Source organism: Lutra lutra, chromosome X (genome assembly GCF_902655055.1).
Source record: "Lutra lutra chromosome X, mLutLut1.2, whole genome shotgun sequence".
In the NCBI taxonomy this organism is placed as follows: domain Eukaryota; kingdom Metazoa; phylum Chordata; class Mammalia; order Carnivora; family Mustelidae; genus Lutra; species Lutra lutra.
This window is the reverse complement of record NC_062296.1, coordinates 51,597,946-52,751,378: the sequence shown is the minus strand read 5'-3', so window position 1 is coordinate 52,751,378 and position 1,153,433 is coordinate 51,597,946. Positions and strand designations below refer to the sequence as shown.

The 1,153,433-nt window shown below is 40.1% G+C and overlaps 6 protein-coding genes and 2 pseudogenes across 17 annotated transcripts in view; 4 read left to right on the top strand and 4 right to left on the bottom strand.

The window, feature by feature from the left end:
• The window catches only part of ITIH6 (inter-alpha-trypsin inhibitor heavy chain family member 6), a 55,920-nt gene extending 21,494 nt beyond the window's left edge, over nucleotides 1-34,426 (bottom strand). Inside the window, 1 exon segment of the mRNA XM_053447824.1 lies at nucleotides 34,211-34,426. Within this exon segment, the coding sequence (XP_053303799.1) occupies nucleotides 34,211-34,426 (216 nt within the window).
• A 23,597-nt stretch (nucleotides 34,427-58,023) lies between these two features.
• LOC125092385 (hsc70-interacting protein-like) lies at nucleotides 58,024-59,397 on the top strand (annotated as a pseudogene).
• Nucleotides 59,398-76,053: 16,656 nt separating this feature from the next.
• LOC125091484 (shugoshin 1-like) lies at nucleotides 76,054-78,436 on the bottom strand (annotated as a pseudogene).
• Nucleotides 78,437-91,723: 13,287 nt separating this feature from the next.
• Nucleotides 91,724-130,331, bottom strand: LOC125091483 (uncharacterized). The gene is made up of 4 exons (XM_047715115.1): nucleotides 130,155-130,331; nucleotides 95,937-96,137; nucleotides 93,031-93,089; nucleotides 91,724-92,259 (listed from the first exon to the last, which is right to left on the bottom strand). The coding sequence occupies exons 1-4, from the start codon at nucleotides 130,329-130,331 to the stop codon at nucleotides 91,755-91,757; spliced, it is 942 nt and encodes a 313-aa protein (XP_047571071.1). The 3' UTR covers nucleotides 91,724-91,754.
• Nucleotides 130,332-191,416: 61,085 nt separating this feature from the next.
• On the bottom strand, nucleotides 191,417-750,951 carry OPHN1 (oligophrenin 1). Of its 4 annotated transcripts, XM_047715715.1 has the most exons (25): nucleotides 750,642-750,950; nucleotides 749,946-750,116; nucleotides 579,038-579,133; nucleotides 547,106-547,167; nucleotides 541,555-541,626; nucleotides 466,550-466,651; nucleotides 451,512-451,622; nucleotides 448,828-448,932; nucleotides 446,632-446,761; nucleotides 443,897-443,997; nucleotides 439,788-439,879; nucleotides 434,140-434,218; nucleotides 429,457-429,490; nucleotides 428,886-428,948; nucleotides 427,248-427,322; nucleotides 365,237-365,321; nucleotides 360,205-360,263; nucleotides 358,759-358,864; nucleotides 331,608-331,767; nucleotides 284,489-284,636; nucleotides 260,643-260,969; nucleotides 231,235-231,400; nucleotides 230,146-230,196; nucleotides 220,155-220,196; nucleotides 214,929-218,897 (listed from the first exon to the last, which is right to left on the bottom strand). In XM_047715715.1, the coding sequence occupies exons 2-24, from the start codon at nucleotides 750,097-750,099 to the stop codon at nucleotides 220,163-220,165; spliced, it is 2,412 nt and encodes an 803-aa protein (XP_047571671.1). In that variant the 5' UTR covers nucleotides 750,100-750,116; nucleotides 750,642-750,950; the 3' UTR covers nucleotides 214,929-218,897; nucleotides 220,155-220,162. The 4 variants fall into 4 exon arrangements, with proteins under 4 accessions (XP_047571673.1, XP_047571672.1, XP_047571671.1 ...); XM_047715717.1 differs by lacking the exons at nucleotides 214,929-218,897; nucleotides 220,155-220,196 and adding an exon at nucleotides 191,417-193,028; XM_047715716.1 differs by lacking the exons at nucleotides 214,929-218,897; nucleotides 220,155-220,196 and adding an exon at nucleotides 200,810-200,963.
• Nucleotides 750,952-774,071: 23,120 nt separating this feature from the next.
• YIPF6 (Yip1 domain family member 6) lies at nucleotides 774,072-815,252 on the top strand. Of its 4 annotated transcripts, none has more exons than XM_047715909.1 (7): nucleotides 774,072-774,214; nucleotides 793,699-793,827; nucleotides 795,156-795,234; nucleotides 805,130-805,172; nucleotides 808,080-808,205; nucleotides 808,833-808,990; nucleotides 811,365-815,252. In XM_047715909.1, exons 1-7 carry the CDS (start codon nucleotides 774,158-774,160, stop codon nucleotides 811,379-811,381), a joined length of 609 nt encoding a protein of 202 aa, XP_047571865.1. In that variant the 5' UTR covers nucleotides 774,072-774,157; the 3' UTR covers nucleotides 811,382-815,252. The 4 variants fall into 4 exon arrangements, with proteins under 4 accessions (XP_047571865.1, XP_047571862.1, XP_047571863.1 ...); XM_047715906.1 differs by having other exon boundaries at nucleotides 810,778-815,252; XM_047715907.1 differs by having other exon boundaries at nucleotides 774,187-774,322; nucleotides 810,778-815,252.
• A 101,199-nt stretch (nucleotides 815,253-916,451) lies between these two features.
• Nucleotides 916,452-957,078, top strand: STARD8 (StAR related lipid transfer domain containing 8). Of its 6 annotated transcripts, none has more exons than XM_047715812.1 (15): nucleotides 934,538-935,516; nucleotides 936,788-936,920; nucleotides 943,750-943,821; nucleotides 945,951-946,032; nucleotides 946,998-947,061; nucleotides 948,219-949,633; nucleotides 950,231-950,404; nucleotides 951,439-951,598; nucleotides 952,042-952,240; nucleotides 952,867-953,077; nucleotides 953,376-953,490; nucleotides 953,750-953,974; nucleotides 954,951-955,168; nucleotides 955,269-955,445; nucleotides 955,594-957,078. In XM_047715812.1, exons 5-15 carry the CDS (start codon nucleotides 947,005-947,007, stop codon nucleotides 955,709-955,711), a joined length of 3,069 nt encoding a protein of 1,022 aa, XP_047571768.1. In that variant the 5' UTR covers nucleotides 934,538-935,516; nucleotides 936,788-936,920; nucleotides 943,750-943,821; nucleotides 945,951-946,032; nucleotides 946,998-947,004; the 3' UTR covers nucleotides 955,712-957,078. The 6 variants fall into 6 exon arrangements, 5 of the variants coding, with proteins under 5 accessions (XP_047571766.1, XP_047571770.1, XP_047571768.1 ...); XM_047715811.1 differs by lacking the exons at nucleotides 934,538-935,516; nucleotides 936,788-936,920 and adding exons at nucleotides 941,097-941,736; nucleotides 942,335-943,660; XR_007124762.1 differs by lacking the exons at nucleotides 934,538-935,516; nucleotides 936,788-936,920 and adding an exon at nucleotides 916,452-916,625 and having other exon boundaries at nucleotides 954,951-955,076.
• Nucleotides 957,079-1,060,251: 103,173 nt separating this feature from the next.
• Nucleotides 1,060,252-1,072,402, top strand: EFNB1 (ephrin B1). Its single transcript, XM_047716299.1, has 5 exons — nucleotides 1,060,252-1,061,156; nucleotides 1,069,643-1,069,920; nucleotides 1,070,717-1,070,809; nucleotides 1,070,998-1,071,126; nucleotides 1,071,288-1,072,402. The coding sequence occupies exons 1-5, from the start codon at nucleotides 1,061,029-1,061,031 to the stop codon at nucleotides 1,071,698-1,071,700; spliced, it is 1,041 nt and encodes a 346-aa protein (XP_047572255.1). The 5' UTR covers nucleotides 1,060,252-1,061,028; the 3' UTR covers nucleotides 1,071,701-1,072,402.
• The last annotated feature ends 81,031 nt before the right edge of the window (nucleotides 1,072,403-1,153,433 follow it).

The following is a 1,153,433-nucleotide window of genomic DNA, read 5'->3' as shown; positions in this document are numbered from 1 at the left end:
AGATTCTTGGATTCCCCGATCATATTCTCTTCACATTCTCCCTTTCAGTGTGGGTTGCACAGGCTGCCCAGTTCTAGTTTACCACTCTCATCATCTTCAGCCCCCTTCCTTGATATGCCCCAGAAACGAACAGTTTGAAGAGTAAGTTTCTAAAATATTGCATAGTACAAGCGTTTCTGCTTTTGTGTCAATGCCCTCAGTTCTAGTCCCAGATTTGCTCCTGGCTTACCCTGTGGCTTTGGGCAAGTTCCTGTGACCCTCTTCTCAGGAACCCATCTGTAACTTAAAGGTTTTATAATGTTTCTTAACTTTTTGTGGGATCATAGACGTCTGAGAAACTGATGAAATCTGTGAATGCAGGTGGTACAATTTTACATATCATTTCAGGTGACTCATAGACCCTCTAGTCTAAGAATTCTTGCCTGATATAAGGGTTCTCTCAGCTCTCAGTTCTGTGGTTATGTGATCTGGACATAAGGGCAAGGTCTGCCTGCCACTTCCGGAAGAAACAGAGGAGGAATTCACCTTCCAAATATATCTTTTGGCCTGAGCTTTCAGTTGATTTTGGCTTTAAACCATGATGCTCTGTAGCTATGGGAGTTCTTATTTCTCCCACAAGACCTGAAACTGAGTTACAAAGACAAAGGCAAGGCGCTAGTGTCTGCTTAAAATCCAGTGCCTTGGAGGTCCCTTTCTAGGACTCCTTGGGTCCCAGCCTAAAATTAAAGGCAGTAGGAGGTGAACCTCTGGTCCAGGCAAAAAAATCACCCCAGGAAGTCTGGCTTGCATTGCTGGCTGGGAAGGATTGTCCAGACCATGCTGTCCTCTGGGGGCTGTGAATATGTATATAAACTTCGCTGGATACCCTAAGCTTTTATTTTTTTTTGTCTATTTAATTTTTAATTGAAGTAAAATATACACAAATGTACTTCTTACCCATTTTAAGTACACAATTTAGCAGTGTTCATTATATTTACATTACTGTGCAACCAGCCTCCAGATACCCTAAGCTTTAATGGCAGTTTACTGGGACAGTGACCACCTGGTACCAAACCCAAGGGAAGTCCCACAGGGTGTTTGGATTTTTTTTTTCCAGGGCTACTCCTATAAGACAATCTCAGAATGTGTTTTGTGGAGAGTAAGAGGTAGGGACAGTACTACCAGAGCATTCTGAGTTTAGGCTGAGCAAGCACTGACTTTTGATCTTGGAGACATCATTACTGACTCTAGTGAGTCCCCTCCTTTACAGTTCCTTGTAATTCTTTCCTTAGAATCCTGAAGTAGAGTTCCCCTATTATGACTCTGTCAATATATTAGGCATGAGAAAGCAGGGAGTGGTCAATAGCCAGGCCTCTAAATACGAAGACCAGGACTCCTTCCCAAGTGTCAAGACTAATCCTGTATCTTCTTTTGGGCTCAAGCCTATGTAGTGAACTGCACGTTGGGCATCATATGCCTGGATGTGCCACAGATTTTTTTCCCCAAATCACCATATCCCAACTTAACTCCTCACTTTCCTTTCTTAACCTATTTGTATCACTTAGGAGACTTTGAACTGCAGGCAACAGAAACTTAAACAAAATAGATTAAATTATGATAAAATGTATGAAAATGTATTGTTTTTAACAAATGCCCTGAAGATAGTCAGTTATGATGTTGGTCAATTCAGTAGCTCAATAATATCAAGGATTCAGGTAGTTTCCATCGGTCTGCTTTATTGTCCTCAGCATGTCAGCTACTCCTTTTATCGTCAAAAGGTAGCTACAGCAGTGCCACACATCAAGTTTTGTGCAATGATGTCCACAGACTTAAAGACAGGACAATCCATCCATTAGATCTTTTTCAGAGGGAAAAGCTTTCCTAGGAACTCCACAACAGACTTCTCACATATCATGGGTAAGAATTATATGATATGACCTATGCTTTTAGACGTTAGTATTAGGGTAAATGTTAGTAGAAGTCTGGTAGAATGTATTTGGAATGCTTCCTTCCTCTTCTATTGTTTGAAAAATTTCGAGGAGGGTAGGTATTAACTCATCTTCAAAATGTTTGGTAGAATTTACCTGTGAATCCTTCTGGTTCTGGACATTTATCTTTTGGTAGTTTTTTGATTACAATTTCAATTTTGTTACCTGTAATCAGTCTATTCATATTTTTTAATTTCTTCCTGCTTCAGTTTTGGGAAATTGAGTATTTCTAGGAATTTATTCATTTCTTCTACATTGTACAATTTGTCAGCATATAATTGTTCCTAGTAGTCTACTATGATTTTTCCCATTTTTGTGATATTAGTTTTACTTCTCTTTAATTTCTGATTTTATTTATTTGAATCCTTTCCTTTCTTTTCTTCATGAGCCTGTCTAAAGGATTATGAATTTCATTTATCTTTCCAAAGAATCAGCTCTTGGTTTCATTGATATTTTCAATTTTTTAGTGTTATGTTACTTTTAATTTTTTAAGTTTATACTTAAATTATGATTAGTTAACATAGTATGATATTAGTTTCAAGTGTACAACATGGTGATTCAACACTTCCATATAACACCCAGTGCTCATCACAGCGAGTACACTCCTTCATTTCCATTACCCATTTTACCCATCCCCATACCCACCTCCCCTCTGCTAACCATCTGATCTTGACAGTTGAGTCTGTGCCAATGTTTGCCTCTCTCTTTTTCCTCCATTTACTCATTTGTTTTGTTTCTTAAATTCCACATGAGTGAAATCACATGGTGTTTGTGTGTTTGTCTGTTTCTGAAGGATTTATTTCACTTAGCATAATACTTGAGCTCCATCCCTATTCTTGCATATGGCAAGGTACCATTCATTTTTATTGCTGAGTACCATTCATTTTTATTGCTGAGTAAGATATATATATATATATATATATATATATATATATATAGAGAGAGAGAGAGAGAGAGAGAGAGAGAGAGAGATGATATAGATATAGCACCTTTTTTTAATCCATTCATCAGTCAATGACACTGGGCTGTTTCCATAATTTGGCTATTATAGATAATGCTGTTATAAATCTTGGAGGAGCATAGATCCCTTTGATTTATTATTTTTGTATTCTTTGGGTGAATACGTAGGAAAGCAATTGATGGATCATAGGGTCATTCTATTTTTAACATTTTGAGGGACCTCTGTACTGATTTTCATAGTGGCTGCACCAGTTTGCATTCCCACCAACAGTGTGAGAGGGTTCCTTTTTCTCCACATCCTCACCAATACCTGTGTGTGTGTGTGTGTGTGTGGTGTTGTTAATTTTAGCCAATCTGACTTGTGTGAGGTGATATCTCATTGTAGTTTTGCTTTGTATTTCCCTGGTGACTGGTGATGTTAAGCATTTTTTCATGTGTCTGTAGCCCATCTATATGTCTTCTTTGGAAAAATGTCTATTCATGTCTTCTGGTCAATTTCAATTGGATAATTTGGGTTTGGGGTGTTGTGTTTTATAAGTTCTTTATATAATTTGGATAGTAACACTTTATCAGATATGTTATTTGAATGTTTAAGAGTTCCATCTTTTTATCTCTCTGTGCTGTCTGGATAATCTCTTCTGTTCTATCATCTATGACACTAATCGTCCCTTCAGGTTGTTCAGTTTGCTGCTAAACCTACCAAAGGTTTTAAATTCAATTACTATTTTTATTTTTATAAAATCTAATTAAAATTTTAAAAATTTCTTCATGAGCGAATTCTCTTACATTTTATTATAGTATTTTCAGTCTTTAAAATTAATTTATTTATTTTAGAAAGAGAGAGCACAAACAAAGGGAGAAGAGAGAATACTCAATGAGACTCCCCACTGAACACAGAGCCTGACATGGGTTCAATTCCAGGAACCTGAGTTCATAACCTGAGCCAAAATCAAGAGACGCTTAACTGACTGAGCCACCCAGTAGCCCCTCTTTAAAATTATGTTAAAACATTTATTCTCATTTTCTATAATGTGCCTGATAAATCCATTATTTAAAATCTTTTTTTTAAAGATTTTTATTTATTTATTTGACAGAGAGAGATCACAAGTAGGCAGAGAGGCAGGCAGAGAGAGAGAGGAGGAAGCAGGCTCCCTGCTGAGCAGAGAGCCCGATGAGGGGCTTGATCCCAGGACCCTGAGATCATGACCTGAGCCGAAGGCAGCGGCTTAACCCACTGAGCCACCCAGGCGCCCCCATTATTTAAAATCTTGATAACAGTAAATTTATTATTCCTGCTGATTGTATACATGGTGTCTTGTTTCCTTCTATGTTTGAGGATTTTTAAGTATGTAATTTTATTTCTCAGAAACCCATCTATGAGAATATTTTGAGCTCGTGATTGCATTTCTACTTTCATTGCATCGTTATGAGAAGAGATACTTTGTGTGATTTTAAACTTTTACAATTTACTAAAACTAGTTTTGTGGCCTAATATATGCTTGATCCTGGAGAATATTCCATGTGTACTTGAAAAACATATGTATTCATAGACTTTCTCCAGCGGACTGTTGTGTGTATGTATTTTGTATCCAATTGGTCTATAGTGCTGTTCAAGTACTCTATTCCCTTAGTAGTCTTCTGTCTGGTTCTAGCCATTATTGTATGTGAGGTATTAAAGATTCCTTTTACTCTCATAGTTTTTATTTCTCCCATGAATTCTTTCAATATTTGCTTCATACATATAAAAACTCAGATGTTTGTGCAAATACAATTATTGTGTTTTCTTGATGATATCATCCATTTGTCATCAAATAAAGTCAGTATTTATCTCTTGAAATATCTTTTTACTTCAAGCCTATTTTGTCTGATATTAGTGTACTTATCTCTGCTCTCTCTTTCCTAAAATATATTTTCCCATCTTTTCATTTACAACTTATATATACCCTTAGATCAAAAGTAGGTCTCTTATATGAAGTATATAGTTTGGCCCTGTTTTTTAAATTCATTTTATCAATTTATGTATTTTGATTAGATTTCAATCCATTTAAATTAATTACTGATTAGAATGTATTTGTTTTCACTATTTTATTATTTGTTTTCTGTAAGTCTTACAGCTTCATTGAGTCTCATTTTCTCCATACTGCTTTCCTTTGTGAATAGTTGACTTTTTTTATAGTGACAGTTTTGATTCCCTTTGTATTTCCCTTTGTGTATATTCTTAATACATTTACAATTTGATTTTCATGGAAATTACACATTGTGTCTTAAAGTGATATTTTAAACTGAAACCAACTTAACCTCAATCACATGCAAAACACTACTCTATTAATGGTCTATCCTTCCCCATATTGTTATTAATTTAACAACATATTGTATACTTCTTTTTTTTTACAGAGTCAACTACATTTTATTCTCATATTAAAAATATATATATCTTTCTCTTCTCTTGTTCCTTGCCACCTATGGGTTGTAAATGTTCTCAGACCCTTACCATAGCTCTCAGTCTCTTTATTTTCTTTTTTTTATTAACATATAATATATTATTAGCCCCAGGGGTACAGGTCTGTGAATCGACAGGTTTACACACTTCACAGCACTCACCATAGCATGTACCTTCCCCAACGTCCATAACCCAACCAACCTTTCCCTACCCCCCTCCCCCCAGCCACCCTGTTTGTTTTGTGAGATTAAGAGTCACTTATGTTTTCTCTCCCTCCCGATCCCATCTTGTTTCATTTATTCTTTTCCTACCCCCCAAACCCCCCACTTCCTGATATCAGGGAGATCATGTGAAAGTTGTCTTTCTCCGATTTACTTATTTCACTAAGCATGATACCCTCTAGTTCCATCCATGTCATAGCAAATGGCAAGATTTCATTTCTTTTGATGGCTGCATAGTATTCCATTGTGTATATATACCACTTCTTCTTTATCCATTCATCTGGTCATGGACATCTAGGTTATTTCCATAGTTTGGCTATTGTAGACATTGCTGCTATAAACATTCGGGTGCATGTGCCCCTTCGGATCACTACATTTGTATCTTTAGGGTAAATACCCAGTAGTGCAATTGCTGGGTCATAGGGTAGTTCTATTTTCAACATTTTGAGGAACCTCCATGCTGTTTTCCAGAGTGGCTGCACCAGCTTGCATTCCCACCAACAGTGTAGGAGGGTTCCCCTTTGTCCACATCCTGGCCAGCATCTGTCTTTTCCTGACTTGTTAATTTTAGCCATTCTTACTGGTGTGAGGTGATATCTCATTGTGATTTTGATTTGTATTTCCCTGATGCCGAGTGATATGGAGCACATTTTCATGTGTCTGTTGGCCATCTGGATGTCTTCTTTGTAGAAATGTCTGTTCATGTCTTCTGCCCATTTCTTGATTGGATTATTTGTTCTTTGGGTGTTGACTTTGCTAAGTTCTTTATAGATTTTGGACACTAGCCCTTTATCTGATATGTCATTTGCAAATAACTTCTCCCATTCTGTCAGTTGTCTTTTGGCTTTGTTAACTGTTTCCTTTGCTGTGCAAAAGCTTTTGATCTTGATGAAATCCCAATAATTCTTTTTTGCCCTTGCTTCCCTTGCCTTTGGTGATGTTCCTAGGAAGATGTTGCAGTGGCTGAGGTCGAAGAGGTTGCTGCCTGTGTTCTCCTCAAGGATTTTGATGGATTCATTTCTCACATTGAGGTCCTTCATCCATTTTGAGTCTATGTTCATGTGTGGTGTAAGGAAATGGTCCAGTTTCATTTTTCTGCACGTGGCTGTCCAATTTTCCCAACACCATTTATTGAAGAGGCTGTCTTTTTTCTGTGAACATTCTTCCCTGCTTTGTCGAAGATTAGTTGACCATAGAGTTGAGGGTCTATTTCTGGGCTCACTATTCTGTTCCATTGATCTATGTGTCTGTTTTTGTGCCAGTACCATATTGTCTTGAAGATGACAGCTTTGTCATAGAGCTTGAAGTCTGGAATTGTGATGCCACCAAATTTGGCTTCCTTTTTCATTATTCCTCTGGCTATTCAAGGTCTTTTCTCATTCCATATAAATTTTAGGATTATTTGTTCCATTTCTTTGAAAAAATAGATGGGATTTTGATAGGGATTGTGTTAAATACATACACTGCTTTAGGTAGCATAGACATTTTCACAGTATTTTTTCTTCCAATTCATGAGCATGGAACATTATTCCATTTCTTTGTGTCTTTCCAAATTTCTTTCATGAGCACTTTATAGTTTTCTGAGTACAGATTCTTTGCCTCTTTGGTTAGGTTTATTCCTAGGTATCTTATGGTTTTGGATGCAATTGTAAATGGGAATGACTCCTTAATTTCTCGTTCTTCTGGTTTTTTTTGGTGCAAGGAAATGCAACTGATTTCTGTGCATTGATTTTATATCCTGACACTTCACTGAATTCCTATACAAATTCTAGCATATTCGGAGTGGAGTCTTTTGGGTTTTCCACATAAAGTATATCATCTGCAAGGAGTTATACTTTGACTTCTTTGCCAATTTGGATGCCCTTAATTTCTTTTTGTTTTCTGATTGCTGAGGCTAGGACTTCTAGTACTATGTTGAATAGCAGTGGTGATAATGGACATCCCTGCTGTGTTCTTGACCTTAACAGAAAAGCACTCAGTTTTTTCTCCATTGAGGATGATATTCACTGTGGGTTTTTTTCATAGATGGCTTTGATGATATTGAGGTATGTACCTTCTATCCTTACACTTGAAGGGTTTTGTTCAGGAAAGGATACTGTACTTTGTCAAATGCTTTTCCAACATCTATTTAGAGTATCATATGGCTCTTGTTTTTTCTTTTATTAATCTATTGTATCATATTGATTGATTTGTGGATGTCAAACCAAACTTGCAGCCCTTGGATAAATGTCACTTGGTGGTGGTGAATAATCCTTTCAATGTACTGTTGGATTCTATTGGCTAGTATTTTGGTGAGAATTTTCACATCTGTGTTCATCAAGGATATTGGTCTGTAATTCTCTTTTTTGATGGGATCTTTGTCTTGTTTTGATATCAAGGTGATGCTGGCCTCATAAAATGAGTTTAGAAGTTTTCCTTCCATTTCTATTTTTTGGAACAGTTTCAGGAAAATAGGAATTAATTCTTCTTTAAATGTTTGGTAGAATTCCCCTGGGAAGCTGTCAGGCCCTGGGCTCTTGTTTGTTTGGAGATTTTTTTTTAAGATTTTTTATTTATTTATTTGTCAGAGAGAGACGGAGAGAGAGCGAACACAGGCAGACAGAATGGCAGGCAAAGGCAGAGGGAGAAGCAGGCTCCCTGACAAGCAAGGAGCCCGATGCGGTACTCAATCCCAGGACGCTGGGATCATGACCTGAGCCGAAGGCAGCTGCTTAACCAACTGAGCCACCCAGGTGTCCCTGTTTGGAGATTTTTTTTTTTTTTAAAGATTTTATTTATTTGTCAGAGAGAGAGAGGAGAGAGAGCGAGCACAGGCAGACAGAATGGCAGGCAGAGGCAGAGGGAGAAGCAGGTTCCCTGACGAGCAAGGAGCCCGATGTGGGACTCGATCCCAGGACGCTGGGATCATGACCTGAGCCGAAGGCAGCTGCTTAACCAACTGAGCCACCCAGGCGTCCCCCTGTTTGGAGATTTTTGATGACTGCTTCAATCTCCTTGCTAGTTGTGGGTCTGTTCAGGTTTTCTATTTCTTCCTGGTTCAGTTGTGGATAGTTTATATGTCTCTAGGAATGCATTCATTTCTTCCAGATTGTCAAATTTGCTGGTGTATAATTACTCATAACATGTTCTTATAATTGTTTGTATTTCTTTGATGTTGGTTGTGATCTCTCCTCTTTCATTCATGATTTTATTTGGGTCCTTTCTCTTTTCCTTTGGATAAGCCTGACCAGGGGTTTATCAATCTTATTAATTCTTTCAAAGAACCAGCTCCTAGTTTCATTGATTTGTTCTATTTTTTCTTTGGTTCCTATTTCATTGATTTCTGGTCTGATCTTTATTATTTCTCTTCTCCTACTGGGCTTAGGCTTTCTTTCTGTTCTTTCTCCAGCTCCTTTAGGTGTAGCATTAGGTTACATATTTGAGACCTTTCTTGTTTCCTGAGAAAGGCTTGTATCACTATATATTTTCTTCTCAGGAATGCCTTTGCTGTGTCCCACAGAATTTGAATCGTTGTGTTTTTATTATCATTTGTTTCCATGATTTTTTTTTCAATTCTTCTTTAATTTCCTGGTTGACCCATTCATTCTTCAGAAGGATGCTCCTTAGCTTCCATATATTTGGGTTCTTTCCAAATTTCCTCTTGTGGTTGAGTTCTGGCTTCAGAGCATTGTGGTCTGAAAATATGCAGGGAATGATCCCAATCTTTTATACAAGTTGAGACATGATTTGTGACCCAGGATGTGATCTATTCTGGAGAATGTTCCATGTGCACTAGAGAAGAATGTGTATTCTGTTGCTTTGGGATGGAATGTTCTGAATATATCTGTGATGTCCATCTGGTCCAGTGTGTCATTTAGGGCCCTTATTTCCTGATCTTTTGCTTAGATGATCTGTCCATTTCAGTGAGGGGGGGTGTTAAAGTCCCCTATTATATTATTGTCGATGTGTTTCTTTGATTTTGTTATTAATTGGTTTATATAGTTGGTTGCTCCCATATTAGGGGCATAGATATTTTAAAATTGTTAGATCTTCTTGTTGGGCAGACCCTTTGAGTATGTTATAGTGTCTTTCCTCATTTCTTCTTATAGTCTTTGGCTTAAAATCTAATTGATCTAATATAAGGATTGCCACCCCAGCATTCTTTTGATGTCAGTTAGTATAGTAAATTGTTTTCCATCCCCTCACTTTAAGTGTGGAGGTGTCCTTGCATCTAAAATGAGTTTCCTCTAGAGAGCATATTTATTTTTTTTTATCCATTCTGATACCCTGTGTCTTTTGATTGGGACTTTTCGCCCATTTACATTCAGGGCAACTACTGAGAGATATGAATTTAGTGTCATTGTATTGCCTGTAAGGTGACTGTTACTGTAGATTGTCTCCATTCCTTTCTGGTCTACTACCTTTAGGCCCTCTCTTTGGTTAGAAGACCCCTTTAAATATTTCCTGTAGGGCTGGTTAGGAGTTTGCAAATTCTTTCAGTTTTTGTTTGTCTTGGAAGCTTTTTATCTCTCCTTCTATTTTTCAGTTAGCCTAGCTGGATATAGTATTCTTGGCTGCATGATTTTCTCATTTAGTGCTCTGAATATATCATGCCCGTTCTTTCTGTCCTGCCAGGTCTCTGTGGATAAGTCTGCTGCTTATCTAATATTTTTACCATTGTGTGTTACAGACTTTGTTTCCCTGGCTGCTTTCAGGATTTTCTCTTTGTTGCTAAGACTAGTAAATTTTACTATTAGGTGACAGGGTGTGTACCTATTCTTATTGGTTTTGAGGGGGGTTCTCCTGGATTTTGATGCTTGTTCCCTTTGCCATATTAGGGAAATTCTCTACCATAATTCACTCCAATATACCTTCTACTCCCCTCTCTCTTTCTTCTTCTTCTGGAATCCCAATTATTCTAATGTTGTGTCATCTTATGGTATCATTTATCTCTCGATTTCTCCCCTCGTGGTCCAGTAGTTGTTTGTCTCTCTTTTGTTCAGCTTCTTTATTCTCTGTCATTTGGTTTTCTATAGAACTAATTCTCTCTTCTGCCTCATTTATCCTAGCAGTAAGAGCCTCCATTTTTTATTGCACCTCATTAATAGTTTTTTTTTTTTTAATTTCAGCTTGGTTAGATTTTAGTTCTTTTATTTCTCCAGAAAGGGCTTTTATTTCTCCAGACAAGGTTCCTCTAATATCTTCAATGCCTTTTCCGAGCCCAGCTAGCACCTTGAGAATCATCATTCTGAACTCTAGATCTGACATATTACTGATGTCTGTATTGATTAGGTCCCTAGCCTTTGGTAATGCCCTTTGTTCTTTTTTTTTTTTTTTTGTGGTGAGTTTTTCTGCCTTGTCATTTTAGCCAGATAAAAATATATAAAGGAGAGAATTAAAAACTAAAAGGGTGGCAAAGACCCCAGGAAAATGTGCTTTAACCAAATCAGAAGAGACCTCAAATCATGGTTGGAAGAAAGGGGGTAAAAAGAAGTTCAGAAAAAAAAATTAAAAAAAAAATAAAAAAGATAAAGAAAAAAATTAAAAAGAAAATCTATATATTAGACTGGTGAATAGAACAGAGCCACCCACTTAATTTTGGGAGTATTTTGGTCTCTTAGAGGAAACTACCTCCTCAAATTGTAAAGAATGAGAAATATAGTAAGTGCAAACATAATGAAGGGATAGAATATGACTATACAGATGAAAATTTGAAAAGAAATTCTAAAAAGGAAGTTGATAATATAAGTTGGTGGAGAAGAAAGAAAAAGAAAGTGGAGAGAATTTCTTCAGGCTGGAGACTAGAACAAAGCCCTGTGCTAGATTTAGGGTATATTTTGATCTATTACAAGAAGTTGTATCCCAAATTTTTTTAGAAGAAAAAACCCTATGTGTATACAAAAAATAAAGTTAGATACAATGAAGGATAAAATAGGACTATAATAATGAAAGTTCAAAAAGATTTTTTTTAATGAAAGGTATTGTTAAGATAAACTTGTTAAAAAAACATTAAAAGAGGAAAGAGTAAAAGTTAAAAAATAGAATAAGAAAAAAAATTTAAAAATTAATTAACTTTGCAAGACTAAAGAATCATAGAGAGAAAGCCATGAATTCCATACTTTGCTTTATTCTCCTCTGGAATTCCGCTGTTTTCCTTGATGAGTGAACTTGGTCTTGGCTGAATTTCTTGCTGATCTTCTGGGGGAGGGGCCTGTTGCAGTGATAAGTGTCTCTGTCTGAGGTGGAACTGCACCACCCTTGCCAGGGGCTGGGCTAAGTAATCTGCTCCGGTTCACTCTCAGGAGCTTTTGCTCCCTGAATGCTTTCTGTAGTGTTCTGGAGGATAGGAATGAAAATGGCAGCCTCCTAATCTCCAGCCCAGAGGAGCCAAGAGCTCGGGGACCCCACTCCTCAGTGAGCCCTCCAACAAAAGCACTCAATCACTCCCATCTCCCTGGTCTCCAGCTGTGCTCTGAGCTCACCCAGCCTGTGACCAAGCATCTCTGTCTCTGGCACATAGCCTTGCCTGGAGTCTCCAACTCCAATAGATCACTGCTCTTCCAGGGAGGTCTCCCCGGATCTGCCACTTGTGGGGTCCCTGCTCAAAGACCAATGGCCTGACTGTCAATTATATCTCAATAAAGTTGAGGGCAAAAAAGAAAAAAAAGTTCCAAAGATATTCTGAACAGTATAATGAACAAGAGTAAACAGAAAAAATAATCAGTGATCTAGAAGATAGAACAATAGACATTACCCAGCTTGAATAATAGAGAGAAAATAGACTGAAAAAATCATAAGGAAAGCCTTGAGAAATATGAGATTATAACAACAGATCTAACAATTATATCACTGGAATCTCAGAAAGGAGAGAATGTAAACCAGAGAAAATATTCGAAGAAATAATGGCTGAAATTTTCAAAAATTTGGCAAAATCATAAGATTCAAGAAGCTGAGAAAACACCAAAGAGTCCAAAGAAATGCATGCCAAGACACATCATAATAAAAAGTAAATACAAAGAAAATACTCTTGAAAGGCAGGAGAAATAACACCTTATCAAAAGGGGAAAAACAATAGAATGAGAAGAGATTTGTCATCAGAAACCACAGAAGACAGAAAGATGAGGCTTAGTATTTTTTTAAGTACTGAAAGAAAAAAATCCAAATATTTATTATACCCATTGAAATATCTTTCAGAGAAGGTGAGGAAATAAAAACATTCTCAGATCAAGGACTAAGAATTTGTCACAGAAAGATTTGAGGAAGCTCTCTGAAAAGAAATTAATAAAATTAGGATAATTGGATCAGTAAGATATAAAGAACAGAAAAATAGAGTAAGCAAAAATATGCCCAAGTACAATAAGCTTTACTTCCTTGAGTTTTTAAAATGATGTGTGACAGCAAAATTTTTACCATTATCTGATGTGATTTATAATGTATGTACGGGATTTTTAAAAAAGATTTTATTTAATTATTTGACAGAGAGAGATCGCAAGTAGGCAGAGAGGCAGGCAGAAAGAGAGGGGGAAGCAGGCTCCCCACTGAACAGAGAGCCTGATGCAGGGCTCAATCCCAGGACCCTGAGATCACGACATGAGGGGAAGGCAGAAGTTTAAACCACTGATCCACCCAGGCACCCCACATGTAAAGGATTTTTAAAAAGATTTTATTCCCTTCGGATCACTACGTTTGTATCTTTAGGGTAAATACCCAGCAGTGCAATTTCAGGGTCATAGGGTAGTTCTATTTTCAACATTTTGAGGAACCTCCATGCTGTTTTCCAGAGTGGTTGCACCAGCTTGCATTCCCACCAACAGTGTAGGAGGGTTCCCCTTTCTCCGCATCCTCGCCAGCATCTGTCATTTCCTGACTTGTTAATTTTAGCCATTCTGACTGGTGTGAGGTGATATCTCATGGTGGTTTTGATTTGTATTTCCCTGATGCCGAGTGATATGGAACACTTTTTCATGTGTCTGCTGGCCATCTGGATGTCGTCTTTGCAGAAATGTCTGTTCATGTCCTCTGCCCATTTCTTGATTGGATTCTTTGTTCTTTGGGTGTTGACTTTGCTAAGTTCTATATAGATTTTGGACACTAGCCCTTTATCTGATATGTCATTTGCAAATATCTTCTCCCATTCTGTCAGTTGTCTTTTGGCTTTGTTAACTGTTTCCTTTGCTGTGCAAAAGCTTTTGATCTTGATGAAATCCCAATAATTCTTTTTTGCCCTTGCTTCCCTTGCCTTTGGTGATGTTCCTAGGAAGATGTTGCGGTGGCTGAGGTCGAAGAGGTTGCTGCCTGTGTTCTCCTCAAGGATTTTGATGGATTCATTTCTCACATTGAGGTCCTTCATCCATTTTGAGTCTATGTTCATGTGTGGTGTAAGGAAATGGTCCAGTTTCATTTTTCTGCACGTGGCTGTCCAATTTTCCCAACACCATTTATTGAAGAGGCTGTCTTTGTTCCATTGGACATTCTTTCCTGCTTTGTCGAAGAGGAGTTGACCATAGAGTTGAGGGTCCATTTCTGGGCTCTCTATTCTGTTCCATTGATCTATGTGTCTGTTTTTGTGCCAGTACCATGCTGTCTTGATGATGACAGCTTTGTAATAGAGCTTGAAGTCCGGGGCACATGCACCCGAATGTTTATAGCAGCAATGTCTACAATAGCCAAACTATGGAAAGAACCTAGATGTCCATCTACAGACGAATGGATAAAGAAGATGTGGTATATATACACAATGGAATACTATGCAGCCATCAAAAGAAATGAAATCTTGCCATTTGCGACGACGTGGATGGAACTAGAGGGTATCATGCTTAGCGAAATAAGTCAATCGGAGAAAGACAACTATCATATGATCTCCCTGATATGAGGAAGTGGAGATGCAACATGGGGGGTTAAGGGGGTTGGAGAAGAATAAATGAAACAAGATGGGATTGGGAGGGCGACAAACCATAAGTGACTCTTAATCTCACAAAACAAACTGAGGGTTGATGGGGGGAGGGGGTTGGGAGAGGGGGGTGGGGTTATGCATATTGGGGAGGGTATGTGCTATGGTGAGTGCTGTGAAGTGTGTAAACCTGGCGATTCACAGACCTGTACCCCTGGGGATAAAAATAAATGTTTATAAAGCTGTAAAAAAAAAAAGAAAAAGAAAAAAGAAAGGATGAATACCCAAGTTTTGTAGCAACATGGACAGGACTGGAAGAGATTATGCTGAGTGAAATAAGTCAAGCAGAGAGAGTCAATTATCATATGGTTTCACTTATTTGTGGAGCATAACAAATAGCATGGAGGACAAGGGGAGATGGAAAGGAGAAGGGAGTTGAGGGAAATTGGAAGGGGAGGTGAACCATGAGAGACTATGGACTCTGAAAAACGATCTGAGAATTTTGAAGGGGTGGGGGGTGGGAGGTTGGGGGCACCAGGTGGTGGGTATTGTAGAGGGCACGGATTGCATGGAGCACTGGGTGTGGTGCAAAAATAATGAATACTGTTATGCTGAAAATATAAAAAAATTAAAAAAAAAAAAGATCAAGTCACCAAGTAATATGTGGAGCATGATTCTAATTCAGTAGAAATAAGCAAACCATTATGTATGTGCAGGTGCCTGTATATATTCATATTTGTTTAAGCAAGAGTAAAGATGAGAAAAAATTAAAAAAAAAAGATTTTATTCATTTATTTGAGATAAATAGAGATAGAGAGAAGAGTGGGAAAAGCAGGCTCCCAGCTGAGCAGGGAGCCCAACATGGGTCTTAATCAGTGTTTTAAATATATCATCCAACTTTCTTCTGGCTTGCAAGGTTTCTGATGACAAATGTGTTGGAAATCTTGCTGAGGATCCTTTGTCCATGAGAAGTCACTTTTCAGGCATTATTTATTTAAAAAAATCTCTCTGCCCATTTCCCTATCTTTCTTTATGGGACTCCCATAACATATATAGCTTCCATCTGATCCTGTCCTATAAGACTCTTTGTCTACAACCATGTTTCTTTATTCTTTGTTTCTCTACCTCAGACTTGACTAATTTAATTGTTCTATCTTTAAGGTCACTAATTTTTTCTTATCTGACTGCTCAAATCTGCTGTAACACCTCTCTAGTGAGTTTCAGTTATTTCACATGTCACTGTCTTCTGCAGCCTTCACAGCTTGAGATGGAAATTATGCCACTTTTCAGTCTGAGCTTCAAATCAGGCAAAACAGAAACATAGAAATAAGTTCTATTGCATTCTTACAGTCCAAAGAAAGAAAACTAGGAAGTGGGCTGCCTCCTCCTGAACTTACTGTGCTAAGGGAAGTGTAGGACAAAGGCAAATAAAAATGACATAAAGCTTTTTCTCATTTTAGGGGCACATGGGTGGCCAATAAGTTAAAGGCCTGCCTTCAGCTTAGGTCATGACCTGGGGGTCCTAGGATTGAGCCCCTCAGTGTGCTCCCTGCTTAGTGGGAGTCTGCTTCTCCCTCTCCCTTTGCTCATGCTCTCTCTCTCTTAAACAAATAAATTAAATTAAAAAACCCTTTTTATCATTTTGAATGTGGCTTTTTCATGATTAGGTATTTTCATGATTGTTAGAGACCTTTGACAGATTCCCATAGCTCCTATAAAGTTACTTTAAACAATCTTTAGTCAGGATTTTAATGTCTCCATAGGGGGATCAAGGGCATGAAGCTTCCTACTTAGCCATTTTGCTGATGTTACTCACATTATTCATTCTGTCCTATGAATACTGTATTTAAAAATTTCATGAATTTTCATTTAATATAATTGTTGATATATTAGGGTATAAGTTTGCATTTTATTTTTCTTCAATGTGTAATTTGTTTCTCTGTGTCCATTTTTATGTCTTCCTATGGATTACTTGGACATTTTGCAGAATTTTATTTAGATTTATTTTTATTTTTGCCTGTGTCTTTTTGTATTGCCTTTTAAGTGGTTGACTTAGACATTACATTTACATTACATTTGTATTATCAGTAATTTGTCTTGTGATTTTTCTTTGTCATTTTGCTAGAATATATTATATAGGATATATTATATATTATACTATATATTATGTTATATATTATATATATAGAAAAATAAAATATATATCTTTAGAAAAATAATATATATATATGAAAGAAAGAAAGAGAATATATATATAACCACCATCTAATGATATTGCTTTTTCCCAGTCTCATGAAGTATACAACCTTTACCTCCCTTTAAACTCCCCTGGTTTTAACACAACTGTTTAAGATATTTCCTGTACTGAGGCACCTGGGTGGCTCAGCTAGTTAAGGGTCTGCCTTTGACTCAGTTCATGATCCTGGGGTCGTAGAATTGAACCCTGCATCAGGCTCCTTGCTCAGCAGTGAGCTTGCTTCTTCCTCTCCCTCTGCCTCCTCTTCCCCTGCTTATGCTCTCTCTCGCACTCTCTTTCTCTCTCTCTCTCTCTGTCAAACAAATAAATAAAGTTTTAAAAAAAAAAGCACTGAAGAAAAAAATTAAAAAGTGTTGTTCGAGTCCCCTAACCCAAATTTTGAATGTAAACTCTAATCTTTTTTTTAAGATTTTATTTATTTATTTGACAGAGAGAGATCACAGGTAGGCAGACAGAGAGGGGAGGAATCAGGCTCCCTGAAGAGCAGAGAGCCAGATGCGGGGCTCAATCCCAGGACCCTGAGATCATGACCTGATCCGAAGGCAGAGGCTTTAACCCACTGAGCCACCCAGGTGCCCCATGAATGTAAACTCTGATCTTATACTGATCACTGTGTATTATAAAACTGTCACATCTGCTTCCACTGATCTGGAAACTCCTTGAGGGGAGTGGTTAGTACTTTATTTCTTTACCCCAGAATGTCACACAGGACTTAATCCACCATAGACACTTGGCGACTGTTTAAGATTGAATGAATAAATGAACGATGAATGAATAAGGAATGCATCAATGAAAACCATATTCTCCCTGTGCCCTAAATTTCTCAATGACAGAGTTTACAAATCCTTCTCTCATATTGTTTTGAAATGTATTTTTAAGTCTACTGTTTTGTTCATGACAATCAGTATGTTGTGTGAGAATACACTGCACTAGCTATCAGCAGAGGGGACTTGTGGTGATGGTGGGTGATGGGAATTTGGGAAAAAGTTTGCTAAGTCACCAAGATCTCAAGAGATGACATATTCTATTACATTCTTTTTCCATGGGGCATGCTCTTAAAGGTTTTTCTTGGGGGAGAGATGAAGTTTTCAGGGCCTACTGCAGCTCCTGTTTGTGGAAATCTGTCCCTGATTATGGATAAATAGGTTGAGAACTTAGCTAGAGCAGTCGTAAAAAAAAAAAAAAATGCCAGGGCTCATTATAGGTTTCTGCTGTTAGATAACCAAGGTCCCAAGAAGAATCAGGTGTGGCTGGCAAGTGCTTTGAACAAGACTAAAGAAAGGGATAGGTCCCCCTCTCTGAGAGTTACCCTTATATCCAAAAATTGCATACTCACACAAAAACAAAAACTTTCAGGATGACTAGAGCACTGGGTAATAAAGGGGAAAATATGAAGCAGAGAAAATTTACAAATCAAACTACAATATGGTTGCTGGTCTTCCACAGGCTGGGAAGGCTGTCTTTGTCACTAACTCACCATGTGAACTTGGGTAAGTCCTATTCCTTTTCTAGGCCACAGTCTCCCCATCTCTTCAATAAAGCAGTTAGACCTGATAGATGATCTTTAAGAATCCTTAAAGATATTTAAATTGTGGCATAAATAGTGGAATAAGATATCCATAAAACTTTACAAACAGGAGAGATTTCATCTCTCAGGGTTGAAAGAGAGGCTGCCCAGTGTGAAAGCAGGGAGTTGTTGAAGATGGTCCCCTTGCAGGCTCAGTATGTCCTGAATGTCTGTGTTCCCCAAGAAGGCTGGAGATAATTATGTGCTCACTCCATAGCCGTTTATCTCTGAGTGCCACCTCAAGGTGAGATTCTTGCCTTGAAGATTCTGGGAGAGGCCCTGGTTACTGAAAGTATTTCTTCCCTGGAAAGATTGGAGAGATTTTCCCAGCATGATAGGGTGATAATTTTCCACTTAAATCACATTTAATATAAACCTAACAGGAGTTTATTTGGAGAAGAATTTAGTTTCTCAAGACAACTGAAAAAAAATAAAAACTATTAGTAGTGGAAGAAAGTTCCAAACAGCTGGCTTTTTTTTTATAGCTCTTTGGAACTGAGAGGAGTGTTGCCAGAGGGGAACTCTACTCCCAAGTTCTGAGGTAAGACCTGAAAGTTTTTGTGCTTTTTTCTGGTAGTTGCAAGAGGGAGAGCATCCTTGAACTATAAGAAAACATTAGGAGAACAATAAAAATACCCCCAAAAAAACATATGAGGAGAAAACCTAGGATCTGATTTTGGAAAAAGGCTTGGGCTACATTGGATTATGACATTTAAAAACCAGATGGACCTTAAAGAGATTATCTAGATTAAAATCCTCATTTATAAGTTAACTGAAGCCCAAGGAACAGAGTCACATCCAAATTCAAGCGTATATACATACACTCACAAACACACCTGATAGTTATGGAATCATAAATGTGCAGTGTCCTCAAGCCAAACCTTTGTAAAATATATGATCAAATCTCCCTCTTGCTATAAATGGGGACCCAAAGGCCTAGAGAGGAGAAAGCAAAAACCAAGGTCACAAACTGATGGTTGGCAAGGGGAAAAGGGATAGGAGATTGGGCAAAATGGGAGAAGGGGAGTGGGATATGTAGGCTTCCAGTCATAGAATGAATAAGTCATGGAAATAAAAGGTACAGCTTAGGGAGTATAGTCAATGATATACTGTAATAACGTTGCATGGTGACAGCTGGTAGCTACACTTGTGAGTATAGAATAATGAATAGAGATATTGAATCACTATATTGTATATCTGAAACTAATGTAACAGTGTATGTTAACAATACAAAACTTTAAAAAAAGAAAAAAAATAATAGAAGCCTTCAATGCAAAGCTAAGTGGATTGGATCTTATCCTAGATGCAATGGAGAGTCAAAGAATTTTAAGAAGGGGAGTAAGAGGATTTCAGTTTTTTCTTGTTATATTTTCTTTTAAATGATAATTATGGAAGCAGTGTGAAGAATTAGCTGGAGAAAGGAGGACTAGAAACAAGGAGACCAGTTAGAACATTTTGAAGGTCAGTACTGAGTCAGTGTAAAAGATAAGAAAGATATTTAGGCAGTAGAATGAACAGAATCTGGGTAATATTTGGTTGAGGTATCTAGCAGTCAGTTTCTGCCACACTAATGCTCCCTAAGAATCATAGAATCCTTAATTTTTTACTCTATTTCCTTTAATTTAATGAGTTCAAACAGTCTTAACTATATTAAAAGAAAAATTTATTTCATGTAAATTATTCTTCCCTAAATTATATATTCAATTAATATTTTAAATTTATTTTTTAAATTTTCAACAAACTTCATTATCCAGTTGCAAAGTCAAAAAGAACATTTATTACTTGAAGCATACTTCAGAATGCACAGTTCAAATGTATATATGTAAAACATTCCATCCAAAAAAAAAGAGAATACATATTTTCCTCAAGTACACACAGAAAAATTCACTAGTTAAATAACATAAAAAGAGACAGAACAAATACTATAACTTTAAAAAAATGAAATCATATTGAGCTTATTTTCCTTTTTTTCATCTTTCAAGTTTTTATTTAAACTCCAGTTAGTTGATACACAGTGTAACATTCATTTCAGATGTAGAATCTACTGATTCATTACTTTCATATAACACCCAGTGCTCATCACAAGTGCCTTCCTTAATACCCATCACCCATTTAACTCCTATCCCATCCACCTCCCCTTCAGTAACCCTCAGTTTGTTATCTATAGTTCAGAGTCTGTTTTTCGGTTTGCCATTTATTTTTCTTCCCCCTGTATTCACGGTTTTTTTCTTAAATTCCACATATGAGTAAAATCATATGGTATTTTTTTTTCTCTGACTGACTCGTCTTGCTTATCATAATATTCTCCAGTTCCATCTGTATCATTGTAAGTGGAAAGATTTCATTCATTTTTATGGCTGAGTAATATCCCATTGCATTTATATACCACCTCTTCCTTATCTGTTCATTAGTCCATGGACACTTGGGCTCTTTCTGTAACTTAGCTATTATTGAAAATGCTGCTATAGACATCAAGGTACATGTATCCCTTTGAATCAGTATTTTTTTGTTCTTTGTATAAATACCTAGTAGGGAAATTGCTGGATTATAAGGTAGTTCTATATTTATTGTTTTGAGGAACCCTCATACTGTATTACAGAGTGACTGTACTAGCTTTTATTCCCACCAACAGTATGAGAGGGTTCCCCTTTCTGCACATTCTCACCAACACATGTTATTTCTTGTGCTGTTGAAATTAGCCATTCTGACAGGTGTGAGGTGATATCTCATTGTAGTTTTGATTTGTATTTCCCTGATGGCTAGTGATGTTGAACATTTCTCATGTGTTTCTTAGCCATTTGTATGTCTTCTTTGGAGAAGTGTCTCTTCATGTCTTCTGCCCATTTCTTGACTGAATTGTTTGTTTTTTGGTTGCTGAGTTTGAGAAGTTCTTTATAGACCTTGTATACCAGCCATTTATCCCCTTTATCCATAATGTCATTTACAAATATCTTCTCCCATTCCATGAGTTGCTTCTTAGATTGGTTGGTTGTTTCCTTTGCTGTGAAGAAGCTTTTTAACTTGATGAAGTCCCAAAAGTTCATTTTTGCTTTTGTTTTCCTTGCCTTTAAGGATGTGTCTTGAAAAAAGTCACTGTGGCTGATGTCAAAGAGATTACTGCCTATGTTCTCCTCTAGGATTTTATGGATTTGTCTCTCATATTTAGGTCTTTCATCTGTTTTGAGTTTATCTTTGTGTATGGTATAAGAGAATGGTCTAGTTTCATTCTTCTGCATGTAGCTGTCTAATTTTCCCAGCACCATTTATTGAAGAGACTGTTTCCCCCGCATTGGATATTCTTTACTGGTTTATAAAAGATTAGTTGACCATAGAGATGAGGGTCCATTTTAGGGCTCTCTGTTCTGGTCCATGTCTGTTTTTGTACCAATGCCACACTCTCTTGGTGACTTGGTGATCAAAACTTTGTAATATAGCTTGAGGTCAGACATTGTGATGTCCCCAGCTTTGCTTTTCTTTTTCAACATTCCTCTGGTTATTTGGGGTCTTTTCTGGTTCCATACAAATTTTAGGATTGTTTCTTCCAGCTCTGTGAAAATTGTCAATGGTATTTTGATAGGGATTTCATTGAAAGTGTAGATTGCTCTGAGCAGGATAGACATTTTAACAATGTTTATTCTCCCAATCCATGAGCATGGAATATTTTTCCATCTTTTTGTGTCTTCTTCAATTTCTTTCATAAGTGTTCTGTACTTCTAAAGTATAGCTCCTCTAGCTCTTTGGATTAGGTTTATTTCTGGGTTATTCCTTATGGTTTTTGGTGCTGTTATAAATGGAATCAGTTCCTTAATCTCTCTTTCTTCAGTACATTGTTAGTGTATAGAAATGCAACTGATTTCTGTGCATTGATTTTGTATTCTGCCACGTTGCTGTATGACTTCGAGTGATTTCAGGGTGGAGTCTTTTGGGTATTCCACATAAAATATCATGTCATCTGTGAAGAGAGAGAGTTTGACTTCTTCTTTGCCAACTGGAATGCCTTTTATTTCTTTTTATTTTCTGATTGCTGAGGCTAGGACTTCTAGTACTAAGGTAAACAGTAATGGTGAGAGTGGGCATCCCTGTAATTTTCCTGACCTTAAGGGGAAAGTTCCCAGTTTTTCTCCATTGAGAATGATATTGACTGTGGACTTTCATAGATTGCTTTTATTATATTGAGGTATGTTCCCTCTATTCTTATACTTTGAAGAGTTTTAATCAGGAAAGTATGTAGTGTTTGGTCAAATGCTTTTTCTACATCAGTTGAGAGGATCATATGGTTCTTGTATTTTATTAATGTGCTCTATCATGTTGCTTGATTTGTAAATGTTGAACCACATTTACATCCCAGAAATAAATCCCACCTGGTCATAGTGAATAATCTTTTAAATGCACTGTTGGATCCTATTAGCTAGAATCTTGTTGAGTATTTGAACATCCACATTCATCAGGGAGATTGGTCTGTAATCCTTGTTTTGTTGGGGTCTTTGTCTGGTTTGGGGACCAGGGTAATGCTGGCTTCATAGAACGAGTTTGGAAGTATTCCTTCCATTTCTATTTTTTGAAACAGCTTCAATAGAATAGATATAGCTCTTATTTCTTCTTTAAATGTTTGGTAGCATTGCCCTGGGAAGCCATATGATCCTGGACTCTTGTTTTTTTGGGGGGTTTGGATTACTGCTTCAATTTCCTTTTTGGTTATTGGTCTGTTCAGATTGTCTGTTTCTTCCTATTTCAGTCTTGGTAGTTTATAAGTTTCTAGGAATGCATCCATTTCTACCAGATTGCTTAATATGTTGGCATATAGTTGCTGGTAATAATTTCTTTTTTAATTTCATTTATTTATTTGTCAGAGAGACAGAGAAAGAGCACAAGCAGAGGGAGCAGCAGGCAGTGGGAGAGCAGGCTCCCTGCTAAGCTAGAAGCCCAATACAGGACTCAATCCCAGGACTCTGGGATCATGAAATGAGCCAAAGGCATATCCCAAACTGACTGAGCCACCCTGCTGGTAATAATTTCTAAAGTTTCTATTTTCTTGGTAATAGTTGTGATCTCTCCCCTTCCATTCACAATTTTATTAATCTGGGTCCTTTCTCTTTTCTTTAGGATATGTCTGGCCAGAGGTTTACTGATCTAATTAATTCTTTCAAAGTACCAGCTTCTAGTTTCATTAATCTGTTCTACTATTTTCTTGTTTCTATTTCATTGATTTCTGCTGTAATTTTTATTATTTTCTTCTCCTGTTTGGTTTAGGCTTTATTTGCTGTTCTTTCTCCAGGTCCTTTAGGTTTAAGATTAGCTTGTGCATTTGGGATTTTTCTAATTTTTTGCGAGAGGCTTGGATGGCTATGCATTTCCCTCTTAGGACTGCCTTTGAAGTATCCCACAGATTTTGAACTGGTATGTTTTCATTCTCATTACTTTCAATGAACTGTTTAAGTTCTTTAATTTCCCAGTTGACCCAATCATTCTTTAGCAATATGCTCTTTAGCTTCCAAGCATTTGAGTTCCTTCCATTTTTTTTTCTTGTGGTTGAGTCCCAGTTTCAAAGCATTGTGGTCTAAAAATATACAAGTAATAATATCAATCTTTTGGTGCTGGTTGAGACCTTATTTATGACCCAGTATGTGGTCTATTGTGGAGAAACTTCCATGTGCACTCAAGAAGAATGAATATCCTTTTGTTTTAGGATAAATGTTCTGTATATATCTACAAAGTTCACCTGGTCCAATGTGTCATTCAAAGCTCTTGTTTTGGGAAACCCGAGTAGCTCAGTCAGTTAAACAGCTCCCTTCAGCTCAAGTCATGATCTCAGGGTCCTGGGTTTGAGTCCATGTTCAGGCTCCATGTTCAGTGGGGAGACTTTTTCCTCCCTCTGCCTGCCAATCCCCCTGCTTGTGCTCTTCCTCTCTCTCTCTCTCTCTCTCTCTCTCTCTGATTAATAAATAAATGAAATCTTTAAAAAAAAATCTTGTTTCTTTGTTGATCTTCTGCCTAGATGATCTCTCCATTGCTGAGAGTGGAGTGCTAAAGTCTCCTATTATTAATGTATTATTATCCATATGTTTCTTTATTTTGGTTATGAATTGGTTTATATAATTGGGTGCTCCCATGTTGAAGGGATAGATATTTATAATTGTTAGATCTTGTTGGATAGACACTTCAAGTATGATATAGTATCCCTCTACATCTCTTTCTATGGTCTTTGTTTTAAAATCTAATTCGTCTGATATGAAGATTGCTATCCCAGCTTTCTTTTGAGGTTCATTAGTGTGGTAAATTGTTCTCCATCCCCTCACTTTGCATCTGGAGGTGTCATTAGTTTCAAAATGAATCTCTTGTAGAAAGCATATGGATTGGTCTTGTTTTTTATGTAATCTGAAACCCTGTATCTTTTGATGGGAGCATTCAGCCCATTTACATTCAGAGTAACTACTGAAAGATTAATTTAGTGCCATTGTATTCCCTGCAAAGTCCCTGTTTCTGTAGATTGTCTGTTTCTCTCTGATTTATGGGACTCTTGGGGTCTTTCTTCACTTAGAGAATCTTCCTTAATATTTCTTGTAGGACTGGCTTTGTGGTCACATATTCTTTCAGTTTCTGCCTGTGCTAGAAGCTATTTATCTCTCCATCCATTCTGAATGAGAGCCTTGCTAGATAAAGTATTTCTGGCTGCATGTTCTTCTCATTTAGTACCCCAAATATGTCTTCCCAAACCTTTCCAGCGTGCCAGGTTTCTGTGGACAGGTCTGATGTTATTCTGATGTTTCTCCCTCCATATGTAAGGAATCTCCTCTCTCTAGTTGTTTCTAGGATAGTTTCCTTGGCTGTAAGATTTGCAAGTTTCAGGATTATATGTCAGAGTGTTGATCTACTTTTTATTGATTGGGGGAGGGGTCCACTCTGCCTCTTGGACTCAAATGCTTGTTTTCTCCCCCTTATTTAGGAAGTTCTTAGCTATAATTTTCTCAAACATACCTTCTACTCCTCTCTCTCTCTCTCTCCACCCCTTGAGGGATGCCAATAATTCTGACATTGGACATTTCATGGCATCATTAATCTTTCCAAACTTTTTTTTCATGTGCCACTAACTGCCTATCTCTGTTTTCCTCAACTTCTTTCCTTTCCATCAGCTTATATTCTCAATTACTTAGTCTCTCTTCATTTCCCCTGGCTGTTAGAGTATCCATTTTAGACTATATCTCATTCATAGCATTCTTAGTTTAGCCTTTTTAGATTTAATTTCTGCCCTTAGAGATTCTATATTGTCACTAATTCTTTTTTTTTCAAGCCTGGCTTTGACTTTATGATTGCTATCCTGAATTCTATTTCTGACATCTTGCTTATATCCATATCCATTAGTTTTGTGGCACAGAACATAGTCTCTGATTCTTTCTTTGTTGAGAGTTCCTCCTCCTAGTCATTCTGTCAAGGGATGGTTGAGTTAATGCGCAGAGTCCAGAATGTCAACCATGACCCAAGCAAGATGCACCCTGGCAAAATCTGGAGTGGTCAGAAGCCACCATTGAAAAACAAAGTCAAAATGAAGCACAAGAATAAAATTAAAAAATGAAAATAGAAAAATGAAAAGGAAGAAAAGGAGGAGGTGAATGGGGACTATAATCTCTCAATGTGAACAAAGCAGGGTGTTCCAGTTGTTCCTGGGTGTATTTTGGTCTCTGTGTTAGAGTATGCCACATCCCAAAATTACAAGGAAAATAAAACCTACATATACATAAAGGTAAAATTGAGTGACAAAAGGACTAAAATGAGGCATGTATCTATAAAAAATATAACTGTGAAAAAATACAAGTTAAAAAGTGACTATGAAATATAAGTTGATACAATAAACATCTAGTTGAAATGAGGAAAAATTTAAAAAAAAAACAAAACAGAAAAAGCAAAAGAAAAAGAAAAAAGATAAAGGAGATTTTATCTGAAAAATAAACAAATCATGAGGCTTTCCCTTGGTGTTGGGATTTAAAGTCTTATGGAATCCATGGGGTTGTCATTCACCTGTTCTTCCAGCCTGTCTTCTGGGGGAGGGGCTTGTGTGCTGTGTCTCAGATAACCATGCCTGGCTGGAGTTGCCCTACCCCCTGTCAGGGGGTTGGGCTCAGTGGAAACTAGTCTTCTGTGTGGCCTTTTTTCCCTGGATGTTTCCCATGCTTCTTCAGAGGATCAGAGCAAAAATGGCTGTACCCATAATCTGGCTCAGAGCAGAAAAATCAGTCTTCTCTCTTTAATAAACCCTCTAGGACAAAGAGTCTCCACTTCTGTATGCCCAAGGGAAAACTGCAGCCTCCCATGGTGCCTGCACACTGCAACCCTCTAAAAGGTAGTCCCAGGGAACCGGGAGTGCTACTGTCCTTTGTGATTCTAAAACTGAGTGGCCACAGGCTTGTGGCTTCTGTATCATGTCTGGGTGCTGCTCTAAAGCCCTTTCCAGGCTGCTACCACCCTATGAGTTTTTATCTGGTCAGGCACAGTTTCCAGATTTTTCAAGCTGCTCAGGAAGAGTGGTTACTGACAGGCCCAGCTCTTGGTTTATGGCAATCTGACCATGTATTCACTGGGTTCACTGACCATAACCTGCTTCCTGGCTCCACTGCTGGGGCACTCTGCTGGCCCAGGAAGCACCTTATGTTCTATGACCCTTCATATCCCAAGACCACAATGCCCTATCTAGAATTCTGCCTTTTCATTTCCAGAGCCCCTTTAAGAGAGGGATGTCTCTCATTAGAGAAGATTTCTAATGGTTCTGATTTTAAGCTCCAGTGTTATATCACTTTCTAGGACCAGTTTGCAGAAGCTCTCTCCCCCTTCTGTTTATTTTCCAATATCTCCCCTCAGAGTCATGACTCTGCATGTTCTACCTTGCAAAAAGTGGTCACTTTTCTTCTTGTAGAGATCCAGATATATATTCGTACACCTCAGTCTGATTTTTTGGGTGTTCAAAATATTTAAATTCAGGGGACTACACCTCCATCATCTTGCCTCCCTCTAGCTAACTTTTCAAACACAAGGTAAGAATGGATTTATATCTTTGTTGTGCTGAGAGAACAATGAAACAAACAAAATCCATCAACTCAGTATATTATATCTAGCAAAGAAATCTGAAAATCAGAATAAACATATTTTTAACAAACAAAAAATAAGTTTGTTTCTAAAAGATCCATATAAAGGAAAATGTAAAGAATGTTCTTCCAGCATAAGTAAAATAAGCCCAGAGAGAATGTCTAAGAAACAATAAGAAATGAGAATTAAAGAAGTTATAAATATACTGATAAATCAAAATATATAATAATTTTATAAAACAACAACCACAATAACAGTGATAACAACAATATCTTGTGTGTTTAAAAGAGAGACAAATCTAACATATGTGACAAAATTCAAATATATCAGTAGTGGGCCATAAAATTATGGTGCTCTAAGGTCCTCATATCTTTCAGGTGAATGGTAAAGATAATGACTAATCTTTTTATTTTCCTTATTATCTTTTTATTTTTAATGACTAATCTTTAAAGTCAAGATTAGCTTTAAAATTCTCCAGTATAGCAATGAAAGAAATAAATATAGAGAATTTAACTTCCTAGTAGAGTGACAAAATGCAAAGAGAAACATGGATAATAACTTAAAAGAAACAACAACAAAAAAGAAACTGAAAAAAAAAAACAATTAAAAAGCATAAAATAAGATGTGGAAAATCCAAAAATATCAGTATTACAATAAAAAATGACTCAATATTCCATGTAATTAAAAAAAAACAAAGAATCTCAGATTAAATTTTAAGACTAATTACAAGATACATATATACAACATAAGGAAAAAATATATCCCAAACAAATGTTAACCAACAAGAATATTGTATAGCTATGGTCCTAGCAAACAAAAGATAAACAAAAGCATTATTGAACATAAAGATCACTTTATACTGAAAGAAGCTTCAGCTTACAGTAATGACACATCATATTTCATCAGATCAAGAGTTAGATAAATTGTAGGATACAGAGATATGTGTTAAATTAAAAGAATGTAGCTAATTATTATTGTAGACACCATCAATTATCAGATACATATTGGTTTCAGAAATGTGAAAATAAGGAAGAATTGTAAAATTTAAAATAGATGAAATAGGGTAAACTTTTTAAAATTCTATCAAAATATTTACAACAGACATTGACAAATACAAAGAATAATAAACCTATCTTGACTGTGAGTGATTTTAACTTACCTCATAATAAAATAGAACAAGGAAGTAAAATATGAGTAATAATATGAAAATTTTGATCAACATAATTGACAATTATATGCAAAAAGATATACATATCGGGGCACCTGGGTGGCTCAGTGGGTTAAAGCCTCTGCCTTTAGCTCAGGTCATGATCCCAAGGTCCTGGGATCAAGCCCCGCATGAGGCTCTCTGCTCAGCAGGGAGCCTGCTTCCTCCTCTCTCTCTCTGCCTGCCTCTCCACCTACTTGTGATCTCTGTCAAATAAATAAATAAAATCTTTAAAAACATAAAAATAAAAAAGATATACATATCAATTTATTTATACCTGCATCTATATCTACACCTATATAAAAAACAGTGTGTATATATATATATACATATATATATGTCTACCTGTATATGTGTGTGTATGTATGTTTTTACATATTTAATATATATGTGTATATATTTATACACACATCTGTAATTACATATATATACATATATAAATATGCAATATATAGATATATATAATTGCTGAGTATGCATTCTTTTCAATACCACATGGAATATTTCTTAAAAATGATCACATATTGGTAATTTTTAAAGCATTGATACCATATAAGCCATATTCTCTAGCACCAACAAACTTTAGTTAATATTTGTAATATATTTTTAAAACTATAATTCCATGTATGCTAGAAAATTCCTCATGAATTTAGAAATCAAGAAACATAATTCAGGTGCCTGGGTGGCTCAGTTGTTAAGCATCTGCCTTCAACTCAGATCATAATCCCAGGGTCCTCGGATTGAGCCCCACATCAGGATCCCTGTTCAGTGGGAACCCTACTTCTCCCTCTCCCACTACTCTTGCTCATGTTCCCTCTCTCGCTGTCTCTCTCTCTGTCAAATAAATAAATAAAATCTTTGAAAAAAAAAGAAACATAATTCTAAATAACTCATTGGTAAAAGAAGATAATAATGGATAATAGAAGATATTTAGGTTTTGATAATGATAACAGTGTTACACATAAAAATTGTGAAACATATTTAAGGAAATTGTTAGAGCAAATTTTATATCCTTAAATGCTTATATTAGAAAAAAAGGAAGGTTAAAATTTAATGAACTAACCATTCAATTTAAGAAGTTAGAAAAAGAGCAACAGAATAAAGCCAAAGTAGAAGAAAGGAAAAATTAAAGATAGTTGAAATTAATAAAATGAACTAAATACATAGATTATCAGCAAAGTCAAAGATTGTTGAAAAGACTAATATGATCAAGCTCTGGCAAGATACATAAAAGAAACAAAGAAATAATTATAGGAATGAAGAAGTGTAATAGTTACAGATGCAAAACATTAAAAGATAATAAGATAATGCGTTTATGCTAAAATTTGAAAATTTAGATGGCATGAATAAATTCTTAAAAATATACAACTTATTGAAATGGAATAAACTAGAAACAGAATATCTAAATAGTTTTATAACAATTAGAGATATTAAATCTGTTGTTTAAATTGTCCTCCCCACCCCCACCACAAATACCATAGATCAATTTTACTGGACAGTTCTAACAAACATTTGAGGAAAAATATATATAATTTGAGAACTATATTCTCATAGTATAATCAGAAATATATTTGATCCTCATCCTCTATTCCTGACACAGAGCTCCTAAAACTTGGAATTCCCTGAGTGATAGGAATATTTTTTGTTATTCATAATGAGCCCTTTTAAACACATTCAAGTTTATGCTAATAAGGTGACTTAAGGTGGGGCCCTTAGATAGCTGCAAGAGGGGCTGGTCACCAGAAACTCCTTTGGCTGCAGATCACTCAAAAGACAAGTACTCAAGAAATGAACTTTGATTGGAAAGGAACACTAGTTTTCCTCAGGAGGCTGGCCACATGGGGAAAAGGCAGACTCTTGACTAAGGCCAACTCCCAGGTTTCTGCCTGTCCCAGAGATTTTTAAATCAGTTAAGAGAGTGCTGTCGTCTATAACATTTTTTTTTAATTTTTATTTATTTATTTGACAGAGAGAGAGAGAGATCACAAGTAGACAGAGAGGCAGGCAGAGAGAAGGGAGAAGCAGGCCCCCTGCCGAGCAGAGCCCGATGTGGGGCTCGATCCCAGGACCCTGAGATCATGACCTGAGCTGAAGGCAGAGGCTTAACCCACTGAGCCACCCAGGTGCCCCTGTAACATTTTTTTTTACATCTTAATTATTTATTTGTCAGAAAGAGAGAGAGATCAGAGGAGTAGAGGAAGAAGCAGACCCTCCACTGAGCAGGGAGCCTGATGCAGGATTCAATCCCAGGATCCTGGGATCATGACTTGAGCCCAAGGTAGACACTTAACTGACTGAGCCACCCAGGCACCCTGTGACATTTCTTGATTACATGTAGACTCAATGATATCAACTACAGAGTTATCTCAATGCTCAGAGATTGTGCAAAAAGTTCTAGCTCCTTGGTGACCAGGGGAGTTGTGCAAGAAGATCTGGATCCTTGGTACCCATGGGTTGTTCAAGGGTACTCTGTTCTTTCTGGAAAGAAAGGCAAGGTCTACAGATGTGCAAAGGTAGGTCAGTAAAGTCATTTGTGTGACCTTAAAAATGAAAAACATTTTGCTAAAAGATTCCTTGGCTAATCAGAAAGCTCAGAGAGCTTCAAACAGACTTGCTGTCCTTTGTGGCCTGGGGACATTTTGGTCCTTTATTCCCAAAGGCCAGTGGTCTGCAAATCTCAAAGAAAGTAAATTAGTTCTATTACACATCAAGGACCTTTAGTCAGTCAGCAAGCAAGCAAAGAGTGTGTTAACTTTAAGTTAGCCCTTAAGACCAGCTACAGTGCTGTTATAATTTGAGGGTTTGAACTTTTGGCCCAATCCACCAATCTCCAGGAAAAGAAGAAGGAGCTGAAGATTAAGCTTTATTGAGACTCAAACAAGACTTGATGATCAGCTTTTGAACTCTTGGCCCAACCCACCAAACTCCAGGAAGAGGAGGGGATGGAGTCTAAGCTCTATAGAAACCCTTGAAGAAGATTTGATGATGAGCTTTTACATTATTGAGCACATTGAGGTTATGGGAAGATAACACACCAAAAAGGGCATGGAAGCTCTGGGTGTCTTCCCCCATGCATTGCTCGAATCACTTCTTCCATTTGGCTGCCCCTAAATTGTATCATTCATAATAAACCAGTAATAGTGAAGTGTTTTCCCTGGTTTCCATGAGTCTTTAGCAAATTATCAAACCTGAGAAGATGGGTGTGGGAACCCCAATTTGTAATCAAGTTGAATAAGAGTGTAAGTAACCTGGGGATCCACTACCTAAAACTGGCATCTGAACAGAGTGTGGTCAGTCTTGAAAGACTGAATTCTCAACTATGGGGTCTGCACTAACTCCATGTAGTTAGTATCAGAATTTATTTGACTTGTAGGACACTTGATGTCTGCAGAGAATTTGAGAATTGTTTGATGTGGAAAACCCACACATTTGGTGTCAGATGTGTTAGTGTGAGTAGAAACAACACTTTATATCTCTTTAGTCATATTAAGGGTAGGATAGCCTCAATTCCAAAACATGACAAAGAAGGTAGGAAAAATAAGTTTCAGGTAAATATTATTAATGAGTATAGATGAAAAAATTCTAAACAAAACATTTGCAAGTCAAATACAGCAAAGTGTAAGAAAAGATCATCACTATCAATTTAAATCATTCAGGAAAATAGAATTGGTTTAATATTAGACATCAATTATTATTGTTACCCACATTAATTAATTAGAGAAAAAAGTCATAACAGCATCTCAAAGAATCTAGAAACAGTTTAGTTGTAGGAAGGGCTTTTGATAAAATTCAATGCTCATTTATAAAATTTAAACAAAAGAAAACCTATCTGTAGACTAGGAATAAGAACAAATTTACACAATCTGATAAGTGGGTATAAAAATGAAAAAAAAAACCCTAGAACAAAAAACTGGTAAAATTATATATAATAGTAAAAATACTTTCCTTTTAAGATAAGGAAAAAAAAGTGTTCCAAATACTACCAATTAAATTACAGTAAATAGAAGATATCCTAGCAAGAGCAGTAAAGTAAGAAGAAATAAAAAGTCAAAGGATTAAAGGTAAAGAAAGCAGTAGTTATTTAAACACAATTGCTTGTATAAAATAAAGGTAACAATGACAAATCTTTGGAATTAATAAAAATAGTTTAGCTAAGTTGCTGGGTGCAAAATGAGTATGTGGAAGTCAATAGTATCTCTATACTCCAACAACAAGCAGTTTGAAATTTTAATTTGAAAACATACCATTTTCAAGATCATCAAAACATACATTATAAACCATGTGCTATAATAAATCTATAGGAACTACAATGTGTTAACACAGGAATAACAAGCTTTTCAATGGAAGAGAATACACATCCTGCACAACTTTTGTTAGATCTATCTCACACATATAACACATAGAAAACAGATTCATGACAGAGTAGACACTGCATATCATAGAGAGAAGGATGGACTTTTCAGTAAATAGTGCTGGGACAAATAGTTATTCATATGTAAAAATTATGAAATTTGACCTCACAAAACCCAATTCCAAGTAGATTAAAAACATAAATGAGAATTGCAAATGTATATAATTGTTGAAGACCCTATAGCAGAATAAATTTGTGGCTCTGGAGCAAAGAAGTATTTCTTAAACATGACATAGAACACATTGAAAAGTAATTCAAGATGGTGGCATAGGAAGATCCTGAACTGACCTCCTCCCATAAACACACCAAATCTACAGCTACACATGAATCAATTCCCTGTGAAAAAGACCTGAAAACTAGCAGAAAAGCTTCTCCACAACAGAGAATAAAAGGGCCACATTGAGAGAGGAGAGGAAGAATTGCATCTCACCAAAATCCGCACCACAACAGTGCAACCCACAATAAGGGGGAAATCTCACAAATACAGAGATTCTCCTGAGGAGTGAGGGGGTCATACCCCACATCGGGCACCCCCACTTTGGGGGCATACCCTGGAGAAATGAGTCCCCGAAATTTCTGGCTCTGAAAACCAACAAGACATATTTCCTAGAGACCTAAAAGGCTAGGGGGAATGGAAAGTCTGCTCTTAAAGGGCTCCCTCATGCTCGCTCACCCTGGGATTCAGCAGAGAAGTACTAGTTTGAAAAGCCCATAGGGGCATCTGGGTGGCTCAGTTAGTTCAGCATCAGACTCTTATTTTGGCTCAGGTCTGATCTCAGGATTGTGCGATCAAGTCTTGAGTCAGGCTCTGTGCTGGGTGTGGAGCCTGCTTAAGATTCTCTCCCTCTCTAAAAAGAAAGAAAGAAAGAAAGAAGGAAAGAAAGAAAGAAATAAATAAAGAAAGAAAGGAAGAAATAAAGAAAGAAACAGAAAGAAAGACAGAATAAACCAAAGCACCTAGACCATACACAAAAAAGATTCATTACCTAATCTTAAAGAATCCACCAGAGATGTGGGGCTCTGGATGGAGTTTCACCAAGGAAGAATGCATTTGCTGGTGGCAATTTTTGTTCTTGATCTACTTTGTTAGTGTCCCACAGCCAAGTTTTTTGCCCAGCCCTGATGAAATATATAAAGTCTGCAGATGTGCTCTACCCTTGTGATCCCTCACAGGCCCCCTGAAGCCAGTGGAACTGCTCCCCACCCAGGCACACCTTTAGTACTGCTGCAACTCACATGCTCACTCTGGCCCAGGGTTCCCTCGTCACCCTGCTGCAGCCAGTGGGCTTGCAACTGACCCTGGGCTCCCTTGAAGCCCTGCTGAAGCTGGCTGGGTTGGCCTGCTTCCACATGCTCCCACAACCATGCCAAAGCCAACAGGACTCTCATGCCTTGGTTACCTCCACAGTTCCACTGAAGCCAGCAGGCCTGCCTGGACCCAGGCTCCCCCATGGCCCTGCTGAAGCTTGCAGGCCTACCCTGGCCCCAAGCTCCTTGGTGTTCCTGCTGAAACTGATAGGCCTGCCCCAGCCCTGGGCTCCCAAGAGCTTATGCAGAAGCCAGCAGACTCATGTATTCCACAAAGGGAACACCACTTAAACACCTGGCTCTGAGACCAGGAGCACTTATATTGCTGAGCATCAGGGAACCAAAACAAATAGCAAAGCAGTTCTTGGAAGGCTACCCACTCCAGGGCATGACAGAGCAGACTCAAACACATCCCCAGTCATCCTGTGAAAAGGGCCTATTAACTTGTACTGGAGCTCAGCCTGAGGGTCAGATTTCAGGTTAATAATGTCTAGATGTTACAGAGGAGCTTTTAGAGAATATAGGCCAAAGGACATCTTTTTTTTTTAAATTTTTTATTATATTCTATTAGTCACCATAGAGTACCTCATTAGTTTTTGATGTAGCGTTCCAAGGTTCATTGTCGGTGTATAACGCCCAGTGCTCCATGCAATATGTGCCCTCCTTAATACCTATCACTGGGCCAACCCATCCTCCTACCTCTCTGCCCTCTAAAACCCTCAGTTTGTTTCTTGGAGTCCACAGTCTCTCCTGGTTCATTTCCCCCTAATACCTCCCCTCTTAATTTTTCCCTTCCTTCTCCTAATGTTCTCCATGCTATTCCTTATGTTCCACAAATAAGAGAAACCATATGATAATTGACTTTCTCTGCTTGACTTAGTTCACTTAGAATAAACACCTCCATTCCCATTCATGTTGATGCAAATGTTGGGTATTCACCCTTTCTGATGGCTGAGTAATATTCCATTGTGTATATGGACGACATCTTCTTTATCCATTTGTATGTTGAAGGGCATCTCAGCTATTTCCACAGTTTGTCTATTGTGGACATTGCTACTATGAACATTGGGGTGCATGTGGCTCTTCTTTTCACTGCATCAGTATCTTTGGGGTAAATACAGTAGTGCAATCACTGGATCATAGGGTAGCTCTATTTTAAATTTTTTTGAGGAACCTTCAAACTGTTTTCCAAAGTGGCTGCACCAACTTTCATTCCTACCAACAGTGTAAGAGAGTTCCTCTTTCTCCACATCCTCACCAACATTTGTTATTCTTTGCCTTGTCAATTTTTGCCATTCTAACTGGTGTAAGGTGTTATCCCAATGTGGTTTTCATTTGAAATTTCCTGATGGCTAATCATGAGGAATATTTTTTCATGTGTGGAGAAGTGTCTGTTCATGTCTTCTGACCATCTTTTGACTGGATTATTTGTTTTTTGGGTGTTGAGTTTGAAAAGTTCTTTATAGATCTTGGATATCAGCCATTTATCTGTAGTGTCATTTGAAGATACCTTCTCCCATTCTGTGGGTTGCCTCTTTGTTTTGTTGACTGTTTCCTCTGATGTGCAGAAGACTTTTAACTATTTTTCTTTTTTTTTATTAATTTTTAATTTTTTCAGCATAACAGTATTCATTATTTTTGCACCACACCCAGTGCTCCATGCAATCCGTGCCCTCTACAATACCCACCACCTGGTGCCCCCAACCTCCCACCCCCCACCCCTTTAAAATTCTCAGATCGTTTTTCAGAGTCCATAGTCTCTCATGGTTCACCTCCCGTTCCAATTACCCTCAACTCCCTTCTCCTCTCCATCTCCCCTTGTCCTCCATGCTATTTGTTATGCTCCACAAATAAGTGAAACCATATGATAATTGACTCTCTCTGCTTGACTTATTTCACTCAGCATAATCTCTTCCAGTCCTGTCCATGTTGCTACAAAACTTGGGTATTCATCCTTTCTTTTTTCTTTTTCTTTATTTTTTTTACAGCTTTATAAACATTTATTTTTATCCCCAGGGGTACAGGTCTGTGAATCGCCAGGTTTACACACTTCACAGCACTCACCATAGCACATACCCTCCCCAATATCCATAACCCCACCCCCCTCTCCCAACCCCCTCCCCCCATCAACCCTCAGTTTGTTTTGTGAGATTAAGAGTCACTTATGGTTTGTCGCCCTCCCAATCCCATCTTGTTTCATTTATTCTTCTCCTACCTCCCTTAACCCCCATGTTGCATCTCCCTCTCCCTCATATCAGGGAGATCATATGATAGTTGTCTTTCTCCGATTGACTTATTTCGCTAAGCATGATACCCTCTAGTTCCATCCACGTCGTCGCAAATGGCAAGATTTCATTTCTTTTGATGGCTGCATAGTATTCCATTGTGTATATATACCACATCTTCTTTATCCATTCGTCTGTAGATGGACATCTAGGTTCTTTCCATAGTTTGGCTATTGTAGACATTGCTGCTATAAACATTCGGGTGCACGTGCCCCTTCGGATCACTACGTTTGTATCTTTAGGGTAAATACCCAGCAGTGCAATTGCTGGGTCATAGGGTAGTTCTATTTTCAACATTTTGAGGAACCTCCATGCTGTTTTCCAGAGTGGTTGCACCAGCTTGCATTCCCACCAACAGTGTAGGAGGGTTCCCCTTTCTCCGCATCCTCGCCAGCATCTGTCATTTCCTGACTTGTTAATTTTAGCCATTCTGACTGGTGTGAGGTGATATCTCATGGTGGTTTTGATTTGTATTTCCCTGATGCCGAGTGATATGGAGCACTTTTTCATGTGTCTGTTGGCCATCTGGATGTCTTCTTTGCAGAAATGTCTGTTCATGTCCTCTGCCCATTTCTTGATTGGATTATTTGTTCTTTGGGTGTTGAGTTTGCTAAATTCTTTATAGATTTTGGACACTAGCCCTTTATCTGATATGTCATTTGCAAATATCTTCTCCCATTCTGTCAGTTGTCTTTTGGTTTTGTTAACTGTGTCCTTTGCTGTGCAAAAGCTTTTGATCTTGATAAAATCCCAAAAGTTCATTTTTGCCCTTGCTTCCCTTGCCTTTGGTGATGTTCCTAGGAAGATGTTGCTGCGGCTGACGTCGAAGAGGTTGCTGCCTGTGTTCTCCTCGAGGATTTTGATGGATTCCTTTCTCACATTGAGATCCTTCATCCATTTTGAGTCTATTTTCGTGTGTGGTGTAAGGAAATGATCCAATTTCATTTTTCTGCATGTGGCTGTCCAATTTTCCCAACACCATTTATTGAAGAGGCTGTCTTTGTTCCATTGGACATTCTTTCCTGCTTTGTCGAAGATGAGTTGACCATAGAGTTGAGGGTCCATTTCTGGGCTCTCTATTCTGTTCCATTGATCTATGTGTCTGTTTTTGTGCCAGTACCATGCTGTCTTGATGATGACAGCTTTGTAATAGAGCTTGAAGTCCGGAATTGTGATGCCACCTACTTTGGCTTTCTTTTTCAATATTCCTTTGGCTATTCGAGGTCTTTTCTGGTTCCATATAAATTTTAGGATTATTTGTTCCATTTCTTTGAAAAAAATGGATGGTACTTTGATAGGAATTGCATTAAATGTGTAGATTGCTTTAGGTAGCATAGACATTTGCACAATATTTATTCTTCCAATCCAGGAGCATGGAACATTTTTCCATTTCTTTGTGTCTTCCTCAATTTCTTTCATGAGTACTTTATAGTTTTCTGAGTATAGATTCTTAGTCTCTTTGGTTAGGTTTATTCCTAGGTATCTTATAGTTTTGGGTGCAATTGTAAATAGGATGGACTCCTTAATTTCTCTTTCTTCTGTCTTGTTGTTGGTGTAGAGAAATGCAACTGATTTCTGTGCATTGATTTTATATCCTGACACTTTACTGAATTCCTGTACAAGTTCTAGCAGTTTTGGAGTGGAGTCTTTTGGGTTTTCCACATATAGTATCATATCATCTGCAAAGAGTGATAGCTTGACTTCTTCTTTGCCGATTTGGATGCCTTTAATTTCCTTTTGTTGTCTGATTGCTGAGGCTAGGACTTCTAGTACTATGTTGAATACAGTGGTGATAACGGACATCCCTGCCGTGTTCCTGACCTTAGCGGCAAAGCTTTCAGTTTTTCTCCATTGAGAATGATATTTTCGGTGGGTTTTTCATAGATGGCTTTGATAATATTGAGGTATGTGCCCTCTATCCCTACACTTTGAAGAGTTTTGATCAGGAAGGGATGCTGTACTTTGTCAAATGCTTTTTCAGCATCTATGGAGAGTATCATATGGTTCTTGTTCTTTCTTTTATTAATGTGTTGTATCACATTGATTGATTTGCGGATGATGAACCAACCTTGCAGCCCTGGAATAAATCCCACTTGGTCGTGGTGAATAATCCTTTTAATGTACTGTTGAATCCTATTGGCTAGTATTTTGGCGAGAATTTTTGCATCTGTGTTCATCAAGGATATTGGTCTGTAGTTCTCTTTTTTGTTGGGATCCTTGTCTGGTTTTGGGATCAAGGTGATGCTGGCCTCATAAAATGAGTTTGGAAATTTTCCTTCTATTGCTATTTTTTGGAACAGTTTCAGGAGAATAGGAATTAGTTCTTCTTTAAATGTTTGGTAGAATTCCCCCGGGAAGCCGTCTGGCCCTGGGCTTTTGTTTGTTTGGAGATTTTTGATGACTGTTTCAATCTCCTTACTGGTTATGGGTCTGTTCAGGCTTTCTATTTCTTCCTGGTTCAGTTGTGGTAGTTTATATGTCTCTAGGAATGCATCCATTTCTTCCAGATTGTCAAATTTGTTGGCGTAGAGTTGCTCATAGTATGTTCTTATAATTGTCTGTATTTCTTTGGTGTTAGTTGTGATCTCTCCTCTTTCATTCATGATTTTATTTATTTGGGTCCTTTCTCTTTTCTTTTTGATAAGTCTGGCCAGGGGTTTATCAATCTTATTAATTCTTTCAAAGAACCAGCTCCTAGTTTCGTTGATTTGTTCTATTGTTTTTTTGGTTTCTATTTCATTGATTTCTGCTCTGATCTTTATGATTTCTCTTCTCCTGCTGGGTTTTGGGTTTCTTTCTTGTTCTTTCTCCAGCTCCTTTAGGTGTAGGGTTAGGTTGTGTACCTGAGACCTTTCTTGTTTCTTGAGAATGGCTTGTACCGCTATATATTTTCCTCTCAGGACTGCCTTTGTTGTATCCCACAGATTCTGAACCGTTGTGTTTTCATTATCATTTGTTTCCATAAATTTTTTCAATTCTTCTTTAATTTCCTGGTTGACCCATTCATTCTTTAGAAGGATGCTGTTTAGTCTCCATGTATTTGGGTTCTTTCCAAATTTCCTCTTGTGATTGAGTTCTAGCTTCAGAGTATTGTGGTCTGAAAATATGCAGGGAATGATCCCAATCTTTTGATACCGGTTGAGACCTGATTTAGGACCAAGAATGTGATCTATTCTGGAGAATGTTCCATGTGCACTAGAGAAGAATGTGTATTCTGTTGCTTTGGGATGAAATGTTCTGAATATATCTGTGATGTCCATCTGGTCTAGTGTGTCATTTAAGGCCTTGATTTCCTTGTTGATCTTTTGCTTGGATGATGTGTCCATTTCAGTGAGGGGAGTGTTAAAATCCCCTACTATTATTGTATTCTTGTCGATGTGTTTCTTTGATTTTGTTATTAATTGGTTTATATAGTTGGCTGCTCCCACGTTAGGGGCATAGATATTTAAAATTGTTAGATCTTCTTGTTGGACAGTTCCTTTGAGTATGATATAGTGTCCTTCCTCATCTCTTATTATAGTCTTTGGCTTAAAATCTAATTGATCTGCTATAAGGATTGCCACTCCTGCTTTCTTCTGATGTCCATTAGCATGGTAAATTCTTTTCCACCCCCTCACTTTAAACCTGGAGGTGTCTTCGGGTTAAGATGAGTTTCTTGTAGGCAACATATAGATGGTTTTTGTTTTTTTATCCATTCTGATACCCTGTGTCTTTTGATTGGGGCATTTAGCCCATTAACATTCAGGGTAAGTATTGAGAGATATGAATTTAGTGCCATTGTATTGCCTGTAAGGTGACTGTTATTGTATATTGTCTCTGTTTCTTTCTGATCTACTACTTTTAGGGTCTCTCTTTGCTTAGAGGACCCCTTCAATATTTCCTGTAGAGCTGGTTTGGTATTTGCAAATTCTTTCAGTTTTTGTTTGTCCTGGAAGCTTTTAATCTCTCCTTCTATTTTCAATGATAGCCTAGCTGGATATAGTATTCTTGGCTGCACTGTTTTTCTCATTTAGTACTCTGAATATATCATGCCAGCTCTTTCTGGCCTGCCAGGTCTCTGTGGATAAGTCTGCTGCCAATCTAATATTTTTACCATTGTACGTTACAGACTTCTTTTCCCGGGCTGCTTTCAGGATCTTCTCTTTGTCACTAAGACTTGTAAATTTTACTATTAGGTGACGGGGTGTGGACCTATTCTTATTGATTTTGAGGGGGGTTTCTGAACCTCCTGAATTTTGATGCTTGTTCCCTTTGCCATATTGGGGAAATTCTCTCCAATAATTCTCTCCAATATACCTTCTGCTCCCCTCTCTGTTTCCTCTTCTTCTGGAATCCCAATTATTCTAATGTTGTTTTGTCTTATGGTGTCACTTATCTCTCGAATTCTCCCCTCGTGGTCCAGTAGCTGTTTGTCCCTCTTTTGCTCAGCTTCTTTATTCTCTGTCATTTGGTTTTCTATATCGCTAATTCTTTCTTCTGCCTCATTTATCCTAGCAGTGAGAGCCTCCATTTTTGATTGCACCTCATTAATAGCTTTTTTGATTTCAACTTGGTTAGATTTTAGTTCTTTTATTTCTCCAGAAAGGGCTTTTATATCTCCCGAGAGGGTTGCTTTAATATCTTCCATGCCTTTTTCAAGCCCGGCTAGAACCTTGAGAATCGTCATTCTGAACTCTATATCTGACATATTACCAATGTCTGTATTGATTAGGTCCCTAGCCTTTGGTACTGCCTCTTGTTCTTTTTTTTGTTGTGAATTTTTCCGCCTTGTCATTTTGTCCAGATAAGAGTCTATGAAGGAGCAAGTAAAATACTAAAAGGGTGGCAACAACCCCAGGAAAATATGCTTTAGCCAAATCAGAAGAGATCCCAAATCGTGAGGGGGGAGAAAGGGGATATAAAGGGGTTCAAAAAGAAAAAAAAAAAAGAAACTATTTAAAAAAAGAAAGCCGATAAAGAAAAAATATAAAAAGAGGAAAAAAAAATATATATATATATTAGATAAACTATTTAAAAAACGTTAAAAAAGAAGACGGTAAAAGTTAAAAAAAATTTAGCAGAAGAAGAGAAAAAGAAAAAAAAATATTGAAAAAGAAAAAAAAATATTAAATTAACTGCAAGGCTTAAAAATCATGGGGAGAAAGCCATGAGTTCCGTGCTTTGCTTTCTTCTCCTCTGGAATTCTGCCGCTCTCCTTGGTATTGAAACAGCACTCCTCGGTAGGTGAACTTGGTCCTGGCTGGGTTTCCCATTGATCTTCTGGGGGAGGGGCCTGTTGTAGTGATTCTCAAGCATCTTTGCCCCAGGCGGAGTTGCACCGCCCTTACCCGGGGCCGCGCTGAGTAGCTGAGTAATCCGCTCGGATTTGCTTTCGGGAGCTTTTGTTCCCTGAGCACTTTCCGTAGAGTTCCGGAGGACGGGAATGAAGATGGTGGCCTCCCGGTCTCCGGCCCAGAGGAGCCGAGAGCCTGGGGCCCCACTCCTCAGTGCGCCCTCAGAGAACAGCGCCCAGTTACTCCCGTCTCCCTGGCCTCCGGCCGCGCTCCAAGCTGACCGAGCCTGCGACCGGTTCAAGGCAACCCCGAGCTGAGAGTCACTCCTCGGCTCTGTCTCTGTAGCCGGCTTCCCCGTTCTAACACCGGTAAGCTCTGCGACACTCAGACACCCCCGATCCTTCTGCGACCCTGCGGGACCTGAGGCCGCGCTGACCCCGCCTGGGCTTCACCCCAGTTAAGCCTCTGGAGCGATGTCCCTCAGCGGAACAGACTTTTAAAAGTCCTGATTTTGCTCCGTTGCTCCGCCGCTCGCCGGGAGCCGGCCCCTCCCCCCGCGGTCTATCTTCCCGTCGCTTTGGATTCACTTCTCCGCCAGTCCTACCTTTCAGATAGTGGTTGATTTTCTGTTTCTAGAATTGCTGTTCTTCTTCTCTTCAATCTCCCGTTGGATTTGTAGGTGTTTGCAATCTTTAGATAAGCTATTTAGCTGATCTCCTGCTACCCGAAGTAGTCTCAGCCTGCTACTTCTCCGCCATCTTGACTCCTCCCCTGAGAAAACTTTTATCTTGATGAAGTCCCAAAAGTTCATTATTGCTTTTGTTTTCCTTGCCTGTGGAGGTGTGTCTTGAAAGAAGTTGCTGTGGCCAATGTTGAAGTGGTTACTACTGATGTTCTCCCCTGAGATTTTCATGGATTCCTGCCTCACATTGAGGTCTTTCATCCATTTAGAGTTTATCTTTCTGTATGGTGTAAGTAAATGGTCGAGTTTCATTGTTCTGTATATAGCTGTCCAGTTTTCCCAGCACCATTTATTGAAGAGACTGTCCTTTTTCCTTTGGATACTTTTCCTACTTTGTCAAAGGTTAAACCAGACAAAGGTCCCATTAAAAAGGAGAATTTCAGACCAATATCCCTGAGGAATATGGACGCAAAATTATCAATATGACCCTAGCTAATAGGATCCAACACTACAGTAAGAGGATTATCCATCATAACCAGGTGGGATTTATCCCTGGGATGCAAGGGTGGAAGTTCAACATTCACAAATCAATCAATGTGATAGAACAAATCAATAAGAGAAGATGGAAGGACCACATAGTCCTCTCAATTGGTGCAGAAAAAAGCATTTGACAAAACAGAGCATCCTTTCCTAATCAAAACTCTTCAGCGTATAGGGGTAAAGGGAACATTCCTCAATTTCATAAAATCCATCTTTCAAAAATGAACAGCAAACATCATTCTCAATGGGGGAAAAGCTAACAGCCTTCCCTTTGAGATCAGGAATACGACAAGGATTCCCACTCTCGCCATTACTGTTCAACATAGTACTAGAAGTCCTAGCAACAGCAATCAGACAACAAAAAGAAATAAAAGGTATTCAAATTGACAAAGAAAGAGCCAAACTCTCTCTCTTCACAGATGACATGATATTTTGTGTGGAAAACTGAAAAGGTTCCACCCCTAAATTACTAGAACTCATACAGCAATTTAGCAATGTGGCAGGATACAAAATCAAAGCATAGAAACAATTGCATTCCTAAACGCTAACAGTGAAACTGTAGAAAGAGAAGTTAGAGAATCAGTTCCATTTACAGCAGCACCAAAAACCATAAGATAACTTGGAATAAACCTAACCAAAGAGCTAAAGGATCTATACTCTAGGAACTACAGAACACTCATGAAAGAAATTAAAAAAAAAAAAAAAAAACACAAAAAGATGGAAAAACCTTCCATGCTCATGGATCAGAAGAATAAACATTGTGAAAATGTCCATGCTGCCCAGAGCAATCTATACTTTCAATGCCATCTTGATAAAAATACCATTAGCATTTTTCAAAGTGCTGGAACAAACAATCCTAAAATTTGTATGGAACAAGAAAAGACCCTAAATCACCAAGGAAATGTTGAAAAACAAAACAAAGCTGGGTGCATCACCTTGACTGATTTTAAGCTACATTATAAAGCTGTGATTACCAAGACAAGATGGTACTGGCACTAAGACAGACACATAGACCAATGGAACAAAATAGAGAGCCCAGATATGGACCCTCAACTCTATAGTCAAGGGACACCTGTTTTGCATTCTCCCTAGGCCTCCCTAGAGCTTGCTGGTACCTCTCAGAAAGGAGCTTATAAACTCATCAGGAGCCCCAGTTTTTGCAACTGTTGTCTAAGGGCCACCTTTAATTTACCTGGTCTGAAGACCAGTAGTTGTTCCAAAGGACTGTATATGTATATGTTTGCATACTTTACAAGTGAGTCTGCTTGAAATCAGCCTGAAATTAGGTGCTGACTGTTATCCTTCCCTTTAGAACACTGACAATTTTTGGCAAAACCTCAACAACTGAGACTTATCAAGAATAAATCAGGTTACTGAGAAGTATGAGAGTATGAAAAATAGTGAGACCAAGGAGTAATGAGGTGCCACACTTAAGTGAAGAAGTCTTCTTGGAAGGGATCCTCCAGTCTCAGATATCATAGCAGGCTTTAGGTAGGTCAGAAACTACCTAATCAAAGTCCTTCTCAAATTCCTGACCTAGAAAATCATGAAATATAATAAAATGGTTGTTTGAAGTCACTAAGTTTCAGGGTGGCTTGTTAAGTAGCAATAGATAACCAGAGTAATATTATACCCCTTTGTCCTACATAATGGTTTTATCCTTTAACTTTATTTTTCCCAACAATAACATTATCTTTTACTTAGTATGTCAAACCATTTTTATTTTTAAATTCTCTTTTTCATCTTTTTTTAGAAAGTGCGGTTCTCATAAGCAGCATAGTTTGTGTCTTAATCCAAAATTACAGATCTCTTTTGCTTGGAGAATTTTGTTTTTTACATTTTTTAAAAGTATTTTTATTTATTTATTTGACAAAGAAAGCATGAACAAGTAAGGGGAGTGGCAGGCAGAGGGAGAGGGAGAAGCAGGTTTGAGTGGGAAGCCTGATGACATGTGGGACTTGAACCTAGGACCCCAAGATCATGACCTGAGCTGAAAGCAGACACTTAACCAACTAAGCCTCCCAGGTTCCTCATTTGTTTACATTTATGTTGATAACTGAGACTTGGTTAATACTTCTATCTTACTTAATCTTTATTGTATCTTATTGTCATTTCCTCTTGTCTGACTTTCTTTCTTTGGCTGACTCACTTTTCCTCTTACTTAACTTTTCTGGTTTTGTCAGCTTTCATTTATTCCCATCTCCCCCAGTGTTATTTTGAAAGTTCTAGTAGTTTTTTTTTAATTCTATATTGATAATGGCTTCATTTTCATGTCTCACAACATTAATTTTCTGTTACTATTAATCAATATCTAATAACCATATTTTTGCCAAGATGCTTTACCTACCCATAACCCTCCTCTCACCCATAGACTAAATTGCTCACTTAAACTTCCCTATTACCCAAGATTCGTCTTTCTCTGCATTCTGACACAAACTCCCATCAGCCACATCCTCCACCAATAGCAACAAGAGCAACAAAAATAACCACTACAGTGTTTGCAAAGAGTTTTAGACATTTTAATTCCAGGTAATCATTGTTTTCCTTATATCATTTTCATGACTCTTCTGTTTCAACAATCTTTAATTAACATTTAAATATTTTTGACAGTATAGTATCATTACTCACTTAACATTAATTATATACACACACATTACAAGATTGATTGCTAACTACTCTTTTCTTATACTTTTCATCATAAAGTTAGATTAAGAACACTTCCTCAAATATTTTGCTTAAATGGAGGAAACCAAGTGATACTGTATCTCATACTATATATGTACACATTTTTTTTCACTTTCCCCATCAGATGAATGATATTTTAGCTTATTTCAGGATTCATTGATCTTTTGCTCTTAATCATTCATATATATTATATATATATATATAATTTTACTGTCTTCTGTTTTTTTGTGTATATTAGCTAGGAAATAGATTAGGTTTCTGTAACAAAGGGAACATGCAAAGAGTTATCTAAATAAGATGTAAGTTTATTTTTCTTTCATATAAAAATCAAGGTAGGTAATCAAATGTAGGTATGTCAGTTCAACAGTGCAAGAGACCCATGCTTCTTGTATTTTATTGCTCTAACATTCTCAAAACATGGCTTACATCTCATGGTACAAATTGGAATCACCAGCATTCACTATCATATTTAAAGTCCAGGTGGCAGGAAGAAATAGAAAAGGGGAGAGCTTGTCTCTTCCCTCTAAGTATATGATTCATATTTTGTATAAATTACCTCCTATCTCCACCAAATTAGTCACAATTTAGTTTTATTGCTGTTTAACTACTAAGAAAGAAGGTTAAAATGGATATTGAAGGATTTGTAGTATTTTTTTTCAACATTCCACCCTATTGACCACCTAAATGTGTACCCTCCCCCACACATCAATATCTTCACCCCTGTCCTCAAAAGACACACTTGCATCAAGCTCAAAATATCTGAATAATGAGAAGCTATTGCCATCTTGTCTGGATGTGGTTTCCTGTAGCAGTGACCAATATACTAATAGACAAGTTATCTGTACACATACAATATACAATGGAGGAAAAGAGACAATATCCCTGCACTAAAGCACAAATGTGGAAAACAAATAAACAAACAAAAAACAGGTCCATAAAAATTATAAGATCTTATTGAGTAGAAATTGTAACAATTCTCTTACCTAATTATGAAATAATATTGGAGGGCTCATGTTTCTTTAATCTTGGACACATTCATTCCCTTGTCCATTGCCATTCTTATTGCCTGGCTTTTCTTTCTGGGAGGTTCTTCCTTTTAAGTTATCTTACAGACACCTTGAGGTTGACTTTCTTTTCCACTTCTAGAATACTGTCCCTCTTTTGGTAGCGTGGAAGATTAAATCCCATGCCAGCCCTTACTTCTGTAAATCTCAGAAGAACATGTAGCCTTAAATGTGTACTATAAGACCAGAAAGTATGCCAATTTTTTGTTGTTCCACTGCAGATAAAAAATTACAGCAGGAGATGTGCGCTGAGGCCATAACCTTCCAGGATCCTTAGAAGACAGCACTATTATTTGGACCATAAAAATCTGGAATTAATTAAATGTCCCTCAATATGCAAATGGCTAAGTTGTAGTACATCCACATTATGCATAAGGAACCATTAAATAGTATGATATCAGCCTACATGAACTAGCATATAAAAATGATTCATATACTACTAAGTAAAAATCTTAAGTTTCAGAAGCATATGTATTGTATTTTTCCACTTAGAGTAAGAAAACTATGTATCCATATATATGTTAAAAGGCATAGGAAAGTATCATAAATATACCAAAATAGTTAACACTGGTTACCCCTGGTAGGAGAAAAGAATAAGGTAGAAGTGAGGGTAGTAAAGGGAGAATATTCTATTTTTTTCTAAATATTCATATTATGGCAATATTTTAATACTGGACAAGTCAGTTTTAGTCCCTTTAATTCCTGTTGTCCTACACCCTCTCTCCTTTTTAGATAACATTTGTGAAATATTACCTAACTCTTGAAAAGGAGGCCATGGAAGAATAACACATGACAAGAGTTAGTTTTTGGGGGCGCCTGGGTGGCTCAGTGGGTTAAAGCCTCTACCTTTGGCTTGGGTCATGGTCCCAGGGTCCTGGGATCGAGCCCCGCATCGGGTTCTCTGCTCAGCAGGAAGCCTGCTTTCTCCTCTCTCTCTGTCTGCCTCTCTGCCTGCTTGTGATCTGTGTCTGTCAAATAAATAAATAAAATCTTTAAAAAAAAAAGAGTTTTTGGATTCTGATTTTCTTTTTTTCTTTCTTTTTTTTTAATTTTATTTATTTATTTAACAGACAGAGATCACAAGTAGGCAGAGAGGCAGGCAGAGAGAGAGAGAGAGAGGAGGAAGCAGGCTCCCCGCTGAGCAGAGAGCCCGATGTGGGGCTCGATCCCAGGACCCTGGGATCATGACCTGAGCCGAAGGCAGAGGCTTTAACCCACTGAGCCACCCAGGCGCCCCTGGATTCTGATTTTCAAAATATGCTTTTGAGTACTAATAGGATACATTCAATAGTTTATAGATTAGAAAGAATGAATGAAGACATAAGAGTTAGTTATCCTACTCTAGTGGTGGGAGTTATCCATCTAGAGATGGAGATAGAGAGAGGGAAATAAGAGATATAGACTGGTGATGGTCACTGAAAAAAGTGTCAACCTGATCCCTCTAAGGAATGGAGCATCAGAAACCTCCAGATGCATTTATGCAGTTGAGAAAATTATATCTTTATCTTGCTTCTCACCGTTTTCTTAAGAGGTGCATGAGAGAGTAGACTTGTTGGAATGGGGTACTTAGTACAAATGGGCCTATATTAGGCTATTGGATCTTACTTTCTGTAGGTAATTGATCCTGCTCTCTCTAAAGTGTATAACAGTAACATTGAGGTAAGGCTCAGAGGTATTATGGTCAGGCCTAGAACTCCAGTGATTTGTTCAGACCAATGAATAGACGTTGGTTGAGGTTCCACACTTTTCAGTAGAAGTCAGTTGGCACAGATGTCAATCACTATGGACTAGGTACCTCCTCCCACATGAAATGGACCACCTTATTAATTTCCTGGAACTTAAAAACCACCCAGGAAAGATGGGAGAATAGCCTTAAATTGCTTTGGACTTAACGTAAAAAAAAGAAAAATTTGATGGGATTTTAATCTAGAAAATAATGTCATCCTTTGCAACCAGAGTCTGTAGCCTATAAGAATTACTTTCAATTAAGATCACAGAGGAGTAGGGAACCCTAATATTGGTCCCTGGAATTCAGCTAGTTATCAAAATACTCTGAATACCTGCAAAATCAATCATATATAATTTTATTTTGGTTTCCTTTTATATTTTTATTTATTTATTTATTTATTTATTTATTTATTTATTTATTCTTATTTTCCAAAGACCCAGTTTGTTTTAACAAGCAGACTGAAACATACAGAATCTAGTTTTTTTGTTTTGTTCCACTTTGTTTCCTGTTTGATTTTTTAAAATTTTTTTTTCTGGTTTGTTTTTGGTTTTTATCTTGTTATTGTTGTGATTGTTGTTTATTCTCTTTCTTTATTCTATTCATTTCTTGACAAAATGACAAAATGGAGTAGTGAGTCGTACTCACTACCAGAGATTGAATCAATACAGATATAAGTAGGATGTCTGAACTACAGATTAACTAATTATAAAGATCAGGTGGGCTTGAAAAAAAGCATAGAAGATACTAGAGAATCCCTTACTGTAGAAATAAAAGAACTAAACTTCAATCAGGCCAAAATTAAAAATACTATTATTGAGATGTGGTGCCAAATAGAGGCTCTAAAAGAGAAGATAAATGAGACAGAAGTGAGAGTAAGTGATATAGAAGACAAAGTGACAGAAAATAAGGAAGCTGACAAGAAGAGAAGACAACTACTGAGTCACAAAGGGAGACTTCAACAACTCAGCCATTCCATAAAGCAAAATAATATATGGATAATTGGGGTCCCAGAAGGTGAACAGAGGGAGAGAGGAGCAGGAGGTTTATTTGAACAAATTATAGCTGAGGACTTCCCCAGTCTGGGGAAGGAAACAGGCATTCAAGTCCAGGAGGCATAGAGAATACTCCTCAAAATCAATAAAAATAGGTCAACACCTTGACATATAATAGCGAAGTTTGCAAATTTCAAAAATAAAGAGAAAATCCTGAAAAGAGCTTGGGACAAGAGGTTTTTAACCTACAAATGTAGAAACATAAGTCGGCAGCAGAACTATCCACAGTTACCTGCAGACCAGAAAGGACTGGCTTAATATAGTCGATGGGCTAGTTGGAAACAATATATAACCAATTATACTTTATCCAGTAAGGCTGTCATTCAGAATAGAAAGAAAAATAAGAAGTTTCCAGGGGAAAAAAAAAAGAATTTGTGAACACTAAATCAGCTCTGCAAGAAATCTTAAAGCGGATTCATTGAGTAGAGAGCCCAAAAGTAACAAAGACCAGAAAGAAGCAAAGGAACAGAGACAATCTACAGAAACAGTGACTTTATGGGTAATACAGTGGCACTAAATTAATATCATTTAATAATTATGTAGAATGAAAATGGACTAAATGCTCTAATCAAAAGACATAAGGTGTCAGAATGTTTTTTTAAAAAAAAGACCCATCAATACATTATTTACAAGACATTTTAGACCCTAAGTCACCTCCAGACTGAAACTGAAGGGGTAGAGTACTATTTGTCAAGGTAATAGACATCAAAAGAAAACTAGAGTAGCAATCCTTATATCAGGAAAACTAGATTTTAAACCAACAACTGTAATAAGAGATGACAAAAGATACTATATCCTATTAAAAGGGTCTGTCCAGGAAGAAGATCTAACAATTATAAATATTTATGCCCCTAACTTGGAAGCAGCCAAATACATAAACCAACTAATAACAAAATAAAGAAACTCAATGATAATACTACAAAAATGTAGAGGACTTTAGCACCCCACTCACAGCAATGGAATGATCATTAAAGTAGACTAAGAAGGAAACAAGGGCTTTGAATGACACACTGAACTAGATGGACTTCACAGGTATATTCAGATCATTTCATCCAGAAGCAATGCACAATCTTCTCGAGTGCACATGGAACATTCTCCAGAATAGATCACATACTAGGTCACAAATTAGGTTTCAATTGGTACAAAAAGATTGAGATGTTACCATGTATATTTTTAAAATAGAATGCTTTAAAATTTGAACTCAATAAAAAAAAATTGGAAGGAACACAAATACATGAACGTTAAAGAGCATCCTACTAAAGAATGAATGGGTCAAACAGGAAATTAAAGAAGAATTTTAAAAATACATGGAAGCAAATGAAAATGGAAACACAACACTTCAGAACCTTTGAGATGAAGCTAAGATGGGCCTAAGAGGGAAGTGTATAGCAATACAGGTCTTTCTCAATAAATAAGAAAAGTCTCAAATACACAACTAGCCTTACACCTAAAGGAACTAGAAAAAGAACAGAAAATAAAGCCTAAATCTAGCAAGAGAAGAGAAATAATAAAGATTAGAGCAGAAATCAATGATACAGAAATAAAAAATCAGTGGAAGAGATCAACAAAACTAGGAGGTGGTTCTTTGAATGAATTAATAAGTTCAAGAAACCCCTATCAAAAAGAAAAGAGAGAATGCCCATGAAAAAGGAGAGATGATAACCATCAGTGAAGAAATACAGATAATTATAAGAGACTATTATGAACAATTGAATGTTAACAAATCAGGCAATCTCGAAGAAATAGATGCATTCCTAACTGACACACGAAGAGATGCTCAATATCACTTACCCTGAGGGAAATACGAATCAAAACCACAACAAGATGCTACCTCACACCAGTCAGAATGGCAAAATTACCTACACAGGAAACAATGAATGTTGGTGAGAGTTCTGACAAAGAGGAACCCTCTTACAATTTTGGTAGGAATGCAAACTAGTGCAGCCACTCTGGAAAACAGTGTGGAGGTTTCTCATAAAGTTAAAAATAGAACTCCCCCATGACCCAGCAATTGTACTACCCAATGGAATAAAAAATACAGATTCAGATGGGTACAGGTACCATCATCAATATTCAAACTATGGAAAGAATGCAAATGTCCATCAACAAATTAATGTATAAAGATGTGTTGTGTCTATATATATATATGCACATACATATACATGTATATATTTGTATATACGGAATATTACTAACTATCAGAAAGAATGAAATCTTGCCATTTGCAATGATGCGGATGGAACATTCTATTCCAAATGAAATAAGTCAGTCAGAGAAATACAAATTCCATATGATTTCACTCATATGTGTAATATAAGAAACAAAGCATGAATATATGGGGAGGAAAAAAAGAGAAAGAGGGAAGCACCCCATTAGAGACACTGATAGAGAAAAAACCGAGGGTTGATGGAAGGATGTGAGTGGAGTAAGGGCTAAATAGGTGATGGATATTAAGGAGGGCACTTGTTATGGTGAGCACTGGGTATTACCATATGTAAATGATGAATCACTATATTCTACTCCAGAAAACAATATTGCACTATATGTTAAAGAAGTAGAATTCAAATAAAATTTGAAAAAAAAAATTAAAAATGAGTTAAAAAGATCAGGGTTTTTTGTTTGTCTTTTCTCCTCTGTTAATTTTTTTTGTTTCTTAAATTGCACATATGAATGAAATTATATGGCATTTTTCTTTCTCTGACTGACTTATTTCACTTAGCATTATACTCTCCAAATCCATTCATGTTGTTGCAAATGTCCGTTGATAGATGAATAAATAAAGAAGATACACACACAGAGAGACACACACAGACACACACACACTGGAATATTTTCAGTCATAAAAAATAAGATATTCTAATTTTAAAAAAATTAATTCCACAAATGAGTGAGATTATATGGTATTTGTCTTTCTTTGACTTATTTCACTTGTAATACCCTACATGTCTATCCATGTTGTCATAAATGGCAAGATTTCCTTCCTTTTAGTGGAAGAATACTATTCCACGGTATATATACTACATTTCCATTAACTTCATTTGGTAATGGACACTTGGTTTGCCTCTCTATCTTTGCTATTATAAATAAAGTTACCATGAATATGTTGGTGCATATATATTTTTGAGTCAGCATTTTCCTTCCCTTCAGAAAATAGGTAGATATAGAATTGCTGAAAATCTTTAAAAAAAAAAAAAGGTGCCTGTGTGGCTCAGTTGGTTAAGCATCTACCTTCAGCTTAGGTCATGATCCTAGGGTCCTGGGATAGATCCCTTGTGGGGCTCCTTGCTCAGTGGGGGGTCTTCTTCTCCCTCTGTCCCCCCACTCATGCTCTCTCTCTCTCACACACAGAATAAATAAATAAAATCTTTTAAAAAAATAGAAAAAAAAGAATTGCTGTAGCATATGCCAGTTCTTTTTTTTTTTTTTTATTTTTTGAGGAATCACCATACTGTTTTATATAGTGGCTGTGCTAATTAACCTTTCCTCTAATGCTGCATAAAAGGTCTGTTCTCTCCAGACTCACCAACACTTATTACTTCTTGTCTTATTGATAATAGACAGTCAAAGAGGTCTGAGGTGGTATTTCACTGTGGTCCTAATTCACAATTCCTTGATTATCAGTAATGCTGTGCAACTTTTCATGTATCTGTTGGACATCACATCTTTTTGGGAAAACTTCTGATTCTTTGCTCACACTTTAATTGGACTGGTTTTACTTTCTACTTATTTGTGTTCTTTGTTATTGAGTTGTATGTGTTCTTTATATATTTTGGATATTAACCCCAAACAGATAAATGATTTTCAGGTATTTTCCCCCATTCTGTAGATGGCCTTTGAATATTACTAGTGGGTTCCTTTGTTGTGCATAAATATTTTAGTTTTTTTTTTTTTTCAATTGAAGTACAACTAAAATATAGTGTTATAATAGTTTCAGGTGTAAACATAATGATTCAACAATTTTATACATTATTTAGTGTTCATCAGGATAAGTATACTCTTAATCCTCTTTATGTTTTACTAATTCCCCAACCCACCTCCCTTCTGGCAACCAGCAGTTTGTTCTTCATTTTTCAGTCTGGGGTTTTTGTTTGTTGCCTTTTTCCTTGTTCATTTGTTTTGTTTCTTAAGTTATGCATATGAGTGAAATAATGATTTTCTCTTTATCTGAATGACTTATTTCACTAGGCATTGTGTCCTCTGGGTCCATCCATGTTGTTGTAAATGGGAAAATCTCATTCTTTTTTATGACTAAGTACTATTTCATTATATACATATATCTGAGTATATATATTAAATATATACATAACATATTTATCCAATTATCTATGGATGAACACTAGGTTTGCTTTTTATGTTGGCTCTTATAAATACTGCTGCAATAAACATAAGGATGCAAATGTGTTTTTGAATTAGTGTTTTCATTTTCATTGTGTAAATACCAAATAGTGAAATTACTAGATCTTATACTAATTCTATTTTTAATTTTTTGAGGAAACACCATACTGTTTTCCATGATGACTGCATAAATTTGCATTTGTACCAACAGTGCCTGATCGTTACTTTTTCTCCACATCATCACCAACACATGTTATTTCTTGTCTTTTTTATTCTGGCCATTCTAGTGTGAGGTGATATCTCATTGTGGTTTTGATTTGCATTTTCCTAATGATTAGTGATGCTAAGCATCTTTTCATGTGTCTGTTTGCCATTTTTACATCTTCTTGTAAGAAAATGTCCATTTGGTTCCTTTGCCCAGTTTTTAATCAGGAAAAAGGTTTTTGGGTTCATATAGATATACTTATTTATTTTTGTTTCTATTGCCTTTGGTGTCAAATTAAAAAAAAAAATCTCCAAGACTGATGTCAAGGTTTACCTACTCCTTATGTTTTCTTCTAGGATTTTTATGGCTTTGTAAATGTAATTTTTGCATAGGGCATAAGAATCAGTCCAGTTTCATTTCTCAGCATGTAAGTTGTCTGATTTTGCAAAGTATGCAAATATATATAGTCCTGTGGGATTTGAGTATAAACCCCATTGACCACCATATCTGGTGTCGTAAAGTTGTTCCCTGGGAAGGCGGCCACAAAAATCAGGGTACAGGGTGAGTTTAGAAGTTTCTTTTCAGAAGATACCAGGGGTCTTAATTGAGGCAGAAAGGTTAATAAAAGATGGTATCTACCAGCCACTTTCCCAGGAAAGAGTCCTGCAGGAGGGACGTGGATATGCCAATCCAGTATCCTGCCTTTTAGGCCAAAGCTGCAAATTCAGAAAATAGGCATTTTTCATAGAAAGAGCAGGTGTGTATTTCAGTCTGGTATTTGTGCTGTGCCTAGGGGAAATTAGGTGGTCATGGAATGCTTCTCCATCTGTTAAACTCTGAAGGAACATGTGAGCAGAAGCCTTATTCATCAGCGAGCATGAGATCAAGGGACATCTATTGGGTGATGTACACAAAAATCAAAGTACCAGATATAAAAACAAAGGCATGTGTGCAAGTTCCCCTCCAGGTGAAAACAGAAGAGGAATTGTATAGCATACATAAATGCATACATCAAGAAAAAAAAGATCTCAAATAAACAATTTAACTTTATTCCTCAAGAACTAGAAAAAGAGGGGTGCCTGGGTGGCTCAGTGGGTTAAGCCACTGCCTTTGGCTCAGGTCATGATCTCAGGGTCCTGGGATCGAGTCCCATGTCGGGATCTCTGCTCAGCAGGGAGCCTGCTTCCCTCTCTCTTTCTCTCTCTGCCTGCCTCTCTGTCTATTTGTAATCTCTCTCTGTCAAATAAATAAATAAAATCTTTAAAAAAAAACTAGAAAAAGAAGAAATTTATCACAGAGCTAGCAGACACAAGAAAATAGTAAAGTGCAGAAGTAAATGAAATTGAAACAGAAAATTAATAAAGATCAATAGAAGTAAGAGTTGTGTTTTTTGAAAAGATAAAAAAAATTTAAAAACTTTTAGCTTGACTAAGGAAAGAGAATATGTAAACATATAAAAACAGAAAAGAAAGATGAAATTACACCTGATATCACAGAAATATAAAGAATCATAGTCACTTTGAATAATTATATACTTACAAAATAAAAAAAACCTAGAAGAAATAGATAGTTCTTAGGACATTCAACCTATCAAAAATGAGCCATGAAATTGAAACTCTGAACAGATGAATAAAATGCGAGGTATATTGAATCACTAATCATAAATTTCCCATCAGGGAAAATACCAAGGCAAAGTGGATTCCATGGTCACAAATGCACCAAAAAATAACAAAATAGCTAGGAATAAACGTAACAAAAAAGGTAAAAGACCTGTGCTCTGAAAACTGTAATATATTCGTTAAAGGAATTGAAGAAGAAACAAACTAATGAAAATGTATACCATGCTCATGGATTGGAAGAATTACTATTGTTAAAATGTCCATATTACACAAAACAATCTGATCCAATACAACCTCTGTCAAAATACCAACAACTTTTTTCATAATACTAGAACAAATAATACTAAATTTCTATGGAACCACAAATGACCCTGAATAGCCAAAGAAATCTTGAGAAAGAAAAATAAGGATGGAGATATCAATACAAGATTTCAAAATATATTACGAATGTGTATTAATCAAAACAGTATGGTAAAATTCTAAGGAAGATGGAAGAGTAGGAGGATGCTAAACTCACCGTGTCCAATGAATACAACTAGATAACACCAATGTCAGTGTAAATAACCCAGAAAATGACCCAAAGACTGGCAAAATAGACTCTCTACAGCTAAATGTAGAGAAGAGGCCACATTAGCGGGCTGGGTGCAGACTGTTAGTCTAACAGAAGACTCTACCCACCAACAAAATCTTCTCAGGTGACAGCACAGAAAAAGTGCCTAATAATTCAGTGGTATTGTGTTTCTGGCAATGGCTGGTCTGACTTAACTCAAGCACAAGGTGGCCCCAGACTGAGCTACGAAATACAGAGGGACCAAACCCTGCTCACAGGGCAAATATTACAGAAAATTGGACTAAAGTCAAAAGCTGTTCAGCTAGGGGCACCTGGGTGGCTCAGTGGGTTAAAGCCTCTGCTTTCAGCTCAGGTCATGATCCCAGGGTCCTGGGATCAAGCCCTGTGTCTGACTCTTTGCTCAGCAGGGAGTCTGCTTCCTTCCCTCTCTCTGCCTGCCTCTCTGCCTACTTGTGATCTCTGTCTGTCAAATAAATAAATCAATAAAATCTTTAAAAAAAAGCTGTTCAGCTACAAAAGCAGGGCACATGCAACACATGGGAGACATTTCTTAAGAGCCAGGATCTGGTGAACAGGGGAGAGTGCACTGCAGGGCACTATGGGAACTGTTCATCATAAAGCCACTACTCTATTGAGAGCAGGAGACACAGCTGACTCCTGTCATGCAGAAACAGACACAGAGAGTTACACAAAATGAGGAGACAGAGGACTATGTCCCAAGTAAGGAGAGCAGGGCAAAATCACAGCAAGCGACCCAAGTAAAAGGGAGATAAATAATATGCCTGATATAGAATTTAAAGTAATTGTCATGAAGATACTTACTGGACTTGAGAAAAGAGTGGAGGACCAGAGTGATACCCTAAATGAAGAGATAGAAAACAAAGAACTGATAAGAGATGAGGAACTCAATAACTGACATTAAAATACACCAGATGGAATAGATTGTAGTTTAGAGAAGAAGAGTGGATCAGCAACATGGAGGGCAGACTGATGGAAAGTAATGAAGCTGAACAAGGGAGAGAAAAAAATTTAAATGAAAATACACTTCAGAAACTCAAGGTCAACATTGAGCATAATATTTGCATTATAAGAATCTCAGAAGAAGAGAGAGAAAAGGGGAAAAAAACACATATTTAAAGAAATAATAGCTAAAAACTTCCTATATCCGGGGAAGGAAACAAGTCCAGATCCAGGAGACACAGACATCCCCCAGCAAAATCAACCAAATGAGGTCCACACCAAAAGATATAGTAATAAAAATGGCAAAACCTCATGATAAAGAGGGGATTTTGAAAGCAACACATGAAAAGAAAGCAGTTACATATAAAGGAAACCCTATAAGGGTACAACATGACTTTTCAGGAGAAACTTTAGAGCTAGAAGTTTGAATCACAATATAGTCAAAGTGCTGAAAGAAAAAAAAAAAAACTTAGAACCAAAAAGACATTATCAAGGAAGGCTACCATTCCAAATAAAAGGAGCAATAAAGAGTTTCTAAAGGAAATGTTAAAGAAATTCATGACCACCAGCACCCCTATCAGAAATGTTCAGAGGCTTATTTGGGTGGAAAGAAAAGACCGTATGCTGGGATAAGAAAAGTAGGAAGCAGCCCCTTCCACACGATCACGCTGAGCTAGTACCCACACTTGGAATCCCGTGGCAACCTCAGCCGCACCTATCGCTTGCCACTGCCTCTGGACCATGGACCCTCGCAAAGTGAGCGAGCTTCAGGCTTTCATGAAAATGTGTAAGCAGGATCCGAGTGTTCTGCACACTGAGGAAATGCGTTTCCTGTGGGAGTGGGTGGAGAGCATGGGGGGTAAAATACCACCTGCCACTCATAAAACTAAATCAGAAGACAGTATCAAGGAAGAAAAACCAGGTAGTAAGAAGGCGGAGGAAAACATAAAGACAGATGAACCATCAAGTGAGGAGAGTGATCTAGAAATTGACAATAAAGTTGTGATTGAACCAGATACCAATGCCCCTCAGGAAATGGGAGATAAAAATGTAGAGATAACCGAGGAAATGATGGATCAGGCAAATGATAAAAAAGTGGCTGCCATTGATGCCCTAAATGATGGTGAACTACAGAAAGCCATTGACTTGTTCACAGATGCCATCAAACTAAATCCTCGCTTGGCCATTCTGTATGCCAGGAGAGCCAGTATCTTCATCAAATTACAGAAGCCAAATGCTGCCATTCGAGACTGTGACAGAGCTATTGAAATAAATCCTGATTCAGCTCAGCCTTATAAGCGGCTCAGGAAAGCACATAGACTTCTGGGCCATTGGGAAGAAGCAGCACATGATCTTGCCCTTGCTTGTAAACTGGATTATGATGAAGATGCTAGTGCAATGCTGAAAGAAGTTCAACTGAGGGCCCAGAAAATTGCTGAACATTGGAGAAAATACGAGCGAAAACGTGAAGAGCGAGAGATCAAAGAAAGAATAGAAAGGGTTAAGAAGGCTCAGGAAGAACATGAGAGAGCCCAGAGGGAGGAAGAAGCCAGATGACAATCAGGAGCTCAGTATGGCTCTTTCCCAGGTGCCTTTCCTGGGCAAATGCCTGGAATGGCAGGGGGTATGCCTGGAATGGCAGGAATGCCTGGGCTCAATGAAATTCTTAGTGATTGGAAGTTCTTGCAGCCATGCAGGATCCAGAAGTTATGGTGGCCTTCCAGGATGTGGCCCAGAACCCAGCGAATATGTCAAAATATCAGAACAACCCAAAGGTTATGAATCTCATCGGTAAATTGTCAGCCAAATTTGGAGGTCAAGCATAATGCCCTTCTGACAAATAAAGCCCTTGCTGAAGGAAAAGCAACTTCGATCACCTAACGGATGTCACAATAATACAAACCAGTGTACCTCCGACCTTTTCATGAAGAAAGCTGGGGTGCTGTGAAGAGAATCCCTACCCCTTTGCTCCCCATGCAACTGAAACATTCTACAATGGTTTGCCATTAGGGTATTCATTCAGATAATGTTTTCCTACTAGGAACTACAAACTTTAAACACTTTTTAAACCTTAAAAATATTTAAAAACATATTAAAAGGGTGTGTTAGTCCCTATATTTTTATTTACTAATCATTTCAGTTTTTTTCCTTTAGATTAATTGGGCAAGGAAGATATTTCAGTGTGGAAGATTCATTGTTCAGTTATAATGAGTGAAATAAAGGTTTATTAGTGAGAAGCAAATAATACATTAAAATAGATGAAGTTTCAGTTGGAGATACTGTTTCTGAGGCATTTTGACTTGTCTTTATAAATGCTTTATTTTTAAACACAATTTATTTTGATAGAACCATTGGGACCACCAGTATTGCAGTCAGACCTGGGTAGGGACCAGAAGTGCTTGGCAGGGCAGCAGCAACCTTGCTCCTTTTATATAGTGTGCACCCTTGTGCAGATGCATTTAAATCTTACACTGTGGTGAAGGGATGATTTTTATAATGCTGCAGTAGACTTGGATTACTTAGCTGTGTTCTTGTCTGATATAGAAAATAAACATTTTGCATTATTTCCACATAGGGGACATAAGGGAATACTTTTTTTTTAAATATTTCTGTGTTTAGAGTGACCTTTCCTGGTCAGAAAATACCCATCTCTTTGTGTGCTTTCTGCTTATTTTCACGTCCCCCCTTCTACCCTCCCAGTACTCTTTGGGCTAAAGATAGTCCTTTTTCACTGGCATCATCACTATTATCATCATTCACAGCATAATTGTGCAAGTATATGTAATGCTGGGTTTAATATGTAATACGTATAGTGATTATGTAAGGTAATACCCATAACAGTTATAGTTTCTTACTTGGCCAAGCGATTGCATATTTAAATGTCAGGTTTCTGCTTTGGTGAGATCTTAACCATCTCAGAAGATGTTGGAAGGAGGGATTCCCTTTGATGTTCAGTCTTCTGAGGAAATACCTGCTACAGTTGGAGTTTATCTGACATTATTCATCTTCGTAGTTTGGAGAGCATGAGGTTTGAATTCATTGATATACATAGAGAGGAACCAAATTTCTTGATCCAATATGAATTATAAAATTGATGAGATCCATGGTTCTTCATTATGGGGTTGATGGCATTATGAGTCATTGTGTTCTTATTCAGCACTTGAATACTGCACCATATCCCCTACCTCTCCTTTTTTCCTTCCCTCTCCTCCAAGGATAAAGAAATGATGGATATTCTGTTGTACATTCAAATCTTAACATTAATTAAGACTAAGTCTAGGCACTGTACTAGGAATTGCTAGGTTTCTACCTTTCCAATTTAAAGTGCTGGTGTTCAAAAACAGTTTTCAAGGGATGAGACCCTCTATACTTTGCTTACTTGAAGAATCAGTGGTAGGAGCAGTGAAGAAAATTCCATGGAATAATTTCTGAAATAGCACATTTCTGAAGTCATAAGTAAATTGATTCAAGTTCTAACCCTTTACTGTACACAAGCAAATAGAAGTGCATCTGTTATATAAGTGAGAAAAGGCTGTATGCTAACTGAGCATGCTTTTTAAATCCTTTAAAAATACTCAGCATATAAAAAAAAGAAAAAAGAAAAGTAGGAAGCAGAAAAGCATTAAAAATAAGTATGTCTATAAAAATCAGTCAAGGGAATCATGAACTAAATAGATGTAATGTATAAGACCATATGCATAAGATATGGGGAGGAGAGGTATAAAAATGTGTTCAAACATAAGTTGCCATCCACATAATGTAGACTTATATAGGCACAATATGTTATATACAAACTTAATGGTAATCACAAATCAAAAGCCAGCTATAGATAGGCAAAATATAAAAAGAAAGTTATCCAAGTACATTGCTGAGGAAACCAGCAAACTGTGAGAAAAGAGAAAAAGAGAAGAAAGGAACAGAGAAAAACTACAAAAGCAACCATAAAATAACTAACAAGATGGCAGTAAGTACACACCTATCAATAATTATATTGAATGAAAATGGACTAAACATTCCAATCAAAAGACATAGTGTGATGGAATAGAAAAAAAAGCAAGACGCATCTATATGCTGCCTATCAGAGACACCATTTAGACATACAGACAAATACAAAATGGAAAGAAATGTATGGCAAAGCATCATGCAAATAGGTGTGAAAAGAAAGCCAGGGTAACAATACTTAGATCAATTACACTTTATAAAAAAAGATTGTAACAACAACAAAAAAAGAGGTCACTATATAATCATAAAGGAAATGATACAAAAAGATAAAACAATTGTAAATATTTATGTACCCAACATAGGAGCACATAAAAACATAAAGGAGCTGGTAACAAACATAAAGAAGTAATTGATATTAATACAATAATAGTAGGAGACTTTAACACCCCACTTACATCAACAAATAGATGATCCAAGTAGAAAATCAACAAGGAAACAGTGTCTTTGAATGACATATTGACATGATAGATCTAACAGATATGTTGAGAACATTCCATTCTAAAACAGCAGTTTCAAGTGCAAATGGAAGTGTTATCCACAATAGATCACATATTAGGTCAGAAAACAAGTCTCAACATATTGGAAAAGGTCAAAAGTCATACCATGAATTTGTTCCAACCACACAACTATGAAACTAGAAATTAACCACATGAAAAAAATCTGAAAAGAAAACAAATATACGTAAGTAAAATAATAAATGGGTCAACTAAGAAATCAAAGAGGAATTAAAAAATGTATGGAGAAAAATAAAAATGAAAACACAGTAGTTCAAAAACTTGTAATTCACCAAAAGTTGTTTTAAGAAGGAAAATTAACACTATATACATGAGGAACTATGACGGCATAGTAGGAGGACCCGAGGCTTGTCTCCTCCCTCCAACACAACTGGATACCATCAAATCATTCTGAATACCAAAGTAATTGACCTGAGGACTGACAGAGTAAACTGCACAACTAGAGGAGAGAAGAAGCCATATTCAAGAAGGTAGTAAGTGCAGAGATGTAGTTAGGGGGAGAATTTGATGGATGGTGCTGCCAAGGGGAAGGAGAAAGGTGAGAGGGAGGAGTTCACAGGCAAAGGCACAAGGAGAACATTACCCCAAAGCCACTGGCTGAGAAAACAAGAGGATTTTTCTCATGAGATTTTGCAACCAGTGGGGCTCAAAGAATAGTTTTAAGGGTAGGTGGGCTTGGCTGAAATAGAGCCCTAAAGGCACTACCTTACTCCTGGAGAAAAGGAAGACAAATTATCTGTGGGCAGACAGCATGATCTGAGGATAACCCAAATCACATAGGAAAAAGACTGTTCCTAATTCTTGGAGTACATCTGTGAGAGGTGGTGTTCACAGATGCCTCTCTTAGGACAAAAAAGCTGGTGAGAGCCATCTCCTTCTTCTGACCTTTAGCATATGTGCAGAGATACCTGCTGAGGGTAGCTAACCCCAACACAGGCGGTTTAGCCTACTTGCTCTAAATCCCACAGCCCTGCACTCTGGTGTAAATGCCCTTGTCAGTCAAATCTGCATCCATCTGAGTGTGTTGAGTCCAACCACCAGAAGACCAGTGTAGGACCCTGCCACATTATGACTCTAAAGCATGGATTTTAAAAGTCAGCAGGCTTGGCTGGGGTAGAGCCCAAAGTGCACTACACTGCTCCAGGCAAACAAGCAACTGGAACAGACAGCATGAAAATGGTGATATGAAAAATGCCTAGGACACACAAGGGGGAAATTACTTGTTCTACTGGGGGTGCAACCCCAGGAGCAGCAAGCCTGGAGGCCACTCTTTCGGGACAAAAGAACTGGTTAGAACCATTTCTCTCCCCTGTCCTTCAGTATAACCAAAGTGTCATCTGTGGGAACCAATGCAGCACCAACACTCACTACCTAACTTCCTTACACCAAGCCCTGACCCACCACATTCAGGTAGAACTGTGCTTTCTAGTCATGCTTGCCTCACTCCCAGCGTGGCATCAGTTCTCATTTAACAAACAGACCAGAACACACCTAGTTAAAACTCCCCACACTCTGGCTAAGGTCCAAACACTCTCCACTGCAGACAAGGAGAGCTTCTGCAGATGAATGGCCTGAAGGATAAGCCAGAAAAACACAGCAGCAGAATACATACAACACACACCAGAGACAGTCCCTGAAGAGCTAAGATCTGGACACTATATGAAATATTCTTTGTAAAGCCTTTCTCTCAGAAGCAACAAATATAACGACTTTGATTACACACAGAAGAAGACTGAGACTTAGACAAAATGTCAAGTGGAGGAATTAATCCCAAAATAAAGAGCAATAAAAGGCCACAGCCAGAGATCTAATCAAAACAGATATAATTAATATACCTAATAGAGATTTAAAGCAACAATCATAAAGATAATTGCTGGGCTTGAGAAAAGTATAGAAGACATAGGGAGACCCTTACCAGAGAGACAAAAGAACTAAAAAACAATCACAAGCAATACAATACAAAAATGAGCAATACAAAAATAAGCAATACAATAACAGATTCAAAACAGGTAGAAGTAATTACCACAAGAATGTAAAAAACACAGGAATGAATAAATGATATAGAAGATAGAATAATGGAAAATAATGAAGCTGAACAAAGTAGAGAATTATGGATCACGAGAATAGACGTAGGCAAATCATTGACTTCATGAAACATAATAATATTCGTATCATAGGAGTTCCAGATGAAGACAAGAGAAGATAGAAGGTTCATTTGAAGAAATAATTGCTGAAAACCTCCCTAATCTGAGGATGGAAATAGACATCCAGATCCAGGAGGCACAGAGAATTCCCATTGAAATCAACAAAAACAGGCCAATACCAAGACATATTGTAGTTAACTTTGCAAAATACACTGATAAAGAGAAAATCCTAAAAGCAGTTGAAGAAGACCCTAACTTACAAGGGAAGACTCATAAAGCTAGCTGCACAGGTTTCCACAGAATCTTGGCAAGCCAGAACAAGTGGCATGATATATTGAAAGTGCTGAATGGGAACAATCTGCAGCCAAGAATACTCTACCTAGCAAAGCTATCAATCAATCAGAATAGAAGGAGAGATTGTTTCCCAAACAAACAAAATCTAAAGGAGTTTGTGACCACTAAACTGACACTGCAAGAAATATTAAAGGAAGACTCTTTGAGTGGGAAGGAAAGACCGAAATGACAAAGACAAGAAAGAATCAGAGAAAATCTCCAGAAACAATGGCAAAACAAGTAATAAAATGGCAACAAATACATATCAATCAATAATTATTTTGAGTGTAAAAGGGTTAAATACTCTAATGAAATGACATAGGGTGTCAAACTAAATTAAGAAATAAGACCCATCTATATTCTGCCTAAAAGAGACTCATTGTACACCTAAAGACACCTGCAGATAGAAACGCACGGGATGCAGAAACACTTATAATGCAAATGGAAGTCAAAAGAAACCCAGTTTTGTTTCTTAAGTAGGCTCCACACACAGCATGGGACTTGAACTCACGACCTTGAGATCAAAAGTTGCATGCTGTATGGACAGACTAAGCCAGGGATCCCCAAACAAATTAGATTTTAAAACAAAGACTACACAAGAAGAGATAAGGAAGGGATCTATATCATCATAAAAGGGAATATCCAACAAGAATATCTAACAATTACATATATTTATGCCCCCAACATGGTAGCAACCAAATATATAAAACAATAAGAAACATAAGTGAACTCATTGATAATAATACAGTAATAATTGGGGACTTGAACACATCACTGGACACATTATCTATGCTTTCATAAATGGGCACATTATCTAAGCTGAAAATCAACACGGAAAAAGTGGAATGACACTCTGGTCCAGATGAGGATGAATCTGTCCTTAACAGACATATTCAGAACATTTCACCCCAAAGCAGCAGAATACACATTCTTTTCAAGTGCACATGGGACATCCTCCAATAGATCACATACGAGGTCACAAATCAGGCATCAAAAAGCACAAAAGAATGAGATCATACTATGCATATTTACTCACAAGAACACAATGAAACTTGAAGTACACCACAAAAAATATTTGGAAACCCCTCAAATCATTGAGGTTAAACATGTTACTAAAGAATGAGTGGGTCAACCAGGAAATCAAAGAAGAAATAAAAAATTCATAAAACAAATGAAAATGAAACCACAATCATCCAAAACATTTGGCATTTGGCAAAAGCTGTGATAAGAGGGAAGTATACAGAAATACAAGCCTAATTCAACAAGCAAGAAAAATCTCATATAAAAAAATAGCAACACCTGGGACACCTGGGTGGCTCAGTCAGTTAAGTGTCTGCCTTCAGCTCAGGTCATGATCCCAGGGTCCTGGGATCGAGCCCAACATTGGGCTCCTTGCTCAGCAGAAAACCTGCTTCTCCCTCTCCTCTGCCTGCTGCTCTGCCTACTTGTGCACTCTCTCTCTCTTTCTCTGTCAAATAAATAAATAAAATCTTAAAAAAAAAACCACACACCTAAAAGCACTAGGAAAAGAACAACAAACAAGGACTGAAGCCAGTACATAAAGGGAAATGAAAAAAAATGAGAGTAGAAATAAAGGATATAAAAATTTTAAAAATAGAAAAATCAGTGAAAGCAGGAGCTGGATCTTTGAAAAAAAATTATAACCCCTTAGCAAGACTTATTTACAAAAAAAGGGAAAGGACCAAAATACATAAAATCACAGAGAAGAGAAATAGCAACCAACACCACAGAAATACATACAATTATAAGAGAATATTATGATAATTATATGCCAACAAATAGGAGAACCTAGAAAAATGATAAATTCCTAAAAATTTATAAACTAGCAGAGTGAAACAGGAAGAAATAGAAAATTTAAACAGACTGATAACAACCAAAGAAATTGAATCAGCAATTAAAAATCTCCCAACAAATGTCCAGGTCAGAATGCTTCACACATGGATTCTACCAAACATTTAATGAAGACTTAATACTTATTCGTCTCAAATTTTAAAAAAAAGGAAATGGAAGGAAAACTTCCAAATTCATTCCATGAGGCCAGCATTACCCTAATTTCAAAATCAAAGACTCCAATAAAAAGGAGAACTATAGTCCAATATTGTTGCTAGATATGGATGCAAAAATTCTCAACATGATACAAAAAAATCAAACCCAAAAATACTTTAAAATAATCATTTACCATGATCAAGTTGGATTAGTTCCTGGATTGCAAGTGTGGTTCAATATTCACAAATCAATCAACATGATACACCATATTTATAAAAAGAGAGGATATGAACCATATGATTCGTTCAATAGATGCAGAAAAAGCATTTGATAAAGTACAACATCCATTCATGATTAGAAAATCCTCAACAAAGTATGGATGGAGGGAAAAGGGAAGTCCACTCTCATCACTATTATTTAGCATATTACTGGGAGTCCAAAGATTGTGCAAATGATTCTATTGCACAAAGAAATCTTCACATTTAATGCAATCTTTATCAAAATACCACCAGCATTTTTCCACAGAACTATAACAAACCACCCTAAAATTTACATGGAACCACAAAAGACTCAAAATAGCAAAATTAATCCTGAAAAAGAAAAACAAAGCTGAAGACATCACAATTCTGGACTTCAAGTTATATTACAAAGCTGCAATGATCAAGATAGTAGGGTACTGGCACAAAGAAAGACACATAGATGAATGGAACAGAATAGGAAACCCAGAAATAAACCCACACAATTACATGTTCCACTAATCTTCAACAAAGCAAGAAACAACATCCAGTGGAAAAAAACACAGTCTCTTTAACAAATGGTATTTGGTAAACTGGAAAGCCACATGCAGAAGAATGAAACTGGATGACTTTCTTATATTATACACAAAAATAAATTCAAAATGGATGAAAGACCAAAATGTGAGACATGAAACCATCAAATTTCTACAGGAGAACACAAGCAGCAATCTCTTTGATATTAGCTGAAGCAACTTCTTACTAGACACATCTCTGGAGGCACAGAAATGAAAACAAAAATGAACTATTGGGATTCCAACACAATGAAATCTGCACACTGAAGAAAAAAATCCACAAAACTGAAAAGCAATCTTCAGAATGGGAGAATATATTCGCAAATGACATATCTGATAAAGGCTTAGTGTCAAAAATCTATAAAGCACTTTCAAAAGTGAATACTTAACAAAAAATAATCCAGTTAAAAATGGGCAGATATAGATATAGATATTTTTCCATAGAAGACACAGAGATGGCCAACAGACACATGAAAAGATGTTCAACATCACTCATCATCAAGGAAATACAAATTGAAACTATAATGAGACATCACCTCACACTAGGCAGAATGGCTAAAATGAATGACACAAGAAACAACAGTTGTTGGTGAGGATGCAGAGAAAGGGGAATCCTCTCACACTATTGATGGGAATACAAACTGGTGCAGTCACTATGGAAAACAGTATGGAATTGAAATAAGAACTACCTTATGACCCAGAAATTTCAATGCTATGTGTTTATCCAAAGGATACAAAAATACTGATTCAAAGGGATACATGCACCCTGATGTCTATAGCAGCATTATCAATAATAATAATATTATAGAAAGAGCCCAGTGTCCATGGACTAATGAATGGATAAAGAAGAAATGATATATATGCAATAGACTGTTATTCGGCCATAAAAAGAATGAAGACTTGCCATTTGCAATGACATGGATGGAGCTAGAGAGTATTATAGTAAGTGAAATAAGTCAGTCAGAGAAAGACAAATACCATATGATTTCACTCATACATGGAATTTAAGAGACAAAACAAATGAACATGGGGGTGGGGGAAAGAGCAGCCACCTAAGAAACAGTCTTTTTTTTTAAGATTTTATTTATTAAAGAGATAGAGAGCACAAATAGGCAGAGCAGCAGGCAGAGGGAGAGGGAGAAACAGGCTCTCTGCAGAGCAGGGAGCGCAATGCAGGGCTCAATCCCAGGACCCTAGGATCATGACCTGAGCCAAAGGCAGCCACTTAACAGACTGAGCCACCCTGGCACCCAAGAAACAGATTCTTAAATATAGAGAACAAACTGATGGTTACTAGAGAGGAGGTAGATGGGGGATAAGTTAAATTGGTGATGGGTATAGCGGGGGGCACTTAGGATGAGTACTGGGTGTTGTGTGTACCTGTTGAATCACTAAATTCTATGCCTGGTATTAATATTACACTTTATGTTAGCTAACTGGAATTTAAATAAAAATTTGGAGAGATTATAGCAATACAGGCCTACCTGAAGATACAAGAAAAATCTCATAAACAACCTAACCTTACACCTAAAGGACCTAGAAAAAGAGGAATAACAACAACCAAAAAAAAAAAAAAAGAGGGAAGGAAATAATTTTTTAAAAAGAGCAGAAATAAATGATATACTAACAAAAAAACACAATAGAAAAGATCACTGAAACCAGAAGTATGTTCTTTGAAATAATCAACAAAATTGACAAACCTTGAGCAGACTCTGGGGAGAGAAGGCTCAAAGAAAATCAGAAGTGAAGGAGAAATTTAAAACTGACACCACAGAAATAAAAGGAATACAGGAGAATATTATGAAAAATTATATGCCGATGGGGCGCCTCGGTGGCTCAGTGGGTTAAAGCCTCTGCCTTCGGCCCAGGTCATGATCCCAGGGTTCTGGGATCAAGCCCCACATCGGGCTGTCTGCTCCGCAGGGAGCCTGCTTCATCTTCTCTCTCTCTCTCTCTGCCTGCCTCTCTGCCTACTTGTGATCTCTGTCTGTCAAATAAATAAATAAAATCTTTAAAAAAAAATTATATGCCGACAAATTAGATAAACTGGAAGAAAGAGATAACTTCCTAGAATCAAATAAACTCCCCAAACTGAATCAGGAATAAACAGAAAATTGAACAAATCAATTACCAAGAATGAATTTGAACCAGTAATCAAAAATTCCCAACAAATAAACTCCAGGACCACATGCCTTCACAGGTTAATTCTACCAAATATTTTAAGAAGAGTTAATATTTATTCTTCTCAAACTCATCCAAAAAAGTAGAAGGGGAAGGAAAGCTTCAAAATGTATATTCTATGAGACCATCATTACTCTGATACCAAAATCAGCTAAATATACAATGAAAGAGAAATACAGACCAATATCTCTGATAAGAATAGATGAAAAGAATCCTCAACAAAACATGAATAAACTGAATCCAACAATACATTAAAAAAATCATTCAACATGAGGCACCTGGGTGGCTCAGTCAATTAAGTGTCTGTCTTTGGTTCAGGTCATAATTCCAGGGTCCTGGGATCAAGCCTTGCATTGGGCTCTTCCTCTGCCTGCTGCTCCCCCTGCTTGTGCTTGTTCTTTCTCTCTCTTTGTCAAATAAATAAAATCTTCTAAAAAAAGTGGTTAAGTTTCATTCTTGTGCACGCTGCTGTCCAGTTTTCCTAACACTAATCACTTAAGAGACTGTCTTTATCCATTCAGATATTCTTTCCTGCTTTGTTGAAGATTAGTTGACTATACAGTTGTGCTTTCATTTCTGGTTTTTCTATTCTGTTCCATTGATCTCCAGGTCTATTTTGTGTCAGTACCATACTGTCTTGATCACTACAGCTTGTAACTTGAAGTCAGGAATTGTGATGCTTCTATCTTTGCTTTTCTTTTTCAATGTTGCTTTGCCTTTTGGGGGTCTTTTGTGGTTCCATGAAAATTTTAAGATTGTTTGTTCTAGTTCTGTGAAAAATGCTGTTGGTCTTTTGATAAGGATTGCATTAAATATGCTTGCTTTGGGTAGTATGGACACTTTAACAATATTTGTTCTAACACATGAGTATGGAATGTTTTCCAATTTCTTTGTGTCATCTTCGATTTCTTTCATCAGAATTTTATAGCTTTCAGAGTACAGGTATTTTACCACCTTTGGTTAGGTTTATTACTAGGTGTATTATGGGTTTTGCTCTAATTGTAAATTGGATTGATTCCTTGATTTCTTTTTCTGCTGCCTCATTACTGGTGTATAGAAATACAACCGATTTCTGTACACTGATTTTGTATCCTGTGACTTTATTCAGTTCATGTATCGGTTCTACCAGTATTTTGATGGACTCCTTAAGGTTTCTATATAGAATATCATGTTATTTTCATATAGTGGAAGTTTTACTTCTTTCTTGTTGATTTTGATGATTTTTATTTCTTTTTGTTGTGTAATTGCTGGGGTTTCAACTTCCAGTTCAATGTTGAATAACAGTGACAAGATTGGAATCCCTAACTTGTTCCTGACTACTGAGGAATGCTCTCACTTTTTCTCTGTTCAGGATGATATTACCTGCGGACTTTTTCATATATGGTTCAAAACCACTAGGATACAGCAAATGTGGTCCTAGCAATACAGACCTATGTTGACAAACATGAATATTCTCAATTAAACAACCTAACCTTACACTTAAAGAGCTAGAAAAATAATAACAAACAAAGCCTAATGCCAGCAGAAGGAAGGAAATATGGAAGATTAAACAGAAGGAAATTACATAGAAACAAACAAATGAACAAAAACCCAGAAAATATCAATGAAATCAGGAGCTGGATCTTTGAAAATTAGTAAAATTGGTAAAGCTCTCACAAGACTCACCAAAAAGAAAACAGGAAGGACCCAAATAAATAAAGTCATAAATGAAAGAGGAGAAATAACAACCAGCATCATAGAAGTACAAACAATTATAAGAGAATATTAGGACAAACTATATGCCAACAAATTGGACAGCCTGGAAGAAATGGATAACTTGCTAAAAACATAAATTACAAAAGTGAAATAAGAAGAAATAGAAAACTTGAACAGACCAATAACTAGCAGGGAAATTAAATCAGTAATTGAAAAAACTTCCTTGAAACAGAAGTCCAGGGCCAGAATGCTTCACACATGAATTCTACCAAACTAAAGAAGACTTAATACATATTCTCAACCTATTCCAAAAAAAAAAAAAAAAAAGGAAAGAAAAAGAAGGAAATGGAAGGAAAATTCCCAAATTCATTCTATGAGGCCAGCATTACCCTAATACCAAAACCAGATAAAGATTCCACTAAAAAAGAGAACTATAAGCCAATATCTCTGATGAACAAGTATGCAGAAATTCTAAATGAAATACTACCAAATTTAACACAACAGTATATTTAAAAAAATCATTCACCACGATCATGTCAGATCTATTCCTGCATTGCAAACGTGGTTCAATATTTGTAAATCAATAACATTAGTAAAAGAAAGTATAGGAAACATATGATTATTTTAATAGAAGCAGAAAAAGCAAAGGTCAATATTCATTCATGATAAAAATCTTTCAATAAAGTAGTTCTATGGGGAATGTATTCACCATAATAAGACCATATATGAAAACCCACAGCTTGGGCACCTGGGTGGCTCAGTGGGTTAAGCCTCTGCCTTCAGCTCAGGTCATGATCTCAGAGTCCTGGGATCAAGTCCCACATCAGGATCTCTGCTTGGCAGGGAGTCTGCTTGCTCCTCTCTCTCTCTCTCTCTCTCTCTCTCTCTCACTGCCTGCCTCTCTGCCTACTTGTGATCTCTGTCAAATAAATAAATAAAATCTTAAAAAAAAAGAAAATCCACAGTTCATACTATCCTAAAAAGGGAAAATTGATTGCATTTCTTTACAGTAATAAAGAAGGAGCAGACAAAAGTTAAGAAAATAATCCCTTTTAAAACTTCACCAAAAAAATAAAATACCTAGGAATAAGTTTAAGCAATGAGGTGAAAATCTTATACTCTGAAAAGTATAAAACACTGGGGAAAGAAGCAAATGGAAAGATAATTCAATGCTCATGGAATGAAGGAACAAATATTTTTTAAATGCACATACCACCCAAAGCAATCTACACATTTAATGCAATTTCTTTCAAAATACCAGCAACATTTTAAACAGGACTAGAACAAACAATCCTAAAGTTTCATGGAATCACAATAGACACCCAAATAGTCAAAGCAATCCTGAAAAATAAAAGGAAGACAGGAGGTATCACAATTCCAGATTTCAAGTTATACTACAAAATTGTAGTAATCAAAACAATATGGTACTGACACAAAAAAAGACACATAGGTAAAATGGAACATAATAGAAAATTCAGAAATAAACCTAAAATTACATGTCAAATTAATCTTTGACTAAGGAAGGAAAAATACTCAATGGAGAAAAGATTGTCTCTTCAACAAATGGTGTCAGAAAAACTGGACATCTTCATGCAAAAGAATGAAACTGGACCACTTTCTTATACTAAACACATAAACAAATTCAATGGATTAAAGACCTAAGTGTGAGAGCTGAAACCACAAAAAATCCTAGAAGAAAGGACACACAGTGCTTTCTCTGAGATTGGTTATAGTAACAGCTTTTAGATATGTCTCCTGAAGTGAAGGAAACCAAAGCAAAAATAAACTATTGGGATTACATGAAAATAATTTTTTTCTGCATAACAAAGGAAACAATCAATAAAGCTAAAAGACAACCTACCAAATGGAAGAAGATATTTGTAAATGACACATATAAAAATAGGTTAGTATTCAAAATATATAAAGAACTTATAAAACTCAATACCTATAAAACAAATAATCCAATTTAAAAATGGGCAGAAGACATAAGCAGTCATTTCTCCAAAGAAGACATCCAGAAGGCCAAAAGATACATGAAAAAATTTTCAACATTACTCAGCATCAGAAAAATACATATCAAAATCCAAACCACAACAGACAACATATAGATGGGTTTTGTTTTTTAATCCATTCTGATACCCTGTGTCTTTTGATTGGGGCATTTAGCCCATTAACATTCAGGGTAAGTATTGAGAAATATGAATTTAGTGCCATTGTATTGCCTGTAAGGTGACTGTTATTGTATATTGTCTCTGTTTCTTTCTGATCTACACAATGGAATACTATGCAGCCATCAAAAGAAATGAAATCTTGCCACTTGCGACGACGTGGATGGAACTAGAGGGTATCATGCTTAGTGAAATAAGTCAATCAGAGAAAGACAACTATCATATGATCTCCCTGATATGAGGGAGAGGAGATGCAACATGGGGGGTTAAGGGGGTAGGAGAAGAATAAATGTAACAAGATGGGATTGGGAGGGCGACAAACCATAAGTGACTCTTAATCTCACAAAACAAACTGAGGGTTGATGGGGGGGAGGGGAGTTAGGAGGGGGGGTGGGGTTATGGACACTGGGGAGGGTATGTGCTATGGTGAGTGCTGTGAAGTGTGTAAACCTGGCAATTCGCAGACCTGTACCCCTGGGGATAAAAATATATGTTTATAAAAAATAAAATTAAAAAAAAACACAACAGATATATCTCACAATCATCAGAATGCTTAAAATCAAAACCAGAAGAAACAACAAGTGTTGGTGAGGATTTGGAGAAAAGTGATCCCCCTTGCACTATTGGTGGGAAGGCAAACTGGTGCAGCCACTGTGGAAAACTGTAGAATTTCCCCAAAAAGTCAAAAATAGATGTACCCTATGATCCAGTAATCACACTACTGGGTATTTATTAAATAATATTATTTAATAATATTTAAATAAATATTAAAAACAAAAACAAAACACACACACATACACACAAACACATTCAAAGGGTTATATGCACCCTTATGTTTATTACAACATTATTTACTGTAGCCAAATTATGATAGCATCTCAAGTGTACATTGATAGATGAATGGATAAGGAAGATGTGAGATATATTTATATATATGTGTGTGTGTGTGTGTGTGTGTGTGTGTGTGTTAGCATTATATATATAATATATATAATGGAATAATACTGAGCCATATAAAATAATGAAATCTTACCTTTTGCAACAACATGATAGAGAGAGAGACTAAAATGCTAAGTGAAATAAGTCAGTCAGAGAAAGACAAATATCATATGATTTCACTCATACACAGAATTTAAAAACAAAACAAGTGAACAAAGTAAGAGACAAACCAAAAAACAGACTCGTAATTATTTAGAACAAACTGATGGCTACTAAGTGAAAGTGGGTTGGGAGGATGGGTGAAATAAATGAAGAAGATTAAGAGTACACTTGTCATGATGAGCACTGAGTAATGAATAGAATTGCTGAATCAATATGTTGTACTCCTGAAACTAATATGACACTGTCTGCAATTATACTGGAATTAAATTTACTGGAATTAGATTAAATACTGGAATTAAAATTATTTGTTTTTTAAAGAAAGGACAAATACCCAACTTTTGTATCAACATGAACAGGACTGGAGGAGAGTATGCTGAGTGAAGTAAGTCAAGCAGAGGGAGTCAATCATCATATGGTTTCATTTACTTGTGGAGCATCAGGAATAACATGGGGGACATTGAGTGAAGGAGAGGAGAAGTGAGTTGGGGGAAATCGGAGGGGGAGATGAGCCATGAGATACTGTGGACTCTGAGAAACAAACTGATGATTTTGGAGGGGAGGGAGGTGGAGGGTTGGGAGACCTGGTAGTGGGTATTAAGGAGGGCACAGATTGCATGGAGCACTGGGTGTGGTACATAAACAATGAATCTTGGAACACTGAAAAAAATAAAATTAAATTTAAAAAAAAGCATGGCACAGGACCAAAAATAGACACATAGATTAATAGAACAAAATGAAGAGCCCAGAAATAAATCCATGATTATATGGTTAATTGATCTATTACAAAGAAGGTAATGTTAATTCTTCTTAAATGCTTTCAAAATAATGAAGAGGAGAGAACATCTCTAAACTTATTTTTTGAGGCCAGTACTACCCTGATACCAAAGCCAGATAAGAAAGTACAAGGAGGGGTGCCTGGGTGGGTTAGTTGGTTAAGTGTCTGCCTTCAGCTCAGGTAATGATGCCAGGGTCCTGGGATTGAACCTCACATTGGGCTTCCTCGTCAGTAGAGGAGTCTGCTTCTCCCTCTCCCTGAGGCCCTGCTTGGGCGCTCTCTCTCTCACTCTCTCTCTCTCTCTCTCTCAAATGAATACATAAAATTTTTTTAAAAAGACAATACAAGGAAAAAATCTATATGATAATATACCTGATGATATAGATGCAATAATTGCCAACAAAATACCAGGAAACTGAATTCTACAGCACAAGTATCAGACATGTTGATCAAATGGGATTCATATATGGGAAGAGAGGATGGTTCAACATACACCAATTAATAAATGTGATAGATATTAATAAAATGAAAGATAAAAATCAAATTATCACAGTTTTTGCACTCTCCCTCTACCCTGCTAATGCTGGTGGGCATGATCTACCCCTGTGCTCTCCAGTTGCCCTGTCAATGTCAGCAGACCCTTAAGGTTTGTGTACTCTCTAGGTGCCCTTCCAAAAATGTTCTCCCCCTGCCCTCCCAAAATTGGTGGATATACATGAACTCTCCTGAGGCCTTGATAAAACCAGTAGGCATGACTTGCCCTTGAACTCTCCAATTAACTTACTAGAGCCAGCAGGAAAATGTGGATCACAGAGTGGACTCTGTTTTATCACTTAGCTCTGGTAGCCAAGATGGCTTGCATACCTGGGCCCCTTGGGAAGGTGACAATTGCAGAGATAATTCTTACCAGTCTACCACTCCCAGGTAATGACAAAGAAAGCAAACAAAAACATATTTATAGTCTTCCTATGAAAAAGACCCATTTATTTGTCCTGTAGTCTGAGGAGTAGGCTTTAGGTTCACCACACATATAGAGACTATGTTAGGTGCTCTCCGGGAATGTGGACTGTGGAAAAATTTGGGGTTCTATATAGGCCTCAATACAGCTCACCAGTATCTTCCAGAAAGGAGCATATACATTCAAATGCAACCTCAAATTTTGTAACTCTTGCCTAGGAGATAGCTGTAGATTACCTGGTCTAAAGAGCAGTAGGGTCTGTGGCTACAGTTCACCCAGAGGATATTAAATATTTGCATACTTTATAAACTGCAGCATGATGGCTCTCAGTCATCCTCAAACTAGGAGCTGACTGAGATGACTTGATCACTGAGAGGTCTTGGCCTATCCTCAATACCTGGAACCTATGAAGAATAAATCAGCCTTCTTATATAAACAAAAAGGTGCTATAGACAACCAAAAGTTAGAACAGTGTTAAGTGACAAGCTTCATAACTTGCACACGAACTTGGAGAGGTAGATATTTCACCTAACATACAAAAAAAAAAAAATACAGAGACAAAAATAAAGAAACAGAGGAATGTGTTCCAGATGAAAAAGCATTAAAAAAAAAACAACCTTGAGGAAAAAAAAACATAATGAAACAGAGATAAGTAATTTACCTTACAAAGAGTTCAAATTAATGGTCACAAAAAATGCCCACCAAAGGGGTAAGTGCAGTAAAAATCTTTGACAAAGAGACAGAAAATATTAAAAAGTACCAAACAGAATTCACAGAACTAGAGACTACAATAACTGAACTGAAATATACACTGGAGTTCAATAGCAGACTAGATAAAACAAAATAAAAGATCAATGAGCTAGAAGACAGGACCGTGGAACTCACCGAAACAGAAGCGGCAAGAAAAGAATGTAAAAAAGTGAAGATACCTTAAGGGACCTATGGGCCAACATCAAGTAGATCAATATTTGCATTAGAGCAGTAACAAAAGAAGAGAGAAAGAAAGGGAAAAAATTTAATTTGAAGAAATAATGACTGAAAAGTTCTCTGTCCTGGGAAAGGGAAAAAAAAAAGTCCAGATCCAGGAATTTCAGAGATTTCCAAGTGACATAAATCCAAACTCATCCACCTGATGTCACATTATAGTTAAAATCTCAAATATTGAAGAGTAAGTCTCAAATGTAGAAAGAAGAAAACAATTTGTTACACACAAGGGATCCCTCATAAGAATTTCAGCAGATTTTTCAGCACTTGATTCACAGATACTTACTTCAAATTCATTGTTGTTTTCTTCTCTGTTAGAATCCTTGCTCACTTTTTTTGTCAGAAAGGAGTGAGATGAATACCATCTTTCAAATTAAAATTGTAAGCAACACTGGAAGTGACAGTTCATTCAACTTTTTTTTGAAACAGTTTTTTTTTTAATTTTTACATTTGCTCCACTATACTTTGATACAGATTTTTATTTTCTCTATTAGCTTTGCCAGTCTCCTTTTCTTCCTTCTGCACCTCTATGCTTACTTTTAGTTTGTTCAAACTTATATTCTAAAATGTTTTCTTTTGTTTTAATAGGTCTTCCTGAGTCAGTCAACATTGGTGATAAGTTAATATGATCCTTACTTCTTTGACAAACACTTTGTTCTATGTTTTCAGGTATGTTCATGTTTACTAGTGGGTCTACACATCTAATTATTTCAGATTCAAAAGGCTGCACTGGGAAATGACTGATTTTAAAATCATCCAAGGTATTGAACTGACATAGATTGTTAAAATGTTTCTTTAAACTTTGATGGACAGATACAGTTCTAGGTAAGACATTATCAGCAGATTTATCTTCATCTGAATCTAAATCAAATCCCAGTCTATCTTGAAAAATAGGTATTTGCTCTTCTATTTGGAATGATTCTCTTTGTCCTGGAAATTGATCTTCCTAAAGAGGAACTTGTGGTATATCCTTACAAATAAATGCCCAGAGTTGTTGTCACTATTGGAGTCCATTCCAGAGGGACATATTTCCTAGTTTTGAACAGTTTCTTCTCTTTGGTGTGAAGTTTTTCTTTCAATGCATGTAGCTGACATGTGAGGTAGTAACATTCTTTCCTCAGTTGGAGGATGATATCTTGGGCTATTCTCACTTCGGATTTTTCATTTTCCAAACCTAAAACTAACATTCTGTCTTGGTAGTTTGTTTTGTTTTGTTTTGTTTTGTTTTTGCAGTCTAGAAGTGTTAGAGACTATTTGGCATAGTGCAGTTACAAAAGACTTTCGTTTGCCATCTCTGGCGAATTTTTATTCCTATTCTCTTTCATCCATTTCTTTATGTCTTCAAGACTGTATGAAAGTACTTTTTAAGGGACCTTGGCCATCTTCTGCTTGCCCAGTACTTCTGCCACAGCTGTTGTCCTCCTCCTTACATTCCAAGGTTCTGTGAGGCTGTCCAGCTGCTGTATCCCGTGTTTTGGACCATTAGAGTCTAGGTTCCATCTACTGTCCCTTATCAAAATTTCAATGACATTTTTCCACAGAAATAGCAGACAATCTTAAAATTTGCATGTATCTGATAAACATCATGAATACCCAAAACAATGTTGAGAAAGAACAAAACTGGAGGCATCACATTCTTTATTTAAAACTGTATTACAGGATATAGTAACTAAAACAGTATGGTATTGCCAAGAAACAGACACAAAAATCAATGGAAGAAATAGAAAGTTCAGAAATAAACTCACTTGAATTTTATGACAAAAAAATCTATGTATATACAATGGGGAAAGTATAATCTCTTCAGTAAATGGTGTTGGAGAAACTAGACAGCCTCATGCAAAAGAATGAAACTAGACTATTATCTTACATCATACACAATGAACTCAAATGTTTTAGACTTAAAAGGAAGACCTAAAAACATAAAACTCCTAGAATAAAATACACACAATAAGCTCCTTGACATTGGTTTTGGCAACTTGTACCTGACCTAAAAGAAAAGCAAAAAAAAACAAAACAAAACCCACAAATCCATACAAATAAACAAAAGGGATTATATCAAACTGAAAAGCTTCTGTTCAGCAAAGGAAAGCATCAAGTAAAATGATAAAGAAATCTACTGAATGATGGGGTAACAGGGTGACTTAGTGAGTTAAGCATCTGCCTCGGCTTAGGTCATGATCCCAGGATCCTGGGATTGAGCCCACATCAAGCCCCGCATAAAGCCCCACATGGGACTCCCTGCTCAGCAAGGATCCTGATTCTCCTTTTCCCTCTGCCATTTCCCCTCCTTGTGCTTTCTTGCTCTATTCTGTCAAATTAAAAATCTTTAAAGAAAAAAAAAGAAACCAACTGAATGAAAGAAAATATTTGCAAGTCATATCTGGCAAAGGATTAATGAAGATAATATATAAAGAACTCACAGAACTCAATAGCAAAAAAAAAAAAAAAAAAAAAGCTGATTGAAAAATTGTCAGAGGACCTGAATAGATTTCTTTTTTGCAAATAAGACATCTAGATGACCAACAGGGCTATGAAAAAATGTACCACATCACTAATTATCAGGGAAATGCAAATCAAATTCACAAGATACCACCTCACATCTGTTAGAATGGCTAGTATCAAAAAGACCAGAAATAATGAGTGTTGGCTAAAATGTGGAGAAAAGGGGATTCTCGTGCATTGTTGGTGGGAATTTAAATTGGTGCAACCACTATTTAAAACAATACGGAGTTTCTCCACAAAATTAAAAATGGAACTACCATCTTATCCAACAATTCTACTACTAAGCTTTTATCTGGAAAAATAAAATGAAAACACTACTTCTAAAAGATATATACACCCTTATGTTCATTGTAGTATTATTTACAATATCCAAGATTTGGAAATAACCTGAGTGTCTATCAATGGATGAATGGATAACAAAGATGTGGTATATAAATGCAATGTAATAGTATTCAGCCATTAAAAAAAATGAAATCTTGACATTTGTGACAACACTGATGGACCTTGAGGGAATTATGATAAGTGAAATAAGTCAGAGAAAAAACAAACACCATATTTCACTTATATGAGAAATCTAAAACCAAAACAAAATTCACTGATAGGACAGAACTGTGGGTGTTAGAGTGGAGAGAGCTTTGGGTTGGGTGAAATGGGTAAAGGGGGTCAAGAAGTAAAATCTTTCCAATATAAAATACATGTTATGGAGATGTAATGTACAACACAGTAACTGTAGTCAATAACATTGTAGTGCATATTTGAAAGTTGCCAATAGAGTAAATCCTAAAATTTCTCATCACAAAAAAATTAAAACTTTTTATGGTGAAAAATGATTACTAAGCTTATTGTTGTGATTATTTAGCAGTGTAGGCAGATATTGAACCATTATGTTGTGTACCTGAAACTAATATAATGTTATATTTCAATTATACTTCAATCTTTAAAAGACCTTCAGGTCAGGGTTAAAAAAAATCAAATTATCACCTATACAGAGGAAGAAAGAGCATTTGACAAAATTCCACGTGCATTCCTAATAAAACTCTCAATAAATTAAGTACAGAAGGAATGTACCTTAACACAATGAAGGCTAAATATGACAAACCCACAGCTAACATAATACTTCATGGTGAAAAGTCGAAAAATTTTCCACTTAAGAGATCAAGAACAAGATATGAGTGGCCACTCACACCACTCTAAATTATCATAGTACTGGATGTCCTAGCCAGAGCAATAAGAAAAACAAGAAACAAAAAGCATCTAAATCACAAAGGAAGAAGTAAAATTAACTTTGTTTACACATGACATGATTTATATATTGAAAATCCTAAAGATTCCACCAAAATTTTTAGATCTTATCAATAAATGCCATGAAGTTGCGGAATATAAAATCAACATTAAAAAAAATCAATAATGTTTCCATACACTAACAACAAATTATCTTAAAAAGAAATAAAGGGAACAATCCCATTTATAATAGCTTCAAAAAGAAAATTCTTTAGGAATAAATTTAACACAAGAGGTGAAAGATCTCTGCACTGAAAATTGTGACATTGGTGAAAGAATTTGAATAAGACATAAATAAAGGATATATTGTGCTCATGGCTTATAGAATTAATATTGTTAAAATATCCCTACTACCCAAAGTTATCTGCACATTGAATGCCAACCCTGTAAGATTCAAGTATTTTTTTATAAAAATAAAAGAAAACAATCCTAAAATTTATATGAAACCACAGAAGATTGTGAACAGAATATTGAGAAAGAAGAACAAAGCAGGAGGCATTATGCTTCCTGATTTTAAACTATACTATAAATCTATAGTAATCAAAACAGTATACTATTTGCATAAAATAGATACATGGAAGAGAATCAAGAGTCCACAAATAAACTCATGCACATCTGTTCAACTAATATTTGACAAAGGGTTCAAGAACATTTAATGGTGAAAAGATCTTTTTTCTTTTTTTTTTAAAGATTTTATTTATTTATTTGACAGAGAGAAATCACAAGTAGGCAAACAAGTTGGCAGGGGGAGAGCAGGGTCCCTGCTGAACAGAGAGCCCAGTGTGGGACTTGATCCCAGGACCCTGAGATCATGATCTGAGCTGAAGGCAGAGGTTTTAACCCACTGAGCCACCCAGGCACTCCAAAGATCATTTCTTCTATAAATGGTACTGGGAAAATTGTATGTTTACATGCAAAAGCATGAAACTGGACCACTATTTATGCTCACAAAAATTAACTTGAAATATGTTAAAGACTATAAGTATGACCTGAGATCATAAAATTTCTAACAACAACAACAACAACAACAATAACAACAACAAAAATAAAACCATAAGAGAACACATCTTTGACATTGGTCTTAGAAATTATTTTTGGATATGACACCTAAAGGACAAGCAATAAAAGCACAAATAATTAAGTGGGACTATGTCTAAATGAGAAAGTTTTTTAGTGAAAGCAAATAATCAGATTCAAGAAGATAGTAGTGAAGTAAGAGGTCCACAGGCCCATCTCTTCCATGAACACCACTAAATAACTCTAAACTCATCCTGAATACCCCCCAAACTCAATCTGAACACTGGCAGAACAAACTCCACAACTTAAGGGAAAAAAGAGGCCACATAGAAGGTAGGACATACAGGGACTGCTGGTGATGCAGAGGAGAGGGAGCAGTTGGGGAGAAAAAGGGCAAGAGATAGAGGATCATACTGGGGAATGCACCTGGAGAGCATTTCTCCCAAAGCAGTTGGCTTGAAAAGTGAAAGAAGCTGAATTCTCTGAGTCCTTACAACCAGCAAGGCTTAAGGCCTAGAGTTTTAAATGAGAGTGGGCTTTGCTGGTATTAGCCTGGAGGGCACTGTGCTGCTCCTGGAGAGAAGGCAGGCAAACAACCTGGGGGGAGACAGAGTGGAAACCGTGATCTGAAGAATGCCTGGGGCACAGTGGGAGGAGATTATTCAACTCTTCTCAAAGTGCTTTCCTGAAAGGCAGCATTCAGGGAAACTCCTCTCCAAGAACAAAGGAGATGGCTGGCACCATTTCCCTCCCCCACCCCTCAGCATAAACACATAGCCACCTGTGGGAAGCAGATCAGGGCTGACACAGGCTGCCTAACTTGGTAACATCAAGTCCCACACACATGTGCTCTGGTGTGACTGCCCTCTCTCAAGCTCACATCAGTTCCAGTGCTGCGGGCCACTCCTCCAGAAGACCTACACAGACCCCTGCCCAAACCACTTCCCTAAACCCTGGAGTTTTCAAGGTCAGCAGGCTTGGCTGGAATAAAATCAGGAAGGCACTGGGCTGCTCCTGGAGAGAAGGCAGGCAAAAGCCTAGAGACAAAGAGCATCGCAACAGCGATCTGAATAATGCCTGGATTTCATGGGGGTTAGAGGTAGGGGTATTATTCGCTCTTCAGGGTGTTCTTCCCTGAGTGGCAGCATTCCAGGACATGCCTCTCCAGGGAGAATGGACCTGGTCAGTACCATTCTCTCCCACTCCCCACTCCTCAGCATACACCCAGAGCCACTTGCTGATAGCAGCACAGAGCACACACTGGCTGCTTAACTTGCTTACACCAAGCCACCCACCCTGCTCTCTGGAGGAGCTGTCCTTCTCAGTCAAGCTTGCTTCAGTCCCAAATGGCAGTCCCCTCCCCTAGAACTAGCACAAAATCCAACCCACACCACATCTCCCAAACAGATCTGGAATACCTCAGTTCTAGTGGAACTAGTATCAGGTCTCATTTCACAAGCAAACCAGAGTACAGCTAGTTAAAACTGGGGGGAGGGGAGGGATGGGGTAGCTGAGTGATGAACTTGGGGGAGGGTATATGCTATGCTGAACGTTGTGAATTGTGTAAGACTGATGAGTCACAGACTTGTACCCCTGAAACAAATAATACATTGTATGTTAAAAAAACAAAAACAAACAAACAAAAACTCATCACATTCTGACCAAGGAACAAACACTGCCCTCAACAGGCAAGGAGAGCCTCTGCGAATGAGTGGCCTGAAGGGTAGAGCAGCCAAAACACAACAGCAGAGCACATGCAGCACACACCAGAGACTCTATGAAGCACCAGGTCCGGGACACTACATGGCCTCTTCTTTCTGCCCTTCAGAAGCAGAAAGCATAATTGTTTTTTCTAATACATGGTAGAAGAAGGCAGAGCCTTAGACAAAATGTGAAGAAAAGAAATTTATCCCAGATGAAAGAATAAGTTAAGACTATGGCCAGAGATCTAAGTGAAACAGATATAAGTAACGCACCTGATGGAGAATTTAAAGGAACAGTCATAAGGATATTCACTGGGCTTGAGAAGAGAATAGAAGATATCAGAAAGACCCTTACCACAGAGATTTAAAAAAAAAAGTTTAAAAAAAATCAATCAGAAGTGAAGAAAACAACAAATGAGATTGCAAACAAGTTTGATGCAATGACCAGCAGGCTGGAAGAAGCAGAGGAATGAATTAGTGATACAGAACATAAAATAGTGGAAAATAATGAAGCTGAACAAAAGAGAGAAAGAATTATGGAATACAAGAATACACTTAAGGAGCTCAGTGACTCCATCAAACATAATAACAATCATTATTATAGGAGTCCCAGGAGAAGAAAAGAGAGAAAATGGTGCAGAAAATTTATTTGAGGAAATGATAACTGAAATGTTCCCTAATCTGAGGCAGGAAACAGATAACCAGATCCAAGAAGCACAGAGAAATTCCATCAAAATCAACAAAAGCAGGCCAAAAATGAGAAATATTATAATTAAATTTGCAAAATATAGTGATAAAGAAAAAATCTTAAAAGCAGCAAGTCAAACTCACTCACTTACAAGGAAGACCCATAAGGCTAGCTGCAGATTTCACAATAGAAAATTTGCAGGCCAGAAGAGAGTGCTGAATAGAAAACATCTACAGCCTACAATGCTCTATCTGGCAAGGCTACCATTTAGAATAGAAGGAGAGATAAAGAGTTTCCCAAACAAACAAAAACTAAAAGTGTTGTTGAGCACTAAATCATCCCTGCAAGAAATATTAAAGGGAACTCTGAGCGGAAAGGAAGATCAAAAGTGATAAAGACAAGAAAAGATCAGAGCAAATCTCCAGAATCAACAACAAAACAAGTAATAAAATGGCACTAAATGCATATCTGTCAATCATTACTCTGAATACAAATGGATGAAATGCTCAAATCAAAAGACATAGGTTGTCTGAATGGATTAAAACAAAACAAAACAAAACAACAACAAAAAAAACCAAAACTCATCTATATGATGCCTACAAGAGAGTCACTTTAGACCTAAAGACATGGCAGATTGAAAGTGAGATGATGGAGAAATATTTATCATGCAAAAGGATATCAAAAGAAAGCCAAAGGGGCGCCTGGGTGGCTCAGTGGATTAAAGCCTCTGCCTTCGGCTCAGGTCATGATCCCGGGGTCCTGGGATCGAGCCCCGCATCAGGCTCTCTGCTCAGCGGGGAGCCTGCTTCCTCCTCTATCTCTGCCTGCCTCTCTGCCTCCTTGTGATTTCTGTCTGTCAAATAAATAAATAAATCTTAAAAAAAAAAAAAAAAAGAAAGCCAGAGCAGTGATACTTATTTCAGACAAACTGGACTTTAAAACAAACATTGTAACAAGAGACAAAGCAGGGCACTTTATCAGAATAAAGGAGACAATGCAACAAGAATATCTAATAAATGTAAATATTTATACCCCCAACATGGGAGCACCCAAATATATAAAACAATTAATAACAAATAAAAAAAGGAACTCACTGATAATAATACAATAATAGTAGGGGACTTGAACTTACTTACTTCAATGGACAGATTATCTAGGGAGAAAAATCAAGGAAACAATGGCTTTAAATGACACCCTGGACCAGAAGGACTTAATACATATATTCAAAACATTCCATCCTAAAGCAGCAGAATACATATAGTTTTCAAGTGCACAAGGAACCTTCTCTAGACTAGATGACATACTAGGTTGCAAATCAGGCCTCAACAAATACAAAAAGATTGAAATCACACTATGCGTCTTTTCTGACAATAATGCTATGAAACTTAAAATCAACCATTAGAAAAAATCTGGAAAGACCACAAGTACATGGAGGTTAAACAAAATGCTAACAAACACTGAATGGGTCAACCCCAGGAAATCAACTAAGTAATAAGAAATACTTGGAAAAAATGAAAATAAAACCAAAACTGTCCAAAACTTTTGGAATTCAACAAAAGCCATCCTAGGAGGGAAGGACAGAGCAATAACGGCCTGCATCAAGATGCAAGAAAAGTCACAAATGAAAAACCTAACCTTACACCTAAAGGAGCTAGAAAAAGAAAAATAAATGAAGCCTGAAGCCAAAACAGAAAAGAAGTGAAAATAAAGATTAGAGCAGAAATAAATGATTTTTAGTTCTATAAGTAAAAAACTAAAATAGAGGAACATGGGTGGCTCAGTTGTTTAAGAGTCTGACTCTTGATTTCAACTCAAGTCATGATCTCAGGGTCCTGGTATTGAGCTCCACAAGGGAAATCAGCCCTCAGTGGGGAGTCTGTTTGAGGATTATCTTTCTCCCTTTCCCTCTGCCCTCCTCCAGCATGTGTGCACACACTCTCCCTCTCAAATAATTAAATCTTAAAAAAAGGAAACTAAAATAAAAACAAAAACAAACAAACAAAAAACAATAGAAATGATCAATGAAACCAGGAGCTGGTTCTTTAAAAATTTTAAGAAAATAGATAAACCTTTTGCCAGGCTCTTTCAAAAGACAAGAGAAAGGACCCAAATAAATAAAATCACAAATGAGAAAGGAAAAATAACAAGCAAAGCCACAGAAAAAAAAAGAATTATTAAACAATATTATGAAAAACTGTATGCCAATGAATAGGCAAACCTGCAAAAAAAATGGATATATTCCTAGAAATTGGATAAAATCCTAGAAATATGTAAACTAGCAAAATTGAAACAGAAAGAAATAGAAAACTTGAACGGGCTGAAAACCAACAAAGAAATTGAACCGTTAATCTAAAAACTTACAAAAAACAAAAGTCCAGGGCCAGAATGCTTCACACATGAATTTTAACAAATATTTAAAGAAGAGATAATACTGATTTTTTGCAAACTGTTCCAAAAATAGAAAAGGAAGGAAAGCTTCCAAACTCATTCCATGAGGCCAGCATTACCCTGATATCAAAACCATATAAAGACTCCACTAAAACAGAGAACTATAAGCCAATATCCCTGATGAGTATGGATGCAAACTTTCTCAGTAAATACTTGCAAACAGAATCCAAAATATATTTTTAAAAAAATCATTCACCACAACAAAGTGGGATTTATTCCTGGGTTGCAAGTTTGGTTCAATATTCGCAAATCAATCAACATGATACACCAGATTAATACAGTTAAGGATAAGAACCATATGATGTTTTAGTAGATGCAGAAAAAGTATTTGACAAAGTGCAACAATTCATAATAAAAACCCTCAACAAAGTAGGTTTACAAGGAATGTACTTCAACGTAATAAAGGCCATATATGAAAAACTCACAGCTAATATCATCCTAAATGGGGAAAAATTAAGAGCATTTCTTCTTTAGTCGTGAACAAGACAGGCATGTCACTCTCACCACAGTTATTTAACAGTACTGGAAGTCCTAGACTTAGCAAATAGACAACAAAAAGAAATAGAAGATACCCAAATCAGCAAAGAAGAAGTAATACTTTGACATGATTTTTTTTTTTTAAGATTTTATTAATTTATTTGACAGAGAGATCACAAGTAGGCAGAGAGGCAGGCAGAGAGAGAGGAGGAAGCAGGCTCCCTGCCAAGCAGAGAGCCCAATGCGGGACTCAATCCCGGGACCCTGAGACCACGACCTGAGCTGAAGGCAAAGGCCTAAACCACTGAGCCACCCAGGCGCCCTTGACATGATATTCTATATAGAAAACCCAAAAGACTCCACAAAAAATTGCTAGAACTGATGCAGTGATTCAGTAAAGTTGAAGAAAAGAAAGTTAGCACACAGAAATCTGTTGCATTTCTGTATACAAGTAGTGAAGCAATGGAAAGAGAAATTAAGGAATCAATCCCATTTACAATTGCACTAAAAAAAGTATCATAGCTAGGAATAAACCTTACCAAAGAGGTAAAAGACTTGTATTCTGAAAGCTTTAGAAGACTGATGAGAGAAATTGAAGAGGACACAAAGAAGTGGAAACTTTCAATGCTCATGGATTACAAAGACAACTATTTTTAAAATGTCTATTCTACCCAAAGCAATCTACATATTTTATGCAATCCCTATCAAAATACTAACAGCATTTTTCACAGAGCTAGAAAAATGATGGAATTTGTATGAAACGCCAAAAGTCCCCAAATAACCAAAGCAACCTTACTTAAAAAAAGAAAAACAGAAGGAGGCATCACAATTCCTGACTTCAAGTTATTTGACAAAGCTATAGCAATCAGAACAGTGTGGTACTGGCACAAAAATAGACACATAGATTGATAGAATAGAACAGAAAACCAAGAAATGAATACAGAATCATATGGCCAGTTAATATTAAACAAAGCAGGAAAGAATATCCAATGTGAAAAAGGCAGTCTCTTCAACAATTGGTGTTGGGAAAGGTAAACAACAATATGCAGAAGAATTAAACTGGATCATTTTATTACACCATACACAAAAATAAATTCAAAACAGATAAAAGACCTAAATGTGATACAGGAATCCATCAAAATCCTAGAGGAGAACACAGGCAGTAACCTCCCTGACCTTGGCAGCAACAACTGCTAGACATGTTTCTAAAGGCAAAAATGAACTATTGGGACTTCATCTAAACAAAAGCTTCTGCACAACAAAGGAAACAATCAACAAAACTAAAAGGCAATCTATAGAATGGGAGAAGATATTTGCAAATGTTTTATCAGATAAAAGGCTAGCATCCAAAATCTATAAAGAACTTATCAAACTCAGCTCCTCCCCCAAAAAAATCCAGTCAAGAAATGGGCAGAAGCCATGAACAGATATTTCTCCAAAGAAGACATACAAATGGCCAAAAGGCACATGAAAAAATGCTTAACATCACTTGGCATCAAGGAAATAAAAATCAAAACTACAATGGGATACCACCTCATATCAGTCAGAATGACTAAAACTAACAACTCAGGAAACAACAGATGTTGGCAAGGATGCAGAGAAAGGGGAACCCTCCTACACTGTTGCTGGAAAAGGAAATTGGTGCTGGCACTCTGGAAAACAGTATGGAAGTTCCTCAAAAAGTTAAAAATTGAGCTACCTTATGACCCAGTGATTGCATTACTGCGTATTTATCCAAAGGAAACAAAAATAGTGATTCAGAGGAGCACATGCTTCCCGATGCTTATAACACCAACGTCTATAATAGCCAAACTATAAAGAGCCCAGATGTCCATTGATAGATGAATGGATAATATATAGTGGAATACTATTCAACCATTAAAAAAGTGAAATCTTGCTATTTGCAATGCAATGCAATGATGTGGTTGGAACTATAGAATATTATGCTAAGTAAAATAAGTCAATCAGAGAAAAACAAATACCATATGACTTCACTCATATGTGGAATTTAAGAAATAAAATAGATAAGGTACCTGGGTGGCTCAGTTAGTTAAGTGGTTACCTTCAGCTCAGGTCATGATCCCAGGGTCCTGGGATTGAGTCCCACATCAGGCTCCCTGTTCAGTGGGGAGTCTGTTTTTCCCTCTCTCTCTGCCTGCTGCTCCCAGTGTTTGTACTCTCTCCCTTTCTCCCTCTTTCTGTTAAATAAATAAATATTTTTTAAAAAAGAAGAAGAAACAAGGACGCCTGGGTGTCTCAGTGGGTTAAAGCCTCTGCCTTCAGCTCAAGTCATGATCTCAGGGTCCTAGGTCAAGCCCCAAATTGGGCTCTCTGCTCTGCGGGGATCCTGCTTTCCCTTCCCTCTCTGCCTGCCTCTCTGCCTACTTGTGATCTCTCTCTCTCTGTCAAATAAATAAATAAAATCTTTAAAAAAACCAAAACAGATGAACATAAGGGAAGGGATGGAAAAATAAAATAAGGTAACAACAGAGAAGAAAGCAAACCATGAGACTCTTATCTATAGGACAGAAACTGAAGGTGGCTGGAGGGGAAGTAGGTTGGGGGAATTGGGTAATTGGGTGATGGGCATTAAGGAGGGCACTTGATGTAATGGGCACTGGTGTTATGATGTATCATTAAATTCTACCCCTAAAACTAATAATACACTATATTTAACTAAATTGAATTTTTTAAAAAAGTTTTTAAAGATAAAGATAAAAAGGTGACCAAAAAAAAAGAGGAAAAAAAATCAGTGGAATTAAAAAGGGAACCTATGAAATGGGAGAAAATATTTACAAACCACATATCTGATAAGGGGTTATTTCAACAATACATAAAATATTCATGCAATTCAACAGGAAAAACAAATAATAAACAAAATCTGAGATTAACTGATTTAGAAATAGACATAGGTCCTAAGTAGTCATTTTTCCAAATAAAGTATTCAAATGGCCATCAGACATGAAAAAGCGCTATCACTAATCATGAGGGAAATGCAAATGAAAAACATAATGAGATATCACTTCACACTTACTAGAATAGCTTATGAAAAAGACAAAAGATAACACCAGCAAGGAAATGAGGAAGAGGGTACCCTTGTACACTCATACTAGGCTTGTAAATTTGTGTAGGCACCATGAAAACAGTATAGAGGGCTTTGGAAAATTAAAAATCAACTTATCATATGATCCAGCCATTCTACTTCTGGGTGTATATACAAAGAAAATTAAACCAATATCTCAAAGTGATGTCTGCATCCCTATTCTCACTGCAGCATTATTTACAATAGCCCAGTCATGAAAACCTAAGTGTTCATCAGCAGATGTACAGATAACATGGGAGATAGATAGATGATAGATAGATGATGATAAATGATAGATGCTAGATAAATAGATAGATAGATAGATAGATAGATAGATAGATAGATAGATATGGAATATTATTCAGCCAGAAGAGAAGAACCTGCCATTTATGATGACAGGAATGAATATTGAGGGTGTGATGCTAAGCAAAATGTCAGAGAAAGACAAATTCTGCATGATCTCATTTATAAGCAGAACCAGAAATACCGAACTTAGAGAAACAAAGAACAGATTGGTAGTTGCCAGCATGGATGGATGGGGTGAGAGAAATGGGTGGAGATGGTGAAAATGTATGAACATCCAGTTGTAAGAAGTTACCAGGGTGTATTGTACAACATGATGACTATAGCCAGCAATACAGTATTGTATATTTGAAAGTTTCTAAGAGAGTAGTCCTAAAAGTTCTTATCACTAGAAAAAAAATGTAACTATGTGAGGTGATAGATATTAACCAAAGTTATCATAGTAATCATTTTGCAATATATTCATATATTAAATTACTGTGGTGTATTCCTTAAACTTATATGATGCTATAGGTCAATTATATTTTAATAAAACTGGAAAAAAGAAAAAAGGATATTTATAATTCAGTACAGAATTAAAGCAGCTTTTTTTTTTTTGTTAGAAAAACTCAGCAAAATAAAATTCCGGTTTATGGTTGGACAACATTGTTTCACACATACATCAAACAGGCCAAAAAAAAATAAACAGCAACTTCATAGACAAAAAAGGAAAAAAAAAGAAACCTTTTATCTTTGGCCTTTTTAACCATCTCATACAAACCAACTACTTATAGTACAGCTAAGTACATACACAAAAAGTTACTGGAATGCTCGGAATAAGATTGTTTTTTTGTTGTTGTTTTTGCTTTTTTTACAAGGTTTTTTTTCTCCTTTGAGATTATAATGAACATGGTCACACCACAAGTAAAGTCAGAAGTAGGACAGAGAACTCTCTGAAGGCTGATTTGGTCATCCGAGATCATTAAAAATGGCTGACCCCTAACAATATGTACAAAAATATAAAATGTAAATAAAAAATACAAACAAATTTTCCTTTTTAAAGTACTTTTAAGAAAAAAAGCAGGGCCTTGGAAGTTTGGTTCTTTTTTCCTCCCCTGTTGCAAATTCACGTTGTGGTTTTGGTTGGGTGGCAGAGAGCGTGTGTCATCTGCTGGTGGCACTGCCCGCGTTGGGCAGGCGGGCGGGACTCTCTACTCGAAGGTGACCACGTTTAGATTCTGAGACAGGAAGTGGAGGGTGAATAGGTCACGGTGGCCTTTTTTGTTGTTGTTGTTAAGTTTAACTTTTCCTTTTTTGCTGTCTAGTCATCCTCATCAGTCTTCTGCTTCTTAGTGTTGACATCATCATCCTCATCATCTTCAGCTGCCCATTTGCCCGTAGCTGCCTCAGCCTCCTCATCTTCATCTCCATCCTCTTCTTCACCATCACCTTCCTCTTCTTCCTCCTCCTCCTCCCCACCTTCTTCCTCTTCTTCATCTACCTCATTGTCGGCCTCCTGCTCCCCATTTTCCTCATTAGTGTTCCCATTAGCAGGTGCGTCTCTTCCATTCTCTGCCTCCTCCACAACTTCCTTCTTCTCCTTTAAGTCCTTGGTGGTGATCTTGGAGCTGGTGTCCATGGCCACGTCTGACAAGATGGGGCACGCCGGTGATCCGATGCAGCAGATTAAAAAGAAAGCAAAGTTCGAGGACTCTGGCGAGAAAGCTACTGGAGGCGCGCGGTGGAGGTGGTTGCGGCGAAAGAAGAGCCGGACACAGGAACAATGCAAAGATGGCTTTTCAGAGCAGCCAGTGGGGCTAAGGCAGCTTTTCAAATCAATAGGAAAAGTATAGGTTACTTACAAATTGTATAACTATAATTTATCATTATTTATATTTGTATTATCACTATTTGTATATATGTATGTATTTGTGTGTGTGTGTGTGTGTGTATACACATACATACATATGGAAAACCTATATATATTTTACAACAATTGTGCAAAGCAGGCATTATCAACCCTGTTAGGTTTGAAAAATTAGGTCCATAGAGTTTAGGATTTTAGTTTGCCCTAATGTAAAGAACATGTCTATCCTATTCACTGTTGTGTCCCCATTGTCTAGAAAAGTACCTGTCATGTAGTAGTTCCCCCAAAATATTTTTGAATGACTGAATCTTACAATTGTTGGGAAAATGTATTCCATCTATGTATTAGTCTATTTTTCTTTCATAGTAAGAGAATTATGATGTTCTGTGTGTAAAAATTTTCTCATCTTTAAAGAAGATATACATTTCCCAGTCTTCAATGTAATTAGAAGTGAGCATGTGACAGAGTTCACTCATTGAAATGTAATAGAAATCTCCAGGTTGAGCTTCTAGAAAAGCTCTTAAGGTCAGGATGACTCATCTTATGTATTTCTTTTGTTCTCTGCCCTTTCCTTTCTTCTTATCTAGTACATGTATGTGATACAGGATGTAAAGTAGCTATCTTTTTGTCTTGAGAAGACATGGTTAACCATAGCCAAACTGTATAACTTTGTCATGAGAAAGAGAATGTGTTACCTCTAAACACAGGGCCAATTTTGTCTTTCTCTTACCCTCTTATTGAGCACCACTGGACAGTGAAAATTGTTAGAACCACATGTTGCAGTCCAGACTAAATAGAAGACCAGAAAAGGCTTAGATATCTCAGGGCATCATAAAGCTACCTACCTCTGGAATTCTCATGTGAGAAAAGTAAAATCCCTAATAAAAACAACTCTGTGGAGTTTTCTGTTATTCACAGGTGAAGACAATGCTTAATTTATGAAACTATGGGCAGGCCTTTTGGGGGGTGGGGGACCATAATAGCCAGGGCAAGGAATTCATTTCTTTTTTTGGGCATTTGGTAAAAATAGATTTTCCTGAAGAATGTGAAATCCCTATTTAAAAATTAGAGGGAGGAGTTACCAGGTCTAGTTGTGAAAAAAAAAAAAAAAACAATTTAATTCCTATGAGTTTACTTTCCTCTAAAATGCCTAGCAAGGAAAAGAGTACTGTGGAATTAGGAGTTCTGATCATGGTCCAGGAGTATTTGAGTCTGGGCATGTAAAATGAATTTGCATAAAGCAGTGAGTTTGTGTTCCCTTTATCCTATCAGGTCTGGCACTGGACTAGACATACACACACACACACATGCATGCACACACCATTAAATGCATAATAGTTGTAGCTTTCCTACCCTCTGCACTCTGTCCTTACTCTCTGTTCCCCCAACGTATGCCTCCTTCCTAGTCAGAAGCCCGAAGTCCTAGTACTGACTGTATCATGAAGTCCTCAGAAATTATTCAGTACTCAAGAATACAGGCTGTCCCGTGAGTGGGACAAGTAAGAGTGATGGTGATGACTGGGCTTGATCCAAAAGTCAGTATTTTAAATAAACCAAAATTAAAACCAAGTACGCTTTGAAACCATTTGTCCAAAGGGGCTCATCTCTGTCAACAAATATACAGACTGCATACTGCCACTCACAATCCCTCATTAACCTACACTCTCATGGTATACAATCATGGTACTCTCCCTCACCAAGCCCAGACAGAGCCACACAATCCTTTCCAAAACAGTATATAACACAGTCACAATTAGTTAGTTAGTACTTGCAATGTTATTCATGTTTCATTCTAGGACTAGGGAGAAAGGGAGAATGTGGGTGTAAAAGCAGGATGAATACCCTACTTTTGCATCAACATGGATGGGACTGGAGGAGATTATGCTGAGTGAAATAAGTTAAGCAGAGAAAGTCAATTATCATATGGTTTCACTTTTGAAGCATAAGAAATAACACGGAGGACATTAGGAGAATGAAAGGAAAAGTGAAGGAGGGGAAATTAGAGGGGGAGAGGGGACATGAACCATGAGAGACTGTGGACTCTGAGAAACAAACTGAGGGTTTTGGGGGGGGTAGACAATGAGGTGCTCCTTGTTGTGGGTATTAAGGAGGGCATAGAGCACTGGGTGTTGTACATAAACAATGAATCTTGGAACACTGAATCAAAAATTAATGATGTATTTTATGGTGACTAACATAACACAATAAAATTTTTAAAATTTTTAAAGAAAGGCAGTGATGTGGTAAATGAGGATCAAGACAACAGCAAAAAGATTAAAAATGGAGTGCAGAATTGTGGCTTTCAGAAATCAGCTGATACAGAGAGGGTGGATACAGAAGCTTTGTGGAGGATAACAAGGCTGAGATGGAGTCAAGGAGAAAATTGTTAGGATTGCCTGCTCAGCCTACATAGGAGTACTTCAACAGTGCTCTTTCACAAGAATCTTGTGGACACAGGCCTCTGGGGAATGCAGGCAGAGGTGAAAGTCAAATCAGAGAGATTACAGAGAGGAAAGCAAGAGAAGACTACAGGTTTCTAGAATATATTTAATCTAGTCCTAGTGTCTAGGAGTTTAAACAATCCATCCCTACCTCTTAGCCTTCCTTCACTGGACTATGACCTGTGACTTAACTATTTTAAAATATTCCTCAACATCCCTGAATTGGGTGCTGCACTATTTGGCCCTTGTTAAAAGGCTGTTTTATATGTTTGGTTCCTTCAACTTCTTTGAGGTCTATTGATGTTGGTTTCTAATTGTTTTCAACCTCTGAGGCTGATTCTGGAAAACAGAATCTGTTCAACTGCTCCTCAATTGTTCAACCCTTCTTGAAGGGACTTCAATCCCCAACACTAGCTTTTGGAAAGTCCCTCTTTTTAAGACCAGTTATTTGGAGGTCTCCAAAAGGCATCGGATTTTTTTCAGAAACTTGTTAGAAGAAACTCCTTAGGGACAGACCACCATTTTTTGTTATGGCCCAAACACATTTCACAAAATAAATAACTAAGTCTAAGATTGGGTACATGTTTTTTTTTCCCTATTTTCTCAGGGTGATCATTATACCCCTCCTGGAGCAATGGTTGCCCCCTTAGCTAAATTGGCTCGCTTTTTGTCCTTTCTTTTGTTCCAGACTCTCATGTTTATATTGTTACAAAGTTGTCTCACTGTGTTTATTGGGAGGGCCTGGGCCCTGCCTAGTTTAACAAATTCTCCTGGTCTTAGGCTCTACTAGCTCAAAATTCCAAGGGTGGTTATGCAGATTAAGCCCTATTAAATAATAATAACACATGTGTAAATAGAACAGTAAAGCTTTTAAAGCATGCGTGCTCATGATTTATTGTAATCTTTCCCTGTGAAATAAGTAGATCAGAGGTTATTATCCCCATTTTCAAAAGAAAAAAACTGTGTTCCTGAGAGGGGTTTTGATTTGTGCAAGGACGCATTGTATGACTACATAATTCCCTCTCTAATTTTCTTTCTGCTCTACCATGGGCCTCTGAATCAGGGGAGTTTACACCCACAGTGGGATCAGCCTTCTTTTAACAAGCCCCTTTTACCACGGCCAAGGAGCTGGCAGCCTTTAAACCCATCTGGTCTCCAGTGGATGAAGCTTTTAGTGATTGGTGACAAGCCACACCCTCCAGTCCACTCCATTAGGGAATGTTCTGTCTGAACTGCTGGAGACACGCAAAGATCTGTGGTATGTGAGTGTGTAGTCAAAATCTGGTTTGAATTTGCAGACTGCAAACCCCAGAACATTGGCATGGGGCTTAAAAGCATGAGAATGTTTGAGTATGCCCACACTTGAAGAAAGGGCAACATTTTCAGTGCCAGATTCCTGAAAGAAGACAGGGAATATCTATTTAAAACAGAAATGAAAGAGATAGAAGCAAGTGGGAAAGCACTTCATTGAAACCCACTTTATACCATTTTCCAGATGAGATCACACTGAGTCTCAGAAAGATGAAAGGACCCAGTAGAGGTTCTAGTATAAATTCTTGATGGTGGTGGGATTTTAACTCAGTCTGTGTGTTCTCAGACCTGATAATCTCTCCACTGTAGCACACTGTCATGCTAGGTGCCCTCAAGGAGAAGTTTATTATTCTGGTTCACTTCCTTCCTCCCCTTGAGTCAAGGTTTAGGGTGCTCAATTTTCAAATCCACAAGAGAAACTTGATGAGGAAGAAGTAGGGAGCAATGGAAAAATGACTCTGGCTTATCTTGCATGTATGATGACAAAAGAGGAGGGCTCTTCTTTCTTTTTTTTTTTATTCAGCTATCATTTATTAAGAATCTACTATATGCTAATCTATAAATCAGTGAGAAAAAAGATATCCAAGAACTCAGTGCTACTCTGTTCAACACAATATATAGGAAGCAGTTCATTTTTACAGGACCAAAATAACTCTTAGTCAACATGAATCCATCTTCACAATGCTCTTTCACAATCCCTCTCCTGGCAGCCGGTCCAGCTGGTCGGCCCAACACTGCTGTTTCCTAGCATTTCTTAACCAAGAAGGACCATCATTGCCTGTAGCTCTGTGTTCATTGATTTTTATGGTGTTTCTTCAGCTTGAAGTTATATCACTTTTTGGTTCATGTCAGAGCAGCTACTTAAAATCTTGAGAGCATTCATACTTTATATGTATCTGCTCAGATGCAGTGTTAAATGCACCCTTATCTCTAGCATATTTTAGTGTTCCAACTTTCTACAACTGTGTAAAAACATATTCCACAAACCATAGTTGGAATGCTGGCATTGCCAATTAGGCTTTAGGTAAACCAATGTTTATTACTGGATCAGAATCATCTTGAAGAGACATTTAGAGCATTCCCTTTAGAATAATTTGATACCAGGTGCCCCTATAGTGAGTTCTAAATAAACACTACTATTAAGATATGTTCAGCACAATGCCTGATGTATAGTCAAGACTCAATAAATGGTATCAAATTATTCTAAAGGGCTCCTCTTTCTAACATGCTCAAAAGCGATGCAGTTCCTGTTGGCTTTCAGACTGACTTATTTCTTTTTATTGCTTTTAAAGCATTTAAAAATTCATTAGGAGTGATTGATAATGTGCCTGACTCAGAGGGAGGGATGCAATAGGGAGAGATTTCCAATAACTTCATTTTGTAAGTGAAGTAGGAACAACCTAGTCTTGGCAAGTTTATTACCTGAGGCCTAAGCTAGAGAGCCATGAGACTGCTTGCAGCTTTAGCATATCTGGAAGATGGTGTTCTAGCTGGGTTCAGACCCTGAAAGGGCCTTCCACTTGCTTTGTGAATTCTGAGTAGTCATTGAAGTTTCTGTTACCTCAGTGGGGAAAAGTTGCTCTCTATTCTTTCAGTGCAGGGCTCTGAAGGATCAGGATTAGCTCACATGTGATTTTGCAATATAACATATATCTTTACTCTTCTTCTTAGAATTGGTGAGTATAGACATTCCAGGTGGTTGTTGTCTATTCCTGACTAGGTTTATATTCAGTTGTTTAATTACATGAGGTAGTAAAAGCGATTAGTGTGCTAGATGTCAGGACATCCAAATTCTAATCTTAGAGTGTCTTCTTTTTTGGGCATTGGTTTCCACATTAGAGCACAGAGAGATAAATTAACTAGTATCTAGGGGCCTTTCTATTTCTGACAGTCTCCTTTGGGCCTCTTCATACTCTCATACAGACTTAAGAATTTTGGGGACTCCTGGATGGCTCAGTCATTAAGCATCTACCTTTGGCTCAGGTCATGATCCCAGGGTCCTGGGATCGAGTCCCGCATCGGCCTCCCTGCTCAGTGGGGAGTTTGCTTCTCCCTCTCCCACTATCCCTGCTTATATTCCTTCTCTTGCTGTGTCTCTCTCTGTCAAGTAAATAATTTAAAAATATTACACAAGTATTGCAAGGTCACTGCTTTATATTAAGAAAATATAAACAACAAAAGAAAAAGAAAAATCAGAATTTCATTTCTTAGAGATAACTACTGTTAAAATTGAGAGATATCTACCCTTCTGAACATTTTCTATGCACCTTTATCTATGCTTATATATTGCATTTGGACTTTTTTAAAAAATAGATTCATACCATATAGACTACTCTTTTGTAATCTGCTCTTTTCAATTTACAATGAATAATGAATATTGTGCAGAGATGGAAAATTTATGCCACTCTCTTCATGTTATGGATTTGAAACATAGAAGATCTCCATTCTCTCTCCTTATACAGGTGTACGGTAGAGAGAGATTTTTTTTCCGCTTTTTGTCACAATCTCACTAATTTCTTATTTGCTCCTTCACAGTAGTTAACTCTTTAAGTTTTTATTTTAATTCCATTAATTAACATAGAGTGTTATACCAGTTTCGTGTGTATAACATAGTGATTCAACAATTCCATACAACACCCACTGCTTTTCATAAGGACACTCCTTAATCCTCATCATCTCTTTGACCCATTACCTCAACAACCTGCTTTCTGGTAACCAGCAGTTTGTTCTCTATTGTTAAGAGTCTGTTTCTTGGTTTGCCTCATTCTCTTTTTCTTTTTACCCTATGCTTCTTTGTTTTGTTAAATTCCACATATGAATGAAGTTATATGGTATTTGTCTTTCTCTGGCTGACTTATTTCACTTAGCATAATACTCTCTAGTTCCATCCGTGTTGTTGTAAATGGCAAGATTTCATCATTTTTATGGCCAAATAGTATTCCATGGAATATATATTCCATAAAATACTATATATGTGTGTGTGTATATGTATACACATACATACATACACAACACACACACACACACACATACACCATGGAATACTATTTGGCCATATGCCTTTTTTTTATCCATTCATCAATCCATGTACACATGGTGGACTATTTCCATTGCTTGGCTATTGTAAATAATGTTGCTATAAACATAGGGGTGCATGTATCCCTTTGAATTCATATTTTTGTATTCTGAGAGTAAATACCCAGTAGTGTAATTGCTGGATGATAGAAAAGTTCTATTTTTAAATTTTGAAGCACCTCCATACTGTTTTCCACAGTGGCTGCACCAGTTTACATTCCCAACAACAGTGCAAGAGGGTTCCTTTTCTCCACATTCCTTGCGAACACCCTTGTTTCTTTCTTTCTTTTTTTGTAGAAAAAAAATAATTAATTAATTAATTTTTTACTTTCCTCCAAATATTTGTGAGTTTTTCCTTTATTTTATTTTTTGATTAACATATAATGTATTACTTGTTTCAGGGGTACAGGTCTGTAACTCATCAGTCTTACACAACACCCAGTGCTCACCACAACACATACCCTTCCCAATGTGCATCACCCAGCCAATCCATTCCACCACTCCCTTTGCCAAAAGCAACCCTCAGTTTGTTTCCTAAGATTAAGAGACTCTTACAGTTTGTCTCCCTCTCTGGTTTTGTCTTTTTTCATTTTTCCTCTCTTCCCATACATTCCTCTGCCTTGTTTCTTAAAATTTGAATATCAGTGAGATCATATCATTATCTCTCTGACTGACTTAATTCACTTAGCATAATACCCTCTAGTTCCATCCACATCATTGTAAATGGCAAGATTCCATTTTTTTCATTTTAGTCCATTATGTGTGTGTATATAAGTGTGTGCATGTGTACACATACACACATACATACATCTCAACTTTTCTTTATCCATTCAATCCCATTCAATCCCAGGACTCTGGGATCATGACCTGAGCCAAAGGCAGACACTTAACTCACTGAATCACCCAGGCATCCCTGTTGGGAGTTTTTAATCACTCATTCAATTTATTTGCTGTTTATCAGTCTGCTCAATTTTACTATTTTTTTCTGTTTCAGTTTTGGTAGTTTCTAAGTTGTCCAATTTGTTACCATACAATTTTTCACCATATTCTCTTTTAATTGTTTGTATTTCTGTGGTCTTTGTTGTTATTTCTCCTTTCTGATTTGTGAATTTTATTTGAGTCCTTTCTCTTTTTTGTTGATAAATCTGAAAAAAGGTTTATAAATTTAATTGATTTTTCTAAGAATGAAATCTTGGTTTCATTTATCTGTTCTATTGTTTTGTGTCTTTTTTGTTTCTATATAATTTATATCTGCTCTAATATTTATTATTTTCTTCCTTCTGCTTGTTTTAGGCTTTATTTGTTGTTTTCTTTTTAGCTCCTTTAGGTGCAAGATTAGGTTGTTTATTTGAGATTTTCCTTGCTTCTTGAGGTAGGCTATTTAGTTATAAACTTCTTTCTTAGAACAGCTTCTGCTACATCTCAAAGATTTGGACTGTTATTGTTTCCATATACTTTTATTTTTCTTTCATTCCTCAATTGACCCATTCGTTGTTCAATAGTATGTTATTTAACCACCAGGTCTTTGGGGTCTTTCCATTTGTTTTTTTTTTTTTCTTGTGTTTGACTTTCAGTTTCATAACATTGTTGTCAGAAAAGATACATGATATACTTTCAAACTTCTTGAATTTGTTGAAGCTTGTTTTGTGGTCTAATATGTGATCCATTCTGGAGAATGTTCCATGTGGACTTGGAAAGAATGTGTATTCTACTGTTTTAGGTTGTAATCCTCTCAATACATAAGCTTAGTACATTTGGTCCAGTGTGTCATTCAAAGCTCTTGTTTCCTTGTTGATATTCTGCTCAGATGATTTGGCTTTTATGTAAGTGGGGTGTGAAAGTCCCGTACTATTATTATATTATTACTAATTAGTTTTTTTAATGTTTGCTATTAAATATTTTATGTATTTGTGTGCTCCTATGGTAGGTGCATAAATATTTACAATTCTTATAGCTTATTGTTGGATTGTCCCCTTTATATAGTGTCCCCTTTATATATAAAGTGTCTCATACATATATATATATATATATATATATATATATATATTATATAGTGTCCTTTGTTGTCTCCCGTTACAGTTGTTTCGAAGTCAATTTTGTTCAATATAAGTATTGCTATTCCAGCTTTCTTTTGACATCTATTTCCATGATAGAAGTTTCTTCATCTCCTCACTATCAATCTACAAGTGTCTTTAGGTTTATGATGAGTCTCTTGCAGGCAGGCTATAGATGGGTCTTGGTTTTTTCTTCATTCTTTCACCCTATATCTTTTATTTGGAGCATTTAGTTCATTTACATTCAAAGTAATTATTAATAAATATTTATGTATTACCATTTTATTATGTGTTTTGTGGTTGTTTCTGAAGATTTTCTCTGATACTTCCTTATCTTCCATTATTTCATGTTTTCCTGAGATTCTTTAGTGATATATTTGGATTTCTTTCTCTTTATCCTTTGCATATTTATTAGTGGTTATTCATAGATGGTTACCATTAGATTTGTATATAACCTCTTCTGCATACAACAGTCAGTATTAAGTTGATGGTTGTTTAAGTTTGAATCTATTCTTTTTCCTCTCCTCTCTAAATTTCATGTATACATTATTATGTTTTATAACATTTTTTTGTTTCCCTGGTTTATTTTTTACAGAAATATTCATTCTTACTGATTTTCTGTTTTTTAACCTTCACACAGTCACTTTTGGTCTCCCTTTCTCACAGAGTCCCCTTTAATATTTCTTGCAAGGCTTTCTCGGTGTTCATGAACTCCTTTAGTTTTTGTTTGTCTGGGAAATTCTTTATCTTCCTTTTTGTTCTGAATGATAGCCTTGTTGGATAGAATATTCCTGGCTGCAGATTTTTTACATTCAGCACTATTTTTTAAAAGATTTTATTCATTTATTTGATAGAGCACAAATTGGGGGAGGAGCAGGCAGAGGGAGAGGGAGAAGGCAGAGGGAGAGGGAGAAGCAGGCTCCCCACTGAGCAGGAAGACCAACCCAGGGCATGATCCCAGGACCCTGGGATCATGACCCGAGCCAAAGGCAGCCTCCTAACTGACTGAACCATCCAGGTGACCCTCACATTCAGCATATTGAATATATCATGCCCCTTCTTTCTGGTTTGCAGAGTTTCTGGTGAAAAATATCCTTCTAGCCTATGGGGTTTCTGTAAGTTATTGACTTCTTTTGCCTTGCTGCTTTTACATTTTTTTCCTTTGTCACTATATTTTGCCAATTTAATTACAATATGTCTTAGTGTGGGTCAACTTTTGTTCATTTTGTTGAGTTCTGATAGCCATTTATATGTCTTCATTGGAGAAGTGTCTGTTCTTTGTGCATCCTGAATCTGGATATCTGTTTCCTTCACCAGATTAGGGAAGTTTTCAGCTATTATTTCTTCAAATAAATTTTTGTCCCCTTTTCTCTCTCTTCTTTTGGTACTCTTATAATATGAATGATATATTTGATGGAGTCACCGAATTCCCTAAGTCTATTCTCATTTTACATAATTCTTTTTTCTCTCTTTTATTTAGCTTAATTACTTTCCATTACTCTGTCACCTAGGTGACTAATCTGTTCCTCTGTTTCTTCCATCCTGCTGTCCCATCATGCATGTTTCTTATTGAGTTTATTGAACACATTACCCCTGTTATGTTATTCCTTATCTCTGTGTAAAGGAGACCCATGTCTTCCACTGTTTCCTCAAATCATGTAAGTATCCTTATGATCATTGCTTTTAATCCTCTATTATGTTATGTTACTTATATCTGTTTCACTTAGATCTCTGGCCATGGCCTTGTCCTGTTCTTTCATTTGAGATAAAATCCTCTTTCTCATTTTGTTTGCCTCACTGTGTTAAGAAAGTCAGCTGTGTCTTCTGCTCTTGAATGTAATGCCTTTATGAAGAGGAGGTCCTGGAGGGCCCTGCAGGGAGGTGTTCTCTGTTCACCAGAGCCTAGCACTTCAGGAGAGTGTCCTATGTGTGTTTCTTATGCCCTGCTCTTTTGTCTGAGTCACTTTCCCTTTCAGTGTAGTCATCTACACTGACTCTCTGCCTTTTAGGGGCTGTGCTTGCTCTCTGTTGTGTTAGTGGGACTCAGGCAAGGCAGCTCTGGTGGTGAATGCCTGCTGGGGAACTTGGGAGCAGGGCAAAGGTATTAGCAAAATTTTTACCAGGCCTACAGTCCTATGCCAGAACGCTTGAAGTGCTATAGTGACTGGCGGCTATGTGCCAGGGACATGAGGCTTAGCACAGCATATGATGATGCCTGGGTTCAGTATCGCCCACTGTAGGATGCTGACTGGAGAGTGCAGGTGGACATGGTGGCTGGGCATGGTGCACATTGGGCTTTACCAGAATGTGCCAGGCCTGAGGCTAGCCATCTTGGAATGGGCCATTTCATAGAACTCGTGACTGTGATGCACTGCTAGCAAGTTAAGTAGCAAGTGTCTGTGCAATACAACCTCATGCAGATGACTCTGTATTTTTGCTGGAAGGTGGGGGAGGAATGTGAAACCTGCCAGCTCCTTCATTTTCAGAGATGTCCCCCAACATGCTCCAAAATCAATATGAACAGATTTGTCTCCCGTTTGCTCTGTGCATTGTGTAAACTGCCATTTTAATGTTGTCTCTCCACACAGGCAGCTGTCTAAGGGCAGCAACACAGCTATCAGTCACCATCCCTGCTCACCCAGCGCTGAGTTAACTGACTTTTAAAGTTCCAGGCTCCAAGTATCACTGGTTATACATACTCATGGAATTCAGTCTCTCTGGTTTGTAAAGAGATACATTATGGGGATATATTATAGGGATTAATCTCCCCCCTGTGAACTCCCTAGTGAAAAGGTCAATTTCTTTGTCCTCTCCATGTTTACAGCTTCCTCCCTCCTGAAGGCAGCCTCCCTCAGGCTTTCTGACCTTCCTAATCTTTCAGATGCAGATACTTCTCTATATTTAGTTGTGGTGTTTGTTCTTTCAGTCTTCAGATCACTCTCTTGTTTATTGACTTGAATGTAGATGATATCTAGTTGTAACCATGGAATGAGGTGAACTCAGTGTCCTCCTACCCTGCCATTCTCCCAAGCTCTTAGAGTAGTTATTAATTTGGAAAAATTTGGAATGGACATATATATCGAGGGCAAGTTTACAATAGTTAAAAAGTAACATCCTTCTTTCCTTTCATTTGCAATGCTTATGCCTCCCTCCACATTCTGGACACTATAAGGTAAGGACACTAGGTAAGAAACCCAAACTTGCCTTTCAGTTATCCTCCCAACTCTCTTTCTTCTGTCTGAAATTGATGTATATGGCATATTCTAATCTTCGTCTATAGAACTTGTTGGGTAAATGTACCCAGACCAGTTTTGCAAATTCAATAGAGTATAAAATACAGCAGTTCAGCCTCAAACCTCCACTACCTTCTCTAAACTATAGCTCTACACTGGGGTTAAAACTCTCTTGTACAAGTGAATACAATTAGTGGTTGTTTCCCATTTGAGTAGTTATCTTCTGTGTGCTTTCCATTTGCCAGAAATCTGGAGAACAAAAATGGTAAATGGTATTGTGATATTTAACAGTGGAGATCTATTTCAATAGCTATATTTCTATGTTGTCATTTAACCAGCTATAAGGTATCTCATTATAAAGATGTTTCATATTTATTTAAACAATTCCTTGTGATTGAACATATAAGCTATTTCTTTTTTCCCTGGCTATAGAATCTGTATGCTGAAAATGCTGATACAAGAAATCAAAGAAGACATATAATAAATGGAAAGAAATACAATGGTCATGGGTTCAAAGAACCAGCATAGTAAAAATGTCAATTCTCCCCCAAATTTACATAAGCTTAACATAATTCCTGTAAAAATCTCAGCAAATTCTTTTTTGTATATACAGAACAGATAATTCTAAAATGTGGATGAAAAGGCAAAGGAACTAGAGAACCTACAACAGTTTTGAAAAAGAGGTATAAAGTGGGAGGAATAACAGATATAAACTGTTCATATATAGCTGCAGTAATCAAGACTGTGGTATTAAGGGATAGACATATAATTCAATAGAAAAAGAAATAGAGAAACCAGAAATAGACCCACACAAATATGTCCAACTGATTTTTGAGGAGGGTACAAAGCAATTCAATATAAGAAGTTTAACCTTTTCAACAAATGATGCTGGAGCAATTGGATATTCATGGGAGAAAAATACGAATTTTGATATAAACTCCTTTATACAAAACTTAACTCAAAATGTATCCCAGACATTAATGTAAAACATAACACTCTAAACCTTTGAGGGAAAAAAGAACAAAATCTTTGGTGTCTGAAACTATGAAGAGTTCTTTAATTTGTTGCCAAAGCATGATCCATCAAAACCAGATTTAATTAATTGAACCTCATCAAAATTATAAAAATATTTTTCTGTAAAAGCCCATGAGAAAAGGATGAAAAGACAAATTGCAGGCTAGGGGAAAAGATTTTCAAAGCATATATCCAAGAAAAGGTATATATACATATGATATGTCACTGTGAAGAACTCTGTGGTCCCACTCCCTGGTGAAATTCCTTAATATTATTTTGAAACAACCATTTAAAAGCTCTGGAAGTTGTCCTGAAGGAAAACAGCAGATGAAGCAACAAGTATTCAAGAAAAATACGTAAAGATTAGGTAAGAAACTCAAGAGTATTTGGTATTTGAACCTAAACCACTCCCTTTCTGCTCCCAGATTAACAAGGTAAAAACTCCAAAGAGCTGCAGCCAAAAACACAGTGTTCCCTCTTCCCTCAGCTACCAGCCAGAGGCCATTCTTTCCTAGAGAAACAGGAATTCAGCATTTTTTCACATTGCCTTCGGATATTTGTGGCTGAGGTTCAATAAATGGGAAATTCAGTCTAGAGTGTTTTTTGTTTTTTGTTTTTTGTTTTCTGCCTAACCTCCACTTCTGAAAGGGTGACCTTGCCCTGGGTATGATGTGTTGAAAATACTGAGCTACGGGGTTTTTCACCCATAATTTCAGATGGTGGTTAAATACCAAGAAAAGCAAGATGAGAGGACTTCCAGCTACTGCCCAGCCTCCCCACTGTCACTGAGCATTCAGCTCCTAGAATGAAAGTGTCATTCAGAGAGATGCTTGCCATTGCCCCCACCTCCAGAGCCCTAGTTTAAACATTTTGTCTGGGTGGAGCTACAAGATATAAAAGAGATAGTTTTAATCTCTTCCCAAAGGAACTGATTTCATTTCTAAGAGCATGGAGAAGTTTAAAATGAGTTCTCTCAAAACCAGTGACATTATGGTGAAGGGAACTGATAAAAGATTTATAATGAAAATACAGCCTAAACTATAGACTGGCTAGTTTGAAGGAGAGAACTAGGGACCTATACAGGTGGGAGGAGTTCTGCTAATGTCAGAACAAATATGAAACCCTGACCACTGAAACCATTCCATAAAAGGAGTCACAATTTAATTAGATTGGTTTGCAGATGAATGTTATGCTCCACCACACTGTTGTAAATGATAGAGAAATAGGGAAGAAATTAGTGAAGCTTAGCAGCAAAGTATGGTCAGAGAGAGAGTGGGAGAGAGCCTTACTACTATTATTATCATCCCCTGGTAGCTGTGGATACACCCAAAGTTTTACCATCTAGAGAAACAACATCAGAGATTTAAGACTGTAGAGGGTTGGAGGAAAGCAGACTTCACTAAAAAAAAAGCAGCCATTCATTGAAGAAGTAAACGAGTCATTATTAAGAACCCCTCCCAGGGGTGGGAGGACTAGTATACAGAATTGCTACAATATATCTTATAAAATATCTAGTTCCCAACCAAGAAAAAAAAATCGTAAGGAATGGGGAAAAAAAAACAAGAAATTATGATCCGTAAACCTATAAGAGTGACAAGATGTAAAATTTAAGAGGAAAATATTTCAAAGTATAACTAAAAAAACATAGAAAACAAAGTATAACTAAAAAAACATACAAAACATACAAAAACACTTCAATAGAGAAGTAAAAGGAGGTATGATATCGTTGATCAAAAGATAAAAAATTAGAATTCTTTTTAAACCCAAAATTTTAAATGAATCAAATGTAAATTCTGGACTTGAAAAATACAATAACTGAATTAAAATACTTATTAGAAGTCTTTCAAGAATAGATTTATCAGTTTGGAAAAAAATTAGCAAGCAAACATAAATTAATAGAGATTATGTAAACTGCAGAACAGAGGGGGGAAAAAGAATGAAGAGAACTTAATAAAGCTTCAGAGAAATGCACAGCATAATTAAGAATGCCAAAATGCACATAATGGGAGTATCAGAAGGACAGAAAGAAGTGGAAGATATCAAATATATAATAGCCAAAACTGTTTCAAACGTATTTTTAAAATGACAACATACATGTCAAGGAAGTTCAATGAAGTCCACATAGGGTAAACTCAAAGAGATTCACTAACAGACACATCATAGTAAACAAACAAACAAAAAAGCTGAAAATAAACAAGGAGAAATGTCTTGAAAGGTGCAAGAAAAAAATTCCATTTCATTTATAAGGGAAACCCAATAAAATCAATAGCTGATGTCTAAGCAGAAATAGTGGAGGCCAGAGGCAGTAAGATAACATATTCAAAGTTCTCAAGGAAATACACTTGTCAACCAAGAATTTTGTCTCCAGCAAAGATGTTTTAAAAAAATAAGGCAAAATAAAAACTTTTCAGATACAAATTAAGAGAATCTAGACTTCTGGAAAGATGGCAGAATAGGAGGATCCTGAGCTCACCTCTACCCAAAGACACACTGAGATAATAGGTACATCAGAGAAACTAATGCTTAAATGAGGTAAAGACTACAAGAACAGACTTTTCACAGCTAATCAAAGAGAGGAGGCAACATTGAAATGGGTGAAAGGGGAAGAGACTCAGGCACCAAAGTCCCAGAGACACAAACTACAAATGGGAGGGACATCACAAGCATGCAAAAACAACAGGATCAAACCCCACAGCAGGGTACCATAGACCCTGGGGCACGTACCAGGAAGACAAGTCCCCGTATCATTTGGCTTTGAAAACCAGTGGAGGGCTTAACATTGTGAATTATTACAATCACAGAAACTACAGGTAAATTCAAATCAGCCGCCTTAGTTTGAGGAGAGCCAGAGGGCAATAAGAAATAGAATCCCCACCCTTAAAGAGCCAGCATAACAAAAACCTGGCCCTGACACTGCATAGAAAGAGTAGGTTGAAAAGCACCTAAAGTATAGTGAAGGAAATTTATTCACTAGTCTCAACATGTGCTTCAGGGGCAGGGATCTTTAGGAGACTTCACCGAAAAGAAAAGTGCTTGCAGGTGCCATGTATCTCACGCCCCAACCTGGGCCTATATAGCCAGACACTTACAGGAGCCAGTGCTAGCACTTTCCACCTATCTTCCTAGCACTTCATGCCCTGCCCCCCATATTCCTCTGAACATTCACCACATCCAACCCTTCCTATTCCATGGGCATCCCTTCAAAGTCCCTACAAAGGGAAGACAATTTCCCGTAGAAAATGTCTTAGAAAGAGAGAACAAATTTTGTGAGTTCTTGCATTGAGTGTTGCTTAAAGACTGTTTTAAAGGTCAGCAGGCTTGACTCAGGGAAAGCCTAGAGGCCACTGCACAGCTCTTGGAGAGAAGACAGGCAAAACAGTCTGCACACATATACCCTGCAAAGAGCAATCTAAAGAATGCCTGGGGCACACAGTGTAGAGGTTAATTACTGTTTCAACAGAATGTCCCAGAGAGGAAGCATTCATGGAAAGACTCTTCTGGAACAAACAAACAAAAAAAAAAACTGATCAGCACCATTTCCCTCCCCCACTCCTCAGCATAAACACAGGGCAACCTGTGGGAACCAGCACAGCACCCACCAACAACTTGCTACCTAACTTGCTTACAACAAGCCCCGATGCCCTGCATTCAGGTGTAACTGTCCTTTCCAGTCATGCTTGCCTCAATCCCAGTGTGGCAGGCCCCCTCTCCCATAAGACCAGCCCAAACCCTTGCCAACATCACATCTCTTGAACTGGGAGCTTTGCAGGGCCTCAGTTCCAGCAGCAGTGGCAAAAGGTCTCATTTTACAAACAGATAAGAGCACGCAGAGTTAAAACTAGCCACATTCAATTCAGGCCAGTGAAAAAAACACTGCCTACAACAGGCAAAGAGAGTCACTGCAGATAACTGGCCTGAAGGATAAAGCAGCCAGGACATAACAGCAGAGACCAATTGGAGTAATCCTTGAAGAACCAGGCCTGGAGGAACAGGGGACACTGCACAGCAGGACAGGATAAGACCTCTTCTTCATAATGTCTTTACCCTCAAGAACAGGAGACAGAGCTGACTTTCCTAACCCATAGTCACAGGCATGGACACTTAAATGAAATGAGAAGACAGGTGAATTTGCTCCATATTAAAAAATAGGACAAGGGCACAACCAAAGACCTAAGTGAAATAGATATCAACATGTCTGAAGAGAATTTAAAGAAATGATCATGAAAATACTCACCAGACTTGACAAAGAATAGAAAGCATCAGTGAGAACCTTAACACAGAGATAAGGAATAGCAGCACATGAGATGAAGTGCACAATAAATGAAATAAGAAACACACTTTATGCAATGAACAACAGACTGGAAGAAATAGAAAAATGAATTAATGTCCTGGAAGGCAGTAATAGAAAATAATAATTCTGAACGAAAGAGAAAAAGGAAATATACAAAATGATGATAGACTTAGGGAACTCAGAGACTAAATGCAATAACATTCATATAAAAAACCCAAAATGAAAAGAGACAAAAAAGCTTACAGAAAATTCATTTGAAGAAAGAATAGCTGAAAACTTCCCTAATCTGAGTAAGGGAATAGATATCCAGATACAACAGGCACACAGAAACCCCAACATCTACAAAATCAGGTCCACACCAATCCATATTGTAATTAACATGGTAAAATATAGTGACAAAAAATCTTGAAGGCACCAATACAAAATAAAGCAGTTACATACAAAAGAAACTCATGGCTTTTTCAGAAGAAACCTTCCAACTCAGAAGGGACTGGGATGATATATCAGCCTAGAATATCCTATCCAGCAAGGCTATCATTCAGAATAGAAGACAAGATAGTTTTTTGGACAAACAAAAGCTAAAGGAGTTCATGACCACTAAATCAGCCCTGAGAGAAATATTGAAGGGAAATCTAACCTTAAAGAACTGGAAAATCAACAACAAATTAAGCCAACCCCACACACAAGAAGGGAAATAATCAAGATTAGTGCAGAGATCAATGAGTTAGAAACTAGAGATATAGTACAACACATCAATGAAACTAGAAGATGGTTCTTTGAAAGAATCAATAAAATTGATAAATCATTGGCCAAACTAATCCAAAAGAAAAGAGAGAGTACCCAAACTAATAAAATTATTAATGAAAGGGGAGAGATCATGACTAACACCAAGGAAATAGAAACAATCATCAGAAATTATTATCAATAGTATTATGATAATAAGTTAAGCAACCTAGAAGATGCACTCCTGGAAACCCATAAAGTTCCAAGACTGAATCAGGAAGAAACTGACAACCTGAATAGACCAATATCTAGTAATGAGATTGAAGCACTGATCAAAAACCTCCCCCCCCCCAAAAAAAAAAAACAAGAGCCCAGGACCTGACGGATTTCCTGGGGAATTCTACCAAACATTCAAAGAAGAAATAATACCTATTCTTCTGAAGCTGTTTCAAAAAATAGAAACAAAAGGAAACCTTCCAGGCTCTTTCTATGAAGCCAGCATTATCCTGATCCCCAAACCAGGCAAAGAACCTACCCAAAAGGACAATTTCAGACAAATATCCCTGATGAATATGGATGCCAAGATTCTCAATAAAATCCTAGCTAATAGGATCCAACAGTACAATGAAAAGATTATCCACCATGACCAGATAGGATTTATCCCTGGGATGCAAGGGTGGTTTGACATTCACAAATCAATCAATGTGATAGACCAAATCAGTAAGAGAAGAGAGAAGAACCACATGGTCCTTTCAACTGATGCAGAAAAAGCATTTGACAAGATACAGCATCCGTTCCTGATTAAAATGGTTCAAAGTATAGGGATAGAGGAACATTCCTCAACTCCATAAAATCTATGAAAACCCACAGTAAATATCATCCTCAATGGAGAAAAGCTGACAGCCTTCCCTTTGAGAATAGGAACACGACAAGGATGCCCACTCTCGCCACTGCTGTTCAACATAGTACTAGAAGTCCTAGCAACAGCAATCAGACAACAAAAAGAAATAAAATGTATTCAAATTGGTAATAAAGAAGTAAAAATCTCTCTTTTTGCATATGACATGATACTTTATATGGAAAGCCAAAAGACTCAACCCCCAAATTACTGGAACTCATACAGCAATTCAGTAATGTGGCAGGATACAAAATCAATGCATAGAGATCAGTTGTTTTCTTATACACTAACAATGAAACTATAGAAAGAGAAATTAGAGAATCAATTCCATTTAGTAGAGCACCAAAAACCATATGATAATTGGGAATAAACTGAACCAAATAGGTAAAGGACCTATATTCTAGGAAATACAGAACACTCATGACAGAATTCAAAGAAGACAGAAAAAGATGAAAAAGCATCCCATGTACATGGATAGGAAGAATAAACATTGTTAAAATATCTATACTGCCTAGAGCAATCTATATCTTCAATGCCACCCCAATCAAAATTCCACTGACATTTTTCAAAGTGCTGGAACAAACAATCCTAAAATTTGTACGGAACCAGAAAAGACCCTGAAATGCTAAGGAAATGTTGAAAAAGAAAAACAAAACTGGGGCATCACATTGCCTGATTTCAAGCTTTACTACAAAGCTGTGATCACCAAGACAGCATGGTACTGGCACAAAAACAGACACATAGACCAGGGGAACAGAGTAGAGAGCCCAGATATGGACCCACAACTCTATGGTCAAAAAATCTTCAACAAAGCAGGAAAAAATATACAGTGGAGAAAAGACTGCCCCTTCAATAAATGGTACTGGGAAAATTGGACAGCTATGTGTAGAAGAATGAAACTTTACCATTCTCTTATACCATACACAAAGACAAACTCAAAACGGATGAAAGACCTCAACGTGAGGCAACAATCTATCAAAATGTTAGAGGAGAACAAAGGAGTAATCTCTTTGATATCGGCCACAGCAACTTCTTTTAAGACGTGTCTCCAAAGGCAAAGAAACAAAAGTGCAAACGAACTTTTGGAAAGTCATCAAGGTCAAAAGCTTCTGCACAGCAAAGGAAACAGCCAACAAAACAAGGAGGCAACTCACAGAATGGGAGAAGATATTCCTAAATGATACTGCAGACAAAGGGCTGATGACCAAGATCTATAAAGAGCTCCTCAAACTCAACACTCAAAAAACAGATAATCACATCAAAAAATGGACAGAAGACATGAATAGACACTTCTCCAAAGAAGACATACAAATGGCTAACAGGCACATGAAAAAATGTTCATCATCATTAACCATCAGGGAGATTGAAATCAAAACCACATTAAGATACCACATTACACCTTTTAGAATGGCCAAAATTAACAATACAATAAACAACAAGTGATGGAGAGGATGTGAAGAAAGGAGAACCCTCTTCCACTGTTGGTGGGAATGCAAGTTGGTGCAGCCACTTTGGAAAACAGCATGGAGATTCCTTAAGAAATTAAGAATAGAGCTACCCCATCTTCTTTATCCATTCGTCTGTTGATGGACATCTAGGTTCTTTCCATGGTTTGGCTATTGTAGACATTGCTGCTATAAACATTCGGGTGCACGTGCCCCTTCGGATCACTACGTTTGTATCTTTAGGGTAAATACCCAGCAGTGCAATTGCAGGGTCATAGGGTAGTTTTATTTTCAACATTTTGAGGAACCCCCATGCTGTTTTCCAGAGTGGTTGCACCAGCTTGCATTCCCACCAACAGTGTAGGAGGGTTCCCCTTTCTCCGCATCCTCGCCAGCATCTGTCATTTCCTGACTTGTTAATTTTAGCCATTCTGACTGGTGTGAGGTGATATCTCATTGTGGTTTTGATTTGTATTTCCCTAATGCCGAGTGATATGGAGCACTTTTTTCATGTGTCTATTGGCCATCTGGATGTCGTCTTTGCAGAAATGTCTGTTCATGTCCTCTGCCCATTTCTTGATTGGATTATCTACTATGCAGCCATCAAAAGAAATGAAATCTTGCCATTTGCGACGATGTGGATGGAACTAGACCGTATCATGCTTAGCGAAATAAGTCAATCGGAGAAAGACAACTATCATATGATCTCCCGGATATGAGGGAGAGGAGATGCAACATGGGGGGTTAAGGGGGTAGGAGAAGAATAAATGTAACAAGATGGGATTGGGAGGGAGACAAACCATAAGTGACTCTTAATCTCACAAAACAGAGGGTTGATGGGGGGAGGGGGGTTGGGAGAGGGGGGGTGGGGTTATGGATATTGGGGAGGGTATGTGCTATGGTGAGTGCTGTGAAGTGTGTAAACCTGGCGATTCGCAGACCTGTACCCCTGGGGATAAAAATATATGTTTATAAAAAATAAAATTAAAAAAAAAATTATTCTTCGCTTTAAGCCAGATACGAATGGTGCAAAAACAGTACTCGACCCTGATGTCTAAGTTAGCAGTTCCTAAGATGTGGTCTGCAGGTCCTAGCGCTAATCTCACCGTAAACCCTATTTATAATAAAAATATTTATTATTAAAAAAAAAAAGAATAGAGCTACCCTACAACCCTGCAATTGCACTACTGGGTATTTACCCCAAAGATACTGATGTAGGGAAAAGAATGGCCATCTATACCCCAATGTTTATAGCAGCAATGGCCACAATTGCCAACCTGTGGAAGGAACCAAGATGCCCTTCAACAGATGAATGGATAAAGAAGATACGGTCCATATATACAATGGAATATTATGCCTCCATCAGAAAGGACGAATACCCAACTTTTGTATCAACGTGGATGGAACTGGAAGAGATTATGCTGAGTGAAATAAGTCAAGCAGAGAGAGTCAATTATCATATGGTTTCACTTACTTGTGGAGCATAAGGAATAACATAGAAGATATTAGGAGAAGGAAAAGAAAGTGAATTGGGGGAAATCAGAGAGGAGATGAACCATGAGACTGTGGACTCTGAGAAACAAACTGAGGGTTTTGCGGGGTTAGGTGAGCCTGGTGATGGGTATTAAGGAGGGCACATATTGCATGGAGCACTGGGTGTGGTGCATAAACAATGAATCTTGGAACACTGAAAAAAATAAAACAAAATAAAAAAGATAAAGGGGACTCTGAGTGGAAAGAAAAGGTGAAAAGTGATTATGAAAATGTGGAAAAGAAAAATAAAAAGTGATATGAAGATAGGAAACACAAATGCATTGAAAATGTATTTTTCTGTATGAAATTTGTAAGGGAACTCACAAAGTGAAAGGATATAAAATATGACACCATATACTTTAACCATGGTGTTAAAAAAGTAAAGAGTTGGTTCAAATTTAAACAATCATCACCTTAATATGGACTGCTGTATACTGAATATGATATATACAAACCTGATGGTCACTGCAAAACAAAAAACATCTATAAATATGCAAAGAATAAAGAGGAAGAAATCCAAGTATATCAATAAAGAAAGTTAGCAAGCCATGAAAAAGAAAAAGACAAGAAAAGATCAGAGAAAATATTCATAACATCAAAAGAAGTAATAATATCAAAATAAATATGTATCAATAATTATTTGAATATAAATGGAACAAATGTTCCAATAAAAAGCCATTGAGAAATAGAATGGTTAAAAAAAAAAAAGAACTGTCTGCCTGCTGTCTACAAGCGACTCAATTTAGACATACAGACACCTAAAGAATGAAAATGAGGGATAGAGCAATATCTATCATGCAAAGGGATGTTGCAAGAAAGCTGGAGAAATAGAAAAAAGATGGCAGAGGTATAGGGGACCCTATTTCAACCCATCCCCTGGATTAATTTGGCTATCTACCAAACCATTCTGAACACCTGCAAAATCAGCCTAATATGTAAGAACATACATCTAGATCTCTACAAACAGAATATCTCTGACAGTCTTGAGGTATGAAGCAGGGAGCCATGATTCTGCATGAAGATATTGGAAGATAAACCAAAGGGGGAGGGAGCTGCCATAAGCTGACTCTGGGAAAGTAATATAATACAAGTGTGCAAAAGCATCCTGCACTGGGGACCGGGCACACACTCACAGACTGGTAGTTGTGGAAAGGACTTTAGTGCAGCCTGCAGTCACGATCCTGGAGCTGCAGACACGTGCACACAAACTGGGGCTGGCACAAAGGACAGAGATGTGACTGGCCCTGGGATTGACCTATAGGTGTGTTGTGGGGCACACAACAGGGGAGGCTGCCGTTTTTAGCAGTGCAGAGAGAAACAGAGACAATATGGCCTGGAGAGCTCAGTGAAGAGCAGAATGAATTTTCTTTGTTCTGAGACAGATGTTTAGATGGGGTCACTTGTGCTGTGACTCAAGGAAGAGATGTGAAAAGCTGCCAGAAAAATCCACCAAAGAAAAAGCCCCCACCCCCTTGTCACTGAATCCATACCCCCGACAAGGGGCACAGAAAGTCTGCCCAAGCAGGGCAATAGCGTTTTTCAAAGAGCTGGAACAAACAATCCTAAAATTTGTATGGAACCAGAAAAGAACACCAAATAGCCAAGGAAATTTTGAAAAAGAAAAACAAAGCTGGGGCATCATGTTGACTGATTTCAAGCTATATTACAAAGCTATGATCACCAAGATGGCATGGTACTGGCACAAAAACAGACATATCAGTGGAATAGAATAGCACAGATATGATGGTCAACTAATCTTTGACAAAGCAGGAAAAAATATCCAATGGAAAAAAGACAGCCTCTTCAATAAATGGTGCTGAGAAAACTGGACAGCTATATACAGAACAATGAACTTCGATCATTCTCTTATGCCATATACAAAGATAAACTCTAAATGGATGAAAGACCCAAATGTGAGAGGAATCCATCAAAATCATAGAGGAGAACATAGGCAATAACCTCTTTGGCATTGGTCACAGCAAATTCTTTCAAGACACGTCTCCAAAGGCAAGGGAAACAAAAGTGAAAATAAACTTTTGGGACTTCATCAAGATAAAAGTCTTCTGCACAACAAAGGAAACAGTCAACAAAACAAAGAGGCAACCCACGGAATGGGAGAAGATATTTGCAAATGACACTACAGATAAAGGGCTGATATCCAAGATCTATAAAGAACTTCTCAAACTCAACACCCAAAAAACAGATAATCATGTCAAAAAATAGGCAGAAGACATGAACAGACACTTCTCCAAAGAAGACATGCAAATGGCTAATGGATACATGAAAAAATGTTCAACATCATTAGCCATCAGGGAGATTCAAATTAAAACCACAATGAGATACCACCTTACACCAGTTAGAATGGCAAAAATTAATAAGGCAGGAAACAAAAAATGTTGGAGAGGATGTGGAGAAAGGGGAACCCTCTTACACTGTTGGTAGGAATGCAAGTTGGTGCAGTCACTTTGGAAAACAGTATCGAGGCTCCTCAAAAGGTTAAAAATAGAGCTACCCTATGACCCAGCAATTGCACTACTGGCTATTTACCCCAAGGATACAGATGTAATAAAAAGAAGAGGCACATGCACCCCAATGTTCATAGCAGCAGTGTTCACAATAGCCAAACTATAGAAAGAACCAAGATGCCCTTCAAGAGACAAATGGATAAAGAAGATGTGGTCCATATATATATAATGGAAGATTACTCTGCCATCAAAAAGGATGAATTCCCACCATTTGCACTGACATGAATGGAACTGGAGGGGATTATGCTAAGTGAAATAAGTCAAGCAGAGAAAGACAATTACATGGTTTCACTTATATATGAAACATAAGGAATAGCACAGAGGACATTAAGAGAAAGAAGGGGAAAATGGGTGGGGGGACATCACAGGGGAAGATGAACCATGAAAGACTATGGACTCTAGGAAACAAACTGAGGGTTTTAGAGGTTTGGGGGAGGGGAGAGATGTGTTAGCCCAGTGATGTGATGGGTATTAAGGGGGGCACATATTACAAGGAGCACTGGGTGTTATATGCCAACAATGAATCATACTGCATTGAAAAATTAATGATGATGTACTGTTTGGTGACTAACATAATAAAAGAAGAAAGCTGGAGTTGCACTTCTAATATTGGACAAAATATACTTTAAAACAAGGATTGTGGGGTGCCTGGGTGGCTTAGTGTATTAAGCCTCTGCCTTCAGCTCAGCTCATGATCTCAGGGTCCTGGGATGGAGCCCCACATCAGACTCTCTGCTCAACAGGGACCCTGCTTCCCCCTCTGTATGCCTGCCTCTCTACCTACTTGTGATCTCTCTCTCTGTCAAATAAATAAAATCTTAAAAAAAAATAAAACAAGGATTGTAATGAGAGACAAAGAAGGGCACTATGTAATAATTGACAAGGGAAATGGACAATGGAAAGGTACAATCCAATCTTATTGGCAAGAAGATATAACAAATTAAAATGTGTTTGCACTCAACATGGGAGCTCACTAATACATAAAACAGATAATAACAAAAATGAAGGAATGAATTGATAATAATAAAATAGTACCAAGGGTCTTTAACATCCCACTTGAATCAATGGACAGATCATCTGAACAGAAAATCAACAAGGAAAAAATCGCTTTGAATGACACACTAGATCAGATGGATTTAACAGATATAATTAGAACATTCCATCTGAAAACAGCAGAATACACATTCTGCTCAAGTTCACAGAGAACATTCTCCAGGAAAGAGCACATGTTAGGCCACAAAACAAACCTCAACAAATACAAAAATATTGGTCATACCATGCTTTTTTTTCTGAATGCAGTGTTGTGAAACTAGAATTCAAACACAATGAAAAAAAAATCTGGAAAGACTACAAATACATGGAGGTTAAAGGACATGCTAATAAAGAATGGGTAAACCAGGAAATAACAGAATAAATTAAAAAATACATGGAAACAAATGAAAATGAAAATACATTGGCTCAAAAATTTTAGGATGCAGCAAAATTTAAGAAGGAATTTTATAGCAATACAGGTCTACCTCAAGAAGCAAGAAAAATCTCAAAAAAACAATCTAACTTTACACCTACAGGGCTATAAAAAGAAGAAATAAAAGTCCAAACCGGGAGATGGAAACCATAAAAAAATGAAATATTGTCATTTGCAAGGACAGGGATGGAGTTAGAGAATATAATGCTAAGTGAAATAAGTCAGTCAGAGAAAGACAAATACCATGTGATTTCACTCACGTGGAATTTAGGAAACAAAGCAAATGTTCAAGATGGGGGAAAGAGAGAGAGAAGCCAAGAAGCAGACTCTTTAACTATTGAGAAAAAACTGTTGGTTGCCAGGGGGAAGGTGGGGGGGGTGATGGGTGAAATTGGTGATGTGGATTAATGAGGGCACATGTCATGGTGAGCACTGTGTGAATTATGGAATTGTTGACTTACTATATTGTACACCTGGAACTAATAAATACTGTATGTTAACTGTATTGGAATTAAAATTTAAAAAAATAGAGAAAAAAGGAGCACACTTATCTTGAGTACTGACTAATATATGGTATCTCCATATTGTACAACTGAAACTAATGTAACACTGTATGTTAACCACACTCAAATTAAAATTTTAACAAAGAAAAAATATCATATTACCAAGAGACTTTTAACAAGACCCAGAGTCTTATGACATAATATTCAAAATGTGCAGAATACAACCCAAAATTATTCAACATATAAAGAACTAGGAACGTGAGACTAATTCTCCAGGGACAAGACAATCAATAGATGCTGCCTACAAGATGATCCAGATGTAGGAATTATTGAACAAACATTGAAGCAACGATTTTTTAAAAGATTTTATTTATTTATTTGACAGACAGAGATCACAAGTAGGCAGAGAGGCAGGCAGAGAGAGAGGAAGGGAAGCAGACTCCCTGCTGAGCAGAGAGCCCAATGTGGGGCTCTATACCAGGACCCTGGGATCATGACCTGAGCCGAAGGCAGAAGCTTTAACCCACTGAGCCACCCAGGTGCCCCTGAAGCAACTATTATAGCCATATTTTATGAAGTACAGATGAAAACGTTGAAGTTAACAGAAAGAGAAAGATTCCCAGTGCATAAATGGAAAGTATAAAATGGAGTAAATGAAGTTTTTTTAAAGATTTTTTTCTTAAGATTTTCTTTCAAGATTTTATTTAAATTAGAGTTAGTTAACATATAGTGTATTATTGGTTTCTGGGTAGAATTTAGTGATTCATCAGTTGCATAGAACACCCAGTGCTCATTACATCATGTGCCCTCCTTAATGCCCACCACCACATTACCCCATTTCCCCACTCGTCTCCCCTCCAGCAACCCTCAGTATGTTCCCTGTAGTTCAGTGTTTCTTTCTTTTTTCTTTATTCTTCAAGACTGTATTTATTTACTTGACAGAGAGAGAGACATCACAAGTAGGCAGAGAGGCAGGCAGAGAGAGAGAGGGAAGCAGGCTCTCTGCTGAGCAGAGAGCCTGATGCGGAGCTCTATCCCGGGACTCTGAGACCATGACCTGAGCTGAAGGCAGAAGCTTAACCCACTGAGCCACCCAGGCGCCACTAGTTCAGAGCTCCTTGTGGTTTGCCCCTCTGTTTTTTTTATCTTATTTTATTTTCCCTTCCCTTCCCTTATATTCATCACTTTTGTTTCTTAAATTATGCATATGAGTGAAATCATATGGTATTCTTTTTTTAATTTTTTATTTTCAGCATAACAGTATTCATTGTTTTTGTTTTTTACTGACTGACTTATTTTGCTTAGCGTAATACACTATATATCTATATATCTATATATCTATATCTATATCTATATCTATATATATATATATATATATATATATATTTATATTTATATCTATCTATACGCTAAGCAATGTGGAACTCAATCCAAGGACCCTGGGATCATGACCTGAGCATAAGGTAGACACTTAACCAACTGAAACACCCAGGCATCCCCCTAAGTATCTTATGGTTTGGGGTATAATTGTAAAGAAACAGATTACTTGATTTCTCTTTTTGCTGCTTCATTATTGGTGTATAGAAATGCAACAGATTTCTGTGCATTAATTTTATAGCCTGTAAATTTTCTGAATTCCTGTATCAGTTTCAGCAATTTTTGGTGGAGTCTTTTAGGTTTTCTACATAGATTATCATGTATCTGCAAATAGTGAGAATTTCACTGCTTCCTTGCAGATTTGGATGCCTTTTATTTCTTTTTTGTATTCTGATTGCTGAGGCTAGGACTTTCAGTACTACATTGAACAACAGTGGTGACAGTGGACATTCCCATTGTGTTCTTAACCTTACAGAAAAAGCTTTCAGTTTTCCCCCAGTGAGGATATTAACTATGGGTCTTTTGTATATGGTCTGTATGATGTTATGTTCCTTCTATCTGTACTTTTTATGGGATTTTATCAAGAAAGGATGTTGTACTTTGTCAAATGTTTTTTCTGCATTTATTGAGAGGATCTTATGGTTCCTATCTTTTCTTTTATTAATGTGGCTTTTCACGTTGATTGAGTTGCAAATACTGAACCACCCTTGCAGCTCAGGAATGAATTCCACTTGATCATGGTAAATAATTATTTTTATGTACTGTTCCTTTCAATTTGCTAGCATCTTATTGAGTATTTTTGTATCCATGTTCAAAAGGGATATTGGCCTGTGATTGTCCTTTGTAGTGGGGTCTTTGGTTTTGATATCAAATTAAAGCTGGCCTTATAAAAATAGTTTGGAAGTTTTCTTTCCATTTCTATTGTTGGGACAACTTGAGAAGAATAGGTTTAACTCTTCTTTAAATATTTGGGAACATTCCCCTGGGGAGCCATCTGGCTCTCAACCTTTGTTTGTTGGGAGATTTTTGATTACTGATTCAATTTCTTGGCAGTTATTGATCTGTTAAAATTTTCTATTTCTCCCTCTTTCACTTTGGGTAGTTTATATGTTTCCAGGAATTTATCCATTTCTTCCAGAATGCCCAGTTTATTGACAAAATTTTCATTACATTCTCTTAAAATTGTTGTATTTCTGTGGTGTTGGTTGTGATTTCTCCTCTCTCATTAGTGATTTTATTTATTAATGTCCTTCCTCTTTTCCTTTTGGCAAGTCTGGTTTATCAATTTTGTTAATTCTTTCAGAGAACCAGCTCCTAGTTTTATTTATCTGTTCTACTGTTTTTTGTTTGTTTGTTTTTCTGCTCTAATGTTTATTATTTCCCTTATCCTGCTGGATTTAGGCTTATTTGCTGTTCTTTTTCTATATCCTTTAGGTGTAAAGTTGGTTGTGTATTGGAGAGTTTTTTTGCTTCTTGAGGAAGGTCTGTATTGCTATACACTTCCCTCTTAGGACCACATTTGCTGCATGCATCCCAAAGGTTCTGAAGTGTTGTGTTTTCATTTTCACTTGCTTCCATGTATTTTTTAAATTCTTATTTAATTTCCTGGTTGACCCATTTATTCTTTAGTAAGATATTCTTTAACCTCCATGTATTTGTGGTCCTTCCAAACATTTTATTTTGGCTGACTTCAAGTTTCATAACATTGTGGTCTAAAAATATGCATGGTAACATCTCAATCTTTTTGTTCTTATTGAGGCTTGATCTGTGAGTCAGTATGTGATCTATTCTGGAGAATATTCCATGTGTGCTCAAAAAGAATGTGTATTCTGCTGCTTTAGGATAAAATGCTCTGAATAATCTGAATTCCATCTGGTCTAGTGTGTCATTCAAAGCCCTTGTTTTCTTGCTGATCTTCTGCTTAAATGATCTGCCCATTGCTGTGAGTGTGATGTTAAAGTCCCTTACTATATTTGTATTATTATCAGTGAGTTTCTTTAAGTTCATTATTAATTGGTTTATATATTTGGGTGCTCCCAAGTTAGAGGCATAAATATTTATAATTGTTAGCTCTTCTTATTGGATAGAACCTTTATTATGATATAGTGTCCTTCCTCATGCCTTATTATAGTCTGGTTTAAAATCTAAGTTATCTGATATAAGTTTGGCTACTGCAGCTTTCTTTTGGATGTTCATTAGCATGACAAATGATTCTACACCCCCTCACTTTGAAAATTAAAGTGTCTTTGGATCTAAAATGAGTCTCTTGTAAGCAGCATATGAATGGGTCTTTTTTATTTTTATTTTATTTTATTTTATATTTATTTTATTTTTATTTTTCCATTCTGTGTCTTTTGATTGAAGCATATTGTCCTCTTCCTTTCAGAGTAATTATTGAAAGATATGAATTTAGTGTCATTGTATTACCTCTGATGTTGCTATTCTTTTTTTTAACCTTTTTTTTTCTTTTCAGCATAACAAAATTCATTGTTTTTGCACCACACCCAGTGCTCCATGCAATATGTGCCTCCTTAATACCCACCACCTGGCTCCTCCAACCTCCCACCCCCACCCCTTCAAAACTCTCAGATTGTTTTTCAGAGTCCATAGTCTCTCATGGTTCACCTCCCCTTCCAATTTCCCTCAACTCCCTTCTCCTCTCCATCTCCCCATGTCCTCCATGTTATTTGCTATGCTCCACAAATAAGTGAAACCATATGATACCTGACTCTCTCTGCTTGACTTATTTCACTCAGCATAATCTCGTCCAGTCAATGTTGTGATTCTTGTAGATTGTTTCTGTTCCTTTCTAGTCTTTGTTGCTTTTGGTCTCTCATTCCCACTCAAGTGTCCTCTTTAATATTTCTTGCAAAGCTGGTTTGGTGTTCACAAACTCCTTTGGTTTTGCTTGTTGGAAACTCTTTATCTCTCTTTCTATTCTGAATGAGACTCATGCTGGATAAAGTATTTTTGCCTGCATATTTTTTTCCCATTTAATGCATTCAGTACATCATGCCAGTCTTTTCTGGCCTGCCAGGTATCTGTGGACAGGTCTGCTGTTGGCCTTGTGGGTTAAGGACCTTTTCCTTAGTTGTTTTCAGAATTCTATCTTTACCTTTGTGCTTTGCAAGTTTCACTATGATGCATCATGGGATGGACATGTTTTTGTTGATTTTGAGGGGAGTTCTCTGTGCCTTTTGGTCTGAATGTCTGTGTCCTTCCCGAGATTAGGGAAGTTCTCAGATTTAATTTGTTCAAGTAAACTTTCTGCCCCTTTTCCCTGCTCTTCTTCTGGGACTACTATGATATGGATATTATTGTCCTTTGTGGAATCTCTGAGTTTCCTAAGTCCATATTGAAGATCTAATAGTTGTCCTTCTCTCTTCTTTTCAGGCTTATTACTTTCCATAATTTTATCTTCTATATCACATATCCTCCCTCTGCTTCTTTAATCATCATTCTTTTCATGTCCAATCTGTTTTGCATCAGTTATAACTTTTTTTTTCAATTTCAACCTGACTAGTTTTTATGTCTTTTATCTCAGCAGCAAGCGTTTCTGTGGTGTCTTCTGTGTTTTTTCTTTTTTTTCATGTCCAGCTGGTAGTCTTATGGCTATAGATCTAAATTCTTGTTAGATATATTGCTTATATCTGTTTTCAGGAAGTCCCTGGCTGTTATATCTTCCTGACCTTTCTTTTGGGGAGAATTCCCCCATCTTGAAATTTTGGCTAAGTTTCTATCTTTTGTGTATTATGAAAACTTGTTGTTTCCTGCACTTCAGAGTAATACTATATTAAAAACAGGTCATACACTGTCCATGGCCTGGCACTTCAGGAAGTGTTCATGGTGTATACTGTGTGCACTGTGCTGTTATATTTTGGCTGCTCTTTACTACTGGTCAGTCTTCCTCAGAGCTCCTCCTTGCTTGCAGTGGGGAGTGCTTGGACCTTTATCTGGGTGTGCTTTGACTTGTCTAATAAAGCCTGGGGAAAAAGGAAGAAAAGAAAAAGGAAAAAAAAGAGAGAAAAAATCCTGCTCCAAACAAAAGAAAAAAGAAAGGGAATGAAAGAAGAAAAATCAACAGACAACTGCAAAAACCAAAACCTGATTCCAAAGAAAAAGGAAAGGAAAAAAGTTGAAAAAAATAAAAGAAAAAAGAAGCTTGATTAAAAAACAAAAACAAAACAAAAATAGAGAGAGGGAAAGAGAGAGGAAAAAAAGGAAATGAAATAAACAAACAAAAAACCATAACCTTGATTTCAGAAGAGAAAGAAAGAATAAGAAAAACAAAACAAAACAAAACAAAAAACCTGGTCCTATTTCCACTGAACTGAAAAGGATGCTTTGAAGCACTGTATGATCATTAGACTTGGAGCATGTGGCATGCTGCCTGTTTTGCTCTTCTGGGAGAGAAGCCTGCTGTAGTAACTCGGAGTCAATCCTGCCCAGTTAAAAAAAAAAAAAAACACTTGCCATGCACAGGGGGGCAGAGTTTGATATAAGTGGCTCCCATCACTACTGGGAGCCACTGCATTACTCTCTCACGTCTAAACATTTTGGTAGTGGTGGTAAAATGGTGACACCCCACGCTCTTGTCCCTGGACAGAGAATCTCTCACCCCCTCCTGTTCAGGAAGCCTTCACTGAAAAACATGGACCCTCAGTGTGCCCAGCAGCCAGCTTCTCTGAGTTTTATCTTTGGCACAACTGGGATTCAAAACTCCAAATCTCCTGCATTTTATCTTTGGAATGCAGCTGGGATTCAAAACGCCAAATCTTAAAGAGCTGGTGCTGCTCAGATCTGCTCCCTCCTCCAGATTAGAAGCTTGCTGTGCTCTGACAAGTGCCCTTTGTCACAGAAAAACAGTCCCCTGCTTGTGCAGTGCACAGAATCTGTGGTATGTCTCCATGAAGAGGAGTAACAAGTTTATCCACCCTCTGCCCATGCCTTTGTCCCCTGCCTAGGAAAGATATTTTGCTGGAGCCTTCAGGATTCTTTGTCTTTGGAAAGGCAATGTACCCTCTTCCAAATATACTCTAGGAAGAGGAATTATCTTTCCCAGTGGGACCCTGGAGAACCCTACACCACTTTGTGTTTCCTTCTGGACCAGAGCACTCTTTCTCTCCAGGTGTTCACCCTACAGGTCAGCCCCAGCAAAAGTCATGCACTTCCAAGATCTCAGAACTTGAGGTCCAGTTACTGTTTGCAAACTACCTGTGCTTCTCAGTTCCTGCCCCACCTGGCTCCCTAGTCTGTGATCTGAGAGGTGTGCTTCCTGTTTGAACTCAGTGCTGCACCCCCTTAACCCCACTCTCCCTCCCTCTCTTTTCTCTCCCTGCAGAAAATTTCTCTCCCCTTAGCAGCAGGACAGCTTTTCTCTCCCCCAGTTCACTTCCATGCACCTTGTACCTGCCACACTGTTTCCTTCCAACTGTGGAGATCCTTCTTCCAACCCTCAGATCAATTTCCTGGGTGTTCCAAGTGATTTGACCTCAATACAGCTGTGTTCAAGGGACAAGGAAAGCCCAGTGTCCCCCTCGTTCTACACCATCTTAATTCCTCTTTGGAGTAAATGAAGATTTTAGAACAAAAATATATCTGTTAAAAATAATCACCAGGGATATCAGCATCATGATGGTGTACCTCATTCCTCTTTTCTTTCCCTCTTTTTAAACAACTAATTAGGCATCCATTAAAAACAAAAACTCCTCTGCACATTATATCAGGGGACTTGGAAGGTTTCCAGCCCACATGTGTATCTGAAATAAACAAACAACACCTTGGTAAGGATTGTAAATCCAAGGCAGTAGGCATACCAGACCTACCCACCCCCAATATCATGGGAGGTAGAAACCTAAAGAATGCTAATCTTAGCAGATACCTATGAACAGGAGAATTGTTTGAAGTCCATCCTGCCTGAGGAGGGATTCCAGCACACTACTGGAATAGGATAGAGACCAGTTTGAATGCAAAAGAGAGGGAAAATCTTGTCAAAGTAGCCCACTCCCTAGGATGACACTTCAAGGAGCTGGGCTTTTGGCAGCAGTAGCAGCAGTCTCTCCAGGAGAGGAGAGGGAAAGTGATAACCTTTTCCAGGAGAATGTAAAAGCAAAAGTAATGGGTAACTGCCTGCCTACTCCAGTTGTGTAGGTTGCAGCTTAAGAAAACACATTTCTCTCCAGAAGCATCTGGATTGCTGAGTGAGGACCTCAATGACTAGGGGGAAGGAGAAAAAGGAGAACTGGAAGGAAACAGTAAAAACATCAAAGGACATTAAATGAACATGTTTCTTGCTGTCTACTTCAGGACTTCAGCAGGAAGTCTGTCCATAAACTTCTGGGAGTACACCACTTGACGATGTCCTCACCAGGTCTATGGACACCACCCAAGCCCCAACTGCTAAATCTACAACTTTCTGAACTTTGCTGCCATTTCCTTGTAAGTGCTCCAGGCTGTGTCTGTGAGAGCAAGCTCTGGTAAAAACAGGGTCCTCAGATAATAGGCCAAAGTCAGTGGGCCAGGGAGAAACTACAAACTTGAGCTATTGCGCCACCTTCTGGAATATTAAAAGTGTTTCAAATAACCAGCCTATTGAATCCTGAGAACTGAAGAAGACAAAAACTTTAGTTAAGGAGGTGTCTGCTAATTTAAATATGAAAGCAGAAGCACAAACCTACAAACACCATGAAAAATCAAACAAATATTGAATTGAAAAAAGAAAACAGTAATCCTCCAACTACTGAACTCGAAGGCACAAAATATTGTGAACTGATAAAGAATTAAAAATAACCTTTGCACATAAATCCAATGAGCTATAAGAAATCTCAGAACATAATTCAATGAAGTCAAGAATGAAATTAATAAACAGAAGAAGTTCTTTACCAAAAAGATTTTAAATTATATGCATATAATTTAAAACATATAAAAGCTTGTAAAAATATAAAAATAAAAACATAAAAACTATATATAGTATATATAAGTATATAATATACATTTTATATATTTATATATTACATTATATAGAATTATTTAATATATTTTATATATTTGTATATTGTATTATATAATTATTAAATTATATATTATGTAATTTTAATTATATATTATTTGATATATTAGATATAATTTTAATTATATATAAAATTCAAGAAATGAGAAGAATGCAATAGAGTGCATCAGTAATAGAGAAGGCCACATGGAATAAGTGAACAACAGGAGGATAGTAATATAGAAATAATTCAGTTAGAAGAAAGAAGTAAGATTCTTTTAAAAGTGAAGAAAACTATGAAAGCTCAGTTTCTATCAGAAAGGAAAACATTATAATAATTGGAATTCCAGGAAGAGAAAAGAGAGAGAAAGTGGCAAAGAGTTTATTAAAAGAAATAATAACTGAGAATTTCCCAAACTTGGAGAAGAATTTGGACACATAAATACATGAAGCTAATATAACACTCTATTATTTCAATATGAAAATATTTTCTCCAAGACATAATGAATCTGTCAAAAATCAGTGATAAAGAATGTCAAAGGCAACCAGAGTAAAAAGGAAGTAACCTACAAATGAACTCCCATTAGATTATCAGCAGATTTCTCAACAGAAACTCTATAGGTCAGGAGAGAATGGAATGGCATACTCAATGGGTTGAAAGACAAAAAAGTTCCCAACCAAGAGTACTTTATCTGGCAAAGTTATCCTTCAGATATGCAGGAGAAAGACTTTCTCAGAGAAACAAAACCCGAGAGAGCTTATCAGTAGTAGACCTGACTTATAAAAAATACTAGAAGGGGTTCTTCAAGCTGAAAAGAAAATATGCTAATCAGTGGCATAAAAACATATTAAAGTACACAACACTTTAGTGAGAGAAAATACTCAATAGACATGAGAAAACTGTAACTGTATATTAGAATGGAATGTTAACCACTTAACTATAGCAGAAAAGTAGAAGGAAAAGAGTATTAAAAATAACAAGAGCTGGGTGCCTGTGTGGTTCATTCAGTTAAGTGTCTAACTCTTTGTTTTGGCTCAGGTCATGATCTCATGGGTCATGGGATCCAGCCCTGCATCAGGCTTCACACTCAATGGGGAATCTGCATAAAGATTCTCTCCTTCTGCCTCTACCCCCACTGATGCTTTCTCTCAAATAAATAAATAAATCTTTAAAAAGCAATTATGGCTACTGTAATTTGTTAACAAATACAGAGCATAAAAAGAGGTAGATTGTGGCATCAAAAAATAAAAATGGAAGAGTAAAGGCTAGAAACTATATAAAAATAAAGTTCTATCAATACAAAGTTTATTGTTCTTTTTATGATATGTTTAATGTAAGCCCTGTGCTAATGGCAAAGTAAAAATCTAGAGTAGATTGATGAAGCAAAAGGGGGGGTGGGTAGGGAGAGAGAACATACCAACACGAAAAAGCACCAATTTACAAAAATATGCAGAAATGGAAGAAAAAAGAAAAAAATGGAGATACAAAATTACTAGAAGGCAAACATAAATCCTTACATATCAATAATCACCCTAAATGTAAATGGATTGAATTCACTAATCAAAAAGCACATGATAGCAGGGAAGATTTTTTAAAAGACCCAAATGTATGCTGCATACAAGAGATTCATTTCAGCTCTAAGGAAACATATAGGTTCAAAGTGAAGGGATGGAAGAAGATATTTTAAGCAAGTGGAAGACAAAAGTGGGAATAGCTATGCTTATATCAGACAAATTAGACTTTAAGGCAAAACCAGTAACAAGAGACAAAAAAAGTCATTGTATAATAATAAAGGAACTAATACATCAAGAAGACATATGTGGAATTTTAAAAAGCAAACAAATTACTAAACAAAGGGGGGAAAAAGAGACAAAGAAAACAGACTCTTCAATACAGAGAATAAATTGATGGTTTCCAAAGAGGAGGTAGGTGGGAGAATGAGTGAAATAGATAAAGGGGACTAAGAGTACACTTATTGTGATGAGCACTGAGTAATGTATAGAATTGCTGAATAATTATATTGTATGCCTGAAATTAATATAACATTATGTCAACTATACTTCAATAAAAAGGGGAAATGTAACAATCATAAATATATATTAATACCCAACATCAGAGCACCTAAATATATTAAGCAAATACTGACAAATCTGAAGGACAAAATAAACAATAAAATAATGGTAGAGGACTATGATAGTCTACTCTCAATAATAGATCATTCAGACAGAAAATAAACAATAAAATGTTAAAATTGATGCACACTTTAGATCAACTGGACTTACTAGATATATATATAGAACATTCCATCCAACAGTAGCAGAATGAACATTTTTCTCAAGCACACACAGTATATTTTCCAGGATAGATTACATAATAGGACACAAAACAAGTCTTAAAAAATTAAGAAAATTAAAATCATATCAAATCTCTCTTCTGACACAGTGGTATGAATATTGAAATCAACAAAGATAAGACAGGTGGAAAATCTACAGGTAAATGGAAAGTAAACAACACATTTTTGAACATCCTATGAGTAAATGAGAAATCAAAAGGGAAATAAAAACATCTTAAAACAAATGAAAGTGGGGGGAGGGAGCAAGATGGCAGAGAAGTAGGAGATGCTGTTTCAATCGGTCCCCTAAAGTGAGTTAATTATCTACCAGAACACTCTGAACACCCATGAAATCAGCCTGAGATATAGGATTATACACTTCTGGATCTCTACAGGGGCAGAAGACACTAGTGGTGAGGTAAAGCGGAGTTTTGAATGATCGGACTGATATCAGAGGATAAACAGAAGGGGAAGGGAGCCACCAGAAGTGACCCTTTGGAAAGTAATACCCCAATACGAGAGTGCCCTGTGATTGGAGGCCAGCATTAACTTAGAGTCTGGTTAAAAGCACTCAAAAAGAGCAAAAGATCTTAAGGGGCAACTGGTGGAATTGGGAGTCATGGGCATGGGCTTAAGCCCACAGACCCAGGACAGCCACCGCCGGCGACCACCCATTCCAGAGAGTACAGCGAAGCCTCCAGTCTGTGGTCCCTGAGCTGCTGGTGCACCTGAGAGAGTCTGGTGTGGACAGCAGCCACAGCTCTCTAGAACCAGAGCCTTTTGCACTCTCCACACGCGCAGTGCAACTGGGGCCTGAGCCATGCTCCACACCCTCCCCTGAGAGAGATCCATGCAGGCACTAGGCCTGTGGTCTCTAGGATCTGCCATGAGTCTCAACACTCCCAACCCAGGCAGGCGTGAAAATCTCGCATGCTGTCTCTGATTGGGATCTCTCCCGTGGTTTGGACCTCCCCAGACAAAGGCCCAGGAATAGGCAGCCACCGGAAGCAGGCTCCATGGACCGATATCACTTGTGGTTTTAGTAGCACAGAGGTACAGAGACAAGCAGGAGCTTGTGCGACCCCTGGGATGATGGCTGGGGATATGCTCTGCCAGTGGGAGGTTGCAGAGGGGGAGTCTGTGTGCTCCAGACCACTTAGAGGGGAACAGATGGAGGCTTCTCTCTGAGAGGATGGTCTGGGCGCAGTTTGCTTTCCTCTAAACCTCCGAATAGTCGCCAAAAGCCAAAAAGGGAAAACAAAACAAACAAAAACAAAAACAAAAAATCCTCCAGAGAACAAAAGCCTGAAAAACAAGTTTCCTCAGAGCCTAGCCCCTAGATAGGGGGCAGGAGGACTCAACCCAAGCAAGACTACCTGAAAAACAATACAGCAGGCCCCTCCCCCAAAACACCAGCCAAAAAATGAAAGGACAACCACCACAGGGTCCCCATAAAACTGTAAAACCCAAATTTCAGGTGAAAAGAAGATATTAAGCTCCTGGTATTGCCCTAAAACCTGTATATTTCATAGATACAACTTTTATTTTGATTTGTTCCCACTAGTCTCATTCTTTTTAATTTTTTTTTAATTTTTAATTTTTAACTTAAAAAAATTTTTTTAGTGTACCAGAATTCATTGTTTATGTACCACATCCAGTGTTCCATGCAATACGTACCCTCCGTAATACCCACCACCAGGCTCACCCAACTTCCCAAACCCTGCCCCTTCAAAACAGATTGTTTTTCAGAGTCCATAGTCTCTCATGGTTTGTCTCCCCCTCCAATTTCCCCCAACTCCCTTCTCCACTCCATCTCCCCATGTTATTTGTTATGCTCCACAAATGAGTGAAACCATATGATAATGACTCTCTCTGCTTGACTTATTTCACTCAGCATAATCTCTTCCAGTCCCATCCATGTTGCTACAAAAGTTGGGTATTCATCCTTTCTGATGGAGGCATAATACTCCATAGTGTATATGGACCACATCTTCCTTATCCATTCGTCCGTTGAAGGGCGTCTTGGTTCTTTCCACGGTTTGGTGACTGTGGCCATTGCTGCTATAAACATTGGGGTACAGATGGCCCTTCTTTTCACTACATCTGTATCTTTGGGGTAAATACCCAGTGCAATTGCAGGGTCATAGGGAAGCTCTATTTTTAATTTCAAAGTGGCTGCACCACTTGCATTCCCACCAACAGTAGAAGAGTGTTCCCCTTTCTCCACATCCTCTCCAACACACATTATTTACTATTTTGTTAATTTTGGCCATTATAACTCGTATAAGGTGTTATCTCAATGTGGTTTAGGTTTGAATCTCCCTAATGGCTAGTGACAATGAACATTTTTTCATGTCTGTTAGCCATTTGTATGTCTTCATTGGAGAAGTGTCTGTTCATGTCTGCTGCCCATTTTCTGACATGATTATCTGTTTTGTGTGTGTTGAGTTTGAGGAGTTCTTTATAGATCCTGGATATCAGCCTTTTGTCTGTACTGTCATTTGCGAATCTCTTCTCCCATTCCATGGGTTGCCTCTTCATTTTGCTGACTGTTTCTTTTGCTGTGCAGAAGCTTTTGATCTTGATGAAGTCTCAAAAATTCATTTTCATTTTGTTTCCTTTGCCTTTGGAGACATATCTTGAAAGAAGTTGCTGTTGCTGTAGCTGATATTGAAGAGGTTACTGCCTATGTTCTCCTCTAGGATTCTGATGGATTCCTGTCTCACGTTGAGGTCTTTTATCCATTTCAAGTTTATCTTTGTGTATGGTGTAAGAGAATGGTCGAATTTTATTCTTCTACATATAGCTGTCCAATTTTCCAAACAGCATTTATTGACTGGATTCTCTTTTTTCCACTGTATATTTTTTTCCTGCTTTGTCGAAGATTATTTGACCATAGAGTTGAGGATTCATACCTGCGCTCTCTACTCTGATCCACTGGTCTATATGTCTGTTTTTATGTCAGTACCATACTGTCTTGGAGATCACAGCTTTGTAGCAAAGCTTGAAATCAAGCAACATGATGCCCCCAGTTTTGTTTTTTGTTTTTCAACATTTCCTTAGCAATTCGGGGTCTCTTCTGGTTCCATACAAATTTTAGGATTATTAGTTCCAGGTCTTTGAAAAATGCCAGTGGAATTTTGATTGGAATGGCATTGAAAATATAGATTGCTCTAGGCAGTATAGACATTTTAACACTGTTTATTCTAATCCATGAGCATGGAATTGTCTTTCACCTTTTTGTGTCTTTTTCAGTTTCTTTCATGAGTGTTCTGTAGTTCCTCGAGTACAGATCCTTTACCTCTTTGGTTAGGTTTATTCCCAGGTATCTTATGGTTCTTGGTGCTATAGTAAATGGAATCAATTCTCTAATTTCCCTTTCTGTATTTTCACTGTTAGTGTATAAGAAAGCAACTGATTTCTGTACATTGACTGTATCCTGCCACATTACTGAATTGCTGTATGAGTTCTAGTAGTTTGGGGGTGGAGTCTTTTGGGTTTTCCATATAAAGTATCATGTCATCTACGAAGAGAGAGAGTTTGACTTCTTCGTTGCCAATTCGGATACCTTTTATTTCTCTTTGTTGTCTGATTGCTGTTTCTAGGACTTCTAATACTATGTTGAACAAGAGTGGTGAGAGTGGGCATCATTGTCGTGTTCCTGATCTCAATGGGAAGGCTGTGAGCTTTTCCCCATTGAGGATGATATTTGCTGTGGGTTTTTCATAGATACATTTTATGAAGTTGAGGAATGTTCCCTCTGTCCCTATACTTTGAACAGTTTTAATCAGGAACGGATGCTGGATTTTGTCAAATGCTTTTTCTGCATCAATTGAGAAGACCATGTGGTTCTTCTCTCTTCTCTTATTGATTTGTGCCATCACATTGATTGATTTGCAAATGTTGAACCATCCTTGCAACCCACGGATGAATCCTACCTAGTCATGGTGGATAAACTTCTTAATGTGCTCTTGGATCCTATTAGCTAGTGTCTTCTTAAGAATCTTGGCATCCATATTCATCAGGGACATTCATCTGAAATTCTCCTTTTTGGTGGGGTCTTTGCCTGGTTTGGGGATCAGGGTAATGCTGACTTCATAAAAAGAATCTGCAAGTTTTCCTTCTGCTTATATTTTTTGAAAGAGCTTCAGGAGAGTAGGTGTTATTTCTTCTTCAAAAGTTTGGTAGAATTCCCCCGGGAATCCATCAGGCCCTGGGCTCCTGTTTTTAGGAGGCTTTTGATCACTGCTTCAATCTCGTTACTTGATATTTTTCTATTCAGGTTGTCAATTTCTTCCTGGTTCAATTTTGGGAGTTTATAGTTTTCCAGGAATGCATCCATTTCATCTAGGTTGCTTAACTTATTGGCATATAGCTGTTGGTAATAGTTTCTGATGATTGTTTCTATTTCCTTGGTGTTAGTTGTGATTTCTCCCTTTTCATTCATAATTTTATTAATCTGGGCCTTCTCTCTTTTCTTCTGGATTAGTTTGGCCAATGGTTTATCGATCTTATTCTTTTTAAAAACCAGCTTCTACTTTCCTTGATGTGTTCTACTGTATCTCTAGTTTCTATCTCATTGATCTCTGCTCTAGTCTTGATTATTTCCCTTCTTGTTAGTGGAGTTGGCTTAATTTGTTGTTCATTCTCCAGTTCTTTAACGTGTAAAGACAGCTGTCTATTCTGGATTTTTCAATTTTTTTGAGTGAGGCTTGGATGGCTATGTATTTTCCCCTTAGGACTCCCTTTGCTGTATCCCACAGGTTTTGGACTGCAGTGTCTTCATTCTCATTGGTTTCCATGAATTATCTAAGTTCTTCTTTGATTTCCTGATTGATCCAAGTATTCCTAAGCAAGGTGGTCTTTAGCTTCCAGGTGTTTGAATTCTTTCCAAACTGTTCATTGTGGTTTAGCTCCAGTTTCAAAGCATTGTGATCTGAGAATATTCAGGGAAGAAGCTCAATCTTTCAGTGTTTGTTGAGTCCTGATTTGTGACCCAGTATGTGGTCTATTCTTTAGAAGGTTCTATGTGCACTCAAGATGAATGCGTATTCTGTTGTTTTAGGGTGAAATGTTCTGTATATTTCTATGAGGTCCATCTGGTCCAATGGGTTCATTCAATGTTCTTGTTTCCTTATTGATTTTCTGCTTGGATGATCTGTCTGTTACTGAGAGTGGCATGTTAAGATCCTCTATATTAATGTATTCTTATCAATATGACTTTTTATCTTGATTAACAGTTGTCTAATGTAGTTAGCTGCTCCCATATTTGGGGTATAAATATTTATAATTGTTAAATGTTCTTGGTGGATAGTCCCTGTAAGAATGATGCAGTGTCCTTCTGTATCTCTGACTACAGTCTTTAGTTTAAAATCTAATTGGTCTGATATGAGAATCACTACCCAGCCTTTTTTTGAGGCCCATTGACATGAAAGATGCTTCTCCATCCTTTCACTTTCAGTCTGGATGTATCCTTAGGTTCAAAATGGGTCTCTTGTAGACAACATATGGGTGGGTACTGTCATTTTATCCAGACTAAAACATTGTGCCATTTTATGGGCTCATTTAGGCCATTCATGTTGAGAGTGAATATTGAGAGATACTTTTCATTGACATCATTTTACCTGTGAAGACTTTGTTTCTATAGATTGTCTCCATATATTTCTGTTCAATGATATTCTTGGGTTTTTTCCTCTTTTATAGAACCCCCCTTAATATTTCTTGCAGTGCCAGCTTGGTGGTCACATACTCTTTTAAACCTTGTTGGTCTTGGAAGCTTTTTATCTCTCCATCCATTTTGAATGTCAGCCTTGCTGGATAGATTATTCTTGGCTGCATGTTCATTTCATTCAGTGCCCTGAATATGTCTTGCCAGCCCTTTCTGGCTTGCCAGGTTTCTGTGGACTGGTCTGATGTTATTCTGATGGGCTTCCCTTTGTACGTAAGGAATCTCTTCCCTCTAGCTGTTCTCAAGAGCTCCTGTCTAAAATAATGATTCATCATTTTCACAATCAGGTGTCATGTGGACTTTCTAGATTCCATAATCTTGGGGCATGAACTTTCCACCTCTAGGACATGAACGTTGTTTCCATTCCCCAGACTGGTTAAATTTTCATGGAGAATTTGTTCAACTATATCCTCTAGTCTTCTCTCTTTCTCCTCCCCCTCAAGGATTCCAATAATTCTGAAGTTGAAATTGTTCATGGTGTCATTTATTTCCCTAATTCTGCTTTCATGACTTCTAAGCTGCTTGTTCCAGGCTTCCTCCTGATCTTTTCTCTCTATCTGTTTGTCCTCCAGATCACTAATTCTATCTTCTGCCTCAGTTACCCTAGCTTTTAGAGAATTGAGATTAGATTGGAATTCATTGAGAGCATTGTTAACATCATCCCTGGTGCCTTTCACTTCTGCCCTAATCAATTCCATTTTGTCATCAAAGCCTTTCTCCCACCTAGCTATTGCCTGGATAATTTTTCTCCTTAATTCCCTTTCTGACCTACTGTTTATGTCCATATCCAATAGCTCTGATGGAGAGGGCCCAGTCTCCGAATTATTCCTCTGTTGGGCATTCCTCCTCCTAGTCATTTTGGTGAGAGATGGCTGAATGGATGTGTAGCTGAAGGTATCAACTGTAGTTCAGGCAAGGTGCACTCTGGAATGCTTCTGAGCAATCTAGAATCCCCACCAAAAAGAAAGAAAAAAGAAAAAAAGAGTGAGAGACAGAAAAAAAAAAAAGAAAGAAAAAAAATAAAAGAGAAGACCCAGCCCGAATGGGTCCCAAAGGTACAATCTACAAAGTATACAAACAAAAACAGACAAACAAAAAGACCTACAAAAGTAGATGACAAGAAAAACAAACAAACAAATAAATAAATAAAAGAACCCAGTCAAAATGAACCCCAAGTATAAGATTTCTACTACCAGAACAAAAACAAATGCACAGAAACATTGACAGAAAAAAAAAAGATGGGAGGGTGGTTATAAATTCTCAGTGTGGGCAAGGAAAGTTATTTTGATTCTTCCTGCATATATATTGATATCTTTGTTAAAGGACTCAACTCTCTTGAGATAACAGGGGATTAAAACTGGTTTACACATAGGGGAAGCATTGACCAGGGAAGGGGTTACCTTGAAGCTTATCTCTATATAAATATTAAAAAAATAAAATAAATTTTAAAAATAGAAAAGCAAAAGAAAAACACAAGTATATGTATCAAAAAGAGTTTGGGTTAAAAGGTTATTATGGAATTTGAGGTACTGAACATCTCATTGTGATGGTAAATAGGTTAAAAATTTATATTTAAAAAAATGAAAAGAACCAGAATAGTGAGAACTAGTTAAAAATACAATTTGTATCTAGGAAGTAGTGGTGCTTGCACTCTTTTTTCATTTTTGTTTGTTTGTTTGTTTGTTTGTTTGTTTTGTTTTGTGTTGGTTTTGGGGTTTTATTGGCCGGCTTTCTGGGGGAGGGTCCTGTCACTTAGTGTTTTGTTTGTTTGTTTGTTTTATTTTGTTTCTTAATTTTTTTTTGTTTTCAGCATAACAGTATTCCTTGTTTTTGCGCCACACCCAGTGCTCCAAGCAATCCGTGCCCTCTCTAATACCCACCACCTGGCTCCCCCAACCTCCCATCCCCCGCCCCTTCAGACCCCTCAGATTGTTTTTCAGAGTCCATAGTCTCTCATGGTTCACCTCCCCTTCCAATTTTCCCAACTCCCTTCTCCTCTCTAACTCCCCTTGTCCTCCATGTTATTTGTTATGCTCCACAAATAAGTGAAACCATATGATAATTGACTCTCTCTGCTTGACTTATTTCACTCAGCATAATCTCTTCCAGTCCTGTCCATGTTGCTACAAAAGTTGGGTATTCATCCTTTCTGATGGAGGCATAATTCTCCATAGCGTATATGGACCACATCTTCCTTATCCATTCATCTGTTGAAGGGCATCTTGGTTCTTTCCACAGTTTGGCGACCGTGGCCTTTGCTGCTATAAACATTGGGGTACAGATGGCCCTTCTTTTCACTACATCTGTATCTTTGGGGTTAATACCCAGTAGTGCAATGGCAGGGTCATAGGGAAGCTCTATTTTTAATTTCTTAAGGAATCTCCACACTGTTCTCCAAAGTGCCTGTACCAACTTGCATTCCCACCAACAGTGGAAGAGGGTTCCCCTTTCTCCACATCCCCTCCAACACATGTTGTTTTCTGTCTTGCTAATTTTGGCCATTCTAACTGGTGTAATATGATATCTCAATGTGGTTTTAATTTGAATCTCCCTGATGGCTAGTGATGATGAACATTTTTTCATGTGTCTGATAGCCATTTGTATGTCTTCATTGGAGAAGTGTTTGTTCATATCTTCTGCCCATTTTTTGATATGATTATCTGTTTTGTGTGTGTTCCCTTTGAGGAGTTATTTATAGATCCTGGATATCAACCTTTTATCGGTACTGTCATTTGCAAATATCTTCTCCCATTCCGTGGGTGGCCTCTTCAATTTCTTGACTGTTTCCTTTGCTGTGCAGAAGCTTTTGATTTTGATAAAGTCCCAAAAGTTTATTTTGGCTTTTGTTTCCTTTGCCTTTGGAGTCATATCTTGAAAGAAGTTGCTGTGGCTGATATCGAAGAGGTTACTGCCTATGTTCCCCTCTAGGATTCTGATGGATTCCTATCTCACGTTGAGGTCTTTTATCCATTTTGAGTTTATTTTTGTGTACAGTGTAAGAGAATGGTCGAGTTTCATTCTTCTACATATAGCTGTCCAGTTTTCCCAGCACCATTTATTGAAGAGACTGTCTTTTTTCCACTATGAGTCCTAGTAGTTTGGGGGTGGGGTCTTTCGGGTTTTGAATATAAAGAATCATGTCATCTGGAAAGAGAGAGAGTTTGACTTCTTCATTGCCAATTTGGATAACTTTTATTTCTCTTTGTTGTCTGATTGCTGTTGCTAGGACTTCTAATACTATGTTGAACAAGAGTGGTGAGAGTGGGCATCCTTGTCGTGTTCCTGATCTCAATGGGAAGGCTGCAAGCTTTTCCCCATTGAGGATGATATTTGCTGTGGGTTTTTCATAGATAGATTTGATGAAGTTCAGGAATGTTCCCTCTATCCCTATAATTTGAAGCGTTTTAATTAGGAACAGATGCTGGATTTTGTCAAATGCTTTTTCTGCATCAGTTGAGAGGACCATGTGGTTCTTCTCTCTTTTCTTATTAATTTGTTCTATCACATTGATTGATTTGCGAATGTTGAACCATCCTTGTAGCCCAGGAATGAATCCCACCTGGTCATGGTGGATAATCTTTTTAATGTGCTGTTGGATCCTGTTTGCTAGGATCTTGTTGAGAATCTTAGCATCCATATTCATCAGGGATACTGGTCTGAAATTTTCCTTTTTGGTAGGGTCTTTCCCTGGTTTGGGGATCAGGGTAATGATGGCTTCATAGAAAGAGTCTGGAAGTTTTCCTTCTGCTTCAATTTTTTGAAACAGCTCCAGGAGAATAGGTGTTATTTCTTCTTTGAAAGTTTGGTAGAATTCCCCAGGGAATCCATCAGGTCCTGGGCTCTTGTGTTTTGGGAGGTTTTTGATCACTGCTTCAATCTCGTTACGAGATATGGTATATTTAGGTTGTTGATTTCTTCCTGGTTCAATTTTGGGAGTTAATAGTTTTCCAGGAATGCATCCATTTCATCTAGGTTGCTTAGCTTATTGGCATATAACTGTTGATAATAACTTCTGATGATTGTTTCTACTTCCTTGGTGTCAGTTGTGATCTCTCCCTTTTCATTCATAATTTTATGAATTTGGGCTTTCTTTCTTTTCTTTTGGATTAGTGTGGCCAATGCTTTATTGATCTTATTGATTATTTCAAAAAACCAGCTTCTAGTTTCATTGATACATTCTACTGTATCTCTGGTTTCTACCTCATTGATCTCAGCTCTAATCTTGATGATTTCCCTTCTTATGTGTGGAGTTGGTTTGATTTGTTGTTGATTCTCCAGTTCTTTAAGGTGTAGAGACAGCTGATGAATTCTGAATTTTTTTTAAATTTTTTTGAGGGAGGCTAGGATGGCTATGTATTTCCCCCTTAGGACCGACTTTGCTGTATCCCATAGGTTTTGGAATGACGTGTCTTCATTCTCATTCATTTCCATGAATTGTTTAATTTCTTCTTTGATCTCCTGGTTGACCCAAGCATTCTTAAGCAAGGTGGTCTTTAGCTTCCAGGTGTTTGAGTTCCTTCTGAACTTTTCCTTGTGATTGAGCTCCAGTTTCAAAGCATTGCCATCTGAGAATATGCAGGGAATAATCTCAGTCTTTTGGTATCAGTTGAGCCCTGATTTGTGACCCAGTATGTGGTCTATTCTTGAGAAGGTTCCATGTGCACTTGAGAAGAATGAGTCTTCTGTTGTTTTAGAGTGGAATGTTCTGTATGTATCTATGAGGTCCATCTGGTCCAAGGTGTCATTCAATGCTCTTGTTTCTTTATGGATTTTCTGCTTCGATGATCATCTATTTCTGAGAGAGGCATGTTAAGATCTCCTACTATTAATGTATTCATATCAATATGACTCTTTATCTTGATTAACAGTTTTCTTATGTAATTGTCTCCTCCCATATTGGGGGCATAGATATTTACAATTGTTAGATCATCTTGGTGGATAGTCCCTTTAAGAATGATGTAGTGTCGGGGCGCCTGGGTGGCTCAGTGGGTTAAAGCCTCTGCCTTCAGTTCAGGTCATGATCCCAGGGTCCTGGGATCGAGCCCCGTATCGGGCTCTCTGCTCAGCAGGGAGCCTGCTTCTCCCTCTCTCTCTGCCTGACTCTCTGCCTACTTGTGATCTGTTTGTCAAATAAATAAATAGAATCTTAAAAAAAAAGAATGATGTAGTGTCCTTCTGTATCTCTGACTACAGTCTTTAGTTTAAAATCTAATTTATCTGATATGAAAATCGCTACCCCGACCTTCTTTTGAGGCCCATTGGCATGAAAGACGCTTCTCCATCCCTGCACTTTCAGTCTGGGTGTATCTTTAGGTTCAAAATTGGTCTCTTGTAGACAACATATGAATGGGTCCTGTCGTTTCATCCAATCTGCAACCCTGTGTTGTTTTATGGGTGCATTTAGGCCATTCACATTGAGAGTGATTATTGATAGATACGTTTTTATTGACATCATGTTACCTTTGAAGTCTTTCTTTCTGTAGATTGTCTCTATATTTCTGTTCAATGCTATTCTTAGGATTTTTCCTCTTTTATAGAACCCCCCTTAATATTTCCTGCAGTGGTGGCTTGGTGGTTGCATAGTCTTTTAAGCCTTGCCGGTCTTGGAAACTCTTTATCTCTCCATCCATTTTGAATGTCAGTCTTGCTGGATAAAGTATTCTTGGCTGCATGTTCTTCTCATTTAGTGCCCTGAATATATCTTGCCATCCCTTTCTGGCTTGCCAGGTCTCTGTGGACAGGTCTGACGTTATTCTGATGGGCTTTCCTCTGTAAGTAAGGAGCCTCTTTGTCCTAGCGGCTTTCAAGAGATTATATCTACCATTATGATTCCTCAATTTGACTATCAGGTGCCTTGATGTTTTTTTTTGGAATCTATAATCTTGGGTGGAGACCGTTCGGCCTCTAGTACATGAACGCTGGGTCCATTCGTGAGATTGGGAAAATTTTCATGAAGAACTTGTTCCACTATATCTTCTAGACTTCTTTCTTTCTCCTCCCTTCATGGATTCCAATAATTCTGACGTTGGAACGTTTCATGGCATCATTTATTTCCCTGATTCTGTTTTCGTGGCTTCTAAGCTGTTTGTTCCAGGATTCCTCCTGATCCCTTCTCTCTGTTTGTCCTCCAGATCACTAATCTATCTTCTGTCTCAGTTACCCTAGCTTTGAGAGAATTTAGATTAGATTGGAACTCATTGAGAGCACTGTGAACCTCAGCCCTGGTAGCTTTTAGCTTGCCCTAACACTGTGAACATCATCTCTGGTCGCTTTCAGTTCGGCCCTAATCAATTCCGTTTGGTCATCCATGGCTTTTTCCAAACTAGCTATTGCCTGGATAATTGTTAGCCTGAATTCTCTTTCTGACATATTGTCTATGTTGATAGCTGTTAGCTCTGTTGCAGAAGGTCCATCCTCTGTATTTTTCTTCTGTTGGGCATTCCTCCTCCTAGTCATTTTGCTGAGAGATGACTAAACAGATGTAGGGGATGTATCGACCGTGGTGCAGTCAAGGTGCACCCTGGAACGCTTCTGAGCAATCAGGATTCCCCACCCAAATGAGAGAAAAAAGAAAAGAAAAAGAAAAAAAAAGAGAGAGAGAGAGAGAGAAAGGAAAGAAAGGGAAGATGAAAGAGAAGGTTCAGCCCAAATGGGCCCCAGGGTAAGATTTATGAAGTATACAAACAAAAACAGACAAACAAAAAGACTGATAAAAGTATATGACAAGAGAAACCCCCCCCATATATATATAGGCAAATAAAGGAAGAACCTCGTGAAAAAGAACCCCAAGTGTAAGATTTATATACTATCAGGACAAACACAAAAACACAGAAACACTGGTGGAAAAAAAAGTTGGGAGAGTGGTTATAAATTCTCAGTGTGGGTGAGGAAGTTGTTTTGATTCTTCCTGGATGTATCTTGATATCTTTGTTAAAGGACTCAACTTTCATAAGATAAAGGGGAATTAAAAATTGGTTTACCTATAGGGGTAGTATTGATTGGGGAAAGGGAATTACTTTGAAGTTTAATTCTATATGAATATTAGAAAAGAAAAATAAAAAAGGAATGGGGATTACTTTGAAGTTTAACTCTATATGAATATTAGAAAATAAAAATAAAAAAGGAATAAACTAGACTAAACTAAAATTAAAAAAAAAAGAAATTTAAAAAATAGAAATGCAAAAGAAAAACACAGGTGTATGTATCAAAAAGTTCAGGTTAGAAGGTTATTATGGAATTTGATGTTTTGGACATCTCACTGTGATGGTAAATAGGTTAAAAAATTATCTATATATAAAAAAAATGAGCCAGAATAGTGGGAATGAATCAAAAATAAAAGTTGTCCTATGAAGTAGTGGTGGTGGTTCTCTTGTAGTCTTTTTTTTTTTCCTGGTTGGTTTTCTGGGCAGGGGCCTGTCACGTGGGTTTTCATTCAATGATGTTCCCTGAGTTAAGTCCTCCCTCCCCCCTCAAGGGGGTGGGCTCTGAGGAAACCGGTTTTTTCAGGCTTTTGTTCTCTGGAGGTTCTTATGTTTGTTCACTTTTTTTTTTCTCTCGCCTTGACCGCTTTTGATGGTTTTTCTAGGTTTAGAGGAAAGCAAACTGCACCCTGACCTCCCTCTCAGAGAGAAGCCTCAGTTTGGCTGCAGAGCCCATATAAATTCCCTGTTGGCCTCTGGCAGAGCACGATCAGAGTTGCACTCCCTGGGGATGCAGGATCTTCTTCTTGTACCCAAAACCATGGCAACGGCGGCTGTCTGGGCAGCTCCAGACCACCAGAGAGGTTCCAAGCAGCAATCGCACACTGAGATTTTCCTGCTGGCCCGGGCTGGGAGTGCCTGGTCTTTCTGGGTCTAAGAGTGCCCAAATTGCGCGCACCTCTCTCAGGGGAGGTTGTGGGTCTCGCGCGCGCGTGTCTCAGGCTCTGAGAGCGGGGTGCAGGTCCGAAAGCACCAGGCTGGGCCTTCACTCACCTCTTTCAGGGGAGAGTTTGGGGCTCTGAAACAATGGTGCGGTTCTAAGAGCGCCAGGTCGGCCTTTGTACACCTCTCTCAGGGGAGGGTGAGGGGCGTGCAAGTCTTAGGCTCTGTAGCAGGGCTCGGCATTCTGCCATCTGGCATGGCTCCCAGCCCCTCACAGGAGCCAGACCCCACGCAATTTCGGGTGCGCTGGTGGCTCAGGGACCAAGACCTGGTTTCTCCGCCACAATCTCTCTGGCTCAGCACCAGGGGAGGCTGTCCTGGGTCCGGGGACTTAAGCCCCTGTCCCTAGCCACCCCGATTCCCACAATTTCCCCCCTGTGATCCTTTGCTCTTTTGGAGTGCTTTCAACCAGTCTCCAAGTTAATGCTGGTCCCGAGATCAGGGCACTCTCATATTAGGGGTATTACTTTCCAATCGGTCGCCTCTGGTGGCTCCCTCCCCCTTTTGTTTATCTTCTGATATCAGTCCGATGTTCCCACTCCACTTTACCTGCCCACTGGTGTCTTCTGCCCCTGTAGAGATCCAGACGTGTATAATTCTGATCTCAGGCTGATTTCATGGGTGATCGGAGTTCTTTGGTAGGTAATCAGCTCACTTTAGGGTACAGGTTGAAAAGGTGCCTCCTCCTACTTCCCCACCATCTTGTCTCCCCCCTGTCATTTAGTTTTTCACTGAGTCTTGCTACAGTTGAGTCCTCCTACCTCCAATAAGGGGCTGGGCTCTAAAGAAACTGGTTTTTCAGGCTTTTGTTCTCTGGAGGTTTTCTGGTTTGTTTGTTTTTTCTCCCCTTGGAGGCTTTTGGCAGTTCTTTGGAGGTTTAGAGGAAAGCAAACTGCACCTAGACCTCCATCTCAGAGAGAAGCCTGTTTGTTCCCCTCTGGGTGCTGGAGCACATAAATTCCCCCTCTGCCACTGGCAGGGCACGTACCCAGTCACAGTCTCTGGGGTCACAGGAACTCCCGCTTGTACCCAAAACCATGAGAAATCCTGGGCGTGGCTGTCTAGGCAGGTCCAGAGGCCAATGAGGTCCCAACCAGAGATAACACACTGAAATTTTCATGCTGGCCAGGGCTGAGAGAGTTAAGAATCTCCTGGTCCTAGAGAGTGCCTGCTAGCACCTGCACGGACCTCTTTCAGGGGAGTGTGTGGAGCACGACTCAGACCCTGGTCATGCAGCACGCACGTGTAGAGCACAAAAGGCTGTGGTTCTAGAGAGCACTGGCTAGTGTCCACACCAGACTCCCTCATGGGTGCCGCCAACCAGACGCTCTCAGGCGTGCCAGCAACTCAGGGACCAAGACCTGGCTCCTTTGCTGTGCTCTCTAGTTCTGCGCTAGAGGTGGCCATCCTGGGTCCGTGGGCCCAAGTCCCTGTCCCTAATCACCCAATTCCACCAATTTCCCCTTAAGACCTTTGCTCTTTTTGAATGCTTTCAAGCAGGCTCTAAGTTAATGCTTTTCCCCAATCACAGGGCACTCTCGTATTGGGGTATTACTTTCCAATGGGCTGCTTCTGGTGGCTCCCTCCCCCTTTTGTTGATCTTCCAATATCAGTCCAATTTCCCCACTCCGCTTTACCTGTTCGCTGGTGTTTTCTGCCCCTGTAGAAATCCAGAAGTGTACAATTCCTATCTCAGGCTGATTTCATGGGCAATCAGAGTTCTTTGGTAGGTAATCAGCTCACTTTAGGGGAACGGTTGAAACAGCGACTCCTACTTCTCCGCCATCAATTCCCCAGGCCCCCGCCAGCTCGTCCTCCCACCACACAACCGGGCCTCAGTATGTCGCCCTGTGCCTGTCTCTCCCTCTTTTTATTTATTTATTTTTTAATTTTTTAACCTATTCACCATCACAGTGAGAGGTTCAATAAAACAAATTCCATAATAACCTTTTAACTTGAACTATTTTGATACATATACCTCTGTTTAACTTTTGCTTTTCTGTTATTTTAATATACATATAGAGATGAGCTTCAAGGTAATCCTCTTTCCCCAATCAATACTACTCCTATATAGAAATCAGTTTTAATCACCCTTTATCTTTGGAACGTTGAGTCCTTTGATATCAAGATACACCCAGGAAGAATCAAAATAACCTTCCTTGCCCACACTGAGGATTTATAACCACCTTCTCATCTTCTTCTTCTGTCAGTGATTCTGTGTATTTGTTTTGTTCTGGTATTATATAAATCTTATACTTGAGGTTCATTTTGCCTGGTTTCTTTTTTTCTTGTCATTTATTTTTCTTGGTCTTTTACTTTGTCCATTTTTGTTTGTATACCTTATAAATTTTACCTTTGGGGCCCATTCTGGTTGGGCCTTTTCTTTTCTCTCTCTCTCTCTTTCTCTCTTCTTTTCCTTTTACTTTCTTTTTGGTGGACTCCCAATTGCTCAGAAGCATTCCAGAGTGCACCCTGCCTGGATCACAGTTGATGCATTCATGTACACACCCGCTCAGCTATCTCTCAACAAAATGACTAGGAGGAGGAATGCCAAACAGAGGACAAATTAAGAGACTATGCTCTCTCCATCAGAGCTATTGGATACAGACATAAACAGTATGTCAGAAAGGGAATTCAGGGTAACAATTATCCAGGCAATGACTAGGTTAGAGAAAACCATTAGTGACAACATGGAATCAATTATGGCAGAAGTGAAAGCAGCTGAGAAGAAGTTAAAAATGCTCTCAATGAGATCCAATCTAATCTAAATACTCTAACAGCAGGTAACTGAGGCAGAAGATAGAATTAGTGATTGGGAGGACAAACTGATAGAGAAAAGGGATCAGGAGGAGGCATGGAACAAAGAGCTTCGAAAACATGAAAACAGAATTAGAAAAATAAATGACACCATGACACATTCCAACATCAGAATTATTGGAATCCTTGAGGGGGAGGAGAAAGAGAGAAGACTAGAAGATATAGTTGAACAAATTCTCCATGAAAATTTTCCTAATCTGGGGAATGGAAACAGCATTCGTGTCCTAGAGGCAGAAAGGTCACCCCCCAGGATCATGGAATCTAGAAAGACCTCAAGACACCTGATTGTGAAAAAGATGAATCATAATTTTAGACAGGAGCTCTTGAGAGCAGCTAGGGGGAAGAGATTCCTTATGTACAGAGGAAGGTCCATCAGAATAATGTCAGACCAGTCCACAGAAACCTGGCAAGCCATAAAGGGCTGGAAAGATATATTTAGGGCACTAAATGAAATGAACATGCAGCCAGGAATAATTTATCCAGCAAGGCTGACATTCAAACTGGATGGAGAGTTAAAAAGCTTCCAAGACTGGCAAGGTTTAAAAGGGTAAGTGACCACCAAGCTGGCACTACAAGAAATATTAAAGGGGGGGGAGTTTATAAAAGAAGAAAAAACCCAAGAGTGATATAGAACAGAAATTAACCGAGACAATCTATAGAAACAAGGACTTCACAGGCAACATGATGTTGATAAAAACGTATCTTTCAATAATCATTCTCAACATGAGTGGTCTAAATGCTCCCATAAATTGGCACAGGGTTGCAAATTGGATAAAACGACTGGACCCATCCATATGGCTGTTTCCAAGAGACACGTTTGGAACCTAAAGATACATCCAGACTAAAAGTAAAGGGATGGAGAACCATCTTTCATGCCAATGGGCCTCAAAAGAAAGCTGGGGTAACAATTCTCTTATCAGATAAATTAGATTTTAAACTAAAGACTGCAGTGAGAGATAAAGAAGGACACTACATCCTTCTTAAAGGGTCTATCTACCAAGAAGATCTAACAATTGTAAGTAATTATGCCCCCAATATGGGGGCAGCCAACTACATAAGATAACTGTTAATCAAGATAAAGAATCATATTGTTATGAATGCATTAATACTAGGAGATCTTAACAAGCCACTCTCAGTAATAGGCAGATCATCCAAGCAGAAAATCAATAAAGAAATAAGAGTATGAATGCCGGGGTGCCTGGGTGGCTCAGTGGGTTAAAGCCTCTGCCTTTGGCTCAGGTCATGATCCCGGGGTCCTGGGATTAAGCCCCGCATCAGGCTCTCTGATCTGCTGAGCCTGCTTCCTCCTCTCTCTCTGCCTGCCTCTCTGCCTATATGTGATCTCTGTCTGTCAAAAAATAAATAAAATCTTTAAAAAAAAAGAGTATGAATGTCATATTGGACCAAATGGACGTCATAGATATATAAAGAACATTGCATTCTAAAACAACAGAACACTCATTCTTCTCAAGTGCACATGGAACGTTCTCCAGAATAGACCACATACTGGGTCACAAATTGGGACTCAACTGATACCAAAAGATTGAGATTATTCCCTGCATGTTCTCAGATCACAATGCTTTGAAACTGGATCTAAACCACAACAAACAGTTTGGAAGGAATTCAAACACCTGGAAGCTAAAGACCACCTTGCTTAATAATGTTTGGATCAACCAGGAAATCAACGAAGAACTTAAACAATTCATGGAAACCAATGAGAATGAAGACACTTCGGTCCAAAACCTATGGGATACAGCAAAGGTAGTCCTAAGGGGGAAATACATAGCCATTGAAATCTCACTCAGGACAACTGAAAAATCCAGAATAGACCAGCTGTCTTTACACATTAAAGAACTGTAGAATCAACAACAAATTAAGGCAACTCCACACACAAGAAGGGAAATAATCAAGATTAGAGCAGAGATCAATGAGAAAGAAACTAGAGATACAAGAACACATCAAGGAAAGTAGAAGCTGCCTTTTTGAAAGAATCAATAAGATTGATAAACCATTGGCCAAAGTAATCCCACAGCAAAGAGAGAGGATCCCAATTAATAAAATTATGAATGAAAGGGGAGAGATCATGACTAACACCAAGGAAATAGAAACAATCATCAGAAATTATTATCAACAGTTATATGCCAATAAGTTAAGCAACTTAGATGAAATGGATGCATTCCTGGAAAACTATAAACTTCCAAAACTGAATCAGGAAGAAATTGACAACCTGAACAGACTGATATCTAGTAACGAGATTGAAGCAGTGATCAAAAACCTCCCAAAACACAAGATCCTAGGACCTGGTGGATTTCCTGGGGAATTCTACCAAACTTTCAAAGAAGAAATAATACCTATTCTCCTGAAGCTCTTTCAAAAAATAGAAGCAGAAGGAAAACTTCCAGACTCTTTCTATGAACCCAGAATCACTCTGACCCCCAAACCAAGCAAAGACCCCACAAAAAAGGACAATTTCAGATGAATATCCCTGATGAATATGGATGCCAAGATTCTCAAGAAGATACTAGCTAATAGGATCCAACTGTACATTTAAAAGATTATCCACCCTGACGAGGTGGGATTTATCCATGGCCTGCAAGAGTGATTCAACATTTGCAAATTAATCGAAGTGATAGAACAAATCAATAAGAGAAGAGAGGGGAACCACATAGTCCTCTCAATTGGTGCAGAAAAAGCATTTGCCAAAATCCAGCATCCATTCCTGATTAAAACTCTTCAAAGTATAGGGATAAAGGGAAAATTCCTCAACTTCATAAAATGTATCTATGAAAAACCCACAGCAAATATCATCGTCAATGGGGAAAAGTTGCAGCCTTCCCGTTGAGATAAGGAACACAACAAGGATGTCCACTCTCACCACTCTTGTTCAACATAGTATTAGAAGTCCTAGAAACAGCAATCAGACAACAAAGAGAAATAAAAGGTATCCAAATTGGCAATGAAGAAGTCAAACTCTCTCTCTTCACAGATGACATGATTCTTTATATGGAAAACCCAAAAGACTCCACCCCCAAGCTACTAGAACTCATACAGCAATTCAGTAATGTGGCAAGATACAAAGTCAATGTACAGAAACCAGTTGCTTTCTTATACACTAACAATGAAAATACAGAAAGGGAAATTAGAGAATTGATTCCATTTACTATAGCACCAAGAACCATAAGATACCTGGGAATAAACCTAACCAAAGAGGTAAAGGATCTGTACTCGAGGAACTACAGAACACTCATGAAAGAAACTGAAGACAAAAAGATGGAAGACCATTCCATGCTCATGGATTAGAAGAATAAACATTGTTAAAATGTCTATACTGCCTAGAGCAATCTATACTTTCAATGCCATTCCAATCAAAATTCCACTGGCATTTTTCAAAGAGCTGGAACAAACAACCCTAAAATTTGTATGGAACCAGAAGAGACCCCGAATTGCTAAGGAAATGTTGAAAAACAAAAACAAAACTGGGGGCATAATGTTGCCTGACTTCAAACTTTACTATAAAGCTGTGATCTCCAAGACAGCATGGTACTGGCAAAAAAACAGACACATAGACCAGTAGATCAGAGTAGAGAGTGCAGATATGGACCCTCAACTCTGCGGTCAAATAATCTTTGAGAAAGCAGTAAAAAATATACAGTGGAAAAAAGTCTCTTCAATAAATGGTGCTGTGAAAATTGGGCAGCTATGTGTAGAAGAATGAAACTCGACCATTCTCTTACACCATACACAAAAAGAAACTCAAAATTGATAAAGACGTCAACGTGAGGCAGGCATCCATCAGAATCATAGAGGAGAACATAAGCCAGAGCAACTTCTTTCAAGATGTTTCCAAAGGCAAAGGAAACAAAAGTGAAAATGAATTTTTGGGACTTCATCAAGATCAAAAGCTCTGTACACCAAAGGAAACAGTCAAAAAACCAAAAAGGTAACCTATGGAATGGGAGAAGATATTTGCAAATGACAGTACAAACAAAGGGCTAATATCCAAGATCTATAAGGAACTCCTCAAACTCAACACACACAAAACATAATCACGTCCAAAAATGGGCAGAAGCTATGAACAGACACTTCTCCAATGAAGACATACAAATCGATAACAGACACATGAAAAAAAAAGGTTCATCATCATTGGTCATCAGGGAGATTCAAATCAAAACCACATTGAGATACTACATTACACCAGATAGGTTGCCAAAATTAACAAGACAGTAAACAACATGTGTTGTAGAGGATGTAGAGAAAGGGGAACACTGCTGGTGGGAATGCAAGTTGGTGCCATCACTTTTGAAAACAGTGTGGAGATTCCTTAAGAAATTAAAAATAGGGATTCCCTATGACCCTGCACTTGCACTACTGGGTATTTACCCCAAAGATACAGATGTAGTGAAAAGAAGGGCCATCTGTACCCCAATATTCATAGCAGCAACAGCCACAGTCGCCAAACTGTGGAAAGAGCCAAAATGCCCTACAACAGACAAATGGATGAAGAAGATATGGTCCATATATACAATGGAGTATTACGCCTCCATCAGAAAGGATGAATACTCCAATTTTGTATCAATTGGATGGGACTGGAAGAGATTATGCTGAGTGAAATAAGTCAAGCAGAGAGAGTCAATTATCATATGGTTTCACTTACTTGTGGAGCATAAGGAATAACATGGGGGACATGGGGAGATGGAGAGGAGAAGTGAGTTGGGGGAAATTTGAGGGGGAGACGTACCATAAGAGACTGTGGACTCTGAGAAACAAACTGAGAGTTTTGGACAGCAGGGAGTGGGGGGTTGGTTGAGCCTGGTGGTGGGTATTATGGAGGGCATGTATTGCATGGAGCACTGGGTGTGGTGAATAAACAATGGATTCTGGAACACTGAAAGGAAATTTTAAAAACCAAACATCATATCTTTACAGTTAGGAAAAAAGCAAATGAAAGTGGAAAAATAATATACCAATTATTGTGGGACACTGCAAATCAGTTCTGAAAGGAAATTTATAGCAATAAATGCACATTAAGAAATAAAAGGGAGCCTGGGAATATGACAAACTAGAGGAACCTGAGGTTCACCCCATCTCACAGATACAACTGGATAATAACCACATTAGTGTAACTAACCCAGAAAACGAACTAAAGCCTGGTGGGACAGACTCTCCACAGTTAATCTTAGACAGAAAGCCATTATCAGAAATAGTAAGAAAGTGGGGAGGTACTCAGCAACAAAACTAAACTGTGAGGCTAACCACAAATGAAGAGACACCACAGCACAGAGAAGGGAGAGGAACAGACCCACCAATCACCCCAAACATAGGGGACCTGCAGGTTAGTACCCTAACATTTGGCTTTGAAAACCAGAGGTGCTTAATGTTATGAGCTTTTTACATGGATGAGGTTTAACAGCTGGAACTGTGAGATAGCTGAGACTCTGAGATAGCTGAGGCTATAAGAAACAGTCTCAGCCTCTAAAGACCCAGCAAAACAAATAGCCCTTTTGAGATACAGCATTGAAGCAGCAGTTTGAAAAGTGCCTGGGATGTGCTGGAAGGAGATTTATTTGCTTTTTTTTCATCCAAATTTGTAGTTAAATTCTATTTATTTAATACAGTGTAATATTGGTTTCAGGAGTATAATTTAGTGATTCATCACTTACATAGAGCACCCAGTGCTCATCATAACAAGTGCCCTCCTTAATACCTATCACCTATTTAGCCCATCCCCCAGCCACCTCCCTCCATCACCTCTCAGTTTCTTCTCTAGAGTCTCTTATGGTTTGCTTCCCTCTCTTTTTTTTCCCCACTCCCATATATTCATGGTTTTGCTTCCTAAATTCCACATATGAGTGAAATCACATTGTATTTGTCTTTCTCTGACTGACATATTTTGCTTAGCATAATACTCTCTACCTCCATCCATGTTTTTGCATAGAAAAATTTCATTCTTTTGATGTCTAATACATATATATATATATAACATTATATATGATTATATATCAAATATGAGTATAATACATTAAAAATAATACATATATTTATATAATGTAAAATATATTATTAATATAATAATATTATTCTATATATATAATCACATCTTCTTTATCCATTCATCATTCAGGATCTTCCCCTGGTTCAGCTACTGTTGATAATGCTGCTATAAACATCAGGGTGGATGTATCCTTCCAATCTGTATTTTTGTATCTTTTGGGTAAATACCTAGTAGTGCAATTGTGGGATCGCTGGGTAGTTTTATTTTTAACTTATTGAGGAAACTCCATATTGTTTTCAAGAGTGGCTGCACCAGTTTCCACTCCCACCAGCAGTGCAAGAAGTTTCCCTTTTCTCTGCATTCTCACCAGTATCTGCTGCTTCCTGTGTTTTTAGTTTTAGCCATTCTGCCAGGCGTGACGTGGTATTTCATCATAGTTTTAATGTGAATTTCCCTGATGATGAGTGATGTTGAACATTTTTTCAAGGGTCTGTTAGCCATCTGGATATCTTCTTTGGAAAAATGTCTATTAATATCTTCTGCCCATTTCTAAACTGGATTTTTTTGTCATGTTGAGTTTGTTTAATTTCACTATAGATTTTGGATATTAACTATCTGATATATCATTTGCACATATCTTAGCCCATTTCATAGGAGCCTTTTAATTTTGCTATTATCTTCATTGTGCAAAGGTATTTATCTTTTTTTATATGTTTCATATTTACTAAACAAATCAGTGGATGAAAATGGAAAAAAACGCATACAGACATCAAGAAACATTTCAAGGGTGCCTGGGTAGCTCAGTCATTAAGCATCTGCCTCCAGGTCAGGTCATGATCACAGGGTACTGGGATTGAGCCCCACATTGGACTCCCTTCTCAGTGGGGAGGCTGCTTCTCCCTGCTTGTGCTCTCTCTTGCTCACTATGTCTCTCTCTGTCAAATAAATAAGCAAAATCTCTTTTTTAAAGAACTATTTCACACCAAACTAACAATTCTGCGACTCAGAAACCACCACTGCTGTTTTTATACTTTTTATTAAAAAATTACAATACAGTCAGGGCGCCTGGGTGGCTCAGTGGGTTAGACCCTCTGCCTTCGGCTCAGGTCATGATCCCAGGGTCCTGGGATCGAGCCCCACATCGGGCTCTCTGCTCAGCGGGGAGCCTGCTTCATCCTCTCTCTCTCTCTGCCTGCCTCTCTGCCTACTTGTGATCTCTGTCTGTCAAATAAATAACTAAAAATAAAATCTTTAAAAAATTTATAAAAAATTACAATACAGAAAAATAAACACCCTTAAGGAATTTATCTTGATGAAGTCCCAATAGTTCATTTTTGCTTTTCTTTCCCTTGTCTCCAGTGATGTGTCTAGTAAGAAGTTGCTGCAGCCAAGGTCAAAGAGGTTTCTGCCTGTGTTCGCTAGGATTTTGATGGTTTCCTGTCTCAAATTTTAGGTCTTTCATCTATTTTGAATTTATTTTTGTGTATGGTGTAAGGAAGAGGTCCAGTTTCATTCTTCTGCATGTTGCTGTCCAGTTTTTCCAACACTATTTGCTGAAGTGACTTTTTTCCACTAGATATTCTTTCCTGTATTGTCAAAGATTAGTTGACCATATACCCCAGACTCCATTACTGGGTTTTCTATTCTGTATCATTGATCTATGGGTCTGTTTTTGTGCCTGTACCATACTGTCTTGATGACAACAGCTTTGTAATATAGCTTGAAGTCTGGAATCATGATGCCTCCACCTTTGCGCTTCTTTTTCAGGGTTGCTTTGGTTATTTGGGTCTTTTGAGGTTCCATACAAATTTCAGGATTATTTCTTCAGCTCTGTGAAAAATGCTGGTGGTATTTTGATAGGAATTGCTTTAAATGTGTAGATTGCTTTGGGTAGTATAGACATTTTAACGATATTTGTTCTTCCAATCCATGTACATAGAATGTTTCGATTATTTGTGTCCTCTTCAATTTCTGTCATAATCACTCCATAGTTTTCAGAGTGCAGATCTTTTACCTCTTTGCTTACGCTTATTCCTAGGTAACTTATGGGTTTTGCTGAAATTGTAAATGTAATTGGTTCTTTGAATTCTCTTTCTGCTGCTTCATTGATTGGTATATAAAAATGCAACAGATTTCTGTGCATTGATTTTATTTTCTGTGAATTTTCTGAATTCTTGTATCAGTTCTAGCAATTTTTTGGTGGAATCTTTTGGGTTTTCTACATAGAGTATCATGTACTCTGCAAATACTGAAACTTTGACTTCTTCCTTGCTGATATGGATGCTTTTTATACATATTTTTATTTAGTTAGTTATTTATTTTTGTCTGATTGCTGAGGCTAAAACTTGCAGTACTATGTTCAGTAGTAATGGTAAAAGTGGACAACCCTGTCTTGTTCAGGGCTGTAGAGGAAAAATTCCCAGTGTTTACCCATTGAGGATGATAATAGTTGTGGGTGTTTCATATATGGCTTTTATGATGTTCAGGTATGTTCCATTTATACCTACTTTTTTGAGGGTTTATATCATGAATGGATGGTGTGTTCTATCAAATGCTTTTTTGCATCTATTGAGAGGATCATATGGTTCTAATCCTTTCTTTTATTAATGAAGTCTATCACATTGATTGATTTGCAAATATTGAACTACTCCTTAAGCCCAGGTATAAATCCTAATTGATTATGGTAAACAAATCTTTTTAAAAATTTATTTATTATTATTATTTTTAAATTTCTTTTCAGAGTAACAGAATTCATTGTTTATGCACCACACCCAGTGCTCCATGCAATACGTGCCCTCCATAATACCCACCACCTGGCTCCCCAACCTCCCACCACCCGCCCCTTCAAAACCCTCAGGTTGTTTTTCAGAGTCCATAGTCTCTCATGGTTCACCTCCCCTTCCAATTTCCCTCAACTCCCTTCTCCTCATATTGGGGTATTACTTTCCAATGGGTTGCTTCTGGTGGCTCCCTCCCCTTTTGTTTATCTGCTGATATCAGTCCGATGTTCCCACTCTGCCTTACCTGCCCACGGGCATCTTCTGCCCCCATAGAGATCCAGACATGTATAATTCTAATCTCAGGCTGATTTCATGGGTGATCAGAGTTCTTTGGTAGGTAGTCAGCTCACTTTAGGGTACTGGTTGAAACATCGCCTCCTCCTAGTTCTCCGCCATCTTGTCTCCCCATGGTAAATAAATCTTTTAATGTACCATTGGTTTCGATTTGCTAATAACTTGTTGAGAATTTTTGCATCCATGTCCATCAGGGATATGAGCATGTGACTCCCCTTTTTGGGGGGTCTTTGCCTAGTTTAGAATTAGGATAATGATGGCTTCATAAAATGAGGTTGGAAGTTTTCCTCCCACTTCTATATTTTGGAACTGTTTAAGAAGAATAGGTATTAACTCTTCTTTGAATGTTCAGTAAATTCCCATGGAAAGCTATCTGGCCCTGGACTTTGGTTTATTGGGAGATTTTTGATTACTGATTCAATTTCTTCGTTGGTTACTGTTCTGTTCAAGTTTTTTATTTCTTCCTGTTTCCTTTTTGGTAGTTTGTATGTTTCTACCAATTTTTCCATTTCTTCCAGATTGCCAAATTTGTTGGCATATAATTTTTCATAATATTTTCTTAAAATTGTTTCTCTTTCTGTGGAGTTGGTTGTGATCGCTCCACTTTCATTCATGATTTCATTTTTTGGGGTCCTTGCTCTTTTCTTTTTGATAAGTCTTGTTAGGGGTTTATCAATTTTTAAAATTTTTTTCAGTGAGCCAGCTCTTACTTTCATTGATTCATTCTACTGGAGTTTTTGTTTGTTTGTTTCCATATCATTTATTTCTCCTCTAATCTTTATTATTTTCTTCTTCTGCTGGCTTTAGGCTTTATTTGCTGTTCTTTTTCCAACTCTTTTATGTGTAAGATTTGGTTGTGTATATTAGACTTTTCTTGCTTCTTGAGGTAAGTCTGTATTGCAATGTGTGATCTGAGGATACCCTGGTTTGCACAAGAAGAACCAGTTCCTGTGCTTGGAGTGCATTTGGGACTGACAGCATGATATTGCATATTGCAATATTCTTATGTCTTCGGACAGCCTTTGCTGCATCCCAAAGGTTTTGGACTGTCATGTCTTCAGTTTCATTTGCTTCCATGTATTTTTTTTTTTAATTTCTTCCTTAGTTTCCTGGTTAACCCATTCATTCTTTTTTTTTTTTCTTAAGTTTTTTTTTTTTTTTTTTTCTGACAGAGAGAGAGAGATTACAAGCAGGCAGAGAGGCAGGCAGAGAGGGGTGGGGGAAGCAGGCTCCCTGCTGAGCAGAGGGCCCGATGCAGGGCTTGATCCCAGGACCCTGAGACCATGACCCAAGGCAAAGGCAGAGGCTTAACCCACAGATCCACCCCAGCACCCCTGACCCATTCATTCTTTAGTAGGATGTTCTTCAATCTCCATGTATTTGTGGTCTTTCCAAATATTTTCTTGTGGTTGACTTCAAGTTTCATTGCACTCTGTTCTGAAAATATGCATGGTATGATCTCAGTCTATTCATACCCATTGGGTACTGACTTGTGACCCAGTATGTGATCTATTCTGGAGAATGTTCCATGAGCACCTGAAAAGAATGAATATTCTATTGTTTTAGGATGAAATGATCTGTATATATCTCTTAAGTCCATCTCGTCCAGTGTGTCATTCAAAGTCATTGTTTCCTTGTTGATTTTCTGCTTAGATGATGTATCCATTGCTGTAACCAGGGTGTTATATTATTGCATTATTATCAATGTGTTTCTTTATGTTTGTTATTAGTTGTTTTATATATTTGGCTGTTTCCACGCTGGGAGCATAAATATTTACAATTGTTATATCTTGGTGGATAGACACCTTAATTATGATATATTGCCCTTCTTCATCTCTTGTTATAGTATTTGTTTTAAAATCTAGTTTATCTGGTATTATTATGGCTACTCTGGCTTTCTTTTGGTGTTTGATAGCATGATAGATGGTTCTCCATGTCCTTACTTTCAATCTTCAGATGTCTTTGGGTCTAAAATGAGTCTCTTGTAGGCAGCAAATAGATGGATCATATTTGTCTTATCCATTCTGATACCCTATGTCTTTTGATTAGAGTATTTATTTCATTTACATTCATATTGATTATTGATGGATATGAATTTAGTGTCATTGTGTTACCTGGAAAGTTGGTGTTTCTGGTGATGTTCTCTGTTCTTTTCTAGTCTTGGCTGCTTTTGGTCTTCTTTCCTCTGCTCAAAGAGTCCCCTTCCATATTTCTTGCAGGGTTGGTTTAGTGTCCATGAACTCATTTAGTTTTTACCTGGAAAATTTTATCTCTCCTTCTATACTGAATTATAGCCTTGCTGGATGAAGTATTCTTGGCTGCATAATTTTCCCATTTAGCCAGTTGAATATATGCTACCACTGTCTTCTGGCCTGCTCAATTTCTGTGGAAATCTTGTAGGCTAAGGAACTTTTTTCCCTTGCTACTTTCAGGGTTCATCCCTTGTCTGTGTAGTTTGTGAATTTGACTCTAATATGTCTTGGTGATGGCTATCTTTTGTTGAATCTAATGAAAGTCAGCTCTATTTTTTGGTCTTCAATGTCTGTTTCCTTCCCCAGTTTAGGGAAGTTTCAGGTACCAATGGTTCCCATCAGGTCTTGTGCCTCTGGAGAGGCCATGCTGCCAGTCCCAAATGCACTCCAAGCACAGGAACTGGTTCTTCCTGTGCAAACCGGGTATCCTCAGATCACACAGCCTGTCGCCAGGTCTCCACCCTCCTTCTGCATTGGAACACCAGCAAGCCCATCACACATACCCCTGGGGATGAAGCAGATTTCCAAAGCTTCAGAATTTGCACTCTACCACTTATAAAAACTTATAGTGGTCAGCCCCTCTTCCTTTCCCAGTCAATGTTTTGGGGAAGACTGTGTTTGTGTGTGTGTGTGTGTGTGTGTGTGTGTGCAATCCCCTGAGTGTGTTTTCATTCTCTCTCTCTCTCTCTCTCTCTCTCATCTCACACATACACACACTCCTCTCTGTGATCAGGGCTCCTTCCCCTGTGCAGCACCCATAGTTATTTTTATCCCCAAATCGACTCTCTGCACCTCCTACCTCTTATGAAATGACCATTTTGCAACCACTAGTTGTGCATTTTTGCTCTTTTTCAGTCCTCAGATGAATTTCTTTGGTGTTCAAAATGACTTGATATTTATCTAGCTGCGTTTGAGCGATGAAGCAAGCTTAGGGTTCCACTATTCTTCTGTTATCTTAATTACACCCTGAAGAAAAAAGCTAGATACATTTTTACTAATCTCAGGACATGTGCTGGAGGGGCAGGAACCTTTAGGAGACTTCTCCAAGAACAAAAGATCTCGTCCCCTTCCCCCACCAGTCTAGATACCTGGACACCTGCAGGAACTATTGCAAACACTTACTTCCTAGCTTGGTAACACTGTGACTCTCATCTCCACGTTCTCCTACAGATTTGTCCCATCCAACCTGCCCCATTCAGCAGGAGTCTTTCCAAAGTGGCTTCAGGTCTCAGCTTGCAAGCAGAACAGTGCATACTTTTATAATACCACACACTCAGCCACCATGTTCCCGTGGACTGTTCCATCTAGCATGCCTCACTTGGAAGGAGTCCATGCAAAGCTACACCAGACATGTATCATTCTGCAGTTGGCCCTAACAGTGGCCAGGATCACTCCAAAGTGACACTATTCCTAGGAATGGGGAAGGGTGTACAGACAACTGCATACATCAATGAATCTATAGCCCAAGCAGTAGGCTGGGATCAGGCATCTAATCTGACTGCTTGCTTCATCCACCAATGGAAACCTCACACAGGGCAGCAAAAACAGAAATCTGTAGCTTAGAATCAAAGGAACTCCAACAGACAGACTGGAGGCAGATATCTAGTCCGACTAAAGACCCCATGCATCAATGAAAGACTCAAAGGAAACAACACAGGAAGAACACACTCTTGTTGCTGTGACTACAGTATCAGTAAGTGGATGAAGGGTTTGACCCAACTCAAGTCCAAGGAGGCTGAAGACTGGCCCCTTAGCACAGTGACAAACCCCTGTCCAGAACCCAGAACAGGCGAAGAGGGCTATCCCAAATGAATGGACTTAAAGCAAACATGACTCAACCACAATAGTATAGCACATGTAGCACACATAGGGGAGACACCTTAAGTGCCAGATTCTGATAAACAGTGGACATTGCACCACAGGTCACTACAGGATCTCTTTTTCATGAGGCCACTACTTTCAATATCAGGAGATATAACTGACTTTCCAAATACATGGATTATAGACCCAGAGAATTGAACAAAATGAGAAGACCAAAGAATATGACACAAATGAAAGAACATGACAAAAATCATTGCAAAAGAGCTAAATAATAGAGACAAACAATATTTCCGATAGGGAATTCAAAGTAATGGTCATAGGATAATTTTTGGATTTGAGAAAAGAGTGAAGGATCTTAGTGAGACTTTCAACCAAGAATTTTAAAATATTAGAAAGAACCATGAGAGATAAAACTGTTATTAAAAATACACTAGCAGGAACAATACACTAGATGGAATAAGTAGTAGACTAGAGGAAGCAGAAGAATGGATTATTAATATGGAAGACAGAGTGATGGAAAGCAATCAAGCAGAATGGTAACTAGAAAAAAAAAGAATAACAAAAGAAAATTTGTTAAGGAAACTCAGCAAAACCATCAAACATAATAACATTTGCATTATAGGAATCCTAGAAGAAAAAGAGAAAAAAAAGGGGACAGAATATTTATTTGAGGAAAAAATAGCTGAAAACTTCCCTAATCTGCAAAAGGAAACAGAAATCCAGATCCAGAAGGCACAGATAGCCCCCCAAAAATCAACCCAAGGATGACCAGACCAAGGCACATAATAATGAAAATGACCAAAAGTAGAGATAAAGAGATCATTTTAAAAGCAAGAGAAAACACTTACATACAAAGGAAACCACGTAAATTATGGGGTTTCAGCTAAATTTTTTAGCAGAAATTTTGCCTGTCAGAAGAATGTGGCATGATATGTTCAAAGTGTTGAAAGGAATAAAACCCTACAACCAATAATACTCTACTCGGTAAGGAAATTATTCAAAATAGAATGAGAGACAAAAACTGTCTCATACAAACAGAAGTTAAAGGAATTCATTACTAATAAATAAGCCTTTTAAGAATTATTAAAGGGAATTCTTTGAGTGGAAAGGAAAGGCCAGCAAAGGATAACAATGCACAGCTGCATGTACAATGCACATCTGTACTCACAGATGATTATGTTTATAATCAAAATAATATATTAATCACTTATAAAACCAGTAAAAATTATAAACCACAAAAGCAGTAAAATCAATTATATCTATGAAAATCTGTGAAGGTATTGACAAAATAAAAAATATGAAGTATGACATCATATACATAAAAAGAGGGAAAAGGAGTAAAAATTCAGTGCTTTTGCAATATGTTCAAACTGAGCTATCAACTTAGGAAAGTCTGCCATAGGAACATAACAGTAACCACAAACCAAAAATATGTCATAGACAAGCAAAAGACAAAGAGGAAATAATAAAAAAAATCACTAAAGAAACCAATACACCAGAAGGGAAGAGAGCAAGAGAAGAAGGAACAGAAAAGAACCACAAAAACAATGATAGAACAAGTAACAAAATTGCAATAAGTACAAACCTATCAATAATTATTATTTTATAATTTAAATTCAATTAGCTGACATATATTGCATCATTGGTTTTTTATATAATGTTCAGGATTCATTAGTTGCATATAACACACAGTGCTCATCACATCACATGCCCTCCTTAATTCTCATCACCCAGTTTCCCGATTCCCCCACTCACCTTCCTTTCTGCAACACCTACCTTGTTGACCAGAGTCAAGAGTCTCATATGGATTGTCTCCCTCCCTGATTTCTTCCCATTCAGTTTTTACTCCCTTCCCTTATTGTCCTCTACACTATTCCTTATGTTCCACATACGAGTGAAACCATATGATAGTTGTCTTTCTCTGACTGACTCATTTCACTTAACATAATCCCCTCTAGTTTCATCCATGTCAGTGCAAGTGGTGCATATTCATCCCTTCTGATGACTAAGTAATATCCCATTGTATATAAACCACATATTCTTTATCCATTCATCTGTTGAAGGATATCTCAGCTCCTTCAACAGTTTGGCCAGTGTTGACATTGCTGTTATGAACACTGGAGTGCAGGTGCCCCTTCTTTTCACCACATCTCTATTTTTGAATAAATACCCAGTAATTCAATTGCTGGGTCATAGGGTAGCACTATTTTTAACTTTTTGAGGAACCTCCATACTGTTTTACAGAATGGCTGTACCAGCTTGTATTCCCACCAATAGTGTAGGAGGATTCCCCTTTCTCCACATCCTCACCAACATTTGTTGTTCACTGTCTTGTTAATTTTAGCCATTCTAACTGGTGTAAGGTGGTATCTCATTTTGGTTTTGATTTGCACTTCTCTGATGCCAAGTGATGTGTAGCATTTTTTTCATGTGTCTGTTAGCCATTTGTATGTCTTCTTTGGAGAAATGTTGATTCATGTCTTCTGCTCACTTCTTGACTGGATCATTTGGGGTTTTTTTAGGTGTTGCATTTGATAAGTTCTTTATAGATTTTAGATACTAGCCCTTTATCTGATATATAATTTACAAATATCTTCTCCTATTCTGTAGGTTGCTTTTTAGTTTTGTTGATTGTTTCATTTGCTGTGCAGAAGATTTCATCTTGAAGAAGTTCCAATAGCTTATTTTTCTTTTGTTTTCCTTGCTTCTGGAGATAGGTTTAGTAAGAAGTTGTAGCAGCCAAGGTCAAAGAAGTTGCTGCCTGTGTTCTCCTCTAGTATTTTGATGGATTCCTGCCTCACATTAGATCTTTCATCCATTTTGAGTTTATCTTTGTGTATGGTGTAAGAATAAGGTCCAGTTTCATTCTTCTACATGGGGCTGTCCAGTTTTCCCAGCACCATTTATTAAAGAGGATGTCTTTTTTCCATTGGATATTCCTTCCTGCTCTGTTGAAGATTCATTGACTATGGAGTTGAGGGTCCATTTCTGGGCTCTCTATTCTGTTCCATAGATCTATGTGCCTGTTTTTGTGCCAGTACCATACTATCTTGATGATCACAACTTTGTAATGTAGCTTGAAGTCAGTCATTGTGATGCCCATTGCTTTGGTTGTCCTTTTCAACCTTCCTCTGAATATTTGGGGTATTTTCTGATTCCATACAAATTTTAGGATTATTTGTTCCAGCTCTGTGAAAAATGACAATGGTATTTTGGTAGGGATTGCATTGCATGTGTAGATTGCTCTGGGAAGCACAGAATTTTTAACAATATTTATTCTTCCAATTCAGGAGCAAGGACTGTCTTTCCATCACTTTGTGTCTTCCTCAATTTATTTCACAGGTGTTCTATAGTTTTTAGATTAGAGGTCCTTCACCTCTTTTATTAGGTTAATTCCTAAGGATCTTATGGGTTTTGGTGCCATTGTAACGGAATTGATTCCTTAATTTCCTTTTTTCAGTCTCATTGTTAGTGACTATACTGGAATTTTAAAAACATTAAAAAAGAAGTGACAGAGAAGAATTAACAACCAACCATAAAGAAATACAAAGCATTATAAGAGAATGTTATGAAAAATCATATGGCAACCAACTAGGCAATCTATAAGGAATGGGAAAATTCCTAGACTCATATAACTTCCCAAAGCTGAATCAGGAAGAATTTGAAAATTTGAGCCAACCAATTACCAGCAATACATTTAATCAGTAATCAAAAATAACCATCACCACCACCATCACCACCACAACAACTCCCAACAAACAAGTCTAGAAGCATATGCCTTCACAGGTGAATTTTACCAAACATTTATAGAAGAGTTAATACCTACTATCAAACTATCCCAAAATATAGAATAAAAAGGAAAGCATCCAAATTCATTTCATGAAGCCAGGATTACCAAAACAAAATAAAGACATTACCAAAAAAAAAAAAAAAAGGAAAACCACTCACAAATATTTCTGATGAACTTAGATGCAAAATTCCTCAACAAAATATTAGCAGACAGAATGCAAAAATACATTAAAAATCATTCAGCATGGAGGAAGGGCAAGATGGCAGAGAAGTAGGAGACCCTGTTTCAACTAGTCCCCTAAAGTGAGCTAAATATCTACCAGAATACTCTGAGCACCCATAAAATCAGCCCGAGATATAAGATTATACACTTCGGGATCTCTACGGTGGCAGAAGACATCAGTGGAGAGGTAAAGCAGAGTGGGAATGCTCAGACTGATATCATAGAATAAGCAAAAGGGGGAGGAAGCCACCAGAAGCGACCCATTGGAAAGTAATACCCCAATACAAAAGTGCCATGTAGTTGGGGACCAGCATTAACTTGGAGTCTGGTGAAGGTAACCAAAAAGAGCAAAAGATCTTAAGTGGCAACTGGTGGAATCAGGCAGTCATGTGCCCAAGCCTAAGCCCATGGACCCAGGATGGCCAACACCAGTGACCATCCACACCAGAGATTGTGCAGCAGAGTCTCCAGTCCATGGTCCCTGAGCCCCCAGCTTTCAGCTGTTTGCACTACCGCTTGGCTGGGTGCACTCCCGCCCAAGCATGAGAAGGTCTGGTGTGGGTGCCAGCCAGCACTCTCTAGGTCCACAACCTTCTGTGTCTGCATGCCCTGGGTACGTGCACTTCCTGTGGGAGGTTGCAGGGTTCAGTGGAGTTTGCAGAGGAAGAATCTGTGTGTTCTGGACCACCCAGAGGGGAACAGTCTGAGGCTTCTCTCTGAGACAGAGGTCTGGGTGCAGTTTGCTTTCCACTAAACCTCTGAAAAGCTGCAAAAAGCTTCCAAAGAACAAAAACCTCCAGAGAACAAAAGGCTGAAAAACCAGTTTCCATAGAGCCCTGCCCCTTGATAGGGGGCAGGAGGACTCAACCCAAGCAAGACTGACTTGAAAAACAATAGGCAGGCCCCTCCCCCTGGAAGTCAAGCCAAAAGAAAAAGAGGGCAACCACCACAGGGTCACCATAAAACTTAAAACCCCAACATCAGGGGAAAAGAATACATTAAGCACCCAGTATTGCCCTAAAACCTGTATATTTAATAGATATACCCTTTCTTTTTTTAAATTCATTCTCATAATTCTTGTTCTTTTAATTTTTTTAACCTATTTACCATTACAACTAGAGGTTTAATACAACATATTTGATAAAAACCTTTTAACTTGACCTTTTTTCATACATATACCTGTGTTTTTCTTTTTCTTTTTTTAAATGTAAATATAGATATAAGCTTCAAGGTAATCCTTTTTCCCTAATCAGTAGTACCCCTATATATAAACCAGTTTTAATCCCCTTTATCTATGGAAAGTTGAGTCCATTAACAAAGATATGAAGATACACTCAAGAAGAACCAAAATAACCTTCCTCACCACATTGAGAATTTATAACCACCTCCCATCTTTGTCTTCTGTCAGGGTTTCTGTGTATTTGTTTTTGTTCTGATATTACATAAATCTTATCATTGGGGTTCATTTTGGGTGCATTCTTTTTTTTTCCCATCATTACTTTTGTCGGTCTTTTCATTTGTCCATTTTTGTTTATATAGCTCATAAATTGTACTTTTGTGGCTCATTCTGGCTGGGTTTTCTCTCTCTCTCTTCCTCTCTTTCTTCTTTTTTATTTCTTCTTTCTTTTTTGTGGTGACTTCCAATTGCTCAGAAACGTTCCAGGGGACACCTTGCCTGGATTGTTGTTGATATATTCAGCTATACATCCTCTCAACAACCTCTCACCAAAATGACTAGGAGGAGGAACACAAACAGAGAAAAAATTTAGAGACTGTACCCTCTCCGTCAGAACTATTGGATATGGACATAAACGGTATGTTAGAAAGGAAATTTAGGGTAATGATTTTCCTGGAAATAGCTTGGTTGGTGAAAATTGTTAGTGACAATATGAAATCTCCAAGGGCAAAAGTGAAAGCTGCCCGGGAAGAAGTTAAGAGTGCTATCAATGAGATCTAATCCAATCTAAATACTCTAACAGCTAGGGTAACCAGGTAGAACATAGAATTAGTGATCTAAAGGACAAACTGATAGAGAAAAAGTATTAAGAGGAGCCATGAAACATTCCAACATCAGAATTATTAGGATCCCTGAGGGGGAGAAGAGAGAAGACTAGAAGATATGGTTGAACAAATTCTCCATGAAAATTTAACCAGTCTGGGGAATGGGACCAGCGTTCATGTCCTAAAGGCAGAAAGAATAGCCCCCAAGATCAATGAATCTAGAGAGACCTTGAGGCACTTGATTGTGAGACTGGCAAATCATAATTTTAGACAAGAGCTTCTGAGAGCAGCTACAGGGGAGAGATTCCTTATGTACAGAGGAAGGTCCATCAGAATAACATCAGACCTGTCCACTGAAACCTGGCAAACCAGAAAGGGCTGGCAAGACATATTCAGGGCACTAAATGAAAAGAACATGCAGCCATGAATACTTTATCCAGCAAGGCTGACATTCAAAATGGATGGAGAGTTAAAGAGCTTCCAAGACTGGCAAGGTTTAAAAGGGTATGTGACCACCAAGCTGGCACTACAAGAAATATTAAAGGGGGGGAGTTTATAAAAGAAGAAAAAACCCAAGAGTGATATAGAACAGAAATTAACCGAGACAATCTATAGAAACAAGGACTTCACAGGCAACATGATGTTGATAAAAACGTATCTTTCAATAATCATTCTCAACATGAGTGGTCTAAATGCTCCCATAAATTGGCACAGGGTTGCAAATTGGATAAAACGACTGGACCCATCCATATGACTATCTCCAAGAGACACATTTGGAACCTAAAGATACATCCAGACTGAAAGTGAAGGGATGTAGAACCATCTTTCATGCCAGTGGGCCTCAAAAGAAAGCTGGGGTAACAATTCTCTTATCAGATAAATTAGATTTTAAACTAAAGACTGCAATGAGAGATAAAGAAGGACACTACATCCTTTTTTAAAGGGTCTATCTACCAAGAAGATCTAACAATTGTAAATATTTATACCCCCAATATGGGAACAGCCAACTACATAAGCCAACTATTAATCAAAATAAAAAGTCATATTGATATGAATACATTAATAATAGGGGATCTTAACATGTCACTATCAGCAATAGGCAGACATCCAAGCAGAAAATCAATAAAGAAACAAGAACTTTAAATGACACATTCCACCAGATGGACCTCATAGATATATACAGAACATTCCACCCTAAAACAACAGAATACTCATTCTTCTTGAGTGCACATGGAACTTTCTCCAGAGGAGATTACATACTGGGTCATAAATCAGGACTCAACTGATACCAAAAGATTAAGGTTATTCCCTGCATATTCTCAGACCACAATGCTTTGAAACTGGAACTCAACCACAAGAAAATTTTGGAAGGAACTCAAACACTTGGAAACTAAACACCACCCTGCTAAAGAATGTTTGGACCAACCAGGAAATCAAAGAAGAACTTAAACAACTCATGGAAACCAATGAGAATGAAGACACATTGGTCCAAAACCTATGGGACATGGCAAAGGCAGTCCTAAGGGGGAAATACATAGCCACCCAAGACTCACTCAGAACAAAGGAAAAATCCAGAATACACCAGCTCTCTTTACACCTTAAAGAACTGGAAAATCAGGGGCGCCTGGGTGGCTCAGTGGGTTAAGCCGCTGCCTTCGGCTCAGGTCATGATCTCAGGGTCCTGGGATCGAGCCCCGCATCGGGCTATCTGCTCAGCAGGGAGCCTGCTTCCTCCTCTCTCTCTGCCTGCCTCTCTGCCTGCTTGTGATCTCTCTCTGTCAAATGAATAAAAATAAAATCTTTAAAAAAAAAAAGAACGGGAAAATCAACAACAAATTACGTTAACCCCACACATAAGAAGGGAAATAATCAAGATTAGAGCAGATATCAATGACTTAGAAACTAGGGATACACTACAACACATCAACTAAAAGTTGTTTCTTTGAAAGAATCAATATGATGGAAAAAGCACTGGCCAAACTAACCCAAAAGAAAAGAGAGAGGACCCAAATTAATAAAATTATGGAAGAAAGGGAAGAGATCACAACTACCAACAAGGAAATAGAAACAATCATCAGAAATTATTATCAATAGTATTATGACAATAAGATAAGCAGCCTAGACAAAATGGATGCATTTCTGGAAACCTATAAACTTCCAAAACTGAATCAGGAAGAAACTGACAACCTGAATACACCAATATCTAGTAATGAGATTCAAACATTCAAAGAAGAAATCATACCTATTCTCCTGAAGCTCTTTCAAAAAATAGAAGCAGAAGGAAAACTCCAGACACTTTCTATGAACCCAGTATTACCCTGATCCCCAAACCAGGCAAAGACCCTACCAAAAAAGAGAATTTCAGACGAATATTCATGAGGAATATGGGTGCCAAAATTCTAAACAAGATCCTAGCTAATAGGATCCAACAGTACATTGAAAAGATTATCCACCATCATCAGGTGGAATTTATCCCTGGGATACAAGGGTAATTCAACATTCACAGATCAATGTGAGAGAACAAATCAATAAGAGAAGAGAGAAGAACCACATGGTCCTCTCAATTGATGCAGAAAAAGCTTTTGACAAGATACAGCTTCCATTCCCAATTAAAATGCTTCAAAGTATAGGGATGGGGGAACATTCCTCAACTTCATAAAACCTATCTATGAAAAACCCACAGCAAATAACATTCTCAATGGGGAAAAGCTGACAGCCTTCCCACTGACATCAGGAACATGACAATGATGCCCTCTTTCACCACTGATGTTCAACATAGTACTAGAAGTCCTAGCAACAGCAATCAGACAACAAAAATAAAAGGTATTCAAAATGGGCAAAGGTGCCTGGGTGGCTCAGTGGGTTGAGTCTCTGCCTTCGGCTCAGGTCATGGTCTCAGGGTCCTGGGATTGAGCCCCACATCAGGCTCTATGCTCAGTGGGGAGCCTGCTCCCCCCATCCCCTCCTGCCTACTTGTGATCTCTGTCAAATAAGTAAAATCTTTAAAAAGAAGAAGGAGGAGGAGGAGGAGGAAGAGGAGGAGGAAGAGGAGGAGGAAGAGAAAGAGAAGAAGGAGAAGAAGAAGAAGAAGAAGAAGAAGAAGAAGAAGAAGAAGAAGAAGTCGTCAAACTCTTCCCAGATGACATGATACTTTATAAGGAAAACCCAAAAGACTCTACCCCCAAACTAGAGAATTCATACAGCAATTCAGTAATGTGGCAGGATACAAAATCAATATACAGAAATCAGTTGCTTTCGTATACACTAACAATGAAAATATAGAAAGGGAAATTAGAGAATTGATTCCATTTACTATAGCACCAAGAACCATAAGATACCTGGGAATAAACCTAACCAAAGAGGTAAAGGATATGTACTTGAGGTATTACAGAACACAAATGAAAGAAATCGAAGAAGACACAAAAAGATGGAAAAGCATTCCACGCTCATGGATCAGAAGAATAAACGTTGTTAATACGTCTATACTGTCTATACTTAAGGAATCTCCACATTGTTATCCTAAGTGGCTGCACCAACTTGCATTCCCACCAACATTGTAAGAGGGTTCTCCTTTCTCCACCTCCTCTCCAACATTTGTTTTTTCCTGCCTTGTTAATCTTTGCCATTCTAACTGGTGTAAGATGGTATCTCATTGTGGTTTTGATTTGAATTTCCCTGATGGCTAATGATGATGAACATTTTTTCATGTGCCTGTTAGCCATTTGTGTGTCTTCATTGGAGAAGTGTCTGTTCATGTCTTCTGCCCATTTTTTGACATGATTATCTATTTTTTTGAGTGTTGAGTTTGAGGAGTTCTTTATAGATCTTGGATACCAGCCCTTTGTCTGTAGTGTCATTTGTGAATATCTTCTCCCATTCTGTGGGTTGCCTCTTTGTTTTGTTGACTGTTCCCTTTGTTGTGCAGAAGCTTTTTATCTTGACCAATTCCCAAATATTCATTTTCACTTTTGTTTCCTTTACCTTTGGAGACATGTCTTGAAAGAAGTTGGTGTGGCTGATGTTGAAGAGGTTACTGCCTATGTTCTCCTCTAGGATTTTAATAGATTCCTCAGGCCAACTTCTAATAGGGAAACTATAGCCAAACTTTCAACAAAACAAAGAGGCAACCCAAGGAATGGGACAGATGGTTCTTAAAAGTACAGACTTGCAATGAATAGTAACCAGGTCCTAGGGATCTAATTTCCAGGATAGCAAATATAGACAGCAATATTTTATTATAATCATTGAAGCTGCTAAGAAACTAGAACTTAATTATTCCAACTACTAAAAAGAAATAATAATTATGTGTTGGGTAGTGGGGTTAATTATCTCTACAATGGCAATTATATTACAATATATAAATGTAACAAATAAAAAAGTGAATCACTGGATGCGGCGATGTCATTATAAATATGACAAAGGTCAATAAAAACTATAAAATCTTTGGAACAGAGAAAAATATTAAAAATAAACTGAATATCAGAGGCCTATGCAATAATATCAGAGTGTGACAAAAAGATATTGGCACAAAAAATTTTTGAAGAAATTATATTCAAAACCTGCTCAAATATAGTAAAAGATAAAAATTTTAAATTCATAATTATATGCATACTAAATTGTATACTTTAAATATGTTCGGCGTATTGAATGTAAATTGTATCTAAATAAAGTGATTTTTCAAAAGACCTGTGAGTATTTAAACCCACATTTGAATTTCTTTACTTTTATTAAAAAATAAAATATTACACATCATTAGGAATTAGCAAATAACAATTAAAATCACATCAAGATACTATCTTGCACCTAATAGAATGGTGAAATAAATTTAAAGCAAAAATCCCATGTCCTGAGGAGAAGTAAGAGTAACTGAAAGTCTCATAGATGAAAATTGGTAGGGACATTTTGGCAAATATTTCTTTCTTATGAAATTGAATGTTCTATCACCATATGACCAAGTAATTCCATTTCCATGCATTTACCCAAGATAAGTGGAAACTTATTTTCACAAAAATAACTGTGAAGTGGATATTTATAGTAGCTTTATGTGTAATTATCAAAAAGTTGACACAATCCAAAGAACTTCAACTGATGATAATGGATAAATAAAATGGTACATTCATACAATATGATAGTACTCAACAATAAAACATGCAAAAATGTAGATTAACTTCAAATGCATTCTGTTAAACAAAAGAAGCCATGAACAAAAGACTAAATACTGTATAATTCCATTCATATAACATTCTGGACAAAGCAAAATTATAGGAATGGTTTTCAGTGATTGAAAATGGACAGAAAGTATGACTGTGGCAGTGCAAATTCTTTTAAAGATTTATTTATTTATTTGTGTGATAGAGATAACAAGTAGGCAGAGAGGCAGGCAGAGACAGGGGGAAGCCGGCTCCTTGCTGAGCAGAGAGCCTGATGCGGGGCTTGATCCCAGTGGGATCATGACCTGAGCCAAAGGCAGAGGCTTTAACCCACTGAGCCACCCAGGTGCCCCCTGCAAATTTCTTTTTATCAAAAAACTTCACAAATTGATTGTGCTGATGATTACAAGACTCATAGAACCCTATACCAAAATAGTAAATTTTAATGTATCTTTTTTTTAAAATAATAATTTAAATATAATGTTGGGAAACCCATCATAGCTAAGTCTTTACATTCATCCTTAATAAATGCTTAAAAATATTCCTAGAGATATATTTGCTGAACAAATGGTATGCACATTTTAAGATCTTTTATATGACGCTGTATTTTCCAGACAATGAACCCAACTGGAGTACCTTCCATTAAGGAGCTTCCCTGGGGTAAGAAGAGGGGAGTATTTCATCTCAGGTTCTTATTCATGCCTTGTTTCAATTTAATGAGCTGTTATTTTGATTGATAGTTCTGTTTTCAATACAAACTGTTATGCATGCAAATGATATTTATAGACATAATTTTAGACATTTAAAACTTAGTAGTTAAGAGGCCCATCTCAGAATTTAGAAACTACATAGATTCAAATCCTAGCTGTCTGACAGCCTTACATTTCCTTAACATTACCTGTCTCAGAGGATGTCAGTGTATTAATTTCACAGAAACTATCCAATAAAGAGAAATAATAATGATTATTTATAATTTTAGAATATGGGAATTAAACAGAACCTGTTTAGCAAATGTGCAGTACAAGAAGTTCTACATGCTTGCTTCTTACACTGATTCTTTCTGGACAAGTAGTCTTAAGCAATTATTTCTCAATAAGATTATTATGGCATGTGGTAGGGGACCCTAATAGCCAGTCCACACATGATAGAACCAAGAATCCTGTCAAATCTATGGGGCACCTGGGTGGCTCAGTGGGTTAAAGCCAATGCTTTCGATTCAGGTCATGATCCCAGGGTGCTGAGATGGAGCCCTGCTTTGGGCTTTCTGCTCAGCGGGGAGCCTGCCTCCCCCCCCTCTCTGCCTGCCTTTCTGCCTACTTGTGATGTCTGTCAAATAAATAAATAAAATCTTAAAAAAAAGAATCCTGTCAAATCTAAAAAAAAATTCTCCAACAGTGTTTCTTAACCTATTGAGGATAATAAAATTCTTTCTCCTGATCAAACTGCACATTTTTTCTTTTAATTTCAATTTTACTTAGTTGATATACAGTGCAATATGGATTTCTGGAGTAGAATTCAGTGATTCAGCACTTACACACAACATCCAGTACTCATCACAAGTGCCTTCTGTAATACCCATCACCCATGTAGCCCATTCCCCACCCACCTCCCTCCATCAACTCTCAATTTGTTCTGTATCATTAAGAGTCTCTTCTGTCCTGTTTCCATCTCTCCTTTTTTTTTCTTTTCCTTCCCTTACGTTCATCTGTTTTATGTCTTAAATTCCACATGAGTGAGATCGTATAGTATTTGTCTCTCTGAGTGACTTATTTCACTTAGTGTAATATACTCTAGCTCCACCTACATTGTTGCAAATGACAAGAGCTCAATTTTTGATGGCTGGTTAATATTCCATCGTATATGTATATACTGCATCTTCTTTATGTATTCATCAGTCAGTGGATATTTGGACTCTTTACGTAGTTTGGCTATTATAGATAATGATGTTATAAACATCTAGGTGCATGTACTGCTTCAAATCTGTATTTTGTATTCTTTGGGTAAATACCTAGTAGTGCAGTTGCTGGATCATAGAGTAGTTTTATTTTTAACTTTTTGAAGAACTTCTGAACTGTTGTCCAGAGTGGCTGCACCAGTTTTCATTACCACCAACAGTGCAAAAGGGTTCCCTTTTCTCTGCATCCTCACCAACACCTGTTGTTTCTTGTGTTGTTAATTTTAGCCACTCTAACAGGGTGAGATGTTATCTCATCATGGTTTTAACTTGTATTTCCCTGATGATGAATGATATTGAGCATCTTCTCATGTTCTGTAAGCCAACTGGATGTCTTCTTTGGAAAAATGTCTATTGATGTCTACAGCCCATTTCTTTTTTTTTTTTTTAAGATTTTTTTTTTTTGACAGATAGAGATCACAGGTAGGCAGCGAGGCAGGCAGAGAGAGAGAGGAGGAAGCGGGCTCCCTGCCAAGCAGAGAGCCCGATGTGGGGCTCGATCCCAGGACCCTGGGATCATGACCTGAGCTGAAGGCAGAGGCTTTAACCCACTGAGCCACCCAGGCGCCCCTACAGCCCATTTCTTAATTGAATCTTTTGCCTCATTGTTTAGGTTTATTCCAAGATATCTTATTGTTTTTGGTACAATTGCAAATGAGATCAATTTCTTGATTTCTTTTCTGCTGCTTCATCATTTGTGTATAGAAATGTAACAGACTTCTGTGTCTTGATTTTATATCCTATTACTTTGCTGATTTCATCTATTAGTTCTAGCAATTTTTTGGTGGAGTCTTTTGGGTTTTCTACATAGACTATCATGTCATCTTCAAATAGTAAAAGTAAAATTACACATTGAATATACTTTGCCAAAAAATTTAGGGAGTCTATGGACCTCCTGGAGATATCTTTGGGCCTCAAGATTTTCTGATGCAAAGGCTGTGTGAAAAGCAGAAGAACCTATGTAACAATGCCTATGTAATTCTCAGTTACAAATAAAATCAATCAGAGATTCCTTCTCACTTTGATAGTATAACCATGGCATTTAAATAAAGACCTAGGGAGAAAAGGTGTTCTTCTTTATGGAGGATCAAACAGGTATCTGAGCCATTGGAACTGTGATTATATCTTGAAAGATGCTGAGTCATTATTCTCATTCTCCCTGAGGTCACACAATTCCATCTCACCACCATGGCCTCCATATCCCCCCAAACACCTCTATATATCATGATCTCATCTTAGCTAATCCAGGTACTAATTTTCCTTGCAACTTAAAACTTCCTAACAACTTTAACATAAAAGGAGATTAAGTACTATGAAAGATACACTTGCCTTCCAAAACTTATTCTGTGGTCACATGATCATCCATGGTGATGGGCCCCACCCCTACCCTGAGGCAGCTACAGTGGTCTTTCTTTCTTTCTTTGTGTTTTTTTTTTTTTGAGATTTTATTTATTTGACACAGAGAGTGAGTACAAGCAGAGGGAATGGCAAGGAGAAGGAGAAGCAGGCTCCTGCTGAGCAGACAGCCCAAAGTGGGGCTCAATCCCAGGACCCTGGGATCATAACATGAGCTGAAGGCAGACGATTAACCAACTGAGCCACCCAGGTGCCCCTACAATAGTCTTCCTTATATTAAACTCAGATCTGTTTTATCAAGCTCCCATCCATACATTTAACTTTTTGGTTGTCTTGGACAAATTATTATTTTCAAAATAATTTTTTGTGTGTATTCCTCTAATGAGTACATTAGCTATCATTTAAATAAGCAAAACTTTCAGACCTGCCAGAGATGATAAATATGTTGCAAGACATCAGGACAGGCATTCTATAGAATTCTATAGAAGCCAAATCCCAGGTTTTGGATGTACTCAGAGAAAACCCAGGAGTCCACTGGTGGGTGAGCATGTAAGTCTTAAATTTATTTGATAGAGTTTGTGGCATGCGCTTTATGCATGATATCTTTTGGAAAAGGTCTCAGTCCTGCACCCTTCTACCCTCCTTTCTCTCCAGTGCCAGGGACAAATATCTAATAACTAAATCACTTCATTTATTCTGTAATGCCCACTTGATTTTTCATCTTCATCTAAAATCACATGCTGGTAGAGTTTAGAGGTATTCTAGTCCCAACCTCTCATGTTGCTTTTGGGAAACTGAAGTTTAGAGTGGTAAGAGTGTTTCCAAGATCACACAGATAGCCAATATATCTCTCACACCAGAGAAAATGCTTAGTCTTAGGCTTCATAGGTCCCTTTTGGCTGTGATTCTCAGAGCTCCACCTTAGACAGCCAAAGGTGAATCTCTAAAGATAAGTTATTTTTCTTCCCCATCTGTGTTTACTCTCACTCTTGTTCTCCTTGAAGTCTGTTTATTCTGTACTTAGCTTCCTTCCTTGCCCTTCAGGCAGGCCATTGCATTCCTTACTTTTATCTTTCTTTGAAGACAGCTTTTTGTCATGCATTCCTTTCTCAGCTTTCCCTACTCTGAACCACTTCCAAGCCATTTTCCTCTATGTGTGGGGCAGCAGTCCAAGAAGGAAAGGGTGGTGGTTTATCCTGGCATAAGGCAAGCCTCTGGCCAAAAAACCTTCATGAGGCATAGGGATCCTTTTGCTGAGAAGATCATAGGGACAGTCAAGACTGGGTTCTGGGGCCACTTCCTTTGATCCAAGTTAAAAATTGTGCAAATATCAGAGTATTCCAGAGTCCCCTAGTGGCTTCATCTTAGCACAGTCATCAACCTGTCATCTGCTTTAGGCCAACCCTCCTCCTGAGAAAAGGCCATCCATACCTTCTTATCCAATGTCAAGGATACAGTATACTCAGGGGTAGCCGTCAAGAGACCACTAGTTATCCCAAAGAAAATAGAAATGGAAGTGCAAATTAAGTATACCGAGAGGGAAACCTCAGGGGTTGATTGTCTTGCAAGGTTCCCTTCAATGAAGCAAATGTCATCTAAGGAATGGGAGAACTGAGTTTAGGTTTCATTTTGTTTATATTATTACTAAAGTATAATGGAATTCACATTTCCAGAGCATCTCCTATGTACCAGGTTCTGTGCCAGGCATATTACATATGATGGGAATATTCTCATTGGTGACAACACCAACTTCACAAACAGAGAGGATTGTAAAAGCCTTCTTGTTTTCCTCCCTCATCATCACCTTCCACAGAAAACCTATCAGTAAATCCTCTTATTATAGCTTTAAAATATTTTTATTCCATCTCTTTCCCTCCATACAATCATCTATGAGTCCAGGCCAGTCCACTCTCACCTCTAGACTGGACTAATGAGATACTCTCTTAATCAATCAAATTATAACTGTTCTTATGCCCCTGCAATCCTTCACACATTAGCCAAAGTGATGTTTTAAAAATGAACGTTTGATTTTATCTCATCTCTGCTTCAATACCTTTCAAATGCCCATTGGAGAAAGCCCCAAATACTTAACTTGATCCACAAAGTAAAATGTAGTTTCCCAGCTTTACCTGTCTCCACTTATAACCTTTCTATTTCCACTCCAGCCACATTAGACCTCTGGGTTCCTTCAACATGCCAAGCCTTCCTCCATCTTAAAGTTGCAAACATGATATTCTTTATAGTCTTAATATCCTCCCCTCTTTTTTTTTTTACCTAGTCAATTGCTACTTATCTTTAATATATCAATTTATGTATCATTCCTTAGGTATATCTACCCTATACTTACACCCTAGCCTCATGCTTCTCCCATTTTCACCCAGGAAACATTGGATTTTACTATAGTATAGATGCATGAGTATTTAAGAAGTACATGGTGCAAAGGAAGTGTATAGAAAATTCTTAATACTAATTAAAATTATCATTATTTGTTTATTATTTAATTTCCATCCTTTGTTATACACTTCAAGAGAGCAAAACAATGTCTTCCACATTCCATGTAGAATTAGTACAAATTCCTCCCTAAATATTTGGTATAATTTTATAGTGAAACTATGTGAACCCAAAGATTTCTTTTTTCACATACTTTTAAATTTTGGACTCAATTGTCTAGGACTCTTAACATACCTATTTATTATTGGATGTGTATTAGTAATTTGTGGATTATGAGAAATTGATTCATTAATCTAAATTGTTGATTTATATGCATAGAATTCTTTCTCATATTCCTCTTTTTTTCCCACCTTAATGACAGCAATATCTGTAGTTTTTTATGTCTTATTTCATTCCTGATACCGGTAATTTATTCCTTCTCTCTTTCTTTGTCACTTTTACTAGATGTTTCTCAGTATTATTGATGTTTTCAAATAATCACATTTTTGTTTCAATTTTTCCATTTTATATTTTATTTTTTTCTTTATGGGAGGTAGTGGATATATTTATTATTTTGATTATGACAATGGTTTCATGGATGTATATATAGGCTCAAGTTTATTCACACTGTATACATTAAATGTGCTTACTGTTTTTTTTTTTAATATCAAAAGTACCTCAATAAAGCTATTTTAAAAGTACAAGCACAGTAGGTCTATGCTGGACTTTGGAAATATTTATTTATTTATTTACCTATGATATAATGAACATTCAACATTCTGTAACTTCAAGGTGTACAACATTTTTTGGTTTGCCTCTCTCTTTTTCTCCCGTATTTGTTTTGTTTCTTAAATTCCACATATGAGTGTTTTTATTTGATACATGTGTACATTTTAATATGATTACCACTTTAGCATTAGCTAACACCTCTATCACATCATATAATTATCATCTCTTTTTTATGGTCACAGCATTTAAGATCTAGTTTCTTAGCAACTTTAAAGTATACAATATAGTACTGTATACTTAAATCACTATGCTGTGTGTTAGCTATCCAGAACTTATTCATCTTTTACTTGCGAGTTTGCACCCTTTAATCAACATCTCCCAGTTCACCCACTGTCCAGCCCCTGATAAGCACAATTTACTCTGTTTTTAAAAGTTGGCTTTTTTATATTCCACATATAGGTGATACCATAGAGTACTTGTTTTTTCTGACTTAATTAGCATAATCACCTCAATGTCCATGTAGTCACAAATGGCAGTATTTTCTCCTTTTTTTATGGTTGAATAATATTCCCTTGTACATACCACATACCACATACCACATACCACATCTTGAGGGAGGGTCCAAGGCAGCAGCATAGGAAGATCTTAAACTCAAATTCTCACATGACACTCTGAATGTATACCTACATATTAGAGCAATACCTCCTAAAGAACTGAGGGCTGATTGAAAAGCTTTGGCACAACAATGAATAGAAGGATCTCACAGAGAATGGCAGGAGAGATGGAGACAGAGTAATGATAGGAACCCCACTCCCAATGCTCTGAACTCCAATGGGTAAGAATAATACTGAGGGACTCTGAGCAGGTTTGTTTGCCCCAGGGGACAGAAAAAAGCCACAGTTTAAAGGACAATTATATCACAAATGAACTAATTCTAGAGTGTCTGCCAAAGAGTAGGAAAACACTGTAATTCCCTCCAGTGCTGGATGTGTTGGCTACTGTCATCATTTATGTTCCCCTTCCACCTTGATACCACAGAAAGGAGTAGGGTCCAGGTGTTCTAGCTGGCCTGTTGCCTCAGCAGAGCCCAGACCTCTAGTCCACACCAGTCTCGGGCACACTGGGGTACAGGAAAAAAAAACTATGGTATAAAAAGCACTAGACTAGAATTAAACTAGCCATAAAGGATCTACCAAATGGTGGGGGAACTGTTAGAAGTCTTTCCAAGATTAAAAGTGTTGACAAGCATTGTTTACATATCCCCTCCACATTTATAACACAGACAGGAGAAGGATCTGGGTTTCTGGCCAGCCTGTTGTTTCAGTGAACATCAGGACCCTAGTCCATCCCAGCCCCAGCTGTCCCCCTAAAGGGGCACCCACACCCATATCTGCCAGAGCTTTAAACATCCTGCTAAGGTGACCTCAGTGTGGTGTATACTGGGATATCTTCAGGCTGCATCTACTACAAATCCAGACATCTCACATGGTGGGTGACACAGGTACAAAGCAATTCAGTAAACTGCAGGCCTACCCTCACTGCAACTTCAGTCAATTTGCCAGGGTATCCCCTATTTGGAGCAACCCAGGACCACCTGGTCCACATCCACTTCAGCTTCAGATGTCCCTCAGGGCACTCTCATGCTCAAATGCCCTAGAAACTGCTAATCCACACTTGTGCCTTCTTAAAATTGCAACAGCAATTTCAAGTGGGTGTCCCCTGCGATAGGGTACCCTAAGACTCCCTATCTGCTACCCACTTCAAGTCCAGTCATCCAGTCAGCCAAAGAGTCCAGTCATCCCACCAGAGTGGTCACAACATAAAGTACCTAGAAAACTTCAGGAAGCATGCACTAACCTGATGAAGAGTTCAAAGTAATGATATAAAGATGGTCACCAAAGTTGAGAGAAAAGTGGACAAACTCAGACAGAATTTCAACAAATGGGTAAAAAAAATATTAAAAAGAATCAATCAAAGTTGAAGAATACAATAACTGAAAAGTAAAGGAAACCAAAAGGAATCAACATTAGATTAGAAGCTGAAGAAGAACAAATTAGCAATTTGGAAGAAAGGGTTTAGTGCACACAAGCTAAACAGCAAAAGAAAAAAAAAAGAAATAAAAAGACGATAGATTCAGGGACATCTGGGACAACATCCAACATACTAATATTTACATTTTACAGGTCTCTAAAGAGATAATAAAGACAAAGTATCAGGAATTTTATTTGAAGAAATAATAGCTGAAAATTTCTGAACCTGGAGAAGGAAACAAACATCCAGGTCCTGTAATCGAAGAGAGCCCTAAATAAGAAGAACCTAAGGAGGTCCACACCAAGAAAAGTAACATGGCAAATTTAAAAAATAGAGACTCTTAAAAGCAACAAGAGAGCAGTGACTAGTTAAGTACAAGGAAAACCCATAGTGTTATCAATTTTTCAACAGAAACTTAGAATGCCAGAAGAAAGTGTCATGATATACTCAAAACCTACAACTAGGGGCACCTGGGTGGCTTAGTTTTTGAGAAGCTGACCCTTGATTTCAGCTCAGATCATGATCTTGGGGTCCTGGTATCAAGCCCTGCATCGGGCTCCACACTCAGCAGGGAGTCTGCTTCAGGATTCTCTCTCTACCTCTGTCCCTCTTTCTGCTCATATTCTCTCTCTCTCTCTCTCAAATAAGTAAATAAATCTTAAATAATAAAACAAAAACACTCCACACAGCAAGGTTATCACCCATCAATGAAGGAGAGATAAAGAATATTTTTAAGTTTTTATTTAAATTCCAGCTACTTAACATACAGTATAATATTAGTTTCAGGAATAGAATTTAGTGATTCATCACTTACAACACCCAGTGTTCACCACAAGTGTCCTCCTTAATACCACCACCCAGTTAACCCATCCCCCACCCAACTCTCTTGAGTAACCATCAGTTTGTTTTCTCTAGTTAAGAGTCTATTTCTTGGTTTCCTTCTCTTATTTCCCCCATATTCATTTATTTTGTTTCTTAAATACCACATATGAGTAAAATCATATACTACTTTTCTTAATCTGACTAATGTATGTTGCTTAGTTTAATACTCTCTAGCTACACCCATGTCATTACAAATGGCAAGATTCCATTTTTTTTTATGGCTGGGTAATATCTGATTGCATTTATCTACCACATCGTCTTTATCCATTCATCAGTCAGTGGACATTTGGGCTCTTTCCATAATTTGGCTACTGTAGATAATGCTGCTATAAACATTGGATTGCATGGTTCCCTCTGAATCAATATTTCTATATTCTTTTGGTAAATACGTAGCAAAGCAATAACTGGGTTGTGGGTAGTTCTATTTTTAACTTTTTGAAGAACCTCCATACTATTTTCCAGAATGGCTACACCAGTTCACATTCCCACCAAGAGTGCAAGAGGGTTCCCCTTTTTCCTCACTCACCAACAGTTGCTGATTCTTGTGTTGTTGATTTTAGCCATTCTGACAGATATGAGGTGATATCTTATTGTAGTTTTGATTGGTATTTCCCTGATAATCAGTGATGCTGAGCATCTTTTCATGTGTCTGTAAGCCATCTGGTTGCCTTCTTTGGAAAAGTGTCTATTCATGTCTTCTACCCATTTTTTAACTGGATTGTTTTGATTTTGGGGTTTTGAGTTTGATAAGTTCTTTATATATTTTGGATACTAATGCTTTATCAGATATTTAATTTGCAATTACCTTCTCCCATTCTGTAGATTGTCTTTTAGTTTTCTTTGTTGTTTCCTTCACTGTGCAGAAATTTTTATATTGAAGAAGTCTCAATAGTTTATTCTTGTTTTTGTTTCCCTTGCCTCAGGAGACATATCTAATAAGAACTTGCTATGGCCAATGTCAAAGAGATTACTGCCTGTGCTCTCCTCTAAGATTTTGATGGTTTCCTTTCTCCACTTAGGTCTTTAATCCATTTCGAATTTATTTTTGTGTATGGTATAAGGAAGTAGTCCAGTTTTATTCCTCTGCATATAGTTGTCCACTTTTCCCAACATCCTTTGTTGAAGAGACTGTCTTTTTTCTCTTGGATATTATTTCCTGCTTTGTTAAAGATTAATAAAATATATAGTTGTGGATTCATTTCTGGGATTTTTATTCTGTGTCATGCATCTATGCATCTGATTTGTGCCAGTATGGTACTGTCTTGATGACTACAGCTTTGTTATATAGCTTGAAGTCTGGATTTGTGAGGCTTCTATGTCTGGTTTTCTTTCTCAACATTACTTTGGCTATTTGGATTCCCTTGTGCTTCAATAGAAATTTTAGGATTGTTTGTTCTACCTCTGTGATAAATGATGGTGGTAATTTTATAGAGATTTCACTAAATGTGCAGATTGCTTTGTGTAGTATAAACATCTTAACAATGTATGTTCTTCTAACTCTTGAGTATGGAATGTTTTTCCATTTCTTTCTGTCATCTTTAATTTTGTTCATAGATCTTTTATCTCTTTGATTAGGTTTATTCCTAGGTATGTTATTGGTTTTGGTGCAATTGTAAATTAGATCAATTCCTTGATTTCTCTTTCTGCTGCTTCATTATTGTTATAGAAATGCAACAGATTTCTGTGCGTTGATTTTTGTTTCTGGAGACTTTATTGAATTCATGTATCAGTTCTAGCAAGGTTCTGGTGCAGTCTTTCAGATTTTCTATATAGAACATCATGTCATCTGCAAGTCATGAAAGTTTCACTTCTTTCTTGCCAGTTTGCATGCCTTTTACTTGTTTTTGTTGTCTCATTGTTGTGGCTAAGACTTCCAGTACTGTTAAATAAGAGTGGTGAGGGGTGGAATCAATCCATGTCTTCTTCCAGACCATAGAGGAAAAGCTCTCAGCTTTTCACTATAGAGGATGACATTAGGTGTGGGGTTTTTATAGATAGCATTTATTATGCTGAGGTACGTTCCCTTTAACCCTATTTTGTTGAGGGCCTTTATCATGAATGAATGTTGTACTTTGCAAGTGCTTTTTCTGCATCCATTCAAAGGATCATATGATTCTTATCCTTTCTTATATTAATGTGGTGTACCGTGTTGATTGATTTGTGTATATAGAACCACCCTTGCAACACAGGAATAGATCCCAGTTGATCATGATGAACAATTCTTTTAATGTCCTATTGGCTTAGATTTGTTAGTATTTTATTGAGAATTTTTTGCATCCGTGTTCATCAGGGATATTGGCCTCGTGTGTTCTTTTTCAGTGGAATCTTCATCTGCTTATGGTATCGGGGTAATGCTGCCCTCAGAATGAATTTGAAAGTTTTCCTTCCATTTCTATTTTTTGGAATAGTTTGAGAAGAATAGGTATTAATTCTTTAAGTGTCTGATAGAATTTGTGTGTGAAGCATTCTTGTCTTAGACTTTTGTTTCTTAGGATTCTTTTGATTACAGAGTCAATCATTGCTGGTTATCAGTCTGTTAACATTTTCTATTTGTTTTTCTTTCAGTTTTGGTTTTTTACATGTTTCCAGGAAATTATTCATTACTTTCAGGCTTTCCAATTTGTTGGCATATTATTTTTCATAATATTTTTTTATACTTATATTTCTGCGGTGCTGGTTACTTTTTCTCTTCATTCATTTTTTTTTATTTCAATGCAATTAGCCAACATACAGTACATCATTAGTTTTTGATGTAGTGTTCAATGATTCATTAGTTGCATATAACATCCAGTGCTCATTACATCATGTGCCCCCTCACTTATTTTTTATTTGGGTCCTTTCTCTTTTCTTTTTGATATATTTGGCTAAAGGTTTATCAATTGTATTATTTTTTTTCAAAGAACCAGCTCCTGGTGTCATCAATCTGTTCTATTATTTATTTTAGTTTGTATATCATTTATTTCTGTGAAATCTTTGTTATTTCCTTCCTTCTCCTGGCTTTAGAGTTTGTTTGCTATTCTTTTTCTGGCTCCTTTAAGTGTATGGTTAGCTTGTTAATTTTAGATTTTTCTTGCTTCTTGAAATAGGCTTGTATTGCTATATCCTTCCATCTTAGGACTGCTTTTGATACATCCCAACACTTTGGATCATTGTATTTTCATTTCTATTTGTTTCCATGTGTTCTTTTTTTTTTTTAATTTCTTCCTTGGCTTCCTGGTTGAGACATTCATTGTTTAGTAGCATGTTATTTAACCTCCATGTATTTGTGGTCCTTCCAAAATTTTGTTGTTGTTGACTCTTACTTTAATAGTGTTCTGGTCAGAAAAGGTGCATAGTATGAGTTCAATCTTTTCACGCTTGTTGAAGCTTGTTTTGTGGCCTAATATGTCATTTTGTCAAGAGAAGTTTCCTTGCATACTTTAAAACAATATGTATTCTGCTGCTTCAGGATAGAATATTCTGAGTATATGCATTAAGTCCTTCCATTCCAAGGTGTTGTTCAAAGACGTTGTTTCCTTGTTGATTTTCTGTGTGGGTGATCTGTCCATTGATGTAAGTGGGATGTTAAAGCTCCCTACTATTATTGTTTTATCATTACCAATTAGTTCCTTTATGTTTGTTATTAATTGTTTTTACATTTTTGGGTGCTGCATGATGGGTACATAAATAATCACAATTGTTATATGTTCTTTTTGGTTTGTCCCTTTTATGATTATATAGGGTCTTTCCTTGTTTCTTGTTTTCTTTGTTTTCAAGTCTAGTTTGCTCAATATAAGTATTTCTACTCTGTCCTTTTGACATCCACTTGCATGATAAATATTTTTCCATGCCTCACCTTCAATCTGCAAGTGTATTTAGATGAATTTCTTTTAGGCAACAGGGTATTTTGGGTATTTTGTTTTCTCCACCTGACACCCTATGTCTTTTGGATGGAGTGTTTGGTTTAACTATATTTGAGGTAATTATTAATAGATATGTGTTGAGTGCAATTTTATTACTTATTTTGTTGTTGTTTCTGGAGATTTTCTCTGATCCTTTCTTGTCTTTGTCACTTTTCGTCTCTACTTCACAGTCTCTACTTTGAAGTCTCCTTCAATATTTCTTGCAGGGCTGATTTAGTGGTCACAAACTCCTTTAGGTCTTGTTTGGGAAATTCCTTACTCTCCTTCTATTTTGTATGATAGCTCACTGGATAGAGTATTCTTGGCTGTAGATTGTTCCCATTCAGCATATATCATATATCATGATAATATATAGATAGATAGATGATAGATAGATACCACATATCACCATATATCATATATACCATATATCATGAGTATATCCTGCCACTTCCATCTGGCTTGCCAAGATTTCTTGAGAAATCACCAGCTAGCCTTATGAGTTTTCCCTGGTAAGTTAAGGACTTCTTTTGCCTTGCTGCTTTTGAGAACATTTCTTTGTCACTGTATTCTACCAATTTGATCACAATATATCTTGGTGTTGGCCTACTTTTGGTGATTTTCATGGTGGTTCCTGTGCTTCCTGGATCTGGATATCTATTTTCTTCACCAGACTGGGGAAGTTTTCAACTATTATTTCTTCAAATAAATGTTCTGCTCCCCTTTCTCTATCTTCATTTTCTAGAACTCTTATAAATTGAACATTAATATATTTGATGGAGCCACTGAGTTCTCTAGGTCTATTCTCATGTACATAATTCCTCTCTTTTTCTTTTGTCCAGCTTAATTATTTCCATTTCTTATCTTCTAGGTCACTAATTCACTCCTCTGCTTCTTCTAGCCTGCTGTCCATTGCCTCAAGCCTGTTTCCAATCTTGTTTATTACATTCTTCATCGCTGATTGATTCTGTTTTTACTCTTATGTTTGTGGCAAGCATCTCACTGTTGTCTTCTATACTCTTCCTGGGTCTAGTGAGTATCTTCATGATTGCTGCTTTAAATTTTCCTTCAGGTATATTATATCTGTTTCACTTAGATTTCTGGCTGTGACCTTGTTCTGCATTTTTGTTTTTGTTTTTTCATGTGCGATAAATTCCCAGTCTCTTTTATTTTGTCTCTTTGTCTTCCATGTGTTTGCAAAGCCCGTTACGTTTTCTGCTCCTGAAAGTAATGGCCTTATGAAGAAGAGGTCGTGTAGTGTCCAGAGCATGGCACTTCAGGGAGTGTGTCTGGTATGTGCTGCATGTGCTCTGCTGTTGTTTTGGCTGTTCTATCCTTCAGTGCAGTCATCTGCAGAGGCTCTCCTTGCCTGCTGTGGGCTGTGTTTGGTCTCTGTCCTGAATGTGGCAAGTTTTACCTTGATGTACTCTGACCTGTTTGTGAAATGAGCCCTGATACCACTTACACCAGAATTGAGGCCCTTTAGAATTATCTGGCCAAGAGCTATGGTGTGGATGGGGTTTGTGCTCATCTTCTGATGAATTGGAGAATCATGCTGGGACTGAGGCAAGCCTGACTAAGAAGGGCAGTTCTTCTGTGGGGAAGGGGTATAGTATATTCCAGTTAGGCAACCAGTGGTTCTGCTCCATTGTTTCCCACAGGTGTTTTTGCACTTATACTGAGGGGCAGGGTAGGGAAATGATGTCACTCAGCTCCTTTATTCCCCATGTTGTTTTCCTGCCTTCTTTCTAGGAGCAGTGAAGCTCCTTCTGAGATTTACCTCAATCAAGCCCACTGACCCTCAATGTATCCAGGTTTTAAGCCTCACTGATTGCGAGAACTCATGAAATGAGCCCCTCTAATTTTCCAATCCAATGGTTTAGGAAATACTCTTCTGTGCTCTTCTCTCTCTGTCACCCTTTTTCATGACCAATGCTCCCTGCTCTCCACAGCAGCCACAAACCCTTTCTCCCCTATACCTCATCTCCACATCCTACCTTTTTCAATGTTGCCTCTTCTCTCCCTCTAGTTGTGGACTTTTTTCTGTCAGGCTTCAGGTTGATTTCTGGATATTTAGGATGATTTGATACTTATCTAGTTCTATTCATGGGATTAGGTGAACCTAGTGGTGTTCTACTCCACCACTGTCTTCCTCTCCTCCTTGACATCCAATTTTAAGTGAAATATGCACTTCTTTTTATTCTTTGTGTAAGTTCAGATTAAAATACTAGAAATTATATGTAAATAAATGGAGAAGGCTGTGAAAGCTGGAAAAAGAAGGAAATCAACCTTGGTACCTTGATACCCTATTGTCAATGTGGTAGTAAATTTCTCTGATTTCTTTTTGCTTCTGAATACCTTGGATTTCTTTCTGATTCATATATCCAGGACTGGGTACTGTGGAAACTGGCATCAGAAATGACAAGATTCAGATTGAAGATGAATATCAGGATGATGACAAGAAAAAGGAGGAGGAGAAGAAGAAGGAAGGAAGAAGAAGAAGAGGAAGAGGAGGAGGCGGGGGAGGACAAGAGGAGGAGGAGGAGGAGAATAAAAAGTAGCAGTAGAAGTAGTAGTAGAAGAAGAAGAAGAAGAAGGAGAAGAATCAGTTCTCTTTTTTCAAATAACCATGAAATGAGGACAGTCCCTTGTGACACAAAGCTTCTAGATGTAATATCCTACTGCAGCCAAATAATATGGAAAAACATGTGGCTTCACTTCATTTTCACCAGCAAAGTTAAGCAGGACACTTAGACATTCACCTTCACTGAGGTCTAATGAAACGTTCTTCCTCACCTCACCCTACAAAGGTGGTATAATAGGACACTGAATGGGAATCTGGACATTTGATTCCCATCTGGTGGCAACACTGTCCACAGTTTGTGTCACTAAGACTGCATGGAGAACCTTGACTGTCTCCCCTACCTAGTGATAACAAAGAGCTTCTCCCATTCCACTTGAGTGGTACCTAGTGGAGAAACAGAAATTTCACCATTCCATAATGGTAACTTCCAACCTCATCTCATTGTAAAGAAGTGTCCCATTCCATCACACAATTTCAGTGGAAGCCATGTGGGAAACAATTTTGAGATACTTTTTTTCCTTCTCAACCAGTGATTTTACTGGAGGCCTAGTGATGAGTTTAAACTTTCATAGGAAAAAGCTTAGAGCTTTTTCTTTATGATCAGGAACAAGACAGGGATGTGAACATTCACCACTCATACTCAACATAGTACTGGAAGTCCAAGCCACAGCAATCAGACAACAAAAAGAAATGAGTCATCTACTAGAACTGATAAAAGAATTCAATGAAGTCACACACACACAAAAAAGAAAAATCAATGTGGAGGTATGTTCTCTCTAAGCCTCTAAGGTTTTACTTTTGTTTGTTTGGTTTTTAACACGAATGGATGTTGTAGTGATGATGTACGTTGGAAACAGTGACCTGGAGAATTCCTGGGGCACAAATGGAAAGATTATTCCCTCTACTTGGACCATGTTCCTGAGAGGAAACATTTAACAATATTTATTCTTTCAATCCATGAGCGTGGAATTTCTTTCTATTTCTTTGTGTCTTCTTAAGTTTTATCATTAGCATTTTATGGTTTTCAGAGTACAGGTCTTTCACCACTTTGGTTAGCTTTATTCTTAGGCATCTTATTGTTTTTGGTGCAACTGTAAATGGGAATGATTCCTCCATTTCTCTTCCTGTTGTTTCATTATTGGTATACAGAAATGCAGCAAATTTCTGGACAGAAACACCTCTGGGATAGAGAAAGTCAATGAAAAAAAGCTGAGATTTTTGAAAATTGTCATATATTGGGCTCCTGGGTGGCTCAGTCAGTTGAGCATCTAACTTTTGATTTTGGCTCAGGTCATGATCTCAGAGTCATGAGATCAAATGCTGAACTGGGCTCCATCCTCAGTGGAGAGTCTGCTTATGATCCTCTTTCTCCTTCTCCCTCTGCCCCTCCCTCTCTCTCTCTCTCTTAAATAAATAAATCTCTTCAAAAGTTGACATATATCTAGAGAGACTGACAGTGAAAACAAAAGCAAATACATGATTTACCAATATCAGAAATGAAATAGGCTATCACTGTAGATGTTGGTAGATGTTGCAAGTATAATAAGGGAATACTATAAAGTAATCCACACATAAATTTGTAAGTTAGATAAAAAGGACCGATTCATTGCAAACAACAAACCACCATGACTCAAACAATATTAAATAGTTTTAGTACTATAACTATTAAATAAATTGACTTCACAATTTTAAAATTCCTGAAAAATAATCTCCAGGCCCAGATAGTTTCACTAGGGAATTCTAAGAAACATCTGAAAAAAAATTAACATCAATTCTACACAATCTTTTCCAGAAAATGTAAAAGGAGGGAACCTCCTTTTATGAGATCAATATTTCTAAAACCTCTACTCTGTTCGCCATTTCTATAACTTTACCATTTCAAGAATGTTCTATAAAGGAAAACATACAGAATGTGACATTTGGAAGTGGTTATTTCACTGAGAGTAATTCCCTGAAGGTTCACCCAAGTTGTTTTGCAGGTCAATAGTTATTTCTTTTCATTGCTGAGTAGATTTTATGGCATGAATATATCACAATATGTTTCATTTATGAAAGGATATTTGGGCTTTGAATTTTAAGGCTACTATGAACAAAGCTGGATATACCAGTTTTTATGTGTGTATAAATATTTATGTCTCTGAAATAAATATCCAGAAATACAATAGCTAGATTGTGTGGTAAGCATATGTTTTTTCTTCTAAGAACTTGAAAACTGTTTCCCAGAATGGCTGTATCATTTTACATGCCCCAAAATAAAGTATGAGAAAGCAATTCTATGAATCATCAACAACATTTGATGTATTCACTATTTTTTACTTAAACTCTTCTAATAGATGTGTAATGATATCTCCTTGTTTCTTTTTTAAAAATTAACATACAGAGTATAATTAACATAGAGTGTTATGTTAGTTTCAGATTTACAATACAATGATTCAAAAAAATCTATGCATTTTCTCAGGACTCATCAAAATAACTGTATTCTTAATCCTCTTTATCTATTTCACCTGTCCGCCAACCCTCCCCCTTCTGGAGACTACCAGTTTGTTCTCTGTATTTAAGAGCCTGGTTTTTAATTTGTCTCTTTTTTCTTTGTTCATTTATTTCTTAAATTCCACATATGAGTGAAATCATGGTATTTGCCTTTCTCTGATTGATTTATTTCACTTAGCAATTATATCCTCTAGATCCAACCACGTTGTTACAAATGACATGATTTCATTCTTTTTTATGGCTAAGTAATATTTATTACATGGTTAAGGTATATATATATGTATATATATATATTACATCTGTTTTATTCTTCCATTCTTGGACACCTGGGTTCCTTCTATATCATAACAATTGTAAATAATGCACAGTAGACATAGAGGTGAATAAATGTTTTTGAAATAGTGTTTTCATTTTCTTTCATTTCATACCCAGCAGCACAATTACAGGATCATATGGTAATTCTATTTTTAGTCTTCTGACTAATGTTCATATTGTTTTCCAGAGTGGCTTCATCAACAGTGCATGAGGGTTCCTTTATTTCTGCATCCTCTCCAACAGTTGTCACTTCTTATTTTTTTTTTTATTTTAGCCATTCTTACAAGCATAAAATTATATCTTATTGTAGTTTTCATTTGCGTTTCCCTGATGATTAGTGCTGTCAAGCATCTTTTTGTGTCTGTGGGGCATCTATATTCTTCTTTGTAAAAATGTCTATTCATGTCCTCTGCCCATTTTTAAAGTGGATTATTTTTTTCATGGTGAGTTGTATAAGTTCTTTATATATTTAAAATATTAACCCTTTATCAGATATATCTTTTGCAAATATCTTCTCCCATTCAGTGAGTTGCTTTTTTGTATTCTTGATGGTTTCCTTTACTGTGTAAAAGCTTTGCAGATTAAATTGACATTTTACTAGTGACCGGACATGATAAATATCTTTTGATATGATTACTTGCAAATTGCATTTCCTTTATAGTTAAATGTCTGTACATTTCTCTTTCTAATCGGATTGTTTCTTTTTTATTGTTGTTTTGTGTTTTTATGTAGTCTATACATGATTACCTTCTCAGATTTTCTCCCATGTCTGTTGCTTGTCTTTTCATCATTTTAACAGAGTTTTTGGCAGATTATAATGTTTTAATTTCAGTTAAGGAATTAATAACAATTTTTCATATTTTAATTTTATGGGTCATGTTATTGGTATCATACTTAAGAAAAGTTCACCAAGTCTCGTGCAACAATTATTCACTCCTATATTTTCTTTTTCAACAATTATTACAGATTTAATCACATTTAAATTGTGATTTATTTGAAAATAAAACTGGACTACTTTTTAACACCACACACAAAAATAACTCAAAATGGATTAAAGAACTAAACTTGAGAACTGAAACCATAAAAATCCTAGAAGAGAGCACGGGCAGTAATTTCTCTAACATTGGCCATAGCAACAGCTTTTTAGATATGTCTCCTGAGGCAAGGACAACAAAAGCAAAAATAAAATTATTGGGACTTCATCAAAATAAAAATCTTTTGCAGAGCAAAAGAAACAATCAACGAAACTAAAAGACAACATACAGAATGGGAGACAATGTTTGCAAATGACTTATATAACAGATTAGTATTCAGACGAGATCGGGCGCGTTCAGGGTGGTATGGCCGTAGACGACAGATTAGTATTCAAAATACATAAAGAACTTATAAAACTCAACACTCAAAAAATGAATAATCCAATTTAAAAATGGGCAGAAGACATAAACTTTTTTTCTTTCCAATAAAGACATCCAGATGTCCAACAAACACAAGAAAAGATGCTCAACATCATTCATCATCAAGGAAACATGAATCAAAACTACAATGAGATATCATGTCACACCTCTCAGAATGGCTAAAATCAACAACACAAGAAACAACAGGTGTGGGTAAGGATGTGGAGAAAGAGGAGCCCTTTTACACTGTTGATGGGAAAGCAAACTGGTGCAGCCACTCTGGAAAACAGTATGGAAGTTCCCCCAAATTTTAAAAATTAAACTGCTATCAGCAATTGAACTACTAGGTATTTACACAAGGAATACAAAAATGCTAATTCAAAGGGATACATGCACCCCAATATTTACACTAGCATTATCTACAATAGTCAAATTATAGAAGCAACCCAAGTGCCCATCAATAGATGATTAGATAAAGAAGTGGCATATACAAATACAATGAGATATTATTGAGCCACAAAAAAGAATGAAATTTCACCATTTACAACAGCATAGATGGATCTGGAGATAAGAAAGAGAATGAAAGACAAATACCATTTGGTTTTACTTATCTTTGGAATTTAAGAAACAAAACAAATGAGCAAAAGGAAAAGAAAAAAGGTGAAAACTGGGGCACCTGAGTGGCTCAGTTAGTAAAGGGTCTGTCTTCAGCTTGTCATGGTCCCAGGGTCCTGGGATTGAGCCCCACATTTTTGGGCTCCCTGCTCAGTGGGGGACCTGTTTCTCCCTCTCCCCCTGCTACTCCCTCTGCCTGTGCATGCTCTCTTTCTCTCTTTCAAATAAATAAATGAGATCTTTTTTAAAAAATGACAAGAAAAAAGAGGAAAACTAAAAAAGACTCGTTAAGAGGAAAACAAACAGTTACCAGAGGAGAGAGAGGTCAGCTGGAAGATGGGTTAAATAGTTGAAAGTGATTAAGGGTACATTTATCTTGATGAGCATTGAGTGATATATGGGATTGTTGGATCACTCTATTGTACACCTGAAACTACTATAACACTGTATATTAACTACACTGGAATAAAAATAAAATAAATATAAAAATAGAATATATTATGATTTATTTGATGAAGTTTTTTGCATATGGTGTAAGAATTAAATTGAGATACATTTTTTTGGCCTCTGGATATCCAGTTATTTCAACATAATCTATTGAACTACTATGCTTCCACCACTGAAGAGCTTTTACTTCTATACCTAAGCACTGAATTTTTGAGAGATTATAAATGCCATTACATTTTTTTATTGAAGTATAATTAACATACAATACTTTCATTGTACAATATAATGACTCACCAGTTCTACACATTTCTCAGTGCTCATCAAGACATGTGCCTCTTAATCGCCTTTTTCTATTTCACCAATCCCTCCTACCTCCCCTCTGGAAACCACCAATTGTTCTCTGTACATAAAAGTGTGTTTCTATGTCTCTTTTTTTCTTTGTTTTGGTTCTCAAATTCCACATGGTATTATATTTTAAATTTCACTTTCCTTGTGGCTATTGCAAGTGTAGAAGTATAATCAAATTTTATGCTGATCTTGTATTCTGCAACTTTGCACACTTTAGTTCTGGAGGTTTTGGTAGATTCTTGAGATTTCCTGTGGAGACCTTCATATCAACTAAAAAGTGGAACAATTTCATTTCTTTCTTAAGCTTTGTATACCTTTTTTTTATTTTATTGCTTTATAGAGCTGGATAGGAATTCCAGTTCTATGTTAAGAGTAATGAGTGCACAATCTTGCATTTTCTTTTGCCATTGAATTTGATACTAACTGTAGGTTTTGTCTTGATATTCTTTATCAAATTGAGGAAGTTCCTATTTTTTCCTAGTTTTCCAAGAGTTTTGGTGATGAATGAGTATTGAATTTTGTCAAATGGTTTTCCTCTATTAGTTGACACGGTCATGTGATTTTTCTCTTTTGTCTGATAACATGGTGAATTACACTGATTATTTCCTGTCAGAAGATTATCAATTTTACTAGATGTTTTAAGACACCAACTTTCAGCCTTGATAATTTTTTCCCATTGTTTGAAAACAAGTTTGTTTTAATTGAAGTAATTTTTTGCTTTTATCTTTATTATTTAATTTCTTTTATTTTGGGGTCTGATTTCTTTCTAGCTTTCTACTTTCTTGAGATGGATTCACAGATCATTGATTTTCAGTCTTCTTTCTTATCTATGCATTGCTTTGTTATACTTAATACATTGAATGCTATGCTTTCTTATGCATTTAATGCCCTCCAATTATGTCATTACATGTTTTGCATAACTTTTGATATGTCATATTTTTATTATCACTCAGTACAGTATAGTTTCTAATTTCCAAAATAATGTCTGTCTTGACTTATGGATTATATCAAAGTGTCCTTAATTTTTAGGGAGTTTGAGATTTTCTACTTATCTTTTTGTTATTGATTTTAAAGTAAATTTTATTATGGTCAGAAAATTTATTTTATTTCAACTCTCTGAATTTGTTGAGACTTGCTTTATGGCTCAACACAGTGTTAATTTTTGGTAAATGTTTCACATACACTTGAAAATAATGACCTTCAATGACTTGAAGGAGGGCCTGAAGAATCTTCTGTGAGGGTCATCTCCCTTGGTGGGTGAAGCTTTCCTCACAGCACTTGGGGGAAGACAGGTCTGAAATAATCACAAAATAAATGCACAATTGTAGAATCTGAAAAGTGCTATTAAGGAAGAATAAAGAATGGGATAATAGATCATAACAGAGAAATCGTCTGGCTTAGTTTGGGAGTTCAAGGCAAAATTCTAAGGTATTAACATTTAACTAGGTAGCTAGAGCTGAAAGATAAGACATTAACTCATGCAAAGAAATGGAGAGAAATTGTCCAAGTTTAAAGAAAAAGTATGTGTTAAGGCTCTGAGACAGAGAGGAGGATGATAAGTTTGAGGAAAAGAAAATAGGCCAGTATATCAGGAGGAATGTGAGCATGAAGGGAAAAATACTGTGAGATGAGCTGGAGAAGTCCTCTTGGGGGATAATGCGAGATTGTAGGGCATATTAAGAATTTGGGTGTCAAGTAAAATGGAAAAACACTTATAGTAGGGCTGTGGCATGATCTGATTTACATCTTTAAATATCACTTTGGTATTTATGTGACAAATTTATTATAAAGTGAGATGAGAGGAAATATGGAAACTAATTAGAAGGATATGAAAATAGTGAGAGATAGTGGTGGCTTAGTCCTAAGCGATGGTCATAAAGAAAAAAGTGCATAGTTTTTGGATGTATTTTGCATGTAAAATTGACAAAACTCACTGATGCATTGGAGTGGTGAATTAGAGAGGAGGCATATAAATTATGCCCAGGTCTTTTGACATGAGCAATTGCGTGATATAAAACTGAGTCCCCACCCTTAAGGAGACAACATGACAAACAATCCCATTGAGATACAGTATACAAGTAGCATTTTGAAAAGTGCCTGGAGTATACATGAAGGAGATTTATTTACTAATCTCAGAGTTTGTGCTGTGGAGGCAGGGATCACACTTGGAGATTTCTCCAAGAACAAAAGGGCTGCAGGTGTTGTTTCTCTCCCCCTCTCAGTGGCCTAGACAACTGGTGTGGGAATCAGTGAGAACAACTTCCATCTAATTTGCTAACATTGTGCACCCTGCCACCACATTCTCTTATGGATCTGCACCATCCAGACTGTCCCACCAGATAGCAATCCCTCCAAAGGAGTTCCTGTCCCCTCTCATCTTCTAAGCAGCCCCAGCAGGGAATGGTAGAACTCCAAAATCACTTCTGCCCTGGGGAGAAGGGAAGATAATAAGACACACCAGCTTGAGTGCAGTCTCAGCAGTCAAAATTCATAACTGGCAGTGTGGAGAGAGTGCTCTGACAGTCAGTATGTCTGCAGCCAGGTCAGACTGACTGGGGACAAGTCTCTGATCTGACTTTCAGATCCATCCACCAACAAAAACCTCTCAGGGGATGATGCAGAGAGAGCCTTGCAGTTAGGGACAACCACAGACCTGGCAAGCAGCATGAGGGCAGGCATTTGGTCCAACACAACTGCAAGCCCATGGAAGACCAATACAGGCCCCTTATTAGCAAAGGGACAAAATTCTGCCCACAATAGGCAAAGTAGGTCATTGTAGCCAACTGGACTGAAAGCAACTGAGACTCAGCCACAATATTTGGCCACACACAACACAAATAGGAGATACTCCTGAAGTGCCTGGTTCAGGTGAATAGGGAACATTGTGGTACAGGGCAGCACAGGACATCTTCTTCATTAGGCCACTACTCAGGAGATATAACTGAATTTCCTAAGACATAGAAGTAGAGACAGACAAAATAGAGAGACAGAGGAATATGTTCCAAATGAATGAACAGGACAAAACCACAACAGAAGAGCTAAATGAAAAAGAGGTAAACAACATGCCTGATAGATAATTCAAAGCAATTGTCATGAAGATACTGTACTTGAGAAAAGAGTGGAGGATTTCAGTGAGACCTTCAACAAAGAGAGAGAAAATATTAAAAAGAACCAATCAAAAGTGAATAATTCAATAACTGAAACAAAAAATACACTAGAGGAAATAATTGCAGATTTGAAAAGGTAGAAGGATGTGTCAGTGAGCTGGAAAACAGAGTAAGAGAAAGCAACCATGTTGAACAGAAAAGAAAAAAGAATAATAAAAAGATGATAATGGGTTAAGGGAACTCAGTGACATCATCATGCATAATAAAATCTGCATTATAGGGATCCCAGAAGACAAAGAGAGAAAAGGGGGCAGAGAATTTATGTGAATAAATAATAGCTGAAACCATATCTAATCTGGGGAAGGAAACAGACATCCATATCCAGGAGGCACAGAGATTCCCCAACACAATCAGTACAATAAGGTCCATGCCAAGATACATAATAATTAAAATTGCAAAAAGTAATGACAATGATATAATTTTAAAAGCAGCAAGACAAAAGAACATTACCTACAATGGGAAAGTCCATAAGGCTGACAGCTAATTTTTCAGCAGAAACATTCCAAGTCAGAAGTAAGTGGCATGATATATTCAAAGTACTGAAAGGGAAAAATCAACAACCGTGAATACGCTTTCCAGCAGGGCTAGCAGTCAAAATATAAGAGGAGATAAAGAGTTTGTTAAAGGAGGTTATCACCACTAAATCAGCCTCACAAGAAATGTTAAAAGGATTTTGGGGGTGGAAGGAGAAGGCTATAATCAGGAGTAAAAAAAAAAAAGAAGAAGAAGAAGAAAGGGAAAAATTACACTGGTACATACAAACAATAAATGTAGTAAATTAAACACTTATAAAACAAATACAGAATTTAAAGCACAAAAGAACTGAAATCAATTTATTTTTAAGATTTTATTTACTTATTTGAGAAAGTGAGAGAGAGAGAGCATAAGCCAGGTGGTGGTGGTGGGGACATGGGGAGAGGCAGAATCTCTGCTGAAGAGGGAGCATGATTCAGGGCTCCACCCCAGTACCCTGGGATCATGACCTGAACCGAAAACAGCCAATTAACTGACTGAGCCACCCAGGCACCCTAACACTTAAATCAATTATATCTATAAAAATTAGTCAAGGGTCTAACAAAAGAAAAATGTGTAAAGCATAACACCATACATATAAAAGGAGTAGTAAAAATATAATGCTCAAATTTAGGTGACCATCAACTTAATATAGACTGTAAGGTGTTATATACAAGTCATATATTTTGACTTGTAACCACAAGTCAAAAATATGATCACTGGGTGTTACACACAACTAATGAATCGTTGAACACTACATCAAAAACTAATGATGTACTATATGTTGGTTAACTGAACATAATAAAAATAAATAAAATAAAATCCTTAGAAACCTTAAAAACTCTGTAATGGATACACAAAATATAAAGAGAAATGTATACAAGCATATCACAAAAGAAAGCTATCATACCACAACAGAAAAGAGCAAGAGAAGTAATCGAGAAGAGCTATAAAAACAAGTAACAAAATGGTAATAAGTACCTACCAATGAGTAATTACTTTGAATGTAAACGGACAAAATAATTTGATCAAAAGACTTATGGTGACTAGATGGATAAAAAAAGAAGAACTATCTATATACTGCCTACAAGATGTTCGCTTCAGTCCTAGAAACACAGACAGATCGAAAGTGAAGGGATGGAAAAATATTTACCATGCAGATGGAAGCAAAGAAAGCTGGAGTAGCAAAATTCACATTGAAGAAAACAGACATTATTTTTTTTTTGTAGTTTCAAGTTTTTATTTAAATTCCAGTTAGTTAACGTACAATGTCTATTAATTTCAGGTGTAGAATTTAGTGATTCATCACTACCATTCAACACCCAGTGCTCATCGCAAGCACCCTCCTTAATACCACCGCCCATTTAACACATCTCCCCTGCCCATCTCCCCTCCAGAAACCCTCAGTTTGTTCCCTATAGTTAAGAGTCTGTTTTCTGTAAGTCAATCAGAGAAAGACAATTATCATGTGATCTCACTGATATGAGGAATTTGAGAAACAAGACAGAGGATCATAGGGGAAGGGAGGGAAAAATGAAACAAGATGAAACCAGAGAGGGAGACAAACCATGAGAGACTCTTAATCTCAGGAACAAACTGAGGGTTGCTGGAGTGGAGGGGGGTGGGAGGGATGGAATGGCTGGATGATGGACATTAGGGAGGGTATGTACTATGGTGAGTGCTATAAATTGTGTAAGACTGATGAATCACAGACCTGTACCCCTGAAACAAGTAATACATTATATGTTAATTTTTTAAAAAGAGTCTGTTTTCTGGCTTGCCAATATGTATTTAATTTTCCCCTATGTTCATCAGTTTTGATCTTAAATTCCACATATAAGTGGAATCATATGACATTTGTCTTTCTCCAACTGACTTATTTTACTTAACATAATACTCTCTAGATCTAATCCATGTTCTTGTAAGACTTCCTTCCTTTTTATGGCTGAATAATATTCCATTGCATGTGTATATATATATATATATAAAACTTTGTGTATATATACCAATATCTTCTTCATTCATTCATTAGTTTATGGATATTGGATATTTGGGCTCTTTCCATACTTTGGTTATTGTGGATAATGCTGCTATAAACATAAGTGTGCATGTATCCCTTAAAATCAGTGTTTTTGTATCCTTTGAGTAAATACCTAGCAGTGCAATTGCAGGACTGTAGGGCAGCTCTATTTTTAACTTTTTGAATAGCCTCCATTTCCCAGAGTGGCTGCACCAGTTTGCATTCCCACCAACAGTACAAGAGGTTTCCCCTTTACCCAAATTCTTGCCAACATCTGCTGTATCCTGTGTTGTTCATTTTAGCCATTCTGACAGGTGTGTGGTGATATCTCAATGTAGTTTTGATTTGTATTCCCCTGATGATTAATGATATTTAGCATTTTTCATATCTGTTAGCCATCTGTATGTCTTCTTTGGAAAAATATATATTCATGTTTTCTGGCCATTCCTTAACTGGATTATTTGGTTTTGGGGGTAATGGATATGAAAAGTTCTTTATAGACTTTGGATACTAACCATTTATCAGATATGTCATTTGCAAATATCTTATCCCAATTCCTATGGCTACCTTTTATTTGTATTGGTTATTTCCTTTGCTGTGCAGAAGCTTTTTATCTTGATGAAGTCCCAAATTTATTTTTGCTCTTGTTTCCCTTGAGTAACGAGACATTATCTGGTAAGAAGTTACTATGGCTGATGTCAAAGAGCTTACTTCCTGTATTCTCCCCTAGGATTTTTTTAAAAGATTTTATTTATTTATTTGATGCAGAGAGAGAGAGATCACAAGTAGGCAGAGAGGCAGGCAGAGAGAGGGGGGGAAGCAGGCTCACCGCTGAGTAGAGAGCCCGATGTGAGGCTTGATCCCAGGACCAGCAGACCATGACCCGAGCTGAAGGCAGAGGTTTAACCATCTGAGCCACCCAGGAATCCCTCTTCTCTAAGATTTTGATGGTTTCCTGTCTCATATTTAGGTCCTTCATCCATGAGTTTATTTTTGTGTATGTGATATGAAAGAGGTCCAGTTAATTTTTTTGCATGTTGCTGTCCTGTGTTCCTAATATCATTTGTTAAAGAGACTGTCTTTTTTCCTTAGATATTCTTTCCTGTTTTCTCAGAGATTAGTTGGCCATATAGTTGTGGGTCCATTTCTGGGTTTTCTGTTCTTCCCCATTGATCTGTATCTGGTTTTTTGCCAGTACCATACTGTCTTGATCGCTACAGGTTTGTAGTATATCTTGAAGTTCAGAATTATGATGCCTCCAGCTTTACTGTTCCTTTTCAAGATTGCTTTGACTAATTGAGGTCTATTGTGCTTCCTTACAAATTTTAGGATTGTTTGTTTTATCTCTGTGAGAAAGTTTGGTAGTATTTTGATGGGAATTTCATTAAATATATAGGTTATTTTTGGTAGTATAAACATTTTTAACAATATTTGCTTTTCCAATCCACAAACACGGAATGTTTTTCCATTTCTCTGTATCCTCTTCAATTTCTTTCATCAGTGTTTTATGGTTTTCAGGATACAGATTTTTACTTCTTTGGTTAGGTTTATTGCTGGGTATCTTATGGTTTGGGGGGCAGTTGTAAATGGGATCAATTCCTTGATTTCTCTTTCTGCTGCTACATTATTCGTGTATAGAAATGCAACAGAGTTCTGTACATTGATTTTGTGACTTTACTAAATCCGTGTGATTGCTGGCAGTTTTTTGTTATATATTTTGGATTTTCTACATAGAGTTTCATGTTGTCTGCAAATAGTGAAAGTTTGACTTCTTTATGATTTGAATGCCTTTTACTTCTTTTTGTTATCTGATTGTTGAGGCTAGGACGTTCAGTACTATGTTAAATAACAGTGGTGAGAGTGGACATCCCTATCTTGTTCCTGACTTTGAGGAAAACTCAGTTTTTCACCGTGGAGGATATTAGCTGTGAGTTTTTCATATATGGCCTTTATTATGTTGAGGTATGTTTCCTTTAACCCTACTTCGTTGAGGGTTTTTATCAAGAATGGATGATATACTTTGCCAAATGCTTTTTCCCCCTGTGTCTATTGAGAGAATCATATGGTTCTTATCCTTTCTTTTATTAATGTGGTTTGTCACATTGATTTCTGAATATGGAACCACCCTGGCAACCCAGGAGGAAATCCCAGCTGATTATGGTATATGATTTTAAAAAAAATTTTTTTATTTTTTCAGTGTTCCAAGATTCATTGTTTGTGTACCACACCCACTGCTCTGTGCAATACATGCCCTCCTTAATACCCACCACCAGTCTCACCCACCTCCCCACCCCCTCCCCTCTAAAACCCTCAGTTTGTTTCTCAGAGTCCACAGTCTCTCATGATTGGTCTCCCCCTCCAATTCCCTACCCTTCATTTTTCCTTCCTTCACCTAATGTCCTCCATGCTATTCCTCAATTTAAGCAAAACTATATAATAATTGACTTTCTCTGCTTGACTTATTTCACTCAGCATAATCTTCAGTCCCATCCATGTTGATGTAAAAGTTGGATATTCATCCTTTCTGATGGCTGAGTAATATTCCGTTGTATATATGGACCATATCTTCTTTATCCATTTGTCTGTTGAAGGTTGTCTTGGCTCTTACCACAGTTTGGCAATTGTGGACACTTCTGCTATGAACATTGGGGTACTACATCTGTATCTTTGGGGTCAATACCCAGTAGTGCAATTCAGGGCCATAGGATAGCTCTATTTTTAATTTCTTAAGGAATCTCCACACTGCTTTCCAAAGTAGCTGCACCAACTTGCATTCCCACCAACAGTGGAAGAAGGTTCCCCTTTCTCCACATCCTCTCCAATACTTGTTGTTTACTCTCTTGCTAATTTTGGTCACTCTAACTGGTGTAAGGTGGTTTCTCAATGTGGTTTTGATTTGAATCTCCCTGATGGCTAATGATGATGAACATTTTTTCATTTGTCTGTATCCATTTGTATGTCTTCTTTGGAGAAGTGTCTGTTCACGTCTTCTGACCATTTTTGGACGTGATTATCTATTTTTTAGGTGTTGAGTTTGAGAAGTTCTTTATAGATCTTGGATATCAGCCCTTTGTCTGCAGTGTCATTTGCAAATATCTTCTCTCATTCCATGGGTTGCCTCTTTGTTTTGTTGACTGTTTCCTTTGCTGTGCAGAAGCTTATGATTTTGATGAAGTCCCAAAAGTTCATTTTCACTTTTGTTTCCTTTGCCTTTGTTAACATGCCTTGAAAGAAGTTGCTGTGGAAAATGTCGAAGAGGTTACTGCTTATGTTCTTCTCTAGGATTTTAACAGATTCCTGCCTCACATTGAGGTCTTTTATTAATTTCTAATTTATCTTTGTGTATGGTGTAAGAGAATGGTCGAGTTTCACTCATCTATACATAGATGTCCAATTTTCCCAACACCATTTATTGAAGAGACTGTCTTCTTTCCACTGTGTATTTTTTTCCTGTTTTGTGGAAGATTATTTGATGATAGGGTTGTGGGTCCATAACAACTCTTATGTTGTGGGCTCTCTACTCTGTGAACTAGAATTTAAAAGAACAATTAAAAAGATATTAGTTGGGTTTGAAAAAAAGCATATAAAACAGTGGAGAATCCCTTACTGGAGTAATAAAAGTACTAAAATCTAATCAGACCAAAATTTTAAAATGATATTACTGAGGTGCAGTAAAAAAATGGAGGCTCTAAGTACTAGGATAAGTGAGGCAGAAGAGAAAGTGATATAGAAGACAAAATGATGGTAATAAAGAAGCTGAGAAAAAAAGAGAAAAACAAGAGGTCCTTAATCTACAGGCTGGCAGCAGACCTGTTCTCAGAGACCAGGCAGTCCTGAAAGGACCAGCATGATATATTCAATGTGCTAAATGGGAAATATATGCAGCCAAGAATTTTACCAGCTGTCATTCAGTATAGAAGGAAAGATAAAGAGTTTTCAGGACAAACAAAAAGTAAAGGAAATTGTGAACACTAAACCAGCCCTATGAGAAATATTAAAGGGATCCTTTGAGCAAAGAGAGAGCCCAAAAGTAACAAAGACCAGAAACAAAGGGAGACAGTCTATAGAAACAGAGACTGTACAGGTAATACATTGGCACTAAATTCATATCTATCAATAATCATTCTAAATGCAAATGGACTAGATACTCTAATGAAAAGACACAATATATCAGATTGGATTTAAGAAAGAAGACCCATTGATATGCTGCCTAGAAGAGATTCATTTTAGACAAAAAAATCACCCTCAGTTTGAAAGTGGATGGGGTGAAGAACTATTTATCATGCTAATAGACATCAAAGGAAAGCTGGAGTAGCAATCCATACATGAGACAACCTAAATTTTAAACCAAAAATTGTGTTAAGAAATAAAGAAGGACACCATATCATCATAAGAGGATCCAACAAGAAGATCTAACAATTGTAAATATTTATGACCCTAACTTGGGAGAAGCCAATTATTTAAGCCAATTAATAACAAAATTAAAGAAACACTTTGATAGTAGAGGACTTTAACACCCCACCCAGAGCAATGGACAGATCATCTAAGCAGATCAACAAGGAAAAAAGGGCTTTGAATGAAATACGGGACCAGATGGACTTCACAGATATATTCAGAGCATTTCATCCTAAAGCTAGAGAATACACATTCTTTTCAAGTGCCCACAAAACATTCTCCAGAATAGATCACATACTGGGTCACACATTAGGTCTCAACTAGTACCTAAAGACTGAGATTATACAATGCCTATTTTCAGACCATAACGCTTTAAAACTTGAACTCAATTATAGAAGAAAATTTGGAAGGAGCACAAATACATGGAAGTTAAAGAGAATCCTACCAAAGATTAATGGGTCAACTAGGAAATTACAGAAGAATTTAAAAAAAAATACATGGAAACAATTGAAAGTGAAAACACAACAGTTCAGAACCCTTGGGATACAGAAAAGGCAGTCCTAAGAGGGCTGTATATAGTAATACAGGCCTTCCACAAGAAGCAAAAAAGTCTAATATACACAACTGAACATTACACCTAAAAGAGCTGGGAAAAGAACAGGAAATAAAGCCTAAATCCAGCAGGAGAAGGGAAATAATAAATATTAGAGCAAAAATCAATGAATTAGAAATCAAAACAGTAGAACAGATTAATGAAACTAGAAGTTGTTTCTTTGAATGAATAATAAGATTGATAAACCCCTAGCCAGACTTATCAAAAAGAAAAGGGAAAGGAACCAAATAAATAGGATCATAAATGAAAGAGATCACAACCAACACTGAAGAAATACAATTATAAGAACATATTATGAGTAATTATGTACCAACTAATTAGGCAATCTTGAAGAAATGGATGTATTCCTAGAAACATAACCTACCAATACTGAAACAGGAAGAAATGGAAAACCTGAACAGTCCCATAACCAGCAAGGAAAGTGAATCACTGATCAAAAATCTCTGAACAAACAAGAGTCCAGGACCAGATGGCCTCCCAGCTGAATCAATACCTATTCTTCTGAAGCTGTTTCAAAAAACAGAAATGGAAGTAAAACTTCCAGTCTCATTCTATGAGGCCAGCATTAGCTTGATCCCAAAACCAGACAAACACCCCACAGAAAAGGAGAATTACAGACCAATATCCCTGATGAACATAGATGCAAAATTTCTTACTAAGATACTAGCTAATAGATCCAACAGTACATTAAAATGATAAGTTACCATGATCAAATGGAATTTGTTCCTGGGCTGCAAGGGTGGTTCCACATCTATAAATCAATGTGATACACCACATTAATAAAAGAAAAGACAAAAACCATATGATCCTTTCAGTAAATACAGAATGCTTAGAAAAAGCATTTGATAAAATACATCTTTTCTTTATTTTTAAGATTTTATTTATTTATTTGAGAAAGACAGAGAGAGAGGGAAAGCATGAACAGGGGGAGGGGCAGAGAGAGAGAGAGGTACAAACAGACTCCCTGCTGAGCAGGGAACTTGTCACAGGACTCCATCCCAGGACCCTAGGACCATGACTTGAGCTGAAGGCATATGTTTAACTGACTTAGCTTTCCAGATGCCCCCTACAGCATCCTTTCTTAATTAAAACTCTGCAATGTAGTGATAGAGGGAACATATCTAATATCATAAAAGTCATATAGGAAAAACCCACAATAGGGGTCCCTTGGTCACTCAGTGGGTTAAGCCTCTGCCTTTGGCTCAGGTCATGATCTCAGGGTCCTGGAATTGGGGCCCACATCAGGCTCCCTGCTCAGCAGGGAGTCTTCTCCCCATCCATCTCTCTTTGCCTGCATTTCTGCCTACTTGTGATATCTGTCAAATAAATAAATAAAATCTTTTTTTAAAAATCACAATGAATATTATCTTCAGTAGGGAAAAACTGAGAGCTTTTCCCCTAAGATCTGGAACATGGCAGGAATGTCCACTCTCACCACTGTTGTTCAACATAGTACTGGAAGGCCTAGCCTCAGCAGTCAGACAAAAATAAAAGGCATCTGAATCAGTAAAAAGGAAGTCAAACTTTCACTTTTCATGGAGGCATGATACTCTATGTTGAAAATTCAAAAGAGTTCACCCCCAAATTTCTAGAATTCATACAGGAATTCAGCAAAGTGGCAGGATATGAAAATTGGTGCATAGAAGTCAGTTGCATTTCTATATACTAGCAATGAGGCGGAAGAAAGAGAAATCAAGGAATTGATCCCATTTACAATTGCATCAAAAACCATAAGATACCTAGGAATAAACCTAACCAAAGAGGTAAAGGATCTATACTGGAAGAACTACAGAACACTCATGAAAGAAATTGAAGAAGACACAAAAAGAGGTAAGAGCATTCCATGCTCATGAATCAGAAGAATAAACATTGTTAAAATGTCTATACTGCCTAGAGCCATGTATACTTTCAATGCCATCCTGATCAAAATTCCACTGGCATTTTTCAAAGAGCTGGCATAATCCTAAAATTTGTAGGGAACCAGAAGAGACCCCAAATTGATAAGGAAATGTTGAAAAAAGAAAAACAAAACTGGGGGCATCATGTTACCTGATTTCAAGCTTTACTACAAAGCTGTGATCACCAAGACAGCATGGTACTGGCACAAAAACAGACACATAGACTAGTGGAACAGAATAGAGAACCCAGATATAGACCTACAACTTTATGGTCAAATAATCTTTGATAAAGCAGGAAAAAATATATGCTGGAAAAAAGTCTCTTCAATAAATGGTACTGGGAAAATTGGACAGCAATGTATAGAAGAATGAAACTTGACCATTCTCTTACACCATACACAAAGATAAACTTGAAATGGATAAAAGACCTCAACGTGAGACAGGAATCCATCAGAATCCTAGAGGAGAACATAGGCAGTAACCCCTTCGACATCAGCCACAACACCTTCTTTTAAGACGTCTCCATAGGCAAAGGAAACAAAAGAGAAAATGAACTCTTGGGACTTCATCAAGATCATAAGCTTCTGTACAGCAAAGGAAACAGTCAACAAAACAAAGAGGCAACCCACGGAATGGGAGAAGATATTTGCAAATGACACTACAGACAAAGGGCTGATATCCAAGATCTATAAAGAACTCCTCAAACTCAACACACACAAAACAGATTATCACGTCCAAAATGGGCAGAAGACATGAACAGACACTTATCCAAAGAAGACATACAAGTGGCTAACAGAAATATGAAAAAAATGTTCATCATCTTTAGCCCATCAAGGAGATTCAAATCATAACCACATTGAGAAACTACCTTACACCAGTTAGAATGACCAAAATTAACATGACAGTAACAGCAAGTGTTGGAGAGGATGTGGAGAAAGGGGAACCCTCTTCCAATGTTTGTTGGGAATGCAAGTTGGTGCAGCCACTTTGGATAACAGTGTGGAGATTCCTTAAGAAATTAAAAATAGAGGGGCGCCTGGGTGGCTCAGTGGGTTAAAGCCTCTGCCTTCAACTCAGGTCATGATCTCAGGACCCTGGGATCGAGCCCCACATTGGGCTCTCTGCTCAGCAGGGAGCCTGCTTCCTCCTCTCTCTCTCTGCCTGCCTCTCTGCCTACTTGTGATCTCTGTCTGTCAAATAAATAAAAATCTTTTAAAAAAAGAAATTAAAAATAGAGCTACCTTATGACGCTGAATTGCACTACTGGGTATTGACCCCAAAAATACAGATGTAGTGAAAAGAAGGGCTATCTGTACTCCAAAGTTCATAATAGCAATGGCCACAGTCACCAAACTGTGGAAAGAACCAAGATGCCCTTCCACAGACAAATGGATAAAGAAGATATGGTCCATATATACAATGGAGTATTAGGCCTCCATCAGAAAGGATGAATACCCAACTTTTGTATCAACATGGATGGGACTGGAAGAGATGCTGAGTGAAATAAGTCAAGCAGAGAGAGTCATTATCATATGGTTTCACTTACTTGTGGAGCATAAGGAATAATACAGAGGACATGGGGAAATGGAGAGGAGAAGTGAGTTGGGGGAAATTGGAGGGGGACACAAACCATGAGAGACTGTGGACTCTGAGAAACAAACCGAGGGTTTTAGAAGGGAGGGGAGTGGGGAGATGGGTGAGCCTGGTGGTGGGTATTAAGGAGGGCATGTATTACATGGAGCGCTGGGTGTGGTGTATAAACAATGAATCTTGGAACACTGAAAACAAAATGAAATTTTTAAAAAAAGAAAAAAAAAGAAAACAAAACATATGAAAGACCTAAATGTAAGACAGCAATCCATCAATATTCTAGAGAAGAACAGAAGCATCAACCTCTTTGACCTCAGCTGCAGCAACTTCTTGCTAGACATGTATTTGAGGGCAAGGGAAACAAAAGCAAAAATGAACATTTGGGATTTCATCAAGATAAAAACTTTTGCTCAATAAAGGAAACAGTTGACAAAACTAAAGGCCAACCTACAGAATGGGAGAAGGTATTTGCATATGTCTTATGAGAGAAAGAGGTAGTATCCAAGATCTATAAATAACTTATCTAACTCAACACCCCCCCCCAAAAAGACCCAGTCAAGAAATGGGCAGGAGACATGAAAAGACATTTCTTCAAAGAAAACATACAAATGGGCAACAGACACATGAAAAAATGCTCCACATCACTCGACATCAGGAAAACACAAATCAAGCCACAATGATACCACCTCACAGCAGTCAGAATGGCTAAAGTTAACAACTCAGGAAACAACACATGTTGGTGAGGATGTCGAAAAGGTCAACCATCTTATACTGTTGGTGGGAATGCAGACTGGTATATCCACTCTGGAAAATATTATGGAGGTTTCTCAAATAGTTAAAAATAGAAAAACCCTATGATCCAACAAATGCTCTACTAGGTATTTATCCAAGGTTACAAACTTAGTGATTTGAAGGTGCCTGTGTACCCCAGTGTTTATAGCACCAATGTCCACAATACCCAAAATATGGAAAGAGCCCAGATTTCCATTGACAGATGAATTGATAAAGAAGAGGTGATATATATATATATATATATATATATATATATATATATATATAGCCATTTGGATGGAACTAGAGGGCATTTAGTCTAAACAAAATAAGTCCACCAGAGAAAGACAAATATCAAATGATTTCATTTATATGTGGAATTTAAGAAATAAAACAGATGAACATAGGGAAAGAGAAGTAAAAATGAAAGAAGATAAAATCAAAGAAGTGGATAAAGCATAAGAGACTCTTAACTATAGGAAACAAAGTGAGGGTTGCTAGAGGGGAAGTAGGTAGGGGGGATGGAGTAACTGGGTTATGGCATTAAGGTGGACACTTCATGTAATTAGCACTGGGTGTTATATGCAACTGATGAATCACTAACTTTATCTCTGAAACTAATAATACACTATATGTTAATTAATTAATTGATTTCAAATAAAAAAGAACACAATGGAATATTAGCCAAAACAGAAATGGGATCTTGCCATTTGCAATGGCGTGGATGGAGGTAGATTATTGTGCTAAGTGAAATACATCAAAGAAAACAAATACCATGATTTCACTCATATGTGGAATTTAAGAAACAATAAATAAGCAAAAGCAGAAAGCAAGGGTGAGACAGACAGAAATGAAGAAGAAATCTTAACTATAGAGAACAAAGTGATGATTATCAGAGTGGAAGTAGGGGGCAGATGGTAAGGAGTATACTTGTTGTGATGAGTACTGGGTGATATATGGAATTGTTGAATCACTATATCATACACCTGAAACTAATATCACACTGTACGTTAACTATATTGTAGTTTAAAAAAAAGAACTTGGAAGAAAAAATAACTTGTAGAGCTTCAGTTTCTACTTATCTCAAATTAGTATAGCATTGTCTCTCCTAGAGCTATTATGAGAAATAAATGAGAAATAAAGTGTATAAGAGCATAGCAGAGGGCCTTTACCTCTTTCATTGCTTAAATCTTTCTCTTAGCTACCAGTCACCAGTGTAATGCTTTCAGGGCTTCAAAAATGTAAGTTAATACTTTAAGTTCAAAGCCCTTCTTTCCCTCTAACTTAGCTTCCATAATTCTTTTCCCTTAGAACCATGTAGGCCTTAATAGGTAGAATAATCTTCTAGTCCTTAGATTGATCTGAGGCACGCTCATTAATGCCTGAGTTGTTTCATGATTATTTCACCTTTCACCTCCTTTGCACTTCTGGGCACCTCTTCAGGGCCGCAGAATGTGTTTGTGATGGCAACATCTCACCTTTCAATCAAAGATTTGTCTACTTATTAAATTTTTCTGGTGGATGGCCATAATGTGTCTTGAGCAATGGGTATTTTTCTAATTCACATAAAGTCTCCATGTAAACTAGAAGTAGTCCTGGAGCACCTGGGTGGCTCAGTCCATTGGGGTCTGCCTTCAGCTCAGGTCATGATCCCTGGGTCCTGGATGGAGCCCCATATCAGGATCCTTGCTCAGTGGGGAGTATGCTTGAGGATTCTTTATTTCCCTCTGTGCCCCTTGCCCCCACTCATTCTCTCTCTCTCTCGCAAATAAATAGATAACATCTTTAAAAAAATAAACTAGAGGTAGTCCTGTACTTCCCTATGCCAAACTTGCTTCAGGCACTGGTTCTATACTTATTAGTTCCTCCTTGCTCCACCTCTTACAGCACCATAATGAGAAGTTTCTTTTAGAGATCAACTAGTTTGGGGGCCCTCAATGTTAAAAAGTTTTCAGTAATGAGAATATGCCATCTTTTTACAGCATCAGGATTCCCACAAGTCTCCATTCCTATCTTGGCTTCTACTATTTAATCTCTATGTGACTTTGAGCAAGTAACAATTTTTCTGGATCTCAGTCTCTTTATCTGTAAATGGGACTAAATGAGGTATTGGAGAGGCTCAAATGAGATAATGTACATACAGTGTGTGTAATGTGCCCACCAGGTGGTAGTACTGTTTTTATTTTTCATTCTTTCACCCAGTTATCACTCTAGCTATAATGCCAGATCTCCTGGAAAGGATTCAGGCTCCTTCCACTTCATGCTTGGCTCATGATAGATACTCCACAATGTTTGTTTCCTTCCCTTAGTGTCAGGGGACCCGACAACTTCATTGTGGGTCCTGTTTCAATTCCCAATGACCTGAATTCTAGAAGTACAGATTGTACAATGTCTCTGGATCTGATTCTCATAACCTATATATTTGTGGTCAGGGCTGAGCCCTTTTCTGCCTTTGTCACAGCAGGATTGTCCTGGCTCTTTAGACTCATTTCCCAACACATTTTGTGATGTCTTATTTATTACAGGAAAAATAATGTGATCTTTTCCTGGACATAAATACACCCTGGACAGCCAACCAAGGACTAATTTACAATTAAGCATGAAATAGCCAGTAGCAGGATAGGGCTTCTTTCTATCACCCCTGTAGGATTTGTCTACCCTTTTACTGAGTGCATTTGAGGAAGTACCATAAAAACAATTGTAATGGCAGTAGGATTAAAAAAAAGGTAGGAGGGAGAGTAAAAGAAAGTGAGGGAGAATGGAAAAGAGAGTTGCTCTCCAAAATATCCTAAGGGGTGCTCAAAAATGTGCAGATACCCTAGCTATATCTCCAGGAGCATAATTGTCATAGGAAGAAAAAGCATCTGTCAGACCTCAATTCATAGGACTCCTCCAGACCTGGCTGTTGGCAACTGCACAGGGCAGAGGAGTTGGAACTGTTTTTGGCATGAAACTCCTGTATGAGAACAAGTTTGGGGGGAACTGAGCCAGTTATGGGAACAACATAGGGTAGTAGTAGTGGTCAGGATGGCTAGTTACCAGGACAAAGGACATAATAGTTTCCAACCAAACAGGTTACACTGCATTGAAGAATCTAAGAGTCAAGTGGGAGATAACATTTGGGGAGATTTTGAATGACAGAGCATGATCTGCCAGCTCTGAATGGGTATAGGGAAGATTCTATTCCTGGATAGCAACTGAGGCAGCTGTGCTACCATCATCACCACCACCACCACCTCTTCTATGACTACTTCGGGTTACTACTTCTATGACTATGACTGGTTACTATTAATTGAGCATTTATTAAGGGTCAACCACAGTTATTAGGGTGAAATAACTTCCCCATGGTGAGTTAGGCATGAATATAGATAATAGTGTTTCAAATTCCTTCCATAGAATTAGAGGCCAGGGTCTGATATGCAGTGGCTAGCAAAGAAGACACAGGGAGCAATAGAGAAAATCAGCCTTTATTGTGTCCTTCTAGATCTTAGCCCCATAAGGGAGACAGAATTCTAAGTCCTGTAGGATGATAGTAAGGGTAGAGAAAAGATAAGCAACAGTTTTGACTGAGGTGGTTCATACCCTACCTACCTCATAACTTTTTTTTTAAGATTTTTATTTATTTATTTGACAGACAGGGATCACAAGTAGGCAGAGAGGCAGGCAGAGAGAGAGGGAGGCAGGCTCACCACTGAGCACAGACCCCGATGCAGGGCTCGATCCCAGGACCCTGAGATCATGACCTGAGCTGAAGGCAGAGGCTTTAACCCACTGACCCACCCAGCTGCCCCCCTACCTCATATCTTAATGGCTCTGGGAACTACAATAGGTTGGTAGCATCATGGGACCTAGATGAAAGTAGCTGAGGAAGCAGAAGCCAGAGGAGTAAGTCTAGGTCTGACAATTCTTGTTTAAATTCAGTACCCACAAGCTTGCCAAAGGCTGGGAAAGGGCCAGCATAGAGAAGATTACTGCCTAGTTTTGTTCTCCAGGACCAGGAAAGCCCTCTTTTGCAGACTTAATTTTAGGTACATTTTTTGGACATTATGAGGGCTTGGGCCTTCAGGAAATGTGCTTCACAGAGAGTCAGAAAAAGTAGTACAACTTCAACACACCTCTCATGTGGACAGAGCATTCCATCTTGACCCCATTCACAAGGACTGACAGTCTCCTGTTCTTCCAGCCTCTGAGAAAAGACTGGACACCTTTGCTTTGTGGTCCATTGGCTCCGTAAAACCCAAGAAGCCTAAATTTAGCATACTCTTTCAGAAAGTTCAGCAGTGTTCACTTGGGTTCCCAGAATTCCAGGACCCTGAGGGCAAGCTTAGAGAATCAAAGGTGCAAGGGACTTTTCAATCAATTTGGCTTCAATGTCTCCTTTCCTCTTTTCTCTGTCTGATGGAAGCCACAGAGGATTAGCCACAGAGGAATTTAACATTTCCTGGCTCTGAGAAATTGGGCAAATGACATAATCATTCTGTGCCTCAGTTTTCTCATCTATGAATAGAGTTATCACCATTACTTACCTCTTAGGAATATCAGGACAAATTCAAAATCAAAATCACATAAAGACATATTTGGCATATAGTATATGCTATATAAATGTTAGCACCTCTGGTCAAGTTATATGGGGTGTACATATCTCATCTTGGGCCTTTGGGGGAAGCTGCTTCCCCATCCTAGATAGAATGAGACCAGTTAAGGAATTGGTCACCAGCATCAAGGTGCCATCTAGGAATACCATCAGCTTCCAGAGAGCCCCCCTTGCACTCCAGCTACCACTTTCTTTGGAGTGTTGTCCAATTGTGTCTGAGTGAATTTGAGAGTTGGGAGAAGTTGAACAGCATCAAGAGTTTTCAACTGCTCATGTAAGTGGGATGAAAATGTTAATTTTTTTCATCCCCAGGATAAAGATCTTGATAATCATGTGTCTTTACGGTGAAAGGTAGGGTTTCTGTAGGTAGCTGCTTCAATGTAAAGAAAAGTTATGACCCCCAAGAATATTTTATGTTCTAATCTTTAGAACTGTAATTATATGGCAAAAGAGATGCTGAAATATGATTAAGGTTACTACTGACTTTAAAATAGGAAGACTACCCTGGATTATCTGTGTGGGCCCAATGAAATCACTCCAATAAAAGAGTAAGCCCTTAACAGAAGAGGCAAAAGAAGTTAGAGAGATGCAAAAGGGGAAGCAGAAAGATTTGACCTGCCATTGTTAGCTTGAATATGGAGAGGGGCACATGTCAAAAACAAAAAATGATGACCTCAGCCATATAACATGGAAATGATTTCTGCCAATAACCAGCAAGCTTGGAAGAAGATTCTTAGCCCCAAATGACAACCAAAGCACCAGCTGCTATCTTGATTTTAGTTCAGCGAGACCCTAAGAAGAGAATCCATCCACACTATGCTGAACTTGAGACCTACAGAAACTGTGAGAGAATAAATGAATGTTGTTATAAGCTGCTCAATTTGTAGTCATCTGTTACAGCAGCAACAGAGAACTAATACAATGCTCTGAGCCTCAATTTGTACCTCTGTCAAATGGTGCAAAATGCCTTGTCTTGTCTAACTTTGGGCTGTTATGAGTACAAAATGATGGATCTAATAGGGCTCTGTAGTTTCAAGTTATAAGACTGTTAGGATATTCTCCAACAGGGAAAAAAAAGGTCCATCTCTCTCTTTTTAAAAAGATTTTATTTATTTATTTGACAGACAGAGATCACAAGTAGGTAGAGAGGCAGGCAGAGAGAGAGGAAGGGAAGCAGGCTCCCTGCTGAGCAGAGAGCCCGATGTGGGGCTCAATCCCAGGACCCTGAGATCATGGCCTGAGCTGAAGGCAGAGACTTAACCCACCGAACCACTCAGGCACCCCCAAAAGTCCATCTCTTTTGAAGCAATTGGATTGAAGCAATTAAAAGCTTAGAGCTGAATTTCCCAGAAGTGCTGAGGGTTTGGAGAGCTGCTTCTCCTCTCCTAGAGAAGCAGTGCAGTATAGACGAAATCAGAAAACCTAGGTCCAAGTTTATTTTTAACTTGCATGTCCTTAGTCATTTTGTGTCACCTCTCTAAGCATCAATAAAATGAGGGTCATCAGCTCTGCTCACCTAAGTGATATGGTTGTGTGAGGCTTGACTGAAATAATGACTGTGAACATGTGATGAGGACAAAATACCCAGATGGAAGGTCTATAACTCCTCCCCAGCATGTGCTCTGATGCTGGAAGCAGATATGATTTGGGTAAAGTAGTCACCCAAAGAAAGTAGAGTTGAACTTTGATCACTTGTTTCTTGCCATTGTCTCTGGTATGTGGCCTTAGACATGTCCCTTCTCCTCTCTGGGTCTGTTTTCCCATATTAAGAAGTTATATTATAACCAGTTGTCTTCAGTTAATAGACATCAGAATCATTTGTAGAGATGAGTGGCAGATGGGAGAGAAGTAGAAGTCCTCTCCCTTTTATATGTCCCCTCCTACCCCAAATAAACTATCGCCTAAAAGCCCAAGTCAGAGCAGTGTACTTTATTAAATCACACAAAATAAGCCCATTTAGGATATAAGATTTGAATCCCAAGTATGTGACTTGAAGCAATTAGTTCTCAAATTTCCAAGTTTTCAAATTTAAAAATTTTCTAGCTAATTTCAAGCTGGTTAACTAGAGTCATGTCCTCCCCACTTCCTTGCAGTTCCCATTAATGTTGCTTTGTCGTGACTGAGATTTCCTCCCAGAATATTCCTTCTTATGTGAACTGAGGATGCCAAATTAGAGCCAGACAAAAACCTATAGATTTGTCCATGTTTTAATTAAATGTAATCTGTAGCAAAACCCACAGTGGAGAATAACAGAATGTCAAAACTTAAAAGGAACTTTGAGACTATCCTGTTTAAAGACACTCACATGTGGAATATAATGAATAGTGCAGAGGATCACAGGGGAGGGGAGGGAAAATTAAATAAGACGAAATCAGAGAGGGAGAGAAACCATGAGAGACTCTTAAATATTGGAAACAAACTGAGGATTGCTAGAGGGGAGGTGGTAGGAAGATGGGGTAAGTGGGCAATGGGCATTAAGGAGGGCACATGATGTGATGAACACTGGGTGTTACATGCAACTGATGAACCATTGATCTCTACATCCAAAACTAATGATGTACAATTTGAGACCTACAGAGAGGGAGGTACTTGCTGAGCATAAAGAGAGTTAGTGACAGAAGCAAATCTGGAACCCCCCCCAAGGCTTCTGAAAGGAGTTCCTTCCACTGCTGCATGTGGTCTTTCCACTGGCTTCAGTGGCCAGAGATTTGAAAAATCAAGTGATTTTCAGTCTTTTTCCTAGGCTGGTTTCACTGTTCTTTGAAGTGGAGAAACTTCATTTGCATGTCATCGAAGTACAGGGCCATGTACAAAGCACTCTAAGAAGCAGTCAGATATGGACACAATCTTTGTAAACACTCCCAACATAACCAGATTGGCCTTATCCACCATTTTTGGTCTTTGCCTCACCCAAAGTCTCCTTCCTCAACTTGCTTTTTTGTTTCAAATGCATTATATCAGCACTTCTCAAAATTTAGTGTACATAGAAATATAGATATCTTATTAAAATAAAGGTTCTGATTACAAATGTCTGTGGTGGTGCCCAAGAATCTGCTTCTAACAAGCTCCCAGGTAATGATGATGCTGAAGGGGATGATGGACCATATTTGGAGTAGCAAGACTTGTAGATGTTGTTTCCACCAGCCTCATTTCTAAGCATCTTCTCTATCTACCATCAGGATTCCTTTACTACTAAGGAGATAGTGTGATGTATTAGAAACAGTAAAGCTTCTGGAGCTTCCAATCTGAATTTTTACCAATCCTTAACTGTGTGATCTTTAGCAAAGTCATTTCACATCTCCCTGAACCACAACTTTCCTTATCTGTAAAATGGGGTTATTAACCATCATGCAGCAATATTGTGAGGCCTGAGGGAATGACAAGGGTTTGATGCAAAGTAGACTGTAGACTGAGAATCCCAGTTATAAAAAAGATTCTGTGCCTGGGTTTCCTTAGAATTGCAAAAGATGAGATGAGCAGTGCATGGTGGCTGCATCATCATGTCTAATAAGCTCAAAGCTTTTTTTCCATGAAAAAATTATAACTGGGTATATGCAACTGATAAATCACTAAATTCTACCTCTGAAACTTATGATACACTGTATGTTAACTTGAATTTAAATAAAATTTTAAAAAACTGCAGATGGACACCATCAATACCGGAGAGTCTGCATATTTTATTGAAAGTCACACGAATGGGCCCCAGGATCTCTTTCTTTTGTCTGATGTTTCCCATAAGAAGTCTTTCTAGCATCTATTAATGTCCTTGGTATCAAGTGCTTCTTTTGCCTGTGAAAATGAAGGCCTTTCTTCATCCAAAACATCTCTTCAAGCTATCTTGCTTCTTTCTGCAATTTTTAAATGCTCCAGAAGCTTTTTGGGCTTGTAGTGTGTAGTGTAGTGTAGCTATGTTAAAACTAGTATCATTGATCTCCTTTCTTTTGAGAGCAATTTTTTTTTTTTTGTCACAGAGATACATCTCCCTCTACTACTTTATTCTACTTTTTACAAAATCAAGGAACTTCTAGAAAAGGGAAGGATATTTCCCCTTGAAAACCAATTATTTTAGAAATACTAGAGTATTTCCATATGATGCTATTTTATTACTGAAGTCAGATGCTGAGTGGCTGGAAAACCTCTCCTCCTTTTTAAAGCAAAAACTTCAATAATATTTTTTTATTCTAAATCATCTCTTAAACTTTTATTTTTTGGTCACCACAGAAACCTTGTAAAGATTTGACCCCAAGACATTAAGTACCAGAGAGGCATCAATACCTTTTTTCCTTCTCAAACTGTATGTGTGGATGTCTTCAGACTCTTGGACTGAAAACACACATGCTACAACCTTAGTGAAGTACATAGACACATATAGGTACCATTTTTTTCTTTGAAAAACAGCTAAGCCAAAGACTTAGTAACTACCAACTAAAAAAATAAATCCTTCATTTCCCAAGGTAAAATTGAATGATCCTTTTAAAAACATTACCACATGGGTATACAGAAGGTGAGGAGAAAGCCCAACTTGGAAATCTCCTCCAGCCCAGTTTTTGTTCCCCTGTAAACTAGACCTGCCCTACTTCCCTTCAAATGCTTGCTTTTTAATATTTTATTAGGCAGAAAAAGTCAGAGTCATCCAGTTCCAATAATGTAGCCTCTGTGTGGCAAAGAGAAAACAGCATGGAGTACAGAGTCAGAAAGACCTGGATTTGAGTCACAGTCCTGTTATTTACTTTCTGTGAGCCCTTGAGCCAGTTACTGTAGCCTCCTGTGCTATAATTCTTTTATCTGTAAACTGAGGGAATAGCATCTACCTGCATTATTGTTGTAAGGACAAAGGAGATTATGTATATGAAGCACATAGAATTTAGTAGGTGCTTAATAAATATCATTGTCAGTTCAAGGTTTATGGTTCATCCATTGCCAGTTTCTCTAACCTGCTGGCCAACATATGCAGATAATTTCCTATACTTGTCACTCTTCAATAATCATCCCATTCCCATAGCCTCTTCTGAATGACTAGTCATCCAAGCCTGGGCCAGGCCAGTCTCATTTCCATGACAGTGTGCCTCACCACAGATTTTCTCTTCAAATTAGAGTGCAAAAGCGGGAAGTTATTGAGGTTCATTTCTGGGCATTCTTTGGGTATAGCCCAGGGCAGGGGCAGAGCTATCCAGCCACTGCTTCCTGGTCTCCAGCCATCCTGGTGGTCCCAACTTTCTAGGCCAGGCTCTTGATCTATATCCCAGGAAACACACAGTAATCTCATGGTCACATTTCTGGAACATCCATTCAACTGGGACTGCAGTGGCTTTCTCTGGTTCTCAATAATCTTTTAATATTTGTAGTGGCCATTATGATATCTCCCCCCTCCACAAGGAAACAAGAGCGAAATGATGTCTCTACCATCTTCAAATGTACTGAAACCCCACTGGCCACTGCTTCTGTGGCCAAAATCTACACACTTACTTGCTTTAATTAGTTATCTAATGGGATAGAGTAAGCAGAGGGGCCAAAACTCTGACAACAGGGATCAACAAGCACTTCCTGTGTGAGGCCAGCAGTCTCACAGCAACTTCATTTGGAGATGAGCCTCAGGTAGAATAGTGATCACTTGGCTCTCTTGCTCTTGGTTCTTATTAACTTGGACTCTGACACCAGGTAGAGCTGAGAGAGTTTTACATGGCCACCTGGGCATGTCTTTATTGGGAACAGCATCAAGTTTCCACTCAATTACTTCCACAAAGGCCTACATGTTACTAATTCACCAATGGGTGATATTGAGTTCAGTCTTAAAAGTGGCTATCATTTTTTAGTAACACTGCTTCAAAGGCATCTCAGAGTTGGTTTGGGCATGTGTGTATTCTCTCTCTTCCCCTTCCTCCGGCTCCCTCTCCTTTCTTCTCTCCTTCTCCTCCCTCCACCCATCTCTATGCTTCTCTCTCAGTTCCATAGTCAGGGTCTTGCTAGAAGGGTCCAAGTAGAAAAGCTCTTTTTCTCATACTTGGCCATATTATAATTTCACAGACTCCAAAGACGGATTATGGCCCAGAGAACATGGGAACACACGCAGTGACACTTTCCCCAGCAGCTTCCCATCAATAAACAAGAATCAGAAATATCTACTCAGATTTCTGAGTCACTGTACCAGTTGTGTTTTAGTTGCTTTCCAATGATTGAAATGGCAAATGGAACACCAGGAGCTTATGCCTGAAAGCTTTCCACTTGATAACAAATATGGGAGGCTCAAGATAGAGGGTAAAAGCCAAAAACACTCAAAATGATGACCACTAAAGCCACCAATCATAAGCTCCTCATTAGACAAGTATCGTATAATGGAAAGAAACTTGTACAGGAGCCCAGGGACCTAAGGACTTGTTTAGGCATGGCTGATAATATTCTCTGCCCCAGTTTCTTCAACAGTAAACTAGATACTTGGACTAAATAATTTTGGAAGGCCCTTCCAATAAAATACTTTATGTATTGTAAAAAGTCTTTTATCTCAAGTGCTGTGGTTCTTAACCTTTATTGGGTCACAGGCCCATCTGAAAATCAGTAGAATGTTATGGAACATCTCCCCAGAAAAGGCATATTGTCATGGAATTCTGCATACCATTTCAGAAACTTCATGGAGTTTCTGAATCCACCAACACTGGGCCAGGGGTTGCTTCTTGGAGGAGATGAAAGAGCTTATCTGCAGAAGGCAAATATGAAGCAACATGCCAGCTGCCTGGCCTCAATCCATCTTAACTATTTTTCCCAGTATTTGACCCAAAAATGGAACTTCTGCAGGACAAATATTGTCTGTCTTTTTAAAAGAACTGTTTTCAGCTTTTGTTTCTTTCTTGATTTCTTAGAAATTAAGCTGTTGGGGGAAAAATGGGAAGAAAAATAATCCAAACAGACCTAGGCTTCAACATGCAAAATATTCTTTGCAGATTTGTCCTAAGTGGTTGTATGTAAAAACAGAAAGGCCACCATCCTGAGTTCACAAGAAGAAGTTGTGGTTGGTATCACACATACTGTCTGACCCAAAAGGAGCAGACAGTTCTTGGCAATATACTACAGTGCCAGAGCTCCAACCTGGTGCCAGGGTCATTATCTTCAGTAAGAGACATGTTAAGATTCACCAATGTTTGACAAACATTCCTACACTTCTACTTCCAAGGCAAGCAATGGCCCCAACTCAAGTAGCTTTTAATTCAGGGCAAGAATTCTGAGATCAGTCTTTAGTCCCAATATTTCAGAGTTTGATGGTCTTTTGAGGAGACAGGAAATTCAGAGAAGAGTTGAAAACTAAGCTCCTTTCTTCGACTCAGGTTAGTAGATAGCTTGGTTTCTGCAGTCTGGCTTGAGGGACTTTAGCCATTCACAATCATATAGGAGCTCAATATAGACCTTCAGAGGGAACAAAGACAGAATACATAAGAGAAATAAATCTGTGTCTAAGATATGTGCCCCTTATTTTATAGCATCCTAGAGCCTGAAGTTGCAGGGCCAAGAAGGAGGTGCTCTCTTCAGTACAAAATGACTCAGCACAGAAGAGTTTGAAGAAGACCCTTCCAGAACCTGTGAAGGGTCCTCTGATGCCAAGGATTGTAAAACCTGAAAAGGAAAGAAGAGAGTAGGTAATTGGCTAGGACTGGTCAAGTACTTAACAGCCACTGAGAAGTGAGGCCTGTCTTGTTAGGTAGCTAATTATATAATTGGTAGCTAATATTCTGAGCAACAGAGGTTGGCTAGGAAAAGACCCTTAAAACTCAGACCCCCCCCCCTCAAAAAAAAAAAACCCTCAGATCCCATGAAACAGGCCTAAGATGTTGCTATAATCAGGGCTGGAAACTGTGTCCATTTGACCTCAATTCTAATCCCCCAAAAGTCTACAGAAGATGAAGCCTGACATGTTTGACTACCCACCCACAACATAGCCACTGCCTTTATGGTCCTATACTGACTCCAGATTGCTTTTCTGGGATTTCACTTCCATGAGGGATAATAAGGAAAAGCTTATTGACCCATGTACCTCTGAGGACTGTAAGTGATAGGAAGTAAAGGAAAGCTGGGGAACAAATGGAAAGCTCTTCTCCAGATACCCAGATCTTATTTATATGTATATTGGTTCATTCATGCCAGCAATCTGACAGTCAAACAATTAGAACTCCTAAGTGGAGAAAAAAAATTCTATGATCTCTGTAGCTCCTGTGACCTTAGCAAGTTAATTTATCCCCTCTGAACCTCAGTTCCTTTATTTGCTAAGTTAAAATACATATTATCCTCCTTATCCTGACATTCGATATGGATCAAATCAAATAATGGAAGTGAAAGTTCCTTACAGTTATTAAGTTTCATCAAACAATCATAAAGGACTAAGGATACAGGTTTGGGGGATAAGACTTAAATAGTGACTTGGTCTGATTCCATGATGTGGACTCATGGTACTTGCTATGATACCAAAAGAGAGGTTACTGATTTTCATATAAACCCAAAGGATGTCAGAATCACAGGTTTCCAAACTTTTAATTTTACAAATTAGGAAATTGGGGTTAAGAGAACGAAATGCACTTGCCACAAATGTCCCAGTTTAGGATTCCTAATGAATTTTATCCAAAGGCAACTTGTAAAACTACTGTAATTTGGTTGGGGGAGAAAGAAAGAAAAGAGGAAAGACTTAAAAACACAGAGAACCTCAGAATTGGAAGGCAGTAAGTTTAATGGTCACATAATTACAGGTTAATGAACTGAGACATGGAGTGTGTTCCTACCCTCTGGACCCACAAGACATTTTAGTTCTCGAAAGCTCAGATCCCACAAAGAAGGCTTACATATTACAAGGTTCTATTATCAGGAGTGGAGACTACATACCGGAGGCCTCAACTCTCATCTCCAGGAACTCTGCCTTGAGAACTGTGGGTAAAGGAGGAAAAACATTTCACTAAGTCTCTAGAAATCAGAACTGGAAAGGTGAAGCAAAGGGATGGGTGACCCTTCCAGGCCAGTGCCAGAGTCCATTTGAAAAATAGGAAGTGATTCTATCCAAATGTTTCAGAACATCTAGATCTATGCTTATAAGTTGGGTTATCTCTCTGGCAGATTTAGAAAGCCCAGTAACCGAGATACAAAGAAATCCCTCAGATGTCAGAACAATCCTTTGAGTGTTAGACTATGGAAGGCTAGTAGAGCCCAGAGAAACTGGCTCAAAGACTATATTCTGTGATTATCTGTCATAGGTAGAAGGGCAAGCTGGAAGGGCAAATGTCATGCAAAACATGAATCATACTTTGCCTTGAAGATCAAACCAGCTTTCCCCAGCCTCTTGGTGGGCTTATATCAGTACTAAATTAGCTTTGTCTGGGAAGAGCTGGAGGGAAGAGACAATCCTAAAGAATGAAGCCCTATATATTGTTGCCAGAACATCACAGAAAAGAGCTCGGCCCTGGGCTATTTCTGTGGCTTTGTTTTTCACTTCTTCCCCAAGTCTATTTATACTTACTTACTTCTTGAGTGATCTTATTCCCATTCATGGTTTAAATCACCTCTAAATGCTGGGAATCCACCAAGGGGCCACTATTCATATTGTGGTAAATGTAAATGCCCCATGAAGTTGCACTGTGGCTGTAATCAACAGTTCTACACTTAAATCTCTGTGGTTCAACCCCAACTACTATTTTAAGTTGCAGTTACCCAGTGGACATTTCCCTTTTTATTTAAGTTTCATTTAAATTCCAGTGAGTTGACATACAGTGTAATAATAGCTTCAGGGGTACAAAACACAGTAATTCGACACTTCTGCCATACTCTGTGTTCATCACAAGTGTCCTTCTTATGCCCACCACATATTTAACCAATCCCCACTCCCCTCTCCTCTGGTAAACATGTTGTTCTGTATAATTAAGAGTCTGTTTCTTGGTTTCTGTCTCTCTCCATTTTTTTCCTCTTTGCTCATTTGTTTTGCTTCATAAATTCCATTTGAGTGAAATTATACAGAATTTCTCTTGCTCTGACTAATGTATTTCCCTTAGCATAATACTCTTTACCTCCATCCAACTAGTTGCAAATGGCAAGATTTCAATCTTTTTTATAGCTGAGTAATATGCCTGTGTATGTGTGTGTGTGTGTGTGAGTGTTTATAATATGTATATATCACCTCTTCTTTATCCATTTATCAGTCAGAAGTGGGCCGTTTCCATATTTTGGCTATTGTAGATAATGTTGCTTATAAACATCAAGGTGCAGGAATCCCTATGAATTAGTATTCTTGTACTGTTACAGTAAATACCTAGCACTGCAATTGCTGGATGATAGTGAAGTTCTATTTTTACCTTTTCTTTTTTTGAATTCTAACAAAATTTCATTTAATTTTTTTATCATCTAATTTTTCCTGTGTTATGTTAGTCACCATAAGTACATCATTAGTTTTTTAAAATTATTTTTATTAACATGTAATGTATTATTTGCTCCAGGGTATTTTTACCTTTTTAATAGCAACCTGCATACTGTTTTCCAGCATGTCTGAACCAGTTTGCATTCCCACCAACAGTGCAAGAGGGTTCCCCTTTCTCCACATCTTCACCAACAACTGCTGTTTCTTGTGTTGTTGATTTAGCTATTCTGACATACGTGAGATGGTATCTCATTGTAGTTTTGATTTCCATTTCCTTGATGAGTGATGTTGAGCATATTTTCATGTGCCTGTTGGCCATCTGGATGTCTTCTTTGGAAAAATGACTATTCATGTCTTCTGCCCATTTTTTTTAAGATTTTTATTTATTTATTTGACAGAGAGAGATCACAAGTAGACGGAGAGGCAGGCAGAGAGAGAGAGAGAGGGAAGCAGGCTCCCCGCTGAGCAGAGAGCCCGATGTGGGCCTCGATCCCAGGACCCTGAGATCATGACCTGAGCTGAAGGCAGCGGCTTAACCCACTGAGCCACCCAGGCGCCCTTCTGCCCATTTTTTAACTGGATTATTTGGTTTGGGGGTGTTGAGTTTTACAAGTTCTTTATACACATTGGATACTAACCCTTAATAGGATATGTCATTTGCTAATATCTTCTCCCATTCTGTAGGTTGCCTTTCAGTTTTGTTGATTGTCTCCTTCACTGTGCAGAAGCATTTTATCTTGATGAAGTCCCCAAATTTATTTTTGCTTTTGCTTCCCTTGCCTCAGGAGACATATCTAGTAAGAAGTTGCTATGGCCAATGTCAAAGGGGTTACTGCTTGTGTTCTCCTCTAGAGTCTTAATGCTTTGCCGTATTAGGTCACTAAGGTCTTTCATCCATTTTGAATGTATTTTTGTGTATGGTGTAAGAAAGTCATCCGCTTTCGCCCTTTTGCATGTTGCTCTCCACTTCTCCCAACACCAGTTGTTGAGGAGACTGTCTTTTTCACATCAAATATTCTTTCCCGCTTTATCGAAGATTAATTGACCATATAGTTGTGATTCATTTCTGGGATTTCTATTCTGTTCCATTGATCTATGTGTCTATTTTTGTGCCAGTACCATACTGTTTTGATCACTACAGATTTGTAATATATCTTGAAGTCCAGAATTGTGGTGCTACCAGCTTGGCTTTTCTTTTTCAAGGTTACTTTGGCTATTTGGGGTCTTTTGTGGTTCCACGCAAATTTTAGGATTGTTTATTCTAGCTCTGTGAAAAATGCTGTTGTTATTTTGATAGGGATTGAATTAAACATGTAGATTGCTTTGGGTGGGCAATATAGATTTTTCACAGTATTTTTTCTTCCAATCCATGAGTGTAGGATATTTTTCCATTTCTTTGTGTCATCCTCAATTTCTTTCATCAGTGTTTTGTAGTTTTCAGAGTACAGATCTTTTACCTCTTTGGTTAGGTTTCTTCCTGGGTATCTTACAGGTTTTGGTGCAACTGTAAATGGAATAAATTCCTTGATTTCTCTTTCTTCTGCCTCATTGCTAGTGTATAGAAGTGCAACTGACTTCTGTGCATTGAATTTATATCCCGCCACTGTGCTGAATTCCTGTATGAGTTCTAGCAACTTTGGGGTGGAGCCTTTTGAGTTTTCTATATCGAGTGTCATGTCATCTGCAAATAGTGAATGTTTCACTTCTTCCTGGTGATCTGGATGCCTTTTATTTCTTTTTGCTGTATGCTTCCTGTGGCTGGGCCTTCCAGCGCTATGTTAAATAATAGTGGTGAGAATAGACATCCCTTGTCTTGTTCCTGACCATAGAGGCAAAGCTCAGTTTTTTCCCCATAGGGATGATATTAGCAATGGGTTTTTCGTAAATGGCCTTTATTACGTTGAGGTATGTTAGAGGGTCCCTCTAACCCTACTTTGTTGAGGGTTTTTATCATGAATGGATGTTGCACATTGTCACATTTTTCCCCTGCATCTATTGAAAGATCGTATGGTTCTTTTCCTTTCTTTTGCTAATGTGGCATATCATGTAGATTGATTGTTGAATAGTGAGCCACGCTTGCAGCCCAGGAATACATCCCAGTTGATCCTGGTGAATGATTCTTTTAATGTACTGTTGGATTTGGTTTGCTAGTATTTTATTGAGAATTTTTGCAACCATATTCATCAGGGATGTTGGCCTCTTGTTCTCTTGTTTAATGGAGTCTTTATCTGGTTTTGGTATCAGGGTAATGCTGGCCTCAGAGAATGAATTGAGAAGTTTTTCTTCCATTTCTATTTTTTGGAATAGGTAGTAACTGTTCTTTAAATGTTTGGTAGAATTCCCCTGGGAAGCCATCTGGCCCTGGACTTTTATTTGTTGCGAGACTTTTGATTGCTGATTCAATTTCTTTGCTGGTTTTCAGTTTGCTGAAGTGTTCTATATCTTCCCGTTTCACTTTTGGTCATTTATATGTTGGGAATATAAATGTATCTATTCAGGAATGTATCAGTTTCTTCCAGGTTGTCCACTTTGCTGGCATGTAGTTTTTCACAATATTCTAATTGCTTGCATATCCACGGTTTTGGTTATTTCTCCTTTCTCATTTGTGATTTTATTTATTTGGGTCCTTTCTCTTTTCTTTTTTGGCTAAGTATGGCTAGAGGTGTATCAACTTTATTTACTTTTTTCAAATAAACAGTTCATGCTTTCATTGATCTCTTTTATTGTTTTTTTAAGCTTCTATTTCATTTATTTTTGCTTTAGTTTTTATTATTTCCTTCTTTCCCCTGGTTTTAGGCTTTGTTTGTTGTGCTTCCTGCAGGTGCTTTGTGCTTATGCTGAGGGGTGGGCAGTGAAATGGCACCAGCCAACTCCTCTGTTCCTGGAGGTATCTCTGTGAACACTGTCTCTCAGAGATGTACTCTGAGAAAAGTGAACAGTCTCCCCTCTGTGTTCTGCAGGTGTTCTTCAGATCACTTTTTCCATGCTGTCTGTCTCTGGGTTGTTTGCCTGCCTTCTTTCCAGAAGCAGCACAGTGCCTCCAGGCCTCTAGCTCAACCAAACCCATTCTCCTTTAAAACTCCAGGTTTTAAGCCCCTCTGGGTGAAAGAATTCAGGAAAATCAACCACTCTCATTTTTCAAGCCAATGACTTTAGGGAAATGTTCTTTTTGTGCATTCCTCTGTGTGCTGGTCTCTCTCTTGCCTTTGTCTATGACTACAACGCCCTCCCCTCCACAGCACCTGGGATCCCTTTCTCCCCTAAGCCTCCTCTCTCCCCATCCTACCTTTTTCAATGTGGCCCCTTCTCTCCCTTCACTTGAGGAGTTTTTCTGACAGTCTTCATGTCTATTTCTGGGATATTTAGGATGATTTTTAGTTATCTAGTGTGTTCATTGGATGAGGCAAGCCAAGGGTCCTCCTACTCTACTACCATTTTTCTCTCAACCTGTCCTGGGCATTTCTGTCTGGATATCTCACACGGTCTTCAAAAACACTTTGTCCAAAATTGAGGAGAGCAACTTTCCCACAAAACCTGTTCTTTGATGATTAATTATTATTACCATCTACTTAATTTTCCAAGTTAGACTTTTTTCCGTCTTAATCCTTCTCCAGTGCTCCATGTTTTTTTCAGATATTATTGATTTGAGAGAGAGAAAGAGAGAGAGAGAGATATCAAGAGCACAAGTGGTATGGGAGGGAGGGGGAGATGCAGAGTCCCTCCTGAGCAGGGAGCCCAATGTGAGGCTCAATTCTGGGACCCTGGTTTCATGAGCTGAGCCAAAGGCAGATGCTTAACTGACTGAGCCACCCAGTTACCCATCAAATGCATGTGTGTATGTGTATGTGTGTGTGTGTGTGTGTACCATAATTTATTTAAATCAACTCTCATTGGCCATTTGAATTACTTCTTTTTTTATATTCTAAGCAGTCTAGCAATGAATAACCTTATAAGTTAACCTTCATGCACTTACATGATAATTTACATATATGATAATTTTCTTAGGATACATTTCTTTTTTTTAAATTTAATTTAATTTTTTTTCAGTGTTCCAACATTCAATGTTGTTCCAAGATTCAATTCACTGGGTGTGGTGCATAAACCTGCCCTCCTTAATACCCACCACCAGAGAGTCAATTATCATATGGTTTCACTTACTTGTGGAGCATGAGGAATAACATGTGAGGACTTTGGGAGTTGGAGAGAAGTGAGTTGGGGGAAATCGGAAGGGGAGAATAACCAATGCTCTATGTTTGAAAAGTCACAGGTCTCTTTGCATCTATCTCACATCTGTCCTTTTCCATTTCACTGGCAATGTCATAGGTTAGGGTCTCATCAACTGTTGTGATGATGATTAGTCTCCTAATTGATCTCTGTCTCCAGTCCTTGCTTTCCCATCTATCTTTCCCATTATTAAAAGAATGAGGTTTTTTGTTTTTGTTTTGTTTTGTTTTGCTTTTTAAAATGCAGTCATCTCTGAATATGCATTGTCATGCTTACAAGTTCCATGATTCCCTAAGGATTATAGTATAAAGACCAAATTCCTTACCTTAGTATGTCCTGTAAGGTCTTTACAATCTGGCCCAAGTCTGTCTTTCTGGCCTCACCTCCAGGTAAGCTTCCCTCTTTCCACCCCCACACTGTAGCCAAAGTGCAACACTAATCACTTACTGAACCTGTCTTGCATAAGCTGTTCTGCCTTGCTGAACCATCTTCCCCTTCTTTCTCTTTCTTGATGGACCACTTCTCATTTTCATATAAGCTCTAAGTTTTTTATTGGTTGATGAAGAGAGATGAATGAGAAAGTGACATGATTCAAATGTCAGGCTACAGTCAGGTAAAAATGGGAAGCATAAAGGTAAAATCAAAATTGAAACATATCATTATTTTCATCAGAGATGAGAGAAGAGCTTGCAAACAATGTCTGTAGATGGTACTGATATGAAGAATCTGAGGATCTTGACCAGTGTCCAGCATGTAGATGTACTGGTGTAAGTGGTGGTTACAAGATGGGACCATAGACAGAAGAGGTGTTTTTTTCCTATGTGGATATAAATGGGAGAAACCCATATGGCTTTATGGCTCATGACACACTGGAGGACAGGTGTATCCACTTCACTCTTGTCCACACTCCTGCCAAGATGGAATCTGGGGTTAAGGAACAGGATTAAATTTAGGTTCCAGAGCCCTAAATAGCAGATACGTAGAGTGGTACTCTAGCCTACAGTGCCTGGTTTGGCATTAGTCCCCTTATTTTCTGGGTTGGTCCAAGAATTCCCCGAGCAGTAGGTGACAAAGCTCAGACAGAATTTACCAATTTTCCACACTCTCAACATCAGTTTGGCTATAGTTTACCTTTTAGAAGTTGGCCTGAGGAATTTATCAAAATCCTAGAAGAGAACATAGGCAGTAACCTCTTTGACATCCGCCACAACACCTTCTTTTAAGATGTCTCCAAAAGCAAATGAAACAAAAGCAAAAATGAACTTTTTGGGACTTCGTCAAGATCATAAGCTTCTGAAGAGCAAACGAAACAGTCAACAAAACAAAGAGGCAACCCACGGAATGGGAGAAGATATTCACAAATGATGCTAGAGACAATGGGTTGATATCCAATATCTATAAAGAACTCCTCAATCTCCACACTCAAAAAACAGATAATCACATCAAAAAATGGGCAGAAGACATGAACAGACACTTCTCCAAAGACATACAAATGGATAACAGACACATGAAAAAATGGTCATCATCATTAGCCATCAGGGAGATTCAAATCAAAACCACAATGAGATACCACATTACACCAGTTAGAATGGCCAAATTTAATAAGACAGTAACCAACAAGTATTGGAGAGGATGTGGAAAAAGGGGAACCCTCTTACACTGTTGTTGGGAATGCAAGTTGGTCAGCCACTTTGGAAAACAGTGTGGAAATTCCTAAAAAAAATTAAAAATAGAGATACCCTATGACCCTGGAATTGCACTACTAACCAAAAGACCCCAAAGATCTGACCCCAAAGATACAGATGCAGTGAAAAGAAGGGCCAACTGTACCCCAATGCTCACAGCAGCAATGACCACGATCACCAAACTGTGGAAAGAGCCAAGATGCCCTTCAATAGATGAATGGATAAAGAAGATATGGTTCATATATACACTGGAGTATTACACCTCCATCAGAAAGGATGAATACCCAACTTTCGTATCAACATGGATGGGACTGGAGGAGATTATGCTGAGTGAAATAAGTCAAGCAGAGAGAGTCAATTATCATATGGTTTCACTTACTTGTGGAGCATAAGGAATAACATGGAGGACATTAGGAGAAGGAAAGGAAAAGTGAATTGGGGGAAATCGGAGGGGGAGACAAACCATGAGAGACTGTGGACACTTAAAAACAAACTGAGGGTTTTGGAAGGAAGGGCGTGGGGGGATGGGTGAGCCTGGTGGTGGGTATTAAAGAGGGCACGTATCACGGGGAGCACTGGGTGTGTTATATAAACAATGAATCTTGGAACACTGAAAGAAATAAAATTTAACTTAAAAAGAAAGAAAGAAGTTGGTCTGCCTTAAAGATTCTATTGGAGTTTGTTCATATCACTCACATATTCTCTCTCAATATGCTGGTTCCCTATCCAAGGCTTCAGATGAATTACTCATATTTTTGGTGTATTTCTACTCATTTTTAAGTCCCAACTTAGATACCAATTCCTCTAAAAGAGCCTTCTTTTTTTTTAATAAAGATTTTATTTATTTATTTGACAGAGATCACAAGAAGGCAGAGCAGCAGGCAGAGAGAGGGGGGGAAGCAGGCTCCCTACTGAGCAGAGAGCCCGATGTGGGGCTCGATCCCAGGACCCTGGGATCATGACCTGAGCCGAAGGCAGAGGCTTAACCCGCTGAGCCACCCAGGTGCCCTAAAAGAGCCTTATTATAGATATATCCAGTTCGCTCTGTTAATTCTAGTTTACTTCATTCCATTTCCTTGGAACCTATTACTTGTATGACTTATTCTAGGGAGGAAGGAAGGATTACCAGGAAATAGGAAGTGGTCCTGCTCACAGATGGGTACTATATTAAGAGTATTAAAGAGTGTCTCCATATCTCTCTTTCTTTCTTTTTTTTTTTTTTTTCCTCAAGAGGCATATTTGACTAAGCCTGATTTAAAATCATCTTTGGCACACACTTTACTGTATTGGTAAGAGAAATCTGGGAGCTTGACCCCATTTTTATCTGTTATGGTAGAATAAATAGCAAATTATTTTCAAAGGAAAATTGGACCTGGGTTAATGGCTGACTGCCAAGCACAACCAGGGTGACTTGCTGTGTGGTATCATGTCTTGGTGAGTTAGGTCTCACAGTTTTGACAAAATGATGTTAAAGTTACCCTAGCTCCACTGCTGGTAAAGGCACATTGTTATTTTAACTGACCACCTAGATTTATACTCTTATCACCCATCAGGAAGCACAATTTCAAACTCTCTAAAAAGCAACATGAAGCAAACTCACAAAAGGGTCCCTAAAAGCTAAGCAACTATTTCTTTAGGTATTTTTGTCTAAAGGGTCCCAAATGCCAGGCTTTGGACAATTTGTACCAATACTTTAGAAGTTTTGAAAACAAACTAACTGGAAGGAAGGTAGAAAAGAAGGAAATAAAACAAACAAACAAAAAAAGAGATTCCCAGGTCCCACTCTTGGAGATTCTGTTTTAGTGGGTCTAGAGTGGAAAGCAAGAACCTGTTTGTATTTTTGTTCTCTCAATTATTTCCAGGTTATTTATATCACACCACCTAATGTTTAGCTATGCTTATTCTAAGGCTGTTTAGGTTAGAGTGTTATTACGTTTATATATTCCTATTAGCTGCCCTTTTAGAATATAATAGAGTCTAAATAAGTAAATGAACAAAAAAATAAGACCTACATTGAATGTCATGCTTTTGTGCAATTTTACTTAGCATGTAAGTACTGTATGTGTGTGTGAGAGAGAGAGACAGAGAGAGAGAGAGAAGCATAAGAGAGGAAGAGATAGAAAAACATAGAGACTGAAAGATACAACAGATACAGAAGCAGGCAAAGAAAGAGAGACAGAAATACAGAAAATACAGAGATACAGAAAAAGAGTAAAACCAACAAATAGGGAGACAGAGAGACAAAGACAGAAACAGAGATATGAGTACAAAAACGCAAAGAGAGACAGAAAGAGACTGAGAATGACAAAGACACAGAGAAAGAAACAGCATGAGAGAGACAGATAGAAAAACAAACACAGAGAAACATATGTACAGAGACAAAAACAGATGTACAGGGAGAGACTAGGAAACAGAGAGACAGAACTAGGGGAGAGAAAGGGACAGAGAGACAGAGATGGAGCTGCAGAGAAACAGAAAAATAGAATGTAAGAGCAACTGTGATGCTCATGATCCATTTAGTAAAAAGTAATATGATTTCTCTTCTGTCATCTATGTGTCTTACCTTCCTGTTTTTCGGGAAGCTGTTTCAAAAAACCTGGTCCTGGAAGCCACCCTGCAAACAGAGGCCAATCAAGTCTCATGAGTTGCTCTGGATTGTGTATGAAAACCAATAGACAATGAACAAGACAAAAATTATAAACCAGACAGGCCACCAATTGAAGGGTCTTCCCTCACTTGCAAAGGACCTGGGTCTAAGGAGAAACTCAAATATCAGAATGTGAAATGACTCAAAGACCATAAGTACCCCCAAGGCTATGCCTAATGCCCTTTGCTTTCCCATGGTTCAGAGTGGCCTAAATGTGTTTTTTATTCAGGTTATTCTTTTGAGAAATAAGTGAAACAAATCCTTGGGTTCAATGTATAAATTTTTGACATTTTCATAAATATACTTAGCTACTTAATCAACATGATAGAGGCTTTGTTATTCTTATTCCCACATCTTACAGTTATGGAAAACAAGAGACACAAGAAAAAGGTATACTGGGAGGCAGTGTATGAGAGGGGTCCCAAACACTAGCTGAAGAGGGACCAGTCAGGCTAGTTGCGACCATACAAGGCTGGTCCTTGAGAGGTGCTGTGGCCCTGCATTAGCTGCTTTATACCTTGTTCCTTGGCTTCCAGTCCCACTTCAGGAAAACCTGCTGCACATTGGCTCAGTTCTTACCCTACAAGAGGCTCTCTGGAGAATCTGAGTCATTTCAGAAGACTTTTTAAAAATCATATCATTGATTTAAAAAAAAAGCCTGAAGGCACAAGTACAATGAACAAATCTGTTCATTAAATTTCTTTAAAAAACAGTAGCAATAATAAGAAAGTATGAAAAACTTCCAGAGCCAAGGGAGCATGAAAACAGAAGGTAATCTTATCACCCTACATAAATCGGGGAAGCATTAGTTAAATCTCTCACCCTTGGGTGCTGAGTGGAACAGTACAAACAGGGCTTGTCTGTGAAATTTCCTTAGACTATGAAGTGAGTGATATCCTGGGGTTGTGCACTGTGTACCCTTCAAAACCATTATGAAGATCCTGAAAGAACTCCTGGTGGCCTAAGATGAGCCTTACTCCAAGGTTTAGGAAAAACTCTACTTACACAGATGATGGGATTTCCCCTGCATTGCTAACCACAATATCTGGCTTTGGTTCTGGCTTTTGGGGAATAGTTGCCCGGCACGGAGGATCTGGAGGCCTCACTGGGGGACGAACAATGGTAGGCTTTTCTCCTGGAGGCCGCACTTTGCTGAAACTGTCAGAGTCTCCTGAAAGAGAACACATAGTTGAATGATAAGCCAAATGGAACACTATTCATGAACAAGCACCCAGTATTGGAGTTATCTGGGCTACCTCCCTTAGCACCCACTTATTTTTGGTCACTAACAACTCTGGATTTCTTTTCTTTTCTTTTGTGTGTGTGTGTGTGTGTGTGTGTGTGTGTGTGTGTGTGTGTAATTCTTCCAACAGCTTAATCCTTCAGAAAGTCTGTTTGAAACCCAGCTCTAGAACTTCAATTTTTGTGACCTAGGGTATGTCATATCAATTTGCTAAGTCTTAGTTACCTCATCTATATAATGAAGGCCAATAATACATCATGTTACAAAGATACTAAAATTTTAATTAGATACTAACATTTTTAGTATGAGCCTGGCACATAGTAGGCATTTAGTCAATTATTGATGATGAATTTGAATGTGTTAAATTCATAATTACCCAAACTCAGATCCTTTTTACTTAGATATTGACTATCACAGCAGTCCCCTAACTTGCCTCCTTGCATCTATGTCTCTGGTTTCCACGTTAGTTAATATAAAATAAATATATATAATTTTTTATGAAATGGATTTAGCAGGGGTTTTGGCATGAGAGACACTAATGCACTTGCTGGAAGCACTGTACACTGGGCTTTTTCTATCTACATAGCCATAAAAATTATATCTATATAGCCATAAAGAATTCTGGAAAAATGTTGATTAAATGTAAAATCATACATTTGAGATAGTTCATACTTGTTGATCCAGTGGTTCCAATTTGGGGAACAGGCCAAGGGAATTAACTGCCAAAAAATAGGAAAAACAATTGGCACAAATATATTCTTCTTAATAGCAGAAACTTGGGCCCAACCACAAAGCATAAGCAAATCCATTTTGTACAAATACTTAGCCAATACATATTGTACATAAACTTACAAGGCTTTGGGTCAGGTCAAAAAAATATGCATTTAAGTGGAAAAATCCATAGAAAGTACTCATGGCCTGATGAACACCAGGCGTGTGTACAACTATGCAAAGTTGTTAGCTGGGGGTGGGAGGGCAGAGACGGGAGCTAAGATGGTGGTGGAGTAGGACTCTAGACTCATTTTGTCTCTCAAACACAGCTAGATAATTATCAAATCATTCTAAATACTCCAGAAATCAACCTGAAGACTGGAAGAACAAACTCCACAACTAAGGAGAGAGGAAGCACATCAAAGAAGCTAGTAAGTGTGGACACTTGGTTTGGGGGAGAAATGGATCAGGGGTGTGGTGGAAGGAAGGAGCCATGGTCATGGAGAAAGACAAGAAAGAGAGGAGCACACAGGGGAATGCACCCCCAAAACCATTGGCTGGGAAAATGGGAACAGCTGATTTTCATGAGTTCCAACCAGGGGCGTTTAAAGACTACTGTTTTAAAGTTTGGCATGCTTGGCTGTGATAGAGCTCTGAGGGAGCTTCCTACTCTTGGAGAGAGGCAAGCCAACAACCAAGGGGGAGACGGCATGGAAATAGTGATCTGAGGAACACTTGGGGCACATAGAGGGGAGATTATTCGCTCTTCCTGGAACACCATCCTGAAAGCAGAGTTCATGGGGACGCCTCTTTGGGGACAAAGGAGTTGGCTGGTGCCTCTTTCTTCCCTGACCCTTTAACACAAACACAGATCTACCTACAGAGGGCAGCTCTGCCCTTACACTGGCTGCTTAACTTGCTTATACCAAGTCCCACCCTCCCGCCCTCTGGCACAAATGCTCTTCTCTGTCAAGCTCACCTCAATCCCAGCACAAGCAGACCAGCACAGGCCCCCGCTCACACCACATTACTAAACCCTAGAGTTTTAAAAGTCAGCAGGCTTGAAGTAATGAGCACTTGGCGTTACATACAACTGATGAATCACTAAATTCTACCTCTGAAACTAATAATATATACTATGTTAATCAAATTGAATTTAAATAAAAATTAAAAAAAACAAATAAGCACCTAATGAACTTTCATTTTCAATTTAGAAGATGCATTTGTGGTTAATATTTTGAAAAATTAACTATACTGGCCTTTTTGATTTGCCAAAATGATGGAGGGACCCGCTGGCATTTGAAAGGATAGGTCAGTATGCTGGCCAGTCTACATAAGGAAGAACTATCCCACCTGCTGATGTTCCTTGATGAGCACCTCGCCACAGGGTAATTATACATACATCGGACATAATACTGTGGTATTGCACATAGATACTTTTTTATTTTCACAATTTTCATTAATGCTATTACATATAAAATTTATCTGGAAATGAGGGAGAAACTTATGTAAATGATCTGAATTGAAGAAACTAGAGAAACCCAAATATGGAAACAGAGTTTATTCAAAAAACAATTAACTCCATTTTCTCCAGGCACTGTGCTGGGTGCCCTAGAGGGTGCAAAGATGAATAAAATATGGCTTTTGCTCTTAAAAAGAAAATAAAGTCAGCAGGCTTCATTGGGATAGAGCCTGAAGAGTACTGTGCTGCTCCTAAAGAGAAGGCAGTATACAACCCGGAGTGTGGAAACAGCAATCTGAAAAATTCCTGGGACACGCGGTGGGGAGATTATTTGCTCTTCTTGGAGTGCTTTCCTGAGAGGCAGTGTGCACAGAGGCACCCCTCCAGGGACAAGATATCTGGCACCATTCCCCCTGCCCAAGCCCCCCAGCATAAACAAAGAAAAGCCTGCAGGAAACACTACAACACCAAAACAAGCTGCTTACAACAGGTCCCACACCATTGCTCTCTGGTGGGTACTGCCCTTCTCAGTCAAGCTTGCATCAATCACAGTGTGGTGGGCCCCTTCTGTAGAAGACCAGAGAAACCCCTGCCCACACCACATCTCCTGACCAGAAAACTCTGCAGTGCTTCAGTTCTAGTGGAAGAAGTATTAGCTCTCATTTCAATAGCAGACCAGAGCACACATAGTTAAAACTTGCCATATTTGGGGAAGTACCAAACACTGCCCACTGCAGGCAAGGAGAACCTCTGAGGATGACTGGTCTGAAGGATAGAGCAGCAAGACACAATAGCAGAGCACAAGCAGCACACACCAGTGACAGTCCCTGAAGCTCCAGTCCATGGATACTGTATGACCTCTTCTTCATAAAGCCATTACTCTCAGGAGCAGGAAATATGACTGGCTTTTCTAACACAGAGAAGAAGACAGATACTTAGAAAAAAATGCAAAGACAGGGATTTATCCCAAATGAAACAACAAGATTAGGTCACAGCCAGAGATCCAAGTGAAACAGATATAAGTAACATGGCTGATGGAGAAATTAAGGTAGCAAGGATATTTGCTGGGCTTGAGAAAAGAATGGAAGACTTCAAGGAGGCCCTTACCACAGAGACAAAAGAGTTAAAAAAAAAAAAGAATCAGTCAGAAATGAAAAATGCAATAACTGAAATTGGAAACTAACTTGATGGAATGAACACTAAAAAGTGAATAAGTGATGTAGAGGACAAAATAATAGAAAATAATGAAGCTTAACAGAAGAGAAAAAGTAATTCTGGAACATGAGAATATTTTTAGTGAACTCAGTGACTCCATCAAATGTAATAACATTTGTGTTTTAGCAGTCCCAGAAGAAGAGAGAAAAGGGAGCAGAAAATTTGCTTCTGCAAATCATAGCTAAAAATTTCCTTATCTGGAGAAAGAAACAGTTATTCAGATCTGAGACACACAGAAAACTCACATCAAAATCAACAACATCAGGCCAATGATAGAATATGCTGTAATTAAATTTTCAAAATATAATGATAAAGAAAATATCTTAAAGCAGAAAGATAAAGAACTCCCTAACTTACAGGGGAGACTCATAAGGCCAGCTGCAGATTTCTCAATAGAAACATGGCAAGACAGAAGCAAGATGTATTCAAAGTACTAAATAAGAAAAATATGCAGCCAAGAATACTCTATGTGGCAGGGCTGTCATTCAGAATAGAAGGGGAGAAAAAGAGTTTCTCAGAGAAACAAAAATTAAAGGAGTTCATAACCACTAAAACATCCCTACAAGAAATATTAAAGGGGACTCTTTGAGTGGAAAGGAAAGACCAAAACTGAAAAGGACAAGAAAGGAACACAGAATATGTCCAGAAAAAAACAAATAATGAAATGGCACTAAATATGTATCTATCACTAATTACTCTGAATGTAAACAGTCTAAATGCTCCGATCAAAAGACATAAGGTGTTGAAGTGGATAAAATAATAAACCCATCAATATGCTGCCAACAAGAGATTCATTTTAGACTTAAAGACACCTGCAGATTAAAGAGAGGATGGATAATTTTTTATCTTACAAAAGGATATCAGAACGGTTCGACAAGATGGCGGGGAAGTAGGGGGAGGCGCCGTTTCAACCTGTACCCTAAAGTGAGCTGATTACCTACCAAAGAACTCCAATCACTCATGAAATCAGCCTGAGATCAGAATTATACATGTCAGGATCTCTACAGGGGCAGAAGACGCCAGTGGGCAGGTAAAGTGGAGTGGGAATGTCGGACTGATATCGGAAGATAAACAAAAAGGGGAGGGAGCCACCAGAGGCGACCAATTGGAAAGTAATACCCCTAATATGAGAGTGCCCTGCATCTGGGGACCAGCATTAACTTGGAGACTGGTTGAAAGCACTGCAAAAGAGCAAAGGATCGCAGGGGGGTGGGGGGGTGGGGGGGTAGGGAGGGTGGAATTGTGGGAATGGGGCGGCTAGGGACAGGGACTTGGGACTTAAGTCCCTCTGGCGCTGAGACAGAGAGAGTGCCGCGGAGAAACCAGGTCTTGGTCCCTGAGCTGCCAGCGCGCCCAAGAACACGTGGGGTCCGGCTCCTGTGAGGGGCTGGGAGCCTCGCCAGATGGCAGAATGACAAGACGTGCTATAGAACTAAGACAAGTGCGCCCCTCACCCTCCCCTGAGAGAGGTGTGCGAAGGCCCAGCCCAGTGCTCTTATACCCGCACCATTGTTTCAGAGCCTGAGACTGTGCTCGCGACCCACACCCTCCCCTGAGAGAGGTCGCACAAGCCCAGCTCTCTTAGACCCAGAAAGACCAGGCACTCCCAGCCCGGGCCAGCAGGAAAATCTCAGTGTGCAATCCCTGCTTGGAAACTCTCTGACAGTCTGGAGCTGCCCAGACAGCCGCCCCTGCCGTGGTTTTGGGTACAAGCAGAAGATCCTGCGTCCCCAGGGAACGCAACTCAGAACCTGCTCTGCCAGCTGCCAAGGGGGAATTTAGATGGGCTCTGCAGCACCCACAGGTGTCCAGGCTGAGGCTTCTCTCTGAGAGGGAGGTCAAGGTGCAGTTTGCTTTCCTCTAAACCTACAAAAAACATCAAAAGCGGTCAAGTCAAGAGAAAAAAAAAAGTGAACAAACATAAAAACCTCCAGAGAACAAAAGCCTGAAAAAAAACTGGTTTCCTCAGAGCCCACTCCCTTGAGGGGGGCAGGAGGACTTAACTCAGGGAACATCATTGACTGAAAACCCACGTGGCAGGCCCCTCCCCCAGAAAGCCAACCAGGAAAGAAAAAGGAAAAAAAAAAAGACTACAAGAGAACAACAACCATTACTTCATAGGACAACTTTTATTTTTAACTCGTTCCCACTATTCTGGTTCATTTTTAAATATAGATTATTTTTAACCTATTTACCATCACAGTAAGATGTCCAGTACATCAAATTCCATAATAAACTTCTAACCTGAACTTTTTGATACATACACCTGTGTTTTTCTTTTGCATTTCTATTTTTTGAATTTTTTTTCTAAACTTTAGTTTAGTCTAGTTTATTCCTTTTTTATTTTCTAATATTCATATAGAGTTAAATTTCAAGGTAATCCCCTTTCCCCAATCAATGCTACCCCTATAGGTAAACCAATTTTTAATCCCCCTTTATTGTAGGAAAGTTGAATCCTTTAAAAAAGATATCAAGATACATCCAGGAAGAATCAAATCAACCTTCCTCACCCACACTGAGAATTTATAACCACTCTCCCTTCTTTTTCTTCCACCAGTCTTTCTGTGTTTGTCCTGATAGTATATAAATCTTATACATGGGGTTCTTTTAGATGAGGTTCTTCCTTTATTTGCATATATATATTTTTTTCTCTTGTCATATACTTTTATCAGTCTTTTTGTTTGTCTGTTTTTGTTTGTATACTTCATCAATCTTACGTTGGGGCCCATTTGGGCTGAACCTTATCTTTTATCTTCCCTTTTTTCCCTGTCTCTCTCTCTCTCTTTTTTTCTTTATCTTTTCTTTTTTCTCTCATTTCGGTGGGGAACCCTGATTGCTCAAAAGCGTTCCAGGGTGCACCTTGAATGCACCACGGTCGATACATCCAGCTACATCTGTTCGGTCATCTCTCACCAAAATGACTAGGAGGAGGAATGCCCAACAGAAGAAAAATACAGAGGATGGACCTTCTGCAACAGAGCTAGCAGCTATCAACATAGACAATATGTCGGAAAGAGAATTCAGGCTAACAATTATCTAGGCAATAGCTAGGTTGGAGAAAGCCATGGATGACCAAACGGAATTGATTAGGGCAGAACTGAAAGCGACCAGGGATGATGTTCACAATGCTCTGAATGAGTTCCAATCTAATCTAAATTCTCTAAAAGCTAGGGTAACTGAGACAGAAGATAGAATTAGTGATCTGGAGGACAAATAGATAGAAAGGATCAGGAGGAAGACTGGAACAAACAGCTTAGAAGCCACGAAAACAGAATCAGGGAAATAAATGATGCCATGAAACGTTTCAACATCAGAATTATTGGAATCCATGAAAGGGAGGAGAAAGAAAGAAGTCTAGAAGATATAGTGGAACAAGTTCTTCATGAAAATTTTCCCAATCTCGCGAATGGAACCAGCGTTCATGCACTAGAGGCCGAACGATCTCCACCCAAGATTATAGATTCCAAAAAAACATAAAGGCACCTGATAGTCAAATTGAGGAATCATAATTAAGATACAATCTCTTGAAAGACACTAGGACGAAGAGGCAACTTACTTACAGAGGAAAGCCCATCAGAATAACGTCAGACCTGTCCACAGAGACCTGGCAAGCCAGAAAGGGATGGCAAGATATATTCAGGGCACTAAATGAGAAGAACATGCAGCCAAGAATACTTTATCCAGCAAGACTGACATTCAAAATGGATGGAGAGATAAAGAGTTTTCAAGACCGGCAAGGCTTAAAAGACTATGCAACCACCAAGCCACCACTGCAGGAAATATTAAGGGGGGTTCTATAAAAGAGGAAAAATCCTAAGAATAGCATTGAACAGAAATCTAGAGACAATCTACAGAAAGAAAGACTTCAAAGGTAACACGATGTCAATAAAAACGTATCTATCAATAATTACTCTCAATGTGAATGGCCTAAATGTACCCATAAAACAACACAGGGTAGCAGATTGGATAAAACGACAGGACCCATCCATACGTTGTCTACAAGAGACCCATTTTGAACCTAAAGATACACCAGACTGAAAGTGAAGGGATGGAGAAGCATCTTTCATGCCAATGGGCCTCAAAAGAAGGCTGGGGTAGCGATTCTCATATCAAATAAATTAGATTTTAAACTAAAGACCGTAGTCAGAGATACAGAAGAACACTACATCATTCTTAAAGGGACTATCCACCAAGATGATCTAACAATTGTAAATATCTATGCCTCCAATATGGGAGCAGCCAATTACATAAGAAAACTGTTAATCAAGATAAAGAGTCATATTGATATGAATACATTAATAGTAGGAGATCTTAACATGCCTCTCTCAGAAATAGACAGATCATCGAAGCAGAAAATCAATAAAGAAACAAGAGCATTGAATGACACATAGGGCCAGATGGACCTCAATAGATATATAACAGAATATTCTACCCTAAAAAAATAGAACACTCATTCTTCTCAAGTGCACATGGAACCTTCTCAAGAAGAGACCACATACTGGGTCACAAATCAGGACTCAACCAATACCAAAAGACTGAGATTATTCCCTGCATATTCTCAGATCACAATGCTTTGAAACTGGAGCTCAATCACAAGGAAAAGTTCAGAAGGAACTCAAGCACCTGGAAGCTATAGACCACCGGGCTTAAGAATGCTTAGATCAACCAGGAGATCAAAGAAAAACTGAAACAATTCATGGAAACCAATGAGAATGAAGACACTTCAGTCCCAAACTTATGGGATACAGCAAAGGCAGTCCTAAGGGGGAAATACATAGCCATCCAAACATCCCTCAAAAAAATTGAAAAATCCAGAATACACCAGCTGTCTGTACACCTTAAAGAACTGGAGAATCAACAACAAATCAAACCAACTCCACACATAAGAAGGGAAATAATCAGGATTAGAGCAGAGATCAATGAGGTAGAAACCAGAAGTTGGTTTTTTGAAAGAATCAATAAGACCAATAAACCATTGGCCACACTAATCCAAAAGAAAAGAGAGAAAGCCCAAATTCATAAAATTATGAATGAAAAGGGAGAGATCACAACTAACACCAAGGAAGTAGAAACAATCATCAGAAGTTATTATCAACAGTTATATGCCAATAAGCTAAGCAACCTAGATGAAATGGATGCATTCCTGGAAAACTGTAAACTCCCAAAATTGAACCGGGAAGAAATCGACAACCTAAATAGACCGATATCTAGTAACGAGATTGAAGCAGTGATCAAAAACCTCCCAAAAAACAAGAGCCCAGGACCTGACGGATTCCATGGGGAATTCTGCCAAACTTTCAAAGAAGAAATAACACCTCTTCTCCTGAAGCTGTTTCAAAAAATTGAAGCAGAAGGAAAACTTCCAGACTCTTTCTATGAAGCCAGCATTACCCTGATCCCCAAACCAGGCAAAGACCCTACCAAAAAGGAGAATTTCAGACCAATATCAATGATGAATATGGATGCTAAGATTCTCTTGTTAAGAGAATCTTAGCAAACAGGATCCAACAGCACATTAAAGAGATTATCCACCATGACCAGGTGGGATTCATCCCTGGGTTACAAGGATGGTTCAACATTCGCAAATCAATCAATGTGATAGAACAAATTAATAAGAGAAGAGAGAAGAACCACATGGTCCTCTCAATTGATGCAGGAAAAGCATTTCACAAAATCCAGCATCTGTTCCTAATTAAAACGCTTCAAAGTATAGGGATAGAGGGAACATTCCTGAACTTCATCAAATCTATTATGAAAGACCCACAGCAAATATCATCCTCAATGGGAAAAAGCTTGCAGCCTTCCCGTTGAGATCAGGAACACGACAAGGATGCCCACTCTCACCACTCTTGTTCAACATAGTATTAGAAGTCCTAGCAACAGCAATCAGACAACAAAGAGAAATAAAAGGTATCCAAATTGGCAATGAAGAAGTCAAACTCTCTCTCTTTGCAGATGACATGATTCTTTATATGGAAAACCCAAAAGACTCCACCCCCAAACTACTAGAACTCATACAGCAATTCAGTAACGTGGCAGGATACAAAGTCAATGTACAGAAATCAGTGGCTTTCTTATACACTAACAATGAAAATACAGAAAGGAAAATTAGAGAATCGATCCCATTTACTATAGCACCAAGAACCATAAGATACCTGGGAGTAAACCTAACCAAAGAGGTAAAGGATGTGTATGCGAGGAACTACAGAACACTCATGAAGGAAATTGAAGAAGACACAAAAAATGGAAGACCATTCCATGCTCTTGGATCAGAAGAATAAACGTTGTTAAAATGTATATACTGCCTAGAGCAATCTATACTTTTAATGCCATTCTGATCAAAATTCCACCGGTATTTTTCAAAGAGCTGGAGCAAATAATCCAAAAATCTGTATGGAACCAGAAGAGACCCTGAATCGCTAAGGAAATGTTGAAAAACAAAAATAAAACTGGGGGCATCACGTTACCTGATTTCAAGCTTTACTACAAAGCTGTGATTACCAAGACAGCATGGTACTGGCATAAAAACAGACACATAGACCAGTGGAACAGAGTAGAGAGCCCAGATATGGACCCTCAACTCTATGGTCAGTTAATCTTCGACAAAACAGGAAAAAATATGCAGCGGAAAAAAGACAGTCTCTTCAATAAATGGTGCTGGGAAAACTGGGCAGCTATATGTAGAAGAATGAAACTCGACCATTCTCTTACACCGTACACAAAGATAACTCAAAATGGATAAAAGACCTCAACGTGAGATAGGAATCCATCAGAATCCTAGAGGAGAACATAGGCAGTAACCTCTTCGATATCAGCCACAGCAACTTCTTTCAAGATATGTCTCCATCCAAGTACTAACCAGGCCCGACCCAATGGGAGAAGATATTTGCAAATGACATATCAGATAAAGGGCTAGTGTCCAAAATCTATAAAGAACTTAGCAAACTCAACATCCAAAGAACAAATAATCCAATCAAGAAATGGGCAGAGGACATGAACAGACATTTCTGCAAAGAAGACATCCAGATGGCCAACAGACACATGAAAAAGTGCTCCATATCACTCGGCATCAGGGAAATACAAATCAAAACCACCATGAGATATCACCTCACACCAGTCAGAATGGCTAAAATTAACAAGTCAGGAAATGACAGATGCTGGCGAGGATGCGGAGAAAGGGGAACCCTCCTACACTGTTGGTGGGCATGCAAGCTGGTGCAACCACTCTGGAAAACAGCATGGAGGTTCCTTAAAATGTTGAAAATAGAACTACCCTATGACCCTGCAATTGCACTGCTGGGTATTTACCCTAAAGATACAAACATAGTGATCCGAAGGGGCACATGCACCCGAATATTTATAGCAGCAATGTCTACAATAGCCAAACTATGGAAAGAACCTAGATGTCCATCTACAGACGAATGGATAAAGAAGATGTGGTATATATACACAATGGAATACTATGCAGCCATCAAAAGAAATGAAATCTTGCCATTTGCGACGACGTGGATGGAACTAGAGGGTATCATGCTTAGCGAAATAAGTCAATCGGAGAAAGACAACTATCATATGATCTCCTTGATATGAGGGAGAGGAGATGCAACATGGGGGGTCGAGGGGGTAGGAGAAGAGTAAATGAAACAAGATGGGATTGGGAGGGAGACAAACCATAAGTGACTCTTAATCTCACAAAACAAACTGAGGGTTGATGGGGGGAGGGGGTTGGGAGAGGGGGTGGGGTTATGGATATCGGGGAGGGTATGTGCTATGGTGAGTGTTGTGAAGTGTGTAAACCTGGCGATTCACAGACCTGTACCCCTGGGGATAAAAATATATGTTTATAAAGCTGTAAAAAAAAAAAAAAAAAAAGATATGTCTCCAAAGGCAAAGGAAACAAAAGCCCAAATAAACTTTTGGGACTTCATCAAGATCAAAAGCTTCTGCACAGCAAAGGAAACAGTCAAGAAAACAAAGAGGCAACCCACGGAATGAGAGAAGATATTTGCAAATGACAGTACAGACAAAAGATTGATATCCAGGATCAATAAAGAACTCGTCAAACTCAACACACACAAAACAGATAATCATATCTAAAAATGGGCAGAAGATATGAACAGACACTTCTCCAATGAGGACATACAAATGGCTATCAGACACATGAAAACATGTTCATCATCACTAGCCATCAGGGAGATTCAAATTAAAATCACATTGAGGGGGGCGCCTGGGTGGCTCAGTGGGTTAGGCCGCTGCCTTCGGCTCAGGTCATGATCTCAGGGTCCTGGGATCGAGCCCCGCATCAGGCTCTCTGCTCAGCAGGGAGCCTGCTTCCTCCTCTCTCTCTGCCTGCCTCTCTGCCTGCTTGTGATCTCTCTCTGTCAAATAAATAAATAAAATCTTTAAAAAAAATAAAATAAAATAAAATCACATTGAGATACCACCTTACACCAGTTAGAATGGCCAAAATTAGCAAGACAGGAAACAACATGCGTTGGAGGGGATGTGGAGTAAGAGGAACCCTGTTCCACTGTTGGTGGGAATGCAAGTTGGTGCAGCCTCTTTAGAGAACAGTATGGAGATTCCTCAAGAAATTATAAATAGAACTTCCCTATGACCCTGCCATTGCACTACTGGGTATTTACCCCAAAGATACAGATGTAGTGAAAAGAAGGTCCATCTGTACCCCAATGTTTATAACAGCAATGGCCACGGTCGCCAAACTGTGGAAAGAACCACGATGCCCTTCAATGGACGAATGGATAAGGAAGATGTGGTCCATATACACTATGGAGTATTATGCCTCCATCAGAAAGGATGAATACCTAACTTTTGTAGCAACATGGACGAGACTGGAAGAGATTATGCTGAGTGAAATAAGTCAAGCAGAGAGAGTCAATTATCATATGGTTTCACTTATTTGTGGAGCATAACAAATAGCATGGAGGACATGGGGAGTTAGGGGAAGGGAGTTGGGGGAAATTGGAAGGGGAGTGTTTGTGAACAATGAGAGACTATGGACTCTGAAAAACAATCTGAAGGGTTTGAAGAGGTGGGGGTGTGGGAGGTTGGGGGAACCAGGTGGTGGGTATTAGAGAGGGCACAGGCTGCATGGAGCACTGGGTGTGGTACAAAAACAATGAATACTGTTATGCTGAAAATAAATTTAAAAAATGATAAAAAAAATAAAAAGATTATCCACCATGATAAGGTAGGATTCATCCCTGGGTTGCAAGGATGGTTCAACATTCGCAAATCAATCAATGTGATAGAAATAATCAATATGAGAAGAGAGAAAAACCACATGGTCCTCTCAATTGATGCAGAAAAAGCAATTGACAAAATCCAGCATCCGTTCCTGATTAAAATGCTTCAAAGTATAGAGATAGAGGGAACATTCTTCAACTTCATAAAATCTATTTGTGAAAACCCACAGCAAATATCATCCTCAATGGGAATAAGCTGACAGCCTTCCCTTTGAGATCAGGAACATGACAAGGATGCCCACTCTTACCACTCTTGTTCAACATAGTATTAGAAGTCCTAGCAACAGCAATCAGACAACAAAGAGAAATAAAAAGTATTCAAATTGGCAATGAAGAAGTAAAACTCTTTCTCTTTGCAGATAACATGATATTTTATATGGAAAACACAAAAGATTCCACCCCCAAACTCATACAGCAATTCAGTAATGAGGCAGGATACAAAGTCAATGTACAGAAACCTGTTGCTTTCTTATACACTAACAATGAAAATACAGAGAGGGAAATTAGAGAATCAATTCCATTTACGATAGCACTAAGAACCAAAAGATACTTGGGAACAAACCTAACCAAAGAGGTACAGGATCTGTACTCAAAGAACTACAGAACACTCATGAAAGAAATTGAAGAAGACACAAAAAGAGTATTCCATGCTCACGGATTGGAAGAATAAACATTGTTAAAATGTCTATACTGCCTAGAGGAATCTATACTTTCAATGCCATTCCGATCAAAATTTCACCAGCATTTTTCAAAGAGCTGGAACAAACAATCCTAAAATTTGTATGAATCCTGAAGAGACCCTGAAATACTAAGGAAATGTTGAAAAAGAAAAAACAAGATTTGGGGCATGACGTTGCCGGAGTAGAGAGCCCAGATATGGACCCTCAATTCTATGGTCAAATAATCCAACAAAGCAGAAAAAAAAAAAATACAGTGGAGAAAAGATAGTCTCTTCAATAAATGGTGCTGTGAAAATTGGGCAGCTATGTATAGAAGAATGAAACTCAACCATTCTCTTACACTATATACAAATATAAACTCAAAATGGATAAAAGACCTCAACGTGAGACAGGAATCCATCAGAATCCTAGAGGAGAACATAGGCAGTATCCTCTTTGACATCGGCCACAACAACTTCTTTCAAGATATGTCTCCAAAGACAAAGGAATCAAAAGTGAAAAGGAACTTTTGTGACTTCATTAAGATCAAAAACTTCTGCACAGCAAAGAAGTCAATAAAACAAAGAGGCAACCCATGGAATGGGAGAAGATATTTGCAAATGACACTATAGACAAAGGGCTGATATCCAAGATCTATAAAGAACTCCTCAAACTCAACACACACAAAACAGATAATCGTGTCTAAAATAGGCAGAAGACATGAACAGACACTTCTCCAAGAAGCCATACAAATGGCTAACAGAAATATGAAAAAAATGTTCATCATCATTAGCCATCAGGGAGATTCAAATCAAAACCACATTGAGATGACACTTTATACCAGTCAGGGTGGCCAAAATCAACAAGACAGTAAACGATAATGTTGCAGTGGATGTGGAAAGATGGGAACCCTCTTACACTGTTGTTGGGAATGAAGTTGGTGCAGCTACTTTGGAAAACAGGGTAGAGATTCATTAAGAAATTAAAAGTAGGGGCAACTGGGTGGTTTAGTGGGTTAAGCCTCTGCCTTCAGCTCAGGTCATGATCTCAAGGTTCTGGAATCAAGCCCCGCATTGGGCTCTCTGCTCAGCAGGGAGCCTGCTTCTCCCTCTCTCTCTGCCTGCCTCTCTGCCTTCTTGTGATCGCTGTCTGTCAAATAAATAAATAAAATCTTAAAAAAATAAGAAATTAAAAGTAGAGCTACCCTATGAACCTGCATTTGCCCTATTTGGTATTTACCCCGAAGACACAGGTGTAGTGAAAAGAAGGTCCATCTGCACCCCAATGTTCATAGCAGCAGTGGCGACATTCGCCAAAATGTGGAAAGAGCCAAAATGCCTTACAACAAATGGATAAAGAAGATATGGTACATATATACAATGGAGATTTATGCCTCCATCAGAAAGGATGAATACCCAACTTTTGTATCAACATGGACAGGGCTGGAGTAGATTATGTTGAGTGAAATAAGTCAAGCAGAGAGAGTCAATTATCATATGGTTTTACTTACTTGTGGAGCATAAGGAATAGCATGGAAGATATTGGGAGATGGAGAGGAGAAGTGAGTTGGGGGAAACAGGAAGGGGAGAAAAACCATGAAGGACTGTGGACTCTGAGAAAGAAACTGAGGGTTTTGGAGGGGAGAGGGTAGGGGGTAAGCCTCCTGGTGGGTATTATAGAGGGCACGTATTGCATGGAGCACTGGGTGTGGTACATATAAGATGAATTTTGGAACACTGAAAAAAATTAAAGTAAATTTTTTAAAAAAGAAAATATTTGAAAAAAAACAGATCAATGAAAGCATGAACTGTTTATTTGAAAAAAGTAAATAAAGTTGATACACCTCTAGCCATACTTAGCCAAAAAAGAAAAGAGAAAGGACCCAAATAAATAAAATCACAAATGAGAAAGGAGAAATAACCAAAACCGTGGATATGCAAGCAATTAGAATATTGTGAAAAACTACATGCCAGCAAAGTGGACAACCTGGAAGAAACTGATACATTCCTGAATAGATACATTTATATTCCCAACATATAAATGACCAAAAGTGAAACGGGAAGATATAGAACACTTCAGCAAACTGAAAACCAGCAAAGAAATTGAATCAGCAATCAAAAGTCTCGCAACAAATAAAAGTCCAGGGCCAGATGGCTTCCCAGGGGAATTCTACCAAACATTTAAAGAACAGTTACTACCTATTCCAAAAAATAGAAATGGAAGAAAAACTTCTCAATTCATTCTCTGAGGCCAGCATTACCCTGATACCAAAACCAGATAAAGACTCCATTAAACAAGAGAACAAGAGGCCAACATCCCTGATGAATATGGTTGCAAAAATTCTCAATAAAATACTAGCAAACCAAATCCAACAGTACATTAAAAGAATCATTCACCAGGATCAACTGGGATGTATTCCTGGGCTGCAAGCGTGGCTCACTATTCAACAATCAATCTACATGATATGCCACATTAGCAAAAGAAAGGAAAAGAACCATACGATCTTTCAATAGATGCAGGGGAAAAATGTGACAATGTGCAACATCCATTCATGATAAAAACCCTCAACAAAGTAGGGTTAGAGGGACCCTCTAACATACCTCAACGTAATAAAGGCCATTTACGAAAAACCCATTGCTAATATCATCCCTATGGGGAAAAACTGAGCTTTGCCTCTATGGTCAGGAACAAGACAAGGGATGTCTATTCTCACCACTATTATTTAACATAGCGCTGGAAGGCCCAGCCACAGGAAGCATACAGCAAAAAGAAATAAAAGGCATCCAGATCACCAGGAAGAAGTGAAACATTCACTATTTGCAGATGACATGACACTCGATATAGAAAACTCAAAAGGCTCCACCCCAAAGTTGCTAGAACTCATACAGGAATTCAGCACAGTGGCGGGATATAAATTCAATGCACAGAAGTCAGTTGCACTTCTATACACTAGCAATGAGGCAGAAGAAAGAGAAATCAAGGAATTTATTCCATTTACAGTTGCACCAAAACCTGTAAGATACCCAGGAAGAAACCTAACCAAAGAGGTAAAAGATCTGTACTCTGAAAACTACAAAACACTGATGAAAGAAATTGAGGATGACACAAAGAAATGGAAAAATATCCTACACTCATGGATTGGAAGAAAAAATACTGTGAAAAATCTATATTGCCCACCCAAAGCAATCTACATGTTTAATTCAATCCCTATCAAAATAACAACAGCATTTTTCACAGAGCTAGAATAAACAATCCTAAAATTTGCGTGGAACCACAAAAGACCCCAAATAGCCAAAGTAACCTTGAAAAAGAAAAGCCAAGCTGGTAGCACCACAATTCTGGACTTCAAGATATATTACAAATCTGTAGTGATCAAAACAGTATGGTACTGGCACAAAAATAGACACATAGATCAATGGAACAGAATAGAAATCCCAGAAATGAATCACAACTATATGGTCAATTAATCTTCGATAAAGCGGGAAAGAATATTTGATGTGAAAAAGACAGTCTCCTCAACAACTGGTGTTGGGAGAAGTGGAGAGCAACATGCAAAAGGGCGAAAGCGGATGACTTTCTTACACCATACACAAAAATACATTCAAAATGGATGAAAGACCTTAGTGACCTAATACGGCAAAGCATTAAGACTCTAGAGGAGAACACAAGCAGTAACCCCTTTGACATTGGCCATAGCAACTTCTTACTAGATATGTCTCCTGAGGCAAGGGAAGCAAAAGCAAAAATAAATTTGGGGACTTCATCAAGATAAAATGCTTCTGCACAGTGAAGGAGACAATCAACAAAACTGAAAGGCAACCTACAGAATGGGAGAAGATATTAGCAAATGACATATCCTATTAAGGGTTAGTATCCAATGTGTATAAAGAACTTGTAAAACTCAACACCCCCAAACCAAATAATCCAGTTAAAAAATGGGCAGAAGGGCGCCTGGGTGGCTCAGTGGGTTAAGCCGCTGCCTTCAGCTCAGGTCATGATCTCAGGGTCCTGGGATCGAGGCCCACATCGGGCTCTCTGCTCAGCGGGGAGCCTGCTTCCCTCTCTCTCTCTCTCTGCCTGCCTCTCCGTCTACTTGTGATCTCTCTCTGTCAAATAAATAAATAAAAATCTTAAAAAAAATGGGCAGAAGACATGAATAGTCATTTTTCCAAAGAAGACATCCAGATGGCCAACAGGCACATGAAAATATGCTCAACATCACTCATCAAGGAAATGGAAATCAAAACTACAATGAGATACCATCTCACGTATGTCAGAATAGCTAAATCAACAACACAAGAAACAGCAGTTGTTGGTGAAGATGTGGAGAAAGGGGAACCCTCTTGCACTGTTGGTGGGAATGCAAACTGGTTCAGACATGCTGGAAAACAGTATGCAGGTTGCTATTAAAAAGGTAAAAATACCCTGGAGCAAATAATACATTACATGTTAATAAAAATAATTTTAAAAAACTAATGATGTACTTATGGTGACTAACATAACACAGGAAAAATTAGATGATAAAAAAATTAAATGAAATTTTGTTAGAATTCAAAAAAAGAAAAGGTAAAAATAGAACTTCACTATCATCCAGCAATTGCAGTGCTAGGTATTTACTGTAACAGTACAAGAATACTAATTCATAGGGATTCCTGCACCTTGATGTTTATAAGCAACATTATCTACAATAGCCAAAATATGGAAACGGCCCACTTCTGACTGATAAATGGATAAAGAAGAGGTGATATATACATATCATAAACCCATATACACACCCATCCCCCCACACACAGCAGCATATTACTCAGCTATTACAAAGAATGAAATCTTGCTATATGCAAGTACTTGAATGGAGATAGAAAGTATTATGCTAAGGGAAATACATCAGTCAGAGCAAGAAAAATACCATATAATTTCACTCATATCTGGAATTTAAGAAACAAAACAAATGATTATGAGTAGGAGAAAAAAGAGGAAAACAGGAAGCAGTCTTTTAATTTACAGAGACCAAAAGATATCTGTCAGAGGAGAGATGGGTGGGGAGATATGTTAAGTAGGTGATGGGGATTAGGTTGTGCACTTGTGACGAGGAGAGGGTTTTTTATATATATACATATATATATGTATATATATATACACACACAGTGGAATATTGTATATATTATGTATATATACACACAATGGAATATATATGTGTACATATGAATTCAATATTGTGTGTATATATATATATCTTTATATATACTCATACATATATACACAATGGAATATGACTTGACCATTATAAAGAATGAAATCTTGCTATTTTCAGTGATGTGAATGGAGCTACAGAGTACCATGGTAAGCAAAATAAATCTGTCAGAGAAAGGCAAATACCATGCTTTCACTAATATGTGGAATTTAAGAACAAAAAAAATTGATCATGGGGAAAAAAATGTGAGTTGCACACCAAGAAACAGACTCTTAACTATAGAGAACAAACTGATGGTTACCAGAGGGGAGGTAGGGAGTGGGTGGATAACTAGGTGTTGGGGATTAAGGAGTGCACTTGTGATTAGTAGAATGTCTTAAGTATTGAATCAGCAAATTGTTCACCTGAAACTAATATTACACTGTATGTTAACTAACTGGAATTTAGATAAAAACTAAAGAATAGAGTGGCGCCTGGGTGGCTCAGTGGTAAAGCCTCTGCCTTCGGCTCAGGTCATGATCTCAGGGTCCTGGGATTGAGCCCAGCATCAGGCTCTCTGCTCAGCAGGGAGCCTGCTTCCTCCCTTTCTCTCTGCCTGCCTCTCTGCCTGCTTCTGATCTGTCTGTCAAAATAATAAATAAAATCTTTAAAAAAAAAACTAAAAAATAGAGAAGAAGAATATTGTTGGTAGATTTTTCTATTTCTTGATTTTTTTTGTTTAGTATGTCTTTATATTTTCAAGTTTTCTTCTATAGAGTTTTAAGGTAAATATAAAAAAATAACTTTAATCCATGTAATATTGTTATAAGGTTTACCCTAAGTATTTTAACATTGTTTTTCTTCTTAAACGTCATACAGTAGCTATAAAATGTATAGGATGAAGTTCAAATTCCTTAATATATATTCAAGGCCCTCTATGAGCTGCTCCCAAGTTATAATCCCAGGCAGCAAATCTGGACTTTATCTTCCAGCTCTACTCTATTCAAACTGGTCTCCTAATTGCCCTGTCAAAGCAAGCCCTTGATTCTTTCTTTTTTTTTTAAGATTTTATTTATTTATTTGAGAAAGAGAGCAAGAGAGACAAAGAACATAAGCAGGCGAGAGGGCAGAGGCAGAGGGAGAAACAGACCCTGCATTGAGCTGAGAGCCCAATTCAGGACTCCACTCCAAGACTCTGGGATCATGACCTGAGCCAAAGGCACATGCTTAACTAACGGAGCCATCCAGGCTTCCTGCAAGCCCTTGATTCTTACTTCTAGGTGAGCCAGTATGGTATAGTGGAAAATACTGAAAGTTTAGAGTTGAGTAGACCTGATTTTGAGGTCTTGAGCTGCTGCTTCCAAGCTAGTGGACTCTGAGCAGTTATTTCCCCTTTTTGACCATTGATGTCTTCATTTGCAAAGTAGGTATAATAACCTCTCACCATCAGGTGATTGTAAGGACTAAATGTGCCTGTTGAGACTTCCTAGCATATAGTAGGGTTAAGTAAGTGTTAGATTCTGCTTTGCTTCCTGCCTGATATATGCCACAGCTCTCTTGTCTTATCTGTACTGTAACCATCCCTCAAAACAGCTCAGATTTCACCCTGCTGAACATTTCAGGTAACACTCATGAAGTACTTATATATTGCCTTATGGGTTTTTTTAATTCCTCCAGCTAGCCAGCCATTCTGGTGAGGGAGACAGATATGAAAAGAGACAACGATAATACAGTGTAATACCTCTAATGGAAGAATTATTTGTTTATACACATACAAATTCTGTCTCCCCATCTAGACTGTATCTTATATTTCTGAACATGCCATTCCCCCTAGCACCAGGCTAGGTACACAGAACTGGAGCTAAAAAAATGACCAAAATTATAATAGTAATCTGATTTTTCTAACACACTTTATACTGTTCAAACCACTCTTCTAGATAACTATTTGATGTTCACAATAAGCATGGGAGGGAAAAAGCAATGGGTCTTATCTTCTTCATTTCATAGAGAACAAAACTTAGGTTGAGAAAGATGATTCAAGTCACATAGTTAGGTAAGTGATAGAGTGAGGGTTGAAAGCCCTATCTCTTGTTTCTGCATCTGCTGTTTTTCCTAGTGCCTGCTGTTTTGTTATTATTGGTCATATAAAAATTATAAATGGTAAAAATAATAGTAATGGTGATAATATAACTGATAAAAATTTTTGCTATCTTTTTTTGAACACTTGCTCTGTTCTAGATATTGGGATACTATACTCAGTATTTTATGCATATATTCTCCTTAAACATGGGTCATAAACTTCCAAAGTAGAAAGTGTCCTATTCTGCAGTTGTGAAAACAGAGACACAGATAAGAAGTAACCTCATACACTGTTGGTGGGAATGCAAGTTGGTGCAGCCACTTTGGAGAACAGTGTGGAGATTCCTCAAGAAATTAAAAATAGAGCTTCCCTATGACCCTGCAATTGCACTACTGGGTATTTACCCCAAAGATACAGATGTAGTGAAAAGAAGGGCCATCTGTACCCCAATGTTTATAGCAGCAATGGCCACGGTCACCAAACTGTGGAAAAAACCAAGATGCCCTTCAATGGACAAATGGATAAGGAAGATGTGGTCCATATACACTATGGAGTATTATGGAGTATTATGCCTCCATCAGAAAGGATACCCAAGGATACCCAACTTTTGTAGCAACATGGATGGGACTGGAAGAGATTATGCTGAGTGAAATAAGTGAAATAAGTCAAGCAGAGAGAGTCAATTATCATATAGTTTCACTGATTTGTGGAGTGTAACAAATAGCATGGAGGACAAGGGGAGTTAGAGAGGAGAAGGGAATTGAGGGAAATTGGAAGGGGAGGTGAACCATGAGAGACTATGGACTCTGAAAAACAATCTGAGGGTTTTGAAGGGGTGGGGGGGGTGGGAGGTTGGGGGAACCAGGTGGTGGGTATTAGAGAGGGCACAGATTGCATGGAGCACTGGGTGTCGTGCAAAAACAATGAATACTGTTACGCTGAAAATAAATTTAAAAAAAAGAAGTAACCTCATAGGTAATTGGCAATAGATTCAGATACATCTGATTTCTGAAGTCCATGTAGTCCTAAGTACCAGTGGTTTTCAACCTTGGCTATACATTGGGAACATTACAATCATATAGTATCTGGACCCAATCCCCAGAGATCCTAGTTTAATTGATTAGGGTAATGACCTGGGTATGGATATGTTTAAAAGCTCCTCAGGTGGAATGCCTGGGTGATGCAGTTGGTTGAGCATCTAACTCTTGGTTTCAGCTCAGTATGTGATCTCTAGGTTGTGAGATCAAGCCCTCTATCGGACTCTGCACTGGGCATGTAGTCTGCATGAGGTACTCTCTCCCTCTGCCCCACCTCCCCTGCACCCTCTTTCTCTAAAATAAATAAATAAATAAATAAATAAATAACCATAAAAAACAAAAAAGTTCCCCAGGTGATGCTATGTGTAGCCAGAGTTAGGAACCACCAGGTCACATGACACTAATTTTGTCACTGCAGATCAAAATGATCAGAGCTGATAATGTTGTTCCATTTCAACTGGATAGTGGAGGGGGTGTTGGGCAGGAAGTATGTGCTGTAGTCAAAGTCAGAAAACACTTCTACCCAAACCTGGGTCCATCTTAGTGTGATTGCTCTTCTTGATAAGAGAACCAGATGATGCCTCCTTAAATATGAATCCCATTTCTTTCCAACTTACAGCCAAATCCAAATGGACATCAAACCAAGGCCTTAGAAAACAAACATTAGTCTCTTTACTGATGATTCATTACAAGTCAAACTTTGAAGTCATAGCAAAGGGGTTTCTTGGTTGAAAGACTCCAGTGTTATTCTCTCTTAACTCTAATTTGCCACAGTAAAACCACAATGAGGAGGCAGAGGTGGAAGAGTAATGTAACTGGGAGTCAAGAGAGCTAGATTCCAGTTTTAATACTAAAACTAACTTGCTGCATGACCTTGACAAGATCACATCAATACCTGTGAAATGTGGACTTGGACTGTTTCATAGATCAATGGGTTCATGATATAAGTCTATAGACCTATATCTCTCCCTGCTGACTTTTAAATGCTGTTTTGGCATACTTTAGAAGCCAGTTCTGATCATGTACTTAACCAGAATGAAGAAAATCTCTTCATAGATAGATAGATTTAGATTTAGACTACATAGTTCCCTGTTGCCTGCAGAATAAACTCAATCATTTTTAACCTGGAAGCCACTCTCCTCTTCCACTTGACTTCAACTGATCTTTGTGATTTACCTTTCCACTATTTCTCTTCACATATCCTACAGTCCACACAAACAGTATTATTTGTTGTTCCATATGCATGTTTCACAATTGATCATATTTTTCCCAGGTTCCCTTTACCCTATTCCCACATGCCTAAATTTACATCATCTATTAAGATTTAGTTTAAGTGCTCCAAGACTAAGATGCTCCAAATTCTTTTCTCTGACCCCTAAGGTGCTAATCATCTTGTACTTTGAATCATTGCTCTTTGTTTTGGTGGCTCTATGTCCCCTATTATAATGGAAGCAACCTGATGGCAAGATCCAGGTGGAATTCATCTCTGTAGTCACTAAAAGCCCAAGTAAATTGCTTTGCACATAACTGATATTCAATAAATACTGAGTAAAAAAAAAATGATGTACTTCAGTCCAATAGAAGGACAACATAAAGAGGTCTTCTTTTTTAAGTTCCCACTTGTGACATCTTTGACACATACAAAGATGATATGGCCAAACTTCAGGGCTATTCTGAAACCTAAATTGAAAGGTTTTCAATATGCTGTGTTTCTTGAGGGCTTTTGTGCCCAGTCTTAGTGATATGACATAGACTTTGCCCTCCAGGGGCTTAAAACAGAATTGGACAATGAAGTCATACATTTGGGAAATAAGTGTGAATACTGTAACTCAGCATCCACATTAAAGGGTCAAACTTGAATGTCAGAAGAAATGAGGTAAGGTAGAGTTCCCTGGAGCAGAAGGCTTCATGGAAAGAATAGGACTTGAAGTGGACCTTGAGGGATGGCTAAAAATCCTTCCTTGCCCCTTCCCTTCAACAATGGTCCTCCTCTTTCTCAGTGTTTGGCAAGGTCAGAAAAAGTTCAAGGGTGGAAAGAGTAGCTCTGAGCTCTTTGATGACATCTATGCTTGAGGCTTGAGGCTTCTCATAGGCTCCTAAATACAAAAGAGTAAACATGTACCATCTTCTATGGCTGCCATTTCCTGAGAGGTTGTTACCCATCCAGTAACATCACTTTTTGAACTTCTATTGTATTACTGTATAAATGTTTTCTATACCTAATCTTAATTTATACCCACAAAAATGTTTCCTACAATGTAGCCATTGTCCCCATTTACAGTTAATAAAATTGGCTGAAAGAAGTTAAGTTTACCTAAGATTATGTAGCTAGTATTTAGCTTCCTGTAAAAGCAAAACAACTGCTACCACTTACTGAGTACTCATTATGTGCCAAGCAAATGGATACCTTATTCCACTGTTGCAATAATCTCATGGCCATAATTATTATCTCCATTTTATAAATAATACTAAGACTTAGAGAGGTTGTGGCTTGCCAAAGGTCCCACACCTCTGAGGCAGAGCTAGGATTCAAAACCATATCTGGGAAACTCTGAAGCCTGTCAAATCTGAGACTTCACTAAGCCTTCTGAGCCTGTGATCTCTCTACCAAACTGTACATCCCCTTAATTTCCTTTTCAATTTGGTCCACAACATGACTTTTACTACAAATTTGACCTCCCTCTCCAGCCCAAACTCTTCTCTCCCTCCCCTTTCTCTGTAAAATGACCATAGCCAATCTTAGCACTTATTGATTTCTTAGTACCTCATGAGGTACTAAGAAATCACTTTAAGCAACTTTCTCCGATCTTTTCTTATATTCATCTACACCCAACCCAACAGCATGATAAGGAGTGGTTCTTTCTACTTGTACATTCTTCCAATTTTCTAGAATCAACTCTTACTTTCTAGGAAATTCTGCCATGCTCACCTGAAAGCCTCTCTACTCCTGTAGCCACTAATTACTCTTTTGGATCACTTGGGAGTTAGGCTCTAGGAAAGGCAGAGAATTAAAACCAAATGCAGCAGATTTTAAAGCATAATGAATCCAAACAACCAAAAGTGAATAATGGCCAGCACAGCCAAGTATTTCAAGAACAAGTCTGTTTCTACTACCTCTGGAGCAGATGCAAATGCTACTCATTGAAATAGTTACCATAGTGGAGAATTAATGGCCCTGTGGCTGAGCAAGGCCTTACAAGCATGCTTTCTCCAAATCCTAGAACACACCATCAGAATGACACCATCAGAATGAAGTCTTTTCTCTCTAGTCAAGGCAGAAGAATGAGCTAAGAAGTGCTCCTAAGCACATATATTATAGGTTTCCAGTGTAGTTATATCCTTCACTTTTATCTCAGAACCAAAGGCAGAGTGAAGGGCTCCCTGCCCCATACTCCAACAGGAATTTATTCTCACCCCCATCAGAACATGGGTCATACTGGATTGGGACTGGTTGCTTACATGTCAGCCTCGCCATGAACCTCTGGAGGGCAGAGACCATGCATGGCCTTTCATCTCTTTCTCTCCCATTGCATAGCACTATGCCTGAATAAATGAACAAATGCAGGTAAGTAGATATCTTCCCCACCTTATTCTCAAAAGGAAAGTCCTAAGTCCCTTTGTAGAAACTAGAGAAAAGTCCTCTTCAAAGCCAAGCCTGGTTAGAAGCAGTGATATCAAGAGAGGACAGGATATTGGCTTGTATAATTTTTCTCTCTTAACAGCTAATGCTTCTTAGAAAATATAAAGGAGAAGATAGCTAAAGCTGTTTAAGAAATAAAAATGTGATACTCAAGAAGCCAAAGTTCAAGCTCTGTCTCCCTATCTTACAACGTCAGTGACTCTGGAAAGTTGTTTCACTTCTCTAAGCCTCAGTTTTTCCTTAATGGAAAAATAAATGTGAAATGAAGAGAAAAGAAACTATCTCATAGGTTTCTCATAATTAGATATAATAGAAAAAGAGAAAGTATCCAGTTCTACGTCTGGAACAGAAAAAAGTCCTTGACAAAATTATAACAGCAAACAATTTTGATTTTATTTTAAGCCGACTGCCATAGAACAATGTAATTTAACACACGGCTTGTGTTTGCTATTTTTAATTGCTGAGGAAAAATGTAAAGAATATCAAGTCCACTCAAATGTTGGACTGATACAAGGGATAGAGATGTAAGATAAGACAGTGGCACAGTTGGATCACTAAAGCAATGAGGCCTTGCACTGGCTCTTGACATGTAGGTAAAGCTCTGAACAAAAGAGCTGAAATGGAGTGACAACTAGAAGGTGTAGAGTGGGTCAGCTCAGGTGGCAGTTCCTTCCCTCTGACTGTCATTCAGGCTGCTGGCCAGCACTTGGAGCTAACAACTACCAGTTATATGTCAGGACAGAGCTGTTTATAGCATTTTCTTAACTGATATCTGTTCTGATGCCTGGAATCTGTCAGTGGAGTGACAGCCAAAATGGGGAGGAAGGGAGGGAGAAAGAGGTGAGAAGTGAGCAAACTTCAAAGAGGCAACTACAGAGACTTATCTAGTAAGAAGTTGCTATGGCCAATGTCCAAGAGGTTTCTACCTGTGTTCTCCTCTAGGGTACTGATTGTTATAGCACCATTATAAATAGTTGCCAAATTATGGAAAGATCACAAATGTCCATTGACTGATGAATGGATAAAGAAGTCATGGTATATATATACACAATGGAATATTACTCAGTTATCAAAAAAACTGAAACCCTGCCATTTCAATGATGTGGATAGATCTAGAGCATATTAGCCTAAGTGAAATAAATCAGAGAAAGACAAGTACCATATGATTTCAGTCATATGTGGAATTTAAGAAACAAGGCAGATGAACATAGGGGGAAACAAAGAGAGAGGCAAACCATAAAAGAGACTCTCAACTATGGTTGCTGCAGGGCAGGTGTGTGGGGGGTATGGGCTAAATGTGTAATGGATATTATGGAGGGCACTTGTGATGAGCACTAGGTATTATATGTGAATGATGAATCACTAAATGCTACTCCAAAAATGAATGTTACACTGTATGTTAACTAACTAGAATTTAAATAAAATCTTGAAAAAAAAGGAGGCAGAAGTTTGGCTGATTTTCCACCAAGGCCAGAACCACTACCTCAGTTCTGTCTTCTGTAGCTAAGGCTGGAGGCATGGCGCCTTGAGAAAAACTGCATCACACTAGACTGTTGCTGACTTATTTAAGATAGAAAGCAAAACCAGGCAATGATGTGGCCCAAATTTAGATATTCTGGCTGATACTGGACAGTAAGATCAGTACTTACATTAACTGAAACTGTTACTTGCTGCCAGAAGTCTGGAGCAGGACTGTGGAGAAAGGAGAAGGGGGAATGCATCTGGAATTTAACTTCGCAGTAGATGATGGAAAGAGGGCTAAATTACTGTGTGTGCTAAACTTCTAGGATCTAGCTGACCTCAAGGCTTGGCAGCAGGCAAGACAAACTTCACTGTGATGAATATAATTTGAGTTACCCAACTCCCTAACAAATTGATGTGAAGGTCAACACATGACCTTTAATTTGAAACTGTGTATACACAGAAGTCCGGTTTTAGTTGGCTATTTTCCCGAATAGAAAAATCTTAGGAAGAGGAAGGACAGAGAAAGGGAATTAATAACATATTTTGAATATTGGTTATATGGCAGATATTTTGTTATTTCTTTTAACCTTAGCAATAGTTCTGTGGGATGAGCTATTAATCCTATTTACAGATATAGAAACCAAGGTGCACAGATCTTAAATAACTATTAATCATACAGACAGATGCATCACTGGGTCAAGCCAAAGAATTCCTAGTCAGTTACTTAGTGGAAATCTTATCAGACTCCCATAGAATAGATTTTACTGAATTGTGACCGGAGACAATGTCATCAGCCCATAATGCAACAAACCTTGAGATAAAATGCTTCTTAGAAGTATTCTCTGGCTTCAAAAATGGATGAGTTGTGTTTTTTTTTTTTTTTTGGACAACTTGCTTATTATTACCTTAAGACCATGGATTTATATGACTATTAAGTTCTTTCTCTTTTCATTTTTTCTAGGAAGTTTGGAGCCAAATCTGTGACACTGTTCTGCTAAGTGTGTAAGGCTTCACAGCAAACATTTTGTGTATTAACTTCATTCTTTCCATATCCCTACTATCCTACCTTTTTTCTCCCTCTCTTGGCTTCATTTTTTCTCACCTGCACTCTCTAGAATCTAAGGCAGAAGTCAGCAAACATTTTCTGTAAAGTATCAAATAGTTAATATTTTAGGGCTTGTAGGCAATAAGATCTCTGTTGCTACTACTTAATTCTGCTGTTTTAGTGTGAAAGTAGCTTTACACAATATGTAAATGAAGTGGTTTGCTTCTGTTGATGGGCACAGAAATTTGAATTTCATAATAATTTTCATGTGTCATGATATATTATTTTTCTTTTGATATTTTTCAGTTAAGATCATAGTTTGCTAAGTCCCGATATAAGTCTCAAGATAATAGGGACCTTGTATGTCTTATTCATTCTTATGTCCTCAATACCTAGAATGGGGCTAGACAAACAGCAAGTACTCGATAAATACTTGTTGAATAAATTATTCTTACTATTTTTAAGTTCTTATATTTTCTATATTGTGAAAGCCTTAAATCCTTTCTGGAACAAGACAGGATAAAAATCAAGGCACATTTTTAGAAGGTCATCTAGCTAGAAAGTAAAAGAGTCACAATTTGGGTCTGAGCTTTTGTGATATCAAAGTCTATATTCTGTCCATTATATCATATTATCTTCATAGAATTATGTACCACCCTCCAGATACCCTCTGGATTAGTCCCAACCTCCAAACATGAGTCTTCAATTAAATTTACCAAAGTCAGCCACATCTTGGATTTGTAATTTAGAAAGTCCAGAGTTTTGCAAAAGTTGTGCCCGTTTGTCCCTATTTTGACTAATCTGAAAAGTGAGAATGAGAAACCACCAGTTCATTCATTTCAGAGCTTCTTATATGAATTGATAGTTCTGAATTATTGGAAATAACACAGGTTTTGGTACCTGCCACACTTGGTAATACTGAGATTCCAGCTCTGTCAGTTAGTAACTGTGAACCTTTGGCAAGTCACTTAGCTCTAGGATCCTCAGTTTTCTAGTAGGAAAGAAAAAGAGTAATGTATTCTTCACAGTAAGGTTTTGAGGATCAGAAATAATTTGTCAATATCTAGTACAGTGTCAGGGACACAGTAGATATTCAATGGCAATAGCAGCAATAATAACATTGATAAAAATATTATTATCAATTTATTTTACGAACAATTAGGGCTTACCTTGTGACAGTCAAACATTGTTCTAAGTACTTGGGATAAAGAGGTAAATAAAGCAGGTCCCAAATCTCCACCCTCATTAGCTTTACACTCTAGTGATTATTGTGAATGGTTTTTATGTTCTTACCCACAATTCCAATATTAGTGACAGTAAATTGGAACTAGATTCCTATTTAATTATCTCCAACCTCAGAAAGATCTTAAGATGCAAAATAGCTGGTTTCAATTCTGATTCCAATGGAATTCCCAAGCACTTACCCTCCTTGTGGTGAGCCAGGGGCCGAGGAGCTGGTCTCTTTATGTGGAAAGAGGGGACTTTTGTGGGCACAGAGCCTGGCACAGGTCCATTGGTGGACTTTGGTATGGCCTTGGTCCCACCATCCTGCAGCCTAGACACGAGCTTCCCCACATCCACTTCAGGACAGGACTCCAACTTGCCATCTGAAACAGGCCAGTTGCTTGGAGACTTCCTCCCAGTGTCAGCTTCCCCACTCCTCTGAATAGGCAATTTGGGGTATTGTGGTAGCCTCGGGGGTTCTATACTGCTGGTGATAATACCATTGGGTGTTTGATGTTGGATTTCATCTAGGAAAAGGTGGTGCAAAGAGGGAAGATTAATGCTAACTTTATTACCATTTCATTTTTATAAATGCACATATAATATTGAAAAATTTTACACATACTCAATGGAGCTATTATTGTGGAACAAATCACTGATAACTTGCAAAATCAGTCTCTACCAACCCCAACCCATGTGGAGTCACAGATCCCATCAAATAGGGAATTCAGTACAAGATGAGAGTTTGATTTTCACCACAACTTAGGAAAACCATAATATACCAAGATGCTTTATTCAAAGGGATATGTAATTTAGCGAGAAGAAGGGCCATATGTACCCCAATGTTCATAGCAGCAATGGCCACAATTGCTAAACTGTGGAAAGAGCCAAGATGTCCTTTAACAGATGAATGGATAAAGAAGATGTGGTCCATATATACAATGGAATATGACTCAGCCATCAGAAAGGATGAATACCCAACTTTTTTATCAACATGGATGGGACTGGAGGAGATTATGCCGAGTAAAATAAGTCAAGCAGAGAAAGTCAATTATAATAGGGTTTCACTTACTTGTGGAGCATAAAGAATAACATGGAGGACATTAGGAGAAGGAAGGGAAAAATGAAGGGGGAAATAGGAGGGGTAGACAAACCATAAGAGACTGCGGACTCTGATAAACAAATTGAGGGTTTTAAAGGGGAGAAGGATAAGGGGATGGGGGAGCCAGGTGGTGGGTATTAAGGAGAACACGTATTGCATGGAGTACTGGGTGTTGTACACAAACAATGAATCTTGGAACACTGAAAAAATAAAACAAGATTATTTATAAATAAATAGATAGATGATAGACAGCTAGATACATAGATAGATGGATGGATGGGTCTTAAGAGTCCCCAAGTATAATCCTGATCTTTTTAGGAGACATCAGTCAATCCTTAACTATTTCTATTTCTCTCAAAAGTAATTTATTAAAATCTCTCAAATTTAAAATTAAACAACAGAATTTAACTTCATTCTCCACCCTCATAAAGAAACCTCCAACTAGCCACTTTATGTTCCTCCCTTAGCTTTTGTGGTCCACAATTTTCTGTGACAATAGTATCTACTTTACCATTGTTATGAGTCTTACTTAAGGCTTTGAGACTTTAATAACAGCCAAACTAACCCACACAAATACATGAAAAATTTTAAAAACTAATTTTAATTTAAAGAGATTCATAGAGTCCCTTAAAGGTGTTAATCCCTGATTGAGAACTCTTGCTGTAAGGAAACTGTCACATTTCTTCATAATAGAAAACCTAGATCAGAGTGCAGTAGTTAAAAATAGAGGTTCTCGTTAGCTAAATGAGACTTGAGAAACATGTTGAGCAGTTGTAATATATATATCTTTTTGGATCCTGATTTTTAAAAAATATGGAGAATTTGAACATTGACTAGATAGCACTCTTAGGGAATTACTGTTTGTTTTGTTTTGTTTTGTTTTCTTTCAGGTATGATGATGGTATTTTAATTTTGGTTTCAAAAAGTCCTTATCTTTTAGAGATATATACTAAAAAATTTATGGATGAAATGACATACATGATGTCTTGGTTGGGGATATGGGTAGGAATACAGATGAAATAAGAATGGGCATACGGGTGTAAATGTTGAAGCTGGGTGGTAGGCACATGGGGAGTACATTATACTTTTATTTTTTTAACTTTGGTTTATGTTTGAAACTCTCCATAGTAAAATGTTAAAAGAAATGCAGGCTTTGGAGTCAGATAGCTAGGTTTGAATCTCAGTTCTGCTTTTTATCAACTATAGGACCTTAAGCAAATTCATAATCTCTCTATACCTCATGTTTTCTCCTCAGTAAAGTGGGATTAATAATAGTAAGGTTGTAGTGAGGTTTACATGAGATGGTATAGTTATTTCAGTGCCTGGGACATAATAAACACTCTATAACTGTTAGTTATTATTTATGCTATTATGCTCTACAAGGGCAGTGAAGCAAGAGATTTTATGTGGGAAGGAAGGGCTAAGATTTGTTGCAAAGACTTTCTCCCCCAGAGAACTTTCTTCTCCTTGAGAACCTGTCACCAATCAGTGCTGCCACCGTTATAGGGATCAGGGCCAAAAGGATTCCCTCTATAGCTTCCCTACTCTGTACCAAAGTAGGTATATAGTCCTGCTTTTATTAATTCTAGCACAATTGCCATAAGAATAGAACATTCAAGCAAAAATTTACTAAAGGATCACAAATAATAGTAGGGGCATAAGCACAAAGGAACCATGTTAACTAGATCATGTGCAACTAGACATGCCTTAAGCCTGAGGTAACCTGCAAAGCTCTAGCATTTAGGAGTAACCTTAACCACATTTACCCTCTCAGAACAATGAAGTGAACAGTGACATGAATTTCTTCTCTCATGTGCCTAAATATTTTTAGGCCCAAAACCTCAGTTACATGTCTCTATTCGAATACTTTCTTCTAGTAGAAAGGCCCTAGGAAATTTTATCCCTGCTCTACTTTAGAAGACACCATAGGGGTTGGCTGTTCCCTACAGGCCATAACAGCATTGTTACCATCTCAATACATTTAGGGAAATCCAATCTCATAAAGATGATCCACATATACAGTCTCAGAGAGGTCACTACTTTCCACATGAGAAAGGATCATTTCCTGACTCAAGGAAATAGGGAATGGAATGATAGCAGCAATGGGGACTCTGAACAAGACCTTCTGCCAAGGGAAACTAATTCTAGGTTCTGGATTTTGCTGAATTATTATTGACAAAATGATAAAATGGTGAAGATAATAATGACAGTGATGGTGATGGTAACAGATACCATTATTTGAGCACTTTATCTGCGCCAAGCCCTGTTCTAAGTGCTTCACAAATATTATCTCACCATTATCTTCAAAACTGCTCTATAAAGTAGTGAACTCTTATTAGTCTCATTTTACAGATAAGGAATCTAAGACTGAGACAAGCTCAATGTCACAAAACTAATGCGGCACAGCCAGGTTTCAAAGTCTGAAGTCTGTTTCCAGAGTCCACTCTTCTTGAAGAGAGAGTTTATTCCACTATAGATAACAAGAATTTAGCATCATTCTCTTTCTTTAACCAGCCATCAATTTCCACAGGAAAACACATAGAACAGCTTCAGAAACTGCAGAAAACTGGGAATGGATCAGGACTAACAGGGAGGCCTCGCAAATAGGCAAGTAGCCAATGGGGGGCCTCTCTTCTATGTGTGGGTAAGTGGTAGGAAGAATCTTCAAGATGTAACATACTAGTGCAGCAGGAAAAAAATAACAGTTACTATAATACAAGTAGAATCATGCAAATAAGTGCTATGAGGAGGACCTGCTAATTCTGTCTGGAAGGGCTGAAGAAGATCTTGTAAAAGAGGTAACATTTGAGCTGGGCCTTGAAGTAATGCAATAGGTAGAAAAGTAGGAAAGTGAATTTCAGACAGAACAATTTGGAGGAGTGAAAGATCATGGTTCACCCACGATTATGCTGAGTGAAGTAAGTCAAGCAGAGAAAGTCAATTATCATACAGTTTCACTTACTTGTGAAACATAAGGAATAAGACAGAGGGCATTAGGAGAAGGAAAAGTGAAGTGGGGGAAATTGGAGCGGGAGACCAACCATAAGAGACTGTGGACTCCGAGAAACAAACAGGATTTTAGAGGGCAGGGGGCGGGGATGGGTGACCCTGGCGGTGAGTATTAAGTAAGGCATGAATTGCATGGAGCACTGGCTGTGGTACATAAACAGAATCTTGGGACACAAAAAATAAAATAAAAATATAAAAATATTTTAAAAATATAAAATTTTTAAAAAACATATAAAATATAAAATAAAATTTTTAATTTAAAATACTAAAAAATGTGATCAGAGCCTCAAAATCACCTAATTGGGATAATTGGAAGATGGCAGAGGAGTAGCAGGCTGAGGTGACATCAGGTAGCAGGAGATCAGCTAGATATTTTATCAAACGATTCCGAACACCTACAAATCCAACAGGAGAGCGAAGAGAAGAAGAGCAGCAATTCTAGAAACAGAAAATCGACCACTTTCTCAAAGGTAGGACCTCTGGAGAAGTGAATCCAAAGTGATGAGAAGATAGACCACGGGGGGAAGGGCTGGCTCCTGGCAAGTGGTGGAGCAATGGAGCACAAAATCAGAACTTTTAAAAGTAAGCTCCACTGAGGGACATCGCTCCAGAGGCTAAGCCGGGGTGAAACCCACACAGGAACAGCATGGTCTCAGGTCCCACGGGTTCACAGAACGATTGGCAGAGTCTGAGTGTCACAGAGCTCGCAGGTATTAGAGGGGGGAAGCCGGCTACAGAGACAGAGCCAAGGAGTGAGCTCTCAACTGGGGGGTTACCTTAAACTGTGATCCATCGCACAGTCAGACCACTGCTCTTTGAGCAGAGATCCCACAAGATCCAGGGAGACCCCCTCTGGACGAGTGCAGGGTTCTGCTGGGTTTGGAGACACCAGACAGGGCTGTGTGCCAGAGACAGAGACGCTTGGTCACAGGCCAGGTGAGCTCGGAGCATGGCCGGTGGCCAGGGAGATGGGAGTGATTGAGTGCTTTTCTTGGAGGGCGCACTAAGGAGTGGGGCCCTGAGCTCTCAGCTCCTTCAGGCCAGAGATTGGGAGGCCACCATTTTCATTCCCGTCTTCCAGAACACTACAGAAATTGTTCATGGAACAAAAACTCCCGAAAGTGAACCCCAGCAGATTACTTAGCCTGGCCCCTGGTAGGGGCGGTGCAATTCAGACTCAGACAAAGACACTTGAGAATCGCTACAACAGGCCCCAGAAGATCAGCAAGAAATCCAGCCAAGACCAAGTTCACTTACCAAGGTGAACAACAGAATCCGAGAGGAGGAGAAGGCAAAGCATGGAATTCATGGCTTTCTCCCCATGATTCTTTAGTCTTGCAAAGTTAATTTTTTTCATTTTATTTTTTCTTATGCTAAAAGTTTTCTAACTTTTACTATTTCCTTTTTTACCTTTTTTAACTAGTTTACCTTAACAATACCTTTCATGAAAAAAATCTTTTTGAGCCTTCATTATTATAGTCATATTTTATACTTCATTGTATCTAACATTATTTTTTGTATACACATAGGGATTTTTCTTCTAAAAAAATTTGGGATACACCTTCTAATAGATCAAAATGTACCCTAAATGTAGCACAGGGCTTTGCTCTAGTCTCCAGCCTGAGCAAATTCTCTCCACTTTCTTTTTCTTTATTCTCCCAACCAACTTATCTTAACAACTCATTTTTTAGAAAATTTTTTTTAAAAATTTCATCTTTATAGTCATATTCCATCTCTTCATCGTGTTTACCCTTCATGTGTGTGTGTATGTGTGTGTGTGTGTATATATACATATGTATATGTATGTGTGTGTATATATACATATATACATATACCTCCCAAAATTTTTTTTTAAAGATTTTATTTATTTATTTGACAGAGAGAGATCACAAGTAGACAGAGAGGCAGGCAGAGAGAGAGAGAGGGAAGCAGGCTTCCTGATGAGCAGAGAGCCCGATGCGGGGCTCAATCCCAGGACCCTGAGATCATGACCTGAGCCGAAGGCAGCGGCTTAACCCACTGAGCCACCCAGGCGCCCCATATACCTCCCAAAATTTTAAAGAATGAGTATATATATACATATATGTATACATGTATATGTATATGTATATGTATACATATATGTATATACATGTATATACATGTATATATGTATACATGTATACATATATGTATATATATACTCATTCTTTAAAATTTTGGGAGGTAGTTTCTTCTAAGAGACCAAAATGCTCCAAAATTAAGGGGGTGACTCTGTTCTACTCACCAGTCTAATATATATTTTTTATTTTTTATATTTTTTCTCTTTTCTCAATTTTTTTCCTGAACTTCTTTTTACCGCCTTTCTTCCCCCCACGATTTGGGGTCTCTTCTTATTTGGATAAAGCACATTTTACTGGGTATATGCCACGCTTTTAGTATTTTATTCTCTCCTTCATATATTCTTACTTGGATAAAATGACAAGACTGAAAAACTCACTACAAAAGAAAAAGAGCAAGAGGCAGTACCGAAGACTAGGGACCAAATCAATATGGACATTGGTAATATGTCAGATCTAGAGTTCATAATAACGATTCTCAAGGTGTTAGCTGGGCTCGAAAAAGGCATGGAAAATATTAGAGAATACCTGTCTGGAGAAATAAAAGCACTTTCTGGAGAAATAAAAGAACTAAAATCTAAACAAGCAGAAATCAAAAAGCCATTAATGAGGTGCAATAAAAAAATGGAGGCTCTTACAGCTAGGATAAGTGAGGCAGAAGAGAGAATTAGTGATATAGAAGACCAAATGACAGAGAATAAAGAAGCTGAACAAAAGAGAGACAAAAAACTACTAGACCACGAGGGGAGAATTCGAGAGATAACTGATACCATAAGATGAAACAACATTAGAATAATTGGGATTCCAGAAGAAGAAGAAAGAGAGGGGGGCAGAAGGTATATTGGAGCGAATTATTGTAGAGAATTTCCCTAAAATGGCAAAGGGAACAAGCATCAAAATCCAGGAGGTGCAGAGAACACCCCTCAAAATCAATAAGAATAGGTACACACCCCATCATCTAATAGTAAAATTTACGAGTCTTAGTGACAAAGAAAAAATCCTGAAAGCAGCCTGGGGAAAGAAGTCTGTAACATACAATGGTAAAAATATTAGATTGGCAGCGTACTTATCCACAGAGACCTGGCAGGCCAGAAAGAACTGGCATGATATGTTCAGAGCACTAAACAAGAAAAACATGCAGCCAAGAATACTATATCCAGCTAGGCTACTATTGAAAATAGAGGGAGAGATAAAAAGCTTCCAGGACAAACAAAAACTAAAAGAATTTGTAAACACCAAACCAGCTCTACAGGAAATATTGAAGTGGGTCCTCTAAGCAAAGAGAGAGCCTAAAAGTAGTAGACCAGAAAGGAACAGAGACAATATACAATAATAGTCACCTTACAGGCAATACAGTGGCATGAAATTCATATCTCTCAATAGTTACCCTGAATATAAATGGGCTAAATGCCCCATTCTAAGACACAGGGTATCAGAATGGAAAAAAAAGAAAAATCAATGTGCTGTCTACAAGAAACTCATTTTAGACCCGAGGACACCTCCAGATTTAAAGTGAGAGGGTGGAAAGTAATTTACCATGCTAATGGACATCAAAAGAAAGCTGGGGTGGCAATCCTTGTATCAGATCAATTAGATTTTAAGCCAAAGACTATAATAAGAGATGAGGAAGGACACTACATCATACTCAAAGGGTCTGTCCAGCAAGAAGATCTAACAATTTTAAATATCCATGCCCCTAACATGGGAGCAACCAACTATATAAACCAATTAATAACAAAATCAAAGAAACACATTGACAATAATACAATAATAGTAGGTGAGATTAACACTCCCCTCACTGAAATGGACAGATCATCCAAGCAAAAGATCAACAAGGAAATAAAGGCCTTAAATGACATACTGGACCAGATGGACATCACAGATGTATTCAGAACATTCCATCCCAAAGCAACAGAATACACATTCTTCTCTAGTGCACATGGAACATTCTCCAGAAGAGATCACATCCTGGGTCATAAATCAGGTCTCAACTGGTATCAAAAGACTGGGACCATTCCCTGTATATTTTCCGACCACAATGCTCTGAAGCTAGAACTCAATTACAAGAGGAAATTGGAAAGAACCCAAATACATGGAGACTAAAGAGCATCCTTCTAAAGAATGAAAGGGTCAACCAGGAAATTAAAGAATAATTGAAAAAATTCATGCAAACAAATGATAATGAAAACACAACAGTTCAAAATCTGCGGGCCACAGAGAAGGCAGTCCTGAGAGGAAAATACATAGTGATACAAGCCTTTGTCAAGAAACGAGAAAGGTCTCAAATACACAACCTAACCCTAAACCTAAAGGATCTGGAGGAAGTACAACAAAGAAAGTCTAAACCCAGCAGGAGAAGAGAAATAATAAAGATCAGAGCAGAAATCAATGAAATAGAAACCAAAAGAACAATAGAACAAATCAACGAAACTAGGAGCTGGTTCTTTGAAAGAATTAACAAGATTGATAAACCCCTAGTCAGACTTATCCAAAGGAAAAGAAAAAGGACCCAAATAAATAAAATTATGAATAAAAGAGGAGAGATCAAAACCAACACAGAAGAAATAGAAACAATTATATGAACATATTATGAGCAACAATACACCAGCAAATTTGACAATCTGGAAGAAATGGATGCATTCCTAGAGACGTATAAACTACCACAACTGAAGAAATAGAAATACCTAAACAGACCCATAACCAGTAAGGAGACTGAAGCAGTCATCAAAAATTTCCAAACAAACAAGAGCCCAGGGCCAGACAGCTTCCAGGGGAATTCTACCAAACATTTAAAGAAGAATTAATTCCTATTCTCCTGAAACTGTTCCAAAAAATAGAAATGGAAGGAAAACTTCCATACTCATTTTATGAGGCCAGCATTACCTTGATCCCAAAACCAGACAAAGATCCCATCAAAAAAGAGAATTACAGACCAATATCCTTGATGAACACAGATGTGAATATTCTCACCAAAATGCTAACCAATAGGATTCAACAGTACATTAAGAGGATTATTCACCACAACCAAGTGGGATTTATTCCAGGGCTGCAAGGTTGGTTCAACATCCAAAAATCAATGTAACACATTAATAAAAGAAAGAACAAGAACCATATAATACTCTCAATAGATTCTGAAAAAGCATTCGACAAAGTACAGCATCATTTCCTGATTAAAATTCTGCAAAGTGTAGGGATAGAGGCTACAAAGCTGAATATCATCAAAGCCATCTCTGAAAAACCCACCGCAAATATCATTCTCAATGGAGAAAAACTGAGAGCTTTTCCGTTAAGGTCAGGAACATGGCAGGGATGTCCATCACCACTGCTATTTAACATAGTACTAGAAGTCCTAGCCTCAGCAATCAGACAACAAAAATAAATTAGAGGCATCCAAATTGGCATAGAAGTCAAACTATCACTCTTTGCAGATAATATGATATTATATGTGGAAAACCCAAAAGACTCCACTTCAAAACTTCTAGAACTCATACAGGAATTCAGTAACATGTAAGGATGCAAAATCAATGCACAGAAATCAGTTGCATTTCATTACACTAACAACAAGACAGAAGAAAGAGAAATTAAGGAGTCAATCCCATTTACAATTGCACCCAAAACCCTGCCTAGGAATGGTTGAGATACCTAGGAATAAACCTAACCAAAGAGGCAAAGAATCTATACTCAGAAAACTATAAAGTACTTGTGAAATAAATTGAGGAAGACATAAAGAAATGGAAAAATGCTCCATGCTCATGGATTGGAAGAACAAATATTGTGAAAATGTCTTTGCAATCTACACGTTTAATGCAATCCCTATCAAAATCCCATCCATTTTTGTCAAAGAAATGGAAAAAAGAATTCTAAAATTTATATGGAACCAGAAAAGACCTTGAATAGCCAGAGGAATGTTGAAAAAGAAAGCCAATGTTGGTGGCATCACAATTCCAGACTTCAAGCTCTATTTCAAAGCTGTCATCATCAAGACAGTATGGTACTGGCACACAAACAGACACATAGATCAATGGAACAGAATAGAGAGCCCAGAAATAGACCCTCAATTCTATGGTCAACTAATCTTTGACAAAGCAGGAAAGCATGTCCAATGGAAAAGAGACAGTCTCTTCAACAAATGATGTGGGAAAATTGGACAGCCACATGCAGAAAAATGAAACTGAACCATTTCTTTACACCACACATGAAAATAGACTCAAAATGGATGAAGGACCTCAATGTGAGAAAGGAATCCATCAAAATCCTTGAGGAGAACACAGGCAGCATCCTCTTCGACCTCAGCCACAGCAACTTCTTCCTAGGAACATCACCAGAGGCAAGGGAAGCGAGGGCAAAAATGAACTATTGGGACTTCATCAAGATAAAAGCTTTTGCACAGCAAAGGATACAGTTAACAAAGCCAAAGACAACTGACAGAATGTGAGAAGATATTTGTAAACGACATATCAGATAAAGGGCTAGTATCCAAAATCTATAAAGAATTTATCAAACTCAGCACCCAAAGAACAAAGAATCCAATCAAGAAATGGGCAGAGGACATAAACAGACATTTTTGCAAAGACATCCAGATGACCAACAGACACATGAAAAAGTGCTCCACATCACTTGGCATCAGGGAAATACATATCAAAACCACAATGAGATACCACTTCACACCAGTCGGAATGGCTTAAATTCACAAATCAGGAAATGACAGATGCTGACAAGGATGCGGAGAAAGGGGAACCCTCCTACACTGTTGGTGGGAATGCAAGCTGGTGCAACCACTCTGGAAAACAGCATGGAGGTTCCTCAAAAAGTTGAAAATAGAGCTACCCTACGACCCAGTAATTACACTACTGGGTATTTACCCTAAAGATACAAGTATAGTGATCCGAAGGGGCATGTGCACCCAAATGTTTATAGCAACTGTACACAATAGCCAAACTATGGAAGGAATCTAGATGTCCATCAACAGATGAATGGATAAAGAAGATGTGGTGTACATATATACAATGGAATACTACACAGCCTTCAAAGGAAACAAAATCTTGCCATTTGCAATGACATGGATGGAACTAGAGGGTATTATGCTTAGCAAAATAAGTCAATCAGAGAAAGACAATTATCATATGATCTCTCTGATATAAGGAAGTTGAGAGACAGCATGGGGGGTTTGGGGAGTAGGAAAAGAATAAATGAAACAAGATGGGATCAGGAGGGAGACAAACCATAAGATACTCTTAATCTCACAAAACAAACTGAGGATTGCCGGGGTAGGGGGCTAGGGAGAAGGTGGTGGGGTTATGGACATTGGGGAAGGTATGTGCTATGGTGAGTGCTCTGAAGTGTGTAAACCTGGCGACTCACAGACCTGTATCCCTGGGGCTAATAAAACATTTATGTTAATAAAAAATTTTTAAAAATAAAAAATGTAAAATAAAATTTAGTGTGGTTTGAGCACAGTAACTGATTTTAGATGAAAAGTGTGCGTAGTTGGAGATGATGTTGTTAAGGTGGGTTGGGAATGTATCATTAAGGCCATGAATGCCATGTTCAGGAATATGAATTTTATCACTGGGTTAAAGAGGTTCTTTTTGGGCTGGGAAGTGGCATTATCACATGTGTTTTTAGAATATCACTTTTGGGTCATATTAAAACATAGGACTAGAGAGACTAGAGGTAGGGAGGCAAGATAGGAAACTGCTGATGAGAAGGATCTAAATTAGAATACCAGCAGCAAAGAGAGACAGAGTCAAGAGATGTTAAAGAGTGGAGTGGACATTGCTTAGATATGTGGGTGTGAAGGAGTCCATGATGTTGGTGAAAAGACTCACTGAAATACTCTATAGAGTGGAATAACAAGATTGGGAATGAAATAATGAAATGTTGCTGGTAAAGAACAGTGGTGAGTAGGATCAATGGCTTCTCAGAAGAGTGTTTAGACACTATGTAGTAGACAAATGGATTCTGGAATGAGATGGATGCAAATTGCTGCTCTGTCATTTAGAAACTATGTGGATTGAGCAAACTACTTACCCTCTCTGAGCACCCAATGACTTCACTACAAAATGGATCTCAATTTACCTATCTTAAATGGGAAGTGATAAGAATTAAAGGCGTATGGATTCACATCCACTTATGACAGCAAGAATTAAAAAGATAACAAGATATAGAAACAACCTATGTGTCTGCTAACAGATGAATGAAGAAAATATAGATATATAATCACATATATGAATATTATTCAGCCTTAAGAAAGGAGGCTATCCTGCCATTTGCAATGATATGGATAAAACCTGGAAGACATTATGCTCAGGGTAACAAGGTAGACACAGAAAGGAAAAAAAACTGCATGATCTCATTTATATGTGGAATCTTAAAAACTCAAATACACAGACTTGCATTGATTCTGTAGATAGCTTTGGATAGTATGGACATTTTAACAATATTAATCCTTCCAATACATGAACACAGAATATCTTTCCATTTATTTATGTTTTTCTCAATTTCTTTCATCGATGCTTTCTAATTTTCAGTGCACAGGTCTTCAACTTCTTGGTTAATTTTATTCCTAAATATTTTTTGATGCTATTGTAAATGGGATTTTTTAAAATTTCTTTTTCTTTCTTTCTTTCTTTTTTGATAGTTCATTGTTAGTATATAACACAATTGAATTTTGTATGTTGATTTTGTATACTGTACTTTGCTGAATTTGCTTATTAGTTCTAACAGTCTTTTGGTGGAGTCTTTAGAATTTTTTCTTTATTTTATTTAAAAAATATTTAATTTATTTATTTGAGGGAGAGAGAGAGAGAGCGAGAGAGTGAGTGCACAAGCAGGGGGAGAGGCAAAGGGAGAGAAGAAGCAGGCTCCCCACTGAGCAGGAAGCCTGACCTAGGACTCAATCCCAGGACCCTGGAATCCTGACCTGAGCTGGAAGGCAGATGCTTAACAAGTTGAGCCACCCAGGACCCCCTAGGATTTTTTCCTATATAAGAGCATACCACCTACAAACAGACAATTTTACTTCTTGCTTTCTAATTTGGACACTTTTTTTTCTTTTTCTTGACTAACTTCTCTGGCTAGGAGTACAGTACTATGCTGAATAAAAGTGGAAGCAGTGGACATCCTTGTTCTTGATCTTTCTAAGATCAAGAGCTTTCAGCTTTTCACTTTTGAGTATAATATTAGCTGTGGGTTTGTTATATATGGCCTTTATGATACCAAAGTACATTCCTTCTATATGTAATTTGTTGAGAATTGTTATCATGAAATAATATTGTTGAATATGCTTTTTCTGGATCTATTGAAAAGATCATATAATTTTTATCATTCATTCTACCAATGTGATGTGTCCCATTTATTGTTTTATTTATACTGAACCATATTTGTATCCATCCTAGGGATAAATCTCACTTGACCATGGTTCAAGATTCTTTTAATCTGCTGTTGGATTCAGTTTTCAAGTACTATGTCAAGGATTTTGGCATCTATATTCACCAGGGATACTGGCCTACAATTTTCCTGTTTTATATTGTCTTTCTTTTTTTGGTACCGAGGTAAGGCTGGCCTCATAAAATGAGATACGATTGTTCCTTCTTCTTAAAGTTTTTGGAAGGGTTTTAGAAAGATTGGTATTAATTCTTCATTAATGGCTGGTAGAATTCTCCAGTGAATACATTAGACTGTGAAGCTTTTCTTGGTTTGGAGGTTTTTGGTTGCAATCCATCTCCTTACTCATTATTGGTTTATTCAGTTTTTCTATTTATAATTCAGTCTTGAGAGCTTGTATGTTTCTAGAAATGTATCCATTTCTTCTAGGTTATCCAACTTGTTGGAATTTAATTGTTCACAGTTGTCTCTTTATGAATCTCTGAATTTCTGTTATAATGTCTCCTCTTTCATTTTTAATTTTATTTACGTCTTCTCTCTTTTTTCCCTAGTCTAAATAAATGTCAATTTTCTTTGTCTTTTTTTAAAAAAAGATTTTATTTATTTATTTGACGGAGAGAGACACAGAGAGAGAGAAGGTACACAAGTGGGGGGAGTGGAAGAGGGAGAAGCAGGCTTCCTGATGAGCAGGGAGCCCGATGTGGGGCTCGATCCCAGGACCCTGGGATCATGACCCAAGCCGAAGGCAGACACCCAAGGAGTGAGCCACCCAGATGCCCCTTCTTTGTTTTCTTAAAAAAAAACACTCAATTTCTTTTATTTTTCTATTGTTTTTCTGATCTTTATTCCCTTTATCTCTATACTGATATTTACTTTTTCTTTCTGCTAACTTTGACATTATTTTTTTTCTTTTTCAAGTTCCTTATGATGTGAAAGCTAGGTTGTTTACTTCTGATTTTTTTTCCTTAACGTAGGCATTTGACACTATAAACTTCCTTCTTAGAACAGTTTTCACTGCATAAGTTTTGGTACATTGTGTTTCCATTTTTGTTTGTCTCATGATAATTTTTTATCCCAATTTGATTTATTCTTTGACCCACTGGTTTCTTAGGAGTGCATTATTGAATTTCCAAATAGTTATAATTTTTCTATTTTTCTCCAGCTATTTATTTCCAGTTTCATACCATTGTGATCAGAAAAGTTACTTGGTATGAATTTAATCTTCTTAAATTTTTTAAGACTTATTTTGTGGCCCAACATATAATCTATCAAGGAGAATATTCTGTGGTGTTCAAAAAATGTGTATTCTATTGCTGCTGAATGGGACATATGTCTCTTAGATCCATTTGGTCTATACTGTTGTCCAAGTCAGCTATTTCCTGAATGATCAATGCATTTTTAAAAGTAGAGTAGTAAAATCCCCAACTATTATGTTATTGCTCTATTTCTCTCTTTAATTCTGCTAATATTTGCTTTACATATTTAGGTGCTTCAATGTTGGATACATATATATATTTATAATGGTTATATTCTTTGATAAATGACATAATTATTATTATATAATGACCATTTTTATCTCTTGTGACAGTTTTTGGCCTATAGACTATTTTTCCTTATATAAGTACTGTTACTCTTGCTCTTTCTTGACTACCATTTGTGTGAAATACCTTTTCTACTCATTCCCTTTCAGCCTATTTGTGTCCTTACTGCTAAAGGAAATCTCTTGTAGACAAAATATAGTTGAATCTTATTTTTTTAATCTATTCAGTTGCTCTATGTCTTTCATTGGAGAATTTAATATATTTTCACTTAAAGTAATTGTAGGCACACTTCAGATATATTGCAGATTTGGCTCCAGACCATTGAAATAAAGTGAACATTACAATTAAAGAAAGTCAAGTAAGTACTTTTGTTTCCTAGTATGTAGAGAAGTTCTGTTCATACTACACTGTATTATATTAAGTGTGTGATGACATTATGTCTAAAAAGACAATGCTTATACCTTAATTAGAAAAAATACTTTACTGAGGGGACTCTGAGTGGAAAGGAAAGACCATAAATGAGAGTATGAAAAATAAGTATACTTGTAAAAATCAGTCAAGGGATTCACAAAAGGAAGAATGTAAAATATGATACCAGATACCTAAAACATGGGGAGGAGAGGAGTAAAGGATGGATTCAAACTTAAGTGACCACCAATTTAATATGGATTGCTATATGCAGAAGGGGTTATATACAAATATAAGGTAAACATATATCAAAACCCACTAATAAATATGAAAAAATAAAAAGAAATTAATCCAAGAATATCACTAAAGAAACCCAAGGAACCATGAAAGAGAGAAAAAGAAGAAAGGACCAGAGAAAAACTATAGAAACACTCACAAAACAAATAACAAAATGGCACTAAATAGATATCTATCAATAATTACTTTGAATTGAAATGGATTAAACGTTCCAATCAAAGGACATATGCTGGCAAAATTGATAAATTTTTTTTAAAGATTTTATTTATTTATTTGATAGACAGAGATCACAAGTAGGCAGAGAGCCAGGCAGAGGGAGAGGGAGAAACAGGCTCACCGCTGAGCAGAGAGCCCGACGTGGGGCTCGATCCCAGGACCCTGGGACCATGACCTGAGCCGAAGGCAGAGGCTTTAACCCACTGAGCCACCCAGGCGCCCCAGGCAAAATGGATTAAAAAAAAACAAGACCCATCTATATGCTGCCTATAAGAAACACATTTCAAACCTAAAGACACTTGTAGATTAAAAACGAGAGGATGGAGAAATATTTATCATGCAAATGTCAAAAGAAAGCCAGAGTTGCTGTACTTCTATCAGGCAAAACAGACTTTTTATTTATTTATTTATAACAAAATCCATTTATTAGTTGGTGGACACATGGGTTGTTTCCACTTCTGGTTATTATGAATGTGAGGCTATATACATTCATATACTAGTTTTTATTGTTATTGTTGCTAGTTTGTTTTTCTTTTTAGTTTCATGGGTAGAATTTAGTGATCAATCAGTTGCATATAACACCCAGCGATCATTCCATCAAGGGCCCTCATTAATGCCCATCACCCAATTACTCCATCCCCCTATTCACTTCCCCTCCAGCAACCCTGTTTGTTTCTTATACTGAGATTCTCTTATGCTTTGCCTTGCTGTTTTTATTTTATTTTTGATTTATTTTTAGTTTTAATTATTTTATTTTATTTCATTTTCCTTCCCTTCTCCTATGTTCATTTGTTTAATTTTTTTAAATTCCACATATGAGTGAAATGATATGGATTTGTCTTTCTGTGACAAATTATGCTTAGCATAATACCTTCCAGTTCCATCCATGTCATTGCAAGTGGCAAGATTTCATTCTTTTTGATTGCTGAGTAATATTCCATTATATGTGTGTGCATATATGTGTGTATATATGTATGTATGTATGTGTGTCTATATATGTGTCTGTGTTATATATATATGTGTATATACATACGTGTGTGTGTGTGTGTGTGTATTAATCTTCTTTATTCATTCATCTGTTGATAGATATCTAGGCTTTTTCCATATTTTGGCTATTGTGGACATTGGTGTTATATAAACATTGGGGTGCATGTGCCCCTTCAAATCACTGTGTCTGTATCCTTTGGAAGAATACCTGGCAGTGCAATTGCTGGATTGTATGGTAGTTCTATTTTTAACTTTTTGAGGAACCCCAATACTGTTTTACGGAGTGGCTACACCAGTTGGCATTCCCACCAACAGTGTAAGAGAGTTCCTCTTTCTCCACATTCTCACCATTTGTTGTTTCCTGACTTATTAATTTTAGTTATTCTGACCAGCGTGAGGTGATATCTCATTGTGGTTTTGATTTGTCTTTCCCTGCTTCTGAGTTATGTTAACATTTTTCCATTTGTCTGTTAGCCATTCATATGTCTTCTTTGGAGAAATGTCTCCATATCTTTTGTCCATTTTTTTTAAATCGGATTATTTGTTTTTTTGAATGTTGAGTTGTATAAGCTTTTTATATATTTTGGATACTAACGCTTTATGTGATACATCATTTGTGAATATCTTCTCCAATTCCGTAGCTTGCCTTTTAGTTTTGTTAATTTTGTTTCCTTTGTTGTGCAAAAGCTTTTTATCTTGAAGTCCCAATAGTTCATTTTTGCTTTTGTTTCCCTTGCATCTAGAGATGTGTCTAGCAAGAAGTTGCTGTGTCTGAGGTCAAAGAGGTTGCTGCCTGTATTCTCCTCTAGGATTTTGAGGGATTCTTATCTCACATTTAGGTCTTTAATCCATTTTGAGTTTACTTTTGTGTATGGTATAATAAACTGGTCCAGTTTCATTCTTCTGTATGTGGCTGTCCAATTTTCCCAACACCATTGGTTTTCCATTGAATAGTCCCTCCTGCTTTGTTGAAGATCAGTTGATCATAGAGGTGAGGGTCCATTTCTGGGTTCTCTATTCTGTTCCACTGACCTATGTGTCTGTTTTTGTGCCAGTACCATATTGTCCTGCTGATTACAGCTTTGTAATACAGCTTGAAGTCTGGAATTGTGATGCCACAAGCTTTGGTTTTCTTTTTAAACATTCCTTTGGCTATCTGGGATATTTCCTGGTTTCATACAAATTTTAGGATTGTTTGTTTCAGCTCTGTGAAAAATGCTGGTGGCATTTTGATAGGGACTCTATTGAATGTATAGATTTGTTTGGGTAGCAGTCATTTTAACAATATTTGTCCTTCCAATTAATGAGCATGGATGATTTTTCCATTTCTTTGTGTGTTCTTCAATTTCTTTCATAAGTTTTCTATAGTTTTCAGAATAAAGACACTTTACCTTTTTGGTTAGGTTTATTTCCAGGTATCTTATAGTTTTTGGTGCATTTTAAATGGGATCGATTCCTCTATTTCTCTTTCTGCTGTGTCATTGTTAGTGTATAGATATGGAACTGACTAGTGTACACTGATTTTATAGCTTGTGACTTGGGAAAAATAGGCTTTAAAACAAAGACTGTAGCAAGAAACAAACAAGGACAGTGTATAATAATAAAGGGGAAAATCCAACAAGAAGTTATAACATTTGTAAATATTTATGCACCTAACATGGGAGTAACTAAGTATATAAGACATTTAAAAACAAAGTAAGGAAAAAATTGATAGTAACACAATAATATACAATAACACAATAATAGTAGGGGACATTCATATCACGGACAGACAATCCAATCAGAAAACCAACAATGAAATAATGGCTTTGAAGGATACAATGGACCAGATGGATTGAGCAGATATATTCAGAACACCATCCTCAAACAGCAGAATACACATTCTTTCCAAGGGCACATGGAACATTCTCCGGAATGGAACACAAATTATGCCACAAGACAAGTCTCAACAAATTAAAAAATATTGAAGTAATACCATGCATATTTTCTGACTACCACACTATGAAACCACAAATCAATGAAAAGAAAAAAATCTTTTAAGAGCACAAACACATAGAGACTAAATAACATGCTACTAAAGAATGAATGGGTCAACTAATAGATCAAAGAAGAAATTAAAAAATTACATGGCAACAAATGAAAAAGAAAACACAGCAGTCCAAAAATCAGTGGGATGCAGCAAAGGGAGTTCTAAGAGGGAAGTTTATAGCAATATATGCCAATCTCTAGGAGCAAGAAAAATTTCAAATAAACAACCTAACTTTATACATAAAGAAGCTAGAAAAAGAAGAATAAACAAAACCAAAACCTAAGGGGAAGGAAGGAAATAGTAAATATTTGAGTAGAAAAAAAAAGATACAGAAGCTTAAACACACACACACACACACACACAAACACACACACACAGCTGTAGAACTAATCAATGAAACCAGGAGCTGTGTCTTTGAAAAGATAAGCAAAATTGATAAAACTTTAGCCATACTCACCAGGAAAAAAAAGAGAAATTACTCAAATAAAATCACAAATGAGAGGGGAGAAATTGGAACCGACACCACAGAAATACAAACAAATGTAAGAAAATATTATGAGACACTATATGCCAACAAACTGGACAACCTAGAAAAAATAGGTAAATTCCTAGAAACATGTAACCTACCAAAACTGGAGCAGGAAGAAAGAGAAAACTTGAACAGACCAATAACCAGCAAAGAAATTGAATTCAGTTATCAAAAAACTCCCCAAAAACAGTTCAGGACAAGACAGCTTCATAGGCAAATTCTACCAGACATTTAAAGAAGATTTGATACCTATTCCTCTCCAGATATTACAAAAATAGAAAAGGAAGGAGAACTTCCAAATTCATTCTATGAGACCAGCATTACCCTGATACCAAGACCAGATAAAGACAGCACAAAAAAAGAATCACAATCTGACATTTCTATTAAATATAGATGCAAAAAAATCTCAACAAAATACTAGCAAATTGAATACAACAATACTTCAAAACATTCATTCACCACGATCAAGGGGAATTTATTCCAAGGATGCAAGAGTGATTCAATATTGGCAAATTAATCAATGTCATACACCACATCAATAGGGGAAAGGACAAAAACCATATGATCATTTCAATAGATCCAAAAAAGACATTTGACAAGCACCAATCCATTCATGAAAAACAAAACAAAACAAAATAAAATCTCAACAAAGTAGGTCTTGAAGGAACATACCTCAACATAAAGGTCTTACATGAATAACTCACAGTGAACACCATACTCAGTGGGGAAAACCTGAGAGCTCTCCCCCTAAGATCATGAATAAGACAAGGATATCCATTCTCACTGCTTTTTTAAAAATTTTTTTATTTAAAAAAAAACTTTATTGAGATACAATGTCCATGCAAGAAAATGTATCTACTTTAATTTTTAAAATTTTTTTATTTTTTAAATTACTTTTCAGTGTACTAGAATTCATTGTTTATGCACCACACCCAGTGCTCCATGCAATATGTGCCCTCCACAATACCCACCACCAGGCTGGCCCAACTTCCCACCCCTCCCTCTTCAAAACCCTCAGATTGTTTTTCAGAATACATAGTCTCTCATAGTTCATCTCCCCCTCCAATTTCCCTCAACTCCCTTCTCCTCTCCATCTCCCCACGTCCTCCATGTTATTTCTTATGCTCCCCAAATAAGTGAAACCATATGATAATTGACTCTCTCTGCTTGACTTATTTCACTCAGCATAATCTCTTCCAGTCCCTCAATACTTTTTTTAAAAAAGATTTAATTTATTATTTATTTGACAGAGAAAGACACAGTGAGAGAGGGAACACAGGCAGGGGGAGAGGGAGAGGGAGAAGCAGGCTCCCCACTAAGCAGGGAGTCTGATGTGGGTCTCAATCCCAGGACCCTGGGATCATGACCTGAGCTAAAGGCAGATGCTTAATGATGGAGCCACGAGGTAACCCCATTTTCACCACTTTTACTCAACATAGTAATGGAAGTCCTAGCCACAATATTCAGACAAGAAAAAGAAATAAAAGGCGAGGAAGAAGTAAAATTTCACTATTTGCAGATGCCATGCTAATATATATAGAAAAACCTGAAGACTTTACCAAAAAACTGATAAATAAATTCATAAAGTTGCAGGATACAAAATCAATGTTCAGAAAAGTCAATGCATTTCTATATAATAGTAATGATGCAGCAAAAAGAGAAATTTAAAAAACAATTCTTTTTAAAATTGCACCAAAAATAATAAAGTACCTAAGAATAAACATAGCCAAAGAGAAGAAAGACCTGTACACTGAAAACTACATAACATTAAAGAAATTAAAGATGACACAAAGAAATGGAAAGACATTCCATACTCATGGACTGGAAGAACAAATATTGTTAAAATGTCTACACAACCCAAAGCCATCTAGAGATTTAATGAAATCCCTACCAAAATACCAGTAGTATTTCTCACAGAACTGGAAAAAATAATCCTAAAATTTATACAGAACCACAAAAGACCCCAAATAGCCAAAGCGATCTTGAAAAAGAAAAATAAAACTGGCAGCAGCACAATTCCAGACTTCAAGTTATGCTACAGAGCTCTAGTAGTCAAAAGAGTATATTACTGGCACAAAAATAAGTAGATAGATCAATGGAACAGAATGGAAAACCCAGGAATAAATGCACAATTGTATGATCAATTAATCTCCAAAAAAGGAGGACAGAATATACAATGGGGAGAAGATAGTCTCTTCAACAAATGTTGCCTCTAAAACAGGGCAGTTATATGCAAAAGAATGAAAATGGACCACTTTCTTACACCATATTAAAAAAAAAAAAAACCTCGGGGCACCTGGGTGGCTCAGTGGGTTAAGCCGCTGCCTTCTGGTCAGGTCATGATCTCAGGGTCCTGGGATCGAGTCCCGCATTGGGTTCTCTGCTCAGCAGGGAGCCTGCTTCCCTCTCTCTCTCTCTCTCTCTGCCTGCCTCTCCATCTACTTGTGATCTCTGTCAATAAATAAATAAAATCTTAAAAAAAAACACAAAAAAACCCTCAAAATGGATTAAAAATCTAAATGTGAGAGCTGAAACCCTAAAAATCTTAGAAAAGAACATAAGCAGTAATTTCTCTGACATCATTTTTTCTAGGTATGTCTCCTGAGGCAAGGGAAATAAAAGCAAAAATAAACTATTGGGACTACATCAAAACAAAAGCTCCTGCACAGTGAAGGAAACAATCAACAAAACTAAAAGGCAACCTGCTGAATGGGAGAAGATATTTGCAAATGACATATCTGATTAAGGGTTAGTATCCAGGGGCGCCTGGGTGGCTCAGTGGGTTAAAGCCTCTGCCTTCAGCTCGGGTCGTGATCCCAGGGTCCTGGGATTGAGCCCCACATTGGGCTCTCTGCTCAGCAGGGAGCCTGCTTCCCCCTCTCTCTCTGCCTGCCTCTGCTTGCTTGTGATCTCTGTCAAATAAATAAATAAAATCTTTAAAAAAAAAGGGTTAGTATCCAAAATATATAAGAAACTTATACAACTCAACACCTAAAAACCAAATAATCCAATTAAAAAATGAGCAGAAGAAATGAACAGACATTTCTCCAAAGAAAACATACAGATGGCCAACAGACACATGAAAAGATGCTCAACATCACTCATCATCAGGGAAACGCAAATCAAAATTACAATGAGGTATCACCTCAAACCTGTCAGAAGGGTGAAAATTAAAAATATAAGAAACAGCAAGTATTGGTGAGGATGGTCAAAAAAAGGAAATCTGTGCACTATTGGTGGGTGTGCAAACTTGTACAGCCACTGTGGGAAACAGTATGGTGTTTCCTCAAAGAATTAAAAATAGAACTACCCTATGATCCAGCAATTACACTACTGGGTATTTATCCAAAGAATACAAAAACAATAATTCAAAGGCATACATGCACCCTTATGTTTATAGCAGCATTATTACAAGAGTAAAATTGTGGAAACAGCCCAAGTGTCCCTCAACAGATGCATGGATAAAAAAGTGTCCCTTGATAGATGAATGGATAAAGAAGATATGGTATATATGTGGAATATATATAATGCAATATTACTTATCCATAAAAAAGAATGAAATCATTTGCAATGATGTGTTTAGAGCTAGAAAGTATTATGCTAAATGAAATAAGTTACTCAGAGTAAGACAAATACCATATGATTTCACTCATATGTGGAATTTAAGAAACAAAACAATCCAGCAAAGGGGAAGAGAGAGAGAGAGAAACAAACAAACAAACAAAAAGAACAAGTAACAGACTTTTAACTATAGGGAGTAAACTGATGGTTACCAGAGGGGAGGTGGGTGCAGGAATGGATAAAATAGGTGATGGGGATTACGGAGTACATTTGTTATGATGAACACCAGGTGTTGTATGTAAGTTTTGAACCACTATATTGTATACCTGAAACTAATATAACACTTTATATTAACTATTTTGGAATAAAAAGCTTAATAAATAAAAGAATATTGCTTAAAAATGCTAAATATCATCTGAGATTCCAGCAAGTCATAATCCTTATCCTGGAGAAGGCTCTGGCCTTATTTTTGATGACTGCTGACTGATCAGGGTGATGGCTGCTGAAGGTTTGGTGAGCTGTAGCAATTTTTTAAAATTAGACAATAATGAAGTCTGCTGAATTGATTGACTTTCCCTTTTACATGCCAATTCTCTTTAACATGCAATACTGTTTGATGGCATTTTACCCACAGTAGAACTTTCAAAATTGGAGTTGATACTCTCAAACCCTGCCACTGCTTTATCAACTAACCTTATTTAATATTCAAAATCCTTTGTTGTCATTTCAACAGTCTTTACAGCATCTTCACCAGTAGATTCCATCTCAAGAAACCACTGTCTTTGCCCATCCATAATAAGCAAATCCTCATCTGTTGAAGTTTTCTCATGAGATTGCAGCAATCCAGTCACTTCTAACGCTATTAAGAAGCTAAGTACTGACCTTCACGTTCATCCAGGGAAGAAGTATAAAAAACTGTTCTTTCTCGCAGCAAGCGTTTTGAAATTGTGATTGGTTTGTGCCTTCTTGCTGTCACTCGAGGTGGAGGCACTGGGGGTGTAGAACTTTCTTCAGGTGGACCTGAATAGATCTGTAAAAGGAGAATATTTTGAGGAAACAATTAGAAAAACCGAGTTTTTGTCTCCCTAATTCTAACTGCCCATTGATGCTTACCAACATTACACCTAGGGTTTGCCATAGCAATTCTAATATGACTAAAGGAATTGGGATTTTAAAAATCACTCCAGCTACCAAGTGTTTAGAAGTCTCCTATCATGTTTAAGACACGGTACCTGGCCCTTCACAATGTGGAGGAAAGAATGCAAACAAAAACTGCACAGTCAATCCTGGATTTTCACTTATTCCCTGGAAAACCTTAGGCAAGTCACCTCCTATCTCTGAGTTTTAGATTCCTCATCTGTAACATGGGGAGAGCACAACTACCTCATACGGTGTGATAAGAATCAAGTGAAAAGGGTAGTCAAGGTACATTGTATGGGTAGGGGTTGGTTATGGGGGGTTACTAAAATGCACCCAATATTTCTGAAAGGATACCAAGGAAATTGGTTAAATCGTTTGCTTCAAGACAGGAATAAGTGGCTGAGGAAAGGATGGTGGTAACTTATTTCTTACTCCTATATCATCTTGATCTTTTAAAATTTCATACCATGGACATATTATTCAAAAAAGAAAGGGTGAGACAAACCATGGGAGACTGTGGACTCTGAGAAACAAACCGAGGGTTTTGGAGGGGATGGCTGTCGGGGTTTGGGTGAGCCTGGTAGTGGGTATTAAGGAGGGCACATATTGCATGGAGCACTGGGTGTGGTGCATAAACAATGAATTTTGGGACACTGAAATAATAAAATTTAAAAAAATAAGAAAGGGTGAAAACAAAATGTCTTATACATTGTAAAAAGTGCTGGACAAATGAGGGAGAGGGTATCATTACAAAAAATTTTTAAAGATTTTATTTATTTGACAGAGAGAGACACAGCAAGAGAGGTAACACAAGCAGGGAGAGTGAGGGAGAAGCAGGCTTCCCACTGAGCAGGGAGCCCAATGTGGGGCTCGATCCCAGGAGGCTGGGATCATGACCTGACTCAAAGGCAGACACTTAATGACTGAGCCACCCAGGCACCCCATTACAAGATTTTTTAAAGCAGGGTCCATGCCCAGCACAGAGCTCAACATGGGGCTTCAACTCATGACCCTGAGATCAAGACCCAAACCGAAATCAAGAATCAGATGCCTAACTGACTGAGCCAACCAGGCACCCCTAAATGATTACAATTTTTATATAGTGTCATATGTATTTGAAAACCTTTCTTGGCTCTGGGGGGACTGAGCTTTTGGCCAGAGTGCACATACTTTGGGAGGACACACACATGGTGAGGGAGGAAGGCAACAAATGAAATCAACCCAAATGATTAGTGCAAAAAGAAATGCCAGAGACCAATATTGTATCAGGCTGCAACGTCACAGAAATTACATGATTGGGAACACAAGGAAACCCTGTGTAAAAGCTGAGCAATGGTAGAAAACATTGCAAGCACAATCACAAGGCAATACACGTCTGAATGTCTCATGGCATAGGAGAGAGAATATGACATAGTAGCAAGCAGATAAACTTTGAGGCCATACAGTTTCAACACCAATAGTAGTAATATTCTAAATAATTACCATTTTGTGAGTATATGTTTATGCACTATAGGAGTTGTTAAGAATATCTCTTGCTGGGGCGCTTGGGTGGCTCAGTGGGTTAAAGCCTCTGCCTTCAGCTCAGGTCATGGTCCCAGGGTTCTGGGATCGAGCCCCATATCGGGCTCTGTGCTCAGTGGGGAGCCTGCTTCCCTCGGCCCCCTCTCTGCCTGCCTCCCTTCCTACTAATGATCTCTGTCAAATAAATAAAAATCTTAAAAAAAAAAAAAAAGAATATCTCTTGCTATTTATCAAACACACCACGGACTTTGTACTGAGTGTTTCATTTACCTGGAGTGCTCTTCCTCCAAATATTCATATAGCTTGCTCTCTTAATTTCAGTAGGCTATGATCAAATATACTCCTCTCAGTGAGCCCATACCTCCCTGTATGCCATGAGTCCTACTCCCCTTTTGTTTTCTCCTTAGCATTTTTTATTACTTCCCAATAAAATATATTGTAATTATTCATTTTTTTTGTTTTTGTGTCTGTCACTCTAATCTATTGTAAGCCATAGGGAAGTACATTATCATGCTCACTGTTATATCTCCAGCAACTAGAAGACCGACTGGAATTGCTGAGTCAAAAGAAAAACACATTTAAAATACTGATATAAAAGGCCAAACTGTCCTCTGAAAACACTATAATAGCTACTTCCACTTCTAGTCAAGGTAGGACTACAGGTATTAGGTTTACATTTTCTGCAACTAATAATTTAACAACTAGAAAAAATACACATGACATTGGAAATCTGATAATGAAAGACAGTGATCCATGAGAGACAGGAAAAAGAAATGAGGTGAGTCTCATGATATTCCCAGCTTATAGCATGGAGAGAGTCTGTAAGCCATAATTTATGGAGGAAAGCTCAGAGGGAGCCTATCAGTCAGCTTAAGTTGAAGACACAAGTTGCAAGTATGGAGAGGGCAAGAAAGAGAATTTTTCAGGGTAAAATATCAGAGAGAAGGTAGCTGCACAAAGAGCTCTGGAGAGCTGCAGAAGTTCTCTTTAAGACTTTAGCTGAGGTGTGATTAATACTTATGTGTGAGGAAAGAACCACACAATTGAATTAGAGGGATTGATTACCTAAGATCACACAGTGCCTAAAAGAATTCCAGCTCTCACCAGCCACAGTGGAAAATCAAATAATTAAGTGCTGTGGGTGGTGGGCACTGCAGAAGTGCATCATGCAGGCAGCTGGCCAGCTCCAGCAGCATGAAGGCTGAGTTGTGACTTGGGTGTCATCGTTCTTTTGTCTTAAAGTAGGTGTTTATCAGCTTAAAATTCCCTCTTAGAACTAACTGCTTTTGCTGCATCCCCTAAGTTTGATACACTGTTTTTCCACTGTCATTTAATTCAAAATATTTATTTCCCTTTTGATTTCTTCCTTGACCCACTGGTTATTCAAGAGTGTGTTGCTTAATTACCACATATTTGTGAATTTTCCTCTTGTTATTAATGCCTAGTTTCATAAAATTCTGGTCAGAAAAGATACTTGGTATGATTTTAATCTTCATACATTTGCTAAGGCTTGTTTTGTGACCTAGCATATGATCTATGCTTTAGAAAGTTCCATGTGCACTTGAGAAGAATGTGTATTCAGTTGCTGTTGGATGCAGTGTTCTATAAATGTCTGTTAGGTTCATTTGGTCTGAGGTATAGTTCAAGTCCAATACTTCTTTATTGATTTCCTATCTGGATGATCTATATGCATTGATGAATGTGGGGTGTTTAAGTCCCCTACTATTGTTTTTTGTTGTCTATTTCTCCCTTCAGATCTGTTAGTATTTACTTAATATATTTTTGTGCTTTAATGCTGGGTGCATATATACTTAAAATTGTTACATCTTCTTGAAAAATAGACTTATCATTATATAATGACCTTCTTTGTCTCTTGTTATAGTCTTTGGCTTAAAGTTTACCTTGTCTCACAAAAGTGTAGCTATCCCTGCTTTCTTTTTGTTTCCATTTGCACGGTATTAACTTTTTCCATCCCTTTATTTTGGGCCTATGTGTGCCCTTAAAGCTGAAGTGAGTCTCTTTTAGGCAGCATATTATTGGGTCTTATTTTTAATACAATCAGCACTCTATGCCTTTTGATTGAAATTTTTAATATACTTACATTTACATAATTATTGATAGGTAAAGATTTACTAATTATATCTTTTTTATTATTTGGATTATGCTATGTTAGTCACCATACAGTACATCATTAGTTTTTGATGTATGTTCCAAGATTCATTGTTTACATATAACACCCAGTGCTCCTTACAATACATGCCCTCCTTAATACCCATCACTGGGCCAAACAATCCCCCATCCCATCTAAAACCCTCAGTTTGCTAATAATTGTTTTCTGGCTCTTTTGTAATTCTGCTGTTCCTTTCCTCTTCTCTTGTTGTCTTTGTTCTAGTGAACTGATCATTTTCTGTGCTGGTATGTTTTGATTCCTTTATCTTTTGTGTATCTACTTTTAGTTTTTGTTTTGCAGTTACCATGAGGCTTTCATAAACAAAAATATCAATATAAAAATCTCTTTTAAGCTGAGAACAACTTATCTTTGATCATACACAAAACCTAAAACATTTTACACCTCTTCACATATTTTGATTTTGACGTCAAAATTTACCTCTTTTTTTTTAAAAGATTTTAATTATTTATTTGACAGAGAGAGATCACAAGTAGGCAGAGAGGCAGGCAGAGAGGGAGGGGGAAGCAGGCTCCCCACTGAGTGGAGAGCCCGATGCGGGGCTCCATCCCAGGACCCTGAGATCATGACCCGAGCCGAAGGCAGAGGCTTTAACCCACTGAGCCACCCAGGCACCCCGAAAATTTACTCTTTTTATATTTTGTACCTATTAACAAATTATTGTACCTAAAGTTTTTTTTAACACTTTTGTACTTTAACATTTATACTAAGGTTACAAAGTTAACATACTACCATATTACAGTATTAGAGTATTCTGAATTTGAGAATATACTTACCTTTACCAGTAGATTTTTTATTTTCATATATTTTTATATAACTAATTAGTGTCCTTTCATTTCAGCATGAAGAATTCCTTTCAGTATTTCCTGTAAGGCAGGTCTAGAGTTTATGAACTACCACAGCTTTTGTTTGTTGGCAAAGTCTTTATCTGTCCTTCATTTCTGAAAGATGACTTTTCCAGGTAAAATATTCTTGGTTGACAGTTTTATTCCTTCCACATTTTGCATATGTCAACCAACTCTCCCTTAGCCTGAAAGACATCTGTGGGAAATCTGCAAATAGCCTTATAATGTTCCCTTATAGCTTTTACTTTCTCTCTTACTGCTTTGAAAATTCTTTTCATTTTTCATTTTACATGATGTCTTGGAGAAGATTGTTTCAGGTTGAAATTTTGAAGCACTTGTTAGCTTCACAAATCTCTCCCCAGATTTGAGAAGTTCTCAGTCATTTCTTTTAATTTTAATTCCAGTTTGGCTAACATACACTGTTATATTCCTTTGAGGTGTATAATACAGTGATTCAACAATTCCATACATCACCCAGTGCCCATCAAGAGAAGTGTCTTCTTTAATTCCCATCACCTATCTCACCCATCTCCACCCACCTCCCTTCTAGTAATCATCAGTTTGCTCTCTATAGTTGAGAGTCTGTTGCTTGGTCTTTGTGTGTGTGTCTCCCTCTTTTTTCCTTTGCTCATTTGTTTCCTTCCTTAAGTTCCACATATGAGTGAAATCATGGTATTTGTTTTTTTCTGACTGACTTATTTTGCTTAGCATTATACTCCCTTGCTCCACCCTGTCATTGCAAATGGGAAGATTTTACTTTTTATGACTGAATAATATTCAATTCCATTTATATACCACATCTTCTTTATCCATTCATCTACCATTGGACACTTGGGCTACTTCCATAATTTGGCTATGGTAAATAATGCTATAAACACAGGGATGCATGTAGCCCTTTGAAGTAGTGTTTTGAATTTCTGGGTAAATTCCCATAGTGTGATTACTGGATCATAGGGTAGTTCTATTTTTAATTTTTAGAGGAACGTCCATACTGTTTTCCACAGTGGCTGCACAGGTTTTCATTCCTACCAACAGGACACATGGGTTCTTTTTTCTCCACGTCCTCACCAACACTTGCTGTTTGTGTTTTTATTTTAGTCACTCTGACAGGTGTGAGGTGATATCTCATTGTAGTTTTGATTTGCATTTCTCTGATGATTGATGTTGAGCATCTTTTTTCATGTATCTGTTGGCCATCTGGATGTCTTCTTTGGAGAAATGTCTGTTCATGTCTCTTGCCCATTTTTAATTGGATTTATTTTGTTGAGTTGTATCAGTTCTTTATATATTTTGGATATTAATCCTTAATCAGATATGTCATTAGCAAATATTGTCTCCCATTCAACAGGTTGCATTTTAGTTCTGTTGATTGTGTCCTCAGCTGTGCAAAAGTTTTTTTTTTTAATGTACTCCCAATAGTTTATTTTTCCTTTATTTTCCCTTGAAACAGGAGACATATCTAGAAAAATGTTATTATGGCCAATGTCAGAGACATTATTGCCAGTGCTCTCTTTTAGGATTTTTAGGGTTCCATGTCTCACATTTAGGTCTTTAATCCATTTTTAATTGTGTTATGTTAGTCACCGTACATCATTAGTTTTTGATGCACTGTTCCATGATTCATTATTTGCCTATGACACACAGTGTTCCATGCAAACTGTGCCCTCCTTAATACCCATCACCAGGCTCACCCATTGCTCCATTCCCCTTCCTTCTAAAACTCTCCCTTTGTTTCCCAGAGCCCATAGTCTCTTATGGTTCATCTCCCACTCCGGTTTCTCCCAAAGAAATTTTTCCCCTTCTCCTAATGTCCTCCATGCTATTCTTTATGTTCCACAAATAAGTGAAACTGTATGATATTGACTTTCTCTGTTAGACTTACTTCACTTAGCATAATCTTCTCCAGTCCCATCCAAATTGATGCAAATGTTGGGTATTCATCCTTTCTGATGGCTGAGTAATATTCCATTGTGTATATGGACCACATCTTCTTTATCAGTTCATCTGTTGAAGGGCATCTTGGCTCTTTCCACATTTGGCCTTTAATCCATTTTGAGTTTATTTTTATGCAGGGTATAAGAAAGTGGTCCAGTTTCTTTCTTTTCCATGTAGCTGACCAGTTTTGCCAATACCATTTGATGAAGAGATATTCTTTCTTTTGGATATTCAGCCATTATTTCTTTAGATAAGCTTTCTCCTATTTTTTTTTCTGGGATTTCTAGGACTTCAATAATTCACAGATCGTTTCTTTTAATGGGTCACACATTTCACATAGGCTATCTTTATTCTTTTTTGTTTTATTTTTGCTCCTCTGAATGTATGATTTTAAACGGTCTTCACTAAATCTTTCTTCTGTTTGGTCAAGTGTGATGCTGAAGCTCTCTATTGAATTCTTCAGTCACTGTTTCTTGAACTCTAGGATTTCCTTTAATGGTTTTCATTTCTTTCTTGAACTTCTCATTTTGTTCATGTATTTTTCCCCTAATTTCATTTAGTTGTCTATCTTTCTTCTCTTAACATTCACCTAATTTCTTTAAGATGATTATTCTGAATTCCTTATTGACAATTCCTGGATCTTCATTTCTTTAGGGTCAGTTATTGAAGTTTTATTAGTTTGCTTTGATGGTGTCATGTTTCCTCCATTATTCATGATCCTTGTGTCCTTGCATTTGTGTCTGTGCATTTGTCCAAGTAGGCATCTGTTCCACTTTTTGTAAACTGGCTTCAGCAGGCAGAACCCTTCAGCAGTTAGCTCATTCTGAGATTCTGATGGGCCATCGGTGGTGTCTGTGGGGTGACTTGCTGCTGGAGTTCTTGGACAGGTATATCTGGTGTGTGGGTGAGTAAATGAGCAGGCCTGATGCCCAAGGGGGTGGGCCTGGAGCTTGGATTCACTGGGGTGGGCCTGGAGCTTGAGTCTGTGGTGATGGACCTGCAATCTGAGTTTATGTGGATGGACCTAAACCTGGACCTGGGTCCATGGGGGCTCACTAGGCTCAGGAGATTACTGGGATGGTCCTGGTATCTTGGTCCACAGGAACTGGCATGATGCTGGGCGGGCCAGGAGACTGGTTTCATAGCAACTGGCCTGGAGACTAGGGCCATGGGGGCTGCCTTGCTACTAGAGTAAGCCTGGAGTCTAGGACCATGGAAGTTGACCAGTAACCTGGGGTCTTGGGGGTCAGCCTGAAGATTGGGTCTATGAGGCCTGGTCTGGTACTAAGGCAGACAAAGAACCTGGGTCCATGAGAGTTAGCCTATAGGCTGAAGCTGCAGGTGTTGGCCTAGCACTGAGGTAGACCATAAGGCTGGATCCACAGGACCCCCACATGGAGCCTGAGCCACAGGGACAATCCTGGTGTTGGAGCAGGCCAGAAGTCTGGGTCTGTGGGAGGTGGCCTAAAGGCTAGTTCTGTGGAAGCTTGCCAGTTCTGGAATCAACCAAGAGTCTGTGTGCACTGGAGCCCACCAGGAGCCTGGGGACATGGGGGTTGACTGTGAGTGGGTGGGCCAAAGCCTGGGTTTGTGGCAGCCTACCCATAGCCTGATGTCTTGGGAGCTGTCTAGGGGCATGGGATCTGGGTGATGGTGGTGAGGCTTGAGGAACTGGGTTCACAAGAACCTGCTAGGCCTGATGCTGTGGAAACTTTCTGGGGCTACAAAAGTTACTTGGGACCACAAAAGCTAGAGGACACATGGGTGGCATAGGGGACTGGGTTTTTAGGAGCCCACCAGGAGATTAGGGCCATGGAAAACACCTCAACCTGCAGGAATTGTTCTGGTCCTAGGGAGTGCCAGCTATTGGGTCCATGGTGAAGTCAGATGCTCACTTTACTTTCCTCCCATGTGTCTATCTCTCCACTGGGCTGTCAGAGATTGTAGGAGGGGTGACAGAAATAACATAACAATCTTTCCTCCTTGGTGTGTCTTTTCTTATTTCTATGCTTCACCCAGGTGTTGCTATCCCTAACCAGGATTCCTTAGTTATTGTGAAGGTATTTTTGCATATAGACAACTGTTCAAATTTATGTTTCTGGGGAAGGACTGGTGCTAGAAATTCCTATCCTGCCATTTGGCCGATGTCATTCCACAATCCCCTGGCCTCTACTTCTTCACAGCCCATTTGCTCCTCAACCTGGTCTCTGTCCATACCACTCTTGTAACTCTTTATACAATGATTACCACCAACCTTTTAACTGCCAAATCCAATGGTCCTTTTTCAATCCTTATTTTGACTTTGCTCCAGCATTTGACAGAGTTGACATTCCTGCTCTATAAATGCCTTACTCTTTACCTTTCTGAATGAACATATTTCTGCCTCTCTGAACACTGCCCAGTCTTTTTCACTGGCTCTTCCTAAATGTTGATCTTCCCCAAAATTATGTTTTCAGTCCTCTAATGATCTCATTTATCTAGACTCATTCTCTCTCTCTCTCAGCACTTTAATCCACTCTCATGGTTTGCATTATGAGTTTTCTCTAATAACTTCTATACCAGTATATCTGATTACCTGCTCAATAGATGCCATTTGGATATCTCAACTTCAATATTCTGAAAATTAAACACATTTAATTCTTTCCTTATAACTGTTTATTACTCAAAAACAATGTTAATATCCAAGATAGAAATCTGAACATCATTATCCTTGTATCCTCCCTCTCATATCCCACATCATTTAATCACCAAGTTCTATCAGTTATACTTCCTTAATCTCTCTAATATATCCTCTATGTTCACTGCCATAGTTTCATATCTCAACATGTCTCTCTAATATTACTACAATGGTATCCTGTTTTTCTGTGCCTCCTCTCACTTCTTCCTTTAATATGTCTACCAAAGTATAGATTGAGTGACCTGTATAAATTCAAAATTTAATTGTGCTCCTCCTCTGCTTAAAATATTTCAGTGACCCGGGCACTTGGGTGGCTCAGTGGGTTAAAGCCTCTGCTTTTGGCTCAGGTCATGATCCCAGGGTCCTGGGATCAAGGCCCGCATCAGGCTCTCTGCTCAGCAGGGAGCCTGCTTCCCCCCCTCTCTCTGCCTGCCTCTCTGCCTACCTGTGATCTCTGTCTGTCAAATAAATAAAATCTTTAAAAAGAATTTTTCAGTGACCCTACACTATCTTTGGCATAAATTCTAAATTCCTTAGTACACAAGGTGTTCCATAATCTGGCCACTGCCTGCACTCTCCAGTCTCATCTTCCATTATTTCTATCTTCATACTATACTACAGTCATACTGAATTATTATAGTTCTTTACATATCATGTTTTCTTACTCTTTTGTGTATACAGAATTCTCTGTGCTTATAACACCATTCTTCTTTATGGCAGAGACTGCTAATTGCTTCTTAGTGTCTATCCACTCTTCTTGCTTTTATTCATAGAAGTCACTGAGTTTTAGCTGGGTATCCATGCCTACATTTTCTAGTCTCCTTTGCAACTAGGTAAGACCATGTTACATAACATGTACTTAAGTTATAGGTAATAGAATACAAGTGAAAATTATGTATGTAAACTTCTGGTACATGTTTTTATGAAGACATTTTCTTTATTCCATTCCATCTCTTTTCCCCCTTCTCTTTGGGTGGTGAGTACCAAGAGATTGAAGCCAAGTGGTGAGGAGAGCAGAGCTGCCCCACAAATTCTGGACTGTTTACCTCTAGACTTCTCCATGAGAGAAATGAACTTTTCTTTATCTTATTTATATCACTGAATGTGTGGTCCTTTATGTTACAGGAGATTAGCTTGTATTTTAATTTATCTACTCCTCTTTAACTTTCAGGACTCAAATCAGGCATTACCCAATGTATGAAAGCTTCTCTGACTCCCAAACAGAGATATATTCCCCTTCCTTGTGCTCTCATAGCATCTGATATATATCTTCATCACAGTAGTTATTATACAATATCATGAATGTTAGCTGGTCCAAATTCTCTGTCACTATCATAAGTTTCCTAACAGTTAAGATTTTGTCTTATTCATCTTTAGAAGTAAGAGCCCTATTAGGGCACCAGACAAAAGTTAGTGACTCAATGGCAGTTTTCGGAATTAATAAATGAATCTCGGCTGCCAGGCCCCTCAAGGCCTATTAAATAATAGAGCCTATTCTCACTTATTCCATCTCCAACTGCAATTGGGCAAAGAAAGCATGTTATATAGATTACTGACAGCTTTGATTTTGTTGGGGCTTTACCACTTACTAGCTAAGCAACCTCAGGCAAGGTACTTAAACTATATGAGCCTGACACTTGAGGCTCAGTTTGCATTTTGCAAACAGTTGCAAAATTAGGATAATGATACCATCTACTTTATAGGGTTGTTGTAATGATTGAATAAGAAGATATATGTAAAGAGCATAGTTTCAACACATGAGATACTCAATAAATTAAACCTATTCTATTAGCAATCCTAAAAAGGACTTAAACCCATGTTTCCTTGGATAAGGGTGATAAGTAGCTGGGGCACAAGGGAAGTAGAGATTGGAAGAATAAGGGGTGAAGTGGTTATGTGCTAATCAAATCAGGGGATGTGAACTTGTTGGTTCCTTGAGGTCTCTGGCAGATTAAATGATTTCATTTCCTTCTTCCAGTTACACAAATTATTCACTTCTCATTTTAAAATCTCCTTCTTCACAGCCTGCTCTTCAAGGAATTACCCAGGCCCCAAGATGGATATGGGCTCACCAATGTCTAGGGTTTGTAATGAGAGCTTCCAAATTTACCTGTACAGGATGCAGGCTATAGTTCCTGTCTCCACCAAATAGACTAAGGCATTGGTTGGGAGTCTTTTGAGACCAGTTCTGCCAATGTGCCAGTAGGCAGAGCTCAGAAAAAATGCTTATTAGGCTTAAGTTCACACTCTCTCTAAGTGAGAAAAGTCTAGAAAAACAGAGAGGACGCTTCCTGCTGTGCATCCTCTCTAAAATTAAAACATGGCCTTTACAACCCTATAGTCAACATGGATTACAACATCTTCTCCAAAGCTGGCCTGCAGAGGCAAACCTTGAAGAGAGGCTTTAATGTGGAAATACTGGCAATTACTGTGGTAAGAAGAATCCACTACCTCTCTCTGTTCTGTGGGCCCTCCAAAGGTCTAAATGAGCTTTAACCTATGTGTTACTGCTATTCCCAAAGAATTGGAGTAAATGGTCCTGCTTGCTCATTCAACTCTGGCCACTTTGGCCTCTTTGCTGTTCAACATGCCAAAAAAACCTCTGCCTCAGGGCCTTTGCTGTTCAATATTCTTGGAGCAGTTCTTCCCCAAGATATCCACCATGGTTTGTACCCTTAATTTATTCACTTTTTGCCTAAAATATATTATATTATATTATATTATATTATATTAATATCATCTTCTATAAGATGACAATCCCTTACCTTGTTTTGTTTTTCTTCAGAGCACTTACCACCACCTGGCAAATATATCAAATTGTTTATCATTTGTCTTACCCAAGTAGAATATAAGATCCTTTGTTTCGTTTATAGGTATATACAATAAGAATTTAGCAAGTATTCATTTAACTAACAGATATCATTAGCTCTTCAAAAATAGAACTATAAACTACAGATTAACTAGTGACCCTCAGAAGGAAATCCTGGGAAAATCCTCATAGTTTCTCTTATGAGAGGAGAAGGGAGAGATGATGGGCCTATGATCTCTGGATTCACTTTTGGCAGCCCAGTTTTAACGAGGGGAAAACTTTTAGAGACAAAGGGAGTTAAGAAAGGCACACGAAAAGAAACCCAGTCTGCTCTACTCAATTCCCTATCAACTTCTTGAGTATCCATGAAAAGACAATCTAACCATGTTCTGAGAAAGGAATAACAGTATACCCTTTGAAGGTAGAAGAACCAAATCCTAAAGGAATGGGAAACTCATAGTGCATGGGGCTCTCCTAGGTATGGATGGGGACAAACACTAGATGCCATAGAATACAAAAATAGCTCTTCTGTATCTCATGCAATCATTTCAAAGGGGAAGTGACATCAGTGGCAGGAAAAGGCATAAATGGTGGGACTAGATGCTGACCTAGAAGACTGACTAAAAAATGGCTTTGGTAGCACAAAATTTTTTTCCAAGTTCAAGCCGTGGGTCAGAGCTGTTTTTAATGACCAACTCCTATACAGTGTTTATTACGTATCAAGCACAATTTTAAATATTCTGCATATATGAATTCATTTACTGATTTTTCACAAATTTCTTTCTCTGAACTTCCAAAGGGAATTTAGGGTTGATCAACTAGCACATTAGGGTAACCACAGAATAAATTCCTCTATCCACCCTTTTTCATAGGATTAAAAAAAGGGGAGAATAACTGACAACATAAATGGAAAGTTGAAGAAACTCACTAAAACTTGACAGGATCCCTTACTTTCCTCCACTCTGGTCACTGGAATAGCTTTTCTATAGGTGAAAAACCAAGCTGGGATTTTTAAATCTTAGACAGACTAGGTCAATTCACTAGAAAGAAAGCTAGACAGGGGATTTGAGGCCAAAGAGTTGGCTAAGAATAGTATGCATTTTCCAAGGTACCCTGATCCTAAGTAGCAGGACCATGATATGAACTCAGATGTATCTGACTTCAAAGTTAACATTTTTCTACTGTATAACATAGAAGGAAACATTTTAAGCTTAAAAAATAATTCCTTGGGTGGAAAGGGTATTGGGCAAAAGTTATTTTCCCACCCTCCAAAACTCCAGCTAGAGAACATACTGATCTGGCTTTCTGTGGACTGGTTAGGAACACTTAGTGTTTTGTAGTCTTTGATAGTGACTTCAAGAAAGATCCCAGAGGAAGCCAGAGTAGAGTCTGAGTGTAAACCAATGCTTATTTGTTTGCTGGGTATATGGTGGCACTGAATTAATGTTAGCTGAGTTGAATTCTAAAGGCCTGGTCTAAAAAACTCAATATTGAAGGAATACTATTTCACTCTGTTGGGCCCTGGGCATTGCCTAGGTTGTAATCAGAAGTCCAACTCCTGGAAATTCTTCTGAAAGCTTCTGAGAGCTAACACTGGATGATAAAATTTGTAGACCTTTGAGGAACAGCCAGAGAAGGATCTACACAGGGAAGGAGGTTCATGAACTTCTTGCCTGACAGGTCACATATTAACCCTCTTCTGGTTGCTTCTCTTCCATGTATTTAGGTGTGAAATAGAGAAGAAATTCAACATAAAACAATCATTTTTCAATTGCTAATTGTCATGAGGTGAAGATTCATTCAAACTCTCAGAAATTTTGGCAGAACTGAGCAACTATCCAAATTCTTCTCAGATGCTGCTATAGGGCTACAAATACTAGATTGTACAAAAAGCATCTTGCCTTTCTATAAATCAAAGCTACAAGACTTGGCCTTGATGAAATCCATCTTTTCACTGAGTCCCCATTTATACTCTAGCTGAGGCTGTGTCGGGCTTTCTGGTGTTTGGTTATATTAGCAAAAGCTATACTCTGAACTTCATCAGAAAAAAAGGTGGTGTTGGGGTTAAAATAATGAGCTCTTAGCATTTGGCAGAGATCACTTTAAACATCAAGCGTGTCACCAACTTTTCTTAGGGTATGCACAGAAATTTGAAAATATCATGTCTGTTTTTACCAAGAGCCAACTTTTTAAAGAGGACTGTTACCAGCTCTGTCTTTGGTCTCTTCAACACATAGTCTTTAAGGCCCATCTTGATATAATAATCTAGAATCCTATCTAGTCTTACCCATACATCACACTATGTGAAAACTAATGTCCAAATAGGGGAAGTGACTTGCCCAAGGCTACAAAGCTAGTAGGTGGTAGAACTGAGATAAGAACCCAACAATTCTAATCCTCAATCTGGTACCCTATTCCCTTAAAACACAGTACTTCCTATATAAAACAGTTTTATACTCCCACTGATTATATCTAATCGGTCTATAATCCATGTTCTGTCAGTTCATTCCCCTGTCTAGTTGACTTGGGAAGAGAATACTGAGAGAGAGAAACAATAAAGTCAAATTCTGCTAAGGATACATCCATGTACATGGCATGGTTTATGTTTTCTACTAAGAATGAGATTGCATATTTCAAATGAAATTTTCCTTTTAGATATATTTAGGATGCTTTTAGGCTGGGGAAGTGAAGTTTTTGTCACTTAACAACCAATAATTAAGAATGGTCTAGTGACAACTGAGGAAAGCCCATTTCACTACAAAGACTTAACAGATACCAAGGGAAAAGGATTATGGAAGAAGGTCATCACTAAGATAAAGTTAATTTCCTATAGTAGTATGTGGCAAATGGAGGTATTAAAATTTGGTGGGCAATACTACCCTCAAAGTACTTGATATATTTATCTCATTGAATCCTTCCAACAACAGAGTGAGGGAGATCTAATTATTAGCTCCATTTTTAAAGTAAGGGTAACTGGGCTCAGGAAGGTAGACTAGCTTGTTGAAGACCACCCAGCTAGCAAAGGAAGGAGATGGGATTCAACCTCAGGGCCATCTGGTTCCAAAGCGTTTTTCCATTCTTTCCATCATATACTTACCTTTAGTAGTATTTGGCAAGGCTAGAATTGGCCTTGGCATTTTCAGGGTTATTTTAATAAGTTTTAATCCAAGAAAGTAACAGTGATCCAGCAATCAGTTCCAAAATCTCAGAACAAAGAAAAAGTCCACCCAATTTCAATGGTCCCCGACTGATGCCAGATTTTTGAAGTTTCTATAGGCAGTACTACCAGACTGAGGAACTTCAATCTGCTTAAAGTCTAACTGCCAAAGTACACATCTGGCCCTCTAGCACACTGGCCGCAGTCTTACCATCTTATTTAGGCCCTGATTTTCAAACCTGAGAATCAGACCACTCAAAGGACAACAGGAAAGGCAAAAGTATATGGAGAACTTCTTAATTCTCAAAAATCTCTACCTCGATAATTCTCTCTCATTCTCTCTCAACAAATGCACACATGTACAACCATATGCAAGCAAACTACAAAAATACAATAAAAGGGGCGCCTGGGTGGCTCAGCGGGTTAAAGCCTCTGCCTTCGGCTCAGGTCATGATCTCAGGGTCCTGGGATGGAGCCCCACGTCAGGCTCTCTGCTCAGCAGGGAGCCTGCTTCCCTTCCTCTCTCTGCCTGCCTCTCTGCCTGCCTGTGATCTCTGTCTGTCAAATAAATAAATAAAATCTTTAAAAAAAAAAAAAAAAAGAAAAAAAATACAATAAAAACAGATACCTGACTTTGGTATTCCATAACAAATTTAGCCAGCCTCTTTAGACCTCAGTTTGCTTCAAGTAAAATGAGGGGATACCTCATAAAAGTTTCAAGGATTCAATGAGATGTTGAATGTCAACTTCTTAGCATAGTACATTGCACATAGCAAGCTCTCATTAATGCTATCATTTTTGCTGTTGCAATTATTGTTTCAGTGCCAGCTGAAGGGAGAAAATGGAAGGAGAAGGCATTTCCACCTTCTGCTGAATCTTGAATTAGGGTGACAAGAATCAAAAGTGTGACTCATGGGGAATGTTTCAGCTCTCTGAAGGTTGAAGGGTAAACCCCAGCTCACGGCTGCATTCTACACTTATCACACTATGTCATCAAGTTTGGACATGTTTATTCATTTCAAACAGGTCTTTGACTTAACTTCAAAGCTAAGACAACTAGGCTTTTGGAAAGTGTGTGAAGATCCTCTTGATTTAGCCAGAATTGAAAACTTGAAGTTATGTTTTCAAAGATTCACTATGACTAATGAACACATCTGAATTTCTCAATTAATAATTCTCTGTTCAAAGATGTTTTCCTTCAGGTTAGTTTGTTCTTAAAGGTATTTTTTCTGAAGATTCATTTGAAAATGCTTGCCAAATCTCAGCTAACTACATATTACACTGAAAATGTGTTCACATGTACAAGCTAACAAAGCATTATTTTTAATAATTTTTAGGTTAACTTTATCATTTTGGAAATGAAAGACAATGAAGTAGAGACCCGGCTTAATTAGATTCTCTTGCTCTCTCCATATGCATATATGTGTGTGTACACATATAGGTATAAATATAGTTAGACACATAGATATATATTTTAAAATATATAAAAGATAAATCTATATCTATATTTACTTATATCTTAAACCATGTATCTATCTACCTATTATTCCAGAAAGCAGAGGTGGAGGGAAACATTCATCTATTCTCTTGCTGCCCTCTGGTGGCAGACCAAAATTCACAGAAGCCACATTTCAGACAAAGAGGAGGAACAGACTAGGACTAGAAGGGTCTGTTTCCTCTGAGTTGCTAGACTGGGTGTCTAAAAAAATACATAAATCAGAGCTGTTCCTTAAAAGGGACTCTTGTTTGATTTCCAAAATCCATTATATTGCTAAAATGTTGAGTTCTTCTTGGACAAGATCCCATTTGGCCATTAGGGAACTAGGCAACAACTGAGTTCCCCCAAACTGCACAAAGAACAACCCAGCTTACTCTGGCCAATTTACAGAAAGATCTGCCCTCAGCCATATAGATCTGTAGCAAAGACTGTACTGTTTAGTTTCCTCAACCATGGCTTCTAACCATACATATTTAGAAATAAGAATAAAATCCATTTCATATATACTGATAATAGATTTTGTAATTGTCTTGAAAATAACTATTTACCCAGAACACTGCACTGAAGGCAGTAAAGCATGATTCTCTAGGATTAAAAAGCAGCCTGTCACCCAGTAAAAGGAAAAGATTGGCAATGTGGATAGAGCTCAAGGGATGTTAGAAAAGCTAAGTCAACATCAGTGATGCAAAGATAAGTACCACAACTTGCTGCTGTTGTTAACATCTCACATAAAACAGATCCACATTCTCTGAAGTCCAGCCTTATCATAACAGACCTAGATTTAAGTCGTGGCTTTGCCACGGACCACACTCAGTGCCTAATCCAAAAAAATGAAAATACTAATATCCATCATTCACAGAGTTATAATAAGGAATAAGTGAGTTTAAAAAGTACATTGCCCTGGGGCGCCTGGGTGGTTCAGTGGGTTAAAGCCTCTGCCTTCGGCTCAGGTCATAATCCCAGGGTCCTGGGATCAAGCCCCACATCGGGCCCTCTGCTCAGCAGGGAGCCTGCTTCCCCTCCTCTCTCTCTGCCTGCCTCTCTGCCTACTTGTGATCTCTGTCAATTAAATAAATAAAATCTTTAAAAAAAAAAGTACAAAGCCTGATTTCATGTTCCTTGAATACAAATCTAAATCTAAAGAGGCGAACTTGCTGGTTCCTAGCTCCAATATAATGATCTCAGCAGTAGTAAAAGGAAAATGCCAGCTTGCATAACTGAGAAGATGAGTTTACAAAGCACAAGTGAGATAGCTGGTAAGACTTTGGGCCTGGTACCAGAGTCCTTTTATAAACTAGCTGGGAAGAACTGTGGAAGTAGGTGAGAGGGGGTGGGCTAAAGTTCCAAAGAGTAGATGACTGGGAATGGAGTTGGAGAAATGCAAATTTGTTACCACTATTGCTGCATGCAAAAAGGGACTTAGTTTAAATGATGAGCCGAGACCAGAAGATCTTCAAAGTCCCTTTCCCAGTACTAATATTTAAATGGATCTATCCTATATTTTGTCTTCTGAAGTGAAATAACTTGCTGTCAAAACAAAATTGCTAAGAGCTGACCTCCCTTCTGCTGTATTTCCTGAAAGTTTCCCAAGACAAAATGTTCAAAAAACTGAAGTCAGCCTTCCTCTATCAATCCAAGTTGCCTCTGTATTTCAAGGCAGCAGCATCAGATTTGGGCCCTGACACATACTGTTCAATGAGGTGGGAAGAGAGAACTGAAGAATGATTGATGTTATTCTAGGGATCAGAGCAGAGGCAGATCTTCCCCAATCATTTACCTACCTACCAACTCGGACAACAAATAATTTAGAAAAGATGATTCAAATTGTTTTAAAAATACTTTTAAAAAGCCTTACGAATAGACTCCTTAAGTATCAATTCTTTTGATGCATTTAAATTTTATTTACAAAACCTGGACATTCTTAAAAGAAAGGCTGAAGGGAAGGAATGACAGGGAAACTTAAAACCAACGTGATTAAGCCCTTTTCTATTTAAGAGCAAGTATAAATGGAAAAAAACACATTACTGAAATTATAACATGTCAACTGAAAAATCATATTCCATTAACAGAACAACTTGGCAGGAACATATAATCCCTAATACTTGTAGAGCAGCATCAGTTCTCATATATATTATCTCTTTTAATCCTTGCAACTATTCTATGATGTTACACCTACATAAGGTCCAGAATTTCTGAAACAATCTCACCCACACATCATTTTGTTCTTTTTTAAAAAGGCAATTCAATATAAATGTATAATAAACTGAGACTTCATTTCATAGTATTTCATATGAAATACATTTATAAGTCAGGGAAGATCCTTGGTTACCATGTCTTTGTTTAGAAAACATGGTCAGAGTACATCTCTGGTATCACACAAAGGTCAGAACTTCAATCATTTAACAAATATTTACAGGTTACAAGAGTATAACAGCTTCACTTAAAAGCTGACCATTGGTTAGTAGAAATGACCTCCTATTAGATCCTGGGGATAACAGATTATCAACACTTTAATCGCTCCACAGAATACACCTTTGGTGTCTTGGCCAAAAGCATAGCAAAATCACACTAATAAACTCAGTGGGGGTTGAGGTTATTCACTAAAAAAGGACCTTCTGGTAAATTGAAATTGGCATTTTCCCTAAAAGTTATACAGAATAACAATACAAAAGCGCCTATTTTGTTAGATTAATGAAGAGAGACTGAGCACACTGCCAATCTTGTAACCACTTGTTAATTAATTATAACATTTAAAATGCAATGAATCATGCAATGAGCTTCCATGTCTCCCTACTACCTTCAAAATATAAGACCTGACCACTTAGCCAAGCATATAAGATGCATGATCTGACCACTAAATGCTAAAATTAGAAGAAAATCTCCTAATGCAACTTGTCATGGTCTATGTAGATGACTTCTCAGCAACTCTTGACTCAAAAGTTCCTTAGTCTTTTCATCACCAATGACCTTCACCTCCATTTCAGGTACCTATTTTTGTGAAAGTAACAAAGATCTTGAAGTAGTAAAGATCTGAACTCTATGGTTCCAAATTTGAGCTCCCATATTTACTTACTCTGTGACTCTAGACAAGTCACAACTGCTCTGTGCCTTGTATTTCCCTTATGTGAAATTTGGTGTAAATTTCCTAACATGTGTAAAGTGCTTCAAACAATATTTGGCATATAGTAAGGACCTTGTAAGTATCAGCTAGTATTTTTTGTCATTGCCTGAAAATTTACTTCATCTTTGATATTTAAAATACTAGCCATTTGTGGAGGCAAAGGAAACAAAAACAAAAATGAACTATTGGGACTTCATCAAGATAAAATTTCTGCACAGCAAAGGAAATAATCAACAAAACTAAAAGACAACTTACAGAATGGGAGAAGATATTTGCAAGTGACATATCTGATAAAGGGTTAATATCCAAAATCTATAAGGAACTGATCAAACTTAACATCCCCCTAAATCCAAATAATCCTGTTAAGAAATAGGCAGAGGACACGAATAGATATTTTTTCTAAAGAAGACAAATAGATGGCTAAGAAATACATGAAAAGATGCTCAATATCACTTATCATCAGAGAAATACAAATCCAAACCATGATGAGGTTTGGCTTAATGGCTAAAATGGACAACACAGGAAACAGCAGGTGTCAGTGAGGATGCACAGAAAGAGGAACCCTCTTACACTGTTGGTGGGAATGCAAATTGGTACAGCCACTCTGGAAAACAGTTTGGAGGTTTCTCAAAATGTTAAAAATAGAACTATCCTACGATGTAGCAATTGAACTACTAGGTATTTATCCAAAGGATATAAAAATACTGATTCAAAGGGGCACGCACATGCACCCTGATGTTTATAGTAGAATTATCAACAATAGCCAAATTATGGAAAGTGCACAAACGTCCATTGACTGATGAATGGATAAAGAAGATGTGGTGTACACACACACACACACACACACACACACACACACACAAACACAACAATATCACTCAGTCATAAAAAAGAATGAAATCTTTCCATTTGCAATGACATAGATGGGGCTAGAGTGCATTATACTAAACGAGATAAGTCAGAGGAAGACAAATACTATATGATTTCACTCGTGTGGAATTTAAGAAACAAAACAGATGAACATTGGATAATAGATTTAAAAAGAAGATAGGCAAGCAAACCATAAGAGATACTTAACTATAGAGAACAAACTGAGGTTTGATGGAGGGAAGAGGGTGGGTGATGGGCTACATACGTGATGGGTATTAAGGAGAGCACTTGTTGTGATGAGCACTGGATGTTATATGTAAGTGATGAATCATTGAATTCTACTCCTGAAACCAATATTACTCTATATGTTAAGCTAACTAGAATTTAAATAAAAACTTGAAATGAAAAATTAACACTAGTATCCAACTTTGATGATAACTTCTTTTTTTTTTTCTTCAAAAGTTCAGAAGTTGATTGAAAAGGAGAAGGTAACTTTTTTTAATTAACATATAATGTATTATTTGTTTCAGGGTACAGGTCTGTGATTCATCAGTCTTACATGACAACTTCTTATCCTTCTAGCAAGCTCATGCTTTCACTCTCTCTATTCCTGGTCTTTAATAATAAAACCTCTACTTCCTTGATTATTCTGCTTTCAGCCTACCAATTCCCTCAATTCCTTCCCTTCCTTCTCAGATTGGTCTAAATGGTGGAATAATAAATAACTATGTCAGCATTCTTGGTCTTTGTTCATTTTCTGCACTTCCTTAAAAACACCTGAAGGCAGCACATAATCAGTCTTTTCTAAATGTTCACACTGGCTTCTGAGCAGTGCTGGGTGGAAAAGTAAAGCCCCACCAAGGATGGCACCACTCTAGATTTATGGTGTGCAGTTTCCCTTAATAACAACCCCGTAACATGTCCTGAGTCAGCTTCTCCATTCCCTTCATAGACTGTTCTAAACCTTCTCTTACTCACTTCAAGCTTCCAGCCCTACACCCATTTTCCCTTACTCTCAGCAGATAAACTTACATTTTATTTGAGAAAATGGAGTACAGCAATCATTATCTTCTTCAGTTTTCAGACACTGCCTTCTCATGCCCCCAGTTTATAAACTCACTTGCATTTAATCTCATTTTCCCTCCTTCCTAAAAGGTCATCCAAAACAATCCTTCTTGCAGTAATCTGGAGGCCCTCTGCTCAAAGCTCCTTAGGGACCTCCCTCCATCAATTATCTTCTCTCTCACTTAGATCTTTAATCGCTTCTATCATAATAATTCTATTCACCCTGGTTTATAAACATGTACAGGTTTATCAGTTTTAAAAATATTATCTCTTGAATCAATGCCTCTTTAGCCATTGTCTTCAATTTTTCTTTCCTTTTACAACTAAGTTACTTAATGTTCATTTCCTCACCTCCCACTAAATATTTCAAAATAATTTACTATGAAATATTTCAGATAAGAGACTAAAAATATAACAAAAAACCTGTGTAGCTACCACTCATTTTAAGATTAATAATCCTCACCAACTGCAATCCCTTTCTTCTCACAGAAGTAACCACTATCCTGAAGAGAAGTTTTTAGTGATTAAAGATTAAATGGGTGTACAAGAATAATATGCACACATCTAAATTTCAACCCAGTAAAAACAATCTGCCACCCCCATCTCTCAACTAAAATAGATAGCTGTTATGGACTGAAATGTGCCCTCCCATTCATATTTTGAAGACTTTACCCCCAATGTGACTGTATTTGGAGATAGGGCCTTTAAAATATAATTAGGGTTAAACAAGGTCATAAAGGTGGAGCCCTAATCCAATATTACTGTTATCCTTATAAGATGAGGAAGAGACTCCAAGGAAACACACACACACAGATAAAATGCTACATGAGGACACAGTGAGAAGGTTACCATTTGCAAGCTAAGGAGAAAGGTCTCGGAAGAAACCACCCTGTCAGCACCTTGATTTTGGACTTCCAGCCTCAAGATGGAATTTCTGTTGTTTAAGCGACTCAGTATGTGCCATTTTGTCATTACAGCCCTAGTAAATTAATATAACCAATAAACATATGAAAAGACAACTAATCTCATTCATAATTTCAAAAATTTATTGAAATCAATGAAATATAATTATTCATTTACAATCTGGATAGCATTAAAACATTTGGTAATATCCTAGTTTATTGACAATGTGAAGAAGACTAAATAATGATGGCGTCAATATATATCAATAAAAGTGTTTTTAACTTTTTATTTTGGAGTGATTTTTAGACTTACAGGAAAATTGCAAAAATAGAACAGAGACTCTGTATAACTTCCACCCAGATTCCTCTAACATTAACATCTTATATAATCATAATGCATTTATCAAAATAAGGAAACTAATATTGACCAATATTAACTAATCACAAATTTTGTTTGAATTTTGTCAGTTTTCACATTAATGTCCTTTTTTTTTTCTGGTTTAAGATGCAGCCCAGGATCCCATGTAGCATTAGGTTATCATGTCACTTTAATCTCCTCCAGTCTGTGATAATTCCTTAATCTTTCTTTGTCTTTCATGACCATAACACTTTTCAATACTGGTATGATAGAACAATGACACTCAAGATGTTCATGTGTTAATCCCCAGATACTGTTATTATGCTATCTTACATGGCAAAAGAGACTTTGCAGATATGATTAAGGTAAGGATTTTTAGATGAGAAGATTATCTTGGATTATCTGGGTAAACCCACTATGATCACAAGGGTCCTTATAAATGGGAAGCAGGAGGGTCAGAGAGATAAGCTGATGTGATAACAGAAGAAAAGGTGAGTTAGTGAGTAAGGGAGTGAGAAAGAGAGACAAAAAGACAGAGATTAAGTTGAAGATGCTCTACTTTGAAGATGAAGGAAGGGACACAAGCCAAGGAATGCAGGAGGCCTTTAGAAGCTGGAAAGGTCTAAGAAAGAGAGATGCAGCATTGCCAACTAATTTTATACTTCTGACTTTCATACTTGTTAAGATAATACATTTGGTTTGTTTTGAGCCACAATGTTTGTCATAATATTCTACTCCAACTGTAGGAAATTAATATAAATTTTGGTACCTGGAAGTGGTGTGCTGTACACAAAATACATAAAAATTGTGTAAGTTGAAGTTTTAATAAAATTGTGCAAGTGGCTTTGTAATTGGGCAGTGATCAGCATGATAGAAAATCAACATGATAGAAAAGGCTTAGACTGCCTTCAACAAACTGTTAGAAATGTGCATATTAACAATTTTGCTAGTGAAGGCTCAGAAGGAAGTGAAGGGCACAATAGAAAAAAACTGTATATTGTCTTAGAGAACACTGAAATTGTTATAAGCAGACTATTAGTAGAATTATGGATATTAAAGATGCTGTTGCTGAGAGTTCAGAAGGAAATGAACATGTTAGTAGAAACTGGAGGAAAAGGGATTCTTGCTATACAGTGGCAGAAAACTTAGCTGAGTTGTGTCCTACAGCAAGGTGGGAAGCAGAACTTAACAGTGAACTTAGTTATTTAGCTGAAGAGATTTTCAAGCGAAGTATCAAAGATGTAGCCTGGTTTCTTCTTGCTGTTTATACTAAAACGCAAGAGCAAAGACATAGATTAAGGAAAGAACTGTTAAGCAAAAGGGGAGTAGGTCTTTTAGGACTAGATAATTTAGGAAATTCTCAGCCTGTGTAGACTGTAAAAGATTCTAAAATTGGGGTATTCACTGTCAGGAAAGCATGTTCTTGAGAGAAAGACAAAGATGTGGCTAAATAGCCTTTTGCTAGTGACTCAGAAGGATCAAAAGAGCACAGTAGTTACACAGGGGGCTCTTTAAAGAGATTATGCATATGACTCATGAATCCCCTTAATTATCTCAGTAAAAGCCAAAATTAGAGATGGTATGGCTAAGGGGATTATTTAGTAAAGACTTGTGGAGAAACTTCTTGTCTTATAGAATGAATCTAAATGACATAGTTGGGGGACCCACAAGATTTTGAGGATACTTATACCAACATAAACACTACCAGCTTGGCCTCAAGAGAGTAGATGAAATGAAAGAAGGCTCAGACCCTCAAAATTCTACAAGCAGGAAACAGTCTGATGAAACTACTCAGCTTCAAACATATGCTACTTTTCATGAAAAAGGAAGGATGACTCAGAGGGTGGAGCTGCAAGCCAGAAGGATTGAGCCACATTCACAGAGGATTATTCCAGGCCTTGAAACCTAAAAAAAAAAAATTGCCCAGCTGGATTTCAAAACCTCTTGGTATTGGTGGCTCATCGTTCCTTCCATTTTCTCCCCTTTTTATTGGGAATATCTATAACTGCTTTTTTGTATCTGTCCTACCACTATATTTTGGGAGAAAATTACTTGTTTTCTAGATTCACAGGTGGACAGATGGTAAGAAATTTCACCCTAGGATGAATTATAATAAGAGACTCACCCATATAATAGTTTAGATAATTTAGATGATGAAATTTGTGACTTTTGAGCAGATAATAATTAGATGAGGTTTTGGACTTCAGTTGATGTTATTAATCAGTTGAGACTTTGGGGGAACTTGGAATAATTTGGATATATTTTGTATATGGGATGAATGTAAAACTTTTGGGTCCAGAGGGTGAATTGTAGCAGGCAGAATAATGACCCCCCCAAAATGTCCACATCCTAATCCCCAGAACCTGTAAGTAGGTCACCTTACATGGTAAAAGTGCATACAACTGGGCAGTTATTTTGTAGGATTCAGGCAATGTGGGGTTTTATGATATTGTCTCCTGATTAGATTTAGGTTATGCATTTTTAGAGAAGATGTGATGCTGTACCCCTCCCAGTGCATCATATTAATGATACAAGATATTAATATATCTAATTACAGGTGATATCAGACTTTCCACCATAAAAATACCACTTCCCTGCTTCTCATTAATAAGTATCTTGCAGAGGGATATTTTGAAACCATGCAGATATCCTGATTCTGGCCATACTTTGGTCCACTAATTTTAGTTATCTGTTAATGGTTCTTTCCTGCAAATACTGTGCTATTTACTATAGTGATTTTCTATTTTTCTTATTCATTCTAATTTGTGATATAAAATTCTATGGTAAGAAAGAGCTGTTAATTCTCCCTCCTGTGTGTTTGTTTATATCAGTATGAAATCATATATAGTTACCTTAATCTATGGCTTATAATTCAATAATAACACTATTTTGATGCTCAAATATTCTCACTTTGACCATTGGGATCAATTTCATGGTGGCTCCTGTGTCCTTTCATCATATCCTTGTAATTACTTTTTAGCTTGTCCTTACTTTCTGACATCATAAGACATTCTAATCTCATCTTGTATTTTCCATGCTCCAGATCTGGAATCACCTATTTCTCTAAGAAGTCCTGGTTATTTTATTGGAGAATGGTATTTAGAAACCAAGATCTGGCTGTTAATGTGCTCATTGCTACTGGAGTGGCACTGCTTCTAGGCTCTCTCAGTAGACAGACATGGATACATACTTATTTGTATTTACTTCTATATCTGTGTACTTTTTAGAAAATGAGTTTACATTGATTCTTTCCATTCTAATCAAATACATGGTAATCACTGTAACTTCCCCCCTTTATTTTTAATGTCCATCTCCAGTAGTAACAATTCTAATTTTTAATATTCATAACATACATTTTGAAAAAAAAATTTATTTGTCAGAGGGAGAGAGAGTGCACAAGCAGGGAAAAATTCAGGCAGAGGCAGACAGAGAAGCAGACTCCCCGCTGAGCAGGGAGTTGAAACGGAACTTGATCCCAGGACTCTGGAATCATGACCTGAGCTGAAGGTAGGCACTTAACTGACTGAGCCACCCAGGCATCCCTATTCATAACATACTAACTTATGTAACCTTAGAATATAAGTATATTAGTTTCAGAATTCCTAGCCCATACCACCTGTGAGCAATAAATTTACCAACTAGAGTATGTGGTTTATGTACAGTTCTTTTTTTTAATCTTTTTTTTGTCTTTAGTCTTATAATACAGAGTAAAAATACTGTTTTCCAAATTACTGTTGTTAGTTCTTCTTGCCCCATCCTCTTCAATATGGCTATTACTGATTTGTAATATAAGGTTAATTTGTTACTGTGTGTACTTCACTTTAGGTTCTTCCCCCTACCTGGTTGATCTTATTTATTTAGTTATTTTTGAGTACATGAAATGTTACTATGATTCTATAAGTCAGACCAATGCAAAAAAAAAAAAAAATAAAAAGTATGCTGAAAGAGTTGCTCCTCTCTCCTCCCTACCATTGTCACTATCCCATTCTTACCAATCTTTACTCACCAGATGACTACAGGTAACTAATTCATTAGGTTCTGGTTTACCTGTCCTGTAAAATTTTACACAACGTGAAGACATATTTCTATTTTTTTCCATCTCCTTCTTTCTTATTTAAAGCACAGTATATTATAGATATACTTTAGCACTAGTCTGTTTTAGTTAAAATGTATATAATGGAAATCATCCATATGAGCATGTTGAGAATTTCTTCATTTAAAAAATTTGTATAATGGGGGCACCTGGGTGGTTCAGTGGGTTAAAGCCTCTGCCTTCAGCTCAGGTCATGATCCCAGGGTCCTGGGATCGAGTCCCGCATCGGGCTCTCTGCTCAGCAGGGAGCCTGCTTCCTCCTCTCTCTCTGCCTGCCTCTCTGCCTACTTGTGATCTCTGTCTGTCAAATAAATAAATAAAATCTTTAAAAAAATTTGTATAATGTATTTTATTAAACCAGTTATGTCCAAAATATTATTCCCACATGTAACCAATAAAAAATTTGAATTTACATTTTCTAACTTTTTATTTTGAAATATTCACAGGTTCACAGGATGCTGCAAAGACAGTACAGAGATGCTGCACATACCTCTCACCCAGTTTCCCCCATAAGATGACATTTTACATAACTACAGTATAATATCAAAACTAAAGAATATTAGCACAATGTGTATGTAGTGTTATGCCATCTTATCACATGTAACCACAATCTCAATCAAGATACTATTTCATCATCTCAAAGATCTCCCTGTATACCCTGTGTACTCACACCCACCACTCTTTGCCCCCACATCACTAAAAAATGGCAATCACTAATATGTTTTCATCTCTATAATTTTGGCATTTTGAGAATATTATACAAATGGAATTATACAGTATGTAACCTGAGATAGGCTTTTTCACTCAGCATAATGCCCTTGAGACCCATCCCAGTTGTTGTGTATACCAATAATTCATTACTTTTTATTGCTGAGTAGTATTCTATTGTATTAATTATTGCAATTTGTTTAACCATTCACCCATTGAAGGACATCTAAATTGTATCTACTTTTTGGCTATTGTTTACAAATAAAGCTGCTATTAAAATGCCTGTAGAGATTTTGTGTGGACACGTTATTTCTCTGGGATAAATGCTCAGGAGTGTAAATGATGATTTATATAGTAAGTATATGTTAGGTTTTCTTTTTAAGAACTTGCAAAACTTTATTTTAGAGTAGCTATACCACTTTATATTCCCACCAGAAGAATATGAGAGATCCAATTTCTGCATATAATAATACCAGCATTTGGTGTTATTACTATTTTTGATTGTTTTAATAGTTATGCAGTGATATCTCCTTGTGATCTAAATTAGCATTTCCCCAATGCCTCATGATCTTAAACACCTTTTCATGTGCTTATTTGTCAATCACACATCTTTTTCACATCTTGCTCATTTTCTAATTGGATTGTTTGACTTTTACTATTGACTTTTCAGAGTTCTTTATATATTCTAGATATGAGTCCTTTGTCAAATATATGGTTTGCAAATATTTTCTCTACATTGGTAGCTTGATTTTCATCTTTTTAAAAAGGTCATTCAGAGAGAAAAGTTTTTAATTTTGATGAAATCCAATTTATTGATTTCTTTAATGGTTTGTGTTTCTGTTGTCATGTCTAAAAGTTCTTCAATAAGACTCTTCAATAGATTCCAAACATTTTCTCTCATGTATCTTCTAAAAGTTTTATAGTTTTATATTTAAATGCATAATCATTTTGAGCTAATTTTTATATAATATGTGAGGTTTAGGTTGAAGTTTACTTTTGTTGCCTATAGATATGCAATTTCAACCATTTGTTGGAAAGGCTATCCTTCGTCCTTTGATATAATTTGGTACCTTTTCCAAGAACAATTTGGCTGTACTTTGTGAGGCTATTTGTGGATTCTCCATTCTTTTCCATTGATCTATGTGTTTATCCATCTGCCAATCTTACAGTGTCTTGCTTACTGCAGCAATATAGTAAGAATTAATATTAGTAATACCTCCTAATTTATTCTTTATTTTCAAAACTGCATTAGCTCTTCTAGTTCCCTTGTTTTTCTATATGTATTTTAGTATAATCTTGTCTCTATCTACGAAATATTTTTAAAGATCTTATTTATTTATTTGTCAGAGAGAGAGCACAAGCAGAGGGAGTAAGTAGCAGGCAGAGGGAGAAGCAGACTCCCCATTAAGCAAGGAGCCCGATGTGTGACTTGATCCCAGAACCCTGGGATCATGACCTAAGTCAAAGGCAGATGCTTAACCAACTCAGTCACCCAGGTGTCCTTCTATCCACAAAATATTTTGTTGAGATTTTGATCTGAATTACCTTAAATTTATATATCAGTTTAGAAAGAACATATTCATTACATTGAATCTTCCACTTCATGAGCACAAGATGTCTCTAAATTTACCTGTATTGTCCTTTACTTCTTTCATCAGCATTTTGTAATTTTCAGCATATAAATCCTGTGTTTTATTTGATGTAAAGCTACTTGTTTTACTTGTTTTTGAGAGTTTGTAAATTGTATATTTAATTCATTTTCCACATGTTCATTGCTAGTATATAAAAATTCAATTGATGGGTGCCTGAGTGGCTCAGTTGTTAAGTGTCTGCCTTCGGCTCAGGTCATGATCCCAGGGTCCTGGGATCGAGCCCCACATCAGGCTCCCTGCTTGGTGGGAAACCTGCTTTCCCTCTCCCACTCCCCCTGCTTGTGTTTCTGCTCTTGTGGTCTCTCTCTGTCAAATAAATAAATAAAATCTTTTAAAAAATAAAATAAATAAAATAAAAATGCAATTGAGCTTTGCATGTTGGCCCTGTACCCCGTAACCTTGATAAATTCCCTTATTAGTTGTAGGAGGTTTTCTTAATAGATTCTTTATGATTTTTTTATGTCAACAATCATGCCATCAGCATGTAGAGAAAGTTATATTTCTTTCATTCTGACCTGTATGTGTTTTATCTTCTTTTCTTGCCAAATTGCACAGGGTAGAATTCTATTACTATGGTGTATACAGCAGTGGTGAGATAAAGCATTCTTGTGTTATTCTCAATCTTAAAAGGAAAGCTTTCACTATCTCACCATATAGTCTGAAGTTAGCTATAGGTTTTATTTATTTATCTATTTATTTTTGTAGATGTTCTTTACCAAATTGAGATAATTATCCCCTATCCCTAATTTGCTAGGTTTTTGTTTCTTTATGAATATATGTTGATTTCTTCAAGTACTTATTCTGTAGAAATAGGTATGATCATATGATTTTGCTTCTTTAGCCTGTTAATATAGTAGTTTATATTGACTGATTTTCAAATCATGTTTGGCCACCTTACATTCCTGGAATAAATTCCACTTGAGCATAATATATATATGTATATGTATGTATGTATGTATATGTATATACATAAAATAATACAATGTTTATATAAATACCTATTTATATAAAACCTAAACCTCACATATTATATAAAAATATAAAACTTAAACTTCACATATTATATAAAAATTAGCTCAAAATGATTATACCTTTAAATGTAAACCTTTAATATATATACATATGTATCTATCTGGTAACATTTTGTATGATTCTTACCCCTAAATTATGAGGGATATTGGTCTATGGTTTTCTTTTTTTGTAATTTTTTTCTGGTTTTGGTATCGGGAGAATACTGACTTCATACAATGATTTGGAAGGGCTCCCATTCTATTTTCTAAAAGGAATGATTAGAATTAGTCTTACATTTTCTTTAAACAGTTGGTAGAATTCTCTAGTAAAACCATCTGGGCCAAAGATTTCTTCAGATGCTACTTTAATTATGAATTGGATATTCTTAATAGTTTTAGGGCTATTCAAATAATCTATTTCGTGTTGGGTGGGTTTTGGTAGTCAGTGCTTTTTAAAGAACTGGTCTGTTTCATCTTAGTTGTTAAATTTATGTACACAGAATTGTTTATATTATTCTCTTATTATCCTTTTCAGATCCACAGGGTTAATATGATACCCTCTACTTTTCCCTCTTATTGGCAGCTTATGTTTACTGTCTGGTTTTCTTTCTCAATGCTCTAAGAGGATTGTCAATTTTATTGATCTCTGGATACTTGTTCTTTGTACCCAGCTCTTTCATTGGTTTTCTCTACTATTCTGGTTTCAATTCCAGGTATTTCTATCTTATCTTTATTATTTATATTTATTATTTTCTACTTTCTACTTGCTTTGGATTTATGTTACACTTCCTTTTCTAAGTTCTTGAAGTGGGCAATTGAGATTACTGACTTCACACTTGTTTTTCTTTTCTAAAATAAGTATTTAAAATAAAATAAAATAAAATATTCAATCCTATGATTTCCCTATTCTCACTACTTTAGCTGTTTTCTGTAAAATTTTGACATGTATTTATATTGTCATTCAGTTCAGTGTAATTTCTTATTTCTCTTGAGACCTCCTTATCTACACATGAATTATTTGGAAGTGTGTTTAATATTCATGCTTTTGGAGTTTCTCATTTTGCCTTTCTTTTATTCAGCTTCATTGAATTTTAACTGACCTATAACATTGTATATGTGTAAGCTTAACGTACACAACATGTTTATTTAATAGATTTTTATATTGCAGAATGATATCACCACAACACTAGCTACCACCTCTATCCCAACACATAATTACCATCTTTCTTTTGTGTTTAGAGCATATAAATTCACTGAGGAACTTTCCAGTATACAATATAGACTATTAGCTCTAATCACCATGTTATACATTAGGTCTCCAGAACTTGCTAATTTCATAACTGGAAGTTCATACTCCTTAACCAATATCTCCCCATTTTCTCCACCTCTCATCTCCTGATAATTACCACTCTACTTTTTGTTTTCTAAATTTGGTTTTTTAGTTTCCACAAAATATGTAATATCATACAATATTTATTTTTCTCTGATTTATTTCACTTAGCATAATGCCCTGAAAGCTTATCCAGTTATCACAAACCACAGATTTTCCTTCTTTCTCATGGACACTTAGCTTACTTCCATATTTTGACTATTGGGAATAATGTTGCAATGAACAAAGGGGTACAGTCATCTCTTTGAGAACCTGTTTTCATTTCCTTTGGATATAGACCCTGAAATGGGATTTCTGGGTCATATGGTAGTTCTATTATTAATTTTCTGAGGAATATCCACACTGTTTTCCAATTTGTACTCCCACTAAAAGTGCACATGGGTTTCCTTTTCTCCACATCCTCGCCAACACTTGCTATCTCTTGTATTTTCGAAGATAGCCATTCTAAATAGTGTGAAGTGATTCTGATTATTATTTCCCTATTAATTAGTGATGTTGAACACTTTTTCATGTACCTATTGGCTACTTGTATGATTTCCTTGATAAACTGTCTGTTCAGTTCCTATGCTCTCTTTAAAATTGGGTTGTTTGGATTTTTACCATTGAGTTGAGTTCTTCATATATTTTGGATATTAACCTCTTATCAAAAATATGGTTTGCAAATATTTTCTCCAATTCTATACTTTGCCTTTTCACTTCATTGATTGTTTCTTTTATGGTGCAGAAGCTTTTTAGTTTGATGTACTCCTACTTATTTTTCCTTCTATTGCTTATGTTATTGGTGTTATATCTAGGAATTCACTATAAAGACAATGTCAAGGAGAATTTTCCCTATGTTTTCTTCTAGGATTTTTATGGTTTCAAGTCTCATATTTAAGTTTTTAATCCATTTTGAGTCAATTTTTATAAGTAGTGTAAGATAGGGTTCCAATTTCATTCTTCTGCATATGGTTATCCAGTTTTCCCAGCACCATTTATGGAAGACACTATTCTCTCCCTAATGAGTACTCTTGGTTCCCTTGTCAAATTCTACTTGACCATATATGTGAGGGTCATTTCCGAGTTCATGCTTCAGTTCCATTGGTCTATGTGTCTATTTCTTATGCCAGTACCATATAGTTTTAATTACTACAGCTTTATTTAGTTCAAAATAAGGTAGTATGATACCTCTGACTTTGTTCTTTCTCAGGATTGCTTTGGCTATTTGGGCACTTCTGTTACTCCACAAAAATTCTGGGTTTTTTTTTCCAATTTTGTGAAAAATGTTATTGGAATTTTTATAAGGATTACATTAACTCTATAGGTGGATCTGGGTAAACAGACATTTTGACAATATTAATTTTTCCAAACCATGAATGCAAGACATGTTTCTATTTGTTTGTGTCTTTTAAAATTCTTTCATTAAAGTCTTAGAGTTTACAGGATATGGATATTTCACCTCCTCATTTAAATTTATTCCTAAGCATTTTATTGTTATTTATGTTATTGCGTGTGAATGGGATGTTTCCTTTCCTTCTTTTTCACATTTCTTTTTGCTAATGTGTAGAGACACAATTGTATTCTGTATGTTGATTTTGTATCCTGCAACTTTACTAATTTTTTTTAAAGATTTTATTTATTTATTTGACAGACAGAGATCATAAGTAGGCAGAGAGGCAGGCAGAGAGAGAGGGAGGCAAGCAGGCTCCCTGCTGAGCAGAGAGCCTGATGTGGGACTCGATCCCAGGACCCTGGGATCATGACCTGAGCTGAAAGCAGAGGCTTTAATCCACTGAGCCACCCAGGCGCCCCTGCAACTTTACTAAATTTGCTGATTAGTTCTACCAGGTTTTTGGTGGAGCCTTTAGGATTTTCTAAATATAAGATCATATCACATGCAAATGAAAACAATTTTAGTTCTTTTTTTTCTTATTTGGATGCCTTTATTTTTCTTGCCTAACTGCTCTGGCTATAACTTACATTCTATGCTAAATAAGAGTGGTAAGAGTGGGCACCTTGTTCCTGATTTTAGAGAAAAGGTTTTCAGATTTTTACCATTGAGTACAGTGTTGGCTGTGGGTTTGTCATATATATCCTTTTGATTGTTCTGGGGTATGTTCCTTCTTTACCCAATTTGTTAAGCATTTTTATCATGAAATGATGTGTTTTCTCAAATGTTCTTCCTACTCCTATGGGGATTTTTTTTTTTTTAATTTTCATTCTATTAATGTGGTGTATCACATTTAATGACTTGGTTAAACCACCCTCGCATCCCAGGGATAAATCCCACTTGATCATGTAGAATGATTCTCTTACTGTACTACTGTGCTTCTGTTTTCATTTATTTCAAGATATTATTAGATTTCTCTTTTGATTTTTTTTCTTTGACCTATTCATTATTCAGGATCATGTTGCTTAATCTTCACATATTTGTGAATTTTCCAGCTTTCTTCTAGTTATTGATTTTCAGTTTCATACCATTGGGGTTGGAAAAAATGCTTGGTATAATTTCAGTCTTCTAAAATTTGCTAAGATTTGTTTTATGACCTATCATGTGATCTACTCTGGGGACTATTCTAGGTACACTTGAGAAGAATGTGCATTCTGCTGCAGTTGGAATAAATGTGCTATATATATCTGTCAGTTCCATTTGGTCTAAAATATGGTTCATGTCTGTAAGGACCTACTTAGCAAGAGGCTTTCATTAAAGTTAAGCTGTCCCTGCTCCCCTTCCCTCAGGGGATTCACTTAAAAACAAGTCCCAGAAACCAGCTCCAGGTAACAAAGCCCAGATACAAGGGTGGGTCAGGCCAGGTGGAGACATCCAATCAGTGGGGGGATGCATACTGTCTCCTTGGTTACCAAGGAGTATGGGCCCCGCCCTTTGGGAGCCTTTTGGGTGCCAATCCTAACCAAGGTATGATAGGCTAAATCAATTGTCTACTAGGGTAAATTGTAACTCAGTTGGTCACTTGGCATCACTGTGGAGTTTATTGTGTGTGTTACAATCTCATTGGTCACCTGTGTGTGGCCAGGCCCGACCGCATGGCCTTTGCCCTTAAAAGCTGGTCTGTGAAACAGAAGGGTCGCCCTCTCTTGTAAGAGGTGCGTCCCCGAACGTTCGGTTAGATTCTTGATGCTTGGCGTGATGTAAAGCTTTGCTTGATCTTCGCTTTATATCAGTCTCCTTTAATCACGGACCCCTTATTGGGGCATAACAATGTCCATTGTTTTCTTGTTGATTTTCTGTCTGGATGATCTATCTATTGTTGAAGTGGGGGTATTTAAGTCCTCTACTATTGTACTTTTCTCTATTTCTCTCTTACAGTTTTTGCTGATAGTGTTTGCTAAATATATATAGGTGCTGTCATATTGCATACACATATATTTACGATAGCTACATATTGTTGATGAATTGACCCCCTTATCATTATAGAAAGTTCATCTTTATCTTTTGTTATTATTTTTAGTTTATTCTATTTTGTCTTATGGAAGTATAGCTACCCCTGTTCTCTTTTGGTTTCCACATGTCTGGACTATTTTTTGGCCTCTTTTCACTTCAGGCCTGTATGTCCTTAAATCTAAAATAAGTCTCTTTTAGCATATCATAGGGTCCTGGTTTTTTTTAATCCATCTAGCCACTCTATGCCTCTTGATTGGAGAATTCAATCCATTAATATTTAGAGTAATTATTGATAAAATCTTACTAATATCTTATTAATTGTTCTTCGGCTATTTCTAGCTCTATTTTTTTTCATTTCTTGTTGCCCTTTTTATGGATAAATTGATTATTTTCTAAGTGGTGTGCTTTGATTCTCCTCTCTTTATCTTTTGTGATTCTACTGTAAGTTTTTTGTGATTGGTGTGAAACTTACATAAAACATTTTATATAAAACAGCCTATTTTATGCTAATAATTTAACTTGGATCTCATTCCAATACTCTATCCTTTTAGATTCTATGTATTTATTTGAGAGAGAGAGAGAAAGAGCACAAGCAGGGCAGGGGCAGAGGGAGAAGGACAAGCAGGCCCCCCACTGAACAGGGAGCAGGATGCCGGGTTTAATCCCAGGAAACCAGGATCACGACCCAGTCCACAGGCAGACACTCAACTGACTGAGCCACCCAGGCACCCCCATTTATGCCTTTTTAAATATTGCATATCTATTAATGTATTGTTGAAGCTAACTAGTTTTAAAACTTTTGTCCTTTAGCTTTTAGAAATAAGTAGCTAACACATGACCATATTATAGTATTAGGGTATTCTGAATTTGCCTATATGCTCACCTTTACCAATGTGCTACATATTTTCACATTACTAATTAGTGTATTTTTGTTACAGCTTAAAGAACTCTTCAGAATTTCTTGTAAGGCAGGTTTAGTGGTGATGAATTCCCTCAGCTTTTGTTTATTAGGTTTCACCTTCAAATCTGAAGGACAATTTTGTTAGGTAAAATATTCTTGGTAGGCAGTTTCTTTCTTTTAGCACTGTGAATATATCATCCTATTTCTCCTGAACTATAAGGTCTTTGCTGAGAAATTCAGTAATGGTCTTATGGGGGTTCCTTTTTACGAGAGAATACTTTTTTCTTGCTGCTTTAAAAATTCTCTGATCTTTAGTTTTAGACAGTTTTTTTTATAAAGATTTTTATTTATTTATTTGACAGAGAGAGATCACAAGTAGACAGAGAGGCAAGCAGAGAGAGAAAGAGAGGGAAACAGGCTCCCCGCTGAGCAGAGAGCCCGATGCGGGGTCGATCCCAGGACCCTGAGATCATGACCTGAGCCGAAGGCAGCGGCTTAACCCACTGAGCCACCCAGGCGCCCCTAGACAGTTTTATTATTGTGTCTTTGACAAGTTGTTTTGGAATAAAATTTTGTGATAACCTATTAGCTTCATGAATGTGGATGTCTAAATCTTTCCCCAGGTTTGGGAAGTTCTCTGTCATTATTCCTTTAAGCTTTCAATCCCTTTCTCCCTCTCTCTTCCTTCTGGGAGTACACTATTTTGCTGGAAGTACATTATTTTGCTTGACGTTGTCCCATAAGTCCAGTAGACTTTTTTCACTCCTTTCCATTCTTTTTTTTTTCTCCTTTTACTGGATAATTTCAATTGATCTGTCTTCTAACTCACTGATGCTTCTGTTTGCTCAAGTCTGTTTTTGAAGTTCTTTATTGAATTCTTTTGTTCAGTCATTGTATTTTTCAGATCCAAATTTGTTTCTTTTTTGTTTTCTCTTTGTTGAACTTCTCATTTTAAAAAAGATTTATTTATTTATTTTAGAGAGAGAAAACATGAGCAGGAGGGGCAGAGGGAGAGGGAGAGAGAATCTCAAGCAGAATCCATGCTGAGTCTGGAGCCTGACATGGGGTTCAATGTCACGACCCTGAGATCATGACCTGAGCTGAAACCAAGGGTTGGACACTCAACCAATTGCACCACCCAGGTGTCTCTCAACTTCTTGTTTTGTTCTTGGATTGTTTTCCTGATACTGTTACACTATTTATTTGTGTTCTCTTATAGTTTCTGGGCATCTGTATAACAATTATTTTAAATTTTTTTGTCACGGGGCACCTGGGTGGCTCAGTGGGTTAAGCCACTGCCTTCGGCTCAGGTCATGATCTCAGAGTCCTGGGATCGAGCCCCGCATCGGGCTCTCTGCTCAGCAGGGAGCCTGCTTCCTCCTCTCTCTCTGCCTGCCTCTCTGCCTGCTTGTGATCTCTCCGTCAAATAAATAAATAAAATAAAAAAAAAAATAAATTCTTTGTCAGGCAATTCCTGGATCTCCATTTCTTTGAAGCCAGTTATTGGAGGTTTACTGTATTCCTGTGGTGGAGAAATGTTTCCACATTCTTTCGATCCTTATAGCCTTGTGTAGATATCTGCTCACTGGAAGAACCAGTCACCTCTTTTAGACTTCATAGAGTTACTTTTGGAAAAGAAACCTTTCACCTATAAGTGGGGGCATGCTTAGGTGTGCTATGATCCTTAGTCTAGCGGTACAGAGTTCTAAGTGTGGGAGAACATGGTAGCACCAGGTCTAGAGGGAGTATGTTGTCTCTTTAGTTCAGGCTGCTGGGCTCCACAGGATTATCAACTGTGTGACCCTTAGTGAGCACTTCAGGGGGTCCACAGTGGATGCAAGTGTTGCTGGGTACCCAAGTGTCACCTCTGGGTCCAGCAGCTAGAGATAATGACAGATAGCAGTGGTGGCTTGACCTGGTGGTATACACACTCAGCTGTAAGATCCAGTTAAAGGTGCCTATGTATAGGCAGGGGTCATTTGCAGACATACACATAGTGTTGGGACCAGAGCAGGCAGCAAGGGCTGGGGCCATCTATGGGCTCACTGACTACTGCAGAGTTCCTGGACATCAGTGTGATCTCACATGGGTGTACATTCTACCCTCAGGCATATATACATCAGTGGAGCTTGGTGATGGGGTTCAGGCTGGGGTGTGGAGATGCACAGCTGGAGGGGCTAGCTAAAGGTAGGCATAGTAGTGTCAGCTAGTGACAGAAGGCACTGCCTGATCTGGGTCCACAAGCAGCTGTAGAGACCCTGGTTGTTGGTATGCTCACACTCTGCCCAAGGGCATGCACACTACAGTGTTACTGGTGATAAGGGTTGGGCTAAGTGCAAGCATGTGCATGGAGGGCTAGCTACCAGTGAGCATAATGGTGCTGGAGAGACCAGGCTTTTGGCATGCTCGACCATGTTTGCACATTCTTTTTTTTGAAGATTTTATTTATTTATTTGACAGAGAAAGATATAGTGAGAGAGAACAAAAGCAGGGGGAGTGGGAGAGAGAGAAGCAGGCTTCCCACTAAGCAGGGAGCCTGATGTGGGGCTCGATCCCAGGACCCTGAGACCATGACCCGAGCCAAAGGCAGATGCCCAATGAATGAGCCAGCCTGGTGCCCCATGTTTGCACATTCTTACCTCAGAAGGTATGTGCTGTGGTAGAAGCCAAAGACGGGTGTCAGACCAGTGGTATGCAGCTGCACAGCTGGATTAGACTAGCCCACAATGAGCGCACGGTGGTAGTGGTCAGCCTAGGGGACCTAGGCTGGCATTTTCCACTCATTAAGCTGCAGAGGCCCAAGCAGGCTGTAAGCATGTCTCTTGGGCTCCAGTGGGGGTGGCACAAGTCCCAGGCAGGCATTTTAAACTTGGGCATCTGCAGAGATCTTGGATGACTGCCAGTGTGGTTCCTGGGCTCCATCAAGGGTGAGGGAGTAGAGAGTAACTCAGGTGGCTGGCATTAGGGAACATGACTACCTATGGGGAGAAAGCTGGTGAAATCTACAGTGGGTTCACACTGACTGTGCTGACTGTTGGCTTTAGCAGTGATGAAATCTGCTGAGTTTGCCTGCAGAGCAGGTATCTGTGAACTGTGATCACTCCCAGTGCATGTCTGTAACAGCCTATGCTTTTCTTCCTTATTCCGAGCCAGCTATGTACATCTCAGCTTTGCTAATCTGAGTGGGGTAAAACTGAAGATGGACCTTCACATAGTGCCCTGAGAGGATGGAGAAGCTGGTTGTTCACATTATTCTTCCTTTCATGGTGAGGGGAAGATTTTCTAGCTGGGAAGTTCTTTCTTGGCACTGAACAATGACACCTTGGAGAATGGGATGATATAGGCAAATAAAGTCAGTCTTTTTTCTCTTCTAGCACAATTATTCTCAGGTTTTTTTTTTTTTCTCTTGGTTCCACTGTGTTGTTAAAACTTCCTAAATGAACTCTAGAGGTCTGTCAGAGCTATTTGTGTTCACAGACATCTATCCAATCATTGATCTTTGTGGGGAGGATGGAGAACCTGGGTTCTTCAATGTTGCCATTCTTCCCTCTAAGCCTTATGTTGCCTTTTGTTACTGATTTTTAGTTTGATTCCACTGTGGTCAGAGAAGACATTATGCATAATTCCATTTTTAAGGTCTTTTAAAGTTTGTTTTATGGCCCAGGATATGGTCTATCTTGGTATGTGTTCTGTCACCACTGAAAATAAATTTATATTTTGCTGTTGTTGGGTGGAGCATTCTATAAGTTCTGTTGGTTGATGGTGTTCTTGAATTTTTCTAAATAATTTCTGAATTTCTATTTAGATGCTCTTTCAGTTGTTGAGAGAGAGGTATTATTTTTTAAAATATTTTGAGTTTTTATTTAAATTTTAGTTAACATATAGTATAACATTAGTTTCAGGAGTAGAATTTAGTGATTCATCACGTATATACAATACCCAGTGCTCATCACAAGTGCCCTCCTTAATACCCATCAGCCATTTAGCCCAATCCCTGACTGCCTCCATCAACCTTCAGTTTGATAATGATCATTAAGTATCTCTTATGGTTTGCTTCCTGCTCTTTTTTCCTTTCCCCTATGTTCATCTGTTTTGTTTCTTAAATTCCACATATCAGTGAAATCATGTGATATTTGTCTTTCCCTGAGTGACTTATTTTCACCTGGCACAGTACATTCTAGCTCTGTCTACATTGTTACAAATGGCAAGATTTCATTCTTTATGATGGCTGAGTAATATTCCATTGTATAAATACACCACTTCTTTACCCACTCATCAGTCAATGGACATCTGGACTCTTTGGGCTCAACAATTTGGCTATTTTGATAATGCTGATATAAACATTGGGGGGCATGTGCCCCTTTGAATCTGTATTTTTTTGGGTATATATCTAGTAGTGCAATTGCTGGGTCCTAGGGTAGTTCTATGTTTAACATTTTAAAAAGATTTATTTATTCATTTGAGAGAGAGAGAGAGAGAGAGAGCATGAGAAAGAAAGAGAAGAGAGAGAGGGAGAAAGAGAGAGAGAGAAAATGAGCAGGGAGCAAGGAGCCTGATACAGGGCTCTATCCCAGGACCTCAAGATCATGACCTGAGCTGAAGGCAGAAGCTTACTGAGCCACCAATGTGCCCCTCTTTTTAACTTTTTTGAGGAATCTCCATATTGTTTTTCAGATTTGCTGTACCAGTTTGCATTCCTACCAACAGTGTAAAAAGGTTCTGAGACAGGGGTGCTAAAGTCTTTGAGTATAATTGTAAATTTTTCTATTTTTCCTTTCAGCTCCACAGATTTTTGTTTCATGTCTATGGAAGTTTTGTTGTTTATTACATAAAACATAAAGGCTTAAGATTTCTGTGTTTTCTTGACCACTTTTTATAATTCCAGTTTGACTTATCTATAGTGTTTCTGAGTGTATCTCATTGTATAGATTTTTAGTGGTAGTTTTAGGTATTACATTTTACATATATAACTCATCACAGGCTACTGGTTTCAGCATTTTACCTGTTTGCTGAAATGTACAAATCTTACCTCCTTCTAATGTTCTTTATGCTCCCCCTTTTATAATACAATTGTCTTAAACTTTTCTGTCGTATACATTGAGGATCACATCAGATCATACTGTAAATTTTGTTTTATCCCAATAAAGCTAAAACACAATTTGCTTTAACCATCAAACACAATTGGGAAACTGAAGAGGAAAAGAAAAGTATAAAATTTACCCACATATTTGCTTTTTCTATTGTTCATTTATCTTTCCCGATATTTTAAGATTCCTTCTTTCATTGTGTCTTTTTTGTTTAGAGAACTTACATTAGCCATTCTTCTAGGAGAGGTCTGCTAGCAACAATTTCTCTTAGTCTTCTGTTGTTTGGATTGAATGACTTCTGTTATTCTAAAAGATCAGTTTCTCTCCCTTGTCCTCTCCATTCTATTGTTGAGCCCATCCATTGGATTTTTAACTTTTATTTATTGCATTTTGCAGTTCTATAATTTTCACTTAGTTCTTCTTTATATCTTCTATTTATTTGCTGAATTTGTATTTCTTTTTTTTAAAGATTTTATTTATTTATTTGACAGATAGAGATCACAAGTAGGCAGAGAGGCAGGCAGAGAAAGAGAGAGGAAGAAGCAGGCTCCATGCTGAGCAGAGAGCCCAATGTGGGGCTTGATCCCAGGACCCTGGGATCATGACCTGAGCTGAAGGCAAAGGCTTTAACCCCCTGAGCCACCCAGGCACCCCTGAATCTGTACTTCTTTGCAGAAACTTTCTATTACTTTGCTGAGATTCTCTATTTTTTTTTTCAAATGTATTCCTAATGGCTCATTAAAGCATTTTTATAGTGGCTACTTTAAAATTCTCGTCAGATCATTAACATCTGTGTCATCTTGGTGTTGATTTCTATTGATGGTCTTTTCTCATTCATGTTGTGATGAATCATCTTGGTAAGATTTTGACAAATGATTTTTGACTGAGGCCTGTACAATTTGGGTACTATATGAGTCTTGATCTTACTTATCTTCTGTTATAGCAGGCCTCCTCTGACACTACCACTATAAGGTAGGAGGAGCACTGCCTCATTTCTGCCAGGATGGAGTGAAAGTCCAGGTTTTCCACTTGTCTTCCATTGACATCTCAGTGGAAGGTAAGAACTTCTTGTTATTGCTAGGCAGGTATAGGTGTTCAGACTTCTCACTACACCTCTGCTGATACCACTCTGGCTGGAGGAGGAGGGGTATCTCATTACTGCTCCCCATATGGTCTCTTCTCCACTGAAAGCATAGTGTGCTAACCTTATTACCACTGAGTGGTGGTTAAAGTCCTGTATTTCTACCAAGCCTCCTCTGATGTTACTCCAATGCCAAATAGGCATGGGTGTCCAGGTGCTTCATGTAGTCTCCACCGATACCATTGAAAGTGGAGGATGGTGTCTCATTACCACCAGGTAAGGAGGAAAGTCTGGGTCCCCACTTGGCCTGCATGGAATCAGGGGAGAAAGGCTCAGGTGATTGTTACAGCCTAGAAAAGGTAGAAATCTAGATTCTCCACTCAGCATTTGCTGGAAGGAGTGGAGGTAGGGCTGAATTTTTCTTCTGTGCTATCTTGTTGGAATAGAGAGGTTACTATCTAAAATTTTTTCTGTGTTTTAGGGCTGTTCCTTTCCAGGTCCTTTGTCTAAAGAGAGTAGGCTTTTGTTGATACCTTTTTTGACTGTACCTGTTGGTGTTCTCAGGTTGTCAGCTTCTACACTACCCAATCTGGGAGATGAGGCAAAGACAAAATCTAGGTGAGTTGTGGTCATATCATTCCTCAGGTCCTAAGGTCCCTAGCCAGTCTGGTTCACCTTCTTCCTTCCATATTTGAGAGTCTTCTTGTGTCATTTTTATATATAATGCCCAGAGATTTTAGCTGTACTAAGTAGAAGAATAATATATGCATATAAAATATGTCAAATATTTTAGTGCATGTATATGTGTATATATGTACTTTTTTCCTTCACCAAAGTGACAAGAAATTATTGAAATGAAGATTGGAATTAGGAGTTGAGCATAGGTAAAGGATAGAAATGTGTTCTATTCTTTATGGTTTGTGTTTTTTGCCATGTATATACATTGCTTTTATTTTTAAAAAATCACCAACATTTAGAGCGGTAGGTACTTTTCAGTGCTTGTCTGACATGATATGTCTTGAGAAATTGAAACTTCTGTCCTCTCTTTCCTTCCTAAGACTCTCTCATTTCCAGGGCCTGTGGCTCCCCTATCTCCTAGTTCCGTCATTGACCAATCCTTCTCAATCTGTTTTGTAATCTCTTCCATTGGCCCTTCAAACATTGGCACTTCTTAGTTTTCAATTCTTGGTTTAACATTTATTCTCTCACACAAGTATTCGTTAGGCAAAAATATTCATTCATATGTCTTAAACACCATCTCTATGCTGTTAAAGGCCAACTCTATTTCTCTATTCCTGTTTTCTTCTCTGACCTTAGATGTTGCACAGGCTGAACTCATGCTTTTTTTTTTTCCTTTCAAATCTGTCCTCCTTCATTCTTATATATCTCAGTAAATGGCAACTTCATCCTTCCAAATGCTCAGATTAAAAACCTGGAAGTTACCCATGACTCCTCTCTTCTATATTCCGCATGTGATTTGTCAGCAAATCCTGTTGGCTCTGACTTCAAAATACATTTAGAATTTGACCACTTCTTACCATCTCCACTATTACTATCCTCATCTAAAGTACAACCATTTTCTGATTGCACTGTTAAAACAGCTTCCTAATTAGTTTCCTTCCTTCTACCTTTATTTCCACACAGCATCCAGAATAGTCCTGCTAAACATAAATCAAATTGTGTTATTTCTCTTAAAAACCTCCCTTTTATCTTACTCAGATACAGTAAAATCAAAGTCCTTCCAATGGATTCTAAGGACCTATAGAATTTACTCAGCTTTCTCTATTTTCTTCCTGAATCCATCTTCTTATATTTCTTTTTTATTTGTTTGTTGAATCATTTTTAGCTTTTTTAGCTAAAAAAGACTTTTGCACTTTGAACATGATAGGCACACTTCTGCTTCAGGGATATTGTGCGTACCATTATCTCAGCCTAGAATGCTTTTCCCTCAGATTACCTGAAAAAAAAAATCACTCCTTTATTTCCTATGGATCTCTGCTCAAAATTTGTCCTTTTAGTGAGGCCTTATTGTATTTTAAAATTGCAAAACCACTTTCCAACATTTCCTATTCCTCTTCTCTGCTTTATTTTTCTTCTTAATGTTCATTACCATCTAACATACTATGTATTTTGCTTATTTTGCATATTGTTTTTCTACTTCCTTTAGAATGTAAATTCTAAAGATGAATGTAAAGGGCTGTATCTCCAGGGCCTAAAATAGTACCGGGCAAATAGAGGGTACTCAATACATATTGGTTGAATGAATATCACTCAAGTAATTAATCAATAAATGAAATTTGGGCTTTAGACCAAGAGTCAAGAAATTACAGCCCATAGGCCTGCTCCCTATTTTATAAACAGAGTTCTATTGGAATATTTATTTGTTCATATGTTGTCTATGGCTGCTTTTCCAATATAAAGGTGGAACTGAATAGTTGTGAAAGATTTCTGTGACCTGCACAGCCTAAAATACTTACCATAAATATATTCTTTGAGTAAACTTTGCTATTCCTTACTTTATTCCAGCTACTTCCTATATACTGCTTTCTCAATATCCTTCAGGAATCTGACTTCCAACTTGCAGCAAATCGAGGTTTTTTTTCCATCTTCCCCCAAACTTTCCCATTCTGTATTTCTTATATTTATGAAAGACAGCCCCATCCATCTAGTCAGCCAAGTCAGAAATCCAGAGTTCAGACATCTTCCACTCCCGCATTTTCCACTTCTAATCACTAAGTCCTGTGCTTTTCTATACCTGTTCCTCTTCCCACCACCCTGACTCAGACTACAGTTATTTATTGATCTGACAGTGGCACTACCCTCTCTCTCTGTAATCTATCCTTCACACTACAGACAAGAAAACGTCTCCTGAATGTAAGTCTATCCATCATACTATTCTACTTCTAAGCAATGCTTTCCCAACCCTGTAGGAACAATAACAAACATTCCAAACTCTTCAACTAGACAAGACAAGGTCCTTTTAGGACCTGGCCCTGTTTGCCTCCAATCACATCTCTGGCCACTGCTATTTTTATTTCATGTTCCAACAATACCAAATTTGTTGAAGTTTAAGGTCTTTGGCCTTTGTTCATGCTGGGTCATCTCCTTGAAATTTCCTTTCCCTATTTTCCTTTATTTCCATATTTAGTACTTACATAAGTCGTACTTCTCTGCAAGTACCCATCCTTGATAATCCCAAATTGTCCTCTATGCCCAATAATATCACCATTCAAAAATGACTGATCAGGCAGCACTTCATGGTGATTAAGTACTTCAACTCTGAGCCAAGCTACTTGGATTTAAACCCTGTCTCTCATACTAGCTAAGTAGCCTTGGACATGTGACTTTCACATAGTATAGGTTTATTATCATCTTCACATTTCAGCTAAAAAATGACTATCAGAGAAGTTGTTTGATGCTACACAGATAATATAGCAGAGAATGCCAGTTGTAATCCAATATATATTATCTTATTTTCTTTTAGAAAAAGAACTAAAGACTTATCTGGTCACTCGAGGGCCCCAAATGAAAACTATACTTCCTTAACTCAACCACCAGATGTGACCACTGGATTATTCTGGAATGGTATTTACATACCATTTATTTACATAAAAGTGATATACGTGATTTCCAGGTCCTGGCCTTAAAGGAAAGTGTTATATCCTTCATTTGACTTTCTTTCATCCTTCTCAACTGATATAATATAGAAGGTATTTATTTGGTCATGCAGGTGAAGCAGTACCTTAGAGATGGCAGACAACAAGAAAGAAGGAAACTGGGTTCTTGCCCCTGTCAAGTCACCATACCAGCACTGGAATACTTTACTGGACTATTCCCTAATCAAGTAATAAATGTTTCTTTTGTTGGAGCCACTGTGTTTGTATGTAGAGTCTTAGAAACCTAACCTGTATCCCACCAAATATAGGTGGTAAGTGGCAGAGCTTGGGTTTAGACTGTGTCATTAGACTCCTCCCCCTGCAGAAAAGTTTTTATTGAATTATACCTTCCTAGGATGGTACTGGCTGCTAGAAAGCTTAGAGCCAGATGAAGGGCCATCTGTAGCAAGTGCACAGGACTTGTCAATGATTATTTCTTGTCTAGCCTCATTATTGGATTCATTTTCTGTCTCTATACTTAATTTTTCTTTTTCATTTGACCTAATTAAAATGTATAGTACCTTATATTTTATATACCATATAAAATATACCACGTTATTTTTGTTTTTGAAATGAGATGAAGTTTAAAAAGAATAGGTATTTCTTTCTTTATGGTTTCATTGTACATGCAACACTTTTATATCTATCATCTTCATTTGTATATATGGCTATCTTCATATTAACCTGTTAACTCTGTAAAGGCAGGAACAATGATTTTTTTTTTCTTCTTCTATACCATTTAGCCTGGTGTCTGATAATAAAATAGTTACAGAATTGAGCAATATTTGCTAAATGAATTTCACAGTGTCAAAAATGCTATTAAATGCCATTGTGCCATAATGGAATTTCCTTCCATTACCAACTTGAGCAAGGGAGGGAGACACAACTCTAAAAGGTGGTTAGGGGAAAGTGTCACATGCTTGGAGAAGTGATGGTGAGAACAGGGAATACATACCTTGACGAAGTGCTCGATTAGAATTTCCACCACAATGTTCTGGAATTTGATGTTCATCATGGCAGCAACAGTGTCCTCCTGAGCTCTCATCAGAGTGGGCCCAAAGATAACGCCCATGTTGGAGGGGGTCATAAGATTCTCTTTGCTGTGCTCACATACACTGCCAAAAGAGAAAAAAAAATGATTAACAAAATTTTCTCCAAGAACTTCTTATAACCAAAACTCTGTTAGATGATATAGGGGGAAAGAAAAACTAAAAAGTAAGAAAAAAGGTGAGTCCAAAATATATACGAGAAGAAAATACTACAAAGAAAACAAGTAGCAAAGAATAAAAGATAGTATATTATTAGGTACCTAAGTGAGACATAGCTAACATAGCATTGTAGGAGTTAAGAGAAGGAGGGTAGGCAGCTATAGTTAGAAAGTTATTTAGAAAGACAGGAAAGAAGCAAGACAACATTCTAGGCAACAAATATAGCATGTATAAAGGATGCATAAAAAAGAACAAAACACTTAGAGAAGTACCTACAAGCTTCACCAGTCTGACTCCAGTCAGGAATCTAGACCCTCCCCCACCCCTTGTTTGAAAGTAAAAAAACTCAAAGAGCTGGAAGGGATCTTTAAAATTAGCCCTTTATCATCACAGTCCTCAATTTACAGATGAAATCACACACACACACACACACACACACACACACACACACACCCCTCAAAACAAAAACAAAACAAACAAACAAAAACCCCAGAGGTCCAAAGAAGAAAAGGGATTTCCTTGAAATCACAGTCAGTCTCATCAGAGTAGAGCCTGCAATCACCAATATTCTGATCCCTAATCACTCTCCTTGCTAAAATTCTCTGTAGGGGCTTTGTAGCACTTATAGGATAGGGCCGACTCTCTTCAAAGTTGCAATTTATAGCCTATTTTCTAACCCCAGTGTACAGGTTGGACTCCGAATCTGATCTAGGTTTGAATCCTAACAGTAACACTCAATTTTGCAACAGTATTAGTGACCTAACTTCTCTGGACTTCAGTTTTTCCGCATGCAAAAATAGTATCCACCTCAGAGGGCTGTTACATAGAGTAAATTGCTTTAGAATGGTATCCTGGAACTATTGCATTAGAAATATCTACTATTATTATTACCTCTCTAGGGGTCTCCATCTGAGGACTGCTGACCTCTGACACTCTCGATACACTATACCGCTTAGATTAGGTTTTCTGGCTATACCATGTTGTTTTATGCCACTCCTTCTGCTTAGAATGTCCTCTTCCTTCTGGATCTAAATAATGTCTATTTATCCTTTAGGTGACATCTCCTTCAGGGCTATCACAGCCTATTGTCCTCTTCTTGACTGACACCATTGGCAAGCAAATACATTACAATTTTCTGTTTCTTACCTGCCTCCCTTACCAGGTGGTAAACTTTCAAGTGCAAGTGCATGTGACTCATACAAAGCAGGTATCAGTTAATTATTTTTAATGGAACTGAGTGCCTCTACTGCTCTTTCAAATAGTACTAGAGGCAGCAAATAAAGTATAGGAAGCTGTTTGGGGGCAGAGAGGTGAGGCAGTGAGACAACCCATCTCAAACACTAATTTTCAAACCCTCCTCCCCAGGTAAATGCCCCTGAGAGACTGACCCCATCAATAGGCATGCTCTTTTTACTAAGTGGGTCATTGACTGAGACAGAATCCTTAGACAAACCCTGATGAAATCTGTTAAGCCAATGACAAAGGCTGGGTGCCATTCACATGATAATGAACAGCAACCATTCACAGGCATTTTTACTTTGGGGCTGGTGATGGGTCCCTTTAACAATTTAAATATTTCGACAATTAACCCTTATTATTTAACGACAATATTTTTGAGATGTTAAAATGGAAAAGCTACCCCATATCACCACCAAGTGGCTAAACCACTAGTAGCAAGGCAAGGACACTTGTGTAACAGCCTCCAACATGTGTGAATGCTTATCTCCTTTTGTGAACTCTGAAAGGAATGGACTTCTGATAAACGTGACAGAGCTCACTTAATACTCCCAACTCCAAAAAGGCAGAGTGTTTTATCTCTGAAGGTTACATTCACAGAAGGTAAAGCACTTAATCAAGGTCACACAGTTTGTGACTACATGGTGGTACAAGGATTCAAATTCATATTTGTTGGGTCACAAGTCTTATAGTCATCCTATTGCATCTCAGTGCTTGCTTATCTAATTCCTGTTAAGAAAACAAAATACTTACAGGGTTCCCTTTAAGCTAACGCCACATTCTATTTTTCTAAGTGAGGTTCCTGGTATCCCATTCAGGACATTATTTTTCTTCTTGTCCTTCTCACAAGATTTGGAAGGTAACCTATTTTGGAGGGAGATTTTTTTGCATTTGACATCTCTCTTTTTATTACACATTATCATTAAGAGGTATAATTCACACTCAAAAGTGTGAGATAATGAGAGAAATAAAATAAAAATAAGAGCATTGTTAGTAGTGAATTAGGTAGGAGTTTGTGATATGACTTGGCAGCAAACAGATCTTAAATTCTCTAGTCCACATGGACTAGCGACAATGGATACAACTTCTGGAACATCAAAATTTAAAACAAAAAAACGGCTATCAGAGGAGGCTGTAAAAAGCCTCCAGTTTAGAAAAATAATTTTGATTAGAGGGCTTAGATCAGAGGTCATAAACTAAAATGTGTAAAAAATAGAACTACCTTATGATCCAGCAATCCCACTTCTGGATATATACCTTGATGAGAGAAAAACTCTCTCAAGGACTGATATACAAGGGAAGCCATTTTGGATTTCTTTTTTAGCTAGCATGACTGTACACAAACATTGTTTAAATCAAAAGCCTGATTCATGGCTCAACATGTATTCATTGTACACCTACTTTGGGAATGAGCAGCCTAAAGGAAAACCATCATGTCCTTGAGATGTCAGTCAATGTTCCTACTCCCTATGATGAGGAGAAGAAAGGCAAAAGAAATGTAGATAAAATTAAATTTCGTTACAACTTGCAGCCCATTGAGAAATAACCTGAGATATGCAGAGTGTGACATTCCTCAAGGAACTCATGGCTACTTTAGTGTTGATGTTTTGCTAGAGATTAAAAGGGACTTTAGCTTGACAATAGCCAGACCTCCAGGATCCTTTAAGTTCTCTTTAACATGTGGAAATCCCTTTATTGACCTCCCTTATTCTGTCCCCCAACCTGAATGTATATAGTCAATTGCTCCACACAGTCACAGTGCAGCAATTTTACCCATGGGTCCTGCTGCATGCTTTAATAAAATCTTTCTGCACTGAAAATGTGTCAAGAATCTTTCTTGACATTTTTCTCTCAGAAATCCAACATCACCTGCATTCCTGTATGAAAAAACTTGTGATCCCTGCCTATGTGCTAATCTATAATATTTTGAGCCTTTATAAGACGTAAAAAAAGTATAGAGACCCATAAAAAATGTTCATTTTCTGGAGCACTTCCTTCCTGGTAAAGACCATGTTTCCTGGTCAGCTGTCCTAACTTGGGCTCAAATGAAACTCTCTTTCTACTTTTATTAGGGATTCTGAAAGGTTTGTTCATTTTGCATAGACAATCCAAAGGAAATGAAAGCACTATCTCAAAAAGATATGTGTAGTCCCTTTGCAGTATTATTCACTTTAGCCAATATATGGAAGCAAACTAAGTGTTCAACAATGGACAAATAGATAAATATATACATATAATAGAATGTTAGTCAGTCTTAAAAAAGAAGGAAATTCTGCCATTTGCTACAATCTGGATGAACCCAGAAACACGTTGAATGAACAAACTGGACATAAAAAAACAAATACTAAACAATTTTGCTTATATGTGGAATCCAAAATAGTCAGACTTAGAAGCAGAGAGTAGAATGGTGGTTGCCAGGAGCTGGAGGGAGGGGAAAATGGGAAGATGTTGGTCAAGAAGTACGAAGTTCCAGTTATAATAAGATGATTAAGTTCCGGAGATCTAATATATAGCAGTGCATATAGAATTAATAATACTGTATTATACTTAAAATTTGCTAAGTGGGTAAATGTTATGTGTAATCACCACAAAAAGAAGAAAATTAAATTAATTATGAAATTAGATATATTAATAGCTTTCTTGTGGCAATTATTTCACAATGTATACATAAACCAAACATTAAGTTGTATATCTTAAATATATATAATTTTTATTTGTCAATTATACCTCAATAAATACAGAAAAAATAAAAACTGAAGCAGTTCATTAAAGCTGGTTCCATCACTTATGTGATTTTTGGCTTATTTTTTTTATCCCATGTATGTATTCTCTCATCTATAAAATGAGACAGTTACTAGGTCATCTGAAGGCACTTCCAGCTCTGCCATCTAATGAATCTAAGAAAGTCCTTCTCTTGAAAGTAATGGGGGGGAGTCATACATTATGTGTCTATTGTTGGAAGAACATAAAGTGTGCTTGTCTTTCCCACAATAAACACCACCAACAACAGCACTATAAAAATACCAAAACAACACAAAACAAACCCAAAAGCAAATATCTCAAAATAACAAACAAACAAAAAAACCCTAAAATCAAATAGCTCAAAAAAAAAAAAAACCCAAAAAACAAAAAACAAAAAACTTGTATCAAGGAAGAAAAAAAGAAAAAAGAACTGGGATAAAGGCAAGCCTCTTGATCCAATAATAGCAGACATTAAAAAACAAATGATCTGTTTTCATTAAAAAATAAACTACAAGGAAAAAAAGATGTAGAAATCTATAGATTAGGAACACAGTAAAAAGATAGAAGCCCTGTAGTGCCTGGAATGGGTCAGCCAGTTAAGACTCTGACTCTTGGGGTGCCTGGGTGGCTAAATGGGTTAAAGCCTCTGCCTTCGTTTCAGGTCATGATCCCAGGGTCCTGGGGTAGAGCCCCGCATCAGGCTCTCTGCTCAGCAGGGAGTCTGTTTCCCTTCCTCTCTCTGCCTGACTCTCTGCCTACTTGTGATCTCTGTCAAATAAATAAATGAAATCTAAAAAAAAATAATCTTCTCTTGGGGGCGCCAGGATGGCTCAGTAGGTTAAAGCTTCTGCCTCCAACCCAGGATCCTAGGATGGACCCTTGCATCAGGCTCTCTGCTCAGCAGGGAGTCTGCTTCCCCCCTCTCTCTGTCTCTACCTGCCTCTCTGCCTACTTGTGATCTCTGTTTGTCAAATTAAAAAAAAAAAGTCCTTAAAAAAAAAAAGAACGTGATCTGACTCTTGGTTTCAGCTCAGGTCATGATCTCATGGATCCTGGGATAAAGCCCTGTAACAGGCCCCATGCTCAGTGGGTTGTCTATTTGAAGATTCTCTCCCTCTGACTCTTGCCTCACTCATATGCATGCATCCTTTCTCTCTCAAATAAATAAATAAATATTTTTTAAAATCCCATAGAGGCCCTATCCTATATCATATAAAGACCTGTCCTCTGTGTTCATTATCCCTCTAAGTGTTTAAGATACACACAAAAGTTTGAAAACTACTGCTATAGATCAGGGTTCACTGAATTATGGCTCTTGGGCCAAATGTAACTTGCCATCTGTTTTAGTAAATAAAATTTTATTGGAGCATAGCTCTGCCCATTTGTTCACATATTATCAATGGCTGTTTTTGTACTACAAATGTAGAAGTAAATAGTTGGGACAGAGTCTCTATAGCTCACAAAGCCTAAAATATGCACAACCTAATCATTTATGGAAAACATTTGCTGACCTCTGCTAAAGATTAAAAGAGGTTTAAAAAACATTTTAACAGATGTTATGTGTGGATATTATTTGCATCCTGATTCAAGGAAAAAAAACACATGACATGTTTGAGACTTAGAAATTTAAACAGAATATTTGATAATAAGTAATTATTACTAACTTATGTTTAGACATAATTATGTTTATGTGTACAAATAATTTTTTTTCAATATACATATTAAAATATTTATGGATAAAATAATATGATGTCTTGGATTTACTTCAAAATAATATGGGGGAGGGTAAATGGAAATATTGATGAAACAAGATTGGCCACATGTTGATAACTATTGAGGTTGGGTGATAGGCACATGAGAGGTCCATACATTGTTCCTTCTATTTCTGCATATATTTGAAATCTTGCATAATAAGAAGTTTTTTAAGGGATAAGATACTAAGAGAGGGAGAGTGAGTCAGTGTCTGTCACAAAGTGAGCAGTCTCCATTCTTGAGGATAGTGCCCTTAGGGCAGACAAGTTTGGTTTCCTCCACTGGTGTTATATTAACTCCAATTTACTTTTTTATTTTATTTTATTACCTATAATTTACTTTTTTCTTTTTTATTATTATGTTCATTATTTTTTGATGTAGTGTTCAATGATTCATTAGTTGTGTATAACACTCAGTGCTCATCACATCACGTGCCCTCCTTAATACCCATCACCCAGTTACCCCATCCGTCCACTGCCCCTGTCCCTTCTGTAACCCTCAGTTTGGTTCCTGGAGTCCAGAGTCTTTCATAGTTTGTCTCCCTCTCTGATTTCTCCCCCTTCAGTTTTCCCTCTCTTTCCCTGTGTTACTCTGTGCTATTCCTTATGTTCCACATATGAGTGAAACCATATGATAATTGTCCTTCTCTGCTTATTTCTCTTAATGTAGTCCCTTCCAGTTCCATCCATGTTAATGAAATGGTGGGTATTCATCCTTTCTGATGGCTGAGTAATATTCCACTGTATATTTGAATAAAGAAAATGTGGTTCATATCTCCAATGGAATATAATTTACATTTAAAAGCTTCAACAAAGTCGGTGTAAATGTCCTGAATTTCATCAAAGTCATCATTTGTAACCACACCAACACTTTATGGACCACTAATTAAAAAAAAATCACTCTATTGTCAAATTATTTAGTATTTTTAAAATATTTTAAATAGAAAATAAACCCAACAATGAACAAAATTTAACCAAAATGACTGCAATATGAATGGCTAGGACCAAGTTCATGAATATAAAGGTTATGATAATTAAACCAAAACTGCTCTGCTGCCTGACAACAGTAATTTTCAGAAACCATTGATACTAAGATGCATTCAAAATTCAGGTTACATCTTGAAAAAAAAGTTTCCCTTAGAATTGATAAAATTTGGGGGCACCTGGGTGGCTCAGTGGGTTAAGCCTCTGCCTTCGGCTCAGGTCATGATCTCAGGGTCTTGGGATCAAGCCCCGCATTGGGCTTTCTGCTCAGTGGGGAGCCTGCTTTCCCCCTCCTCTGCCTGCTTCTCTGCCTACTTGTGGTCTCTCTGTCAAATAAATAAATAAATAAATAAAATCTTTAAAAAAAAGAATTGATAAAATTTTATATATGTTTGTTAGCTTTCATGTATACTCTAGGATAGTTATAAATATAATATTCTAATTATAAATACATACTTACATATACTAGAAGTGATTAACCAGTATTTTAAAAACTCTAATCAGAAGGCAGAGGAGTTACTATAAGCTTCAAATAACTGGATCTTCAATCAACAGTAGTAGCTTTGTTAATTAGCATCATTGATGGTAAAGTGACTTCCCATTGCTTAGATGTGTCAAGATATATGGATTGGCTACAAATATTGTATATATACTCTCAAACTTTCACAGACAGGTTAGAAGAATAGTGCAATGGTTAATCATAACATCACTAAGGTAGACCAACAAATACGCATCTTCAGATGTGATATAGCATAAGGGACACAACATTGCTTATGATGTGTTCTGGCCAAAAAAATAGTTAAACTGAATTCATCTGTCTTTAAGTATAATCTCCACTTTATAAGAAATAAAGAAAATGGGGGAAAAAGCTGAAAAATATAACACTGAAGAAAGTAGACAAAACTAGTAAGACTCTGTAGGACAACTGGTGGATCTAGTCCTATCAACAAGCCAGTCATAAAAAAAAAAAAAAGGTCCTGCGCTAGATTTTTGAAAAATGAAAAGAATATAAAAAATAGTGTGTGTGTGACCCTATATTGAATACTAGTTTGGGCACACCACCTATAAAGGGCATTTTTGGGTAAACTAGGGAAATGTTAACATTGTATGGAAAGGTGGAACTGAAAAAAATAAGCTGCAAAACACCATAATCTCATTTTGGTAAAAAATGTGAATGCGTGTGTGTGTGTGTGTGTGTGTGTGTGTAGAAATACACACTCACAGAATGATCTGAAAGAAAATGTGCTAATTATTAATAGTAGTGATTTTGGATACTGGGAATAGAAAACTTTTACTTTTTAAATGTTTCTGTATTTTCTAATCTCTACAGTGCACATTATTGCTTCAAAAGTAACAGAAGTATTATTACAAAAATAAGACTCTAGTAAGCTTAGTAATCTACACCTAAATCAGCAGTGAAGAAATGAAACTCTCAATATTCACTGATGAGATGATACTTTATGTAGAAAACCTGAAAGACTCCACCAAAAAATTGCGGGAACTGGTCACAGGATACAAAATAATGAACAGAAATCTCTGGAATTTTATACACCAATAATGAAGCTGCAGAAAGAGAAATAAAAGTATTGATCCCATTTAAAATTATACCAAAAACCATAAGGTACTTAGGATTAAACCTCACCAAAGAGGTAAAAGATCCATACTCTGAAAATGTTCTATAACATTTATGAAAGAAACTGAAGATGGCACAAAGAAATGGAAAAACATTCCATGCTCATGGATTGGAAGAACAAAACACTGTTAAAATGTCTATGCTACCCAAAGCAATCTACACATTTAACGCAATCCCTATCAAATACCACCAGCACTTTTCACAGTGCTAGAAGAAATAATCCTAAAATTTGTATGGAACCATAAAAAGCCCCAAATAGCAAAGCAAGCTTGAAGAAAAAGAGCAAAGTTGGAGGCATCGCAATTCTGGACTTCAAGTTATATTACAAATATGTAGTGATCAAGACAGTATGGTTTTAGCACAAAAACAGACATATAGATCAGTGGTACACAAGAGAACCCAGAAATGGACCCCCAATAGAGAACCGAGAAATGGACCCCTAAAGTATATTGTCAACTAATCTTCAACAAAGCAGGAAAGAATATCTTAGAGAAAGAAGAGTCTCTTCAAGAAATGGATAGCACAACAGTGGACAGAAAGATGCAATAGAATGAAACTGGACTACTTCCTTTTACCATAGACAAAGGTAAATTCTAAATGGATGAAAGACCTAAATGTGAGACAGGAAACCATCAAAATCCTAGAAGAGAACACAGGCAGTAATCTCTTTTATAACAGCCATAGCAACTTGTTATTAGGTATGACTCTGGAGGCAAGGGAAACAAAAGAAAAAATGAACACTGGACTTCAAGGAAAAAAGCTTCTGCACAGTGAAGGGAACAACCAACAAAACTAAAAGGCAACCTTCAGAATGGGAAAAGATATTAGCAAATGACATATGGTTAGTATCTAAAATATATAAAGAACTCATCAAACTCCACACCTAAAAACCAAATAACCCAGTTAAGAAATGAGTAGAAGACATGAATGGTCATTTTTTCAAGGACATCCGGATGGCCAACAGACACATGAAAAGATGCTCAATATCACTCAGCACGAGGGCAATACAAATCTAAACTAGAATGTGATATTACTTCACGCATGTCAGAATGGCTAAAATTAACAACACAGGGAAAAGCAGGTGTTGGTGAGCATGCAAAGAAAGGATGACCTTGTTACACTGTTGGTGGGAATGCAAACTGGTGCAGTCACTCTGGAATACAGTATGGACATTCCTCAAAACTTTAACAATAGAACTACCCTACAACCCATCAATTGCATTAGTAGGTATTTACTCAAAGAATAGAAAAATATTGATCCGAAGGGATACATGGACCCCAATGTTCATAGCAGCATTATGAATAATAGCCAAATTATGGATAGAGCCCAAATGTCCATCAACTGATAATTGGATGAAGATGTGGTCCACAAATACTATGGCATATTACTCAGCCATCAAAAAGAATGAAATTTTGCCATTTGTAATGACATGGATAGAGCCAGACTGTATTATGCTAAAGGAAATAGAGTAAGACAAATACCGTATGATCCCTTTCATATGTGGAATTTAAGAAACAAAACAAATGAACATAGGGGAAAAAAAGAGAAGCAAATCAGGAAACAGACTCTTAACTGAAGAGAACAAACTGAGGGCTACTGTAGGGGAGGTGGGGGATGAGTATTAAGGAGGCCACTTGTGATGAGCACTGGTCATTGTATGGAAGAGATGAATCATTATGTTCTAGCACTGAAACTAAGATTACACTATGAACTATCTGGAAGTTAAATAAAAACTTAAAAAGAAAAAAGAAAGAAAGAACACACTGTTCTGCAAAATCACAAAATATTTTAATACCCAAGAAAATTTACAGTGTCACATTATCCAATTAGTGGTCCACCTTCAGATTTTCTCAAATGTCATGCAAAAAATTATTTTATACTTGGGTTTTTTCAAACCTAGATCCAGAGTTCATGCACTACATTTGTTTATGTTTCCTTAATCTCTTGATATAGAACAGTAAACCTACCTCTGTTTCCCAGGACAGGGAAAAGTCCAAGCTAGTTTCTTAATAGAATATCCAGGAGTCTGTATTTTTCCTATACCCTCTACTTTTTATAAACTGGAATGGTTTAATTTGATTCAGGTTAAACCTTTTTGGCAAAATTATTTAAGTTATATTGTGTACTTCTTCCCGTATCCTATCAAGAGGTACATAAGGTCAATTTGTACTATAATTAGTAATGCTAACTTTGCTCAATTAACTAAGATGGTGTTTGCAAGATAGCTTGATTATAAAGATACATTTTTTATTTGTAATTATTAAGTAATCTGTGGGTGATACAAGGGAATTATGTGAATATGTTGTTCCTGAGCAATCTTTTACCCAATGGTTTTGATGTATGCCTGAAACAGGGTACTGAGATTATAAACTACTGGTTTGTCTAATTCTATTATTCCTCCCACATGTATTAGCTGGCATTATTCTGTAAGGAAGAGCTTTCCTTATTGTACTTATCTCCAATAAATATTTATTCAGAGTTATACTCAAATACAGCACTTTTGTTTTTGATGTTTATGTTGACTCCAGATGTAATCAATGTCAGCCTTTTCAAACAGGTTGCTGTGTCCTTATGACACAACTGTATTATTACTTAAGCTCTCATTTGTTTATAAAGGTATACTTTATCCTAGACTCACCTTGTATTTTCCTTGCCTTAGACCAGTAGTCCGCCATTTCTCTAGGAAGTGAATGTTGTTTAGAAACAAAGATCTGAGCATTATGTATGTTCATTGCTTTTTTGGAGGGGTAGAATCACTTCAAGACTGGTTCAATTAATAGAAGTTTTGTTGTTTTGCTGGGGTTGTTTTTTGTTTTATTCTATTTAAATTCCAGTTAGTTAACATATATTAGTTTCAGGGTAGAATTTAGTGATTTATAACATATAACATTTATACATATAACACCCAGTGTTCATTACATCAAATGTCCTCCTTAATGCCCACCACCCAATTACTCCATCCTCCCAACCACCTCCCCTCCAGCATCCCTCAGTTTGTCTTCTATAGTTAAGAGTCTCTTATGGTTTGCCTACCTCTTTATTTTTATCTTATTTATTTTTCTTTCCCTTCCCCTATATTCATCAGTTTTGTTTCTTAAATTTCACATGAGTGAAATCATACAGTATTTGTCTTACCCTGATTGACTTAATTATATTAGCATAATACACTCTCGATCCATCGTTTTCTTTTTTAAATCATGAGTTCAGGGGCACCTGGGTGGTTCAGTTGTTAAGCATCTGCCTTCGACTCAGGTCGTGATCCCAGGGTCCTGGGATCAAGCCCCACACTGAGCACCACATCAGGCTCCCTGGTCAGTGGGGAGCCTGCTTCTCCCACTTCCCCTGCTTGTGTTCACTCTCTCGCTGTCTCTGTCAAATAAAATAAAATCTTAACAAAAGGAAAAAAATTAAAAATAAATCACTAGTTCATACTGGCTTTCTTAATTTGACTTTATCATTATAGATTTATTTATTTATTTATTTATTTATTTGACAGACAGAGATCCTTAGTAGGCAGAAAGGCAGGCAGAGAGAGAGGGGGAAGCAGGCTCCCCGCAGAGCAGAGAGCCTGATGTTGTGCTCAATGTGGGGCTTGATCCCAGGACCCTGAGATCATGACCTGAGCCGAAGGCAGAGGCTTTAACCACTGAGCCACCCAGGCGCCCCTATCATTACAGATTTTTAATATCTTACATTTTATATCCTTACCTCTTTTTCTTACAGCATAAATCTTCTCTTGTGATAATATTAATATACTCACTTTTTAACTTTTTTCTTTACCCTTGTGATACATAAATATAAAATAGTTTCAAATTTAATTACAATATTATTACTATTACTAAACCTACTGGGTGATGCTTACTACTTTTTTGTAGCTTTTCCTGTTTTTAAATATTATCTCATTAAGGAGGAGTCAGAGGACTGTGTTTAAAAATTAGTTGAAATAACTATTTTCTTTATGTGATTATGTTATCAATTTGATAAACATTTAGACTCATTTGCTTTTTAAAATATTTATTTATTATTTATTTATTTGAGAGAGAGAGCATGTGTGCACATGAGCAGGGGGATAGGCAGAGGAGAGGGAGAAGCTGACTCCCCCTGAGCAGGGAGGGATCCCACTGCGGGGCCTTATCCCAAGACCTGGAGATAAATGACTTCAACCAAAGGCAAAGGCCTAAATGACTAAACTACCCAGGTGTCCCTCATTTACTTTTTTTTTTAAATTTTTAAATTTATTTTCAGCACGACAGTATTCATTGTTTTTGTACCACAGCCAATGCTCCATGCAATCCATGCCCTCTCCAATACCCACCACCTGGTTCCCCCAACCTCCCAACCCCTGCCCCTTCAAAACCCTCAGATTGTTTTTCAGAGTCCATAGTCTCTCATGGTTCACCTCCCCTTCCAATTTCCCTCAACTCCCTTCTCCTCTCGAACTCCCCTTGTCCTCCATGCTATTTGTTATGCTCCACAAATAAGTGAAACCATATGATAATTGACTCTCTCTGCTTGACTTATTTCACTCAACATAATCTCTTCTAGTCCCGCCCATGTTGCTACAAAAGTTGGGTATTCATCCTTTCTGATGGAGGCATAATACTCCATAGTGTATATGAACCACATCTTCCTTATCCATTCGTCCATTGAAGGGCATCTTGGTTCTTTCCACAGTTTGACTACCGTGGCCATTGCTGCTATAAATATTGGGGTACAGATGGCCCTTCTTTTCACTACATCTGTATCTTTGGGGTAAATACCCAGTAGTGCAATGGCAGGGTCATAGGGAAGTTCTATTTTTAATTTCTTGAGGAATCTCCACACTGTTCTCCAAAGTGGCTACAACAACTTGCATTCCCACCAACAGTGGAAGAGGGTTCCTCTTTCTCCACATACCCTCCAACACATGTTGTTTCCTGTCTTGCTAATTTTGGCTATTCTAACTGGTGTAAGGTGGTATATCAATGTGATTTTAATTTGAATCTCCCTGATGGCTAGTGAAGATGAACATTTTTTCATGTGTCTCATAGCCATTTGTATGTCCTCATTGGAGAAGTGTCTGTTCTTATCTTCTGCCCATTTTTTGATATGATTGTCTGTTTTGTGTGTGTTGAGTTTGAGAAGTTCTTTATAGATCCTGGATATCAACCTTTTGTCTGACTATCATTTGCAAATTCCTTCTCCCATTCCGTGGGTTGCCTCTTTGTTTTCTTGACTGTTTCCTTTGCTGTGCAGAAGCTTTTGATTTTGATGAAGTCCCAAAAGTTCATCTTCGCTTTTGTTTCCTTTGCCTTTGGAGACATATCTTGAAAGAAGTTGCTGTGCCTGATATCGAAGAGGTTACTGCCTATGTTCTCCTCTAGGATTCTGATGGATTCCTGTCTCATGTTGAGGTCTTTTATCCATTTTGAGTTTATCTTTGTGTATGGTATAAGAGAATGGTCGAGTTTCATTCTTCTACATATAGCTGCCCAGTTTTCCCAGTACCATTTATTGAAGAGACTGTCTTTTTTCCGCTGCATATTTTTTCCTGTTTTGTCAAAGATTAACTGGCCATAGAGTTGAGGGTCCATATCTGGGCTCTCTACTCTGTTCCACTGGACTATGTGTCTGTTTTTATGCCAGTACCATGTTGTCTTGGTGATCACAGCTTTGTAGTAAAGCTTGAAATCAGGTAATGTGATGCCCCCAGTTTTATTTTTGTTTTTCAACATTTCCTTTGCGATTCAGGGTCTCTTCTGGTTCCATACAGATTTTTGGATTATTTGCTCCAGCTCTTTGAAAAATACCGGTGGAATTTTGATCAGAATGGCATTAAATGTATAGATTGCTCTAGGCAGTATAGACATTTTAACAACGTTTATTCTTCTGATCCAAGAGCATGGAATGGTCTTCCATCTTTTTCTGTCTTCTTCAATTTCTTTCATGAGTGTTCTGTAGTTCCTCGCATACACATCCTTTACCTCTTTGGTTAGGTTTACTCCCAGGTATCTTATGGTTCTTGGTGCTATAGTAAATGGGATCGATTCTCTAATTTCCCTTTCTGTATTTTCATTGTTAGTGTATAAGAAAGCCACTGATTTCTGTACATTGACTTTGTATCCTGTCACATTGCTGAATTGTTGTATGAGTGCTAGTAGTTTGGGGGTGGAATCTTTTGGGTTTTCCCATATAAAGAATCATGTCATCTGCGAAGAGAGAGAGTTTGACTTCTTCATTGCCAATTTGGATACCTTTTATTTCTCTTTGTTGTCTGATTGCTGTTGCTAGGACTTCTAATACTATGTTGAACAAGAGTGGTGAGAGTGGGCATCCTTGTCGTGTTCCTGATCTCAACGGGAAGGCTGCAAGCTTTTTCCAATTGAGGATGATATTTGCTGTGGGTCTTTCACAGATAGATTTTATGAAGTTCAGGAATGTTCTCTCTATCCCTATAATACTTTTAAGCATTTTAATCAGGAACGGATGCTGAATTTTGTCAAATGCTTTTTCTGCATCAATTGAGAGGACCATTTGGTTCTTCTCTCTTCTCTTATTAATTTGTTCTATCACACTGATTGATTTGTGAATGTTGAACCATCCTTGTAGCCCAGGAATGATCCCACCTGGTCATGGTGGATAATCTTTTTAATGTGCTGTTGCATCCTGTTTGCTAGAATCTTGTTGAGAATCTTAGCATCCATATTCATCAGTGATATTGGTCTGAAATTCTCCTTTTTGGTAGGATCTTTGCCTGGTTTGGGGATAAAGGTAATGCTGGCTTCATAGAAAGAGTCTGGAAGTTTTCCTTCTGCTTCAATTTTTTGAAACAGCTTCAGGAGAATAGGTGTTATTTCTTCTTTGAAAGTTTGGTAGAATTCCCCAGGGAATCCATCAGGTCCTGGGCTCTTGTTTTTTGGGAGGTTTTTGATCACTGCTTCAATCTCGTTACTAGATATCGGTCTATTCAGGTTGTCAATTTCTTCCTGGTTCAATTTTGGGAGTTTATAGTTTTCCAGGAATGCATCCATTTCATCTAGGTTGCTTATCTTATTGGCATATAACTGTTGATAATAACCTCATTTACTTTTTAATCTTCAATCTCAGGGCTTATAATCCTTGGTTGAATTTTACTTTTTGGATATATAAAATATTAGTATGGTTCAAAAGTCAAAACCATACTAGGAGGTGGGTTTAAAGGAATTTGGCTCTCACCTTTATTCCTTCTACCCTATTCACCACTACTCCCTTTAGTAATCATTTTCATTAGGTTTTATTTTTCCTTTTGGATATTTGTACCTCTTAATCTCCTTCATCCATCCCCCACCCACCTCCTCTCTTACAGATACCAGTTTGTGCTCCATATTTAAAAGTCTGTTTTGTTTGTTTTGTTTTTAGATTCCACAGTATTTGTCTTTCTCTGTCTGATTTATTTCACCCAGCATAATACTATCTCCATCCATGTTGTTGCAAATGGCAAGATTGTGTTCTTTTTATGGCCGAGTAATAGGCCATTGTGTGTGTGTGTGTGTGTGTGTCTGTATACACACACACAACATCCATTATACATATAATATATGTAGTATTTATATAAAATATCTCACATCTTCTTTATTCATCTATGGAGGGGACACTTGGATTGCTTCTCTACCTGGGCTATTGTAAATGATGCTTCAGTAAACACAGGGGTGTATATATCTTTTTGAGTCAAAATGTTTTCGTATTGTTTGGGTAAATCCAGTAATGGAATTACTGGATAATATGGTAATTCTATTTTCTTTAACTTTTTGAGGATACTCCATACTGTTTTCCACAGTGGTTGCACCAATTTACATTCCTACCAACAGTGCATGAGGGTTTCTTTCTCTCCATATCCTCAATAACACTTGTTATTTCTTGTCTTTTTGATATGAGACAGTCTGCCAAGTGATACCTGATTATGGTTTTGATTGGTCTTTCCCTGAAACTAAGTGATGTTGAGCATCTTTTCATGTGTCTGTTGGCCATCTGTATGTCTTCTTTGGAAAAAGATCTATTCATATCTTTTACACAGTTTTAAATCGGATGGTTTGGGAATTTTTGTTGTTGAGTTGTATGATTTATGTGTTTTGGATATTAACTTCATCTTCTTACATTTGATAGTTTCCCTTTTTGTTTTGTTGGTGGTTTCTTTTACTGCACTTATTAGTTTGTTTTTATAAGAGCTTTATTGAAATATATTACATATACCATACAATTCACCCTTTTAATGTTTTTTTCCCAATTGTTTTTAGTATATTCACAGAGTTGTGTAACCATCATCACTATCTAATTTCAGAGTATTTTCACTACTCCAGAAAGAAACCCCATAGTAATCACTCCCCATTCACTCCCACGTCCCCATATCCCAGTCCTAGGCAACCACTAATCTACTTTTGGTCTTTATAGATTTGTCTGTTCTGAACATTTTATATAAATGGACAGATATAATATGTTGTATTTTTTGTCTAGATTCTTTTACTTAGCATAATATTTTCAAAGTTCACCCTTATTGTAGCATGAATCAGTGCTTTCTTTTTTTTTTAAGATTTTATCTATTTATTTGAGAGAGAGAATACCAGCAAGAGAGCATAAGAGGAAGGGCAGAAAAATATGGAAAGATCCAAGATGACCTTCAAGAGACAAATGGATAAAGATGATGTGGTCCATATACACAATGGAATATTACTCAGCCATCAGGAAGGATAAAATACCCAGCTTTTGCATCAACATGGATAGGACTGGAAGAGATGATGAGTGAAATAGGTGAAACAGAGAAAGTCAATTATCATATGGTTTCACTTATCTGTGGAACATAAGGAATAGCATGGAATACATTAGAAGGAAGGGAAAAAAGAAGGGAAAGAAATTGGAGTGAGAGACTACGGACTCTGGGAAACAAACAGAGGGTTTCAGAAGGGATGGGGGTGGGGGAAATGGGTGAGTCTGGGGATGGATATTAAGGAGGACATGGATTGCATGGAGTACTGGGTGTTATATGCAAACAATGAATCATGGAACACTACATCAAAACCTAGTGACAGACTGTATGGTGACTAACATAACACAATTAAAAAAAAATAAATGCCAAAAAAAAAAAAAGAGTAAGGGAAGAGGGAGCGAGCATGAGTGGGGGGGCAGAGGGAGAGGGAGATTCAGACCCCCCACTGAGCAGTGAGCCAGAGGAGCGGCTGGATTCCAGGATACTGGGATCATGACCTGAACCAAAGGCAGATGCTTAAACGACTGAGCCACCCACGTGCCCTAGTGCTTCATTTATTTTCATCAATGAATAATATCTCATTTTATATTTATACCACCTTTTTTAAAATTTATCGTTTGGTGGTCATTTGCGTTATTTCCACATTTGGGTACCTATGAATAATTTTACAGTGGAATTTTGTGTATATGTTTTTGCATGAACATATGTTCTCATTTCTCCTTATTATATACCTAAAAGTAGAATTACTCGGTCTTGTGGTTTAACTTTTTGAGTCATTAGTTTTTTATCTTACTGCTTAATTTGAAAAAAGTAAGAAAACATGTGTTTCATATTCTTATATATTCTTATTTCCCTCTTTTTTTCTTATAGAAAGGGTAGCATACTCATATATCTTGTTTTAAACTTTGGGTTTGTTTTTGTTTTTGCTGTTGTTCTCTGTTATACATCTTGACATTTGCACTGCATTCTAAATCACTACAAAAAAAAGTTTGTAGATATTTTCTTAATTCTTTTTTGACCTTATTTTATGACTACATACAAGGACTACATTGTTTGAATATACCATTATTTATTCAACTAGTCCCCTATTGTTGGGTGCATCTGCTATTTCCAACCTTTTGCTATTAAAAAATTATGCCACAGAGGAGGAGTCAAGATGGCGGAGAAGTAGCAGGCTGAGACTACTTCAGGTAGCGGGAGATCAGCTAGATAGCTTATCTAAAGATTGCAAACACCTACAAATCCAATGGGAGATTGAAGAGAAGAAGAACAGCAACTCTAGAAACAGAAAATCAACCACTTTCTGAAAGGTAGGACTGGCGGAGAAGTGAATCCAAAGTGACGGGAAGATAGACCGCGGGGGGAGGGGCCGGCTCCTGGCAAGCAGCGGAGCAACGGAGCACAAAATCAGGACTTTTAAAAGTCAGTTCCGCTGAGGGACATTGCTCCAGAGGCTTAACTGGGGTGAAGCCCACGCAGGGTCAGCATGGCCTCAGGTCCCGCAGGGTCACAGAAGGATCGGGGGTGTCTGAGTGTCGCAGAGCTTACAGGTATTAGAACGGGGAAGCTGGCTACAGAGACAGAGCCGAGGAGTAAGCTCTAAGCTCGGGGTTATCTTGAACCGGTCGCAGGCTCGGTCAGCTTGGAGCGCGGCCGGAGGCAGGGTGACGGGAGTAATTGGGCGCTGTTCTCTGAGGGCGCATTGAGGAGTGGGGCCCCGGGCTCTCGGCTCCTCCAAGCCGGAGACCGGGAGGCCGCCATCTTCATTCCCGCCCTCCGGAACTTTACGGAAAGCACTCAGGGAACAAAAGCTCCCGAAAGCAAAATTGATCGGATTACTCAGACCGCCCCGGGTAAGGGCGGTGCAACTCCGCCTGGGGCAAAGACACTTGAGAATCACTACAACAGGCCCCTCCCCCAGAAGATCAACAAGAAACCCAGCCAGGACCAAGTTCACCTACCAAGGAGTGCAGTTTCAATACAAAGGAGAGCGGCGGAATTCCAGAGGAGGAGAAAGCAAAGCACGGAACTCATGGCTTTCTCCCCATGATTTTTTAGCCTTGCAGTTAATTTAATTTTTTTTCTTTTTCAATTTTTTTTTCTTCTGCTGCTAAATTTTTTTAACTTTTACCCTTTTCTTTTTTAACGTTTTCTAACTAGTTTATCTAATATATATATATTTTTTCCTTTGTATATTTTTCTTTATTAGTTTCCTTCTTTTAATTGTTTCTTCTTCTTTTTTTTTTCTTTTTTCTTTTTTCTTTCTGAACCTCTTCTTATCCCCTTTCTCCCCCCTCATGACTTGGGATCACTTCTGATTTGGCTAAAGCATATTTTCCTGGGGTTGTTGCCAACTTTTTAGTATTTTACTTGCTCCTTCATATACTATTATCTGGACAAAATGACAAGGCAGAAAAATTTACCACAAAAAAAAGAACAAGAGGCAGTACCAAAGGCTAGGGACCTACTCAATACAGACATTGGTAATATGTCAGATCTAGAGTTCAGAATGACGATTCTCAAGGTTCTAGCCGGGCTCGAAAAAGGCATGGAAGATATTAGAGAAACCCTCTCGGGAGATATAAAAGCCCTTTCTGGAGAAATAAAAGAACTAAAATCTAACCAAGTTGAAATCAAAAAAGCTATTAATGAGGTGCAATCAAAAATGGAGGCTCTGACTGCTAGAATAAATGAGGCAGAAGAAAGAATTAGCGATATAGAAGACCAAATGACAGAGAATAAAGAAGCTGAGCAAAAGAGGGACAAACAGCTACTGGACCACGAGGGGAGAATTCAAGAGATAAGTGACACCATGAGATGAAACAACATTAGAATAATTGGGATTCCAGAAGAAGAGGAAACAGAGAGGGGAGCAGAAGGTATATTGGAGAGAATTATTGGAGAGAATTTCCCCAATATGGCAAAGGGAACAAGCATCAAAACCAGGAGGTTCAGAGAACCCCCCTCAAGATCAATAAGAATAGGTCCACACCCCGTCACCTAATAGTAAAATTGACAAGTCTTAGTGACAAAGAGAAGATCCTGAAAGCAGCCCAGGAAAAGAAGTCTGTAACGTACAATGGTAAAAATATTAGATTGGCAGCAGACTTATCCACAGAGACCTGGCAGGCCAGAAAGAGCTGGCATGATATATTCAGAGTACTAAACGAGAAAAACATGCAGCCAAGAATACTATATCGAGCTAGGCTATCATTGAAAATAGAAGGAGAGATTAAAAGCTTCCAGGACAAACAAAAACTGAAAGAATTTGCAAATACCAAACCAGCTCTACAGGAAATATTGAAAGGGGTCCTCTAAGCAAAGACAGACCCTAAAAGTAGTAGATCAGAAATTAACAGAGACAATATACAATAACAGTCACCTTACAGGCAATACAATGGCACTAAATTCATATCTCTCAATACTTACCCTGAATGTGAATGGGCTAAATGCCCCAATCAAAAGACACAGGGTATCAGAATGGATAAAAAAACAAAACCCATCTATATGTTGCCTACAAGAAACTCATCGTAAACCCGAAGACACCTCCAGGTTTAAAGTGAGGGGGTGGAAAAGAATTTACCATGCTAATGGACATCAGAAGAAAGCAGGAGTGGCAATCCTTATATCAGATCAATTAGATTTTAAGCCAAAGACTATAAAAAGAGATGAGGAAGGACACTATATCATACTCAAAGGAACTGTCCAACAAAAAGATCTAACAATTTTAAATATCTATGCCCCTAACGTGAGAGCAGCCAACTATATAAACCAATTAATAACAAAATCAAAGAAACACATCGACAAGAATACAATAATAGTGGGGGACTTTAACAATCCCCTAACTGAAATGGACAGATCATCCAAGCAAAAGATCAACAAGGAAATAAAGGCCTTAAATGACGCACTGGACCAGATGGACATCACAGAGATATTCAGAACATTTCATCCCAAAGCAACAGAATACACATTCTTCTCTAGTGCACATGGAACATTCTCCAGAATAGATCACATTCTCGGTCCTAAATCAGGTCTCAACTGTTATCAAAAGATTGGGATCATTCCCTGCATATTTTCAGACCACAATGCTCTAAAGCTAGAACTCAATCACAAGAGGAAATTTGGAAAGAACCCAAATACATGGAGACTAAACAGCATCCTTCTAAAGAATGAATGAGTCAACCAGGAAATTAAAGAAGAATTGAAAAAATTCATGGAAACAAATGATAATGAAAACACAACGGTTCAAAATCTGTGGGACACAACAAAGGCAGTCCTGAGAGGAAAATATATAGTGGTACAAGCCTTTCTCAAGAAACAAGAAAGGTCTCAGGAACACAACCTAACCCTACACCTAAAAGAGCTGGAGAAAGGACAAGAAAGAAAGCCTAAACCCAGCAGGAGAAGAGAAATCATAAAGATCAGAGCAGAAATCAATGAAATAGAAACCAAAAAAACAATAGAACAAATCAACGAAACTAGGAGCTGGTTCTTTGAAAGAATTAATAAGATCGATAAACCCCTGGCCAGACTTATCAAAAAGAAAAGAGAAAGGACCCAAATAAATAAAATCATGAATGAAAGAGGAGATATCACAACTAACACCAAAGAAATATAGACAATTATAAGAACATACTATGAGCAACTCTATGCCAACAAATTTGACAATCTGGAAGAAATGGATGCATTCCTAGAGACATATAAACTACCACAACTGAACCAGGAAGAAACAGAAAGGCTGAACAGACCCATAACCAGTAAGGAGATTGAAACAGTCATCAAAAATCTCCAAACAAACAAAAGCCCAGGGCCAGATGGCTTCCCGGGGGAATTCTACCAAACATTTAAAGAAGAACTAATTCCTATTCTCCTGAAACTGTTCCAAAAAATAGAAATGGAAGGAAAACTTCCAAACTCATTTTATGAGGCCAGCATCACCTTGATCCCAAAACCAGACAAGGATCCCATCAAAAAAGAGAACTACAGACCAATATCCTTGATGAACACAGATGCAAAAATTCTCGCCAAAATACTAGCCAATAGGATTCAACAGTACATTAAAAGGATTATTCACCACGACCAAGTGGGATTTATTCCAGGGCTGCAAAGTTGGTTCAACATCCGCAAATCAATCAGTGTGATACAACACATTAATAAAAGAAAGAACAAGAACCATATGATACTCTCCATAGATGCTGAAAAAGCATTTGACAAAGTACAGCATCCCTTCCTGATCAAAACTCTTCAAAGTGTAGGGACAGAGGGCACATATCTCAATATTATCAAAGCCATCTATGAAAAACCCACGGCAAATATCATTCTCAATGGAGAAACACTGAAAGCTTTTCCGCTAAGGTCAGGAACACGGCAGGGATGTCCATTATCACCACTGCTATTCAACATAGTACTAGAAGCCCTAGCCTCAGCAATCAGACAACAAAAGGAAATTAAAGGCATCCAAATCGGCAAAGAAGAAGTCAAACTATCACTCTTTGCAGATGATATGATACTATATGTGGAAAACCCAAAAGACTCCACTCCAAAACTGCTAGAACTTGTACAGGAATTCAGTAAAGTGTCAGGATATAAAATCAATGCACAGAAATCAGTTGCATTTCTCTACACCAATGACAGGACAGAAGAAAGAGAAATTAAGGAGTCCATCCCATTTACAATTGCACCCAAAACTATAAGATACCTAGGAATAAACCTAACCAAAGAGACTAAGAATCTATACTCAGAAAACTATAAAGTACTCATGAAAGAAATTGAGGAAGACACAAAGAAATGGAAAAATGTTCCATGCTCCTGGATTGGAAGAATAAATATTGTGAAGATGTCTATGCTACCTAAAGCAATCTACACATTTAATGCAATTCCTATCAAAGTACCATCCATTTTTTATAAAGAAATGGAACAAATAATCCTAAAATTTATATGGAACCAGAAAAGACCTCGAATAGCCAAAGGAATATTGAAAAAGAAAGCCAAAGTTGGTGGCATCACAATTCCGGACTTCAAGCTCTATTACAAAGCTGTCATCATCAAGACAGCATGGTACTGGCACAAAAACAGACACATAGATCAATGGAACAGAATAGAGAGCCCAGAAATAGACCCTCAACTCTATGGTCAACTCATCTTCGACAAAGCAGGAAAGAATGTCCAATGGAAAAAAGACAGCCTCTTCAATAAATGATGTTGGGAAAATTGGACAGCCACATGCAGAAAAAGGAAATTGGATCATTTCCTTACACCACACACGAAAATAGACTCAAAATGGATGAAGGATCTCAATGTGAGAAAGGAATCCATCAAAATCCTTGAGGAGAACACAGGCAGCAACCTCTTCGACCTCAGCCGCAGCAACATCTTCCTAGGAACATCGCCAAATGCAAGGGAAGCAAGGGCAAAAATGAACTTTTGGGATTTTATCAAGATCAAAAGCTTTTGCACAGCAAAGGAAACAGTTACCAAAACCAAAAGACAACTGACAGAATGGGAGAAGATATTTGCAAACGACATATCAGATAAAGGGCTACTGTCCAAAATCTATAAAGAACTTAGCAAACTCAACACCCAAAGAACAAATAATCCAATCAAGAAATGGGCAGAGGACATGAACAGACATTTCTGCAAAGAAGACATCCAGATGGCCAACAGACACATGAAAAAGTGCTCCACATCACTCGGCATCAGGGAAATACAAATCAAAACCACAATGAGATATCACCTCACACCAGTCAGAATGGCTAAAATTAACAAGTCAGGAAATGACAGATGCTGGTGAGGATGCGGAGAAAGGGGAACCCTCCTACACTGTTGGTGGGAATGCAAGCTTGTGCAACCACTCTGGAAAACAGCATGGAGGTTCCTCAAAATGTTGAAAATAGAACTACCCTATGACCCAGCAATTGCATTGCTGGGTATTTACCCTAAAGATACAAACGTAGTGATCCGAAGGGGCACGTGCACCCGAATGTTTATAGCAGCAATGTCTACAATAGCCAAACTATGGAAAGAACCTAGATGTCCATCAACAGACGAATGGATAAAGAAGATGTGGTATATATACACAATGGAATACTATGCAGCCATCAAAAGAAATAAAATCTTGCCATTTGCGACGACGTGGATGGAACTAGAGGGTATCATGCTTAGCGAAATAAGTCAATCGGATAAAGACAACTATCATATGATCTCCCTGATATGAGGGAGAGGAGATGCAACATGGGGGGGTTAAGGGGGTAGAAGAGTAAATGAAACAAGATGGGATTGGGAAGGAGACAAACCATAAGTGACTCTTAATCTCACAAAACAAATTGAGGGTTGATGGGGGGAGGGGAGTTGGCGGGGGTAGGATTTGGACATTGGGGAGGGTATAGGCTATGGTGAGTGCTGTGAAGTGTGTAAACCTGGCGATTCACAAACCTGTACCCCTGGGGATAAAAATATATGTTTATAAAAAATAAAATTTAAAAATAAAATAAAATAATTAAGGAAAAATAAAATAAAAAATATATATCTATATTAAAGAAAGATAAGAAACGAAAATGGATAGAGTGGGCAAAGTTAGGATAGGCCTTCAAATACTTAATTTCTTCCTCTAATTTCCCGAGCTTCAAACCTTCTAAATATCACACATGAAAACAAATGTCTCCTCATTGTGTTATTGGGAACACACATTTCTTTTCATTATACTTCAGACGTTATTAATTACTCTGGTGCAATGTTATTAAAAACTGTTTTTGATTATCTGACTTTCCTGGGCATGTGAGTGAGCCACAATGTCAGTTTCATATTAAAAATATGTCGTTCGTGAAAACTAACTACAGAAATAAAGTATGTGTTTAATTAAGAAAAAAAATTATGCGACAGTGTTGAACCTTGTGTATATGTTGTTTGGTACTTGTGGAGGTGTGCCTTCAGAGTATATGTCTAAAAATAGAATTCCTAGACATAGGGTAAGTGAATATGCAGATTTGTTAGATCTTGTCAAATTTGCCTCCTCTAGTTATATATTGCATTATTGTCAGCAATGTAGTAGAATACCTATTTGCCCCAAAATCTCATCAATAGATCATGCATTAGGTTTCACCAATAAGTGGTATCTCAGTGCAGGTTTAATTTGCATTTTTCTCCTTTGAGAAAATGAGCAGTTTTTCATATACTTAAGGGTATTTGTTTTTCTATTTCTGTGTCTTGAATGTTTGTGTCTCTTGTCTCTTTTGTTCTAGGCTTTTTGAGGACCAAGATTCTTGAAGTAAGGTAGTAGCCAGACATTGGGTGGATGGAAGCAGGTGCTCCTCACTAACTGCTAGCAGGATAATCCTTAGCTAAGTCCTTGGCTCCTGTCACATACTAAGAATCTTAGAAAATCAGAGCAGGAATAACTATTTCAGATTAGCTAGTTCAGTCCTCTCATATTATAGATGAATAAAAGGAATCCCAGAGAGTGGGAGGGACTTTCTTTAGTTCACACAGAAAATTAGTGATAATGTGGAACTTGAACCCAATTTCTCTTTCCCCCAGGGCTACTTCAAATTAATATGTAAATGATTTATGTGTTGATTTTTGTACTTTCACTGAGATAATCACAGACAACATTTTGGGAAGAAATTGCCTTTCAATTAGCCCAAATTACAAATATTGGCAATAAATATAAAAGGCATCCTCTTGCTAATTCTGCCTTTTTATCTACATTAGTGTCTATAATGCTAATTTGTTATAGAAATATAAAAAAGAACAGAATGTCAGAGTTGCACTGAATCTTGGTGATATCTCATTATATTACAGGGAAACCTGAGATCCAGAGATGCAGAATTTATCACAGGGGGAGACCAAGAGGGCCATTTAGCCTGGAGCCTCACCTTCACTAAGGGTTTCAAGTTTAGGTATTTGAGATCTTCTCCAAATGAGGTTAAAAATGTATGATTACTGCATTTTTGTGAGTGTGATGATAGCTTTATTTTGAAAAATAGACACACATAAAATCCATTGCAATTTTTCTAAGCTTGTTGTCTCATTTCTGTACTTTTTAATATACCAGGAGAAGCCTTGAGGGTGACCTGCCCATGATTATCAAGAAAGCTAGTAACTGAACTGACACCAGAACCCAGATTTACTGACCTGTCCATAGTCAGAGTGCTTTCTGCTGCACCATACTTCTTAAGAGCAACTGGCTCTTATGAGTCAAGTAAATTCATCTTTATCCACAACATTGAATCCTCTGGCCAAAAAGCACGACCCATGCCACATAAACACACCATCTCGGAGCTCATCACCAGGCCTACTCTCTACAATATGTCTTTCCTGTCTGCCATACCCAAGCAAAAAGTTGGCCACAATCTTAATAACTCCCATTTCTTGAGAATCTCTTATGTGCTATGCACTTTATCTGTGCTCATTCAAATACACAGAAAAGTCCTGCATGTTGGGCAATACTATTTTCATTTTACAGATGACTAAACAGGCTAAGAGAGGTTATCTAAGATTATATCTAAGAGGTTAGATGATATCTAAGAGGTTATCTAAGATTATACAGGTAAATAAGTGATACAGCTGGAATTTAAAATCAAATTTATCTGACTACAAAGCCTGTGTTCAGCCCACTTTATCTGGTATTACCCTTCAACTGAGATGCATGACGACTCTGGGAGGATATATATACAAGGGCCAAGGCAAAATCACCTTCTTTATAGAGCACTCAGCCTGTCCAGGATTAAACAGTTGGCGGCTGGGATTTAAAGAACTGACAAACAGTTTCTCTGCAATGTACCCTGTGGGCCAATCCTCAAATAGAAACTCTTCCTGAAAACCCAGAAGTTACTTACTTGACCAAGTGTCTTATAAGAAGTTCCAGCATCTCTCGATTCTTTTCAGGCAGCTTATATACCAGGGAATGAATAGCTCCCAGCCGGTAATCCAGGTTGTCAGACTCTGAGAGAGAACAGAGAGAGACAGTTTTGCCTTTTAGGCAACTGGATCAAGCAAACTCTCATATATGCATGCGTACACACACACACACACAATCAGAAACAGAGAGATGAAAAGAGACCGAGAGATAAACTGGCACAATGAAACAATGGCAAAGAGACACCAAGGAAAAAAGACATTGAGACAGAGAGAGAGGGAGAAAGACAAAGAGACCAAAAGAGAGATAAAAGACAAAAAGAGAGATAATAACACAGAAATAGGTCGAGGAGTTTAAAGAGAGAGAGAGAGAGAGAGAATAGAAAGATGAGAACACAAGACTATCTCTGAGGAAGTCAAAGTTCTAGGTACAGCAGGTTTTTCCTACAGTTTCACATGTAAACTTCCACTGGAAACCCTTGCCCACCCATCTTTTTGTGGTGCTGGGAGGGGTACTGCCACCTTTGGGTTTATGTGAAAATCCCTGAGACAGTTCAGAGGTCTCAGGTCAGATCAAAGGTCCCTTGCCTCGGGGTGCCTGGGTGGCTCAGTGGGTTAAAGCCTCTGCCTTCGGCTCAGGTCAGGATCTCAGGGTCCTGAGATCGAGCCCCACATGGGGCTCTCTGCTAGGCGGGGAGCCTGCTTCCTCCTCTCTCTCTCTGCCTGCCTCTCTGCCTACTTGTGATCTGTCTCTCTAAAAAAAAAAAGGTCCCTTGCCTCAACAAAAATTCATTATGAGGTCAAGTCTTATCAGTCTTTTTCCTGTACACCACAGAGAGCACAGAATAGAAGGGCGATGTAAAGATAGGAAGGGATACTCATACAGTGGCCTCAGCCAAAATTTTTAATACTTCTTCAGCTGCCAACTTTTGGGGTGATTCTATATGCCTTATTTCCCATGCAATGTTCTACTGCACCCTCAGTTTTATCATCTAGAAAATATGATTCTAGCATTAACAGATTAGGAGTAATAATTCATAGCACAAATGAAAAGCATTCAAAAAGGCAAAGCTATGAAAAAAATCTAAAACAGCAACTATAATGAAACCATTCTGCTTCCCCCTAGTTATGTGAATTAATGCTCTTGTTCTGGCAGAAGAGGCATATTCAGTCAGTAAAGCCCTCACACCTGTAACATCCTTCATGTTAGCCAGTTTTATTCAACCTATTCAACTTACACTTATTTATGGAAAATAATATAACACTTGAGTTAGACAGCAAGCAAGAATACTCTCATTTGGTAGCAGACAAAAATCTATGGATATTTTTTCCCCTCACTTTTTCTCAAGCAGTTTTCTAGGTTTATTGCTAATGAACATTATTAAGAAGCCAAGACAACACAATTAACTAGCAACATAAATACTTACTGGCAGCAGAGACCAGCTCTTTGTGAAGTCTATAGGTCATGACAGGTTCAGAAAGATTCCTGAAATTAATGAAGACTGTAAGTTCCTTTGGGGAAGCCTTGGATTTTCAGTTCTGTGGGCAGCAAGGCTTAAAGTTTCTAATCCCTATAGCTTAGTGAGATTACATATATTTCTCTCTTCACCTGAAACTTTGTCAGAGGAATGCCACTTACTGGTAAATCAATAGAAGACCTGCAAAAGTATAAGCCAATTAGTCCTGCAGGGTCTCTAATTAGTTTCCAAAGGTGAAAGGAGTCACAAACCAGCCCTGAAAAATTCCAAAGTGGACCCAATCTGAATGCTGCTATAAAGTCCTTGCAGTTTGATAGTTCCTTAGTTTTCAAAGTACTATCATATCTGTCTTCCCATCTGATCCTTCCAATGATCCTGTGACATGGAGCAGTTATTCAAATCCCAGCTTAATGGAGGAGAAAACTGAAGTCCAACAGATTTCTTTATTTAGTTAAAAAAAAAAAAATATATATATATATATATATATATATATATATATATATATATAGGCTGAGCACCTACAGATACCTGACATTGTGCCAGATATTGGGATCCAAAGATGAGTAAGACAGACCCCCAAACCTCCAAGAGCTAATAGTCTAGTTGAGAAGAGTGCCATATACAGAATTAACAATGTAAAAGGACCAGTGTGATGATGATAATATTAGTAAATGCTTTACTGTTCTAAATGATTTGCATATATTTACTAATTTAATCCTCATGACAACACTGTAAGGTAGATATTGTTATTATATCCATTTATATAATCCATTTTATAAATGGGGAAACTGAAGTTCAGAAAAGTTAAATAAGTCATCCAAGACCACGCAAAGCCGTAAGTGGCAGAACTAGGCAGTCTTTCTTGAATCTATGCTCTTATTCACTATGTTATACGGTCTGACACTACTATTATCATAGTAATCCAGTTGAGAGGTAATAAAGACCTAAACAAAAATAGTGGCATCAAAGAAAAAAAGAAATGATAAGAATTATTTAAAAGACATTAAAGATAGAACTTCTTCAATGATTGGGTGTACTGGTAAGGGAGAGAGTCATCTGGTTTGTGAGACTGGATAGAATAGAAATGGATTCAGAAGGAAGTAGAGATGTTAAGCCAGAGGGACTTTTGGGGTAGCCAAAGGGACATGTCTATTAGGCAGATGGATAGAATACCCTACTAGATCTGAGAAGTAAATATGAAAATCATAAACCTAGGTGAGGGTTTAAAACCATGAACATAGTTGAGCAGTTAAAACCACAAGAACAGATACCACTGCTCAAGGAGAGATGACCAACTCATAGCCAAGAACTACATGAGGCCTTCCAATTATTATTTGTTCAGAATAGTGTATTAAAAAGACGAATTGTATTAGTTGTCAAAATATAAAAAAAACTGAGATACCTCACATAAAATCTGCATTTTCTACCTCTATTGAAAAATGGAAAGACCTGGCTATATTGAGCCCATATGGTTATTTGTGGAAATAAATACTATTGCTGATTATATATAAACAAAGGGATCACTATGCAAATACAGGTTCAATATGTAATGTTTTAATAGGAAAGTAGTCTGCTTCATTCATTTTTGTGGATATTTGAAATTTCCAACCCTCAATTATAGTAAAAAGAGAGGAGAATCCTGGAAAATATCAGGTAGAAAGTCCATAAAGGGAACTGCTAAAAATGGTCAAAAAAGGTATGAGGAAAGCCAAAAACAAGTGATACAGTAGAATCCAAAAGCGGAGAAAGTATCAAGGAGTCCTCATTAACAACTTCAAATGTTGCAAAGAAATCAAGTAAGGAGTAACAATTGTACATTGTGTTTAGCTCTGAGGGAATCACTAGTGACCTTGGCAAGAGCATTTGCAGTGGAGCAGAAGTGTTGGGATGGTGACTGCAGTGGGTTAAGGAGAAAACTGGGGGGTTAAGAAGTAGAGACACTGGGACACCTGGATGGCTCAGGTGGTTTAGTGTCTGCCTTTGGCTCAGGTCATGATCCCAGTGTCCTGGGATCAAGTCTAGCATTGGGCTCTTTGCACAGCGAGGAGCCTGCTTCTCCTTCTGCATGCACTCCCCATTTATATGCTATCTAACAAATAAATAAATTTTTAGTCTTAAAAAAAAGAAGTAGAGACACTGTGTGTAGATTACTTCATGTACTGATGCTTGGATAGGCATGAATTATCCCTCTTATTAGGCAATCTCATCCAAGCTCCTGCCTCCCAATTATCATATACATCGTCGATGATTCACAAAGTTTTAACTCAAGCTCAGAATTCTTCTGAGTTCATTCCCATATATTCAATTGCTCACTTAATATCTTGCCCTGATGTCATCAGACACCCACATTTGACATATCTAAAGTCCATCTTGTCATCTCCCCTGAATCTAGTCTTTTTCTTGTGTTTCTCAAATCAGCAAATTTATGGCTACCATTTGGTTATATGGGCCATAAACTTGGAAGTCATTCTTTTATCTCCATCTCTCCTATTCTCATATCTAAATTTACTCCCTAAATTTCTTGAATATGCTTATTTCTACCAATCTACACTGCTAGTTCAAGTAGAAGCATCATCTCTTTCATAGACCACAGCAATAGCCTACTAATTGGTTTCTATCTCTACCTATTTTGATACCCTCTAATCTGATCTTTATATGTTTTTTTCAAAATGCAAATCTCATCATATAACCTACTGCTTAAAATCTCTCAATTTATTCCCATTCCTTTTAAAATAAATCCAGACCCCAATTCTTATGTCCCATATGACCTTGCATGATCTGGCTCCTAACATCTCTCCCTCTCTCTCTATACTACAGTACTCCACCTATACTGGTATACCTAGTTTCTTGAAGGGATCATTCTCTCTTGTGCTTCAAGGCCTTGTGTATATCTCTGTCTGGAACTACCTCTTCTCAGCTGACTGTAAGTTATAATTCAAACATCAGTTCAAAATCCACCAGAATAAATCAGGTATTCCTATTACATGCCTTCATAACACCTTGCACCTTTTCTTCAGAGCACTTATTATGGTTTGTTATATTTGTATGATTATTTGTTTTTTACTGCTTTCCTAACTGGACTATAACTTTTTTTAAATTTAGGGACCACATCTATTCACAATTATATGCCTATTGCCTAGTATCATGCTAGGCATAGACTAGACACTCAAGAAATGTTTATTGAATGATTTAGTAAATGGCAGAATGAATTTATTCATTTATGAAAAAACACACAAGGTCAAAGAGATGTGCTTTACAGGAGTATATTTATATGCTGAGAGGAAAGAGCCAGTTGGATAAGAGAGAGTAAAGATACTAGCGAGAGAAAGGATAGTTTTAATGAATCTTAGAACACTGGAAAAATAAAATTAAATTTAAAAAAAGGAAAGGATAGTTTTAGTTTTTAGGGTACTTTCCTGGAAATGTTGGAGATAAGGGATAAGTTATGTACGTATAACACAGATGAAGAGTCCCCTTTCTGAAAATACTGAATTATTTGAGAAACCTAAAGGGTGGTAACTGGTTAATGCATATTAAAGGCCCATACATTAAGTGTTAAGGACAAATCTCTCATTGGAGGTATTGCTCATTCAGGCTTTCAGGCTTGATCTTCCCATCTTTAAAAGGGGTCACACTGCTTATTATGGGATGAGTTGGAAAAGATTTAATGTGGGGAGTTACTTAACCTATATAAATCTTTGAAAAAAATTGACTCCTTTGAAAAAGGCTAGAGACATAGAATCATTTACTCTCACTATTATCATCACCAGTCTTCTAAAAGTATGCATAGTAGATTGCTCTCTGTCTTCACTAATATTACCCAGGCAACTTCAAGAAAGCTATAGCCCCTGAGGATGGGAAACGGAAAGAAGATGCTCCAATACCAGTGACCTATATGTCAGGGATACTTAGGTTCAAATAATGTGAGCTGTGAGCATGGATAATACTTAACTGGAAAGTGGTGCCTTCCAATTTCCTCACCTGTAAAATTAGTTATGATACCACATACCTTATAGGATTATTGTAAAAAACAAAAAACAAAAAAACGATATTGTCAATGTAAGCAACTAGAACACCTTCTAAAAACAGTACATTTCTTCTTTGGCAGATGCCAGAGAAATACTCCTGGAAAGAGCATTCATGTTTATATAAAGTTCTAAGATGATACTACAGCAAAAGGTCATTTAACAGCAATATCTGGGACCCAATTTATTCTGGATTAATGATATTCAAGTATCTATCCAAGTACCTAAAGAGTACAATAATTGAAAAAAAGACATTTAGTAAATAATGTATAATACATACAATTGGACATAAAGAATAGAAAGAAATGAATGAGTATATGTCCCCTCCAAAAAATATATGCCCCAAATATTTTTACATAATACAAATTTATGACAGTGAACTAAATGATCTATATATTACCACTGTGCATCACCAAATTTTGCTGATAAGGTAAATTTTGTTTTCTTATTGCTCTCAATTCACTCAGTTCTAACATTTGTGTAATTGTATTTTCTTGTTTTTTATTTCTATTATATGGATGAATGCATAAAACATGACACATAACACATAACACAGAAACACAAATATGTTTGTACAAATGCAATTTAATGTTTCAAAATAGTTATTGTTCAACCAAGCATGTTAACAACATTGAATTGTCATAAATACTGATATTATTCATGAGCACATTGTGACATCACTCTACGCACAATGGCAAAACTTCCATTACTTTAAGGAAAAGCCATTTTTCAATAATAATTCTATTATTTTGATGCTTAATTTGCCTAAATTCCCAAATTAAAGGTTTTCTAATACATGTTCTTTTTTGATGGAAATTATTTTCACTCTTTTTTTTATAGCAAACCTATCCAAACTCCTGAGCTCCTTCAGCTATCCAACCACATAATCTCCAATCTTCACCTAGACAAATTTCACCAACTATGAAAAACAAATTCCCAAATTGTATCAGGCATACCTGAGGTAGAATTTCAAAGAGCTGGTGATTGTCTTAATGTCCCAGTCACTACTATGAAAATCAACGTCTCCTGGGCATTTAGGATCTATTTGAGGAAAAAAAAATTAAAAAGTTAATATTCTAACAGTTCTTACTTTTCACCCCTTGCCTGGGTGGCTCAGTTGGTTAAGCAACTGCATTTGGCTCAGGTCATGATCCCAGGATCAAGTTCCGCATCGGGATCCCAGCAACACGGGGAGTCTGCTTCTCCCACTGACCTTCTCCCCTCTCATGCTCGCTCTCTCTCTCTCATAAATAAATAAACAAAATCTTTAAAAAAAAAAAAAGAAAAAGAAAGTGGGGTGTCCAGGTGGCACAGTTGGTTAAGCATCAGACTCTTGGTTTCTGCTTGGGTCATGATCTCAGGGTGGTGAGACAGAGATCTGGCTTGGGCTCTGTGTTCAGTGCCTCAGAGTCTGCCTGAGAGACTCTTTCTCTCTCTCTCTCTCTCTCTGCTCCTCCCCCACCTTCTCTCTCTAAAGTAAATAAAATCTTTAAAGAAGAAAAATAAAATACATTATATTAAAGATAGTCACTCTACCCAGTTTTCAAGAGATGAAAACTTTGTACAACAACCATATCTTTGATGTCTTAAAAATTCCCTTGCATTCCATTCAGGCATGTAAGACGTTTGAAGTCATGTCTTCCAACCACACAAGGAAAAAATGTATAATAAACCAAAAATCAACTCCTCTTAGATCCATCAGAGATCTGAGGTCACACAACAAACTACTGTCCTCTAAACTGAAGAGAGAAACTGGGAGATCCAGAAAATCGAAACTTACTAGAAGAGAAACCCAGGAGCAGAAAACTCTTGGGGAACAGTACAAGGTTAGGAAAACCTAACCTACAGTTGAGTTGCTAGAGGCTCAGTGGATAAGTTTGAGAGTTAAAAATTCTAAGGGGGGCCGGTCCTGGGGTTCCTGCACACTTCTGTGAATTTTGCCTCCAGGAGCCCTATGAGATTCTCACAGTGAAGATCTAAAACAATTCACTCACGTTTCTGGGCTCTTTCTTTCTTTCTGTCTTTCTGTCTTTTTTTCAGGTATCAAGAGAGCACAAGCAGGGGGAGCAGCAGAGGGAGAGAGGAGAGAGAGAAGGAGCCTGATGTGGGGCTTCATCCCAGGACCCTGGGGTCATCACCTGAGCTGAAGGCAGATGCCTAATGACTGAGCCACCAAGATGCCCCTTCATGCTTCTTTTTAATAAAAGGATAAGAACCATACAATTCTCTCAATAGATGCTGAAAAAAGCATTGACAAAATATAGCATACTTTCTTGATAAAAACTCTGCAGTGTAGGGACAGAAGGAACATACCTCAATATCATAAAAACCATATAGGAAAAACCCACAGTGAATATCATTCTTAATGGAGAAAAACTGAGAGGTTTCCCTCTAAAGTCAGGAGCACAACAGGGATGTCCGCTCTCCCCGCTGTTGTTCAACATAGTACTAGAAGTCCTAGCTTCAGCAATCAGAAAATCAAGAGAAATAAATGGCATCCAAATCAGCAAAGAAGAAGTCAAATTCTCACTTTTCACCAGAAATAGCTATGCTGGTGGAGCTATTTCAGACCTGGATCCTGTTATATACATAGGAAAGAGGGATGTGATCTTATAAAAGGGTAGAGACTACTTTAGCAGTTTAAAGTAAATTCATCTGTGAACTATTGGTTTTCCCTGGATTCAAATTACATCAAGATTATTAATAACATTTGTAACCCTGAAGCAATAATTCTTTGTCAGCAAATTTATCCAAAGTATACATCAGAATAGACTCATCTATAAATATGTCATCACAAAAAAGGAAGAAAGTTAAATGCTCAATAATAAGGAAGTTATCTGATAAATATTGGTTCTTTTATTTACCATAATTTTATGTACCCATTAAAATATTTACAAAGTATTTCTAACCATATGTGAAATGCATATGTCATGATAATGTGGTTGGCCATCTAAGTCTAAGTCACCCTACACATCCTCCAGAAAACATGGAATGAAGAGGAAAACAGGGTTACACAAAGCCATATCCTCCACATAACAGAAACATAGAGAATACCCAAATTCCAAATCACTTGAAAATAGAAATATAAACACTAAATCCCAGGGAGCTATCACTAATATTCCTTTACCACAAACATTTGCAGAGAGCAAGCAAAATGCCATCAAAATTTCATTCGTAAGAAAATAAGAGGTCTGGAGGACTAAAATTAATCTAAAACCAGCACCAGAAAGACAAAGTCTAAACAAAGTATAAAAATACTGAAAAATAGAGCAAATCAGAGCACTTATGGAAGAGTGCTCCAAGTGATCTTCAAAAAAAGTCATGAAAAGGTATTGTTCCTAGGAAAGGAAAGGGCAAAACATAATGGAAAGACATCAGGCAAAGGGAAGTGAAGCAAAAGATAAAAATTTAGGAATGGGCAAAGATCTACCAGGAAAATGCAATCAGTATCAGACAAAGTAGATTCCAAGCCCAAAAGTACGAAATGAGACAAAGAACACTTTTTAATGCTAAAAGACATAGTCAAAATGAAAGTAAAACAGAGGGGGGGACAAGATGGCGGGGAAGTAGGAGGAGGCGCCTTTTCAACCTGTACCATAAAGTGAGCTGATTACCTACCAAAGAACTCCGATCACCCATGAAATCAGCCTGAGATCAGAATTATACACATCTGGATCTCTACAGGGGCAGAAGACGCCAGTGGGCAGGTAAAGCAGAGTGGGAAAAGTGGACTGATATTGGAAGATAAACAGAAGGGGGAGGGAGCCACCAGAGGTGACCAGTTGGAAAGTAATACCCGTAATACGAGCGAGAGTGCCCTGCATCTGGGGACCAGCATTAACTTGGAGACTGGTTGAAAGCCAGGACAGCCTCCCCTGGTACTGAGCCAGAAAGAGTGCGGTGGAGAAACCAGGTCTTGGTCCCTGAGCCACCAGCGCTCCCGAGATTGCATGGGATCTGGCCCCTGTGAGGGGATGGGAGCCACGCTGGACAGCAGAACTCGTGAGCCCTGCTACAGAGCCTGAGATGCGCGCGGCCCTCATCCTCCCCTGAGAGAGGTACAAAGGCCCAGCCAGCGCTCTTTGACACGCACCATTGTTTCAGAGCCTAAGACGCACACCCCAAATTCTCCCCTGAGAGAGGTGCAAGAAGGCCCAGCCTGGTGCTTTCGGACCTGCGCCCCATTCTCAGAGCCTGAGACCACGTGAACCACAGCCTCCCCTGAAAGAGGTGCTCACAAGCCAGGTGCTCTTAGACCCAGAAAGACCAGGCACTCCCAGCCCAGGCCAGCGGGAAAATCTCAGTATTCGATGGTTGCTTGGAACCTCTCTGGTGGTCTGGAGCTGCCCAAACAGCTGCCCCTGCTTTGGTTTTGGGTACAAGCAAAAGATCCTGCATCCCCAGGGACTGCGACTCGGAGCCTGCTCTGCGAGTGGCCAAGGGGGGATTTATATGGGCTCTGCAGCCCCCACAGAAGAACAGACTGAGGCTTCTCTCTGAGAGGGAGGTCAGGGTGCAGTTTGCTTTCCTCTAAACCTACAAAAACCATCAAAAGTGGTCAAGGAGAGAGGAAAAAAAAAAAAGGTGAACAAACATAAAAACCTCCAGAGACCAAAAGCCTGAAAAAACCGGTTTCCTCAGAGCCCACCCCCTTGAGGGGGACTGGAGGACTTAACTCAGGGAACATCATTGACTGAAAACCCACGTGGCAGGCCCCTCCCCCAGAAAACCAACCAGGAAAGAAAAAAAAAAAAGACTACAAGAGAACCACCACCACTACTTCATAGGACAACTTTTATTTTTAATTTGTTCCCACTATTCTGGCTCATTTTTTTATATAGATAATTTTTTAACCTATTTACCATCACAGCGAGCTGTCCAGTACATCAAATTCCATAATAACCTTCTAACCTAAACGTTTTGATACATACACCTGTGTTTTTCTTTTGCATTTCTATTTTTTGAATTTTTTTAAATTTTAGTTTAGTTTAGTCTAGTTTATTCTTTTTTTATTTTTATTTTCTAAGATTCATATAGAGTTAAACTTCAAAGTAATCCCCTTTCCCCAATCAATACTACCCCTATAGGTAAACCAATTTTTAATCCCCCTTTAGCCTAGGAAAGTTGAGTCCTTTAACAAAGATATCAAGATACATCCAGGAAGAATCAAAACAACCTTCCTCGCCCACAATGAGAATTTAAAACCACTCTCTCATCTTTTTCTTCCACCAGTGTTTCTGTGTTTTTGTGTTTGTCCTGATAGTATATAAATCTTACACTTGGGGTTCTTTGCCACAAGGTTCTTCCTTTATTTGCATATATTTTTTTTTCTCTTGTTATAAACTTTATCAGTCTTTTTGTTTGTATACCTCATAAATCTTACCTTGGGGCCCATTTGGGCTGAACCTTCTCTTTCATCTTCCCTTTCTTTCCTGTCTCTCTCTCTCTTTTTTTTTTTCTTTTTCTTTTCTTTTTTCCCTCATTTGGGTGCGGAATCCTGATTGCTCAGAAGTGTTCCAGGGTGCACGCAGACTGCACCACGGTCGATACAACCAGCTACATCTGTTTAGTCAACTCTCACCAAAATGACTAGGAGTAGGAATGCCCAACAGAAGAAAAATACAGACGATGGACCTTCTGCAACAGAGCTAACAGCTATCAACATAGACAATATGTTGGAAAGAGAATTCAGGCTAACAATTATCCAGGCAATAGCTAGGTTGGAGAAAGCCATGGATGACCAAACGGAATTGATTAGGGTTGAGTTGAAAACGACCAGACAGAATGTTCACAATGTTAGGGCAGAGCTAAAAGCTACCAGGGCTGAGGTTCACAATGCTCTCAATGAGTTCCAATCTAGTCTAAATTCTCTCAAAGCTAGGGTAACTGAGACAGAAGATAGAATTAGTGATCTGGAGGACAAACAGATAGAGAGAAAGGATCAAGAGGAACCCTGGAACAAACAGCTTAGAAACCATGAAAACAGAATCAGGGAAATAAATGACGCCATGAAACATTCCAATGTCAGAATTATTAGAATCCCTGAAGGGGAGGAGAAAGAAAGAAGTCTAGAAGATATAGTGGAACAAGTTCTTCATGAAAATTTTCCCAATCTTGCGAATGGACCAAGCAATCATGTACTAGAGGCCGAACAGTCTCCACCCAAGATTATAGAATCCAGAAAAACATCAAGGCACCTGATAGTCAAATTGAGGAATCATAATCCTAGGTATAATCTCTTGAAAGCTACTAGGACAAAGAGGCTCCTTACTTACAGAGGAAAGCCCATCAGAATAACGTCAGACCTGTCCACAGAGACCTGGCAAGCCAGAAAAGGATGGCAAGATATATTCAGGGCACTAAATGAGAAGAACATGCAGCCAAGAATACTTTATCCAGCAAGACTGACATTCAAAATGGATGGAGAGATAAAGAGTTCCAAGACTGGCAAGGCTTAAAAGACTATGCAACCACCAAGCCACCACTGTAGGAAATATTAAGGGGGGGTTCTATAAAAGAGGAAAAATCCTAAGAATAGCATTGAACAGAAATATAGAGACAATCTACAGAAAGAAAGACTTCAAAGGTAACACGATGTCAATAAAAACATATCTCTCAATAATCACTCTCAATGTGAATGGCCTAAATGAGCCCATAAAACAACACAGTGTTGCAGATTGGATAAAATGACAGGACCCATCCATATGTTGTCTACAAGAGATGCATTTTGAACCTAAAGATACACCCAGACTAAAAGTGAAGGGATGGAGAAGCATCTTTCATGCCAATGGGCCTCAAAAGAAGGCTGGGGTAGCGATTTTCATATCAGATAAATTAGATTTTAAACTAAAGACTGTAGTCAGAGATACAGAAGGACACTACATCATTCTTAAAGGGACTATCCACCAAGATGATCTAACAATTGTAAATATCTATGCCCCCAATATGGGAGTAGCCAATTACATAAGAAAACTGTTAATCAAGATAAAGAGTCATATTGATAGGAATACATTAATAGTACGAGGTCTTAAAACGCCTCTCTCAGAAATAGATCATCGAAGCAGAAAATCAATAAAGAAACAAGAGCATTGAATGACACATTGGACCAGATGGACCTCATAGATATATACAGAACATTCCACCCTAAAAGAACAGAAGACTCATTCTTCTCAAGTGCACACGGAACCTTCACAAGAATAGACCACATACTGGGTCACAAATCAGGACTCAACTGATACCAAAAGACTGAGATTATTCCCTGCATATTCTCAGATCACAATGCTTTGAAAATGGAGCACAATCACAAGTAAAAGTTCAGAAGGAACTCAAACACCTGGAAGCTAAAGGCCACCTTGATTAAGAATGCTTGGATCAAGCAGGAGATCAAAGAAGAACTGAAACAATTCATGGAAACCAATGAGAATAAAGACACTTCGGTCCAAAACCTATGGGATACAGCAAAGGCGGTCCTAAGGGGTAATACATAGACATCCAAGCCTCCCTTAAAAAAAATTGAAAAATTCAGAATACACCAGCTGTCTCTACACCTTAAAGAACTGGAGAATCAACAACAAATCAAACCAACTCCACACATAAGAAGGGAAATAATCAAGATTAGAGCTGAGATAAATGAGGTAGAAACCAGAGATACAGTAGAACGTATCAATGAAACTAGAAGCTGGTTTTTTGAAAGAATCACTAAGATCGATAAACCATTGGCCACACTAATCCAAAAGAAAAGAAAGAAAGCCCAAATTCATAAAATTATGAATGAAAAGGGAGAGATCACAACTAACACCAAGGAAGTAGAAACAATCATCAGAAGTTATTATCAACAGTTATATGCCAATAAGCTAAGCAACCCAGATGAAATGGATGCATTCCTGGAAAACTATAAACTCCCAAAATTGAACCAGGAAGAAATTGACAACCTGAATAGACCGATATCTAGTAATGAGATTGAAGTAGTGATCAAAAATCTCCCAAAAAACGAGAGCCCAAGACCTGATGGATTCCCTGGGGAATTCTACCAAACTTTCAAAGAAGAAATAACAACTATTCTCCTGAAGTTGTTTCAAAAAATTGAAGGAGAAGGAAAACTTCCAGACTCTTTCAATAAAGCCAGCATTACCCTGATCCCCAAACCAAGCAAAGATCCTACCAAAAACGAGAATTTCAGACCAATATCATTGATGAATACGGATGCTAAGATTCTCAACAAGATCCTAACAAACAGGATCCAACAGCACATTAAAAAGATTATCCACCATGACCAGGTGGGATTCATCCCTGGGCTACAAGGATGGTTCAACATTTGCAAATCAATCAATGTGATAGAACAAATCAATAAGAGAGGAGAGAAGAACCACATGGTCCTCTCAATTGATGCAGGAAAAGCATTTGACAAAATTCAGCATCTGTTCCTGATTAAAACGCTTCAAAGTATAGGGATAGAGGGAACATTCCTGAACTTCATAAAATCTATCTATGAAAGACCCACAGCAAATATCATCCTCAATGGGAAAAAGTTCGCAGCCTTCCCGCTGAGATCAGGAACACGACAATGATGTCCACTCTCATCACTCTTGTTCAACATAGTATTAGAAGTCCTAGCAACAGCAATCAGACAACAAAGAGAAATAAAGGTATCCAAATTGGCAATGAAGAAGCCAAACCCTCTCTCTTCGCAGATGACATGATTCTTTATATGGACAACCCAAAAGACTCCACCCCCAAACTACTAGAACTCATACAACAATTCAGTAACGTGGCAGGATACAAAGTCAAGGTACAGAAATCAGTGGCTTTCTTATACACTAACAATGAAAATACAGAAAGGGAAATTAGAGAATCGATTCCATTTACTATAGCACCAAGAACCATAAGATACCTGGGAATAAACCTAACCAAAGAGGTAAAGGATCTGTACTCGAGGAACTACAGAACACTCATGAAAGAAATTGAAGAAGACACAAAAAGATGGAAGACCATTCCATGCTCTTGGATCAGAAGAATAAACGTTGTTAAAATGTCTATACTGCCTAGAGCAATCTATACTTTTAATGCCATTCTGATCAAAATTCCACTGGTATTTTTCAAAGAGCTGGAGCAAATAATCCAAAAATCTGTATGGAACCAGAAGAGACCCCGAATCGCTAAGGAAATGTTGAAAAACAAAAATAAAACTGGGGGCATCACATTACCTGATCAAGCTTTACTACAAAGCTGTGATCACCAAGACAGCATGGTACTGGCATAACAACAGACACATAGACCAGTGGAACAGAGTAGAGAGCCTAGATATGGACCCTCAACTCTATGGCCAGTTAATCTTCGACAAAACTGGAAAAAATATACAGCAGAAAAAAGACAGTCTCTTCAATAAATGGTGCTGGGAAAACTGGGCAGCTATATGTAGAAGAATGAAACACGACCATTCTCTTACACCGTACACAAAGGTAAACTCAAAATGGATAAAAGACCTCAACATGAGACAGGAATCCATCAGAATCCTAGAGGAGAACATAGGCAGTAACCTCTTCGATATCAGGCACAGCAACTTCTTTCAAGATATGTCTCCAAAGGCAAAGGAAACAAAAGCGAAGATGAACTTCATCAAAATCAAAAGCTTCTGCACAGCAAAGGAAACAGTCACGAAAACAAAGAGGCAACCCACAGAATGGGAGAAGATATTTGCAAATGATAGTACAGACAAAAGGTTGATATCCAGGATCTATAAAGAACTCCTCAAACTCAACACACACAAAACAGACAATCATATCAAAAAATGGGCAGAAGATATGAACAGACACTTCTCCAATGAAGACATACAAATGGCTATCAGACACATGAAAAAATGTTCATCATCACTAGCCATCAGGGAGATTCAAATTAAAACCACATTGAGATATCACCTTACACCAGTTAGAATGGCCAAAATTAGCAAGACAGAAAACAACATGTGTTGGAGAGGATGTGGAGAAAGGGGAACCCTCTTCCACTGTTGGTGGGAATGCAAGTTAGTGCAGCCACTTTGGAGAACAGTATGGAGATTCCTCAAGAAATTAAAAATAGAACTTCCCTATGACCCTGCCATCGCACTACTGTGTATTTACCCCAAAGATACAGATGTAGTGAAAAGAAGGGCCATCTGTTCCCCAATGTTTATAGCAGCAATGGCCACGGTCGCCAAACTGTGGAAAGAACCAAGATGCCCTTCAATGGACGAATGGATAAGGAAGATGTGGTCCATATACACTATGGAGTATTATGCCTCCATCAGAAAGGATGAATACCCAACTTTTGTAGCAACATGGACGGGACTGGAAGAGATTATGTTGAGTGAAATAAGTCAAGCGGAGAGAGTCAATTATCATATGGTTTCACTTATTTGTGGAGCATAACAAATAGCATGGAGGACATGGGGAGTTAGGAGAAGGGAGTTGGGGGAAATTGGAAGGGGAGGTGAACAATGAGAGACTATGGACTCTGAATAACAATCTGAAGGGTTTGAAGAGGTGTGGGGGTGGGAGGTTGGGGGAACCAGGTGGTGGGTATTAGAGAGGGCACAGATTGCATGGCGCACTGGGTGTGGTACAAAAACAATGAATACTGTTGCGCTGAAAATAAATTAAAAAAATGATTTAAAAAATGAAAGTAAAACAGATGGATATCTGCACATCAAATAACATGGCAACCAACTTTATAAAGCAAAAATACAGGATTTAAAAGGAGTCAACAATAGGGACTTCCAGAGGACAAGGAGGACTCTAAACTCACCTCTCCCAAGGATACAACTAGACAAGAATTGCACAGAGCAAACAACCTAGAAAAAGACCCAGAGACTGGTAGAATAACTCCATAACTATATGCAGAGAAGAAGACACATTGAAGAGGATAAGAAAGGCAAGGATTTGGTGGGAACATAAAACCTTTCGGTCTGAATGCTGGAAGGAGGGAGCTGCAGGCTCAGGGGGGAGCAAGAAACAGACTAGCACACTGTGGAGCCTACAAAGGAAAAGAAATCCCCAGAGAATTTGGCTTTGAAAATCAGAGGGGCAGAATTTTGCAAGTGCTTATGGCCCGCTGGACTTAAAACCTGGAACTACAAAAATCAGCAGGCTCTGAGAAAGCAATAGGAAACTGCTTAGAGACAGCACAGCAAACAGCTCATGGGGATAGAGATTGGAAGCAGCAGTTTGAAAGGTACCTGGCGCTTACAGGAGGGAGAATTTGTTACTAACCTCAGAGTTCACTTGAGCAATTTCTCCAGGAACAAAGGAGCTGGCAGGTGACATTTAGCTCCCCAGTCCAAATTCACAAATGCACAGCCACATGTGGGAACTATTGCAGCACCAGCAGTCAGTACCTAACATGCTTACACCAGAGCACATGTCCCCAGCCAGACCTCCCTCAGTCCCAGTGCTACAGATTCCCTTGCCTAGAAGACACACGCAAACCTTGCCAACCCTGGATCAGTCAACCTCTCAGATAGGATGTGCAAAACTTGTTAAAACTTCACCTGCTGACCACCATGAGGTATGGAGCAGCCAGCCCCAGTCTCTGTGGCAGATGTGCATCCCCAGTGGAGGAGGGCCAGTGTGAACAGTTTTTGGCACTGTGCACCCATCAGTCCACTTGAGTTTTGTGCAGTGGCCTTGGGCAGTTCCAGGCTCCACAGTGGCTGAGTATCTCCTTTGGTGGAAGACAAGTGCCACCTAGTACAAAGTACACACTCTGAACACTACTTTCTAGAAGAATAGGTATAGCTGACTTTTCTAAAACACAGAAACTGACACAGAGAGGTAGGCAAAATGAAGAGACAGAAGGATATATCATAAATGAAGGAACAGGGCAAAACCACTGTAAGAGACCAAAGCAAAAAGGATGTAAGTAACATGCCTGATAGAGAATTTGAAATAATGATCATAAAGATACTCACTTGACTTGAGAAAAGAGTGGAGGACATCAGTGATATCCTTAATATAGAGGAAAAAAAAACAGAGATAAAAAAACAATAAATGAAATTAGGAATACAATTGATAGAATAAATAGCAGGCTGCAGAGGAATAAATTAATGACCTAGAAGACACAGTAATGTAAAGTAAATAAAGATGAACGAATAAGAGAAAAAATAATTATGCAAGATGAGAATACACATAGGGAAACTGGTCACTCTAGCAAGGATAACATTCACACTATAGGCATCCTAGAAGGAAAAGACAGAGAAAAAGGGCCAGGACAGTTATTTCAAAAAAATAATATCTGTAAATGTCCCTAATCTGGGGAAGGAAAAGGATATCCAAATCAGAAGGCACAGAGATCCACCAAAACACATAGTAATTAAAATGGAAAAAGTAGTGATGAAGAAAAAGAAAATTAAAATCAGCAAGAGAAAAGAAGATAGTTACATAAAAAGGTAAATGCATAGGGCCATGAACAGATTTTTCAACAGAAACCTTACAAGCAAGAAGAGAGTGGCAAGATATAGTCAAAGTGTTAAAAGGGAAAAATCTACAGCCAAGAATATCCAGCAAGGCTATCATTCAAAGTAGAAGGAGAGATAGAGTTTCTTAGATAAAAAAGAACTACAGAAGTTTTTGACTACTAAACCAATCTTACAAGAAATATTAAAAGGGACACTTTGAGTGGAAAGTAAAGATGAAAAGTGAGAGTATGAAAAGAAGGAAACACAAAAGCAGTAAAAATAAGTAATCCTGTAAAAAAAAAAAAGTAAAGGGAGTCACAAATTAAAAGGATGTAAAATATAACAAAATGTACCTAAAATGGGGGGGGGAGTGCAGATGAGCAAAGAGAGGTTTCAAATGTAAGTGACCATCAACTAAATATAAACTGCTATGCAGAAGATGTTATATACAAACCTAATGGTAACTATGAATCAAAAACCATTAATAGATATGTAAAAAACAAAGAGAAAGAAATCCAAGAAAACCAAGAAACCATGAAAGACAGAGTAGAAATACTTCTATCAGACTAAATAGACTTAACAAAATCTATAAAAACAGACAAAGAAGGAAATTATATAATAATAAAGGGGAAAATTCAACGAGAAGATATAACCATTGTAAGTGTTTATGCACACAATATAGGATAACCCACATACATAAAACAGATAATGAAAAACCTAAAGAACTTATAAATAGTAATACAATAATTGTAGGGGAATTTAAAACCCAATTACACCAATGGGGAGATCAGCCAAACTCTGTTTGACTTTAGGAAGGAAATAGTGGCTTTGAATGACACACTGGACCAGATAGACTTAACAGATATATTCAAAACATTCCATCCTAAAACAGCAAAATACACATTCTTTTCAAGTGCACATGAAACATTCTCCAGAATAGATGACATAAAACAGGCCTCAACAAATACAAAATGACTGAAAGCATACCATGTACCTTTCCTGACCACAACATTATGAAACTAGAAGTCAACAAGAAAATTTAGGAAAGACCACAAATACATAGAAGTTAAACAACATGCTACTAAAAAATGAATGGGTAAACCAGGAAATCAAAGAAGAAATTAGAAAATACATGGAAAAAATGAAATTGCAAAGACAACTGTCCAAAACCTTTAGGATGCAGCAAAAACAATACAGGTCTACCTCAAGAGACAAGAAAAATCTCAAATAAACAACCATGTTACACCTAAAGGAGCTAGGAAAAGAAAAACTAAACCCCAAACCAGCAGAAAGAAAGAAACTATAAAGATTATAGAAGAAATAAATAATATAGAAACTTATAAAAAAAGAACTTATCAGTGAATCAGGAGCTGAGTTTGTGAAAAGATAAATAAAATTCATAAGCCTCTGGCTAAACTCATCAAAAAAAGAAAGAGAGAGAGAGGGCCAAAATAAATAAAATTACATATGAAAGAGGAGAAATAACCAAAACCACAGAAATACAAACAATTGTAAGAAATTATTATGAAAAACTCTATTCCAACAAATTGAAAAACATAGAGGAAATGGATAAATTCCTAGAAACATTTAACCCACCAAAAGTGAAGCAAGAAGAAATAGAAAATTGAATAGATGGATACCAGCAAGGAGATCAAATCAGTAATCAAAAACAAAAAACAAAAAACAAAAAACAAAACACAAAAAAAAAACCAAAAAACAAACACCTGACAAACAAAAGTCCAAGACCAGATGACATTATAATTGAATTCTACCACACATATACCTATTCTTCTCAAACTATTCCAAAATATAGAAAAGGAAAAAAAATACTTCCAAATTCATTCTATGAGGCCAGCATTACCCTGATACAAAAATCTGAATAAAGACCAAAAAAAAAAAAAAAAAACCACAGAGAACTATAGACCAATATCCTTGATGAACATAGATGGAAAATTCCTCAACAAGATACTACAAAAAGAATCCAACAATATATTTTAAAAAATCATTCACCACGATCAAGTGGGATTTATTCCCAGGATGCAAGCGTGATTCAATATTTGCAAATCAATCAACATGATGCATCACACCAATAAGAAAAAGCATAAAACCATATAATCATTTCAATAGATGCAAAAAAAGCATTTGTCAGGGGCGCCTGGGTGGCTCAGTCATTAAGCATCTGCTTTCAGCTCAGGTCATGATCCCAAGGTCCTGGGATGGAGCCCCGCATCAGGCTTCCTGCTCTGTAGGAAGCCTGCCTCTCCCTCTCCCACTCTCCCTGCTTGTGTTCCCTCTCTCACTGTGTCTCTCTCTGTCAAATAAGTAAATAAATATTTTTTTTTAAAAAAGCATTTTCAAAGTACATCCATTCAGGATAAAAACCTTCAACAATGTAGGTTTAGAGGGAACATGCCTCAACATTAAAAAAAAGGGCATATATGAAAAACTCACAGAAAACACCACATTCAATGGAGAAAAACTAAGAGCTATTCCCTCTAAGGTCAGAAAGAAGACAAGGATGCCCACTCTCACCACTTATATTCAACATAGTACTGGAAGTCCTAGCAACAGCAATCACACAACACAAAGAAACAAAATGCATCCGAATTAGTAAGGAAGATGTAAAACTTTCATCATGTCATTGCAGATAACAAGATACTCGAGATAGAAAACCTTAAAGACTCACCAAAAAACTACTAGAAGTGGTAAAGAATTCAGTAAAGTCATAAGATACAAAATCACTGTGAAGAAATGTATAGCATTTCTATACACTAATGATGAAGCAGCAGAAAGAGAAATTAAGAGAAAAATCTCATTTACAACTACACCAAAAATTATAAGATACCTAGGAATAAACCTAACCAAAGAGGTGAAAGACCTGTCCTCTGAAAACTATAAAGTGCTGGTGAAAGAAACTGAAGATGACACAAGGAAATGGAAAGACATTCCATGTTCATAGATTGGAAGAAAAAATATTGTTAAAATAAATCTATATTTTATATTTATATATCCCTATATATTATATCTATAATATCTAATATATCTATATTATATAATAATATAATATCTATAATATATATTTATATATATTATATTTATATATATCTCTATACTACCCAAAACAATCTACACATTCGAAGAAATCCCTATCAAAATGCCAACAGCATTGTTCCCAGAGCCAGTACAAAAATCCTAAAATTTATATGGAACCAGAAAAGACTTTTGCTAGTGAAAACAATCTTGAAAAATAATGGGAAAGCTGGAGGCATCACAATTCCAGACTTCAAGTTATATTATAAAGCTGTACTAATAAAAACATTATGGTATTGGCACAAAAATAGACACACAGATCAATGTAACAGAAGAGATAACCCAAGAACAAATCCACAATTATATGGTCTTTTAATCTTCAATGAAGGAGGAAATAATATCTAATAATATAATATTATAATTATAAAATATATAATATAATATAAATATATTATATAATAATTATAATATATAATAATATATAATGGGCAAAAGACAGTCTGTTTCACAAGAAACAGCTCTCTTGGGAGAGCTGGACAGCTATATGCAAAAGAATGAAACTGGACCACTTTCTTTAGTATACACAAAAATAAATTCAAAGTGGATGAAGATGTGAGACTGAAACCATAAAAATATTAGAAGAGAGCACAGGCAGTAATCTCTCTGTATTAGTGTTTTTCCTAAATAGTCTCCTGAGACAAGGGAAATAAAATAAAAAATAAACTATTGGGATTACAATAAAATAAAAAGCTTTTGCACAGCCACAAAACAATCGCCTTAAAAGCAACTTACAGACTCGAAGAAGATATTTGCTAATGACATATCTGATAAAGAATTAGTATCCAAAATATATGCAGAACTTATAAATTTGAATATGGAAAAAACAAATAATCCGATTAGAGTTGGGTAGAAGATATGAACAGACATTTCTCCAACAAAGACATAGATGATGAACAGAAAGATGTTCAACATCATTCATCACCAGGGAAATCTAAATCAAAAGTACAATGAGATATTACTTCACATGTGTCAGAATGACGAAGAAGAAGAAGAAAAACCAAGAAGCAACAGGTATTGGCAAGGATATAGTGAAAAAGGAACTCTTGCCTTTTAGGTGGGAATGCAAACTGGTGTAGCCACTCTTGAAAACAGTATGGAGGTCCCTCAAAAAATTAAAAATAGGACTAGGTATGATCCAGTAATTGCACTATGAGGTATTTATCTCCCCCAAAAAAGCACTACTTCAAAAAGATACATGCACCCCTATGTTTATAGCAGCATTAATTACAATAGCAAAATTATGGAATCTGCCCAATTATCTACTGATGGATAAATGGATAAAGAAGATGTGGTATATATACAAAATGGAATATTATCCTGCCATAAAAAAGAATGAAATCTTGCTCTTTGAAATGATATGGGTGGAGCTAGAGTGTATAATGTTAAATGACATAAGTCAGTGGGAAAAAAGAAATACCACATTTTTTCACTTGTATGTCAAATTTAATAAGCAAAACAAATGCATAAAGGGGAAAAAGGGAGAGAGAGAGAGAGAGGGAGAGAGAGAGAGAGGGAGAGAGAGAGAGAGACAAAAAGAAACACACTGTTAAATATAGAGAACAAATTGATGGTTACCAGAGGGGAGTGGGTGGGGGTTGGGTTAAATAGGTGATGGGGATTAAGAAGCATATTTGATGAGTGCCAGGTGACATAGGTAAATGTTGAAGTACTATATTGTAAACCTGAAACTAATAATAACACTATGATAACTAACTGGGATTTAAACAAAAACTTTTTAAAAAGCAATTTTAAGAATAAAAACTGGACAAAACAAAAACATGTGGAGGCTAAACTACATGCAACTAAACAACCAATAGTTCAATAAAGAAATCAAAGAGGAAATTAAAAAATACATGTATATGGAGACAAATGAAAATAAAAACACACTGGTACAAAATCTTTGGGATACAGCAAAAGCAGCTGTAAGAGGATAATTTATATCAATACAGAACTATCTCAAGGAACAAGAAAAATCACAAATAACACTCTAACATTACCTCTAAAGGAGCTAGAAAAAGAAAAATAAACCAAAGCCCAAAGTTAGTAGATGGTAGGAAATAATAAAGATCAGAATGGAAATAAATGAAATGAGACTAATGAAACAATAGAAAAGATCAATGAAACCAAAAGCCGATTCCTGGAAAAGGGAAACCACATCAATAAACATTTATACAGACTCATCAAGAAGAAAGGAGAGAAAGCTCAAATAAATGAAATATGAAAGAAAAAACAACCAATACTATGAAATACAAATGATTATAACAAAGTACTATAAGAAATTATATGTCAAGGCACCTGGGTGGCTCAGTCGTTAAGCATCTGCCTTCAGCTCAGGTCATCATCTCAGAGTCATGGGATCCTGCCCAGCATTGGGTTCCCTGCTCTGCGGGAAGCCTGCTTCTCCCTCTCCCACTCCCTGTGCTTGTGTTCCCTCTCTCACAGTCTCTCTCTCTCTCTCTCTCTCTCTCTCTTTGTCAAATAAATAAATCTTTTAAAAAAGAAATTATATTCAAATATATGTCAAATAACTGAACAGCATAGAAAAAATGAACATATTTCTAGAAATATATAATCTTACATAATTGATTTAGGAGGAAATAGACATTTTGTTACCAATTACTAGTAACAAAATTGAATCAGTAAACAAAAAACTCCCAAAAAATAAAAGTCCAGGAGAAGATGGCATGTGAATTCTACCAAATAGTTAAGGAAGAGTTACAGAGTGCCTGGCTGGCTCATTCAGTGCAGTGCGTGACTCTTGATCTCAGAGATGTGGGTTTGAGCCCCACACTGGGTGGAGAAATTGCTTAAATCTTTTTAAAAAAGAGGGTTAATATCTATTTTCCTCAAACTATTCCAAAAAAATTAATATAAAGGAAAGCTACCAACTACATTCTATGAAACCAGCATTACCCTGATAACAAATCTAGACAAAGACACTATAAAAAAAGAAAACTAAGGGCCAATATCTCTGATGAACATAAATGAAAAAATCATTAAGAAAATATAAGCAATCCTGGGACGCCTGGGTGGCTCAGTTGGTTAAGCAGCTGCCTTCGGCTCAGGTCATGATCCCAGCGTCCTGGGATCGAGTCCCACATCGGGCTCCTTGCTTGGCGGCGAGCCTGCTTCTCCCTCTGCCTCTGCCTGCTACTCTGTCTGCCTGTGCTCACTCTCGCTTCTCTCTCTATGACAAATAAATAAATTCTAAAAAAAAAAAAAAAAGAAAATATAAGCAATCCAAATTCAACAATACTTTAACAAGATCATTCACCACAGTGTAGTGGGGTTTAATTTAGGGATGCAAGGACTAGTCAATATGTGCAAATCAATGTGGTATACCACATCAACAAAATGACAGAAAAAATCTCAATGCAATCTCTATTAAAACACCAGTGACATTTTTCACAGAAATATAACAAAAAATACTAAAATATGAGTAGAACTATTAAAAAACCCAAATAGCCAAAGCAATATTGAGAAAAGTAAAATGCTGGAGGTATTACAACCCCAGATTTCAAGATATACTACAAAGCTACAGTAATAAAAACAGTAATATTATTGGCACAAAAGCAGACATACATCAATGGAACATAACAGAGAACCCGGAAATAAACCCACACTTACACAGTCAAGTAATCTATGACAAAAGTGGCTAGAATATACACTGATGAAAAGACAATCTCTTTAATAAATGCTCTTTAATAAATAAGTGCTGAGAAAACTAGATAACTACATGCAAAAGAATGAAACTGGACCACTATTTTACACCACACACAAAAATAAACTCAAAATGCATTAAAGACCTAAACACAAGAATGCAACCATAAAACTAGCAGAATATACAGGCAGAAATCTTTTTGACATTAGCCTTAGCAACATTTTCTAGATAGGTCTTTTCAGCCAAGGTAAATAAAAGCTAAAATAAATTATTGGTACTGCAAAAAATAAAAAATAAAAAATAAACCACAACTTTTGCATAGTGAGGGAAAACATCAAGAAAATGATAATGTAACTTCCTGAGTGGGAGAGAATATTTGCAAATGCTATATATGATAATATTCAAGATATATAAAGAGTGTATGCAACTCAACACCAAAAAGCAAAACAATCACAATAAAAAATGGGCCGAGGACCTGAATAGACATTTTCCCAAAGAAAATATATCAATGACCAACACACAAGAAAAGATGCTCAATATCACTAATAATCACAGAAATTCAAATTAAAAACACAATAAGATGTCATCTTATATCTGTTAGAATAGCTAGTATCAAAAACATAAGAATAGCAATCTCACTCCAGGATATATATCCAAAAAAATTGAAATCAGTACCTCGAAGAGATATCTGTAACCCCCATGTTCACTGCAGCACTATTTACAACAGCCAATACTTGGAAATAGTCTTGTGCCTTAAGTGTTCTTCAACTGATGAATATATAGAGAATATTATTCAGCTATGAGAAAGAAGGAAATCCTGCCATTTGAGAATTTGTGACAACATGGATGGACCTTGAAGGCCTTACTCTAAGTGAGGTAAATCAGACAGAGAAGGACAAATATTTTTGATATCACTTACATGTGGAATCCAGAAAAAAAAAAAAACTGAAGTTGTTTTTCTTTTCACTTAATTTCATACAGGTTATGTATATATTTGGAACAGCATTTTGAAAGTATAAAGGGTACACTATAGTAAAGAAAGTCTCCTTCTACCCTTGGTCCCTAATTGTCCAGTTTCCAACCCAGGAAACAACAGCAGTCACCATTTTCTCTACTATCCAATTCTTTCTTTTGTTGTTGTTTAATTGAAGCATTGTTGACACATAATGTTACATTAGTTTCAAGTGTACAACATAGGGATTCAACAGGTTTATACATTATGCTCTATCTACAAGAATAGCTAACATCTGTCAGGATACAATGCTATTATAATACCACTGACTATAGGGATGCCTGGGAGGCTCAGTTAGTTAAGCGTCTGACTTCAGCTCAAGTCATGATTTTGGGGTCCTGGGATCAAGCCTCGTGCCAAGCCCTTACCTTTAGACTCTGAAATCAGTAGGGACTCTCCTTGTCTCTCTCCCTCTCTTGCTCATGCTCTACCTCAAATAAGTAAAAACCTTAAAAAAAAAACCCAAAATAATATCACTGACTACATTCATTATGCTCTAATTTTTATCCTCATGACTTATTTATTCTGTAACTGGAGGTCCATATCTCTCACTCCTCTTCACCACTTTTTGTCTATCTCCCCACACCTTTCCACTCTAGAAACCACCTTTTATTCTCTCTATTTATAGGTTTGTTTCTGCTTTTTGATTTGTTTCTTTGCTCTTTTGTTTGTTTTTTAGATTCCAAATATAAATGGAATTGTATCATATTTGTGTTTCTCTGTTGGTTTATTTTACTTAGCATAATATCCTCTAGATCCATCCATGCTGTCACAAATGGTAAAGTCTCATTTTTATGGCTGAGTAATATTCCATTGTATGTATATGCCACAAATCCTTTATCTATTTACCCATCAATGATGGGCTAATTTCGTATCTTGACTATTATAAATAATGCTGCAATAAGTATAGGGATGCATTTATCTTTTCTACCGGTGTTTTCATTTTTGGGGGGGTAAATACCCATTAAGTGAAGTAATGGATCATAGATATTTCCATTTTTAATTTTTTGAGACACCTTCATACTGTTTTCCACAGTAGTTGCACTGATTTACTTTCCAATAGTACACAAGGTTTCCCTTTTTCTCCACATCTTTACCAACTTTTGTTATCTCATGTTTATGATAAAAGCCATCCTAACAGGATTCTTAAAAAACTGAACTCATAAACATAAAGAGAATGGTGGTTTACCAGGGGCTTGGGTTGGGGGATTTGGGGAAGTGTTGCTTAAGGGTAAAATATTACAACTAGTAGATAAATAAGTTTTGGAGCCTTTATGCACACCAAGTGAGTATAGTCAACAATGCTATGTTATAAACTCTAAAGCTGCTGAGACAAATTCTTAACTCTTGTTAACAGAAAAGAAATGATAAATGTGTGAGATGATAAAGGTGTTAGCTAATGCTACTATAGTAATAATACCACAATATATAAATGTATGAAACCAACCATTGTATACCTTAAACTTATGCACTGTTATATGTCAATTGTATTTCAATTAAAAAGAAGAAAAAAGTACAAAACCTCACCATGGGCAAGGCCCCACCAAGAGAGTGCATGTTGGCTACTTGCTGTCCCAAGAGGACATGATTACAGATTTAACCATAGAACACTAAGAAAACAGGGCAGTCAGAAATCTCTATCCAAACATCAACCTTCTGAGGATCATTTTACTCAAGATAAGAAATAACAGCTTACCTTTAAACCTAGCAAGTGCCAGCTGACACATTCTCAGTGGGAACTTTCCTTGAGCTATATAATGACTATGTGTAAAGAGAAAAAACTAAACTCTGAGGCAATTCCATTGAACTTGGTATAGTTCCTTTAGAAGTTTGACAACGACAGATACAACATATTAGATCCACACACTAGGAAGAAAGCCTCAGCAGTAACTGATGAGGCCATGAAAGAGATGGATCAGCTTGAAACAGTCATCCCAAACTGTTGCCATATCTTTACAGGTTCATTGGACATACAAAATAATCGCCCAGAATATTTCCTTCCTTATGGAAAAGAAGACGGAGGAAAAAAGACTGAGGAACCTAGACACCAGAGGAACAACTGCATGATCTGACCAATGATCAGAATATGAAAAAAAGCAAAGACTGTGCCTGGGTTTTCGCATATTTCTAACCTTAGCATTTATCACCATGCTTGACACATAGAATTTATTCAATACACATTCAACAGGAGGACTTAAGATAGGCCAATATAACAGGAAACACTCATAAGGGCAGCATGAAGAATCTCTGTCATGTTGCTTTAATAGGCCAGGATAAAGCAATGTGGTAAGATCAGGGCAGAAACAAGGGACTACATGTAAACAAAATTTCTGTGTGTGGAGGTTACCAGTATGACTTTGTATACTTTCTTAAATTACTGCTACTTCAAATCTAAGATACCTTTAAATGAAATTTCTACCATTATTTTTGTATTAAGAGAAAAAAACTGTCAATTATACTATAACATACCATCATTTATTAAATAAATCTCAACTTAATAAATGCTAAAATTTGAAAAATGTGTGGTTCTTGGAATCAATAAAATATATTTATGGTTGCTGGGACTGGCTCTTTCCCAGTGTGGGTACAGCTACTCATAAAGAGGGTCAACGGCTGAGACTTATGGGAAAGAGAGGCCCTAAAAGAATCCAGAAGTGCATTCTGACCAGGAAAAGCAAAGTCAAAAGAGGGAGAGAAATTGAAGATAGTTACGATTTAATAGCAGAAAAAATGGTGTTGCTAAGAGAAAAGGAATTGGAGAGTCAAGGGCCCAGCTTGTCAGTTACAAATGAAGAGAGTTGCCTATGAATCTGAACAGTCTTTGAGATGATACCTACAATTGGACCCCTGGCAAACAGCCCTTTGGTCCTGACATTGTCCCCTGCTTCAAATGTTCCTACATGGTTTCCCAAAACTTATGAAACATCTATTCAGCTGACTGAATTATAAGAGTGACTATTCCATGTTTTATATGGTGATGACATAGGATTTAGGACACAAACAACAATATTCCAAGACATAATACCCTGGGGAATTCTTATAAGAGGGTGATGACATAGGTGTTATAAAAATGTAGATGCTAAAGGATTATTTAAAGTTTTAAGAACATACATGAAGATAAAGTATTACAATACAGTGTGATAGGGATAAGTATGTGATTAGTAGTTAAGAGGAATGAAACATTTTTTCCACATGGTTTTAATTTGAGTAAGGATGGATATTTTATTGGTAAACAGAATCATTATTTTAGAAATTTATGATATAAAATCTTGAGATAAATTACTCATTCTCTGCTTGATAATTTGCAGTGAAAAAATATAAAACTGGAGAACAATTATGGCATGGTAAAATTTTGTGAAAATTTGGACCTGGCAACCACTCTCAGTAGGATTCATCAAACATAAAGTTTTACTTTATACACATCCCTATTCCCTGCTTTTGTTTGACTTAACTTCTGGGATGTTAACAAAAGTGACTAGGACGGGACTGGAAGAGATTATGCTGAGTGAAATAAGTCAAGCAGAGAGAGTCAATTATCATATGGTTTCACTTATTTGTGGAGCATAACAAATAGCATGGAGGACAAGGGGAGATGGAGAGGAGAAGGCAGTTGAGGGAAATTGGAAGGGGAGGTGAACCATGAGAGACTATGGACTCTGAAAAACGATCTGAGAATTTTGAAGAGGTGGGGGGTGGGAGGTTGGGGGCACCAGGTGGTGGGTATTGTAGAGGGCACGGATTGCATGGAGCACTGGGTGTGGTGCAAAAATAATGAATACTGTTATGCTGAAAAAAAAAATAAAAAATTAATTTAAAAAAAAAGTGACTAGGAATTATTTATAACAATATTTAGGATATCTGGGATGTCCTATGTGTGTGAAAATTTTGCTTGTTATGATGGATTATGTTCAGTACTTGAATTGTGGCTATGCTTCTTTTTCTTTTATAAAAATCTATGATCAGATTTATTCCACAAATAATACATTGTCAAATGGAAATTACATAGCTTTAAAAACCTCGATAAGCATCAAGCACTGTTCTTGGTATATATTATCCTGCAAGGACCTTTTTGTCATGTCTAATTTCGGTTGCTCAGATTAATAGATGGACATGATTTGTGGTCTCTTACCTTCTATGTTAACCCTTATAGAATAAGACTTCTCTGTGAGTTCCTTTATTCTGGATTTAGACTTGAAAACCACTTATTTTGGTAAGGAAATGTGGGCTCCCAAAGAGGATTCTTGAGGACCCCAAGGTGCTTAGAGTAAACAAGAAAGTACTTTTTGGAATCATACCCTATCTCTGGCATATAATCAGACTATTGGGCCTCAGTAGATGCAATTTTCTTTTTATTTTTCTTCTGTAATTCAACTAACAATGACTATGGCCACTGTACCATAATGAGTGACAATTATAGAGAGTAATGAACTAAAACAACAATAAGGTAATAACAGCACAGATATAAGCATCAAATGTGAAAAAATGTTTACAGAGTCACACAAACAAGTTTCAACTAAGTAACCAAAAATTCACATTTAAATATTAAGGTTTATAAAACATATTCAACACATGAAATTGGGTGAGGTAATAAAGAGCATATTACACAGAATCTGATATATGCCTGTTGTATATGAAAAAATAAAAAAGGAAACAGGATCTCAAAAGTGAAATCATACTAAAGTAAGAAATAAAAAGGGAACTGGTATGAAACTCTAAGTTAATCAGTCACAAACCCAGAGCTTTGAGTTTTCATCTTCCACTGTGTTATCTAAAATTGCCTTCAGAATAACCCATATCTCACTAGAAACCATGTAGAACTATGCCCTCTGAAAGGAATAACATCATTCATTTTTTTTTATTCAACACATGTTTCTGAAGTAATTTTTCTGTGCCAAACACTTTCAAGGTTCTAAGAACATAGCATTAAATAAGATAAAATTTCTGTCTTCATGGAGCTCAATATACAGTTCATTTCATAACTCTTCACCAAATGAGTTCAAGGTCAATAGAAAAGAATGCCAGCCTTGATCTTGGAACAAGAAAAGCAATGGTTACAGAGCACTGTATTATTAAAAAGGCACAATACGGATCTCCAAATTGAATATAGTTCAATATCAAGCTATTTTTGGAGACAATAAGAAACATAGGAAGGACAGAGTATCTTGAAGGATATCAACAAGGAAGGCTTCTGGGAGGAGATGGGACATTGGATGGATATTAAGGAATTATCAAGGCTTTTTTTGTTTTGTTTTTTGCTTTTTGTTTTTAGAAATTATCAAGTTTTAATGTTGTGATGTGCTTACTTGTCACTGGCCTTCAAAGAGTGTTATTCCTGCTGTTAAGACCTTGCTCACTATCTTTTCTGCTTGAAACATTCCTCCCATATTGAGCCTATTCAAATCCTACCCATCTTTTAAGGTCACCTTAAATTCTTTCCTTCCTTCAACAGAATCAATAATAAAATCCTTAAAACAAGAAAAAAAAAGGGCACAATATTTGACAGGTTTTCTAGGATACTTATGGAGTAGCCGGAGGGAAGTCACATAAAAAGCTTCCATGATGAGGAGCAGTGGTTGATTAGATTATTAAGTAATTAGATATAACTGGAACAAAACCACAGAGGAAATGGAAAGCTAATATGAAAAATTCTAGAGAATAAGGTCATTAAAAAGTAATTATAATGTGTATATGTTGTCAAGAAATTATACAACGATTTTGTAAAGAGAAAGTAAGAGATGTTATATGTTGACAAAAAATAGCTTACATCTTAATTAATATTCAAATCATCTATCATAAACTGTTATTGCATTAAATGCCTCCAGACATAAATGTAGTAAATTCCAATCTGCTAACATAAAGACTCTTCATTTTCCACCATGCTAATATTCTTTAGAATTCTTGCATGTATCAACAGCAGAGGGGACAAAGTGATGACATCGGAGTCAAATTTAGCTTTAAAACATGTTTTGATTGGCTTACACAGTGATTATTATTGTAAAATATTTCAAACATACAGGCAAAAAGAGAAAAAATATAGCAAAAATTCATGTATTAATCATATCATAATACTATGCCATATATCCATCAGATCATTTTATAAGGAAATTAAATACTGTAATTAAATTGACTCACTCTGTGTACCCATCCCTCCTTCTTCAGAAATAACCACTATTGTGAATACAATGTTTATCATTCCCATGTGTATGCATGTACACTGACACACACAGACACACATACATATCCATAAAAATTATATTTTTTTGGTCTTTAAACTTTATCCAAATGTTATTAAAATGTATGAATCATTCTTTGTTTATTCAAATTATGTTTCTGATATTTATTCAAGTTGATACATTCTACTTTAGTTCAAGGGTCAAAAATTATCATCCTTGGTCCAAAATCAACCTGCTGCCTGTTTTTATAAAGGTTTATTAGAACACAGCCACTGGAACACTCTCATTAGATGACATATTGCCTATGGCTGCTTTCTCACAACAGCAGCAGAGTTAAAGTAGATAATGTGGCTCTCAACACCTCAACTCTTAACTATCTGGCCCTTTACAGAAAGAGTTTACCAACTCTTCTAAAAGTTAATTCTATTATAATTGTGTAGCATTTCATTGTGTGAATTTATAACATGCTGATAGACATTTTTATTACTTCAATTTTTTTACTGTTTAAAGCCTCGCTTGTGTGAATTTTTCTTTTCCAGTCTACCTATGTTGTCTCCTCAATGCTACAAGTCGAGATCAAACATACTGAATGTTTGTTTCATTTAGTTTCATTCTGAATAAATGTTTCATTCTGAATAAGTTTCATTCTGAAACATACTGAGCCAAAAACTGCTATGCCAAGCAAAAGGCCTTATCTGAGAAAGGCTTTCCAACACCTGAGAGTTCAAATGGTACCAAGCAGGGTATGAGGAGAAAAGAAAAATAAAATGGAACAAGCTGAAATTGCAAAGTGGTTTTGAGTCCATGATAAAAATGAAGAAAAAGGACAAGTTTAACATGATCTGAGTTATCTAAGATAGATATTTCAAAGTAGTTGTAAGGAGCTCATTTTTATTAGGAAGTAATCACTGTAACTATTAAGAACTCATATGCCAATGACAATAAAATCACAAAGGGCTATATGATATCATAAGGGAATGTGTCCAAATATCCAGGACAGACATCTACTGTGCAGAGTAATAAGCACAATCCCAAGGGCCCATAATACTTTCAGAGGTTCAAAAAATAACTTTTTTAAAGTAAAAAGAAAATATTAATATAATTCAGTCTCTATATTTGCCTTTATAACAAAACATCATAAAATAGAACTTTTAGGGGTACCTACGTGGCTCTGTTGGTTAGGCATCTGCTTTTGGCTCAGGTCATGATCCCAGGGTCCTGGCATTGGGCCCCATGCTGTAGTCTGGCTTCCCGCTCAGTGGGGAGTCTGCTTCTCCCTCTCCCTCTACACCACCCCCACTTGTGCTTTTTCTCTCAAGTCAATAAATAAAATCTTTTATAAAAAGAATTTTTAATATTTTTTATGGAAGAGTGTCCCATGAAAGCAGAAGTGCCTAGGGCCCATGAAAACCATAATGTGGCCCTGCAGATAACCTTTAAGAATTCCCAAATTCAGGAATATTATTATGAAAAATAACAAAGCCACAGTTGAGATTTGTATGCTTAAGACTCTTCTGGACTCACTTCAGTAAATAATTCCTTGCTTCTGTGGCTTCAGCCTTGAGACCCGTACCACAGAAATAATTAACTGAACCAAATAAAAAAATCACCACATATACTGACCATTTCTGGGAAAGAATCAAAATAATTATTACATCTTTGAGTGTGAGGCTCTAATGAATGTGGGAGAAACCAATTTATAATAAGTTATACCGAAGTTTGAGCCAACATGCATTAAAATAACCTCCAGGTATATTGTTCATGACAAGTTAAGATGTTACTGACCTTAAAGCTCAAAATTTACAACCAGTATGATTTTTTTATTAACATATAATATATTGTTTCAGGGGTACAGGTCTATGATTCATCAGTCTTACACAATTCATGGCACTCACCATAACACATACCCTCCCCAATGTCCATCACCCAGCCACCCTATCCCTCCCACCTCTCTCGCCTCCAGCAATCTTGTTTGTTTTTTTAATAAAAACTGTATTTATATGCAATCTGTTCCCTAAAATTGTTATAGAAAAGTGGAAATGTATACAAGAATACATCACTAAAAAATACATGCAAATGGCTACCAAGCATATGAAAAAATGCACAAATCATTAATCATTAGAGAAATGCAAATTAAAATGACAATGAGATGTCATTTCAGAAACAAAGTGATGGCGATAATTTAAAAAAGCAGAGAATTACAAGTGTTGGCAAGGATGTGGAAAATTGGAACCCTTGCACGGTGTTAGTGGGAATGTAAAACTGTCTGGCTGCTACAGGAAACAGCTCAGCTTTCTTGAAAAAGTTATAGAATTACCAAGCAACCAAGAAATTCTACTCCTAGTTATATAACCAAAAAATTGGAAACAGGTACTTAAGTACATGAACATGCATGTTTATAGCAGCAATGTTATAATAGCTAAAAGGTAAAAACATCCCAAATATCCATCAATAGAATATCATTAAGCCATAAAAAAACATGAAAAATTCATATATGCTACAACATGGATGAAACTCAAAAACATTATGCTAAGAAGCCAGACAAAAGATTACATATCATAAAATTCCATCTGCATAGAATATGTGAATATGGAATATCTAGAATAAGCAAATCTACATAGAAAAAAAATCAGATTTTTAGGTACTAGGGCAGAGGGAAGGGGGGAATGTGGAACTAGTGCTTAATGGGAATTGGGTTTCCTTTTAGAGTATTAAAAATGTTTTGGAGGGCACCTGGGTGGCTCAGTGGGTTAAGCCGCTGCCTTCGGCTCAGGTCATGATCTCAGGGTCCTGGGATCGAGTCCCGCATCGGGCTCTCTGCTCAGCAGGGAGCCTGCTTCCCTTCCTCTCTCTCTGCCTCCTCTCTACTTGTGATCTCTCTCTGTCAAATAAATAAATAAAATCTTAAAAAAAATTTTAAAAATGTTTTGGAACTAGATAAAGGCAGGTTACCCAACACTGAAAATTCACTGAATGCCACAAAACCGTTTATTTTTTTAAGATTTTATTTATTTATTTGATAGCATGATCGCAAGTAGGCTACGCAGAGAGGCAGGCAGAGATAGAGGGGGAAGCAGGCTCCCCACTGAGCAGAGAGCCTGAAGCGGGGCTCGATCCCAGGACCCTGAGATCATGACCTGAGCTGAAGGCAGAGGCTTAACCCACTGAGCCACCCAGGTGCCCCAAAACCATTTACTATAAAATGGTTTATTTTACTTAGGTGAATTTTGTGTCAATAATTAAAAGGAATGCATTAAATCACTTTGAAACGTTTAAGTCATTCTCTACATTTATCCTGAAGAGAAGGTACAAAATGTAGGGTAGAGTGGGCTACAATAGAACAAAATAACAATAAATTATAGCACAAATCTAACCAATCACTATTTTAGTAATAAAGTACAACAGCAAAGACTTGCTTAGATGAAGGAGAAAATAACAGCTTAATGTATAATAGCAGGGAGATTTATAGAAAAGGATAAAGAACTTGCAAAAGACTATCTGAGAATTTGCATTGGCATTTTTTTACTTAAGACTAAAGGAGATGAAAAGTCAATAGATTGATGACTACCCTTGGACTTGCCAGGGACTGATTTTTTAAACGGATTAACAATGATAATAAGTCATAGTTAATTGATTCTAAAATGATGAAAGAATGGCTTCAAAATAGAGCTTTTTAAGGCTATTTTATCTAAACCACCCTTTGAATGTGAAACTGCAAATTGAGGAAAATGAAGAAATAAGTCTGTATAGAAGAATGGCTATATATTTGTGAATAAAATTTCATAAGAAATAACTTAATTGACATGATAAATAATTTTATGATAAGATTTAATTATCATAATTAATATGATAAGAAATAATTTTATGATAAGAAATTGGAATTCAATATTACTCTAATAAATCTATTTATTATTAATAGACTTACTAAAATTACTTAAAATTCAAAAAATTAATCTAATACATCTATTCTACTATTATTCTAATAAGTCTAATTTAAGACTTCACACTGGTAGAACATATAAGGTAAAAATCATATATATAATGTAACAAAGGAATTGAAAACACATGAATTATATCTAAATAAGAAAATGGATTATAAGACAGCAATGTAAGACCACTATACCACCTGAGTGTAAGAATGATGGCAAGTAGCCTACAGTGTAGCTGTGGCTTCTGGATTCAAGCACCAGTTTGAGGGCAGGGGTTAGCAAACTTTTTCAATAAAGGACCAGATAGTAATTACTTTAGATTTTGCCAGCCAATATAGTTTCTATTGCAACTATTCAAAGCTGCCATTGTACAGCAAAAGCAGCTATGAATAATAAGTGAAATAATTGGTGAACCTTTACTTCAATAAAATTTCATTTATAAGAACAGGCAGTAGACCATAGTTTACTAATGTGCCCAAAAGGACAGCTAGATATATAATGTCTTTCCTGTCTCTTAATAGGTATGAGTCTGCTGTTTCATGTTGAAACCCATTCTCCATCAAACTGTAATGAAAATAAAATGATGTTTTGTAAAAAGAGACCCTAAAATCCATAGGCACTAACATTTGTACCTGTTATGATGCTGTGCAGTTTTTAGAACACCACAATGGGGAAAGCCTAATAGTAACAGGTCTTCTGAGTGAGGGTTTACCCCATCCTGCACAGGAGCAGGTGCATTACTTTATTTATAGCCATCAAGGAAATTCCATAATTGGGACACCTGGGGGCAGCTAAGAACAAAGGTAAGAGATGGGTTGCTTAATACAGGGGCATGGATTTGCAAGACTGGGTGAAGGTACACAGTACTGAGGCGTTTCTCCCAGGACAGAGGGAAAGGAGTGAGGAACATACATCCACAGAAAAACTTTGAGAAGCTTCTAGAGTCTCTAGCACACTGATTGGTGGTCTTTTCCAGTCAAAACCTATCCAAAAAGACTAGGAAGGTAGCTGTTTTTTGAAATGTGCAGAAACTAAACCAACACCACAAGGAACATTAAGAATGAAGAACTATGATACAACTAAAGGAAGTACTGGTAAGCTACCCTAAAAAAACATGGAGATCTATGGATCTCTGAAATGGAGATATATGCAAAAAAATAGTAATTCAAAATAATCACCTTAAAGAAGCTCAGTCAGTTATAAGAAAGCAAATATAGACAATTAGAGGAAATCAGGGGAAAAAATGAGAAGCTCAGCAAAGAGAAACCATAGAAAAAGAACCAAACAGAAATTTTGGAGGTTAGAAAACAATGAGTGAAATGAAAACCTCAATAGAGAGCCTCAAAAGTAAATCATATCAAGAAAAAGGAAAGAAGCAGTGATCCTGAAAACAAGTCATTTGAAGTTATCCAGTGAGAGGGGCAAAAAGGAAAAAAAAAAAAGCCTTAAGGACTTAAAGAACTCCCATCAAGTGAACCAATATACACAATATTTACCAAAAGGATGAGACAGAAAGAAAGGAACAGGAAATCTATTTAAAGAAATAATGTCTAGGGATGCCTTGGTTAAGTGTCTGTCTTAGGTTCAGGTCACTATCCCAGGGTCCTGGGATTGAGCCCCACATTGGGATCTCTCTTCAGTGGAAAGCCTGCTTTTCCCTCTCCCTCTGCATGCCACTCTATCTACTTGTGATCTTTCTCTCTCTGTGTCTGTCAAATAAATAAGTAAAATCTTTTAAAAAATAAACATTTCAAGAAAAAATGTCCAAAGAAGTCCCAAATACCAGGAGGAAAACAGACATCCAAATTCACGGGGTCCAAAATCCCCCCCAAAAGATAAACACAAGAACAAAATGAAACTCATTAAAATTAAATTGGTAAATGTTAAAGAGATACTTTTGGAAGCAGGAGGAAAAAAACAAATTTTCACATACAGATTAGCCTTCATAAGACTATGAGCAGATTTCTCAGCAGAAACCTTGTGGGCCATAAAAGGAGTAGGATGATATATTGAAAGTGCTAAAAGAAAAAAATACTGCCAAAGAAGAATATTTTACCCCATAAAACTGTGCAAAAATGAAGAAGAGATAGACTGTCCTAACAAAGAGCCCTTAACTGTGCCAACCAGGAACCCCTATTTATTTATTTTTTTAGTTTTAATTTTAATTCACTTTTTTTTTACTTCCAACATGACAAGATGGAAGAATTCACCCCAAAAGAAAGAACAGGAAGAGAGATGGTCATAGTTTTAATCAATACAGATATAAGTAAGATGTCTGAACTATAATTTAAAAGAGTAATTATAAGGATATTACCTGGGCTTGAAAAAGGAGTTAAATCTAGTCAGGCTGAAATTAAAAAGGCTATAACCTAGATGAAGCTGAATGGATGTCAGAATAATGAGGCTGGACAAAGCAGAAGAATGAATCAGTGACATGAAAGATAAAATTATGAAAAAAGATGAAACTGAAAAGAAGAGGGAAACAAAGATCATGAAGGTAGACTTAGGGAACTTAGCAACTTTTTTTTTTGAAGATTTTATTTATTTGACAGAGATAGACACAGCAAGAGAAGGAACACAAGCCGGGGGAGTGGGATATGGAGAAGCAGGATTCCCGCTGAGCAAGGAGCCTGATGCGGGACTCGATCCCAGGACCGTGGGATCATGACCTGAGCCGAAGGCAGCCACTTAATGACTGAGCCACCCAGGCACCCCAACTTAACAACTTATTAAAATGGAATAACATTCCAGTGAATTCTGGAATTCCATAAGATGAAGAGAGACATAAAGGGCCAAAAGGTTTTTTAAAGCAAATTATAGCTGAAAACTTCCCTAACCTGGGGAAGGAAAAAAAATCAGAATCCAAGAAGCACAAAGAATTCCATTAAATTTAAAAAAGGTGAGCCATTGCCAAGTTATGTAATAGTCAAATTTGCAAAATGCACAGAAAAGGAAGGAATTCTGAAAGCAACAAGGGGGAAAAGGTCCTTATCCTATAGGGAAAGACAGATCAGGTTTGCAGCAGATCTCTCCACAGAGACTTGGCAGGCCAGAAGATAATGGCAGCATATATTCAAGGTGCTGATTGAGAAAAACATTTAGTCAAGAAGACTTCATCCAGCAAGGTTGTCATTCAGAATAGAATGAGAGATAAAGAGTTTCTCAGACAAAAACAAAACAAAACAAAACAAAAACTAAAGGAATTTGTTGTGACCACTTAACCAGTCTTGAAAGAAATATTAAGAGGTATTCTTTAAGTGGGGGGGGGACCCAAAAGCAACAAAGACTATAAAAGAACAGAGAACATCACCATAAACACCAACTTTACAGGTAACACAATGGCACTAAATTCATAGCTTACAATAATCACTCAATGTAAATGGACTAAATGCTCGAATCAAAAGAAATAGGGATTGAAAAATGGATAAAAAAAAGTAAACAAGATCCATCTATAAGCTGCCTACAGGAGACAGATTTTAGACCTAAAGACACGTGCAGATTGAAAGTGAGAAGATGGAGAACCATCTATCATGTTAATGGATGTCAAAAGAAAACCAGGATAACCATATTTATATCTGACATACTAGATTTTAAAACAAATATCTGCACTTTTTAAAATAAAGGCTAACAACAAATGAAGAAGGACATTATCTCATAATTAACGGGTCTATCCATCCAGAAGATCTAACAATTGTAAATACTTATGCCTCCAACAAGGAAGCATATAAATATATAAATCAATTAATAACAAACACAAAGAAACTCCTTGATGATAATACAATAAGAGTAGGAGACTTTGACACCCTACTTACAGCAATGGACAGATCATCAAAGCAGACAATCAATAAGGAAAGAATGGCTTTGAATGATACGCTGGACCAGATGGATTTGAGGAATATATTCAGAGTACTTCATCAGAAAGCAAAACACATATTGTTTTTGAGTGCACTTGGAACATTCTCCAGAATAGATCACATGCTGAGTCACAAAACAACCATCATCAAGCACAAAAAAGTTGAGATCATAGCATGCATATTTTTAGGCCAAAGTGCTATGAAACCTGAAGTCACCTAAAAGAAAAAAAAAATATGAATAGACTATAAATATTTGGAATTTAAAAAACTTTGTACTAATGAATCAGGGGTTAAGAAATTAAAGACAAAATAAAAAAGTACATGGAACCAAATGAAAATAAGAATATGACAGTCCAAAACCTTTGTGATGCAGCAAAGGCAGTCCTAAGAGGGAAGTATATTGTAATACAGGCCTACCTCAACAGGCAAGGGAAGTCTCAAATATATATCCTAATCTTACACCTAAAGGAGCTAGAAAAGGAATAGCAAATAAAACTTAAAAGCAGAAGAAAAGGGGAAGTAGTAAATATTAGAGCAGAAATAAATGTTAACAAATTTGTTAACAAACATGCTAAAAAACAAAAACTCCCTGTACAATAGATAAACAAAACTGAGAGCTCATTCTTTGAAAGAATAACAAGCTTGATAAACCTATAGCCAGATTTATTGAAAGCAAAAGAGAAAGGACCCAAACAAAATCACGAAAGACAGAGGAGAGATCACAACAAACACCATACAAATACAACAATTATAAGAGACCATTATAAAAAAATTATATGCCAACAAAATGGGCACTCTGGAAGAAATGAACAAATTCCTAGAAACATACAACCTACCAAAATTGAAACAGGAAGAAATAGAAACCATTAACAGACCCACAACCAACAAAGAAATCTAATCAGTAATAAAAAATCTAACAACAAACAAAAGTCCAGGGCCACATGCTTTCCCAGGGAAATTCCACCAGACATTTAATGAAGAGTTATCACCTATTTTTCTCAAACTACTCCAAAAAATAGAAATGGAAGGAAAATTTCCAGACTCATTCTATGAAGTCATCATTACCTTGATTTTAAAAACAAAGACCCAACTCAAAAGAACTAACAGGCCAATATCCCCAATGAATATGGATGTAAAAAATTCTCAACAAGACACTGGCAAATCAAATCCAACAGTACATTAAAATAATTATTCACCACAATTAAGTGGGATTTATTCTTGAGTTGCAAGGCTGGTTCAATATTTGCAAATCAATCCAACATATTATACCACATTAATAAAATAATGGATGAGAACAATTTGAACCATTCAATAGAGGCAGAAAAAGCATTTGACAAAATACAGCACCCAATCTTGATAAAAACCCTCAACAATGTAGGGATAGATGGAACTTACATCAACATCATGAAGGCCATCTACAAAAAAAAAACCCACAGCTAATATCATCCTAAATGGGGAAAATTGAGAGCATTTCTTCAATAGTCAGGAATAAGACAAGAATGTCTACTCTCACCATTTCTATTTAACAGAGTACTGGAAGTCTCGGTCTCAGAATTCAGACAATAAAAAGAAATAAAAGGCATTAAAATTGGCCAAAAAAAAGTTTACTATTTGCAGATGGCATGATACTCTATACCAAAGACTTGAAAGACTCCACCAAAAAAATTGCTAGAATTGATACATGAATTCAGTGAGGATGCAGGATAAAAAAAAATATGTACAGAAATTTGTTGCATTTCCATACACCAATAATGAAGCAGCTGAAAAAGAAACCAAGAAATTAATCCCATTTACAATTGCACCCAAACCCATAAGATACCTAGGAATAAACTTAACCTAAGAGGTAAAAGACCTGTACTCTGAAAACTGTAAAACACTGATGAAAGAAATTGAATATAAAATGAAGAAAGGGTAAGATGTTACATGCTCATGGACTAGAAGAGCAAATATTGTGAAAAATCTAAATTACATAAAGTGATCTATACATTTAATGAAATCCCTATCAAAATAACAGCATTATTCACAGAGTTAGAGTAAACCATCCTAAAATTTTTATGGAGCTACAAAAGACCCCAATTAGCCAAAGTGATCTTGAAAAAGAAAAGAAGCTGGAGGTATCACAATTCCGAATTTCAAGCTATATTATGAATTTGTACACATCAAGACAGAATAATACTGGCATATAAACAGACACACAGATAAATGGAACAGAATGGAAAACACAGAAATGGACCCAAAACTATATGTCAATTAATCTTTGACAAAGCAGGAAAGGCTATCCAATGAAAAAAAGACAGACTGTTCAACAAACAGTGTTGGGAAAACTGGACAGTGACACAAAGAACAATACAACTGGACCACTTTCTTACACTATACACAAAAATAAACTCAAAATGAATGAAAGACCTAAATGTGAGATAGGAATCCATCAGAATCCTAGAGGATGACACAGGCAGCAATTTCTTTGACCTCAGCTGTAGCAACTCATTAGATGCACTGCCAGAGTCAAGGGAAACAAAAGCAAAAAATGAACTATTGGGACATCATCAAGATAAAAAGCTTTTGCACAGTGAAGGAAATAATCAACAAAACTATAAAGCAGCCTATGGAATGGGAGAAGATATTTGCAAATGACATATCTGATAATGGGTTAGTATCTAAAATCTCTAAGTAACTTATCAAACTAAACACCCAAAAAACAAATAATCCAGTTAAAAAATAGGCAGAAGACACAAATAGACACTTTTTCCAAGAAGACATCTAGATGGATAAGACATGAAAAGATGCCCAACATCATTCATCATAAGGGTAATGCAAATCAAAACCATGATGAGGTATCCCCTCACACCTGTCAGAATGGCTAAAATCAACAACACAAGAAATAACATGTGTTGACAAGGACGCAGAGAAAAGGGAACATTCTTACACTGTTGGTGGGAATGCAAACTGGTGCAGCTACTCTGGAGAACAATATGGAGATTCCTTAAAAAGTTATAAGTAGAACTACCCTACAATCAATCAATTGTACTACTAGGTATTTAACCAAGGACACAAAAATAAAATTTGAAGGGGTACATGCACCACAATATTTATAGTAGCATTATTAACAGTAGCCAAACTATGTATAGAGCCCAATGTCCATCAATTGATAAATGGATAAAGAAGAAGTGGTACATACACACAAACACACACACACACTGGAATATTAGTCATAAAAAAGAATGAAATCTTGCAATTTGCAATGATGTGGCTGGAGCTAGAGTATATTATGCTATGCAAAATACATCAGTCAGAGAAAGATTAATGCCATATGCGGACTTTAAGAAACAAACAGATGAATATATGGAAAGGTGGGAAAAGAAAAAAAAGAGAGGGAAACAAACCCTAAGAGACTCTTAATGATATAGAATAAAGTGAGGGTTGATGGAGGGTCATGGGTAAGGGAAGGGCTAGATGGGTGATGGGTATTAAAGAGGGCACTCATGATGACCACTGGGTGTAGTATGTAAGTGATGAATCACTGAATTCTACTACTGAAACCAATATTGTGCCACATGCTACAGAATCAGTATTAAAATAAAAATTAGGGGTGCCTGGGTGGCTCAGTGGGTTAAAGCCTCTGCCTTTGGCTCAGGTCATGATCCCAGGGTCCTGGGATCAAGCCCCACATCGGGCTCTCTGCTCAGCTGGGAGCTTGCTTCCTCCTCTCTCTCTGTCTGCCTCTCTGCCTACTTGTGATCTCTGTCAAGTAAATAAATAAAATCTTTAAAATTAAATTAAATTAAATTAAAATTAAAAAAATACTTCTCAGCCTCAAGAAAGAAAAAAAGAATTCCATAATACTTTATTGGTGGTATCTAACTTTTTAGTATAAAAGTTAAAAGACAAAAAAAATTAAGAATCACTTTGATTAAAAATTATTTAATTTTATTAAAATATTAATTTATTATTAATAAATATTAATAAATATTATTATATATTATATAAAATAATAAATATTATTAAATTAATATTTATGGATATATAATATAAAAAGATATCAGTTATATCAATAACAAACTGGGGTACAGAAGCAGAAGCATAAAGTTTTTCATGGATTGACTTTTATTTTTAGCTTGAAATAAACTTTTAAAACTTTAAGATGCTTTACAAAAACCTCTGGTAACTATAAAGAAAATACTTACAGATTAAAAAAGAAGAAGAAAACAAGAGTGCATGTTATGTGGTAGAGTAGGAGGATCCTGAGTTCACTTCATCCCACACAGTCACTGAGACAGGAACTACATTTCACCTAACTCTGAAAATAACCTGAAGACCAGCAGAAAAGACCTTCCACAGCTAGTTGTAAAGAGAAGGCCACACCAAAAAGGGGAGGAGGGCTGTAGAAAAGGTTGGGAACCAAATTCCCAGTATGACTAACCACAAACAGGAAGGGCATGAAAAGCACAGAGAAGGGAGGGTGTCAAACACACCAGGCATCTCCAGGTCTGGGGACCCACATCGGGAAGATAAGTCCCCAAAATGTGTGGCTTTGATAGTGGGGTTTAGTGCTGGAATGTTAGAAATCAGTGGCCTTTAACTCAAAGAGCCAGAGGGCTACAAAAACCAGACGACACCTTTAAGAAGACAGCACACTAAATAACTCTGCCTGAGACACAGCAAAGGCACATTAATTTAAAATGTACCCGGAGATAGAGTAAAATGGCAACACCCTAGGCTCCCATCTACCCACTAATACAACTAGACAATTATCAAATCATCCTAAATAACCCAGAACTTGACCTGAAGACTGACAGAACAAACTCCACAGCTTAAGACAGAAAAGAGGGCACACCAAAGAAGGTAGCAAGCACAGAAACAAGGCTTAGGGAGAAAAGGGATGACAGGTACTGTAGAAGGGAGGGAGCCATGGTCACAGAGCAGAGCAAGTGAGAGGGGAGCCCATGGGAATGCACAGGTAGAACATTTCCCCAAAGTCACTGGCTTGAACAGTGAGAGGAGATGAATTTTCTGAGTTCTTGCAACCAGTGGGGCTTAAAGCCTAGAGTTTTAAAGGACAGTGGGTTTGGCTGGTGTAAGCCTGGAGGGTATTGTATTGCTCCTGGAGTGAAGGCAGGCAAACAATCTGGGGGCAGACAGCAAAGAAACAGTGATCTAAAGAATTCTGGGCACACAGGAAGGAGATTATTCTGAGCACATCTCTGATAGGCAGTATTCACACAGATGCTTATTCTGAGACAGGGGAATGTCAGCATCATTTCCCTTCCCTTAAACTCAGCATAAACACAGAGCCACCTGTTGGAAGCAGTACAGACCAACACTAGCTGCCTAAGTAGCTTACATCAAACATCATTCCCCTTTGCTCCAGTGAAACTTCCCTTCTCAGTCATGCTTCCTTCAGTTCCAACACTATGAGGCACCACCCCCAAAAGATCAGTACAAAACTCTGCCCACAGAATGACTGCTGAGCAGAGAAAACCGATGAGGGGCTCGATCCCAGGACCCTGAGATCATGACCTGAGCTGAAGGCAGAGGCTTTAACCCACTGAGCCATCCAGGTGCCCCATGGCTTTCTTTTGACACTCATTTGTATGATGTATATTTCCCCATCCCCTCACTTTCAATCTGCAAGTGTCTTCGGGTCTGAAATGAGCCTCTTATAAGCAGCATATGCATGGGTCTTGCTTTTTCATGCACTCTGTCTCCCTTTGTCTTTTGATTGGAGCATTTGGTTTATTTATATTCAAAGCAAGTATTGATAGATATGTATTTATTGCCATTTTGTTACTTATTTCATGTATTTGTTTTTCATATCCTTTCTTCTTTCTCTTTCTTTCATAGTTTGCTGGTTTTCTTAGTGATATACTTGACTTCCTTACTCTATTTTTTGTATATTCATTCCTATTTTTTCCTTTGTGGTTACCATTCATTATATAAGTAACATCTTTTGCATACTGTAGTTTATATTAATTTTAAACTCATTCTTTACTACAGAGTTTTCCCTTTTAGCATGTTATGTACTGTAGTTTATATTAATTTTAAACTCATTCTTTACTACAGAGTTTTCCCTTTTAGCACGTTATGTACATCATGCCCCTCTCTTCTGGCTTGCAAAGTTTCTGCTGAAAAATAAGCTGAAGGTGTTATGTGGTTTTCTTTCTATGTAACTGTATTGTTTTCTCTTATAACCTTTAAAATTCTTCCTTTGTACTATTTTGCCATCATAATTACTATGTATCTTGGTGTGGACCTCCTTGGGTTGAATATTTTGAGGGATCTCTGTGCCTCCTGAACCTAGGTCTCTGTTTTCCTCCCTAGAGTCAGGAATTTTTAGCTATTATCTCTTTAAATACATTTTCTGCCTCCCTTCTTTCTCTTTTCTTTCTGAGATCCCTATAATGCAAATGTTATTATGCTTGATTTTGTCACTGATTTCTCTAAGTCCATTCTCACTATGCAGTATGTATCTATCTTCTGATTAGCTGAGATTGACTGCTTTCCATTACTCTATCCTCCAGGTCACGGATATGTTCTTCTGATTCCTGTAGCCTGCTATCTCTTCCATCTATTGTATTTTAATTTCATTTATTGAGTTCTTCATTTATGATGTTATGTTTTTAGCTCCTCATCCTATTTTTCAGTACTGTCCTCCATGCTTTTCTCAAGTTCAGTGAGTATCTTATGGTCATGTCTTTAAATTCTCTACTGGGCATAGTACTTATTTCTCCTTTTCTTTGATCTCCTGCTGTGAGTTTGTCCTGTTCTTTCATTGGGATACAATTCTCTGTCTCTTCATTTTATCTACTCTTTTTTGTTTGTTTCTTTTTGTTAGGAAAGTCAGCTATGTCTTCCGCTCTGCAGTGCAGTTCCCCTGTTCACCAGAACCTGGCACTTCATGGGATTCTCCTATGTGTTCTGCCTGTGTCCTGCTATTATGTCTAAGTCACTTTTCCTTTCACTCCAGACATTTGAACTGATTCTTTGCCTGTTGGGGGTTTTGCTTTCTCTCTCTGATGTTAGTGATACCCAGGCAAGCTGGCTCTGAGGGAGACTGAATGCAGAGGGCCTCAGACTGGCAGTATTAGCACTGAGCCCCTAATCATAGGCCAGATCCCCCATAATCCAGTGGCTGCCAGGTGCATAGTGCACAGCCACAACTCTGGCAACTTGGGGTACATGGCATCTGTGTGTTCTGAACTTTGCCCAATCTGAATTACATAGGCATGAATAATGAAAGACCTTCCTCAAAACAGATTCCAAAAATCTCATAATATGCACTCCCTTCTTTGATTTTGCTCTTCTGAGAAGATACTAAGACAGCATTTTCATGGTTGTGGCCTTCCTTACAATAGTGCAACAAACTTGGATTTGCTTGATCCATGGATTAATAGATTAGTGGCCTCATGGAATCATCAGTCGATAAAATGAAAACCTAATTAATAAAACTTATTTTAAAACATTCTGTCATTTCTCATTTTTCTTACGCTAAGGAATACAATATTAACATGATTTATTAGTTCCTGTAGCACCTGACCCCATATTAAGGTTGCCAGACAAAATATAGGATACCCAGTTTAATTTCAATTTCATATAAACAATAGTTAGGGCTTTTTTGTTTTGTCTTATTTTGTATAAGTGTATCCCAAATCTGTTTATCTAAAAGTAAAATTCTACAGGGCATCCTGTAGTTTTACTTGTCAAATTTGGCAACCTTACTCCATCTTTATCTTAGGGTCACTTTTAATTTTTCCATTTTTTAGAGGTCAATTCTCAGTATTTATCCATGGGGTACACAGATCCCATATGTAGAACATTGGGCAGAGGCTGGATGGAGGCAGTAAGGCAGGTTATTAGTCTCTGCAGGAGGCAATTAACTAACTGAGCATTTGGGTTCAAGAGTCGGATGAGCTCCCAGAATGCTGGTGAGTGCATACAGATATAGGAGAGTGGCTGCACAATGGGCACCAGAGTGAAGTAATTACAGTTTGATAAAATATTAGGACTGACATAGTAAAAATCTCTGTAGCTTCTTTCTCTAGGGTGACAGTTTCTTCACTAGGGGGGTTGCCTACGTGTGCGTAAACAATCAATATACACTGAGCGGGTCCTAATTTGACAACTCTGAGATACATGAAGGGCCCTGGGGAAACTGATTGCTTGGAAAATGGAGGCTTTGTAAACAGAAGGACTCCTATGGGAAAAGGTTAAAATAGATAAAGAGAAGTCAGGAGAGAAGAGAAAAAAAGAGGAGGGGGAGAGGAAGAGAAAAGAGTGGAAGAAGTAGAGGGACTTATAAGGAACAGAGAAGAGAAACAGTAGAATCATCTCTGGCCTTTGTGAAATCTAAGAGTTGTGAATAGTTGATATCCAAAAAGTACCTAGAGATAAAGCATCCAGCTGGGACCAAGCAACAGATAATAGACTGGTCTAAGGGGTCCTTGAAAGGACTGAGGTTTATGTTGAAAACAGAGGTCCTGTCCAAGAAGTTTGTAGACCCTTCTGCTTACATATCATTTCTAAATATTCAGGAAATTTGTGGTAAGAGTGTCTGTCACAAATTCTAGATATCCCCAGGAACTCCAGATGGAAGTGAAAGATTTCAAAGGCCCACAGTCATACCCCATTGAATTAAGATTCTAGGAATTCTTGATATGCATATATACATTATGCTCAACCAAGATTAAGCAGTAGTCCCTCTCCTTAAGACACAGTGAAACAGGACAGATAAGTCTGGAAGTAATTACATCACAGTAGAAATAAACAATAATAGAAATTGTATAAAGTACAGAACTAGTAGAGAAAAGAAAGTGATTAACTGTTTTGAGTAAGATGTGGTTTGGCTTCCATGGGTACAGAACAGAATTCTAATAGGTGAATAAAAATTGACAAGGTGGACAAATATGGAACTATGGCCAAACTGCTTGGCTTTAGAATGTACATAATTTTTTTTTCTTTTTCTGAGATGACAATTTCCCCACTAGAGGGAGACCACAATATGCTCTTTAAAAAAAATTAAGATGAATTGGGTGGGAAGAATAATCAAAACTGAACTAACTAGCCAGGTAAGAACAGCCTATAGAAAGGCTGGATGTGATCATCAGGTCAGCAAAGGAACAACAGTGAGGGACAGATGCGGGCAGTATTAAGAAAAAATGAAAAATACCTTCCAACAGAGCAAAAAAAAAAAAAAAGCTGTTATTTCCTTTTGCCAATTCTAATCTACATACTTTAAATGAAGGATAGCCTCTGATGGGGATTTAGGCATCTTTGAGAATTCTGGCTTCCCATGTGAAAATATTACTAACTTGTTAATTACTATCTGTTATTTCCAAATATATATATATATATATATATATATATATATATATATATTTTTTTTTTTTTTTTAAAGATTTTATTTATTTATTTGACAGAGAGAAATCACAAGTAGGCAGAGAGGCAGGCAGAGAGAGAGGAGGAAGCAGGCTCCCCGAGAGAGCAGAGAGCCCGATGCGGGCCTCGATCCCAGGACCTGGGATCATGACCCGAGCCGAAGGCAGCGGCTCAACCCACTGAGCCACCCAGGCGCCCCTCCAAATATATATTTTAAAGATTTTATTTATTTATTTGACAGACAGAGAGAGAGAGAGCGATAGAGCACAAGACAGCAGGAAGAGGAGAAGCATGCTCCCTGCTGAGCAGGGAGCCTGATGTGGGCTTGATCCCAAGAGCCTGGGATCATGACCTGAGTTGAAGACAGATGCTGAACCAACTGAACCATCCAGGTGCCCCTGTTTTTTCCAAATATTCATTACATGTCAGTTTAGATAACTTGGTGGTACTGATGCTATCTGTAGAGATTCACAGAAACTGTATTTTATAAAACTATATATAGTAGGAATTTTATGCAATGGTATGAAGTACAATCATGTATAGAATAGTTTCTATTTTTTGAGAAACAAATTCTCCTGGGACAGATATGTATCAAAAAATAATTTCAATACAACATGATAGGTGATAAGTACAACAAAAATGTGTTCATGATATGAAAATAGTTCAGAAGAGTAAAACATTTATTACTTTAATTCTGAGCAATAAAAATCCTTATTGTTAAATTTGTCCATTATTTATGGGTTTCATGCTTTTAGTCATGATTTATTAGTTCTCTTCTCTGTATTCTATAGAATTTTGAGTTATTAAAAATTAAGACAACAGGCCCAGAATGGAATCACACTTATGTTAAGTCCATGTTACCAAAGTGAGACTTAATTACGGTTTTGGCTCTCAAGAAAAATGGAAGTTTTAAACAATCAGGAATTACCCTTACAGCACTAGTTAGGTAATCTGCCTAATAAACTGCTGCCATCCTTTATAAAGGAAATAAGCTTGCAATAACCAACATGCTGTTTTTGGTAGTATAACATCCTTGTTCCTGCTCCTTTCTGCCCATAAAAGTATTTCATTTTGTACAGCTCCTCTGAGCTCCTTTCTATCTGCTAGACTGCATGATGTCCGATTCGAATTGATTTTTGCTCAAATACGGTTAAAGTTTTTAGTTTGCCTCACTTTATCTTGTAACGGTTCTGATGTCACAAATAGGATCTGAAGGAGAAACTGACTCCCAGGGGCTTGCTTGTTGTCCAGGAACAACAGGTAGCCACACAAGGGTACCAGTTGAGTCCCTTGAGCTTGCTGCTTTCTTGCTGCCTCTGGAGTTTGTGGGTAAGTCCTTTTTGGATCCTGGCTCTGTAGCCTTTGCATTATAAGTTTTCAGACCTTATTTGAGCATATATTTTTCTGGACTGAGTCTGATGTGGAAACCAGACTGGGTCCAGCATCAGAGACTGATTTAGAAGCCAGACTGGGTGGGGTCAGACTGAGACTGACTTAAGCTGGACTGGCTCCAATGTGAGGCCTCAGATGGATGAAATTTTATTTTAAGGATGAACAAGCACATTAACCTTACTAAAATAATCTTGCATTGCAATGACTACAATGAAGAACTTTTAACCTAAGTACGCTTTATCCTAAATAGGTCTTCTAGAGATAAATGGGCCTCCAGTCAAACAGTCACCATAAAAGTAGAGGGAAAATTATCTTTCCTCTCCTATAGTATCTGGTGACTATGATAATACCTACTGGGACACCCCACTTGCTCTAGAGTCTACAGATGTGATCCCAGAAAAATGGGCAGAAGCCAGCAAATGGTGAGAATTCTTACCAAAGTCAGCTCTCACAGATCTCTGTAGTGCCTGGTCCAGAGAGAAAGGTAAACGTTTACAGTATCCCTTCCTTCTCAAATTCAGATTTCCGGAATTAAACTTTTATAAGAATTAAATTTGGGGGAAAAAAAGGAATTAAATTTTGAACTGTGATTCATGACTTTGCTTTCAGATACTTTTGTCATGGGTTGTTGATCTTTACCGTGGACAGCCATTGCCTTCTTCTTCGTCTTGTTTTGTGTCCTAAGAGTTTGGCTTGACAATTGTCAGGTTGGGGAGTCTCCCAAATTTGGCCAGACAGAAAGGTGGTCTCTACCCCAATTACAGCTAGCTATGGCTAAACAGAAATGCAGGGCACATTTGATTTGCATCTAGGGTCCTACCAACTATTGCCTACTCTCAGGGGAATTGATTACATCCCCCCCCGCCCGGCTATTACTTTCTTTCAGTTCTGTATCATAGGAGGTAGCATCTTCTCTTTTGGGACAATTCTTACATCCAAAGGGTTGTTTAATATTGCCAAGAATATTTATTATTTGTCCCAGTTGAATCCTGACAAGATATTTGAAATGATTTTTTTTAAGATTTTATTTACTTATTTGATAGTCAGAGAAGCAGGCGCGGGGGTGGGGGAAGCAGGTTCCTTGCTGAGCAGAGAACCCAATGTGGGGCTCAATCCCAGGACCCTGGGATCATGACCTGAGCCTAAAGCAGAGGCTTTAACCCACTGAGCCACCCAGGCGCCCCTGAAATGATTTTTTTAAGGTAATTCTATGTTCAGAAGTTGCCTAAATTGGAAGTTTATATTCAGAGCCTGATAGAAAGTTTTTTTAGGCCTCCACCCCTAGGCTAAAATGAAAGATGAAAGATCTCCTTTTGTGATTGTACATTTATGAATGTCTATATATATATGTAATAGATGTGTGTTATTTTTTCTACCCTCCAGATGATATTGCAAACTTAATTTATAAACAGCTCTACTTAATTGGCTTAAAGACAAACAAGAATTTATATAAATCAAGTATACCCTCAGAAGTATAGAAACCAACCTAAATGTTTTTCAAGTTCATGAGAACTAGGATAACCATCAGTAAATAAAAGCTCATTTAAGTTTGTTGGTTTAATTAAAACAGGCATGTCTTTAAGGTTATCAGCATTAAATATACTTTTATTCTATCTAGGTTTACTGAAAGTCAAATATGCTCATGTTACCTCTCTTATAGAATTAACCAGCAAGAAACAAAACTTAATATACGGTTAGCTATGTAATATCTCATAAAATTTTCATAACTAATTCAAACATAATTGTTAAAAATAAGTAAGTTAAATAGATGTAAGTAAATGTTTATAAACAGGATTCCAGCTATGGAATCAATAAGGCATAGGCATGAACAAGGCACAACACAGGGAATATAGTCAGTGATATTGTAAGAGTGTTATATGGTGAAAGATGGTAGCTATACTTATGGTGAGCATAGGATAATGTATAGAAATGTGAAATCACTATGTTGTACATCTGAAACTAATGTAACATTGTGTGTCAACTATACTCAAAAAATTAAAAGTAGATAAATATTTTAACAATAATCATAATTTATGGTATGTTTATTTAAAGATAGTTTCCAAAATCTTTTTGGAAAGATAAAACATAAAAGTTATACTGAGGTAAATTAAATGATGGATATTCACTGAACATCTAGATCATTTCCAAATAAGAAAAAACACTGAAACATCAATTATTAAACATAGGTTTATCTACCTTTGGCTTCCCTTTATAGAGGAACAGTTATGTGTATCTATAATTAAATATATTTTGTGCCACTCTGGAAAATTCACTATGAAAGAGAATATACTTCTAGAAATTATGAAATGTACTTATAAATGTTCCAGTCTACTATTGTTTACTTCTTGGTATTTACTAGAAATCAAGGATTCTAAGGGTTAAGAATTCTAATTAATATATGTAGTTAAAACTACTAGAAATAGTAAGGGTTTTAAAAACAAGCTATTGGGGCACCTGGGTGGCTCAGTGGGTAAAGCCTCTGCCTTCAGCTCAGGTCATGGTCTCAGGGTCCTGGGATCCAGCCCCGCATCAGGCTCTCTGCTCAGCAGGGAGCCTGCTTCCCCCTCTCTCTCTGCCTGCCTCTCTGCCTACTTGTGATCTCTCTATCAAATAAAAAAATAAAATCTTTAAAAAAAATAAATAAAAACAAGCTATCATATCAATAGTATACTTATGTAAAACTAAAGCTAAAAATTTTCTTTCATATTCTAAAAGGAAAAAAAATTTCCTAGATTATTGGTCCTTTTGATAAGAATTTATGAAAGGTTTTTCTTTGCCTTTTAATAAAATAATCTACAAGGAACACAAAGATTTTGTGTCTGACCAAAATAACTTACTATACTTCACATTGTCTTGATCAGGTCTTTAAGATTAAGAAAACCCAGTCTTCTCAATATTAACAGAACTAAATTTTGTTCAGAACTATGTAACCTTCGGGGCACTTGGGTGACTCAGTCCTTAAGCATCTGCCTTTGGCTCAGGTCATGATCCTTGGCTCTGGGGATCGAGCTCCATGTCATCAGGCTACCTCCTCCGCAGGAAAGCCTGCTTCTCCCTCTCCCACTCTCCCTGCTTGTGTTCCGTCTCGCTGTCTCTCTCTCTGTCAAGTAAATAAATAAAATCTTTTTTTTTTAATAAAATCTTTTTTAAAAAAAGAACTATGTAACCTTCTGAGTTTGCCTTTACCATCTTCTATGTGACATAGAAATAATATTATTTCAAAATGATCTTTGATACCTTTTAATCAAATGCTCAAAATTTTGACACTTTCTCAAAATCAAATTCTAAATGGCATCTTTTTCACCTCAAACTAACTTTGAGATTTCTCACAGGGACCTTGAAAAATCTCGAAGGATTTGTCTCTCACCTTATAAAAGAGAAATGTTAGACTAATTAGGCTTATTTGGTATGTTAAATTACATGGGGGAATATTGTTAGATAAATGATAAACTTTCTTAGGTGATATTGTATGGATGCATGTTATCAATATAAGTGATCTAGAAATCATGTGAAATTCCTAAAAATCTGATACATCTTTGTATAATTCCATCAGTCATAATTCTAGTAATTACCATAAAATGTTATATGTCACAGAAATAGCCAAATTTTGTTGACAATTCTATTATAGTGAGCTATCATCAGTTCTTTAACCACAAACATTTGTCTTTTGCCACTTACAGACAGTTATTTACTCTGATGTCTTTGAAAATGCACTTCCTCTTTGGAAACATTCATGAAAAAAATCTGAAAATTACTCTAGAATACGGGTTTCTGATAATGTTACCATTATAAACCTGAACTGAGCAGGAATGTCCAGAACTAATGGAAAAACTGGATTTAAGTAGAACAACAATAACATGAGGATGAATGAATTAATGAAGACAATTATATTTTTTAAAGCTTTTTCTTTGAAACATTACTGGTTCCTTCATGTTTTCTTTTATCCAGATTTAATGAAATCTTTTTCTCTTAAGCTATCTATGAATTATAGGAGTTTTATAAAGTGTAACTTTTTAAACAGAATGTAACTATTTACTGATTCTCTCTACCTGGTTTCTCTAGAATTTGGAAAGTTACTGAGTTTTCTTATTTTCAAGGCAATATAGTTATTTGAATAAGTTCAGTAAGAATCTGTTCTCCTTAGACACAACTGGAAACAATGATTATGTTACCAATGCTTTGACTGGAATGTTGTATTTGAGAATATGTACAGAATCAAATATGATAAGAGACAGCTTTAAGGAACTAAGGTTGACTTTATGGACTTAATACAGCCCCTTGGAAAAATAAGCCTGGTACCTTGCTTATAGGATTCCTGGCAGCCTAACCAGTGAGTAAAGGAAGTTACTTGCTGGCAGGCCTAGGGACTTCAGAATATATTGGGGACCTCATGAAGAGAGGAATTCATCCAAATCTAAATGTATTCCAGAAGTCTGGTGGTAAGTCTTTGGATTGGTTTCTTAGCCTTGAGAGGGTTTTAAAAGTCTGCTCTAAGATTACTTATGAAAAGTTCCAGCAAAGCAGATTTAAAAAGAGCGTATATGGTCGATCATTCTTTTGCTACACTCATATAAATAATCAGGCCAGTGTAATGAGACTAGACTTATTGTGAAAACAAATTAATCTCACTGGGATTATCTTTGATAGAAGTGAGAGTGATTTCTCTAGAAAATTAGAAAAATGAGTGTTTCTCTAGAAAATTATAACACAACTCTGAAATATCTAATTCTAGTCCTATTTATTGTCATTGAGATTTTGTTATATAACTCCTACACTGGAGTAGATTTTAAATTTTGCTACTTTCCTCAATTATCCAGGCTTCAAGCTATAATTTTTCCAAACTAATATTTCCAATTTTTCTCCCATTCTTCTAGTTTGGAATCATTAAGAATAAAAAGTGTTCTTGATCCTCCTTGAAAGGGACTATGCCATGTCCCCATCACTACCCAGACAGGAGTCAAACTTCTGGAACTTGAACCTCCCAACTTATAAAAGCTCCTCCAGACTCGGAGCTGCACACTGGCTGGAGATATAAAATTACTATTGACTAGGGAGGTTCCTCCCCAGAAGTAGATAGCATCTTGAAGTGAAGAGCTCTCCCAAGGTTGTAGATCAGGATTTACATCTCCAATAGGAAGGCTTTATTCCTTTTGCCTTTCACTACTTTCTTTTTCTGTTAATACACAGGAAAATAATGCTCCTTATCTCTGGTGACTATACCTGAATCTATTACTTGAGCAATAACTGTCCAACAAATAACTGTCCTAGACTCTCTGGACAAAGTTGTTTTTGATAATAGGGTAGGCTTTGATTATCTTTCAGCTGAGTAGGCAAGTGTTTGTGCTATGGTTCATACCAAATGCAGCACGTGGATTGACTCTCCTAGGGAAGTTGAGACTTAGCTACATAAGATTACTGAACAACTCACTTGGATTAAGAAGGCAACTTCAATGGGGTCTTTCTTTGACTTTCTTTGATTCTGATTGGTTTGGGTATTGAGAACCATGGCTCCAATGTACACTCCAGACATGGGGAATTATCTTCCTTGTAATAACCATAGCAGTCTCCCTCATACATTGTATTCTCTCAAAATCTAAATGCAACCTCACAGCTGCTAATCACCAAGAAAATAACCTCCCTGAGATTAGAATGTCAGAAAAAGAGTGAAGAGAATGACCAAGTTAAAGAATGTGAACCTGATGTCATGACATATGAATACCACACAGATTCTAAAAAGAAAAAAAAAAAAACATAAAGTGAAAAACCTGTGAGCACTTCAGTGCAGGAGCTGGAAGTAGCACTAGTGCTTTAAATTTTGATCACATCTTTCAGTTAGGCTGAGGGTCTGTTAAAAAGAGGTGGACTTCTTTAAAAAAAATAAGACAAAAGGCCCAAAATGAAGTCACTTATGGTAAGCCCCACTCTGCCCAAACTGAGACTTAATTATTATTTTGTTTTTCCCAGAAAAGGAATTTTAAACCAGTCCATCAGAAATCACTTGATCAGCTCTAGTTAGATTAGGGGTCTGATAGACCCCTGTCATTCTCTAAAGGAAAGTAACCTTGGAATAAACAACCTACTTTCCCCCCTAATATAACTTCCTGTTATTGCTCCCATCTGTCTATAAAAGTCTTTCATTTTCTCTGCTTGACTTATTTCACTTAGCGCATTCCCCTCCAGTTCCATCCATGTTGATACAAGTGGTGGGTATTCATCTTTTCTGTTGACTGGGTACTATTCCATTGTATCTATGAAACACATCTTCTTTATCCATTCCTCTGTTGAAGGGTATCTCAGCTCCTTCCACAATTTGGCTATTGTGGACATTGCTGCTATGAGCACTGAGGTGCATGTGCCCCTTCTTTTCACTGTATCTGTATCGTTGGGGTAAATACCCAGTAGTGCAATTGCTGGGTCATAGGGTAGCTCTATTTTTAACTTTCTGAGGAAACTCCATATTGTTTTCCAAAATGGCTGTACAAGCTTGCATTCCCACCAACAGTGTAAGAGGGTTCCCCTTTCTCCATACCCTCATCAACATTTGTTGTTTCCAGCCATGTTAATTTTTGCCATTCTAACTGATGGAAGGTGGTATCTCAGTGTGGTTCTAATTCGCATTTCCCTGATGGCTAATGATGTTGAGCATTTTTTCATGTGTCTGTTAGTCATTTGTATGTCTTTTTGGAGAAGTGTCTGTTCATGTCTTCTGCCCACTTTTTACTGGATTATTTGTTTTTTGGGGTGTTGAGTTTGAGAAGCTTTTTTATAGCTGTGGTTTCACTCATATGTGGAACATAAAGAATAGCATGGAGGATATTAGGGAAAGGAAGGGAGACCTGAAGGGGGGAATCAGAGGGGGAAATGAACCATGAGAGACTACAGTGTGAGGGTTTCAGAGGAGTGGGGGGTTGGGAGGATGGGGTAGCCTGGTGATAGGTATTAAGGAGGGCATGTGCTGTAATGAGCACTGAGTGTTATATGCAAATAATGAATCCTGGAACACTACATCAAAAACTAATGATGTACTGTATGGTGACTAACATAACATAATAAAAAAAAAAAGTTGGAGGCGGGTTGTGAGGAGTTATTGCTTAATTGCTATACAGTTTCTGTTTGTGATAATGAAAAAGTTTTGTAAATAAATAGTGGCGATGTTTGCTCAACACTGTGAATGTAATTAATGCCACAAAACTGTATGCTTAAAAATGGCTAAAACAGCAATTTTATGCTGTATATATTCTATGACAAGAAAAAAGTTTTAAAGTAAAAAAAAACCTGTCATTTTCTACAGATCCTTGCAGCTCTTTTCTAACTGTTAGACAGAATGCTGCCCAATTTAAAAGGATTTTTCTGCAAATTAGCTCTTAAAATTTTTAATATGCCACAGTTTATGTTTTAGCAGTACATGTACCTACCATGGAATGTAAAATTGTGAGTGCAAGTATAGACTGATGAATCTGTAAAATCAATTTAGAATGTATACTCACACTACAATGGGACTTGCTGAGCATTCTTATTCTATAATTTTGCCAATTTCTAATGTTTGTTTTTATTTGAAAAAGTATGTGAAAGATTGCTAAATGTAACTGGAAATTAATTATTTGTACCATTATTAAAACTATATGAGAGTTTGCTCACCAAAAAAAGTACATGAGAAATATATGAATATGGAACGATAGCTCGATTTTGCTGTGGCTAACACTGTGTCATAAGTTTTGTGACTTTTGGGATTATCTTTACAGCACTCATTCATTCCACAAATATTTATGTCAGTCATTGTGCTGGATATTAGACTGCTAGAGATCCAAGAGAAAAAAATCTTGTGAAAAAAAAAATAGACTGGGGAATGCTACAGCATGTACTACCTACCTGAGAATTCTATAAATGCAATTTTCCCAGATGACAACTAGGTTTGATCTAGAGACTAGTCTTTCATTTTTTTTTATTTTTATTTTTTCAGCATAACAGTATTCATTATTTTTGCACCACACCCAGTGCTCCATGCAATCCGTGCCCTCTACAATACCCACCACCTGGTGCCCCCAACCTCCCACCCCCCACCCCTTCAAAATTCTCAGATCGTTATTCAGAGTCCATAGTCTCTTGACTTGACTGGTTATTTGTATTTGAAAGGGTCTCCAGTGTGAGCTAATGAGAGACATATTATGAAAGTAAATTGATAGTCTCAGTATATCAAAATAGAAGGCAAGGGATATGTGAAGAACAAGAGAAAAAAACAAAGATAAAGAGAGGTAAAGACCAGCCATAAACATTAGTGTCTATAATATAGTAGACATTCAATAAACACTGGATGAATCAATGGATGAAATGTCATTCACTCTAAGACTGGTCTAAGGAAAGTAGAAAGGGGTTCACAGGCCAAGACAGGAGGAGGCAGAAGATAAGCAATAAGATTAGGAACAAAATGAGAATCAGTGGAGTTCAGACAGAGGAAATGAAGCATCTATACTCTCTATCAGAAAAAAAAGAATATATTTACATTATCCCAAAGTTAATATATTCTTCTTATATGCTTCAGATAAATGGTACAAAATACTTTGGTTCAAGAAACAGAATGGTCCTTCAAAAGGGAACACTGTTCTCTTTTCCAATTGCCTATACTGTCAGGTGGAGATCAATAGAACCCTGGATCTGGGATATTCCAGAGTTTATTCTGAGGGGAAAATGTAGGACTATATCCATGAACTATATGGCAGCTGCTAGACTCTATGCTTCATGAGGAATGAGATTTTTGTCTGTTTTTTTTTTTTTTTTTTACTGATATACACCTACCACCTGATACAGTGCCTGGCACATAGGAAACAAGGAAAACTGTCATCTCCTAGAAGTTGCAAAAGGCAAAGGAACAGATTCTCCTTTAGAGCCTCCAGCGTGAATGCAACCCCACCAATAACCTTGATTTTAACTCCCTAAGACTGATTTGTTACAATAGCAATAGGACATTAGTGCAAAAAGTTCCCCGGTTCCTTATTCATGGTGAGATAGCAGATAGACTCTCCAGATTAGAAACCCAGCAGCAGGGAGCAAGTACAGTAAGGAGGCTACCAGATTTACATGTCAACAATTTAACTTTTTTTGTAGGTTAAGATACTTCTGACACAAATATTTCTATCCCCCTTTTCACACATTGACAAGAATGCTAGAAAAGGGCAATATGTTCATTGGGAACTAAAGGTGAATTTGATATCTGTTTTTTAGTTTTTGAGAAAACAATTGATAAAGAACAAATATTCAGACCACAAACTTTATTTCTAGCTTCAAAACTGGAGGCAAATAAATAATTTTTAAAAAGACATCATTAAATAACTATTTACCAATTATTCCAGCCTCTTGTAGTACTGGTTCAAAGCACACATGATCTGAGAATACTCAAAGTACCTATCTAGGTTACTAAGTATAATTGTGATCAATGTGCTGAACCTATATAAGTTTTTAAATACATGCACATGTGCACATGCGCACATGTACACACACCTGACCTTAGGCATAAAAATGCCTTGATATGTATTGAAAAGTAAAGTTCCCCGCTATACTTGAGTATAATAAAAGTGATTAACCTACAGAATTGCTTTACAGATAAATGCATAGAGTTCAAGTTTTACAGCTCCTAAAGTGGAGTGTGATATGGTTTTGTTTTACTCACTAGGGGTATTATTTCACTGTTACTCAAAGAGCTCATATAATTTGAAGTTGATTCTTTTTGATACATATTTATTATCTATTTGTCTAGATATATGTGAGTTTAATACTAAACTTAATTCTTCAGATGCTGAACACTTAAGTATGAGGGGTTTTTTTAAGTCTACTCTCATCTCTACTCTATTTAACTGTCTACATATGATTACATTAGGTGCTCCATTTGGTTTCTGAAAATTAAATGTATTTTCTGTTAATAGTGTAAAGATAAAAGGAGAAATTTTAAAACCTAAATAAGTAACATCTTACCAATGGTTTGTTACTTTACTCACTATATTCGTCTCTCCTCTGTTTAGCTCAGTAAATAATGATTTTCTGTAGATGGCTTCCTAGCTAGAATCAACTTCATAAAGGACACATGTCAATACATTTAGTCTCCCTGCTCTATCTCACCCCTCTGTTTCAGTCATTGTGAAATACTCTCTAAAGCACAAGATTTTAGAGTTCCAGTGAAGGAACAGTTACTGAGTACCTGCAATGTGCTAGGTACACTGGTATTGTCATGAGCATGATTATAATTATCAACATTATACTGTAAATATATGTAATTATTATAATATAAGAGGGATTATCATTAATAAGATGACAATGACTTTATAAGAGGTGGAGAAGCAGAACACTTAGATGCAGTACCAAGCTGTTTCTGAGGTAATCAGATTAGCTTCTCTGTGACTTGAGTGGTTTATGATGGATTAAGCATGAGTGAAGATGCTTCCCATCAGTTTGTTGGATATGTTAACATAAAGCATAATGCAACAATCTTGGGGGGGGGGATGTGACTAACCCAATGGTGGACTGAATGAAAAATAATTATTTATTGTGAATGTGTTTCCCCTTCCGACTGACTTAGCAGTCTGTGTTGCATTTTATTTGCCAAAAAGACAGATTTTCAGGTGGGGAAAGAATGGAAGTCTTTAGTAAACAACAGAAAAAAGCCCACAGTCATGTGTTGTAGGAAACACTATAAAGAAAGTAGTCTAAAGGTTGTTTAAGTTAAAAAACATAACTGGAAGTGTACTTTTGATGGGCATAGAGCACGAGACTTAAGGAAAAAAGAGAGGAAAACATGCTGTGCTAGTAAAAGGAGAGGAATGTTCTTCCTCCCAGAATAAATCATGATGAGTCTATACGAAGCCAAAGCAGCCAGCCCCTAATAGTGTGGGAAGAGATCAGGGAAGGGTGAAAAGAAGCAAGACAACTTTGAATCCCCAGAAGATATAATATAAAAGAAGCTTAGAAGGGAGATCACTCCACACAAAGATAAATTGTAAGTTAGCAGAAAGTCAGTCTATCCTATAGAATGTAAACCACAAAGGTAGGAAATGCTAGTGGTATATTCACTCTAATCTATACCCTTGAGCAAAATGCCTGACCCTTAGTAGATTCATTTGCTAAATGAATAAGGATCACCAAATCTAGAATTGGAATTGGGGAAAGAATCAGAGATTACCACTTTTATGCAGAAATATGTAAAACTGGCACTGTTTTATATTGTATGTATAAATATTTATATCCAGAAATTCTTGGGCTACTTTTCAGATATTCATGTAAGTAATATTTGGAGCTGGATGTTGAATAGATGCAATATGCCAACCTTCCACTTTCTATGATACATGAATCAAATCGTATTGCCATGTATGATTTGAGGGAACCATTTCAGTCCTATTGAAGCCTATAAGAGAATCAGTAGGATGCTGAGCATGGCACATGTTTCAGCTTATTATATATTAGGTAGAAGAATGTAGTGATACTAGACAGAGAATTCTAAACAGTTAATCTGAGTTCAATAATTTTTCAGAAACTAAATATTCTGGGCCATGCTCTAAGCCCTTTCCCAAATAAAAAAGTGTCCAATGGCTTATAAAATGTGCTGTAAAAGGCCAGGAATAGGACAATGTGAATCTTTAAGGCAAGAATATAAAGTGATAAAAGCAAGCAATGCTGAGGCAATAATAATGTACTCTATAATACAAAAACTCTACACTCTGCTATTACTACATGTTGTTGCATCCTCAAGTACAAATAGGGTTAGGTTGTCAGGCCTACAGGGTTATGAAAATTAAGCTATGCATCATAGAAGAGATCAAAGATATGTGCTTTACTCAAACTGCAGCTCTCCACACTCCGTTTGTTTTCTGATGCTTTATGAAAACTGAGATTATCAGATAGTTCACTATCATTCACAAAAGGAAGAACAGCAGGTTTGCAGAAAGATAAAAACAATTAAGTTTAGTTCTGGACATGTCAAATATATGTATCTGTGAAACATGTATATACAGACAGAGTCTATGACAAAGACAATTCCAATTCTGATTCCTTCAGCCTTTGGAGATTAACACCTCTGCCATGATCAGTATTGTTCATTTAACAGACTATGCTATACAGATATGATCATTCCAATGTACCATGACCTAAATATGTTTAGTAAGCACAGGTTCAGTGAGAAACTGGAGACACTGAGTTTAGAACTCAGGAGATGATATCTAGACTAGAGATTTTTGGGTGCTGTTAGCATAGAAGTGCTAGTAAAACCCTGCAGAGGGACTTTATGCCAGGCCATGTTGGAGTAACTGGCACTAGACTTGCTCTCCTGTTGTGACAATAAGAACACTGGACAAAATGTAAGTAAGAAAGAGCTATTTGTAGTCATTGAACAATGGACAGCATAGGACTATGACTCTGAAAAAAGGGGAAACAAATAAATTAAGTCCTACCATTGTCACATCTTGCTACCTAAAAGCACTTTCTGAATAGTAGCATCAGAATAAGAACTCAAAGCTGAGCATGGAAGTCTTGCTCAGGTGGAAGAGAAAAAGACTGGAGTTCAGAGAGGCTGTGGCAGCTAGAATTTGCAGGGCATTATACTAGAAAAGAGGGAGTTGTACAGAGAAAGAACAAAAAAAAATTCTGTGGGTCTCCTTGAGTCTGTCCATTGAATACTAAGCTACGAGTGGCCAAGATAAAACTCTATGAGGCTCGGGGCACCTAGGTGGCTCAGTCGGTTGAGCATCCAACTCTTCATTTTGACTCAGGTCATGATCTCAGGGTCATGGGATCAAGCCCTGCATTGGGATTTGCACTCAGTATGGAATCTGCTTGAGATTCATTCCCTCTTCTTCTGCCTCCCTCTGTTGCTCCCCTGGCTTGTGCTCTCATTCTCTCTCTCTCAAATAAATAAATAATCTTTTTTAAAAAAGTCTACGAGGTTAGCCAATGACATATCAAGGAATTTTAAGCTGAACAATTCCAAGAAGTGATGCAGAGCTGGCAGATGTTTAAGTTCCAAACAATAAGAATGAAGAGACAAAAGAAGACAGACTTCAGTAGTAGGGCTAACCTAGCCAGTAAAAGATACCTTATATTTGTCCTGACAAGCTTAAAAAGAAGCATCAAATGGATAGCTGATTTACAAATAACTACCTAAAAAACAAATTTCAATACTCTTTAATAGAAGTCAACAAAATAGACATGTAATACCCATGCTTTTCAGAATCTTATCAAAATTGCTAGACATACTCTTAAGAGGGCAGTATATACCAATGTAGACCTACTTCAAGAAGCAAGAAAAATCTCAAATACACAAACTAACCTTACACCTAAAGGAGCTAGAAAAAGAGGCATAAGTGAAGCCTAAAGCCAATAGAAGAAGGGAAATAACAAAGATTAGTGCAGAAGAAATGATGCAGAAACAAAAGAAACCAATAGAACAGAACAATGAAACCAGTAGCTGGTTCTTTGAAAAAAAAAATAATGAAATTGATAAACTCCTAGCCAGGCTTATTAAAAAGAAGAGAAAAATGACCCAAATAAATAAAAACATATATGAGAAAGAAGAAATAACAACCAATACCACAGAAAGATAATTATAAGAGAATATTATGAAAAAACATATATGCCAACAAATTGGACAACCTTGAAGAAGTAGATAAATTTCCAGAAACATATAAATTACCAGAACTGAAACAGGAAGAAATAGAAAACTTGAACAGACTGAAAACCACTAAAAAATTAAATCAGTAATAAAAAATCTCCCAACAAACAGAAGTCCAGAGCCAGATAGCTTCACAAGGAAATTCCAGCAAACATTTAAAGAAGAGTTAGGGCACCTGGGTGGCTCAGTGGGTTAAGCCGCTGCCTTTGGCTCAGGTCATGATCTCAGGGTCCTGGGATCGAGGCCCGCATCGGGCTCTCTGCTCAGCAGGGAGCCTGCTTCCCTCTCTCTCTCTCTCTCTCTCTCTGCCTGCCTCTCTGCCTACTTGTGATCTATCTCTGTCAAATAAATAAATAAATTCTTAAAAAAAATGTTTTTAAGAAGAGTTAATACCTATTCTTCTCAAACTATTCCAAAAACTAGAAGAGGAAAGAAGACTTACAAATTCATCCTTGAGGCCAGTATTTTCCTGATATCAAAAGCAGATAAAGATTCCACTTAAGGGGGCACCTGGGTGGCTCAGTAGGTTAAGCCTCTGCCTTCGGCTCAGGTCATGATCCTGGGGTCCTGGAATCGAGCCCCGCATTGGGCTCTCTGCTCAGCAGGGAGCCTGCTTCCTTTCCTCTCTCTCTGCCTGCCTCTCTGCCTGCTTGTGATCTCTCTCTGTCAAATAAATAAATAAAAATCTTTAAAAAAAAAGATTCCACTTAAAAAGAGAACTACAGGTAAATATCCTTGATGAACATGGATATAAAAATTCTCAACAAGATACTAGCAAATAGAATCTTTAACAGTACATTAAAATAATCATTTGGCATGATCAAGTGGAATTTATTCCTGGGGTGCAAGTACTTCAAAATTTGCAAATCAATCAATTGGACAGACCAGATTAATAAGAGAAAGGATAAGAACCATATGATCCTTTCAGTAGATGCAGAAAATGCATTTGACAAAGTACAATATCCACTCATGATAACAATCCTAAAAAAGGTAGGATTAGAGGAAATACCTAAGCAATGTAAAGGCCATATATGAAAAACCCACAGCTAATATAATTCTCAGTAAGGAAAACCCAAGAGCTTTTCTTCTACAGTGAGGAACAACAGGAGATGCCCACTCTCACTACTGACACTTAACATAGTACTGGAAATATTAGCCACAGCAATCAACAACAGACAACAAGAAAAAAATAAAAAAGCATCCAAATTGGCAAGAAAGAAGTCAAATGTTCACTACCTGCCAATGACATGATGCTATATTTAGAAACCCTGAAAGACTACACCAAAAACTTGCTAAAAACAATAAATGAATTCAATAAAGTTGCAGGATACGAAACCAATGTAGAGAAATCTGCTGTATTTCTATATACCAATAAGGAAGCAGCAGGAAGAGAAATCAAGGAATCGATCATTTACAATTCTACCAAAAAGCATAACATACCTAGAAATAAGCCTAACTGAAAAGGTAAATGATGTGTACCCTGAAAACTATAAAACACTGATGAAAGAAATTGAAGATGACACAAAGAAATGGAAAAAGATCCCATGCGCATGGATTGGAAGAGGAAATAATATGAAAATGTGTATAGTACCCAAAGCAGCCCCTATCAAATTACCAAAATCATTTTTCACACAGCTAGAACAAACATTCTTAAAATTTGTATGGGACCACAAACGACCCCAAATAGCCAAAGCAATCTTGAAAAAGAAAAGCAAAGCTGAAGTCATCACAATTCTGGACTTCAAATTATATTACAAAGCTGTAGTGATCAAGATAGCATGGTACTGGCACAAAAAAGGACACATAGATCAATGGAACAGAATGGAAAACTTGGAAATGTACCCACAACTGTATGGTTAGTTAATCTTCAATAAAGCAGGAAAGAATATCAATGGTGTGGGAGGCCGCAATAAGGCTTGAGACGAGGACCAAACCAGGCCCTGACTTGTGCCTCCTTTAAAGTCCGAATAACCTAACAAAAGGTTTAGGATGGGAAAAGTTGAGTAGCACTGAGAAAGGGTCCGTGCTATGTGTTGTGTGCTCGCCTACGTGACTTCCCACACACTTGCTAAACAAATGGGAACAATTGGGTTGGGGTCAAAAGTTCATTGCTGGAGGTGCCTGGGTGTCTCAGTGGGTTAAAGCCTCTGCCTTCGGCTCAGGTCATGATCTCAGGGTCCTGGGATCGAGCCCTGCATCGGGCTCTTTGCTCAGCACGGAGCCTGCTTCTTCCCTCTCTCTCTGCCTACTTCTCTGCCTACTCGTGATCTCTCTATCAAATAAATAAATAAACTATTTAAAAAAAAAAGTTCGTTGCTGATCCTTGCTGCCCTAATACTGCTCATAAATTACTTTCAGGTTAGTTGTATCAATACAGAACAATTGTACTAGCATCAGCCATTTGGCGTCACGGGGTCTGCTTATAGTTAAATGTGAAACTTATTATGGGAACTCGTGGTTGTTTAACTAGACACAGGTGTATTGCTTCTATTATCACTATATATATGGCCTTAGTGCTTTGAATAAACTTAGCACTGTTGGACATCCTCCTCAGTGCTCCTCCTGCCCCCATCTCCTTGTCTCTTAAGTTCTTTCCACCATCCTCTTACCCTCATGTTCCTGGTCGATTTGTCGCACTGGCCGTGACACAATGGGAAAAAGACTGTCTTCAAAAAATGCTACTGGAAAAACTGGTAATCTACATGCAAAATATTAAAAGCAAAAATAAACTACTGGGACTTCATCAAAATAAAAAGCTTCTGCACAGCAAAGGAAACGATCAATAAAACTAACAGCCTACGGAATGGGAGAAGATATTTGCAAATGACATATTGATAAAGCGTTAGTATCCAAAATTTATAAAGAACTTATAAAACTGAACATTTAAAAATATGGGAACACATGGCTAGACATTTTTTTCCCAGGAAGACAAACAGATGGCCAAAAGACACATGAAAAAATGCTCAATATCACTAGTCATCAGGGAAATACAAATCAGAACTATTATGAAATACCACTTCACACTAGTTGGAATGCCTAAAATTACAACACAAGAAACAACAGGTGTTGACGAGGATGTGGAAATGGGGAACCCTCTTACAGTGTTGGTGGGAAGGCAAAGTGGTGCAACCACTCTGGAAAACCATACGGAGGTTCCTCAAAAAGTTCAAAATAGAACTACCTTACGATCTAGGAACTGTGCTACTGGGTATTCACTCAAAGAATATAAAAATACTAATTCAAAGGATAAATGCACCCCAGTGTTTATAGCAGCACTTGAATATATGTCAAAATATGGAAAGAGCCCAAATGTCCATCAACTGATGAATGGATAAAGAAGATGTGGTATATACACAATGGAATATTACTTAGCTATCAAAAGGAATGAACTCTTCCCATTTGTAATGGCATGGTTGGAGCTAGAGAGTACTACACTAAGCCAAATAAGTCAGTCGGAGAAAGACAAACACCATAGGACTTCACTCATTTGTGGAATTTAAGAAGCCAAACAAGTGAGCATGGGGGGAAAAAGAGGGATAAACCAAGAATAGACTCTTAACTGTAGAGAACAAAGTGATAGCTATCAGAGGAAAGTTGGGTAGGGGTAGGTTAAATAGGTGATGGGGATTAAGCATTGCATTTGATGAGCAACTGCTGTTGTATAGAAGTATTGAATCACTATATTATACATGTGAAACTACTATCACACTGTATGTTAATGAACTGAATTTTAAATAATTTAAATAAAACTTTAAAAATTACTAGACATGTAAAAAGCGAAAAAATGTCATGCATAACCAGGTTAATATTTTTTCATTAGGAATACCTGTAGAGGAAGAAACAAAGGGTGGCAAAGAGGGAATGCTGGAAAATACCCAGCCAAGATTTAAAAGATGAGAAGAAAAAGGACCTGAAAAGAGTCACTTGAAAGTTTTAACACAAGATTTTAGAAAAATCACAAGATGCTGAATCACAGAAGTCACATAGGGAGAAAGTTTCAAAAAGGAGGGAGTAGTCAACAAGGAGATCAAGCCAGATAGACTGTGAAAACCATCCACTGTGAATACCTTCAAAACTTTAAGCAAGACAGACTGTGAGAACTATCTGCTGTGAATATCTGCTGTGATACCTTCTAAGCCTGGCAAAAGTAGTTCCAGTGGAGAGGTTGGGGTAGAAGCCCGACTGCAAAGGTTCTCAGGTGTCAATATGATGTGGTAAAGGAGAAATGCTAGTTGTTTCTATGCAAGATTGTCTCTGAGCCAGGGTAGGCAAATATGTGTATATTTTTCTTTTGAAAGTATTTCTTAAACATTCTACAACCTTTTTTAAGCAATGTCTCCTTTCTCTTTTAGTCACATTTATTTTTAATACACAATTTCCAATAAGAATTATGAAATTAAAATTGTTACCAAAAAAGGCATTCAGCAGCTTCTGAACCTGAATGTTGCTGCCCACAGTACGGTACAATCCCTCTGTCTTGATCCCTAGGGAAAGAAATTGAGGTCAGTTGTTTCCACAGATAGAGCTTTCATTTCCCTCAGGGTAGAGAAAGTAGGTACTTACATCCTAGTCAGTTCAAACAGAAAAGTGTCTCCCTACCCTCTCCAAGCTCTCCAGCCTTCCCCTGCAAGAGGGGAACAGTTTTAAAACCTCTCTCCAAATTCTTCTCTCTATACTTACATTTGGATTATACCAAAATTTCATTAATATGAACAGAAGAAAATATACTCTATAGTAAAAAGAAAAATATGCTTAGGTGGGTAGCAGTGGGTGGCTGGGAAAAGTGCTGCCATCTTGGAAGGGAGCTAGGTTTTAATTGAAATAGGAGGAAATACCAATCTCCAAGTTGCCCCGTGAGCAGTGATATAAAGGAAGAAAGTGATGGACTATGGCATATGAGAAACAGAGAGGCTTGGCTCATATACTACCTGCCTACATTCTAACAATTCTCAGAGAGAGACTAGAGAGAGTTTTTTAAGGATTTTATTTATTTATTTGAAAGAGAGAGAGAGAGATCACAAGTAGGCAGAGAGGCAGCCTGAGAGAGAGGGGGAAGCAGGTTCTCTGTTGAGCAGAGAGCCTGATTTGGGGCTCAATCCCAGGACCCTGAGATCATGACCTGAGCCAAAGGCAGAGGCTTAACCCACTGAGCCACCCAGGTGCCCCTAAACTGATATGTATTATGTTAGAAATTGAACTCTTATTTATTTGTGATGGAATGGTAAGAATACTACTTGAGGAATGTTCAGTAGTATTTTAGAATATCTTATAAGATGTTGAAAGCTCTTTCTCTTTATTTTTTTGAAATACAAGAGGCTGTACATATTTAATACATACAACTTGGTGAGTTTGGAGATAAGTGAAACCATCACCACAATCTACCCATCACATTCCCATCACCTCTAAAACTTTCCTGCAGCCCTCCTTATTCATTATTTTTTTTTGTGATAAGAGCTCTTAACATAAGATCTACCGTCTTAGCACATTTTATTTTTTTAAAGATTTTATTTATTTATTTGACAGACAGAGATCACAAGTAGGCAGAGAGGCAGGCAGAGAGAGAGGAGGAAGCAGGCTCCCTGCGGAGCAGAGAGCCCGATGTGAGGCTCGATCCCAGGACCCTGGGATCATGACCCGAGCCGAAGGCAGAGGCTTCAACCCACTGAGCCACCCAGGTGCGCCCCGTTCTTAGCACATTTTAAAGTCTGCAATATAGTATTGTTAACTACAGCTTTATGCTGTACACCATATCTCTAGGACACAATTATCTTGTATAACTTAGAACTATGTACCATTTGATTAATTAAGCTTTTTCTCTTTAAATGCAGGAAACCACAAATTATCCCAATATGCTTGGATACCACTGGCTTGAAATTTGCTGGAATTTTAGAAATTTATGTCTAGTGTTCCAGGTTTATAAATAGTCTTTATCGCTAAAATGAGTCCTGACCAACAAACAACACCATTGCTAATTTTAGGAAATTGCCCTAGAATAAATTCAGAGTGACCAAATTCAAACACCGCCAATACTCTGGTTCATTTCTTACCTTTGGTCTCAATGACATTGATGCACTTCCTAACAAACTTGAACCCCAATTCATTCAGCTCCACTGTTTGAAACAAAGGAAAACAGAGTTAGATCCTGCTATAAAAGCTTTATCTACCAAACATTTATTGATCATGCTAGGAGACTGCAGTGAGAGACTAAGGGGTATGGTTTTTCATCTCTAATACCCTTAAATAGAAATATTTTTCCCCTTAAAAGAGTTTTTTACTCTTCTAACACAAAACGATGTTACTGATCTCTTTGCATTATGTTTATTTTAGGCATGAGCAACATCAAACATGAAATGTTAGGGTAGAAATACACATAATTTCTATCATGTGTTTAGAATAAGAAAGATACAATGTTCTTCTCTATATTACTATTACTACCTATACCATAAGCTAACATAAAGTGACTTCCTTATTTCACTAAGTAGACATATTAAAAAAATAGGTATGAATTTTATTCCATACAGAGTCATCAACAAACACATTTGCATCAGTATTACAGAATATTAACTGATTAGGACAGTGAGCAGTTTATAATGTCAATAGATCATAAATTTGACTCACTTTCTTCCTGTTTTGTTATGGGGCTGTGGTAGATCTACAAAAGAAGAGAAAGAAAAAGCCATGGCTATTGTCAATCACTATAGGTAAGTGTGGCAAATAATACTAATCTCTTTCCCCAGGTAGTCCATCAAAACCATTAGTGACTCTGAAGCTTTAATAAGATGAAAAACTGGGCTAAACAGAATCTTTGCCTAGGTCCCCAGAAAACACTTGGATTAACAATCTTTGAAACAGATTCCAAGTAGCTCACTGCAGCTGAAGTTGTAGCCTACCCATCTTAGAAATTTACTTATGTAAAGCTTGGAGAATTCTTCTGATGGAGCAAAAGAGCATGCGAGAAAAGAAACAGTTTTCTAATGGATGCATGGCTAATGGGCATTGGCAGTAAAATGTAAATACTTCCAATACCAACCTCCTACCCCAAAGGCTAAGTAATGGGTGTTCTCTGTAGAAAAGCAAGTGTCCAGCTGAAAGACACCCCTGCACTGATCAAGATTTGTCCGAGTCATATTGAAGAACACACTGAGAGCTACATGAGAGACCAAAGGGGAGATCCTCGACAAAGTCTAGTCCTGGCTCCACCTCTACCACATTAGGATATCTCAGGCATGTCCTTTTCATCTCTATACTTCAAGATTTGTATGTCTAAAATGATGAGGATTGGAGCAGATGTCCCTCCAAGTCCTGATCTTGTTTGACACTTTAAACAAAGGCATGTATACCACATCTAAGATTAGTGAATTGGGGTGTTTAGTAAATCAGCAAGAATAATAATGTGAAACTGCAGGAAGTAAGCCTTCTATATGGTATTTGTTAGTCTGCTTTAACAATCTCTCCTTTTATTTATTTTTTTAAAGATTTTATTTATTTACTTGACAGACAGAGATCACAAGTAGGCAGAGAGGCAGGCAGAGAGAGAGAGGAAGGGAAGCAGGCTCCCTGCTGAGCAGAGAGCGCAATGTGGTGCTCAATCCCAGGACCCTGAGATCATGACGTGAGCTGAAGCCAGAAGCTTAACCCACTGAGCTACCCAGGTGCCCCAGCAATCTGTCCTTTTAAAAGAAAATTATCTGCATATGTGTGTATGCCCATGGACATTTCAATGAGGGAGATTTCTGTGCTGAACAGCCCTAGCTGCCACTTTTATTAACAAGCTATTTGCGGAAACACTATCAAAGGCAAGTTGTTAAGGATCAACATTTAGTGAACCCATATTCTAATGTCATTCTCCACAAAAAGCCATCTGCATCCTTCAACCTCTAAAACCTAAAGAGAGAACAAATTTAAAAGAGGGAATCAAGAATAAAATGCCCTGTTGAGCCTCCTACCATCTTCCGAGAGAAACATCAGAGGCATGCAATAGTTAAGCTCGAGGTTTCTGGGAAAGAGGGAGAGACAGTTCATGGACTACTTTCTGTATGCCAGTCCTCACAGTACCACTTCCCTCCTGCTACCTTCTTGGTTGCTATAAGTGCAGTCTGAGATCTGACCACTCCTCTTTAGTCTCCAGGGCACTGAGGAGACAGAGAAAGAAAACCCTGGGGTGTGTTTTCCCTCTTAACACATTTTTGCCTTGAATAAAACAAGAATATTAGACTATATTCAAATATTATTGAATCTCAGTAGCTTTGCACTCATTCTTCAGCCCAGTTAGAAGCACCTAAAACTAATACAGCACATTATGGTTGACAGACTTCCCATTCATTTGATTTTTCAAAGCAATTCTGTGAGTTAAGTGGAACAGAGATTATTAAACCCATTTTACTGAAGAGAAGAAAACTGAATCTCAGCTAGAATAACTTGCTTGAAGTCACACAACCACTGAACAGCACAACTAGGATCCAAATTCAGGCTTTTGGAATTCCAACACTAGGAAGGTAATATTAGTTCATATGCCACTAGAAGAAACCCACATGGAAGATACTGAAGAGAAAAAGTGCTTTTCACTCATTTCTGACTCCTCATATTGGTCATTCTACGATAGTCACTAAAACTTTTAAGGTATTGCTTGTCCTCCTGTGTAACAATGTTCTAAACAGACTGGTACATCTTGAAATACAGGATGACAGTACCATCTTCCCCACCAGCTCTACCCTTCAAGAGAATAAGCTGACTTGGGAATGTAAGATGGGGGCAGCAAAACCATTTTGAATAAAATCTTAACAAATGCTTATTCAGTTATGACGATTATTTTCCATCTTTCTATACGAATACATATTAGTTTTATAAACTGAAAAAGCTTAATTTTCTTTTTTTTTTAAATTTCTTTTCAGCGTAACAGTATTCATTGTTTTTACACCACACCCAGTGCTCCAGGCAAAACATGCCCTCCTTAATACCCACCACCTGGCTCCCCAACCTCCCACCCGCTGCCCCTTCAAAACCCTCAGATTGATTTTCAGAGTCCATAGTCTCTCATGGTTCACCTCCCCTTCCAATTTCCCTCAACTCCCTTCTCCTCTCCATCTCCCTATGTCCTCCATATTATTTGTTATGCTCCACAAATAAGTGAAACCATCTGATAATTGACTCTCTCTGTTTGACTACAAAAGTTGGGTATTCATCCTTTCTGATGGAGGCATAATACTCCATAGTGTATATGGACCACATTTTCTTTATCCATTCGTCCGTTGAAGGGCATCTTGGTTCTTTCCACGGTTTGACAACCGTGGCCATTGCTGCTATAAACATTGGGGTACAGATGGCCCTTCTTTTCACTTCATCTGTATCTTTGGGGTAAATACCCAGTATTGCAATTGCAGGGTCATAGGGAAGCTCTATTTTTAATTTCTTGAGGAATCTCCACACTGTTCTCCAAAGTGGCTGCACCAACTTGCATTCCCACCAACAGTGTAGGAGGGTTCCCCTTTCTCCACATCCTCTCCAACACACGTTGTTTCCTGTCTTGCTAATTTTGGCCATTCTAACTGGTGTAAGGTGGTACCTCAATTTGGTTTTAATTTGAATCTCCCTGATGGCTAGTGATGATGAACATTTTTTTCATGTGTCTGATAGCCATTTGTATGTCTTCATTGGAGAAGTGTCTGTTCATATCTTCTGCCCATTTTTTGATATTATCTGTTTTGTGTGTGTTGAGTTTGAGAAGTTCTTTACAGATCCTGAATATCAACCTTGTGTCTGTACTATCATTTGCAAATTCCTTTTCCCATTCCGTGGGTTGCCTCTTTGTTTTGTTGACTGTTTCCTTTGCTGTGCAGAGGATTTTGATCTTGATGAAGTCCCAAAAGTTCATCTTCGCTTTTGTTTCCTTTGCCTTTGGAGACATATCTTGAAAGAAGTTGCTGTGCCTGATATCGAAGAGGTTACTGCCTATGTTCTCCTCTAGGATTCTGATGGATTCCTGTCTCACATTGAGGTCTTTTATCCATTTTGAGTTTATCTTTGTGTACGGTGTAAGAGAATGGTTGAGTTTCATTCTTCTACATATAGCTGCCCAGTTTTCCCAGCACCATTTATTGAAGAGACTGTCTTTTTTCCACTGTATATTTTTTTCCTGCTTTGTCGAAGATTATTTGACCATTGAGTTGAGGGTCCATATCTGGGTTCTCTACTCTGTTCCACTGGTCTATGTGTCTGTTTTTATGCCAGTACCATGCTGTCTTGGTGATCACAGCTTTGTAGTAAAGCTTGAAATCAGGTAACGTGATGCCGCCAGTTTTATTTTTGTTTTTCAACATTTCCTTTGCGATTCAGGGTCTCTTCTGGTTCCATACAAATTTTAGGATTATTTGCTCCAGCTCTTTGAAAAATACCAGTGGAATTTTAGTCGGAATGGCATTAAAAGTATAGATTGCTCTAGACAGTATAGACATTTTAACAATGTTTATTCTTCTGATCCAAGAGCATGGAATGGTCTTCCATCTTTTTGTGTCTTCTTCAATTTCTTTCATGAGTGTTCTGTAGTTCTTTGAGTACAGATCCTTTACCTCTTTGGTTAGGTTTATTCCCAGGTATCTTCTGGTTCATGGTGCTATAGTAAATGGAATCAACTCTCTAATTTCCCTTTCTGTATTTTCATTGTTAGTGTATAAGAAAGCCACTGATTTCTGTACATTGACTTTGTATCCTGCCATGTTACTGAATTGGTATATGAGTTCTTGTAGTTTGGGGGTGGAGTCTTTTGGGTTACCCACTTAATTTTCTTTCTTAAGAAGAAGATCATGTGGGTGGGACATCTGAGTGGCTCAGTGGGTTAAGCATCTGCCTTCAGCTCAGGTCATGGTCCCAGCATGCTGGGATCAAGTCCCACATTAGGCTCCTTGCTCAGTGGGGAACTTGCTTCTTCCTCTACCTCTGCCTGCCACTCCCCTGCTTGTGTTCTTTCTCTCTCTCTGGCAAATAGATAAATAAAATCTTTAAAAAAAAGATCTTGTGGGCACAGCTACATAATCTAACAATATAGCAAGAAGCTCAGAAACCTGGATTTTAGGCCCCACTGTTATGCCTTTTCTGAGAAATCCCAGAGAAGTCCCTCGCCCTCTCTGGAACTCAAAATAGCTTACTTTTTAAACAAGAAATGTCAAGTCAACAATTCCTTCTAGCTCTAAAATTTTGAATCTGAGAATCTGACTATTTAATTGTCCTAGACCCAGTGAACCACTAAGGGCCCTCACACACTGTACTATGGTGCTGAGGTTTCTCTAGTATCCTGAGGCAACTTACAGGTTCTTTTCCATCCATGGCTTCCATCCATAGCCTTCTGTTAGCTTCTGAAAGGGCCTGCAAAGTGATGGTTCCTGGCCTAATGGTGGAAAAATGACAAGTTAAAAGTAGAAAACGCACTTGAGAAATTGGAGTGTTGTGATCTAGGGTCCCTCTCAGCCCTGGAAGGTATCACACTGAGCAGGCACATACAGAATTCCAATTTTTCAAAATCTCTTTTACTCAAAAAACCAATGGAACATTTAGAGAACAGTAACTTTGGGAACCCTAGGGGAGATGGTATCTTGGCAGCATCATGCCAGGATCAGGCAAGGAGATAGGAAGGTAGATGCCAAGACACTTCACCATAATACACAATTAAATTGGCTCCATTGTACTTGAGACAAACTGTGGCTTTCTCTACTTTTCTCTTTGGGAAGCCAGCAGTTTCATCTGGGCTCTAGGAGTAAGCATATTCAGCATGGGCACAACCATCCACCAAAACCAAAATAGAACAAAAACGGCTTTCCTACTTCTCCCATCTATGATGTCCAAAGAGTATTTCCAGTTGGAAAGAATTCAACAACATGCACGCTGGCTCAGCACAAGGAGGAGGCCTTCTGGCTGACTTAAGCAATCTATGACTAATAATAACAGTTATTGAATGCTCACTAGATCGGCACCAGTTTCTAATTACTTTATAGGTATTAATTCATGTAATCTACCCAGGAACCTATAAAGCAGATACTATGTAGGAATCCTTATTTTACAGAAGGGGAAACTGAGGCATTGAGTTGTTCCTTAAGTTCACACAGTAGGTAAGTATAGAACCAGGATTTAAAATTTAGGAATTCTGGTCCAACAGCCATCTTCTTTCTTAACCACTATGCTACGACACCTTTTCTGTATCGGAAATGGTCTCAACACCGTTGTTTGTTTTTTTGTTTTTTTTTTGTTTTGTTTTGTTTCTATTTACTTGTAGGCTATGTATAACCAGAGATACCCCAAGGCGGTATAATCTGTATGGTCTTTTTAAACCTTCATGACCAAGCTCAGAATTTCAGATTGACCGTATTATGCAGATATAAAGTCTCCTTGCATTCTCTGTATATCTGCATCATTATAAGAAACTCGTCCCTCTTATTCCTTCTGTTAAGATAAGACCTCTCTGAGTCATGGAATGGTGCAAACAATGACAAGAGTTCAGAGAGCCTGGAATAGTAACTGGGCCTCTATGGGCCTCAGTTTCTTTATCATAAGGGTGTGGGACCAGATGAGCCGGGAGGTCCCTTTCAGTTTTGAAACCATAGGATTCCTATTTGACTTTCCATCTTTTACTCCATTCAAGTGCATCTTAAAAAAGAAAACCTCCAAATGATCTTTAAGCCAAAATCAACTGAAAACCAGGACTTGGCTTTGGGCACTGGATTCTTTCAAGTTTACTTTTCTCTAACAAATAACCAACCTTTTGGATATATCACATGGGGCTAGAAAGTCTAGAAATCTTTGTAAAGACATCTACCCACCTGAATCCTAAAACCAGAGGAAGAACAAGGAAATGGGCAACAGACATAAAAGCAGACAGTACAGACCAGATATGACATTAAAACCATTCTGGAACTCAGCTTCCCTATCTGGGAAATGAAAAATCCAATGTGTATGTCACCTCTTAACCTTACAGAGAGCTTGAAAGAATGAATAAGTGATTATTCAAGAAGCACTGAGGAATCTTGGGTGCCACAGAAAGTCAAAGTAACAGAATAATATTTATAAGAACAGGATGACAAAGTAGAAAGAACATTGACTTCTAGTCCAGGATCTTCCACTGACTATCTTAATGACCTTAGACAAATCCTCTGTACTTCCTGAGGTCCCAGTCACTCATCCAGAACAAAAAGGCTTATATAGCATATATGCAGTACAGTGCAATGGTTAAGAGTGTGGGTTTGAAGACTAGAATTCCTGGGTTTGGATCTTGGCTCTACCATTTGCTATCCATGTTACCTAAATTGCTTCATTTCTGTCTCCTTGTCTTCTTTTGTGAAAATGGGATAAAACCACATGCCTCATGGAATTTTAGTGAGGATTAAAGGAAATTATGCGTTTCAAGGGCTGAGAATAATGTCTGGTACAGAGGCAAATGTTAGCAGTTGTTATGCTGTTGTTGTTATCGTTGCACTTCAAGCTCTATGAGTGATTTCAAATATTGGCAGAAAAGCTAATTATTTTTTTAAAGATTTTATTTATTTATTTATTTATTTATTTATTTATTTATTTATTTTATTTGACACAGAGAGAGAGAGAGCAAAAACAAGCAGGGAGAGTGGCAGGCAGAGAGAGAAGGAAAAGCAGCCTTCCTGCTAAGTGAGGAGCCCGATGTGAGGCTTGATCCCAGGACCCTGGGATCATGACCCAAGATGAAGGCAGAGGCTTAACCAACTGAGCCACCCAGGCACCATGGGAGCAAAGCCAATTAAAAAAAATACCCTCTATTCCTGAGATAGTAAAAGGGACTCAGAAAGTCCTTTGTTCTCTGTGCTGCAGTGACATGAGTATAGGTACCTAATGCCTGCTGGGAATGCTGACTTTGTTTCTTATATCAGATTTACTAGCCAGGAAAGCAGATGCCACATCCCTCAGAAAACTCCATGTCCACAGAGGTACCTCAGCACTCATTCATTAATATATTTGACCCTTCATTTCATAGCATGTTTATTTTCCTTTAAGACAATGAAACAAAATTAAAAAACAACAACAACATGGACTTTGAAGAACTATAAATGGGTGTTTGAGCTCAGCCTTGCCACTGTGTGACTTTGGGCAACTCACTTAACATATTCAAGTCTCAGTCTCCTCACTGGTAAAATAGGGGAGGGGGATTAAATGAGTCAATGTTGTTTAAGTGCCCAATATGTGGTAATTAAAATCATAGACACACCAAATCTTTAATTCTTGGGTTCTAGTCTCAGAATTCCCCAGTGTTATGGGGTGGGAAAATACATTTAAAAATAAATACATGGAGCACTGGGTATGGTACATAACAATGAATCTTGGAACACTGAAAAAATAAAATTAAAAAAAAAATAAATAAACACACACCAAATTTAGTACCTATCATGAGCCATGCATAGCACTAGATGGAAGATACGTGAAGATAAACTGGTGAACCAAGAGAGACTGCGGACTCTGAGAAACAAACTGAGGGCTTTAGAGGAGGGGGGGTGGGGAATGGGTGAGCCCAGTGATGGGTATTAAGGAGGGCATGTAGTGCATGGAGCACTGGGTGTTATATGCAAACAATGAATCATGGAACACTACATCAAAAACTAATGATGTACTGTATGAGGACTAACATAACATCATCATCATCATAATAATAAAGATAAACTATTCCCAGCACATAATCTCAGGGCCAAATTGTAACTGTTTTGAGTCTATGGGGATATTATTTGCATACAGCTTGCAAATTTAAGCTGAAGGGGAATCAGAATGAAACTGGACACAGAAAATTTTAATTTCTTTTAAGCATCTTGATGATACAGAGCGAGAGACAATAAAGGTTCATGAAAAAGAAGCCACACTCAACAGTCATTTTCTGCAGTATATAGAAGTATAGTTCAACAGCCTGAAGCTGTTGGAAAAATGAGTGACAGCTGCATGGTTACCAGTAACAATGTTTACTATCACAACCATCTTTGGTCAGGACAATCCATTTTTAACAAAGAAATCATATGGATTAACAAATAGAAATTTCAAATGGGGAAAAGGACTTTTTACTTATTACCAGACTAAAAAAAAGCCCTCATCTCTTGTATAATCTTTATAATTCCAGTCATTGATAGTTTTGTTCATATGATATTATAATTCAACCTTTAAGTGCCTTTCTAGGAATCTGACCATTTTGTTAAATTCTCTTCTACTATGCAGTACATAATACATAGAAATACTAGACAGAAATAATATATAGAAACATTTATTCACTGAATTTTGGATCAACCTCTCAACTGCATAATATGCTTTCCTCCAAAGTAACTCCAAATGTTCTCATTTTAAAATTTCAAGGTTAAATGCACCTCTGATAAAACTGCCCAGATCCAGAAAACAAAAAGAGGGTACTGGAGAGAAACAAATACAACAAAGTACAATGTTTGAAAGCCTTAGCTGAAATCAGAAAGTTATAATCCAACTATTTCCAGTTTACCTGAAAAGTAGGAGAAGTCTGTATCATGTTTGCACCAAGTGGGGGGAAAAGACTCTCCAATATCACTATCACCCTCCATCCTTTCTATCTCCCCTTAAAAGGTGTTCTAATTCACTTGTTCTTGTATGTTATATTAGGAGATAAAAGAATGAGTTTTGCTGAATGGGAGAAGATACTTGCAAATGACAAACTTGCAAATGACATAAAGCGTTAGTATCCAAAATTAGAAAGAACTCCTCAAACTCAACAACCAAAAAACAAATAATCCAGTTAAGAAATGGGCAGAAGACATGAATAGACATTTTTCCAAAGAAGATATCCAGATGGCTAACACATGAAAAGATGCTCAACATCACTCATCATCAGGGAAATACAAATGAAAACTACAATGAGATATCACCCCACACCTGTCAGAATGGCTAAAATTAACAATACAGGAAACAACATGTGTTGCCAAGGATGCAGAGAAAGGGGAACCCTCTTACACTGCTGGTGGGAATATAAAGTAGTGCAGCCACTCTGGAAAACCATATGAAATTTCCTCAAAAAGTTAAAAATAGATCTATCCTATGATCTAGCAATTATATTACTAGGTATTTACCCAAAAGATACAAAAATACTTATTTGAAGTAATACATGCACCCCAATATTTATAGCAGCATTATCAACAATAACCAAACTATGGAAAGATCCCAAGTGTCTACTGACTGATGACTGGATAAAAAAGATATGGTGTACACACACACACACTGCAATATTACCCAGCCAACATAAAAAAAAAAAGAAATCTTGCCATTTGCAACAACGTGGATCAAGCTAGAGAGTATTATGTTAAGTGAAGTAAGTCAGTCAGAGAAAGACAAATACCATATGATTTCCCTCATGTGGAATTCAAAAAACAAAACAGATGAACATGGAGGAAAAAGAGATGCAAAACAGGAAATAGACTGTTAACTCTAGAGAACAACCTGGGGTTGCTGGTGGGGAGGTTGGGGGGGGTGGGTTAAATGGGTGATGGGTATTAAGGAGGGCATTTGTGATAATGAGAACTGGATGTATATAAGTGATGAATCACTAAATTCTACTCCTGAAACTAATATCATACTATATGTTAACTAACTGGAATTTAAATATCTAAACTTGATACTACAAAAAAAATGAGTTTTGTTATGTTGTCCTTATAGTGTTGCCGAACATTGACCATTGCATATCTGATAGCAAATTAAATCCTAGGAGTGATTTATTCTGCCTAGAGCAGGTGAGGCAAAGCTGACTGAAGTTTCCAGTCAGCTCTGGGCCAGGTCTAACAGGGACCCCTGTGAACAGCAGCCAGAAGAGCCAAGACAATAATGTCATGAATAGATTTGCTCATTTTCATCATAAGAGATGACAGAGGAAAATAAAAGTTCTACTCAGGCTTAGCACCTGGTGCATGAGGACATTACCAGTTCATACTAGCACAGCTTACCTTTCATTAGTTTCTATATCAAAACAGAACCTTTTGTCGATAGACTCTGTCTTCCTCCTCACGCAGTACTTCAGGGTTAAGTCCAAAGGCCCCTGATATAAGAGAAGGATTAATAGCCAATTTGAAAAATAAAATGCACAGAAGCTTCTTCTGCCTCCTGCAGTAGCCTCAGTCAGTTGGAAGGCATCAGTCAGGGCAGCAGGAGCAATGTTTAGCCTCACCAAGAACCTTGTCCCTTCAAACAGTATTTGCAGCAGATGGTTTCTTCTTGCTCCAGTAATTAAAGTTTGAGACCAGGACAAAATGCTATGGGTAGGTCAGTACTCTTTTTTAGCATGGTAGATTAACTAGGAACTCATTATACATAATATAAGGGGAATGTAGGACAAATGGGCTGACCAAATGGCATTAGGTATACTGAATAAAATTTTCATAAAACCTGCAGGTTGGGAGTGACTTTATGCAGCCTCCCTTCCATTAAACTGCCAGATGGAGGAGGGGAGAGAAACATTTTCATTCCCCACCTCCAGACTCTTTAGGAAGACAGAAATCACAAAAGCAATCTCTCCAAAGATAGGCAGAAGTACAGAAAATGAGCAAATTTATATATTACAAAGTTCCATTTGGTATTTCATATATGCAAAACAGCGTAGCCCACCTTAGTCTTATGGGCACTTAATAAGGCCATTGAAGTCTGCTGTGTCCACAGATTAAAATTTCCCAATCCCACATTGTTCAGTTTCCCTCTATTATCTCAACAGAGACAATGTGGCATAGGAAAGAGAAGAAACACTTATCAATTACCTACTATTTGCCACACATTATGCTAGGTATCTTTAAACCAACTTTCTTCATAACAACCCTTAGAAAGAAGTGAAGCTCAGAGAGGTAAAATGGCTTACCTACTAAAGTCACCCAAGTCAGTATAGTGGAAATAGTATTAAATTAGGAAGTTTAAAATTTGGGGTTTTGTCTCAGTTACGCCATTTACTAGCTTACAACCCAGAGCAAATCATTTTCCTCTCTGAACCTTAACTTCACAATCTATTAAATGGGAAAAATGCTAACCACTTTGATGCCAGAAATTCAGAAATACTTCCCAAGTATTTCTAGTTCTGGGTCTAGGTACTATGTCATCCAAACTGGTCCATACAGTTGATCCAACTGATCAAACAATACTTTTTTATTTCATTTTTTATTATGTTCAATTAGGCAATATATAATACATCATTAGTTTTTGATATTATGTTCGACAATTCATTAATTGCATATAATACTTATTTCTTATTGGTACACTCAACTCCCTTTCAGGCCTACCCTTTTGCTGCCCCTACACTATAAAAACTCAACTCTAAATTCATCCTTCAATCTGCCTTCTTTACCCTAACACTGAGGGTATCAAGAATTACAAGTCCTTCAGGATGACAGCAACTAACAGCATCATATACTCACCCTCCCCCTTTAAACTCTCAGCTCTCTCAGATTCAGAGGCATCATAGCTCTGTCTATTACTCCAGGTTACCCCTAGCCACCCCCATCTGTTTTATGCCCCATCCATGCAGAAGTGCTCTCATTTCACACACATCATAACTCTCATGACTCCATAACTGCAAATAATGTTTCCTCCATCTGCAATGACTTTATCTATATTCTTGGCCTGGCTAAACTCATAATTGTTCTACATACTGCAGTTCAGCTTTAATTTCCTCCAAAATTCTTCCCCAATCCCATACACTGTTCACTATGTATTTTGTGCATTATATTAAAGCTTCCCATTTCCGTGCCTTATTTCCCCAATTGACTGAGAATTCAAGGGCATGGGCAGCATCTTATTTATCTTTTTATCTCTAGGATCTAGGAAAGATTAGTGCCCAAGAAATTTTTATGAACTACAGTATCATTCTTGCCATTTTTCTGATGAGGAAAATGATACTGAGCAATATTACATAATTTACTTGGGGTCAAAAAGCTACTAGGTCACAGAGATAGGATTTAAACCCAGTTGTTGAAAGTCAAAATATAGCACTCCTTCCTCTTACTACAACTGCCTGACAGGGAAATGATGGGGATCCTATAAAAGAGAATTTGGGAAGATAACCTGTAAAATGAGCAGCACAACACAAGTGGAAGTTGATAGGCTGAACTAGTAGGGAACACTGTTAAGTAACATAATCAGAAAGATCAGAAAGAGGGATCCGTCTTCAAACTGAACTACTAATACTTGACAGGCATACTGAGAAAGTAAATGAAGCGCTTGACGAAAAGTGTGTAACTCAGTGCCGGGCACACAGTAGATGTCAATAAATAGTGGATTTTATGGTGTTATTATAGTCTCACTTCCTTGTATTATTTACCTTTCTAAAACACAAACCAGGAATAGGAACTGAGAGAAATGACAAGAAGAAATCATTTCCAACTTCATTTTAGGGAAATTCAAGTTACTAATTTACCTTCCTTTCCTTCTAAATAGAGAACTAAGTTCCTCTTTCCACTCCATAAGGAATCCCATATTAAAACTGCTTAGGCTGACTTTACAATTTTACAAGCAGCCACTCAATGAAAAGGGAAGAAGGAAAGAAAAACTAAAAGGAGAGCTTGGGCTCATCTCCTAGGAGGATATGAAAGTGGGATGACTGCTTCTGTCTTGAGCTTTTCCAGTAGGTGCTTGAGCAGAAAAGAAAGGGCCTAATCAGTTTATTTTAAAGTCTGGGACTAAGAAAGAAATGTGTGTAGGAAAAGAAAAGGAAGAAACTACAGGACAGTGCTTATAAGCACTAGTCAATAAGATACATCAGCTAAGTACCGACAGAAATGGAAAAAATGCTGTGATAGAGCCCAAGATAAATTTAATGAAACCACTTGGAAGGTACTTTGGCAATTAACAGACTGGAAACTAAGAAGAGTTTTGGAGTCAGGAATGAGTTACTGGCCCATATAGAAGCATGGATGAGGGTTCTGGAAACCCCATTTGGTATACTTCATTAGAGGTGCATTCCATCTCCAATACCCATTCAAAGCCGAATGACAAAATTCTGGGTTCAAGACAAAAAAGGCAATTTTCTATAGCTTGACACCAAATCTCAGTCCTCTCTAATTTTCTGTGAACAAGTCACACAAGACAGATCTTCTAGGGAAAGCACCAGCAAAGGAGACAAAATGGCCCAATTTTTCTCCAAATTTATGCCTACCGAAATTAGGTCTTTTCACGCCACCGAGGTTCAGTGCTAACAAGTGAACCTTGTTTGACTTTGTAAACAATTTATAAAGAATAGAAATCCTTAAAAATAATGCCTTAAAATGCAGTCTAAGAGATGGTTAAAAGGGACACACTAAACTACTTTTAGAATATGAATATTCTATCAGCTTTTATCTTAATAAACCCTTGAGAGACAGAATTTCCAAAGCCTCTACAAAGATAGGCAAAAGTGAGATGACAGAATAAGTTTTTTGGCTGTGTTGTCATATATATAATATAGTATAGCATAGTACAGTAAGTATAGTAAAGTATGTAATATATAAGATTAGGTTCTTCCAGGTAAGTAACTATCTCCTTAGTGTGTTAAACTCATCTTGACATTTTAGGGGATGGGGAAGGTTTGAAGGACAGAAGAAGAAGCATTATCTGCTTAAATATATCTGAAAATTACATAGAATAGGGGGTACAGATTATTCTAACTTCAGGAAACAGACATACTTCTCTAAAATACCAAGGAATTTCGGAAAATGATATTTTAAACACTTGCTATTTAAAGGAATCCTAAGAACCCTAAGAAGTAGAGACTTCTTAAAAGCAAGTAACACTATCCTCTTGCAATTCATCCATATTCTTGCAAATTTTCTTGTACAATGTGACAAGCATTTGTAATAATTTAATAAATGATCTGAAAAAGTATAGGCATTTTCAGAAGGCTTGGCATAATTAACGGACATATTTCATTCAACTGAGTAGTAGCTGACCCAATACAAATTTGTGTCAAGAGGAACATACAAAGTCATGGCTTCACATAACCATGATGGACTTGATTCTTTGAAACTAAGTCAAGATATACTCTTTTCTAAGATACAGTCACAGATGCATTTCAAAAAATATGGCACACAAAAGAACTGACCTGTTTAGCACCTGGCTTCTGCTCCATAGGTGTCATGGTGAGCATTTTGGTCTCCTTCTCATACTGGCAATAATATTTCACCCAGGATATTCCCAAAGCCCCTACAATGATAGGCAAAAGTGAGCTGACGAACTATATCCATTTGGCTGTCTGGTCAATACACTCCTAAGATGGAAGTGGTATAGCCTGCTCTTCATAATCACAGGGCTTTAGATCTAGCTCTAATCTTCCCCTGAACTCTAACCCTGTGGGCTATCGATGCACAGCACATATAGAGATCCTAATCCTCATCAAATGCTTTCCATATCTGCTCTAGCTTACTCCAAATAACTCTTCTTGCCATGTCTCTTCTAAACGCTTCTGCTGTTCATCCTATTATATGAGTTGGAAACATCTGTAATCTTCTGCTTCTTCTTCCCTGTAACTTGTCCCTTTTGACTGGTGGTTGGGAACTGCTCATTCTTTTTCCCACATGTCTCTCCTTCAGCTGCTTCCTCTCTCCATCCCTTCTAGAATTGAATTAGTGCAGGACCCTATTGCTGAATTACTTATAATGTTTTATGATCTACTTCAAACAAAATAAAAATTCAACATTTCACTAATTAATTATGACAGTGACCTTCTCTCTGATTGCTCCCATCTCTGATCACTCCTTTCCAGTCCATTCTCTATTCTTTAGCTAGAAGGAATATTTTTTAAATACTGATGTCTATTATTTCATCTTTCTTATAAATCTTGCATGGCTTTCCCACTGTCTCTAAACTCATGTTGGCCCATAAGACCCTTCCTAATATGACATTTACCTTTCCTACTTTGTCTTTTGCCACACTCTATGGTCCTGTCTCATTGAATTACTTTCAGTTACCAAATAAACAGGTGCCAATATATTTTTAGTCCAAATTCAATACATACTTAAGAGTGAATGGGTCACTATTAATAATTACATCAGGATGGAAAGTGTATACCAGGGTTGTTCTTTGCAAACTATGACCCTGAAAATTAACTACATCCTCATACACCTTTGTGCCTGAGTAACATGCAATGGTATATACCTGAAATTCTGCCCCCCTTTTTTTGTCTATCAAACTTCCACTCATAATTCAATTCCTAATTTAAACATTGCTTCCTCAATGAAGCCCTTAGATAGATGCCCCAAATGCAGTGCTCAACACATTTCCTTATAATTCTTGATATAGTTGTCTGTTTTCCTCATCAGACTATGAGCTTCTTGAAGGTTACTAACAGACTATAATAAAATAACAAAAAATAAAAATAAAAATAATGTTGGATTTGAAAAAAAATAAGATTGGTTCATATTTTTTAAATCCTCAATGCACTACATATTGTCTGGCAAAAAGGATGTTCGGTAAACATTCAACTGAATAGCAACATCATATCCATTTGACACATTAGAAAACTGGGGCACAGAAGCACCATGTAGCTAGTTGATATTAGAGCCAAGATTAGAAAATCATTATTCCCACATCATTTATAATATAGCAGTAGTTTTCAACCAAGGGCAATTTTGCCAAAGAGATATTTGGCAATGTCTGGAGACATTTTCGGTTGTCATACCTATGGAATGCTATTAGAATAAAGTGAGGACAGGCCACAGATGCTGCTAAATATCTTATAATGTATATGACCCCCCTCTCAGAACAAAGAACTACCCAGCCCAAAATGTCAATTGCACTGAGAAATTCTGCAATGCAGAGTTGTAGAGATAAACCCAAGAGGTTAAAGAACATATGTTTGAAAACCACCAGAAGTTAATTTCTCTTAGAGAAGAAAAGATGATACTATCACTGCCTGAATGCCATGCTTTGTGAATTGCAGTAGTTTTTGTCACTGGTAACATGTAAATAGCCTCCTTTGCCTCTTCTCGGGTATAATAAGTCTGGGCAGGGCTGAAATCACAGGCTTTGGAACCATTGGGTCATAGTTCGTAAGGAAAATCAAAGAGCACACACAAGTTTTCATAAAGTAATTTAGGAAGTAGGAAGGCTTAAATCCTCTGCAATATTCGGTGAATGGAGAAGTTAATCCATGGGCCTTGGTTAGCAATGAACAACTGTCCTGCCCACTGAAAGCACAATGATTGTTGTTTAGTGCTTTAAGAGCAACCATGTATTCCTAAGGCAGTGGAAGGTATAGGGTATAGTGATAGGAGGATAGGTTTTGGCATTTCATAGAACTGAGTTTACTCAGGCTTGCTACTTGATAGTTGGGTAACTTTTTTGTTGTTGTTGTTGTTTTTAAATTATGTTCAATTTGCCAACATATCGTTGGGTAACTTTCAACTAGTGATCTTTATAAGCCTCAGTGGCCTCAAGTAAAATGGTATGATAAGTGATTTTAAAGATTAAATGAGATAGTATATTTAATGCACTTTGCACCATGCCTGGTACATAGTAGGTGTAATAAATATTATTTTTCTGCCTCCTTTCCCCTACCTCCTTTTTCCCCCCAGTCATAATCATCAGAAGGATTAAATAATTAACAATCCCCACTTTGGATCACAGAGAAAAAATCATCCCTAAGTCTTCAGAAAACAAATCCTTAACTACTACCCCTCCAATTTCTCCTTCCTTTTCTTTTTTTTCTCTGTTCCCAGACTCTTCTCCAAAGAGGTATAGCTGTCAGGGGTCTGTGAACAAATGTGAGTTTGGAGATGCCAAGTGGCAGTAGGTGCTAGCCTACTGAAACCCAGTGTGTATCCCTGTATTCCCACACACATTTCTCTTGTGTATAGAGATAGCCTTCAATGGTAGGCTGTCCTGGAAGTTTGCATGTCTGGGGAGCTTCTTTCATCCTTTTCTTAAGTTCTTCCATCTCTTCTCGGGTACTGGAGAAATGATTTCTTGTCTGTGAAGACATTATCATCATAATTATTCTCATTATCACCATGATTATTAAAAAGCACTTATTGATTATAGATCCAGTGCAGAGTTTTCTTGGTTTGCATAATATGCTACAACATAGCAAAAACAACAACAAAAATGTTGAATAGCATCGTGACTAGAAAACAATTTTACGAGATTGACAGAACCAGACTAAAAGGGAAACAGAAACATAAATAGCAATATAACCATAAAAATACATCTGGGAGACTTTATTCTAATGGGAATCACATAAGCCAATAAATAAACGTTCTTAGAATTCTAAGCACCAGACTGAACTCTGCTTTACAAGATAGGAAACTATAAAAGTTTTCAAAGGTAATATTATCATGGCAACTTCTAAGCTCTGCCTCAATTGAAGTTACTGCCTACTTGACTCTGAATCAAATTCTGGCTTATTAGGATAAAATACATGACAAGGTGCTATCTTTGAAGATATGTCAATGGAAAAGTTATGTTTTCATATTCATGAATAACAAAAACTAATGGAAGAAGAAATCTATTTAAAACTGTACAACTAAAACACAATAGCAAAACACTGCTTAAAATGTGGGTATGAAAATCACTAGAGATAGGTTCTTAATGTCCAGTCTCAAGATTGTTACATCAGTCACAAAGGTGATCTGAGCTATCTATCTTGCTAGGCCCACAATATTGATTATCTTGTGAATGAGTTCATCATATACACAGATACAAAACATTGTTATTAAACTCATACTTTTCAAGTTCTATTCGGAGGAAGATTCAAATGATTAAGCTGGTTATAGGAAGATTTTAAAAATCCATAGAAGTCAGGGGCTCTCACATTCTGGTGAAGGTGAGTACCCAGAAAGAAAGAAACAAAACAACTGTAAGTCAGGATCCTCCTAAACAACCAGGTGAAGTTTATTTCCACTAACAACCTTATTAGCAACTTTTTCATATAAAAATACTCTACAAATTTCATGTAATGTAACTAGTCCAAAGTCACTATCTCAGTGATGCCTTCTCTAACTGTGTCAGGCAGTCAAATGTTCCACTTTCTGTGCTTCCTTAAAATTTGTGGCTTGATGCTATTGAAACACTTATCACAAGGAATTATGGTGTGTTACAGTGTTTATGTCTCTTTCCTGCAAGAGACTGTATGTTCCCTGAGGACAGAAAACCTAACATACTTCATTATGGTATGTCCATGTCTGGCACAGAGTATATGTTATATCTATAGCCATTCAATGAATAGTGGGTTAAATAAACAAGTGAGAAAAAATATATATGTTATGAAGATGGGAAGGCTATGCCTATGGCTATCTATAAGAACCAGCATGGGAAAGAAGGTGAATAAAACCTTTATATATAATTTAATTCTAGTGATTAGTGAGAAAAGGAAGAGAGGGGAAAGTGGGCATTCATGTCATAAAACTCACAAGTGCCTTGACGGACCAACATGGAAGTAGCATAAAATTTGTGCTTACATGGAGGACATGGGGAGTTAGGAGAAGGGAGTTGGGGGAAATTGGAAGGGGAGGTGAACAATGAGAGACTATGGACTCTGAAAAACAATCTGAAGGGTTTGAAGAGGTGGGGGGGTGGGAGATTGGGGGAACCAGGTGGTGGGTATTGGAGAGGGCACGGATTGCATGGAGCACTGGGTGTGGTACAAAAACAATGAATACTGTTATGCTGAAAATAAATTTAAAAAATGTTAAAAAAAAGACAATAACAATAAATAATAATAACAATAAAAAAACTTGTGCTTAACCCCATAGTTGGTTCTGATCTGAGAGGGATGCAGTAAATTAGCAACATTTAATGTTTACTGGAGAGACAGAAGTGTCAGAGGGTGGAAGGGTAGGTCTGAACAACAATAAGCCTCAAAGACTGGTAAGAGTTGAAACTGGAAGAGAAAGCACACTAAAATAATTATGACCCACATTAGTATGTCCTAACAAATTGGCTAGAATGCAATAAGCTGGGATTTCAAGATCAAGGTCATTGTGGCTGAGATCCAACTGGAATGCAGGGACAGGTGAAGAAACCCACATGCAAACTCACATTCTGCAAACTGAGCTGGAGCTGCTGTTTGTATGGGAGGAAATCCTGCGTGAGCTCCACAGTCAAGTTGTTGGAAATGAAGAGACTATGAAGAAAGGCCAAAACCTAGGGAAATGTGTAAAAATAACTTCATCATCAGTACCTTCTCATTACTAAATAAAGGAAAAAGAAACTTGGAAAAGAAACTCCATATACCAAGTATAGTGTTAAAAGTAATCATGAAAACACAAGCAGGTCTACACATAGCTATTCTCTTATTAAATATTTACGTTGGACTTAGTTCCAGAAAATAAGAACTACTAACAAATGTATGCATTCAAATCCTTTCCAGATAGCATATAAAACCATTCATAGTTTGGACCATATGGAATAGACTGTGCATTTTCTCTCTATATCCTCAGAATTGGCACAGAATAGGTGATCAATATTTGTTGGGCAAATAAATAAGTGAATAAATGAGTAAAGTAGGTTCTGTACCTTAATGAAGAATGTCCTAATGCTAAAAGATTCAAATAGTATGAACCCATTTTCAAATTAAAAATATTTCAGAGGGGTTTAAGAATAAGACATAAAAGAACTAATAATTTTTGTAATGTTCCAAATATTCAAATTCATTAATAAATGCACAGAAAAACAATGAAAATATGATTTCATCTATGAAATACAAACCTTTAAACAATAATGCTCACTTCTGGCAATAGTTAAGTATAATAATAGGAAGTAGTAATAATTTCTCTATTCTTTTTAGAAAATGAGTGGATAGGTATATGTAAATATGCACACAGATACACAATATGCATATACATGTGCATATATTATAAATATATATTTATATTTACATATAAATATATATAATATATATAATATATATATAAACATATAAACAGAAACTATGTATACACAAAAACATAACAACGGTACATATATATACACATGTACATATATATATATATTTATATATAAATGTAAATGGGTTTGTGTACTACATACATTGTCATATACATAATCTGTTTCTCTTCCAAGCTTTCTCATCTCAGGAAATGACCCTACCACTTACTCAGTCAAGCCAGAAAGTAAAGAATCATCCTTGATTTCTTTTCCACTCACATCTCAATCCAAATTCTGTCAGTTTTGCCACCAAAATATATCTCTAATCCAGCCATTCTTTTCTGTTTCCACTTTCAGCACCCTAACCCAAACCAACCTCTTTTCTTGCCTAGACTGCTGTAGTAGCCTCCTAGTTGGATTCCTTGCTTCCACTGTTGGTTTCTTCCAAGCCATTCTCCACACAACAAAATCAGCTTATGTCATATCCTGATTAAAACTTATATCCATGGTTTTCCACTACACTTAGACTACTATCCAAACTCCTTACCATGGTTACAAGTCCTATGCCTTCCTATCATACATTATTTCCTGCCAGTCTCCTTTTCTATCACCTATATCTAAAGGCACTAACATTTTCATTCCTCAGGCACACCATTCTTTCCTAACTTGAGGATCATGCACATGTGTTTTTTTCTGTGTCTTTAATATTATTTCCCCATTATGCATGTGGCTGCATCCTCTCTTTCTTTAGAACTTATCTTAAGTGATACTTTCAGACTTCCTCCTTGACCACTTAATCTAAAGTAGTTGCCCATTCTTGTTATTTGTTTTAGCCCTTATTATAACTTACAATTAGTTTTATTTATATATATCCTTCTTTCCCTTCTGTCTACCCAATAAGAGTGTAGTCTTTATAAAGACAGAAACAGAGTTTGTCTTATTCACTATAAGATACCCAGTGTTTAGCACAGTGCCTGACATATAACAGAAGCTCAATTATTTTTTGTATAAATGAATAAACACTTGGTTGCACACAGATATACATATAAATGTATACATAAGGGAAGACAAATACACATTTAGATGTACATAGATATACATGTTCATGTGAAAAATATATACTTGTGTAAACAGACCTGCACACATGTGTACATACATCCACATCTAAAGTACAAAGACAGACATATATGGAGAGAGAAATATAACAAATACAGAAAATTTGGAAAGAAAATGCCAAAATATCAACAGTGATTATCTCTGTATGGGAATTTGTTATTTGTTTTTTCCTATAATTTTTTCTAGATTTTCTTTACTAAGAATTAAAATTCAACAGAGTTGTCATATCAAAGCACACCCTTTTTATAGTCAAGGAGATGTAAGTAGAAAATAAGATAGAAGTAAAAATAGTACAATAGGAAGTCATTAAGTGCAAGGGAAATGTGCTCCTAGCAAATTGACAGGCATATTATAGGCACTTCAAAAGTTTTATGAAAGCATGAGAGCAAGGAAGGGAAGACAAAAAAAAAAAAAAAAAGAAAGGGTGTCAGAGAAATCAAAGAAGGGAGAAAAGGAGAAAGGAAGCAAAAAAGAGAAGGAAAGAAAAATCATAGCTGAGGGGACAGAAAATGGGAGAGGAAAAAAAAGGCAGGGGAGGAGAGGTAAAGAAGAGATAGAAAATATTGTTAGTAAGAGAGCAAGAGCAACCCAAGCTACTGTGTTTATTTTCTTGACATTCATTATTAAGCATTAAATATCCTTCAGCATCTTTGAAATCTCAATTTTATGGTCAAAGTTCTCCATATTTACCTGGTATTTGGTAAATATTTTTAGACTATTCATCAACAGATAGAACTTACTGGCTCCACAATGTTGAACTTCTTGGACTCCTGAACTTCCTGGATTTGATAAACATAATCAAGGGAGGACTCAAAGAAATTCTGCCTCTCCTTGTCCACCTGGAGGTCTGCCTGTAAAGAAGAGTAGCAAATGTCACATAACAGCACAGTCACTTTTGCAAGTCACTGCTTATGGACTCAACAGAATGCTAGAGCTAGGGGAGAATTTAGCCACCAAGTAATGATCTTATTCTTTTATTTTAAAGACAGAGAATTGTAAACCAAGAAGTAAAAAGTGATCATTGTGAAACTTCTGGTTTCTGGTCCAACAATTAAAAATCTTGAAAGTTACCTCACCCATCCTCACAAGAAAAATGATGAACAAATTGAAAATGGATAATTCCCCTTAGAAACAACAGGGAAGTGAAGTCAGAAGGAAAACAGTTGCCTCAAATATTAGATAGACAGTTGAAAATAGAGAATCAGAGATTACCAGAGCAGAAGCACAGAAGCAGAAATCAGACTATCAGTTATTTAAGAATAATTCTCAGGGTGCTTGGGTGGCTCAGTCAGTTAAGTGTCTGACCCTTGCTTTCGGCTCAGGTCATGATCTCAGGATCATGAGACTGAGCGCCACATCCGAATCCAAGCTCAGCAGAGAGTCTGCTTGAGATTCTCTCCCTCTACTCCTCTCTGCCCCCCAAATTCACTCCCTCTTCCACTCTCTCTCAAATAAATAAATATTTTTTTAAGAAAAAAGAATACCTCTCTAAGGAAAGCCAAAGACAACAGGGAAAACAGAAAAAAAAATACCAGAGGAAACTGTGGCCTCAGAACAATAGTTAGAAAAAACAAGCATAGTCTAAGAGCAAACTAAGCCCAGCCTAACTCCTAGTAATGTAAACATAAAGCCTCATACTACAGGCCTATTTATTTCAGTTCCTTTTACCTGGAACATTATGCCTGACTTTCAACAAAATAGTACAAGGCATTCAAAAGGACAACAACAACAAGACCAAAAACCAGTTGAAAATGAAGAACAAACATCAAGGGGCACCTGGGTGGCTCAGTGAGTTGGGCCTCTGCCTTCGGCTCAGGTCTTGATCTCAGGGTCCTGGGATCAAGCCCCACATCGGGCTATCTGCTCAGCAGGCAGCCTGCTTCCCCTCTCTCTCTCTGCCTAGCTTTCTGCGTACTTGTGATCTTTCTCTCTCTCTCTGTCAAATAAAGGAGTAAAATCTTTAGAAAAAAAGAACAAACATCAAAACCAAACTTAGATAAGGTAAAGATAGTGGATAGTGGAACTATTACACCAGAAATTAAAGCAAAGGCTTTAATTGAAAAAGAGGAAAACACACAAGAACATGTGAATAATATATGTGGATATATGCAAAATTGAAGTATTAATCAAAAGGAAATGCTAGAAATCAAAAACAATAGCAGAAATAAAGAATGCCTTGAATGGGCTTATCGACAGACTAAAAAAGACTACAGAAAAAAATCAGTGAACCTGAGGTATGTTTAATAGAAACTTCAAAAACTGAAATGCAAAGAGAAAAAAGACAGAGTGAAATATTTATGAAGTGTTGGACAATTATAAAAGGTATAAGATATATAAAGGAGAAAAAAGATGGAACATAAGAAATACTTAAGGTGATGACTGAAAATTTTCCAAAATTAGACAGGTACCAAACAAAAGATTGAGAAAGCTCAGAGAACAACAGCAGTATAAATACAAAAAAAAATTCTACATGTAGTCATATCATATTCAAACAACACAAATTTAAAGACACAGAGAAAATCTTGAAGAAAGAAGAAGAAACGCCTTATCTAAAGAAGGGTAAAAATAGAATTTCTCTCAAGAGACCATGCCAAAAGAAGAGAGTAGAGTGAGATATTTTAGATACTGAAAGAAAAATCACAAATTTAGAATTTTGTATCCAGTGACATTATATTTCAAAAGTGAAGAAGAATTAAGGATTTTCTCAAACAAACAAAATTTGGAGGAATGTGTTGCTAGTAAAATTGTAACCCAAGAAATATAATAAGAACTTCTTCAAGAAGAGTGAAAACAATGTGAGAAATGCATACCAACATAAAGAAAAGAAGAGCGGGGAGGAGTAAAGATGGCAGAGAAGTAGCAGGCTGAGACAACATCAGGTAGCAGGAGATCAGCTAGATAACTTATCAGACCATTCCGAACACCCAAAAATCCAACAGTAGATCAAAGAGAAGAAGAGCAGTAATTCTAGAAACAGAAAATCTACAACTTTCTGAAAGGTAGGACTGGTGGAGAAGTGAATCCAAAGTGACAGGAAGATAGACTGTGGGGGGAATGGCCGACTCCCAGCAAGCAGCAGAGCAATGGAGCACAAAATCAGAACTTTTAAAAGTCTGCTCCACTGAGGGACATCACTCCAGAGACTAAACTGGGGTGAAGCCCACATGGGGACAGCATGGTTTCAGGTCCCACGGTGTCACAGAAGGATAGGGAGTGTCTGAGTGTCACAGAGGTCACAGGTATTAGAGCAGGGAAGCTGGCTACAGAGATGGAGCTGAGGAGTGAACTCTCAACTCAGGGATACCTTAAATTGTGATCTGTGGCAAAGGCCACTGCTCTGTAAGTGGGGACCCCACAAGATCTGGGGAGACACCCCTGGAAGAGCACAGGGATCTGCTGGGTTTGGAGATGCCAGGTGGGGCTGTGTGCCAGAGACAGAGATGCTTGATCACAGGCTGGGTGAGCTCAGAGTGCAGCCAGAGGCCAGGGAGATGGGAGTGATTGAGGACTTTTCTCCAAAGACACAATGACGAGTGGGGCCCCAAGCTCTCAACTCCTCCGGGCTGAAGACTGGGAGGCCGCCATTTTCATTCGTATCCTCTGGAACTCTACAGAAAGTGTTCAGGGAACAAAATTTCCTGAAAGCAAACCCGAGTGGATAACTTAGCCTGGCTCCTGGTAAGGGCGGTGCAATTTCACCTTGGGCAAAGGCATTTAAGAATCACTGCAACAGGCCCCTCCCCAAGAAGATCACCAAGAAATCCAGCCATGACCAAATTCACTTACCAAGGAGAACAGTGGAATTCCAGAGGAGAAAGCAAAGCATGGAATTCAAGGCTTTACACCATGATTCTTTAGCCTTACAAAGTTAATTAATTATTTTTTAATTTTATTTTTGTCTTCTACTAATTTTTTTTAACTTTTACCCTTTTCTCTTTTAACATTTTTAACTAGTTTATCTTAACAATACCTTTCAAAAAAAATCTTTTTTGGAACTTCATTATTATAGTCATATTTTATCCTTCATACTATCTAACTTTATTTTTTGTATAAACATAGGGTTTTTTCGTCTAAAAAATTTTGGGATACAACTTCTTCTAATAGGTCAAAATATAACCTAAATCTAGCACAGGGCCTTGTTCTAGTCTCCAGACCGAGGAAATTCTCTCCACTTTCTTTTTCTTTATTTTACCAAACAACTTATCAATTCCTTTTTTTGAAAAAAATTTTTTAAAAACAGTTTTTCAATTTATACTCATATTCCATCCCTTCATCGTGTTTACCATTATATATGTTTTTCATTCTTTAAAATTTTGGGAGGTAGTTTCTTCAAAAAGACCAAAATACTCCCAAAATTAAGTGGGTGACCCTGTTCTATCCACCAGTCTAATATATATACATATTTTTCTTTTTTAGATTTTTTTCTTTTTAAATTTTTTTTTCTGAACTTCTTTTTACCCCCTTACTTGCCCCGCCCCAGGATTTGGGGTCTCTTCTGATTTGGATAAAGCACATTTTATGGAGGTCTTTGCCACCCTTTTATTATTTTATTCTCTCCTTCATACATTCTTACCTGGATAAAATGACAAGACTGAAAAACTCACCACAAAAAAAAAAAAAAAAAAAAAAGAATGAGAGGCAGTACCAAAGGCCAGGGACCTAATCAATATGGACATTGATAATATGTCAGATCTAGAGTTCAGAATGATGATTCTCAAGGTGCTTGCGTGCCTCAAAAAAGGCATGGAAGATATTAGAGAAATCTGTCTGGAGAAATAAAAGCCCTTTCTGGAGAAATAAAAGAACTAAAATCTAACCAAGTTGAAATAAAAAAAGCTTTTTATGAGGTGCACTCAAAAATGGAGGATCTTATTGCTAGGATAAATGAGGCAGAAGAATCAGTGATATAGAAGACCAAATGACAAAGAATAAAGAAGCTGAACAAAAGAGAGACAAACAACTACTGAACCACAAGGAGAGAACTTGAGAAATAAGTGATACCATAAGACGAAACAATATTAGAATAACTGGGATTCCAGGAGAAGAAGAAAGAGAGAGGGGGGCAGGAGGTATATTGGAGTGAATTATTGTAGAGAATTTCCCTAAAATGGCAAAGGGAACAAGCATCAAAATCCAGGAGGCTCAGAGAGTCCCCCTCAAAATCAATAAGAATAGGTCCACAACCCATCATCTAATAGTAAAATTTACAAGATTTAGTGACAAAGAGAAAATCCGGAAAGCAGCCCAGGATATGAAGTCTTTAACATACAGTGGTAAAAATATTAGATTGGCAGCAGACTTATCCACAGAGACCTGGGAGGCCAGAAAGAACTGGCATGATATATTCAGAGCATTAAATGAGAAAAACATGCAGCCAAGAATACTATATCTAGCTAGGTTATCATTGAAAATGGAAGGAGTGATAAAAAGCTTTCTAGGACAAACAAAAACTGAAAGAGCTTGTAAACACCAAACCAGCTCTGCAAGAAATACTGAAAGGGGTCCTCTAAGCAAAGAGAGAGCCTAAAAGTAGTAGACTAGAAAGGAACAGAAAATATACAATAATAGTCACCTTACAGGCAATACAATAGCACTAAATGCATATCTCTCAATAGTTACCCTGAATGTAAATGGGCCAAATGCCCCAATCAAAAGACATAGGGTATCAGAATGGATAAAAAAACCAAACCCATCAATATGCTGTCTACAAGAAACTCATTTTAAACCCAAGGATACCTCCAGATTTAAAGTGAGAGGTGGAAAACAATTCACCATGCTAATGGACATCAAAAGAAAGCTGGGGTGCCGATCCTTATATCAGATCAATTAGATTTTAAGCCAAAGACTGTAATAAGAGATGAGGAAGGACACTATATCATACTCAAAGGGTCTGTCCAACAACAGGATCTAACAATTTTAAATAACTATGTTCATAACATGGGAGTAGGCAACTATATAAACCACATAATAACAAAATCAAAGAAACACATTGACAATAATACAGTAATAGTAGGGGACTTTAAAAAACCCTCACTGAAATGGACAGATCATCCAAGCAAAAGAGCAACGAGGAAATACAAGCCTTAAATGACACACCAGACCAGATGGACATCACAGATATATACAGAACATTCCATCCCAAAGCAACAGAATATTCATTCTTCTCTAGTGTACATGGAACATTCTCCAGAATAGATCACATCCTGGGTCACAAATCAGGTCTCAACCAGTACCAAAAGATTGGGATTATTCCCTGCATATTTTCAGACCACAATGATCAGAAGTTAGAACTCAATCACAAGAGGAAATTTGGAAAGAACCCAAATACATGGAGACTAAACAGCATCCTTCTAAGAAATGAATGAGTCAACCAGAAAATTAAAGACAAATTGAAAAATGTCATGGAAACAAATGATAATGAAAACACAATGGTTCAAATTCTGTGGGACACAGCAAAGGCAGTCCTGAGAGGAAAATACAGAGTGATAAAAACCTTTCTCAACAAACAAGAAAGGTCTCATATACACAACCTAACCCAACAACACCTAAAGGAGCTGGAGAAAGAACAACAAATAAAGCCTAAACCTAGCAGAAGACAAAAAATAAAGATCAGAGCAGAAATCAATGGAATAGAAACAACAACAACAACAACAACAACAACAAAAACAAAAACAATAGAACAAATCAACGAAACTAGGAGCTGGTTCTTTGAAAGAATTAATAAGATCGATAACCCCCTGGCCAGACTTATCAAAAAGAAAAGAGAAAGGACCCAAATAAATAAAGTCATGAATGAAAGAGGAGAGATCACAACGAACACCAAAGAAATACAGACAATTATAAGAACATACGATGAGCAACTCTACGCCAACAAATTTGAAAATCTGGAAGAAATGGATGCATTTCTAGAGACATATAAACTACCACAACTGAACCAGGAAGAAATAGAAAACCTGAACAGACCCATAACCAGTAAGGAGATTAAAGCACTCATCAAAAATCTCCCAACAAACAAGAGTCCAGGGCCAGATGGCTTCCCAGGGGTATTCTACTAAACATTTAAAGAAGAATTAATTCCAATTCTCCTGAAACTGTTCCAAAAAATAGAAATGGAAGGAAAACGTCCAAACTCATTTTATGAGGCCAACATTTACCTTCATCCCAAAACCAGACAAAGATCCCATCAAAAAAAAAATTACAGACCAATATCCTTGATGAACACAGATGCGAAAATTCTCACTAAAATATTAGCCAATAGGCTCCAACAGTATATTAAAAGGATTATTCACCACGACAAAGTGGGATTTATCCCAGAACTAGAAGGTTGGTTCAACATCAGAAAATCAATATGATACAATGCATTTATAAAGAAAGAACAAGAACTGTATGATGCTCTCAATAGATGCTGAAAGAAGTATTTGACAAATACAACATCCTTTCCTGATTAAAACTCTGCAAAGTGTAGGGATAGAGGCTACATAGCTGAATATTACCAAAGCCATCTATGAAAAACCCACCCCAAATATCATTCTCAATGGAGAAAAACTGAGAGCTTTTCCACTAAGGTCAGGAACATGGCAGGGATGTCCATTATCACCACTGCTAGAAGTACTAGCCTCAGCAATCAGACAATAAAAACAAAAAGAAATTAAAGGCATCCAAATCAGCAAAGAAGAAGTCAAATTCTCAATCTTTACAAATGATACTTTATGTGGAAAACTCCCAACATGTGCAAATGATACTTTATGTGGAAAACCCAAAAGACTCCACTCCAAAACCGCCTGAACTCATACAGGAATTCAGTAAAGTGTCAGGATATAAAATCAATGCTCAGAAATCAGTTGCATTTATATACACCAATAGCAAGACAGAAGAAAGAGAAATTAAGGAGTCAATCCCATTTACAATTGCACCCAAAACCATAAGATGCCTAGGAATAAACCTAACCAAAGAGGCAAAGAATCTGTACTCAGAAAACTATAAAGTACTCACTAAAGAAACTGAGAAAGACATAAAGAAATGGAAAAATCTTCCATGCTCATGGATTGGAAGAACAAATATTGTGAAAATATCTATGCTACCTAAAGCTATCTACACATTTAACTCAATCCCTATCAAAATACCATCAATTTTTTTCAAAGAAATGGAACAAATAATCCTAAAATTTGTATGGAACCAGAAAAGATCTCGAATAGCCAGAGGAATATTGAAAAAGAAAGCCATGTTTGTGGCATCAAAATTCCAGACTTCAAGATCTATAACAAAGCTGTCATCATCAAGACAGTATGATACTGGCACAAAAACAGACACATAGATAAATGGAACAGAATAGAGAGCCCAGAAATAGACCCTCAACTCTATGGTCAACTAATCGTCAACTGCAGGAAAGAATGTCCAATGGAAAAGAGCCAGTCTCTTCAACAAATGATGTGGGAAAATTGGACAGCCACATGCAGAAAAATGAAACTGGACCATTTCTTTACACCACACATGAAAATAGACTCAAACTGGATGAAGGACATCAATGTGAGAAAGGAATCCATCAAAATCCTTGAGAAGAACACAGGCAGCAACCTCTTCGACCTCAGCCACAGCAACTTCTTCCTAGGAACATTGCCAATGGCAAGGGAAGAAGGGCAAAGATGAACTATTGGGACTTCATCAAGATCAAAAGCTTTTGCACACAGCAAAGGTAACAGTCAACAAAATCAAAAGACAACTGACAGAATGGGAGAAGATATTTGCAAAAGACACATCAGATAAAGGGCTAGTATCCAAAATCTATAAAGAACTTATCAAACTCAACATCCAAAGAACAAATAATCCAGTAAAAAAATGGGCAGAGGACATGAACAGACATTTCTGCAAAGAAGACATCCAGATGGACAACAGACACATGAAAAAGTGCTCCATATCACTCGGCATCAGGGAAATACAAATCAAAACCACAGTGAGATACCACCTCACACCAGTTAGAATGGCTAAAATTAACAAGTCAGGAAACGACAGATGCTGATGAGGATGCAGAGAAAGGGGAACCCTCCTACACTGTTGGGAATGCAAGCTGGTGCAGCCACTCTGGAAAACAGCATGGAGGTTGCTCAAAAAGTTGAAAATAGAGCTACCCTATAACCCAGCAATTGCACTACTGGGTATTTACCCTAAAGATACAAATGTAGTGATCCAAAGGGGCACGTGCACCTGAATGTTTATAGCAGCAATGTCTACAATAGCCAAACTATGGAAAGAACCTAGATGTCCATCAACAGACGGATAGAGATGATGTGGTATATATATATACACATACATACACACACACACACACACACACACACACACACAATGGAATGCAGTCATCAAAAGAAATGAAATCTTGCTATTTGTGATGACATGGATGGAACTAGAGGGTATTATGCTTAGTGAAATAAGTCAATCAGAGACAATTATCATATGTTCTCCCTGATATGAGGAATTTGAGAGGCAACATGGGAGACCTGGGGGGTAGGAAAAGAATAAATGAAACAAGATGTGATTGGGAGGGAAACAAACCATAAGAGACTCTTAATCTCACAAAACAAACTGAGGATTGCCGGGGGTAGGGCGGTAGGGAGAGGGTGGTTGGTTTATGGACATTGGGGACAGTATGTGCTATGGTGAGTGCTGTGAAGTGTGTAAACCTGGCGATTCACATACCTGTACCCCTTGGGATAAAAATATATTATATGTTTATAAAAAATAAAATTAAAAAAAAATTAAAAAATTAAAAAAAAAATAAGAAAAACTATGTCCACTTTGTGAAACATTCAGTTAAGAGAATGAAAGACAAGCCATAGACTGGAAGAATATCTTTGCAAAACACTCATCTCATAAAGGGCTGATATATAAAATAGGCAAACAAGCAACAATATCAACAATAGCTGAATTATGAAAAAGCCCAAATGCCCATCAATTGATGAATGTATGAAGAAATGTGGGGTGTGTGTGTGTATATATATATATATCACATTTATATGTGTGTGTGTGTGTGTGTGTGTGTATATATATATATATATATATATATATATATATATATATATGTATTCTTAGCCATCAAAAAGAAGGAACTTGCCATTGGCAAGGACGTGGATGGAGCTGGAGTGTATTATGCTAAGCAAAATAAATCAGTCAAAGAAAGACAAATACTTCACAATTCCACTCATATGTAGAATCTAAGAAACAAAACAGATGAATATAGGGGGAAATAAGAGAGGGGGCAAACCAAAAACAGACTCTTAACTACAGAGAACAAACTATGGTTGCTGGAGGGGAGGTGGGCAGGGGATGGGCTAAATGAGTAATGGGTATTAAGGAGGGCACTTATGATGAGTGCTGGGTGTTATATGTAAGTGAAGAATCACTAAATTCTACTCCTGAAACCAGCATTATAATATATGTTAACTAACTAGAATTTAAATAAAAACTTTAAACAAAAACCCAAGTTAAAATTTTATTTTTACTCCTAGAAAGTTGAAATAAATATCTCTTATCTGGGGTGGGGAGGGGGGGCAGTGACAGGTGGACAGTAGTAGGATATTGTTTTAAAAAAAAGAATTTAAAAATTTACTAAAATTAAGAAATAAAAATAAATGGCTTTTAAAAAAAGCCACCTGGGTGGCTCAGTCAGTTAATCAACTGCCTTCAGCTAATGTCATGATCTTGGGGTCCTGGGATCAAGTCCCATATTGGGCTTCCCACTCAGTGGGGAGTCTGTTTCTCTCTTTTCCTCTGCCTCTCTGCTCCCTCCACCCTCACACATGAAAATAAAAAATAGAAATAAAAATAAAATAGACATCCAGCTCTTAAAATGCAATAGTAAGAAAGCAGTCCAATTAAAAAGGGTAAAATATTTGAATAGACACTTCACCAAGAGATCTGTACATGGCAAAAAAAGCATATGAAAAATGTTCAGCATCATGTCATTAGGGAAATGATTTTTTTTTTTTGGTGGGCAGCAAAGCAAAGTGTATTGAGCAATAGGGTCAAGCAATAGTACAAAGCTCCTGAAGAGGGAAGGGACCCAAGAAAATTGCCCAGGAAATGAAAATTATAATAGCAAAGAGGTAACAGTGCAGACCTATTAGAATGACTAAAATCCAAAACACAAACACCAAATGCTGGCAAAGAGAACAAGAGCAACAAGAGCTCTCACTCATTGATGATAGAAATAAAAAATGGCAGTCACTTCAAAGAAATTTTGACAGCTTCTAACAAAACTAAATTTACTCTTACCATGCAATTTAGCAATTGTGGTTTTGGATAATTGCCCAAATTATTTGAAAAATCACGTACATAAAAACCTCTTCACAAATGTTGATAGTAGCATCATTAATAACTGACAAATCTGAGGGACACCTGGGTGGCTCAGTCACTTAAGCATCTGCCTTCAGCTCAGGTCCTGATCCCAGGGTCCAGGAATCAAGCCCTGATTCAGGCTTCCTGCTCAGTGGGGCTCCTGCTTCTCCCTCTCCCTTTGCCCCACTCCCATTTGTACTCCCTCTCATGTGTGTTCTCTCTCTTTCAAATAACAATCTTAAAAAAAAATTGACAAAGTTGAGAGGAAGCCAAGATATCCTTCAATAGGTGAAAAGATTGAAAAAAAAGCCATGGTAGGGGCACCTGGGTGGCTCAGTGGGTTAAAGCCTCTGCCTTCAGCTCAGGTCATGTTCCCAGGGTCCTGGAATCAAGCCCCGAATCAGGCTCTCTGCTCAGCAGGGAGGCTGCTTCCTCCTCTCTCTCTCTCTCTCTCTCTCTCTATCTCTGCCTGCCTCTCTGACTACTTGTGATCTCTATCTGTCAAATAAATAAATAAAATCTTTTTTAAAAAAGCCATGGTAAATCCACACAATGTAATATTATTCAGCACTAAAAATAAGTGAGCTATTAAGTCATGAAAAGACACAGAAGAAACTTAAATGCATACTGCCAGATGAAAGAAGCCAATCTGAAAATGCTACATGCTGTATAATTTCAACAATAAAATATTCTTGAAAAGGCAAAAGTATGGAGACCATAAAAAGATCAATAGTTTCTAGGGGTTTGCAGGTTGGGGAAGGATGATGAAGGAATGAATAGGTGGTGCTCTCAGATATTTCTGGCAGTGACACTATTCTACATGATAGTATAATGGTGAATTCATGTCATTATACATTTGTCAAAACCCACAGAATATACAATACATTGGCTCACCAATTGTATCAATGTATCTCACTAATAAAAATGTTAATAGTAGAGAAAAGTGCATGCTGGGAATTAGGGCTATATAGGAACTCTGTACTTATGTTCAATTTTTCTGTAAACCTAAAACTGCTCTAAAAATAAAGTTTCTTATTTTGAAAAAAGTGACACAGGGTGCCCCAGATTATTTTTAGTTGAAGAAGTGCAAAGGCTACATTCTTGCTCTTTAGGAAAGTCACCAGGAACATCTACATAAAACACGAAACTTCTAGGACATTCCAGAAAGCTTTCATTGTAAAATCCTCAAAAAGAATAAATTTGGACTGTGTCCAGGGTTACAAATCCCCACGTTTGGTAACTCTCTAGAGGGACTCAAAGGACTCAACTAATAGTCATACTCATGGCTAATATTTACTTTAGTGAAAGAATATAAAGCAAAATCACCAAAGGGAAAAATATATGGGATCAAGTCTAGAGGAAGCTAGGTGAAAGCTTCCAAGAGTTCCCTTAAAACAGTCACACAGGACACAATTAATGTCTCCAGCAGCAAGTTATAACAACACGTGTGAAATTTTGTCTACCGTGGAAGCTCTTTAGACTTAGTGCCCTAAGTATTTGTTGGGGGTTGTACAGAGGCACCCACTGCTAAGCATATACCAAAATTCCAGACTCCCAGAAGAAAATAAGATGTTCAACATAAACCACATTGTTTGTATAGGCAGTCTAGGCACAGTGAGTCACTCTAACCATTTAGGGAAAATTTTATATCCTGTGTAAGAAACTGTTCACTAGCCAAGTTCCCAGATACAAGCCAAGAGCTAATCTTGTAGTCAGATTTTTCTAATCATAGTAGACTCAGGCCTATTATGTTAACTCCTTTCTGCTTAGGAACCCTAATCAAGAATAGATGCAAAAGGAAGAAAACAAAAGACCGCAGAAGGAAAATGACAGAAGACCTCAGACTATTCCACTTTATAGAAGAAAAGTAGTCCTTCACCTTTTCAATACTAACTCTATTCACCACTGAGGCTCCTGACATGATATAATTAATGGAGAGTCACCAAAGTACATATCAGGAGATAAGATTCAGCTTTGTTACAATCTCTGTAACCTTGGATAAGATGATTTCTAAGAACTTTCATAGCCATGTCAAAGACTTTACTCAATTGAGTGTCTCCTTTTATACTTGAATCTAAAATATCTCCAACTTTTACTGGACCTATTATTCAACTATCAAAGTTTTATTTTTTAAGGTTTTATTTATTTTAGAAAGAGAGAGAGAAAGAGAACTCACATGGGTGGAGAGAGGAGCAGAGAGAGAGGAAGAGAGAAATTCTTAAACAGGCTCCTTGCCCAGTGCAGAGCTCAATCCCATGACCCTAAGACCATGACGTGAGCTGAAATCAAAGTCCAGTGTTTGACTGAGCCACCCAGGCATGCTACCACTGAAAACAGTTTTAATCAGTTAATTCCTTCCCTTCCTTCTCCAGTGCCACTCGTGTGACTTAGGCTCTCTCCTCTAGATCATAGCAATAGTTTCCTAAACTGGTTTTCTTGCTTCCACTCTCTCTCAGGTCTAATTCATCTTACAACCTCAGACAGTTTAAGATTCTTAAAACAGAATTCTACTCATATTGCTTGTACTACCAAAAGCTCTCAATGATCCTCCCAGGGCCAAAAGAATTCAATACAAACTCCTGAGCCTATTACTCTATAATATGACCTCAATTGCCTGATCCTATCTTGTCTCTCACTACTCTCCAATAGCAATGAAAATTCTGGTCAAACCATATTCCAAACATACTCCATGTTTTCTATTCTTGGGACCATTCCCTCCATGTGAGAGGTCCATTTCTCCATTTCTGTCAAAGACTTTACCTTTTGTTGAATGGGCACCACTATGGTACCAAGACAAATCTCCACATCCAAATGTAAGCATTTTTTATCTTTTAACACCTTCCCACCTCTACAACGACACCGCATACACATTTTTGTTACAGTCCGTAAAAACTCTACTTTTTTAAGTATCATGTGTATTTTTTTAAGATTATTTATTTATTTACTTGACAGACAGAGATCACATGTAGGCAGAGAGGCAGGCAGAGAGAGAGGGGGAAGCAGGCTCCCTGATGAGCCCGATGTGGGGCTTGATCCCAGGACCCTGGGATCATGACCTGAGCCAAAGGCAGAGGCTTTAACCCACTGAGCCACCCAGGTGCCCCTATCATGTGTATTCTTATTTTAGCATTCCAATTAGAAGCTGCAGAAGGACAGGAAGTATGTCTCATTATCTTTGTAGTACAGTTGCACCCAGCATAGTACCTGGCATGTGGAATACACACTTGGAATAGTGGCTTAATTGAACTGAAGTCACTGAAAGCCCATTTAAAAAAAAAAAAAAAAAAAGCTAATGTTGGAATATCTCGGGAAAAATGTAGAAGATTTGCTCCTGATCTATCAAATACAGCACTAGTTTAACTTTATCCTCATGTAGATACTGGAATCAGAAACATAGAACTGAAAGGAACTCTGGAGATCACTGAGTACCACTTCTCCTTTGACAGCGAACATGAGGCCAAGAAAAAAATGTTCCGCAGTCACACCATGAAAGACAAGAAATAACAAGTGTCAGGGAAGATGTAAAGAAAAAGGAACCCTTAAGTACTGCTGGTAGGAATGTAAACTGGGGCAGCCACTGTGGAAAACAGTATGGAGGCGCCTCAAAAAATTAAAATTAGCATTACCATATGATCCAGAAATTTTACTACTGGATATTTATACAAAGAAAATAAAAACACTAATTCAAAAAGGTATATGCACCCCTATCTTTATTGCAGCATTTACAGTAACTAAGATATGGAAAAAAACTAAATATTCATTGATAGATGAATGGATAGGGAAGATGTAGATGTTAGAAAATTATGTGGGCATGAAAAATGATGAGATCTTGCTGTTTGTGACAATATGGATGGCTCTAGAAGGTATTATGTTAAGTGAAATAAGTCAAACTGGAAAGATTCATAACCATATAATTTTACTGATATGTGGAATTTAAGAAGCAATACAAACGAATAAACGAACAAAAAGCAGAATGAGACCTATAAATAGAAAAAAACTGATGGTTGCCAAAGGAAAGGGGGTGGACAAAATGTGTGAGGGGGAGTGAGAGATACAGACTTCTAGTTATGGAGTGACTAAGTCACAGGAATAAAAGGCATAGCATAAGAAATATAGTCAATAGTATTGTAATAGTGTTGTATGGTAAAATTTTATTTTCTCATACTTGCATTTTATTGGTAACATAAACACTATGTATTAAATTATTTATTCTAAGGTCCAAAAAACAAACAAACAATAACAAAAATGTCACATGGTAAATTACTGGAGGAGCTGCTTTGAGAACTCAAGGCTCCTGAGTCCCAGGCAAAAGTTTTAACTGTAAGCACTAATATTATAATGGAACCTTGCTGAGGCAGGGCAGGAGGAAAACTTTTTAATAGGAAGATCCCAATGTTACCAAGGCACAGCCAGCAAAGGAAGGTGGGAACAAGCTTTTTGAACATACCTCTTGTAACTGAGATTCTTTCTTTTTGGAAGATAGATGTAAGTGCCGATCCAGCAAGGAATAAAACCGCTCACCATCCTTTTCAAATTTTTTTTTCCGCTCCTAGATGTGGGAGAGAAAGCACACATTAAGATATCTATGTATTTGGGGGGCACCCTGCGTGGCTCAGTGGGTTAAGCCTCTGCCTTTGAGTCAGGTTATGATCTCAGGTCCTGGGATCGAGCACTGCATCGGGCTCACTGCTCAGCAGAGAGTCTGTTTCCCTTCTCTTTCTGCCTACTTGTGATCTCTCTCTCTGTCAAATAAATAAAATCTTAAAAAAAAAGATATCTATAGTTTTTAATTCACTCCACTCAGAACTGAGAATAAAGAATGCAGTGTCAGGTTTCATGTGTCAGCTTTCCAATCTCTCTAGCCTCTGGAAAGAATAAAGAAAGAGAGAATTTGCTTTTGCATTGGTCTCAGCAGTTTCACTTTCCTCAAATATAACCCTGAACCATTCCACCTACACAATTGGAAATTCCTATTAGTAGAGCTGAAGGCTCTGGGAGCTGCTGCACAGAAAATGACACTTAACATGGGCCTATACACTTGTTACTTTTTCTTCTTCCCAATATTTTTCTTGTTTTTTTTTCACATGCATTAACTACTCATTCATTTTTTTCGAAGGAGAAAGAAGGAACATAGTGATAAACTAAATATACGCCTTTAAAAGTAAGATACAATGCATTTAGACAGACTAATACTAAGTAAAACATTTCCAAGGCAATAGGAACCTTGGACTGCCCCTATAAATGATGAGTTCTTTGACACTGTTTAAGTTTTTGCTACTGCCTATTAAAAGATGCTATTAAAAATGAGGAAACAATCCTGGAAAATGTAGCTAGAGACCAAGAGTCAAAAAGCCTTACGGAAGATGGAGAACTCAGTCATCACTCTCCTTAAGTATGAAATTTAATTAAGTTCTCTGCTTCAGCACAACCGAAAGTCACACAGCTCCAAAGGAGCATTAAAAATGCTCATCTGGGGGCGCCTGGGTGGCTCAGTGGGTTAAGCCTCTGCCTTCGGCTCAGGTCATGGTCTTAGGGTCCTGGGATCGAGCCCCGCATCGGGCTCTCTGCTGGGCGGAGAGCCTGCTTCCCTTCCTCTCTCTCTCTGCCTGCCTCTCTGCCTACTTGTGATCTCTGTCTGTCAAATAACTAAATAAAATGTTTTAAAAAAATGCTCATCTGTTACACAGTAATGCTGACACTCTGCAATCCTCTTAACACCATGCTGGGAAATTCATGTAAAAAGACTGTTGTGTCATAGTAAATCCAAATTCACCGAGCACCTACAGTGTGCCAATTACTGCAAGAGACACACAGACAAAAAGAAGAAAGAAAAACAAAAAAACAAAAGGGTTGCTGGGGGGAGGGGGGTTGGGGGTGGGGTTATGGACATTGGGGAGGGTATGTGCTATGGTGAGTGCTGTGAAGTGTGTAAACCTGGCGATTCACAGACCTGTACCCCTGGGGATAAAAATATAGTATACGTTTATAAAAAATAAAATTAAAAAAAAAAAGAAAAAAAAAAAACCTCCCCCATGATTTATTTCTAGAGGCAATCTGATCCCAGGCAGAAAGCCAGGACAGAAATCAGTGACCTCTGATCTGGAAAGAAAGTGCTTTTTACCAAAGATAAAGAAGTAGAGAGGAAGCTATCATTAACTGAGGTCCACATCAGGTCAGGCAGTGAAGTAGGTACTTATAATCCATTATTTCACTTAGTCTTCAAAACCCTGAGAAATAGATGTTGTAAAAGAACTTAAGGTTCTAAAAAAGTGAACTAACTCGCCCAAGGTCACATAATATATAGATCTATTTGATTTCTTCCACATAGTCAAATAGAGCCCAGATGACTATACGAGGAATTACACTCAGGAGGCCTGTAAATAACCAAGAAACTTTGTGAATAAAACTGAAGCAGGTCTATAGCCCTAGCCAAAACTCATACCAAAACACATGAGATAGAAATTTTCACACAAAACATTGGTAAGATAAACTGTTCCTATAGCTGGTGAATTTTTCAAAGTAGCAATTCCTTGAAGAAAGCATTAGGGCCAGAAAATGTCTGCAACTTTTCTAAGAACAGATAAAGTTCTATTGGTCACTTCCTCCTCCAATTCCTTTTTTAAAATAAAAACTATGAAATGTAATTCACATATCATAAAATTCATCCTTTTAAAGTGAATAATTCAGGAGTTTTTAGTGTATTTACAAGTTGTGCAACCATCACTGCTGTCTAATTCCAGAATATTTCCAACACCTAAGATAAACCCTATACCTATTAGCAGTCATTTCCTCCCTTCTCCCAATACTCACCTCAAGAAGCCACACTTTAATTTTTGTCTCTATGGATTTGTGTATTATAGAGATTTCATATAATTCTAGCCATACAATATGTGACCATGTGTGCATCTTCTTATACTTTATAAGTATATACTTATACTTTAGCATGTTTTCAAGATTCATCCAAGTATCAGTACTTCATTCTTTTTTATGGCTGAATAATATTTGATTATATGAATATACCATGTATTCTTTATAAATTTATCAGTTGATGAACATTTGGGTTATTTCCATTTCCTCAGCAATTATGAATAATGCTGCTGTGAACATTCATGTACAAGATTTTTTGTGGTCATGTTTTCAATTCTTTTGGGCATATATACATAAGTAGTGGAACTGCTGAGTGATATGGCAACTCTGTGTTTGGCTATCTAAGAAATGCCCAAACGGTTTACCAAAGCAGGTGTATCATTTTACATTGTTAACAGCAATGAATGAGAGTTCCAATTTCTGCACATCCTCACCAACTCTTATGTGTCTTTTTGGTTACAAATAACCTAGTGGGTGTTAACTTGCATTTACTGTAGTTTGACTTCCAAATGTCTAATGATGTCTTTTCATGTGTTTATTGACCCTTTGTGTATACCTGTATACATACACACATATGTATATTCTTCAAAGAAATATTTAATTATTTTCCCCATTTATAAATTTGGTTTGTATCTTTATATTTTCAAGTTACAAGAATTTATTACATAACTCTGAATACCACCTGTAGTGTATTTTCTCCCATTCTTTGGGTTGTTTTGGTACTTTATTGGTAGTGTCCTTTGAAGCATGAACATTTTTAATTTTGTGAAGTCCAATCAGCCTATTTTCTTCAATTTCTTGTGTTTTTGGTGTTATATCTCAGAAAACGCTGCCTGATTAAAGGTCATGAAGATTTATAGCTATATTTTCTTCCAAGAACTTTATATTTTTTGGTTTTAATTTTTTAACGCAGTGTGATATAGGGCTCCAACTTCATACTTTTGCATATGGAGAGTGAGTAGTCTCAGAACCATTTGTTCTAAAGACTATTCATTCCCTATTGATTTGTTTTGGCATTCTCAGAAAATATCAATTAGCCTTAAATGTATAGGTTTATTTCTGGACTCTCAGTTCTATTTTATTAATCCATATATCTATCTTCATGTCAGCACCACACTGCCTTGATTACTGTAGCTTTGTAACAAGTTCTGAAATTAAAGACTGTGACTCTTTTTTTCAATATTTCTTTTTCTATCTAGTCTTCTGTTTGGATTTTAGGGTTACCTTATCAAGCTATGAAAAATGGCCAGCTGGAATTTTGGTAAAGATGACATTGAATCTGCAGATCAATTCTGTAACTATCCTATCTTAGCAATATGAAGTCTGACTCATGAACACAAGATGTGTTTCTATTTATCTTTCTATTTATTTAAGTCTTAGTTAATTTATACCATTATTGTTTTGTACTTTTCAATGTATATGACTTGCACTTTTTTAAATTTATACGTAAGTACTTTAATATTTTGATGCTACTGCAAGTGGGAATTTTTAAATTTAATTTTCAGATCATTTACTAATAGTGTATAGAAATACAACTTATTTTTGTATATTGATTTTGTATCCCGCAACCTTCATGAACTAATTCCAATGGGGTGTCTGTGTGTGTGTGTGTGTGTGTGTGTGTGTGTAACTTAGGATTCTATATATAAGATGACGTAATCAGCAAATAGAGACAGTTTTACTTCTTCCTGTCCAATCTTGGCTATTTATTCTGGGTAGAACCCCCAGAACAATGGAAAATAGAAGTGCCAAGAGTGGACACCCTTGATTTCTTGATTTAGAGGGAAAGATTATAGTCTTTCACTATTATGTATATGGTATTAGTAATGGGTTTTTATATTTCTCAATTAACAGGTTGAGAAAGTTCCCATCTATTCCTAGTTTGTAAAATACTTTTATCATGATAGGGTGCTGGATTTTGTCAAAAGACTTCTTTGTGCTGAGATGTTCATGTACTTTTGTCCTATAACCCATTAATATGTTATACAATATTGATTGATTTTTGTTGGATGTTAAACCAACCATGCATTCAAGGGACAAATTTCACTTGGTTATGGTATACACTTATTTTTATATGCTGCTGGATTTGGTTGGCCTGTATTTTGCTGAGAACTTTTACAACTATACAGTAGTACACCGGTATCCACAATTTTGCTTTCCACATTTCAGTTACTGAAGTCCATCAAACTCTATAAGAAGAACATCCTCTTTCTGATTTAACATCAGAAGGCCAAAAATAGCTTAAAGATATGTCACAGTGCTTATGTCATTCATGTCACTTCATCTGATCACACAGGAATTTTATCATGTCACATTATCACAAGAAGGGTAAAGAAGGGTAAATAGAGTACAAAAAGTATTTAGAGAGAAAGAGAAACCACATTCTTACAACTTTCATTATAGTATTGTTCTATTTTATTTTTAGCTGTTATTGTTAATCTCTTACTGTACCTAATTTATAAACCTTATAACTTTATAAATCTTTTATAACTTTATAAATATATTATATATATTTTTTTAAATATATATTATATATATTTTAAGTATATATATTATAAATATATATGTATGCATAGGAAAAATTATATATATATACACACACATATGCACATATATACATATATACATACATACACAAACATACAGCTTGGTACTAAAAATTTAATATCTATACATACATACATACGTACATGGCTTGGTACTATCCAAGGTTTCAGGCATCCACTTTGGGGGGGGTCTTAGAATGTATCCCTCATAGATAAGGGGGAACAACTCTATTCATGAGACATACCAGCATGTAGTTTTGATTTCTTGTTATACATTTGTTTTTGTATCAGGGTAATATTTGTCTTATAGAATGAGTTGGGAGGCATTTCCTCCTCTTCTATTTTTGGAAGAGTTTGCAAAAGATAAGTGTTAACTCTTTAAACATGAGATTGAATTCCCAGTGGGTCCAGTTAGTACAGAGTTTTTCTTTCTAAAAGTCTATTAAGATTTTCTATTTCTTCTGGAGTTCACTTACATTTAATTCCACTAATGTCAAAAATCAGTGACATCAGCCTACTATTTCCAGGACATTCCAATATCGGTTAAAAAGAACTTTCATTTCAGGGATAATTTGACTCCAAAGTCAAATATAGCAGAGGCTCTGATCAACAATCACTGTCCATCCTCAAGTTAATTGTATTAAGACAATTGTTAGACAGATGAAGAAGGAAAGGAACCCTATACATTGAGAATACAACTTTCCCAAGCAGGATGTGAGTTTCTTTATTGTATGTCAACTACCAACTCTAAATGCTAGGTTTAAATTTAACAAATTTTCTTATTTAATAGAAATTTATACCTAAAGAGAGACTGAATAGAGAAAACAGAACCAAAAAATTTGCTTGCAGCATTACACTCATAATGCCTATGTGATCACTTAAGAAGCATTCATGCTTAAGACTTTTATTACTTTTTTAAAATTCAAATTATCATCTAGTTCCATGCAGTAGGCTAAGAGAAGCAGCTATCCCCAGTCATATTTTCCTATTTCCTCTTCTCTAGAAATAACCTCTTTCTGTCTCTAAGCTAATTACCTAGTATTTACTCCCACATTTCTAATATCTCAAAATAAATTTATATTCCTATTATGAATTTTTAAGTTTTGTGCATTATCTATTAACTTCCAAAGAAAGATGAGGATTTAACTCTTTCCTCTGTCTTATCACCACCGTCTCCTTTGCTCCCAACCCAAAACCATTTCCTGATACACCCAATAAACTTTTAATGCAATTTTTCTTTGATTTATACTCAGTAATTATATTTTTATGAAAATCTAAGTATTACTTATAGCTTATATATATATTTCATTAATGTTAATTTCCTGTACAACTAGATAACTATCAAACCATCCTAAATACCCAAGAAATTGACCTAAACACAGGAAGAATAAACTCCAAAGCAAAAAATAGAGGACACATGAAAGAAGGTAGGAAGAATGGAGATGTGCTTTGGGAGAGAAACAGATCATGGCTGCTGCAGTCACAGGGAAGGGTGAGAGACACACTAGCATACAGGGGAGTTCACAAGGAAAATGAATTCCTGTAGCAATTGGCTTGGAAAACAAGAGGGTCCAAATTTCTTGAGTTCTTACAACCAGCAGGGTTAAAACCTGGAGTTTTAAAGGTAAGCAGGTTTGGCTGGGATAGAGTCCAAAGGCATTGCAGTGCTCTTGGAGAAAAGGCAGGCAAACAATCTGGTGACAAACAGCATGAAAGGAACAATCTGAAGACCCAGGGGCATAGAGTTGGGAGATTACTCACACATCTCAGAGCATGTTCCAGAGAGACAGAATTCAAGGAGAGACACCTCTGGGAACAAAGAACCTGGCCAGTGAAATTTCTATCCTCCAACACCTCCACGTAAGCACAGGGCCACATGCAGAAACCAGTGTAAATACCAACCCTTCCTACTTTACATGCTTACAAGTCTTCCATCTCCCACACTCTAGTGGAACCACCCTTTGCAGTCATCCTTGACTCAGTCCCAGTGTGGTGGGGACCCTCCCTGGGAAGAGTTGCCCACACCCCTGCTCATGCCATGTATCTCAATATGAGAGTTTTGCAGAGCCTCAGTTCTGAGAGCAGGGGGGATAGGTGTCATTTCACAATCATACCAGGGCACATCTTGTTAAAATGTACCACACTGAGCCTAAGAACTAAACACTACCCATAACAGGCAAAGAGAACCCTGACAGACAACTGACCTAAAGGATAAATCAGATAGGACAAAACAGCAGAACACATGCAGCACACACTGGGGACACTACTGAAAGTGCCAGAACCTGGGGAACAGGGGACATGACATGGCAAGACACCATAAGACCTCTTCTTCATAAGGCCATTAACCTCAAAAACAGAAGATGTAGCTGACTTTCCTAACACAGAGAAACAGGCACAGAGACATAGACAAAATGAGAAGACAGAAAATTTATCCAAAATAAATGGACAGGACAGGCCATGGCCAGAGAGCTAAGTGAAACAAATGTGAAATAAATCACATCCTTGATAATTTAAAGATCATAATAATAATAATAGTACTTGAGAAAAGAGAGGAAGACATGAGTGAGACCCTTAAATCCTGGATAAGAAATAACATAGGAGAGTTAAATGACTCAATAAATGAAATGAGAACCATGACTGACAGAAGATACAGAAGGCTGGAAGAAGCTGAGGAAAGAATTGATGACATAGAAGACAGAGTAATGGAAAGAAATTAAGCTGAACAAAAGAGAGAAAAAAGAATTGTATAAAATGAAAATAGACTTAAGGAACCGAGTGCCTCTATCGAATATAGTAATATTTATATCACAGGAGTCACAAAAGAAGAAGATGTAGAAAAGAGGGCAGAATATTTATTTGAAGAAATAATAGCTGAAAAATTCCCAAAACTGGGGAAGGAAACAGATATCCAGATCTAGGAGACACAGAGAACCTTCATCAAAATCAACAAAAACAGATTAATTGTAATTAAACTGGCAAAGTATAGTGATAAAGAAAAAAATTTAAAAACAGCAAGACAAAAGAAGTAAGTTAAAAGGAAAACCCTATAAGGCTATCAGCTGATTTTTTTAGCAGAAAATTTGAAAGCCAGAAGGAAGTGGAATAATATATTCAAAGTGCTGAATGGGAAAAATCTGAAGCTAAAAACACTATATCAGGCAAGTCTATCCTTCAGAACAGGAGAGAGAAAGCCTTTCCGAGATGAACAAAAACTGGAATTCATGATCACTAAATCAGACCTGCAAGAAATATTAAGAGAACTCTTTGAGTGGAAAGGAGAGGCCCAAACTGATGGCATAAAGGTAGGAATCACAAAAGCAAATAAAAATCATAAAAGCAAGTAAAAATCAGTAATGGAAATCACAAAATAAAAGTATGTAAAATAAGACCACACATAACTAACATGGGAAGGAGTAAAGAATGGATTCAGGGATGCCTGGGAGCTTCAGTTAAGTGTCCAGCTCTTGGTTTCAACTCAGGTCATGACCTCAGGGTTGTGGAATCAAGCCCCTCATCAGGCCTCATGGTCAGTGTGGAGTCTGCTTGGAATTCTATGCCTTTCTTTCCATATTTATCTTCCTTGTTCTCTCACTCTCTCTCAAATAAATAAATAAATAAATAAATATTTTGAAAAACAAAAAAAAAGAATGGGTTCAAACTTAAAGAGCCATCAATATACTATAGACTACTATATACAGAAGAAGTTATATACAAACTTAATGTTAACTATATATCAAAATCCACTAATAAATATGCAAGGAGTAAAGAGAAAGAAATCCAAATATGTCACTGAAGAAAACCAGCAAACCTTAAAGGAAAGACAAGAAAGGATTACAGAAAATCTTCATAAACAAGCAAAAAGCAATAAAATGGTGATAAATGCTTATCTATCAATAATTACATTGAATGTGAATGGACTAAATTCTCAAAAAAAGACACATGGTGACAGAATGAATTTAAAGAAATAGACCCATCTATGTGCTGCCAATCAAGAGACTCATTTTAGACCAAAAGAAACCAACAGAATGAAAAGTGAGGGATGGAGAAACATCTATCATGCAAATGGATGTCAAAAGAAAGCCAAAGCAGCAATAGTTATATTGGACAAGACAGACCTTTAAAACAGAGTATAGCAAGAGATGAAGGACACTATAGAATCATAAGTGGGAAAACTCAACAAGAATATATAACAATTGTAAATATTTCTACATCCAATATGGGAACATGCCAATACATAAAACTGATAATAAAAAAATATAAAGGACCTAACCGATAATAATACAATAAAGGTAGGTGATGAGAAATAAAAAATGCACTTCTCCTGATGAGCACTGGGTGATGTATGGAATTGTTAAATCACAAAATTATACATGTGAAACTAATATTACACTGTATATTAACTAACTTGAATTTAAATTAAAACTTAAACTCATTGATAATTCAAAAAAATGAAGGAAAATTATGTTATTTTACATTAGATGAAGACATCAATACCCACTTTCAATAATGGATAAAATATATAGACAGAAGAACAATAAGGAAATACAAAACAAACAATACCAGAAATTATCTATACCTAACAGACACATGTTAAACATCTCACCTAAGAAAACCAGGAAACACATACCTCTCAACTATACATAGAATATTTTCTAGGCTAGAGGAGCAAGATGTTAGAGGAGTAGGACACCTCAATAGCATTGAGTCCCAGGAGTTCAGCTAGATAGTTATCAAACCATCCTGAACACCTAAAAACCCAACAGGATATTGAAGAGAAGAAGAGAAGTGATTCTAGGAATAGAAAACTGACCGCTTTCTGGAAGGTAGGATGTGCAGAGAAGTGAATCCAAGGTGATATATGGGAAGATAAACTGCGGGGGGGAAGAGTAGGCTCTCAGCAAGTGCTAGAGCACCAGAGCACAAAATCAGAACGTTTAAAAGTCTGCTCCACTGAGGGACGTCACTAGAGACTATGCTGGAGGGTGGAGGTCTTGCAGGGACAGTGTGATCTCAGGACCCAAGGGGTCTCCAAAAGACCAGGGTGTCTGAGTATGGCAGAACTCCCAGGTATCAGAGTGGGGAAGCCAGTTGCAGAGACAGAGCCAAAGAGTTGGTTCTCAGCTCTGGGTTACCTTAAACTGTGATGCGAAGCACAGTTGGACCAATGCTCTTTGAGCAGGGACCCCACAAGTGGCAGATGCGGGGAGACCCCCCCTCCTTCCTCCTCTAGGAGGAAAGGCGTGGGAGCATGCGGTATGAATCTACAGGTTTCAGAGACTCCAAAAGGAACCATGTGCCAGAGACAGAAATGCACAGTCACAGGCTGAGTAAGCACAGAATGCATCCAGAGACCAGGGAGACAGGAATGACTAACTGCTGATCTCTGAGGACACATTGAGGACTGGGACCCTGAGTTCTCAGCTCCTCTGGGCCAGATATTGGGAGGCCGCCATCTTCATTTCTGTATTCCAAAGCTGTGTAAAGTGTTCAAGGAACAAAAGCTACTGAGAGCAAAACTGAGCAGATAACTTGGTCTGGCCCTTGGCAAGGGTGGTGCAATTCCTCCTCGGACAAAGACATTTGAGAATCACTGCAACAGGCCCCTCCCCCAAAAGATCAACAAGAACATCCAGGGAAGAACAAGTTCACCAATCAATGAAAAGTGCAAAACTTCAGAGCTATGGGAATACACCACATAGAATGCATGTGTTTCTTCCCATGATTCTTTAGTCATTCAAAGATAATTTTTATATTTTATTTTTTCTTATTCTAATTTTTTTAAATTTTTCCTCTTTCCTATTTTAACATTTATTAACTACTTTATCTTATCAATAAATTTTTAGAAGTCTTTTTCAATTTTCATTGTTATAGACATATTCTATCCCTTCATTCTATTTAACCTAAATTTTGGATACATATCGGTTTTTCTTTCTTTAAAATTTTGGGATACACTTTTGTCAAATAGATCAGAATATACCCTAAATCTAGTGAATGGCATTATTCTAGTCTCCAGCCTGATCATATTCTTTCCTCTTCTTTCTTTCTTTTTTTCAACCAACTTATCTTCTCAATTTCTATTTTAGAATCTTTTTTAATTTTCATCTTTACAGTCATATTCCATTCCTTCCGCGTCTTTACACTTGTTTATATTTATATATTCTTTCTCTTTGAAATTTTGGGAGGCAGTTTCTAAAAACAGACCAAAATATGACCCAAAATCAAGTGTGTGTGGCTCTGCTCGATTCACCAATCTAATATCCATATATATATATATATATATATATATATATATATATATATATCCATCCGTATATATACTGTGATCACAGTGTGTCACACACACACACACATATATATATACACTCATATATGTATGTATATATGTTTTTTTTTTTTTCCTAGTTTCTTCTCCCACCAGTTCTGGGTCTCTTCTGATTTGGTTACTGTATATTTTTCCAGGATTGTTGCTACCATTTGAGTATTGTGACTCTCTCATTCATCTATTCTTATCTGGATAAAATGACATGGTGGAAAAACTCACCTCAAAAAAAAAAAAAAGAGAGAGAGAGAGAGACAGTACCAACTTCTAGGGACCTAATTTATACAGACATGAGTAAAATATCAGAATCAGAGTTCAGAATGAGAATTATCTAGGTGCTAGCAGGCCTTGCAAAAAGCATGGAAGATAATAGAGAATCCATTTCTGGAGAAATAAAATCCCTTTCTAGAGAAATACAAGTACCAAAATCTAAGCAGTTGAAATTTAAAAAGCTATTAATGAGCAGCAATAAAAAATATAGGCTCTTAGTGCCAGGATAAATGAGGCAGAAGAGAGAATTAGTGATACAGAAGACCAAATGATAAAGAATACAGAAGCTGAGCAAAAAAGAGGTAAACAACTCCTGGATCACGAGGGGAAAATTTGATAGATAAGTGATACCATAAGACAAAACAGTATTAGAATAATTGGGATCCCAGAAGAAGAAGAGAGAGAGGGGCAGAACGTATACTAGAGCAAATTATAGCAGAGAACGTCCCTAATTTAAGGAAGGAAACAAGCATCAAAATCCAGGAGGTGCAGAGCACCTCCCTCAAAATAAATAAAAATAGGTCAACACTCCATCGTCTAATCGTGAAACATAAAAGTCTAAGTGACAAAGAGAAAATCCTGAAAGCAGTCTAGGAGATGAGGTCTGTAAAATACAATGGTAGAAATATTAGACTGGCAGCAGACCTATCCACAGAGACTTCACAGGCCAGAAAGAACAGGCTTGATATATTCAGAGCGCTAAACGAGAAAAATATGTGGTCAAGCATACTATATCCCAGCTAGGCTGTCATTGAAAAGAGAAGGAGAGATAAAAAGCTACCAGGACAAACAAAAACTAAAAGAATTTGCAAACATTAAAACCAGCCCCACAGGAAATATTGAAAAGAGTCATCTATGCAAAGAGAGAGCCTAAAAGTAACAGACAAGAAAGGAACAGAGACAATATACAGTAACAGTCACCTTACAGGCAATACAATGGCACTAAATTCATATCTCTCAATAGTTACCCTGAATGTAAATGGGGTAAATACCGCACTCAAAAGACACAGGGTATCAGGATGTATAAAAAAAAAAAATCCATCGATATGCTGTCTGGATGAAACTCATTTTAGACCCAAGGACACGTCCAGATTTAAAGTGAGGGGGTGGAAAAAAATTTACAATGCTAATGGATATCAAAAGAAAGCTGGGGTGGCAATCCTTACATCAAAAAAGTTAAATTTTAAGGCAAAGTCTATAATAACCAATGAGGAAGGACATATATCATACTGAAAGGGTCTGTCCAATAAGAATACCTAAGAATTTTAAATATCTACGGGAGAAGCCAATTATATAAGGCAAGTACTAACAAAATCAAAGAAAGAGATTGACAACAATAAATAATAGTAGGGGACTTTAACACCCCCCATGGACAGATCATCTAAACAAAAGATCAACAAGGTAATAAAGGCCTTAAAACACACTGGAGCAGATAGACATCACAGATATACTCAGAACATCACATGCCACAGCAACAGAATAGACATTCTTCTCTAGTACACATGGATCATTCCCCAGAATGGATCACATCCTGGGTCACAAATCAGGCTTCAACTGGTACCAAAAAACTTGTATCATTCCCTGCATATTTTCAGACCACAGTGCTTTGAAACTAGAAATCAACCACAAGAGGAAAGTTGGAAAGAACTGAAACACATGGAGGCTAATGAGCATCCTACTAAAAAATGAATGGATCAAGCAGGAAATTAAAGATGAAATGAAAAATTTCATGGTAAAAAATGAAAATGAAAACACAACTGTTAAAATCTGTGGGACACAGCAAAGGTGGTCCTGAGAGGAAAGTAGAGAGTGATACAAGCCTTTCTCAAGAAACAAAGAACCAGGACAGTCTCAAATATGCACTCTAACCCTACACCTAAAGGAAATAGACCATCAACTCTATGTTCAACTAATCTTCAACAAAGCAGAAAAGACTGTCCAATGGAAAAAAGGGTGTCCCTTCAACAAATGGTGTTGGGAAAATTGGACAGCCACAGGCAGAAAAATGAAACTGGACCATTTCCCTACACCACACACAAAAATAGACTCAAAATGGATGAAAGACCTCAATGTGAGACAGGAATCCATCAAAATCCTTGAGGAGAACACAGGCAGCAACCTCTACAACCTCAGCCACAGCAACTTCTTCCTAGAAACATCACCAAAGGCAAGGGAAGCAAGGGCAAAAATGTACTATTGGGACTTCATCAAGATCAAAAGCTTTTGCAGAGTAAAGGAAGCAGTCATCAAAACCAAAAGACAGAAGACAAACGACAGAAGGGGAGAAGATATTTGCAAATGACATATCAAGTAAAGGGCTAGTATCCAAAATCTATAAAGAACTTATCAAACTCAACACCCAGAGAACAAATAATCCAATCAAGAAATGGGCAGAAGACATCAAAAGCCATTTCTGCAAAGAAGACATCCAAATAGACAAGAGACACATGAAATAGTGCTCCACATTACACGGCATCAGGGAAATACAAATCAAAACCACAGTGAGATACCACCTCACACCAGTCAGAATGGCTAAAATTAACAAGTCAGAAAATGACAGATGTTGGCGAGGATGCAGAGAAAAGGAAACCCTTCTACACTGTTCATGGGAATGTAAGCTGGTGCAGCCACTCTGGAAAACAGTATAGAGTTTCTTCAAAAATTGAAAATAGAGCTACCTTACGACCCAGCAATCCCCCTACTCGGTACTTATGCAAAAGATACAAATGTAGTGATCCGAAGGGGCACGTGCACTCCAATGTTTATAGCAGCAATGTCCACAATAGCCAAAGTATGGAAAGAGCCTAGATGTCCATCAATAGATGAATGGATAAAGAGGATGTGGTCTGTGTGTGTATACACACACCCACACACACACACACACACACACAATGGAATACTATGCTTCTATCAAAAAAAAAAAAAAACCCAAAATCTTGCCATTTGCAATAACATGGATGGAACTAGAGGGTATTATGCTAAGTGAAGTAAGTCATTCAGAGAAAGATAATTATCATAAGATTTCTCTGATATGAGGAATTTGAGAGGCAGTGCAGGAGGTCATGTGGGGTAGGGAGGGAAGAAATGAAATAAGATGGGACTGGGGAGTAGGACAAACCATAAGAGACTTTTTAAAATTTTTAATTCTTTATTAACATGTAATGAATTATTAGCCCCAGGGGTACAGGTCTGTGAATTTCCAGGTTTACATGCTTCACGGCACTCACCATTGGACATACCTTCCCCAATGTCCATAACCCAACCACCCTCTCCTTACCAGCAACCCGCAGTTTGTTGTGTGAGATGAAGAGTCTCTTATGTTTTGTCTCCCCCCTGATACTATCTTCTTTCATTCCCCTTTCTCCACATCTTCACCAGCATCTGTCGTTTCCTGACTTGTTAATTTTAGGCATTGTGACTCGTGTGAGGTAGTATATCATTGTGGTTTTGATTTGTATTTCCCTGCTGCCAAGTGATACAGAACACTTTTTCATGTGCCTGTGGGCCATTGGGATGTCTACTTTGCAGAAATTTCTGTTCATATCCTCTGCCCATTTCTTGACTGGATTATTTGTTCTTTGGGTGTTGAGTTTGGTAAGTTCTTTGTAGATTTTGGATACTAGCCCTTTACCTGATATGTCGTTTGCAAATATCTTTTCCCATTCTGTCGGTTGTCTTTTGGTTTTGATGACTGCTTCCTTTACTCTGCAAAAGCTTTTGACCTTGATGAAGTCCCAATACTACATTTTTGCCCTTGTTTCCCTTGCCGTTGGCGATGTTTCTAGGAAGAAGTTGCTGTGGCTGAGGTTGTAGAGGTTGCTGCCTGTGTTCTCCTCAAGGATATTGATGGATTCCTGTCTCATATGGTGGTTCTTCATCCATTTGGACTCTATTTTTGTGTGTGGTGTAAGGAAATAGTCCAGTTTCACTTTTCTACATGTGGCTGTCCAATTTTCCCAAAACCAACTGATGATGAGACGGTCTTTATTCCATTGGACATTCTTTCCTGCTTTGTTGAAGATTAGTTGACCATAGAGTTGAGGATCTATTTCTGGGCTCTCTATTCTGTTCCACTGATCTATGTGTCAGTTTCTGTGCCAGTACCACACTATCGTGATGATGACAGCTTTGTAATAGATCTTGAAGTCTGAAATTGTGATGCCACAAACATGGCTTTCTTTTTCAACATTCATCTGGCTATTCGAGGTCTTTTCTGGTTCCATATAAATTTTAGTATTATTTGTTCCATTTCTTTGAAATAAAATGGATGGTATATTTTTAGGGATTGCATTAAACCTGTAGATTGCTTTAGGTAGCATAGACATTTTCACAGTATTTGTTCTTCCAATCTGTGAGCATCGATCATTTTTCCATTTCTTTGTGTTTTCCTTAATTTATTTCATGAGTACTTTATAGTTTTCTGAGTACAGATTCTTTGCCCCTTTGGTTAGGTTTATTCCTAGGTATCTTATGGTTTTGGGTGCATTTGTAAATGAGATTGACTCCTTAACTTCTCTTTCTTCTGTCTTACTCTTGATGTATAGAAAAAAAAACTGAGGGGCGCCTGGGTGGCTCAGTGGGTTAAAGCCTCTGCCTTCGGCTCAGTTCATGATCCCAGGGTTCTGGGATCGAGCCCCACATGGGGCTCTCTGCTCAGCAGTGAGCCTGCTCCCCCCGCAACCTCTGCCTGCCGCTCTGCCTACTTGTGATCTCTGTCAAATAAATAAATAAAATCCTTATTTTAAAAAAATGCAACTGGTTTCTGTGCATTGGTTTTATATCCTGACACTGTATTGAATTCTTCTAGGAGTTCTAGCAGTTTTGAAGTGGAGTCTTTTGGGTATTCCACATAAAGAATCATATCATCTGCAAAGAGTGTGAGTTTGATTTCTTTGTTGCTGATTTGGATGTCTTTAATTTCTTTTTGTTGTCTGATTGCTGAGGCTAGGACTTCTAGTACTATGTTGAATAGCAGTGGGGATCATGGACATCCCTGCCATGTTCCTGACCTCAGTGGAAAATCTCTCAGTTTTTCTCCTTTGAGAATGATATTTGTGATGGTTTTTCATAGATGGCTTTGATATTGGACTATGTACCCTCTATCCCTGCACTTTGAAGAGTTTTGATCAAGAAAGGATGCTGTACTTTGACAAATGCTTTCCCAGCATCTATTGAGAGTATCATATCGTTCTTGTTCTTTCTTTTATTAATATATTGTATCACATTGATCGATTTGTGGATGTTGAACCAACCTTGCAGCCCTGGAATAAATCTCACTTGGTCATGGTGAATATTCCTTTTAATGTACTGTTGGATCGTATTGGCTAGTATTTTGGTGAGAATTTTCACATCTGTGTTCATCAGGAATATTGGTCCGTAATTCTCTTTTTTGATGGGGTCTTTGTCTGAAGGTAAATGCTGGCCTCATAAAATGAGTTTGGAAGGTTTCCTTTCATTTTTTTTTAACAGTTTCAGGAGAATTGGAATTAATTCTTCTTTAAATGTTTGGTAGATTTCCCCTGGGAAGCCATCTGGCCCTGGGCTCTTGTTTGTTTTGAGATTTTTGATGACTGCTTCCATCTCCTTACTGTTTATGGGACTGTTCAGGTTTTCTATTTGTTCCTGGTTCAGTTTTGGTAGTGTATATGTCTCTAGGATTGCATCTATTTCTTCCAGATTGTCATATTTGTTGGCGTATATTTGCTCATAACATGTTCCTATAACAATTTATATTTCTTTGGTGTTGATTGTGATCTCTCCTCTTTCAGTCATGATTTTATTTATTTGGGTCCTTTCTCTTTTCTCTTGGATAAGTCTGGCCAGGGGTTTATCAATCTTATTAATTCTTTCAAAGAACCAGCTCCTTGTTTCATTGATTTGTTCTATTCTTTTTTTTTTCTTTCTTTCTTTTTCTTTCTATTTCATTGATTTCTGCTCTGATCTTTATTATTTCTCTTCTCCTGCTGGGTTTAGGCTTTATTTCTTATTTGTTCTCGAGTTCCTTTAGGTGTAGGGTTAGGTCATGTACTCAAGACCTTTCTTGTTTCTTGATAAAGGCTTGTATCGCTATATATTTTCCTCTCAGGGCTGCTTTTGCTGTGTCCCACAGATTTTGAACAGTTGTGTTTTCATTATAATTTTTTCCATGACATTTTTCAATTCTTCTTTAATTTCCTGGTTGACTCATTCATTCTTTAGTAGGATTCTCTTTAATTTCCATGTATTTGGGTTCTTTCCAAATTTTGTCTTGTGATTGAGTTCTAGCTTCAGAGCATTGTGGTCCTTAAATAAGCAGGGAATGATCCCAATCCTTTGGTACCAGTTGAGACCTGATTTGTGACCCAGGATGTGATCTATCCTGGAGAATGTTACATGTGCACTAGAGAAGAATGTGTATTCTGTTCCTTTGGGATGGAATGTTCTAAATATATCTGTTATGTTCATCTGGTCCAGTGTGTCATTTAAGGCCTTTATTTCCTTGTTGATCTTTTGCTTGGATGATCTGTCCATTTCAGTGAGGGGAGTGTTAAAGTCCCCTACTATTATTGTATTATTGTCAATGTATTTCTTTGATTTTGTTATTAATTGGTTTATGTAGTTGGCTGCTCCCATGTTAGGGGCATAGATAATTAAAATTGTTAGATCATCTTGTTGGACAGAAACTTTGAGTATGATAGAGTGTCCTTCCTCATCTCTTATTATAGACTTTGCTTTAAAATTTAATTGACCTGATATAAGGATTGTCACTGCAGCTTTCTTTTGATGTCCATTATCATGGTAAATTGTTTTCCACCCCCTCACTTTAAATCTGGACGTGTCCTTGGGTCTAAAATGAGTTTCTTATGGGCAGCATATTGATGGGTTTGTGGTTTTCTTTTAATCCATTCTGATACCCTGTGTTTTTTGATTGGGACATTTAGCTCATTTACATTCAGGGTAACTATTGAGAGATATGAATTTAGTGCCATTGTATTGCCTGTAAGGTGACTGTTACTGTATATTGTCTGTTCCTTTCTGGTTCCTTTCTGGTCTACTACTTTTAGGCTCTCTATTTGCTTAGCAGACCCCTTTCAATACTTCCTGTATAGCTGGTTCTGTGTTTAAAAACTCTTTTAGTTTTTGTGTGTCCTGGAAGCTTTTTATCTCTCCTTCTATTTTCAATGATAACCTAGCTGGATATAGTATTCTTGGCTACATGTTTTTTCTCATTTAATGCTCTGAATATATCATGCCAGTTCTTTCTGGCCTCCCAGGTCTCTGTGGATAAGTCTGCTGCCAATCTAATATTTTTACCATTGTATGTTACAGACTTCATATCCTGGGCTGCATTCAGTATTTTCTCTTTGTCACTAAGACTTCTAAGTTTTACTGTTAGATGATGGGTGTGGACCTATTCTTATTGATTTTGAGGGGGGCTTTCTGAGCCTCCTGGATTTTGATGCTTGTTCCCTTTGCCATTTTAGGGATATTCTCTACAATAATTCACTCCAATATACCTTCTGCCCCCCCCTTTCTTCTTCTTCTGGAATCCCAATTATTCTAATATTGTTTCGTCTTATGGTATCACTTATTTCTCAAATTCTCCCCTTGTGTTCCAGTAGTTGTTTGTCTCTCTTTTCCTCAGCTTCTTTATTCTTTGTCATTTGGTCTTCTATATCACTAATTCTCTCTTCTGCCTCATTTATCCTAGCAGTAAGAACCTACATTTTTTATTGCACCACATTAATAGCTTTTTTGATTTCAGCTTGGTTAGATTTTCTTTCTTTTATTTTTCCAGAAAGGGCTTTTATTTCTCCAGACAGGGTTTCTCTAATATCTTCCATGCCTTTTGCAAGCCCAGCTAGCACCTTGAGATTCATCATTCTGAACTCTAGATCTGACATATTATCAAGGCCCGGATTGATTAGGTCTCTAGCCTTCAGTACTGCCTCTTCTTCTTCTTTTTTTTTTTTGTGGTGGGTTTTTCTGCCTTGTCATTTTATCCAGATATGAATATATGATTGAGAGAATGAAATAATAAAAGGGTGGCAAAGACCCCAGAAAAATGTGCATTAACCAAATCAGAAGAGACCACAAATCGTGGGGGGGAGAATGGGGGTAAAAATAAGTTAATTTTTTTTAAAGTAAAAGAAAATATATATATTAGATTGGTGAATATAACAGAGCCACCCACTTGATTTGGGGAGTATTTTGATCTCTTAGAAGAAATTACCTCCCAAAATTTTAAAGAAAGAAAAACGTATTTATATATACAAAAATAAGGGTAAACATGATGAAGGGATGGAATATAACTGTAAAGATTTTTTTTTTTAATTCTAAAAAAGGAGTTGATAAGTTATTTGGCAAAAGGAGGAAAAAGAAAGTGGAGAGAATGTGCTCAGGCTGGAGACTAGAACAAACTCTGTGCTAGATTTAGGGTATATTTTGATCTATTAGAAGGAGTTGTATCCCAAAATTTTTTAGAAGAAAAACCCCTATGTGTATACAAAAGATAAAGTTAGGTACAATGAAAGATAAAATATGACTATAATAATAAAGGCTCAAGATCAATTTTTGAAGAAAGTTATTGTTAAGATAAAGTAGTTAAAATTGTTAAAAGAGGAAAGAGCAAACGTTTTTAAAAAATTAGAACAAGAAAAAAATATATAAAAATTTAACTTGACAACACTAAAGATTCATGTGGAGAAAGCCATGAATCCCATGCTTTGCTTTCCCCTCCTCTAGAATTCCACTTTTCTCCTTGATCAGTGAGCTTGGTCTTGGCTGGATTTCTTGCTGATCTTCTGGGGGAAGGGCCTGTTGCAGTGATTCTCAAGTGTCTTTATCTGAGGTGTAATTGCACTGCCTTTGCCAGGGGCCAGGCTAAGTAATCTGCTCTGGTTTGCTCTCAAGAGCTTTTGTTCCCTGAATGCTTTCCATAGATCTCTGGAGGATAGGAATGAACATGGCAGCCTCCCAATCTCTTGCCCAAAGGAGCAGAGAGCTCGGGGCCCCACTCCTCAGTGAGCCCTCAGAGAAAAACACTCAATCACCAATCACTCCTGTCTCCCTGGCCACCAGCCACGCTCCGACCTCACCTGGTCTGTGACCAAGTGTTTCTGTCTCTGGCACACAGCCCCACCGGGAGTCCAAATCCAGCAGATCCCTGCTGCTCTTCCAGGGGGATCTCCCCAGGTCTGCCACTTGTGGGGTCCCTGCACAAAGAGCAGTGGCCTGACTGTGCCACGGATCACAGTTTAAGGTAACCTTGAGCTGAGAGCTCACTTCTCTGCTCTGTCTCTGTAGCCAGCTTCCCCGCTCTAATACCTGTGACCTCTGTGACACTCAGACACCCCCGAACCTTCTGTGACCCCGTGGGATCTGAGACCATGCTGTACCCGTGAGGGTTCCACCCCTGCTTTGCCTCTGGAGCAATGTCCCTCAGCAGAGCAGACTTCTTAAAGTTCTGATTTTGTGCTTCATTGCTCCACTGCTTGCCAGAGCCAGCCCCACCCCCTGAGTTCTATCTTACCGTTGCTTTAGATTCACTTCTCCTGAGGTCCTACCTTTGAAAAAGTGGTTGATTTTCTGTTTCTAGAATTGCTTCTCTTCTTCTCTCTAATCTCCTGTTGGATTTGTAGGTATTTGGAATGGTTTCAAAACTATCTAGCTGAACTCCTGCTACCTGATGTCCTCTCATCCTGCTACTCCTCCACCATCTTGACTTCTCCTCATAAGAGACTCTTAATCTCAGGAAACAAGCTGAGAGGTTTGCTGGGGGGGAGGGATAGGATGGCTTGGTTATGGACATTGGGGACAGTATGTGCTATGGTGAGTGCTGTGAATTGTGTAAGCCTGATGATCCACAGACCTGTACCCCTGAAGGATAGAACACATTATATGTTAATAAAATGTTTAAAATATATATATCAAATAAATAAATAAATAGAATATTTTCTAGGATAGACAATATATGAGGTCAAAAACCAAGTCTGAATACATTTTGAAAACTTGAAATTACTTAACTATCTTTTCCAACCACAATGAAATAATGCTCAAACGCAATCACAGAAGGGAAAACTGGAAAATTTATGAATATGTGGAAATTAAATAATATTCTATTAAACAATCAAAGAGATAAAGAAGAAATCACAAGAGAAATTAGAAAATACTTAGAGATAAAAGAAATTACAACATATTGAATCTTATGAGATGCAACAAAGGCAATGTACAGAGGATTTATAGATGTGAATGCCTATATTAAAAAAAAAAGAAAGCGGTAAAACCAATAACTTTCATATACACCTTGAGGAATTAGAACAAGAAAAGCAAGAAAATTCAAAGCCACCAGAATGTAGAAAATAAAGATTAGAGCAAAGATAAATTAAATGGAGAAGATAAAACCAACAGATTAACAAAACCAAAAGTTGGTTCTTCAAAAAGATTTTTAAAATTGACAAGTTTTACCCAAACTAACAAAAAAAAAGAGAAAAGAGAATCAAAATCAGAGATGAAAGTAAGAACATGACTATCAACCTTCCAGAAATAAAAAAGGATTGTAAGAGAATACTATGGAAAATTGTATGTCAACAAATTAAGCAACCTAGCTGAAAATGTAGAAATTATTTAAACTGCCTCAAGGAGAAATAGAAATTTTAAACACACCTTTAAAAAGCACAGAAGATTCAATCAGTAATAACAAATCTTTCAACAAAGAAGATTCCACAGATGACTTCACTCGTGAATTTTATTTCATTCTATGTGGCCAGCATTAACTCTGATACCAAAAACAGATAAAAACATCACAAGAAAATAGCTTTCCAGGCTACCCAGAGAGGTGTCCTTATGGTAGCTTGTATTTCTGTCATAATTTAAAGGGAGATTTTCACAATTTCAGAGCCCTTGATGTCCTGAAAATGAAGGAGGAGGGCCTTAGACAAAACACTGCTTGGCCATCAAATTCCCAATGTAAAAACAGACTATTTGTGAAGAAACTATCATATATTTCATAAGAAAAAACTTTCAAGTAAATGTTTTAAGGACATATCACACACCACTGAACCAGATCCCAAGACCCCAGTTATGGGATAGCAATAGTAGACTTCATTCTGTATCATGTAAAAGCTCTTGAGCCTGACATTCAAGGCCCTCAGTCTCATCCCAATATACGTTCCAGTCTAATATCCTGCACTCCTTGTATGAACCACTCATATTCTAGCCATATCAGAGTATTCTATGTTCTTGAAATATGGCACACTTTTCAGACTGTGCTTTTGTCATGTTATTTTCTCTACTTAGAATGCTCTTTTTCTAACATCTTCTTATTGAAATTGCAAAAACTTAGCCAGCCAGTTCCTTCTACTCCCAAGAGTGGAGGCTACTTGACATGCTTAAACAGGTCTTGTTGGCTCTAGTTGCTAAGTATAGACCTACCATGGGGCAAGATACATTGACAACTGTGGCCTCATACACTGGACTCACTACTATGTCAATGTGGCTTAACCTTACTTCAACTTAATGTCTTATTTGAGACATCAGGATTTCCACCTGGTTCACCTTGCATCTCCATTGAGTCCCATACTTATTTCCTATGCCTTAGTCCCTTCATTGGTAATCAGATTCTCTAGAACAAGATCCTTTCCGTTCTGGACAACATTGATTACTCCCACTTCTCCCACACTTCTACCACTGAACTAGTCACATTTCACCCTGCTAACAGACTATCTTGACCATCTATCTCCATTTCTAAATAATGTTGACTCCTGAGCACCTGTTGCTACAGTGCTTTGACTAACACTGGCAGGACCAACACTGTTATGCTGTGGTCTCTTCCGACCCTAAGGATAAGGATGGGGTTCTGTTTTTAATGCAGGAAAGACTAATGTATGTTTCTATATAGAGGGAATAAATAAGAAAAGACAAGCGAAGAGGATAGGATACAAAGCTCATATGGAAAGACAATTGGCAGGAGAAGGGCTAAGATGCTGTCTTATAGGGGAGGGAAGAAGGTAAAGATGGATGGGGATAGAGAGAAGTTTATAGAGAGCTAGAAAATGAGTGGGGTTTTGGTTTCCTAATGGCATAGAGGAGACAAGGAACCATGGTCTTGTGATTATTATAGTTAGGTACATACTTCAGAGCTCCCTGAAGTCAAGGACTGTCTTATTCAACTATATTCCTAGAGCTTAGAATTGGAACTGGCACATAATATGTTCTCAAGGTACACTTGTTAACCTACCATGTAATGCAATAAGTCACAGATGAGTACAAAGAAAGATAATCAAATAATTTCTGAGTATCTCTAATACATCACACATTGTCTGGACATGTGAACCCCATCTAATCATCAGAGTTATCTTACAATAAACTCTATGATTGTTTTACAAATGAAGGAACCAAACTTCAGAGAAGTTAAATGGCTTGCCCAAGGCCACGATGCTTTCAGTATTGGCCACAAGTTTATACACCTTGACAGGACATACAAGATACTTTGTGAGATGATCAATGGGTATGTTGACAGCCTTTCATCTTTGCACAAGTTTTGCCCAACACCTAGCATGTTCTTTCCTCACACTCCATTCACTGGCTAACTCTACTTCATCCTTCATTATTCCATTCCTGTATCATGTTCTCCATGGTATCTTCTTTTTTTGGGGGGGGGGACACAGGGAGAGGGAGAGAGGGAATCATAAGCATGCTCCACAACCAGCATGAAGCCTGATGTGGGGCTTGATCTTACAATCCTGAGATCATGATTTGAGCTGAAATCAAGAGTTGGATGTGGGGGTGCCTGGGTGGCTCAGTGGGTTAAAGCCTCTACCTTCAGCTCAGGTCATGATCCCAGGGTCCTGGGATCGAGCCCCACATCAGGCTCTCTGCTCAGCAGGGAGCCTGCTTCTTCCACTCTCTCTCTGCCTGCCTCTCTGCCTACTTGTGATCTCTGTCAAATGAATAAATAAAATCTTTTTTAAAAAAGAGTTGGATGTGTAACCAAATGAGCCATGCAGAAACCCCTCCAAGGTGTCTTTCCTAAGCCTTCCTCCATGCCTCATATCCTGGTCTGGATTTGGGTTTTTTCCTGTGCTCCCTTAGCACAGTGTACATAGTAACAGAACTAAAGAGAGTGTACTATAATTATCTATTTGGTGGTCTAGACTGTGACATCTTTGAGAGCAAGGACTGTATTTTATTTATCTCTGTACTCCCAGAGAGAAATAAATTGCAGCATGTGTGCTGAAGAGCAGGCACTCTATAAATGCTGAGTGAGAAAGAGAATGTGAGAATAAAAAAAGAATGGGAAAATGGAAAAATAAAAGGAAGGAAAAAAGGACTTGCTATGAACAGAAATATATATATTAATATTTTAGTCATTCTAGTAGATCCAATAACAAGAAATATTGTCATTGTACCATTTTAATGTGAATATTCTATAACACAATTTACACACAGTAAAATTCTTAATGAAGAACGTTATGAGAATAAATCATCATATGAATTAAGTCCATAGGCAAATAGTTTTCCTTTTCTTCTCTAGTTTTGTTTCTTAAGTATAATTTCAACATTCCAGTCATAAAATTATTTTATCTATTCTAGCTATAAATATAGTAGCTAAGCATCTACAAATCATGAGCTCAGCTCAGAGGGAATTTTGAAGAGAAAACCAGCCTTCAAGACCCTCATAGGTCCAGCAAAGACAAGAGATGTACCCCAAAAGTCCAATGTTCCTTTCAGTTGTATAAAGAAATGCTGAGGTTAACTAATGTGGTTACAACATCTTTCACAAATAAAGAGAACTGGAGTAAATGAAGAACAAATCACTTATGGAGATTGCCGTTTTTATGTGTCCTTGTGGATTTTCTTTTCTTATTTATATATTTTTTAGTTTAGTGGATTGAAATTGACACTGAGGCAAGAGCAACTGTCCAACCAAAATTCTGAGTGTAATGTAGGCTTTGCTCTCTTCCACCATGAGAGCTTCCTATAGATGAGCAGCTAGATGAAGACCACACAAAATGCCTAGAGAACAGAACACTATGTCCAGAAAGCCAGAGTCAACAAACTTCTGTCCCAGCTAGAGGAAATTATTTCCAAACACAGATTTCCAAAGTTTTAAGATAGTGGATCTGGTTCAGGAAATCTCCCTTCTGATGTTCTGAGGAGGTTCCTTCTCTGGCCTAATGAAGCTGGGATCATTTGGGCTGCCAAGACCAGCTGTGGAGCTGACAGCTGTTGTCCTTCTCTTTCCTCCACTTGGAAGGGGATATGAGCTTATAGAACTCCTCCATCCACTTGCACCATTCCCTGGGGACCCCAGCATGCAGCACATGCAGGGCTGTGAGTTTTTTGTAGATAGTGTATTATTCTTTGTATAGAAGGATGATGCTTCTCTCTGCAGACAAGGGACTCGTATTTAGCAACATACTCAGGCCCTTCCTCACAAGGGCACCAGCAATGATTTAATAATTTCTTGCTGGGGCTTCCGAGAAAAAATAATGAACATAAATAAGTAAATTCAAAGCCATAATATAAGATTTATTCTCAATACTGCAGATAAAATTCAGATTCAGTACCAGCTTTAAGGTAAAGATAAATTACGAAAAAGGAGATGTCACAGCTCAGCAACTTTCCAGACAGCCAAGACATATGGAGTCATTGTCTTTCAGTCTCTTCCCTGAGGTTTCTTGCCTTGTGTCAAACAGAGATACCAATACCAAATCAACTTACAGTGTTGCTAAAGAATAAATCATATGGATAAATCAATCAAACTAAGGTTATAAAGTGTTAAAAAGAATACATAGAAAGACATTTTAAAAATTGATAGAATCCACTAAAATGGATCTAATGTTTCAGTCCCAAGCATATTTTATATACTGTCTCACTTAATGCTCACAACAACACTGTGAGGTAGGTATAATTATCATCTAGTTACTACAGATGAAACTGAGGCTCAGAGTGTTGAAATAATTTGTCTCATCTCACAGAACCAGTAAAAATAACAGAGATTATCTGTTTAGTTTTGGGTTCTGTGTACCTTGATACTTCCCTATGCCTTGATACTGGGTACTGCATAGTACAGTAGTTAAGGACATGGACTATGGAACCAGACTACCTGGATTCAAGTACCAGTTCTATTCCTCTCCAGTACATGACTGTGAGAGTTATGTAACCTCCCTGTGCCATATGTTTTTGTTTTTGCTTGTTTTGTTATTTATTTAATTTATTTTCCTTTTTTAATAAAAGTATAAGTAACATACAGTGTTATATTAGTTTCAGTTATATAGTACAATAATGCAACTATTCTATACACTCTTCAGTGCTCATCAAGATAAGTATACTCTTAATTCCATTTATCTACTTTACCTATCACCCTCCCACCTCCCCTCTGGCAGCCACCAGTTTGTCCGCTGTGTTTAAGAGTCTCTTTTCCTGTTTGCCTTCTTTAGTTAATTTGTTCATTTCCTTAGTTTTTAAAATTCTACATATGAATGAAATCATATGGTATTTATCTTTCTCTGATTGACTTATTTTACTTAGCATTATACCGCCCAGGCCCATGTATGTTGTTGCAAATGTTTATTTTAATCTTTAAAAGAAGAATTAATAAGTGTCACGATCTCATAGGCTAGTTTTGAGAATTAAGTAATTTAATATCTGTAGAGCACTTAGAAGAGTATCTGGCACAAAATAAACACGATATAAATGTTTAACAAATAAACAACTATACATACAGAGATGGAGTACCAAAATTACAAGAAGTCATAAATCATATCTAGCCCACTTTGCTACTTTGACAATAACTCCACTTAACACATCACATAGCAGCAGATGCCTTTCTGGAAGTTCTTTGAGGAAAGCAATGTTAACACTTTCCCTAACATACAGCATTAAATACCATTCCCCTCAGGAAGTAACCATCTCAGCTTGAACTTCAATCCCTCCCATTATGATATGTGGACTACTTCCTCTTGTTCAGTCCTTGGAAGAAATGGAAAACAGATGAGCACTGCATGGGGGGAAATAGAATCACAGTAAAACAACTTCAATTTCATGAGGAAAAGAGGAGAGCTGAAAAGTCTCTTCACACCACCCCCAATTATTTCCTTTTCTGTAGTGATGAATACAGAGGAATAAAATAGAACCCTAGGTTTTAGCCGTGGCTCTGCTTCCACCTAGCTATTTCAAATCTGGCTAATTACTTCACCCCTCTTGTTTTAGCAATTTATATTGAAAATGAAATACTTAATGAGGAGGCCTCATAAACTCTTAATGTTGAAATATCAAAAGAGAAAATGACTTTGCCAAAGTCCTACCAAGTAGGATCAAGGTTAGTACTTAAACCCAAAGATCCTGACCTCAAGGCTCTTTTTACTACATCCCTTTGTTTCCATCAAAAGATCTTTTCTAACTCTCACTTTCTGACTCTATTCCCACTAACCTTCAGATTGGTCATGGTAGATTGAATTATTGTTCCCAAATCTCACCCCTTCCCTGTGCCATTCTACTTCATCATGTGACTTTGCTGTCCTCTCCCTAGAGGCACACATTATTGTACTGCTGTACTAATGTTAGGCCATATAGCTTGTTCGGGTCAATGGAATTTATGACAAAGTAACAGTGTGAAAGTTTAGAAACTTTAAAAGAGCTCACATTTCTCTGCTTACCCACTGTGGACTTTTGCTCTCATCATGAGATTAGGCCCCAATAAAGCCAAATCTTTGAAAAACATTTGACAAAATACAGCATCTGTTCCTGATTAAAACTCTTAAAAGTACAGGGATAGAGGGAACATTCCTCAACTCCATAAAATCTATCTATGAAAAATCCACAATGGATATCATTCTCAATGGGGAAAAGCTGACAACCTTCCCTTTGACATCAGGAACACGACAAGGATGCCAACTCTCACAACTGTTGTTCAACGAAGAACTAGAATACCTAGCAACAGCAATCAGACAACAAAAAGAAAAAAAAAAGGTATTCAAATTGGCAAAGAAGAAGTCAAACTCTCTCTCTCCACAGATGACATGATACTTTATATGGAAAATCCAAAAGTCTCCACCCCAAAATACCAGAACTCATAGAGCAATTCAGTGATGTGGCAGGATACAAAATCAATGCACAGAGATCAGTTCCTTTCTTATACACTAACAATGAAAATACAGAAAGAGAAATTAGAGAATCAATTCCATTTACTATAGCACCAAGAACCATAAAATACCTGGGAATAAACCTAACCAAAGGCGTAAAGGATCTATACTTGAGGAACTACGGAACACTCATGAAAGAAACTGAGGAAGACACAAAAAGATGGATGTGGTCCATATACACTATGGAGTATTATGCCTCCATCAGAAAGAAAGAATACCCAACTTTTGTAGCAGCATGGACGGGACTGGAAGAGATTATGCTGAGTGAAATAAGTCAAGCAGAGAGAGTCAATTATCATATGGTTTCACTTATTTGTGGAGCATAACAAATAGCATGGAGGACAAGAGGAGATGGAGAGGAGAAGGGAGTTGAGGGAAATTGGAAGGGGAGGTGAACCATGAGAGACTATGGACTCTGAAAAACAACCTGAGGGTTTTGAAGGGGCAGGGGGTGGGAGGTTGGGGGAACCAGGTGGTGGGTATTAGAGAGGGCACGCATTGCAGGGAGCACTGGGTGTGGTGCAAAAACAATGAATTTTGTTACGCTGAAAAGAAATTTTAAAAAACTGTAAAAAAAAAAAGACAAAAAAAGAAAAGAAAAGAAAAAAAAAAGATGGAAAAGCATTCCATGCTCAAGGATTGGAAGAAAAAACATTGTTAAAATGTCTATGCTGCCCAGAGCAATCTATACTTTCAATGCCATCCCAATCAAAATTCCACTGGCATTTTTCAAAGAGATGGAAAAAACAATCCTAAAATTTGTGTGGATTCAGAAGAGACCCTGAATTGCTAAGGAAATGTTGAAAAAGAAAAACAAAACTGGAGGCATCATGTTACCTGATTTCAAGCTTTACTACAAAGCTGTGATCACCAAGACAGCATGGTACTGGCAAAAAACAGACACATAGACCAGTGAAACAGCGTAGAGAGCCTAGATATGTACCTGCAACTCTATGGTCAAATAATCTTCGACAAAACAGGAAGAAATACCCACTAGGAAAAAGACAGTCTATTCAATAAATGGTGCTGGGAAAATTGGACAGCCACATGCAGAAGAATGAAACTGGACCATTTCCTAACACCACACACAAAAATAGACTCAAAATGGATGAAACACCTCAATGTGAGAAAGGAATCCATCAAAATCCTTGAGGAGAACACAGGCAGCAACCTCTTTGACCTCAGCCACAGCAACTTCTAGACACATCGCCAAATGCAAGGGAAGCAAGGGCAAAAATGAACTCTTGGGACTCCATCAAGATCAAAAGCTTTTTGCACACAGCAAAGGAAACAGTCAACAAAACCAAAATACATCTGACAGAATGGGAGTAGATATTTGCAAATGATATATCAGATAAAGATCTAATATTCAAAATATACAAAGAACTTATCAAACTCAACACCCAAAGAACAAATAATTCAATCAAGAAGTGGGCAGAAGACATGAACAGACATTTCAGCAAAGAAGACATCCAGATGGCCAACAGACACATGAAAAAGTGTTCAACATCACTCAGCATCAGGGAAATACAAATCAAAACCACAGTGAGATACCACCTCACACCAGTCAGAATGGCCAAAATTAACAAGACAGTAAACAACAAGTGTTGGAGAGGATGTGGAGAAAGGGAACCCTCTTCCACTGTTGGTGGGAATGCAAGTTGGTGCAGCCACTTTGGAGAACAGTGTGGAGATTCCTTAAGAAATTAAAAATAGAGAAACCCTATAACCCTGCAATTGCACTACTGGGTATTTACTACAAATATACAGATGTAGTGAAAAGAAGGGCCATCTGTACCTCAATGTTCATAGCAGCAATGGCCACAATTATCAAATTGTGGAAAGAGCCAAGATGCCCTTCAAGAGACGAATGGATAAAGAAGATATGGTCCATATATACAATGGAATATTATACCTTCATCAGAAAGGACGAATACCCAACTTTTGCATCAACATGGGTGGGACTGGAAGAGATTATGCTGAGTGAAATAAGTCAAGCAGAGAAGGTCAATTATCATACGGTTTCACTTACTTGTGTAGCATAAGGAATAACATGGAGGACATTAGAAAAAGGAAAGGAAAAGTAAATTGGGGGAAATCAGAGGGGGTGATGACCCATGAGAGACCGTGGACTCTGAGAAACAAACTAAGGGTTTTAGAGGGGAGGGGTAGGTGATGGATGAGCCTGGTGCTGGGTACTAAGGAAGGCATGTATAACATTGAGCACTGAGTGTTATATGTACACAATGAATTTTGAAACACTATCTCAAAAACTAATGATGCATTGTATGGTGCGTAACATAACACAATAAATGTTTTTAAAAATGAATATGGGTTCTAATTCTAGCTCTCCCACTAGCAGATATTACATATAGTGTTTTCCTTTCTCTGATTTATTTCACTTAGCATAATACTCCCTATCTCCATGCATGTCATCACAAAAGGCAAGATTTCATTCTTTTTTTTTATAGCTCAGTAACATTCCACTTTATATATACACCACATCTTCTTTATCCATTTATTAGTCAATGGAAATTTGGGCTCTCTCCATAATTTGGTTATTGTTAATAATGTTGCTATAAACATTGGGGTGTATGTATCCCTTCAAATCAGTATTGTTTGTGGAAATACCTAGGACTGCAATTGCTGGATTGTAGGGTAGTTCTACTTTTAACTTTTTTAGGAACTTCCATAGTGCTTTCAAGAGTGATGAGCACTTGGTGTTATACACAGTTAATTGAGCACTACACCAAAAACTAATGATGTACTATATGTTGCCTAGTTGAATTTAAATAAATAAAAAGAAAAAGTGGTGCACCAGTTTGCATTCTCACCAACAGGGTAAGAGGTTACTTTTTTGTTCATATGCTCACCAAAGCCTGTTGTTTCCTGTGTTCCCAATTTTAGCCATTGACAGGTGTGAGAATGGTGATACCACATTGTAGTTCTGATTTGTGTTTTCATGATATTGAGTGATGATGACATCTTCTCATGTGTTTGTTAGGCATCTGTATGTCTTTCTTAGAAAAATGTCTATTCATGACTTCTGTTCACTTTTTAACTGGATTGCTTATTTTGGGGGTATTAAGTTTTTTAAGTTCTTTATAGATTTGGAAAAGACCCCTTCATCAGTTATGTCATTTGCAAATATCTTATACCATTTTGAAGACGGCTTTTAGTTTTGTTGTTTCCTTCACTGCACAGAAATTTTTATCTTGATGAAATCCCAATAGCTTATTTTTGCTTTTGTTCCCCTTGCTTCAGGAAACATATCTAATAAGAAGTTGCTATGACCAATGTCAAGAGGCTACTACCTATATTCTTTCAAGGATTTTGATGATTTCAGGTCTCACATTTTAGGGTTTTTTTTTAAGATTTTATTTATTTGACAGACAGATCACAAGTAGGCAGAGGCAGGCAGAGAGAGATAGGGGGAAGCAGACTCCCCGCTGAGCAGAGAGCCCGATGCGGGGCTCGATCCTAGGACCCTGGGATCCTGAATTAAGCAGAAGGCAGAGGCTTTAACCTACTGAGCCACCCAGGCGCCCCTCACATTTTAGGTTTTTAATGCATTTTGAATTTCTTTTTCGGAATGGTGTAAGAAAGTGGTCCAGTTTCATTCTTTTGCATGTTGCTGTCCACTTTTCCCAACACCATTTGCTAAAGACATTGCCCTTTTTCCATTGGATATGCTTTCCTTCTTTGTGGAAGATCAGTTGACCATATACTTGTGGGTGCGTTTCTGGGTTTTCTATTCAATCCCATTGATCTATGTGTCTGGGTTCCCCCCCACCCACCCAGGACCATACTCTCTTGATCACTACAGCTTTGTAGTACAACTTGAATTCTGGAATTGTAATGACACTGGTTTTGCTTTTATTTTTTTATTTTTTTTTTAAGATTTTATTTGTTTATTTGACAGAGAGATCACAAGTAGACAGAGAGGCAGGCAGAGAGAGAGAGAGAGAGAGAGAGAAGCAGGCTCCCCGCTGAGCAGAGAGCCTGATGTGGGACTCGATCCCAGGACCCTGAGATCATGACCTGAGCTGAAGGCAGCGGCTTAACCCACTGAGCCACCCAGGCGCCCCTGGTTTTGCTTTTAATTTTCAAGATTGCTATGGTGATTCGGGGTCTCTTGTGGTTCCATACAAATTTTTGGATTGTTTGCTTGAGCTCTGTGAAAAATGCTGTTGCTATTTTGACTATTTTGGACTGCATTAAATGTATAGATTACTTTGAGTAGTCTAGATATTTAACAATATTTGTTCTTCCAATCCATGGGCATAGAATGCATTTCCATTTCTTGGTCTTCTCTTCAATTAGTTTCATAAGTGTTTTATACTTTTGGGAGTACAGATCTTTTACCTCTTTAGTTAGGTTTATTACAGGCTATCTATAGTTTGTGTGTGCGTGTGTGCGTGTGTGTGTGTGTGTGTGTGCAATTGAAAATGGGAGCAATTCTTTGATTTCTATTCCTGCTGCTTCATTATTGTTGTATAGCAATGCCACCTATTTCTATACACTGATTTTGTGCCCTGTGACTTTACTATATTCATCTATCAGTTCTAGCAATTACAGTGGTGATAGTGGACATCCTTATTTTGTTCTAGGCCATAGGGGAAAAGTTCTGTTTTTCCCATTGAGGATAATATTAGCTGTAATTCTTTCTTATATGGCCTTCATGATGTTGAGGTATGTTCCCTCTATCCCTATTTTGTTGAGGATTTTATCATGAATGTATGTTGTACTTAGTAGATAATTTTTCTGCATCTATTGAGAGGATCATATGGTTCTTATCCTTTCTTTTACTAATGTGGTGTGTCATGTTAATTTGTGAATACTGAAGCATCCCTGCACCCCAGATATAAATCCCACTTGGTGGTTGTAAATGATTCTTTTAATGGACTGCTGAATTCAGTTTGCAAGTATTTTGTTGACAATTTTTGCATACATGCTCACCAGAGATATTGGTCTGTAGTTCCCTTTTTTAGTCGGGTCTGTCTGGTTTTGGAGTCAAGGTAATGCTGGCCTCATAGATTCAGTCTGAAAGTTTTCCTTCCATTTCTGTTTTTTGGAATACTGAGAGAAGAATAGGTATAAACTCTTCTTTAAATGTTTGGTAGAATTCCCCTTAGAAGCCATCTGACCCTGGACTTTTGTCTTTTGGGAGATTTTTGATTAATAGTTTATTTTCTGGTTATTGGTCTTTTCAAGTTTTCTATTTCTTCTTGTTGCAGTGTTGGTAGTTTATACATTTCTAGGAATTTACCTATTTCATTGAGGCTGGTCAATTTATTGGCACACAATTTTTCATAATATCCTCTTATACATGTTTATATTTCTGTGGTGTTGGCTGTGATCTCTCTTCTGTCATTCATGATTTTATTTGTTTGGGTCCTCTCTCTTTTCTTCTTAGTAAGTCTACCTAGGGTTTTGTCATTTTTATCAGTTTTTCCAAAGAGCTAACTTCTGGTTTAATTGATCTGTTATATTGTTGTTTTTCTCTGTATCATTTATATTGTCTCTATTATTTGCCTTCTTCTGCTGGCTTTAGGCTTCATTTGTTATTCTTTTTCTAGCTCTTTTAGGTGTAAGGTTAGGTTGTATATTGGAGATTTTTCTTGAGGTAGGCCTGTATTGCTACATACTTCCCTCTTATGATCACTTTTGATGTATCCCACAGGTTTTGGATAGTGCTATTTTCATTCTCATTTGTTTCCAGGCATTTTTAAAAATTTCTTCTTTACTTTCCTGTTTGACAAATTCCATGTTTAGTAGCATATTATTTAACCTCCATGTATTTATGGTCTTTCCTTTTTTTTTGTGGTTAATTTCACGTTTCATAGTGTTGTGGTCAGAAAATATGCATGGTATGATCTCAGTTTCTTTGTACTTGTTAAGGCCCTATTGGTGACCTAGTATGTGATCCATTCTGGTGAACGGCCCATAGGCACTTGAAAGGAATGTGTATTCTACTGCTTTAGGATGAAATGTTCTGAATATATCTGTTAAGTCCACCTGGTCCAGTGTATCATTCAAAGCCATTCTATCTTTTTTGATGTTCTGCTTAGATGATCTGTTCCTTGATGAGTGTGAGGTGTTAAAGTTCCCTACTATTATTGTATCATTATGATTGGGTTTCTTTATGTTTGATATTGTTTTACATATTTGGGTGCTCCCATGTTGGGGGCATAAATAGTTATAATTGTTAGATCCCCTTGTTGGGCAGACCCTTTGTTGATATAATGTGCTTCCTTGCCTCTTATTAGTTTTTGAATTAAAATCTAGTTTATATGATAGAAGTACTGCTCCTCTGGCTTCCTTTTGACATCCATTTGCATGACAAATGTTTCTCCATGTCCTCACTTTTAATCTGCAGGTATTGAAAATGAGTCTCTTTTGGACAGCATATAGATGGGTCTTGTTTTTTTATCCATTCAGATACCCTATGGCTTTTGACTGGAGCATTTAGTCCCTTTACATTCAGAGTAATTATGTATAGATATGAATTTAGTACCTTCTTATTGCCTTCCAGAGGTTGTCTCTGTTCCTCTCTAGTCATTTTACCAAAGACTGCCTTTTTTTTATTGTGTTATGTTAGTCACTATACATCATTAGTTTTTGATGTAGTGTTCCAAGATTCATTGTTTAACACCCACTGTTCCATGCAATACATGCCCTCCTTAATACCCACCACCAGGCTCACCCATCCCCACACCCTTCTCCCCTCTGAAGCCCTCAGTTTGTTTCCTAGAGTCCATAGTCTCTCACGGTTCATCTCCCCCTCTGATTTCTCCCCTTCACTTTTCCTTTCCTTCTCCTAATGTCCTCCATGTTATTCCTTATGTTCCACAAGTATGTGAAACCATATGATAATTGACTTTCTCTGCTTGACTTATTTCACTCAGTATAATCTCCTCCAGTCCCACCCACATTGATGTAAAAGTTGGGTATTCGTCCTTTCTGATGGCTGAGTAATATCCCATTGTATATATGGACCACATCTTCTTTATCCATTCATCTTATGAAGGGCATCTTGGCTCTTTCCACAGTTTGGCTATTGTGGCCATTGCTGCTATGAACATTGGGATACAGATGGCTCTTCTTTTCACGACATCTGTATCTTTGGGGTAAATGCCCAGATGTGCAATTGCCAGGTCATAGGGTGGTTCTATTTTTAATTTTTTGAGGAATCTCCATACTGTTTTCCAAAGTGGCTGCACCAACTTGCATGCCCACCAACAGTGGAAGAGGGTTCCTTTTCTCCAAATCCTCTCCAAAATTTGATTCCTGCCCTGTTACTTTTTGTCCTTCTACCTGGTATAAGGTGGTATCTCAATGTGGTTTTGATTTGTATCTACCTGATGGCTAATAATGATGAACAACATTTTTTTATGTGTCTGATAGCCATTTGTATGTCTTCATTGGAGAAGTGTCTGTTCATTCCTTCTGTCCATTTATTGACATGACTATATTTTTTTTAAGATTTTATTTATTTATTTGACAGAGAGAGATCACAAGTAGATGGAGAGGCAGGCAGAGAGAGAGAGAGGGAAGCAGGATCTCTGCCAAGCAGAGAACCCGATGCGGGACTAAATCCCAGGACCCTAAGATCATGACCTGAGCCGAAGGCAGCAGCTTAACCCACTGAGCCACCCAGGCGCCCGACTATCTGTTTTTTGAGTGTTGAGTTTGAGTAGTTATTTATAGATCTTGGATATCAGTGCTCTGTCTGTAGTTAAAGACTCCCCTTTAATATTTCTTGCAGGGCTGGTTTAGTGGACATGAACTCCCTTAGTTTCTATTTGTCTGGAAACACATTATCTCTCCTATTCTGAATGATAGCCTTGCTGGATAGAATACTCTTGGCAGCATATTCTTCCCAATCAGCATGTTGAATATATCATGCCACTGTCTTCTGGCCTGCCAACGTTCCATGGAAAGATCTGCTGCCAACCTTATTTGTATTCCCTGGTAAATTAGGGACTTCTTTTGTCTTCCTGCTTTTAGGGTGTTTTTTTTTTCTCATTATCTCTATATTTTGCAAATTTAACTACAGTATTTTTGGTGGCCTGGTTTTGTTGATTTTGATAGGAGTTCTCTGTTCTTCCTGGATTTCAATGTCTGTTTCCTTTCCCAGATTAGGGAAGTTTTCAGCTATAATTTCTTTTAATTACTAATCTTCTATCCCTTTTTCTCTCTTTTCTTCTTCTGGGACTCCTATGATATGAATATTATTATGTTTCACTGAATCACTGAGTTCACTAATTCTAGTTTCATGATCCAAGATTTTTGTTTCCCTCTTTTAAACGGTTTCATTATTTTCCATATTCTATTTTATATATCACTTATTTGTTCTGCTTCTTCCACCCTCGTGGTCATTACATATAGTCACTTTAAAATCTTGGTTTTATGCTCTTTTAATGCTGCAGTAAGAGAATCCCTGATGCCATCTTTGATTTTCTCAAACCAGCTAGTATCTTTATGATTGTTGCTTTAAATTCTGAATCAGGCATACTACTTATATCTGTTTCAATTAGATTTCTTGGCTGTGACCTATACTTAATCTTTCTTTTGGAATGAATCCCTCCCTATTTACATTTTGTCTAGGTTTCTTCCATATGTTAGGAAAGGCTGTTATGTTTCCTTCTCCTGAGAGTAATGGCTTTATGATGAAGAGGTCATATAATGTCCAGGGCCTGGTGCTTCAAGAAGTGTCTCTGGTGTATGTCACATGCACTCTGCTGCTCTGTTATGGCTTCTCTATCCCTCAGGACAATCTTCCACAGAGTTTGCCTTGTCTGCAGTGGGTTGTGTTTGGGCCTTGGCCAGAACGTAGCAAGTTTTAACTGGGTGTGCTCTGGTCTGCTTGTTAGGAGAGACCTGATGGTATTTCCACTAGAATTGAAGCTTTGAGGAACTCTATTGTCAGTAGATATAACGTGTTCAGGGATTTGCACTGGTCTTCTGGGGAAGGCGCCCCCTGTGCTGGTTCTTAGGCTCCCTTGTCCATGAAAAGCAGTACCAGCAAAATGCGGGGGGGGGGTTGTAATCAGGTTAGGCAGCTTGTATTGTCACTGTGTTATTTACTAACATTAGTTTATACTGCAGGGCAGGAGAGGGACATGTTGCCAACCAGCTCCTTTGTCCCAGCAGAGTGGAGTCTGGCTCACTGCTGTGAGGGAAGCCCTCTCAAAACTGCAAATGATTTCAATTCATGTGCTGTAGGTGTTTTTCAGATTTCTGTTTTCCCACTGTTTTTGGGTTGCTTGCCTACCTGGACCAGCACAGTGCACTTTGGGTTCTATTCCAGCCAGACCAGCTGATACTTAAAACTCCAAACTTTAGAGAACTGATGTGGTGGGGACATGCACTGGTCTTCTGGGAAAGGGTCTCATCACACTGGGATTGAGGCAGGTTTGATCCAGGAGGGCAATCACATCAGGGTACAGGAGCAATGGGTTTGGAGCAAACAGCACTAAAGAGGCAGTGCCCTAGTTAGCTACCCTCAGCAGGTGTCTCTGTGCCTATGCTGAGGGGCAGGAGAGGGAAATGGTGCCTGCCATGCCACCTCTCTCAGATGCACACCAGGAAGGTGGAACTGTCTTTCTCAATCCGTCTTAGGTATTCCACAGTTTGTGCCCTTTGCCCCCAGGTCACCTGCCTGCCTTTCCTACAGGAGCACTGCAGTGCCCTCAGGGCTTTAAACCATCCAAACCACAGACCTCTAAAACTCTAGTTTTTGAGGCTTGATGGTTGAAAAAATTCATGAAAATCTTCCCCACTTTCTTTCCAAGTTAATGGCTTTGGGGAAATATTTTCCTTGTGTGATCCCCTGTGCACTCCTCTCTCTCCTTGCCTCTCTCCATGACCAGGGCTCCTTCCCCTCTGCAGCACCCAAGATCTGTTTCTCCTCCAAACCACATCTCTGCCCTGGCTACCCTCCACGATGTGGTCTCTCTCCATCTGTTTGTGCAGTTCATTCTGTCAGTCCTTAGATTGATTTCTGAGGTATTCAGAATTATTTGATAGTTACCTACCTGTGTTCAAGGGATGAGACAAGCCTAGGGTCCACTTACTACTCCACCATTTAGCTTCTCCAGGAATTATTTTTTGCTTCAAGTTAACAAGAAGCCCAACTGACTCAGTCACTTTATTCCTGGCTACTTACTATTCCTCCTGAATTTCTTACTAAAGAAAATCATCATCAAAGCCCTTGGAATCTAATGTATTGACAAACCAATTTGTTAATGCAAATTAGCAGCTAAGAATTTGCAATTACCTGTGGTACAGGGCATTGGATTTTAATTTAATTTTTTTATTTATTTTTTATTTTTTTAATAAACATATTATGTATAGGGCATTGGATTTTAAACTTTCCTGATTAATAGCTAGAGCCAAAAGGCAAGAACAAAACTGTATCCAAACCATACAAGATGAATAGAATGACTTTGGAATTGGAGAGACCAGACAGACCAGAGTATAATCTTGGCTCTACTATTTGGTACCTGTGTGATGTTGGACAAGTCCTTACCCTCTCTGATCCTTGGATTCTTCATCTGTAAAATAGGGATAATAATGTCTTCACAGGTATTGTGAGAATTAAATGCCAATATAGACTGCAATGCATAGTAAGTACTGAACAAATGTTAGCTCCCCTACCTACCCCTACACACAAAATATTTTTTTATATTGAAGTACAGTTGAAACATAATGTTACATTAATTTTAGGTGTAGAACTCAGTGATTCAATGAATCTATTATATATTATGCTATGCTCACCACAAATGCGGCTAGCATCTGTCACCATACAACATTAATACAATGCCATTGATTATATTTCCTATGCTGTACACTTCATCCATATGACTGCATTCTATAAGTGGAAGCCAATCACATTCCCTATCACCCATTTTACCTCTCCTGCTACCCCCTCCCATCTGGAACAGTTTGCTCTCTGTCTATGTGGTTTTGTTTCTGGTTTCTTTATTTGTTTATATTATTTTTTAGGTTTCACATATAAGTGAAATCACATGATATTTGCCTTTCTCTGGCTAATTTCACATCACACTATATTCTAGGCTCATTGATGGCAAAAGTTCATTCTTTTTAGGGATGAGTAATATTCCATTGTATATACATACCACATCTTTATGCATTCATCTGTCAATGGACACTAACTTATGGTGACTAATACAAATTGTACTGCAATAAACATTAGAATACATATATATATATATACATATATATATGAATCAGTGTTTTTTGTTTTCTTTGGGTAAAGACCCAGTAGAGAAATTAGTTTATCATATGGTATTTCTATGTTTAATTTTTTGAGAAACCTCCATACTATTTTCCACAGTGGCTAAACCAGTTTGCCTTCCCACCAACAGTCCAGAAGGTTTGTTTTTCTACCTATCCTCACCAGCATATGTGGTTTCTTGAGCTTTTTATTTTAGTCATACTAACCGAAAGGTGATATCTTATCATACATTTATTTTGCACTTCCTTGATGACTACTGATGGTGAGCATCTTTTCACATGTCTCTTGGCCACCTGTATATTTTTTTCTGGAGAAATGTCTAAGTCTTCTGGCCATTTTTTTAATTGGATTATTTGTTTTGGGGTGCTGAGTTGTATAAGTTATTTAGGTATTTTTGGATACTGACCTTTTATCAGAGAAGGAATTTGCAAATATGTTCTCCAAATCAGTAGGATTCCTGTTAGTTTTGTTGGTTGTTTCCTTTGGTGTGAAGAAGATTTTTTGATGAAATCCAATTAGTTTACTTTTCCTTTTATTTCCCTTCCTCAAGACACATATCTAGAAAAATGTTGCGGAGTGCCTGGGTGGCTCAGTGGGTTAAAGCCTCTGCCTTTGGCTCAGGTCATGATCCCAGCATCCTGGGATCAAGCCCCGCATCGGGCTCTCTGCTCAGCAGGGAGCCTGCTTCCTCCTCCCTCTCTGCCTGCTTCTCTGCCTACTTGTCATCTCTGTCAAATAAATAAATAAAATCTTTAAAAAAAAAAAAAGAAAAAGAAAAATGTTGCTATGGCTGATTTCAGACCCATTACTGCTGTGTGCTCCTCTAGGATTGTTATGATTTCAGGTCTCACATTTAGGTCATCAATCCATTTTTGATTTATTATTCTGTATGGTATAAGAAAATGGTCCAGTTTCATTCTTGTGCATGTAGCTCACCAGTTTTCCCAACACTAGTTGTTCAAGAGACTGTCATTTATCCACTACATTTTCTTTCCTGCTATGCCAAATATTAGTTGACCATATAACTGTGCCTTCATTTCTGGGTTTTCTTTTCTGTTCCATGGATCTTTGTGTCTATGTGTGTGCCAGAACCATACTGTTTAGGTTACTACCGCTTTGTATTATAATTTTTAGTCTGTAATTGTGATACCTTCAATTTTGTGTGTCATTTTCAAGGTTGCTTTGGCTATTTGGGCTGTTTGGTGGTTGCATATAAATATTAAGATTGCTTGCTCTAGTTCTGTGAAAAAATGCTGTTGGTATTTTGCTAGGGTTTGCATTAAATATGCAGATTCCTTTTGGTAGTATAAAATTTTAACAATATTTATTCTTCTGATCCATGAGCACAGAATATTTTTCCATTTGTTTGTGTCACCTTCAGTTTCTTTAATCAATGCTTCATAGTTTTCAGAGTAGAGGGTTTTACCTCTTTGGTTAGATTTAATCCTAGGTATCTTATTGTTTTTGGTGCAATTGTAAGTGGGATTGGTTCCTTAATTTCTCTTTCTGCTGCTTCATTATCAACATATAGAAATGCAACAGATTTCTGTACATTGATTTTGTATCCTGCAAATTGACTGAGTTCATGTATTAGTTTTCATAGTTTTTTGGTGGAGTCTTTCAGGTTTTCTACACTTAGTATCATGTCAGCTGCAAATAGTGAAAGTCTGATGTCTTACTTACCCATTTGGATGCCTTTTATTTCTTTTTCCTTTCTGTTTGCTGTGTCCAGGACATCCAGTAATATGTTGAATAAATGTGATAAGAATTGACATCTTTGGGGGCACCTGGGTGGCTCAGTGGGTTAAGCCTCTGCCTTCGGGTCAGGTCATGATCTCAGGGTCCTGGGATTGAGCCCCACATCAGGCTCTCTGCTCAGAAGGGAGCCTGCTTCCCCCTCTCTCTCTGCCTGCTTCTCTGCCTACTTGTGATCTCTCTCTGTCAAATAAATAAATAAAATCTTTAAAAAAGAGAATTAACATCTTTGTCTTGTTCCTGGCCTTAGGTGAAAAGTTCTCAGTTTTCCCCATAAAGTATGATGTCAATTGTGTGTTTTTCATATATACTCTTTATGATGATGAGGCATATTGAGGGCTTTTTATCATGAATGGATGTTATATTTTATCAAATGCTTTTTTTCTGCATCTATGGAAATGATCATATGGACTTTATGCTTTCATTCATTAATGTGATTTATCACATTCATTGATTTCCAAATATTGGACCACTCTTGTATCCCAGGAATAAATCTCACTTGATTGTGGTGAATGATATTTTTAATGTATTGTTGGATTTGGCTTGCCAGTATTTTGTTGAGGATTTTTGTACCTATATTCATCAGAGAAAGTGGCTGGTAATTCTTTTATTTTTGTGGTATCTTCACCTGATTTTGGTATCAGGGTTATAGTCACATCATAGAATGAATTTGAAAGTTTTCCTTCTTCTTGTATTTTTTGGAATATTTTGAGCAGAATAGGTATTAACTCTAGAATTTGCCTGTGAGGCCATCTGGTCCTGGACTTTTGTTTCTTGGGAGTTTTATGATTACTGATTCAATTTCCTTACTGCTAATCAGCCTATTGAAATTTTCTATTTCTTCCCGTATCAGTTTTGGTAGGTTACATGTTTCCAGAAATTTATCCATTTCTTCTAGGTTGTCTAATTTGTTGGCACACAGGTTTTCATAATATTACCTTTAAATTATTTGTTATAAGTGTGTTGGTTGTAATTTTACCTCTCTCATTTGTGATTTCATTTATTTGGTCCTATTTTTTTTTTCTGATGAGTCTGTTTAGAAGTTTACCAATTCTGTTGATAATTTCAAAGAACCAGCTCTTGGTTTCTTTGACTGGATATATATGTTACATATATATGTTATATATGTTATATATGCTATTTGTTATAATAAAGTTATCAAACATTATATACATTAGTGTATAGATATATGTTGATGTGACCATCAACAATATAGACTTCTATATGCAGAAGATGTTATATATAAGCTGAATGGTAACTTCAAATCCAAAACCACTTATAGATATGTGAAGAATAAAGAGAAAAGAATCTAAGTTTACCACTAAATAAAACCAGCAAAACATTAAAGAGAAAAAGACAAGAAAAGATCCGAGAAAAATTATAAAAACAACCATATAACGAACACCAAAATGGCAATACATACATATTTATCACTATAAATGGACTAAATTTTCCAGTCAAAAGACATTCTGTGACACATTAGGTTAAAAAAATAAAAGGACCCATCCATACAGTGCCAACAAGAGACTCATTCCAAACTTAAATACACCTGCATATTAAAAGAGAGGGGATGGATAAATATTTATAATAATAGCTGTTAAAAGAAAGCTGGAGTAGCAATACCTCTATCACAAGAAATGGACTTTACAACAAAGTCTGTAAATAGAGACAAAGAAAAACACTATATAATAAAGGGATAATTCAAAAAGAAGACATAAAAATTATAAATATTTATTCATTCAACATGGGAACACTCAAATATATAAAGTAATCAATAAAAACATAAAGAAAAAATCAATAGTAATAAAATAACAGTACAGGACTTTAAAACAATACACACATCCAAACAGAAAATCAACAAGGAAAGAGTGGCTTTGAATATCACACTGAAACAGATAGATATTAACAAATATATTCAGAACATTCATTCTAAAATAGGAATACACATTTTTCTCAAGGTACACATTGAATATTCTCCAGCACAGACCACATATTAGGATGCTAAACAAGGCTCAGAATACTCAAAAAGACAAAAGTCTTACCATGCATCCTTTCTGATCACACTGCTATGAAACTTGGAATCAGCCACAAGAGAAAAGATGGAAAGAATACAAATATATGGAAGTCAAATAATATGCTACTAAACAATGAATGGGTCAACCAGAAGTCAATGAAATCAAAAAGTACATAGAAACAAATGAAAATGAAAACACAATGATCCAAAATATTTGGGATACAGCAAAAGCATTATAAGAGGGAAGTTTATAGCAATATAGGCCTACCTAAAGACTCGGGGAAAATCTCAAATAAACAATCTAACCTTATACCTAAAGGAGTTAGAAGAAGAACAAAAAAAAAAAAACCACACACACAAAACTTCAAGCTGGTGAAAAGAAGGAAATAATAAAAATTAGAGCAGAAATAAAGATATACAAACTAAAAAAGCAATAGAAAAGATCAATGAAACCAATAGCAGGATCCAAGAAAGATCAACAGAATTTGAAAATCTTGAACCAGTTTAATCAGAGAAAAAATACTTAAACAAAATCACAAATGAGAGAAGATAAATAACAACCAACACCACAGAAATGCAAACAATTTTAAGACAATATGATGAAAAATTGTGTGCAACTTATTTGTGGAGCATAACAAATAACATGGAGGACAAGGGGAGATGGAGAGGAGAAGGGAGTTGAGGGAAATTGGAAGGGGAGGTGAACCATGATAGACTATGGACTCTGAAAAACAATCTGAGGGTTTTGAAGGGGTGGCGGGGTGGGAGGTTGGGGGAACCAGGTGTTGGGTATTAGGGAGGGCATGGATTGCATGGAGCACTGGGTGTGGTGCAAAAACAATGAATACTGTTACACTGAAAAGAAATAAAAAGTTTAAAAAAACTGAAAAAAAAATTGTGTGCAAACAAATGGTACAATCTGGAAGAAATGGATAAATTACTAGAAACATATAAACTACAAAAACTGAAACAGGAAGAAATAGAAAACATGAATAAACCAATAAAGCAAAGAAATGGAATCAATAATCAAAAAACTCCCCAAAAAACAAAAGTCTCAGGCCAGATGGCTTCACAAGTGAATTCTAGCAAACTTCTAAATTAATACCTGTTTCTTTCAAACTATTCCAAACAATAGAAAAGGAAGGAAAACTTATAAATTCATTATTTGAGGCCAGCATTACCCTGATAACAAAACCAGATAAAGACTCCACAAAAAAGAGAACTATAGGCCAGTATCCCCGATGAGTATGAATGCAATAATTCCTAATAAAATACTAGCAAACTGAATCAAACAACACATTAAAAGAATCATTCACAACAATCAAGTGGAATTCATTCCAGGGGTGCAAGTGTGGTACAATAATTGTAAATGAATCAATGTGATAATTACATTACTAAAAGAAAGGATAAGAAGCTATGATCATTTCAATAGATACAGAAAAAGCATCTGACAAAGTTCAACATCCATTCATAATAAAGTCCATATGTGAAGCTCCCACAGCTAACATGGTCCCCAATCAAACAAGATAGGGATGTCTACTCTCACCACTGTTATTTCACATAGTACTAGATGTCCTAGTCACAACATTCAGAAAACAACAACAAAGTTTCCAAATCAGCAAAGAAGTAAAAATGTCCCTACTTATAGATGACATGATATTCTATATAGGAAACCCAAAAGATTCCATCAAAAACCTGCAAGAGCTGATAAAAAAAATCAGTAAAGTCACAGGATAAAAAAAACCAACAACAGAAATCTATTGCATTTCTATACACCAATAATTAAGCAATAGAAAGAGAAACTGAAGAAACAATGCCATCTTAAATTAAACCAAAAACAATAAAATACCTAGAAATAAACCTAACCAAGAAGTGAAAGACCTATACTCTGAAAACAGTGAGGAAAGAAACAAGATGACGAAAAGAAATGGGAAAACATTTCATGCTCATGGACTGTAAGAACAAATATGTTTTAAATGTCTATACTACACAAAGCAATCTACATATTTAATGCAGTCCTTACCAAAATACCAACAGCATTTTCACAAAGCTAGAACAAACAATGTTAAACTTTATATGGAACCACAAAAGACCCTGGATAGCCAAACCTTGAAAAGGAAAGGCAAAGTTGGATGTATCACAATTTCTGACTTCAAGTTATATTACAAAGCTATAGTAATCAAATCCTATGGAACTGGCTTATAAATGACACATAAATCAATAGAACAGAATAGAAAACCCAGAAATGTACCCACCACTATATGGTCAGTTAATCCCCAATGAAGCAGAAAATAATATCCAACGGAAAAAAGACAGTCTCTTCAAAAATGGTGCTGGGAAAACTCGAGAACAAGCAAAAAAACAAAAACAAAAACAAAAACAAAAAACAAAAAAACTGGACCAACTTTTTGCACCAAACACAAAAATAAATTCAAAATGGATTAAAAACATAGATGAGAGACCTGAAACCATAAAAGTCCTGGAAGAGAACACAGGCAGTAACCTCTTTGACATGGGTCATAGCAAATTCTTACTAAATATGTCTCCTAAGACAAGGGAAACAGAGATACAAATAAACTATTGGAACTTCATCAAAATAAGAAGTTTCTGCACACTAAAACTAAAAGACAACCTATGGAATGGGAGAAGATATTTGAAAATGGCATATTCGATAAAGGGTTAGCAGCCAAAATATGTAAAACTTATAAATCACCAAAAAATAAATAACTCAACCTAAAAAGGGGTAGAAAACATGAATAGACATTTCCAAAAGAAGACATCCAAATGGCTAACCGACACATGAAAAGATGCTCAACATCACTGATCATCAGGGAAATACAAATCAAAACTACAATGAGATATCACCTCACACATGTTAGAATGGCTAAAATAAACAACACAAGAAACAACAGGTGTAGACAAGGATGTAGAGAAAGGGGAAAATCGCACTCCAGGTGAGAATGCAAAGTGGTTCAGCCACTCTGGAAAACAGTATGGAAGTTCCTCAAAAAGTTAAAAATAGAACTACCCTATGATCCAAAAGGATGCAAAAATATTAATTCAAAGGGTACATGCACCCTGATGTTCATAGCAATACTACTTATAATAGCGAAATTATGGAAACAGCCAAAGTGTCCATTGATTAGTGAATGAATAAAAAATATGTGGTATACATATACCATGGGATATTATTCTGCCATAAAAAAGAATGAAATCTTGCCATTTGCAATAACATGGATGGAGCTCTAAATTATTATGTTAAGTGAAATAAGTCCATCTTAGAAAGACAAATACCATATGATTTCTTTCATATGTAGAGTTTAAGAAACAAAACAAAAAAACAAAGGGGAAAAAAGAGAGAGGGAGGAAAAGCAACAAACATACTTTTCATTATAGAGAACAAACTTGTGGTTACCAGAGGGGAACAGGGTGGGGAGGATGGGTTAAATAAGTGAGGGTTATTAAGGAGTGCATTTGCTATGATGAGCACTGTGTAGAAGTGTTGAATCATGGAAGTGTTGAATCATTTCTATACCAGAAACTAACATTCCACTGTATGTTAAATAACTGGAATTTAAATAAAAACATGAAAAAAAACTAAAACAGTGATCTTAACTATTCTCAACAGCATAAAGAAAATGGGCTAATAATGAATACACAAACAACAGAGAAATAAAAACTATAATAAATAATCAAATGGAATTCTGAAAGTGAAAAATTCCACTTTTAAACATTTACCCAATAGAAATTAAAACATACACACACAGAAACCCATATTCAAATGTTTGGAGTAGCAGTGTTTAGAATGTCTCCAAGGGGGAAAAACACAAATGCCCATTAACTGGTTAATGAATATATTCACACAATGGAATATTACTAGGCAACAAAAAGGAAGAAATTATTGATATGTAAAAAAAAATCCTGAAATATATAAAGTACTTATAAAATTTAACACCTAAGAACAAACAATCAACTTAAGAAGTGGGCAGAAGGGGTGCCTGGGTGGCTCAGTGGGTTAAAGCCTCTGCCTTCGGCTCAGGTCATGATCCCGGGGTCCTGGGATCGAGCCCCACATCGGGCTCTCTGTTCAGCAGGGAGCCTGCTTCCTCCTCTCTCTCTGCCTGCCTCTCTGCCTACTTGTGCTCTCTCTCTGTCAAATAAATAAATAAAATCTTAAAAAAAAAAAGAAGTGGGCAGAAGACATGAATAGACATTTCTCCAAAGGAGACATACAGATGGCCAAAAGACCCATGGAAAGATTTTTATCACTTACAATCAGGGAAATACAAATCAAAAGTACAGTGACATTTCACCTCACAGATGTCAAAATGGCTACAATCAGCAACACCAGGAAAAACAGGTGTTGGCTAGGATGCAGAGAAAGAGGAACCTCTTACAATTTTGATGGGAAAGCAAACTGGTGTACCCACTCTAGAAAACAGTATGGAGGCTCCTCAAAATGTTAAAAATAATCTCCCCTTGGGTCACCCAGGTGGCTCAGATGATTGGGTGTCTTCCTTCATCTCAGGTCATGATTTCCAGGTCCCGGGATCGAGCCCCATGTTGGGCTCCCAGCTCACTAGGGAGTCTGCTTCTCCCTCTCTCTCTGCCACTCCCCCTGCTTGTGCTCTATCTGTCCCTCTCTCTCTCAAATGAAGGAGTAAAATCTTTTTAAAAAATAGGGGGTAGGGGGGGTAGGTGAGTCTGGTGGTGGGTATTAAGGAAGATATGGATTTCATGGAGCACTGGGTGCTGTACATAAACAATGAATCTTGGAACACTGCATCAAAAACTAATGAGGTATTTTATCATGACTAACAACACAATAAAATTTTTAAAATACATACATACATACATATAAAAAGACTGTACGAAGAAAGTAGAAAAAAATAAAGACCTAATTCAGGGAAAATATCTCAGTTCATTTAATGAAGTAAAAAAAAAAAATATCTCAAGTAAACACCCTCTGTGTGTCCAGAGCAGTTTTCAGATAAGTTTCCATAATGCCTGCCTCTGGATTGTTAGCATGTCTTCATTCTAGGAACAGCACAGTGCCCTCTGTACTCTACCACAGCCAAGCCTCCTGACTTTAAAACTCCAGGCTTTAGGGGTGCCTAAGCATCTGACTCTTGATTTTGGCTTAGGTCATCTCAGGGTTGTGAGATCAAGCCTCATGTCAAGCCCCATGTCAGGCTCCATGCTGGAGAGAAAGCCTGGTTAAGGTTCTCTCACTCCCTCTCCCCTTGCCCCTCCTTCCACCCCTGCTCACATACAGTCTCTTTCTAAAATGAACGAACAAACAAACAAACAAATAAATAAAACAAACTCCAGGCTTTAGAGAGGTAGTGTGGGTAGGGCCCTGTGCTGGTCTTCTGGGAGAGGGGCCCGCTAAACTGGGACAGAGAGGAGCTTGACCAAGAAGGGCAGTCACACCAGAGTGCAGGGGTATGGGACTCGGTGTAAGCTAGTTAGGTAGCCTCTGAGCTGCTTCCCTCGGGTGGGTCTGTGTTTGTTCATGCTGAGGGGCAGGGAAGGGAAAAGACACCAGGTGGATTCCTTCTCCCTGGAGAGGCAGTCTCCCTGAACTTTTCCTCTCAGGGATCCACTCCAAGAACAGCAAATAATCTACTCCCTGTGTGCCCCAAGAGTTCTTCAGAACCCTCTTCCCATGCAGTCTTCCCCACAGTTCATTGCTTGCCTTCTCTCCTGGAATAGGGCAGTGCTCTCAGGGTTCAAGCCCAGCCAAGCCCACTAACCTTTAAAATTCTAGTCTTTAAGCCCTGTTGCTTGCAAGAACTCATGAAAATGAGCCCCTCTAGGGATATCTGGGTGGATCAGTCAGTTCACTATCTGCCTTCAGCTCAAGTCATGATCTTGGGGTCTTGGGATCGAGCCCTACATCAGGCTCCCTGCTCAGTGGGGAGTCTGTTTCTCCCTCTTCCTTTGCCCTTCCCTCCCCTACCCCACTCATGCTCTCTCTCTCTCTTTCTCTCAAATACATAAATGAAATCTTAAAAGAGAGAGAGAGAGAGAGAGAAGTAAAGAAAAGAAAATAGGCCACTCTTATTTTCCCAGCCAGTAGCTTTGGGGAATTGTCCTCCTTGTGCATTCCCCTCTGTGCTCCTCTCTGTTTTGCCTTTCTCCACAACCACGATTCCCTCTCCTCTGCAGCACCTGCAATCTATTCCCCCCCCCCCCGCAAAAAACCAGGTCTCTACACTTTCTGCTTCCTTCAATATGGCTGCTTCTCTCCTTTGCATTGTGAAGTTTGTTCTGTCAGTCTTCGGGTAGATTTCTGGGGTACTTAGAATGACTTGAGAGTTATCTAGCTGTGTTTGACTGAAGAGATGAGCTTAGAGTCCTCCTATTTGCCACCATCTTACCTCCAAGCTTCCAGACCCTATCTTTCTACTTGAATGACAATTAGGTTTAAAACAGATTACTATGTTAGAATTTATTTTCCATCGGAATTTTGAAAACATTGTTCAAAGTGTCCTTGAGATCTGTTCTTTCTCTCTAGAAGCTTTTAGGCCCATTCTTTGTTCTTCACGTTGTGAAATTTCACAATGTAGTTGTTGTCACTCACTGTGTTAGGCATTTGATGGACCATTTCTATCTAGATTCAATCTAGAATCTAGAAATAATACCCTTCAGAACAGCCTTCCCTTTGAGATCAGGAACATGACAAGGATGCCCACTCTCACCACTACTGTTCAACATAGTACTAGAACTACTAGCAACAGAAGTAAGACAACAAAAAGAAATAAAAGGTATTCAAATTGGCAAAGAAAAAGTCAAACTCTCTCTCTTTGAAGATGACATGATACTTTATATGGAAAACCAAAAGACTCAACCCAAAACTTACTAGAACTCATACAGCAATTCAGTAATGTGGCAGGATACAAAATCAATGCACAGAGATCAGTTGCTTTCTTATACACTAACAATAAAACTGTAGAAAGAGAAATTAGAGAATCAATTCCATTTACAATAGCACCAAAAACCATACAATAATTTGGAATAAACCGAACCAAAGAGGTAAAGGAGCTATACTCTAGGAAATACAGAACACTCATGAAAGAATTCAAAGAAGACACAAAAAGATGGAAAAGCATTCCATGCTCATAGATCAGAAGAATAAACATTGTTAAAATGTCTTTACTGCCCAGAGCAATCTATACTTCCAATGCCATCCCAATCAAAATTCCACCGGCATTTTTCGAAGAGCTGAAACAAACAATTCTAAAATTTGTATGGAACCAGAAGAGATCCCGCATTGCTAAGGAAAAGTTGAAAAACGAAAAACAAAATGGGGGGCATCATGTTGCCTGATTTCAAGCTTTACTACAAAGCTGTGATCACCAAGACAGCATGGTACTGGCACAAAAAAGACACACAGACCAGTGGAACAGAGTAGAGAGCCCAGATATGGACCCACAACTCTGCGGTCAAATAATCTTTGACAAGGCAGGAAAAAATACCCCTTGGAAAAAAGACAAGTTCTTCAATAAATGATGCTGGGAAAACTGAACAGCTACATGTAAAAAAAATGAAACTTGACCATTCTCTTACACCATACACAAAGATAAAATTGAAATGGACAAAAGACCTCAACGTGAGGCAGGAATCTGTCAAAGTCCTATAGGAGAACATAGGCATTAACCTCTTTGACATTGGCCACAGCAACTTCTTTCAAGATATGTCTCCAAAGGCAAAGGAAACAAAAGCAAAAATGAATGTTTGGGACTTCATCAAGATCAAAAGCTTCTGCACAGCAAAGGAAACAGTCAAAAAAACAAAGTGGGAACCCATGGAATGGGAGAAGATATTCGCAAATGACACTACAGACTAAGGGCTGATATCAAAGATCTATAAAGAACTCCTCAAACTCAACACACACAAAACAGATAATCACGTCAAAAAATGGGCAGAAGACATGAACAGACACTTCTCCAAAGAAGACATATAAATAGCTAACAGACACATGAAAAAATGTTCATTCTCATTAGCCATCAGGGAGATTCAAATCAAAACCACATTGAGATACCACCATACACCAGTTAGAGTGACCAAAATTAACAAGACAGTAAACAACATGTGTTGGAGAGGAGGTGGAGAAAGGGGAACCCTCTTCCACTGTTGGTGGGAATGCAAGTTGGTGCAGCCACTTTGGAAAACAGCGTGGAGATTCCTTAAGAAAGTAAAAATAGAGCTTCCCTATGATCCTGCAATCGCACTACTCAGTGTTTATCCCAAAGATACTTATGTAGTGAAAGGAAGGGCCATCTGCACCCCAATGTTCATAGCAGCAATGGCCAAGTTGCCAAACTATGGAAAGAACCATGATGCCGTTCAACGGACAAATGGATAAAGAAGATATGGCCCATATATACAATGGTGTATTATGCTTCCATCAGAAAGAATGAATACCCAACTTTTGTATCAACATGGACGGGACTGGAGGAGAGTATGCTGAGTGAAATAAGTCAAGCAGAGAGAGTGAATTATCATATGGTTTCACTTACTTGTGGAGCATAAGGAATAACATGGAGAACATTGGGAGATGGAGCAGAGAAGTGAGTTGGGGGAAATTGGAGGGGGAGATGAAGCATGAGAGATTGTGGACTCTGAGAAACAAACTGAGGGTTTTGGAGGGGACAGGGGTGGGGGTTTGGGTAAGCCTGGTGGTGGGTAGTATGGAGGGCACATATTGCATGGAGCAGTGGGTGTGATGCTTAAACAATGAATGCTGGAACACTGAAGAAATAAAATAAAATAAAATAAAATAAAAAATAAAAGAACCAAATTCTAAGAAAAAAAATTCTCTTATCTCACTGAGGATATTACATTTTTTAAAGCTTTCTTCTCCCTACAGAGTATGTATGTTCAAATCACTTTGCTGTTTGTGATTTTAGTCTCAGCCTTCCATGTGGCAGGATTCTCCCATGTATCAGGTAATTCTTGGCTGTCTGCTCACACTGAGGGTAGTCTAAACAATGAAAGGAAACTGGATATACAGGTGATGCTTATTAACTTTGAGCTTCACTTTAAGGCAATATGGGCAGGCCATCCACTGAGGAACCTTAAGTCTTTCTTTTTGGATTGGTCACATTCAGCTGTACAGTCTTCTGATGACTTCTTTGGAAGATGGAGGTTCTGAAGCTGATAGGCCAGGTCAGCTTGTGCTTGGCAGGTGTTGACCTCAATGTCATATAATTCTTTCCTTAGCCCATAATTTCCCTAGGCCTTGGCCATCTTGATCTCTCTGTAATAATACAACCTTTTGCTGCTTGGCTTTGGCCTCCCAGATCCCAGCACCTCTTTTGGCATCCACTTCCCCAATTTAAGCATCTTATTTAACATGAGCTGTTCAGGCATTCCCTGAGGAGTACAAATTGTCATTATCATCACGAATGTCCTTCAGGGTAGAGCTAACCATACTGATGCCCATGTTGACCAGGTCTGAGGAGGCCATTTTGAAAACTTGCTCCAAGAATTTCTGCCTGTCCTGGTAGATTTCCTCCATAGTCATGTGGGACATGATAGCCCTCTGGTGGCCCTCCAGAGTCTCCAATGCAATGTGGGCAACTAGAGAAGTTTATAGCAATACTTGACCTATCTCAGAAATAAGAAAATTTTCAAATAAACAATGTAACCCTATATCTAAAGGAGCTGCAAAAAGAAAAACAAACAAAACCCCAAACCAGAGAATAAAGGAAATAATGAAGATTAGGACAGAAATAAATGATATAGAAACTAAAAAAAAAAAAAAAAAAAAAAGATGAAATCAACGAAACTAGGAGCTGGTTCTTTGAAAAGATCAGTAGAAATTGATAAACCTCTACCCAGACTCATGAAAAAAGAAAGATAAGGAGAAAGGACCCAAATAAATGAAATCACAAATGAAAAAGAAGAAATAATTACCACCACCAGAGAAATAAAACAATTATAAGAGAATATTATGAAAAATTATATGCAAACAAATTGCACAACCTAGAAGAAATAAATAAATTCCAGGAAACATATAGCCAACAAAACTGAAGCAGAGAGAAATAGAAAATTTGAACAGACTGATTACCACCAATGTAATTGAATCAGTAATCAAAAACAAAAGGCAAAGACCAAAGAGGTTCAGAGGTGAATTCTAGCAAACACTTAAAGAAGAATTAATACCTATTCTTCTCAGGTACTTCCAAAAAAATAGAAGAGGAAAGAAAATGTCCACATTCATTTATGAGACCAGCAATACTCTGATACCAAAACCAGATGAAATCACCACAAAAAAGAAAACTACAAACCAGTATCTCTGTTGAACATATACACAAAAATCCTCAACAAGACACTAGTAAACAAAGCCCAACAATACAGTTTAAAATATTATACATCATAATCAATGTGATTTAATCCTGGGATGCAAGGGTGGTTCAATATTTGCAAATCAATCAATGTGATATCACATCAATAAGAGAAAGGATAAAAAATATGATTATTTCAATAGATATAAAAAAGCATTTGACAAAATACAACATCCATTATTGACTTAAAAAAATACTTCAACAAAGTAGTTCTATAGAAAACAAACCTCAAAATAATGAAGGCTGCCTAGGTGGCTCAGTGGGTTAAGCCTCTGCCTTCAGCTCGGGTCATGGTCTCCCAGTCCTGGGATCGAGTCCCGCATCGGGCTCTCTGCTGGGCAGGAAGCCTGCTTCCTCTTCCCTCTCTCTCTCTCTCTCTGCTTGCCTCTCTGCCTACTTGTGATCTCTCTCTGTCAAATAAATGAAGTCTTTAAAAAGAAAAAAAAAAGAAAAAAAATAATGAAGGCCTTATATGAAAACCCTACAGCAAACATACTCAATTGGGAAAACCTGAGCACTTTTCCCCTAAGATCAAGAACAAGACAAGGATGTCCACTCTCATCACTCTCATTCAGCATAATACTGGAAGTCCTAGCCACAGCAATTAAACAGTAAAAAGCAGTAAGAGGTATTCAAATTGATAAGGAATAAGTAAAAACATCGCTATTTGCTGATGATATGATATTATATATAGAAAACCCTGAAAATCCCACCAAAAAATACTAAAATAAATGAATTCAGTAAAGTTGCAGGATACAAAATCAATGTGCAAAAATCTGTTGCATTCCTAGACACTAATAATAAAGCAGCAGAAAGCAAAATTAAGAAAACTATCCCATTTACAACTGCACCAAAAACAGTAAGATATATAGAAATAAACTTAAAAAAAGAGGTTGAAAAAACCTATACTTTGAAACCTCTAAAACACTGATGAATGAAATTGAGGACAACACAAGGAAATGGAAAGACATTCTGTGTTCATGGGTTAAAAGAATAAATATTGTTAAAATGACTATGGACTCTGAAAAACAATCTGAGGGGTTGAAGGGGCGAGGGGTGGGAGGATGGGGGAACCAAGTGGTGGGTATTAGAGAGGGCACGGATTGCATGGAGCACTGGGTGTGGTGCAAAAACAATGAATACTGTTATGCTGAAAATTAAAAAAAAAATAAATGTCTATACTAGCCAAAACTAGGTTTAATATAACCCCTATCAAAATACCAACATAGGGTGCCTGGGTTGCTCAGCTGGTTAAGCGTCTGACTCTTAGTTTCAGCTCAGATCATGATTCTCAGGGTCATGACATGGAGGCCTGTGTTGGGTCTGAATACTCAGTTAGGAGTCTACTTCTTTGCCTCTCTCTCTGCCCCTACCCCCTCTGGGTGCTCTCCCCCCACTTTTCCTAAAATAAATAAATAAATCTTATAAAAAATGTCAACAGCATTTTTCACAGAAGCAGAGAAAACAATCCTAAAATTTGTATGTAACCACAAAGGACCCCAAACAGCAAAAGCAACCTTGAAAAAGAAGAACAAAAATGGAATTGTTACATTTCCAGACTGCAAGTTGTGTTACAGAGCTGTAGCAATCAAAACAGTATGGTACTGGCATAAAAGCAGACTCATAGATCAATGGAAAAGAAAAGAAAACCCAGAAATACACTCACAATCATATGGTCAATTAATCTTTGATAAAAGAGGTATGGATATGTAATGGGTAAAATGAAGTCTCTTCAATAATTGTGGCTGGAAAATCTGAACAGCAACATGCAAAAGAATGAAACTGGATGACTTTCTTTCAACCATATACAAAAATAAACCCAAAATGGATGAAAGACCTAAATTTGAGACCTAAAACCATAAAAGTCCCAGAAGAGAGCACAGGCAGTAATTTCTCTTACATCAGCCATATCAATGTTGTTCTAGTTATATCTCCTGAGGCAAGGGAAATAAAAGCAAAAATAAATGATTGAGACTACATCAAAATAAAAAGGTTCTGCACAGTGAAAGAAACAGTCAACAAAAGTAAAAGGCAACCTACTGAATGGGAGACGATATTTCCAAATGATACATCCAACAAAGGGTTAGTATCCAAAATATATAAAGAACTTAGACAACTGAACATCCAAGGAACAAATAATTCAATTTAAAAATTAGGCAGAAAACATGAATAAACATTTTTCCAGAAAAGACTTCATAATGTCCAACAGATACATGAAAAAATTTTCAATATCTCTCATCATCAGGGAAATGCAAATAAAAACCACAATGAGGTATCACCTTACATCTGCCAGAATGGCTAAAATGAACAACACAAGAAACAACAGGTATTGGCATGGATGTGGAGAAACAAAGGGGAACAACACTCTTGCACTCTTAGTGGAAATCCAAAGTGGTAAAGCCACTCTAGAAAACAGAATGGAGGTTCCTCAAAAAGTTAAAAATAGAACTACACTATGATTCATCAATTGTGCTACGAGGTATTTACCCAAAGAATACAAAAATACTAATTCAAAGGGATATATGCACCCTGATGTTGATAGCAGCATTATCTACAATAGCCAAATTATAGAAAGAACCCAAGTGTCCATCAACTAATGAATGGGTAAAGAAGGTGTGGTGTGCACACACCAACACCCACACACACACACAGGAATATTATTCAGCCATAAAGAGGAATGAAATCTTGCCATTTGCAAAAACAACGATGGAGCTAGAGAATATAATGTTAAGTGAAATAAGTCAGTCAGAGAAAGACAAATACCATATGATTTCACTCACTCATATGTAGAATTTAGGAAACAAAAGAAACAAGCAAATGGTAAAAGAGAGCATGAGAAAGCAAGAAACAGACTCTCAATTATAAAGAAAAAACTGATGGTTATCAGAGCGGAGGGAGTGATGTATTAAATAGGTGATGGGAAGTAAGGAGTGCACTTGTAATAGAATTGTTGAGTCACTATATTGTACACCTGAAACTAATACCACACTGTATGTTAACTATACTGGAATTAAAATGAAAAACTTAGTAAAAAAAAATTGTAACATACAATCTGAAAAATACTCTACACTATTCTCAATAAATATTCACAAACTAAATATACCTATGTAATCAGCACTCATATAAAAAGCCAAAATATCACCACCGCCTTTAAAGTTACCCTTAGGCCTAACTTTCTCACTTATACCCTCACTCTTAGGTAACCAGTATCCTGGCTTCTAACACTATCACGTATTTTTGCCTGTTTCTGAGCTTTATATAAATATGTACATACAGTAGGCAATCTTTTGTGACTAGCTTTTTTCCCCTGGACCTTATATCTGTCAAATTCAACCATGTTGTTTTATACAACAGGCCTAGTTCATTCATTCTTATTAGTGTAAAATACTGTGATTTTATCAAAATGTATTTATCCATTAAATTGTTAGTAGGCATTATTAAACTATCTTTATAAATTTTTTCATAGCAACCCCACAAAGCTGGGTTCAGAGTACATAAAATAGAAAGAGTACAATTTATGGAGTTACAACTATCCAGCTGAAACTTGTTTGTTAATAACTTTCTGTCCTTGGACAAGTTATTTGGCCATTATGGGTCTTGACTTCCTCATCTGTAGGAAGTGGATAATGATGCTTAATTGAGATAACATAGAATAAGTACCTAGTATGTGATAATTATTATTATTATTTTTTTAAGATTTTTTTTATTTATTTGTCAGAGAGAGAGGGAGAGAGAGCGAGCACAGGCAGACAGAATGGCAGGCAGAGGCAGCGGGAGAAGCAGGCTCCCCGCCGAGCAAGGAGCCCGATGTGGGACTCGATCCCAGGACGCTGGGATCATGACCTGAGCCGAAGGCAGCTGCTTAACCAACTGAGCCACCCAGGCGTCCTGTGATAATTATTATTATACAGCATATAAAGTATTTGATGTTGGCTTGAAAATTACTTACGGACTACTGTCAAACAGCTTAGCTCTTGAGCACATTAAGTACTCAACTCTCCCTGCTGATACATTATGGGGCCATTGAAACTCAAACAAGGGATGTGGGGATCTGAAATTCAAACTGTAGCTTTTCAAGGTTATTTTCTCCTGCTTCCCTTCTCTCTGTCCCACACATTTGGGATCCAAGGCAGACTAATACCCTTGGCTTCACCTACTCTATCAGGGTGCATTCTGTTCCATCTTTATTTTTTCAACATTATCTATCTCCAGAACAAGCCCTTTTCCTAAAGTTCTTTCTATGATCTCTGTTCACAGAGAAAAAATAACAGTAAGACTGGCAACCTCATACATTATTGTCAATGCCTACTTGCCTGACAACTGTTGGGTGAGAACATACTATATCATAGCTTCCACACAAGCTCCAACTCTCAAGAAAGCGGGTTAAATGCAGATTCAGATGTCTTAGGCCATTTGGCCCTTATTCTTACCAGAGAATACACAGAGGCTTGATTCAGTGACTGTTCTTTGGCAAGAGCATCCTTGAAAAAGAACTGAAAACATAATACTGTGGGCAATTCTGACAAGCCCCCAAAAATATGAATCAAAGGGTACAAATACTTTCTCTGTCATGTGTCTATGGTGGATGACTAAGTCTTTCTTCTACCATCTCCAATGGGCAGCCCAGCATTCTACACTGCAGGATGAAAGACCCATTATGAACAGAACTGGACTGAGTTTGGTTTGTCCTTCTTTGACCTTGGTGCAGGAGGTTCAGGGAAGTTGAATGGTGGTGATAAGGGGAACAGTGGTAGGAAGGGTTCTGCTAATCAAGTAATAGCTAAAATATACACATGGGAAACTACTCACAAGATTTTCATGTGCCAGGACTTTTGAGAGGTGAGAGGAATAGAAGGAGTTAACCAAATAGGAATCTAGAGTAGGTAGACAAAAAACCTCTAAGCCTAGTAGACAAGAAATTAGGAGAAAAGGGTAAAGAAAGAGATCATCCTTGATCTATCCTAGCCACCAGAAATTAATATTCATATTAATCCAATATAAGAAATGTGAAAATTCATGGACTTGCATCTGAGAAACTTGAGTTCAAATCCTGGATTTGTCACTTGCATTTCCCACTATAAAATGAGTTTCATAATAATCACTGACAGGATTTTATTAAGGCTACAGAGTAGAATAGTAATGTGATCAACCCTACCAGTGAATAGTGAAGGTGTGGCTAACAGGATTTGAGGGTTTAAAGGTAGTAAAGGAAGACAGAAGTGTCAATATCTCTGTCTTACAAAGCCACAGTCAAAAGTTGATTAAGTAAGAAACAGGGGTTAAGTATATCATTTAAAGTAACAGAGATAAGCAACAGAAGAAGTAAAAGGATGTTATAGTTACCAAAAATTTAAAGTGTTAGAATAGACAGTTGGGCTTAACAGGATGTCTAGTGGCCAGTAAAATGGTAGTCATGGCCCATTATCAAGAAACTTAGAAATCTGTATTGGCAGTACTCCAAAAACAAAGCCAAAGGAAGCCAGATCACATCAGATGGGCCCTAGACAAAGAAGGCCAGAGAGCCTGACCAAGTAAGGGAGAAAAGGCATGAAACCCTGCTCCCAAAGAAACCCCCTCCACAAATAACAAATATTCTACCCCTTAGTTAATAAATGTTAATAAAAGATAGAGACCCCAAAGTTAGCACAGCTCTTCCTTGAGCTCACCAGCTCTCAGATCTCTAGTGTATTATCACTTTAATAAACTCTTCCACTTGCACCACTCACCCACTGTGTCTGATCCATCCTTGAATTCTTTCTTGTAATGAAACAAAGAGCCTCTGGCAATAACCCAGAGATAGGCTGGGAGGAGGTGTCTGGGTCTGGGGGGGGTCTCCCCTGTCCACCCAGCAACAGAAGGGGAGGGAAAGAGAGATGTAAGCAGTGATCTCCTCTATTCCTAGCAAGACAAAATAAATAATTTCTCAAGTAGATAATGCAAACAGCAATAAAAGCATTTTTTTTATCTGAAAGTAACCACCAAAAGAATATAAATGGTTAAAAATGTGTGACTTTGAGGAGTGAGGAAAGAATGAAGACTGTTGAGGTTTTTAATAGATCTTATTGCATTATTTTATTTTACATTTTTGTGCAAGTATGTGTTGTTTTTAAGTTCAATTTTTGCAGTGGAAAAAATAAAGACTTTTTTCTCAAAACTCAAGAGCTGTAAAATTAGTCTGATTACATTGCAGATGACACACTAACATCCACCGAATTGCCTAAGTATCCTAACTACCATACAGAGACTAGAAGACATACCCTATTTAATTGGAAAAGACAGACCAATCAAGTTTTAGAATAAAGAGGTGGTTTGCAAATTTTTTAGCTAATAGAGTCCTATTCAAAAAAAACATTGCCCCAAAAGTTCACTATATAAAACAGATCCTAGAGAAACTGCTCTGGCTAAAGTAGGGAGTTAGGAGCCCTACCAGCACAATTGCCCCTGGGGAAAAAAGTCCTCTGATCGAGAGGATACCTGTGACATCATCTGGCCCATGATTCTATGCTTGGGAAGCCTACCATCTAAGGCATTTAGTAGCTATTATATAACAAAAGCTGGTATCCAAGGCATGACAGAAAGGCTAAACAGACAGAGAAACTGTTGTCTTTGTGAAATATCTCAGTTACAAAATGGCCTTTTGAGATTCTGATTACTGAAAGAGCCTGTCCACTGGGACTCAGTCAGCCAAGTTGACCTGACAACAGAGTTCATTAGTCTGCAAATGGACTCTGCAAACAGAGTAATTTGCATTACCCAGCAAAATTCCTAACCAATAGCTCAAAATTTATTATAGGAGCCAGAGGAGAAGAGTATTATTTGAATATTATACATCAATAACCACCATGCATGTCCCAACATTTTCCACAGATTTCACCCAAGACATTTATTATTTCAGTAGGTACTATCATCAGTGTCATTTGAAAAGGCTAATCCTCTTTAAACAACAAGATGAATTTATTCCAAATATGACCCCTCTTAGTTCCCAACACTCTCGGTTATTTGTCCCCAACCTTTTTTTGAACTTCCTATGACAAAAAGACATCTCCCACATCCTGCAGAGCCAGAGACACAAATCTAGTGACATGAAACCTCTCCATATACCAGTAGTCATGTGGGAAACATTCATTGCCACTATCTTTCTCTTCCTGTCTCACTCATTAACTTCTCTTCTTGTGAATTTTTAATCAGCATAAGATCATCACCAATTGGACAATTTCATGGAGAGTATTCTATTCTCTTTGTTTTATAGCCAATAAAAATGATAATGATGAGGATGATGAAGATGATGATAACAACAACAGAAAACACTAATATGTATTACACGCTAGGTGTTATTTGAATAATTTTATATGTTAACTAATTAATTCTATATCTATGTGTATATGAAATGCCTCCTTCCTGTTGATTTTGAATCCAGAGAACCTATGAAATGGCAGAAGCTTTCTACCAAAAGTAAATACTTGGACCTAAATATGAGACCTGAAACCAAAAATCTCCTAGAAGACAGTATAGACAGTAAACTCTTTAACATCAGCCAACATTTTCCTAGATATATCAACTTGGGCAAGGAAAACAAAACCAAAATTAAACTACTAGGGGAGGGAGGCAAGATGGTGGAAGAATAGGGGAACTCCTTTCATCCGGTCCCTTGAATTTAGCTAGATAACTATCAAACCATTCTGAATACCCATGAATTCAGCCCGAGATGTAAAAAAAAAATTGCTGGAATTCTACAAACAGAAAAGTGACCACTTTTGCAATGTAAGAGGTATAGAGAAGTGAACCTGAGGGGATATATGGGGAAATAAATGTTGGGGGGAGGGAGCATCTGTAAGCCAGCTACTGGAAACTGATATAGCCCCAGAGTGCCAAATTGAAACCTTTAGAAGTATGCTCCAGTGAGAAATGTCCCTTCCTTAAAGGTGCTCACGTGGTGAAGCAGGGCAGAATGCTAGCTGGGACACTGTGACTGTGGTCTCAGGAACCCAGGGGTCACAGAAAGAACAGGGGTCCCTGAGTTCGCAGAGTTCCTAAGCATTGGAATGGGGAAACTGGTTGCAGTCAGCAAGCCCAAGAGGAGGCTGTCGGCTCGGTTTGCCATAAACCCTGAACTGTGTGCAGCACTATCAGGTGACCACTTTCCCTGTGGGGCCCTGAAAGGGGCAGAGACCCAGCAACCATTCACCTTGCTCCAGGAAGGGCATCATAGGTGCATGCAGGACTGGGCGACTGCTCTCTGTGTGGGGAAACAAAAGCAAAAGTGAACTACTGGGACTTCATCAAGATAAAAAGCTTCTGCACAGCAAAGGAAATAGTCAACAAAACTAAAAGTCAACCCACGGAAAGGGAGAAGATTACTTGCAAATGACACTACAGACAAAGGGCTGGTGGATAAGGTCTATAAAGAACTTACCAAACTTAATACCCAAGAAAAACAAATAATCCAGTCAAAAAATGGGCAGAAGACATGAAGAGACACTTCTCAAAAGGAAACATACAAGTAGCCAACAGACACCTGAAAAATGTTCCACATCACTTGACATCAGGGAAATACAAATCAAAACCACAATAAAATACCACCTCATACTAGTCAGAATGCCTAAAATTAACAAGAAAGGAAACAACAAAAGTTGGTGAGGACATGGAGAAAGGGGAACCCTCTTATACTGTTGGTAGGAATGCAAGCTGGTATACACTCTGGAGAACAGTATAGAGGTTACCCAAACGTTGAAAATAGAGCTACCCTACAACCCAGCAATTGTACTACTAGGTATCTACCCCAAAGTTATAGATGTAGTAAAAAGAAGGGCCACAAGCACCTCAATGTTCATAGCAACAATGTCCATAATAGCTAAACTGTGGAAGGAGTTGAGATGCCCTTCAACAGAGGAATGGATAAAGAAGATGTGGTTCATAGATACAAAGGAATATTACTCAGCCATCAGAAAGGATGAATACCCACCATTTGCATCGACATGGATGGAACTTGGGAGTATTATGCTAAGTGAAATAAGTCAAGCAGAAAAAGAAAATTATCATATGGTTTCCCTAATATGTGGAATATAAGGAATAGGGCAGAAGACCATAGGGGAAGGAGGGAAACCTGAATAGGAAGAAATCAGAGAGGGAGATAAACCATGAGAGACTCTGGACTCTGGGAAACAAACTGAGGGTTGCAGAAGGGAGGGGCTGGGAGATGGGGTAACTGGGTGATGGACATTAAGGAGGCATGTGATCTGATGAGCACTGGGTGTTATACACAACTAATGAATCATTGAACACTACACCAAAAACTAATGTTAGCTAATTGAACTTAAGAAAAAAAGAAAAAAAAAAGAAGATGCGGAATATATATACAATGGAATATTACTCAGCCATCACCATTTACATTAATATGGATGGAACCAGAGGGTATTATGCTGAGCAAAATAAGTCAATAAGAGAAAGACAATTATGACATCGTTTCACTCATATTTGGAATGTAAGACATAGTACAGAGAATCATAGGGGAAGGGAGGGAAAACTGATGGGAAGTCATCAGAGAAGGAGACAAACCATGGGAGACTCTTAACTATTGGAAACAGGTTGACAGTTGCTGTAGAAGAGGTGGTGAGGGGATGGGGTAATTGAGTGATGAGCATTAAGGAGGACACACGTTATGATGAGAACTGGGTGTTATGCACAAATGATAAATTACTGAACACTAAAAAAAATAAAATATTGGGATGACACCAAAATAAAAAGCTTTTGCACAACAAAGGAAACTATCAACAAAATGAAAAGGCAACCTAGTGAATGAGAGAAGATATTTGCAAATGGTATATCTATAAGGAGTTATTATTCAAAATATATAGAGAACTTGTACAACTCAGTATCAACAAGCAAATATCCAGTTAAAAAATGGATAGAGGACCTAAAGGGTCATTTTTCCAAAGAAACAGTTGGCAAACAGTCACAAGAAAAGATGTTTAACTTCACTAATCATCAAGGAAATGCAAATCAAAACCAGGATGAGATACCACCTCACACCTGTCAGATGGCTAAAATCAGCAACACAGGAAATAACAAGTGTTGGCAAGGATGCAGAGGAAGAAAGGGGAACCCTCTTGTACCGCCGCTGGGAATGTAAACTGGTACAGCCACTGTGAAAAACAGTATGGAGGTTCGTCAAAACTTCAAAATTAGAAATACCATATGATCCAGTAACTCCACTGCTGGGTGTTTACTCAAAGGAAAAAAAGAGCACTAATTCAAGAATATATATGTAGCCCTATATTTACAGCAGCATTATTTACAATAACCAAGATATGAAAGCAACCCAAGTGTCCATTGATAAATGAATGGTTAAATATAGTGATATATATTACTCAGCAATAAAAACAGAATGAGATCTTGCCATTTGTGACAACACATATGGACGTAGAGGGTATTATGGGAAATAAGTCAGATAAACACAAATACCATATGATTTCACTAATATGTGCAATCTAAGAAACAAAACAAATGATCAAATGAAGAAACAAACCGGCCAAAAAAGAGACTCTTAAATACAGAGAACAAACTGGAGGTTGCCATAGAGGAGCGGGGTGGGGGAATGGGTAAAATGGATAAAGGGAATCAAGAAGTACAAACCTTCAGTTATTAAATAAATAATTCAACTGTAATTACTTTGTTTAGTTCAGTGTTACCAAATAGAAATTTAATGCAAGCCCTATCTATAACTTTTACCTTTCTAGTAATCATATTAGGAAAAGGAAATAGAAACAGGTGAAATTAATTTCAATGATATATCTCATTTTACCCACTGTATCCAAAATACCATTTGACATTTTACATTTGTCACGCTGTCTTCAAAAACATACTATATAGCACAGTAAATTCTGACTAAACAATTTCTACTACTGAATAGATGCACATTTAGTTAATTACCCTTAGAATCTCACACAGAAGATTAGATAAGAATTATTTATCCATTGTTTTTGTAGTACATATGAGAAAACTGAGGCCAAGAGAGAAGTGTTATCTCTCATAAGGACTTTTTTCCCCCTTGGGATTCTTGTGGGAAAAATAATGGCCTACATTTCATACTATTTGCATCATTTCTGCTAAAAATATTTTCCTGGAGAATTGAATTATTTATTATGAAATACTGGACATGTGAGCCTGCTTTATTAGAAAAGGTGATTCCTTGAATTGGAGCATATAAAATTGGAGTTATTTCTCAGAACATGCAGTCAGACGAAATTGGACCCTGCTGCAAAGGTTTTTTTGTTTCTTTTGCTTTATTTTTCCTCTAGACTCAGAGCTTTTGGATTACTTGGCAAATTGAAGTAGCACATCTAATTGTGGTATATGTTGTGTATGTTGCCTCTAAAAATTGAATGAGTAAATTGAAGTAGCACATCTAATTGTGGTATATGTTGTGGTGTACGTTGCCTTCTAAAAGCAGAAGAGATCAACTTAGCATTGCCCCTCTTAGCAGGCCATGTTAAGTGGATGGGTAACAAGGAATCCCCCCCTATTTTTAACTTTTTTAAAAAGTAATCTCTATGTCTAACATGGGGCTTGAAATCATGACCCCAAAATCAAGGGTCACATGATCTACCAACAGAGCCAGCCAGGTATCCCCAAGGAACCCTTTAACCATTAAAGTTTTCCATTGAGTATTACCAAGATATGTACCTGCAGTGGCTCCATCTGGACCTGCAACCTGGGATCCAGGGTGTTTCCCGCCCCCTACACACACACTTACAACCAAGAGAAATGAATTCAAATCCAAGCTCTGCAACTTCCTGATTGAATGACTTTAGACACCACACCTCACCAAATCTTAGTGTCCTCATCAGTAAAAAAAGGACAGTAAGTTCTACTTTACAAGGTTCAAATGAGAACATACATCTATATTTGTAAGGGCCTAGCAAAGCACATACCACTCGCTACCAGTTAAGTCACAGAGCCAACTAGCAGCAGTGCTGGGTGTATCAGTCTAGGCCTAATCAAAAGATAAAAACCACTATACAAAATTATTAAACTACAAACTTACTAAACTAAAAAAAATACTAACTATAATATATAAGGAAATTCTTTACAGTACCCTGAGGCTGAGGGAAGGCACCCAAGGAAGGGCAAATTTGGATGGGGCTCCAAACTCATTGGAAACAGTGTGATTTAAGCAGAGCAGTTAGCTTAAATTGGTTTGGCCTGGTGGTCTAGAGTTGCTACGTAAGTAGGAGGCAACTCTCCAGAGTGCAGGTGGGGAGCAATCAGCATCCAGTGGAGTAGGAATAGAGAGAGAATGGGAATCTTTTAGGTTACCAGCAAGCCTCATTGGAACCTCCTAAGGAGCAAGCATGCTGTATGGGGGCTGGCAGAGGAAGTAGGCAGCAGCAGCTCCCTTATAAACCTTCAGTCAGCAGGTGGGAAAGGGGAGGGAACTAGAGGGAAGCTGGGGGTTGGAGGGACAGAACAAGTGGATAGGTGTTCAGGGAGAGACCTAAATTGAGAGACCTGCAGATAAGTTATCTATTGCCAGGCCAGGCAGAGGCTTCAAAGTCACGGAGCAGCCATGTACTCTAGATGTATGGCTGGGTCAGAGACCACACCAGATAGCTCACTCCTGTACTGACCCCCACTTTGCAGCAGTTGGAAACTACAGGAGAGCCCCTTCTTCCTACAGTATCCCTCCAGCACCCTCCACTGAGAAAGTTTAGCAGCTTGATCACTGTAAAGGAGAGATGCTTAAAGGAATTCCGTCCATGTTCACTGAATAGGTACTGAGAAGTGTTGGAACTGATAGGCAATAATATGAAAACACACAAGGGTAGACCACAAGCTGCATTTTCTAGTCCTTAGTTCACTGTTCTTTCTATTACCCTAAATTTTACTACCAGGATAATTCTAGACAGTTTCTTAAAAACAACACTCACACTGAGAGTTGGTCAATCTCCTTTTAGGTGTGCAAATTGACCCTATGGTAAAGAAATAGAAAAAAAAAGGCTGAAACGGAGTCTGTTTCTTCATTGAGATAATGGATATTATACATCCTACTTCATAGGTTTGCTGGAAGAATTAAGGAAGACAACATATGTAAAATCCTCAGCACAGGCCTGGAACATAGGAAATAATAGAAATTTGTTTCCTTTCTTTCAGAGGACATGAGGTCAACATGGCAGCATATTCTTTCCTTTCTCCAAATCTCATCCAGGAGTGAAAGTAGACTGTGTGAGGATTTTCACATTATCTATCCTTCTTCATACTCTTTATTCATTGTTACTTAATAACTGTCACGTCACTTAACTATTTTCATAACACACTTCTGATTTTAAAGGTTCTTCTCTCCTTCAATTACATATATTTTCCAAATTAAGTACGTATGTTAATGAGAATCCAGATATACCAAGTAGAATCTAGAAATGCTGGGCTATCCAGATTAACTCATTTAGCCTGGATGCCACTCAAATAATGCCCAGGTCAAGATGACTGATGACATCCAGCAGTGACATCACATCCACTAATCTTGTCTTTCCACTTTCCTCTCTGAACTTGCTATGATCAATTGAAACTGCTTGTCACAATATTCCAAATAATAACCAGATGGTGTGTTCTCACTCCTTTTTAGGACCAGATGCTTAGTCAAGATGCTACATTTAGTTCTGGAAGACCATCTAGGTTATATGTTGCATAGATATTGAAGTTCACAAAATAGGTCTATACCTAGCTGAAAAGAATAAATTTGACAGTTTTCATACCTTTTTATGAGACACTGGGGAATCAGATCCATGAGTGATCAAGCTGGAAATAATCTGAAATTATCTGGCACAGTACTGTCCAGTAGAAATTTCTACAATGATGGAAATGTTCTATATCTGTGCAATCCGACATCGTACCTCTACTAGCCACATGCAGGTACCGAGCACTTGAAACGTGACTAGCATGATTGAGAAACTGAGTTGTAAATTTTATTTTATTTATATAGCTATGGGTACCATATTGGACAGTAAATATCTACACAGTATGTCTTAATGGAAAGAATGTAGGATTTGAAGATTAAAAAAAAATCCTAACGTCTAAATGCTGGCTACTGTCACTAACTATATAACTTTGGTCAGGTTTTTTTTATCTTCCCCAAATCTCAGTTGCCTCATTTGTACACTGTGGAAAATACCAGAACTTCACACAATTGCTGTGATTAGAGAATGACTGTAAAGCATGTAGCCCAGTGCTTAGCTAGCACATAGTAAGTGCCCTTTAAATTATGCCTATTATCAAGCTTCTCATTTGACAGATAGAGAAATTGAAGCTCCAAAAAGAAAAGAGACTTGTCCATAGTTGTACAGCTGGTTGGAAACACTTTATCAAAAACTAATGATGTATTGTATGGTGACTAACATAACACAATAAAAGATAAATTAAAAAAAAAAACCAGGTGAGAGGAGTCAAGATGGCGGAGAAGTAGCAGCCTGAGACTACCTCAGGTAGCAGCAGATCACCTAGATAGCTTATCTAAAGATTGCAAACACCTACAAATCCAACGGGAGATGAAGAGAAGAAGAACAGCAATTCTAGAAACAGAAAATCAACCACTTTCTGAAAGGTAGGACTGGCGGAGAAGTGAATCCAAAGCGACGGGAAAATAGACCGCGGGGGGAGGGGCTGGCTCCTGGCAAGCAGCGGAGCAATGGAGCACAAAATCGGGACTTTTAAAAGTCTGTTCCGCTGAGGGACATCACTCTAGAGGCTAAACCGGGGTGAAGCCCACGTGGGGTCAGTGTGGCCTCAGGTTCCGCGGGGTCACAGAAGGATTGGGGGTGCCTGAGTGTCACAGAGCTAGCAGGTATTAGAACGGGGAAGCCAGCTACAGAGACAAAGCAGAGGAGTGAGCTCACAGCTCGGGGTTACCTTGAACCAGTCGCAGGCTTGGTGAGCTCGGAGCGCGGCCGGAGGTCAGGCAGACGGGAGTAAATGGGCGCTGATCTCTGAGGGCGCACTGAGGAGTGGGGCCCCGAGCTCTCGGGTCCTCTGGACCGGAGACCGGGAGGCCGCCTTCTTCATTCCCGCCCTCCGGAACTCTATGGAAAGCGCTCAGGGAACAAAGCTCCCGAAAGCAAACCAAGCGGATTACTCAGCCTGGCCCCTGGTAAGGGCGGTGCAATTCCGCCTGGGGCAAAGACACTTGAGAATCATTACAAAAGGCCCCTCCCCCAGAAGATGAACAAGAAATCAAGCCAGGACCAAGTTCACCTACCAAGGAGTGCAGGTTCAACACCAAGGAGAGCAGCGGAATTCCAGAGGAGGAGAAAGCAAAGCACAGAACTCATGGCTTTCTCCCAATGATTCTTTAGTCTTGCAGTTAATGTAATTTCTTTTTTCTTTTTCAATTTTTTTCTCTCTTCTTCTGCTAATTTTTTTAACTTTTATCCTTTTCTTTTTTAACGTTTTTAACTAGTTTATCTAATATATATATATATTCTTATCTTTTTTATATTTATTCTTTATTCGTTTTCGTTTTTTGTTTCTTTTCATTTTTTTTTCTTTCTGAACCTCTTTTTATCCCCTTTCTCCCCCCTCACGATTTGGGATCTCTTCTGATTTGGTTAAGCATATTTTCCTGGGGTCTTTGCCACCCTTATAGTATTTTACTTGCTTTTTCATATACTCTTAAATGGACAAAATGATAAGGCTGAAAAATTCACGACAAAAAAAAAGAACAAGAGGCAGTACTGAAGGCTAGGGACCTAATCAATACAGACATTGGTAATATCTCGGATTTAGAGTTCAGAATGACATTTCTCAAGGTTCTAGCTGGGCTCGAGAAAAGCATGGAAGGTATTAGAGAAACCCTCTCAGGAGATATAAAAACCCTTTCTGGAGAAATAAAAGAACTAAAATCTAACCAAGTTGAAATCAAAAAGCTATTAATGAGGTGCAATCAAAAATGGAGGTTCTCACCACTAGGATAAATGAGGCAGAAGAAAGAATTAGCGATATAGAAGACCAAATGACAGAGAATAAAGAAGCTGAGCAAAAGAGGGACAAACAGCTACTGGACCATGAGGGCAGAATTCGAGAAATAAGTGACAGCATAAGACGAAACAACATTAGAATAATTGGGATTCCAGAAGAAGAAGAAAGAGAGAGGGGAGGAGAAGATATATTGGAGAGAATTATTGGAGAGAATTTCACCAACATGGCAAAGGGAACAAGCATCAAAATCCAGGAGGTGCAGAGAACCCCCCTCAAAATCAATAAGAATAGGTCCACACCCCGTCACCAAATAGTAAAATTTACAAGTCTTAGTGACAAAGAGAAATTCCTGAAAGCAGCCTGGGAAAAGAAGTCTGTAACATACAATGGTAAAAATAAGAGATTGGCAGCAGAATTATCTACAGAGACCTGGCAGGCCAGAAAGAGCTGTCATGATATATTCAAAGAGCACTAAACGAGAAAAACATGCGGCCAAGAATACTATATCCAGCTAGGCTATCATTGAAAATAGAAGGAGAGATTAAAAGCTTCAGGACAAACAAAAACTGAAAGAATTTGCAAACACCAAACCAGCTCTACAGGACATATTGAAAGGGGTCCTCTAAGCAAAGAGAGAGCCAAAAAATAGTAGAACAGAAAGGAACAGAGACAATATGCAGTAACAGTCACCTTACAGGCAATACAATGGCACTAAATTCATATCTCTCAATAGTTACCCTGAAAGTTAATGGGCTAAATGCCCCCAGTCAAAAGACACAGGGTATCAGAATGGATAAAAAACAAAACCCATCTATATGTCGCCTACAAGAAACTCATTTTAAACCCGAAGACACTTCCAGATTTAAAGTGAGGGGGTGAAAACAATTTACCATGCTAATGGACATCAGAAGAAAGCAGGGGTGGCAATCCTTATATCAGATCAATTAGATTTTAAGCCAAGGACTATAATAAGAGATGAGGAAGGACACTATATCATACTCAAAGGATCTGTCCAACAAGAAGAACTAAAAATTTTAAATATCTATGCCCCTAATGTGGGAGCAGCCAACTATATACACCAATTAATAACAAAATCAAAGAAACACATCAACAATAATACAATAATAGTGGGGAACTTTAACAGTCCCCTCACTGAAATGGATAGATCATCCAAGCAAAAGAGCAACAAGGAAATAAAAACCTTAAATGACACACTGGACCAGATGAATATCACAGGTATATTCAGAACATTTCATCCCAAAGCAACAGAATACACATTCTTCTCTAGTGCACATGGAACATTCTCCAGAATAGATCACATCCTCGGTCCTAAATCAGGTCTCAACTGGTATCAAAAGATTGGGATCATTCCCCGCATATTTTCAGACCACAATGCTCTGAAGCTAGAACTCAATCATAAGTGGAAATTTGGAAAGAACCCAAATACATGGAGACTAAACAGCACCCTTCTAAAGAATGAATGGGTCAACCAGGAAATTAAAGAAGAATTGAAAAAAATTCATGGAAACAGATGATAATGAAAACACAACAGTTCAAAATCTGTGGGACACAACAAAGGCAGTCCTGAGAGGAAAATATATAGCAGTACAAGCCTTTCTCAAGAAACAAGAAAGGTCTCAGGTACACAACCTAACACTACACCTAAAGGAGCTGGAGAAAGAACAAGAAAGAAACCCTAAACTCAGTAGGAGAAGAGAAATAATAAAGATCAGAGCAGAAATCAATGAAATAGAAACGAAAAAAAAACAATAGAACAAATCAACGAAACGAGGAGCTGGTTCTTTGAAAGAATTAATAAGATTGATAAACCCCTGGCCAGCCTTATCAAAAAGAAAAGAGAAAGGACCCAAATAAATAAAATCATGAATGAAAGAAGAGAGATCACAACTAACACCAAAAAATACAGACAATTTTAAGAACATACTATGAGCAACTCTATGCCAACAAATTTGACAATCTGGAAGAAATGGATGCATTCCTAGAGACATATAAACTACCACTACTGAACCAGGAAGAAATAGAAAACCTGAACAGACCCATAACCAGTAAGGAGATTGAAACAGTCATCAAAAATCTCCAAAAAAACAAAAGCCCGGGGCCAGATGGCTTCCTCGGGGAATTCTACCAAACATTTAAAGAAGAACTAATTCCTATTCTCCTGAAACTGTTCCAAAAAATAGAAATGGAAGGAGAACTTCCAAACTCATTTTATTAGGCCAGCATCACCTTGATCCCAAAACCAGACAAGGATCCCGTCAAAACAGAGAACTACAGACCAATATCCTTGATGAACACAGTTGCAAAAATTCTCGCCAAAATACTAGCCAATAGGATTCAACACTACATTAAAAGGATTATTCACCACAACCAAGTGGGATTTATTCCAGGGCTGCAAGGTTGGTTCAACGTCCGCAAATCAGTCAATGTGATACAACACATTAATAAAAGAAAGAACAAGAACCATGTGATACTCTCCATAGATGCTGAAAAAGCATTTGACAAAGTACAGCATCCCTTCCTGATCAAAACTCTTCAAAGTGTAGGGATAGAGGGCACATACCTCAATATTATCAAAGCCATCTATGAAAAACCCATCGCAAATATTATTCTCAATGGAGAAAAACTGAAAGCTTTTCTGCTAAGGTCAGGAACACAGCAGGGATGTCCATTATCACCACTGCTACTCAACATAGTACTAGAAGTCCTAGCCTCAGCAATCAGACAACAAAAGGAAATTAAAGGCATCCAAATTGGCAAAGAAGAAGTCAAACTATCACTCTTCGCAGATGATACGATACTATATGTGGAAAACCCAAAAGACTCCACTCCAAAACTGCTAGAACTTGGACAGGAATTCAGTAAAGTGTCAGGATATAAAATCAATGCACAGAAATCAGTTGCATTTCTCTACAACAACAACAAGACAGAAGAAAGAGAAATTAAGGAGTCCATCCCATTTACAATTGCACCCAAAACTATAAGATACCTAGGAATAAACCTAACCAAAGAGACTAAGTATCTATACACAGAAAACTATAAAGTACTCATGAAAGAAATTGAGGAAGACACAAAGAAATGGAAAAATGTTCCATGCTCCTGGATTGGAAGAATAAATATGGTGAAAATGTCTATGCTACCTAAAGCAATCTACACATTTAATGCAATCCCTTTCAAAATCCCACCATTTTTTTTCAAAGAAATGGAACAAATAATCCTACAATTTATATGGAACCAGAAAAGACCTCGAATAGCCAAAGGAATATTGAAAAAGAAAGCCAAAGTTGGTGGCATCACAATTCCGGACTTCAAGCTCTATTACAAAGCTGTCATCATCAAGACAGCATGGTACTGGCACAAAAACAGACACATAGATCAATGGAACAGAATAGAGAGCCCAGAAATCGACCCTCAACTCTATGGTCAACTCATCTTCGACAAAGCAGGAAAGAATGTCCAATGGAAAAAAGACAGCCTCTTCAATAAATGGTGTTGGGAAAATTGGACAGCCACATGCAGAAAAATGAAACTGGACCATTTCCTTATACCACACACAAAAATAGACTCAAAATGGATGTAGGACCTCAATGTGAGAAAGGAATCCATCAAAATCCATGAGGAGAACACAGACAGCAACCTCTTCGACGTCAGCTGCAACAACATCTTCCTAGGAACATCGCCAAAGGCAAGGGAAGCAAGGGCAAAAATGAACTATTGGGATTTCATCAAGATCAAAAGCTTTTGCACAGCAAAGGAAACAGTTAACAAAACCAAAAGACAACTGACAGAATGGGAGAAGATATTTGCAAATGACATATCAGATAAAGGGCTAGTGTCCAAAATCTATAAAGAACTTAGCAAACTCAACACCCAAAGAACAAAGAATCCAATCAAGAAATGGGCAGAAGACATGAACAGACATTTTTGCAAAGATATCCAGATGGCCAACAGACACATGAAAAAGTGCTCCATATCACTCGGCATCAGGGAAATACAAATCAAAAGCACAATGAGATATTACCTCACACCAGTCAGAATGGCTAAAATTAACAAGTCAGGAAATGACAGATGCTGGCGAGGATGCGGAGAAAGGGGAACCCTCCTACACTGTTGGTGGGAATGCAAGCTGGTGCAACCACTCTGGAAAACAGCATGGAGGTTCCTCAAAGTGTTGAAAATAGAACTACCTTATGACCCAGCAATTGCACTACTGGGTATTTACCCTAAAGATACAAACGTAGTGATCTGAAGGGGCACGTGCACCCGAATGTTTATAGCAGCAATGTCTACAATAGCCAAACTATGGAAAGAACCTAGATGTCCATCACCAGATGAATGGATAATGAAGATGTGGTATATATATACAATGGAATACTATGCAGCCATCAAAAGAAATGAAATCTTGCCATTTGCGACGACATGGATGGAACTAGAGGGTATCATGCTTAGCGAAATAAGTCAATCGGAGAAAGACAACTATCATATGATCTCCCTAATATGAGGAAGTGGAGATGCAACATGGGGGACTAAGGGGGTAGGAGAAGAATAAATGAAACAAGATGGGATTGGGAGGGAGACAAACCATAAGTGACTCTTAATCTCACAAAACAAACTGAGGGTTGCTTGGGGGAGGGGGGTTGAGAGAAGGGGGGTGGGGTTATGGACAATGGGGAGGGTATGTGCTATGGCGAATGCTGTGAAGTGTGTAAAGCTGGCGATTCACAGACCTGTACCCCTGAGGATAAAAATATATTATATGTTTATAAAAAATAAAAATAAATAAATAAATAAGCAATAAATAAATAAATAAATAACCAGGTGCCAATTCCAGCTTTTTTCACTTCTTTGAATAGATTATCTTATATATATGAACCCTCCTCATCCTTAAAGAGTGAAGAGTTGTAGCCCAAACTACTCAGCTATAAAAAATGTCTCATATATTTGGAGAAAATGTACCTTGGTGAAGCCTATTTGCTCCTTCCGAAAATTTTCCAGGGGTTTAATCAGCAAATCACTAGCATTGTGTACCTAGAAAGAAGAAAGAACACATAAAACAACTTTCAGTTTAGAAAGGATCAGATTCAAGTTTCCTTGTTACTAAGGCATTAGCATGTAATACATCAACCTGCAAGATGCAAACCAATTGGCGTTTTTTTTTTTCATTGTTGTTACTGTCTTTTTTCCCATATTGGTCTCTTAAAATCAAATGTTTTTTGAGAGGAAATGAGAGAAGCAACACTGGGGGCATTTCTCTGTAACTTACTAGTAGTCTGATCATTGATAAATATCTATAGCCATGTCCAGAAACAGATACAGGGGGCCTGAAGTATATGTGGAAAAGAGAAAGAGAATGGAAAATGTATGAAAATACCAATTGCACCAAGTGCAAACCATTTCATGGGAGGTAAATGAGTTAGCAATAATAGCATCAGGATAAATCTCAGGATAAATTGTTTCTGGTCCTGCCAGGGTATGTCATAAAATTAGAACATTTTCTTCAGAACTTAAGAGTATCTTATAGCATCACAGAGAGCACTGGATCAGTCCTTCAAACTACCTATATTTGCTCCAAAGCTGATAAAAACAGCCTGTCCAAGAATGAAAAATATTGACATTAATATGGTTCTAAAGATATAAAAACACCATTTGCAAACCATATCCCTTGCTCAGCAGGCAAGCAGAGATATACAAAGCTTTGTGTTCATATAAACCTCTTCAAAGATTGTATCTGTCCAAGGCAACAATATACAAATCAGCTGTATATTAATGGAGGATCTAAGAGAATACATCTAAAGGGCTGGATTTTAGGACCCATTCCATTAATTTTGATATAAGATAGGGAAATGGGGTACTGCCTTTCTTGTCAAATGAGACATAAAGTGTCAGTAAGACAAGATATAGCTTCATAAAAAAAAGTAGAACAAAAGAGTAGAAAGCCAGTTTTGACCAGTCCTATATTCTCCAGATTAAGAAGCAGTTTTTAAACTACTACCAAAATGCATGGCAAGTTGGGGCATTAGTACATATTTTTAATTTGTGTCCTGCAGGTACGTTGGGTCTCCTGTTTTTTGTCCAGGAATGAACAGAGTTCAACCAAATGGCCAAACTCTCACCTAATCAAAGCTCTACCAGAACCCCTAGTACCAAAAATAAGGATAGCAGTGATTCTCCTTGATCAAAACTAAGAGTTATTCTATTAAAAGTACTAACCCAATTGAGGAGGGCATGTGATGGGTTGAGCATTGGGTATTATACACAACTAATGAATCACTGAACATGACATCAGAAACTAATGATGTACTGTATGTTGGCTAACAGAATTTAAATTTTAAAGTACTAACCCATCTCTCTCACCCAACACAATCTACAGTTCTATGGACTGTGAGTTACATGATATCAACTTTGTGTATGTACTTGGAAACAAATTATGTCACTAGTGTCATAGATCCAGTACAGAAAGTCATTTTTCTTCTCTCCTTTTGTAAAAGCTTTAAAACATGGCCATGGAGTTTGTGACACTTCCCCTATTGAGAGGTGAGGTCTCTGTCCCCTCCACCTTTAATATGAGTGGGTTTATTACTTCTTTGAACCAATGGAGTACAGCAGAAGTGACACTATGTGACTTCTCAGACTAAGTCATAAAAGGCCAACAACTTCCACCTGATTCTCTTGTAACACTTGCTCTGGGGAGCCCTGAATCACTCTATAAGAAGTTAGACTCCCCTGAGACTACTAACCTAGAGAAGTCAAATATACACTTGCTAGTCAAAAGTCCAGCTGAGCCCAGCCTTCCAGCCATTCCACTGAGATGCCTGATAGGTGAGCAAAGCTGCTTTGGTCTCTCCACTTCAACCAGCCTCCCAGGTGTATGCCACCACATTATGCAGAAGAATTACCCAGCTATCCCCTGCCTGAATTCCTGACCCACAACATAATGAGATGAAATTAAATGGTTTGTTTAAGCCACTATATTTTGGAATACGTTGTTATGCAGCAACAGATACTTAGAAAAACATTTTCCACTTTCACAAAGGTGACACAAAAAGTGATTACCTGGGACACACTGAGGAAGTTTAGCTTTGACTACGAAGTGAACATACCATTTCTAAGGAGAATAGTATGTCTCAAACTTCCATATGGACTTTCAGCTGAGCCCTTACATACACAGGCAACCCAAGGATGGCACAGTTGCCAGTTTTTATGTTTCAAAGGGAATTTTCTTCTATAAGCAGGTGTGCCAGCCACTGCTTACGAGGGGTCCATAAAGCCACTGCTTTTTGAATGTTTGGCCCTGTCTCTGTCTAGAAAACTAGTACATGATTCACTGAAATTGGAGACCATAGTACTCCTTTGATCACATTGATTATAATATTGCTCCCAGTCTCCCACAACTCAGATACTCTGAGCATTTACTCTCTTTGACACTCATTGGTTATTATAATACTTATACCAGAACACAGAGCTAGAGATATAGGAAAAGATCACACTGAAGCTTGGCTTGTTTTTGTTTTTGTTTTTCATTTTATTTTATCCTTAAATCCCTTAGAAGTCTAGCAACTATTCAAAAAAGCACTTTTAATTAAACATGATATTTATTCCCCTTTCTGATCACTGAATCCATTCCCTAAACTCTCTAGCAGAAAAGCTCCTACCTGCTATCTCAGGGTAGAACCCCCAGCATGATAAGCGACACTCTAAACATATTAGGAAGTTTAGCTAATCAGGTTCCTATTGAATGAATCCAGTTAACACTAGATAGGCATTTAGCAGATTAGAGATGGTACTCAATCCAGCAGGTTAGGACTGTTCACAAATCTTTGATGGTTAACTAATTACCAAAAGGAGTCTTTGAGGATATACTGCTTGAAACAGTATAGTTCTCTTTAGGTCATTCTCTGCAGTCCTCAAAGACAGAACTTGCACATTGCTAAAAAGATTCCCTTCAGAGTCAGAAAAGCAAGCCAAAAGTTAATCAAATAGGAAGTCTGTTATCCAGACTTTCCAAGGCCAACTTCTGAGATGATACAATATCCCTAGGGTACTATTTAAGAACATCACAGTTGGAAAGCTCCCCTCAATTCTTTCCTCCATAAGTGCTTCCACAATTTAAGTTCATTTACAAGAATGACTAGACATTTGCAATTATTACAGGCTAGAGCTGTGAACTTCCTTCCTGTTCTAAAGCTTCTTTTGGTCTCCTCTTATAGAAAGGATAAAAAGCTGTTTAACACCTCCCAGATTATCCATGTTGGGATAAGGAGTATTTTTACCACAGTTCTAGAAAAAGGGAGAGGTGCAGTCAAGCAATGAATTCCTGGCATGTTGTGAAAGGCCCTCATTGAGCCTAACCTTTATGGCATTCCTAGAATTAAATGGGAAATGGAGAGCCAACACTCAATACATGATTGAAGAGTTGTGGGGACAAAAAGGCACGATATAATGAATGACAGAAGAAAATGAGTCAATCCTGTGGAACAGAGCCAGCAAGAAGGGTGAGAAAAACAATATCTTAAAAGATGAGTCCTACTTTAATATTTTAGAGCTTTGTAACTGGATAAATAAAAGAGATCAAGAAACAACGAGAGCTGAAGAGAAGTACAGTTAAGATTTCTAGTGGTATATGAATGAAATGTAGTTGAATGCCTTTGAGATCAACATTGGCAGTAGTCCACAAACTCTTCAGGCAGAAGAAAACATTTAGTAGAGTATAAATTAGCTACGGAGACCATCTACCAGACTCCAGAGAAACTACCCATATTGGTCTCTCATTAATATCCTTAGAAGCAAGTCTCTTAATCTAAGAAAATTCCCAAGTCAAATTTCCATGAGCAGAATCTTGGGAGTAACAAAAGTAAACTACAAACAACACTCACTGAATAAGTGTTTTTTGCTATTCATAGAACACTTTCATATTCATTATATCATTTGGAGTTCTTATAACAACCTTGGGAGGTGGGGATTATTTTCCTAATTATACATATGGAAAAAGAGAGACAATGAAATACCATAATTAATTTGAAATTAACAATTAGTGGCACTGCCATTGTAGCACCCAAGTCTCTACTTCCTCTACCTTCAAGTCCTGCCTTCAATCCCACTTCTCTAGGAGCCTAGTTGATATGATAGCGGTATTCTTGGAAGCCAGTATCACACTGTTGAAAAGGATGAGTAATGACAGATGAAAGAACTCTGGCTATTGAATAAATAGACTTAACAAAACTGAACTGCCCATAGGAAGTCATCCTATTAAGAAAGGGAAGATAGGGGACGCCTGGGTGGCTCAGTTGGTTGGATGACTGCCTTCGGCTCAGGTCATGATCCCGGAGTCCCGGGATCGAGTCCCGCATCGGGCTCTCTGCTCAGCAAGAAGCCTGCTTCCCTCTCTCTCTCTCTCTCTCTCTGCCTGCCTCTCCGTCTACTTGTGATCTCTCTCTGTCAAATAAATAAATAAAATCTTTAAAAAAAAAAAAAGAAAGAAAGGGAAGATAGAATTCTCATCGCCCTCTACAAAGTTCCATCATTACCCTCATAACCCTAATAAAAATAAATATTGACCAACTTAGATTAACTTCTACATATTAGTCCAAACAGGTCTGGGGTGGGGCCAAAGACCTGCATTTCTAACAATTTCCCAGGTGACACTGGTGCTGCTTGTCTAGGGACCACACAAAAAGTTTATTTTTTAAGCTGATAAAATAGAATTCACAAAAAATGAAATACTTAGGAATATATCTAACAAAATATGTACAAGATCTATGTAAGGAAACTACAAAACTGATGAAAGAAGTCAAAGAAGGGTTAAATAAATGGAGAGATAACCCATGTTCATAAATATGAAGACAATATTCTTAGGATGTCAGCTTATCCCAACTTGTTCTATAGATTGAATATAATCCTGATAAAAATCCCAGCAATTTATTTTGTGGGTACTGACAAACTGATTCTGAAGTTTACACATAACATTAAGTCTTACTACAAAGCTACAGTAATCAAAACAGAAGAAAGGGATTATGTGAAATCTCTCTATACTTTCCAATCAGTGTTTCTGTAAAACTAAAAGTGCTCTAAAAAATGTCTATTATTTTAAGAAACAGAATTTAAATATAAGGAAAAGTCTTCACACAGATTTAAATAAAACAATTATATGTCAAATATAAATAAAGCTTTCTATAAGCAGAGAAACAGATAAATCAATGAATAATTTAAAGAATTAAGGGCCACAATTTCTTTCTACATGTTAAATAGCTCGGTTTAATGTTCTACAAACCCCTTCTCCCTGATATGAACAGGAATGGAATTTCCACATTAATTTTTCTCTACATAATGCTAAACTCCCAGGGTAAATCTTGAAATAGAATAATCAGATCTATTTCCTAAATATCTTTATTGTTCTAAACACCCATGAGACAGAAACTGAAACAACAGACTATTAATCCAATGAATGAGGACAGAAAAATCTCCAATATCAGCCAAGACATCAGTTCAAGATCCAGTGTTAGAGACCTACCATCATCATCCTCTCATTTTCTACTTCGTTGAGCAATTCGGCAAATTCCTTGAAGGATTCAGCTAGGACAGAATAAAAATAAACCAAATTAATCAGAGTACTTGGTAGGGAAGTGGGCAGAGATCAGTGCTGCAAGGTGGACACTAGGGGAAGGCATCAAACCTAAGGCCAATAGAAGAATGTGTTCAATGCCTGTTGAATGTTTCTTTTCTTTTCTTTATCCTTCCTTCCTTCTATTTTTAATTTTTTGAGGGACCTCCATTCTATTTTCCACAGTAGCTGCACCAATTTACATTTCCACCAACAGTGTACTGCTCCTTTTTCTCCACATCCTCACCAGCATCTGTCATCTCTTTCTTTTTCATGAAAGCCATTCTAACTGAGGGACATTGTGATTTTAATTGCATTTCCCTTACGTTTAGTGATGTTAATCAAGTTTCATGTACCTCTTGTCTATTTCAATATCTTCTTTGGAAAAATATCAATTCAAATCTTTTGCCCATTTTTATTTGTTTTTTTTTATTTGTTTGTTTTGCTATTGAGTTGTCAGAGTTGTTTATATTGAGTTTGTCAGAGTTGGCTATTAACCCCTTACCAGATACATGATTTGTAAATATTTTCTCCCATTCCTTAGGTTTCCTTTTCATTTTGTTGATTTTTTTCTTTGGCTGTGCACAAGAATTTTAGTTTGATGTAATCCCTCTTGTTAATTTTTTTTTATGTTGTTGATTTTCCTTTGGTGTTATATCGAAAAAACTGTCAAGACCCTATCAAGATTTTTCCCCATGTTTTCTTCTAGGAATTTTATGGTTTCAGGTCTTACATTTAAGTCTAATCCATTTCAAGTTAACTTTTGTGAACAGTGTAAGATTAGGATCTACTATCATTCTTTCACATGTGAATATCTAGCTTTCTCAGCACTAGACTATCTTATCCCATTATATATATCTAAGATACATAGATATACAGATAAAATATTAATACACACACATACCATATCTTCTTTACCCATTCATCTATCAATGGACACTTGGGCTGCTTCCACAATTGGGCTATAGAAAATAATGCTGCTATAAACATAGAGGTGCATATAACCCTTTGAATTAATGTTTTCATATTTTAGGGGTAGATATCCAGTAGCCAATTACTGGATTGTAGGGTAGTTCTATTTTTAATTTGGGGGGGGAACCCCCATATTGTTTTCTACAGTGGTTGTACCAATCTGCATTCCCGCCAATAGTGCAAAAGGTTTCCTCTTTCTCCATACCTTCATAAACAATTTTTTCTTGTATTTTTTTATTTTAGCCATTCTGACAGGAGTGAAGTGATATTTCATTTTAGTTTTGATTTGCATTTTCATGATAATGAGTGATGTTGAGCAACTTTTCATGTGTTTGTTGGCCATATTTATATCTTCTTCGGGAAAATGTCTGTTCATGTCTTCTGACCATTTTTTATTGGATTATTTGTTCTTTGGGCATTGAGTTGTAGTAGTTTTTATATATTTTGGATATTAACCATTTATTGGCTATCCCATTTACAAATATCCTCTCACATTTGGTGGGTTGCCTTTTAGTTTTGTTGATTATTTCCTTCTTTGTGCAGAAACTTATTTTAGTGTAGTCCTGATAGTTTATTTTTGCTTTTATTTACCTTGCCTCAGGGCACATATCTAGAAAAATGTTGCTACAGCTGATGCAGAGACATTGCTGTCTGTGCTCTCTTTAATGGTTTTTATGGTTTCAGGTCTTACATTTAGGTCTTTAATCCAATTTGAGTTTGTTTTTTATGTATGGTGAAAGAAAGTAGTCCATTTTCATTCTTTTGCATGTTGCTGTCCAGTTTTCCCAAACACAATTTGTTGAAGACAGTCTTTTTTATTGTACATTCTTTCCTCTTTTGTCAAAGATTAACTGACCATATAATAATGGGTTAATTTCTGGGTTTTCTGTTCTGTTCCATTGACCTATGTTTCTATTTTTATGCCAATATCATACTGTGTTGATTACTAAAGCTTTGTAATATAAATTGAAATCTGAAATTTCAATATCTCCAGTTTTGTTTTTCTTTTCAAGATTGCTTTTTGTGATTCCATATAAATTTTAAGATTCTTTGTTCTAGCTCTGTGAAAAATGCTGTTGGTATTTTGATAAGGATTGCATTAAATCTGTAGATTGCTTTGTGTAGTATAGACATTTTAACAATATTTGTTCTTCAAACCCATCAACATGAAATGGTCTTCCATTTATTTACATTATCTTCAATTTATTTCATCAGTGTTTTATAGTTTTCATAGCATAGGTCTTTCACCTCCTTGGTTAAGTTTATTCTTTGATGTTGTATTGTTTATGGTGCAACTGTGAATGGGATCGATTCCCTCATTTCTCTTTCTCCTGTTTCATTATTAATGTACAGGAATGCAACAGATTTCTGTACATTTATTTTAAATTCTGCAGCTTTACTGAATTCATTTATCAGTTTTAGTAGTTTTTTGGTGGAGTCTTTAATGTCTTCTATATAGAGTATCATGTCATCTGAATATAGTGACATTTTTATTTCTTCCTTACCAATTTGGATGTATTTTATTTCTTTAGATTGTCTAATTGGTGTGGCTAAGACTTCAATACCACATTGAATAAAAGTGGTGAGTGATCATCCTTGTCTTCTTCCTGACCTTAAGCGGAAAGTTCTCAGTTTTTCAACAGGTATGATATTGGCTGTACAGTTTTCATATAAGGCCTTTATTATGTTGAGGTATGTTCCCTCTACACCTGTCTTGCAAAGGGATTTTATCATGAATGGATATTGTACTCTGTCAAATGCTTTTTCTATATCTATTGACATGATATAGAAATGATATCCTTTCTCCTATTGATGTGATGTATCCATTGATTGTTTTACAAATATTGAACCACATTGAATCCCACAAATAAATCCCACTTAATCATGGTGTATGATATGATTTTTTAATATATTGTTTGAATTGGTTTACTAATATTTTGTTAAGGATTTTTGCATCTATATTCATGAGAGATATTGGCCTATAATCCTCTTTTTTGTGGTATCTTTATCTGGTTTTGGTATCAGGGTGATACTGGCCTCACAGAATAAAGTTTTCCTTCCTCTTGCATTTTTTGGAATAGTTTGAGAAAAACAGGCTTTAGCTCTTCTTTAAATATTAGATAGAATTCACCTGTGAATTCTGATCCTGGCCTTTTGTTTTTGAGAGTTGTCAAATGGTTTTTCTGCATCAATTGAAATGATCATTGATTTTTACCTTTCATTCTATTAATGTAATATATAAAATTTATTGATCTGCATTTGTTGAACCATCTTTGCACCCCAGGGATAAATCCTACTTGATCCTGGTATATGCTCCTTCCAATGTGCTTCTGAATTCTGCTTTCTAATGTTTTAGTGAGAATTTTTACATCTGTATTCATCAGGAATATTGGCCTGTGGTTTTCCATGAGTTCTTTCATAGCTAGTATTTAATTTAATCTTCACAGACATCATCACCACAGACATCCTTAGGAGTAGCTAGGGTTTCACTCATTTCATAGACAAGCAAAATGATTAGGTGAGGGGCAATGGGTTTGCTGTATTTAAAAAAAAAAAAAAGGAGAGCTAAAATCTTGAGACCTGAGTTTGAATCTCTGCTCTGCTACTTAACAACCTAGAAAAATTTCTCAATTTAACCCTTCCATGCCTCAACTTCTCCATCTGTAAAATGAAGCTATTAGTAATTGTTACATCAGAGACATTATGGAGATATAATTGAATAATGAGTTGCCAACAGATTTTATAAAGGTTGAGTGTTTTTTCTTGTTTTTAGAAGCACTATGGCTGATTAAAAAGCACATTCAACATACTAGCTATGACCTTTGACAAGTTACTCAAATTCTCTGAGACCAACTTTACTTGCCTAGAAATAGTAATTCCTCACAGGGTTATTTGATGATGAAACAAGATAACATCAAGTACAGGTCCCAGAACACATGATAGTGATTCAATAAATGTTAGTTCTGTTCCTTCTTTGATTTAAGGTCGTGATACTTGACACTGGCTAAATATTAGAATCATCTGGGAAGCATAGAGACCATTGCCACTGCCCCCCCACTGAGATCATTTAAGCCCAGATTCACTTGCTAAATGTCATATAGCTTGACTGATACAATTGCAGTGGTGAACACTCAGAAGCTGAGTCAGAAAATAAAGCTTAATTACCCAAGAGTATATTCTTATATTGAAATAACACAAAAATGAATGAACAGGACAAAATAACGATAATAAAACTATGTTGTGTTGTACAGAGAGCAGTAAGACCCAGGTACTCTTTTGTTTCTTTTTTGTGTTGTTGTTATTATTATATTTAACTACCAGCCTTCTGACCTAATTTTATCAGGATTTGGTCATTAGCTCCAAAAACAAAAACAACAAGGTAAACATCTTGTTCTCTAATAACAGTATGAACTCAGATGGTCTTATCCAACTCTTCATGCAATGCTTCAAACCTTGAGGAATTATCCAGTCTATGCTAACACTCTTCCAGTGAGAGTACTGATGACCAACTTGTCTTATCATGCCAAGGACTGTCACCGTTATTAAACTGGAAGACCCTTATTCTAGGAAATCCCCCAGCCCTAGATTGCCCAGTACTGTAAGTCACCTAAATGACAGGGCTCACTTTCTCCTAAGGCAGGCCATTCCTTGCTTTCAGGATGTCTTTATTTAAATCTCTTTCCTTAATATTAAGATAAATTCCAACTCCCTGCATTCTAATTTTGTTTTTCCTCGGGTTCCTGAAGAGTTTTTGTGGGATTATAGATAAGAAGGGCATGTGACATGATAGAAACATCTATTATTAGGATGATAGATATAGAGGATTCTAGTTTAGGGGACAACTTAATGAAATTTAAAAAAAGCATGACTTAGAGAGAGAACTAGACTTGCAGCCACATTTTATCATCTTCTTGCTGTACAACTTTTGATAAGTAACTTAACTGAGTTTCAGTTGCCTCACTTGTCAAAGAGGCATAATATATCTATCTGAGAGTGTCGTTATAAAAACTAAATCAGAAGGTAAATCCAAAGTGCCAACACACAGTAGGTAATAAACCTAATCCCTTCTCCCCCCTCCCAACTTTCTACTCTTCCACTGCCAGTTCTGCCACCTACTGGCAAGGTGAGTGGACAAGTAACTTCTTCTTGGACTTCATGGTCATCACATATAAAAAGGAAGATGAGTTAAATTGTCTTTAGTGTCCCTTCAAATTCTGGTAACTATTTTTTTAAAGTTCACAACTTCTCACCAGAAACAGGAAGTATATTCTCAAATGGTATCTGAATTAAAGAAAACATACTGAAAGCTCAGAAAATAAATATATTCATATTAATATTTTTAATCAAAAAAGATTTCCCCTCCCAAGAGAACTGGACAACTAATCCAGAACTCCTAGTACCAAAGAAACTAAGTTCTAGGTCAATATAGGACACCAATGACATTCTTTTCTTCTAAGAATCAAGCTGCTCCACATACCCAGGGAGGTCATCTTTGTAAACACTGCAAATTAAAAGCTCAAGTTCAACACAGAGAAAAAAAAATAGTCTAATCAGGAAGAGTAAATAGGAAGAAAAGGGAAATGTTCTCTGACTTCTGTCCCCAAATACTGTATACTACTGTGAAAATTAATAAAGGGAAACCTAACTAAACTGAACTCAGGATGCTTTAGAAGGAAGGGCTGGAAGGGGGAGGCATACCACTCAATGTCAATTAAGGGACCAATCATCAATTACAGCCCCTAAGGGAAGATTCCCCAGAAGGAAAGAATAATCAATTACAGGCCTCAACAGGGAAAAATGTACATTGCATCTCCTACAGATATCAACTACCCCTACAACTCAGCCAAGGAGAAAGTCGTTACCCTAAACTCTTGCTTTTTTTTCCAATGGACTTTTGTAACCCCTCTTAACTTTCTCCTTCCCATAAAATAATGTTTCTTTTCTTTGTTTACTGAACTTGTCTATGGTTTTGCCATAACTTACTTGTCCTGAATTGTAATCCTCTCTTATTCCTAAATAAATCCATTTTTGCTGATAAAGTAACTGTTCTATTTCTAAGGTTAACACTACAGAAGGAGTCAGGGAGATTTTTTTTTTTCTTATTCTAGCATTTTTCCAGGCAAGATCAGTGTGCCTCTAAAAGAAATGCAATGCATGTCATATTGGAACATTTAAAGGAAAAGGTTAATTTCCTGAAACATAAATAGATAAAGCCCTTTGTTTGACAGCTTAATACACACAATAACTTTATTAGGGACATGTAATTAACCTTAAATTGAACATGAGACTATGAAGGCTCACCAAAGCTAAGCAACTTGTTCAAGGTCATGCAAGATGTAAATGACAATCTTACCTATCAAATTCTGACCTGTCTTGCTGCAAGATCTAAGGTCCTTCCACTGTCTGACTGCCCACAACTCCCCAGGTAGAGATAACTGAAGATTAGGTTACTAAATACCATCTGAAGAGATTATCAAAAAGAGATGGGGGAAGCTACTACTACCAGCAGGTAGATTTTTAAAATTCGTCAGGGTTCATCATTCATGAGGAAAAAAATGAAAAATTTGACAATATTTAGCTTTAGCTAAATGGTAACATTTTTTTGAGACATTACTTACATACCATAAAATGTACCATTTTAAAGTATCCAACTCAGTGGTTTTTAGTATATACTCAAAGTTGTGCAACCACCATCATTATATAATTTCAGATCATTTTTATCAACCCTAAAAGAAATTACAAACTCATTAGAATCACTCACCATTTCCATCTTCCCCCTACATTAGAACTAATAAATGATTTCAGTAAAGTTGCAGGATAAAGAAATTAGTTAAATTAATACACAGAAATCAGTTGTATTCTTCAATACATATAACAAAGTAGCAGAAAGAGAAATTAAGAAAACAATTTCATTTACAATTGCACCAAAAAGAATAACATACCTAGGAAAAAAATAAACCAAGGAGGTGAAAGACCTATACTCTGAAAACTGTAAGACATTGATCAGAGAAATTGAAGATGACACAAAAGATATACCATTCTTGTTCACTGGAAAAATTAATACTAATAAAATGCCTAGTCTACCCAAAACAATCTATAGATTTAATGCAACCCCTATCAAAATACCAATAATATCTTTTACAGAACTACAACAATCCTAAAATTCATATGGAACCATAAAAGACTACAAATAGACAAAGAAATCTGGAGAAAGAAGGACAAAGCTGGAGGTATCTATAGTACCCAGAACAATATAGTATGGACACAAAATAGAACATAGACCAATGGAACAGGATAGACAGGCCAGAAGTAAACCCATAATCAACTAATCTACAAGGAAGGAAGCAATAATATACAATGGGGAAATGAAGCCTTTTCAATAGTGTAGAGAAAACTGTACAGCTACATACAAAAGAAACTTTATTATACCATACACAAAAATAAACTCAAAATGAATTCAAGACCTAAATGTGAAAACTGAAACCATAAAAATACCTTAAAAACACACATAAGGGAGGGGATTGGGAGATAGTTGAGCCAGGTGGTGGGTATTAAGGAGGGCACATATTGCATGGAGCACTGGGTGTGGTGCATAAACAATGAATCTTGGAACACTGAAAAAAATAAAATTAAACTAAGATGTTAAGAAACAATAAAATGGAATGGAAAGATACAAAAAAAACCCACATAAGCATTAACCCTTAAACACCAATTTAAGCAACATAGTTATATAGATAGATAGATAGATAGATCGATCGATCTCCCCTCAGACAAGGGAAACAAAAGTAAAAAGTAACCTATTGGGAATACAACAAAATAAAAAGCTTCTGCAGAGCAAAGACAACCATCAACACAACAAAAGGCAACCTACTGAATGGGAAGAGGTATTTGCAAATGATATATTTGATAAGGGGTTTATATCCAACATATATAAAGAATCTGCACAACTCAGTATCAACAAGCAAATGGATGAAAGACTTAAATATGAGACCTGAAACCATAAAAATCCTAGAAGAAAACACAAGAAGCAATTTCTCTGACATCAGCCATAGCAACATTTTTCTAGATACATCTCCCAAGGAAAGGGAAACAAAAGCAAAAATAAACTATTTGAAAAAATCCAAAATAAAAAGCTTTTGCATAGCAAAGGAAGCCATCAACAAACAAAACAAAACAAAACAAAAAAACTATTGAATGGGAGAAGATATTTGCAAATGATATATGCAATAAGGGGTTAATATCCAAAATCTATGAAGAACTCACAACTCAGTACCATAAAAACTAATAATCTGATTTTAAAATGGGCAGATGACCTGAAGAGATATTTTTCCAAAGAAGACATACAGATGGCCAAAACAAACATGAATAGATGCTCAACATCACTAATCATCAGGGAAATACAAATGAAACCACAATGAGATATCACTTCACGCCTGTCAGAATGGCTAAAATCAAGAGACAAGAAACAACAAGTGTTGGTAAGGATGTGGAGAAAAAGGAACCCTGATGCATTGTTGGTGGGAATGTAAATTGGTTCAGCCACTATGGTAAGCTAGATGGAGGTTCTTCAATATATTAAAAATAGAAATTCCAGTAATTTCCCTACTGGGTATTTACCAAAAGAAAACAAAAACACTAATTTGAAAAGATATATGCACTCCAATGTTTATTGCAATATTATTTACAGTAGCCAAGGTGTGGAGGCAACCTAAGTGTCTGCTGTTAGGTGAATGGATAAAGAAGATGTGTAACATACACACACACACACACACACTCACACACTCACACACACAGGAATATTACTCAGCTATAAAAAAGAATGAGCTCTTGCTATTTGCAACAACATATCCACATATCTAGAGGATATAGAGGATCTATAGATGATATAGGATCATCTAGAGGATATTATGCTAAATGAACCAAGACAAAGACAAATACCATATGATTTTACTTAAATGTGCAATCTAAAAAAATAAAACAAATTAATAAGCAAAAAAGCAGAATCAGACCCATAATTAAAGAGAACAAACTACTGCCTGAGGGGATAGGGGTGAGAGTAAGGACACAATGAGTGAGGAGGAATAAGGCATGGGAATAAAGATACAGCATAGGAAATACAGTCAATGATACTGTAATAGTCTTTTATGGTAGTCATTATAATTGAGGTGAACATAGCATAACATATAGAGTTGTTGAATAACTATGTTGTAAACATGAAACCAATATAATATTTATGCCAAATATACTTCAATAACAAAATGAAAAAAAAAGAAAGAAATGGCTAGAAAAAGAAGAAAACAGACCTGCATAACCACCAGTGTCACCACCACCGCTGTCAACAATATCCCCTGCCCTCCTCACCACAAGACATAGCTTAAGAAATTGACTGAAATACTGTTGGTTTGCAAACTCCTAGGGAGCCTCCCAGGAGTATCTGAAATTGGTCCTCATAAACAGAGATTGGGGAGAGACTGAAGAAAGATTAGTAGGTGATAGTTTAATTAGGTAAAGGAAACATACATGCAATGTTTGCCTTGGCTGACAATAAGATGAGTAGATACCTGCACCCACTTACCAGATCTTAAAGGTTTTTATAGAGGTCTTAACTTGGTTCAATCACATATACTATCTAGATGGTCTGAACCACCACATCACTATCTTAAGGCTATATCCTTGTGGCAACCTTGGGGAGCAGAGAAGGAAATTTGGACAGGGGTAGGGGACATAAGCCTCCAATTGCCAGGATCCAGCTCATGGGTGCAGAGGTCACATATTCTCCATGACCTCCTCCAACAAATACTCTTCAATAATGCCTACAGGCCCCAGAGTATTAAAATGATAGTCCAGAAAAAAATAACTATCCCTAGAAAATTTCAAGGGAGAGAGAGCAAAAGGTTAAGGGAGAGGAAAGGAAAGACAATATGCTAGATGCTTCTTATGTCTTATTCATTATTACCATTTTATTAATGAGAAAACTGAGGTTTAGCAAGGTCAATACTTCCTTACACTATTATACCGTGTCATCCAAAAAGGTTTTGACTTTCCAATGAAGGCTGACAATATAGATCAAAAGGCTTAAAACTATACTCTTTTAGCCAGTAAATTCATTTCTAGGAAACCACACCTAAAAAGTAATCCTATACAGAGGAAGAAACATTGATGCCCAAAGGCATTCAACATTATTAATGATAATGAACAACTGTTAACAAATAAAATGTTCAATGATTGCAGAATGATTAAGTACATCTACTTAATGAACTATTACTATAGCCATTAAAAAGGAGCAGTACACATTTTATAAACATGACAAAATGCTTAAGGTGAAACATTATATGAAAAAAGAATACAAAAATTGTAAATAAAAAGTGTACATAAAATATGATCATAACTATATACAGAAAATTATGCTTAGACCAAAGAAAAGGAGTGGAAGGAAACACATAAAAATAATTGTAATTCATTGAGTGGAAAACATGTATCTATAAACTTTAGAATCAAGAACTGACTTTAGGGGGAGGAGTCAAGATGGCTGAGAAGTAGCAGGCTGAGACTACTTCAGGAAGCGGGAGATCAGCTAAATAGCTTATCTAAAGATTGCAAACACCTACAAATCCAACAGGAGATTGAAGAGAAGAAGAACAGCAATTCTAGAAACAGAAAATCAACCACTATCTGAAAGGTAGGACCGGCGGAGAAGTGAATCCAAAGCGACTGGAAGATAGACCGCGGGGGAGGGGCCGGCTCCCGGCGAGCGGCGGAGCAACGGAGCACAAAATCGGGACTTTTAAAAGTCTGTTCCGCTGAGGAACATCGCTCCAGAGGCTTAACCGGGGTGAAGCCCAGGCAGGGTCAGCGCGGCCTCAGGTCCCACAGGGTCACAGAAGGATCGGGGGCGTCTGAATGTCGCAGAGCTTACCAGTATTAGAACGGGGAAGCCGGCTACAGAGACAAAGCAGAGGAGTGACTCTCAGCTCGGGGTTACCTTGAACCGGTCGCAGGCTCGGTCAGCTCAGAGCGCGGCCAGAGGCCAGGGTGACGGGAGTAATTGGGTGCTGTTCTCTGAGGGCGCACTGAGGAGTGGGGCCCCGGGCTCTCGGCTCCTCCAGGCCGGAGACCAGGAGGCCGCCATCTTCATGCCGGTCTTCCAGAACTCTACAGAAAGCGCTCAGGGAACAAAAGCTCCCAAAAGCAAACCCAGCAAACTCGAGCGGATTACTCAGCCCGGCCCCGGGTAAGGGCGGTGCAACTCCGCCTGGGGCAAAGATGCTTGAGAATCACTACAACAGGCCCCTCCCCCAGAAGATCAACGAGAAACCCAGCCAGGACCAATTTCACCTAACAAGGAGTGCAGTTTCAATACCAAGGAGAGTGGCGGAATTCCAGAGGAGAAGAAAGCAAAGCACGGAACTCATGGCTTTCTCCCCAAGATTCTTTAGCCTTGCAGTTAATTTAATTTTTTTTTCAATTTTTTTCTCTTATTCTGCTAAATTTTTTTTAACTTTTACCGTTTTCTTTTTTAATATTTTTTAAATATATATATTTTTTTTCCTTTTTATATTTTTTCTTTATCGGCTTTCTTTTAATAGTTTCTTTTTTTTTTCTTTCTGAAACTCTTTTTATCCCCTTTCTCCCCCCTCACGATTTGGGATCTCTTCTGATTTGGCTAAAGCCTATTTTCCTGGGGTTGTTGCCACCCTTTTAGTATTTTACTTGCTCCTTCATATACTCTTATCTGGACAAAATGACAAGGCGGAAAAATTCACAACAAAAAAAAGAACAAGAAGCAGTACTAGGGACCTAATCAGAACAGACATTGGTAATATGTCAGATATAGAGTTCAGAATGACGATACTCAAGGTTCTAGCCGGGCTTGAAAAAGGCATGGAAGATATTAAAGCAACCCTCTCAGGAGATATAAAAGCCCTTTCTGGAGAAATAAAAACTAAAATCTAACCAAGTTGAAATCAAAAAAGCTATTAATGAGGTGCAATAAAAAATGGAGGCTCTCACCGCTAGGATAAATGAGGCAGAAGAAAGAATTAGTGATATAGAAGACCAAATGACACAGAATAAAGAAGCTGAGCAAAAGAGGGACAAACAGCTACTGGACCACGAGGGGAGAATTCGAGAGATAAGTGACACCATAAGACGAAACAACATTAGAATAATTGGGATTCCAGAAGAAGAGGAAACAGAGAGGGGAGTAGAAGGTATGTTGGAGAGAATTATTGGAGAGAATTTCCCCAATATGGCAAAGGGAACAAGCATCAAAATTCAGGAGGTTCAGAGAACCCTCCCTCAAAATCAATAAGAATAGGTCCACACCCCGTCACCTAATAGTAAAATTTACAAGTCTTAGTGACAAAGAGAAATTCCTGAAAGCAGCCTGGGAAAAGAAGTCTGTAACGTACAATGGTAAAAATATTAGATTGGCAGCAGACTTATCCACAGAGACCTGGCAGGCCAGAAAGAGCTGGCATGATATATTCAGAGTACTAAATGAGAAAAACATGCAGCCAAGAATACTATATCCAGCTAGGCTATCATTGAAAATAGAAGGAGAGATTAAAAGCTTCCAGGACAAACAAAAACTGAAAGAATTTGCAAACACCAAACCAGCTCTACAGGAAATATTGAAAGGGGTCCTCTAAGCAAAGAGAGACCCTCAAAGTAGTAGATCAGAAAGAAACAGAGACAATATACAATAACAGTCACCTTACAGGCAATACAATGGCACTAAATTCATATCTCTCAATACTTACCCTGAATGTTAATGGGCTAAATGCCCCCAATCAAAAGACACAGGGTATCAGAATGGATAAAAAAACAAAACCCATCTATATGTTGCCTACAAGAAACTCATCTTAAACACGAAGACACCTCCAGGTTTAAAGTGAGGGGGTGGAAAAGAATTTACCATGCTAATGGACATCAGAAGAAAGCAGGAGTGGCAATCCTTATATCAGATCAATTAGATTTTAAGCCAAAGACTATAATAAGATATGAGGAAGGACACTATATCATACTCAAAGGAACTGTCCAACAAGAAGATCTAACAATTTTAAATATCTATGCCCCTAACGTGGGAGCAGCCAACTATATAAACCAATTAATAACAAAATCAAAGAAACACATCGACAAGAATACAATAATAGTAGGGGATTTTAACACTCCCCTCACTGAAATGGACAGATCATCCAAGCAAAAGATCAACAAGGAAATAAAGGCCTTAAATGACACACTGGACCAGATGGACATCACAGAGATATTCAGAACATTTCATCCCAAAGCAACAGAATACACATTCTTCTCTAGTGCACATGGAACATTCTCCAGAATAGATCACATTCTTGGTCCTAAATCAGGTTTCAACCAGGTATCAAAAGATTGGGATCATTCCCTGGATATTTTCAGACCACAATGCTCTAAAGCTAGAACTCAATCACAAGAGGAAATTTGGAAAGAACCCAAATACATGGAGACTAAACAGCATCCTTCTAAAGAATGAATGGGTCAACCAGGAAATTAAAGAAGAATTGAAAAAAATTATGGAAACAATGATAATGAAAACACAACGGTTCAGAATCTGTGGGACACAACAAAGGCAGTCCTGAGAGGAGAATATATAGCGGTACAAGCCTTTCTCAAGAAACAAGAAAGGTCTCAGGTACACAACCTAACCCTACACCTAAAGGAGCTGGAGAAAGAACAAGAAAGAAACCCTAAACCCAGCAGGAGAAGAGAAATCATAAAGATTAGAGCAGAAATCAATGAAATAGAAACCAAAAAAACAATAGAACAAATCAATGAAACTAGGAGCTGGTTCTTTGAAAGAATTAATAAGATTGATAAACCCCTGGCCAGACTTATCAAAAAGAAAAGAGAAAGGACCCAAATAAATAAAATCATGAATGAAAGAGGAGAGATCACATCGAACACCAAAGAAATACAGACAATTATAAGAACATACTATGAGCAACTCTACGCCAACAAATTTGACAATCTGGAAGAAATGGATGCATCCTAGAGACATATAAACTACCACAACTGAACCAGGAAGAAATGGAAAGCCTGAACAGACCCATAACCAGTAAGGAGATTGAAATAGTTATCAAAAATCTCCAAACAAACAAAAGCCCAGAGCCAGATTGCTTCCCGGGGGAATTCTACCAAACATTTAAAGAAGAACTAATTCCTATTCTCCTGAAACTGTTCCAAAAAATAGAAATAGAAGGAAAACTTCCAAACTCATTTTATGAGGCCAGCATCACCTTGATCCCAAAACCAGACAAGGATCCCATCAAAAAAGAGAACTACAGACCAATATCCTTGATGAACATAGATGCAAAAATTCTCGCCAAAATACTAGCCAATAGGATTCAACAGTACATTAAAAGGATTATTCACCACGACCAAGTGGGATTTATTCCAGGGCTGCAAAGTTGCTTCAACATCCGCAAATCAATCAATGTGATACAACACATTAATAAAAGAAAGAACAAGAATCATGTGTTACTCTCCATAGATGCTGAAAAAGCATTTGACAAAGTACAGCATCCCTTCCTGATCAAAACTCTTCAAAGTATAGGGATAGACGGCACATATCTCAATATTATCGAAGCCATCTATGAAAAACCCACCGCAAATATCATTCTCAATGGAGAAAAACTGAAAGCTTTTCTGCTAAGGTCAGGAACACAGCAGGGATGTCCATTATCACCACTGCTACTCAACATAGTACTAGAAGTCCTAGCCTCAGCAATCAGACAACAAAAGGAAATTAAAGGCATCCAAATCGGCAAAGAAGAAGTCAAACTATCACTCTTTGCAGATGATATGATACTATATGTGGAAAACCCAAAAGACTCCACTCCAAAACTGCTAGAACTTGGACAGGAATTCAGTAAAGTGTCAGGATATAAAATCAATGCACAGAAATCAGTTGCATTTCTCCACACCAACAACAAGACAGAAGAAAGAGAAATTAAGGAGTCCATCCCATGTACAATTGCACCCAAAACTATAAGATACCTAGGAATAAACCTAACCAAAGAGACTAAGTATCTATACACAGAAAACTATAAAGTACTCATGAAAGAAATTGAGGAAGACACAAAGAAATGGAAAAATGTTCCATGCTCCTGGATTGGAAGAATAAATATGGTGAAAATGTCTATGCTACCTAAAGCAATCTACACATTTAATGCAATCCCTTTCAAAATCCCACCATTTTTTTTCAAAGAAATGGAACAAATAATCCTACAATTTATATGGAACCAGAAAAGACCTCGAATAGCCAAAGGAATATTGAAAAAGAAAGCCAAAGTTGGTGGCATCACAATTCCGGACTTCAAGCTCTATTACAAAGCTGTCATCATCAAGACAGCATGGTACTGGCACAAAAACAGACACATAGATCAATGGAACAGAATAGAGAGCCCAGAAATAGACCCTCAACTCTATGGTCAACTCATCTTCGACAAAGCAGGAAAGAATGTCCAATGGAAAAAAGACAGCCTCTTCAATAAATGATGTTGGGAAAATTGGACAGCCACATGCAGAAAAAGGAAATTGGACCATTTCCTTACACCACACACGAAAATAGACTCAATTTTAGACTCAAAATAGATGAAGGATCTCAATGTGAGAAAGGAATCCATCAAAATCCTTGAGGAGAACACAGGCAGCAACCTCTTCAACCTCAGCCGCAGCAACATCTTCCTAGGAACATCGCCAAAGGCAAGGGAAGCAAGGGCAAAAATGAACTATTGGGATTTTATCAAGATCAAAAGCTTGTGCACAGCAAAGGAAACAGTGAACAAAACCAAAAGACAACTGACAGAATGGGAGAAGATATTTGCAAATGACATATCAGATAAAGGGCTAGTGTCCAAAATCTATAAAGAACTTAGCAAACTCAACACCCAAAGAACAAATAATCCAATCTAGAAATGGGCTGAGGACATGAACAGACATTTCTGCAAAGAAGACATCCAGATGGCCAACAGACATATGAAAAAGTGCTCCATATCACTCGGCATCAGGGAAATACAAATCAAAACCACAATGAGATATCACCTCACACCAGTCAGAATGGCTAAAATTAACAAGTCAGGAAATGACAGATGCTGGCGAGGATGCGGAGAAAGGGGAACCCTCCTACACTGCTGGTGGGAATGCAAGCTGGTGCAACCACTCTGGAAAACAGCATGGAGGTTCCTCAAAATGTTGAAAATTGAACTACCCTATGACCCTGCAATTGCACTACTGGGTATTTACCCTAAAGATACAAACGTAGTGATCCGAAGGGGCACGTGCACCCGAATGTTTATAGCAGCAATGTCTACAATAGCCAAACTATGGAAAGAACCTAGATGTCCATCTACAGACGAAGGGATAAAGAAGATGTGGTATATATACACAATGGAATACTATGCAGCCATCCAAAGAAATGAAATCTTGCCATTTGCGACGACGTGGATGGAACTAGAGGGTATCATGCTTAGCGAAATCAGTCAATCGGAGAAAGACAACTATCATATGATCTCCCTGATATGAGGGAGAGGAGATGCAACATGGGGGGTTAAGGGGGTAGGAGAAGAATAAAGGTAATAAGATGGGATTGGGAGGGAGACAAACCATAAGTGACTCTTAATCTCACAAAACAAACTGAGGGTGGATGGTGGGAGGGGGGTTGGGAGAAAGGGGGTGGGGTTATGGATATTGGGGAGGGTATGTGCTATGGTGAGTGCTGTGAAGTGTGTAAACCTGGCGATTCGCAGACCTGTACCCCTGGGGATAAAAATATATGTTTAAAAAAAAATAAAATTAAAAAAAAAAAGAACTGACTTTAAATCCCACTCAAGCTACGTATTAGCTATATTAAGCTGGGCAAGTGTTTTTTTAATTTCCATTATGCTGTCTCTTAGAAATGTTCTGAAAATTAGATAACACAGGCAAAGCATTTTGCACATAGTAGCCTGTTATCGAATGATAGCTATTTGTAATCTGTCTTAACATAGAGAATTTAAATGTCAAACTTCAGATAAATGCTAAACTTTATCTGAGCCCTGGGCTCCAAGAAAGCAGCAACTGTCAAGACATGCCTCACCCTTCTGTATTCTGCAAAACAGCTAACCTGCTAAGGACCATCCTGCCTTCAAATATAAGACCCACCTTCATCTCTCTTTGTGACTCCCATAAGACTCACAGATGGTTCCCTTGTCTACTCACCCCTATAATACCCCATGTTTCCTTTCTTTGAAATATTCCTCATTAATTTTCTCCCTAATGGCAATAATCTGAATACACCACATCCTTAACTCTCCAGTGCACAGCTTTGGTGCTTTTAGTTTTATCACCTATGTTGCATAGGAAGCACTGTCAAAACAGAAAAAAAAATGCTTAGCCTTCCCTAGTTTAAATTTGTATTCACTAAGTGTTTCAATATACATGTTTCACCTATTGTATGCTGTACAGAAAGTTCCTAGAGAATTATCAATGCCCTCCTTGTCCATGATTTCTTTCTATTTATCAGAGTCCTGGTGCTGCCTTGCCTAATATTAGACAATACTATAGTGTTATCAGTTTTAACTTATTTGTTAATGTCAACTTGATTGTAACATTATTTCTATAATATGAAATTAGCATGGTCATGTTAGTGGTTTCAACTGGAGACACACATCATTTATCTATGCTACCTTATCAATATATAGATATTTAGGACCTATTCCAGATTATTAATTTTCTTTACTTGACATTCTTGATACATTCTTGGTATATTCTAACTATATGATTGCTATGTCAGCATTATTACAATATAGCTGGAGGTTTTTTTCCTTTGTAAAGATTGTATTCATACATTTTTATAAATTACATTTAATATCCACTCCCTGAAAAATAGAAATCATTATGTTCATACATATTTCGTCTAAAATCTTTCCTTAGATTGACTTTTATGTTGTTTTGAATGTCACAGAGACAACCACATGTCTTTGTTAGTTGCATTATTTTTCTTGTAATGAACTCTCATCAGATTTTTCACTTTTGAAAATGATTAGTAGTAAGCCATAGTCATTTAAATCTTTTCCTTATCTATAATTTTTATATATATTTTAAACTGATGCACCCAAGAAAACACTTGCAATGGGCTACAAGCCAGAGTACTTTACTGTTAACAAAGAATTTTCTCAGAACTCCATGGAAAAGGGATGTACCATGTACTTCCATGTACATGCTTCTGATGGCACTTTTTAAAAAATATTTTATTTATTTATTTGACAGAAAGAGAGAGATCATAAGTAGACAGAGAGGCAGGCAGAGAGAAAGGGAGAAGCAGGCTCTCTGCTGAGCAGAGAGCTCGATGCAGGGCTTGATCCCAGGATCCCGAGATCATGACCTGAGCCAAAGGCAGAGGCTTAACCCATCGAGCCACCCAGGTGCCCCTGATGGCACTTTATAAAGAACTCTGAGGTTATACAAGTGAACTGAGTCAGGATTTCTAGAACTCTAATCGAGAATTAAGTGAATTAATATGACTGTTAATGCACAATGAAATGGAGCAAAAATTAATTTCGTAGGACTAAATAAACTGATAAAGGATGACTGAGGGTTTTGTTCAGAATATTACTGACGACATAATATTCCACTTTTGGAAATATAAGGAATGCATTTCTCTTATTTCATAAGCTATGTATAAGTCATAACAATTAGTGGATTATGCTTTTATAATATGAAATGAAACATTTCTAAATAATCTCTCTTCCAAAACCTCTCCATGATTAATAAATTCACATTAAATATTCTTATTTCCAAAAATATATAATTATTTGCATAGGTTTAACAACCTGACCTCTTCATCATCAGGACAGGATTGAAAACATTGGTTATGCAACCAAGCCTTGCCTGGAACGACATATCTGAAAATGATGTTCATTAAATCAGATATATGTGACCAGGTATTTCTAAGGAGAAAAGGTTGACTTTATAAAGCCAATGAATACAAAGCCCTCTTGGGGAAACCAGGTTGATACCTGGTTACACAATCTCCAGTCTCATAAGTAGGAATGTCTCCTCCTGGCAGGCCCAAACACTTTGGGATATTTTGGGGGAGCTAGTGAAGAAAGAAATTCATCCAAATTTAGGTAATACAGATGAAATCTGGTAGACTTAATTCTTAGATCAGCTTCTTAGCCTCAAGAGGTTTTACAAATCCAATCTGAGAGTCTTTATGAAAACTTCTGGCAAAGCAAATTTAAATAGACCCATATAGCAAATTACCATCTTGGTTGCAACTATATAAATAATTAGACCAATTCTAGTAAGACCAGGTTATTTTTTGATCAAGAGTAATTTATATTAAAAAAGAGTAATTTATCTTTGGGATTAACTTTAATCAAAAGAGAAATTTGGGGTGCCTGGGTGGCTCAGTAGGTTAAGCCTCTGCCTTCAGCTCAGGTCATGATCTCGGGGTCCTGGGATCAAGCCCTGCATTGTGATCTCCGCTCAGCAGAGAGCCTGCCTCTTTGTCTGCCTCTCTGCCTACTTGTGATCTCTCTCGCTGTGTGTCAAATAAACAAATAAAATCTTTTTTAAAAAAGAGAAAGAGAAATTTTGTTTTAATGGATAACAATGCACTGTCCATAGCACACCCTTTTGGATTATCGGTTTTACCCTCTTTTTTGTCTTTGAGCTAGTTGAGCTTTTGCACCTCTTGTTAATTGTGGGTAATTTTTGAGCATGCAAATTCTATCTTCCCTGGTTGAGATTTCACTGGTTTTCTCTCCTTCTCTGTTAAAAAATTTTTTAAAAAACCCAAAAACAAAACAAAAAAACCACAGTTTTCGTACCTATCTGTATATCAGACTGGATCCTGCTATTGTGCCCAATTTGTAAATACCAAATTTTCAATCCTTTCTATTTTCTTTAATATCTAGTTATAATCCTCCAAACTAACAACTCCAATTTTTCCCCTCTCATCTGACTCAGACTCTTGAAGAACTAAAACCTGATGGTGCAGTTTCCTATAAGGATTCCACGTTGCCTTACAACTGGCCCTTTCCCCAAGATCTGAAGAAGATTTGTGAAATAAAGCCTGATAATTTGGTATAAACCTCCAAGGGCTCACCACAACAGGAGACCATGCATTGAGCTAGACTTTCCCTGGAGAAGACATTGTCTGGATTATGGAAGTCTGGTGAAATGTTCAGGTTATGTATGTCCTTATATGTAAAGGTAGCCAAGACTGTGGACAATGTCACATAGAAAACTGACACCCAGCTTGGGAACTTCAAGAAACTCCAGGAGTGGTATAACACAAGAGTTGAAAGATTTTCCCCAACTGACTTCCTAGAAACCACTGAAACTTCAGGGTTTAACTCCAAGATCTTTTCTTTAATATACACTTTGATATTAGTATTTCTCTTTTTCACTTTAGGTATCCTTCTTCTTTTACGACGCCTCATAGGAAGTGCCATCAGAAGCGGTAAGATGCTTGATGCTAAAACTGACTGACCTTTGCCACCCCTCTCAAAAAATGATCCAACCAGTTTTATAGAAAAAACATCAAGAAAAATCCTCAAGAGATTAATTCCTTTCTAATCAGGTGGTTTATGATTGCCTGTGAGTTTTCAGCAATGAATTTTACGCATGTTGATTAAACGTATGGGGGTTGGGGGGTTGGAATGACAATGTTGAACTTTATCTGAACTATCTACTTCCAGAAAGTAGTAATCAGTGGCTGATGAAATTTTCTACCTGCAAGTTTGATCTTAAGTCAATATTCTTGGTCCACAAAGGAGTTTCTTCAAAAATGTTATGATTAGAGTGGAAATGTGATTTGTAGTCTGAGATTTTACAACACTGTTTTTTCTTTCTCTAGACATAAACAACTTGCTGAAACTTAATAGTTTTCACCTTCTGGGAAAGAGGTAACAAGCCAGTTGCACTAAAGAGGACTATGCTACCAGGGTTCACCCAGTGGACAACCGGCTTAGTGATGACAAGCCTTAAACTCAGGGTTAAAATACAAGGCTCTTGGCAGAGACATGGTTTGGGGGAGAAATGGATCTCAGATGCTACAAAGGGGATGGAGACCCAAATGCGGAGAGAGGAGCACACAGGGGACCACACAAGGAAAACACTTCCCCAAAGCAACTGTCTGGGAAATCAAGAGGAACTGAGATTTTTGTGAGATTTTGCAACCAGCAGTACTCTAGAACTGGAGTTTTAGAGCTCCACAGTATGGCTGGGATAGAGCCCTGAAGGTGCTGCCCTACTCCTAGACAGACGCCAGACAGGTAACCTAGGGTCAGATGGCATGACCTGAAGATCACTTAAGACACACTGGAAGAGACTGGTCCTTCTTCTTGGAATGCATCTGTAAGAGGTGGCATTGCCTCTAGAGGAACAAAAGACCCAGCTAGCGCCATTTCACTTTCCTGCCCTTCAGCATAGGTGCAGACACACCTACTAAAGGTGCCTAACCTAGAGATTGGCTGTTTAGCATGCTTTGCTCCAAGTCCCATGCCCTCATGCTCTGGCAATGACTGCCTTTCTGGGTTAAAACTGCATCAGTCCTGGCATGGCCAGACCCTCTTCCAGAAGACCAGGACAGCTCCCCACAAACCACGTCCCCAAAGTATGAAGTCTTAAAAATCAGCTGGCTTGGCTGGGATAGAACCCAAAGTGAACTGTGCCATCCAGGCAGGAAAGCAACATGGAGACACTGTGAAAACAACAATTTGAAAAACACCGGGGACACATGAGGGAAAATAATACACTCTTTTGGGAGCATTCCCTGATAGCATTAAGCAAGGACTCCACTCTCTAGAGACAAAGGAACAGGCTGTTACCATCTCCATACCCTGCTCCTCGGCATAAATGAACTTCAAAAAACAGCACAACACCAACCCTGGCTGCCTAACCTGCATACACCAAGTCCCATCCCCCTGCACTCTGCTAGTACTGCTTTTCTCAGGAGAGTGTGTCTAAGGACCAGCACAGCAAGCTCCTTCCCAAGAAAAAAAGCACACATCCCCCAAAGCACCATGTCTACTGACCACTGAGTTCTGCAAAACTTCAGTTCTAGTGCAAAGAGCATTAGGTCTCATTTAAAAAGCAGAACAGAGCATACCTAGTTAAAATTTGCCATACTCTGGCCAAGGATCAAACACTGCCCACTGCAAACAAGGAGAACCACTGTAGAAGACTGATCTAAGGGACAGAACAGCCAAAAACACAACAGCACAATGCATACAGCACACACTAGAGACACTTCCTGAAGCACCAGGCCCTGGACATTATACAACCTCATCTTCATAAAGCCACTGCTCTGAGGAGCAAGAAAGATAACAGGATTTTCTAACACAGAGAAGAAGACAAAGACCTAAACAAAATGCAAGACAGAGGAATACATCCCAAAAGAATGAACAAAAAAACATCATGGCCAGAGATCTAATTGAAACAGATATAAGTAATATTTCTGCTGCAGAATTTAAACTAAGAGTTATAAGGATACTCTCTAGGCTTCAGTAAAAGCATGGAAGACACCAGGAAGACCCTTACTACAGAGATAAAAGGACTAAAAACAAATCAGGTCTAAATTAAAAATGCAATATCTGAGATTTGAAACTGACTAGACCATGAGGATGGAAATACCAGAGGAATGAATATGTGATATAGAAGATAAAATAATGAAGCTGAACAAAATGGAGAAAGAAGAAAGATGGATCATGGGAATGGAATTAGGGAACTAAGTGACTCCATCAAACATAATAACATTCATATCATAAGAGTCCCTCAAGAAGCAGAGAGAGAAAGAGGGCAGAAAATTTATTGAGGAAATAATAGCTGAAAACTTCCCTTATCTGGGAAAGGAAACAGACATCCAAATCCAGGAGGCACACAGAACCCTCATCAAAATCAATAAGAGCAGGCCAACACCAAGATATATTGTAGTTAAACTTGCAAAAGAAAAAAAAATTCTTGCAAAACATAGTGATGAAGAAAAATTTCTAAAAGCAGCAAGAAAAAGGAAGTCCCTAATGTACAAAGTAAGTCCACTATGTTAGCAGCAGATGTCTCCACAGAAACTTGACAAGACAGAACAGAGTGGCATGATACATTCAATGTGCTGAATGGGTAAAATCTGTGGCCAAAAATACTCTATCTAGTAGCAAGACTATCATTCAGTATAGAAGGAAAGATAAAGAATTTCCCAGACAAACAATAACTAAAGGAGTGCATGACCACTAAACCAGTCCTGCAAAAAATATTAAAGGGCACATATTGTGATAAACACTGGATGTTATATGCAACTAATGAATCATTGAACACTACGTCAAAAACTAATGATGTACTATATGCTGGCTAACAGAACGTAATAAAAAAATATTAAAGGGGATTCTTTGAGTAGGAAGGAAAGACCAAAAGCAACAAAGATTAGAATGGAACAGAGAAAATCTCCAGAAACAACAAAACAAATAATAAAATAGCACTAAGTAGTACGTATCTTCAATAATTACTCTGGATGTAAACAGACTACACTATATGGTTAACTAATCTTTGACAAAGCAGGGAAGAATATCCAATGGGAAAAAAGACAGTATCTTCAACAAATGGTGTTGGGAAACCTGGACAGCAATATGCAAAAGAATGAAACTGGACCACTTCCTTACACCATACACAAAAATAAATTCAAATTGGAAGAAAGACCTAAATATAAAACAGGAAACCATCAAAATCCTAAAGGAGAACACAACAAGCAATAACCCCTTTGACATCAGCCATAACAACTTCTTACTAGATATGTCTCCTGAGGCAAGAGAACAAAAGCAAAAATAAACTATTGGGACCTCATCAAGATAAAACACTTCTGCACAGCAAAGGAAACCATCAATAAAACTAAAAGACAACCTTCAGAATGGGAGAAGATACTTGCAAATTACATACCTGACAAATGCTTAAAAACAAATAATCCAATTAAAAATTGGGCAGAAGACATGAATAGACATTTTTCCAAAGAAGACATCCAGATGGCCAGCAGACACATGAAAAGATGCTCAAAATCACTGATCATCGGGGAAATACAAATTAAAACTACAATGAGATACCACCTCACACCTTTCAGAGTGGCTAAAATCAACAACACAGTAAACAACAGATGTTGGCAAGGATGCAGAGAAAGAGGAACCTCTTACACTGTTGGTGATAATGCAAACTGATGCACTTACTCTGGAAACAGTATGGAGGTTCACATAAATGTTAAAAATAGAAGTACCCAATGATCCAGCAATTGCACTACTAGGTATTTACCCTAAGATACAAAAATACTTATTTGAAGGGATACATGCACCCTGATGTTTATAACAGCATTATCAACAATAGTCAAATTATGATAAGAGACCAAATGTCAAGTGACTGATGAAGATGAATGGATAAAGCAGATATGAGAATATATAAATATATGTATATATACAGAGATACATACATATCTATAGTGCATATTGTGTATACATATGCATATATGTGTGTATTTTTGTGTACACACATATACACAATGTACACATATATATCTATCTTTTCACACACATATATACACATACACTCTCATACAATGGAATATTACTTGGTTCTAAAAAGAATGAAATCTTGACATTACAATGATGTGGATGCAGCTAGAGTGTGTTATGCTAAATGAAATAAGTCAGTCAGAAAAAGACAAATAGCTTATGATTTCACTCATATGTGGAATTTAAGAAACAAAGGAGATAAGCATGGGGGGAAAAGAGAGGGCAAACAAGGAAACAGACTCTTAACTGTAGAGAAGAAACTGAGAGTTGCTGGAGGGGAGGTAGGCAGAGGTATGGATTAAATAGGTGATGGATATTATGGAGGGCACTTGTGATGAGCACTGGGTGTTATAAATAAGTGGTGGATGACTTAATTTTATACCTGAAACTAATATAATACTGTATGTTAACTGGAATTTAAATAAAAACTTGAAAAGAAAAAAATATATGTATAAGGTTCTCCAGTGAGGTCCACCAGAATTTTTAGGATTAAGTCAAAACTTCTGGGAATCTGCCTAGGTCTCCTTCCTGATCTTTTCCCATCTGTGTCTTATTCCCCATAAACTTCAGGATACAATCCAAAATCTTTCATGAGGTATTCCAGGCCCCTCACTGCCTAACCCAGGCATCAACATCACGAACCCATCGACTGTATTTGGCCAATAGGTATGTTTTTCTTGGTTTGGATTATTTTTTTTTTAGTTGAGTTATGTTAGTCACCATACAATACATCATTAGTTTTTTTTTTAATTTTTATTGTTATGTTAGTCACCATAAAATACATCATTAGTTTTTGATGCAATGTTCTAAGATTCATAGATTATGTACAACACCCAGCTCTATGCAACATGTGCCCTCCTTAATACCCACCACCAGGCTCACCCATCACCCACCCCTCCCCTCCAAAACCCTCAGTTTTTTGTTTCTCAGAGTCCATAGTGTTTTTATTTGACTTAACTGCTAACAATTAATATTATGCATAAAATATCTGGGTATAATTTTCTGGAAAAAAATAAGAGATACTGACAATATAGACGTACATTTTTAGATGGCAACAATCACAGGAGCCCATTCAAGGATGCTGCTCTTAGATGTAGCATGTCTTTTTCTGTTTGTCACAAGCCCTACCTCTCATTATAAGCCACAGAGAGAGAATATCAATTGCCATCCTATATCCAGTCTGCTTTGCTCATTTTCATCACCTGCCAAGACTCATATAGCCTTTATGCAACCTCTCCAGTCTTTATCTCTGACTCCCCCTCAACTTTTTCCTGTCACATTCAGTGTCTTCCAGTTTCAAGAAAGATATAATCTTCTTACTCCTCTCAATTGTACTTTTATATATTTGTTTTCTCTGTTGTCTTTTCTTAATTCTCATTCATCCTTTAGAAATCCAACTCAGATCAGGACCAGGACAGGAGAAAGGCAAGTGAGGGTGCAAAATTTGGGAGGCACTCACAATATGGTGCCCACCTGCACTTTGCATGAACCTGAGAATAAGTGCTTTCTTAAATTTCAGCCCTAGCATCCTCACTTGCCTCACCCTAGCCTTGCATCTAACTTCAGTATCATTTCCCTGAGAAGCCTTCCTTGTTTATTCTCCCTATCTCTCTCACACACATACACATACACACACACACCAGTGTGGAAAGGGGCTACTGTGGGCCTACCTCTATCATAGTACTTATTATATTGTCTTGCAATTGTCTGTATACTCATCTGCCTCCTTTAACAGACTGAGATCCTCGAGGACAGGGAGATTGATTGTGTCTCTGAATCCCCAGTCTATGGCATTTAGTGGATACTTTCCACCTATTTACTAATGAACAAATGCATAGCAGGGTTTCTCAGAAAAGAGAAAGGAGGTTCTCTGATGCCTATGTGGAAAGCACCCATCTTTCTTGCTCCCAGTACTGCAATGATATAGGAAGTTATTTGCATATATTTCTTCCCAAAACTTAACTGAATGGAAGTTCCATGATGGCAGGATTCATAGCAGGTGCTCAATAAAAATTAGTTGAATAAATCATTTGGGCTTTCGGAGACTTTGGTTCTGGCACTACCTTCAACAATCACTAGCCAAACTCTGGACATCAGTTTCCCTATCTGTAGGATTGGCAGGAGTGGTGGTGGGAGGGTTGGTAAACAAGCTTAGTATATTCTCATTTTCTCCCTCTCTCACTGTGTATATGTGTATGTGTTTGTGCGCACACGTTCGTATTCACCTGTCTGTCTCTGCCTCTCATCAGTTTATGTAAAGTGCTTAAAACAAGATGTGGTACTTGGTAAGCACTCTGAAAGTATCAGCTTATTTTTTTCACCTGGAAATTCAATTCTTCAAGTAAATTCTTACCTGCTTCCTTTGAGCTTTGGTGGATAGGAGAAATTGAGAATCCAAGAAATAGCTTGAAAAAACCTGAAAACTGACATGGGGTTCCAAAATGCTCACTGATGTTATGATGACTGTGTAGGAATCAGAGCCCGGGGCTCCATTACAGAGATTCTGATTCATTTGATCTAAGAGAGGTCCTGAGACTCTGGATCAATAAGAGCTTCAGGTCACTCTGACACATATTAGGAATAACTAAGCTAGATACTCTCTAATGTTCTTGGAATACTAATATTTTATTTTACCTTTTCCTTCACAGTTATTCAAGAAATATAATTTCAAACTGAGATTTTCCAAAACTTAGTTTCTACCACCTTCCTGGTAACAACTATGAGATACTGAGCACCAATCATAAGTCAGACACTGAGCCTAATGATTTACATATACTCTCTGGTATATGTACTTACCTGGTTTATTTCCCACAGTCATGTGAAATAGATTACACTTCCTGCTTTACAGATGAGGAAAACAGAGGCCCAACAAGCTTGGGTAATATTGCTAAGATCCCATAGCTAAGAAATCTGAAGTATACACAAAACTACCTAAACGCCTGAGATTTCCTTTGGTTACTAAGATACAGAGGTAGAGAAAAAGCCACGCAATGCCAATTGAAGGCATAGATGTCTTGCTCTAGAGCAGGGACAAATGTCATCAGGGCGGTGAGACGCTTCCTCTCACTTGTCCCTATTACACACAGACTACTCAAGTTAGTTACTAGTGCTAATGATCAAGGGAAGGGACTCTTCAGAGAAGTCTCAGGTTTTGCTCACATCCTCTAGGAATCACTGCCATCTCTGTTAGACAACTGGTATCTACAAGGGAGTTAATGGTACTGAGTTACACATTTTGTAGCCATCGACAAAATTCATTATGAAAAGAACTGCAAGGTCCTCTTCACATAAAATATGAAATCTAAATCTCAACCCAAAATTCTATTATAACTGTACTTTTACCAATTTTTCTGGTTAAACAGAAGATCTATCCACTCTGGGCTAGTAGTGTTGACAATTAGAGGGTATGGCACACTCTCCTATCTCAGCTTCCAACACAACTGTTCTTTCCTAGCAGTGCCCTCCCAGTAGGGTCTCTAATATTTCTTCTCAAAGCCTACAAAGAGCAACACCTTAAACTGTTGGAGCACTGGTTGTTCTTCTCACTACTACCACAAATCCCAGCTCTCAAAATGGCATACTCAACAAAGATGACTATGTCAGGCCAATTAAAATCTCAAAATCTTTTTTCAGTCCCCATCAATAAAGGTCAATTCATGATTCATCATTCCTAAAGGCAATGATAAGTATGAGTTTCTGGACTTGGCAGGCAAATGGTAACTGAGTTAAAGTGTTATTGTAAAGCACACATTAAGAAGCAAATGTGTCACAGCTAGCAACTTACATGGAGCTCACAAACACCCACAAGAACGTGGCATCACTGGGGGGTGTCATTTTGTTTATTTATATTGTTTTATTTTGTTTATAAGCCATCATGCTCAAACTCACACACCTTTTTCCTAAATGGCACCGTTGACATTTATGGTAAGGTAGGTGTTGTACCCTCAGTGGGCCCGCCCCTACAGCTCCTTGGGCATTGGTCTCATCCTTTCAAATCTAGTGGGAGGCCACAGGGCCTCTAGACTCTAGGCATGTGATAGAAATGGCAGCCCTGATGATCTCTGGATTGGCTTCAGAGTCCTTATTCTCTTGTCTTTGAAAAATAGTGCATGTTCATAGCCAAATAGCTATATAGTTGGGTCTTACAGGGTCTAAGAAGTCAAAGAGTCTTCCTTCATTTTGTCCCATTTTTTTTGTTTCCTATAGTCCCAGCGGGTAGTGTTTCTGCTCATATAATCCCAATCTCTATCCCTGGCTTCTGTTGGAATAGTTGATTATATCCATGGTTCACACCCGCATTGATCTCCTTATGCAATGGTCAGTCCACCACACCCTTGGTGTTCTCCTCCAAACACACTGTCATTTTTTTGTAATATGGACAGGCAGAGAAATGTCCACACCTTGAAATTCTTGTTCCATTTTGTTTAATAATTCCATCTTTAATTCATTTTTCTCCCCCTTAGTTTTTAGTAGAAACAGGGGGAACCAAGCCATTCTTTTAACACTTTGCTTAAAAATTTCCTCAGCCAAACATTCAATTTTTTCAGTCAGAAAACACTACCTTCCACAAAACACCAGAATATAAACACAGTTCAGCCAAGTTCTTTGCCTACTTTATAACAAGGATTGCTTTTCTTCATTGTCTAATAACATGTTGTTCATGGAAACTTTCTCTATGGCTCGCCTTTTCTCTTTCTGAACTCTCACACAATTGCCTTTAAAATTCCATTCATGGCAATCTAAGCTTTTCTTAGCATGCACTTCCAAACTTTTGCAGATTCCTCCCATTACTTAATTCCAAAGCTACCTCATTTTTAGGTATCTGGTACAGCAACACCCCAACTTCTCAGTACCAATTTCTTCTGCCTTCCTAAGTTTAGGATGCTATAACAAAGTACTATAGACTGGGTGGCTTATAAACAAGAGAAATTTATCTCTCACATTTCTGGAGGTTGGAAATCTGAGAATAGGGTGTCAGCATAGTTAGGTTCTGGTGAGAGCCCTCTTCAAGGCTGCAGACTGACAACTTCTTGTGTATCTTCACATGATGGAAGGGAGGTAAAAGAGCCCTCTGGTGTCTCTTTTATGAGGACACTAATCCCATTCATGAGGGGTTCCACCTTCATGCCCTAAGTACTTCCCAAAGACTCCAGCTCTTAATACCACCATATCAGGGGTTAGAATTTCAACATATGAATTTTGGGAAGGACACAGAAACATTTGGTTTATTGCAGAGCACAAAGAAAGCAAATATTATATTAACAATGATTAAACAGTTAACATGTATTTAGGCACTGTGCACACTTGGCATTGATCATCTCATCCCTATTTCCATATGAGAAAAACTTACACTTAGAAAGGGAGTCACCTATCCAGGTTACACAGATAATAAGTTCCAAAGTAGAGTTCAAATTTGGGCTATCTGACTCTCAAGCCCATGATATTAACTTTTAAATAAGTCATGCCCTTAGACAAAAATAGATTTATAAAATTAAAATGAAGTGAATAAATAATATAAATGCAAATGTGTGCTTCATTATTTATACCACCCTATTTACTAAAAGTCATCAATCTTAGTCTCACAAAAGTACTCATTGAAGTATTATTTATAATAGTGAAAAATTGGAAATAAGCTAAATAGTTGAATACTATATAAAATATGGCTCCTATAATAAAGAGATCTGAATGCATCCATTATTTTTTTTTCATTCAGCAAACATGTATTGAGCATCTACTATATGCTAGGCACTCCTCTACATGCTGGGGAAATAGCAGTGAATAAAAACAATTCCCTTGCCCCCCCCACCATGAAACACAAAGAATTTTAAATGCTATCAGAAGATGATTATGATAAAATGTTAGGTTAAAAAGATAAAACTATGTATTTAACATGAACTAAATTGCATACACATAAAAGAGATACATGTACAAAAGAGAGCTAAAATATAATATGCCAATAGCATTCAATACATTGTTCCTGTACTGGAATATCTTACTATCATAGGTAATTTTATACTTTTATATACGATTCATATTTACTACAATGACCATTAAATAATAATACATTTTTATATTTTAATGCTGGAGTTCATAAATACAACTGCGTAACTAACTTGTTTCAGTGACATTAAAGCATTCGCAATAGTTCTGTGGTTCAGTGCTCTTGTCTAGCAAATGCTTTACATGAATTCTTTAACTTGCTGGTTACCAAACTTTTTCTTAAATGACCAGAGCAAATATTTTAGGCTTTGAAAGCCATCTAGTCTCTGCCACTTCTATTCAATTTTGTTGTACTACCACAAAATACCCTTAGACAATATTTTTCCCTTAGACAATATTTAAATGAATAAATGTAGCCGTGTTCCAACAAAACCTTATTTACCAAAAAACAGCGGCAGGCAAGATTTGGGCCAAGGGCCAGAGTTGGCCGACACCACTTTAACTTCATAGTAACTAACACAAAAACAAAGTTCTTTAACTTCCACTGTTCAATCTCTTCCTAGTAACATTCTTGATATTAATATTAACCACATATTATAGATGACAAGACTAAGGCTCAGAAAAAGGAAGTATCTGTCCAATATCACACAGCTCATAGAGTGAGTTGTTAAATTCAATTCCCAAGAGGTTATGTCAAATGTCCTGTTGTCTGAAAAGCTGGACCTATATAAATGCTACTTTTAAACATTCTAGAGTTTATTCCTCAGACGACTGTTACTCTAAATCATTTTGGAATTTTTTTCAAAAAAATCACCTTTACTTTAACCTTCATAAAAATATCTATTTTCATGTATTAGATTCTTTAAAGAAAACGTCCCCTGCAGTTGACTGAGTCAAAGACCTCAGCGGAGGCTTAAGGGATATCTTTTTTTTTTTTTTAAATCTTTTTTTTTAAAGATTTTATTTATTTATTTGTCAGAGAGAGAGAGAGAGAGAGCGAGCACAGGCAGACAGAGTGGCAGGCAGAGGCAGAGGGAGAAGCAGGCTCCCCACAGAACAAGGAGCCCAATGTGGGACTCGATCCCAGGACGCTGGGATCATGACCTGAGCCGAAGGCAGCTGCTTAACCAACTGAGCCACCCAGGCGTCATTAAGGGATATCTTTTTATTGCTTTTGTGTGAGAGGGGAATGGGACTGGAAAACAGTGTTTCTCTATCCTTCTTAAGCAGCCTCCCATGAGATTGGCACTAGACCACAGAGGATGAAGATGTCCAAGTTTCCTGTATCCAGAAACCTAGGAGACTCATGGTTTCAGAACTGCCTCAAGAGGCACAAGGCCACACGCAGCTGAAGACTTACCAATGTTAATCTCATCATCAGTCAGAGTGTCTCCAATAAAATCAAACTGGAAGGACTGAAGTGTCTGAGAAAATTTCTGAACAGCTGAAGAATAATCTGCAAAGTAAGAGAGAAGAAATTGTCAAGACTGTCCTTTAATTGATTTACTCATATCTGTTAGGGCTGATAGGACAAAAGCAAAGGGAAGTGCTCCCAGTAGTTAGCAACTTGCATTTAATCAAGTTAAACAATGAATTTTGGAACACTGAAAAAAAATAAAATAAAATTTAAAAAATAAATAATTAAAGTTTAACAAAATATTAAAACTTCAGGAGAAGATTCGAGCAACTAAAACCATTAAAGAGGAAGGAGGGCAGTTTAGTGAAGTCCTTCTTTTAAATTATGAGACATGTTTTAATCTCAATTCCTGTCCTCTCTGACTCCTTCAATCCAAAGCCCATAAGACTTAAAACTACTTAGTTTTACTCCTAAAAGAGTCTCCTTAAGCATTAATTGAACACCAATTATGGGCAATGGACTAAATGCTTTCTCACCTCTCACCAAACAAATACCCACAAACATTCTACAAAGGAAAAAGCTGAATTTTGGAGTTGTGGTACTCAAGGGCCCTAAGCTAGCCAGCAGTGTCAAAAGTAGAAGCCAGACGGTCTGTCTGTTTCTCCAGGGCCTTTTCCATGGCAACACAGGCACAACCTGGATATTTTACACATTAACCATATGGCAGCCTGGGTTAGGTTACGATCAGACAGGACAACAAATTTAATTTGTTCACACAGTATTCAGCAAGGGACCTGAACTAAGGAGGCAATTAATGAAAAACTTTAGGGTCGTAAGGCCAGACAAATGCTTTTATTTTTGGTGAATAATTTTAAATTTTATTAAATAAAAGTCTAATGAAGGTACAAAACCAAATCACATTTAGCTAGCCTTTTGACAAAATATCTCTAGTAAAATTTTTAAAATATCTCCTTCACCAAGAGGTCCAGCCAAACTCTCCAGCCTTGCTACTCTCAGTGGTTCTCAGAGCAGAATCATCATCACCTGGAAGCTTTATGGAAATATACATTCCCAGATCAAACCCCAGACTTACTAAATCACAAAATGCAGTTTCATATAATCCCTAGGGATTCATATGTCCTTTAATGTCCAAGGAGCACTGCTCTCATTAACTAAAGTAATCCATTAGACCATCTTCTAGGAAAGCTCAAAATTTTTGGGTTTTTTTGGTTCCTTTTTTTTTCTACTTCTTCTTTAACTCCATAGTTTCATCATCCTCCACCTTCACATCTATGAGATACATAGGTCTATGAGAGATTTTGCTCTCAGACCAACAGAAAGGGAGACAATACAGACAATATCTATTCCTTTCAATAAAAAGCTAACATGGTTAAGCACAAACACAATAAAACATGTTCAGACCTTTGGTTGGAACAGATTAACCTGCCTAGAATTTTATTGCCATCTTGTCTACATCCCATTTCCAGAAAAGCTTATTTTCAGTATTTAGAGCCTTGAGCCTTTGAACACATCATTGGCAAGAAGGAGGTAGAGAGAGGAGGAGGAGAAGCAGAAGAAGTAGCAGAGAGAGGAGAAGCAGGAGAAAGAGGAGAAGAAGGAGAGGAGCGCCTGGGTGGCTCAGTCGGTTAGCACAATGCCTGGTACACCGGCGTTCAATACATGGTAGCTTTCATTTTACTAATACTTAATACATTAACTAGAGACAAATAAAGGTTCAGTGACTAAAAAAAATTGTCTGACTCATGATTTCATCTCAGGTCATGATCTCATGGGCAGTGGGATTGAGCCCTGTTTCAGGTTCCAAGCTCAGCGTGGAGTCTTGAGAATTTCTCTCTCCCTCTCCCTCTGCACCTCCCCCCACTTGCTCACTCTCTTTCTCTCTCTCTCAAATAAATAAATAAATCTTTTTTTTTTTTAAAGAGAAAGAAGAGGAAGAAAGGTCTTACAAAGAATAGGGACTGCAGACTAGGTTACCATGCCTTCTCAAATTTCCACACTTTGCAGTAACATTTTCTACTTCAAATCTTGTCCACACCAATGTAAGAGGAGAATGTTTTCCTGTTTTCCATATTTCATCAGCAAAGAGAACACAAAACTGGCTCCATGGCTGGAAAATAATCACTTTTCTCTGGCCTCCTTGGCCAGCAGCAGAAAAGGACAAGCCTAGAACTCCCCCATGTGCTTTCTGTGTCACTCAAAGAAATTAAATAAATAAGAATATTCTTTATATTGCCCTTTCACAAATACCTGGATTCTTTCAATTTTTTCTTGATAAAACAAGGTATAGTTAATAACCACTCCTCTTTTAGAATTATCTGAACATCTCAGAAACCACAAATATTATGATTTTTTACAGTTATATTATTTTGTAAGTGAAGCCATGGGATAAGAAAGGAGTTGCATTAATTTCCATTTTCATTATTTGCACCAACTTCTCTTCTCCAGACCTTTGGTCTGATTGAAAACACTACTTTACATTTGCACAGAGCTTGAAAAAGTTTATGAATGACTTTCCATAAGCACTCTCATTTATTCCTCTTGAACACACAAAGGTAGGTATTACCATACTCACCTTATAAACAAACATATAAAAATCGAGACAATGCAGAGACAAATCACATTCACAAATATGAACAAGCATAAATTAGTAGCTCTTCATGGAAAGAAAGTCTCACATACTCAGCCTCTGTACTAAAAAAAGTGTCAGGAATGAACCATATATTTCAGATAAATGAGTTGGGTAACTATTGGACTCCAAAGAATCAACAGATAACATAGAAATGCTTGTTATGTATGAGGCATCTATTTCCTTATTAAAATAAAATTTACTACATCATTCTAGACCATGTAAAATCATTATTTTATCTTCCCTAATACTTCTGCATCCCTGTCCACCAAGCTTCTATTTCATAATTGTTCAAGATATCTTTGAGGATTCTCTCTACACTACCTTCTTATTCATGGGCCTTCTGTGTTTTTCCCTCACTCATTCTAGAATGTAGCTGGATAGTGTATTTTAGGCAACTGAAGTTTTCTGGGAATAAGGTAGAATAAAACAGGATTAATTATGCAGGTAATTAATGCTGTATAGAAACCAATTTACTTATCACTCTTCTTTTTTTTTTCACTCTTCTCTTCTATGGAATCATAATGGTACATACTCTTATATCTAGATTACTTTGGTCTGCACAATATCTTAGAAATTCATCTATCTGTAATTCATTATTTTTGTTGCTGAGTAGATTCCATTGGATAAATATACCATTATTCATTCATTCACCTATTTATGGACATTGTGCTGTTTCTAGTTTTTCACTATTGTGAAGAATGTTACTTTAAAAATTCATGTATAAATCTTTCTAGGACATAGATTTTTACTTATCTTGGGTAAATACATAAGGGTCCAATAAATGGGCTATAAGATTAGTTGTAAGTATATCTTAAAACATATAAGAAAATGTCAAACTGTTTTCCAAAGTCAATGTACTATTTTGTATTCTTATCAACAATATATGAGAATTTCAATTGATCCACATATTTTCCAACATCTGGTAACTTACCTTAAAATCTTTTTAGTAAAGTAATGCAGACATACAATGTTATATTAGTTTTATGTTTAAAACATAGTGATTCAATAACTCTATACATTATGCTATGCTCACAAGTATAGCTACCATCTGTCACCATATAATGCTATTAAAACGCCACTCACTATATTCCCTATGTCGTACCTTTCATCCCAGTGATTTATTCATTCCATAGCTACAAGCCTGCACCTCCCAATCTCACTCATTTTGCCCATTCCCCCACTCACCTCTAGTCTGGCAACCACCAGTTCCTTCTCTGTGTTTGTGGGTCTGTTTCTGCTCCTTTTTTCCCCACTATGAGTGAAATCATATGGTATTTGTTGTTCTCTGACATATTTCACTTAGCATAATCCTCTCTAGGTCCATCCATGTTGTCATAAATGGCAAGATTTCATTCTTTTTTATGGCTGAGTAATATTTCATTGTATGTATATACCACAGCTCCTTTATCCATTCATCCATTGATGGACACTTGGGTTCCTTCCACATCTTGCCTATTGTGAATAAAGCTACAATAAAAATCTGGTAACTGACTTTTTTAATTTAAATTTTAACCATTTTAATGGCTGTGTGGTAGTATCTCACTATAGTTTTAGTTTGCATTTTCTTGATGACTAATGGTGCTAAGTAGTTTATCATATACTTATTGGGTATTTATCTTTTTTCATGAAGGGTCTGTTAAAATTCTTGCCAGTTTTAAAACTGGATTTTTGTCTTCTTATTGTTGAGCTACTGAGGTATAAGACTTCTTTATAAATCCTGGATACAACTTTTTTCTGTAATATATATTATAAACAACAGATTATATAATATATATGACAGATTATATAATATATATGATATTCTCTAATAAACTAAAGGTTTAAGAATCTAAGGATTCTCTGTTCAAGATAAAAGATTGAATCTTGATAATACCAGTGTACTTTGTTGTGTATTAATTATAGTTAATCAGATCACTCTTTCCCCAGCTCTGCTGTTAGCACTGAAAATCAACAGCTTCACAACAATGATAGCTGTGAAAACCAACAGGCTAGCAGCCACCAGAGAGCGCAGAATGGGGTTGGAGTTTCACAAGGCTGCACTCTTACAGAACTATCACTATTTGTCCATTTTAACAGGTCCTGAAAGCTCCATTCTTAAGGCTTGTCTCTGTCCTAACCCAAAGCTCATTCTGTATAAACAGTGCTTGGGGGGGGGGGCATTTGTCAAAAATAATCACCTCAAGTTTTTAAAATTGTAGTAGCCCAAGGAAACGTAAAAGTTGGAGTTATCAAGAGGTTGACCAAAATATTTGCTTGCATATATAAATTGTGATTTATAAGAAATATATATTTGATAAATTCTGATGAATATATTTCTCATATATATTTGGTCTTCATCCACCATTTCCAGCTCACAGCTCCCAAAACCCTTGAAATTTCCTAAGTGATGACAGCCATGAAATTGCTTTTTGTTAGGTTAATGGCATGACTTTTAGACCACACCTAAAAATGGGGACTGGTTGTCAGGACAATTAACCATGTTATTAGAGCATTAGAACTCTCATTCTCACTCCCCTGACCTCTGGGGGGAGAGAGAAGCTGGAGGTTGAATCAACCACCAATGAATGATCAATCATGCCTATGTAATGAAACCTCCATAAAAACCCAAAAGGAACTTCCAGGTTAGTAAACATGTAGAGAAATGGGGAGAATGGTATGCTCAGACAGGGCATGGAAGCTCCACACCCTTCTCCCATAATATGCCTCATACATACCTTCTATATGGCTGTTCTTACGTTATATTCCTTTATAATAAAACTGTTATCTAGTAAGTAAAATATTTGAGTTCTGTGAGTCTTTCTAGAAAATTAATCAAACCTAATAAGGGCATTGTTGGAACCTCTAGTTTATAGCCAGTTGATCAGAAGAATTGGACTTGTGACAGACATCTGAAAGCAGTAGTGCAGTGTTGTACAACTGAAAACTTAATCTGTAGAATCTGGTTTCCAGGGAGATAGTGTCATAACTGAGTTGAATAGTAGGACATCTACCTGGTATTCAGAGAATTGCTTGTTAGTGTGGGGAATCCACTCCCAAAAATACATTGGAATTGGGTCCAGGAACCCAAAATGCTTCATAAAAATTTAGAGAATGACCATTTGGAGAATGACATGTGCACATGACCTATGCAAAGCAACAACCTATCCCTAAAAATCTAGAAAGACATGTGCATGTGAAGGTATGTGTGCACACCCCAGGCTGTGTCTATGTCCATGAAAGATTTGAGATGGACCCAATCACTCACTTCTATCTGAACGTAAAGCCCTGAACAAGCAGGGAGAGAATGGTAGGCAGTGTTGCAAACTGACATAACATACATCAACATAGCTCTTCACCAAAGACTAGGAAACTTGCTGCCTCAAGATATCTCATGGAATCCTTATCCAATCAGTAGGTGATCACTAAGCTAAACTACCAAAGACTTCAGCAGTTAAACACAATAAAAATATAGAATTTAATACAGAATTTGTTCAAGAAGTCAATAAACAAGGCAACAACAACAGACACATAAACCATGGGGAAAGAGAGAGGTTCTCATTTCAAGAATTGTCACATTATATAATATTAAATGCATACTTTTCAACAAGAAATTAGGAGATACACAGAAACAGGAAATTTTGGCTTATACTAAAAAAAATGTAATCAACAGAAACTGTCCATGAGGAAGCCCAAACATTGGACTTACTAGACAAAGATTTTAAATGAGCTATTTTAAATATATTCAAAGAATCAAAAGCACCATATCTAAAAACACTAAAGGAGAAAATGAGAAAAATGTCTCACCAAATACAGAATATCAATAGTGAATTGAAGAATACTTTTAAAGAATCCACTAAAAATTCTGTAGTTAAAAAACACAATAACAGACATGGAAAATTTACTACACAGCCTTAAGATTAGAATTGGGCAGACAGAAAAATCAGTGAAGCTAAATACAGGTCAACTGAGACTACCAAATCTACAGAACAGAAAGAAAAAAGAAGGAAGAAAAATCAACAGACTCTCAGAGACCTATGAGGGCACCATAAACATAACAACACACACAATGGGAATCCTAGAATAGGAAAGGGAGACGAAGAAAGAATATTTGCCACATTTGATAAAAATTAAAAATTATCTTCATTCCCAAAAAGCTCAATAAACACCTAAAGAAAGATAAACTCAGACATACACACCTAAAACTATCACAATCAACTGCTGAAAGATAGAGACAAAATCTTTTAAAAAGGCAAAAGAAAAAAACTCTTCATCAACAAGGAATCCTCAAAAAGATTACCAGCTGAATTTTTCATCAGGAATCATGAAGGATCAGACAGTAAAGTAACATACTCAAAATGCCAGGGTAGAGGGAACTATCAAGATAATGAGTAAGGGACAGGCGAGACTAGGAAGGGGAAGACAGGTAGGGAGCTACATGACTAGTATCAAAGAAATCCCAGATGTGAAGAAATGTCATAGATGAGATTAACCAGAGAGAAGGGAAGGTAACAAATCCACCACTTTTGTTCTAAATATAGACAGGATAGTCTCATGATATTTACAAATCTACCATGTTTGTTTTTACATGTTATTGACAAGATATGGTCAGTTTTCTATAAAAGACCATAAAAGCCCTCAGTGGCAACCCATTCAGGACCTCTCTCACACTACAGAGCTCCTTTTCTTTCCTTTCTATTCTCAACTTCACTTAATAAACTTTCACCTCACTTCACCCTTTTGTGTCCAGGAAGATTCATTCCTCAACTCTGTGAGACAAAAACTCTGCAACAATAATATTGTACATCTAGCAAAATTAAATTTCAAAAATGAAGATATTCCCAGATAAACAAAAACTGAATTAATTGCTAGTATATCTACCCTACACTAAATACTAAAGAGAGTCTACCAAGCTAAAATCAAAGATAAATAAACCAGGATTTGGGAATATGCTGTCAGAACAGAAAGACCCTAGGTTGGTCTAGTCCCATGAATAAAATACGATAACTATCAAATCATCTTAAATACCCAAGAAATCAACCTGAATACTAACAGAACAAACTCCACAACTAAAGGGAGAGAAAAGACCACACTGAAGAAGGTAGGAAGTGGGGAGACATGGTTTGAGGGAGAAATGGATCATGTGTGCCACAGATGAGAGGGAGCCATGGTCACAGAGAAGGGGGAGAGAGAACCACACAAGGGAACACACAAGGAGAATGTTTTCCCAAAGCCATTGATTGGGGAATAAGGGGAGGGGGGCTGAGTTTCCTGAGTTCTTATAACTAGTAGGGCTTAAAGTTTGGAGTTTTGGATGTCAGCAGGGTTGGCTGGTATGAGACTGGAGGGAACTGCACTGCTGCTGGAGTGAAGGCAGGCAAAAAAGGGGGAGGCAGACAGCCTGGAAAAAGCAATCTCAAAAATACCTGGGACACACAGAGGGGAGATTATTCATTCTACTGTGAATGTTTCCCTGAGAGACAGTGCTCACAGAGATGTTTCTGTGGGGACAAAAGAGCCGACTGGTCCCATTTCATTCCCTCTCCCCTTAGCATAAACACAGAGCCACCTGCAGGAAGCAGCACAAGGCCTACACAGGTTGCCTGACTTGATTACAACAATTTTCACCTCTATGCTCTGGCGGGACTACCCTGCTCAGTCAAGATTGCCTCAGTCCCAGCATGGCAGGACCCTCCCCACAAAGTCCAGCATAATCCCCTACCCACAACACATCCCTAAAGCATGCAGTATTAAAAGTCAGCAGTCTTGACAGAATTAGAGCCCAAAGGTCAGTGGGCTGATCCTGGTGAGAAGTAGTCAAAAAAACCTTGAGGCAGACAACATGGAAACAAAAATCTCAAAAATCTCTGGGGCACAAAGGGGAAGATGATTCACTCTTCTCAGAGTGCTTCTCTAAGAGGCAAGCCTTCAATGAGACACCTCTCCAGGAACAAAGAAGCTGGCTAGAGCCATTTCCCTTCCCCCTCCAGCATAAATGCAGAGACACCTGCAGGAAGGAGCTCAGGGCTGACACAGGTTGCCTAACTTGCTTATACCAACTCTCGGATCTCTGCACTTTGGTGGGACTGCCCTTCTCCATCAAGCTTGACCCAGTCCCAGAGTGCAGGCCATTCTCCCAGACCAGCAGAAACCCCTACCAACACCACGTCTCCTGACTAGAGTTCCAAATGCTTTAGTTCTAGATAAAGTAGGATCCACTCTTTTTGCATGAGCACACTGCAGCATACATAGTTAAAATTGCCACACTCTGGCCAAGGACTAAACACTGCCCACTGCAGGTAAGGAAAGGTTTACTAATGACTGGCCTGAAATAACAGAGCAGACAAAACATAACAACAGAGCACAGAAGCACACACTCTGAAGTGCCAAGCCCAGGACGCTACATGACCACTTCTTCATAAAGCCATTACTCTCAACAACAGGAAACAGAACAGGCTTTTCTAACACAGAGGAGAAGACAAAGACTTAGACAAAATGATAAGATGGAGGAGTTTATTGCAAATGAAAGAATAAGATGAGGTCTTGGGCAGAGTTCTAAACAAAGCAGATATAAGTAACATGACTGATAGAGAATTCAAAGCAACATTCATAAGGATACTCACTGGACTTGATAAAAGAATGGAAGGCAACTAGGAGAATTTTAACAAAGATATAAAAGTTAAAAAGGAATCAATCAGAAATGAACAATGCAATAACTGAGACCGGAAAGAAGCTTAATGCAATGAACAAAAGACTGAAAGGAGATTTATGAAACACAAGAATAGACTTAGTGATTCCATCAACTGTAATAACATTCATATTACAGTAGTCCCAGAAGAGGAAAAGAGAGAAAGAGAGGCAGAATATTTATTTGAGGAAATAATAGGTTAAAACTTCCCTAATTTAGGGAAGGAAAGAAACATCCAGATCAAGGAGGCAGAGAGAACACCCATTACAATTAACAAAAGCAGGTCAAAACCAAGACATGTTACAATTAAATATAGTAATAAAGAAAAAAAAAAACTTTTAAAAGCAGCAAGACAAAGGAAGTCCCTAACTTACAAGACAAGATGCATAAGGCTAACTGCTGCCCTAGCAACAGAAACTTGGCAAGCCAGAAGATAGTGGCATGATAAATTCAATGTGCAGGAGGAAAAAAAAATCTGTAGCCAAGAATACCTATCCAGCAAGGCTATCATTCACAACAGAAGAGTTAAAGAATTTCCCAAACAAAACCTAAAGAATTTCATGGTCACTAAACCAGCCCCCCAAGAAATATTAAAGGGGATTCCTTGAGTGGAAATGAGAAGCCAAAACTGACAAAGACAAGAAAGGATCACAGAAATCTCCATAAACAATGAAAAAACAAGTAAAGATAAAAGCACTAAATCCATATCAATAATTACTCTGAATGTAAATAGACAAAAGTTTCACTGAAAAGATATAAGGTGAGATGCCTGGGTGGCCCAGTTGGTTAAGTGGCTGCCTTCGGATCAGGTCATGATGCCAGCATCCTGGGATTGAGTCCCACATCAGGCCCTTGCTCAGAAGGGAGCCTGCTTCTCCCTCTGCCACTCTGTCTGCCTGTAGGCTCGCTCTCTCTCTCTCTCGGACAAATAAATAAATAAAATCTTTTTTAAAAAATAAAAGGTGTCAGAATGGGAAAAAAAAAAACCTATACGTGGCTTACTCATTTAAGGCCTAAAGATGCCTGCAGACTAAAAGAAAGGGGATGAAGAAACATTCATCATACAAATAGACATCAAAAGAAAGCTATTTTATCAATACATATATTGGACAAATTAGTGTTAACACAAATTGTGTTACAACAAAGACTGTAACAAGAGATAAAGGGCACTACATAGTCATAAAAGGGAAAGTCCAACAAGAAAAACTAACAATTGTAAATGTTTATGCACCCAACATGGGAGGACCCAAATATATAAAATAATAACAAACATAAAGGAATGCAATCATAATAATACAATAATAGTAGGGGACATTAACACCCCCACTTGTATCAATGGACAGATGATCTAAAGAGAACAAAAGGAAACAACTTTAAATGATGAACTGGACCACATGGATTTAACAGATATATTCAGAACATTCCAACGTAAAGCAGCAGAATATACATTCTTTTCAAGTGCCCATGGGCCATTCTCCAGAACAGATCACATATTAGTTCACAAAACAATACACAATATATATAAAAAGACTGACTCATACCATGTATTGTTTTCTGACCACAAATCTATGAAACTTAAAGTCACCCACAAACCCAATGCGGTGCTTGATCCCAGGACCCTGAGATCACAACCAGAGCTGAAATCAGATGCTTAAGTGACTGAGCCACCCAGGTGCCCTTTGCATTTTTTATTCAAAAGGGATATTGGTTTCTAGTGTTCTATTGTTGTGATGTCTTTGTCTAGTTCTGGTATCAAGATAATACTGGACTCAAAAAATGAGTCAAGCAGTGTTGTCATGTAATTTATTTTGTGAAAATTTTGGGAAGGTTTAGTATTGATTCTTTTTTAGGTGTTTTTGTAATGTTTACCAGTGAAGCCTTATTGCCCTGAGATTTTTTTGTTTGGACAATTTTTTAAATTATTAATTCATTCTCATTTCTTGTCATATGTCTGTAAACATTTTCTATTTCTTTTTGAGTTCGTTTAAGTAATTTGTGTGTTTCTAGGAATTTATCCATTTCATCTACATTGTCTAACTTATTGGTGTCTAATTGTTCATAATATTCCTCTATAATCCTTTTCTATACGTCTCATCTTTCATTCCTGATTTTAGTAATTTGAATTTTTTCCCTTTTTCTTCTTGGTCCTTGTAACTAAAAGCTTTTTAATTTTGATGATTTGGTTTCATTTCTTTTATTAATTTTCTATTATCTTGTTATTTTCTAATCCCTTTTATTATTTCATTCTTTCTGCTTCCCTTGTGTTAATAATTCCTTCTTTTTCTAGTTTCTCTTGATATAAAAGTATGTTGTTGATTTCAGATATCTCACATATTTCTGATATTTCTCCTTTTGTAACTTGAAACCATGTATCTTCCTGTATGCATTGTGTTAATTTTATTGCAGAAGTTTTGTATGTTGTATTTTTGTTTCCATTTATCTCATAGTATTTTCTAATTTATCTTGTGGTTTCTTCTTTGATCCCTTGGTTATTTAGAAGTGTGTTAAATTTCCACATATCTGTGAATTTCCAAATTCCTTCCTGTTGATTTTTTTAAGTTTTTTGTTTGTTTGTTTTTTGTCTGTTTTTTTTACTTATGTGAGAGAGAGACTATGAGAAAGAATGAGATCTTGCACAGAGAGGAAGGGGAGAGAGAGAAGCAGACTCACCACTGAACAGGTTGCCTGATGGCCAGACTCCATCCCAGGACCCTGGAATCATGATCTGAGCTGAAGGCAGATGCTTAACTGACTGAACCACCAAGCATCCTTCCTGTTGATTTCTAATTTTATTCCACTGTGGTAAGAGACCATATTTTGTAGGATTTTAATTCTGTTAAATTTTTTGAGGCCTAGCATATGTTTTCTTGAGGACATTCTTGTGCATTTGAGAAAAAGGTGTATTTTTCTGTTGTTGGGTGGAGTATTTTATAGATGTATGTTATGTCCATTGGTTTACAGTGTTGTTAATATCTTTTATTTCCTTGTTTTTTCCTACTTTTTCTATCCATCATTGAAAATGAGATATCAAAATCTCCATCTGTTATTGTTGATTTGTCTATTTCTTTCATTTCTGTCAGGTTTCTGCTTCATGTACTCATATCTCTGTTGATAGATGAATGTCTGTTTATAACTGAGATTTCTTTCTGTTGGATTGACAATTTTATCATTAGTAAATGATCTTTGTCTCTAGTCCAAATTTTTGTCTTAAGGTATATTTTGTCTTTTATTATGATAAACATTCCTTCTCTCTTTGGTTACTGATTGCATAGCATATCATTCTCCATCCTGTAACTTTCAAAGTATCCATGTCTATGATAGAAGAAAGTGTTTTATAGACAGCCTAGGGTCACTTTTTAAATCCATTCTACCACTCCCTGGCTTTGATTAGTTTTTTTTTTTACTATATTCATGTTTATTTTAATACAGACAAGGTAGGATTTACATATGACTTTAATGTTCTGTATGCCTCATATAGCTTTTGTTCCTCTGTTCTACCACTATTTCTTTCCTTTGTGTAAAGTAGCTTTTCCAGTATGCTCTTTAATTAGTTCAATTTACTATGTATTTTCAGATATTTTCTTAGTGGTTGTCCTGGGAATTACAATTAATACTTTAATGACACAATGTAGGGTAGATTAATACTAATTCCAATTGCATAAAAATCTTTTCTCCAATATAGCTGCTACCTCCCCTTTCTTTTGTATCATATTTTCATACAAATTGTACTTCATGTGTTTTAATTTGATAAATATAACTTTGTATGTATTGCTATACAGTTTCCTTCTTAACATATAGGAAGAAAAGAGTTACAAATAAAATGCATTTATTTTGTCTTCTATATGTATTTGTGTATAGTTGTAAATGGTACTGATCCCTTAATTTCTCTTTCTGGTGCTTTCTTATTGGTGTTTAGAAATGCAACAAATTTATTTTAAGATTTTACTTTTTTACCTGAGAGAGAGAGCATGAGCAGGGTTGGAGGGGCAGAAGCAGACTCCCTGCTGAGCAGGGAGCTCAATGCAGGGCTCGACTCCATAGCCCAGAAATAATGAACTGAGCCAAAGGCTGACGTTTAACTGACTGAGCTACCGAGGCACCCTAAAAGGCAACAGATTTCTGTACACTGATTTTGTATCCTGAGAGTTTATTGAATTCATGTGTCAGTTCTAGCAGTTTTTTGGTGGAGTCTTTCAGGTTTTTCACATAGAGTATTATGTCATGCACAAATAGTTAAAGTTTTACCTCTTCCTAGCTGATTTGGATGCCTTTTATTTCTTTTTGTTGTCTGATTGTTGTGGCTAGGACTTCCAGTGCTATGTTGAGTAACATTGGTGAGAGTGAATATCCCTGTCTTTTTCCTGATGATAGAGAAAAAGCTCTCAGTTGTTCCCCACCGGAGATATTAGCTGTGAGTTTTCATGTATGGCCTTTATTATGTTGTGGTATGCTCCCTCTAACCTTACTATTTTGAGGGCTTTTATCATGAACGGATGTTGTACTTTGTCTAGTTCTTTTTCTGCATGTACTGAAAGGATCATATGGTCCTTATCCTTTCTTTTATTAATGTGGTGTATCACAGTGATTGATTATTAGCAAATATTGAACCACACTTGCAACCCAGGAAAAAATCCCAATTGCTAGGGTCAATGATCCTTTTAATATATTGTTGGAGTCTGTCTGCTAGTATTTACTGAGAATTTTGCATCCCTATTCATCATGGATATTGGCTTATAGTTCTCTTTTTAGTGGAGTCTTTATCTGGTGTTAATATATGGATAATACTGACCTCACAGAATGAACTTGGACGTTTTCTTTCCTTTTTATTTTTTGGAATAGCTTGAGAGGAATAGATATTACGTATTCTTTAAATGTTTGGTAGAATTCACTGGTGAAGCCATCTTGTCCTGGACATTTTTTTTTTTTTAGGAATTTTTTATTACTGATTCAATTTTTTGCTGTTTTTTTCAAGTTTTCTATTTGTTCCTCCTTCATTTTGTTAGTTAATAAATTTGTAAGAATTTATCCATCTCTTCCAGTTTGTCCAATTTTTTGCCATATAGTTTTCTTGTGGTGTTGGTTGTTATTTATCCTCTCTCCTTTGTGCTTTTATTTATTGGGTTCTTTTTTCTTTTTGTAAGTCTGATAGACATTTATAAATTTTATTAGTTTTTTTCAAAGAACCAGCTCCTGGTTTCATTGATCTTTTCCACTGGGGTTTTCTTAGTTTCTATATCATTTATTTCTGCTTCAATCTGTATTATTTCTTTCCTTCTGCTGGCTTTAGACTTCATTTGTTGTTGTTGTTGTTTTTCATACCTCCTCTAGGTGTAAGGTTAGGTTCTTTATTTGAAATGTTTGCCTCTTGAGGTATGCATGTATTGCTATACCTTCCCATCTGAGGACTATTTTTGCTGCATTCCAAAGATTTTGGACCATTGTGTTTTCATTTTCATTTTTTCCATGTATTTTTTATTTCTTCTTTAATTTCCTGGTTGACCAATTCCTTGTTTAGTAGCATGTTGGTTAACCTCCAGGGCTTTATGATCCTTCCAAACTTTCTGGTGGTTGACTTCTAGTTTCATAGAATTGTGGTCAGAAAATATGCCAGGTATGATCTTAATCATTTTATACTTGAGGCCTGATTTGTGACCCAGTATGTGATCTATTTTGAAGAATGTACCATGTGCACTTGAAAAGTATATTCTGCTGCATTAAGATGGAATGTTCTAAATATATGTTAAGTCTATCTGGTCCAGTATGTCATTCAAAGCCATTTTTCTTTGTTGATTTTCTGCTTAAATAATCTGCCCATTGATGTAAGTGGAGTGTTAAAGTCCCCAACTATTTTTGTATCATTATCAATTATTTCTTTTATGTTTGTTATTAATTATTTTATATATTTGGGTGCTCCCATGTTGGGTATATGAGTATTTACAATTGTAATATCTCCTTGTTGAATTGTCCCTTTTATTAAGATATAGTATCCTTTTTTTCATCTATTATTTCAGTCTTTGGTTTAAAATGTAGTTTGTCCAAAATAATTATTGCTACTCTGGTTTTCCTTTGATGTCCACATGCATGATAAATTATTTTTCATCCACTCACTTTCAATATCCAGGTGTCTTTAGGTCTCAAATCAGTGTCTTGTAGGCAGAATATAGATGCACCTTTTTTTAATCCGTTCTGATATCCTGTCTTTTGATTGGTACATTTAGTCCATTTACATTCAGAGTATTTTTTTTTCTTTAATTTGACAGAGAGAGAGATATCACAAGTAGGCAGAGTGGCAGGCAGAGGGGGAGAGGGAAACAGGCTCCCTGATGATCAGAGAGACTGATGTGGGGCTTGATCCCAGGACCCTGGGACCATGACCTGAGCCACAGGCAGAGGCTTAACCCACTGAGCCACCCACCCCCAGAGTAATTATTGATAGATATGTTTTTGGTGCCATTTTATTACTTGTTTTGTCATTATTTCTCTGATTTTCTCTGATCCTTTCTTATCTTTGTAACTTTTGGTATTTCCTTTCCATTCAAAGAGTCCTCTTTAATATTTCTTGCAGGGAGAGTTTACTGATCACAAACTCCTTTAGTCTTTGTTTGTCTGGTAAACTCTTTATCTCTCCTTCTATTTTGAATGATAGCCTTGCTAGATAGAATATTCTTGGCTGCATATTTTTCCATTTAGCAAGTTGCATATGTCATGCCACTTCCTTCTGGCTTGCCAATCTTCTGTGGAGAGATGTGCAGCTAGCCTTATTTGTCTTTCCTTATAAGCCAGGGACTTATTTTGTCTTGCTGCTTTTAGGATTTTCTTCATCACTATATTTTGCTAATTTAATTGCAGTATGTTTTGGTATTGGCCTGCTTTTGATGATTTTGTTGGGAGTTCTCTGTGACTCCTAGATCTAGATATCTGTTCCCTTCCCCATATTAGGGAAGTTTTCAGCTATTATTTACTCAAATTTTCTGGGACTTTCTTTTCTGGGACTCCTATAATACAAATGTTACTATGTTTGATGTAGTCACTGATTTCCCTAAGTCTATTCTCATGTTCTGTAATTCTTTCTTTTTTTTTCAGTTTCATTATTTTCTATTATTTTGTCTTCCATATCACTTATTTGTCCTTATGCTTCTACTATTCTTGTGTTCATTACATCCAGTCTGATTTGAATCAGAATTACTGCATTTTTCATTTCATTTAACTTTTTTATCTCTGCAATAAGGGCCTTCCTGAACTCTTCTATTCTTTTCTCAAGCCCAGTGAGTATCTTTAATATTTTTGCTTTAAATTCTCCCTCCCTCCCTCTAACCTCATGGTTAGATCTCTGGTCATGATTTTATCTTGTTTCATTGGGATGAATTCCCCTATCTTGGCATTTTGTCTAAATCTCTGACATCTTCTTTGTGTTAGAAAAGCCTGTTTTGTTTCCTGCTCCTGAGATTAATGGCTTTATGAAGAAGAGGTCATATGCTGTCCAGGGCCTGGACCTTCAGGAACTGTCTCTGGTATGTGCTGCATGAACTCTGTGTTGTGTTTTGGCTGCTCTGTACTTCAGGCCAGTTATCTACCGAGGCTCTCCTTGTCTGCAGTAGGCAGTGTTTGGTCTGTGGCCAGAGTGTTATGAGTTTAACTAGGTATACTGTGGTCTGCTTATTAAATGAGACTTGATGCTACTTCCTCTAGAACTGAAGCCTTGCAGAACTCTCTAGTTGGGAGATGTTGTGTGGGCAGAAGTACTTGCTGGACTTCTGGGAGAAAGGCCCACCATGTTGGGCCTGACACAATCTTGTCCAAAAAGGGCACTACAGCAGAGTACAGAGGCCCTGGTGTAAGTGGGTCAGATAGCCAGTGTGGGTGCTGTGCTGTTTACCACATTTGGGTGGCTCTGTGTTTATGGTGAGGGGTTGGGGTGAGGAAAATGGCACTAACCAGCTCCTTTGTCCCTAGAGAGCCCTATCTGTCAATACTGCCACTCAGGGTAGCACTCCAAGAGGAGCTAGTAATCTACCCTCTGTGTGTCCCAGGCTTTTTTCACATCACTGATTCCACACTGTCTGCCTCTGTGTTGTTTTCTTTCCTTCTCTCCAGGAGCGGAAGGTTCCCTCTGGGCTCTATCCCAGCCGAGCCTGCTGACTTTTAAAACTCTAGGTTTTAGGGAATTGGTGTGGGCAGGGGCCTGCCCTCATCTTCTGGGGGAGAGTCTTGCCATGCTGGGACTGAGGGAAGTTTTACAGAGAAGTGCAGTCATGTCAGAGTGCAGGGCCACAGGACTTGGAACAAGCAGGTTAGGCAGCTAATACAGAAGCCAAGCTGCCCTTTGCAGGTGGCTCTCCATATATACTGAGGGTTGGGGGAGGAAAATGTTGCCTGCCTGGCTCCTTTATCACTGGAGATATGTCCTATGAATGCCTCCACTCAGGCAAGCGCTCCAAGAAGGGTGAATAATCTCACCACTGTGAGCCTGAGGCATTCCTCAAATCACTGTTTACTTTCAATCTACCCCTGGCTTGGTTGTCTGCCTTCTCGCCCTAAGTAGTGCAGTGCCTTAAGGTTCTATCTCAGCCAAGCCCACTGACCTTTAAAAATCTACTCTTCAAAGCCCCCCGATTGCAAAAAACTCAGAAAAATCAGCCCCTCTCATTTTCCCAGGCAATGGCTCTTATACATTCCCCTGTGTGCTCCTCTCTCTCTTGCCTTTCTCTACAACCAGCTCTCCCTCCCCTCTGCAGTACCTGCAATCCCTTTCTCCCCCAAACCATATCTCTGCACTTCCTACCTTCTTCCATGTGGTCTCTTCTCTCCTTCTAGTTGTGGGGTTTGTTCTGTCAGTCTTCAACTTGGCTTCTTGGGTTTTCAGAAATATTTGATAGTTATCTAGTTCTGTTCAAGGGACAAGAGGAGCCTAGGATCCTAGTACTATGCAGCCACCTCGGTTGCTTCTCTCCCTAAGGGTACTACTCATACCACAATAAACTGAGCAACAAAAGGGTCTGTACAGAAAACTAGAAAGGCCAATACAAGAACCATCACCCATTCTGTCCTGTACAAACATAATGATAGCTCCTCAAGGCCAAAATGTATCACTCTTTAATAGGCTCATATTTTGTTGCCTTTTTTTTAGATATGCAGGCAGGCAAAAATTATTATTTAAAAGAATTTTCCTATTTCTTATAACTACTTGCAAGTAGTAACTATCTGGGAATTCTGGTGATGGCTTCCCAAACATTGCACTTCTATTGTCTAGAAATTGTCCCACTTTTAAAAACCTTTATTCTTCCTAGTCAACTTAGAATAACACTCTTCAGCAATAATTTGGGGATCCTCTGCCTGTTCTGTTATTACCAGTCTAGCAGAGCAATGTCAGGATAATTTACAGATGCAAATAAATTTCATACTATAATGTCCAAAAAGTGTATGGTATATTTTGACTATATAATATGGAAAGAGTTTATATGCACTTAATGTAAAGCATAAGCAATTATGCTATCCTGTAAGAGTAAATCTATAACTATTCTGTAATAACTCACATCATTTCTTTTCCAGATAAGATCTGCAATTTTTTTAAATTGAGAAAATAACATTTAAACTAATAAAGTTGAAATTGTCAAAAAATGAGATTCATTTTTTACAGAACTACTAAAAATAATAAGGGTGAAATGTAGTGACTATATATGAAAAGGAAATAAGGAAAATAAAATGTATTTTGTAGATAAGGAAAGATATAAAGGACATGGTAAGGGAGTTGGCAAAGGAAAAAAGAAAGTAATTTTGTCCTACTAACATAAAATAATTGTTCCAGGAAAAAGATAGGACAAAGCCTAAATAGATATAGAAAGTTGTAAAATGTTTATGGAAAAGAAATTTGGAGAAAAGAATTATACATATGATCAAGTTAGCTAAAGACTGAATTGTTATAAGGGTTTTAAAATTGAGCCTTAATACCCATTATATACTAATGTCAAACTAAAGCTTTGTTAAAAAGACAAAGCAGCTTGGAGCATTGAGTTGCTTTTGATAAATATTGTGAATGGTATTCTTTATCTTTCAATGTAATATATTTAAAAAACAAAGATTTTGTCTTTTATCAAAATAATTTCCTGTACCACTATGTAACCCTTATATTTATCCTTGAAATCTTTTTTACTTTTTTTAAAGATTTATTTATTTATTTTTGAGAGAGAGAGCATGTGAGCATGAATGAGAGAAGCAGAAGGAAATGGAAAGACAATCTCAAGCAGAGTCCACATTGAACGAGGAGCCCAAAGTGGGGTTCAATCTCACGACTCTGAGATCACAGCTTGAACCAAAACCAAAAGTTGGATGCTTAACCAACTGTGCTACCCAGGTGCCCTTATCTTTGAGATTTTTTATTGTCACAGTGGTCAAATAGATAAATATTGTTTCATAATGATCTGTGATCCTATTTGATCAAGTGATCCAAAAATTTTTGATATTTTTAACAGGCTTCCCAAAATCAAATTCTAGTAAACTTTTTTGTATTTTTTTTAAATTTGAGTATACTTCACACACATACTACATTAGTTTCAGTTGTACATAGTAATTCAACAAGTTTATACATAATTATGCTTTGTTCACCACAAACATAGCCACCATTTGTCTCCATACAATGCTATTACAATATCATTGACTATATTCCTAATGTTGTGCCTTTTGTTCCCATGATTAATTCATTCCATAAATGGAAGCCTGTATCTATCTCTCATATGTCTTCACCCATTTTGCCCAACCCCCACCCCCATAACTCTGTGAGTTTTAGATGGTCCCTGGAACTTCTTAAAAGATTTGTCCCCTCTCTTATAAGAAATGAGATGTCACAAGAATTATGATTACCTAATATGTTAATTTACATAGGAAGCATGGTCAAAAAGTAATACTTCTTTAATGTATTTGTGTATGCATATAGTCTAAGTCTTCTAGAAATAATGTAATATTCCTAAAATCCTAATATGTCTTGGTATAAAGATAATTCTAGTTATTTTCTTGAAATGGTGTGCCACAGAAATCATCAAATCTGCTTGTCACTTGCATCATAATGAACTTGCTTCCGATCTCTAACTATCGCTATTCCTTTAAGTCTTTTGTCATTTATGGACAATTATGGTGTTAAGTACTTTATCTTCAAAGAGATTTATAATTTGACAAATATGTGAAAACATAGGTTTTGATAAATTTAAGATTGTAACACTGAAGTGGTAAGAATTTCTCAAACTCTAGTAGAAAACAGATTTCTTCAATGTTTTGTTTCCCAAATTTAAAGGACCCCTTTTTCTCCTCTCCTTTAAGCTATTTATAACTGAATGACTTGGTAAACTGTATCTTTACAACTAAGGTTGGAATTTTTATCTTTCTCTCCCTACATTATCCCTCCAGAATTCTGAAACTCTTTTAAATATTCTTATTTTCCAGGACAATGTGTGTATTTGCACAAGTTCAATAAAACCCTGTTCTCCTTGTAAGAGGATGCCCAATGCACCTAGCCATTGATTACGTGCTGAACAAGGAGGCATGTAGACATGTATTTAATAGTAATACCACCTGTTACACATGGATAAATTCCTCTGGGAAAGTAGAAATGCAATTGCATAAAGTCAGAACACAAGCACATTGGCTACACTGAATTTCACCTGAAGACCCCAGGTCTTTTAATCTATTTAACTAGTTACCTTCAGGTTTGGGCACTTGGTTTAGAATTATCATACAAATTTTACTTACCATAGTACTTTTAATTCTTTTTTATATAATTATTTTAAAACTTTGTATGTATTGCCTGTCAAATTTCTGCAAAAATAATGCACCAAATAGGATGATGGTAGCTCAGTGTTTTGAGATGATTTCCAAAGCTTATGACCTTGATAAGATATACACTTTAGATGTGAAGTACATGAATGTTCTCTCTACTACCCTTCCTTGTTAAACATGACCTCAGTGGTTTCTAATCATTATACACTAAACTGATTTCATTATGTTCTTTGTACTACTCTGTAATCTAATGATTCTTAAATGCATATCCAAAGTTATTCTTTCTGCTCTACCCAGCTCAGTCACATGCTTTTTTCCCACATGACCATGCTTGGCATTACTAAAATTCACAAAGCTGACAACCCATATGAATCTACCTTCTTACTTAGGATACCAGAACAGGATCACTAATGTTCCCTTCCAAGGTACAGGAGGGACCCAGAGCAGGTATTGAAGACCACTCTGGCAATGAGGGGACAAATGTTGACCTGTGATGTTCTACAGAGAAGATATCTCAATCAAAAGCAGGAAATGTAAATTTGTTTAAAACCTCTGAACATGAGACTTTATTTTAGGACTAAAAACTTCATCCTGCTTTTTAGAAATAGGAATGACATTGAACCTTTGAAGTGGGCAGAAGTACATGACTGAATCCAAGATGCTACACCCATATTCTTGAAAAAAAAACTTGACACTGCACATAAATTTTCCTAGTAACAGACACAAAGTACCCAAAAAACCAGTGAGTTATAAAATGTAATTATATCTTCCATAATCTTTGGAAGCAGTTTCTGTGCATTTCCTAATAACTACACAATTTAGTAATGAAGACCCTGGACTTTTACTCCTCAACAGGACACATTTGTGATGCTACCTGAATCTGTGCTCCCTGACCTGCAATTCTAAGACCCCCAAATAAATGCTTTTATTTCAGCACTTCCTCTTTTCTTGGTTGACAACAAAAAAAGAGACATAAAGTATTTTATTAGTTTCTGCTGTAGAATACAATCTGATATTTACAAATAGTATGTAATGGTCACCGCAATAATCCTTTACCATATAACACAATGCAAAGTAGTTACAACATTATTTACTACATTCCCTATGTTGTACATTACTTCCCTTTAACTATTTTATAACTGGAAGATCATATATTACATTTAGTAGTCATATCTCCCTAGGTTCCTTTTAGCTGTGACAGTTACTCAGTCTTTCCTTATATTAATGATCTTGACAATTTTCAAGAGCACTTAGTCAGGTATTTTGTAAAATATCTTCCAATCAGAATTTTCTGATACTTCTCTCGTAACCTAGGGTTAAATGTTTTGGGGAACAAAACACAAAAGTGCCATTTTTATCACATCATATCATGGACACACACTATCAACATGACTTATCATTGCTAATGTTGACACTGTCTACCTGGATGAAGCACGGTTTCTCAAGATTGTCCACACTAAAATTAGTGTTTCTTTCCTTTATTCCAAACTGTATCTTTGGAAGGAAAACACGATATACAATCCACACTCAAAGAGAGGGCAGTTATGCTCCATCTCCTTGAGTGTATAATATCTACATAAACTATTGCCCAACTGATTTTTATCTAAAGTGTAAAAACTACTGATTGAAAGGATAGCTTTTTCAGCATAAAGTGCTGGAGTCATTAAACATGGGGCATAAAAATTAACCTCAATCAAATCTTACACCCTATACAAAAATAAACTCAATATAGACCATAGCCCTAAACCTAAAACAATAAATTTTTAGAAGAAAACTTGGAGAAAATCTTTAGGTCATAGTCCTTGCTGAAGAGTTCTTAGATCTGATACTAAAAGCATGATCTATAAAAGAAATATATTTATAAATGGAATTTCATCAAAATTTAAAAATTTTACTCTGCAAAGGACACTGTTAAGAGGATGAAAAGACAAGTTATAGACTGCAGGAGAAAATATTTACAAACCACATATATCAGAAAAGCTTCATAGAATATAGAATATATAAAGAATACCCAAAATTGAAAACTAAATACAAACAATCCAATCAGAAACTGGGCAAGAGATAGAAAGAAATATTTCACTGAAAATGATATATGGATTGCAAATCAGTACAAGATATGTTATTCAACAACATTAGCTATTTGGGAAGTCCAAATTAAGGCAACAGTGAGATATTGTTATATACTTACCAAAAAGGCTAAAATAGTAACAATATCAAAAGCTGACAATGATGCAGAAAAACTGAATTTCATACACCATTGTTGCAAATGTAAAGCTGTAAGACCATTGTGAAAAACAGTTTGAAATCTACTTTAAAAACACCATAAAACCCAGCAATTGTATTTCTGGGCAGTTACCCCTTGAGATGAAAATATATGCCTGCCCCAAGTCCTTTACACAAATATTTATTGCAGCTTTATTGGTAGTCAAAACCTGAAAACAACCTAGATATTTTCACCACATGAATGGTTAAACAAACTATAATATATCCATACCAAGGAATGTTATTTGGCAATAAAAAGGGGCAAACTGTTGACACAACTTGAGAGATTTTCTAGAAAATTGTTCTGAGTAGGGAAAAAAAAACAGCCTCAATAAATCATATTCTATTTTACTCCATTTGTATAGCATTCTCAAAATGACAAAAATATGGAGATGGAAAACATATTCTTGGTTGCCAGGGGGTAAGGGTGGCGTCAGGAAGGTGTAGAAGTGCAAATACAAAGGGGTAGCACAAAGGAGCTCTTTCTGGTAATTGGCTAGTTATATATCTTGATTGACATTATAGTCACACAAATCTACAAGTGTAATGAAATACATAGGATGTTACATACACACCGTACCAATGTCAGTTTCCTGGTTTTGATATTTTATAATAGTTAAGTTAAGAAGTAGCCATTGTGATAAACTCAATGAAAAGGACAAGGAATGTTTTTGTACTTTCTTTGTAATCCCCTGTGATTCTTTTTTAAAAGATTTATTTATTTATTTATTTGAGAGAGACAGAGCAGAGGGGAGGGGCAGAGGGAAAGAAGAGTCCCAAGCAGACTCCCTGCTAAGCCCTAAGAGTTGATCACTTAACTGATTGACCTACCAAGGCACCCTAATTTCCTGTGATTCTATAATTATTTCAAAAATACGCATTTTTAAAAACTGAAAAAGCTATCCAACTACTTATTGGCCTGATAGCAAAACCAGTTTTAGCTACAATGGCTTTCTTTCTGCTCCTTGAACTTAACCAGAAACATGCAAACTTCAGGACCATTTAAAATTTCCCCCAGATATCTTCACTGAAATGTCACTTTAGAGTGAGAGCCTTCCTTGTAAATCCTTATCTAAGATTGCATATACCATACACACACACACACACACACATACACTCTATCCACATTCCTGCTTATTTTTTATCATTAGCATTTGTCAATATTTAACATACTATGATATGTAATTATCTTGTTTATGATCTGTCTTCTTCTTAGTAGAACATAAAGTTCAATGAAGGCAATTATTTTTACCTACTTTATTACTATCTCCACATTTATTAAAACAATACATGGAACACAATATGAAATTAATGAATATGTATTGAATGAGTGAATGATTAAATGTACATGGAAAGAAAATTATGGACCAAATTCATTTATGAAGATAGATGCAAAAATCCTAAACAAAATATTCATGTATAAGCAATGCATAGGAAAGTCACTGTAAGAAGGAAATCCTGCCACATACAACAACATGGGAAGACACTGAAGGCATTATGTTAAGTGAAGTAAGTCAGAGAATGACAAATACTGTATGACCTCACTTATATGGAGAATCTAAAAACAAAACAAAACAAAAAAACACCTCAGAAAAAGAGATCAAATTTTTGTTTACCAGAGGTAGGGAGTATGGAATGGGAGCCTGGGGGAATTAGATGAAGGTGGTCAAAAGATAAAAACTTCCAGTTTTAAGATAAATAAGTACCTGAGAAGCAATGTACAACACAATGGCCTAGAGTTAACAGGGCTTATACATACAAGGAAATGGATGTTATGTAAACTCACTGTGGTATTCTTTTTGTAATATAGGTAAATCGAGTCATTATGCTATCTTAAACTTATGTTTATGTTTATGTAGTGCTGTATGTCAAATATATTTCAATGAAACTGAAAAAAGTCACTAAATATCATGTTCAAATAAGGTTTATTCTAAGAATTCAAGAATAATCCAATATTTAAAAACTTATTAGTGTAATTTACCACATTTAGTCTTTTTAAAGATTTTATTTATTTATTCGACAGAGAGAGAGAGATCACAAGTTGGCAGAGAGGCTGGGGGAGGGGGGCGGGAAGCAGGCTCCCTGCTGAGCTGAGAGCCCGATGTGGCCTTGATCCCAGGACCTGAGCTGAAGGCAAAGGCTTAACCCACTGAGCCTCCCAGGCACCACAATTTACCACATTTATAAAATGAGGATACAAAAAAAGCACTTGATAGAAGTGCCACACTCATTCATATTCATTATTACCAAAAAGGGGGAAAAAAAGCAGCCTAAGATGAGAAAGAGGCATCCTTAATCTGACAATTACTATCTACTGAAACTATCAAATGCCAGATGTAACAGTGAATTTTTAGAAGCATTCCCATTAAAGTATAGACCAAATTCACCACACCTCTATAACTCTTACTGACAAACATCATATGGTAATTCCAGCCATTGCAGTTAGATAAGAAAAAGAAATATGAAGTATAAAATCTAAAAAGAAGGTCTTAAAATTAGAGGTGACATAATTTACTACTCAGTCAACCCAAGCGAACCTACAGGCAAATTGTTAGAACTAATGAGATTTATCAAAGTTCCTATATATAAAATCAACATATAAAAATTAATAGAATTCTTTTTATCAAAAATAATTAGAAAATATAGCTTAAAGGGATTTATTATAGCAATTAAAAGAATAAGCTACTTTGAAGCAAATCTAAGAAAAGAAGTGCATGAATTTTTTGTAAAACATTTTAAACAATGTCAAAAGACACAAATGTCCCCATATCAATATACCAATCACCCATTTCCATACATGGGAAAAAGTGAATTATCATAACGGGCCAATTCTTTCAATCTATAAATTCAATGCAATTTTGAAATACTTAATCATTCAACAGAAAAGTGCCAGTCCAAGAATAGTAAGGAAAGTAATGAATAACAAGTTGGTCAAACTCTCCCTACCAATAGGCTAGATATGTTATAAGATAAACCTAGATGCATTATGACCTAAATGTGAACATCAAATCTTTAAAACTTACATAAGAAAACAAAATATTTTTCTAACTTTAGTGTAACAATTTTTAAAGATACAAAATGTACAAGTAATAAAAGTATGAATATATTTAACAGTTAAAAACTTCTTTATGACAAAAGGCACCATAAACAAGATGAAAAGGGAGAGAAAGTGAACAGTGTTTGCCTTTTGCAATAGAAAAGACTAAGGAATGGGGGAAGTTTTTTGTAACATATTTAACAGAATTAACTTCTGGGATATACAAATAACACTTATAAACCAATAATAAGAACCAGCAAATCAAAAGACAAAATGGACAAATAATACAAAAATAAGCAATTCACATTGAAATACCAATGGCCAATAAACATTTTGTAAAATGCTCAATTAATAGCTTGAAAAATATAAAGTCTGGTCCAAGATGATGAGGTAGGAAGACCCTGAACTCACCAGCTCTGTGGAACACACCAAATTACACCTATATATAGAACAATTCCTCCAGAAGAACTGAGGGTCAACTGAACATCATCTGTACAACAAAAGACACAGAGAACAGCAAACAAGAACACCAAGTGAGGGGGAAACACAGTAACAAAGGGAAACCCCAACCTGATGCTGAGAATGGCAGCAGGGAGGGATAATACTAAGGAACCAGGAACAGCTTCCTCTTGCCAGCCCACAGAGAAAAGGCATCATTTAAAAGGGCAACTACTTTATCAGAGACAACACTAGAACTTTTCGACAAAAAGCAGAAGAGCTTCAGCAACCCTCTCTGAGTCAGAGAGACTGGAGATCTACACAATTTACATTCTTTCTCTAATGTAAAAAGCCCAGACCAGAACTGGGTCTAGACATCATAGCCAGAGGTTCTGGTCCACACAGTGAGCTTGATGTCTCAGTGAGAGCCAGGTCTACAAGCCCACATCAGGCCAGGGCATACTGAGGCACAGAAAAAAAAAAAAGTCACAATTTAAAAGGACCAAGGAACAGCACAAATGCTGTCTCCACTTTCACATTAAAAGCCAAGATAAAAAGAGAGTCCAGTGGATACAGTGAGCTTGTTGACTGAGTAAATTCAGAATCCACAAGCCCACAACAGCCCTGGTTATGCTGGGGCACAGAAAAAATGCTTTCTGGGTTTTTTTTCTGTTTTATTTTAATTATCTATTTAAATTTTTTTTAATTAATTAAATTTTTTTAAGAGAGAAAGAAGGCATGAGTGGGGTGGGGAGGGGCAGTGGAGAGGGAGAGAGAATCCCAAGCAGGCCCCATGCCTAGTGCAGGACTTGATCCCATGACCCTGAGATCATGACCTGAGCTGAAATCAAGAGTTGGATGCCCAACAGAGTAAGCCACCCAGGTACCCCCCTTTTTTTTTCTTTTTTATTGGCTTTCATTTTAATTCCAGTATTGTTAAAATACAGTATTATATTAGTGTCAGGTATACAATATAGTGAGTCAACAATTCTATTACATCACCCGGTGCTCATCATAAATGAACTACTTAATCCACATCACCGATTTAACACATCCCCCTTCCCACCTCCCCTCTCCTACTAGTTTGTTTTCTACAGAGTCTGCTTCTTGGTTTGTCTTTTATTTTCCTTTGGTCATTTCTTTTATTTCTTAAATCCCACATATGAGCAAAACCATGTTATTTGTCTTTCTCTTATTGACTTATTTCACTTAGTATTATACACACTAGCTCCATCCATATCCTTACAAATGGCAAGAATTCGTTCTTTGTATGACTGAATAATATTCTAGTGTGTATGTGTGTGTGTGTGTGTGTGTGTGTGTGTACATGTACATATATATCACCTCTTTTTTATCCATTCATCTCTCAATGCACAATTCCACTGCTTCCATCATTTGGCCACTATAAATAATGCTGCAATAAACATAGAAGTGAATGTACTCCTTTGGGTTTGTTTGTTTATTTTTAATTTAAATTTTAGTTAATGAGCATACAGTGCAATATGGGTTTCTGGAGTAAAATTCAGTTATTCACCAATATCCCTTTGAATTACTATTTTTGCATAACCAGTAGTGGATCAGAAGGTACTTCTATTTTTAACCTTATGAGGGTTTCCACACTGCTTCCACAATGGCTATATCAGCTTCCATTCCACCAACAGTGCATGAATGTTCCTTTTTCTCGACATTGTTGTTTTTTGTGTTCCTGAATTTAGCCATTCTGACAGGTTTGAGGTGATATCTCATTATAGTTTTGATTTGCATTTCACTGATGGTAACTGATTTTGAGCATCTTTTCATGTGCCTGTTTACCAGCCAGTTTATTCTTTGGATAAATGTCTGTTCATGTCTTTTGCCCATTTTTAATTGGATTATTTGTTTTTTGGGTGTTGATTCATACATACACCAACATATTTGGGTGTTGATTATACAATTCTTTATACATTTTGTATTTTTTAAATTTAAAATCAATTAGCCAATGTAGAGTACATCATTAGTTTTTGAGATAATGTTCAATGATTCATTAGTTGTATACAACACCCAGTGCTCATCACATCACATGCCATACTAACCCTTTATCAGATATGTCACTAGCAAATATCTTCTGCCATTCCATAGGTTGTCTTTTACTTTAATTGATTATTTCTTTTGCTGTGCAGAAGCTTTATATTTCAATATTGTCCCAAAATTTTTTGTGCTTTTATTTCCTTTTCCTCAAAAGACATATCTAGAAAAAATGTTGCTATGGCTGATGTCAGAGAAATCAATGCCTGTGCATTCTTGTAGGATTTTTATGGTTTCAGCTCTCACATTTAAGTCTTGAATCCACTTTGTTTCATTTTGTGTACAGTATAAGAAAGTGGTCTACTTTCATTGTTTTGCATGTAGCTGCCCAGTTTTCCCAACACCATTTATTCAAGAGAATATATTTTTTTTCCATTGCACTTTTTTTTCATCTTTGTCGAAGTTTAATTGGCCACATAATTGTGGGTTCATTTCTGGGTTCTCTATTCTCTTCCACTGATCTATATGTCTGTTTTTCCACCAGTACCATACTATTTTGATTACTACAACTGTGTAATATAACCTGAAGTGTGGAATTGTAATACCTCCAGTTTGGGTTTCCTTTTTCAAGATTGTTTTGACTGTTTGGGTCTTCTGTGGTTCTATACAAATTTTACGATTATTTTCTCTAGTTCAGTACGAAAAAACTATGGTTATTTTCATAGGGATTGCATTAAATCTGCAGATCGTGTTCCTCATCTGTTTCTTTTTTCATCTCTTTTTAAGGCCCTCACTTATGTCCTGTATTTTTTTTTCCTCAAGTCCACTGAGTATCTTTATGATCATTATTTTTACGTTTTTTTAATCATGGCTTAAATTCTCTGTCAGATATATTACTTTTATCCATTTCAATGAGGTCTCTTGCTATAGATTTTGTACTGTCCTTTCATTTAGAACATACCCCTCTGTCTCCTCATATTATCTACCTCTCTGTGTTTGTTTTGGTGTATTATGAAAGTCTGTTATGTCTTCTGTTCTTAAAGGTAATGGCCTTATGAAGAAGAGGTCCTGCAGTTCCCTGCAATGCAGTATCCTCTGTTTCCCAGGACCTGTCATGCCAGAAAGTGTTGACTATATATGTTGCCTATGTGCTCCTGTTGTGTCCTGGCTGTTTTCTTCTCCAATGCAGTCATCTACAGAGGCTCTTCACCTTTTATGGGAAGCATATTGTCCCAGCCAGGGTGGAGCATGTTTTAACAAGATGCACGCTGGTGTTCTTGACAAGTGAGACCTGTCACACTGACACCAGACCTGCGTCCATACAAAATAAGCAGGTCAGAAATGTGGTATTTGTAACATTTGTACTGGTCTTCTGGGAGAGTGGACCTATAGTGCTGTGGATTGAGGCAAGAGTGACTTGGAAGGGCAGATAAGCCAAAGCACATGGGGACAGGTCTTGGTAAAAACCACATAGGTAGCAAATGTCAGCATTATACTGGTTCCTGCAAGTGTCAGTGTGGTTATGTTGGGGGGCGCAGAGGGAAATGGTACCTATAAGCTCCTTTGTTCCTTGACGGGTAACCTTGCTATCCCTTTCTCTGGGACATGCTCTGAAATGAGTAAATAAGTCTCCCTCCCATATGCCCCATATGTTTTCAAACTGGTGGTTCTACACTATATATCCATGGGTTGTTACTCATGCTGTCTCTTTAAAAGTGGGAGACAAGCTCTCCCAGAGCCTAGACTACACTGATTTTTTTTAAAATTCCAAACTTTAAGTCCCACTGGTTGTAAGATCTCATGAAATTTGGCCCCTCTCCCTTTCAAAGCCAGATATGGGGCTTTGCTTTCCCCCATACAAGTTCCCTGGCATGATAGTCCATTTCTCACCCTTTTCTGGACCACTGGCTCCCTCCAACAAACAGATGGCTATTCCCAAACTGTGTCTCTGTCCTTTCTACCTTCTTTGATGTGGCCTCTTCTCTACCTTTAGCTATGGAGTTTGTTCTGCTAGTCTTCGGGTCATTTTCTATGTTATTTACTCCGATGTGAGTGTTATCTAGTTGTATGTGTGAGAAGAAGCAAGTCTAGCATCCTCCCACTCCACAGTCTTCCCCTACCTCATTCTCACATTTTCTTCTTTTTTGTTTTCTCTTTCCTTTTTGTTTTTTCTTTCCCTTTTACCCCATTTTTTCCTTTTTCTTCATATTCTTTAAAAAGACATAATTTTAAAAAACTATTGTTATATTAAAGCCTCAGCCCTAGTACTCCACCAAATAATAGTTGGGTAGGTGCTAGAACATTTTCCAGGTGGGAGGGGCCAACAGACATGGTCTACACTACCCCTCCGCTTTGAAAGCACAGACTAGTGCACAGTCTGGACACACTAACTGGCTTGCTGCCTCAGTGAATCCCCAGGCCTCTAGCCACAGTCACCCAGTGAAGGAGGTCATGGGGCAATGCACATTGGAATGCCACTGGTTAGTACTCACTACAGCCCCAGGGTTCATGCCTGGGTGACATGGATGCAAAGTACCACAAATATTCCAGGCCCACACCACTTTGGTTTCAGACAGCTTATGAGGGCAGCCTTGGTGTAGAGTGCTCCAGAATCTCTTGACTGATATCAGCCACAGATTCAATCACCCAGACAGGGCACCCCTCAGGTGGAGGGCTCTGGGAACCCTAAGCCTATATCACATTGATTTCAGCCACTTCACCAGGGTTCCCCTACGTGGAGCATCCTGGAGCACACTTGCCTGCACTGGCTTCTGCTCTAAACCAGTCAGGAGCACATCCCCCACACCCCACCACGAAAAATACCTTGGGATACTACAGCTTGTACCCATTTCAGCTTCAGCTGTCTTGACAGGGCATCCACTATGTAAAAAGCTCCATGACCCCCAGCTTCTGTCAGCCATAGCTCCACTCAACCAGGAAAAAGTCACCATACCCACACAGTCTATATATAGGACAATCATACACAAAACCATTCCTTCAAGTTTAGGAAAGGTAGCTGGTCCACCAAATCCACAGAAACAAATATAGAAAGTCAAGCAAAATGGAGAGACAGACATACTCTCCAAAAGAAGGAGCAAGAAAAAAAGCTCAGAAAAATAACTACATAAAATAGAGATATATCATATCCTTGATAAAGAATTTAAAGTAATGATCTTAAAAGATGCTCACTAGACTGGAATGAAGAGCAGAAGAATTCAGTGAGACCTTTAATAAAGAAATAAAGAATATTTAAAAAGAACCAATCAGAGTTGAAGAATATAATAACTGAAATAAAAATACACTAGAGAAAATCAATAATAGATTAGCACATTCAGACTAGATCAGCAATCTGGAAGACAGGGTAAGGGAAAGTACCCAAGTTAAACAGCAAAAAGAGACAAACTATAAAATACAAATGGGAATAGTTTGAAGGGATCACTTGCACAAGTGAACAAACATCACAATATAGGGATCTCTGAAGAAAAAAGAGTGAGAAAAGGGGATAGAAAATTTATTTAAATAAGTAATAGCTGAAAAATTCCCTAACCTAGGGAGAAAAAATAAACATCCAAGTCCAAAAAGACCAAGGAGTTCCAAACAAGATGAAGCTAAGGAAGTCCATATCACAACACAAAATAATTAAAATGTCATTTACCACATCAAGTAGAATTTAGTCCAGGGATGCAAGGATGGTTCAGTATTCACAAATCAATCAACATGATACATCACATCAACAAGGGAAAGGATAAAAACTATATGATCATCTCAATAAATGCAGAAACAGAATCTGATAAAGTACAATATACATTCATGATAAAAACTCTCAACAGAGGCGCCTGGGTGGCTCAGTGGGTTAAGCCGCTGCCTTCGGCTCAGGTCATGATCTCAGAGTCCTGGGATCGAGCCCTGCATCGGGCTCTCTGCTCAGCGGGGAGCCTGCTTCCTCCTCTCTCTCTGATTGCCTCTCTGCCTGCTTGTGATCTCTCTGTCAAATAAATAAATAAAATCTTTAAAAAAAAAAACTCTCAACAAAGCAGGTTTAGAGGGAGTATTCCTCCTCTTAATAAAGGCCATATGTGAAAAACCCACAGCTAACATCATACTCAATTGTGAAAAGCTAAGAGCTTTTCCTCTAATATCAGGAAAAAGACAAGGATGCCCACTCTTATCACTTTTATTCAACATAGTCCTGGAAGTCCTAGACACAGTAATCAGATAAGAAAAAAAAAAATTAAAGGCATTCACATTCATAAAGAAGAAGGTAAACAGGCACTATTTGCAGATGATGTTATACTAATAACAAGGAGCAAAAAGGGAAATTAAGAAAACAACATCATTTATAATTGCATCAAAAAAATTAACTAGGAATGGATTTAACCAAAGAGGCAAAAGACGTGTACTCTGAAAACTAAAATGTTGATGAAACAAATAGAAGATGACACAAACAAATGGAAAGATACTCCCTGCTTAACCAACATTGTTAAAATGTTCATACATTTTAAATGTTCATACAGCAATCTACAGATTTAATGTACTCCATATCAAAATACCAACAGCATTGTTCAAAAAACTGTAACAAATAATCCTAAAATTTCTATAGAACCATAAAAGCAATCTTAAGAAAGAAAAACAAAGCTAGAGGTATTACAATTCCAGATTTCAAGATATACTACAAAGTTGTAATCATCAAAACAGTATGGTACTGGCACAAAAAACAGACACATAAATCAATGCAACAGGATAGAGAGTCCAGAAACAAACCCATGATTATGTAGTCAATGAATCTATGACAAAGGAGACAAGAATATACAACAGGGAAAAGACAGTGTCTTCAATAGATAGTGCAGGGAAAACTGGGCTGCTACATGTAAAAGTAAAAACTGGACTCCTTTTAAACACCATACAAAAAATAAACTCAAATGAATTAAAGATCTAAATGTGACACCTGAAGCCATAAAAATATTACAAGAGAACACAAGTAGTAATTTCTCTGACATCAGCCCTGGCAACATTTTTCTAGATATGTCTGCTAAGTCAAGAGAAATAAAAGCAAAACAAAACGAAACAAAAGAAAAATACTGGGACATCATCAAAATAATTTTGCACAGGGAAGGAAACCATCAGCAAAATGAAAAGGCATTCTACCGATATGAAAAGATATTTGCAAATGATACATTCAATAATAGGGTAAATATATAAAGAACTTCTATAAATCCAAAATATATAAAGAACTTATACAACTCAACATCAACAAAAAATCTGATTTAAAAATGAGCAGAAGAGGGGTGCCTGGGTGGCTCAGTGGGTTAAAGCCTCTGCCTTCGGCTCAGGTCATGATCCCAGGGTCCTGGGATGAAGCACCGCATCGGGCTCTCTGCTCAGCAGGGAGCCTGCTTCCTCCCCTCTCTGCCTGTCTCTCTGCCAACTTGTGATCTCTGTCTGTCAAATAAATAAAATCTTTAAAAAAAAATGAGCAGAAGACCTAAATAGACATTTTGCAAAGAACACATACAGATGTTCAATAGATACATGAGAAGATGCTCAATATCACCAATAATCAGAAAATTGGAAATTAAAACCACATTGGGATATCACCTGTTTGAATGGCTGAAATCAAAGACAAGAAATAACAAGTGCTAGCAAACATGTAGAGAAGAAGGAACACCCATACACTGTCAGTGAAAATGTAAACTGGTAGAGTCACTATTGAAAACAGTGAGAAATATTAGAAATACCAAATGCCTTAATAATTCCCCTACTGGGTATTTACCCAAAGAAAACCAAAACACTAATTTGAAAAGGTATATGCACTGTTTTGTGTATTACAGCATTATATTTACAATAGCCGAGATATGGAAGCAAACTAAGCGCCCATCAATACATGAATGGATAAGGAAGATGTGATGCATATATACATAAGCACACACACATACATACCCAGAGAGGAACATTATACAGCCATAAAAAAGGTTGATATCATGCCATTTGGTACAACATGGATGGATCTAAAGGGTATCATGCTAAATGAAGTAAGTAAGACTGAGAAAACAAATACCATATGATTTCACAATTATATGTGGAATCTAAAACACAAATGAATATATAAAGAAAAAGCAGAATCAGAAGTATAACTGCAGATAATAAACTGATGCTTATCAGAGAGAAAAGGGGTGGGGGCATTGGAAAAATTGGGTGAAGGGGAGTAGGAGATACAGGCTTCCAGTTACAGAATGAACAAGTCATAGGAACAAAAGACATAACATAAGAAATATATTCAATGTTATTGTAATAGTGTTATAGGGTGATGGATGGTAGGTAGCTACATTTGTGGTGAGCTTAGGATAACACATAATAAAGTTGCATCACTGCATTATACACCTGAAACTAATGTAACACTGTGTGTCAACTATACTCAAATTTTTAAAAATAGGAAAATAAAAATCAATCAATAATGAAGATTCCATTTCAGAGTCATCAGGTTGTCAAAATTTTTCATGTACGATATCAAGCATTGAGGACATGGATAAATGGAGAATCCCATATTTATTGGTAGAAGTATAAATAAACACTTAGAAGTGTAATCTGGAAATATCTGGTAATGCCAAAAATGTTCGAAAATGTTCAGAAACTCTTGCACATTTTCCAGGAAGGCATATATGAGGATGTTTATTAGCATATTATTAGCAATAATGAAAAATTAGAAACAGCCTACAAGCCAATTAATAGAGAAATTAACATAAATATGCAGTATATTGTAGGATTGAATGTTCCTGGTTGTCACAAAGGAAATACCTTTTCCCCCCTCCCTTTTCTTAGTTTATTTCCTTGAGAAAATTTAATTGTAAAACTGCCTTCTGCCCCTTGATATGTACGTAAATTTTGTCAAAGCTAAATAAGCATTATAACCTAGGAATATTCTTCTTAGAGGCCTAAGAGCAATTTTGGAAATCTTAACATTAAGGTAGAGTAAGTCCTTATCTCCCTGTTACCCTGGAAGTTTATTCGAGGTGCCTTGCTTCAAGTTTTAATTGCCTGGTAGTCATAGAGACAAGAAAAGTTTTATTTTTTTTTCTTTTCACAAAGGCAATTTAAATGTATAACCACTTCAATTACCAGGTGAATTCTGGATGACCTATGTATATCTAATAATGCTGTCAAGTCACTAGTTGAGGACAAGTTATAGTTTAGCTTAGAACATGTACATAATGGGAGATATGACTGGGGGAGGACAAGATCCGGAGAAGTAGGAGGAGGCGCCGTTTCACCTGTCCCCTAAAGTGAGCTGATTACCTAACAAAAAACTCTGATCACCCATGAAATCAGCCTGAGATTAGAATTATACACTTCTGGATCTCTACGGGGGCAAAACATGCCAGTAGGCAGGTAAAGCAGAGTGGGAATATCAGACTGATACAGGAAGATAAACAAAAGGAGGAGGAAGCCACCAGAAGTGACCCATTGGAAAGTAATGCCCCAATACGAGGGTGCACTGAACTTGGGGACCAGCATTAACTTGGAGTCTGGTTGAAAGCACTCAAATAGAGCAAAGGATCATAGAGTGAAATTGTGGGAATCAGGCAGTTAGGGACAGGGGCGTAAGCCTGCCCACCCAGGACAGCCAAAGCTGGTGCTGAGCCAAAGAGAGTGCAGCAAAGAAGCCAGATCTTTGTCCCTGAGCCAGTGCACCTGAGAGCATCTGGGTGCTGGTGCCCGTGAGGGTGAGGGAGCCTCGCCAGCCAGCAGAACCACAGCCTTTTGCACTCTGCAGGGGCATGCGCTGTGTGACCAGAGTCCAAGTCTCGCCCTACACCCTCCCCTGAGAGAGGTGCATGCAGGTGCCAGCCGGCACTCTCTTGGACACTCCCAGCCCAGGTCAGCATGAAAATCTCAGTGTGCTCTCTCCACTTGGGACCTCTCTGGCGGTTTGTAGCTGCCCAGACAGCTGAGGCTAGGGCTAGTATTTCCCGTGGTTTTGGGTACAAGCTGGAGTTCCTGTGCCCCAGAGACCATGACTGGGAACGTGTTCTACCAGTGGCCAAGGGGGAATTTATGTGCTCTGTAGCACCCAGAGGGGAAAAGACTGATGCTTCTCTCAGAGAGGGAGGTCTGGATGCAGTTTTCCTTCCTCTAAACCTCCAAAAACCATCAAAAGCCGCCAAGGAGAGAGAAAACAAATGAACAAAAACTACCTCCAGAGAACAAAAGCCTGAAAAACCTGTTTCCTCAGAGCCCACCCCCTTGATGGGGGCAGGAGGACTTAACTCTAGGAACACCATTGCCTAAAAACTCACAGCAGTCAGACCCCACCCCCAGAAAGCCAGTCCAAAAAAAAAAAAAAAAAGACAAGAAGACAACCACCACTACTTCATAGATATAACTTTTACTTTAAATTCATTCCCACTATTGTGGTTCTTTTCATTTTTTTTTAATATATATAACTTTTTAACCTATTTACCATCACAGTGAGATGTGAGAATAATAACCTTTTGACCAGAACTTTTTGATATATATACCCGTGTTTTTCTATTACTTTTCTATTTTTTAAGTTATTTTATTTTATTTTATTTTTAATATTCATATAGAGATAAACTTCAAGGTAATCCCCTTTCCCCAATCAATTATACCTCTATAGGTAAACCAGTTTTTAATCCCCCTTTATCTCAGGTAAGTTGAATCCTTTAAGAAAGATATCAAGATACATCCAGGAGGAATCAAAATTACCTTCTTCGCCCACACTGCGAATTTATAACCACTCTCCCAACTTTTTCTTCTGTCAGTGTTTCTCTGTATTTGTTTTCGTCCTGGTAGTATATAAATCTTATACTTGGGGTTCTTTTTGATGAGGTTCTTTCGTTTTATTTATTTATTTGTTTGTTTGTTTATTTATTTCTCTTGTCATCTACTTTTGTTGGTCTTTTTGTTTGTCAGTTTTTGTTTGTATACTTCATAAATCTTACCTTGGGGTCCATTTGGGCTGGGTCTTCTCTTTTATTTTATCTTTCTTTTTTTCCTGTCTCTCTCTCTCTCTCTCTTTTTTTTTTCTTTTTTTCTTTCTTTTTGGTGGGGACTCTTGATTGCTCAGAAGCATTCCAGAGTGGACCTTGACTGCACCACAGTCTATACATCCAGCTACACATCCATTCAGCCACCTCTCACCAAAATGATTAGAAGGAGGAATGCCCAACACAAGAAAAATTCAGAGACTGTGTCTTCTGCATCAGAGCTATTGGATACGGACATAGACAGTATATCGGAAAGGGAATTAAGATTAACAATTATCCAGACAATAGCTGAGTTGGAGAAAGACTTTGATGACGAAATGGAATTGATTAGGGCAGAAGTGAAAGCCACCAGGGATGACGTTCACAATGTTCTCAATGACATCCAATCTAATCTAGATTATCTAAAAGCTAGGGTAACTGGGGCAGAAGATAAAATTAGTGATCTGGAGGACAAACAGAGAAAAAGGATCAGGAGGAAGCCTGGAACAAATAGCTTAGAAGCTACGAAAACAGAATTAGGGAAATAAATGAAACCATGAAATGTTCCAACATCAGAATTATTGGAATCCCTGAGGGGGAGGAGAAAGAAAGAAGACTAGAAGATATAGTTGGACAAATTCTCCATGAAAATTTTCCTAATCCCGCAAATGGAACAAGCCTTCGAGTCCTAGAGGCAGAAAGGTCTACCCCCAAGATAATAGAATCTAGAAAGACCTCAAGACAAGTGATAGTGAAAATGATGAATCACAATTTTAGACAGGAGCTCTTGAAAGCAGCGAGGGCAAAGAAATTACTTACATACAGAGGAAAGCCAATCAGAATAACATCAGACCTGTCCACAGAAACCTGGCAAGCCACAAAGGGCTGGCAAGATGTATTCAGGGCACTAAATGAGAAGAACATGCAGCCAAGAATACTTTATCCAGCAAGACTGATATTGAAAATTGGTGGAAAGATAAAGAGCTTTCAAGACAGGCAAGATTTAAAAGAGTATGCAACCACCAAGCAGACACTGCAGGAAATATTAAGGGGGGTCCTATAAAAGAGGAAAAATCCTAAGAATATCATTGAACAGAAATATATGGAGACAATCTATGAAAACAAAAACTTCACAGGTAACACGATGTCAATAAAAACGTACCTCTCAATAATCACTCTCAATGTGAATGGCCTAAATGCACCCATAAAACAACACAGGGTTGCAGATTGGATAAAACAACAGGCCAATCCATATGTTGTCTACAAGAGACCCATTTCGAACCTAAGGATACATCCAGATTGAAAGGGAAGGGATGGAGAAGCATTTTTCATACTAATGGGCCTCAAAAGAAAGCTGGGGTAGTGATTCTCATATCAGATAAATTAGATTTTAAATGAAAGACTGTAGTCAGAGATACAGAATGACACCACATAATTTTTAAAGGGTCTATCTACCAAGAAGATCTAATAATTGTAAATATTTATGTCCCCAATATGGGAGCAGCCAACTACATAAGAAAATTGTTAATGAAGATAAACAGTCATATTGATATGAATACATTAATAGTAGGAGATCTTAACAGGCCACTCTCAGTAATAGACAGATCATCCAAGCAGAAAATCAATAAAGAAAAAAGAGCATTGATCGACACATTGGACCAGATGGACCTCATGGATATATACAGAACATTCGACCCAAAAAAACAGAATACTCATTCTTCTCAAGTTCACATGGAACCTTCTCCAGAATAGACCACATACTGGGTCACAAATGGGAGCTCAACTGATACCAAAAGATCGAGATTATTCCCTGTATATTTTCAGATCACAATGCTTTGAAACTGGAGCTCAACCACAAGGAAAAGTTTGGAAGGAATTCAAACACCTGGAAGCTAAAGACCACCTTGCTTAATAATGCTTGGATCAACCAGGAAATCAAAGAAGAACTTAAACAATTCATGGAAACCAATGAGAATGAAGACACTTCAGTCCAAAACCTATGGGATACTGCAAAGGCAGTCCTAAGGGGGAAATACATAGGCATCCAAGTCTCCCTCAGAAAAATGAAAAAATCCAGAATATACCAGCTGTCTCTACACCTTAAAGAACTGCAGAATTGGGAGGAGTCAAGATGGCGGAGAAGTAGCAGGCTGAGACTACTTCGGGTAGTGGGAGATCAGCTAAATAGCTTATCTAAAGATTGCAAACACCTACAAATCCAACGGGAGATTGAAGAGAAGAAGAACAGCAATTCTAGAAACAGAAAATCAACCACTATCTGAAAGGTAGGACTGGCGGAGAACTGAATCCAAAGCGACGGGAAGATAGACCGTGGGGGGAGGGGCCGGCTCCCGGCGAGCGGCGGAGCAACAGAGCAAAATCAGGACTTTTAAAAGTCTGTTCCGCTGAGGGACATCACTCCAGAGGCTTAACTGGGGTGAAGCCCAGGCAGGGTCAGCGCGGCCTCAGGTCCCGCAGGGTCGCAGAAGGATCGGGGGTGTCTGCGTGTCGCAGAGCTTACCGGTATTAGAACAGGGAAGCCGGCTACAGAGACAGAGCCGAGGAGTGACTCTCAGCTCGGGGTTACCTTGAACGGGTCACAGGCTCGGACAGCTCGGAGCGCGGCCGGAGGCCAGGGTGACAGGAGTCGTTGGGTGCTGTTCTCTGAGGGCGCACTGAGGAGTGGGGCCCCGGGCTCTCGGCTCCTCTGGGCCGGAGACGGGGAGGCCGCCATCTTCATTCCTGTCCTCCGGAACTCTACGGAAAGCGCTCAGGGAACAAAAGCTCCCGAAAACGAACCCGAGCGGATGACTCAGCGCGGCCCCGGGTAAGGGCAGTGCAACTCCGCCTGGGGCAAAGATGCTTGAGAATCACTACAACAGGCCCCTCCCCCAGAAGATCAATGGGAAACCCAGCTAGGACCAAGTTCACCTACCAAGGAGTACAGTTTCAATACCAAGGAGAGCGGCAGAATTCCAGAGGAGAAGAAAGCAAAGCACGGAACTCATGGCTTCCTCCCCATGATTTTTGAGCCTTGCAGTTAATTTAATTTTTTTTTCTTTTTCAATTTTTTTTTCTTTTTCTCTTCTTCTGCTAAATTTTTTTTAACTTTTACCGTTTTCTTTTTTAACGTTTTTAAATGGTTTATCTAATATATATATTTTTTTTCCTCTTTTTATATTTTTTCTTTATTGGCTTTCTTGTTTTTAATAGTTTCTTTTTTTTTCTTTGTTTTTTCTTTGTTTTTTCTTTTTTTTTTTTTCTTTCTGAACCCCTTTTTATCCCCTTTCTCCCCCCTCACGATTCGGGATCTCTTCTGATTTGGCTAAACCATATTTTCCTGGGGTTGTTGCCACCCTTTTAGGATTTTACTTGCTCCTTCATAAACTCTTATCTGGACAAAATGACAAGGCGGAAAAATTCACAACAAAAAAAAGAACAAGAGGCAGTACCAAAGGCTAGGGACCTAATCAATACAGACATTGGTAATATGTCAGATATAGAGTTCAGAATGACGATACTCAAGGTTCTAGCCGGGCTCGAAAAAGGCATGGAAGATATTAAAGCAACCCTCTCGGGAGATATAAAAGCCCTTTCTGGAGAAATAAGAGAACTAAAATCTAACCAAGTTGAAATCAAAAAAGCTATTAATGAGGTGCAATCAAAAATGGAGGCTCTCACTGCTAGGATAAATGAGGCAGAAGAAAGAATTAGCGATATAGAAGACCAAATGACAGAGAATAAAGAAGCTGAGCAAAAGAGGGACAAACAGCTACTGGACCACGAGGGGAGAATTCGAGAGATAAGTGACACCATAAGACGAAACAACATTAGAATAATTGGGATTCCAGAAGAAGAGGAAACAGAGAGGGGAGCAGAAGGTATATTGGAGAGAATTATTGGAGAGAATTTCCCCAATATGGCAAAGGGAACAAGCATCAAAATCCAGGAGGTTCAGAGAACCCCCCTCAAAATCAATAGGAATAGATCCACACCCCGTCACCTAATAGTAAAATTTACAAGTCTTACTGACAAAGAAAAGATCCTGAAAGCAGCCCGGGAAAAGAAGTCTGTAACGTACAATGGTAAAAATATTAGATTGGCAGCAGACTTATCCACAGAGACCTGGCAGGCCAGAAAGAGCTGGCATGATATATTCAGAGTACTAAATGAGAAAAACATGCAGCCAAGAATACTATATCCAGCTAGGCTATCATTGAAAATAGATGGAGAGATTAAAAGCTTCCAGGACAAACAAAAACTGAAAGAATTTGCAAATACCAAACCAGCTCTACAGGAAATATTGAAAGGGGTCCTCTAAGCAAAGAGAGACCCTAAAAGTAGTAGATCAGAAAGAAACAGAGACAATATACAATAACAGTCACCTTACAGGCAATACAATGGCACTAAATTCATATCTCTCAATACTTACCCTGAATGTTAATGGGCTAAATGCCCCAATCAAAAGACACAGGGTATCAGAATGGATAAAAAAACAAAACCCATCTATATGTTGCCTACAAGAAACTCATCTTAAACACGAAGACACCTCCAGGTTTAAAGTGAGGGGGTGGAAAAGAATTTACCATGCTAATGGACATCAGAAGAAAGCAGGAGTGGCAATCCTTATATCAGATCAATTAGATTTTAAGCCAAAGACTATAATAAAAGATGAGGAAGGACACTATATCATACTCAAAGGAACTGTCCAACAAGAAGATCTAACAATTTTAAATTTCTATGCCCCTAACGTGGGAGCAGCCAACTATATAAACCAATTAATAACAAAATCAAAGAAACACATCGACAAGAATACAATAATAGTAGGGGATTTTAACACTCCTCTCACTGAAATGGACAGATCATCCAATCAAAAGATCAACAAGGAAATAAAGGCCTTAAATGACGCACTGGACCAGATGGACATCACAGAGATATTCAGAACATTTCATCCCAAAGCAACAGAATACACATTCTTCTCTAGTGCACATGGAACATTCTCCAGAATAGATCACATCCTCGGTCCTAAATCAAGTCTCAACCGATATCAAAAGATTGGGATCATTCCCTGCATATTTTCAGACCACAATGCTCTAAAGCTAGAACTCAATCACAAGAGGAAATTTGGAAAGAACCCAAATACATGGAGACTAAACAGCATCCTTCTAAAGAATGATTGGGTCAACCAGGAAATTAAAGAAGAATTGAAAAAATTTATGGAAACAAATGATAATGAAAACACAACGGTTCAGAATCTGTGGGATACAACAAAGGCAGTCCTGAGAGGAAAATATATAGCGGTACAAGCCTTTCTCAAGAAACAAGAAAGGTCTCAGGTACACAACCTAACCCTACACCTAAAGGAGCTGGAGAAAGAACAAGAAAGAAACCCTAAACCCAGCAGGAGAAGAGAAATCATAAAGATTAGAGCAGAAATCCATGAAATAGAAACCAAAAAAACAATAGAACAAATCAACGAAACTAGGAGCTGGTTCTTTGAAAGAATTAATAAGATTGATAAACCCCTGGCCAGACTTATCAAAAAGAAAAGAGAAAGGACCCAAATAAATAAAATCATGAATGAAAGAGGAGAGATCACATCGAACACAAAAGAAGTACAGACAATTATAAGAACATACTATGAGCAACTCTACGCCAACAAATTTGACAATCTGGAAGAAATGGATGCATTCCTAGAGACATATAAACTACCACAACTGAATCAGGAAGAAATAGAAAGCCTGAACAGACCCATAACCAGTAAGGAGATTGAAACAGTCATCAAAAATCTCCAAACAAACAAAAGCCCAGGGCCAGACGGCTTCCCGGGGGAATTCTACCAAACATTTAAAGAAGAACTAATTCCTATTCTCCTGAAACTGTTCCAAAAAATAGAAATAGAAGGAAAACTTCCAAACTCATTTTATGAGGCCAGCATCACCTTGATCCCAAAACCAGACAAGGATCCCAACAAAAAAGAGAACTACAGACCAATATCCTTGATGAACACAGATGCAAAAATTCTCGCCAAAATACTAGCCAATAGGATTCAACAGTACATTAAAAGGATTATTCACCACGACCAAGTGGGATTTATTCCACGGCTGCAAGGTTGGTTCAACATCCTCAAATCAATCAATGTGATACAACACATTAATAAAAGAAAGAACAAGAACCATATGATACTCTCCATAGATGCTGAAAAAGCATTTAACAAAGTACAGCATCCCTTCCTGATCAAAACTCTTCAAAGTGTAGGGAAAGACGGCACATACCTCAATATTACCAAAGCCATCTATGAAAAACCCACCGCAAATATTATTCTCAATGGAGAAAAACTGAAAGCTTTTCCGCTAAGATCAGGAACACGGCAGGGATGTCCGTTATCACCACTACTATTCAACATAGTACTAGAAGTCCTAGCCTCAGCAATCAGACAACAAAAGGAAATTAAAGGCATCCAAATCGGCAAAGAAGAAGTCAAACTATCACTCTTCGCAGATGATATGATACTATATGTGGAAAACGCAAAAGACTCCACTCCAAAACTGCTAGAACTTGGACAGGAATTCAGTAAAGTGTCAGGATATAAAATCAATGCACAGAAATCAGTTGCATTTCTCTACACCAACAACAAGACAGAAGAAAAGAAATTAAGGAGTCCATCCCATTTACAATTGCACCCAAAACTATAAGATACCTAGGAATAAACCTAACCAAAGAGACTAAGAATCTATACTCAGAAAACTATAAAATACTCATGAAAGAAATTGAGGAAGACACAAAGCAATGGGAAAATGTTCCATGCTCCTGGATTGGAAGAATAAATATAGTGAAAATGTCTATGCTACCTAAAGCAATCTACACATTTAATGCAATTCCTATCAAAGTACCATCCATTTTTTTCAAAGAAATGGAACAAATAATCCTAAAATTTATATGGAACCAGAAAAGACCTCGAATAGCCAAAGGAATATTGAAAAAGAAAGCCAAAGTTGGTGGCATCACAATTCCGGACTTCAAGCTCTATTACAAAGCTGTCATCATCAAGACAGCATGGTACTGGCACAAAAACAGACACATAGATCAATGGAACAGAATAGAAAGCCCAGAAATGGACCCTCAACTCTATGGTCAACTCATCTTTGACAAAGCAGGAAAGAATGTCCAATGGAAAAAAGACAGCCTCTTCAATAAATGGTGTTGGGAAAATTGGACAGCCACATGCAGAAAAATGAAATTGGATCATTTCCTTACACCACACACGAAAATAGACTCAAAATGGATGAAGGATCTCAATGTGAGAAAGGAATCCATCAAAATCCTCGAGGAGAACACAGGCAGCAACCTCTTCGACGTCAGCCGCAGCAACATCTTCCTAGGAACATCACCAAAGGCAAGGGAAGCAAGGGCAAAAATGAACTTTTGGGATTTTATCAAGATCAAAAGCTTTTGCACAGCAAAGGAAACAGTTAAAAAAACCAAAAGACAACTGACAGAATGGAGAAGATATTTGCAAATGACATATCAGATAAAGGGCTAGTGTCCAAAATCTATAAAGAACTTAGCAAACTCAACACCCAAAGAACAAATAATCCAATCAAGAAATGGGCAGAGGACATGAACAGACATTTCTGCAAAGAAGACATCCAGATGGCCAACAGACACATGAAAAAGTGCTCCATATCACTCGGCATCAGGGAAATACAAATCAAAACCACCATGAGATATCACCTCACACCAGTCAGAATGGCTAAAATTAACAAGTCAGGAAATGACAGATGCTGGCGAGGATGCGGAGAAAGGGGAACCCTCCTACACTGTTGGTGGGAATGCAAGCTGGTGCAACCACTCTGGAAAACAGCATGGAGTTTCCTCAAAATGTTGAAAATAGAACTACCCTATGACCCTGCAATTGCACTGCTGGGTATTTACCCTAAAGATACAAACGTAATGATCCGAAGGGGCACGTGCATCCGAATGTTTATAGCAGCAATGTCTACAATAGCCAAACTATGGAAAGAACCTAGATGTCCATCTACAGACGAATGGATAAAGAAGATGTGGTATATATACACAATGGAATACTATGCAGCCATCAAAAGAAATGAAATCTTGCCATTTGCGATGACGTGGATGGAACTAGAGGGTATCATGCTTAGCGAAATAAGTCAGTCGGAGAAAGACAACTATCATATGATCTCCCTGATATGAGGGAGAAGAGATGCAACATGGGGGGTTGAGGGGGTAGGAGAAGAGTAAATGAAACAAGATGGGATTGGGAGGGAGACAAACCATAAATGACTCTTAATCTCACAAAACAAACTGAGGGTTGATGGGAGGAGGGGGTTGGGAGAGGGGCGTGGGGTTATGGATATTGGGGAGGGTATGTGCTATGGTGAGTGCTGTGAAGTGTGTAAACCTGGCGATTCGCAGACCTGTACCCCTGGGGATAAAAATATATGTTTATAAAACTGTAAGAAAAAAAAAAAAAGAAAAAAGAAAGGATGAATACCCAAGTTTTGTAGCAACATGGACGGGACTGGAAGAGATTATGCTGAGTGAAATAAGTCAAGCAGAGAGAGTCAATTATCATATGGTTTCACTTATTTGTGGAGCATAACAAATAGCATGGAGGACAAGGGGAGATGGAGAGGAGAAGGGAGTTGAGGGAAATTGGAAGGGGAGGTGAACCATGAGAGACTATGGACTCTGAAAAACGATCTGAGAATTTTGAAGGGGTGGGGGGTGGGAGGTTGGGGGCACCAGGTGGTGGGTATTGTAGAGGGCACGGATTGCATGGAGCACTGGGTGTGGTGCAAAAATAATGAATACTGTTATGCTGAAAAAATTTTAAAAAAAACTAAAAAAAAATAAATTAAAAAAAAAACAGGTGGGGTTATGGACATTGGGGAGGGTATGTGATATGGTAGTGCTGTGAAGTGTGTAAAGCTGGAGATTCACAGACCTGTACCCCTGGGGCTAATAATATATTATATGTTTATAAAAAATTAAAAAATTTTAAAAAATAAACAAACAGAAGCCAAAAAAAAAAAAAGAACTGGAGAATTAACAACAAATTAATCCAACTGCACACACAAGAAAGGAAATAATCAAGATTAGAGCAGACATCAATGAGATAGAAACCAGAGATACAGTAGAACGCTTCAATGAAACTAGAAGCTGGTTTATTGAAAGAATAAATAAGATCAATAAACCATTGGCAAAACTAATCCAAAAGAAAAGAGAGAAGGCCCAAATTAATAAAATTATGAATGAAAAGGGAGAGATCACAACTAACACCAAGGAAATAGAAACAATCATCAAGAATTAGTATCAACAGTTATATGCCAATAATTTGAGCAACGTAGATGAAATGGATACATTCCTGGAAAACTACAAAATTCCAAAATTGAACCAGTAAGAAACTGACATCCTGAATAGACCAATATCTAGTAAGGAGATTGAAGCAGTGATCAAAAACCTCCCAAAAAACAAGGGCCCAGGACCTGGTGGATTCCCTGGGGAATTCTACCAAACTTTCAAAGAAGAAATAACACCTATTCTCCTGAAGCTGTTTCAAAAAATAGAAACAGAAGGAAAACTTCCAGACTCTTTCTATGAACCCAGCATTACCCTGATCCCCAAACCAGGCAAAGAACCTATACAAAAGGAAAATTTCAGACAAATATCCCTGATGAATATGCATGCCAAGATTCTCAACAAGACCCTAGCTAATAGGAGCCAACAGTACATTAAAAAGATTATCCACTATGACCAGGTGGGACTCATCCCTGGGTTGCAAGGATGATTCAACATTCACAAATCAATCGATGTGATAGAACAAATCAATAAGAGAAGAGAGAAGAACCACATGGTCTTCTCAATTGATGGAGAAAAAGCGTTTGACAAATCCAGCATCCGTTCCTGATTAAAACGCTTCAAAATATAGGGATAGAGGGAACATTCCTGAACTTCATAAAATCTATGAAAACCCACAGCGAATATCATCCTCAATGGGAAAAAGCCCATAGCCTTCCCGTTGAGATCAGGAACACGACAAGGATGCCCACACTCACCACTCTTGTTCAACATAGTATTAGAAGTCCCAGCAATGGCAATCAGAAAACGAAGGGAAATAAAAGGTATCCAAATTGGCAATGAAGAAGTCAAAGTCTCTCTTCGCAGATGACATGATACTTTATATGGAAAACCCAAAAGTCTCCACCCGCAAACTACTAGAACTCATACAGCAATTCAGCAATGTGGCAGGATACAAAGTCAATGTACAGAAATCAGTGGCTTTCTTACACACTGACAATGAAAACACAGAAAGGGAAATTAGAGAATCAATTCCATTTACAATAGCACCAAGAACCAGAAGTTACCTGGAAATAAACCTAACCAAAGAGGTAAAGGATCTGCACTCGAGGTACTACAAAACACTCATGAAGGAAATCAAAGAAGACACAAAGAGATAGAAGACCATTCCATGCTCCTGGATCGGAAGAATAAACATTGTTAAAATGTCTATACTGCCCAGAGCAATCTATACTTCAAATGCCATTCCGACCAAAATTCTACTGGTATTTTTCAAAGAGCTGGAGCAAACAATCCTAAAATTTGTATGGAATCAGAAGAGACCCCGAATTGCTAAGGAAATGTTGAAAAAGAAAAACAAAACTAAAGGCATCACGTTGCCTGATTTCAAGCTTTAATACAAAGCTGTGATCACCAAGACAGCATGGTACTGGCATAAAAACAGACATATAGACCAATGGAACAGAGTAGAGAGCCCAGATACGGACCCTCAACTCTATGGTCAAATAATCTTCAACAAAGCAGGAAAAAATATCCAGTGGAAAAGACAGTCTATTCAGTAAATGGTGCTGGGAAAATTGGACAGCTATATGTAGAAGAATGAAACTCAACCATTTTCTTACACCGTACACAAAGATAAACTCGAAATGGATAAAATACCTCAATATGAGTCAGGAATCCATCAGAATCCTAGAGGAGAACATAGGCAGTAACCTCTTTGATATCAGCCACAGCAAGATATATCCCCAAAGGCAAAGGAAACAAAAGCGAAAATGAACTTTTGGGACTTCATCAAGATCAAAAGCTTCTGCACAACAAAGGAAACAGTCAACAAAACAAAGAGGCAACCCACGGAATGGGAGAAAATATTTACAAATGACAGTACAGACGAAGGGCTGATATCCAGTATCCATAAAGAACTCCTCAAACTCAACACACACAAAACAATGAGCCTGTCAAAAAATGGGCAGAAGACATGAAGACACTTCTCCAATGAAGACATACAAATGGCTAATAGGCACATGAAAAAATGTTCATCATCACTAGACATCAGGGAGATTCAAATCAAAACCACATTGAGATACCACCTTACACCAGTTAGAATGGCCAAAATTAACAAGACAGTAAACAACACGTGTTGGAGAGGATGTGGAGAAAGGGGAACCCTCTTCCGCTGTTGGTGGGAATGCAAGTTGGTGCAGCCACTTTGGAGAACAGTGTGGAGATTCCTTAAGAAGGTAAAAATAGAGCTTCCGTATGACCCTGCAATTGCACTACTGGGTATTTATCCCAAAGATACAGGTGTAGTGAAAAGAAGGGCCATCCGTACCCCAATGTTCATAGCAGCAATGGCCACGGTCACCAAACTGTGGAAAGAACCAAGATGCCCTTCAACTGACAAATGGATAAGGAAGATGTGGTCCATATACACTATGGAGTATTATGCCTCCATCAGAAAGGATGAATACCTAACTTTTGTATCAACGTGGATGCGACTGGAGGAGATTATCCTGAGTGAAATAAGTCAAGCAGAGAAGGTCAATTATCATATGGTTTCACTTATTTGTGGAGCATAAGAAATAACAGGGAGAACATGGGGAGATGGAGAGGAGAAGGGAGTTGAGGGAAATTGGAGGGGGAGATGAACCATGAGAGACTTGGGACTCTGAAAAACAATCTGAGGGTTTTGAAGGAGCAGGGGTGGGAGGCTGGGTGAGCCTGGTGGTGGGTACTATGGAGAGCACATATTGCATGGAGCACTGGGTGTGGTGCATAAACAGTGAATTCTGGTACACTGAAAAGTAATTAAAAAAATAAAAATTAAAAAAAAGAACATATACATAATGGATTGTATCTGCTTGGCTATATAAAAAGGTAAGATTTCTTTCTCTCCTTACAATCTTAGTAGTGGATTGTCTATCATTTACATCCCAATTAGTTTAATGTTTATTCAATAATAAAACAGTTTTCTTTATTTTCTATATTTACAAAAAGGATTTCCTGTGTTAGCAGATTTTATTTTTAATTTTCCCAACATTATTCATAACAGAAGTATACTATTCAGTATTAAAAGTGGATAAATTATATATATATATAAATTACATACCTAAGCATCTTAAAGGAATAATTCTCAGTAAAAAAGTAACTTCAATGGTACATGTAGTATGATTTCACTTGTGAAAAAAATTAAATATATATATTATAAAGTTATTTATATTTATAAATATATGTTTTATAAACATATAAAACATCTCTGAGATATAGAGATAACAGACATAGATACAAACATAGAGAGAGAGTATGGCCAAGAAGGATATACACCCAATTCAGCATTGTGGTTGCCTCTGTTGAGGACTAAAGAGAGAATTAAAAGCAGACTTCATTATCTCTAATGTTTTATTTAGAAAAATAAATAAATACAAAAAGAGCAATAAAACTAACATGACAAATGTTCATCTTCAGGAAATGGATGCAACAGTGTTTATTGTATGACTCTCTGTACTTTTTAATGTGCATTAAGAATAGTACTACTACAAGTAATAGTAATAATAAAAAGAAGTATGGTTGGTTTCTTTCCCCTGTGTCTGCTATTCTCATTCCAAAGCAGGTAACTTTTTTCCCCCAGGTTTCCTACAGGCTTGTGGCAGCAACTAGCCGTTCAGTACTCACTAGCAGCTGCATAAGGGACACAGAGAAAAACTCAGAGAAAATCTGAAAACCTGGCACCCAAACAGGCACCAGCGTTTTTTTGGCTTGTTGTGACCTTTGGAAGTTGTATGGAATTCCAAGTTCAGTGAAACGCTTTCTAGTGGAATTCTACCTTTGAGATCCTTTCTTAAAGTTATCACCAACAGTAAGTATCTGGCCCATAGGCCAGAGAAAGGTTATACAGCTTGGGTATTTAATCTACCCCCCATACTGTGGGGTCCTGCTTAGTCTTAAAATTAACATCTGAAAAGCTTGTCTTTTTCAGATTTACTGAGTACTGGGCCATTCTCTGATTCCCAAGGGAAAACTCCAATTTTTCCACCACTGGCACAGCCTCTGCAAAAAACTCAGCCTTCGAGAGAACAAAGGAGACTTCGAGGCCAAAAAGGACTGAAGGAAAATCTTTATAAGCTCCCCACTTTTTCTCCTATTCTAATTGCTCATTGGTGGAAACTGTTTAAAAAGCAGAGAGCTTAAAGCCTTCAAATCATAAGAATATAGGCTGCTGCTATGCCTGTAGAGAGACCTACAGGAGGTAAAGCAAAACAGATTCTGCTGTCTGGATGTAGAAACAATAGCAGATTTTGGTGGGGGGCAAATTTCTGTCTTTAGCACAGGAAAACAAAATTCTTCAGAGACGGGCTACTCTATCAATGACTAGCTTCTACTTCTAGGTCCAGTCAAACTTAGAAAAAGGAACTAAAATGCTGCAACTTTAAGCTGACATTCTGGCCCCTGTTAATCACAATTACAGTACATATAATGTGACCAAGAAATGCATGTAAATGTGATAAAATGTAACAATATGCAGCCAGTAAGATTGGTACTTTCAAGCATATACACCTGTTTGTACACACACACACACACACACACACACATATGAAAGGGCTGTGACAAAAACAGCTGATTTTAGGTTCGTATTAACAGTGAGTACCTATCAGAATATAAATGTGTCATTAATTTGAGAACCCCCACCCCTGAGTTTTAAGAGTATCTTATCACACTCCTAAGGACCAACATTGACAGGGAAATTTTAGCTAATTCAACTGGTATTTTCTTTTTTTTTTTTAAGATTTTTTTTTTATTTATTTGACAGATCATGAGTAGGCAGAGAGGCAGGCAGAGAGAGAGAGGAGGAGGAGGCAGGCTCCCTGCTGTGAGCAGAGAGCCCGATGCAGGACTCGATCCCAGGACCCTGAGATCATGACCTGAGCTGAAGGCAGAGGCTTTAACCACTGAGCCACCCAGGTGCCCCTCAACTGGTATTTTCTAATCAGTTCCAATACAATCTAATCAGTTCTAAACTGACATTGATAGTTAATTCAATCCAAAAAGATACTGCTTCTCTAATTCTTAAAGTTCAAAAGGGAACCAGTTTCTACAGCTTGTAACAGTCACTAAATTTCACACCTAACTGCACATCTTAAACTAACAGACTAAAGTGGAAAAGACTTTTTGGGGTTTTTTGCTGCTGTTGTTTTATTTGTTTTTTGGCAAAACTGCTTATTTTAAAACAAAAAGATTGAAGTCAAAGGAGGAAACATGATTTCCTATACGTCATATAAGTAATTACTATAGGGCGCCTGGGTGGCTCAGTGGGTTAAGCCGCTGCCTTCGGCTCAGGTCATGATCTCAGGGTCCTGGGATCGAGTCCTGCATCGGGCTCTCTGCTCAGCAGGGAGCCTGCTTCCCTTCCTCTCTCTCTGCCTGCCTCTCTGCCTACTTCTGATCTCTGTCAAATAAATAAATAAAATCTTTAAAAAAAATAAGTAATTACTATAGTGTCAGAGCTAAGTATTAACATGCTCTAACTACTGATAGGACAAGACCTGATGTGCTTTTCTAGGTGATGAGGTGAGAGAATGCAACAAAATTCTCCTAGTATTTTAATAAACAGCATTCCTTCTCTAGCTCTCAATCCTGAAATTTTATATAACTGTATTTTTATGTAGTTAGATTTTGATATAGATGCATTTTGATTTAGTTGGATTTTGATGTAATTGGATTTTAAGGTTGGATTTAAGTGTTTAGTTTCTAATGCAGTTGGAAAACTAAACTGAGGGCTAAATAATTCTAACACTACTTATAAAGTGACTAGGCACTAAATGAGATAACATACAGAGTTCCTGGCCTATAACAGATGCTCAGTAAATTTTAGTTTCCTTTGTCTATAATGATGGCTTATATGTGCAAACAGGCTTAATAGTTTACAAAGGAGCTTGTTTGTCTCTGCTTAGTCTCACAACAACTATGTGAGTTATAAAGAGCAAATATTCTTCTCCTTAGAAAAAAAGATAAAAGTGGGCGCCTGGGTGGCTCAGTGGGTTAAGCCGCTGCCTTCGGCTCAGGTCATGATCTCAGGGTGCTGGGATCAAGTCCCGCATCGGGCTCTCTGCTTGGCAGGGAGCCTGCTTCTCTCTCTCTCTCTCTCTCTCTCTCTCTGCCTGCCTCTCCGTCTACTTGTGATCTCTCTCTGTCAAATAAATAAATAAAATCTTTAAAAAAAAAAAAAAAAAGATAAAAGTGTCTCAAGGGAGATGAGTCGCCCAGCAACAACCCAGGCCTGCCCAGTGAGAGCTCCAAAACTCACTGGAAGTCTTCCTACCACAAAGCCCACAATGCTCTTTCCCTATGACAGTAGTTCTCAAACTTCAAAGTGCATCAAAATCAATAGGAAAGATGAAGCCTGTTAAAACAGTCTACTGTGTCCCACCCCTACAGTTTCTGATTTAGTAGGTATGAAGTAGTAGCTGAGAATTTGCATTTCTAACATTGTGGCCAGTGATGCTAATGCTGCTGGTCTAGGGAATACACTTCGAGATCTACAGATCTATGCCATACTGACAAGTCAGGAATATGTAGTCTAACATGGGTTCAAAATCTCAGGGGTAACATCACTCTTACAGTATCACAGAATGTCAGAACCACAAGGGACCTCAGAAAACCCTAGTCCAGTGGTTATAGCTCCTGGTTTATTATTAAAATAACACAGTATGATTTTTTTAATCAACTTTCCCTGGATCCACCCTCAAAGATGATTTAAATTGCATAAGTAAGATTCATGTTCATCTTACAACAAATAAAAAATACTAAAGGACTTCTTCAGGCTGAAAGCAAATGAACACAGACAGTAATTCAAATTCACATGAAAAATTCAGATCTCTTGCAAAGTAATTATGTAATTATAAAAGAGTATAAATGCATATTTCTTGTTTGTTCTTCTGATGTAAAAAAAAAACAATTGTGTAAAACAATATGTATATAATTGCATTTTGGATTTTGTACCATAAGGAAACATATTTTATAATAAAATCACAAAGAATGAAGGTAAAGGCAAAGCTAAAATAGAGTAAGGAAATGATAAAAAATGGTAACTTAAATCCACAAAAGCAAATAAAGAGAACCAAAAACTGCACCCAAGAAGGTGAATATGACAAACTCTATAAGTGTATGCCTATTCTCCTTCTCTCAACCTCTTTAAAAGACAGAGCTTCATAAGGTGATTATTGTAGCAATCTATTATTGGGTTTTTAACAGATGTAATATGTATAATGATAATAATGATGACAGCATTTAATAGAAAAGAAAGCAGCAAAGGAATATATGAACAAAAAATGTATGAGACATTAAAACAGTAAAATGGCAGACAAAAATCCACTACATCAATAAAAACATTCCATGTAAACTGATCCAACAGCCTAATCAAAAGACTGAATGGAAACTGGATTTTAAAAAAAAGGAAAATTCAACAGTATGCCGTTTATAGAAGATACATATATTCAAGACACAAGTTAAAAGTGAAAAGATGAAAAACATAATGAGGATGCTTTAGTGGCTACATAAGCATCAGATAAAATACATTTCAGAGCAAAAAATGATACTAGAAATGATGAAGGACATTTTATAATGATAAAAAGTCCAATCCATCGGGAAGTTATAACCATTATAAACATATATGTACCTAAAAATAGAGTCCCCAAAGTATATGTAACACAAACAATGACAAAATTGAAAGGAGAAATAAACAATTCAACAATAATAGTTGGAGAATCCAATATCTTACTTTCAAAAATGGTTAGAACTAGGCAGAAAAATCAATAAGGACATACGAGACTTGGACAACGCTACAAATTAATTAGATCTAACATACCTCTATAGAACACTCCATCCAACAACAGCAGAAAACACATTCTTCTCAAGTGGGCATAGAATATTCTCTCACATAGACTACATGCTAATCCATAAAATAATCCTCAATAAATTTGAAAGAACTGAAATCATAGAGTATGTTCTATGACCACATGGAATGATACTAGAAATTACTAAAGGAAATAAAGTTGAGAAATTCACAACTATGCAGAAAATAAACATACTACTAAGTAGTAAATGGGTAAAATGAGAAATCACAAGGGAAATTAGGAAATACTTAGAGATTAATGAAAATGAATACACAACACAAAAAAACATAGGGCATGTAGCTAAAGCAGTGCTTACTTTAAAATTTATAGCTATAATTACTTATACTAAAAAAGAAGAAAGATGCCAAATCATTAACCTTTCCTCTCAAGATCCTGGAAAGAGAAGAACAAAAAAACAAAGCAAGTGTAAGCAAGGGAATATTAAAGCAACATATAAAATGAATTATGCATTATGACCAAGGGGATTGACTTCAGAAATGCATGGGTGGAGGCACCTGGGTGGCTCAGGAGGTTAAGTATCTGCCTTCAGCTCAGGTAATTATCCCAAGGTTCTGGGATCAAGCCCCACATAAGGCTCCCTATTCAGGGGAGTCTGCTTCTCCCTCTCCCTCTTCCCCTGTTCATGTTCTCTCTCTCGGGCCTACTCTCTCTTTCTCAAATAAATAAATAAAATCTTAAAAAAAGAAATGCATGGATGGTTTGACATGAAAATCAATGTCATGCATTACATCAATAGAATAAAGGAGAGTGGGGCACCTGGGTAACTCAGTTGGTTAAATGCCCAACTCTCAATTTCAGTTCAGATCATGATCTCATCAGGGTCCTAAGATAGAGCCCTGTGTTGGGTTCTGTGCTGGGCATGGAGCCTGCTTAAGATATTCTCTCTCCTTCTCTCTGTGTCCCTTGCCCACTCCCCTCTAAAAAATAGAATAAAGGAGAGAAATCATATAGTTATCTCAGTTGATAGAAATGAAGAATTTAATAAAAATCCAATAATTTTCATTAAAACACTCAACAAAGTTGGAATAGAGGAAATTTCTTCAACCTAGTTATAGAGCATCTATGAAAAACGTACAGTCCACTTCATACTTAGTAGTGATGACTGAATAATTTCCCCATAATTCAAGAATGAGACAGGATGTCCACTCTAACCAGTTCTATTCAACATTATATTGGAGATTCTAGCCAGGGAAGAGGAAGAGGAAGACGGAAAAGGAGGAGGAGGAGGAGGAGGAGGAGGAGGAGGAGGAGGAGGAGGAGGAGGAGGAGGAGGAGGAGGAGGAGAAGGAGGAGAAGAAGAAGAAGAAGAAGAAGAAGAAGAAGAAGAAGAAGAAGAAGAACTAAACTACTACTATTACTACTACTACTACTACTACTAGTAGTAGTAGTAGTAGTAGTAGTAGTAGTAGTAGTAGTAGTAGTAGTAAAAATGAAATAGAAGGTATCCAGATTGGAAAGGAAGTAGAAAAACCATATTTGAGGCACCTGGGTGGCTCAGATTGTTAAGCATCTGCGTTCGGCTCAGGTCATGATCTCCAGGTCCAGGTCTCTCCCCACTACTCATGTTCTCTCTCTCTCTCTCTCACTCTCTCTCTCTCTCAAATGAATAAATAAAATCTTTAAAAACGGGGAAAAAAGAAAAACTATATTTGTAGATGACATGATCTTAAATACAGACTATTCAAATGGAATTGGTAAAAATATCAATTAGAACTGATAAACAACTTCAGCAAAACAAATCATGTTTTTATATACTAGCAATGAACAATCCAAAAATGAAATTAAGAAAACCATTCCATTTCTAATAGTAACAGATTCTGAACCTCATTTCAATGTATGTGTATGTTACAGGGGGCAGATTTTCACACAAATAAGAATTTAATTATGATACTACCTGGAGATAGAATCAGATTCCATGGATTAAGGAATCAGTCCCACAAGACTCCCCTCCACTTCAGAGGTCAATTAGAAGTTAAGAAGTTCCCAGGATTCCCGTAGAGGGTTTAACTTGCTAGAGAAGCTCACAAGACTCAGGAAACCCATTTACTTAAGAGACTGCCAATCTATTATAAAGGATATTTTAAAATCTCATTTCTGGGAAAGATGGTGAAATAGGAAGACCCTAAGCTTACCTCATCCCATGGATACAACTAGATAGCACCCATAGCAGTGCAAATAACCCAGAAAACACCCCAAAGACTGGCAGAACAGACTCCACAGCTAAATATAAAGAAGAGATCATATCTAAGAGGGTAGAAAAGGTAGAAACCTGTGGTCTAGAGCTAAACTGGCCCAGAGGGCTGTCCAAGGGAGGGAGGGACGCCACAGGTAGCATTGAGAGAGGAGAAAAATAGACATTTACACCAGGTAATCCAGGCACAGGGAATCTGTACAGGGAAAATGAATCTCCTTAACATTTGGCTTTGAAAACCAAAAGGGCCCAATTTCACAAGTTCTTAGGATCAGCAGAGATTAACACCTAGAACTTTAAAAATCAGCAAGCAGGACCCTGAAGGAGAGGAGTGCAAAAGGAAAGTGAGTCTCCATCCTTAAAGAGACAGCGCAACAAACAGCCCTGGGGAGACAGAGCATAGAACCAGCAATTTGAAAAACACTTAGGCTATACAGGAGGGAGATTTGTTTACTAATTTCAAAGCTGTACTGGAGGGGCAGAGATCTTAGGGAGATTTCTCCAAGAACAAAAGAGCTGACAGGCACCATTTCCCTCCCACACACCCATCCTAGATGCACAACACTGCAGGGAAGAGTGAAGCACAAAAAGCACTACCTACCTACCTTGCTAACAGCATGCCCTGCCCCATATTCTCCTGTGGACACACCCTCTCCAGCCAAGCCACAGCTTCAAGTCCCCTCCACAGCAGACTTGAGCAACCCTTGCTAACAGGAGGCATTAAGCCCCATGTTCTCCTGCAGAACTACCCCCACCAATACACCATTAGCTGGAGCCCAACAAAAGCAGTGCCACAACCAACAGACACATGAAAAGATGCTCATTATCACTTATCATCAGGGAAATGGAAATCAAAATTATAATGAAATATCACTTCATACCTGTGAGAATGGCTAAAATAACCAACACAAGAAACAACAGGTGTTAGCAAGGATGTGGAGAAAAAAAGAACATTCATGCACTATTGGTAGGAATGAAAGCTGGTGCAGTCACTCTGGAAAACAGTATGGAGCTTCCTCAAGAAGTTAAAAATAGAACTGCCCTATGATCCAGGAATTGCACTACTAGGTATTTACCCAAAGAATATAAGAACACTAATTCAAAGGGATACATGCACCCCTATGTTTCTGGCAGTGTTATTTACAATTGTCAAGATATGGAAACAGCCCAAGTGTCCATCAACTGATGAATGGATAAAGATGTAGTACATATATACAATGAAATGTCATTCAGCCATAGAAAGGAATGAAATCTTGCCATTTGCAACAACATGGATGGAACTAAGAGTATAAATGCTAAGTAAAATAAGTCACTCAGAGAAAGACAAATACAATAAGATTTTACTCATATGTGAAATTTAAGAAACAAAACAAACAAGCAAAGGGAAAAAGAGAGAGAGAGAAACCAAGAAACAAGACTCTTTACTATACAGAACAAACTAATGATTACCAGAGGGGAGGTGGATTGGGGGATGAGTAAACTAGGTAATGGGGATTAAGGAATCCACTCGTCAGGATGAGCACAAGGTAACATACAGAAGTGTTGAATTACTATGTCATACCCCTGAAATTAATATAGCACGGTATGTGAACTATAACAGGAATTGAATTTTTTTTAAAAAGTGTTAGAAATGTTAACCTGTGAAGAACCTAGGTTAAGAGTATGAAGTTTATATAGAAATTCCTTGTACTATTCTAACAATTTAAAATACATTTTATGTAGTTACATTACTTTTACAATGAAAATTTTTTTTCAAAATTTGCATAAAATATATATGGATAAAATTAGACAAGAACATAGAAAATTTAAAAGCTAACCTTATGGTTAAAATATTTTTCAATATTATTACAATAATATTTTGATAGTAAATAAATACCCCTTTTAAAGAAAGCACGGAGACTATTAGCAGGGATACAAACTGCATGGCCTTGAGATACACATACTGTTATATTTGGTGGTGTTCCAGCTAAAATAAAATAACAGTGGACTCCTCTGAGCACTGAATGGTTGTTCAGAACTGATGAGTTGAGGAGAGAAAAGACAAAGAAGATAAACCTCTATTAACAGGAGAACAATAGAGTCTGATGCGAAATGAACAAGCAAAGAAACAACTGTGAAATTCAAGAGCAAACAAAGGGATCTTCAGAAATGACAAGTGCAGCAAGCCCATTAGTTTGTAGCATGAAACAATCTAATTAGGCAATAGGGAGAGAATGGGGGCCTCTCTTGGAATGCAGCAGATGGCTAGAAGGAGTGGCTGCCTCAGCAGAATGCTAAAAATGCCTTTAGAACCTAGGATATCAACACCAGAAGATTCATGAGAGGAACCAACATAACATCTGATCTTAACATAAGGGGAAACCAAGGCCCAGAGAGCAGGAGAAGGGTCTTATGTAAAGTCCACAGTAAATTTGGACAGTGCTAGGACTTAATCCCAGACCAGAACTCTTTCTACCAATACCAGCTGCTTTCCCCAAAGTATGCATGCTGAAAATGTAGCTATTTTTATGAGGGAAATCTAAAACTCCCAAACAATCACACAGTTGACCCTTGAACAACACAGGTTTGAACTGCATGGATACACGTACATATGGGTTTATTTGTTTGTTTTTCATAAATATGGTACAGTACTCTAAATGTATTAATCCTATTTTATTAATAACATTTTCTTTTCTTCAGCTTACTTTATTGTAAGAATATAGTATATAATACATAAAACATAAAATATTTGTTAGTTGATTATTTTATGTTAACAGTAAAGCTTCCAGTCAACAGTAGGCTATTAGTAAAGTTTTGGGGGATTCAAAAGTTATATGTGTTTTTTTTACTGCACAGGGGAGTGGGTCACTGCCTCTAATCCCCACATTGTTCAAGGGTCAACTGTACTCTAAATTAGGTTCATCATAAAAACAGGGCAATGTCATCTCAATTTCTCTGTAGAGAATTTCTCTAGGAAAACAATCCAATTTCTTTAGCCTGAGACAATTACTCCTGTGTATTTACAACACAGGACTAAGGCGTAGGAAGCAAATGCATTTTTGTGGGCCATTTCACATTTGTAAATATGATCATTGCTATTTGTCACAGGAAAGAAACATATACAAAGCCCATCTCCTTTATCTACCCTCTGGCTTTTGCCTACATATATCCTCTAGTGTCTTCGGTACAAATGGCAGGAGGCCTGAGCTCCTAGTAGTGTCTGCCACTTTATAGCTAAGTGATCCTAGCTCCATTTCCTTCATCAATAAAATAGGGAGCTGTACTAGATGACTTCAAAGGTCTCTCAATTCTAACATCTTATGATTCTGTGAACTCAAGTTAACACTGCTATCATCACACTTTCAAAACCTCCATATTAAACTTATATTTCCTTATGACAAAATTAGGAACTCTCCTCAGAGAAACCAGAGGGCCTTAATGGCCTAAATTCAAAATCTAGGAACTGAAGTTATAAATTATATTCCCAGCTCTAATAAATTCTCCAGGTGAGCCTGGGAGAAGTCCCAAAGCAAGGAACCATTCTACCCTGGGTCATTTAGTCAGTCAAACTAATATGCAAGAATTTTGATGAGAAAAGACCTGTGGATTTTGGAGATAAAAGGTATCTTCAACAACCAAACAACACTTGAACAGAGTAACCAATCAAGAGTATACGTTAACCTAGGAATCAGTAGACCTGGAATCAGGCTTAATGTGTCAATTACCAGTGTGTGACCTTAGTAGGAATAAGAGGCTGGGAGTAGGAAGGACACTAACATTCACTGAGTACCTATTATGTGCCAGGCACATGAGTTGATCTGAAAATGATGAGGACTATCTCCCCCAAGATGTCTTCCAGCTTAAACACCCAAATTTAATCTCCATCAGTGTTGAAAGAACAAGGTAGAAAAGCAGGTGGATTTAATCATGCAAAATGTATTTGGAATTTTTATTTTATAACAGGCTTTAAAGGAAAACAAGATTAGTGAAACAAGATTAGTGGTTGTGGTCACAGCTAACAGAATACCATATAATTAAATTTTCAGGAGGAAACTAGTAAGTATGAAAGCAGAATATGGAGAAAAGCGAGAAGATAGCAGCTGCATGAACATGCCGGGGAAGGGGGGAACAAACTAGGGGAATAATGAAACATGAGATTAAAAGGAATTAATAAAGGGAGCTTATTAAACATTTACCAAAAAATTCAAAACTATCTAAAGAACATAATTATGCTTAGAGAAAAAGACTGAAAGAAAACATGTCAAAAAAAGTGGTTATTGGGGACTGTGCATGATTCTTATTTATATCTTCTGTATTTTCCAAATTTTTTGGCAAGCATATATGGATATTACTAATATAGTGGGAAAGAGGATAAACCTCATGTAAAATGTTTACTCAGTATCTATTTTGTGTCAGGAACTACACACTAGAGCTGCAGGCACTAGAGCTACAAAGACAAGAGAGCAACTGTTTTGATCTAGGAAAGACTTCATAAAAGAGTAATGTGTAAAAAAAGAGTAATATATATTTGGCTGTGACTAAAAAATTAAAAGACATTTACCGAAGGGATGAGAAAATTCTAGGCAAAGGAAATAGCAGATAAAGATATAATGAATATGGAAAATTAGAAATATTCTAAGAACCTCTAGGAGTTGGCAAGTAGAGGTATGTTTAAGAATAGTAGGAATTAAATCTGGAAAAGTCTTATAAGTAGAAGACCAACTATGAAGAGCTTGTGTATCACACAAAGAAGTTTAAATTTTAAAATATTTGAATTTCAACCTACAAAAGCTTTTATGAAGCAAAGAATAACCAAACCATATTTACGTGGTAAAAAGAGCTTTTTAACATGCCAAGTGTTTATAAAATATAAGACAGCCTCTGCCATATTTTCTTATCTTTTACATAATATCTTGTAGTAGCTTCTTTATTTATTAGTGATTTTTATGGCATTCCCTCAACCAGATTTTAACAACACGAAAATGTCAGGGGAGGGGGAAGAAAGAGGCAAGAAATTCAGTAGCATTATTTCCTCTCTACTCACCACTGTCTATAAGTTCAGGGGTACTCTCAAAAGAAAATTACAAAATTCCTTTGTCTGTTACTAGCACTAAGTGTCTCAGAAAATAAGAAATAGCACTCATTTAAAATATTCTATCCTGTTGTTACCTTAAGCACATAAGTACGTTCTTATTAATAAAGAGCATATATTTCAAATTTGGGTTCACTAAGAAGGGTGACCATAGTCTGGCTAGTTGTAAATATGCCTCTTTCCCATTAGGCCATGTGCCACCTTTAAGCAGGCACTGTGTTTACTTCATCTCTCTATCTCCTAGGCCTAGCACAGAACTTCAGGGTAGTCTCACAGCATCCAGTGGGTATAACCCCCTTAAGAGTCTTAAACTTTGTAAAATTTCCCACAGAATATTCATCTCATTCCTAAAAGTTTTCCCTATTAAGAAGATATAGTAGTTTGTTCCTAGAAAAATCCTTAACGTTTTTTTTTAAATTATTTCATATTAATTAACTAAAGAAATTGGGGGGGGGACAAGCCCTCTCCAAAGCACATTACTGTTAGTAAGAAGTAAATTATCAGCAGAACCCACTGACTTGCTATGTACACATTTCTCATAAGTTTTAACCTCTGTGTAAAGGAATAATATCACCAGGGCTACAAATACAACATGAATATTTATGGACAAAAAGATGAGGACAAGGCCTAGAATGGAAAGAAACTTGGGTTCCATTGGGGATTTTGATGAAACTGAAACACAAAACCTTTCATAAAGTCTTTTCAATGTCAGAATTAGAGAGAGTTTTAATACAAATTAAAAGAGAAAGAGTATGTTTTAAAACTAGTTACAGGAAACAGCAGCTTCCTAGGGCACAGGAGCTTCTCAGTGCTTTGGGATAAGGAAGAAGAATTGTTGACAAAGGGAAAGAAAAGTTTCTGCATTAGAAAGACATAAAAAATCAGAGTAATGGGGAGATTAAGTGAATTTTTTAAAACACCTTTACTGAGATATATTTCATATGTCATAAAATTCACCCATTTAAAGTGTAAAAGGTAAATTTATGTTGTTTTTATATTTCCTACTTAAAACCAAACTACACTCTTTTTAGAATATTACAGCATGGTATCTTCAAATAATGTCAAAAAATGACATTTCCTTATCATTCCCCCTCTAGTGAAATCATTTGTAAGATTCCAATCTACTGTAATAATTTTCGCTGTATAACTTCTTCATTGCAATGTCCATAATTGTTTTAACATATACTCAATGTAGCTATACCACAAAGCATGCAGCAAGTCCTTTTTTCTTGCTAAGACATAATCTTGTAAAAAGTTAGCAAAATAGGCAGCCAGATCTTTCAATATTATCAATTCAACATCCCAGATCATAGTGATGAAGACTCCTCAAAATGTATGTTCAAATCCAAAAAGTTACAAAAAAGTACATTATTTCAAAGAATGGGGCTTCTGATTCAGATATACAGTTTGAAGTCACAAATATTCATACAAACTCAGTATCTATTTTGACAAAACAGCATTGTAATGATTTTAGCCATTAATAATGCCTCTGGACAAGACATTGTTGAATGGTATTTGAAAAGCCATGATGAAGTAAAAAGAACATTGGCTTTGTAGCTCAAATTCTGGCCATAGTTCTTACTGTCTTTGGGACCTTATGTAAGGTTGTCCTTATCCCTAATATTGCATACCTCTAGGCCAAATGGTCCTTCAAATGACATTGGACATATATCCTCAGCACATTATGGGGGACTAGCATAAACAACCAGACTCTTTCTCCACACACACAACTATTGAGCCCAGGAGGGTGCTCATATATGTCAGTAGCATGGAGGCTGAAGAATTTGTTGAATAGGACAGTTTCCCTACATATTAATCAGCCTGCATTTGTTCAAACTCCACTGAGCTCTTTTACTGAAAGATCCTGAAGAATTTTACATTTTACATGACTAACTAGAGAAGCTCCCTCTTGAAATGCAGAGACAAAGGGAAATCTTCCTAGCTACGTTAGATAGCCTGGTAACTACAATCTAGAGTCTGCAAGAAAATGGATTTAAGAAACCAATAGGGGAGGGGCGCCTGGGTGGCTCAGTGGGTTAAGCCTCCTGCTTTCGGCTCAGGTCATGATCTCAGAGCCCCACATCGGGCTCTCTGCTCAACAAGGAGCCTGCTTCCCCGCCCCCCGCCTCTCTGCCTACTTGTGATCACTCTGTCAAATAAATAAAAAAATAAAATCTTTAAAAAAAAGAAAAGAAACCAATAGGGAAAACTGATAGGTCAGAGACAGGGAAAAAACACAGAAGAACCTAAAATATGACATCTGTCCAATGGGGAAGATCAATGTCTGCTATGGCATGTAAACCACTAAAACCTGAATATGGTCCTGATATTTGATAATTAGTTTCTGGCTGATAAATGTGGCTTAATCTCTCTCTTTCCAAATTTATTTGGATGTAGGCTATCCATGACAGGAAGAAAGGCCCAGATGCTTTCAAGATGAAATACTTCCCTATTTCGAGGAGATGGGGAAAAAAAGTTCTTTCTTAGCTGAGCTTTGAGATGCCTGTACAAGATCAACATTCTTCTTTCTGGATCATTTCAAAGCCATGTTTTACCTCAGAGAAGTTGTTTACAGAAAGAGATACAAAATATAGCAATTTCTGGTGCTAATTTTAAATTGTACATTTCAAATGAAGACAAACCTCAATGTTAAGTCTGTTTACCTATTTACCAGATAAAAATAGACTGATCAAATGTAATGGTTAATTTTACACTTCCACGTGGCTGGGCCACAGTAGCCAGATATTCTGTCAAACATTCTTCTTGATGTTTTTGTGAAGGTGTTTTTGGATAAGATTTACATTTAAATCAATAGACTGCGTAAAGCAGACTGCCCTCCACATTGTGGGTAGGCCTCGTCCAATCAGTGGAAGGCCTGGACAGAACAAAACGTTTACCTCCCCAACCCCAGGAAAAGAAAATTTTCCAACAGATTGCCTTTGAACTTTATTTTCAATATTGGCTCTTCCTGGCTGCTACAGATTTAATGTTTTTGTCCCTCCAAAATTCATATTTTGAAACCTAATACCCAGGTGTAATGGTGTCAGGAGGTAAGACCTCTGAGGGGTGCTTAGGTCATGAGGGCAAAGCTTTCATGAATGGGATTTGTGCTCTTATAAAAGAAGTCCTAGAGAGTTCATTTGCCCCCATCTGCCACGTGAGGTTACAGCAAAAAGTTACAATCTATGAACTACAAATCAGGCCCTCCTGATTTGCCAGTACCACGGCATACTGAATCTGTCAGTACCTCGATCTTGATCTTCCCAGCCTCCAAAACTGGGAGAAACAAATTTCTATGGTTTATATGGTTCCCAGTTATAGTACTTTTGTTATATAGAGGCCCAAATGCACTAAGACACTAGTTCTACTGCAGATTGCCTTTGCACTAGAACTGCAACTCTTTCCTACATCTCCAAACTTCTGGCCTCCTCCAACAGATTTTGAATTTGGCAAACCTCCACAACTATGTGAGTCAATTCCTTAAAATAAATACCTTTCTATACATATACAAATATTATTGCTTCTGTTTCTCTGGAGAACCCTGACTAATACAGCAAAGTCTCACCTCCAAATGCAGAGATTTTAAGAACAGGCTCCACAATGTGGCTGAACCTTGAAATGTTATGCTCAGAGGAGAGAAGGGAGGGAGTGAGGGAGGGAGAGAGGGAGAAAGAGGGAGGGAGGGAGGAAGGGATTAAGTCACACTGATCAGCCAGAAACTCAAATATTCAAATGCCAGGGCAATATTCAGGTTTTACTGGTGTATATTCCACTTTTTCAGCCCCACCTTTTATCTCCTTTTTTTCTCCATTCTAATTACACAAATATTAGACATTTTGTCATAATCACAAAAGTCCCTTGGGCTCTGTTCATTATTTCATCTATTTTTTCTCTCTTATGTTCAAATTGGTGTGTTTTATTTTTCTGTCCTTAAATTCATGGATTCTTTTTTCGATCCTCTCCATTCTGTTGTTAGCTTTATCCACTGAGTTTCTAATTTCAGTAATTGTTCTATTTCAAATTTTCATTTTATTCTTTTTTCTACTGTCTATATTTTGCTAAGAATTTCTATTTCTTCATTTGTTTCAAGCATATTGACAATTGCTTATCAAAGAAATTTTAAGATCGATGTTTAACATTTAATGACTCTTGGTGTAACAGAAGATTTTTTATTATATTCTGGGCATTTAAGGTGCTCTATTATGAGATCCTTGATCTCATTAAATCTTGTGTTTTAGAGAGCCTCCTCTGACACCTCTTTGATAGGTGAAGGAAAATGGCATTATTGTCACATCCTGGGAAAATCAAGGATCTTGGCCTTCACTGACACCTAAAAGCAGAAGGGTTTCTCCTTACTGCTACATAGATGTGGGAGTTCAGGTTCCTCAGAACCTCAGTAGGGCTTCCACTGATACTACCCCCAGCTGAAAAAAGTGGTTGGGGTACTTCATTCATTTCAGTCAGGCAAGGATGGTATAGATTCCTTAGATGGTCTTTGCTGGCAGCAATGGAGGTAGTCATACAGTTTTCTGTGGTATTTGACTTGAGAATAACAGTTATGATCTAAAAAAGTTTTCTGTGTAGCTAGGCTGCTCCTAGAGGGAGAGAGAGCAGACGTTGCTTGGGTTTTTGTTTTTTACTTTTGCTTCTGCCTATTGACATTATCTGGTTACCAGCTTCTACAGGTATGAAGCTAAAAGAACACCCAGGGAATTCACCACCACGTATTTCCTCAGGTCAAGGTTTCTAGCCAGTTTGTCTACTTGTCTCTACTTATCTCTACTCATAGTCTTCTTGTAGTGTATTTGTTTTATATACAATGTCCAGGGTTCTTATTTGTACATTGCAGGAGGGATAGGAAAAGTGCATCTACTCTATATTTCCAGACAGGAATGTCCCCTACAGTGTGTTTGTGTGTGTGTGTGTGTGTGTTATATAATCTTTATATATGATAAATACTTAACATTTTCATTTTCAAGCAGGTATCTATTATAATAATCAACAAAAAAAGCCACCCTAGACTCCCATTCTAACCACCAGGTAATAGGCTCCATTTCTAACTTCTGGGCTGGTCATGAGCACCTGCTCTGGGTATAGCACAGTGCCAGAAGTTATAGTGATATAAGATGAATAAAATGTGATTCTGGCCATTGAGAAGTCTATAATACATAAGGTGGAGAAAAGCAGAGCAGAAACCACCATAATCCTGAATGAAATGAGGGCTATAAAAGAGTTTTTTTGTGGTAGTCCTTAGGAAAGGATAATAAACTTGGCTTATGGAGCTTGTAAAAGGTTTCCTGTTGGTGACCCATCTGGAGGGAGGAAGGGAACTATTGTTAACTGATTTCCTATCATGTATTAGGTACTGCCCTGGGTACTTTATATCATCTCATATCATCATCCTACCAACCCTATGTGCAAGTTGATATCACCCTATTTTACATATGAGAAAACTAAGGCTCAGTCATGAGTTCTGATCATCGGAATAAAGTTCACACAGCACAGACCTGGAGGAAACTTTATAATAGAGAGTGTTGCACTGTTGGACACAACTAAAAAATAGACCTGAAAAAAATCATTCTCAGTCAAAATCTAGTTTGATAAGATGGTGCAGATACAAGAAAGACTAATCCTGCAGATTAAAATATCTGTGACTACCAAATATAGCAGTAATTTGTTAGAATCTTGGGAGCCATTTGAAATTGTGATCAGTAACCAAGTTCACAAGATTCAAATAAGTATATCCCATAAACTACTAAATAGTTGCATAATGAAGAAATATGACATAAAATGGAATTAAAACAGTATTTAGTATCCAGGATTAGAAAGATGACCTTCATTTAAGTCCTATCAATAGCACCTTCCGGATGCGTAACTTTAGTCAATTCATAAATCTTTATAAGCCTCAGCTTCCCCATCTATAAAAAAATTAAAATGAGGATAAAAGCATCTGTCTTGTTGCTTTATGATTCTGTCATAAGAATTAAAATGACCTCCTCCATGAAAATATTTTCTATATCAATGACATCCAATAAAAGATGTGTGCATCAAATGCAAACCTGTAAATTATTTTAAATTTTCTAGTAGTCCCATTAAAAAATTAAAAGAAATAAATCAATTTTAATAATTTTATTTAACCCAATTTACCCAAAATATAAATTCAACATATAATTAATATAAAAGATGGTATTCTGTATCTATAGAGGTAAAAATGAGATGTCCTATTTTATAATACCAAGTCTTTGAAATCCAATATATATTTTACACTTATAGTACATCTCAATTCAGACTAGACACACTTCAACTATTCAATAGCCACATGTAATCAGTGCCTAGCATAATACACAAAGTAGTTCTAGACATAAAAATATGCAGACTTCCTGGGTACAAATCCCACTCTACCACTCTGCCAAAGACTGAACTGTCACTTAGTGGACTTCACTTAAACCATCTTTCAGACTGCCTTTAGACTCATCTTTAGTAAAATGTAGTACTTAAGAGCATAGATCCTGGAAATAGCCTGCCTGGGGTCCAGCTCTACCCATCACAGGCTTTTTTTTTTTTAAGATTTTATTTATTTATTTGACAGACAGAGATCACAAGTAAGCAGAGAAGCAGGCAGAAAGAGAGGAGGAAGCAGGCTTCCCACTGAGCAGAGAGCCCAATGCGGGGCTCGATCCCAGGACCCTGAGATCATGACCTGAGCCTAAGGCAGAGGCTTTAACCCACTGAGCCACCCAAGCGCCCCCCATCACAGGCTTTTTAACCTCAAAGCAAACTGTTTAACTTGTCTTGGCCTCAGTTTCCTCATCTACAAAATGAGGATAATTATACCAACCTCATAAAATTGTCTTGAGGATTAAATTAATATTATAAAAATACTTAATACAGTACCTGGAATATAACAGTGTCTACTGTGTTATTATAACTGAAATAATAATTATTACTCTTTACTCTCTAAGCCTCATAAAATAAACTACTGTAGAATGTATTTTATTCTGTTGTATGTTATTGCAAAATAAGTACAATATGCATGCTTCCAAAGTACAGGCAGAGAAAGGAAGAATAGTTTCCACTGCTTAAATCACAAGAGGCTTCTTTGAGGATGTGGTTTTTTAGTGGGGCTTTAAAGATCTGCAATATTTCAACAGCTAAAAAATGGGGAAGGCATACCAAGCAAAAAAAAAAAAAAAAAAAAAAAAAAATATATATATATATATATATATATATATATATATATAAACCAAAGAATGAATGTAAGAAAATAGACTTTCAAAGAGTAATATGTCTTCTAGATTAACAAGAGCAAGATCACATTGGGAAGTAATGAAAGAGAACACTCAGAAAAGCTAGCCAGGACAGGCCAGTCCGTGATGGTGCCAGAACACCATGCTCAGATGTCCATATTTATTGTGTACATAATAGAGTCACTGAAGGTTCTGACAAGGGATGCCTCAGGGAAAAGGTTCTCAACACTGTTTACATACTAGAATGACTTAGGAGCTTTAAAATTTCCTGTGCACTGAATGCACCCCTGACCAATTAAATCAGAATTTCTAGTTGTGGATACCAGGCATCTGTTTTATAAATCCCTTGTTATAATTTCTATTACAACTAAGGTTAAGAACTACTGCTCTCAGGGGCACCTGGGTGGCACAGTCGATTAAGTCTCTGCCTTCAGCTCAGGTCATGATCCTGGGTCCTGGGATCAAGCCCTGTGGTCAGACTCCCTGTTCAGTGGGGAGTCTGCTTCTCCCTCTCCACCTGTTCCCCCACTCCTGCTCTCTGTCTCACTCACTCTCTAGCTCAAATAAATCAATCAAATCCTTTTTTTTTTTTTAAAGAACTACTGTTCTCAGGAGGCTTATTCAAAGAGCCATCATCCTTGGCAAGGAGACTAGTTGAAGGTAAAAATAATAATAATAATAATAATAATAATATCTCTTCCAGGAAGAAGAAACACAGAAGAACTATTCTTCTCTTCCAGGAAGAAGAAAAGGATCTGCTATAAGGAAAGTTTGGTGAAAACAAGTGGTGCTCTCCACCATAAAATCTTAGTCCACAGTTAAAAGGAAAAAGGAGTCTAAAACCCATGCTACAGGTAGCCCAGAGTCAAAGGAGGACGTAACTAAGGTATATAAGTATAGAAATAAATCATCTCTCTACAAACACACACACACACACACACACACACACACATACACACACACACACAGATCCACACACAAAAACTACCATCTCCTTTGAACTTTAAAGATTTACTGAACTACAAATACATGTTAGGCAAGTTTCATTTGTGTTAGTATAATAATTATCAAGACTAGAACCATCATTTTCCTGAAAACTTATGATATATCAAGCACTAAGCTAAATGGCCTATAAGGATTTTCTACTTTACTACTCATAACTATATTGTGATAGGAGCCACTGCTAGTTCCAGTTGAAAATGTAGCTGAGAGAGGTTAAGTAACTTCCTCAAGGTCAAACAAATGTTAAGTGACAGAGCCAGGGTTTGAATCCCAGTCCATTTGGCTTCATGCTACCAAAACCTGAGTTCCTAGCCACCTTATTTTCTGTCTTACGTATTTTGTGATCTACTTTGCATTGTCAGATAAGGAAGCTGAGACAGATAGAGTGAGTAAATTGTCGCAAATCAAACAACTATTAAACAGTAGAAATGTGATTCAAATCCAAGAATACCAATCCCAAACACCCCTATGGTTAATATTCCTAGCACCACCTCATATATGTCTTCTTTTCCTATTATCCCAAAAAGGCAGATCTGGTCAGTTTGGAAAACATTTTCTCGCCTGGAAGAGCCAGTGGGGATAGGGTTTCCCTTTCTCACCAAAGGTTCTGTTTTCTACTCATCTTTGCTCTATTATTTCATTCATACTCTCTTTAGCAATGGTTACCCTGTTCAGGAATGAAAAGAACATTTTTGATGCACGCCCACCCCCAAATTTTGGACCTTTTCACATGATTGTAATTATAATTTATAATATCCAACAAGTAAGAAAATGCCAGTGCATTGCTACTTGGTTTTTTTCCCAGTGTTCCAAGATTCATTGCTCATACACCACACCCAGTGATCTATGCAATACATACCTTCCTTAATACCCATCACCAGGCTCACCTATCCCCCCACAGTCCCCAAAACCCTGTTCCTCAAAGTCCAGTCTCTCATGGTTCATCTCTTCCTCCAATTCCTCCCACTTCATTTTTTTTCCTTCCCTTCTCCTAATGTCCTCCATGTTATTCCTTATGTTCCACAAGTAAGTGAAACCATATGATAATTGACTCTCTCTACTTGACTTATTTCACTCAACATAATCTTCTCCAGTCCCATCTATGTTGATACAAAGGTTTGTTCATTCATCCTTTCTGATGGCTGAGTAATATTCCATTGTTTATAGAGACCACATTTTCTTTAGCCATCCATCTATTAAGGGCCTCTTGACTCTTTCCACACTATGGCGATTGTGGACATTGCTGCTATGAACATTGGGGTACAGATGGCCCTTCTTTGCACTACATCTGTTATCTTTGGGGTAAATACCCAGTAGTGCAATTGCAGGGTCATAGGGTAGCTCTATTTTAAATTTTTTGAGGAATCTCCACACTGTTTTCCAAAGTGGTTGCACCAACTTGCATTCCCACCAACAGTGTAAGGGGAAATTAGAGAATCGATTCCATTTACTATAGCACCAAAAACCATAAGATACCTTGGAATAAGCCTAATCAAAGAGGTAAAGGATCTATACCCATGGAACTACAGTACATTCATGAAAGAAATTGAAGAAGACACAAAAAGATAGAAAAACATTCCATTCTCATGGATCAGAAGAATAAACATTGTTAAAATGTTTTTAAAATACCACTGGTGTTTTTCAAAGTGCTGGAATAAACAATTCTAAAATTTGTATGGAACCAGAAGAGACCCCAAATCGCTAAGGAAATATTGAAAAAGAAAAAGCTGGGGGCATCACCTTGCCTGATGTCAAGCTTTACTACACAGCTGTGATCACCAAGGCAGCATGGTACTGGCATAAAAACAGACACATGGACCAGTGGAACAGAGTAGAGAGCCCAGATACGGACCTTTAACTTTATGGTCAAATAATCTGACAAAGCAGGAAAAAATATACTGTGGAAAAAAGACAGTCTCTTCAATAAATGCTCCTGGGAAAATTGGACAGCTATCTATAGAAGAATGAAACTCAACCATTCTCTTACACCATACACAAAGATAAACTCAAAATGGATGAAAGACCTCAGTGTGAAACAGGAATCCATCAAAATCCTAGAGGAGGATAGGCAGTAAGCTCTTTGACATCGGCCACAGAAAATTCTTTCAAGACACATCTCCAAAGGCAAAGGAAACAAAAGTGAAAATGAACTTTTGGGACTTGATCAGGATAAAAAGCTTCTGCAGAGCAAAGGAAACAGACAACAAAACAAAGAGGCAACCCACGGAATGGGAGAAGATATTCGCAAATGACACTACAGACAAAGGGCTGGTTTCCAAGATCTATAAAGAACTTCTCAAACTCAACACCCAAAAAACAGATAATCACATCAAAAAAATGGGCAGAAGACATGAACAGACACTTCTCCAATGAAGACATACAAATGGCTAACAGACCCATGAAAAAATGTTCATCATCATCAGCCATCAGGGAAATTCAAATCAAAACCATATTGAGATACCACTTTACACAAGTTAGAATGGCAACAATTAACAAGACAGGAAATAACAAATGTTGGAGAGGATGTGGAGAAAGGGGAACCCTCTTATTCTATTTATTATTTATATAAACTTTAAAAATAGTGTTCACACTATTATTCTACAGATAAAGTCTAGGGTACATATGGATTTGTTGATGCTTTATAACAAGCACAAGCACAAGCATCCAGTGATCTCATATCCATAGGACCTATGGCTTTTATGAAACAGAGTGACTGGAATGGAAAATGAGTAGTTTCTATTTTTTTGAGGAAGCACAAGAGATCTCACAAGGAAAATATTAGAGATTATTAAAAAGGAATCTCCCCTGAAATAAGAGCTTCCTGGAGCATATTACAGGCAGGCCCCCAAAAAAGGTACATTTACACCCATCCTAAATTCAGTAGTAATACTCATCACTTGCTAAGAATCATCTAGAAGAGAAGAAGAGCCTGATTGCCTAAGTTAAAATCTCTACTCTGAAAGGTAATAGGTTTGCGGCCGTAGCCAAGTTACTTAACTTCTCTGTTCCTCAGCTTCCTCTTCTATAAAACAACCATGATATTAGCACACTAATCTTATAGGTTTTCTAAAGTACTTGTAACAGTGCTTGGCATATAATAAGTGCTTGTACTTTACAAACTACTTGGGTATTACTATTATCATTGGATATTAGATAAATCATCACAACTCTCTTAAAACAAGTGGCTCAAGCTATAAAAAGAAAGTTTGATACAACTTCCTGGTTTCCAGTTAGGTATGTAAAAAGCGTGGAAGAAGTCACTATAATTCTCACAAGAAAAATAAGAATGAACAAACTGAAAATAATTCCTCTTATATTCTTCAGATAATTGAGGTCACAGGACAAACTGGATCCTCAAATTTGGAGACAGGTGAATACCCCCCCCCAAAAAAAATCATACCTTGGTAGAGTAGTAAGTAGTTCAGGAGTACCATCCCTCATTGGAGACAGTACCAGGGTAAGAAAATAAAATTATAATTGGTAAATTTCTGCAGGATCAGTGTGGACCATACTTGAGATTTAAAAGCTCTGTTGGGGGGCAGCCTTAGGGAGTCCCCAACAATTCTGTGAGTTTTTGCACCAGGAGCACTACCAGGTTCTCACAATGAAGATCAGAGAAAAACACCCTTACGTTTTCAGCAAGAAGAGCGGGGAAATAACCATTCTGAAATACACCTAGAGAGTTCTACTCTTCTTAACAAGACCTTAACTCAGGGGAAATTATTTTTCGAGAGTCTAATTGACTAGGGTTTTATCAAAGCCTAACCAATCTGAAGAAAGAAAAATTCCCAACTCAAGCAAAATTTAGCCTTTCACATACAGAATGAAAGTACGCAACTCCAACGACCTCTACTTTTTCATACAATGAAAGGAAAATACCAACACTAGGACCCACTAGCATTCCTCTCTAAGGTAAGAAAACTGAGAAACTCAGGAGTACCTGAGAAGGAAAGGTAAGAAAACTGAGAAACACTTGCAAAGGTCACAGCCCAGGGGCACAGGATCACTAAAACACTAAATTCTAAACATATGACTACTGAATATTTTCATCTTCCATCTTCCCCTCCCCCCAAAATTTGGCCAAACATCAAGAGGGCTTATGTATAATATGAGGAAAATACAACTGAAAGTACTGTACCTTTCAAATCTTATTTAAGAAGAAATCATTAGGGAAGCCCAAAAACAAAAAAAGAGACAAAAACAAGGACACAAAAGGAAATTTTAGCTTCTGACACCTCTAGAAATAGCTAACAGCAATACAACCCAAGTCCTATCCAGATAAACATAAAGTCTCACACTAAAGGTATATTTACCACAACTCCTTTTTTTTGTACATCATGCCTGACATTTAACAACAACAACAAAAGACAAAGCATACTTAAAGACAAAAAAATACAATTTCAAGAGACACAGCAAGCTTCAACACTAGATTCAGATGTTTCACAAATATTGTAATTATTAAATCAAGATATTTTTTTAAATATGAGTAATATGCTAAGGGCTCTAATGAAAAAAGTGGACAAAATGCAAGAATAGATGAATAATGTAAACAAAAAGATATAAACTACAGAAAGGAATCAAAAGGAAATGCTAGGAATCAAGAATAAAAATGAAGAAAGCCTTTTATGGGCTCATCAATAGATTGGAATAGACCAAGGAAAGATAAGTATGAGCTTAAAGATAAGTCAACAGAAACTTCCAAAACTGAAATGCAAAAAGGAAAAAAAAATTAAAAGACAGAATATCAAAAAATGGTAGGGCAATTAAAAACGGTGTGACATATGCATAATGAAATTACCACAAAAAGAGGAGAGAAAAGAACAAAAGAAATATTTGAAGCAATAATGACTGAGAATTTCCCCCCAATTATTTTCAGACACCAAACCACAGATCTAGCAGGCTCAATGAACACAAAGCATGGTAAATACCAAAAATTCCTACCTTCAGGTATATCATCGTCAAATGACAGAAAATCAAAATAAAGGGAGAAAAAAGAAAGAAGCCCAAGGAAAAAACACCATACTTATGGAGTAGCAAAGATAAGAATTATATCCAAATTCTCCTTTGAAACCATGTAAGCAAAAATAAAGAAAGAAAAGAAACCATGCAAGCAAGAAAACAGTGGAGTGAAATATTTATCATGCTGAAGTGAAAAAGAAAATCCACTGACCTAAAATTATGTGCAATGCAAAATTATACTTCAAAAGTAAAGGAGAGGGGTACCTGGGTGGCTCAGTGAGTTGGGATCAAACCCTGCAATGGGCTCCCTGCTTAGCAGGGAGTCTACTTCTCCCTCTTCTTCTTCCTTTGACCCTCCCCCTGCTTCTGTGTGCTCTCTCTCTCTATAATAAATAAAATATTTTTAAAAAACACATTTACTGCTAATGAAAATAGTACACACACTTTAGAATACAGTTTGACAGTTTGTCACAAAAGTAAACATAAGTTTTATCATATGATCTGGCAAATACCATCCTTGGTATTTACCCAAATGAGTTAAAAACTCATGTCTGCACAAAAGCCTGAACACATGTTTATATAGCTTTACTCATAATTGCCAAAACTTGGGAGCAACCAGTATATCATTCAGTAGGTGAATGGATAAACTATGGTATATCCAGACAATAAAATATTGCCTAGCAATTTACAAAATGCTATCAAGCCATGAAATAACAAGGAGGAATTCTAAATGCATATTGCTAAATGAAAGTAGCCAATATGGAAAGGGTCCTACCATATGATTCCAATTATACGACATTCTGAAAAAGACAAAACTATGGAGACAGCAGAAAGATCAATGGTTGCCAAGGACTCGGTAGGCAGGTGACACATCAGGATGAATAAGTGGCACACAGGGGATGTTTAGAATACAACAGCTATTCTGTATGCTACGGTAATGGTGGATATATATCATTATATATTTGTTAAAACCCAGAGCATGTACAACATAAAGAGTAAACACATATGTAAACTATGCAAGATTTTAATAAATGGGAAAGGTGGGGGCGTAATTAGGGAGCATATGAAAACTGTGTCCTTTCAGCTCAATGTTTTTATAAAATAAAATTGCTCTAAAAAGTTAACCCTAATTTAAAAAAAGATATAGTTTGAGGCAATAAAAAAAAATAAACTTGGACTGGGTAGTAGATGATATAACAAATTACCAATACTTTTTATTGAGTATAATGATCTGTACAGGTTATATATACTTAAAAAGTACTCATCAGAGATATGTACTGAAATATTTGTGGTTGTAATGACACTATTGAGATTTGTATTAAAATACTCCAGAAAAAAATAATTGTTTGTGTGTGTGTGTGTGTGTGTGTGTGTGTGTGTGTGTGCACGCGTTGGTGGCTTGTGGGGGAAGAGATGAAATAAGATTGAAGAAATGGTAAGTGATAGATACTTGAGGTTCATTATACCAGACTCTGGTTTTGGTATGCCTGAGATTTTACATAACAATTTTTTTTTAATATGTATGCACTGAAACACCAAAAGAGTTTAAAGTTTCCTTCTAGCCCTAAGGTTATTTGATTCAATAGCTTGGAAGATGTCCATCCTTATTCAATTCATGTTCTGTGTGGGAAGCTGAGTTTTCTCAATAATTAATAAAAATGCATTCTTCCTCAATCTGTAATATCCACTCATAAGAAGAGCCTGTCATGGATTATTTTTCTAGGATCTCTTGTCATGTCAGCAGCGACTTCGCTCACTGGGTGGTTTTCAGAATCTCCTGTTCCTTTAGCCCAAGGCCAATTGTCTTTGATGAGATGCTTAAGGCAGTAGTATTTCTTGTGATTTTCAACTTCCATTGGAATAATTATTTTTACATGTTTGTGTTTCAGCCAGAGCTAAAACTTCCCCCCCCCGCAACATCTACTGCAATATTTCATTTTTGTGCTATATAGTTAAAAATGGTAGAAAGACGGATTTTAAAGTAATGGCAAAGAATATTTATTCCTAATAACAATTTTTCCAATTTACACAGCCTTAATACCAAGTCTTGATAATACTAAGAAATTGCTTACAAAGAAAGAGCATGCTGAAAAAGCTGGCAGAAGACCTATGTGGCAAGTAGATGGGGACATAGTTAATGTATGAAAGCCATTACATGGTTAATGTAAGAAAACACCAACAGGAAGCAAAAATCTCATAACGTACAAGTTGACATGAAGTAATGACCATTTTGTTCATTTTCCATAAGCAGCTGTCTTTTCCTCACTCAGCATTAGGAATGGCTCTCTGCCCAATCATAGATAAGACTTTTTCCCTCATCCACAAACAAATTCACTGAAGAGAATAATGCTAGTCTAATTTTACATGAGAAAGTAATCAGATACAAGATTTGGGCTGAGATGGGAAAATGTCAGTGAACAAACTTCTCTCTGAGAAGTAGAAAAGAAAACTACCAATATCATCTACCAATCACTATACTTAGAAGTGATATCACTTCACCCTCTAAATAACTCTATGGATTAGCCATTATTTCCATTTTTGAGATTTCTAAAACTATTTGGCTCAAGGAGGTTATATAGCTGCCCAAGATCTCATGGCTAGAAAATAATAGCTGATTTTGAGTCCTATGAGCTATGCTTTTAGAAAAGACTCAACTTATCATGCTAGTTTTTAGCAAATTTATCTTTTAAAAAAATACATAAGCTACCCTACTTCCTCCTTTTCTTTTTACTTTGCTCACACCACTAACAAACATCAAACATACCTACACTGAGAGATTAGAAGGACATTATTCATAATGTGAACTGATAGCTACCTGCAATAGATAACTGGACTGGTAAATGGAACAAGAATCAGGGAAAACAGATTCCAGATTTCCTAAAAACTTAACTTCCTACATATGTGTGATCAAGTCACTTATACTTTCTGGGCCTTAGGTGCCCTATCTGCTGAAAGTGAAGGGTGAACCAGATGCTGATCACAGTGATTATGATGACATGATGACAACAATCATTACACCACCAACATATTTCATCAGTTATGAGATGTGTTCTTATTTTTAACATTTCTAAAATCAAGGTATACCTGATTATCCATGCTATGTCATATTTTACCGACTTCTTTTCTTTCCTAATGATCCATAAAATTATGGTGTGATTTTAAAAGATGGGAAACAACTATTGAGCATTTGAGCATGTGCCACACAGTGTTCTAAAAGTTTGACATGGAGCACCTGGGTGGCTCAGTGGGTTAAAGCATCTGCCTTCGGCTCAGGTCATGATCTCAGGTTCCTGGGATCAAGCCCCGCATCGGGCTCTCTGCTCACCAGGGAGCCTGCTTCCTCCTCCTCTCTCTCTCTCTGCCTGCCTCTCTGCCTACTTGTGATCTATGTCTGTCAAATAAACAAATAAAATCCTTTAAAAAAAGTTTGACATGGATTTTTTAATTTTTTATTTTTTCAGTGTAACAGTATTCATTATTTTTGCACCAAACACAGTGCTCCATGCAATCCGTGCCCTCTACAATACCCACCACCTGGATCCCCCAACCTCCCACCCCCTGCCCCTTCAAAACACTCAGATTGTTTTTCAGAAATGTATTTTTAAATTTAATTCTTATAACCATTCTCTCAGATAAGTACTTCTATTATACCAATTTTTTCTCTAGAGAAAACAGAGAAGTTGAACAACTAGTCCAAAGTTACAGAGTTAATAAGTGGCAGAGCCAGTATTCAAAAGTAGGCAATCTGGTTTAAAAAGTACATTGTCAAAATGTCTATATTGCCTAGAGCAATCTATACTTTCAATGTCATTCTGATCAAAATTCCACCAGCATTTTTCAAAGAGCTGGAAAAAAAATCCTAAAATTTGTATGGAATCATAAGAGATCCCGAATTGCTAAGGAAATGTTGAAAAAGAAAAAACTAAAGGCATCACGGTGCCTGATTTCAAGCTTTACTACACAGCTGTGATCACCAAGGCAGCATGGTACTGGCATAAAAACAGACACATAGACCAGTGGAACAGAGTAGAGAGCTCAGATACGGACCCTCAACTCTATGGTCAAATAATCTTCAACAAAGCAGGAAAAAATATCCAGTGGAAAAAAGACAGTCTCTTCAATAAATGGTGCTGGGAAAATTGGACAGCTACATGTAAAAAAATGAAACTTACCCATTCTCTTTTATTTTCTTTTTTAATTTTTTTTATTTTTTTCAGCATAACAGTATTCATTATTTTTGCACCACACCCAGTGCTCCATGCAATCCGTGCCCTCTACAATACCCACCACCTGGTGCCCCCAACCTCCCACCCCCCACCCCTTCAAAATTCTCAGATCGTTTTTCAGAGTCCATAGTCTCTCATGGTTCACCTCCCCTTCCAATTTCCCTCAACTCCCTTCTCCTCTCCATCTCCCCTTGTCCTCCATGCTATTTGTTATGCTCCACAAATAAGTGAAACCATATGATAATTGACTCTCTCTGCTTGACTTATTTCACTCAGCATAATCTCTTCCAGTCCCGTCCATGTTGCTACAAAACTTGGGGATTCATCCTTTCTTTCTTTTTTTTTTTTTTTACAACTTTATAAACATATATTTTTATCCCCAGGGGTACAGGTCTGCGAATCGCCAGGTTTACACACTTCACAACACTCACCGTAGCACATACCCTCCCCGATATCCATAACCCCACCCCCTCTCCCAACCCCCTCCCCCCATCAACCCTCAGTTTGTTTTGTGAGATTAAGAGTCACTTATGGTTTGTCTCCCTCCCAATCCCATCTTGTTTCATTTACTCTTCTCCTACTCCCTCGACCCCCCATGTTGCATCTCCTCTCCCTCATATCAGGGAGATCATATGATAGTTGTCTTTCTCCGATTGACTTATTTGGCTAAGCATGATACCCTCTAGTTCCATCCACGTCGTCGCAAATGGCAAGATTTCATTTCTTTTGATGGCTGCATAGTATTCCATTGTGTATATATACCACATCTTCTTTATCCATTCGTCTGTAGATGGACATCTAGGTTCTTTCCATAGTTTGGCTATTGTAGACATTGCTGCTATAAACATTCGGGTGCACGTGCCCCTTCGGATCACTACGTTTGTATCTTTAGGGTAAATACCCAGCAGTGCAATTGCAGGGTCATAGGGTAGTTCTATTTTCAACATTTTGAGGAACCTCCATGCTGTTTTCCAGAGTGGTTGCACCAGCTTGCATTCCCACCAACAGTGTAGGAGGGTTCCCCTTTCTCCGCATCCTCGCCAGCATCTGTCATTTCCTGACTTGTTAATTTTAGCCATTCTGACTGGTGTGAGGTGATATCTCATGGTGGTTTTGATTTGTATTTCCCTGATGCCGAGTGATATGGAGCACTTTTTCATGTGTCTGTTGGCCATCTGGATGTCTTCTTTGCAGAAATGTCTGTTCATGTCCTCTGCCCATTTCTTGATTGGATTATTTGCTCTTTGGGTGTTGAGTTTGCTAAGTTCTTTATAGATTTTGGACACTAGCCCTTTATCTGATATGTCATTTGCAAATATCTTCTCCCATTCTGTCAGTTGTCTTTTGGTTTTTTTAACTGTTTCCTTTGCTGTGCAAAAGCTTTTGATCTTGATAAAATCCCAAAAGTTCATTTTTGCCCTTGCTTCCCTTGCCTTTGGTGATGTTCCTAGGAAGATGTTGCTGCGGCTGACGTCGAAGAGGTTGCTGCCTGTGTTCTCCTCGAGGATTTTGATGGATTCCTTTCTCACATTGAGATCCTTCATCCATTTTGAGTCTATTTTCGTGTGTGGTGTAAGGAAATGATCCAATTTCATTTTTCTGCATGTGGCTATCCAATTTTCCCAACACCATTTATTGAAGAGGCTGTCTTTGTTCCATTGGACATTCTTTCCTGCTTTGTCGAAGATGAGTTGACCATAGAGTTGAGGGTCCATTTCTGGGCTCTCTATTCTGTTCCATTGATCTATGTGTCTGTTTTTGTGCCAGTACCATGCTGTCTTGATGATGACAGCTTTGTAATAGAGCTTGAAGTCCGGAATTGTGATGCCACCAACTTTGGCTTTCTTTTTCAATATTCCTTTGGCTATTCGAGGGCTTTTCTGGTTCCATATAAATTTTAGGATTATTTGTTCCATTTCTTTGAAAAAAATGGATGGTACTTTGATAGGAATTGCATTAAATGTGTAGATTGCTTTAGGTAGCATAGACATTTTCACAATATTTATTCTTCCAATCCAGGAGCGTGGAATATTTTTCCATTTCTTTGTGTCTTCCTCAATTTCTTTCATGAGTACTTTATAGTTTTCTGAGTATAGATTCTTAGTCTCTTTGGTTAGGTTTATTCCTAGGTATCTTATAGTTTTGGGTGCAATTGTAAATGGGATGGACTCCTTAATTTCTCTTTCTTCTGTCTTGTTGTTGGTGTAGAGAAATGCAACTGATTTTTGTGCATTGATTTTATATCCTGACACTTTACTGAATTCCTGTACAAGTTCTAGCAGTTTTGGAGTGGAGTCTTTTGCGTTTTCCACATAGAGTATCATATCATCTGCGAAGAGTGATAGTTTGACTTCTTCTTTGCCGATTTGGATGCCTTTAATTTCCTTTTGTTGTCTGATTGCTGAGGCTAGGACTTCTAGTACTATGTTGAATAGCAGTGGTGAGAACGGACATCCCTGCCGTGTTCCTGACCTTAGCGGAAAAGTTTTCAGTTTTTCTCCATTGAGAATGATATTTGTGGTGGGTTTTTCATAGATGGCTTTGATAATATTGAGGTATGTGCCCTCTATCCCTACACTTTGAAGAGTTTTGATCAGGAAGGGATGCTGTACTTTGTCAAATGCTTTTTCAGCATCTATGGAGAGTATCATATGGTTCTTGTTCTTTCTTTTATTAATGTGTTGTATCACATTGATTGATATGCGGATGTTGAACCAGCCTTGCAGCCCTGGAATAAATCCCACTTGGTCGTGGTGAATAATCCTTTTAATGTACTGTTGAATCCTATTGGCTAGTATTTTGGCGAGAATTTTTGCATCTGTGTTCATCAAGGATATTGGTCTGTAGTTCTCTTTTTTGTTGGGATCCTTGTCTGGTTTTGGGATCAAGGTGATGCTGGCCTCATAAAATGAGTTTGGAAGTTTTCCTTCTATTGCTATTTTTTGGAACAATTTCAGGAGAATAGGAATTAGTTCTTCTTTAAATGTTTGGTAGAATTCCCCCGGGAAGCCATCTGGCCCTGGGCTTTTGTTTGTTTGGAGATTTTTGATGACTGTTTCAATCTCCTTACTGGTTATGGGTCTGTTCAGGCTTTCTATTTCTTCCTGATTCAGTTGTGGTAGTTTATATGTCTCTAGGAATGCATCCATTTCTTCCAGATTGTCAAATTTGTTGGCGTAGAGTTGCTCATAGTATGTTCTTATAATTGTCTGTATTTCTTTGGTGTTCGTTGTGATCTCTCCTCTTTCATTCATGATTTTATTTATTTGGGTCCTCTCTCTTTTCTTTTTGATAAGTCTGGCCAGGGGTTTATCAATCTTATTAATTCTTTCAAAGAACCAGCTCCTAGTTTCGTTGATTTGTTCTATTGTTTTTTTTTGGTTTCTATTTCATTGATTTCTGCTCTGATCTTTATGATTTCTCTTCTCCTGCTGGGTTTAGGGTTTCTTTCTTGTTCTTTCTCCAGCTCCTTTAGGTGTAGGGTTAGGTTGTGTACCTGAGACCTTTCTTGTTTCTTGAGAAAGGCTTGTACCGCTATATATTTTCCTCTCAGGACTGCCTTTGTTGTGTCCCACAGATTCTGAACTGTTGTGTTTTCATTATCATTTGTTTCCATAAATTTTTTCAATTCTTCTTTGATTTCCTGGTTGACCCATTCATTCTTTAGAAGGATGCTGTTTAGTCTCCATGTATTTGGGTTCTTTCCAAATTTCCTCTTGTGATTGAGTTCTAGCTTTAGAGCATTGTGGTCTGAAAATATGCAGGGAATGATCCCAATCTTTTGATACCGGTTGAGACTTGATTTAGGACCAAGAATGTGATCTATTCTGGAGAATGTTCCATGTGCACTAGAGAAGAATGTGTATTCTGTTGCTTTGGGATGAAATGTTCTGAATATCTCTGTGATGTCCATCTGGTCCAGTGTGTCATTTAAGGCCTTGATTTCCTTGTTGATCTTTTGCTTGGATGATCTGTCCATTTCAGTGAGGGGAGTGTTAAAATCCCCTACTATTATTGTATTCTTGTCGATGTGTTTCTTTGATTTTGTTATTAATTGGTTTATATAGTTGGCTGCTCCCACGTTAGGGGCATAGATATTTAAAATTGTTAGATCTTCTTGTTGGACAGTTCCTTTGAGTATGATATAGTGTCCTTCCTCATCTCTTATTATAATCTTTGGCTTAAAATCTAATTGATCTGATATAAGGATTGCCACTCCTGCTTTCTTCTGATGTCCATTAGCATGGTAAATTCTTTTCCACCCCCTCACTTTAAACCTGGAGGTGTCTTCGGGTGTAAGATGAGTTTCTTGTAGGCAACATATAGATGGTTTTTGTTTTTTTATCCATTCTGATACCCGGTGTCTTTTGATTGGGGCATTTAGCCCATTAACATTCAGGGTAAGTATTGTGAGATATGAATTTAGTGCCATTGTATTGCCTGTAAGGTGACTGTTATTGTATATTGTCTCTGTTTCTTTCTGATCTACTACTTTGAGGGTCTCTCTTTGCTTAGAGGACCCCTTTCAATATTTCCTGTAGAGCTGGTTTGGTATTTGCAAATTCTTTCAGTTTTTGTTTGTCCTGGAAGCTTTTAATCTCTCCGTCTATTTTCAATGATAGCCTAGCTGGATATAGTATTCTTGGCTGCATGTTTTTCTCATTTAGTACTCTGAATATATCATGCCAGCTCTTTCTGGCCTGCCAGGTCTCTGTGGATAAGTCTGCTGCCAATCTAATATTTTTACCATTGTACGTTACAGACTTCTTTTCCCGGGCTGCTTTCAGGATCTTTTCTTTGTCAGTAAGACTTGTAAATTTTACTATTAGGTGACGGGGTGTGGATCTATTCCTATTGATTTTGAGGGGGGTTCTCTGAACCTCCTGGATTTTGATGCTTGTTCCCTTTGCCATATTGGGGAAATTCTCTCCAATAATTCTCTCCAATATACCTTCTGCTCCCCTCTCTGTTTCCTCTTCTTCTGGAATCCCAATTATTCTAATGTTGTTTCATCTTATGGTGTCACTTATCTCTCGAATTCTCCCCTCGTGGTCCAGTAGCTGTTTGTCCCTCTTCTGCTCAGCTTCTTTATTCTCTGTCATTTGGTCTTCTATATCGCTAATTCTTTCTTCTGCCTCATTTATCCTAGCAGTGAGAGCCTCCATTTTTGATTGCACCTCATTAATAGCTTTTTTGATTTCAACTTGGTTAGATTTTAGTTCTTTTATTTCTCCAGAAAGGGCTTTTATATCTCCCGAGAGGGTTGCTTTAATATCTTCCATGCCTTTTTCAAGCCCGGCTAGAACCTTGAGAATCATCATTCTGAACTCTATATCTGACATATTACCAATGTCTGTATTGATTAGGTCTCTAACCTTTGGTATTGCCTCTTGTTCCTTTCTTTGTTGTGAATTTTTCCGCCTTGTCATTTTGTCCAGATAAGAGTATATGAAGGAGCAAGTAAAATACTAAAAGGGTGGCAACAACCCCAGGAAAATATGCTTTAGCCAAATCAGAAGAGATCCCAAATCGTGAGGGGGGAGAAAGGGGATAAAAAGGGGTTCAGAAGAAGGAAAAAAAAAAAGAAACTATTAAAAAAAGTAAGCTGATTAAAAAAAAGGAAAGAAAATATATATATATTAGATAAACTATTTAAAAAACGTTAAAAAAAGAAAAGGGTAAAATTTTAAAAAATTTAGCAGAAGAAGAGAAAAAAAAACTGAAAAAGAAAAAAAATTAAATTAACTGCAAGGCTAAAGAATCATGGGGAGAAAGCCATGAGTTCCGTGCTTTGCTTTCTTCTCCTCTGGAATTCCGCCGTTCTCCTTGGTAGGTGAACTTGGTCCTGGCTGGGTTTCCCGTAGATCTTCTGGGGGAGGGGCCCGTTGTAGTGATTCTCAAGCGTCTTTGCACCAGGCGGAGTTGCACCGCCCTTACCCGGGGCCGCGCTGAGTCATCCGCTCGGGTTTGCTTTCGGGAGCTTTTGTTCCCTGAGCGCTTTCCGTAGAGTTCTGGAAGGCGGGAATAAAGATGGCGGCCTCCCGGTCTCCGGCCCGGAGGAGCCGAGAGCCCGGGGCCCCACTCCTCAGTGCGCCCTCAGAGAACAGCGCCCAATGACTCCCCTCACCCTGGCCTCCGGCCGCGCTCCGAGCTGACCGAGCCTGCGACCGGTTCAAGGCAACCCTGAGCTGAGAGTCACTCCTCGGCTCTGTCTCTGTAGCCGGCTTCCCCGTTCTAATACCGGTAAGCTCTGCGACACTGAGACACCCCCGATCCTTCTGCGACCCTGCGGGACCTGAGGCCGCGCTGACCCCGCCTGGGCTTCACCCCAGTTAAGCCTCTGGAGCGATGTCCCTCAGCGGAACAGACTTTTAAAAGTCCTGATTTTGTGCTCCAGACTTTTAAAAGTCCTGATTTTGTGCTCCGTTGCTCCGCCGCTCGCCGGGAGCCAGCCCCTCCCCCCGCGCTCTATCTTCCCGTCGCTTTGGATTCACTTCTCCGCCAGTCCTACCTTGCAGAAAGTGGTTGATTTTCTGTTTCTGGAATTGTTCTTCTTCTCTTCAATCTCCCGTTGGATTTGTAGGTGTTTGCAATCTTTAGATAAGCTATTTAGCTGATCTCCCGCTACCTGAAGTAGTCTCAGCCTGCTACCTCTCTGCCATCTTGACTCCTCCTCTATTTTTATATTATTTTTTTCTTCCTTTCCCTTATGTTCATCTGTTTCATTTCTTAAATTCCACATGAGTGAAATCTAATATAGTATTTGTCTTTCTCTGACTGACTGATTTTGCTTATTAGCATAATACACAGTAATTCTATCTACATCATTGCAAATGGCAAGATTTCCCTCTGCTCTTCTGACCACTCATGCTCGCTCTCTCTCTCTCTCTCTCTCTCTCTCACTGGCTCTCTCTCAAATAAATAAATGAATAAAATATTTTTTTAAGATTTTATTTATTTATTTGACAGACAGAGATCACAGGTAGGCAGAGCGGCAGGCAGAGAGAGAGAGAGAGGAGGAAGCAGGCTCCCCGCTGAGCAGAGAGCCCGATGTGGGGCTCGATCCCAGGACCCTGGGATCATGACCTGAGCCAAAGGCAGAGGCTTTAACCCACTGAGCCACCCAGGCGTCCTAAATGAATAAAATATTTTAAAAAAGAATTATCACATGACCCAGCAAATCTACTTCTAGGTGTATAACCCAAAGAATGAAAACAGGTATTCAAACAAAAACTTGTTTGCAAATGTTCATAGTAGCACAATTCACAGTAGTCAACACGTGGAAACAACCTAAATGCCTATCAACAGATGGATAAACAATGTGTGATATATATATATATCATATACACATATGAACCACAGAATATTCATTACTTGGCATAGGAAGAAATGACATAGCAATGTGTGCTACAACATGAATGAGCCTTGAAAACATTATGCTAACTGAAATAAGCCAGCTACAAATGGACAAATATTATATTATTCCATTTACATGAAATATCTAGAATAGGGAAATTCATACAGACAGTAGAATAGAGGTTAGTAGGGCTAAGGGGAGGGCTAATGGGGAGTTGTTTAATGGTTATAGAGTTTTTGTTTGGTGTTATGAAAACATTTTAAAAATGACGACAACATTATGAACATAATGCCACTGAAGTGTACATTTATGAAGGCTCGAAATCACAAATTTTATGTTATATATATCTTACCAAAACACAAAAATTCAAAAAAAGTAGGCAATCTGGCCCCAGAAACTATGCTCTTGATCATAGAGTGATAACCCAGCCCGTTCTAGTTCCAAGTCCCTGATAGCTTGCATATCTATAAAATATGAGTAATAATCCCTGCCCTACCTCTCTTGTCCTTGTTTTAAGAGTCAAATACAATAGTGTACATCACAGGGCTTTGTAAACTGCAAAGAACTGAAGTCAGGTACAATTACTATCTTGGAGGTTTACATATAAACCACCACAATAAGATGATCTTCAGTACTATGCAAAAAAAAATATTTGTTTTGCTATTTCATACAGCTCAGAGGCAATTTCAATTGCACTATCAGTTTCCAATGACACTACCCCAGGTAAAACTTCACACTTGACCAGACAGGAATCTCTGATCAGGCTTGTTGTGACTACAATTTTTCCATTTAACAGTATACTTCCTTCAAGATATCCTACATGTACTTATCAGAATAGATTAATTCATGTGGGATCTCAGACTAAAGAGCAACACAGAACAAAGAGGAAATAAAAAGCAAACAAACAAACAAACAAAAAACAAAAACACTGAAGCTTCCAGCTCTTTCTCAGGGAGACTAAGGAGAGTTTCTAGGGAGCCAACAAGGTATGCAGTCCCAAAGAGCATAGTGGGGATCAACAAAGTGGCAGTGGTATCCAGGTTTGAAATGGCTTCCAGACCAAGACCTACCACAGGCACAATCAGCTTCCTGAGAAGGCTCTTCAGGCTTTACAGCTTTATTAAGCAGTATGTTTTAGAAAGACTTCCCAGAAGGCACCTGGCACACCACCACACTATTGGCACCAAAGCAGAAATGCTCCCAGCAAAACAAGGTCTTGGACTAAATTCACTTAGAGAAGAGAGGGCAAAAGACTCCCCCACAGAACTAGTAGAGAGCATCCTGAAATAAAATGCCAAGTCCAAGAACTTTAAAAAACGCTACGAGGCCAGAACTCAATAAGAGTGCATCCCAATATTTCGCTCTATACACACTCAAAGTCCAGAACCTCATTTGCCCTTACCTATTTAGAAAAAATTTCTTGAATTCTCTCTCTCATAACATTTGACTTCATTTTTTATTTCCTGTTTTTGGCTCCACACACTCTTGACTTGTATTGAACTGGCCTTGGCCTCAGCTTCTCTTCCCAATGGGAATTGCTCTCACTCCCTCACTACAAGTACTTTCTTTTTTTTTTTAAGACTTTATTTATTTATTTGACAGATAGAGATCACAAGTAGGCAGAGAGGCAGGAGAGGCAGGCAGAGAGAGAGAGAGAGGAGGAAGCAGGCTCCCCGCTGAGCAGAGAGCCCAATGCGGGGCTCGATCCCAGAACCCTGAGATCATGACCTGAGCCGAAGGCAGAGGCTTAACCCACTGAGCCACCCAGGTGCCCCACAAGTACTTTCAATCATCATCACAATAGAACCCATCTGCCAGAACCCTACCTTAACACTGATCCATGTTCCCCAACATCCTCAGGAAGGATTAAAAGAGAAAATGTATGTTATCGAATTTATAAATCGTAAAGTAACATACCAAAATTTGAAACTCTGTAAGTAATGGTAATCGCTACTCCTAGCTGTTTACACATGCAGTCTGGAATCCTCCTTTCAATCTTAGACGTTAGGTCCTATTATTATCCCCATTTTTGAGGAAAGAAAAGTGAGGCCATGAGAGGCTAAATAAATTCCCAAGGTGTCACAGTCAAGAAGTGGCAGAGATTTTTCAACAAATGCTGTGGAGCAACTGGATATCCATAGGCAAAAACAAACAAACCACTTCAACCTAAACCTTGCACCTTATACAAAAATGAACTCAAAATAGACCACAGATATAAATGTAAAACCTAAACTTGTGATACTTCTACAAGAAACCATAAGATAAAATTTTAGTAACCTAGGGTTATGTGACATGTTCTAGGACACCATAAGCACAATACATAAAGAAGAATTAAATATATCGGGCTTCACCAAAACCAAAAACTTTTGTTCTGCTGAAGACCCTAATGAGAAAACTTTCAAAAAATTAAGCCACAGGGACACCTGGGTGGCTCAGTTGGTTAAGCAGCTGCCTTCGGCTCAGGTCATGATCCCAGCGTCCTGGGATCGAGTCCCGCATCAGGCTCCTTGCTCAGCAGGAGCCTGCTTCTCCCTCTGCCTCTGCCTGCCATTCTGTCTGCCTGTGCTCGCTCTCTCTCCCTCTCTCTCTGACAAATAAATAAAAAAAAATCTTAAAAAAAAAAACCTTTAAAAAAAATAAAAAAAAATTAAGCCACAGACTAGAAGAAAGTATTTGTAAATTACATATCTGACAAAGAACTCATATCCAGAATATATAAGTGATTTATTAAACCCAAACATAAGAAAACAAACAACCCAATAAGATAATGAGCAAAATACTTAAGCAGATACTTAGTGAAACAAAATATCAGATGGAAAATAAGCACATGGAAAGATATTCAACATCATCAACCATTAAGGAATAGCAAATTAAGGCCCAGATGAGCTATCACTACACACCTATTAGCATGGCTACAATAAAATATAGTGACAATACCAAATGCTGGCAAGGATACAGAGAAAATGGAATTATCATACATTGCTAGTGGGAATATAAATTGGTTTAACCACTCTGAAAAAGGGTTAGTCAATTTCTTATAATATTAAACATGTACAAATATGAGCCCACAGTCCCATTTCTGGGCATTTATCCTCTAGAAATGAAAACTTGCATTCACATGAAAACCTGTATGACAATGTTTAATGCAGCTATATTTGTAATCACCAAAAACTACAAATAATCCAAATGTCCGTCAACTGGAGAATGAATAAACAAACTACTACATCCATACAATGGAACACTTGGATGGATCACAAGGGCATCATGCTGAGTAAAAAAAAAGCCAGTCTCAAAAGTTCACATTCTATAGGATTCCATTAAATGAGTATTCTCGAAATGACAAAATTATAGAGATAGAAACAGATCAATGGTTGCCTGAGGTAAAAGAATTTGAAGTTGAGACCTTAGCAAAGCCTGCAGACACCTTTGAGAAATATGCCAGTAGCTATATATGCAGAGATAACAGGAATTCTTTGTTGAGTAATCACATGATGAACTGAATTTTTTTCAAGAAACTCTTATAACAAATGCTAATATTACACGTGGCTAAATCTTAGAATGTCAAGGACTTTCTGCAGGAAAATTTTTCAAAACAAGAAGGAAAGACTCCTGAAGGCATTAGACCAAATTTTATACAGCTCTGCCTCAGTACTTAGATCATAGCAGGTACTCAGGAAATATCTGTTTTCAGTAATGCTGAAATTAAAGACATCACTAGACTTCTCCCAAACTGCCTTGTCCATAAATATGCTGGGTTACTCTATTTGGTTTAGGTAAGAAAAGCTAACACTTATAGAGTACTTACTGTGTACTAAGAGTGTCAAATATATGTATATTTATTCATGTGTTTATATATATATACATATATATACATACACACATATCTATGTATATATGTATATAGTATTTATATATATACACACACACATATCTATGTATGTGTGTGTGTGTGTATATATTCATGTAATTCTCAAAACAGCCCTAGGAGTTAGAGATGATTATGGTTCTCATTTTATAGATGAGAAAAGTGGGTCACAGAGAAATTAAAGGACTTACTTCCAGGCCCCATCTCCAGGAACAGAAGGAGCTACAATGTAATCTGGATCTAGAACTACCTTCTCATAATTGTTACAAAGCCTTATTACTATATTCTATAGTCTCTCTATAATACATTCTCCAGTCACTAGGTCTTTGGTTTATGTTTAGGTTCGTTAAAGATACTTGAACATAGGACTGTTGAAAACTTTCTTAGATGACACATAGGGATCTGTATAGTTATGGTTCCTTCAGTCAGCAAGCACTTGCTTAATGCCAATTCCAGCACTAAGTACCAGGGACCCAAGGAGAGACAAAATACAATTCTGTTTTTGAGGAGCTCATTCTGGTGATGATGACTCACATGGAAGAAGTGCAATTCAGTGCAGTAACTCTGACAGTGGGAAAAATATCAGAGAAGGTTTCCTGGAGGAGAGTGATACATGAGTTGAGGATGCGAAATTAGATATTGTTACAAAAATATGGCAGGGAGGGCACCGGAGTGGCTCAGTAGGTTACGCCTCTGCCTTCAGAGTGAGTCATGATCTCGGGGTCTTGGGACTGAGCACCACATCAGGCTCTCTCATCAGCAGGGAGCCTGCTTCCCCCCTCTCTCTCTGCCTGTCTCTCTGCCTACTTGTGATCTCTGTCAAATAAATAAAATCTTAAAAAAAATACAGCAGGGAAGGGTGCTTCAGGAAGAAGGAAATGTAGCTACAAACAAATGAATGATAGAGACAGACAGAAAGACAAAGAGACAGAAAAAAGACAAAGAAATATCAGTGATAACATGGTTCAGTGTGGTGGGAAGGCTGGTTGCAAGGCAAGGCAAGGCTGCAGAAGGAGTATGGCAAGTACTGAATACACTACCTACTCCATAACAAAGTTTCTCTTCTTTCATACAGGCAGCCTTGAACAAGGAAGAAAGAAAACTTTCTGGGGTAAAACAGTATCGGTCAGTATCTAGGACCGTACCTCTTATACAGTGTCTTGTATTGATTGTACTTTGTGACTTAAAATTGTAATTTATGACTTCATTGACACAAAAAAATTAAATGCTACTATCAGAACTGTAGATGGACTGAAAAGAATGAAAATGCAATTTTCACAGGCACTGTCCATAATAACTCTTCACCTCGTACAGTATTACACAACTAATAAAATTTTTATTCATATTATGCCAAGTAATCCAGAAAACAGTTAGTTTTATATTTCTATAGAAGAGGAAACAAAGTTTAGAGAATTGAAGTGACCTAAGGTTACTGGCAGAGTCCAAACCATACGGATTCAAATCCCGTGATTTTTCCACAATACCACAGCAACTAGACTCAGAATTAACAAGCTAGACTCAGCTCTGACTTGCCCTTGACCTTCCTACCTGCCTATACTTCTCTACACCTAACTTCTCACTTCTAAATCATTTCTCTTAGGCAATCCCAAAGATAAATGCTCTGCCAAAACATAATATGAGAAGTTTGTTAACAGCTCTCTGCTATCTAAATGAAAAGTTAAAACTATAAATTTACAGCCACTACCTCCTGCATCTGACATACTCTACCCCCTACTTAATTGATCACACAATCTGATTATATAACTGATTTATTTGTCATCTACTTCCTCAAACAGAATTTAACTTTCTTTGAGGACAGGGATCTTTGTCTTCTACCTACTGTTCTACCTGAATATCTACACAAGTGCTAGTGCATAGCAATCGCTTAATAAACATCCATTAAATGAATGAATGAATGTACTCTTTTGTCTGATATGAAGGGCCCTTCACAGTCTGACTTGCACAATAGTCTCCTTCACCATCTTCCAATCTCCAACCTATCTCAAGATCCTCCTGATACGTTTCCAGGCCTTCCCAACCCTATGCCTTTGATGTTATTCCCATCTACATTTAGGTAAAGCCTACTTCTTTCTGGAAGTCTTTAATCACACCAACCCACATTAATCTCACCTTCCACTAGGCTTAACAGTATCAACTAACTGTGGCAAGCATATGGCACCTCTAAAGTGTGGTGCTACATTATAAACCAGCAACTAACTAGACTGGAAACCTCTTAAGGTCTCTGTTTCAGCTCTCTCTACATGCCACTTTGCTTCTGTACCAGTACCTGATATATAGCAAGTAATCAATAAATACTGACTTACTTCCTATTATTTTTATTTTATTTGTGTTAGTTGACACACAATGTTACATTAGTTTCACATCTACAACATGGTGATTTCACAAGTTTAAACATTTATGCTATGTTCACCACAAGTGTAACTACAACATCTCACCATACAATGTTATTACATTTATCACTGACTATATTCCTTATGCTGTGCCTTTTACTCCCATGACTTATTCATTCTATAAATGGAGGTCTCTTATCTCCCACCACTCTTCACCCATTTTGCTCATCCTCCCACCCCCCTTCTCTCTGGCAACTGTTATGTTGTGTTCACTCACCAGTTTATGATAGAACATCTCAAATCATGGTTCACATTGACAAAAAGTAGGGAAGACTGTGCTTGATCCTATCACATTACCAGTGTGACAGGGTGATGATCTGTTAAAAGATATGGAGTCAAGGAAGAGGAGAGAAAGATGGTAGCACTGCACAAGGACCCTAGGCTCACCTTATCCCATGAACACAACTACATAACTATCAAAACACCTTAAATAGCCCAGAAATCAACCTAAAGACTGGCAGAACAAACTCTCCACAAGTAAAGGTAGTGACTAGTCCACATCAAAGAAAATAGGGAGTACAAAGATAGGGGCTGGGAGAAAAAAAAGATCATGGCCACTGCAATGGGGAGGTAGCTGCAACACAGAGAAGGGTGAGAGATAGACCAGCTAACAGGAAAGCCAAACATGGGAAAAATGAATTCCCATAGCAACTGGTTTATAAGGGGAGAGGGGCTGAATTTCATGAGTTCTTGCAACCAGCAAGGCTTCAAGCCTAGAGTTTTAAAGGGCAATGGGCTCGGCACAGATACAGCCTGAAAGGCATTGTGCTACTTTGGAATGAAGGAAGGCAAACAACCCCTGAACACTGAAACAGCGATCTGAAGAACACGTCGGCACATTCTGTGGAGGGTATTTGCTCATTTTGGAGCCTGTCCCAGAGACACAGCATTCATGGAGAGATCTCTCTGGGAACAAAGAAACTGACAGATGACATTTCCCTCTGCCATCTCTGAGCATAAGCAGAGAGCAACCTATGGGAACCAGCACAGGACTGACACTGGCTACCTAGCTTGCTTACATCAAGCCCCACCCGCCCACACTGTGGTGAAACCACCCTTCCCAGTCACATTTGACATGGCAAGCCCCTCCCCCAGAAGACCAGCCCAAACCACACCTCAGATCATGTCTGCTGACCTGGGAGTTTTGCAGAGTGGCAACAGGTCTCATGTGACAAGCAGACCATAGCATACCTAATACAACTTGCCAGATTCAGGCCAGGGACCAAATACTGTCCATAGCATACAAAGAGAGCCTCTGCAGACAAGTGGCCAGAAGGATAAAGCAGCCAAGACACAAATGCAGTGCACACAGAGCACACATTGTAGACGCTCCCAGAACTGCCAAACCCTGAGGAACAGGGGACACTACATGGAACAATGAAACAAGACCGCTTCTTCATAATACCTTTACCCTCCAAAACAGGAGATATAGCTGACTTTCCCAACAAACAGAAACAGGAACAGGGAGAGACAAGAAGAGAAGACAGAGAAATCCATCCCAAATGAAAAAATAGGACAAGGTCATGACTGGAGATCTAAGCAAAACAGATATAAGTAACTTAACTAATGGAGTAATTAAAGCAATGATCATGAGGATACTCACAGGAATTAAGAAAAGAATGGAAGACATCAGAGAGACTCTTAACATGGAGATAAAAAAGAACCAATCAGAGATAAAGAGTACAAGAAAAGGAGATTAGAAACATGTTTGATGCAATGAACAGCAGGCTGGAAGCAGAAAAATGAATTATTGACCTAGAAAACAGAGTAATGAAAAGTAGCCAAGCTCAACAAAAAAGAGAAAAAAGAATTATGTAAAACAAGAATAGAGTTAGAGAACTTGGTGACTCCATTAAATATAATTAATATTCATATTATAGGAGTCCTAGAAGAATAAGACAGAGAAAAGAGGGCAAAAAATTTATTTGAAGAAATAGCTGAAAATATCCCTAATCTGGGGAAAGAAACAGATATCCAGATCCAGGAGACATGGAACACCTCTAACAATATCAACAAAACACAATAGGAAAAAATCTGTAGCCAAGAATACTGTATCCAGCAAGGCTATCATTCAAAATAAGTGAGATAAGGAGTTTTCCAGAAAAACAAAAACTAAAGGTGTTCATGAACATTATTCAAAACCTGAAAGAAATATTAAAGGGAAACTTTGTGTGAAACAGAAAAATCAAAAGTAATCAAAATGTAGTAAACACAAAAGCTGTAAAAGTGAATATTTATGTAAAAAATCACAAATAAAAAGATGTAAAATAAGACACTATACACCTAAAATGTGGGGAGGAGAGGAGCAAAGAAGGAATTCAAACTTAAAGAACTATCACCTTATTATAGACTGCTATAAGAAGATGCTATATATAAACCTCATGGTAATCACAAATCAAAAACCACTAATAAATATGCAAGGAATAAAGAGGAAGAAATGCAAATTTATCACAAATGAAAACCAGCAAACCATGGAAGAGAGAAAGGCAAAAGAGATTCAGAGAAAATCTTCAGAAACAACTAAAAAACAAGTAATAAAATAGTAACACATACATAATCTATCAATAATAACTTGCAGAGTAAATGGACTAAATGCTCCAATCAAAAGACATTAAGGGTGGCAGAATGGATAATTACAAAAAAGATCCATCTATATGTTGCCTAAAAGACAACCATTTTAGACCTAGACACCTTCAGATTGAAATTGAGGGTATGGAGAAACATCTATAATGCAAATGGATGTCAAAGAAAACCAGAATAACAATACTTATATCCAACAAAATAAACATTAAAACAAAGACTGTAGCAAGAGACAAAGGACATATACAATAATAAAGGGGACAATCCAACAAGAAGATATAACAATTGTAACAATGGTAAATATTTATGCACACCAAATGAGAGCACTGAAACACATAAAAGAGTTAATAACAAACAGATGAATAAAATCTATAATAATACAGTAGCAGTAGGGGACTTTAACTTCCCACTTACATCAATAGACCAACCATCTAAACAGAAAATAAAAGGAAACAACGACTGAATGACACACTGGAACACATAGATTTAATAGATATACTCAGAATACTCCATCCTAAAACAGCAGAATACAGTCTTTTTAAATGCACACAGATCATTCTCCAGAAGAGATCACATATTAGCCCACAAAATAAGCCTCAACAAATTCAAGAAAATGGAAGTCACACCAAGAAGCTCTTCTAACCACAATGCCATGAAACTAGAAGTCAACCACAAGAAAATTTATGGAAAGACCACAAATATATGGAGGTTAAATAACATGCTACTAAACGATGAATAGGTCAACCAGGAAATTAAAAAAAAAGAAATAAAAAAGTACATTGAAACAAATGAAAATGAAAACACAATGGCTCAAAACCATTGGGATGCAGCAAAAGTGGTTCCAAAAGGTAAGTTTCTAGCAATACAGGTCTATCTCAAGAAGTAACAATAATCTCAAATAAACAACCTAACCTTAAACCTAAAGGAACTAAAAAGAACAACAAACAAAACCTAAAACCACCAGAAGGAAGGAATAATAAATATTAGAGAAAAATTAATGATAGAGAAACTAAAAAAAAAAAAAAAAATAGAACACATAAATGAAACCAAGAGCTGGTTCTTTGAAAAAAAAATCAATAAAATTGACTAGACTGACTTATCAAGAAAAAAAAGAGAAAGGACTAAAAGAAATCACAAGTGAAAGAGGATAAATAACAACCAGCACAGCACAGAAATACACACAATTCTAAGAGAATATTATGAAAAACTCTATGGCAATAAAGTGGACAACCTAGGGGGAAAAAGGATAAATTCCTAGAAATGTATAAATTACCAAAATTGAACCAGTAAGAAATAGAAAATTTGAACAAGCCAATTATCAGCAAGAAATAGATCAACAATCAAAAACTCCCAACAAACAAAAGTCCAGGGCCAGATGGCTTCAGAGGCAAATTCTACCGAATATTTAAAGAATAATTAATACCTATTCTCCTCAAACTATTCCAAAAAATAGAAGGAAAACTTCCAAATTAATTCTGTGAGGTCAGCATTACCCTGTTAAAAAAAAAAAAAACAAACAGATAAATATACCACAAAGAAAAAAGGAACTAAAGACTAATATCTCTGATAAACACAGATGCAAAAATCCTCAACAAAATACTAGCAACCAAAATTCAATAATACATCAGGGAATCATTCACAAAAGATCAAGCAGGATTTATTCCTGGGATGCAAGATTTCAATATTCACTAATCAATCAACATGATACAATAAGAGAAAGGATATGAACCATATGAACATTTCAATAGATGCAGAAAAAGCATTTTACAAGGTATAACATCCATTCATGATAAAAACCATCCATAAAATAGGTTTAGAGAGAACAGATGTCAGCATAATAAAGGCCATCTATGAAAAGCGCACAGTGCACATCATCCTCAATGGGAAAAATTGAAAGCCATTCTCCTAAGGTCAGGATAAGGATGTCTACTCTCAATACTTCTATTCAAAATAGTACTGAAGGTCCTAGCCACAGCAATCAGACAACAAAAAGAAATAAAAGGAATCCAAATTGGTAACGAAGAAATAAAACTTTGACTATTTGCACATGACATGACACAATATATAGAAAGTGCTAAAGACTCCATGAAAAAACTGCTACAATCGATTAACAAATTCAGTTGATTTGCAGGATACAACATCAACATATAGAAATATGTTGCATTTCTATACACAAATAATGAAGCAGTAAAAGGAGAAAGTGCATAAACAATCCCATTTACAATGCAACAAAAAATAAGATACCGGGGCACCTGGGTGGCTCAGTGGGTTAAGCCTCTGCCTTCAGCTCAGGTCATGATCTCAGGATCCTGAGATCGAGCCCCGCATCAGGCTCTCTGCTCAGCGGGGAGCCTGCTTCCTCCTCTCTCTCTGCCTGCCTCTCTACCTACTTGTGATCTCTCTCTCTCTGTCAAACAAATAAATAAAGTTAAAAAAAAAATAAGATACCTAGAAACAAATCTAAAGACATGAAAGACCTATACTTTTAAAACTATAAAACAGTGAGGAAAGAAATTCAAGAGGACACAAAGAAATGGAAAAAACATTCCATGTTTCTGGATTGGAAGAACAAACACTGTTAAAATGTCTATGCTAACCAAAGCCATCTACACATTTAATGCAATTCCTATCAAAATACCCACGGCATTTTTCACAGAGCTAGAACAAACAATCCTAAAATTTGTATGGACTCACAAAAGACCCCAAATAACCAAAGCAATCTTGATAAAGAAAGGCAAGGCTGGAAGGCATCACAATTCTGGATGTCAAGTTATATTACAAAGCTGCAGTAATCAAAACAGCATCATACATGTACAAAAACAGACATATAGACCAATAGAACAGAATAGAAAATCCAGAAATAAATCCACAATTATATGGTCAGTTAATTTTCCACAAAGCAGGAAAGAATACCCAGTGGAAAAAAGAGTCTCCTGAACAAATGGTGTTGGGAAAACTGGACAGCCACATGCAAAAGAATGAAACTGAACCACTCTCTTACATGATACACAAAAATAAATTCAAAATGGATCAGAGACCTAAATATAACACCTAAAATCATAAAAATCCTATAAGAGAAAACAGGCAATAAATTCTCTTGACATTGGCTATAACAACGTTTTTCTAGATAGGTCTCCTGAGGCAAGGGAAATAAAAGCAAAAATAAACTATTGGGAGTACTTAAAAAAAAAAAGCTTCTGCACAGCACAGAACCAACAAAAACTGAAAGGCAACTTACAAAATGGGAGACGATATTTGTAAATGATATATCCAATAAAGGGCTCATATCCAAAATATATAAAAAGCTTATAAAACACAACATTCAAAAAGCAATCCACTTTAAAAAGGACAGAAGTCATAAATAGATATTTTTCCAAAAAAGACATATAGATGGCCAACAGACAGATGAAAAGATGCTCAGCATCAATCACCATCAGGGAAATGCAAATCAAAACCACAATGAGATATCACCTCACACCTGTCAGAATGGCTAAAATCAAGATCACAAGAAATAACAGGTGTTGGTGAGGATGTGGAGAAAGAGGAGTCCTCTTGCACTGCTCATGGGTATGCAAACTGCTGCAGTCACTCTGGAAAACAGTATGGAGTTTCCTCAAAAAGTTAAAAATAGAGCTATCCTACAATCCAACAATTGCACTGCTGGGTATCTACCCTAGGACCATAAAAATACCAATTCAAAGGGATAAATGTATTGATATGTTTATGGCAGCATTACTTACAATAGCCAGTTATGGAAACAGGAAAGGTGTCCATTGGTTGATGAATGGATAAAGAAGATGTGGAATATACATGCAATGGAATATTATTCAGCCATAAAAAGGAATGAAATTTTTGCCTTTTGCAATGACATGGATGGAGCTAGACAGTATAATGCCAAGCAAAATTAATCAATCAGAGAAAGAACAATAGCATATGATTTCACTCATAGGTGAAATTTAAGGTACAAAACAAATAAGCAAAGGGAAAAAAGAGATGGAGACACAGAGAGAAACAAACCAAGAACAGACTGTTAACTATAGAGAACAAACTGGTGGTTACTGGAGGAGAAGGGGGTTGGAAGATGGGTTAAATAGGCAATGGGAATTAAGGAGGCACTTGTGATGAGCACAGAGTGATGTATGGAAATATGGAATTAGCATATTGTACATCTGAACCTAATATAACACTGTATTTTTATGAACTATAATTAAAAACTTAAAAAATGTACTCTTCTCCTACCCCCTCAACCCCCCATGTTGCATCTCCTCTCCCTCATATCAGGGAGATCATATGATAGTTGTCTTTCTCCGATTGACTTATTTCACTAAGCATGATACTCTCTAGTTCCATCCACGTCGTCGCAAATGGCAAGATTTCATTTCTTTTGATGGCTGCATAGTATTCCATTGTGTATATATACCACATCTTCTTTATCCATTCGTCTGTAGATGGACATCTAGGTTCTTTCCATAGTTTGGCTATTGTAGACATTGCTGCTATAAACATTCGGGTGCACGTGCCCCTTCGGATCACTACGTTTGTATCTTTAGGGTAAATACCCAGCAGTGCAATTGCAGGGTCATAGGGTAGTTCTATTTTCAACATTTTGAGGAACCTCCATGCTGTTTTCCAGAGTGGTTGCACCAGCTTGCATTCCCACCAACAGTGTAGGAGGGTTCCCCTTTCTCCGCATCCTCGCCAGCATCTGTCATTTCCTGACTTGTTAATTTTAGCCATTCTGACTGGTGTGAGGTGATATCTCATGGTGGTTTTGATTTGTATTTCCCTGATGCCGAGTGATATGGAGCACTTTTCATGTGTCTGTTGGCCATCTGGATGTCTTCTTTGCAGAAATGTCTGTTCATGTCCTCTGCCCATTTCTAGATTGGATTATTTGTTCTTTGGGTGTTGAGTTTGCTAAGTTCTTTATAGATTTTGGACACTAGCCCTTTATCTGATATGTCATTTGCAAATATCTTCTCCCATTCTGTCAGTTGTCTTTTGGTTGGGAGGGAGACAAACCATAAGTGACTCTTAATCTCACAAAACAAACTGAGGGTTGATGGGGGGAGGGGGTTGGGAGAGGGGGTGGGGTTATGGATATTGGGGAGGGTATGTGCTATGGTGAGTGTTGTGAAGTGTGTAAACCTGGCGATTCGCAGACCTGTACCCCTGGGGATAAAAATATATGTTTATAAAGCTGTAAAAAAAAAAAAAAAAAAAGAAAGAAAGAAAGAAAGAAAAAAAAAAAACTTAAAAAATGCTATGAAGTCAAATAGTCTGCCTTTGAATCCAGGCTTCACCACTTTGATTCTGAACAAGTTTTAAAATGTCTCCATGCCTCAGTTTCCTCATTTGTAAAATGGGGATAGCATCAGTCCATACTTTATAGGGTTGTGACAAGTATTAACAAGATAATACATGCAAATATTCAGCCCAGTGCACAGAATACACTCTCAGCAAACATTAGCCATTATGACTGATATTGACCTAGGCTTAATAGTAAGCCTTTGTAATGGGTACAAGGTTTCTTTTTGGAGTGATAAAAATATTCTAAAATTGACTGTGGTAATGGTTGTACAACTATGAATGTACTAAAAACCAGTGAATGGCACAATATGAATGGGTGAACTGTAAGGCATGTTAACTATATCTCAATAAAGGTATTTTAAAAATAACCCCCAAAATAAAATGGGCCTTGGATCTATTCATTAATTGGAACAGGAGGTAGAACATAAGGGGATTTTGGCCTAAAAGCAAATTATTAACACTATCTGCCCAAAGCCTGTAGAATACACGAGGTGTACTTTCTTTTCTGATGATAGGCAAGATCTTTATAGTTGTAGCCCACCTACAAGGAGGGGTGAGGGTCACCATGCTAAGCCTAGAGACTATATTAAAAATGCTACTGAATGAAATCGGAGATAAAGGGGTAGAAAAACATCACTTCTCATCTCAGACCAACTGTAGACTGCCTAAGCCTATTTGGAAAACATTTTGGCATGATCAAAATGGAATTAAATGGGCAGTTGAAGAAAAATCCTCTAAAGGGAAGCTCAACATTGAAAACAGGGGAAAAATAAATGGAAACAATGGGCTGTCCAGAAGAGGACAAGTCCTCAGGGATCCTCCAAAAGCTCCAATGTATTCTTTCAATTCTTTCTCTTATCCATGAGAGATCTACTCACATTTAGTAACCTCAAGCAGAAACTCCATGGCAGAGAAGACAGTTCTGTTTTTATTTATTTATCTCATTGTCACTGGTTAAAAAAAAAAAAAGGCAAGACGAAGCAAGATGCTACCACTTTACCTGGGAATAAGTTCAGAATCATTTCCCCAAGCAGGAACATTTGCCGGGTACCTGATGAGTCCACACACTGACGCAGGCTAATTAAACAGAAAACGAGAAGTTTATATGTTATCTATAACTTATGGGGGAAGAGTGACTGAAGAAAAAATAAAGCAGCTGGTGATCATACCTGATTCCTAGTGAATACTATGGAGAGGAAAGGAGAGAATGGGTAGCAAATACTTCATTGCATTCAACTTAAAAAAAAAAGACCCCTTTCCAGATCCTTAAGTAATTTTCTTCACATCACCACCTCTTCCCATTTATATTATGTAAAAAATAGAGGCTCATGAGAGGTACCATTTTTTTTAAGTTGTCACACAGCAGACATGAGCTAACTTTCTTGTATAAGTAAAAACTGAAGCATATTATTCTTTAATTAAATTCCAGATTCTATAACCTTCTGAATATATGTATGCCTGAGACTACCTTCCCACGAGTCAAAACTCCCTAAAAGCACGAAAGACATCAGCCTAAAGGTAATTAAATGAGACCTTCAAAATATGTGGCAAGAAAGGACACCAGGTGAATTTCAGGGGAACTAAATTTTCATCCAGTTTTGTCAGTAGTATAACCTTTAGTAGGTCTCTCCAGTCTTCAGTCTCCCCCTCTAAAATCTAAGGACTTTAAAATACATCAGTAGTTCTCAATCTCAAGGCAGTACTATAGCTAGGGGACACTTGGAAATGTGTGGAGGTGATTTTGGTTGGCACAATGACTTAGAGAGAACTACTGGCATTTATTCCAACATAATGAAGGACAGCTAAGATACTGGACAGCTAGCAATGCCCAAAACAGACAAACACAGTGAAGAACTATCCTGTCTAAAACCTCAAGAGCATATTTATCTCCCCTTTCCAGAAATAAGTGGACAAAATAATTAGATCTTGTCAACCTCTAAAATCCTTTGCCATAGGCAAATGTAAGAAAGAATACTGCAATACTGTGTTTGTCTTATTAAGAATGAATGGTGGGGAAACTTCAATCATATTTTGCTCAGTAGGTGAGGAGAAAAGAAAAATAAACAAATTACTCTGCATTTCATGCTCTAAAACATGTCTTCAGGAACAGATCTGAATCTGGCAATGAGCCTTACAATAAAGACATATTAGACACACACACACACACAGAGAACTATTAACTGTAACCAGATGTTCCTTAACAACCCTTTGTTTAAAAAAATACAAACAATAAATTCCATTAGACTTTGTTGTTCACATTTTAAATCCAAGTGAAACTAAGGAACAAGTAAGAAAAGGGGTTGAAAAAGTGTTCATAGAACAGCAAAATGTTTACTCTGCTGGATCCACCTGTTTTAGGCCAATAAAAAACATGAGTGGCTAGTTATTAGCTGCAACCCAAGAGTCAAGGGGATGGAGTTGAAGAGGTTTTACTTATTAATGTAATTTACTATTTTTAAATCCTGCTCTGAAATTCTTCCCACAAATCTGTATGATGTGATCTGCCATATGGATCAGAAACAGTAAGCTACATTATGTCTGTTACTTACCAATCTGGTAAATCAACTGGAATAAAAATTCTAACTCCAGGGTCTTAAGCACGAGCTGTTATAAACTGATAATTAACTCACTGATACAATACCAGCAGGCAGAGGGAGAACATAAAAGCCTCTAGCAAATCAACAGAAGAAGGGCCAAGAGTCAAATAGGATCTTTTGAGAAAATAGCTTTGAGGAAAAAAAAAATAGCTTTTCTGATTTTTCTGGACACAAACTATAATAACTCCATCCATACCCATTACTCATCAAAGCCAAATTTAACCTCTTCCTGAAACCAACCAAGAGATTATAGCAAATAAATCCTTTCAAGGATGTATTCCAAAAAGGAGTTATTTTCTGTGGCAGAAAAAGCAGATCTCTATGGCAAACCCCACGTTGGCAGCAGTCTCCTAGAATACAGCCTAGAGTTCCAGAAATTTAAAAATCCTGAATCTGCGCTAGCAGTTTTTGCCACTGGCCTCGCTGGGCTGGTATCCAAACTCTAGGGTCTAATGTCTCAAAATAAGCCAAACCCAATTCTGAACAATCATCCTTATTGTTTAGTAGCGTCTTCTAATAATATTTTGCTCCCCCAAAATTCTCATCTATACTGGGGAACTAATATCTGTGTTTGTCTCTGACTAATCAGTTATTTTACTTGCCACCCACCAGTTGACTTCTAGCCAATCTATCCACAACTGTTATTAACTTTCAAAGACCAATATGGCCCTTCTTTTTTTTAAAAGATTTTATTTATTTATTTGACAGAGAGAGATCACAAGTAGACAGAGAGGCAGGCAGAGAGAGAGAGAGAGAGAGGGAAGCAGGCTCCCTGCCGAGCAGAGAGCCCGATGCGGGACTCGATCCCAGGACCCTGAGATCATGACCTGAGCCGAAGGCAGCAGCCCAACCCACTGAGCCACCCAGGCGCCCCCCAATATGGCCCTTCTAAAGGGCCAGTTATGTGGATCAGTTTTTTTTTTTTTTGAAAATTGAATAAGGAAAGGGAGAAGTAAATAATTTGTCTCCATCTAACATTTGCAAAAGGTGAAATATAAAAAAAACTCTAGCAATTTTAATGCCTAAGGAAACCAATTTTCAACTGCCAAAAATGATTCCTTCTCTCACCTCTGCTCTCACAAATCAAAGAAATAAGCATAGGGAATGAAGTTTCGTTTATGCTATCCAGCTGATAAAAATTCTAGACTCACATAAACTACCCTTATTTTATTCATTTCAAATAGGCATCTCAAATTTTTTATGTTCAAATAAAACCCTATCCTCTCTCTCACACTCACTCTTGTGTTCTCTCTCTTTCTCTCTCTCTCTCTCTCTCTCTCACACACACACACACACACACACACACACACACACACCATCCAGGTTCTCAAGCCAAGAATACTTGTGACTCATCCTTGATCTCTCTCCTTTCCTCCCTTCCCCTCCCTCTCCCTTTCCTTCTATATCTCTCAACCAATTCATTGGCAAGTAATAGTAAAAAAGAAACTGGAGCCATCATTACTTAAGTAGGCCCCATGCCCAGTGTGCAGCCCATCTTAGGGCCTGAACTCAGGACCCTAAGATCAAGACCTAAGGTGAGATCAAGAATCAGACAACCAACTGAGCCACCCACAGGCCCCAACGGCTCCATTTTCTAAACATCCTGAATCACTATGCACTTCCCACCACCTCCATCACTACTTTAGTCCAGGCCACCATCACCTCTCACCCAGATTTTTGTAATAGCATTTTAACTGATTTTCTTGCTTCCACTTTTAGTCCTATAATTCATTAAATCTAACAGAAGCTACAAGCAACTCTTAAAAATATAATACATATGATATTCTCTATCCTATTATCTTGTATTTTTTCATAGAACTAATAATTATCAAGAAATATTATATAAATAGAAAGAAAGAAAGAAAGAAAGGTAGGAAAAGGAAAAGTAAAGGAAAGGAAGGAAGGAAGAAAGAAAGAAAAAATATCTTATCATAGAGAACAAACTGATGGTTACCAGAAGGGAAGGATTAGGGGGCTGAATGAAATGGGTGACAGGGATTAAAGAGGGCACCCATCCTGATGAGCACTGGGTGATGTATGTAATTGTATTATATGCCTGAAACTAATATAACACTATATGCTAACATACTAGAATTAAAAACTTCTAAAAAATGAAATCCCTTATTTAATTATCTACTACACTTTATGTTTTTCCTCATTAAAATTCAAGCTCCATAAGAGAAAAAACTTGGTCTCTTTCACTACTGAATCTGCAACACCTAGAACATTTCATGGCATACAGGAGATGTTCAATAAATATGTGCAGAATTAATGAATGAATTATTTTTGAACCCACTTTAAGTGAGCACTTACTTCACAAAACAGTGCTAGGTGCTATGGGTGATGGAGACAAAGAAGACAGTCCCTGACCTGGAAAAGCTCATATGAGGGATAAAGACATTAAATAATTATAATACAACATCATGAATGTAACAATAAAAGTATAAATCAGAGGATCTGGAAAAATAAAACAGGGGGTCATGTGACTATACTTGCATGAGATGCAGAAAGCTTCATAGAAGAGAATAAATTTGAGGAGGAACTTGAAGAATGCAAACCTTTTCTAGACTGAGAAAATGTGCAGTGTGTATGAAAGATAAAGGGAACAATACAGGCTGAGAATGGAGTTGTAAGCAAGGATATGGGGCATAAGAATGACAACATTCAGGAAAAACTAAGTAGTTTGGTGGCTACAATGGAGGATATATGTGGGGGGGAAGCTAGGAAAGGAAGCTTGAAGAGATGGGTGGCAGTCAGACTATAAAATGAGCATGCTTTGTTAAGAAGTTTGATATTAATTCTTGTACGCAGGGAGGAGTCAAGTGCAAGTAAAGAGTGAAAAAGATTCATCCATTCAACAAATGTTTAAGTGTCTGGAGAGATTTGTTTTTAAGGAAGATAAACCAGGTAACAACAGCAAGAGTATACCAACATTTGGAATAAACTAAAGGGAGGCAGAAAATTGGAAGATGCTACCAATACTATACTGTTTTGATTACTACAGCTTTGTACTATATTTCTTTACTCTATTTCTTTAAATGTTTTTATTTTAATTCCAGTTACTTAACATACAGAGCAATATTAGTTCCAATTGTACAATATAGTGATTCAACACTTTCATACAACACCTGGTGTTCACCTCAGCTAGAGCACTCTTTAATCCCGACCACCTATTTTACTCAGCTCCTCCCTGCTACCTTCCCTCTGTAGCTGTCAGGTTATTCTCTATGGTTAAGAATCGGCTTCTTGTATTACCCCTCTCTCTATTTTCTTCCCTTTTGCTTCCTTGTTTTGTTTTTTATATTCCACTTAGATGAAATCATATGGTATTTATCTTTCTCTGACTGATTTATTTTGCTTGGTATTATACATTCTAGCTATATCCACAAATTTGCAAAAGGCAAGATTTCATACTTTCCTACAGCTGAGTGATATTCCATTATGTATATGTACACCACATCTTCCATATGAATTCATCAGTCAATGGACATTTGGGCTCTTTCCATAATTTAGCTATACTTGATAATGCTGCTATAAACATTGGGGGTGCATATTTCCCTTTGAATTAGTATTTTTGTGTGTTTTACATAAATAACTAGTAGTGCAATTGTTGGATTATAGGGTACTACTATTTTTAACTTTTTGAGGAAATCCCATGTTGTTTGCCACAGTGATTGCACCAATTTACATTCCAACCAAAAGTACAAGAGGGTTCTCTTTTCTCCACATCCTTGCCAACACCTGTTGTTCTTGTGTACTTGATTTTAGCCGTTCTGAGAGGTGTGAGCTGATACTTCATTGTAATTTGGATTTGTATTTCCCTGATAATCAGTGACGTTGAGCATCTTTTCATGTGTCTGTTAGCCATCTGTATGTCTTCTTTGGAAAAATATCTATTCCTATCTTCTGACCATTTTTAATTGGATTATTTGGTTTGGGGCTGTTGAGATTTTTATAAGCTCTTTATATATTTTGGACACTAACCCTTTATTAGATATGTCATTTGCAGATATCTTCTCTAATTCAGGAGGTTGCCCTTTAGTTATTTTGTTTCCTTCACTGTGCAGAAGGGTTTTATATTCATTAGACCCAATAGTTTATTTTTGCTTCTTTTTCCCTTGCCTCGGGAGACATATCTAGATAGAAGCTCCTACAGCCAAAACAAAACAGGTTACTGCCTATGTACTCCTCTAGATTTTTTGGTTTCTGGTCTCACATTTAGCATTCTGATCCAATTTAAATTTATTTTTTCATATGGTATAACGAAGTGATCAGTTTCACTCTTTTGCATGTTGTCCAGTTTTCCCAATACCATTTGTTGATGGGACTGTCTTTTTTCATTAGACAAGTCTTTCCTGCTTTATCAAAAATTAATTGACCTTGTGATTGTGGGTTAATTTCTGGATATTCAGTTCTATTCCATTCATCTAATGTGTTTCTTTTTCTGCCAGTAACATAATGTTTTGATTACTATAGCTTCGTAATGTAATTTGAAGTCCAGAATTGTGAGGCAACCAGCTTTGTTTCTCTCTCTCAAGGCTGCTATCCCTATTTAGGGTATTTTGTGATTCCATAAAAATTTGAGGATCATTTGTTCTAGTTCTGTGAGAAATGCTATTGATATTTTGATAGACATTCTATTAAAAGTGTGGGTTACCTCAGGTAGTATTCATTTTAAAATATTTGTTCTTCCAATCCAGGAGCATGGAATGTTTTTCCATTTCTTCATGTCATCTTGAATTTCTTTCCTCAGTGTTTTATAGTTTTCAGAGTATAGGTCTTTCACCTCTTTGGTTAAGTTTATTCCTAGCTATCTTATTGTTTTGGGTGCAACTGTAAATGGAACTGATTCCTTAATTTCTCTTTCTGCCGCTTCCTTACTGGTGTTTAGAAATGCAACAGATTTCCTTTTTTTTTTAGGATTTTTATTTATTTATTTATTTATTTGACAGATCACAAGTAGACAGAGAGGCAGGCAGAGAGAGACAGAGAGAGAGAGGAGGAAGTAGGCTCCCCACTGAGCAGAGAGCCCGAAGCAGGGCTCGATCCCAGGACCTTGAGATCATGACCTGAGCCAAAGGCAGAGGCTTTAACCCACTGAGCCACCCAGGCGCCCCATGCAACACACTTCTATAGGTTGATTTGAATCCTGCAACTTCACAGTATTTGTTTATCATTTCTAGCAGTTTTTTGGTGGTCTCAGAGTTTTATATAGAGAGTATCATGTCATCTGGAAATCATGAAAGTTTTACTTCTTCCTTGCCCATTTGGATGCCATTTATTTCTTTTTGTTATCTGACTGATGTGGCTGGAAGTTGCATTACTACATTAAATATTAGTGGGGAGAGTGAACATCCTTGTCTTGTTCCTTGACTGTGGAGGGAAAGATCTTAGTTTTCCCCCATATAAGATGATTGGTTTTTTGTAGCTGGCCTTTATTATTTTGAGGTATGATGCCTCCAAACCACCTTTGTTGAGGGATGTCATCATGAATGGATGTTGTACTTGGAACAATGTTTTTTCTGCATCTATTGAAATGATAATGTGGCTCTTATCTTTTCACTTATTGATATAACCTATCACATTGATTTATTTGCAAATACTGAACTTTCCTTGTAACCCAAGAATAAATCCCACAAGATGGTGGTAAATGATGCCTTTCCAATGTATTGTTGGATTAGGTTTGCTTTTATTCTATTCAGAAATTTTGCATCCATGTTCATCAGGTATATTGGTCAGCATTCCCCTTTTTTAGTGGAGTCTTCATCTGATTTTGATATCACATTAATGCTGGCCAGATAGAATGAATTTGGAAGTTTTCCTTCCTTTTCTAGTTTACGAATAGTTGGACAAGAATATATCTTTGGTAAAATTATATCTTTGGTAAAAAAAAATTATATCTTTGGTAAAAAATATCTTACATCTTTGGTAAAATTCATTAGTGAAGACATCTGGTCCTGGATTTTCCTTTGGTGGGAGACTGTTGCTTACTGATTCAATATTTCTTGTTGATTATCAGTCTGTTCAAGTTTTTGTTTTCTTCCTGTTTCAGTTTTGGTAGTTTATATATTTCTAGGAGTTTATCCATTTATTCAGGTTGTCCAGTTTCTTGACATACAACTTTCCATAATATTCTCATAGAATTATTTTATTTCTGTCATGTTCATTGCTATTTCACCATGCTCATTTGTGATATTATTTATTTGGGTCCTCTCTCTCTTCTTTTTGTTAAGTCTGGGAAGAGGTTTACAGGTTTTCTTAATTTTTGCAAAGAAATGCTCCTGGTTTCATTGATCTGTTCTACTGGGGTTTTTTTTTAAGTGTCTGTATCATTTATTTCTGCTTTACTATTTATTATTTGCTTCCTTTTGCTGGTGTTAGGCCTTGATTTTTCTTTTCTAGCTCCTTTAGGTATAAGGTTAGGTTGTTTACCTGAGATTTGTCTTGCTTCTTAAGGTAAGCTTGTAGTGCTGTATATGGCCCTTTTAGGACAGTTTTGTTGCATCCCTAAGTTTTGGACCACTGTGTTTTCATTGTCATTTCTTTCCATGTACTTACTTTTTTTTTAATTTCACATATTATTTCAACTCTAATTAGTTAACATAGAGTGTAACATTAGTTTCAGGAGTACAATTTAGTGATTCATCACTTACATACAACACTCAGTACTCATCAGAGCAAATGTCCTCCTTAATACCCATCTCCCATTTAACCTATCCCCCTGCACACCTCCCCTTCAGCAACCATCACTTTGTTCTCTATAGTTAAGAGTCTGTTATTTTCTTATTTTTTGTGTGTGTACAAATCATCTTTATTTTTAATTTAAATTGAATTAGACAACATATATCACCAGCTCCAGATGCAGAGCTTAGTAATCCACCAAGTACTTAAAACACCGAATGCACAACATATGGTGTGCCCTCCCTAATACCCATCATCCAATTAAACCATCCCTCCACCCACCTCCCCTCCAGCAACCCTAGTTAAAAGTCTCTTATGGTTTGTGTCCCTCTCTAATGAATTCAAATTCAGTTTTCCCTCCTCTACGATTCTCTGTACCTATTCCACATGAGTGAAACCATATAATTGTCTTTCTCTGACTGACTTATTTTACCCAGCATAATATCCTCCAGTTCTAACCAAAGCAATGTAAATGCTAAGTATTCAGCCATTCTGATGGCTGAGTAATATTCGTGTGTGTGTGTGTGTGTGTGTGTGTGTGTGTGTGTGTATGTGTATCACATCTTCCTTATCCATCCATCTGTCAATGGACATCTTGGCTCTTTTCATAATTTTAGCTATTGTGCATATTGCTGCTATAAACATTGGGATGCATGTGCCGCTTTGAATCACTACATTTAGTTCTTTGGAGTAAATACCTGTCAGCGAAATTGCTGGGTTGTAGGGTACCTCTATTTTTAACTTCTTGAGGAACCTCCATACTGTTTTCCAGAATGGCTGTAACAGTGTGCATTCCCACCAACAGTGTAAGAAGGTTCCCCTTTCTCCACATCCTCCCCAACATTTGTTGTTTCCTATCTTGTTAAATTTAGCCATTCTGACTGATGTGAAGTGGTATTTCATTGTGGTTTTGATTTGTATTTCCCTGATGCCAAGTGATATAGAGCATTTTTTCATGTGTCTGTTGGTCCTTTGTATATCTTCTTTGGAGAAATGTCTGTTCATGTTTTTTGCCCATTTCTTAACTGGATTATTTGTTTTATGGGTGTTGAGTTTGATAAGTTCTTTATAGATCTTAGATACTTGACCTTTGTCTGATATGTCATTTGCAAATATCTTCTCTCATTCTGAAGTTTGCCCTTTAGTTTTGTTGATTGTTTCATTTGTTGTGCAGAAACTTTTAAAGTCCATTTTTCCTTTTGTTTCCCTTGCCTTTGGAGACATATCTAGCAAGAACTTGCTGTGGCTGGGAACAAAGGGGTGTTGCCTTTCTTCTCCTCTAAGTTTTTAATGGATTCCTGTCTCACATATAGGTCTTTCATCCTTTTGAGTTTATCTTTGTGTATGGTATAAGACAATGGTCCAGTTTCATCCTTCTACATGTATCTGTCCAATTTTCCCAAAACCATTTATTGAAACAATCCTTTTTCCATTGGGTATTCTTTCCCACCTTAACGAAGATTAGTTGACCATAATGTTGAGGGTCCACTTCTCTATTCTGTTCCATGGGTCTACGTGTCTGTTTTTGTGTAAGTACTATGCTGTCTTGATGATTACAGCTTTGTAATATATGTCTTGGTGTTGGCCTACTTTTGTGGATTTTGATGGGGGTTCTTTGTGCCTCCTGGATCTGGATGTCTCTTTCCTTCCCCAGATTAGGGAAATTTTCAGCTATTATTTCTTCAAATATGTATTCCGCCCCCTTTTCTTTCTCTTCCTCTTCTGGGACTCCTATAACATGAATGTTACTATATTTGATGGAGTCACTGATTTCCTTAAGTCTACTCCAATGTTCCATAATTCTTTCTCTATTTTTCAGCTTATTTTTCATTATTTTATCTTTTATATTACTTATTCATTACTCTGTTCCTTCCATCCTTGGGTTCACTGAATCAGCCTGTTTTGAATCTTTGTTATTATATTTTTCATTTCTGATTGTTTTTTAACTCTTTTATCTCTGTGGTAAGGGTCTCCCTGAAGTCTTCCATTATTTTCTCAAGCCCAGTTAGTAGCCCTATGATTTTTGCTTTCAATTCTCCATCAGGCATGTTATATTTATTTCACTTAGATCTCTAGCCATGACCTTATCTTGTTTCATTTGGGATGAATTCTTCCAACTTGGCGTTTTGTCTAAGTCTCTGTCTTCTTCTGGGTGTTAGAACAGCCCATTATGTTAACTACTCCTGAAAGTAATGGCTTTATGAAGAAGAGGTCATATAGTGTCCAGGGCCTGGTGCTTCAGGGAGTGTCTCCGGAGTGCGCTGTGTGTGCTCTTCTGTTGTGTTTTGCCTATTGTATCATTCAGACCAGTCATCTGCAAAGGTACTCCTTGCCTGCGGTGAGCAGTACTTGGTGCTTGGCCAGAATGTGACTACTTTTAACCAGGTGTGCTCTGATCTACTTGTGAAATGAAACCTGACACCAACTCCACCAGAACTGAGGACCTACAGAACTCTCTGCTCCAGAGATGTGGTGTGGACAAGGGTTGGTGCTGGTCATCTGTGGCATGGCTCTGCTACACTGGGGACTAATGCAAACTGAACTGAGAAGGACAGCCCTGCCAGAGCACAGGAGAACAGAGCTTGGAGTACGCAAGTTAAGGAGCCAGTATCTACACTATGCTGCTTCCAGCAGGTGGCTCTGTGCTTATGCTGAGAAGCAGAGGAGGAAAAATGCCACCGGATAGCTCCTTTGTTTCCACAGAGGCATCTTCATGAATGCTGCCCATCAGGCATGTGCTCCAAGAACAGTGAATGATCTCCCACTATGTGACCTAGGATTTCTTCAGACTGCTGCTTCCATGGGGTCCTCTCCACAAATTATTTGCCTGACTTCTCTCCAGAAATAATGCAGTGCCCTCCAGGATCCTTCCCAGCCAAGACTGCTGATCTTCAAACCTTCAGGCTTTAAGCCCCACTGGTTCCAAGAACTCACAAAATTCAGCCCCTCATTTTCCAAGCCAATGACGTTGAGGAAATCTTTTCCCTGTGCATTCCCCTGGGTGATCCTGAGACCATGGCTCCTTTCCCTCCACAGCACCTACAATCCATTTCTTCCCTAAACCATGTCTCCGCACTTCCTATCTTGTTCTATATGGCCCCTTCTCTCCATTTAGTTGTGTTCTGTCAGTCTTCAGGTCAATCAGGTCAATTTCTAGGGTATTTCAGATGATTTCATATTCATCTAGTTTTATTTGTGGGAGGAGATGAGCCTAGGATCCTCCTTATTCTCCTGCCATCTTCCTCTCTCTGTGGTATTTCTTAAAATCTAGAATTGAGATACCTTCAGCACTCTTTTTCCTTCTCCAGATTGTTTTGCTTATTTGAGGTCTTTTGTGATTCCATACGAATTTTAGTATTATTTGCCCTAGTTCTAGTGAATAATGTTGTTGATATTTTGGCAAGGATTGCATCAAATCCATAGACTGCTTTGATAATTTGGACATTTTAATAATATATTCTTCCAATCCACTGGACAGGAAATCTTTCTATTTGTTTGTGTTGTCTTCAATTTCTTTCATCAATGCTTTACAGTTTCCCAAGCATATACTTTTTACCTCCTTAGTTTAATTTATTCCTAGGTATTTTATTCTTTTTGGTGCAATTGTAAATGGAATTTTTCTTTGTAATTCACTTCTTGCTACATTATTGTGTATAGAAATGCTACCAATTTCTGGATATTACTTTTATATTCTGCAACCTTACTGGATTCATCTTTTACTTTTAGTAGTGTCTGGTGGAGTCTTTAGGATATTCTACGTATAGTATCATGCCTTCCACAACTAGTAAAAGTTTAACTTCTTCCTTATCAGTATAGGTGCCTCATTTCTTTTTCTTCTGTGATTCCTGTGATTAGGACTTCCAGTAATATGTTGAATAAAAATATAAGTGTGAACATTTTTGTCTTGTTCACGACCTTAGGGGAACATCTCTGTTTTTCATCATGTAGTATGATATTGCCTGTGGGTTTTTCATATATTGTTGAGGTCGACTCTGAACACTTTGTTGAGAATTTTTCTTATAAATAGATATTAAATTATGTCAAATGTTTTTTTTCTCTGTTGAAATGATCATATAATTTTTTATCTTTTATTTTTTTGAAGTGGTGTATCACATTGATTGATTTGTGAATATGGAATCACCCTTTCATCCCCAGAATATATGCTACTTGATTATGATGAATGATTATTTTAACATATTCTTAAGTGCAATTTGCTAATATTTTGATCGAGTATTTTTGCCTCTATGTTCATCAGAGATGTTGGCTTGTAGTTTCCTTTTCCTTTTTTTGGTGTGGTACTGACACAAAAATAGACATAGTAATCAGTGAAACACAACAGAGACCCCAGAAATAAATCCATCATTATGTGTCAATTAATCTATGACAAAGCAGGGAAGAATACACAAGAAGAATATACAATGGGAAAAGACAGTCTCTTCAATACATGGTGCTGGGAAAACTGGGCAGCTACATGTAAAAGAATGAAATGACCCCTTTCTAACACCATACACAAAAATAAATTCCAATTGGATTAAAGATCTAAATGTAAGACCTGAAACCATAAAACCCTAGGAGAGAATACAGGCAGTAATTTCTCGGACAGAGGTCATCACTCATTTTCCCAAATATGTCTCTTAAGTCAAGAGAAACAAAAGCAAAAAGAAACTATGATTACATTGAAAGAAAAAGTTTTTGTACAATGAAGGAAACCATCAATAAAACAAAAAGGCAACATACTGAGTGGAAGAAGATATTTGCAAATGATATATCTGATAAGGGATTAATATCTAAAATATTTAAGAACTTAGGTAACTCAACATCAAACAAATAATTTACAAACAATTTACAAACAATCCAGTAAAAAAAATTGTTAGAGGAACTAAATAGACCTTCTTCCAAAGATATACACATGGCCAAAAGACACAATGAAAGATGCTCAATATCACTCATCATCAAGGAAATTGCAAATCAAAACCATGAGATATCACCTTATACCTGTCAGAATGACTAAAATAAAAAAACTAAGAAATAAAAAATTAATGCCTTTTAAACAGTAGTGATGAACAATACAAAAAGGCAATTTTTAAAAAACACAATTCTATTCACAATAGCATCAAAAAGAATAAAATACTTAGGAATAAACCTAATCAAAAAGGTGAAAGCCTTCTACAGTGAAAACTCCAAAACATCAATGAAAGAAAGAAGATACAATACAAGGAAAGACGTCCTGTACTCATAAATTGGAAGACAATATTGCTAAGATGACAATCCTACCTAAAGCAATCTACAGATTCAGTGCAAGCCCTATCAAAATCCCAACAGTATTTTTTACAGAAATACAAAACCCACCCTAAAATTCATACACAATCTCAAGGGACCATGAATGGCCAAAGCAATTTTGAAAAGGAAGAACAAAGTTAGAGAACTCATACCTTTTTATTTCAAAACTTACTACAAAGGTTCGATTTAAAAAAAAGAAAACTTATGGAGGGGTGTCTGAGCGCCTCAGTCAGTTAAGCATCTGCCTTCGGCTCAGGTCATGATCCTGGAGTCCCAGGATGGAGCTCCATGTTGAGCTCCCTGCTCAGTGGGAGGTCTGCTTCTCTCTTTCCCTCTGTCCCTCCCCCTGCTCATGCTCTCTCTCTCCAATAAATAAATAAAATCTTTTAAAAAATACCATATGGAACTGACATAAGAACAGACATATAAACCAATGCAACAGAATAGAAATCCAGAAATAAATCCTTGCATATATGGCCAATTGATTTTCAATAGGGATATCAACACCATTCAATGGGGAAAGAAGACTTTCAACATGTGGTGCTGGGTAAACTGTACACATACAAAGAATGAAGATAGCCCCTTATCTTATGATACATAGAAAAATTAACTTCACATGGGTCAAAGACTTAAATGTAAGAGGTAAATATGTAAAACTCTTAAGAGGAAAACATAGGGGAGAATCTTTATAGCATTTGATTTTGCAATGATTTCTTGGGTATGACACCAAAAGTATACATAACAAAAGAAAAAATAAACAAAAATGGACTTCATCAAAATTAAAAATGTTTATTCATTAAAAGATACTAACAGAAGATTGAAAAAACAACCCATGGAATGAAAGAAACTGTTTGCAAATCATTCATCTGTTAAGTGATTAATATCCAGAATATATAAAGAATTCTTACAACTTAACAACAAAAGACAAACAGTACAATTCAAATTGGACATGGGACTTGAAAAGTTATTTCTAAGAAAATGATATAGAAACAGACAATAATCTCATGAAATGAGTTTCAACATCACAAGCCATTTAAAGAAATGCAAATCAAAGTTGCCTGGGTGACTCAGTCAGTTGAGCATCTGCCTTTGGCTGAGGTCATGATTTCAGAGTCCCAGGATTGAGCCCAACATCTGGCTCCCTGCTCAGCGAAGTCTGCTTCTTCCTCTCCATTTGCCCTTCCCCCTGCTCCTTTTCTCTCTCCCACTCACTCTCTCAAATAAAATAAAACCTTTAAAAAAATAAAGAAATGAAAACAAAACCACAATGAAATACCACCTCATACCTATTAAGATATCAATTACTAAAAAAACAAAACAACAACAACAACAACAAAAAAAAAAAAAAAAAAAAAACACAAGCACTGTGGGGATATGGAGAAACTGGAACCCTTGTACGTTGCTGGCGGGAAAATAAAGTGATATAGCCACTGCAGTAAACAGTATGGCAGTACCACAAAAAATTAAACAGAATTACCATATGCTCCAACATTTCTTTTTTTTTTAAGATTTTATTTATTTATTTGACAGACAGAGATCACAAGTAGGCAGAGAGGCAGGCAAAGAGAGAGGGAGGAAGCAGGCTCCCTGCTGAGCAGGGAGCCCGATGTGGGGCTCGATCCCAGGACCCTGGGATCATGACCTGAGCCGAAGGCAGAGGCTTAACCCACTGAGCCATGCAGGTGCCCCTGCTCCAACATTTCTATCTCTGGGTTTATACCCAAAAGAATTGACTCAAGAAGATAACTGCACACGAACATTCATAACAGCCCTATTCACAATAGCCAAAAGGCAGAAACAACAGAGATACAAAATGTAGTAATACAAATAATGGAATATTATTCAACCTTAAAAAGAAATGGGAAAAAATGAATGAAAATCTGATACATGCTACAACATGGATAAATCTTGAAACTATCATGCTAAGTAAAATAAGCCTGACACAAAAGGACAGATACTATATAATTCCACTCTATATTAGGTACCCAGAATAAGCAAACTCATGGAAAAAAGTAAAATGATGATCGCAAGGGGCTGAGGGGATAGAGTAACAGAATTATTATTCAGTGGGTATAGGGTTTTTGTTTGATATAATGAAACTGTTCTGGAAATGTACAGTGGTGATGGTTGCATAAAATTATTAAAATGCCACTGAACTATATACTTAAGTATAGTTAAAGTGCTAAATTTTACATTGTGTATATTTTACCATAATAAAATAAAACTTCAGTGTCCCACACTTATCCTACCTAGACCAATCACATCAAAATCTCTGGAAGTAGTCTTGTCATCAGTATTTTTCAAGTATCTGGAGTTATTCCAGTGGTCAGCCAAGACTATGAATCATAGCTTTGGACTTTTTCTTCTCTTGGGACACATTCAATTATCACTTGCACATCACTGATCATGAATGCCCAACTGTGCTTTTCCCAACCCAACTGAGGTCATCTGTTCTACTCATTTCCCAGGTTGTCTCTGAATACTAATTTCTACACTAACTTAAATTACTAAGCTACTAGGGTATTGTTGCTACAACTGAATAGTACAAAAATTGCGTTTAATACTAAAGTACTTACAGATAAAATTGTCTGTCTGAAAATTGGCTTCAATGAAATCAAGGCTCAGGTGTAAGGTATCAGGTGAGGGTTACAGATTTAAAAAGATAGACAATATGTTAATAATTTATAAAGTTGCATGATGGGTACACAGGTGTTCTTTATATTCCTCTTAACTTTTGTGTATATTTAAAATTTTCCATATTAAAACTGGAAACAAATTCAATTACGGTTACAAAGAAAGTACTAATACGATCTTGGTCCTAAAAAATTATAGTAGATATACCTAATGAAATATTGAGCAGGGGCGCCTGGGTGTCTCAGTGGGTTAAAAGCCTCTGCCTTCCCCTCAGGTCATGATCCCAGGGTCCTGGGATCGAGCCCCACATCGGGCTCTCTGCTCAGCAGAGAGCCTGCTTCCCCCTCTCTCTCTGCCTGCCGCTCTGCCTGCTTGTGATCTCTGTCAAATAGATAAATAAAATCTTTTTTAAAAAAAAAGAAATATTTCTTGATTGGATTATTTGTTCTTTGGGTGTTGAGTTTGCTAAGTTCTTTATAGATTTTAGACACTAGCCCTTTATCTGATATGTCATTTGCAAATATCTTCTCCCATTCTGTCAGTTGTCTTTTGGTTTTTTTAACTGTTTCCTTTGCTGTGCAAAAGCTTTTGATCTTGATAAAATCCCAAATTTTCATTTTTGCCCTTGCTTCCCTTGCCTTTGGTGATGTTCCTAGGAAGATGTTGCTGCGGCTGACGTCGAAGAGGTTGCTGCCTGTGTTTTCCTCGAGGATTTTGATGGATTCCTTTCTCACATTGAGATCCTTCATCCATTTTGAGTTTATTTTCGTGTGTGGTGTAAGGAAATGATCCAATTTCATTTTTCTGCATGTGGCTGTCCAGTTTTCCCAACACCATTTATTGAAGAGGCTGTCTTTGTTCCATTGGACATTCTTTCCTGCTTTGTCGAAGATGAGTTGACCATAGAGTTGAGGGTCCATTTCTGGGCTCTCTATTCTGTTCCATTGATCTATGTGTCTGTTTTTGTGCCAGTACCATGCTGTCTTGATGATGACAGCTTTGTAATAGAGCTTGAAGTCCGGAATTGTGATGCCACCAACTTTGGCTTTCTTTTTCAATATTCCTTTGGCTATTCGAGGTCTTTTCTGGTTCCATATAAATTTTAGGATTCTTTGTTCCATTTCTTTGAAAAAAATGGATGGTACTTTGATAGGAATTGCATTAAATGTGTAGATTGCTTTAGGTAGCATAGACATTTTCACAATATTTATTCTTCCAATCCAGGAGCATGGAACATTTTTCCATTTCTTTGTGTCTTCCTCAATTTCTTTCATGAGTACTTTATAGTTTTCTGAGTATAGATTCTTAGTCTCTTTGGTTAGGTTTATTCCTAGGTATCTTATAGTTTTGGGTGCAATTGTAAATGGGATGGACTCCTTAATTTCTCTTTCTTCTTTCTTGTTGTTGGTGTAGAGAAAATGCAACTGGGCAGAGGACATGAACAGACATTTCTGCAAAGAAGACATCCAGATGGCCAACAGACACATGAAAAAGTGCTCCATATCACTCGGCATCAGGGAAATACAAATCAAAACCACCATGAGATATCACCTCACACCAGTCAGAATGGCTAAAATTAACAAGTCAGGAAATGACAGATGCTGGCGAGGATGCGGAGAAAGGGGAACCCTCCTACACTGTTGGTGGGAATGCAAGCTGGTGCAACCACTCTGGAAAACAGCATGGAGGTTCCTCAAAATGTTGAAAATAGAACTACCCTATGACCCAGCAATTGCACTGCTGGGTATTTACCCTAAAGATACAAACGTAGTGATCCGAAGGGGCACGTGCACCCGAATGTTTATAGCAGCAATGTCTACAATAGCCAAACTATGGAAAGAACCTAGATGTCCATCTACAGACGAATGGATAAAGAAGATGTGGTATATATACACAATGGAATACTATGCAGCCATCAAAAGAAATGAAATCTTGCCATTTGCGACGACGTGGATGGAACTAGAGGGTATCATGCTTAGCGAAATAAGTCAATCGGAGAAAGACAACTATCATATGATCTCCCTGATATGAGGGAGAGGAGATGCAACATGGGGGGTCGAGGGGGTAGGAGAAGAGTAAATGAAACAAGATGGGATTGGGAGGGAGACAAACCATAAGTGACTCTTAATCTCACAAAACAAACTGAGGGTTGATGGGGGGAGGGGGTTGGGAGAGGGGGTGGGGTTATGGATATCGGGGACGGTATGTGCTATGGTGAGTGTTGTGAAGTGTGTAAACCTGGCGATTCGCAGACCTGTACCCCTGGGGATAAAAATATATGTTTATAAAGCTGTAAAAAAAAAAAAAAAAAAAGAAAGAAAGAAAGGATGAATCCCCAAGTTTGGTAGCAACATGGACGGGACTGGAAGAGATTATGCTGAGTGAAATAAGTCAAGCAGAGAGAGTCAATTATCATATGGTTTCACTTATTTGTGGAGCATAACTAATGGCATGGAGGACAAGGGGAGATGGAGAGGAGAAGGGAGTTGAGGGAAATTGGAAGGGGAGGTGAACCATGAGAGACTATGGACTCTGAAAAACGATCTGAGAATTTTGAAGGGGTGGGGGGTGGGAGGTTGGGGGCACCAGGTGGTGGGTATTGTAGAGGGCACGGATTGCATGGAGCACTGGGTGTGGTGCAAAAATAATGAATACTGTTATGCTGAAAAAAAAAATAAAAAAATTAAAAAAAAAAAAAAAAAGAAATATTGAGCAACATGTTTAAATGACAGTAAAAATCTATAATGATATGGAAAGATGTTTATGATGTATGGTTTGGTAAAAATAAAAAAACAAGTTATCAAAATCAGCATATACAGTAAGAGCCAGTTTTTGAGCAGGCTGTAGAATGTAGTAGTTAAGAGTATTAGATCTGGGGGGTGCTTAGGTGGCTCAGTTGGTTAAGCATCTGCCTTTGGCTCAAGTCATAATCCCAGGGTCCTGCTCCCTGCTCAGCGGGGAGCCTGCTTATCCCTCTCCTTTTGCCTGCTGCTCCCCTCCTTGTACTCTCTCTCTCTCTGCCAAGAAAATAAATAATTTTTTAAAAAAGAGTATTAGATCTAGAGTCTGATAGATCTGGGTTTCTGCCACTAACAAACTGTGTGATCTTAGACAAGGGTGACAATAACAACATCTACCCCTCATGAGATTTTTATAAGGATTAAATTGAGATAATGTATGTAAAGCACTTAAGAGATAATTATTTTATTATCATCATTATTATTATCAGCTATGTATGGCAAGAGCTACTTTTGAAAAATCAAAACATTGGAAAAAAGCTTAATAGCTAAATGAAATATTAGTAAGATAAATTATGGCATATTCATTAGTTTACTAAATAAATAGTTATTAAAGGGCCACTGTAGAAAAGACATTGGAAATATAATTGTAATCAAGACACAAACAGAAGGTGGCTATGCTCACCACTATACAAAAATCAGCTGTTTCCATACACTAATAATAAATAATCTGAAAAAGAAATAAAGTAATCCCATTTACAATTATACCAAAAATAATAAAATACTTAGGAATAAATTTAACTAGAAAGATAAAAGATCTGTACACTGAAAATCATATACATTGATAAAAACTGGTGAACATACAAAACAATGGAGAGATAGCTCATGTTCATGGAATTGGGAGAATTAATATTGCTAAAATGTCCATACTACCCAAGGACATCTGGCAATGCAATCCCTATCAAAAGTCTAATGGCATTTTTACAAATACAGAAAAAGCAATCCTGGGGTGCCTGGGTGGCTCAGTGGGTTAAGCCTCTGCTTTCGGCTCAGGTCATGATCTCTGGGTCCTGGGATCGAGCCCCGCATTGGGCTTTCTGCTCAGCAGGGAGCCTGCTTCCTCCTCTCTCTCTCTCTCTCTCTCTACCTGTCTCTCAGCCTACTTGTGATCTTTGTCTGTCAAATAAATAAATAAAATCTTTTTTAAAAAAAGAAAAAGCAACCCTAAAATTCATATGAAACAATAAAAGACCAATAGCCAAAGCAATCCTGGCATAGAAGAACAAAGCTGAAGGCATCACAATACCTAATTTCAAACTTTATTACATATCTATAGTAATCAAAATAATATGGTAATGGCATAAAAACAGACACATAGACCAATGGAACAGAACTGAGAGCCCATAATCGATCCACACATGTATATGGTCAACTAATATTTGAACAAGGGAGCCAAGATCACTCAATAGGAAAACAACAGTCTCTTCAATAAGTGGTTTTGGAAAAACTGGATATATATATCAAAGGCATAAAATTGGACCCCTATCTTGAACCATTCACAGAAATCAATTCAAACTGGATTAAATACTTAAAAATAAGACCCATAACTATTAAATTACTAGAAGAAAACATAGAAGAAAAGCTTTTTCACATTTATCTTAGCAACAATTTTTGGATGTGAAACCAAAAGTACAAGCCACAAAAGCAAAATAGACAAATATAAGTGCATGAAATTAAGGAGCTTCTGCACGGCAAAGGTGACAATCAAGAGTGAAGAGACAACTGTAGAATGTGAGAAAATATTTGCAATCCATACATTTGATAAGTTAATATCCAAAATATATAAGGAATTCAAACAACTCAATAGCAAAAAAGAAAAAAAAAACGTATAATCTGATTAAAACATAGGCAAAGAACCCAAATAGACATTTTACCAAAGAAGATATAAAAATGCCCAACATTTTCATGAAAAATGTGCTCAATATCACTGATCATCAGGGCAATGTAAATGAAAACCACAATAAAATATCACCTCATAACTTTTAAGATGGCTATTATAAAAAAGAAAAACTATAAGTGTTGGCAATGATGTGGAGAAAAGGGAAACCTTGTGAGCTGTTGGTGGGAATGTAAACTGGTGGAGCCAAGATAGAAAACAGTACAGAGGTTCCTCAGAAAATTAAAAGTAGAGCTAACATAGATCTAGCATCCCACTTCTGGGGATATATTGAAAGGAAATGAAATCACTACCTAAAAGAGGTATCTGTACCCCCAGGTTTGTTGCATTCACAATAGCCAAGACATGGAAACAACCTAAGTGTTTGGATAAAGAAAATGTGGTATAAATATAAATGTGGTATGTATTCATATACTTCTATATAGAATATTAATAAATGAAATATTATTCAGCCATAAAAAAGAAGGGAATCCAGCCTTTTGCAATATGGATGAACCTTGAGGGCACTGTGCTAAGTGAAATAAGTCAGACACAGAAAGACAAAAGCTATATACTTTCATTAATCTAAAAAAGCTGAATCAAAGAGCAGAGTGGTGGTAGCCAGGTATTGGGGGTTGGAGGAAATGAGTAGATTTTGGTTAAAGGCTATGAACTTCCAGCTTTAAGATGCATAAGTTCTGAAGATACAGTGTACAGCACAGTGACTATAACAGTACTGTATTATATACTTGAAAGTTGTTAAGAATGTTGTTAAAATGTTATCACCACATACCAAAAAAAGGTAAATATATGAGGAGACAGAGGTGCTAACTAATATTGTGACAATTATTATACAATATATACATGTATCAAATCACCATTCTGGACACCTTAAATGTGTGGATATGTCAATAACATCTTAATAAAGCTGTGGAAAAAATACGTAAATGGTCCCTGCCCTTATACAACTTACAGTCTAGAAAATAAGGCAAATAAATAAACAAATGTCAATATTTTTTTTTAAGATTTTATTTATTTATTTGACAGAGAGAGATCACAAGTAGACGGAGAGGCAGGCAGAGAGAGAGAGAGAGAGGCGGGGGGGGGGGGGCGGGAAGCAGGCTCCCTGCTGAGCAGAGAGCCCGATGCGGGGCTCGATCCCAGGACCCCGAGATCATGACCTGAGCCGAAGGCAGCGGCTTAACCCACTGAGCCACCCAGGCGCCCCAACAAATGTCAATATTAAAGGTCCATTACAGTGTTCATAAAAAGAGTTAAAGCATGTGGGGAAATGCTTATTTAAAGACCTTGCATTGGTTTCCTAATGCCAATGTAACAAATTAACCACAAATTCAGTATTTTAGAAGGACATCAATTTTTCTTACGGTTCCAGAGCTCAGAAGTCCAAGAGTTCAGTCCTTCCCTTTTTCGGCTGATAAAGGGTGTGCACATTCTTTGGCTCTTAGATGCATTACACAACCTGTATAATCCAGGATTATCTCCCTATCTCACAATGCTTAATCACATCTATAAAATTTCTTTTGCTATGTGTGGCATTGTATATTCATAGGTTCTGTGGAATAGGGCTTGGATATCTATGAGAGTCCTTTATTCTGTCTACCAGAGACATAACTTTGAACTTAAAAAAATAGAAGGAAATATAGAAAAAAATATTAACAGTGTTGAGTCTGGATGGTTGGATTAAGTTTTACTCTTTTGCAATTTCTAAAAGCTCTAAAATGGGCATATGTCACCTTTTTTAAAGAGACAGTACAGACATACAAACACAAAAAGTTCAAAGGGGCATACAGTAAATTGTCTTTGTCATGCCCTTGACCCTCAGCCCCCAGGTTCCTCTCTATAGAGGCAATTATCATTAGTAGTTTCTTCTTCCAGACAGAGGATATTCAATATCCATGACAAGCTAACAAATTGTCCCTCAAAGACATTCATGTCTAAAACCCCAGAACCTGCTAATATATTACCTTACAGGCAAAAGGGACTTTGTGGATATGATTAAGGATTTTGAGATGGGGTGATTATGACCAACTGTCTGGATAGGCCCAATATAATGACAGGGATCCTTAAAAGAGAGAGGCAGGAATTAGGGCTAAAGAGGGAATGGACAGCTATGTGACAATAGAAGCAAAGACTGGAGACCTATACTTTTTTTTATTATGTTATATTGGTCAGCATACAGTACATCAGTAGTTTTTGATGTAGTGTGCCATGACTCATTGTTTACATATAACACCCAGTGCTCACTGCAATAGGGCCCTCCTTAATACCCATCACCGGGCTAACCCGTCCCCCATAATCTCCCCTCTAAAGCCCTCAGTTTGCCTCCTGGAGTTCATAGTCTCTCATGGTTCACCTCCCCCTCTGATTTTCCCCCTTCATTTTTCCCTTCCTTCTCCAAATGTCCTCCGTGCTATTCCTTATGCTCCACATATGAGTGAAAACATGTAATTGTCTTTCTCTGTTTGACTTAGGTCACTTAGCATAATCCCCTCCATTTCCTTCCATGTCGATGCAAAGGGTGGGTATTCATCCTTTCTGATGGCTGGGTACTATTCCATTGTGTATATGGACCACATCTTCTTTATCCATTCATCTGTTGAAAGGCATTTCAGCTCCTTCCACAGTTTGGCTATTGTGGACATTGCTGCTAGGAACATTGGGGTGCATGTGGCCCTTCTTTTCATTCTTTTCACTACATCTCTATCTATGGGGTAAATACCCAGTAGTGCAATTGCTGGGTTTTAAGGTAGCTCTATTTTTAACTTTCTGAGGAACTTCCATACTGTTTTCCAGAGTGGCTGCACCAACTTGCATTCCCACCAACAGTGTAAAAGTGTTCCCCTTTCTCCACATCAGTAGAGATATACATTAAAAATGGAAGGAGGCCCACAAACCAAAAAATTGAGAAGATGAAAAAGGCAAGAAAACAAATTTTCCCCTCAGAGCTTCCAAAAAGAATCAGCCCTACTCATGATTTGATTTGCCCAGTGAAACTGATTTTAGACTTAGGACCCCCAGAACTGTAAGAGAATAAAGTTGTGTTGTTTTAAACCACTAAATTTGTGGTCACTTGTTTCAGGGCAACATAGATCTACTTTATAGATGTATGGATATATTGAATATATCAGTAGAATAAACCCAAAGAATTAGAATTCCTGGGTTAAAGTATGTAGTTTTTCATTTTGATTTAAACTTCCAAACTTCCTACATGCAGGATGTACCAATCTCTACTGCAGTAATGTATAGTGTAACTCATTTGACTTTACCAGGATGCTCTTTTTCCATCAGAGGTATGAGTTTCATGCATCTTTTCCTCTTATTGTTTCCTAATTTTTTATCACATTATAGAAATACTCACCCCAAACTTAATTTTTAAATACTTCCATATTTCCTATTAGTTTTATGGTCCAATATTTTACATTTAAATCTTTACATTTAAATCTTTAAATCTTTTATCTAACTGTGGTTAACTTTGAGGTACGGATGCTACTCATTTTCCCTGCCGAGCAGAGAGCCTGATGTGAGGCTCGATCCCAGGACCCTGGGATCATGACCTGAGCTGAAGGCAGAGGCTTTAACACACTGAGCCACCCCCAGGTGCCCTGAAATGCCATCTTTATCAGATGTTAAATTTCTATCTGATTTCAATCTACTCCTAGACTTTCTAGTCTGTTTCATTGATTTGTCCATAAAGTCATGTAGCAGTACCACACGTTTTAAGTACTGTAGCTTAAAGACATCATTTTTAATCTCTTATAAAACTAATCTCCCTTAACTATTCCCCTTTTCCAAATTTCTCTGGGTTTTCATGCTTGCTTGTTTTCACATACAAATTTTACATCCAGCTTAACAACAACAACAAAAATGTATCTTTACTTGGACTAATTTATCCTACTATTTACTTAAGTCTTAAGTAAATTAATATTTTATATTATTTTTCCATTTAAGAATATGCCATGCCTTTCTATTAGTCTAAATATTCTTTAATATTCCTCAGTAATATTTATTTTTTCATTCATGTAGAACTTAAGTGTTGTTTATTAAGTCTACTTTTAGATATTTTCTTTTTTCTATAACTATTTAAATGTGGTCTTTTGGGAGACTTCTTGGAAGATGGCAGACCAGGAGGATTTGATGCTTGCCTCATCCCATGAACACACCTAGATAATAGCCACATCACTGCAACTAACCCAGAAAATGACCCAAAGACTGGCAGAATAGACTTTCTACTGTTAATCACAGAGAGGGGGCCACATCAAGAAGGATAAGGGGGAGGACATGCAGTCAAGAACCAAACTCCCAGAACTCCCAGTGATACTAACCACAAATGGGAGGGATACCAGAAGCACAGAAAAGGGAGAGGAACAGACCCCACACCAGTCACACCGGACAAGGGGTACCTGCAGTGGAGAGACAAGTCCCAACATTTGGCATTGAAAACCACTGGGGCTTAACTTCAGGAGTATTTTTTTATAATCTGTGGGACTTAAAACCCAATACTTTAAAAATCAGCAGGCTTGCGGTGCCTGGGTGGCTCAGTCATTAAGCCTCTGCCTCCAGCTCAGGTCATGATCCCAGAGTCCTGGGATAGAGCCCTGCATTGGGCTCCCTGCTCAGTGGGAGGCCTGCTTCTCCCTCTGCCCCTACCCCACTTGTGTTTCCTCTCTTCATGTCTCTCTCTGTCAAGAAAATAAATAATATCTTTTTAAAAAATAAAATAAAAATCTGCAGGCTTAGCTCTGGGAAAGCTAGAGGGTGATATGAAACAGTCCCAGCCCTTAAGGAGCTAGCATAACATACAACCCTGCTGAGATATGGCATAGAAGCAACAGTTTGAAAAGTGCCTGGGGTATACAGGAAGGAGATTCACTTACTAATCTCAGAACATGTTTAGAAGGGCAGGGATCTTTAGGACACTTCAAGAACAAAAGAACTAGCAGGTACCATTTCTTACCACCCACTCTACCAGCCTAGATAGCTGGACACTTGCAGGAATCAGCACTAACACCCATCACCTAACTTGCTAACACCCCCTGCCCCACCTCCAGGTTCTCCTGGAGATCCACCCCATCCAATTCACCACACTCAGCAAGAGTCCCTTTAAAGTGGTTCCTGCCATGTCTCATCCTGTAAGCAGCCCCAGCAGGGACTAAAATCACTCCAAAGTGCTTTAGAGAAAGGGGAAGATAACCACATACAGCAGATGAACTAGGGGCAGATATGTGATCTGACTTCTGGTCCTACCCACCAACAGAAACCTCTCAGGGCACAGCACAGAGACAGAGCCCTGTAGTTCAAGGTCACTGTGGCCCCAGCAGACAGACCAGGCACAAGCATCTGGTCTGACTGCCAGCCTCATTCACCACCAAAATTATCTTGAGGGGCAAGGCAAGAAGAGCACCCTGTAACTCAGTGCTATTATATCCAACAAATGGACTAGGAACAGACTTCAGGTTGAACTGCAAGACCCATCTACCAACAAAAGCATATCAGAATACAACACAGGGAGAGTGCCCTGCAGTTCAGTGATATTGTAGCCTCAGCAAATGGGATGAGAACAGACATCTGGTCTGACTGCTGATACTGCCCAACTATAAGCCCATGTGAGCTGCACAGGGACCAAACTCTGCCCACAATAGGCAAAGTAGGTGATTACAGCCAACTGGACTGAAGGCAAACACAGATCAGCCACAACAGGAGGGCACACACAATATACATAAGAGACAACCCTGAAGTGCCTGGTTCTGGTAAACAGAGGGCATTGCACAACAGTACACTGCAGGATCTCTTCTTCATAAGTCCACTACTTTCAATATCAAAGTATTTAGTTGATTTTCCTAATACATAAAAACAAATATAGAGAGTTGGACAAAATGAGAGGTGAAGCAATATGTCCCAAGTAAAAGAACAGCAAAACAACAGAAAAAGAACTAAATTTAATGGAGATAAGCAAATGCCTGATTAAGAATTTAAAGGAAGGGTCAGAAAGACACTCTTTAGACTTGACGAAAGAGTAGAAGATCTCAGTAAGACCTTCAACAAAGGGATAGAAATTTTTAAAAGAACCAATCAGAGATGAAGAACTCAATAACTACAATTAAAAATATATTAGAAGAATCGAGGCACCTGGGTGGATCAGTTGGTTAAGTGTCCAACTTTTGGTTTCAGCTTAGGCCTTGATCTCAGGGTCATGAGATTGAGCCCCGTGTTGGGATACATGCTCAGTGGGACATCTGCTTAAGATTCTCTCTCCCTCTCCCTCTGTCCCTCTGCCCCTCATCCCCTACTCTCTCTCTCTTTCTCTGTGTATGTGTGTGTCTCTGTCTCTCAAATAAATAAATCTTTCAAAAATATGGGGAGCCTGGGGGGCTCAGTGGGTAAAGCCTCTGCCTTTGGCTCAGGTCATGATCTCTGGGTACTGGGATTGAGCCCCACATAGGGCTCTCTGCTCAGCCGGGAGCCTGCTTCCCCCTCTCTCTCTCTGCCTGCCTCTCTGCCTACTTGTGATCTCTGTCCATCAAATAAATAAATAAAATCTTTTTAATTTTTAAAAATGTATTAGAGGGAATCAATAGATTAGAAAAAACAAGAGAATGGGTCAACAAACTGGAAGATAGTAATGGAAAGTAATAAAGTCTGAACAGCAAATGAAATAAAAAGAGTAATGAAAGATGAGAATAGGTTAGGGGAACTCAGTGACATCATCAAAGAGTAACATTCACTTACAGGTATCCTAGAAGACAAGAGAGAAAAGGGCGTAGAAAATTTATTTGAAGAAATAATAGCTGAAAACAACCTTAATCTAGCAAGGGAAACAGACACCAGAACCAGGATGTACAGAGAAACTCCAGAATAATGAACCCAAGGAGATACACCAAGACACACAATAATTAAAGTGGCAAAAAGTAGTGATACGAAGAGATGAAATCAGTCAAACAGAAAGTCAATTATCATATGGTTTCACTTACTTATGGAGCATAGGGAATAACATGGAAGACATTAGGAGAAGGAAAAGAAAAGTGAATTGGGGGAAATCGGAGGCAGAGATGAACCACAAGAGACTGTGGATTCTGAGAAACAAACAGGTTTTTGGGGTGGGGAGGTGGGAGGGATGTGAGCCTGGTGGTGGGTATTAAGGAAGGCACGTATTGCATGGAGCACTGGGTGTGGTGCATAAACAATGAGTCTTGGAGCACTGAAAAAATTAAATTAAAAAATAAATGAAGATTTTTTTTTATTTGCATGAGAGAGAACATGAGCAGGGGGAGGAGCAAAGGGAGAGGGAGAAGTAGACTCCTCGCTGAGCAGGGAGCCTGATGTGGGGCTGGATCCCAGCACCCTGGGATCATGACCTGAGCCAGAGGCAGACGCTTAACTGACTGAGCCACCTAGGCACCCTAGTGATACATATAGGATTTTAAAAGCACCCAGAAAAAAGAAAACAGTTACATAAAAGGAAAATCCCATCAGGCTATCAGCAGATTTTACAGCAGAAACTTTGCAAACCAGAATCGTGGCATGATATATATTCCAAGTCCTGGAAGGAAAAAACCTGTGACCAAGTATCATCTTTCCAGCAAGGCTATAATTTAGAAGAGAAGGTCACACAGAGTTTCCCAGATAAATAAAAGCTAAGGGAGTTTGTCACCACTGATCCAGCCTTATGAGAAACATTAAAAATAATTCTTTAAGTGGAAAGAGAAGACCATAATCAGGAGTAAGAAAATTAGGAAAGAAAAAAAATTATACATTTGCATACAAACATAATAAATGTGGCAGATTAATCACTTATAAAACCAGTACAGAGGTTAAAGCACAAAAGCAGTAAAATCAATTCTATCTATAAAAATCAATCAAGGGATTCACAAACTAAAAGGATGTAAAGTATGACATCATACACATAATAGGTGTTAGGGACTAAAAATTTAGTGCTTTGGGAATGGGTTCAAATTTAAGTGACCATCAACTTAATATAGACCACTATATGCATAAAATGTTATATAGGAACCTAATGGTAACCACGATTCAAAAATAAGCAATGGATACACTAAAATAGAGAGAAAGGAATTCAAGCATATTACTAAGGAAACCACAAGGGAAGAGAGCAAGAGAAGAAATGAACAGAGAAGAACAGCACCTATTGATAATTACTTTTAATTTAAATGGACTAAAGGCTCCAATTAAAAGAAACAAGGTGGGGGCACCTGGGTGGCTCAGTGAGTTAAAGCCTCTGCCTTTGACTCAGGTCATGATCCCAGGGTCCTGGGATCGAGCCCCGCATGGGGCTCTCTGCTCAGCAGGGAGCCGGCTTCCTCCTATCTCTCTGCCTGCTTCTCTGCCTACTTGTGATCTCTGTCTGTCAAGTAAATAAATAAAATCTTAAAAAAAAAAAGAAACAAGGTGACTGAATAGATGAAAAAGGAAGACCCATCTATATGCTGCCTACAAGAGATTCACTTCAGACCTAAATACACATGAAGACTGAAAGCGTAAAAGGATGGAAAAGTATTTACCATTCAAATGGAAGCAAGAGGAAAGCTCGGGTAGCAATACTTGTATCAGACAAAGTAGACTTCAAAACAGACTGTAACAGTGACAAAGAAGCTCGCTACATAATGATAAAGGGAATAATCCCATAAGCGAATACAACTGTAAATATTTATGCACCCAACATGGGAGCACCTAAATACCTCAAGCAACTATTCACAGACATAAAGGAAAAAATTAACGGAAATATAACAATAGTAGGAGACTTTAACACCCCACTTATATTAATGGACAGATCATCCAGACAGAAAATCCACAAGTGGCTTCAAATGAGATGGACCTAACAAATATATTCATAACATTTAATCTAAAAACAACAAAATACACATTCTTTTCAGGTGTACATGGAATATTCTCCAGAACAGGTTACATGTTAGGACACAAAACAAGCGTCAGTAAATGAAAAGATTGAAATTATTTCATGTATCCTTTCTGACCACAATGATAAGCAACTAAAAAACAATCACTAGAAAAAAATCTGGAAAGAAGACAAATACATGGAGGCTAAATAGCATGCTAATGAACAATGAATGGATCAACCAAGAAATCAAAGAGGAAATCAAAAAATACATGGAGACAACTGAAAATGAAAACACAACATTCCAAAATCTTTTGGCTACAGCAAAAGCTGTTTAAGAGGGAATATTATACTAATTCAAGCCTACCTCAAGAAGCAAGAAAAATCCAAAATAAACAACCAAACTTTAAATACAAATGAGCTAGTAAAAGAACAAACAAAGCCAAAACCTACTACAGATTTAATGCAATTGTTACCAAGTATCAACACCATTTTTCACAGAACTAGAACAAATAATACTGAAATTTGTATGGAACCACAGAAGGCCCCAAATAGCCAAAGCAATTTTGAAAAAGAAAAACAAGGCTGAGACATCACAATTTCGGACTTCAGGTTATATTACAAAGCTATAGTCATCAACACAGTATGGTACTGACACCAAAACAGACACATAGATCAACAGAACAGAATACAGAGCCCAGAAAGAAACCATGATCCTGGGGTCAATTAATCTATGACAAAGGAGCCAAGAATAAACATTGGGGAAAAGACTGTCTCTTCAATAAATGATGCTGGGAAAATGAAACAACCACAGGTTAAACAATGAAATTGGACCATCTTTTAACACCATCCACAAAAATAAACTCACAATGGATTAAAGACCTAACTGTGAAACCTAAAACCATTAAAATCCTGAAAAGAACCCAGGCAGTGATTTCCCTGACATCAGCCCTGGCAATATTTTTCTAGATACATCCCCTAAGGCGAAGGAAACAAAAGCAAAAGGAAACTATTAGGACTATAAGAAAAACAAAAAAGCTTTTGCACAGCAAAGAAAACCATCAACAAAACAAGAAAAGCAGCCTACTGAATGCAAGAAGATATTTGCAAATGATATATCTAATAAGGGGTTTATACCTAAAATATATAAAGAGTTTATGCAAGCCAAAACAAACAAACAAAAAAAACAAATAATCTTATTAAATATTGGGCAGTAGACCAGAACAGACATTTTTCCAAAGAAGACATACAGATGGCTAATAGGTACATTAAAAAGTCTTCAGCATCACACTAATCATCAGGGAAATGCAAATTAAACCACAGTGAGATATCATTTTGCATCTGTCAGAATGTCTAAAATCAAAAACACAAAAATTAATAAGTGTTGGCAAGGATGTGGGTGAAAAGCAACCCTCGTGCACTCTTGGTGGTAATGCAATTTGGTGAACCCACTGTAGAAAATAGTATGGAGAAAAAAATATGGAGATTCCTCAAATATTTAACATAGAATTACCATATAATCCAATAATTCCACTAGTGGGGAAAACCAAAACACTAATTCAAACCCCCTTATGTTTCTTGCAGCATTATTTACAATAACCAAGATACAGAATCAACCCATGTGGCTATCCATCTTTAAATGAATAATGAAGATTCATTATTCAAATGAATAATGAAGATTCATTATTCAAATGAATAATGAAGATTCATTATTCAAATGAATAATGAAGATTCCATTATATATCCAATATATGGATACATATTAGAGATATATATATGTATATATATATATATATATATACACATGCACACACACATATGAATATTATTTAGCCTTAAGATAGAATGAAATCTTGCCACTTATACCTACAGGGCACAATGCTAAGTGAAATTAAGTCATTCAGACAGAAACAAACACCATATGATTTCACTCACATGTGGAATTCAGGAAACAAAACAAATGAACGAAGAAAAGAGACAAAAAAAGTCTTTTTATTTAATTCCATAATAGTTAACATAGTGTCATTTTAGTTTCAGGTGTACAATAGAGCAATTCAACAGTTCAGTACATCACTCAGTGCTCATCACAATAAGTGATCCCCCCTAACAGATACTTGAGGATCAAGAAAACCTGGTAGTTGCCAGAGGACAGATAGGTGGGGTGATAGGTGAAAAAGACAAAGGGAATTAAGAGTATACTTACCTTGATGAGCATCGAGTAATGTATAGAATTGATAAATCACTATATTGCACACCTGAAACTAATATAACATTAGGTTAAGTTTACTGGAATTTAAAATAAAATAAAATAAAAAATAAAATAGGTCTTTTATTTCATTATATATTCTAATTGTTACTACTTTACATGAAAACAATTTCAGGGGGGCGCCTGGGTGGCTCAGTGGGTTAAAGCCTCTGCCTTTGGCTCAGGTCATGATCCCAGGGTCCTGGGATGGAGCCCTGCATCAGGGTCTTTGCTTAGCAGGGGGCCTGCTTCCCCCCGCCTTTCTCTCTACCTGCCTCTAGGCCTACTTGTGATCTCTGTCTGTCAAATAAATAAAATCTTTAAAAAAAAAAAAAACAATTTCAGGATTCCAGAGGAATCTGGGATCCTTTGAATACATAGCAAAGATTCAGATCAATAGATTACTGAGGGTGGAAGCTGGCTGTTAAGATCTTCAAACCATTCCTCCCTGAGACATAACAAGGGAGGATTTCCCTGTACAGGCAGTAAGCATCAAGAATGTGAAGGCTAGGGGCGCCTGGGTGGCTCAGTGGGTAAAAGCCTCTGCCTTCAGCTCAGGTCATGATCCCAGCGGCCTGGGATCGAGCCCCGCATTGGGCTCTCTGCTCAGCAGAGAAGCTCTGCTTCCTCCTCTCTCTCTCTCTGCCTGCCTCTCTGCCTACTTGTGATCTCTGTCAAATAAATAAATAAAATATTTTTAAAAAAAAAAGAATGTGAAGGCTAGATTAAGGAGAGCACTGGCTGTGATGAGCACCCAGTGTTGTATGGAAGTGCTGAATCACTATATTGTATGCCTAAAACTAATATTACACTGTATGTTAACCAAACTGGAATTTAAGTAAAAACTTGGAAAGAAAAAAATTAAAAACAAAAAAACAACAAAAGAATGTGAGGGCTGAGAGAATCCACATGCCTCTCCCCCATGTCTATGGCTTAAGGATTTATAGGAAGGACTACCAGGGAGTTACTAACTCTGAATGCTTGTCTTGCAGGTTGAGTCCCTGGTCAGTAGTAACTGGCTATAAGTTTACCCATCATTCCCTGCCTTCTTAAGGGAACTTGCTCCCAGAAGCACGTGATTCTATCTGGACTGTGGGGCTTGAGGAAACTGCAAATAACTGGATCCTGTTGTTAATCTTCTCCGGGTGGCTAATGAAAATTATGTCCCCATTGTGAGCAGCTCTTGCCTTGGGAGCAGTCCCAGGGCTCTTGAACAAGAGTTATGTAAACAGCCTCCAGTACAGTTCACTCAGATTTCTCTAAGCCTGTAATGGAAGTTCCATTTAGATAAATCATAGGAAAGTTAACAACTTTTTCCTCTTTTTCTTTAACCTCTAACTTAAAATTTGCTGTTAACTGGGGATCATATGCATTTGCTACAAGATTCCCAGCTAGTTTACAAAATAGGCTTTCCCACCCCTCACCTTGCCTCAGGCCTTTTATCAGTGAAGCCAATTACATTTCACTACAAACCTGCAGTTTCTCAGGTAGCTTAATCCATTTCCACACTGCGGCCTCAACACAGCCTGTTTCTTTTGGCTTTTTTTCCTCCACTAGGTTAACTTGCTAACACTTCTTAATTCCCTCAGTTGTGTGGGTTTTGTTTTTGTTTTTTGTTTTTAGCACCATCTTGCCTGTGGCACTGCTCTTGCTTGCTACTTTTTCTTCCCAAATCAGGCTATTTCCACCCTCTAACATTCATAAAAAGGTAATTTCATCATCTTGCTTAGGTTTGGGAAGTGAGTCGAAGAAAGGCTAAGAGGCCAAGCTATTCCAGACCAAAATATTAACAGGAAAATTAGCAGGTTGGGACACAAGGACTGCAAAGAAACTGGAGCTGACTTCAATCTTATGTAGCCTCCTGCCTTTTCTCTGTACCTCCATTTACTGGCTTTTATTAGCTAGTATTTTTATGAGACACTTTTATAGTTGCTCATGACTGCATCTGTATGCATTTTCCTCAAGTTATCCTCTGTCCAATAAGAGAAAGGTCCACCTAAAAATCACCCTCTTCCATAGTGCCCCAATACTTGAATGATCTTTGGAAGTTTGGGATTTGCATCTACTGCTCCATTAATTGATTTCAGCTGCTGGAATGGTTGCCAAAGATTTCAAGCCAACACATTTTTCACTTGAAATTTTCAGACCTGCTAAAATGTTCTCCAGCTCCTTCTATGTGTTCCATTCCTGCAGTGAGGATGCATTTAATGGTGAAAAGGAAGCCACACAGGGCTATCAGGCTTATAAAGAAGTCACTTGCCCTGGTCCCCTTGCCTCAAATGAGGAGCACATTTATACAGGATTGGAGAGCCAGCCCTAACCTACAGGCAGTATGCCTGGACTGTGTGTCACAAAGGCTCCTCAATATATATGTAATCTAATGCCCAATCTTCCCAAAGAACTGGTCCTCTTTAGGATCCCCCATCTCAGAGACTGGCCCCAATATCCATCTAGAAACCAGATATCTGTGATATTTCCCTCTCTCTCATTTTGCATATCTAACCCATCACCAAACCCTAAGAATCTCTCTAATATGCTTTGCTCTGTCTCCCTGCAGTCTAAGCCATCATTATTTCACATGTACCCACTACACCTACAACCTCACCAGTCTCCCCTTGTCCACTCTTGCCCATTCTGAATTCATTATTCATGGTGTAACTAGAGTAAGCTGAAAATATAAATTACATCACTTGAATCTTGCTGTTTTAAACTCTCTAATGGGTTTAGACTTTCAATCCCTACCTGCCCAACAGGCTCTGAGTGAATAGGCAACTACTCAATACCTTCTAACCACATTGCTCTTCTTTCAGAATCTTGAAGGGGAAGAAAGGAAGCCCTTTGCAACCTCAGAGTCTTCGCATGCATTGTTCCCTCTACCTGCAAAATTCTCCTAATCCCTTTGTGTGGTTGGTGCCTTCTTATCATTCAGTTCCAAATTAAATACTACCTCTTCTAAGAAGCCTTTTCTGACCTTGCTACCAAAAGAAAGTCTCCCTCTGTTAATTCTCTCAACCTTTGTGTAGTCCCATCACAATTTTTACCACAAGATTAGTCTGCTTACTGATTTTAGGCCTGCCTCTGGAATGTTAGTTCCCTGAAAGCAGAGACCATATTAGTCTTATTCATCACCCATACCAATGCCTTGTATACAAAAGGTGCTCAATAAGTACCTCTGAAGGACTTACATTCTGATTGAGCTGAACACTTCCTTATCCTTCTCCCCTGCCCTCCCTACATCCCAGATTAAGTTTTTATATTATTTTCATGAAGCCTTTACTATGTATGGTCAATATTAGTGTTGTACACCAAATATTGCTGATTCCTACCTCAAGGCAGCTGTTAGGGGTGCACTTTCCCAACTTCTCTAAAGGCAGCTTTGACTAGGTGACTTACTCTGGCCAGTGTAATCTGAGCAGAAGTGATGTGTATCATTTCAAGTAGAAGCTCTAAAAGCCATGGAGGAAACCCTCATTTTCCCCCTGCCCCAGAGATTATGAAAAGCATATATGAAACAGAGCTCCAGACACATGAAAAGATGCTCTACATCACTCATCATCAGGGAGATACAAATCAAAACCATGATGAGAGACCACTTCACACCTGTCAGAATGGCTAAATTAACAACACAGGAAACAACAGGTGTTGGCAAGGATGGCAACAGGTGTTGGCAAGGGAAACCCTCTTGCACCGTTAGTAGGAATGCCAACTGGTGCGACCATTCTCCAAACCAATATGGAGGTTCCTCAGAAAGTTAAAAATAGAACTACCCTATGATACAGCAATTGCACTACTGGGTATTTACCCAAAGAATACAAAAATACTGATTCAAAGGGATGTTTATGGCAGCATCATCAACAATAGCCAAATTATGGAAAGAGCCCTAACATCCATTGACTGATGAAAGGATAAAGATGTGGTACATAATGGAATCTTACTCAGACATCAAAAAGAATGAAATCTTGCCATTTGCAACAACATGGATGGCACTAAAGAGTATTCTGCTAAGTGAAATTAGTCAGTCAGAGAAAAGAGAAATACCTTATGATTTCACTCATATGTGGAATTTAAGAGAGAAAACAGATGACCATAGGGGAAGAGGGAAAAAAAGGAGAGGGAGGCAAACCATGAGACTTTTAACTACAGAGAACAAACTGAGGATTGCTGGACGGGAGGTGGATAGGGGATGGGCTAAATGGGTGACGGGTGTTAAGGAGGGCACTTTTTGTAATGAGCACTGGGTATTATATGTTAGTAACGAATCACTAAATTCTAAATCACTAAATTCGCCAAAACCATGTTACACTATATATTAACTGAAATTTAAATTAAAAATTGAAACAAGCAAAAAAAAAAATGGAGCTCCATCAGCCTCAGTCCATGTGTATCTATGATAAACAGGGCACCCAGACAAACTTCCATGGATATGTATCATGATAAAGAAATCAACCTTTGTTACAATAAGCCATTGATTTTTCTGTAGGTTGTTTGGTACTACAGCATGAGGTAGAACCATTCTCACTGATATATCTTATCACTGATTGATAGTATTACACTCACAGAATTTTTTAAAGTCATAATCTTCTACTCTTACACACAACATCAACCCCAGATGTGTTCATATAGCCTCTACTTCCTAGTTGACACTGGAACTTCACCATTCATGACTTTGACAAGGAAAGGTTCTTAGAGTAGGTCTCAAGCAATTGGGAGAAAAGTTGTTCTGTATACTAATCACTCTATGAATATGGCTGATTGATCATAAGAATAGCTTTCTTGAAAAGAAGCTGGAAAAACATAAACTTTAGAATAATTACAGTTACTCAATTCAACTAATAGTCACTGAATATCTTTCTATGAGCTAGCCAATGTGCTTAATGTCATGAGATATACAAAGATGAATCAGAACCAATCCCTCTCCCAGGAAAGGAGGGGAGATAATCACAAATATAGCTAACTTAATAACAAGATAGATGGCTGTAAATGCAGTATAAACAACAGGTATCAGTGGGGTAGTGCTAGTTCTAATTGAGAAGGTGGCATATGAGCCTGGCCTACAAAAATGTCAGATATACTACTGAAACAATAAAGATAACTAAAGAGAACTCTATTCAGTTTCACAAATAATAGTGGAAAGCCAGATACATGCAAAGCTCCAGGCCTCATATTATTCAGTAATATAAAGATTATTAAGAAACCACTGTTGTCTTTCAAGGACAATATCCAATGAAGCAGTAAAAATGAGCACCTAAATATCTACAATATCAAGAACCATACAAGCCTCATGAGACATAGATAGGCCCATGAAAGTTCAAATAAGGAAGAAATTACATTCAGTTGGGAGGATCTGGGAAGAAGAAGGTGAGATTTGACACAAGCCTTGTAAGATGGAAGGATTACAACAAAGATGACAGAGGCAAAAGCAAAAGAATGGCTAGGGCAAAAAGGACTAAGGTGGTACAGAGCTTGAGTACAGGTTTGGAAAATAGTGTGGAGTCCAATTTAGCTTGAAAACAATGGATACAAATGGATGTAGCAGGACATAAGGCTGGAGACGACACCTAGGTGCCTAATCTGGAAAACCTTTGTTTTTGGTCAGACCAAACATTCTTTTTTTTTTTTTTAAGGAAGTTCACAGTATGAGAAGCCACTTAATGTTTCTGAACAGGAAGTGGCATGATAGGTGCTTTGATTTGGAACAGTTCATCTGGAATCAGTATAGGATAAACTAAAGTGGGTAAAAAAAAGATAAAGAGTTGAGGACCAGTTTTTGCTCAGGCAAAAAGTTTTAAAGATTTGAAACGCACCCAGAAGAGCAAGGGAAAGGGAAAGTTAAATGCAAAAGACACTGCCAGAGATAAACCTACCAGATTTGGCCATTTAGTGGATGTGAGAGCCATGGGAGAAAAAAAAAAAAAAGAAAAGCTATCTTTGAGGTTTCAAGTCTGGCCAGCTGGCAAGCAGGGGATACCAGGAACCAAAATAAGGAAGTCAGCGGGATGTGGGAAAAATGCTTAGCTGGGTTTTGACTCAAAACAAAGACAAAGTAAATCAAATCATTAAACCCCAGGTATAAATAAATCCCGCTGCATACCTTATGTTGACAGGCCTTAAGATATATTCTGTTCAAACAGTTCAATAAGAGTTATAGGTAGTGCTACACCAAGAACTAGGAGACAAAGAAATAAGCCCTGGTAGATATTCAGATGAGTGCTTACAAGATCAGGTTTGCAACATATTTTCATAATGAAAAGGGCCAAGACAGGTCCCACATATGGCCAGCAATTTTCAGTCTTTGAAAATTTATTGAACACTATGGACTTGCTCCCTGAGAAAAACATACATTAGTACATATTCACACATTAAAATATAAAATTGTGGGAAGGGGATGTCAGATGGACCTAGAGGATATAATGCTTAGTGAAATAACTCAAACAGAGAAAGACAAATACCTTCTGATTTCAGTCAAACGTGGAATTTAAGAAATAAAACTAATGAACAAAGAAAAAAGACAAAAAAAACCCAGACTCTTCAATACAGAAAACAAACTGGTGGTTGCCAGAGGAGAGATATGTGGGAGGATGGGTGAAATAGATCAAGGGGTTGAAGAGTACACTTATTGTAATGAGCACTGAGTAACGTATAGAAGGGTTGAATCATTTACTATGTTGTACACCTAAAACTACTATAACACTATATATTAATTGTACTTCAGTAGAGATGAAAAATAAATAAAAACTGGGGGGCGTGTTCCCACAAAACTCCTAATGTAGAGTTGTAATTATATAGGAGTAGTTGAAGAAAATATTCAACAATGTTTTGATAGCCTGCCTAGAAATAACGATAGTGTCTTTAAAGACGGAACTTGAACAAGCCAGCACTAAATCATAAGCAGGTAAGATGGGAAGATGATAAAGAAACAAAGCCAAAGACAGAGAATTAAGATACAGTCCCTGCTGCCAACTGTCCCTGTGTGCTGAATAGGAAGAGGAACACAGACACCAGATGTTTCAAGTCTGCAGACTCCAGGACACTGTTTACTTAGCAATCTGTGGCAGCTTAGGGAGATTGGTTTTAGATGCTTTCACACCACTAACCTCAGAGCCCAGATACAGAACCAGTATCAAATGCCTTTCGCTTTAGCAAAAGAGAATATCCAAAATGATCCTTATGGAAAAAGAAAAAGACACCAAATAAATTAAAAACCACATTTAAAAACTCAAATCAGGGAGACACAACCTGTGGTAAGAAGCATTGCTAGAGAGAAGGGTAATGTTTTCTACAACAGAAATATAAAAATTGTATGCCTTTTATATTTTAGAAGTGCCTCTCTTCCTTACAGATGAGCAACATTTTCACATGTGTGCAAGCATGTATTATTTTTGGAAGTGTTGATGTTGAAATAATTCCTGCTTTAAATCAGCAGAAACCTAAGGGGTAGGGTTCAGTGCTCAGCAACTAAATCCAAGACTAACTGTGTCTTTCAACTCTAAAAAGAAAAATTCCCTATCTCTGACCTATTGCCACAGAGACTCACAGAGCTGTGACAGTTGGCTACTTCCTTGTGTGTGACCCCGAGCTCAAAAGCACAAGGCAAAGGAGCAGTGATGAGTCTCAACTGGGGCAGCATTCTGAACTCTAAGAAGTCAGGTACTACACCAGACATACTGTTTGATAGGTGGGACATTTCTTGAGCAAGGGGGACAGCGGTACCACACAGTCTCAGGAAAAATTCTAAAACAGAAGTACCACAGTCACATCAGAGGACCTCTGGTGGGATGGCAGAAGCAGAGAAGTAATAAAGGAGGAAATGAGATACTGAATGCAGAGTAAGATGACCTAGATTCAAGTCTCAGCTTTACCACAGGGTAACTTTGTATATTTAAGTTATTTTGCTTCCTTATCTGTTATCCAGGGCTAATGACAACAACCCTATTTCAAATAATTTGTATGAGATGCAAACAGAATCATTAAAGTAATATATATTATTTTGAAATAATAAAGTCCTACATAAAGGTACCACATTTCTTGCTCATCATCTAACCCCCAATTTCACTCATTACATTCCCTGAAATTATTTTATTTTTCTTCTATTCTGGCACAGCCACATTCCTGTAATACAACTGACATCAGACCTGTACATGACTAGGATTTCCTAGATGTCAACAGGAATGCTGGAAGTTGCCCAAGTCCTTGCCTTGTTGAAAGCAGAAGCTACTACTGAATAAGTGATCTCTATCTTCAATAGTTCTGGGTAGTAGGTGAGGTTTCACAGAGGGTACAAGCAACCTGAGGTGAGTGCAAAGGAAAGAGGGTGACTGTATTCCCATTTTTGTTCTAGCCATCATGTGACCCTTGGGGAAGTTACTTGGCACCTTTCAGTTCAATTTCTTCAGATGGTAAAATGGAAGCAATGATACCTACATGCCCTACTTACTTTCCAGAAATGTTCCAAAATGCAGAGCATAATGATGCTGACTATGTGGAAGACTTGAAAAAAAACAAAAGCTTTACAGTCTAAAGACAAGATGTAAACCCAGTGTTCTACCACTTTTATGAACAGATTGCATGCATCCTACCTTAAGCCTCAGTATCCTCATCTGCAAAATAGGAGTAACAATATGTATCTCAATGGATCACTGTGCAGTTTGTAAAATGAGACAATGCCTATAGGGAAGTCCTTTATTTATAGAGGTTGGCAACATACCAGAAAAGATAAGAACTATGTGTTCCTCTCCAGATGATGCCACAAATCTGGCATAAGAGTGCCTTGTTAAGGTCCTATACCTATAAATTACCTATACCTATAAATTAACTGTAATAATACTGAAATATCCAACTGTAAAAAATAAAAAATTATTTTATAATATAATGATCACTAAAATATTAACCTAGTAGTGTCCTATTTATTCAGCATTATTGGATAATACATCATTAAAGAAAGTTAATTTTCAATTTGAATAAGGCTTAACCCTTTAAGCACAGATTTTCTTCATTTTAACCATTATAATAGAAAGCTATCATTTAATACTTCTTTCCAAAGAGATTTTGGATGACTCAAATTCATTATCATGATACCATCATTCAAACTGAGATTGTCATATAGTCAACAAATATTCAGGTACATAGCTGTTTATCTCTCCACAAAATAGACCCAAACAAAATGTTTTGTAGACTTTATACCTGTTTTTCAGATATTTTCAGTTTCCTCCCTAACCTTAATTCAATTAAATTTGGTTACTTATTCTTCATATCAAAGTTTTGTTTCTAGACCCCCTCCTACTTCACCTTCACATCCTTAGTTTTTGCCTCTAAATTTCTGAGGGGTAGGAAACTACATGCTCTTTCAGGGAGTAGAATGTCCAGTGAAAACTACTTTAGCCATTTAAGACCATTTGGGGCCAGCCTTTAGACTCCTGGTTTTACTCTGGATATTGAGATTAGAAAACTAACCTTCAAATATATAGTGCTATTACTACAATGAGGCAGTAAGAGCAGCTTTATGCATGTTAGGTTAGTTACTCTAATTAGCACCTTCCAATGGCATATAAATAAGTCAGGAAAGCAAAATTATTTGATACACCCTATAATCTTTAATCAATCAACATTTCCCACCAGTGTATAGCACTTAATGAAAAAGTAATCTAACTTCTATAATTTCACTTGATTCTCAGAATAATTTTAAGGGGTAAACAGGGAATGTGTTCTTTTTTTTTTTTTAAAGATTTTATTTGGGGCGCCTGGGTGGCTCAGTGGGTTAAGCCGCTGCCTTCGGCTCAGGTCATGATCCCAGGTCCTGGGTTCAAGCCCCACATCGGGCTTTCTGCTCAGCAGGGAGCCTGCTTCCTCCTCTCTCTCTGCCTGCCTCTCTGCCTACTTGTGATTTCTCTCTGTCAAATAAATAAATAAAATCTTTAAAAAAAAAAGATTTTATTTATTTATTTGAGAGAGAGAATATGAGCAGGGCGTGGGGAGAGAGCAAGAGCAGGAGGTGGGGAAGAGTAGAGGGAGAAGAAGCAGACTCCCTGCTGTGCAGGCAGGGCTTGATCCCAGGATCCAGGGATCATGTCCTGACCCAAAGATAGATACTTAAACATCTGAGCCCCCTCGGCGCTCCTGGGGTAAGCCGGGCAGATGTTCTTGATTCCATCTCACATATTCTATCACACATATATAGAAACTAAGGCTCTAAAAGATAAACTGTACTTAGTATCTCGGTAGCAAAGATTTAGGACGTGACTCCTGGTTCTGAGAATGCTAGGCCAGTCTTCATGGTACTAGACCACATTGACATGAACACACCAAAGCATCTCCGTAAGTATAGCAACTCTGAAGAATATTTTATCAGCTACAATCCTGAAAGGGATGAGGTATGGACTGCTTCCAAAAATTACAAGCCCAACAAAACAGTGATTATCACTGGGCAGGCAATTATACACCTTGCAGACTAAAATCTTCTCCCTCGGCTTTAGCATTGCCCTGGAATCCTTAGGACAAGGTTCAGATTGTCATATGAGACCAGGACGTGATCCAGAAAGAGAGGACAACATGTTCACCAAGCAATTGATTTGTTTTAAAATGAAATGCTAATAGAATAATTACAATTACTTTATCTGACAAGAGGAGGGCTGATAGCTGAAAATAGAAACTGGCAGAGTCACACAAGGTAAAGAGATGTTAATATGTGGGTTTTTTTTGTTTTTGTTTTTTAGTAAATCTAAAAAACCAAAACTTAAGTAGGCATCATCTTGAAATTCCAATGAATCAGTTTAAAGAAAAATTAGAGTCATATTAAAACAGAGAAAGCCCAAAGCCAGTAGAAAGAAGGAAATGATAAAGATTAGAGCAGAAATAAATGAAAGAGACTAAAAAACAATAGAACAGATCAGTGAAACCAGGCGCTGGTTCTTTGAAAAGATGAACACAACTGATTAACGTTTAGCCAGGCTCATCAAAAAAAAAAAAAAAAAAAAAAAAGAGAGAACTCAAATAAATAAAATCAGAAATTAAGGAGAAGAAATAACAACCAATACCACAGAAACACAAAGGGTTATAAGAGAATACCATGAAAAATTACATGCCAACAAATTAGATAACCTAGAAGAAATGGGTAAATGCTTAGAAACATATAACCTTCCAAAACTGAATCAGGAAGAAATGAAGAAGTTGAACAGATGAACTACTAGCAATGAAACTGAATCAATTATCAAACACCTCCCAACAAACAAGAGTCTAAGACCACAGAGCTTCACAGGTGAATTTGACCGATCATGTCGAGAATAGTTAATTCCAATTTTTTGCAAACTATTCCAAAAAAGAGAAGAGGAAGAAAAGCTTCCAAATACATTCTATAAGGCCAGCATTACCTTCATAACAAAACCAGATAAATACACTACAAAAAGAGAAAACTATAGGTTAATACCTCTGATGGACACAGATGTAAAAAATCCTCAAAAATACTTACAAACCAAATCCAACAATGCATTAGGAAAATCATTCAACATTATCAAGTTGGATTTATTCTGGGGATACAAGGGTGGTTCCATATTCACAAAATCAGTACACATGATATACCATATTAACAAGAGAAAGGATAAAAGTCATATGATCATCCCAGTAAATGCAGAAAGAGCATTTTACAAACTACAACATCCATTCATGATAAACTCTCTCAACAAACTAGGTGTAGAGGGAACACACCTCAACATAATAAAAGACATATGAGAAAAGTCTACAGCTAACATCATACTCAATGGTGAAAAACTAAGAGCTTTACCCCTAAAAGATCAGGAATAAGACAAGGATGTCCACTCTCCCCACTTACCATTAACACAGTACTGGAAGCTCTAGCCATAGCAATCAGATAAGAAAAAGAAATAAAAAAGCACCCAAACTGGCAAGGAAGAAATAAAATTTTCACTGTTTGCAGACAAGATACTATATGTAGAAAATCCTAAAGACTCCACAAAAAAAACTACTAAAAGTAATAAATGAATCCAGAAGCGTTGCAGGATAAAAAATTAATACCCAGAAATCTGTAGCATTTCTGCACACTAATAACAAAGTAGCAGAAAGAGAAATTAAGAAAATGGTACCATTTACAACTATCCCAAAGGAAGAAAATACATAAACAAAACCTTAACCAAAGAAGTCAAATGCCTGCAATCTAAAAACAGTAAAACACTGATAAAAGAAATTGACACGACACAAACAAATGGAAAGATATCCCACACTTATGGATTAGAAGAACTGATGTTATTAAAATTTCCATAAATTGACATGACACAAACAATAATAAATAATAAATGGTGCTATGAAAACAGAACAGCTACAGGTTAAACAATGCAACTGGACCATCTTTTAACACCATCCACAAAATAAAACTCACAATGGATTAAAGGTCCAAATATGAAACCCATAACCATAAAAATCCTCAAAAAGAACCCAGGCAGTGATTTCCCTGACATCAGCCCTGGCAATATTTTTCTAGATACAGCCCTAAGGCAAAGGAAACAAAAACAAAAAGAAACTATTAGGACTACATAAAAAACAAAAAGCTTTTGCACAGCAAAGGAAAACATCAACAAAACAAAGCAAACAAACAATAAAAGCAGCCTACTGAATGCAAGAAGATATTTGCAAATGACATATCTGATAAGGGGTTAATATCCAGAACATAAAATGAATTCATACAACTCAACAGCAAACAAATAAAAAATTATTTAAAAATAGAGGATCTTGGTTAGGGCACTTAGGTGGCTCAGTCAGTTAAGCATCCAACTCTTGATTTCGGCTCAGGTCATGATCTCAGGGTCATGAGCTCGAGCCCCATGTCAGGCTCCATTCTCAACGGGGAGTCTTGCTTCAGACTCTTTCTCCCTCTCCTCATGCCCCTACCTGCCCCCCCACTCTCACTCCCTCTAAATAAATAAATAATCTAACAAATAAATAAATCTTTTATAAATATATAAATAAGAATAAGATGACATGAATAGAGATTTTTCCAAAGACCTCAGACAGCCAAGAGGCACATGAAAAAGATTCTAAACATCCCTATCCATCAAGGAAATACAAATCAAAGCCACAGTGAGAGTTCACCTTATACCTGTCAGAGTGACTATTATCAAAAAGATGAGAAATAACAAGCGTTGGCAAGGATGTGGGAAAAAAGGAATACACTGCTGGTAGAAATGTAATTTTGTACAGCCACTATGGGAAACAAATGAAGGCTCCTCAAGAAGCTAAAAACAGAACTGCCATTTTATCCAGCAATTCCATTTCTGGGTATATATCAGAAGAAAATGAAAACACTAATTCAAAAAGACATGCACCCACGTGTTCTCTGCAGCATTACAACATACATACAACATACAGACAACAGCATTACAACTCTGCAGCATACAACAGCCAATATATGGATATAATCTAAAGGTCCATCAAGGGATGAATGGATAAAGAAAATGTGGTATATATTTGTGATGGAATATTACATAGCCATAAAAAATGATGAGATCTTGCCATTTGCAGCAACGTGGCTAGACCTGGAGGGTATTATGCTAAGTGAAAGAAGTTAGTCATAGAAAAACAAATACTGTATGATTTCACTCATATGTGGAATCTAAAAAGGAAAACAAATTTTTTAAAAAGCAGAATCAGGGGCGCCTGGGTGGCTCAGTGGGTTAAGCCGCTGCCTTCGGCTCAGGTCATGATCTCGGGGTCCTGGGATCGAGCCCCGTGTCGGGCTCTCTGCTCAGCAGGGAGCCTGCTTCCTCCTCTCTCTCTGCCTGCCTCTCTGCCTGCTTGTGATCTCTCTCTGTCAAATAAATAAATAAAATCTTTAAAAAAAAAAAAGCAGAATCAGACTTACAAATATGGAGAGCAAAGTAACAGTTGCCAGAGGAGAGAAGGGAAGAGTATGGTCAAAATGGATGAAGGGGAGTGGAAGATAGAGACGTCTAGCTATGGAATGAATAAGTATGGTTATGGAAGGTACAGGATAGGGAATCTAGTCAATTATATTGTTATAACACTGTATGGTGACAAATTATAGCTACGGTTGTGATGAACACAGCATAACATATAGAGAAGCTGAATCACTATGTTGTACAACCGAAACTGATGTAACATTGTGTGTCCACTATATTTCAATTTTTTTAAAAATCTTCAAAAAGGAAAAAAAAAAGGAAGAAAAGAGCCTCTGCAGTGACTCAAAAACGGACAGGAAGCAAAGGAAGAGGAAAAGACAAAAACAGCCTGCTATCGAATGTGAAATTATACCTCTCCAACTTGTTTAGGCACTGTGTAACAGACTCTGTTTGTGTATTTCTGCTGGGGTTTCCAAATTACTTCTGTAACAATTGGGGCACAGTGAGGAGTTCAAAAAGGGGCCAGCTTTCTAGAGACTGAGGATGTCTGTATATTCAGAAAGAGGATTTCTATACACAGTTTTATTAATGTACATTAGCCCTACCCTGTGGCTCTATCAGAATAACTCACTTTAATCAATGCCATGTCCCTGAGGAATGTAGTCAGATCCAAGGATTCAAGGCTGTAGAATGAGATATACCCTTTATACTGATATTCACATATCACTGTTACCATACTTTTCTTCAAAGTCAACACCTATAAAATCCATGCCATGACACCCATCCTTCTCCATACTCTCACATAGGCCCCTTTGTTCAACCTCTTCTTTGATTATATAGACAAAAAAGGGTCCTCCCTATTTGTTGCAATTTCACAACTATGAAATTCTAGATAAAACACTGTATTTTGAATTGCCATATAACATTCTCACTGCAATTTTAACCCACTCTCCTAATTTAGGTAGGAGCTAATGACCAGCTGGTGAGGGGAAAGGAAATCCCTTTACTTTATACTGCATGATATGCATGGTGCAAGAGGGAAGAGAGACTGGAAAGGGAAGGATCCGTGAGACTAGGTCCCAGTAGGGACAAGGCCACAATTTCTGTGTTAATCCTTGCATAAGCCACTTAACTGTTCTTTGTCTCAATTTACCTGTTGTAAAATGGCTCTCATTATTCATTCAAATAGAATACTTAGAGAATCCTGAGGGCCAGGCACTATGTTAGGCATTTTGACCAGACCTAAAGTACGTTCCCTTTCTCAGTGCCAGTAAACTGTAACAAAAATACGACACCCAACAGCACTGTAAATAGCAATGCAAATCTTTCTCAAATGATTACTATAGAAAAGGAGACCAAGATCAAGCACACGGTACCTTCCTCGTGAGTGAAATTGCTTTTATATGCTATATCAGAAGGCTTTCTGATCAGTCCCTACTTTACTGTCATTGGGGCTGATAAAAAGCACTATGACTCATGTTCCTTTGTTCTCTTTGTAAAACGTATTCCTGAATTCTCAATTAATGGCCCGTATCCAAACTCCAACCAAGTTGTTGATTACTACAATCTAACTTTATTTATGGCACAAGCATTGCCACAAATATGTTTTTAAAAAATACTTAGCAGATCTTAACATTTATTAAAAGCATGTTACTTTTAAGTATCTTATTTCATTAATATACTCAATGACCAAGCTTGGTATTACAATCTCCATTTATGGTTGAGAAAACTGAGACTTTAAGAGGCTGATAGTTTGCCAAATGCCACCCAACTAATCAAAGACAAATATGGAATTTTAACCCAGGTCTATGTGCCTTGAAGGCGAATGCTGATTCCCAAAACATCAAGCTACTGTGCTAAGTCTCACTGTGTCATTCTTTGCTAATAAACTCTATTTCCTAGACAGAGAATATGTTGAAACCTAAGCTCAGTAATATAACCTCAAGCAAAAGTATATCTTTAACTACTTTAGTCCCAAGTGCCCTTTAGGTATGGCTGGAAAAAAAACAGAAGACTTAATTAAAGCCCTGGGATCCAAAAGTTATATTTTCCCTAACAAACTGGTACCCAGTGCTCCCAAAAGGACAGAAGTTAATGATGGAACACATTACTAAGGCAACAATCTAAATCCATTCCTTTTCTAGCTCTCATCTGTTTTGGTTGAGTTAGGTACCTGGAAAACAGAACTGTTGTTGACTCCATGACCTTCCAGACCTCTTCTAACACTGTAATTCTGATCGCCTTACTTATATAGGGGATCTTGTGGTTATTCTCTAAAACTAGGTTTTAGAAGCCAGACTGTTCCATTACAGTAGCAGTACCACAAGTAACATGAAATCACATCTAGCAATTGCCATGCTGTTAAAATTTATATTAAATCATACCAAAATGCCAAAATCATACCAATTAATCACAAGGAATAAATAAAAACCAGGAATGCTGAGAGGTACCTGTGTTCATAACATTCCATTTCTTTGGACCTCTGAAATGATATTTGACCAGTTGGAGAAAGCCTGACTGAGCAGCATGCCTAGTTGTGACTTTTGTGGTTCCTGTCCTGTCACCTTCATTGCTAACTACCAAGGTAACTGCTATCTGGCCCCTTTAATGAATTGGAAGTTCCCAAATCGATCAAGGTGGAGAAAAGATTCCTATTATTTTATGACAAATAATATATCAGAAATCATGCATTTCCCTTCTAGCAAAGCCATAGATTACACCTTAGGGCTTAATATACCAGTTCAAAATTCAAAATCAACAAATACATACAAACTATTCAGGGGAATAGAGACCAATGATGGTCTCTAATAGGAGGAAACAGGGGTTCATGGCCAAACACTGAAAGATGATCAATTTCTATACTGGAGAAGCAATGTGCTTCTGACTGGTCACTGGGGAAAGCAAAAGCCCTGGATGATAGTTTCTTGAGACTAAAACTGAGATTGAGTTAGGCCCTGGGCTAGGCATTAGGAATGTGTCATTAATGATGGCGGCTTTTACCCATTCAAACAAACACACAAACAAAAACACCTAGCAGCACCATATGGATTCTAAGCCTTCATTGTGTATTAGGAAGGAGGCTCTTTCTAAAACCACTTCCTTATACACCTCTCTACACAAACCCAGATGAAGCTGGACAAAAACTAAAAGGGCCAAGGAATTTTCAAAGAACTCATGTCTTACCCTAACCAACAATAGCCAAGTGTTACACAGACTATTTTAGTTACCGAGGGCTATATTGTCTCTGCCATTTTAGCACAAAAGCAGCCTTGGGCAATATATAAACAAGTGGGTATGGCTCTGTGCCAATAAAATGTAATTTACAAAAGTAGATATTATTTTTATACATAGGCGGTGGGTAAGATTTGGTCCATGAGCCATAGTATGCTGACCTTTGCTTTTATGTAAACAGAGCAAGGAGACCTCTCTGAGAAATCAAGTAATTTCTTATCCTCTCTCCCTTCAGCCCAGGACTTCTAAGAAGGAGCAAAGAGCAAAGGCAGAAGGCTAGAAGGTTTCCCTCAATCACTTATTCTTAAAGTCAGAGCCTACAAAACACTTGGAAGCATACGATGCCTGTGAGTATCCATTCCACCTATTTTTACTTGTCACCATTAGAAACCAAAAGTCTTTGCTAATCCAATAGAGAGACCAGAGTGACTTCTGACATGCCAGTCGAATGATACTTTTTTCCTTTAAACATCATGTTACTGGGGCTCCTGGGTGGCTCAGTCATTAGGCGTCTGCCTTCAGTTCAGGATGTGATCCCAGGGTCCTGGGATAGAGCCCTACATCTTTCTCCCTGCTCAGCGGGAGGCCTGCTTCTCCCTCTCCCACGCCCCCTGCTTGTGTTCCCTCCCTCGCTGTGTGTCTCTCTCTGTCAATTAAATAAATAAAATATTTTAAAAAATAAATAAACATCACATTATTAACTCTTGTCTGGTGCAGAAATTCAGACAGCACCCTGTAAGAAACATTAAAGCCACAATTGTCCAAAGCCTTCACGAACACCCAGAAGCTCCTGGAGGGCCATACTTTGGGAAAGCCAGCCCTAAAGAGGAATACTAAGTCCTTCAGGATGAGACTGCTACTGAGATAAAAGAATTCTCCCTAGAAGAAAGACCTGCCCAGCAAGTGCCTCCTTGCCCAGTGACTGGTTCAGTGCTTTAATCAGCCAGATCCTGCTGGACTTGTTAGACCTGACCAAACAACAGCAATAACTTTGGTAATCATGCCAGACACGGGTCAGGGCAAAACGGCCTGCTGCAAAGGAAATCTTTATAATGGGCTTTGCCCAGGAAACACGCCGATTATTGTCATATTACCATGGAAACAGAAACTGATTAAAGGCACGGGGGTAAGAAAGAGGCAAAGGATTGGTCCTAAATATCACCATGGCACACCCTGGGATCTTTATGAGCTCCTTTGAATGGGGGCTGCCTAACACATGGCTTGAGGGAGGGGCCCAAAGACTTTAAATCCCAATTTGGAGGGTGGCAGGCAAGTCATCAGAGCAGAAAGAGGTGGTGAGGCATACAAACAAGGCACAGTAAGGTAAGGTTTCTGAGAGAGTTTCCTATGATCCAGAAGGCAGGAGATGACAGCTGGCAATGGGCAACACAAAAGAGTGAACAGTAAGAATTTGACAGATAGCGAGATACACATAGAAACGGTGTTGGAAGGGCAGGCTCAAGGAGCAGAAGAGGTGAGGTGCCTGGGTGGCTCAGTGGGTTAAGCCTCTGCCTTCGGCTCAGGTCATGATCTCAGGGTCCTGGGATTGAGGCCCACATCGGGCTCTCTGCTCAGCAGGGAGCCTGCTTCCCCCCTCTCTCTCTGCCTACTTCTAATTTCTCTCTCTCTGTCAAATAAATAAAATCTTAAAAAAAAAAAAAAAAAAAAAGGAGCAGAAGAGGGCTGCGTACAAAGCCAGGCCAAAGCTGGGACACACATCAGGGAGAATCTGGTACCCGCCCCACCCCCTAGCAAGAGACCGTACAAGAAAGCCCAGAGACATGGATTTCCCAATCCCACCCCATAAGGCAGAACCACTGACCCCATTCTACAGAGAATCCATGGGAATACAGAATAAAATCTGAAGCCCTCAAGAGCCAGAAAATCAGGGTTTGGACCTCAATTTGCCACACATTAGCTGAATAACTCTGAGCAAATAACTTCTCTGAATTTCAACTTCCTCATCTATAAAACTGGGAGACGGTTATTTGCCCTTGGTCACTTCACCTGTATAAAGAGGAATGCTAATAATACCCTGTCTGATTAGCTCTTCCAGTTGCTGTAAAGATCAAATTGAAATCATAGGTAAAAGAGGCAAACTGAAAAATACTAAGAAAGATGTTTTATGGGGCGCCTGGGTGGCTCAGTGGGTTAAAGCCTCTGCCTTCGGCTCAGGTCATGATCCCAGGGTCCTGGGATCGAGCCCCGCATCGGGCTCTCTCCTCAGCGGGGAGCCTGCTTTCCCCTCTCTCTCTGCCTGCCTCTCTGCCTACTTGTGATCTCTGTCTCTCAAATAAAAAAATAAAAAAATAAAAAATCTTAAGAAAGATGTTTTATTTCCATTATTTTTACAAAGTGTTGTTATGTATGCTATCAGGGCAAACACACAACTCCATGTAAGGATGAAAAACTGCTTTTGAACAAGATCTGTATTAGCCTGGAAAGTCAACATTCACATAACTTGGACTAAATAATATCTGCACCACTCATGAAACCTCTAGAATAGTAAACTAAGTGGCCCTATTAAAATATCCACCTTCCTTCTTTATTAACTAATTCCCTATTCTAAGCTTCATTTTACATCCCAAATCTGTAACGAATGTTGCCCAGGGCCTCCCCCTCCCCCATCATCAGTATGAGGCATCTTCAATTCTTTTTAACCACCTGCATTGGCTTCAGAGAATTCTCCTTTAAAGACCTCTACCCTGGTCCAGACTGTCTTCTTCACAGCAGCCTTCCCAGAATGGCACACAGTTGGTTGATGATGCCAGAAACTCTACCACAAGCTCTGGGCCATCAATCCTGCCAGCTACCCACTTCTTTACAGCTCTTCTCCAGCTTCTTAATGGCTGCTTCCCTGTACACGCATTCTGGTGGCCACTCCTGTTTCTCTACAGAAGGCGACATATCTCTTCTTCACATTGGTTCTTTCTAAACTATCCATTCCTCTCAATAGCACTTAGATTCTCTATCATCATTAAAGGGAATAAAAGCAATGTGGAACAGCAAACAGATGACTCAGAGAATCTAAGGCTTAGTCCTATGACAGACTAGCAGTGGGAAAATACTTCAGCTCTCTAAGCCTTAGTTTCCTCATCTATAAAATGAAGATAAAAATATTTACCTTCCCAGATTAAGCAACATAATATATGTAAAAGTGCCTTGTAGGGGCGCCTGAGTGGCTCACTCAGTTAAATGGCTGCCTTTGGCTCAGGTCGTGATCTCAGGGTCCTGGGATCGAGCCCCGCATTGGGCTCCCAGCTCAATGAGAAGCCTGCTTCTCCCTCTCCCACTCCCCCTGCTTGTGTTCCCTCTCTCACTGTCTTTCTCTCTCTCTCTCTGTCAAATAAAAAAATAAAATCTTTTTAAAAAGTGCCTTGTATGCTATAAAGTACTCTGCAAATGTTAATTTATACCCATATCTATACTCACAGTTTAGGCCTATATCTATGTCCACATCCAGGTAATCGGTCAACCTGAGTAAGATCACATTCACAGATCTCAGTCTTGTCATTGCCCAGCACAAACTTCACCATACCTGAAACAACCCAATCTGTAGTAGAATTACTTCTTCCTCATTTATGACTGGATTCTCTAAATTCCACATATCTGGAGGAGAATTCTATTATGAGAGATTGTTCTCTTGATCTTCTGCTTCATCAAGCTAGGCAAGCACCAACTAGAAAAAGTACAGCAGTAACTTTAGCCTTCCTGAACCTTCCTTCCCCTACTCCATTCCTGCAGAACTCTGAAACGCATGGCTGTCTTCAGACCAACACTGAAGATACATTCTTGGCAAGAGGCACTAAAGAGAAAGCAAGTCTTTTCTTTCACAATCTGAATGTGATTCTGAAAAATGATCACAGGCTCAGCGAAGAGGCTGTGAAGAGTAGAGACTGTTTTGTGAGGCACGGTGATACTGCACAGAGCCCAGGAACGGGGACTGGTTACTGTGTTCCAGTTCTGATTCTCTGACCAACTGGCTCCATGATCTTGGACAAGGAACATCCCCTCTTAAATTTGCTTCCTCATCTGAAATATGAAAGAGTTAAATGTTCTCTGAAGGGCCCTTGGAACACTATGCATCCATTTCCAGCAAGATAGTGTGCATTAGTCAAAAAGAAAAGGAAATGAAGGGGCGCCTGGAGAGCTCAGTGGGTTAAAAGCCTCTGCCTTCGGCTCGGATCATGATCCCAGGGTCCGGGGATCGAGCCCCATATCAGGCTCTCCGCTCCTTGGGGAGCTTGCTTTCTCCTCTCTCTCTCTGCCTGCCTCTCTGCCTACTTGTGATCTCTCTGTCTGTCAAATAAATAAATAAAATCTTAAAAAAAAAGAAAAGGTAATGAACAGCAACTGCTTTTCACAAAGGAAAAGCAAACAAAATGCCATGAAGCCCCAGCTTTCCCTCCCCTTCCTTTCTCCTAGTGCAACCATACAATCCCTGGCAGAGCTCTTACCCAATTAGCACACTGACTACCTTCTGCTTTCCTATTTAGTGCCATAACAGAACAATCATTCCCATAAATCCTAAAACACTGGGCATGGGTATGGATTCTAGAAGACAAATCTCTCCAGACAAACCAAATACAAAGAGATATCACTATCTCCCGTGTTAAAAGCAAGAGAAATTCAGCATGGTGACAATGGTGGTAAGGACATTCTCTTTACAACTCCCTTTGGAGTTTTTTCCCCTGCTCTAAACAAAAGTTGTAAGGGGCAGCAATAAAACACCTTGATGGCTGGCTTGTTACTCATTGCCCTCCCCCCACCTAATGAATTCAGGGTGGATGAACTGGGGATTAGTCCCCAGCTGTCAACTGCCACATACATAATACATATTTTTCCAATCACACGGAAAGGCTTTTCCACGACAGCCTGGCTCTGGAAAGAGAATTGGAAGCTGAAATGTGGCCATCCTATTTCTGGGAAATCCTTAATGAAAACCTTTTGCAAAGAACTGCCTTTAAGTTCCTAATATGATACTATACTGTGGTGCCTACTGCTTGTCACTTAGAAGAAACGTCATGCTGCCTTACGATAAAAATAATATGAAGGGAGGACTTTGTCACCCTTTAATGCCACATATTTCACAATTATACACTACCCACTACAAAAAAAGCAGCTGCTTTTGCCAAAAACATCAATAAATGAGCAGAGAAAAGGGGAGGCCTCTAGAACTGCCAAACCAGCTGGTGTAGGCTCTTAGGGAAGGAAACAAAGAGGACAGGCATCACACCATCAGAAGATACAGCCATTCTTCTATGACAAAAGACAGAAAACACAATCACATCATAATTAAATTGAGGCTAGTCTGCTTAACAGGGAAACCTTTAATCCCAGCCATGATGGTAGGATGGGGGAAGGGAATGAAAGGAAATTTACTTCGGGTCCAGTTCTTTCCTGCCAACTGGGTCATTTCAAACAAAAGTACCCCCAACCCCAGTAAAAAATATCCAGGCAGTTTTAATGCAAGATACCTGCTTTAAAGTACAGTACAAAAAGAATCTTAGAATGGAAAATCTGACTCTGGTTCCCGTTTGGATGCCAACTCCAGGTCCCTGAAGGAGTCAGTTCTCTCCTTTGGCTTCCTTTTCCCTAGACATAAACTCAACAGAGTGGATATAAAGTTTTCTAAAAAAACCTTCCAGGTCTGTTATTCTATAAGAACCAAAAGAAAATGTAGGACTATATGCCAAGCACCTCTGTTTCACATGCACAATGTGGGAAAAAAATATCCTTAAGATGTAACTCATATATCATAAAACTCACTCATTAAAGTGTTCAATTAAGTGGGGTTTAGTATAGTCACAGAGTTGTACAACTATCATCACAATCTAATATTAGAAAATTTTGCAACCCCAAACAGAAATCCTTTGCCTATTAACAGTCATAATACATCCCCACCCTCTCCCCCAGCCCTAGACAACCACTAACCTGTTATACCTAGTTTGTTTAATGTTTTCAACATAATAAGGTTTTTAAAATAGCTGTATCATATCGAGACGCCTGGGTGGCTCGGTTAAGCATCTGCCTTCAGCTCAGGTCATGATCAGGTGGGGGAGGGGGAAACCCTGGGATGGAGCTCTGCATTGGGCTCCCTGCTCAGCAGGGAGCCTGCTTCTCTCTCTCCCTCTTCCCTTCCCCCAGTTCATGTTCTCATGCTCTCTCACTCGTTTTCTCTCTCCAATAAATAAATAGAAGTCTTTAAGAAAATATATCTGTATCTATTATATTTTTTTCTCTTATTCCAATTATTTGGTGTATTACCTTATTACACTGATTGATTTTCAGATGCTAAACTATCTTTGGATTCCTGAAATAAATTCCAATTGATTATGGTATATAATCCTTTTCACGTGTTGCTGGATTTGGTTTCCTAGCATTTTGTTGAGGACATTTGTGTCTATACTATTAAGGGAATTTGGTCTATAATTTTATTTTCTTGTGATATCTGGTTTTATGATCAGGCTACTACTGGCCTCAGAGAATATGTTAAGAAGTGTTCTCTCTCTTTTGAAAGAGTTTGCAAAGGATGGGTATTAATTTTTACTTAAATGTTTGGAAGAATTTACCAGTGAAACGAGCTAGGCCTGGGCTTTTCTTTGTGGATAGTATTTTGATTACTAATTCAATGTCTATACTTGTTATAGGTCTCTACAGATTTTCCATTTATTGTGAAGTCAATTTTTGGTAGTCTGTGTCTTCCTGGAAATTTGACCATCTCATCTAAATTACATAATTTATTGGCATAAAGTTATTTATAGTATTCCCTTTATTTTTTTTATTTTTTGCAGGGTTGGTAGTGTCCCCTCCTTCATTCCTGCTTTTAATAAGTCAAACCTTCTATCTTTTCTCTTTGTCAGTCTAGCTAATGATTTCTCAATGGTGTTGGTCTTTTTAAAAATCAACTTATGATTTTTTTAATTGTCTCATGGCTTCCTATTCATTATTTCATTTAATTCCACTTTATATTTATCTTTTCATGCCTTCTACTTTCTTTGGGATTAGTTTGTTCTTCTAGTAACTTAATGTGGAAGGTTAGATTACTGAATTGTGATCTTTCTTCTTTTCTAATGTAGGTGTTTAAAGCTATAAATTTTCCTCTAAGCACCAATTTTCCTGCATCCCCTAATTTCTAGCGTGTTGTGTTTTCATTTTTTTTTTTTAAATTTTTTTTTTTTTTAAGATTTTATTTATTTATTTGTCAGAGAGAGAGAGAGAGAGAGCGAGCGCGAGCACAGGCAGACAGAGTGGCAGGCAGAGGCAGAGGGAGAAGCAGGCTCCCCACAGAACAAGGAGCCCAATATGGGACTTGATCCCAGGACGCTGGGATCATGACCTGAGCCGAAGGCAGCTGCCTAACCAACTGAGCCACCCAGGCGTCCCTGTGTTTTCATTTTTATTCATTCCAAAGTATTTTCTAATTGCCATTATGATTTCTTTGGCCCAATGTGTGATGTTAATCACACATTGTGACTGTGATATTAATTTCCACATATTTGTGAACTGCCTAAATATCCTTTTGTTATTAATAATTTCATTCACCTATAGCTAGAGAATATAGTTCATGTGAATAAATATACATATGCATGTTTTGTGGCCTAGCAGAAGGTCTATCCTGAAAAATGTTCCATGTGCACTTGCGAAGAATGTGTATCTACCTTTGTCATGTAGTGTTCTACAATGTCTGAAAGAGGACTAGTTGGTTTATAGTATTGTTCAAGTCTTCTATTTCCTTGTTAATCTCTGTCTAGTTAATCTAGCCTTTATTGAAAGTAGAATACTGAAGTCTCCAACTACTATCTTCAGAGTATCTATTTCTCTCTTCAGTTCAGCCACTGTCATTTCATGTATTGTGGAGCTCTGTTGTCAGGTGCATATGTTTATAATTCTATATCTTCCTGATATATGGACTGTGTTTACCATTATAAAATATTTTTCTTTTTATGTCAAAAGTACTTTGTCTTGAAATCTATGTTGTCTGGGGGCACCTGGGTGGCTCAGTTAGTTAAGCATCTGACTTGTTTTTAGCTCAGGTCATTATCTCTGGATCCTGAGACTGGACCCCACTTCGGGTTCCACATTCAGCACAGAATCTGCTCTCCCCTCTCCCTCTGCTTGCTCTCTCTCTCTCAAGTAAATAAACAAAATCTTTTTTTTTAAAATCTATGTTGTCTGATATTAGTATTGCCACCACAACTCTCTTTGGTTACTGTTTGCTTGGAATATTTTTCCATCCTTTTATTCTCAACCATTTGTGTCTCTGAATCCAAAATGTAACTCTTTTTTTTAAGATTTTATTTATTTATTTGACAGAGAGAGCCCAAGTAGGCAGAGAGGCAGGCAGAGAGAGCAGGAGAAGCAGGCTCCCTGGTGAGCAGAGAGGCAGCAGGCTCCCTGCTGAGGAGAGCCCAATGCAGGGCTCAATCCCGGATCCTGAGATCATGACCTGAGCTGAAGGCAGAGGCTTAACCCACTGAGCCACCCATGTGCCCCCAAAATGTAACTCTTAAAGACAGTACATGTTTTAATCAATTTATCCATTTTACTAATTCCTGCCTTTCTACTGCAGTGTGTATTCCATTCACACCTAATTACAGATAGGCAGGATTTATGTTTACCATTTATTTTCTATATATCTTGTTTCCTCTCTTCCTCCATTACTACCCTCTTCCTTGTTAAATATTGTCTATTGTACTATTTTAATTCCCTTGTTTCTTTCAGTATTTTTTTTAGTTATTTTATTAGTGGCTGACCTCAGGATTACAATTACCATCTTAATTTAAAACAATCAAGTTCAGATTAATTTTAACTTAATTTAGAAAGCATATAGAAACATGGTGCCAATATAATTATTTCCTTCCCCCCATACCGCTTTGTGCTGTATTGCCATATGTATTGCATCTTTATGTATTATAAGCTCATTAACACAGCTTTGTAAATACTGCATTATGCAGTTGTCATTTAAATAGGGTAGGAAAGGGGCGCCTGGGTGGCTCAGTGGGTTAAGCCTCTGCCTTCGGCTCAGGTCATGATCCCAAGTCCTGGGTTCGAGCCCCACATCGGGCTTTCTGCTCAGCAGGGAGCCTGCTTCCTCCTCTCTCTCTGCCTGCCTCTCTGCTTACTTGTGATTTCTCTCTGTCAAATAAATAAATAAAATCTTTAAAAAAATAAATAAATAAATAGGGTAGGAAAAAAGGAGTTACTAAAAGACTGTCTTTTAGACCTTCATATATAGTTACATGTACTGATACTCTTTATATTTTGTACAGATTTGAGTTACCATTCATCATTCTTTCATTTTATCCTGAAGGATTCCCATTAGTATTTCTCATAGGGCAGATCTCCTAGTGACAAATTCTCAGTTTTTGGTTTTGTTTACCTGAGAATGTCTTAATTTTTCCCTTGTTTTTGAAGGAGGAAGGATGGTTTTCATGAATACAGAATTCTTAGTTGATATTATTTTTCTTTCAGCACTTTGAATTTCACCAGGGCTGGCTCCTGGTCTCCATGGTTCTTGGTAAGTTCACTTTTAATCTTATAAGGAACCCGGTTATTTTTCTCTTGCTTCTTTCAAGATTCTCTCTGTCTTTGGTTTCCAGCTGTTTAACTATAACATATCTAGGTATGGCTCTCCTTGAGTTTCTCCTATGTTGAGTTTTTTTGAGCTTCCTGAACCTGGAGATTAGTGTTGTTCATCAAATTTGGGAAGTTTGGGGCCATTATTTTTTCAAATATTCTTTATGCTCCTTTCAATCTATCTTCTCCTGAGACTTCCATAATGTGTATATTATTGGTGTTCCACAGTTTCCATTATGTCCCACAGTTTCTGGGGCTCTGTTCATTTTTCTTCATTTTTTTCTCTCTTTTTGCTCAGACCAGATAATCTCAATTGATTTATCTTCAAGTTCTTTGCTCTTTCTTCTGCTAGCTCAAATCTGCTACTGAATTTTTCACTTCAGCTATTTTACTTTTCAATTCCAGAATTTCTCTTGTTCTTCTTTACAATTTTTATTTCTTTGCAGTGTCTGTTAATACATTGTTCTCATGCATTCCTTTAAATCTTTAAACATGGTTTCCTTTATTTGATTATATTAGCTGAATTTAATTTTTTGTCTAAATTCCAACATTTAGGCCACATCAGGGACAGTCTCTACTGACTGCTTTTTTCCCTGCATAGAGGCCATAATTTTTTTGGCATGCCTGATTAATTTTTTTGAAAATCGGGTATTTTAAACAATATAATGTGGTACCTCTGGAAATCAGATCTTGACCCCCAGGTTTTGTTGCTATTGTTGTCCTGTTATTATTGTTGTTGCTGTTGCTTTGTTTAGTGTCTTTCTTAGATTATGTCTGTAATGCTTGTATTCCTTGTATTCCTTGCCACTGACTCTCTGCTTGGTTAGATTAGTGGCCAGCTAGTGACTTCAGATATCTTCTTAAATGACTTGAACCACTAAGACTGCCACATTTTGCCAAGGAGCTCTGTGTGTATGTTGGGACATTCCCTCAACACTCAGCCAGGTAGTTTACAACTTTGCCTCAAGTTCAAGCATAGGGGGAAAATTAGAGCCCCCAGAGGTCTTTTCTAGGCACACAAACAGCCTAGAAAAGAACATGCATGTGGCCTTCTAGATCTTCAGGAATATGTCAGAGTTTACCAAAACCTCCAGTGGGTATCTCATTTCCCCATTTCTTCCTTTCATGTTTTTGCCCAGGCTCTTGCTTGCCCTACGGGTACTGCAGTCTCAGGCAGCTGTAATGTTAAACACCCTAGGGATAGAATTTTTCCCACTGAGCTAGCCCTAAGTCAGGTGAAGTAAAGAGAAGCCCTATTAATGGGATTTTCTAGGGAGCTTTGAGAAGGTTAAATAGTGACAATACTCTGGGTATGTGAGTTCCTGAGGAGCTACAAACCCAGTCTTCCCCCCACCCCCCAGACGTTAAAAGGACTGGTTTTCACAGCTAATGTGGTTATAAGGCTGTTGGTTTTCAAGGTTACCCTGAAACTATGGAGAAGGGAAAAGGAGACAGTTTAAGTTAAAATGCCACAAACCCTGCTGCTACAAAGGTTCAACATCTTTTCATCAGTAAACACTCTTTAGATTGGTGCAAGCCTTTTGGTTAATTTCCAAAGTTCTGAAAAGTTAATTTTGACAATTTTTTCCAGTGTCCTCTTTGCGTTCACAGAGTCAATTTTCTGAGGTATTTAATCTACCATTCCCTCCAAACACAATTTTAAGGATATCTTGCCCCAGTATGCCTGGAAATTTGCCTACAATGAAACACACTCCTGAGGAAACAGAAGTTAAAAGAAGCAATGGGGTAAAGAATAAACAAACAGCTACCTGTTGTTGCTGCTAGGGTAGAGAACTGGGGAAATGGGACATCAGAGGAGGCAGAAGGTTTAGCCTTTTGTACATTTTGAATTTTGTACCATGTTCATGTTTTACCAATCAAAAAAACTGTAATATATTTATAAAAGGAGATAGTAGGTACTTCAGATTTTCCCTGAAGACTCCATGAGATGTACTATACTCTGTCTGTTTCTGAGAAAATTTCCACTCACTTGATGTGTCTATTAACTACCATTAGCCAGGACCATTAACTACCAAGTGTAGTAAGACAGGTAGCTTTGACTTAAGAACTCTTCCTTTTTCAGTTCATTCTTTTTCCTATGGGAAATTACATCCCTGTGGTCTAACTCCCTTTTCTCCCCCACAACACCCCTCCTTGTAACATCAGATAGAATATACATCATACCCTGAAATTTTCATTGCTATTCTCACAATTGTAATTAAACTATTTAAATGAGCAATCAGATGTTTTATGTTTTATGCTCCAAGATGGAGAGCCCGTAGCAGCCTTATTCACCATTATTCCCCCAATTTCCAAGATAGTACCTGACACATACAAGTGCTTAGCAAATCCATGTTGAATTAATTGAAATGCCTTTACATTGTGCAAAGCTCTAGTACTTGATGCAAGTCCAATCAAGCATCATGAGGGCTCTCTATCCCACTAGCAAAAAAAAAAAAAAAAAAAAAAATCAGCTCAAGATTTCCAGGGTACACCCCTGGAAAACCATATTTCCTTCTAGATCTTCATGGGCTTTAGAAAATTCCTATAGTAAATGATTAGAGAAACAGAAGCCAGAATAAACAAGTCTGTGGCTATGCTTTAACAAGTGAGGCTATAAAAATTAAGCTGAAAAGCAACTTTCCTTCATCACTATTTCCTTCATCACTATTAAAGCTTGGTTCACTTCTCCTCCCAAATCCCTACATCACTACTCTCCAACTATTTTAGACTTTGGAATCTGGTGTTCTGAGGGCCTTCAATGAACATGGCAATAATGCCTCCACCAAATTCTATTTGACACTGGTTAACCCCTACTGATAACAGTACCATATAACATACTCATTACATTGATCTGACTTCAGAGAGTATTTAAAATAACCCCATGTGTTCTAAGGCACTAATTAAGTATCACCAAGATAATGACAGGATATCTGCTGAGAATGTATATTACATCACCAACTCCTCCCTGCACAGCATGACACTATACCCACCCCAAAGGAATTAAAAGTTTTGGGTTCTCTCACTACAGAGCTATTCAGGACAGAATGAAAAGCCATCAGGGTGACACCTTTCAGGAAGCATTCATCAAGAAGGTAATCAGATAAGTTAGCACGATTCAAGTCATCTAGTTATGCTGGACATATCAGTTTGATTTTCCCCTTGCCTGCTCTTCCAGAGTAAAGGTGATGGGCTCTAAAGTTCATAACAGAATCAATTTAGGCTGCTTGACTATGAGCAAGACAGCTGCAGCCCAGAAAACAGAGAATGATAAAACCAGGAGGAACACTAAGGCTTACTGACCAAAACTCTAATTTTACAAATGGGAAAACTCAGGCTCACAAAGCTAAATACTTATTCAATATCATACAGCAAGCTAGTGACAGAGCAGGAACTAGCAACCAGGTTCTCTCTGTGTCAAGCTGGAGATGACTCCCCACTGAGGATATTCAAGATCAAATTTGCCTCACAAAGGGAATCAATCCATCCTTCCAGGAAAGCATTCACCATATAGGTGCCCCAGTTGCCAAAGCAAGAGGTAAACAGATACTCCAAAAGGTCACCTTAATGTAAACATCTAAAACTCTGGTCTTTAAAAGTATAAAATGTAAGTACAGAATATAAGAAAGTGCCATTTTTAAAGAATTTAAGACTAGGTTATAAAAACTATACAAATTACATGATTTCTACTTTATCAACTTCATGTACATTTTTAGAACAGAATGCATCTTTTATATTTTTATTTTTTTAATGTTGTTTATTTTTGTAAGTAGTCTGTACACCTAACATGGGGCTCAAACTCATGACCTTGAGATCAAGAACCACATGCTCTACTGACTAAGCCAGCCAGAGGCCCCTTTTTTGAATTCTTATAAAACATAAGTCTTAATTAGTCCCAGACAGCCTATGTATGTGTGACTATACATGTATATGTGTAGGCTTGGTGATATAATTATTTTTTTTCTAACATCTGCTTTATATAAACATACATAAAGTATGTTATCCTTGGTTTTTGAAAGACTAAAATTTTTGTTTAAATGTTTCTATTTAAATACTGACATGTACACTAAAATAATGTGAACATTTACGTAGGCATAAAATAAGTTCCTATAATTGGGTTAGTCATTCCTTTCCCAAATGATTAAACTACAATATGCAATACAAAAAAAAAAAAAGGCATGGAATGTTAGAGCTGAAAGTGAGCTTACAGATTTACTGCCCAACCCTACCTTTATAAAGCTATAGACCTGGGGCCCCAGCAAAATGACTTATGAAGGTCACAGATCCCATTAGTAATAGAACCATATCCAAGAATCTAATCTTCATGTCTGGGGTTTTTCCCATTATATTATCATTCTGCCTTCACTCATATGCCAACAATGCATAGTAGTGCTTCCCAGGAGAAATATCTATCTGGAGACTACCGCCTTTCATTTCCCTAGCACATTAGCATCCAAGACTCATAGACTAATAGAGTTAGATCATCTAGCTCAGGAGTTGCAACCTGATTTAAAATAGGCTGTGAGGGGCGCCTGGGTGGCTCAGTGGGTTAAAGCCTCTGCCTTCGGCTCAGGTCATGATCCCAGGGTCCTGGGATCGAGCCCCACATCGGGCTCTCTGCTCTGCGGGGAGCCTGCTTCCTCCTCTCTCTCTCTCTGCCTGCCTCTCTGCCTACTTGTGATCTCTGTCAAATAAATAAAAAATCTTTAAAAAAAATAGGCTGTGAATGTATTTTACTTAGTTAGCACATATTTTTTAAAAAAGAAGAAAGTAAAGGCCGTTTGAATGTGGTGAGGCTGCTATATTTTACCCCAATCATTCCAGCCCTATTAACCCATTTCCAACAGCTTTAAACTTTTCCATTTTCTCCTTGGCCCCTGACAGCACTTGAGGCTGTGATCCCCGACTCTGGATCAGGCATAGTTAAACAGCACACCAAAGTAAACCTAGTTGCTGGAAATGCTACCATTAGCTATTTTCATTGCCTTACCAATAAAAATCCATTTAGCTTTTTTTTAGGTTAACTAGTTGTATCAAAAGTCTGCCAACTGCTACCAGTGAGACAAACCCAATCTGTTGCCTATTATGTTTGCCTCTGTCCCTTAGCTGAAAAATTTTTTTTATATTTTTATATTTTTTATATTTTTAAACAGCTGAAAATTTCAAAAGAATATTTCATGACATGTGAAAATTAAGTGAAATTCATATTTCCATGTCAACAAATAAAGTTGTATTAGAACACAACCATTTTCATTCCATGTATATATTATCTATGATTGCTTTTTCGCAACAATGGCAGTTAAGTAATTGCCACCAAGACTGTATGGCCTGCAAAGCCTAAAACATGGCCCTTTACAGAAGAGATTTGCTGCTGACCCGTGAGCTATATCAAAGAGAATTTAGGGGCACCTGGGTGGTACAGTCCACTTAAGTGAAGGACTCTTGGTTTTAGCTCAGGTTGTGATCTCAGGATCATGAGATGGAGCCCCATGTTGGGCTCTCCGCTCAGCATGGAGTCTGCCTAAGACTGTCTCTCCTCTGCCCCTCCTCCCTCTCTCAAATAAACAAATGAATCTTTTAAAAAAGGGAATTTAAAGCTGCCAAATAACTTCTGAAAAGTCACAGATGTTTGTGTGGAATTGCTCACCTCACACATCACTATCAGATGAATCTTCCTGAAGCACAGCTCAAATCATGCTTCTCTCCTACCAAAAACATTTTTAATACTCCCTCCCTCTATCAAGAAAAATCTGACGTACTTAACAGGTCCCTGCACAGTAAGGCCTCAACCTGCCATTCCAACTTCATCTCCCCAAAATGCCCTTCCTGCGACCTATCCATTGCAGATGACTTGAATTATCTGCTGTCCCTTTACATCCTCTGGGTCATTTCTACTACATGAAATACCTCATCCTGAATATAGTGCAACACAGTAAAATAAGCAAGGCCTTCAGACTCAGGTCTGGGTTCTAAATCAGACTCTTGCCCTTATTTGTTGAGAAAGTTATTTAGCACCTCTGAACTTCAGTTTCTTCATCTGTACAATGGGAATAATCATCCTTACCTCATAAGGCTGTTATAATATTTCAATGCCTGGCAATGGGAACAGTTAAACAAGCAATAAGTATGAATTCAGACAAATTCCAATGCCACTTCCTTCTTTCCTTTTCCTTGCCCTCTCACCAAGAAATGAGCTCTCCTGCTGGTCTTCATGTGCCATGATATCCACCTGTTCCATTCTTATGGCTAGGATCCACATCCACTGATAGTGACCTCTACCCACATCTGATAGGGATAGTGATAGTGATCTTTACCTGATAATCATCTCTACCCATGTCTTTTCTCTCCTACTAGTCTAGGAACTCTCTGAGGGCAGGATCCATTGTTACAAAGACTGCCACATTTGTGACAGCCCTGAGCATGGCAGCCTGAATACAGTATGTGCACAGGCATTTCCTGAATGAATGGTATGTGTTCACTGAACTATATATAACATTTATTAGCTGTATCATGTTGCCTTGTGATATAAGCAGGAGCCACATCACTTGTTCTGAATAATTCCTAGCCTGCGTGTTTAGAAAATATTCAAACAACATCAGGGACCAAAACTGCCAACAGAAAAACAAAGGACAAACAGAAAAGCAAGCAATATGTTCACCTTTCAGAGTCACGGTATTTTTATCTTCCATTAGTTTAAGTTATAACCATCATCTTGTACTCCAACCATTATAAATAGATCACATTTAAAGGGGCGTAATCAACCACTTCCCCAAGAGAGAGACATGTTGAGTATTGTTCATAACATCATTTATCTCTGAGGACAGATAAGTAAACCTAAATGTTCAAAAGGGACCCATGTTTAACGAATAAATCATCACACAAAGTTGACTTAAACCTTATCTGGATCTCTGTACAAAATCAGACACAAACAGGATAAACGCAGAAATCCAGTTCCACCTAGGCTAACAACTTAAAAAAAAAAAAAAACTGCACCTAGTTTTTGCAACACAATGCACCAAGTTTCATTGGTCCCTAGAAACACTAGCCATTTGATTTTCTAGTCAACGGAGTAAGTTAAAGGGAAAGGTGTCAATCATTCTTTCTGACAATCAGCCTTTCATGCCAGGCTCCAAATGCCAAAATGAATCCCCACACATGAAGACAAAATTAACTGCTGAGATATGCCAATGTAGGGAGTGACATTTTCCAATAAGATGACAGTAAAAAATATGTTTCCAACGACTTCTGCTTATTCATTGCCCTTCAGAAACCTACTGAAAAACACACACTCACCATCAGATACATTATTAACCTAAAGACGCATTATCAACAACTTTCTATGTTTGACTGTTTCCATTTACAAAGCACTTTCATAATCCATTAACTCCTTTGAGTCTCACAACAACCCTGTGAGGTTGGTATAATCACCCCTATTTAACAGATGAAGTCAGCAATCTATGCCATCTTATCCCAAGATGGAAAAGCCACTTCTTCTAACTCCAGTTCCAGCCTTCTCTTTTTCCTGTTTCCTTCACACAAAGAAAAGCTTACCTTTGTTTTGCTTCCCCACTCATTCTGAAATCGCTAGCACTGTGTAAGGAAGTGGAGTGGGAGGATAAACATTACTGTGGTCAAGACAGTGGGAAACATCCCACCTTTGCTTCTACCTAATCATGTTTTTAGAATCATGCAACTTAAAGGGAAGAAATGGAGTGTGGGTTAGCTGCTGGGTTTTACTTCCTCCCTGCCCTATTTTGGCTTTCTATGTATATTCGGAAACAGAAAACCACCCTGAATATCAAGAAGCCCCATGGGCCAAAATATTTTCTTGGATCTTCCACCCATCTGCAAAGGTTTAGGCCTTAATAACTGCTGATTCTTACCAGTCTCCATTTCAGAGAAGGAAAGAGTCAGAACCACTATTTGCCCTTAGCATACAAAAATCTACTCTTCCTCAAATGTGTTATTGAACTGTTTATTGTCTCTTAAAAATCTTAATCTCTCTGTAGCTGGTCACTTTTTAGCAGTTTCAGCTTACCATACACTTCACACCCCTTTCGGGGGTTTATGAGGAGCTACATATACCAAGCAGTTTAAGTAAATTTTTTTTAAAAAATCCAAACATTCTCCCCCTTTCATTTCAATGAACCCTCAATCTGTCTAAATAGTTTTGTGTCATAACCTGCATATCTTTAACCCCTCAGTGAATTCTATTAAGTGACAACACACCCCAAAGCCCAGCCTATATGCCTCTAAGGACCAGCATTTCCAATTCCCCATCTTTCAGGTGCTGCGGAGAGTGTGCTCTTGTTTGGACCACAATACGACCAAAAAAATTAATAATCAGACTCCATCAAATGACCAGCGGGGACGTGGGCCACTTATATATTCTGACCAAAGTGGGCAGACAACACTGGCAGTGAAAGCACAGGCCTGCCAGGAGCAAATCAAAAGAGCTGCACAAAAATACCAAGCCTTTCTCCCCACTCTTCATGGACTCCATCTGCCTTAAGAAGGTCCTCACACAGGACTTAGACAGTTTTTCAGGGATAAATGCATTCAGAACAAAGTCATAAGCCGACAGGACACATTTACCAGTGACTCTGAGCAGTGATTTTCTTTTTTGAAACCATTTTGCAGCCAAGAAGAGAAAAAATTATCACTCCACCCAAACGCTAGCCTCCATTCTTCTGGGTATATATACTTTGGCGCAAAGGGCTGGCTCGCCTGCACTCTTGTTGGGAATGTTTATTATTCTTTCTCTTACTCCAAGCCTTCTGCCAACTAGCAGAAATAAAAACTCCACACAGTGAAGAAGGGGGGGTAGGGTCCCACAGCCGTCAGCTGTGACCACTGGCAAAGCCAAGCTAGATGAGGTTCCTTCAGAGCAGTGGCCCTTAAGCCTAGCCCTGAAGTACGCTCTCTGGGGACTGGGCTCCTTGTGCCAGGTACTAGGAAGGTCTTTGTTTCACCCCCAAGCAGAATTCAGTGGCATGTGAGGCCATCCAAAATTCTGAGCTTACACTGACTCTGACCAAAACCATAGCTCAGTGCCTTATTTTCTTTCTCTTTTTTTTTTTTTATTTTTTAAAATTAACATATAATGTATTATTAGCCCCAGGGGTACAGGTCTGTGAATCGCCAGGTTTACACACTTTGCAGCACTCACCACAGCCCATACCCTCCCCAATGTCCATAACCCCACCACCCTCTCCCTGTCTCCCTCCCCCTTATTTTCTTTTTAAATTTGTGTTTGTGGTATCTTTTTTAAAAAGATTTTATTTATTTATTTCACAGAGAGAGAGAGAGAGACGCAGTGAGAGAGGGAACACAAGCAGGAGGACTGGGAGAGGGAGAAGCAGGCTTCCCACTGAGCAGGGAATCCAATGCGGGGTCTATCCCAGGACTGCAGGATCACAACCTGAGCCAACTGAGCCATCCAGGCACCCCCATAGCTCAGTACCTTAAAAGAAAAAAAAAAATCTCTGGGTCGAAGGAACTTTCCTTAGAAAACAGGTTGATACAGGGAATCTTCTTTCACTACCCCAACCTTCATTCGTTAGCAACCATAGGCCAGGACAAAACCATTACTTGTTCTGCCAGCTTCGAATCTCTCTTATTTAGAAGGTGCTGGGGCAGTTCCTTGGTCAGCTTGAAAGTCTCCTTACCTTACCCAAATATATAGATAGATAGATAGATAGATAGATAGTACACATGAGTACTAAACATGTCCAACAGTACAGGCAAATTGTCCCTTCAGAACAACAATCCGCCAAGTAATGATAGTTGCAGAGCAAGAAGGTCCCTGGCACAGGTACTGATCAAGTCTTGTAAGGTCAAGTCCTTTTAAGTACAGCCACCACCTTCCACTGACCCCACTTCTGAAGTGTTCGGAAACCCACTCGCCTCAGAGAACTGAATTGGAAAGCACTTTGAAACCTCCCTTCCCCCTGTGGTGTGGAAGAGCTTAAAGGCCAGAGCCACTAGCTCATCCACCAAAGCCTTCCACTTACTTCTCATTGTGCTGATAAGCGCGTTGCCATCTTTGATCACGTCCTTAATGAATTTATTGGTTCTCTCCAGCTCCTGCTCATAACACTTGAGCCTCTCGCGGAAATCGGGGCTGTCCAGGTAGCAGTCGCTGAACTCCAGCGGGGGATGCCCCATGGTTCTGATGGCAAGGGCTGAAAGGAGCGAGGAAAGACACAAAGACCAAGAGCATCAGCGGGACAGTAGGGGGAAGGAGAAGGGGGGAACTGAGTGTGGGACCCGCCTGGGAAACTCATAGCCTCCCTCCCTTTGGAGGACAGGTACCTGTTCCTTTGAGATTCCTGGGTAGAACTGGCTGGTCTCCACCGGAAGCAGGCAGCCGGCAATTGCTTCAGGTGACACAGAGACCTAACTAATGCAGTCCGATCCTGGAGGGGTTCTGCCTAGCAAGCAGCATGCCCCCAAGGCATTGCCTCCCCAGACAGGCAGCCCAGCCTGCCTCCGGAGACCAGTGGGATCCTTCCTGAGCAACTGCAAACGTGACACTTTGGCCCGCCCAGGGTGGAGGCTGGGGTGGACGCTGGGACTGGAAGCTTCCTCTCCCCGCTCCTTGTTCCGAGCTAACTGAAGATTTCCTTTGCTGAACTCCGCGGGCAACCCTGATTGCACTATCCCCTCCCCCTTCTTAAAGCCAGAGCTCCCGCCCCGCCCTATCGAACCTTTGCGCGGATCCCCAACACTCGGGCTCCTTCTTCAACTGTCTTCCACGCACCCTGGGATTGCGTTACCAAACTGTTCTTGCTCCTGAGAGTTCTTCCTGGTCCAAGGGAGCCGGCCTGCTGTCCTGTTAGGCGTCGGAGGGGTTAAGCCCTGGCAGTAATTGAAACGTAGCCTTCCACCCTAGACAGCCGAGAGGGAAGGGGAGGGCGATATCGCTACGCACAATAGCTGCGGTAGCCTGGCGCTTCACTACGGAAACTGGGGAGCACTCAGAGCCCTAGGACTCCAGCTGGAAAGCGTGGAGGCCTGGGAGATGTAGTCTTTCCGTTTCTCGCCCCATGACTCCTCCCTGCAGTCTCCCCAACACCCCGCCAGGGCGGAGGCTCTCCAGGCAAGACTTTCCCAGCCTGCCCCAGGCTCGTTCCTCCCGCCCAGCCAAGAGAGGCAGGTGCACCGCCCTGGAGCCTAAAGAGGGAAAGTTTCCAAAACGAGCGAGAAAAACCGCGGAGGCGTCGGTTGCGGGAGGCCATCTCTCACTTCCCATTACTTGGCTGTGTTGTTGTTTTTGTTTTCCCTAACACTCTTTCCAGTCTCCCTCTGTGAGAGCAACTTCCTTTCCCCTTCCCTTGCCCATTTCTCCCTATCCTAGTGTTCTAATTCTCCTGGGCCCTCGACCTGAACAACCTCAAGGGTTGGCTCCTACCCGAGGATCGCAATGTTAGGCTCAGAACTCCCTGCCAAAGGAAGGGAGGCCATAATTAGGAGTTCACTTTTTTCTGAAAAGGACCTCAGAGCATGGTTTTTGTGATTCCACTCATCGCAGAGGTTGTTCATTAAAGCACATGATTTTCCGTGTGTAAGTGGAAAAACTAAGAACAGGATGTTATAAATTGTCTTGCGGCTTAGTTGAGAGACCTCTTGTTCATTGTCAAGGTGGGAGAACTGTGGCTACTCTTACAGTTGGATGCCTTGAGATTAAGAGCAGCTTTGCGTTGGAAAATCATGTGTACATGGGCAAAAGGATCCATTTTTATTTTGGAGAAGTGTTTAGATTACATTGCCCTGTGAAGAAAGCCAAGAAAAGCCAGAACTGAAGGGGGCTGTAAATAGAGTAATAATGGCTAAGCCACCTGTATGGGGGTCATATTTCTGCTATAAAAAAAAGTCACCACAAACTTGGTAACTTAAAACAACTTGAATTTATTGTCTTAGAGTTCTTGAAGTCAGAAATCAGAAATGTACCTCACTGAGTCAAAACTAAGATGTCAGAGGGCTGTGTTCTTTTCTGGAGGCTCAAGGGCGAGAATCCACATCCTTGCCTTTTCCAGCTTCTAAAAGCTATCCACATCCCTTGGCTCATAGCCCCCTTCCCTCATCTTCAAAGCCAGCAATGCCTAATCAAGTCTTCCTCCCACTGCCTTGCCCTGACACTGACTCTCCTGCCCTCTTTTACTTAAAAGAACCCACCAAATAACTTAGGATAATCTCCCCATCTCCAGATCCTTAACTGAATCACATTTGTGATTTTTTTTTTTTGGTCACATAAAGTAATATATTCACAGGTTCCAGGGATTAGGACATGGACATATTTCGAGGCAACATTGCTCCACTTTCCATACAACCTGTAATTCTATAAACCCATTTCACTAATACTCAATAACCCTATGAGGTTGGTATCCTTATTATGCCCATGTAAAGATACCCCACTTGAAGAGAAGTTAAATGACTTGCCCAAAGACACACAGCTAGTTAAGTGGCAGTGTTGGAACTTGAGACTAACCCAGCTGGTTCTCTAGAACCCACTGCTCTTACACACTACACTATACTGCAGTATGGTAAAGAGTCCAATGAAGAAATGCCTTCAGAAGATTAATAAGTAGCCACATCCCAGGGAAGGATTTTATTGCCTACTCATTTTATATTTATGAGAAAATGTCCAAATTGGGCTTTTAAAACACTATTGCAGGTACTAGGGAAGGTGTCCAATAAACAGGCATATGGTCTTTCATTCTAGCAAGGTTCTGTATAGCATTCATTCACTAATTTGACAAGCATTTATTGCATATCTGCTATATGCCTTGACTTATAGAGTCTATACCTGTTTTCATCACTATGAATATTACCACTGACATTATTGATGTTAGGTACACTCTTGCTTGTCTAACTTCCTATACTCAAAGTGTTTTTACAGCCATCTGTTTTATCCTTTATCTAGACAATGAGGCCAAAGTGCCTGGATCAAAATGCCCTGGATCAAATACCAGAGAAGAAAGAGGATCAAAATTAGAACTCAGTCCTCAAATAATAGCTGCATTAATTGAGCATTATCCTGGATGCTTTGCACACATTATACTTCACCCTCACAACAGCACTATAAGATTGGGATCTTCAAACTTTTATTCACATAACCCCTAGAAGAATTTTGAGAAGTTATGTACTCCCTCACATATTTTTAGGTTGACAACGAAATTTTTCATCAAGTAGTTGCAAAAGGTATAATATCCAGTATACTATACATATTGACAACTTAGAATAAAACCTTTATGTTATGCTTTTAAAGATTTTCACTGGATTCTAAATACCAGAGCAATTTGATGCCCACTATCAACATTAAACACAAAAGTGTAAACTTTCTTTTAACCTTCAGAAAATTTGCATTGTTCCTTTCTTCTCCTTGAAATCGAATATACATTGCATTCTCCCCACAGAATTGTATTCCATTATAATATATTTTTATACTTGAAAGTCTCCTATTGATCACCATATTGAATTTCTCTGTAACAAAGATTTGTCCATAAATAGAAATTGAACTATTTTTACTTCTTTGTGATCCTAGCATCCAAGTATAAAAAGTCTTCTAGATTCAGGTACAATCACAATTGTTATGCATACACAATAGATAAAAACCACATAAAACTCTTATACATTGTGATCATTACTTTTTCTCAGAACTCATAATCTTTGTAACAACACACCTCAAATAGCCATTACACAATTAGGGTAACCTGAGATCCAGCATCAAGGTCATAAAACATCCTATCAATATGAACCATGTAATAGGATTATGCTGCTATCCCTAAATTATCTTGTTCCATGGATCAAAGATTTGAGTCAATAAATGATCCAGTTTGACTGGGTAAGTCTAAGTGTGGTCATTCAGAGGTTTTTCTTTTTTAAGATTTTGTGTAAATTCCAGTTAGTTAACATACAGTATAATATTAGTTTCAGCACTTCTGTACATCACCTGTGCTCATCACAGCAAATGTCCTCCTTGATTCCCATCACCTATTTAACCCATCCCCCCACCCACCTCCCCTCTGGTAACCAACAGTTTGGTCTCTATAATTAAGAGTCCGTTTCTTAGTTTGCCTCTCTCTCTTTTATTTTTCCCTTTTACTTGGTTGGTTTGTTTCTTAAATGCCATATATGAGTGAAATCCTATGGTATTTATTATTATTAAACATAAACTTTATTGGGAATGCAACTCTTAGTGAGATGGATGGGAAAGGGGTAGCACAGGACCTTGACTTAAAGAAAATTTCTGGGCATCGATTTTTGAAATTGCACTTTGCTTAGCACCAAGGGTTTTTACACCCTGAGTCAATGTACCTTAGTAAGATTTTTGACCTTTGAAAGGTAGGCTTTCATTTTTAGAGACTTGGAAAGAGAAGGAGGAAAGGCAGAGAGAAGGTGAGAGAAGGCAAATAGTTTTGTTTTTTTTTTTAGGAAGTAGGACTAAAGAAAGTTGAGGATTTGGAAATTGGTCCCCTTTCATCTTTATTCATAATCACCGAGACCTGGAAGGAACTAAGATGTCTTTCTGTAGGTAAATGTATAAATATGCTGTGGTACATCCGTTCAATATAATATCATTTGGTGCTAATAAGAAGGGAGCCATCAAGGGCACCTGGGTGGCTCAGTTGGTTAATTAACTGCCTTTGGCTCAGGTCATGATCCTGGAGTCCCGGGCTCAAGTCCCAGATTGGGGTGCCTACTCAGCAGGAAGTCTGCTTCTCCCTCTAACCCTCTCCCCTCTCATGCTCTCTCTCTCTCCCTCTCTCTCTCAAATAAATAAATAAAATCATAGAAAAAAAAAGAAAGGAGCCATCAAGATAAGAAAAAACATGGAGGAAACTTAAATGCCTACTAGGGAAATAAACCTATCTGAAAAGGCTACCTACTGTATGATGCCAACATTATGATATTCTGGAAAAGGCAAAACTGTGAAGACAGTAAAAAGACAGGTTGTGCTGGAGGGTATGTAAAGGAGGGAGAGAAATGAATAGGTAGAGTAAAGCAGAATTTTTAGGGCAGTGAAAATATTGTATATGATGCTATGATGGTGGATACATATCATTATATATTTGTACCAAGAGTGAACACTAATGTAAACTGTGGACTTTGGATAATCATGATGTGTCAATGTAGGTTCATTAAATGTAACATTAAATGTAATATTAAATGTGCCACTCTGGTAAGAGATGTTAATAACAAGGGAAGCTATGCATGTGGGGGATGGAGGGTATATGGGAAACCTCTGTACCTCCCTCTCAATTTTGCTGTCACCTTAAAATTGATCAAAAATAAAGTTTTTAAAAAAATGTTTGGGGAGACAAATCCCATTTCCCCTATTTCTTGTATGTAAAGGTAACATCACCTCTACAGTCTTAATACAGGACAGTATCTCTCTCCTAAGTAATCTCTCTATTTTAGCTGTGATGCTGTGGGAAGAACACAGAGCTGGAACAATATTGGTAATACAGAACTGAAATATGGTCCAGCTCCACCTGTGACCTTGAGTAAGTCATGTGAACTCTCCTTGGTATAATATCTTCTTCAAAAGTTTTTCTAAGGATTAACTATAGATAATATATATGGAAGTATCTGGCATATAATAACTCCTCAATAAATGTTGGTTGAGCCCAAAGCTTTTTTCATTGTTCTTGGTCGATGGACAGCCTCAGAGGCAGAGAGAGTCAGATTGCTTACAATGATAGTTCTAGAAAAACATTGCTATTTATATAACAACACAACTTGATCCCTGTTCATTATCATTACAGGAAAACAGAAACAAAAACATGTTCAGAGAAATTTATACTTCAACTAATACAGAAACTATATCCTGATTTGTGGTCTGGTGTGCTTTCTTTAAATGTGCTTTCTTAACTTTCAGGACACTCAGAGTCTGCAGCGTAACAAGGCCAAGACTCCCTTTCAGATTTTAAGAACCAGAACTTGATATCCCCAGGAATTAACCATTTTAGTGGATTCCTCTCTGGTAGAGTTTCAGGACAGCTGTAAGTCTCCACACTGTTCAGTTCAGATCCTCCAGGATAGGAGCTTATCAACTTGATGTGTCTGTCTGTCTGTCCTTCATGTTGGAATCAGAGCCATAAACTTTTAACTCAGTGAAACAGATCAGCCTCTTATAAATTTAAAATTGCTTTCACAGGGGCGCCTGGGTGGCTCAGTGGGTTAAGCCGCTGCCTTCGGCTCAGGTCATGATCTCAGGGTCCTGGGATCGAGCCCCGCATCGGGCTCTCTGCTAGGCAGGGAGCCTGCTTCCTCCTCTCTCTCTGCCTGCCTCTCTGCCTGCTTGTGATCTCTCTCTGTCAAATAAATAAATAAAATCTTTAAAAAAAAAATAAAATTGCTTTCACAGTTTGAAAGATATAAGGAGTGGGAAAATAAAGAAACCATATATCATGATTTATAGAAAAGGCAGTATACCTCCCTGAGAAATATCAAATGAATATCCAATATTAACTTAATATGCCAACTTCTGCTTCACCTCTTCCATCTGGGACCACAGCTGGCTTCATGGCTTCATTAAAATATTTCAATACAATGCGCATTAATCATTTGCTAATCATTTGTTCTTATCCACATGTGAAAAATTGTAAATAGAAGAAGGTTTTTTTTTTTTTTTTTTTTTTTAATGCTCTGGGAACCCGGGGAAAAAAAAGTAATTTTCCAAATGACATTTTAAGCTTTAGTAACTTATGAGATGTGTTTTAAGAGAGTTTTATCCTAAAGATACAAAGTAATATTTTATAACCCTTCTGCTTTGGCACCTGGGTGGCTCAGTGGGTTAAACCTCTGCTTTCACCTCAGGTCATGATCCCAGGATCCTGGGATCGAGCCCACATCGGATTCTCTGCTCAGCGGCGAGCCTGCTTCCCCCTCTGCCTCTCTGCCTGCCTCTCTGCCTACTTGTGATCTCTGTCTGTCAAATAAACAAAATCTTTTAAAAAAATCGTAAAGGTGTTTGTCCTAAAATATTATAGTCTTTCATTCACAAAAACACAGAAAAGATAACAGAAATTAACTGGGTTGTGTCAGTAACAAGAAGAGAAACTAGAGGGGAAGTAAGAGTAAGAATTGGAGGGCTAGGGGGCAGCACAGTTTGATCACTTCTCTTATGCCAGGCACTTTACTCATGTGTTCTCATTTACTTTGCATGACAACTCCGTGAGAAAGGTTCTATTGTTAACTTCATTTTACATATGAAGAAATTAAAACTCAGAGGAGTTAAGCTACTTGGCCAAGAAATTAAATGATGTACCAGAGATTTAAATCCATGTATGAATCTGAAGCCATTTCTTTGCCATTGCCTTATAATGCCCTCCAGTCTAATAAATCAATATCTAATCTCCATTCCCTCCTGTTTATGTGCCTGTGTGTACTTAGTACCGTGACACGGAAAAAATAATTCAAGGTCATATTTTGGTCATTGCAGCAAATAATTTGAAATTATCCTAGGTTTAATATTAACGAAGTTTTTATGGTGAATTCTTTGAAGGCAGAAGCTGACAAATCTGACTCCCACGTTACATATGCCCAGCCTTCTAGATTTTCCAGACTTGAACTGCCTGGAACATAAGACAAAGTGCATATCAGCTTCCCAGCCCCACCACGTGGCTAGCCTTGCTCCCAGTTCTAGCCTAGCCTAAATCCTATACTATTGTTAGCACCATTCCCAAGTCCCAGCCTTGGCTCTGACCCCATTCCCTCCCTGTTTTGACAAGACTTGGCCTAATTTCTTTCCTTAGCCTAGGCCAAGATTTTAGCAGCTATAAGTGGCAAATGGTAGAAGGAAGGGAAAATCTTTTTCCATAGTTATCCAGATGTCCAACTCTCCACTTAACTTCCCTCCTCAAGTCTCCCCTTATGATGTTTCTTGGTGGAAAAAAAATCAATTTATAGCTTTAAAATTGTAATCTATTTAATCCATGTGATTTACCATCCACCAAAATTGTTTGTTCCTAGAATTTAGCATTTTCATCACACTTTCATATCAGCAGGACTACATCAAAACTGTCTATTGATAAAGATCTGAGGATGGTCTCATTGTGGCCATTTTCTGTGTCCATTTTGATTCCTAACTAACCACAGTTCCAAAAAAAAGAAAATCCAAACTGAGCCTATTTCAATTCTGAGAGATATTCTAAGGGAGATGAAGGCATGGCTGTTTAAATTTAAAATCCCAGAAAGGGTCTTCTGGGTGGCTCATTCTGTTAAGCACCTGACTCTTGGTTTCCTCTCAGGTCATGATCTAATGGTCATGATCTTGCTGTCATGAGATCGAGACCGGCTTAGTGCAAAGTCTGATTCAGATTCTCCTTCTGCCTCTCCCTACTCACACACATGCATGCTCTCTCTCTCTGAAATAGACAAATAAAATATTTTTAAAAAACCTCCCGGAAAGATATCAATACCCACCATTTCAGTACAGCCTACTGGCCTACCCCATTTTTTAACATCTTAGAAGGTAGTGTGATGATGGGGCACCTGGGTGGCTCAGTGGGTTAAGCCTCTGCTCTCTGCTTGGGTCATGATCTCAGGGTCCTGGGATCAAGTCCCACATCAGGCTCTCTGCTCAGCAGGGAGCCTGCTTCCCCCCCTCTCTCTGCCTGCTGTTCTGCCTACTTGTGCTCTCTCTCTCTCTGTCAAATAAATGAATAAAATCTTTTTTAAAAAGAAGGTAGTGTGACGTACTGAGGGGCCAGAAACTTTCCAACAATTTTTATAGTCTCTTACTACATAGTGGAACCTAAGTCATGTTGTTCAACTAATTTTTCTTGAACTTTGAGTCATATAAGAATCACCCAGGGTGTTTGCTGAAAATGAAGACTTTCCTGAATCCCTCTCCCAGAGTCTGACAGTATAATATGGATTCGGGTATGGGTTGAGGTCAAATGATATGGACTGAGGCGTGAAAGTTACAAGGAATAAAATAAAATGGGGGTGGGGGGAGAGGAGACTTAGGTAAGTATTTGGGAAATCTCAATTCTAAACAAGTACCAACATGTGATTTTGTTGGAGGGGGTCCACAATCCTGTCATCCAGTCATTGATATAGGGATTTATCTATTGAAAACTGGTTTAGACATGATATTCCTCAAACAACAGTGGTTTTGAATAATAACATGAGTGAAAGTTTCCACTCCTCATTTGGCAACAGTTAGATTTTCTGACATCTTATACTCTAAGCTAAAAATTAAATAAATGTGATTAAATAACAGTGGCATTTGTTTAACATTTTATATGCAGTCATTTTTACTCATATCACATAGCACATTACCTACTTCTTAACAGAATTACTAGAATAACTTGAGAAAAATAAAACAACTAAGGTATTTTCCAACAGGTTTCTGGCTCTGAGGGTGATAAGACATGAGGAAGCCTTCAGACAATCGAGGCTAGCAAGTTATTTTAGTTTCTCTTACAGTAAAACAACACAAGATAAAACATACAGTTCTTGCCAAATTTTAAATCTCTTCCTTTTTTTCATCAGTAAAACAAGTAGTAGACAAATGTAAAGATTAACATATCACTGACTGCAAATGGATATGTATTTATATAGTAAAATATTAAGATATAAAATAAAGCATTTTAATAATTCTAGAGCAATATAATTGGCCCTTTTCCCACAAATTTGCAGTAATTTTTTTCTTTTTTTTTTTAATTTTATTTTTTTATAAACATATATTTTTATCCCCAGGGGTACAGGTCTGTGAATCGCCAGGTTTACACACTTCACAGCACTCACCATAGCACATACCCTCCCCAATATCCATAACCACACACCCCCTCTCCCAACCCCCCTCCCCCCATCAACCCTCAATTTGTTTTGTGAGATTAAGAGTCACTTATTTGCAGTAATTTTATACTAGTAATTTTATAAATGGAAACATCACACCAAGAACATCAACACAGTTGTCTAAAGAAGGGAACAGTACAGTGACAATGCTCTGGCAAGGTGGCAAGGAGCCAGTACATGTCAATCACACTTTCTCTTTTTCATTGTTAAACCAACATTACCACAGGAAGGAAACTGGTTTCAGAACTTTACTAAAAATGAATTGTGGGTGAATTACATTTCAACCTTCAAAAAGCTTGATTAGACCACTAAGTTACTCTACTTTCTATCCTTTAAAAAAACATTGGATTTTAAGTTAATAATGTTAAATACTGAAAGGTAAATAAATACTAACATTTACTGTGTCCAAGGTACCTAGGAATATCATTCCCATTCCCCAGATGAGGAAACTGAAACTTAAAAAGATGAAGTAATTCAACCTAAGTCACACAACTTGGAAGTGGTTGAGCTGGGATTCAAATCTAGCTGCTGAGACCCCAGGATTTCATTCTTAATTTCTATGCTAGACTGCCTATGTGCTGGTGATATTATTTTCATCAAATTGAACAAGATTTAAAAGTTTTCTAAAAACTGATGCTGACGAGGAAAAACAGGAACCATCATAGACTGATTATGGAAATGTAAACTGGTATAAACACTTTGGAAGGCAATTTGGCAACATATATCAAAATTTAAATGCATATTCTCTTTGACCCAATAGTTTTATTTTTAGGAATTTGTGCTATATATTTCATCATGAAAGAATGCAAAGATGTGGACAAGTATGTATACTACAGCATTTTTTTGTAGTAGCCAAACAGGAAACCTCTGATATGGCCATTATAGAACTAGATATATAAATGATATACATTCATGCAGTAGGAGATTATGCACACATAAAGAACAATTTAGTACAAAAATCCACCCAAGGTATGTAAGTGAATCAAATTAGTTGAAAACTAGTTTTACTTTAGTATCTAGAGTATGACAAATTTTGTGTTTTGTATTATATATTATAATTTATAATATTTTTGAGTTGTATCTAAATAAAACTGGGACTGTGTGTGTGTGTAGATAGATAGATAGATAGATATGTATATATGTTGGATCCTGTTAGCTAGGATCTTAAGATTAGAACAGAGATCAATGAGATAGAAACTAGAGATACAGTAGAACACATCAACCAAACTAGAAGCTGGTTCTTTGAAAGAATTAATAAGATCAATAAACCACTGGCCAAACTAATCCGAAAGAAAAGAGAGAGGACCCAAATTGATAAAATTATGAATGAAAGGGGAAAGATCATGACTAACACCAAGGAAATATAAACAATCATCAGAAATTAGTATCAACAGTTTTATGCCAATAAGTTAAGCAACCTAGAAGAAATGGATGCATTCCTGGAAACCTATAAACTTCCAAGACTGAAACAGGAAGAAATTGACAATCTGAATAGACCAATATCTAGTAATAAGATTGAAGCAGTGATCAAAAACCTCCCAAAAAACAAGAGCCCAGGACCTGATGGACTCCTTGGGGAATTCTACCAAACATTCAAAGAAGAAATAATACCTATTCTTCTGAAGCTTTTTCAAAAAATAGAAACAGAAGAAAAACTTCCAGACTTTTTCTAAGAATCCAGCATTACCCTGATCTCCAATCCAGGCAAAGACCCCATCCAACAGGACAACTTCAGGCCAATATCCCTGATGAATATGGATGCCAAGATTCTCAACAAGATCCTAGCTAATAGGATCCAACAGTACATTAAAAAGATTACCCACCATGACCAGGTGGGATTTATCCCTGGGAAGCAAAGGTGGTTCCACATTTGCAAATCAATCAATGTGATAGAACAGATCAGTAAGAGAAGAGAGAAGAACCGCATGGTCCTCTCAATTGATATCAATTGATACAGAAAAAGCATTTGACAAGATACAGCATCCATTCCTGATTAAAACGCTTCAAAGTATAGGGATAGAGGGAACATTCCTCAACTTTATAATATCTATCTATGAAATACTCACAGTGGATATCATTCTCAATGGGGAAAAGCTGACAGCCTTCTCTCTGAAATCAGGAACACGACAAGGATGCTCACTCTTGCCACTGTTGTTCAACATAGTACTAGAAGTCCTAGCAACAGTAAAAGAAAGTTACTTTAAATATAAAAATCTATTCTATTAAAATAAGAAGATAGCAAAAAATACCATGCAAACGCTAACCAAAAGAAAGATGGAGTAACTCTACTAACCTCAGAGAAATTAGACTTTATAACCAGGAATACTATCAGGAATAAAGAAAGATATTACATAATGGTGAAAGTGTCAGTTCTCCAGAAGACCTAAAAATCCTAAATGTGCATGCACCTTCAAAATATATGAGGCAAAAACTGATTAATCTGAAAGGAGTGATAGATAAATTCACAAGTAAAATTGAGGACTTTAACACTCCTTTCTTAGTAATTGATAGAACAAGTAGACAGAAAATGTTAAACATAGATTACATGAACAACACAATCAGTCGACTTGACCTAACAAATATTTATAGAGCACTCCACTCAACAACAGCAGAACAGACATTCTTTCCAAGTACACTTGAAACAATCACCAACATAGACCATATTCTAAGTCATAAAACAAACATTAAATTTTAAAAGGATATAAATCATACAAAATATGTTCTCAAATTATAATGTAATTAAATAAGAGATTAATAACAAAATATCTTAAGAAATTCTCAAATATTTATAAATTAAACAACACACTTTTAAATATCTGGCACATCAAAAGGAAGAATTGGGGAAATTTAAAATATTTTGAACTAAATGAAAATGAAAATAAAACATACCATTTTTTGTAGGATGCAGCTATCACAGTGCTTAGAAAATTATAGTATTAAATTCTTATATGAGAAAGGAAAAAAGACCTTAAGTGGGTAACTTAAGTCTCTAAATTATAAAATTGGAGAAAAAAGAGCAGAAGAGAATTGAACCTAAAGCAAGCAGGATGAAGAAAATAGTATAAATTGGAGGAGAAATGAATGAAGTCAAAACTGGAAAAATAATATTGGAAATAAATAAAACCAATAGATGGTTCTTTCAAAAGATCAATACAATTGATAAACCTCCAGCAAATCTGAATAAGGAAAAAAAGACACAAAATTACCAAAATCAGAAATGAAAGAGATCTCTACTGATTGCAAAGACATTAAAAGGATAATAAGAAAATTACTACAAAGAACCCTATGCCCATAATTTAACAACTTAGATAAAAAGAACCAATTCCTTAGAAGAGATCAACCATAAAAAATCACTTAAGAAGAAATAGCCTACATAGTCTTGTAGTCCTATGTCTATTAAAGAAATTGAATTTACGTTAAAAAAAAAAAAAAAGAGACAAGGGGCGCCTGAGTGGCTCAGTGGGTTAAAGCCTCTGCCTTCAGCTCAGGTCATGATCTCAGGGTCCTGGGATTGAGCCCCGCATTGGGCTCTCTGATCAGCAGGGAGCCTGCTTCCTCCTCTCTCTCTGCCTGCCTCTCTGCCTACTTCTGATCTCTGTCAAATAAATAAATAAAATCTAAAAAAAAAAAAAACAAACAACAAAAAAAAAACTTCTATCAGCCACCAAAAAAAGAAAAAAAAATGGAAAAGAAAAGAAATCTTGGGACACCTGGGTGGCTCAATAGGTTAAGTGCCCACCTTCAGCTCAGGTCATGATTCCCCTGTCCTGGGATGGAGCCCCACGTCAGGCTTCCTGCTACTTCTCTCTCTCTCTCTGCTTCTGCTCTCTTTCTCTCACTTGCACTAGTTCTCTCTCAATTAAATAAATAAGAATCTTTTAAAAAAAATCTTTAAAAACAACTTCCAAAAAAGAAAATTCAGGCCCAAATAGTTTCACTGATGAATTCTACCAAATATTGACAAAGAAATTATACAAATTCTAAACACTTTCTTACAGTAAATAGGATATTGCACACTCCCTGTCTCATTTTATGAGTCCAACATTCCTTTAATACTAAAGCAAAGATATTAAAAGAAAACTGCAGATCAAAATCCTTTCTTCAACAAAATCTTCACAAAACACTAAGTCCAATGATATATAAAATGGATAATACAATAACACTAAGAAGGTTTCATCTTAGGATAGCAAGACTGGTTCAACATTTGAGAAATCAATCAATGTAATTCACCATTTTAACAAACTAAGTAAGAAAAGCCATATGATCATGTCATATGTATGCATTTTCTGCAATCAATATAGAAGAAGTATTGAACAAAACTCAACACCCGTTTCCAATAATAACTTTCAGCAAACCAGAAATAGACAGGAACTTTCGTAATCTAATAAAAAGCATCGGTGAAAAATCTACTCTAATGTCATATTTAATTAGTTTAAGAGCAAAGCAAGATGTACTCTCTCACCACTTCCGTTAGTGTCATACTGGAAGTCCTATCATGTACAAAAGACAAGAAAAAGAAATGAGACATTTAGATTGGAAAGGAAGAAATAAAATTGTCCTTATTCACAGATGACATGATTGTTCTCCCAGAAATCTCAATAAATCTGCAAAAATCTCCTAAAACAACTAAATGAGTTTAGCAAGATGGCAGGATAAAAATTCAATACAAATACTGGCAATGGACAGGTAGAATTTGATATTTTAAAAATACCATTTACAATAATGCTGGAAATGAAATGCTTATGTATAAATTTAACAAAAATATGTACATATTTTGCTGAAAACTACAAAATATTGATGAAAGAAATCAACGATGTAAAAAAACCCAAATATATTCTATATTCATGTGTTTGAAGTCTCAATATTGTTAAAAATGTCAGTCTTCCCCAAGTTGATGTATAGATTAACTGTAATTCCAACTGAAATCCCAACAGAATTTTTGGCAGATATAGACAACCTGTTATCAGACCAAAAATAAACAAAACAAAATAAAATCATTCCTTGATCTCATCAAAAATGTCAGTATTGAAATTATCCAGATTGTCTCAAATGGTGTTTTTTTTTTTAACCTGTTTGCTTTTTTGAATCAGGATCCAAGTAAAATTCACACACAGCAATTGACTTTTGCTCTTGCAATTTATTTTCAAAGTTGAGACCGAAGAGATGTTGAGCTTCTGAGGATACACTACAAACAGGTTGTTTGTAGATTAGAGTTTCCCTCAGTTCAGATTTTGTTGATTGCATCCCTACAGTAGCATTGAACATGTCCCTCTGCCTTCTGTATATCTTGTAAATAAGTAACTAGATCTAAGCAGGAATTGGCAAACTAGAGCCTGCAAACAAAATCCAGCCTGCAGCCTGTTTTTTTGCTGCTGCTTAAGTCAAAAATGGTTTTTGTGTGCTATGGTCTATAAGTTTGAGTCCCCTCCCTCTGATTCATATGTTGAGATTCTAACCCCAAAGGTGATGGTATTAGTAGGTGGAGTTTTGAGGAGGTTATTAGGTCATGAAGGTAGAGCCCTCATGAATAGGACTAGCAGTTTTAGGAAAGAGAACCCACAGAACCCTCTAGCTCATTCCACTATATAAGGACGTAGTGAAAATGTGCCAACTATGAACCAGAAAAAGGGCCTTGGTGCTAGTGCTTAGATCTTGCACTTCTAGAAACCAGAACTGTGAAAAATATATTTCTATTTTTTATAAGGAACCCAGTCTGTGATATTTTGTTGTAGCAGTTCAAACAGGTCAAAAACATTTACCATCTGTTCTTTTACAAATAGCATTTTTCAACCTCTGATTTAGAGAACAGATTCTCTGACTAGTTAAAATGTTTTCTTTTTTTTAAACTGGGGACCAATACTTAAATCAGAGAAAATTAACTTTAAAATGAAGACTGTAATGAAACACACACACAAATGTAGGTTTTAAAAAGGTGAAAATTTACAAAAGTCTGTAGTCTAGTTCTCTAGTTCTTGGTAGTCTAGTTCTCTGATGTCAATTTTCTGGTTTTGACATTATACTACAAGTATATAAGATGTCAGTCTGGGGTCAGAGTTACCTGGGACTTTTGTACTTTGAAATTTTCTGCAAGTCTATAATCATTTCAAGATAAAAACAAATAAATTCTTTTTTTAAAAAAATCACTTTTAGGGGTGCCTGGGGGGCTCGGTCTGTTAAGTCTCTTACTTGGGCTCAAGATGTGATCTTGGGATTCTGGGATGGAGCCCCACATCAGGCTCACAGCTCAACAGGGAGTTTTCTTCTATCTCTCCCTTTCCCCCACAAATCCCCTGCTCTTGTGCTTACTCTCTCTCTCTCAAATAAGTAGATAAATAAAATATTTCTAAAAAATCACTTTAAAAAAAGTCTGTTAGAAAACAAAGTGAAAAAGTAAACAAAAAGAATATTTTAAATTTTCCAAATATTTAAAGTTCACAATATTCATGGGATTAAAATAGGATTTGGTTGGCTTCCAAGTAAAAAAAATGATCTGTCATCCCATCACTCAAAACCACATGTTACCTACATATGTACATAAAATACATAAAATTAACAATTAAAGAAACTATAACAAGAGACAAAGAAGGGCATTACATAAAGATAAAGAGATTAATCCAACAAGAGGAACATCTGAATACATAAAGCAATTCTAATGGACATACAGAGACATGAATGATAATAAAATAATAGTAGGGCACTTTAACATTCCACTTACATCAATGGATATTGAGGTAGATAGTCAACAAATGAACAGTGTCTTTGAATGACACATTAGACCAGATGGACATAACAGATTTATATAGAACATTGTATCCAAAACTTAAGTGCACATGGAACATTCTCTAGAATAGATCATATATTAGGTGACAAAACAAGTTTCAATAAATTTAAGGGGACTGAAATTATACCGTGCATCATTTTCAACCAAAATGATATGAAACTATAAATCAATCACGAGAAAAAACTGGAAAAAACACAAACACGTGGACATTAAGCAACATGTTAATTAAATAAAAACCAATATATCAATGCAGAAATTAAAGAAGAAATTTTTAAAAATACATGGAGAAAAATGAAATGAAAACGCAAATGTTCTAAATCTTTGGAATGGGATGAAATCAGTTCTGAGAGGAAAATAGAGATTCAGGTCTACCTCAAGAAACAAGAAAAATCTCAAATAAACAATCTTATTTTCCACCAAAAGGAACTAGAAAAAGAACAAAAAAGGCCCAAGGAGAGTAGAAGGAAAGAAATAATAAAAATCAGAGCAGAAATAAATCACATAGAGTCCAAAAAAATAGAAAAAAAATCAATGAAACCAGGAGTTACTTCTTTGAAAAGATAGATAAAATTGATAAATCCTTAGGTAGACTCATCAAGAAAAAAAAGAGAAAGGACCCAAATAAATAAAATCAGAAAATTAAGAGAAGAAGTAAAAACAGACACTACAGACAAATGAAGAATTATAAAAGAATACTACAAAAAACTATTGTCCAGTATATTGGATAACCTATAATAAATGGATAAATTCCTAGAAACATGAATCAGGAAGAAATATAAAATCTGAACAGACCAATTAGTAATAACTAAACTGAATTAGTAATAAAAACACAACCAAAAACTTAAAAGTCCAGGACCAGATGGACTCACAGGTGAATGCTCCCAAACATTTAAAAAAGAGTTAATACCACATATACAACGGAATACTAAGCAGCCATCAAAAAAACCCCAAATCTTGCTATTTGCAATGACATGGATGGAACTAGAGGGTATTATGCTAAATGAAATAAGTCAATCAGAGAAAGACAATTATCATATAATCTCTCTGATATGAGGAATTTGAGAGGCAGGGCGGGGGTGTTGTGGGGGGTAGGGAGGAGATAAAAATGAAACAAGATGGGACCAGGGAGGGAGACAAACCATAAGAGACTCTTAATCTCAGGAAACAAAATGAGGGTTGCTGTGGGGTGGAGGGGAGGGGAGGGGCAGGGTGGTTGAGTGATGGACATTGGGGAGGGTATGTACTATGGTGGGTGCTGTGAATTGTGTAAGACTGATGATTCACAGACCTGTACCGCTGAAACAAATAATGCATTATATGTTAATAAAAAAAGAGTTAATACTTATTCTCAAATTATTCCAAAACAGAGAAAGGGAAGGAAATCTCCAAATACGTTTTGCAAGGTCAGCATTACCCTGATACCAAAACCAAAAAATCACAAATGGAATTTATTCTAAAGATGCAAGGATCATTCAATACCTGCAAATCAATCATTATGATACATCACATCAACAAAATGAAGGATAAAAATCATATGATCATCTCAATAAATGCAGAAAAAGTATTTGACAAAATTCAACATCTGTTCATGGGGGAAAAAAAAAAACTCAACAAAGCGGGTTTAGAGGGAAAATACCTCAATATCATAATGACCACATATGAAAAACACACAATTAACACCATATTCAATGGTGAAAAACTGAGACATTTTCCTCTAAGATATAAGATATAAGGGATATTCACTCCCAGCAATCTTATTGAACATAGTACTGGAAGTCCCAGACACAGTAATTAGACAAGAAAAAGAAATAAGTCATCCATATGGCTAAGGAAACTGTCATTATTTGCAGATGACATGATACAATAAATAGAAAACCCTAAATATTTCACCAAAAACTTATTAAAAGTAATAAATAAATTCAGTAAATTTGCAGGATACAAAACTAATACCCAGAAATTGATAGCATCTCTATGCACTTAATAATGAAGTAGCAGAAAGGGAAATTAAAACAATGCCACTCATAATGTACCAAACAGAAGAAAATAACTAGGAATAAACCTAACCAGGGAGGTGAAAGACTTATACTCGGAAAACTATAAAGCATCCATGAATGAAATTGAAGATAACACAAACAAATGAAAAGAACTCTATGCTCATGGATTGGAAGAACTACTATTGTTAAAATGTCCATCCTACCCAAGGCAATCTACAGGTTTAATGCAATCCCTACCAAAATACCAAAAATATCTTTTACAGAACTAGAATAAATAATCCTAAAATTTGTTTTTTAAGATTTTTTTTTGGACAGACAGAAATCACAAGTAGGCAGAGAGGCAGGCAGAGAAAGGATGGGGAGAGCAGGCTCCCTGCTGAGCAGAGAGCCCGACTCGGGGCTCAATCCCAGGACCCTGGGACCGTGACCTGAGCCAAAGTCAGAGGCTTAACCCACTGACCCACTAACCCACCTAGGCACCCCACAAATAATCCTAAAATTTGTATGGAACTACAAAGCAATCTTGAAAAAGAAGAACAAAGTTGGAGGTATTGTAGTCCTAGATTTCAAGATGTACTACAAAGCTATGGTAATCAAAACAGTATTGTACTGGCACAAAAATAGACACATAGGGGCGCCTGGGTGGCTCAGTGGTTAAAGCCTCTGCCTTCGGCTCAGGTCATGATCCCAGGGTCCTGGGATCGAGCCTCACATCGGGCTCTCTGTTCAGCAGGGAGCCTGCCTCCTCCTCCTCTCTCTCTCTGCCTGCCTCTCTGACTACTTGTGATCTGTCTGTCAAATAAATAAAAATCTTTAAAAAAAAATAGACACATAGATCAATGGATCAGACTAGAGAGCCCAGAAATAAACCCATGCTTAGATTTTCAATCTGCAACAAAGGAGGCAAAAATATCCAATAGGAAAACTGGACAATGACATGCAAAGAATTAAACTGGACCACTTACTTACACCATACACACAAATAAACTACAAATCATTAAAAATCTAAATGTGAGACACGAAGCCATAGAAGTCCTAGAAGAGAACACAGGAAGTAATTTCTCTAACATCAGCTGTAGCCACATTTTTCTAAGCATGTTTCCTAAGGCAAGGAAAACAAAACCAAAAATAGACTGTTGGGAATACATCAAAATAAAAGTCTTTTCACAGCAAAGGAAACCAACAAAACATAAAGGCAACCTACTGAATGGGAGAGGATATTTGCAAATGATGAATTCAATAAAGGCTTAATATTCAAAATATATAAAAATTTATTCAACTCAACACCAGAAAACCTCACAAATAATCTGATTTAAAAATGGCAGACACTTGAATAAACATTTTTGTAAAGAGGACATAGAGTTGGCCAAGAGATACATGAAAAGCTGTTTCATATCATTATTCATCAGAGAAATGCAAATTAAAACCATAATGAGATATTACCTCACACCTGTCAGAATGGCTAATATCAAAAAGACAAGTGTTGGCAAGGATATGGAAAAGAAGGAATCTTCATGCACTGTTGGTAGGAATGTAAATTAGTGCAGCCACTCTGGTAAGACTTGTGGAAGTTCCTCAATAAATTAAACATAGAAATACCATACTATCCAGTTATTGCACTACTGGGTATTTACCAAAAGCAAATGAAAACACTAATTTGAAAAGATATATGCACCTCTATGCTTATTGCAGCATTATTTAGTAGCCAAGACATTGAAGTGACCTAAGTTCTCGTTGAGATACATGTAGTGGAATGTTACACAACCATAAAAAGGATGAGTTCTTGCCCTCCAAATGGTGTTTTCATATTGAAGGTTACTTAAAGAAAGGGAAGCAAAGCTGTTCCACACTCCTTAAATTGTTTTTTCCTTTCCCATCCTTCCTCCTCCTTTCCTTATTTACAACCTCCATTTTTGAAAAAGAGATGTTGGTAAAGGGTGGGAAAAAGAAATGTGTGGTCCAGCAGACACATTTCTCTTTGCTCTGTGTGTAATTTTAATGAAAGTCTAATTGCAAAGGTTTTGTTCACTTTTGAAAAGTACACTTTTCAGATGAACTTATTCAGAACAAATATTGACCAGACATTCTACATTTTTAGTTCTTTTTGTCCACTGAGCCAAGAAATTCTCTCACAGCATTCCCATGTCCTCCTTCTTCCTAGCTACAAAAGAGGAGGACATTGCTGCTAATAAGCAAGATAGTGAAGGATCAGAAAAAGAGGCGGAAGGAATAACCAAAGGGGGTAAGGGGAGGAATACTCTTCCTTGGCTAGCTAGATACTAACACACACTACTCAGTTTACCTGCTTTGTATTCCACTCTTCAGTTTCCTTCAACCCCTTGACCTGACATTGCTGACGGAATAGTTTTGTGTCACCTTCCAACTGCCTGAGCCCAAGACTTCCTATCTCAATATTCCATCCATGTCCAATGCCTCACTGACTGTGGCTTGATTTTCTTTCACTTGAAAACAAAACATCCTAACAGATAGAGGACACTTTGTGTTTTATATACTTACGTATTTTGATTCTTTACAACAAACATATATTTCTATTTTAAGTATTAATAACTACTGTTTAGGGTGCCTGGCTGACTCAGTTGGTTAAGCAACTGCCTTCAGCTCAGGTCATGATCCTGGAGTCTGGGGATTGAGTCCCTCATCCAGCTCCCTGATCAGCAGGGAGTCTGCTTCTCCCTCTGACCCTCTCCCCTCTCATGCTCTCTCTCTCAAGTAAATAAAATCTTAAAAAAAGTAACTACCATTTAACTCATAGTCCTTAAGACTCTATAAGGCAGCTATTGTTCTTTTCTCCATTTTACAGATGCTGAGTCTGAGGCACGGAGAGGTTTAGTAACTTGACAAAAGTCAAGTAAAAAGTAAATAAGTAAATGGTGGAGTTGAGCTTCCTACCCAAGTGTTCTGGTTCCAGAGTTTGCGTTCTTATTTGCTTCACTAAGTTGCCTCTTTTTATAAATGCAAATATAAAAATAAAGAAAAAAGGAAAGCGAAAGCAAAATTCTCCCTTGGCATTCCTACTGCCGCCACCACTATTTTTCAGATGTCCATCATCTTGTGTTTAGACTAGGCATCTTCCTCTCATGCCCTGTCTCATTCTCTCAGCCCTCCATTCTGCCAGGTTGAACCGATAAGCACTTGTCTATGCTGTGCTATATCTCACTTTCTGTCGTAGGCCTGTGGAAGAGTTGTTGGATGGGTAGTTAGATAGAGATGTAATGAGGCAGAAATAGCAAAGTGTGAATTGTAGAAATCTAGGTAGTGTGTATATGGGGGCTCACTGTACTATTCTTTCAACTTTTCTGTATATTTGGATATTTTCATAGCAAAATTTGGGGGAAAGTATGAATCAACTTGAATAATATGGACAAATGTACAAGTATTAAAAATAAATTATCAAAATATTTCTTTGGTACAAAATTACAATTTGGACACATGCTAAGGGTGTGAATGTAATTTTATGGATTAAAAAATCAAATGTAAACTGGTCTATTGAAAATATCCACGATTTGGGGCACCTGGGTGGCTCAGTGGTTAAAGCCTCTGCCTTTGGCTCAGGTCATGATCCCAGGGTCCTGGGATAGAGCTGCACATCGGCTCACTGCTCAGCGGGGAGCCTGCTTCCTCCTCTCTCTCCTTGCCTGCTTCTGCCTCTCTGCCTACTTGTGATCTCTGTCTGTCAAATAAATAAATAAACTAAAAAAAAAAAAAGAATACTGAGTGTGGCAATTTTGTAAGGTATATTTGCAACTAAAAACATAAAATAATTCCTATTTTAGGAGCTTGTCCCTATGCCATCATCTTCCTCTACAACCTTTCTGAGTTTTTTCCTTCATAGCGTATTACCTCATATTTAACTTGTACCCTATTAGTTAAATGAGGAAAACTGACATTTTAGACCGAAATAATGCCTAGGTAACCTGAACACTGACTGCCTTAACAATTGTTTTCTGGTCTGTCCTCTTCTTAACCCAGCATCAAGGCCATCCTGAAACCAGTAGCAAAGAGGTCAAGAGATGAGGGTAGGTGGCGGAAGTTGGAGCTTGGGGTTAGGGAGAGATAACTAATTTTGGAGGTTGGCAAGGAAACAGAAGAGATTATCAACAGCCTCAGGAAAGCGGGAAAGGACTTGGTAACCTGATAACGAGTACCAGAAATCTGGACTGGGTGGAAGTGGGAGGGATAGAGTGGGTGGCCAAGCTGGGGCTGGGGAATTGTACATAATATTCTCTCGAGGGGAAAAAAATGTTTCAGGGACAGCCTGAGCCCCTCAGTCATTAAGCATATGCCTTTAGCTCAGGTCAAGATGACCCTGTCCTGGGATCAGCCTCACTTGGGCTCCCTGCTCAGCAGGGAGCCTGCATCTTCCTCTCGCTCTGCCCTGCTACTCCTGCTCTCTCGGTTCTACGTCAAATAAATGAAATCTTTAAAAAATGTTTCAGGAAATGTTTCATTTCTACTGTCCCAATTTTAAGATCGCTCCCATCAGTACCTGAGCAAGTATTGAAAATGTGCTGGATCTGAAGAATTATGAGAATATTTAAACAAAAGAAAACCACACAACAAGTCCCCTACACACACATACCCCACCATTTATTTGAGAATTTTGTCCCACCATATTCCACATTCTTTCTTCTTAAATTTAAGACTTGATTTCTTTCTGGATTGCCTATATAAAAACATAAAGCACTTTATTACACACCCATCCCTACCCTATTAAAAGCGGGGGAAACCTGATATTCACACCACCAAAGGACACTCAAGATATCCTGAATCCTTCTTGCATCAAAAATGACTGTATTTCCTGATCGCATTTTAACCTGGGGCCGAGGTAAAGTGGAGTGAGAAAGACCCAGAATTAGGTAGGGAAAAGAGGTTGGGACACGCCGAGTTTTTGTTTTTTGTTTTGTTTTGTTATTCCTACAATAATCATCCTCTTTTAGACATTAAACATTTTTAGTACTTGCTCCAAATCACTTAGCAATTTTAGAAGTTGTAGTGAGATTGACATTTTGGCCAACGTATACAGAGAAGCTAGCTTAGCCCCTCAAAGGGGGTGAGGGAGAAAGAGAAGTAATCTTGTATAGTTTATAAAAACGAGAAGTGGAAAAAGGCTGGTAGCGGGGGGAGTGGGGGATGAGGGGAATGCGCAAAGAATCAGACAAGCAGGAGCGACAGCAGAGGGAGCGGCTGGTCAGGAGGAGTTGATCGCTTTATTCAGGAGCACGAAACCGCGAAATTGTTCTGCGGCCGGTGGAGGCGCAGGTTTTTCCGTGAAGTGTTAGCTCTGCGGACCCGCCCTCAGAGCGACAAACGGGTGCGCGGGTGCGGTGGATTAAAAGAAAACGCAGCCGTGGAGCGATCCCAGGATCGGGGTCGAGTATGAAAAGGGGGACACGTCTAACGGGACCTGTGGTCCCTAAGAAGCGAAGCGAAGCGCGACAACTCTCCCCTCTCCAGGACACCAGGAGGACGAAGACAGCAACACGACCGCACCGGCAGCCGCTATCAGGCGCCTTTAGGTGACGCGACCGCCGCGCGATGACGCGCTGACCAGCCGTGGCCGACACGTCTCAGGTTCCGCAAAGGCCTGTGGGAGCGACCCGGGAGAAGGAGGGCCAAGATGGCGAAAGCGGCCGAGTCTTCAGGAGACCCGGGGACAACATCGCCCAGGCCCCTGGTGAGCTTGGGTTCTGAGGCAAAAGGGACTGAGGGTGAGGCAGAGTGCTCTTAAGGAAGTCGGATGATGGGCTTCCTGGCCGGAGAAGGCTGGAACTCCTTCCTCTCGGTAGGCCCGCCCTGTACCCGATGCCAGAACCAGTCTCAACATTGCACCCTTAGGGCTAACCTCTTTACCCTCCTCGTTCCTTCCACGCCTTCTTGTGAAACTCCTATTCATTTTCTTCCCCCATACTCTCAGGGCTTGTCCTCCTCCCGTACATTGTGTAAATGCCGAGCTTTAGGTGATTTCTTAATTATCTTTTTTTCTGCTGCCCTTCATGTTATCAAGTTCTGTCACTAGTTGTTGGAGTAACAGCATTCTTGGATTAATGAGACTGCTTCCCATAGGACCTTATAACTTGATTATTGATTTGTTCAATGACCTCAGTAGTCTCGATTTAATCCCTGTTCTCCGTGTTGCAGCTCCCTGCAGTGCTCTTCATAATGTTCTCTCGCTCCTGTCTCTACAGGGGGTACGAATTCCATTGCAAGTACAAGCCCAAAGCCTGGGCAAGTATTACTTAAAGACACAGGTTTTGGAGTTAAAATTACCTGGGCTAGAATCACCTGCTTTGCCTCTTATGCGAGTTAGGGCAAATCATTTCATGGGGAGTGTTTCTTCATCCATAAAATGGATATAAAAATACCTGCCGAAAAGAGTTTTTAGGAAGGTGAAATGATATAATTTAAAGTGCCAAACACAGTGTCATGAACTGAGGAGTGTAATTATTCAATGTTCTGCTCTAAAATCCCTCTTCCCAAATGGTGTTCAGTTTCTTCGCAGTTGTTTAATAAATGGTACATCCCTTTCCTCTTTTAAATTGGCAAATTAACAGCAGAGGACTGAATTGGGAGTCAGGTGAAATTGCTTCTAGTCCTGGTTCTACTTACTAGCACTATTTTTTCATCTCTTCATTCACTCAACAAATATTTATTGAGCATCTATGTTCCAGGCATTCCTTTAGGCACTGGGGATGCAGCAATGAAAGAGAGTGAGTGGGTCCAAGTTCTCATGGAACAATTGTGACCTTGAGGAAGTCACTCTCAACCCGTTTCCTCATTTGGAAAATGGGATAGTAACTCATCACAGAATTAATGAGATTACTAATGAGCTATTATACACACAGTGTATAGTGACATAGTTACAAGTGCTTAGCTGTTTTAGTTCCTGTTCCACCTCTTTTTTTTATGATGTTTTCCCCCAATTAATTTTAGTGGTTCTGGTCATTCATTACTCAATGTCCAGTCCAATTCTATTCAGTAATGTTTATTAAACTCCCACAATGCAGTGCATTATGCTAGCCTTTTTAGGGCATACAAATGGCTTGCCCTTATGGTGCCTACAGTCTACTATGACACATGTACAATGGTAAAATAAGGTAGTAAATCAGAAAGAGTTACACATAAAATATTAACAAAATTTAAAGGGAGTTGCTATTATGTCCACTTGGGGTGACAAAGCAAGCTATGCAATAGAAGTAATATTTGAGAGGGTGTCAAAGGGTGGGTAGGATTTGAAATTTCAGGTGAGCGTAAGAGCTGTCAATGATCGAGCACCTGCTGTGTGCCAGGATTGTACTAGACACCCTCAGCATTTTTTCTAAACTTCACAGCAACCATTTCACTTAGGTGGTTTTTAAACTGTGTTTTACTTGCAGATGAGGACAGGAGACTCAGGTTTGATGATTTCCCTAGGGTCTTAGAACTAGTTAATGGCCAGGCCTAAAATTTGAAACTAGGTCTGCTTCTGAAGCCCAGATTATTTCCATTAAGACTACACAACCTCTCAAGGGTGAGGGTACAGAAGTTGGGAAGTGTTAACATATTTATAGAACAACAGGTAGATCACTTTTGCTAAAGTACAGGGAAGTCTTAGGAGGTAAGCCTTAAAAAAATAAAGCTACTGAATTAGGGAGGCACTATGAAACAGTGGTTAAGAATTTGTGCACTGGGGTCAGATTATCTAAGTTTGATTCTCAGCTCTGTCATTTAACCTCTCCATGCCTCAGTTTCCCCATTTATAGAATGAAGATACAGTAATAATTAGCTCAGAGGGTTGTTAGGTGGATTAAATGAATTAAGACATGAAAAACACTTGGTAGAGTGCCTGGCATGTAATGATCATACAATAAGTGTTATTTCTTCTTCTTGACTAGTAAGCTTGGAGGTTTAATAGGCAATGAGGAACCAGTGGGAATTTTTGAGGAGGGAAGGGTTTAAAATCATGAATTTGACAACATAACTGAGGGAGAGTTACCATGAGGAATGTTTGGAATCTAGACCAGCGAAACCAGTAGTTCTAGAACAAGTGATTGCTACCTGCACTATAGCAGTGGTGGAGTCATGAGTACTGGAGACAGGAACGTTACTTGAGGGTTTGGAGTGCTAGGGAGACTGTGTCTTGGATCAGAGCTTTTTTTTTTTTTTTTTTTTTTTTTTTTTTGACACAGAGAGATCACAAGTAGGCAGAGAGCCCGATGCGGGGCTCGATCCCAGGACCCTGAGACCATGACCCGAGCCGAAGGCAGAGGCCCAACCCACTGAGCCACCCAGGTGCCCCGGATCAGAGCTTTTTGAACTATAATGTGCCTAGCAGTCATCTGGGGAATCTTGTGAAGTTGCAGATTCTAATTTGGTAGATCTGAAATGAGACCTAAGATTCTGCATTTCTGACAAGCTCCCAGGTGATACTGCTGCTGCTGCTGCTCCCATACCACATTGTGAAAAGCAAGGCTATAGACAAATGGGAGCATACTGATGTCCCTGCACAGAAATACATAAGAGGAGGATGAGGACCCCAAAAGTTCACTAATTCACTTTTGGACGTGTTTAGTTTGAGATATCGGCAGGCCATCCAATAGGCAGTTTGTCTAAAACCTGGACTTCAGGGCTCAGAAGTCAGGACTAGGTTTAATTAGGAGTCATTTGCATAGAGTTGAGAAGATAGTCTTTGGTAATGCTTATCTATTGTTTGTCTGTTTGGAGAGCAGGAAAAAGAGCTGTAATAATGGCTTTAGCCTGAGGTCTGGAAGGATGTTGGTCTCAGGTAAAGGGGCTGACTAGATAGCACACCAGCAGTCACCCCTCCCCACTTCTTGAAGCCAAGCCTCTTAGTCTGAGCTGGTTTCTTCTTGATGCCCCCCCTCCCCACTTATTGACTCTCTTCTCTAGGATTTTGGTCGGTAGTATAACCCATTTGGACCCAGCTGCTCTCTTAAGGCTACAGTCCCTGCTTTTACTGTATCTTTTTGGCCCTGCCTCTATCTGTCCCCTCATTGGTCCAAGCCAGACAGCGAAGTGTACACATGGGTTTCTGTGCACACATGTGCATACATGTGCAAGAGCCTACCTGCACAAGGAGAAGGGAAGGGACATTGGCTCCAAGTCACCTTTCATCTGCACTGAGAGGCTAATCAGAGAGCAAGGTCCACTAGCTGAGGGCCTAGAAGCCCTGTTTGTTATATGTGGGGCTTGAAGTCCACAGATCCTGGCTCAGCTCTCTGAACCGTATCACTAATTCTCCTGAAAAGAGTTACTGAGGAAATGTTGGGATGAGGGATATGATAGGATCCACATGACACTATAATGACTGCAGTGACTTAGAAAAGCAATTACCTGGAGTTAGGCCGAAGTTCACAGGATAAGGGCACAGTCTTCCTCAAGACTGCCCTTACTTCATACACCAGCCACAGGTTTGGATGTTCCCAGGACCACCCTTACTTCTGACTTACTGGCTGCAAATTCAGGGGTTCCCATGATCCCCTCGAGCTCCATACTTCACTAGAATGGTTCATAGAATTCAGGATAGTACTATGCTTAAAATTATAGTTTCATTATAGCAAAAGGATACAATCCAAACCAGCAAAAGGGGGAGATGCATATGGTGAGGCCTAGGAAGGTCCCTAACCCAAAGCTTCCTTGTCTTCTCCCTGTGGAGTCAGGACCTTGTACCCACTGATACATCAATCTGTGGCAATAGGCAGAATATTGCCAATCAGGGAAGTGCACTCATGTATCCAGAGTCTTTATTAGTGTTTCTTTCCGTAGGCTTGATTGACTAGATTATTGACTCCTCCCCTCCCTGGAGGCCAGGTTTAAGTCACTGGAGTCAAAGGTTCAACCCTCTAAACTTGTGTGTCTGTCTGGAATGGTTTGCCCCCAATCTGAGTCATCTCATTAGCATAAAGTGTCTAGGGGCCTACCATGACTCACCTGTTAGCTAAACTGTTAGGGCCCACCATGAGTAACAAAATTAGCACTATCATTTAGGAAATTCGAAGGGTTTAGAGGCTACCTTCCAGGAACAGGAGACAAAGGCCAGCCAAATTCTTCATTATACAAGTGACAGAACTGGAATTAACCCCCTAGGCATCTTGAGCTAGAGCTAAGATGTATCCAGCCCCGCTGTGAGCCTCCTACTGAGTGCTTTATGCATAGTAATACATTTCTTCCCACAACAACCCTGTGATGATACTATTCTCAGTTTTATAGATGAGGAACTGAGGTATGGAGAGGTCAAGAAACCTGCTCAGTGTCACATAGGTAGTTGGTGATAGAGCTGGATGGCTTCCTGCAGCACTCTTAACCAGTACTCTTCAAATATCATATATCGAGGGTTGACCACGGGCTAGGTGAAATGCTGCTCTTACCTAAATCTTATGATGGTGTTGTCTCCAAGTGAGGGTAGAGCCGAATTAGGCTTTGAAGCTCATTCCTTCTATACTGCTTTGCCTTCCCTAGCAGTTGCAGACAGCATGAAAACTCAGAGCACCAGTCCTGGAGCCTGAAAGGTCAGTGTCATAGTAGTGAGAGAATACAGCTTCAAAAAGAGTGATTGACATATTAAGTGCTGAAGAATATTCAGAGGGTGAAAGGATCCTTGTAACTTCTTGGTTATGAGGTCACTGTTACAGATCGGTGGGGAAAGTAAAGTTGTGGGAAGGCGAAGTGCCAAATTACAAAGGATTAAGGGAGTGGGTGAGTGCAGAGCAGTTTGATCAGGGAAGAGGAGGGGAAGGAGAGTAATTTGAGAGAATAGCAAAAACAAGAAAGTGATGTATTTAAAAATCCTATTACAGAAGCTTTTAAGTATGTAAATAAAATAAAGAGTGGTACCTTTCAAAATTCTGCTATTTTTATTTCATTTCCCCAATACATTTTTTTTTCTGGGGTATGGTTTTTTTTTTTTTTTTTTTTTTGCTTAATCTTTTTTTAAATTTTTTTTTTTAAGTTCAAGTATAATTAATGTACAGTGTTATAATAGCTTCAGGTGTACAATATAATAATTCAGCAATTCTGTACACATTTCAGTGCTCATCACAATAAATGTACTGTTAATCCCCTTTATCGTTTTCACCCATACCTCCAACCAACCCCCCATCTTGCAACCACAAGTTTGTTCTCTATGTTTAAGAGTCTGTCTGGTTTTTTGGTCTTCCCACCCCTGCTTTGTTCATTTTTTGTTTGTTTGTTTCCTAAATTCCGTGTATGAGTGAAATCATTCAGTATTTGTCTTTCTCTGACTTATTTTATTTAGCGTTACTTATCCTTTAGATCCATCCATGTTGCTGCAAATGGCAAGATCTCATTCTTTTTTATGGCTGAATGATATTCCATTGTGCATAGACACCACATCTTTATCCATTCATTTATCAAAGGACAGTTGGTATGCTTCCATATCTAGGCTATTTTAAATAAATGCTGCAGTAAACATAGTTCTCAAATTAGTGTTTTTGTTTTTTGAGTAAATACCCAGTAGTGGAATTCCTGGATCCTATGGTAATTCTATTTTTAACTTTCTGAGGAACATCCATACTGTTTTCCACTGTGGCTGCACCAGCTTGTATGCCCACCAAAAATGCACAAAGTTTCCTTTTTCTTTGGAGTATGATTTCTAACCTGTTTATTTTTAACTAATTTTATACATACAGAAAAATTGCAACAGAGAGTTCCTAGATAGCCCTGATCCCATTTCCTCCAATGTTAACATTGTACATAACCATGGTATACAGTGATCGGAATCAGTAAATTAACATTCGCACAATACTATTAACTAAATCACAGATCTTATTTGAATTATACCAGATTTTCGACTAATGTTCCAGGATCTTATCCAGGGTCTTACATTGCCTTGAGTTGTTATTTTTCCTTAGTTTCATTCAATCTTTAATGGTCTTTTTATTGTCTTTCATGATCTTTTCTTTTTTTTTTTTTTTTTTAAAGATTTTATTTATTTATTTGTCATAGAGAGAGAAGCGAGAGTGAGCACAGGCAGACAGAGTGGCAGGCAGAGGAAGAGGGAGAAGCAGGCTCCCTGCCAAGCAAGGAGCCCGATGTGGGACTCGATCCCAGGACGCCGGGATCATGACCTGAGCCGAAGGCAGCTGCTCAACCAACTGAGCCACTCAGGCGTCCCTTTCATGATCTTTTCTGAGTGTCTGTTTATTAATTTATTTGACAGAGATAATAAGAGAGGGAACACAAGCCAGGGGAGAGGAAGAGGGAGAAACAGCCTTCCCCCTGAGCAGGGAGCCTGATGCCAGCCTTGATCCTGGGACCCTGGGATTACGACCTGAGCTGAAGGCAGACACTTAATGACTGAGCCACTCAGGCACCCCTTTTCTGAGTGTTTAAAAGCAAATCCCAGACATACCACTTCACCTGTAAATATGTCAGTGTGTTTCTCTAACAGGGAAGGACGTTTTCTTTGTTATCACAATAACAAAACTCATAATTTCTCAGTATCATCTAATCTCTGCTCATCATCTCACAATTTTCTAAAAACATATGTTTTTATAGTTTGCCCAAATCCGGATCCAAACAAAGTCAACAAATTGCATTTGGATAATAAATCTCTCTTAATATATAAATGTTCTCCCGTTTTTAATGTAATTTATTTTTTTAAATTCAGTCATTTGTCTTGTAGACCTCTCCACTTTCTGTATTTGGCTGATTGTATCCTCATGGTATTTTTACTATGTTCCTCTATCCCCATATTTCCTGTAATCTCTAATAAGATACAGGGGCTGTATTGTATTCAGGTTCATTTCGGGTGGAGGAGGGGCAAGAATGAAAAAGAACTCAGATGGCCCCTAAAATTAGCAATGTTTACTTTTTAACTATTAAGAAAAGTTTCAGAGATATACAAAAGTACAATGGTAAAATATACCCTCATGTCCTAACCTTCAATACTTAATTTGTGGCCAATCTTCTTTCTTCTGTAGCCCTATTTCCCTTCTATTACTATTTTGAAGTACATATCAGGCATCATTACTTTAGTAAATATTCAACATGTTTCTCTAGAAGAAAAGGAGTCTGTTTTTTTTTTTTAAAGATTTTATTTATTTATTTGTTAGAGAGAGAGAGCATGAGCACAGGCAGACAGAGTGGTAGGCAGAGGCAGAGGGAGAAGCAGGCTCCCCGCTGAGCAAGGAGCCCGATGTGGGACTCGATCCCAGGACGCTGGGATCATGACCTGAGCCGAAGGCAGCCGCTTAACCAACTGAGCCACCCAGGCGTCCCAAGGAGTCTGTTTTTAAAGAACATAACCACAATGCCATTAGTACATCGAAAAAGTTAGTAATTCCCTAATATCAAATATCTTATCAGTGTTCAAATTTCCAGTTATCTCCTAAATGTCATATTTTTATGATTTAAAATCTGGCCCACTACCTATTTTTATAAATAAGGTTTTATTAATTGTTTATGTCTCGTCTTGGACTGCTTTCATGCTACAGCAGCAGAGTTGAGTAGTTGCCACACAATCTACATAGCTCTCAGAGCCTGAAACACTTACTTCTGAGGCCCATTATAGAAAAAGTTTTGTGGCCCTTGCTCTAGGCAATCATCTTTTAGAATAATTTAAAACAAGAAAAAAATATTTTTTATATTTATCTTCATTTTAACCATTTCTAGAGATCTTCTTTTCCTGTGTAAATCCAAGTTTCCTTCTGATATCACATTCCTGATGATCTTTCTTGAACATTTCTTGTAGTGTGTGTCTCAGCTTTTGCTTGTCTGAAAAAAGTACTTTGCCTTCGTTTTGATAGTTGTTTTTCCTGGGTTCGGAATTCTGGGTTGACATTTTTTTGTAGCATTCTAAAGGTGCTTCCATTTTTTTCTAGCATGGGTAGTTTTGGGTGAAATGTCTGTTATTTATCTTTGTTCCTCTGAATGCAGTGTCTTTTTTCCTCTGGCTGCCTTCAGGATTTTCTTTATTTTTGGTTTTCAGTAGTTTGATTGTGTCCAAGTTTGTGGATTTTTGGTTTTGTTTTGTCTTTAGGTATTTATCTTGAGTGGTGTTCTCTGGGCTTGGATCTGTCATTTGATGTGTGTCATTATTTTGGGGAAATTTTCAGTCATTATCTTTCCAAATATTTCTTCAGACACATTTTCTCTCTCTTCTCTCTCTTCTTCTGGGATTCCAATTATATATTAGTTATATATATATAACTAATATATATATATATTATTTATGTGTATATATATATATTCCAATTATATCAATATATAATTGGAATATTAAATGATTATATATATAATCATTTAATATTGACCCAGCTCTTAGATGCTTATTCTGTTTTTGGTTTTGTTTGTTTTTCTAGTTTTATTGAGATATGATTGACATAATAACACTGTGTAAGTTTCAGGTGTACAACTATGATTTGGTATATTTTTTTCTCTATAAAAATTTCTCTTTTTGTTGTAGTCTGGATAATTTTGACTGACCTATCACTGATTTTTTTCTCTGGCTGTGTTGAATCTGCAAATAAAGCTGTCAGAGGCATTCTTCATCTGTTACTATGTTCATTTATTTCTGGGATTACCATTTGACTTTTACAGTTTCCAACTCTTTGCAGAAATTCATCATCATTTGTGCATATGCCTTTTCTACTAGAGCCTTTAACATATTACTCATAGTCCTCTTAATTTTACTCTGATAATTCTAAAATCTGGGTCATCTCAGAGTCTTTCTGGTTTTATTGATAGCTGTGTCTCATCATAGTGGTTGTTTCTTCATTGTGGGGGGGTAATTTTTTTTACTGAATGCTGGCCATCATGTATAGAAGAGTAGAGACTGCCTGGAACTGGCACATCTTTTCTGCTAAGTTTTTACTGTGGGGATTAGATCAGTCTGGTCAGGGGGTGAACTGTTCTTGGGTTTTGTCCTTGCTATGGGAACCTTCAATGTGTCACCAGCTTCAAATTCTTTTTCTATTACATGGTGCTTGGGGTGGGTGCTAGATCATCCCAGTGTTTTACCTAATATTCCTGTTCTATTCTTTCTTTTTTTTTTAAGATTTTATTTATTTATTTGACAGACAGAGATCACAATTAGGCAGAGAGGCAGGCAGAGAGAGGATGCAGGCTCCCCGCCGAGCAGAGAGCCTGATGTGGGGCTCGATCCCAGGACCCTGGGATCATAACCTGAGCTGAAGGCAGAGGCTTTAACCCACTGAGCCACCCAGGCGCCCCTATTCTAAGCTTTCTATATTTTCCCTTTGCCCTTGCATAAGATACTGGTTCTTCCTCCAACCTCTAGCCCCTCCCCCAGCAGTAGACTGCTGTTTGTTTTGATTCCCTACTTATTAGCCTGGGAGGGGGGATTCCTTGCTGTCTTGGTCCAGCCTTTGTCTTAGGCAGTCCCTGTACCCCTGTGTCTCCTGAGTGGGACTTTGTCGGTGATTCTGTTTCTCCCCCAGTCGAAGGAGACTGTAGTGGTCTGGCCTCAGGCTGTTTTCCTATCCCTCCCCCAGGAGTAGAGAGATTTGTCTTTTCTCTTTCCCCAGTCCCAGTGGGTCTTCACCTGTTCCCTGGAGACAGCAGAGTTCCCCCAGTTGCTCTAAGGCTCTTGTTCTGTAGGGGAGAAGGGTCCAAGCAGGGCTCTTTGCTTTTCTCAGAATTGGCAGCTGCTCCCATCACCAAAACCTAGACCTAGTGGAAGTCTGTGGAGAAGACTCTGCAGGTGGGTGTGAAACTCCCTTGTGTCTGATACTTCCAGGGCCTCTGTGCTCTCGTACAAGTCCATGCTTGGCCTTTAGCAGTTCATTTTAACTTTTAGCAGAATTCTTAAACATCTGTGTGGTGCCTGGTGTCATTCTCTGTGTTGTGCTACAGTGTGCAAAGTAGTGCCCATGTCCTATGTTTTCCTGGAAGCACCTTTTTTTTAATTTAAATTTTTTTTATTTTTTTAAAAACATATAATGTATTATTAGCCCCAGGGGTACAGGTCGGTCAATCGCCAGGTTTACACACTTCACAGCACTCACCATATCACATACCCTCCCCAATGTCCATAACCCCACTACCCTCTCCCTACCTCCCTCCTCCTGGCCACCCTCAGTTTGTTTTGTGACATTAAGAGTCTCTTATGGTTTGTCTCCCTCCCAATCCCATCTTGTTTCACTTATTCTTTTCCTACCCTCCAGACCCCCCACGTTGCATCTCCACTTCCTCATATCAGGGAGATCATATGATAGTTGTCTTTGTTCGATTGACGTATTTTGCTAAACATAATACCCTCTAGTTCCATCCACGTTGTTGCAAATGGCAAGATTTCAGTTCTTTTGATGGCTGCATAGTATTCCACTGTGTGTGTGTGTGTGTGTGTGTGTGTGTGTGTGTGTATATATATATATACACATACATACATACATCTTCTTTATCCATTCATCTGTTGATGGACATCTCGGTACTTTCCATAGTTTGGTTATTGTGAACATTGCTGCTATAAACATTCGGGTGCACGGGACCCTTCGGATCACTACATTTGTACCTTTAGGGTAAATACCCAGTAGTGCAATTGCTGGGTCATAAGGTAGCTCTATTTTCAACTTTTTGAGGAACCTCCATGCTGTTTTCCAGAGTGGTTGCACCAGCTTGCATTCCCACCAACAGTGTAGTAGGGTTCCCCTTTCTCCGCATCCTCGCCAGCATCTGTCATTCCCTGACTTGTTAATTTTAGCCATTCTGACTGGTGTGAGGTGGTATCTCATTGTGGTTTTGATTTGTATTTCCCTGATGCTGAGTGATGGTGAGCATTTTTTCATGTGTCTGTTGGCCATCTGGATGTCTTATTTGCAGAAATGTCTGTTCATGTCCACTGCCCATTTCTTTTTTTTTTTTTTCCAAAGATTTTATTTATTTGACAGACAGAGATCACAAGTAGGCAGAGAGGCAGGCAGAGAGAGAGAGAGAGAGGAGGAAGCAGGCTCCCTGCAGAGTAGAGAGCCCGACGTGGGGCTCGATCCCAGGACGCTGGGATCATGACCTGAGCCGAAGGCAGAGGCTTTAACCCACTGAGCCACCCAGGCGCCCCCTCTGCCCATTTCTTGATTGGATTAATTGTTCTTTGGGTGTCGAGTTTGACAAGCTCTTTATAGATTTTGGATACTAGCCCTTTATCTGATATGTCATTTGCAAATATCTTCTCCCATTCTGTCAGTTGTCTTTTGGTTTTGTTAACTGTTTCTTTGCTGTGCAAAACCTTTTGATCTTGATGAAGTCCCAAGATTTCATCTTTCCCCTTGCTTCCCTTGCCTTTGGCAATGTCTCTAGGATGAAGTTGCTGCGGCTGAGGTCGAAGAGGTTGCTGCCTGTGTTCTCCTCAAGGATTTTGATGGATTCCTTTTTCACATTGAGGTCCTTCATCTATTTTGAGTCTGTTTTTGTGTGTGGTATAAGGAAGTGGTCCAATTTCATTTTTCTGCATGTGGCTGTCCAATTTTCCCAACACCATTGGTTGAAGAGACTGTCTCTTTTCCATTGGACATTCTTTCCTGCTTTGTCGAAGATTAGTTGACCATAGAGTTGAGGGTCTATTTCTGGGCTCTCTATTCTGTTCCATTGATCTATGTGTCTGTTTTTGTGCCAGTACCATGCTGTCTTGATGATGACAGCTTTGTAATAGAGCTTGAAGTCTGGAATTGTGATGTCACCAACTTTGGTTTTCTTTTTCAATATTCCTTTGGCTATTCGAGGTCTTTTCTGGTTCCATATAAATTTTAGGATTATTTGTTCCATTTCTTTGAAAAAATTGATGGTATTTTGATAGGGATTGCATTGAATGTGTAGATTGCTTTAGGTAGCATAAACATTGTCACAACATTTGTTCTTCCAATCCATGAGCATGGAACGTTTTTCCATCTCTTTGTGTCTTCCTCAATTTCTTTCATGAGTACGCTATAGTATTCTGAGTACAGATTCTTTGCCTCTTTGGTTAGGTTTATTCCTAGGTATCTTATGGTTTTGGGTGCAGTTGTAAATGGGATTGACTCCTTAATTTCTCTTTCTTCTGTCTTGCTGTTGGTGTATAGAAATGCAACTGATTTCTGTGCATTGATTTTATATCCGGACACTTTACTGAATTCCTGTATGACTTCAGGCGGTTTTGGAGTGGAGTCTTTTGGGTTTTCCACAGAAAGTATCATATCACCTGTGAAGAGTGATAATTTAATTTCTTTTTGTTGTCTGATTGCTGAGGCTAGGACTAGGATTTCTAGTACTATGTTGAATAACAGTTGTGATACTGGACATCCCTGCCATGTTCCTGACCTTAGGGGAAAAGCTCTCAGTTTTCCCCTATTGAGAATGGTATTTGTGGTGGGTTTTTCATAGATGGCTTTGATGATATTGACCTATGTACCCTCTATCCCTACACTTTGAAGAGTTTTGATCAGGAAGGGATGCTGTACTTTTTCAAATGCTTCTTCAGCATCTATGGAGAGTATCATATGGTTCTTGTTCTTTCTTTTATTAATGTATTTTATCACATTGATTGACTTGTGGCTGTTGAACCAGCCTTGCAGCCCTGGAATAAATCCCACTTGGTCGTGGTGAATAATCCTTTGAATGTACTGTTGGATCCTATTGGCTAGTATTTTGGTGAGAATTTTCGCATCTGTGTTCATCAAGGATATTGGTCTGTAATTCTCTTTTTTGATGGGATCCTTGTCTGGTTTTGGGATCAAGGTGATGCTGGCCTAATAAAATGAGTTTGGAAGTTTTCCTTCCATTTTTATTTTTTGGAACAGTTTCAGGAGAATAGGATTCTTCTTCTAAAAATTCTTCTTTAAATGGTTGGTAGCATTCCCCTGGAAGCCGTCTGGCCCTGGGCTTTTGTTTGTTTGGAGATTTTTGATGACTGTTTCAATCTCCTTGCTGGTTATGGTCTGTTCAGGTTTTCTATTTCTTGCTGGTTCAGTCGTCGTAGTTTATATGTCTCTAGCAATGCATCCGTTTCTTCCAGATTGTCAAATTTGCTGGTGTATAGTTGCTCATAATATGTTCTTATAATTGTTTGTATTTCTGTGGTGTTGGTTGTGATCTCTCCTCTTTCATTCATGATTTAATTTATTTGGGTCCTTTCTCTTTTCTTTTTGTTAAGTCTGACCAGGGGTTTATCAATCTTATTAATTCTTTCAAAGAACTAGCTCCTAGTTTCGTTGATTTGTTCTACTGTTCTCTTGGTTTCTATTTCATTGATTTCTGCTCTGATCTTTATTATTTCTCTTCTCCTGCTGGTTTAGGCTTTCTTTGCTGTTCTTTCTGCAGCTCCCTTAGGTATAGGATTAGGTTGTGTATTTGAGACTTTTCTTGTTTCTTGAGAAAGGCTTGTACCGCTATATATTTTCTTCTCCAGACTGCCTTTGCTGTGTCCCACAGATTTTGAACAGTTGTGTTTTTGTTATCATTTGTTTCCATGAATTTTTTCAATTCTTCTTTAATTTCCTGGTTGAACCATTCATTCCTTAGTAGAATGCTCTTTAGCCTCCATGTATTTGTGTTCTTTCCAAATTTCCTCTTGTGATTGAGTTCTAGCTTCAGAGCATTGTGGTCTGAAAATATGCAGGGAATGATCCCAATCTTTTGATACCAGTTGAGACCTGATTTGTGACCCAGGATGTGATCTATTCTGCAGAATATTCCATGTGCACTAGAGAACAATGTGTATTCTGTTGCTTTGGGATGGAATGTTCTGAAGATATCTGTGATGTCCATCTGGTCCAGTGTGTCATTTAAGGCCTTTATTTCCTTGTTGCTCTTTTGTTTGGATGATCTGTCCATTTCAATGAGGGGATTGTTAAAGTCCCTACTATTATTGTATTATTGTCTATGTGTTTCTTTGATTTTATTAATTGGTTTATATAGTTGGCTACTCCCATGTTACGGGCATAGATATTAAAAATTGTTAGATCTTCTTGTTGGACAGACCGTTTGAGTATGATATATTGTCTTTCCTCCTCTCTTATTATAGTCTTTGGCTTAAAGTCTAACTGATCTGATATAAGGATTGCCACCCCAGCTTTCTTTTGATGTCCATTAGCATGGTAAATTGTTTTCTACCCCCTCACTTTAAATCTGGAGGTGTCTTTGGGTCTAAAATGAGTTTCTTGTGGGCAGCATATTGATGGGTTTTTTTTTTTTTAATCCATTCTGGTACCCTGTGTCTTTTGATTGGGGCATTTTAGCCCATTTACATTCAAGGTAACTATTGAGAGGTATGAATTTATTGCCATTGTATTGCCTGTAATGTGACTGTTACTATATATTGTCTCTGTTCCTTTCTGATCTATTACTTCTAGGCTCTCTCTTTTGCTTAGAGGCCCCCTTTCAATATTTCCTGTAGAGCTGGTTTGGTGTTTGCAAATTCTTTCAGTTTTTGTTTGTCTTGGAAGCTTTTAATCTCTCCTTTTATTTTCATTTGTGGCCTAGCTGGATATAGTATTCTTGGCTCCATGTTTTTCTCATTTAGTGCTCTGAATATATCATGCCAGTTCTTTCTGGTCTGCCAGGTCTCTGTGGATAAGTCCTCTGCCAATCTAAATTTTTACCATTGTATGTTACAGACTTCTTGTCCCAGGCTGCTTTCAGGATTTTCTCTTCATCGCTAAGACTTGTAAATTTTACTATTAGATGACAGGATGTGGACCTATTCTTATTGATTTTGAGGGGTGTTCTCTGCATCTCCTGGATTTTGATGATTGTTCCCTTTGCCATATTAGGGAAATTCTCAACAATAATTCTCTCCAATATACCTTCTGCTCCCCTCTCTCTTATTCTTCTGGAATCCCAATTATTCTAATGTTGTTTCGTTTTATGGTATCACTTTTCTCTTGAATTCTTCCCTCGTGGTTCAGTCGTTGTTTGTCTCTCTTTTGCTCAGCTTCTTTATTCTCTGTCATTTGGTCTTCTATATCACTAATTCTTTCTTCTGCCTCATTTCTCCTAGCAGTAAGAGCCTTCATTTTTTAATTGAACCTCATTAATAGCTTTTTGATTTCAACTTGGTTAGATTTTAGTTCTTTTATTTCTCCAGAAAGGGCTTTTATTTCTCCAGACAGGGTTTCTCTCATATCTTCCATGCCTTTTTCGAGCCCAGCTGGAACCTTGATAATCGTCATTCTGAACTCTAGATCTGACATATTACCAATGTCCTTATTGATTAGGTCCCTAGCCATTGGTACTGCCTCTTGTTCTTTTTTTTTGTGGTGAGATTTTCCGCCTTGTCATTCTGTTCAGATAATATATGAAGGAGTAGATAAAATACTAAAAGGGTGGCAAAGACCCTATGAAAATGTGCTTTAACCGTATCAGAAGAGACCCCAAATCGTTGGGGGAAGAAAGGGGGGTAAAAAGAAGTTCAGAAAAAAAATTAAAAAAAGAAAACAAATACGAAACAATATAAAAAAGTATATATACTGGTGACTAGAACAGGGTCACTCACTTAATTTTGGGAGTATTTTGGTCTCTCAGAAGATACTATCTCTCAAAATTTTAAAAAATGAAAAATGTATATAAGGGTAAACATAATGAAGGGATGGAATATGACTATAAAGATGAGAAAAACTTTTTTTTATCTTTCTAAAAAAAGGAGTTGATAAGGTAAGTAGGTTGGGAGAATAAAGAAAAAGATAGTGGAGAGAATTTGCTCAGGCTAGAGACTAGAACAAGCCCGGTGCTAGATTTAGGGTGTATTTTGATCTATTAGAAGTTGTACCCCAAATTTTTTAGAAGAAAAAACCTTATGTGTATACAAAAAATAAAGTTAGATACAATGAAGGATAAAAGATGACTATAATAATGAAGGTTCAAAAAAAGATTATTTTTTTAATGAAATGTGTGGTTAAGATAAACTAGTTAAAAAAACATTAAAAGAGGAAAGGGTAACAGTTAATAAAATTTAGCAAAAGAAAAAAAATAAAAAAAATTAACTTTGCAAGACTAAAGAATCATGGGGAGAAAGCCATGAATTCCATGCTTTGCTTTCTCCTCCTCTGTAATTCTGCTGTTCTCCTTGGTAAGTGAACTTGGTCTTAGCTGGATTTCTTGTTGATCCTCTGGGGGAGGGGCCTGTTGTAGTGATTCTTAGGTGTCTTTGCCCAAGGCTGAATTGCACCGCCCTTACCAGGAGCCAGGCTAAGTAATCTGCTCGGGTTCGCTTTCAGGAGCTTTTGATTTTATTTATTTATTTGACAGAGATATCACAGGCAGGCAGAGAGAAGGGGGTAGCAGGCTCCCTGCTGAGCAGAGAGCCCGATGTGGGGCTCTATCCTAGGACTCTGAGACCATGACCTGAGCCGAAGGTAGAGGCTTTAACCCACTGAGCCACCCAGGCGCCCCCGCTTTCAGGAGGTTTTGTTTCCTGAATGCCTTCCGTAAAGTTCCAGAGGATGGGAATGAAAATGGCGGCCTCCCAATCTCCGGCCCGGAGGAGCCAAGAGCTCAGGGCCCCACTCCTCAGTGCATCCTCAGAGAAAAGCGTTCAATTACTCCCGTGTCCCTGTCCTCCGGCTGCACTCCGAGCTCACCCAGCCTGTGACCAAGCGTCTCTGTCCCTGGCACACAGCTCCGCCTGGAGTCTCTGAACTGCAGATCCCTGAGCTCTTCCAGGGGGGTCTCCCCGGATCTTGTGGGGACCCCACTCACAGAGCAGTGGCCTGTGCCACGGATTAGGTTCAAGATAACCCCGAGTTGAGAGCTCACTCCTCAGCTCCGTCTCTGTAGCTGACTTCCCTGCTCTAATACCTGCGAGCTCTGAGACACTTAGACATCCCCGATCCTTCTGTGACCCTGTGGGACCAGAGGCCACGCTGTCCCCGCATGGGCTTCACCCCGGTGTAACCTCTGGAGTGATGTCCCTCAGTGGAGCAGACTTTTAAAAGTCCTGATTTTGTGCTCCGTTGCTCCGCCGCTTGCCGGGAGCCGGCCCCTTCCCCCTGCAGTCTATCTTCCCGTTGCTTTGGATTCACTTCTCTGCCCATTCTACCTTTTAGAAAGTAGTCTATTTTCTGTTTCTAGAATTGTTGCTCTTCTTCTCTTCAATCTCCTCTTGGATTTGTAGGTGTTTGGAGTGATTTGATAAGCTATCTAGCTGATCTCCTGCTACCTGATGTCGTCTCAGCCTGCTACTTCTCCGCCATCTTGACTCCTCCCCTCTGGAAGCACCTTTCTTTCCTTAGATTTTATACAGGCTGCTTGGTTACCCTACAACCTCAACTCTTTGATCGGTTCAAGAAAAGTTGTGATTTTGTAGTTCATCTAACTTTTTCTCATTCTGTTGGCAGGGTGGGGGGGGATGGTATTCTTTCCAGCTCTCTACATCCTAATCACAAGTCAAATTACAGTGTTTTAAAGCCACTTGAAATAGTAGCTCTCTGTGTGGTTGTGAATATTTAATTCATCATACCATAGGTTCATTTCTTTTATTTTTCTTTCAGTTTTAAGGACTTCTTTTAAGTTTTAATTTTGTTTCATAATTATGTGAACTATTTGTATGATTTCAAGTCATATACATGGAACAACTTGTATTTGACAAAGCCTAGCCTCTTTCCCTGTCTCCTCTACCTTATTCCTCCCTTTCCTTAATAAGAGACCTCTTTTAAAAAAAATCATATGATGTACATTACACTGCATGATTTATTTCTTACACATTTCTTACATTTAAAAGATAACATTAGGGATGCCTGGGTGGCTCAGCCTATGAAGCATCTGCCTTTGGCTCAGGTCATGATCCCAGGGTCTGGCGATCAACTCCCACATCGAGCTCCTTGCTCTGCAGGGAGTTTGCTTCTTTCTCTCCTTCTGCTCCTCATGCTCTTTCTCTGTCAAATAAATAAAATCTTAAAAATAACATTCAGGTGTGAGGGTGTTTATTTGTATTTTCTCCTTTCTTAGGTAAATGGTAGCATATTTTACAAACTTTTCTCCACATTCCTTTTTTATTTAACACTCCATAAATAGTACTTTGAAGATACTCCCATTTCTTTTACAGCTGCATAGAACTCTGTTATGTCCATATCCCATACTTTATTCAAGTAGTCCTCTGTTGATGGGCATATGGGTTATTCTCGGGTTTTTGCTTTTATAAGTAGTGTTATAATAAGTACCTTTGTGTATATGTGTTTTTGTGTTTTTGCCCCTTGTCTTTAGACTCCTAAAAGTGGTATTGCTTAGTCAATGGGTGATCCATGTATAAATTTGCTAGATATTGCCAGATTCATCTTCAGTAGACTGTAGTATTATTTTGCATTCCCACCAGATGTGTGTGAATACTTCACTCCCAGAGTATGTTGTCAAACTGTTGTATTTTTGCCAGTCTTAACAGGGAAAAATGTTTATTACAAGTAGCTTTAATTTGCATTTCTTATTAAAAGTGTGTTTTAGAAGTTATTTTTCATAAGTTCTTTGAGCAACTTTATTCTTCCTAAAATTTCAGTGTACTGTCTTGTACTTCATTTACCTGCAACTGCTACCCTTTAAATATTATGCCTTTTGGGCCAAAATCCATGTGAGAAGGGATTGCTTTTATTTTCTTAGGGACTTGAAGATTTCAGAGTTTTAGTTATACTAATAAAATTTGGCATTTGAGCATAAGAGTTTATAAGCTTGCAATCTCATAATTCACTTTGCAAATGTTACTTGATCTGGTTTGCTAAGTAACCTGGTAGAAAGAGTAGCGATGAGAATTTATTTTGATATTTCCTTGTTCTTCCCAGATTCCCGTTAGGCTTCACTTCACGCTCCTTTCTAGCCAGCAGAGCCCACCAGAGCCTCCCACAGAGCAAAAGAGCTATAGAATTGTGGCTGTGTGAGGATGCGATTGCCAAAAGGTCGCTTTCAGATAGCTGTGCAATCTTGCTAGCTTGTGCCATGTGAAGGTTTCATGCTTGAAAGAAAGCAAATATTTGAGGGCAAGAAGGTGTCTATGCCATTTACTTTATAATTTTTTCCATCATGTGCCATCTCCTTCTTTAAGTTAAAAGAAAAAACCATTTGAGAATTTTAGTTGACCACATTGTGTAATGTCTGGTAAACTAAAACCTTACTTTAAAAACTGTGTAACACCCCATGAAAAGACATAGTCCCTACTCACTAGGAAATGATGTCTTTGAAAAATGCTGCAGTTGATTACAGACTTTAATTTTTTTCCCCAACTCTTCTCAGTTTGCAGGCCTTTCTGATATATCGATCTCACAAGACATCCCTGTGGAAGGAGAAATCACCATTCCTATGAGATCTCATATCCGGGAATTTGACAGCTCCACATTAAATGAATCTGTTCAGAATACCATTGTAAGTTAGCCTAGCTGAGAGAACGTCTGTTCAGTATCATGGGACTAAGTAACTATAGGACTTTTTTTGTTTGGCTCACTGATTTTCAGTACATCTTATTTACTGAAATTTAAGATTTTCCCCTAGAGAATAACTCGTACAGCCTTTTTGGAGAGCAATTTGGCTGTAATGAGTATTAAGAATCTTACAATGTTCGAATATTTTTAAGCTGGTAATTCTGCTCCACATAGGGTATATGGAATTTTAAAAAACATATTTTTCAAAATACAGAAGAACATTAATATACAAAGATGTTTATTACAGCATTCCTTATAATAAGGGTAAATTGAACAACAGAAGGGATTTCAGTTAAGTAAATTATATCTATGGGATGGAATACTAAACAACTGTTAAAAATGTATTTATAAAGAACTGTTAATTACATGAAGAAATTTCTAGGTGAAAAAATTAGGACAGAATTATCTCAACTATATTTTGACAGGTTATATTTGTATTACTGTACTCTTCCTCAAATGTCTAGATTTTTAAAAAAGTTTTATTTATTTATTTATTTGAAAGAGAGAGAGAGAGAGAGGAGATTGAACAGGGTTGGGGAGGGGGAGAGTGAGAAGGAGAAGCAGACTCCCTGCTGAACAGGGAGCCCAACAGGGGGCTTGATCCCAGGACTCTAAGATCATTACCTGAGCCACCCAGGTGCTCCTCAGCTGTCTTGATTTTTAGAAATCTTGCTTCTAGGATTCATTTACCAGTTAAATTGTGAATGTTGGAAATTAATTTGTTTTATTCTGTATAATATGGTAGTTAGGGAGCAGGCTAATTGGCCCTTAGGACTTCATCAGTTATGAACTGAAAGTCAGATGCCATGTGTTGTAGAGAAGATTTTAATAGTTACATTATTTTAGTTTCTTTTTTTTTATTTTAGTTTCTTTAAGTAACATATTAGTACAGCTGTGTTTCTCCTTTAAAGAGCTTTAAAAATCAAAACAGAACAGGTGGATGTGGTAAATTAAATGTTGGCTTAAGGAGTTAATTAACAAGTTAATAGAGCACTGGGTAGTATATAAGACTGATGAATCATTGACCTCTACCTCTGAAACCGATTATGCACTTTATATTAATTAATTGAATTAAAGTAAATTAAAAAAAGGAAAAAAGTTAGTAGAAATGCATTACCTTTCTGTTTGTTTGTATAGTGAAGGTGTAAAACTGACATTATAGTTCCCAAATTCAGTGAACCTAGGAGGTTAAAATAAATTTGAGCAAATTAAGTGAGGGGACTACTTTGTAACTTGGTCAGGACACTACAAGAAGTTGTTTATGTCTTTCAGATGCGTGATCTAAAAGCTGTTGGGAAAAAATTCATGCATGTTTTGTACCCAAGGAAAAGTAATACTTTGTTGAGAGATTGTAAGTATATAGTTTTTTGAGGATTTGCTGTTTTTCACTGTACCTTATCAAATACTTTATGTGGCTACATTGCTGTGATAAGAAAACTGGCATTTTGCAGAATGAAAAATATATAAAAGAATATGCAAGTGAACATTTTGGAAGAATTTAAACATTTAGAATTGAATTTCAGAGATTGGAAGATTTTGCCTAATGTATCATCTTCATCAATAAATATAGACAGTATATCTTTTTTTGTTTGTTTTTGTTTTTGTTTTATTAATTATTTTTATTAAAATATAATGTATTATTTGCCCCAGGGGAACAGGTCTGTGAATCATCAGGCTTGCACACTTCACAGCACACACCAAATCACATACCCTCCCTAATGTTCGTAACCCAACCACCCTCTCCATACCTCCTGCCCCCCAGCAACACTCAGTTTGTTTCATTAGATTTAGAGTCTCTTATGTTTTGTCTCCCTCCCAATCCCATCTTGTTTCGTTTTCCCTTCCCTAACCCCAAAGCCCCCCCTCCATTCTGCCTCTCAAATTCCTCATATCAGAGAGATTACATGATAATTGTCTTTCTCTGATTGACTTACTTCGCTCAGCATAATACCCTCTAACTCCATCCACATTGTTGCAAATGGCAAGATTTCATTTCTTTTGATGGCTGCATAGTATTCCATTGTGCATATATACCACATCTTTATCCATTCATCTGTTGATGGACATCTAGGTTCATTCCATAGTATGGCTATTGTGGACATTGCTGCTATGAACATTCGTGTGCACATGGCCCTTCAAAATCACTACATTTGTATCTTTAGGGCAAATACCCAGTAGTGCGATTACTGGGTCATAGGGTAGCTCTATTTCTAACTTTTTGAGGAATCTCCATGCTGTTTTCCAGAGTGGTTGCACCAGCTTGCATTCCCACTAACAATATAGGAGGGTTCCCCATTCTCCACATCCTCTCCAACATCTGTCGTTTCCTGACTTGTTAATTTAGCCATTCTTACTGGTGTGAGGTGGTATCTCATTGTGGTTTTGATTTGTATTTCCCTGATGCTGAGTGATGGTGAGCATTTTTCCATGTGTCAGTTGGCCATCTGGATGTCTGTGCAGAAATGTCTATTCATGTCCTCTGCCCATTTCTTGATTAGGTTATTTGTTCTTTGGGTGTTGAGTTTGACAAGTTCTTTTTTTTTTTAAGATTTTATTTATTTATTTGACAGAGAGAAATCACAAGTAGGCAGAGAGGCAGGCAGAGAGAGAGGAGGAAGCAGGCTCCCTGCTGAGCAGAAAGCCCGATGCGGGGCTCGAACCCAGGACCTGGGATCATGATCTGAGCCGAAGGCAGGGGCTTAACCCACTGAGCCACCCAGGCGTTTCTTGATTGGATTAATTGTTCTTTGGGTGTCGAGTTTGACAAGCTCTTTATAGATTTTGGATACTAGCCCTTTATCTGATATGTCATTTGCAAATATCTTCTCCCATTCTGTCAGTTGTCTTTTGGTTTTGTTAACTGTTTCTTTGCTGTGCAAAACCTTTTGATCTTGATGAAGTCCCAAGATTTCATCTTTCCCCTTGCTTCCCTTGCCTTTGGCAATGTCTCTAGGATGAAGTTGCTGCGGCTGAGGTCGAAGAGGTTGCTGCCTGTGTTCTCCTCAAGGATTTTGATGGATTCCTTTTTCACATTGAGGTCCTTCATCTATTTTGAGTCTGTTTTTGTGTGTGGTGTAAGGAAGTGGTCCAATTTCATTTTTCTGCATGTGGCTGTCCAATTTTCCCAACACCATTGGTTGAAGAGACTGTCTCTTTTCCATTGGACATTCTTTCCTGCTTTGTCGAAGATTAGTTGACCATAGAGTTGAGGGTCTATTTCTGGGCTCTCTATTCTGTTCCATTGATCTATGTGTCTGTTTTTGTGCCAGTACCATGCTGTCTTGATGATGACAGCTTTGTAATAGAGCTTGAAGTCTGGAATTGTGATGTCACCAACTTTGGTTTTCTTTTTCAATATTCCTTTGGCTATTCGAGGTCTTTTCTGGTTCCATATAAATTTTAGGATTATTTGTTCCATTTCTTTGAAAAAATTGATGGTATTTTGATAGGGATTGCATTGAATGTGTAGATTGCTTTAGGTAGCATAAACATTGTCACAACATTTGTTCTTCCAATCCATGAGCATGGAACGTTTTTTCCATCTCTTTGTGTCTTCCTCAATTTCTTTCATGAGTACGCTATAGTATTCTGAGTACAGATTCTTTGCCTCTTTGGTTAGGTTTATTCCTAGGTATCTTATGGTTTTGGGTGCAGTTGTAAATGGGATTGACTCCTTAATTTCTCTTTCTTCTGTCTTGCTGTTGGTGTATAGAAATGCAACTGATTTCTGTGCATTGATTTTATATCCGGACACTTTACTGAATTCCTGTATGACTTCAGGCGGTTTTGGAGTGGAGTCTTTTGGGTTTTCCACAGAAAGTATCATATCACCTGTGAAGAGTGATAATTTAATTTCTTTTTGTTGTCTGATTGCTGAGGCTAGGACTAGGATTTCTAGTACTATGTTGAATAACAGTTGTGATACTGGACATCCCTGCCATGTTCCTGACCTTAGGGGAAAAGCTCTCAGTTTTCCCCTATTGAGAATGGTATTTGTGGTGGGTTTTTCATAGATGGCTTTGATGATATTGACCTATGTACCCTCTATCCCTACACTTTGAAGAGTTTTGATCAGGAAGGGATGCTGTACTTTTTCAAATGCTTCTTCAGCATCTATGGAGAGTATCATATGGTTCTTGTTCTTTCTTTTATTAATGTATTTTATCACATTGATTGACTTGTGGCTGTTGAACCAGCCTTGCAGCCCTGGAATAAATCCCACTTGGTCGTGGTGAATAATCCTTTGAATGTACTGTTGGATCCTATTGGCTAGTATTTTGGTGAGAATTTTCGCATCTGTGTTCATCAAGGATATTGGTCTGTAATTCTCTTTTTTGATGGGATCCTTGTCTGGTTTTGGGATCAAGGTGATGCTGGCCTAATAAAATGAGTTTGGAAGTTTTCCTTCCATTTTTATTTTTTGGAACAGTTTCAGGAGAATAGGATTCTTCTTCTAAAAATTCTTCTTTAAATGGTTGGTAGCATTCCCCTGGAAGCCGTCTGGCCCTGGGCTTTTGTTTGTTTGGAGATTTTTGATGACTGTTTCAATCTCCTTGCTGGTTATGGTCTGTTCAGGTTTTCTATTTCTTGCTGGTTCAGTCGTCGTAGTTTATATGTCTCTAGCAATGCATCCGTTTCTTCCAGATTGTCAAATTTGCTGGTGTATAGTTGCTCATAATATGTTCTTATAATTGTTTGTATTTCTGTGGTGTTGGTTGTGATCTCTCCTCTTTCATTCATGATTTAATTTATTTGGGTCCTTTCTCTTTTCTTTTTGTTAAGTCTGACCAGGGGTTTATCAATCTTATTAATTCTTTCAAAGAACTAGCTCCTAGTTTCGTTGATTTGTTCTACTGTTCTCTTGGTTTCTATTTCATTGATTTCTGCTCTGATCTTTATTATTTCTCTTCTCCTGCTGGTTTAGGCTTTCTTTGCTGTTCTTTCTGCAGCTCCCTTAGGTATAGGATTAGGTTGTGTATTTGAGACTTTTCTTGTTTCTTGAGAAAGGCTTGTATCGCTATATATTTTCTTCTCCAGACTGCCTTTGCTGTGTCCCACAGATTTTGAACAGTTGTGTTTTTGTTATCATTTGTTTCCATGAATTTTTTCAATTCTTCTTTAATTTCCTGGTTGAACCATTCATTCCTTAGTAGAATGCTCTTTAGCCTCCATGTATTTGTGTTCTTTCCAAATTTCCTCTTGTGATTGAGTTCTAGCTTCAGAGCATTGTGGTCTGAAAATATGCAGGGAATGATCCCAATCTTTTGATACCAGTTGAGACCTGATTTGTGACCCAGGATGTGATCTATTCTGCAGAATATTCCATGTGCACTAGAGAACAATGTGTATTCTGTTGCTTTGGGATGGAATGTTCTGAAGATATCTGTGATGTCCATCTGGTCCAGTGTGTCATTTAAGGCCTTTATTTCCTTGTTGCTCTTTTGTTTGGATGATCTGTCCATTTCTTTGAGGGGGCTGGTAAAGTCCCCTACTCTTATTGTATCATTGTCTATGTGTTTCTTTGATTTTGTTATTAATTGGTTTATATAGTTGGCTACTCCCATGTTAGGGGCATAGATATTAAAAATTGTTAGATCTTCTTGTTGGACAGACACTTTGAGTATGATATAGTGTCCTTTCTTATTATAGTGTTTGACTTAAAGTCTTTAAATCTTTTTTTTTTTAAATCTTTAATCCTGCTTACAGGATTTTCTCTTTGTCACTAAGACTTACAAATTTTACTATTAGATGACGGGGTGTGGACCTATTCTTATTGATTTTGAGGGAGGTTCTCTGCACCTCCTGGATTTTGATACTTGTTCCCTTTCCCATACTAGGGAAATTCTCTGCAGTAATTTGCTCCAATATACCTTCTGCTCCCCCCTCTCTTTCTTCTTCTTCTGGAATCCCAATTATTCTATAATTCTTTCACTTTATGGTATCACTTATCTCTCGAATTCTCCCCTCGTGGTCCAGTAGTTGTTTGTCTCTCTTTTGCTCAGCTTCTTTATTTTCTGTCATTTGGTCTTCTATATCACTAATTCTCTCTTCTGCTTCATTCATCCTAGCAGTGGGAGCCTCCATTTTTTTATTGTACCTCATTAATAGCTTTTTTGATTTCAGCTTGGTTAGATTTTACTTCTTTTATTTCTCCCCAGAAAGGGCTTTTATTTCTCCAGGCAGGGTTTCTCTAATATCTTCCATGCCTTTTTTGAGCCCAGCTAGCACCTTGAGAATCATTGTTCTGAACTCTTGTTCTGACTTATTACCAATGTCCATATTGATTAGGTCCCTAGCCATTGGTACTGCCTCTTGTTCTTTTTTTTTTTTTGTGGTGAGTTTTTCTGCCTTGTCATTTTATCCAAATAAGAATATATGAACAAGAGAATAAAACACTAAAAGTGTGGCAGAGACCCCAGAAAAATGCATGCTAACCAAATCAGAAGAGATCCTAAAACCGGTGGGAGAAGAAAGGGGGAAAAAGATAAAAATTAAAAAATAAAAACAAATTTTATATATATATATATATATATATATATATATATATATTTTTTTTTTTTTTTTTTTTTTTTTTTAGACTGGGAATAGAACAGAGCCACCCACTTGATTTTGGTATCTTAGAAGAAACTACCTCCCAAAATTTTAAAGAAGAAAAAGTTATATATGTGTATATATATATATATTGATATATATACACAGACAAATACAAGGGTAAACACAATGAAGGGATGGCATGTGACTGTAAAGATGAAAATTAAAAAAAAATTCTACAAATGGAATTGATAAGATAAATTGTTTGGAAAAAGAATAAAAAGAGGAAGGAATGTGCTCAGGCTGGAGACTAGAACAAAGCCACGTGCTAGATTAGGGTATATTTTGATCTATTAGAAGAAATTATATCCCAAAATTTTTTAGAATATTGAAAAAACCTATGTGTATACGAAAAGTAAGGTTAAATACAGTGAAGGGATAAAAAATGACTATAATATTGAAGGTTTATAAAGATTGTTTTTAGAAAGCGATTGTTAAGATTAACTAGTTAAAAAACGCTAAAAGAAGAAAGGAGAAGTTAAAAAATAGAATAAGAAAAAAATAAAATTAAAAGAAATTAACTTTGCAAGAGGAAAGGATCATGGGGGGAAAAGCCATGAATTCTCTGTGTTGCTTTCCCCTAGCTCTGGAGTTCTGCTGTTCTCCTTGATCCTCCGGTGAGCTTGGTCTTGCCTGGATATTCTTGCTAATCTTCTGGGGGAAGAGCCTGTTGCAGTGATTCTCAAATGTCTTTGCTTGAGGTTGAATTGCACCTCCTTGCCAGGGACTGGGCTAAGTAATCTGCTCAGGTTTACTCTCGGTCACTTTTGTTCCCTGAACGCTTTCCATAGAGCTCTGGAGGATGGGGATGAAAACGGTGGCCTCCCAGTCTCCGGCCTGGAGGAGCCGAGAGCTTGGAGCCCCACTCCTCAGTGTGCCCTCAGAGATATGCAGTCAGTCACTCCTGTCTCCCTGGTCTCCGGCCGCACTCCGAGCTCACCCGGTCTGTGACCGAGCATTTCTATCTCTGGTGCACGGGCCCTTTTGGAGTCTCCAAACCCAGCAGATTCCTGCCGCGCTGCTCCTCCCAGAGCAGAAGGTAGTCTCCCCAGCTCTGCCACTTGTGTTGCCCTGCTTGAAGAGCAGTAGCCCGACTGTGTCTTGGATCATGGTTTAATGTAATCTGATCTGAAAGCTCACTCTTCGGCTCTGTCTCTGTAATTGGCTTCCCCGCTCCAATACCTGGCAGCTCTGTCACACTCAGATACCCTCAATCTTTCTGTGACCCCATGGGACCTGAGAGCACACTGTCCCATGAGGGCTCCACCCCCACTTAGCCTCTGGAGTGATTTCCGTCAGTGGAGCAGACTTCCAAAAATTCTGATTTTGTGCTCCACTGCTCCACTGCTTTCCAGGAGCTGAACCCTCCTCTCGCAGCCTATCTTCCCTGTCACATCGGATTCCCTTCTCTGCATGTCCCACCTTTCAGAAATTGGTCAATTTTCTGTTCCTAGAATTGCTGCTCTTCTTCTCTTCTATCTCCTGTTGAGTTTTTAGGTGTTCGGAATGGTTTGATACCTATCTAGCTGAACTCCTGGGATCTGATGTTGTTTCAGTCTGCTACTCCTCTGCCATCTTGCCTCTCTCTATAGACGGTATATCTCTATCTGCCACTGAAAAAAAATAGTTTTGGAATCTATAAGCACATAGGGACTTTATTCAACCTGAGCTGACAATCTCCAAGGGAAAGGCAAAATGTTTCAATATTAAATTAGAATAACAGCCAATACCCATTAAGGATTAACAAATTAATAGTATCTTTATTGACAGTTCTGTTTGCAGAACTATTAGTTAGTCTGATGACTATGTTTTTTTGACCAAGAGGTCTATCAAAACAGTTTTTGCAATAAATTATGGTCTTATTTAGAATTTATTATTAAAATCATTAGACCTTTTATATTTGCTTTCATAGTACCCTTTATCAGAAAAATTGAATCAGTTGTTTGAGAATAGTGACAATGATGTTGTACATGAGTATACCTTCTATTTGGGCAGCATTTCAGCTATAATGTAGGGATGCCAATATATGGCACATGGATGCAGCATCAGAATCTTTCTTAACATAGTACACGGTGGGTTAGAGCTGACATGATTTGGTACTACTGGTATGTTGTGGAAAGAGCATGGACAGATCTGGGTTTGAATCATGGTTCCATTACTACCTGTGTGATCTTGAATAAGACAGTTAACTTTTCTGAGGCTCAAGTTTCTTTCTCTGTTAAAGAGGAGATAATAACATATATCTGCTGGTGAGGCTTAGAGGTAATACATATCAACCACCTCGCACAGCATGTGACATTTGATAGTTGCACCATAAATGGTAACTGTTACTCTAGTGCCATGCCCTCCTACTACACACACACATCTTTTTTAATCCTTAACAACAACCCTGTGAAGAAGGAATAATTGGTCCTGTTTTACAGATGAAGAAAATGAGTCTCAGAGAAGCTAAGAGTCTGGTCAGGATGACACAGGCAGGACTAGAACCCAGTTTTCAAGTTATTTTCTTTCCATTCTACCACTACTATCCCAGGTGTAAGGATACCCTTTCAACTGCTGCTGTGGCTCAGTCCAAAACAAGTTTGCTTTAGTGACAATGCAGAACCAGTGTGTTATTTTGCTTATTAGTGATGGTGATTAGCTATGTCATGTGTTAAAGTCCATTTCCAGACCTTGTGGGGTTAGACAGATAGGCTGGCACAAAGGGTAACTCAGTCATGGCCCAAATTTGTACTTCTGCCCTACCCTGTTAGCATAGCCCTTGGCAAAGTGTCAAGGAAAAAAATCATGACTTAAAAAAACCCACAATGCTGTATCACTTCACACCCAGTAGGATGGCCATTATCAAAGAAACAGAAATAACAGTTATTGGTGAGGATGTGGAGAAATTAGAACCCTTTTGCATTGCTAATGGGAATGTGAAATGGTGCAGCTGCTGTGCAAAATGGCATGATGGTTCCTCAGAAAATTAAGTAGAATTACTGTATGGTCCAGTTATTCCACTTCTAGGTATATACCCAAAAATTGAAAGCAGGAACTCAAGCAGATATTTCTACAGCCATGTTCATAGCAGCCTTATTCACAATAGCCAAATGTGAATGGATGGATAGGCAAGTTGTGATATATACACCATGACATATACCATATACTAATGGACTATGACTCAGTTTTAAAAAGGAGTAAAATTCTGATCCATGCTGCAACATGGATGAGCTGTGAAGACACTGAGCTAAGTAAAATAAGCCAGTCACAAAAGGACATATTTTTTTTTTCACTTATAGTAGGTTCCTAGAGTAGTTGAATTGATACAAAGTAAAATGATGATTGCTGGAGGTTATGTGGGAAATAGGGTTGGAGTTTTAGCTTGGGAAGATGAAAAAGTTCTGGAGATGGATGATACAAGGTTTGTAAAACAGTGAATGTACCCAAAGCTTGTACACTTAGAAGTGACTAAAATTGCAAATTTTGTGAGATATATATATATATATATATTTTTCTTATTTTAGTAGAATATACATATATTCTACTAAATAAGTAAGAATTATTTAGTAGAATATATGTATATTCTAAAATAAGAAAATAGTTTTAATTATTACAGATTTTTATGAATTAAAAAGAACTTAAGTGTATTTTTTAAAAAGTGTATTAGTATCAGTTATACTTGAATTTACTTTTTTAGTTGATAAGTTCAAAAATTTAACAAGAAAAACAGTATTTTATCAGAGTGTTAGGATTATGATTTTTCTTTATACCTTTTCCAAACTTTCCACAGTGGTGTCAAAATTACTTATATAATGTGGGAAAAAAATGTAAGTATGTACATATGCATACTTCTTTAAAGTTATGTACGTAAGAGGTGAAAGTTAGAAATGGTATATGTATCTTTTTTCAATTTCGTTGGGGAAGGTAATTTTGCTGTAAGCTGTATGTTACTGAACTGTTGGCTGATGAATTTACCTAACAGCTATTAACTGAGAACCACTGTGCTTAGATCTGATGTTGGCAGAGCCTTTTATACTTTTCTAAAAGTTGCATGTTATTTGCTAAGTTTTGACCTTATGAAATTACCAATATAGAGTTGTTTTCTCACCTATACAAACAGCAGTTCCATACTAGTTCAGTGTAATGATTATGAAAGGGAAGCAGTGTGGCAGAGTGGAAAGAACTTTGGAGTAGGACTCAGAAGACCGAGGTTCTGGTCCCATTTCCATACCTAACTATTATATATACTTGGGGAAGTCACTTCCTTCTCAGCTTCATTTCTCATATTCTTGAGGTGAGCCTGATTATATTAATGTAGTCTCAGTTTGATGGAGTGACTTGGCTCTAGTCTTTCTGAGGATGGGGCACCGAAGTCTTTTGACCTCTGGCCCATTGGTCTTTATAGCATGTCGGAATGTGGCTTAGTAGGTGGAAGAGGGGTGATTTGTGGTCTATGAAGTTAACAAAATTAAAAGGATATATGAAGAAGGGCATTCAGAATCGGGGGGCAGGGAGGGCAGGTAGAGGGGTAGGAGAGGTTGGGTAGGCTTGGGCAGACAGAAAGAGCCTTGATGTCTGAACTCCAAGAGTGGGAGAGGTAAATAATTGGAATAAAGATAGAAGATATCATATACTTGTTTCTTAACAGTTTCTGTTTTTTTCTTGCCTTGTAGGGGATCTCTGGGGCCCTTTGATCCTTTGTGTGACACTTGCATTGTAAGTACTTATATTTCCTTCCTCTGCAATTTGAGATAGACCATACTTTCTTGTGTGGAGTTTCAAATTTGAGGGAAATTTTGAATATTTTATATAGGATTTCTATGATATATTGTACTCCTTATGATTTCAATCTAAAAAGTCAAGTAGTTTTCCAGATCAATTCAAAGAGTGATAGAATTAAAGATGTGAAAATTACGCTCCTCTCTCTTTACCAATAACTTCTTAGCCTGTTTTAGCCATTTCTCTTGAAATGACATTTGTTTACTCTCATGCACCTCCCCATCAGTAAACTAAGTGAATTAAATATTTATAGGTTTAAGTACTGTTTATTTGTAAACCTAGTTCTTCTTAAATCTTAATAATATGAATGAGAATGAGAATAAATTAGGAAGAGTAGAAGTGTTCAAGTTCAAAGCAAGATCATACTTTAAAGTGTTAGGCTTTCCATACACATTGTACGTAAAGGGAGAGGACAGGAGAGCATAGTCCCATTGGAGAGGGGAATATAACCATTGGTAGTGTGGAAAAAATACTGTGTTAGGATTCACTTCTGGGTTCTCATCCTGACTGTGCTATTACCAGAGCAATTTTGGACTACTTAGAACCAAAATGTGTATAATGATTTTTTTCCGATTTACAGAAAACTTTTAAATACCTTCTCTTTATTTTATCCTCATAGCAAGAATATTATTTTCTTTTTTTGACAAACAAGCTTAGGTTCAAAGAGATTGGGGACTGAACCGAGATCACACAATCAGTGGTAGACTTGGGATTCAACCTCAGGTTTCCTTGACTGCCCATTGTCTTCCTCTGTGATTATTTTACATCTCTTCCCACCTAACCCCTATGGGTCTCCTTTTCCATATCTATAAAAGGAGATGGCTGACTGGGGCGCCTGGGTGGCTCATGGGTTAAGCCGCTGCCTTCGGCTCAGGTCATGATCTCGGAGTCCTGGGATCAAGCCCCGCATCGGGCTCTCTGCTCTCTCCGGGAGCGTGCTTCCTCCTCTCTCTCTGCCTGCCTCTCTGCCTGCTTGTGATCTCTCTGTCAAATTAAAAAAAAAAAAAAAAAAAAAGACACTGAATGATTTTGTTTAAAAAAAAAAAAAGGAGATGGCTGAGGATCCCTTCTAGGCTTGACTTTTTATGATTCTAAATTGAACAAATTTCTTAATAGCTTCTCCGCCCATTTTTTTAAAAAGATTTTATTTATTTATTTGACAGAGAGAGAGATCACAAGTAAGCAGAGAGGCAGGCAGAGAGAGAGGGAGAAAGAGAGGGAAGCAGGCTCCCTGCTGAGCGAAAAGCCTGATGCAAGGCTCGATCCCAGGACCCTGAGATCATGACCTGAGCTGAAGGCAGAGGCTTAACCCACTGAGCCACCCAGGCACCCCTCTCAGCCCATTTTTTAATGTGAATTAAACATGTGGTAATTTAGGCAGTAATGTAGAGTGCTGTTTCTTATGCCTTTAATAACCACATCAAGGGCAATACTCCAATGCCTTGATGGACAGGTTTATATTAGAATGACTGAGCATATGCTTTTTTAGTTTTAAAAGATTTACATTAGACATTATGTAGTTTAGCCCAATTTATTTGCAGAGAGGAAAACTGGAGTCTCAAGACATCCAGTGATGTACTCTAGTTAACATACCTAATCACAAAACTTGGATCACTTTCTGGATCTCCTGCCTTCGAGGCCCGTTAATGTTTTCCCTTCATACCAGGCCAAAGCAGTAGAGATTCCAGACAACAAGTGATCAGTGCCAGCATTCCTTGCATCGGATTGCTAGGACTCAGAATGGAGTACGTACAGGTACAGAATACAGAAGCCTGCCCTGGCAAGCAGCATAGCAGGGCAAGACTTACTAAAAGAGGTTGTGAGTTTGGTGTTACTGGAAAAAAATAACATTCAGTCCAAGTGTTCTAGTCCACAATTCAAAAGTTTATGTCTGTAAAATTTTTAGACAAAGAGAAGATAGATCAGTGCCTGCTCAACTACTCCATTTTAAAGCAAAGTCTTTTAGTAATAATCTGTGTTTTGATTCAAAAAAATCAACTAGATAGGTTTATAGACTCTTTCCATTCTGAAATGTCAGAACTAGGGGTGCCTGGGTGCCTCAATCAGTTAAGTGTCTGCCTTGGGCTCAGCTTATGATCCTGGGTCCTGGCATCTAGTCCCCGGTCGTGCTCCTTGCTCAGCAGGTAGCCTGTTTCTCCCTCTCCCTCTGCCCCCACCCCAGCTCATTTTTTTTCTCTTTTGCTCTGTTCTCTCTCATATAAATAAAATCTTAAAAAATAATAAGCAAATGTTAGAACTAAAGCCTTAACTGAAGGATTACAAATGCAAATGTATCTAAGGGGTAGAGAAGTAACCTGAATGTGTACATGATTTGGTGACCTGAAGCCCCTTGTGAAGGGACCTGCTGCTATGTCAGTCAACTGCTCCCAGTTGTTGCCATGTAGGAATGTAGGCCCACTGTTAGAAATTCTTCAGGTTTTTCAAGAAAATCCAGAAATACGTATTTTTAAGTAAAACCTCCCAATTTTAAAATATTGTCACTTGAATTTAAACCCATTTTAAATCTTCTACAGACTGATAACTCCATGTCTGTGAGCCACATTTGACCCTTCAGTTTATAACCTCTGCTTAACCAAAAACGTCTTCAGTAATCCATTTACACATCCCAGCAAGGCCAGGAGTGGTGACCCATGCAGTCCTGAGGCATTTGGAATTGGAAATAAGGGAGCCTTGCCAAATATTTCTGACATCTTGCTTTCGTACAACCTATATATTATAGATCTTCAGGTGAGGTTTAGGACAGCTCCCTGATTCAAAGTTAGCTTTAACTTTACTGCTGTAAATAAAAGATGAAGCAATTCTCATGCCATTTCCTTCTCATAGAATGCTTCAAAGAAGCTCTGTAGATAGTGAAAAGGATGGAGGACCCCAGTTTGCAGAAGTGTTTGTCATTGTCTGGTTTGGTGCGGTTACCATCACCCTCAACTCAAAACTTCTTGGAGGAAACATGTGAGTATTATTAAAATGTACTTTTTGCCTTGCCTGGTAGCATATCTTAGACTTTTAAGGAAGTCTGGCTAGTTAGGTATTTAAAAAAAAATGAAAATAAATGAGGGCTAAAGAGAAATTCTCTTAAACTCACCTGACAGAGATCACTTAGTTTAACTTACTTTAAATTATCTAGGGTCTTATGATACGCTTCAGATGCTCTCTCCAGCTCCTGAAATCATGTGGAGACTTTTTTTATGTTAGAAGATTGTGTCCATTTTGTGGAGGAGATGGTCCATAGCTTCCAACAAATTCTCAACCAGGTCTTTAAACTAGAAAAGATTAAGAACCACTGTCTTAGAGGTTAAATGGGAGAAGGAAGTCTCTAGGAATTAGAGTAGATCATCTGGTACCCTAGGTGGTTGACTCTAAAGGAGTTTGAGAGGAAGGGAGAAAGAGTAGAGGGAGAGAAAAATTAAAGCCTATGCTTAATACAGAAGCCTCCTTATAGAATCCATGTTAGGGTATAGGTATTATGTATTTGAAGGAAGGTAACAATCTACGATATATAGAAATCCGTGAAATAAGCTGTATCATGATACAGATCAACTATATTTATGATCTTTAAAGATGTATGTTATTTTTTAGATCTTTTTTTCAGAGCCTCTGTGTGCTGGGTTACTGTATACTTCCCTTGACGGTGGCAATGCTGGTTTGCCGGTTGGTGCTTTTGGCCGAGCCAGGACCTATAAACTTCATGGTCCGTTTTTTTGTGGTGATCGTGATGTTTGCCTGGTCTATAGTAGGTAAGAATGTACTTATCTCTACAGTAGCAAAGCAGACAAAAACATGAGTTAGAGATGACAACCAGATGAGGTGCAGTGTAACTCCTGAGTCATATGAGAGTGATAGGATTCCTGCCAGTATCATCCACAGAACCCTCTTCTCCAAGTAGGCAATGATAGGGATGCTCTTCATCTTACCAGAGTTGGATATCTGGCCTTGTGAGATGTGGAGGGTCATATCCTTTCTTTTTTATTCTTAAATAATCGATAGGGTCAGGAAAGGAGATTACACTAGACCTAGCTCAGATTCTAGCATATAGGAGGCGTAGTTGACTTGAGAAATGACTTGGGCCTTTTCCTAACAAATTAATCATGATAAGAATAGTAGCCAGCATTTACAGATTGCTTATTCTAGGCCAAGCACTGTTGTGAGTGCTTTATATGTATTATCTCACATAACCCTCACAACTCAAATAAAAAGTAGTAGTATTAGTCCCATTTTTACATATGAGGAACAGACCCAGTGAGGTTAAAAAACTTGTCCTGGGACACATAACTAGTGAATAGGGGAATTATGTTTCAAACCCAAGCAGGTGACACACCTGTTTAGAACTGTATTATACCACCTCTCAGTATAGGTTGTTATGTGTATTATCATGTAGTACTTTTCTGCTTCAGTAGAAAATTCTGCCAAAGATTAGGAAGAGCCTATGGTGGTGGCAATGAATGCTATGTGATCATTGTTATTGCATTCCTAAAATTCTCTTAAAATTCTACCTTCAACTAGAACTGCTCACTGGCTTCTTACTTCATGGGATAGACAGACTGCCTAATATTTTTAAGTGCATTAACATACACATTTGCTCTGGAACATGGTTAAAATCCAAGAAGTAATCCAAAAATACAGTCTGAGAATGCCAGAATTAATATTATAAAGACTGTGTGTTAAGCTCGAGTGCTTTACCCATGGGAGAACCCCCTCATTCCCTCACTTAGGGTCTGATAACTTACCATACTTGTAGTTGTAAATATCTGGTGTCCAGGCTTATAGCTGTTCAGGAAGTAGAATCTTAGAAGAGAGAGAGGCTCCTATAAGCATTCCATTTTCTAATTCAGCATATAGTTCTTTGAGCACAAACTATGTGTCAGGCATTGTGCTAGGCACAGTCTCTATCCTCAGAGTTCATAACATAGTGGAGCAGCCAGACATGTAAACACTTAAGGGCAATAGGTGTCCCAGGTAGGATATGGAAGTCTGTGCAGGGTATGGTGGGGACACAGAGGATGTGTGTGGGAAGTTCTGCCTGCAATGGGAGGATATGTGATGGTTGCTCAGGAAAGATCGCCTGCAAAGGGTGATCAGATGTGTGAAAGGTTGAGTCTCATTTCCTGGGTGGACAAGAGGGATAACATCTAAAGAGCCGATAACTGAATGAGAACAATTACTCAAGAAGCACAGCAGTATGAGGTCATTTGCCATAGGAGCAACTTGCCTTAGACATTTTTCTCAGTGTATTCATCACAGGTCAGTAACTTCTCAGAAAAGGTTAGGAAGCCCCTTTTAGAAAGATTTTCATATGAAATGGTTGACAACTTTCAGAGTTTAGTATTGGAAACAAGTAGCTCTCAACTGTCTGGAAAACTATGCCGCAGAATGCGTTTTTCCCCAAAGGTCACAAATATAACTGAACTTTTTGTGTAATTCTGTGTTCCAGATTATGCCAAGCACATTAAAGTATAGTAAATGTTAGTGGTTGTGACAATCTTATTATATTAAAGATTCCATTTTGTTTTGTTTGTTTTTTTAGCCTCTACAGCTTTTCTTGCCGATAGCCAGCCTCCAAACCGCAAAGCCCTGGCCATTTATCCTGTTTTCTTGTTCTATTTTGTCATCAGTTGGATGATTCTCACATTCACTCCTCAGTAAATCAGGAAATGGAAATTAAAAACCAGTGAATTGAAAGCTCATCTGAAAGATGCAGTTCACCATGGAGCTTTCCCTCTGGCCCTCTTTTGTGTAATTTTGGAGGTATTTGGTATGTGAGGATATTAAAAGGGAGCCATAAAGCACCATCACTGCTTATAAGGAACCGATGTTTGAAAGGCTGTCCTTTGCCTCTTGATGTTATTTCTTTAAAATATGTAGTATATGCAGTATAGTGCTGCCTTAAGGCATGATAGGGTCACTGTGGTCCATTCAAGTGACAGCCAATGATTTGGGAAACACATGGATACATCCTGCAATTTGAGTGGAATTAACTGCTGTATTTTCACTTTTGAGAATACTAGTTCAGGTGCGGCTCTTAAACACATTGCCTTATGACTATTAGAATATGCCTCTCTTTTCATAAATAGGAATGGGTAGTCTATCCATTTTGTTTTATTTCTTTCTTAGGCTTAAAAAGGCAATGACAGAGGTTGGGAAGGGGCTTCATAATTGCAGAGGAGAAAACATGCATTAACCAGTATTCAGAATTTGACTGGAGAAAATTCTGCACTTGTTGCTTTCTAAAAAAGCGAAGGACAGGTAAAGAATCAGCTTCTTTAGTTGTTCTGTATGGTTCCTTTTCCACCATGCTTATTAACAGCACCTCATTGACACTCTAGTTTTTAATTTTGCTCTCTAGCTCTGAATATGCAAGCTGTTACTAGTCAATATGTAATTTTCCTGTCATTGAAGCTCTTGGTGGACCAGTGCTTGAACTTATCCAAGTGGGAGACCTCAAAAATTTAGATTGGTAGGTCCTTAATGCATATTATCATTTGGGTAGAATGAGGCATTTTGGACACAGCATAGCTCTAAGGAAGTCCTCGTTATTCTGTGTAGTCTGGGCTTTAACTAGAAAGTAAAGCTAAATCAGAAGCCTGCATTTAACCCCATGCACATGGAGGGATTTAGTGTTCTGATGGCTGGTTCACAGAACAGCTAGATGCTTAGAGCATGACGTTGGATGCCATGGTTTACAGCTGCCACTTCTTCATAGTGGTCTTAGCAGTTTTTTCATTAGATGTGCTTTTTGGGTTGGGGAATGGCAATTTATTTTCTTGGTTTTAGACTTTATTTGTAAAGCTGCTTAGCTCTTCTTTAGACAAGTACTTTTTTTTGCACATGTGCACCTACTTGTATTCTCAGCAGAGTGTCTGGAAAGGCTGATTTGAAGCTAAACAGGGTTCCTTTAGGGTAATATGAACTACTGCCATCTATAAATTGCACATTGAAGAACTCTTAATAGACAAAAGATTAGGAGTCAGGCAGAAAACATTCATTGTATATACAGTTACTTATAAAGATAGGAATTTATTCCATGGTTTTTCTTTATCATGGAATCTAAATATTTATTCATTTTTTAGTCTAAAGACTATCTACACATGGATATATAATTTTAAAAACATATTTTGTCCATTCCCAGATTAACCAAGAACACTACTAGGACAGATGGGTGTTTGGAGTTATCACTAAATTACTGAGCATTTCAAAGTTGGTCCTCTCAATCCCAGCCTTCTCCAGAGGTTTTGGTTATTATATATTTGTATTCATTTCAATTTCTCTGCTAAATTTTAAAATAAACCTGGTGAGCACAAAGCCAATTTTTCAGTCTTGAATTGGTGAAGACAATATTTTGAAACTGGTTTTGATTTTGAAATTGGTCCTTAAGTTATCATCCATTTCCATCGTCTGAAATTTCCCAACCTTTACTGACAACTTCTCTTTTCCAAAGTTATTTCATAATCTGTCCCAGTGGTTATAATGTAAAATTAAAGAAATGATCATGTTTCTCAAAAGGGAATTGCCTACCGAATTTTACTCAGGCTAAATATTTTGGTCAGAAATTTTTAAGGTTACAACAGGGGTGGCAGTTTTATGGGTAGGGAGGCGGGGAGGGGGCTATATTGGGTGTTAAGGCAGTTTGTTCTGTGTGTTAATCTCTTGCTCTTGGGTGATTTAAGGAATGGTTTCATTTGATTTAAATGAAGATAGGTAAAATGGAGATTATCTTTCTGAAAATGAATGGTCAGTTTTATGGTATAAATGATTATTTTCTTAATATATGCAAAAAAGTGCATTGCTCTCTGTGGCAGAAGACCTGCTTATCTGGAAGTTGTAACCCTCAACACAGCTTTCCCTGGTTTGCTGCAAAGGCACATGGCTAATTATAGAAAGAAAGACTAGAAGAGAAAGGGATTTTAACAAAGGAAACCCTGTTCTAGTAATTGGGAAGTTTCATGCTTTAGATGAAACTCAAGTGTGTGAGCATCATTACCAAATATACTGCATCCTTGCTGAATGTGGTGCATCACTGTCATGGGTTGTCATTTGCTGCCCCTACTTCTGAGACTGAGCCTCTGTTGTAACATTCTCTAGCAATAGGAAGGTGAAGACTGGATATAATTGCTCTTCAGATTATAAAAACTCAACTAATGCAAACATATTAGAATGTGCAGTGTAGTCTTAAATGTCAACCATTAATTGTTAAGTCTTTTGCCTCTTGGGAGTCTTATTACATGAATTGATTAGGATCTTTTTATTGTGATGGATTTTTCTGTTGTTGGGCAAGGTGGGCTTGTCACAGGACATAGGACCAGTCAGCATTTTACTGTTTACTATATTTATCTTTTTATAAAGTATCTCCCAAATGTGATTAGAAGGCTAGCAAGCCTATAGTTAAAGATTTAATTGTATACTTCTTATAATCTAACTACTTATTGTACCTGGACTTCCTGAAGATGAAAATGAAAATCTCCTGTCATTTCAAGTCCTTGGGTGACATCAAGTCATTGGAATTTATCTACATGCTATAATGATATGATCAGACATCCATTGCATGAGCTGTTTTATTCCAGAGTAAAATACTGAAATTGTTATTCTTAATTAGACTGTTAATTTCTGAGACAATTTGGATAGAGATAAATCTGTGAATGTTAATTCATGTATGTAAATTAGAAATACTTTTCTAGATTCTGTGGGCTTTTATTGAAAATAAAGAATTTCTAGGGATTTACTCAGGCCATAAGATGGCTAAGTAATAATAATGACAATAATATAACTACTAATAATGGCTAATATTTATTGGGCACTTACATTGTGCCAGGCAATATTCTATTTTTTTAAGAATTTTTATAACAGCTTTGTTGAGATATACTTTACCATAAAATTCATCCTTTTAAAGTGATGTACAATTAAGTGATTTTTTCAGTATATTCACATAATTGTGTATTATCACCACTAGCTCATTTTAGAACATTTTCATCACCTCCCAGTAAAATCCCATATCCAGTAGCATCACTTCTTTTCCCCTTCTCCCCAGCCTCTGGCAACCACCAGTCTGCTTTCTGTCTCTATTGATTTGGCCAGGCACTATTCTTAAGTGCTTTTTATGTATCTCCTCTACTCCATAACAAAAAGTGCTACAATTCTCATTTTACAAGTAGAAAATTGAGTCACAGAAAGGTTAAGTAAATTGCCCACGGTCACACAGTAAATTGATTTAAAATAGGAAAACACTAAATGGGAGCATAGTAGGACACAGTTTTGAATTGCATTGTTATGTACATGAAATGAATATACCCTTTTCCCAGGGTATGGGTATGCTCCCTGTAATTAGCCATTACACCCTACAACTGACTGGAGATAGATAACTCTCATTCTTTTTTTTTCCCCTGAGTAATAGAACACTATATTAGCATCTGAGAAAAACACAAGAGCAGTTGTACATTGGAAAGAGTTAGGTTTCCTGCCTTCCCCCACCTTCAGCTCCTTTTGTCTCCTTTCCCCCACCAGACACATGCACGCGCGCACGCTCCTCTTCTTTTTCCCAGTCTTAAGAGTCAACCAACTTCTGCCTCTTTCATTTTAATTCTCCCAGAGGGAAGATTAGTGCATCAAAATTTAACCTGTTTATTCAGGTGCTTATAGTCAGGGGATGCATCTAGTCACTTATAATACCAGTTATATTTCTAAGCCCTCGGAGAGCAGTAGTGTGAGAATAAAATTCTTTTTTAATTGGGTTAAACTAGGTGGGGGAAATAACAGAGTAAGGGCTTTGCTTTAATGAAGTCAGTGGTTCCACCTGGTAGGAAGTAACCACATGCTACTCTTGTTCACTCTGTTCTGTTTATTTCAGAGCCTTTGTGCTCTGTGCCATCACTGCTGGTAATTTCTTGGTTCTCTTCAGTACTCCATTTTAATCCTGATCTTTCCTGTAAATAATGAACCTATGGAAAGAGTAAATCTGTAAGATGATTTGTGAATGTTAAACTTGCAAATAAAAACACTGGAAAAGGAGATTTTGTACATGTCCATTCTTGAGCTGAAAGACACAGAGATATTTGCTACATACTGTTTTCAGATGTAATATATTGTCATCAGACAGTACCGAATGCTGTGTAGGATTGGACAGGCAGTAATTTTAAATCACATTTACTGAGCAAGTAATATACACCAGGCTATTATGTTAGATACTTTATAACAGTATCTCTTCTAATCACAGCAGCTTTTTAAAGTTTTGTTATTAACCTTATTTCAAAGTTTTGAAACCTGGGAATTTGGGGAGGTTAAATAAATTGTCCAGAGTCACAGTGAGTGGTGCAGCCTGGGTTCAAACTCAGGTTTTATGACTCCATAGTCTTCTATATTAGTTCCTTGCCAAATTAAAATCATACCTACCCACTTAAACTAAGCCACATCAATCAGGTAGCTTAATAATATGGTGGGAAACTGGATTTTCACCCATCTGCTGGGGACAATACTGGTTTCTGCCTTCAGTTTATGATCTACTTGGAGAAACCAAATTCCTCACCATCTGTGCACACTCATAGTTGAAATGCATTGTGATTCTTATTTTTGGTACCACATAAAACCTTAGAATGGTCAGTGAGTATAGGAGAAAGTCTTTGAAATATTGGGAGAATTTGTATCATCCAAGAGGAGAGGGGGGACATTCCAGATGGTAGGGAATATTTAAAAAGAAAGATGAGAGGTAGCAGCCAAGTCTAAAGCCATCTATCTACACATATGCAAGTGTGTCACTGTCCTGTACATATCAGAATGCTTTGTGAAAATTTTCTAGCTGCCTTTATATATTTCACTTTACAAGGCAGATAAAACTTCTAAGCTTATAGCTAAGAAAGTAGGCTCAGATAAGTGAAGTAGTATGCCTTGGGTGATAAAGCCAGTCTCAAGAACACAATTGGAAAGTTGATCTTCATGTAAATATTGATCCTTTTCTAATGATAGCTTGCATACTGAAATGAATTCAACTAACTTTGGGAAATAAAGTTGGTGGATAAGATGAGACCAAGTTATTGAGGGTAAGTATTGAAAAGTAGGAAATTGGTGAGTAGTTGTGGTAGGAATAGGGAGTACTGTGGTAGGAAATAGGATGTTTTCAAAAGTTCTGGAGCAGGGGACTATCTCAAAGAAAGTTACTTATAAAGGAATAAATGAGGACATATCGAAAAGTTGGATTGCAAGTAAGGTAGAGAGAAGAAAGGAGTGCCAATATATTTCTAACCATGGGTCTGGAAGAATGGTGTATTCCTGAGAATAGTTGGGGAGGTGCTGAGTTTGGCTATCAAAGTGGCCATATCCTAAAAACAACTGCAAATATGAGTCTTAAGTATAGTAAAAATCATAGCTAGAAATGTAAATTTGAGTCTGCAGATGTGATTCATGTTGAGAGAATGTACTGTTTCAGTCTTGTTGACAGGTATAGTTGCTAAAGGGCAGGACTGAATAAGAATCAAAGATGAGGAGGAGGGAATGAGTCTTATTTATGTGCTGTGGATTTCTACATGCTACCTTTATCTTACATGAACCTTTTGAGGTAGTTTCCTTCATTTTTAGAGGAGGAAGCAGTTTGGATTTGGTAAGCAGCAAAGGCAGAACATGAACACAGCTCTCGTCTTTACTCAAAAGCCTATGCTCTTCCTGCTGTGCTCTGCTACCCTTACAGAAAGTTTTATACTCCAACAACTAAGAATGTGTGCCTTGCACAAAGCAGGTGTTCAAGAAACATGTTGAGTTAGTTAAAAGAAAAGTAGGCAATAAATAGGTACTACATGCTGAGCGTGGAAGCATGATGAGAAGCAAGAATTGAGAAAATATATCTGGCTAGAAGAATATAGTAAATTGATTGCACTAGTGTCCCAGTGTTTTACCCCTCTCTGAATCCCTGCCCTTTGCCATGTGACTTTGGAGTTCCGCTCAATAAAAGGCAGAACCTGTTCTCTACCCCTTCTTTCTAGGTGGTCTTCGTAGCTTGCTTTGCCTAATAAAATCTGGCAAAAGTAATGGTGTGCAATTTCTGATCCAGAATACCTGAGGCTCTGTGTGTTTTTTATTTGTCTCTCATTTCATGGCCATATCGAGAGAACATGCCTGAGTTCGCCTGCTGGACATATGGAACATAGCCTAGTCATCCTAGCCATAGCTATTCTAGATTGGCCCACTACCAAATGACTGTCAGACAAATGAGTGAGCCCTCTAAGAGTAGAAGAACTTCGCAGCTGTACCCAACCTAAGTTGCCAATCTGCAGACTCAAGGACTAGGTAAATGCTTATTGTTTTAATCTATTGAATTTTGAGTGGTTTGGTATGCAGCATTATAGTGGCAATAGATAACTGGATACAAAAGCCATTCTTTAAAAATTTTTTTGATGTTTCCTGTTACTAGGAGATGGAGGCACTGAGTATTGGTTTCTTATTTGTAGAGTCATATCAGGCACAGAACATTGGAGATGAAAGGAATTTTAGAGATAATTAATTCTCTTTTCTCATTTTACAAAATGAAAAGCTGAGGGCCAGAGAGGGAAGGCTATTACCCAACACTGTTAAAAGGAGCCAGAATAAAACAGTTTTCATTTCCAGTCCATTGCTCTTTATATAACACAGTAGAGTAGCTGAAAGGGCCATAACCTAATGCCAAAAAAAAAAAAAGAAAAAGAAGAAAACCACCAATGCTTTGTCAGTGGATATGTGCATATGTAACAGTGGAAAAGGAAGAAGCTCATGAGAAATAGTGATAGGCTCCTAGTAAAAGAGTTTATTAGGGGAGTAACTACCTAAAGGAGATGAAAAGAACTGTGATTCTGAATAGAGTTGGTAGATTTAACCTTGGAGAAAATAGAGAAACCTCTTGTGAAAGGGAAGAATGGGTGATTAGATGCATGGGTGATTAAATGTTCACACACTTAACAGACTGAGCATTACATTATGCTAGATACTGAGGATTCAAAAATGCCAAGGTATTTCAGATATCAAGGTAGTGATATCATCAAGTTGGTGGCATAGATTGCTCCTAACTTTGCTCCCCCCTCACAAGAACAATAACTAACAACTATTCAAGAACAAGACACCACTGAGAGAATTGTAGAGCATAGGGGTGAGGCTGAAGCATCCCCCTGTACCACAGAGACCAACACAGGTAGAAGGGCAAAAGAAATACCTACATTTTGATGACATTGCTCCTCCCTCAGGCCAGCACAACACCATGTGGAGAGGTCTCCCCTAAGCTTCCAGTTCCTCCAGTGGGACAAGATAGCCCCGGGGGACAAGCAGCCCCTCCATCATTGTGGGTTGCTCTGCAGGAGCCCCTGCTCTGATCTCACACCCTGGGGATTGTAGGGAGATTTATGGGGCTCAACCACTCTGAGTCTGGTGCAACAACCAGCACATGGATCTTGGCTGACCAGATTCTTATCTACAATACCTGTATAATCCCACCTAGCAGTTTTGCTCACCTACAGAACCAAGTGGGAGGCACATCCTGACTAGTGAACTTGATGGGGTGCAGGTGTGCCTGATTCAGATCCTCAAATGAGTTATGCTGGCCCTAGAACCCATGTTGCCAATGCAGAGGCAAGGAGCTGAATCACAGCTCCATCCGCCATGGAGGGTCTTCCAGCCCCATCTGACCAGAAGGTCTGACAAAAATTCCTGGAAGCTGTACTGGCCCGGTGGTGCTTGAACTGAGAGACCCCCTGACCCAAGCCAGTACTGGGCAGGGAGATTAATTCATAGCCAAAGCTGAGGGTAGCTCCTCGCCTCTTCCAATCGAGACTGAGAAGTTGAGAGTAGCTTAGAGTGCCCCTACCCCCAGGCAGGTAAGGGAGCTGAGACAGCCCCACTTGCTGTGAAGTGTCTTCTGATCTCATCAGACCAGAAAAGCTGGAGACAACTCCTGGAAGCTGTGTGGCTCAGCAGCACTTGAGTCTAGAGGTAGGCAAAGCCAATCATTTTCAGAGGAAAGACAGTGGCATTGTTCAGTCAGGGGATTGGGGTATAGATTAGCTTGACTTAAGACAACAAAGAGCTTTTGCCTTTAGAGGTGCTTCTGCTATGCCAGGGCAGGGACTCTTAATTCATAGCCCTACTTACCACTGAATACAGCCCTCAGCCCATCTGACCAGGGAACCTAACCAGAGCACATAGGAAGTGGCATAGCCCATTCAACAACTCTAATTAGTAGCACTTGAAAAGAGAGCAAAACTCATGGCTTACATAGTCTGTCAAGCAAGACTAGTATCCTTGCACTGGAGTAGGAGGGCACAAGACTGTCCCACAAACACAAATAGATAGCTATCAAATCATCCTAAATACCCCACAAATTTACCTGAAGACTGACAGAATAAACTCCACAACCAAAGGGAGAAAAGAGGCCGGAACTTAAGACCTGTGGACATGGTTTAGGGGAGAAATAGATAATGGGTGCTGCAGAGGGGGTGAGCTCTGGTCACAGAAAAGGATAGAGCACACAGGGGAACACAGAAGGAGAACATTTCCCCCAAAGACTTTGGCTGGGAAAACAGAGGGGCTGAATTTCGTGAGTTCTTGCAACCAGCAGGGCTTTAAGCCAGGAGTTTTAAAGGTCAGCAGACTTGGCGGGGATAGTGCCTGGCGGGCACTGCCCTGCTCCTGGAGAGAAGGCAAACAACCCAGGGGCAGACAGCATGGAAACAGTGATCTAAGGAATCCCTGGGGCACACAGTGGTGAGATTATTTGCTCTGCTTGGAGCCTGTCCCCGTGAGGCAGCTTTCACCCAGACACCTCTTTTAAAACAAAGGAGTTGGCTGGCACCATTTCCCTCCTCCACCCCTCAGCATAAACACAGCCACCTGCTGGAAGCAGCACATTGCACACACTGGATGCCTAACTTGAATACACTAGGCCCCAAACCCCTGCTGTTTGGTGGAACTGCCCTTCTTAGGCATGCTAATCTCAGTCCCAGTGCCGTGGGCCCCTCACCCAGAAGACCAGCACAAACCTCTGCCCATACCACATCTGCAGGGCCTCAGTTCTACTAGAAGTATGGGGTCCCCTTTCATAAGCAGACCAGAGCACACATGATTAAAACTTGCCACATTCAGACCAAGGACCAAACACTGTGCACTGCAGGCAAGGACAGCCTCTACTAGCAACTGGCATGAAGGATAGAGCAGCCACAGCACACCAAGCAGAGTGCATGCAACAGACATGATGAGCAGGAAACATAAATGGCTTTCCTAACACAGAGAAAAAGGCAGAGACTTAGACAAAAGGCCAAGATGGAGGAATTTATCCCAAATGAAAGAACAAGACAAGGCCTTGGCCAGAGATCTATGCAAAACAGATACAAGTAACATGCCTGATGGATGATTTAAATCAACACTCATAAGGATACTCACTGAGCTTTAGAAAAGAATAAGGGAAAGCAGGAAGACCCTTAATAGAGATAAAAGGGTTAAAAAAGAATCAGAGATGAAGACTGCAATAAACAAGATTGGAAACACCCCTGATGCAATGCACACTAGGCTGGAAAAGGCAAGGGAATGAATTAGTGATGTAGAAGACAAAATATATGGGGCACCTGGGTGGCACAGTCGGTTGCATGTCCAATTCTTCGTTTTGGCACAGGTCATGATCTTGGGGTCGTGAGATTAGGCCCCACATTGGGCTCTGGATCAGCACAGAATCTGCTTAAGTTTCTCTCTCCCTCTCCATCTGCCCCTCCCCCTGCACTCTCTCTGTCTCAAATAAATAAATAAATAAATAAATAAATAAATAATCTATCTTAATAAGCTCGGGGTGCATTTTGGAAAACAGTATGGAGATTCCTTAAGAAATTAAAAATAGAGCTACCCTATGACCCTGCAATTGCACTACTGGGTATTTATCCCAAAGATACAGATGCAGTGAAAAGAAGAGCCATATGTACCCCAATGTTCATAGCAGCAATAGCCACAATTGCCAAACTGTGGAAAGAGCCCAGATGCCCTTCAACAGACAAATGGATAAAGAAGATATGGTTCATATATACAATGGAATATTACACCTCCATCAGAAAGGATGAATACCTAACTTTTGTATCAACATGGACAGGACTGGAGATTATGCTGAGTAAAATATGTCAAACAGAGAGAGTCAATTATCATATGGTTTCACTTACTTGTGGAGCATAAGGAATACCATGGAGGACAGGAGAAGGAAAGGAAAGTGAGTTGGGGCAAAAGTGAATTGGGAGGGGGAGACAAAGCATGAGAGACTGTGGACTTTGAGAAACAAACTGAGGGTTTTGGAGGGGAGGGAGGTGGGGGGATGGGTGAACCTGGTGGTGGGTATTAAGGAGGGAACGTTTTGCATGGAGCACTGGGTGTGGTGCATAAACAATGAATCTTGGAACACTGAAAAAACTAAAATTAAATTAAAAAAAAATAAGCTGGGGGATGCCTGGGCGGCTCAGTCAGTTAAGCCTCTGACTTGATTTTGGCTCAGGTCATGATCTCAAGGTTGTGATATCAAGCCCCACCTTGGCTCCACACTGGGGACAGAGCCTTTAGGATTCTCTCTCAATTCCTGTCCTTCGGCACCTTTCCCCCACCACTTGTGCATACTCTCTCTCTCTCTCTTAAAAAAAAAAAGGAAAGAAAAGAAAATGAAGCTGAACAAAAGAGAAAAAGAAGAATTATGAACACAGGAATAGACCTGAGGAACTCAATGACTTCATGAAATGTAACAACATTTATATTATAGGAGTCCCAGAAGAAGAAGAGAGAAAAAAGGGAACAGAAAATTTGAGGAAATAATAGCTGAAAATTTCCCAGTCTGGGGAAGGAAACAGACATTCAGATTCAAGAGGCACAGGGCACTCCCATCGAAATCAAACAAAGTAGGCCAACACCAAGACATATTATAATTAAATTTGCAAAATGTATTTATGAAGAAAAAAATCTTAAAAGCGGTAAGACAAAAGAAGTTCTTAACTTACAGACCCGTAAGTCTATCTGCAGCTCTCTAAGTAGAAACTTGGCAAACCAGAAGGGAATGGCACAGTATATTCAAAATGCTGAATGCATAAATCTGCAGCCAAGAATACTCTATCCAGCAAGGCTATCACTCAGAATAGTAGGAGAGATAAAGATTTTCCTAGACAAACAAAAACTAAAGGAATTTGTGACCACTAAACCAGCCACGGAAAAAATATTAAAGGGGATTCTTTGATTGGAAAGGAAAGAGGGACAAAGACAAGAAAGGAGCAGAGAAAATCTCCAGAAACAATGACAAAACAAGTAATAAAATGGTACTAAAAATATATCTATCCATAATTACTCTGAATGTAGGGGCACCTGGGTGGGGCAGTTGGCTAAACGTCTGACTCTTGGTTTCAGTTCAGCTTGTGGTCTCGGGGTCATGAGATTGAGACCTGCATCAGGCTCCCCACTCTGTCCAGAGTCTACCTAAGACTCCCTCTCCCTCTGCCCCAACCCTCCGTGCTCTCTCTATCAAAATGGATGGATAAGTGTTTAAAAAAATTACTCTGGATCTGAAGGGACTGGGGGAAAAAAACAGACTATCTATATTCTGCTTATAAGAGACTCATTTTACTTTATTTTTTAAAATATTTATTTATTTTAGAGAGGGAGATAGCACAAGCAGGAGGATGGACAGAGGGAGAGGGAGAGAATCTCAAACAGGCTGCCCACTGAGTGTGGAGCCCAACATGGGGCTTGATCCCACGCAAACCAAAACCATGAGTTAGATGCTCAACCAACTTAGCCACCCAAGCACCCCAAGAGACTCATTTTAGATCCACATACACCTGCATGTTGAAAGTGAGGGGATGGGGAATCATTTATCAGGAAAATGGATGTCAAAAGAAATCTGGGCTAGCAATACTTAGATTAGAAAAAATGAGACTTTAAAACAAAGACTGTAATAAGAGACAAAGAAGGGCACATGTCATAATAAAGGGGACAATCCAACAAGATATAACAAATGTAAATATGTATGCACCCAAGACGGGAGCACAAAATTGTATAAAGTAATTAATAACAATCATAAAAGAAGTCATTGACAAAAAAACAATAGTAATAGGACCTTAACTCCCCAGTTACATCAATGGATATATCATCTACGCAAAAAATCAACAAGGAAAGAATAGCTTTGAATGACACACTGGACCAGAAGGACTTAACAGATATCTTCAGAGCATTCCATCCTAAAGTAGCAGAATACACATTCTTTTCAAGTGCACATAGGACATTCTCCAGAATAGATCATATCTGGGTTACAAATCAGGCCTCAACAAATAGAAAAAGATTGAAATTATACCATGCATCCTTTCTCACCACAACACTATGAAACTGAAAGTCAACCACAAGAAAAGAATTGGAAAGACCACAAATATATGGATGTCAAACAACATGCTACTAAACAATGAGTGGCTTAAACAGGAAGTCAAATAAAAATAGGAAAATCATAGACTTTTAACTACAGATAACAAACTGGGGATTGCTGGAAGGGAAGTGGGCAGGGAGATAGGTTAAATGGGTGCTGGGTATTAAAAAGGGCACTTGTGGGGCGCCTGGGTGGCTCAGTGGGTTAAAGCCTCTGCCTTCGGCTCAGGTCATGATCCCGGGGTCCTGGGATTGAGCCCCGTATCGGGCTCTCTGCTTGGCAGGGAGCCTGCTTCCTCCTCTTTCTCTGCTTGCCTCTGCCTACTTGTGATTTCTCTCTGTCAAATAAATAAATTAAAAAAAAAAAAGGCACTTGTGATGAGCACTTGGTGTTGTATGTAAGTAATAAATCACTAAATTCTACTCCTGAAACTAACATTATGTTATATGTTAACTAACTGTAATTCAAATAAAAACTTGAAATTAAAAAAAAAATAAGAAAACACATAGACACAAATGAAAATGAAAACACAGTGGTCCAAAACTTAAGGATGTGTCAAAAGCAGTCCTAAGAGGGAAGTATACAGCACTACAGGCCTACCTAAAGAAGCAAGAAAAATCTCAAATAAACAACCTAAACTTACACCTACAGGAGCTGGAAAAAGAACAACAAACAAGGCCTAAAACCAGCAAATGGAAGACAATAATAAAGATTAAAGCAAAAAATTATGATACAGAAACTTAAAAACCAATAGAACCTATCAGTGAAACCAGGAGCTGGTTCTTTGAAAAGTTTAATAAAATTGATAAACCTTTAGTCAGACTTATCAAAAAGAAAAGAGAAAGATCACAAATTAATAAACTCACAAATGAAAGAGAAGAAATCACAGACGACACCACAGAATTCTAAGAGAATATTATGAAAGACTATATGGTAACATACTGGACAACCTGGAAGAAATGGATAAATTCCTAGAAACATATAAACTACCAAAACTGAAACAAGAAGAAATAGAAAACTTGAAAAGACAACCAGCAAAGAAATGGAAGCAGTTATCAAAACTCCCACCAAAGTAAAGTCCAGGACCAGATTGGCTTCACAGGCAAATATGTTTGGTAGAAGAATTAATGCTTATTTTCAAAGTACTCCGAAAATTAGAAAAGGAAGGAATATCTCCAAATTCATTCTATGAGTCCAGCATTACCCTGATACCAAAACCAGATAAAGACTCCACTAAAAAAGAGAACTACAGGCCAATATCCCTGATGAATATGGATGCAAAAATTCTCAATAAATACTAGTAAACCAAATTCAACAATACATTAAAAAGTTCATTCACAAAAAAAAAAAATTCATTCACTAGGATCAAGTGGGATTTATTCCTGGGGTTCAAGAGTGGTTCAATACTTTTTTTAAAAAAAGATTTTATTTATTTATTTGACAGACAGAGATCACAAGTAGGTAGAGAGGCAGGCAGAGAGAAAGGAAGGGAAGCAGGCTCCCTGCCAAGCAGAGAAACTGATGCGGGGCTCGATCCCAGGACCCTGGGATCATGACCTGAGCTGAAGGCAGAGGCTTTAACCCACTGAGCCACCCAGGCGCCCCAAGAGTGGTTCAATACTGACAAAACAATCCTTGTGACACATCATATCAGTAAGAGAAAGGATAAGAACATTATGATCATTTCAATAGACACAAAAAGCATTTGACAAAGTACAACATCCATTCATGATAAAACCCCTCAACAATGTAGGTTTAGAGGAAACATACCTCAACATAATAAAGCCCATATGTGGAAAAGCCCACAGCTAACATCATCTTTAATGTGGAAAAACTGAAGATTTCCTTTAAGTTCAGAAATAAGACAAGGATGTCCACTTTTATGACTTCTATTCAACAGAGTACAGGAAATCCTACCAACAACAATCAAGAAATGAAAGGCATCCTTTGTAATATAACTTGAAATCCAGAGTTTTGATGCCTCTCATTTTGCTTTTCTTTTTCAGAATTGCTTTGGCTATTTGGGGTCTTTTGTGGTTCCATACAAATTTTAGGATTGTTGGTTCTAGCTCTGTGAAAAATACTGGTAGCATTTTGGTGGAGATTGCATTAAATGTGTAGATGGCTTTGGGTAGTATAGACATTTTAACAATGCTCTTTGAATCCATGAACATGGAATTCTTTTCCATTTATATGTATCCTCTTCAATTTCTTTATTAAGTGTTCTATAGTGTTCAGGGTATAGGTCTTTTACTTCTTTAGTTAGATTTATTCCTAAGTATCTTACTGTTTTGGTGCAATTGCAAATGGGATTGATTCCTTGAATTCCTTTTCTGCTGCTTCATTATTAGTGTATAGAAGTGCATTGATTCTGTGACTGCTTTATTCATGTATGACTTCTAGCAATTTTTTGGAGTCTTTTGGGATTTCTACATAGAGTATCGTGTTATCTGTATATAGTGAAAGTTTGACTTCTTCTTTATTGGTTTGGATGCCTTTTATTTCTTCTTCTTGTCTGATTGCTGAGGCTAGGACTTCTAGTACTTTGTTATATCAAACTGGTGAGTGGACATCCCTGTCTTGTTCCTGACCATAAAGGAAAAGCTCTCAGTTTTTCCCCTTTGAGAATGATATCAGCTGTGGGTCTTTGTATATGGCCTTTATGATATTGAGGTATGTTCCTCTCTTCCTACTTTGTTGAAGGTTTTTATCAGAAAAGGATGCTTTATTTTGTCAAAAGCTTTTTCTGCATCTATTGACAGGATTATATGGTTCTTAGCCTTTCTTTTATTGATGTGGTGTATTGTGTTAATTGTTTTGTGAATATTGAACCACCCCTGAAGCTCAGGAATAAATCCCACTTGATCGTGGTGAATAATTCTTTTAATGTACTGTTGAATTTGATTTACTTTTTTATTGACAATTTTTGTGTCCATGTTCATCAGGGAAACTGGCCTATAATTCTCCTTTGTATTGGGGTCTTTGTCTGCTTTTGAAATCAAGGTATGCTGGTTTTATAGAATGAGTTTGAAGTATTCCTTCTATTTCTGTATTTTGGAACAGTTTTAAGAAGAAGAGGTATTAAACTCTTCTTTAAATGTCTGGCAAAATTCCCCTGGGAAGCCATCTGGTTCAGGACTTTAGTTTGTTAGGAGATTTTTTTTTCTAAGATTTTATTTATTTATTTGTCAGACAGTGAGCACAGGCAGACAGAGTGGCAGCCAGAGGCAGAGGGAGAAGCAGGCTCCCCGCCGAGCAAGGAGCCCGATGTGGGACTCGATCCCAGGACGCTGGGATCATGACCTGAGCTGAAGGCAGCCACTTAATCAACTGAGCCACCCAGGTGTCCCTGTTAGGAGATTTTTGATTACTGATTCAATTTCTTTGCTGTGAGGGGTCTGCTCAAATTTTCTATTTCTTCCTGTTTCAGTTTTGGTACTTTATAAGTTTCTAGGAATTTTCCATTTCTTCCAGGTTGCCCAATTTGTTGGCATGTAATTTTTCATAGTATTCTCTTATAATTGTTTATATTTCTGTGGTGTTGGTTGTATCTCTCCTCTTGCATTTATGATTTTATCTTTTTGGATCCTTTCTCTTTCCTTTTTGATAAGTCTGGCTTGGTGTTTATCAATTTTTTTTTCTTTTGAAGAACCAACTCTTAGTTTGACTAATCCTTTCTACAGTTTTTTTTAAATATTTTATTTATTTATTTGACAGACAGAGATCACAGGTAGGCAGAGAGGCAGGCAGAGAGAAAGAGGAGGAAGCAGGCTCCCTGCTGAGCAGAGAACCCGATGAGGGGCTTGATCCCAGGATCCTGAGATCATGACCTGAGCCGAAGGCAGAGGCTTTAACCCTCTGAGCCACCCAGGTGCCCCTCTACAGTTTTTTTTTGTTTGTTTCTATATCATTTATTTCTGCTCTAATCTTTATTCCCTTCTTCTGCTGGCTATAGGCTTTATTTGGTGTTCTTTTTTTTCAGCTCCTTTAGGTGTAAGTTTATGTTGTGTATTTGAGATTTTTCTTGCTTCTTGGGGCCTGTACTGAAATATACTTCCCTCTTAGGATTGCTTTTGCTACATCCCAAAGGTTTTGGTCTGTTGTGATTTCATTTTCATTTGCTTCCATGTATTCATAAAATTTTTCTTTAATTTCCTGGTTAGTCCATTCATTCCTTATTAGGATGTTCTTTAAGTTACATGTATTGAGGTCTTTCCAATTTTTTTCTTATGGTTGACTTCCCAGTTTCATAGTGTTGTGGTCTAAAAATGTACATGGTATAATCTTAGTCTTTTTATACTTGTTGAGGGTTGATTTGTGACCCAATATGTGATCTATTCTGAAGAATGTTTCATGTGCACTTGAGAAGAATGTATATTCTGATGATTTAGGATGTAATGTTCTGAATATATCTGTTATGGACATCCAGTCCAGTTTGTCATTCAAATCCATTGTTTCCTTATTGATTTTCTGCTTACATGATCTTTCTGTTGCTGTAAAAGTGATGTTAATTGTCCCCTACTATTATTGTATTATTATCAATGCATTTCTTTATGTTTGTTATAAACTGATTTATATATTTAAGTGCTCCCATGCTGGGGGGTATAAATATGTTCAATTGTTAGATATTCTTGATGAGTAGACCCCTTACTCATGATATAATGCCTGTCTTCATCTCTTGTTACAGACTTTATTTTTAAAGTCTAGTTTGTCTGGTATAAGTACAGCTACTCCAACTTTCTTTTGACTTACATTAGCATGATAGGTTGTTCTCCATCCCCTCACTTTCAGTCTGCAGGTGTCTTTAGGTTTCAAATGAGTGTCTTGTAGTCAGAATGTAGATGGATCTTGTTTTCTTATCCATTCTGATACCCTATGTCTTTTGGTTGGTGCATTTAGTCCATTTACATTCATAGTGACTATTGAGAGATATGAATTTAGTGCTTTTGTGTTACCTGTACAGTTGGTGTTTGTGGTAATGTTTTCTGGTCCTTTCTAGTCTTTATTGCTTTTGGCCTTTTTTTTCCCTCCACTCAAAGAGTCCCCCTTAACATTTCTTGCAGGACTGGTTTAGTGGTCACAAACTCCTTTAGTTTCTGTTTGTCTGGGAAACTCTTTATCTATCCTTCTATTTTGAATGAAAGCTATAGTTACTAGGACAGTATGGTACTGGCACAAAAACAGACACACAAATTAATGGAACAGAATACTGAACCCAGAAATGAACCCACAACTATATAGTCAACTAATCTTTTAGAAAGCAAGAAGGAATATCCAATGGGAAAAAAAATAATCTCTTCAACAAATGGTGTTGGCAAATCTGGACAGCAACATGCAAAATAATGAAACTGGATCACCTTCTTACACCATATACAAAAATAAATTCAAAGTAGATGAAGACCTAAATGTAAGATAGGAAACCGTCAAAATCCTAGAGGAGAACACAGCACAGGCAGCAAGCAAGCTCTTTGGCTTCAGCCATGACAACTTCTTGCAAGATATATCACCACAGGCAAATGGAAAAAAAATAAAAAATGAAATAATGGGACTTCATCAAGCTAAAAAGCTTCTGCACAGCAAAGGAAACAATCAACAAAACTAAAAGACAACCTACAGAATGGTAGAAGATATTTGTAAATGACGTATCTGATAAAGGGTTAGTATTAAAAATATAGAAAGAACTTATCAAACTCAACACACACACAAAAACAAATAATCCAGTTAAGAATTGGGCAGAAGATATGAATAGACGTTTTTCCAAAGAAGACATCCAGGTGGCTAACAGATGTGAATAGTTGCTCAACATCACTGACCTTCAGGGAAATACAAATGAAAACCACAATTATACCACCTCCCACATGTCAGAATGGCCAAAATTAACACAAGAAACAACATGTGTGTTGCAAAGATGCAGAGAAAGGGGAACCCTCCTACACTTTTGGTGGAAATGAAAAGTGGTGCAGCCACTCTGGAGAACAGTATGAAGTTTCCTCAAAAATTTAAAAATAGAACTAACCTACCATCCAGCAATTGTACTAGTAGGTATTTACCCAAAGGATATAAAAGTAGATTACAAAAAGGGGCGCCTGGGTGGCTCAGTGGGTTAAAGCCTCTGCCTTCGGCTCAGGTCATGATCTCAGGGTCCTGGGATTGAGCCCCGCATCGGGCTCTCTGCTCAGCAGGGAGCCTGCTTCCCTCTCTCTCTCTCTCTGCCTATCTCTCTGCCTACTTATGATCTCTGTCTGTCAAATAAATAAATAAAATCTTTAAAAAAAAAAGTAGATTACAAAAGGTACATGAATGATTATAGCAGCATTATTAACAATAACCAAACTATAGAAAGAGCTCAAATGTCCACCAACTGATGAGTGGATAAAGAAGATGTGGTGTACACACACACACACACACACACACACACACACACACACAGAGGAATATTACTCAGCCATAAAAAAGAATGAAATATTGCCATTTGAAATGACATGGATGGAGCTAGAGTATGTTATACTAAGTGAAATAAGTCAAAGAAAGATACCATATGATCTCACTCATATGTGGAATTTAAGAAAGAAAAGAGATGAACATATGGGAAGGGGGAAAGAAAAAAAAGGAGAGAGAGAGAAACGACATAAGAGATTCTTAACAATAGAGAACAAACTCAGGGTTGATGTAAGGAGGTCTGTGGGAGATCAGCTAGATGGGTGATAGGGATTAAGGAGGGCACTTGTTATGATGAGCACTGGGTGTTGTACGTAAGTGATGAATCACTGAATCCTACTCCAGAAACGAATATTGCATTGTATGTTAACTACCTCATATTTAAATTTGAAAAATAATAAAATAGTAATTTAAAAATAAATTAAAATTAAAAAAGAGAAAAATAAAGGATATCCAAAGTGGTAAGAAAGAAGTAAATCTTTCACTCTTTTCACCTGATGTCCTACTATACAGAGAAAAACCTGAAAGACTCGACCAAAAAAACCACTGGAATTGAATAAACATATTCAGTAATATCACAGGATACAAAATCAACATACAGAAATCTGTTCCATTTCTATATACAAATAATGAAGCAGCAGAAAGAGAAATTAATGAATCAATCCCATTTCTAATTGTACCCAAACAATAAGATACTTAGGAATAAACCTAACCAAAGAGGTGAAAGGCCTATACTCTGAAAACTATAAAATGCTGATGAAAGAAAATGAAGATGACACAAAGAAATGGAAAGACATTTCATGCTCTTGGATTGGAAGAACACATATCATTAAAAATGTCTGCAGTACCCAAAGCAATCTATATATTTAATGCAATACCTAGCATTTTTCAAAGAATTAGAACAAACAATCTTAAAATTAGTATGGAGCCACAAAAGAGCCCAAATAGCCAAATCTGTCTTGAAGAAAAACAAAAGTGGAACAACTCCAGACTTTAAGTTATATTACAAAACTGTAGTAACCAAAACAGTATGATACTGGCATAAAAATAGACACATAGATAAGGTAAGAGAATAGAAAACCCAGAAATAAATCCACAATTATATGGTTAGTCTACAACAAAGGAGGCAAGAATATGCAATAGGAAAAAGACTGTCTCCTCAACAAATGGTGCTGGGAAAAGTGGAAATCTGCATGCAAAAATGAAACTGGACCACTTTCTTTCACCATACAAAAAAAAAAAAAAAAGAACTCAAAATGGATTAAAGACCCAAATGTGAGACCTGAGACCATAAAAATCCCAGAGGAGCACATAGTTAGTAATTTCTCTGACATTGACCCTAGCAAAATTTTTCTAGATGTCTCCTGAGGCAGGGTTAATAAAAACAAAAATAAATTATTGGGACTACATAAAATAAAAACTTTCTGTACAACAAAAGAAACAAGTAAAACAAAGCAAAACTAAAATTCAACCTATGGAGCAGGAGAAGAAATTTTCAATTGACATATCCAATAAAAGGTTAGTATCTGAAATGTATAAAGAACTTAGGCAACACAACACTCCAAAAAACAAACAATCCAATTAAAAATGGGCAGAAGACATGAATAGACATTTCTCCAAAGAGGATATACAGATGGCCAACAGACACATGAAAAGATGCTCAACATTACTTATCATCAGGGAAATACAAATCAAAACCACAGTGAGCTATCAATTCACACCTGTCAGAATGGCTAAAATAAAAAACACAAGAAACAGCAGGTGTTGGTGATGATGTGGAGAAAGGAGAACACTCCTACAATGTTGGTGGGAATGCAAGGTGGTGCAGCTACTCTGGAGAACAGTTTGGAGGTTTGGAGGTTCCTCAAAAATTTAAAAACAGAACTACCCTATGATGCAGTAATTGCAGTACTGGGTATTTACCCCCAAAATACAAAAATACTAATTCAAAAGGATACGTGAACCCTTATGTTTATAGCAGCATCATTTGCAATGGCCACATTATGAAAGCAGCCCAAGTATCCACTGATAGATGAATGGATAAAGAAGATATGGTATTTTATATATATATATTATAATATATATAATGGAATATTATGCAGCCATACAGAATTGAAATCTTGCCATTTACCACAACATGGATGGAGCTAGAGAGCATAGTTCTAAGCAAAATAAGTCAGAGAAAGACAAATATAATTAACACTAATGTGGAATTTATGAAACAAAACAAACTTGCAATAGAAAAGAAGAGAGAGACAAACCAAGAAACAGATTCTTTTTTTTTTTTAAAGATTTTATTTATTTATTTGACAGAGAGAGATCACAAGTAGACGGAGAGGCAGGCAGAGAGAGAGAGGGAAACAGGCTTCTTGCTGAGCAGAGAGCCCGATGTGGGACTCGATCCCAGGACCCTGAGATCATGACCTGAGCCGAAGGCAGCGGCTTAACCCACTGAGCCACCCAGGCGCCCAAGAAACAGATTCTTAACTATAGAGAACAAGCTGATGTTTACCAGAGGTGAGGTGGGTGGGGGGATGGGTGAAATAGGTGGATTAAAGAGTACACTTAGTGGGGTGCATGGGGCTCAGTTGGATAAGGGACCCACTCTTGATTTTGGCTTAGGTCATGATCACAGAGTCCTGGGTCAGGCTCTGTGCTCAGCATGGGTCTGCTTGAGGATTCTCTTTCCCCCTCTGCCTCTTCCCCAACTCATGTGTGTGCTCTGTCTCTCTCTCTCTCAAATAAAAAAATCTTTAAAAAAAATAGAGTACACTTATCATGATGAGCACTGAGGAATGCATAGAATTGTTAAATCTATATTATATACCTGGAGCTAATATAATATTATATGTTAATTATACAGGAATTAAAATTTAAAAAAACTCAGTAAGAAATAAAAAATAAAAACTCACAGATACACAAAACAGATTGGTGGTTGCCAGAGTTGGGGGGTTGGGGGAGGGCCAAATGTGTGAAAGTTGTAAAAAGGTACAAAAATCCAGTTAAAAAATAAATGTCTTGAGGATGAAGAGTACAGCCTGTTGACTGTTGATAGTTAATTAATACAGTAACACATATGTGAAAGTTGCTGAGAGTAAATTCCAATGTTCCCATCACATAAAAAAACATTCAGTGAGCTTGTATTGTGATTTATGTTAACTAGACTTATTTCACAATATGTACAAATATCAAATCATTATATTGCAACCTGAGACTAATATAATTTATGTCAATCAATTATACCTCAATAAAAACATTGAAAGTTTGGGCATCATGAGAATTGTTTTGGTGAAAAAAAATAAATATTTTTTCCTAAGTATTTGTTTTTCCTAAGTATTTGTTTTTCAAGAGTTATGTAAATTGAATTGTTTTCTTAATTTAGTTTTGAGATTGAACATTACTACTATATGGAAATACAATTGATTTTGTGTATTGATCTTGTACAACCTTGCTGAACTAATTTATTAGTTCCAATAGATTTTTATGGTTTTATATGTAAAAGATCATGTTCTGTGCAACTAGAGATTGTTTAACTCTCTTTCCAAACTGTATACTTTTAATTTCTTTCTATTCCCTAATTTCTCTGATTAATACTGCTATTACAGTGTTAAATAGAAATAACAAAAGCAGGGGTACCTGGTTGGCTCACTCAGTTAAGCATCTACCTTCAGCTCAGATCAGGATCCCAGGGTACTGGGATCGAGTCCTGCATCAGGCTCCCTACTCAGTGGGGAGTTTGCTCCTCCCTCTGCCCCTCCCCTGGCTTGTGTTCTGCTCTCTGTCACTCACTCTCCCTCACTCTCTGTCTCTCTCTCAAATAAGTAAATAAAATCTAAAAAAAAAAGAAAAAAGAAAGCAATGCCAAACACAGATATCTTGTTTTTATCCTGCTTTTAGGTAGAAAATTGTCTTTCCCTTTAAGCATGATGTTATCTATAAGATTTTCAGAGATCTCCTTTATCAGATTGAGAAAGCTCCCCTCTAATAATAATTTGTTGAGGTCAAATACTTTATTTTTAAAGAAGATTATGAGGTTTTTGTTCTTTATTCTATTGCCATGGTGCCACTGATTGATTTTTACATGGTAAACCAACCTTGCATTTCTCACATAAATACCTCCTATTCATGCTTAAAAATCCTTTTTATATATTGTTAGTTTGCTAGTGTGCTGTGTTGAAGATTTCTATGTCTATATTCACAAGAGATATTGATCTGTAATTTATTTTCCTATAATGTCTTTTTCTGGCTTGGGTATCAAGGTAATAGACTGTCCTCATAGTATGAATTGGGAAGCATTCCTACATCTTTCATTTACTGGAAACATATTTTAATGATTGGTGTTAATTTCTTAATAAATATTGCATAGAACTAATCAGTGAAATCATTTTGGCCCTGGGATTTTCGTTTTTTTGTTTTTTTAAATTACTAATACAATCACTTTGCTTGTTCCAGGCCTATTCAGATTTTCTATTTCTTCTTCAGTTGTTTTTGGTAGTTTTGTGTGTTTTTAGAAATTTGTCTATTTCATATGTTATTTTTGGCATACAACTGTTTATAGCATTTCCTTATAATCCTTTTTTCCTTTAAAACTGGTGGTAAGGGGCACCTGGGTGGCTCACTGGTTAAGCCTCTGCCTTCAGCTCAGGTCATGATCTCAGGGTCCTGGGATCGAGTCCCACATCGGGCTCTCTGCTCTGCAGGGAGCCTGCTTCCTCCTCTCTCTCTCTCTCTGCTTGCCTCTCTGCCCATTTGTGATCTCTCTCTGTCAAATAAATAAAATCTTAAAAAAAAAAAAGTAAAACTGGTGGTAATATCCCCCTTTTAATTTCTAATTCTGGTAATTTCAGTTTTCTCTCCCCCCACCCCTTTTCTGCTTGGTCAAATGTATGCCAAAATTTTTGGTGTTCTCTAAGCACCATCTCTTGTTTTCTTTGATTTTCTCCATTTATTTCCCATCTGATCTTTATTATTTCTTTCCCTCTGGTTGCTAGGGGTTAGTTTGCTTTTCTATTACTTGCTTCCTAAGGTGGAAATTTAGATTAATGATTTGAATTCTTTTAAAATGTATATAGGCTTGTATCTATAAATTTCCCTCTAAGCATTGCTTTAGCTTCCTCCTATGCTGTGAACTGAATATTTGTGTTTCCCAACATGCACATATTGAAGCCTAACCCCTGATGTGATGGTGCTGGGATGTGGGGCTTTGGAGAGGTGATTAACTTACGAGGGTAAAGCGCTCCTGAACAGGACTAGTTTTCTTTTAAAACAAACCCCAGAGAAGACGTCTCACAGGTTTTGTGTTTTACGTTTTTGTTTTCATGCACATCAAAGTTTTTTTCTCATTTCTGTTATGATTTATTATTTGGCCCATTGGCTATTTAGAACTGACTTGTTTAATTTACATATATTTGTGAATTTCCCAAAGTCCTTCTGTTATTAATTACTAATTTTTTTTTGACTTATTTTTTTAAATTTTTTTTTCAGCATAACAGTATTCCTTGTTTTTGCACCACACCCAGTGCTCCATGCAATCCGTGCCCTCTCCAATACCCACCACCTGGTTCCCCCAACCTCCCACCCCCGCCGCTTCAAAACCCTCAGATTGTTTTTCAGAGACCATAGTCTCTCATGGTTCACCTCCCCTTCCAATTTCCCTCAACTCCCTTCTCCTCTCTAACTCCCCTTGTCCTCCATGCTATTTGTTACGCTCTACAAATAAGTGAAACCATATGATAATTGACTCTCTCTGCTTGACTTATTTCACTCAGCATAATCTCTTCCAGTCCCGTCCATGTTGCTACAAAAGTTGGGTATTCATCCTTTCTGATGGAGGCATAATACTTCCATAGTGTATATGGACCACATCTTCTTTATCCATTCGTCCATTGAAGGGCATCTTGGTTCTTTCCACAGTTTGGCGACCGTGGCCATTGCTGCTATAAACATTGGGGAACAGATGGCCCTTCTTTTCACTACATCTGTATCTTTGGGGTAAATACCCAGTAGTGCAATGGCAGGGTCATAGGGAAGCTCTATTTTTAATTTCTTGAGGAATCTCCACACTGTTCTCCAAAGTGGCTGTACCAACTTGCATTCCCACCAACAGTGTAAGAGGGTTCCCCTTTCTCCACATCCTCTCCAACACATGTTGTTTCCTGTCTTGCTAATTTTGGCCATTCTAACTGGTGTAAGGTGGTATCTCAATGTGGTTTTAATTTGAATCTCCCTGATGGCTAGTGATGATAAACATTTTTTCATGTGTCTGATAGCCATTTGTATGTCTTCATTGGAGAAATGTCTGTTCATATCTTCTGCCCATTTATTGATATGATTGTCTGTTTTGTGTGTGTTGAGTTTGAGGAGTTCTTTATAGATCCTGGGTATCAACCTTTTGTCTGTACTGTCATTTGCAAATATCTTCTCCCATTCCATGGGTTGCCTCTTTTTTTCTTGACTGTTTCCTTTGCTGTGCAGAAGCTTTTGATTTTGATGAAGTCCCAAAAGTTTATTTTCACTTTTGTTTCCATTGCCTTTGGAGACATATCTTGAAAGAAGTTGCTGTGGCTGATATCGAAGAGGTTACTGCCTATGTTCTCCTCTAGGATTCTGATGGATTCTTGTCTCATGTTGAGGTCTTTTATCCATTTTGAGTTTATTTTTGTGTACGGTGTAAGAGAATGGTCGAGTTTCATTCTTCTACATATAGCTGTCCAGTTTTCCCAGCACCATGTATTGAAGAGACTGTCTTTTTTCCACTGTATATTTTTTCCTGTTTTGTCGAAGATTAACTGACCATAGAGTTGAGGGTCCATATCTGGGCTCTCTACTCTGTTCCACTGGTCTATGTGTCTGTTTTTATGCCAGTACCATGGTTCTTTGGTGATCACAGCTTTGTAGTAAAGCTTGAAATCAGGTAATGTGATGCCCCCAGTTTATTTTGTTTTTCAACATTTCCTTAGCGATTCGGGGTCTCTTCTGGTTCCATACAAATTTCTGGATTATTTACTCCAGCTCTTTGAAAAACACCAGTGGAATTTTGATCAGAATGGCATTAAAAGTATAGATGGCTCTAGGCAGTATAGACATTTTAACAATGCTTCCGATCTGAGAGCATGGAATGGTCTTCCATCTTTTTGTGTCTTCAATTTCTTTCATGAGTGTTCTGTAGTTCCTCAAGTACAGATCCTTTACCTCTTTGGTTAGGCTTATTCCCAGGTATCTTATGGTTCTTGGTGCTATAGTAAATGGAATCGATTCTCTAGTTTCTGTATTTTCATTGTTAGTGTATAGAAAGCCACTGATTTCTGTACATTGACTTTGTATCCTGCCACGTTACTTAATTGCTGTATGAGTTCTAGTAGTTTGTGGGTGGAGTCTTCTGGGTTTTCCATATAAAAAATCATGTCATCTGCGAAGAGAGAGAGTTTGACTTCTTCATTGTCAATTTGGATACCTTTTATTTTTCTTCGTTGTCTGATTGCTGTTGCTAGGACTTCTAATACTATGTTGAACAAGAGTGATGAGAGTGGACATCCTTGTGTGTTCCTGATCTCAGCGGGAGGGCTGTGAGCTTTTTCCCATTGAGGATGATATTTGCTGTGGGTCTTTCATAGATAGATTTGATGAAGTTCAGGAATGTTCCCTCTATCCCTGTACTTTGAAGCGTTTTAATCAGGAACGGATGCTGGATTTTGTCAAATGCTTTTTCTGCATCAATTGAGAGGACCATGTGGTTCTTCTCTCTTCTCTTATTAATTTGTTCTATCACATTGATTGATTTGCAAATGTTGAACCATCCTTGTAGCCCAGGGATGAATCCCGCCTGGTCATGGTGCATAATCTTTTTAATGTGCTGTTGGATCCTGTTTGCTAGGATCTTGTTGAGAATCTTAGCATCCATATTCATCAGTGATATTGGTCTGAAATCTCCTTTTTTGTAGGGTCTTTGCCTGGTTTGGGGATCAGGGTAATGCTGGCTTCATAGAAAGAGTCTGGAAGTTTTCCTTCTGCTTCAATTTTTTGAAACAGCTTCAGGAGAATAGGTGTTATTTCTTCTTTGAAAGTTTGGTAGAATTCCCCAGGGAATCCATCAGGTCCTGGGCTCTTGTTTTTTGGGAGGTTTTTGATCACTGCTTCAATCTCGTTAATAGATACCGGTCTATTCAGGTTGTCACTTTCTTCCTGGTTCAATTTTGGGAGTTTATAGTTTTCCAGGAATGCATCCATTTCATCTAGATTGCTTAACTTATTGGCATATAACTGTTGATAATAACTTCTGATGATTGTTTCTACTTCCTTGGTGTTAGTTGTGATCTCTCCCTTTTTGTTCATAATATTATGAATTTGGGCTTTCTCTCTTTTCTTTTGGATTAGTGTGGCCAATGGTTTATCGATCTTACTGACTCTTTCAAAAAACCAGCTTCTAGTTTCATTGATACGTTCTACTGTATCTTTGGTTTCTACCTCATTGATCTCAGCTCTAATCTTGATTATTTCCCTTCTTATGTGTGGAGTTGGTTTGATTTGTTGTTGATTCTCCAGTTCTTTAAGGTGTAGAGACAGCTGGTGTGTTCTGGATTTTTCTATTTTTTTTGAGGGAGGCTTGGATGGCTATGTATTTCCCCCTTAGGACCGTCTTTGCTGTGTCCCATAGGTTTTGGACCAACGTGTCTTCATTCTCATTGGTTTCCATGAATTGTTTCAGTTCTTCTTTGATCTCCTGGTTGATCCAAGCATTCTTAAGCAAGGTGGTCTTTAGCTTCCAGGTGTTTAAGTTCCTTCTGAACTTTTCCTTGTGATTGAGCTCTAGTTTCAAAGCATTGTGATCTGAGAATAAGCAGGGAATGATCTCAGTCTTTTGGTATTGGTTGAGTCCTGATTTGTGACCCAGTATGTGGTCTATTCTTGAGAAGATTCCATGTGCACTTGAGAAGAATGAGCATTCTGTTGTTTTAGGGTGGAATGTTCTGTATATCTCTATGAGGTCCATCTGGTCCAATGTGTCATTCAATGCTCTTGTTTCTTTATTGATTTTCTGCTTTGATGATCTATTTCTGAGAGAGGTGTGTTAAGATCTCCTACTATTAATGTATTCATATCAATATGACTCTTTATCTTGATTAACAGTTTTCTTATGTAATTGGCTGCTCCCATATTGGGGGCATAGATATTTACAATTGTTAGATCATCTTGGTGGATAGTCCCTTTAAGAATTATGTAGTGTCCTTCTGTATCTCTGACTACAGTCTTTAGTTTAAAATCTAATTTATCTGATGTGAGAATCACTACCCCGGCCTTCTTTTGAGGCCCATTGGCATGAAAGATGCTTCTCCAACCCTTCACTTTCAGTCTGGGTGTATCTTTAGGTTCAAAATGGGTCTCTTGTAGACAACATATGGATGGGTCCTGTCATTTTATCCAATCTGCAACCCTGTGCCGTTTTATGGGAGTATTTAGGCCATTCACATTGAGAGTGATTATTGATAGATATGTTTTTATTGACATCGTGTTACCTTTGAAGTCTTTCTTTCTGTAGATTGTCTCTAGATTTCTGTTCAATGCTATTCTTAGGATTTTTCCTCTTTTATAGAACCCCCCCCCCTTAATATTTCCTGCAGTGTCGGCTTGGTGGTTGCGTATTCTTTTAAGCCTTGCCGGTCTTGGAAACTCTTTATCTCTCCATCCATTTTGAATGTCAGTCTTGCTGGATAAAGTATTCTTGGCTGCATGTTCTTCTCATTTAGTGCCCTGAATATATCTTTCCAGCCCTTTCTGGCTTGCCAGGTCTCTGTGGACAGGTCTGACGTTATTCTGATGGGCTTTCCTCTGTAAGTAAGGAGACTCTTTTCCTAGCGGCTTTCAAGAGATTATATCTACCATTATGATTCCTCAATTTGACTATCAGGTGCCTTGATGTTTTTTTGGAATCTATAATCTTGGGTGGAGACCGTTCGGCCTCTAGTACATGAACGCTGGTTCCATTCGCGAGATTGGGAAAATTTTCATGAAGAACTTGTTCCACTATATCTTCTAGACTTCTTTCTTTCTCCTCCCCTTCAGGGATTCCAATAATTCTGACGTTGGAACATTTCATGTCATCATTTATTTCCCTGATTCTGTTTTCCTGGCTTCTAAGTTGTTTGTTCCAGGCTTTCTCCTGATCATTTCTCTCTATCTGTCCTCCAGATCACTAATTCTATCTTCTGTCTCAGTTACCCTAGCTTTGAGAGAATTTAGATTAGATTGGAACTCATTGAGAGCATTATGAACCTCATCCCTGGTAGCTTTTAGCTCTGCCCTAACATTGTGAACATCCTCTCTGGTCGCTTTCAATTCGGCCCTAATCAATTCCGTTTGGTCATCCATGGCTTTCTCCAACCTAACTATTGCCTGGATAATTGTTAGCCTGAATTCTCTTTCCAACATATTGTCTATGTTGATAGCTGTTAGCTCTGTTGCAGAAGGTCCATCCTCTGTATTTTTCTTCTGTTGGGCATTTCTCCTCCTAGTCATTTTGGTGAGAGATGACTGAACAGATGTAGCTGGATGTATCGGCCGTGGTGCAGTCAAGGTGCACCCTGGAACACTTCTGAGCAAGAGGATTCCCCACCCAAATGAGAGAAAAAAGAAAAGAAAAAGAAAAAAAAAAGAGAGAGAGAGACAGGAAAGAAAGGGAGGATAAAAGAGAAGGTTCAGCCCAAATGGTCCCCAACTTAATATTTATGAAGTATACAAACAAAAACAAACAAAAAGACTGATAAAAGTATATGACAAGAGAAAAATATATATATATATATATATATAAGCAAATAACGGAAGAACCTTGTCAAAAAGAACCCCAAGTGTAAGATTTATATACTATCAGGACAAACACAAAAACACAGAAACACTGGTGGAAGAAAAAGATGGGAGAGTGGTTATAAATTCTCAGTGTGGGCGAGGAAGGTTGTTTTGATTCTTCCTGGATGTATCTTGATATCTTTGTTAAGGGACTCAACTTTCCTAAGATAAAGGGGGATTAAAAATTGGTTTACCTATAGGGGTAGTATTGATTGGGGAAAGGGGATTACTTTGAAGTTTAACTCTATATGAATCTTAGAAAATAAAAATAAAAAAGGAATAAACTAGACTAAACTAAACTAAAATAAAAAAAGAAATTTAAATAATAGAAATGCAAAAGAAAAACAGGTGTATGTATCAAAAAGTTCAGGTTAGAAGGTTGTTATGGAATTTGATGTACTGGACAGCTCACTGTGATGGTAAATAGGTTAAAAAATATCTATATAAAAAAATGAGCCAAAATAATGGGAGCAAATTAAAAATAAAATTTGTCCTATGAAGTAGTGGTGGTTGTTCTCTTGTAGATTTTTTTTTCTTTCCTGATTGGTTTTCTGGGGGAGGGGCCTGCCACGTGTGTTTTCAGTCAATGATGTTCCCTGAGTTAAGTCCTCCAGTCCCCCTCAGAGGGGTGGGCTCTGAGGAAACTGGTTTTTTCAGGCTTTTGTTCTCTGGAGGTTTTTATGTTTGTTCACTTCTATGAACCGCTTTTGATGGTTTTTGTAGGTTTAGAGGAAAGCAAACTGCACCCTGACCTCCCTCTCAGAGAGAAGCCTCAGTCTGGCTGCAGAGCCCATATAAATTCCCCCTTGGCCACTGGCAGAGCAGGTTCTGAGTCGCGGTCCCTGGGGACGCAGGATCTTCTGCTTGTACCCAAAACCACGGCAGCGGCGGCTGTCTGGGCAGTTCCAGACTGCCAGAGAGGTTCCAAGCAGCGATCGCACACTGAGATTTTCCCGCTGGCCTGGGCTGGGAGTGCCTGGTCTTTCTGGGTCTAAGAGCGCCGCACTTCCGCGCACCTCTCTGAGGGGAGGCTGTGGGTCGCGCGCACGCGTCTCAGGCTCTGAGATCGGGGCGCAGGTCCGAAAGCACCAGGCTGGACCTTCGCGCGCCTCTCTCAGGGGAGAGTTTGGGGCGCGCGTCTCAGGCTCTGAAACAATGGCGCGGGTCTAAGAGCGCAGGGTGGGCCTTTGTACACCTCTCTCAGGGGAGGATGAGGGGCGGGCGGGTCTTAGGCTCTGTAGCAGGGCTCGCGCGTTCTGCTGTCTGGTGTGGCTCCCATCCCCTCACAGGAGCAGGACCCCACGCATTCTAGGGTGCGCTGGTGGCTCAGGGACCAAGACCTGGTTTCTCCGCTGCACTCTCTCTAGCTCAGCACCAGGGGAGGCTGTCCTGGGTCCGGGGACTTAAGCCCCTGTCCCTAGCCACCCCGCTACCCCCACAATTCCCCCTCCCCCGCGATCCTTTGCTCTTTTGGAGTGCTTTCAACCAGTCTCCAAGTTAATGCTGGTCCCCAGATGCAGGTCCCCTAATTCTCGTATTAGGGGTATTACTTTCCAATCGGTCGCCTCTGGTGGCTCCCTCCCCCTTTTGTTTATCTTCCGATATCAGTCCGCCTTTCCCACTCCACTTTACCTGCCCACTGGCATCTTCTGCCCCTGTAGAGATCCAGACGTGTATAATTCTGATCTCAGGCTGATTTCCTGGGTGATCGGAGTTCTTTGGTAGGTAATCAGCTCACTTTAGGGTACAGGTTGAAAAGGTGCTTCATCCTACTTCCCCGCCATCTTGTTTCCCCAACATTAATTACTAATTTTATTGAATGCCTCATATTTAGTAGAGACAAATATTCTGATTTTGTCGTGTGGCGTTTTCTAGAAGTTATAGTTGGTCCATAGTATTGTTGAAGTCTTCTATTTCCTTGTTGATCTTCTATCTAGTTGTTCTATACATAAGTAAAAGTGGGGTACCAAAGTCTCCAATTAATATTGTTTTTCTGTTTCTTCAATTCTGTCAGTTTATGTTTCATGTATTTTGGGGCTTCATTTTTAAACACGCCTATGTTTAAAATGATGATATTTTCTTGATGGATTGATTCTTTCATCATTATTAAATATCTTTTTTTATCATTACTAACAATCTTTGTCTTATCTATTTTATCTGATATTAATATAGCCAATCCAGGTCTCTTGATTAGTGTTTGCATGGCATATCTTTTGATTGTTTTACTTTCAGCTTATTTGTGTTTTTGAATGTAAAGTATGTCTGTTATAAAGAGCACATAGTTGCATCATGTTTCTTTGTCCATTCTGCAGATCTCTGCTTTTGATTAAAGTGTTTAAACCATGTGTATTTACTGTATTAATAAGGTAGAATTTACATCTGCAATTTTGCTTTGTTCCATGTGCATTTTATGTCTTTTTTATCTAGTCCTCCATTACTGCTTTCTTTTTATGTTAAATTAGTGTTTTCAGTGTATAATTTTTAACTTCCTTGTCCTCTCCTTTACTATGCTTTTGAATTATTTTCTTACTTTTTGCCCTGGAGATTACAATTCACAACTTAATTTTAAACAATCTATTTTAGATTAATATCTACTTAATTTCAGTAGTATAGGAAAATGTTAGACTTTCATAGAATAGAGCTCCTACTCTGTTCTGCCTCTTTGATTGACTTCTGATTTCACTGTGATTCATTTCTTTTTTTTTTTAAGATTTTATTTATTTATTTGACAGAGAGAAATCACAAGTAGGCAGAGAGGCAGGCAGAGAAAGAGGAGGAAGCAGGCTCCCTGCTGAGCAGAAAGCCCGATGTGGGGCTTGAACCCAGGACCTGGGATCATGACCTGAGCCGAAGGCAGCGGCTTAACCCACTGAGCCACCCAGGCACCCCACTGTGATTCATTTTGATTGGCTTCTGATTTCACTGTGATTGTGGGTCATGTGGAGCTGAAAAGGGTATTGGTAATAGGGTAAGTTAAAATGCCACAAAATATGTTGTTGTTAGTGAGAGTCAGTCTTCTGGAATAAACACTCCTCTAAGTACTGAAGAATTCTAGTTTATGTCCAAATATCTGAAAAAAAAGTAAATTCTAGGGGCGCCTGGGTGGCTCAGTGGGTTAAGCCGCTGCCTTCGGCTCAGGTCATGATCTCAGGGTCCTGGGATCGAGCCCCGCATCGGGCTCTCTGCTCAGCAGGGAGCCTGCTTCCTCCTCTCTCTCTACCTGCCTCTCTGCCTGCTTGTGATCTCTCTCTGTCAAATAAATAAAATCTTTAAAAAAAAAAAGTAAATTCTGATCATTTCTGCTCATATTCTTATTGATTTCATGGCAGAAATAATTTCTGGTGTCCCTTACTCTGCCTTTATGGATGACATTACTCTTAGTAGCCCTGCTTTAAAAATCTTTTGTCTTGCTCTCACCACTGCACTAAGGAAAAAAGTTCAAAATCCTTAACTTTACCTTAAGGCCCACTAAGATCTGGCTCATTATTATCTTTCAGCTTCATTTCTCACTCCTTTGTACTCTATTTGCAGACAATGTTGAAATCATTTTTTCTTCCAAGTATTACATTCTCTTTTATTTATGAGCTTTTGCTCACTGAATTCCCCTCCCCCCATTTGGTGTGCTTTCTTTACCCCCTTTTCATCTGGTTAACTCCACATAGATTAATAAGTCTATTCCCCCTCTGTCTTGCCTCTGTCCACTCCATTAGCACTTAACATGTGTTGTGATTATTTTGGCAATGTCTGCTTTTCTATTAGACTATAAGCGCTGGGAGGATGTGCCTGTGTTGTTCACAATTTCAGTCACTTGGCAGATGCCCAGTAAATATTTGTGTGTGAATGAATGATATCCTTGCTATATAGTTGAGGCAACTAAAGCTCAAAAATGTTAAGTAATTTACCCAATGTCACTCATGTGGTACATAGCAGAGGTATGTTTTGAACCCGTATCTGATTTCAGAGCTAATGTTTGTTCCTCTCTGCCATTCTGCTTCTACATGGCCTCTATCAGGTGGGTTGACTGCAGGTCCTTGTGAAGTCAAATTTAACTCTCTGGGAGTAGGACAAATTCTATTCTTGCCTGGGCAAAACAGTTCTTGGTTTTTCTTAGTTCTTGGTTTTTCTCAGTGCCCCCTTTCATTGGGAAAAGTTCTGGCTGCGCAAAGCTGACAAATGACCAGCACTGAGATGAGAGCTAGCCTGCTAGCACAAGAGACTCTTACCACATCCTTTCTCTGCATCATCACACTGCTGAACAGAGTCAGATCCAGAATTGAAAGGAGAGCTAAAAAGTGTAATGGCCAAGATAATAAAGTCTGTATCCTTAGTGAGAGAGGCAGGGCATGTATAGGATGCTTTGTAAGGTAATGAAGGAAGACACAAGAAGGGAAATGTTCAATCCCCTTTGACCCCCTGCTTCTGCCATCACCATTCTCTCTATATATTACTGATGATCTAGTTTAGAATTACAATCCAGAGGTTTTTCTCCAAAATTCATATTACTGCACCCTTTTACTGATATAACATTGTTGACAATCCATTCTTTCTTGGTTGTTGATTCTTCTGTGAGCTACATGACACAGCTTCATATTAGTGAGCTTTTGTTGCATTTCTCTGCCTGTGCCTTCTCTGTATTCTTTAGGATCTTCTCTTGATGACCTTCAGAGTAATTGTTTAAAAGCACCAGTTTTGATGCTGGGTATATGTGGAAAGTGAGACTGAAGACATGGGTGTTGAGAGTCTCTATACTCTAGAAGAGCTAACTCCTTTCTGTAGGGAGTAACTCTCCATTCCTGGTTTCCAGGAGAAGGAATTTCCTAAACATTTCTCCTCTCTTCCCATAACTCTAATTGGTGAGTTTGGAAGGAGAAACCAAGCAGGTAAGTCTAGGCCCTTCCTCTCTCCTTCTAGGGAGGGTCCTGCCCACAGAGAAAGCATGCTCTCAATGGATCTCCACCATGCAATCACCTTAGCAGAATAGGCCCTGCCTTTATGGGAGGCCTGGGATGGATGGTCTAGCATTGCAGACAACTGAGTGGGTGAACTCTCTAACTCTAGGCTTCAGTGTTAGGAAACCAATTTAGCCTCATATTAAATTTCAAATTTATGGATATAAAGATGCTGTTTTGTTGTGCATATGCTTTTCTTCTTTGTCTCAATTGTCTCCTTTGTCAGTTTCTCAAATGATTCAGATATAAGGCAGAGAACACAGGTACTAGTATTTCAGTCCTATCACCCTATTACCTTCTAACAACTTATTCACTCCCACTCTTAGCAGTCAGCTAAGCAGTCTAACAACTTCTTCATTCCCATTCTAAGCAGTCAGCACTTCCAAAAAATTGGAAGATTGTTCTCTAAAGAATTGACAAACTCCAAAAAAAGTAAGTGCCTTCATTTTCTGACATTTGGGGTTTCCTAGTATATTGTCCAGCTCATCCCCCTTCATCCTAAAAGGAAGCTTGTCGATCAACAAGGCCCTCCCCCTAGCTCCTAACCAGATTTTTAAAATGCTTCTTTATTTTTATTTTTAAATTAATTCATATTTACAGAAAAGTTACAAAAATGCTAAAAAAAATTCCTGTATACTCTTCACTCACATTCCCCAAAGTGTTAACATTTTACCATATTTGCTTTGTCTTCTCCTATCTATCTACATTTACATTTATCTACCTAAAAATTTATATATATAATTTTAAACCATTTGAGAGGAAGTGACAGGCATGATTCCACTTTACTCTTAAATACTTCAGTACCAATTCCATAAGAACAAAGATATTCTCATATAACTGCAGTAGAATTATCAAAACCATGAAACTAACATTGATGTAATACTATTATCTAATCTATAAACTGTATTCAGTTCATACTGATTGATTCACTAATATATTTATAGCAGAATGAAAATAAAATTTTTTTTAAAGATTTTATTTATTTATTTGACAGAGAGATCACAAGCAGGCAGAGAGGCAGGCAGAGAGAGGAGGAAGCAGGCTCCCTGCTGAGCAGAGAGCCCGACACGGGGCTCCATCCCAGGACTCTGAGATCATGACCTGAGCCGAAGGCAGCGGCTTAACCCACTGAGCCACCCAGGCGCCCCGAAAATAAAATTTTTATTCTGATCCAAGATCTGATCCAGTCCCCCTTAATTGGGATCAGTTTCCCCCATCTTTCTTTTTCTTTCTTGACAGGCACTTAAAATTTTTGGAGCATAGAGGTCATTTATTTTGTAAAATGAATATTCCTTACCTTCAGTTTCTTGATGTTTCCTCAAGATTAAATTTGGCTTATGCATTCTTATCAAACATTTTGCAGAGGCAATGTTTTATCTTTCTCAGGTCATCATATAATCAGGTATGTAATTTCTGTCTCATTTCTGGTAATGTTTACTTTCATGTTTGTTTTAAGGTGGTGTTGGCCAAGTCTGTCCACTATTAAGTTCCTACATTTCTCTTTGTAGATAATAACTAACTTCTGGGGAGATACTTTGGGCTATGTAAATATCCTGTTTTGTATTATATCACATTTTTACCTACTAGTTTCAGCATCCATTGATGATTCTTGCCTAAAACAATCATTACTATAGTGGTTGCCAAATAACGTTTTTCTAATTCCAGCATTTCTCTTACATTTATTAGTTGGCATTCTATTATAAAGAAAAGCTTTTCCGTCTCCATTTATGCATTAATTTATATCAGCATAGGTTTGTGGATTGTCACATATTTTATGGGTTATATTTTATTACTTTTGTTATTATTTTGATATTCAAATTTGTTTGATATTCAAATTTGTTTGATATTCAAAATTGATATTCAAATATATATTTGATATATCAAATTTGATATTCAATTTTCTCAGTAGGAGCCCCCTTCAAACTGGCTCCTGTGTCCTTTTGACATGTCTCCAACATTCTTTGAGCATATCCTTACTTTTTGGCACTCCAAGATATTTCAGGCTCGTTTTGTATTTTCTTTGCTCCAGCTCTGAAACCAGGCATTTCCTCATTTTTTCAGTTTTTATTTAAATTCTGGTTAGTTATACTTCAACATCATAAAGGCCATATATGAAAGATCCACAGGTAATATCATCCTCAATGGGGAAAACTTGTGCTTTTCCTCTACAGTTAGGAACAAGACAGAGATATCCATTCTCACCATTAATACTTAACATAGTACTGGAATTCAGCCTCAGCAATCAGACATTGAAAAGAAGTAAAAGACATCCTAATCAGCAAGGAAGAAGTCAAACTTTGACTATTTGCAGACAACATGATAATTTATGTAGAAAACCCAAAAGACTCCCTAAAAATTGCTAGAACTAAATATATGAATTCAGCAAAGTCATAGGATATGAAATCAATGTACAGAAATCAGTTGCATTTCTATATGCAATAATGAAGCAACAGAATAATGAAGCAACAGAAAATGAAGCAACAATAATGAAGCAACAGAAAAAGGAATCAAGGAATTGATCCCATTTACAATTGCACCAAAACCCATAAGATATCTAGGAATAAACCTAACCAAATAGACCAATGATCTGTACTCTAAAAACTATAGAATGGTTATGAAAGAAATTGAAGAAGACACAAAGAAATGGAAAAACATTCCATGCTCATCAATTGGAAGAACATGTATTGTTAAAATGTATTTAACATTTTAATGTTTTATTTATTTATTTATTTATTTATTTATTTATTTAATTATATAAATATAATTTATTTAACATAAATGCCCAAAGCAGTCTACATATTTAATGCAATTTCTACCAAAATACCATCAGCATTTTTCACAGAGCTAGAATAAACGCCTAAAATTTGTATAGAACCACAAAAGACCCTGAATAGCCAAAGCAACTCTGAAAAAGAAAAACAAAGCTGGAGGCATCATGATTCTGGACCTCAAGCTATATTATAAAGCTGTAGTCATCAAGACAGTATGGCACTGGCACAAAAAGAGACACATATAGATCAATGGAACAGAATAGAAAATCCAAAAATGGACCCACAACTATATGGTCAACTAGTCTTCGACAAAGCAGGAAAAAATGTCCAATGGGAAAAAGATACTCTCTTCAACAAATGGTATTGGGAAAACTAGACAGTAACACACAGATGAAACTAGACCATCTTCTTAACACCATGCACAAAAATACATTCAAAATGGATTGAAGACCTAAGTGTGAGCTAGGAAACCATAAAAATCCTAGAGGAGAACACAGGCAGCAACCTTTTTGATCTCAGCAACTTCTTACTAGACACATCTCCAGCGGCAAGGGAAACAAAAGCAAAAATGAACTATTGGGACTCTACCAATGTAAAAAGTCTTCTGCATAGTAAAGGAAACAACAGAACTAAAAGGTGGCCTATAGAATGGAAGAAGATATTTGCAAATGACATATCTGATGGGTTTGTATCCAAACCCATCTGATTGGGTTTGTATCCAAAATACAGAAAGAATTTATCAAACTCAACACCCCCCAAAATCAAATAAGCCAGTTAAGAAATGGGCAGAAGATAAGAATAGACATTTTTCCAAAGAAGACATCCAGGTGGCTCACAGACACATGAACAGTTGCTCAACATCACTCATCATCAGGGAAATACAGATCAAAACCACAGTGAAATACCACCTCCCATATGTCAGAATGGCTAAAATTAACAACATAGAAAACAACAGGTGTCGAGGATGTGGAGAAGGGGGAACCCTCTTACAATGTTGGTGGGAACATGACGTGGTAGAGCCACTCTGGAGAACACTATGGAGGTTCCTCAAAAATTTAAAAATAGAACTACCCTACTATCCAGGAATAGCCTACTATTATTTACCCAAAGGATACAAAAATACAGATTCAAAAGGGGTACCTTCACTCTGACGTTTATAGCAGCATTATCAATGATAGTCAAACCATGGAAAGAGCCCAAATGTCCATCGACTGATGAATGGATAAAGATGTGGTCTATATATACAATGGAATATTACTCAGCCATCAAAAAGAATGAAATCTTGCCAATTGCAATGATGTGTATGGAGCTAGAGGTGTGTTATGCTAAGTGAAAGAAGTCAGTTAGGGAAAGACAAATACCATATGATTTCACTCATATGTGGAATTTAAGAAACAAAACAGGTGAACATATGGGATAGGGGGGAAAAGTAGGAGGGAAACAAACCATAAGAGACTCTTTTTCAAAAGATTTTATTTATTCATTTGAGAGAGAGAAAGAGCTCAAGCAGGAGGAGAGGCAGAGGGAGAGGAAGACGCAGACTTCCCGCTGAGTTGGAAGCCTGACATGGGGCTCAATCCCAGGAGTTGTAGATCATGACCAGAGCCAAAGGCAGGTGCTTAACCATCTGAGCCACCCAGGTGCCCCCAAACCAGAGAGACTCTTAATGACAGAGAACAATCTGGGAGTTTATGGAGGGATGTGTTTGGGATGGGCTAGATGGGTGATGGGTATTAAGGAAGGTACTTGTTATGATAAGCACTGGGTGTTGTATATAAGTGATGAACGACTGAACTCCACTCCTGAAACCAATATTGCAGTGTATGTTAACTAACTAGAGTTGAGATTTTTAAAAAAAATTCCAGGTAGTTAACTTACAGTGTGATATCAATTTCAGCTGTACAATATAGAGATTCAACACTTCCATACAACTATACAGTACCTGGTGTTCATCACAAGTGCACTCCTTAATGCCCATCACCTATTTCATCCATCTCCCTACCCACCTCCCTCCTGGTAACTATCAGTTTGTTCTGTATAGTTAAGAGTCTGTTTCTTCGTTTGCCTCTCTTTCTCTCTTTCTTTCCAGTTGTTCAACAGATTTTAGCCATTCTGACAGATGTGAAATGAAAACTACTACTGTAGCTTTGATTTTCCTAATGATGCATGATGTTGAGTATCATTTCATATGTCTGTTGGCCATGTGTATGTATTTTTGGAAAAAATCTATTCATGTCTTCTACTCATTTTTAATTGGATTATTTGCTTTGGGGGTGTTCAGTTTTATAAGTTCTTTCTATATATTGGATACTAATGCTTTATCATATATGTCATTTGCAATTATCTTTTCCCATTCTGTATGTTTCCTTTTAGTTTTGTGGATTGTTTCCTTTGTTGTTCAGAAGTTTTTTGTCTTGATGAAGTTCCAATAGTTTATTTTTGCTTTTGTTTCCCTTGTCTCAGGGGATATATCTAGAAAGAAGTTGCTGTGGCCAGGGTCAAAGAGGTTACTCCCTGTGCTCTTCTCCAGAATTTTTATGGTCTCACATTTAAATCTTTAATCTATTTTGAATTTATTTTTGTGTATGGTATAAAAAAGTAGTTGAGTTTCATTCCCTTGCTTGTTGTTGTCTAGTTTTTCCCAGCACCACAGAGACTCTCTTTTTCCCATTGGATATTCTTTCCTGCTTTGTTGAAGATTAATTGACCATATAGTTGTGGGTTTATTTCTGGGTTTCCAATTCTGTTCTATTGATCTAGATGTCTATTTTTGTGCCAGTACCATACTGTTTTGATCACTGCAGCTTTGTAATATAACTTGAAGTCCAGAATTGTGATACCTCCAGCTTTGCTTTTCTTTTTCAAGGTTACATTAGCTCTTCAGGTCTTTTGTGCATTTCTTCATTTTTAATGGACAATGAAATAAATACAGATGAAGCTCTCAGAAGATGGAGCTAGAATAGATGCATGTATAGACATCTATTAAAAATCCTACTGTTACTTCCAATTGCAACTTAACACCATATGGTTCATTCTAACCATCTTCCTTTCCATATTTATAACTCCCTTCTTTAATAGTGAAAATTTTGGCTCCCATTTTACATGATATATTTACTAATGTGCTGAATCCTAGAACACATATAAAGTATTTTTGGAAATAACAAATCATACCACTGTATGTCTATAGCCTGAGGATATACAGTAAAAATGCTGTGTTTAAAGTTGGTTAGGTAGTTCTTTATTTCCTTCTTCACTGGGGTTATGCTTTTTTTTGAAATGTAATTGGGTTTATTTGTTTCTGTTTGTCATTTTTTACTTTCCATTATCTTTGTTGATTTTATTTATTCCTAATGAGATTCTTAATGCCCCATAATAAAATGTGAATGGAAAATCAAGGATCCCCAGACACATAATCAATATTTCCAACAGTAAATATACAGGACAGATAAACAAAGAGATTATTCTAGAAGAAACAGTAAAAATTCAGGAAATAAAAGTGCACTTACTCTGTCTCTTCAAAGTCATTTAAAAAATGCATTTAGAATAGAAAAGCATATTAATAAGAAAGAGAGCTCCTGGAATTTAAAACTGTATTTTTAAATTCCAAAAAATCAGTAGAGGAATTGGTGGACAAGTCAAAAAAATCACCCAGAAAGGAGAAACAAAAGATAAAGATAAAGAAAACATAGGAGGGAAAAAAAGGTAAGGGCCATAAGGGAAATGATCCAAGAGACTCATTATTTAAATAAGTGGGATAGCATAAAAAAGAGGAGAGAAGGTGTAGTCAAAAAATAATCAGAGAAATAGTTTAAAAAATTTTCTCAGAGAGGCAAGGGACATGAGTCCCTAAATTAAAGGGTAGAGCGAATGTCCTCCCAAGGAATGAAAAGAAGCCCCATGCCTAACCACAGTATGACAGAATTTCAAAACATTAAGGAGAAAGAGGAGATCCTAAAAGCTTTCAGAGTATAAATCACCCACAGGTCACATGCAAAGGAATAAGAAGCAGAATAACCTTAATATTCTTATCAAAAAGTTCTGCATTCTAGAAGACAATGAAAAGAAAAAAATGGAAAAAAAATAGAAGACAATAAAGCAATACCTTGAAGTAATTATGAGAGATAATATTTCATACCAATAATTCTATACCTAGTAAAACTATACATTAAGTATGATTGTAGAATAAAAGACATATTCAGACTCCTTAAGACTCATAAAATTAAGCTCACACACTTTTTATTGGAAAATTTCTTATGATGTGCTCCACCAAATGTGTGCTCTTTCTGGTCTATAGCTATCAGACAATTCCTAATGGAGCTAAGTTGGAGCATGGGAAACCACCACTATAGGTGAGCTATAAAGAACATTTTGAACAGACAAGTCAAAAAGTCAATTTAAGATTGTGATGAAGACAAGTTATGGAATGGCTTTTTATAGAGACCTTGGTGAACAAAAGTCCCACTTGCTTTTATTGAACAAATACCATGTTACTTCCATGGAGAGATAGACTGCAGTGCTTCTCAAACTTAAGTAAGCATAGGAATCATCTGTGGATCTTGTTAAGTGCAGATTCTGATTCAAAGAATCAGAAGGGGTTGGGTCCTAAGACTCTATTTCCAACATGTCCCTAGACACTTCAAAGAACAAGTGAGTAGATAACCGCTTTGGGATCACATCCCCTGGAGATGATTACTCTTCTCTGGGGCAATGGGCTGACTGCATACTTTGTTTCTCTACTTTAATTCTAAGTCAGAGCCTGGTAGTAAAAAGAAAGAGCACAGGGCCCTACTCTGGCCAAGGAAGTGGTGGCAGAGCAGCAGCATAAAAGGACCAAGGTCATATAAGGAAATTTCCTACCCATGGAACCCTCCCCTTTCCTAATTTTTGAAGGTCCCAACCAGCTTGGGCTGAAGCAGGGAATTGAGAGGAATAAACTCATTACCATCTCACTTGCCCAGCTGGCTTGGTTAGTTCATTCGTGTCCTCATTGATTCATGAATCCATCTAACAATCAATTCACTCAATAAGCATTTACTGAGTCCCTTCTCTGTGCCAAGCCTTGTGATGAGCACATTCATTCAAAAGTGAATCGGATATAGCCTCATCCCTCAAAGGACTCACGTCTAATGGGAAAGATAGACACATTAAAAAATAGCAATTTAGTGTGATATATTTCATAATAAAACGTGAGAAAAATGAAATATATTCATGAAGGACGGGTGTTCTGGGTATAGGTTGATGGTGAGAAAGACTTCATAGAGAAAAAGGTGACACTTAAAATGGGACTTGGCGTATGAGTATTTGTCATGCAGATATGGTAGTGACTGCACTCCAGGCAGAGGAACCAACATGCACAAAGGCATATACTGGTGTATTGAGGCAACTATCAATTGCTGAATATGGTGTGTATTAGTTAGGATGCTTTCAATTGCAGCTAAGTGGATATTCAACTAAAAGTATCATGAACACAGGAACAATAATTAGTTTATTATGTCACATGACAAAAAGTCCAAAAGAAGTTGGTTCCCAGGCAGGTTCAGTGGTTCAATATTGTCAACAAGGTGCCAGAGGCTTTCTTATCCTTCTGCTTTACCATCCTTGTTTTTTCAATGTCTTCTGGATTGTAAGATGTTTATCATGTCACATGCAAGCACAACCACATCCAGTGAAGAACAAGAGGACCACTTCAATCTTCATGTGTCCCTTTATTAGGCAGGAAAACCTTTCACTGAAGCTCTCCATCAGATGTCTCTTCCAGTCCTCTGCCCTTGCTCTCTGTGCAAGGAGGCTGGGAAAGTGAGTATATTGCATTTTTAGCCTTTACAACAAGATGCTCTACCACAAGGAAGGAATGGTGGGAACAGAGCCTGAAGAAGCCAGGTTCTGAAGGCCTCATATGCCTAAGAATTTTCCATTTTCTCCTACAGACCATTTGAGATAAATTGGATCAGAAGAGTAATATAATCAAATCTGCATTTTGGAAGATAACATTGCTATATAAGTACATAGGAAGAATCTGGAATGGTAGATGTCAACTGATACTAATAATTATCTCTGAAGAGGGGAGTGGGACTGGCAGAAATGAAGGGGAATATGCACATTTTACTCTTTAGCAGTGGTCCTCAACAGGGGAAGATTTTGCCCGCAGGGGATATGTGACAATGTCTCCACTTTTTTTTGTAGTCATGGGTAGGAAAGTGCTATGGGAAATTAGTGGACAGAGGCCAAGAATGTTGGTAAACATTCTACAAGGCATGGGACAACTCCCACAACAAAGAAGAATCCAGTCCAAAATGTCGGTGGTGCCAAGGCTGAAAGACTGGTTATAGACATCTATTTATTATTTCGATTTTTTACTACAAACCTATATTCATGTAGTATTTGTGTTTTAAAGATGTTTAGGGGCAATTGAATGGTTTATTCAGTTAAGTGGTTGACTCTTGATTTCAGTTCAGGTCATGATCTCAGGGTCCTGGGATTGAGCCCTGCATCAGGCTGTGTTCAGCGTGGAGTCTCTTTGAAAATTCTCTCTTCCTCTGCCCTACCCTCTCACACTTTTTCTCAAATAAATAAATCTTTTTTTTTAAAGATTTTATTTATTTATTTTGACAGACAGAGATCACAAGTAGGCAGAGAAGCAGAGAGAGAGAGGAGGAAGCAGGCTCCCTGCTGAGCAGAGAGCCGGATGCGGGGCTCCATCCCAGGATCCCGGAATCATGACCTGAGCCGAAGGCAGAGGCTTTAACCCACTGAGCCACCCAGGCGCCCCTCAAATAAATAAATCTTTTAAAATGTTTAAAATATTATTTCATAAACCAAAATTCACAAGCATTTGTTGGAAAGCAAATGGGAAGGGTGGAAACTAGAGATGAGTAGACCAATTAGGAAGCTATTGAAATATTTAATTCAATGGTTTTTATTTTCTTTCTTTTCCCTCCCCCAATCCTCCCTCCCTCCCACACTTCTTTCCTTTCCTCCCTCTGTCTTTCTCTTTCTTTTGGCAGTTCCAACTGCCAATGCAGGTTGAAAATTCAGAGAAATTTTCCTGGACCGCAGTACATCTATCAAGGAATCAATCAATCAAGCAATCAGCACTGCTCTGGTTGAAGCAGGAATGGGGTCTAGAACCCTAGTTTTTGATGCTCTCCCTCTCCCCTCATGGTGGCTTGATATACTTCTACAGAGTACTTAGAATGCCCCCAAATAGAAGCTGAGGCCTGGCCTAGGTCAAGGGTGGTAGAGATGGAGAGGCTGAGATGATTCAAGAGTTAAATGTGTGTAGTATGTTTGTCGGACCAATCATGATAATAACTCAGATAGCTAATTACAAACTGTTACAGTTTTGTCAATAAGAAGTGGCATATTTTGGGCCACTTCTAATTTCTAATTTGCTACAAATAACTTTTACCACTTAACACTGAGGAAAGGAAAAATAAATGACAAACTAAGAGAGATATTTAACAGACAGAACTGATGAAACACAGTAATTGGATATTAGAATAAGAGAGAGAAAAAGCTTGGAGGATTCCCAGGTTTCTGGCTTGTGTTACTGAGTATATAGGGAAGCTATTCATTAAGGTGAGGAATATAGGAAAGGGCAAAATTATGAGTTCAATGTTAGATGTGTTGCATTTGAGGTGCCTGTGACAGATTCAGGCAGATGTGTTGAGTAGGCGATTAGATGTATGGGTCTGAAGCTCAGGGAGAGGTCTGACCTAAAGACAAATATTGGGAATCATCAGGAAGGAAATGGTGAAACCTTGGAATTAAGTGAGATTATACAGGAAGAGTAGAGTGATCCTAGGATAGAACTGTAGAGAAAAGCAGTAGTTAGGGAATAGGCAGAAAAAGAGGTCTCCCTAAAGGACATGGGGAAGGATGAACCAGAAGCAAAGAGGAGAATAATGAAAATGCGAGTCTTCAATGGAAGAAAAGTGTTTCAAGAAAGAGAAAGTGAAAAAAAAAGAAAGAAAAGAAAAAGAAAGAGAAAACAATAGTCAAGTTCAGTGGAGATGTCGAATTAAAAAATGAATAAAAAGTAAGTTTCCTTGGTTTCTCTCTCAAGGTCCTTTGTGAAAGATATGAAGATGAAAAACCAAAGATAGGAATACCTGAGTGGCTCAGTCATTGAGCATCTGCCTTTGGCTTGGGCCATGATCCCAGGGTCCTGGGATCGCGTGCCCCGCATTGGGCTCCCTGCTTGGCAGGAAGCCTGCTTCTCCCTCTTCTCCTGCTTGTGTTCTCTGTCTCACTGTGTCTCTCTCTATCAAATAAATAAATAAATAAAATCTTTAAAAGAAAAGAAAAGAAAAACCAAGGATAGAAAATTTTCAAGACATACTTTGTTAGAAACTGTCCCAAACAATTCAATTAAAAGTAGCATAGGCAAAAAAGTGTAATGCAGGGTTGAACAACCAAACCTCAGGAGAGGCAGGGATACAGCTGGACCTCAGGAACAACTGGAATCAAGTCTTTGCACACTGCCAAGACTTGAATCCACTGTATCTCAGTAATAAGTTTATCTCTACATATAATCTTCATTATCTCCAAATGCAGACTGGCCTTCTTCACATGGTAGCATGGCCTCTGTGCCTTGTATAACTAGAGAGTGACAATCCCTTCCCCAAGCTCCAGTTTGAAAAGCTAAAGGGTAGAATTTGCTAATCCATAATTAAGTAAGCCAGCCATCCCTAGATTCATCTCTGGGTCAATAAGCTATTATCAGGAAGTATGTTTTAGAAGGGAATGGTAGTACTGGGTATCTAAGAATATAACAGGTTCCATTAAAAAATGGAGAGTAGAACATTTCACAGAAGAGGGAAAATTGCTGAGCAGGCAAAGCAACTGAGCATGAGAGATTAGTGAGGGGTCCCTGAAGTCTTTCAGCTCCTGAGATTTCACATGCTTCCCTCTATATTTTCTTTTTTCCCAATGGAGCCAATTCTGAACACAAACATGGACACAGGAGGCCATGTGGTATCTCTTAAGCCTGATAGTCCTATCCTAATTCCTGTACCCCTTGGTCTTTATCTCCAAATGCCAAGGAAGGAGACTGAATGGCTTATATTTTTGATGTTTCCAGATCAACTCCCTCTCTTCCTGAGCTCTTCTTTCTCAGTGGGGAAGCAATCAGTCCCCATCCCCACTATGGCCCACCTACTGTAGCTTGGTCTCCTTCTCTGTGGACCTCAGCTAAGCCCAAGGAACCCACATCATCTTACCACTGTGACCCATCTCATCCTACCACTGTGACAGACGCACTCATCTTTGATGCCAAAATGACCTGACTTGCCAGACAATTAGGCCATACTGGACTGCCTAATTTCAAATTAAAGGATTCTAGAAGGAAATGTGATGGAATCTACACTTAATAGTAATGACACATTTCCATAGTATTTTCCAATTTAAAAAAAAAAATCCTCATGCATAATGGAATTGTATCCGTTTGTATACTTTAAAATCATATGTGAGTTTTACATTTGATTTAAATGTTTAACTTAATAGAAGTTCATGTTAAAGCCGAGCTGCTTTCATAAAGAGTCTCATTTTTGTGAAAATAAGTATAAATATGTTGAAAAGTACAATGCTGTCCTTGTCTCAGTTAACCTATGCCATTGCCAGCTTAGCTGTTCAGGCTAAAGATGAGTATCTCCCTCTATTTGCATGGCACTTTACAGATCTCTGATACTTTTACACCCACCATTTCGTTTGATTTTAAAAATATTTTTAGCAGGTGGACAGGACAGAAATTATTATCCAGATTTCTCATAAGGGGAAACTGAAGCATGGAGACATGCAGAGATTTGCCCAAGATTACTCAGCTATAAGGGACTGAGCTGGGATTACATCTATTGCCTCTAAGCCTAGGGCTTCTTCCCTTCCAATACAAATGTCTGTTCTGTTTCTGAGACTAGATTGATTGCAAGCTCTTTGAGGGCAGGATTGTGTCTTATTTATTTTGGGTAAACCCATATGGCTGATGCTCAAAAAATTGGTGACTGACTGATTTATCAAATGAGGCCCAGATTCACCTGCTTCTGAAAGCCGAGGGGCTTAGTGCTGGAATTTATGAGAAATTTATGAGAAAAGTAGCCTCTCCATCTATTGCTTGGCCTTGCCACCAGGGGTCAGCATCAGTGCTCCGGGGTCCAGAAACTAGGGCAGCAGGAAGGAGAGAGGAAAGACAACAGTAACCTTGAACTTCTGTTCCTAATGGCTAGTGAGGGGACTCCCATTGCCGGTGGGAAGAACCAGTCCACCACATGCACTGAGTCCTGGCCTGAGCCAGGTAGGATGTGACAGAATCCAGGGTTTTTGGCAGGGGTTGGTGAGACGTGGGCTGGAAGGTGAGGATTAGCATAGAGACATTGAGGCTCCAGTTCCAGCCCTGGTGCTTTGACCTGCTGTGTGACTTCAGGCAGACACATTTTACCCTCTGGTCCTCAGTCTCCCTATTATATGGCAGGTTAAACTAGAGTGTTAGTTCGTAACAAGACTTGCTGACCAGCATAACCTGAAGAGCTTTTTTCAAAACACAAGAGTCCCAAGACGTCACTCCAAATCTACTGAAGCAGAATCTCCAGGAGGTAGGAACTGTGATTGTGTCTTTGGCCACAGCTTCCTTGCTGATTCTACTTACACATCCTCCATTTGAGAACTGCTGGGTTGTGTTGTTGTGAAGAGCCCTGCCAGCATGTGGCCCCTACCTCTTCACAGGCAGTCTAAGGCAAGGGAGATCACAAGACATCTCCTGAGCATTCATAACTCCAAGCTGTTCTCTTAATCTACTCCCAGGAGTCACACTGGCTATCTGGGGAAAGGTTCTTTCCCCACTGTCCTCCCTTCTCACACCCTGGCTCTCTGACCTTGCTGAGGTGGAAGCCACAGGACTTCAGAAGTGCCACTTCCCTTGCCATGGGCAGCACACCTCAGGCCCCTGGTATCTGCTTTACCTTCTTTCCTGAGAAATGTCCTTTATATGCTGGAGAGCTTCAGCAGGATCTTAGAATGAACAATCACAGGACTGGGAGAGGGAAAGGAAACATCCATGAGATAGGAGCTGAGAGAAGGGTTTTCTGTTGTGACTAAAAGCAAAAAGTAATAAATAGACCCTTCTGTCACTAAAGATAACAGTAGGAATAACTCCTCACATTTGGGCATTTTTACAATTTCCAAAATACTTTCACAGTCATTGACCACTTTGTATTTTGAACTTCAACAATCAACAGTAGCCCTTAGAGGGAAGGGCCATTATCTCCAGGTCTGAAGGCCCTGCTTTCCTGGCCACCCTAGATAAAATAGCACTTCCTCTAACCCTTCATTTTTCATCTTCTTCCTTTGCTATATTTTATAGCCCTTATCACTACCTGGCATTTTATCTTACTTTTATTGCATATATACTTGTTAATTTATTTATTATTTATCTTCCCCACTAGAAGATAAGCTTCAGGAAGGCAGGGACTATAGTCATTTCATTCACTGTTGAAGTTCCAGTGGTTAGAAGAGTGTTTGGCAATATGATGACCCCTAAGTAAATATTTGTTTACTTAATAATTGAAATCTATAAATGGGGAAATCAAGCTCCACAAAAGGGAACAGCTTTGTCCCAAATCACACAGCTGGTCCCTATTTCACACAGAACAAGATACCATGTCCTTCTTTCTCTTGACTCTCAGGACAGTGCTCTCTCTATTCAAGCCCCTGGGCCTGGCCAGATAGCATCCCCTCAGTGGTCCAGAGAACTGGGTAAGAATGTGGATGACTATGTGCATACCCACTGGTGAAGGCACTCCTACCAACTGTGGATGGGCTAGCAGGGGTGGCTGGGAGTTGTTTTTCATTATTCCCCCTTTTGTGGAAGGCTGATGAGTGTGAGAGTTACTTATACAGGCTCAGAGGCCAGCCTGCCAAGATTAGGAAGCTGGTTCTAGCACTTACCAACTATATGAATTCTGGCAAACATCTCCTAACCACCTCCGTTTCCTCATCTCTACCTACCAGCTAGAGTTACTGAGAGAGTTAAATGAAGTAATCCATGAAAAGTATTTGGAGGGGTATCTGGCACAAAATAAGTACTTGATGCATGTTAGCCATGATTGTCGTTATTTTGCTAGAACTCATTATTTTACTTTTTTCTTGTTCTATTATTTATTTTATTTCACCATCATCATTGTTATCATTTCTCTTATTTCGCCTTATTTTTTGTTCCATATATTCTATGTACTTTTCTTCCTCCAGCCCTATGGATTGGTGGTAGATGGGGAAATGGAGGCACAGAAGCTCCACAGTGGTTTGTCCCAGGTTTCATAGTTCACCAACTCACCAAGAAGGCCACACCTTCCCAGCTGAGGGCTTGCTTTTGATGAGTTTGGGCCTCTTGGGAAATCTTCTTGCCATTAAGTTAGGGTCTGAGTCACATTATGCAAAATAAATGATATCAAGCACAAGGAGGCAGATGCTTCTGGGCTGGACTTAGCACTATGGAGGTCTATTATCCAAATGTTGCCTGAGACCCAGCCACTGTTGGTCTCCATCTCCTATAGTTGAGACTTTTGATCCCAGCTGTAGGCCCAGCAGAATCATTGGCAGGCATCCTGTTACTGGGCAACCCTAGTCTCACCTACCAGCTTCAAACATCAGAGCCTTGCTATGGCTTGGTCCTGGACCTGTGCCCTAGGTTGAGTCACTGGGCTCTTACTGATAATGTGACAAAGTCTCCACTTTGCCCACCCCAGTTCTGATCCCTAGTTCCATCCTTGATGATTTGAAAGTTGAACCCTGCCTTGCCTTTGCTGGTCCCCTCACAGACTGAAATCTGAGACTTTTCCTCTGCTGGAATCCTGCTGTGTGTAGACAGACACCCTCCAGCTGTAACATCCCAGTTGCCCCCTAGAGTGTTTGGCATCATCTACCCCCAGACTAGTTATCAGTTGCCATGTTTTCTGCTGAAATGTATGAGACTGAAGACCTCCACTGCCCCCCTAGATGTCCCATTTCCAGCTGTTACCCCAGCTTTCCAGAGAGCCTGTTCTGCCTGCCTTACTGCAGGGGTAGGAAGGCCTATTCCACACTGCCTGTCCAGGTCTTGTCTTCTGTCAGGGCATCCAGGTTTGCTTCAGCAAACTGAGTCCATGAGCCCATGACAAGGAATTTGCACCTACTAAGTCTGATAAAGAAGTTCTCAAGTATCAGATGCTACTACCCAAGGGTCTCCCTGAGTTCCTGAGACAAGCCCATGGGCCATCCTGTGATCTAAGGAGACATTGTCTGCTGTTTGGACTAGACTTTGTTCTCCTCCCTTGCTGGCTGCATTAACTGGGCCAGGCTTTATCTGACTCATGAGAACCAAGGCAGCAGTCATTCTGCCAGAACATTTAGAGCCACCACTTCATGCAGAAAATTGTTCGTGTGCTGGACTGATAATGACCAATAATTCTGCTGATAATCAGATCCTCATGGGATTCAGCCCTCAGTTATCATCACTTCTCGTGAGGCCCTGCCAAGCCAGCTGTGGCCCTTAGGGGCCATCAACCTTCAGAATGGAACCCAAGACCAAAAATAATAAAATACCTAGGAATAAACTTAAGCAAGGAGGCAAAACACCTATACTCTGAAAACTATAAAATGCTGATGAAAGAATTTGAAGACAGCACTAACAAATGGAAAAATACTCTATGATCACGGATTAGAAGAACCAATATTGTTAAAATGTCTATACTACCCAAAGGAACTTACAGATTTAATGCAGTTCCTATCAAAATACCAACAACATATTTAACAGAAGTAGAACAAACAGTACTAAATTTATATGGAACCACAGAAGACTCCAAATAGCCAAAACAATCTTGTGAAAGAGAACAAAGCTAGAGGTATAACAATTCCAGATTTGAAAATACACTAGAAAGTTGTAGTAATCAAAACAGTATGATGCTGATAAAAAAAAAATAAAACAGAGATCAATGAAACAGTAGAAAGCCCAGAAATAAACCCATACTTATATGGTCAATTATTCTATGACAAAGGAGGCAAGAATATACAATGGGGAAAAGACAGTCTCTTCAACAAACAGTGCTGGGAAAACGGGGACAGCTACATGCAAAAGAATGAAACTGGACCACTTTCTTAGACCATATACAAAATGGATTAAATGGATGAAAGACCAAAATGAGAGACCTGAAATCATCAAATTCCTAGAAGAAAACATAGACAATAATTTCTTCAAAGTTGGCTGTCGTAATATTTTTGCTACATATGTCTCCTGAGACAGGGAAAACAAAACCATAAACTATTGGGACTACACCAAGATAAAAAGCTTCTGCACAGTGAAGAAAACCATTACCAAAACAAGAAGGCAACCTACTGAATGGGAGAAGATATTTGCAAATAAATATCTGATAAAAGGTTAGTATCCAAAATATATAAAGAATTTATACAAATCAACACCCAAAACCCCCAAATAATCTTATCAAAATGGAAAGAAGACATGAATGGACATTTTCCCAAAGAAGACATACAGATGGTCAACAGGCCAACAGGCTCATGAAAAGATGCTCAACATTACTAATCATCAGAGAAATGCAAAATAAAACCATAATTAGATATTACTTCACACCTGTCAGAATGGCTAAAATCAAAGACAGGAAATAACAAATGTTGCTAATGTTGTGGAGGAAAAGGAATCTTTTTTGCACTGTTGGTGAGAGTGCAAATTGTTGGTGCAGCCACAGTGAAAAGAAGTATGGGAGTTCCTCAGAAAATCAAATATCAAGTTAAAAGTAAAATAACCATATGATCCAGTAATTCCACTACTGGGTATTTACCCAAAAAAAACAGAAACACCAGTTCAAAAAAATATATGCACTCCTATGTTTATTGCAGTAGTTAAGATATGGAAACAACCCAGGTGTCCATTGATGGATGAAGGGATGGATGAATGGAGATATATATATATATATAATCTTCATATATTTATAATCTTCATATATATAGTACTTCATATGTATGTCAAGTATATATATATATATATATATATATATATATATATATATAACTTCATTACTCAGCCATAAAAAAGAATGAGATCTTGCCATCTGCAATGACATCGATGGACCTGGAAGGTATAATGTTAAGTAAAATAGTAAGACAAGTACCATATGATTTCACTCATACATGGAATTTAAGAAATAAAACAAATGAATAAACAAAGAAAATAACAGAAAAACAAAACAGCAGACTCCTAAATACAGAGAACAGCTGGTGGTTCCCAGAGGGGAGGTGGGAAGGGGGATAAGTAAATAGATGAAGGAAATTAAGAGTACATTTATCTTGATGAAATGCATAGATTTTTAAATCATATTGTATACGTGAAACAAATGTAACACTGTATGTTAACCATACTTGGAAAAAAAAAAAAAGAAAGAAAAGAGTCCAAGGCTTCCCCAGAAAGGCAGAGTAGAGTGGCCCAATTTGTAGGCTGCTGGGCCTGGCTAGGTCACTGAGCTTGGTCCTTAGGGATCATGTCCCCTGCCCTTCTTCTAACTCTCAGCCTACCAGGCTGGTTGAGGTAGGGGCAACAGGAGCTAGGAGGTGCTGAGCTGACCTCTTATGGGCAGAGCCACTGTGGCAGTGTGCAGGGACACTGTGTTCCTGAGCTAGAAAGTCAATATTTCCCACCCCAGGGTTTCACTTCTCCAAGGGTCATTTAATGCCTTTTCTGGGCATCACCTTTTGCCCTGCCTCAGTCTCTGGCTGCCTACCCTGATGGTCCTGTGACACAGAGAGCTCCAGTCTACATCTCATCTTCCAGCCATCCCTGGTTCCCTGCCTTGGGCAGTAAGAAATTCCTGCCAAGACAAGGGTCATTTTTCAGCAAAGAAATGATTGGCTCCTTCCCATCTTCCAGAACTCCTCATAGTGTGGGCATTTGAAATGGGAGTCTTCTGCCACTGGGAGAGGAATAGAAGAGGAATTCTGAAGTCTTTTGTGGTAGGCCTCCCTGGTGAGGAAACCTGCAGGGGCTCAGGGATTTAAAAGCATAAAGGTATATCCTGCTTCTCTAGTATAATCAATTCTTGGATTGGTCACAAAGAACATGGGAGGTAGAAGGACCCTTAGAACCACTTGACCCATTGGTTTCCAGAATCACCACAGATCCAGGCCCTCCCCCTTAAGGTTCTGACTCAGAATATCCAAAGAGGGGCTTGACAATCTATATTTTTAAATATAGATGTGCAGCTAGGTTCAGGAAGCACTGGTCTAATCCAGTGCACTCACATTACAGATGGGGGAACTGAGGCTCAGAGAGGCATATTTTCAAGGTCATATGGCAACAACCTAACCTGATGTTGAAGGTCCTCCATGATCAGTTTTAATTTATCTTTTCTCATTCTAGCATTTCATTTATGCACCCTTATGGTTGCTATATAATATTCAGGATGCTAGTTAAATTTTAATTTCAGACATACTTATACTGAAAAGATTATTCATTGTTTATCTGAAATTTAAGTTTAATTTAACTGAACATTCTGTACTCAAACTCACTCAATCTGGCAACTCTAAGCGTCCTACACCACAGACCACCTGAATGAACTTTGTCATATTTGTCAGATATAATTTCTGAATTTTTTCTTCTAGGCCTTTGCTTATGCTGTTCTCTCTGTCTGGAATACTCATCCCATTATTTCCCCCAAATCCTGCCCATTCTTCAACCTTAATGCCACATCCTCTCTTAAGCTTTCTTGTTTTTTGAGCTGATCTTCGTCTAGCCTCCTTGTCTCTCTACTTCCACGTCCTCATGCTCTATCTTGAATGTGAATTCTTTATCTACTTGTCTTAACTCTCCTGTGGATCATAAATCAGCCCGCCGTCACAGCAGGGACCATATTTGAGTACAGAGTTATGTGTAAACACATAAACTCTGGAGTCAAATGGGTTTTGCTTGAATTTCAGCTCTGTCACTTACCAACTGTATGAACTTCGGCAAGATTTTTTATCTTTTTGGTACTCAGTTTCTTCATCTGTAAATGGGAATTTTAAGAGTAATTTCTACACAGTGTTGCTCTGAAAACTAAATAAGATGAAGCTTTGAGAGCACTTAAAAGAGAGCTAGTATACGAAAGTGCTCAGTGTATGTTAGGTATTGTTATAAATCATCATCTCTATAACCTCAAGGTATAGCTCGGAGTAGTTATCAGTAAAGTCTTCTCAATGAATACATGAATACATGAATACATGAATACATGAATAAAAGTAAAAGGCCTGGATATAAGATCCTGTGTCCTACTGACAATGCTAGACACCAATGTGAACAGCTTTGCATTGAAAATATATGTGCATTAGAAAACCATGTTCCCTCAGGAAAAAGTTTCTGCCCTTGAGGAGCTGTATATAATATCATATTCCTCTCTGGGGATGGAGATTGTTACAGTTTCTCTCTTCTGTAGTACTACTAGAAGAGACAAATTTCTACAGTTTGTCTCTTCCAGTGTACAGTTAATTATTGGAAATGAAAATCTAGACTTGTGCCTTTCACTCTATCCTTACCTTCCTATGAATTGCCAAGAAACTTTATTTCCATTGGGCTTTGCTCTCTCCCTTTGTTACACTGAAAATCATTGATTGGAATATTGGCAAATACTTGGAATTCTCAAGGGGGAAAAAGATGAGATAAATGCCATGTTCTGTTCAGGTTCACTTTTCTGATTCCTCACCATTGCCACTCCTAGCAAATACAGTATTTGAGGGTTCATTGAGTCTATGGCATTTATTAAAATGAGCATAAAATAAACAGGTAGAACTTGAAACAAAAGGAAGTGAGGTAGGTGGTTTTCTAGTGCAGTGGTATATATTATTATCATCTGAAATCGCAATGACTTTTGTTAGAAGACACTGAGTATATTGCTTGATATATAGTAGGTGCCTATCACATTCTTAGTTCAACCTGGAAAAGTGACTGATCAGGCTCTGCCACAGGAACACTGCCTGAACTTTGGTGCAAGTACCATTTATAGTCACCTCCGGTAGGCTCTTGAGGCCAATAAGAACATGGGAAGTTAGTTGGGCTAAATTTTCCTTTGTTTGTGTCTAGTGATGGGGGCTCACTACTTTATAATTGTTGCTATGTTCTTATCTATGCTATGATCTTTGAGTGCTCTAGAAAGCTCTGACTGCGGCATCAATGACAGATCTGGTACTAGAACCCAAACCTCTCGATAACTCAGACTAGGGTACTCTCCATTGTACTACCCTTGGAATTATAAAGCTATATTTATTCAGAGGTGTTGGGAAAAGAACTTTCCTAAGCAGCAGATGACCTGGGTCCAAGTCTGAGCTCTGCCACTGACTTGCTGTGTATACTTGGGTAATCTCTTTCCTTATATGGCCCTCAGATTCCCTTTCTGAACAATGACAGGTTCAAACTGGATGATCTGTAAGACTCCTCCAGCTCACATGTTCTAGGATCCTGTAATGAGGTCTAATCAAGATCTCATAATACAGTGGATCTCAAAATGTGGCCCCAGAATCCCTATGGATAACTGACACCATTTCCAAGGTTCAGTGAGGTCTCCCTTTTCAAACTACATATCTGTGGAAGGAAGTATTCTTTTCATATACTTCAGCAGCAGACTGAATGCAGAAGCATCTACAAGAATGCAGTTCTCTTCTATTAAGACAGACGTTAAAGATAGTATCAAAAATGCGAAACCATATCCCTCTTCTCAGTAAATTTATTTTATCTATAGAAAATATTGTTGTTATTTATAAACTATATTAAAAGCATGTTCTAGAGACAGGGAGGAAGTTTGTGGTGGAGTAGGAGGACCCTAGGCTTGCCTCATCCCATGAATACAGCTAGATAGCTGACAAATCATCCTAAATTACCCCAGAAATCAACCTGAAGACTGACAGAACAAACTCCACAACTAGAGAGCGAGAAGAAGCCACACCTAAGAAGGCAGGAACTGTGGAGATATGCTTTAGGGGGAAAATGGATCCTGGATACTACAGAGGAGAGGGAGGTGGTGGAGAAGGGCAAGTGAGAAAGTGGAGCACACAGGGTATCCCACAAAGAGAACATTTCCTCATAGCCACTGGTTTGAAAAATGAGAGTGGCTGAATCTTGTAAGTTCTTGCAGCTAGCAGGGCTTAAAGCCTAGAGCTTTAAAAAGTCAGTGGGCTTGACTTGGATAGAAATCATTGTGCTGCTCTTGGAGAGAAGGCAGGCAAACAAACCAGGACAGACAATGTGGAAACAGTGATCTGAGGACTGCCTGGGGTACACAGTGGGGAGAACATTTGCTATTCTCAGAGGGAGTCCATGAGAGTCAGCATTCACAGGACACCACTCCAGGAACAAAGGAGCTGGCTGGCAACAGTTCCATTCCCTGCCTCTCAACATAAACACAGACCCACCTGCAGGAAGCAGCTCAGTGTAGACAATGGCTGCCTAACTTGCTTGCACTAATCTCCACCCCTCCCTGCACTCTAGCAGGTCTCCCCCTCTCAGTCAAACTTGACTCAGTTTCAGTGAGGTGGTCCCTACCAAAGAAGACCAACACAAACACTTATCCATACCACATCTCCCCAAAACAGAGTTTTGGAGGACATACATCCAGTGGAGATGGTCACAGGTCTCATTTCACAAGCAGACCTGAGCACACCTAGTTAAAACTCAACCACATTCAGGCCAGGGACCAAACACTGCTCATTGCAGGCAAGGAGAGCCTCTTGGCCTAAGGATGGAGTATCCAAAACACAACAGCAGAGCACACATAGCCACACTGGATGCACTTACTGAAGCATCAAGCCCTGGGCACTACATGACCTTTCCTCCTCAGGACAGTACTTTCAGGAGAAGGAGAGACAACTGGCTTTTATAAAACAGAGAAGGCAGAGACTTAGACAAAATGGGAAGATGGAGGAATTTATCCTAAATGAAAGAACAAGATAAAGCCACAGCCAGAGATCTAAGTGAAACAGATATATAAAAAAAAATGCCTGATGGACATATAAAGCAACAATCATAAGGATACACACAGGGGTTGAGAAAAGAATTGGAGAGTGGAGACCCTTACCGAAGAAATAAAAGAGTTAAAAAGAATCAAAGATAAAGAGTGCAATTAAGGAGATTAGAAACATGCTCCATGGCATGAATAACAGGTGGGAAGAAGTAAAGGAACAAATTAATGACCTGGAAGACACAGTAACAGAAAGCACTGGAGCTGAACAAAAGAGAGAAAGAATTGTAGAACACAAGAATAGACTGAGGGAACTCAGTGACTCCATCAACTATAGTAATATTCATATTATAAGAGTCCCAGAAGAAAAGAGAGAAAAGAGGGGAAAAAATTTATTTGAGGAAATAATAGTTGAAAACTTCCCTAATTTGGGGGAAGGAAACAGACATCCAGATCCAGAAGGCATGGAGAATTTCCATCAAAACCAACAAAAAGCAGATCCACATAAAGACATATTGCCATTAAATTGGCAAAATACAGTGATAAAGACAGTCATAAAAGCAGCAAGACAAAATAAGTCATTAACTTATAAGATTATAAGAGAAACCCCAGAAAGCTAGCAGGTGATTTTTCAGCAGAAACTTTCCAACACAAAAGAGAGTGGCCTGATATATTCAAAGTGCTGAAAAGAAAAAATTTGCAGCCAGGAATACTCTATCCAGCAAGGCTATCATTTAGAATAGGAGATGTAGAGTTTCCCAAACAAAAACTAAAGGAGTTTATTACCACTAAAACAGCCCTGCAAGAAATATTAAAGGGGGCACTTTAAGTGCTAAGAAGAGAGAGTATAAAGGCAGGAAACACAAAGTCAGTAAAATTAATATTTCTGTAAAAAAATCAGTCAAGGAACTCACCAAAAAAACATAAAATATAATAACATATACCTAAAACACGGGGAAGAGAGGCATAAAGAATGTATTCAAACTTAAATGACCATCAACTTAATAGACCACTATTTGCAGAAGAGGTTAAATACTAACCTAATGATAACCATACATCAAAAACCACTAATAAACATGCAATGAATAAAGAGAAATAAATCCAAATATATCACTAAAAAAATCACCAAAACATGAAAGAAAGAAAGAAAGACAAGAAAGGATCAGAGAAAATCTCTAGAAACAACAACAGAACAACTAATAAAATGGCACTAAATACAAATATATGAATAAATTGACTAAATGCTCCAATCAAAAGACATAGGGTGGCAGAATAGATTTAAAAAAAAAAAAAAGCCTACAAGAGACTCATTTTAGACAAAAAGAAACCTGAAGATTGAAAGTGAGGGGATGGTGAAACATTTATCATGCAAATGGATATCAAAAGAAAACCAGAGTAGCAATATTTATCTCAGATAAACTAGACTTAAAACAAAGATGGTGGCAAAAGACAAAGAAGAGCAGTATATTAAATAGTAAAGGGGACAATCCAACAAGAAGATACAACAATTCTAAATATTTATGCACCCAATATGGAAGCACCCAATTATATAAAAATGATTAATAAGAAATATAAAAGAACTAATTGATAACAGAACAATAACTGTAGGGGACTTTAAGACTCCCCTCAAACCAATGGACAAATCATCTAAATAGAAAATCAAGAAGGAAGCAAAGACTTTGAATGACACACTGGAACAGATGGGCTTAACAAATATATTCAGAACATTTCATCCTAAAACAGCAGAATACACATTCTTTTCAAGTACACGTGAAACATTCTCCCATATACATCACATATTAGGCCACAAAGAAGGCCTCAACAAACAGAAAAGACTAAAGTCATACCATGCATCTTTTCTGACCATAATGCTATGAAACTAGGAGTCAATCACAAGAAAAAATATGGAAAGACCACAGATACATGCAGGTTAAAAAAACATGCTACTAAACAATGAATATGTCAACCAGGAAATATAGGAATAAATTTAAAAAAAACATAGAAATAAACAAAAATGAAAACACAATTGTCCAAAACCTCTGGGATGCAGCAAAAGTGGTCCTAAGAGGGAAGTATATAACAATACATGTGAACCTCAAGAAGCAAGAAAAATCTCAAATAAAAAACCTAATCTTACACCTAAAGGAGAAAAACAACAACAAATGAAGCCTACAGCCTGCAGAAGGAAGGAAATAGTAAAGATTAGAGCAGAAACGATATAGACAGTAAAAAACAAACAAAACAGCTGAACAGATCAATGAAACCAGGAGCTGGTTTTTTGAAAAAATTAAGAAAATTGATAAACCTCTAACCAGACATACCAAAAAGAAAAGAGAAATGATGCTAATAAAGAAAATCATAAATGAGAGAGGAGAAATAACAACCAAAACCATGGAAATACAAATGATTCTAAGAGAATATTATGAAAAACTATATGCTAACAAATTGGACAACCTGGAAGAAATGGATAAATACCCAGAAAATATAACTACCAAATCCCAAACCAGAAGAAATAGAAAACTTGAACAGACTGATAACCAGCAAAGAAATTGAATCAGTAATCAAAAATCTCCCAACAAACCAAAGTCCAGGACCAGATGGCTTCACAGGCCAATTCTACCAAACATTTAGAGAATAGCTAATACCTATACTTCTCAAACTATTCCAAAAACTAAAAAAGGAGGAGAAACTTTGAATATCACTTGATGAGGCCAACATTACCATGATGCCAAAACCAGATAAAGACACCACAATAAAAGGGACGATAGGCCAATATTTCTAATGAACATAGATTCAAAAATCCTCAACAGAATACCACCAACTTAATCCAACAGCATATTAAAAAATATTCACCAGAATTGAGTGGGATTTATTCCTAGATTGCAAGCATCCTTCAATATTTGCAAATCAATCAATGTGATACATCACATTAATGAAAGAAAGGATAAAAACTGTATGATCACTTCAATATATGCAGAAAAAGCACTTGATAAAGTACAACATCCATTCAAGATAAAAACTCTTTAAAAACTAGGTTTAGAGGGCACATACTACAACATAATAAAGGCCATCTATGAAAAACCCACAGCTAACATCATGTCAGGAACAAAACAAGGATGTCTACTCTTACCACATTTATTCAATAGAGTATTGGAAGTTCTAGTCACAGCAAGCATACAATAAAAAGAAATAAAAGGCATCCAAATTAACAAGGAAGAAGTGAAACTCACTATTTGCAGATGACATGATACTATATTTAGAAAACCCAAAAAACTTCATCAAAAAATTACTAGAACTGATACACAAATTCAGTAACATCACAGGATACAAAATCATGTACAGAAATCTGTTGCATTTCCATACACCTATAATGAAGAAGCAGAAAGAGAAATTAAGGATTCAATCCCATTTACAGTTATACCAAAAACAATAAGATAGCTGGGAATATACCTAACTAAAGAGTTGAAAGATCTGTACTTTGATAATTATAAAACGCTAATGAAAGACATTGAAGATGACACAAAGAAATGGAACAGCATTCCATGCTCATGATTTGGAGGAACAAATATGTTTAAAATGGCTATACTACCCAAGGCAATCTACATATTGAATGCAGTCCTTATCAAAGTACCAACAACATTTTTCACAGAGCTAGAACAAACAATCCTAAAACTTTTATGGAACCACAAAAGACCCTGAGTAACCTGAGTAACCAAAGCAATCTTGAAAAAGAAAAGCAGACCAGGAGACATTATAATCCTGGACTTCAAGTCATATTACAAAGCTGTAGTAATTAAAACAGTATGGTTCTGGCACAAAAAACAGACACATAGATCAATAGAACATAATTTCAAAAACCCAGAAATAGACCTGCAATTCTATGATCAATTAATCTTCAACAGAACAAGAAAGAATATCCAGTGGGAAAAAGACAGTCTCTTCAACAAATGGTGTTGGGAAAACTGGAGAGCAACCTGCAAAAGAATGAAGCTAGATAGCTTTCTTACACCATATATAAAAATATATTCAAAGTGGGTTAAAGACCTAAATGTGAGACCTGAAAACATAAAAATCCTAGAGAGAGCATAGGCAGTAAGGTTTCTGACATCAGCCAGAGCAGCATTATTTTTTTTTTTTTAGATATGTCTCCTGAGCAAGGGAAATAAAAGCAAAAATAAATTGCACAGCAAAGAAAACAATCATCAGAACTTTTAGGCAACCTGCAGAACGAAAGAAGATACTTGCAAATGGCATATCCAATAATAAATGTTAGTATCCAAAATATATAAGGAACCTCTACAAATCAACACCCAGAAAACAAATAATCCAATTAAAATGGGCAGAAGAAATGAATAGACATTTCCCAGATGGCCAAAAGTCACGTGAAACAATGCTCAAGATCACTCATCATCAGGGAAATGCAAATCAAAACTACAATGAAATATCACCTCACACCTGTCAGAATGGGCAAACAACGCAAGAAACAACAGGTATTGGTAGGGATGTGGAGAAAGAGGAACCCTCTTGTACTGTTAATGGGAATGCAAAGTGGTGTAGCCACTCTGGAAAACAGTATGGAGGTTCCTCAAAAGGTGAAAAATAGAACTACCCTATGATGAAGCAATCACACCCCTGGGTATTTACCCAAAGAATACAAAAATACTCATTCAAAGAGATACCTGAACCCCTGTTTATAGTAGCATTATTTATAATAATCAAGATGTGGAAGCAGCTCAAATGTCCGTTAATTGATGAATGGATAAAGAAGAAGGGATGTGTGTGTGTGTGTGTGTGTGTGTATATATATATATATATATATAATGGAATATTATTCAGCCGTTAAAAATAATGAAATATTGCTATATATAAGGACATGGAGAGACCTATAGCATAATGCTAAGCAAAACAAGTCAGTCAGAGAAAGACAAATGCCAAATGATTTCACTCATATGTGGAATTTAAGAAATGAACAAATGAACAAAAGGGAAAAAAGAAGAGATAGACAAACCAAGAAACAGACTCTTAACTATAGAGAAAAAACTGATCCTTACCAGAGGGAAGGGGAGGGGGGTAGGTTTAGTAGGTGATGGGGATTAAGGAGCACATTTGTGATGAGCACTTGGTGATGTATGGAATTGTTGAGTCACTGTATTGTACACTTGAAACTAATATAACACTCAATGTTAACTAATTGGCGTTAAAATGAAATGAAGTAAAATACAGACATGTTCAAAATATGTCATTTATGTTAACATGTCTAAATTCTAAATACGTTTTTTTAAATTTTTTGAAGGATTTTATTTATTTATTTGTCAGAGAGAGAGAGAGTGCTCACAAGCAGGGAGAGTGGCAGGCAGAGTGAGAAGCATGCTCCCCACTGAGCAAGGACCCCCATTGTGGGACTTGATCCCAGGACCCTGGGATCATGACTTGAGCCGAAGGCAGATGCTCAACTGACAGAGCCATCCAGGCGTCCCTTAAGAATGTTTCTTAAATGAATAAATAAATCAAAGATATTCATTAAATGTCTTGGTTTTAATTTCTAATATGATAAATATCCATAGATACAGCCCACATAAATAAAATTTCTGGTCTTTAATAACTTTTAATAGTGGAAAAGTGTCCGGAGAGCAAGTTTGAGAATGGCTGTTCCGGTATGTCTCTGACTTCCTGTCTTCATTTGGTACAGCCTTGTCCTTCCAGTGGTTCCAGCTGTGATCTGCTCAATATCTGGCAGAAGGATGGACACAATTACCTTGAGAGGAAACCCATTCTTCCTAACTCACAGGTCTCAACCATACCAAGATTTTCTTCTCCTTCACCTGGGTTCCTTGGCTTGGACTGGTGATTCTGGCCTTAAACAAGACACCCTATCACAGGCTGTGCCACTTCCTGGGTAAGGAAATAGAGCAGCTGGCCTGGTGAATGTTAATGTGATAGATAGCTTCCTCCCACCCCAACCTGCTTGTCTCCCTGCCCTAAATGCTGCACTTTCTATAACTCCAACCCCCTTCCCTGACTTCCTCCCAATGACCACCCCCTAACCACCATCAAAGAAAGTAGGCTTCATGTCTGCTATACTGATCTTGGGAGGTATTGGGTGTGAGGCAAGGGAGGCGCCCATAGATTCAGACTCCTTATGGAGTATAGGAGGCAGAAGGAAGAAAGAGAGGAGGGAGGATTCATGTTAACTGAGAGAACCCAGTACATGTCAGGTTCTTCATGTCCCCCATTCCAAGGCTAGGAGGTGAGTAAATATTTTTATCCTCATTCTCATGTTACAGCCAGGGAAACAGTCCTGGAGACAAAGTGACTTGCCTTAGGTGGGTACACAGTCAAAAAGTAGCTGGGCATGGATCTGAACTCAGGTTTGGATGATGCTTTACCAGAAGCAGGGAGAGTCAGGAACATCCAGGAGAGGAAGAGAGAGAGCAAGGGAACTAATAGCTATTGAACACCTACTATGTGCTGAGCGTGCTAAGTATAAATAAGTATTATCTCATTGACACCTGGCAGTAGCCCCCTATGTAAACAGTGAACCCACAGTTCACGGATGAGGCACCAGGCTTTGAGAAGTGAAGTGTGTTTCCTAAGGGAACCCTGCTAGAAGGTAACAGAACCAACATTCAGATCTAAGTCTGTCTGGTCCCAAAGCTGTAGATTCTTCAATAATAACAAATAACATCTATTGAGAATTTACTTTATGCCAGGCATGATACTAAATCTAAACTAAATGCTTTAACTCATTTAACTTAAACCTCCCAAGTAGATAGGTGCTGCTATTATTCCCCATTTTACAATTGGGAAAACTAAGGCCATAGCAAGCCCAAGGTCACCTGGTTAGAAAGTAACAAAGCTGCAATTTGAATCCAGGCAGTCTACCTCCAGAGTTCATAGGCTTAACACTGTTTTCTAATATCCTCAAAGCTAAACTGGTGTGAGAAGCCCGGAACTGAAACCAATCTCCTGGTCTCTCAGGTCACTGTTTTGTGCACTATTGCCCCTAGAGTAAATGTTCAAAGCCCCTTCCTCCCAGTAGCCTGAATCTAAAGAAGGAGATAGACTCCAGGGAGCAAGAGGTCATGTGGCCATCCTTGGAGGTCTGTTCTCCTGCCATTCAGCCTCTCCTCCAAAAGTTGGTTCATGGTTCTCCATCCTCAGGTCCCTGGCTGTGGGGGAAGAGGGCATATTCTCTGAAGAGCGAACACTACTCTGCTCTGGGTCTTCATGTTACTCTCCCGCCCCGTGCAAGGGGCTTTATCTTATAAGACTGTGTCCAGTGGGAGGTGAGCGGGAAGGAGCCAGTTGTCTTGTCTATGGCTGACTGTCATCCTGACAGGGCCCAACAGAGCAGACATCTGAGGCACCACAGAGGCCAGAGCTAGAGAGAAGATGAGAGATCAGTTATTGTAACCTCCCCAGAAGACAAATGGGGAAACAGAGGGCCACAGAGTAAATTGTAAGCAGAGCTGGAAAGATTCTCACAGACTCTTGGGACAAACCTCTGGACCAAACCGCTAATGAAGAAAGTCCTCAAAGAAGCAGTGGCGTCCTCAGAGAGTCCCAGGATTTGGTCCTTTGCCCGAACAGCTGGGGTCTCTGAAAGGGAAGTGAGGTCAGGGGGAGTAAGTTATTCTGGGCCTTGTGATGACACATGCCCCCAGAGATTCATGCCTGGCTCTTTGCCATGGAGTTCCTAGGAGCCTTCTGGCTGCCAGCCACAGCACCCTGCCTGCTGAGGCTTAGGGGAGGGGAGAATCACTGCTTCTTAATGGCTTCCTGCCCATAAAGCCTCTAGAACTGTCTGGTGCCAACTTTATTTTTGTTGAAAGAACTGACTTCAGTGTTTCCAGGAGGTTCAAGTTCAGATTCCAAGCTGAACTTCTGGATCTGTTCAGCCTGGAGTGCTCAGGTTTCTGAGCATGGAAATAGATGAAGGAGGAAAGCTATCATCTCCTCAGATGTTCAGAAAAGGGCATACACCTGGGTGATCCAAGGTAGGAGAGAGTTACGATGGCCTGAGGCAGGTAGATCAATGAAATGGCCTTTGTGGACTCAGATTCTCTTTGGAACACTACCTGACTTCTTACAGGCAGCACAGGAGGTCTAAGAGGAGCTGTAATTATTGTCCAGAATGCAGTTTCTTCTAGACTTGCTCAGTACCTAACCCCAAATGGGAGTCATACAAAAGACCTGGGACTTACACAACTGTGACCCTGCCTCTCACTGCACAGCTGGGAAAACTGAGGTCCAAAAAGGAAAGTGCCATCCCAGGGTGCCAGAGTGATTCACGATTCTTAACTTGAGAGTGGGGGTTGGAGAATGAGAATGACCCAGGGACCCAGAGTCTCATGGCTGAAAAAGTTTCCCAGGCTCATAGCTTTTCCGCTTCAACCAGCTGTCTTCACAGTTGCCTAGGTTGTGCTTGGGTTGACTGTTGGCCTCCCTGGGCTCTTTCCTGGCACTCTTTCCACAGCCCCTGTGTGGTTTTGGTTGTACACAGAGACCCCCAGGGAGAGCTGGTGTGTCATTCAGCAGGAGGCAAGAAGGCATGCATGCCAGAGTGCAGGTGGCAGAGTGACGGGGGAGCCAGCAGGCAGGACAGACTCCTCCAAGCTTGGGAACTGCAATGTTCAAGGAATTTCAACTGGCATTGCTCTCCACTCCCAGCCAACCAGTTAACGGTGCCGAGTTTGAATCAGTGACCCGCCTCCTGGTCCCTCCTCCTTAGCTAGCCTCTCTCTCCCTCCTTCCCTCCCACCACCCCTCCCTGGGGCCCTCTGGGAGGCGCCTGAAGAGGAGGCAAGCTGAGTTCAGGCCAGCAGCCGCTGCTCTGTTCCTCTCTCCTTGCTGGTGCACTGGTGCAGTAGATGGAGCGCAGGGCGGGGGCTGATTCTCACGGAGGCAAGCATCCTCTCCAGTCTAGTCCCTAGAGAGAAAAAGGCCTGTGCCCAGCAGGCCAGCTCCCTGCACTCCACCATGCCTCTGCTGGATGTTTTCTGGGCTTGCTTCAGGAAAGTGAAGGTAAGTGATTGCACAGACCCAGCCCGCTCTGCTGCTCAGAGAGGAAGGAGGCAGCTGGGGACCACTGAGTCCCAGCGGAAAGGCATTTGGGCTTCTGAGACTAGCTTGGAGCTGGAAAGAATTGATTCAAATCTTGCTTCTGTCACTTTAACCAGCTCTGTAAATGTCTGCTGTTTTCCCATGAAAATAAGTCGACTAGCTGACGACTATCATAAAACCTGCCTCCATTGCTTCCCAAGCCTTGCCACAAAGGCAATATTCTTAACCCCTTTGAGCCTCAGTTTCCTCAGCTTTAAAATGAAGCCAGTAGTGGTACCAACCTCTATAAGGTGATGAGGTTGGTATTATTTTTTATATATGAAATGTTTGCAAATAAAAGAGATAATGCGTGTTAAGTTCCTAGCATGATGCCTTGCATATAGCATCCATACAAGTAACAGTAACTATTATTATGATTATTATTATTAATTTCCATCAACATATATCAAGCTCTGTGTTAGGCGCCATAGGAGTTCCATGAAGACAAAAAGGGACATGGCTTCTGTCCTCAAAGATGAGGAAAGAAAAGTGACTGATCTTTATCAAGCACCAGTAGTGATAGACACTATGCTGGATAGTTGGTCAGTAAATATTTGTTGAGTGCCTACTGTATCCTGGGCATGAGGAATACATGAGCACAACAGGACCCACAGGGATTTGCAGGGCATAATTTCTGCTCTCAAGATCCTAGGAACTGATATTTATTTAGTATCTGCTATATATCGGACAGAGGCACTTTCAGTTTATTAACTGTGGTGGTAATCTTTACCAAAAACATTGTTTTCCTGTTCTTATAGATGCAGAAGGGACACTGTAAAAGATTAAGGAAGATCACTCAGCTATGCCTGACAGAGTTAGGATCTGAACTCCTAAGCCCATACCTCTCTTGAGACTGTGTAGCTTCCCACAATTTAATTCAGGAGGGAAACTTTTAACTAACTAGCCTGACTGAGGGAAGGCTGGGACCCTTGGAAGGAAAAATCACTTCCACCAGAAGGGACTTGGGAAGGTTTCGCCAGAGGTCACATTTGGGCTGAGCCTGTGGCTTGAAGGAGGAGAAGACTTTGTCAGTCCAAAAATCGGGGAAGGGCATTCCAGGCATGCCTGGCAGAGGGACATTGGTGAGCAAGAGTCTGGAGGCAGTCAGATGGTGGTGAGTTTAGGGGAGGGCTGGTTTCGTGGCATCCTTCAAGTACAGGGTCGGAGGGGAGAGAAGTTAGAGAGGGGGAATGGGGCTGCCTCCTGTAAGGTTTGCAATTGATCCATGAGGCTGTGGTCTTCACCTAGTGGGGGGTCCTAAATGAGATTTTCACCCATCTGCGGTGAAATGGAAGAAAAGTGGGAATAATGTACAATTTTCAGAAAGCTAAATTAATTCAATTCAAAAGACTGTTCTTTATTTAGGGATTATTACGTTTTTCTGATGGGGTGGGATTCAAGAGCAAGAGATTTTAAAATATGAGCAAATAAAAGTTTGTAGCAGTCTGTTCCCTTATCTGTTTATTTAAAAATTGTCTTTCTCATCTATGAAATTCTGAAGTCCAGAGACTGTTGTCTTAAGGGATTGGGAGGATTTCAGTAAAGTAGGGATATAATTCAATGGACACTTTTAAGAAATACACTCCAGGGGCGCCTGGGTGGCTCAGTGGGTTAAAGCCTCTGCCATCAGCTCAGGTCATGATCCCAGGGTCCTGGGATCGAGCCCCACATCGGGCTCTCTACTCCACAGGGAGCCTGCTTCTCCCTCTCTCTCTGCCTGCCTCTGCCTACTTGTGATCTCTGTCAAATAAATAAATAAAATCTTAAAAAAAAAAGAAAAGAAATGCCCTCCAGCAGTCTTCCACTCTGGTGTGGAAAGGCCCAAGTGATGATGCCGAGGCCAGGAAAGTGGGTGTGATAGCAGTGAGGCTGGGTGGGGAGGAGAGGATGGGAGATGGATAATGGTAAAGGGAATGTTGGGGGGAAGCAAAAATGTCTGTGAGATTTGACACCTGATTGGTACCACTGTCCTCTACTCCAGCTAACCATTCTGGGTGCTTGGCAGGGATTGAAATCACTTTGCAGTCATTACCTCAGTCTTTCAGACTCCCAGCTAACACTCCCTGCCCATGTCAGCCTCTTAGAAATCGTTAGGACAGGAGAGTTCCCCAAAAGGCTTAGAGACCTCTATCCCTGTCCCAGACAATAGCATACACACACACACACACACACACACACGCACACTTACTCATGCATGCCCACAAACACAGGATGTACCCATGTGTATGTGTTTATAATTACACACTAATGTACATAGACACACCATTCAAGTGTGCACACACATGCATAGCAAGACAAACACATACATGTACATGTTCACGCACAGTGCACATCCCCAATTACATAAACTCATGCACATATGCCTGCATACACATACAGAGACAGGCACACAGGTACACAAAGAGACACCCTCCCTTGCACAAGCATGCAGACACACACAGACCTAGACATGTATGCAAAATCACGTAGATGTACAAAAGTGTGCACATGGCACAAAGGTACATGTACACACACGCCCACACACAGGGCTGTGGCAGATGTTATATCTCAGGGTTAAGAGGCAGCCTGCCACACCCACCTACATGCTGCTTTGCCAATGCTACTGCTTTGAGGTCCCAGTCAGATAGGCAGGCCTTTTGGGCTTCTAAGCCTGGTCAGGGGCATGGGCTGTGATGAGCCACCCTCACTTTCTGAGCCAGGTTCCTTGTGAGCAGTCGCCTGACTATGGGAGACCTGACTGCGGAAAGGGGCATGACTGTAGCCAAGCTGGCCATAGCTGAGAGGGATCTTTTATATTGTCTCATTCAAACTTCTTGTGGTCCTAACAGAGAAACCGAGCCCCCTTTCTTCCCATACTATATGGTGCTCTCCATCAGCTGAAGAGGTGTGAATGGGGGTGGAAGCAGAGAAACTTAGGTTTGAATTCCATCCCCCTAATACACACACACACACACACACACACACACACACACACACACACACACTAGCTTTGTGCCTTTGAGCAAGTCCTCTCTGAGCATCTGTTTCCTTATCTTAAAAAAATGATACAAATCAGTGCCCGCCTTACAGAGATGCCATGAGGATTTGGGGAGGTTGTGTCTTTAAGGTGCTTAGCATGGGGTAGGTGGTCAACACATGACTTGTTGGAAGCATAGTTCCAAACTGTACACTGGGGGCACTGAGGCAAAGAACAAGGATTATTCTCTACTTGGAAACTCCAGGGTTAAGATCTCAGGTCTTATCTGCTCCTTAGCCACAATTTCCCTTCAGCACCCTATACTCTGGCCCTGCCTGAATTTAGAGCCAGAAGAAACCCATCTGGGAGCTGAGGGGTGCCATCTCAGAAGCCAGGGATACTGGGAAGGTAGCAAAACACCAGGCCAGGGCCCGGGACTGCTTGAGCTGCGCTGGAATTAGAGGCAGCCTAAGGATAAGACCTTTGAAGGATGTGAGATTAGCCCAATATAAATAGTTCCATATACATCTGATGTTTCTTCCCCAGAGGCCAGCAGGGGCCAGAAAGGTATCAGAGGCCTCTTACCACAACCACACATACATATGAGTCCGTACTTCAGCCTCACACTCACACTCACACGTGCACACACCACATAGAACTCCTTCTTTGATGTGTCCTTTTGCTCCCTTCCAGCACCCAGCATGGTGTTAATGCACATAAAAAAATGATGAGCATTTGGATCCCCCTCATGGAGCTCTCTTTGTATCAGGTGGGCATATCTTTTCTTGGAGGGCACTGACCTGGAAGGTGGAGAATCTGACTGGAGCTCCATCTCAGCCATGACCTACCTGTAGGTGACTTTGAGAGGGTCAATTCTTCCTGCTGTATCTCAATTCTTTTCTCTTAGAACAGATAGTCATAAAATACCAGAGATGGAAAGATCCCCAGAGGTCACCTGTTCCTCCCCCTCCCCTCCCTCTAAACTACAGATGAGACCCAAAATGGAAAGATACATGCTCAAGGTCACAGGGAAGGGGGGCAGCCAGGACACAGCTGGGTCCACACATGGTCTATGTAATAGACCATAATCTCCTTCCTTCCACTGTGGCAAAATCCAAACACAACTTGTCTGCAGTAGAATCTAAGGGCAATACCAGGTGGGACTTTTACACACATATCACATATACATGTACACATAAGCATACATGGTAATACCCATATCTCACCCAGGAGGCAAAGCAAATTATGGACAGAAAAGTCCTTTGTAAACTGGGAAGCCTCAGAGAGTTTAGCCATTCAGTCATGGTCCAACAAGCGACACCATTTTTCCCCAGTCACTATACTCACATACTTAGTCATGCATATGAGTGCATAGGTGCACAAGGGCTCTCCTGATTCACCCAAGGACATATTCTCAAGCACCATGTCCTGTGAATGCACTGCCAGAGTGTACATGGGACTTGTATGTGGCTGTTCTTACACGAGACTCTTAGGTACCTGTTCATATGGGTGAGTGCTTTCACACTCCCTCCGCCTGCTCATATTTATGTAACTACATACACTCACGGGAGCACACATACTCATGTGTGCTTCTTCACCCCTGGGGCTCTTTCTGTCCCCAGGCCAATTCACAACTTCCCAGTGTTTGGTGCAGAATCAGCCTGGCAGAATATGGGGTGAAACTGTGATGGGAAATGGGTGATTCAGCTGTTGTACTCCCAGCCTCCAGGATGTCTCTACTTTTCCAGGCCTTTGTCCTTATTGTCCCAAGGAAGACCAATTTGCCACATGTAGTGTGTACTCATTGTGGGAGAGGCAGGAAGGAGTGTAGAGAATTCAGGAGAGGATATGAATGTATAGAAACTCTTAAATGCTTCTGGATGGTAGTCCCACATTCCATGTAGGAGTCCTAGCACATCTTGCCAAAAGGATGGCCAGATATTGTTGCATGCCTCCAGTGATGTAGAGCTCACCATCTCTTCAAATAGGCTGTTTCTCTTTTCTAAGGTTTGTTTATTTATTTGAGAGAGAGAAAGGGGGCAGAGGGAGGGAGATAGAGAGTGAGAGAGAGAAAGAGAGTCCAAAGCAGACCCCCCACTGAGCATGAAGCCCGACTTGGGGCTTAATATCACAACTTCAAGATCATGACCTGAGCAGAAACCAAGAGCCATATGCTTAACTGACTGCACCACCCAGGCACCCCTCAAACAGCCTATTTCATCTGAGGACACTGTCACGGGTCCCTTAACCAGTGTGTGTGTGTGTGTGTGTGTGTGTGTGTGTGTGTGTGGTAGGTATACACCTGTACATCTGAGACTTATACATATAGTCACCTCTCAATTACTGGATTCAAAGAAAAGAATTATGACATACTCTCAGGTCATGGGAAAGCCACTTAACAAGTGCAGGGCAAGGCCTTATACTTCATAGAAGGAGTCTTCACCCTCAGGATCTCTCTTTGCAGTTTCACAGTTTAGTCAACTTGAGTGGTAGGTACTGGCTCCTGACATAGGTGAAAAATCCACACTATGGTGTGCCCCTGTGTGGCTAATGGTAAATCGCCAAGTTGCTGGCATATGTCACGTATTTGTGAGACCCAAATCAATAGTCTGAAGTAAAGGAAGAGGTGTGCTAACATTATTGGCACACATGGACTTAAAGAGGGTTTTGAGTTGGTTTCTGGGTGATCTAGAAAGCTTTCTGGGAGGAGATTTCTGACTCAGAACAGAAAGCAGATGTGCAGAAAGAACACTGGACATGGAGTCAGACTGGCTTGGATGTAATGCCCAGCTCTGCCATATCTAAGCTGAGTGGTCTTGGGCAAGCCGTCTCTCCTCAGTGGATCAGACTTAGTGGAATTGCCAATGAAATAATGTGTATACAAGCCAAACACATAGTAGGTGCACAATTGGATCAGAATCTGAAGAGATGATCCACGAAGAAAAAGAGTAGGGAGGATTCTTCAAGGAGGAGTAAGTTTGGAGACCCGAGAAAGAGGAGGCACAGAGCCAGGGGGCTTGCCCTGGATATAGAAATTGGGTGTGGATAGTTATGGGAGCAGGGGTCAAAATGAGAGCAGGGGTCAAATTTGGGTGGGGAGTTCGACTTTACTGAGGGTGCTCTTGATGCAGTAAAAAAATAAAAACGGGGTCTCTAAAATAACAAAACATGGAGTCAAGCCCTTCACTCTCTGAGCCACAACTTGCTAGCTGTGTGAGCTGTGTGACTTTGAGAAAAGCACTTCATCATTTTGAGCTTTAGTTTCCTGCTCTGTGAAATGGAGGTGATAATAGTACCCACTTCATAAAGTTGTTATGAGGCTTAGCTGAGTTAACGTATATAAAGCACCTGGCGCCCAGTTAGTGAGCATTAACCATTTTTATTATTTGTACACTGGGGAAAATTATAACTCTTACCTCATGAGGTTGTAGTGAGGATCACATGAAATAATGATGGCAAGGCCTGTTGACATGTTTATTTATTGTTATCTTGAAGAAAATGGGAAGTTTCCTTGAACTGGGCACAGTCTTGAGGAATTCATTCCTTCACTCATTACCAAGCAATATTTATTCAGGGTCTGTGTCAGGCCCTGAGGAGATAGACAAGGGTTAACAAAACAGCTGTGGGCCTCTAACCTCATGGAACTTACTGTCTAGTGGATATAAAATGAGAGTTTTTCATACTCACAATCCCCAAGTACCCTGCTGGTGGGTATGACTGATTCAGTCCAGAAAATGCCAAGGTATTAAACTGTTCACTAAACAATTTTAGTCTATCTAGCACCAGTGCATGACAATTCTCATCTAGTCTTCAAGGCAAAGGAATGGCTAAGCTGGAGTCCCAGGTACTTCCTACAACAGCATAGCCAGAACCATCTTAAAAGTGGGCCCAGACTGGAGATGGAGATAGGGACCTCCAGAACTTGCCTAATCTGAACTATTAACCCTGGTTCCTCTCTCCCAGTTGCTCATTTCAGCAGAATTGATACTGTTTGATCAAGTCATCAAGAGATTGGACAATATTTGTTCTGAGAACTGGGAGAGATGGAGGTGGGCACAGGGGAGGTGAGATGGAGTGGGAAGCAAAGCTTTGACTTTGACTTATGTCTTGGACACTAATTCTTACTTTACCTTTAGTTTCATTGGCACCAAAAGGAGTATGAGTTGGGGGCTGGTGGGGGTGGAAGACATATCTGACAATATGGCTGATGAAGACAGAAGTAACTGGAAAAGGTTGCAGATTGGCAATGCCAGGTTTGGTTTTTTCCCCCTCCAAAGTACTACAGAAAGTTATTAGCTAACATTTACAGAGAACACATTATGTGGTAGACACTGTTCCATGCCCTTCACATATATTAACTAAGTTTATCATCACAATAACTACAAGGCGGTTATTTGCATCATCCTCATTTTACTGAAACACAGAAAAAAAAAACTTAGGAAAACTAACCCAAGATCACACAACTATTATTGGGATTTTAAACCCATGTAATCCAGGCCCAAAGTCCATGTTCTATCCACCATGTTTATGTAATCTCTGCTCAGTTTCTGCACCTATAAAGTGACTATGTTAGACTGGTTTATCTCTGAGAGTCTTTCCAGCTCTTTCACTCTCATCATTTTTCATATATAGTTCTTTCAACTTCCAAGCAAAATGGAAAGCAAAACTGCTCTCCAAATGTCAGTGATGTCTACTCAAGGTCCCTGGGGAAGGGGCAGGGAGCTCAGGCTCAGGAAAATGAGCCTGCGCAGGAGGTTGGTCCTCCCAGCAGCCAGCAAGGCCTGAGAACAGCTGGAGGCTTGGTAAACTCTGGGAGCCATGGCCTGGCCTGCATTTCCCAGTTACTAGGAACAATAAGAGGGAGCAGCAGCTCAAGTGGCCTATGCTGGGATGTGGGGTCGAGGTTTCACAGAGGGGTGGAGGAGTGGAGTTCCTTGACCCCAGCTCTCTGGCCCACCCCTCAAGCTGCTGCTGCTGCTGCTGCAACCTGGGACCTTGGAGTCCACTTCAACTGACAGTTCCAAGGCTTGGGTTGCCAAGGGGCAGAAGAAAGGAAGCCCTGCACTTGGGGAATGGGGTTTGACGTCCTGCAAATTGGTGTGGGCTGACTTTCCCTGGACTCTTCTCTGCCCTGGGCTGGGTCACCCTTGGAGCTTGGGAGAAGAATATGGTATAATGACATAATCCAATAGCTGCTGGAAATGGGACACTAATCTTCTAGCCCAGGTCAGCATCTACTTCCCCTCTCTAAGCCCCTGTTTCTTCAAGTACCACATGGGGAGGATATTCTTTACTTAAATTGATTACAATAATTACATATATGGAAGGGCCTGCCATACAGTAGGAGCTCAGTAAATCTGAATTAAATTTGAAGATAGTTGATTGGATGTTCTAGGTGATACTGGACCTATGGTTTGTGCTCTGAGTTTCCTTGTCTGAAAAAAATAAGATTTACCTGCTTGAGGAGAGCCTGGATTTAGGAACATCCTCTAGAAGTGAAGATAGTAGAAAACCTGATGTTACTACCCCAAGGCTCAGGGAATGGGCTATTTAGGTGACTCCCTTCTTCTCTTCTCCCCACCCCTACTCCGACCCCTTGTTGAACTAGATGTAGAGTCTGTAAAAAAGGCTTTGCTCCATCCTGGAACCACTGTGTCTCTCCTCCTCTTCAGTCTTTCCCTGCACTCACTCCATCCAAGGCCCCTCTCCTGGAAGGACTCTCAAGCTCTGACCAGGAAGAAGGGTCCCTGTTGGCTGGTGGGAAAGTCAAGCCTTAGAGATATGACATTCCTGAGATTATCCAGAGAACCCCTGAGGGTTGCAGCTGTGAACTCTCTCCTCCCTGGCTCTCTCTCGTCTGCTGTGGAGGCAGAAGGACAGGAAGGAAGGAGAGGACAGAAAGAGTCCCAAAGGCAAAGGGCTGGGCCTGGAACAGCCCTGCTGACCAGGTGAGAAATGGGGAGTGAGAGAGAAGGAAAGGAGGCCCTTCCACAACTGGCAGGAAGGAATTAAGGTGAAAAGAGTTCAAGGCAGCAAGAATTGCTGTCGTGGGAGGAGTTATAAAATGATACACAAATCAGCATTCCTGAGGCTACAGGTCAGATACTTTCTTGGGGGATTGGTGAGGTGAGTAGATATGAGACCACCATAGTTCTGGTGGCTAGGAAAGGACAGTCAGGCTTTCTAGGGCCATACTCCTAGCAAGCATAGGACACTTTGTACCCTCACAGAGGGCACAAAGGAAGTAGACCCTCTGGGGATTCCTCACAAGGCTGTCCCAGACTCTGTTCTACAAAGATAGAAATCATGTCTTCTATTGCCCTTTCCCAGCTGGGATTGTCCCTTGCCCTCCTCCCTGTGATGGGAGAATGAGAATTATGAAGGACTCACCTATCTTTATAGGCAACAAAGAATTGGAGGACCAGCAAAGAATTGGTCGAAGGCACATGGTCAGGCCCAGAATGCCTGTGTGGGTCAGTCTTACTCTAAATTAGGTCTCCTTTCCTCTTTCCAGGAAAGAGATTGGCATCCCTCGGGCTGTAGCACCCTCTCTCAACAGACATCACACCCTGAACAGGAGCACATGTCCCCAGGCCTCCAGAATGGGGTTTAAAAGTGGTATCATGACACCAGTGCTCCAATTTAGGACCTGGTGGCAGGATGATTCCAGACTCTGCCCACACAATGCCCTTCATTACCCAGATGTCTCCATACTGGACTCCGTGCTCCTCTAAGGACCCAGCCTTTGTCTTACCCACCCCTGTGTCCAGCTCCACACAGCCCCTATTCTGGGCCTAGCCTAGAGGGACTTGACTGAGTGTATAGGACATACATACATACTCAGACACATACCACTGGCCAGATCCACTGCACCCCATCCTAGCAGAGAAACCCTAAGATGCAGAGATGTCAGCTCTTGAGGAATCAGAAAACCCTGCTTCCCACAGTGGCCACAGTCTGTGTTGGCAAAACACCAGCTGGGGCTGGGCGGAGGTGGTGAAGGCCCACTCTGGAGGCCAGGAGGGGCAGGCTGTGAATAGGGCTCTGTGTGGCCTAGCTGATAGGGCTGGGGGAGGCTGGAATGTGAAGAACGTGCTCTCATGACTGGCCCCAAGCTTGGGCCTGAGGCACAGGGCTGGCCAGGGGATGAGGGGGAGCAGAGAAACCAGGCAAATAAGGTTTGAATAGTCTCCAGGCTTGCCCTCAGATAGCAGGGCAAGGGCTGGTCACAGGACTTGCAGGCCCAGCAGAGAAGTTGCTGGAGAGAGTGAGGTCCATCTCTGTTGCTTATGGCTGAGGACTCCTCAGGTTTGGACAAGGTCTGCCTTTGCAACTTGTCTCCAAACCACCCCACTCAGACCTCCCACCTTCTCACCCAGCAGCAAGCTTTCTGTTCCCATCCCCTTTTTAGCTCGTGTTCTCTCTTTTTCACACTTTCAACATGATTCCCTGTTTCTCTCAAAAACTCCTGATTTGTCTTTTTATTACCCACTAGACTGGAAGCTCCTTGAAGGGCAGGGACTACATCTGCTTCTGTGGGACTTTGCATCTGTGGGTCTACCACAGTGCCTTCTGGACAGCTCTGAGCAGATTCTCCACAGACCCCTCAAATCCAACAAGTTCAAAACCGTGATTCATTACAAAAGGAAGATTTCCCCTTCCCCCTCCCCCCAACCATGCCTTTTCCTCCCTTCCTGACCTCAGTTAAGCCCTGTTTTCCAAACAGTTGCATAGGTCAGAAACTTTGGATTCATCTTCGACTCCTTTTTTGTATTTCCACATCCTGTCATTGACTTTGGTTTTACCATGTAAATAGTTCATATATTGGTCCTCTCCTTTTCTGTCCCAAAGGCCATTGCTGCAATCTGCTCTGGCCTCTCTGTCTCTAGTTTTGTCTAACCTCCCCAGGTCCCATTCCCAATCTATTTTTCACCCAACAGATAAAATAACATTTTGAAATATAAATCTGACTATGGTACTCTTCTCTTTAAGCCACTTCAATGGCTCCCCAGTGGGCTCTGGATAAGGTTCAAGCTCCTTCACATGAACTACAAGGTCCATAATCAGGTCCCTACCCACTGTTCCAGACTCATTTCTTACTCTGCTCTCCAGCCAGACTATACACTTGCACAAATCACATGCTTTTATACCTCCTTGCCTTTTCTATGCTCTTCTTTCTACCTGCCGTGCTCTTTGCCCTCTTGTCTGCCTCATAAACAACTATTCATCTTTTTAAAAAAATATTTTATTAATTTATTTGACAGAGACGGCGAGAGAGGGAACACAAGCAGGGGGAGTGGGAGAGGGAGAAACAGGTTTCCCGCAGAGCAGGGCGCCCAACATGGGGCTCGATCCCAGGACCCCAGGATCATGACTTGAGCCGAAGGCAGAACCCCAACCAACTGAGCCACACAGGTATCCCAACTATTCATCTTTTAACACCTGTTCCAAATATTGCTTCCTTCATGAAGGCCCTCTTGACAATGCATCTGCATTCCCAGCACTCCGTTTGCTGATATCCACAAGGTTTCATACTTTCCAATAGCACTTTCATGGAACTGTGATGATTTGTGCATGTGGCTTCCCCTCCCACCCACTTGGTTGTGATTTGCTCAAGGTCAGGGAATGTGCCCAATTTGTCTGAATCCCTGAATACCTAGCACAGGGGCTGGCCCTGACAAAGCCTGTAGGGAGTGAATGAATGAATGAATGAATGAGTGATTGGAACACTGTCACTATTAATCCTGGTCCTTTTCCAGAGTGGCTATCTCTGTAACTGCTAGGTTCCCGGGTTCAGAACAGCCTCAAGTACGGGGAATATGTTCTACAACAGGAAACAAAAAGAGCCTCCACTCTGTAGCAGAACACTCTGATGTAGAAGTTTATGCCTCACCTTTCCCTGTAAAATTCTCAGCCACTAAGATCAGGATCCAAAGCAGAGTGGACTCATAGTTCTGGCCCAGTCTAGGTTATCTGGGTCCCCACAGAGGAAAAAAATAGGATACAATAAAATTGGGAGCTCCATAGGCCTAAAGTATAAACTTGGTTCTGACATTTGAATAAGTCATTTCACTTCTCTGGACCTCATTTTCCTCATGTGTTACATGAGAATAAAAAAAACTTACCTTGTGGAATGTGTGTGACGACCAAGTCACTTATTTGTAACCGTAAATTCCTGTGTAAAATTAAAGCCTAACTAGCACCTGAACTATCTTTAATTCTGTCACACCCATGATGGGTTGGGAGATAGGGTGGGAGAAGAGGGAATTGAAAGTGAATAGAACAGGACTGCAGAGTAACAGTCTGCTCCACCTATCAGTTCATCTCCTAATTTCTCAGAATGGTCACATTTAGGACCTCACAGGGGACTGCTTCCTCCTTCTCTCTCACTCCTTTATCCTTTTCTTTTACTCCCCTTTTGTCCACCACTGAGAATTATATTAACTTGCTTAATCATAGGTCTCATAGCTTGTAGGGGAATACAGTATCTGTCCCTCTTGACTGGTCTTTCCCCTCTTTTTCCACCTATCTCATTCTATTATTTGTTATCTCGCTCATGCTAGCATCCCTCAAGGTCCTTGTCAATTAACACTGGGGAACACTATCCATCCCTCTTGTCTTCTGTGGCCAATTGCAGGTTGAAGATTCACCAGGTTATTTTGTGGTCTACCAAGGTGGAGCTGAACTTTATCCATTTTAAAGTGATCTAGGGCTGAGACTAATCTCCTAAGACTAGCAATCATTGTAGTCAAGTGTCTGCACCTGGTGTGGCAATCACTGTTCAGGGGATAGGAGAGATGACAAATAACTATGACAACTCCTTTCCTGATAAGCTTTTGATTGGCTGCATCTCTTCTTTCAAATTAACATCCCAACATTTCCTGAACTACTGCAAAAGCCTCCTAAAAGTTCTCCCTGCTTCCGCCCTAGCTCCACAATGCATTTCCCACACAGCAGCCAGAGAATGATCTTTTTATTTTTAATTTTTTTAAATTTTAAAAAAAATTTTTTTTCAGCATAACAGTATTCATTGTTTTTGCACCACACCCAGTGCTCCATGCAATCTGTGCCCTCTCCAATACCCACCACCTGGTTCCCCCAACCTCCCACCCCCGCCCCTTCAAAACCCTCAGATTGTTTTTCAGAGTCCAGAGTCTCTCATGGTTCACCTCCCCTTCCAATTTCCCTCAACTCCCTTCTCCTCTCTAACTCCCCTTGTCCTCCATGCTATTTGTTACGCTCCACAAATAAGTGAAACCATATGATAATTGACTCTCTCTGCTTGACTTATTTCACTCAGCATAATCTCTTCCAGTCCCATCCATGTTGCTACAAAAGTTGGGTATTCATCCTTTCTGATGGAGGCATAATACTCCATAGTGTATATGGACCACATCTTCCTTATCCATTCGTCCACTGAAGGGCATCTTGGTTCTTTCCACAGCTTGGCGACCTTGGCCATTGCTGTTATAAACATTGGGGTACAGATGGCCCTTCTTTTCACTACATCTGTATCTTTGGGGTAAATACCCAGTAGTGCAATGGCAGGGTCATAGGGAAGCTCTATTTTTAATTTCTTGAGGAATCTCCACACTGTTCTCCAAAGTGGCTGCACCAACCTGCATTCTCACCAACAGTGGAAGAGCGTTCCCCTTTCATCGCTCCAACACATGTTGTTTCCTGTCTTGCTAATTTTGGCCAGAGAATGATCTTTTTAAAGTGAAAATCAGATATTGTCATTCTCTTCTACACCCTCCGATGGCTTCATAATGCAATTTAAATCAAAGTCCCAGTTATCACCCTGGCCCTCAAAATCCCTTGCCTCTCTCTTCAACCTCTGCCTGGAATATTCTGCACCAAGATTGTCACATGACTGGCTTTGTCTTATCATGCAAGCCTCTGTTCAAATTTCAGAACCTCTGTATAATAATAAAGGGGACAATCTGACAAGAAGCTGTAACAATTGTAAACATTTATGCACCCACCGTAGGACCACCAAAATGCATAAAACAGTTAAAAACAAACAAAAGAGAACTTATCAGTAATAATACAATAATAATAGGGGCCTTGAACACCCCACTTACATCAATGGACAGATCATCTAAACAGAAAATGAACAAGAAAACAATGGCTTTGAATGACACACTGGAACTGATGTATTTAACAGATATATGCAGAACTTTCCTTGCTAAAACAACAGAATGCATATCCTTTAAAGTGCACATGGATCATTCTCCAAAACAGATCACACATTAGGCCACAAAACAATCATCAAAAAGTTCAAGAAGATCAAAGTCATGCCATACATCTTTTCTGACCATAAAGCTATGAAACTAGAAGTCAACCACAAGAAAATCTCTGGAAAGACCACAAATACATGCAGATTAAATAACATGCTACTAAACAATAAAGGAAGAAATAAAAGTATATGGAAACAAATGGAATTGAAAACACAAAGGTCCAAAGCTTTTGGGATGCATCAAAAGTAGTTCTAAGAGGGAAGTATATAGCAATATGGGCCTACCTCAAGAAGCAAGAAAAAAACCCCGAATAAATAACCTAACCATACACCTAAAGAAGCTGGAAAAAGAACAACAAACAAAACCTAAAATCAGCATAAGAAAGGAAATAAAAAAGACTAGAGCAGAAATAAATGATACAGAAACTAAAAAACGGCAACAACAAAAAACCACAGCAGAACAGATCAGTGAAAACAGAAGCCAGTTCTTTGAAAAAAAATCAATAAAATTGATAAATGCTTATCCAGACTTATAAAGAAAAAAGAAGAAAAGATTCAAATAAATAAAATCACAAATGAGAGAGAAGAAATAATAAGCAAAACCATGGAAATAGAAATAATTCTAAGAGAATATTATGAAAAACTATATGCCAACAAATTGGAAAAACTAGAAGAAATGGATAAATTCCTGGAAACATATAAACTACCAAAACTGGAACAGGAAAAAATAGAAAATTTGAGCAGACCAATAACCAGCAAAGAAATTGAATCAGTCATCAAAAAACTGTCAAGAGACCAAAGTCCAGAACCAGATAGCTTCACAGGACAATTCTACCAACATTTAAAGAAGTGTTAATACCTATTCTTCTTAAACTATTCCAAAAAATAAAAAAAAGAAGGAAAATTTCCAAATTCATTCTATGAGGCCAGCATTACCCTGATACCAAGATACAAAAACCAGATAAAGGCTCCACTAAAAAAGAGAACTACAGGCCAATATCCCTGATGAACATGGATGCAAAAATTCTCAACAAAATACTACCAAACCAAATCCAACAATATATTTTTAAAAAATCATTCATCACAATTAAGTGGGATTTATTCCTTGGGTTGCAAGGGTGGTTCAATATTTGCAAATCAATCACTGTGATACATCACATCAGTAAAATAAAGGATAAAAACCATGTGATCATTTCAATAGATGCAGAAGAAGCATTCGACAAAGTATAACAACCATTCATGATAAAAACCTTCAACAAAGTAGGGCTAGAGGGAACAGACCTCAACATAATAAAGGCCACCTATGAAAAACCCACAGTTAACAGCATCCTTAATGGGCAAAAACTGAGAGTACTCTCCCTAAGATCAGGAACAAGACAAGGATATCCATTCCCACATGTATTCAACATAATACTGGAAGCCCTAACCACAGCAGTCAGACAACAAAAAGAAATGAAAGGCATCCATATCAGTAAGGAACAAGTGAAACTTTCACTATTTGCACATGGCATGATACTCTATATAGAAAATCTGAAAGATTCCACCCAAAAACTGCAGGAGCTGATACATGAATTCAGTAAAGTCACTCAGGATACAAAGTCAATGTACAGAAATCCGTTGTCTTTCTATATACCAATAATGAGGCAGTAGAGGAAGAAATTAAGAAAAAAATCCCTTGTACAGTTGTACCCAACATAATGAGATACCTAGAAATAAACCTAACTAAAGGGGTAAATAACTGTACTCTGACAACTACAAAACATTGATGAAAGAAATGGAAGATGACACAAGGACATGGAAAGACATCTTGTGCATATGGATTGGAAGAACAAATATTGTTAAAATGTCCAAACTACCCAAAGCAGTCTACACATTTAATGCAATCCCTATCAAAACACCACCAGCATTTTTCATGTAACTAGAACAAACAATCCTAAAATTTGTATAGAACCACAAAGACCCCAAATAGCCAAAGCACTCTTCAAAAAGAAAAGCCCAGTTGGAGGCATCAAAAGTCCAGACTTGAAGTTATATTATAAAGCTGCAGTAACCAAAACATTATGATACAGTCACAAAAATAGACACATAGATCAATAGAACAAAATAGAAAACCCAGAAATAAACCCACCACTATCTGATCAATTAATCTTTGACAAAACAGTAAAGAATATCCAATGGGGAAAAGACAGTCTCTTCAACAAATGGTTTTGGGAGAACAGTACACTAACATGCAAAAGAATGAAACTGGACCACATTCTTACACCATATACAAAAATAAATTCAGAATGGGTTAAGACCTAAATGTGAGACCTGAAACTGTCAAAATCCTAGAAGAGAGCACAGGAAGTAGCCTCTTTGACACTGGCCATAGGAATTTTGTAGATGTCTCCTGAGGCAAGAGAAACAAAAGCAAAAATAAATTATCGGGATTTCATCAAGACAAAACATTTCTGCACAGCAAAGGAAACAATGAACAAAAATTAAAAGGCAGGGGCACCTGGGTGGCTCGGTGGGTTAAAGCCTCTGCCTTCGGCTCAGGTCATGATCCCAGGGTCCTGGGATGGAGCCCTGCATCGGGCTCTCTGCTCAGCAGGGAGCCTGCTTCCCTTCCTCTCTCTCTGCCTGCCTCTCTGCCTACTTGTGATCTCTGTCTGTCAAATAAATAAATAAAATCTTAAAAAAAAAAAAACTAAAAGGCAACCTACAGAATGGGAGAAGATATTTGCAAATGATGTATCTGATAAAGGGTTAGTATCCAAAAAAATATAAAGAACTTATGAAACTCAACAACCAAAAAACATATAATCTAATTAAAATATGGGCAGAAGGCATGAACAGCCATTTCTCCAAAGACATACAGATAGCCAACAGACACATGAAAAGATGTTCATCATCATTTATCATCAGGGAAATGCTAATCAAAACTACACTGAAATATCACCTCGCACCTGACAGAATGGCTCAAATGAACAACAAAAGAAACCACAGGTGTTGGCGAGGATGTGGAGAAAAAAGAAACTTCACACACTGTTGGTGGGAATGTAAACTGGTGCAGCCACCCTGGAAAACAGTAAGGAGGTTTCTCTAAAAGTAAAAACAGAACTACCCTATGATCTAGCAATTACACTGCTCGGTATTTACCCAAAGAATATAAAAACCCTAATTCAAAGGAATACATGCACCACTATATTTATAGCAATATTATTAACAGTAGCCAAATTATGGAAGCAGACCAAGTATCCGTTGACTTATGAATGGATAAAGAAGATATGGTGTGTGTGTGTGTACACACACACACACACACACACAACACACACACACACATGAATATTACTCAGCCATAAATAAGAATGAAATTTTGCCATTTGCAATGACACAGATGAAGCCAGAGAGTATTATGCTAAATGTAATAAGTCAGTTAGAGAAGGACAAATATCATGTGATTTTACTCATATGTGGAATTTAACAAACAAAACAATAAGCGAAGAGGGAAAAAAGAGAGACCAAGAGACTCTTTACAATGATAGAGAACACCCTGATGCTTACCAGAGGGGAGGCAGATAGGGGTGATGATGGGAATAAAAGAGGGCACTTGTGGAGATGAGCACAGGTGATATATGGCATTGGTGAGTCACTATATTGTACACATAAAACTAATATGTTAACTAACTGGGATGAAACTAAAAACAAAAAAAATTTTCAGCTCTTCCAACACACCCTCTCTGTCCACCTTTTCTAAAGCAATTATCCCTATTATCCCTCCCCCCCCTTTTTTTTTACCCTATCACTTCCTACCTCATCCTGTTTTTTTAGTTTCACCTTCTTGGTTCTAAGTGATGTCTGAAAATTCCTCATTTGTTTTTTTGTTTGCCTATTCATTGTTTGTCCCTGCTCTATGAGAACAGGGACCTTATCTGTCTAGATGATTGCTACAGCTTTAGCATAGTGTGTAGTGCTCTATAGGGTACTGGTGCTCTATAAATATTTATTGAATGAATGACTTTAAAATGTGTTTTATTTTATAAAGTGCTTTCATGTAAACTGATTTCTCACAAAGCCTATGAAGTTGGGATTATTACCATTGTAGTCTTAGGGATGCAGAAACTGAGATTCAAGAAGGTATGTCCAATATTACATAATAAGGTAGCCCTGAACTTGAGCTTTCCAATTCTAAATACTGCTCTTCCTACCAACATACCATGTTTCTAACCAAGGATGGTATGTGCAAAGCAACTGTTAACTGATTCTTTGATAATCCTTACTGTTGGTTCTTGGAACAGCCTTGTGAGCTGTGCAGACTGTCTCCACTCTCCTGACTTAGGGAAACTCCCCAATCCATGAGAGTGAAGTGAACCAGGGGAGTCAGTGGAGTGGGAGAAAGTATTATGGATCAGGCAGTCAAAAGTCTGGGCTTTTAGGCTCTACTTGGCTTCCCATTGTACTTCATTCTCCTTTTCTGTAAGACTCAGTGTGTCTTTCTGTAAAATGAGTAGATTTAACTTGCTGACTTCAAAGATTCCTTCCAGTTCTGACATTGAGTGGGTCTCTGCAATGTATTGACTTCTCTGTTTCCTTTGCAGTGCTTTCCATTGCTGCAGAGGAGGAAGAATACCGGTAAGTGTGTGAGGTGGGCGGTCACAGGTGTCATGCGATGGGGCAGAGCTTCTCAGTGGTTCTCATGGCCTGGCTGATCTTGTTCCTGAACAATGACCTAGATGAGAAAATCTGGATACATCCTCTGTCTCCCCCCAGTGGGCATTTTCTGACCTCTTCCAGTTTTTCCTTTTGGAAGGGAGTGAGCTTGCAGAACTTCTTTATTTCTCAGATGGAGGGTTTTCTCTAGTCAGGAAGCCAGGGAGGATTTTCCTAAAGAGCTATCACCAAGTATACCCATCCATATGCTTCCCTTGTTCCCAGGTGCCTACTTTCGACCAGGATATATATTAGGGGTGGGAGGTATGTTGGGAAAAGGAATAAGTAAGTGGAAGATAAAGGAAAGAAACATGACATTTAGGATTCAATGTGTGTGGTATTCCCAACACTTGCTTTATCTAAAAGGCTTCTAGGAGGGTTAGTTAGGATGGAGGGAATATACATAGCCTTTTTCTAACAAGTTTCTTCGAGCCCGACTACATATTTGCCTTCTGTCGCTGGTGTCCTACTTGGGTGTGGGCAAGTTAGTGGCGTTCTGGGAACAACTCCCTTTCATTGAGGAGGACACAGTTGTCTGGAGGGGATACCTGGTTTGGGGAGGAAGAGAAAGAAGGATCCTGGCCAGGAATGAATTTGCTGCCAGAGTCTCAACTCTGGGTATTGGCTGAGCTTTGCTGAGGTCATTTAGGTCATCCTCCTGGCTCTAGCCTGACCTCAGCCATTCCCACTGCGTACAGTTTTTCAAGATGAGCTCAGGACTCGACTGAGCATGGTTTCTAGGTGGAAGTTAGGGCTGAGGGTCACAGAAACAGAAAGGCATCAATGAACAAGTGGCATGCTAAGGGCCTGTGTGAGGCACCTTAGGGAGACTTTAGAAGCGACCTGATCTCTTGCTCCTGAAGACCTCCCCAAGCAGTTGGAGCCAGTTTGGGCACAGTTTTACCTGAAAGCAGAAAGGGGATCTGGTGACCTCCCAAATATCTTCCCACCTTAAGATCTCTTGGGTTCTTGGGTGTGGCTGCTAGAAAAAAAGAAGAGTTGTCAGGGCGAGATGTTTGTTTGCATTGCCATGACTGCAGATGAGAGAGGACCTATTTTGAAGTAGGATCCCTGCGGTGATCAGCATACAGCCTACATCTGCTCTTCCACTCCCCACCTCCTCCCCCATCACCATTCCAGCATTTCTTGCAGAGCACAGTTCCTGCTTTGCAATAGCGACTACTGGGTACACAAGATCTGTGAGCTGTCCATCCTGGGAGAAGAATAAACTTCTCCATTTCAGAGACACCAGCTGCAGAGGCTAAAAGGAAGCCCCTCAGACTCTGAAATAGTGACCCCTCAGATGAATGCACTTGCTGCTGCCAAGTCGCCTCATTAGAATGCCTATGCCAAGCTCAGTCAACCGGGCTGAATCCTGGAAGGGTGGGCACCAGGTGGCTGAGAGCCTGTGGCTTCCTGAGGAAAAAGAGGAGTGTCTTTTAGGGGGTGGGCCCAGGCAGAAGAACTTGCCACCTGCAAAGCTTAGCTAGTACTAATTTTTGTCCTACTTCTTTAGGTTAAAGTTTGAAAATGACTATTTAAGGGCAAAGTCAATCCAAGGACCATCTGGCACAAATTATGACTTTACGTGGATGTGGCAACAGAAGCAACAAGGCACTGGGAATCAAAGGACCTAGATTTTAGTCCAAATTTCATTACCAGTTCACTGTGTGAGCCCAAATAAGGAACTCCCTATCTCTGGACCAGTGTCCATTTTATAGTTCCATCTATAAAATGGAACTTAGTACATGGAGCTCTTGTATGCATCATACAAGATAGTGCGTTAAGAGGTCAAAATGCTGAACAAATGTTATTATTTCTGAGATCTGGCTCAGGAAAGGAACAGAACTCTTGGGATTTTTATTCATTTATTTTTGGAGTATGTAATACCTTCATATACCTCAAACTTCAAGAGATAGGAAAATAAAAATTCTCTCCACCCCTGTCCCCCCAACTATCCAGCAATCCTCTTGGAGGTGGCCAATGTTACCAGCTTCTTGGGCCCTTGATGAGTTTAAAGGTCTAAAGTGAGTTTGCTAGACAGGACGTCAGCAGGGGTGGCTGCCTGATTTGGAGTTGGGCGGCGGGCCGGGGGATGGGGGGGTTCCTGATGAAGGGAATGTGTGGAAAAGACAGTGGAGAAGGAACTGTGGAGGGGAAATGTGGGGCAGTAGTGGAAGAAGCATGAATATGGATGTCAAGAGGTCTGGGATCCAGTCTTGACTGTTCCAATCGTGGCTGAATTCTCTTAAGAACCTTCCCCTCTCTGACCCTCAATGTTCCATCTGCACATGAAAACTATTGTGTTCTCGTATGCCATTCTGACAAGTTCCACAGGAGTTGAACAGATATGATTGAAGAGAGGACCAACCAGGGACATTGTAGAAAAGAAAAAGCCAAGAAATTGACTCAAAGTTGACAATTGAATATGATTTACATATGTCATCTTCTTCATATTAAGATCATCCAATTGAAAGTTTCTCTGACATGCTATTGCTTTTTTCCTGGTGGTCTCACTGGCAGAGGAAACCTTTGGCACTGTCTTCACAGGAGAATATTAGGAATGTCCAACTTGCTTTAACATATGTAGTGCTGCCCAAGCCCAAGAGGATGGGCTGAAGGACCTTTGATAGCTGTCAAAGAATCCACCAGCACAATGTTTCCCAGATTTTACGCATTTGTGAATCAACTTCACAATTTTTGCCATCACTTCATCCTGTGCCAGTTCATACTTAATTTTTTCTTTATATCAATCAGATTTTAAACAATAACCTTACTCAAAGCCATAATATCTATGAAATTAGTGTTTGCAGTACTAGTTACATCTTTCTTAATACATGTTGAATTCAGTCTATATTTATCATGATTCAAAATGTATCACTCCAAATCATCCTGTGCATTGGAAAACACAGAGGTAGCTGTAACACAAACCAGCAGGTCAGAAGGAGGTTAAGGCCTTCAGGGCCCACTCCAAGACTCACTAAGTGCTCTTGGGCTTCCTAAAACACTTCATACTCCTTCTAAGTCCTTGTATCATGTTACGCAAGCACGAATTGCTCCTGAGATAGAAATAGGTTCTGGAGCCCAAAAGCAAAATCTATAATTCTAAATGGCCTCACAGGTGCTGAAGTGAGGCCATTTGACTAGGGAACCAGGAGCTCTAGGTCCAGTTTTGGCTCTGCTGTTTGCTAGCTGTGTGACCTGGGGCCTGTTCCATTCCCTCTCTGGGCCTTAGTGTCCCCAACTATAAAATCAATAATTTGGTCTAATGACTTCAAAGGTATCTTGCTGCTCTGAAATTCAATGACTTTTTCACTTGTACCCCACACTTCTGCTTAAACCATTGACTCCCAACAGGTTGCAGAGGTGAGAAGCTGCTGAGCTGAGCTTCTACTACTTCTGTGCCAAATCCTCCCTCAGGCCCCTTGCTCCCAGTGTGCAAAGCCCCTTTTGTTGTCTGAAGCCATTCAGGGCTTCTCTCCAGGCTCCTGAAGAAGTGACTGAGGTGACCTGGTGGGTAATAGTTGGCCTGTAACAAGAGCCTGATTCCTCAACCCAACTGGCTCTGGCCTGGCTGCAAGCTTGGCCTTAGCACCAGATTCTGTGTATCAGTTGCCCCAGACCCCTCGCTCGGGCTCTGAAGGAGCAGGGAAACCAGTTTAAAGGGGAAAAAATATAAACAGATACATTAATTTAAGTGCATTTATTTAAGCTGCTATTGGGTATCACTTCCAAGGGTCGGGAGGGCAGACTGAAATACTGAGCCAAAGAAAATCAATAATAATGTTTCAGTTAACTTTCTTTCTTTTGAAAATGACCAAATCATTCTTGTAACAAATTCTTGACAGACTTGGCCATTTGACATTTGCTATTTCATGAAGAATATTTGCAGGGTATAACTTATTTAGCATTTGACAAACAGCTTATCCAGCAACTTTGAATAGTATAAAGGTCTACTTAGTTAGGGGATATCTGGAATTGATTATCATTTTTTGAGACAGGAAACCTTACAACCATGACCTATAATGAATTCAGCCAATGCAAAAATACTGGACTGTGAGTTGAGAATTCTAAGATCTAGTCCCAGGTCTGACATTAACTCTCTCTGTGACTTTGACTTAGTTGTTTCTTTTCTATGGGCCTCAATTTTCTTGTCTGAAAAATAAAAAGGTTGAAATAGAAGGTCCCAAAGTCCTTTGTACTCTGATTCTGTGTCTTCCTTGACCCCTGCCAGAGTCAGAGTGAAAGGAGGGAGAGGTGGAGATAGGGTCAGTAGAAAGGGCAATTTCAAGATGTTCTTTGGGATTGGAGAAGGATTTCCAGACCTGCAGAGGAGTGTAACAGCTTCCTTCTGGGTCAAAAGGGGCTGAGAAGCTCAGGTTCCCAACACTTGTTTTCAGAAGTGCAAAACAGAAAGTCAGGCCAAGGCTTACAGACATAGGTCAGGCAAATGTCCTGAAGCACAGCCTAGTGGGACATTTTTATAGCCTGGACCAATCCAGAATATCAGAGCAAGGGCTGGATGGCATGGGATAAATACCCAGGGGCTAGGAAGGGAATGATAATTGCAGGAGGAATGACAGGTCTGGAAAAGACCTGGGAAGTGTTATTGGGCACTTCTACCAGAACATCCCATAAATCCTTCAAACTCAACAATCAGCATCATTATTCATCATCATTCTCCTGGAAACCTTCTCCTTCTACAGGACTCCCTTTCTTTTTTTTTTTTTTTTTTTTTTTTTTTAATTTTTTATTTTTTTTCAGCATAACAGTATTCATTATTTTTGCACCACACCCAGTGCTCCATGCAATCCGTGCCCTCTACAATACCCACCACCTGGTGCCCCCAACCTCCCACCCCCCACCCCTTCAAAATTCTCAGATCGTTTTTCAGAGTCCATAGTCTCTCATGGTTCACCTCCCCTTCCAATTTCCCTCAACTCCCTTCTCCTCTCCATCTCCCCTTGTCCTCCATGCTATTTGTTATGCTCCACAAATAAGTGAAACCATATGATAATTGACTCTCTCTGCTTGACTTATTTCACTCAGCATAATCTCTTCCAGGACTCCCTTTCTTAATTAATGCACCATCATCATCCACCCAGTCAAGCAAGAATCATGGGAATCATCTGGACTCCTCCATCTCTCTCATTTGCTGTCATCCACTTCTTTGTGATGTTTCCTACTTCTGCCTCTTTTTTTCCACCCACACTAGGATAGCCCTCCATCTCAGTCCTTAGTAGCTCTGGCATAGAAGGTTGCTATGGCTTCTTAACTGGTCTCCCAGCCACCACGCTTTCCCTTCCAGTCCACTTCCCATACTGCTGCCAGAGTTCACCCTTTAAGAGAAAAATTTGGTTATGCTCAAAAACTTTTGATTGTTGCTTATCTTTGGTCAAAGTCAAAATTCTTTGCAGTGGCATTCAAGATCTTTCACAACTTAAACAACCTATCTTTCTTTCATCTCCTGCCACATCCTCACATTTCTGAGCTTCATGGGGCAACTCCTTATTTCCTATACATACAATGAGCTCTCATATTGTACTCTTCACTGGAAGTGTCTTTGATAGCACCCCCACACACAAACACACAAAAACACTTGGCCTGTTAAGCCATCCTCTAGACTCCCTTTTCATCAGTTCTACATCTCTATTATAATACTTTATATTGTTCCTCATTTGACTCCTTTCTTTCCTATACCTCCTACAGACCATGAGTGTATGAGAGGTATATCTGACTGACCCCTGTAGTCCCAGAACTGAGCATGGGGCTTAACACAAGCAATGAATCTGGCAAGGACTGTCTTTTATTTTTGATGGCATAGCAAAAGAACTGCTGGTAATCAGGCTAGTGACTTCTTCTCAGCAGACTTTCTTCTCTGTCATTTCAGCTCTGCATTAGATATTATAAGTTGACACACAGACCCCGCTGTCTCCAGATGACAAATTGTCTGGAGATGAGGCCCCGAAGTTCCTGTTAATGGTTCCAGCTAATGGTGCAGATTCGTGTAAAACACATTTCTATCAAAACCTGGAAACTTTGAGGTTGCCTTACATATCAATGCAGGAAGGGCACTTAAGGACCTTATTAACCAGTTGTTTCAAACCAAATACTGAGGAACTCTAGCGTTCCCAGAGAGTCAATGGGATATGTGAAAGGGGGAGAGAGTTGAGGGTACTTAATTTGATCAAATATATTTTACCTTTTGGGGATTTCATGAGGATTTCATTTGGAGACTGGAGTTGACCACATAAAAGTAGATGTTGGAGACCACTGCTCTAGCCCAGTGCTTAACTGCCAATAGCCTCCCTTTTATACCATTCCTGCTATGCATCCACTTGGGCTTGGACCAAACTCTCCAGCTATGGTCAAGTATCCCTTTTTGTTCTGTACTTAGTGGAAAGTTCTTATTTATGTAGAACCAAAATCTGCCTTACAACTTTTACCCAGCTGTCCCATTTTCACCCGTTGGAGTCTCAAAGAAGTTGTTTCTTCTTCCTTGTGACCAATCTACTGGCATAGAATTTCTCCAAGTCTTAGATGGAAGTGACTCTGTAGTTCATACAGTCCAGTGTCTTCACTGTGGTTCGGGAGCTCAAAGCCCAGAGAAGGCGGGGATTTGCATGACCACAGACAACTCATCAGTGGTAAAACTGAGACTAGAAGCCAAGTTCCCATTCCCACTCATCTATAACTCATTCCCACTCATCTATAACATCTTCCCCTGAATCTGTCTTTCCCCATAGTAAATAGCTCCAACTCCTAAAATGATTTCTCACAATCCTGATGACTATGCCCTAAACTTGTTTCTGATTGCCAGTAACCAGTGCTTGAAGATCAGCAGCTCAGCTGGTGAAAACTCTATGGCCCCCAGGCTTTTGTTGGCCTGGGGTAAGGGCAAAGGCAAAGGAAAGTAAACTAGCATCAAAAAACAGAGCTGTTCCCACTGGGCAGTCTGGATGCGATTCTCCTCCTCTTTCCATAGGACCAAATTCCATTCAAACAGTGCTCCTCCCATGTCAGCCAGGGCAGCCAAGGGGCAACTTTCAGAGGCCCCTTCTGACCTGTTTGCTAGAGGGACCCTGCTGTGTGACCTTCCACATCCCAAACCCAGAAACAGGAAGAGCTGGTTTGGTTTACATTTTGAGAAGAAAAATGAAAACATAGGAAGTGGGGCTCCTAAGAACAGAAGCTTCCAACTCTGTGTCCATGTGCCCCTGGGACAGGATATTTCAGAGAATACATTCCACAAGAGAAGGGAACGGCCTCCTTATTAAAAACAAAGCACAAAGCCCTTCAAGGTTTGGAAAGAGAAAAAGGCCAAAAGGAGACTCTTAAAGAGAGGAGGGGCAGCCGGTTCAGAATCTCCAACCCTTCTCCCCTATCCAGCACTTGGAGCTGTTGTACTTTGATCTTACTGCTGTTATCACCACATCTGGCCCACACAGATCCCCCTGCTCTCTTTAACCTATGGCCCAGAAGAAGGCTTAAGCCTCTTTTCTTGTTTATCTGAGTATCATCAAAGTAGGCTCTCACTCAGAACCTTCCTTTATAAACCAAGGAACAGCAGACATAAATTAATTACACAAGCCACAAGCAGCAGAACAATATTCAGGCTTTACAAAGTAAGTGCCTCTTGTCTTAAAGCCAGCAAAAGGAGGCAAGCACTTTACCAGTCCCCAGATATCTCCCAGGATCACTGCTTCATTGCTCCACATGAACCGCTGTTAAGTTTGCCTGGCTTTCTCCCCTCTCAGCTCTCTGTCTCTGGGAGGTGGGTTCTATCTTGTTTCCCAACCGCAATTACCAAAAGAGCCAATGCAAAAAGCCTTTTAGAAAAAAATCTCCCACCCTTCCTCCATGCTCCTCTGTTTTGATTCTTAAATTCCACATATGAGTGAGATCATCTGAAAATTGTCTTTCTCAGACTGACTTATTTTGCTTAGCCTAATACCCACTAGTTCCATCCATGTTGTTGCAAATGGCAAGAGTTCATTTTTGACAGCTGAGTAATAGTCCATTGTATATATTAAAATGAGATGAAATCAGAAAGGGAGACAAACCAGAAGAGACTCTTAACCATAGGAAACAAACCGAGGGTTGCTGGAGTGGGGAGATGGGGTCATTGGGTGATGGGCATTAAGGAGGGTATGTGATGTAATGAGCACTGGGTGTTATATGCAACTGATGAATCACTGACCTCTACCTCTTAAACTAATTACGCATTATATGTTAATTAATTGAATGTAAAAAAAATTTAAATTAAAAAAAAGAAAAAAGAAAATGAAAAAGCCTTCCAGAACCCCTTAGGTCCTTTCCAGTTCTGGTGTTTGCATCTAGGAACATGATTAGTTCACAGGTAGTCAGCAGGGTAAAAGTGTGGATCATCTGGATGCCAAAGGAACATGGTCCTACAAAGAAACAGTGCTGGTCACCTCTGGAGCTTCCACAAGCACACACAACCACGTGTTACACGCATCTATGTGCACACACACACAGCATCTTTACCAAAAATCTTAGTTTTGCAGAGTAACAGCTCCTTTAAAACACAAAAATGTACTCCTGTCTCTTGCTTCTCAAAGGGGACTATATGTCCCCTTGGGCCAGGGATAAGCAGAGCCTCTTCCTGGAAGATGCATCCAAGACCATCTGCTTGGAATGGCTCATTCTCCAAGATCCAGGTTGGAGGGAGCATTACTTTTATATTAAAACAAGCACAGATATATGTTATGGAATAGCATGCAAAATTCACATGAATTTGTGAGCTAAAAGTAGAGACTTCAAAGGAACTTTACACCTGTGGCTGACTACATGGGCTTCTCCATCTCCTTGGGGCCAGGTGCAGAATGGGTCTTTTTCAGTTCAACCATTTGGTATTTGGGTGCAAAAGTTTGAGAAGCACTCACTGGAATGGTGGGTTTCCTGAAAATGGAAACTTCATTTCGCCTCTCTCTGTATCTTCATGCCCAATATAGAGCAAGCCACAGACAGGGTGTGTTCAAGAACTATTTGCTTCATCTTTCCATCTACCCATCGGCCCATTCGTCCTTGTCAAGGAACAAGCAAAAAAAAAAAAAAAAAAAGATAGCCTTAAAGTGGTGGAAATAACTCAGTTTCTGGAGAATCCAGACAGCTCTGGGTTGGATTCTGACTCTGTCACTTATTAGCTATGTAATGACCTCTCTGAGCCTCGGTTTTAAAATGAGGATCGAAATACCCATCTCCTGGGTTGTTATAGGAACTAAGTGTGGTAGTGGGTGTAATAGTGCTCAATGAGGCTCCCAGGCAATACGCAAATCATAGTGATTAGGATTATAAAATGACCACCATGCCTAGCCCAGGCAGGAGGGTAAGGGAAGGGAGAGATGTTTTCTGAAGCCCAGAAGTCTGATTTGAGATTAAGAAGACAGGATTTGAGGCCTCAGGAATGAGTCCCTGGGCCTCTGGGATGGGGAGGGTGGATGTTGAAACATGGCTCTAGAGCACCCCCCCCGCCCCCTTCAGGGAAGCAATGTGCAGGCCAGAGGGCAACTTCTTCCACTGGAGTGACGGAAGGGTCAGATGTACCCGATAGACCTCAGCTCTCCAAAGGCCAGATGCACTTGTTTCTCATGCCTGCCAAAGAGCTCCTAGGTGGCCCAGCTCACAGCAATGGTCATTTGTCAGTAGGGGCTAAAGTATAACCAGGCATGATGAATTGACTACTAACAAATTCTGTGACCTTGGGCAAGTCTTCTTCGACATTAAAATGAGGAGATTGGAGAGGGTGGAGTTCGAAGGCCCTCGATGGCCTACACACAGTGGTTATGTGACCTCTAACTGAAAAGGTGTTTGACTTTCATTCTCAAAAAAAAAAAAAAGAAGTTATCAATCTGATCACCTGATAGTTTGATACTGGACTCCAGTTTAAAAGAAAAAAAAAAAGAAAGTGAAAAGTGCTGTGGGGAGGCCTTGCTGGAACCTTTTTCTGTTTCTAAAGCTGCTGGTCCTTCTGCCTGTGTCAGGCTGAACTGGCACTCTAGGATAGCAGCCCAGGTGAGGGGTGAGTGGATAAAGCAGGTGTTTCCCAAGCCCTGGGCTCTGACCCAGGTACCCCACAATGTAAAATAAGGAAAGGGAAGAAAACAGGAAATCCTGTCCACTATACGCACCTAATTGTTCAGGAAGAATGCCTTCTAAGCCGGCGTGTTGTCTCAGAAGTCAGCAACAGCTGCTGAGCTGTAAAGCTGACTGCTGTGGTCTCTGGGATTCTGGGACTCCCCACCCCCATCTCAGCCTGTTTAGAGCTTTGCCATTCTTCCAAGTTCATTTCAAATACTGTTCCCCGCCCCCCTTCAAATCCCTAGCATACTGTGTGTGTGTCTTCTAGCATGGATCATATTCTGCCTCACATTGGAGCTATTTCCTTTCATATGTGGATAAGAAATAAAATACATTCCCCAAGGAAAGATTTCAACCTGTAATCTAGATACAAAATGGAGAACCCTAGTCCTATAAACCCTCACTCCCACTTTCCAGAACTAACCACTGTTTGGAGGTTTCCTCGCAGCTTCACAGAAAGCTCCTATTGTTGAAGTGACTGAAAAGGCCAGAGCCTGATGCTTTGGACAGAGTGCTGGCTCTGAAGACTAAACACTTGGTTTGTGCCTCAGCTCTCCATTTGCTGATCAGATAAGCTTGGGTAAATTCGGTCTCCTCTTGAGTCTCAGTCTTCCACTATGTGAAATGGGATAACAATTCATCTCCTGCTATCTCCCAGGACTGTTGTAAAGACCAAATGAGACAAAAGAAATAAAAGCATTTTGGGAAACTATAAGGGGTGCTCTATTTCTCTCCATGCTTGTGTCTGCAGCTTGAATGCAAGCACCTTGAGCACAGAAGTCTTTGTCGCTCTGGGGCTGGCTTTCCATTGCCCTTAGCCCAGATGACTTGTCTATAACAGGCAGGTAGTGAATAATGGGAGATAGGGAACTGAATCCTGGAGGATGTGCTATACCTAGATGGGTTGGTGCTTTGTTCCTATCCTGCTTCTGGGCACATAGTTCTTGACCTTCCTTTAGAGATCAACCCAGCGGAGAGGACTATTATTTTGTAAAGTTTACTTGGCTTTACTTTGAAAATCCTGCAACTGTTATTTCCAGCCTCTACCTCCCTCAGCTCCCAGTTCCTCAGATTCTGGCCCAGCTAAAGCTTTTGGAGTTCCGTGTGTGTGTGTGTGTGTGTGTGTGTGTGTGTGTGTGTGTGTGTAGATATAGATACAAATATAGGTGAGCGATAGAGAGAGCTAAGAAGATTCAATTCTTTATTTTTTACGACTTTTAAAATTTTTTAAAAGATTTTATTTATTTATTTGACAGAGAGAGAGGCAGTGAGAGAGAGAATAAAAGCAGAGGGAGTGGGGGAGGGAGAAGCAGGCTTCCTGCTGAGCAGAGGAGCCCAACTTCAGGCTTCATCCCAGGACCCAGGGATCATGACCTGAGCTCAAAGGCAGAAGCTTAACAGACTGAGCCACCCAGGCTCCCCAAGAAGATTCAATTTTTTAAATGGACCGCCTGTAAATGGTTAGAAACAAGAGATGGAAAGCTCCTCAGGTGTCATTTAGTCCAATCACTAACCTGTAACCTCTATGAAAACTGAGGCCCAGAAAAGGGAAGGGATTTTCCTAGGAGGCTAGTGGCTCTGACAGCCAAGTTACAGAGGAAAAAGGCAAGGCTCTGGGCTGAGGGCACTCAAGTTAAGGGAACTGGTCTGGAGAGAGTGTGTGGGGCCCAAAAAGAGATGAATGTGGGCAGGGGGCGGGCCATCAATCAGGGGAAGCAGATGGGACCATCTGCAAAATTCCCCTGTAAAGTGGAAATATAAGAAACATGAGGGGCGTGGTTTAGCAAGTTATTAGGAGTCTGGCTGAGCAAGGAGAAGGAGGAGAAAGGGAGAGAAAAATAGAGTCAGAAGGGGGTGGGGAAGGAGAAGAAGGAAGCCTAAACCAGGCAGATGGAAAATATTTAGCATAGTAGGCTCAGTAAGGGCTGAGCATAGCATGTCAGTAGTGTTTTGTGGTGTGTGGAACATCTAGCTACCTTCTAAGTTCCCACCAGCTCGGCTGCCTGACTTCTTTTAGACTCTCAACATGCAAACTAGTCCTTATTTTCTTAGCGGATGCAGGAGTTTCCCATGGCACTGCTTGCAGAAATGGTCCCACACTGTAGGTGTGGCCTCAGATGTGGCAGGTGAGGGCACTATATGTACAGCCTGGACCAGTCATCAGAGCAGGACTGCACCAGCTCTGGGGCTGCAATCCCATTTCAGGCACACAGTCACATTGTGAGGTGAACTCAGCCTATTTTTCCAGGTGAGGGGTAACACCATTTGCCAGTGAAAATTATAACCAAAAGAACAATACAGATAGCTACGTATGTATTGAGAACCCATAGTTCATCATAGCTGATGAACAATGAGGGCCCCAGAAGCCCCACTGCCTGTATTCTAATGCCCAATGTGCCTCTCATCCGTGGTGTGAGCTTGGAAAATTTGCTTAACCTCTCTGCCTCAGTGTCCTTTTCTGTAAAGTGAGGATAATGATGCCTTCTTGAGAAGATTTGTAAGGATTAGGTGAGTTGACCCAGGTACAGCCTTGGCACAATTCCTGGCACCTAGTTTTCTGCAAATGAGGGTTACAGTTGACATCCTCATTATGGCTGGGCATGGTGCTAAGTGTTTTACTTATATCATGGTGTATAATGGTCACTCGGGAGGTAACTGAGGCCCAGGTGCAGGAGGAACATATCAAGTCCACTGGCCTTTAAATTTTCCTTAGAGGCAGACTCTTTTCCCTGGCCCAGACTGAATTCTGTGTAGAACTCTGATATTATAGAATAGATTAAAAAAGCAGCACGGCTCTGACTGATGCAGTCGGGTAGGGGTGGGAGTTAGAGCCTCCAGCCTCAACCTTCCCATGTTTTCCCCTCCCCCAACATCCCCAAGGCTGGCCTTGAGGGTCTTCTCTGGTCACTGTGAGGAACACAGTGAGGAACACTGTGAGGAACAATCTGCAAGCCCACTGATGTAGTCCGTCCCACCTTGTTATACTCAGATGAAGATATCATGAACCCTGAAAGGGTGGCACAGCTAGCCAAAGGCAGAGGGGGGCACAGGTGGCCCCACTGGGCATGGAGCAAATAATTTAGTTGAGGAGAAAAGCCTCCTTGGTTAAGCTAGAACACAGAGACTGCTAGGCCTGGGCAGAGAACAGCTAGGAAAGGAAGGTGAGCAGGCGGGAATGGGAGGCTGAGCCAGAGGCCTTGCCCCTGAGTTCTGGGTGTGAGCAGACCCTGGGAACCCTCATATCCTATGGGAGCCACCCTAGATCTCAAGACAATAAGACAGCACCCTACCATCATGGGACCTCTCACAGGCTTTGGGGATCTGTTTGGCAAGGTGCATAGTCCCCTGTCCCTGAGGTCTCTAGTCTGTGGGATGCATCTGCCATGGGGCTAACTTTTACCATTCCAGCTGGACTCTTGGCCTTAGCAAGGCATTTTTATAAGGCTCCTTTGCCTCCAGGAGTCTGGGAAGGCAGCCTGGCTTCCAATGCACTGATGTCAGGGAAGCTCGGGGAATGGCCCGATGCTCCGCCCCTCTTACAGCTGTGAGCGTGGGTGCCGGTCTGTATTCAGGGTGTGATGCTCCTGAATCTAAGAACCTGTGTGTTGCCAACTTTTATTTCCAGACTTCAGCACGGGTTACCTGAGGACACCACATGGAGGAGAAATTACAGAATTTCCTCCCAGAGAACCTTGGGACTTCTCTGGAAATCCCTTCTTCTGACCTAATCTCTTGAGCAACTCAGGCCCCATGAGAGCTCTGGAAGACTGAATCTTCCAGAGGCAAAAACTGGAGGGCAAAGCCCGAGGGAGGGACCCTGAGTCATTTGCCCTCCCTGGATAGGCCTCAAGATCTTCATCTGGACCACGAAGGAGTGGAGCAGATGTGCTCTGTGGGCCCACCAGCTCCAGGCTGGTCTTCTGTGGAAGCCCACCCCCCCCACACACACACTTGTTTGCTTCCTCATGTGCTGGTCTAGAATCCCTGGGGAACCCACCAGGCAGTAAATGCATAAATAAATCTTGCTCCCTGCCATGGTTTGCTGGCCCTTTGGACCATTCATAAGAAGGCATGGATACAGGAGGCAGATTAACGATCCCTGACTCGAAGACTACTCCTCTGACATAAAGGCAAGGCCGGCTGCTAAATGGACAGAGCCCTCAACCCCTGAGCCGTAGTGCAAGATATGCATTACCATGGGGCTGGTGGTGCACCCCGCCAGAGGATGGGAAGAGGAGGAGAGGACTCTGTGAGTTTTGACCAGGATAAAGGTGTAGGTACTAAGGCTGGGGAGTGGGGGTGGGAGGGTGGCCGGGGGTGGACCCAGATAAAGGCAGAAAGAATCGTTGAAGTTTCAAATCTGCAGCCTACATGATTCAAGGGCAGGAAGAAAGACACGAAGCAGGGTGAAGGGCTAAGGGGCAATCCTGTCACTCATAAAGGCATATCACTGACACTTGCACTTTTGATCCCCATAACATTTTAGGGAGGTAGGTGTTATTGTCTCCATATAACAAGTGAGGAAACTGAGCCCAGAGAGGTGATATAACATGTCATCAAGTGTTCAGGCTGGCGTTCAGGGGAGCCCAAGGGTCTCATTTGGTTAAGCTTCTGCCATTGGCTCAGGTCATGATCCCGGGGTTCTGGGCTTGAGCCCCGTGTGCATCAGGCTCCCTGCTCACTGAAGAGTCTGCTTCTTCCTCTCCTTGTGCCTCTCCCCCTGCTCATGCGCTTTCTCTTTCTCTCCCTCCCTCCTCCTCTCTCATGCTCTCAAATGCATAAAATCTTAAAAAAAAAAAAAGCTGTTTTCAAACCCAAGGGTGCTTTGAGAGTTGCAAAGCAGAGTTGCTTCCCATCCAGCAACCTGCTAAGACTTGACCTCAGGGGCCTGGGAATTATCTTTCCCATTTTACAAAGGCCTGGAAAAGGTTGATGGTCATACCGGAGTCATACTGAAGCAGGGCGAGAGAGGGGAGAGGCTGAGGCTCAGGTCCCTCACCTACCTGCCTTCAACTGGAAAACTGCAGAAAGCTGCTAGAAGCAGTCCTCCTACTGTCATTTTCTCCACGTCTGGTCATGTTTCCCTTACAGAGGCCCTCAGATCCATTATCTCAAGTTTTGTTTGCAGGGCAGAAAAAATTATTTCCATTTTCTAAGTTCGGTAACTTGCCAAAGGTCACAGAGCTACTGAGTGGTGGAACCAGGACTTGAGACCAGAGCTTGCCCAGACTCCCCTCTGCTTCCCCACAAAGTGCATTTGGCCAGCAAGAGACAGACAGAGATATGTTCACTGAAGCATAATGTCTGAGACCCAAAGCAGCAAACTGGGGTGACAATTCAGCCCTTTGCACTTTTCCATCTGAACCTCTGAAGTGCCAAGGCAGTCCTGGGGCCTCTGAGGGAGAAACGCAGAATCCAGTGAGCTCAGCTCTCCAGAGCAGACCCCAGAGTGCCAGCTTCTGTGGTGTACTCAATGCCCTGTCAGCCCAAAGTCAGTCCAACCACACAAATGGCAGGATGGTGGACGGGCGTGAGGGGGAGGGGGGCAGTTCTCTCTTCCCCTCTCCCTACCTGTGGTTGCATTTCATGCTCCGTCACCTTTACACTCCTCTATCCCGGTGACATTGGGGAAAGAAAACCCCAAATGTCTCAGCCAGCATTTGATTTGGTCAATGCCGCTTTGGGGCCAGTCACTCATTCATCCTCTCAACTGTCATCAGTCCTTTAGCCAATATCCCCTAAGTGCCAACTCAATGCCAAACTCCTTCCTGAGCAGCGGATATGCCGTAAGTAATAAAACACAGTCCTGGCCCTCAGAGAATTCACACTCTTATTGGAAAGGATAACTGACCTCAATATAGAATGACTGCTGAATAAACTGAGCTGTGGGAACACCCAGGTAGGGAAGGGCCTACGGTATTCACAGGAAGGGCTGCAGGAATATGTTGGACTTTGCCAGGTGCAGGAGATAGGGCAAATACCTTAGCCTCTTTGTGCCTCAGTTATCTCATCTGTAGAATGGGAGAGTAACTACCTGCAGGGTTTCTGTAAGAGTCCATGAGTGAAAATGTGCAAACAGCTGAGAGCAGGACCAGGCACACAGAAAGCACCAATATAAGTGTTTGTTAAAAAAAAAAGAGAGAGAGAGGGGGCGGCAAAAAAAAAAAAAAAAAAAGAAGAATGAGCATTCTTGTGAGAGAGAAGATCCCATGTAACAAACACATCTGGAGGGGTAATGAAGTAGAGAGTATTCTGGGAATGCTTGCTGATTTGGCTGGGTGAGCTTGGGTGGCAGTTTGAATGTCAATATCAGAGGCACGGACTTGTCCCCTGTAGCTGAGTGGCAGCCATTTCCAAAGCTGGATCTTTGCCACGGAGAGTGGCAGAGGAGTCCTATGTGAATCGTTAGCACTCCGTCTATCAGCCTAGTAGGTGCTAGGTCCGAGAGACTGCCACAGGCCAGAGCGCAGTCAGTTGCCACACATGAGAGGAGGACAGGCCCTGTGCTTGGCCCCAGACACTGGTTCAGCATCATCCGGGACAGGGTGGCTCGGTAGGGGAGACGCTATGTATCTGCCCTCAAGGAGATGCTCCTCTAATGGGAATGTGTCTTGCTTCTGCCAAGAATCAACTCAATTATCCTGGTGGCAAGTGGTGGAGATGGGTGGGGAAGAGAGGCTCTGTTGTGGCCCAAGAGGCCATCCACAGAGTGGTGACAAGCCAAGGCTGTCAGTCTGTAGGGGTTTAAAGCCTAGGGGTCACTTACTTACAAGCTGTGTGACCTGGGGCTCATTGCTTAACCCCTCTGTGCTGTGGTTTTCCCACTAGAAAATAAGGGCAATAATAGTCATTTTCCTTCCTCATAGAATTGTCACGATGATTAAGTCATATGTGGAAAGTGATCAGAATGTTGGTTCATATAATAAGCTCTTCATTAATGTTAGCTCTTCTCAGTGACGAAGGGCCCATCATGTGCCAGGTGTGTGGTACCCATGGGGTAAAAGGCAGTTGCCTGGAGCACACAAATGCACAGGACCGCTGAAGTGTCAACTTTCCTCAAAGGCTTAAAGGAGAAAAACCCCGTTTTTCTAAGAAAACAACATGGATGTGAACCAGAGTTAAACAGGAAATTCAAGTAGGTGTTTAAGATAAGACCGGGGACTTCAAAGACATCCTCTGCATGGAACCAAAGCTTCCGGTTATGTCTTCGGCTCCCCCAGCGTTTCTAGGCATTCTTCCCCCTGAACCGTTAGGATTGTTGGGTATAAAAATTCTAGCCACACAGACGCATGTGAGCTCACAGGACTTCAACGAACGATCATTCTCCGGGATAATTCCGTCATGATACAGGTGAAAACTGAGGATCAGGGTTCAAATTCTGCCATCATCACTTATTAGCTGCGGGAACCTAGCAAGTCACGTTACCTTGGTCATCCCTCAGTTTCTCCATCTGTGCAAAGAGGGTGATGACAATCGTAACAGTAACCTACTTTAGAGGGTTGTGGTAAAAATTAAATAGACGAATACCCAAAAGACACCTGGAACCTGGCTGGGTATGTAGTTAGTGCTCAGTACATGATAGTTTTTACTAAATCTGTTCTCACATTCCGTCCCACAACACTGGCAGGTAGACGTCTTCCCGTCCATTTCTTCAAGGAGGAAATTGAAGCCGGAAGTGGTTAGGTCACATGCCCCACTCCTCTCTGCTCCAGAAGGCATTCCTGCTGCGGGGAGAAGGTGGGAATAAATGATCTCTGAGGTCCTTTCCAGTTCCAAGTTTCTATGACTCAAGGAAAACTTTGGAGTCCCTTTCATACCACTGTTCTGGCTGGGGCTAAAGCAGCAGAACACAGGAAACGGGAGGGACTAGCCAGGGAGGGAGATAGATGCCTTAGCAGGGTAGGAAACGGCTGCTGCCACCCTTCCTTCGAGGCCACTGCTCCGAGAGGCTGTGTCCTGCACTCCCGCCCCACAAGAGAGCAAAAGGGAAACTCCTGTGCTTGGAGGAAGCTGACTGGGGCCTCCTTTTCCTCAGAGGGGAACTTGGCCTCTGGGGCAGAGGCAGTGCCAGGACTTCGAGAAACTCAGAAGTCAAAGGCTTAGAAGTACCAAGCTGGGCACAGATGGGGGCCTCCCTGTGGCTGCTTCTCCTGGCTGAGCTCATCCAGAATGGGAATTGCCAATAGGCCAGAGGGTTCTGGGGGAGAGGAATGAGTTCCCCACTGATTTAGGATCGAATGGGAGAAAAAAAATTCTATCAAGGAACAGGGCCTAGTAGAAGGAGGAGTAGATGTGAGATCTCTCTTGACTGTGAAAGAGACTCACTGTGTGATTTTGGGCAAGTTTTCTTCCCCAGGGGGGAAGAATACATTCATTCAATACTTTGTGAACCCCTACTGTGTGCCAACACTGCCCTGGGGCAAAGGGAGACTGGTGTGGAGATCAACATGTCCATTTCTCATTCCTTTACAGCTCTGACATGGCATCTATGAAAAGTGAGTGCAAATCTCATGCAAATAAGCACATACCAAGTCACAAACTCCTCTTCTGTTTCCTAGCCTGTCCCTCACAAATGGCGTTGCTTGGCCCTAGCCTAGCGGCACAAGGTATGGAGATGGGAAAGGGAAGAAGCTGTGACCTTCACCTGCGTATCCCTTTATCATTATTCTGATTGAGTCATGGGATTATTATCCTCATGTTACAGACAAGGAAAGGGAGGCTCAGAGAGGGAAAACCACACGGGTTTCGCCCAGTTAGTGCAGAGCCACTATAAGATCTTGCCTTCTTATTGGCCACCACAAGAAGTGGAGCAGAAATAGCCCGGTCTGCGAGCTACTTCATCATAAACAAAGGCAGACAGAACTCCCCACCATCCCCAAATCAGGGCATGCAAATTTGCCTGCCCTGGGTGGGTGGAGGTGGGGGTAAGGGAAAGAGTCATGGAATTTAGGGTTCTGGTCCAGGTTTTCTTCGTGGCAGATCCTCAGCACTGATATCTTTGAGAATAGAAGTTAATCTTTCTTTAGAGCCTCGAAACAGCACAGCGCTGCAACAGAGATAATTGTCCCACTGAGATGATGACCAAGTCATTTGCATTTTAGGGCGTCAGTTTTGCTTTCTCTAAAGCAAGAGAGCCTATAAGAAAGGAATGCTTCTGCTCCTAAGGTCCAGGATATTCTGGGTGCTAGCAGGATTTCAGGGCATCCTTGTTGGAACCTAGGGTCCTGTTGCTCTGGTCAGACAGACAGAAAATGGGGCTGGGAGTGTGGTAAGAAGCAGGGCGTGGAGGGGGCTGAGGAGAGAGTGAGTCAGTCAGTCCACCAAGTGGGCTAGAGCCACTGTTCCCCTCTCCATCCGGCTATTGCACAAAGTCTTCTGCCATGTAACGTGGTCGGCGAGGTGTGGGGGAGATGGGAGGTGGAGCGGCTGACCTAGTGATGAGATTTGGGGGAGGCGGGAGGTGGAGGGGCTGACCCTCACTATCTTGCACTGGCAGAGGACAGCAAAAAGGACTGGGATCGGTGGTGAGATACCCCTCAAATTGGGGGCCAGTATGGGAAAGGCCAGACCCCAACCCGGGAGAGGAGACCTGATTGCGAGGCGCGAGGCAGCGTGGCAGAGCTCAATAAATAACTTGAGGCCAGTGGAGGCTAGAGGAAGGGGGGTTTTCTGTTCAAGGTGGGGGCGTGGAACTTTCTAGTCGTCGCTGAGGGGGCGGGGCAACCTGGGCAGTCATTCCCTCAGCCCCTCCCTACCTCCACTTGGCGCAGTCCTCGCCCCAGGCTCAGTGCGGGGGCAACCACCCGAGGGACCAGCGCTCCGCTTGGGAGTCGCCCGGTGGACTCATGGCTGAAGCCCCGGACAGGGGGCCCAGCTTGCGGCTCCCAAAGCCCCGGACGAGGATGCCGTGGAAGCCGCGGGGTGCGAAGGGCGCTCGGTGGGACCCGCCGCACTGGAAGCCAGGTGAACAGAGCTGGGCGGACCCCTGTGGGAGGTCAGGGCTAGGCTTGCAACTCGCTGGGAGCCTTGGCGCTGCCCTCTGGCTAGGCAGAACTCCAGTCCCCCTCGCCTCCGAATCTTTGGTTCCAGTCCCGCTTTCATCTATTTAGTTTTGCGTCTGTTTGTCTGAATCCCATCCCGAGCTGGCACTCTCCTTTTTTCAGACCTACCGTCCCCGCGCTCCTGCTTTCTTCTAATTCTTAGGCAGTTCTTGCTGTTTCTCAAGGTGCCCCCATACTTTTATCCCAGCTCTCCATCGGGCTGCGTCCCTACCTGCCTCTCTCCCTCTGCCTTTATCCGCTACTCCAAAAAGAGCAACATTTTAGTTGTTGACACATAGTAGGGATTTAATGAATTGTATGTCCCTTATCACTAGTCCTCCAGCACTTTCTTTGTCCCCGCCACTGGCGTCACACTTCCACCCTCCTGTCTTCCTGTCCCACTATATGTCTGACTTGCTTATGTTTTGACTTCATCCCTTCATCCCTCTGTGCTTCTATCCCTCTTTTTGTCTCTGGATCCTTGGGTCTCACTACCTAGCCAGTAGCTCCACAAAGCCCCTGTCACTCCAGGGGACCCTTACTGCCTCACTCTGTCCCCTAGTTGCATGACGTGGGCCAGCCAACCTGGCAGCACCTTGATTGCCTAAAAGCTCCGTCCCAAGGCCTGTTTTCACTCCAGCGGGTCTCCCAGTCTACCTGGCACTTTGTCTTTTTAAAAATTGAAAAAAGTACATATTTTTCTGAACTGTAAAAAAAATCTCCAGGCTCTGCTGCTTCCTTTTCCCCCAGTAAGTTCTCCCTTGCTCCTGCCCAAATGGCAGGGAGGAAATAGCAAACTGGGTTGGCTTTCTCAACACGGGTTTGTCATGGAACATGAACACTCTTGAAGGACAGGACCCGCAGAAATCCTTAGAGCAGACTCTCTGATTGTACATATGTGGAGCCCAAGGCCCAGAGAGGGCAAGACTCTCAGCCAGGTCACACAGCTCCTCAGTGGTAAAAGGAGGGTAGAAGCCAGAGTTGCAGTGTCCTGGGCCCTGATCCAAGAGCCTTGATGGGGCCCAGGAGCCACTTTCCTGGTGCTTCCTGTGGGGTCTGTTGATCCAGAGATACCAAGTGTGCAACGTGGGGGCCTTGCTGTCCCCTCTCTCCCTGTCCTCTGGGACCTGATCTGGCTGCCCACTTGCCTGGGTTGGGTATTCTTGATCTGGGGACCACTGTTGCCCTTCCAGTGGTGTCGGAGCTCCATAAGGCAGAGACCCTGGCTGTTGGACCTACCTGCTTTGTTTTCTCCTCCCACCCACCCCACCCCAATGCCTGGGTGCCCATGTTGACTGATGCATTGATACATATGTACAGGGAATATATATATTCTTTATATGGGAATACACATATTCCTTCAGCCAGGAATGCCTGGCTGAAGATCAGCTCAGAATTTTTATTTAGTGAGTATGCGTGTTTGTGTTTTGGGGTGTGTGTGGAGGGGGTAGCTCTGCTTGGAGAAGAGCACATTGAGAGGGGCTTCAAGAGCTCAGAGCCTTAGATGAGTGGCCCTTGAGCAACACCATACATCCTATGCCTTCTCTGATGTCACCCACAGGCCTCTGCAGGCTATTCTTCAGGGGAAATAGACAGGGTGGGTGGCCCAGGGATCATTCTGTCTGCTTGAATTGAGAATACCAAGCCCTAGAGGCTGGTAATCACAGGGTTGGACTGGGCCAGACTCTGGGCAGGCCTGTGAAAGTGAATCCCCTCTCCCCCACCAGCCACCCTCCAACTTCATGGACACCATATCTGGTTGCAGCATGATGTCAGACCACAGTGGGTTGATGGAACAGCCTGTTGGGTAGGAAGGAAGAGCCCACTCATCCTCCTCCATTTCCTCCTCATCCTTTCTGTTTTGTCCCAGGAGCTGCTTCCCTTGAGGGACAAGTGGCTAGGTCCCAGGCAAGGGGGCAGGATCCTGAGCTCTGTTCAGAGGCCGTGGGTGTCCATTGCTTCCAGATGAGCTGGAGGCAGTGCTGGAGGCAGGGATCAGGTCTCTAGACTTCTGGGCTCATTTGGCCCCAGCATCTGCCCTGCCTCTTTCTCTCCCTTTTATCTCAGCCTTCTCCTCCTTCCTTTTTCTCACTTTCCTCAACTTTTCCTCCTCATCCTCAGAGGACTCTTACACCCCCAAGTACTTCCAGTCCTCTGCAAAAGCTTCAGAGATGTTGGGTTTCTGGGATCCTCACCCCCTCCACAGGAACGAACACACAGAGAAGCTCACAGAAGCAGAGAATGTTATGGAAAGAAGGTCCCTGGGGCATCTGGGTGGCTCAGCTGGTTAAGCATCTGACTGTCAATTTTGCTCAGGTCACCATCTCAGGGGTGTGAGATTGAGCCCCTCATTGGGCTCTAGACCCTCTGCCCCTCCCCCGCCCTTCCCTCCCCCTCTCTCTCAAAAAGAAGAAAATAAAAGAAAGAAAGCACCCGAGAAACCAGGACCCAGCTCTGTTTTTCCAGATGAGGAAACTGAGCCTGGCCAGGAAGGAGTGAGCTCAAGGGCTGAATCTAAGTCAGGCAGAGGGGAATGTTGTTGAGGGGGCACCAGGAGGGTTCCTCTGGTCTCAGCTGCTTATGGGTGTGCCTGAGGATGGAGTGGGGCAGGGAGAAAGCTTCGTGTTAGAAGTTGACTTGCTTTCACTTATCTCACTGCACCATGACTATCCTCTGAAGGGCAGGAATGAGGCGGGGTGTGGGGTGGGAGTGGACATCCTGCTCTGGGTATCTGTGGCAGGTTCACCAAGGGCTTAGCCCCTCTATTTGTTGGAGAGGAGGCAGGCAGACCTCCCTGAGGGAATGGAGGGATGCTCCATTTGCTTGCAGCAGAAAACCTCTGGCCTCTTTGAGACTGGCCAGTTAAGCCAAGTCAGGGGCCCATCCTGGATGTGAAATGGTGCCTACCACACTGTCATGGCTCAGTTGGGTTTGTTGCGTGGATGCTGGGGGCTGGCTTTCCAGCTGCTGTCCCTTTGCCTAGTATCTGTTGGAATGATGCGGGCAGGCTCTTGGGTGTCTGGGGAATAGTGGGAGGCAGAGACTGAGGGGGCCTGGGTTCTCCCTTTCCAGCTGCTTAGTCCAAGTGCTTGGAGGTTCATCATGAGCTGCCCCATACCTTCCTTTCAATAGTTCCAGGAGGCAGGTGAGAGGGAATAAATGCATCTGAGTCCTAGCTTGGAGCTGGGGGGAGGGGATGTCCTGAGAGAGTAAGCTATCCCTGAAACTCCCCTGGCCTGTGCCTGGCTTAGCCAGTACTCCAGCTTTCCTCACAGCCAGCCCAGGGCTCCCAGCCCAGCACGGAGCTCCCCCTTTCAGGGTACTCTCCGGTGTAGGGTGGGCACAGCCATAGTGATATCCTGGGATGTGGGCTGAGAGGTGGTCTTTGTGCTCCTCCCAGGACTTAGCTCCATCCCCACTCCCATTTAGCAATACACAGTGGAGTTCCTGTTACCCCTCACCTTTTCAAGACCTTCCCACTACCAATCCCTTTCTTCCTACATTGGCACTACTCTGGCTGCCCGTCTTGGTGCAAACGCCCCTGCCATGGCATGGCATTTTTTTTTTAATGAGCTATAACTGTCTCATGTTGTGGGGATCTGAGCAGTAGCCCCCTTTCATGAAGCTGGGCGGGGGCCCCCAAGACTTTGAAGAGCAGGCCTTTACAGTCCTAGGCTTGACTGGAGGCCTTTCAGACCTCAGACTGGAGGTCTGAGGAAATATGTGTGCAGGTGTGAGGGCATCCGTGGTCCTGTGCTGCCCGGGGCTGGTCCAAGTGTAATTCATTTCCCCCTCATGGTTCCTATCTGCCTTCTTTCTTCTCAGCTGGGTTCTCTGGGAATTATTTGCTGCTGCTGCTGCTGCTGCTGCTGCTGCTGCTGCTGCTGCTGCTTTAGCTCCATGGAAAAAGGTAGTGGAAGCACCTGTTTAATCACCCTCAGCCATTCCAGAGTGGAGCTACGGGTCTGCCTGCCACAGTCTGAAGGATCTCCATTCCTAGGCAGTAAGGGCTCTAGGGGGCATTAGAAGTCCAGATAGACACTTATTGGAACCCATGTGTCTTGGGGTGTGGCTCACAGTCACGGCATCTGGAGTTTCTCTCTGCCACCTCCTAGAAGAAATGAGCTGGTTGGCCTTGGAAAAAAGCTGAGCTCCCCAACACCTTGCTTGGCCGTCCCTTCACCTGCCACCACCCTTTACAGCCCACCCTCACATCCATTGTCTTAATTTTGCCTGATAGGGGTTATGCTCTATCCTCATTTTACAGGTAAAAATTCTGATAGTTGGAGTGGCACAATGACTTCCCCTCCTTGACACAGCCAGAAAGTGGTAGAACTGGGAGTAGTATCCAGCACTTTCTCTTTATTGCTTAGTACCTCTGTCACTGTATCTAACACTTAGGAGCACTTATTGTGAGCTAGCCACCATTCTAAGTACGATTTAGCTCAGAGGATCTGCTTAACAACCATATAAAGTCCGGACTGTGATTATCAGCCACACTTTACAGGTGAGGAAACTGAGACACAGAAAGGTGGAAAATAATTTGCTTGAGGTCACATGGCTAATGAGTAGCAGAGTTGGGCTTTGGGCTTTGTGCTTGGGCTGTCTGGCTCCAGATTCCATCATACGGCTCTTTGTATGACACAACTGGGCTTGGATAGTGATAGAGGGAAGCCCCATGTCTAGGGCATGGAAATGCATACATGCACCCCAAGGCTTTTCCACCTGCCCTCAGTCTGCCCTCATGCACTCTACATTTCCCTGCTTAATGGCTGAGCTGGCATCCAAGGTAGCAGCAGCAGCAGCAGCATCACCCTAAGATATCCAGGCAGTAGTGGGGGCTTGTGGGAAAACGGACACCTGGGACCTAAAGGCTCCAGTTATCACCAGAGCCATTCAAGATGCAACCCAGGAGACCGTGAAGAGGTACCATTTCCTCATCTGTACCAGGCCCCATTACTGTATATCTGCTCCACACAAGACTCTGACTTAGGTCGGGGCCTGGGGGTAGATCAGAGAGCAAGGATTGAAGGCAACGAGCTATCTCCTTCTGAAGAGACTGAGTTCTTGCCTTTCTAAAGCTCATGGGTTAAGAGAAAGAGATCAAGAAAGACCCAAAGAAATAGCCTAGATATTTCTTGGCTATTTTATTTTATTTTATTTTATTATTTTTTTGCTTGGTCATTTTAAAATGTCACAGTGTACATGAAAAATATGAGAATTGTAGATTTTCCTGACTATTGTGTTCATTTAGTCATTCAAAAGATGTTTTTATTGAGTACCTACTCTATGCCAGGCACTGTGAAGTTCTTGTTCCACTTATTTATAGCAATTGCTATAAATGTATTTTTACTTCTGTAGTTTTTCCTTTTTTAATTGTCTGGTTTGATTATTTTTTTTAAGATTTTATTTATTTATTTATTTGACAGAGAGAGATCACAAGCAGGCAGAGAGGCAGGCAGAGAGACAGGAGGAAGCAGGCTCCCTGCTGGGCAGAGAGCCCGATGCCGGGCTCGATCCCAGGACTCCGAGATCATGACCTGAGCCGAAGGCAGCAGCTTAACCCACTGAGCCACCCAGGCGCCCCTGATTACTTTTTTTTAAGACACTACTGGGTGTCTCAGAATCCATCATCTCTGAGTCACTTAAATATATCTACTAAAAGGTGGTTGGGGTTTGGTCATTATTTATGTGATTGCAATTTCTTCATGGTTGGTTGTCCCTCGAATATCTTCCAACATTACTGAGAAACTACTGTGGACACTGCTTGGTGCTATGTGGTGGATGGAATTGGCTCTGACATGGCTTCCTCCCCATAGGGAAGCTATAAAGATACTGCAGGACCCACACTTTTTATAGCCTTTTTGCATTTTTCAGAAGCAAGATAAATTTGCCCCAACTCAGGACCTTAGGGATGTTCACAAATATAACAGCCCAGCCTCAGGAAGGAGGTCATCTACCTTCCCACCCATTACAGACGTTCCTGACTCTGGGTAGGATTTTGTTTCCAGAAGTGAGTTCTGGAGTCTCATCTACAGGTCTCATCTATATCCCAGACCCATAGGGACCTGACTCATCTTGAACAAAGTGCCAGCTCCTGTCTTGCCATTGAGAGGAAAGAAGGGGTGCACCCTGGGCGTAGCCTTGCTTAGCATTTCTCCTCTGATTCTCATCAGGGCCACTAGGGAAGGAAGGTGGGAGAATTCCAATTTGTCTGAAGACCAAGATAGGAGGGGGGACACTTGTGGCTATGCCTGTCTTTGCCATTGCCTGGGTGACCTTAACAAAGTTGTTGTCCTAATAAACATGAATTTTTGCTCTCATCTGTGTTGGGTACTCTAGCAAAGAAATTAGATGGATGTGGCCCCTGCTTTCCAGGAACTTCAGCTTCATTTCTCCCGTCTGTTAGGTATGGAGAAAATAACCCATGGATCTGATGGGTTAGCTTGAGTGAGTCATGTCTTCTCAGTTTCTGTATCTGTAAATGTGGAGGAGGGCAGCTGGATGGCACATTGTCTTGAGTACTCCCAGTCCCCACTAATAGGAGTCCTCAATTCGACAATAAAGTCATGGTTGTGAACTTGTAACCCTCGTGAGGAAAGACAAGAGAGAAATCAAATCTTAACACTATTTCTCATAGAATTTAAATCAGCTTTCTGATGTCACACTCTTGCGAGCCCTCGCCTGTCATGATTAATGCATATGCGACAAGTTGTCCATGCATTTCTCCCCGGAGGTAGAGTTTGGACTTGAGGCAGAGAGCTGGGAGTAGACGGGAAGTTGCAGAATGCTGGGGCCTGAGCAAGGTGGGAATGGCAACTTCCTGCTCAAGTATTCAATGTCCAAGTTTCCCTCTTGGTTGTCCCTACTAATCGGAGATCTCACTGAAGTCTTTGGAATGTCCCATAAATTACCCGCAGCAAGCCACTGAACCTTGACGTGCACAGGCACATGTATTTAAATTCCCCAGACCGTGCCAGGCACATTCAGAGCCTAATAAATAGTCTGTGCGCCTGGCCAGCCACTCGCTCCTTCACCCTCCGTTGCTAGCTCCGGCTGTGACTTCTCCCCGCCTACCCCCCTTCCCACCAGCGGTGGGACCTTGAGGAAGAGGCAGCCGCGCGGTTATTGGAGGAGCTGGAAGGCAGCGCCCCGCCCACCACAATTTGGGCGACTTTCTGGGGAGTCCGGTGGGCCGGACTGCGCCCTCATTGGTCGAGGGGCCCGTAGGTGGGCGGGGCGTCCCTACCGCCCAACTTGCCGTTGTTCCCTCCCAACCTGAGCTGAAAGTGGCCTCTGGTTGACAACAGCTAAGCAGCCGCTGCAGCTGCTCCTCTGGCTGGCACCATTACCCCCGCCCGACCCCAGGCTCCGCGCGTGCCCCAGCCGGGAGCAGTCCTTCCTGCACTCACTTCCTGCCCACTGGCCGCTGTGTCAGGGTCTCGAACCCCAAGTGGTGGACGCGGCCTCCAGGTAGGAGTTGGGGTGAAGTCAGGCAAAAGTCCGGACCCACGGGGCCTCCCAGGGCCCCCAGGACCGGCCTAGTCCCGGGAGCGCTCTGGCCCGCCCCCGCTCTTAGCGGTTCGGCGAGGCAGCGCACTCAGGAGACACAGAGGAAGCAAGCCGAGCCACTTTCGCCCCCCGGGATTTGGGGTCTGAGTCGCCGAAATTGGGGGACCCCCTGAGCCCGCTGGCAGCGCTTCTCCCCACGGAAGCCCCGCCAGTCGGGTGGTAGAAGGAGACTTTTCACCGTTATCCCGGGCCTGGCGGGAGTCTAGAGCCCTAGCTCTGGGGCTTTGGAGGGGGACTTGAACAGCGCAGGGGTGGCGGCCCTTCGGGCTCTGTGCCACCTCGCCTACCCTTTTCCTTCCTCTGCTTTTGAGGGCATTTCCAGGAATCCCCGGTAGGGCCCTGTGGGCTTTCCCCTTGGCCATTGTCCTCCCTTCTGAGAAACGCTCATACTTTCCTGGTATTAAGGTGGCTGTGGGGGATCAAGTGAAAAACCTTTGGATAAGTCACATCTTTCACGGCTCCGTGGCTCCATGAAGTCCCAAGTGGGTTTGGATTATGGAAGCTCTGAGGAAAGGCTTCCTTTTAGTGGGAGTTTTTGGGATTTCCAAATTAGGTAGTCTGGGGTTCTCTCCATTTCTCTTCTCCCAAGACTCTTTAAAGTGGAGCACTGAATTAGGACTCAGGAATCTGGGGTTCAGCCACTAATTCATGTGACCTTAGGTGAGTCATGCTACTTCTGCGGGCCAAAGTGTTTTCAACAGCGCTCAACCTGAGGTCATGGGCTGGATTTCAGTATCTAAAGGGCCAGTGTTTTCCATGACATTTTGACTTGTCCCACGGGTCCAAGCTCCTCACTGGTATAGGTAGGTAAAAGGTTGTCTTGGAGATGCTTGGGGGCGACAGGAACTATACAGATGGAAAGCTTTGTGGTGATTGTGCAGGCAAACCAGCAGGAAGGGTGAGTAGGACAGCAGCCAGATTCAAGGTGGGGAGGAGTGGGGCCAACTCAGAGCCTGGGACCCCAGAGGTTGGGCTGGAAAAGCCTGGCTTTCTCTGTCCCCCTTGGAGTCCCAAGGTCTGCCCACCTAGGAGGAGAGGGTGATAAGTCACATCCCGGGCTATTTTCAAACCCTGACTCCTACTGTGAGACCTGTTCCCGCCCCCACTCTGAGGGTTGCTCTCTCCACCCACCATCTTTTCTTATTGCTCTCTGAATTTTCCCCTCATTTCCATCTGCCTGGAATAAAGGAGAGACAATTTCTATCTGGGGGTGGAAAGGCAGACAGCCCAAGGGCATAGAGAAAGAGGCATGGCTGCAAGTGGTTTATGAATGGAAGATGGAGCAAGTGGGTAAGAGTGTGATGGGATTGATGGTGTTGGGGTTTGGGTTTTTTTTTTTACCCTAAAGCTGTAGCTACCGTATCACTGGGCATTCTGGGTTTGGAGCTCATTTCTGGGATTTGATGTCCAGTTTTGTTCCCGATTTGGGGTTTGGCATTTCTGCTCCCTGGACCTCTGTCATTAGGGCTAGTAAATACCACATGGACAGAATCCCGTTTGCCCTCTTCGCTGGCCTTATGTCCACCTCTTAAGCAACTCTTTGAGAAGAATGCTCAACCTCCTGTGCATCTGCGGCTCCCCTCCCCCACCAGGAGAGGAGACAGAGTTGAGAGATAGCTAGAGGTGCTTAGAGCAAGAAGGGGAGCAGAAGGTGCACAAAGGGGCTGTGTATTTTGTGTGAGTGCTGGAGAGTGGGGCATGAGTTGAGCAGGGTGGATGGAAGAGCCTTCTTAATTAAAGCACACCTCGGGAGTTTGAGCACAGGAGCAAAGAGAGTGCCACAAAGAGGCCTGAACTTTGACCTTCTCTGCCTTCCTGAAGTTTTAAAGTTCCACCCTTAGGGCTAGGGATTGGAGAGGGAGCAGAGTGCTCCCTGGATCCAGCTACAGGGATACCAGCAGCAACACAAATGCTAGAAGGTTCCACGGGAGCAGAGGATGGTTTCTGTAATCTGGATGCTGTTGCAGCTGCTGGTGCCTTTCTGCTAGGACACTCTTGGAGTTCACTGTTCTGGAATGTTCAGGTTCAGTGGATATCAGGCTTAACAAATGCAGACTGTGCCCTCACTTTTTTGGAGAAGGTGGGGCAAGGGGTCTTTGGCTGGAAGAAGGAATTGCCTCTAGCTTGAATAAAAGAGAACTTTTTCTTTGGACTCTAAATTTGGGTAAGATCGAGTGTCTTGGCCCTGGGCCCAGGCCCTGGGGAGGCCATTATCAGATAAAATAGAGATAAATGATCTCAAAAATCCAAGGGCTCTAGGATGGGAAGTGTGAGCTCCCCCACTCTGCAGCCCTAAACAAAGTAGTGGAGAATAGGCCTGGGCACATAATTGTTGGTGTCAACTGTGTACTAAGGCTCTCTTCATCTGTGACCCATGGCCTTGGTTCGTGTGTATGGGAGGAGAGGGGGATTCATCCCAGAATCGGTCTGTTGAAGGTCTGAAATGCTGTGTTTGTGTGTGAGTCTTCTCTGGCCCAGCCCTCTACTCTGGGAACTCACATGTCACTGACTGCTGTCCCTCTTTACCCCCAACCCTCAGGGTGCTGGTATGGGTAACTGGACGTTAAGTTCCTCAGGAATCCAGGGTGATGTGGGGCAAAGCACAAGGGACTGAAAGCTGGACATATGGGAGGTTTAAATCTGGGCCCTGCTGCTCCATTTGTGACTTCCCCGGCTCTTGGTTTCTCCCCACTGTTTCCACTTCATTGGATTAGATGAGAGGATCCATGGCTAAGTGCTTTGTAAACTACCAAAGACCATACAAATTATTAGTCATTAAGTTCAGGCTTGGCTAGGTCTTGGAGGACACAGAGTGTAACCCCCACCTTCAGGGAATTGACCATCTAGTTTGGGCGTTAGTGGCATAAATCACGCGTGGCAAACGAAGCCTTTACCTCAGTGAGGACTTTTCAAAAAAAAATATTATGAAGGCTTTCAAACATATATAAAAATAGAGGAAATTAGTGTAGTAAGAGCCCATTAGCCCATGGGTATAATCCTGCCTATTAATACCTCCATCTGCTTCACCTTCTTTCTTGTTATTTTGAAACAAATCCCATACATCTTATCAATTTATCTATAAATAGTGCAATATATAGATCTCTAAAAGATAAGGCTTCCAAAAAAAAAAAAAGCTACTGTACCATTAGCACATCCAGAACAGCCCCTTAATATCATCAGATATCCTGAGAGTGTTCATCTTTCCAGCTGTCTAGGAGGGCTCTTTTGCCTGGGGAGGCCTGACTAGAGAGCCTGCTTGTTGCTTTTGACTGAGGGGAAGGTGACTGACAGAGGCGAAGCAGTGACATTTGAGCTGAACCTTTGAAGAGAGGCCTAGGCAAAGTTAGAGCTGGAGCAATTAGGGAGTCCTGGCCCCTCGTTTTATAGCACTAGCCCCAGTCCCTGGGACTGCCGCTCCCGAGGCTGACTTGGGGAAGCTTCTTGTGGAAACTTTGTGCCTTGCTCCTCTAGCAGTAAATGGGGTGAACTTTCCCACTTGCCTCCCCAGTTCCAGGGCCACCCAGGACCTTGAGGTCAGCGGGCCTGGGAGAATTCCTGGGAGGCTCCTCTCCTCCTGGCCCCTCCCCTGACCCCTGAGGCCACTTTGGAGCAAAACAGGATGCATTCAGTATGAGCGTCTTTCCCAGCTTGTCATCTAATCACCAAGGCCCAGCTTGGAGCTTCCTTTCTCATTCATGATAAAAACCTCACTGTCTCCCTTTTCCCTCCACCTCAGTGAGGGTGTGCTGACTTCCTCCACATCCGGGCCAGCCCTCCTCCACCCTCCTGTGGAGCTGAGGGAGAGGCCCTCCCTCATCCAGGCCTCTTTTCCGACTGCCCCAGAGCAGGCTGTGAGAGGGCTGGGAGACCCCATGAGCGCTCTCCCTGGCTACAGCCTTCTGCTCTTGGGCTGTCCTTGGGAAAGGAGTGGCTCCTTTCCAACAAGCCTGGGGTCCTGCCACTGTCTGGTTAATGATTGAGCCACATAATAACCACCTTGAAAAGTCACCTCTGGGGGATGGCCATTAACCAACTCCCTGTCCACCCCAGGCCTTAAGGGGGATCCCCTCTTAACACTCACCTCCCTCAAGGGGACACTAACAAACATTCCTTCACGGGAACTTCCCGGGGCCAATTAAACTTCTGGTCCTCTGTTTTTGCTTGGGCAAACAAGTTCATTTGGGTGGTTATTGAGAGGGTCAGGGAATTGATAGGGATTCGGATGGGCAGTGGGGTAAGGGGGGTCTTTAGGCATGAGTCAGAAGGGTCTGGGGGTCTTTCCAGGAGTCCCTCACCCCCTCAGGTCAATTTGAAAGAGCGAGAAATACCCACGCAAAGGATCTGCCGTTAGTGGGGCTGTGTGCATGTCTGTTTTCAGTCCAGCTGTGGGTCCCTCCTCCACACTAGGCAGGGACATGAGCCGTCAGTCATGCTGCTGCTGCTCCTGCTGTAAGGCTGAGGCCTCCATGGTAGAAGAGGAGACCTCCCTCCAAGAGCCAGCATCTTGACGAACAGTGGGAATTGGGAAGGGTCAGGTTGGGTCCCATTTGGAAAGCTCCGGACCCCAAGCAGTTTTCTGCAGTTTCAGTGAGAAGAGACGGAACCAGCATTTAGGGAACCATGGGGGCCTCCTACAAGTCAGGAAGCTTGCCCTCTGGTTGTGCCTCTCTGTAGCTACCTCAGCATGAGTGACTGTTACTTTCTCTGGGACTCAGTTTTCACAGGTGGTGTGCACTCAGTGGTCTCTCAGGTTCCATTCCAGCTGTAATATTATGCATTCCCAGGCAAAATGTTTTGCTTGTCCACAAGGCAAAGGTCAGTTGGCTTTAAATTCTGCCAGGGCCAGTTACTACATTGTGCCAGTTGGCTGGTCAGTTTGAGCTGACCAGGCCTTGAACTGCCACAGCTCGGGTTTTGCTCGAGCTTGGGCTTTTGTGCAGTTGCTCTCCAGTCCCCTCCCCATGTATGTGTGTGTGTGTGTGTGTGTGTGTGTGTGTATACGTCCCAAGGGGCTACCCTCTGACCCATTCAGCTACAGGTTAATGAGTGACCTGCTGGCCTTGGTTAGCAGCTGAAGGTGCTCCTGGGATCCCAGGTCTCTGAGGGAAGCGGCTCAGGGCTTAGCTAGCCCCACCCACCTTTATGCTTTCTCCCACAGTACCCCAGAGGTAGGGAGCCAACCTAGCTCTGGGGAGAAGGGTCTTTAGAGGACACTCGGTCCAACTCTCCTTACGAACCTAGATCTTCCCACCAGGGATTTGTGCAGCTCTTGTGCCCCCATCTTTAGTACCTGGGAGCTCAAAGTTTCAAAGCAATTGCTTTCATTCCTGGAATGTCCAAAAGCATTTGCTTATGTCGAACTGCACACCATATCCCTGTGGCTTCTACAACCCTGGATCCCAGCTCTGCCTCCTGGGACCATCTAGCCAGGGGCCGTTCTCTCTGACTTCCAGAGGTCTGAGGACGGAACCCAAGTGCCCTCGCTTCTTCTGTAGGCCAAATAGCTTCAGTTCCTCCAAAGACTTCTCAAGGGACCTGGGACCAGTCCTCTTCCCAGCCTCATTACTGTCTTCTGCGCGTGCTACTGTTCCTGGCCCTGGGAATGGGAAATGGGGCTCTGGAAGCCCCTCACTCTCCTCTGTTTATTTCTAGTCTGAACTTTTTTTAAAGATTTTATATATTTATTTGAGAGAGAGAGGGAGAACACAGGCAGGGGGAGCAGCAGACAAAGGGAGAGGGAGAAGCAGACTCCCCGCTGAGCAAGGAGCCAGATGTGGGACTGGATCCCAGGACCCTGGGATCATGACCTGAGCCGAAGGCAGATGCTTAACAACTGAGCCACCCAGGAGCCCCTAGTCTGAACTTTCCTACAAGACTTCTCCATTATCTTTTTCTGATGGCTCCAGCAGTTGCCTTCTGAACCCCCAGGGTCCTGGATCCAAACAGCTCCTGCAGCTCTCTGATTTGTTTGTCGGTTAGGTCTGGCTGGCCTTTTTCCTGGTGCCCTCATAGCAGAAGGCAAGCCTGTGAGAGGAGGTGCTCACTTCTGATGAGCTGACTGCAGTGTATTCTGTGCGGCCTGTCAGTATATCCTGTTTTCCTGCCACTTACTTTCTTCCCTTGAGCTGGTTGAGGTCGGGGGGAAGGGGGTGTTTTGAGGAGCATCAAAGCCGGAAATGAGCATGAGCCATGCCCACACTGGGGCGTAGAAGGGTGAATCAGATGGGGAGAAACACCAACTCAGCCATTCCTCCTCTGCAGTTGATGATGAAGACCACGATGAGTATTCCTGTTTCCATTTCCAAGGTACTTTCACTTCTATAATTCCACCCTTTTCTCAGAGTGGCCCTGGTAAGAGAAGCAGTGTGATCATCCCAGGTGCCCACCTGGAGCCCAGATGGGGGACAGGCTTGGTGTCTGAGGAGGGAGGATTCAGAGCCCAGGTCTCCTGATGCTCAGCCCTCAATACTTCCCCCAAACCACACCCGGCAGCTGGGGCTGACTCTGCCGCTTCCTCACCACAGAGGAACCTCTGCCCAGGCTGAAACTCTGTTCCCATGGTGGAGGGAGCAATCTCCAGGGGAGGTGGCCAAGGATTTCCTGTCTTTTATCTGGGCTGGCCAAAGGCTGGCCTGTCTGAGGTGTGAGACACGCACTCACAGCCAGCTTTTCTGCTCCGGGCCAAGGTCACATCAGGCTGGGGCTATGAGCACGCAGCTTGGGAAGTGCTTCGCCACAGACCTCTGCCCTGAGCAGCCCTCACCTGAGCAGGGCCTTCTAAATGGCAAAACCAAGAGGGGCATGTGGGAAAGGGGCCAGAATGGAGATGAAGTGAAAGGCATGCAGAGCTGTACATCCAGAGTTTGGGCAGGAAAGTGTGTCATGGTGGGGAGCAGGGGCTCTGGGATAAACAGCACTGGGTGACTTTGGGCCAATCACTTAACCTCTGGGAGCCTCCATTTTGTCAGCTGTAAAATGGAGCTATAGGTACCTACCTCATGGGGTTATTGAGTTGTAAATCCAATAATATGAACAGGATTCTCATTATTGTTGTTGTTTAGTGGCACTTTCTGCCACCTTATCTCTTTGCTGTTTTTCACTGACCTGGGGCTGTGCTGCACCCAAACATGTGGCCCCCGAGGCCTTAGGTCTTCTCTGGGCTTCTCTGTCCCTCAGATTCCACTTCCTCACAAAAAACATTCCTGGGCCACACTCACCTGTAGGGAGGGATCCTTTTGGCCTCTTCGAGTGAGGAGTGACATTTATGATCACGCTAACAACAATAATAATAGTAAACTCTTCTAAATTCTTGACACCTTTGATCTTAATTAACTCCCATGGTAATTCTGTAAGGTAGGTACTGCTATCCTCCTCCACATTTTACATATGAAGAAGTAGACAGGGAGAGGCTAAAAGAAGAACAGACTCAAGGTCACATGGCTAGGGAATGATGGAACTGGAATCAGGACCTAGGCAGGCTGAGTCTACCACCCACACCCTTAGTGTGCCATGCCTCTCCTTCTCCCTTTTTGGGGTGGCCAGCCAGGAGGCCAGAGCTCGGGCTTGGGTCTCCCTTCCACCCCTGACTGCTTATTTTACCCACCAGTGATCAGTCTTTCCTGGGCAGACAGTCCCTACGTCCTTGCCTGCCCCCTCCCCAGCAAGGCAGACAGATGGAGGGGAGAGAAAATCAAAGGGCTGGGTATCAAGGCTCTAAGCAGAGCTGTACAGTGGGGGCGGGTATACAGAAGGGAAGCTGGGGAAGTGGTTCTGACAGCGGCAGGCCTGCCTGATTAGCACCTTCCAGGACTAAGGGTGGAGGACAGGGTGCTGGGTGGCATCAGGGAAAAGAGACACTATAATGAGCTCTCCTGACAACCAGAGTTCATTATTTAGAAGGTGTGGGTGGTTAGGGGCAGGTGGGAGGCTGGCTGAATTAACTTGCTTGACCCCTCCAGCTGGTGTGACCCATGCTGGTATTGGGCATGTGGAAGGGTAAGCTTTTGTCTAGAAGCTCTACCCTCCCCACAACGTTCCCACCTCAGGGCCCTTGGGGGGCTACAGACTTCCTTCCCATAGGCTGTACCAGCTGTCAGCTCCATCGCTTTAGAGCTCATTCTCTGTGATCTTGCCTCCAGATAGAGGCCAGAGAGTGCTTCAGAGGATAGCCCACCTTAGCATCTGCTTCCCTGGGAAGTATGGGCCTGATGGCAGCTCTGGCCCCGTACTCCAGGAGAGTTTGGCTTTTGTTCAGTTTCAGACCTTGGTGCCTAGCACGGGGCCTGGCACCGAGTAGGAGTGGATTTGGAGGGGAGAGCCTGGGGAGACAACACGGGAACAGATCAACAGGTTGGTTGTGGGCATTTAGGCACGCTCCTGGTCCTCGTCCATAGTCCAGTGGAAGCCACTTGACCTCCTCTAGCCTCAGTTTTCCCATTTGTGCAGTAGGTCTGCTTCGGACAGGGCTGTCATGGGGACCACAAGAGATGTGGGATGGTCAGGTGTTTTCTCCACTGATGGGAAGTTACTTCAGGCTAAGGGTTCATACTGCACAACTCCTGACCTATGTTTCTTGTGTCCAGAGCCAAGGCAACTTCTATTTAATGAGTATTCTAACTTGGTGGACTTGGAGGACTCTGGATCTAGACTGCCTGGATTTGCACCTTGACCCACCACTTCCTAGTTGCTGATTTAGGGCAAGTTACTCAATATCCCCGGGCCTTAGTTTTCTCATCTGTCAAATAGAAACCCCCTGCAGGGTTGTTGTCAAGATTCAGTGAAATAAACCATATAAGAAGTACCTATGCCGGGGACCCAACAATGACTTGGAACCCTTTGCTTGTTATTATCTCATTTTATACTTGCAAAAACCTCCTGTCGTCTATTTTACAGCTAAGGACACCGAAGCCCAGAGAAGCTAAGTCTTGCCCAATGGGATCTGTGTAAAGTTCTTAGCTTGGGGCTTGGCATATATTAAGTGCTCAGTAAATATTAGTGTTTAATCTTAATTATTGTTAATAATGACATTTGGTATCCTAAGTATTATTATTAGTAAGGAACACAACAGCTAAGAAGTAGCAGAGCCAAGACTAAAAGCCACAGTCACTAGCCTGTTAGTCTTCCAACTGCACCCGAAAACCTCTATTTCTAGATATTACACAGTTATTAGGTTGCCATTTAGATTCTCCCTCCCTTCACCCCAGGTGGCCTAAGCATGCACATGGCCACCCCCTGCCCACAAAGCTAAGCACCCCCCCCCTCCTTTCTGCCCAGAATCACAGCCCTCCCTTTGGCTGCAGAGCTCAGGGGAGGCTTGTATCCATTGGCTTCTAGAGGGGGCACAGACCCCGTGAAGAGGCTACTTCTCTCGGGCCCATTTTCTTTCTGTAAGAGACAATTTTTTTTTTTCTGGATCTCAGGGTGGGGCCAGGCTCCTTCAAGGCATTTCCTGCCTGGGAGTTTATATTTGGCCTCAGCAAAAGGAAAAGGAAGTAGGCAAGGGGGGTGGGATGTAGAAGTGGAGACACAGGGTCAAGATGGGTGAGCGCCAAGACTTTGCAGGCCAAGAGAGGAAGCAGGAGACGGTGTATGTCCCTTGCCCTGTGGGCTTGGGGGCCCTCACAGGAGCTTGGGATGGAAGAGCTGAGGGTTCCTTGGGGCCAGAATGTCTTTGCTCCTAAGGCAGAGATTATTTTCACTTCTTACACCTCTGGACCTTGGTTCTTGGCCCTGTGGTTTCTGCCCTGGGGCAAGGTGTTCTGCTAGTCATTTAGTTGGCTGAGTTGCAAGCCATGTCTCCTCAGTTCTGTGTCTTTGCTGTAGTGTTACCAGAGGAATGGGTGGAGGCAGAGGCCCGCACACTGTTTAGTTGGAAAGCAGGACTTCCTGTCTAGGTGTTGCCAGAACATTCTGTAGCCCTTACCACAATGCAGTGGGGATACTGAGACCGATAGGACCCAGTGCCGTGGGACTCCAGTTGAATGGGGCAGACAGTCTCATGTGCAGCTGAGAAGGTAATGGAAATGCGTAGGGGGTGGAGGTCACTTAATTTAAGTGACCCGTTAGTTGGTAGGGGATTAGTGAGAGGTCAGGGAAGGAAGATCTCATAGGACGTTTGACTTCCATCTTTTTTTTTTTTTTTAAAGATTTTTTATTTATTTATTTGTCAGAGAGAGCGAGGGAGAGAGAGCGAGCACAGGCAGACAGAATGGCAGGCAGAGGGAGAAGCAGGTTCCCTGACGAGCAAGGAGCCCGATGCGGGACTCGATCCCAGGACGCTGGGATCATGACCTGAGCCGAAGGCAGCCGCTCAACCAACTGAGCCACCCAGGCGTCCCTTGACTTCCATCTTGATGAATACTGGGAGTTTGCAGCTTCGAGTCAGGCTGGGTCTAGGGTGCTGAAGGCCTCACATGCCAGGTGGAAAGCAGTCTGGTTGTTGCCCTGGGCTGTGGGCAGTGGGGAGCCTGCAAGGCAGAGTAGGAGAGTGGCCAGGTCAGAACTGGGCTCTTGTAAGAAGATGGCAGGACAACCTATTGATAGGAGAGACTAGAGGCTGGGAACTTGGAGGCTTAAGTGATCCAGGCATGCCAACCTAGAGCACAATCAGGCGTGGGAAACCATGAACACTTGATGGAAAAGTCGATAGAACTTAGTGACTAAATACACGAGTTTGGAGAGGACAGACTTATGAAAACACCTGTCCTTTCTTGTAACCATGACCTTGTCAGAGCACTTGGGACTGGGTTGGGGGCAGGGTTCCCCGAGGGCAAGAAAGCTAATGGAGTGACTGCCCCTGAGCAGGTGGCAGGTTTGACCTTCACTGTCATAGGAAAGCCCTGGGCTGGGTCAGAATGTCCACTGCCTGCTTTAACCCTGCTGTACCCAGTGACAGCCTGGGAGACCACAGACTGGACTCTGGTCTCAAACTTTTAAGCAACCCCAGGAGGCCAGAGGCCTGGTTTTGGTCCCAGGACCCTCCTGTGCCTCCCTCACTTAAAGCTGTACACCAGATCTCAGACTACAGCTCCGTTGGGGAGAGGGGCGCAGTTGGGGATTTCTTGTATAACTTCCATGTTTTTAAAAACTCTCAACTCAAACTGCCACCTGTCCCTGGCTGACCTGACCCTGCCTGCAAGGGATCAACTGTGTCCACAGACAAGGGACCTCCACTGAATCATGCATCCAGTCTTTGCCGCATCCCTCAGGACATCTTCAAGGAGTGGGTGCCTGAGGCCCCCAGGTAAGGTGGAGGCTGACCTTGGGGTCACAATTCAGGACTGGAGTCAGCCTTTCTTTCATTGTGGGGATTTTCCTGGAGCCAATATATTTCTAGACATTGCCAAAGGTCCCCCAGGGCATAACATTGTCCCTGGGTGAGACTCCCTGAGGTCCTGTGGCTTTGGTGCAGACGTGGAGCATTAAGGAGAGAGGGGTATTTGAATGGAGAGCCGCACGTGTCAAACTGCCACTAGTTAGCCAGAAGATGCAGTGGATTCACCATGCTGCCACCCAGCTGCATGGTACTGTCCCTTCCTGGGCTGTGTGTGTCGGTGGTGCTGCAGTTCTGATGGGGAGACTTCCTTGCATGGGCTCGGGTGCTTGGTATCCAGCTGCAGCTCTGGCTAAGATTGACACAGCATCCCAACAGGTGCAGCAGGGGCCCCATGTCCTGCCTGCGACCTAATAGGCTTGAGGCCAGCCAGTGGCTAGCACAGCCAAGCTGGCTGCTTAAAATCCAGCAGCCTTTCCTGTGCCCCCACCTCCTGTGGGGTTTGGGATGTGGGATGAGAGCTATTTTGGTCTTGCCCCTTTCCCTCCCTTTGCCCCCCTCGCCCATGAGAATCAAGTAAGAACTGTCATTCCTGCTATGAGCAGCAGTAGCGGGGAGACGAGTGTACCCAGTGTCCCACGGGACAGGGTACTGCAGACCCCCCCCACCGAATGTCCCATTCAAGGTCAGGAAGCGAAGTCTTGGCAGTCTAAAAGTCATGACAGCTGTTAGTATGAGCCCTTGTGAGAGCTCCTCTCCCTCTGTCCCTCGGTGGGTGGGGGATAGCCAGACAGTCACCTGTTGCAGCATTTGTGCAAATTTGAATGGAGTCCCACCTCTGAGGGATCCAGGGCTCAAGGCTGGGTGGGCACCCTTCTTGTGGCCTAGGCTCCTTAGCTTATATCCTTACAGGAGGGTGAAATGAGCTGCTAATAAGCATTTGAGGCCAAGCGAGATCCAAGCCCCCTGCCAGAAAGATAACATCTCTTCCTTAGACAGGATCCCTTTCTGGGAGTAAGGGTGGGCAAAGGAGGAGGGCTTTGCAACTCCCAAGAGAAATGAGCCAAAAAGCCGTTTGCCAAGACCTAGCATTTCCCAACTATAGTAATGGGGCCGGGGCAGGGGGTGTGGTGGGGGGCTTCTGCCTACCTGGAATACCAGCTTGACCTTACAAAGTCCACCTCGGAAACTTGGGTTGTCACACAGACAGCAACATCCCAGGTCTTTCTCTACTCCCTCAGAATGCTGGCTTTTCCTCCTGTGCTCACTAAAGTTGGGAGAGACCATGCTGATCCCAGACCTTGTTTGGAAGACACTCGTCCTACAGTGAGGGCCAATGAAGGAGATGTTTTTCCAAACAGAAAGCAAAGTAAGGTAAAGGAAATCGGCACATTTGCTGAAAGTTTCCTTATGGAGTAGGACAGCTAACTGATTAAATTACCTTCACAGACACCCACAGACTCGCCCTCCCCTGTCCCACCACATGCATTCGTATTACCACTCATTGCTCTCTTGCTCCTTGTCTGGGGCCTGGAGAGAACGTGGACCAGTGATTAGAATGGGCCTGAGTCTGGCCTCTGGCTAGAATCTTTCCAGAGACCTATGCTGTGGCTTTTTGGTTGACTGTGTTTGTTCAGGGCAGTGGTGCTCTGTCTTGCCTGCACTCAAGAATCATGTGGAAAACTCTCAAAAACAAATGAAAACTTTCCCAGAGATTCTAATTTAATTGGTAATGACTGAGACCCAGACATGGAAATTTTTGAAAAGAGTTTATATATTTATTTGAGAGAGAGAGAGAGAGAGAGAGAGAGAGCGCACACACACATGCACATGCATGTGCTTGTGAGCATGAGTGGTGGGGAGGGGCAGAGGGAGAAGCAGACTCCCCACTGATCAGGGAATCCCAACGATGATGATGATGATGGTGTCACCACTGCCCGGGATCATGCCCTGAGCCTAACCGAGGGAGCCACCCAACCAACCCCCAGGTCCTGGAATTTTTATAAACTCTCAGATTATAATGTGTGGTCTGAGATGAGAGGTTACTATTTTGGTGGTAACAAGGATCCTGTTGACTGGGGCCTCTGTGACATCCACCCATTGCTTGTCCTGGGTCCTGAGTCTTACCCGATACCTATGCCTGGAGCTGGGTTTTGGGTTGGGAAAGAGTAGGCAGAAGTGGGGTCTGAGCAGCTCTCTCACAGCCCACTGAGTGACCACAAAGTGGAAGGACTCAAGTCCCCTGAGTGTGGCATGAAGAGGGTGGGGTTGGTGATATTGGCTGGGTGAGGCCCAACCTCCCTCAACTTAGTTGACAATTGCTTTTTCTTCCCTTCCTAGCTCATGCTCACTTTTTTACAAGTAGGACAAATTCTGAACTGAGGCTCACCGACTGTGAATGTTTGCATACTAAGGTCAAGGAGTCTTTTTTTAAGTTTTTATTTAAATTACACTTAGTTAACATACAAGTTAAATTCCACTTAGTAAACATAATAGTTTCGGGGGGGGGCAAGTTCAAGTAGTCTTAACAAAAATTGTGCTCTCTAATGATAACTTTCATACAGCCACTTTCAAAACCAGGCAAAACCTGACCCATTCCATGCAATAACCATGGAGGTAGGCAGGAAAGCTTTTGGTCATCATTACCTAGTTCAAAATCCAAAGCTTAGGGAAGGAAGCAAGTTGGCTAAAGTGACTTAGGCAGCGAGTAGGGGAGCTGGCTTGATGGGAAAAAGCTCTTTCTTCAAGTCACTTATCTATCATCTTGGAGCATGATTGCATTTCCTCCATGGGAGATGTTGCTCGCCCTTTCCTGAGTGCGTAAGCTACCCTTGTTCATGCAGCATTTCTTGGGAACAGAAATGCTTTTCTCCTCATTCTGTCCTTCTCAAAATAGAAGAGAGCTCTGTGCTAAGAGGCTCCTGGTACATGGCCTGTGTAAGTGTAGGTGTAGATCCTGTCATTGACCTCTAAAACCTTCTCCTGCTGTTCAACCATTTTCCTTTGACACTCCCTCCAGGAAACTTGTGGGCATGGCCTTGAGACCTGATTTGACTATGGAGCTTTTGAGTATGCCTCTTGCTCTGATTCTTATGGCTCAGATCACCTGGGACCATCCCCAGGTTGAGAGTCTGAGCCCAAATCTCTGTGGAATCCAGCTTGTGCCAGCTGAGTGCCATTCCTGACCTGTCCCTGCACATCATCCTAGCCTTGACCAGAGCACAGCCTGCAGAATATAGCAGTTGAAAACTGCTCAAATCTGTACATCTGGACACAGAAGCAGGACAAGGGGACACAGACATTCCTTCATCACTCGCCTTGGCCTGCCCGGTGTCACTCTCCCCGCCAGGCACAGAAGGCAATTCTGAGTTTGGAACACCTGGGCCCTAACCTCAGGGGAGTGGACTCTGCTGGGGGTGAGTGGTCACTTCCGGTCCCAGCCTGGGCAGGCTGGGGCGGGTGGGAGGAGTGAACGCAAAGTACTTTAGCTCAGTCCTTAATCACCAAGACATATGTCTCTGACTGCTTCATCTGGGAGGGAGCCTCAGGGCCTCCCAGACCTCCGCGAGGTGGTGTAATGCTGGGAGGCAGTGTCCCTGACATCCTGTTGGGTAATAACCCATTACATTCTCCAGATTCCTGCCAGGGAGTACTTGCTGGGGATTCAGTCCATAGCCCTGCTTCAAACTCCTTGGCTCCTTTGTCTTTTGGAGCTATTGTGGCCTCTTTGAAACATCTGCCTCCTAACTAACCTCACTTCCCAGAGCCATTTGGCTGTAATTTTGACAGTAATATGGATGCAGCCACTTTACAGACCCAAAAGGAAATGCCAGCTGGGCCTCTTTCTTCTGTTTGTTCTTTTACCTTCAGACCCTTCATTTAGTGGCAAGTGTTTATACTATGCGTCAGGGGTTTTTGGTTATTGTTTTTTTTCTCCCTCTTTAGTATTTTACTTAATGCTCTCAGTAGCTTTTCCAAGTAGACTCTATTACCTCCATTTTACAGAGGGGGAAACTGAGTCTTACAGAGGTTAAATAACTTGCCCAAAGTCAGAGGGCTCATGACTGGTAGCACCAGGATTTCAATTCAGTCTTGTAACTCTACTCTTTCAGAAGGGTGGAAAAAATTGAGGGAACATGGAGTTGGTTCCTTTGAGTGTAAGCCCTTGGTTTACCTGACATTTGAGGGCAGGTGGCATAACTCCATGGAAAAGAGAACTGGACAGGAAATGAAAAGATCAGGGTTGTACATGAACAGATATTTCTCCAAAGAAAAATCCGGATGGCCAGCAGGTGCATGAAAAGATGCTCATCATCACTTACCATCAGGGAAATGCAAACCAAAACTGTAAGGAGATACCATGTCACACCTGCCAGGATGGCTAAAATCAACAACGCAAGAAACGCCGGTTGTTGGTGAGGATGTGGAGAAAGGAGAACCCTCTTGCACTGTCGGTGGGAAAGCAAACTGATGCAGCCACTCTCAAAAACAGTGTGGACGTTCCTCAAGAGTTCAAAAGAGAACTACCCTATGACCCAGCAATCACACTACTGGGTATTTACCCAACGGGTACAAAAACACTAGATGAAAAAGGATACATGCAACCCTATGTCTATAATAGGATTATTTACAATACGGAAGCTATGGAAGCGACCCAAGTGTGATGAATGGATAAAGAAAATATGGTGTGTGTGTATACACAAACACACAGTGGAATACTACCTAGCCATAAATGAGAATGAAATCTTGCCATTTGCAACAACATCGATGGAGCTAGGGGCCTTATGCTAAGTGAAATAAGTCAGAGAAAGACAATTTAGGAAACAAAACAAATGAGCAAAGGGAAAAAGAGAGAGCAAGCAAGCAAGAAACAGACTCTCAACCATAAGAACAAACTGATGGTTACTGGAGGGGAGGTGGCTGGGTGGATGGCTGTAATCAGTAATGGCAATTAAGGAGGGCACTTGTAATGAGCACTCGGTGATGCATGGAAGTATTGAATTGTCGTATTGTACACTTGAAACTAAAATAACACTGTATGTTAAGTAATGAATTTAAATAAAATAGAAGGGGCACCTGGGTGGCTCAGTGGGCTAAGCCTTTGCCTTCGGCTCAGGTCATGATCTCAGGGTCCTGGGATTGAGCCCCGCATTGGGCTCTCTGCTCAGCAGGGAGCCTGCTTCCCCCTCCCCCTCTTCCTGCCTCTTTGCCTACTTGTGATATCTCTCTCTCTCTCTCTCTGTCAAATAAATACATAACTAATCTTTGAAGAAAAAAGAAAAAGAAAAGATGAAGGTTATAGTCTTAACCATGACACATAAATGTGGGAGTTAGAAAAGCCCCTTGGGCCTCAATATGCCCTATACTATAGCTTTTTTAAAGTGCTGATTTGAGGGCATCCGGAGGGCTCAGTCAGTTAAGCATCTGCCTTCAGCTCAGGTCCTGATCCCAGGATCCTGGGATCACGCTCCACATAAGGCTCCCTGCTTAGTGGGGAGTCCAATTCTCCCTCTCCTCTGCCTGCTGCTCTGCTCTCTCTCTAGATCTCTCAAAGAAATAAATAAAATCTTTAAAAAAGTGTTGATTTGGAGAATCTCACCACAGAGCAATTAAATCAGCCTCTGAGGATGGGGACCCAGGAAATTGGTATTTTTTTAAGCTTCCTAGCTGATTGTAATGTGCATCCAAGGGTGAGAATCCTTGAGCTAGGTAATATAGGCCAGTGCTTCTCAGACTTTAATGTGCATGCAGATCAACTCAGGATCTAGTTAAATAAATGTCAATTCTGATTCAGTAGGTCTGGGACTCTGCATTTCTAACCAGGTTCCCAGCGATACTGATGGCTGCTGGTCCAGGGATCACACGTAGAATAGCAGGAGGCTTGAGGGCTCTAGGTAGCAGTGAAAGAACTTGGTACTCACTCGTGTGACCTTGTTTCCTTCCCAACAACCCGGGCTAGAGCCACTGCCTAACACGAGAGGAGCAGGTGGCTCGCCACTCTCCTGAGGGCTCTGCCTCCATGGCTTGGGTAGATGGTGCAGGTATTTGAGATGTACACTTAATTATTGCACTCTCCCACCTCCTTCAGGCTTAGGAAGGAGCCCAGGAGTCACAGACAGGATGGTGCTTCTCTCCTTCCTTTTGCTCTTTGTTCTGCCGCTAACCACAAAGGACTGAGTGGACTTTGAAGGTGTGTCCTTGCCATGCAGGCCTATCCCTGGGGTTGACAGCTCTGCCTGGGGTGGCCATCCCAAACACGTGGTCCATTAGGGGTGACTGTTTCCTTCTGTGCCTGCCTTTCTGGAAACTCCTAGCAGATCCCTCCTTCGGGACCTTCTCTTTGTCCTGATGATGGGATAGCAGAGCTGGCTGCTGGCAGGGGCTCTGAGGATGGATAAGGGCCTTCTCCTGGGGCTGTGGTAGGATCAGAAGACAGGGAGGTGGTTATGGCAACTGGCTCAGCTGTCCTTACAGCAAAACCATGTCCCTGAAATGCTTCCTGGGCTGAGGCAAAGTCCCTTCCAGCAGCTCTTAGCACAGTTCTCCCAGACTGCCTCTTGTCTAGAGACCTGAGTCCTCTCCCAGGCCTGCATTGCCCCCTGCCAGAGGGTCTGGGGGACTGTTGGCTGAGCTCTGTGGGAACAAATGCCTTCCAGGACCTCTCGGAAGTCCTGATGACCCTTAGATCTTTGTCATAAATTAGAAGGTTGCAGTAATAAAAAACACGTGCATGTGCACAGTTTCGGGTGCATGCACAGACTGAGGGGCCTGTCCGTGTCCATGTACAGGAGCGCCATCCCACATTGATCTTCATGGATCATGGACCTGAGAAGATTTTGCTGCAGCTGTGAGCAGAGGGAGATGCTGGGGGTGGCCCTCACTCTAGGAAACGCACAGATGTTCATCCCCACCGCACTCCTGTTTGCCCCCAAAGCTGTCAGGGGCTCCAGAGCCTTCTCCCCTCCCCCCTCAAATCCCCATCAGTGTGTGACCCTTGAGAAGCCTGTTGTTTTTTCTAACCAGCTTCCACCTTTCTGTCCTCTTCCCTCCCTTGGCTCCCCACCCGGCATTCTCTCAAGTACTGTTTTGTCTTTTAACTTCCCGGTCCCAGCTGCTAGGGCCTCATCCTGGATTTTCCCTGCAGGAAAGCCCTGAAAGCAAGAGCTATCCCAGTCTCAGAGAAACCTGACCAGTCTCTTTGGAGTCCCCTGGTCATGGGTGCTAAGGACCAGGGCTTTGCTGATGGTGTTCAGCCCAACCGACCTCCTTTAGTCCAGGTGCATGTCTCTGTTGAGGCTAGTAGGGGTGCTGGGCCTTCCCAATGCAGAGGTAGGAAGCTAATCCCACCACTGCCCTCTAAGATCAGCACTAAGATCACCGTCATCAGGACAATCAGCACTGGATTATATCACATAGGCCTAATGACTGGGGAGAGCTGGAGCAGTCCCGGGAGGCTCCCAGGGAAGGGAGGGCTAGAAATCAATGATGATATGTGGCCAGGGAGGGTGAGCACTGGGAAGGCTGCCGGATCAGAAGGGTAGGAGCCCTGAGGAGGAGTCAGACTGAGTTTGAACTCTGGCCCCAGCACTGCTACCTTGGTCAGCTGTGAAACTATGGAGGAGTCCCTTCCTTCCTGAGCCTGTCTAGAGAGCCATAGAATAGAGAGAGTACAACCTTCTTCATGGCATGTTGTGTGTGCTAAGTGAGATTCGGTTCTCAAAGTGCTGGGGAATGTTACATAGAATAATGGTGGGAAAGAGAAGGCTAATCCTTGAACATTTTGTATCCCTAGCTCGACTAGGATGGCCTCCCCAGGGCCATGGAAGGGGGACAGCTTCCCGAAGAAAGGAAAGGTGAAGACATAGCCATGGCTTCTTCCCCCAGCAGTACTCCTTGACTCCCTCCTTTCCTGGGAGTTGCTGCTGGTGGGTTCTGTTCTTGGGCAGGTGTGGGAGAGGGAGAGGAGTAGTGGGACAGGCAGAGAGTGAGGCTCAATAAGGGTGTGCCAGGACATACAGAGGGTTGGGTGTGGGAAACTGAAGGTAAATCCAAGCAGCGAATATGCCAGCGCTCACCATGCTCTCCTTGCCATTTCTGGATCATGAGAACTCGAGGTAAGGCAGCGTACACCCAGGGTGGTTCCATGCCAGCACCCAGCTAACCCCATTTCCTGGCCTATTTCTGACCCTCTGTTCCGTTTTAGAAGCTGAGGCCAAGAGAGCATGCAAGTGGCTCCGAGCGACAGGATTCCCTCAGTATGCGCAGCTTTTTGAAGGTAAGGCTGCTCTGTTGCTCCCCTTTCCCTATCCCCAAACCTTGCCTTATCCCTCTTGTTTTTTGTTTGTAAAATGAGGCCAATCAGATCCTTTCTCCAACCACACAAGAAGCTGTGAACATTGGTCCTGCTCCCGTCATGACCCCATCATCTCCGGTGGGTCACTCTGATTGGCTCTCCTAAGCCCTGGTGTCACCACCATGTTCAAGTACATTGTCTCAACCAGGGAGCCCCTGCACTATACTGCTTCTGAAGGTGCCATTTGCAGATGCAACCCAGGGTTCAGCCTCCGCATGGCCTCAATTTCTCAGTTTCCCTTCATTCTTCTGTTTTTCTTTAGAGTTGTTTATATTTGTTGTTTCCACTTTCCCTCTTCTTCCCACACTTCCCACTGTACCCTGCCTTCACTCCCACTTTGCCAACAAAACAATCCTTGTCCAGGTCGCTGTGGACTTGCACATGATCAAATTCAGTGATCCCTCCCCAGTCTTAATCTCATGAGAGCTTTCAGTGCAGTTGGCCACTCACTTCAGCTTCTGGAACACTCGCTTCTCTTGGCTGCCTCTCTCTAGCTGCCACTGTAAGTCTTCTTAGACTCTGCTTTCTCTAACTGGTGTCTCAATGTTGGGGTATCCCAGAGCTCAATCTTGGCCCCTTTTCCTTCTCCACCTTTCTTTCCCAGGTGATCCTTCTCCAAGTACCGTGTATCTTCTGGTGCTTCCCAAATAGTTCCGTTAGACCTCATTCCTGAGTTCCAGATTCATCTAGCCAACCACCAATTCAGTATCTCATCTGCCTGATAGGCATCTCAAATGGAGCAGGTCTCAATTCCATCTCCTGAGGGCACTACCGTGCACTCAAGCCCCACAGCCAGGAATCACCCCTGAGTCCTCTTTCTCTTTCACCCTCCATTTCTCCTCCAGCTGGTCACTTTCTCCTTCCACACTATGTCTCGAATCAGTCCACTTCCTACCACCTCTGCTGCTACCTCCTTTGTAACCCACCATCACTGCTCGCCTGCCTTAGAGCACCAGCCTCCTTCCTGCGTCCCCCTCCTCTCGCCTCTCATCAGCCCATGGCAGCCAGAGGGACCCAGCGAGCCTTGGGCCTCACTCTGTCATTTCTCTGCTGCTTTTCTGGCACACTCAGAATGAGGGTAAGCTCACATGCTTTATTCTGGCCAGCAAGACTATGTCACCCAACTTCTGTCTAGTCCCCTTCCATTTGCTCACTACATCCCAGGCTCCTTCCTACCACTCCTTCACACACCTTCCCTTCCTCAGAGCCTTAATGTTAGTCCTGCCTGAAATCCTCTTCCCAGGCTCTTGGCCCAGCCAACCCCCTCTTAATCTGCAGGACTCAGCTCAGAAGTCATCTCTCTATGAGTGCCCCTGAACCCGCCAGCCTTCCTTGGCCCTATTACCCTGGCTAATGTCTTTTTGTGGCATTTAGAACTGTCTTATCTTGTTCCACACACGGTCTCTCCATGAAGGCAGGGATCATTTTTATCTCATTCACTGTTTTATCCCCAGTACCTGGCACCAAGTAGGTGCTCAAATAATGTCAGTTAAATGAGAAAATGGGTTTCTTTTGGCAGTCAGGCAGAGAGGTGTGGGATTTCCTGGATGTGTTGTCCTCCGACCCTACTCCTTCCTCTCTCCCCTCCCCTTCCTACATCCCAGGGAGTGGGCTCCCCTGTTTGGAAAAGTAGGAGGAAATGAGGTATTGTTTGGCTGCACATTGTCCTCTCTGTCCTCACTCTCTCCATGCTCCCACTTCACCTTGAGCCTGGAAAGAGGTTCCCTGTCTGAGTAGCCCAGGATTCAAAGGGGACTGGGGGCGGGGGGCGAGCTTGGCTCTTGACGGTCACCCAAGTCCTTGGGCCTGCCGTCTCCCAGGGACCTGCATCCAGCTCAACCCTCCTTTCCCTCAACCCTGGACTTGCCTCCGATGGTCAACCCCAAGATCCCTGGGCCTCTCCTTTACTCCAGGCTTGCTCCTTCTGCTTTGCTTTTTGCCTTCTGGCCTCCTCTCTTCCCTGGCCTCCCCTTTCCTCCTCAAGGGTTGCTGGCACTGAGTTTCTGACCTACTACCCATGATTCATCTTGGCTTTTTTTCCCGCCATACAGAAGGTCTGTTTCCTCTGGATATTGGCTCTGTGAAGAAGGACCACGGTTTTCTGGACGAGGACTCTTTGGGGGCCCTGTGCAGGTAGGGGGCGCTGAGGGCCAGGCCTGAGAAGTGAGGGCCCGGCTTGTGGGCTTCCCTGGGAAAGAATCAGTCCCCGGTCCTTCCACCAGAGGAGGAGCCCAGCCTGTAACAAAGCTTCTCTGCAGCAGTCATACTGCTCACGGTCTTCTGTGTCCGTGACTCCTCGCCACACAGGCACTCGAGCCAGAGAGCCAAGATCTGGCCTTGGTTCATTTTCTCCCTTCAGTTCCATTCCCCAGACATTCCTCTGCTTTGTCCTCCCTCTGCTTACACTGGTTTGGGCCATGTTTCAGGCCAAACCACAACCTTTTGGATCCGGTCTGTAGCCTACTAATTGGCCTTCCTGCCATTCCCCTCCTCACCCTGATCCAGACTCTCTCTCTCTATGGCTCCCAGTTTCAGCTTCCAAGCAGGTGCCCCTCCGCTTGGTGTGTGCAGCTGCCTACAGAGGAAAGTGAAGCTTTTTAAACACAAGGCAGCTTTGAAATCGGGCTCTGACCAACCGTATCAGCCTCAGCCTCTCTGTCACACCAGCACTGGTCTGTTTACTGACTGTTTTCCTCTCTACCTTGGCCTGGTCACAGCCTCTTGTGGAAGCCTGGGATAGAAGTTCCCAGTTTTGTTTTTTTTTTCCCCTTTTTCTCCTTCCAAATCCCATCCCCCTTCGAGGAAGTTCCTTGTCCCACCCTCTGTATGCCTGCTGTACCTCCGTATATACTGTTCTTAAACTTGCCCCATCTCTGTCGTGGTTTATTGTGCATATATGAGCTCCCAGAGAACAGAAGCCATAATCTCCCTAGCCCTGTGCCTGGCACTGAAAGCTTCCTGAACACCGGGTCTTTGGAGATGTTCTGATGGCTCAGGCATGTAAAGTAGTGGATGGCATCTTGGGACTGTCTTGGTAGATCATGCCCTGCAGGCTTTGGTTGGGACCCTTTGGTGAGTGCTGCTTTTTTTCCTTACAGGAGGCTGATGACCTTGAACAATTGTGCCTCGATGAAACTGGAAGTTCACTTTCAAAGCAAGCAGGTGAGTCATGGCAAGGGTGGGGCCTGGGGCCTTGTGGCACCATGGGGGATCCCAGGATATATGCAGACCACTTGCAAAAGTAGCTCCAGGATCCTGGAACTCTGGGGTATACAGAGTGGTGCCTTGGTCTAGCTTGGGAGTGAAGTATAAGGGACTCTATGATCCTGCTGGGTTTTGGCAGTCTGGGTTTTGGAGTCTGAGAACAAGTACCCTGGCCTGTGGCCTCACACACCCGCCTCGGCACCCCTCTCCCCACTGAGTTTACTCATAAATTGATCCAGTGATGGCCCTTCCTCAGGGAAGTCTGTCTGCCTTGTCTGCTTTGTGATGGCAAGAAATCCTTGCCTAGGGAGCAGAGACAGAATAATGTGGTAGAAAAATCATAGCCTATATGATCTGAGGAGTCAAGATCCCCAGCCATGTCCCCATGAGGTCTTATACCCCTGAGCCTCATTTTCCCCATCTCTGCACTGAACTGGAGGGGAGCATTAATAGCCTCAAGGGGCCTTTCTGACTCTACCAATCTGGGACTGCAGAGACGGAGAGGATCCTCAGTCCATATGTAGCCCTGATGACCTCGTCCTTCTGTAGGGTCCGGTTTCATGGGTTTCTTCTGGGTCTTTCTCCACCAGAGGTCTGGAGCCAGGAGGTTCAGCTAAGCTAGATTGGGAAGCAGGAAACCCCTGGAGCCTGGTCCCAGCTCTGCCACCAATAGCTCAGTGGCCTTGAGCAAGCCTCTTCCCCTCTCTGGGCCTTGATTTCCCCATATTGCAAAGGAGAGAATTAGAAAATCTAAAATCCCCTTCCAGTTCTGGCATGCCATAGTTCTAATCTAAGACCATAGCCTAGAGGCTTGGGGAGCTGCTGAGGACAAGAGGTCAAGACACCTGGATTCTAACCCTGGCTCTCTCACTGACTCACAGCATGCTACTGTATGACCTTGGGCAAGTGGCTTCTCATTTGTCGGTCGGGGTTTCCCCGTCTTATTCTGTTGCTTCCAGAGCCAACTCCCCACCTAGGACAGGTCCTCTGTCAGAAGGTGGGGCCCTTTACCTCAAAGTCCCCCAAGAGTTTGGAGGCAGAGTGTTGGGGGTACCAACAAAGGCTTGGGGACCGGACTTCTCTGACCTGACCTGACCCCATGGCTCCATCCCCAGAATGAAGACTCAGAAGAAGAAGAGCAGTGTACCATCAGCAACCACTGGGCTGTCCAGCAAGAAAGTAAATTCTGGTCCCATGGAGGGTCCTCTGACCTGCTGGCCCCCCCGAGCCCTGGCCTGCCGGGGACCTCCAGCTGTGAGAGTGTCCTCACAGAGCTCAGCGCCACTTCCCTGCCAGCTATCACTGTGGGCCTATCGCTGGAGCCAGAGGACCTACCCTCACCCTGCCATGTCCCCAGCCCAAGTAACCAGCTCCTCCTTAGCCCCACCCAGGGCCAAGAGGGTCCCCGGGACAAAGCCAAGAAGCACCGTTCTCGTAGCTTCCTTAAGCACCTTGAATCTCTCAGGCGGAAGGAAAAGGGTCGTGGTCAGCAAGCAGAGCCTGAGCGTGGCCCAGCCACTTTAGAGAAGACCAGCAAACCCTCCTCTTTCTGCAGTCGCCACAGCTTCCTCTCTGCCGGATTCTACAAGGCCAAGAACAGGGTGGCCACCTCAGCCGGTGACGGTGGCGCTGCAACCCCGAGGGCCTGGGAGGCCTGGCCTGTGGCCGCATTTCGGCATCCACAGCGGGTGCACCAGGGTGCCTGCCTCGTGCACGTGCCCAGGGACCACAAACCAGGCACATTCCCTCGCTCCCTGTCCATTGAGAGCCTGTTTCCTGAGGATGGACACCACCTGGCAGATTGGCAGCCAGGGAGGCCCCAGGGCTGTGAAGGGCGTCGGGGCTCCTGTGGCTCCACAGGCAGCCATGCCAGCGTCTATGACAACATGCCCGAGCTGTACCCAGCGGAGCCTGTCCTGGCTGGCGCTGAAGCCGAGGAGGAGGAGGAGGGCAGCAGCAGCTATGCCCACCTAGACGACATTCTCCAGCACGTGTGGGGGCTGCAGCAACGGGTGGAACTCTGGTCTCAGGCCATCTACCCAGACCTGCGGACTAGAGAGAAGGAAGAGGAGGAAGAAGAGGAGGAAGTCACTTCATCCATAGAGATGGCCACGGTTGAGGTCGAAGGGCAAGCTGAGGCTCTGGCCCAGGTGGAGGCTCCGGCTCGCCAAGGGTCCTCGGCCCTGGGCCAGGCTGATGTCCAGCCAGTAGTCCCAGCTCAGATTCAGGTTAGAGCTGAGGCTGAGCCCCTGGCACAGGCACAGGCTGAGGCCGATACTGAGGCCCCGGGTCCAGCCCAAGATAATGGTCAGGAGGCGAATTCAGGTGGGGAACCCACCTCAGCTTCCAGCCTGTCTATGGAAGAAGGACACTCCATTGCTGACACCATGGCCTCCTCCAGTGAACTGGACAGTAGTGGACCCTCCGTGAATGAGCCCGAGGCCAGAGGCTCACCAGCTGGACTTTGGGCATCAGCACCACGTGAACGACGAGATTCAGGCGTTGGGGCCTCGCTTACTAGACCCTGCAGGTGGGAGTTTTGAGAAGGGGTGGGGACAGAGGACTCTGTCATGTCTCTCTGTCTCTCCCCATCCCCCCTCCTCCTTCTCTTCCTTTCCCTCTCTCCCTCATACAACTCTCCCTCAAGCCAGTATGTTAGTCCTGAGGCCCAGGGGCAGGGTCTGCCTTCCCTCCAGGTTAAGTTCAGGGCCTGCCTCTGCTGTGATTTTGAGCAAATTCTAGCTCCTCTTTGGGCCTTGCTTTCTCCATGTGCCAATCAAAGGTATTAGAGAAGATGGTCTCTCATCCCCAGCTTTGCCACCTTGGGTTCTCAGAGTAGTCCCTCTGATGCAGTCTTGGAGGCAGGGTAATGGTGCTGCTTGTTGGCCCTAGATGGGCCTCAGCTCTGGGCCACCCACCCCAACGGCATCTTGGCCACCAGACAGCCCTGGAAACTGGCGTTCAGTTTTTCACCCTGGGGCCCAGTAGCAGTGCTGACAGTGGTCGAATCTCCCCGCATTTGCTTTCTTTGGGGGAGAATAAAGGGACCAGAAGAGTGCAAACTTTCCTAAGATTTATCAACACCTGTTCCCTTGGCCTTCTCGGCCCACCTCCTATCTTTTATCAGGAAGCTCCGCTGGCATAGCTTCCAGAACTCCCACCGGCCCAGCCTCAACTCAGAGTCCTTGGAGATCAACCGCCAGTTCGCCGGCCAGATCCACCTCCTGCACAAGGGCTCACTGCTGCGGCTCACCGCCTTCATGGAGAAGTACACTGTGCCCCACAAGCCAGGATGGGTCTGGTGAGCACTCCTGGGCCACAGCGGGTTGGTGGGGAGCTTCTTGCCCAGGTCCCAACTCCCTCCCTGTTCCCAATCCAGGACCCTGGGAGGGTCAGCCCCCAGAAGGTGGGTGCAAGTAAGAGGGGCCCAGAAGCCAGTAATGGTATGTTGTGCCAGGCAGCTGGAGGGGCTGAGGCCCGAGAGGCCAGCATGGCTTGTACATGTGTCTGTGGGGGGGCGGTGCTCCTGGGATGTGTGTGCATGTGTGTGCTGTGTGCAAGTAGGAGTGGGGGTAGGGGACCGTAGGTCCTCAAGCCGCACCTCCTCCATCCTAGCCTCCAGGCTGCCACCAGTGAGATTGTCCTGAAAGGCAGCTTTGGTTGCTTCTCTCCTGATAAACACCCTGCGTGCCCCCGTCTCCCTCCTCCCTCCCCCACAACCACCGCTGGAGCCAAAGAAGGTCCAGCTTCCTTCCTATCATGACCCTTTCATGTTCTGGCCCTGTCCCAGCTGTTGGGTTCCTTAGCCCTCTGCCCTAAGGCAATGCCACCAGGTAGGCCACTGGGGTCATTGCTCTTCCCTCAATATGCCATACTCTTTTTTTTCCCTGCTTCTTTGCCTTTGTCCATGCTGTTCTCTCTGCCTGGAATACCTTTTCCCCATTTCTTCTCTGGGACAACACCTACCTGTCCCTCAAGAGCCTGCTGAATGCCCACATCCTCCCTGAAGGCTTCTCTGATCCACTAGGTACAGTTCCCCTTCCTCGTAGGTCTTCCCCTAAGTTCTTGCTTGCTCCACCCCTGACCACATGTAGTGTCCCTGCCTGTCGATGCAGTTATCCCCTCAAGCAGACTGAGAGCTCCCTGTGTTCCTCTGTGACTCTCTAGGGCCGGGCCCTGAGCAGGTGCTCAGGAAGTGTTGGCCCTGGGCACACGGTGTGTTTCTTACCCCAGCCCCCCATCCCTGCCCGAGCCCCCTGAGACTGCAGAGTCTCCAGGCTGCGTCTGGACCGGGCCCATGGCTCTCAGTGGACCTCTTGTTACTGCCCCAAACAGGTCAGTGCCCAAGTTCATGAAAAGGAACAAGAGCCCGGACTACCGGGGTCAGCACGTGTTTGGGGTGCCGCCTCTTGTGCATGTGCAGCGCACAGGCCAGCCGCTGCCGCAGAGCATCCAGCAAGCCATGCGCTACTTGCGTAGCCAGTGCCTGGACCAGGTGAGCCCTACTGGGGGACCTGCAGGGAGACAGCCCTAGGGAAGAAATCCAAGGCCAAGGAACTGGGTGGGGGGACTGCTGGGGACTTTCTAGCCCACGAGAGACCTTTCTGGGCTTTCCTGAGCTGAAGCTCCCCTCTGCCTGGCTCTCTGCCCACTTCTTTCTGGCCCAAGCACTGTAGGCCCCATCTGTGGAAGCCTGCCTTAGCCTAGGTCCTTTTCCTGCTCATTCCCGCTACAGCCATCTTTCTCCTTAACCCTGAGGCTGTAACAGCCCTTCTCTTTGGTGTTGCCATTTTCCAGGCAGGAAGCCTGGCAGGCTTGGAAGTCTCTGGGGTGGACGACACTCCTGACACCCAGCCTGGGCCTGGCCTCATCATAATCTTCCTCCCCACCCACCCCTGCCCTGCATGTCTCTCTCCCTTCCTTTCCTGCATGGGCCAGGTGGGCATATTCCGCAAGTCGGGGGTGAAGTCCAGGATCCAGAACCTGCGCCAAATGAATGAGATGTCCCCAGACAATGTTTGCTACGAGGGCCAGTCGGCTTATGATGTGGCTGACTTGCTGAAGCAGTATTTCCGGGACCTACCAGAGCCTATCTTCACCAGCAAGCTCACCACCACTTTCCTGCAGATCTACCAGCGTGAGTCACCTGCACTTGTCCCCAGAAGCCTGCCCCATTCTTGAGCTCCCTGAATCCTGGGGCTTGTGAGAGATAAACCCCATGAGCTCGTTGGATGATCTGCTATCTGGAGTTGGAAAGGCCCTCCCTCCCTTGAAGGGAGACCACATTCTTTAAAAAAAAAAAAAGGATTTTATTTATTTATTTGACAGAGAGAGAGAGAGAGATGGTGAGAGAGGGAACATAAGCAGTGGGAGCTGGAGAGGGAGAAGGAGGCTCTCTGCTGAGCAGGGAGCCCGATGCAGGGCTTGATCCCAGGACCCGCAGATCATGACCTGAGCCGAAGGCAGATGCTTAATGAATGAGCCACCCAGGTGCCCCGGGAGAACACATTCTATTCCCCAAACCCATTATACAGAAAGATGGTCTAAAGCCCCGAGGAAAGACAGGGGCTTCCCTAAATGTACATTGTCCATTAGAGTGGGGTTTGATCTAGGACCCAGAGACCTCCCAGAGCCCATCTTTACCTTTTCCTCTCACTGACTTCCTTTGGGACTGCTGTGCCCTCTGCATTCCTAGAAGCAGGAGATTTGTTGCCAGAAGCTTTAGGGGAGTAAGAAAGCCCTTCTGCCATTCCTTTCTCACAGTCCTCCCCAAAGATCAGTGGTTGGCAGCAGCGCAGGCTGCCACCTTGCTGCTCCCTGATGAGAACCGAGAGGTCCTACAGACCCTGCTCTATTTCCTAAGTGACATTGCCTCTGCTGAGGAAAACCAGATGACCGCCGGCAACCTAGCCGTGTGCCTGGCACCCTCCATCTTCCATCTCAACGTCTCCAAGAAGGATAACCCCTCACCCAGGTGAAAAAGGGCAGAATGTGGTAGGGCCCGGTGTGAGGTGGGGGCTGGAGGGTTTGGCTCCCTTTGGATGGCAGGCCCTCTAGGGCTGGCCCTGCAGTTCCCAGGCATTACCACAAGGGGTCAGCCTGACTCTTCAGGGGCCTGGGACTGCATGGATGTTTTCAAAGCAGGTCCTTCCAAAGGGTTGCAGGTTATTTTGTGTTGGTGGCGGGGCGGGGGGGTGGGGGGGGCTTGAACCCAGCAGGTCATCCATATTGTCTTGTGCCAGTGCACCATCCTCTCCTCCCCTGCCCTCCAGGATCAGGAGCAAACGCAGCCTGGTTGGCCGGCCAGGCCCTAGGGACCTGAGTGAGAACATGGCTGCCACCCAGGGCCTATCACACATGATCAGTGACTGCAAGAAACTTTTCCAAGTGAGTAACCCTAGGCCCAGATCAGGGGAACCACCAGAACAGAGCTTCACACCCCCGGTCAGGGGCAGGGCCCAGCTTGACACGTACCCCCTCAACTTCCCACTCCTGTCCTATGAGGTTTTTCATCTACCTCACTCCTACAGCCAGACCTCTCTAGTGACCCTGAACATGGACCTTAGAGATCCCATGGGTTCTGGGATGGATGGGCCCCGAACCTTCCGTTGCTGCCCTTGGCCCCAGTGTGTGTGTGTTCTCCCAGGTCCCCCAGGACATGGTGCTGCAACTGTGTGGCTCCTATAGTGCAGCCGAGCTCAGCCCTCCTGGGCCAGCCCTGGCTGAGTTGCGGCGGGCCCAAGCTGCAGGTGTGAGCCTGAGCCTCTACATGGAGGAGAGCATCCAGGAGCTGCTCCGAGATGCTGCTGAGCGCTTCAAGGGCTGGATGAGTATGCCAGGGCCCCAGCACACGGAGCTGGCTTGCAGGAAGGTGAGGAACGCACTGCCCATGGCTGCCACAGAGCGGGTAGCATGGGCAATGCAGGCAGGGAGGTCAAGAGGCCCCAGGGAGGGAGCCACCCTGCCAGTCTCAACGTGCCTTGGCTTGACCTTGGAAGATGTCAGCTGGCAGAGTCGAGGACCTTAAGGAACCGGGACCCTGATGAGACCAGGGGCTCTCTGTTGGGCCTCATGGGCCAGAATTCCTGTACCAAAGCCCCACTGCAGACATTTCACTCTTTGCAGAGCCTCGCCTCCCATATCTTTCTGCACTATGGCCGTGCTGAGCCCCTCACACTTGTACCTTTGTGCTTCCGCCCCTGCCGTCCTGCTGCTTGGGCTGACCTGGCTCGAGCATTACCTGTCCCAAGCCACAGGAAGTCTTGATTTGATATGCCCTCTCCTTCATTCAGAGCCTCCTATCATGTCCCAAACTGGAGATGACTTCTCTGTCCTTCTCTTGGCACTAGCCATCTTCTTTCTTGAATTGCAATGACAAGTAAGACTGCAAGCCCAAGGTTTGCTCTGTTTGCGTCAGTCATAGTGAAACTTTCCTTATGGGATGGGGATGAGAGACTCTGGTTGCTGTGCCCTTGGCCTCCTGCCTGGGCTCGATGGTGAGTTCCTTCAGGACGATCACCATCTTCTCTTCCTGTTCACCTCCAGGAATTCCAAGCCCAGTGTCCCTTTCATGGTAGAGCCTGGTAGGCCCCAGAGGATGTGCATCTCGACATCTCTCTGTGCTTTTGACTAGGTGGAGAAGCAGACGTCCAGAAAGGACTGAAAGGACAGGGCACACAGGGACAGCCTGTCTGGATGTGGCTAGGGCTAGCAGAGCCCCTCTGCAAGACTTCCATTTTCAGGAGATAAAATGAGGACAGCCTGGTTGGAGCCAGGGAATGGGGGTGCAGAGTGGGTGTTCTCTGGCTCTGACGGCTGTCCCCCGTCCCCACTCCCATGGCTCACAGGCACCAGACGGGCACCCCCTGCGTGTGTGGAAGGCGTCCACTGAAGTGGCGGCCCCTCCAGCCGTGGTGCTACACCGTGTTCTGCGGGAGAGGGCCCTCTGGGATGAGGACCTGCTGCGAGCCCAGGTGTTGGAAGCCTTGATGCCAGGCGTAGAGCTGTACCACTATGTCACCGACAGCATGGCGCCCCATCCCTGCCGTGACTTTGTGGTGCTCCGGTGAGGGGTTCTGGCTGGCAGCCTGCTACGCGTGCGGGACCAGGGAGGTGGACCGGGAATGGATGCCGGGAACCTGACTGTGCGTGTCCCTTCCCTGTAGGATGTGGCGCTCCGACCTGCCCCGTGGTGGCTGCCTGCTAGTCTCCCAGTCCCTGGATCCTGAGCAACCGGTGCCCGAGTCAGGGGTGCGGGCCATGATGCTCACTTCCCAGTACCTCATGGAGCCTTGTGGCCTGGGTCGCTCCCGGCTCACTCACATCTGCCGTGCTGATCTCAGGTACTGGGTCCCCTGCAGCCCTGGCACTCTCCCCACCTCTGTCCCATGCCGTCTGTCCTGGGGGGCTGAGGGCAAGTCCTTTCTTCCTTCCTCTGGGCAAGGGCTCCAGGCCATCATGGCTCATGCTGGCCTGCTTCTACCTCCACAGGGGCCGTTCTCCTGACTGGTACAACAAAGTCTTTGGGCACCTATGTGCCATGGAAGTGGCAAAGATCCGGGACTCCTTCCCCACCCTGCAGGCAGCTGGCCCTGAGACAAAGTTATGAGCCTCACCCCCTACCTGGCCCCTTGGCACCAAGGGAGGAAGCGGGTAAGGGGAGGAGAGCAGCCCTCATGTGTTGCTTCCAGGGGCAGAGCCGGGCCCTTGCCGATCTGGCAGCCTGCTGTCCCCTTGGCTGCCTGAAGCTCCTCCACACGTATAAGGGAGGGGAAGAGAATTTCAAGTGTCCTGTCTCTACTCCACCTGCACCCACGAGCCTGTGTTCTGTCCTCCTAAGAGGGAGGAGTCATTTTCCAAAGAAGACGACTGCTGCGACACTCCTGGCCCACAGAACAAGGCACCATCCATCTGAAACCTTGCCAGCTCCCCCACCTGCAAGGGGGAAGGAGATAGACAGCAGGGTGTGCGTCCAGGTCTCTGCCGCTCAGAGAGGCCAAGCCATCCTTTCGGGTGCTCAGTTCCCTTTGAGGTTGGCAGGAGGCTCTAATCCTGCCTTTGGGCCTAATATTTGGCTCTGAACTGGCTTTTTCAGAGAAAGGGAATTAGAGAGGGTGAGCACAGGGCAGCCCAATCACCGTGAACTGTTTTATTTGTGTAAATACGATACTGATTTTTACGAGGCTGATTTAAAGAGTGGGCACTAGCAGTAGGCAACAGGATGGTTTGGGGCAGCCTGGGATATGGGAGTGGGGGTGAGAGGGGGCTCCCTTTCTCAGGTCTCAGGAGACCAGTGAACCAATCTTCCTAGCTTGGGCCCCCTACTTTATCTGCCACTCGCCGGTGTCCTGTGCAGCCTTTGGTCACATACTCTTATGTTTGGAGAGCAAATGGGCTCAATCCCACTACACAAGCCCAGCAAAAGCAGACAGTAGTGAAGAGACATATCTGTGTCCGTGTCCCTTCTCCTGCTCCTCCTGCCTATGGTAACAGGCTGACACCAGAGCCCCGTCATCAAGCAGAGACCTGGCCCCTGCTTTAGGCAGCTGGCCCTCCAGATGGAAGGGCCGAGTGTCACCTCAGCTAGCTGCGGCTTGATCCCACCCAGCAGCCATCTTGGCTTATGTGGAATTCCAAATGACGTTCAAATGCCAACAGGTGCTTCATTTTTCTTTCAGCTCAGTAAACTGGAGTGGGATGGATTCCAGCTAATGCTGTAATTTTTAAGCCTATTTTATTTGTACCTATAAATACTGTACAGTCAGAATATATATGTATGTATTTGTGTATATATATATAGATAGATACATATATATGCACATCTATATATGCACACATATTCTATTGTGAGTATATTATAATCTGTGGGTGCGACCAGGGGTCGGGAAAGCCTAACAGGGCATTTAAGATGAGGGAGGCTGAAGGCAGGAACCATGTGACCCCTCAGCAGAACAATAAAGCGTTACTAGAGATGGACTTTGGTTGTGTGGCTGTCTTCCCTGAGATGATGGGTTAGGGACCAAGCGCAGGTTACAACTGTGGGCTTTGTGTTAGTGTCAGAAACTGTGAACATTACCGGTGTAGGATTTGGGGGCAGGCCACGGTAGGATTGGGGAGGGCCTCAGTTCTTCTCTTTGGGAGGTGATTTGGGGGTGGGGAATGTGGGACTCCCAGAAGCCAGGGTGTGGGCAGAAGCCACAGACCCCCTCCTATCCCTTGATCTGGCCAGGGTCCCCAATCTGTGTGGCACAGAAGCATGATCTCAGGCATCCTGAGAGTAGCTTTAGGGAGAAATGCCCCTGTCTATGCTTTCCTTCCTTCACCTGCTACCCACAGCCCAGGCTTCAGGATGAAGAGTGAAAAAACCCAGCCCCTGCCAGCTTGGAGACCATGTTTTCCCCATAAAGCAGCCTAAGAGAGGTCAGAGTGCCTGAAGGCAGCCTCTGGTCTGGCTCCAGTGGCCAGCAAAGCCCAGGGGGCTAGAAAGGCTCCCTCATTTTTATTTCCCCGCAGGAAAGGGGTATCTTGGCCCCACTGCTGTGGCCATAAAGTTCCCAAGCTCCTAGGGGCTGCTAGAGAGGAAGTATAGGCAACGCGATCCAATCTATGTTTGTACCCATTGAGTGCTGCTGAGTTGCCTGGGGCAAACAGGTCCAGCTGCTCTCCCTCTAGCTGAAGCTCAGCCTCCTCGTGGGGCAAGCAGGCCAGTGACAGCTTGGCACAAGCTTGGCTCAGTAAAAGTGTTGTGTTGGGCCTGCCCTGCTCCGCCTGGACAGGTTGGGGCATCTGTCAAGTCCCACTTCTCTGTTACCTTTCGTTCTCTTCTCTTGGGTTCGGCTGTCCCTACATGCCTTTGGCCTGTCTTCATTGCTGCCACCTGGGGATCTCAGCTAGCCTCAGGAGGGAGGTGGAACAGAGGTCCCATCAGCCCTTTGCCTATGGGAGAACAGTGGAGGTACCCCTCATGTCAGTATGGGAGATGGCTCAAGCCATGATGGTGTTAAGGGACACTAAGGGGAAGCTCCAGCCAGTAGTTTGAGGCAGACAAGAGCAGCCAGGGGACCTTCTGACCTTTAAGCACCACCTGACCTGGTCACGGAAGGAGGCTGTGGCAATGGTACAGAGCATAGGGTTGAGCATGCTGTCACTGGGTGACGGTCACAAGGAGACAAAGAGTTGTGTATGAGGGGGTTCTTGGAAGAGCCAGAGAATTCCTCCCACCTTCCCAGCTCTGGACCCATGCCCGGCACCAACTTCCCAAGGTGGTTCCCCATATCTGGCATTCTGGGAGAGTTAGTGGCAAGTAAGGGAGCTTCTCTGGGCCTTAGTGTCATTCCCCTCCATAAAGCAGCCTCTCTGCTGGGCCCACTGTGCAGTCAACAAATGGACCACCGTGGCCTGTGGGTGCAGTGATGATGGGGCCTCTCAGTTCCATGCACATGGGAAACACTGCCTGTGACCATTTCTAGCCCTCAGTCATGTACCTCAGCCTGCTCTAACTGGATCTCTTCCTTTCCCCAACGCTAGACGATTCTCCCCTTCAAATTCCCAACCCTGTTTCCTGTATTCTCTCCTCCTGTGTTTCCCCTGATGCAGCTCCTCAAAGAAGCCAGGCAGCTGGCGAGTCTCACGTGGAAACTGGACAATGTATCTCAGAGCTTCGGTCTGTTAGCTTTGAGTCCCCGGTGCCTTGTTGCCAGAGTGGCGGAGAATAGATGGTAGACCCAGGTTCACACTGAGCTGCGTCATTTCCTGGCTGTGATCTTCAGTGACACATTTAACCTTTCTGATTTCTTTTTCCTCACAGAAGATAAGGCTGATAATTACTTACATACTGCAATGTTGTCATTAGGGTTGAATGAGTCAATGGCCATGACTGTGGCCGCACAGTGCATAGCACACATGGACGCGAATAAATGGTAGACACGAATAAATGGTAGTCGCCTCTACCCAGCCTCCTACCTGCCTCCCCCTTGCCAGGCAGCCTCTGTGCTAAGGGCCTGGGCTTGGGTGGATGGGCGGGTGTGCGGATTATGTTCTGCTTGGCATCGAGGTCCTATATACCTCCTTGGCTCTCCAACCTCCATAGCCTCAGCTGCCCCTATGCTGGACACACCCACCTCCTCATCAGGTGCAAAACATCCCAGTGGCCTTTTTGTATCCTAAGTACTGATTGCTTTTTCATTCCACTTCCTCCTTGAGAACTTGGCTCCCTGGACCTATCTTCCCTCTGGAAGCCCTCCTTTCTCCATTCAAGGAGAGCTCTTCCCACTTCTTTGACCACAGCTCATGACCCTCTTCCCTTGCCCCTTTCACTTCTCTTCTCCCTCTGGCCCACCTTAACCTTGGTCATTCCCCTGAGTTCTCCCTTTTTCTCCTCTCTGCCTCATCTTGCTCATCAGGGACCTGACTGGTGACCATGGTTTCAGTTTACACTTCAGGGCAGATATCCCCTGTCCCTCCCAGAGCCCCATCACTTCCTTGAGCTCAGGCCAATATTTTCCACTGTGTGAGTGGGCCTGTCTACCTGCAGGCCCCTCCAGCATATCAGTCTCACCAGGCCCAAGCCAAACTCCTCATCTTCCCACATGTAATCTGCTCCCCACTGCCTGCCCTACCTCTGTTGACAATGTTGTCATCCTCGCCCCAATCTCTAAATCAGCCAGAACTCTGCCTTCCCTCTCCCCTTCCCCCATGACCAATGCATATAGGTATCCATTCATCAATCCAAGTACTCATACATTCTGCCATTCAACAAGTAGTTGCAGAAAGTCTGGCATATATGGCAGCCTGGAGGTACAGAGAATGCAGCAGTGACCACAAGCCCCACAAGGTTTCCACGAGCCTCTAGCACACATCCTAGTAGATGGACAAGTGGAGGGAGGTAGGTGATAAACACATGCACAAGCTAACATCAGCTATGATAAGAGTGATGAAGGCAGTCAAGCTGGGGAAGGCAGTGGTGACTGAGCCCTTACCTCCACAGGATGATAAAGGAAGGCCTCTCTGAGGAGGTGATATGTAAGCTAAGACCTGAGGAAGGAGAAGGAATCAGCCACGCAAAGTTTGAAGAAGTGGAGGAGCTCTGGACAGAGGAAATAGCAAATGCAATGGACCTGGGGTGGAGGCAAAGTTGGCATTTTCTGAGGGTGAGCATGGCTAGCATGCAGGAGCAAGGGGAGGATAGAAGGAGACGGCGTGGGAGAGTGGAGTAGAGGTCTGGATCATGTGGGTCTAAAAGGGGAGCTAGCCACATGCTGCCAGATCTACCTCCACCATGCCTCCTGCATCTAGCTTCTACCCAGTGTCCAAGGCCCACTACTCACATTGCACGCCTTTCCACCCAGACATTAGCACGAGGCACTCACCTCACTTCTCTCTTCTCCCACCCCTTTTCACCTACATTTAGAACCAGGTGAGTCATTCAAAAGTCAAAAAGTAAAGTATCATCTATGTTTTTCAGGGTCACATTCGGGACCCAGGATGTGGCCTTGACTTTTCTACCAAGTTTCTTCTTTTCACTTCCCTTCTTCAGCCACATGCCTGACATGCTCCTTTTGTTACCTCTGCCATGAGCAGACATAGAACTGTCATGGACTGGGAGGACACAGGTTCAAGTCTCAGCTCTGCCACTTCACAGCTGTGGGGCTGTGGGCAAGTTATTTAATCTTTTGGGAGCCCAGTTTCCCCACACATTAAATGAGGCTTAGGGAGATGTGCAGATTACTTAACAACCTAGGTCAATTATTACAAAAAGCTAGTACCCCCAAGCTTTATCAGTTTGGCAATGCCCATTGTGGGTATATCCCCACCGTGAAGTTGTCCCTGAAGCTTCCAGCAAGGTTTCTTCACTCCCTCCTCCAAGTCATCATTGCCCTTTGTATCTATTTCCAAGCTTCTGTCTCGCTTATGTCTCCTCTTATGATTGTTCTTTGGGTACCAATCACATGACCCTCATTAACCTGGGAGCCCCTGGGGTCAGGATCACAGTGAGGTTCATCTCTGAGTCCTTCATGGTATCCAGCCCAGAGAGGCAGGGAGGCTTGGTGGAGGGCATCTGAAGACACACAGAGGTGGGTTCAAATCCTGGCTCTGCCACTTCTTAGCAGTGTGATCTTGAGCAAGCCGCTTCGCTCTCTGAACCTCAGCTTTCTCATCTGCAAAATGAATGTTGAAAGGAGCCCAGGCACCTAGCACAGTGCCTAGTACATTGACAGGCATAAAGGGAGTGTTTCATCACCGTTGACTATGTTGGCTTGTTCACTCCAAGCCTTTGCTCTACAAGGTTCCCTCTATTTGGCTTGCTCTCCTTTATCTCACACCCTTCCAGCCTCAGCCAGCCTTTTCTAACCAACCCACCTCTGAGCTCCTGAAGCATTTTTTGAGTGGATGACTCAAGCAGCACTTTTCATCACACAAATCCTCAAATGGACAAGCCTGTCCCTTTGCCTAGGCTAGGACGTCAAGGACAGGAGCCAAGTGAGAGTCATCTCTGTGGCCCCAGGGTCCAAAACAGGGTCTTAGGGAGGGTGTGCTGAATGCACTTACGTATTTGTGTGTAGCAGCAGGGAGACATGAGAGAGCATGAGGCACGGAGTGTGCAGTGCACTGGAGCCCAAAGAAGCATGGTAGAGTGGGTGAGAACTGCACCAAACCCTTCCACTGCCTAAGAGGGGATGCATGGATACAGATCTGAGTGTCTACTTTATAGCATTTCCCCCTTACAGGATGTCCTTTCAACCTCAGAAGTCTCCTGTGAGGTATTAGCACCCCCTTTTCCTGGATAGAGATTTCAGAGTCTGAGAAACAAGGAGACCTGCCCTGGAACACATAGCAAGTAAGGGACTGAAAGGGGACTTCTGCCCAGATTCCTGAGCCTGTGTTCTTTCCACTGGAGCCCAGTGCAAAGGGAGAGGACACTCCCACCTCCCACTGCTGGCTTCAGTGTGCGTGTGGTGGGGGCGGAGCGGGGGGACAGTGGGGAGAGAACTGGGAGTGGTAGTTATGAGAGCTGTTGAACAAAGGGGGAAATGTGTTTGAGGAATGCTGGCTGAAGGGCAGTCTGGCCAGGAGAGAGGGAAGAGGGCCAGGGATGGTAGAAGGCATAGTGAGGTAGAGGCTGCCCTCCTCTGTCCCTAGCCCACCCTCACAGCCTGCTGAGAATTGGCCTGCTTTGCTCTGCCCTGCCTCCTGGATCCCTGCAGAGCTCCTGAGGGCCCTAGGGTCGCCTTGGGCAGCTGCCATAACTCTAAGATGAGAGGATGGTGCTTCAGCCAATGGGAAGGGCCTGGGACTGAGCAGAGTCCAGGGCTGCATGTGGACTTTCCTGGGCCTTTCCTCCATAAACAATGCTTAAACTTCTATTTTACAACTGCATTGGTATAAAGGTAAACATTATTTGGGCTGCACTGTTCATTATACATATGCCATTATTATACCCCTTTTTTCTTCTGATGTTAAAATCAATGAAGAAAAAGACATTTTCATGGGCGCTCAATGCCAGGCCTAATATACGCCTAACGATAAAGTGGTCCTGGCAGAGGGCAGCACGGAGCCCGTATTAAAGTTAAAACATCGCCACTCCAGGGGAGCAAGGCACTCAGTCCTGGACCGCTGGATGCCAGATCCTACACTTCCAGTGATCTAGCCTGTGCGACCGGTAGGGACATTTCCTGTCTCTCTTGTTGGAGTGTAGATGCCCCTTCTCATTTTCTAACTTCCCCCAGCTATGCTTCCTAGTTCAGGGAAGCAAGCAGGTTTCTATCAGGGCCTCTAATTGTCTTCTATGGCCTTGGACAAGTGTTTTGCTGCCAAATGAGAGCAATATAGCTCAGGGCTTGTGACTGGGAGGCAGAGGTCCCAGGGTTCCCAGCCTTCTTTCTTCTGAATCAGCAGCTGAATCAGTGGGTACAGCTTGTCCATAGACACCATGGACACCTTGTTCAGGTCACCAAAAAAATGCTGGCATAAACAAATGTAGAATAAATGGCTGTGTCCTGGTCTGTGACAGCTTTATGTGGGTGGGTGGGGGGGTGAAGGGGAGGTGAGGGGAGGGTGAAATGGGGGGCAAGGGGACAGAGTGGTAAGAAGGGAGGCAGGGCCCACCCAGGGCCTATGCAAAGGAGGAGGAACCACAGAAATGAAAAGCAGCCTCTCTCTCTCTCCCATGTCATTGACACAGCTCGCATTCCTGTTTTCTTATTACTCACAAAATCCTGAAGGTGGGTATAATTTTGATCCCCATTTTAGAGGTGCAAAAACTAAGGCTCAGCGAGGTGAAGGAAGGTACTTGGCCAATGTTACATTCAGCTAGTTGGTACTGGGAGCTACATTTGAACAAATTGGGTCTGTATGACTCAGTGTTGGGTGGGTGGGAAAAGATTAGTTAGTGAGGTGCGTGGGGAGAGTGAGTGAGGCAGGAGTGCCATTTCTCGTGGTTTCACTTGTCTGGAGCGGGGGAGCAGGTCAGTCTCCTTACTGCCTCCGGTAAAGTGTACTCGACTTGCTTCCGAAAGATCTCCAGGTGGGTATCAGCATTAGGGTAGCTATTAATTATTTATTTATTCATTTATTCCATGCCTACTATATGCCAAGCACTGCTTACACTGTTTACACATCTTTCCTCTCCTGATGCTTAGTGTGCAATTATGATGCCAAGCGGTGTTGAGCCCTTTATATGCATGAGCTCATTCCCTTTGCACAACAATCCTATGATTAATAGCCCCACTTTATGGACAAGAACACCTGCAACCCTGAGAGAGGAAGGGACCTACCTGAGGTCACAGAGCTAGCAAGTGAAGGAAACTGAATTTGAAGCTTGGGCTGTCAAACTCTAAAGACCAAAGAAAGGCTGTGGTTGGGCACAGCAGTGGGCCTTAGACTCAGTGGCACAGTGAGGAGGCTGAAAATGGAGCCCAGCTGGAGAAGAAGCAATACATGACGGAGACATGATTCACCCAAAAGGTGGTAACAAGTGGTTTCCCCGTCCACGGAGGAAAGAGAAGAAGTAGGTTTAGGGGACAACCGGAGACCCTGGGGGCTGGATGGCAAGGAGCACGTCCTCATTCTGTGGATCACTAACACCACTTACCTGGCAGCAGCTTACCTGGAGACAGAGGCTGTCTAAATTGGCTCCCACAAGGCCTGGAATTTGATCCAGAATTTGGGGAGGACATGCAAGAATTAGCCAGCAAACAGGAGGGCTGAGTTCCTTTCTGGAGACCAGCTCCCAGGGATAGGCAGGAGGAACAGAAATGGGCCTGAGCCCCAAGCACCACCTGCCCCCTCCCTGGCCAGGTTTGAGTCAGGCTGCATATTTGATTATTTACACCAGAGTGGCAAACTTACTTCCTACTCTGAGGCTTAGAGGCCCAGCCTCTCAGAAGGCTGTGCAGCCCCCAACCTCCAACAAGATGGAGAGCTGGAGGACAGTGCACAGTGTGGTAGCATCATTGAACTAGGTGAACCACCATCAGAGGCCTTAGGTCACTGGGGATGGCATGGTGATGAAGGGCAGCAGGAGAGCATTGTCAAACACCTTCACACTACATAGGCTGCTTTGCTCTGAATTCCACAGGAGGCTCATGTGCTGAAGGCTTAAAGACTCACTTTTCAGGCCAGGGAAACTGAGACTCAGGGAGTGCTAGAATGTGAGAGGAAACATGGGAGATATGCCAAGGGGTGCAGGCTTAGAGGAGGCAAGATTGTATTCTAATGGAGTCATGCTGGGGGAGCATCATTTTAAAGTAGCACTTAAGAGAAGCTAGAAGAGGAGGGTGATTTGGGGAGGATGGGAGGAGGAAATCCCACGGAGGAGAGAAGAGTGTGACCCAGAGTTGGCAGGTGGGAGAACACAGGTCCCGCCTAGCGAACTTGAGGATCTGAGCTGGCAGGTAAGAGCAGTGGAAGAAGGAAGACAGGAGAAAGAAGGCAGACAGGTCTGGAGAAGAGGCTCCCCAGAGAGCTACTTTGAATTGAATTCCCTAGGGCCTAGGCCACAGGGAGCCACTGAAGGTTTTTGAGCAGTGGAGGAGTGTAATGAAAACTGTGCTTAAGGAAGATAAACCTGGCAGCATAGTGAGGTGAGGTTAGAAGGGGAGCAGGAAACCCAAGGAGGAAATTCTTTCTAAGACTCCTGGAAAGAGAAGTTAAAGGTCACGAACTGAGAGCCAAGAGGCATCAGTTCTAGAGGCCATATAGCCACTGAATCATTGTCCCTCTTCTCTTGCCTCAGGGTTCTGATCTGCACAGTGATTTGGGCTTTGTTTCTCCAAGGGTCCTACAGTCAAGACCTCCTATAGCTCTAACTTGCCAAGTTCCCTCCAACAACTCCTGGCAGAACAACTCAAAACCTTGGCTAGTCCTACCACATGGGCCACAAGACTGAAAAGGTGAAGGTGCCTGAGGGCTGGTTAAGCAGGGTAGGTGTTACAGGCAAGTGTGTGGAGAATGGAGTCACACAAGTGCTGGCTCCTGGAGCTCTGGCTTTTAGCCCCAAGCAGGCAATGGGCTTGGTAGGAAGAGGGCCTCAGAGAGGTATGGGAAGCACTGGAGCTGGTCTAGTTCACCACCCACACCACAGCCTTCCCAGGAAAGGGAGGCAGAACCAGAGTAGCTGCATTCAGCCTAACCCAGTGGTTCTCAACTGAAAACCATTTTTCTTCCCAGGGGACATTTGACAATGTCTGGAGATGTTTTTCGCCAACCCAGCTAGGGGACAATGAGGAGAAATGTGGTAGTGGTACACACTAAATGCCATGTAGAGGCTCAGGATGCTGCTTTTCAGGACATAGGACAGACTCCACAACAAAGAATCTCCCTACCCAAAATGTCAGTAGTACCAAGGTTGAGAAATGCTGGCCTAAACCAAATCCTTCCAGTTGCAATTGGGGTTAACTGGCCAAGGCCATTGGTACCGAAGTCTGTAAATCCAGAAAATCAAGGTTGAGAAGATAAAGGAAGATGAAAGGAAGGGCTGTGGGGAGCTGACTGTAAACCACCCAACCCTATTCCCAGAGCTCTGAAGCAGGGGGTCCTCACAGCCAGTTCAGCTTGGGTCTCTAGGTACAGAGATGAAGTGGGCATGGAGCTGAGAGAATTGTGCAGCAGGAGGCTAGAAGGTGACAAGCAAGTAGACAGGACTTAGTGCTTACCAGGGACTCAGGACTCTGCCAGAAACCCAGGAAGACACAATGCCTAAGAGTCACCTCTCACAAGAACACAGGCAACAACCTCTTCGACCTCAGCTGCCACAACTTCTTCCTAGAAACATCACCAAAGGCAAGGGAAGCAAGAGCAAAGATGAACTCTTGGGACTTCATCAAGATCAGAAGGTTTTGCACAGCAAAGGAAACAGTCAACAAAATCAACAGACAACCGACAGGATGGGAGAAGATATTCACAAATGACATATCAGATAAAGGGCTAGTATCCAAAATCTATAAAGAACTTAGCAAACTCAACACCCAAAGAACAAATAATCCAATCAAGAAATGGGCAGAAGACATGAACAGACACTTCTGCAAAGAAGACATCCAAATGGCCAACAGAAACATGAAAAAGGGCTCACCATCACTCGGCATCAGGGAAATACAAATCAAAACCACAGTGAGATACCACCTCACACCAGTCAGAATGCCTAAAATTAACCAGTCAGGAAATGACAGATGTTGGTGAGGACCTAGAGAAAGGGGAACCCTCCTATATTGTTGGTGGGAATGCAAGCTGCTGCAGCCACTCTGGAAAACAGTATGGAGGTTTTTCAAAAAGTTGAAAATGGAGCTACCCTATGACCCAGCAATCACACTACTGGGTATTTATCCTAAAGATACAGTTGTAGTGATTCAAAAGGGCAAGTGCACCCCAATGTTTACAGCAGCAATGTCCACAATAGCCAAACTATGGGAAGAACCTAGATGTCCATCAACAAATGAATGGATAAAGAAGATGTGGTATATATATACAATGGAATACTATGCAGCAAACAAACTCTTGCCATTTGCAATGATATGGATGGAATTAGATGGTACTATTTTAAGCAAAATAAGTCAATCAGAGAAAGACAATTATCATATGCTCTCTCTGATATGAGGAATTTGAGAGGCAAGGTGGGGGGTTATGGGAGGAAGGGAGGGAAAAAATGAAACAAGATAGGACTGGGGAGAGAGACAAACCATAAGAGACTCTTAATTTCAGGAAACAAACTGAGGGTTGCTGGGGGGTGGAGGGGAGGGGTAGGGTGGTTGAGTGATGGACATTGGGTAGGGTATGTGCTATGGTGAGTGCTGTGAATTGTGTAAGACTGATAATTCACAGACCTGGGCCCCTGAAGCAAATAACACATTATATGTCAATTAAAAAAAAGTCACCTCTCACAGGTACATGGCCTTTGACACCCAACTAAGCATTGTTCTGTCCATGGGTTCCTACAAGCTTCATAGGCACTCCATGGGACTGACAGGATGAAGATTCTTCTCTCTGCTCTTGGGGAGTAGAAAAAACACAGCTCTGAGAATCAGGAGGCATAGAGTCTGTCACAGCTCTGTGACTTCTGAACTATGTGACCTTGAGCAAGACCCTCTCACACTCAGACTTTCCTCCAAGCCCACGCAGTTTAAGTGGATACATGGTCTAAGGACCTAAACCAGGGTCTGTCTTCCATAACTCCACCTCTTCTAGGGGATGAGGTGGGGACTTCTGGGCTTCTGTTCCCTGGGAAGAAGCTCCTGCCCCTCTCCTGGTTGCAGGTAGGTCTATGCATACACACACATGCTTCCAGACATGTGTACTAGACACGCATGCTCATGTGTGCACACGTACAGTTACCAGACTCTTTGCTCCCTGGCTGGAGCAAATGTGGGGGAAAAAGGAGAATAGGATTAAGAATTTATAGAAAGTTGAATTCCTTACAAGGAACTCAGCTCCAAAATGTACCCAGGAGCAGCTGGGTGAGGTTAATGTTATTGAACATCCTGCAAGAGGCAAGCCTCAGCAAGTGGGTACAGCAGGTGGGCACAGCCCAGGCAGGAGGCCTATGTCAAAGATGGGGTACAGACAGAGGTGTGGTCTCTGATGAGCCTTTCCCTGAATTCCAGGAAAGTGTCCCGGAATTGCCCTGATGGTGGGGCCAAGAATTTGTTGAACATCTGAGGTTAAGTCCCCTTCCAAGGGTGGGCCTTGCCAGGCCCTCAGCCTTGCTTTGTTCTGGTTCATCCAAACACCAGGGATGACTGCCCATAACCAAGGCATGAACTGGTCTCACTGTCTTACTATTCATGGGATGCTGAGGCTATGCAGTCAAGGTGAAAGGTGCCACCCAGGGAAGAGACCAGTACATGATTTGAGGTCATTGAGAATAGACAAGATGCTCACCAGGCTCAAGTGGCATAACTCTTACTTACCACAAGAGAGGAGAAAGTGTAGGGGCAACTGGGTGGCTCAGTTGGTTGAGCATCTGCCTTCAGCTCAGGTTATGATCCTGGAGTCCTGGGATCGAGTCCAACACGGGGCTTCCTGCTCAGTGGGGAGACTGCTTCTCCCTCTGCTCCTCACCCTGCTTGTGCTCTCTCTCACTCTCTCTCTCAAATAAAAAAATAAAAATAAAAATCTTTAAAAAAAAAAAAAAGGCAAGGAGAAAGTGCACAACATCCAGCCCCTTGTGGAGTCTTGGATCCCCATGCCAGAGAATGTGTTTTACAGCTGGCAGCATGACTGCAGGTGCCCCACTTCATGCTTTGGTGGAAGGACTCGGTCCTACCCACTGTGGGGTTTGAAATACAGAAAGCTGAGGACATGCCTGAGAGCCACTAATGGGGGGAGCTTAAGCAGAACACATGAGTATGCAATGAGCCCAAAATAGGCAGAGATAGTCCCTCACAAGGCTAGAAGCCCAGTACAATGTTCTAGGCCCAAGACCCATTGGAGGCAAGGTTGGGGTGGAAGACTACAGGAGACTGCCTTTCCCAACACTCACTGAGCCTTTCTTGACTCCTTCCTTCTCCTTCTCATTCTCATAAGATGCCACTCACAGACACTTCAGGGAAAGGCCCTGAAAGAGCAAGGGAGGGGGTGCCACAAGGGTCCCAAAAGAGCTGAGTCAAGGACAAGAGCAGGACTGGCATGGGGCTTACCTGGGCAGTGGGTATACTCATGGGTCAAGGAGGACTGGCTTGAGTAAAACAACAAGCATCAAAGAGTAAATCTAATGTAAGTGAGAAATACATCGTAAATTCCTAGTTGACCATGAAAGACACAGACCTTTTTCTCTGGTGAGTCTTCCCATGGAAGATTAACTTTTCTAAAAGTTACTTTGCCCTACGAGGTATATTACTGCTTCCTTAACAACAACAGCTTCTTCAAAGGGGCCAGTCAGCTCACAAAATGCCCAGAGTTGCCAAGGGAACAAGTGAGAGTGGTAATGGTTCTCTCGGTCTTTAGGCCAAGAATGAGGACTAAAGTTTTGGTCACCTTTGTTAAGGAAGGACTTGGTAAGGTCTGGGACAGAAAGCAGTAACAGATGTCCCTTCAGACCTGATCAGTGATCCTTAGGATCAGAGACAAGTGTAATCTTTGGGTACAAAGTCACTTATAACTGGGGACTGAACACACTTCCCTTTCTTCTCACCTCTGCCAAAGGCTAATAACCAGTGGCCAGTTGACATAGGCTCTAAACATACCGAGGCCACCTCAAACTCAAGTTTCTCTCTGGACTGGGCTCCTAATCTCCCCTCTTACCTAGCCAAACAGTTGAACATTTCCATCTTTTTCTAGCTCCAGCCAAACAGTTGAACATTTCCATCTTTCTCTAGCTCCCAAAATCTCAGTCCCATCCGAAAGCCCTAACCACTAAGCTCCAACCAGGAAACCTGGCACTCACAGCTTTCTCAGTTCTGACAAACATTTGAAAGCCTTGGGAGTGATAGGGTGGATTCAGTTGTCTAAAGGAAAATGTTAGACAAAGAAAGGTGCTACGGTACCTTATGATATCCAATGCTCTTGTGCCCCAGAGAAGCCCAGGGCTCAAGGGAGGAACCAGATCCCCAATGTGTTGTCCCTGGCCCCACTGACTCTCCCAGATTCCCGCATTTCTATCTGGGCCTGCCAGATATCTCATTCCCTTTCTTCTAGCAAAATACGATGGGCTTCCCTAAGTCAAGCAGGACCTGCAGTGGGGGCCTGCACTGAGGAGGGTGAATGGGCTTTGCAGGAACGTGGTCTACCTTCACCAAAAATTGGTTTGATTATCTGCAGCAACTAGCAATAAATGGCAGCTCCATCTTTCCAGTTGCTCCAGACAAAAGCCTCTCTTTCTTGCATGCCCCACATTCAATCTAGGTTCTGTTGGTTCTCCTTTCAAAATCCACCCAGAAACTTCCCGCTGCCTACCACACCCACTGACCCCACCCTAGTCCTTGTTAATATCATCTCTCCCCTGGGTGATTGCAGGAGCCTCTCAACTGGCCTTCCTATTTCCACCCTAGCCTCCTACAATACACTCTCAATATAGAAACCAGAAAGACCCTTTGCTCAAAATTCCAATGTCTTCCGATTTGCTCAAGTCTTTGCGATGGTCTACAAGGCCCTGCCCAAGTTTGCCCCTTGTTACCTCTCTAACCACATATTCTATTACTTCCCCTCATTTTATTTGCACTGGCAACACTGACCTCCTTGCTCTCCCCTGTCAGGCCTACTCCTGCCTTGGTGTCCTTACATAAGTATTGGCATACTTTTCTATCTTACCTCCTTAGAGTTCTTACTCAGATGTCAGTGAAGCTTTCTGTGACCACTTATTTGAGATGGAATTGTATACCCCCATCCTTGGCCTAATACTCTCTATGTCATTTTTCTGCTTTACTTTTCTGACATACTATGTCATTGATGAATTTCATATATTGTCTGTCCTTCCCCACTCAGCAGAAGCCCCACTAAGGACAGAGATGTTCAATAGGTTTGGTCTCTTCTTTATCACCAGAATCAGGACAATAAGCTAGTACACACTCAGTGAACAAGCACTGAATGAATTAGCAGTGAAACCCTTCAAGTGAAGTTGGGAAACACTACCCTTCTTCAGTTGGATTGGTGCCCAGGTGGAAGCATCTTCAACATGGGTTGTGAGTCCCACAGAGCAAGGACTATGCCCACCTGATACAGGACTGCCACTTTGTATGTCCCCTGTGTTTGATCAATGAACAGATCTAGGGCAAATTGATAGGTAGATATGATGGGACTAAATACTGGTTTCTCCTCTTTGGTAATATGTTTGCATTTCAAAGGAGTCCTCTCAAAACACAATGCGTGGAAACTCAGGCTTTGCAGCCACCTCAGAGAGTCACTTTTGGAAAGAGTGAGGTTTTCATTTCAGCCCCCTAGCTCATATCTCTTGGCCTACATTCAATTATTTAACAAAGATTCCTTGAGTACTTTTTTTTTAAAGATTTTATTTATTTGACCGAGAGAGAGAGAACAAACGGGGAATGGCAGGCAGAGGGAGATGGAGAAGCAGACTCTCCACTGAGCAAGGAGCCCAATGCGGGGCTCAATCCCAGGACCCTAGGATCATGATCTGACCCGAAGGTAGACGCTTAACCAACTGAGCCATCCAGGCATCCTTCTTGATTGCTTATTTTATATCACGTTCTAGGAAGGCCAGGGCTCTGCCTACAAGGAAGTCTACTGAAACCCTACCTTTGGACTTTCTAGTGTCTTTCTTTTCCTCACTTCCAAACTCTGAGCCTCAGAAGGAAGGAGAGGGAAATGTACCCAGAGAAGTAAGAGATGCATCACCTGTGTGGAGGCCAGGATGCCCCAGTGCCCTTCTGTGGAGATGGGGGAATCCTCAGGCCCTTCCTCCCATTGAGGCACTACAGCAGCTTGGGGGCAGGGCCCCAGTGGAGTAGAACCTGACACTGACACATGCTGCCGTTCAGCCAAGTGGGGGCCACCTGACCAGGGGAATGGCCTTCCTGAGCTTTTCAGCAGATATTTTTTTTCCAAATTAGTGACCACTGCTGAATTAGTAGGACCAACTTGCCCAATGTATCGGCCTTGCTGCTGTGTGTGGGCTATAGCATCACTGGATGCCAATAAGCTAAGAATGATCAGCCATTCTTACTAAAGCAGCATGAAGTATCTTATGTAATGTCTGCTGTTAAATTTCAAGTCTATTAGTTTAAAACAGAACCTGGAGTATTCTGAAGGCTTCCTAACAGAAACTTCTATGTAGTTGACACTTGAACATATGGGGATTAGGGCATCGATCTCCCATGTAGTCAAAAATTCCTGTGTAAATTTTGACTCCCCAAAATTTTACTAATAGCCTACTATTGAGTGGAAGCCTTCCTGATAACATAAATAGTTCATTAACATATTTTGTAAGTTTGTATTATATACTATAAACTAGTGAAAAGAAAAGGTCATTAAAAATCATAAGGAAGAGAAAATACATTCACAGTATTGTACTGCAAAAAAAAAAAAAATTCACATATGGGGCTTCTGGGTAGCTCAGTCCGTTAAGTATCTGCCTTCAGCTCAGGTCATGATCCCAGCGTTCTGGGATCAAGTCCCGTGTTAGGTTCCCTGCTCAGCAAGGAATCTGTGTCTCCTCTGTCCCTCTCTCACTCATTCTCTCAATCTCTCTCTCTCTCTCCCTCTCAAATAAATAAAATCTTTTAAAAAAAATCCACATATAAGTGGACCCATGCAGTTCAAACCCATGTTGTGCAAGGGCTAACTGTACTTGCTATTACTCCCTCATTCCCTTTTTCTTTCTATCCTTCTCTTTCTTAAAATTTCTTTCTCCTTCTTTCTCTGCTGTTCTTTCTGTCCCATCTTTCTATCCAGCATTCACTGAGAACTGACAGGCCCTATGCTGGGCTCTGGGCCCAGAGTAGAATAAAGCTGAAACCCTGCCTACAAGGAGCTAAAAATCTCATGCAGAAGACAAATATAGAAATCATTTCAATACATGGCCATTACTGACAAGGCACAGATGAGCACAGCTGGGAGAATGAGTGATGTGTAGTGGGTGGGGGTAGCCATGGTAGGTTTCCTGGAGGAGGCACAAGTATAAGAGTACTCAAAGATAAGTAGGAATTAGTCAGGCAGTAGAAGGGCCGAGGAAGGCATCTGAGTTGAGGGGACAGCATTAGTGAACACAAGGGAGCTGGAGGTGCAGGCAGGAACCAGGTCCCAGAGACCTGTCAAGAAAGTGTTTCTCAAACTGTGTTCTGCTGAACACAATGTCCTGTGGGAAAATAGTAGAGAGGGTTTTGGTGAGCCTCAGTACACATTATCATAGTACAGGTGCGGATCTGTTCTACAATAAAAATACTTGCTTTACTTTGTTGAACCCAGCGTCCTCTTAACTTATTTACCTTTGGATCTCCTTTTGTCACAAGTCCCAGTGATCATCCCTGGCCAAGGAGTTTAAGAAATGTTGCTATAGACATTAGGGAATGACCAGAGGGTTTCAGTCTGGGAATGATGAGATTGAGCCTGCTTTAGAAAGCTCACTCTGGACACTGAGTGGGTCATGGACTGGAGAGGGGGAGAAGAACTGCAGGGAGATCAGAAGAGACCACTGCAATCACCCAGGCAAAAGAACTGAGAGTCCCATCCATAGCAATGGTGCAGAAGGGATGACAGATAGCACTGAAGCCTGTATCATCTTTGCATTGGGCTCAGTCCATGTGACTTGAAACTTGCTCACAGACTAATACTGAGCCCCCTCAGTCAGCCTAGTCTCACTGTAAGTCTGTCTGCCCTAGTTACCTACCCCCAGTCCCAATTCCTCCAGACTGCCAAGGATACCAGTGTGCTGGCATTTACAAAAGCTGGGTTCCTGGCCTCTTTCTGCCCTAAAACCTTAAAAGGCTGAGATCTCACAAGGCTCATACTCCTCAATTTGATTTCTCCCTAATGGGATTTGCAGCCTGAGCGACCTGGCATCAAGCTCCCTTCTCTTTTATGAAGCATTTTAAGACTTTCCACTAGAGGGACTTTCTTGGGAAGGCTGGCTGGCCTGGTAGAAGCAATGAAAGAGTCGGGGGGTGGGGGGGCGGTATAAAGAGCAGCTCTTTGCCCCATGGATCAGCCCTACTTTTTCCTCATCCCAGTCAAATGCAAATTCAAGATCGCAGATGGAAACAATCTGACAGACTGTTTCTGTGGACAGTGGTGACAGGCAACTTTGTCCACATGGACACACACTATGTAACCAAACAAGGCCCCCAGGCCTACAGGTACTTGGGCTGCCCCAAGGGTTCATAAAAGGAAACATGTAGCCAGTGATCCCTATTTACTCACACAGAGGCGTGCTCTCTCTCTCACACACACATGCACACATGCATACACAGGTACATGACATTTTGACCTGGTTGCTTTGATGCATCCATTTAGACACCAGGAACATTTTGTTCTGACTGCTTTAATGTGGTGGATTTGATATAAAGATCTTTTTTAAAGGCCTAAAATTAAATGAATAAACTTTCAGCTTTAAAAAAAAATGATTATTATTATCAAATGCTATTTGAAATGTACATCTCAGGGTAGATTCTGCAATTTGGTAATGGTAGTGAATAATTCACTTAAACTGTACTTTAAAAGTTAAAAAATGAGTGTAGTAAAATAACTATAACTATAATAATCTGTTACTAGTTATACAATATAAAAACGTATAACTTTCACCAGCAATAACCAAAAATGTGAGGGGAAGAGAAGTGAAAGTGTAAAGTTTAGAAGTTCTATTAAAGTTAAGTTGTTATCAGCTTAAAATAGGGTGTTATAATTTTAAGATATTTTATGTAAGCTTCATGATACCCACAAGGGAAAAACCTATAGAAATTACACAAAAGAAAATGATAAAGAAGTCAAAGCATGCTAACACCAAAAGACATCAAAACATTAAAAAAGACAGGAGGGCGCCTGGGTGGCTCAATTGGTTGGGCAACTGCCTTCAGCTCAGGTCGTGATCCTGGAGTCTTGGGATCGAGTCCCATATTGGGCTCCCTGCTCAGCAGGGAGTCTGCTTCCCCGACTCTCCTCTCTCCTCTCTCCTCTCATGTTCTCTCTCTCTCAAATAAGTAAATAAATAAAAATCTTTAAAAATAAAAAGACAGGAGAACCTTCAATTGAAAGACATAGAAAGGCTGGATAGATTTTTTTAAAAAGAAGTAAAGAAGTGTTGCCGCCAAGAAACTCACTTTTGCCTTAAAGACTCACATAGAGTGAAGGGATGAGAAAAATCATTTCAAGAAAATGGTAACAACAACAACAAAATCAAAACAGAGGTAGATATATCAGAAGAAATGGACTTTAAACTTAAAAATAAATACAAAGAGGAAAGAAGGCCATTATGTAATAAAAAAGGATTAGAACATAAAACAATTATAAATATTTATGAACCCAACATTGGAGCACCTTAATATATAAAGCAAAACTAACAGAACTAAAAGGAGGAATAAACATTAAAACAATAATAGTTGGAGACTAATACCACACTCCCAACGATGGATTGATCATTCAGACAAAGAATTAATAAGGAAACAGTGGATTTGTACACAATATAGAACATATGGGCCTAACAGATCTATAGGAAACATTCTATAAAGAAACAACAGGATGCACATGGGACATTATCTTTGACAGACCATACATTAGGCCACAAAACAAACAAGTCTTAGCAAATTCAAAAAGATAGAAATCATATCAAGTATCTTCTCTGACCACAATGGCACAAAACTAGAAATCAATAACAAGGGAAAACTAGAAAATTTCTGAACACATGAAAATTAAAACACTCTTCTGAAAAACCAATGGACCAAAAAAGAAATTAAAGGGGAAATAAAAAAGTTTCTCGAGACAAATGAAAATGGAGATACAACATACCAGAATTTATGGGATGCAGCAAAAGCAGTTCCAAGGGGGAAGTTAAGAGCATCAACACCTACAGTAAGAAGCAAGAAAGAGCCCCCCAAAACAACCTAACTTTTTCTGTTAAGGAACTCAAAAAAGAACAAACTGAGCCTAAAGTTAAGAGAAGAATGAAAATAATAAGGATTAGAGCAGAAATAAATAAAATAGAGAACAAAAACAATACGGAAGATTAAACAAACTAAGAGCTGGTATTTGAAAAGATAAACAAAATTGACAAACTCTTAACTAGACTAACCAAGGTAAAAAGAGAGAAAACCCAAATCAAAAAATCATAAATGAAAAAGGAAACATTGACAAGGCAAGAAACAACAAATGTTGGAAAGGTTGTGGAGAAAGGGGAACCCTCTTACACTGTTGGTGGGAATGCAAATTGGTATGGTCACTGTGGAAAACAGTGTGGAGGTTCCTCAAGATGGAACTAAAAATAGAGCTACCTTATGACCCAAGCTCTAAAATTAGAGCTACCTTATGACCCAGCAATTGCACTACTGGGTATTTACCCCAAATATACAGATGTAGTGAAAAGAAGGGTCACAAGCACCCCAATGTTCAGAACAGCAATGTCCACAATAGCCAAACTGTGGAAGGAGCTGAGATGCCCTTCAACAGATTAATGGGATAAGGAAGATGTGGTTCATATATACAATGGAATATTACTCAGCCATCAGAAAGGATGAATACCCAACTTTTGCATCAACATTGATGGAATTGGAGATAATGTTGAGTGAAATAAGTCAAGCAGAGAAAGGCAATTATCATATGGTTTCACTTGTTTGTGGAACATAAGGAATAGCATGGAGGACATTAGGAGAAGGTAGAGAAAAACGAAGGGGGGGATTGGAGAGGGACACAAACCATGAGAGACTGTGGATTCCAGGAAAAAAATTGAGGGTTTTAGAGGAGAAGGGAGTGGGAGCATGGGTTAGGCTGGTGATGGGTTTTAAGGAGGGCACATATTACATGGAACACTGGGTGTTATACACAATGAACCAAGGATCACTACATCAAAAAATAATGATGTACTGTATGGTGACTAACATAATATAATAATAAAAAAAGAAAAGGACACATTATAACTGATACCACAGAAATACAGTGGATCATAAGAGAATACTATGGACAAATATATGTCAACAAACTAGAAAACCTAGAAGAAATGAAAAAAAAATCTTAGAAATATGCAACTTAAAAAGACTGAATCAGGAAGAAATAGAAAATCTGAATAGGCCAATTACTAGTAAGGAGATTGAATCAGTTATAAGAAATCTGCCAACAAAGAAAATCCCAGGGTCAGATGGCTTCACTGGTGAATTTTACAAACATTTAAAGAAGAATTAACACCAAATCTTCTCAAACTTTTGCAAAAAATCAAAGGGGAGGAAACTGTCCCAAATTCATTTCATAAGGCCAACATTATCCTGATTCCAAAACCAGAAGAGGCAACTACTAGAAAAACAACAACAACAAAACAACAACAAGAAACAAAACAAACAAACAAACCAATTACAGGTCTATATCCCTAATGAATATAGATGCAAAAGTTCTCAACAAAATACTAGCAAACTGAATTCAACACATATTAAATGATCAACTTGGAGTTATCTCTGGGATGCAACAAATGCAAATCAAACAATCACATTAATCAAGTAAAAATCATAAGATCATCTCAGTAGATAAAGAAAAAGCATTTGACAAAATTCAACATCCATTCATGTAAAACTTTTTCAAATTTGTCATGGAAGTAACATATCTCAACGTAAAAAGGGTCATATGTGACAAGCTCACAGCTAATTCATTCTCAATGGTGAAAGTTTGAAAGCTTCTTCTCTAAGATCAGGTATGACAAAGGTGCTCACTCTCACCACTCCTATTCAACAGGGTACTGGAATTCCTTGCTAGAGCAATCAGCCAAGAAAAAGAAATAAAAAAAGGGCACCTGGGTGGCTCAGTGGGTTAAGCCACTGCCTTTGGCTCAGGTCATGATCTTGGGGTCCTGGGATCGAGTCCCACATCAGGCTCTCTGCTCAGTGGGGAGCCTGCTTCCCTCTCTCTCTCTCTTTCTCTGCCTGCCTCTTTGCCTACTTGTGATCTCTCTCTGTCAAATAAGTAATAAATAAAATCTTTAAAAAAAGAAATGAAAAAGTATCACAATAGGAAAGGAAGAAGTAAAAGTAACATTGTCCCTATGTGCAGATTATTTATATATTTATGGAAAGTCCTTAAAGACTTAATAAAAATAACCCCACAAACTGTTAGATCTAATCAATGAATTCAGTACAGTTGCAGGATACAAAATTAACTACAAAATCAGTATCATTTCTATATACTAACAACAAAATTTCTAAAAGTGAAAGAAAATTGACCCTATTGACAATAGCATTAAAAACTATAAAATACTTAGAAATAAATTCAACCAAGGAGGTGAAAGATCTCTACTCTGAAAACTACAAGACATTGATGCAAGAAATAAAAAAGACACAAATAAATGGAAAGATATCCTGTGTTCATGGAATGGAAGAATTAATACTGTTAAAATGTCAATAGTACCAAAAGCCATCTATAGATTCAATGCAATTTCTATCAAGTGTTCAGTGGCATTTTTACATAGGTATAACAACACTCCTAAAATTTATATGAAACCACAAAAGACCCCCAAACCACAGAAATCCTAAGAAAGAAGAATAAAGCTAGAGACATAGCATTTTCTGATTTAAAGTTACAGTCATCAAAACAGTGTGGTACTGCCATAAAAACAAACACATGGACCAATGGAAGAGAATCAAGATCCCAGAAATAAATCCAAGCATGCACAGCCAACTAATATTTGACAAGAGGACCAAGACTATTCAATGGAGAAAAGAGAGTCTTTTCAATAAACAGTGTTGTGGCAATTGGATATTCATATGTAAAAAAATGAAACTGGACCATTATCTTATACCACTCACAAAAATTAACTTGAAATAGATTAAAGACTTAAATGAAAGTCCTAGAAGAAAACTTAAGGCTCCATGACATGGGTCTTGGTGATGATTTTTTGGATATGAAGACTAAAGCACAAGAAACAAAATAAAAAATAAACATGTGGGACTACATCAAACTAAAAAGCTTCTGCACAGCAAAAGAAACCATCAACAGAGAAAAAAGACAACCTATGGAATGGAAAAAAGTATATGCAAACCGTGTATCTGATAAGGGGTTAATATCCAAAATATACAAACTTATACAGAGAACTGAATAATGTAAAATAATGTATAGAATTCTTGAATCACTATATTGTACACCTCAAAATAATATAACACTGTATGTTAGCTATACTGGAATTAAAAATTTTTAATTAAATTAAACTAAAAAAATAAAGACTTCATACAACTCAGTAGCTAAAACAAATAAACCAACCAACTAAACAATCGGCAATGGATCTGAACATTTTTTCAAAGAAGGCATAAGAAAGGCTAGCAGTTACATGAAAACAATGCTCAACATTAGTAGTCATTAGGGAAATGCAAATTAAAACCACAGTGACACATCACCTCATATTTGTTAAAATGGCCATCATCAAAAAGACAAGAGATAACAAATGCTAGCATAGATATTGAGGAAAAAGGAACCATTATAAACTATTGATGGGAATGCAAATTGGTGCAGTCACTATGGAAAATACAAAGTTCCTCAAAAATTAAAAATAGAACTACCATATCATCCACCACTCCACTTCTGGGAATATAGCTAAAGGAAATAAGAACACTAAAAACGGTATCTGGCACCCCCATGTTCATAGTAGAATACAGCAGCCAAGTCATGGAAATAACCTAAGTGTTCATTAAAGGATGAATAGATAAGAAGATGTGATATATATAGCTAAAATAGAACAAACATTCAGCCAATAAAAATGAAGAAATCCTATCATCTATGACAACCATGAGTGGACCTTGAAGGCACTATGCTTAGTGAAATATGTCAGACAAAGACAAATATTGTCTAATCTAACTTACATGTAGAAAATCTAAAAAAAAATAAAAATAAGAACTCATAGAAAAAGAGATCAGACTTGCAGTTAGCAGAGGTGGAGTAGGGGAGGGGAAATTGAAGAAGGTGTCCCAAAGGTTACAAACTTCCAGTATAAGAAGTAATATGCTTGGATATAGCTAACACTGCTTATGATATATATGAAAATCGTTAAGAGAGTTAATCCTAAGAGTTCTCATTAAAAGGGAAATATTTTTTCTATTTCTTTTCTTTTTATTGTATCTATATAGATGATGAGGATGTTAACTGGACCTATTGTGGTAATGAGGTTTACAATATATGGAAATCAAACCATTATGATGTACACCTTAAACTTACATAGTGATATATGTCTTTTTTTTTTTTCCCCAATAAAACTGGACCGGTCAAAAGAAAAGAGACCAAAATTCAAAATGATAAAAGATGCATTATGGAGGCATTTTATGCACAAAAAGATGATGCATAAATCAAATAAGTGTTGACCTCCTGCTTCAATAAAAAATAAGAAATAAATGCAGATTAATGGTTTATTTTTTAGAAAAGAAAAAGAAAAGGACCTCCTCACTGAACCAACTCTCCTCACTCTATTGGTGACCCTGGTTCTGATGGGGACTGATAGGGGGATTCACAGGTGAAGGGAGGCTCAGGGATGTTTCAGAAGTCCATTATGTGGTAATAAAATCATAGTGATTTTATGTTGTAACCCAGTCATCTGGGTATAGTGTGTTAGTGGCGCCAGTAGAATGGCCTTCAAAATATTCTGTTAGGATGTGCTGACTATGGCGATGCATGGAGATGCAGGGTGCAGAGGTATATGTGTACATGGTGGCACAGAAGAACAATCCCAGTCACAAGACACACAGGTGCCTCCACAAACACACAGGAGTCTCTAACACACATCATTTCCTCTCCTCATTTACTTATTTATGTAATTCTGGGTTGTAGTGTGTCTTGGTGACACAACCTGTGCTGCAATCAGGGTGTGTGTTGGGCACCCCAGTCATACAGCAAGGACAGAGTCATGCAGGCCCTTGTAGGCCTTCAGAAATTGAGTACTGGATGAACTGCTCATCCAGGAGCTAGTGGGGCTGAAGGAGTGCTGGAGACCCAGGATTGGTTGCAGCCATTGGCCACCCAAGAGTCCTCCCCCAAGGGTGAATCACACACACAGTCAGCCCCATCAACAGAAGCGGGTATGTGGGGATGCTGCTCTGTATGCCCCTTGCAGTGTCCTGCGAATGTCTTTGTTCTCAGGCACTTGCATTGTATGGAAAGACGGCAGCCTGTCTGGGAGAGAGAAGGGAGAGAGTCTGGTCCTCTACCCAGCTGGGGGCTGTGGAGAAGAAGCAGTTAGGAAGGCAGTGATCTCCAGGCTGAAATAAGCTGTTGGTCCAGACAGCTCACAGGCGAAGCCTTCTAAACACCACATTAACAGGGGATGAAGTGAGGGGTAAGCATTTACTCCTCATTCAGGACAGGCTCACCCAGATTATGTGGGCAGGGGTCTCTTCCTGGAGCCCAAAATTCTTCATACAAGAACCTTCCATAGCCACTCTTCTCCTACTCAGCACCTGGAGGAGATTGGCCTGGTATAGGCACAGTCTCTCATTCCTCTGCACACACACACACACAGAGTCGGTTAAGTGTCTGCCCTTGGCTCAGGTCATGATCCCAGAGTCCTGGGATTGAGCTCCATGTTGGGATCCCTGCTCAGGGGGACCCTCTTCTCCCTCTCCTCTCCACTCATGCTTCCTCTTACTACTTGTCCCTATTACTGTCTTTCTCTCTCCAATAAACAAGTAAAATCTTTTAAAAAAGAAATTATGCAAATTGAGACTAGTCTAGGAAACTCAGTGACTTCACCAAGCATAATAACATTCACATTATAGGGATCTCAGAAGGAGAAAGAGAAAAGGGGTCAGATAATTCATTTAAAGAAATAATAGCTGAAAACTCCTCAAATCTGGGGAAGGAAACAGATATCTACAACCAGGAGGCACAGATTCCCCCCCCCAAATTCAAGGAGGTCCACAACAAGATATTTAGTAATTAAAATGGTAAAAAGTGGTGACAAAGAAAACATTTTAAAAGCAGCAAGAGAAAAGAAGACAGTTTCATACAAGGGAAATCCCATAAGGTAATCAGCATATTTTTCAGTGGAAACTTGGTAATCCAGAAGAGAAGGACATGATACAGTCAAAGTGCTGAGCAGGAAAAATCTGCAGCCAAGAATACTCTGTCCAGCAAGGCTTTCATTCAGAATGGAAGGAGAGATAGAGTTTCTCAGACAAACAAAAACTAAAGGAGTTCATGACCAATTAAACCAGACCTACAGGAAATATTAAAGGGGATGCTTTTAGTGGAAATGAAAGATCACAAATGAGAATATGAAAAGTAAAAAACACAAAATCAGTAAAAATAAATATTTCTGTAAAAATCAGTAAAGAGATTCATAACATGAAAGGGCATAAGATATGATATCATATACCTAAAATGTGTGTGGGGGGAGTAAAGAATGGGTTTAAACTTAAGCAATCCTCAACTTAATATAGACTGCTATATGCAGAAGATGCTATATATAAACCTAATGGTAAGCACAAGTCAGAAAACAGTAATAGATATGCCAAAAATAAAGAGAAAGGAATCCAAGTATATTAATAGAGAAAGCGAATGAACCATGAAGAGAGCAAGAAAAGAAAGAATCAGAGAAAATCTACAGAAGAACCAAAAAACAAGTAACAAAATGGAAATACATACATATCTATCAATAATTACTTTGAATGTAAATGGACTAAATGCTTCAATCAAAAGACATAGGGTGATGGAGTGGATAAAATAAAATAAGACCCATCTATACACTTGAAACTAATATAACCTGCATGTTAACTAACAGGAATTTAAATAAAACCTTAAAAAAAAAAACAAGACCTATCTTTATGTTGCCCACAAGAAACTCATTTCACACTGAAAGATACCTGCAGATTGAAAGTGAGAGAATGGAGAAACATTTATCATGCAAATGGATATAAGGCCTACTTATATCGGACACAATATTTTTTAATGTAGGCTCCTTGCCATGTGTGGAGCCCAACATGGGGCTTGAACTAAGAACCCTGAGATTGTGACCTGAGCTAAAATCAAGAACTGGACACTTAACAGACTAGACCACCCAGGCACCCTACGACAAAACAGATTTTAAAACAGACTAAGTAGATACAAAGACGGACACTATATAATAATACGAGGGACAATCCAAGAAGATATGACAACTGCAAATATTTATGCACTTAACATGAAATAGTTAATAACAAACAGAAGGGAAACAAGAGATAGTAATACAATAGTAGTAGGGGACTTTGACACCCCGCTTACATAAATGGACAGATCATTCAAACAGAAAATCAACAAGGAAACACTGGTTTTGTTTTTGTTTTTGTTTTGTTTTTTAAAGATTTTATTTATTCATTTGGACGGAGAGAGAGAGCACTAGTAGGCAGAGCAGCAGGCAGAGGGAAAAGGAGAAGCAGGTGCCCCGTTGAGCAGGGAGCTCAATGTGGGGCTTGATCCCAGGACCCTGGGATCATGACCTGAGCCGAAGGCAGCAGCTTAACTGACTGAGCACTCAGGCTCCTGAAACACTGGTTTTGAATGACACACTGGAGCAGATAGATTTAACAGCCATATTCAGAACACTCTATTCTAAAACAGCAGAATACACATTCTTTTCAAGTGCACATGGAAAAGTCTCCTGAAGAGATTATATATTAGACCACAAAACAAGCCTCAACAAATTTTTTAAAAAATCAAAATCATACCATGCATCTTTTCTGACCACAAAACTATGAAAATAGAAAGTAAATCACACCCCCCCCACACACACATACATTTAGAAGACCACAAGTACATGGGAGTTAAATAACATGCTACTAAAAAAATGAATGGGTCAACCAGGAAATCAAAGAAAAAATTAAAAAGTACACAAAAGCAAATGAAAATGAACACACAATGGTCCAAAACCTTTGGAATGCAGCAAATCTAGGCAGCGGTTCTAAGAGGAAAGTTTATAGCAATACAGGCCTACCACAAAGCAAGAAAAATCTCAAATAAACAACCTAACTTTGCATGTAAAAAAGCCAGAAAAAGAACAAATGAAGCCTAAAACTAGCATAAGAAAGGAAATAATAAAGATTTGAGATGAAATAAATGATATAGAGGACAGGAACACGATGATGGAGGAATAGGAGACCTAAATTTCATGAATTCAGGTAGATAGTTATCAAACCATTCTGAACACCTACAAACTCAACAGGAGATCGAAGAGAAGAAGAGTAGCAATTCTAGGAACAGAAAATCGACCAGTTTCTGGAAGGTAGGCCGTGCAGAGAAGTGAATCCGAAGCGATGGGAAGAGAGACCGTGGGTGGAGGGGCTGGCTCCTGGCAAATTGTAGAGCAGTGGAGCACAAAATTGGAACTTTCAGAAGTCTGATCCACTGAGGGACATTGCTCCAGAGACTGAGTGGGGGCAGGGAGGGAGCTCTTGCAGAGACAGTGTGGTCTCAGGACCCGCAGGGTCACAGAAAGACCAGGGGTGCCTGAGTGTGGCAGAGCTTCCAGGTATCAGAGTGGGAAATCCAGCTGCAGAGACTGAGCTGAGGAGGGGGTTCTCAGCTTGTGGTTACCTTAAACCATGATCAGAGGCACAGTCGAGCCACTGCTCTTCAAGCTGGGACCCCACAAGTGGCAGATCCAGGGAGACCCCCTCATTCATCTGGGAGGAGTGGCATGGGACACCGCAGCAGGAATCTGCTGGGTTTGGAGTCTCCAAATGGGGCCATGTGCCAGAGATAGAAATGCTTGGTCACAGGCTGGGTGGGAATGGAGTGCAGTTAGAGACCAGGGAGATGGGAGTGATTGACTGCTTTTCTCTGAGGGCGCACTGAGGAGTGGAGCTTCAGGCTCTTGGTTCCTCAAGCCAGAGATTAGGAGGCCGCCATTTTTATTCCCATCCTCCAGAGCTCTATGGAAAGTGTTCAGGGAACAAAACCTCCCGAGAGTGAACCCAAGCAGATTACTTAGCCTGGCCCCTGGCAAGGGTGGTGCACTTCTGCCTTGGGCAGAGACATTTGAGAATCACTGCAACAGGTCCCTCCCTGAGAAGATCAGCAAGAACATTCAGCCAAGACAAAGTTCACCCATCAATGAGAACAATGGAACTCCAGGGCCAGGGGAATGCAACACATAGAATTCATGGCATTTTCCCCATTATTCTTTAGTCTGTCAAAGTTAAATTTTTTTAATTTTATTTTTTCTTATTCAATTTTTAAAAAATTTTCCCCTTTTCTATTTTAACCTCTTTATTTTATCTTATCAATAACTTTTTAAAAGTCCCTTTAAAATTTCATCCTTATAGTCAGAGTCTATCCCTTCATTGTGGTTAACCTTATTTTTTGTATACATATAAGTCTTTCTTTTTTTTTTTTTAAAGATTTTATTTATTTATTTGACAGAGAGAAATCACAAGTAGGCAGAGAGGCAGGCAGAGAGAGAGGAGGAAGCAGGCTCCCTGCTGAGCAGAAAGCCCGACGTGGGGCTCGAACCCAGGACCTGGGATCATGACCTGAGCCGAAGGCAGCGGCCTAACCCACTGAGCCACCCAGGCGCCCCAAGTCTTTCTTTTTTTAAAGTTTTGGGATACAGTTTCTTCTAAGAGATCAAAATATACCCTAAATTTGGCATATGGCTTTGTTCAAGTTCCAGCCTGATCACATTCTCTCCTTTTTTTTCCCTTTTTTCAACCAACTTCTTATCAATTCCTTTTTAAAAATCTTTTTAAATGTTCATCTTTTTTTAAAATTTATTTATTTCTTTTCAGCGTAACAGAATTCATTGTTTATGCACCACACCCAGTGCTCCATGCAATACGTGCCCTCCATAATACCCATTACAGTCATATTCCATCCCTTCATCGTGTTTACCTTTATTTTTGTATATATATAAGTTTTTCTTTCTTTAAAATTTTGGGAGACATTTTCTTCTAACAGACCAAAATACACCCAAAAGCAAGTGTGTGGCTCTGTTCTATTCACCAGTCTGAATATATATAGATATAGATATAGATATAGATATAGATATAGATATTTAGATATTATAGATACCTAAATGTTATATATTTTGTATAATTATATATTATTTAACATAAAAGTACAAATAATTATATATAAATAATATATAATAAATATAAACATATATTTGTATGTATATTATATATAATATTGTATAATATATATTATATATTATATTATACATAGTATATTATATATATATATATATATATATATATATATATATATATATATACACATTTTGTTGTTGTTGTTCCTTTCTCCTCCCCCTGGTTGCAGGTCTCTTCTGATTTGGTTAGTGTATATTTTTCTGCGGTCATTGCTACCCTTTTAGTATTTTGTTCTCTCATTCATCTATTCTTATCTGGATAAAATGACAAGGCAGAAAAACTCACCTCAAAAAAAAAAAAAAAGCAAGAGGCAGTACCAACAGCTAGGGACCTAATCAATACAGACATTAGTAATATGTTGGAACTAGAATTCAGAATGACGATTATCAAGCTGCAAGCTGGGCTCAAAAAATGCATGGAAAATACTTAAGAATACCTTTCTGGAGAAATAAAAGAACTAATCTAACCAAGTTGAAATAAAAAAAAGCTATTAATGAGGTACAATAAAAAAAGGAGGCTATTACTGCTAAGATAAATGAGGCAGAAGACAGAATTAGTGATACAGAAGACCAAATGATCGAGAATAAAGAAGCTGAGAAAAAGAGAGATAAACAACTACTGGATCACTAGGGGAGAATTCAAGAGATAAGTGATACCATACGATTAAACAATAGTAGAATAATTGGGACCCCAGAAGAAGAAGAAATAAAGAGAGAGGCAGAAGGTATATTGCAGCAAATTATAGTAGAAAACTTCCCTACTTTGGGGAAGGTAACAAGCATCAAAATCCAGGAGGCAGAATAATATGGACTGGGGGGAAAGATGGAGGAGAAGTAGGAGATGCTTGTTCAACCAGTACCCTAAAGTGAGCTGATTATCTACCAGAATACTCTGAACACCCATGAAGTCAGCCTGAGATGTAGGATTATACATTTCTGGATCTCTACAGGAGCAGAAGACACGAATGGACAGGTAAGCAGAGTGGGAATGTCGGACTGATATCAGAAGATAAACAAAAGGGGTAGGGAACCACCAGAAATGATCCATTAGAAATTAATACTCTAATACGAGAGTGCCCTGTGATTGGGGACCAACATTAACTTGGAGTCTGGTTAAAAATACTCAAAAAGAGCAAAAGAGCAAAAGATCTTAAGGGGAAATTAGTGGAATCAGGTGGTTACGGACAAAGGCTTAAGTCCACTGACTCAGGACAGTCACCACAGGTGCCATGTCAGAGAGTGGGCAAAGCATCCAGGCCATGGTCCCTGAGCCACCAGCTCATGTTAGAACATCTAGGTGGCAACGTGTGTGAGAGTGTGGACTCTGCATGCGCTCTGCAAGACCAGGGTCTGAGTCGTACTCCATACACTCTGTGCAGGCAATAGCCAGAGCTCTCAAGGACCAGCGAGAATCTGAACACTCCCAGCCTGGGCCAACGTGAAAATCTCAGCGTGCTGTCTCTGGTTGGGATTTCTCCAGTGGTCTGAACCTGCCCAGACATCCGCGGCAAAGGCAGCCACTGGAAGCGGGCTCTCTGGACTAATATTGCTCACGGTTTTAATAGCATCAGGGTACAGAGATAAGCAGCAGCTCCTGCTACCCCTGAGACTAGCTGGGGACATGCTCTGCTGGTAGGAGGTGGCAGAGGGGAAGTCTATGTGCTCTGGACCACACAGAGGGGAACAGACAGTCTTCTCTCTGAGACGGAGGTCAGTGTGCAGTTTGCTTTCCTCTAAACCTCCAAAGAACCACCAAAAGCCACCCAAAGAGGGGAAAAAAACAACCTTCAGAGAACAAAAGCCTGAAAAAACAGTTTTCTCAGAGCCCAGCCCCTTGATAGAGGGCAGGAGGACTCACCTCTAGCAAGACTGTCTGAAAAAAACCACACAGCAAGCCCCTACCATAGAGTCAGCCAAAACAAACTACAAAAACAAACAAACAAACAAAACCAAGAGGACAACCACCACAGGGTCCCCATAAAAGAGTAAAACCCAAATATCAGGGGAAAAGAAGATATTAAGCTCCCAGTATTGCCCTAAAACTGTATACTTCATAGATACAACTTTTATTTTTAATTTGTTCCCACTATACTCATTCATTCTAATTTTTTAATAATTTTTAACAAATTTACCATCACAATGAGAGGTTCAGTACAAATTCCATAATAACCTTTTAACCTGAAAGTTTTTGATACATATAACTGTGTTTTTCTTTTGCTTTCCTATTTGTTTTTACTATTCATATAGAGATAAGCTTCAAGGTAATCCTCTTTCACCAATCAATACTACCCTTATATATAAACCAGTTTTCATCCCCCTTTATCTCTGGAAAATTGAGTCCTTTAACAAAGATATCAAGAAACACCCAGAAATAATCAAAATAACCTTCCTCGCCCATACTGAGGATTTATAACCACCCTCCCATCTTTTTCTTCTGTCAGTGTTTCTTTGTGTTTGCTTTTGTTCTGGTAGTATATAACTCTTATACTTGGGGTTCATTTTATCTGGGTTCTTTTTTCTTGTCATTTACTTTTGTCGGTCTTTTTGTTTGTCTGTTTTTGTTTGTATACTTCATAAATCTTACCGTTGGGGCCCATTATGGCTGGGTCTTCTTTTTTTTTTTTCTGTCTCTCTCTTTTTCTTTTTTCTTTCCTTTTGGTGGGGACTTCCAATTGCTCAGAAGTGTTCCAGGGTGCACCCGGCCTGGATCACAGTTGACACATTCAGCTACACATCCATTCAGCCATCTCTCACCAAAATGACTAGGAGGAGGAATGCCCAAGAGAAGAAAAATTCAGAGACTGGGCCTTCTGCATCAGAGCTATGGGATATGGACATAAACTGTATGTCAGAAAGGGAATTCAGGCTAACAATTATCCAGGCAATGGCTAGGTTGGAGAAAACCATTAATGACAACATGGAATTGATTAGGGTAGAAGTGAAAGCCATCCAGGAAGAAGTTAAAAATGCTATCAATGAGTTCCAATGTAATCTAAATACTCTTAACAGCTAGGGTAACTGAGGCAGAAGGTAGAATTAGTGATCTACAGGACAAACTGATAGAGAAAAAGGATCATGAGGAGGCTTGGAACAAACAGCTTAGAAGCCATGAAAACAGAATTAGGGAAATAAATGGCACCATGAAAGGTTCCAATGTCAGAATTATTGGAATCCCTGAGGGAGAGGAGAAAGAAAGACAACTAGAGTATATAGTTGAACAAATTCTCCATGAAAATATTCCCAGTCTGGGGAATGGAACCGGCGTTCATGTCCTAGAGGCAGAAAAGTCTCCCCCCGAGGTCATAGAATCTAGAAAGACCTTGAGACACCTGATTGTGAAACTGATGAATCATAATTTTAGACAGGAGCTCTTGAAAGCAGCTAGGGGGAAGAGATTCCTTATGTACAGAGGAAGGCCCATCGGAATGACATCAGACCTGTCCACAGAAACCTGGCAAGCCAGAAAGGGCTTGGAAGATGTACTCAGGGCACTAAATGAGAAGAACATGCAGCCAAGAATACTTTATCCAGCAAGGCTGACATTCAAAATGGATGGGGAGATGAAGAGCTTCCAAGACCAGCAAAGTTTAAAAGAGTATGTGACCACCAAGCTGGCACTACAAGAAATATTAAGGGGGGGTTCTATAAAAGAAGAAAGAACCCAAGAGTGTCATAGAACAGAAATTTATGGAGACAATCTATAGAAGCAAGGGCTTCTCAGGCAACACAATGTCAATAAAAACATATCTCTCAAAATCACTCTCAATGTGAATGGCTTAAACACTGCCATAAAACAGCACAGGGTTGCAGACTGGATAAAATGACAGGACCCATCCATATATTGTCTACAAAAGACCAATTTTGAACCTAAGGATACATCCAGATTGAAAGTGAAGGGATGGAGAAGCATCATTCATGCCAATGGGCTTCAAAAGAAGGCTGGGGTAGTGATTCTCATATACGATAAATTAGATTGTTAAACTAAAGACTGTAGTCAAAGATAAAGAAGGACACTACATCATTCTTAAAGGGCCTATCCACCAAGAAGATCTAACAATTGTAAATATTTAGGCCCCCAATATGGGAGCAGCCAACTACATAAGACAACTGTTAATCAAGATAAAGAGTCATATTGATATGAATACATTAATAGTAGGGGATTTTAACACACCACTTACAGTAATAGGTCATCCAAGCAGAAAATCAATAAAGAAACAAGGGCTTTGAATGACACATCGGACCAGATGGACCTCATAGATATATACAGAACATTCCATCCTAAAACAACAGAATACTCTTTCTTCTCAATTGCACATGGAACTTTCTCCAGAATAGAATACATACTGGGTCACAAATCAGGGCTCAACTGATATCAAAAGACTGACATTATTCCCCGCACACTTTCAGACCACAATGCTTTGAAACTAGAATTCAGCCACAAGAAAAAGTGTGGAAGGACTTCAAACACCTGGAAGTGAAAGACCACCTTGCTTAAGAATGTTTGGATCAATGAGGAAATCATAGAAGAGCTTAAACAGTTCATGGAAACCAATGAGAATGAAAACACTTTGGTCCAAAACCTATACGATACAGCAATGGTGGTCCTAAGGGGGAAATACATAGCCATCCAAGCCTCCCTCAAAAAAATTGAAAAATCCAGAATATACCATATCTCCTTACACCTTAAAGAACTGGAGATTCAACAGCAAATTAAGCCAATCCCACACACAAGAAGAGAAATAATCAAGATTAGGGCAGAGATCAATTAGATAGAAACTAGAGATACAATAGAATCATCGAAAAAAGAAGCTTTTTTTTTTTAAAGCATCAGTAAGATTGATAAACCATTGGCCAAGCTAATCCAAAAGAAAAGAGAGAGGACCCAAATTAATAAAATTATGAATGAAAAGTGAGAGATCATGACTAACACCAAGGAAATAGAAACAATTATCAGAAATTATTATCAACAGTTACATGCCAAAAAGTTAAGCAACCTAGAAGAAATGGATGCATTCCTGGAAAACTATAAACTCCCAAAAGTGAATCAGGAGGAAATTGACAACCTGAATAAACCAATATCTAGTAACGAGATAGAAGAAATGATCAAAAACCTTCTAAAAAACAAGAGCCCAGGACCTGACAGATTCCCTGGGGAATGCTACCAAACATTACAAGAAGAAATAATACTTATTCTTCTGAAGATGTTTCAAAAAATTGAAGCAGAAGGAAAAATTCCAGACTCTTTTCATGAAGCCAGCATTACCCTGATCTCCAATCCAGGCAAAGACCCCATCATAAAGGAGAATTTCAGACCAATATCCCTGATGAATATGGATGCTATGATTCTCAACAAGATCCTAGCTAATAGGACCCACAGTACATTAAAAATATTATCTACTATGACCAGGTGGGATTTATCCATGGGATGCAAGGGTGGTTCAACATTCATGAATCAATCAATGTGATAGAACAAATCAATAAGAGAAGAAAGAAGAACACATGGTCCTCTCAATTGATGTGGAAAAAGCATTTGACAAGATACAGCATCCATTCCTGATTAAAACACTTCAACATACAGGGATAGAGGGAACATTCCTCAACTTCATAAAATCTATCAACGAAAAACCCACAGCGAATATCATCCTCAATGGGGAAAAGCTGACAGCCCTCACTTTGACATCAGGAACACGACAAGGATGCCCACTCTCACCACTTTGTTCAACATAGTATTAGAAGTCCTAGCAACACCAATCAGACAACAAAGAGAAATAAAGGTATCCAAATTGGCAAAGAAGAAGTCAAACTCTCTCTCTTTGCAGATGACATGATACTTTATATGGAAAACCCAAAAGACTCCACCCACAAACTACTAGAACTCATATGGCAATGCAGTAATGTGGCAGGATACAAAGTCAATGTACAGAAATCAGTGGCTTTCTTATACATTAACAATGAAAATACAGAAAGGGAAATTAGAGAATCGATTCCATTTACTATAGCACCAAGAACCATAAGATATCTGGGAATAAACCTACCCAAAGAGGTAAAGGAACTGTACTCAAGGAACTACAGAACACTCATGAAAGAAATTGAAGAAGACACATGCTCATGGATCAGAAGAATAAACATTGTTAAAGTGTCTATTCTGCCTAGAGTCATCTATACTTTCAATGCCATCCCAATCAAAATTCCACCAGCATTTTTCAAAGAGCTGGAACAAACAATCCTAAAATTTGTATGGAATCAGAAGAGACCCTGAATTACTAAGGAAATGTTGAAAAAGAAAAACAAAACTGGCGGCATCACATTGCCTGATTTCAAGCTTTACTACAAAGCTGTAATCACCAAGACAGCATGGTACTGGCACAAAAACAGATACATAGACAAGTGGAACAGAGTAGAGAGCCCAGATATGGACCCACAACTTTATGGTCAAATAATCTTCTACAAAGCAGGAAAAAAATATACAGTGGAAAAAAGACAATCTCTTTAATAAATGGAGCTGGGAAAATTGGACAGCTATGTATAGAAGAATAAAACTTGACCATTCTCTTACACCATACACAAAGATAAACTCGAAATGGATAAAAGATCTCAACATGAGGTAGGAATCTACCAAAATCCTAGAGGAAATCATAGGTAGTAACCTCTTTGACATCGGCCACAGCAACTTCTTTCAATATGTGTCTCCAAAGGCAAAGGAAACAAAAGTGGAAAATGAACTTTTGGGACTTCATCAAGATCAAAAGCCTCTGCATAGCAAAGGAAACAGTCAACAAAACAAAGAGGCAACCCACAGAAGGCAAGAAGATATTTGCAAATGACAATAGAGACAAAGGGCTGATATCCAGGATTTATAAAGAACTCCTCAAACTCAACACACACAAAACAGATAATCATATCAAAAAATGGGCAGAAGACATGAACAGACACTTCTCCAATGAAGACATACAAAGGCTATCAGACACATGAAAAATGTTCATCATCACTAGAGATCAGGGAGATTGAAATCAAAACCACATTGAGATACCACCTTACACCAGTTAGAATGGCCAAAATAAACAAGACAGGAAACAACATGTGTTGGAGAGGATGTGGAGAAAGGGGAACCCTCTTCCACTGTTGGTGGGAATGCAAGTTGGTGTAGCCACTTGGAAAACAGTGTGGAGATTCCTTAAGAAATTAAATATAGAGCTATCCTATGACCCCTACAATTGCACTACTGGGTATTTACCCCAAAGGTACAGATGTAGTGAAAAGAAGGGCTATCTGTACCTCAATGTTCATAGGAGCAATGGCCACGGTCGCCAAACTGTGGAAAGAACCAAACTGCCCTTCAACAGACAAATGGATAAAGAAGATATGGTCCACATATACAATGGCATATTAGGCCTCCATCAGAAAGGATGAATACCCAACTTTTGTATCAACATGGACAGGATTAGAAGATATTATGCTGAGTGAAATAAGTCAAGCAGAGAGAGTCAATTATATAGTTTCGCTTATTTGCACAGCATAAGGAATAAGATGGAGAACGTGGGGAGCTGGAGAGGAGAAGGGAGTTGGGGAAATTGGACGGGGAGAAGAACCATGAGAGTCTGTGGACTCTGAGAAACAAAGAGAGGGTTTTGGAGGGGAGAGGAGTTGGAGGTTGGGTGAGCCTGGTGGTGGGTACTATGGAGGACATGTATTGCATGGAGCACTGGGCATGGTGCATAAACAATGAATTCTGGAACACTGAAAAGAAATTAAAAAAATAAATAAAATTTTTTTTAAAAACCCAGGAGGCACAGAGAACCCCCATCAAAATCAATTAAACTGGTGAACACCCTTTCATCTAATAGTAAAACATACAAGTCTCAGTAAGAAAAAGAAAATCCTGAAAGCAGCTCAGGACAAGAGGTCTGTAAAATACAATGGTAGAAATATTAGATTGGCAGCAGACCTATCCACAGAGATCTGGCAAGCCAGAAAGACTGGCATGATATATTCAGAGCACTAAAGGAGAAAAATATGCAGCAAAGGATACTATATCCAGCTAGGCTGTCATTGACAATAGAAGGAGCATAAAATCTTCTGAGAAAAACAAGAACTAAAAGAATTTGCAAACACCAAACCAGTCCTACAGGAAATATTGAAAAGGGTCCTCTAAGCAAGAGAGAGCCTAAAAAAAACACATAGACCAGAAAGGAACAGAGACAATATACAGTAACAGAACTAATAAATTAATTCAGTAATGTTGCAGGGTACAAAGTTAATGTACAGAAATCTGTTGCATTCCTGTATGCTAATATGAAGCAACACAAAGTGAAATTAAGAAAACAATCCCATTTATAATTACACAAAAAAACAATAAAATAGGAATAAACCTAACCAAAGAGGTGAAAAGACCTATACTCTGAAAAATATAAACCTCTGATGAAAGAAATTCAGGATGATACAAAGGAATGGAAAGACCTATTACACGCTCATGAGTTGGAAGAACAAATAATTCTAAAATGTCTATACTACCTAAAGAATCCATGCATTTAATGCAATCCCTATAAAAATACTAACAGCATTTTACACTGAACTGGAATGAACAACCCTAAAATTTGTATGGAACCAAAAAGACCATGAATAGGCAAAGTAATCTTGAAAAAGAAAAAGAAACCTGGAAGCATTGCAATTCCAGATTTCAAGTTATATTATAAAGCAACAATAATTAAGCCAGTATGGTACTATACAAAAAAGACACATAGTTCAATGATATAGAACAGAAAACCCAGAAATAAAGCCACAATTATCTAGTCAATTAATCTTTGACAAAGGAGGAAAGAGTAAAAGGATACTCTTCAACAAATGGTGTTGAGAAAACTTGACAGCCCGCTTAACCAACGGAGCCATCCAGGTATCCCAAAAACTTGACAGCCATATTAAAAAAAAATGAAACTGGACCACTTTCTTTCACCATACACAAAAATAAACTCAAAATGGATTAAATACCTAAATGTGAGATCTGAAACCCTAAAAATCCTTGAAGAGAGCATAGGCAGTAATCTTCATTCAGCCATAGTGACATTTTTCTAGATATGTCTCCTGAGGCAAGGGAAATAAAAGCAAAAATAAATTATTGGTACTACATCAAAATGAAACATTTATGCACAGGAAAGGAAACATTCAACAAGACTAATAGGCAATGTATATAATGGGGGTAGTTATTTGCAAATGTTATGTCTGATAAAGGGTTAGTCTCCAAGAAATATAAAGAACTGATATCATTCAATACCCCAAGAAACAAATAATCCAACTAAAAATGGGTAGAGGACATGAGTAAACATTTCTAAAAGGACATAAAGATAGCCAACAGACACATCAAAAGATGTTCATCATCACTTACCATCAGGGAAATGCAAATAAAAATGAGATAAACACCTCACACCTGTCAGAATGGCTCAAATAAAAGAGACAAGAAAGAACAAGTGTTGGTGAGGATATGGGAAAAAAGGAACCCTCTTGCACTGTTGGTGGGAATGCAGATTGGTGCACCCACTGTGGTACAGTATGGAAGTTCCTCAAAAAATCAAAAATTGAACTACCATACAATCCAGTAATCACACTACCCCAAAAATACAAACCAGTAATTCAAGGGCTATCCTCACCCCTATGTTTATTGCATCATCCTCTACAATCCAAACTATGGAAGCAGTCCAAGTTCCCCTCAGTAAAGGAAACAATAAGATGTGGTGAGTATATACGATGGAATATTACTTAGCCATCAAAAAGAACAAAATCTTGCCTTTTGCAGCCACACGGATAGAGGTAGAGAGTATAATGCTAACTGAATAAGTTAGTCAGAGAAAGACAAATACCATATGATCTCACTCATATGTGGAACTTAAGAAAAAAAACAAAGGAGCATAGGAAAGAAGAGATAGAGGGGGATGGGAGAGTGAAACCAAGAAACAGACTCTTAACTATAGAGAACAAACTGATGGTTACCAGAGGGGAGGTTGGGGGGGGGAATGGATGAAATAGGGAGGAGGATTAAAGAGTACACTTACTATGATGAAATAAAATAAAATAACAAAATATTAAAAAAAATTTTTTTAAATGTGAAATGGATGGACTGGATTACTAACCTGTCACACACAACCCATTTAGCTATAAAATACTTTTGTTCTATGATTTTTCAGCATCCAGGGATTTCAAGAGACAAAAGTAATGTCATTCTCCATAAACCAAATGTCTAAGAGATTCAATGACCTTGAGGTAATACTAAATTTTGCTGTAGCTGGCCTCCAAGAATTGCCCAAATAACTCAGGTTGTTTAATGAGTCTAGGTGTTCCTGAGCTTGAATAACAGATGTGATGCTAAAAACCAACATGCAAATCAAACATAGGCATGCCCAGTTACACTTAAAGCGCAGATATGAGGAGGGGTGAAGTGGTATTTGACACCAAGGAATCCCATAGTAAGCCCTTCCTGGAACAAAGTTACCTCCTAATTGTGTTGTATAGGATTCCATTTTCACATCAGGTCTTGAAAGCTCTGGAAAGGGTCCCTGCCTCTGAAATAAATAGTACCCAGCTCTGTGAAAGAGCTACTATGAAGTCACAAAGTACAGCTTCATACAGTGGGGAAAGAGAAGGCAAGAAAGAGATCACTGGTCATTTTTAAATTAATAAGCAAGGATACATTTGAAAGCTGATGTCAAAGCTTGCATAAATTCACTAAGAAAGAAAGCAACACCTTGGAGCAATTCTGGCTTGTGGGCTATGCAGTGATTATCCTCAGATTTCTAGGGGTATCTCTGCACTTTCTTTCTACTATTAAAGCTTTGTGGCAGCCCAGAGACCAGGCACCTAATGTACCCTGGTACCAGAAAGAAAACACACAGGAGTCTCCACACTCTACAATGTTACTCAGTGATGCATAGGGTTTAGAGGTTGATAGAGGGACCTGACTGCAAGGAAGCATTTTGGGGGATGATGGAACTGTCTGTGTCCTGTGTAATTGAGGCCACTACATATTAAGACCACAATAAAAAATGGATGCCAAGGATCCCTTTTACAAAGGACAGAGGAGAGAAACCAGGAAGTATAGAAAAGGGGAGAAAGGTGAAGAGAAAGTAAAGGAAAAGAGAGAGTGTTAGAAATACCTCCAAAACTCCTGGAATGGAGATCCTGGGATCTGGGTATAAATAAATAATGTTTCTTTAATAAGAAACAGCCCAGAAGAAGTCTTGACTATCAGAAGCTAATAACAACCTTGTATTAGGCTGCCTGAAATTCTCTCCATTCAGAGGTTTGTGAATCAAATAAAGAGGCTGGACTGCTTAGCTGATTCTGGATGACTGGGATGAGCAAATCTCTGAAAAGGTAGTAATGGGGTGGGACAGAAAGAGGAAAAAAGAGAAAGAGAGATTGATGGATTGATGTGGAGAACAGAGCTTCCTGCTATGAAACCCAAATTAAGCCATGTCCTGGTAGCTGGAGTTGAAAGAGATCTGGGATCCAGTCCCTGGTAGATGGTTTCATAAATGGGCATCTTTGAATCTACTGTGAAATGGCTCTTTCCTTTCTGTGGGTCAATGTCTCTTCGTTTCCTAGAATAGTCCAGTTTTCCGTGGTCACCCTCCTTACTGTACTCACTGGGCAATTGACCCGGCCCAGGCTACTCAGTGAGATAGTAATAGAGGAGGATTCAGATGCCAGGATTCCAGGTGCCTTCCTTCTTCAAAACTTTTTGCTCTGCCAGGGGAAAAAAATCTTTCTTTAGGAAAAGATGGTGGGTGGGTGGAGTCTTCAATTATTATGGATCTGCCATTTTCTTATGCCTGGAGGCATCAACAGCCCAGCAAGATGGCAGAGAAGGTATTATTTTCCATCTTTACAAACCAATCTACTGAGACCAGCAATGGACAGTGAATGACTTACCCAAGCAGAGTAGTGGTAGACTCAGGATCTGAACCCAGGTCTCCTGATTCCAAATTCTGGAACTGCCAATGTCTTGGAGGATATGGGGTGACAGGTTATTATGGCTTTAGGGTTCTCCAGAGAAATAGAACCAATAGGATAAATAGATCCATTAATTATGAAGAATTAACTCACACAATTATGGAGGCTGAGAAGTCCTAAGATCTATCATCAGCAAGCTGGAGGACCCAGGAGAGTCCATGTGTATGTAGTTCTAGTTCAAGTTTAAAGATCTGAGAACCAGGAGAGCTAATGATATAAGTTCCAGTCCAAAGTTGGCAGGCTTGAGACTCAAGAAGAACCAATGTTTCAGTTTAAGTATAAAGGCTGGAAAAGATGGGTGTCCCAGTTCACATAGTCAAGCAGGAGTCCCCTCATCTCCTGGGAAGGTCAATATTTTGTGTGCATTTCTGGCCTTCACCTGATGGATGAGGCTTTTCCATATCAGGGAGGACAACCTCCTTCATTCAGTCTTCTATTCAAATGTTAATCTTATCTAAAACACCCTTACAGGGTGCTGGAAGGCTCAGTGGGTTAAAGCTTCTGCCTTCAGCTCAGGTCATGATCCCAGGGTCCTGGGATTGAGCCCTGCATCAGGCTCTCTGCTTGGTGGGGAGGCTGCTTCCTCCTCTCTCTCTCTTCCTGCCTCTCTTACCTACGGTGATCTCTGTCTGTCAAACAAATAAATAAAATCTTTAAAAAATTAAAAAAAAATAAAATACCCTTACACACCCAGAATAATGTTTGACCAAATATCTGGGCACCCCATAGTTCAGTCAGGTTGACACATAAAATTAACTATCACACCCAGGGAGAGGGTGAAGGTGGAGACTATGGTTCCCTTCTGTTGACAGCTGGTCCTCTTTTACCCACTTTCATACTTGTTTCACTTTCTGATCAAGTCTAAAAGCTGTACCTATCCACTGATGTTCACTGGGAAGGAAAGGAGGAGAGAAGAGCTGGGGCAAGGAGAATGGACAGCCCCCAAGCAGAGCCTCCCTGCCTCCTCAGTGTAAGTGTTCCCATGTGCCAAGAGACTCCATGGACCGGGACACTTGAGTGGGGACTCTGTGGACAGGAACTTTGAATATTCTCTCTTATACCACCCTGGGAGGAAGTAGAACCAAACCAACATGAGTTTGCTCCCTGGTGAGTCACAGATACACTAGGTGGAATTGTACAACATAAACTTTATTGCAGCAAATAAGGAGAGCTCACAGGAAATAACTCCCAAAGCCATGACTTCCTGAGCAAGGGTGAATAGGATCCTTTAATTTAGGGTTAGGTGAATGGGAAAGAATCGTTATCATATGTACAAGTGGGCATAAGGCCTTATATGTGCCTTAAGGAAACATGCCTATACATCCATTGTATGCTATGTAAATGAGGCTTGTTCTCCTCCTTGGGTGGAGATTTTAGTATTATAATGAGTTAAAGGTAGTTGTCCGTCATTTAGAGGTCCATTCCATGGTTCATTTTCCTAATGTAAGTCAAGGATTACACTTAAACTGGTCTGGGGTGGTCTGGGTTTGGCCGGAGGTCTTGTCAGGGCAGTTGTTTCTTGCTTGAGGGTGGTTTTGGTTTCCATTTGCCTGAGTTAAGAGATAAGCTGGAAAGAAGACCTTAAGGAAAAATGTTTGGACAAAGGTCAGAGGTTGCAAGCAGATGGGCAGTATGGTCAGATCTTGGGTTCTAGCTGATGACAGAAGGAAACCCAGAGAGAAAGTCACTCATTTGGAACCTAGAACACCCAAGGACACACTGAATAGCAAGGACTAAAGGGGAGTGTTTTACATGGACATCAATTTTTATTAAGAAACACCATAACTAATGCAATGATGATTCACTGAGCACCACAGCTCATCACAAGATGATAGTGGATAATGTGGTTGAGGATACACTGGCCAATTCATTGCAGTATGGACAGAATGGGTGTATGGCACCTGAGCCCAGTAATACCACAATGACAGTCTTCACTGGTACTACATATTTTAGTAATAACAATGACAAGTTATTTTTGTATATTTATTTAATTTATTTGAGTTTGACAGAGAGAGATCACAAGCAGGCAGAGAGGCAGGCAGAGAGACAGAGAGAGAGAGGAAGCAGGCTCTCTGCTGAGCAGAGAGCCCGACGCGGGGCCTCGATCCCAGGACCCCGAGATCATGACCTGAGCTGAAGGCAGCTGCTTTACACCCACTGAGCCCACCAGGCCCAACAATGACAAGTATTTATGTGTCTTCATGGTTAACAGAAATTATGCATATATAAATACACTTTTTCATGTACCTTTAAAAATTGTTCTGTTTTGGGTAAACGTTCCAAACGTTGGAAATATTATTAATGCATAAGTGAAGGATCAACCACCATAGATAAAAATCTTTCACAATGTTGTTATCCCTATTTTTAGAGAAATTAGGGAAGTGGCCTGCAATTATATAGCTCCTAAGTGGGGGGAAGTGGTATTTAAACTCCATATCTGTCTGACTCTAAAATTGTCATGTGACTGATGAGGAGCCAGGGTTTCAGAAAAGGGAGGTGGTGGATTTGTGTAGTGAAGGCAAAACACTCTTATTTCCCCTCCCCAACCCCCAGAACCCACTTCTTATGTATAGTCCTTCCTGATGGGTAGACAACATCAGTTCTTGGAATGTGATAAAGTATGTCTGTGGGAAGGGAGCTTTTGGGGTGGGGAGAGGGTGAGAATGGAGGGAGCAGTCCTCTGGAAAGGAATAGGATAGCCTATGGAATCAGGTGCCAGAAACTAATGGGAGGCCATGGAAGACCAAGAGCTAAGTATGTTTGAATGCTTGTAGTGGGGCCACAGGGGCTTCCAGGGTGGGTGAGTTGGCTAAGGGTGGGGAAATGGGCAGATAGGATTCATCATGACCCTCCTCATTCAGCACCAATTGGCACACTCCAGGCCACCACTGCAACATGAGCTGGGGGAAGGCAACCACAGGAAAACTGGCCCAGGAAACAGGGCTGATGGGGGTCACTTCCACTGAACTGGAATGGATCAGCAGGAAATTTGCCTAAGGGAAGTACAGAGTATATGGGGGGATATATATTAGTTTCTTAGGGCTGCTGCAATAAATTACTCTACAAACTGCATTGCTTAAACCAACAGAATTTTTTCACTGGTGGGAAGAAGTCGAAAATCACAGTGTTGGCAGCGCCACACTTTCTCCTAAGGCTCTAGGGGAGAATTGTCCCATGCCCCATGGTGATTTCTTGGCAATTGTTGACATTCCTTGGCTTGCAGTTGCATCAGTTCAATCTCTGCCTCTCCTGCACCTTGCCTTCTCCTTGTATATCTCTCTAAAACCTTTCTCTTATATATGTGATTGCATTCACAGCCTACCCTGGATAAGCCAGAGTAATCACCTCATCTCAAAATCCTAAACCTTAAAAAAAATTCATAGGCAAAGACCCCCTTTTCTAATGATTAGGACTTGATACCTGTGGGTAACCATTATTATAGGGGATGAGGAGTGTGTCAAGATGATGCATGATTTACCTGCCTGTGGCTCCTCTTGATCCATATGGTGGCTTCAATCTGTATCTGGTTCCAAGATGGCTGCCACCGCTCTGGATATCATTTCCAGCCCAATGACATCCCACAAAACATGGGAAAGATCATCTCTCTTCCTATGTAGTTTTGTTATAAAGCAAGGGAACCCTTTCCCAGAATGGCCCCAGTAAGCTTCCCCCAAGTACCTCATTAGTCTGAACTGTGTCACAAGAGCCCATGCCTAAGCCAATAACAGGCCAGGAGTCAATGGCTCTACAATAGTTTTAAACCAATCAGACCCCACCTCTTGAATCACATGACCATGCAGAGGAGGGTGATTACCTGAACAAAATCAGGGTTCCAATAAGAGAGAAAAAACATGAGGGAGCTCTAGTTTTCATACTTTGAGTTGGCTATAAACAGATTGATTGGCTAGGGGATACTATTTGCATCTTTGAGCTGCTGTTGGTTATCAAATTAGGCTTTGAATGTATAGAAAAATGTGTTGCTCATGCTACAGAAGGCCACATGATACTAGATCTGAGGAGCTGACTGTTCAGGTTGCATGTCTTCTATTTAATGATGGCAACTGGACCTCATCATTTTTTTAATTGCGGTGAAATTCACACAACATACAATTAACCATATTAAAGTATAGACTTCAGTGGCATTATGTGCAATCACAATGTTGTGCGACCACTACCTCTCCCTAGCTTCAAAACTTTTCACACCCCCAGAAGTATACTGCATATGCATTAAGCACTCACTCACCTCAATCACCCTTCCTCTATTCCCTGGCAACCATTAATCTAGTTTTTGTCCCTATGGATTGCCTATTCTGGATATTTCATATAAAAGGAATCATACATTATGTGAGTTTGGTGTCGGCTACTTTCACTTAGCTATGTTTTAGAGGTTCATCCAATCTCTCTCTATATATATTATCACTATTTCATTTCTTTTTCTTTTTTTTTCTTATTGATGTATGGATAAACCACAATTTGTTTATTCATCATCTGGTGATAGACATTTGGGTTGTTCCACCTTTTGGCTATTATGAGTAGAATGCTATGAACATTTGTGAACAAGAGTTTATTGAGTACCCATTTTAATTCTTCTTGGTATATATTTGTAGTGGAACTGCTGGGTCATATGTTAACTCTATTTAACTTTTGAGCAAGTACAAAATGTTTTCTATAGAGGCTGTATTATTTTACATTCCCACTAACACTGTACAAGGGTTCTTATTTCTCTACATCCTTGTTCAACACTTGTTGTTGTTCTTTAAAAATATATATGTTATATATTTAAATATATACATTTATATATAAATTTATAGCCATCCTAGCCTTAGTGCCCTAGTGGGCACGAAGTAAGTAATATCTCATTGTGGTTTTGATTTGTATTTCCTTAATGGTCAATTATATTGACTATCTTTTCAAGTGCTTGTTGGTCATTTATATCTCTTCTTGGGGAAATACCTGCTCAAGTCCTTTGCCCATTTTTGAATTGGGTTGTGTGACTTTCTGTCATTGAGAAATAAGATTTGTAACAGGTCTATTCTAATATTAAACCCTTACCAGGTATATGATTTGCAAGTATTTTCTCCCATTCTGTAAGTTATCTGTTAATTTACTTGATAATGTTATTTGCTGCATGAAGGTTTTACATTTTGCTGAAGTCCAATTTATCTATTCACAAATGATTTATAGTCCACAGTTGCTCAGGCTCCTTACTCTCATGTATCACAAGAGAGATTATCTCCAAATGCCCAAACCATTCCGGAGTTCAGCCTGGGCCCCCTTCAGGGACTGTTAGATATATAGTTTTTTAAAGTTTTGACTTTTTCCCTCAGTCTCACCTTGCATCACTCTCAAGTCCATCAAGTTCTACCCAGAGAAATGTTGCTTTTCAAGAAATCCCTGGTTTTTAATACTCCCTGCTCTCCCCAATTCTCTTCTTTTATTTTTTTATTTTTTTTAAAGATTTTATTTTTATTTGTCAGGGACAGAGGAGTGAGAGCAAGCCGGAGCACAGGCAGACAGAGAGGCAGGCAGAGGCAGAGGGAGAAAGCAGGTTCCCTGCCCAGCAAGGAGGCCCGATGTGGGGACTTGATCCCAGGACGCTGGGATCATGACCTGAGCCGAAGGCAGCCGCTTTAACCAACTGAGCCACCCAGGCGTCTCCCCAATTCTCTTCTTTAGAACACACAGTGCAGCAAGCTCTTGTCTTCCTTACCTTCCTCTTTTCTCTCCTTCTCCTCCTTTATTCTTTCCTTACCTTCCTCCTTCATCGTCTTTCCTTTCCTTCCATCACTTCTTTCCCCAGTTTCCAGGCCATCTAAATAGACTGGAGATGGACAGGAAACAGACTGAGGGTTGCTGGAGTGGAGGGGGTGGGAGGGGCTGGCGTGGCTTGGTGATGGACTTGGGGAGGGTCTGTGTTATGGTGAGTGCTGTGAGTTGTGTAAGACTGCTGATTCACAGAAACTGTACTCCGAAACAACATAATACGTTATATGTTAATTTAAAAAATAAATTAATACACTAAATAGACTGGAGATGAAGAAAATAGATGTGTGAGGGAGGGAAGCCTGATGTAGAGAAAATGACCTTCAGACAATTTCGGGAAGCCCCGAATCCTAGCCCTCAGACAGTCATTGGCCCAAGCTCCTGTTCTGCCACTGACTGCATGAGTCCCTTCTCTCTTTCAAGCCTCAATTTCCTTTTATCTGGAGTATGAAAACATTGGAAACACATCCCATGGTTCTGCACTTAAAATAATTTTAAAGTACTATGATTCACTTGAAATCTAACTCGGAAAAAGGTATATGAAAACAAAGAAAAGCAGACTGGCTCTAGTGAAGAGACTGGTCCAGCCAGTTACCCCTCATAGCTGCTCCAGAGGCATGTCCTTAGAATCCGAACGCTTGGCATCACTTCATTTATTGAACAACTATTTTTTGAGAGTCTACTATGGCTAAACTTAAGTTCCACTCGTGTAGTGCTCTGTGACATAGATATCAAAGGATATGTTACAGGTTTGGGCACTGGCTTTGTTCCTCTGCCTCTGTGTCTCTGATGTCCACTCAGTCCTTGATGTCCATTGCCCACTCAGTACCTTGAACCTACTCTTTTCCTGCTCCCTATTTCTTTGCTCCTCTACCCACCACACCCAGTCTCGTGCTTATCTGCCAGCACCTATGTGTTCCAAGGCAGGAGGGGAAAGCTATCACTGGGAACTAATCCAGCTCCCTCTCCATATTTTTCTGCCCAGATCATCCTGGAATTTGCAGCTGCTAAAAAGGGGGGCATCCCCTAGGGCTGAGGCTTCATCTACACTTACAGTTGTTGAAGCTTTGAGAACCTGCTTGCTGCTTAATAAACACGCTAACATTAATAATCCAGGGCAAATGGCCCTATGAGAGGCCCTTAACTCCAACTCTTCACCCACAACCTGCATACAGTTTTCCCGGGGCCTGGAAGGAGTCACCCACATGCTGGGAACCCTGTTCCTAAGTCTAGACAGAAAGGAAGCCCATCTAGATTTCTAGGTAGAGCCCCGAAATGTGTAGGTTTAATAAGTACTCCCGGTGATTCTTACCTTCAGGGATGTTTAAGAAACCCTGAATTGGTAGTTGTCAGACCTGGCTGTGAGCCAATCACCCGATGCTCAGGCCACACCCCAAACCAATTACTTCAGAGTCTCTTGGGGGCAAAACCCAGGCACTAGTACTTTTAATTTTTTTTCTAGGTGATTCCAATGTTGCAAGCAGAGCTGAGAACCACTCTTAGATGGTCTGGAAGCCCCTTACAGCCCCTAAATTCTATGGCATAGAGACTGTGTGCAGTTGATAAGGCTCCTCATGGAGGGGGAGAGGACCCTGCAGGGAGAAAGGAGCCTCTCTGGAAAGACCATGTGTTGAAGGGGAGAGAGCACTGTTTGGCCCACCCTGCCAGAGGGTGGAGGAGGAGGGCGGCAATAATGCCTGCCTGTGCACAAGCAGAGTCCAAATATCCAGCTTGAAAGCCCAACATCTGGAGTGATCAGTGACTTGGATGAAGTACCCAAAGGGAAAGTAAAGGCTAATGTGGGAGTTCTGATGGTTTTTTGCCCTGGCTCCATCCCCTGGAACTCTCTTTAATGGAACCCATGCCTGATGTCCACACCTCCAGCAGACAAGTACCCAGGCACAGGGAAGAGCTCTGGGGAGTGTAACATTTTCCTAACCACTGCCTGTACTAACTACCCCCCCACCAAAAAATGCATCTATGTTTTTCCCTTCACCTTCAAATCAAGCCCATACTTAGATGGAGTTATAGGCCATTCGCCATCTGGTCTTAGCTTATCTGTCCAACCTTGTCCCTCATCCTCTTTTCCTTCCCCACTGTGGGCAGAACCCAGCCACACCAGATTACCTCTTGATTTCTCTCAAATTACAGGCTCTTTCAGGCCAGCATGCTTTTGCTCTCACTGTGCTCTGCCTGTGCTGCCCTCATACTCCAGAGTCTGCCTAGAAACTCCTAGTTTTTCTTCAAGACTAGGTCAAATATCACCTCTTCTAGGAAGCTTTTTTCCTGATATGCCCCTCCTTCAATTCAGGCCCAGATGCTTAGGCACTTTGTCCTGGCTGCTTCCTCACCCACCCTTTAGTTCGGTATGCAACAGGCCAATGCCACACACATTGGAGCCTGAGACAAAGGAAAAATCAGCAGTACCCAAGCCTGCCTCCTTGTATAGTCCTGATATGTTTTTATCATGGATTTCTTGCATTCATTTTGGTTTTAAAAATATTAGTCGGGGGGCGCCCTGGGTGGCTCAGTGGGTTAAGCCTCTTCCTTTGGCTCAGGTCATGATCTCAGGGTCCTGGGATCGAGTCCCGCATTGGGCTCTCTGCTCAGCAGGGAGCCTGCTTCCCCCTCTCTCTCTGCCTGCCTCTCTGCCTACTTGTGATCTCTGTCTGTCAAATAAATAAATAAAATCTTTAAAAAAAAATATTAGCCTAGGGGCGCCTGGGTGGCTCAGTGGGTTAAGCCTCTGCCTTTGGCTCAGGTCATGATCTCAGGGTCCTGGGATCGAGTCCTGCATTGGGCTCTCTGCTCAGCAGGGAGCCTGCTTCCCTGCCTTTCTCTCTCTGCCTGCCTCTCTGCCTACTTGTGATCTCTCTCTCTGTCAAATGAATCAAATAAATCTTTTTAAAAATATTATGCTAGAATACATAAAGATTACTGAGACTTTTTTGGCCAACACCTTAAATTTCAGCCCAAGGCCAACTGCCTTACCCTAGTTCAGGTCCTGGGATGTTCTTAACATTGTGCCTGGCCTTTCTTACTTCACTCATGTTTCAGCTCACGCCAGAAATGGACTCACATGAAATTGGTCACTGAATTACAAAAAGACCCTCATTGTGATTCAATGGAGGAAACATTTCTTTTTTATTTTTTTTGACTTTTATTTATTTATTTTTAAAATAAACATATAATGTATTTTTATCTCCAGTGGTACAGGTCTGTGAATCGCCAGGTTTACACACTTCACAGCACTCACCATAGCACATACCCTCCCCAATGTCCATAACCCCACCCCCCCTCTCCCCAAACCCCCTCCCCCCCAGCAACCCTCAGTTTGTTTTGTGAGATTAAGAGTCACTTATGGTTTGTCTACCTCCCAATCCCATCCTGTTTCATTTATTCTTCTCCTACCCCCTTAACCCCCCCCATGTGGCATCTCCACTTCCTCATATCAGGGAGATCATATGATAGTTGTCTTTCTCTGATTGACTTATTTCGCTAAGCATGATGCCTCTAGTTCCATCCACATCATTGCTTTTGGCAAGATTTTCATTTCTTTTGATGGCTGTATAGTATTCCATTGTGTATATATACCACATCCTCTTTATCCATTCATCTGTTGATGGACATCTAGGTTCTTTCCATAGTTTTGGCTATTGTAGACATTGCTGCTATAAACATTCGGGTGCACGTGCCCCTTCGGATCACTACGTTTGTATCTTAGGGTAAATACCCAGCAGTGCAATTGCTGGGTCATAGGGTAGTTCTATTTCAACATTTTGAGGAACCTCCATGCTCTTTTCCAGAGTGGTGCACCAGCTTGCATTCCCACCAACAGTGTAGGAGGGTTCCCCTTTCTCCGCATCCTCGCCAGCATCTGTCCATTTCCTGACTTGTTAATTTTAGCCATTCTGATGGTGTGAGGTATATCTCATTGTGGGTTTTGATTTGTCTTTCCTGATGCCGAGTGACCGTGGAGTACTTTTTCATGTGTCTGTTGGCCATCTGGATGTCTCTCTTTGCAGAAATGTCATGTTCATGTCCACTGCCCATTTCTTGATTGGATTATTTGTTCTTTGGGTGTTGAGTTTGATAAGTTCTTTATAGATTTTGGAAACTAGACCTTTATCTGATCTGTCATTTGCAAATATCTTCTCCCATTCTGTCAGTTGTCTTTTGGTTTTGTAACTGTTTCCGTTTGCTGTGCAAAAGCTTTTGATCTTGATGAAGTCCCAATAGTTCATTTTTGGCCTTGCTTCCCTTGCCTTTGGTGATGTTCCTAGGAAGATGTTGCTGCGGCTGAGGTCGAAGAGGTTGATGCTGTGTTCTCCTCAAAGGATTTTGATGGATTCCTTTCTCACATTGAGGTCCTTCACCCATTTTGAGTCTATTTTCATGTGTGGTGTAAGGAAATGGTCCAATTTCATTTTTCTGCATGTGGCTGTCCAATTTTCCCAACACCATTTATTGAAGAGGCTCTTTCCATTGGACATTCTTTCCTGCTTTGTCAAAGATTAGTGATATAGTGTCCTTCCTCCCTCGCTTATTATAGTCTTTGGCTTTAAATCTATTTGATCTTGGAAAAAAAACTGAAAGCTTTTCCGCTAAGGTCAGGAACACGGCAGGGATGTCCGTTATCACCACTGCTATTCAACATAGTACTAGAAGTCCTAGCCTCAGCAATCAGACAACAAAAGGAAATTAAAGGCATCCAAATCGGCAAAGAAGAAGTCAAACTATCACTCTTTGCAGATGATATGATACTATATGTGGAAAACCAAAAGACTCCACCTCCAAAACTGCTAGAACTTGTACAGGAATTCAGTAAAGTGGTCAGGATATAAAATCAATGCACAGAAATCAGTTGCATTTCTCCACACCAACAACAAGACAGAAGAAAGAGAATTAAGGAGTCCATCCCATTTACAATTGCACCCAAAACTATAAGATACCTAGGAATAACCTAACCCAAAGAGACTAAGAATCTATACACAGAAAACTATACAGTACTCATGAAAGAAATTGAGGAAGACACAAAGAAATGGAAAAATGTTCCATGCTCCTGGATTGGAAGAATAAATATTGTGAAAATGGTCTATGCTACCTAAAGCAATCTCACATTTAATGCAATTCCTATCAAAGTACCATCCATTTTTTTTCAAAGAAATGGAACAAATAATCCTAAAATTTATATGGAACCAGAAAAGACCTCGAATAGCCAAAAGGAATATTGAAAAAGAAAGCCAAGTTGGTGGCATCACAATTCCGGACTTCAAGCTCTATTACAAAGCTGTCATCATCAAGACGCATGGTACTGGCACAAAAACAGACACATAGATCAATGGAACAGAATAGAGAGCCCAGAAATAGACCATCAACTCTATGGTCAACTCATCTTCGACAAAGCAGGAAAGAATGTCCAATGGAAAAAAGACAGCCTCTTCAATAAATGGTGTTGGGAAAATTGGACAGCCACATGCAGAAAAATGAAATTGGACCATTCCTTACACCACACATGAAATAGACTCAAATGGGTGAAGGACCTCAATGTGAGAAAGGAATCCATCAAAAATCCTTGAGGAGAACACAGGCAGCAACCTACTTCGACCTCAGCCGCAGCAAACATCTTCCTAGGAACATCACCAAAGGCAAGGGAAGCAAGGCCAAAAATGAACTATTGGGGACTTCATCAAGATCAAAAGCTTTTGCACAGCAAAGGAAACAGTTAACAAAACCAAAAGCAACTGGACAGAATGGGAGAAGTTATTTGCAAATGACATATCAGATAAAGGGCTAGTGTCCAAATCTATAAAGACTTATCAAACTCAACACCCAAAGAACAAATAATCCAATCAAGAAATGGGCAGTGGACATGAACAGACATTTCTGCAAAGAAGACATCCAGATGGCCAACAGACACATGAAAAAGTGCTCAGCATCACTCGGCATCAAGGAAAAAAAAATCAAACCACAATGAGATATCACCTCACACCAGTCAGAATGGCTAAAATTAACAAGTCCAGGAAATGACAGATGCTGGCGAGGATGCGGGAAGAAAGGGGAACCCTCCTACACTGTTGGTGGGAATGCAAGCTGGTGCAACCACTCTGGAAAAGAGCATGGAGGTTCCTCAAAATGTTGAAAATAGAACTACCCTATGACCCAGCAATTGCACTGCTGGGTATTTACCCTAAAGATACAAACGTAGTGATCCGAAGGGGCATGTGCACCCGAATGTTTATAGCAGCAATGTCTACAATAGCCAAACTATGGAAAGAACCTAGATGTCCATCAGCAGACGAATGGATAAAGAGGATGTGGTATATATACACAATGGAATACTATGCAGCCATCCAAAAGAAATGAATCTTGCCATTTGCGACAACATGGATGGACACTAGAGGGTATTATGCTTAGCGAAATAAGTCAATCGGAGAAAGACAACTTCATATGATCTCCCTGATATTGAGGGAGAGGAGATGCCACATGGGGGTTAAGGGGTAGGAGAAGAATACATGTAACAAGATGGGATTGGGAGGGAGACAAACCATAAGTGACTCTTAATCTCACAAACAAACTGAGGGTTGATGGGGGGAGGGGGGGGTTAGGAGAGGGGGGGGGGTGGGGTTATGGATATTGGGGAGGTATGTGCTATGGTGAGTGCTGTGAAGTGTGTAAACCTGGTGATTTGCAGACCTGTACCCATGGGGATAAAATATATGTTTTATAAAATATAAAAATTAAATTAAAAAAAAATCTATTTGATCTGATATACGGATTGCCACCCTGCTTTCTTCTGATGTCCATTAGCATGGTAAATTCTTTTCCACACCCTCACTTTAAATCTGGAGGTGTCTTAGGGTCTAAGTGAGTTTCTTGTAGGCAACATATAGATGGGTTTTTTTTTGTTTTTGTCCATTCTGATACCCTGTGTCTTTTGATTGGGGCATTTAGCCCATTAACATTCAGGGTAACTATTGAGAGATATGAATTTAGTGCCACTGTATGGCCATAAGGTGACTGTTCCTGTATATTGTCTCTGTTCCTTTCTGATCTACTACTTTTAGGCTCTCTCTTTGCTTAGAAGATCCCTTTCAATATTTCCTGTAGAGCTGGTGTTTGCAAATTCTTTCAGTTTTGTTTGTCCTGTAAGCTTTTTATCTCTCCTTCTATTTCAATGACAAGCCTAGTATATAGTATCTTGGCTGCATGATTTTCTCGTTTAGTGCTCTGAATATATCAGGCCAGCTCTTTCTTGGCCTGCCAGGTCTCTATGGATAAGTCTGCTGCCAATCTAATATTTTTACCATTGTCTGTTACAGCCTTCTTTTCCCGGGCTGCTTTCAGGAATTCTCTTTGTCACTAAGACTTGTAAATTTTACTATTAGGTGATGGGGTGTGGACCTATTCTTGTTGATTTTGAGGGGGGTTCTCTGCACCTCCTGGATTTTGATGCTTGTTCCCTTTGCCATATTAGGGAAATTCTCCCCAACAATTTCTCTCCAATATACCTTCTACTCCCCTCTCTCTTTCTTCTTCTTCTGGAATCCCAATTATTCTAATGTTGTTTCTTCTTATGGTGTCACTTATCTCTCAAATTCTCCCCTCGTGGTCCACTGTTGGTCCCTCTTTTGCTCAGCTTCTTTATTCTCTGTCATTTGGTCTTCTATATCACTAATTCTTTCTTCTGCCTCATTTATCCTAGCAGTGAGAGCCTCCATTTTTGATTGCACCTCATTAATAGCTTTTTAATTTCAACTTGGTTAGATTTTAGTTCTTTTATTTCTCCAGAGAGGGTTTTTATATCTCCGAGATGGTTTCTCTAATATCTTCCATGCCTTTTTCGAGCCCGGCTAGAACCTTGGGAATCATAATTCTGAACTCTAGATCTGACATATTACCAATGTCTGTATTGATTAGGTCCCTAGCCTTTGGTACTGCCTCTTGTTCTTTTTTTTTTTTTTTTTTGTGGTGAATTTTTTCCGCCTTGTCATTTTGTCCAGATAAGAGTATATGAAGGAGCAAGTAAAATACTAAAAGGGTGGCAACAACCCCAGGAAAATATGCTTTAGCCAAATCAGAAGAGATCCCAAATCGTGGGGGGGAGAAAGGGGATAAAAGAGGTTCTGAAAAAAAACGAAACAATTAAAAAAAGAAAACAAATAAGAAAAAATATAAAAAGAAAAATATATATATTAGATAAACTAGTTAAAAACATTAAAAAAGAAAAGGATAAAAGTTAAAAAAATTTAGCAGAAGAAGAGAAAAAAATTGAAAAAAAATCAAATTAACTGCAAGACTAAAGAATCATGGGGAGAAGCCATGAGTTCCGTGCTTTGCTTTCTCCTCCTCTGGAATTCCGCTGCTCTCCTTGGTATTGAACCTGCACCTCCTTGGTAGGTGAACTTGCTCCTGGCTGGATTTCTTGTTGCTCTTCTGGGGGAGGGGCCTGTTGTAGTGATTCTCAAGTGTCTTTACCCCAGGCGGAATTGCACCGCCCTTACCAGGGGCCAGGCTGAGTAATCTGCTCGGGTTTGCTTTCGGGAGCTTTTGTTCCCTGAGGGCTTTCTGTAGAGTTCCGGAGGACGGGAATGAAAATGGCAGCCTCCCAGTTTCTGGCCCGGAGGAGCCAAGGGCTCAGGGCCCCACTCCTCAGTGCGCTCTCAGAGAATAGTGCCCAATCACTCCCATTTCCCTGGCCTCTGGCCGCGCTCCGAGGTCACCCAGCCTGTGACCGGTTCAAGGTAACCCCGAGCTGAGAGCTCACTCCTTGGCTCTGTTTCTGTAGCCGGCTTTCCCCGTTCTAATACCTGCAAGCTCTGTGACACTCAGACACCCCCGGTCCTTCTGTGACCCTGCGGACCTGGGGCCATGCTGACCCCGCGTGGGCTTCACCCCGGTTTAGCCTCTGGAGCGATGTCCCTCAGTGGAACATGCTTTAAAATCCTGATTTTGTGCTCCGTTGCTCTGCCGCTTGCCAGGAGCCAGCCGCTCCCCCCGCCCGTCTATCTTCCCATGGCTTTGGATTCACTTCTCCGCCAGTCCTACCTTTCAGAAAGTGGTTGATTTTCTGTTTCTAGAATTGCTGTTCTTCTTCTCTTCGATCTTCCATTGGATTTGTAGGTGTTTGCAATGTTTAGATAAACTATCTAGCTGATCTCCTGCTACCTGATGTCGTCTCAGCCTGCAACCTTCTCTGCATCCTTCGGTAATTCCCTGGAGGAAACATTTCTTAAAACAGCACACCCATCACTCTCAGCACATGACCCTGCTTCATCTTTCATCGAAATGATGAAGTTCTTGAACCTAGGTGAGTTCAATGGGATGAGGTTCGGAGCCAATGGCTATGAAAGAATTCTTAAGATGTCTTTGGTGCAAAAAGGTGGTTATTAGAGCACAGGGACAGGACCCTTGGGCAGATGGAGATGCTGCCCCGTTATCCTGAGGAGTGGCTGATTATATACACAGGAGTTGGGTAGGTGAGGACAAGCAGGTAATGTTAGTCTCTAAGGAATTTTGGAAGCAAGGTCTCCCAGGACCTTGAGGGGCTACCTATTGTTGGGAGAAATGTTATTCATTACTAGGAGTAAAAATCTTCTTGTGAGACCCTTTAGATGTATATCAGTGGTCCATATGCTTGGGAATGATTCTCAATACTATCTTGGAGATCTAGAGATAAAGTTTCACCTTTCTCCTATCACGTGTCCTGTTAGTGAGATTTGGGTTTAGAAGAAATTTAACTTTATTTAGGGCTTGAGGAACTGAGTTATTTGCCTCTGGATATTGTGCTATTGTTAGATAGCTTCTTTGTTGTAAATCTCTAGGACATTGGTAAACCAAGGAAGACTCCTGTCTTGCAGGAGTGTGATCTCTGCAAGTTAACTATTTGTTTTTTCTTTTAGGGCAGCCAGAGGTGCCTGAGGAATGTCACACATATTACTGAAGGGAGTGGGTAGAGAGGGGATGCAAGGTGCTAGCTTTTGCTTTGTCCTCAGCCAGCCTCCTGTTCCCTCATCAGAAGCACTTCTCATAACTTAATATAGTGTTAACCTTTTGCTGGCTTACTGTCCATCTCCCTGTGCTAGATTTGAAGCCCATCAGGGTAGGGATTTTGTCTTGTTCACTGCTTAGATAGGTGTCTCATACCAAGTAGAAGGTTGATTACTTCTTTGTTGAGAGCTCTTAGCCCAGCTGGCCAGTGTGATAGCAAGAGGTGTAGAAGCAAGCACACAGGCTCTGGAATCGTACTGAGTTTTGTATTATGGTTCTGTTACCCAGTAGCTGAAGGGCCTCAGGCACGTTTCTTCATCTTACTGTGCCTCAGTCTTCCCATCTGTAAAATGGATAAAACCCCAGTTCTAACATAGCTGCAGCCCAGAGCAAGGAGCTGAGCACTGCTATCCCTCTCACGAGGGCGTCGGTGTGCTCATATGGCCTGGGACTCATCCTTCAAGCTGCTCCCTACCCTTCTTCATACCTTCTATCAGGAGGCTTCTGATATCCTTCAACCTTCTGGAAGGAAAGAGCATATTGTGCACAGTGCTGTTCTCCAACCACTGTTTCTAAAGTATATATCTCAGGCATACTGTCTGCAGTTCATTAGACAGGTGGTTAAAGCTCCTGGTTTCCCCTGGCAGCATTTCCTCTTTTTACAAAATGTTCTCCGCCAGGATAGAAAGGCCCATTTAAGAGCCTACAGTTGCTCTCAGCTCACTTGGCCTTCAGACACTTCCTTTTGTCTTCAGATACAGGTGACCCAAAGAGGACAAGGAACTTAACCTAGGTCTCATGTCTGACCAGGAATAGAAGGGAATTCTGTCTCCCAGTCCAGTGCTCTTTTGACTATGAAATCTCATTCACTTTCTCATCTTACTCCTCTCCCCCAAACCCAGGTGAAGCTTCAAATCATAGTGAATAATGTATTTCCTTTTTAGAAAGATTTTATTTATTATTTGACAGAGAGATTGAGAGAGAGAGAGAGAGAGAGAGGAGAGAGAGAGAATGAACACAAGCAGGGGGAGTGGGAGAGTGAGAAGCAGACTCCCGGCTGAGTGGGGAGCCTGATGTGGGGCTCGATCCCAGAACCCTGGGATCATGACCCAAGCCTAAGGCAGATGCTTAATGACTAAGCACACCAGCACCCCGAATAATGTATTTCTCAGAGATACTCAAAGGCGAGCTGGAAGAAAAATGGCTATGGCCATATGGAATTAGCTGTGAGGCCCTGCCTGGAGCTAGACTTTGTCCAGAGGTACTGAGTCTTCAGTAAAAGTGAGCACAAGTGTATAGCTTTGGAGCAGGCTCTAAGCATGTGTCATATCATTCCTGCAGGCTGTTTTCTGCCCAGAAACTACAGCCTCATAGGTCCTTACACCCAAGAACCCAACGAGTGTGTATGTTCTGGATCAATAGGTTCCCTAGAGAATGTTCCAGCTTCGGCAGCCTTCAAGTTTAGGTATACATGGAAATGTGTGACTATAGAAAGACATTCATTTGTCTAGTCCAACAGGACATGTTTCCCTGCCAAGGGAGACCCTGGGAGCTCCTGTCAGCATTATTGCTGTATTTTACCTGGCTTCAGGTTTTACCCTGGTGACTTATAGTTTTAGAAATACTTCCTCATTCCTTTTATGCTTTCTTCTTGATAAAACCCATCTGAGGCTCCCCTGGTGATTTCACTGTTATAAATGGGAAAACTGAGGCTCAAAGGCCAGAATGTACTTCCTGAAGATGAGAGTTAGTGGCAAACCAGTACTAGAAGCAGGTTTCCTCCATAGCACCAGGCCACACCCACCCCCAGGCATAGGCTCCTACACCCTCTCAAGGGCAACTGTTTTAGCTGTCTTATCCCAGTCTCTGCAGCTGGCATACGCAGTCCAGCTCTTCTGGTTCTGTCACCATGTAACCTCTGAGATTTCAGAGTGTTTTGCCAAGAGAGGCCCAGGGTTTTCCTGGAAGGTATAGAAGGAAAAGTCGGTGGGGAGGAGAATGGAGTGCTCCAGAAATGACCTTCAGTGCTGGGGCAATGTATTGCTGCATCTGTATCCCCACCATGGGCTCTCACCATCCCCTATCTGGCTGGCATTCCAGGGGTTTGCTAAGACTTCTAGACCTTTTTATTGAGGAGAGAGAGAGAGTGCTAGCGCGCCAATCCCTATGGAGCTCAGCAGTCCCCACTTAGATGATATGGCTGATGACTCCAGAATGTTTGTTTTCTCAGGAAAAGTCGAGGTCCAGCCTACCCTGATTGAAGGAGCTGCCTACCCAATCTCACAGCTCCACCTACCTTCCTAGATGTCCCCCATTCAGCAAAGTGACCAGAACTTTCCTCAAGAAAGGTATAACTTCACTGTCTCACTTCTCCACCTCTAGGCAACATTGCCCAGAGCTAAGCCAGAGGCCCACACCCTTTGGATGTCTGTTCACCCCACCCAGTCTGAACCCAACTGCTAGACCTCAGACGCTGTACTCCTTAACCTCTCCCTTGAGGCTCTACTTCCCTGAGATCCTTCCCTGATTAGCTCCATTTTTCTCCTCACCCCCCTTCCCCAGCTTCTTCTTTCCCTCTTTATACTCTGTTATTTATCCCAGGTGGGTAAAAAGCAGTGGACCCTTAGGGACAGCATCAGTTGGCCACCCTTGCCCTCTGGCTTCCCATTAGACTCAGTCGATGGGAGGTACCTGCAAGGGTTGGGGGAGTGGATAGAGAGAAATCAAGATGTTTCTTCTCTACTTCCCCCCTGTGGTAGCACCTTCTTCTCATAGAACTACCCCTCCTGTCGGTGGCCACTTTCAATTACTCATATTCTCTGGGACAGCAAATAGGTCAGCCTATTGTCCAGTTGTGGACTAGGGAAACCACTCTCTGCTCCCCTGGGGGGAAGGAAAGCAGAAAGGAACAAGAGGCACTTATTGGTAAAGGCTTAAAAGAGGGCTATGAGCAGACAGGAGGCATTCTTGAGGTTATTGGGAGCATAGGGAGAAGGAAATCTCTGGCAGAACTTGCTCACCTCTGAGGGCCCTTGACTGGCTGGGGTAGACCTCTACTCTCTCTTTTCTCCCTGTCTCCCTTCCTTCCTTTCTCCCTTACTCTCCTGACCACCACCCTTCCTCCCAAACCCCTTCCTCTCACATAGTCACACATGTACTCATTCACATAGTATCTCTCTCTCTACACATACACACACACACACATACACACACACACAGAGTCTGGCTCCCGCCATACACTGGCAATCACATACACACATTCATGTGCAGCTGCCGACACCAGATGGCACATACTACCTTTCCCTTCATCCTAATCCTTGACACTCAGAGACACAAGAATTCACACAGAGACACACAGGAGCTCACACATAGACTCACAATCACAGTTTCATACACACACACACACACACACACACACACACACACACACACACACCCTTAAGCGGTCCTGTCTGAATTGTTCTAAAAGCCCAGCTTTATTCTTCTGTCCACCTCCAGGTAGGACATCTACAATCTCCAGATTTGGAGAAGAACTTGGGAAGTCAGGGCTAACTATGGCTGAACAGCTAGGCTGATTCCCGGACACTGTCAGCTTATTTGTTCCTAGAAAGTCAGGAAATAGTTACTCCTGAGAGGGAGAAAGAGGTATTAGAGGGCTTTCCTGCTTTTAGGTACCAGGCAGTCACTCTATCTTGCCCAGGTCTCAACAGGCAGGGTAAAGTCAAATAGCTGGAAAGGGCTCAGCTGACTCAGCTATCCCCTGGCCCTCATCTCCCCAGCCTCACCTCACTAGAAGAGTTGGAGGGAGGAGGTCATTTTTTTTTCATCCAACAAATATTTCTGATCTGAGAGGCCAATAGAGGATGGTGAAGCAGCCCATAGCTTAGCAGCAGCAGGAGACCACTGTCATCTTTAGGCTGATGGAACAATGGGAAGAGGTGGTATTACTGGAGCCCAGAAGTTGGGTATTCAGTGGGAACTAGAACCACAGAGAGTTGCCTGGTGAGTGATGAAGCAAGCACAGAGGAGACACAGCTGTTGCCAAAGCCAGCTCCCCAAAGCAGGACCAGGATTGGAGAAAGACCTACTTCCCCTTGCCTTCTAGTCTTTCACCAGTGCTTCCCATTGGCCAAACCAACCATAGAACAGAGGGAGGGAAGGGCCAGAGACAAGGTATACGAGACACACCTAGTGTCAACACCCACGTAAAGAATGTGGTGGCCTGAGATAAGTGGGCTAAGTCATTGCTAGCAACTCCCTGCACCCAAACATCATGACATTTCCAGCAGCCCATCCCGGGATAAGCTTCCTTGAGTATTTGATGGTCGGGAATGTGTGATAGGATTAAAGAATAGAGCACAAAAGAGCCTCCAGTCACAGATTGTCCAATTTCTAGGAGACCAAATCCCAGAGCAGAGGTTTTGTGTATTCAAGCTACCACAGTTTCCTTCTCACCAAATCTCTGAAGTACTAATTATTCCCATATCTACTGGACATCAAGAAAATTCCAGAATACTCTGTCTTTTCTAGGAGAGTCTGCACTACGACTTTTTAAACCTGATCTTCCTAGAACACAGCTTTGGCTCATGACACTCCTTGACTTGAGAACTGTCAATGGTGCCCCATCACCTGCAGGGGTGAGTAAAGTAAAAATTTAGCCTGTAGACACCCATGATTGTCTAGGAAATGGCTTGGATCTACCTCCCCAAGTTCATCTACCCCCTTCTATTAAATAGTAGTACTAACTGCTCTTTATTGAGATGTCTACTATGAGCTGGATATTATTTTAAGAGCTCCACATGTGTTATCTCATCAAATTCTCATAATGTCCTTATACAGAAGGTCCTATAACTATCCTCATGTTGCAGACGAGGAAACTGAGGCCCAGAGAAGTAAGGTGAATTTCCATGGTTATACAGCTGTAAGATACAGAGTTGTAACCTCTCCTTAACTGATGCTTTACTCAATTTGAACTTACTGTGCTAACATCTTTGGATTGTCTCTTTTTCCTTCCTTTCCCTTGTTTGATTTAGCTAAAATTCTGTGGGATCCATTGTCTCATGGGAAGACTTTCTTGATACTCTCCATTCATAGTGTTTTGAACATGGCAGCTCTTTGAGCGGGAACTCTCTGATTCTCATGTGACATCATAAGCAAAGCCTACTCTTCCAAGACAGGCAGACCTCACCGTGAAAGCTGTGACCTTGGGGAAGTCACCTCACCTTGCTAAGCCACCATTTCCTCATCCCTAATATGGAACTAATGATAATTTAGAGCTTTTAGAAGGTGTTTTGTCCCAGAGGTCACTCAGTGAGGTGGCTGCAGTCATTAAGCAAGGCTGTGAAATAAAAACAAGACCTCTGACAGTGGAAGTAGAATCTCTTGGCTGGCTGGTTTCCTTGTCATATTCCTTGGTCTGCTCTCAGACAGTTAGGCTGCAGGTTGGGGAGACAAAGGCCTTCTTTTTATGGCTCTTCTTGAAGAAAGGAAGTGAAGTCTTCGATTACTATGACCCCTCCACATGCAGCCCTATGTTCTATGCTCCTTACGTTCTCTTCCGCATTTTGACAACCACCCTTGGGGCACTGCCATTATCCTCCTGTCACAGATGAGAATGCTAAGGCCTTATAAAAAGAAGTGAGAGTAGAAAACAGGCTAGCCTGAGACTCAGGCCCTTGCTCTGAAGAAAAGGCCCTAGTGCACTGTGGGAAAAGCTGTTCGATAGCCACAGAAAGGTCCAGTCCTTCCTACTATCCAGAGTCTTGGTCTAGAAGAGGCACCTTATGCCAGACGTGGATGGTGGTACCTGCTGTGTTGGTGAGCTTTGCTCCATAGACTGCACATGTCTTTGAAGCACCCCCTTAGAATTTAGACACTTCGAACACTCCCTAGAGAGCACCTATGATATCAACAAATCTCTCCACGCAGTCAGATATTCACAAACCATAAAGATGTTTCAAAACATTTATAAAGGAATAGTACATCCAGCTCAGGGAAATGGGATTGGCTTTGGATGTAGGGCCCAAAGTGTGAGCCATTACAAACAGCACAGTCAGGCTATGTATTCATCTCTCTGATCCTATACACATTTTCCAGCTTCTAATTTGTATATAATTTGTAAGTTTTTACTTCCTGTAGCAGATATTTCTAGAACTCTAGCCTGTGGCAGCTGTGACCATGAAAAGCTGAAACAATACAAAGAAGAAACCAAATAGGGGGAGAAAAACAAATTCCACTACTACCTGATTTTTTTGGATCCTGGACCTCTGGGCTGGTGCTTATTGCATGTCTGGACTCTGATCTCACTGGCACCTGGGCTTACTAGCTTTTCTTAGACTAATGGTTCTCCTGTGTGCTTATTCTCCAGAAAGCCTCACACAGCCTGGGTGCTTGAAATATATTGGACTGATAAACCACCAATGTCTATAACAGTCACCCTTGCCCACATATATGTACTGCATTTAACAGTTTGGAAAGTGCTTGCAATAAATTATCTTGTTTGAGCCCCCCACCCAAAAAAACATACAAAGAGCTACCATGAGATGGTAAGTGTAATGAACACTGGAGAGGAATGCGGGAGTCCCAGGTGCAAGTCCTGGCTGGCTACTTACTCTTCTATGGCCTTAAGAAACTTTCTTCTTAACTATAAAACAAGGGGATTTGGATCAGATTGGGAATATAAATTTGCACAATAAGCAGTGACTATTTGGATCATTTCCTGGAGGTAGACTCTGAGGACATGTGGGCTAAAGTAGAAAGAGTGAATCAGTGATGTCGGCCATGGATGAGGGAGAGGGGAGCAATAGCATACATACCACTCATTTACCCTCTTTGGATTAGAGGGTATTTAATTTAAGAACTCATTCTAGTTCTGAGAATTTTGGATTTTCAAGGTGTTTTGTCCCAGAGGTCACTCAGTGAGGTAAAGACAGAGCTGGAACTAGACCCATTCCTCTACCCAGTAGGCTTTCATCTTTCTTTCCAAGCTCCACTGGGGCACAGAACTCATAATTTACTTCAGTCCTAGGTGTCAATTTGAGATTTGCTGAGTATGCGCTTTGTAGCTTGTGGAAAGCCACTTCCTCAAATGTGTTTTCAAGGATATTATGTTGTAGCCTTGATCGGTATTTAATATTATATGTATTTAATGGATAAAATTTGGTAAGAAATGACAGTACAGTGAAGAAATAAAAATCATATATACCTCTGCCACCCAGAGTAATCAGTGCATACATTTTGTGTATTTCTTTCTAGTCTTTATCTATATCTATATCCATCTATAATTTAAACATTTTACTTATATATCTTTATATATATTTATATATATAATTTAAGTATTTTGTTTATATATCTTTTTATATGCATATATTATATATGCATATTGCATCCTGTGGATGACCTGTAATTATTTAAAAATCCCTATTGTTGGGTCTTTAATTTATCTTAAACTACCAAGTTTTAAAACAGTGCAGGAATTCTCTTAGTGTGGTATGGCTTCAGGATAACCCAGAACAGAGGCAGGGGAATGGTTGAGATGTAATCTTAAAGTTCTTGTACTAAAAACACTTTATGAGGAATATGATCTTTTCTGTTTTCCCTGGAGAATTTATTTTAGCAATAGTTGGGATTTTTAAAAAATTTCTTTTCAGTGTAACAGAATTCATTGTTTTTGCACCACACCCAGTGCTCCATGCAATACGTGCCCTCCTTAATACCACCACCTGGCTCTCCCAACCTCCCAACGCCCCCCCTTCAAAACCCTCAGATTGTTTTTCAGAGTCCTAGTCTCTCATGGTTCACCTCCCCTTCCAATTTCCCCAACTCCCTTCTCCTCTCCATCCCCTATGTCCTCCAAGTTATTTGTTATCCACAAATAAGTGAAACCATATGATAATTGACTCTCTCTGCCTGACTTATTTCACTCCGCATAATCTCCTCCAGTCCCGTCCATGTTGCTACAAAAGTTGGGTATTCATCCTTTCTGATGGAGGCATAACACTCCATAGTGTATATGGCCACATCTTCCTTATCCATTCGTCCGTTGAAGGGCATCTTGGTTCTTTCTACAGTTTGGCAACCGTGGCCATTGCTGCTATAAACATTGGGGAACAGATGGCCCTTCTTTTCACTTCATCTGTATCTTTGGGGTAAATACCAGTAGTGCAATGGCAGGGTCATAGGGAAGCTCTATTTTAATTTCTTGAGGAATCTCCACACTGTTCTCAAAGGGGCTGCACCAACTTGCATTCCCAGCAACAGTGGCAGAGGGTTCCCATTCTCCACATCCCCTCCAACAATATTGTTTCCTGTCTTGCTAATTTTGGCCATTCTAATGGTGTAAGGTGGTATCTCAATGTGGTTTTAATTTGAATCTCCTGATGGCTAGTGATGATGAACATTTTTTCATGTGTCTGATAGCCATTTGTATGTCTTCATTGGAGAAGTGTCTGTTCATATCTTCTGCCCATTTTTTTGATATGATTATCGGTTTTGTGTGTGTTGAGTTTGAGGAGTTCTTTATAGATCCTGGATATCAACCTTTTGTCTGTACTGTCATTTGCAAATATCTTCTCGCATTCTGTGGGTTGCCTCTTTGTTTTCTTGACTGTTTCCTTTGCTGCGCAGAGGCTTTTGATCTTGATGAAGTCCCAAAAGTTCATTTTTGCTTTTGTTTCCTTTGCTTTTGGAGACATATCTTGAAAGAAGTTGCTGTGGCTGATATCGAGAGGTTACGGCCTATGTTCTCCTCTAGGATTCTGATGGATTCTTGTCTCACGTTGAGGTCTTTTACCCATTTCGAGTTATTTTTGTGTACGGTGTAAGAGAATGGTCAAATTTCATTCTTCTACATATAGCTGTCCAGTTTTCCCAGCACCATTTATTGAAGAGACTGTCTTTTTTCCACTGTATAACTTTCCTGCTTTGTCAAAGATTATTTGACTATAGAGTTGAGGGTCCATATCTGGGCTCTCTACTGTTCCAACTGGTCTATGTGTCTGTTTTTATGCCAATGCCATGCTGTCTTGGTGATCACAGCTTTGTAGTAAAGCTTGAAATCAGGTAATGTGATGCCCCAGTTTTATTTTGTTTTTTCAACATTTCCTTAGTGATTTGGGGTCTCCTCTGGTTCCATACAAATTTTAGGATTATTTGCTCCAGCTCTTTGAAAAATACCGGCGGAATTTTGGTCGGAATGGCATTAAAAGTATAGATGCTCTAGGCAGTATAGACATTTTAACAATGTTTATTCTTCCGATCCAAGAGCATGGAATGGTCTTCCATCTTTTTGTGTCTTCTTCAATTCTTTCATGAGTGTTCTGTAGTTCCTCGGGTATAGATCCTTTACCTCTTTGGGTAGGTTATTCCCAGGTATCTTATGGTTCTTGGTGCTATAGTAAATGGAATCGATTCTAATTTCCCTTTCTGTATTTTCATTGTTAGTGTATAAGAAAGCCACTGATTTCTGTGCATTGACTTTGTATCCTGCCACGTTACTGAATTGCTGTATGAGTTCTAGTAGTTTGTGGGTGGAGTCTTTGGGTTTTCCGTATAAAGAATCATGTCGTCTGCGAAGTGAGAGAGTTGACTTCTTCATTGCCATTTGGATACCTTTTATTTCTCTTTGTTGTCTGATTGCTGTTGCTAGGACTTCTAATACTATGTGAACAAGAGTGATGAGAGTGGACATCCTTGTCGTGTTCCTGATCTCAGTGGGAAGGCTGCGAACTTTTTCCCATTGAGGATGATATTTGCTGTGGGTCTTTCATAGATAGATTTTATGAGGTTCTGGAATGTTCCCTCTATCCCTATACTTTGAAGCATTTTAATCAGGAACGGATGCTGGATTTTGTCAAATGCTTTTTCTGCATCCATTGAGAGGACCATGTGGTTTTCTTCTCTTATAATTTGTTCTATCACATTGATGATTTGCGAATGTTGAACCATTGTAGCCCAGGAATGAATCCCACCTGGTCATGGTGGATAATCGTTTTTAATGTGCTGTTGGATCCTGTTTGCTAGGATCTTGTTGAGAATCTTAGCATCCATATTCATCAGTGATATTGGTCTGAAATTCTCCTTTTTGGTGGGTCTTTGCCTGGTTTGGGGATCAAGGTAATGCTGGCTTCATAGAAAGAGTCTGGAAGTTTTCCTTCTGCTTCAATTTTTGAAACAGCTTCAGGAGAATAGTGTTATTCTCTTTGAAAGTTGGTAGAATTCCCTAGGGAATCCATCAGGTCCTGGGCTCTTGTTTTTGGAAGGTTTTTGATCACTGCTTCAATCTCGTTACTAGATATCGGTATTCAGGTTGTCAATTTCTTCCTGGTTCAATTTTGGGAGTTTATAGTTTTCCAGGAATGCATCCATTTCATCTAGGTTGCTTAACTTATTGGCATATAACTGTTGATAATAACTTCTGATGATTGCTTCTACTTCCTTGGTGTAGTTGTGATCGCTCCCTTTTCATTCATAATTTTATGAATTTGAGCTTTCTCTCTTTCTTTTGGATTAGTGTGGCCAGTGCTTTATCAATCTTATTGATTCTTTCAAAAACCAGCTTCTAGTTTCATTGATACATTCTAATGTATCTCTGGTTTCTACCTCATTGATCTCAGCTCTAATCTGATTATTTCCCTTCTTATGTGTGGAGTGGTTGATTTGTTGTTGATTTCCAGTTCTTTAAGGTGTAGAGACAGCTGGTGTTTTCTGGATTTTTCAATTTTTTGAGGGAGGCTTGGATGGCTATGTATTTCCCCTTAGGGCCGCCTTTGTTGTATCCCATAGGTTTTGGACCAAAGTGTCTTCATTCTCATGGTTCCATGAATTGTTTAAGTTCTTCTTTGATCTCCTGGTTGATCCAAGCATTCTTAAGCAAGGCAGTCTTTAGCTTCCAGGTCTTTGGGTTCCTTCCAAACTTTTCCTTGTGATTGAGCTCCAGTTTCAAGCATTGTGATCTGAGAATATGCAGGGAATAATCTCAGTCTTTTGGTATTGATTGAGTCCTGATTTGTGACCCAGTATGTGGTCTATTCTGGAGAAAGTTCCATGTGCAATTGAGAAGAAAGAGTATTCTGTTTTTTTAGGGTGGATGTTCTGTATATATCTATGAGGTCCATCTGGTCTAATGTGTCATTCAATGCTCTTGTTTCTTTATTGATTCTCTGCTTGGAGATAGGCATGTTAAGATCTCCTACTATTAATGTATTCATATCAATATGACTCTTTATCTTGATTAATAGTTTCTTATGTAATTGGCTGCTCCCATATTGGGGCATAGATATTTACAATTGTTAGATCATCTTGGTGGATAGTTCCTTTAAGAGTTATGTAGTGTCCTTCTGTATCTCTGACTACAGTCTTTAGTTTAAAATCTAATTTATCTGATATGAGAATGACTACCCCGGTCTTCTTTTGAGGCCCATTGGCATGAAAGATGCTTCTCCATCCCTTCACTTTCAGTCTTGGTGTATCTTTAGGTTCAAAATGGGTTCTTGTAGACAACATATGGATGGGTCCTCGTTTATCAAATCTGCAACCCTGTGTCATTTTATGGGCATATGTAGGCCATTCACATTGAGAGTGATTATTGATAGATACGTTTTAGTGACATCGTGTTACCTTTGAAGTCTTTCTTTCTTTAGATTGTCTCTATATTTGTTCAATGCTATTCTTAGGATTTTTCCTCTTTTATAGAACCCCCCCCCCCTTAATATTTCCTGCAGTGTCGGCTTGGTGGTCGCATAGTCTTTTAAGCCTTGCCAGTCTTGGAAACTCTTTATCTCTCCATCCATTTTGAATGTCAGCCTTGCTGGATAAGGTATTTTTGGCTGCATGTTCTTTTCATTAGTGCCCTGAATATATCTTGCCAGCCCTTTCTGGCTTGCCAGGTTCTGTGGACAGGTCTGATGTTATTCTTATGGGCTTTCCTCTGTACTTAAGGAGCTTCTTTGTCCTAGTGCCTTCAAGAGGGCCTGCTTACAATTTTAATTCCTCATTCTTACTATTAGTTGTCTCTAGGACTTTCAAGAATCTATAATATTGGGGGGGAGACCGTTCTGCCTCTAGTACATGAACGCTGGTTCCATTGCGAGATTGGAAAATTTTCATGGAGAACTTGTTCCACTATATCTTCTAGACTTCTTTCTTCCTCCTCCCCTTCAGGGATTCCAATAATTCTGACATTGGAACGTTTCATGGCATCATTTATTTCCCTGATTCTGTTTTCGTGGCTTCTAAGCTGTTTGTTCCAGGCTTCCTCCTGATCCTTTCTATCTGTTTATCCTCCAGATCACTAATTCTATCTTCTGTCTCAGTTACCTAGCTTTGAGAGAATTTATATTAGATTGGAACTCATTGAGAGCATTGTGAACATCATCCCTGGTGGCTTTCAGTTCTGCCCTAACATTGTTGAACATCATCCCTGGTGTCTTTCAGTTCTGCCCTAATCAATTGCATTTTTTCATCCAGGCTTCTCCAACCTAGCTATTGCCTGGATAATTGTTAGCCTGAATTCCCTTTCTGACATATGTCTATGTCAATAGCCATTAGCTCTCTTGCAGAAGGCCCATCCTCTGAATTTTTCTTCTGTTGGGCATTCCTCCTCCTAGTCATTTGGTGAGAGATGGCTGAACGGATGTAGCTGGATGTATCGACCATGGTGCAGTCAAGGTGCACCCTGGAACACTTCTGAGCAATCAGGAGTCCCCACCGAAATAAAAGGAAAAAGAGAGAAAAAAGGAAAGAAAAGGAAAAAAAAAAAGAAGAGAGAGAGAGACAGGGAAAAAAAGAAAGATAAAAGAGAAGGCTCAGCCCAAATGTGCCCCAAGGTAAGATTTATGAAGTACAAACAAAAACAGACAAACAAAAAGACTTACAAAAGTATGTGACAAGGGAAAAAAACATATATATATATAAAAGCAAAAAAAAAAAAAAAAAAAGAACCTCGTCAAAAAGAACCCCAAGTATAAGATTTATATACTATCAGGACAAACACAAATACACAGAAACACTGGCAGAAGAAAAAGATGGGAGAGTGGTTATAAATTCTCAGTGTGGGCGAGGAAGTGTATTTTGATTATTCCTGGATGTATCTTGATATCTTTGTTAAAGGACTCAACTTTCCTAAGATAAAGGGGGATTAAAAATTGGTTTACCTATACGGGTAGCATTGATTGGGGAAAGGGGATTACCTGAAGTTTAACTCTATATGAATATTAAAAAATAAAAATAAAAAAGAATAAACTAAACTAAACTAAAATTTAAAAAAATAAAAATAGAAAAGCAAAAAAAACACGGGTATATGTATCAAAAGTTCAGGTTAAAAGTTTCTTATGGAATTTGATGTACTGGACATCTCACTGTGATGGTAAATAGGTTAAAAAATTATCTATATAACAAAAATGAACCAGAATAGTGGGAATGATTTAAAAATAAAAGTTGTATCTATGAAGTAGCGGTGGTTGTTCTTGTCATCCTTTTTTTCCATTTCGCTTTCTGGGGCAGGGGCCTGCCACGTGGGTTTTCAGGAAGTGTTCCCTGAGTTAAGTTCTCCCACCCCCCTCAAGGGGGTGGCTCTTGTTCTCTGGAGGTTTTTATGTTTGTTTGTTCGTTTGTTTTCTCTCTCCTTGACAGCTTTTGATTGTTTTTGGAGGTTTAGAGGAAAGCAAGCTGCACCCAGACCTCCCTCTCAGAGAGAAGCGTCAGTCTATTCCCCCCTGGGTGCTACAAAGCACATAAGTTCTCCCTCGGCCACTGGCAGAGCACGTTCTGAGTCGCAGTCCCTGGGGACACAGGAACTCCTGCTTGTACCCAAAACCACAACAGCGGTGGCTGTCTGGGCAGCTCCACGCCGCCAGAGAGGTTCCAAGCGGTGATTGCACACTGAGATTTTCCCGCTGGCCCCGGCTGGGAGTGCCTGGTCTTTCCGGGTCCGAGAGTGCCTGGCGCCTGTGTTCACCTCTCTCAGGGAATGGTGTGGGGGCTCAGGCTCTGATAGCATGGCACAGTACATGCATGGGGACTGCAAAAGTATGTGCTTCTGCTGGCTGGTGAGGCTCCCAGACCCTCATGAGAGCCGGACCCCACGCGCTCTCAGACGTGCTCGTGGCTCAAGGACCAAGACCTGGTTTCTCTGCCGCACTCTCTCTGGCTCAGCGCCAGGGGTGGCTGTCCTGGGTCTGGGGATTTAAGCCCCTGTCTCTAACCGCCCCGATTCCCACAATTTCCCCCATGATCCTTTGCTCTTTTGAGTGCTTTCAACCAGACTCCAAGTTAATGCTGGTCTCCAGTCGCAGGGCATTCTCGTATTGGGGTATTACTTTCCAATGGGTCGCTTCTGGTGGCTCCCTCCCCTTTTGTTTATCTTCCAATATCAGTCTGACATTCCCACTCCACTTTACCTGCCCACTGGTGTCTTCTGCCACCGTAGAGATCCAGACGTGTATAATTCTCTGGCTGATTTCATGGGTGATCGGAGTTCTTTGGTAGGTAATCAGCTCACTTTAGGGTACAGGCTGAAACAGCGCCTCCTCCTACTTCCCCACCATCTTGTCTCCCCCTTGGGATTATTTTGTTTGTTCTCTGAATTGACACACAATTCCTCCAAGTTCTCAAGTGGCTCTTCAACCAAATCCAGACTGCTTATCATTTTGCCCTTCTTGGTGATAAATTCCCATTCTTGGCTTATCCACCCACTGTGCAGCTGCCAAGAAGTAGTCTTTGCCAGGGCCCACAAATGAGCTTTGGTGGGTATCTTCCAGGGTCTAGTGGTCAACGAGAGCAGCCACAATCTTTCTAGAAATGGTGTGGGAGGAGGGTGGGGACCACTGAAGCCAGGGACTATAGGGGCAAGAATGTCTGAAGGGTGCCTGTAAGGTGGGTGGCCTAACCTGTGGAGTCTTTTGTTCATGAGCAGGAGATCCCTGTGAACTTATGGTGGACAAAATTTGGGGAAGGCAGAGACAGGAGAACCAGTCGGCAGAGGGGATGTTCCTCTGTAAGGTGGAAAAAAAATGTGGAAGCAAAGACAAAGAATACCTACACATGATTTCTCCACACCTTTCCAAAGTATACCAACTGACATTGCCTTCCCCTTCCAACAACTGTCCTTAGGAGCTAGATAGAGCAAGGGTTATGGTGGTCATTTGAAGCATAAGGAAAATGAAGCTCAAAGAAGTCAAGTAACATATTCAGCGAGGAGAACCCATCACCCATTCACTTGATGGACAAAGTCAGGCACTATGCTGGTCACAAAGATGAATACAGCTCAATCTTTATCCTTTACTGGGCAATATCCATGTGATAGAAATGGTAAACCAGAGGTGTGGTCCCCACTCTCAAGAAGAAGCATTTTTGTCTATAAGCACCTTGACCATCTGGTTAGCTGTTTGTACAGACTGCCCTGCTCAGTCTCTGGCATGGACTATATATGAGAGTACTGAGAAGAGTTCCTAGGACTTTTGGAGGCCTGGCAGAGGTTTCTGGGCCTCCATACCTCTATGTTCCCAGCCTGAGCGACAGATCATCCCCCTGGACCAATACCATTCCCTTGAGATGGGATCTGAGCTGTGACAGCACATCCAGTAGATAGGGGTACCCAAATGATATAGCAGAGAGTTTATCTTTTCCTCCTTCAGGAGTAGTAAGCTCCCTGTGGCTGGGAATGTGCAAACAAAAGTTGTGAGAAAACCTGCTGGGGATGCTACAGCATGGGGCATCAGGGGTCAGTGACAGTGGGCATGGAGTGGAACCAGGTGAACTTCAATATTTTCCTGCTTTAAGAGCTGAAATTTGGAGATTTTGCCCAGTTGTTTTCCAGAGATGACCCCTTAGTGCTCTGCCATAGACAGATAGTGAGGCACAGTCCCCCAGCCAGGTCAACGAAGTTCCCTGATGCTAGTGAGTAGTGTCTGAGAGACCCCTTGGTATCCCTGCCAGTCTTCTTACTTGCCCCTGCAGTTGAGTCCCCACCCTCAATGTAAGCTTATTTGCTAGGTAATAGGGGGACCTTGTACATCAGACCAGTCCCCACTGTGTTTTGGCATTTGTCTGGAGGAAGTAGGAGATGCTGGGGGTCAGGTAGCATGTTTTCTGCCTCCTAATGTGTGCTTACTCAGAACATGGCATAGCCCAGCCATGCTCCTCACTCCTGCTGACCCATCTGGAGTCTTAGTGTCTGAAGTTCTCAGTAGAAGATGTATATCTAGGGGAAGAGTTTCCTTCTCTCACTTCCTTCCCTGAGAGAGGAAGGAAGAAGAAAGGAGAAGGGAAGGAGGGAGGGAGGAAAAGAAGGATGAGGAGGAGAGAAGAAACTTTTATCAACTTCCCTATGTGCCAGGTGCTGTATTAGATACAAAGGAAACATGGTTTAATGGAAAGATCAAAGGTTTTAGAGTTAGACATTCATTCATTCATTCACTCACATTCATTCATTCATAATTTATCCATTTACTTAACAGACGATTATTGAACCTACTATGCATTGGGCATCTGCTGGATACTGGGGTTATGCAGTGGAGAACCACGATCTCTGACAGCATGAAACTGCAGTCTACTGGGAGAGACAGACATAAAGCTAATCATTCCCCAATTGATTCTAAATTACAAAGTGTAATAAATGCTCTGAAAAAAAAATAGAGAGGCTTGAGAGTATATAGCAAGGGAAGTACAATTCAGATTGCTGGGAGGGGAATGTCAAAGAAATCCCCTGTGAGGAAAAGGCCCTAAAATGAAACCTAAAGGATGAGTAATAATTGCCAAATGAAGACTCAAAGAAAGAATGTTCCAGATAGAGGGACTACTTTAGGCTATGGCCTCAAATGGGGAAGAGATCAGATTGCTTAAAGAATTAGAAGGAGAGGTATGATTGAGGCAAAAAGGTTGTGTCACCCTGTGGGATTTGTTCCTTCCTAATTCCCTTCCAGGTACCCAAGGGTCAGGGACAGTGTGCCCCACTTGAAAGGAGAAATGAGGCTGTGGAGGAAACCAGCTACTCAGTTCCTGTGGAAATAGCAGCTTGTCAAGCTTCCCCAGGCCTGAGCCCAGCTTTGCCTTTCATCAAGCAACTGAGCATGGTGTAGGAATGCTTAGTGGGGCATTCTTTAACCCGGAAGGGGTCTAAGCCAGCCAGGCTATCTCCACCTTCTTCTTAAATATCTGCTCCTAGTGCTCCCACCCCAAATGTTTTCTGAGTGCCTACTCTGTGCCAGCCCTATGCTGGGTGCTGAGGATCTAGAAGTGAAATTAATAGTGTCTCCCTCAATGAGTAGGGAGACAGACATACAGCAACAATTATGTTATCATCAGAAGTCTTCAGTATCTAACTTTAAAGTCCCTGCTGCTGTCTGTGATGATGTCACCCCAGATTCCTCTATATAAGCCCTCCCTCAGTTTCCTGACATCACCTGGGTAGGCTGTGATAGAAGCTTCAGCCATCAAGTTGAACTACTACTACTGTTCTCTTCTCACCAGGAGCGAGGACTTCCAATTTCCCTCTGGGTTTTCTGTCTCCAATGCTCTATATCCCAGCACCCAAAACTCAACAAGAAAGTATTCATGTGAGCCTGAGCTAGTGGCAGGAGTGAGGTGTGGTGAGGTTCACAAGAAGCCTATGCACTCCTATCCCTCCAAGTTCAGAGAATAGAAGGGGACACTAGACTTAGACTTATTCCAGGAGTGCAGATAGAAAACACCCTGGGATCATGAAGGATTTGGTGGAAAGAGTCACAGAGAGACACTGAAAAGGCAGAGAGAGGCCTGAGTCTCCCACTCCTCCCACCCCAAATCATGTCAATTGCTAACTCTCTAACAGGAGGAGTGTCAGCCATTCTTCTTAGGGGGCACAGGAGAAGACAACTCAAGCTCAGTGGTAGAGGGGAAGCTTGAGAACAAGGCAGCCAGAGGTTAAATCTGTGCCAGGTGTGGAATTGTGGTAGACATCGCTGACATTCATCAATAGTAGGCTCTCTTTGCATTTCTAGGGACACAGAGAATTATATGTCCCTACTTGATTGAAGTTAGATATGGACATGTGACTGGTTCTGGCCAAAGAAGTGAGGACAGAACTTACTGGGGTCACATCTGGATCTAAACATTTAATGGCACATCTTCAACTGTCCACTTTGTCTTCCATAGTTTTGGCAATGGTGGAAGCCCAGGTTGAGATGGTGGTATCACTGTCATAAGATGGTGGTTGCCTAGACCCCTCCTGTGACCCACAATGAACGTATAAGCTGAGTGAGAGTAAACTTTCTTTTTAAGTACCTGAGATTTCGGTGATATTTATTAATTCAGCATGACCTGGCCTGTACTGCCCAAAATGGGAATTATGGGCAAGTTACTTAACCTCTCTGTGCCTCAGTTTCCTCATCTGTAAAATTAGAGTCATAAAAAATCCCAACCTTCTATAAGGATTAAGTGGGTCATGCATAGGGGCTTAGAACACTCTGGGACATAATAAAGGATCCAATCAATGTTAGATCTATTACTATGATCTCCTACCTGGAAAAATCTGTGTCTTGATTGGATTAAGCAGAGAGCTAAAGAAGCAGACAATTAGGGATGACAGAGACTTTACAGTTTTCTGCTTCTACCTTATTTTTGTTGGGGCTTTCTGTGCAGCATCCCTATCAAGTGCTATTCAGCACTTCTTGAGGTCCTAGTACTGGTAGCAGAGGCAGAGATGCAAACTGTTCATAGATACTTTCCCTCCCACCCCTCAAGCATCTATATTAGGGGTTGCACTCAGATCTTGGATTCCTGCTTCCTTGTCTGGTGTGTGTTTTATGACACTGACAAAAGGCAGTACACCAGTTTGTGTGTCAGTGATATAGTCATGTAGGAAAGGAGCTGGCGGATTTTCCTTGCAAGCTATTTGGAATCATATCATCCACACCCCACACAGTCCTCTGCCCCATGCTGTCATTGGACTTCCCTCAATGGCACCTCTAGAACATGTCTCCCAGGACTCTGACCAGACCCCTTGGTTGCTCTATCTCCTTTCCTCTTATGTCCTCTTTGAAAGGGGCTTCCTACTGCCTTCCTCCATTAAGCCGCTGTGTGTATTCTTCCTAGACTTACAAAAATTGACTCTGTGCCTCTCCATTATTTGTGCTTCCTGTGGTGTTCAGAGCCCCCCCCCCAGGCTGAACTGTAGCAAAGGCTGGGGACAAACAAACTTGTTTGGCTCAAACATGGGAAGACCAAAGCTATTTGCACCTTGTGGGACCCTGTGGTCACATTCATGAGGTACCATCTGAGGGAATTGGAGGGGCTGGACCCCAAATGTCACTCCCACCTGTCACAATGTCTCACTGCCATGATTTAGGATAGGTAGTGCCTTGCAAGGAACCCAGGAGGGCAACTGGCCCTGTCCATACAGATTAATTAAGGCAGCTGTCTGGTCTGGGAAACTGCATTGGAATCATCTGAGGTGTATGTTAAAAATGCAGATTTCTGAGGTGGCTTCTTGGGGCTTGTCATCTGCTATTGGAAGAAGGGCTGCTAGGGGAAGGGAAGAAGCAAATTTTGAGCATGGGTCCTTATCTTTCCTACCCTGGAGGCCATCGAGATCCCATCTACAACCTCTGCCTGTGACAATACCTCTGAGGTCTCAAGTCAGAGATCGTGTACTTTTAAGTGTCTACTTTTCAGTAAAATGAGAGTGGGGGTTCCACAAGATTCAGGAAAGCAGTTGTACTCTTTGGAAGCTACCTCATGTGCCTTTGAAGAGTAAGACTCATAAGAGGGCATGGGCTGACACTATAGCAAGAAGAGACCATGCTAGAGATGGGACTGCTAGTCAAACAACAATATAACCCCAGTTATATTCCTGGCAATATAACTTCCTCCCATTTGTGCACTGGCTTACAGTTTATGGAGTTTTTTCATATTCACACTCCTCTTTAAGCATCTCACTACACTGTGAAGTGGATACTAATTACTTCTATTTTACATAATTAGCAGTTGGAACTGTTAATTCCAACTACTAAGAGATTAAGTAACTTGCTTAAGATCACATAGGTACTAAGTAGTGGAGAAGAGATTGGATTTTAGTTCTCCTGCCTCTCAGTCATTCTGTCAGTTGGATGGATGCTGGCACAGATTTCAGGTCTCAGAGAGGCCACCAAGTGGGTTGGGAAGCCTCAGAGGGTTTCTTATACCCATTGTGATGTTTTCCTTCTCCCTAAGGAAGGTCTGGAAGAGGTGTACCCTAGTCCTTGTGGGTAATTTACCTTTATTGTTCACCATTGGGCTCCCAGCTCTCAGAAGCCACTGTTTGAACAAGTTTGAATCCAGGATAATCTCTGGATTGGCCAATAAGACACCTATATCTCTGCTGTAATGGGATATTGTTGGAGTAGAAATACCTGTCTCCATTATCTCCCCATGGTCTGGTCCCAATAACTTAGTTACTACTTGTTAGGTGATATTCAACCTAGTGAGAATGTATATAAGGGAGATGTCAGCCTAGTAAAATGCCTATTTTGAAGCAGAAGAGCCAAAATCAATTGAATAGCAACTCTCTGCTGAGAGTTGGAAGAGGAAATTTCATAGCTCCTCTTTATGTCTTCAATGGCAAGTAAGCACCCTCTTCATTTGCTCAGTATCTTAAACGGCCCTTTTTGTGCTAGGAAGAATCCACTGTATGCACTCAAGCACCAGCCTGGGGTGCAGAAGTACCAGGTTCTGGTCTCCTTTCAACTACCAAACTCATAGTTGTGACCTTGAAGTGACCTAAATACTCACTTCCCCTCTTTGGGTTTCACATTCCAAGGGTATTTCTATTTAGTAGTTCAAAAGCCTCTGATCAAATGATGCTATGTCAAGAGTTAATATGCATGTTTGCAATAAAAATTCGCTATGGGGAAGAAATTGACTGATGGAAAATAGAATCACATATTAATTGGAAGTATGCACTTCCAATTCCAAGATGTACTGAGGGATATTCAGTTGGGATGAAACAGAGAAGAATATAGTGGGATAGAGGTGGGCAGACAAACTGATGGCCTCAGAAAGAAGATTGAAGAGAGGTATGGACACAGAGATCTAGTAAAAATGACAAGGCAAAGGGATGAAAATAATGTAGACAATGGAGAACCCAAAGATGGGCAGGACTGAGCTATTTGAGAAAAATGTCAGCACTTACAAGTCTATCTGCCTACTGGACATCTTCCCTCAGAAGTCCCACCAGCATCTCAAAGCCACAATGCCTTTCATTGGGCCCAACCCAAATCAGCATCCCTTTTCTTTGAATCAGATCCTCCAGTGAACCTGTCTCCAAGTCCAGGGTTGTTGGATTTTGTTTTTGTTTTTGTTTTTGACTTTTGTCTCTCCTTCCACCTTAAGTTTGAGTCTGTCCTGTCCTCCATATATACACTGCTACCACAAGGTCATCATCATCTTTTATCACTCACCCTGGAATACCATAGTTCCTCCTAACTGACTTCTCTTGAGTTCACTCTTGCCTCTCCAAGCCATGCTCCACATCCCTGAAATACCCTTCACTGGTTCCCCATTGCTCTTTAGGTAAAATCCAAACTCCTCACCATAGCCTACAAGGCCCCCCACAGTCTGACACATGAATTCTTCCCAGTTTTATCTCTCCCACTTCCTAGTAGATGGCAAAACTTCTATCTTACAAACCACTCTTGCCCATCTCCAGACTTTGGCACACACTTCTTGCCTGAAACATCTTCCTTCCTACTTTATCACTTGGCAAACTCCTCATCCTTTTAAGCCTCAGCTTACCCTACTTCTTTTTTTGAAAGCCAGTCTGGGTTTTTCCCTTCTAGGATCCCACAACCCCCGGCTTCTCTTTGTCACAAAATTAATCACACTAATTAGTATGAATCTAGTTACATTTCAGACTCCCTTACTCAACTGGGATCAATTTGAGGACAGGAACTGAGTCTTATTTGTCCTCATATGGCTTCTTGTAGGTGCTTAATAGTTGTGTGTTGAATGAACATTCTGGAAATGTGCACTCTAAGCCAGTGTTTATTAGATTGAATTACTACTCAGGAAAGTGGTGGTAGATGTAGATGCCAATGAAAGTGGATAAGACTGGCATAGAGTTTGAGGTAGTCAGGCAGCATTTTGGCTGAAACCTGAGGTTTTATCTAGGAAGGACTAGGTAAATTGAGAGAAGGGGAAGCCTGTCCAGGCCACAGAGCTGGGCAGGTGGGTGTGAGGTGCATGCCCTGACATAGAAATGAGAAGGAAAGATACCAGCTTTATCCCTTCAAGGGGACCAAGCAGTTCTCTGTAACTACATTCTCCATTCCATACTTCACGGACTTGTAGCATGTGCACATAGTGCTGCTTTATAGGCTGGGTGGCTGACAGTGGAGGATTTGGACTGTGAGACCCCATCCATCCCACAAATATTTACTGAGCACCCATGATTTGCCAGACACTGTTCTTGCACTGAGGAACACAGCATGGAACTGGACACTGAGGAACAGACAGTGACTGCTATGAGAGGTGAAAACATATAAAAATCCCTTCCCCCTTGGGGCGCCTGGGTGGCTCAGTGGGTAAAGCCTCTGCCTTCAGCTTAGGTCATGATCCTAGGGTCCTGGGATCGAGCCCACACCGGGCTTTCTGCTCAGCGGGGAGCCTGCTTCCTCTCCCTCTCTCTGCATGCCTCTCTGCCTCCTTGTGATCTCTGTCTGTCAAATAAAAAAATAAAATCTTAAAAAAAAAGAACACCGCTTTAAAAAAAAAATCCCTTCCTCATGGAGCTCATATTTGTGAAGGAAGACAAACAATAAAAAAACAAAATGTATAGAATGTTAGAAGAAAAAGTAAGGATCAAAGGGAACTAAGAGGTTGCTAGGGGAGGTGTATGTTCATTTATAAGTAGGGAGGTCAAAAGCTTGTAGAAGGTGAGGAGCCTCTCCTGCAAGAGGATGTTGTACAGGGAAGAGCAAGGCCAGAAAGAGGTGAGCTCCCTACCAGACGTATAAGTGGAAACCACAGCGAGGAGCCAGGGGCCTAAGCGCGTACTCTGGAGATTGGTGTGAGCCTGGAATTTCATGGTGCCTGTATCTCATCTCTTCTCATTTCCCACTACATCACCCCCTAACCCCACCCTGCCTCACCACGCATATATGTAATAGTGCCTCAGCCCTCACAGTCCAGAACTGCTTCTGGGTGGCTACTACCTTTCAGCAGAAACTAAAACACTGGGAATGTGACTAACAAGTCTGATTAACCAATGCAGATTGTACGTGCTATCTCGGGTCTCTGCATTTATAAGGATGGCAGGAATTAATATGGGTAAGGACACCACCCACTAAGTATTCACAATGTGCTCTGGGTACTATGTGTATGTGTTGGAGCTGGAATTCCACATGCAGCCTCAGTTACTCTGGGAAGTTCCTGTTCCTCCTCTGAGCCTCAGTTTCCCCTTTTAAAGTATGAATCTCCTACCCTACCTCCTTTGCAGGATACTTAAGGATGAAAATGATGTGAAAAGCTTAAAGCAAGATATAAAATCACTGGTGGATGCCAGCCTCATTCACTCTTTGCTGAGAGGTAGAGATGTCCAAGCTTCTCTAACTATCCGTCTGGATCTTGGATAAACCTTTGGGTGGTTTCACTTAATTGATGGGCAGATGGGTCTATATATGCCAGAGAGAGCTGCTGGTGGCCCCATGGCAAGGAAGGAAAGGATACTGCTTTATCAGCTGGTTAAAGGAGAGGTGCCCAGGCTCATGCCTAGGGGCACAGAAGTATGTGAGGGTGGCTGTGATGTAGGCCTTTCTCCTCACATACATACCATCTTTGGTGAAGAAGTTGAAATTTCTCTTTGGTAGACCCAGGATATTTAAGAAGCCTTTGTCATACCAGGCACTGCCTCAAGGGCTCACATTTTAGTACGAGGGAGAAATAGGGAGTCTTGAAGGCAAATTCTGCCAGGTAAGGTTTTAGATTCACCCTAAGTGTGAGAAAGGGGTGGCTGGAGTCTAGGTTACCTAAGATACTTTTGCTGTGGTCTAGGGAAGGGATGTTAGTGTGTTAAACTAAGGTAGAAAGAATGAGAATGGAAAGGAGGGCATGGGTGGAAATGGCTGCAGCCTTACTTGGCAAATGGTTGATTAGAGGGAATAAAGGGAAAGGAGCAAGTTCAAAGGGCTTCCAAATTCACTGCTGCTAAGACCCACCTTCCCTTTCTTAGACTTGTGCCATTGGACTAAGGGGTGAGGGGTGGGGGTTAGTTACAGGTTACATTTGGTGCTATAATATTTCACCTTTTCCATCTCAACTTATTATTCTAGCCTGCAAAGAACTCCCTGATGCTTGATTCACTGTCTTTGCTACTAGTCCTCTGGATTTCATGTAATTTGCAGTCTCAAGAGTGAGGCTGCTATGTTTAATTCTTAGCTCTACTACTTATTAACTGTATGATCTTGGGCAAGCTACTTAACTTCTTTAAAGTAATAGTCACCTCATCAGTATTATCAGAATAATAATAGTATTTACCCTATAAGGTTGATGTGAGGGTTAAATAAGTTAATGCATGAAAAGGTCTCAGTGGCTGCCATATTGTAAACACGTGAGAAATGCTATTATCATTAGTGTTGAATGCATTTTGACTTAGTACCATATTGTGTCCGACTGTACCAGATGCCCCAGGAGAAGCAGCAAAGAATTGGGCCACGTTTCTGGGAGAGAAATGTATACTTACTGGCCAGAATCCAAGAGGCTCAGCACTACAATAGAGAGAGACTCGGAGTGCTGTGGGAGCAAGGAAGAGAAGAGGAAGTAATTGAATCTGGTGAGGCGGAGTAGGGATGACCATGGTTAGTTGAATCAGGTTGGCTATTTGACCAAAAGGAAGTCCACTTGGTGGTACCTTGAAGGTGGTCTGGCAGAAAATTCTATGCAAAGGAATTCTGATACAGGAACTAGAGAAAACTGTCAAGCAGCCAGCATTGAATGTTGGAACTGAAAGATGAAAAGAGAGGCTAAGAGTGATTATTAAACTCCTGTGGCTGGGATCTCTGGAGTAGCTTAGAATCCCATTCCATTCTCTATGCAGCTAGACCATTCTAAGCTTCTCTCTTCAGGTTCCATATTTATTTCCTTATTGCTCTGTACATGAGATCTCCACTACTGAGCAGGTCTGAGTGCATCACAGCTTCTTCTTCTTTTTTTTTAATGGTCTAAGTGGAGCTTTAAAAAAACAGCTTTATTGAGATATAATTCGCATACTATACAATTCATCCATTACTGAGTATACAATGCAATGGTTTTTGGAATATGTGCAACTATCACCACAGTCAAGTTTAGAACATTTTCATCACCTCAAAAAGAAATCTTGTACCTGTATTAGCAATCATCCCCACTTCCTCCTTTTCTCCAAGTCCTGACAATCAGGGGTATCTGTGGACTTGCCTATTACAGACATTTCAAACTATTGGAATCATATAATACATGGCTTTGTGTGACTAGTTCCTTTCACTTAATGTAATGTTTTCAAAGTTATCTGTGTTGTAGCATGTGTCTCAATTGTATTTCTTTGTATTGTGAAATACACTGTCACTATAAGGATATAGCATATTTAATTTATCTATTCATCAGTTTTTAGATATTTGGGTTATTTCCATCTTTTGGTTATTATGAATAATGCTGCTATAAACATGCATAAACAAGTTTTATAAACATGCATAAACTGCCCAACTGCTTTCCAAAGTGACTGCTCTATTTTGCATTCCTTCTTTCAATATAGGAGGATTTCTCCACATCTTCACCAACTCTAACTTTTTGATTATAGCCATCCTAATAGATGTGAAGTGGTATCTCATTGTGGTTTTGATGGTTGACTAATGATTTTGAGAATCTTTTAATGTAATTATGAACATTTGTATACCTTCTTTGGAGAAATGTCTACTCAGATACATTGCCCATTTTTAAAAGTTGAATCATCTATTTGGAGTTTTAAGAGTTGTTTATATATACTACATGCAAGTCCCTTGTGATCTGCAAATATTTCTTCCATATGGGGCATTGTTTTTTTCACTTTCTTGATAGACCTTTATATCATAAAAGTTTCTCATTTTGATGAATTCAAATTCAAATTTGTCTATTTGAGTTGTTTTTCTTGTGTTTTGGTGTCATGTATGAGAACTCATTGCCAAATCTGAGGTTAGGGGATGTCATGGAGAGGACATGACATCAATTGGCTGGTAAGCTGGACCAGGGCAATCAGAAGCCCCTCGCCCACTCCTCTGTCTTTGGAATGTGCATTCTGCTTGCCTTTCCTGCTCCTAGAGGCTGTCCCCAAGGATATAGACTTGAGATAGTAATGTGACCATCTGAATGGCATATGTGACTGAACTCAGATCTCCAAATATGTGAAGCCAAAATGACAGAATTAAAGGGTGGAATAAATGATTTCATAATAATTTTTGGAGACTCTAATATTCCACTTTCAATTATGGATAGAACAACCAGACAAAAGATCAGTAAGGAGATAGAGAACTTAAACAGCCCTATAAACTAACTAGACCTAACAGAAATAAACAGAATCCTCCATGCAGCAGCAGCAGAATACACGAAAAGCTATGTAAGAAAGGGAAATGAGGGCACTAAACTACTTGGCTATAAAAGAAACAAAATGTACAAGTCACAATAATTAATACAACCATTGTTTATTTTGAATCAACCTATAGAGAAAGCATGGAAGATTTAATTATGCTTGTAGAACATAATGCAAATATCAATCTTGACGGTGTAAAATTAAAATACAGGTGACAGAAGATAGGATGTAGAAAGGATAGAAGAACATTAGGGAAAAGCAGGGCCACTAATATCCTCATCTCACAGAATGGAGAGTCAAGAGATGTTTAGTGTTGATAAAACAAGAAATACAGGTACAAGTATATTGTCTAAAGCTACACAGAAAAGCAAGGAGGTGATTGAAACTCATACATTGCTGGTGGGAATGTAAAATAGTTGTGTCCATGGAAAGATGGGAGTACATAGATAAGAGTATGATAAGAAGATAGAGTGTTTATTGCAGAGATAAAAGATAAAAGTAAGGAGGTTGTGTCTTAAATTGATAGATCGAGAAATAACAACTTATATATGTTATTAGGAATAAATGAAGGAACTAACTACCAGGAGAAACAAAAGAGGAGAGGGTCTGACATGGGAAAAATGGAGCAAGAGACTGCTGGTCATTATAATAAACACTTCTGAACACAGATGTGAAAATTCTCACCAAAATACTAGCCAATAGGATCCAACAGTACATTCAAAGGATTATTCACCATGACCAAGTGGGATTTATTCCAGGGCTGCAAGGTTGGTCCAACATCTGTAAATCAATTAATGTGATACAATACATTAATAAAAGAAAGAACAAGGACCATAACGAACTCTCAGTAGATGCTGAAAAAGCATTTGACAAAATACAGCATCCTTTCCTGATCAAAACTCTGCAAAGTGTAGGGATAGAGGGTACATACCTCAATATCATCAAAGCCATCTATGAAAAACTCACCACAAATATAATTCTCAATGGAGAAAAACTGAATGCTTTTCCGCTAAGGTCAGGAACACGGCAGGAATGTCCATTATCACCACTGCTATTCAACATAGTACTAGAAGTCCTAGCCTCAGCAATCAGACAACAAAAATAAATTAAAGGCATCTGAATCAGCAAAGTAGAAGTCAAACTATCACTCTTTGCAGATGATATGATACTATATGTGGAAAACCCAAAAGACTCCACTCCAAATCTGCTAGAACTTGTACAGGAATTCAGTAAAGTGTCAGGATATAAAATCAATGCACAGAAATCAGTTGCATTTCTTTACACCAATAACAATATAGAAGAAAGAGAAATTAAGGAGTCAATCCCATTTACAAATTGCACCCAAAACCATAAGATACCCAGGAATAACCTAACCAAAGAGGCAAAGAATCTATACTCAGAAACTATAAAGTACTCATGAAAGAAATTGAGGAAGACACAAAGAAATGGAAAAATGGTCCATGCTCCTGGATTGGAAGAACAAATATTGTGAAAATGTCTATGCTACCTAAAGCAATCTACACATTTAATGCAATCCCTATCAAAATACCATCCATTTTTTTTCAAAGAAATGGAACAAATAATCCTACAGTTTATATGGAACCAGAAAAGACCTCGAATAGCTAGAGGAATATTGAAAAAGAAAGCCAAAGTTGGTGGCATCACAATTCCAGACTTCAAGCTCTATTACAAAACTGTCATTATCAAGACAGTATGGTACTGGCACAAAAACAGACACATAGATAAATGGAACAGAATAGAGAGCCCAGAAATAGACCCTCAACTCTATGGTCAACTGATCTTCGACAAAGCAGGAAAGAATGTCCAATGGAATAAAAACAGTCTCTTCAACAAATGGTATTGCGAAAATTGGGCAGCCACATGCAGAAAAATGAAACTGGACCATTTCCTTACACCACACATGAAAATAGACTCAAAATGGATGAAGGACCTCAATGTGAGAAAGGAATCCATCAAAATCCTTGAGGAGAACACAGGCAGCAACCTCTACAACCTCAGCCACAGCAACCTCTTCCTAGGAACATTGCCAAAGGCAAGGGAAGCAAGGGCAAAAATTAACTATTGGGACTTCATCAAGATCAAAAGGATCAAAAGCTTTTGCACAGCAAAGGGAACAGTTAACAAAACCAAAAGACAACTGACAGAGTGGGAGAAGATATTTGCAAACGACATATCAGATAAAGGGCTAATTTCCAAAATATATAAAGAACTTAGCAAACTCAACACCCAAAGAACACATAATCCAATCAAGAAATGAGCAGAGGACATGAACAGACATTTCTGCAAAGAAGACATCCAGATGGCCAACAGACACATGAAAAAGTGCTCCACATCACTCGGCATCAGGGAAATACAAATCAAAACCACAATGAGATATCACCTCACACCAGTCAGAATGGCTAAAATTAACAAGTCAGGAAATGACAGATGCTGGCGAGGATGCAGAGAAAGGGGAACCCTCCTACACTGTTGGTGGGAATGCAAGCTGGTGCAACCACTCTGGAAAAGAGCATGGAGGTTCCTCAAAAAGTTGAAAATAGAGCTACCTTATGACCCAGCAATTGCACTACTGGGTATTTACCTTAAAGGTACAAATGTAGTGATCCGAAGGGGCACATGCACCCGAATGTTTATAGCAGCAATGTTCACAATAGCCAAACTATGGAAAGAACCTAGATGTCCATCAACAGATGAATGGATAAAGAAGATGTTGTATATATAATACAGTGGAATACTATGCAGCCATCAAATAATTGAAATCTTGCCATTTGCAACGACGTGAATGGAACTAGAGGGTATCATGTTTAGTGAAATAAGTCAATCAGAGAAAGACAACTATCATATGATCTCCCTGATATGAGGAAGTGGAGATGCAACATGGGGGGTCTGCGGGTAGGAGAAGAATATGTGAAACAAGATGGGATCAGGAGGGATACAAACCATAAGAGACTCTTAATCTCACAAAACAACTGAGGGTTGCTGGGGGGAGGGGGTTTGGGAGAGGGGGGTGGGGTTATGGACATTGGGGAGGGTATGTGCTATGGTGAGTGCTGTGAAGTGTGTAAACCTGGCGATTCAGAGATCTGTACCCCCTGGGGCTAATAATACATTATATGTTAATTAAAAAAAACCACTTCTGTTCCTTGATTTTTAACCATATACATGTATACCATTGATTTAAAATTACTTTTTAAGAAGATTATGTATTTATTCATTTGTGAGAGAGAGCATGAGTGGGGGTGGGCAGAGGGATAGGGAGAGACAGACTTGCCACTAAGTGGGGAGCAGAGCCCAACCTGGGGCTCAATCCCAGAACCCTGAGATCATGACCTGAGCCAAAGGAAGATGCTTAACTGAGTGAGCCGCCCCGGCACCCATACAAATACTTTTAAAGTGTTTAAAAATACATGGTTTTAACCATGCCAACTCGTGGCCTTAAATTCTAAGGCTCTGCAGTGGTCAGGTTAAATTATGAATTTTTTACATGTCATTCAAAGCCCTTCAAAATCAGGCCCTGACCTACATTAGCAGTATTACAACTGCCCTGGGACTCTGACCACACCAATCTGTTTGTAGTAGTATCTTGGGTGCCATTTTCTTTCATGTTTACATGCTTTTTCACATTTTGTTGCTTCTGCTTAGCATTCTTCTCCTCCTCCATCTCCTCCTCTCCTTCTTCCTCATCAACCTGATGAACCCATACTCATCTTTCCTGACTCTGCAAATGTCACCTCCCCCAGGAAGCCTTCCCTACCACCCCATGGGAAGACTTTTGGTCTCTTCATCTGAGCTCTCTCAGCAGTTTGTAAATCTCCCTCTACTATAGCACAGACCACATGGAATTGAACTTGATGTGTTTGCTTTCCCTACCAGATTGTGGGGTCATTGACAGCAATGGCCAGCTTTTATTTATATTTGTATTCCCAGGGTCTAGGCCATGCCTTATTGACCAAAATGCATTTTTAAATAGATACCTGAAAAAATAAGTTTTACTGAGAAACTAAGGGGAAAAATAAAGTCTCAGAAAGCTAGTACAGGTGATTGTATTACAGCATCACCATAACATGAAGAAAGAAACATTGAGAGTCTGGTAGTTCCTCAAAATGTCAAAGAGTTACCATATGATCTGGCAAGTCCACTTCTAGGTATGTACAATATTCAAGAAAAAAAGAAAATATGTGTCCACATAAAAACTGAATAGTAGCATTATTCATAATAGTAAAAAATGGAAATAACCCAAATGTCTATCAACTGAAGAATGTATAAACAAAATGTGGTATATCCATACAACAAAATGTTATTTGTTGGAATGAAGAATTCCTAAGGAATGAATTACTGGTATATACTATGACATAGATGAACCTTGAAATCATGCTAAGTGAAACCAGACACAAAAGACTTCATTTTTATAAAATGTTCAGAATGATAAGGTCTATAGAGACAGAAAATAAAGTAATGGTTAGTTAGGGCTGGACATGAGGTGGAGGTAAATGGGAGTGACTGCTAATGAGTACAAAGTTTCTTTTTGGAATGACAAAATGTTCCAAAAATTAGATAGTGATGATTATCACACAACTTTGGGAATATGTTAAGAAATGATAGTGCATACTTCAAAGAGGTGGACTTTATGGTAGTCAAATTATACCCCAATAAATCTGTTTTTTTTTTTTTAAGAAATAAACTTAGAGAAAATCCTGGGAAAAAATACACCAAAATGTTAAATTGTTGTTACTTTTGAGTCATGGGAAATTTATGAGGGTGATTACTATTCTTTTCTTCTTCATGGTGTCTTTCATTTATTCTATGATGAACACATAACACTAAAAACCAACACTTCACGTTTGAGAATATCAAGGAGTGGGGGTGAGAAGAGAATTAATGTGTCCAGAGTACCTATTATGTGGTAGATAGGACAATCCCCACAGCATCCCTGTCAGGTTGCTGTTTTTATTTTGAGTTCATCAATGTGACAGGGAAAAATGAGGCATGAGGATTCATTGTCTTCCCCCAGCCTTTTTCCCCTTCTAAGAAGCTTCTTAAGTTTATTAGCTTGATTTGGGGCCTTTTGGTTTGTTGAATTGGTACTAAATAAAGGAAAATTGAAAGAGGCTTTGAAAGGTTGGGGTGATTTATAATAAAAGGAGTAGGGAGTGGCCAGAGGAAGCAAATAATGCCTCTGGTGAAATATCACAGGACAGAGAAAGAGAAGATGTGGCAAGGGCTGAATGCAAGAAGAATGAGCCTTGTGTGTAGAACAGTGGACTGGAATCAGTCCTGGCTTTTTTTTTTATCACTCTGTTCTTAGCTCAGACATGGCCTCTTCAAAGACCCCCTGATTACCTACATCTATAGGAACCCCACCCACCACTATGTCCCTCTCTTCCCAGCCCATCCATTACCCTTCATTATCCTCTACATTATATTGATTACTGTCTGAAAGGGTCCTGTCTCCTCTCACTGCAATTTGAGTGCCATTCTAGAGCCAGGGTCTCTTCTGGCTTGTTCACTGCTCTACTGCAGAGCTGAGAACAAGGCATGTTACCATGGTGGTGTTCAGAAACAGAACTGCTGTTGCTGTTGTCATTTGTTGACTCCTCTCTCTTCATTCACTTCCACTTTTTCAAATGCTATTCATTCTTCAAAGCCTTGCTCAAGACCCCATAACTCCCAGAACTCATACTTCTTGGATGGAAGTGAGCTCCTGGCCTTGACACATGAGCCCCCAATTATTCTTACACCTGTATCATAAGTTCTTTGATGCTAAGGTCCATTTTTTATACATTCCAGCAACAAATTTTACTGTGTGTGTGTGTGTGTGTGTGTGTGTGTGCGCATGCCAGAAAGTAAGCCAATAAGGAAAATGGTAATTTTAGACTGTGATAACTGCTATGAAGAAATAAACACGATAATTGCTTAGGCAATGGCTAGGGTTGGGGGAGTGGCACTAATTTAGTCTGAATGGTTGGAGAAGGTTCTCCTAGGAGGTAGCAATTTAGCTGAGACTTGACTGATGAGAACCAGATATCTTTCTGCACGTCCCATAATTCCTTGTCTCAGGAATGGAAGGTTCCTAATGATCATCTGGAGAAGGTCCAATCCTACATGGATTTTATCTTCCAACAGTAGGTTACTGCTCCCAAGTAAGACAACCCGCCCTCAAGGTTGCCAAAGATTCACACCAAAGTTGTTTCTCAAGACTCCCTCACAGATGGCTGCAGATCAAGCATTTTCTAGTGTACCTGCTGTGCACCAGACACTTCTACACCCAGTATCTTACTTGACTCTTACCTAGTAGTACCATTATTATTATGACCCTTTGAAAGATGGGGCAAATCAGAGAGTTTGAAGACTTGCCCATGGCCACACTGCCAGCAAATGCTTGGTGAATGTGCGTGACTCTAAAGCTGGTGCATCTTGCTGCCATTCCTTGCTCTTTAAATTCTGAAGTAAACCATCCTGTTCAGGCTAGAATTTCTTTGAGATTTCTAACCTCCAAACAGGCTTGATTTCATCGGATCTTTCTCACCAGAGCTATCAGCTTAGCTTTTTCCACATACTAACTCTATAGACACATGAAAGTTTGCTGCCTTTATTTTTTTTTTTGAAGATTTTATTTATTTATTTGTCAGAGAGAGAGAGGGAGCACAGGCAGGCAGAGTGGCAGGCAGAGGCAGAGGGAGAAGCAGGCTCCCTGCCGAGCAAGGAGCCTGATGTGGGACTTGATCGCAGGACACTGGGATCATGACCTGAGCTGAAGGCAGACACATAACCAACTGATCCACCCAGGTGTTCCTGATGCCTTTATTTTTCATAATTATAACATGAAGACTGAGATCTAGTATTACCCGAAATGCTCCCAACTGGACATTCTCATGCCTCACTCATGTTCCCTTCCTCAAATCTGGGACTCCCTCATAATTTCTGTGTGTGTGTGCATGCTTGTGTGTGTGTGTGTGTGTGTGTGTGTGTGTGTGTGTGTAATAGACTAATGCTGTTTACTTGCCTAGCCTGGAGGCTAAGAGGTCATTTCAGTCCCTTGTATTATGACTTCTTCCCTCCCCCCTCAACCCCCAAATGTGCTGAGCCAGTTCTACTTTCCCTTTTACTCCCTTCAGTGGGTTGACATAAGGTATCTTTTGTGCTCCAGAGAGGGCCCTGTTACTCCTAGACTCTCTCCCTCCTTCCATCAGCCTCTTTCTCAGTCACAGGGTCTGGCCTGCTGCCCTAGAGATAGAAACAAGGGAGCAGGAGCCTGGAGCTTCTCTGGGAGTCTCTGAATCAGCCTGTTGTGAGAATCACATGCCCTCCTGTGTTCACTTCACGTTAATTCAGCCTGAGATGTCAACCTGTAACCTTCCTGGTAGAGTCTTCTTTCTCCAGGGCCTAGCCAAGGTTCCTAGGTTATCTCTGCCTATTTGTACCACTGCCTTCCTGACATTTGAGTCAGCCTGGGTCTTGGGGATTCCATCTGGTCTCACTCCAAATGTAAGTCCTCCTGGTCATTTCCCCTTCTTTCTCTCTCTTTCTCAGCTATAACTATACAGTAATAAAAAATAGCCGTCATTTGTTAAAGCTGTAGTATATGTATGTATAAGTACATACAATACTTATGTATGTATGGAATACATAAGTATTCCACACTATGTGCCGGAATATTTATATACATGAACTCATTCAATCTGCACAGCTTGCTGATGGGTAAATGTTATTTTCTTGGCACATAGTAGGCATTTAATGAATGAATAAATGGTTTCTCCCCAGTTTATCATGGGGCCAACAGACGTTCAGGGGGATCACACAAGTAATAAGGGGCAGAGACAGAATGGGAACCTAAGTCTATTTTACCTCAGAGCTCAGGTTCCCCAAAATCATACCAGAATGCTTCTGAAACCACTGTCAGTGCACTGATTGTCAAGCCCCAGGCCTGTGTGAGGGGGAAGCTGAGAGTTGTGGTTAGGGCTACTGGATGTGAAGTCAGGCGCTAGTAAGCAAGCACACCATTCTTGCCTATGTGAATATGGTCAAGCTGCATAACTTCTCTGTAACACAGCTTCCTCTTTGTCAAATGGGGTAATAATAGTAACAACTCAGAGGTTGGGTCACTTTATGAGATAATAACATAAAGGGCTTAGCACGGAGCTTGATACGTGGGTATCACTACATAAATGTTTGTGGTGGTGATGATGGTGATTGAGACAAACACAACACAATAGACCCTTTTCATACCTTCTCTGCACTTGGTCCTCACCCCGTCCTCTGAATGGTAGCCACCAATAATACATGCCCCTGCCCTACTATTATGTAAACTATGAATGTTATCTTATTTTGAAAAAGGATCTATCTCTGCAGGTATGATTAAGTTAATGAGCTTGAGATGAGGAGATCATCCTGGAGTACCTGGGTGCATTCTAAATTCAGAGACAAGTGTTCTTAGAAGAGAAAGGCACAGGAAGATTTGAGTATCAGTATTTAAGTATTGTTAACTTTACATCGTATTATTTAAATTTGGGGGTTATCATAGGGAAAGTAAACGTCCACTCAATGACTTTACCCCTCATCTGGGAAAGGGGTTAGTGTGCTTTTGGTTGTAGGCAGGATAATTGTATCATACTGGTGGTATTATAACCTTGTTACTGTCTTTATTTGGAGACTAAGTATGGTTTAAGGAGATGGATATGGGTGTCAAGTTGATAAGGCGGGCTTGTGATAGATACTTTTATGTGCCAGCTTTATAGGGTCATGGGATACCTAGATATTTGGTCAAACATTATTCTGGGAATGTCTGTGAAGGTGTTTTTTGGATGAGATTAACATTTAAACTGGCAGACTGAGTAAAGCAGATTGCTTTCCATAATATGGATGGGTCTCATCCAATCAGTTGAAGACCTAAAGGGAATAAATGCTGATTCCCCTCAGTCTTACTTGATTTTGCCCCCAAATAATTTTCCTGCCTGCCAGCCTTCAAGCTAGAATGTCAGCCTCTGTTATTGCATAAGTGAATAAGCCAATTCATATATATACTATTGGTTCTATTGCTTTGGAGAATCCTAATACAAAGAGATAATCCTTTTCAATTCATTCAGTGAAGTAAATATTACTGAAATTAGAGCTAGACAAGACATCATAAGAAAACTACAGACCAAACCATATCCAGTAACATATAAATAAAAATAACTACGTACTATGAATCAGTGGAATTTATCCCTGGAATAAAGTTTTGTTTAAAACCCATATTAATTAAGGACAAAACTAAATGAGCTTCTTGATAGACACAGAAGTACTTGATAAATTTGTCATTCTTTCATGATAAATAAAATCCCCCAAACTCAACAAACTAGAATGAGAAGGGAACTTTTTCAACCAGATAAAGAGCATTTACCAAAAAAATCACAGCTAACATCTTGCTTAATGGTGAAAGCCTGAGTTTTTCTTCCCTAAGTTAAGGAGTAAGACAAGGATGTCTGCTTTTGACACTTCTTTTCAACATTTTTACTGGAGGCTCTAGCCAGGGCAATATGGCAAGAAAAATAAATAGAAGGTATCCAGATAATGAAAGAAAAAGTAAATATTTATCTCTATTTATAGAGTAGATAATTTTATGTATAGAAAAACATAACAAATCTACTAAAAGCCTACAAAAGTAACAATTAATTAAGCAAAGTTTCAGGATACAAGATCAATGTACAAAAATGTATATTTCTGAACCAATCTGAAATAAAATTAAAAAAACAATCTCATGTATGATAATATCAAAAGAATAAAATAGGAATAAAGTTAACAAAGGAAGTACAAGTACAAGACTTGTGATCTGAAAACTACAAAATGTTATTGTCAGAAATTAAAGAAGACCTAAATATGCAGAAAGTCATACTCTGTGTTCATGAAATTGAAAACTTAATATTTTAAATTTCATTTGTAATTCATCTATAGTTTTAGTGCTACTCCCATGAAAATCCCAGCTGGCTTTGCTTTGTCGATTTGATGGGCAGATCCTAAAATTCACATGGAAAGCAAGGAACCCTGAAAAGGCAAAACAGTCTTGAAAGAGAGAAACAAAGTTAGAGAATTTACACTTTCCAATTTCAAAATGTACTACAAAGCTATAGTAATCAAGATGGTATCATACGGGCATAAGAATAGACATGTAGATCAATGGAATAGGACTGAGAGCCCCCAAATAAATATTCTCACATATAGTCAGTTGATTTTCAGCAAGGGTGCCAGGACAGTTCAATGGGGACAGAAAAGTCTTTTAAACAAAAGTGCCAGGATACCTGTATATCCCCTTGCCAAAAAAAGAAAAAAAAAAAAGAAGTTGGACCCCTACCACACACCAGCCACTAAAATGAACTCAAAATGGATCAAAGATCTAGATATAGGAGCTAAAACTACAAAACTCTTAGAAGTACCTTATGAGTAATCTTTAGACCATGGGTTATGCTGTGTGATGCCAGAAACATAAGCAACAAAAGAGAATGGGAGAAAATATTTGCAAATCATATACCTGATAAGGACTTGTCTCCATAATATATAAGTATATTTAGGACTCAACATTAAAAAGACAGATAACCCAAGTAAAAATGAGTAAGGTATCTGAATAGACATTTCTCCAAAGAAGATGTACAAATGTCCAATAAGCACATAAAAATGTTCTCAACATTACCAGTCATCAGGGAAATGCACACCAAAATCACAGTGAGATGCCACTCCACACTCACTAGGATAACTATAATCAAAAGAAAGGAAATAAATGTTGGGAGGATGTGGAGAAATTGAAATCCTCATACACTGCTGGCGAGAATGTAAAATGGTACAGCTGCTTCAGAAAACAATATGGCAGTTTCTGAAAAAAGTTACGGGTAGAATTACCACATGACCCAGCCATCCCACTCGCAGGTATGTAACCAAGAAAAATGTAAATATATGTCCACACAGAAATCTGTGCATCCATGTCATGGCAGCATTATTTATAATATCTAAAAAGTAGAAACAACCCAATGTGCATTAACCAATGAACGCCTAAAAATTGTGGGTATAGCCATGCCATGACATATTGTGTGGCAATAAAAACAGGAAAGCTAGTGACATGTACTACAGCCTGGACGAACCTCAGAAACACTATGCTACATGAAAGGAGCCAGTCACAAAAGATGTATGTATTGGATGACTGCCTTTATAGGAAATGTTTAGAAGAGGCAAATCCACTAAGATGGAAAGTCAATTCGTAGTTGCCGGGAACTGGAGGGAGAAAGGAATGGGGAGTGGGGAGTGGATGCTGATGGATATACGGTATTGTGGGGCATGATGAAATATTCTGAAATTAGATAATAATGATGTTTGCACAACTATATAAATATACTAAAACCTACTGATTTGTACATTTTATTTTATTTATTTTTTAGTAAAGTTTATTGAATGATAGAATATAAAGCTCCCAAGAGGAGGGGACCCGGGAGGGTTGCCCTGATTTGTACATTTTAAAGGGGTGAATTTTATGGTATGTAAGTTATGTCTCAATAAGGCTGTTACAAGGGATAATCCAAAAAGCAAAAACATAATAAAAGTAATTTGAGCTCCAAGTTCAAGAGAGTTTCAACAAATAATTAATATTCTCAACAGATAAGTTGTTCTTACAAATTAATTTTTTAAAAAACCCACAAAGTTAAAAGAGAGAAATATGTAAAGCTGAGAAGAAATACAAATCGGCTGATAAATATTTGAAGAGGACAAAAAGACAGTTAATAAGAGCTAACACATCCATAGTGTGTGCTGTGTAAATGCTTCACATATATTACCCATTTAACCTCACAGCAAGTCTATGAAATAAGCTCCCAGCCCCTCACAGTGATGCCACCAGGCTACCCAGTATGTGTGACACCCCCGCCCCATCCATGGGGGTCTGCTGACTTGTGTGATTGACGTGTGCCCCCACAATATCCATCTGAGTGCCATTGATCCCAGGGATCTGATTTCATCAGACAGGATTTCAGATCTGATTTCATCATCATTAGGATAGCTTACTAGACTGCACAACTTCCGACAAGGCTCCTAGGGTCGTTATTTCTGGAAGCACATGTTTTGCTAAGTGCTAGGTGGCAGTGTGTGAGTCCAACTTCCCTAATGAGATCCTGGAGTGCAAATTTCTTTGTGGCAGTGTACGTGCCACCCATCAGTCTTAGCAATCAGCCAGGCTGGGAGTGAGGTGGTTCACTGCTGATGGAAGGTGGTTGCCTGGTGAGGGCACATATGCTCCTGGAAGAAGATCACTATGCTTCTGCCCAGCAGTGGCCCTGGGAGGCCCTGCTAGCAGGGCTGAGATTTCTTATGGGAAGCAGTTCTATTTGTACCCATGTGAGAAAGAAAGAAAGAAAGGGAGGGAGGGAGGGGAAGGAAGGGGAAGGAAAGGAAAGAAGAGAGAGCAAAAGGAAGGAACGAATGAATGAACAAACTGGTTTCAGAGTCAGAGACCTGTGCCTGGTCATTTCAGACTGGACATTTTTATTTTTTAAAAGATTTTATTTAGTTATTTATTTGAGAGAGAGACAGAGCACAAGACGGGGGAGAGGCAGAAGGAGAGAGCAAGAGACAAGCAGACTCCCCTATGGAACCCAAAGACAGACACGGAGCTTGACCCCAGGACTCTGAGATCATGACCTGAGCCAAAGTCAGACACTTAACTGACTGAGCCACCCAGGTACCCCAGATTGGACATTTGCAAAATCAGGTGTTACCACTCATCATATTTGGGGGGAAATCCTTTAATAAACTAGGTGTTACCACTCATCCTATTTTTGGGGGGGAAGCCCTTAATAAACTGTCTGTGGAATGTCCAACCCGAAACCAGAAGGCACTGCTCCTTGTAGAATCTGCCTGGGAAACTAAGCTTCCTGCTTTCCAGGGCTGTCAGCTCTAAGCCAGGGCCTTGCCTTGTTGGAACCTTAGTGGTGGAAGCAGGCAAGGGAGGGGGAGCTTGAACCACCCAGCCACCTACAATGGGCTCTTTTCCTTTTCAGCCCCAGCAGGTAATCTTGCACCAAGGACTATTATGAATAGAATGACTGAAGGAGTCTCAGGTTCACTTGGGGAAGAAGGGAGGGCAGGCATGAGATGACACAGTTTCCCCTTAGGTCACCAGGCTGGAGAAAGGCAAAATGGCTCAGGGAAGTCCAGACAAGAGTAAGGTTCAGATCAGTGGGTGCTCTACTCCATGGTGCTTATTGGCCTGGGACTGTTAGCTAACTGGGCACGGCACGGAGAGAGGGGAAGTAACACACATCTCTCTCATTTCATTAACCTCAGATTTCAGCTCCTGTCAGGCTCCCAGAGAAGGTCCAGTGGTGTTTGTGAACTGAACTGACCCATGTTCGTTCTTGAGAGGGTCTGAGTACTCTACTGATAGCAATCTCTGATGGACTTTTCCTGGTTTGGAAGATCCAGGAAGAGTCCAATGGCACTGGATTCTTCACTCTTTTAAGCACTCATTGTCCATGGAAGTCTTCTGGTTGGCCCCAATCTCTTTGTGTGATGAGACCTGGGAGACTTGCATCTGGGCTTGGCGATCTGCTCTGTCAAAGAGCAAACTAGAGAAAAATTGGAAGCATGTGGAGCCAATTCCTCCATGCTCCATGGAGTGTACCATCTTTGCTGTGGCCCACGTCATGCCTTGTTGTCGAGGACTGAGTCCTAGTCATCCCCATGTCCCTTCCAGGGGTAAGGACAGTGTATGGGACACAGGAGATAGTGATACCTATAGCTTGGAGACAGAGAAATCCACCTCAAGCCTTGGAGTTGGCCACTTACTACATGTGAGGTGTTACTGAGGTCGGTTGACTTATGATGACATCAGTTTCCTGGTCTGTATATAAAAAGGACTTTTGAATGAGAAAATAGATATGAAGTACATGGAAGGTAGTGGGCGCTCAGGAGACAGCAACTGTCACCATCACCATCATCACCAGTAACATTTATTACACACCTTCTGTATGCCCATCCTTATGCTTGACCTTGACATGGAGGCTAAAGGAGAAGCAGTGATTTCTGCCCCAGGTTAGTATGTAGTGGGAGAGAGAGGATGTACACAATGAAAATTTAAGTGCCAATCACAGGGAGTACAGTCATGATACGGACCTGCGAGGAAGGAAAGTTTTCTAGGACCTGCCAGTAAGGCTGCCTAGAGGACGTGGATGCTAATGTAGGCTGGGATAGATTGGATTTATAGTACCGGGAGGGAGGATGGGGAGGAGAAGGAAGGATTTTCTTGGCCTGGCCCAGCCCAGGCCAACACCCAAAGCTGGCAGCGTCCCTTACTTCCTGTTGGCTGTCATCGCTCAGGTTTAGTGCTAGGTCAGCTTTCGAAGTGCAAATACTGGGCTGGCCGCTGGAGGTCGACAGAGATTGAGGAATCGGAAGCTACCAGGGAGAGAGAATTTCCTTGGGGACTCGACTCCTTTGATTCAACAACCTACCTAATGCCTCATTTCCCCACCGCTGAAATCCCACCTCCTCCTTCCCACACCTTTAGAGCCCTAATCACCTCTTAGTTCAGAAGCCCCCAGCTTCCTGTCTTTCCCATCCCTTCCCAGGACACCAGTCAAGGAAGAAATTCCTCCTGAGGTTGGGGCTGCTGTCGGCTCTATTTTGTGTCCTGGAGAGGGTCTGTGAAAGAAAAACATCCAGGCCAAGGAAATTCATGTTCCCCAGAGAAGCTGGCATCCTGTAAGATGCTGGGTGGTTCCTTAATTGAAGTCTTACCCCAACCCCAAGTTAGGCAGCCCTCTGGGGAGGTGGAGGTATGGTGGGGGCAGGGTGGGAGAGGCTAGGTGGGGAGACTAAGGGCTTAGAAGGGAACTGGGAACTCACTGAGCCCAGGAGGGAACACTGGGACCCTCCTGACTGAAGGTGGGACGGGAGGTCTCTAAATCAAATGGACTAAGTTGTGAACGGGGAGGGGAGGTTTCAATGTCAGAGGTCCTGGCTACGTTGGCTAAGGGGCAGCTGTAGGCTGGTGGGCCTCAGTGCCATATATCTGCCAGTGGGTATCTGGCCAGCTGGGTTCAGCCCCTTATCTCTACTCAGGATTCCCCCAGGGGCTCATGACCTCTCTATCAGTGGGCCTGGGTTTATCAGTCAAGGAAGCCGAGGGGCTGACCCTTTAGCCCTCACGGCAGGGTAGGATGTAGGAAGTTAGCTCATAGGCTGGGGAGAGGTCAAATTTAGGAGGGCTGGAGAGATGAGGAAGCAGCTACTCTTCCCTTTGCTCCTTGGGTTGTCCAGATGTTTGCTCTGCTTCGGGTGTTCCTCCAAGGGAATTTTATTCCCTGCATTTATGGGGCCTGAAATGTCCAGTGTGCTCTCTTAAGGAGCCAGGAGCAGGACTGGGCGAAGATGCTATTTCTCCAGCTAGCATCATCCTCCCCCAGGCCTGCTGGCCTTCTGAGATGGGAAGCCAGGCTGGGGTCAGTGGACAGGTGGGGACCGCTACTGCTTCCCCTCCCCCAAACTCCTGAGACTTTGACAGTGATGAATGGCCCAGCCCTGCTTTGCATACTCTCCAAGTCAAGGGAGAGTGAGAGAACAACAGGAGGCCTGCCCCCACCCCTAGTGCTGTGGGATTAACCCCCCCCTTAGACTGCCCCCTGCTGGGCTAGAGAGCACAAGACAGGAGGGACCGCTAGAGGACACAGGAGGGCAGGGAGGTCCAAAGACAAGGCTTCCGAGGAACCCAAGGTCCCAGCTGCTGTTCAGACCCTTGTGCCCCCTTCTCTGCCACACCTAGCCATGCTCCGTTCTCAGATGTCCTGTTCCAGGCTCTTTCCAGGGACGGGGGCAGGTCACTTGCCTGTATGGGACCTGAGATTTCTAGAAGTCCAGGGTAGGGTGAAGTGGAATAAGGAGGGGATAAAGAGAGAGAGAGGGAAGGGGCAGGCAGGACCATCTCCAGAAGACAGGCTCCTCCTTTCCCCAGTATCCCACCCACAGCCTGAGCAGGGGCCAGGCTGACACCTGGAAGATCAAGGCAATCTCAGTGCAAACATCTGTAAACCAGGTGTGAAGCTGGGGCAGAGACTGGGGGTTAAGAGTTTGGTTGAATCTTGGGCGTTGGGGACCACCCCCTCCTTCACCAGCCACTGAAAACTGCCACGGCTGCCGTGGAACTAGACGGGCAAGGTTTACCTCCCTGGGGCTGGATCTGACCTAGTCGTGGGGTGTGGTGCATGCAGGAGAGGGGAAGAGGGAGAGCGGGAGGGCTCCAGCCCCACCCTGGGTTTGCCCCGAGACTAACCCAGAGATGGAGTGATTTGGGAAAAACCAGGTATTTGTGGGGGAAGGAAGACAGCCTGGGTCCCACACAGATGGCCGCCAATCTCAGCCAGCAGAGCCCTAAAGGCAGAGGGAAAAACAGGAGAGAAATGGACAGTGGGAATGAGCCAGCAGGGCTCAAGAGAGAGCTTCACTGTTGGAGGTTGGCGGGGGAGGGGATGCAGACCATTTGAGCCTGGAGCCTCAGTTTTTCTCATCTCTAGAGTAGACCTATCAATGTCTACCTCGGGGAAGTTGTGAGAATTAAACTCAGCTAATACAGCACCAAAGGTGAAAGTACCCAGCTACAGTGCCTGGCATATGGTGGGTATTCAAGAAACACGGCTCCCCCTCTCCCTGTAGGGAATGGTTGTGTGTGTCTGTGAGGAGGGTATGTGCAGAAGCTGTGGGTCTCTGTGTGGACAGACAGGAGACCTAGGGCAGGCTGGGGATGACCCGATCTAATAGAGGGTTGCTAGCCTCACTGAGCTCGCCCAGCTTACATTGCCCCGGGCCTGGGGTAGGCTGCCCGTGCTCTGACCCTTTGGTATGCAAGGCCCACACCTTGGCACATACTCCTTTCCAGAGCCTTGGGATATCAGTGTAGACTCATGAGAGTCATTGGTTATAATACAAATTGGGTAGCTCAATAGTCTAGGTTAAAATCATGACATTTCTACTTCCTGGCTGTGTGGCTTTAGGTAAGTTAATTCACCTCTCTCGTCTCAGAGTGTAGGGCAGGCAAGGATAGGTCGAGGACAAGGGCCACAGAAATTGAGGGTGTGTGTGTGTATGTGTGTGGTGATGCTGATCTGGGAGGCCCAGGGAGGGGTGTGACTGCTACTGGAGCACTGAGGGCTTGGATAAGAGAGGATCCATGTGCTGCATGGATCCCAAGTTCTTCTCAGTCTCCCCTTGGGGGGAGGTAATTTCTCCCTACCTCAGGGGCCTGGATCCTTACATCTGAGGCCCTTCTAGGGTAGCACAGACAGTGGGGGCCTGGAGTCAGTGATGCTGCCTGCAGCTGAGAGTAGGTCCGGTCCTACTACTGAGGCCCCTAGAGCTGGAGTGGGCAGGCTGAGGCAGAAAGGTTGTGCTGTGACCAGCGGTGACCAGCATGTAAAGCAGGCATCAAAACAGAGAGTCCTCTCCTCTTTCCTCTGCTGCCATCTCCACCCAGAATTAGGGGGTGCCAACGCACAGTCAGGAGTTGCTTAGGGTTCCCAAGTCTGGCACCATAGCCTCATTTCCCCCTTCCCCAACCTGGTTTGGGGCTTTCCTCCCAAGAGACACTGGGGGCGTGTTGGCAGCAGAATGTGAGGCTGGTGTTGGGGTTGGTAGTGGTGATTTTAGGTGGGAATCTTGAGATGTGACCAGGAACACAGATGGATAGTGCCAGGCCTAGCAACCTGTGAACGAAGAGTAGAGTCCTGACCCATCCTGACGCTGCTCCCTTCCAAGCGTGAGCCAGCTTTTGACCAGGAATGAATTACGTAATCGAGTAGGCAAGAAGGGGCTGAACATGTGACAAGTCAGTATGGTACAGGCTTTGGAATTGGTTTAGGCTTGGAGACAGATACGCCTGGGGAAATGTCTTGCTTCTACCACCGATTAGTTCAGTGACCTCAGTGGAGCTATTTCTCTTCCCTGAGCCTTGTCTTCCCTCTTATGTGAAATGAGGGGTGTGGAACTTATCTCAAGGGACTATGAGAGGAAACCCACCTAACATGATTCTTGGCACAGAGTCAGCACTCAGTAAGCAGCAGGCTTCTTTCCATACTCAGGTGCCACGCACACACTTCAAGGGATCCTAGTCCCCAGGCTGGACTTTTGGTGTGCCCTTGCACCTTGTTCTCATCTCTCCTTGTCCACACCTCAATAAGGGGTCCAGCTGTCAGGTGAGAGACCCGACTTTGCTTCTCCTGGTCTCTGTCCCCCCAGAACGTTTTCACCCTCGAGGCACTGGCCCTAAAAGGAGGAGGGGCCTAGCTTCTCCCTTCTTATTCCATCCCCCCCAAATCCAGGTCCACTCTAAAGCCAAAGAGATCATCATAGGATACAGTGAGAAACACCTACTTGAGTGCGATAAGGACATGAACCTGTTTAGTAAACGGTAGAACCCTTTGGGAATGTTGCTTACCTGTCTCCATCAAGTAGCAGCAAGAAGACTATATCCCAAAGCCAACCCCAAACCCCGATCTTCCTCCTAGTGCTTTCCCTTCCACCCCATACTGGACCGCGGTTCTGCCAAGGCTACCACGCCCGTCCTAAGTCTCAAGTTCAAGTCAAGCGCTAGGTTTCTGTGTGTCAAGCTCCTGGGTGAGAGCTTCCCATTTCTCCCGGGCTCCCGCAGTGCTATGGAAGACCAGTAGGGGGAGACATTACCACGTGGGTATGCCTGTTGGGGTCGGACGAGGAGAGCGGGCCGGACCGGGAGGGTCTGAGCTGTGGGATGGAGCCAAAGTTATAGGCAAGGAAGCGAGGAGGGGCGGGGAGAATGGGCCAGGGCTGGAAGACAAAGCCCCAGATGGTGAGGCCGGGAGGGCCTAGAGTCTGGCGTCTTGGGGCCAGGACGCTCGCTTTTGCTTTTTCAAAAGGCGTCTGCCTGCACCCTTTCCTCTTTGCCCAGGAGGTGTCTTTCTTTATCGAGGTGCCCCCTTACTTCCCCGCTGGCCTATTCCGGGGTCTTGCCTGCCCCTTCAGGCAGAACAAGACTCTAGGTTTGGGCTCCCAGGTCCCACAAAGCTCTCCCCTGAGGCTGAGAATCCAAAGGCCTGGTCCCCAGGGGCAAAGAGCGCACCTCCCACCCACCTCCATCTGGTACTTGATCTCTCTTGAGTCTCCATCACCTATCAGATCTGTGTGTTTAGGACTCCAGGTCCAAGTGCAAGCAGACACTGCATTGTGAGGTAAGAAGGAGGAAGGCCCACCAGAGCCCTACGTGAGATGGGACGGGGAGCAACCAGGCTACTTTTGCCACAGAGGTGGGCTCAGAGCAGGACTTCAGGGTTCCTGTATAAAGAGAATGGAAGTACGTTCCCGGGATACTTGCGACAGGGCCTATCTGGTTCAGTGGGCCAGAGTGTCGACTAGGCGCGCGAGAGGAGAGCAGGCCGACAGCCCTAGAGGAACGCCAACTTCCCACCGGCCGAGTGCTCTGGGAACGAGACTAAACCGGACCCACCCTACCCACAAGAGCCGCACTCTCAGATTGGTGCCATCGTGAGCACGGCGTCCTTAAGAGCTCCCAGGAGCCCCGCCCCCTTCCTGTTCTGGGGGCGTGACAGGGGACAAGGACCCCGAGACGGAGCTTCCTATTGGCTAAAAGGAGTAGGGTCGGCCTTGCGTTCGCCTGAGCAGGGGAGTAGACAGCCCAGCGGCCGCCGGGAGAGTCTATGCGCGCTGGACAGCAGTGGGAGGCGTGTGAGAATCGCACTGGCCGCAGACCTTCGGGTGCAATCGCCGGGGAGCTAGGACTCGGCGACGGGGCTGCGGAGCGACCCGGCCGAGGCTTCAGAAGCGCAAATCGATGGGACTATCTCGCTCCGCTGCGTCTTCCCGCTCTTCTGAGTACACTGAACGGGGCCCCCGCTGAAGTAGAAGCTGTCGGTGGGGCGCGCAGCCCAGAGTCCCAGTGTGGCCTGGAGGAACGGAGACCGTGCCAGGGCGACCCAGCCGGGAGCCCCCGGACTGAGCTCGCATTGTGGGGAGACTCCCACTTCTTCCAAGGGCCGTCGATCCCGGGACAGTCGAGGCGTCGGTGCGGCCACCGAGTCCTCAGTGGGGAGACCCAGTCAGGGAAAGGGCGCGCAGTCCCGAACAGTCTCGGGGAGCCCAGCGGAATCGGGCCGGATCACCGGGGGCGCAGAGCCCCCGTCGCGCCTCGTGCGGCGGAGAGACCAGAGGAGCGAGACCTCGGAGGCTGTGGCCCATGCCCGGGCTGGGGACGGCTGCCCAGTGAGTCCGCCTGGCCCGCCGGGCGGAGAAGAACGACGCCGAAGCCGGCGGGAGGGGAGCACTTCAAGGCCGGCGACTGCGGAGGATGGGCGCCTGAGCGGTTCAGAGCGCAGCGCAGCACGGGAAGGCGAGGCCAGTTTGCTGAGGAGGCGCCAGGGGATCCCAAGTGCAGCCTGCTCCTGGGAAGATGGCCCGGCCTGGGCAGCGTTGGCTTGGCAAGTGGCTTGTGGCGATGGTCGTGTTGGCACTGTGCCGGCTCGCCACGCCGCTGGCCAAGAACCTGGAGCCCGTGTCCTGGAGCTCCCTCAACCCCAAGTGAGTAACTTATTGGCTCAGGTCCCTGGGGGTGGGAGGCACTCCTGCAGGGTGAGGCCACGCGCCCCCGAGTGTGTGTGGGGAGGTGTTTCGAGGAGGAGCGGCGCCCCATTTTGTCTCTGGCGTTTTCGAGTGTGTTTTCCTGCGGGCGGGTGGGGCAGGGTGCGGCGGGGTGGGGTGGGGGGCACTTGGCTGGCTTGTGACCCCTTGGCTTCCGCGCTCTCTTCTTCGCACGTCCCGGATCAAGTCGGGATTGTCGCGCCTGGCGGAGCTGGGAGTCCGGGCGCTCGAGGGCGCCGAGAGCTGGGTGGGGGAGAGAACGCATTCCCCTATGGGGCCCCTGGGAACGTGGCGGTTTTCTCCGAGAGCCGCTTTAGGGGCGAGCTTGACCTGGGTGGGGGACGAGGCCGGAACACAGGTTTCTCGTTTGTTTGGCTGTGAAGGGACCACGGCTCGGGACTCCGCGCTTGGGGCGGGTGGCTGCGCCTGTATCCGCATTCGGGCTTCTCCCATTTCCATTTCTCTTTCTTCTCTCTTTGCTTCCCTAGCTTTTCGCTTTGCCGTCTCTTCTGGCCCTTCTTTTCTCCCTATCGGGGCCGTGGAAGGGCGGGCGCCGCTCCCAGGCTCACAAAGGCGGCCGGTGGAGAGGGGCGGAGTGGGAGAGGGATTTGTTGGGGAGGGGGGTTCGATCCAGCGCCCGTCGGGGGTCCAATGGAGCCAGCGGCAGAGCTTCGAGGGCCAGCCCAGGCAGAGTGGCGTCGGAGCTGGCGAGGGAGGGGGGGTGGGGATGGAAGGATTCCTGGCCAGGCGGGTCCCGGTGGCCCCCCGCCCTATGTCCCTCAGATTGGGAAGCTATGCTTAGCTTTTCCCAAGGGGTTGGGGATGTAGCTATGTAGAGGAGATCCTTTCTTTTCTTCCTCTTCTTTCCTCTTCACAATCCCCCCCACCCCCAAACAACACACACACCTTTTAGGGCGGTGGCTCGGTGGTTTCTGGGCTGTTAGTGAAGAGTCTGGGGCTGTGTAGTGACCTCTGGACCTTTTACTCTTTTGGCATTCAGGACTGGGGTTGGAATCCAGGGTCAAGATTGGTCTTCCTGTTTTGTGGAGGTCCTGGTGATGTGCAGATACCCCTACTTAGTGGGAAACTGGGGGGCTTTGGCCTGCCCTCTGCGCTCTCTGATTTTTGTATCTGTAATCTCTTTCCACTCTCCGGGGCTCCCCGGCTAACTTCCCGGGCTCCTGCCTGCCTTGGCCTCTTACATTCCAGGGACAGTGCATCTCTCAGCCCTGGAGTGGGAGAAGGCCGCTTCTCTATTTCTGTTCTTGGGTTAAGGTAGGGTCCTATTTACCGGTTTGTGGGATGGCTAAAACAAGGTCAGTGTAGAGGGTTCCGGAAAGGAAACAAGGTATAAGGAAAGTGATTGACAAGAATTTCTCTCCCACCCAGGAGCCAGACTGGGTGCAGCACTTTCCTAACAGCAGGGAGTTAAGATAGTCAGGGGGCCCTGAGCTGTTTAGCTCAAGGGAAAGGGTTGTGAAGAGCCCAGTTTCCCCCCACCCCCACCCCCTGCTTACAGGGGAGGTGTAGGCTGGAAATGCTCTCTCTCCAGTCAGGATAGCTGAAATCCGCCTGGGGTAGCCCATTATAGGGGCTCATGGGAGTGACCTAATTGCTCTCTCAGGTCTCTAACCAGAGATAGCAGGCAGCTCTGAAGCTGGAAAGGAGCCCTCCTGCAGAGTTGGAGGGGGGGGTGCTGGGAGAAACAAGATCTCTCTGAGCTTCTCCCTTTTTGTGTTTTGAGCCTTTAGTGCTGTGGACCAATTTCCAGGTTTTTTAGTTCCACCCACCTCACCATCCACTTCAGGCTGAGAGCAGGCATCTGGGTGCAGGGTGAGGACTCAGTAGGACTACGTAGGACCCGCACAAATTCTGTCCTGTAGTTGAGCAGATCCCAAGAATGGTGGGGGACTGATGCTCGTGCCTCTGCATGCCCCCCAGTTCCATCCATGCCCAGGGGTCTGTGTGTGTTGGTGCATGGGGGGCTGGGCGGGAGGTCAGGAGGGAGGCACTGCCCTCAGCTCCACAAGAGCTCCAGGGGCTGCTTCTGCCACCGCGCCCAACCTTCAGGCTGCCACAGCCTTTCAAATAAACAGTCTGTCTCTGTCTGTCTCTCCCTCTTTGCCTCCTGCACGAGTTCTCCCTCTCAGGTCTGTGTTGGTTCACCCTCTCACACCCTCTGTGAGCCTCACTCACCTCCCCTCTCCAGTGAGGCTCGCCCTGCTCTCCCTCTTTCTCACACTCCCTCTCACTCTTAGTCACTCTCTGCCTCTTTTTCTCAAGTCCTTTTGTTTCTCGCACATGCCCGTGCTCTCCCTCACAGGCTCATTTTCTCTCTTCCCTCCCCTCTTCCTCCCTGCTTTTGGTCCCTTTCCTCAGCCTTGTCAGGAGCTGGTACCCCCCTCCCCACTCAAATCTCCCAGTGCCTATAAACCTTGCTTAATTGCTTCCTTCTTGGGGAAAAGAAATCAAAATAAAGAAGTGGTGGGGCTGGGGGTTTGTTTCCAGGTTCCAGGGTGCATGCAGCCCCAGCCCTGACTGAGAGAGGGGAGCAGGAAGCGCTGACTTAAGACTTCCAGGCTCTTTCCCAGAATTGGTGCTGGGGTCTTTCAGCGTGAAAGTCTCTGGGTGGTAAGGGCTTCTGCCTCTCCTTTGCCCCTCTTGTCAGATTTGCCTGATGAGCATGGGGGGGTGGGCCGTAGGTTTAGTCCCACTACAGGTTGGGAGAAACCAGAGGGTATGCATGTGCTTGGTTGGGTTGGGGGCTGTGATGGAAGGTCCCAGAGTGGCCCCCTCCCCCTAGCCTCTTCCCCAGAGAGCTTGGGGCAGCCGGCAGGCCTCACACTTGAGTCCTCAGCCAAGTCCAGCTGCTGCAGTTCAGTCTCTCTGTCCCATTCTGACCCCTTCCTGCCCCCCACTCAGGTTCCCCCACCTCCGGGAGTGGGAATGTGCCTGAGATCACATTACACCTTCCCAAAACGGGGTGGGGGTGGGGGGATTCAGCTTGGTGTCCAGGACCCTTGACTCCAGCCAGCATGGGTGGGGGCAGCTGCAGACCCCAACCCAGGCTTGCCTGCTAGGAGCCAAAATGTTGGTCCCAGCCCCCTCACAGCTGTTCCAGTTCACAGTCCTGGGGAGGCCAGCTCAGGGGGCCCCTTTCCGGGGCGGCTAGAGACCTGACCTCTTCTACTCTGTGGCTGATTGGCCACAGGTGGGGGCTTGAGAGTGATGGGAACCCAGCAGCTCCTAAAGTTTCCTGTTCCCCTCCCTCCCCACCCCCACCCCAGGCAGTCGGGCCAAAGCAAGAAGGGCCTGTGAGGCTGGGTTGGGGGCTAAATGGAGGGTTCCCTGTTTCCCCTCAGGTTCTCCGCTGCCTCATCAGCTCAGGTGGATGGGGATGGACAGGCCCTGGACACTACTGTTTTCTGGGGTTGGGACTGTGGAAGGGGTGGGCCAGCCAGGAGGCTGCTTGTTGTCACTAAAACACCAGGTTTGGGGGAGGGTCCACTCTGTGATTATTGGGCAAGTTGTGGTGGGGGGCATTGCTCACCAGCCACATCCTGGATTCCTGGCCCTGGAATAGCAGCCCCTCCTGTGTGTGTTTTCATAGTGGGCATTTTGGGGTGGGGGTGCCAGCAGCCAGGAGTGGAAGCTCCTTTAGCTTCTTCTAAATGGTACTGTGTTTGGCAGGCCAACTTAACAGTCAGGCAGCACCTTTCTACTTACTTACAAAGCATCCTCCTATGTGAGTTCGTTGGTGGTTCCCATCAGCCCTTGGGAGTAGGAATTGCCCCCCTGCCCCCCGCCGCCTATTTCCAGATGAGAAGGCCTGTGCCTGGAAGAAGGAAGTGACTTGTCTAGACTCAGCTCACAGGGGGCAGAGCTTGCTGTATGCCATTCTTTCCATGCCATCCTGCTCCCTCGGGAGCTAGGAGAGAGAGGAATTCAAGGTGGGGTTTGGAAAGAGGAGCCGGCTCCCTGCCCCTGGGTTCCCCTCTTACCTCACAGGTGTGCGTGCATCTGTCCTTGTGACTCAGGCCCTGCCTGCGTGGGACGAGCAGTGTCCTGGCTTCCTCCTTCGATTTGGTTAGGTCTGCCTCTGAGGGCAGCCTGCTTCAGTCACCTGAACTCAGCAAGGTCAGCTCCTGCCTGGCACTCTCCCTTCTGAGCTCAGAGTGGTACCTTGGGTTCCTCTCTGGGCCAGGAGCCTCACTTCCTCTCAGGGATCCCACAGAAAGCAGACAACAAGGAAAGGGGTGTGAGCCCCCCTCCATTGGACCCAAGTATGAGCCTGGGAGGGCCGAGGGAGGGCAGAGTTCAGTGTAGGTGGGGAGGGTGACTTCCTCTGGGACTCTCCTGGCTTCTCTGCCTCCGACAGTGCTGTGTGTGTGCCAGGACCCAGCTGCTGTTCCTGCCCACCCACGCCTGGGCGGGCACTGCTGGGACACGCCAGGCCTGCTCCTGCCCTCGGGGGCTGGGTGGAGTTGGGGGAATGAAAGAGGAGCCTTTAATTTGGGGGCTCCCCACCCTTGCTGGGATGGGAGCAGACTTGAGCTTTGGCTTGGGGTCTGTCCTCCACTCGTCCTACCACTCTGTGGGTACAGGCACAGTGCCGCCGGGGTCCCCTGCATCAAGGCGGTGGCTGGAGTCTACTACCAAACTTGGACCGGTGCGGCCTGGGACTAGGCTCTCCCTTCGGCCACTCTTTGACCACAGATTTCTAGAGCCTGAGGGAAGGAAAGCATGAGCCTGGTGGAACATGGGCACCTTTCTGGACATGACCCCCATAGCTGCAAGCTGCCCCCACTGCAGATTGTTTGTGTTTGGGCAGAGAGGGGCTCAGCGGGACGAAGGAAGCAAGAGGGCAGTTAGCCTCTGACCAGGCTACTGCCCCAGACCCTTCAGTCTTCTCGCCTCCCAGGATTTGTAACTAGCAGTCATGGCGGCACTTCTCAGCTCAGCAGAAAGGCTGAGGGAGAGACTTGGGCTAGGGTGGAAGGGAAGAGTTAGGCCATAAGAAGGAGCTGGAATGCTCCAACAGCCTCCCCCAAGTCTTTTTCCTCCCTGGGGTGGCTCACTGGGGTCCTGGGGCTATCAGAAGCTGAGGAAGGAAGGCCTCAGGGGTTACCATGGTGACCTGCTTCAGGCTTCCTGCTGGGCCTTGTCAATCCCCTTATTTTCCAGAAAAGGGCTTTGTCTGGGGGTGGCCCCAGGCAAGAAAGCTTGGCCTGATAATAGTTTTTGAAAAGTGGGGGATGAAGAGTTTAACTTGGGGACAATCTCTTTGTCCTCCTCTCTTGCCCCTACTCCTAACCTGACATGTATGAGGGGAGACCTGCAGGGTCCCCCCACCCCCACCTGGATAGTATGACTAGTTTTGTACCTGGCTTCAGGCTTCGCCCTCGCTGGCTACACACCTGCCCCTTATGTCCCCTTGCCACTTTCCAGGGCTTCTCATAGGCCAAGAAGCAGTTCTGATGTTTGAGAAGATGCTGTGGAGGCACCATTATAGGGGATCAGGGTCAGGGAAGGCAGGTCTCATCAGGCTCCTCTCCCTTCTGCACTTTAGGGGAAGGTGAGTTTCCCTCTGCCAGCTGCTATGCAAATGAACTGATGAATATTCATGAAGTCTTTTGCTGAGGTTGAAGAGAGTCTGAGCGGTGTTAGGGGCCATAGTTCTTTTTTCTACCCCCTCCTCCATCCACTGTATAGACATCTGTTTCCTTGATGGCTCTGGATTCAAGGTAGAGCCCCCAGTAGCTGGAAGCCCTGTGTTTCAGATCCGGAGCTCCAGACCCTGAGCGGCCATAGATGTGCTTAGAACAGCTAAGCCCCCGGTGAGGAAGCCAGGGCCAAGTGGCACGAGAGGTGAGATGACCTGTACCCATTCGCATGCCCTCTGTGCACCTGCCATCACCTCCATGGAAGGTCTCGTTGAAGCGCAGCTCTGTGAGGAATCAGCCAAGGCTTTAGGTCTTCTTAGAGCCCTAGGGCTTAACATCCCGGCGGAGGGTAGCCTCCTCCAGTCAGCTTGGAGCACCTCTCTTCCATAGGAATGTTCAGCTAATCACACCGTCCCTCATATGAGGGACCTGGACTCAGTAGGTCTCGAAGGTTCCACTGGTTCTAAGAAGTTAGAAGTCATCGAATCCAGCTATCTGGGTGGACCCAGTGTGAGGCTGGGGAAATGAAAATGGCCTTGGGAATTATGGGGGCCTGGGGTGAGGCTGTTCCCTCTTCAGTGTTTATAGGGGCCTTCCTCCCATGCCTGCCTCCTTTTTGGCCCTCTAGAGTGCAGTAAATCCAGGTACTAAGGGAAAGACCTTCTTGTTGTGGTTTTTACCCTCCTGTAGAGGAAGATGGCAGGTTTCAGCTTGTCAAAGTCTCGTTTAACACAGAGGGAGGGCTGCCTTTCTTCATCTGCTTGGTCTAGACTCACCTCCTTGGGTATCATTTGCCTCCCTTGAGTGAGGGCCCTGAGCTCCCGGCAGGCCCTTGTACCTTGTGGTCCCCAGTGAGCAACAGGCCCCCAGGAAGTGGAGCCATGCTCTCCTGCTGTCAGCTCTGTTCCCTTGAAGTGCTACTTTCAACCCTCCATTGTCCTTGCTAGAAGGTCTGTCCCCAGTGGGATGCTTGTTGTGACACTTGAGGCCTTTCAGACTGGCCCCAGCTGAGCTTTTCCACCCCCTCTTCTGCTTCTCTCTACCAGTTGTGGGGCCAGTCACTGGCCTGGGGTTTGTGTTCTAGCCACTCCTGTCCATTCTTGCTCTGTGTTAACTTCTTATTTTCTTCCTCCTCCTCCCCCTGCCCCGCCAGGACCCACTTGCATTCTGCTCCTTCTGAGGAACCATCTCCTGTCAGATGAATTGTCTCCTTCCTCTCGCTGCTTCCAGCCCTTGCGGTTTGAGCCACCATCCTCCCACATAACCTACAGATAGCCTGGTACTGTCTGTTGCTAAAGCATGGATCCCTTTTACTTTTCTGACCCACAGCAGACAGAAAAATCCTCAAGGATGGGGTTGTAGCTTCTTTTCCTAGCCAGCCCCCGCCCTCGCCAAAAAACCCCAAGACTGGTGTCATAGGCATTTGCTGTTAGTATCTTGCCTCGTGGCAGACTAGACTGTTTCTAAGCAGGAGTCAAACCTGTTGGTACCTACTATGTGCTAGGCACTCTGCATGCACCACTGTACCTACTCCACGATCCTGGGGCAGGGGTGATGGATAGGGCTCTTACCACTGCCAGTTTATAAATGAAGAAGCTGAAACTCTGTGAGATCATACAGCTCATCCAAGGTCGCAGAGCTAGGAAGGGCCATGTCTGTCTGGTTCCGAAGTCTGTCTGCTTTCTCCTTCCTCCATGCTATTGCCTTGCTCCCAGCTCCAGCCTGCCCAGGCTCAGAAATGGCCAAGATAGCACCATGGTTTGACTGTGGGCTTACGTAAGGACAGAGTGATAGGGGTAGATGGGCTTGGGCAATTGCCCTCCCTCTGCTACTCCCTGGTCCCAGCCTTTAAAATTAGAAGATGAACCTGGCTCAGAAGGCATTTGGCCTGCTCCCTCAGGGTCTATAACAGGGACAGATGTGGAGGTGGAGGTATTAGAACACAGATGTGTGAGGTTCCTGGGACCATCTCTTACATGATCTGTTGTCGGTGTTTGGGCCATTTCTCCCCTCCGTCTGCTCTTTTTTAGGATTTAGACTAGTCAAGTTTGGGGACTCAGGTCCTCACGCTATGGGGGTTGGATGGGTCCCCCCCTAAGACACTGGGCTGTAGGGAGTGGGGAATGCTGTGTAGAGTCGCACCTCGCCAGAGACTACCCATTCCTCCTTGGTTCCAAGCAATGCCTATTCCTCTCTCACTATCAGGCCCAAGATTAGCAAGGATGGGAGAGAAGGCTTGGGTCTCAGACAGGTTGAGCTCCCCCAGTTGTAGTCTGGGAGCCACAGGGGTGGTGGCTAAGGCATGTGTGGGCTCGTTGTATGTTTGTGTGTGTGCATCTGCACACACACACACACACACGTGTACTGGGGAGATGGTAGCAGTGGCTCTGAAGGAATGTAAGTGTGACGGGGGAAGGAGGAGAACAGGGCCACCACCTCCAGGCAGCCCAAGTCTGACACCATTGGCCATGTCAGCCCCCTGCGGAAATGCCACATTAGGACAAAAGGCTCCCCCAGGTAGGCCGTGCCCCACCCTGCCAAGCAGTCAAAGCCTGGCAGCCTTGCCCATGGGCCACCCCTTCCACACCCTGCTGGCAGTGTGATTGTCTCTCCTCACCCCAGCCTGAGGATGGTAGGACGAGATACCTCTCCTTCCCATCTCCACCTAGCAGGCTCAGCCTGGCCTTCATGGTGTGCGCCCCCAATTCAGGGGAGGGCCCAGGACCCCCGACCCTGAGGCTGACTGTCTTCCCTTCTGGGCAGGTTCCTGAGTGGGAAGGGCCTGGTGATCTACCCAAAGATTGGAGACAAGCTGGACATCATCTGCCCCCGAGCGGAAGCAGGGCGGCCCTACGAGTACTATAAGCTGTACCTGGTGCGGCCCGAGCAGGCGGCTGCTTGCAGCACCGTGCTTGACCCCAATGTGCTGGTCACCTGCAATCGGCCAGAGCAGGAGATCCGCTTCACCATTAAGTTCCAGGAGTTCAGCCCCAACTACATGGGCCTGGAGTTCAAGAAGCACCATGATTACTACATTACCTGTGAGTCCCTTCCCATCATAGGGTTCTCTCTTACGTGGTAGCAGCAGAAGTTTCTAAGTAGTACAGTGAGCTAGCACATGGCCTGTCCTGGTCTGGACCCCTCTGAAGACCGGTGTGCTCTCCTTCCAACCCGGCCTGGGATTTCTGGCCCTAAAATTCACCAAGTGGGTGGCTGCCAGTCCCCTTTGCTCTAGAAGTTGGGTGGGGGAAGACTTCTAATTTGTGGTGCCCACCTGAAGTTCTCATTTTCTGGGCCTGCCTCAGGTCTAATCTCGGGAATGGCAGAGTTGTCAGAACTCTTTGGGATCAGCTGGCAGTTGGGCCTTTCTCATCATGAGAAATTGGCCCCAAGATGTGAAGGAGCTTCTTGCCCCATGTCACTCAGGGAGTTAGGGACAGTATTGGGACTCCAGCCCGGTTCACCTGACTGGGTTCCTTCCAGTCTGTGCAGGAGCCTCCCCCATGATTCTGGTTCTGATTGTTTTGCCTCTGAGCAACATGGCCCAAAGAGAAGATGCCTTAGTGTCCACTGAGAAAGAAGGGCTAAGGCCTGGTCATGATTAAGGAGTAGCATCCTTGGGGGAAGCGCTAGTCTCTGATGTGGGCTGGGTCCGGGGCTGGCTACTCTGTTCCCAGTGCAAGGGAGACAGGCAGAAAGGTTCGCAGGTAGGTGGGAACTGCTTGCCACCCTCTCCAACTCCCAGTTCTGTTCTTATGGGATAAGACAGCACTAGGATTTCTAGGTAGTGTGGGCAGACCTTTCTCTCCTGCTGACTTCTCTGGCTTCTTGCTACAGCTACATCCAATGGGAGCCTGGAGGGACTGGAAAACCGGGAGGGAGGCGTGTGCCGTACACGCACCATGAAGATCGTCATGAAGGTTGGGCAAGGTGAGTGCCCGGTGTGAGGGCTCCCCAGTTGAGCCTTTGCAACAGATGTCCCTGGCTGGGTATGGGTGCTTTCGGGAGTAGGGGAGGGGCAATAGGGTAAGAGTATCTGAGGTCTGACTTATAGGTCACTGTTGGCTTGTGCTAGATGATTGAGGTCCCTGGCTCACCCGTCCTCTCCCCACCCCCAGACCCCAATGCTGTGACGCCTGAGCAGCTGACCACCAGCCGGCCCAGCAAGGAGGCAGACAACACTATTAAGATGGCCACGCAGGCCCCCAGCGGCCGGGGTTCCCTGGGTGACTCTGACGGCAAGCATGGTGAGTGCTGTGGGTGTCTCCCAGAAGGGCAGAAGCCATTGCTTGGCCACCCTTTCAGGCCCTGTCTCTGAAGCGAGGCAGGACGGGGCCCAGCCAGGAATGGGCAGTGTGTCCCTGGGACCCGTGGCCAACCACGTCTCCCCTCCCTCCTCCTTCCTCAGAGACTGTGAACCAGGAAGAGAAAAGCGGCCCTGGGGCAAGCGGAGGTGGCAGTGGGGACGCCGACAGCTTCTTCAACTCCAAGGTGGCATTGTTCGCAGCCGTTGGCGCTGGCTGTGTCATCTTCCTGCTTATCATCATCTTCCTGACAGTTCTGTTACTCAAGCTGCGCAAACGGCACCGGAAGCACACCCAGCAGCGGGCGCCCGCCCTCTCCCTCAGTACCCTGGCCAGTCCCAAGGTGGGCAGTGGCACGGCGGGCACCGAGCCCAGCGACATCATCATCCCTTTACGGACTACAGAGAACAACTACTGCCCCCACTACGAGAAGGTGAGTGGGGACTACGGGCACCCCGTCTACATCGTCCAGGAGATGCCACCCCAGAGCCCAGCGAACATCTACTACAAGGTCTGAGGGCCCAGCGCAGCCTCAGGTCCCCGAGAGACAGTTGGCCAGGACTGCACCTCTCCTTTCTCCCCCACACTCCCTCCCCTGACCAGCTGTGCCCACCTTTGTATTTAGTTTTGTAGTTTCTTGGCTTTTATAATCCCCCTTTTGCCCTGCCCCCTGGGCTTCGGAGGGGGGTGCTTGTGCCCCCAGCCCCCACGCTCTTGTGCCTTCCCCCTCTGGCCAGGCCTCTGGGCTCTGCAGGGGCGCCCCTTCTTGGAGGGCAGGGTTGGACGCTGATGGACAGCAGGCAGGAAGATGCCCCCCCGGCTCTGCCCCCCTTTCCCCTTCCCCCCTTTCCCAGGACTGTTTGTCCGCTATGATCACTGTTTTTAATGTTTTTGTGTTCATTTTTTAGCTGTCAACTCATTTTCATCTGTTTTTTAAAGAAAAATGGAAAATGTAAAAGCAGCCCCTCCTTGGGCTTTCTGAGCCTGGCCCGGCCCAGTTTAAGGGAACAAGGGCAGGATGTGGCCAGCCAGGAAGCATAGGATGGTATCTCTTTTATAAACTCCTTGGTGTTTGGGGGAGGGGTGGCTTGGCCAGAGCTATTCTTGTCCAGGAGGGAAGATGAGAGTGCCATTGGGCAAAGCATCTCACCCTGCCCTCCTGACCCTCCTTCTACAAAGCTGATCTTGGCAATGGGGTAGTGGCTGCCACCCTTCCACCCCCCCCCCAAAAAAAAATCTCTTCCTTGTGGGATTCTTGGGCATCTCCTGCCTCCCTCACTCTCACGGTAATTAACGTCTTAATTGGCTGTTGCCTGGGGAACAGGAGAGCTGCTGCAGGCAAATGACCTCATGGGGGTGGAGGGAGGTGAGGTGCCCAGGTGGCTATTTGCCCTGCAGAGCTGGGAGTTCCCCCTCCCCCTCCCCGCCCTCTTCTCTTCTCACCTTTGGCATCCTTTGGCCTAGTGGGAAACAGAGGCCCAGGGCAGGGACCTAAGCGGGTATAAAGCCAGGTGGCCTGCTCCTTTTCTGGGCTCTAGCACAGGCAGGTGCCCCCCTCAGCCCAGCTTCCACTGGCCCCTCCAATCTTGGGCCAGGGCCTGGAAAGAGGAAGAGGCTGCCCAGGGCTGGGCCAGCACGCCGTGCACTTTGACCCCGGCTCCTTGCCAGCACGGCTGCTAACAGACTGCCACTGGAGTGCGCTTTGTAGGCGCTCCCCAAGTGGCCATGGGGAAGGAGCTGGGCCTATCACCACCCACCTCTACACTGCCTCCTGGCCAGCTGCCCACCCCAGTGCCAGGTGGGAAAGGGAGCGAAACAGCCAGCCCCTTCCAGGTGGCAGTCGGAAGGGTTTTTTGTTTTTGTTTCTGTTGCCATTTGTGTAAATACTAGTCTTTTTGGAAGAAATAATGTAAAGATGTTTTGTATAAACTCTGAATTATTTTCTTGTTGCTTTTTTCTTAGAAAAAAAATGAGAACTAAAAAAAAAAATTAACCACATGGAGAAATGGGTGTAAAATGGTGTCATGATATTGGGGAATGAGGTGTGAGTATGTGAGTGTTTGTGTGTGAGTGTGAGAGAGAGAGAGAGAGAGATTGAGAGAGGGAGAGAGAAAGATTTCCTGTGCCCAAATCACTGACAATCTGGGCCGGTATGGGAAAAGGGTGGCTTTCCTAGTGGAGCAAGCTGTTTCAGGTGACCTAGGCCTGTCCTATTTTCCCCGACCCCCCACCCCAAGTTCCTCTGCCCTCTTGTTCTGCTGGAGCCTGCAGCCCTTTCTCCCTGTCTGTCCCATCACCTCTGTGGCACAGGCCATGAGCATCTGCCCAGTCTGTCATTAGGCTCTGCTAGAGAGAGTTGATGGGGCAGGGGGTGTTCCCATGGAGACCTGGGTGTGTCCACAGGCACTGCCACCACCTGGCTGGAGCTACATCTGGGACCTGCTGGCAGGCCGGGCCCTGCCCTGCCTCAAGATACCTAAAGGTAGATAAAAATAACTTTCCAAGAGTTGGGCCTCAGCTGTGGCCCACTGGGGACTGGGGTTGCTTCAGGCCACCCAGTTCACTTCTTAGCCAGAAGAATCTTCCTCTCTTGTCTTCAGAGGTGGGTTACCCCAGAGTCCTCACTGTGGCATACTCAGGGGCTTCTGGCTGGCAGGCAAAGCCCTAGAGCTAAGCAGCCATGAGCAGCCATGAGCACCCAGTCTCCCACAGGCTGATGGTGCAGGAGGGTCTAGCCCCAATCCCTCAACAGAGAGGCAGAGTGGCAAGGGCCTGGGGCCTTCCTGCTCCAGTCTGGGGGTGGGGAGCTCCCTGTAGAGCTGGCCAAGGCAGATGTCAGGAGAGGAGGCAAGTGAGAATCCAGTAGCTAGAAATGGGTAAGAAGGCACTAGAGGAAAGAAGAAGGAGGAAGGAAGGGGAGGGCTAGTTAGTGATCCAGAGCAGGAAGGCTTCAGAGAACCAGCCAAGGTACAGGCAGGGCTATGAGGGAAGTGGGAAGCACAGGGAGAAGGAAGGGGGAGGAGAGTTATGGGACCTGTAGGGTGAAGGGAAGGGAGGCTGGGCTGGAGCAGGGCTGGGCCCGGCTGGGGTGCTCCTGGAGCCAGCTGGGGCAGAGGCTGTTTATTTGGTTTCTCATTAACCAAAGGAAGTGCCTGGATCAGATGGGGCCTCTGCTACTTGACTGCCTGCCCAGAGTGGGGCCCCCAGCCTGGGTCGGGGGGTCTTTAACCAGGGCTTGGTTTTCAGGACAGGTTGACGTCTCTAACTGGGGTGGAGCCTGACCGGCTTGATTGAGCCCTTCATGCACTTCTGCAACTCAGTGTCCTTGGGTGGTCCCCCACTATCAGCTATCAGCTGCCCTCGCCCTGCCGGTGAGGGGTCGATTTCCTGGGGGCCCCTTGGGAGTAGCTTTGGGGGTGTGAAGGCAAGTCAGTGGGAGAAAGCTGGGGAAAGTGTGGGGCCATCTCTCCAACAGCCCAGATCTGTGACTGGCTCTTCCCACTTGCCCTGGCCTGGGGGCCATGGCGGGTACTGGATTGGGCTCAGTGCCCGAGCAGAGCTGGCCACACAGTGGTGCTCAGTAGCTCCTTGCGGCAGTGTCCTTCACCTGGACCGCGCCTGCCACTTGTCTCAAACACTTACCTTACATACATTATGTCACCAAGTCTCATAAACCTTCCTGTGAGGGCGGACAGTGGGGAATTCTTTGCCTCCTATCTGAGATGAGGAAATTGAGACCCTATCAGGGGCAGTGACTTGCCCAGGGGCACCATCAAGTGATCCAGAGCACTGGGATTGGAGCCCAGGCCTTTTTCTACACTGTGAGCAAATAGAAGTTCCTCGATGGTAATTCTCCTTCTCCCCACCCCCTTGCCCCTTGCCCTGTCTGGGGTGAGACCCAGCAAGCTTGCTTCCTTAGAGACCTTGAAGAACAGGAGCCCTCCCCCACCTTCCTTTCCCAGCTGTGTGGGTCAGAGAGAGACCAAGCTGAGCTAGGTGGAGGCTGGAGGTGTGAGCCTCCCGTGGTAGGGCCCAGACCAGCCGCACCCTCAGCTCTCCTTCCTGTTCCAGCTGGGCCAAGCTCCTGGTGAGTCAGGGATAGACGATGCTTTCCAGGTGAGGGTGGGGCTGCCTGGCTTCCTCTGCAGGCTGAACCCAGATCACCAATCAGGCAAGCTGGACAGGTGCTAACCAGGCCTCAGTTTCCCTCGAAGGGACAGGCCTCGCACGAGCTGGAAAACCAGGGCTCCTGTGATTTATTGCACTGGTCCACTTTATGCTCACAGGAGGGCTCGCCGAGGATGTGGATGGCCTGGCACATTCTAACAGGGACTGAGTGTGGGCTGAAGAACTCAAGGAGAGACCCAGGCCCCACTGGGACCACCCTAGTTTTCCCCAGCTGAACAAGCAGCCCTTTGGCCACGTGGCCTCAGTCGCTTTCAGAAATCCAGCCTTGCCTGGACGTCACAGTCACCACTGACACCCCTGCTGAGTCAGCCCCAGCCGGCCTGGGGACCCTCCTTGCCCATCTGCTGCTGGTCTCCTGTACAGCTGGCCATTAGATCTGGGGGGCTGGAGCCCCAGCTGGTGCTTGTTAGGTTGGATCCCCCTCTGGGAGGCTGCTGAGGGGGAGACCAACCTCCACCAGGACAGGGGTCACAGATCCCAAACTGAAAGCAATTTAAGGGCATGGGGGAGACAGTAATTATGGGTTCGGTTTCCAATAGTTAATTACCCAGCTGGCAACGAGAAAGAAAAGAGGAAAAGCTGGGGGTTGGGGGGGGAAAGGAATGTGTGAAGGGATATGGGAGGATGGAAGGAGTTCACTGCAGGGTGCTTTGATAAAAGGGAAAGAGCCCCAGCCTGGGGGCTTGAGACTGAGGGCCTGTGCCAGCTCCCACGTAACTCTTGACCAGAGGCAGGCAGGTCCCTGTTTCTTTGGGCCTCAGTTTCCCTGTCTGGGTAATGAGGAATAGAACAAGATTTCTTCATCTATTCAGAAAATATTTACTGAGCACCTACTATATGCCAGCTCGTGGTCTAGGCATTGGGGTACAGGGATGAACAGAATAGACACATAGCAGGGACCTTACGTTCTAGAAGGGCCTTTAAGGCCCTGGTTAGCTCTTAAGTGTTTGTGATGGGCTGTGGGAACAGGAGAGGCAGAAATAGAAGGTACACAGATCAGAAACTAGGGTTCTAAAGTTAGCCTTTCACGCATTCATTCACACATTTTCTTGCCCCATAAAATGTCGAATGCCGGGCACATAGTCAGCACCAATAAATGGTACCTGTTGCTTTTCTGGCGAGGCAGGGAATGGACAGTTTGGCTGGGCTTCCTGGGGACCCCAAGCCCCCGGCTGTTATCTTCATCACTGACCAAAGCTGGCCTTTTGCAAAGTTTCTGAACATCCTCATCAGAAGTTACCCTGAGGCTCCAGTCTCCAGGGTTCCTGGGCTGGAGGCTGGCTGAAATAGACCCATGACCAACACTTCCAAAGCCAAAGTAGAAGAGATGTGTGTCCACAGCCCTTGCTACCCCTGTAGCTCCATGGGCTCAGCTCTCCCAGCCTCCCTGGAGGCAACACTTGAGGAACTGCCTTCTGAGGGAGGAGCTGCCCCCTTTTCTCCAGCCAGGGCCCTAAGGGAGAGGCTCCAGGTGGCTCCCTAGCTTTCAGATTACCAGGAGAAGCCAAGGAGATCCTGGAACCCACCCTGCATCAGGGGGATTTCACACCAGCTGGATTCTACTGGGCAGAGTTTTTGCTCTCAGGGGGATGAGCCAGATTTCCCTGGCTGCCATCATGCCTGTTCAGTAGAATCTGAGAGGTCAGAGGCCAGGAAAGGGTGGAGCTAGGACTTTCCCAAGAGCTCCTTTCCAGACCAAGCCCCTTAGGGAGAAATTGAGGCCCAGACACATGAGGGGACTTACTACTCCAGGACTGGCCGAGCCAGGCATCAGAACCAACAACTTTGCCTCACAGGCCAAGGTCACTTGCTCTTTCTTATGCATTGTTTCTTTCTTCTCTCAGAATCCCCAGAAGTTTGTGCCTGTGAGTGAACCCAGTGTATCTCTATATACACAGTATTTATACTGACAAACTCTGTAAGTTGACAGGAAGCAATTACCAAAACAACACATTATCTATAAACCCCGAGGGAAGCACGGCCCTGGGAGGTTTAGGCCTGGTCGCAGCAGATCTGGAAAATGCAGTAAGAGTGTTCCCCGGTCACCCCATGCTCCCCAGACTCCTGTGGCACCTCACACAGCTCTGAAGTCACTCCGTAGGATAGATGGGGGGGGGGTGAATGTAGAGACCGGCCCCAGAACTGGGCATCTTAGTTGGGCGGGGCCTTAAATGGAAGGCGGTTCGCCCTTCCTGGGGAGACAAGTGAAGTGGGGCAGCCTCCAGTGTCCACCTCTGGGACCTTCCCCCGCACTTTCTCCCCTAGCCAGGCGGCCAGCCTGGGCCTCTCAGGCCAGCCTGACAGTTAGCTGTCTTTGCCCTGTCTTCAGCGCCCCCCTACACACACTAACAGCCATGGCAGTAACATGCTTTCACATGCAAATTGCTATGGAATTCTCAGCCCCTGCCGGTGCCCCAGCCCCCAAGGCCTCCCCCCTGGGCAGATTCAGAGAAGAGAATGGAATCTTTCAAGTTGTTTAGGCGTTTAGAAACCTTCTAGTCCAGCCCCCTTGGTGGATGGATGGGAAAACTGAGGCCCAGGGAGGGGAAGGAGGAACAGCCCACAGTCATGCAGAAAGTTCACCGGGACTGGCCTTCACCCAGGTCTTCTGACTTCCAGCCCATTGCCTCTTCAAACCATTGCACAGCCTCCCAGTACTCCCGCCACTGTTGTTTACTGTGGACTCTGGAATCCCTTCCTCTAGCGCAGAGGCTCAACCGGAGGTACCAACCCATGGGGCCTGGGAGGGTCAAATCCAGAGAAGAAAAGGCCAGAGGTACCTATGACCTAGGGGCACTGCCCAAGGAAGGGAGCCATTCTCCTCTGAAACAGCCAGCACTCAGGATTTGCTCATTTCTCACCCTATACAACACCCCATCCACCCCTATCCCCTCCCTAATCCAGGCCAAACTGCTCTTGCTACCCTCCCACCTACATCTCTCCCCCACCCACCCCAGCTCCCCTCCTTCCGCCCCGCCCACCCTAGCGCGTCTGCCAAGCCACACCAAACCTTCTCCTGGGCCGTAGCCTCGCCAGATCTTCCTAGCTTTGTGTATGATCACTCCGCTGGAGCGGACACCAATAAAACCTAGCCCTAGGAGGTTCGGGAACCCAGGTCCCAGCTGTGGGATGGAAAAAATCTCCCTTTCAGTTCAGCTGAAACAAGATCAGAATTGTCTGCAATGAACTTTACAAGGAAACCCACACAAACACCAAAGGGGAAAAAGAGACCAGTTTACAGAGCACAGGTGACTGCTCCCACCTCAGCAGTGGTCTTGTCGCAGATGGGCCTAAGCTAGAAACTTCCAGGTTAATCCTGTAGTTTCTGCCTCTGAAACAGCTCTTGACTCTGCCCATCGCTGACCACCCCTAAGGCCAGCACTCTGGTTCAAGCTGCCTTCACCTCCCACCCGGACTATGACAATAGCCTCCCACCTAGTCTCCCTGCTTCCAGCTTGTGCCCCTCTCTTGACAAAGAGCAGCCAAAATGATCTTTCCCAAACTCAATCTTGATATTGTCAATCTCTGTCTACCTTTCAAATGTGTCAATCATCCACCTACTCCTGAGCATGGGTATCAGGGCCCCGGGTGATCTGACCCCATGCCTATACCCGTATTGTAAGCTTCAAAGCTTTCATCTTTCCACGCCATACTCACCTTACATTCCAATGACACAAACCTACTCACTGGTCCCTGACCAGGACAGGCACCCTTAAGCCTCTGAGCCTTTCTGAATGTTCTTCTTTCGGCCAGAAATGCCCACCTACTTGGTCTTGGCCTGGGAAACCCCTGTTAATCCTTCAGGGACGCGTCTCACCTACAAATACAGGTGAAGGTAGGGTTCTCATCTCAGTTCTCACGGTGTTTCTGCTCATGCTATGTGGCCTGTGTCTGTTTCCCCCACTAGACTGTGAGCTTCTAGAGGCCAGAAACCCGGTCCGGTTCATCCCTGTATCTCACCTAGAGTGAGTCCCAGAACAGAGTGTAGTCCAGAGACAGTGTCAATACCCTTTTGAAAGGTTTGTTGAGTTGAAGGGGTGCTTGGATGGGCTGGAGCAGTCATTCCAGGGCCCTGTCCCTGCCCCTCTACCTGCTTACCTTACTGCCCAGCCAATCTGGAGCACCAACATCCTACTATATTACCTTACAGTAACAGGGGACATTGACTGAGTCCTTATTATGGGCCAGGCACTGTGCCGGACACTTGACATGCATGACTCCATGGACACCTCAGGTCTCGATAAAGTTCTAGAGAGGTCCTTATCCGAGATAGGGCTGTGATTCACCTTGAGTGGCAGATACGGAAGCAGAAGCTCAGAAAGGGAAAGTACCTTGTCCTTGAGCACACCGCTAGAAAGTTGCAGAGCAAGGATCAGAACTCAAGAGGCTTGATTCCAGAGTCCAAATGCTTAGGTCCTTAGCCATGCTGCTGGCATGAGGGGGTAGTGGCAGCCAGAGGAGAGGGCAAAGCTGGGCCCAGCGGCCTGCACGGCTCGCGTTCAGCCACATGGCGTCAGAGGCCGGTTTCTGGTGGTTGGTAAGAGCGCAGACTCTGGAGTCATGCTGCCAGGGTTGGCACCCAAGCTCTACGGCTTTCTGGCTCTGAGTTCTTTAGCAGGTTGCTGAAACCTCTCTGTGACTTTGGTTTTGCCTCTGGAAGACGAGGCTGAGAGTAGCAGCCGCCTTCGTGAGATTGCAGCGAGGATTCCGTGACTGCACGCGTAACAAGCCCTGGGAACGGAGCCCTGGGAACTGCTTGGTGCATGCCACTTACCAGCCTGGGAGTCCCGGAGCAGCCTTCGGTGCTTCTCAACCTGCTGGAGGCACCAAGCCTACTCCAGGCTGGTCTCTGGGCAGCCACTGAAAGCAGGGGCTCAGCAGCCAGAGAATCTCTGGCCTCAGCCTCAGCCTGGGTCACTACTGCTCCACTGGGAGTGGGCGGTGGTAGGCTGCCAGCCCCTCCAGGCCTGGAGGAAGGAACTTCCAGTCTGTTGTGCTCCACCGCCCCAGGAGCCTGGACTCAGGGTTGGCAGACCTGCATCTGAGGCCTGAATCTGCCACTAATACTTGAGTAATTTCTCTCTTGAGGCCCGGGTTTCTTCTTCATCTGTTGGGAAAGGAATGATATAAGCAAAAAATGGTAAAAAAAAAAAAAAAAAAAAAAAAGCCCCCACTGAACTTTGATGTAAGGAGCCACCGCTTCCCATCAGGATGTGGGATCCTGGGGCACCTGGGTGGCTCAGTGGGTTAGGCGGCTGCCTTTGGGTCAGGTCATGATCCCAGGGCCCTGGGATCGAGTCCCATGTTGGGCTCCCTGCTCAGTGGGGACCTGCTTCTCCTTCTCCCCAACTTGTGCGCTCTCTCTCTCTCTCTCAAATAAATAAATAAAATCTTTAAAAAGAAAAAAAAGTGGGTTCCTTTGGGCCAGTGAACCTGGCACTCAGCAAAGAGCTGATGAGTGAATAAATAAGCAAGTGTCTTCCCCACCACCACCCCACCTTGGACTCTACACCCATCCCCCTGCCAGGCTCCAGCAGCCAGAGGTCCAGCTCCAAAGCAGGAGTGCTCTGGTAGTGGTCTGCAGAGCTTCTGGGAAATCAAGAAGCATGTGTTGCCCTGTTCAGGAGAAGCCCATTAACCAAAACCTGAGATCCAGGGACTCTCTTGTTCCCATTGTCAGCAGGGTCACAGGAGCTCCCATGTACCCTCGAACTGAAAGACGCTACACTAGATGGCTTCTTTCTACACCTATGAGTCTGGTGAACTGTAAGCTAGTGCAGTCGTTCAGGAGGTCACTTGGATAATAATATACATATCAAAAGCCCCCAAAAGGTGCAAGCCCTCTGACCTAGCAATTCCACTGTGGATTAAGGGCCTGTGTAAAGGATTTTCGTTGCAGTTGTACATAGTTTTAGGGTTTTTCTAAAATAAAAAAAAAATTGGAGAAACCTCAAAAGCTACCTTCTCTGGTAAGTTTCCATCATCTACACAAACACACACACATGCGCATGCACACACACACACACACACACACACACCTCCAGTAATGATGCAGATGCTTTGAGGTAGCATATATTAACTGTTTTCTCCATTAAGAAACCTTCCCAGTTCTTTCTCTGAGCTCTGTGGGTGGCCCTAGGCTCTAACACGTTGGATCACAATTGCTGAGTTCCTCACCCCTCAGTCATTCCGTTTTCTCATTTGTAAAATGGGACTGCTGATACTACTAACGGTGTTGGGTTGTTACAGAGATGCCATGGCAAGCCCTAAGCAGAGGGCCCAGCTGGCCATCAGCACTCAATTCCTTTTATTATGATGATAACTATCTCAGTGCGAGATAGTTCCATGACTTCCTCTATCATTACACCGTGATATCTTCGAGGGTGAAGACAATGCTATGTTTTTTTCTCCTCTCTGAATATACAGGGCCCAGTACAGAGCTTGGCACAGAGTAGGTGCTGAGGGAGCTTGATGAGAGAAGAAATTTAGTCCAGAGCCCTCAATGTGAAGAGGCAGCTGAGGCCAAAGCAGGGGGCGCATCAAGGGTTAAGCCTAGAACTTGGGTCTTCTTCTGTCCTTAGGTTGTTGTACCCTGGAGATTTGGGGGTGAGGGTGAGGGTTGGGAGCAAATTTCTGGATTCCTTGAGCTGAACTGCCTGGACTCTTTCCATGCTTTGGTTCTGGGAGCCTATGTGCTGGGTCTCCTCCCCATTCTTGCCCTCATTCTCTCCATCTTAGGCTCTAGCCTGGCCCAGCCAAACAGGAAGATTCATTAACCATCTAAATATACAGAGCCCAGGGGCCATGTGCAGCCTGCAACAGAGCTGGGGTCCCACCAGGGCCAGAGCCCGAGGCAGTGGTGCAGGCAGAGGGCTGGCTGGGAGGGGCCCAGCAAGGGGGAAAGCCCTAGAACAGCTAATGTGATGATTGATGGGGAGGTGAGTGAAGCCAGACCAGTACCAGGCCCTTGGAACTCCCAGTCTCTAGCCCCATTTGTAGCCATCTATCCCTGCACCAACCCCCCAAAGGTCTGACTGTGGTCTCTATGCCAGCTTTGGTACCATCCCCCTCTCCATGCTCCCCAACCCCTCAGTCCAGTTTCAGAAGCATGGAGCTTAAGAGGTGGGCAACCAGGAGTGGGGGAGGGTTTCCCTAGGCTCCCGCCTGCTTATTATTTTAAGGGCTATTTCTCTAATCAAAACTCCCCAATTACCCAAGGGCCCCTCTGATTAATATTCCATGATAACAGGAACAGGTCACATCTGGCTGCAGGAGTTGGAATTTGACACTCCAGGAGCCCCATGATTGGTCTGCAGGAAGAATAATAAACTTCCTTTATCCTGCCCCCCTTTTCCTTCCTTCCCATTCAGAGACTCCCCTTTTCTTCCACCTCCCCTTCCCCAGCCCCTTTCTGCCTATCTCCACCCCCATCCAAGTTCCCTGCCTCGCCCTCTGCCCTCTGTGGAGGCAGAAGTCACCTTCCTGGTCTTGGGCCAGCCCCCTGGTCATTATCTACCCCTGCTTTGCTAGGCTGACTCATTGGCCAGGGAATATGTTATGCTGGGGTGTGGTGTGCTAAGCAGGGAGGGCAATTTCTGAGTTGTCCTGGGTGCTCTGAATTTCTCACATCATCAAACCCTCATTACCATCTCCTATAAGGAGGTCACAGTTTCTCTGAGAAGCCTTTGGACTTGCCCACATCAAACAGGCTGTACATGACAGAGTTGGCATTTCAAACTCATAGCTTTCTGCTTCCAATACTCCTCTTCTCCCTGCACCCCAACCTTCGATCTGCTGAGGACGGTTGCAGTCTCTGGATCCTTGGATTAAGATGGCACCCGTTGACATGACTCAGAGTCAGTGCCCAGGGATGCCAGCCCCCCAGGCTTCCATTGGCTTCAAGTTGGATTTTTAGGAAAGAAGGTGCTGAGACCTCGCAGTTGAATTCTACAGGCCAGACAGGAAGAAAAAACTTGGCTTCATTCACGCGGGGAGGTGGTGGTGAATATGGGACTTGGTCCCGGGTCTTCTAACATGCAGACGAAAGCCCCTTCCATTTGCTGTCTTGTGGAGGGCTCCGAGAGAGAGGTTTCCCATCATACCTACCTGCAAGAGAATGCCAGATGCCATCGTCCTCTGACCTGACCCCCCGACACACACACACACACACACACACACACACACACACACATACACACAGACAAGGGCATAGCTGCTTGTGTTTTTTCTGTCTTCACCAAGGAGCCTGGGCAGAAAGCAATCTCTGCTTAGAGTGTGGTAGGAGCACCAGAGAAATGGCTGTGGTCACCACTGAAGTCCAGAAAGGAGTTGCTTTCCACTCGCTCTTCCCTATGCAGTGTGTCCCTCTGGCAGCTGCTTCCTCCTTTCCCACCGGGATTCTTCATAGCCAGGAGAAGAGGCAGGCCCCTGTTCTCCCTTGTACCTCAGTGGTGGGGTGCACACAGGCTCTGTGAATGCCCAGAGGCCAGGTGGTGGCTTGATTTTTCGAAGGAGGGGCAGGGCTGTGGAGTGTGCCTCCTATCACCTCACCTGGCGCTTTCCTTGCCCCTCACCTTGCTCTTACCTCCTCTGTGTGCTCCTTTGCCCAGTGTTATTTAGAAACACCCTGGAAACACCTCCCTGATTCATAATTGGGTAAACTGAGGGCCCTAGGTGAGGAGACTGATTAAGGCTTGACTATGTCAGTGGCCCCGGCTCCAATGGCTCTTCCCACTCCCTCCATTTCATGGCTGGGATGGTCCCGGCCAAAGGGCTAAAACACAGGGCTGCTCAGTCTTTGTGTTCTACACTTTGGTGGGGTGTGAGAGCCATGGGGCTTTATAGGAAGCCATGAAGCTTGTGGGACACAAGGACCTCAAGATTAATGGAGGTCCGGAACGCCTGGGTAGCTCAGTTGGTTGGACGACTGCCTTCGGCTCAGGTCATGACCCCGGAGTCCCGGGATTGAGTCCCACATTGGGCTTCCAGCTCCATGGGGAGTCTGCTTCTTCCTCTGACCTTCTCCTTGCTCATGCTCTCTCTCACTGTCTCTCTCTCTCAAGTAAATAAATAAAATCTTAAAAAAAAAAAAAAAGATTAATGGAGGTCCACACAAGTCTTATGGATCTTGATCCTGGCCTGAAGAGCAGAGGCCCAGGGCTCCCTCATCCCTATGCTGTCTTCCTGCGACTGCTTGTGTCACCGCATAGCCTCTCACTTGACCCCCTGCCTCCGCCTCCCTCCTGGTCCCACCTTCCTTTTAGTTGCCCCTATAATTCAACTGCTACACACTGAAGCCGGGCTGACCTTCTCAAACTCCAGACTCAGGTTACACGCCTACTTTCTCTGGACCTCAGCTTCCTCCTTTGTGAAGTGGGGATAATGAGCAGACCTGGATTGTGGGGTCTTGGGGATGAACCAAGATCATGATGTATAGTACGTAGCTCCATTCACGGAGGAAGAGAAAGCGCTTGGTACTGTCATCTCCTCTGCTAATAATGAAAAAGGCTAATACTAATTGAGGGGTTACTGTGTGCCAGGCACTGTTCTAAGTGCTTCCTGTGTGATAGTTTCTTTAATCTCCATGACAGTTTTACATGGAATCACTGCTATTGTTCTCGTTTCACAGATGGGTATACTGAGGCACGGCAATGTGCAACTTGCCGCACCTCACACAGCCACTAACCTGCTGATCAAGCATTTGAATCCACATAGTTTGACTCCAGAGTTTGGCCTCTTAACCACTCAGCCATCTTTCCTCCCCAGAAACAGTCTATGACTCTATGGGGTGAGGAGAAGGAGGGGTGAGAGAGCATTGAGTGGCAGCTTAAAGAATTGGGACTTTATCCTGTAGGTACTGGGGAGTCATAGACTGTTTCTAGGGAGGAAAAGTAGCTGAATGGTTCAAAGTGACTGCTTCCAGAACATCAAGGGCACTTACCTGCTTCCCAGCCCTGGCTTAGGCAGTTTCTTCAGCTTGGAATGACCCTCTTGCCAAAAATAATCTGTACATACACGAACATGAAGCCTGTCTTTCCAGGTATTTATTCTGAACCCATCTCCATAGCCAATGGTTCAAAGCAAGCACCTGGAAAGGCAGGGTTTGGGGGGGATATAGGGGCGGGGGCAGGGGAGACTTAGAGGGACACTTCGGGTGGGACTATATAGGGTGCTCAGTGCCAGTGGTCCTTAACTATTTTACCACCTAGGGCTGTCCTTTGGAATTCTTCCTCCCCAGGCCTCTCTTCTCCCTGCCCTCCATACCGTAGTTTTGAAAGATCTTGTCTACCAAACCCTCTGCATTTAAAAAACATAAGGCAGGGTTGGGGCTGGCAGGTCTCCTGGGAAATCAGACACTACCCTTGAGAGGTATATGGATTTTGCCTTCTCCACACACCCCGGTTCTTCTGAACTTGAGTTTGAATGAGTCCGTATGAGTTCTGGGCAGAGCAGAGGCCGGGGCTGGGCCCCCTGCAAATGAGAATAGAAAGATCAGTATTTTTTGCTCTGCTGTTGATATGGCTTTATTGTCATGCTGTAGGACTGACTGCAACAGACAATTGATCCGACTGCCCAATTATTATCAGAAAGCAGACCTTAAGATCAACTACCCGAAAACCCAGATCATCGGCGTTGGCAGACAGCCCCCGGCGTTCAGCGGGTTTCTCTCCAACAATTTCATAGAGCGGGTCAAATCATTTAGTTACCTGGGGGTGCAATTTGCAACTAATTCATCTCGGAGGGTTCACCAGGAAGCTATATTGCCTAAATTAGATGTTCTAGGGGTGTTTTATTGAGTTTTTAAATAGCCACAGTGGCAACTGGTAACGCCTGCTTTGAAAGCATTCCAGACAGAAATGGCTTTAGGCCTGGCTCGATGGCAGAGAACTTTGCATGTTGGAGGGGATTCAGAACTGTTTTCAGGAGAACACTGCCCTTGCACATGGGTTCCCCTCTAGGCCTCCCTGTGAGCATCGCTCCCAGGCCCTTTCGATCCTCGTAAGCCCTCCCCTCTGTCTAGCTCCCCAGCCAAGCCTGGGGCTCTGCCCTGCATCAAGGACTCACAATCACAACACTCTAGGATCTTGCTCCAGATAACTCAGCCTTGAAGCCCCTGAGGCCCCAGCCTTATGAACAGCTCAGTTGGGAGAACCAATATTTATATGGAGGACAATCCACAGAGTGGAGTATCCAACCCATCTCCTGGAGTCCCATATTAGCTTAGCCTAAGGCAGCTCATCAGAAGGCTGGGTGTTTGGAAGACAGCACCCATGGCCCTTCTGGAGGCAGGAGGGTATAGTGATTACAAATCTGGGTTCTGGGGACAGACTGGTCTGGGTTTGCGTCTAGTCCTCCCACCTCCTCCTGGGTGCCCTTGAACAAATGATTTCACCTGACCCTCAGTTTCCTCCTCTGTAAAATGGGCATAACGTTGCTCACCTCCTAAGTTTATCTGGGGGGGATTCAATCCCTGGCATGTAATAGATGGTGGCTGGCGTTATTTATTGTCATCATGGGAAAAATTGCTTTGGGTCCTTGTGGTAGATGCCTAGAGGGAACACTGTGAGAAAATCAGCCTGGAATTCACTGGCTGCAAGGTTGTTGAAGACACTGTGTGGTCATTTCTCCCGGGGTCCTCTTTCTGAAGGGCCAAGGAAAGGATGTGATTTCTTCTCTGACTAGGAAAAGCCATGCGTCTCTGGAATACTTGCTTTATCTTTATGGTGCAAATGTCATGAAGCTTATAATTGCTGATGTTTCCCTCTTTTATGAGGCTACCGGAGAAGTGGAATCCAGTATCTGTATAGAACTTTAGAGAAGGTCTTGTGTGTGTATGCAAGCTCTGCTCGTGTGTGTGTGTGTGTGTGTGTGTGTGTGTGCGCGCGTGTGAATCTTACTTCTGGTTTTATTTCCTGACCTTGTTTTTCCTTATCTTGATTTCTCTCAAGTACATATTTTCTCATTTTATATTTTATAACATTTGCTCAGTTGTCCCAAATCCTTCAATGACTAACTTGTGATATTAATGACTGTTGTTAAGAGCCACCATCATTTAGTGACGAGTACTCCCTAAGAATTAGCCTATTTAATCACACAATAACCATATGAGAAAGGGGCTGTTACTATTTTTTTTACCTTTTATTTTAATTTTTAAAGGTTTTTATTTATTTAGTTGAGAGAGAGAGAGAGCCCAAGCAGGGGGAGTGGGAGAGGGAGAAGCAGGCTCCCCGCTGATCAGGGAGCCCGATGCAGGGCTTGATCCCAGGACCCTGGGATCATGACCTGAGCCGAAAGCAGATGCTTAACCGACTGAGCCACCCAGGTGCCCCAGGGACTGTTATTATTATTCAGCTTTCATAGACACGAGAATTGAGGTTCTGAAAGACTAAGTTACCCACGTCAGATCATACAGCTTTGTAGCTCTGGGTAGGGACCTGTGCCATCCAGCTCCAGAGCTGTACCCTCACTCTGCAATGTGCTTCTGATAAATGGAAGGTAGGTATCTAGGGGATATGTGTATACAGATGACAGGTTAGATAAATAGATAGAGGCTTATATGATAGGCATAGATGGCATACAGTGAGATGAAAGATATGATTGGTTTTTCCATAAGATAACCAGAGTTGCCTCCAAGGAGTGATATACTTCTAGTGCGAGGTGAAAGAACTCGATGCCTTAGCTTGAACAATCCTACCATAAAGAAACTGTCATTCTCCCTTAGGGCTTTTGAAAATTGAGATACTTGTGCATGTTCATTAATGCCTTTGTAGACCTCTATTCATTCATGCATTCATCCATCCTGCAATTACTACGTGGCTAGGCACGGGGGACACAGAGATAACTAAGACACGATATGTCCCCACCCTTGAGGGGCTCCTGACTCACTGAGTGAGACACGCATGAGGACTAGAGATCACAGTGCAGATGCTGGAACCTGGGCCTCTTCAGGGTGTTTGGGAAAAACAGAGGGAGCCGGGGAGGGGGGAGCGGAAGGTCAGCGAGGATCAGAAAATGCTGTAAGTCATCATCTCTTTGGGAAATGCTTCCAAGAGGGGGAATTGAGCAATGAGTAGAGGACGATTAAGGGTTTGCTAGGCTGCCGGAGGACAGGCGGAATCACATGGGCAGAAGCACAAAGGCGGGGGAAGACCAGAGCACGTTGGAGAAGCTGCAAATAATCTGTTCCAGTTGAAAGGCAGGGGATGTGTTGGGTGGCCTAAGAGATGGAGCTGGGCGGGTAAGGAGGCCAATTCCTGAAGGGCCAAGGCATTTGGAGTTCATCATCCAGCAGAGGGGGAGTCCTGGAAATGTTGAAGGCAGGGCAGGGACCTGGTTTGGAGAAGTCATCTGTGTCATCAGAGCCACGTGAAGTGCTCAGGCAAGGAGACCAGGTAAGAGGCGGTTTCCACCACCCAGTTCGGAGCCTGCTACCGTTGGTGGGTCACCGCCTCAACAAATATCTCTCGAGCACCTACTAAGCCCCAGGCACCGTGGTTGGCATTGGAGACACGGCAGTACACGACCGGGACAAAGCTCCTTGCTATCGGAGACCCACAATAAACAATAGACGTAATAAACAAGTGATTTCTATATGACATGAGAAGGGGAGGAGAGTTGCAGAAAAAGGCAAAATAGAGCACAATATGGAAAGCTGACACCATGAGGTCAGGGCTGGCTTGAAACCTTTTCGAGAAGGTGACATTTAAGCCAAAAATGTGAAGAAAGCAGAGGCCATATGAAGGACGCTTTCCTTGTTAGATTCCTACAGACTTTCACAGCCCAGGCCGGTGGACTTGGGATCTGATGGGCCTGGGTTCAGGTTCTAGCACCTTGGGAAGGAAACCGCCCCTCCAAACCTCCCTTTCTCCTGTCCACCTTGCCTGCTGAGGCTGCGTCAAGAGCATGCACACAACGGTGCTTTCTAATCTGACAGGCAGGGCCCAGACGTTAAGGGGTTATGACAAATCTCTCTGGCATCCCCTTCCAGGCCTCTTTGTGCCCGAGGAGCCAGTGGAAGAGAAGGCTGTGGGAGACTTGCTGACGGCCTCTTGCTCAAGGGAGTGTGAGCAGCTTCTCTCAGCTCCAGTGAGGATGAAACTGGGCCACAGGCTGGGCTTGTGGCATTGTGGCTGTTGCCTTCGCCATGCACCATGGGGCATAAACCCACCATGTGGCAGAGCTGGAAGAAAGCCCTGCCGAACAATCCAGCTCAGCCCCTACGGGATAGATGGGGGTGCTGAGCCCAGGGAAGGCAAGGGACTGACCCACAGGCACATGGTGAGGAAGTCAGAAACACCTGGAACTGGGCTCTAGGTCTCCTGCCTCCCAAGCAGGTCGTGGTTTAGCTGGGAGGATCCTTTGACCTGAGTGAATTTGTTAATAGCTTGGGCCTGCCCCAGCATTTTTTTTTCTTTTTTTGGTCTACTGAGGCTTCCTTTGGGGACCTGGGGCCCACTGCTAAAAATTAGAGGGATAGCTAACATTTAGCAGTCTTCCAAGATATTTCATTCATGATCTCACTGACCCAATAACCCTATGAAGTAGTGGTAACCCTATTTTTATTGGTGAGAAAGTCAAAGCTCAGAGCAGTAGAGCAGTTAAGTGACTTGTTCAAGGTTACATGCTTGAAGTTGGGAAGCTAGGGGCACCTGGGTGGTTCAGTCAGTGAAGTTTCTGCCTTCAGCTCAGGACATGGTCCTAGAGTCCTGGGATAGAGCCCTGAATTGGGCTCCCTGTTCAGCGGGGACTCTTCTTCTTCCTCTGTCCCCCACCCTGCTTGTTCTATCTCTTCCCTGCCAGAGTAAATAAATAAAATAAAAAAGAAATGGGGGAACTGAACAATTTGGGCAGTTTTGTTTATGAGTTTTTGTACTTGCCACTAGGTTATACAGGTGTGAGATGAATGTATGTGCATGATGATTTCATGTATGTGTGTGTATGCGTGTGTATGTGTGCACACATGATGGTTGTGTGTGGTTGGTTGTGAGTTGGGAGGGGTTCTTGGCTAACTCCCAGTTGCTCTCTCATGCTCCACACAGGGGGTATCTGGGGCACAGGGCAAGCTATCTAAGACTGGGGGTTGGGTGCCTGTGGTTCAAAATAATTGTGACCTTGGGCGCCTGGGTGGCTCAGTGGGTTGGGCCACTGCCTTCGGCTCAGGTCATGATCTCAGGGTCCTGGGATCGAGTCCCGCGTCAGGCTCCCTGCTGAGCAGAGAGCCTGCTTCCCTCTCTCTCTCTCTGCCTGCCTCTCTGCCTACTTGTGATCTCTCTCTGTCAAATAAATAAATAAAATCTTAAAAAAAAAATAATTGTGACCTCATGTCCAGGTCCCCTTATCCCTGTTACAAGAGCAACAAATAGTAGCAAGAACGTTCTTGGATACCGTGGTGGATGGAAAAGCATTAGCTTGTGGTTCTCCAAACTGTAGTCCCAGGACTGGCAGCATCAGCAACACCTGGGAACTTGTTAGAAATGTTAATTCCTGGGGTGCCTGGGTTGCTCAGTCAGTTAAGCATCTGACTCTTCGTTTCAGCTCAGGTCCTGATCTTGCAATCATAGCTCTGCATTGGGCTCTGTGCTCAGCGTGGAGACTGCTTCGAATTCTCTCTCTCCCTCTCCCTCCCTCTCAAATAAATAAATAAAATCTGGAATGCCAACAGTTCAGTCGGTTAAGCGTCTGCCTTCAGCTCAGGTCATGATCTCAGGATCCTGGGATTGAGTCCCGCATCGGGCTCCTTGCTCATCGGAGAGGCTGCTTCTCCCTCTCCCTCTGTCCCTCCCCTTCTTGTGCTCTTTCTCTCTCTCTCTGACAAATAAATAAACAAAATCTTTAAAAATCAATAAAAAAATTCTTTAAAAAAAGAAAAAGGAAATGCAAATTCCTGAACCCTAGCCCAGTCCTACTGAACCAGAGACTTGAGGTGGGGCCCAGCAATCTGTTTTAACAAGCCCTCCAGGTAATTCTGATGCTGCTCAAGTGTATGCATTAGATGTAGGCGAGAGGGGCCCAAAGCCTGCTGGGACGCACGCTTCCATGTACATGTCCACACGTGCCCAGGGCCCAGCACTTTACAGTTTACCAAGGGCCTTCTCACCTATAACCTCCTCTGATCCTCTTAACAACGAGGATCCCGCCCACTTCCCAGATGAGTAAACTGACTTCCGGGGAGGTGAGGTCATACAGCAGCTAGTCCTTGCTGGACGCCAAGCGTGGCAGTTCTCTGTTCGCCCAGTGCCTGTCTTAGATCCTCCTACCGATGCCCCCCATGCTGGTCCAGGGCTTTTCCTGCCCACCGCAGCCTCCCAGAGGAAAGAGAGCAGAAAGATGGCTGACCTTGGCTTTCTGCCCACCCTGCTCCACTCCTTCTTCCTTTTGTCAGCAGCACCTGTAGAACAAGTTCCCCACTTCCCCAGGTGACTTCACCCGCCCAGGAAGGAGAGCAGTGTCCACAGAAGTAAAAGGGGCTCCAGGAGCCCAGTGGCTACTTTCCAGGGAGTACCTAAAAGTGGATCTGCGGGCAGTGGAAAAGTTTGTGCTCAGAGTCCCCTCTCCATTTTCCCCTGTATAAGGGAGCTCCACTGGAGTTGGCCCAGCCCCAATGGAAGGTGAAAGGTGGGGCCTTGAGCTGATTTCTCCCCAGGCCCATCTCCCATCTGACCACACAGCTGCTCTGGAGGCCCTGGCAGCCAAGAGAGAAGCCTATCTAGTCTGCCAGAGGGCCTGGGGGTTACAAGAAGAGATAAAGAGTGGGGGCATGTCTGGGTCCATAGAATTAAGTTATATACACAGCCAAGAGACCATAAAAGTAGGCATGGGTCCAGAGCATGTTGGCAAACATCTGGCCCAGTGATTCTCAGCCTGGGATTTGTGCGATTTCTTGGGTGGGGGTGGGGGGTCCATTCTCAGGGGTCACGAGTTCTTTGAGAATTGAACTCTTATGTTCTTATTTTGATGGTAATCTAAACATAATTTTTCTTATAATTACAACAACAGCTATAATTTACACTGGAAGACATTTTCATAGCCTCTGTTCAATTCTGAAGACATTTCTCAAATGAGGGACATGCAGATCTGGGTGTGGGAGTTGTAGTTGTTCAAAGATATTGTTTCAGGGGAAGGTTCCACTGGAATGTTCGTCCTATAAAGGGAAGAGCTGTGGATTCCACTCCATGGTTGAGAAGCACTGACTTGGTTCAGCCCCTTCGTGTTTCAGTGGAGGACACTGAGGCGGAATGAGGGCTGAGCACTTGCCTGAAGTCTTCTGGGAAGACAGGAGCAGGGCTGAGACCAGAGGGCTGGGCTCCCACTGTCTGGCCCAGAGCTACTCCTGTCACACTTGTAGGGGTCGTGGCTCAGGCCGTGGCAGGGGCAAGCAGAAGGGTGCTTCTCAGAGAGTTTCATAAAGATTCGTCTGGTCCTCCTTCTCTTTGTGGGACTTGCATGGAGTCATTTGGATCTCTTTAAGAGATCTGGCCAGCCAGAGGGTAAATGGGGGAGAAGGATGGACTCAAATTTTCATGCCACGGTGACTATGGTATCTCCATTCTGTGAGACACATACACGGATGGGCCAAGGGTACCCCTGCTCTCTCCAGGTTCCAGCCATCTGGGGAGGCAGGTGCAAAAATCATGGCAATGCCCCGCCACTCCTCAAAGCAGACTCTCCCATCCGTCTTGCTAACAGACATTTATTGAATGTTTACGATATGCCAGGTACTTCACCTGTAAGATGTTGAGATGTCATTGAAGAAGGTGTGGCCTCATTTTGTAGATGGGGAAAATGAGATCTGGGAAGGTTAAGTAAATGGCTTCTAGGTGGCAGAACCAGGCAGACTGATTCCCGGGCACATCTTCTTAACATTTTCCTGTCTCGTGTGATCTTTGTGGTAATAGCCCTGGAAATGGGTCTGGATGGGTCATTATTCCCCATTTCATAGAAGAGAGATGTGTGGCTCAGAGAGGGGGACAGTTGGACCCCAGGGGATGAAGCTAGAAGGTACTCTATCTGCTTCCTGATGTAGTGTCTGCTCACCAGCCTTATGCTGCCCCATTAGAGACCTGAGACAGTGAAGTCTTTGCGGATCTGGTAACAGGTCAGAAACAAACTAATGAGAAATCAGTGGCAACCGCAAATTCATTAGGATTGTAAATTTGTTGAAAATAAATCTGACTAGCTAAAGGTTTTCCATGTAATAATTTCCAGGCACTAGGGGGAAAGTTTTTTGTTTTGTTTTGTTTCTTTGTTTTTGTTTTTTTTGTTTGTTTGTTTTGCACTTGGAGCATGTTTACCTATTTTCTGGATTTTTCAGTTTTTATTTTTCGGGGGAGAATAACTTGGGGATTCATTTTCAACTCCTTCTTCCTGCTCTGGTCGTTCAACTATATTTGCACAAACTTTGAAATCTTACCTCTTCTTCTAAATAAATTGCTCCAAAAGCAAGTAAGTTGAAACTGAAATGTTTCCATCTGCTAGTCCCAGCTTCCATAAGTGTAAGCTAAGATGAATATACAACCCTTCAATGCAACACAATCTGCTTTTCAAGTGATTTGCCTTTAAGTTTTGCAAATCCGATTTTATTTATTTATTTATTTATTTATTTATTTGCCAGTGATGCTCACGTTCTTTATCTTTAATGTACTCTCTCACCAGTTTCAATATACAACCCTTCTCAACTTCAGGGGCTTTGGCTTAGCATCTTTTCAACTGTGCCATGGTAATCATTTGTTCCCACTGGGAATGCCACTTGCTGTCAGGACTGAAGCGCTGTATGGTTTCTGGGACAGGGACAGACTTGGGCTGAGCTTTGTTGGTGTAATGGTGCTTGAAAGTATTGGCAAGGAAAATGCCGGCAGGCATATAGTCCACACACACAGCACACCAGGTAGAGTGTAAGGTCAGGGAAGCATCAGAAGGCCATGAAAAGGCTCGGGGCCTGTTGTTCATGGTGGCCCATGAACCACTGCTTCAGTGTGGGTCCACCCCATCTGAGCCTTGCTGCTCCCCACCTTGGCTTTCCCTGAGAAACTTGATTTGGGTCTCACCCCTGAGTAGCGTCAGAGTGGAGTCTAGGCGCAGAGCGGTGGCCCTGTGGGGCCTGCATGTGTTGATCCTTCCACCAAAATGAAACAAATACCCTTCAGCACACCTGACTGGGAAGAATGGACGTTTCGATGAATTAGAAATAATGCCCCACAAGTAAAGAATGAGCTCCTCCCTTCAAAGTGAACGATGCACTAAAAATGCTGAAAAATGTCAAAAAAAAATTGCTAAAGCATCACACAGTATGTCAAAAAGACCAATAACTGGAAAAATAATCACTAAGGGTGTATGATATTTTTTCTCTAGTTTATTGTTTAGAACCAACTTTTTCCCCCCATCATTTCACTTGGAGCCAGACCAAATGGGTTGGAAGAAAGGTCCTCCTATCTCTCTCCCTGGAGTTGCCTAGAGTACCACTGGGTCCATGCTTGAATTGCGTTCAGCTGGGCCTCATGCCTCCTTTTTCTACACACTTGCTCTGCAGTATCTGTCTTGAAGTAGATCCTCTGGCTTCAGAAATCAGAGAAGAAAAGCATGTTGACAAATCGAGGTCAAATCAACCCTTTAGCTAGTATGGATTCAAAGGAGATTTCTTCCTTTTTTAAATGGGTTTTTCTGGGTTTCCTAAATTTCCCACATTACCATGTATTACTTTTGTAATTAACAAACATAAATCCCACAATAAAAAGCTGAATGCACGTGTTCAAAATGCAGAACCAAACCATGTACCAAACACCATGTTGGGTACTTTGGGATTGGGACTGTGGGTCCCTGTCCTGTGCCATCTGGTCCTGATGGAGACTTACTCTCTCAGCTAATAACTGGGCTCCTCTCAAACCTCCACAGTGCCTTCATCTGCCAAGAGAGCCAAGGAAGGAGGTAGTGTGCTCAGGTCTCTGTCACCAGGGGAGTGAAGTGATTAATATAAGGGGACACATAGTACATTGAGACCCAGTTGGGATAGGACCGCAACATGGAAGACAGGAAAGTATTTCCACCCCAAAGACTAACGGCCTGTCTAGGCAGGCATCTCTTCTCTTGCCTCCAGCTCCCTTGACCCTCAAGCAGGCCTAGAGCGCCCCCTTCCCACGCCCTCTCCCCTAGTCTAGGGAAGACCTCTTTTGCCTCCTCCCTAACAGTCTGTCTGGGCTAGTCTGTCTCCCCAACCCCAGCACAGCATTAAAAATTGAAAGCTCCTTTGAAGAAAAAACAGTTTAATAAAAGCTCTATCCATTTTTCATGAGGGGATCAGGAGAAGGATGGTGCAGAGAGGAGAGGCAGGATGGGCGAGACAAACGAAGATGGGGACAGCGGGCAGTGAGGGGCTTGGGGAAATTCCTCATGGGGGCTCAGCAGAGCAGAAGCCAGGAAGTGCCACGTCTCCCTTACCCGAAGCTCTGATGGTCCCAGTGCCCTCTTCTTTTCTCACTTCCTCTTAGCAGGATTCATGCCAGGCCCGTCAATACTGGGAAATATGGCTTCCCTTCTGAGGAAGCCTCCTGCTTTCTCTTTGGGAAAGGCCTCAGAGGACCTCAGAGGAGTGGGAGCATTAGATAACCTTCGGCCCGGAGACCGGGGGCTCTTCCACCACTGAGCAGCTTCCCGGGTTGGGCAAGTCGAGGCCTGTTACTTGAGCCCTGGCTGCATATTTGGTACCCAGAGGACTGGGGAGGGCAGGGCCAGGCCAGGCCACCAGGCTGGTGGTCACTGGGCAGAGGGCTGAGCTTTGGGAAGAAGAACAACAGAGAGTTTGGGGCATCGGTGCGGGGTGGGGGCTAAGATAATGAGGTACAATCCCCGGCTCTTGTTCTTTGGACCCTAGAACCTTCTCCAAATAAAAGAGACACAGTTTCCTTCACTGTCTGGCTTAACCTCCACCTTTTCTTATCACTCCCACCTCAACAAAGACAGGTCCATCCAGGAGAGAGGCCTCACACACTGGCCCTGGCAGGAGAGATGTGTGTGTGTAATAGTGGCATGTGCATGAGTGAGTATCCATAACCTGGGTGCGTGTGTGTGTGTGTGTGTGTGTGTGTGTAAGCGAGGATGTGGGATGGTGACCATGGGTGACAGCCCTTGTTCCTACTGCTCCCTGCTTTGGAACAAAAACAAGACCTTCCCTGAGCCCATGCCAGAGGCCAAGTACACCAGCGAAGGCTGGTAAGAGGGAAATGGGAAGCAGGGAAAGGAGGGCAGGCCCCAGGGAACTGAGCAGCCTCTGGGGCCTGGAAGACAGGCAGGCCAGATGGGCCAGCCCCAGCCACAGAGCTGTTCCTGTGGGCCCTGGCAACTGAGAAGGAATTTTCTCCCTTAGTCTCCCCAACTCAGGAGGGCAGGAGAGTGTGCATGTGTGTGTTTGTACAATGACCAGGGGCTTCTGCTTCATCAGCATGGTTGCGGGGGTTGGTTTCAGGGAACTTTCCTGGAGTCAGGGTTGGGGAGGAGAATGAGAGGCTCATCGGTGGTACCTCTACAGGTTTGGGGGTCCAGCTTTCAGTGAGAGACCCAGGACAATTTTGGCAGAATTTCTTCCCTACGCTTCTCTGCCCCCAGCAAGAGTGAGGTCCCCAGGGCCCAACCTCCAGGTGGCTGGGTAAGGAGTGAGGTCCTGGATCTGGGAGAGAATTTAGGATGAGGGTTGGGTATCCTGCCTGAGCCTTCTTCTGGGTGTGCTCCAAACATGTGTCCACTTAGCCATTCTTCCATCCATCCACTCAATGCTTATTTACTTAGCCTTGCCTCTTTTGCCAGGGATCTCATTGGAGCACTGATGGGGCAGATAGGTCCTTGCCCCCCAGGACCATGGAATCCAGTGCATTCTTAGACATATTTTTCCATGACTTCATATTTGTTGCCTCCTTCATGGCCCTCTGAGGCAGGTGGCTGAACCTTGTAGCAGCAGTTCACTTGACAAGCCAGGGAGCCAGAAGACAGAGAACCTGACATTCCCCATGTGACCTTGCCACCATCCCTGCCAGATCCTTTGTTTTCCCATTTATACTGGGACTGGCTACCCTGCGATGGGCTCAGAGGGCCTTTCCTGCTTCAGTGACTGTTCTTGACTTTGGACAGACGCTGTAAGACAGCACTGACAATTCCGGGGAAATTTTTCCCTTGGCCAGTGGCTCTGAGTGGCCTTAGGCAATTGATGTCATCTCAGCATCTCTTTAAGCTTCATTTCCTCAGCTGAAAAGAGGGCATAATAAAACTACCTTCCTCAGAAGATCTTTGGAGGCATTAACTGTGGGTACTCACGTGTCCAGAAATCCTAACACACAGCCTGTGTGCCGAGAGCAGCATGAGGCCATCGGGCCAGGACTGGTGGCAGCATTGCTGACTATGTTCCCAGTCCCGCCATGCTTGGCTCCTCCAGCACACTGAGGCAGGAGTGTGAGTTGAGGTGATGAGCATGGGAATTGGTAGTTGAAGGAACTGGTCTGGGTCTTGAGGAAATCTGGCAAGGGAGCCAGGGAGAAAGGCCATACCAGGTATGAGCTCCACTCGTCCTGTTGACCTGAGCCCAATGTTGGGAGGTCCCACAGGCCCCGGGGCAGATACAAGGGTTGGTTGCAATACCCCATTTCATTGCTCCTCCCTTCCCTGGCCCAAGTCATCCCTTAAATGTGAAGGCCAGAGCTGAAGAATAGCCACTGACATTGTCCTTGATGGGGAAGGCATAGCAGAACAGGAAAACAAAACAGGAGGCCAGTGGTCATGGGCTTGGATCCTCTTTCCCTTCTTCCCTCTTCTCAGTGGCCCTCCTCCATTCCTCACCCCTACCCTCTTCAAAAGAAGGAGTGAAGGAGTGGCCCTTCTCCTCTGAAGTCCGACAAGCCCAACCCTTAGAGGACCATGCTCCAGTCATTTTCTCCCCTCTGCTGCTTCCCTGCCTTCAACCTGCAGATACATTCCAGTTTTTTTCCCATCTGAAAATATCTTCTTCTCTATGCTATATACCCCCTCGAGCTCCCATGCTTCTGCTTGTCTACCCAGTCATAGCCAAACATCTATGTGCACTGTCTCCTGGCCTGGAGGGCCTTCCACTCTACTCTCACCACAAAAGCCATTGATGTCTGTAGGACTCAAAGTCATCTCCTCCCAACTTGGCCTTGACAACACCTGTTCAGTTTTGACACCATCGTCCAGCCTCTCCTTGCTGTGGCCCTTTCCAGGCTTTCTTTAGAACTGTGCTCTCCGAATTCTCCTTTCTCTCTCCTAGTCCTCCTCAGGATTCTGCATGCTTTCCCTTGGATTCTTTCTCTTCTTCCAATATCTTCCCCTGGGAAACTCATCTGTTCCTGTGGCCTCGACTATTTCCCCAGGACAGAGGAAGAGTGGGCATGTAAGGCTGGACCAGGAAAGGAAGTCCTCTCGCCTCAGGAAGGAGAGACAAGCGCTGAAGAGGAGATGATCTCTGAGCTCCTCCAGGCCAGAGCCTGTGATGTCAGTGAAGTGCTGTATCTGAGTTTCCAGTGTTCCTCCTCCCCTTCTCTTTCCTCCCTGCCCCATCCACCTTTCTTCTCCTTCTTTCTTACCTGCCACCTAACATCTTCTGAGTGCTCACTATATTCTAAGAGCTTTGTCATGTTGAAGGACTCAGCAAGGAGGAGGTTGGTGGCATCGGAGATGAGCAAGTAAGGGGAAGAAATGGTGAGGACTGAGTGGGAGAGCCGGGCGAGGGCCAGAGTAGTCAGGGTCCTGTAAACCATGGGGAGGACCTGGGGCTTTGTTCCAAGGCAAAGGAGAGGCCATTGAGGGGTTGTGAGCATGAAAGTGACTTGATCTACTTTGTATTTTTAAAAGACCCTCTCTGGTCTCTGTGTTGAGAATAGACTGGAGGTGAGAGGAGGTCCACTGGGGCAAGCAAGGATGGGCATGATGGCTTGAGTCGGGCTGGTGGAAGCGGAGGTGCTGAAGAGTGGATGGATTCAGATATATTCTGGAGTTAGGGTGCCTAGACTAGCTGGTGGAATGGATGTAAGAGGTGAGAAAAAGGAAAGATTCAAGGGTCTGGGGTTGGAACAACTGGTTGGATGGTGATACGATCTGTGGAGCCGGGGAACATGGTGGGGAAAGAAGATTTGGGGGAAACTCAAGAACTCTGCCTTCGCTGTGTTAACTTCAAGATCCTATTAGACATCCAAGTGGGGTGTGTGTTATGGGGACAGTTGTCTGGAGCTCAAGGGAATGGTCAGGGCAAGAGGTATAAACATGGAAGTGATCAGAGTTTTGACCTGGGGCCTTTGAACTTGCTCTAACCCCTGTCTCACAGTCTTCATGTAGGTCTCAGCTCAAACTTTGCTTCTCACCCCAGGCATGCTTGATCTCACAATTTATTTCATTTCCTTCCCTGCACTCATCGCTTGCTGAAGTAGTCTTGTCACTTACTCATTTACATGCTTCTCCACAGCGCCAAACTGTAAGTTCCATGAAGGCAAAGGCTGTCATCTGTGCTTGTCTACTGCTGGATCCCCATGGCCTAGAACTGTGCCTGGTACATAGTAGATGATCACCAAGTATTCGTGGACCGAATGAATAAGCACTTTACAATGTGTCAGCTGCCTTCATCCTGACAACAACACCGTGAGAGTGGTAATGGTAACCCTCAGCTTTCAGAGCAGGAAGCTGAGCCTTAGGGAGCTCACTGAAAGTTCTAGGCCACCCACTAGGAGGTGGTGTAACTGGGAATCAAACCCAGGTCTCTGGCTCCAAAGCTTGAAAGTACTTTTGAGAGAAGGCTTGGGTTAGAGTCCTCCTCAGCTACAACTTTGCTCTGAGATATTGGACCAGCTCTTAAGCAGTTCTGACCCTCAATCTTGTCTTCTCTCAGCTGGGCAGAATAAGTATCCCTTACTTCCGGGATTATTCCAAGTACTCCATGTGGAAACATGTGCTAAACAGCTTTGTCCACTCTATCAATGTATAGATGTATATATGGGGTTAATAAACTCTCTGGGCTTCAGTCTCTTTATCTGAATAGTGGGTGGGAACTGAAGAGAGTGTAGATGGGACTAGATGATCTCTGATCAACCTTCCTGCGGAGACATCCCAAGAATCCTGGGTCTCCAACTTTTGCAGAGAAAAATTGAGCTTACACACTCCAACCGCAAGTGTTGTGAACACAGGGGCCTCTACTTTGGCCACAGAAACTTCAGTTCTCTGGATGTGGGAGGCCTCTTTGAAGCTTGAGGGAGGTAAATTGAGGACAAATCAAAGGAAGTCCTTCCTCACCCCAACTTAATGAGCTTATGGCTTTCATTACACACAGGAGTGGTCTAGGCAGGAAACAGGAATGGCTTTGGGATGGAATGATAAATGCCAGAGACACGGATGGTTCTGAGCAGGAGCTGGCAACGCTGACCTCTGAGGTCAATGGGAGGAAACTGGCCCCTTAGGGCCCAGGGCCCAGCCCTGGACTTGCAGAGTGGCAGTCATGGGCGGTGGGAATTGGGTGGGTGGGGGAAGTCTCTGAGACCATCTACCTGGACTCCCTCCCTCCAGCTCCCTGAGCCTAGCCCCGGACTAGGGGTTGGTAGGTAGAGTAGGGGTGGGAATTACAGGAGAGGCACTAAGATGTAAAGATTCCAGCTCTGAACCTCCACCCACCTCCACAGGAAGGCTTGGGCCGGCTATGCCAACACCCCCAGCTGCTGTTAAGGAATATCTGGTGTATGATCTCCCTTTCCTTCTGCCTTACCCCCACCTGCACCTGGTGACATCAGCTGGAAGGAAGGACTCCGTTCCTTCCACACACTGTGGGACAGGTGGAGATTGGTAGCACTGGGAAATAGGTGCGGTTTGGCCCTGGTGCCTTGCTCTCGACCATATCAAAGCCCCTCTATTTCTCCTATTTCTGTCCTCCTTCTTCCAAAAGCCAGTACTGTAGGGTCTTGCTCTCAGCTGGCTGTCAACTAAGGTGTTAGCTGTCAACTAAGGTGTTAGCTGTCAACTAAGGTGTTAACTGATATCTAAGGTGTTACCTGATAACTAAGGTGTTAGTTGACAACTAAGGTGTTAGTTGATAAGGCTTAACACCCCCCAAGGGGTATGTGCATTTTAATAGGGGATTGTTGAAAAGGACTGGCCTTCAAGACTCAGATGATATATGCTATATTGGTGGAATTTCAGGCAATGGTGTTGATTATGGCTTGGAGGTGTGGGTAGTCCCCTCTAAATCATACGACTTAGGTAATCACTTATTCATAAGGTCACGTGTGCACACACACACACATGCACACATCTCTATCACTCTTGCAGAAAGGTTCTGAATTCTGTGTATATAGATGTACGTGTTTATGACATGCAATAATAACAAACACATAACACTATGATAGGCACTGTTCTAAGCACTTGACATATATTAACTTAATGTCATCTGTGCAGCAGCCTCGGGGGTACACGCTATCATTACCCGATTTTACAGTTGAAGAGTTGGAGGCTCAGAGAGAGGGGACATAACTTGGCACCAGGCCACACGGCTAGCTGCAGGCAGACTATGTAGATAGACGGCATTCGGGGTCTTCACTACTGTACCCACAACTTCTCACCTGGGTACATGGTAGAGCATGTTTGCTGTAGTATGGGTACATCCTAGGGAGTGATGGTGGTGTTCTCCTTTACAAGGGTGCACTCCGAGTTTTTAACCCCTAAAGGACAGGGCTCAGGAGAGGTCTCTGAATAGAGAGAATGTGTGCATTGTGGGAGGTGTAGGTGTGTGGGGTGCGAGGGCTCTGTGGGCTGAGGTTGGCTGCTGTTGGAGGTGTACACTGACTGGGCAGGGCTGTGTGCACAGCGGGGTCCTGAACTTGCCAGTCACGTGACACAGTCCTGTGATCTCTCTGCCCCGCCCCCAGCCCCTACTTTGCAACTCACCCTGCTGCCCTTCGGAGTTGCCTCCATTAGGAGGCTGGGCTCTAGCGGAGTCTACTGGGGAACATCAAGAAGCAGCTTCTGGTTGGCCAGGGGGGAACACGACCCTGGCGTCCAAATAAAGTCATACAAAAGGAATGGATTGGAAATGAATAAAGAGAATGTGCATAGGGAGGGTGGTGTGGGTTATGTTTTGGTAGCGCTTCTGCCAGTTGGAGTGGGATGATAGGAACAAGGGTGGGAAGCGTGTGTGTGCATGCACATGTGCACATGTGTGTGTATGTGTGTGTGTTCCTCCTCCTTGGAGGAGGGGATCCTGGGAAATGAAGTTTTCAAAGAGGCTGACAGCCCATAGCTCTTTTCCTATGGGCACTTGGGAACCTCTGGTTTGTCTTACAGGTGGGGGAGACATGATTGGATAAATCTGTTAACAAAGGTTGTCCAGATGAGGAAGGTGGAGTGGAGGGGGACAGACCGGAGGCTATAGTAGCTATAGCTATATATATATATATATATATATATATATAGCTATAGTAGCCTGAGCTTGGTGTGGATGCGTGGCTGTGGGGAAGCTGGGAAAGGCATGGGGTCAAGACTGTGGAATTATAGTTGCTGCGGCTCTAAGAGGGTAGAAGCCTGTGGCCCCATGGAAACCAACAGCGGGTTTTGTAGCCTGGAGGTCAAGGGAAAAGTCTGGGTTGGAGATGAGGCTTTTTGGGTAAACTTCTTATTGATTTTTCTTATTACAAAAGCAATACATGCTTATTTAAAGATGTAGGGCAAATGTAGACAAGCAAAAATAAGACAGCAATAATTTGCAACATCCCTGCCAGAGTTAACAAGTGTTAACGTTTTGTCCTATTTCCTCCTTCTGGTCTTTTTCCCCCTGTATGTATTTACTGGTTTGGTTTTTCTAAAGGACCTTTAAGGTAGATTGTAAACACTGTCTGGCACTAAATTTAATCCCTAGGTTCTTTTTGTTACAAAGCAGTCAACACTATGGGTAAACTAGAATTTACACAACTGTTGGACTTTATGTTGTTTTTAAAGCGTCTCGATTATAATGATTATTGTCATGAATATCGCTTTGGTCAGTGAGACGAAGATTTGGAGACTGTCAACTCTCCCTCTTGGCTCCCGCCCTTCTCAGGGCCCACTGTGATAGTCTGTCTGGGCTTGGCCGTTTACAACCCTGCCAAGGACAGTTTGTGGGGTCTTGAGCAAGTCTCTTTCTCACTCTGGGGTCTTAAACTCCCCATCTGCGCAATGGAAGAGGTTAGACTTGGTAAAGTTCTTGGATTTTCCCGGGCAACGTAAGCAATATCCACTCTGAGCACTTACTTTGCTTTCGTTCTTTTTAGTAGCATTCTCGCCCCCCACCCCTCTCTCCTTCCCTCTCTGGGCTCCCTATTTCCTTTTTTCATTTCCTTGCTTCTTCCCACCTGTATTTTGGTCCACTTCACCTTGGCTCTCCTATTGGGTCAAACTGCCTGTGAGCCGTTGCCTACTTTGGAGCTGGCCTCCTGGCCCGACCCCTCCATTCCATGCCAGCCCTGCCTGGATAGCAGAGCCCCTGGGGTCGTTCTCGCTGCCCCAGCGGCTCCAGTGACACGAGGTTTTCCTGGCACTGGTTGTCTGGTAACTGGATAGGCAGGCGAGACCCACGTGAAGTGAAAACTGAGGCTCTGGGAAAAGATAGGGAGGACTGAGGATTTCTTGAGTTTATCCTAAAGGGGTAATCTTTCCCAAGAGGAGTGCCACCATGCAGGAAAGAACCACTGGAGCAGAGTTTCTGGATTCCAGTTGGTGACCAGGATCTCTGGGCAACTTCCGGGGATCTGGGGACCCGATCTTTGAAATGAATTGCAAACAGGTTGTGGGTGTGTGTTCCCAGGCTTCTCATCAAGATACTTGAGAGGCACATGACTTCAGAAAAAAGATTAAGAAGACCCCTCCTTGGAGGTCTTCTTGTCCCACCCCTTGTCTTCAAGGATCTACCCTCTGGTACCCAACACAGGCATACACACAGACACACGCAAGTCCAGACACTGGGGATTTACTTCAGTGATGTCTCATCACTGGGAAGGTGACATCAGTGTTGCTCAGGGATGTGCTCCCCTCATATTGCTTTGGGGAATCCCTGTCCTTCTAGCCACCATCCAGTGCCTTCTGCCTCTTCCAAAGTTTCCAGTGACAAGGAAAAGTTTCTCAGCCTGGAGGCCAGGCTTGGGGCATCTGCAAGGACCAGAGCATCTGCTGCCTGGGGCTTCTGGAAGTGCCTGAGGATGGGAGTGTGTGGAGCAATGCAGAGCTGGAATGGAGAGGATTAGATAATTGACCTCATAATTGACCTAATTAGGGAGTGGCTGTGTGGAGAGCCCTTGGGGACACTGGGCCTGCAGGTGGCACAAAGGCCAGGCAGAAACACATAGAGGCTGTAATAGCCAAAGCCTGGGCATTTGCCAGCAGTTAGAGAAGGGACTGCATTGCGGGGAGAGGGGTAGGACCCGAGGGCACCAAGAAGAGAGGGGCAGGGACAAAGGGGGGTCACTGAGAGGGAGAGGGGCAGGAGAGACCTTGAGAGCAGAGGGATGGCAGCTGGGCAGCTGGTGAGGGGAAGGATCAAGATCTGGGGACACCAAGGGGAGGGAAGCAGGGATTGTTGGGGGGACCAGGGAAGAGAGGGGGAACAAGGTCTGGGGACATAGGGAAAAGGGTCAGAGGAGGGAGAGGGAAGAGCTCAAGGGCAGAGAGACAGAGATTAAGGGGCCTGGCCAGGAAAAGGGAGCTATTGTGGGAACAGGAGCAGCAGGTAAGAGAAATTTAGGAGGAGAAGGGCAGGGCTTGGCAGTTCTCTGGAGGTGGAACCAAAGAACCTGACCCCAGTGCCCACATTTGGGCAGTGTGTGTGTCTGCACATGCACACACGGGCACACACATGAACACATATACACTTGCATGCACAGTCACTCTAATCCCATTTGGGGCTGGGAGGAAACTAAAGGCATCTTTTTTTTTAATATTTTATTTATTTATTTGACAGACAGAGATCACAAGTAGGCAGAGAGGCAGGCAGAGATAGAGGAGGAAGCAGGCTCTCCACTGAGCAGAGAGCCCGATGTGGGGCTCGATCCCAGGACCCTGGGATCATGACCTGAGCCGAAGGCAGAGGCCCAACCCACTGAGCCACCCAGGCGCCCCCACTAAAGGCATCTTGGTAGGCGGTGAGGTGGTTGGGTGGCATTGGAAATAAGGCCTGGAACTCCTGGATCCTAAAACAAGCTTTAGGAAGAACTTGGCCTTTGGGGTTTCCTCCCCAGGATGCAGTCTTCCCTTCTAGTATGTATATTCACTGGGTATCTATGAGATGCCAGAAGATGTTTTAGGAGCTGGGATACATCAGTGATTAGAGCTGACAAAAATCTCATGGAGCTGACTTTCTAGTGAGGGGAGACAATAAATAAACATAACACATGAGGGAATCCTTCAGTGTGCCAGGACGTGATTAAGTACTATGGAGAGAAAAAGGACCGGATTATGGAAAACAGGGAATTCCAGGGTAGGGTGGGCAGTGATCCGTGATTTTGAATGGAGTGGTCCTGATGGGTCCCATTGAGAGGGTGACAGGAGGCATATGAGTAAATAGTGAAGGGGAGGGAGTGAGCCTTGTGTATATCAGGGAGAAGAGCTCTCCAGACAGAAAGAGTAGCAGATACAAAGGCCCTGAGGCAGGAGGGTGTCTGGTTGCTGGAGAAACAGCAAAAAGGCCTGTGGGGCTGGAGGGCAACGAGCAAAGGGGAGAAAGTTAGAAGAGGAAGTCTGAGAAGTAATGGCGGGGCAGGGGAGACAAATATCCTGCATAGGGCTGCAGTAAGGATCCTGGAAAGGGCAGTGGCTTTTCCTCTGAGTGAGGTAGGAGCTACCACAGGGTTTACAGCAGAGGACCTGACCTCATTTTTAACAGACCCCCCCCCACCCCGACTGGTTTGTAGCTCTTATTCTTTGGCAGGGTCAAGGGAGAAGACAGAGAGCAGTGAGGAGCCTCTGCAGTCATCCTGGGGAGACAGAGAGGAGGCTCAGCCAGGATGGCAGGGGACAGGTGGGCCGAAGACCCCATCATTGCCAGCCTCTTGTGCTTGCGTCTCTGGCTCAGCTTAGTCAGGACAGAGTGAAGAGCCCTGTCTAGGAAGAGAATATGAATCCAGGTCCAGAAGTTCTCGCCCATCAGGATTCGGGCATATTTGATGGAGAGCCACGTCTAGCTAGGGATCCTGTGTGGGAAGCTTGGTCCTTGGCACTTGGCAAGGCATTTATGGGAGAAACGACACCCATAGTCCCTGTCCTTGGGGTGCTGGCAGTGTGGTTGAGGGGACCAAATACATACATGGAGATGCCAGATGCCAGATGAGGAAGAGCCTTTCCCCAGTCCTGATGTCTGCTGGGAGCAGAGAGGGGCAGGGAGAAAAAGGGCTTTTGGAGATGGCTCAGGAGAACCCTGGGGAACTTTCTGGAAGAGGCGGCTTTGGGGCCTCCCACCCACAGATATGCAAACATAGAAACACACATCGGGATACAGATGCCCATCATAGAAGTGGCCGCCATTGCATATGCACATAAGCAGGGACGTGTGCTCAACTCACACCTATAGGCACGGGCACGAACGGACATAAACGCACAGCTCACACTTCCATATACACATACAAAGTCTTTGTCACGGGCCACAACCTCCTCCCAGCCTCATCTTCACGAGCCTCTGCCTCTTTCCTTCCCCACCCCAACCAAACCACCTTCCTTGAAGGGGCTGTGCATTTTCACACTATCTCACCATGCTTTTTGCACATTTCCTCTGCCTGGAGTGCTCGTCTTTATTTTCTCTGACCTCCTTCCACAACAGCTGGTGGGCCCCCTGCTGCCGCGTGGAGCACACAGAACTGTTAGTACCTGCACATTTGTGTTTCTTCTGCCCTGTACTGGGAACCTCCCCAGGGCCTTATCTGTCTTCACCACTAGAGCCCCAAGATTGGGGCCTGCCACACACGAAGTGCTCAATCACTTGTTGAACGAATGAACATAGGTCTTGAAGGGGTAGAGATCTGTGGTGGGCTAAGGAGGAACACTGACTCAAGGTGGGGTGGACAGGGCAGATGGTACACCTTTCTCTGAGGGACAGCATGATGGCAATTTGGGGGAGGAGGGAGTGCTGTCTAGTGTCCCTATTGCAGCTCTGTGAGCTCCAGGGCTTGGTCTCCCTCCACCTCCAGGCCCAAAGGAACTTCTTGGGGCTGGGGGAGGAGGAGGTACAGGGGAGGGCACACGGAGGGGGAACGGATTAATCTGGGGATTAATTGGAGGACTTGGTGGCCTGGCAGTGCGTGCTTGGGTTAGCGGCTCTAATGGCTTAATCAGATTACAGGCTTCGGTACTTGGTGTGTCCCAGCAGTGCCCAGCTCACCCTCAAGAGCATCCCCATTCCGGGGCTCTCCAGGATGGAGCCCACAGCCTATGGGCAGAACCCACTCTGAAGCTTGGTGTCTTGAGCACCTGCTGTGGAGACCTCTTATCTATCCAGTCTAGCTGGGTCCGGGCCCACTAGATGAGCCGATTTGAAAGGCATACCTTTGCAGTATGCAAAGGTAAAAATGGGTTCAGAACTCAGCCCCACCACTTCTTAGGTGTGTGATCTTGAGAAAGATGCATAACCTCTCTGAGCCTCAGTTTTCTCATTTGTAAAAGGGGCCAGTAACATCTCCCTTGAGGCACTGAGAATGTGAGAATTAAAAAGATGCATGAGAAAGCATGTTGCCAAGTGTTCCTTACTGCTGGGAGTGCTGGTCAACCCTTTTCTCCCTCTAGTTCAGTCTCACTGAGGCCAGAGGTGGAGGATACAGAAAGGACAAGAAAGAATAACAATAAAACCAATAATAATCAGCAGCCGTCCCCCAAATCAGCCCCTGTCTGGGACTTTAAAGTCAAGGAAGCACTTTCCAGTCCACAACCTTATGTAATACCCAGAAGAGCCCTAGGAGGCAAGTGATGGGGGATGGGCAGCCTCCGTGTAAATATAAGAGAGCAAGCAAGGCCAAGAAAAGAGATGATTTGTCTCAGTCAGTGGCCAGAGCTGGGCCCACAGAGACAATCCTGCCCACCCAGATGCTGATAGAATGACTAGGTACCAAGTAAGTAGGGAGCCTCCAGCCCAATATCCTGGATGAGATAGCCTGAGGCGTGGGAGCCCTTGGCCTTGCCACTTCTCCTGGCATGCCAGACAGTGCTGGGAAGAGCGCCCCGGGTTCAGGGAAGATGAGAGCCTCTGGCCTGGGGGAGTCCCCATGGTTCTGACGCCTGGGAAATCTCAGATCCCAGGGCTAGGACTGGGGTGGGAGAGGGGTGGGGCTTAAGACATACTCTGTGTAGGCCTGAAAAGCCTATGGCTGCCCTGGGAGTGGCCAGGCCCACCTGGGCACAGATGGACGGACTGCTTTGGGAACAGACTGGCTTCTGGCCTCCCTTCCTCTAGCCCCCAGTAGTCTATTAGGAGTAATTTGTAAAGCTATTCCAACTTGTCAACAGCCACTTCAATGCCTCTGGCTCCTGCTTGCTTTTTTGGGGGGTCCAAAAACGTCAAGAGCTGAAGGACAGGCTGGAAAGGAGGAGGTCATGTGAGAAACAGGCTTTTTGAGGAAGGGGGTGTTCAGGCCTCTCTCCATCTTGAGGCCTTACCTCCACAGGATGCCAAATCTGAAGGGAAGAGAGATGGGATAATTAATCTATTGCCCTCATACCCCTGCCCCCTCCAGTTGTGCTCCTGTCTCAGGAAAAGAGAAGTCTCCAGAGAGGAACAGGTGGCTGGGGTGGGGCAGGCAGGTGGGGTGGCCTCTGGCCAACTGGGGTGGGGACTGGGCCTGGAAAGGAGGTGGAGATGGCTAGGAGGTCTCAGGCTGTCCTGTGGTGCTTGGCTTCAGAGGGGATGTCAGGCCTCAGGAACCTGCGTGAGTAGAAAACTAGATATGGTCCCATTGTGCGAGGTACCGGGTTCTAGGTTTCACTTCAATCAGCTCAGTTTATCTTTGTAATCTTGTCATTTTACAGGTGGAGAAACTGAGGCTCAGAGAATTAAAGCGACCTACCCCAAGTCACACAGCTTGAACAAAAGTGGTAGGGCTGAATTTGAACACAGATCTGGCTGACTCCAAGGTCTTCAGAGTACTTAGGACTGCTTTGGATGGCAAAGAAGCAAGATGTTCCGTCAGGGAGGTGAGAGAGTAGCTCACTGGTTTGCCAGGACTCTGGCTCTGACCTGGTTTCCCACCCTTGTGAGAAGCAGTGGGAGCTAGAACAGAGTGTTCTGGTGGATTCTGGCAACTCTGATAATCAAGGATTTCCCAGGTCTGTCTTTTACTCCTTGTGATGGCCAGTCTGCAAGGCAGTCAGGGCTGGGGGACAGGAAGGCAAGCGTTGATGAGCGTGAGCCATCCTGGGATGAGGGAGGTGTGGGGGGAGATTTTTCATGAGACAGCCAGGCTCATAGTACCCGGCCAGGTGGAGCTTTGAGCAAGACTTGGCAAGAGGAGACAGGTCTGAGACGAGTTTTGGCTCTTAATTACTGCTCCCCTTCCTCCCGCACACCCTGCCACCCTCCCAGGGGCTAGGCGCCATGGGGGGCTGGGAATGGAAAGGGCCTGCCCGCCACATCCCCTGCCCCGGCCCTGCCCCCTGGACTCTGGGGGAAAGCTCATTAGCTTGGGGGGGGGGTTGCCCTGGCCCTCCCCTCACAGCTTGTCACACAATTAGCCACCCTCTCTGTATAAGTTGCTGTGTAATTATTGGGTCTTGGCGGGCTTGGGGCCATGTAATTAGCCTGCCCCAGCCTCCAACCAGCTCCCAGGGTCATTAGTGGGCCCATTGAGGGTGGGCGGGCAAAACATCTGCATGACAATGCACACATTGTGGACCCCTCTGCCCACATCCAGGGCAGAGGGGGCAGCTGGTGCCACTGTGTGGCCAGGCTCCTGGGCACATCCGCCTCTACCCAAACAGCCGGCTCAGAAGCCCTCCCAACAAACCCTTTCCCATCTGGGCTCATCCATGAGCCTCACCACTACCCTGGAGGCAGGAACCCTGCTTATCCCCATTTCACCGATAAGATATCCAAGGCTTAGAGAGGGGCCAGGATTCTGGTAAGATCACCGAGCTCTCAGGTGGAGGAGCCACACTTGGTCCTCAGATCCGTGTCACTCATTCACTTTCTCCCCACAGTAAGCCTGGGAACAGACGGGCTCCCGAGGGCAAGTGCTTGCCTTGTTTGCTCCCAGGGGCCTCTGCGGGGCCTCTTTTCGGGCCCCCAAAGACCTCTGCCAGCTCCTTGGCCTCTCCAGCCTCTTCCGAGACCCTCCTTCAGGAGTCCTGGGAATTCTTCCCCAAGTCAGCATGAACAGGTGACTTCCCTAAGCGTTCAGCCTTCTGAGGGAAGGGCCACCAAGAACCCCTCAGGACCTTTGACTGCTTGGAAATGTCTCTTCTGTCTGTAGCCAGTCACCTCCTTGAAGGGTTAAGAGTGGGCACCCCCCGCCCTAGCTTCATAAGAATATCCCAGCACTGAGACACTGTCTCCAGTCTCCCTTGCAATCTGCTTCTCCCTGCCTCAAAAGGTCTTTCCCTATCTCCCACCCTTGCCTGCTGTCTAAAAGCCTGGGTAGTGACTTCCTCCATTAGGCTGCTCTGCACGGTTGACAGAGGTGGGGAGGGACAGACCGGCAAGGGCTCCTGGATGCTTAAGCCACTGGCCTTGCTTCGTAAAGGTAGGAAGGCACATTTACCGGGGGACCTTGCCTGGCTAATAGCTCCTTACTCCGGCCAGCTAGAGCTGTGTGATCTTGAGCAGGTTCCTGAACCTCTCGGACCTGGCAAGGACTTACTGTGAAGACTGACTGACATAACTTTGGCAAGTGCCTGGCTCTTGCTGGTGCCGGGCATGAAGTGAGAAAGTGAGTTCCCTTCCCAGTTCGTAGCCCCTATTGGTCTCTGAAGCCAATCCCACCTTCCATCTCTCCCAGGCTCCAAACAAAGTCCCCACAGAGCCCCACTGTTCTGCACCTTGCCCCCCTCTCCCCTGCTGCCTGCCCCTGGCGACCCCCAGCCACCTTCCAGCTCCCCCTGAACCCTCTCCCTGGTTTGAAGGCTGCATTTTCCTGGCTGCAGGGAAATGAGTTGTTCCCTTGAAACCCCATGCCCCGCCCTCCCTGCCCCCCTTCCCAGGGCTGGTGACAAGTATGTGGGACTTAATTGGCTGGCATGAAAGGCAGCCCTGACATTAATTGGCTACATTTGGCAGGCAGGCCCTCAGCGTCCCCCTTCTCTCTCCAAACCCCTACCCGCTTCCCAGGAACCTTATCAATCCCACCACAGGGACCAAGAGCTTCGAGGCCCTTGCCAATTAGGCACTTTTTGCTTCTTTTCTTCCCCTGATGGGGTTTCGTTAGAATTTATGACACTCTATGGGGCTGGGGGTGAGGAGGGTGGGAAGCAGGAGATGGGAAGGCTGGGGGAGGCCCATTCCTTTGGAGAACAGGCTAGGGGAGGGGGGTGGAGTGCGGATGTGAAAAGGACACTTGGGATTAGGCCCCTGAAGCTGGAGAGGAGGGGGTCTATGATGCAGGATGTAGGGTTTGGGGGAAGGGCTTTGGCCAGGCCAAGAAGACTGATTTAATAGGCACTGTGTGCACACTTGAAGGAAGGTTTGGGAAAGTTTGAGGCAATGCAGTGACATAGCTAGGGGACAGAGCCGGAAGGCCCGAGACCTGGCTTTTATTCCTGGCAATCCATGTGCACCCTTACATCAGTCACTGGCCCTTTCTGGGACACGAAGTGTTGGGGCAAGGTCTGTAGTTCCCATCCCAAGCCAGTGTCCGTGAAGAGACCAGCTGCAGAGCCCCCTGAAAGTCACCCACACTGCTTCAGAAAGTCTGTCCTGGGTTTGGGCTGTCGTGCCAATGACTGATCGGTCTTGGTCAATTTCATGCTGGCCTGAAGCTTTGATTGGCAGCCCAGGATGTCTATACAATAAAACCAGGAAGACAAATGAAACGTTGCTCCACCAATTCTGTGCGTGGGAGAATAAATCTTCCAAAGTCTGAAGAAAGGGTAAAAGAGATTCCTGGTGATGTTGAGGGGACACACCGGCCTGTGTAGGCTGGCACGGGTGGGGAGGAGGCAGAGACGAGGGGCCACCTTGTGTCACACTCTGAAATCATCCTCGCAGCCAACATAGCTGCCCTTGTTGGCAACGGGAAAAGGTTCAGCTAATTCAGGGCTCCCGAGGACACTGAAATACAGATGTGCTCTTTCGGGAAAGGAAGGCCTGGGGCATTTTGAATCTAAACCAGCATTTTGGTGCTGATGAGTGGGTCAGATACTATTCTTACAGGCCTCTATTTTTCCCTGTTTTCACGTGGGTTTATGAACCTCTTCTTACTTGTTCTTTAAAAATATGCCTGCTTCCATTTTTGTTTTCCCCTCTCTTTCAGGCCACATACGAACCTCTCGTTCTTCTCAGAGCCTTGGAATTGCCTCTCTCCTCCCCACAGCACTGTCCCCCAGTCTTTTCTCTGGCTTCTCTGAGCTCTGTGTTCCTGGTGCCCCAGGGCCCAGGCCCTCTGTCACGGTGAGAGCCAGCCCGGCTCTACCTGTTGACCTCCTCCAATGGGACCCAGTTCCTCCTCCTCCCCCAAGGTCCTTCTTGTGGGTCTGATAAGAAGAAGCCCCTGGCCTCAGCTTTCCCTCTGGCAGCCAAGAGGCTGATGCTCACCAAGGGCCACCAAGGAGCGGGCAGCCATTTTGCTTCTAGCAGCAAGAACCTGACGCTGGCAGGGGTTTGGAGAGGGAACGCCAAACCACAGACCCCCATTGCTGCTCTGTTTTAACAAGGGATAGCTTCCAACTGAAAAAAGAAAAAAAGAAAGAAAAAACTAAACTAAAACTAAACTAACTAAAAAGAGGCCCCTTCTCCCCAAGCTTTGCAATTCCATCACTGGGGTCTCCAGGCCACTTAGGACTACTCACCCTGGGCTTTGTCTGATAGTCTCATTGACCTCTGCATGACACATCAGTACTGGGTAGTAGGACGTTGGTCCTGATGAACCTTGGCAGGCTCCTTCAGACACATTTTGAACATAGCACACCTCTCACACGTGCCCCCTTTGTCTCCTTGCACAGATGTTTCCCACTGCCCAAACCCATCTCTGTTTCTCCTGATGATGGCTAACTAGACCATTACAGCAAGCACTGTTTCTGAGGGCACACTAGGGCCGGGCATTATTCTAAGCACCTCATCTCTATCCTTCGTGTACTTCTGATTCCCATGTTGCAGATGAGGAAACTGAGGGAAAAGTCAGTTGTCCTGGGGTCACATAGCTAAGAAGATGTGGAGCTGGGCTTTCCAGGCAGATCTGTACGACTTTGAATCTGGGGCCTCTGTGCCTTCGGAGTGGGGAGTGCTGGGGGCACTCGTCATAGCTCAGGGGATCGGGCACCACCTGCCGGTGTGTATGCGTGCTGACTGGAGCACGTGGAAAACACGTCCCCTTCCTTTGTTCCGCCATCCCGTGACACCGATGTCCCTCCAGGTCCTCAGACCCCCTTTATATCCGTATGGCATCAGTATCCCATCTGAGAAAATCAAATCTCGTCTGCGGATCCTAGATCCTGGGGGGATCAGGGGAGAACCTGCTGAACGCACACTTGGCCACAACCTCAGGCCCTAGAGCTCTGGGACAGAGACTTCAGTGGCCACCAGGGCTGGGTTTTAAGACCTATAGAGGTCTAAAGCTCTAAATAGCTGGCACAGCCCCTGCGCCCCGCTGGCCCATATATAATTAAAATTAAAAACAATATTAACCCATAAAATACATGTAAGGAAGTCCAACAAAGTTTCAATTTTTCCCAAGATACCACTTTGATGCTTGAAAAAATATATCAAATTCTTTCAAAGTTTTTGGCTTTCCCTCTCATGTGCATGCATGGATGCGTGCACACTGCTGTGCACGCCTTGAGCACATACAGGCTGCCTGCCATTCCTGGAATCCAGTACTCTTGCCCTTGTTGTGGTCCTCACCCTGCCAGCAAAGGACTACATCCTCACCTCCTCTCGGATGCTGCATTTTTGTTGAGCATTTGGTACCTGAGCCCCGCACTCCCCTCCCCCAATCCATTTACCTCTGCTAAATTGCCAACCTGTTGGTTGGGAGGGGTTGGTGACCACTTCTCTAAGCCATACTACTCCAGGTGTGGTGGGTGGAGCAGCAGCAGTAGCATCTGGGAGCTTCTCAGAAATCCAGAATCCCAGGCCCCACCCCAGACCCGCCACAGTCACACAGCTTCCCCAGGAATTCTGATTTTCAGGCCCCACCCCAGTCCCACTGAATCAGAAACTCTAGGGGGTGAGACCTGGCAATCTGTGTTTCCATAAGCTCTCCCGGTGATTCTGGTAGATTCTAGAGTTTAAGAAGCACTGTTGCTCTATGTACACAAGGCAGGAAGTTCTCACAGAGAAGCGTCAGGCCCTTGGACTTCCCTCCCCCTGACAAAGATGAGTATCAGGCAGGCCTCAGCATCTGAAGGTGGGTGCGGGGGAGGTCCTGCACTGTCCTGATGATTATTCAGGCATCTGGGGTAGTCTCTGGGAAATGATGTTTGGTGTTGTGGAGATTTCAGAAGGCTGTCATTTCCACAGCCCTGACTATGTGCTGGGGAGAGCCAGACGTAGTCACAGACATTTCTTCACCTAATCCACACACCATCCTGTGGGCTAAGAGTTAGTCCACCACCCTATTTAAAGACAAGGAATCTGAGGCTCAGAGAGGTCAAGTGAGAAACAAAGGGTTTATGCCAGATCTGTCCGAACCAAGTTTCACGCCTTGTCCATAGAACTTCCGTTGCCCAAACTTCAGTGCTTTAGAAACATCAAGAGCTGACTGTGTGCAGGACCCCATTCTAACTGCATTACCAATATCAAGCCATTTAATCCCACAATACCTCCATTTCACAGATGAGGAGATTGAGGCCTGGGGAGGCTAACTTACCTGTCCAAGTTCTCACAGCTAATGAGGGGTAGAGCTGAGATTCCAACTCGGGCAGAGCAGCGCCAGAGGCCTCGCCTGAAAGACAGACTTAATTTGCCATCCCTTTAGAAGCCAAGTACAGGTCAGGCAACGGGAACAAAAGAGGGAGTTTGTTGGCCTTGACAGGTTTATTGAGGTGGTTTATGTTTGATTTCCCCAATTTCCAGCTCAGCTGTTTTGCTCACATCCCCTCCCTCCCAGGCAGGATCAGCCTGGACTGCGGGCCACTCCCCTGCTCTGTCTAGTGCTTCTCCCACCACATTCTCCAGGCTCCTTAGGGTTCCCTGTAGCAATCACCCTCAGCTCAGCCTGGTTTGGGAGGCTTCCTGCCCAGCATCCAGTTGGCCAACCTGACGCCCCCAGCCACCCGAAAGGCAAGAAATAGGAATCATAGAGGTTCTGGAATCCCCGGGGGTGAGAGCAGGGCTGGATGACAGCCAGATGAATGCGTCTTCAAGGATCCTCCCCATGCTTCTCACTCCTCAGCGTTCTGGTTCCCCACCCCCTTTTTCCACTGGCCTACGATCTGCAGGAGCATCGGGTCCCTGGCTTGGCAAAGTTCTAGGATGCCAGCTTCCTGTACTGACAAATGGGAAGGTGAGCCACTGCACAGGCAGGTGAGCTAAAGTGTCCACAGTCTTCCTCCCAGGGATAATGAGATTCTCCCAGCTGCCATCTCTGTAGTGACCAACAGTTTACAAAGACTCCTCAGAGCATTCTCTCAGTTAATCATCACAAATGCCTGGTGAGGAAAGCCTCCTTACTGACACAGATTTTTCAGGTGAGGAAACTGAAGAGGTTCAGAAACAAAAGCAATGGGGCAGAACTCACAGGCCTGCTTATACTGTCCCGAGCTGCTATGGAGCTATGGTGCCAGGTTCTTGACAAATTAAATGGAGTGACTGGACCAGCTGAGGAAACTCCAGAACCTGGGAGACTTGACATGCTTTGCGCTGGTCAGCTTCAGGGACCCAGGCAGGCTCACTCTCTTGTCTCTTACATTTGGCTCTGCTGGGAAGAGGTTGGACAAGCTGCTGTGGTCATGCTCCCAGAGGACTGCTCGAAGGACAAATGGCTCTCTCAGATGCCATGCAGTCCCCCATCCTTCCTACCCAAGCCTGACTTCACCCTATCACAGCCCAGAGTGTTCTCCATGAAAGCCTGTTGTATCAGAAACAAAGCCACCAGGCTCTAGAATTTCACCAAACACATTCTCCCTTTACCCTCAGATCAGAAGTGAAACCCAGTATTACTGTTAGCGACTCTCTCCAAAGGAAGCCCTGCTTTTACCTTTGTCCAGCTTAGCTTCTAGGAGCAGTTGGGAGACTGGTATAATTGCTGTTCATGGCTCAAGGCTCCTATGCCTAATTCCAATTCTCCTTCTTCCACAGGGATCCCCACTATTGACCAGAAGCCCCTCTCCCCTTGCTCAGCCCCACTGCCCACCAGAATATTGGCTGGTCTTCAGGTCCCAGAGTACCAGGTCCCAAGCTTTTCTCTCTAGTCTAGCCCCTGCTGGCTTCCCTACTGGCTTTAGCACCCTCATGAACATAGCCTCAGCCTGGACCCCGGCCATCCTGCCTCCAGCCTCCATGGTATCATCTACATATCCTCTCTTGAAGTTTCCCACTTGTGTGGCCACATCTGAAACCTTGTCATTACTTAGGTTGGGCTCCAGCTCCAAAATTTCCTATCTTCAGCTCTTCTACCCCCATCCCCCAGGTGACTGGCTGCTTTATTCTTCCTGAACCTGCTTTTGGTTCCAGCACTTGGTACTGAGCAAAATAACCATTTGCTGGATAAACAAGAAAAAGGCATTGGTCGATCCACTCCCGAGTGCTTTAGTCTCTCATCCCCATTCCCTATCCCATTCTCCCAGCACTCAGTCCTCCTCGAGTACCCCTCACCTCCCTGTTCTGTTTCCTCTGGACCCTGGTGCCAGCCATGACCTTCATGACTTGGAGCCACTCAAGCTTTGCTATTTCTGCCTTCTCCTGTCCCTTGTCCTGGCCAATTAGATCATAGTACTTGTAAGCTTTCCAGCTTCAACAGGAGACCCTTGCTGATGCTGCTGTTCCATAATTCTTCGAGTCATCCCATGGGGACTGCTATTCCCCTCTTCTGCTTTCCTTACATTCCAGACTCACGACTACACCCCTCCTAATACTTGGCTTCCAATTTTGCTAAGATAAAGGCTGTCCATCTCAGAATTTCTCTGTATTCCCTCTGTCCCTCCCAGTCTCTCTTCTTCCTTAACCTCCCTCCTTCCCTCACCCTTCTCTTCCTGCCTCTCCCTTTTGTCTCCTAGGAAGACATGTCTATCCTCCTCTCTATACCTCACCTCTAACTCCATCAATTATTCCATTTCTCTTATATCTCCATCTCCCCCCCTCTTTTGAGTGCTGTTTCCTCCTCATCCTTCAAGGATTTTCAGCTCTCCCCCATCCTTCAAAGAAACCCTCCCTTGACCCTTTCTCCCTCTTAAGCTATCATCTTCTGTCTTGCCTTCTTTTCACAGCCAAACTTCTTGGAAGCATTATCTACTCTCACTGTCACTGCTTCCTCCCCTCCCAGTCTCTCCTCAGTGTACTGCATCATGTCCTCTCTCCCTGGCCCCTGAAAATCCTCTTTTAATGGGTACCAGTGGTTTCCTTATTGCCAAAGTGAGGGGCCTTTTTCCATCCTCACATCTGCCATATGTCCCTTCCTACTTGATATTCTCTCTTCCCTTGGCTTTGGAGACATAGGATGGCTCCAGGTCTCTTGCCCTATTGCAGCTCCTTTACTCTCTTGTGTCATGCAAGGGTCAGTTTTGTTCTAGCTTTTGTTTCTGGTCTTCTCTTTCGATGCCTTCAGAGCAGTCATGTCTACTCTCCTGCTTTCCACCATTCTGATCCCGTCCCATTATTTCTTGCTAGCCCTGATCATTCATTCAGTCCCAAACTCAGGTCCCAATGTACTTTCTGGGCATCTTATGTCAGACAGGGACCCTGAACTCAAAGTATCAAGCTGAAGTCATCATTTGCCACCCTCCCCAAGCTGGCCCCTTCCCATATTGTTCAGTTTCATAAATGGCACAACCATCCCTTCAGTTAATAAAGCCAGAAACCTGGGAGTCATCCTTGCCTCATTTCTTCTTCTCCCCAACATTCAACCCAACACCGAGTCTTAGCATGACTGCTTTCTCAGTCTCTCTCTAGTTTGGCCCACTTTTCCCCTCAGCCCCACATTCTATTGTGCCTCATTTATCCATTCATTTAGCAGTTATTGAATTCTTTGGGACTGTCACTGTGTCAGACTCTGGGGGACAGCTGGCAAACAGGACAGCCAAGGCATCTGTCCTCACGACACTTACGTTCCGGTGAGGGAAACAGACAGTGAAGAAACAAACAAATACATAAAGAGAAATGAAGGGAGTAAATGGATGGTCATGAGAGAGAGCAACAGGGGGACCTATTTTAGATACGGTATCCAGGGAAGGCCTTTTTTTTTTTTTTAAAGATTTTATTTATTTTATTTGACAGATAGAGATCACAAGGAGGCAGAGAGGCAGGCAGAGAGAGAGGGAGGAGGAAGCAGGCTCCCTGCCGAGCAGAGAGCCCGATGCGAGGCTTGATCCCGATGCGAGGCTTGATCCCGATGCGAGGCTTGATCCCGATGCGAGGCTTGATCCCAGGACCCTGGGATCATGACCTGAGCCGAAGGCAGAGGCTTTAACCCACTGAGCCACCCAGGCGCCCCCAGGGAAGGCCTTTTAAAGGAGGCCTTATTTAAGCTAAGGCCTGAAGGCTGACAAAGGGCCAGTGATGTGAGGAGCCAGTGACTAAAGTTTGCAGGCAGGGGGATTAACAACCTCAAGAGTCCTGAGGCCAGAAGGAATTTAAGTATGCTATGAAGCAGAAAGGATGCCAATGTGACCAAAGTGGAGTGAACAAGGGAGTCAGCAGGATGAGACATGGTCAGAGAGGGAGGCAGGGGCCACATCTCCAGGGGCACTGTAAGCCCAGGTAAGAAGATCACAATCTTATTCCAAGGACAATCCAAAACGACTGCAAGGTCTTCATTTAGGGAGAGACACGGTCTGGTGTGCATTTTGTAAAACAATTACTCTGGCCATTGTGAGGGTAGGAGGGTAGTATTATGAGGGAGGAAGCAGGATGGTGCAGAAGAGGTCTGTGCTGTTGTCCATGAGAGAGAAGATGGCGATGGTGGGACAGGTGGAGAGATATGGATGGACAAGATAATAAGCTCCAGGTAGAACAGAACCTACGGACAGGTCAGACATGGGGAGCGAGGAAAAGGAAAGAACCAAGGATAACTCCTGCGGTTTGGGCCTGGGCAACTAGTCGATGGTACCATTTACTGAGATGGAAAGCCTGGGGGAGGGACAGGTTTCAGGGTGGATTCAGCCGCTTTCCTTGGCCGTATTGAATTTGGGGTTTTCTTTAAGCAATCAAGTGAAGATTCCAAGTAAGTGGTTGGTCACATGAGGCTGGAGGGCAAAGAGGTTTGGGACAGACATAGACATTTGGGAGTTACGAGCATATAGATGGGAATGGGTGTAGTTACCTAGAGGAGACAAAGAATAGAGGAAAGGAGAGAGCCCAGAATGGGTCTCAGGGATTTCAGCACTTAGAGGCTGGATAGAGTGGGCGTGAACAGAGGAACCAGTGAGGTGGTAGAAAGGACTGGGAGAGTATGTGGTCACAGGGTCGAGGGAAGGGACATTTTCCAGAAGGAGGAAGGTGATCCATGCTGGTGAAGTCAGCTGAGAAGACAGGTCACATTAAAGCTACTGATGGAGCCTGCCCCTAGGGAGCACCTGCTTACTAGTCAAGCCTTATGTGAACGTACTCAACATGTGTCACACTTTACAGATTAGGAAATTGAGTCCCAGAGAGGTTAGGTGTCTCTCTCAAGGTCAGAGTCACACAGTTGTTCAGTGGTAGATCTGGGGTTCCAACTTCTATGGGCTGGCTCCAGAAGACCTGTCTTTTTTTTTTTTTTTTAAGATTTTATTTATTTATTTGACAGAGAGAGATCACAAGTAGGCAGAGAGGCAGGCAGAGAGAGAGGGGGAAGCAGGCTCCCTTCTGAGCAGAGAGCCCGATACGGGGCTCAATCCCAGGACTCTGAGATCATGACCTGAGCCGAAGGCAGAGGCTTAACCCACTGAGCCACCCAGGCGCCCCCAGAAGCCCTGTCTTAATCACTACACTGGCCTCTCATAGTATCAGCTTCTAGAAGTGTCTGCTGAATTTGGCAATCTTGCAGTTGTTGGTGATCTCGACAAGGGTGATTTTAGTGGAGGGGTGAGGGTAGAAGCTAGAATGCAGGGGTGGACAGATGAAGGGAACGTGAGGAAGTGGAGACTGAATGTATATAGAAGGCTCTTTCGAGAAACTTCCCTGTGAAAAAAAGCATAGAAATGGTGTCATAGCTGGAGGGAGTTGTGGATCAAAGAGAAGTCTTGTCTTTAATTTTTTTCTTTTTCCCTTTCCTTCCCTCTCCTTCCCTCCCTCTTCCCCTTTCTTCTCCCTTTTTCCTTTTTTATTCCGAAGAAAGACAATGAACTTGCGTCTTTCTTCAAGAGAATGAGTCAGAGAGTAGAAGAAACTACCCAAAAAAGCCTTGGGAAGGTGAGAAGGGTGGTCTCTGGAGGACGGTTTGAGGTTTGAAAGACTGGTCTGAGATGGGAGAAAGGCCTCATCCTCCATGGTGATAGGAGGGAAGGAGGAAAGATGGGGATACAGAATTTGTGCGAATAAAAGGAAGTTCCCGTCTGACGGCCCTTGTTTTCTCAATACATAAGGAGGTTAGGTTGTCACCAGAGAGGGGTGGGGGTTGGGGAAAAAGGAATCTTAACTCCATCAATTTGCTCCCTGAACCATTGCAATAATCCCCAGGAGGCCTCCCTGTCTTTACCTGTTCCTCCATCCTCTGGAAGGAAACTAGATTACTCTTTCTAAATATCTGAAAGCTTAACCTCTGCTCCAAAACCTTCAATGTCTTTACACATGTCTTCTCGTTTGCCTGGAATGCCTTCTCCAATGGCCCATCTCTGCCTGTTGAAGCCTCTTCGAGTGGATATAACATTTCTATCCCGATGGAACTGAACGCTCCCCACCCTTTGTGAATAACAGATCGACAAGTCTGGCTCTAAGCTCTCAGAGAGCAGGGGTTCTGCCATATTCACCTCTGCGCCCCTTCCACACCAACAGAATGCCTGGCACATAGTAGGTGACCTAGTTTCTGTTTATCTACACAGGAGATAAATGCATATTAACTGGAGCCCACGCACAGACCTGAGAGTCACAAGAGCAAGTTTCCCGTCTCCCCTCCTGCACCTCCGTTTCCGTATTTGTAACATGACCAGATGGGATCTGAAAGCTTCTAAAGGCTCAGTCTTGATACTTTTTATGCCTCCACCATTGAAGAATTCACCGGAGCCTTTGGGAAGCCAATGCCATTGCCAACCTGTAACCTAAGTTTACAAGCCTCTGGATGGAGAGGGATGGCTTTTGACCCATGTTCCAGCCTCTGCCCAAATCCGCTTTTCTAGCTAACAAAGATGATAGCCAGCCTTTTGTGGGGCACTTACTGTGTACCATGCTAAGATCTTGGTGCATTAATTTTTTTTTCATTTCATCCTCCCCACCATCGTGGTATATTTTATGGATAAGGAAACTGAGGTTTGACAAGATTAGGTAATCTGCACGGTGAGACACAGTTAAGTAAGTGGCAGAGCTTAAGTTCAAACACAGGCCTGCCTGCTTGCAGAGCTCCTGTTCATTTATTTTTAAAGATTTTTTAAATCTATTCATTTGTCAGAGAAAGAGAGGAGAGAGAGCATGAACAGAAGGAGCAGCAGGCAGAGGGAGAGGCAGGCTCCCTGCTGAGCAAGGATCCCGATGTGCGACTCCCTCCCAGGACCCTGGGATGGTGATCTGAGCCAAAGGTAGCTGCTTCACTGACTGAGCCCCCCATGCGTCCACGTAGAGCTCCTGTTCTTATCCACTCTGCTGCATGCTAACCTTCAACTGTACTCTCCACCTTGGCTGTACAGTAGACTCACCTGAGGGGCTTTAACAAATTATCGGTGGCCCAACACAATTGGTCTGTGGTATGACCTGGTCCCTTGGGGTATTTCAGACCTCCCTAGGTTACTTCATTGTGCAGCCAGGATGGAGACCACTGACCTAGAGGCCCAGCCCTCAGGCCTGAAACTGATCTTGACCTGGACCACCTTGGAAGGGGGGTGGGAGTGGAGCTTGGGGTAAAGGCAAAACATGGGGTCAGGGTGCGGGGAGGGGTGGTATAATGGGAAACGTACCTGGAAGTTCTCTTATTAATATAGGCTGTAGCACCAGGAGCTGGGAGAGAATCCCAGGCCACATTTGTGTCCATTGTGACTTCCTTGCCCCCTGAAGCCATACACAGGTCCAAACCATATGACTCGTTGATCAAAAAGCATATTTCAAAAAGCATATTTCTTCCTCATGGGGTTGATGCTCTGCCCAAAGTCCCCCTCCTTGCCCAAAGCCTCAGACGCTACTTCACGGATGCTCAGGCCATGGCTAGAATGCTGTCATCAGTGCAGAGTACCTAGAATTCTACCAGTCTGATACCAACAGCCACCTACCCCCCGGCCTCTTGTCACTAGACCTGCCCCAACACTGAGCCTGATCAAGGTCGGGGTCCACATTCCACTGGACCAAGCTTCCTGCTCTGGAATCAGTTTCCTGGCCTCAGCTTCCTCAGGCTCTGGCTTCCTTTCCCTTGCCCCACCATTCCCAATGGCTGAGGTCTTTACAAAATGTCTTTACAAAAGCCCACCCAAGTTATGGCATGATAGGGTCAAGCAGCCTCTTTCCAGAAGGCCAAGATGCCCTTTTGAGTATGGTGCCAGGCTGGGGTAGTCCTGTGCCCCCTAGAAACTGGCCTAGAAATGCCTGTGTGCCAGGGCGGGGTACCCCTGATGTGGAGAGGGCCTGGTCGGGGGAGGAAGGCTGTGAGCTGCCGGGTGGGCCAGGTGGGTGTGGAGAAATTCTCTGTCCAGCTGCACATCTTTATTCATAATGCTTGATTGTTCCTGGCTAGGGAGCTGATCATGCTGTGTGCATTGGGGTGGGGGGAGCCCCAGGCAGGCAGGCAGTGGGCTCACCCTGCTCCCTTCTTCTGTAAGTGCAGTGGGAGTGGGGGTGGCCACAAGCCCGGGGCTCTCAGGCTGCTCACAGCTGGTCCCGATTTGCGGACAATGGGAACTCAGCTCACAGTGCATCTCATCTGAGCCGGGCTCAGTCTGGGACGGCTTGAAGGCTCGCACAGGAATGCGGGGCGGAAAGGCTCAAAGGGTGTATTGCAGAAGAGGCTGCAAGAAAAAGCTCTAGCAGAGAAAGGAGTGAAGGGGTGCGGGGGAAGGGCAACGCATGACAGCTGACCTCACTGGGCCAGGCAGGGCCTCCACAGGGACCACCACTTTTGTAACCTGGAGCCCCACCGCTGGGGGAGAGGGGGCCAGCTGATACCCATATAAGGACAGGGACTCAACCAAGGGCCCACAGGTTCCCTGGCAAATCTGGGACTGGATCCAGGCTTCAGGACCCCAGCCATGCCCTTCCCGCTCCTAGAGCTGACTGCTCCCCATGCCGAAGGCCCAGGCCCTGACCTCAGTGCCTAGGCCATCCAGAGCATCTGTTAACCTAACACCCCCAGGCCTTCTGGAGAGCACAGGTAGGAGCCATGTGGTGACATGAATTTCTGAAGTCCTGGCCCCGCTCCCTCCAAGCAGGGACTTTCTCCCTTACCCTTTGCACTGCCGGGCACCAGAGCACTTGGACCGTTCTGAGGGGATTCAGGTTCAGGCTGGACCAGATGGGGTGGGGGAGGTGTGGGGCAATGGAGGCAGAAGGGATAACGATAATAATATCCCAGTGTGTTCTTATGTTGATGTCCACTACTCTTAGTGGGGTCATCATTTCACAATAGATCTGTGTATTGATCATTATTGTTGAACACCTAAAACGAATATAATGTTATGTGTCAATTATATATCGAGTAAAAAAAAAAAAAGGCAGGCCAACGTCTTGATCATCTAGTATGTGCCAGATGTAGCGCTCAGCACTTTGCGATCTCATGTCATCCTCATCGGTACCCTAGGGGGTAGTGTGGTCCTTAACCTCATTTGTATAGGAAGAAACTGGGGCTTAGAAGAGAGAGGCAACTCACTCAAGGTCTCATGGCCAGTGATTTGTAGGGCGGAGATTTGAACCCGGGACTGTCTGATTGCCAAATGATCGTTCTTGCCACTAAGTTGCTTTTATGAGTGCTTCAAGCTAAGAGTGCTTTCAAAGCATCATCAGTTCCACGCTCTGCTCTCAAACAGGGGTACAAACACCAGCCCCAAAGGCACTGACTGAACTCACATCTTTGAAAGACCAGTCAGGATCTGGTGAAGGCCCGCTTTTTCTGGACTGAGGGAAGGACAGTCCTGCCTGGAGGTGGCAACCCCTGTCCTAGGACAGGCAGGGGGGCCAGGGGTGGAGGGGTAGTGTCAGTTACTCCTCACAGGATCTCAGGAAGGCTGAAATCAGCCAGTGAGGGATGGAGTAGTAGATATTCCAAACCTTGGTCTTCTCCTCCATCCAGGACTGGGCTAAAGTGGTGTGAAAGGCAACCTTGGCACTGAGCTGGGCTCCTGCCTTGGGAGATGTGAGTTACTAAGAAACTAAGAATTCTGGGGGAGAGAGAGAGAACAAGCTAGAGTTAGTTCATTGAGGATATTTGGGACCTTCGTGGATCTGCAGAGGCCTCCCCGCCCTGGGCAGCTTTGTCCATTGCCCAAGCAATGTTTCATGAAAGCAGCCTTGGCCGGGGGTGTAGGGGCACAGGCCAAGGGCGGCAGAAAGGGAGGGAGCCCAGCAGGCCCCGAGTCCCAGCATAGAGCTACCCCTGCCTCGGAGAACAGCTCAGCTAGATCTGACCTGGGCTGGGCTCTGACCAGGGGCAGAGGCTTTGCTGTGAGTGGAGATGCCCCTGAGCAGAGGAGTTTCTCTGTGCCCAGGCACCCTGCTGGGCTCTTTGAATGGAGGGCCCCTATTTTTTCCCACCAGCCTGGGGAAGTGGGCCTGAGGATTATCCTCCTGTAACCGAAAGGAAAGCTAGGTCCTGAGAGGAGACCAGGCTGAGGTCACAGAGCTCTTGAATTGCCGAGCCGATCTGGGCTGTGTTTCATCCTCACACCTGGCCGCCCTGGGCACAGGAAAGACGGCCCTGGTTTCTGTGCCCATGTAGGACCTGTAAAGGCTGGGTCAGGGGTCAGGCTGCGCAGGCAAGCGCCATGAAGAGGGGTGCGGGCTGCCAAGATGGAGAGCTGTGTGTGTTTGCGTGTCTTTTTGTGGGCGTGCATGTGCCCGTGTGTTTCTGTGTGTGTGTGTGTCTCCCAGCGGCTGTTCTGCTTCCTCAGCAAGCCTTTCCCTCCCCCCTCCACTCCGTTTCTCTTTCTTCTTCTCCTTATTCCTCATTGTCGTCTTCTTTTTTTTTTAATGAGACTTAATTAGCGTTGAGTTCCTCCTCTGGCTCCCTCTCCGCCCCCTCCCCGCCCCTGCCCTCCCCTCCCTCCTCTCTCTCTTTCCCGAGGTACAGGCCAAGCGATCTGACAAATGCACTTGAGAACAAAGCGCCAGGCTAATTCGGGGCCTGCTCAGGAAGCAGGAGCTGAGCTGAGATAATGGGTCTGAAATAGCCCAGCATGATTATGCTTCCTCAGCCTGTGGCCAGGCCGGCGCAGGCTCAGGCCGGCAGGCGGGTGGCAGGTGGACGGTGGGCACCGGACACTGCTTGCCTATGTCCTGCCGGTGGGACCCTGCCAAGTCCTGAGCCCTTCCTTAAAAACCCTCCAAATGTTCTGGGTAGTAAGGACCGTGCTTCTGCCCCCACGTCAGTCCTCTTCTGGCCCTTCCAGGAGCTGCTATGCCTCCTGGAAGCCTACAGACCCCAGCAGGGACAATCCTGAGTCAGCAAGGGCCAGACACTTGACCACAGTTGCCCGGTGGGCTTATGACAACGCTGCTTCAAGAATCCAAGGGGCCAGGCCCCCTGCCCTAAGTCCCCTTTCCTTGGTCATGCCTGGCCCCATCCCAGCTTGGTGGGAGAGGAGTGGGAGGGATAACACGGAACAAGCTTGGGCCTCCAGGCAGGGCCCCCTTAGGAACTTGAGCACTGGGGAGAGACAGCGCTCCCCCTGAGATGACCAGAGAAGAAGGGGAAGCTGGGTCTGTTCCGGCATCCAGAACAAGACAGGACATTGGCGTGGTGCCCACCAGAAGGCTAAGTTCTGATGTCACTTGGATATCCTCTGCCTCGGCTTCCCGGAGTTTGTCCAGAGCTTGGAGCCAGACTATGGAAGGAATGGTCCAAAGGCTAGGCTCAGGATGAGCAGGAGTTCGTTCCTGCAGGCCACTGGCCCATCCCATCAAGTCCTTGCCCCTGCTGCCATGCCTTCCTCCTCATCCACACATGGCCTGGAACCCTGCAATGAGAACAGTCATGGATCTTTATCCCCCGGCCCAATGGTTAAGTTTGCCGCCTTTCCCAGACCCGGCAACCAGGGCGCTGTGTGTGGACATGTGTCTGTTTTGCCTCATTCATCCGGACAATATGCAATTCTTTAGCTCCTCCTAGCACCAGGCTCAGAGCCAGGCTGTGGGGATTCAGGCAAGTTGGACAGAGGCCCCGCTCTTAGGGGCCCTTAGTCTGGTGGTGTAGACACACAAAAGCAAGAGATATAAGGCAGTGAGATCTATCTGGTGGCAGTCTGAGCCCAAGAAGTCCTGGGACCTGAGAGGGTATCGATGATGGGGCATCAGGGAAGGCTTCGCAGAGGAGGTGATGTCTGAATTTCGAGGGGGCTCAAAGGACGAATAGGGCTCCACCAGGGTAAGATAGAGAGGATAGAGTTTGGCTCCCTTCAGGGCAAAAAGGGAGCTGGAGTGTGAAAGTGCTAAACACGTGCATTCTAAGGTTCTAATGGTCGGTCGTTGACAACCTTGGGGGCCTGGGGCTAGAAGGAGGCAGAGGAATGGCCCCAGATGTATGCAGTCTTGGGGGGCCACCACCTACTGTCCCTGCCCCATGGTGATCTGACCTAACACAGGACTAACGGTTCTTTCCTCAGACCTACAGCACCAATCTCTCTGGTCCTTGATCAGACCTCAGCCCAAAGCCCCGGGCCTTATAACTCAGGTTGTCATTTTGAACTTCATTTCTGACCCCCTTGAGCCAGCCTGCCCTCAGCCCTGAATCACCTTTCTAGCTACCGGGATCCCAGAGATGACTCTCCCTTCCACATATTTGCTTCAAGCATGCACATCTGTGGAGTGAGCTGACCACCTTCCTTTGCTGTTTTTCCATCTCTTGAGCTCTTCCGGGACTTAATATAACCAGCCTGGCTTTTCTTGTAGCAAAGGTCTCTAAGGGAGCCCAGGCCAGGCTTTCTGAGCCTACAATGAGAAAGCTCAGACTGTCTCCCAGAGTCACCATGTACGTTTGTACAGGTTGTGACATCCTACCTGCCTTCTGTTTACCAGTCTTGGGCAGACTGGTGCAGGCTGTGTCTGCCAACAGGGGGTACCCTTTTCTAATGAGCACAAAATTACTGGATGGGTGGAGGCGATGGGCCCTGGCTCCCTTCCCTGTATCCTATCCCCATCATGGGGCCCTGGATGAAGGGGCGGTAGTCGATGAACTCTGTAAGGCCCTCCCAGCTAAGAAACCTAGGTTTGTGAGCTGCAACAAATATCTGGTATGTGGAGCCAGCTCTGGGACAGAGGCTGTTCCGGGCTGTGCAAAGGGACTGTGTGTGAGGATTAGTGAGAGGAAATGAAAATTGGGGATGGCCCTCAGGGGAGTTGACTGCAGATGATGTCAGAGAGGAGGCTGCCTCCTGGAGAGCAAGGGACCCGAACGGCTGCAGAAACAGGGGAAGGCGTGGGAAGGAGGGGGCTCTCCCCACTGTCCTCAGCACCTAGGCAGCCTGCCACCTCCAAGGCCCAGGTCCCAGTCAGCCCACCTGTTTTTCTGACCCCTAGCCGCCTCCTAGCTCTCCTGACGCCTCGGGAGCTAAAGGGGCACATTCCTGCCGAGGACCTCCAAGGACCCAGAGGGGGAAGGCAGAGAGGAGGGAATCATCAGGACGGGGTTTTACCTCCTGGCTGCACATTTCACAACTTGCAGAATGATTTGCTCTTCCAAACGTGTTCCTTGTAGACTTCTTTGGCCATGTCGCAAGGTGGGTATCATCACTGACATTTATGGATGAGGAAATTGACGCTCAACGAGATAGGAAGTGACCTATCTAGTCTCACTGAGCTAGCAAGTTGCAGAACCTGTATTTGAACTCCATTCTGCTCACTCTTTTCCCATTTCACCCCACTGCCCCCCGTGTGGGCAAGAGCCAGAGGCCAGGGGTTCCCTGTTAATGATTTCAAACACCCAAAACATCCCGTTTGAGCATGAATGCCTCCATTTTCCAGATGAGGAAAACTGAGGTCCCACATGGCTGGCAAGTGGCAGTTGTCAGTGATGACCTTGGAGGGGTGCAGGGAACGGGAGTGCTTTAGAGAAGGAAGGAGGAAATGCGCGTGCATGCGTGCGTGCGTGCGTGCGTGTGTGTGTGTGTGTGTGTTGGGTTGGGGGCCAGGAGGCATCACGGAGCACTCAGACCAGCTAAGCAAATGAGACGGGAGGGTCCAGCTAGAAGTGACTTCAGGCTGGGTGGAGAGTGGAGAGGGTAGCATGTGGGTCTGGCATTGTGGCTAGAAGGTTGTACCCTGGAGAAGGGCAGGCTCCATTTATCATATTTCCCCAAGTTTGAAAACAGCTCTTTCTTCTTTTTCATGGAGGGCTTTCTCTCCAAGGCTCTGCCACTGCCTGCCCCCCCCATGGGGGCTTTGCCTGGTCCCCAGCTGGAACCCCCAGCCCAGCAACCTAATTCCAACGGGGCAGGCGGCATGCCAGCATGCCCAATTGATTCTCCCAGCACACACAGGTAATTCATCTCAGCTTCCCTTTCAGACCCCCACCCCCAGATGTGCGGCCTTCCCAGCAGCCAGAGGCCAGCTCACCCCACCCATATCCCCGGCCAGCTGCAGCCCCTTATTTCCCAGGGAAGAGAGAACTAATAAAGGACAGTCTCTGAGCCACAGCCCCTTCCCACCATTCTTTCTTGCCACAGCCACCCCATAAAACGAAGGGGAGAGATATAAAGGGAGCAAGTGTGAGTGGAGATAGAGTTTCCATGCGAGGAGGGACGTGGAAAGGTGGGGATGTGTGGCTAGGGCTGGGACAAGAGTGGGCCAAGGCTGGGGCCTGAGCAGACATGAGAGTCCCTATTAACACTCACTTTGGCAGCTACACCAGCTCCTAAAGAAGGGAGAAGGGTAACATGGGTCTGCAACAGATGGTGACAGTGAATATGCCAAAGGTGGTAGGCCTGGTATGGCCACCCAGGAGGGGTCATCCTGAGAACATCCTTTCTGTCTTTCCCTTCCATTCCCTGATCTGTCCCAGAACCTGGCAGGAGAGTCCCCAGCCCTGACTCCTGAGCCTAGCTCCACACTGACACAGAGTGGCTCTGGTTTGCTCCTTTACTCTTCTCCCCAGGCCGTAGTCTCTTTGACTGTGGAATGGGCTCAGCCAGACACCCTACAAATTGGAGTTAAGACAGAATGTGCTACTGGCTGTGCCCTATGGGAACTCATAGAAGCCCTTTGTTCCTCTCCTCTCAGGTCTGGCATAGCCCTTAGGAGAAGGTAGGGTCTTACAGGTATATGGGCTGAGTGCTCTGGGGCAGAGTCTGAACTCTGCAGGAGGTATGCCCTCTCCCCATGTGTCCAAGAGAAAGAGGGGGGCAAATCTTAGGATGTGAAACCCTCCCCACTTGTGGGACTCCTGGTATAACATTTATTTATTTATTTGATTCAACAATTACTTACCAAGAAACTTCCATGTGACAGCCACTGTCGTAGGCACTGCAAAGATGCACAAATCCCTGTCCTCAAGGAGCAAGAATTATAGTGGGGACAGGGAAAGACGATAAGAAGGTAAATCTTCTGTAAACCTGAGGTTGGGAGCTGGGGGTAGGAAGTAAGACTGGTGGTCTCTGGGCCACATGAGGGCCTCTCCTCCCTGGTATTACTCTCAGGAAGGAGCCCTAAACTGTTCTCCCACAGAAAGTCCTTTGCCAGCACTAGGCCAGTTTGGACTGGGTTCTGGATTTAAGGGTAGGGCATAACGGCCCATCTCTTATGTCTAGATCCTAGAATAGGAGCATGTTCTTACACCGTCCCCTGGCTTCCACCTGCTGGGATGGACCTGAGGTTTGGTCCTGTGCGTGCAGCCTGAACTGGCCCTGGTGTAGGCCCCATGGCTGATACCAACATTCCTGGTGACAAAGGGCCCCAGCAGCCTGGGTCCCCCTGCTGCCAGGGAGCATGGCAGAAGGAGCGCTGGATCTGGGATTGCATGCATAGGCTCTAATCCTCTCTCTGCCATCGACTCCTTAGCAGACAGTGGGCATAAGCTTCATTATCATTTACCCTGGCCATTGTGACAATGTATGAGAGGGTCTCCTGGAAAGGGTAAAACTCTCACCAGATATTTGAGTCTGTTAGTCTCTGGCTGCTTATCCCTGGGTTCTTCCTCAAAGTGGGACCTCAGTGTTCATTGACAAAGCTTTTGCAGGAGAGAGCACCCACCTGCTCCTTTGCCCCTGGTTCTAGGAACAGAGTTGGGATGGGACAGTGCAGGCTGGTAGACCTTTGCTGAGTAGTTTTCACCCCTCCCTGCTCTAGATCTGTCACCACCTGGCTGTATGTCCTGGGCCAAGTCCTCTGACTTGTTGGAACTCAGGATTCTTGTCTACAAAGCAGGCAGCAGGATCTCCTGTTCTGCCTTCCAGAAGTTTCCAGTGACAGTGAACTAAGACACTATCAGATGTGCCTGTTATTAAGTGGGGAATGGAGGGCAACAACTCCATTGCTGGAGACCCACAGGGCCGATGGGATGCAAGGAGAATTTCTCAGCCCCAGCAGCCCCAAAGTTTAATTGGGATGGTGATTCCCAGGGCCGGATTCAGGAAGGGTCTGGAATGGAAGTGGGGAGAGACATTTTCCAAGCAGAGCCAGGCCTAATGCTGCCATTCCTTGCCCTGGCCCCACTGGCCTTGGCCCCCCGGGAGGACTCTGGTGCCCTGAAGGCCTTACTCGTGCCTGTTTCAGGAACCCCTTGCTCACTTCAGGGAGGAATCAGGCAATGGCCATCCTCACCCCTCACAGAGCAAGAGAAAAAGGGAGAGAGAGAGAGAGAGACCCAGAGAGGGTGCAGGATTGCAGGATCCAGACCCCAAGAGAGAGGAGCCCCCAGCTACTGAAACAGGGAGAACGGAAGAAAGAGATACAGTGTGAGAGATAGAGGCAGAGGATATCATGACAGAGAGACTGGCAGAATAGGGAGAGATGGAGAGACTGAGCGATAGATAAGGGAGAGAGAAAGATTCAAGAGAGAGCAATATTATGTTTGAGAGAGACAGACAGGCTGAGAGACAGCAGACGAAGGGGGCAGGAGAAAGCCCTCAAGACACTGATGAGAAAGAGGGTGAGTGTGAGTGCCACCAGAAACCAGAGGCAGAAAACAATCCAGTTTTTCTTCTGCTGCCTTGCCACCCAGGTGTGGGTCCAGGAATCGGGGGTAGCAGACCTGAGCTGGGCAAGGTGAGCCCCTTGGAGTAAGGCGGTAGGTGTGACACAGTGGGTACCTCAAATTGCCTGACTTCCTGGACCAGGAGAAGCCCCTGGGAATTGTCCCAGTCCCCTACTGCTTCAGAGAGAGCCTGAGAACATGCTAGAAGGGGGCCCTGGTGTTGGAGAGATGCAGACAGGGCCCTCAGTTGGGAACTCTGGATTCTGGTTCCAGCTCTGCCACCACTCAGCTTTGAACCTAAGGCTGGGCCTTTCCCTTTTTTGAGCCCCAGTAGGCCTTTCTTATAATGGATGTGTCTGGGGAGAGTTGAATTGAATAATCTCTTCCAGCTCTAATGTTCTAGGATTCATCTAAGGAAAGGCAGGAGAAAATGAGATCCCTTAAAATACAGAAACCCGGAGGCGGAGAATTTCCAGGCTCCATATGGATATTTATTTTTTCTGTAGAGAAGGCTAAGAAGTTAGATTTTTCAGTCTCTGGGGGGAAACACAATTGGGTGTCTGAGAGTTTGGAATGCAAGGAGGCTCTGAGGAGGGACTGCTTGGTGCTGAGCAGAGGGAGGCTGCCTCGGGTGGAGAAGAGCTTCACTTGCCTTCAGGTAGGGGAATGGGGCGATTCACTGCAGTGGCCTCGATCAGTGTTTTGAGGGTTGCTGGGGAGACTTTGGGCATCCTGAGAGCTGTGCCACCCTGAAGCAACCCAGGGAGCCTGGTCACGGTGGGACATAGTCTTGCCCCCCCACCCCGCTTTAGCCACTAAAAGCTCAGTTAAAAGGATAAAGGGAGATAACGGGGTGCTGCATTCATTACCAGGAGAGGGTCAGCTGGGGAGGGGCTGACAGAGTCCTATTGTCCTGCTGTGCTGCAGGAGTGGACACCACAGACATTTCCCAGCCACTGCCCCAAGCGCCAGGAACCTGGAGTGTGACCACAAAGGTGACTGAGGGTTGGCTTGGCTGGTGGGCTGGGGGAGAAGTGGGGCTGGCTCCATGCAGGCTCTTTCCAACAGGCTCCGTGCTCCCTCCTCCCCACCGCCTCTTACAAGCCTGCCCTCCCCACCTGTGCCCACAGGTGCCAGTCTTGCCCTGAGGGGGGCGTTGCTGTGGCCCAGGGGGCAGGCATTGCTGGGGCAGGAAGGCTTTACCCAGCCCAGGAGCTTCACCCTCCCCCACTCCGGGCTTGCTCACAGCACTCTCATTTTCCATATTGATAAACTGAGGCCCTATCCTCCCCTTTTTGTTTTTGTTCTTCTTCTTCTTTAATAGGTAAACACATATTTGAAGAATGCAGTGAATGGTTTTCTTTTATAAAGATTTTATTTATTTATCTGACAGAGAGAGAGAGAGAGAGAGAGAAAGAGAGAGCTGAGCAGGGAGCAGGGAGCCCAACAGGGGACTTGATCCTGGGACCCTGGGATAATGACCTGAACTGAAGGCAGCCGCTTAACCAACTGAGCCACCCAGGCACCCATCCTGCCCTGGTTCTTAATTTGGCCAGAGAAAGACAAGCTAGTTGTGCCCGATGGCCACACCCAGGGCTTCCATGTATCTTGGCAGCTTTGTCTGCGGGCAAGGATACCAGCTTTTCTAGCTTTGTTCTTGATCTCCCTGGAGGGACCGAAAGAAAAGGTAAGCCGGGCAGCAAAGACAGAGAAATGTGATATCACAACACTCATCCCAGAGGTGAGGTCTTGGAGACTCAGAGAGCCTTGGTTGACTTGTCCGCAGTCACGCAGGGAGTGGGCGCATGGCTGTAATCTTCTGTGTTTCGAGATCTATAGCATCTGCCGAGTTTTTGTGGTTGGTTTGTTTCTTTGGGGCTTTTTCATTTCGAGGGAGGAGAGGGGGGTGATAAATGTAATATCTATTCACTGTAGAAAATGTAAAAACCGCATAAGAGTGTTACCAAGAAAATATTACCTATAATCCCACTAACTAGGGAAAAGAACTGTTCACTTTTTGGTATCCCCCTTTCTAGTCATTTTTTTTTCCTCTGTGTGTGTGTGCGCGCATGCGCACACGCGCGCGCACACACACACACACATACACACAATCTTCCTTTTTACCCAAGTGATCATACTGGTCATTCTGCTTTTGTTTTTTGTTTTTTTTAATTGTGGTTAAAAAAAACCCCACGTGACATGAAATCTACCCTCCTAACAAGTTTTTGGATGTAAGTGTGGTTGACTCTAGGCACAATGTTGCGCAGAATATCTCTCGAACTTTTCTGCCTCGCATAACTGAAATAAGCCATCGAACGGCAACTCCCCCATTTCTCCCTCCTCCAGGCCCTGGCAACCACTATTCTACTTTCTGTTTCTAAGACTGACTATTTTAGGTTCCTCATACAAGTGGAATGAAGCAGTTTTTGTCTTTCTGTGACTGGCTTTTCTCACTGAGCTTAACGACCCTCAGGTTCATCCTCAATGTCACATACAGCAGGATTTCCTTCTTTTTAAAGGCTGAATAATATTCCATTGTGTGTGTATGCATGTGCATGTATGTCTGTGTGTGTGAGTGTATTATGTTTTCTTTATCTGTGTGTCTGTTGATGGATCCTTACGTTGTCTCCTCCATTGGCCATTGTGAATAACGCTGCTATGAACATGGGGTGCCAATGTCTCTTCAAGATCCGGATTTCAATCCCATTGGGTTAAATACCCAGAAGTGTAACTGCTGGATCCAAGGGCAGTTCCCTGGTTAAGTTTTCAAGGACCCTCCATCCTGTTTTGCACTGCGGCTGCTGCGCTCTACATACCTACCAACGGGTGCACCAGGTTTCCAATTTCTCCACCTTCTCACGAGTGGTGGTTATTTTTCGTTTTTGTTTTCCCGATGGGGGTGTGACGATGGCCATCCTGATAGGTGTGAGATGGTTCCCCATGTGGCATTGATTTGCATTTCCCAGACGATGAGGGATGCCCAACGCTTTTCACATATGTGCCAGTCATCTGTGTGTCCTCTTCTGGCCCCTGTGTTTTGTACCCTGAGTTTCCCACATATCATTGAACCAGAAGCATTTCTCCACCTCATTAAGTATTTTTGGCACCACCCCTTACTTCACCCTGAAGGCAGGGGCCTGAACTTGGAGCGCCTCAAGGTCCTGCCAGGCTACTGTTGGTGCCTGGTGCATCATCAGGCCCGTGGCTTGGCAGCAACAAGGGTGGGAATACATCCAAGAGAGGCCCTGGACTCATAATAGCTAAGAGTGGAAATTTGGCGGCAGACAACCCTCAGTTCAAATCCAGATTTTGTCACTTCCAGGCTGCCTGGCTTTGGGCCAGCCAGTTTCTTTCTGAGCCCTGGCTTCCCCATCTGTAAAATGGGGATAATGGTAGAATCTATTTCACAGCCCCTTTTGTGCAGCCTCACTGAGCATGCCGGGACCTAAGCTATGGCAAGTCCCCCTGTCACCAACAAACAGTTATTATTGTGGGAAGGTCAGGAAGCCCGAGCAAGTTCCTTCCTCTCTCTATGACCTCGGTTTCTTCATCTGTACTGCGGGAGACTATATTGGGGGGTCCCCTTTAGGCTCTGTCTTGAGATCTCTTTGAACAGAGGGGGGAAGAAGGTGAATGTTAGCTGTGGAGAAGCTGGGTGTTCCTCCTCCGACCTCCTTGTCTTTATGGTCCTTGGCCTTTTCCTCCAGCAGACCCTTTCCCCCTGGTCTGAGGTCCAGACAGGCTCTCAGGTGGCCCTGGCTTGGGGGCCTCTGGCCAGAGTAGAGCAAGGCTGGGCCATATTGCTACAGACGGCCCTTCTGTAGGCCTGGGTTGTGTTCATCAACACCCTAGAGAATGTGAGCATTTAATTTTGGCACTTGTTAGGAGAGTCACAGGGAGGGGGAAGCCAGCCCCTCAAAGGCTGGGATTAGGCAGAACTGGGCTCACTTTGTCCAGATATTCAATTGGGTTTTTTTTTTTAAAGATTTTGTTCATTCACCAGACAGACAGAGATCACAAGTAAGCAGAGCGGCAGTCAGAGAGAGAGGAGAAAGCAGGCTCCCTGCTGAGCAGAGAGCCCGAGTCAGGGCTTGATCCCAGGACCCTGAGATCATGACCTGACCCGAAGGCGGAGGCTTCAACCCACTGAGCCACCCAGGCGCCCCTTCAATTGAGTTTTATAAAGAGAGAGACAGAATCTAATATGGGGTTCCTGGCAGTCCTTGAGATCTTGTTTTCTTCTTGCACGTAGAAGGAACTCAACCAAGGGAGGGCCTTCAGAACATATTGAAGCCAATTCTCCCCATTGTACAGATGGAGACACTGAGGTTGGGAGGGGAGAAAGGATCAGTTTACACTGCCCATATCTTCCATGTTACTGAGTAGGAGGTGAAGATCAGTTCTGTTTTAACTTCTCTGGAGATTATGAATGAGATGAACCAGAAGATGCTTGGGATATCGGTTAGATAAGCAGATGAACTTCCTGGCAAGACCCTAAGCCCATGGAATCTTCCAGTGTCAGGGTAGAAATAAACCTTGAGAAGTCATTCCTTTTGGAATTTTTAAAAAGATTTTATTTATTTGTTTATTTATTTGAGAGAGCACAAGTAGGGGAGGAGGGGCAGAGGGAGATGGAGAGAAAGAATCCTCAAGCAGACTCCCTGTCCAGTGTGGAGCCTGACGTGGGGCTTGATCTCAGGACCCTGAGATCATGACCTGAGCTGAAATCAAGAGTCCGATTGCTTAACGGACTGAATCTCCAAGGTGTCCCGAGTGGTCATCCTTTTTTTTTTAATATATATTTTTTAAATATTTTATCTATTTATTTGACAGAGAAAGAGAGAGAGATAGGAAGCACAAGCAGGGGGAGCAGCAGAGAGAGAGGGAGGGGCAGGCTCCCCACTGAGCAGGGAGCCCGATGCGATGCGGGGCTCAATCCCAGGACCCCAGGATCACGACCTGAGCCGAAGGCAGTCACTCACCGACTGAGCCACACAGGCACTCCCTGAGAGTTCATTCTAAGCTAAAGTTTGGAAGCTAATTTTAGCCACACACATTGTATAGCTTGAGACCTAGGTCTGACCCCGTCCTTGCACCAAATCCTAGCAGCACTCCCAGACGCACCTGCAAAGAACCTTGGAGCTGAGCTCACAAAGAGGGAGGAGCTGGCTCAAGATCCCAGGGGGAAACATCTTTGGCGCCCCTCCCAGGACACACACTGTCCTTCAGTTAGTCGCCTTTGGCCTGCCCCCTGCCCACATGCCCGCTCCCTGGGGACTCCAGCTCACAGTGTCTTTACCATCTGTATTTGCCACCGTATGGCACATCAGGGGCTCAGCCTCATGTGTGCCGCCTGAGTTCGTGAAGACCAAGGAGTACTGGACAAAGAGGGGCCTGGGCAGAGCAGCTGGCAGAGCTCTGACAGCTGTGACCATCTGTGCCCTGACACTGGAGGAACTCTAGCCCCAGGAGCAGCAACCTGGAGCCTTTCCGAGGCAGCCCCCAGGTGCCTAGGAGTTGCCCAAAGGACAGTGCCTGTCGTCCCTAGGTCACAGGACCTAATCTAGCCCTCACATCTGAGGGCTTATAGCCACTTTGGAAGTCCAAACAGGTGGCGGCAGGAACCGCCCACATGAAAAGCCAAAGATGAGGCTGGGGTCACGGGCCCCATCAGGAAGATTTTCCTTTTTTACCCGACTTCATTCAGCAGCCAGTTTTGGATCATTCCTTCTTAGAGATTAGGAGTGGCTGACTCATTTCTATGGATGATATTAGAGAAGAGGCAGCCAGTGTTCATGAATCTGTTCATACGTATTATGTGCCAGGCATCAGGCTGGGGCTTCTTTTACATGATTTTATTCACTCCTCAGACAATCCCACGAGGCAAGAATGAGGGTCCCCATTTTACAGTGGAATTAACCAAAGCTCAAAGAGTTGGCATTACTTCCCTAAAGCCAGGCGGCAAATAAGGGAGCAAGATGGGACAGAGCCTGGGGTACTCATTTTATTGCTCCTACGAGTCTCTCAGAGAAACTTAGAAAGCTGCTGGCCATTGGGGTAGGGCAGGGCAAAGAGAGCACTGAGGTTGGGTGCCTTTGTCTAGGGCCTCTGGAGCACAGCCTTGCAAACCCCTCTCCCCTTTCCTGGAGTTCTCCAACCCTGGGAAGGGCCTAAAGGGGCTGGGGGAGAGGAGAAGCAGGGTGGGCACTGCAGAGAGCTGCCCCCAGCCCCAGGAACTCCTTGCTTGACCCCTGCCCACAGGGTAGCTCCAGAGAAACTTCTGGGAATAGAGAGAAATTCATTAGTGGATGTGCAAGTCCCAAATTGATTAGCGATTTATACTCTGGGCTCAAACAGCAGGTGGCTTAGGTTTATTACCTGACAGCCCGAAGACCACCCAGTTCTGCCCCTCCCTTCTTTTTTCCCTTCTAGTGGTCATCAGAATTAGATCCTCGGCCTGACTTGTCTTAGGACATTTCTTTAATGCACAGAGCCTAGGCCAGTTCCCTGGAGAGAAAGAACTGGGGGTGGTAGTGGTGGGGAGTGACAGGTGGTAGGGTGCCGGGATGGCCTCCTGAACAGGAAGAGACTTTCTAATCTGAGAGCTTTGTTCATTCAGGGACCAAAGAAGGCTCCGTTTCCATTTTGGGACAAGGCAGGAAGAAAGAGGGTGATGTAGGTACTGCAGCAGGAAGGATGGAGGATAGATAGTAAGGGGAACATCCAGAATGCTTGAGTTTTAATTCCTGGCCCGGGATAAATGCACTGCTTGGCTGTGGGAAAGGGGCTGGAATGGAAATGACACAGGCTGGGCCTATAGCCAATGGGAACTTCCCCACAGAAGATGCCACTTAAAAGTGTTATTAAACCCTCAGGACGTTTAAAGCAGAGAACAAGGTAACTATGAACACCCTTTAAAGCGATATCAAGAGTTCCCGAGAGAGCTCTGTGTCTTTCTCATTCCCCTCTGCCTTGGGATAGAGACATGTGGTGTTCCCATATCCACACCACCCTCCCACACACACACACAACCCCCACCTGCCCTGTGTCTATGGTCATGGCTGCCATTCCCTTCTTTATCCTCCAGCCTAACCCTGTCTTCAGTTCTGAGCCAAAGGGCCAGCATTGATTTCTGGGCTTCTCTGTAGTGAAGCTAAAGGGTGGGCCTGGGTCTGTCTGCCTTAGCTGGGGTCTAGCCCCTGGGCAGCCTCTGGGGAGATAGAGGCTGTGGTGGCCTTGAGTTTGCGCCTGCTAATCAGCAGTGTCAGCACTGGACTGGGGACATTCCTAGGTAACTTTAGCTTCAGACTACTAGAGTGGAAATGAGGTGAATTGACTTTTCCCACTTGTCCCCCACTTCTCCCCACTTCCCAATGCTGAGCTCCAGGCTTAGGGATCCAGGTGAAAAATTCGATCAGCTTGCCCTTGCCCAGCTCTGAATGTTACTTCCCCATCCCCCCTCACTGGGCTTCCAGTTCAGGGCAGGAGACTTCAGAGTCCACCTGGATTGCTTCTGTGGGGTTCCACCTTCAGGAAGTACTTCCTGGTGTCTGACCTGAGGCCTTCTTGCTGTAACCGACTCTTTTTTTTTTTTTCTAGTTCCGTCCAGAGAATAATGAGGCGAAGTGTTCTTTTAAGATCACGCTGTGTGCAGAGCGTAGAAGACTGAGAGGCATCAGTGGAATCTGCAAGCCTGAAGGGGCTCAGGATCTGTTGGAGTGGTTGCTGAGATGGCGGCCCCTCCCTCCTTGGCTGCTCTGGAGATTCCTCCCCAGTCCCATGAAGAGCAGCACCACTTCTTCCTAGCTGTGTGACCTTTGAACGGAACCAGTTCTAGAGCCCTGGTCATTTGCCTTCTGGTTCCCGGTCTTGTCACTCGGTCTCTCCTGGTACCATTAGTCCTGCCTGTTAGTCAATTATTCAGCCAAGGGTTGTATGCCCATCCCAGAATGAGGCACTGCTGGGGGTAGGAGTGGCACTGACAGGAATGTGATCAAAGTGGCCAGACCCTATCCTTCAGCATCTCCCAGCCTAGCAGCCCTTCCCAGACTCACCTTCTGGGCTGGGATAAACCATCTGGGCTGGGAGTGCGAGTGGGGGTGCTTGCAACCCAGCTGAACTGAGTAATTAAAATCTCTCCTCTTCCCCTGACAGATGACCTCCAAGGTCTGTTTCAGACCTATGAGTCTATGATTCCAGCTGGGGGTATCCAATTAACCCTTGTCATGCTTGGCTGGGCTTCGTGGGCTGTAAAGTGGGAAGGGGTAGTGATGCACTCACCAGGATGGTCCACCCCTTCTTCTTCTCCCTTTTTCCCCCCTCCATCTTCCCCAGCCCCCACGCCAGGGTTGTGCTTACCAAGCCTGGGGAAGTGAAGTCAGAGTGTCAGAGTAAGGACAAGCCTACTGGTAGACCTGGATCTGGGGGGGCTGCCTAAGGGCAGATGGTACCAGCTATGTCTTTGCATGGTATCTCCCTGGCCCTTGGTCCAGGCCCAGGCAGAATGTGCTCCCAAAGGATGGTTCTGAAGGGCTGGTCTGAGGTAGTGGGAGGTGCAGGCTTTGGGGGCAATACCACTGGCCAGGAAACAGGTCCTCTGGAAGAGTAACATCCTGGGTCACACACCCCCCCACCATGCCAATGCAAGGCAACCTCCTCGTGGTGGTACATTCTGCCCATTCCCCAAGGGCATGGCATTTGGGTGAGGTTCAGACTCCACTTAGGACGGTGGTAGAGCCATAGATGTGCTGATTGAGTTGATATGGACCTGTAAGACTATCATAAAAAGGCACCTTTTGGGCCACTTAAGCCCCTTGGACGTGTTTTCTTTGCCTCACACAATGCCTACGTTAAGAAGAAATTAGCTGCCATCATTTAAAATTCAGATTTCAACATAAAAATCCAGATTTATAATTTCTAAAAAATCCAAAGATCTAGTAACACTGGGCCCATCTTCTCCCAAGGCAATGGCTAGAGCCGAGTGGCAGCTGTCTCCATAACCAGGGCACATACATGGTCTGCTTCTCTGCTGTCACTGCCTGCTTGAGTTTGCCCTTCATGAGAGCAAATGGGGAAACCGAGGTTCAGAAAGAAAGGAAGGAGGGCCCTTGCCCAAGGTCCCCCAGCCAGGGTTGGGAGCCAAGCCGAGATTCAAACCTAAGCCTCCTGCCTGCCAGCCAGCCCCACGAGCTCCCCAGAGCTCAGCAGAGGCTTCCAGACCCCTGCCACTGCCATCTCCTCTATTCCTGAGGCCTGGGTAGCCTCAGCGGCCAGGCTTTGTCTGGTTGCCTTCCTGCATGGCCCTTTTAGTTGCTGGGCCCCAGCCCCAGCCCAGGCCCCCTTCGGGTGAGAGCAGAGGCACTGCGGGGCCTCCGAAGCCGGCCCCATCTCCCGCAGCTCTGAACAAGAATCTCATTAAGTGCAGGGGGCGGCCGCCGCCGGGCCTGGGGCGCCCTGACCACAGAGCTGGCTTCCTTCTGCAAACAGCCCCGGCTGGGCCTGGGCCCGCTATGTGTATGTGCATGTGGGGCACTGCAGCGGCCCCTATCCAGCCCGCCCTGCAGCCTCTCAGGCTGCCCTGCACTTCTTTCCCCGCCCGCCCCTCTGACCACCCCACCCCAGTTTTGGTCTCCCCACCAGTCCTCCTGCCCCCGTCCCCTTTCTCTCTCTCTCTCCTACTCCATTTTCTTTTCTTCTCTCAGCCTGGCTCTGTCTGTGTCTTGCTTTTGTCCTCCGCTCTCAAGCAGCCCCAGTTCTTCTTCATGATCTGGTTTCCCATCTCAGCCAGTCCTGCCCACTTTCCTCAGGCACCGTCTTGCTGTCCCAGAGAGGGGCCCCCTTCCCTTCTGTCTCATCCTCTCTCTCTGAGCTTCACTATTTCTCTCTTCCTCAGTCTCTCCAAGGCTTGCTTTCCCTGAGGCCTTCCTCACCCGGAGCCTCTGAGTCACTCTGTGTCTCCCTTACTCGGACTCTCTGGCCTGCTCTGAGTCTGTGTTTCTGAGGCTGCCACAAGACGCTTCTGGGGAGGTTTGCTGTACTGGATAAACATGGCCCCAACAGCAGGACGTGAGGAATTCTGCTGACGGCGCTTTCCTCAAGGGCTGGGAGGGGGGCGTGGGTAGTGTGAGCCGGAGGCCAGGGGCCCCAAGGAGACAGCGGTGTCCTTTCCAAGCCGGTACCCCCGACTTCCTATCAGCTCAGCCCAGCTCAGAGTGCCTCCCCAGCTGGAGAAAAGGAACAGACCCCAAGGGGCTGCTCACCCAGCCTAGCCCACTTACCAACAACCCCCTCCCCGCACACTATGCTACTAGCTACTACGCACACACTTCCCTCTAGTATCAATGCCTGGAATCAACTAAATGGAATTCAGTTCTGTGTTTCTCCTGGCCTGGCCTGCCTAAGCCGCAAGGGCAGGGGGGATGGGGAAGGAAAATAACCCCAGGGATTTTGATGTGAGGGAGTAGATGCGAGAACCCATTAGAGGTCATTGTAGCCACCCCTCTCCTCCCAGACAACACCTGCCCTTTGTAATTGTTCTACGTTTAAAATTCCTCCTCTCAGAGGAAAAGCGTGTTGACTTCCCCATCTAACCTAGTCTGAGGCCTTACTCTACTCTACTCTCTGTCCCGAATCAAACAGAAATCCTTCATCCTGAGGCTCACATGAGAACAGATGTGCCTGATGTGTGTGGTGTATGGTGCCTGTGTGTTGGGGTCTGGGGGAGGTTGAGTGCCTGGAGAAAATGAAGAAGAGACCCTTTATTTGGGGGCGTGGCAGGGGATGAGACAAAACACATGGAGCTCGGAGGAAAGGCTGACACAGTAGTCCAGGGGAGGGAGAGACCATGGGGTTCAGTGGCAGAGGGCCTGAAGCAGGGAAAGCTCTGGGGATACAAACACTGAGGAAGGAAGCACAGAAGAAGGCTCTGTGTGGCACGAGGCCAGGAAGCTATCTGAGGAAGAACCTGGGGGCAGATTTGGGAGAAGAAGCTTTCAGACTGAGGAAGATCAAGTGTTTGGAGGCATGTGGGGAACGCAAGAGGGTCTTCAGAGGCAGGCAGCTTCTAGGAATAAACATTCATCTGACCGACTCATCCCAGTTTGCTCAAAACAGTCTAGATTTTAGCCCTGAAAGTCCTGCATCCTAGAAACCCTTCTATTCTAGGTAAATCAGGATGGTGGGTCACCTTAACTACCTATCCAACCCCACCTACCAGGCAGTATGCGCAGGCTCGCTCCTGTCAACCTCACAACAACCCTGCGGGACAGACTGTATTGGCCCCATTTTATAGATGAGAAAATGGAAACTCAGAAAATTAAAGTAACTTGCCTTAATGGCACACAGTGAGTGGCAGCTTTGAAGCCAAGTTCTGTTGTCTCCCCGCATTGAGTTGTTTTATCCTAGACTCAGAGACCTTCAGGGACAAACTTAGTAACAAACCTCTCCCCACCTCCTCCCCTGCGTGCATTCCAACCTCAACAGTCTCAAAGTCTTGACATGAGCCAGTGTCGTTTGGACCTACTGCCAGAGTCCCACTGGACTGGGGCTGGGAGTGGGAGTGGGCTGGAGGAAGGGGGGCTTCATCCCCTTCAACACAAGGCCTACCAGGGCTTCGCTATGGACTGCCACCTGTTGATTCTTTGGCTTCTCCCCCAGCTGGGGGCAGGACCAGCTGCTGGGGGACGGGGGCGGGAGGCGGAAACTGGGGGAAGTGCGGGGGGTGGGGGCTGTCTCCAGGGCCTTGCTGGGTTCCTGGGCTCCAGGTGGTGGGTCTGGGGAGGGCTGGCCCAACATCTGAAAGCAGGCTGGGGGCCGGGCCCCAGGAGTCCCACACTGTTGGTCAGTGCCTCTGGTGAGCCGGGGTGTGAGGAAGCGGCCACAGAACAAACAAACAGAGCCTGTGAGGACAGGAAGCAATTACGGACCACCCGGCCTAGGCTGCTGAGGAGCTAGGCAGGCTGAGGCGAGGATCGGCCGAGGATAGGCTGCCCGCTAGGTGTGGCCCAGGGTGAGGCCTGAGAAACAGCGTGAAGACGTTCTAGGCCCATGGGATTCTGGGGAGGCCATAGCAGGTGTTCCCCTCTTTAGGGGACATCTCTCATGATAAGAAATAACTCCAGAGAAGGGGCTACCTTAGGAGGCATGGGGTACAGACTTCTGGTCAGAAGGCCTTCGTCCTAGGTCTAGCTGCGGCACTCCTGTGCTTTGGTCGGAGGCCTGTCCCTTCCACTCCCTGAGCCTCAGTTTTCCCATCTATGTAATGACATGGTTGGAATAAATGATCTTCAACTGTCCCCCCAAATTTGATAGTCCACAGTGCCATAAAGTTGCTTAGACTTAAGGATTTTTAAAGGATTTTATTTATTTGTGTGTGTGTGTGTGTGTGTGTGTGTGTGTGTGTGTGTGTGTGAGAGAGAGAGAGAGAGAGAGAGAGAAAGGGAGAGAAAAGGGGAAGGGGAAGAGTGGGGGAGGAGAGGGAGAGAATTTCCAGCAGACTTTGGGTTGAGTGCAGAGCCTGACATTGGCTCAATCCCACATCCCTGAGATCATGACCTGAGCTGAAACCAAGAGTCATTGGCTTAACTGACTGAGCCCCATTGGCGCCCCGAGAGCTAAGGAATGCATATAGCTGGGGCTACATGGTGGGGTTGGGGAAAGACATTTGGAAGTTTCAGACCTGGGTTCTGTCCTCAAGGAACAATATTATCTGAAAAAATAATATGTATTGAATTTTGGCTGAGAAGTATATTGAAATGACATCATCAAATTTCTTCCCAAATCCTGCGAAGCAGGTACTATCATTATTTTCATTTTCTAGATGAGAAAACTGAGAGTAGAAAAATGTAAGCAACTTGCCTACATATGTAGGAAGAGGAGAGCCACACTTCGACCTAGGTCAGTCTAACTCCAGAGACAGGGCTCTGAACCCCGATTCTAAATTGCTTCTAGTACAGATGAGAAACAACAACTCTCCACAGTCTGCATGACGTGTTTGTCCGTTCATGGGCTTATTTCAGCTTCACAAAAGCCCTGTGGGCCCGGTCATGTTATGCCCACTTTATAGAGAAGAGGACTGAGGCTCAGAGACATGAAGAGCCCAGCTGCCCTCCTTCTGATGCCCGATGTGCAGTGAAGTGAAGCCAAACTCCCTGTTCCCTACCCGGTGGCTCCAGCAGAAAGTCAGCCGCACCCCTGCAGTCGCCGGGGAAGCATCGGGTCTTGTCACCCCCTGTGTGGTGAGGGGATAGGCAGTCAGGCAGCATTTGGCCCTTTGCTCCCCTCCCATTCCTTCCCTCCCCAAGGGCTTCTTAAGCACTATCATGCCCCAGGGATTGTGCCAGTGGGCGGGGGCTGGTTCTGTGCCTCCTTTCTTTCTTTTTTTAAAGATTTATTTTTATTTCAGAGAGAGAGGAGTGCGGGCGCATGGAAGGTCAGCAGAGCCATGGGCCAAAGGAGAGGGAGAGAAGTTCCAGGAGGCTCCCCGCTGAGCACAGAGCTAGGTGGGGCTCGATTTCCCAGACCCATAGATAGGAAGATCACCACCTGAGCTGAAACCAAAAGACAGACGCTTAACTGACTGAGCCACCCAGGCGCCCCCCGTGCATTATTCCCTTATTCACACAGCTCTCCCATGAAGTAATTTGACCCCTCATTGTGCAGCTGAGACAATTGAGGCTCGGGGCATTCCGGTGCCCTCCCCCTCAGCCCAGGGCAGGGCCTGCAGGGACTAAAAGGCCCTCGGGAGTCTGTGATTACAGTTCTGTCCCTTTTCCAGGACAACCTCCGTGAGCCACCCAGCCAGAGCTAGATCTTTCTCTTGGCTCCTGGAAATGAGGCCATGTTCAGCCTCTCTCACAACACCCTTCCTCTCTCCCTTTCTGACTTGCATGGAGCTCAGGCTCAGGCTCAGGCCCACTCAGGCTGAGGCTCCTTTGGGTCCTAGTCCGTAAGTGCTTTTGTGTTGCTGGGACCTCAGCTCACGGGTACTGTCCCAAGCCCTGCTACCTGAATTACCTCATTTACTCCTCTCTGCAATCCCATGAGATAGATGGTTATTATCACCATCATTCCTGTTTTCCAGATAAGGCAATTGAGGCACAGGGAGGTAAATGGATCACTCAACCTCATCAGCTGGTAAGTGGCAGAGCTAGGATCCACACCCAAGCCAGCTGGCGCAGGGCCCCTCTGCCGAGCCAATTTGTGAAATTTTTAAGCGCCAGCCTTAAGGAGCATGGCCTTGATCCCGAGGCAAGAGGAAGTAATTGAGGGGCTTAGCCCAGGGTAGGGGACATAATCTGCTTTGCCTATCTATGAGAATAATCAGTCTGGCGGCCATAAGGAGGGGATATGGAGGGGCAGACGAGAGGCAGGGCAGCTGGAATCCCTGGGAAGGGTGGATGGTAGCAGTGACAATGGCCATGGATGGAAAGGGACAAAGATGGAGGACATTTGGGACTTGAAAACTGAGCCACTGCTCTTCCAAGGACAAGTGGGCCTGGAGTTGTGCTTCTGCTCCTCCTGCCGAGCTGCGTGCCCTGGTGTGCAGAAGCGTCTTTCCTCAGGAAGGGGCATTCTTCTCTAAATTGTCTGCCCAGAGGGGCACCTTCTTTAAGTCTGGCACAAGATACCATACGGGCTATCTGAGGACCCTGACTGGATGCCTGCAGAGGATCCCGCCAAGCCCTTTCTTCTCCCACCAAGCTCCCTCTTGTGCCCTGGAGCTCCCTTCAAGTTGGGGCAGATTGTGACAACAGGAGGAAATGCCACACGTGCATGTGCACACATGTGTATGTGTGCAAAGGGGGAAGTCTAGATAGAGAGAGAAAACTGTTAGTAGATGTTCTGCTGGGGAGAAAGGAAAGAGCTGGGAGAACTTCACTTTTTTCGCCATCTACGCTTAGGCACGGTACGAATTTTCTTACAAGAAGCATGCTTGGTCTAAGAGACAGATAAAAGCACTTCTAAAGGGAGCACAAACTTAAGGTTCAGGGTTGATGCGAGTGTCAGTTGAGATAATGGACAGCACTTTGCAAACTGAGGGCTTGGATGACTGATTAGTGATATTCCTGCCCCTCCATGAAAAGGGAAAGGGCAGAATGTCGCTGGGGCTGATCATTCCCAAACGCAGAGCCCTAGATGGGCCAAACCCTGGGAAATAAGTGGTCAAACTCTGCTGCCCTGGGCTCCTCAACAGTTGCCCTTATCCCATCAGTTCCCCGGGGGCCAGGCAGAGTTTGCACAAAAGGGAGCTTTAGTTGTAGGCCTTTGCTGGGGCCCTGGGAATCAGTGACAAATTGAATGGGATAATAAGTTAATTAAAGCGGTCCAATATGTGAGGCATCCCAGGGCAGAAGAAAGAGGCTTGGCCAGGGAGTCACACAGGGCACCCGGATTCCTGAGCCACAGACTCCCTGAGGAACCTTAGGCCAATATCTCCCCCTCTCTGGGCCTCAGTTTCCCCACCTATACAATAAAGAAACTGGCAAACCTGTCCTCTTAGGGCTGTGCCAGTGTTAGCGTTTCAGGAATCTCTAATTAAAACTGTCCCCTGTGTATTAATCTTCTTGTCAAGTTTTAATTAATGGCTGATGGAGCCGAAGCAGGCACCAGCTGCCACCCCCCTGCTGGGAGGCGGGGGACACCCACAGGATGCTTGACCTGATAATCATCACTAAGTGGCCTCTATCCTCATCTCTCCACCCCAGGCTTGCTCTCATAGCTGAATGCTTTTTCCACTACACCACACCACCTAGGGTTTGAGGGCCTCTGTGTGTGTGTGTGTGTGTGTGTGTGTGTGTGTGTGTATGTGTGTGTGTGTTTGATGGTGGTAAAGGGTATAGCCTTTCTCTCAACTCTGCTCCTAACCAGTTCTGTGATCTTGGTTTGTAACTTAACATCTCCGATCTTCAGTGTCTTCTTGCATCAAATGGGGATAGCAGTTGGCTGCAAGTAACAGAAGAAATGCTTGAAAATGCCTTCACAAGAAGTACAGCTATTATCCCACAGAGGAAGTCCCGACAAAGGGTGCTTCAAGGGTTGGTTTATTCAGCATCAAGAACTCCAGTTCATTCCATATTTCTGCTCCACCATTCTTAGCTTTTGGCTTTTGTCATAGGACCTGTCCCCTCCTGGTCATAACATGGCTGCAGGAGCTTTGACTATTACACTCTAATTCAATAAAATCCAAAGACTCAAAGAAGTAACAATCTGGGCTACATCCCTTAGGTCCCTTTTCAAAAATAAGGCAGCCTTCCCCGAGTCTCACAACAGCTTTCTGTCCATGCTTGTCATTGGCCAGATTGTGTCACATGCCCAAGCTGAGCCCAACCACAAGGCAAAGAGGTTGGAACAATGGTGGAACTAACATGACTGGCTCGAACAAGTATTGTCAACCATGGCTATACACACAAATTTTCTGGGGTGCTTTTAAAAAATGGCAGTGCCCAGACTGTACTCCCAGGCCCATTTATTCTCTGGAGGTGGGGCCTGATTATCAGTGTTTCTAAAAAGCTCTCCAAGTGAGCCAAACATGCTTAGACCAACCAAAATTCAGCCCCTGAAGCCTAGCCTTCCACGTATTAGTTCTAATAGAAGAGAGGAAACGGTGGCAAGCGGCTGTTAGCTACCCACTATCCACACACAGCCTTTGTCTCATATTAGCACTAGGAGTGGGGTTTAATAGCATGCAAATGTGTGTCCTCCAAAGATTTCCTTCCAGGACTCGTCCTGCCTATAGAATCCAAGGCTCTCTTAAAGCAGTTGCTTCCAAACCAAGCTACACTGGAGATGCTCCTGAGATGATTTTTAAAAATACTGATCCTTGAGCCTACTTAATGACTATAGAACTGGAATCATTAGAATAGAGCCTAAAAGGGGTGCCTGGGTGGCTTAGTCCATTAAACATCCAACTTTTGATCTCAGCTCAGGTCTTGATCTCAGAGTCGTGAGTTCAAGCCCCAAGTAAAACAAAACAAAACAAAAAAGAATGGGGGTGCCTGGGTGGCTCAGTTGGTTAAGCATCTGCCTTCAGCTTGGGCCATGATCTTGGGGTCCTGGGATCGAGGTCCACAATGGGACTCCCTGCTCAGTGGGAAGTCTGCTTCTCCCTCTCCTGCTGGCTTGTGCTCTCTTTCTCTCTCACTCACTCTTTTTCTCAAATAAATAAATAAATAAATAAACAATATTTTTAAAAAAGAATGGAGCCCAAGAATACATACACGGTCACGTACACACACACACACTCACACACACACACACACACACACACACACACACACACACACACGTATTTGTTAATTCCTCAGATGATTCTCAGGCACTTATCCATAGAGTGGCTTTTTGGAAAGACTACTCTATGTATCTTCCTCATGGGCCTCAAATGGTGCCTGGAAATCCACCATTAGGGTCTGTCTTCGAAGTTATCCTCCCTAGTGTTGCCCCCTCCCCCTGCACATTAACACGTGTTGCATTATTGGTCGTTAAAGAAAGGTAGCTAGAAAGCCACTGAGAGTCTCTTGTGTCACTTTCCTTTTTTCTTAAAATGAGGGTAATCATGCTTACTTCATCACTAATTACAAAAAGGGCCCAGGAGACAACAGGAAGTAGTTTGTCAACCTCGATGTGCTGAAGGGACAGTGGGAAAATATCCCTGGACCTGGAGACCAGACCTGAGTGTTCTGTCCTGTTATTGGCTCTTTTTGGCCAAGTCCTTTCTCCTTTCCAAACCACCAAATCTCCATTTTGTAATTCATGAAACGTGAATGGTTGCATCCATGAATAGATTTATTTTTAGCATCATTCTTTTTCTTTTCACTGCAATATCATTAACATACAATGTTTTATGAGTTTTGGGTGTGTAACATAGTGATTTGCCAATCCTATACAGTACTCAGTGCTCATCATGGTTAGTATACTTACTGTCTGTCACCATATAAAGTTATTCCAATATTGACTACATTCCCTGTGCCATACTTTTCATCTCTGTGTCTTATTTATTTTATAACTGGAAGTGTGTACCACTTAATCCCTGTTACCTATTTTACCCATTCCCACCCATCCCCCTTCTGGCAACCGCTAGTTCTCTATATTTAAGAGTCTGTTTTTGATTGTTTTGTTTCATAGATTCCACATACAAGTGAAATCACATGCTATATATCTTTCTCTGTCTGACTTATTTCACTTAGCGTAATACCCTGTAGTTCCAGCCATGATGTCACAAATGGCAAGATTTCGTTCCTTTTTATGGCTGAGTAATATTCCATTGTAGATATATACCGCTTCTTTATCCATTTGTCTGTTGACGGACACTTGGGCTGCTTCCATATATTAGCTATTGTAAAAAAAAAATGCTGCTCTAAACATAAGGCTGCATGTTTCCCTTTGAATTAGTGTTTTCATTTTCTTTGGCTAAATACCCAGCAGTGGAATTGCTGGATCACAGGATAGTTCTAGTTTTAAATTTGGGGGGAAACTCTCTACTGTTTTCCAGAGTGTCTACACCAATTTACATTCCTACCTGCAGTGGACCCGAGTTCCTTTTTCTCCACATCCTCTCCAAGACGTGTTAATTCTTGTTTTTTAAAATTTTTATTATTTTTTTAATTTTAGCCATTCTAACAGGTGGAAGGTGATACCTCATTGTGATTTTGAATTGTATTTCCTGTTGAGCTTCTTTTCATGTGTCTGTTGGCCATCTGGATGTCTTCTTTGGAAAAAATGTCTGTTCAGGTCATCTGCCCATCTTAAGTAGATTACTTGGTGGGGGGTTTAGTGGGTGCTGAGTTGTATCAGTTTCGTAAATATATTTTGGATGTTAACCTCTTATCAGATATGTCTTTTGCAAATATCTTCTCCTATCCACTAGGTTGCCTTTTCATTTTGTGGATGGTTTCCTTTGCCGTGCAGAAGCTTTTGCGTGTGTGTGTGTGTGTATGTGTGTGTGTGTGTGTGTGTGTGTGTAGTCCCAATGGGTTACTTATTCTTTTTATACCTTTCTTAATGACAAGAAGAAGAACCTCTTTCTGCAGAAATAATGCACCAATTTAGCAAGTTGCCTTGCTGTGTCCTATTGGGTAGTAATAGAAGTCCTCTGTGTTGGGAAAGAAGACCATGGGGTACCAGGCCACCCTGGATGTAGGGTGGGAAGGGGACCCTGAGGATCTGCCAAGGAGGCTTCTTCTGCCTGAAGCAGTCTGAGGAGTGGAGCAATCCAAGATGGGGAATGAGGAATCCCAAATCTGGTCCTCTGAGCACCACTCTTTGTGTGGCCTTGAACATGACCTTGCCTCAATCTCACCTGTAGCATCAAGGGGTTGGATTAGAATCCCAGAGTCATGGGCTCTCAATGTTGAAAGTACCCTTAGCAACTATCTAGTCCCAGCCCACACCCAGAGCTTGGACCCTTCTATAGCATCCTGTACAGCGATTATCCAAACTCTGCTTGCATACCTCCAGTGGCGGGAAGCTCACTTCTTCCAATGGTATCCTGTTTATTCTCAGCATAGACACCCATCAGATGTTCCACCTGAAATTGGTTTCCCTGTCGCTTCCCTCAGTAGGTCCTAGCTTTATCTCTTGCAGCCGCATACCTTACCTTCCCTGTGACAGCTGCTCTGAGGTCTGAATTCAGAGTTCAAGTTCCCTGAGTCTACTCTTCTCTGGATCAAAGAGCCCCTTCATCTTCACCTATTCTCACAAAGTCTTGTCTGTGACTCTTTCATGTGTAGAGACCATAACTGGACACGGTCCCCCAGGTGGAGTTTTGGCAAGGCTGCACGGGACTGAACTACCTCTGGATCCTTTTACAAGCAACCGGAGTTCCTAGTAGATTTTAACCCCTACAGGATCTCCCCTAGCCTGTGAGCTCTGTGAGGGTAGGGGGATTTTCTGATTCCTTTCTGTTACCCAAGGGCAAGGCCCAGAGTTGGCATCACTGCTTGTGGCTTGAGGTAGCTGGGAGCAAGTTGCATGTGGGAATGCAGACCAAACTGGAAGAGCAGGTGGAGCTGTGGAAGGGCCCAGATTTGCCATATACATTCAGGCAGCCTCCACCCAGCCCTGCACCAGCAACACGGGCCCACAGGGAGGGCCCAGCATGTTGGTCTGGTGGCGCTGGTGTTCATCAGTGCCCAAGCCTGAGGGGAGGCTGAGATCCATATCTTTGGCCTCCCAGGGCTCCGGGGAGCCTGGCATGCCTCTCACAGCTCTGTGTATGACTTGCCAGTGTTGTGCACATCTGTGTGTGGCTTCCAGAGGTACCTCTGGCACCGAACAGAGGAAGGTGGAGGCAGCTGTAGCCCATCCGTTGGCAGGGGTGACCTGGGGAGCCACCAGAGGCAGGAAGAAATATGCCCCATCAGTCAGCAGGGGTGTTTCCCGCTGGTTGATGAGAACACTGACTATTGCTTGAGAGCAGTGTTCCCAGCTGTGTTCATGAAGAGGGGGAGGCAGCTGCCCTGGCAGGCAGGCAGCTGGGGTGTCCTGGGTATGCCGACCCTGATGTGGCCCTCCCATGTCTGCGTGTGTGTCCCACCAGAGCTGAAGGTCATGGAAAAGACACTTCAGTTATTCCACCATCCTCTGTCAGGGTCCCAGTAGGGTGGGCAACCACTGGCTTCCTGGCTGACTGGATGACGTGTGTACCAGGGAAGAACAGGACAGATGAAGGGAAGGAGAGGGAGGATCACAGAGAAACCCAGGAGGCATCCTGAGCAACAGGAGCCCACAGAGACTTCCAGACACACGGCCAGAGATGGAGCATTTCCAGAGCCAATTTCTGCAGCTGCTAGAATGGCAAGGGCCAACGTGGATTTGGGAGTCAAACAGACCCAGGTTCTGGTCCTGGTTCTGCTGCTTCCTGGCTCCCTGGCCTTTTATTTATTTATTTATTTATTTATTTATTTATTCCAGCCAAGAAGCAGGGATGTTGTAAAAATGCCATGTCAGGCCCAGGGAACATGCCCAGGAAACAGAAGTCTCCTCTTTCCCTCTCCTCTCTCTAAGGCTACCCACGTGAGGCAGACGGCAGCTGGCAAAGGCAGGAACAGGAACTTCGTTGGGGTGGGGGTCTCTGTCGGGTATGTCCTGAGCCCAGTTGGGAGTCTTCTTTTCTCTTCGCTTCTTCCCTTTGGCCAGGAAACCTAGTTGTTATAGAAGACCAGAAGGGGTGACAGGGGCAGCAGCTAGAGTGCGTCTAAGCAACTCTCTGGCCAGCTCTAGCTTCTGCCTGGGTGTCTTAGCATTCCTCATCTCTGGGATCTTTGTAGAAACGTAGCCAGGGGCTAATGACACATCAACTCCACAGGCTAAAAGGTCTATTCTTCCATCCCTTTCCCATAGTGG

Bases quoted from the DNA above. Each gene is read 5' to 3' on its own strand.
- LOC125091483 (XM_047715115.1), bottom strand. From the start codon at position 130,331: ATGGCTCAGGCCCCAGTTGCACTGCGCGTGTGGAGAGTGCAAAAGGCT. The intron at 93,090-95,936 runs GTGTGGCTTGTC...TCTTCTATTTAG, and splicing joins CTAATGGAGTGGACTGGAGG to TCTGGACTGCAACATGTGGT. The intron at 92,260-93,030 runs GTAAGAGAAAGA...TGATTTGAAAAG, and splicing joins CAGTGGTGCTCAATAAGAGG to CTGCCTTAGCCCCACTGGCT.
- OPHN1 (XM_047715714.1), bottom strand. From the start codon at position 750,099: ATGGGGCATCCCCCGCTGGAGTTCAGCGACTGCTACCTGGACAGCCCC. The intron at 579,134-749,945 runs GTAAGTGGAAGG...CTTACTTTGCAG, and splicing joins GCTTATCAGCACAATGAGAA to ATTATTCTTCAGCTGTTCAG. The intron at 541,627-547,105 runs GTAGGTCTCTAA...TCTTCTTTCTAG, and splicing joins AAAATGAGAGGATGATGATG to GTACACAATGCTAGTGATTT.
- YIPF6 (XM_047715906.1), top strand. From the start codon at position 774,158: ATGGCGAAAGCGGCCGAGTCTTCAGGAGACCCGGGGACAACATCGCCC. The intron at 795,235-805,129 runs GTAAGTATATAG...CTTGCCTTGTAG, and splicing joins TAATACTTTGTTGAGAGATT to GGGATCTCTGGGGCCCTTTG. The intron at 808,206-808,832 runs GTGAGTATTATT...GTTATTTTTTAG, and splicing joins AAACTTCTTGGAGGAAACAT to ATCTTTTTTTCAGAGCCTCT.
- STARD8 (XM_047715810.1), top strand. From the start codon at position 916,508: ATGGCTGAAGCCCCGGACAGGGGGCCCAGCTTGCGGCTCCCAAAGCCC. The intron at 955,169-955,268 runs GTGAGGGGTTCT...CCTTCCCTGTAG, and splicing joins CGTGACTTTGTGGTGCTCCG to GATGTGGCGCTCCGACCTGC. The intron at 955,446-955,593 runs GTACTGGGTCCC...CTACCTCCACAG, and splicing joins ATCTGCCGTGCTGATCTCAG to GGGCCGTTCTCCTGACTGGT.
- EFNB1 (XM_047716299.1), top strand. From the start codon at position 1,061,029: ATGGCCCGGCCTGGGCAGCGTTGGCTTGGCAAGTGGCTTGTGGCGATG. The intron at 1,061,157-1,069,642 runs GTGAGTAACTTA...CCTTCTGGGCAG, and splicing joins TGGAGCTCCCTCAACCCCAA to GTTCCTGAGTGGGAAGGGCC. The intron at 1,069,921-1,070,716 runs GTGAGTCCCTTC...TTCTTGCTACAG, and splicing joins CCATGATTACTACATTACCT to CTACATCCAATGGGAGCCTG.